Source organism: Ovis aries, chromosome 2 (assembly GCF_016772045.2).
Source record: "Ovis aries strain OAR_USU_Benz2616 breed Rambouillet chromosome 2, ARS-UI_Ramb_v3.0, whole genome shotgun sequence".
Classification (NCBI taxonomy): domain Eukaryota; kingdom Metazoa; phylum Chordata; class Mammalia; order Artiodactyla; family Bovidae; genus Ovis; species Ovis aries.
In genome coordinates, this window is record NC_056055.1 from 85,417,661 (window position 1) to 86,380,285 (window position 962,625).

Sequence of the window (962,625 nt, forward strand, 5' to 3'; positions counted from 1 at the left end):
AAGGTTAAATTCTGGATTTTTTTTTCATGACTAATTCCTCACCTCTCCTGTCCCATTTCTGTGTGTGTGTTGTGTGTATTTTGAAGTCCCATGGGTTTTATAGAATTTACTGAACATATGCAATTTTCTCTCCTAACTTTGTTGTTGTTGTTATTTAGTCATGTCTTACCCTTTTGTGAGCTTAGGGACTGTAACTCATCAGGCTCCTCTGTCCATGGGTTTTCCCAGACAAGAATACTGGAGTGGGTTGCCATTTCCTTCTCCAGAGGATCTTCCTGACCCAGGGACTGAATCTGCATTTCCTACACTGGCAGGCGGGTTCCCTACTACTGAGCCACCAGGGCAGCCCCTCCTAAAGTTTAGTGTTCTTCAATTTAAATACTGAAGATAAAATGACTTCATATTTATTTTCAAACATAACTGTTTCTGAAGCCTGTGGCTTCTCTCTCACATTCATTGAAGAGTTCACCGGGGACATGGGCCTGAACTTTTACATCACATGAAGGTGCCAAGCACATTACAGATATGCTTAGAGCGTGTGCATGTCCAATTTCTTAGCTAAGTTGTTTTGGTTGGAAGTAAAAGAAACTAACTGCTTCAGTAGTAAAGGAGATTTATTGGAAGAATGTGGGAGAATCTTAAAGAACTCAAAGACAGCTGACCTGCCCAGAGACTGAACACAGAACCTGGAGAGCCACCAGGCATTAATGCAAGCAAGCCGACCCTATACTCCTTAATTCAACTACTCTCTCTTCATCTCCAGGCCAGCTGTCTCTGGTTTTCAGGGTACACGATAGAAGAGGCTCACTCTAAAGGTGCTGAATGGCTCCATCTTACTCCTGTTTCCAGATCTCTGAGAAAAGAATTAAAGTGATCAATTTGGATCATGTGTTCAGCCCTGGTCCAGTCATCTGTGACTAGCTGTCCACAGCAGTCTGTGAGTAGGAACAGGTGGAGCAGTTCCCAATAAAATGGTGTCATAGAAGCTAGACACACAAACCTGTAGTTTGTTTAGTGTACTTTTTAGGTGCCAATTCATGAATTAATGAAGGTAACCTGTAACAGACAATAAGCCATATCTGGTCTCCTTCACAAATGTACATAAGGTCAAGGCTTCATCAGTATGATGGTGTTTGTTCTCTTAATTGGATTTCATCTGCCATGTTCACATTTATCCATGTACCCTCTTGGGCTCATCTTTTTATGCATTTATATTCCCTTTCCAGATATAAGGGGAATCATAAATCATTTGCAAAATTTTCTGATTCATTCACTCCTGGATAGAGAGAAGTAGAAGGAAGAGAACTGCCCTAGTGAGATTCAGTTTCACGCTCTTCAAAGTCGATGTGGGTATTATTTCTCCAATAGCATTCTTAATGTTCTCAATTATACCAGCTGTTGTGATTTTCCTTACTAACATGGTCTTTAGTGAATTGCACTCCCTGGCTGGTTACAGCACATCTGTGTGACAATGGAAAAGTTTCCGGAACTGTGTAATTGGTTTTGAATTTTGAGATAGTGTTTCTGAAGATGTGTCTATCTAGAATCTGGTGATAGAAAGGTCTATGTCCCTCTGTGATCTGTTTCTAGAACAAATGCGTTATATTCACTTATGCATTAATCTTTATTACTAGACTTAAAATGAACACAACACTGTATGAGCTAATAAAAAACTGGAAAACTACAGCCTGCTTACAAATGAAAAAAAATGGAGACCTTAAGATAAGAGTTTGAAAGATAAAGGACATGTCATGGAGGTCAAGATAGGAGACTTTAAAAGAGGAAGAGTCCAAGGCTATCAAAGAAAGCGTTGTTGTATTTGACTTAAAGTAGCACTCAGCAGCAGCAGCACTTAAAGTGCACTTGGAGTAGGTAATTTTTAATTATTTCAACAAATGTATTTTTGCTCTCCACTTTTGTTTCGGCCATTGCTCATATTTAACTCTTTATTGAATACTTTTGAAATGCTAATTATTTACTCATCAATTATTTCATTACTATGTGTTCAGGGGAGTAGGGTAGGGCCTGGGGCAAGAGGAAAAATGGAGACCTACACATTATATGCCTGAACATTTAATTTAAAATTTCAAATTAAGCTTAATTTTTTTAAAAGTTAACATTTTAGTTTATTTTAAATGTATTTTACAGAAAAGTTTTAACTTATTTAAATTTTATTAAAATTTTTGTAAAACCAAAACTGTTCTCAATTTTAGCTCTCTATATTCATCTCACTGATAATGTAATCAGGATCATATTTCACACATGTAAACTGTTGCAAATACTGTGTGCTACATTTGTTGTTATCTCCAGAACTCTCTAGAACCATGAAATTTAATTGAAAGTGAAGACAGTGTTTAGATTTATGGCACTAATGGGAAAGAAGCACTTTCTTATGCACCAATTTATTGAATTCATGCTATTTCAGAGGGATTTGACAATTCAATTACTTTGCCTCTTCTCATAAGCATTTTCACCTCTCAAATCTTCCTGTGTTCCGAAGTAGAGTTCCTCTCTGTAGTCAAAAGATACACAATGCTCAGACCATTAGGGTTTTTGGACAGTTACTCACTCCAGTATTCTTGGGGCTTCCCTGGTAGCTCAGATAGCAAAGAATCTCCCTGCAATGCAGGAGACCCAGGTTCAATCCCTGGGTCAGGAAGATACCCTAGAGAAGGGAATGGCAACTCAATCCATATTCTTGCTTGTGGAATCCCATGAACAGAGGACTCCTGGTAGGCTACAGTTCTTGGGGTCACAGAGTCAGACATGTCTGAGCGACTTTCATTTCACACTCTTTGTTTCATAAAGATTTAGGAAAAGAGATGTGAAGAAGCATATCTCTGAACCATAGTGGTATTAATTCCAAAGGGAAGATGGCAGATATTTACAGTTTTAGATTAGACAGAGTCAGTACTGAGAGCCAGATCTTCTTGAATATATTTCTGTGTTTATCTTTGGGATATATGGAACCTAGCACAGGGACTCCCCTTGCTCAAGTCCAAGGGGCAGTCCTGGCAAGAGAGGAAATAATAGAACAGTTAGAAGATAAGGGTAGCTTGGACATTTTCTACTGGAAGGTAAGTTCAGTAAGGGCACCAATTTCTCTATATCTCTATATCCTTCTGCATTCAAAGTTGAGCATAGTGTCGGGCACGTGGTAGATATCCAAGAAACACTGGTTATGTGAATGCATTGGTAGTGAATAACTTGACCATTCCAAACACCCAGAGGGGTAGCCATTCAGCTGCAATATCTTTTAATGCCACTGAAACAGAGCAGGACCCTATGGTCCTTCCCCCTATCATGTCTTCTGCCTTTTGTCATGGAAAAACTTTGGCCAAAGAACAAGTTTCATCAAAGAAGTGAGAAAATGCCAAAAGACTAAATCACCAAGCATAGTCAAGGAATTTTAGTTCCTCTTGATAGGCTATAGATAATAGTCTTGTCGAAACTGAAATCTCCACCAGGTGGATGAAGGTAACTACGTGATGATCAGACTGTAGCCATGACATAAGCTGTCACAATTCTGAGAACTGGCCTCAAGGAAATGCACACAGACCTACCCTGGAACTGAAGATTAATTATATTTAAAACAAGCCAGATAACTCCAGTCAGACCATCACATGACCAGTTTCAAGATGACTGTTAGAGTTGACTGTGCTGCTTCTGCATGTAGCCCCCACCTCCATCTACAGAAGCTCTTGCCCATTGATTGTCAGCTGTGGGGAGTCAGCCTTTGGACTGGAGTCCAACCCCGGCCAACTCCCGCCAGTTGCCAGCATCCAAAATAGAGCAAACTTTCCATTCCACCAAACTTGCCTCTTTTTTTTTTAAATCACTTATTTTAATATTTATTTATTTGGCTATCCCAGGTCTTAGTTGTGGTATTTAATATGTTTAGTAGCAGCATGTGGGATCTAGTTCCCTGACCAGGGATGGAACCCTGGTGTATTCCTGGTGTATCAAGGCCCCCTGCATTGGGAGTGTGGACTTTTAGCCACTGGACCAGCAGGGAAGTCTCAGACTTTGCCTCTATTGGCTGTTGAGCCATAAGCAGCTGGATCCCTCGTTCGGTTGCACCATGACACTTCACTTTTAAATAAAATGGTTGTTAAGTGAGTCTTCTCCTAGGAATTCTCTTGACCATATTAAGATGCCAAAAATGAGTCATTTGTGTGCTTCAGTTTAACTCACTACTTAAGTGTAAAAGTTTTTCCAGGCATCACATAACCTATAGATACTACACTATACACCATGTGTTACTTTGACTTCAGCCGACGTATTTAGTGATGCTACTAGCATTGTCAGGAGAGCCTCAGAAGGGACTATCAGAAAGGTGCCACAGAAGCAGGCCGTGCTCCGCATTTGCAAGTAGAGAGCTGCTCAGTTGTTTCTCTGCAGGGACAACAGTATTGTTTTTAATTGTCTATTTTAATAGGCCTGAATAAAATACTCTTCTGTTTTATTTGATCTGCATGTCCCCTAGTGGGATTTCTTCCTGCCTTTTGCCTTCAATTTTTTTTTTTTTTTAACCACTGTGACAGTTTCCTATTTAGACATTTAGTTCTTTGGACTAGGGCTCTTGATTATCAATGGCAGTGACTGTTGCTCCCTCTACCGATGTTCAATCGTGGTAGAACCTGACTTCTGGGATACGTAGTCAAAAAAAAAAAAAAAAGAAAAGTTGAGTTTTTGGAGTCTGGGGTCTGCAATGAATGAAATTTCATGAGGGCAAACAGTAACAACAGAATCAAGCACATGTTTGATCTAATCAATTAAAAGAATCTGGACTGATTTTTTAAAAATGTTCCTAGGTATGCTCATAGGCCTCCAGGATTAACCCTAGTTTAACTACACCCAGTCACTACTAAATGGATACCTTTTGAAAAATATAGGACCGTATTAGAATGACCTTTTGGTGAGACAGTTTTCTCCTAGGAGAAGGAACAGGCCAAGGTGGGATGATGCAATAAAACATGATCAGGGCTTTGAGGGAGGAGATGTGAGTTTTAGCACCAGTTCTGCCACTACGGGAGTTTGGAACTTTTGTCACATTATGCAGCTATTTGTCTATAATCATAAGCAAGTTGAACTAAGGTCCTCCTTGCTTCTACCTCTGTGACTGCTGGCAAACCATTCCTGGTTGGCTACATACGCCACACTTTGGTTTTCATATTAGATTTTATCTTCTGCTTTGCATCTCTTTTTATATATTTGAAAAGATTTATGTTCCTTCTTTATTTGAAGTTTGAGATGACTCCACTGAAGAATGAGCCTGTGTAACTGAATGTACATAGCCCATGTGAACCTGGCTAAGACATGGGTAAAAATGAACAGGTTAGTTTTGCAAAACTCTTTGGTGGATTCATTCTCTTTTCTGCATTTTTGTTGTCCATACTCCACTTTGCTATTTAAATAAGGGGTCCCCTCTTAGAAAGACAAAGCCAGGAAGCTGGAAAGAAAATTGAAGACAGGGAAGTTATCTTTGGGACTGGTACCTGCTACCTTTGGGACTGGTCTGCTACCTTTTCCCTTATAGACTTCCTTTAGTGTCCAAGTTCTTTAAGCTGTTTTGTACTTTAGCCAGCTGTTCCTACCTCTTCACGTGGGCCTAATATCATTAGATTATGTTGTGCTCCAAGAGCCCTCAAGCAAGTTGAATGACAACAAGTAATAGTGTTAAAAATGTATCTTACTACTCTGTCTGGTTTCGGCAGCTTTAGACACATGTCCATGTTTAGCCAACCCTCCTGGACAGAGTAATTGGTTTAGGGATAGATGTGTGTGCCAAGAAGGAAAAATCAGACTTCTCCCTGTCAATTTTGCCAGAGAGGAAAAAGTCATGCTTTCTTTTCACTGAGATGCCAGATATAAGGATACTAACAAGAATATAAGGTCTTTGAGGGCAGGAAGTATATCTAATTCATATTTGTACTACTTCATTTCTACTCAGTAAGTATTTGCAAAATGAATAAATAAAGAACAATTCCCAGTGCCAGACCAGGTGAGCCTGGGATTAAAGGAAACATCCATTTACACAAACAAAGCAACTCTAAGAGTATCCATAGTGTTGGCCTGGCTTATTTCCTTCAAGGAAGAGGCTCATTTTGATCTAATCTATTCTCCTATGCTACTTGCATTAATCGTACTCTCTCAAGTTGGCAAGAGAGACACTTTAAAAATCTCCCAGAGTGGTGGGGTGAATGGGCAAATTCCATCTTTATTCCTGGACTTTCTTATAACTGCTTCTGGTTCATTTTGCTTCTTCACAATCCTTGGCTTCCTGCCTTCCTGATCCCCTGCTTTGGCTTCCACAGCTCCATTCCTGTGTTCAGCCTGATCTTCTGATTTATATCTTGGTTCTAGCCACCACTCCCCAACCTAATGTTTTATGCCCTTTGGCTTCACAGTACATGGCTAAGTGTGAGAAGTGCCCTTTCCCCATGACCCACAGTGGTCCTAAGGGGCCCATGCAGCCTTAGCCTAGCTCCCACCCAAAACAGAAAAAGGATCCATCAGAACCCTAAATTCCCATGTGAGGCCTCTGTTCACTGAGAAGTAGCATTCCAACCTTGTTAGTCACCTGTATTGGATTTTATGAATGGAATGGATGCACTGGTTTCATCCTGCCCTGCTGGTGTAAGATGGGTTAATCTTAATAAACATGTTGGTGTGTTGTAAATATGTATGACTTAGAAACTATAAGTTTGCCAAGTTATATTGAGTCATTCATCTGGAGCACAGCTGAAGGGGTTAATTTAAAACACCTGCATCTAATCGGTACTAGCCTATACTTCCTTTGAAGACCAAATAGGAAAGACTGTACCCCTCAAAAACAAAGAGAGGACTTAGATGGAGAGAAGAGTTTTCCAGAAACTAGAATGAGTCTGAGCAGAGTCTGGATGCTCTGAGCATCAGATCTACTAAATAAAGTGAGTTGTATTTAAATATACAAGTCATCCAAATGTGGCATTAAGCAAAAAGAATACACAGATTAAAGTGTAAAGCTTGATTAGTTATATAAATTATGAACGGTGTACCTTTTCTATTTAAAATATTCACCTTTTGTACTTTCTATAACTTGGTACTCCTTATCTTCTGCTGCTGCTGCTGCTGCTAAGTCGCTTCAGTCATGTCTGACTCTATGAGACCCCATAGATGGCAGCCCACCAGGCTCCCCTGTCCCTGGGATTCTCCAGGCAAGAACACTGGAGTGGGTTGCCATTTCCTTCTCCAATGCATGAAAGTGAAAAGCGAAAGTGAAGTTGCTCAGTCGTGTCCGACTCTTAGTGACCTCATGGACTGCAGCCCAACAGGCTCCTCCGTCCATGGGATTTTCCAGACAAGAGTATTGGAGTGGGTTGCCATTGCCTTCTCTGACTCCTTATCTTACCTACATTTAAAAGTTAATTTGGAAAAGTATGAATTAACGGAAATGAAAATGATAGGTTTTTTCTTATGCATTTTACTACAAACTAAAATGTGCATCTATTTTTTCTAGGAGTAGAAAACAATGAAATTACTAATTATAATAATTATATGCCATCATTCATATGTGCTAAGTCACTTCAGTTGTGTCTGACTCTTTGCGGCCCTATAGACTGTAGCCTGCCAGGCTCCTCTGTCCAGGGGATTCTCCAGGCAAGAATACTGGAATGGATTGCCATGCCCTCCTCCAGGGGCGTCTTCCCAACCTAGGAATCGAACCCATTTCCTGTGTCTCCACATTGGCAGGGATATTCTTTACCTGTAGCACCACCTGGGAAGGACAAATGCCATCATATCAAAGTATAAATATATTATTTTGATATTTCTCAGTTTTTCATTCACAAGGCATTAAGAACCTGTGCTTTGTTATAATATCCAAGCAAAGAAATGACATATGGTTTTCTGTATGTCTTCCTCTGTAGCTTATGTTGCCATTTCCACTGCTTCTTGCTTAGGGAAGCCAAGTCAAGGTTGTTCATGTCGATGTGGTTACTGATTGAACCAAAGCTGATCCCATTTACAGGCTGTGCAGTGACCCAAGAAATCACGGCACTTGCTTGAGGAATCTCACAGCCTAACTTTAGCAAATAATGTTTCTAAATAACTTTAGAAACAAATGGTTTCTGTAAGATTTGGGGCTAGAGAATATGTAGAGAATTATCTAGTTTGGTATGAGAGAAGAATGGCCCATTGAAAGAAATATAAAAGCTCTATGGCCAAAAGAGAGTCAAGATACCAAGAGCTCCCCAAGAAGAGGAAAATGGTAAAAATGCTGGAAAGAAAAGAAGAGAAAAAAAGAAGAAAATTAAAATGATGCAGTGAATCCCAGATTTTTCCTAAGAGAAAAACTTTTTCAAATGTACTTATTTTTCCTGAGTAAAAGCTAGGAATTTATTCTTTTGAAGGAAATGTACAGCTTAAAAATCACATTCAGTTTTTTAACAGTGGTTAAAACTTTTTTGATGGGCAACAACAATTATATTAATATATCATGGTGATATATAGTATGCTAATATAGAATATGTACATTATACAATATAGATATACAATATATTATACAATATATTATATAATATATATTATACTACATATATATTATACAATATAGATAGCATATTCAAAAGCAGAGACATTACTTTGCCGACTAAAGTCCATTTGGTCAAGGCTGTGGTTTTTCCAGTAGTCATGTATGGATATGAGAGTTGGACTGTGAAGAAGGCTGAGCGCTGAAGAATTGATGCTTTTGAACTGTGGTGTTGGAGAAGACTCTTGAGAGTCCCTTGGACTGCAAGGAGATCCATCCAGTCCATTCTGAAGGAGATCAACCCTGGGATTTCTTTGGAAGTAGTGATGCTAAACCTGAAACTCCAGTACTTTGGCCACCTCATGCGAAGAGCTGACTCATTGGAAAAGACCCTGATGCTGGGAGGGATTGGGGGCAGGAGGAGAAAGGGATGACAGAGGATGAGATGGCTAGATGGCATCACTGACTCGATAGACATGAGTCTGAGTGAACTCTGGGAGTTGGTGATGGACAGGGAGGCCTGGCGTGCTGTGATTCATGGGGTCACAAAGAGTCGGACACGACTGAGCGACTGAACCGAACTGAGTGTATAATATCTGCTTCCCAGGTGGCTCAGTGGTAAAGAATCTGCCTGCCAATTCAGGAGACATGGGTTTGATCCCTGGGTCAGGAAGATCCGTAAAGAAGGCAATGGCAACCTACTCCAGTATTCTTGCTTGGAAAATTACGTGGGTGGAGGAGCCTGGCAGGCTACAGTCCATGGGCTTGGAAAGAGTTGGACATGAGTCAGCTAATGAGCATGCACATGCATGTCTTGATTTTCACAACCTTCTTGACAGCAAATGAGCCTTTAAGGTTGTCTATAGAAATCCCTGTTTCTTGTAATCAAGAGATCCTTCTATTTCCTTGCTACTTAGTGTGGTCCACAGACAAAAGCATTGGCTTCAACCATTAGAAGCTTAGAAAATATAGCATCTCAGGTTCCACCCTGGACCCACTGAGTAGAAACTGCCTTTCAGTGAGATGCTCAGAGAATTTATGTTCACATTTTAGGTTTGAGAAGCTTCATTTTAGTACACCTAGTGTAGCAGACTTCTGTTACTCCTCAACATTCTTCCTCTCTTCCAAAATATAGCTGATCTTTGAACAACATGTGTTTAGGGGTGGTGAACTTCCAAGTAGTAAAAAAAAAATCTGCTAATATAGCAGATTTATAGCTGGCCTTTCTATATATGTGGTTCCTCCATATATGCGGCTCCTCTGGTGCCTCCACATCTGTGAATCCAACCAACTACAGATCCTGTTAAAGGCCAATATCTACTACTGAAGAAAACATACTGGTACAAGTGAACATGTGCAGTTCAAACCCGTGTTGCTCAAGGGCCCACTGTAATAGAATCTTGGTCACAAGAATAGTTAGTCACATTGGTGAGTCCTCAGCTCCACATTTACCTGTCTCCCTTACAGCTAGGAGAGACTACATTCTGGCCACTGGGTTGACTGGAAGACTTTGGGAGCCACTCCCAAGTCTTGCCTTTACAATGGCTTTGAGATGGGAAGAATTATGGCAACCACTTTGGACCCACAAGCAGAAGTCATAAATTGTAGATTTCAGAGCCACATATAGCACACAGCTGTCCACCTACTTGTGGGTGGTTGAGAGAGAAACAAACATCTTTTTCATTTTAATCATTTTAAGTGGAGTACCTTTTGATCCGCAGCATACCACGTACACTCACCCATAGACTAGAATTAACAGAGCTGATGAGCAAGTGAAATTTTTATAGAATTAAATGTTTATCTCATCAATAGTGCCAGGAACACACTTGAATCTGTCTAGTTTCACTACCTACATTGAAATGGGCATGAAAAAATTAAAAAGCAAATCCCTAATGGGGGTGGGAATGTAGCTGAGAAATTAACTGTAGAATGTTTCTTTTTTGTTTAATGGGCAAAGATGATCTGGTATTAGTACTCATTCAGAGGTTCTTTCTTTCCTGTAAGAAGCTGGGATTGTGAATAAACCCCCATCCAGCTGAGATTAGTTGAATATTTAGGTCACTGTAGGAGACTAGTCGGAGAGGGCGATGGCACCCCACTCCAGTACTCTTGACTGGCAAATCCCATGGACGGAGGAGCCTGGTGGCTTGCAGTCCGTGGGGTTGCGAAGAGTCAGACACAACTGAGTGACTTCCCTTTCACTTTTCATTTTCATGCATTGGAGAAGGAAATGGCAACCCACTCCAGTGTTCTTGCCTGGAGAATCCCAGGGATGGGGGAGCCTGGTGAGGTGCCATCTATGGGGTCACACAGAGTTGGACACGACTGAAGTTACTTAGCAGCAGCAGCAGCAGGAGACTAGTTATGCAGAATACACACTACAGGAATGGCCCACCTCTTGGATTTACGTAAATCCCCAACTTAACAAATCGAAACAGAAATAAAGCTAAATACAAACTTTAAATACGAACTTTCAGTAATGTTAGTTAGAGACTACTCAGTAAGTCATGACTGCTGTATTACAAGGAAACAACCAAATCCACATGGGATTTGGAGCATTTTGAGACAAGAATTAGTGAATTACTTGGAATCAGGATGACTAAACAAAAGCTCATACCAAACCTGGCATGGAGTTGTTTTCTTAATCACTCTTGCCTAAAATTTTGATTAATGTTTTAGTGTAGAGGAACAAGAGGTGAAATAACAGATACAAACTCCAATTTTTATACATCTTGATTGTATTTTGTGGCTTTTGTATATTTGTGTTCAAAGGACACTGTGCAGAATGGGCAGACCCATTAAACATCACTCCTCAGCCTCAATCCCGTGTGCTTGGGACATGTACTCCTTTGTCTCTACTGGAAGAGCCCACCAAAGGTGGAGTCGGAGAATACTAAAAAGGAAATGACAACTGTAGTTCTCCTTTCCTGGTTCCTTCCTGAGGCCTTCTCCATTAAACTCCTCATGAAATACCTTAATCTCCCTAAAATAGTTGATCTCTACATAATCTACTTTCTGCTGTGCCACCTTCCAATTTAAATTCTCTTATTCTTTTTCATTGTCCAGTTTTCTTTAATAGCGCACTCAACATTCAGAAAATGAAGATCATGGCATCCAGTCCCATCACTTCATGGGAAATAGATGGGGAAACAGTGGAAACAGTGTCAGACTTTATTTTTGGGGGCTCCAAAATCACTGCAGATGGTGACTGCAGCCATGAAATTAAAAGACACTTACTCCTTGGAAGAAAAGTTATGACCAACCTAGATAGTATATTCAAAAGCAGAGACATTGCTTTGCCGACTAAGGTCCGTCTAGTCAAGGCTATGGTTTTCCAGTAGTCATGTATGGATGTGAGAGTTGGACTGTGAAGAAGGCTGAGTGCCGAAGAATTGATGCTTTTGAACTGTGGTGTTGGAGAAGACTCTTGAGAGTCCCTTGGACTGCAAGGAGATCCAACCAGTCCATCCTGAAGGAGATCAACCCTGGGATTTCTTTGGAAGGAATGATGCTAAAGCTGAAACTCCAGTACTTTGGCCACCTCATGTGAAGAACTGACTGATTGGAAAAGACTCTGATGCTGGGAGGGATTGGGGGCAGGAGGAGAAGGGGATGACAGAGGATGAGATGGCTGGATGGCATCACTGACTCGATGGACGTGAATCTGAGTGAACTCCGGGAGTTGGTGATGGACAGGGAGGCCTGGTGTGCTGCAATTCATGGGGTCGCAGAGTTGGACACGACTGAGCGACTGAACTGAAGCTGTAGGAAGAAGTGGGGAGTAACGCATCCTTCCCCCTCTAGATCAGGTCATTTTATCGCCCTTTTTCAGGTTCCCAGGTATGAAAATGAGATCCGTTTATGGCTAAAACAGACTAAAATTTATTTTTAATTTTTATTCCTAATTACCCTTGTCTAAACTCAGATTCAGTCATTTATGATTGCTTGTATATCTAATTCAAGGGCAATTTTTCTCCTGCCTTTTGGAACTGATGGCTAAGGTATGACAAAAATAATAACTGACTTCTATATCATACATCACAGTTTATAAAATGCTCTTTTGTGGATCTTCTATTTCGATCCTCACAATTATCCTGTGAGATAAGTATGGTATTAAGATTTTTCACAGATGTATAAATTGAGTGCCCAGATAGGTTATTTACCCGACACAAAGCTAGAAACTCAAACTGAGGTGGTTTTGTCTCAGTTCCAAACTCTCCATTCTCCTGCTTCATGTGATTGTGATTATTCCCAGTATGATCACCATCTTCAAGGCAGTCATCAATTTCTGAGTCCCTTTCTACATTCCTGACTTAGAGGGCTAAGAATACCATCTCACTTAATCTCCATAATAGCACATATGGTCCTTTTTCAATTAGGAAAATTGTGAGCTTCCAGCAGCACAAGTGCCCACTAACAGTGGCTTAACCTAGCAGTCCCCAAACTTTTGACACCAGGGACCAGTTTCATGGAAGACAATTTTTCCATGGACTAGGGGGTGGGGGGGATGGTTTGGGGATGGTTCAAGCACACTACATTTATTGTGTACTTTATTTCTATTATTATTACATCAGCTCCACCTCAGATGATCAGTCATTAGATCCTGGAGGTTGGGGACCCTTAGCTTAGACAGTCAGGGACGTGTTCTCAAATGAAAGTCCAGAAGGAGGAGAGTTTGAGCATTGTTTCAGTAACTAACTGGTCTCTGGGCTCTAGCTTGAGTCTCCTGCTGTTCCATTCATGATTGTATGATGACCACAAGAGCCAAGATCATTGTGTCATCCCATGATTGCCTCCAAAATCCAAAATTAGGAACCAGGACAAGAGTTTTCTCCTCTCAAGCTTCCCCTTTAAAGGAAGCTCCACAGTTGACTTTCTTTTTAATCTTATTGGGCCTATAGACCCTGAGATCCTGGGCCTATTTTCCCTGAGATCAAGAAATCTCTGCCAAGCACTAAACAAAATTCATGTTCCATTCAGGGCCTCCTTGGGCAAAGGTACAAGTGCCTTGCAGGAACTGCAATACATCTTACTCTCTGTATAGCCAACTTGTCAAGCTATATGACCCAACTTTGTCAGTCCAGAGGAAGGGGGACCCCTCTGGTTTGTCTGCCTATTGGGTTGCGTTTTCATAAATCACTAGAAGGCTCAGTACCAGTTAAAAGTGGTCCTGGCATGTTAATAAGAAGACATAGTGGAATTTTTGCATTTAGTGGGCATGCAATGGAATCTGACACTGCAAGTTATTAATCAACCCATTTTAAAGATGAGAAAATCAAGGCATGAGGAAATTAAATTATTTGCCAAGGATACTGAGCAGCTAACTCAAAGTCAAACTTGAAAATGAGTTTTGCCTGACTTTGAAACCTAGATTCCCATCACCAATATAACTACTTTTCTTAAATAAAGCCTAATATTAGCCCTGCAAATTGACACAGGCTTACAGTCCTTGAAGTTACATAAATTGATTACTGAAGGAACTAGGCTCCTGATTTATTAAAAATGGGAAACTGATCAAACTGCTGAAAGTCACTTTTAGGGACTTACAAGGGGACATTAGTTATAGTTAGAGCCACGGACACTGAACATTGGGTATACTGGATTGGTAAAAATTCTCACAGGCTTTCAGGCTTTACTGACTAGTTAGAATCATCCTTTCAGAAGAATTAGAGATTCCAATTCTAGTTGCCAAATCTACCAACAATTTCCTTTGTGACAATCCATATTCACTCACCTCCATTTTTCCCTCAGACTAATAATTTATGTCAGTTGGAGCTCAGTGTTTTATGAACCAAGGGTGAAATTATTAAATTTTACTGTTTGTGATTCCTTCCTTAAGTTATATTCCTATAATAGCAAACTGACTGCATTCCCCAACCTCTATTTTGAATTTATTACTAGCCTTCTTACTGCCTTTTTAAATCTCAGAAGTAAACTTCAAATATTTACAAATCTCGATTTCATGTTTTCCCTTTCATAAATCTGTGGGCAAATTCAGTACTGGAGACAGAGAGTAATAAATCTGGATATTTATGTATTGTGCCAGCAGGCACTACACAAACTTTCCCGTGTAGCTTGGTCAATGAGCTTCAGTCTTGACCTGTAACACTGGTTCTAGTCTAATCCTGAGGCTCATATTAACAGAATCATTATAAAACATCTGGTGACTTGTATATACAAAAACCTTTCCCTCATTCCTTCAGTCATAATTTGTAATTAGACAAGTTTAGTGAGTACATATGTTCTCTGTGTTGACAGAAGAAAGGGAATAAGGGCGTTTATATCATTTACTACAGTTATCTTTTAAGATAGGGATGTGATGATGACCTACCCTAGTTTTAACGTTATGACCAAGCCTGCAAGACCCAAGAAAAGCTATTATTTTTAAAGATCTCTTATTCTAAGCATACTTAATGTGCTTGGAGAAATGAAATTTGGAAGTTCTAGAAGCAAACACAGTGGAATTAAAAATAAATTGTATAGTGGAGAAGGTTTTACTATGCATGACAAGAATCCAGAAGTCATAAATAAAAGTCTTCTAAACTTTACTACAGAAAAAAATAATATTTATATGACAACAACACTCCAAACAAAGTAAAAGACAAGTGACAAACTTAGGGAAAATATATACATCCCATAGAGCAAAGGGCTATTTTTAATACACAAAAAGATCTTATAAATGAATACAAAAAGATGAATAACTCAAGTATAAATGCAGATAAAGAACATGAATAGGAAACTTATTATAAACAAATACAGATAGTGAAAAGAGAATGTAAACAGGTCTAATATTATTAATAATTCAAGAAATGAAGATACAAACAGTAAGATTTTTTAAAAACATCAGATTGGCAAAAATTAGAAAGTTGTGATAACACCCAGTGTTGGCAAGGGTGTGCTCAATAGGACCTTTCCTGTATTGTTGGGAGGAGGATAAATTAGTGAAACTAAAGGGGGCAATTTGGTAGAATTCAGCAAAATGAAGAATATAATAGTACCCTTTGTCTTGGCAACTCCCTTTTTTAAAAAAATCTACTTTTCTTGTCTTGCATACAAATAATATATATATGTATGGATGTTTATTTCAGCATTGTTTGTACTTTCACAAAGCCTTAAACCCCTTTCCTGTTTATCAATAAGGCACTGGATAAACAGTGATGCTGCTAAGTCACTTCAGTCGTGTCTAACTCTGTGCGACCCCATAGATTGCAGCCCACCAGGCTCCCCCATTTCTGGGATTCTCCAGGCAAGAACACTGGAGTGGGTTGCCATTTCCTTCTCCAATGCATGAAAGTGAAAAGTGAAAGTGAAGTCGCTCAGTCGTGTCTGACTCTTCGTGACCCCGTGGACTGTAGCCCACCAGGGTCCTCCATCCATGGGATTTTCCAGGCAAGAGTACTGGAGTAGGGTGCCATTGCCTTCTCCAAAACAGTGATGGAACACTTCTATAGTAGAAAGTAGGAAATTTATGTAGCTCATTAAGAAGATTGTTAGCTGTATATGTTCAAGACTAGAGGGAATTCTCTTTAATCATTACCTGCATATTCATGTAGTGACAAGATGGTGAAACAAAACAAAAATCATTATAACATGAAAATATTCACTAAATAACTGGCTACTCAAATATCCTTCCTTGCTATCTCTGCCCATCAAATGATGAAAACAGCTCGAACCATAGCTGCATCAAATATTGACCTGATAGTCTTAGACTAATCAACCAAAGAAGACAAAAACAAGAATTAATTGAGATCCTCGGGAAGGCTGATAAAACTTAGGAATATCTTTGTACAAATGATCGTCCTTTGGATAAGGCTGTGAAAATTAAATATGGGTGGAAAGATGTTATATTAACCTATCATAAAATTTGAGGGGGAAAAAGACACACCCCCTCACTTCCAGCCAAGAACATTTGATTTATTTTCTCCTTCTCAGAAATACCATAAGATTGCAATTATAATATAAATTCATTTTTTAAATGAGAAATAATATTTCAGGATTTGGGGGGTTTTCTAAAGTTTCAGTCTCAATCTAATTTTCTCACTGTTAACTATTATATTTGGTCTCAGTTTTGGGAGATCTTTTTGCAACTCTGGTTATGCTGATACAACCTCCTGTATATTGTTAAATGAACAGAATAGACTACCAAGGTTTTCCTCCTGCTTGGGTAAAAATGATAACGTATATATAAATATATATATATATACACACACACATATATATACACAAACATATATATAAGTACATATATGTATACTTGTATATAGAGAGAGCATTCCTGGCAAGCTACACAAGAAACAGGTACAAGAAACCTCTGAAGCAAGAAGTGTGGGGGATTGCATGACAGAGGAAATATTTACATTTTTCTATGATGTCTTTGCATAATTTCTGTGTGAGCATTTATTAATTTTATCATTTACTGAATCTAGCTAACAATGAATTAAAACCGCAATCAAAATATGAGTCAGAACTAATTCTACCAACAGGAGTTTTCAATTATTATCGAAGCTCATCTTATATTAAATAGGAATTCACATAGGGTGAATGAGAAAGCAAATATTTCACTAAAACAGTCCTGTAGCTTTAATAAAAACTCCCCCAATTGTGAGGATGGGGTCAATCACTCATGTAAAATGTCCCACAGCCATGGTGAAATTTACGAGGGGATCTATACCCCTATAATTTTTCTATAGTTTTTATTTCCTACATCTCATAAATTAGTCATCTAAAACTTCCCGGTTTGAAAATGACCCCCTCCCAGAGTAAATTAGGTCTGTTTTAGAGTTCCCCAAGCTCCTTCTGGAGATGTAAGCTGTGTCTACACAGCCCTTAAGGTCAAGAACAGACACTACACTTGTTCATGGAGGACCCTGTGCCCTTCCCTCCCACCCTCCTCACAGCAGGTGTCTGGTTTGTCATCACTGGCCTTGCCGGCCCTCCCAGTACCCAGGTTCCTGAGCCAGTCCTGAACTTGAGCTGACTTTGCAACCTGGTCCAGTTCATGTGTATAGAGAGCTTCTGTTGTTCCCTAATGAATTGGCTTGTTAATGACTAGGACAGATCATCTTTACTGAATAATGTGCTAGGCAAGATGCTGAGTGAATTTGTTGAGATGACTTCTCAAAAATCATTCCCATTTTACAGATGAAGAAGCTACCACAATGTGGTTCCCATCCAAGACAATAGGGGATAACTGAAGCTACTCAAAAAGCATCCCACATTTCATCAGTCCATCTGCAAATTTCGCCTAGAATCCAGACATTTCTCTTTACCCACCCTGTTGTCACACTGCTCCCTGCTGCCATTATGTCTTCCCTGAATTATTCAAAAGGAAGGGCCTTCTCCAACTGGCCTTTCGTGTTCCCTTATCTGCTTCCTTAAAAATCTTTAAATGTGAGCCAGGGCTTGTGACTCCTCTGGTTCCCATCTTACCCTTAGAAGAAACAAAACGTTTACAATAGCCTATAAGGCTCAGACTGACTCTCTCTAACTTTCTGAAATCTACTACTGTTTGTCCTCCTAGTGAGACACTTTGGTCCACCCACACTACTTTTACAATGCTCAATTTATGAATTTTAGAAAACAAATTAATTCCATTTCTGTGATATACCCAAATAACTTTAGTTTTGAAATAGACTGGAACCAGTGTTACACTGTGAATTTGCTTACTTTCTCTCTACCCTCAACTAGAATGTACTTTCCAAGGTCAGAAACTATCTGTTTTATTCACTGTTGTTTCTGGTGACTAGAATGATACCTGACACATAGTATATGTTGAAGTATTTGTTGATTTATGAGTAAGTGTGGAAAACACATGCTTGGGAATCAGATAGCAATGGGTTCAAATTCCAGCGTTATGAATTATTCTATGTGTGTCTTTGTATAATGTTTTCTGTTTGCTGAACATCAGCTTCACACTTTAGAAAACTAGAATACAGATACAGATCTCATAGGTTTGGGGGACTATTTAGTGATATCACGGATTTCAAGTGCCTGATAGAAAATAGGGTTTCAATCAGTTCAGTTCAGTCGCTCAGTCGCATCCAACCCATGAACCACAGCACGCCAGGCCTCCCTGTCCATCACCAACTCCCAAAGTCCACCCAAACCCATGTCCATTGAGTCGGTGATGCCATCCAACCATCTCATCCTCTGTCATCCCCTTCTCCTCCTGCTCTCAATCTTTCCCAGCATCAGGGTCTTTTCAAATGAGTCAGCTCTTCGTATCAGGTTGCCAAACTATTGGAGTTTCAGCTTCGACATCAGTCCTTCCAATGAACACCCAGGACTGATTTCCTTTAGGATGGACTGGTTGGATCTCCTTGCAGTCCAAGGGACTCTCAAGAGTCTTCTCCAACACCACAGTTCAAAAGCATCAATTCTTTGGTGCTCAGCTTTCTTTATAGTCCAGCTCTCACATCCATACATGACCACTGGAAAAACCATAGCCTTGACTAGATGGACCTTTGTTGACAAAGTAATGTCTCTGCTTTTTAATATGCTGTCTAGGTTGGTCATAACTTTTCTTCCAAGGAGTAAGCATCTCTTAATTTCATGGCTGCAATCACCATCTGCAGTGATTTTGGAGCCCAGAAAAATAAAGTCAATTTTATCTAACTCTAGTCTCTTCTTTCCTCTTCCAATTTTCCCTCAAAGGAGGAGATGGGGAGAAAGGAATATTTAAAGGCAAACTGGTATTCATTGAAATCATTCAATAAATGTTTCTTGAGCATCTACTACAGTTAGACCGTGGAGATACAAAGATGAATGAGTTATTATGCATACCCTCAAGGAACTCATTTCAATATAATGGTTCATTTATTAAACCAAGAATAATAAGACCTGCAGCAGTGAAAAGTTTTCTTCATAGAGTATGAAAATATTAATCCTGCACTGACCACTATTCTCCCTTGCACCTGTGAAAATTATTACCTTAATATTCTTAGCTTTTATATTTTCAATTATGCTTTAAATATATAGCCAAATATTGAGATAAACCCAGCAATCTATATCCATTCAGCTTCAATTAGTATCATTAAATATTCAGGCTTTCTTTTTTCTTTCTAGTAATATCATATTAAATTTGAAGTTTTAAAACAAATACTATAAAGACAGCATGAAAATGTTTATCTTTAGGACTGTTGATTTATTTAATTTACAATGTTGGGTTTAATTTCTAAAGTATAGCAAAGTGAGATAGCTATACATACATATATATATTCTATTTCATATTTTTTCCATTATGGTTTATCCCAGGATATTGAATATAGTTACCTGTGCTATACAGTGAGACCATGTTGTAGGACTGTTGATTTTAATGGACAAATGATGAAGGGTGCTTTTAAGTGCAATGAATTAAAAACAGATTTTATCCATCTGAAAAAAATATTGCTTTTTAATTTACCACTGTGTATTCATTAAACAGGAAATCATGGCTCTGCACAGTTCAGAAAAGTAAGTATCAAGGAAATACAGTGCACACAACAGTTGAATGGTCCCTAAATTGTTATTACTATCATTTCAATTATTTATGCAGTAAACTGTATAATATAACAATAACATTAAAAGATAAATACAGACCTTAGGTCCCTGATGTGCTACTTTTTCCTCCAGATCGTATTTACAATTAACCAGAAGCCCAAATTCCAGGTCTTATGGAGAAATATTTCACTTGGTTTTAAATCGTACCAACTCCTTCTCTGTGTCTCCCTACTGTACTCTACATCTGATGAAACATTTATTTGAACAAACAAAGTGCATATGTACAAATAAATACAAATGTCAGGAGCTGACCCATAAATGCAAACACACGTCTTTATCCATACTCTCCATTTGACAGCATGACAGGCTAAAGAGCATTTTGAATGGAAACTACGCATAAAACTCTAAAACAAATGACCAGACAAAAGTGCTGTAATCAATTTACCATCTTTAGAAAATCTGCTTTCCTGTAAAAGTGTGATTCTTTGATGACTCATAGTGGCAGGACAGGTAAAGAAGGAATGGATGCTTGCCAGCCATGAACGGCAAGGGAGAAACTGAAAACAGCCACCCTCCAACCCTGTCACCTAACCCCCATCACTTGATTGTGTTAGAATTAAGGGCACATTTCTGAATCTTCCTGCACCTGGATGCCAGGAAACCAATCATCACACTCCCACTTTGTTGGACCATTAACAGAGCCTCAAACTCTGTCTCTGTCCAAATGAAAGCACAAAGAAAATAATTTTTCATCTTAAGAATCATCTTTAAGATCCCCAAATGGAAAGTAAGAGGAGCAGTAAACCTCTTAAACTCCTGTTTGGCAGCTCTAACACAGGGCATTAAGGTAAGATGGTTATTTACGGCAGCAGAAGAAAGGAAAGAGAAAAATTCCAAAGTGAGAGATCGATGGGCAAAAAGAGGATGGGAGACCAAGTTGCTTTATCCCCTGCACCATTCAAAGGAGCAGGAAAATCATCTTAAGGACTAGGTGCCACACTCAAAGGCAAAACCTTCACTTTGAACTCAGCCACCCAGATAATGCAAGCAGAGTGTACATTTTTTTTCTTCACAAACAGAAGATGACTGCCTTAGAATGCTCCTTACTTCTGCCTGCAAGATTTTCTCTGGGGATATCTGAAGCCTCTGTCCTTCTGCTCATTGTGCCCTCAGACCCTCATCAGCCTTTTTCTACACACAGTCCGGGATCTCAGGGCTTCCTCTTGTGCTTTCGGTTGTGAGGGTCTGACTTCCGGTTCCCTGCCTGACTGGAATTTGGGATTCGCTTTACTGGCTGATCTCTCAGATTTGAAGCAGAAAGTAGAGTAAGGAAGAATTTCTTTCAGGGCGCTATTCTTTCTCTTTCCCTTGGGACAGTAAAAGTTGTTCAGTAGTGTTCGACCCTGTGACCCCTTGGACTATACTGTTGGGGGACGCAATTGAATCTTCTTTTTGCCAAGACGCTTTCCCCTAGTGTAGTGGTCATCACAGTCGCCTAACACGCAAGAGGTCCTCCTCTCCAAACCCAGTGGAAACAACTGCTACTTTGGGGCTTCCCAGGAGTCTAGTGGTAAAGAACCCACCCGTCATGCAGGGGATGCAAGAGACCCCGGTTCTATCCCTGGGTCAGAAGATTCCTTGGAAGAGGGCATGGCAACCGCTCCAGTACTCTTACCTGGAGAATCCCATGGACAGAGGAGCCTAGTGGGCTACAGTCCATCAGGTCGCAGAGTGGGACTCTACTGAAGGGGCTTGTGGGATCCTCGTGCCTCGACCAGCGATGGAACCTGGCCCCCAGCAATAAAAGCACGGAGTTCCCAAAGAGTGAGTCTTGATGGGATTATTCTGAGTTTCCTGGGTTCCCTCAGGACTGAATCTCCTCCCAGGCCTGGGAGGGAGCCTGACCTTTTCTCTTTGCCTGTGCCCCAGTCAGAATCCTTCGAATTCTCAGCCAGGCCAGCACTTTCTGCTGAATAGAGAGTCTTCTAGACCCCGAATGAGGAGAATCTGGGCTGTTTCTGAGCAAATGATGGCCGTAATCATTTTCGAAGGCATCGTTTTCACCTGGGAAGGGACTTGAGGAGGCACCACGGCACTCTATGAATATTTATGACGGAGCAGAGACGGTCTCTTCGCTGGATGTGTCAGAAGGTGGCTGAAAGCTGAACTTCTGAGTTAATTAACCCCAGCCTGGGGGGAGGGAAGGGCCGGGCGCAAAGAGAGGGACAAAGAGAGGAGACGGGGCACGTACCAGCCAGCCTGGCTCTCCTGGGAGGAGTGGCAGTGAAACCTCCCTCAGACTCGATCTTCTCAGAAGCTGGGAAAGAAGAGATGTCCTCTAACTGCTGGTATTGGGGGTTGGGGTGGGGAGGGGGGGGAGTTTCATCAGGAGGAATCTAAGAACTTCTCTCAGACCCTTGGCTGCTAGTACCACCCAACTCCAAACTTTGTCTGCTTTAAATACATCTTGTCTTGTAATTCAAGGCCAAACATCTAGAGGTGGGAAACTGGCCTCCATAACCTGCTGCCTCCCAGCATGGTGAGGATGACCTCTCCACTGGGGCCCTTTCCTTGACAAGGGAAGAGTTGTTATAAAACACAGGAGGGAAAATGGCTTTTTATACTATTGCTGCTATAGAAGGCAATGGCACCCCACTCCAGTACTCTTGCCTGGAAAATCCCATGGATGGAGGAGGCTGGTAGGCTGCAGTCCATGGGGTGGCTAGGAGTTGGACACAACTGAGCGACTTCACTTTCACTTTTCACTTTCATGCATTGGAGAAGGAAATGGCAACCCACTCCAGTGTTCTTGCCTGGAGAATCCCAGGGATGGGGGAGCTTGGTGGGCTGCCTTCTCTGGGGTCGGACACAATTGAAGCGACTTAGCAGCAGCAGCATACTATTGCTGCAGATCGCCGTTGTTGTTGTAGTTCAGTTGCTAGGTCCTGTTTGACTGTTTTACCACCCCATGGAGTGTAGCCTACCAGGCTCCTCTGTCCATGGGATTCTCTAGGCAAGAATATTGGAGTGGGTTGCCATTTCCTTCTCCATGGGATCTTCCTGACCCAGGGGTAGAACCGGAGTCTCCTCTCATTGCCAGGCAGGTTCTTTGCTGGTGAGCCACAGGGGAAGCCTAGAGATCCACATGGTGTTGGATTAACTTAATTATTCCAGAGGAATGAGACATGTGTGAGGAAAACTGGGGCTAAGAAGCTGGAACTCACTGGTCCTTATCCCACCTACTGGAATTTTGGAACCGCTCCTTTCTCCATCCCCAGTAGTTCCCAAACTTTTGTGGGAAAATATGCAATTCTTTCTGTAAAGGTAATGGTCTCAGGAACCTTAGTATATAGACAAATCAAAGCAGAGCTGCCTCAGTGGAAGGTACTGAGGGAGGTGAAGCCCTGGAGCCCCACCTCTTTTTCCCCTCTGCCTGAGGAGGAGCTAGAGAGAAATACCAACCCTAGACTCCTCTGGGAGATGCTGGAGCTCTTCAGAACAGTTTGAAAGTCAATAGACTAGATGATCTCGAAGGTAACTTTCAATATTCTCGATCTCTTAAAGTTTCTTCCTTCTAAAGTGTCCAGATTGGGGCTTTCCTGGCCGTCCAGTAGTTAAAGACTCAGTGTTTTCACTGCAGGGAGGATCGGTTCCATCACTGGCCAGGGAAGTAAGATCACAAATGTGGCGCCCCCCCCCCCAAAAAAAAGTGCCTGGATTGATAACTGCTATATTTAGGAGTGGAAGGGAAATGGAGGAGAAAGGGAAGAGAGGACTGTCCTTGTTGATTTGGGTCTCACAAGGCAGGAGTCCCAGACAGAATGAATGTCAGGTTTCAGCAGTGTTCACCATGCTGGGTCACGATTTGTTTTGGCCTTGTTCATCTGTGTGTAGCAGCGGGGTAAATAAACGTGCTTCATTTCCTCAGCAATGGGTCCCCCTTTGTCCCCTCCCCCAGTGAGCAAGTAGAATGTCACAGTGTTTCCAGGGACAGGCTGACAGTAGTACCAAATTAGGGAAAGGACCGACTGAGGATCCTGGCCAGACTGCATCCCCGACTCTCAGCCAGCAAAATCAGTGGAAGTGTGTGTAATCCTGTATAGACAAGGATGGTATGTGCTCAGCCAGCAGTGCAGGAAAAAGGATAATCAAGCGGGACAGGGTTCTTTAATAACTGTAAAACTAAACATCATTAAAATGCTGCAACACAATACCAGGGGCTGGAAGTGGTTAGGGTTGTGATTACAAAAGGGCATCAGTATAGGATGTCATTTCTTGCAAAGATCCAAGAAAATGTCTAGCATTCATTTTTATAAACAAAGCCATAGCACACTGGAGTCATTTCTATTTCAAACATATAGTCATACCACCTTTATTTAGAACACGGGCGAGGGGATTGGAATGGTATATAAATCTGGGACAAGTCTCAATATTGTTAGTTACTCCTCCAAAGAGCAAAATACAAGACCCATTCTAAACAAATACAGGGCTATTCAGCTCCAAAGCATTGTTAATCTTTTCATTAAAAGGCAGAATCATTATGTTCCAAATCCTTCTCTCAAAGATCAGATCCAGATTTTCCAGCTCATGAAAACAATGGAGTCATTTCTACAAAAAACAGAAGAGAGATAGATACTAGACAAATATTGCAGACCAGATCCCTATGGTCATAAAGACCAAGAGATTTGAGTGGAACACACACACACACACAGATGTAGACAATGCATTATATGGAAAATATTAGAAACAAAGTGATATACTAGCCTATGAATAAAAGGCAACATGAATCAAATATCTCCTGTAGTGCCAAACACTCCGGCTGCTTCTACAACACAGTAGAGCTTTTTGTTTGTGTGTGTGTGTGTGTGTGTGTGTGTGTGTGTGTGTTTCCTTTCCATTTCTGGCATTGGTTTAAAAATCAAATTGTGGCTTGTGACTGTGCCCCAACATGCCAAACTAGGGTGTTGCTAAAAATTTAGAATAGTTAGCCTATTGGGAACAAAAGGTATTTGATCTCTCCTCTCTTGAAGCTCAAACTACCTAAATGTGTAGTTGGCTTGGCTTTGTGGTGAAAAACAGGCTGAACAGTTAGAAATATCAACTGAGTTAAAATCTATGGGTGCCAATTCATTGTTGGCGACTAGTTCATTGTTGGCGACTTCCCTTGGAGCAAAAATTTTACAGACAATAGTAAGTCTGCGTTTCCAGATGCAGGTTCCCTTTGAAGGAGTTCCCTGAGGGTAGAAGGTGGGGGAAAGAATATGAAGGGGTGGCCTCTGTTGTAAAAACTGATGGCCTGCTCTCTTTTTCTGTTTCCTCTACTGAGCATGTGAACCCAGGAATAGTGGGAATGAAATGTTCCTACTCACAGAATCGTGAGATGGTCAGAGGCAGAAGGAAAGTTCATTGCCACTGCATACTTTTTGGCACCAGCAAATGCTTTTTGATGAAGTTCTAAGTGCTAGGCCTACAAGTCCCCTGGCTTTTTTGAATGGTGTCAGAGCCTTTCTCACATGTGCTGATGAAAACTATGTTGAACCAGAAACTCTTGAGCATTTCCTGTGCCTCTGGGGCATAGTCCATGAGTGGAAGTAATGTGGAACTTGGGAAAATTTGGTTTTCAACCTCTCGGAGAACCAATGGTACATGAATGAAGTGTTTCATTGATCTGGCACCTATCTGGAGAGAAAAAGTGAACTTACAGAATGTCGTCAATCAGTGTGCGATATATCATAATTTCCTTGAGGTACATTGGCTTTAGGTGGCATAAGTAGGGAAAGGTGAGTTGCCCTAGGTTCAATAGCAAACTCATCACAAGAAATAAGTGTATATTTCCTTTTTAAATGGTGGAAGAGGCTATAATGCTAATCTTAAACATTAAGGCCTTGCCTATAAATATTGAGAATCAAATATGAGACTGATGGGTATAAATCTGTGGACCAATTTGCCATCACATAAACTTGGCCAGTAGTGAAAGTAAGCCCCCACAAACGTTCATCTGATCAGCATTTAATCCAAAACACCCTCGCTCTGCTTCCTTTGCAAATGCAGCTTCAGAATAGCTCCCCCAAACCCTTTTCTTTCCAACCAGCTTTCTGTTCCTTTCTTATTTAGACATTCTGGCACCCAAACTAATCTTGTCCTTATTGGGAAAAATGATGCAACCTTGTCAAACTGGAGTGGAAAAGAGATGGATTTTTGTTATTATTATACAGGTCAGGGTCCTGACAGGAAACAGGTGGCACACTCAGTTTGGTAATTTGAGGAAAGTTTAATACAGGGAATACTTACAAAGGTGTTGGCAGGTTCTAAGGAAACTGTAAGAAATGGTGCAGAATCTCAGAGCTGTTAACAACTGGGTGAGCACCTCTAGCCTGAGCAGGTGAGGGGAAGGAGTAGCTGCTGGAACCAGGAGGGAAATCACTGTGTAAAAAGGGCTATGGGTAAGAGGATGTGCGAAGCTTCACTGGACAAGCATAGCAAACTTTTGGGTGACTCCAAAGGAATTCTTACAGGAAACAAACTATGAGAATGAATACAGCAACCTCACACTCCTCCCTCCATCCCACCTCCTACTGGTGCTTCTCACTGGCCAAACATAGTGGAAAACCAGTGGTAAACTTAGACAAGTAACACAGTCCTAATAGGTTAGCCTGCAAGGCTTAGGGCAGGGTAGAAAGTGGAAAGTGGATGTGGAGAAGCAAATGAGTGCTATCCAGCGTGATTAGGCCTGAATTCACATCTATGCCTATTGATGAACTGTTCATCTTGGGCAGGTTATTTAATTTGTATTAGCCTCATTCTAAGTTGTGCATTATATCCTTGTGGTTTATTTATTGTATATGTGGTAGTTTTTCTTCTTAATCCCCTATCTTTATCTTGCTCCTTCCCTTTACCTCTACCCTCTGGTTATTTGTTTTCTAAATCTTTGAGCCTGTTTCCTTTTTATTATATTTACTAATTTGTTTTAATTTTTTAATCCTACATGTAAATGATATACAGTATTTATCTTTCACTGTCTAACTTATTTCACTTAGCATGATGCCTTCCGAGTCCATCCGTGTTCTTGCAAATGGCAAAATTTCATTCTTTAAAATGGCTGAGTAATATTCCATTGTGTGTATATGTGTATATATGTGTACACACCACATCTTCTTTTAATAGATGAATCTTGAGCACATTATGCTAAGTGAAATAGTTCAGTTCAGTTCAATTCAGTCGCTCAGTCGTGTCTGACTCTTTGTGACCCCATGAATCACAGTATGCCAGGCCTCCCGGTCCATCACCAACTCCCAGAGTTCACTCAGATTCACATCCATCGAGTCAGTGATGCCATCCAGCCATCTCATCCTCTGTCATCCCCTTCTCCTCCTGCCCTCAATCCCTCCCAGCATCAGAGTCTTTTCCAATGAGTCAACTCTTTGCATGAGGTGGCCAAAGTACTGGAGTTTCAGCTTTAGTATCATTCCTTCCAAAGAAATCCCAGGGCTGATCTCCTTCAGAATGGACTGGATGGATCTCCTTGCAGTCCAAGGGACTCTCAAGAGTCTTCTCCAACACCACAGTTCAAAAGCATCAATTCTTCGGTGTTCAGCCTTCTTCACAGTCCAACTCTCACATCCATACATGACCACTGGAAAAACCATAGCCTTGACTAGATGGACATTTGTTGGCAAAGTAATGTCTCTGCTTTTGAATATGCTATCTAGGTTGGTCATAACCTTTCTTCCAAGGAGTAAGCGTCTTTTAATTTCATGGCTGCAGTCACCAACTGCAGTGATTTTGAAGCCCCCCAAAATAAAGTCTGACACTGTTTCCACTGTTTCCCCATCTATTTCCCATGAAGTGATGGGACCAGATGCCATGATCGTCGTTTTCTGAATGTTGAGCTTTAAGCCAACTTTTTCACTCTCCTCTTTCACTTTCATCAAGAGGCTTTTTAGTTCCTCTTCACTTTCTGCCATAAGAGTGATGTCATCTGCATATCTGAGGTTATTGATATTTCTCGTGGCAACTTTGATTCCAGCTTGTGCTTCTTCCAGCCGAGCATTTCTCATGATGTACTCTGCATATAGGTTAAATAAGCAGGGTGACAATATACAGCCTTGACGTATTCCTTTTCCTATTTGGAACCAGTCTGTTGTTCCATGTCTAGTTCTAACTGTTGCTTCCTGACCTGCATATAGGTTTCTCAAGAGGCAGGTCCGGTGGTCTGGTATTCCCATCTCTTTCAGAATTTTCCACAGTTTATTGTGATCCACACAGTCAAAGGCTTTGGCATAGTCAATAAAGCAGAAATAGATTTTTTTTGGAACTCTCTTGCTTTTTCGATGATCCAGCGGATGTTGGCAATTTAATCTCTGGTTCCTCTGCCTTTTCTAAAACCAGCTTGAACATTTGGAAGTTCACGGTTCACGTATTGTGGAAGCCTGGCTTGGAGAATTTTGAGCATTACTTTACTAGCGTGTGAGATGAGTACAATTTTGCGGTAGTTTGAGCATTCTTTGACATTGCCTTTCTTTGGGATTGAAATGAAAACTGACCTTTTCCAGTCCTGTGGCCACTGCTGAGTTTTCCAAATATGTTGGCATATTAAGTGTAGCACTTTCACAGCATCATCTTTCAGGATTTGAAATAGCTCAAATGGAATTCCATTGCCTCCACTAGCTTTAAAGCCAGCCACAAAAGCAAATACTACATGATTCCACATATATATATATATACACACACACACATATATATATATATTCAATATATATACATTGAATAGTCAAGTTAATAGGGACAGAAAGTAGCATGATAGTTGTTAGAAACTGGGAAGAGAGAGGGATGGGGAGTGGTTTAATGCAAGTAGTTTTAGTTGTGCAAGGTGAAAATAGTTCTGGAGATGGATGGAGGTGATGTGTATATAACAATGTAAATGTCAACACTACTGAACTGTACACTTAGAAGTGATTAAGATGGTAAAGTTTATGTTGAGTCCATTTTACCACAATAAAAATAAAACAATATAAAATTAAAAAAAAATTTAAATTGCAGAGAAAATGGGTAGCCATAGTTATGGGAGGAAACCCAAGCATCACTGAAGCCAAATACTTAATCCTTGATGTCAGTTGGTGACATATGGGTAGAAACTTAAAGTTTCAACTTACTTCAGGTTACTCAACATAGCGTACATACCCACGAGGGTTAAGAGTGTGCCAAGAATATTAAAATACAAGTAAAAAAAATTGTCTTATCAGCAAGACTTTGTGGAGTATTCTAAAACGTAACACAAAATAATATAATGTCCAAATGTCAATAAAGATGAAGTAGCAGAAACGATAAAAAGCAAAACCAAACCAAACCAGACTTGAGCTCTCCAGCTGTGACTGCGGCTCTTCCCTTGATGTGAAAGGTATCTTTTGGTCATGTAACTAATTCATAAGAAGCTGTACATCTGTAAAACATTTACAGGATAGTTTTTTTTTTTAAGTATATAATTTTGAGATACTTGCATTTGTGGAATTTAAAGAATCAGTTCAGTTCAGTCATTCAGTCATGTCCAACTCTTTGCAACCCCATGAATCGCAGCATGTCAGGCCTCCCTGTCCATCACCAACTCCCGGAGTTTACTCAAACTCATGTCCATCAAGTCGGTGATGCCATCCAGCCATCTCATCCTCTGCCGTCCCCTTCTCCTCCTGCCCCAATCCCTCCTTTTCCAATGAGTCAACTCTTTGCATGAGGTGGCCAAAGTGAAGCATCAGTCCTTCCAATGAACACCCAGGGCTGATCTCCTTTAGAATGGACTGGTTGGATCTCCTTGCAGTCCAAGGGACTCTCAAGAGTCTTCTCCAACACCACAGTTCAAAAGCATTTAAAAAAGCACAATTTAAATATATTTCTCCAATAAAATATTTGGTTTTAGGAGATTTTTTAAAGATTCTTAGAAGAAAGCTGTCTCTGAAATCATTGTCCCTCAATAATGTAGACAAATCCATGTACAGTGGAAAAAGTCACTTAAAATCCTCAAATAGCTAACACGACATAAGAATTAGTAGACGAAACCCTGTTCACAGATTAGAGCTGTTTAAAAGAATTATCTCTGGACACTAAATATGCATTCTAAACACAATGAAACTCCCATGAAGGCAACTGGAAAATCAGAAGAGTCAAGTACTAATCATGTAGAAAATAAAATACTAGATTGAATTCATGTTTTTTTTGCATACCTCTATTCAATATTATTCTTCTTAAGTATTTGATTTGACTTATCAAATTTTTTTCATCATACTAGCCTAGAAGAATAAAAAATTTTCAATGGCCAGAGTTGGAAGATGGGAGAATGGTAGGGAGAATGTGGCCAAATAAAGGTATGTGAGATACTTTGTCACTTTGCATGTAATATGTTCTCATTAAAGAGCTGTTGAATTTCTTCTTCCCTCTGTGACTTACCCCAGATTTAACTGATTTATCCCCAGGGTGTGACTAAATTAGAGCACTCTTCCTTAGGTGTGGTTTTCTTTCTCTGGATGAACTTCAAAAGGAGCAAGTGGTAAGAGCCTAGGGTTGAATCTTTGCATAACCATGACACTTTGGAACCAAGAAACTCACCACTTTCAACCGCTACAACTCCTGGAAACATAAGGATTAGCAGTTAATGTTATTTAAAGAATGGTTATCAAGAAAATTGATGAATTCTGCCTGAGTATTCTGAGTATTTAGGATACTGTTATTTAAATAACATTGAAAATCACAGGAGCTTTTAAAACCTTTAGGCGTGACCCCAAATAAAATTAATAGACAATTCACTATCATTAGTTGAACTACCATCAAGTGCCAGCCTTTGTATTAATACATTTCTTATTTCATTCAATCCTCCACATTTATGAAAGGTAGATACTATAATATTATTCTGCTTTTGTAGGAAAGTAATGCTCAGAAACGCAGGTGAGTTACTCCAATTAGTGGCAGAAGTGTGACTGTAATCAAGCCTCTATGTAGTTCTAGTGTTTTTCTACTTCACCATGATGCCTCATCTTCCAAATGTTTGTTGAGGGTTCTATGAATTTGTGTATCTTTTAAAGTTCCCATGGTGATTCTAATGTGTAGTTGGGTTTGCGTGCTCATGTCTGACTTTTGTGACTGATTCTTTCACTCTTTGCGACCTCATGGACCATAGCCTGCCAGGCTCCTCTGTCCATGGGATTTCCCAGGCAAGAATACTGGAGTGGGTTTTCATTTCCTACTCTAGGGGATCTTCCTGACCCAGGGATAAAGCTCATGTCTCTTATGTCTCCTGCATTGGCAGGTGGATTCTTTACCACTGAGCCACCTGGTTATATACACATTTATACACACACATATGGCCTCAAGTGCTGAGTTGGATTTGAGGACACTCATTTAATAAAGGTATGAGGGTTTTACTGTGTTAATTCTGCAAGGAATATGGTACAGCGATATTATTTCAAAAGGCAAACACTGAGGAATTAGCAGTGTTTAACATAAATTCGGTCCCATCACTTCATGGGAAATAGATGGGGAAACAGTGGAAACAGTGTCAGACTTTACTTTTTGGGGCTCCAAAATCACTACAGATGGTGACTGCAGCCATGAAATTAAAAGATGCTTACTCCTTGGAAGAAAAGTTATGACCAACCTAGACAGCATATTCAAAAGCAGAGACATTACTTTGCCGACTAAAGTCCATCTAGTCAAGGCTATGGTTTTTCCAGTGGTCATGTATGGATGTGAGAGTTGGACTGTGAAGAAGGCTGAGCGCCAAAGAATTGATGCTTTTGAACTGTGGTGTTGGAGAAGACTCTTGAGAGTCCCTTGGACTGCAAGGAGATCCATCCAGTCCATTCTGAAGGAGATCAGCCGTGGGATTTCTTTAGAGGGAATGATGCTAAAGCTGAAACTCCAGTACTTTGGCCACCTCATGTGGAGAGTTGACTCATTGGAAAAGACTTTGATGCTAGGAGGGATTGAGGGCAGGAGGAGAAGGGGATGACAGAGGATGAGATGGCTGGATGGCATCACTGACTCGATGGATGTGAATCTGAGTGAATTCTGGGAGTTGGTGATGGACAGGGAGGCCTGGCATGCTGCCATTCATGGGGTAGCAAAGAGTCAGACACAACTGAGTGACTGAACTGAACTGAACATAAAGGAGTTTAAGTGGTTAGTGACTTTCATTCACTTCAGAGGTATTCCTGCTGCTGCTACTAAGTCGCTTCAGTTATGTCAAACTCTGTGCCACCCCATAGATGGCCTCCTAACCGGCTTCTCTGTCCCTGGGATTCTCCAGGCAAGAACACTGGAGTGGGTTGCCATTTCCTTCTCCAATGCATGAAAGTGAAAAGTGAAAGTGAAGTCACTCAGTCGTGTCCGACTCTTAGTGACCTCATGGACTGCAGCCTACCAGGCTCCTCCATCCATGGGATTTTCCAGGCAAGAGTACTGGAGTGGGGTGCCATTGCCTTTTCCGGAGATATTCCTGGGGAACACGCAAAGGATCTTAATGCAATCCTTGAATTATAGTAGAAAGGCTGATTTCTCTATCCTTCCCTGCCTTACAGTGCTTGTTTGTTCCATTCTGTAGCTGTGGCTTCTCAAACTCTATTTCTCAATCCACTATCAACTTGCTAAACTTCTGGTAAATATTGCTTCAAAACAAAATTTCTTAGTTCCTAAAAATTCTCTTTAGTTTTTGTCATGAAAAGCAGTAAAATCACAAGTCTTTTTTAGCTACGTTTCTGAATGGGTGTATTTTAAGTTTTTCAGTGGGAAGATCTCCAAGTTTTCTCCTTAGGCTTGGAGTTCAGCAAGTCCAGCAGTTTGTGTCTACAAATGTCTTCTACCAAATGTGTAGGTTGGAGCCAGGCCTGCCTGGCATTTGGAATTCTTTATTTTTCCTTCAGGGCTTCCCTGGTGGTACAGAGGTTAAAGTGTCTGCCTGCAATGTGGGAGACCTGGGTTTGATCCCTGGGTTGGGAAGATCCCCTGGAGAAGGAAATGGCAACCCACTCCAGTATTCAATTCAGAGAAATTGATCTTTTCCTATTGTTTTAGATTATTTCTTCTTTCCCATTTTGTTATTTTATTCTTTCTGGGACATCTTTTAGGTGGATTATAGAATCTCTGGGACTATTGTACTATATTTGTTTTTGTTTTTGGACCTAGCTTCACTGAGATATACTTGACATATGACAGTGTATTAGTTTAAGGTATATAACATGGTGATCTGATGTATGTATATACATTATAAAATGATTGCCACAATAAATTTAGTTAAAATACATTAGCTGACATAGTTACAAAATTTTTTCTTGTGATAAGAACTTTTAAGATCTACTCTCAGCAATTTTCAAATGTACAATGTAGTATTGTTAACTATAGTCACCTACTATACATTATATCCCCAGAAGTAGAAGTTTGTACCTGTGACCACCTTCACCCATTCCTCCAACCCTCACCTCTGGAAAGCATCAATCTGTTTTCTGTTTCTATGAGTTTGGTTTATTTTAGATACCACATTTAAATTATACAGTTTTTGCCTTTCTGATTTATTTCACATTTCACTTAGCATAATGCCCCAAGGTCCATCCATGTTGTTACAAATGGCAGAGTTTTCTTCTTTTTAGTAGCTGAGTAATACTCTGGTATATATGTGTGCTCAGTTGCTTCAGTCATGTCCAACTCTTTGCCACCCTATGCACTGTAGCATGCCAGACTCCTCTGTTCTTGGGATTCTCCAGACAAGAATATTGGAGTGGGTTGCCATTTTCTCCTCCAGGGGATCTTCCTGACCCAGGGATCAAACCCGCATCTCTAGCACCTCCTGCACTGCAGGTGGATTCTTTACTGCTAAGCCACCAGGGAAGCACCTTGTATACACACACACATACATGTCTGTATGTATATACATCTATGTCTATAATATATCTATAGATCACGTTTTGTTTATCCATTCATCTGTTGGTGAGCATCTAGTTTTTCCCATGTCTTGGCTATGATAGATAATGCTGCAATGGAAATGGGGATTTAGATATGTCTGTGACAGTGATTTTGTTTCCTTCAGATACATACCTAGAAGTGCAGTCACATGGTGTTCTATTTTTAATTTCTTGAGGAGTATCCATACTGTTTCCCATAGTGGATGTTGGGGTTTACATTACCAACAAGAGTGCACAGGGTTCCCTATTTTGGACAACTTTGTCAACACTCACCTCTTGTCTTTTTGATAATAGCTATTCTAACAGGTATGATGTGCTATCTCATTGTGGTTTGATTTGCATTTCCGTTGATTAGTGATGTTGAACATGTTTTCATGTACTTGTTGGCTATCTATATAGCTTCCTTGGAAAAATGTTCAGGTCTTTTGCCCATTTTAAAATAGAACTGTTTGGAGGTTTTTGTTTTTGTTTTTTTCCTACTTGGATATATGAATTCTTTACATATTTCAGATATTAACTACTTATCAGATATATGATTTATAAATGTTTTCCCTCAGTCCATCATTTGCCCATCTCATTTTATTGATGGTTTCCTTTGCTTTGGCTGGTAGTAGAAGTCACAGAAACTCAGAATGTGAGGACTCTGTACACCACTGTTACTTTAGAGATGGAGAGACCCACATGGGAAGGAACATGGTGGCCTGGAAATGCGGACTGATAGGCAGAAAGGAGATAGGGACGTCAGACCTAAACCTCAAGGAGGCAGATTCTGCCAACAACCTGGATGAACCTGGGAACTGTTCCCCAGAATTTCCCAGCTGGCACCTTTTCCTGGCCTTATGAAACCCTGAGCAGAGAAGCCGGTTGAGCCATGCTGGACCTCTGACCTACAGAACTATGGTCTAATGAGTGGATACTGTTTAAGACACTAAGTCTGAGGTAATACATAGCACAGAATACTGATACAGGGCCCATGCTATTAATCCTGATGGTTATAATGTCCTCTCCCTCCATGAGACCCCATATGAAGCGCCCCTGACCTCATCTTGTTCACTCTCCTCTGGGCTCCTTCTGGTTACTGGGAATTCCAGTTGTTTCCAGCTGCACTGGGCTTTCTCCAGTTGTTGATATACTTCATCCCTTCTTCACTCAGGATCAATCTCTTTGCCTGGAAGGTACTCTTACCAATTCACTCCCTCTTCTTGCCAAAAACTATTCAACCTTCACAATGGACTTAAAAATATCAATTTTCCAGGAGAAGCCTTCTCTGATGCCTCAGACTAGGCTGAGTGCTCCCACAAGACCCTCTATTTTGCTTTCTTAGCTCTTGCATCATTTGTAATATATTTGTGTGATATTTTGATATATGTTTCAATTGGTCTCTTATTCTCAATTACAACATCATTTCATTCTCAGTTACAACCATCAAAGCAATTTTCTCAGTTTTTATTTTTCTGATCACTTGTTTGCTTTGCCCTTTGTCAAAGGTCTTCTCTACTTAGACTAAGTTTGCTGAGGACAGACACCAAGTGTACATGCTCACCTTTGCATCCTCAGAGCTTAGCTCAGTGCCAGCCAGAGCCAGCACTGGATAACCCATTTTAACCAATGAACAAGGAAATTACAAACTGCATTGTCCCCTTGGCTTATCCTGCTTCCCTTCCCCCACCCCGCTCCCTTTCCCCGCTGTCTCCCTCCCTCCTTCCCTCCCTCTCTCTCTTCCCTACAGGTACTACACACTGTTGCAACACTGTTATGGAGCCAAGCATGGGTCCATCTTGTGCATTCACTCTTTACTTTGAATTGTTTTGCTGGCGATTAAAAAAATGTTTTAAAACGTGGCTACAAACAGTTAAAATATTAAGACCATGTACAGGATTCCTGCATAAGGTATCTGAATCATGCTCATTTTAATTCAGCCATCCAGCTATTCACAAAACCCATAAGTTATCTTCTAAAACATCTAGAAAAATGTATAAATTGCAACTGGGGGAAAATCTGAAAGAAGATAAAATATGTACTGTGTTAGAAACTAGAAAAACTGAGTTTGAACTTTGGCTGGGCTGAAACTATTACTAACCTCTTAGGGTCTGTTTGTCATATAAGAGTTTGAGATGATGTATATGAGATCCATTTTCTAAATATAATTTTCCAAAGTTGTGTACCTATTACTGCTTACTTTGACAGTGCGATTTTGAAGTTATTATTTGATGGAAGTAACTTGTATATGATTTTAAAAAGTCTATAAGACAAATGATTTTTATAGACATACTACACTTAATAGCAAGGAATAGATGAGTTCTAACAATGCTGGCATTAAAGTGAATTTTTATTAAGTAACTCTGCTTTTCCTTGATCTCTACCAGCCAATTGTAGATACGACTTACCAGAAACACTATCCTAAATAATGTTATAGATAATACTAAAATATTCATACATACTGAGTATGCAGAAATAAAAATAAGATACAATAGAATGAAACATGGAAAAATGCAATAATAGTTTTTACATAAAAGTTAATGCTTAAAGAAGTTACAATTCCTTAGGCTCAATCAAGTTAGCCCATTTTTTTCACCAGTCTCAAGTTCCCTTACCACTTACTGCTTTAAACCAGTGTAATTATCAAGATTTTCCTGTAACAGTTTTTCCAGTCTCTTTTGTTCACCTTTATCCAATAATCGTGATCTGAATCTATTCACTCAGTTATGTATTTGACAGACATTTACCAAGGTTCCACTTTTTGCCAAGTTTGCTAAATTAAACCATATTGACCCTTTTATGAAATGTATTCTGAGACTTATCACTGTTTCCACCAAGCTAATGTCTGATAGTTATCAAAAAATGTGTAAATTTATAAATATTACTGTATTTCCAACATTATCCCAACTAATAAAGTTTATGAGAGGGAATCCAGATATTTTGAGAAAGAAACCCACAAAAGCCATGGAGTAGGAGAAAGTCAGAGAACGGCTTTTGTTAGTAATACATGCTCTGCTAAGCCTGTAGACATTGCCTGTAACTACTGCTGTTATAATCCTGATACAGTGGGCAGGAATGATTGGAGATGGAAGAGTGAAGAGAGGCATGTTCAGACTCCTGATGCAGTGGGAGGATTTGATTGATTTAAAAGGAATGAGTCTGATGTGAAAAATAAAGGTGGGAATGGGAAGAAAGGACATCTTGCACAAACTCTAGTATTTCTTCTTTTCCTTATCCCTAAATAAATAGTGCCCCTACATTTGACGTTATCCATTCTGAATAGTAATTTAAAAGATTGTTTTGATGTGTATGTGTTTGTGTGACTATAAGTATGAAAGTGAATATATACATCAAGCAGTTTCTTCAAAGAATTGTGGATTGCAGTCTATGATCAGATTGCATGCTGTTTTAAAATTCTATATAACAACTTGCCTATGGTTGCTCCTAACAAAGTGGTTGGTATCTCACTATTGTTCCTGTTCTTGTATTAATTTTAGAAGAAAGATTATTTAGGTGAATATACATTCACTTTTGTATTTATATGAAACCTGTTAAGTTTCTTGTATCATTTCTTGTCTTTATGCCAGACCCCTTTCCTAGACAGAGTGAAATTTTTTGGAAAGTGTTAAACTTGTACTTAGCATATTACTTAGCCCATTGCAATTACATATTGCAAGTATAAGTGAAGAAAAATATAACTTTAAGAAGTCAGAATGTTTCAAATTTTTGTTACAAGTCAGCAGATGAAATTCAAGTGCATAATTCATAGAAAGTAATGTGAAACTGCTTCATTCTGATTTGGAATAGTCAATGGGGCTTATATTCTACAAGGAAGTAAGCTGCTATCAATGTTCACTGTGGCTTACTAAACTGAAAAATTATGGTTAGTATTTGTTCTCTCCCAAAAGAATGTATTAATGAAATATAAATGTGTTGGTTTGAAATACTCTTGGTCTGGCAATCTCTTCCATATCGAAATTATAATTGTCGTTTGGTATATAATGCTAATTCTAATATCACTCTAATTTTCCATTTTTAAGTAGAGGTAATTCTACAATATAAAAATCATGTACACTATTAAAATTCTGAGAGTATAGGAAAATAAAAGAGAGGGAGGGAATCCCAGAAACTTTTTACATTTGGGTTCAACCTAGCTAGCCTGTCACATGTGAGATTTCATAAAAGCTGCAGCAAAAGCCAAATGGGATTGAAATTTGCATCACCTGTGAATCACTTATTGCAAGAAATACTTCTTTAAGGAATTGCAAACTACAGACTATGTCCGACTACGTTCTGTTTTCATTTTCTATTTGAAAACATGTGGCTGTTCTTTTTTCAGCTGCTATTACTTTCTGTGTTGTTCCTTCTCTCTATTAATTTTAGAGGAACAGTCCTTTAGATATTTAAACAAATGCAAAGAAATAGTTGTAAAATAAAATGCTATATAGTATGATAGGATATGAGAACAATCTGACTGTGAGAAACACCTTATGAGTTGCCTCACTTGATGGCTAAGATTTGACCCCCAAGAGTTGTCTGACCTGGCATGCAGAGCTGTGAAAGCTGGTGGAAGAAAAAAGCCTAGTGTTCCTGCACATTCCAAGTCATTCCCAGACGTGCTCCCTTGTTTTTCGGATGTTTGTTGAATATCCATGGAAAGCCCATATGTAAATTTCTCTTTATTCCCTTATATTGTAATTTAGGAGTAAATCTGATAGATGTCAAGCTGAAGTTATTATTCTTATAGCAATTAGAGTATGTTTTTTAGATTTGGCTTCTCCTTTTATGTTGGTTTGATAATAAAACCAAAAATCAGTAATTAACACACAGTATTAATAAATCCCATGGTTAATATGCCTTCAAATTCAAAGAAATACCGAAAGCAAATGAACTTTGGATTTTGGCATGTTTCTATCCCCAAAGTAGCTGAACTACAGATTTTTAAATTGTCTTTTGGAAATAATTGACTCTAAGCTAGAGATTTTGTTGGCTAAATTTTGTCCCAAAGCCATTTTTTAAACTACCGATTTTATAACTACTGAAAACAAAGAGTAATAAGGAAAGTGCTGATGACAGTGTAATTTACAAGAGCCATGTTTGGAGGCTTTTTAAATGACAACATTGGACTGGGAGTTAGGAATCATGGGTTTTCTGATTGATCTTGTTACAGACTCCCTTTGTAACCTTGGGTGAGTCACTTGGCCTCTGTGGCTTGACTCCATCGGTGCCCTCCAAAAGAGCACAGCATTAAACTAACAAGATGGAAGGTGTATCATAGCCTTTCCACAACTCTCTGGTTTTACTTTTCATGAAGATTATTAACATTTGGCAAAGAGTCGTTACTTGACAATTTATTATCCTGTTCAAATCCAGGTAGGTTAAAAGTTTAAACTTTTTACACCAAAAGTCAAACCTCTTGTGCTTTATAGAAACCCCAGATACCACATGGTAAAAAAAAAAAAAAAATCATGAATTTCATTGGAAAAGCCTCATTTCTGGCACACAGGCTCTGCATTATAATGAAATATTCCATTGAAACGTCTGCTCTGGCACCGTGAACGGAGAAAAGTCTTGTGTTTGTATATTCTGCGAAGTTGAACAACAATTTCCAACATATGTTAGGAGAGGCTGCCCTCTTTGGAGATGGGAAAATGGATAGCTCCAGAGGGAAAAGAGAACGGAGCGCTGAAAAGTTTTTGTTAATCTTTTACTGGTGAAACATGGCTGGGAACAGAGCAGCCTGTTGGCTGCGGGAAGGCTGGAGCCAAAAGGCCCAACCCACAGGAAATGAACGCTGTCCTCCTCAGTGAGGCTACTTAAGCAGAGAGAAAACATTTACAGTACTTGTAATTACGATGGTTTTCGGCACCTAAATTGTCATAAATCACATTTATAAAAGCCATCTTCACACCAGTCAAATTTTGAAAGCTGCAAAATATATTCAGCTGGTGAGTAGTTTGAAACGGTGGTACATATGTTTGGAATAAATACATGTTATAATTATGGTTTTTAATACTGGGAGGTTTCTTATGAGGATTTATACTCACATACTGATGATAATGGAGTACATTGTGAACATAATAAAGTGGTGATGGGCGGTATTTGTTCCGGCGTTTCTACAAAATACTGCTTCCAACTCTAAGGGGTATGTTCCTATGTAAATCCCCATACATCAAGATAAAAATATACTTCTCTGTGTATTTCCTGGAGCAAACTACCTAGAGAGAAAATACCTGCATTTTCACAACCAATTCATGGATCTTAAAACATAATTATGTCTTATTGCATTGTTGATCCCAGAGCAGTATTTGAATTAAAAAGGAGTGCCAATAGAATTGGTAGAAAGTAAAAGAGCTCTATTTTATAGCCATGAGCATGGTGGAGTGAAATCTAGTTTTAATAAAAGACTAGTATCATAATAAGCAGATGAGTCTAACTGGTAATTAGAGTTTTTATTATATATGTGTTGCTGCTCCTGCTGTTGCTGCTAAGTTGCTTTAGTCGTGTCCGACTCTGTGCGACCCCATAGACGGCACCCCACCAGGCTCCGCTGTCCCCGGGATTCTCCAGGCAAGAACAATGGAGTAGGTTGCCATTTCCTTCTCCAGTGCATGAAAGTGAAAAGTGAAAGTGAAGTCACGCAGTCGTGTCCGACTCTTCATGACCCCAAGGACTGTAGCCCACCAGGCTCCTCCATCCATGGGGTTTTCTAGGCAAAAGTACTGGAATGGGTTGCCATTGCCTTCTCTGAGAAAATGAAGAGAAGAGGTGGTAATAGATTACATAGCTTGGCAGGGTCAGGGAGAAATCTGAATAAACTCTTTACACAGTTGTAACACATTGGACAACTGTATTTGTGAGAACCTGGCCTGAGCTATAGCTCTCTAATAATCTTTCATTCAATTATTTATTCATTCAACAAATATTTGCTAAGCACTACTTATATGCCAGGCACTCACCTAGTCCCCAGGGCCAGAGTATGAGTAAGTTGGCATCTAGTCTTTGAGGAGTTCCTGATTTTGAGAGAAATAAAGCCATAAATGATTACAATATATTCTGTGCACTGATAGAAGTGTGAATATCATTTTTGTCTCGACTTGCATTTCCATTATAAACCCTGCAGTATATGACGTGCACTATGGGTTTATTGCTGCTGGGGACTGGTCAGAGATTATAGCAGTCTAGGTAATGAATCTGTTTAAGATTGAACTTGGTCAGCAGATTCAGAATGATATCCTAGAGCTCTTGGTCTTGCTTCATTTCCATAAACATTTAAAAAAACGTGCGTCTCTTATTGCCAATGTGTGTATTTCATGGGATCCCTTTCCTATTTTGAAAGTTTGTGTCTTAGACCAGAAAATGTGATTAGACTGCCAAGTTAATGGGCTGCTCTGGGAATGCAGTGCCTCATCATAGAAAAAGAGACAGTAATCAGGTATATCAGGATTTTGCTGTCTCTCCAAGTACATGTCTGCTTCTGCCTCCACGCCCCCACCATGTCAAAATTCAATTGTAGATATTTTGTTCGATTTTTCACTTCTGTCTAGCTGTAAATCATTTGCCACCTAGTATGACTGAACTTCAAGTCATTTTTTTGAAGCAGAATGAAGTTGTTTCCTTGAGAATGAAGGAAGGGTGTATAAAAGGAGAAGGAGATGATGCTCAAGTGGAAGCCTGTGAAGATACCAGACTGGAGGTCCTAGAGACAAGCCCCACCTTCACATTGGCTTTAAGGTGGCTTGTGGGTATGTGTGCACCTTGTTCAGCTAGCTAGGCCCAAGGTACACTGTGATGTTGATGGCAACACCCCCTGTTTGGGTTAGAGGTCTATCTTTCTCCTTGCTTTTTTAGCAAAGTTACATACGTGGGTTTTGGAGTAGCACATGTCTTCAACAGTTATTAGAAAAATATTTGAGAGTAAGAATGAGACAGGCACTGTGCTAGGAGCTAGAAATAAAACAGTGAGTGAAACAGTGTGTGATTTCATGCAGAGCTCCTGAATGGGGAGTGTATTGTGACTGATGGCTGATTGCTGCTCATTTGGATCCATCCCCACATTAACACCAAGACTACATGTTCCAAGGACTGCTGCCAACCAATGGATGAGCACACTGGGGTATGAATGCAAGCCTATTCCTGCAACATATAAAATGGCTTGCTCTTTGAACTCCTCTGTTGTGGTTAGTTGCTCAGTCATGTCTGACTCTTTGCGACCCCATGGACGGTAGCCTGCCAGGCTCCTCTGTCCATGGGGATTCTCCAGGCAGGAATACTGGAGTGGGTTGCCATGCCCTCTGCCGTTCAATCCTAACCCAGGGATCGAAGCCAGGTCTCCCACACTGTAGGTGGATTCTTTACCATCTGAGCCACCAGAGAAGCCCAAGAGTACTGGAGTGGGTAGCCTATCCCTTTTCCACGGGAATCTTCCCGAACCAGAAATCGAACTGGAGTCTCCTGCATTACAGGCGGATTCTTTACCAGCTGAACTACCAGGGAAGCCCCTTTGAATCCATAGACAGAGTCAAATGGTAGTTGCAAGGGGCTGAAGAGTGGGAGAACTGGGTAGATGTAGGTCAAAAGGTATAAATGTATAGTTATAAGTAAGTTCTGGGATATACTGAACAACATGGTGACTGTAGTTAACAATACTGCATTGAATACTTGAAAAATGCCAGGAGAGTAGAGCTTTAATGTTCTCCCCATAGCAAAAACAACAATAAAGAAATCGTAATTATGTGGGGTGAAGTATGTGTTAACCAACCTAATTGTGGGAAATGCTTCCCAATATATATACATATACCAAATCATCACATGGTACACCTTAAATTTACACAATGTTATATGTCAGTTATATTCACATTAAGCTGGGGAAAAAAGAAAACTAGAGGAAATCAACTTGACTGAAACTCTCTTAGATCTTAACTGAGGTTTGTGGCTCTTCCTGCCCCTCCTTAGCTTCCTCCCCTTCATCTTACACAAGCATCTCTTACACAGCTAATCCTTTGGGTCTGCTTTTCAGAGGATTTGAACTAACAAGTGGTATCCTGAGTCATCTGAGAAAACAGGCAGCAGGATGGGGACTGGTGACTGCTCACAGGCCAAAAAACACCATCCGGAGTGGCATATGGGATACAGATAATCCCTAAGGCAAAGTGGTGGCCCAACTGTTCCATATTTCCCTAGTGGTGGCAGCTGAGAAAATGTCCTGGTGATGGTGCTCATCAGTGAGGGTACAAAATGGGAAGAAGGAAAGGCAAGGCCTCCAAGGGCAATGGAATTGACTCCATGCTACTAAATTGTTTTGACACCCTGCAGAAGGCTAATGAGTGGATGAGGGCTGTTATCTAAGTTAAAGGCCATGTGTAAGAGTCAGAAGCCCTCTTGAGTAGCTTTCAGAGAGGCTTTTATCTCCTTCAGAGGCAGAGCTGACTTGACTGAGTGGCAGATGTGGGATCTGATACAGTCCCAGAGCTTCTGAGAGGTGTTTGGTGAATGACTGCTCAGCCAAGGCAGGTCTGTTATGCTAAAGTCAGGGCCCTGATCAGAAACCTGGGCTCATAAGCGTCATCTGTGGACATCTGGATGATGTCCCGCATTCTGAGATGCTCTGCAGACCTCCTGGTACCTTTAGAGACTGCAGAGGTGCCCATGCATCTCTAGTCAGAGCTGGCATTTTCATGGTGTTTGAAGACACAAAACATCATTCCTGAAACGGCACAGGTTTTCATTCCCCTGAGGAGTTGCTTCTACCTCCTCTTTTTATTATCAGATCAAAAACTGGAATTAAGTTCCAGCATAACCCACTGGGGATATGATAGTCTTATAAGGGACAGAGGAGATGATATGCTGAAGAAGTGGTGGGAACTAGCTGCTATGTTTCACCAGTGACTAGGGAAGCATCTCTGGGATTGTATTTTGAAGACATTGGACCAAGGGAGCCAGAATATATGACTGAATAAGCAAGAATTCTTTAGGACACTGGATCTAACCTGCTGCAAAGGCCCACAGTGGATAGGACAGTTTGCTGTGGGCACACTTAGAAGTGTAGTTAAAGTGATGGTGAGTACTAAGTGAAACAGAAATGCCTGGGTCTTCCCAGCACAAGATATAGGAAGGAATAGAGTCTGGGGAAAGCTGTCATGCTAGAATGGATATATTATGTCAGGTCAAAAGACTTACTGGGAGATTATGCTCAACAAGAGGGCCCAGAGGACACACCATTTACCAAGGCCATTAGAAATGAGCTGGTGAAAGGGGGACCAGTATCACTAAATGTTCAGTGATGACAAACCCCAGTGTGAGAATTGCAGTGTAGATCCCTGGGACATTGGAACACTGGAATGCCTTCTGCAGCAGAGAATTAAATGCCTTTTGATTAACTGTCCCTGGCATGTTACTGTGTCCTGGTAGAGATGTAAACACCTGATAATGGGACATCAACTTACTCTGAACCTAGCTGCCTAGAATTGGCTATATTCTTCCAGGACCGCCAAGTCACAAAGTCAGACTGACCCACCAACAGTGATAGTCTGTCTCAAGCTGGAAATGGTGTGGCCAGGCTAAACTGTGTGGGCAGGGAGCTCAGATCCCCTTGTCACCCACGATAGTCACACCAGCACCTTTCACAGCCCCTGTGGCTATGTGGGAAGGGAGTAAGTGTGTATCCTATACATCTGAAGGAGGAAGGAGAAAATGTGGATTTGGCTCACAGATGAGCTGGTTCAGTAGGTGAAAATAACCCAAAAATGAGTTAGTGCCTGCATGACAGCCACATTCAGCATTGTTCTTGAAAGAGTGAAGGGGGACTATCTTTCCAAAGGATGGATCTGCAGTCAGTTGACTTGTTCATCCATCTGCTGCTGCTGCTGCTAAGTCGCGTCAGTCGTGTCCGACTTTGTGCGACCCCAGAGACGGCAGCCCACCAGGCTCTCCCATCCCTGGGATTCTCCAGGCAAGAATACTGGAGTGGGTTGCCATTTCCTTCTCCAATGCATGAAAGTGAAAAGTGAAAGTGAAGTCGCTCAGTCGTGTCCAACTCTTAGCAACCCCATGGACTGCAGCCTACCAGGCTCCTCCGTCCATGGGATTTTCCGGGCAAGAGTACTGGAGTGGGTGCCATTGCCTTCTCCATCATCCATCTGCAATAAATACTTATTTGATGTTTAGTGAATGAATGAACCAATGAATAAACACAGAGTGTAGGAGATATTCAACTCCACATGATAATAATTTCCATCAGCAAGCAAGGGATCAAATTATTACAGAAGTGGAGCCTCTAGGACTTGTAGTCTCTAGTAGTCAGAATACGTGACTTAGACAGCAAGGAAAGTTTTGCCCAAACTCTATTAGGAAATTCCAGAAAGAGAGGACTTCATCTAGATTATCAGAATATTACCTTGAACATAAAGTGCCTTCTGTTAACATGAAGTATTCAATAAGGTCTTTCTTTACCTCAGTGTATAAAGTAGACCAAGTTGTGGCAAAAATAAAGGTTATGAAAAGCTTGAGTAGGAAGTGCATTTTGTGGGAACCTACTTTCCTATAACTCAGAGCAAGGACTGAAGGGAACAATTTAAAAAAGGACATGAGAGAAGTCCTTTTGGATTAAAAAAAAAATCTACCTGCCTCAAAATTACTTTGCAAAGTACGTACAAATGTGCAGAACAAAGACACCTTTATCTCAGCAACACTATGAAATACTATTGGTCAACTGGCACCATTTAAAACCAGTTTGTACTCAGCATTAGTCAAACTCTATCCTCATCCTTCAAAATAAATGCTGTTACAAGAAGAATATTAACAAATATGATGCTGATTCACTTGTAAATCTAGCCATGTGATAAAGGGAGAGAAATCTGTCTTTAAAGGTGCTAAGCTAAGAAAAAATATTTAGGCTTACATATATCATCATGAATTACAATGCTGATATTTTATCATTTCGTTTTTATTTTTCATGTAATTTACCCACATATTAGAATAAGAAATATGACAAATATACACTAAAGAAAGTAGCATTGTAAAATCTATTTTGTCCTATAATAAAAACCAGTGACATTTCTGGTTGGATTATTGGCATAGACTTTTTAAAAATATCACTGGTTAGACTATTCCTGAGTTCTCAGACCAAAAACATTCCATAGGAAGCCAAGAAATATAATTTTAGTTGCAGTATAATTTTCCAGCTATTACACATAGCCATATTTTGGCCTGTTTAAAAACTAGTAAAAATGTAAGGAAATATAAACCATCTGATGATTGAATCCATTTTTGTGTTTAACAACTGGGCGAGAAGTTTTACAAGCCACTGATTCTTATCTTATTTCACAGTACCTTTGTCACAAATAAAGCCAAAACTTGGTTTTTAAAATCCTAATGACTCTCCAAGATCCCTGGGACATGTGCATATGAAAATGACCCTGACGGACATGGATATAGCTCCCTGTTTTTCACTTTGCTCGGGAGATCAAGAAAAGATGAAACACAAGGTTTGATTTTCATTTTGCGTTTCAAGGAAACAGCTCATCAAATAGGTAACAGCTAAGTATCAGCTAAAATCAACTGCAAGTCCAAACTGATCATTTTTGAAGAAAACAGTCCCAACTTAGATCCATCTTAATAACGATCACATCAACTCACATCCCCAGTCAACCGAAACTTTGTGCACTTCCTGGTGGCTGACAGTAACACCATTAGCAGAGGGTAGAAAAACCCATTTGGATGTTGGGTGAAGTTTCAGGACCTCTTCTCAGAAGAAGGCTCTAAATTCTCATATAAAACATGTTTTTAAAGAGTAAAAGAAAACGGAACATGTGGCATCAGAAAGGAAATATCAATTACTGAAATATAACTGTCAAAATATTTAAAACAATTTTATGAGGTAGTAATTCATATGCTTCTTCATTAATGCATTAAATAACACGATCTTCCAGCAGGTTTGGTAACTACTATTATTTCAAAATAGTGATGAGTGCAAACAATATTTTTGGATTATCTGTAGTAGCTGTACCATGTTATGAAAATAGCTGTGATTTCTATTAATGTCAACATCACAGGTGCTGGATATGCTGATATTGTTCACATGCATGATTTAAGAAATGCTACTTTGCAGTTAGAGGTTAGTGAAGATGAAGATGCAGTGATCTTTCTGTCTGAATTCACTGAAGCCCTGAATTTTAGCCCTCGTGTAGGAAAAAGATCTAATATTTCAGTTATTTATTATCTGTGTGTTGGGCATCTGCAGTGTCGGGTATGTTCACTCATCTTATCTCACTGTGCCACTCAGAGGGGATTACTGGTGCTGTGTTACAAAAGAGAACTCTGATATCCAGAGGGTTTCTTGTGCAAAGTCTGGGGTTCCAACCCAAGTGTGGCTGATCCCAAAGCTGACTGATCCTCTGATCTTTTTGCTTTAATATCCTTTTCCCAATAGAAAATCTGTTTCTGGTTAATAAACTGAGGCAAAAGTTTTCACTCCCCTATAGCAATCACCTAGCTCTTTGTTTTATTGAAATGAAGCGTGTGTGTGTTTATTCTAAATAAGTTCAAAACCTCTGTGGGAGTAAGTGAAGTATAAATGATAAGCTAGTCATCTGTTTATCAATGTTCTGACTAAACCAAGTTCAAGCTCATTCCTTGGCTACCACATTTTATTTCCCTCTTCTCTAGTTCTAGTCCCCACATTATCTAAATAGAAATGAAAGTTGGCATTTACTTTCCCCTAAATGACGAACTTCAGTACATTATACTGACAAAAGGCTCTTTCATTTCATTCTCTTTTAATAACCAGCTCCCCACTTGTGAAGTAAGTGGGTAGCTTGGTCCCAAAAAGACCTCTACCTTCCCCAAGTCAAAAAGGGAGCCAACAGCTGCAGCTTGATCCTCCCAGAGTTTCCAACCTCAGCCTTGCCAGAGAGAGACAGTGCTCCTTCTAATAAGAGGTCATTCCGTCCCCCTGGGCTCATTACAAACTCCTCCTGATCAGAGGCTGCTGGTTCTAAACAGTGCCAAATTATGTGAGGTGGTTTTTCTTACCATGTACTACTGTCCACCAGGGATGGAACTGAAACCACTAAAATAATTCTATGTGGTAGTTTAGGTCTAACTCATATTTAAGAGAAATATTTGGATACTTGGTATATTTTAACTTCAGGATAAACTCTTAGCAATTCCCAGATGCAATAGTTTGTGTAACTTAGAAGAATCCTAAACATGATAAATGTATCAGGCACATGTCTTGATGTCAAGGATAGAATTTATCCAATATAAGATCAGACAGGTTTAATAGACCACTTAAGTGTTATAAGGCATGCTTCATACCAGGATGAATTATGTCCCTATCTGTTATTCAATGTGTATGTTCTATCATTTTCAGTACTGAATAAAAAAACCTTATATAAATAATGTGAAATGTCTGATTTAAAGCAATAAATGCTAATAAAGCCAAATTGAAGGCTGACAGACCTTCAGTAACTCATATAGATTGCTTAGGAAAGGTATAATAGGGACAGTTTTAAAGATGGAGTCCTAGAATACTTTACTTAAATAAGTCTGTTGAAAATCACCTTGAGTACCCTAAACTATTCAAAGGCAAATCCATTAAATTGGCAGAATTTTAAATGTTGACAATTATAATATTTGGTTTACAGCATCTGTTTTAGTGACTAATTTGCCATGCCTATTTTCCTGACAATATATTTCTAAAAGACTGATGCTTTAGTTGTGTTTCAGTATGTCCACTCTAGAGATATTCCTTATGCTTACAGTGGGTTGTGTTTCTGCTGGATGTTCCTTTAAGGAAAAATGATTAAACCAAACAAATCTGACTTGTTTCCTATTATAACAATAGCACAGCAGTGTGTTATATTGGTTGAGAACCTGAAGCCCAGCTTTTTATAGAAACAAATTCAGGTAAATCTTAATTGTGGTACGCCTAAGAAAACACATAGTCATACAGAATTTGAAAAAAAAAATTCTTTCCTTATGAAAATTATCACAAGCAACTTTGAGAATCTTTTTGAGACAAGGATCATTTGATGAATGTTACAGAAATCAGTTCAGCAATGTCAGTTTTATTTCTCTCCAGTTTCTATCACAAATGATGTGGCAGCTTTGCACAGGTACTGGGCCAAAAAGTTCTTTTATTCCCTTCTGGACAGAAAACCTTTCTGCTTTCCAGAACTTATATCTCGGCCATCCTAGCTTCATCTTGCACCCTGATATTATGTAAGGCATCACTACCTTAAAAATGCATGAACTGGGACTTCCCTGGCAGGCCAGTGGTTAAGATTCTGTGCTTCTAATGTAGGGTGTGCAGGTTCAATCCCTGGTTGGGGAACAGATTCTTCATGTCTAGTGGGATGGCCAAAACAAAACAAGAAAAAAAAATGCTATGAACCAACCCTTATTTGCACTGAATTTTTCATCCTTTGATCCTTGTTACAATGTTCTGTCACTATGTCCAAAATCTTCAAAGCTTTGGCTTGAGTGGTAGCCAAACTCAAAGCTGAATTAGATCCTGATTTCACAAATCTAAAATCTTTTCCATCTTAGCCGTATATCTGACAACTTTATTTGAATCAGTGGACAACAACCATTACTAAACTGCTTTCAGTCATTTTAAGGACCAGGTTTGTAGTATGAAGACTGGTTTGAGCTAATGAAACTAACATTTTTAAGTTAAAGGGCCAAACGAGTACTTATAGAAAGGAGCATTGCACTATAAAGTAATCCTTTGGGAAGTCATATACTTAGTCCAATGATGATGTTATTTCTCAAAACAATTTTGGAGATTTTCCTTTGGCCTTCAGAGAGAGCGTACTGGTTGCAAAGGTAAACAAGTTTTATTTCTTTACGGCCAAGGAGGTACAAGTCTCAGACTGCAAAATCAGCTGTGCAAAAAAAAAAACAACCACCTTATTTTCTCTAACTGAACTTAATTTCAATCTTCCTCAACTCAGGTTAACTTTAATCACTGATTCAACCAGTTCAGGATTTTTTCCCACCCTTTTCTCCTTGAGTTCCCTCTCAGTTTGAAAGCTTTAAGTCATGATGTCCATGAGGTAGGAGAGGACCACTGGTCTTCAGAAATGGTGGCATTTAGTGCTGTCCAGGGCTTCCCAGGTGGCACTAGTAGTAAAGAACCCACTTGCCAATGCAGGAGACATGGGTTCGGTCACTGGGTTGGGAAGATCCCCTGGAGGAGGGCATGGCAACCCACTCCAGTATTCTTGCCTGGAGAATCCATGGACAGAGGAGCCCATCAGGCTACACACCATAGGGTCGCAAAGAGCTGGACACGACTGAAGTGACTTAGCACACACTGTGGTGTCCAGGCACAGGTGCCCATCCCTGAAGACATCCTCAAGGTGGCCTTGGTCTCCTCTGGACTCACAACTTTTAGTCTACACTCCTGACATGACTGGTAGGCTTCTTGAGGCCCCTGAGCCTATCTTTTGCACCTCTCTTTGAACCAGACTTTCCTTGTGGCTCAGACAGTAAAGCGCCTGTCTACAATGCGGGAGACCTGAGTTTGATCCCTGGGTCGGGAAGATTCCCCTGGAGAAGGAAATGACAACCCACTCCAGTACTATTGCCTGGAAAATCCCATGGACAGAGGAGCTACAGTCCATGGGGTCTCAAAGAGTCAGATACAACTGAGAGACTTCACTTTCCTTTGAATGAGAGGACAAGGAAGCCCAGGAAATGTTTGGATGCCCTCCTGTGCTGCTCTGGGGCTCCATGCCACTCTGACATGGTCACCAGCTCCCACCTTTACTTTCTCTGCTCTTGTGGAAGAGGTGGGCGGGAAGCAGTGAGAGGCTTACTGCCTCCTCAGGTTCCACTTAGGAATCAAGGCACAAGTCTTCCTTTGCTCTGACTCCCACCCTACTTGGGGAATTTGACATTTTTGGTGGGTGTGGCAAACTTCATACTTAGGTCATCACAACATTATTTTCTCTAAATCTGTTGCTTAAAGCATTAACCTCATGCTCAGAGTCAGGACTGTGACTTTTTGCCCTCTAAAAAATTTCTGTCCAACTGCTAACTGCTGTGAGTTTCAAGGTGTCACAGTAGAGATTAGGAGGATAGACTCTTCAGCCAGGCTTGTTGGGACTGAATACTGGCTCCACCACACACTAGTTTTAGTGCCCTGGGACTCTCTCTTCCTCCACGTTCTCATCTTTAAAAATAGGGATGATGATAATAATGCCTACCTTGTGGAGTTGTTTTGGGGATTCAGTTCAGTTCAGTTCAGTTACTCAGTCATGTCCAACTCTTTGCGACTCCATGAATCGCAGCACGCGAGGCCTCCCTGTCCATCACCATCTCCCGGAGTTCACCGTTTTGGGGATTAAGGAGTTAATATTTATAAAGCACTTAGAACAATACCTGCACATAGTAAACCTTATGTATTATTAGTTATATTTGAAAAATAAGTTCATAAATCTCAACAGCTGAGCATTAGCTCTGTTTTTGTTTGGTGCCTGATGCTGTCTGAGTGGGATGAAGGAGAGGGGAAGGAAGGAAATTTGGAGAGATGCTGTGATTGTTAATTTTATGCATCACCTTAAACTCATCATGGGGTGCCCTGATATTTGGTTAAACATTATTCTGGATGTGTTTGTGAGAGTGTTTCTGGGTGAAATTAGCATTTGCATCAGTAGATTGAGTAAAGCATAGCTCTCCCCAATGTGGGTGGGCCTCATCCAATCCATTGGAGGCCTTTTTCATACAGAAAGGTATAGGAAGGGATAATTCACCCTCTCTGCCTGACTACCTTTAAGCTGAGATGTTTGTTTTCTCCTGCCTTTGCACTTGAGCTTAAACTGGAGCTTACACCATTGAATATTCTGGTCCTCAAACCTTGGGAATCATACTGGAATGATACCACCCACTCTCTCGGGTCTCCAACTGGCCAACTGTAGATTGTGGGACATTTCAGCCTCCGTCTGTTTATGTGCCAATTCCATTTAATGACTTCTTTCTCCTTCTCTTTTTGTATGTGTGTATTCCTATTGATTCTGTTTTTCTAACAAAACCATACAAATATAGATGCATAGACTAATATTTCAAAATATTATCCAGCCAAAATCATCTCAAAATTTTCTTTCTCTCTGTTTATTTTTTCCCCATTTTGTTTCATTTCCTTCTTTGCTCAGCTTAGTCTAGCTGACTCAGCTTCAGGTTAGTTCAGTTGCTCAGTCATGTTCGACTCTTTGCGACCTCAAGGACTGCAGCACACGAGGCTTCCCATTCATCACCAACTCCTGGAGCTTGCTCTAACTCATGTCCATCAAGTTGGTGGTGCCATCCAACCATCTCATCCTCTGTTGTCCCCTTCTCTTCCTGCCTTCAATCTTTTTCAGTATCAGAGTCTTTTCCAGTGAGTCAGTTCTTCTCATAGTGGCCAAAGTATCGGAGTTTCAGCTTCAGTATGAATCCTTCCAATGAATATTCAGAACTGATTTCCTTTAGGATTGACTGCCTTGATCTCCTTGCAGTCCAAGAGACTCTCAAGAGTCTTCTCCAACATCATAGTTCAAAAGCATCAATTCTTTGGTGCTCAGCTTTCTTTATAGTCCAAATCTAACATCCATACATGACTACTGAAAAAATCATAGCTTTGACTAGATGGACCTTTGTCAGCAGTGTCTCTGCTTTTTAGTATGCTGTATAGCTCAGTCATAGCTTTTCTTCCAAGGAGCAAGTGTCTTTTAGTTTCATGGCTACAGTCACCATCTGCAGTGATTTTGGAGCCCCAAAAGTAAAGTCTTTCACTTTATCGGAAACAATGGACATGTGACATATTTCCATTGTTTCCCCATTTACTTGTCATGAAGTGATGGGACTGGATGCCATTCTCTTAGTTTTCTGGATGTTGAGTTTTAAGCCAGCATTTTCACTCTCCTCTTTCACTTTCGTCAAGAGGCTCTTTAGTTCTTTGCTTTCTGCCATAAGGGTGGTGTCATCTGTATATCTGAGGTTATTGATATTTCCCCCAGCAATCTTGATTCCAGCTTGTGCTTCATCCAGCTCAGCATTTTGCATGATGTACTCTGCATATAAGTTAAATAAGCAGGGTGACAATATACAGCCTTGACGTACTCCTTTCCCAATTTGGAACCAGTCTGTTGCTTCATGTCTGGTTCTAACTGTTGCTTCTTGACCTGAATACAGATTTCTCAGGAGGCAGGTAAGGTGGTCTGGTATTCCCATGTCTTGAAGAATTTTTCAAAGTTTGTTGTGATCTACACAGTCAAAGGCTTTGGCATTGTCAATAAAACAGAAATATATGTTTTTCTGGAACTGTCTTGCTCTTTCTATGATCCAAATGATATTGGTCATTTGATCTCTGGTTCTTTGCCTTTTCTAAATCCAGCCTAAACATCTGGAAGTTCACCATTCATGTACTATTAAAACCTGGCTTAGAGAATTTTGAGTATTACTTTGCTAGTGTGTGAGATGAGTGCAATTGTGCGGTAGTTTGAACATTCTTTGGTATTACCCTTCTTTGGGATTGGAATGAAAACTGACCTTTTCCAGTCCTGTGGCCACTGCTGAGTTTTCCAAATTTGCTAGCATATTGAGTGCAGCACTTTCACAGCATCATCTCTTAGGATTTGAAATAGCTCAACTGGAATTCCACCACCTCCCCTAGCTTTGTTCATAGTGATGCTTCCTAAGGCCTTGACTTTACTTCACATTCCAGGATGTCTGGCTCTAGGTGAGTGATCACACCATCGTGGTTATCTGAGTCATAAAGATTTCTTTTTTTTTGGTACAGTTCTTCTGTATATTCTTGTCACCTCTTCTTGATATGTTCTGTTTCTGTTAGGTCCATACCATTTCTGTCCTTTATTGTGCCCATCTTTGCATGAAATGTTCCCTTGGTATCTCTGATTTTCTTGAAGAGATCTATAGTCTTTTCCATTCTATTGTTTCCTCTATTTCTTTGCATTGATCTCTAAGGAAGGCTTTCTTATGTCTCTGTGCTATTCTTTGGAACTCTGCATTCAAATGGGTATATCTTTCCTTTTCTCCTTTGCCTTTTGTTTCTCTTCTTTTCTCAGCTATTTGTAGCCCTCCTCAGAGAACCATTTTGTCTTTTTGCATTTATTTTTTCTTGGGGATGGTCTTTCTCCCTGTCTCCTGTACAGTGTCACAAACCTGTTCATAGTTCTTCAGGCACTGAGTCTAATTCCTTGAATTTATTTGTTACTTCCACTGTATAATCATAAGGGATTTGATTATAGGTCACACATGACTGGTCTAGTGGTTTTCCCTTCTTTTCTTTCTTCAATTTAAGTCTGAATTTGGCAATAAGGAGTTCATGATCTGAACCACAGTCAGCTCCCAGTCTTGTTTTTACTGATGGTATAGAGCTTTTCCATCTTTGGCTGCAAAGAATATAATCAATCTGATTTTGGTATTTACCATCTGGTGATGTCCATGTGTAGAGTCTTCTCTTGTGTTGTTGGGAGAGGGTGTTTGGTATGACCAGTGTGCTCTCTTGGCAAAACTCTGTTAGCCTTTGCCCTGTTCATTTTGTACTCCAAGGCCAAAGTTGCCTGTTATCTCTTGACTTCCTACTGTTGCATTCCAGTCCCCTATGATGAAAAGGGCATCTTTTTGGGATGTTAGTTCTAGAAGGTCTTGCAGGTCTTCATAGAACCATTCAACTTTGGCTTCTTCAGCATTACTGGTTGGGGCATCGACTTGGATTACTGTGATATTGAATGGTTTGTCTTGGAAATGAATAGAGATCATTGTGTCGTTTATGAGGTTGCATTCAAGTACTGCATTTCAGACTCTCTTGTTGACTATGATGGCTACTCCATTCCTTCTAAGGGATTCTTGCCCATAATAGTAGATTTAATGGTCATCTGAAAATAAATTCACCCATTCCAGTCCATTTTAATTCACTGATTCCTAAAATGTCGATGTTCACTCTTGCCATCTCCTGTTTGACCGCTTCTAATTACCTTGATTCATGGACCTAACATTCCAAGTTCCTATGCAATATTGCTCTTTACAGCATGGGACTTAACTTCCATCACCAGTCATGCACAACTGGGCGCTGTTTTTGCTTTGGCTCCTTCTCTTCATTCTTTCTGAAGTTATTTCTTCACTCTTCTCCAGTAGCATATTGGGCACCTATTGACCTGGGGAGTTCATCTTTCAGTATAATATCTTCTTGTCTTTTCATACTGTTCATACTGATTCAGCTTAGGAGTAGGAATAAATGAAGGAAAGCCCATGGGAGCAGACTAAGTTGGGCGTTTGAGGTCACTTGTGATATCTATCTGGACATGGCCTGACATGACACGTCTGGACATAGCCTGACAGGATCTTATCCTTGAGAAGTGTAGATATCATGAGTTTATGACAGGAGACTAAGCTTACTGAATGAGCTATGCCTATTCAGAGCTACCTCCATATGTAGTATGCTGAGAATTGATTGTGTCAGGCATATGTTAATTTCTGATTTTTAAATTACATTTTTTTAACTGGAAGATTTATTTTCAACAGAGATGCCATAAATTATGTGATTTATTTAATATAGACATTTTTATTAGCAATATCAAAATTGCTCACATTAGAAGCTTCAGGTTCATGACATGCTATTTGTCAAAAAAAGTCTGTTGTCCTATATTTTATCTTGCTTCTGTGATTTCTGATGAGAATTGAAAATCAGAATCTTCTGTGTCCTAATTCTCTTTCTAAAACTTTGTCTTATTACAGTCATCAGCATGTCATTTAATCTCTCCTTGACTCAGATTCTCCATCGGTAAAATGAAACCATTAATAATGTTTGCCTCTTATAGAATTGTTGTAAAGATTAGTTAGCTAATGTTTTTAAAACTTCTCTCACCATGGAAAAAGCTATCATCCTGTGGACTCTTAAGATGGGTACTGCCCACATTTTCCCTTTATAGAATAGCCAGTCTTTAAAATGACCTTCCAGTGAATTTTGCAGATCAATAGATTTATTGGTTGTGCATTGTCTATGTTTTTTGTTGATCCATTTGAGAATTCAGGGAGTTCCAGTATATTGTTGTGATTATCCTCTTTTTAAAATAATTTTTTGTGGTTCTATCTAAGCACACAGACATGTACACACATACACAGACACCTATCCTATCCAAACATTATCTCAGTAGATGATTTTCTGATAATATTTGCAATGTGTAATGTGGCTCTGTATAGCTTAGTAATTTTAATTATTCATCTTCCATGTGAGGTGACATGTTTTTCCAGAATATATGGGGGACTGCTAATCTGAACTTTTTGTCTTTTTTTTTTTTTTTTGAGGAGGAGGATGAGTTCAGTTCAGTCGCTCAATTGGGTCCAACCCTTTGTGACCCCATGGACTGCAGCATGACAGGCTTCCGTGTCCATCACCAACTCCCGGAGTTTGCTCAAAGTCATGTCCATTGAGCTGGTGATGCCATCTGACCATCTCATCCTCTGTTGTTCCTTTCTCCTCTTGCCTTCAGTCTTTCCCAGCATCAGGGTCTTTTTCAGTGAGTCACCTCTTTGCATCAGGTGGCCAAAGTACTGGAGTTTCAGCTTCAGCACTAGTCCTTCCAATGAATATTCAGGACTGATTTCCTTTAGAATTGAGGAAGATACACAGGGAGAAAGGAAAAATCATATGTTTAGAGCTTTGATTTAGGGAGAAAATAGCATGGTGTCTACTCTTCTGTCTTCTGTCTTTAAAGGTAATAATATGGATGAAATACTCTAAGACAAGTTTTGTACTTGGATTTTTGTATTCCACTCAAAGATTTTGCTAGATTTCAGTGGGCAATGTGTAAGAGTATCAATTTTCTTATTCCACAGAAATTTTTGGGTATACAGAGGAAGAGTGAAAAGACAAATAGGCCCAATATTTTCTCTAATTCCATTATTTATTGCTTTTCTAGTTCACTACATCAAAGCATGCCATGTAGTATATGCCCATCTCCTAATCAAGGAAGTAACAGGGGACCACTGTGTTTTCAAGTTATAAATTTATTGTGTGATTATTCAGCATTCATTGGAAGGAAAATTTGCAATAAAATGTCAAATAATATTAACAAGTGGTTGTAAATGTCTTGAATCTCTAAATGAAGAAATCTGGGTAGAAAAAATATTTAGTACCCACTTTACTGCTAAGGACATCTTTTAAGGCAAATAAGAAGTAGTTGGAAGTTATAAATGAATACTAAAAAGACTGGAAAGCATTCACTGGATAGATGGATGTGGAATGGAGAATAAGGACAGAGTCAGTGACTTGGAATATAGGTGTAGGATGGGAGGGACGGGGTGCTAAGTGGCCCTCTTTCCTGGGTGACCAGTTAATTAAGAATTACTTATGTGAACATAGCAATCTACAGGATTTCAACATTTGTATATTTTGTCACTGTATTGTACTGTGCTTAGTTGCTTAGTCGTGTCTGATTCTTTGTGACCCCATGGACTGTAGCCTGCCAGACTCCTCTGTCCATGAGAATTCTCCAGGCAAGAATATTGGAGTGGGTTGCCATGCCCTCCTCCAGGGGATCTTCCCAACCCAGGAATCGAACCCAGGTCTCCTGTATTGCAGGTGGATTATTACCATCTGAGCCACGAGGAAAGCCCTTGTGTGTTTCTAGGAAATGTTAAAAGATAACAGTATCAAAACCATGTTCATCCAACTAAAAGCCCTGGAAATATTGGGAAAGAACATGGAAAGAAAATATTTGGAATCATCACTTTTGGAGAGACTGTTGATCATCCTCTGAATGCTTCTTTTCTCTCTGAGTTTCCTTTTTCAGGAAGATTCAGTTCAGTTCAGTTTAGTCGCTCAGTTGTGTCCGACTCTTCGCAGCCCCATGGACTGCAGCACACCAGGCTTCCCTGTCTATCACAACTCCCGGAGTCTACCCAAACTCATGCCCATTGAGTCGGTGATGCCATCCAACCATCTCATCCTCTGTCGTCCCCTTCTCCACCTGCCCTCAATCTTTCCCAGCATCAGGGTCTTTTCAAATGAGTCAGCTCTTTGCATTAGGTGGCCAAAGTACTGGAGTTTCAGCTTCAACGTCAAACCTTCCAATGAACACACAGGACTGATCTCCTTTAAGATGGACAGGTTGGATCTCCTTGCAGTCCAAGGGACTCTCAAGAGTCTTCTGCAATACCACAGTTCAAAAGCATCAATTCTTCGGTGTTCAGCTTTCTTCACAGTCCAACTCTCCCATCTACATGGTAATTGAGGTATAAAGAACTATGCCTATTATCAGATATTTCTTTTCTTGTCTAACCCACTTTCCCCACAAATTGTTATTTTCCATTCTATCTGTCTTTCTCTTTCTTCTTTTCTTTAAATCACTATTATTAATTTGGGCAGAAACATGTAAATATCCTGGAATCTGCCAAATCGCAGCTTACATGTTTCTTGCATCTCCCATCTTGAAAGACAGTCTATAGAACTAAAATTTATTTAGTTGTCAGAGTGTTTTTAAAAGCTCAACCTTTGAACTTCTTATTTCTACCCTTCTTGAAATAAGGATTTTCTGCTTAAAAATCCATCCCCAAACTTTTGAAACTCAAAAATGCTATGACTTTGAGCTGATGCAGTGCTTCTACAACATATGAACTTTTTAGCTGAAAGACTGAAATAAGGAAGATATCGTTGCTAGGTTGAGTAGAACTTTAGATGGAAGGATTCATTTAGTGAGTTATACTCATTTCAAATATACACAAGACTCATAAGTGAAATCTGTCAGGAGAACTCGGGGGACAGAGTAGTCCTTCCCTCAACATGGTTTCTATGAATTGTGATTTCCTATTGGAGATTAGCTTACTCTTCTTACCTGAAGTTTTAAACACGTAAAGTAAACAGAAGATCACACTCTCTCAAAAAAAATTACCTGACACTGATTGTTGTTGCTTTTCTGAAATATAAGTCTGCAGAGGGGTTAAAAATGCTGTCCTTAAATCTCAATTCTAAAAAAAAGTCTCAAAGTTAGCTTGGAATTCTGTAAACCCAGTGTTGTGCAGGCTACACGGAAACAGGAGGCTTCAAATATTTCTAGAGGTAGCTGGGATCTTAGCAGTCAAATAAGCCTCTCAGAAGTGGAATAATTTGGAGCAAGTACTTTGAAAGCCCATTCACATCTTTTATCAGTTAGAGGTAACTATTCCTTTTCAGAACCATCCTTTTTCTTCTCCAGGACACCTACCTAACATTTATTAGGACAAGAAAGTTTAAAATCTGTTCCTGAATGAATAGTGGTTCAGAATTCAGGAAAGGAGACCGGCTCTCACAGAAATATGCTGATTGTTTAGTTGTAAAATAACGAGGCAAGGGAACAGGGACATACACTGTTCAGTCCAGCTCCTAGCGTGTGGCTGCCAGCTCACCAAAAGAGATCACATAATTTGGCTGAGCAAAGGACCAGACCACAGCCAGGGACTGTAGGGGTAGCAAGGAAGGCACGTCGCTGAAGTACACCCGGCTTGATCTCCACAGAGCCCAGCACTGGGATCTGGTGGTCTCAGCAGGACAAAGGCTATCCAATACCTTCCAGCCAAACCCCTCTGTGCTCCTCTGAGCCAGCCTGCTTTTGACCAAGGCCCTTAACACCCCCTCTTGCTGAGTTGCCTCTGCTCTCCCTGGAATCTCTTGGCTTAGCACCTCTCTGGCCCCTCCCAACGGGACCACTCCTGGGACAGCATGTGCTCTGCGTGGAATAACAAGGTTAACTGAACAAGGTTGAATAGCCCTGTGACGGCAGTGCCTTCAAGCCACATGACAGAAGTGAAACAGGGCCACATACGTCATAAGGGCCATGCTGGAGGAGAATCAGATTCTTCTCAAGAGTTCCAGTCCTGACCTGGTTCTCTGAGATACCCTGACTCCTCCTTTCTTTCTCTCCTCTTAACGGCAGAAACACAGAATAGCATCCCTCAAAAGTGGTCAGAGAGGAGGAATGAAGTGTAGGAACAGTTATTTTTACAACAGTTTATCTCTAAATCTCATCCTGACCAAAAGTTTTGGGAAAAGTGAAATCACTCAACCTAGGGGATGCCTGAGGAAGTGTAAAGAAGTCTTGGAAATCCCCTGAGGAAAAAGAAAAAGATCAACTAAAGTTTGATTTTGTGTTTGTTGTCAATTTTTTGGCTCAGTCATTTGCAGCAACATAAGAGGTTCCAGGCAGAAAGCAGCAGCAGGTGTTAGGAAATGACTTTTTCTGCACATGGTAAAACCCGGTATGCAAGGCTGAAAAAGCAAGAGCAGTGCTGCCTGAGTGCAGCCTAGGGGCCACATAAGTCAGGGTAGAGCTGTAGTGTTGAGTGATGAGACTGGAGTTTTCAGAAGCAGGGGAATGAGAGCAGCAGAGTGGCTGAGCAGCCTACATGTTGGTGGAATCAGCCTGCAGGCAGGCGGCCTGGGTACCAGAAGGCAAGACAACGCAGTGGGGCAAGGTAAACTCCAGAGAATTAAGATGCAGAGTTGGACACGACTGAAGCGACTTAGCAGCAGCAGCAGCAGGAAGAACAAAGCAGTAAGTCAAAGACTCCACAACCATGATTTACTAGGTGATCTGCAAGAACTAAAATCCTGAGCCAGATGTCAGGTCTGGATGCAGGGAGTGGCTGAAGTGAGACCTGAGGCAGGCAATCTAAGTCACATATTGGTGATTCCCAGCAATGGGAGGATCTAGATCCTGAAGTTAGACTCATTCCAACCAGGAAAACTCTTATGCAGGATAAGACAACTGTTTTTTAAAAAACAGACATGCAAAACAAATCAGTTTTCGGAAATGATACATTATTCCCCATCACCTCTCACCAGGAAGGTGCACTGGCTTATCTTGTCTTCCTACCTTTGGTCTTTCCTGACAGTCTGTTCCTCATACAGCTGCCAAAGCAATTCTAAAATGCAAGTCTGATCATATCTCCCTTTGCCTAAATTCTTGCACTGACTGCTTATTGCTCAAGCAAGATTCTCCAAAATGTTTTGGTGAATATTAGTTCTGTGAGGTGACCAGCCAAAGAAAGGTGTGTAGTCAAATAACCTGGAAATCTTTCAGTCCCTTCTTAGAGATTTCCAATGGATAGATGCATTTTAAAGGCTCTGAGAAGTCCTGCATCAACTTGTTGAAGGTTGATTAACCAATACTTTCCTGTTTTCTAACCATGGGTACTTTTCTTTCTTTGTTTTCTTTCATAAAATCTCTCAACATTGATTTAAAATGCTCTAAGAAGAACTGACCTATAGGAGAAGAAAATCCATCTTGCTTGGCTTGAATTTTCTAAGGCTCCTTTTGTCTGCTGGTCCCCTCCCACCCCATTCCCTGCTTTCTGCCTATGTTGCTCATCTCCCAGTGATCCTTCTCTTGGGTCTTATGCTTTGGCAAGACAATGCAGACCATTATTTTCACATGTAGCACTATGGTTTGGAAATCTAGTTTGTTTAACCAAAATATTTTCTCTGCATCTTCCCTAACCCCTAACTGGAAAATGTTGCTTATTACTCAAAATCTTGCCCATATATCAACTCCAGAGGAGGTTGTCTCTTTAGCTTAGGGCAAAGGTCAATCAACTTTTTCTGTAAAAAGTCAGACATAGAAAATCTGTAAATGAATGGGCATGATTATGTTCCAATAAAACTTTATTTACAAACATAGAAAGCAGACTGAATTTGGCTCATGAGGTATAGATTGCTGACCTCTGTTTTAGAGTCACACTTTATATAGTTCTTACTGAAGCAAAAATTAAATCTCTAGATGTGGAAAATCCAAGGCCTGTACAGGTAAGAAGCAGTATATCCATGTATTTGGTTAGAATAGACACAAAGGCAGAGATAAGGCTCAGTCTAACTAATGAAGCATTGGACACGCTTAGAGTTTTTATTTTAGACTTTTGTCATCACTCTGTGAAAGGTAACATAAATTTAGAGACACTTCTATAACGTCAGTTTAGGAATCAGCCTTTGAAAAATATTACCAGAGGCAAAAATATCTATTAAAAACTGACTGAGACACTGTTATAAAGAACAATTTATACCTAAAGAGCTATGCACTCATTAGCTGGTTAAGAAGCACCTCCACTCCCCTAAACAGCTGCTGTCTGGAAAAGAAAGTGAACTAGTACACCAGCGAAAGAGAAATGTGATGGACCAGGTGAAGCTTATTACCCTGCACTGCAGAATTGGCTGTGGGGGACTTTGGGTGTTTGGATTACCAGAAAGGGAGTACATCAGAAAATTGGAAGGTCCAGTATTCTTGCCTGGAAAATCCCACGGGCAGAGCAGCCTGGCAGGCTGTAGTCCATAGGGTCACAAAAAAGGAGGACACAACTTAGCACGCATGCATGTATGCTACAAAACGGTAAGTATCTTAAGGACTTCAATGAAAATCCAAACCTGCCTCCACCTGTTCATAAGGAAAAGGGCCAGTTTCAACCATAACAAGGGAAAAGCTAGAAAATTTAAAACTTAATCCTCAATGTAATTTAAATTTGAAGAGCAAAAAAACAAAACCTCAATAAATGGAGAGAGTTCCATTGTTTATAGATGAGAAGATTCAGTTCTGTAAGATGTCAAACCTCACCCACAATTGAAAAAAAAATAAAGTTGGAAGGGAGAGGGAGACCTGCCCTGGAAAGGGAGTAACCAGAGGGGCATGACCCGGGGCTGCTGCTGGTCATGGTAGGCAGGAATTTCCGGTTATGAGATGCAGGGGATGAAATTCATGAGGCTTCTGAGATTAAAAACTGACAGAAAAAAAATAGACTATAGTAAGGATGAAACAGAGGGGATTGAGAATAACTTCACTGGACCCTTTTGAATAGTTCCAGTTCCAAAAATGCCCCCTCCTGTCTTAAAGTTGCAACACTCTGTGTCCAGCTTGGTAACCATGAACATTGTGAATGTTCATTATTAAATGTTCAAGCTCAGGACTTCCCTGGTGGTCCAGTGGTTAAGAATCTGCCTTGCAACCCAGGGGACACAGGTTCAGTCCCTGGATGAGGAACTAAGATCCTACATACTGCAGGGCAACTAAGCCTGCAAGCCACAATGAAAGATTCCACATGATGCAGTGGAGATCCTTAGTGTGCCACAACTAAGACTCAGTGCAGCTAAATAAATAAATATTCTTTTCAAAAAACATGTTCAGGCTCCCTGTCCATGAAACCGAATTATTATAGGGATGTCATTTCTGAGCCCCCTACCCCCTTTGCTTGTAGGTGGAGGCATGAGACTGAGTTCAGGCCAATGGAATCTGGGTGGAAATGATTTGCATCACTTCTGGGCTTGGCTCATAAAATCTTCCACTGGGTCCTCTGCTCTTTGTCTACCCTATCTGCTGACTAGATTTGAGCAATTTCAGATAGCATGTGTTGAAGGCAGCAGAGCTTCTATCAGTTTAAGTCTCTGATGGAGTCTTTGGAACAGAATGTATCTCCTCCTCATTCAAACACACAGTACTACCAGCATAAACTTACACCATGTTAAGCCACTGAGATTTCAGAGTTTACCTACTATGAAAAGCAGCATTTACTTGACAAGTACAAGCAGAAAATGAGCATTGCTTTAATAAGTGAAAGGGTTCTATAATATGAAGCAATTCTAGAAAAGTATATGGGATTCACTGAACCAGAAAACATAGTGAAGACTCTACAATTTATGGATAAGCCATTATTTTCAATTTCAAATAAATGCTACTTCCTTTAACAAATCATGTTTTTGGAAATAAATTTGTATGTGTGTCACAATCTATATTGTCAAATCAATCAACTAAAAAATCCCACTTCTTTTAGGAGCTTTAGGAAAACAAAAACACCCAAAGGAGTAAGAGTAAAAAGAAATAAAACCTAAAAACCAAACAAACATGAGCATTGCTTAAAAACAAACTGAAAATGAAGTTCAGCCTTTTCCAGAGAAAAAATATTGGAAAGAAGAAAATTTAACAAAATGGGAACATAATTAGCAATATCAATTATTATCTAGTGAGGGCATTGTCAATAGATTTAAAAGTACTCAGTTTGGTTACCTGTCTTCCTCAGATCATGGTGGAACCCATTTCAAAAGCTGTTCAGATTTCTTCATTTTTAATTTTTACTTTTTTTTCCCATAAAGTGATAGCTAAACAGTATTACTTTCCCCTCAGTTTTACTGAAGTGTAATTTACATTTAACATCATATTAGCCCAAAGTATACAACATAATGATTTGATATATGTGTATATTATGAAATGATTACCACAGTAAATTTAATTAATATCTATCATCTCACATAGTTACAGTTTTTTCTTGTAATAAGAACTTTAAAGATCTACTTTCTTAGCAACTTGGAAATATATGAGTATTCTTAGCTATAGTCACCATGCTGTACGTTACATCTGCAGGCCTTATTTAGCTTATAGCTAGAAAGTTTTACTTTTTGACCACTTTCACCCATTTCCCCTGCATCTTAAGGAATCTTTTTCCTAGGTGAGATTATGTTTGTATCTTTATGACAACAACAACAAAAAAAAACCCAAAGCATGTAATTATTGATAGATATTCTAGGTGAGATAAAGTTCAGTTTGGTCATTACAGTATGTTCAGTTACAAATAACCAATCGCAATCTGTTGGGCTACTCCGGAGAAAAACAACTTTGAAATGTCAATTAATTAGAAGGCTTCCTAAGATATCCATTATATTGGACTAGCCAAAAAGTTTATTTGGATTTTCCTATATGGTCTTATGTAAAAACCCAAAAACCTTTTTGGAAAATCCAGTATTATCATGACACTTAAAATTACTGTCCTTTTCTAGATTGAAGCAGATTAGTGTAGCAGTTAAGAACATAAGCACTATGTTCAAAGTACTATTACAAAAGTGAAAAGACAAAGAGTAAGAGATGCTAATCATAATACATATTTGGACAAAGTATCATATTCTTAGTGTATAAATACTTCTCAAAATCAGTGAACGAAAGATGAGCAACCTAATAGAAAAATGGGCAAAAGACTTGAACAGGTACTCCATGGTTTGTTCAACATTATTATTAGAGAAATGCAGATTCAAACCACAGTAAGATACCATTACACATCCAGCAAAATGACCAAAAATTAAAAGCCAGACAATACCAAGTGTTGGTGATGATATGGAATAACTGGAACTCTCATGCACTGCTGGTGAAAGAGTAAATTGGTACAAGCACTTTGAAAATTGTTTGAAGATTTCATTTGAAGTGAGCATAAATGTCCTGTAACCCAGCAATTGCATTTCATTATACATATATATATATAAAATATGATGTAATATATATCATAATATATCATCATATATATATCATACATATGATATAATATAATATATATAATAATATATATATATATATGCTGTGCTGTGCTTAGTCCCTCAGTCATGTCTGACTCTTTGAGCCCCATGGACTGTCGTCCACCAGGTTCCTCTGTCCATGGGGATTCTCCAGGCAAGGATACTGGAGTGGTTTGCCACACCCTCCTCCAGGGGATCTTCCCAAATGAAGGGTTGAACCCAGGTCTCCCACATTGCAGGCAGATTCTTCACTATCTGAGCCACCACGGATGCCCATATATATACTATATGCCGCATAAAAGTGTACATATGTGCCCAAAATAATGAGAATGAGAATCTTAAGAATAGCATTTTTTTTAGTAGCCCCAAACTGGGAGCTGTTCTTATTTCCCACAATAGTAGGATGGGTAAATAAATTGCGATGTAGTCATACGTTAGAATACTATTCAACAATAAGGCTAACTGCCTATCTCCACAGTAACAAGGATCATTTTTACAATCCTGTTATATGATTCCATTCATAGGAAGTTCATAAAGAAACAAAACAAATCTCTGGTGTTAGGAGTCAGGATATTAGTTATCTATGGAAAGAGAATAAGAGGGAGGAGGCACAAGAAGGACTTCGAGGGTTCTTGGTCATGCTTCATTTCTTGATTTGGGTGGTATTGCCCAAATGTGTTTTCTTTGTGAAAATTCACTGAGTTGCACATGATTTATGTACTTTTCTCCATGATATACTTTACTACAAAGTTTACTAGAAAAGGAGGAAAGAGTGTAGACTCTGATTCAAATTCCCAGTTTCACATTACAACTCTACTCCTCACTAGTCAAGATCCTTGGAAAAGTTGTCTAACCTTTCTTTGTCTCAGGTTACTCATCTGTGAAAGGGAGATTATACAATTACCTTCCTCACAGACTATTAGGAGGATAAATCTGACAATGCATACCAAGCTCATAGAACAGTACCAGGCACGTGTTTCACATTCAATAAATGTCAGATGTTGTCATTCTTATCATTAACTCTCAGGAGGACCAACTGATAAATATTATCTTAAAATGTCACTGGATCCAAGGTAAGAATAATTAGAATAACACAGAAAACCATCTGATATTTTTATTTACTGTCATTATTTTTTGACTTCTTGACCTTCAAACCAGGGAGTTTCTCAGAAAAACCAACAAGGACGACTCCCAAAGCAAAAAAAAAAAAAAAAATTCATTTGAAAACCATGATGTAGTCCAACTAATATAAATATTATTGCTATGAAGGACATCTGTAAGTAGGTAAAGTGCTTGAGAAGGAAAAAAGATCAGGTTACAATTATATAAGGCATGAATTCTTACTTTAAAAAGGTTAGTAATACAATGCTCACACCTCAAGATGGAAGGAATTAGTCAATTTATCCTTGTATGCAACAGGACATGGTTTTTTTACAGTGTCGATTTTTTTTATTCATTAACAACATTTAAAATTTTACCCCTCTGGCTACTAGGTTTTCTACTTCAGTATATGATCCAATATTTAAAATGGTTTCTACTATACTTTCATGTTAACACTTTATCTCATTTATATACAAATTTGTCCTGTGTTTGCTTTTATTTCTGAAATTAGGTCAGAAAATTCAAACCCCAACTACCAATATTAGCTTAGGAAATTCAAACCAGAGCTTGGATCTTTATCAATATTGTACTCGATTTTGTACCTTTAAACTAACAGATCCAACCATAGAGCTCTTGAAATACTGACATCCTTATTCAAAATTTGTAAGTTTAGAGTTATGTTTCTACACTTCCATGAGAATCTTAGAATAGAGCTTTCAGTTTTATGCAGGTTCATCTTCCATCATTTGCACTGTGTGACAGCTGTGTTGGCTTCAAAACAGCTTATTTTTATGTGCTTCTTATTCAGTCAGTTCTTACTTTCCAAGCTGAAAGATTCAAGAGAATGGGACCATGTCTGCCTTGTCAATTATTATATTACCAGTGTTCCAGACAGTGCCTGGAATATAAGTGTTGACAAGTTTCTTGTATCAGCAAATGAATTTAAGAATGCAAACCTTTGGATATAAATTCTTAAGCAGCACATGACTCAGAAATAATAAAAATATAAAAGCAATAATTGGAATTTTGAGTTATTAAGATTGATTTATATGGTCTGGGCTTTAACTGTAGGAAAAACAAACAAATTACTCCAAACAGTTGACAGATGTGGGGTTTTCTTCATGCTCTGATCTCTTTAATGTGACCCAAATGAGAGACTTGATATGAAATGATCCACTAAAAGCAGATGACCTTGGCTCGCCATGGAGAAGAGCTTAGGGCACCTTTTGCCTTCTGTCCCAAGTGTGCTTGTGTGAAGTGTGGACAGATAAAGGAAGGATGGCTTTTTGAAGAATGATTCCCCCACGTGGGCTCTGACAGCATGGGGCAGGGAGTGGCTGGGACCTTCTCTGTGAGAGTCCTTTGGAATTATCACTTAGAGAGCAGGAAAAAGTAGTCATGCTTTTCAGAATGATTTTCTGAACTAGTGCTGTAAAGGAAGGTTACAAGATCTGTAAGGAAAAAAGTTTCTTTTTTTTTTAATGCATGAGGGCGTCTTAACCATTCCAATTCTGGGCTATTTTGTTTAATCGGGTTTTCTTGTAATAATGACTCTGAAATTAGGTAATGCATAGGTGCTTCTGATGTCCCAGATATATTCTCAGTTTTTCTAAAAACATGACAGCAGTTGCTTATGACCATTCAGCCCCTCCCTTTTCTTTCCCATTTCTCTCTCCATTTTGAAGAGAAAATGAAGCTCTTTTCAGAAATATGAAAAAAAATTTACTTCAAAGGGCTGGTGTCTTTTTAAAATTTTTTTTAATTTTTATTTTTACTTTATTTTTACAATACTGTATTGGTTTTGCCATACATTGACATGAATCCACCATGGGTGTACATGCGTTCCCAAACATGAACCCCCTCCCACCTCCCTCCCCATAACATCTCTCTGGGTCATCACCGTGCACCAGCCCCAAGCATGCTGTATCCTGCGTCGGACATAGACTGGCGATTCGATTCTTACATGATAGTGTACATGTTAGAATGCCATTCTCCCAAATCATCCCACCCTCTCCCTCTCCCTCTGAGTCCAAAAGTCCGTTATACACATCTGTGTCTTTTTTCCTGTCTTGCATACAGGGTCGTCATTGCCATCTTTCTAAATTCCATATATATGTGTTAGTATACTGTATTGGTGTTTTTCTTTCTGGCTTACTTCACTCTGTATAATCGGCTCCAGTTTCATCCATCTCATCAGAACTGATTCAAATGTATTCTTTTTAACAGCTGAGTAATACTCCATTGTGTATATGTACCACAGCGTTCTTATCCATTCATCTGCTGATGGACATCTAGGTTGTTTCCATGTCCTGGCTATTATAAACAGTGCTGCAATGAACATTGGGGTACATGTGTCTCTTTCAATTCTGGTTTCCTCGGTGTGTATGCCCAGCAGTGGGATTGCTGGGTCATAAGGTAGTTCTATTTGCAATTTTTTAAGGAATCTCCACACTGTTCTCCATAGTGGCAGTACTAGTTTGCATTCCCACCAACAGTGTAGAAGGGTTCCCTTTTCTCCACACCCTCTCCAGCATTTATTGCTTGCAGATTTTTGGATCGCAGACATTCTGACTGGTGTGAAGTGGTACCTCATTGTGGTTTTTTTTTTTTAATTTTTATTTATTTTTTAAAATTTAAAATCTTTAATTCTTACATGCGTTCCCAAACATGACCCCCCCTCCCACCTCCCTCCCCACAACATCTCTCTGGGTCATCCCCATGCACCAGCCCCAAGCATGCTGCACCCTACGTCAGACATGGACTGGCGATTCAATTCTTACATGATAGTATACATGTTAGAATTCCCATTCTCCCAAATCATCCCACCCTCTCCCTCTCCCTCTGAGTCCAAAAGTCCGTTATACACATCTGTGTCTTTTTTCCTGACTTGCATACAGGGTCGTCATTGCCATCTTCCTAAATTCCATATATATGTGTTAGTATACTGTATTGGTGTTTTTCTTTCTGGCTTACTTCACTCTGTATAATAGGCTCCAGTTTCATCCATCTCATCAGAACTGATTCAAATGAATTCTTTTTAACGGCTGAGTAATACTCCATTGTGTATATGTACCACAGCTTTCTTATCCATTCATCTGCTGATGGACATCTAGGTTGTTTCCATGTCCTGGCTATTATAAACAGTGCTGCGATGAACATTGGGGTACATGTGTCTCTTTCAATTCTGGTTTCCTCGGTGTGTATGCCCAGAAGTGGGATTGCTGGGTCATAAGGGAGTTCTATTTGCAATTTTTAAGGAATCTCCACACTGTTCTCCATAGTGGCTGTACTAGTTTGCATTCCCACCAACAGTGTAGGAGGGTTCCCTTTTCTCCACACCCTCTCCAGCATTTATTGCTTGCAGATTTTTGGATCGCAGCCATTCTGACTGGTGTGAAGTGGTACCTCATTGTGGTTTTGATTTGCATTTCTCTAATAATGAGTGATGTTGAGCGTCTTTTCATGTGTTTGTTAGCCATCCGTATGTCTTCTTTGGAGAAATGTCTATTTAGTTCTTTGGCCCATTTTTTGATTGGGTCGTTTATTTTTCTGGAGTTGAGCTGCATAAGTTGCTTGTATATTTTTGAGATTAGTTGTTTGTCAGTTGCTTCATTTGCTATTATTTTCTCCCATTCAGAAGGCTGTCTTTTCACCTTGCTTATAGTTTCCTTTGTTGTGCAGAAGCTTTTAATTTTAATTAGATCCCATTTGTTTATTTTTGCTTTTATTTCCAGAATTCTGGGAGGTGGATCATAGAGGATCCTGCTGTGATTTATTTCTGAGAGTGTTTTGCCTATATTCTCCTCTAGGAGTTTTATAGTTTCTGATCTTACATTTAGATCTTTAATCCATTTTGAGTTTATTTTTGTGTACGGTGTTAGAAAGTGATCTAGTTTCATTCTTTTACAAGTGGTTGACCAGTTTTCCCAGCACCACTTGTTAAAGAGATTGTCTTTACTCCATTGTATATTCTTGCCTCCTTTGTCAAAGATAAGGTGTCCATATGTGTGTGGATTTATCTCTGGGCTTTCTATTTGGTTCCATTGATCTATATGTCTGTCTTTGTGCCAGTACCATACTGTCTTGATGACTGTGGCTTTGTAGTAGAGCCTGAAGTCAGGCAAGTTGATTCCTCCCGTTCCATTCTTCTTTCTCAAGATTGCTTTGGCTATTCGAGGTTTTTGTATTTCCATACAAATCTTGAAATTATTTGTTCTAGTTCTGTGAAAAATGTGGCTGGTAGCTTGACAGGGATTGCATTGAATTTGTAAATTGCTTTGGGGAGTATACTCATTTTCACTATATTGATTCTTCCGATCCATGAACATGGTATATTTCTCCATCTATTAGTGTCCTCTTTGATTTCTTTCATCAGTGTTTTATAGTTTTCTATATATAGGTCTTTAGTTTCTCTAGGTAGATATATTCCTAAGTATTTTATTCTTTTCGTTGCAATGGTAAATGGAATTGTTTCCTTAATTTCTTTTTCTACTTTCTCATTATTCGTGTATAGGAATGCAAGGGATTTCTGTGTGTTGATTTTATATCCTGCAACTTTACTATATTCATTGATTAGCTCTAGTAATTTTCTGGTGGAGTCTTTAGGGTTTTCCATGTAGAGGATCATGTCATCTGCAAACAGTGATAGTTTTACTTCTTCTTTTCCAATTTGGATTCCTTTTATTTCTTTTTCTGCTCTGATTGCTGTGGCCAAAACTTCCAGAACTATGTTGAATAGTAGCGGTGAAAGTGGACACCCTTGTCTTGTTCCTGACTTTAGGGAAATGCTTTCAATTTTTCACCATTGAGGATAATGTTTGCTGTGGGTTTGTCATAGATAGCTTTTATTATGTTGAGGTATGTTCCTTCTATTCCTGCTTTCTGGAGAGTTTTTATCATAAATGGATGTTGAATTTTGTCAAAGGCCTTCTCTGCATCTATTGAGATAATCATATGGTTTTTATTTTTCAATTTGTTAATGTGGTGAATTACATTGATTGATTTGCGGATATTGAAGAATCCTTGCATCCCTGGGATAAAGCCCACTTGGTCATGGTGTATGATCTTTTTAATGTGTTGTTGGATTCTGACTGCTAGAATTTTGTTGAGGATTTTTGCATCTATGTTCATCAGTGATATTGGCCTGTAGTTTTCTTTTTTTGTGACATCTTTGTCAGGTTTTGGTATTAGGGTGATGGTGGCCTCATAGAAAGAGTTTGGAAGTTTACCTTCCTCTGCAATTTCTGGAAGAGTTTGAGGAGGATAGGTGTTAGCTCTTCTCGAAATTTTTGGTAGAATTCAGCTGTGAAGCCGTCTGGACCTGGGCTTTTGTTTGCTGGAAGATTTCTGATTACAGTTTCAATTTCCGTGCTTGTGATGGGTCTGTTAAGGTTTTCTATTTCTTCCTGGTTCAGTTTTGGAAAATTGTACTTTTCTAAGAATTTGTCCATTTCTTCCACGTTGTCCATTTTATTGGCATACAACTGCTGATAGTAGTCTCTTATGATCCTTTGTATTTCTGTGTTGTCTGTTGTGATCTCTCCATTTTCATTTCTAATTTTATTGATTTGATTTTTCTCTCTTTGCTTCTTGATGAGTCTGGCTAATGGTTTGTCAATTTTATTTATCCTTTCAAAGAACCAGCTTTTGGCTTTGTTGATTTTTGCTATGGTCTCTTTTGTTTCTTTTGCATTTATTTCTGCCCTAATTTTTAAGATTTCTTTCCTTCTACTCACTCTGGGGTTCTCCAACTCTTCCTTTTCTAGTTGCTTTAGTTGTAGAGTTAGGTTGTTTATTTGACTTTTTCTTGTTTCTTGAGGTATGCCTGTATTGCTATGAACTTTCCTCTTAGCACTGCTTTTATAGTGTCCCACAGGTTTTGGGTTGTTGTGTTTTCATTTTCATTAGTTTCTATGCATATTTTGATTTCTTTTTTGATTTCTTCTGTGATTTGTTGGTTATTTAGAAGTGTGTTGTTCAACCTCCATATGTTGGAATTTTTAATAGTTTTTCTCCTGTAATTGAGATCTAATCTTAATGCATTATGGTCAGAAAAGATGCTTGGAATGATTTTGATTTTTTGAATTTATCAAGTTTAGATTTATGACCCAGGATGTGATCTATCCTGGAGAAGGTTCCATGAGCACTTGAAAAAAAGGTGAAATTCATTGTTTTGGGGTGAAATGTCCTGTAGATATCAATTAGATCTAACTGATCTAATGTATCGTTTAAAGTTTGTGTTTCTTTGTTAATTTTCTGTTTAGTTGATCTGTCCATAGGTGTGAGCGGGGTATTAAAGTCTCCCACTATTATTGTGTTATTGTTGATTTCCCCTTTCATACTTGTTAGCATTTGTCTTACATATTGTGGTGCTCCTATATTGGGTGCATATATATTTATAATTGTTATATCTTCTTCTTGGATTGTTCCTTTGATTATTATGTAGTGGCCTTCTTTGTCTCTTTTCACAGCCTTTGTTTTAAAGTCTATTTTATCGGATATGAGTATTGCCACTCCTGCTTTCTTTTGGTCTCTATTTGCGTGGTATATCTTTTCCAGCCCTTCACTTTCAGTCTGTATGTGTCCCTTGTTTTGAGGTGGGTCTCTTGTAAGCAGCATATAGAGGGGTCTTGTTTTTGTATCCATTCGGTCAGTCTTTGTCTTTTGGTTGGGACGTTCAACCCATTTACGTTTAAGGTGATTATTGATAAGTATGATCCCGTTACCATTTACTTTGTTGTTTTGGGTTTGGGTTTATACACCCTTTTCGTGTTTCCTTTCTAGAGAATATCCTTTAGAATTTGTTGGAGAGCTGGTTTGGTGGTGCTGAATTCTCTCAGCTTTTGCTTGTCTGTAAAGCTTTTGATTTCTCCTTCGTATTTGAATGAGATCCTTGCTGGGTACAGTAATCTGGGCTGTAGGTTATTGTCTTTCATCACTTTAAGTATGTCTTGCCATTCTTTCCTGGCCTGAAGAGTTTCTATTGAAAGATCAGCTGTTATCCTTATGGGAATCCCCTTGTGTGTTATTTGTTGTTTTTCCCTTGCTGCTTTTAATATTTGTTCTTTGTGTTTGATCTTTGTTAATTTGATTAATATGTGTCTTGGTGTGTTTCGCCTTGGGTTAATCCTATTTGGAACTCTCTGTGTTTCTTGGACTTGAGTGATTATTTCCTTCCCCATTTTAGGGAAGTTTTCAACTATTATCTCCTCAAGGATTTTCTCATGATCTTTCTTTCTGTCTTCTTCTTCTGGGACTCCTATAATTCGAATGTTGGAGCGTTTCATATTGTCCTGGAGGTCTCTGAGATTGTCCTCATTTCTTTTAATTCGTTTTTCTTGTTTCCTCTCTGATTCATTTATTTCTACCATTCTATCTTCTATTTCACTAATCCTATCTTCTGCCTCCGTTATTCTACTATTTGTTGCCTCCAGAGTGTTTCTGATCTCATTTATTGCGTTATTCATTATATTTTGACTCTTTTTTATTTCTTCTAGGTCCTTGTTAAACCTTTCTTGCATCTTCTCAATCCTTGTCTCTAGCCTATTTATCTGTGATTCCATTTTGATTTCAAGATTTTGGATCATTTTCACTATCAATATTCGGAATTCCTTCTCCGGTAGATTCCCTACTTCTTCCTCTTTTGTTTGGTTTGGTGGGCATTTCTCCTGTTCCTTTACCTGCTGAGTATTCCTCTGTCTCTTCATCTTGGTTATATTGCTGCGTTTGGGGTGGCCTTTTTATATTCTGGTAATTTGTGGAGTTCTCTTTATTATGGAGCTTCCTCACTTTGGGTGGGGTTCTATCAGTGGCTTGTCAAGGTTTCCTGGTTAGGGAGGCTTGTGTTGGAGTTTTGGTGGGTGGAGCTGGGTTTCTTCTCTCTGGAGTGCAGTGGAGTAACCCGTAATGGGTTACAAGACATCTAAGGTTTTGGGGTAATTTTGAGCTACCTGTATATTGAAGCTCAGGGGATTGTTTCTGTGTTGCTGGAGAATTTGCGTGGTATGTCTTGTTTTGGAACTTGTTGGCCCTTGGGTGGAGCTTGGTTTTGGTGTAGGTATGAAGGCATTAGATGGGCTCCTATTGCTTAATGTTCCCTGAATTCAAGAGTTCTCTAATGTTTTCAGGTTTTGGATTTAAGCCTCCTGCTTCTGGTTTTCAGTTTTATTTTTACAGTAGCCTCTAGACTTCTCCATCGATACAGCACCGATGATAAAACATCTAGGTTAAAGATGAAAAGTTTCTCTGCATTGAGGGACACTCAGAGAGGTTCACTGGGTTATAAGGAGAAGAGAAGATGGAGGAGGTAGTTAGAGGTAACTGGAATGAGATGCGGTGAGATCAAAAGAGAAGAGAGCAAACTAGCCAGTAGTCACTTCCTTATGTGCGCTCTATAGTCTGGCCCGCTCAGTGGTATTTACAGAGTTATACGGGGAAGAGGAGAGGGAGGAAGTGGACAGAGGTGACCAGGAGGATCAGAGAGAGGAATGAGTAGGAGAGAGACAAATCCTGCCAGTAACCTGTTCCATAGGTGTTCCCCACCGTCTGGAACACACAGAGATTCACAGAGTTGGATAGAGGAGAGATGGGGGGAAAAGAGACAGAGGCCACCTGGTGGAGAAAAAGGAGAGTCCTGAGGAGGAGAGAGTGGTCAAGCCAGTAATCTCGCTCTCAGGTAAACTGGGGTAGTGAAGTTTGGGTTTTTAAATGTACAAAATTGGCAATAAACACCTAAGAGCAAAGATTAAAAATCTAGAGTAGAGTTTGGATTTTCAAAGATACAATATTAAAGAGAAGCAGAAGGAAAAAGGAAGAAAGAAAAAAAAGAATTATTAAAAAACAAACAAACAAACAATCAAAAAAAAAAAAACATCAACAACCATCCAAAGACTATATATGGTGTTTGCCTTAAAAAAAAAAAAAGGTCTTTAAAAAAAAATAGTAATAATAGGTTATAGAGATAAAAATTAGAGGAGAAATAGAAGACTTAGCAATTAAAAAAAAAGTTAGAAAAAAAAAGCAAAAAAAAAAAAAAAGGAATGCTTTTAAAAATATTAAAAATATATATATATCTTGCCCTTTCTGGTGTTATGGGCCGTGTGGGATCACTTCCAAGGTGGTTCCCTCTGATTAACTTCTTCTGTTTGCTGGTTTTTTAGGATCACTAGTTCAGTCGCGCTGTGGGGAGGGGGGATGCTGCAAACAAATAGCACTGTCGTGTGCACACAGTATCTCTGCTCCACTTGACCTGTCCTTTCTCGCGGCGCACAAACCGTTCCGGCTCTACGATGCTCAGCCGGGAACCGTCTGGGGCCGGCCCTAGGCTGCGTGCACTTCCCCGGTCCAAGCCGCTCAGGTTCGGCGCTCAGGCAGCCCTCAGAGGCACAGATTCGGCTGGAACTGCGCTTTGTGCCCTTCCCAGGTCCGAGTAGCTCAGGAGTTTGGCGAGCGCGGTCGCCGCGGCTTGTCACCTTTTCTGCCGCTGCTGCTCAGCTTTCTGGGTGGACCGCTGGCGCACCCCGTGAGGCAGATTGTGACTGTCCAGCACCCCCAGAAGTCTTAGCAAAGGAGCCTGCTTGCAGTTAGGTAAGTAAAGTCTCTCCGGGTCTGCAATTGCCCCTTTCCAGTCCTTACGGCTCTGGCTGCCTGTCCCCGGCGGGGAATGGTCTGCAGCCGGCTTTTCCGTTCCGTCCTTTGTTCTGTGCTGGGTCCTGGCGGTGTCTTATGTTCGAGCTTTTCGCGTGGTAGCTATCCCACAGTCTGGTTTACTAGCCCAAGTTAGGTCGTTCTGGTTGCGCATGGGGCGTTCCTGCCCGATTCTTAAAAAGCACTGCAGCCCGCGCCTCCCGCGCGTCCCTGCCCTGCCCCCACTTCCCAATGGCGGATGCAGGCGTCTGTGCTGCTTTTCCGCTGGGGGAGTTACTGGTGGGCTTGTAATCTGTTGGTTTTAATTATTTATCTATTTTTCCTTCCTGTTATGTTGCCCTCTGTGTTTCCAAGGCTCGCCACATACTCGGCAGGGAGAGTGTTTCCTGGTGTTTGGAAACCTCTCTTCTTAAAATTCCCTTCCCAGGACGGGCTTCCCTTCCCGGGACGGAGCTCCCTCCCCACCTCCTTTGTCTCCTTTTTCGTCTTTTATATTTTATCCTACCTGTTTTCGAAGACAAAGGTCTGCTTTTCTGGTTGCCTGATGTCCTCTGCCAGCCTACAGAATTTGTTTTGTGAAGTTTGCTCAGCGTTGAAATGTTCTTTTGAGGAATTTGTGAAGGAGAAAGTGATCTTCCCGTCCTATTCCTCCGCCATCTTTCCCTCCCTCCATTGTGGTTTTGATTTGCATTTCTCTAATAATGAGTGATGTTGAGCATCTTTTCATGTGTTTGTTAGCCATCCGTATGTCTTCTTTGGAGAAATGTCTATTTAGTTCTTTGGCCCATTTTTTGATTGGGTCGTTTATTTTTCTGGAATTGAGCTGCACAAGTTGCTTGTATATTTTTGAGATTAGTTGTTTGTCAGTTGCTTCATTTGCTATTATTTTCTCCCATTCAGAAGGCTGTCTTTTCACCCTGCTTATATTTTCCTTTGTTGTGCAGAAGCTTTTAATTTTAATTAGATCCCATTTGTTTATTTTTGCTTTTATTTCCAGAATTCTGGGAGGTGGATCATAGAGGATCCTGCTGTGATTTATGTCTGAGAGTGTTTTGCCTATGTTCTCCTCTAGGAGTTTTATAGTTTCTAGTCTTACATTTAGATCTTTAATCCATTTTGAGTTTATTTTTGTGTGCAGTGTTAGAAAGTGATCTAGTTTCATTCTTTTACAAGTGGTTGACCAGTTTTCCCAGCACCACTTGTTAAAGAGATTGTCTTTACTCCGTTGTATATTCTTGCCTCCTTTGTCAAAGATAAGGTGTCCATATGTGTGTGGATTTATCTCTGGGCTTTCTATTTTGTTCCATTGATCTATATTTCTGTCTTTGTGCCAGTACCATACTGTTTTGATGACTGTGGCTTTGTAGTAGAGCCTGAAGTCAGGCAAGTTGATTCCTCCAGTTCAAGAATATTTCTACAGTAATGGTTCTCAAACTTTTTGGTCAGGAAACCTCCATACCTGTAAAAATTATTGAAAACCTCAAGTTGACAGGTGTTTACGTCATAATACTTACAGATATTTACTGCATTAGAAATTAAAACAGGAATTTTAAAATATTTATTAATTCATTTAAAATGACAATAATAAACACATTCCACATGAACATAAACCCTTTTTTTATTTGCAAAAATATATATTTCCCAAAATAAAAATACTTAGCAACAAGAGTGGCATAGTTATACAGTTTTGTGAAAGTTTTTAATGTCTGATTAATTAAATAACAGTTAGTTTCTCTTCTCTGCTTTTGCATCAGTTTTTTGCTATACATTGTTTTTATTGATGTGTATGAAGGAAGTCTAATCTCACACAGATATGAAGTTGGAAAAGAGAGCAGTAATTGAACAGCCTTTTCAGATACTTGTAGATAGGTTTGTTGGGATGGTATGCCAAAACTTGACAAGTAGTGGCTTCTTAAAAGTTAGTTGTTTAATAGAATTTGAAATTGTAGAAATGAACATTCTTTACTCTTTTACGTTAAAACCCGCTGTCTGTCTTCTACTTTGAATGAGTATTTCACTCATGCAAGGTTTTATATTATATATTGGTCAAAATATTGGTTAACTGTGGGTTCTTCTAATATGAAATTCTTTTTTAAAAAATGTATTTATTTATTTGAATGGAGGTTAATTACTTTATAATATTGTAGTGGGTTTTGCCATACATTGACATGAATCAGCCATGGATATGCATGTGTTCCCCATCCTGAACCCCCTTCCCCCCTCCCTCCCCATCCCATCCCTCAGGGTCATCCCAGTGCACCAGCCCTGAGCACCCTGTCTCATGCATCGAACTTGGACTGGCAGTCTGTTTCATATATGGTAATATACAGGTTTCAATGCTATTCTCTCAAATCATCCCACCCTTGCCTTCTCCCACAAGTCCAAAAGTCTGTTCCTTACATCTGTGTCTCTTTTGCTGTCTTGCATATAGGGTCATCACTACCATCTTTGTAAATTCCATATATATGCATTAATATACCATATTGGTGTTTGTCTTTCTTACTTCACTATATATAATAGGCTCCAGTTTCATACACCTCATTAGAACTTATTCAAATGCATTCTTTTAAATAGCTGAGTTCCACTGTGTATATGTACCACAGCTTTCTTATCTATTCATCTGCTGATGGACATCTAGGTTGCTTCCATGTCCTGGCTATTATAAACAGTGCTGCGATGAACATTGAGGTACACGTGTCTCTTTCAATTCTGGTTTCCTTAGTGTGCATGCCCAGCAATGGGCCTGCTGGGTCATATGGCAGTTCTATTTCCAGTTTTTTAAGGAATCTCCACACTTCTCCATAGTGGCTATGCTAGTTTGCATTCCCACAAACAGGGTATGAGGGTTCCCTTTTTTCCAGACCCTCTCCAGCATTTATTGTTTGTAGACTTTTTGATAGCCATTCTGACCAGTGTGAGATGGTACCTCACTGTGGTTTTGATTTACATTTCTCTGATAATGAATGATGTTGAGCAGATTTTCATGTGTTTCTTAGCCATCCGTATGTCTTCTTTGGAGAAATATCTGTTTAGTTCTTTGGCCCAGTTTTTGATTGGGTCGTTTATTTTTCTGCAATTGAGCTGCATGAGCTGCTTGTATATTTTTGAGATTAATTCTTTGTCAGTTGCTTCATTTGCTATTAATTCTCCCATTCTGAAGGCTGTCTTTTTACCTTGCTTATAATTTCCTTTGTTGTGCAAAAGCTTTTAAGTTTAATTAGGTCCCATTTGTTTATTTTTGCTTTTATTTCCATTACTTTGGGAGGTGGGTCATAGAAGATCCTGCTGTGATTTATGTTGGATAGTGTTCTGCCTGTGTTTTCCTCTAGGAGTTTTATAGTTTCTGGTCTTACATTTAGATCTTTAATCCATTTTGAGTTTATTTTTGTGTACGGTGTTAGAATGTGTTCTAGTTTTATTCTTTTACAAGTGGTTGACCAGTTTTCCCCACACCACTTGTTAAAGAGGTTGTCTTTTCTCCATTGTATATTCTTGCCTCCTTTGTCAAAGATAAGATATCAATAGGTGTGTAGATTTATCTGTGGCTTTCTATTTTGTTCCATTGAGCTATATTTCTGTCTTTGTGTCAGTATATACTATCTTAATGACTATAGCTTTGTAGTATAGTCTAAAGTCAGGCAGGTTGATTCTTTCTTCTTTCTCAAGATTGCTTTGGCTATTCAAGGTTTTTTGTATTTTCATACAAATTTTGAAATTATTTGTTCTAGTTCTCTGAAAAATTGGTAGCTTGATGGGGATTGCATTGAATCTATAGATTGCTTTGGGTAGTATACTCATTTTCACTAAATTGATTCTTGCAATCCATGAACATGGTATATTTCTCCATCTATTTGTGTTATCTTTGATGTCTTTCATCAGTGTTTTACAGGTTTCTATATATAGGTCTTTTGTTTAGGTAGATTTATTCCTAAGTATTTTATTCTTTTCATTGCAATGATGAATGGGATTGTTTCCTTAATTTCTCTGTTTTCTCATTGTTAGTGTATAGGAATGCAAGGGATTTCTGTGTGTTGATTTTATAGCCTGCAGCTTTACTATATTCATTGATTAGCTCTAGTAATTTTCTGGTGGTGGATGACACATTTCATTATACAAAATTAAAAAATCATATTTTTAATATTACTATCAATCTCTTGAGCAGGGATGCAATGAGGGTGAGGGAAATGAGGCATCTGGGGTGCAGAATTAAGGAGAAAGTCACTCTCAGGGTTGTGCACCCCTGTATTTGCCTGACCCTGAAAGTGAGTACCTCCTTGAGAGTGAGGTGCCTCGCTGCAAGTGAGTGTCGCTTTACATTTTGTGCCCTAGGCACCTCACTTGCTTCACACTGGTCTTGATTCTACTCACCAGAAAAAGTCTTTTCAACTGTTACGGTCACAATGGTTGAGACATTTACCAAATTCCACAGTTTCTTTAGGGCTGGATTTTACCATTATTGACAAATACTGTCAGATGTTTACCTTAAACAGATAAGCTCATTTTGTTCATTTTTGAGATGTTTGCTAAATCCCTGTCTGAATTCTATAGCTTGTCATGAGTCACACTTTCAAGTAGAAGTGGTATTCCATGAAAAAAAGTGGCTAACTCAGTTTATAATAGAAATCATCCCTTAAGTACTTTTCCTTGAGATATTCATTCTGCTTTAGTATTCTGAGGAAGTGCTTTTTGCTTGCTTTCTCGTTTGTCACACAGCCTATTAAAAAGACATACACTCAAAGGTTAAGTTTAATAACACTAATAATTTTTATTTCTTTGTCAAGGGCATTCTTTAATAAAACTGCATTTGTGTTTTTATTTTATTTTTATTGAGATAATATTCATTTCTAACATTATATAAGGAACAAGTATATATTATATTTCTACTTCTGTATACACTACAGCACGATCACCTCCAAAAATGTAGTTTCCATTCATCACCATACAACTGGGGACTTCCCTGGTGGTCTAGTGTTTAAGACATTGCATTTCCATTGTAGGGGGCACAAGTTTGAACCTTAGTCCAGGAACTAACATCCAACATGCCAAGTGGAATGGCAAAACAAACCCCTCAAAACTGTGAGTCATACAGTTGATCTTCTTATACTCATTTAAGTGTACAGTTCAGTGGTGTTAGGTACATTCACATTTTTATACAACCATTATCACTATCCATCTCAGAACTCTTTTCATCTTGCAAAACTGAAATTACTACCCATTAAACAATAACTTCCTATGCACTCTGCACACCATAGCCACTGGTACCACCATTCCACTTTCTACCTCAATGAATGTGACTAATTTAGGTATCTCATATAGATGGACTCATACAGTACTGGTCTTTATTGTGACTGATTTACTTTACTTAATATAAAGTCCTCAAAGTTCATGCATGTTGTAGCATGTGTCCCATTTTCTTCCCTTTTAAGGTGGAATAGTATTCCATTGTACAGATAGTTCGTTCAGTTCAGTCGCTCAGTCATGTCCGACTTTGCAACCCATGAACCTCAGCATGCCAGGCCTCCCTGTCCATCACCAACTCCCGAAGTCCACCCAAGCCCATGTCCATCAAGTAGGTGACACCATCGAACCATCTCATCCTCTGTCATCCCCTTCTCCTCCTGCCCTCAATCTTTCCCAGCATCAGGGTCTTTTCAAATGAGTCAGCTCTTCACATCAGGTGGCCAAAGTATTGGAGTTTCAGCTTCAACATCAGTTCTTCCAATGTACAGCCAGGACTGATCTCTTTAGGATGGACTGGTTGGATCTCCTTACAGTCCAAGGGACTCTCAAGAGTCTTCTCCAACACCACAGTTCAAAAGCATCAATTCTTCGGCGCTCAGCTTTCTTTATAGTCCAACTCTCACATCCATATATGACCACTGGAAAAACTATAGCCTTGACTAGATGGGCCTTTGTTGGCAAAGTAATGTCTCTGCTTTTTAATATGCTGTCTAGATTGGTCATAACTTTACCTCCAAGGAGTAAGCGTCTTTTAATTTCATGGCTGCAATCACCATCTGCAGTGATTTGGAGCCCCCCAAAATAAAGTCTGACACTATTTTCACTGTTTCCCCATCTATTTCCCATGAAGTGATGGGACCAGATGCCATGATCTTCGTTTTCTGAATGTTGAGCTTTATGCCAACTTTTTCAGTCTCCTCTTTCACTTTCATCAAGAGGCTTTTTAGCTCCTCTTCACTTTCTGCCATAAGGGTGATGTAATCTGCATATCTGAGGTTATTAATATTTCTCCTGGCAATCTTGATTCCAGCTTGTGTTTCTTCCAGTCCAGCGTTTCTCATGATGTACTCTGCATATAAGTTCAATAAGCAGGGTGACAATATACAGCCTTTACGTACTCCTTTTCCTATTTGGAACCAGTCTGTTTTTCCATGTCCAGTTCTAACTGTTGCTTCCTGACCTGCCTACAGATTTCTCAAGAGGCAGGTCAGGTGCTCTGGTATTCCCATCTCTTCTAGAATTTTCCACAGTTTATTGTGATCCACACAGTCAAAGGTTTTGGCATAGTCAATAAAGCAGAAATAGATGTTTTTCTGGAACTCTCTTGCTTTTTCCATGATCCAGCGGATGTTGGCAAGTTGATCTCTGGTTCCTCTGCCTTTTCTAAAACCAGCTTGAACATCAAGGAGTTCATGGTTCACGTATTGCTGAAGCCTGGCTTGGAGAATTTTGAGCATTACTTTACTAGCATGTGAGATGAGTGCAATTATGAGGTAGTTTGAGCATTCTTTGGCATTGTCGTTTTTGGAATTGGAATGAAAACTGACCTTTTCCAGTCCTGTGGCCACTGCTGAGTTTTCCAAATTTGCTGTCGTATTGAGTGCAGCACTTTCACAGCATCATCTTTCAGGATTTGAAACAGCTCGACTGGAATTCCATCACCTCCACTAGCTTTGTTCGTAGTGATGCATTCTAAGGCCCACTTGACTTCACATTCCAAGATGTCTGGCTCTAGATTAGTGATCACATCATCATGATTATCTGGATCATGAAGATCTTTTTTGTACAGTTCTTCCATGTATTCTTGCCACCTCTTCTTAATATTTTCTGCTTCTGTTAGGTCCAGACCATTTCTGTCCTTTATTGAGCCCATCTTTGCATGAAATGTTCCCTTGGTATCTCTAATTTTCTTGAAGAGCATCAATTCTTCGGTGTTCAGCCTTCTTCACAGTCCAAGTCTCACATCCATACATGACCACAGGAAAAACCATAGCCTTGACTAGACAGAACTTAGTCAGCAAAATAATGTCTCTGCTTTTGAATATACTATCTAGGTTGCTCATAACTTTTCTTCCAAGGAGTAAGCATCTTTTAATTTCATGGCTGCAGTCACCATCTGCAGTGATTTTGGAGCCCGATGCGTTTGAACTGTGGTGTTGGAGAAGCAAATTTGGAAAACTCAGCAGTGGCCACAGGACTGGAAAAGGTCAGGTTTCATTTCAATCCCAAAGAAAGGCAATGCCATTGTATAGTAATGCCACCTTTTATTTATCCATTTATCAATCAATGTACACGTGTTGTTTCTATATTTTGGCTACTGTGAATAATGTTGCGATGAACATGAGTGTGCAAAATTCTATATGAGACCTTGCTTTCACTTCTTTTGGGTATATACCCAGAGTGGAATTGCTGGACCATACAATAGTTCAGTTTTTAATTTTGGGGGGAACTGCTATACTGTTTTCTTGGGCTTCCCTGATAACTTAGGGGGTAAAGAATATGCCTGCAATGCAGGAGACATAGGAGACTCAGGTTCGATCCCTGAGTTGGGAAGATCCCCTGGAGGAGGAAATGGCAACCCACTCCAGTATTCTTGCCTGAAGAAGCCCATGGATAGAGGAGCCCAGTGGGCTACAGTCCAAAGTGATGAAAAGAGTCAGACATGACTGAGTGTACACACACACACACACACACATACACACGCACATACACTGTACTATTTTCTAGAGCACCTATATCATTTTACATTCCCACCAGCAGTAAACAAATGTTTAAATTTCTCTATGTCCTTTCCAACAGTTTTTTTTTTTAAGGCTTAAAATGTATTTTAATAAGTTCATGTTGCATTATTTCATTTCTCAGAAAAACTTCAAAGGTATTAGGGACAAATCAAACATGGTACACCAATAAAAAATGCACAGCATAACTATCTACAATAGGCCAAGCTAAGAGCTACCGTCTGACATTCAGCATACAGCAACCCTGTTCTCAAGATTGTACTAGGCCTATCAAGAAAAGCTGTGAATGGCAACATCACAGACACAAAAGGGCCATTTCTGGGTTGTCCTTACCCAAGAAAAAGATGGAGGCAAGTTTAACACAAGATTTTTTAAAGATATACTAAATGAAAATCTCTAAGAGAAAATGTCTTCCTTGGGACATGAAAGGGTAATATATGGGACATAACAGAACCGTATGTATGTTGTCTGTGACCTCTGTGGACATGTGCCTGAATTCCCACCTGGGAGTGATTGGAACAGTGGGGCCAAGGTCATTGGGGGATGTTTGGTTTTTGTGGTATATGTGGCAGGATCTCTCGGGTAAGACAGTGCATTAAGTTGTGACCAACTCTTGTGACCCCATGGACTGTAGCCTGCCAGGCTCCTCTGTCTACAGGATTCTCCAGGCAAGAATACTGGAGTGGGTTGCCATTTCCTTCTCCATCCAACAGTTTTTATTTCCTGTTTGTTTGGGGTTTTGCTCTTGACAGTAGTTATCCTAATGATTGTGAGGTGGTTTCTTGTTATGATTTTGATTTACATTTTCTTAATGATTAGTGATGTTGAGGATCATTTCAAAGGGGCATTGGCAATTTGCATATTTTCTTTGGAGCAATGTCTATTCAGGTCCTTTCCCCATCAGGTGTTTATTTTTTTCTTATTTCCCTTTTAAAGCCAATGATTCATTAGGAATAAATTTTATTTTAGAACAAACTTATTTAAAAATAACAGTTTTACATGAAATTTAAACATATTAATAGTTTGTAAAATAAGACAGCAGGCTATACTTATTCTTGTTGTATCTCCATAGGTGCTGGGAACATTTTGAAATTTCAGAATAATGATTTATTGTATTATAAAAGATAACCAAAGATAACTTATAAGAGAAATTCAGGGATGATGTAAATTCAGGGATGCAGTAGAATTTCAAGGATGAAGTTGAGTTAGTCCCTGAAAATGCAAACTTTTATATCCTAAACCTTCTAGATTAGAAAATTTGGAAAATGCAAAAATACACAAGCATGCATTCTATCAGTTATAAAAGCAACTGTGTCCTCACACATGATCAAGTCCCTTGAAAACACCACTGGACACTCATGAGAAATTAAAAGACATTTACTCCTTGGAAGAAAAGCTAGGACAAAACTAGACAGCACATTAAAAAGCAGATACATCACTTTGTCGACTAACGGGCATGAGTTTGAGAGAGACAAACTCTGGGAGATAGTGAGGGACAGGTAAACCCTGCAAGCTGCAGTCCATGGGATTGCAAAGAGTCAGACACAACTGAGTGACTGAACAACAACCACACACTTGTGAGATAAGGGCAGTGATCATGGAAGTATTATTATAAAAACTGTTTTGAATTTACAGACCCTGCCAAAAGTTTTTAGAGACCTTCAAGTTTTCTCTGGAACACACCTTGAGAAATACTTTTCTAGATTATCTCCCTATAAATGGAGTTTATATTTTGTATACTCTGTGCCTCTTCATTTTTACTAAATAATGCCATTTTTTCCAAAGTTTTTTTTTTTTTTTTTTACCAATTTATACTCCTACCACCAGCAACACAGAGTGAATATTTTTCCACCTCTCTCATTGTTATTTTGTGTTAGTTTGGGTTTTTTAAAGCAGCTGTCAAAACAGGATTATAAGTTCAAGATATGTTAGGTAAATAACTATAAAACATAAAGGAGAAGGAAAAAGGAGAAAGAAGAGATAGTCTTTGAACCATGATGCAGGTGTGGCACCTGTAAAGGGTTGGGGAGAGAATTGGGTAGGAAGAGTCTCATATTTCAGCATAGTTTGAAGAAAGCTTCTGCCAGTGTGAGTGAAAGTCACTCAGTCATGTCCGACTCTTTGTGACCCCATGGACTATACAGTCCATGGAATTCTCTAGGCCAGAATACTGGAGTGGGTAGCCTTTCCCTTCTCCAGTGGATCTTTCCGAGCTAGGAATTGAACTGGGGTCTCCTGCAATGCAAGCAGATTCTTTATCAACTGAGATATCAGGGCAGCCCAACTGATGGTAAATCCCCAAGCCAATGACCAGAGAGTCCTACTTGTCACAGGAATGAGCTTGCATTTGCACCTCCACTGTACACAGTCATTGACTGGCAGTTCCTTGGAAAGCTAGGCCTTTGTGGATCTAGCAAGACAACAGCTGGAGTCATCACTCAGTTACGATCTTCCCAGACAGGGATCTGACCATTCATGGGCTCCAAGCAAGTTATTTATCCTTGGATCTTATTGTATGACAAGTGTCTTTTTGAACTTAAATCCTAGAAATTTCTTATTAATTTCCACCCTAATTTCTATTGTTGTTACTATTCAGGCCCTAAGTCATGTCTGACTCTTTGAGACCCCCTGGATTGCAGCATCCCGGGATTCCCTGTTCTCAGTCTCCTGGAGTTTGCTCCCACTCACATCAATTGCGATAGTGATGCCATCCAACCATCTCATCCTCTGTCACCCACTTCTTTTCCTGCCCTCAGTCTTTCCCAGCATCAGGGTCTTTTCCAATGAGTTAGCTCTTTGCATCAGGTGACCAAAGTATTGGAGCTTCAGCTTCAGCCTCAGTCCTTCCAATGAAAATTCAGGATTGATTTCCTTTAGGATTGACTGATGTGATCTCCAAGGGACTCTCAAGAATCTTCTCAAGCACCACATTTCAAAAGCATCAGTTCGTCAGCACTTAGCCTTCTTTATGGTCCAACTCTCACATCTGTACATGACTACTGGAAAAACCATAGCTTTGGCTATAATGACCTATGTCAGCAAAGTGATGTCTCTGCTGTTTAATATGCTGTATAGGTTTTTCATACCTTTTCTTCCAAGGAGCAAGCATCTTTTAATTTCATGGGTGCAGTCACTATCTGCAGTGATTTTGGAGCCCAAGAAAGTAAAGGCTGTCACTGTTTCCATTTTTTCCCCATCTATTTGCCATGTAGTGATGGGACTGGATGCCATGATCTTAGTGTTTTTTGAATGTTGTGTTTTAAGCCAGCTTTTTCACTCTCCTCTTTCAACCTCATTAAGAGGCTCTTTAGTTCCTAGTTGCCTTCTTCCATTAGGGTGGTATCATCTGCATATCAAGAAGAGAAGGGAAAGGCAAAGGAGAAGAGGAAAGATATACCCATTTGAATACAGAGTTCCAAAGAATAGCAAGAAGAGATAAGAAAGCCTTCCTCAGTGATCAGTGCAAAGAAATAGAGGAAAACAATAGGATGGGAAAGACTAGAGATCTCTTTAAGAAAACTAGAGATACCAAGAGAACATTTCATGCAAAGACAGGCACAATAAAGGACAGAAATGGTATGGACCTAACAGAAGCAGAAGATATTAAGAAGAGGTGGCAAGAATACACAGAAGAACTGTACAAAAATGATCTTCATGACCCGGATAATCATGATGGTGTAATCACTCACCTAGAGCCAGACATCCTGGAATGTGGAGTCAAGTGGGCCATAGGAAGCATCACTACGAACAAAGCTAGGGGAGGTGATGGAATTCCAGTGGAGCTATTTCAAATCCTGAAAGATGATGCTGTGAAAGTACTGCACTCAATATGCCAGCAAATTTGAAAAACTCAGCAGTGACCATAGGACTGGAAAAGGTCAGTTTTCATTGTAATCCCAAAGAAGGGCAATGCCAAAGAATGTTCAAACTACCGCACACTTGCACTCATCTCACACGCTAGTAAAGTAATGCTCAAAATTCAAAAGGCAGAGAAACCAGATATCAAATGGCCAACATCCTTTGGATCACTGAAAAAGCAAGAGAGTTCCAGAAAAACATCTGCTTTATTGACTACACCAAAGCCTTTGATTGTGTGGATCAAAACAAACTCTGGAAGATTCTTCAAGAGATGGGAATACCAGACCACCCGACCTGCCTCTTGGGAAATCTGTATGCAGGTCAGGAAGCAACAGTTAGAACTGGACACAGAACAACAGACTGGTTCCAAACAGGGAAAGAAATATGTCAAGGCTGTATATTGTCACCCTGCTTCTTTAACTTATATGCAAAGTACATCATGAGAAATGCTGGGCTGGATGAAACACAAGCTGGAATCAAGATTGCAGGGAGAAATATCAATAACTTCAGGTATGCAGATGACACCACACTTATGGCAGAAAGTGAAGAAGAACTCAAGAGCCTCTTGATGAAAGTGAAAAGAGAGAGTGAAAAAGTTGGTTTAAAACACAAAATTCAGAAAACTAAGATCATGGCATCTGGTCCCATCACTTCATGGCAAATAGATGGGGAAACAATGCAAACAGTGACAGACTTCATTTTTTGCACTCCAAAATCACTGCAGATGGTGACTGGCCATGAAACTAAAAGATGTTTGCTCCTTGGAAGAAAAGCTATGATCAAGCTAAACAGGATATTAAAAAGCAGAGACATTACTTTGCCAACAAAGGTCCATCTAGTCAAAGCTATGGTTTTTCCAGTAGTCATGTATGGATGTGAGAGTTGGACTATAAGGAAACCTGAGCACTAAAGAATTGATGCTTTTTAACTGTGGTGTTGGAGAAGACTCATGAGAGTCCCTTGCACAGCAAGGATATCCAACCAGTCAATCCTAAAGGAAATCAGTCTTGAATATTCACTGAAAGGACTGATGCTGAAGCTGAAACTCCAGTACTTTGGCCACCTGATGAGAAGAACTGTCTCTTTTGAAAAGGCCCTGATGCTGGGAAAGAATGAAGGCTGGAAGAGAAGGGGACCATAGAGGCTAAGATCGTTGGATGGCATCACTGAGTCAATTAACATGAGTTTGAGAAAACTCTAGGAGTTGGTGATTGACAGGGAGGCCTGGCGTGCTGCAGTCATGGGGTCGCAGAGTCAGACACAAATGAGTGACTGAACTGAACTGAACTGAACATCTGCATATCTGAGGTTGTTGATATTTCTCCCAGCAATCTTGGTTCCAACTTGTAATTCATCCAGCCCAGCACTGCTTGATGAACTCTGAATATAAGTTAAATAAGTAGGGTGACAGAATACAGCCTTGACGTATTCTTTTCCCAATTCTGAACCATTCCATTGTTCCATTTCCGGTTCTAACTGTTGCTTCTTGATCTGCATAAAGGTTTCTCAGGAGGCAGGTAAGGTGATCTAATATCCCCATTCCTTTAAGAGTTTTTCACAGTTTGTTGTAATCCACACAGTCAAAGGCTTTCATGTAATCAATGAAGCAGAAGTAGATGCTTTTTCTGGAATTCCCTTGTTTTTTCTATGATCCAGTGGCTGTTGGCAATTTGATCTCTGCCTCTGCCTTTTCTAAATCCAACTTGTACATCTGTACGTTCCTGGTTCATGTACTGGATTGTGTTTGTCTTCTAAATTAATAAGGTCTTTGTGAGTAAAAATTATTAGCTCATGTTTTGTCATATATAATTTCTCTTAGTTAGCTATCTTTAGATTTTGAATGTGGTACTTTTTTTCATACAAATAATTTTAATTTTTGACACAGATAGATCTTTTGTTGTTTTTTCTTTTATACTTGCTTAGTCTTTGAATTGTTAAAAAAACTTTCCCAACTCCTACATCCTATAAAGTATTCTCCTAAATTTTCTTCTGTTGTCTAACAGGTTTTTTTTTTTTTTTTGCATTTACATTTGTAATTCATTTGGATGTTTTTGTTGTATATTTATAATGAAGTAGAATAGCCAATTATGCAAGCATTATTTGTTAGAGTATCATTCATTTTCCATGGCATCGAAAGTCCACCTTTATTCTGTCTAATCTGAGATCTTAGAAACATGTAACTTCCATTTTCCTCAGTACATTCACTTCCGTACCTGGAAGAGAGTAAATCAGATCATTTTGGGAAAACAAATGATACTAAGTTGTATATGAGTAAAAGGTGCCAGTTCCCTGAAAGTAGCATAAGATTGCCGGAGACTTAAGATGTACTTTTTTCAGTAGGAAAAAGAGAAAGAAAAAAATCTGTCTCCCACTAGTGTCACAAGCAATGATGATTTTAATGTTAACTTTTACTTTCAACTTTTTAGAAAGGAAGGAAAAAATTATAGTGAAAACATATGGAATGATATAAATCCTCAGCATAGTAGACTTTTTAATCTATTTGCTACTTTAAAGGGGAAATTGTCCAAAAAATTGGTTTTATGAAATTATGATAAAGAATCCTCCTGCCAGTGCAGGAGATGCAGTTTCAGTCCCTGGAAGATCCCTCGGAGAAGAGAATGACAACCCACTCCAGTATTCTTGCCTGGAGAATTCCATGGACAGCGGAGCCTGGTGGGCTACAGTCCATTGGATTGCCATGAGTCAGACGTGACTAAGCGACTGAGCATGCACAGATATGCATATGTAAAGTTCTGTGTATATATAATTTCCCCATGATCTAGGTTCAATGATGTAGTCATGTGACTATATAAATTATTTAGCTTTCTTGAAACTCAAATTCTATAGTCAGTTGTGATGAAAGCCAATTGTAATGCTTTCAATAAAACCTGTCTGTGCTAAATCTTGTTATCATAAATGTTAGGTGACACCCTTAATTAAGCCATTCTTTAGAAATGCTCACTATCAGGCCTTTTAGTGCAACAATGAGTTAAGTATGCTACTTCCTGTACCAATGTGCAGAGACAAGTGAATGCTGACAGCTCTACCCACCAAATCCAAGGACAAGTCTCCAAATTGTTCAGCTACTACTAAAGAAGCAATTGTCTCACCAGTGGGGTGATCACTCTTGGAAGCAGCACACACTTAATTGATCTTGTATGAAGGAGCAATCCTTTCCAGGAAATCCCTAGGAACGGATTATTTTCTCAACAAGTAGAGACCAAGTAGTGGCGGTTTTTCAATGACTGAGAGACATTTGGCAGAACAAAAACTTGGAAATTGTGGTTTGCAAGGGTGTGTGCAAATCTCAACATAATGGGTCCTAGTCTAGGTATCTGGAGGTTAGCGTGACTGCAAGGATAATTGTTTTGTGGGTGAAAATACAAAGATATATATCTTAGCAACAAATAGGAGTTCTGGAGGGAAAATCAGGCTAAACCATGAAATGGCAGAACCCTGAATGTTGATGTCATTTGTAAAGAACACTTTAGTACTCTCTAAAAATACACACAAGTGCTTGCACAGTTTCGTGAATGCAACTCTCTCTCATTTGCTCCTGGCATGTTATTGAACTAATGCCCCCATTTAGGAGCCTAAGTATCTTTGAATGTCTGACAAAATTAGAGATTTCCAAGTATTAGGAGGGAGAACTTAGCTTTCTGAAAGAGGCAATGACTGTTGTTTCACACTTAATTATTTCCATGCTTTGTCCGTTGTTAAATTTTGTTACAAACTGTGCAGTGGTAAAATGGAGAACAAAACTCAACAGCAGACTCCTTTAGGGCTGTGTTTAACTGTAGCCCAAGAAAAAATAATATTTACATGTTACATTATTCCAGTGTCATAGATTATCTCACAGGGATCACTTTTCATTTCTATCCTTTTCATTTTTGGTGTTACTTATAATTGGGAGGGGGGATCATTTGTGTATGGAAACTTGACTTTGTTTACACAGTCTCCTCAATTTTATGTAGAGTAAAAGTATATTCCTGCCAATCATAACATTCTCTTCCCATCATTTAAATACTTTGCAATTTTCTATAAGCAGCTTCATATGTACTCTTACTTTGCGATTTAGTAAATTTTGCACATAGCAATTAGACCTGGCAGGCCATATTTATATAATAAAGTGTTACTTGGTACTTACAATAATATCAGAGAGTAGGAGAGAAGAGTGTTTAACCTCTGAAAAAATGGGGTTGGCTAAATATTTGAGAATTTTACTGTTAATATGTTTGGCTTGTCCAATATTTGTAATGGAGGTTTCATTTGAGCTCCTATTTTTTCTACAATTTAAGGAAAGTACAAAGAACTCCAGGCATTCTTACCTCTGCTGGAATTTTATTGAGAGGATCACTGAAGTCAGGGAAGGGTCACTGACTCCAATCCTGGACTGTTCAGATGATGGTACACAGATTACTTAATATGTTTTCTCTCTTCTCTAAATCAGCTTCTACTCTACTGTGTTTATAACATCAAACATTTGTTGTCTAGCCCTAGAAAATAAGACAGTTTTAAGTGTGGACAGTCATTCTTCTATGTGTTTATTAATTGCAGAATAGGGGAGGGTGGTACTGGGCTCTGGAAGTTCTTTTTTGAATTTGACATCCAGTGTTAATGTCAGAAAACAAGTGGAAGAATCCTGAGGTTATATGTTGTAACTAACATCCAGCAGGGACTTCTCTCTCTTGTTATAAGTCCTTTCTTTTTTTTTTTTTTTTTTCAGGAAAGTACTCTTTCCAAAAAATATATAAAAATATGATTCTTCCAAAGTCTTGAAAAATAGTATGTCTCTACTAAGTTAATGTTTAAACATTGTGTAAAGGGAAAGAATTACGTCTCACTGTACCGAGTAAAGTAAACCTTCCTAAAAATTCTTGTTACCTTGGTTTCTCCTTAAAGTTCCTTGTCTGTGTAGTAGCTTGTTAGTGCTTTTCAGTATCTTCCTCTCAAAACTCTAGTTACTGCACAGTCTGTTTCTTTTTCTCTCTCTTTGCAGATTTTTCTTTCCTAGGGCAGCATGGTGTCCTTGCCTGTGTACATTAATCTACTCCCTTCTTCTGAAAGTGTTAGTTGCTCAGTCGTGCCTGATTCTTTGTGACCCTATGAACTGTAGCCCATCAGGCTCCTCTGTCCATGGAATTCTCCAGCCAAGAATACTGGAGTGGGTTGCTATTTCCTCCTCTAGGGGATCTTCTTGACTCAGGGATTGAACCCTGGTCTCTTTCATTGCCGGCAGATTCTTTATTGTCTGAGCCACCAGGAACTACTCCCTGCTTCTAGTGCTTTCAATTCTGTAGTTCTATTCATTTCTACAATTGTCAAAACAGAGACCCAAGTCCTATAGCATGCCAAGCAACAGAGAATGTTTTCTTCTTGACAGTAGGGTGGAGCCAATGCTTCTATGTTAGTTTAATTTCATCCTTGTCACATGTATCACGGGGTATATCCAGGAAACACACAGTAAAGGCCTCCTGGAGGATGGCCTTTTATATATTACAGACAGCCCAGTAGATCAAGAATCATCCAGCACTAGGAAAGCTAATACCTAAAGTTTGCCTCCCATGATCAAAAGTTCTATAAAAGTATAGCAAGTTAACAGAAACCTCTAATGTTATTTGGAAATATTTAAATCTACAGCAGATTTTCAGAATGTATAGTGAAAGTATTACAACTAGGGGGGAAACCAGAGAAAATGTAGAGTTTAGGTAAAAATGAGGCAATAATTGGAGTTTTGCACTTGGTTTCATTGACTGCCAACAATCCAAGTGGTGCACAATGAAATCCATAAAACATGTTGCCAAGTTTCTGGTCAGTTGAAACTGCTATATTTCATTCTTCTCTGGTAAAAAAAAAAGTCTTCATTTTGGCCACGTGATATTATTTGTCTCATCTGGTTTCTTGGAGACTGAAGGCCCCTTCTTAACTGCACTAATAAATAGAAGAGTCACAAAGACACTGGGAGAAACGATACAGCAACGTCACCCACTGAAGTCACTGTGGGAGTGACAACGGATGACTGCAGGCCCCACTGATGGTAAAAGAATAAGAAGACAGGGAGCTGTTTTGGGGTAAAATCTAACTTGCAAACTGGCTAGGATTCTGAGAAGAGGCACTGTGATGCGGTAGAGTGTGCTTTGGAATCACTTGGACTCATGTGTCCTCAGGCAAATGACTTGTTCTCTCTGAGCCAGTTTTCTCCTGTTTAAACATTGGAAGGGAAAATTTTTCTGCCTTTGACCTTGCAATTTAATGCGTTTCATCGACTCTAAGATTCCTTTTGTTCTCCCTACATTTTAACATTCCTGAAATGGTGTGTGCTTTGTAATCAATAGTGACTTACAATAACTGTTGTCTCAGTGTACTTATGTCCCATTGCCTGTGCCTTTATAAACATAAAATGTGCCAGTATCAAAACTACAAAATGTGAATGGGGGTCTTGAAAGAAAATCACAAGTGTAGAATATAGTGGAACGGTGTTTTACCCTTCAAGATTTAATAAGGAGAGAGTGAGGAGGTGATGAATCAGATGTATGGAGCTTTATCTACAAAGCTGAAGTCAAAAGCTAACTACATAATAGCAAAGCGGATTTAAGAACTCGAACTCAGTGCTCAGATGCTCTGACTCTTTGGACCCATGGACTGCAGCCCACTTGATTCCTCTGTCTGTAGAATTTTCCAGGCAAGAATGCTGGAGCGGGTTGCCATTTCCTAGTCCAGGGGATCTTCTCAACCCAGGGATAGAACCTGCCTCTCCTGCATTGGCAACCAGATTCTTTACCATTGAGATACATGGGAAGCTCCAAGAATGAAAGACCAGTGGTTTAATTATTTCATGTAGTCTTTTAAGAAATGCAGCATCACCAGTGCCTTTGATGAACAGAGGAAAGTATTATACTGGAAAATGTGGACAACAATTCTGAGGGGGAAAGTGATTTAGAAGACAACGCCTCAATGTGCAGCAGGGTTAGGAAAAACTTAATCAACTCATTTTGCCCACATTTCCTATGTATGCAGAAGCATGATATATACTTTTTTAAAAGTGCTCTGAGACTGTAAAATGAACATGTTAAGTGACAAGAAAGCACAGTGTTTGTCTTTAAATGAAAATTATCTTTGCTTTCTGGTTTTTAAAATATTTGTGTCTTAATGGCAAGTTGTCTTAAATTCAACAAGTTTCAATGAATCAGTAGAAGTCTATCCACTAAAGCAAAACATACTGCCCAATACCAAGAGATGTTTTTACTGGACACTGATAGAGTGACTCTTTGGTTTTATGACTAACCTCCTCCCTGCCGCCTCCTCCCCCAATAAAAAGGACTGAAAAATTGCACTTATGAAAGCTGTTCATAATCAGGGAAGCTTTATAGCTTGTTCATAGAGTTTGCATAAACCCTGATGTACAACCCTTACTAGAGTTAATTTGTTGTTGTTTAGTCGCTAAGTTATGTCCAACTCTTTTTGTGACCCCGTGGACTGCAGCCTGCCAGACTCCTCTTTCCATGGGATTTTCCAGGCAGGAATACTGGAATGGGTAGCCATTTCCTTCTCCAGGGGATCTAACTGACCCAGGTCTTGAAGCCACATCTCCTGCATTGGCAGGTGGATTCTTTACTACTGAGCCACCTGGGAAGCCCCTAGGATTAATTAATGTGTAGTAAATTATAAACAATTTATGAAAAGATCCCAGCCTAGTCTGATACAAAATAGTTTATACAATTATGGCTACCATTATTAATAAAAAGTATATAGTCTATATATGAAAGCAAATAAAAGTGATTTTGGGTAAATAAACCAATTATTATACACTTTTATGAATCAATAAATTTAGTGACAGTATGGTCAATTGACCTGCCCAAACCATATAGTTTGCTGTGCTAGAACCAGGGCTTGAATTAGGTTTTCCTAATTCAGTTATTATCATGTGGCTTCATTTGTTGATGGCCTACTACATGGACACCGGATCCATGTACAAAAATGTGTGCAGTGTAGTCGCATTACATGTGCATTTGCTTTATTCAAATTCAACCAAAGCACCAGGAAATGTGAATGAGAGCAAGAGGCAATTTAAGAGAGCAGCTAGTTCTGCCCACCCTCCCACTCAGTAAGCACGTGTCCAGAGTGAGTGTGAGGTTGGGGCTGTGAATGCTTCCTTTCCTCAAAAGTCTCAGCTTTCAAGTGTTTCTCATGACATGAACCTCTCACCACACTGAGCATGATGATTGTTTTTATAGATATGCATGTATCATACAACATCACCCTAAAACACAATTCAACTACTCCATCGAGTGTTTAACATGAAGATACAATCTGTTCTAGTGCAGGAAAAACAACTAGCTATGTTGAACTAACTGGGAGATTTAAATTTAATACCCTTAATGTTTGTTCTCTAGTGTGTTAACAAAACTACTTCATACTATGCTTTCTAGACCAAAGTATTTAAGAAATTTTCAAAGGTAATTTTGACTCTGTTTCTTAAAATCTTGGAGCTTGTGGTACATGAAGAAGGATACAATGATGGATGTGGGGGTAGTGGATTGACAAGATGGATCAGAGAGGATAAAAACGGACAGGGAACCCAGTTAGAAGACTCCCACAATACTTGGAGCAAATGATAACAGAAGTCTCAACCAATACAGTGGCAGCAAGGGCAGAGAAAAAGGGACTATGGAGCAGGTATGGAAGAGGCAGAAATAACAGGTAGGCAATGACTATTTGTGGCCTCTTCTACGGAAGGAAGAATTAAAGCTTACTGAGTTTTCTAATCTGGTAGATAAGAACAATGATTAGGATAAAAATGACAAGTGAAACAGAGAACTTACATGAATCATTTTATCAATTTGAGGGAATATTTTGTGGCCCCAGGTGAGGTCAGTTGTGGATATATTGAGCTAGCAGTGTTTGAGAGACAGTGGGGTGGAAAGCTCCAGTATGCAGCAAATACGAGATTTGTACTGGGGGGCATTGGGGGCTTCATATTTTAATCTAGTGAAGAAAACACAACTTTAATTAACTTGTCTAAGTTAGTCTAATTAACTAGTCTAACTTCGCTAGACTGAGAAGTACAGAATGAGAGAGTCTTGCATTTTAATATCCCAGATTACAATGGCTCTAGCCCCACTAACTGATTGCCCAACCATAGCTCCACCCTATCTGATTCTTTGTTCCCCAGAAAGCAGAACCTGATGCAAACCCTTGTGCACCACTTCATTGTTAGGGATTTTAACCCCAGGTCACTGAAATGAGGGAAAAGGGGAGTGAGGCAGTAAAGAAGAGGAGCTGGCATAAGAGTGTGTTCATTAGATTGCCAACACTTGGTATCAAAGATAATAATAGATTACCCAATCTCCCAAGATTCCATTGACATGACTAGTTCTCAGGGAAGCCTAGAGGGAGGAAGAGGGATTAATTTACTTTCTGGCTCCATTTCACCTAGGTCAAAGATTGTACTGTGTAACTCTCTCAGGCTTTCAGGTGGTCTTGCATGGGTACTGCAGGGATCCCACTGCCTCTAAAGCCACAAAGTCTTATAAGGAAACTCTCAGGTGAGGGCAACATGTGGGTGGTATGGGATGACTCTTGTGTTTTGCCCTGTGAACTCATGGCTGGTCACCAGAGCAGTGTCACAGTGGAAACAAATTGCTAAAGGCTCTGGAAGATTGGAAAGGTCAAGAGGACCTCTGAGGGGTAAATCTCTAACCTAAAGATGTCCCAGTAGATTCTGAGGATTCTGAGAGTCCCCAGAAGAATGCCTGAGAAGTGCCCATAAACCAGTCTGCCCACTTCATTGACTGTGCTCACTCCAGCTTTGCGCCATCCAACTGATGCCACTCCGAGGTCCTCAAGAAAACGGCAGTGCCTCTGCTGGCAGCGATCTTCAGGCAACAGTAGTGTCTGAGCAAGTTTGTGGTTCTGTGTTGCTGCCAAAGCCACTACTTGTGGGGTGTCAGAATTATTCTGGGTTCATGTGATGGTTGGGAATGAGGAAAAGGACAAGAATTTAATCTCCAGCCTCCTTCCACACTTGTCACCAGCACCTGAAAAACTCTGCTCTTACTGGTCACATGAAGTCCCGCAGGACTGCTTCAACTTCTCCCTTGTGTTTCTCAGCTTCAGATCATCCCTCTCCTCACTCCACACACTGAAACAGTTCATGGTTCTCTCATGAACTCATCTCTATCCAAAGTAAACAAACAAAAACCACCTTCCAAAAATTAACAAACCTATGCCCCAACCCCACTCCCACAAAACAAAGGCAAGAAGTTCAGAGAAGCTGTCTTAAGCAAAAGCAGGAATTTATGTGGGAATCCAGTACACTGAGTACCAGTGCTCAGGTAAGAATATTTTCAGTTTCTCTGAGGACCATGGGTAGCTACTTACTTTTCATTTATGTCACCAAACGGGCCTATTCCAGTGACCCCCACCCTCCTCCAAAGACTAGTCTTAGGCTCCAAATTAATTGAAGTCTCTTACCTTAGAGATAAAACTGCACAGAAGATAATCCTTGAAGTTAAATACTACTTGACTTAATAGATGAGTGTCTTAGCTTGGTTTTTCCCCAAAACAACCTGAGGCAAAGACTTGCAGCAGAAAATTCCTCTGGAAATTTGATCCCAGGGAGCAGAAGTTAAAAAGGAGTAAATTCAGGGAAGGAGAGGAAGCCAATTAAGAAGTCATTATCAAACTGTTTACTAGTAAGGGTGTCCTGGGACCAGGCGAGCAGCTGTTTGAAATGAGGTTCTGAACCACTCACCTAAGGGCTAAAAGAGAGGCGGAAGTGTTGATCTGTTGTCTCTTGTTCCCCGTTGGTCAGGATGCCCTCAGAAGAGTGGACTTACCTGTATGTTTGTGTTGCAAGTTTTCTGCAAGTGGCCCATGTCAAGAAATACCTGTTAGGGACCTGAAGTGAGGTGCTGTGGGTTGCATCCGTGAGAAACTGGCCAGAGCCTGCAAGGACTGGTCACCACAGCAGTGGCTGTAGAGGGAAATGGGGTTCAGAGGATATGAGTGGTACACAAGCAAGTCTGATCCATCTGACACAATGAGGTTTTCTTTATGCAGCAAGAAAAAAGAAGAGGCCCAAGAACACACATACACTTAGGAGTCTGGAGGAAAGATAGAAGGGGTTGAGAAGAGACCAATGAAAAGACACCAGAGAAGAAATAATAGCAATAATAACAGCTGCAGCTATAACAACCACAGCAGTAGTAAAAATACTAATAACAGCAAGTACTCTATAAATGTAGATGCTGGGAGGCACTCTTCTATAATTAATTCATTGAATACACCCCTATGAGTTGGGCACAGTTATTATCCCCATTTTATACATGGGGACTCCAAGTTGCTAAGAAGTTAGGATCAGCACTCTTGATTGGTGGAGACAAGATTTGACTCTAGAGCCTGTACTCTTCATCACATTGACCCAAGGAATATAAATATCTATGAGAGTAGGGAATGGGATAATTTAACAAAGAAGGGAGTGGGCAAAGGTCAGTGTTACTTATTAGGGAGAAGTGAATGAAGATAAAGAAAAGGCCATCTTATTTGTGACCGAGAGGTAACTGTCACTTTTGGAAAAGACGTTTGAGCTGAGTGGAGAGGGTGGTGTAGAGCCCCAGATCCATTTCTGAAGACATTTGCTAATAAAGGGAGCAGTGTATTATTTTAGTGTAATACGCCCTTGTCCTAGATTTCCTCATAGAAGAGAGGGATTTTACATTTCGAGAAGGAGAAGGCAATCATCAGGACTCTAAATATTGCTAAGTTTGAAATGGCACAGTTCTGTTAGATACAGAAAACTTGCCTCAGGTGATGTCCCCCCTCGGGCTAAATGTCATCAATGAAAGGTTAAGGAGCAACACAGGACCCATCGGTGACAGACAAACTCTTTGGAGAGAAGAATAAATGAGTATATTTCATTCTCTCTCTCTCTCTCTCTCTTTTTTTTTTTTTTGCCATTTCTGATTTCCCGCAAAATGGCAGAAAGGGACACACTCTGTTGCCAACCTTTTCTTTCCCTCCTCCCACCTCATTATCTGAGGCCAGCCATTATACTACATTTTCTGTGCCTTTGGATAGAAAAGCCAACTCTTCAAACCATAACGTTGGCAGCAGTTTTCTTCCTACAGTTTGTAAAAATTAGCTCACAAATCAAAAGAATATGAGCCAAACATGCCACAGCCATTTGGATTTACATGAAAGAGAAGCCATCAACACCTCCCTATCTTGACTGATGAATGTATCTGATATTGCAGACTTCTTTCTTGGTTCTTTCATGACCGCAAGACCAAAACTAATCACTCCAATTAGACAAACTTCCAGATTATAGCTCTGAAGTCAACTCAACAAGTAACATATCCAGCAATGTAATTTGCCAAGTCTAATTCAGAGGTTGAGGGAGGGTGGTAGGTGGAGGGGAGACAGTTCCTGATTTATCACAGCAGCTAAAACCATACTTCAGTCTGAATACAAAACAAAGCACTAAAGCTAGATTCAGGGCATTCTAGCTTCTGATTATCACACTTTACCAATATTAAAAAAAGAAAAGAAAGAAAAGAGAAAAACCTAAGTTAAGAACATTATCTTGTAGAAGCTCACAAAATAGTTGCAAAATATGAGAGACATCTTCAAAGGATTTAGTTAAATGTTTTTAAAAATCAAACCCAAAGAGAACTAGGATATATGCACAAATATTTACCTACTATGATGGTAGGGTGGTCTTTCTTAGAATGGAAAAGAAAAAAAATCATGTGGAAAAAGATTAACAGATTTCTTATTACAAATACTTAATTTTTCTGTACTAAACAAAGACTGCCTCAGTTCAGTTCAGCCGCTCAATTGTGTCCGACTCTTTGTGACTCCATGAATCGCAGCATGCCAGGCCTCCCTGTGCATCACCAACTCCTGGAGTCCACCCAAATCCATGTCCATCGAGTCAGTGATGCCATCCAACCATCTCATCCTCTGTCGTCCCCTTTTCCTCCTGCCCTCAATCTTTCCCAGCATCAGGGTCTTTACAAATGAGTCAGCTCTCCACATCAGTGGCCAAAGTATTGGAGTTTCAGCTTCAGCATCAGTCCCTCCAATGAACACCCAGGACTGATCTCCCTTAGGATGGACTGGTTGGATCTCCTTACAGCCCAAGGGACTCTCAAGAGTCTTCTCCAACACCACAGTTCAAAAGCAACATTTCTTCCTGCTCAGCTTTCTTTATAGCCCAACTCTCACATCCATACATGACCAATGGAAAAACCATAGCCTTGACTAGACGGACCTTTGTTGGCAAAGTAATGTCTCTGCCTACCTGCCTGCTAATTCACTTCAGTTGTGTCCAACTCTTTGTGACCCCATGGACTGTAGCCTGCCAGGCTCCTCTGTCCATGGGATTCTCCAGGCAAAAATACTGAAGTGGGTTACCATGCCCTCCTCCAGGAGATCTTCCTGACCCAAGGATCGAACCTGTATCTCCTTCAGCTCCTGCATTGCAGGCAGATTCTTTACCTGTCCTAAGACAAATGGAGAAGTATATTTTCAACATATATAATATGCAAATGATTTATAACCTTAATTTACTTTTAAAAGATACAGTGGAATGTAATTCACATACCATAAAATTTACCCAGTTTAAGTGTACAATTAATGGTATTTTGTATAATCACTGCAATTAATTTTAGAATATTTTATTACCTCAAAAAGAAACCTCTGTGCCTGTTAAAGATCATTCCCATTTCCTCCCATTCCCCTCAGCCCTAGGGGGTTTCCACTTTCTGTATCTGGATATTTTCCACTGAGGGCATTTCATATAAATCGAATCAAGCAAAAAGTAGTCTGTTGTGATTGGCTTCTTAGCATGTTTTCAAGGTTCAACCATTTGCAACATTTATTAGTACTTGGCTCCTTTTTTTTTCCCATTGAGATGTAATTCCCATGGCATAGATTTAACCCTTTTAAAGTATACAATTCAGTAGTTGTTTTGTATATTCAAAAAGTCATGTAGCCATCACCACTATCTGATTCCTGACATTTTTGTCACTCAAAAAGAATTACCACACCCATTAGCAGTCAGTCCTCATTTCCCCCTTTCTCTAGTCTCTGGTAACAAGCAGCCCACCTACTCTGTGAATTTGTGTATTCTGGATAATTCAAATCAATGGAGTCAGAAAACATGTTGTCTTCTTTCACTTAAAATACTGTTTTCTAAATCCATCCATGTTATAGTGTGAATTGGTACTTCATTCCTTTTCAATGGCTGAATAATATTACATAATATGGGTATGCCATATTTTATTTATTCATTTACCAACAGATGGACATTTGCTGGGGTTTTCCACTACTTAGCTATTAAAAATAATATTGTTACACACACCCATATACAAGTTTTATGGGTTTTTTTGTGAATATCTGTTTTCATTTCTCTTGACTATATGCTTAAGAATTTCTGGGTCATATAGTAAATCTATGTTTAACCTTTTGAAAAACTGTCTTCCTATATCAAGATATTCCCACCAGCAATTTATGAGGACCCTGACTTCTCTACATCCTCTTCAAAACTTGTTATGATCTTTTAGTTTATAACCATCTTAGTGAATGAAAGTGATAACTCACTGTGATTTGGATTTACATTTCCCAATACCCTACTTTAATACTTTAATACCTAATGATGTTAAGATTCTTTTCATGTGCTTATTGGTCATTTGTATATTTTCTTTGGAGAAATGTCTGATGACATCTTTTGTTCATTTCTTAATTGGGTTATTTGTGGTTTTGTTATTAAATTGTAAGTGTACTTTATGTATTCTGGACACAAGTCCCTTATCTGATAGATAATTTATAAATATTTTATCCCTTCTTTGGGTTTTCTTTTCATTTTCTTGACAATGTTCTTTGAAACACAAAATATTTTAGTCTGAAAATGTCCAAGTTTTTTTATTTTGCTGGGGTTTTGGGTGTTGCATTTAAGAATTCTTGCCTAATCCAAGGTCATAAGGGTTTACCCATATTTTCTAAGAATTTTATAACTTTTAGATCTTATATATATGTTTGATCCCTTTTGAGTTAATTTTTTTGTGTGTTATAAATTCTCTTACATGTAAGTCTCCAGTTGTCTCAGCATTGAAGTGACTTTTCCAGTGAATTGTCTTGGCTTTCCTGTCAAAAAGTCAACTGACCATAGATATAAGGATTTATTTCTGGGCTGTAATTCTATTCCATTGATCTGTCTATCCTTTTGCTAGTGATACTGTCTTAATTCCTGTAGCTTTGCAATAACTTAGAAATCAGGAATTTTAAGTCCTCCAAATTTGTTCTTTTTTAAAAAAATATTGTTTTGGTTCTTCTGGGTCCTTTAATTTTCCATATGAATTTTAAGATCAACTTGTCACTTTCCGAAGCTGTGATTTTGATAGGCACTATGTTGAATCTGTAGAGCAATTTTGGAAATATTACCATCTAAACAACATTAAGTCTTTGTCCTAGAAACATGGGATATCGTTCCAATTAGGTATTCTTTAATTTCTTTCAATGATTTTTTGCTGCTTTCAGAATACAAGTTTTGTGCCTCTTTTGTTAAATTTTGTTTTATTTCTGAGCATTAAATTTTAATGCTATTTATAAAGGAATTTTTAACTTTATTTTTATTTTTTGTTATTGTATAAAAATACAATTGATTTTTGAATTATGGTCTTATACAGACCCCTTGGTGAAACTGCTTGAACTTGTTCAAACAGTTTTTTAGTAGCTGCCTTAGGATTCTTATATACAAAATTATGTTATCACAAATAGTTAAAATTCTTATATCCTTAACTTTTAAGAAGTTATTTCAAAGCAGCAAGAAAAAGACAAACACCCTAACAAAAATTGACAGTGAATGTGAGTACATAGTTCACAAAAACACTGTACATGGCCAGTAAGATACACTTAACCTCACTAGGCATTAAAGGGGTGCAAATTTAATCAATATGATACTACAATTAGCCTATGAAAACAGCAACACTTTTAAAAAAGGAATAATATCCATTTTTGACCAGAATCCTACACTTAACTGAGTGGACAATTCTCCTATAGTGTTATTTGGGGATGTGTATTAATTGTTTTAATGATGTCTACAATGTTAATCTGATAATTCTTATTCCAGAAATTTATTCTAAGGAACTAATCATAGATGTACATAATGATCTGTGTTCAAAGAGGCTCATAAAGCATTATTTGTAATATAGAAAAATGGAAAAATCTCAGATTCTTGACAATAAAAAACAGATTCATATTCATTCATTGGAATACTACAATATCATAAAAAATTAATTGCCTGAGATGTGTATGGTCATAGGAACAGGCCCATGATATATTATTAATTGAAATAAACATGCATAATATAATTCCAATTTTGTTAAAAATTACTTTGTGTATGTGTGTTAGGGGTGTAAATATATAAACATATACACATAGTGGTTTATTGGTGAATGAGAAAATGTGAATTCATGTGATTTATTTTCTTCTTTATACTACTTTTATTCTCCAAGTTTTAAACTTATACTTGTTTGTTACTTTTATAATAACAAAAGCCATAAAGTCATTAAAACTTATTGAGGCTAATGTTCTGATCCATAGATCCTCTACAGCTAGGACAATTGAAGTGGTATCAAAAACCAGATTCTTCCAAGTGGGAAGGCTGTGCTATGCAAGTGTAGCTAAATACAAGTAGAGTAACTGAAAATTTTCTGACCTCTGTTGCCAGCCTTGAACATACAGTACGTGCATGTTCAGGCTCTAAGTCGTGTCCCACTCTTTGCAACCTCATAGACCATATTCTGCCAGACTCCTTTGGTCATGGGCTTTCCCAGGCAAGAATACTGGAGTGGGTTGTCATTTCCTTCTCCAGGGCATCTTCCCAACCCAGGGATCGAATGGTACTTTTCCCCTGTGTTGGTTTATATGACTTTTTTCCCCTGTGAAGACTCACCCAAAGAGAATTAAAAAGTATGTCTGCTTCTCAGACTCTCTGCCCTGGAAAAAACAGACCTCTGATAGAATTCTAAAGTATCTAGCATTCTATACACTGTCTCACTCCCACAAGTAAATGGATTTTGCACTTCAGGACCATTAAAGGGATTGACAGGGGCTTCTGAGAATCAGAAAATGTGGCATTGACTGGACTGAAGAAAGGAAGAGGGCCGACACTGAGAAAGGAACAGCCTTGGGGGCTACTGAGTCCAACAGAAGCCCAGGTTGAATTTCCTTTCTGGTGAGGTGGCTGCAAGGTACACCTGGTGAGGCTAAATAACAGCCTTGGCTGCCTGGAATGTGCAGATTTGGGGAGATAGGTTTGGCCTAAAAGACTGGAGACACCTGACTTTGTTCAAAATGGATTAGGCTGCCCACTGTAAAACTCGGCAGTGACAGTGATGAACTGAAGGCCTAAGTGCCATTGTTCCAAATGTTCTGGACAGCATCAGTCCAGAGAGAATCTCTGGACCCTAGGAATGGTGTGTGAGACCTCTCCTCCTGTAATGATACTGTGCCTCTCAACAATCTGGCAAGTAGTGACTTAGGGCTAGAATTTAAAAGTAATATACTCTTTCCTGCATCTGAGTATCATGGATGGGATTCATAGCTATTTGGCAGTCATAAACCAAAATTAGCAAATTATCAATGCTCGCTAAAGGCTAGTTCAGCATTTTCCTAATAAGTCTGGCAGAAGTATAATAATTTGGCTTCTACTCTGTGAGGTATTAGGAATTCCTACTAGTTTCAGAAAGAATGCAGAGTTATCTGTGTATCATTATTGTTGATTGAAACCTTCCATGATTTTGAACTTCCAATCTTTTAGCTTTTTAATTATTTCACTAATTTTGAATTTTACTGTCAGTTTTGCTTCACCCTTATTATTTTTGTTGCTGTGGTTTGTTCAGTTCACCTAGTGATGCATATGATGATGTGTGTTTACATCAACAGAATTTTACCCTACAACTTCTCCAAATAGATTTTTAGACATCTGTTGGTCACTCTATATCAAACACATCCCTTGTTGCTAAACAGGTGTTTGTATAATAATTATGACTCCTCCCTCAATCAAATTGAATAGTGGAATTTCATTGTGATTGTCAATTTTCTTTTTCCTGCTAAAATTTGGAATAGGTGGAAACTTACTTACTAAATGAGACTTGATCAGTAAGTTTGGGGATTCCCTCATAGCTCAGTTGGTAAAGAATCTGCCTGCAATGCAGGAGACCCCAGTTTGATTCCTGGGTCAGAAGATCCACTGGAGAAGGGATAGGCTACCCACTCCAGTACTCTTGGGCTTCCCTTTTGGCTCAGCTGGTTAAGAATCTGCCTGCAATGTGGGAGACCTGGGTTTGATCCTTGGGTTGGGAAGATTCCCCTGGAGAAGGGAAAGGCTACCCACTCCAGTATACTGGCCTGGAGAATTCTATGTGCGGGGGGCCAGTGTGAGGAACTCTGCCCATGGCAAAGGTCATGAGGAAGGAGGCTTGGCATACGCAAAGGCGTGATCAAGCCTCAGGAAACCCCCTGTTCCCGAGCATCTACCCCAAAACCAGAGTCTGTTTTATGCTCTCACCTACACCTCTGACTTTACGGGGGGCTCTCCCCCATAACCATTTCTCTCGGAGAAGGAGTTAACTTGCAGCTCCAAGTCAATAAAAATTCCTGGGCATGACAAGAGTGTTTCAGCTTACGGACTCCTCTAAAGGTTATCTAGCCCACCTGTATAGGTTTGTCCGGCCACATGTGATTGTTTACAGCCTCCCAATCTGAGAGGCACGAGATGTTTTAGACTTACTAAAGTCAAATTCTTTTGGGGAGTTGGAAATTATTAGTATAGTGGGTTGGTTAGGAATTATATTGGTGAAGGGTTTTTCATTTGTTGTGCCAATAATTGCTGCTAATTCCCTACCCTGGGTGTGACAAGGGTGTTTCAGGTCAAACCTCTCTGCTGACAGACTAGCTTGTGTGACAGGATTATCATCCATGCTCCTGCCACTATGCACATGATTGTTTACTACCTCTCAACCATAAACAGCACAGAGTTTTGGAGTATTTTGAAAGTCTTAATTAGCATAGGGCTTTTCTCATTGTTGAGTCAATGATTGCGCCAGGCCTCCATATCCTTAGGCACCTGGGAATATATTAATCAATGTATTTGGAATATAGAAAAGGAAATATAGTAGTTTTTAAGGTTAGCAATACTAGACTTTTTGAGTTAATGAATTTTCTCTTTTGTAATAGATCACTGTACTTTGTTATAAATCACTGTGTCCTTGCTATGTAAAATGTAACTTTATCACTAATCTTAAGACTAAATAGATCTGAAGGGGAACATTGGTGAAAGGATTTTCATTTGTTGGGCTGATGTTTGCTGCTAAATCTCCATATTCCCTGCCCTTATAATGAATATAACTAGCATATAGGAGAAATAAGTATTAACCTTTAAGCATATAGGAGAAATAAGTATTAACCTTTAAGATTTATCATGTTAACCTTGGGTTAAATAAATTCCTTTCTTGATTGTAACTCAGTACACCCTCACCCTATAGGAATGCAACTTTATTTGGAGGGTGGTGCCTGGTTTAAGAAAAAATACCCTTGGAAAAAATAAGCTTTTTTGTTATCAGAAAGAAAGGATCATAAAATGTCAGCAGATCTCATGGCCAGAAGATGATGTAATACCCCTAAGACCTTTTTTTTTATACATTTATGTGAAGCACCTGATTTTGGTAAAGGTCAGGACAGCTGACCCCCGCGCGACTCTGTATTCATCCCTATGTGTAACAAAAGGTATATAAGCAAACCCAAAAATAAAGAAATCGGATCAGTTTCCAGGAAGACTGATTCCCCCATGTCGTTTCTTTCTTGCTCCCTGTTTTCCTGGCTGAATTCCCATCTGGAGCATGGATGCTATTCCATGTAATCCAAGTTATTCAGCCTCTTTTTCTCCACTAATCTTCCTACTACCCTATCCGTTTCTAATCTCTCTATATATCTGCAATTAAATATGTATTTTTCCAAGGACGCTGACGCCGTCCCCACCTTCGAATTCCCTGGACCCACCAGGGCTGGACCCTGGCAAGTGGCACCCGGAACAGGCTATTCGAAGGTAAGTTCTTCGGAGCAAAAGCTCCCCCCAGAGCACTCTCTGTTACTCCCCCCAGAGCAAAAGCTCCCCCTGGAGCACTCTCTGTTGCTCCCTGCGGAGTGATTCAATCACTCCCCCTGGAGTAATTTTGGTTACTCCCCCAGTGTTGAGTTTTCCGGATGGATAGGACCCCACTTAGGGTGCTGCGGACCCCCCTGTAGGATAGACAGGGTGAGTAGGAGTGGGAAGTGTGTATAGTCCATGGGGTCGTGAAGAGTCGAACACGACTAAGTGACTTTCAGTTTCACTCAGATCATAACTACCCTGCCGTCTCTGAGGCTCTTGGCTTCTCCACTTTTTCCTTCCCTTGCCTTTTTGCCTCCGAAGTTATAGAAACAAGAGATGAAGTTCCAGTTGATCAGTTTCAGTGTTGGAACCATATGTTTTGCATTTGATATAAAAGTCATGAAGAGGTATTAGCTTATATAAAGTAAAAAAAAATTTTTGATGTGTCAGCAGCAAAAATTCTGTGAAGTAAATCACTTGTGATGATAAATTTTAAGACTTGATTTATACCTTGCAAGTCAGCTATTCCGTAGCATTGATGCTAAATTTTCTTTGGGGCAATGTTTTAAAATTATGAGAAAAAGCTATTTTTAGTACTTAAAAATGTAGAAAATAATGTAATGCATATTGTACCTAGCACCCACAATGAGTAAATGTTAACATTTTATAATAGTCCCTTCATTTAATTTTTTAAACTAAAACATTTCAGATATAGCTGAAGTTTCTCTTTTTATAGTTCTGTTTTCCTTTTTCCCAAGACAAGCATGTGCATAATTTTGATATACATCTAACTTCTGGTACATGTTTCTATACTATTGTTACATAAGTGTGTTTTCCTAAACTAAAGCATTGTTGTATGTTTCTAAAATTTGTTTATTTTTTAATTGAAGGATAATTGCTTTACAGAATTTTATTGTTTTCTGTCAAACATCGACATGAATCAGCCATAGGTGTACATATGGTGTCCCGTCCCTCTTGAACCTCCCTCCCGTCTTCCTCCCCATTCCACCACTCTAGGTTGATACAGAGCCCCTGTTTGAGTTTCCTGAGACATACAACAAATTCCCATAACAAGTGTCGATGTTACCCTCTCCATACATCTCCCCCTCTCCTCCCCTCTCCCCATATCCATAAGTCTGTTCTCTATGTCTGTTTCTCCATTGCTGCCCTGCAAATAAATTCATCAGTACCATCTTTCTAGATTCCATATATATGTGTTAGTATACGACATTTACCTTTCTCTTTCTGACTTACTTCACTCTGTATAATAGGCTCTAGGTTCATCCACCTCATTAGAACTGACTCAAATATGGTCCCCCTTTATGGCTGAGTAACATTCCATTGTGTATATGCACCACAACCTCTTTATGCATTCATCTGTTGATGGACAACTAGGTTGCTTCCATGTCCTAGCTATTGTAAATAGTGCTGCAATGAATATTGGGGTATATATGTCTTTCAATTTTGGTTTCCTCGGGGTATATGCTTATGAGTAGGATTTCTGGGTCATATGGTGGGTTTATTCCTAGTTTTTAAAGGAATCTCCATACTGTCTTCCATAGTGGCTGTATCAATTTATATTTCCACCAACAGTGCAAGAGGGTTGTGTTGTGTTTTAAAATTTACTTAAATGACACTATAAAGTACATGCCATTCTGTAACTTTGTTTCTCATTCATCGTTATGTTTTGGGAATTTGTTTACACATACACATTTATTTATTTATTTTATGTAGTTCATTATTTGGGGCTTCCTTGGTGGCTCAGATGGTAAAGAATCCACCTTCAATGCAGGAGACCGGAGTTCCATCCCTGGGTTGGGAAGATCCCCTGGAGAAAAAGAATGGCTATCCACTCCAGTCTTCTAACCTGGAGAATCTGATATATATATAGCCATTTTAATTTTTCCATTCAACTACTGGAGGGCCAATCGAAATTTATTCTGTAAGTTATCAGCATAGCTATCACATCCTACAGGAAGTTTTCTCTATCTCTTCCTTCTTCTCACCATCAAGTTATGTTAAATGCCCTTCTTCCTCTTCGCTTGGCCACCTGTATCATAGATTTCATCACAGATTATTGAAAATGACTCCCTTTGTCTTAGATTATAGACTCCTCAAGATCAGGGACCCTGTAATCTGTTCATAGTATTCATGGTGCAGTCCCCCAGCCAGCACTGTGCATGGCACATGGCTGGTGCTTTGGGATAAATGGATGAATAAATGATTTTGTGCCGTAGAATAACCTATGTCAATGACTTGCTGATGTAGCTTAAAATGAAGGTCCCAAACGAAGCCTTCATGAAGCCACAGTGTTCTATCTGCCAAACTTAGTTGTTCCTTCCAGTTGAATAATGGCAGTCTTTTACCCTTTGAGGTTACAACAAATTAATCTAATGGATACAATATTCTTAATTTTAAGTTTGTTAAACCTTTGCCACCTGATACCACTTGGTCATCGTAAAATCTAACGTTAAATGGTATCCGCTTTTATCCTAAATTATGCACTTATTTTAAAATCAGTGAATCACAATTTTCTGATATTTCATAACAAATACTTACATTGTCAGGTGCCCTGCCACTTGAATAAATATGAGAAGCACTGTGTTTACTACATAAAACCATAGGTACTTAAGTTGCCCGCTGCTGCTGCTGCTGCTGCTGCTAAGTTGCTTCAGTCGTGTCCGACTCTGTGCGACCCCATGGACTGCAGCCTACCAGGCTCCTCCGTCCATGGGATTTTCCAGGCAGGAGTACTGGAGTGGGTTGCTATTGCCTTCTCTGAAGTCACCCTCTACTTTCATTAATAATGGTTTAAAAAAAAAATACAATTCAAAGTAGTCAGTTTCCTAAAGTTAAAAAATAGTCTTATAGGTATAAAGGGATATTCTTTTCCCAGGAGAAAAACCTTATAAAATTTAAAGTAATTATTATTATACATTCTGACTCCCTCAGCCTAGCCAATTTGGTAGTGGCAAGAATTCACTCAGAGGCTTAGTGAGAAGGAGGCAGCTCTAGGCATAGCCCACCAGCCCATCCCCCTGTTGCCATGGATACCAGTGAAACCATGACTTTTCTTATGGACTGCCACCCTATCCCTCATTTCTCCCTAGATGCTTGGAAGACCCAAACTTTAAAACTTCCTGCGCAAACAGGACTAGAAGAAAGGAGCTAACTCCCCCACCATCATAACTAAAATGCTTCCACTTCCAACTGTATAAGGATGCTTCCATCCTTGATAAGGATGATGTCCTAGCTGCTTGCCCACTCACCAGTCCCTCTCTGCACTGTCTCTGGTCTCTTTACCAACAAAGGGAGAGGAAGAATGGGTCATAAAAGGAGAATGGCATCTCTGTGGGACTGTTCAGAACTCTTGTGGGGCGCATTGGACTTTGCAAAGTGCTTAAACAAATCTTCAAGCCAATTTTCTAATGTTATGGGGCAAGGTGACCTCAGTTAGCATATGGATTGCACATGCATTAGCCTCTTTATTCCTCCTCACAACCCTAAAATGTAAGTATTATTTTATCCATGCTTTATAGATAAGGAAACTATAGTCTGGAAAACTTAGTAACTTTTCCCAAATCTAATTAGAGGTGGAATTGAAATTTTTACCCATTATATAACATGGCCTCCCAGTCAACACATTTTAATGTACTAGCAAGATGTTATTTGCCTATGAAGTATCCCTATAAAAGTCTAGAGTGGAATGATAAAAGGATATTAACCCAAACAAATGGGTTTGCAGAGGGGTTGTCTTTTTTCTTTTTATAGTTCATCTATTTAATTCATTCAAACAGCATTTATGGAACATTGATTTTATTCTAAGCATTTGATGAAAAAGATACATGGTTTCTACCACTGAGTGGTATATACATTTATGTAATTATGATGGAGTCTCATAGATATCCCAGGAACGGAATATGCAAAGTATATGGGAATCAGGGGAGTGGATGACAACTTTATAGAGTTGTGCAAATCTTCAAAGAAGAGAAGATAAGTTAGATTAATCTATGAAATCGTGTAGGCTTTCCTAGCGACTCATTGGTAAAGAATCTGCTTGCAATGCAGGAGACACAAGAAATGCGGGTTCAATCCCTGGGTCAAGAAGATCCCCTGGAGAAGGGCATGGCAACCCACTCCAGTATTCTTGCCTGGAGAATCCCATGGACAGAGGAGCCTGGCAGGCTATAGTCCATAGGGTCACAAAGAGTTGGACACGACGAAGCAACTGAACATGCAAACATATGCATGAAATTGTGTAGAATGGAGAGTCATGATGAAAGACCTGGTTAAAAAATATTAGTTCTTTATCTGATGTGACTTTGGGCAACTAACAATATTTCTGAGTCTTATGTCTCCTCATGGAGGAGGCAAAAAAAATATATTCCTCACCCAGTTGATGGAAAGATTATACGTAACAGTGGAAGTAATCCTTATAGATGGTTGAAGAGGTAATTCATGAACAGAGAAAGTGAAAGTGAAGTCGCTCAGTCGTGTCCGATTATTTGTGACCCCATGGACTGTAGCCTTCTAGGTTCCTCTGTCCATGGGATTTTCCAGGCAAGAGTACTGAGTGGGTTGCCATTTCCTTCTCCAGGAGATCTTTCCGACCCAGGGATTGAACCCAGGTCTCCGGCGTTGTAGGCAGACACTTTACCGTTTGAGCCACCAGGGAGGTCATCAGTGACAGTGATTGTTATAGATGGTTGAAGAGGTAGTTCATGAACAGAGAAGCCCCAGTGAAAACCTTAGTGGTGCTGCAAGCCCTTACTGGTTACTGCTGTCAGCTGTATTGCCCCCTAGACCAGAAGCTATTGCTCTTTTAACTTGCATATGCAAACAATAGCTCTGCAGATTTCTGTTCCAGACTTACCCCTAGATACAAAGCTGAGGAGATGGACTTGTAGCCCCTATTCTGGAGAAGTTCTATGCTGCTTTGGGGACCAGACAACCGGCAGTGAGACAGGGAAGGCAGAAGAAGGGCCTGCAATCTATTATTCACCCCACCTCCCATCCTCATCAGAGAAATTTACACAGTCCTCCCAGTTTTACTCCTTTGAATCCTTTCTCAGGTCCAGGCCACTTTTCTAATTTTTTTTTCCTTAACTGTTCCTCTAGAATTTTCCCTAACAATAAAAACTATTAATGTTATTAACACAATTTCTTTGTCTTGAGTAATTTTACTGAATATAGATATGCCTATGCTTGATTCAGCCAAACTTACACAAAATTTTTCTCTAAGTCATTTACGACTGAGTGGGGATCCCAGAATAGCGGCTCCTCTCTGCTTGCCACTGTTCTAAGTATTGTAATTCTATTCACTCATTTCATCCTGATGACATCCCTGCGAGGGAGGCAGTCATCACCGCACTACAGCAGAAGAACACAAAGCAATGTGTCCAAAGTCAAGTTGTTGGTAGTGGCAGAGCAACTGAACCCTGGCAATCTACTATGTACTTTTAACCACCACACTATCCTGCACCTGTAGAGAATATTCAACCAATGTCTATATACATGATGTTTAACCAAAGAAGCTAAATTTTAGGTTGGCCCCAAATCAATCTTCTGACCTGTGCTGTGGTACCAGTGGTTTTAATTATATTAAGTTGTTTTTTTGGTGTGATCTTTGGATTGATGCCTAGAGAGTAAAAGAGAATAAAGATAATAAGTAGGTCAATATGTAACTGGCTTGTTTTGATTACTCTGAAATGCTCCATGTTCTAAGATGACATCTTGGCCTCAACAAATTTGTGGCACAATTCCAGGGTATTTACACAATCCAGTCACTTGAAAGAAGGGAAAGGGGGGTAGAAGGGAGGAAGAAGGAGGAAGAGGAAGAAAACAAGAACTACACAGAGATTAAGTGGGGTGAAATTTGCAGGGGAAAAAAGTGATCAAGCCTCTAGAAGTGTGGAGTAGATACAGAATTTAAATGCCTTTTGACATTATTTGAAAATTTTGTGTGTGTGTGTGTTAGTTGCTCAGTCGTGTTTGACTCTGTGACCCCATGGACTCTAGCCCACCAGGCTCCTCTGGCCATGGGATTCTCCAGGCAAGCAACAGTAAAAGAAAAGATCTCAAGATTAAAAACTGGATATTAAGCAAATTAGAGAGGTTGCCAGTGATGTCCACCAATTTATCAATGTTCCTTGGAGTCCCCTATGCTTTGTTTGATCATTTAACTAATGTCTTCTAATTCCTTTTCCAAACAGCCACCCTCAACACATTAACACTGATACTGGTCAGGCCCAGCCGATTCAAACACCATTTATATAGCAGGATGTTTTGTTAAGGTTTTCCAATAAGAAGGAGATTTTTGAAAAATCATTTTATTTACTTGCAAGAATAAGTGGTTTTAGGATTTCAAGTATCAGAGTTATTCAACATACACCTTATCTTCTTAAATGGAGATTTGTCTTGGGGAACTTTTAAAACAAAATCTGTAGAGCTGGAATTATCCAATGGCTAGAGAATCCATTAAGCAAAGAAAGGGAAAAGCAAATCATGTTCTCTCAATATCTAGCTCGGTTAGGTTACCAGCTATTGATTTAGTCTGGGATACAGTTGCATTAAATCTTCTTCATTATACAAGTCCTGTTTATCTTTTTAGCTTCTCTATCTATGCTTTAATCTCTGAGTTCAAAATGAAGCACAACATGCACAAACCCTTTTACATGTTTTTGTGTAACTGGGCACATGTTTGTTCAGAAAGTCTCTCCCAGCCTTGTGATTTGATTTGGTTTGGCCAGGAGTTCCTCTAATAATTAAAACATCCTACCATTTACACTGTATGGCCATCTGACCTGAAAACCATTCAACAAGAAAATCCTTTTGTTTGTGATTTCTTCTTTGGACTATTATCCTACTTTTCTGAATTCTGACTATGAATTATGCATAATAACCTGGATCAGAGTGATTCCCTCAAGTTTTCCAAGGCCCTGCACTGGAAATGCAGAATTTGGGGGCCCTACTCAAGCGGAGCTCCTAAGTTGAACTCTGCCTTCTAACAACCGCTAAGCGAATGGTGAACATCTGAGAGTGATGCAGTGGTAAGGAATCCGCCTGCCAATGAGGAGATGCAGATTTAACCCCTGGGTCAGGAGGATCCCTGCAGTAGGAAATGGCAACCCACTCCACTCCAGCATTTTTGCCTGGAAAATTCCATGGACAGAGGGGCCTGGCAGGCTACAGTCCATGGGGTCATAGAGAGTGGGACATGACTTAGCAACTGAGCATGCATGCAAGTGAACGGTAGATACGTTCAAGTGTGAGAAGCTGTGCTCTAAGGAGTGGCTGCATAGGGTGATATCAGTCAAGCAGAGGTCAGAGAATAGCCTTTCTTCAACTTGCTCATGAAAAAAGAAAAAAGCATTTTTCTTTGGCAATGAATGTAGAAGTTAAGTACTGAAATATTGTGTTCTTGAGCTGCAATCGCATTTATCTCTGAGCAAAAGAGCATGACTTAAGCTGTTAAAGAGAGTGAAGTGATAAGGTAGTGGGTTAATTTGACTGGAGGAAATTCAACCTGATCAGGTGTGAGGATCGCATCCAGTCCGGTTTTTAGTACCCGCAGCAACTGGTTTAGGTTTTCATCTGTCATTTTTATTCATCATTTTTTTTAAAACTCCCATTGACAACTCACAGATCACCAGGCATGATTAACTGTTAATCGTTTTTACAAGATGCTTTATGTCACCACTTTAATTGTTGTAGCATTGATCTGGGAACATTTTTTATTTTTTCTTAAAACCTTTCTTTGTCATTTTGTATTCTTTCTTTGTTTAGATCATCATGATATAGAATAAGTTAAGAAAAATAAAGGTAAGTGAATAATTTTGTTTTGTAAAAACAAACATATACTACACATGGGCATTGACTTGAAAATATTCCAGAAAAATAGTTTAGTTTGCTAGATTTATGAACACTAATATTCATAATCTTCTTCACTGGAATATAAAAATAATAATTACAGGGACTATGTTTTCTAGGTGCTTCCCAGGTGGCTCAGTGGGTAAAGAATTCTCCTGCAATGCAGAAGACTCAGGAGATGTGGGTTCAGTCTCTCGGTTGGGAAGATTCCCTGGAGAAGGGCATGACAATCCACTCCAGTATTCTTTCTGGAGAATCCCATGGACCGAGGAGCCTGGCGGGCTACAGTCCATGTGGTCACAAAAGGTTGGACATGACTGAGTGCCAAACACACATGCATGTATTTTCTAGATCCCTAAATTAAAACATCCATTACCAAGAACAAAATATGTAAAATTAGAATATCTTGGGAAAACTGATTAGTAGGTTAATTATTGTTCATAACTTGAAAGATGATTTTAGAAAAATTTACAGACTCATAGTGGAATTAAATGAAACATTATTTTAGGTAACATTCCTAATCTTTTAGAGGACTCAATATGCATAGTATCGCTTATATTTTTAAGACTGTAGTTGAAATGCAAAGTATTCAGAGAAAGGTACATATTATTCTAAATATATCACTTGATACATTTTCACAGAAGGAACATACTCAAGAAGCAGAATAGAACCAACACCACAAAGCCCCTCTTGTGCTCTCTTGTATCCCCTTTCACTCACTATACTGCCTTTTAACAGCATGATTTAGTCTTACCTGTATTTGTACTTCTGTATAAATAGAATTACAGAGGTATTCTCTATTTCTTTCGACATTGTTTTTGAGATACACCAAATTACTGTGTGTAGTTTTAGTTCATTCATTCTAATTGCTGTATAGATTTTCACTGTGAAGATATAAAACACACTCTATCCCTTCTACTGTTGATGGGCCTGTAGGCAGTTTCAGTTTTTTGGATATTACAATTAGTGCTGTTCTGAACATTCTAGTATGTATTCGTGGGTGAATCCAGATTGGTATTTGTGTATCTACTTGAGAGTGCAATTGCTAGATCTATAATGTTTTGTTTTAGTAGATTTTTCCAACTAAAATAAGTTTTATCTGTTTACACCCTGGTATATGAGATTAAGGGCTACCCAGGTGCTCTAGTAGTAAAGAGTCTGCCCATTAATGTAGGAGATGTAAGAGATGAGGGTTTGATCCCTGGGTCAGGGAAGATGCCCTGGAGAGGGGCATGGCAACCCACTCCAACATTCTTGCCTGGAGAATCCCATGGACAGAGGAGCTTGGCAGGATACAGTCCATAAGTTTATAGAGTTGGACGTGACTGAAGCGTCTTAGCACATACGCACATATGAGATCAAATTTTTCCACCTTCTCTCCAATGGTTGTTATCATTTAACGTCTCATGTTTAGATTTTGCTTTGTATTTTGATATGCCTTACATTTTAGCCAAGGTTCAAAGAGAACCTTTTGTTGAATCTTTGTTGTCAGTGGTCTCAGCTCTCCTACAGTTACCCAAGCACCATGCTTAAGCAGGGTAACTAGGCATGATGTGAGAGATCTGAAACGTTTATTTGCTGAAAATTATCTCCTCCATGAGATTTTATTTGAAATTTTCATTTTTGACATTTACCCTTTTTAAGAGTCTTGTGCAGCTGTGGACCTCTTGCCTGAGCTAGAGAATTATGCAGCCTGTAGAAATTATGTAAGTAATAATTGAATATTTAATTTGATTAGCTCATCCACCATTACTTATCCCCTGATGATGAAAAGGTCCTTGAAAATCAAAAAATGTGTCTTGATGGGAGCGTGTTAGAGAATGGAACAGGGCACGTAGGGGAATGAATGAGGCAGGGAAGTGAAAATGTGTCAAGCACAAAGCAATGCATGAACATGTAGGGGCCATCAGGAGGCCCAGGGGAGCCAGGGAGCTACCCGTCACGGGGGGAGCAAGGAGTGACCAGGAAGGCATTATTGCTCTAGAAGTCTAGATTATGAACAAATTAGAGTTTTACCCACACTTGGCCCTGACTGCAATAGACAGGTGCAGGTTTTTTGTGTAAAGAGAAAATAGACTTACAGTCCTAGACAGCAAATGTTCATCAACTTCAAATTACACCTCAAATGCTGCTGGTGTCTGGACCATTGATGGATGAGCTAGGTGTTTCCAGGTCTAATGCTGAGTAATGCAAATTAGATTCTCCTGAGTTATGCCTAGTGCAGCTGGAGGACACAAAAGAGCTGCCAGGGACATATCTCCATGCCAAATTCTTGCCAGCATTGTTAATGGTATTGTACCCTGTACATGTGCAACCACTCTTAGTTTTATTAATGACAATACTGTGCTTTTGCCCTTTCTTTCACCTTTTCATTTTTGGGTAGAGAATAACTCTGGTTTCATTCTGACTCTTCACGAAGCAAATGCTAAGCTGAAAGGCATTCCGTCCATCCTACCATGCAAGCAGTGAACAGGATCCACTGAGATAAATTTGGCTGTGCTGTATCACACAGATTTGTGTGCCACGGGGAACAGACAATGTGAAGAAGGGAGGGAAATGTCTGGGGATGTCATGGGCAGGAATCACATTTCTGGTTTTTTTTTATTTTTTTATTTTTAGGGTTGTGGCTGGCCACCCATTCAACTCAGCCCTTGTCCCCTGACCCAGTAACAAACTCCTTGTCATTTTTTTTTTCTGGGAATCGTAAGGAGAAGTGTTCACACACGAGTCATGCTAATTACTGGTTATGAGTGAGAATATAGTGGAAAGATGATGATTCTTCTCCGTTATACACTAAGAACAGAGAGAAAGTGAAGATGGCTCTATATGGAGCTGCTCTCACACTGCGATGTTCATTTGCAAGTTATGTAAGTAAAGACATTGGTAAAATATACAGTAGATTTTGATAGTTCTGGTAGATGTTATAAGCCTCCTTACCACGGTGCCTCGAGAAACTCCTTTGAACCACATTTCAATCCGATTAGAGTCTTTACGTGAAATATGGGATTACTGTCAAAATGCATATTAAAACAGGAGACTATTACAAATACGTAACCAATTTGAGCCTTCAAATCACATCCTACATACTTTATTTAGGTTTCTGTTACAATATGAGAAGCCTGTTGCCTTGCCAAAAAAGATCTCAGCTGTCTATGGAATACAGTTCTTAGGAAAGAACGGTTTAACAGGAATCTCAGGTGAAACCAAAAGAACCAAGACTCACCGAGGCATGCTAACCACTAGAGGGCAATGTTGGACGCACACTTAGGGGCTCTAACTCTAGAGAGCGGTGTACCTATAGAATGGATTGCTTTATACACAAATTTTTGTGAACACCCAGTGTGTGCTGGAGTACTGCGTTCTTTAGTGTTCATGGGCCTGGAAAAGACCTTATGCTTCATCTTGAGGAGCATATATTAAAAAATAAGAGCTTACAATCATGTATGGTTTATGATTGAACTGTAAACTATATAATTTATTTTTATTGAAGTATAATTGATTTATTAGTTTCAGATGATGGGAAAGGGTGTGTATGCCTAGTCACTCAGTCATGTCTGACTCTTTGAGACCCCATGGACTTGCCTGCCAGGCTCCTCTGTCCATGGAATTTTCCAGACTGGAGTGGGTTGTCATTTCCTATTCCAAGGCATTTTTCCAACCCAGGAATTGAAACTGGGTCTCCTGTTTGGAAGGAGGATTCTTTACTACTGTGCCACCTGGGAAGCCAGGTGATGTAAACTGTATTTTAAATTATTTTTAGTTATCAACTGATAGATGATATTTATTTATTTAGATATCAACTCATAGAAAAATGAGTTGGTAGGGGAGGAAAAATACTGTTCCCTCTGCCCTTCTAGGTTCTTGGCTGAGACCCTCCCTCTAGTGAAAGATTAACAGGCGGAAAAACAAACTGAAGTTTAACAACATGTATACCTTCTCTATATATGGCAGATCCCAAGGAGGCTGAGTAACTCCCCCAAATGGCCCAACCAACATATTAAATACCATCTTCAGCTAAAGAAAAAAGAAACATTTTGGGTTGCGGGGAGCCAGGAATGGGAGATTATCAGACAAAGCACAGTCAACAGGGGTCCAGTTGTTAAACAGACTTAAGACTGCCTTCTCTGTGCATAAGAGTTTCCAGAGATTTAGTCATCCCCCTATTCCTGGTCCGGGGGAGAAACGCCCCTACAAACGGAAATTTCCCTTATCAATGTCTTTTACAAAGGGGTGATTCCACTCCGTTTTCAGAGCTTCTCTTGTGTCTGATGTTTCTTAAAAAGAATCAGCCTAAAATAATTCTTGTGCCAAAAGGCATATTCTGCTCCTTTGTAATATATCCAATTTGATGTAGGTGACATTAAAAGAGGTGTAATCACTGCCCCTTAAAAAACTATGCAAAGCATAAATATAATTAATTTGGAAGCCTGTTTGGCATAAATTAGTATTAGAGGACAGACTAAGCTATTTTTATTTCGTCTTGTCTATAGAATACCCTAAGTTAATAAAGATGCTTGCTAAATTTTTAATAGGTCATTAATTTTTCTTCTTCTAGTGTAGATATACTACCTAGTTCCCTTAGTAGTAAACCCAATTTTCACTCAATTTACTGGTGAAAAGATGAGAATAAATTCTTACTGAATTATTCGTCATTTGTCTGTAGGATTAAAAATTATTTTTAATTCAAATTGAATATTAGCTTAACTAGTTATTTCATAAATTAAATGGAGACTGGAGTCAGTATAAATCCAGAATTTTATTACTTTATTGACTTTGCCCATTAGCATAAAAAAGTATCTCAGGAATATCAACTAATATTTATTAAGCACTTTTAAGATACTTTAAGCAATCATATCAAGTGCAAGTTCTTAATTTTTAAGAAATATCAGATACAATCTTGGTATAGTGATGTGATACCAAGAAACCTATTTTTGATTAAGACAACATTTGGTTTGCGTGTTTCTTAAACATCAAAGATTTAAAAAATGTAGCACCACTAAAACTGACAGTTTTCCAGTCAATGTTGATTGAATTAAACTCAGTTTGGAGAGTAGGAAATGAAGAAACTAGACCAGAGCAAATAAAAAAGTCTCAATTAGTGACATTACAGTTTTGACATGTGGACAAAAGCCAGATTAAGCAGATGCTATCATCAATTCATTTGTAGTCATGTTTGCAATGTGGCAACTGGCTCCAGAGACAGAGGTGGTATATCCTGGGACACTGTTTTCTGTTTACTCTGCAAATGATAGTCATAATGATGCGGTGATATTGGTGTTTGCATGAGGAACTGTCAAAGCAGAAATCAAGAGAGACCAAAGCATTAGCATATGCTATTCTACTTTAGAAAATAAAAAATATTACTTAACACATTTTCCCTCAAATTTCTTAGCTTTCCCCAAAAGGAAAACAAACTCTCCTTCCCTACCCACCCACCCACAAAAAAATCTACAAGCATTTAAAATACATCAGCAACTTATTTATGACAGACATAACTTAAGTAGGTCAAGAGACCAGAATTCCATCAAGTGAAGAGATAGGCATGCATTACATGGCTCCTTTATTTAATTACAAAATACAAAAGCCCATTAGCAGAATGGCCTGTTGGCCTGGAGAAAGGATGCTTAGCCTGCCATGTGGTGGACCTGCAGCTTTCTCTCCTGCTCTGGCTTGCCAAGCTGGCAGGGGCTTGAGAGCAGGCATTTGTGCACACGGTCAGTCTCAAGAAGGTTATGTATAATGATGCTGAACTATGACCACTTCGTTGATTTCACATTAGGGAAACATACCTATGAAATTCCTGCAAAATATGACTATTAAAGAAGTTTTGTAAATGTTTTATTTATGTGAGTTTGAATAAAATATCTTAAGGGGCAAAGTATGAAAGTATAATACAAATCTATAATCTAGTTTGGTTCTGCTACCAGCTGTATGATGTGGGGCTGAGTGGGGGAGAAATCATTTTAAATCAGTGATTGGAATGCCTGGTTTCCCCATTAGTAATGGAGATAACTGACCTAACCACAGGAAGTTTATATGGATCACGTGAGATTATGTGTAAACAACACCATGTAAACTGGAAAGCAGAGGTCCTTATTCTGGCATCCATGACTGGTTTGGGGACCATCTCTAAAATTGCAGTCAGAACTGACTGTGAATGTCCTTACAGACATTTTCCTAGAGAGTTTATATCTGTTTCTCAAAAACAGATATATTAAACAAATATAAATCTATTTTTAACCCCAAAATAGATTTAAAAGAAATCTACTGTATTTTTACTATTGTAAAATAGGAAATACTTGATCTTACTTTAATTATTATTATTTCATTAAATGGTTCATCTTGATTAATTTTAATCTATTTTTTCAGAATTGTATGGTAATTTTAATCTCACCATTAATATTGTCTACCCAGCTGACACATACATATCCCTTTCATATGTGAGGAATAGATAAAATAAATACTTTTGACATAAGATTATCATACTTCTCAGACTGAGAAAAATTTTAATGTAATTTTAATGTCAATAGTACCAAACATCCATTGCAAGAAGGAAGAGATGCTTAGGAGGAAGGAGGTAGGCCTAAGATGGTGAGCTGTCCAAAAAGAACCTTTCCCAAGGAGAGAGACATTCCCATTGGCTGGGATTCCATCAAACTCTCTTTTATTCCCCAGTCTAGTCCAGTTTTATTTAAAATAAAGAAGAAATATTGTTGGTTTTGGGCTTCCCTGGTGGCTCAGATGGTAAAGTGTCTGTCTGCAATGCAGGAGAGAGACCCAGGTTCGATCCCTGGGTCGGGAAGATCCCCTGAAGAAGGAAATGGCAGCCCACTCAGTACTCTTGCCTGGAAAATCCCATGGATGGAGGAGCCTGGTAGGCTACAGTCCATGGGGTCATACAGAGTGAACTAAGTCAGAAAGAGAAAAACAAATATCATATATTAACACATATAGATGGAATCTAAAAAATGGTACCAATGAACCTAATTGTGGGGCAGCGGTAGAGATGCTCACATAGAGAACAGATTTGTGGACACAGTAGGGAGAGGAGAGGGTGGGACAAATTCAGAGAGTAGCATGGAAACATAAACATTGCCATATGTAAAACAGATAGGCAGTGGGAATTTGCTGTATGATGCAGGGAGCTCGACCTGCTGCTCTGTGACAGCCTAGAGGGGTGGGATGGGATGGGTGGTGGGAGGGAAGTTCAAGAGGGAGCAGACCTATGGCTGACTTATGTTGACGTCTGGCAGAAACCAACACAACACTGTAAAGCAATTATCCTTTGATTAAAAATAAATAATTAAAAAAATCAAAATAAAAATATCAGTTTTTAATTATAAATTATTTCCTCTTTGTAGAAATTTTTCAGATAATACAGACTTCCAAGGAATGAAAAATCCTTCTTCATTACCTAACTCTTAACTGCCTAAAAGTAACTACTATTAAACGCAGAAGAATTAAAATTCTCAAATAATAACCTAGAGTCACTTTGCATATTATATGTTCAGTTGGTATTTATGGAGGGCTAGACAAGGAGTATCTGACTCTGCTAGACTCAGAGATGGAGAAAGAGAACAAGATGGATTCAGTTTCTGTCTTCATGGAGTTAACAATTAAGTAGGGGTCATGGAAAAGCGAACCTGTGTGCTAAACATGGCATCAGACAATGGGAAATTACAGGGGCACCATCGGAGGAGAGAAAGGAGGTCTAAGCTGAGATTTAGAGCAGGAGTGAGCTGGACAATTGGTGCGGGGGTGGAGTGGTCATGTTTTATTATAGTACGTATATAAAAAGTCACTCATATAATCAATTTTAGCAAATCTTGTTTTGGAGTCTTTCTGTAAATGTCTTATCTGCCCATTAAAACATTGGTTGAACTGATGGTTGGTTGATAAAGTTTTCCACCTACACAGCAACCAAATCCTATCATTTTTAGTGGCGCCAGCCATGGTACAACCAGTTACCTGTCAAAGCTGCCTAATCATTCAAACCCACCTCCATCTGTAAAACACGTAAAATAAAACTGAATTAGATATGGTCATAAAATTATTCTGTTTCATCTATACAAGTTTCAAACGTATTAGAAGCAGGAAAAAACATGTATTTGTTTGTATGCCCTAGCACAGTATTATTCAATATTTTTTTTTTTACTGCAACCCACAGAAAAAAATACATTGTACTTTGGGATCAAATATGTACATATATAATGCACTCTGATGTTTTATATTTCATTTCTTTAAAAATACATGCTAATTGTGACCCACCAAATGGATTTTATGACCCTAAATTGATTTCCTTATGGGTCTTAACCCACAATTTGAAAAATACTTCTCTAACATTTGTAGTACAGTTGGGGCACAGATTTAGGGGTCAGTTAAAAAATAAACCCTCTTCCTAACTGATCTGTTTAATTAGAATGTTACTTCAGCCACACAGGAGAGAAGGCCTTTGAACTCACAGCTTACATTATTTGGTATATAAGGAATATAGGAAAGTTAAAGGGGCCAGAGCCATTCTTCCCAGAATTGTGATTTTCATCCATTACCCCTAGCATGAAGTCGAAGCAAGAAGCAGAATGGAAAAGCCCAATGGTCCTGAGTCAGATCTTCACAGCATCACTTCTTTTGTGTTGCTTGAAGTGTTTTGATGGAAAACAAAGTCAAATATAGATGATTTGGTTATTTTCTGTCATCTTAAATTTTGCATATTTATTCCATTTTACTTTATGAATTTATATCACAATATCTGGAGCCTGGGAAACATACAGAGGAAGTGATTATATCTGCAGAAATTAGAGATGGGTGCAAAAGCAGCAGAACAAAATAGATGGGTGATTTGGGAAGGTTTATCAGAATAAATCAGTAAAGACCCTTGAGGAATTTTTCTAACATTGCTGGTGAGGAAAAAGAGGCAGGGCACTGCACAGAGACCAGCATTAGCACAATCTCAATATAAGGGTCCTGGCAGGAGGATTAGATACTGTGACTGACAAAACAGGAGCCAAAAAGCAGAAGGATCAAAGATAATGTCTTAGACAATTAGCTGACTGGTGGTGACAAAAAAAAGGAACTCAAAATGAGGAGGGCTCAGAGGTTTGGGGAGGAAAATATTGCATTTGGCTTTAGACATACCAGTGTCAGATTCATTTAAATAAATCATCTTGGGTAAAATGACAAAATCAACGGAAAATTAAATTCAGTGAAAATTATATAAAACTGTACTACTGTAAATTCCTTTATATACTGTCTCATGGAATTACGTATGAAATGAATTCAAGTAGACTGGCATAAGAGTACTGTCACAAGTATTAAAATCTGGCTCCAAGAATGTGAATAAATATCAGCGATGATAAATGACAATGTATTGGAAATAGGGAGTTGTCTAAAGGTGTGGTTGGTGTAAAGGTTAGTCTTGTTTAACATTAATAATGAGCTAGAAGATAAATTAGCAGATGATACATAAGAAAGATGAGAAGAATAACACAAGTGGATGGATGAGGATAAATTTAAACTAGATTTGGAAGATGATTCTATTCGTGGATAATTTATAGAGAACACAAATATTCAATGGCTGGGGAGAACATCTGGAAAGTTACAAAGACAGAATAGGTATGGAGGTAAATAGGTATTACATTAAACTTAATTTATAGCAAGAAATAACAAAACTGAAATTAGTACATTACAAAGAGGTAATTTTTCCAAAACTTTGTAGTAATACTTTTCTTCCACAGGCCCTTGGCAGTCTGTGTAACATAGAACATTAATAATAACTGCTGAGGAATACAGAGCAACAGGTGACCAAAAAAAAAAAAAAAAAAAACCCACAAAACCACACTTGGCCAGCCAGTAATTTCCATATCTTTTAAAACTCATGTAAAAGGCATGATCATATAAATGTGCAGATCCAAAATGAAAAAATAAAATTGAAATATGAGCTCTGTAGCCCTTATTTTTCTTCTCTCATTTTGGATGGTTGTATGCATCCAGTGAAATGTTGCTAAGGCTACAGGCTGTTATGACAGTGAAAATTTCCCTCTGAACATAAGAAGTATTCTCTAAGGAAATCTTTCATTTAAAATTATTCCTGGGGTACAAACTAGATAACATCATTTTTTATCTTTGTTCTATTTTTTATGAATTATCTTTCCTGATTACCAAATAACATTTATTGTAAAAAATGATTTTTAAAAAAACACAAGTAATTTAAATTACTCATGATAATAGCATCATTTAAGTTAACCCAGAGTTAACCTTAGTCTGTATTCTTCCAATATATTTTCTAAGCCCATAGAAACAAAATAAAATTGGGAACACATTACAAATGTTGTTTTGTAAAATTTTCACTTAATAATAAATGATGAGAAGTTCTTATGTTTTTAAATAGTCTCTGATAACATGAGTTTCATCACATGAATGTACTATACTTTAATAGCATTTTGTTTTGTATATAAGTTGCTTCTCATTTTTAGTGTTATAAATAACATGATGAACATCTTTGCGCCTAAACCTTTGTTTATCTGATTTATTATAAATCTAAAGGATATAATTCCTAGGAGTAGAACTGCTGGATCAGAGAGTATTAATGCTTTTTTATAGCATGAAAATGTATTACTATTCCTTCCATAAAAGTTTCACTGGGGCATGAAGTACCTGTTTAACCTCCTCCCTCTCTGCATGGCTACACAGTGAGGAGATATTTACATACCACATAATAATAATATTGTCTTATATGTGTTTAGTGTTCACATTTTTCCAAAATATTTTCTAATTTGGCTCCAAGTATATTGTACATCATGACTGATCCCCAAAGACTAGTTAATGTTTTCTCAGAGAAGAACAATGTTTAACTAAAAGAAATTTCTGTATTTGACATATCCAAAAACAATCTATGCATCTGAGCCAGGGCCATGTAGTCACAGGGATGCAAACTTGAGATAGGAAGAGGCCTGGGAATATCTTGTCTTGGCAGAGAAATCAAGTGTCTGGTCTAGGAAGAGATGGATTGGTCAGACCAGCAGCAGATACCTGGCAGAGGCCCAGGGGATGCAGGGATACATAACCAAAGGTTAAGCAGAAATCAGAATATACTTGGAGGGAAAACACAGTGACCTTGAATTTCTATAGACTTAGTTGATCTATCTATGAAATAGGGCATCATAATAGTAGTCATAATATAAGCCCAAATATTCATTTGAGGATTAAATGAGATAATGTTTTTGAGAGTACTTTGCACATTTTAAAACCACTATAGAAAAGCTAGTTATTATCAGGCTGAAGGGAAATGCAATGAAGTGACAATCAGATAAACAATCTGCGATGTCATATTTGACAGGCTTTACATTTTAATTTTTAAATCTTCAATTTTTTATATAACATCTATAAATGTTATTATTTTCTGACTGCAGAAGTGCTACATGTCTGCTACTAGCACACACAAAAAATTAAAATGACCTTCTTTTTTACCATCCTGTGATGTGTGTGTGTGTGTGAAGTCGCTCAGTCGTGTCCAACTCTTTGCGACCCTATGGACTGTAGCCTGCCAGGCTCCTCCGTCCATGGGATTTTCCAGGCAAGAATACTGGAGTGGGTTGCCACTTCCTCCTCCAGGGGATCTTCCTGACCCAGGGATAGAACCTGTATCTCCTGCATTGGCAGGTGGATTCTTACCATTGAGCCACCTGGGAAGCCCAACCTTGTTAAATGCCTGGCTCAAATTTCACTTTCCTATTTACCAGAGGTGTGACTTTGATAAATTATCTCAAGGAAATAAGAATGGTAATAATAAAAATACTTTTCAATTATTGTATACTTATCATTGCCAGTGCTGCAATCATTACTTCATTTGGATTAATTCATCTCATACTTACACCTTATGAAGTAGACCTTGTAATTATCCCCATTTTACAGATGAGGAAGTTAGGCTTAGCGAGGTTCTCTGTGCTATACAGTAGGTCCTGGTTGGTTATCTAGTTTATACATACTAGCATGTATATGTTAATCCCAAACTCCTAGCTTACTCTTTCCCCACTTTCCCCTTTGATAACCATAGTTTGTTTTCCATGTCTGTGAATCTCTTGCTGTCTTAGGCAAAGCTGTTCTCAGTTCACATGGTGTTAAAAATCTATCAATATTTATGCTATTCCAAAAAGAATACCATGACTTTACAGATGCTTTCCATCTGAGCAACTTTGAGAACATGTGTGTTTGTGTTTGGCATTTCATATTGCACACACACAATATGTTTTTCTCCCAGGAAAATTGTCCTTAGTTCATATGAAATTAAATATATCAGCATTTCATAATACATTACAAAGAATACCATAGATTTTCAGGTGCTTTCCATCTGGACAAATCTGTGGGTGGATGATGAAATATTCTATAAGGTTTCTCGCAGCTCCTTTTGAAATTCTTCATTTCTAAAAGTGTTTCCTTAAATTGTTCCTTCTGGTCATCCTCCTCTTACCATTTTTTACAAACCCAATTTCAGGTCTTTTATCCTGCCATCATCTGTTCTGTATGCAGCCAATTCCGGAGGGTTGTTTTGCTATGAGTAGAGTACAACACATACAGGAAGGGCTGGATATTCTCCAGTGTCTCAGTACTGCTAGACTATTCTCCCATTCAAGGGTCAGTCCTGGGGATCTGATTGAAGGTCTTATACAACATCTCATTCTAGCTTTTAGGCATAAATGTTGAAAGTCAATCAGTAATAGGATTTGCGCGCGTGTGTGTGTGTGTGTGTGTGTGTGTGTGTGTGTGTGTGTGTTGTAAATGAAAGATAAGGCTAGATAAATCTAGATTTCCTGGAGGCCTTGTCTAGGCTTACCTCTGCTTTATGATCTTTGACAGCAGCTGGATTCTATAGCTTCCTGGAGTGGTTTTCTGTCTTGTCGATTTAGCAAGTTTGGAACTATTTATCCTGGAATCTCTTTGCCTACAGGGTACTGGGTTAAGGGTTGTGCCAAGAGAGTTTTGCACAAAATTTGGAAGGCACAGGTGAGGGCGTGGTCATTCTGTTCTAACATTTGGTGGCAACAGGAACGCAGCAGCTTGTGCACGTTATTGCTGATTGGCTAGCTCTAACCTGCCCTCCCACGGTCCAGTTTCTTTCTCCCCTTTGTCACATCCAGTATCTCCTTCCTCCTGCTAATCCTACTGCTCCACAGTGACTTCAGGTAGATGCAGAAGCAACATTCTTCATAGATTCCCCAGCTTCCACAATTGTGTAAAGTCTAATCCCTGTAATAAATTTTTCAGTCCACAGTGCTCATGGTGATTCTGCTTTGCTGATGGAACTCTATGCTGCTTTTTCAACCTTGCTTTACCATATAGAAATGTATTAATATTAGGAAGAAACGCATCCAAGCCTTTCCTCTGCCCAGAGCAGTCCTTCAGGAGAATGCAGTTGATCTTGCTTCTCTCAAGAGCACTGCTGTCTGATATGACTCAGAGCACCACTCTTGGAAGTAGATATGGATTGAAGGAAATGCATACAGAGATGAAAAGAAAACATTCACTCAAAAGGTTGTCTCTGCTGCTGCTGCTGCTGCTGCTGCTGCTGCTGCTGCTACTGCTAAGTTGCTTCAGTCGTGTCTGACTCTGTGTGACCCCATAGATGGCAGCCCACCAGGCTCCCCCATCCCTGGGATTCTCGAGGCAAGAATACTGCAGTGGGTTGCCATTTCCTTCTCCAATGCATGAAAGTGAAAAGTGAAAGTGAAGTCACTCAGTCATGTCCGACTCCTAGCGACCCCATGGACTGCAGCCCACCAGGCTCCTCCGTCCATGGGATTTTCCACTAGCTTCCAATTTATGGCTCATATTCTCTCACTTTCAAAATGCTGCTTCAGTTTGGTCCTGTGATTTCTGTGGTGCCTTCAATCTCAGGAACTAAAGATCAGTGTTCTAGATATCTCAGTGGCTATTGGAATAACTCACTTCGTCGTAAATGAAACTCTACTTGTGCTCTAAGGAAGGAGCTGAACTTTTTTGATGAAAGGCTCATGGGACTGGGGGTGGGTCATTACTGTTTTCCCAAGCAAACAATCACAGAAAACAGGAGCTTCTCCTTACACCTACCACCACTCTGAGAATAGGGTAGGCTGTGATTCTTTACCCAGAAATGGGAGAACAAATGTCAGAAATGTCTTTACTTTCAAGGAAGCCTACAGCCTGGACTTCCTTTTTCTTAAATTTAATTTTAGGGTTACTGCTCATTGCTACTCTGACACTTCTAGCAGTCAGAGCCAGAACTCAGTCCTCCTTGTTCCAGGCTAATATTTTACAAACTTCACTTATTTATGTACCTGTCTTCATGATTTCATGTACCTGTGTTTTTTTAACTTAATAATTTCTACTTAAACTTAAGTATATTGACCATATTTCATTGAATCTAATGTAGGATCCATTACAAGATACACCTTTGTTTTTTGTGCCACCAAGAAAAAAATTGTTTTTTCAAACTAAGTTGCACAATTGCTTATCTTAGAAATGTTATCTTCCATGTATTGAAAGGGCTTGTTTAGATTTCCCCTCAGCCCTGAATGAGTTCTCTATTTCCTGTGTGTGTGTGAGCTAACTCGCTTCAGTCATGTCCAACTCTTTTCAACCCTGTGGACTGTAGCTCACCAGGCTCCTCTGTCCATGGGATTCTCCAGGCAAGAATACTGGAATTGGTTGCCATGCTCTCCTCCAGGGGATCTTCCAGACCTAGGGAGTGAACCTGCATCTCTTAATGTCTCCTGCATTGGCAGGAAGGTTCTTTACCACTAATGCCACCTGGGAAGCCCCAACTATTCTCAACTTAAAAAAAATGTCTTTACGATTTGTGTACATAGCTGATGAACATTAACACTGAGTAACTAGCCCAAATAAATCCACTTTTCCTTGCAGTAGGCTTGTCTAACGCAAGACTTCTGAGTTTTCAATCCAAGGAGTCCCAGCTTTGTGTATGGAGTAGAGAAGAACAGGACAAGCAACCTGGATGGACTGAGCTGGAGAGCAGGGTTAGGGAGGGGTTGTGAGTAGCTACCTTAGAGCTGCTTTGCTTTGCTCCATGGAACAAGAAGGCAGCTAGAGGCAGCAAAAGTTTTTGAGACACATCCTGATTTCAGAGGCATTAAAATATGAAAAAAAAAATGCATCTTAGACTCAACAAAATAATTTCTTAAAAAGGAAACTTTATATTGCCACCAGAGCCAGAAAACCATGTAACTTCCTAGATATATAAATAGAATGTAATACAATAAAATAGATGATATTAATCTCTAACTAGACACTATAACTGTGGAGGCTCTCTACCTGGGACATGCTCTAAAAAGGGACATTTGTCAGTGTTAAATCATGTTGGTACCAAACAAAGACTTTCTTCTTGGTTTAATGAGAAGGATTGGAAGAGAGCTGGAAAGTTATTAACCTTTCCAGTTGAGACTCAGTGTTAATTAATGCTGAGTCAGGGAGCCATCAGAAACCATGTCAGTAGATACCACTAGTAGTTTGCAGCTTACACTTTGTCCTTGATCTTTTCTGTTCTTATCTGCCAGCAAGAGCACTAACAAGTAGACCAGGAAAGATCAAAAAAAAGTTTTTTATCAGGTCCAAGCAAGGATGAGTAGATAAGAGGGATAAGTCACAGCTGGAAAAATGAGTCCTTATGTGACTTCAGAATTGGCAGAACCATCTGCCGAACTGACTACTAAAGCACTATTGTATTGGATTTTCTGAGTTTGTAACAAATTACCTCAAATTTAGCAATTTGAAACAACGTCTATCTATTAGCTCTGTCTGTGGGAGAAGTCTTACCTACAGGGTTCAGTAGAGTTTTCTGTTTAGGGTCTCATAAGGTGTCAGCCATGCTGAGCTCTTATCTGGAGTATCAGGGGAAAAATTTGCTTCCAAGCTTATTCAGATTGTTGGCAGAATTCAGTTCCTTGTGATTGTAGGGCTGAAGTCTTCAGTGTTTTCTTATTGACTATCAACGAGGAGGTCATACCAAGTTCCTCTTTGCTCTGGTCCTTGCCTCATGGATCCTCCATCTTTGAAGCCTGTCAAACCCTTGTTTTTGACAGTGATTTTCTCTTCTGCTAGTAGTCAGAGCAAACTCTGCTTTAAAGGGCTCATGTGATTAGATCAGGATTTTACAACTGCAAAATACTATCTGCGTTAACATTCGATTGAACAACCAGAGGCCGGAATCTTGATGGGCCATCTTTAGAATTCTGCTACCAAAGTTGTCCTTTGAGAACAAGCTGAACTGCATAGAAATAAAAATGAGACCCTCGATATGTTCCTATAATAATTTTGGACAGAATTAAAAATGGACTTTAAACTAAGATGTCTTTTTGTTGGTAAAACTATAGCTAGTCTCCAAAATAAATCACAAGTCATAACAAATACAGGGGAATTAACCTATTTATATTATGTGAACACAGGTTATTTCACAATAATCCATTAGCGAATTTCACTTAGAAATAACACTTTGACAAACAAATAAATTATCTAAATCTCCACCTTTCTGTTTTCTGAGATGCTCCTAAACACTAATAGAGATTTTTTTTTTTTTGGCTATTAAATCTTGAACTGGGGTCAATTTTCATAATCAAATTAATTCTCTCATCTTTTAAAAATAATTTTGGGGCTGAAAATATCGATACTTAAGTATGTGAACTGCACATATACACTTTTATCTGTGTCTGCTTAAAAGCTGGAATCAACAGTTGACCTCTCACTTTATTACTCAGAACTCAGTCACTGTAGGAACACAGAGAAGTTCAAAGATACAACATGATTTTGAAGCCAAAATACACTAACTTCTTCCTATTGAAAGGAGACGGTTGTGTCCCACTGAGATGATGGAGTTCAGGCTGCAACGAAAGTTCAGGCAGGCCTGCTGCAGCTCCTCCCCTCTCTGCAGTGTGCAGCTTCTATCTGGTGCTCCCCAGAGCTGGGAATTTACCACAAACACTGCCTTGGGGAACAGTGTTAGCAGCTGAGAAACTGCAGAAACAAGCTGCTTCTCAGTGAATCCCAGATATTATCAGAATGCAAGAAAATAATTAAAATCCTAATTAAGTAGTTTCTCATCTGGTCCATTTGAAGATGCTCCAAAACGATCAGATTTAAGGCATGAGAAACAGCTGAAGTGTTGAATGTGCTTGTTAGTTAAAACCTTTGTCAGAGGTCCGGTCTATATGTGAAATATGAAATGAATTGAGGTGATATCTGTGTAATTCAAAGCCAAAGCAATTTTGCTTGTGTTATTTGTATTTTTCAAGTGGAAAACCTATCTTTCTTTTACTTAATTTTTTGCACAAATACTGATTCATCATTTTTTAGCATAGTATTCGCTCAGGATTAGTTTTCAAATTCATAAGTGACATGGAGAATATGGGAAATGGGCTGAAAAAAATCTGAAGAATACAATGAAGTTTTAAATGCTAATTAGTCAAAAGTTTTCATTTTTTTAACTATAAAATTTTATAAAGCTATATATGTTATACTGCCTTGTATTGTGTTTCATCATATACAATACATGGTTTAGTTGCTAAGTCATGTTCCACTCTTGAGACCCCATGGACTGCAACCTGCCAGGCTCCTCTGTCCATGGGATTCACTGGGCAAGAATACTGGATTGCGTTGCCAATTCCTTCTCCAGGGGATATTTCCGACCCAGGGATCAAACCTGGGTCTCCTGCATTGCAGGCAGATTCTTTACCAACTGAGCTAGGAGGGAAGCCCATATAGCCTTGTATTAATTTTATGCTAATAGCTTAAATACAAAATATATGATATCTGTTTATCTTTACAAGTGAAATTTAATCTTGGCTCTCTACTTTGGAGTCTGATTTTCTTCTGGGTACCTTCTCCCAGTTTTACTTTATTTCTCCTTTTTTATGGATCCAGTAAGAAATGAACATTCTGTGTTTTCCACAAATGTCATTTCCTAGAAAACATTTGTTAGAATTATACTGTAAAAACTGCGTCTAAGTATACTAATCCATAATCTTTGACCTGTGTATATATATGTAGGGGGTATACTCTACAGATTCTTCAAAAGTAATTTATGTTATTGCTTTGAAATTGCTATTTAGAGGTGAATACACTTACCTATATTTAGAATTTTAAGTATGAGTAGTGTCATACTCAATTTTATATCCAGGCATTTCTTTCCCTTTTTTTGTGGCAGCTGATTTTTTTTTTTTTTATAAATGCACTACTTCACAGTCATCTGGGAAACTAGTTTGGTCCAGCCAGCTACCCTTCTCCCAACAAGCTTTGGGGGAATGGCATGGAGTGAGAGGCTACCCTCTGCAGTGTACTGCTGCCCATGCACTTCCAAGGGGGAAGGGAGGCATTTGGAAATTATGTAAACCCCTGCCTCTGGATATACGAGTGAGGGCAGATGGCAGCACTCCTGGGACCTCCCTGCCCTGGGTGATGCAGGGTCTGGGCGGCTGGAATGGCCAGTCCAGGCAGGCCCCAACTTGCCCTACTCCAAACCTCTGCGCTGCTTTCCTAGTAGACACCAGGGACTTATTTTCTAACCAGGAGAAAGGGCAGGGTCTGGGTGGAGCAACAGCCACCTCCAGCCTTTTTTCTGCAGAGGCTCAGGGAGACCACCCTGCTTCCAAAAGTTATGTCTGACTTCCAACTCTCTCCAGGCTGAACCCTGGGAATGTTAACTGAAGCTAAGGAGGCATGGAGAGGGGAAACCAGGATGGTGGGTGAACAGGCTGGGCCGAGTTTTACATTGGTTGTTGTTTAGTCGCTGAGTTGTGTCCCGACTCTTTATGACCCCATGCACTGTAGCCCTGTAGGAGCCCGCCAGCCTCGTCTTTCCAGGGGATTTTCCAGCTAAGAATACTGGAGTGGGTTACCATTTCCTACTCCATATATCCTGGCAAATTTTTTAAAAGAAGCATGCATCTCTGGTGATTCTCACCATTTTCAGATTCTCCCTGACCTTGTTTGTTTTGCCAAACCTTGCCCCTGGGAGTCTTATCAATTTGTTGTTTCCTCTTTTCTGATTCTTCCTCCCACTCTATTAAAAAATTGAATAAATTTGACTTGTAACATTGTGTAAGTTTAAACAATCTAAAACGGGCAGAACAGTTTTCCAAAGGGGTTATCAAAATGGTCAACAGGCACATGAGAGACATCTCTAGTCATCAGGGAAAGCAAATCCATCTGTACCTGTTAGAATGGTTGTCATCAGGATGAGAGACAGCAGGTGACGGTGAGCGTGCGGTGAATACGGAACACTTATGCATTGTTGGTGGAAATATAAATTGGTCCAATCACTGTGGAAAAACAAGATGGAGTTTCCTCAAAAAACTAAAAATATATGTATCATATAATCCAGCAATTCTACTTCTGTGCATGTACCCCAAATAAGTGAAAACAAAATTTTTACCACATATTTGCACTCCATGGTTATCGCAGCACTGTTTACAACAGACAAGATGAGGAGACATCTCAAATACCCATCAGTGCATGAATGGATCCAAAGGGTATGGGGCGTATACACAATGGAATATAATTTAGTCTTGAGAAAGGAGGATATCTTCCTGCTCTTCCTCTCTTTTACAAACCTTTTCTTTGGAGAAGAGATTAGTGTTTCAAAGCATGAACCTTGGAACTGGACTGCCTGGTTTGAATCCCAATTGTGACACTTATAAACCATACGATGTTGGGGAAATCACTTAATCAGTCTTGCTTGTTTCTTCAAACTGGAAAAATGAAGAGAATGTTAACACTAACCTTGGATTGTTGTGAAGAGCGAATGAGTTAAACATATATTGCCTACTTGTTTAAGTATTTCCTTGGTTACATTCCTAAAAGTTAATTCCTAGATAAAACTATATATACATTACAATGTATTACACAAAGAATCATTACACAAAGAATACTTGGAAGTTGTAAAAAAGTCCAGTCATTAAAATACATTCAAATATATATTTGTCTACTCACACTCCCCATTTTAAGTGTTGCTAGAGTGAAAATTTAAAGATATTTAATATTTTCCTTAGGATAATTCCTAGATATCATATTGCTAGATCTCAGATGTGCATTTTGAAAACTCTGACAACAAAAATGAGCTTAATTATAAGATAGAAACAGACTCCCAGATATGGAAAACAAACTAATAGTTACCAAAAAGGAAAGGGAATGAAGGAGAGATAAATTGGGAGTATGGGATTAGCAGATACAAACTACTATATATAAATAGATAAACAACAAGGTCCTACTGTATAGCCCAGGAATATTCAGTATTCTGTAATAAGCCATAATGGAAAAATACCACAAAGAATATGTATCTATGTATCACTGAATCACTTTGCTGTATACCAGAAATTAACACAACATCGTAAATCAACTACACTTCAATAAAAAGAAGAAAGAAAAGCTCTGACATACACGCCAAATTGCCCTTTCTTCCAGCCATACATGAATTCTGTTTTCCCTGATCTAGCCCAATAACAGATACTACCAAATAAAAAAGATCTTTGTCAGTTTGGTAAGTGAAAAGTTGTAACTTAAAAAAAAAAGCTGTACTTTTGATTTGTGGTGCTGTCAAATGCCTTAAAATTATTGGATTTATTTCATTTTGGGCAAATTATCTGTTCATATACTTGTTTGCTTTTTGTATTAAGTCATGCTTCAGAGACTGGCTAGCTCTTTAGCAAACTCATTTAATGTTTCTCCTAAGCACCCAGACTACCATTTACTAGCCTCCTATGCAGTTGTGTAAGAAAATACCAAACCAAGTTCTAGCCCAGGCTGTAATAAACCTCTATAGGTCACAGGTTTGGTACAGGTCTCACCAGGCTAAAGTCCAAGTGTCAGAAGGGTTTGTATTCCTTTCTGCAGGCCCCAGAGGAGAGAGAGTCTGCTTTCTTGCTCATTTGGGTTGCTGGCAGAATTCACTTCCATGTGGTGATAAGACTGCCTTCCTCTTTCAGTTTGCTCCCACTCAGGTGAGGGCTGTTCCTAACTTCTAGAAATACCAGCATTCTTTGACTGTCACCTCTCCTTGTCCACATTTGAAATCAGCAATGGCAGTCCCTCTCATGCTGCAAGTTCTCCTGCTCCATCTCTCTGACTCATGCTCCCACCTTCTTCTTCCACTTAAAGGGCCAATGTGATTGCACCTGGGTGATACAGGATAACCTCCCTGTTTTAAGGTCAGTGGATTAGCAACCTCAATTCCAACCTTGGTTTCCTTCTGCAGTGTAAGGTATCATATTCATAGACATAATACAAGTAGGCAAAGATACTGGAGCCAATATCCTGCTGACCACATACTCTCTTTCTCTTCCTTTCCAGAATGTAATGTGTAGGACAAGTATCATAATCTTTGTTTAGACCAGTGCTTGGCACAAGTAGTGTAGCTAAGAGTTACCGATGAATATATGAAGGAAATTTCCATCAAATAACTTGAAAATACTGTATCATTAAGCCTGCATTCCACTATCCTTGTATTTCAGTAACCATTCTGTGCAGCTTTATATGGTTTTGAGATAAACAAATAACATGTTTTCCAAAACATACCATTAACTTTGGTAAAATACTCTTTTTTAATATGTTATTTTCTTGTCTTACTCTTCTTGATACGGCCTTTCATTTTTCTTCAATAAGCCTTCTGTGGGTGTTGGAAAATATAGCTAATTCCAAGTAGAAATTGAGATAAATATTTAAGCAAAATTCTCAAAATAAGACTTTGTAAAGATAGGATTATAAGGCTTGCACAATTAATTTCCCATGGGTATATCCCTATCATAAAACCGAACAATCTCTGCTTCTTCCATTTTTATAGTGGTAAAATATATATTCTGCTGCTGCTGCTGCTGCTAAGTCACTTCAGTCATGTCCAACTCTTTGAGACCCCATGGACTGCAGCCCACCAGGCTCCTCCGTCCATGGGATTTTCCAGGCAAGAGTACTGGAGTGGGGTGCCATTGCCTTCTCTGAAAATATATATACATAACATAAAATTTGCTATTTTACCCATTTTTTATGTGTATTATTCAGTGGCATTAATTACATTCACACAATTGTGCAACTATCACCACCCTTTCCAAAGCTTCTCATTACTCTAATATAAAAAAATTTCTTTTAAGAAACTTTTAAAATTAACTCATTTCAGTTTTCAACAATTTATGAGTTTAAACATTCATACTTTCAAGGAAAATCTCCTGTGACAGTTGCCCATCACAAGGTATGATTCAAAGATCCATAATTATTTGGAATTAGTAAGTTTGATAAAAATCTTTTCCCCCCATCAAACATGTGCCTAGTGAATCTTGTTTTCTCAATTTTATTTTCAGTATCAATTTAAGGATATCTTTCTATGAAAAATATTTTAGTCAAAAGATGAATAAGCTTACAAGCAAATGTAAAAACAACTTCTCTCAGATAAATATTCATGAAGATATTTAAAGAATCTTATTTATTATTTATTTATTTAAATAAATATTATATTTTATTTATATTAAAATATTCAGTTCAGTTCAGTCGCTCAGTCGTGTCTGACTCTTTGCAATCCCATGAATCGCAGCATACCAGTTCTCCCTGTCCATCACCAACTCCCAGAGTATACCCAAACTCATGTCCGTCGAGTCGGTGATGGCATTTAGCCATCTCATCCTCTGTTGTCCCCTTCTCCTCCTGCCCCCAATCCCTCCCAGCATCAGGGTCTTTTCCAATGAGTCAACTCTTCACATGAGGTGGCCAAAGTATTGGAGTTTCAGCTTCAACATCAGTCATTTCAATGAACACCCAGGACTGATCTCCTTTAGGATGGACAGGTTGGATCTCCTTGCAGTCCAAGAGACTCTCAAGAGTCTTCTCCAACACCACAGTTCAAAAGCATCAATTCTTCGGTGCTTAGCTTTCTTCACAGTGCAACTCTCACATCCATACATGACCACTGGAAAAACCATAGCCTTGACTAGACAGAACTTTGTTGGCAAAGTAATGTCTCTGCTTTTTAATTTGTTATCTAGGTTGGTCATAACTTTCCTTCCAAGGAGTAAGTGTCTTTTAATTTCATGGCTGCAGTCACCATCTGCAGTGATTTTGGAGCCCCAAAATAAAGTCTGACACTGTTTCCAATGTTTCCCCATCTATTTTCCATGATGATGGAACCAGATGCCATGATCTTCATTTTCTGAATGTTGAGCTTTAAGCCAACTTTTTCATTCTCTTCTTTCACTTTTATCAAGAGGTTTTTTAGTTCCTCTTCACTTTCTGCCATAAGGGTGGTGTCATCTGCATATCTGAAGTTATTGTTATTTCTCCCAGCAACCTTGATTCCAGCTTGTGCTTCTTCCAGCCCAGTGTTTCTCATGATGTACTCAGCATATAAGTTAAATAAGCAGGGTGACAATATACAGCCTTGAAGTACTCCGTTTCCTATTTGGAACCAGTCTGTTGCTCCATGTCCAGTTCTAACTGTTGCTTCCTGACCTGCATATAGGTTTCTCAAGAGGCAGGTCAGATGGTCTGGTATTCCCATCTCTTGAAGAATTTTCCACAGTTTATTGTGATCCACACAGTCAAAGGCTTTGGCATAATCAATAAAGCAGGAAAAGATGTTTTTCTGGAACTCTCTTGCCTTTTCCATGATCCAGGGGATGTTGGCAATTTGATCTTTGGTTCATCTGCCTTTTCTAAAACCAGCTTGAACATCTGGAAGTACATGGTTCACGTATTGCTGAAGCCCGGCTTGGAGAATTTTGAGCATTATTTTTCTAGTGTGTGAAATGAGTGCAATTGTGTGGTAGTTTGAGCATTCTTTGGCATTGCCTTTCTTTGGGATTGGAATGAAAACTGACCTTTTCCAGTCCTGTGGCCACTGCTGAGTTTTCCAAATTTGCTGGCATATTGAGTGCAGCACTTTCACAGCATCATCTTTCAGGATTTGAAATAGCTCAACTGGAATTCCATCACCTCCACTAGTTTTGTTCATAGCGATGCTTTCTAAGGCCCACTTGACTTCACATTCCAGGATGTCTGGCTCTAGGTGAGTGACCACACCATTGTGATTATCTTGGTCGTGAAGATCTTTTTTGTACAGTTCTTCTGTATATTTTTGCCACCTCTTCTTAATATCTTCTGCTTCTGTTAGGTCCATACCATTTCTGTCCTTTATCGAGCCCATCTTTCAATGAAATGTTCCCTTGATATCTCTAATTTTCTTGAAGAGATCTCTAGTCTTTCCCATTCTGTTCTTTTCCTCTATTTCTTTGCACTGATCGCTGAGGAAGGCTTTCTTACCTCTCCTTGCTATTCTTTGGAACTCTGCATTCATATGCTTATATATTTCCTTTTCTCCTTTGCTTTTCACTTCTCTTCTTTTCACAGCTATTTGTAAGGCCTCCTCAGACAGCCATTTTGCTTTTTTGCATTTCTTTTCCATGGGTAAGATCTTTATCCCTGTCTCCTGTACAATGCCACGAACCTCTGTCCATAGTTCATCAGGCACTCTGTCTATCAGATCTAGTCCCTTAAATCTATTTCTCAGGGCTGATGCTGTAAAGAGCAATATTGCATAGGAACCTGGAATGTTAGGTCCATGAATCAAGGCAAATTGGAAGTGGTCAAACAGGAGATGGCAAGAGTGAATGTTGACACTCTAGGAATCAGTGAACTAAAATGGACTGGAATGGGTGAATTTAACTCAGATGACCATTATATCTACTACTGTGGGCAGGAATCCCTTAGAAGATATGGAGTAGCCATCATGGTCAACAAAAGAGTCCAAAATGAAGTACTTGGATGCAATCTCAAAAATGACAGAAGGAACTTTATTCATTTCCGAGGCAAACCGTTCAATATCAAGGTAATCCAAGTCTATTCCCCGACCAGTAATGCTGAAGAAGCTGAAGTTGAACAGTTCTATGAAGACCTACAAGACCTTTTAGAACTAACACCCAAAAAAGATGTCCTTTTCATTATGTTGCTGCTGCTGCTAAGTCGCTTCAGTTGTGTACGACTCTGTGCAACCCCACAGACAGCAGCCCACCAGGATCCGCTGTCCCTGGGATTCTCCAGGCAAGAACACTGGAGTGGGTTGCCATTTCCTTTTCCAGTGCATGAAAGTGAAAAGTGAAAGTGAAGTCACTGAGTCGTGTCCAACTCTCAGTGACACCATGGACTGCAGCCCACCAGGTTCCTCCGTCCATGGGAGTTTCCAGGTAAGAGTACCGGAGTGGGGTGCCATTGCCTTCTCCGCCTTTTCATTATAGGCGACTGGAATGCAAAAGTAGGAAGTCAAGAAACACCTGGAATAACAGGCAAATTTGGCCTTGGAGTACGGAATGAAGCAGGGCAAAGGCTAGCAGAGTTTTGCTAAGAGAATGTACTGGTCATAGCAAACACCCTCTTCCAACAACACAAGAGAAGACTCTACACATGGACATCACCAGATAGTCAACACCGAAATCAGGTTGATTATATTCTTTGCAGCCAAAGATGGAGAAGCTCTATACAGTCAGCAAAAACAAGACCAGGAGCTGACTGTGGCTCAGATCATGAACTCCTTATTGCCAAATTTAGACTTAAAGTGAAGAAAGTAGGGAAAACTACTAGACCATTCAGGTATGACCTAAATCAAATCCCTTATGATTATATTAAAATATAATATATTGCAATATTTTAAAAATTATCTTATTATTTAATTATTTATTACTTAAGAATCAAAGAATCTCCTTATTGCAAAACTCAGACTGAAATTGAAGAAGGTAGGGAAAACCACTAGACCATTCAGGTATGACCTAAATCAAATCCCTTATGATTATATAGTGGAAGTGACAAATAGTGTCAAAAGATTAGATCTGATAGACACAGTGCCTAAACAACTATGGATAGAGGTTGGTGACACTGTAGAGAAGGCATTGATCAAGACCATTTCAAGAAAAAGAAATGCAAAACAAGCAAAATGGTTCTCTGACCAGGCCTTACAAATAGCTGAGAAAAGAAGAGAAGTGAAAGGCAAAGGAGAAAAGGAAAGATTGAAATGCAGAGTTCCAAAGAATAGCAAGGAGAGATAAGAAAGCCTTCCTCAGTGAACAATGCAAAGTAGAGGAAATCAATAGAATGGGAAAGACTAGAGATCTCTTCAAGAAAATCAGAGCTACCAAGGGAACATTTCATTGAAAGATGGGCTCAATAAAGGACAGAAATGGTATGGACAGAAGCAGAAAAAAATGGTATGGACCTAACAGAAGCAGAAGATATTAAGAAGAGGTGGCAAGAATACACAGAAGAACTGTACAAAAAGAGATCTTGATGACCCAGATAACCACAATGGTGTGATCACTCACCTAGAGCCAGACATCCTGGAATCTGAAGTCAAGTGGGTCTTAGGAAGCATCACTATGAACAAAGCTAGGAGAGGTGATGGAATTCCAGTTGAGCTATTTCAAATCCTAAAAGATGATGCTGTGAAAATGCTGCACTCAATATGCCAGAAAATTTGGAAAACTCAGCAGTGGCCACAGGACTGGAAAAGGTCAGTTTTCATTCCAAGCCCAAAGAAGAGCAATACCAAAGATGTTCAAACTACCACACAGTTGCATCCATCTCACACTAAAAAAGTAATGCTCAAAATTCTCCAAGCCAGGCTTCAGCAATACGTGAACCATTAATTTCCAGATTGTCAAGCTGGATTTAGAAAAGGCAGATGAATCAGAGATCAAATAGGCAACATCTGCTGGATCATCGAAAAAGCAAGAGAGTTCCAGGAAAACATCTACTTCTGCCTTATTGAGTACGCCAAAGCCTTTGACTGTGTGGATCAAAACAAACTGTGGAAAATTCTTAAAGAGATGGGAATACTAGACCACCTACCTGTCTCCTGAGAAATCTGTATGCAGGTCAAGAAGCAACAGTTAGAACTGGACATGGAACAATGGATTCATTCCAAATCGGCAAAGGAATACTTCAAGGCTGCATATTGTCACCCTGCTTATTTAACTTATATGCAGAGTACATCACACGAAATCCCGGGCTGGATGCAGCACAAGGTGGAATCAAGATTGCCGGGAGAAATATCAATAATCTCAGATAAGCAGATGACACCATTCTTATGGCAGAAAGTGAAGAAGAGCTAAAGAACCTCTTGATAAAAGTGAAAGAAGTGAGTGAAATATTTGGTTTATAACTCAACACTCAGAAAACTAAGATCATAGCATCCGATCTGGTCACTTCATGGCAAATAGATGGGAAAAATTGGAAAGTGTGAAAGACTGCAGATGGTGACTGCAGCTATGAAATTAAAAGATGCTTATTCCTTGGAAGAAAAACTATGACCAACCTAGACAGCATGTTAAAAAGCAGAGACATTACTTTGCCAACAAAGGCCCATCTAGCCAAAGTTGTGGTTTATCAAGTAGTCATGTATGGATGTGAGAGTTGGACTATAAAGAAATCTGAGCACCGAAGAATTGATGCTTTTGAACTGTGGTGTTGGAGAAGACTCTTGAGAGTCCCTTGGACAGCGAGGAGATCAAACTAGTCAATCCTAAGGAAATCAGTCCTGAATATTCATTGGAAGGACTGATGCTGAAGCTGAAGCTCCAATACTTTGGCCACGTGATGTGAAGAACTGACTCATTTGAAAAGACCCTGATGCTAGGAAAGATTGAAGGCAGGAGGAGAAGGGGGCGACAGAGGATGAGATGGTTGGATGTCATCACCAACTTGATTAACATTAGTTTGAGCAAGCTCCGGGAGTTGGTGATGGACAGGGAAGCCTGGCATTCTGCAGTCCATGGGGTCACAAAGAGTCAGACAGCACTGAGCGACTGAACTAAACTGAACTGACCTTAAAGACACTAGAAAAAGACAAGGAATAGAAATGATTAGATACTGTACTGTTGGAGTGGGCAAGAGATTTAGAAGAGTCAGTTGCATGATAATATGAAATGTACACTCCATCAACAATAGAGTCAGGGGACTGAGTGACGGGGCCTACACCTACTTCCCACTGCTGTTTTCTTGCACTGCTGTCCATATTGATGCAATTTTCCAATTCTTCCTTAATCTTTACTTGTTAATAGAAAAAAATATTCATTGCTCTTAAAGTATTTTGGAATTATATATGTATTGTCCATTTCTGCCTCTATTTCATTCTTTGTTTAGAGAGATAATATAAAGCCCCGAGGAAGAATCACAGAAATCTTTCTTTTAAAGTTCAACACTGTTGACTGGGGTTAGATTTAAAATGGTTATCAAAGAGACCTAAACATTGTGGAAAGTGGATTAAATAATGAATTACATGCTAGTTTGGGTTACATGATGTTAACAATATGAATATTTAGCTCTATTGATAACAAGGTATATGTAAACTTAGAAAAAATCTTTGGGTGTGTTGCACAAGAAAAAAAGAAACTTTTGGTTATTTTGTAAAACAATGGACAAGCTTCACTTCATATATGAGGAGGTGGAATCTTGTGGAATTGAAAACTCATCTTACACCCAAACTAACTAATGTTTGAAACATAGAGAGGCTCACTCTCTCCTCAGATGCCTTCTCAGTGTAAGGACGGGGTATAAATGCAGAGTTGGTGGTGCGAGATGATGGATGAGGGTTCCTCTGGTTGCCAGAGGATCTGTGACCAGCACAAAAACTGCTTGGTCTGGGTTAATTAATTGCAGGAACAGTTTATTCAGATGCAGGGCAAGCACCTTGGCTAAAATCTCAGCATCTGTGTTGATTAAAGATCTGAGGCTGAAGGAAGCACATAGTTGGGGGTCTTAGATAGGTTTGTGAGCCATATGGGCTTCTTTTAATGAGGGAGGGTTCTGTGATCCAAGTCTCAAAGCTATGCTGTTCTAGTCAGCACTAATGGAGCATCTCTTGTCCAGCACCAAAGTACTTCACAGTCCTATTAGGGCAATCATTTTTCCTGGTTATTTGTTTCAATAATCTTTTCAGAATCTCAACATTTTTTCATTTCTTACAGACCTAGTGATAAGAGAACAAGGTGCAAAATCTTGCTGGCCTCGTTTAAGTTCAGGGTAGATCCTGCATAAAAATCTGTTTTGAATATTATTGCTGATGAAACGTCCACTAGTCTATTATGGCACTGTAAAGATGTGAGTTGTAGAATATATATTCTCTGAAATTTTATCTTTAGGATATTATGATCAGTTTTTCTCGGCTTTGACTTTCTGTTCATTATAGCTATAGAAATGGACACAGAAGTTCAACTGAAAAGGAAATTATAATAAAAATTAAAAAATACAGCTGCATCAATAAAACTGAACTTCTTTAGGCTGCACAATCTCCTGAAACATTCATAATTTGAAAATACTGTGGACCTTATCCAAGGATTTTTAAGAATTATAAAGCTCTGCCACACAAGGATCTAAGTCAGATGTAAAGTTAGATGCTCACTTAGGGAAACAAAAGCTTGAGTTATGAGCAGTGTTTTTTTCCCTCAAGTTCTTTGTTCTCTTTACTCCATTTGATTTCTATACAGATCTAAGTCAACTACTGGCATTAGAGTCTATTCATCCAGGTCATCAGACTTAAACATCTCTTTATCTTGTGAGTTTATTTGTAAAGTTTTCTATTATGAAATGTGTCACAAATAAATGAGGGCATGTAATGTACACGTAGATTTCTAAAATAATGATAAAGTAAGCATCCATTTTTCTCTCACCTTAAGAATTAGTACATCTTTAATTTGTCCTGATTCTCCTCCAAACTGTGATCTCCAACCTTTCTCAGAGGTAACCATCATCGGCATTTATATGATTTGATATTTCCCATTTCTTTACTTTTAAGTTTTCCACCTACATAGCTCTTTGTCCTATAAATAAGTTGGAATCATATGTTTTGTTCTGTAACTTGTCTGTGTTGCTTTCAATATACTGCAGAGATCATCCATGTGGACGTGTATACTTGTGGTTCATTCATTTTCACTGCTGAAGTGTATCTATTGAATAAATATACTATAATTTATCAATCAGTTCTACTGATGAAAGACTGTGGATGGTTTCAATTTTTGCTATTGGGAAAAGAGTAAATATAAAGAAGTCTTCTTGTACAAATGGGCAAGAATTTTTCTAGATACAGAACTAAGAGTAGAATTACTGGTTTATGAAGCCTGTATATACCAGAATCAAAATTTCTAAGTATTGTCTAATGGTTTTCTATGATGATTTTTACCAATATTTACATTAACCATTACACATTTTACATTACATTAAACATTTTACCAATATTTACATTAACATTAACAGTTAGCTACATTAACTGTTACATGAGTTTACAAGGCTTCAAGTCTCTGCCAACTTGATATGGTCATAATATATATATAAATATGTATATTTGCATAATATATACAAATGTATGTAATCAAGTTGTGATATCCTGTATCATAATTTTAATTTAATATTTCACTAGTTGCTCATGAGATATAGCACACTTTAATATGTTTATTTGCTATTTTTAATCTTCTATGAAATGTCTGTGCTATTGTTTCTATTGGACTATTGATAACTTAGAAAAATTCTCATTCACTCTTTATATAGTCTGTATACTAATTCATAATTGGTTAGGCAAATATCTTCTGCCAGTTTGTGGTTCTCTTCTCACTGCCTTAGTTGTGCTTATTGATTAATAGAGTGCTGAATATTTTTGAATCTTAATGTTGAAATAACTGTAGGTTCACATGCAGTTGTAAGAGATAATACAGAGAGATCCCATATACCCTTCTCAAAGTTTTAACATCTTGTACAGCTGTAGCACAATATCACAAGCAGGAAACACATTGATACAATCTATTGATCTTTTTCAAACGTCAGCAGTTCTGCATAAACTTTTGTGTGTGTGTATTTAGTTCTGTTCAAATTTTATCACTTGCTTTATCTTGATATAGCAATCACCACCTTCAAGATACAGAACTGTTTCATCATCTTAGGGTTCTCTCATATTATTATTCCTTTAGGCTCACATTCACCCCCGTTCCCCCACCATCCCTAACCACAGGTAACCTCTCATTTCTAGAATGTTATATAAATGGAATAATAAAATATATTACTTATTATGTGAACCTCCCTCCCATACCCCTATGTTGTCACCCAGAGCCCTGTATTGAGCTCCCTATGTTATACATCAGCTTCCAACTAGATATCTGTTTTACATATGGTAATGTATGTTTCAATGACACTCTAAGTATATTACTTTTTGAGGTTGGTTTTTCTCACAAAGCAGAATTCCTTTTAGATTCATCCAAGTGTTCGATCCCTGGGTTGGTTGGGAAGACCCCCTGGAGAAGCGAAAGGCTAGCCACTCCAGTAATCTGGCCTGGAGAATTCCATGGACTGTATAGTCCATAGGGTCACAAAGAGTCGGCCATGACTGACTTTCACATTTTTTTTTTTAAGTTGCATGTGTCAATAGCTTATTTCCTCTTGTTGCTGAGTATTATTCCATGTTATAGATGTATCACAGTTTATGTAACCATTCACTCATTGAAGGACATCTGGGTGCTTCCAGTTTTTGGCTATTATAAGTAAATTTAAAAAAAAGAATTAATAGACTTAAAAAAAGTTTTTAGGTTGACAGAAAAGGAGCAGAAAGTACAGTGAATTTCCATATATACCACTCCTCCCCCACTTTCCCATCTTATTAACATTTTACACTAGTTTTGCACATTTATTACAATTGGTGAGCTAATATTGATACAATATTATTCACTAAAGTCCATATTTAAACATTATGTTTCACTCTTGGTGTTGTATATTCTATGAGTTTGGAAAAATTTACCATTAGAGTTTCATACAGAATAGTTACCTGGCCGTGAAAATCCTCTGTGCCCTGCTTATTCATCCTTTCCTACTCCAACCCCTGGCAATCACTACTCTTTTTACTGTCCTCATAGTATTGCCTTTTCCAAAATATCATATAGATGGAATCATAACAGCATGTAGCCTTTCCAGATTGGCTTTTTTTAAAGTTAATACACATTTAAGTTCCTCCACGTCTGTTTGTGACTTGATAGCTTGTTTGTTTTTAGCACTGAATCATATCACATAGTCTAGATGTATCACAGCTAATTCACCCATTTATGTATTAAAGGACATCTTGGTTGCTTCCAGATTTGGGCAATTATGAATAATAATGCTGTAAACATCCATGTATAGGTTGTTATGTGAATATAACTTGTTGGCTCATTTGAGTTAGTAACAAGTTGCTATTTTCTCCCACAGGGGAAAAGTGAGAGTGTATGAGTGACAGCCAGACTTCCCTAGCCCTGCAGGACACTGTCCAGGAGGTCTAGTTCTTTCTTGCTTCATTCATATGGATGAGGAAATCTACAAGATTGAGGGACTGGGAAAGGCTGGGAGCAAAGTAGCCAGGGCTCAGAACTCATCAAAGGGACACTACTAATGGCTTTTCATTTCTTCCTACTAACCACATCACAGACTCTATTAGGAAGCTCACCCACTAGCCACTGGATATACCTCACCTGTGGGCCTCTGCAACTGGCCCACAGGTACCCACACCACTATGAGATTCTCATCCATACTCACATCTTTCCTTCCTCCCCCCATTCTAGCAGACTGTATAGATGGCAAGAGTGAGCCTTTGCAGGTAGCTAATAAGGAGGTATAGAAAGTCAACCTAATGGTGGGATCAAGATCAAGCTCACAAACTTGAGCATTTTAGGGTATTGCCCTAGAGAAAACAAATAGGAACCTCAAAGTACTCAGGCTGACTTTGTGGGATTGAGAAAAAGCATATAATTTTAAGAACTCCTCATGAAGAGGGAACTAGAAGTGTGAACCAGACACATCCATAGAAAATCCTCAGAATTCTTAACCAGGTGAAGATAAAGTGAAAGTGAAAGTTGCTCAGTCATGTCTGACTCTTTGCAACCCCATTGACTGTACCATGGAATTCTCCAGGCCAGAATACTGGAGCCTTTCCCTTCTCCAGGGAATCTTCCCAACCCAGGGATCAAACCTAAGTTCCATATTGCAGGTGGATTCTTTACCAACTGAGCTGCAAGGGAAGCCCTTGTGAAGGTGAAGATATATGTCTCCCAAATCCAGTCTGCAAGACTGGATGAAGTGATTACTGTTTCAAATGCAAAGACATCAATGCAAAACCTCAAGGAACACATAAAATCAAGGAAACATGACTTCACAAAAGGAACATGATAGCTTTCCAGTTTCAGACTACAGAGGAATGGAGATCTACATATTTCCTGGCAAACAACTGAAAATAACTGTTTTAAGGATGCTCAGTGACCTACAAGAGAACATAGATAGATAACTCAGTGAAATCAGGAAAATACTGCATGAATAAAACGAGAGGTTCAACAGAGAGCTATAAATCATAAAAATAAAAGCAAATTCTAAAAATGAAGAATACAAATAATGAAGTGAAAAATGAAACAGATCTTCAAAAGCAGATGTGGTCAGCAAATGGAAAAAGTCTGTGAGCTTAAAGACAAGTCATTTACAGTTAGCCAATCAGGATACTCAGATACCACAGAAATACATAGTATTAATATTAGAGACTATTATGAACATTCATATGAGAACAAGTTGAATAAGTTAGAAGATATGGGTAAATTCCTAGAAATACACTCTACCAAGACTGAAATCATGAAGAAATAGAAAATCTAAGGAGATCTATAACTGGTAAAGAGATTGAATCAGTAACCAAAAACTTCCCAAGAAAGAAAAGCCTGGATGTACATGGTTTGGCTGGTGAATTCTACCAAACATTTAAAAAAGAATAAATAATAATCTTTTTCAAACTATTCCAAAAAACTGAAGAGGAGGGAACACTTCCAAATGCATTTTACAGAGCTAGCGTTACCCTGACACCCAAATCAGATAAAGACACTACAAGAAAAGAAAGCTATAGACCAACATCTCTGATGAACATAGGTGTGAAAGTCTTCAACAAAATATTAACAAACTGAATTCAACAATACTTTAAAAGGACTGTAGTCTCTGAAGTGGGATTTATCTCAATCATGCCAGGATAACTCAACAAATACATTAATAATGTGATAAACCACATTAACAGAATGAAAAATAAAAAATCATATGATAATCTCAGTGCAGAAAAAGCACTGAACAACAACATTCAATATCCTTTCATGATAAAAACTCTCGACAAACTTAAGCACAGAGTGAATGTATCTCAACATAATAAAGACCGTACATGAGAAATCTACCACTAACATCATGCTTAATGATGAAAAGTTGAAAAAATTTCCTCTAAGATTAGATGTCTATTCAACAGCCCAATTTTTTAGCCAGTTAGTTGTTCTATGTCCAGTTCTAACTGTTGTTTCTTGACCTGCATATAGGTTTCTAGGTTGAAGCATCCCAAACAGAAAATGATATTCAGAGGAAAAGTGCTTAACTGGATAATAGAACAGAGCATTATAAAAGTTTTTTCCAACACCATTCACTTAAACATTTCATCTTATTCCCCTTTTCTACTCTCATCCTGCATTGAGCTATATCTGAAAAGGGACTGAATTCCCCCCACAGATTTGGCAATCTAATTTATGTCTATTGATGCTTGAAACTATTTATCTATTGCCCACTGTTCTATTTGTACATTTTAATTTAACATGATGTCTAAATATTTTCCTAGTTTTGAAAAATGTCATACTTTTCCTTGGAAAAGTAACGCATAACAAAAAATTACTTCCTAAGATAAACTCACTTACCTGAAACATAAATATAGTTCTTAAAAGTAATGAAAAATATTTGGGTAATTACATATATTTACACATTATCAAAACCTGTGCCAAACAAAGTTATAAATATGAACTAAGTTCATGGATTTAGAGGGAAGAAAATTCAGCATAAGGTGCCATGAAATAAATTCAAAATACTCATTTCCCAGACTCACAGATTATTACCCAAATCAGCATGTATAAACAAATCTTTGTTTCCATTTCAAACTATGCTATTTAAAATATTTCCTCATTCATAGAGGGAAAATTCACAAGATATAGCATGTAAATCTGAATGGAGTATGCTGCTCTAAAAATGTAGAATGATTATTTAAAGGTGAGTGTGATGCTTACAACTTTATGACATCGAAGAACAGATAAACAAAAAGATAAAGTGGTTGACAGAGGACCACTTACTGGTATGGCCTCAGCCTATTAATACTATTTTCAGTTAATAAAACTCAGACAGAAGTCGAAATTTTTAATTTAGGGCATAGGAACAAATCAAATGGCATAAAACTAGTGTCATATAAAACAATTATTGAATGTCATAAGCAAATAAACATGTTTATGGGTCTCAAAATTGACTCTGACTTAAACTCAGGAGCATATACAAAAGGAAAGTCACGGAAAAAGTGATCAGTGCACATGATTATAAAAGAAAGGCTAAGTTTTCAATAATTGTCATATTATAACTTCACTCATGTTACAAACATTTAATTAATATTTTCCCTAGTATAACAATCAGTCTATGACTGCCTCTTACACACTATTATTCTGTTTAGATTAGCTGGTAATTACAGGAGACAAAATTTCACCTAAAATGGAAAAGTTGTCCAGATGAAATGAAATAAAGATACTATTTAAACCTTGCTTCTGGACAGTACTAAAACCAAGAATGTCTGGTCCGGACAAATTTTGAAATATTGCATAGTTTTCTGTAATTTTGCACATGTACAGCAGAGGGCACTAATATAATTATAGTGGTTGGGCCCGCTGGGAGTAATTATCTGTGATTTTGGGATTCACTGGAAGTAGTAAACTAGAAAGTCTTTCTCATCTTCATCAGTGAATAGTTTCCTACTATCTAAATAGGGAAATTCTTTGCATGAAATTTACTTAATTTTTATAGCTAAAGGGCCATAATAATAGAAAGTTAACGTTGATTATTCCCTAAGAAATCAACAACACAACGAGTGATCTTTGAATATCATAAACCAGCTTCCTCAAAAGACCAATAACACTCCATCAACCTCTCTCCCACATCTTTTTGCTCTCACATAGCTACACTCACCTAACTGCATCTTTTCCCAAAACACCGTCCCAGAAATCTAAAAGTGGAAAAACTTTTGGCTATGTTAGCACCTTTTTATGATACAGTTGAAGCATTGTCTGATCGTAATGATCTGTATAAGGTGATGGAAACTTTGAGACAAGTGGAAAGACTAACAATTAGCTGTTGTTAGGAGAAGGAAATGGCAACCCACTCCAGTATTCTTGCCTGGAGAATCCCGTGGACAGAGGAGCCTGGTGGGCTGCCATCTATGGGGTCGCACGAAGACGACTGAAGTGACTTAGCAGCAGCAGCAGCAGAGAGAGTTAGCCGAAATCACCCTCAAATATGTTGTTTCATTACAAAGAGGGAGAACAGATGGTCAAACAGTTTTGTGGTCTTCATTTTCTAGGTAAAGTTAGTAGAATAATTGCTATTTCTAGCAAAGCATGAGGTATGTATAGCAAGAAAACAATCACTTGTTTTACAAATTTAACCATGATAGATGTATGGGCTTTGCTTTCTGGGAGATCACCACATCCGTTTCATCCCTTCAAATATCCTGGTGCGAGCCAGCGTCATCTCTTGCTTGAACTGGTTTTCCTGCTTCTAGTGCCCTTTTCCTAACCCCACAATCCATTCTTCCCGCAGTGGAGTGGCCTTTTATTAATGTAGAGAAATCGTATCTCTCCTCTGCTTAAAATCCTTCTGGAGTTTCCTGTAGTCTTAGAGCAAAATCCAGATTCCTTCCTTCATCTTACACCACATTTTCTTTCACTCTAACTCCTATCATAGTTGCCTCCTTTCTGTTTTAAGAGCATACCAAGAAACTTTGTTCTTCAGGGCTTTTGTATTTGCTATTCACATGCCAAGCTTTTTAGATGGTTTCTCATCTTTCAGATTTCAGCTTAAATTATATTTCTCCAGAGAGGGCTTTTCTCATCAACCTAACAAAAGCAGTCTATCCAGATACTCTCTATCTCATCGTACTTTCCTGTCCAGCAGGTATCACACACTCCCTCTCTTTTTAAGTTGTTTACATCGCCTTTTGCCACTTTTAGTTCCCTGAAGATAGGGACGGGTTTACCCTTTCGCATCTGCATCTCCAGTGCTAAGCTTTTAGCACATAATACTCTGTATATAATTCGATTCACTAATTGTAAAATCACAAGATATCTTTTGCATTCCAGAAGCAATGCCTGGCATGTTTTTTTAATTTTTAAAAGCTTAACTCATGTATTTTAACAAGATTGCTTCTCAGTTGACTGCATGTCAGGCTCACTTGCACGTTAAGTCCCTTCAGTCGTGTCTGACTCTGTGCGACTCCATGGGCTGTAGTCTGCCAGGCTCCTCTGTTCATGAAATTTTCCAGGCAAGAATACTGTAGTGGGCTACCATTTCCTTCTCCGCAAACTCAGTTGGGGAACTTGAAAAAAAAATTAACAACACCTCAGTCCCACACCACACCTGTTAAATCAGAATCTCTGGAGATGAGACCCAGGTATTATTTGAAGAGATCCTTTGATTCTGATCTGCAGCCAGCATGGGAAAAACACAGAGTAACTATCATTCCCTTTTCTTTAAACTCCTTCTCAGCTCCTTTGTTAATCCATTAACATCCTTTAGTGTGATTCCTTTCCAAATGATTTCTGTAAGAAATGTTTCTGGGAAACCAGAGATAGAAAATTCTTGTGGCTCTTACCAACCCACTTCAAACTGGAGTTTGCTTGTGGATCACAAAGCTTGATCTCTAGTCATGTGGATACTTTTATCCACTTGGAATGGGCTCCTTTGGGGCTCCATGAAAACAGACATTTCCTGGGAAATAGTTTATGTGGATGTATCAACCTATGAAACACTGCAGTATTTAGATTTCGCTTATAAGCTTTTGCTTTTTATTCATACTTTGATTTCCCCTGTTGTCTGATAGCCTCCCAAATATGTGCATGGTATGCTTCCCACTCGTTGAAGTAACTATCAGTTATTTAAACGTTCCTCTTGGATATACTATCCCTGATCACACTGCCTAAAACAGGGCTTAACCACTGCCTTCACTCACTCTTTCCTTCCTTTGCTTTATATAACTATATATATATATATACTATCTATATAACTGCACTAATTAACAAGTATATTTCCTTGTTTATGATGTGTTTTCCCCTACTAGAACATAAGCTCCGTAAAAGCCAGGATTGTGACTGTTCACTGCTATATCCCGAGCAGTGTTCAGTATTTGTTGAAAAACAATTAAGGGATAAATGAACAGTGTCTGGCAAGGGGTTCGCAAATTGATTTCATTTTCTTTCTTTCTTCCTATTATCCCATAGAATTTTGCTATATCAAAAAGCATCATATAGGAAAAAAAATGTTACTGGCAAAAGGAACTATTTTCATTAATTTAACAGTTTCATTTTTTTCCCAAGTAGTAGTTAGCATACATGCGATATATTAGATTTTAACTTTGATAAAAGTTACCCATAAAAATCGGGCTTCCCCAAGTGTTTCAGTGGTAAAGAATCCATCTGCAATAAGATGTGGTTCGATCCCTGGGTCCGGAAGTTCCCCTGGAGGAGGAAATGAAACCCACTCCAATATTCTTGCCTGAGAAATCCCATGGACAGAGGAGCCTGGGGGGCTGCAGTCCAAGGGATTGCAAAGAGTTGGACACGACTGAACAACTGAGCACACATGCATCTGTAAAAATATTTCCTGTTCAAAGCAATGTCCCACTAATGTGAGATGTAATTAACAACCATCAGGAGTGTCTGGTAATTGCTGCAGGCAAGACTTTTCTTTGGCCTATAGGGAGCTAGTTGAGAGACATTCCTTGAGAGCTTCTTTTGTAAGGTCATTGTAATAGGCTTCATGAGAGGTACAAAATAAGAGGGTTTTCTGCCTGCTAGGACCTTACAATCTGTTTACAGTTATAAACCAAGAGTATTAAATGTGAGAATAATAAAATTATGATACAAAATATAAAATAGATGCAGAATGAAAATTGAATAATATTACCTTGGGAGATTCTTTCTCTCTGTGTATACATGTGTATACACACACATAAACACACACATATCTCAAATTAGATAAAGTGGCCTAGAACTTCTGGAAACTGAGTGTTTTTTTTTTTAAGCTGTTTACTTATTTATTTTAGCTGTGTTGGGTCTTTGTTGCTATGTAAGGGCTCCCTCCGGTTGCAGCAAGTGGGGGCTACTCTTTGTTGCCACGTGTGAGCTTCTCACTGCAGCGGCTTCTGCTGTCGTGGAGCAGGGGCTCTAGGGTGTGGGGGCTTCAGTAGTTGTAGCAAATGGGCTCAGTAGCTGTGGCCCTCAGGCTCTGGAGCACAGGCTCAGGAGATGTGGCACACGGGCTTAGTTGCTCCTCATGTCTCTTCTTCCCTGACCAGGGATTAAATCCGTGTCCTCTGTCGGCAAGCAGATTCTTAAGCACTGGATCACTAGGGGAAGCCCTGGAAACCAAGTTTTAATGCAGAATGTGAACGCAATAAAGAAAATAGATGCATTCCCTTTGGTGCTTTTCTGTTCACAAGCTCTATATTCTTTATCTAACCCGTTTTTAGATTCCGTTCCCTCTTCTTTATAACATGTGACTTCCCTTTTTCTCCTATGGACTTGTAGGTTAAAGTCCAAGCAGCTGCCATGTGAACCATGTAAAAGTTGTTACTTTTATTTGCTAGTAACAGGATGCTATTTATACTGTGACCCAGTTGTTGCTTCTTAAACTACATTGGCTTCTTGAGCTGGATACTTTGTTTGCCCCTTCAGATTGTCTCTTGATATCTATATCTATATATTTCCACTGTGTTCCGTATCCTGGTGGGTTGCCCTATAACAACTGGTTGGATTCAGCCAGTGGAGAGCATGGGAGGAGATCGGCCTGGGGGAAGAGAGTGAGGTTTGAGTATTTGTTCCCCTGGCTTCCAATTTTTTGGTGAGTCTTTTCACCAGCCAGCTGTCTGGACACAGCCCTTTTGTCTCCTCGTACCAAGGGCTGCTCATTCCCCTCACTCTTTCGAGTTTAGGGTGATAACATCTCCCACCCTTTAATAAGCCTTGAAGCACTGCACTATCCTTTGTGCTTTCTCTGGATCCTCCAGTTACATTTGTAATCAGTTTGTGTTTTAACTGTTCCCAAAGTACTTTATGTGAGTTTCCATCACCTTCCTACGGGGACTCTGATCCCCTTGCCAAGCAGAAAGGGAATCAGAACCTGGAAATTCCAACCCTCTAATCACAGGATTGGTTGGCTCCCCACAGCAGTCAGGCCCCATCCTTAGGTGCTTTCCAAAAGTCAATTCCTTAACCTAAAAAGACACCTTTAAGCTCTCATTGAAGAAACTGCAAGGGTTTTAGGTGCTTGGTGCCAGAAATGGGGATGGGGACAAAGATCAAATAAGTATTTCTTATCATAAATCCCAGTATCGCAAAAGGCAAAATGCCACTCTATGTGTGTGAAGGTGTGCATGTATGGCTATATGCTATGATAATGTATGAACACCGTTATAGGCAATAGATAAGCATCATCAAAACAGAGATATTAAACCAGATCACTGGCAATGGAAGAAGACCTTCATGTTTGAGGTGAAGCCAGAGAAACAAAATAGGTGGGAGAGTTGGAGTACTTTTGCAATATTGTCTTGAGAGTAAAGAAAATATACAGAAAATACTAAGGATCATGGATCTACCATGCTGTGTGTTAGGGAGGAGAACTGAAATATAGGTGAGAAAGCTCAAAAAAACCCAGTGTTGTCTCATTCCAGTCATGTTAAAGATCCTAAACTATGCAACCTTGTGTATCAAATTGGCTGAGATTCTCAGGGAATTTGGGGTTGTATTCTAAACTCAGTGAGGTAAGTAAGCTGATAAAAGTTACTCAAAACAATAGGACATGGCTTTTTTTTTTTTTTTCTTTAGGACAACTTCCACACTGAGAGTTAGGACTTAATGAAAATAGTTTTAGAAAAGCCTATTATTAGGGAAAAAAAGACAGTTATTTAAACAGTTTTGGACTGTTGTATCATCATTTAAGATGAAAATGGAAAATTAAATTCTGTTTTTCTAATACTGCTAGCTCATTCTTTTGGAATTGTGTGAAAATTAAATGGGACAACTGGAACTGATGATGCCATCCTTGGATACCTATGATCTTGACTTAGAACAGTCTCAGGACTGATCAATAGGTGCCAGGTATCACTCAGATAAAATTGTAGTATAGTCTTCCCTCAGTATCCTAGGGGTATTGGTTCTAGGATCCCCCTTGATACCAAAATCCGCTGATACTCAAGTCTCTTGTATTCTATGAAGTTGTACTTGCATGTAACCTATATACATACTCCTATATACTTTTAATCATCTCTAGAATACTTGTAATGCCCAATACAATGTAGATGCTGTATAAATAGTTGCTGGTGTGTGGCAAATTCAAGTTTTGATCTTTGGAACTTTCTTGAATTTTTTAAAAATTCAAAAAACTTATTTTGGGCCGCGCTTGGTCTCTGATGGTGCACTTGGGCTGCCTCTAGTTGAGACAGGGGCTTCTCACTGTGGGGGCGTCTTTGGTTGCAGTGCGCAGGCTCTAGCCGCGCAGGCCTCAGTAACTGCTGCTCGAGGGCTCAGAAGTAGTTGCTTCACAGGCTCTAGAGTGTGGGCTCAGTAGTTGCGGCGTGCAGGCTTAGTTGCTGTGGAATCTTCCTGGACCAGGGATTGAACCAGTGTCCTGTGCATTGCAAGGTGGATTCTTAGCCACTGGACCACCAGGGAAGTACTTGAATTTCTTTTTTTTCTGAACATTTTTGATCCGATGTTGGTTGAATCTTCAGTGGAACCTGTGGGTACAAGGGCCAGCATTAATTATAAGAACAATACAATTGTCTTGGTTTACTCTAACTCCTGGATTGGAATTGGTCTTATCATGTCATGGTCCTGACATGATATGCCTGCTATTGATTCAAATGTCACATTGGCACATCCTAGCTTGTGGGATTCTCTTTTAATGCTGAAGGGGTGACAGCAGGCTATTTTTGATTTAGATCCCTAGGATATGACAAGACCCTAAAAACTGTGATAAATTTCAAAATGATATGAAAGAAATCTATGATAGTTAATGTATTACCAATACCTAATTGTGGCTTTAAATTTAAATTTGTTGACTAAATAAAGAGTATATCAAATTGGTAAAGAAGAAATGAACATGTCTTAAAATTTGGCATTCTTTCTGAAAAACAAGAATTGTAAAGGCTGAGAAATTGCTAATACATTTTCTCTTTTTAAATAGACATTAGATATAATTTTTAAAATTAAAGTGAGAAGTGCAATTCAAATGCCACATTAATTTGCACGTTTTCCTCGCTTCCCCAATATTTCACACATACAGCGGTGATATAGTGAGAATTATGTGTTTCTATAGTTTAACATCCTTTATCCTCAGCAGATTTTAATATGTATTTCTACAGAACAGACGTCATCACTTTTAAATATTTGAACAGAAAATTGCATAGGAGAAACACTTGATTGTCTTGGACATTTTTATTCATGTATTACTGCAGATCTTTAACTTATCTTTCTGAATTAGAAGTGTTAATACTCAGTGTTTCACAAGTTTCTGTCATTTTAGCAAATAACTAATAGAAGAAAGAACTTCCTATGTATGCTCTGAAAATGTGCAAGTTTCAATTCTTGAAAATTGTCTGCTGATGGTGGCTCAGAGGTTAAAGTGTCTGCCTGCAATGCGGGAGACCAGGGTTCGATCCGTGGATCGGGAAGATCCCCTGGAGAAGGAAGTGGCAACCCACTCCAGTATTCTTGCCTGGTAGGCTACAATCCACTGGGTTGCAAAGAGTCGGACACGACCGAGCTACTTCACTTCAAAGTACTATTAACAACTCAATAACAAAAAGACAACCTAATTAATAAATGGACAAAAGGTTTGAATTGACCTTTCTCCAAAGAAGATAAATGTCTAACAAACACAGGAAAACATGATCAATGTCATTAGTCATTAGGGAAATGCAAATCATTATAATCAGTATAATCATTAAAAAAAAAGAAAAATGGTTTTGAAGATGCAGAGAATTTCAAATTCTCATACGTTGTTGGTGGGATTGTAAATGCTATAGCCACTGTGGCAAACAGATTGTTCCTCAGTAACTTAAATATAGAATTACCAAATGGCTCAACAATTTTACTCTTAGGTATAGACACAAAGAAACTGAAAATAGGTATTCAAATAATAACCTGTATATGAATTTTCATAGTAGCTCTTCACAGAGGAGCCTGGTTGGCTAGTCCATAGACTCCCAAGGAGTCGGATATGACTGAATATCTGAGCACAGACACACACAAGTGATTCACTTTGCTGTACACCTGAAACTAACACAACATTGTAAATCAACTATACTATAGTAGAAAATTTAAAAATTGTCTAGTCATTGATTCAAATATCCTTCTTTTGAGTCGACCATGTATACTTACCCATTGTATATAATGGAAGAGACTTCACTGCTTTGCGAAATCATTTTTCTGTATTCAGATGAAATAATGCCCTTCTGCTGCTGCTAAGTCGCTTTAGTCATGTCTGACTCTGTGAGACCCCCCCACCCCCCAAGATGACAGCCTACCAGGCTCCTCTGTCCCTGGGAGTTTCCAGGCAAGAGTACTGGAGTGGGTTGCCATTGCCTTCTCCGGATGCCCTCCTGCTGCTGCTGCTGCTGCTAAGTCGCTTCAGTCGTGTCCGACTCTGTGAGACCCCATAGACAGAAGCCCACCAGGCTCCCCCATCCCTGGGATTTTCCAGGCAAGAACACTGGAGTGGGTTGCCATTTCCTTCTCCAATGCATGAAAGTGAAAAGTGAAAGGGAGGTCGTTCAGTCGTGTCGGATTCTTAGTGACCCCATGGACTACAGCCTACCAGACTCCTCCATCCATGGGATTTTCCAGGCAAGAGGACTTGAGTGGGGTGCCACTGCCTTCTCTGGAATGCCCTTCTGAGTACCAAATAGACATGAAAATGTGCATTGACATTGATTTCATGCCAAACATGTGAATCATGTGATTGGGATTCCTATAGACTTGAACTCAGTGAAGTCTCGTGTTATCATACTAATGCTGTATTTCAAGTGACAGGTATGGAGTGAAGGTAGGGATCCAAGGGACAGGTTTTAGAGTTAAGTGGAACCATATTCTAGCTTTTCTAATACCAAATGTGGGGCTTCAGGCAAGGTAGCGTAATTCCCCAAATTTCAATTTCCTTACTAGTAAAATGAGGATAATACCTATTTTACTCTCATGTTGTAAGAATTGAATGAGTATATATATATGAAAAGTAGTTATCACTGGACTCAGCATATAGTAAATGTTCAGTATGGTAACTACTATTTTAAAAAGAACTTTTGTATTCCCCTCTTTTAAAAGGAAGATTCATTTATTTATTTTTGGCTGTGCTGGGTCTTCACTGCTACAAACGCTTTTCTCTAGTTGTTGCAAGCAGGGGCTACTCTCTAGTTGCCGTGCTCCGGCTTCTCATTGCAGTGGCTTCTCTTGTTGCAAAGATCAGGCTATATGCACCCTGGCTTCAGTAGCTGTGGCTCCCAGGCTTAGTTGCCCCAGAGCAGGAGGGATCTTATTGGACTGGGGATCCAACCTGTCCTCTGCATTGGTAGGCAGATTTAAAATCACTAGACCATCAGGGAAGTCCCAGTAACTGGTTTTAAGACAGGATTATATATACTTTTTCTAATGCAATCCTTTTATAAATTTTAAGTACTCACCTTCAGTGGGAAGGAAGTCCAATCATCCTGCCTCAGCAGAATTCTGATTGGGAGGGTGTCTTTTGAGGTGCTGACTAGATTCTGGCACGGAGTGGTAATTCTGATTAAACGAAGAAGTCATCAGTTAAAGCAGTCACCTCCCTATTTCCACAGATCTCCCCACCCCACCGCAGCTCTCCACGTGCTCTGCAATCTTTACAGCAGAGGACAGCGATCTAGCCTGTGGTAGAACCCGATTGCTAGCACAACGCGCATCTCCTTATGAAACTCATTACAAGTAGGACATGTTTCAATGACAGAAAAAGAGGAGGTTATTTCTTATTCAAAGTTGATAAAGAAAGAAAGCAGGAAGAAAGGAAAGGGAAAAAAAGGAAGAAGAAAAGAGAATGAACAATAAAGAAACCTGGCCGTTTTTTCTTTAACCACGCTCCAAATTACTAATTTCAAACCGGTCCGAGGATTCAAACTCCGGAGAATGCGGGTCACACTCCCTCTGATACGCAGCCAACTGCATAAAGAAGCTGACATAAAAAAAGGAAATCATGACTCTTGCAAAACAGAAGACAAAGGCGCACAAGGGATCATAATTCCAATGGGAAACCTGCTCGATAGTCCCAGCTCAGCACAAGGCTTTCCACATCTCCTAGACATCAGTCAGCTGGTTGTCAGCTGTACGTAAAGCAGTTTTGCTAAAGGGTGTGAAGAAAAAATTTAAGTGTAAAACTTATTCCTGATCCTCAAGGAGCGCTGGAGGGATTAGCCCTGTAACTAACACTCCAGGGCGGTCAATGAAACGTGACAAACGAGTTGGCAAGGGTCTTGAAGGCGGAGGAATTCACAGTTAGGGATCATTTGGGGCTAGGAGCTTGTCAAGAAAGGCTTTAAGAAGTGGGGTGTAAGCTAGGCGCCAAGTAGCGGCTGGTAGTGTTTTAGATTGATGGGAAGTCGTGGGGTGGTGGGTTGAATACTGACCAGGGCACTCAAGGGTGCGGTGCAGGGCGGACGGGACTAACTCCTGCGGCCCAGGACGCGTGCGCCACCAACGCTCGCGCGGGGCGCGCGGCCCGTGGGAAGCCAGCCAGGACCCGCGAGCGCGAGACCCCGCGCGCCAAGGCGGGAAAAAGCTGGCGCATGCGCGGCTCGGGGCTTCGGGCTCGCCAGGATGGGGAAGAGGAGGTGGAGTTTCCTAGAGGGAACTTGACCCGTTAGCAGCCGCGGCAATGGCGGCGCGGTCGCCGCCCTCACAGCTCCCTCCGCCCCCGGCGCGACACTTGGGGCCCTGGTCCCCACGTGTTGGGCGGGGAGCTGTGGCACACGCAGTGCGCAGCGAGACCTCGGGTCTTGAGGGCGCAGCGCGGGAGCGCGTCGTGGACAAAAGCGATTTACCCTGGCGGGGCGAAGAAGGGTCAGAGGGCCAGCGAGGGCCAGCGGGGACAGCTCCGGCTCAGGCTCCCCTCCTCAGCGCGCCCATGGGGTCCATGCGGCTAGAGGGCATCTCGGTAGAGGAGGCGATGGTGACCCGGACGCAGCTGCTGGAGGAAGAGCTGAGCAGCGTAAAGGAGGAGCTGGCCCTGTGTCAGGTATCGAAGTGGCCGCCGGCCTTTCCCCTCCGCAGCGGGGCTGGGGCCGCGTCCCTCTCCCTCTGCCTGCGTCTGTGTCGCTGCGCGGGTTTAGGACCCACCCACCTCTGCCCGGCGGCGCTGCGTCCCGGCGCCCACGCCCCGCCGGGCCCGCTGCTCGCTGCTGAGGGAGGCGGCCGCGCCCAGCTAGGCGACCTCTGGCTCCTGCCCTTCTCTGCACCTTGGCCGGGCGGGGACAGCCTCGGCTGTCCCTGGTTTGGGTGGTTTGGTTGCCTTCACTTGGATCCCACCGAAACGGGCGGACGCACCCCACCGTCCCTAAGTTCAAGTTCTCTGTTGACTGTAGTGGTACTTGGTGCAGTAGGAGTGCAGTCTCAGAGCTGAAATGTGGAACAGGAAAGTGGAAGCACTTTTTTGAAATAAAACCCATCGATGAAGGAGCCTGTTTTTCATCATCAGATCCACACTTGCCCTTGTTCCTATGTAAAACTGAAGTTTTAAAAACATCAATAATTTTTACGGAGTCTCAGGCTGGGAATTTTCACACATGGTAGAGGATGCTAGATATTTATTAACCAACTATGTTAACTAGTGAGAAATGTTACTTTCATGTCATGTTGCCTGTGAAAAGCATTTACTAAATCAATTACCTTAACATTACTTTCCGGTTATTTGTATAGTTTGTGAGTACCAAAGGTGGCTTGAGTACTCACCTTCAGGAAGTTTTGTATCCTTACCACCATCTCTTTTATGATTTTACCAGAACCTTTGACAGGATTGGGTGACTAAATGTTGGGAATTTACTCAACAGTAGATCTTTGAGTCACTCTGTCTCAAGATAGAACCCATTAAGATGTGCTGAACAGCAAGTTAACTATAAAATATCATAAGTTTAGATTAATAAAAATTCATAAATTTCATTCTCACGGTTTGTTCTATTTGATTCTGTTGTCCCTTTTGTAGGATTTTCCTGACTGGGTCAAGAATGTAAAACCAGAAGTCTTGTTCAATCTGAAATGTTTAATCACTAAGTTGTATCCACCTCTTTTGTGACCTCTTGGACTGTAGCCCACGGGCTCCTCTGTCCATGGAATTCTCCAGGCAAAAATACTAGAGTGGGTTGCCATTTCCTTCTCCAGGGGATCTTCCCAACCCAGGGATCGAACCCATGTCTCTTGTATCTCCTGGATTGCAGACAGATTCTTTACCACTGAGCCGCCTGGGAAGCGCTAAAGTTGATTATGTCTTTGTTTAAACAAATAGGGGAGTTATTATGTGACTTCTTCCTTTTCAATGTCTTATTTTCAATGTTCTGTTTCTAGTCTTTAGTGGTTAACGAGCATAGGGATAAACAAAAGACTTGTTTAGTTGCTAAATCACATCTAACGTTTTTGCGACTTCATGGACTGTACCTCACCAGGCTCCTCTGTCCATGTGTTTTACCAGGCAAGAATACTGGAATGAATTGCCATTTCCTTCTTCAAGGGATCTTCCTGACCCAGGGTTCGAACCCATCTCTCTTGTTTGGCAGGCAAATTCTTTACCACTGAGCCACCAGGGAAACCCACCCTTCATCTTATTGTTCAGTGACTAAATTGTGTCTGACTCTTTACAACCCTGTGGACTACAGCAGGCCAGGCTCCCATGTCCTTTATTATCTCCTGGGTTTTGCTCAGGTTCATGGCCATTGAATCAACGATGCTATCTAACTACCTCATCCTCTGCCGACCCCCTTCTATTTTGCTTTGCGTCTTTCCCAGCATCAGGGTCTTTTCCAGTGAATTAGCTCTTCGCATCAGGTGGCCAAAGTATTGGAGCTTCAGCTGCAGCATCAGTCCTTCCAGTGAATATTCAGAGTTGATTTCCTTTAGGATTGATAGATTTGATCTCCTTGTAGTCCAAGGAACTTTCAGGAGTCTTCTCCAGCATCACAGTTTTGAAAGCATCAATTCTTCGGTCCTCAGTCTTCTTTATGGTTCAACTCTCACATCTGTACATGATGACTGGAAAAATCATAGTGTTGACTGTATGTACAAAGTAATGCAAAGTAATGTAATGTCTTTGCAAAGCAAAGTAATGTCTCTGCTTTTTAATATGCTGCCTAGGTTTGTCATGGTGTTCCTTCTAAGGAGCAAACATCTTTTAATTTTATGGTTGTAGTCACTGTCTGCAGCGATTTTATAGCCCAAGGAAAGAAAATCTGTCAATGCTTCCAGTTCCCCCCATCTCTATTTGCCATAAAGTGATGGAACCAGATGCCATGATCTTAGTTTTTTGAATGTTGAGTTTTAAGCCAGCTTTTTCATCTCCTCTTTCACCTTCATCAAGAAGCTCTTTCCTTAGGGTAAAGATGTGAATCCATGATGAAGGCCTCTGTTATTTTGACCAGCCTTAATTTGAGATAGTTTTACCTATATCTTCTACACCTTTTCACCCCCACCCCTTACTCCATATTTTCCATAGTTGTGTCCTTAGCTGGATAAGGAACTAATATATTTACTTTTGTGACTGCTTTGATTGAGAAATCAGTCTGTTGGAAATAGCCCAATGACCCTCTCTCCCAATCCATTTACTATTATATTCTTTAAAAATGTGGCTAGGCAGATGTAAGAATTGAGATGGTCATAGTTGGCCTAAAACAATGGTTCTTGAGATTATTAGTATTGATACTTTTAGATGATCATAGGCATTTCAGTAATGTGAGATAAGGTTGGCAGTATCCCATACCATAAAGTTTCAGTTAAGTCATACTCCTGCTCTTTGGGAAACTTGGAAGACATAATAATGAATTGTTTTATAAAAGGCATTTAAATAATTAAAGATTCATTTTCATAATTTTCAAATTAGTTCTTCCACTTACTCATTCAACTAGAAATCATAGTATCCAAGTATACATAGTATTAACCCTTTGTTTGCCACAACTATCAACAACTGTACCCAAAATAAATTCATTTTATGTCACCATAATAGGAATATACACATTCACATACTATCATAAAGAACGTTTTATCCTGTGTGTCATGAACACTGATATTTTCTTTTAAAGTCTTTTATTTAAGAAAGTGCTGCTAAATTAATACATTAAATTCATTTCAAAATGAATGGTCATTTGAAATGACCAAGTAATGAGTCAAATAGGCAGTTTGGGAAGAAGCACTCTGTTCATTAGTCTCTGGTCATAAGTTGCAGCATCCTTTAAGTTGTTTTTCCCCCACATTTAACTTCAGTTCAGTCACTCAGTTGTGTCCGACTCTTTGCGACCCCATGAATCGGAGCATGCCAGGCCTCCCTGGCCATCACCAACTTCCGGAATTTACCCAAACTCATGTCCTTTGAGTCGGTGATGCCATGTAACCATCTCATTGTCTGTTGTCCCCTTCTCCTCCTGCCCTCAATCTTTCCCAACATCAGGGTCTTTTCAAATGAGTCAGCTCTTTGCATCAGGTGGCCAAAGTATTGGAGTTTCAGCTTCAACATCAGTCCTTCCAATGAACACCCAGGACTGATCTCCTTTAGGATGGACTGGTTGGATCTCCTTGCAGTCCAAGGGACTCTCAAAAGAGTCTTCTCCAACTCCACAGTTCAAAAGCATCAATTCTTTTGCACTCAGCTTTCTTTATAGTCCAACTCTCACATCCATACATGACTACTGGAAAAACCATAGCCTTGACTAGATGGACCTTTGTTGACAAAGTCATGTCTCTGCTGTTTCATATGCTGTCTAGATTGGTCATAACTTTCCTTCCAAGGAGTAAGCATCTTTTAATTTCATGGTTGCAGTCACCATCTGCAGTGATTCTGGAGCCCAGAAAAATAAAATCAGCTACTGTTTCCACTGTTTTCCCATCTATTTGCCATGAAGTGATGGGACTGGATGCCATGATCTTAGTTTTCTGAATGTTGAGCTTTAAGCCAACTTTTTGGAGGCTCTTTAGTTCTTTTTCACTTTCTGCCCTAGGGGTGGTGTCATCTACATATCTGAGGTTATTGATATTTCTCCCAGCAACCTTGATTCCAGCTTGTGCTTCTTCCAGCCCAGCGTTTCTAATGATGTACTTTGCATATAAGTTAAATAAGCAGGCTGACAATATACAGCCTTGATGTACTCCTTTTCCTATTTAGAACCAGTCTGTTGTTCCATGTCCAGTTCTAACTGTTGCTTCCTGACCTGCATACAGGTTTCTCAAGAGGCAGGTCAGGTGGTCTCATATGACCATCTCTTTCAGAATTTTCCACAGTTTATTGTGATCCACATAGTCAAAGTCTTTGGCATAGTCAATAAAGCAGAAATAGATGTTTTTCTGGAACTCTCTTGCTTTTTCGATGATCCAGGGGATGTTGGCAATTTGATCTCTGGTTCCTCTGCCTTTTCTAAATCCAGCTTGAACATCAGGAAGTTCACGGTTCACATATTGCTGAAGCCTGGCTTGGAGAATTTTGAGCATTACTTCACTAGCTTGTAAGATGAGTGCAATTGTGCAGTAGTTTGACCATTCTTTGGCATTGCCTTTCTTTGGGATTGGAATGAAAACTGACCTTTTCCAGTCCTGTGGCTGCTGTTGTTTTCCAAATTTGCTGACATATTGAGTGCAGCACTTTCACAGCATCAACTTTTAGGATTTGAAATAGCTCCACTGGAATTCCATCACCTCCACTAGCTTTGTTCATAGTGATGCTTCCTAAGGCCCACTTGACTTCACATTCCAGGATGTCTGGCTCTAGGTGAGTGATCACACCATCATGATTGTCTGGGTCATGAAGATCTTTTTTGTATAGTTCTTCTGTGTATTCTTGGCACCTCTTCTGAATATCTGCTTCTGTTAGCTCCCTACCATTTCTGTCCTATATTGTGCCCATCTTTGCATGAAATGTTCCCTTGTATCTCTAATTTTCTTGAAGAGATCTCTAGTGTTTCGCATTCTATTGTTTTCCTCTATTTCTTTGCACGAGGAAGGCTTTCTTATCTCTTCTTACTGTTCTTTGGAACTCTGAATTCAAATGGGTATATCTTTCCTTTTCTCCTTTGCTTTTTGCTTCTCTTCTTTTCACAGCTATTTGTAAGGCCTCCTCAGACGGCCATTTTGCTTTTTGCATTTCTTTTTCTTAGGGGTGGTCCTGATCCCTGTCTCCTGTACAACGTCACGAACCTCCATCCATAGTTCATCAGGCACTCTGTCTATCATATCTAGTCCCTTAGATCTATTTCTTACTTCCATTGTATATTCATAAGGGATTTGATTTATGTCATATCTGAATGGTCTAGTGGTTTTCGTCACTTTCTTCAATTTAAGTCTGAAAATTTAACTTAAAGGAATTCAATTATATATACTTGGTAAAGAGAAAGGGATTCCATGTACTGTTTCAGTCTATCAGGATGATTCAGAATTAAGCATGTAACTCTGTTCCAAGTGTTTCTCTTAATATGAATATCTCATCTTACTCTATGTAATTGTGATATTTCAACTTTTTTTCACATGGTCCCAGGTTAGCAAGCAACATACATACACTTCCCTGGTGGCTCAGATGGTAAAAGCGTCTGCCTACAATGCAGGAGACCAGGATTCGATCCCTGGGCGGGAAGGTCCCCTGGAGAAGGAAATGGCAACCACTACAGTACTCTTGCCTGGAAAATCTCATGGATGGTGGAGCCTGGTAGGCTACAATCCATGGGGTTGCAAAGAGTCGGACACAGCTGAGCAACTTCACTTTCACAATGCATACACTTAGCTGAAGAAAAAGTGATTAATTGTGGAAAGAAAAGTTGTGGTACCACAATTTGAGAGCATCAGTTCTTTGATACTCAGACTTCTTAATGGTCCAACTCTCACATCCATAGATGACTACTGGAAAAACCACAGCTTTGACTATACGGACGTTTGTCGGCAAAGAAATGTCTCTGCTTTTGGATATGCTGTTTATCATAGGTTTGTCATAGCGTTTCTTCCAAGGGGCAAGTGTCTTTTAACTTCTTGGCTACAGTCACCATCAGCAGTGATTTTGGAGCCCAAGAAAATAAAGTCTGTCATTGTTTCCATTGTATTCCCATCTATTTGCCATGAAATTATGGAACCAAATGCCATGATCTTAGTTTTTTGAATGTTGAGTTTTAAGCCAGCTCTTTTCTCTTTCACCTTCATCAAGAGGCTTTTCAGTTTGTTTTTGCCTTTTTCCATTAGGGTATCATTTGCATATCTGAGTTTGTTGATATTTCTGCCAGCAGTCTTGATTCCAGCTTGTGATTCATCTAGCCTGGTATTTCACATGAGGTACTCTGCATAGAAGTTAAGTAAACAGGGTGATAGTATACAGCCTTGTCATACTCCTTTCTCAATTTTGAACCACTCAGTTTTTCCGTGTCTGGTTTTAAAATTTGCTTCTTGATCTGCATACAGATTTCTCAGGAGAAAAGGTGGTCTGGTATTCCTGTCTCTTTAAGAATATTTCACAGTTTGTTGTGATCCACAGAGTCAAAGGCTTTAGCATAGTCAGTGAAGTAGAAGTAGATGTTTTTCTGGAATTCCCTTGCTTTGCATACCATCCAGTGAATTTTGGCAATTTGATCTCTGGTTCCTATGCCTTTTTGAAACCTAACTTGTCTGTTCACATACTGCTGAACCTAGCTTGGAGGATTTTGGGCATAACCTTACTAGCATGTGGAATGAACACAATTGTATGGTATTTGAACATTCTTTGGCATTGCTTTCTTTTGAACTGGAGTGAAAACACCTTTTCCAGTCCTGTGGCCACTGTTTAGTTTCCCAGATTTCCTGACAGATTGAATGCAGCACTTTTAACAGCATCATCTTTTAGCATTTTAAATATCTCAGTTGGATTTCCTGCATTCCTGTGTCTATATTGGAAGACCTAAGTCAATTGAAAATTTTCAACGACACATATTTCATTGGCAGAATTCAGTCATAGAGACTGTAGGTAAGAGAGGCCAGTCTTTTAGTTGACAGCAAAGAGCTAAAATGATTTCTGTCACTAAGAGGAAGGGGAGAATGGATGATGGAGACAGAAATATATGCCATACAAGTAATCCCAAACAAATAAACAACCAGCAAATATAGTATTGTGAAATGTGATTTGAAAAGCCATTAAACAGGCTAAGCAGTTATGAGAGACTTGTGGGTTTTGGTGTCTGTAGGGAAGACTTTCTTGCAGAGATAACATTTAAACAATGTCTTGAGTGAAGTGAAGTAATAATGTACATGAAAATCTGATAGATGTTATATGTACGAAGGACCTGGTACCACAGAGCAAGAAGGTTCTTGTGAACAAGAGTGATAGGTGAGGTTGGAGAGGTGTATATAGGGTCAGATAGTATGGAATCATGTGGCTTTGATAGAATCTGGATTGTTTTCCTAATGTAACAAATCTGTTAGAAGATTTTAGCTGTCAGGAGCCCATGGGGCTATTGTAGAGAACTAGGCAAGAATCCCAGGGACAGGGGAGCCTGGTGGGCTGCCGTCTATGGGGTCGCACAGAGTCGGACACGAGTGAAGTGACTTAGCAGCAGCAGCAGCAGGCAAGAAGTGGAGTTGATTTAGACTAGGATGATGGTGGTGAAAGTATTTAGAATTGGGATATATTTTGTAGGTAAGTCTAATGGGATTTACTAATGGTTTGGATATGAAATGTGAAGAAACAGAGCAACCAAGATTGACTCCAGATCTTAAGTCTTTGAACACTGAGTAGGTGGTGGGGTCATTTTCTGAGAGGCAGAGAGGCCAGGTTTGTGAGAGAATAGGAAGTCAAGAACTTTATTTTGGATAGATTACATTTGAGGTGCCTATTAACATTTTTCAATATCGAGGACCTTGAAAAATGATTTTAGCATTATGTTGGGGAGGGAAATCTGACTGGGGAGGTTACAGAGTGAATGGGGATGAGGAAAAGAGACAGTGATTGTAGGCAACACTTCTAAGGAATTTTGCTGAAAAGGGCAGCTGAAAGGTGGATCAATAACTAGAGGATAATCTCATTTTGGAACAAATTTACCTTGATATTCAGCATTTCAATATTTGCATCTTTAAATGTGGGTTACAGGTGTAAGAAGTTTTTAAAATTAAGCTTTCCTATTCTACTTTTCAAGAATCTGTTTTATCGTTAAAGAACTAGGGGTCAAGAAATTATGTTTTTAAATTTCTTAATTTAAGGCAGTATCTTACCTTCTTTGCTATAGCTACAAAGCAATGCATTTAAAACGTTTTTTATTTCTTTAAGGCTGATAAAGAATTTGTATGGTCTTTGTGGAAACGCCTCCAGGTGACAAATCCAGATGTCACACAAGCAGTCAGTTTGGTTGTGGAAAGGTGAGTTACTAAGTTCTTTTTCTGTTGTATTTCATTTATTGAATTTATTTCTTTTCATTATTAAAATTAACATATAGCGTTAATCTCCTGAAGAGATTCATTTGATTTCCAGAGGAAAGTTGAGCATGATATTATAGTTATTTGACTTATTTCAAGGTGTGTCAGTTTGCTAAGTACAGCTAAGCCTTATCTTCTGCTCATATTCTGACATATTGGGGAAGTTTGCAGGTAAGAGATCTAACTACGACCTCTACACTATGTGTGTGTGTGTATTTATGTGTGTGTTTTGAGCTTTTTCTGCTCACCTTTAAAACTGGAGAAGTTCCTGTTGTTTGGCTTCAGAGACTGCCCCTGTAGATACATTCCTAGACATGATCTTTCCTAGACATGGCTCAGTTTTTTTCCCCTAAGATAATTGGAGTGTGTACTTGAGAGCCTGAGATGACCTTGCCGGAATAGAGTAAGTGTTCTGGAATAGGTTGAGAGATTTCGCTCAGCACTCTGTATTACTCTGTAGGGGATGCCCAGTCATTTAACTATAGATTATTGGGCCTCTCCTTGGTCATTAGAAACAGTGGAGTGATGCTGGGTACTCTTTATCAAACATTTGGTATACAGTAGTCCCATGACACTTAACATAGCAATTAAAACACTTGCTTTCCTATTAAATGGATTTCATTACATTTTGTAAATGAGAAGCTAAGCATATGGTTGCCTTTTCTTTTTTCTTTATTGGAATTATGATTATATAATCTGAATATCATTTTGTGATAACTTGAACTATATTCACCTTTGGAGTTTCTAGCCCTGGGATCATTCTAACATTGTCTGGAATTTGACTTTGAAAAATCTGTGATACATGCCTATGTTTAATTTTAGCATTCTTGATTATTGTGAACTTTTAAATAGTTTCTTTTCATGGTCCTGTATGTCTAATTCATCAATCAGTTTTTCCCTTTGGATAAACAGAATTAAGTCTTTTGTTGAAGTACCTATGTTAGTTCCTCAATCTTTCTTGAAATTAAATGTGATCCCTTTCAGTTTCTCTGTTTTTTAGTAGAGTAGACCTTTAAAAGATATATACTTGGGATTTCTTTTGTCATTTCTGTGATTCTTTCATTATACTTCTCTCCTTTTATTTGTATATATTTTTTACAACTTTTAAAGCTATTCTTAATTTTTCCTTCATTCTTGGTTGAGACAGAAACAATAAAATAATTTAAGGCCATTTTTCTCATTCTTTAAGATTTGTATTTTTCACATTTTATAACATATATAATATATGGTCACATAAAAGTATATCAAGAATTTATAAATAAATATACATGTATGTTCTGGGGTGAGTACTCAGAAGCCTTTTGCTTATAACGTAGGTAATGGGAAATTTTGGAGGTTTTTGCTTTATAGACATGATCTTCAAAACTTTATATTTGGAGAATTTATTAAAATGCAGATGTTCAAGCTGGATTTAGCAAAGGCAGAGGAACCAGAGATCAAATTGCCAACATCCGCTGGATCATTAAAAAAGCAAGAGAATTCCTGGAAAACATATACTTCTGCTTTATTGACTAAGCCAAAGCCTTTGACTATATGGATCACAACAAACTGTGGAAAATTATTTAAGAGATGGGAATACCAAACCACCTTACCTGCCTCCTGAGAAATCTGTATGCAGATCGAGAAGCAACACTTAGAACTAGACATGAAACAGCAGATTGGTTCCAAATCAGGAAAGGAGTACGTCAAGGTTATATATTGTCATCCTGCTTATTTAATGTTTATACAAAGTACATCATGTGAAATGCTGGGCTGGATGCAGCACAAGCTGGAATCAAGATTGCTGGGAGAAATATCAATAACCTCAGATATGCAGATAACACCACCCTTAAGGCAGAAAGCAAAGAAGAACTAAAGAGCCTCTTGATTAAAGTGAAAGAAGTGAGTGAAAAAGTTGGTTTAAAACTCAACATTCAGAAAACTAAGGTCGTGGCATCCAGTCCCATCACTTCATGGCAAATAGATGGGGAAACAATGGAAACAGTGACTTTCTTTTTGGAGGCTCCAAAATAACAGCAGACGGTGAATGCAGCCATGAAATTAAAAGGCACTTGCTCCTTGGAAGAAAAGCTATGACCAACCTAGACAGCATATTAAAAAGCAGATATATTACTTTGCCAAAAAAGTCTGTCTAGTCAAAGCTATGGTTTTTCTAGTCGTTGTGTATAGATGTGAGAGTTGGACTGGAAAGAAAGCTGAGTGCCGAAGAATTGATGCTTTTGAACTGTGGTATTGGAGAAGATTCTTGAGAGTCCCTTGGACTGCAAGGAGATCCAACCAGTCCTTCCTAAAGGAATTCAGTTCTGAATATTTATTGGAAGGACTGATGCTGGAGCTGAAGCTCCAATACTTTGGCCACCTGATGGGAAGAACTGACTCATTTGAAAAGACCCTGATACTGGGAAAGATTGAAAGCGGGAGGAAAAGGGGACGACAGAGGATGAGATGGTTGGATGGCATCAGTGACTCCATCGTCATGAGTTTGAGTAAGCTCCTGGAGTTGGTGATGGACAAGGAAGCCTGGCATGCTACAGTCCATGGGGTCGCAAAGAGTTGGACATGACTCAGTGACTGAATTGAACTGATTAAAATGGAAGAGGAGACCCAGGAGTCTTTAAACTTTCCAGGTAATTCTGATGTCCATAGATCATAATTAGATACCTTGGAATTCAAATTGACCTTTAAAATTGGAAACCTGTAATTTGCTTTTCTAATTTTATAATTACATAAATATTTCTTTCCTTGCGAACCATGTAACATGTTTGGACTTGATATAGGAAATAGTATGATTAAAGAAAGAATATTCTAAGTGTCAATGTCAAATAGAATTTCTTTTTTATAGTCCATTAATTACCCAAATTTTTCTACATTCAAGTCATTCTATATTTGTGCCTTGGTCTTCCTAGACAACATTTTTTCTCCCTAGTATTTCACATTGCTTTTCTTTTCTAGTGTTTCTTACCATAAAGAATGTCAGTGTTCAAACATTTAAATGGTGGGCTGAAGACATTCTTCCTTGGGCCCTTGGTTTATGGTATGAATTTTGGCCAATTGGTTTTTAAACCTACTCACAGCTATCATCTGGGATTTCTTTTTATTGCACTCCTGAGCTAGTTCCAGAGTTTCTAGAATCACACATCTTTTTTTGTTGTTGTTGGATTATATTTTTGAAGTTTTTTTTCTCAGGAGGGATGCATAAGTGGTTCATTTTCTGACTCCTTATATGCCCAAAACGTCTTTTGTACTTAACATTTGATTTTAGGTGAAGATAAATTTTAAGTCCATCTAATGTCCCTCAGATTTTTTTAAAGTATAGCAGTGGTGTTATCAAGTGTATTTGTGATCCCAGTGCAAGTGAAATTCTTACTTCTTTCTATGTAGCTTGCTTGAAGTTTTTAGGATTCTCTCTCTATATTTTTAAATTTTAGCATTGTTTATTAATTTGAACCTTTTAAAAATTCAGAATTCTCAGCCTTTGTGAGGTTCTTTCAACATCAAGACTTAAGATTTTATTTTAATTGAAGAAAAATATGATTCTCATATTTTCCTCCTTGTCTGTTCTTCACACTCTTAAAGGTTGGACCTTCTGGACTTGGCCTTCTTTTCTATCTTATTTTCCATCTTTTAATTTTATCTCCTGAGTTTTATTATGTTTTATTGCATCAATATAATGCTGTTCTTTAATTTTAGAAGTCAAATTTTTATTTCTAAGGTTTTTCTTATTTGGTTTTTACTTTTTCATAAGTCTTCTTTAAAAGAATGACTTTTTAATCTTTTTGATTATAATTTTTAAGTTCTTTTCTGTTTCTGACATTATCTTTGTTTCCTGTTAGATAACTTTTATTCCTACTTTTTTATTTTAATGCTGATGGTTTCCTTCAAGTGTATGATGGTTCTTTACTAACTGTCATATTTTTGTGTGAAAGTGTAAATTGCATAATGGAGAAGTGTTGCTTTTAATGAATTTACTTTGCATTTTTCTATATTTGTTTACCAAAATGTTTCTCCTCTGAATGAGAGGATTGACTGTGGATATTGTGTAAGAGAAGGGAGCAGACTATCAACAAGCTTTCCTGAGGGATGTATGGCAAATGGGCTTCACTGTACAGAATGAAAAGTAGACTCTTAAGTCATTCCCTTTTCTGATTGTATTGTTTGTCCCAGCAACCATAGTGGGGATCTTTTTCAGGAACATGGTTCTTTTGAGTAGTCTTGGGCCATTTATTGTAGGCAAATATTACAGGTAGCTCTTCTGAACATGGATGAATAGGAAGCCCAGATTTTTGATTAATGGTTCTTTAGTTAGTCATCTTGATCCAGTACTTACTAATTGGGTAATTAGAGCTTCTCTGGGCCTCTTCCAGAAAAACTAGCTTCCTCTTCCATTATAGACTCTGTGTAGATTTTTATTTTTCTCTTGTGGATTTGTCTCTGTGAGTCCATCCTTCTGTTAGTCAGATATTTTTCCATTTTGGACCCCTCTACTTATTTCTGTCTAGTCAAGGCTATGGTTTTTCCAGTGGTCATGTATGGATGTGAGAGTTGGACCGTGAAGAAGGCTGACCGCCGAAGAATTGATGATTTTGAACTGTGGTGTTGGAGAAGACTCTTGAGAGTCCCTTGGACTGCAAGGAGATCCAACCAGTCCATTCTGAAGGAGATCAGCCCTGGGATTTCTTTGGAAGGAATGATGCTAAAGCTGAAGCTCCAGTACTTTGGCCACCTCATGTGAAGAGTTGACTCCTTGGAAAAGACTCTGATGCTGGGAGGGATTGGGGGCAGGAGGAGAAGGGGACGACAGAGGATGAGATGGCTGGATGACATCACTGACTCTATGGATGTGAGTCTGAGTGAACTCTGGGAGTTGGTGATGGGCAGGGAGGCCTGGCGTGCCGCTATTCATGGGGTTGCAAGGTGTCGGACATGACTGAGTGACTGAACTGAACTGAACTGAACTGAACTGATTTCCAGGCTAGGAGACTCAAGGCGGTTTGATTTAGGCATGTCAGTACCATGTCGGTTCATTTTTTCAAGAGGAATATAATTACCATTTTCTTCAAGAGAAGATAATATTTTTGGAATTACAATATCTTTCATTTTGATATGTCATCTTATTTGACCAGTATCTTACTGTACATTACAGTTACTTTATTTTTTAAAAAAATTTTATGATGATCTTTCATGATGAATGGCCTTGTGGATAAAGTTTTATCTACAAGGATAAATGGTCTTAACCAGTGGTGCTACTGACACAGTAGATAAAGGTGGAAAATGCTAAACATCCTGAATTAAATAGGATGCTCTTGCTCAATTAACTAACCCTTGGAGATATTGGGTGTTCATTCCAGACCACTGTTTTAAACTGAATAGTGAAATAAAATAAGTCACACCAGTTATTTGTTTTCAAGTGTATATAAAAGTTATATTTATACTATACTGTAGACTATTAAGTGTACCACAGCATTATGTCTAAAAACAATGTACATAATTTAAATATATTGCTAAAAAATGCTCTCATCTGAGCCTTCAGTGAGTTATACATTTTTTGTAATAGTGACATCAAAGATCACTCACTGATCACACATCATCATAACAAATATAATAATAATGAAAAAGTCTGACATATTGTGAGAATTACAAAAATGTGACAGAGAGACATTCAGTTAGTGTTGTTAGAAAAATGGTGCTGGTAGATTTGTTTGATGAAGGGTTTCCATAAACCTTCAATTTGTAAAATGTAGTATCTGTGAAGCACAATAAGCAAAGTTCAGTAAAATGAGTTATGCCTGTTCTGCTTCAAATGCCCTTGGTCCCCTTTGGAAAAATGCTTATCAGTAATTTTTTTTTTTAACCTTTTTGGTACTGTATTATATGCCTTAGAAAACTTTTTAGTGGGGTGTCTATATACATATTTTTGGGTTGCACATATTTTACTTTTTATTATGGAAAATTTTAACCTGATGTAAAGGCAGAGAAAATACATTAGTGAACTACCATGTTTATTCATCACTCAGCTTGAACAGTTTTCTGCAGACGACCGATCTTGTTTCATCTGTAAACTTCTTCCTTTCTTTTGCTCTGCTGCCTCTACCACTGATGGATTATTTTGAAGGAAATTCCAGACATCATGTTATGTTACCCACAATTACATTGGTGTTTACAGTCAGTTCCTTTTATTCACAGGAGAGCTCATGACTGATGGTACTATAACTCATGTCTGAACACGGTTTGTGTAACACAGTCTTCTCCATAAGCAAGTCACAGCCTTCTTGCGCTTAAAAACACTAGATAGCACTTCATCACTGTGCTTGGTGGCCATTTGAAACCGCAAAATCATCAACAAAGGGCAAAAATGTGAAAAATGTGGTACTAAATAGACCATGTGAAGAATACTTGTTTACAGTATGAGAGCTGAAACAAGAAGACAGAGTGTTCCCTTGTTTGACTTCAGCTGGGAACATGTGGTTCAGGTGACTTAAATTTTTCACCACTTTGTACATGTTTGCAAATGACTGAAAAAGTGCCTGGGTATTGATTTTACGCTTACAAGTAAGTTTTAGTAAGTAGGAACGTGCACAAGTTCTGGATATGTGAATAAGTATTGACTCTATCTCTGAAAAATAAGCCTTTTAAAAAATATAACCATGAGATCTTTTTCATACTTAGAATTCTATAGTTATTCACTAATATAATCAAATATCCAGTTTTCAGATTTCTCCAGCTTTCTCATAACTTTCTTTTGAAAAGTGGTTTGTTCCTATGAGGATTCAAACATAGTCTACCCACTGAACATATGGGTTGCTTCTTCTCTCTCCTTTTCTTTGCAGTTTATTTTTGGAATAAGTTGGAATAAGTTATCCTGTAGAGTTTTCCACATTCTGGATTTTTCTGATTATAATTTTTTTTACTCTATAATTACCGTACATTTGTAATGAGACCTAGAGGTTTATTCAGTTTCAGAAGAAACTGTTTTGGCAAAGAAGTCTTCTTTGGTGTAATATGATTCTTAGTACATCACATCAGGAGACACATAGTATATTATCCAAATCTCTCTTTTTTTTTTTTTTTTTGCATTGTTGTGGTTGATCACTGGATTGTATTTCTTTTTTTTTTATTTTTTACTATTATTTTTTTAATGTACAACCCAATATTGTTTATGCATCTCTAACACGTTGTCTGGCATTTTATAGATGTTCAACAGGTATTATTGAATAAATGGATGACTGGCTGGAAAGTCTTTCCTGATTTAACAGTTTTTTTTTTTTATTGTATTTCTTTAATCTAGAACAGCCTATCTTCTCTTAATGGGTCAGTTTGGGTGATATTGCTGTTTCAACAATGTTAAATCTTCTATACTATGAACATGAAATGTGTTTCTAGTTATTTATATCTTCTAAAACTTCTTGAAATAATGTTTTATAGTTTTAGAGTATGTTTGAAACTTTTTTGATAACTTTATTCCTTAATATTTTATTCTTTCTGATTTTATTATAAGTGAAATTGTTTTCTTAAGTTTATTTTCAGATTGTTTAGTGTAAGTATATAGATTACAGTTGATTTTTTTTTAATATTGATTGCCTATCCTGCAAGTGTGCTGAGCTCATTTTTCAGTTGTAATTTTTTTGGGTAGATTTCTTAGGATTTTCTACTTACAAGATCATGTAATCTGCAAATAGAAATAGTTTTGTTTCTTTTATTCCAAACTTGGTGCCTTTTGTTTCTTTCTCTCGGCTACTTACCCTGGTTAGAACGTCAATACATTGTTGAGTTGAAGTGGCCAGAGCAGACAACTTTGTCTTACTCCCGGTCATAGGGAGAAAATACCCAGTCCTTCACTACTGACTATAAAATTATCTGTCAGTTTTTCATAGATGTCCTTTAGCAAGTTTAGGAAGTTCCCTTCTATTCCTAGTTTGTTAAGTGTTTTTATTACGAAAGGTAGTTGAATTTTGTCAAATATATCTTCTGTACCTATTGATATGATCATGTGATTTTTTTCATATTTTAGTGATATGATTTATTATGATAATTGATTTTCAAATATGAAACAACCCTTACAACAACCCTGGAATAAATTCCAGCTAGTCATGGTATATAATTCTTTTAATATGTTGTTGAATTTTGTTTGCTAGTATTTGTTTAGAACTTTTGCATCTATATTGATGAGAGTTATTAGTCTGTAGTTTTCTCATGATGTTTCTGTGTGTGTGTGTGTGTGGTTTTTTTTTTTTTTTTTTGTATTAGGGTAATACTGGCTATATGAAATGGGTTGGGAAATACTCTTTTCTATTTTTTTGAATTTTTTTTTTAAGAATTGGTATTAATTCTTTCAGTGTTTGGTAGAATTCAGGGGTGAACCCATCCAGGCCTGGACTTTTGTTTGTGGGTAATTTAAAAAAAAATTACAATTAGAATTTCTTTACTTATTGCAGGTCAACTCAGAATTTTATTTTACTTTTGGTATTTGTGTTTTCTAGGAATTCACCTATTCCTTTTAAGTATCTAATTTGCTGGCATATAGTTTTTCACAGTATTCCTTTATAATGCTTTTTATTTTTGTTAGGTTACTGGTAATATACCATTTTTTTCTTTCCAATTCTGATAGTTTGAGGCTGCTTTCTTTTTAATATTGTCAGTATAGCTAAAGGTTTGTCAGTTTTGTTGATCTTTTCAAGGAAGCAGCTTTTGGTTTCCATCCATTTTCTGTTGTTCTGTTGCTAAGTTGTGCCCGACTCTTTGCAACCCCATGGACTGTAGCACACCAGGCTTTCCTGTCTTTCACTATGAGCCAGAATTTGCTCAGACTCATGTCTGTTGAGTTGGTGATGCTATTTAGCCATCTCATCCTCTGTTGCCCCCTTCTCTTCCTGCCCTCAATCTTTCCCAACATCAGGGCCTTTCCCAGTGAGTCAGCCCTTTATATCAGGTGGCCAAAGTATTAGTGCTTCTGTATTGTTTTTCTTTTTTTTGAATTGGTGATAATGTTTATTTATTTATTTATTTATTTATTTTAGTTTTTTATTTTTTAAATTTTAAAATCTTTAATTCTTACATGTGTTCCCAAACATGAACCCCCCCCTCCCACCTCCCTCCCCATAACATCTCTCTGGGTCATCCCCATGCACCAGCCCCAAGCATGTTGCATCCTGCGTCAGACATAGACTGGCGATTCAATTCTTACTTGATAGTATACATGTTAGAATGTCATTCTCCCAAATCATCCCACCCTCTCCCTCTCCCTCTGAGTCCAAAAGTCCGTTATACACATCTGTGTCTCTTTCCCTGTCTTGCATACAGGGTCGTCATTGCCATCTATTCTCTGTTTCATGAATTTCTTCCCAAATCTTTATTTCTTCTTTCTAATTGCTTTAGGCTTAATTTGCTCTTATTTTTCCAGTGTTTTATGGTAGAATATTAGGTTACTTATTTCAGATCTTTCTTCAAGCTTAATATAGGTATTTATAGCTATAAATTTTTCTCTAAGCACTGTTTTAGCTGCATCCTATACATTTTGATATTTTATGCCTTATTTGTGCTCATCGTAAAGTATTTTTTGATTCATCTTTTGATTTCCTCTTGACCCTTTTTTTAATGGTGTTTTGTTTAATTCCCACACATTTGTGAGTATTTTCATTTGATTTCTAATTTTATTGCATTGTGGTCAGAGACCATACTTTACATTATTTCTATCTTTTTACATTTATTGAGTTAAAAAAAATAGTCTAACATGATTTATCCTGAGAATGTTCCTTATACACTTGAAAATTGTATGAATTTACCTGTCATTTTTTAGAGCGGTATCTGGTGATGTTTGCAAGGTCTAGGTTGCAGTGTTGCTGAGGTCATTTTTTTGTTGATCTTCTGTCTCCTTGTCTGTCTGTTATTGAAAGTGAGTGTATTGGTATTCTCCAGAGAAACAGAACCAAAAGGACGTGTGTGAGTATATATATAGAAAAAGACTTATTATAAAGAACTGGCTTAGATGATTTTGGAGACTGTCATGTCCACATACACAGTTTGATCAGTTTGAGACCAGGAAAGTTGATGATGTAGATAAAGGCAGTCTCTGGAGATTTCTTATTCAGGAATGCTGGTCTTTTTATTCTGTTTTGGCCTTCAACCGATTGGATAAAGCGTACTTACATTATGAAGGGTATTATGCTTATTTAGAGTTCACCAATCTCATCTAAAAATGCTCGCCAAGTTGACCATCATGGTGGCTATTGAAGTCTCCAACTATTATAATTGAATTGTCCACTTCTTATTTCATACCTGTCATTTTCCCTTCAGGCATTTTAATCCACTATTAGGTACATATGTGTTTATAAATGTCATGTCTTCCTGATGGGTTGACTCTGTCAGGAACTTGTTATGAAATGTGCCTCTTTTTTAGTGACTTTTTTGCTTAAAGTTCATTTTGTCTGACATTAGTGTAGTTACTCCATCTTTCTTGTGGTTAGTATTTGCCTATGTATTTTCTCATTCTTTACTTTCAATGTATTTATGCCTCTGAATCTTTCTTTTGCATTAAGTAAATATTTTCTAATATAGCATTTTAATTTCTTTTTCACTATATTTTTTTGAGATTTTTTTTTAAGTCATTGCTCTAAGATTTACTGTATGTATCTTAACAAATCAGGTCCAGGTTTAGCCAAGCTTAATTAATATTACAAACACAATACAAGCTTATTAATATTACAAACACAACAATACATTATTATAACTATTGCTTTATTATTTGTAGTCATTTCCTTAGCCCAATAAAAGTTTGGTACTACCTACCTCATTTATGCTGTTACTGGCAATTATATTACACATGATACATTTTTATATGTTTTGAGCCTGTGAATACATTATATACCTATTACTTTAAGCAGTTGCTTTACAAATTAGATAAGAGAAGAAAATAGAAATGTACTTGAAAATGGTCTTTTATTATAATTATATAATTACCTTTCCCAGTAAATGTTTGTTTTCACATGTGGATTCAAGTTACGGTCATCCCTCAATATCCACTGAGGACTGGATCCTGGAACCCCACAGATGCCTAAATTCTAGAATCCTCAAGTCCTTTGCATAGAATGGTATATGTTTGCATATAACCTATGCATATCCTCTTAAAGTGTAAATCATCAGCATTTCTAGATTACTTGTACTACCTAGTGCAATGTAAATGCTATGTGAATAGTTGCATATATAATATAAATAGTTGCCAGCACATGGCACATTTGAATTTTGCTTTTTATTTTATTTATTTATTATTTTACTTTATTTTACTTTACAATACTGTATGAACTTTGCTTTTTGGAACTTCCTGAAAAAAATTTTTTTTCAACAATTTTTGAGTCTCAGTTGATTGATTCCATGGATGTGGTAACCATGAGTAAGGATGGCTGTACTGCCTTGAGTCACTTGGTTCTTTTACAATTTCTTTCTCTTTCTGATTTTCTCTATTTGATGTGATATTGTTATGATATCTTTCTTTACTTTTAAAACCACGGTTTCTTTAGTTTTGTGAACATATTTATAATGGCTACTGTGAAGCCTTTTTTCTTTTTTCCAAATATGGTCACCTTCCCAGATAGTTACTTATCTGCTTTTCTTCCTAGTGTATGGGTGATATTTTCCTGTTTTTTGCACGAGAATTTTTTGATGGAAAGTGAATATTTGAGATATTATATTGTAGCAAATTTGGTTACTGTTCTCCTGCACCCTTTTCCTCCAAACCTGTTTATTTAATTGGTGACCAATTGGATTATGTTGCTGCTGCTGCTGCTAAGTCGCTTCAGTCATGTCGGATTCTGTGCGACCCCATGGACGGCAGCCCAACAGGCTCCCCCATCCCTGGGATTCTTAGTAAAGTCTATTTCCCCTCCCACAGTGTTAAGTCTCTGATGTTGCTTTTAAGTGCAGCTTTGGAGAATCCCAGGGATGGGGGAGCCTGGTGGGCAGCCGTCTATGGGGTCGCACAGAGTCGGACATGACTGAAGCGACTTAGCAGCAGCAGCAGCAGCAGCTTTGGAGAAGGAAATGGCAACCCACTCCAGTATTCCTGCCTGGAGAATCCCATGGACAGATGAGCCTGGCAGGCTGCAGTCCATGGAGTCACAAGAGTTGGACACGACTTAGCGACTAAACCACCACCAGCTTTGGGTATGCTTACAGTCATCCTAGCATGACAGTGATTTTGGTTCTCCTCTTTTTTTTTTTGACCACCAGTCTTCACCAGTTGGTGCCTTCAGTAACTGGTGGCTGATTGCTCAGCTGTTTTCAACAATGCCCTAGAGCATAAAATGCTTCACAAACCAATGTAATCAAATTGTGACTACTTTGATATTTCTGAGTCAGTGTTTGATATTATCATTTTCAACCCTTGAAGGACTTCTTTCATCCTTATTCCTCTCCTGCAAATAAGCAGGCCTACAATTTAGCCTGTGTCTTGACTCTGCTTCCAGTTGTTTTTTTTACCATAACCTACATTCTTCTTGAGAGTGTCTCTAGACTTGAACTTCTTCACACTGTGTTGCAAATGAAGTCACTTCCCTTTGGGAAGAGATTAGGATTGCATACTTTGCATCCTGCCTCTTTACCCCATATTTCCAACCAGGCAAAATCTGAGCCAGGCCTCTGGAGGTGGGACAGTATCATGCTTCTCTGAGTGACATCTCCATTCTACGTGCTGATTTCAGTAATCTTAAGTTCTCTTGACTTGCCTATCCTGGGGTAGAACCACTGTGTCATAAGCTAGGGCAAGGGTGTTTGGGTCTCCAATATTCTCGGTGCTCTGCACCTGAGATAGAATATTTATTCCACAGACAGACGCTGAACAGAGAATGGAGCCTTCACCACTCAATTGGATTTGCCTGGGATTTGTCTGTAGCCAGAGTTACCTATGTGTTAGGGAGGGGAGGATGAGAAATGGTGATATCTTGCTCCTCCTGGGAAGAAAAGTTCTCTGACTGGAAACTTGGAGAAAACAGAGTCTTGTTTTCTTGCCTGTATCAATCTGGAGTAGACTCTTCACCTTCCTGAGGACGGAGGGTAGAGGGGAGGAAATGGTCTTGGTTCAGATACCATGTGTGTGCTTAGTCTCTCAGTCGTGTCCAACTCTTTGTGACCCCAAGGACTATAGCCCACAAGGCACCTCTCTCCATAGGGATTCTCCAGGCAAGAATACTGGAGTGGGTTGCCATGCCCTCCTCCAGGGGAACTTCCCAACCCAAGGATTGAACCCAGGTCTCCTGCATTGTGGGATGATTCTGTACCATCTGAGCCACCAGGGAAGCCCTCAGTTACCATAAGATTTAAGATTTAAGTTTTAAATAATGTGTTTTTTTTTTTTTTTTCCCCAGTAGCTTTCACCAGTATCACTAGGAAGTGGGTTAGCAGAGCTCCTCAAACTGTCATGTGAGAAGTTGATCTCCCAGTGTTTGTTCTTTTAGGCTGCTAAATTTTGGGGTAATTTGTTGTCTAGCAATAGATGGCTTATATACCAGATCAGAACGCTTAAGCGTCCTGTGCTTCGTCACTCAGTTGTGTCTGACTCTTTGTGACCCCATGGACTGTAGCCCGCCAGGCACCTCTCTGTCCGTGGGGATTCTCCAGGCAAGAGTACTGGAGTCGGTTGCTGATAGGGCCCACATGGGGTCTCATTGTTAAGGTGGCTCATTATGTTCACCTCGCAAACAAAGAATAAAATCAGTGATCCTTGAGACTGACCGAATTGTGCAAACGACATTCTGTTTTCTCACTGGTGCCTACCTTCGCAAAGCTACAAGACCACCAGATTCCAGACCTCTGGCTACATGACCATTTCATTGGTGGGATATAAGAAAGACCCTGGAAGAAAGGGAGGACGCTGGTTCTCCTTAAGGGCCCGTCACCCTCTCGTTTGCCTCTAATAAATTTACCTTTTCTTGCCTGACTTCATGGCTCGCTCTCTTTTTCTCTGTACTTGCCTTATAGTTGCCATGACCTCCTCCAGGGGATCTTCCTAACCCAGGGATCAAACCCAGGCCTTCTGCATTGCAGGTGGATTCTTTACCATCTGAGCCACCACAGTTGTATATGATAAATACTGCCTGTTGTTTCACCAGATTATACTTCTACTAGCAATGTAAAAATGTACTGATGTTTTTCCACATCTTGGCCATCACATTGTTTTAATTTTTTATATCTTTGCTAATCTGAAAGGTAAAAAGAAGTATACTGAAATAATTTTTACTTGCAATTTTGTTACTACGTGTGAGAGAAGACTAAGACATTTTATATCCTTTTCTGTGGACTTCTTATTTTGTATATCTTTCTATATCCCTTGCTTGTGGCATTTCTATTTAATGTCCTATGGTACCCTTCAAATTCAGTGTATTGTGTACAGAACTTATTGGCTTCTACTCTGAGTTTTTTTAACTACCTAACTTTTTCTCTACTACAAACATGCCATTTTCTTCCTTTTCTCTAAATTTCACATTTAAAGAGTAATCTCTGATATTTTTTGGTCTCTTTGAACAGAAAATCAATTCGCAAGTTTAGTCGCTTTTTGTTTTGCCGTGTCACTCAAATCCAGTAATTCCTCTGTGTCCTTAACATCCAGACCCTCCATCTAGGCCCTTAATATCTCAGCTCTGAACAACTTATTGATTTCTTTCTCAAACATCAGTTCTGTTTTACATCTTCACTGTGAGACAAAGCAAGAGATAAAGCACCAAAAAATTTATTAAAAAATTTAGGTTAAAGGTGACCAATGAAAATTCTAAGACCTTTTAAATGGATATGTTAGGTAGTTAGAATAGGAAAAAGTAGTCCAAAATGGTGATGGCTAGAAGACAAAGAAGGGAGAGGCCTGCAAAAATAGAACAAAGGAGAATTCCAGGACAGGAGTGAGAACCTCAGGTGAAACAAACAGCTCTCCTGGCTAGCCCAATTTACATAGGGCAGGCTCAGGGGGAGGAGACCAGACATATAAAAAGAGGAGCCAAAATTGAGCCTCTCTCTTCTTTTTGGTTGGCGTGGCCTCACAAGTCTAGGATGTATTTTCTTTTCCTTGCCAAATAAAACTGAGCTTTAACCAAGCTATAACACTGGTCTGTCATTTCAAATTTTTAGATGTTTTTCTGGAACTCTCTTGCTTTTCCATGATCCAGCGGATGTTGGCAATTTGATCTCTGGTTTTTCTGCCTTTTCTAAAACCAGCTTGAACATCAGGAAGTTCAGGGTTCATGTATTGATGAAGGCTAGCTTGGAGAATTTTGAGCATTACTTTACTAGCATGTGAGATGAGTGCAATTGTGTGGTAGTTTGAGCATTCTTTGGCATTGCCTTTCTTAGGGATTGGAATGCAAACTGACCTTTTCCAGTCCTGTGGCCACTGCTGAGTTTTCCAAATTTGCTGGCATATTGAGTGCAGCACTTTCACAGCATCATTTTTCAGGATTTGAAACAGCTCTACTGGAATTCTATCACCTCCACTAGCTTTGTTTGTAATGATGCTTTCAAAGGCCCACTTGACTTCACATTCCAGGATATCTGGCTCTAGATGAGTGATCACACCATCGTGATTATCTGGGTCGTGAAGATCTTTTTCGTACAGTTCTTCTGTGTATTCTTGCAACCTCTTCTTAATATCTTCTGCTTCTGTTAGGTCCATAACATTTCTGTCTTTATCGAGCCCATCTTTGCATGAAATGTTCCCTTGGTATCTCTAAGTTTCTTGAAGCGATCTCTAGTCTTTCCCATTCTGTTCTTTTCCTCTATTTCTTTGCATTGATCACTGAAGAAGGCTTTCTTATCTCTTCTTGCTATTCTCTGGAACTCTGCATTCAGATACTTATATCTTTCCTTTTCTCCTTTGCTTTTCGCCTCTCTTCTTTTCACAGCTATTTGTAAGGCCTCCACAGACAGCCATTTTGCTTTTTTGCATTTCTTTTCCATGGGGATGGTCTTGATACCTCTCTCCTGTACAATGTCATGAACCTCATTCCATAGTTCATCAGGCACTTTATCTATCAGATCTAGGCCCTTAAATTTATTTCTCACTTCCACTGTATAATCATAAGGGATTTGATTTAGGTCATACCTGAATGGTCTAGTGGTTTTCCCTACTTTCTTCAATTTAAGTCTGAATTTGATAATAAGGAGTACATGATCTGAGCCACAGTCAGCTCCTGGTCTTGTTTTTGTTGACTGTATAGAGCTTCCCATCTTTGGCTGCAGATAACCCATCTGATCTCAGTGTTGACCATCTGGTGATGTCCATGTGTAGAGTCTTCTCTTGTGTTGTTGGAAGAGGGTGTTTGCTATGACCAGTGCATTTTCGTGGCAGAACTCTGTTAGTCTTTGCCCTGCTTCCTTCCGTATTCCAAGGCCAAATTTGCCTGTTACTCCAGGTGTTTCTTGACTTCCTACTTTCGCATTCCAGTCCCCTATAATGCAAAGGACATCTCTTTTGGGTGTTAGTTCTAAAAGGTCTTGTAGGTCTTCATAGAACCGTTCAACTTCAGCTTCTTCAGCGTTACTGGTTGGGGCATAGACTTGGATAAACTGTGATATGCTCAAACTACTGCACAATTGCACTCATCTCACATGCTAGTAAAGTAATGCTCAAAATTCTCCAAGCTAGCCTTCAGCAATACGTGAACCATGAACTTCCTGATGTTCAAGCTGGTTTTAGAAAAGGCAGAAAAACCAGAGATCAAATTGCCAACATCCGCTGGATCATGGAAAAAGCAAGAGAGTTCCAGGAAAACATCTATTTTTGCTTTATTGACTATGCCAAAGTCTTCAACAGTGTGGATCACAAGAAACTGTGGAAAATTCTGAAAGAGATGGGAATACAAGACCACCTAACCTGCCTCTTGAGAAATCTGTATGCAGGTCAGGAAGCAACAGTTAGAACCGGACATGGAACAACAGACTGGTTCCAAATAGGAAAAGGAGTACATCAAGGCTGTATATTGTCACCCTGCTTATTTAACTTATATGCAGAGTACATCATGAGAAACGCTGGACTGGAAGAAGCACAAGCTGGAATCAAGATTGCTGGGAGAAATATCAATAACTTCAGATATGCAGATGACACCACCCTTATGGCAGAAAGTGAAGAGCTAAAAAGCCTCTTGATGAAAGTAAAAGTGGAGAGTGAAAAGTTGGCTTAAAGCTCAACATTCAGAAAACGAAGATCATGGCATCTGGTCCCATCACTTCATGGGAAATAGATGGGGAAACAGTGGAAAGAGTGTCAGACTTATTTTTGGGGGCTCCGAAATCACTGCAGATGGTGACTGCAGCCATGAAATTAAAAGACGCTTATTCCTTGGAAGAAAATTTATGACCAACCTAGATAGTATATTCAAAAGCAGAGACATTACTTTGCTGACTAAGGTCCGTCTAGTCAAGGCTATGGTTTTTCCAGTAGTCATGTATGGATGCGAGAGTTGGACTGTGAGGAAGGCTGAGCACCAAAGAATTGCTGCTTTTGAACTGTGGTGTTGGAGAAGACTCTTGAGAGTCCCTTGGACTGCAAGGAGATCCAACCAGTCCATTCTGAAGGAGATCAGCCCTGGCATTTCTTTGGAAGGAATGATGCTAAAGCTGAAACTCCAGTACTTTGGCCACCTCATGCAAAGTGTTGACTCACTGGAAAAGACTCTGATGCTGGGAGGGATTGGGGGCAGTAGGAGAAGGGGACGACCGAGGATGAGATGGCTGGATGGCATCATGGGCTCGATGGATGTGAGTCTGAGTGAACTCCGGGAGATGGTGTTGGACAGGGAGGCCTGGCGTGCTGCGATTCATGGGGTCGCAAAGAGTCGGACATGACTGAGCGACTGAACTGAACTGCCTTGGCAACGAACAGAGATCTGTCTTTTTTGATATTGCATCCAAGTACTGCATTTCGGACTCTTTTGACCATGGTGGCTACTCCATTTCTTCTGAGGGATTCCTGCCCGCAGTGATAGATGTAATGGTCATCTGAGTTAAATTCACCCATTCCTGTCCAATTTAGTTCACTGATTTCTAGAATATCGACATTCACTCTTGCCATCTCTTGTTTGACCACTTTCAATTTGCCTTGATTCATGAACCTGACATTCCAGGTTCCTATGCAATATTGCTCTTTACAGCATCGGACCTTGCTTGTATCACCAGTCACATCCACAGCTGGGTATTGGTTTTGCTTTGGCTCCATCCCTTCATTCTTTCTGGAGTTATTTCTCCACTGATCTCCAGTAGCATATTGGGCACCTACTGACCTGGGGAGGTCCTCTTTCAGTATCCTATCATTTTGCCTTTTCATAGTGTTCATGGGGTTCTCAAGGCAAGAATACTGAAGTGGTTTGCCATTCCCTTCTCCAGTGGACCACATTCTGTCAGACCTCTCCACCATGACCCGCCCATCTTGGGTTGCCCTGTGGGCATGGCTTAGTTGCTTTGAGTTAGACAAGGCTGTGGTCCTAGTGGGATTAGATTGGTTAGTTTTCTGTGAGTATGGCTTCAGTGTGTCTGCCCTCTGATGCCCTCTTGCAATACCTACCATCTTACTTGGGTTTCTCTTTTCTTGGGTGTGGGGTATCTCTTCATGGCTGCTCCAGCAAAGTGCAGCTGCTACTCCTTATCTTGGAAGGGTGTAGCTCCTCACCGCTGCCCTTTCTGACCTTCAATGTGGGATAGCTCCTCTAGTCCCTGCTGAGCCCGTTCAGCCACCACTCCTTGGACTTCGGGTTGCTCCTCCCAGTCGCCGCCCCAGGCCTCGGACTTGGGTAGCTCTTCTCGACCGTTCCTGTGCCGTCGCAGCCTGGTACTCTCAGCCGCTGCCCCTGATCTCGGACGTGGGGTAACTCCTCTTGGCTGCCGCCTTTCAGGCATGGGGTCCTTCCAGCTTCTGCCCCTGACCTCGGACTTGGGGTAGTTCCTCTCCGCTGCACTTAGTGCGCGGGTCACAGCTGCCTCCGCTTATGTTGCCAGGAAATAGGACTTTAAGATCCAGAAGTGCATGGCCATAATTAAAACAGCTATCTCCACTGCATTTACGCATTCAACAAATATCAGTTGAGTGTTGTGTGAGTGTCAGATGCTGAGCTAAAAGTTGGGGGAAGTTCTGTGTTTGACCACTAAGGAGTTCTGTCTAGTCAAAAAGTTATTTGTAGAAAGAGAAAATTTGTAATAGAGTTTGCTAAGAACTGTTTTTAAGTATATTCATACGTATGTAGTTATTTATCTCCTTGATCTGGAAAAAGATGTACAAAGAATTATCACTAATTCTGTTTAATTAGAATTTTAGCTGCTGATGTTCAGTCACTAAGTTTATGTCCTATTCTTTGTGACCCCATTGACTGTAATCTGCCAAGCTCCTCTGTCATGGGATATTCCAGGCAAGAATACTGGAGTGCATTGCCATTTTCTTCTCCAGGGGATCTTCCTGGCCCACAGATCAAACTCATGTCTCCTCCTTTGCAGACAAATTCTTTACCACTGAGCTATCTGGGAATTCCAAGTAGAAGTTTATGCTACTGAAAATAAAATTTTGATTTTCCTAAGTTCTATTAGAGAATGATATGATATAAATAGAAACATTTGTTATATTATTTTCCTTATGAATTTGTTTTTAGAAACTATTATTTTCTATGATTTATAGATATTTGCATTTACCTGCCATTTTATGAGTTTATTATGAACTGCTCTTGCTAGAAGCACATTCTGAATATATAATTTCTTGTTTATTAGCCCTGAAAATCTAATTTCCTTGCTATTATATATAAACTCTCACTTCACACTATCATTAGTGTCATAAGAGCACAGTCACTGTATTTGATCTTTGAACGCATAAGGAAACATTATAACTTGAATAGGTAGGAATGATAAACATTGAAGAAACAGTGCTATTTATGGTGTTTCATGGACTAGCAATACGTTAGGAACTTGAATTGTTCACCTTTTCTTTGGGTAACTAAATATGTGTCATGGAGAAGGCAATGGCATGCCACTCCAGTACTCTTGCCTGGAAAATCCCATAGATGGAGGAGCCTGGAAGGCTGCAGTCCATGGGGTCGCTGAGAGTTGGACACGACTAAGCGACTTCACTTTCACTTTTCACTTTCATGCATTGGAGAAGGAAATGGCAACCCACTCCAGTGTTCTTGCCTGGAGAATCCCAGGGACGGGAGAGCCTGGTGGGCTGCCATCTATGTGGTCGCACAGAGTCAGACACGACTGAAGTGACTTAGCAGCAGCAGTAGCAGCAAATATGTGTCATAGTGATTTTTGTGATCCAGCCAGGTTTGTGCCTCAGACAGACTTCATCCTAACCTTTAAAATTAATAATACTACTTTGAAAAAAAAAAAAAAGAATACTAATTTGAGTTTGAAGCATTTAGAACAACAGAAACTGCTATTATTTTGCTTACTAACATTATATAAATAATTTTATGGACTTAACCAACAATATACAGTTCTGTATTTTATGTGTATGTACTCTGTTGCTTATTTGTCTGATTCTTCGTGTGTTTTATGTAGCTCAGCGTTAAAGTACTAAGCTCGTGATCTACCTTTAATGACAAAGAATCCTAGGAACTGTCTTTGTTTTGTTATCTCATGCAAAGTGTTAACTCATTGGAAAAGACCCTGATGATGGGAGGGATTGGGGGCAGGAGGAGAATGGGACGACAGAGAATGAGATGGCTAGATGGCATTACCGACTTGATGGACATGAGTTTGGTAAACTCCGGGAGTTGGTGATGGACAGGGAGGCCTGGCATTCTGTGATTCGTGGGGTCGCAAAGAGTCAGACGTGACTGAGCGACTGAACTGAACTGAACTGAATCCATTCAGAGTTGGGCTGTAGCTTCTTTATCGCTTTTATATTTGCTACTCATGGTAATCTCTTCTGCCTTTCTTTTCTGTTATTTGATATATAAGACAGAAGAGCTACAGTGGTCTAATAAGTATGGTCTATAGCCCTGTGTCAGAATGTAAATCAAACTTATGACTTCTAAGTGAAAATCTTGTCATTGATACTTCTTTATTTCGTAGAAGACCAGTAATAACCAATTCAGAGCCCTGCATTTTGAGTAGTACTACCTTACGATTATGCACTATAATACGTACCACCTTCACTAGAAATACTCTAAGCTCTGTGAATGAAATAAGAGAAATTATGAAGAAAACCAGAATAGTAGTCTTCAAGGAATCACCAACAATTCTTGAAGCCATTACTAAACATACACGAGGAAAATACATCATAAAAGTTCTGTTAAATTTTAAGTTTTGGAAATAATGAAACTAAGAAAATTTGAAAGAGGCATTGATACTTTCTTTGCTTAATTGATAGAGAAGGAAATTATGGGTGGATTTTATATATGTATGAGCTTCAGATCACTTTTTGGTGATGTACCTAATTTGTTCTCCACATGAATGTTTCCCTGAGTTGCTGAATTTGACTGTTTTTTTTAACTGCACCTGATGATGGATTGAGGGAGGTTGTCTGGTGGGAAGGAAAGCCTATAGATCACTGGACATGGAGTACTGATTTTAAGTGAGTCTGAAGTACTTTCTATTTGTGTGGGGTAAAGTTATCTTTTTCATGGTTTCAATGAATTAAATGGTTTTTCATACTTATTATTGATTTCAAATTAGGTCAGAGGATGTTAACTAGATTCTTATGTAGATTTCTGGTTTGGGTTATATCTCGAGAATAAGTACTAATGCATTTCTTTTATTATCATGATAATTATAGAGCATGGCTCAGTCAGTAAAGAATCTGCCTGCAATGCAAGAGACCCAGGTTGAATCCCTGGGTTGAGAAGATGCCCTAGAGAAGGGCATGGCAACCCACTCCAGTATTCTTGCCTAGAGAATTCCATGGACCGAGGAGCCTGGTGGGCTAGTCTATGGGGTCACAAAGAGTCAGACACAACTGAAATGAGCACACATAGAGCAAAATAAATTGTATTTAAATTGATGTTAATTCTGTTTTTGTGATTGATTAAATATTATTAAGCAGATCATATACAGAGACCTCTTCTGCTTTTGTGAGTCTATAGGTTCTTGAATACTGCTTTCTCAACATTTATATTTCAATTTAATTATTTATATGTGTCAGTCTTTTGATTTTCCTATTGAACATTGTGGGGATAGAACCATATTATATGTATTTTTCATAGTGCTTAACATAGTCCTCGAATTAGTGCACAGACACACTGAATAAATGAATGAATAAGCGAGTGAATGATTTTAAAATACAAGGTGGGAGAAACTAATTTCTTGAACAGAAGAATAAGTAAGTGTGATCGTATGTTAAGGAGGTAATGTTAGGAAATAGTCTAAGAAGGTCCTCAAATTTGTTTTGTTCATGGATCCAGTGAATTAACTGTTTGATTCAGTAAATTTTAAAAGTAATGTTGATTTATTGAAAGGATCTTTCATTCTTTTACATAAGACATTTGTTAGGTTTAATTTAATAAACCATAAGACCAAGTTTTGGATTTGACATTAGTATTTGGATAGTCTGTATTTTTATTTAGGTCTTTAACCTCAGCTGGACTGAAAGTATAGATTCCTAGAAATTTTTTGTTACTTTTTAATAAATAATTAATTTGAACATTAAGTCACATATACTGCCAAAGAGAAAACATTACATCATTAGCATATGTAAAAAGAAAATTTGAAACTGTAACAACAGGAACTTCAGTAAATATGATGGCTTGAGCAAAAACGTTTATCTCTACTTCCTCTTAAAATCTCACTAAAATGACTATAAAAGATTTTCAAGAATACATAGTACCTATGGATAAAGAGAAGAGAAAAGATAACAATGGGCAAAGAGATGTTAGTAAATTTTTGAATGATGAAAAATGAATTTATGAGTGCTAACTTACTAAGCAAAATGGAGAAGGTTGAAATCCAATCTATAAAGCTTTAGGAATAGGTGATGACACTGACCTCTGATGGTTGGAATGAGGGATGATGATACTGAAAAACAGAAAGATTGAATTAAAGTCTATATAAAGAACATATACACTCTATAGTCTTCCTCTCATCTACGTAGGAAGCACAAGTTTTATTTTTTTGAGATATTGAAACAGGGAGCCTCTGGACTTACGGATATCAACATATCAAGGTACAGGGTTTAGGATTATGCTGAAAACTGAGGGAATGAAAGCCCATTCTTCTGAACATTGACTACTCACTAAATTGTTCAGCTCTGAGATTACTGGAACCTGTACATTGTCTTATCCAGGCAGAAGTCTTGAAAATTCTTCTGTGGAGAAAATTAGTAAATCTAGAGAAAGGAAAGAGAGATACTAATATATAAAGGTCTCCTAAGAAAATGACAGGTGCCCCATTTAGGTGCCAATTGAGAAGATCTGTTGGCAAGCTGCTCTTCCCCCGGGTCAGGAAAACTACCAACAAATTTTTAGTACCACATTTTTATATATAAAGGACAGCAAAGGATCTTGAGACATGTGAGGAAAACCTCCAACATGAAAGACAAGAAGTCAAAAGTAACAGAAATGAAACTTAGAGGAGATAGAGGCAATGATGAAGAAAACAAAGAAACCCCCTTATAATAAATATCATAAGGCAATAAGAGATTTTGTATGTATGAAGCATGACCAGGAGGCAAAGAATGAGAAAGAGCACATGGAAGTTAAATGTGATTGTCAAAATAAAGAAGTAACTGGTAGTGAGGGAGGGCTAAATAAACAAAAAATAGAGTAAGTCTTCCAAAAATTAGAACAAAGAGCTAGTAAACAGCAAAAAGGAAAAAATAGAGACTCAATCTAGGTGCTCTAACAGTGATTATTAGAAATTTCAAAAGTAGAGAACAGAGAAATGGACAATATTAAAGAAGCCATTCAAGAAAATTCTCAGACTCAAGGAATATGAGTTTCTAGATTGAAATTCTTTTGACCATGTAGGTAAAAAAAAATTGATAAATCATACAGAAAGGTATTTTACAGTTCTTTTCAAGAATTCTGGAAAGAGTTAAAATGTAAATTTAAAAAACTGAGCAAATAACGAAAGTGACGCAATTTTTGTTTTTTTTTTTTTAAATAAGAGTTTTAATACTTTAATTAAACACTAAATCATTACCTCCTGGTAGGATTCCAGATGTGATGCCATATTGATTATGAGAGGAATGAGAGCCTCAGTCCTTTGAGATTTCTTGTTCTGGAGAGTCCCCTTTAAAAAAATGTTCCCAGTGTTCTATTCTTTTTCATTTCTCAGTTATTGCATCTTACCTTTTATATTGCTTATTAGAGACATTGTCTGTACTTTGATTTTACTTTGTGATCCATACACAATTCAAGGGTCTGAAATTTAGCATAAGTTGTTTCTTCTTTTAGGGCATATGTTAATAATAGAAGGAAAGAAAGGAGAATAAAGCTTTTAAAGGCCTGATAGAACCTGAAAGTAAAAAATGTACCAAAGTTAAAGGAGCTCTAAAAAGCAAGTAAGGAAATTTTTTGCTTGTCTCTAACAGTTGGCATTAAGTGAAAAATTCTACATTGAGATGACGTACATATCTTCACTGTGACATTAATTGAGTCAGCTAAAGGATAAAGTCATTGGTAACAGAGTGACATTTCTTAATTCCACTAAGAACAAACATATATGAAAGGAAATTATTGTACACTGTATTGCTCAACTGTGAACAAGAATTATTTTGTATAGGAGTAATATGAATGTATTATTAATATGAACAATTACTGTTGATGGAACCAAAAGTGGCGTAATAAGGATAAGTCAGCATACCCCCTCAGAGGTGCTTGAGTAGTCTACTTTGGGGGAACTTCAGAGAAGGAATCCCAGGTAAATGTGCAGGTACTCTGTGCACTGTCCTCTTCACTGTGGGCTGCATGGAACAGTCTGGCAAGGCTGCATATGTCTTTCTCTGGGAGAATGACCCTCATTACTGCATGATGAGCAGAGCACCTCTTCTGTTTGATGAGAGGATGAGGGACTGGAAATCACGAGTAACGTACATATAATTACTTTTTGCTATCCAAACTTTCACTTTCTGAGTATAGATAGTGAAAGCTTGGATGGGGAAGATATTATGTTATTGAAATCTATTGGTTTTTGTATTTTAGATGGCAAATAGCAAGAGTTTATATAGCAAGGGGTATAAGCCCTGTAACACACACAAAATAAAATATGCTTCAATCTCTTCCTGACCATTGGCTTCAAGTGATCACCGTATTGGGAGAAGATGGGTAAGGAGTATAAAGATTATGCATCAGAAATCCAAAGAAGAGTTCAAGTGAGGTGCAACATCAGCAAGATGGTGAATAGAAACACAGTCCCCCCAGAAATACTGACTTAATGATATGCAGATCAAAATACCTCTATGAGAAGTCTAGATTATAGTTAAGTTGCAGTACCCAAGATGAATACAAAACAGGAACATTGCATTGAAACAGATAAGAGCAATTTCGTTTTACCTGCATTAATTCTTCTCCAAGCAGGCACAGCTCAGCACCAAGAGACTGCTTCAGCCTACAACTTCCTCCTTGTGGTCGATGGGAGTGGGGAAGAGGGAGTGGAATATCCATCAAATATTGTTGGCCTTTTGGTGCACTGCCTGAGGGGCCAGGTTGTGTCACATCTCATTCAAAGTGCTGATGGATCCAGCATAGCTCAGGCACCTGGGGCAGCTAAGAGCAAAAGACGACCGTGGGCAGCTCGCTACTGCCTGGCAGAACTCTTGGGGCTTGGGAGAAGGCACAGAAACTGAGGCTTCTCCAGAAGGGAAGGAGAGGAGTGGAGCATTCCTGGCCTTATGGTGTACTATCCAAGGGACCAGTTTTTGTTTCATATTAGGAGGAGTGCTGATGAAACTGGCATACTTTGATGGGGGTAGCTAAAAACAAAGGAAGAGTGATAGGTTCTTTCTGTTTGAGAGGCTCCCAGAATCTCTGGCTGGGCTTACTGCTGAAGGTCTTTCCTTGTGAAATCCAGTTTATAATACCTGAGAGAGGGGTGGCTGTGTCTTCAAATGCACAGTTACCAACACAAAGCAGTGAGGAGCATGAAGAATCAGGGAAACATTAAACAATCAAAGGAATAAAATAAATATCTAGTAACTTCCCCTAGAGAAATGGCCAATTATGAATAGCTTGACAATGATTTGAAAGTAATCATTTTGAAAAAGCTCAGAGAGTTACAGGAGAACACAGACAATGAAAGGAAATCAAGAAAATGATACATGAGGAAAAAATGAGAATATCAACAAAAGACTAAATAACCACAGAACAAAGTTTGGAACTGAAAAGTACAATAAATACAGAAAGATTTAGTTAAAAAGGGTTCAGCAGGATATTCCATCAAGCAGATGGAAAAGTCAACAAATTTCAAGACAAGTAGTTTGAAATTAGCCAGTCAGAGAGAAGCAAAAAGAGAAAAAGAATGAAAAAGAGTAAAGAGAGCCTAAGGGGCTAATGGACCAACATTAGTGATTAATTAGCATTATGGGAGTATCAGAAGTAAAAGAAAGAATGTTGCAAAAAGTTTATTTAAAGAAATAATGGGCTGGGACTTCCCTGGTAGTCCAGGGGTTATGAATCCACCTTGCAGCGTAGGAGACAGGTTTGATCTCTGTTTGGGGAACTAATATCCTATATGCTGTGGAGCAACTAAACCTGTGCTCCACAACTAGAGAGTTCATGCACCATAATGAAAGTGCACGATGCAACGAATATCCTGTATGCCACAACTAAGGCCTTACACTGACAAATAAAATCAGTTAAAAAAAGAAATAATGGGCTAAACTTCCCAAACCTGGGTAGGGAAATAGACATCCAGATTGTTGAAGTTCAAAGGAGTCCTAAAAAGATGAACCTAAGGAATCCTACACAGAAAAAAAAGTGTAGCTGACCTTTCAGCAACTGGGTTTGAAATGTGCAGATGCACTCATACCCAGACTTTTTCAATAAATATACAGTTGGCCTTTTGTATTTGAAGCTTTTACACTTGGAGATTCAACTACCTGCAGATCAAAATTTCCATCCATGGTTGGTTGAATCTGCAGATGTGAAATGTGTGGATATGGAGGGCCTACTGTACCATGCTACTTTATATAAGGGACTTGAGCATCCATGGATTTCAGTATAGTCTGGGGCTCTAGGAACCACTTCCCCATGAATACTGAAGGCCAACAGTATGGTCAAATTCTCAGAGGTTAAAGACAAAGATTTTGAAAGCAGTTAGAGAAAAGTGACTAGTCATATACAGGGGTGTCCCCATTAGCCAATAAGCACATTTATCAGGAGAGACCTTAAAGGCCAAAAGGTAGTGGGATAATATATTCAAAATTTAGAAAGAAAAAAGCCTGCCAACCAAGGATCTTATACCTGGCAGAACTGTCCTTCAAAAATGATAGATAAAAACTTTTCCAGATGGAAGCTAAAGCAATTCATCACCACTAGAACTGCTATAACAAAAAATGCTAAAGGATGTATTTTATGTTGAATCAAAAGGATACTGAACAGCAACATATAATAGTATAAAATTCACTGCTATGATAAATACATAGACAGAGAAGACTCCAGTACCATAATGGTGATGTATAAGTCACTTTTAATTCTAAAAGAGAGTTAAGAGACAAAAATCTTGAGAATAGCTAACTATAAATACAAAAATATATTTGTGAATATACAATATAAAAAAGCAAACTGTGACCTCAGTAACATATAATGTGTATGAGGAGAAGTAAATGTAGCTTTTGTATGTGGTTGAAGTTTAAGTTGTTATCACCCTTTAATAGAGTGTTATAACTTAAGTTGTTTCATGTTGACCTCCTGGTAATCACACAGAAAATACCTCTAGAGGATACACAAAAGGAAAAGAGAAAAGAATCAAAGAATATCACCAGAAAATGTTAATATTTGCAAAGAAGGATATCAAGAGGAGAAAAGGTAGAGAAAAGAATTATAAGACAGAAAACAATTTTTAAAAATGGCAGTAGTAAGTCCTTACCCATCAATAATTACTTTGTATATAAATGAACTAAATGCTTTTTAAAATATACATTTATTTATTTTAATTGGAGGTTAATTACCATACAATATTGTATTGGTTTTGCCATACATTAACATGAATCCTCCATAGGTATACATGTGTTCCCCATCCTGAACCCCCCTCCATCCTCGCTGTCCGTACCATCCCTCTGGGTTGTCCCAGTGCACCAGCCCCAAGCATCCTGTATCCTGCATCGAACCTGGACTGGTGATTCGTGTCATATATGATATTATACATGTTTCAATGCCATTCTCTCAAATCATCCCACCCTCGCCCTCTCCCACAGAGTCCAAAAGACTGTTCCATACATCTGTGTCTCTTTTGCTGTCTCACATACAGGGTTATCATTACCATCTTTCTAAATTCCATATATATGTGTTCTAGTCAGGGCTATGGTTTTTCCAGTGGTCATGTATGGATGTGAGAGTTGGACTGTGAAGAAAGCTGAGCGCCGAAGAATTGGTGCTTTTGAACTGTGGTGTTGGAGAAGACTCTTGAGAGTCCCTTGGACTGCAAGGAGATCCAACCAGTCCATTCTGAAGGAGATCAGTCCTGAGTGTTCTTTGGAGGGAATGATGCTAAAGCTGAAACTCCAGTACTTTGGCCACCTCATGCGAAGAGTTGACTCATTGGAAAAGACTCTGACGCTGGGAGGGATTAGGGGCAGGAGGAGAAGGGGACGACAGAGGATCAGATGGCTGGATGGTGTCACTGACTCGATGGACGTGAGTCTGAGTGAACTCCGGGAGATGGTGATGGACAGGGAGGCCTGGCGTGCTGCGATTCATGGGGTCACAAAGAGTCGGACACGACTGAACGACTGAACTGAACTGATACTGTATTGGTGTTTTTCTTTCTGGCTTACTTCGCTCTGTATAATGGGCTCCAGTTTCATCCACCTCATTAGAACTGATTCAAATGTATTCTTTTTAATGGCTGAGTAATACTCCATTGTGTATATGTACCACAGCTTTCTTATCCATTCATCTGCTGATGGACATCTAGGTTGCTTCCATGTCCTGGCTATTATAAACAGTGCTGCGATGAACATTGGGGTACACATGTCTCTTTCAAGTTTGGTTTCCTTGGTGTGTATGCTCAGAAGTGGGATTGCTGGGTCATAAGGCATTTCTATTTCCAGTTTTTTTAAGGAATCTCCACACTGTCATTAAATGCTTTAATTAAAAAACCTAGATTGACTGGTTGAATAGAATTTATATCAGACAAAATAGATTTTAAGCCAAAACTGTCAAAAGAGACTAAAAGGTCATTATATAATGACAAAAGATCCAATTTATCTGGAATGTAAAATAATTATATAATGAGATATGCCCTTAACATCACAGCACCTAAATGTATAAAGGAAACATTGACAAATCTGAAGAGAGAAATAGCTAATAGTACAATAATAGTAGGAGACTTCAGTACCCCACTTTCAGTAATGGAGAGAGTATCTAGGTAGACCATCAATAAGAAAATAGGTCAATGGCACTATTGACCAAGGGAACTGACAGAATTATATAGCACATCCACTCAATAACAACAGAATACACATTCTTCTCAAGTGCCCATGGAATATTTTCAGGGTAAATCACATGTTAGGTAACAAAACAAGTATTAACAAATGTAAGAAAATTTAAGTCGTATCTGGATCTTTTCCAATGACAGTGGAATGAAACTGGAAATAAATAACAGAAAACTGGAAAAGACACAAAGATGTAAAAATTAGATAACACATTCTTAAAGAACCAATGACTTAACAAATTAAAGGGAAGTAAGAAATCTGAGACAAATGAAATGAGATGCAGCAAAAGCAGTATTAAGAAGGAATTTCACATTGATAAAAAATATACATTAAAAAATGAGGATCAAAAAAAAATAAAATAGAACCTACTTTACACCCCATGGAACTTGGAATGGATGAGTAAAGAGCCCAGGGTAAGCAGGAGGGAAGACGTAAAAATAGAACAGGAATAAGTAGAGATCAGAAAAACAATAGTGAAAGCCCAACAAAACTAAGAGTTGGAAAAAAAATCAGTGACACTAGGAGCTGTTTTTTTGCAAAGATCAACAAAAGTGACAAACCTTTAGCTAGACTAATTAAGAAAAAAAGGCTTAAGTAAAACCAGAGATGAAAGAAGCAGCATTACGACTGATCCCACAAATACAAAGAATTCTGAGACACTATTATGAACAAATTTATGCCAACAAATAGGATAACTTGGAAGAAGCATATAAATTCATAGAAATAGACAACCTACAAAAACTGAATTCTGAAGAAATAAAAAGAGTGAGAACCCTATTAGTAAAGAGATTGAATCAGTAAGCAAAAACTATCAAGCAAAGGAAACTGTAGAAACAGATGGCTTCATTGGTGACTTTTGCCTAATACTTAAAGACGTATTAACATTTCTTAAATGCATCCAAAAGCATTGAAGCTGAGTAAACATGTCTAAACTCATTTTATGAGGCCAGCATTACCCTGATATCAAAGCTAGAAAAGACAAATAAGAAAACTGCAGAGCAATATCCCTGATAGAAATAGATGTTAAAATCCTCAACAAAATACTATTATAGCAACTATGATAGCAACCTGAATTGAACAGTACTTTTAAGGATCATACATCACAATCAAGTAGGATTCATTCCTGAGGTGTTTAAAGGCTGGTTTGACTTACACAAATCAATAAATGTAACACACTACGGAAACACAATGAAGTATAAAAATTATATGATCATCTCAATGCTGAAGAACCATTTGACAAAATCCAATGTTGCATTGAATTACATAAAAATCTTTCAACAAACTAGTTATAGGTGGAATTTACCTCATCATAATAAAGACCATATGTGAAAATCCCACAACTAACAAATACTATTTAATAATGAAAAGCTGAGAGCTTTTCCTTTAAGAGCAGAACAAGGCAAAGATGCCTAGTCTCTACCTATTCTGTTCAACACAATATTGGAATTCCTAGCCAGAGGAATTAGGCAAGCAAAAGAAATGAATGGCATCAAATTGGAAAGAGATGACATATCTACCTGTAGAAAACCCTAATGATTCCACAAAAAACTATTAGAATAAACAAATTTTATAGTGTTACAGTATACAAAATCAATATACAAAAATCAGTTGTGCTTCTATATACTAGCAAAGGACAATCTTAAATCAGCTGTCCTTAAAATATCTTTATAATATCTTTAAAATATCTTCATAACATTGTCAGGAAGAATAACTTACGGATGAACATAATAACAGAGGAGATAAAAGACTTGTACACTGAAATATCAGTGAATGAAATTTAAAACACGAATAAATGAAACAACATCCTGGGTGCATAGAGTATTCATAGTTGAGAAAACTTAATATTGTTTAAATATCTATTCTGTTCAGTTCAGTTCAGTCGCTCAGTCGTGTCCGAGTCTCTGCAACCACATGAACCACAGCATGCCAGGCCTCCCTGTCCATCACCAACTCCCGGAGTTCACTGAGACTCATGTCCATTGAGTCGGTGATGTCATCCAGCCATCTCATCCTCTGTCGTCCCCTTCTCCTCCTTCCCCCAATCCCTCCCAGCATCAGAGTCTTTTCCAATGAGTCAACTCTTCCCATTAGGTGGCCAAAGTATTGGAGTTTCAGCTTTAGCATCATTCCTTCCAAAAAACACCCAGGACTGATCTCCTTTAGGATGGACTGATTGGATCTCCTTGCAGTCCAAGGGACTCTCAAGAGTCTTCTCCAACACCACAGTTCAAAAGCATCAATTCTTCGGCTCTCAGCTTTCTTCACAGTCCAACTCTCACATCCATACATGACCACTGAAAAAACTGGAGCCTTGACTAGACAGACCTTTATTGGCAAAGTAATGTCTCTGCTTTTGAATATGCTATCTAGGTTGGTCATAACTTTTCTTCCAAGGAGTAAGCGTCTTTTAATTTCATGAATGCAATCACCATCTGCAGTGATTTTGGAGCCCCCCAAAATAAAGTCTGGCACTGTTTCCACTATTTCCCCATCTATTTGCCATGAAGTAATGGGGCCAGATACCATGAACTTCGTTTTCTGAATGTTGAGCTTTAAGCCAACTTTTTCACTCTCCTCTTTTACTTTCATCAAGAGGCTTTTTAGTTCCCCTTCAGTTTCTGCCATGAAGGTGGTATCATCTGCATATCTGAGGTTATTGATATTTCTCCCAGCAACCTTGATTTCAGCTTGTGCTTCTTCCAGCCCAGCGTTTCTCATGATGTACTCTGCATATAAGTTAAATAAGCAGGTTGACAATATACAGCCTTAATGTACTCCTTTTCCTATGTGGAACCAGTCTGTTGTTCCATGTCCAGTTCTAACTGTTGCTTCCTGACCTGCATATAGGTTACTCAAGAGGCAGGTCAGGTGGTCTGTATTCCCATCTCTTTCAGAATTTTCCACAATTTACTGTGATCCATACAGTCAAAGGCTTTGGCATAGTCTCTAAAGCAGAAATAGATGTTTTTTTGGAACTCTCTTGCTTTTTCGATGATCCAGCCGATGTTGGCAATTTGATCTCTGGTTTTTCTGCCTTTTCTAAAACCAGTTTGAACATCTGGAAGTTAGCAGTTCACGTAATACTCAGCAATCTACAGGTTTAATGCAGTCCCTTTCAAAATCCCAATGTACTTTTACTTTTCACAATAGGACAATGCTAAAGTTCATGCAGAACCAAAAACGAGCCCAGATATCCACAGCAAGCTTGAGCAAGAAGAACAAAGGTGGGGGCATTATATTTCAACATAGAGTGAATTAAAATCAACTCAAAATGAATTAAGGATTTAAATTTAAGACCTGAAACTGTAAGACCTGTGGAAGAAAACATAAAGGAAAGCTTTATGACGTTGATCTTGGAAATGACTTCTTTGAAAAATTTTCTGAAAAAATTAGAACTAATGTGATTCATCAATCCCACTTCTGTATATATACCTGAAGGGAATGAAAGCGTGATCTCAGACAGATATCTGTACTTTAATGTTCATTGCAGCATTATTCACAGTAGCAAGATCTGGAACCAATACAAATGTTCATTGATAGATGAATAGATAAATAAAAATGTGATTTTATATATATGTGTGTGTGTGTGTGTATGTGTGTGTGTTTGTATGTGTGTATGTATGTGTATATATATTTATATATGCAGTGGGAGATTACTAAGCTTTAAAAAGAGAAGGAAATCTTGCAATAACAACATGGATGAACGTGGAGAACATTATGCTGAGTAAAATAAGATAGTTCAGTTCAGTTCAGTTCAGTCGCTCAGTCGTGTCCGACTCTTTGTGACCCCATGAATCGCAGCATGCCAGGCCTCCCTGTCCATCACCATCTCCCGGAGTTCACTCAGACTCAGGTCCATCAAGTCCATGATGCCATCCAGCCATCTCATCCTTGGTCGTCCCCTTCTCCTGCCCCCAATCCCTCCCAGCATCAGAGTCTTTTCCAATGAGTCAACTCTGCGCATGAGGTGGCCAAAGTACTGGAGCTTCAGCTTTAGCATCATTCCTTTCAAAGAACACCCAGGGTTGATCTCAGAAGGACAAATACCCCATGACTCCACTTACATGAAGTATCTATGATAATCAAACTGGTAGAAACAGAGGGTAGAACTGTTTTTTGGGGAGGGAGGTCCGTTGGAGAGGCAGAAGTGGGGGAGGTCTTGTTCAGTGTGTATTTAGTTTCAGTTATGCAAGACAAGTTCTAGAGATCTCCTGTATAGTATTATAGCTGTATTTAACAATACTGTATTGTACACTTAAAATCCAAGAGGATAGATTTAATATTACATTTTCTTACCACAATAAAAAAATTTTAATATGAGGTACATGAGGAGAAACAGACAGATCCTCATTTTATTAAAGGAATTTTAGCAACGAAAATAAATTGCAAAAGTGTATACCAATTAAGGAAGACATTAATGAATGTCGAGAAGTACTGTTTTTTGTTTGTTTTTTATATCTTTTTATTATTTAAATTACTATGTTTGAGTGAAAATGTAACGTATACAGATTGGTTAAAAATAGATAAAAATATGTGACCATTCTGATTCCGAATGTACTGATCTGTTAATTTGAAATTTGTTTATATAAGTATAGCAGATTTTGAGGCCTCTTATTTTGAAAATTCTTACGTTACTTGAATAAATATCCTATATTAAGTAAGCATCATTTATTAACCACAAATGTTTATTTTGTTATATTCTGTGAGCCATTTGTTATAAACACCTTTTTCCTGTTTTGGTTTATTTATTTGAAACCTGAGTGGTTTAAAACCTTCTTGAATAATGATTATGACTGGGGACATGAAGTGTGGTAAGGCGGGGTATCAGTTCTGAGGTTTTTTGTTGGTTCTAATTAGGGCAATAGTCTTACCAGGAGACCAGATCAGTTTCAGCCACAAACTATGAGAGTAAGAAATTTTGGAAAGTTTGTTCACTGATAGTCTGGCAACCCGTTTTTACATTGACTTTGAATAGTTTTAGACTCTTGCTGCTGCTGCTGCTGCTAAGTCGCTTCAGTCGTGTCCGACTCTGTGTGACCCCATAGACAGCAGCCCACCAGGCTCCCCTGTTCCTGGGAGCCTCCAGACAAGAATACTGGAGTGGATTGCCATTTCCTTCTCCAGTGCATAAAAGTGAAAAGTGAAAGTGAAGTCGCTCAGTTGTGTCTGACTCTTAGCGACTCCATGGACTATAGCCCACCAGGCTCCTCCATCCATGGGATTTTCCAAGCAAGAGTACTGGAGTGGGGTGCCACTGCCTTCTCCATTTAGACTCTAGAGTAATCCTAAAATGGATGGAGTATGTTGGCAGCCTTATAAATAAATACCCAGGATCTCTTTTGATTGTTTTAGATAGTTCCTGGTACATACTTTGAATCACTGAAAATGCCTCTCACTCTGGGTATATGACTTGAAGCTAAAAATAAAACTATTTAGAAGGTCTAATTTATGCTTTTATTAGAAGAGAAAAAAAGGCTAGGCCATTTTTGCTTTTCTTAGATGAGCTTTGAATAACCCTTCCAACTTGAAAGTGTACAACTTAAAATACGTTGTCCCTTGTTAGAGATAGTTACCCTGAAAACCAGCTCTTATTTTCTTTATATAGAAATATAGTGATTCTGCTTCACTGTTATTTAGAAAATTGTTAATTAACGGATACTGAATATTATAATTTTAACATGGTTTCTTTCTATTGATTAATTGACTGATTTAGCATCACATATTTATGGGATGTTTGGGAAAGACTCAGCAGTGTACCAAGCACTGTGAATACAGTGATGAACAGGGCAAATATAACCTATTGGTGCATAGAATTGTGGCCAAACCATGCTTGTGTCTGCAATATAAGGAATATCAAACTGTATTTAAAATAGTTCATATATAATTATTTCATTTCTTCAGACTTCTAATAAAGTTCTGATACTGTTGTGGCAGAGACTGCTGGTGCGAACCAGCATCTGTACTCTTTTTTGGGGCATCCAGGAAGACTGTATTTCTCAATTTCCCTTGCCTTTAGGTATGATATTTTGACTGAGTTCTGGTGAGTTGGCTGTGTGTGTGGGGGTATATACTGGCATATCTTGTTTTATTGCACTTACAGATACTTCATTTTTTACCAGTTGAAGGTTTGTGGCAACTCTGTGTCCAGCAAGTCTATTGGCAGCATTTTGACTATAGCATTTGCTCATATTTGTTATGGTGATGTGTGATCAGTGATCTTCAGTGTTACTATTACAATTGTTTTGGGGTACCAAAAACTGTGCATAAGATGGTGAATGTAATTGATAAATGATATATGTGTTCTTACTGGACTTCCCAGGTGCACTTGTGATAAAGAACCCACCTGCCAATACAGGAGTTGTAACAGACTCGGGTTCGGTCCCTGGGTCGGGAAGATCCCCTGGATGAGGAGCTGGCAACCCACTGCAGTACTCTTGCCTGGAGAATCTCATGGATAGAGGAGCCTGGCGGGCTGCAGTCCATAGGGTCACACAGAGTCGGACAAGACTGAAGTGACTTTGTGCGCACGCACACGTATGTGTTCTGACTATCCCTTTGACTGGCAGTTCCCTGCCTTTCTTCCCCTTGGGCCTCTGTATTCCTTGAGACACAACAGTTTTGGAATTAGGCCCATTAAAAACCTTACAGTGGCTTCTGTTTAAATGAAAGGAAGAGTTCCAGTTCTCTCACTTTAAATCAAAAACTAGAAATGATAAGCTCAGTGAGGAAGACATGTTGAAAATTGAAATAGTTCTAAAGCTAGGCCTCTTGTGCTAGTTAGCCAACTTGTCAAAGCAGAATTCTTGAAGTCAGTTAAAATGCTACTCCAGTGAATGTATGAATGACAAAGCAAAGCAGCCTTATTGCTGAGATAGAGAAAGTTTTAGTGGTCTGTATAGAACATCACAACCAGCCACAACATTCTCTTAGACCAAATTCTAATGCAGATCAAGGCCCTAACTCACTTCAATTCTGTGAAGGTTGAGAGAGGTAATGAAACTACAGGAGAAAAGTTTGAAGCTAGTAGCAGCTGGTTCATCGAGTTTAAAGGAGGAAGCCACTTCCAGCACATGCAAGAGTAAGGTGAAACAGCAAGTGCTGATGTAGAAGCTGCAGCAAGTTATGGAAGATCTAGCTAAGCAAGGGATTTTCAGTGTGGATGAAACAGCTTTCTATTGGAAGAAGATGCCATCTAGGATTTTGATAGCTCAAGAAGGGAAATCAACAGCCTGATTCAAAGCTTCAAAGGACAGGCTGACTCTTGTTAGGGGCTAATGTAGCTGGTGGCTTTAATTTGAAGCCAGTGCACCTTTATTGTTCAGTCACCCAGTCATGTCCAACTCTGCGACAGCATGAATTGTTGCATGCCAGGCCTCCCTCTCCGTCACCATCTCCTGGAGTTTGCCCAAGTTCGTGTGATTGCATTGGTGATGCTGTCCAGCCAAGGATAACTGCATTGTCGTGGCAGAGGCTTGTTTAACTCAGTGAAGCTGTGAACCATGCAGTACAGGGCCACCCAAGATGGATGGGTCATATTAGAGAGTTCTGACAAAACATGGTCCGCTGGAGGAGGGAATAGCAAACCACCCCAGTATACTTGGTGTGAGAACCTCATGCCTTGAGAACTGTATAAAAGGCAAAAAGTGCTCATTTACCATTTCAAAATCCGTAAGAATTATGGATTCTACTGAGTTATGCTAGATCTAAAGTCTGGATGATAGCACATCTGCCTACAACATGGTTTACTAAATGTTTTAAGCCTACTGTTGAGACCAAATGTTTAGAAAAAAAGATTTAAAATATTTCTGCTTAGTGACATTGACCCCGTTACCCAAGAGTTCTGATAGAGTTGTGCAGTGTGATTAATGTTATTTTCATGCGTGATACACAACATTCATTCTGAAAATCATAGATTAAGAAGAAATTTTGATCCTCAAGTCTTACATTTGAAGAAGTACATTTTGTAAGGCTATAGCTGCCATTGTGATTCCTCTGATGAATCTGGTTCAATTGAAAAACTTATGGAAAGAATTGTATAAACTTAGTTGATAAAGCAGCAGCAGCAGGGTTTGAGAGAATTGGCTCCAGCTTTGAAAGAAGTTCTATTATGGGTAAAATGCTGTCAAACAGCATTGTATGCTTCAGAGAAATCTTTCATGAAAGGAAGAGTTGATCCATTGAGCAAGCTTCATTGTCATCTTATTTTAAGGAATTGATACAACCACCCAACCTTCAGCAACCACCACCTTGATTAGTTAGCAGACATCAATATTGAGGCAAGACCCACCACCAGGAAGAAGATTGCAGCGACACATTGAAAGCTCAGGTGATGGTTAGGTTAGTATTTTTAGCAATAAATGTTGTTAAATTATGTACATTTGGACATAATATTTTACAATGAATAGACTACAATATAGTTAAAACATAACTTTTATATGTACAGGGGAACCAAAAAAAGAAAAGAAAGCCACGGGGCTTACTTTATTGTGATGTTTGCTTTATTGCACTGTTGGATACAAACCTGTAATATCTCTGAGGTATGCCTGTACCACCTTTAGGCCTGGCACAATATAGTCACTTTGAGGCGCTCTTCTTTCTACAAGCTCTCTGATCTCATCTGCCAGCTGAATGGAGAGGATTTTCAGGACTCAGCACACCCCAAAAATATACTCAGGAAGCCTAAGTCTCTCAGTGACTCAGTAGATCAGAGCATTCTTCCTCTTGAATCCTTTTCTAACTTTTGCCAGAATAATGTGAAGGAGAAGTAACGGGGTTTAGGTACGTGCTAAGCCATTGAGATCTTGGGGTTGCCTTATTTTAAAACTTGATTCTTTTTCTTTTGAAAATTTTGAAGCAATAGTTGTTGTTTTAACATTTTGTAAAATGCATATCAAACTACCCTTTTTTGATTTCTTCTCTTTTTTGGTTTCTAGTTGGAGATAACTAAGGATAGTTTTCTTTGCTATCATTCGCTATGCCAATAGGTCAAAAAATCCATGGGTGTTTTAAGAATCCCAAATGAATGAAATATATCATGGGTGTTAGCTAGAGTGTTATGAAGTACTTAAATAAAATAATTGCAAATACTTGATATGTTTAATGCCTTTAAACTAAATGCTTTTCATAATTATAACAGATATGACTGACTAAGGTTTTTAAATCACTGTTCTTTTTATTTTATCTTATTAAAAATAGTTGACTTATAATGTCATGTTAGTTTCAGGCATACAGCACAGTGATTCCATTATATATATATGTTCTTTTTCAGATTCTTTTTTCCTTGTAGGTTATTACAAAATAATGAGTATAGTTCCCTGTGCTATATGGTAGGTCCTGGTTGGTTATCTGTTTTATATACTGTAGTACATGCACTGTTCTTTTTATTTTCTGAATATTATTTAAAATTGACTAAACTTTTAAAACTTAAGAGTGAAGAATTTTATTTAGAAAAGTCTGAATGTAATAAAATACATAGTATGTCATACATAAAACTCTAGAACTTTTAGTTTATTTATAATTCTATTTATAAATGTACATACAGTCCTTAATAAGATATTTGATGTAACAAGTTTTACATTAAAGCCTCCAACATCGTTGTTGTTGTTTATGACGCCATGGACTGCAGAATGCCAGGCTTCCCTGTCATTCCCTATCTCCTGGAGTTTGCTTAGATTCATGTCCATTGAGTCAGTGATACTATCCAACCATCTTATCCTCTGCTGCCCTCTTTGCCTTTTGCTTTCAGTCTTTCCCAGCATCAGGGTTTTTTCCAGTGAGTTGTCTCATTGCATCAGGTGGCCAAAGTATTGGAGCTTCAGCTTTAGCATCCATCTTTCCAGTGAATATTCAGGGTTGATTTCCTTGAAGATTGACTGGTTTAATCTCCTTGATGTCCAAGGGACTTTCAAGAGTCTCCTGCAGCACCACAATCTGAAAGCATCAATTCTTTGGCATTCAGCCTACTTTATGGTTAACACCCCTATATGGCTGTTGGAAAAACCATAGCTTTGACTATATGGACCTTTGTCAGCAAAGTGATGTCTTCTTTGCTTTTGAATACGCTGTCTAGGTTTGTCATGGCTTTCCTTCCAAGGAGCAAGTGTCTTCGAATTTCATGGCTGCAGTCACTGCCGACAGTGATTTTGGAACCTAAAAAAAGAAAATCTGTCATTGCTTCTACATTTTCCCCTTGAAGTGATGGGACCAAATGCCATGATCTTAGTTTTCTGAATATTGACTTTCGAGCCTGCTTTTTCACTGTCTTCTTCCACCCTCATCAAGAGGCTCTTTAGTTCCTCTTCACTTTCTGCCATTAGAGTGGTATCATCGGCAGATTTGGGGTTGTTGATATTTCTCCTGGCAATCTGGATTCCAGCCTGAACTTCATCCAGCCCAGCATTTCGTATGATCTATGCTGCATATCTGGAGAAGGCGATGGCATCCGACTCCAGTACTCTTGCCTGGAAAATCCCATGGATGGAGGAGCCTGGTAGGCTCTAGTCCAAGGGGTCGCGAAGAGTCGGACACGACCGAGCGACCTCACTTTCACTTTTCACTTTCATGCATTGGAGAAGGAAATGGCAACCCACTCCAGTGTTCTTGCCTGGAGAATCCCAGGGATGGCGGAGCGTGGTGGGCTGTCGTCTATGGGGTCGCACAGAGTTGAACACGACTGAAGTGACTTAACAGTAGCAGCAGCATGCTGCATATAATTTAAATAAGCAGAGTGACAGTGTACAGCTTTGTCATACTCCTTTCTCAATTTTGAACCAGTCCTTTGTTTCATGTCCATTTCTAACTGTTGTTTCTTGACCTGCATATAGGTTTCTTAGGATACAGGTAAGGTGGTCTGGTATTCCCATCTCTTTAAGTATTTTCTGCAGTTTGTTGTGATCCACACAGTCAAAGGCTTTTGGATAGTCAGTGAAGCAGAAGTAGATGTTTTTCTGGAATTCCCTTGCTTTTTCTATGATCTAATGAATGTTGGTAATTTGATCTCTGGTTCCTTTGCCTTTTCTAAACCCATCTTGTATATCTGGAAGTTCTTAGTTCATGTACTGCTGCAGCCTAGCTTCAAGGATTTTGAGCATAACCTTACTAGCATGTGAAATGAGTGCAGTTGCACATTTGCATGTGCAAATGAGATAGTTTGAACATTCTTTGGCATTGCCTTTCTTTGGAATTGTAATGAAATTGGTTTTTGCTCATGTTCTCCTTTTTGTGTCATAAAGTTTGGGGAATAGTCTTTGAAAATATGTGGGGAAACTTAAAGATTTTTTCAAGATTTATAGTTGTGGTTTATCGGAGGATTTCTAGAAATTTTTATAGAGGAAAAATAAAGTTAATGTCTTCAGCAGAAGTGAGAACTAGTAGTTTTTGTTTGTATTGTACTCTCTGTGGTTCGCTGATTCTTACTCTGTTCTCTACAGAAAGTTATTGAGTCCATCATCCACTGAGTTGTTTATTTTGATTTTTATACTTACCACTTCTGAAATTTTCATTTGGTTCTTCTTTGTATCTTCTTTCTCTTTGCTGAGACTTACAACTTTGCTGAGGCTTCTAGTTTCTTTCTTCTGTCTTTATAATTGCTTGTTAAGCCATTTTTATTATGTCTGCTTTAAAATTGTTGAATAATTCTAACATTTCTGTCATTTTGCTTTTAACTTTTATTGATTGCTTTTTATTCAGTTTTATATATTCTTGGTTCTTGGTATGATGAGTGATTTAATTACAGCTAGTCATTCAGATATGATGGGCTATGTGTCTTGTAAACCTTTTGTTAAGTTTGCTTTCTCTGAAATCACTCCACCAGGGGAAGAAGTGGTGTTTCTTTTCTACTGCCAGGAGAGGTTAGAAGTTCAGGTTCCTGTCTTGATTCATGTTGACGCTTGAGGAGTGGGGAGGGCTTCTCATTACTGCTGGATTGGCTTGGGTTTTACCGCTCTCTCCTATGACTCCACTGACATATTCTGTTTGGGAGGAGCAGTAGTGCCTCTTTAGGGTTCCTCGTGTGGCTTCCACTCAGACATGGTGGGACAGGAGCCTTTGTTGGGCAGTGGTGAAGGTCCAGCACTCTGACTCTCTACTGCCCCAGTAGGGAAAGGGATGTGGGGAGTCTTACTACATTTTTGCAAGGATTGGAGTCTAGGTTCCCCAGTTGGCCTTTGCTGGTGTGGGTGGTAGTTGAAACAAGGTTTTTTTTTTTTGTTTGTTTTTTTTTTTTTTGTGGAGAATGATAGACTGGGGTAGAGTGGTTATTGTATAAATGTTTTCTTTTTTATTAGGCTATCCCCTTCCTGTTCTGTTTTTGCTAGGACTTTTTCTTACTGACTTCCCTGGTGGCCCAGATGGTAAAGCATCTGTTTACAATGCGGGAGACCCAGGTTTGATCCCTGGATCGGGAAGATCCCCTGGAGAAGAAAATGGCAACCCACTCTGGTACTCTTGCCTGGAAAATCCCATGGACAGAGGAGCCTGGTAGGCTATAGTCCAAGGGGTCTCAAAGAGTCAGACACAACTGAGCGACTCAAGTTTTCTTACTGCGCTCATTGCACCATTTATACTGCATTAGGTCATTGACATTTTTTGCTCCAGGTCTGGGAAATATGAGACAAAAAGAAAGTCATAATTTTCTTATCACTGTGTTGTTTCTTAACAACCTTTCTTTCAAGATTCGTAGATAGTCTGTCTTTTGCCCCCCATACCATTGGAGTTTTCCTGTTTATTTTATATATAACAACCATGAGTTTTGGTTGTGTTTTGAGGGAGACAGAAGGAAAAAGTACATTGTAGTTATTTTTTCTAGGAGTGGAAGATGATTATGTTTTTTAAATCTTATATTTTGACACTATATTTGGGAGTTAATAGTGCTGGAGAAGGAAATGGCAACCCACTCCAGTATTCTTGCCTGGAGTATTGCAGGGACAGAGGAGCATGGTGGGCTGCTGTCCCTGGGGTCGCACAGAGTTGGACACGACTGATGCGACTTAGCAGCAGAAGCAGCAGTACTGATGTTGTTGGAACCCAGTGTTCAAAGTGGGGCTTAAACAGTTTAATAAGTGATGATTTTACCCTGCGGGAGAGTGTTGTATCCTCCTCCTTCACCTTCCATTTCATTTTAGTCTTTACTGAGTGTTCACAACTCTCTTTCCTATTGAGTTCTGAATTAAAATAGCATTCTGGTCAGCCCTCTGCTATGCGTTTGCACAGGTGAGAGAGCCTGTTTGTGATATCTGCTCTAGCGTGTTTATTCAGTTGAACATAATTAAGTGAATTAAAATGTTGCTGCTGCTGCTGCTGCTGCTAAGTTGCTTCAGTCGTGTCTGACTCTGTGCGACCCCATAGAGGGAGCCCACCAGGCTCCCCCGTCCCTGGGATTCTCCAGGCAAGAACACTGGAGTGGGTTGCCATTTCCTTCTCCAGAATTAAAATGGGAGGGTCCCAACTGGAATACATTCAACATCTATAAAGTTGATGTAGTTACTCATAAAGTCAAGTGAAATAGGTCATTAACTATTACTTGGGGGTCTTTGTCTTCAGACTATCTTGTCTTCATCTGTGTGCAGGCTGTTGTATCCTAGAGTTCTAGCAGTTAAGAGTAGGCTGTCAAATAAGAAAGCTGTGGTACATATACACAATGGAATATTACTCAGCTATTAAAAAGAATGCATTAGAATTAATTCTAATGAGGTGGATGAAACTGGAACCTGTTATACGGAGTGAAGTGAGTCAGAAACAAAAACACCGATACAGTATATTAAGGCATATATATGGAATTTAGAAAGATGGTAATGATAACCCTATATGCGAGATAGCAAAAGCAACACGGATATAAAGAACAGACTTTGGGACTCTGTGGGAGAAGGCGAGGGTGGGATGATTTGAGAGAAGAGCATAGAAACATGTATATTACCATATGTGAAATAGATCAGCAGTCCAGGTTTGATGCATGAGACAGGGCGCTCAGGGCTGGTGCACTGGGATGACCCTGAGGGATGGGATGGGGAGGAAGGTGGGAGAGGGGTTCAGGATGGGGAACACATGTACACCCATGGCTGATTCATGTCAATCAATGTACAGCAAAAACCACTACAATATTGTAAAGTAATCAGCCTCCAATTAAAATAAATAAATTAAAAAAAAGAAGAGTAGGTTTTCAAGTACTGCCACTGGGAATTATCATTTAGATTTTTTGTTTGTTTGTTTAGGGGAGTTATATAATAAATTTATAATTAGTAAACAAATCAAAAAGTTTTAAAAACATCTGTAAATCTAAGCTGTGTTTTTCCTATGAATGGCAGGTATAACCAGTCTGTCGTTTGGAAATATCACTGAGAAATCTTCATTCTTTTAATAAATTTATAGTTTTATAAGGTAACTTAGGAGAATATAAATTGGATCAATAGAGGTGATGACAAAAATTCATTGAGTAGGATTGTAGTACTTTCAGTTCAGTTCAGTTGCTCAGTCGTATCCGACTGTTTGTGATTCCCCCATGAATCGCAGCATGCCAGGCCTCCCTGTCCATCACCAGCCCCCGGAATCTACCCAGACCCATGTCCATTGTGTCGGTGATGCCATCCAACCATCACATCCTCCATTGTCCCCTTCTCCTCCTGTCCTCAATCTTTCCCAGCATCAGGGTCTTTTCTAATGAGTCAGCTCTCTGCATCAGGTTGCCAAAGTATTGGAGTTTCAGCTTCAACATCAGTTCCGCCTATGAACACCCAGGACTGATCTCCTTTAGGATGGACTGGCTGGATCTCCTTGCAGTCCAAGGGACTCTCAAGAGTCTTCCCCAATGCCACAGTTCAAAAGCATCAGTTTTTCGGCACTCAGGTTTCTTTATAGTCCAACTCACATCCATACATGACTACTGGAAAAACCATAGCCTTGACTAGACGGACCTTTGTTGGCAATTAATGTCTCTGCTTTTTAATATGCTGTCTAGGTTGATCATAACTTTCCTTCCAAGGAGTAAGTGTCTTTTAATTTCATGGCTGCAGTCACCATCCACAGTGATTTTGGAGCCCAGGAAAATAAAGTCAGCCACTGTTTCCACATCTATTTGCCATGAAGTGATGGGACCGATGCCATGATCTTAATTTTCTGAATGTACTTTACTATATATTAAACTTTTGAAAACTTATAGCAATAAAAATTACTTTTTAAACAAATGTTGCTTCTTTTTAAAAAATTAAGAAAAGACAGGTAAATGTTCAAATAAAATCTCAAGCATTAGAAAATATAAACAATTATGGTAACTTTAAAATGTTCACATGAGACCATGACATAAATATTTGGCCACTCAGTAGCATTGATAAAGGCTTTCTTATTCTTTTCAGTAAATTTTCATGTTATCATCAAAAATAAATGTTTCAAAGGAAAATGAGCTAGATATAATTATATATAAACAATGCTGAGATCAATAGCATTTAAAGTAGTTAAGAAGTAAAATGAACATGAAATACACTTCTGCATCTGCTTATTTTAAAATACCTGGAGGCCTTGTTTTATCCCAAAGGCATTTCTAATTTGCATAGCAAAGATAATATTATTTATATTTTCCTTTAATATTCAGATATGTTTATTTTCACCAGAGAAGAAATGCACCTAACATGTGAAAGCTGGTATCTAAATCTGTGCTTAAGAATCAGTAAGGTTTAAAGTAAATAACTTCTGGTTGAAATGGAAAAATAGTGAACTTTCTGAGTTTCACATTGAGGTCATGAAATAATCTGATTTATGATAGCATATGAAAGACAACAAATGATCCCAAATTATCATCTCACACTTTGGATTAAAATGAGTTTCTATAGATACTAATTTGAAAAATGGATTTTTTGAAATATCTTGAAAGTGATAATTTTACCAACAAAATGACTCTTGGAATTTTAAATGAACATTATTACTTGAAAAATTATCAAGTATATATATATATGTGTTAATAAAATTCTTGCTATTTTAGAATTTGAATTTTAACTTATATAAACATGAAATGAAGTGAAGTGAAGTCTCTCAGTCTTGTCTGACTCTTTGTGACCCCCTGGACGGTAACCTACCAGGCTCCGTGGTCCATGGGATTTTCCAGGCAAGAATACTGGAGTGGGCTGCCATTTCCTTCTCCAGGGGATCTTCCCAACCCAGGGATCGAACCCAGGTCTCCTGCGTTGTAGACAGACGCTTTACCATCTGAGCCACTAGGAAAGCCCATACAAACATGAATATTTATTATAACATATACTGTTATCTTTGTAGTATTCAATAAATTTTTAAAAATTTAGTAGTTAAAAAGCAGTTAAATGCAGTACTTATGATAAAGATGTCAACATTTCACTTTATATTTGAAGATATGGTTCAAGAGTGAGCAAATTAATGGAGGTAAAAAGTATTATAAAAAGATAAAATGAGATAATCTTCCAGTTGTGCATATGGATAGTTGTGAAGTAGGAAGTAGCTTCGGAGAAGGTGATGGCACCCCACTCCAGTACTCTAGTTTGAGTGAACTCCGGGAGTTGGTGATGGACAGGGAGGCCTGGCGTGCTGCAGATTGAGGGACTGAACTGAACTGAACTGAACTGAACTGAAACTCATGGAGATTGGAGAAGGCAATGGCAACCCACTCCAGTACTCTTGCCTGGAAAATCCCATAGATGGAGGAGCCTAGTAGGCTGCGGTCCATGGGGTCACAAAGAGTCAGACACGACTGAGTGACTTCCCTTTTGCTTTTCACTTTCATGCATTAGAGAAGGAAATGGCAACCCACTCCAGTGTTCTTGCCTGGAGAACCCCAGGGATGGGGGAGCCTGGTGGGCTGCCATCTATGGGGTTGCACAGAGTCGGACACTGAAGTGACTTAGCAGTAGCAGCAGCAGGAGGAAGTAGCTTTGGAATTGTGAATTGTATTGAGGAAGAAGTACAGCCTTACTTCTGTGACCATGTACCCATTTGCCATTGGGGTTATAAATTGGCTTCATTAGGAAATAATGAAGTAACTACCGTTTTAGCAGAATGCCCACCATCATAATTGGTATAGCAAGATTAACCTATTAAACCAAAAATAGCAGTACATATTAATAACTGTACTTACAACTGCCTTTGCTAAAGAAGCATATCTTTATTCAGAACATGATAGGCTCTAAGAGGATCTCTTTGGTGAATATTTGAAATGGTAGAAGAAGGTATCCATAATTCTTTTTCAATCTAAAGGTTCTTCAGAACAGTTAAGTGGCTTCAGCCAGTGAGGTAGAGGAAGCGACAAAACGCATAGAAAGAGCTTTCCTATGCCATGGAGATTTCACCTTGCTAGGAGAGGATTTCTCTCGTCGCTTTGCTTTTTGAAGTATTTTTAATTCTCAGAATAAGTGAAACTTTGTGTTTCCTGAGGGTAATCTGTCTCATCTTGTTGAACCCTGTTTATAATTTTTCTGTAGATACTCTATATTTTGTCATGCATATGTGCCCACTGAGTAACTCTAATCTCTTTGAGCAAGGTCTTTGTCTTTGGTTCACTGATGCTTGTGTTCGTGCCATGTTGCTTCAGCCGTGTCTGACTCTCTGCGATCCTGGAGTCAGAGGCTGGACAGGCTCTTCTGTCCATGGGATTCTCCAGGCAAGAATATTGGAGTGGGTTGCCATGCCCTCCTCCAGAGGATCTTCCCCACCCAGGGATCGACCCGTGTCTCCTGCGTCTTTCTGTATCGCAGGCGGATTCTATACTGCTGAGTCACCAGAGAAGCTCCCAAGAGAGCTCTTGTAGCAAACCTAATAGGATACATGGTGGTAGGCATTAGGAAGTAGTGAGAACATATATTCGAATTAATTTTGGCTTCCTTAACTAAGACATCTGTTAACGCTGAGGTTTCCAATCTGTTGTTCAAAAATGTTTATTAAATATCTATCTCATGTTTGATTTTGGATTAGAAATCCTAGTCAGGCTATTTTACCAAGTATACTTTAGTAGTGGGTGCTCCCTTTCCTTTTGCAGAATTATAGGTATTATTGGTTCTTTTCCTTATTTGTAGTTTATATGTGCCCATCATGTGGATTTATTTTGGTTTTATTACCACTTACAAGACACATTAAACAAAGATTACCTTATACAATTTAGATACTTAATGTGTAAAATATTATAAAGCATCATTTGATTATCCACATATGGATAGTTCTGATAGTTTCTTTTTATGCATATTTAATAGAAATATTACTATCCTTTCTACAATATATTTGATTTCTATATTCTCCACTCTAACTAGATTGTTTACTTAATATTTTATATGCAGACCTAAATTTGATGAATCAGGATGCTTTTACTTTTAGTTGAGTCTTTGATGTGTGGATTGTTTGGTTCTTTGCATACTGCTTTTACTTTGAACCAGTGGCATAATTTCTGACTTCTGATGTTCTAACTGAATTTTCAGAAAGGGCTAGTCATCAAGTGGAAGAGACTGAGATATGGATTTACAAACATATCTTTGAATTTTACTTTGCTGCCTTTTAGCTTTGATTTTTGGTAAGTTTTTAGTTGTTGTTGTTTAGTCACTAAGTCATGCCCAGCTCTTTTGCAACCTTATGGACTGTCGCCCGCCATGCTCCTCTATCCATGGGATTTCCTAGGCAAGAATACTGGAATGGGTTGCCATTTTCTCCTCCAGAGGATCTTCCCAAAGGAAGATCCATTTTTCAGTGTTAGAAATATTGCTGTGATAAATATATTTGAAAAAAATCTACTTGAAAATCTTGAATCAAGTATTTGAACTTTAAAGAAGCTACACAATATATAGCCAGCAGCACTATATATGAGTATCTATTTCATAGCATCCTCACCAGCTTTGTGTAGTTTATTATCATGAGACAGGTGTGTAAAAATGAGTATGGAATAATCTGACAGCACTTCTACATTCTACATAAGTATTAAAACCTTATATATGTATAATTGTCATTTTTGGGCACTCTTTCCAAATATTAATTTTACTGTCTCTCTCTATACTTTTATACCTAAAAACATTACACTTTTTTTGAAAAGCATAATGTTTACAGTTTTATTGAGATATAATTAACAAAATGTAAACATTGTATAAATTTAAGATAACAACATGATGTTTTGATTCATATAGATTGCTAAATGTTTGCAATCAAGCTAATTAACATATCCATTACTTCTCATAGTTACCTTTTCTGTGTGTGTTTTGGCTACTTAAGATCTACTCTTTAAATTTCAAGTATATAATATTAATCACTATAGTCACCAAGCTATATATTATATCTCCAGAACTTACTCATCTTACATAACCAAAATATTGTATCCCTTGAGCAACATCTCCTCAGTTCTCCCATCCCCTGAAGCCTGGCAACCACCATTTTACTTTCTGCTTTTATGAGTTTGACTTTTTCAGATTCTGCATATAAGTCAGATCGCAAAGTATTTGTCTTTCTGTGTCTGACTAATTTTAAGTATCATAATGCCCTCCAGGTTCATTTGTGTTGTCATAAACGGAAGTATTTCCTTCTATTTTAAGGCTGAATAACATTCCATTAAATGTGTATAATTTTATTTCTCTTCATCCGTTGATGGACAATTAGGTTGTTACCATACCTTGCCTATTGTGCGTAATGTTGCAGTGAACGTGAGTGTGTAGATAATTAACTCTCCAAGGTCCAGCTTTTGTTGTCTTTGAATGTATACATGGAAGCAGAGTAACTGACTCATGAGGTAGTCTATTTTAATTGTGTGAGAAACCTCCATAGTGTTTTCCATAGTGGCTGTTCCAGTTATGTTCCCATCTGAGAATGTACAGGGGTTCTCTTTTTTTGCCGCTTTCTCATCAGCACTTGTTATCCCTTGTCTTTTGATGATAGCTAACAGGTTTGGAGTGATAATTCATTTGATTTCGGTTTGCATTTCCCTGATGGTCAGTGAGCGTCTTTTCATGCACCTATAGGCCATTTGTATATGCTCTTTGGAAAAATGTCTATTCAGATTTTCTGCCCGTTTTAAAAATCAGATTTATTATTGTTGTTGTTGTGTTATGTATTTTAGGTATTAACTTCTTATAAGATTTATGATCTGCAAATTGTTTTGCCATTTTTTAGGTTGCATTTTCATTCTGTTGATTGTTTCTTTTGCTGTGCTTTTTAGTTTATTTTAGTGCTTTTTACTTTGACTTGATCCCACTTTTTGATTTTTGCCCATTTTTGTGCTTTCAGTGTAATATCCAAAAAAAACCCCAAAAACCCAGTGTTGTCAAGAGCATTGTTACGTTTTTCTCAAGTTTTCTTCTAGGAGTTTTATACTTTCAATTTTTATGTTTTAAGTTTTTAATCAACTTTAATTCTTGTGAGTGGTGTAGATAGGGGTCCACATTCATTCTTCTACTGTGGTTATCTAGTTTTCCCCAAAATATTTACCAATGAGAACTTCCTTTTCCCACTGAGTACTCATGGCTCCAATTGACTATGTATGTAAGGGTTTGTTTCTGAGCTCTTGATTATATTCCATTGATTTATGTGTCTGATTTTATGCCAGTACCCTACTATTTTGGTTACTGTAGATTTGTTAAATGTAGTTTGAAATTGCAAAGTGTGAGGCCTCCAGTCTTTTTTTTCTTTCTGAGGATTACATTGGCTATTAGGGATCTTTAATGATTCCGCAGATATTTTAGGATTGTTTGTGTTATTTCTGTGAAGATTGCCATTAGAATTTTTATAGAGATTGCATTGAATATATAGATGGCTTTATGTACTATGGATATTTTAGTAATATTATTTATTCCATTTCATGAACAGGGAGTATCTTTCATTTGTTAGTATCTTTTTCAGTTTCTTTCATCAAAGTCTTGTAGTTTTCAGTGTACAGGTGCTTTTACCTTCTTATTTCTAATTTTTTAAATTGTTTTTGCTGCTGTTATGAATGGGATTGTTTTATTTCTTTGTTAAAAATTATTTATTTAATTGGAGGCTAATTGCTTTACAATATTAGGGTGGTTTTTGCCATACACTGACATGAATTAGCCATAGGTGCACATGTGTTCCCCCCATCCTGAACCCCCTTCCCACCTCCCTCCCCACCCCATCCCTCTAGGTTGTCCCAGAGCACTGGCTTTGAGTGCTCTGCTTCATGCATCAAACTTGCACTGGTCATCTATTTTACATATGGTAATATACATGTTTCAATGCTATTCTCTCAAATCATCCCACCCTTGGCTTCTCCCACAGAGTCCAAAAGTCTGTTCTTTACATCTGTGTCTCTTTTGTCTTGCATAAGACACACAAATGTAATTTTGTCTTTCATATAGGGTCGTTGTTACTGTCTTTCTAAGTTAATATACTGCATTGGTGTTTATCTTTCTGACTTACTTCACTCTGTATAATAGGCTCCAGTTTCATCCACCTTATTAGAACTGACTCAAATACATTGTTTTTTAATAGCTGAGTAATATTCCATTGTGTATATGTACAACAACTTCTTGTCCATTCATCTGCCAAAGGAAATCTAGGTTACTTCCATGTTCTAGCTGTGGTACACAGTTCTGCAGTGAACATCAGGGTACATGTGTCTCTTTCAATTCAGATTTCCTTGGTGTGTATGCCCAGCACTTTATTTCTTTTTAAATGTTTCATTGTTAGTGTATAGAAACACACTTACTTCTTTATGTTGATTTTTATGCACTGCAACTTTATTGAATTGATTGATTAGTTCTGCCGGTGTTTTGATGGAGTCTTTAGGATTTTTTGTATGTAAGATCATCTGATTGAAAATGAAAAGCAGTTTTACTTCTTTTCTAATTTGGGCACCTTTTATTTCTTTTTCTTGCCTGATTACTCTGCCTAGGATCACCAGTACCATGTGCTAAGTCATTATTTCACTTGTGTCCTACTTTGTGCAACTTTATGGACTGTAGCCTGCCAGGCTCTTCAGTCCATGGGATTCTCCAGGCAAGAATACTGGAGTGGGTTGTCATTTCCTTCTACGAGGATAATCCCGAACCAGGGACTGAACCCATGTCTCTTATGTCTAACCTGCCTTGACAGGCGAGTTCTTTACCACTAGTGCCACCTGGGAAGGCCACCAGTATCATGCTAAATAATAATAGAAGTAATGACAGTGAATATCTTTGTCTTATTCCTGATCTTAGATGGAAAGCTTTCAAATGTTAACTGTTTAGTATTATTTTAGCTATCAATTCATCATATATATCTTTTATTACATTGAAGGATATTCTGTTTATACTCAATTTGTTGAGTGTTTTTTAATCATAAAAGGATGTTTTATTTTATGAAATTCCTTTTCTGCATCTACTGAGATGATCATATATGAGTTTTATTCTTTAATTCTGTTAATGTGGTATTTCACATTTATTAATTTGAATATATTGAACCATCTTTGTGTACCTGGGATAGCTCTCACTTTGTCTTGTTGTATGGTCCTTTCAATGTGCTGTTAAATTCAGTTCGCCAGATGTTGAGGACTTCTACACCTCGTGTTTATCTGGAATTTTGGTCTGCAGTTTTCTTGTAGTTCTCTTGCCGGGTTTTGCTTTCAAGATAATAGAGGTGTGGAAAATGAGTGTAAATGTGATTTTTTTCTTGACTATTTTGGAAGAGTTTAAGAAGGATGGCATTGATTCATTTTTTAGATGTTTGGTAGAAATGACCAATAAACTATTGGAATTGAGCTTTGTTTTCCGGGGATATTTTGGATTCAATTTAACCTCCTTTTCAGATTTTTCTCTTTCTTCATGATTAAGTCTTGGTAGGTTGTCTCTTTCCTCAAATTATTCCATCTCTTCTATGTTATCCAGTTTGTTTGCAAATAATTCTTTATAGTAGTCTCTTAACTATGCTTTATATTTCTGTTGTATCTTTTGTACTATGTCTTATTTCATCTATAGTTTTGAGTCTTCTCTCATTTTTATTGCTAAAGGTTTGTCAATTTTGTTTATCAATTAATCAACTCAATTTCATAGATATTTTTCTTTCTTTTAGTCCCTACTTGTTCCATTTATTTCTGCTCTATTTTTTATTAATTCCTTCCTTCTGCTATTTTTGGCCTGAGGTCTTTTATTTTATTTTTTTAAGTTCTTTGAAGTGTAAAGTTAGGTTGTTTGAGATCTTTCTTTTTCTTAATGTAGGCATTTCCTGCTATAGTTTTTTCTCTTAGAATTGTTCTTATTATTCCATAGAGTTTTAAAGTACTTTTTCATTTTTATCAAGTTATTTTTTATTTTTTGCTGTCCAAAAGTGTGTTATTTAATTTGCACATATCTGCAAGTCTCCCAGTTTCCTCCTGTTACTGATTTCTGATTTCATGGCATTGTGCTGCTGCTGCTGCTGCTGCTAAGTCGCTTCAGTTGTGTTTGACTCTGTGCGACCTCATAGATGGCAGCCCACCAGGCTCCCCCGTCCCTGGGATTCTCCAGGCAAGAACACTGGAGTGGGTTGCCATTTCCTTCTCCAATGTGTGAAAGTGAAAAGTGAAAGTGAAGTCGCTCAGTCGTGTCCGACCCTCAGCGACCCCATGGACTGCAGCCTTCCATGGCATTGTGGTTATATGGATATTTGAAGTGATTTCAGTCTTCTTAAACTTGTAAATCTTGTATTATGGATCAGCATATGATCTGTACAATAATTATGTGAGAGTACAGAATCCCACTGACATCAATGGACATATCAACCAGACAAAAAATTAAATAAGGCAACAGAATCCTATGTGACATTGTAGACCAGTTGGACTAAATTGATACTTACAGAACACTGTATCCAAGAAAAATTAGAATAGACATTCTTTTCAACCATGCATGTAATGTAATGTTCTCAAGGATAGTCAGTATAATAGGTCACAAAACAAGCCTCAACAGACTTTAAAGTGTAGAAGTTACTTAAGCCTAAATTCTGGCCATGGCTCTATGAAACTAGAATTCAACCACAGAAAGAAAAATGGAAAAAGTATGAACACATGGAGGCTAAACATTGTGCTATTAAAAAAACCAATGGGTCAACAATAAAATCAAAGAAGAAATCAAAATATCTCAAGACAATCAAAAATAAAAACACAATCTTATAAGATCTTAGGGATTCAACATAGCAGTTCTAGGTGGGAAGTTCACAGTGGTAAGGCCTTCCTCAAGAAACAAAAATCTCAAGTAAATGACTTAACTTGCCACCTAAAAGAACTGGGGGAAAAAGTTCACCCAAGAGGTAGCAGAGGGAGGGAAGTAATAAAGATTAAAGAAGAAATAAAATAGAGATCAAGTAAATAATAGTTCTGATCAATAAAACCAAGAGCTGACTTTTTGAAAAAGAAGTCAGCAAATCTCTAGCCAGGCCTTATGAAGAGGAAAATACAGAAGGCTGAAATGAATAAAATAAGAAGTGAAAGAGGAGACATAACAACTGATACCACAGAAGGGGGAAAAAAAGTCCTAGGACACTACTATGACCAGTTATATCAATTAAATGGACAACCTAGAAGAAATGGTTAAGTTTCTGAATACATAACTGCAAAAGCTGAGTAAACCAAAAAATGACAATTCAAATAGACTGATTACTATGTATGAAAGAGAATCTGTTAAAAAACAAACAAAAAAAAATATCTACAAATACAAGTCCAACACCAAATGACTTCACTGGAAATTTCCACCAAACATATAAGGAATTTATACTTGTCTTTCTTAAAATATACCTAGAAATTGAAGTGGAGTGAATATTTCCAAATTCGTTCTATGAAGCCACCATCATAGTGATATCAAAATCACAAAAAGCCACTATAAAGAAAATTATAGGCAAGAACTCTAATGAATATAGATGAAAAAATTCTCAACAAAATATTAGAAGTTAAATCCAACAGTACCTAAAAAGAACCATATGCCATGATTAAGTTGGATTCATTTCAGGGTCTCAAGGATAGTTCAACATATGCAAATTAACCAGTGTTGACAACAGGAAAGACAAAAGCTACATGTTCATCTCAACAGATGAAGAAAAAGTATTTGACAAAATAGGACATCTCTTCATGTTGATAAAAATAATCAAAATGGGTTTAGAGGGAGCATATCTCAACCTAATAAAACTATTTTTGACAGATCCACAGCCAATGTAATACTAAAGGAGGAAAAGATGAAAGCCTCCCTGCTAAATTCAGGAACAAGCCAAGAATGTCTGCTCTCACCACTTGTATTTAACATATCCTACCCATAGTATTCAGCCAAGAAAAATTTAGAAAAGTATTCTGATCAGAAGAGAGAATATAACATTGTCCATATTTGCAGATGACTTGACACTCTATATAGAAAATACTAAAATCTCTACAACAAAGTATTAGAACTAATAATGGGCAGAGTAGCAGAATTCAAGATTAATATACAGAAATACATTGCATTTCTTTATACAAGCAATGAAATATCAAAACGAGCAAGTAAATAATCCTGTTAAAAATCACTTCAAAAAATAAAATGTATATGAATAATCTTAACCAGAGATTAAAGAGCTGTATGCTGAAAACTGTATAATATTGGTAAAGGAAATTGAAGTTGATTTAAAGAAGTGGAAAAAGATCCTATTATTATTTTTTTTATTCCATTATTTTGTTTTGGAAGAATTAATATTGTTAAAGTGGCCATAATATCCAAAACAGTCTACAGATTTAATACAATCCATATTGAAACACTCTTGACTTTTTCACAGAAGTGGAACAAATAATTTGAAGACTTATTAGGAAAAAGAACAATGTGGAGGCATAACCCTTCTAGACTTCAGACAGTACTACAAAGCTATAGTAATCAATACGGCGTGATATTGGCACAGAAAGAGACATATACACTAATGGAATAGAACAGAAGTCCCAGAAATAAACTGCACATCTATGGTCAGTTAATCTTTGACCATAAAGGAGGCAAGTATATATAATGGAGAAAAGATAGTCTTTTCAGCCAGTGTTGTTGGGAAAACTGGACAGCCACACATACATCAATGTAGTTAGAATACTCCCTCATACCATGTACAAAAGTAAACTCAAAACATTTTGAAGACTTAAATATAAGACATGACACCATAAAACTCCTAGAAAGGAATATAGGCAAAACAGTCTTTGACGTAAATCATAGCAATATTTTCTTATATCAATCTCACAAGGGAAAATGAATAAAAGCAAAAGTAAACAAATGGGACCTAATCAAACTTATGAGCTTTTGCACAGTAAAGAAAATTATCAACAAAATGAAAACGCAGTCTGTGGAGTGGGAGTAAATATTTGCAAATTATGTAACTGACAAACAATTAATTTCCAAAATGTATAAAGAGCTCATAGAACTCAACATATACAAAAAAAGAAAAAAACAAACAACCCAATAAAAAATATGGGTGGAAGTTCTAAATAGATATTTCTCCAAAGAAAACATACAGATGGCCAACAGGCTAATGAAAAGATGCTCAGCATTGCTAATTATTAGAGAAATGAAAATCAAATGGGGGTATCACCTCACTCTAATCAGAGTGGGTATTACCAAAAAGTCTGCAAATAATAAAAGTTGAAGGTGTGTAGAAGAGGGAACTCTCCTACACTGTTGGTAGGAATTTAAATCGATATAGCTGCTATGGAAAACAGTATGGAGGTTTCTTAATGAACTAAAAATGTAGTTATTATATGGTCCAGCAATATTACTTCTGGGCATCTATCTGAAAACATGAAAGCTGTAATTTGAAAGGGTACATGCACCCCCAATGTTCATAGCAGCCCTGTTTACAGTAACCAAGACAACTCGAGTACATCAGTGGACAAACGGTTTGGGAAGTTGTGGTATATACACACAATAAAATATTAGTTCAGTTCAGTTCAGTCACTCAGTCGTGTCCGACTCTTTGCGACCCCATGAATCGCAACACGCCAGGCCTCCCTGTCCATCACCAACTCCTGGAGTTCACTCAGACTCACGTCCATCGAGTCAGTGATGCCATCCAGCCATCTCATCCTCTGTTGTCCCCTTCTCCTCCTGCCCCCAATCCCTCCCAGCATCCAAGTCTTTTCCAGTGAGTCAACTCTTCTCATGAGGTGGCCAAAGTACTGGAGTTTCAGCTTTAGCATCATTCCTTCCAAAGAAATCCCAGGGTTGATCTCCTTCAGAATGGACTGGTTGGATCTCCTTGCAATCCAAGGGACTCTCAAGAGTCTTCTCCAACACCACACTTCAAAAGCATCAATTCTTCGGCGCTCAGCCTTCTTCACAGTCCAACTCTCACATCCATACATGACTACAGGAAAAACCATAACCTTGACTAGTCAGACCTTAGTCTGCAAAGTAATGTCTCTTCTTTTGAATATGCTATCTAGGTTGGTCATAACTTTTCTTCCAAGGAGAAAGCGTCTTTTAATTTCATGGCTGCAGTCACCATCTGCAGTGATTTTATTACTCAACCATAAAAATGATTGAAATTTTGTCATTTGCAGCAACATGATTGGACCTGGAGAATATTATATTTAGTGAAGTAAGTCAGAGAAAGACAAATACTATGTGATATAAATTATATGTAATTGATCTATATACAAAACAGATAATTTTATTTATTTATAAATCTATATTCAAAACAGAAATAGACTCACAAATACAGGAAAATAACTTATGGTTACCAAAAGGGGTAGGGAAGGAGGGAGTGACAAATTAGGAATATGGGTTTAACAGATACACACTATTATACATACAGTAGGTAAGCAAGAAGGATTTACTGTATAGCAAAAGGTCTTATATTCAATATCTTGTAATAACCTATAATGGAATGTAATCTTAAAAAACCTGAATCACTTTGCTGTATACTTGAAACTAACACAATATTGTAAATCATCTATGCGTGTGTGCCTGCTAAGTAGCTTAAGTCATGTCTGACTCTGTGCGACCCTTTGGACTATAGCCTGCCAGGCTACTCTATCCATGGGATTCTCCAGGTAAGAATATTGGAGTGGGTTGCCATACCCTCCTCCAGGAAAATCACCTATACTTCAATTAAAAGTGACACTGCATAGGAGGAAAATGATCACATCTATAGATTTTTTATTTGTGTTTCTAAGAGAAATTCTGAAGATTAATTCATTTCTACTTTGAGGGCGTGTATTATGGAGCATGTTTTTCATGTTGAAGTTAAAATCTAATAATTAAAATATTTTATATTTATGTTGAATGCATTTATAGTTTCTAAAAAACATATTTTTTTTCCAACTTGCCATTACTTTTAAATTACTTTTCTTCACTGGTGAAAATTGTTGATTATCCAGATAGACAATATTGTTTTAAAAATGTTGTTTGGAGAATACTGTGATACTCATAAATAAGACCAAGTAGTTTCGCTAAAGGGTCTTAGTCATTGATATAAAAATACTTCAGCTATATTTTAAATAACTTCTATTCCTATTTTTCAAGTTTTATAATATTTTCCTATATACTATTTAATCTCCTGTTAATCCCTTCTAATGTGTTTTTCATTTCGGATATTAAAATGTTCACTTCTGAATGTTCTTACATTTTTTAACTCAATACATACTCCATTTTTTTTATAGTTATGGTTTTCTTTAAAATCTTGAGTATACTTATCATAGGCATTTAAGGTTCTAATTTCCTAATTTTATTATCTTAGTCATTGATATTTCTCTACATTTTGGATCATATGTTTCATCTTTGCATTCCTGGTAATTTTTGATTGAATTTCAGACTGTGTGAATTTTATGTGTGTTTGATGATTGTTATATGCCTTTAAAAATATTGAACTTTTTCTTGTATTCAGTTAAGTTACTTGTAGTTCAGTTTGATCTTTTGCAACTTTGTTAGCATAGATTGATTGCATGCGTGCTCAGTTGCAACCAACTCTGCAGTCCCATGAGCCTGCCAGGCTCATCTGTCCACTGAATTTTCTGGGTAGGAATACTGAAGTGTGTTGCCATTTCCCACTCCAGGGAATTTTTCCTACCCAGGGATCAAGGCTGTGTCTTTTTCGTTTCCTGCATTGTGAGGCAGATTTTTTACTGACTGTGCTGCCCGGGAAGCTCCTAGCATAGATACAAAGAAGCATTTCTTCCTGTGTAGGGTGAATTTAGTTCTACTATTAAGACATGGCATTGTGGCAACTCTATCTTATCCCCTGTAGATTACAAGGTCCTTCCTCACAGGCTGATGGTAACGTGAATTATTTTTAGCCCTCTGTCCCCTCTTGAAATTGTTCAGTCAATTGCTTTCCTGAACTCCAGTCTGTGTCTACTCCACTTAATGAGACCCTGAGCTCTGGGTATCCCTTCCTTCATTGTAGCTTGGAAACTGTCTTTAGAGAGTGAGCTACAGCAATCATACAGCTTACTTCATTAGTTTCCTTTCTTAAGGGTTCACAGTCCTTTGCTCTGTGGCAGGTGTCTGAAAATATTCTATATGTTATGTACAGTTTGTACGTTTTTTAAGGCAGCTGGGTAATTTTTCATCTGTATCTCTTATATGGTTGGGAGCAGAAGTTAACTCAGCTTTATGGTGAAAAATGACCCAGAAAGTTCAGAAAATTTAAGACAGGGAAAGAGACACAGATGTGTATAACGGACTTTTGGATTCAGAGGGAGAGGGAGAGGGTGGGATGATTTGGGAGAATCACATTCTAACATGTATACTATCATGTGAATTGAATCGCCAGTCTATGTCTGACGCAGGATGCAGCATGCTTGGGGCTGGTGCATGGGGATGACCCAGAAAGATGTTATGGGGAGGGAGGTGGGAGGGGGGTTCATGTTTGGGAATGCATGTAAGAATTAAAGATTTTAAAATTTAAAAATAAAAACTAAAATTAAAAAAAAAATAAAATATATGATGCATTGTGAACAGTAACAACATAAAATTGAAGTTCTTCCAAGAAAGAAGATTTTTTAAAAATCTGATTAGCTTAATTTTATTAGCTTATTTTTTTCACATTGCAAGTTAAATTTTCCATTAAAATACCAGATATAAAAAAGTTCAACGAACTGTTGTATTCAGAGTTTTAGATAGCCCTCTTACCGTGAACTTGATTGACTGATGTAGATAATGATTTTACCTGGAAGCTCTTTGTGGTTAAAAATTTGTGCCAAAATATCTTACGTTTAACCTTGAGAGCATGTGACTTATTTCTCATTACCTGAGTTTCTATATTCTTAACACTCCTTCAGTCTTAGAGTTGAAGAGAAATGTGTGAACTTGCTGAAATGGTTATGATATCATAGGATGAGGTAAGATTAAATTTGAATGAGACTGAGTAGAATTATAAGAATTAAGAACTACTTCCAAGAAGTTGAGAGACTTTTTAGTAAAGATCTCTGTTATGGTAAGTGTTGTAATTAATAACTGTTAACACATTATACTATTTAGTCATTTAAATAATAGATTTGTTTTCTTTAGATATTAATTGATAGTTTCCCAAGTTGTCTCAGTTCATAGTGCCCTTATTATCTCAGTAATATTTTCATGGCACTTAAAGAGAAATACCTGAGAATACTGTCAACTAACTATGTATATCCTAACAATTTAATAATCATTAAAAATATACATATAGATTAAAATAATATCTTAATTTAATTCTTTAATAGCCATAAGTGTTTGTTACAAGATGTGTGAGACTTTTGGGTACTAGACAGATTTCTCAAACTTTGGCATCAGATTGGACATTAACATCCTAATTTCTTATTTCACATTGCTTTTTGCTCTCAACTTGATTCTTATCACAGCAGTAGTCAAAAACCCACCTTCGTAAGGTCATGATGCCTTGAAAGGAATGCAGTGCAATCTGACATTGAAACTCTGAACGTCTTTAGTTAGTAGTTTGTGCAGTGTCCAACAGCTGTCAATCAATGCTGTTTTCACCTTATTTAAAATATCTAGCAGGGCCCCTGTGTTCGCTACAGGACCCATGGGAGCCTTGGCACACACTCTGGGTGCTAGAATGAAATCATTCTTTTCTGATGTTTATTACTGTTTTGTATGAAATTTCAGTATGATAAGTGTCCTAACTAATTTTTCTACTTCAAAATATAGAATCCTTTTTGATCTTTTGTGATTAGCAAATTTCTTAAATTGATTTAATAATGGTGAAATAAAGGAATAGTGTAATTGGCATTTTTCTTTGATAGAAAAGTATTTATAGCAGAGACTGCATAGAAAAATGATTGAATACATTGGTCTTGTGCACCATATTTACAAATACAAAAAGTAGTGAGTGAACAAAATATTAAAAGTCATAATAAATGGAATTAAGATGGATACATTATTACTCTACAAGATAGTGTGAATAAATAGAAAAGAAAAATATGAATTTTATTACAGGGGGGTTTAAGGGAAAATAGTTCAAACTATTGGTGTCAATTATTGTCTTGTAATAGACACAGAATATTACTGGATGATTCTTAAAGAAAACTGTCCAATGAACTGATCTGTACTATGATTCAAATGATTTTTTAAAACAATATATTTATAAAGAAATATATTCTGAACTATGTACAAAGTGTTATTTTTGTGTACTGTTATGATATGTATATATTTTCAGTTCCATGTGTTTACACTTTAATACATCATAGAACAACCATAATGATAATAGTTTTATTAGCAAGTATTTACTATGGGCCACACACAGTTCTTAGTGATTTCTGTATATTGAGTGAATTCCTACAATAGTCCTATGAGATATACTCTATTATTCTCATTTTATATATCAAGGAAATGGACCACAGTGAAGTTTAAGTAATTTGCTCAAGCTAATGAGTGGTGGAATCAGAGTTTGAAATCAGGCAATATAGTTCCAGAGTTCTTGTTTTTCAGTTCAGTTCAGTTCAGTTCAGTTCATTCACTCAGTAGTGTCTGACTCTTTGAGACCCCATGAATCACAGCACGCCAAGCTTCCCTGTCCATCACCAACTCCTGGAGTTCGCTCAGACTCATGTCCATCGAGTCTGTGATGCCATCCAGCCATCTGATCCTCTGTTGTCCCCTTCTCCTCCTGCCCCCAGTCCCTCCCAGCATCAGGGTCCTTTCCAATGAGTCAACTCTTCGCATGAGGTGGCCAAAGTATTGGAGTTTCAGCCTTAGCATCAGTCCTTCCAATGAACACCCAGGACTGGTCTCCTTTAGGATGGACTGGTTGGATCTCCTTGCAGTCCAAGGGACTCTCAAGAGTCTTCTCCAACACCACAGTTCAAAAGCATCATTTCTTCCTGCTCAGCTTTTTTTATAGCCCAACTCTCACATCCATACATGACCACTGGAAAAACCATAGCCTTGACTAGACGGACCTTTGTTGGCAAAGTAATGTCTCTGCTTTTCAATATGCTATCTAGGTTGGTCATAACTTTCCTTCCAAGGAGAAAGTGTCTTTTAATTTCATGGCTGCAGTCACCATCTGCAGTGATTTTGGAGCCCCCAAAATAGTCTGACACTGTTTCCACTCTTTCCCCATCAAGTGATGGGACCAGATGCCATGATCTTCGTTTTCTGAATGTTGAGCTTTAAGCCAACTTTTTCACTCTTTCACTTTCATCAAGAGGCTCTTTAGTTCTTCACTTTCTGCCATAAGGGTGGTTAACCACTCCCTAAAGAGAAAATGAACTCCTGAGTGTTAACAAAGAAGATGCTTGTCACTTAAGAAAAAAGAAAACAACTGAATGTGATCTACATTTATTTTAAGATCCTAGACTTTAAAGTTGTTTCTAAGTTATTAGTTCAGGGAAAAGGAGACAACCACAATGCCTTTAAACTTTGAAAAATAAAGTACATTTATTACTTAGTGATATTTTATCCCATTTAAGATTAAATTAGAAATCTTAAATTCAAGATTACAATTTGAATGTATTTCTTTTTTTAATTTTTATTTTACTTTATTTTTAAATTTTTTTAATTTTTATTTTTACTTTATTTTACTTTATAATACTGTATTGGTTTTGCCATACATTGACATGAATCCACCATGGGTGAACATGTGTTCCCAAACATGAACCCCCCTCCCACCTCCCTCCCCATAACATCTCTCTAGGTCATCACCATGCACCAGCCCCAAGCATGCTGTATCCTGCGTCAGACATAGACTGGTGATTCGATTCTTACATGATAGTATACATGTTACAATGCCATTCTCCCAAATCATCCCACCCTCTCCCTCTCCCTCTGAGTCCAAAAGTCCGCTATACACATCTGTGTCTTTTTGGCTATCTTGCATACAGGTTCGTCATTGCTATCTTTCTAAATTCCATATATATGTGTTAGTATACTGTATTGGTGTTTTTCTTTCTGGCTTACTTCACTCTGTATAATCGGCTCCAGTTTCATCCATCTCATCAGAACTGATTCAAATGAATTCTTTTTAACGGCTGAGTAATACTCCATTGTGTATATGTACCACAGCTTTCTTATCCATTCATCTAATTTGAATATATTTCATGGTGATTTCAAGAAATTGTATTTTAATAGGTAATTACTGGAAGCTATTATTAAATCTGTTGCAGAGGTCATGGTGATGATTTAATGGGGGAGTATAACTATGCCTAATCATAATTTTGAACTATAATAATGCTAAAAATGAAAGCTATTTGGTTTATTGGGCCAGCACAGAAATGTGATATTTTCCTTGTATCTTTTGGTTCTTAATGAAGACTAGTGTTTCTTTCTTTTAAAATATACTCTCCCATCTCAGCACAAAATCCCAAAGCATTCAATTAATATAGATATTTTTATTGTCCTTAGTCTTCTTGAAGTTTCTATTTTTTATGAGCTTTTAAGTCCTAGATTTATATAGATTGTATTAGAGTTAGTGTACCTATTGATGCTTAATAAATACTTTTAATTCAGAATTATTACCTGAATGCCTAGTATGTGCTCAGAATTCTGCTTATTATGTTAGGAGAGAGCGGGTCAGGGAAAGAAAAAACATTAGTGTCTCTTAGAAGCTAGTGGTAGTAAAAAATGTAAACATTATTTTAGAGATATCTTCCTTGACCTCCTTTATTAACTAAACAAGCTCTCTTTCTGCATTTATTTTATCTTAAATATTGTTTGTTTTGTCATGCTTGTTAAATTAAAAAATCGTTTTTTCTGTGATTAAAGAATTGTGAGTGGTTCACCCATGAATCAGTTAGAGATTTACATAAAATCAGAACTTCTGGAAATCTATTTAAGATAATAAATTTTAATGTCAGGAATTTTCAAATTGACAGTGTAAAAAGATGGTCTCTCAGCTCAGTCTATTTTAACAACATTCCATCAACTCGATATCACCAACTCGATGGACATGAGTTTGAGCGAGCTTTGGGAGTTGTGAAGGACAGGGATGTCTGGCCTGCTGCAGTCTATGGGGTTGCAAAGAGTTGGGACTGAACTGACTGAAAAACTCTGTGACTTACATGACAAATATTTACTTCTCACTCTCTGAAGACTGGAAGCACAAGATCAGGTTCTGTGGAGAGTCCTATTCTGGGTTGCAGGGTGCCAACTTCTTATATCCTCATATGGCAAGAAGAGAGAGCTCTGGTCTCTTCATTGCCACTTAAGGGCACCAGTGCCATTCATGGGCTTCCCTGGTAGCTAAGCTGGTAAAGAATCTGCCTGCAATGCAGGAGACCCTGGTTTGATTCCTGGGTCAGGAAGTTTTCCTGGAGAAGGGATACGCTACCTACTGCAGTATTCATGGGCATTCCTGCTGGCTCAGATGGTAAAGAATCCACCTACAATGTGGGAGACCTGGGTTAGATCCTTGGGTTGGGAAGATCCCCTGGAGGAGGGCATAGCAACACACTCCAATATATTTGCCTGGAGAATCCCCATGGACAGAGGAGCCTGGGAGGCTACAATCCATGGGGCCGCAAAGAGTTGGACATGACTGAGTGACTAAGCACAATCCCATTCATGAAGACTCTACTCTCATAACTTGATTACTTCCCAGTTCTGCACCTCCAAATACCATTATGTTAGGGGTTGTCACTGAAAGACACAAACTTTCAGTCTGTGATGGATGGTTGAGATCATAGACTTAGAAGTCATACAGACCAGAATTTAAATTGCATTATTTCCATCCCTTCCTAACTTAAATACTCTAGGCCTCAGTTTCCACATCTGTTAAGAGGATTTTAAAAAGAGTTTGTTGAGGAATTAGAGAAGCGTCTAGTTAAAAACTTTTCCAGTAGTAGGTACTCAAAATTGGCATTGATACTTAAAATTTCTCTCAAGTGGTCAAAACTTTAATCAGGGATGTGTAAGGAATGTCTCATTTAATTTTAATCATTGAGGAGTTATATATGGAAAAAAGACTCATTTATATCAGTATTTTCTTTACTGAGTAGTAGATTCATTTAAGAGCTTTTGAGCTATAATTTATTCATGACCTCTATGTGATTTATCAAGGTTTATGATGAGATTGGAATATCTGCATTTTAACACAGATTCATAGGCATTTCTGACATTCCAGAAGAGACTCTAAACTAGAAAGGTGAATATTTTTATCTTTAAGGATGAAGAAAACCTGAGATTCAATATTTAACAGGTTTAAAGACAGGGAAAAATTTACACGTCTTTCATTAGAACTTCTGTAAAGAAGTTATTTTTAATGATTTATGGTTAAGAACACAGCTATGTAGACAGGACTACATGGTTTGGAACCTTGGCTCTACCACTTTCTTGTTGTATATATCGAGGCAAAATAATTACTTTTATATGCCTTAGCTTTCTTTTCGTTTTTTTTTAACCTTAGTTTTCATTTTTGTGAAATGAGAATAGTGAGTTGTTTTGAGTTAGTAGTGCATTATAATCATCACCATCATCTCCAGATTGTATTATAGTTTAAGTATCTTGTGTCTGCCTGCAATGTGGGAGACCTGGGCTCGATCCCGGGGTTGGGAAGATCTTCTGGAGAAGGAAATGGCAACCCACCCCAGTATTCTTGCCTGGCGAATCCCACGGACGGAGGAGCATGGTAGGCTACAGTCCATGGGGTCGCAAAGAGTCAGACACGACTGAGCGACTTCACTCACTCACTCACTCAAGTTTGTTTTTGGAGAATCTTGAGAAAAGCCAGTTAGCATCTTCCAGAATATAGGCTTCCCAAAGTAACTCCTTTTTGATGTTATACTAGTTCATTAATATAAACTTTTTAATTCTTAAAATAATGTATGTTGTACTTTAAGTTAAATACTCAAATTCAAACATATATCTAAATCTCAAATTGAAGATGTTTAGAGTTTATCAAAATTAATACTTTTATTGTTTCATACATACTTTCAAATGAAACCTATAGATATTGCTTTATTTTCCTACTTGTTTTTATATCCAAACACCTTATATTTGTATAAATTTTAAAAATGTTTTACTTTCTTTTTAGCATTCTATACTTACGGTCTGATAGGCTTCTCAATAATTGTTTTCTTGTACTCGTCTCTTTTTAAGAATTCACTTTTTCAGAATGGAAACTGTCTTGAAAAATGGTAACCATAAAAAGGAATTGAAGAAGTAAGAAGATGTTTAGTATTTGTTGCATATTTGCTTAAGATATACATGCTATATCCTTGAAATACTTTTAAAGATTTAACCTCAAAGAGGATGAGAGATTATCTCATATTTATGTTTATAGTTAAAGTTTAGGTGCTTAATAATAAGCAGGCTGTTGTTATAAGGTTCTATTATATATTCTCATGATTGAGAAAACCTCCCTTATGCTCAATTCCACTCCTAAACACATGGGTTGCACAGCTGCTGTATGGTTGTACACCGTCTCTTGTGTTTTAAGCCAACACAGCCTGCAAAAGGGTTGCATTTTGGAGCATGGTAGTAGCATGGCTGGTTGGAGACCCCAGAAGTGTAGCTGCCAGAATTCTTCCATCTGGCAGCAGTGCTGCTAGGCAGCTCCACACAGGACATAAATATATTTTTGCTGAGCCCTTTTCTTGTTGCAACAGCCATGAATGCCTAGGCAATGATGTGGATGGATGGAAAGATGGTCAAAGGAACTAACAGAAGGGTGTTTAATTGGAAGTACTCTACTGTTTAAGGTAAAAGAACATCCAATAAAGTATGAAGAAATACATTTGAACTCTTAGTATAGATGCAAGAAGCTGACAAATAGTCTGTTAACTTTTATGAAGAGTTTTAAATGGAAGAATTTTGAAATTCTAATGAAGCAAAGTTACTTAAAAATTATTCTTTTTATGCATGGCAGAGGGTGACACAGAAATATAATTTTTGATCTTAAGGGAAAATAATTGTGATTGTCATCATTTGGTGAAAGTTTATTTCTAGTTTCATTAAAAATTCCCAGAACATTGAACATAAGTCAACATTCCATGGAGAAGGAGGTATTATGCAGCTTGCATGTGTGCATATCTGCATATCGGAGCACAAAATATTGACATGATAATTGCAGTCAAGCCTGAGTGAACAGTGGCCTGTGGGAATTCAGCTGGTGTTGTACCAACTGGATGGCTGCTCAGGACACAGTTTGAAATGCAAGGTGCAAGTTAGCACTTTATTCAGCACAGGCAGGCATCATTTAAAAATCCTTGGAGGCAGCCCTGGTGATGTGCAGATGTTAAAACAGTCTGTTCTGAAGTGCTGATATTTTTGAACACTATAAGAGACTTCTTGATTCTGGGTAAAAAATATTTGCACAATTATTAAAGACATATAACACAATCTTTTCTAATTCTTTTATAGATATTTTAGATAAATGTTGAGTATATATAGAAGTAACTGGGCATGTGATTTAAAAAAGGGAATAAGAAAATCAGAAACTAAATAAGGTCATTTAATTTCCAACTATAAAATAGAGAAGATTTTGTTTTGAGTTTTAACTTTGTGTACTTAGAAATGATGTTATCTAGTATACTGTTTAGTTATGTATTAAATCTAATCTGTTAATTCTGTTAAGTTATTGCTTCTTTGTTTAAAGAGTTCATCAATACTCCATAATTTAAAAAATTTGGATTCAGATATTGTAGCCTAATTTTATTCTTTGTTCTAGTTTGGAGCTACCTGATTGAACAGGGTAAAAAGAATAAATTTTCATGTCTCAGGCTAACTCTTCCAGCACAAATTTTGGCTTTCACATATAGTTTATTTTTATTTTTCGTCCATGCCATGCAGCTTGTGGGATCTTAGTTTCCTGACCAGTGATTGAACCTTTGCTGCTGTATTAGACATGCAAACAAAATATAATAGGGATTCTGGATTATATAATAAAAATTAACTTCTGATCTTAGACAAAATAGGTATATCAAGTATACTTGGAGCTATAAAATATTTTTATACCAGAGTTGATTAAGTTTTGTGGACTTAGTAATTTATTTTCATTCAGAATATTGGTTGTTTTTTTTTTTTTGGTAGAGCGGGTTTTACTGTGGAATGAGTGTGTTTGAAAAATATTCATGTTAGGTTTTAAAGTTTTTCTCTTTTTCAAGTTATCTTATTATTATTCATCTATACCATTCTAGGAATTTACTATACATATTGAAAATAGAAAATAGTTATAAAGCAGTTTGTGGATAAAAGAATAAATAACTTGTAATGGTATAATTCTCATTTCCCTAAACTTCCATTTTTACTACTGTTACTGTTTTAGAATTTTAATGCTTAATAGAAATTGAGAATGCATTTAAATGGAAAGTCCTTAATAAGAATAAAATATACATTTTAATAGATTGTGTTCTTAAAGGAAATGTTAATACAGTGTTAATATTTTTTGCATCAGTGTAATTTGTTAATTAAAAATAATCAACATCAGTGAGTTTTGCTTTCTTATTTTCTTTGTTTTCTAATTCAGGCCGATATCATTGCCTCATTTATAGTTAAATGTTTCTTTTAGACTCTAATATTTCATTTTTGACATCTCATTAAAAATGGGCTCAAGCCCAGAAAATATGATTCTGTCATATTGTATAATATATGGCATGGTCTATAACACAGTAAAATTTTGTTTCTTAATGCTTTAGAATAATTTCTCAGATTTTTGAGTTTAGAAAAATGGAAAAAAAGTTAGCATGGTAATTCATGTGGCTAAGTACAGCAATGTTAAATGTTTAAATGGGTCATACTCTTGGGAAAAGTGATTGGAGCTTTAAACTTGTACAAATTTGACAGCCTCTTTTCACTTCATTTTTCATCCTAAAGAAGTCTGCAAATATTCTTAGCTCACATCATTATTGCACATCAGTGGTTCTAATTAGCTAAACAGGAGTTTGTTTCAGTCATTGATCATCATCAACTTCTTGACAGTGTCTTTATTTTTAGTAACCTTTTTTTAATGTCTTATAAATACGTAGACTGTATATTAATTGAGTTGACCAGATAGGTTGATGATCTTTAAACTCAAAGCAATTGTTTTCGTTATATTATTCCAAGTAAAAAAATATTGTATTCATATTGTAGCATTGTTTTCTCTTGGGAAATTTTCCTATTAGGAAAATATTAGACATCCCATGAGACCAGGAGGAGTTGCTAGACAAATATCTATATAGATTTTAAACTGATTTTTTTTCTTTCAACTTCAAAACTGTAACATGGTAGTCTTTCAATTTTTTGTTATAAAATATATCATTGAGGTCTATTTTGGAAGTTTATGTGAAGATTCATATTTCATTTATGACCTATGCTTTCAATATTATTCACCTTCGGTTGAGAAATGTGTCAGTTATTGTTATTTCAGTGATTCTCAGACTTCAGTGTGTATTAGAATTATCTGAGGCTTTGTCTCTTGTCAGTTTGGGCTACTATAACAGAATTCCATAGAATGGGTGGCTTAAACAACAAACATTTATTTCTCGTAGTTCTGGAGGTGAGGAAACCCAATATCAAAGTGCCTGCCAACTCCATTCCTTCTGAGAGCTCTCTTGCAGACAGCTGCCTTCTTGAAGTATGCTCACATGATAGGAGAGAGAGATCATCTTTCTCTCTAATCTCTCCCACTAATCCTATTCGTGCGGGCCTTACTCTCATGACCCTTCCAAAGGCCCTTCCTACAAATACCCTCACACTGGGGATTAGGGCTTCAACATACGGATATGAAACATTCAGTCCATAGCATCTTTTTGTCAAACAGATTGCTGGGCTCCTCCGTCACAGTTTCTACTTTCAGGGTGGGCGGAGGATGGTACATTTCTAACAAGCTCCTAGGTGGTGCTGATGCTTCTTCTTTGGTGACCCACACTATGAATAGCACTGAGTTAGAGTGTGAGTGAGTTATGCACATACTTGTATCACAGGAGATAATTGCTCTGGTACCAAGCTAATTTGGAAGCAGCAGGAATGCCTTTGTTTGGGGTTTGTGGCATATAGTCTACTTTTCCATTACCTCATTTAAAAGGACCATTAGAATTTATTTTGACGATAGTCAGTATTTTAGAAGTGAGCAAATTAGAAAGAATTTATCTGTTAAGTTTAATTCCTGAGAAGTTAGAAATAGATTCATAGTATATTCAGGAAGGAATTTATAGAGGAATTTTCTGACTAGAATTAATATCTTGACCGTTTCAACCTGGGCCTTTCTCCCTGACTAACCCCTATCATGCCCTGTTGGGATTTGAGGTTATTAATATTTTTCCTGTGTGTGTGTGTGTGTGTGTGTGTGTGCGCGCGCGCATGCTAAGTCGCTTCAGTTATGTCTAGCTTTTTGCAGTGCTATGGACTGTTGCTCGCCTGGCTTCTCTGTCCATGGGATTCTCCAGGGGAGAAAATACTGATGTAGGTTGCTATGCCCTCTCCAGGGGATCTTCTGACCCAAAGACTGAACCCGCATCTCTATGTCTCTTCATTGGCAGGTAGGTTCTTTACTACTAGCACCACCTGGGAAGCCCTCAGTTTTTCTCTTAATCCATATACAGTTGACCCTGGGATGACCGGGAGTTAATCCTTGTATAATTTACAGTCAGCCTCCATGTTCTTGGTATCACTGCCTCCATAGTTTAACCAACCATGGACTTGTGGTTCTACAGTGTTTACTATTGACAGACATCCACTATAAGTGGACACTGACAGTTCAAACTTGCATTGTTCATGAGTCAACTGTACCTTGAATAGAAGTAGCATTCTTTTGCAACATTTATGGTTTTATAACAGTAAATTACACATTCAAGTGACAATTTGAGATTATATGTTAGTGACAAGTGATAGGCAAGGGGCATATATTTTTAATATATAAAATAGTTTTGTAAATCAATAAAAACAGCAAGATGTAAAGTAGGGCTTACCTGGTGGCTCAGAGGTTAAAGTGTCTGCCTGGAATGTGGGAGACCCTGGTTCAATCCCTGGATTGGGAAGATCCCCTGGAGAAGGAAATGGCAACCCACTCCAGTACTCTTGCCTGGAGAATCCCGTGGAGGGAGGAGCTTGGTAGGCTACAGTCCATGGGGTGTATTGTAGGTATATTGACAGGCAGTGGCAAATTTACAGGGGAAAGGCATTTCAATTTCTAAAAAGTATGTTTAGTTTCATTATTAATAAAAGAAGCACAAGTAAAAGGAAAGCCTGCTTGAAGACAGTGTATCGTGATCATACATTAAACATATTGTTAATGCCTAGTAAAGAGAAAGTTAGCAAAATAGTAAAAATAGTAGTCATAGCATGTTTACAAAATTTCAAACATTTATTCCAACTCTGTCCATCTACTGTGTGCCTGCATCCAGAGGGCTAAACATGGCTAGAGGAAAACTCTAAAATATGATGATTGGTCTTATGTAATTTAAATTTAGGACCATTAACCTCAGTGCTTAATACTAATTGGTAGTCATCCTGTTTTTTTCTCTGCTTCACTTACTGTCTCAGTATCCTAGAATACTATTTTATGCTTGCTCAATTGTCAGCTTTTTTTTTTTTTTCTTTATAAGTTTTGGCCATGCGAGCAGCTTATGAGATTTTAGTCACCTGACCAGGGATCAAACTCAAGACTTTGGCAGTGAGAGCACCAACTCCTAACTAATAGACTGCCAAGGAATTCCCAACTTCTAAAACTTTGTTTGCATCTTCCCTGGTGGCTCAGATGGTTTCCCATTCTTACTCCTAACTGGTAGCTATTATAGATTTGTCAGATTAATACTTAACTCTGTGTTAAGTAGAGCACAGAGTGGTGGATAGTGAACCATGATTCAATAGCAGACCACAAGAAAAGTTGGGATAGAGAACTTTATTACTTACAGGTTCTGGAGGAAGTACTTAGCCTGCTTCAAGGGACAGCGCTCAGTGGTCAAGGCAGAGAGCTCCAGAGAAGGATAGACCTGGGGCATATGCCTCTATTAATGTTTGTGGGTGGCATGCTTTCAGGTAAGCCCCACAGAGGGTCTTATCTAAGTGGCACACAAGAGGGAGAAGTGTTGGAAGGGGGGGGAGACTGTTGATCACAAGGGCTACTGGGGAATGCATTCAGTTCAGTCTTGTCTGACTCTTTGTGACCCCATGAAAGTCGCAGCACGGCAGGCCTCCCTGTCCATCACCAACTCCTGGAGTTCACTCAGACTCATGTCCATCGAGTCTGTGATGCCATCCAGCCATCTCATCCTCTGTCGTCCCCTTCTCCTCCTGCCCCCAATCCCTCCCAGCATCAGGGTCTTTTCCAATGAGTCAGCTCTTCGCATGAGGTGGCCAAAGTACTGGAGCTTCAGCCTCAGCATCAGTCCTTCCAGTGAATGATCTCTTTTAGAATGATTACCCAGGACTGATCTCCTTTAGGATGGACTGGTTGGATCTCCTTACACGCCAAGGGACTCTCAAGAGTCTTCTCCAAAACCACAGTTCAAAAGCATTAATTCTTTGGGGCTCAGCCTTCTTCACAGTCCAACTCTCACATCCATACATGACCACAGGAAAAACCATAGCTTTGACTAGACAGACCTTTGTTGGCAAAGTAATGTCTCTGCTTTTCAACATGCTATCTAGGTTGGTCATAACTTTCCTTCCAAGGAGTAAGCGGCTTTTAATTTCATGGCTGCAGTCACCATCTGCAGTGATTTTGGAGCCCCCCAAAATAAAGTCTGACACTGTTTCCACTGTTTCCCCATCTATTTCCCATGAAGGGATGGGACCGGATGCCATGATCTTAGTTTTCTGAATGCTGAGCTTTAAGCCAACTTTTTCACTCTCCTCTTTCACTTTCATCAAGAGGCTTTTTAGTTCCTCTTCACTTTCTGCCAAATGCATATCAGACCCTTAAATTTACTTGTGACTCTGCAGGCTGCTATCTAAGTCATGAGCTTTCATGAGGGACTAGTGTCCGTTTATGCTTGCTGTTCTTTGAGTTATGCTCTTGCCTTAGTGCTTTGCACTTGGTACAGGTCCTGTGGCCTAAAGAACTCATGAGAGCTTCCCAGGTAGCTTAGTGTAAAGAATCTGCCTGCCAATGCAGGAGATACAAGAGATGTGGGTTTGATTCCTGGGTGGGGAAGGTCCCCTGGAGTAAGAAATGGCAACCCACTCCAATATTCTTGCCTGGAGAATCCCATGGACAGAGGAGCCTGTTGGGCTACAGTTCATGGGGTTGCAAAGAGTTGGACACAACTGAGCACACATGTATTCACCAGAAGCTCTGTGATTCTTCCTTCCTTCCTTTACGTCTCCACCCAAATACACCTTTAAGAACTTATTTATTAATTATTCCATAGCAACAAACACCCTTGCTTTTGTTGCTCAGTTCTTTAACACAAGGCATCTCTTTCTTTGTTACCCTAGTTCATTGTGCTTTTTGTAGTTAAAGTCAAACTTACTATACTAAATTATTGGAAGTCTGATTTAAAATTTTTAATGTATTATTATTATTGCCATCTGCATTTGTCTCCTTTAATTATTGATATGCTTTTCCTTCTTTTTTTAAATTGAAATATACTTGATATACAATATTAGTTTCAAGTGGACTGCATAGTGATTTGATATTTACATACATTATGGAATGATATGGGAAGTCTAGTAAACCAATTGTCTCCATATAAACTTATTACACTCTTGTTGTCACTATTCCTTATCTTGTGTGCTGCATGCCTGTAGTTTGTTTTAGAACAGGGGATTTGTATCTTTAATGCACTCCACGTATTTCTCTCCCTTTCTTCTCTGGCAATACCCATTTGTTTTCTGTATCTATGAGTATTCTGTTTGTTCCGTTTTTCTGATGCCGCATATAAGTGAGCTCATATGATATTTGTCTTTGTCTGTATGACTTATTTCATTTAGCATAATTCCTCCTAGATCCATTCATGGTCTTGCAAATGGCAAGATTTCATTTTTTATACCTGACAAATATGCCATTGTGTGTGTGTGTGTGTATATATACATATATAATATGTATATAAATATATCACATCTTTATCCATTCATCTATTGATAGGCACTTGGGTATCTTCCATAACTTGACTGTTATAAATAATGCTACAGTGACCCTTCGTATGCTTTTATCTTTTTGAACTAGTGTTTTTGTTTTCTTTGGGTTAAATACCCAGAAGAGAAATTGCTGGATCATTATGGCAGTTATATTTTGAGGAACCTCTGTACTGTTTTTCATAACGGCTGTAACCAACTTACACCCCCCCAACAGTGCACATCTTTTCCAATACTCTCTTTGTTGTCTTTTTGATGATTGGCATTCTCACAGGTGTGAGGTGGTACCTAATTTCATTTCCCTTATATAGTGATGTTGAGCCCCTTTTCATGTTTCTAGTGACCATCTGTTTGTCTTCTTTTGAAAAATATCTATTCAGATCATCTGCCCACTTTTAAATCAGGTTTTGATATTGAGTTGTATCAATTCTTTGAATATTTTGGATATTAACCCCTTGTCATCAGTTATACTGTGTATAAATATCTTCTCCCATGTAGTATATTGCCTTTTTGTTTAGTTAATTATTTTCTTCAGTGTGCAAAAGTGTTTTAGTTTTATGTAGTCCCATTTATTTATTTTCTGGTCCCATTTATTTATTGATTTATAAATATCTACTTTATTTATTTTTGTTTCTTAATTTCCTTTTGTGATAGTTCATTGTCAATATGTAGAAATATAACAGATTTTGATATATTTTGTATCCTGTACTTAATTGGATTCATATATTAGTTCTAGTAGTTTTTTGGTAGCTCTTTTAGCACTATCTGTACTATCATGTCAAGTGCAAACAGTGACAGTATTACTTTTTTCTTTTCAATTCGTGTTTATTTATTTTCCATGTCTGATTGCTGTGGCTAGAAGTTCTAATAGTTTTTTGAAAAAAGTGGTGAGAGTCAGCATCTGTCTTGTTCCTTATCTTAGAGAAAATACTTTCAACTTTTTACCTTTGAGTATTATGTTGGCTGAGGGTTTGTCATATATGGCTTTTATTATGTTGAGGTAATTACCCTCTGTATCCACTTTGTGGAGAGTTTTTATTGTACATGGTTGTTGAATTTTTGTCAGAAGCTTTTTCTACATCTACTGAGATGATCATATGATTTTTGTTCTTCAGTTTTTTTTTTTTTAATGTGGTGTATTACATTGATTTGTGGATACTGACCATCCTTGCATCCCTGGGATAAATCTCACTTGATCATGGGGGTTTCCCTTGTGGCTCAGCTGGTAAATAATCCACCTGCAATGTGGGAGACTTGGGTTCGATCCCTGGGTTGGGAAAATCCCCTGGAGAAGGGAACGGCTACCCACTCCAATATTTGGCCTGGAGAATTCCATGGACTGTATAGTTCATAGGGTCACAAAGTCAGACATGAATGAGCAGCTTTCACTTTTCATGATACTTTTAATGTATTGTAGATTAGTTTTACTAATATTTTGTTGAGTATTTTTGCATCTGTGTTCATCAGTGACATTAAACTGTAATTTTACTTTTTTAGATGCTTTGTCTAGTTTTGGTATCAGGGTAATCCTGACCTCATAGAATGAGTTTGTAAGCAATCCTTCCTGTGCAGAATTTTGGAAAAGTTTGAGAAGCATGGGTGTTAGTTCAGTTCAGTTCAGTTGCTCAGTCATGTCCGACTCTTTGCAACCCATGAAACGCAGCACACCAGGCCTTCTTGTCCATCACCAACTCCCGGAGTCTACCCAAACCCTTGTCCATTTTATCAGTGATGACATCTACCATCTGATCCTCTCTCATCCCCTTCTCCTCCTGCCCTCAATTTTTCCCAGCATCAGAGTCTTTTCCAGTGAGTCATCTCTTTGCATCCGGTGGCCAAAATATTGGAGTTTCAGCTTCAACATCAGTCCTTCCAGTGAACACCTAGGACTGGTCTCCTTTAGGATGGACTGGTTGGATCTCCTTGCAGTCCAAGGGACTCTCAAGATGTCTTCTCCAACACCACAGTTCAAAAGCATCAATACTTCGGTGCTCAGCCTTCTCTATAGTCCAACTCTCACATCCATACATGACCACTGGAAAAACCATAGCCTTGACTAGATGGACCTTTGTTGGCAAAGTAATGTCTCTGCTTTTTAATATGCTGTCTAGGTTTGTGATAACTTTCCTTCCAAGGAGGAAGCATCTTTTAATTTCATGGCTGCAGTCACAATCTGCAGTGATTTCGGAGCCCAGAAAAACAGTCTGTCACTGTTCTCACTGTTTCCTATCTATTTGCCATGAAGTGATGGGACCGGATGCCATGATCTTCGTTTTCTGAATGTTGAGCTTTAAGCTAACTTTTTCGCTCTCCTCTTTCACTTTCATCAAGAGGCTATTTAGTTCCTGTTTGCTTTCTTCCATAAGGGTGGTGTCATTTGCATATCTGAGGTTATTGATATTTCTCCCGGCAATCTTGATTCCAGCTTGTGCTTCTTCCAGCCCAGCGTTTCTCATGATGTACTCTGCATATAAGTTAAATAAGCGGGGTGACAATATACAGCCTTAATGTACTCCTTTTAATATTTGGAACCAGTCTGTTGTTCCATGTCCAGTTCTAACTGTTGCTTCCTGACCTGCATACAGGTTTCTCAAGAGGCAGGTTAGGTGGTTTTGTATTCCCATCTCTTTCAGAATTTTCCACAGTTTATTGTGATTCACACAGTCAAAGGCTTTGACATAGTCAATAAAGCAGAAATAGATGTTTTTCTGGAACTCTCTTGCTTTTTCAATGATCCAGGGGATGTTGGCAATTTGATTTCTGGTTCGTCTGCCTTTTCTAAAACCAGCTTGAAACTCTGGAAGTTCATAGTTCATGTGTTGCTGAAGCCTGGCTTGGAGAATTTTGAGCATTACTTTACTAGTGTATGAGATGAATGCAACTGTGCGGTTGTTTGAGCATTCTTTTGCATTGCCTTTCTTTGGATGAAAACTGACCTTTTCCAGTCCTGTGGCCGCTGCTGGGTTTTCTAAATTTGCTGGTATATTGCGTGTAGCACTTTCACAGCATCATCTTTTAGGATTTGAAATAACTCAACTGGAATTCCATCACCTCCACTAGCTTTGTTCGTAGTGATACTTCCTAAGGCCCTCCTGACTTCACATTCCAGGATGTCTGGCTCTAGGTGAGTGTGACTGATCACACCTTTGTGATTATCTGGGTCGTGAAGATCTTTTTTGTATAGTTCTTCTGTGTATTCTTGCCACCTCTTCTTAATATCTTCTGCTTCTGTTAGGTCCATACCATTTTTGTCCTTTATTGAGCCCATCTTTGCAGGAAATGTTCCCTTGGTATCTAATTTTCTTGAAGAGACCTCTAGTCTTTCCCATTCTGTTTTTTTCCTCTATTTCTTTGCATTGATCACTGAGGAATGCTTTCGTAGTTCTCCTTGCTATTCTTTGGAACTCTGCATTCACGTGGGTATATCTTTCCTTTTCTCCTTTGCTTTTCGCCTCTCTTCTTTTCACAGCTATTTGTAAGGCCTCCTCAGACGGCCATCTTTTTTTTTTTTTGCATTTCTTTTTCTTGGGGATGGTCTTGCTCCTTGACTCCTATAAAATGTCACAAACCTCCATCCATAGTTCGTCAGGCACTCTATCAGATCTAGTCCCTTAAATCTGTTTGTCACTTCCACTGTATAGTCATAAGGGATTTGATTTAGGTCATACCTGAATGGTCTAGTGGTTTTCCCTGCTTTTTTCAATTTAAGTCTGAATTTGGCAATAAGGAGTTCATGATCTGAGCCACAGTCAGAGCCAACAACTCCCAGTCTTGTTTTTACTGACTGTATAGAGCTTCTCCATCCTTGGCTGTAAAGGATATAATCAGTCTGAGTTCGGTGTTGACCATCTGGTGATGTCCACATGTAGAGTCTTCTCTTGTGTTGTTGGAAGAGGGTGTTTGCTATGACCAGTGTGTTCTCTTGGCAGAACTCTATTAGCCTTTGCCTTGCTTCATTCTGTACTCCAAGGCCAAATTTTCCTGTTACTCCAGGTATCTCTTGACTTCCTACTTTGCATTCCAGTCCCCTATAATGAAAAGAACATCTTTTTTGGGTGTTAGTTCTAGAAAGTCTTGTAGGTCTTCATAGAACTGTTCAACTTCAGCTTCTTCAGCGTTACTGGTTGGGGCATAGACTTGGTTTACAGTGATATTGAACGGTTTGCCTTGGAAACGAACAGAGATCATTCTGTCTTTTTGAGATTGTATCCAAGTACTGCATTTTGGACTCTTTTGTTGACTATGATGGCTACTCCATTTCTTCTAAGGAATTCATGCCCGCAGTAGTAGATATAATGGTCATCTGAATTAAGTTCACCCATTCCAGTCCATCTTAGTTCACTGAGTCCTAGAATGTTGATGTTCACTCTTACCATCTCCTGTTTGACCATTTCTAATTTGCCTTGATTCGTGGACCTAACATTCCAGTTTCCTATGCAATATTGCTCTTTACAGCATCGAACCTTGCTTCTATCACCAGTCCCATCCACAACTGGGTGTGTTTTTGCTTTGGCTTCATCCCTTCATTCTTTCTGGAGTTACTTCATTGATCTCCAGTAGCATATTGGGCACGTACTGACCTGGGGAGTTCCTCTTTCAGTATCCTATCTTTTTGCCTTTTCGTACTGTTTATGAGGTTCATCATGAGAAACGCTGGACTGGAAGAAAAACAAGCTGGAATCAAGATTGCTGGGAGAAATATCAATAACCTCAGATATGCAGATGACACCACCCTTATGGCAGAAAGTGAAGAGGAACTAAAAGCCTCTTGATGAAAGTGAAAGAGGAGAGTGAAAAAGTTGGCTTAAAGCTCAACATTCAGAAAACGAAGATCATGGCATCTGGTCCCATCGCTTCATGGGAAATAGATGGGGAAACAGTGGAAACAGTGTCAGACTTTATTTTTTTGGGCTCCAAAATCACTGCATATTGTGATTGCAGCCATGAAATTAAAAGATGCTTCCTCCTTGGAAGAAAAGTTATGACCAACCTAGACAGCATATTCAAAAGCAGAGTCTTTACTTTGCTGACTAAGGTCCATCTAGTCAAGGCTATGGTTTTTCCTGTGGTCATGTATGGATGTGAGAGTTGGACTGTGAAGAAGGCTGAGCACTGAAGAATTGATGCTTTTGAAGTGTGGTGTTGGAGAAGACTCTTGAGAGTCCCTTGGACTGCAAGGAGATCAGCCCTGGGATTTCTTTGGAAGGAATGATGCTAAAGCTGTAACTCCAGTACTTTGGCCACCTCTTGGGAAGAGCTGACTCATTGGAAAAGACCCTGATGCTGGGAGGGATTGGGGGCAGGAGGAGAAGGGGATGACAGAGGATGAGATGGCTGGATGGCATCACTGACTCAATGGACGTGAGTCTGAGTGAACTCCGGGAGTTGGTGATGGACAGGGAGTCCTGGCGTGCTGCAATTCATGGGGTTGCAAAGAGTTGGACACAACTAAGCGAATGAACTGAACTGAACTGAACTGATGGGGTTCTCAAGGCAAGAATACTGAAGTGGTTTGCCATTCCCTTCTCCGGTTGACCACATTCTGTCAGACCTCTCCACCATGACCCTCCTGTCTTGGGTGGCCCCACACGGCATGGCTTAGTTTCATTGAGTTAGGCAAGCTGTGGTACCTGTAATCAGATTGGCTAGTTGTCTTTGATTGTGGTTTCAGTCTGTCTGCCCTCTGATGCCCTCTCTCAGTGCCTACCATATTACTTGGGTTTCTCTTACCTTGGACGTGGGGTATATCTTCACGGCTACTCCAGCAAAGCGCAGTTGCTGCTCCTTACTTTGGACATGGCGTAGCTCCTCTCGGCCACTGCCCCTGAGCTTGGACATAGGGTAGCTCCTCTCGGCTGTTGCCCCTGACCTTGGACATGGGAGTGTGGCAGCTGTGATGGCACAGGAGCAGTTTTTTCCAATAGTTTGAGAAGCATGGGTGTTAATTGTTTAAATACTTGGTAGAATTCACCTGTTAATCTGTCTGGGCCTGGACTTTATTTGTGGTGAGGTTTTTGATTACTGATTGAATTCCATTACTGTTAATTGATTTGTTTATATTTCCTATTTCTTCCTGATTCAGCCTTAGGAGTTTGTATATTTCTGGGAATTTGTCTGTTTCTTCTAAGTTGTTCATTTTCTTGTACATATAATTGTTCTCAGTAACATTTATGGTCCTTTGTATTTTTGTGGTGCTATTTTTAACTTGTCCTTACATCTGGTTTTATTTCTTTAGGCCCTTTTCTAATGACTGGTTTGAGTAAAATGTTCTATATGCATTGATTGATTACATCTGGTCTAATGTGTCATTTAAGGCCAGTGTTTCTTTATTGATTTATGCCTGCATGATCTCTCCATAGATATAAATGTTGTGTTAAAAATCCTCTACTATTATCATGTTACTTTCAATCTCTCCCTTTATGTTTCTTAATATTTGCTTTATGTATGTAGGTGCTCTTATGTTTAGTGTATATATATTTACAATTATATCTTTTTGATTCCTTAGTCATTATGTAATGTCCTTTCTTGCCTCTTGTTACAGTGTTTAAAGTCATAAATACTGCTAGCCCACCTTTCTTTTTATTTTTGTGGAACTATTGTTTCCCATCCCCTCACTTGTAGTCTATGTGTATCTAGATCTATAGTGAGTCTCTCACAGGCAGCATAGCTTTAGGACTTGTTTTTGTGTCCATTCTGCCACTCTTTCTCTTTTGACTGGAGCATTTAGTCCATTTACATTTAAAGTGATTATTTAATAGCCAAGTATTTATTGCCATTTTGTTAATTGCTTTGGGGTTGTTTTTGTAGTTCTTTTTTGTTCATTCTTTTCTTGTTCTTTTGTTGTCTTCCCTTATGATTTGATGATTATCTCTAGTGTTATGTTTGGGTTCTTTTCCCTTTTTCCTTTGTGTATCTATTTTAGGCTTTTGATTTGCATTTACCATGAGGTTTATATATGACAACGTATATGTATGTGATTAACTTGATGATCTCTTTAAGTTCAGTGCATTCTTTTTTTTCTTAAGATATATATATTTATATATATATATGTATATTTGAGGCACAGTTGACTTACAGTGTTTCAGGTGCACAGCAAGGTGATTCATTATACATATACATATCTTTGTTATACATATACATATCTTCAGTATACATATCTTCATTGTACGTATACATATACACATCTTCATTATACATATACATATCTTCCTGACCCAGGGATTGAACCCAGGTCTCCCACAATGGGGGCAGATGCTTTAACCTCTTAGCCACCAGGGAAGCCCTTATACATATACACATATATTATTTTTCAGATTATTTTTCATTATACGTTGTTATAAGATACTATAGTTCCCTATGCTATAAAGTAAACCTTTGTTGCTTGTTGCTTATTTATTTTTTTCCTAATTAGAAATCTAGCATTCTATTCATATGAAAGTCAAACAAGTGGAATTTAACTTGTGGAATCAAACAAGTGAAATAAAAAATTTTAGTTAGGCAAGAATTCATAAGTCTTCTAAAATATATATATTATGCATACTACTTGTATATATGCATACAAAAGCTTTTCTACTATGCTTGCAAAGGCTTGAGAAAAAACATCGAAAAGAAAAGAGATGGAGAAATTGGAAACGTAAACTAAATGAAATGGGAGCACTGAATATGAAATAGGAAAAGTTAAACTACTAAAAGGTCATCATATAGTCCAGTTGTTTTTAAACAGGGCTGTTCATTAGAAACATACCTGGAGCTTTGGGGAAAAAAAGAAATATTGGACATTTATATTTTTTCAAAAAATTCCAAGATAATTCAGTATGCATTTGGATTTTAGAAAGTGATTATAGGTTTTTCTATTAAATAGTAGTTTTGGTGATATAGAATTCTATTATTTTTCTGTTGACCAATCATGATACAACGGTATTAAGTGATTGATAGTTACATAATCACAATAGTAAAATATATTTATCAGTTTTCACAATCAATAGTGAGACCCAAAAGAAAAGATAATTACAGTTGCAAGCCATAATGGGAATATGATTAACCTAACAATATAAAATAATTACATACAGTTTGAGGGGTAAGCATAGTGGTGTGGCTAAGTGAGGAAGTGCATACCTGCACTTCTTTTCATCTGCCCAGCCAGTCTGTGTCTTTTGATTGGGGCGTTTAATCCATCATCATTTTCTTAATTGTTTTGGGTTTATTTTCTGTAGGGCTTTTCTTTCTCTTGTGTTTCCTGTCTAGAGAAGTTCTTTAAGCATTTGTTGTAAAACTGATTTGGTGGTGCTGAATTATCTTAACTTTTGCTTGTCTGGAAAACTTTTGATTTCTCTATCAAGTCTGAATGAGAGTCTTACTGAGTAGAGTATTCTTGGTTGTCGTTTCTTCTCTTCCTTCGCTTTAAATATATGGTGCCATTCCCTCAGGTTTGTAGATTTTCTGTTGAGAAATCAGCTGGTAACCTGATGGGGTTCCCTTGTATGTTGTTTGTCGTTTTTCCCTTGTTGCTTTTAATATTTTATCTGTCTTTAATTTCTGTCAGTTTGATTACTATTTGTCTCTATGTGTTCCTTCTTGGGTTTATCCTTCCTGGAGCTCTCTGTGCTTCCTGGACTTGGTTGAGCATTTCTTTTCCCATCTTAGGGAAATTTTCAGCTGTTACCTCTGTAAGTATTTTCTCAGGTCCTTTCTTGCTCTCTTTCTTCTCCTTCTGGGACCCCTGTGATGTGAATGTCATTGCGTTCAGTGTTGTCTCATAGGTCTCTTAGGCTGTCTTTTTTTAAAAAATTCTTTTTTCTATATTCTGTGTGTGGCAGGGATTTCCACCATTCTGTCCTCTGTGTCATTTATTTGTTCTTCTGCCTCAAGTTATTCTGCTGTGGATTCTTTCTAGTGTATTATTCTCTCTTGTTTGTTCTTTAGTTCTTGTAGGTCTTTGGTAAACATGTCTTGTATGTTCTGCATTGTTTTTCTGAGATCCTGGATCCTCTTCACTATCTTTACCTGGGATTTTATCTTGTCCTGTTATCTGGGATATAACTTCCTGCTTTTTTCATCCTGATTTACTTTCTGTAATGTGGTTTTGTTCTAGCTGCTGTGGGATTGTGCTGCTTTTTGCTTCTTCCTGCCATCTGAGGGAGAAGGCTAAGAGGCTTGTGTAAGCATCTTGATGGGAGGGACTGGCCATGGGAAAAACTGGGCCTTGCTCTGGTCAGCAGGGCCTTGCTCAGTAAAACTTTAATCCAGTTATCTGCTGATGGGTGGGGTTGCACTTCCTCTCTGTTAGTTGTTTGGCCTCAGGTTACCCAGCCCTGGGATCTATGGGCTCTGTGGTAGGTTTAATGATGACCTCTAAGAGGGCTTATATCAAGGAGGGCCTTCCAGGATTGCTGCTGCCAGTGCCTCTATCCCTGTGGTAAGCCCCTGCCAACCCACACCTTCACATGATACCCTCCAGCACTAACAAGTAAGTGGTTTTGGTTCAGTCTTTTGTGGGATCACTGCTCATTTGCTCTGTGTCTTGGGCATGCAACATTTTGTTTGTGCCCTCCAAGACTAGAGTCTCTGTTTCCCCCAGTCCTGTGGAAGTCCTGTAATCAAATCCCACTGGCCTTCAAGGTCAGATTCCATGGGCGTTTCCAGTCCCTTTGTCCAGTCCCCAGGCTGGGAAGCCTCACGCGTGGTTCAGAATCTTCCCAACGGTGGGAGGTCTTCTTTATTATTATTGTTCTCCAGTTTGTGGGTCACCCACCTGGTAGTTATTGGATTTGATTTTATTGTGATTGCTGCAGCTTCTTCTTTGTCATTGGACATGGAATATCTTTTTTTTTGGTGGGTTCTAGTGCTCTCCTGTTGATGGTTATTCAACAGCTAGTTGCAATTTCGGTGCAACTAAAATTGCAGGAGATGAGTGCAGATCCTTCTATTCCACCATCTTGAACCAGAAGCCAGTTCAATGCCTTTTGACAACCCTACGTTTTTACTCCACCCATCCACATATTTAATGTTTTTAATGTCTTTTTTAAAAAAACTTCTTTTAAATTTTGTATCCTTATTGTAATAGTTGCTTAGTGTGGAAATTGATGATTTTACTACTTTTGTCTTTTAACCTTCCTACTAGATTTATCATTGACTGATCTACTACTGTTGGGACCTAACCTGAGCCATTACAGGCTCAACAGGCCACACCAGGCCTAAGCCTCAGGGTCTTGTAAGCATGAGTCATAATTCTAGGAAGCCCCACCCTAGGAGAGTTGCTGCTGGCACCAAACCGGATTAAAACCTGAGTCATGATTCTGTGGAACCACACCCTGGGAAAGTCCCGGATGGCACCAAACCTGAGCCAACCGGATAGGGATGCGGGATTTGGAAATCGTGCACGCGCGCTCAGCCAATCATTACCCGCCAGCTGTACTAAGATCCGCCTGTATAAAAGCAGCTGTGAGTCAGAGCTCAGGGCTCTCTCGTCAAGACTCCACTGTGCTGGATGAGACGGGAGTCCTAGCTCGAGCTAGCAATAAACCCCTTTATGCTTTTGCATTGCTGTGGATGTCTTATTCTCTCAGTTTTGGGGACACGGACTTCGGGCAAAACACTACCTTTACTGTGTATTTGTCTTTACCAGTGAGATTTTTCCTTCCATAATTTTCATATTTCTAGTTGTAGTCTTGTTTTTTTGCTTATGGAAGTCCCTTTAACATTTGCTCTAAAGCCAGTTTAGTGCTGCTAAACTCTTTTAACTTTTGCTTGTCTGTAAAACTCTATCTTTTCCTTCAAATCTGAATAATATCTTTGCCAGGTAGAGTATTCTTTGTTGTAGACTTTTTCCTTTCTTCTCTTCAAATATATTGTGTAACTCCCTTCTGGCCAGCAGAGTTTCTGCTGAAAAGTCAGCCAATCGCCTTATATCAGTTTCTGTATACTTAACTGGTTGCTTTCCCCTTGCTGCTTCTAAGACTCTCGCTTTATTTTTTTGCCATTTTAATTATGATGTGTCTTCGAGTGGACCTCTTTGGGGTCATGGTTCTGAGACGTCTCTGTGATTCCTGTCTTTGGATATCTGTTTCATTTCCCAGGTTAAGAAAATTTGGAGTATTATTTTTTAAAACAAGTTCCCTTCTACTTTATCTTTCTCTTCTTCTCTGGAACCCCTATATGCAAATGTTAGTATGCTTGATGTTGTTTCAGAAGTCTCTTAAAATATTTTCCTTTTTAAAACTTATTTTTTTCCTTTCTCCTTGGGAGATTTCTACTCTGTCTTCCAGATGCTCATCCGTTACTCTGTATCATCTAATCTACTGTTGAATCCTTCTACTGTATTTTTTTTTTTAATATTGAAATCATTGTATTTTTCAGCTCTGATTTTTATTTAAATTTTTAAACTCTTTGAAGTTTTGACTAGGTTCATTCAGTTTTCTCTCCAGTTCATTGACCCCCTTTTTGACTATTCCTGAACTCTTTTCGGGTAGATTGTTTATCTCCACTTTGTTTTTTCTGTTTCTGAGGTTTAGTGTTATTTGTTTGGAACACATTTCTCTGTCTCCTCATTTTTCTGTATTTTCTACATTCATTTCTCTGTATTAGGTCAGTCAGGAGAAGTAGTCATTCCATGGGGTCTGGCAGCACACTCTGATCACCAGAGCTGTGTGCCTTAGGGGTCTCCTTATGTTGGCAGCATGTACCCTTCCACTGTTGTGGGGCTGACTGCTGTCGATGTGTTGTTAGGCAGAGCTGGCCTCTGGCCCAGTTGGCTGTGAGACTGTGCTGCATGCAGTGGCTGTGGGCTTGCTGGAGGAAAAGGTAGGCTTCCTGTGTCATTGGCTGTATGTCCTGGGAGGGCCTAGGGCTGGGTCTCTGCATGACTGTCTATGTAGCCTGGGGTGATTTGCAGCTGGTGTTAGCCTGCAGATGTGTGGGGCATCCTCTCATGCTAATAGGGTAGAGGGAGGGTTCCAAAATAGTGCTTGCCAATGCTGGTGTTATTGCAGTAGAACAACTCCCCTAGAATGGATGTGTCCAACATCTCTGTGCCCAAGGCGTCCCCAATTGCCTCCTGCCTTTTCAGGAGGTGTTACAAGACCAGCAGGAGTATCTGATCCAGGCTCCTGTCATACTGTTGTATCTCCACTGGAATTCGGACTGTGTGAGATTTTGTGCATGTTCTTGAAAAGTGGAATCTCTGTTTCCTGCAGCTCTCTAGCTCTTTCGAACATGAGACCCATACATTTGTGCTCAGTTATGTGCTACTCTTTGCGACCCTATGGACTGTCACTCAGTGGGCTCCTCTGCCTACTGGGTTCCCCAGGCAAGAATACTGGAATGAGTTGCCATTTCCTCCTCCAGGGGGTCTTCCTGACCCAAGGATCAAACCCATGTCTTCTCTCTCTCCTACATTGGGCAGATTCTTTACCACTTAGCAACCTGGGAAGCAACATGTACACTACTAGTTTTCAAAACCCATTGTTCTGTAGTCTGATCTACTTGGTGTGGAATATCCAGGAATATCAAGGAGCAAGCTCCTTGCTCCTTGGAGAAGATCTCTATATTTGTGATTATCCTCCCATTTAGGGGCCACTGATCTGGGGGTGGGGATACTGACTATACTGCATCTCCACTCCTCCTAACCATCATAGTGTGATTTCTTCATATCTTTATTTGTAGTGTATCTTTTCTGCTAATTTTCAGGGTTTTTTTTTTTTTTTTTTTTTACCATAAATCGCTGTTTCGTAACTAGTAATTTGTGTGTTGTCCATGGAAAGAGGTGAGTTTAGGGTCTTCCTACTCTGCCATCTTGGTCACCAGCAATGGTATGCTTTTATGTCATATATGTCTCTTAATTCTCATACCCATTTTTACCTTCTAAAGCCCTTTGCTTCATCTCATTTTTATTCTCAGGTGAGGGTTCTTAATTTCTTCCCACCTGTACACTTTGTGATTCATGAGTGATTTAGGTACAGATTTCTATTTATTTTACCTATTTTTAAAATTTAAAAAATATGATGAGTATCCAATAAATTTCTCTCTTAATTATTTAATGTTGATTGTTACTAAACTCAAGCTTTCTCTCTTTTAATTCTTTTACTTAAAAAATGGTAAGTATTGTATTCTTAATTATTAATATTATATTATATTATGATATATATATTATTATATTAATATTAGCTAATATTTAAATTGCAATATAAAGTATATTAACATGAACATATTAATATATTCAGTAATTATTTTAAATTTATGGTATAGTGACTGTTGCAGTCAAGATTAAATGTGTTTTAAGTATGTTTTATAATGCATATAAATTAGAAACTTTTTTTGTATGAAGTTGTCTTAGTTGGCAGCAGTTATAAATTGTTGTCACTTGCCATATGGTTTCTGATTAAATCAGAAAGGGCTGTTAACATCGGATAATTTACTTTTCTATAGTTTAATGTGAAACTCATTATTAGGATGTGGAAATTAAAAGAATTGGCTACCAATAATGTCTAATAAACTTTCAAAAATAATACTAATAAATTTTCAATATAGATATTTTTTATTTCTAGAGAAAAACGGAAATCTGAAGCTAAAGACAGAAAAGTTTTAGAAATTCTGCAAGTCAAGGATGCTAAAATACAAGAATTGGAACAGGTTGGTGTTATAACAGAAAATACTAAATTTATGATATTTGTTTCATATGGTAGGTCTTTACAAACATTTTAAGTTTTTTTTGCAATAATGGTCACAAGAATATCAGGGTCATTATGTGGTTCTATTACTATAGTCAAGTTACTACTTTAGCCTGTTATTCTTCTTTGTGTTTTTGGGTTTTAGACTATGTTATTTATACATTAAAACTCTTAAGATGGTGTTTTAATTTTATAGTAATAACTATCTGTCACTCACTTTTTGTTGAAATTGCTTTTTATTTTTAACAATTATCATTTGCTTCTGAATCCTACAAATTTTTTAATGCTTTAATTTGTACAAAAGATTAACAATAACTAGGATGATTCTATTTGATGTTTTGAACTTGCACTTTCAAATTATGCAATCCTATAATTATGGTTAATACAATTATATGTAACTGTATATTTAAAATTATAGGTAATTATATCTTCAGTATATTACCACCACAAAAATCTACATGGTCATTGATTCCTCCCAAGAATCATTTTGGAGGTAGTAACATCTTAAAAATAAAGGTGAAATAAATTTATTTTAAGGATTGTCTATATCATGATATATTTAAATTCATTTTATACCCAATTGCCCATTATAGGATAAATTATCTTTATTTTCTGGGTTAAATGAAAATTCTTTCTGGTAACTCTGCTTTTCCAAGTTCTGACTCTATTTTCCTTCCTACCCAATGAAATAGTCAGGATAATTTTCATCTAAGATTGGTTATAAACAGTGCTGCAATGAACATTGGGGTACATGTGTTTCTTTCAGTTCTGGTTTCCTCGGTGTGTATGCCCAGCAGTGGGATTGCTGGGTCATATGGCAGTTCTATTTGCAATTTTTTAAGGAATCTCCACACTGTTCTCCATAGTGGTTGTACTAGTTTGCATTCCCACCAACAGTGTAGGAGGGTTCCCTTTCTCCACACCCTCTCCAGCATTTATTGTTTGCAGATTTTTGGATCGCAGCCATTCTGACTGGTGTGAAGTGGTACCTCATTGTGGTTTTGATTTGCATTTCTCTAATAATGAGTGATGTTGAGCATCTTCTCATGTGTTTGTTAGCCATCCGTATGTCTTCTTTGGAGAAATGTCTATTTAGTTCTTTGGCCCATTTTTTGATTGGGTCGTTTATTTTTCTGGAATTGAGTTGCATAAGTTGCTTGTATATTTTTGAGATTAGTTGTTTGTCAGTTGCTTCATTTGCTATTATTTTCTCCCATTCAGAAGGCTGTCTTTTCACCTTGCTTATATTTTCCTTTGTTGTGCAGAAGCTTTTAATTTTAATTAGATCCCATTTGTTTATTTTTGCTTTTATTTCCAGAATTCTGGGAGGTGGATCATAGAGGATCCTGCTGTGGTTTATGTCAGAGAGTGTTTTGCCTATATTCTCCTCTAGGAGTTTTATAGTTTCTGGTCTTACATTTAGATCTTTAATCCATTTTGAGTTTATTTTTGTGTGCGGTGTTAGAAAGTGATCTAGTTTCATTCTTTTACAAGTGGTTGAGCAGTTTTCCCAGCACCACTTGTTAAAGAGATTGTCTTTAATCCATTGTATATTCTTGCCTCCTTTGTCAAAGATAAGGTGTCCATATGTGTGTGGATTTATCTCTGGGCTTTCTATTTTGTTCCATTGATCTATATTTCTGTCTTTGTGCCAGTACCATACTGTCTTGATAATTGTGGCTTTGTAGTAGAGCCTGAAGTCAGGCAAGTTGATTCTTCCAGTTCCATTCTTCTTTCTCAAGATTGCTTTGGCTATTCGAGGATGTTGAGATTTAAACCAACTTTTTCACTCTCCTCTTCACTTTCATCAAGAGGCTCTTTAGTTCTTTGCTTTCTGTTGTAAGGGTAATGTCATCTGCATATTTGAGGTTATTGATATTTCTCCTGACAATCTTGATTCCAGCTGTGCTTCATCCAGCCTCACATTTTGCATGATGTATTCTGCATATAGGTTAAATAAGTATGATGACAATATACAGCCTTGTCGTACTCCTTTCTCGATGTGGAACCAGTCTGTTGTTCCGTGTCCAGTTCTAACTGTTGCTTTTTGACCTGCATACAGATTTCTCAGGAGGCAGGTCAGGTGCTCTGGTATTCCCATCTCTTTAAGAATTTTCCACAGTGTATTGTGATCCACACAGTCAAAGCCTTTGGCATAGTCAGTAAAGCAGAAGTAGATGTTTTTCTGGTACTGTCTTGCTTTTTCAATGATCCAAAGGATGTTGGCCATTTGATCTCTGGTTCCTCTGCCTTTTCTAAATCCAGATTGAACATCTGGAAGTTCATGGTTCACATACTATTGAAGCCTGGCTTGGAGAATTTTGAGCATTACTTCACTAGCATGTGAGATGAGTACAATTGTGCGGTAGTTAGAACATTCTTTGGCATTGCCCTTCTTTGGGATTGGAATGAAAAGTGACATTTTCCAGTCCTGTGGCCACTGCTAAGTTTTCCAAATTTGCTGGCATATTGAGTATAGCACTTTCACAGCATCACCTTTTAGGATTTGAAACAGCTCAACTGGAATTCCATCACCTCCACTGCTGTGTTTGTAGTGATGCTTCCTAGGCCCACATGACTTCGCATCCCAGGATGTTTGGCTCTAGGTGAGTTATCACATCCTTGTTGTTATCTGGATCATGAAGATCTTTTTTGTATAGTTCTTCTGTGTATTCTTGCCACCTCTTCTCAATATCTTCTGTTCTGTTAGGTTCATACCGTTTCTGAAGTGTTGACTTTCTTAAATAACAATATATTTTTCCTTTTTCTTTGCTAAATTCTTATCTTTTCTACTTCCTTTTCCTTGGATAGATATTATTTCATTATTTACATTTTGAGTAGAATGATTTACCTCAAAATATTAAATGCCATGAAAGAAATTATTTATTTTGGGGGGGCACTTAATTTGTCATTTAGAGTCTTTAATTCTTCAGCCTAAAGCATGTATAGTTTTGTGCAATAGGTGTGTTTATATCTTAAAAATGATTTATGGGTTATATTTTCAGTTCAGTTCAATAAATTGCGGTATTAAATGTGGATATTATCATGTGATGGTACTCTGGAAAATTTAGAATTAAAATTCCTGCCTTTAATAAAGGATTTCGAAGTCTCTCTGAGCATTTGGGTGGGGATAAAAGTGAAGTGCAAGTAACCATATGCTCCTACATTAAATTACAGGTTCTATGAGCATGGAGACCATTTATACCCAACATGTACTATTTACCATATTGCCTGATTTATAATAGATGTTCTTTAAATATTTTTGAATATGTGGCTTACATTAAATGAAACCAATATAAGTGCCATGAGAGAATCACAAGCAGAATGCTATTAAGATTCAAAAGGAGAGATTAAATTATGTGGCAAAGTCTTAAGATACTTAAACAATTTTAATAGGTAGAGATTTTAGGAGGATTTGCCCATGTCAAACACCAGGCAAAATTCAAGAAGGTAGGAGTGTAGCATATCTTTGGATGATACTGAAGTTTATAGTTTGTTTCATAGATAATATGTAGGAGTGTAGGCTGAGAAAAGACTAATGTTATATTTAACATGTATTAAAGAAAGGCCTTAATTGCTTGAATGAAAAAGTGTGGATTTTACTTAGAGGGCAAAGGAATTTATCTAGGAATTTCATTAACTTAAGTTAATTAAGCTGTAATCTGTGAAAATAAAACTAATAATCTAGTATAGAGTTAGAAAAAGGAAAGCAGAAAGTAGAATGATCTGTAAGGAGGTTATTTCATAGTCTAAGAGTAATGACATGAACCTGAACTATTAGTTTTGCATGAATTAAAGATATATAAATTAGAACTATAAGGACTTGACAGTAATTTGAAAGTGACTCTTAGGTTTTCAGTCTGGAGAATCCAGGCGAGCAGTGGCATTGCTATCAGGAAGAAGGTTATTATAAAGAGGTACAAGTTACTATGATGATAACTTTTGAGCTTCTTTTAGACAATTAAAATTTTAGCTATTGGTAGGAATATCATTTAGAGATTTTTAAGTAAACTATTAAAAGCATGAATTCAATCCTTGGGAAGGAGTTATCTCCTTGGTATAAAAGTATTTAATGTTATAGTTAAGACTTTAAACAGCATTCTGAGAACTAGATATTTGCTGATAGTATTAATGGATGAGAGGAAAAGCACATTTTAGTAAAAGAGATGAAAAAAATTGTTCAGAGAAGTAGGAAGAGAGAAATATAATATTGTATCTCATGATGTGAAAAAGAATTTCAAAGCAAAAGGTGGTTAATGCTGTACAAAGTTACAAAAAAAAACAAAATATGAGGTTTCTGAAAAAATATTTAATTTAGCAATCATGAATTTTTTAGTGATTTTAGAAAGTAACACATAGAATGGTATGTGATATTTTAAGAAATCACTGAATTCTAACAAAATAATTAAACAAATTAGGAAATTTAACAGTGCAAAGAAGGATATTTTTGCATTTTAAAAAGTGTTAGCCAAAATATTTGAAAGTAATGGAGAAGAAAATTAAAATACACAATACAAGAAAACTTAATTGTGTTAACAGATCTGGTTGAAAGAGGAAGCCATGAGTTCCAGAAGATAGCCAGATTTAATACATTTATTCTAACCTTTTTGTTTTTTCAGGCATTCAGATTATATCTTAGTTTTTTCTTAACCTATTATCTTTCCTCTAGCATTGTTTCAATTAATTTGTTATATATTTGTTTATCCTTTAATATTGCATATTCAGATGACTCTATTGTTTGTACTACTTGGTGGATTTTGTGTTTTGACTCAATTATATATGTATTTACCTTTTTAAAGGTAAGCTTATTCCATCTGCTTAAGATCTAATATACTTATTTGATCTTTATTCTCTGGTTAATCTTATGCTTTCTGTTTTAATATTTTTTTTATTCAGCATTTGCCAGTTGTTTTCACTTCATTTGTGTGTGTGTCTTTGTGTATGTGCATGCACTCTCATGCTGATAACTTGGAAGGTTTAGGAGAGCTGCATCAGTTCTTTTAGTGATTATATTTATTATTTTGTATAATATTTAACACTATAGTTTTTTAGATTGAAGTTTAGTTGATTTAAATGTTGTATTAGCTTCAGGTGTACAGCAAAGTGATTGTTATACACAGGTTTGTATGCACGTATGTATATGTATTCTTTTTCAGATTCTTTTCCATTATAGGTTATTATAAGACATTGAATACAGTTTCCTGTGCTATCCTATAGGTCTTTATTGTTTATCTACTTCATATATAGAGGTGTATATCTGTTAATCCAAATCTCCTAATTTATCCCTCCCTCCATTTTCCCTTTAGTAACAATAAGTTTGTTTCCTATGTCTGTGAGTCAGTTTCTGTGCTGTAAATAAGTTCATTTTGTCATTTCTTTTGGTTCCTTCATATAAATATTATGTGATATTTTTCTGTCTTAATACTGTATACCTTTATTCTAGAATATTCTGAAAAATTTAGATAGTATCAGCTGCACACTTTAAAAAACTTGAGAAAATTAGTATATTTTTACTTATTGATCCTTTTTCCTACATTTTAAAGTGAACTTACAGAGACTAATTGGAGGACTTAATTTCCTGTTATTAGCATTATTTGGTTATATTTTTTATACTGTCAAGATTTCCAGTGTTTATGGTTTATATCCATTTTCTCTATTACTTTCTAGTATAAATTCTATAGGAAAATGCCTTGTGGTATGTTAGTTTTTCTCTTGCTGTTTAGCAAATTAAAACCTTAAAAGAATACACATATTTATTAAGTTGCAAAGAATACACATATTTTTTAAGGTCTGTGGGTCAGCAGTCGGGCGTAGATTAGGTGCTTCCTCTGCTCCTTATTATATAAGATTGTAATTGAAATTTGATTACTTTATGTTTTCATCTGGAGATTTAATTTGGGAAGAATCTGCTTCCAGGCTTATTGAAGTTCAGAATCAAAGACCTTGCAGTTTAGGACTGAAGTTCTAAATAGGATCAAAGTCTTTGTTAGTCAGGGTTCCATAGAGAAACAGAACTAATTATGTGTCTGTAGATAGATAGTCAAAGACATGAGACAAAGACAGAGAAATTGATTTTAAGGCATTGTCTCATGTAGTTGTGGCTTCCCCGGTGGCTCGGTGGTAAAGAATCTGCCTTCCAAGGCAGAAGACAAGTGATGCAAGTTTAATCCCTGGGGTCAGGAAGATTCCCCTGGAGTAGGAAATGGTAACCTGCTCTAGTATTCTTGCTTGGAAAATCCCATGGACAGAAGAGCCTGCCAGGCTGCAATCCATGGGATCACAAAGAGTTGGACATGACTGAGCGACTCAGCATGCATTGATGCATGTAGCTGTGGGTTGGCAAATCTGAATTCTGCACAGCAAACTGGAGACCCAGGGAAGAGTCGATACAGCATCTGAGTCCAAAAATATGCTGGTGGCAAAATTCCTTCTTTCTCAGATGAATAGTCCTCTTTCTTAAGGTCTTCAATTGACCAGATGAGACTTACTCACATTATGGAGGGGTTATCTCTTTTACTCAAGTCTACTGATTTAAATGTTAATCACATCTATGGCAAAAACACTTTCACAGCAATATCTAGATTGGTGTTTGCTTAAGAACTATATATCGTGGGTACAGTGTTTTAGCCAAGTTGACACAAAATTAACCAAATGAGTAAAATATTCTGAGAGAAATAGGCCTAGGGTTTAGGCGATGTTTACTGTTCTTTGAGCACAGGCTCAACTTTGCTTTGGTGTCTTTTTTTGGGGTGTCTTGAGAAACTTCTTAAATATCGTTTGAAACAACCAGTTCTTTCCGTTGCATTCCCTTGTTATTATACAGAAGCCTATTGATGTAGTTTGTGAGATGTCTCAGGGAGTGAAAGCACTCCGTAGTTTTATGTTTAGTTCTCAGTCTTTTTGTAATCTTGTGCCCCTAGGTCTGACCTTCATAAGTGTGTATCAGTTTTTTTGTCCCCCTTTAGGAAAGATTGGAAGGCTTGAGGGTATTGGAGTTGGGTATTTAACTTCATTTGGGTTGGTTAGTCTCTGGTAAAATCCCAGCAGACCCTAGTAAAATAATTTTCTCTTGAGCGTAGGCCTTGTTAAGAATTATGTACTTAGGTCCTATTTTTAAATGTCTATGTTCCCTCTCCTCCTGCAGAGACCAGGAAGATATTTCTCTCTGATCCTCACTGTGACAACCTAATAGTGTTCTGTATGTAAAACTCATGAAAGTATAGGAACCCCTCTAGACCAGGCCCTCCAGGACATTTTTAACTCTCATGCAACGTCCACACTTATCCTCCAATGATTCGTTAATTGCAGATTTGGGTTCCTACTCTTGGTACTGGTTTCTATGGAGTTTTCTTGCTTCAGGGATTTTGCTCTGGTACATTGTGATTCTCTGCATCTGCCTGTCTCTCTAGTTTGGGGAACAGCAATTTGCCCTATGACCTCAGATCTCTGATGATTCTAAGAAGAGTTGCTGATTTTCAGTTTGTTCAGCTTTTTTCATGTTGTATGAATAGGAGAGACAACCTCCAGCTTACTGCATCCCGTGCTGGGAGCCAGAAGTTCCTTCATCATGTGTTTACTGCTCCATCAAGCAATGTTAAATAGTTCTTACTTTTCCAAACTTGTAGTCTATGGAATAGAGTAACAAGAATGCTTATTCCTTAACCGCATATCTAGTCAAACTACTAGAAAGCTATACACACAATTTTTTAGCTAGTTGCTGAAAAACTTTCATAGAACAATCTAATTCTGTTATGTGCTTTATTGATAATAGTGTAGAAAAATGCCATGTAACTTCTTTTGGTAAGACTGTGCTTTAGCTTTGTCATTGCTAAAGTAAATCTTGCAATAAATTTTCCTTCAAGTATTGCATTAGATAACTCGAGTCTGCTAATAACTTGCTGTATTTAATGAGATGATTTTAAAACATTGAATTTCCCTTTTTTCTTTCCTTCTAGGAAGCTCAGAAATAAGTTTCAGTTCTCAATTACATTTAATTCTCTCACCCCTTCCCTTTTATCCATTTACCTTTGTTTTAGTTGTACTGATATCATTATTTCTCTGTTTTTCATTAAACTCTTTATGTACATTTTTAAGTAGGTCATATAAGTAATATATTAACTATGCTCAAGTATTGTTTTATAGAGTTTTAGGTCTTTTGAACCACTGCCATCACACCCCACATTTTTCCTAATTCATACCCACTATCATTCTCTTCTTACTGTATAGACTTCTTTTGACCATGATTTGAATTATTCATTTCATGGCTTATCCATAATAAATAATTTGTTCCAGCCATACTTTCTCTTGTCACCCTTTATGCTTTATGGTTCCTCTGAGTTCAATTTGCTATTTTAATATTAACTCAAGCCAGACCATTAAGAATGTACTTTATTCTATCCAGAAAAATTTGTTGAAAAGGTTTCATGAAGCTAAATTTAGGACTTGGAGGGTTATTAATGTTTAGTGAAATAAGTCAGAGAAAGATAAATACTATACAGTGTCACTTATATGTGGAATCTGAACAATAAAACAAACTAGTGACTATAACAAGAAAGAAGCAGACTCATAAATATGGGAAACAAACTAGTAGTTACCAGTGGGGAGAGCAAAGTGGGAAGGGACAAGATAGGAGAAGGGGATTAAAAGGTACAAACTACTATGTATAAAGTAAACAAGCGATAAGGATATATTATATAGCAGAGGGAATAGAGCATTTCAAATAACTATAAATGGAACATAATCTTTAAAATTGTGAAATCATGTTATATATCTAAAACTTATAGAATTTATTATAAATCAACTATAGTTCTCTAAAAAGGAAAAGAAAAACAATGAATTGTAACTATATATACTTGTGCTAAGGCTTCCGTGGTAGTTCAGTTGGTAAAGAATCTGCTTACAATGCAGGAGACCTTGGTTCGCTTTCTGGGTTGGGAAGATCTGCTAGAGAAGGTATAGGCTACCTCCTCTAGTATTCTTGGGCTTCCCTGGTGGCTTAGCTATTTTAGAATTTGCATGCAATGTGGGAGACCTGGGTCTGATCCCTGTGTTGGGAATATCCCCTGGAGAGGGAACAGCTATCCACTCCTGTATTCTCGCCTGGAGAATTCCATGGACTGCATAGTCCATGGGGGTTACAAAGAGTCGGACATGACTAAGTGACTGTCACTTCCATTACAAAAACTAGATCACTGAGGGTACATTTTATTAGGAAAATATTTTGAGTAAAATTTAACAGATCTTTGAGAGTTTATCAATTCTCTTCCATTGGGAATACATCTGTGTTTAACTCATTACTTTAATGATTGATGATATATGAAATCATTTATCAAACTAATTATCAAAATATGAACCTGGGTCTCCTGGCTCAGGCAGCTTCTTTACCATCTGAGCCACCAGAGAAGCCCTCAAAATATGATGGTTTTGGTCTACTAAGTTCCTACTGTATTATGTGTTTTTATTTAAAGATTAAGTCTATATATGTCCTGTAGATTACTAAATTCACTCAAATGCCAACTTTTCAATTATTAAATAACTTTCATGAAAGGACTTGTCATTGCTGTCATTTATGTTGTTTATTCAGAGAAGGAAATGGCAACCCACACCAGTACTCTTGCCTGGAAAATCCCATGAATGGAGGAGCCCGGTAGGCTACAGTCCATGGGGTCACGAAGAGTTGGACATGACCAAGCGACTTCACTTTCACTTTCCACTTTCATGCATTGGAGAAGGAAGTGGCAACACACTCTAGTATTTTTGCCTGGAGAATCCCAGGGACAGAGGAGCCTGGTGGGCTGCTGTCTATGGAGTTGCGCAGAGGTGGACTTGACTGAAGCAACTTAGCAGCAGCAGCAGCAGCATATTCTTTATTTCTGTTAGGTTTAGCTCACATTAGTGGGCAAATTCTTCTAAACCTTAAATCATTTGGTCTAGTACCTCACCTTTCTAAAGTCTAAATAATCTCAAGGATAGATGAGGATGCTTAATTTTTGTTAACTCTCCTTTCAAAGGATAGGCCTGTAGATATTTCAGTGTCTTAGTGTTCATACAATTGAATTTATCAGTGTGAATCTCATTCATAAACATTTACTATAATTTAGTTTGGGAGATAGTATGAGTATATAGATAATTAGCAGCTTTAGATAATATGTGCCAAATGAATAGTGTAGATAATACAGAAACTTTGAAATAGCTGAAATTACTGTGATAGTTAGAAAGGCTTCATGGAGGAGGTGAAAATTGAACCTTGAAAGAGGCTGAGACTTAGATGAGAATAGAAAAATAGGTTATGAACTGTAGATGTTTGTGCGTTTATTTTTATGCTGTTTGATTGATGTCAAACACATTTTGATATGCCCTAATAATCAAAATAGGCAATAAAAATTAAAACTATGTTGAGGTGCCATTTATACTTAATTTGTAAAACGTTACCAAGCCTGAATGTCTTATTGGTACAGATGTGGAGCTATGAGAACTCTAGAAGTTCAGCTGGGCTATGGACAAGTAATGTCACCTCTAAGTATAAATCAAGAACAACGTTTCATTAATATGATCCCTACACTGAGAAAACTACATTTTACTGCATAACCCAGTATCAGTTCAGTTCAGTTAAGTCGCTCAGTAGTGTCCAACTCTTTGCGACCCCATGAATCACAACATGCCAGGCCTCCCTGTCCGTCACCAACTCCCAGAGTTCACCCAAACCCACGTCCATCGAATCGGTGATGAGATCCAGTCATCTCATCCTCTGTCATCCCCTTCTCCTCCTGCCCCGAATCCTTCCCAGCATCAGAGTCTTTTCCAATGAGTCAACTCTTCGCATGAGGTGGCCAAAGTATTGGCATTTCAGCTTTTTAGCATCAGTCCTTCCAATGAACACCCAGGACTGATCTTCAGAATGGACTGGTTGGATCTCTTTGCAGTCCAAGGGACTCTCAAGAGTCTTCTCCAATACCACCTTTCAAAAGCATTAATTCTTCAGCACTCAGCTTTCTTCACAGTCCAACTCTCACATCCATACATACTGGAAAAACCATAGCCTTCACTAGATGGATCTTTGTTGGCAAAGTAGTGTCTCTGCTTTTAAATATGCTATCTAGGTAGGTCATAACTTTCATTCCAAGGAGTAAGCATCTTTTAATTTCATGGCTGCAATCACCATCTGCAGTGATTTTGGAGCCCCCAAAAATAAAGTCAGCCACTGTTTCCAATGTTTCCCCATCTATTTGCCATGAAGTGATGGGACCAGATGCCATGATCTTCGTTTTCTGAATGTTGAGCTTTAAGCCAATTTTTCACTCTCCTCTTCCACTTTCATCAAGAGGCTTTATAGTTCCTCTTCACTTTCTGCCATAAGGGTGGTGTCATCTGCATATCTGAGGTTATTGATATTTCTCCCGGCAATCTTGATTCTAGCCTGTGCTTCTTCCAGCCCAGCGTTTCTCATGATGTACTCTGTATATAAGTTAAAGAAGCAGGGTGACAGTGTACAGCCTTGACGTACTCCTTTTCCTATTTGGAACCAGTCTGTTGTTCCATGTCCAGTTCTAACTGTTGCTTCCTGACATGCATATAGGTTTCTCAAGAGGCAGGTTAGGTGGTCTTATATTCCCATCTCTTTCAGAATTTTCCACAGTTTCTTGTGATCCACACAGTGAAAGGCTTTGGCATAGTCAATAAAGCAGAAATAGATATTTTTCTGGAACTCTCTTGCTTTTTTCGATGATTCAGCGAATGTTGGCAATTTGATCTCTGGTTCGTCTGCCTTTTCTAAAACCAGCTTGAACATCAGGAAGTTCACGGTTCACGTATTGCTGAAGCCTGGCTTGGAGAATTTTGAGCATTACTTTACTAGCCTGTGAGATGAGTGCAGTTGTGCGGTAGTGTGAGCATTCTTTGGCATTGCCTTTCTTTGGGGTTGGAATGAAAACTGACCTTTTCCAGTCCTGTGGCCACTGCTGAGTTTTCCAAATCTGCTGGCATTTTGAGTGTAGCACTTTCACAGCATCATCTTTTCAGGATTTGAAATAGCTCAACTGGAATTCCTTCACCTCCACTAGCTTTGTTCGTAGTGATACTTTCCAAAGCCCACTTGACTTCACATTCCAGGATGTCTGGCTCGAGGTGAGTGATCACACCATCATGATTATCTTGGTCGTGAAGTTCTTTTTTGTACAGTTCTTCTGTGTATTCTTGCCACCTCTTCTTAGTATCTTCTGCTTCTGTTAGGTCCACACCATTTCTGTCCTTTATTGAGCCCATCTGTGCATGAAATGTTCCCTTGGTATCTCTAATCTTCACTTTACTGTACAGCAGAAGCTAAGAATACATTGTAAATCAACTATACTCTAATAAAAAGTATCAAAATATTATAGTTCTTGCTCTATAAAATAAAGATATAACTACATATCAAATGTGAATTTGATAATATTTAAATAAAATGGAAATCCTAAATTAAACAGTGCAAGGAAACTTAGGAAGAATAGATTCAAATATTAGTTGAAAAAATAAGTGGTGACAAAAGTTGAATAAGTTTGGCAGAGAGTCAGTATTAGGGCATGGATATCAGTTTTAGCATGTTGGTTTGAGATGGCAGTAGATAATTAAAATGGAGGTATTTTTATAGAAAACTGAAAACGTGGGATTGGTAGTTGAAAGCGAGTTAGGGCCAGGTTATGGATTGGGTAGCCTTTTAGACAGAGAGGAGACCAGTAGCCGGGAGAGTGGGTAAGATTTCTGAGGGAAAAGCTGTAAAGATTAGAAAGGAGAGAAACTAAGAAATGAGTCATGGATACATCCTTCAATTAGATTTATATATTTCTGGTAGGTGAGAAGTATATTCGGTTAAAAATTATGGCAGTTTTAATGTTTTGAATATCTTTCTACACAGCAGGATATTTTGGGTATCAAAACAGACTTACCGTTTTTCATTCTTTAAAATTGTTCATGCTTTCACAACTGTTTTTCTAAAAAAATGTTTTAGACAGAAGGTAATTCTTAGTTTAGCTACATATGCCTTTTCTTTAATTAGAATATTTTGTAAAAAAAATTTTTTTTTCCTGTTGCACAACTAAACCCAAAAAGTTGCTTTCTGTATAAGTTTGAATATTTGGTGTCCAGTTTGTATGTGTACTTCATTTTAAACTAGTAACTAGGCACATGTTTGCACATTTTACATGACAGTTTCTGGGCATGTTACAGGAAATGAGAAATTATGATGATGGATGTTATTATGAAAGCTAGTTAATTCTAATATTACCAATCAAAGTCTCAAACTTTTCATATGAAATTATCTTTTCTTAGAAATACCAATTTATCAGTAATTTTGCTTTTTTTCCAGAGAGAATCAGGACTAGCACAGGAAATAAATGACCTTGTAAAATGGAAGATTGCAGTAGATGAAGAAAATGCTTTCTTAAGGAAGGAATTCGGTGACTTGCAGAAGAAATTTAAAGATAAAAGTCAAGAAGTTAAGGTGTGTTGACTTGTACATAGTTTTGTACTACTATTTCTTTGAAGTCCTACTTTAAGCTTTGTCAGCCTTTGTGGCACAGAAAGTGACAAGCTTGGAGGAAAAATTGCCTTAGGCCCTGCTGTACCATACAGTTTTCTTACATGAAAAAACTCTGAGAAAGATACTTTAAAGCTCAGACTCTAAGCTTTATAACTTTCCGATAAATAGTTAATGATGGAAATGGAGCTAAGAAAGTAGGAGTGTGAATATGTGGCTTCTTGTAATTAGATTCTGATGGGACTGGCATTATTAATTGATAAAACCCAGGTCTGGGAGGCTATGTCTGTGTGGGTCTCAAAAATAGCTGGGGACAGCATCAAAGGCAGCTTGATCAATTAATGGGCTCTTTGCAAATGTGTACTCATCAAAGCTGTCATCCAGTGAAAAAATATGACCCATCCACCTGCATGAAAAGAGGCCAATGAAAGTATACAGGTGACCTTGGCCATCAAATATAGAAGAAGCTTCTGGGAGGGTAAAATTGTACAGTTTGTATTTGCAGATTATTTCTCAGCTTTTTTTGTTTGTTTGTTTTTTTGTGTATCGGCCCTTGTGGTACTATTCTACGGGACACTAAGGAGTGTGTGCAGAATAAGGAAGAGCAAAACAGGCTGGTTATAAAAAATCTGAAGGAGGAAAATGAGAAATTAAGTACCCACTGCACTGAGCTGCTAAATGAGCTGGAGAAACTGAGGAAGCAGGAAGCACATTGGAGAAAAGAAAAATTTAGCATTGATGCAAAAGTAAAGGTATGGAATGAGAATGGAATCCATGCTGTTATTTTGAATCTAACTTCTTAGGAAGTTTATTACATGTTATTTTCTTTAAATAGCAAGTTATATATTCAAATCCACCAGTGGGGACTAGCATTAATTTATATTCCTTCACATAAGACCCATAGCTTTTTAAAAATTGATGTTGCAAAGCAGGAAACTGACTTCAAATACTTATCTAAAATGTAATCATTAAAAAATAAAGGCTATTGCATTTTGAAATAAAACATGTTTTAAAAAAACACATTTAGAATTATGAATTTTGGCTTTTTTAAATTAGGGCTTAAATTTATAGATATAACTAGAATTCATTGCAGTATAGTTTTCAGATTGTATTTTTCAAGTCCTTTAACAATACATAAAAAAACATAAAGCAGTTAAAAAATACTTGTGTTTTATATGTATTTCTTTGGCTTGAGGGACCTTATTTGTAGTAAAATATAGAAGATAAAAGGTGCAATGAGTCCTCATAACCTTCTTATATCTTTTCTGATAAATATTTTTCAAAATAATTTTTTGTGGCTTTCTCTTGGTCTTGAGAATGTTTTTGTTCATTTTTTCCCATTGAATTTCAGTTTTCTTCTTAACCATAGATTTTGTTGAAAAGGCTAACCCCTAAAATTTTGGTTCTAGTAAATATGATAGCCCCTCTATGTCTATGCATGCTTAAGAAGAATTTATAACACACGTGTAAATATATATATATATAGCTATTTAAATATAATACATATGTTTGTCCAAAGGTTTGTGTGAGCGCATGCTCGGGTGCCTGATTATTTAAGTTAGAAAAGGAAAGATAAGTCTTTCTGAGTGTGTGAATCTATTCATTGCAGATTACTTTAAGGAAATACATTCGTTAAATCTATTAGTGTACAGTCAGGGAATGATTTGAGTTTTTGAGAGAATTGAATTCTGGCAATTAAATTAGCAATGTTAGCAATGTTACTGAATTTTCTTGAACTAATTTTGTATCAGTTTATTCTTCCCTGCAACTTTTAAGCAGTTTATGTGATAAGGTTTCACGTCACTTCCTTGTCTTAATTCATAGCTACATGAGTTTTTTTTTTTTTTCAATTCTCCAAACCAATTGATTTATTTTTTATTTATTTATTTTTAATATAAATTTATTTTAATTAGAGGCTAATTACTTTAAAATATTGTATTGGTTTTGTCATATATCAGCATGAATCCAGCACAGGTATACACGTGTTCCCCATCCTGAACCCCCCTCCCTCCTCCTTCCCCATACCATCCCTTTGGGTTGTCCCAGTGTGCCAGCACTGAGCATCCTGTCGCATACATTGAACCTGGACTGGCGATTCGTTTCACATATGATATTATACATGTTTCAGTGTCATTCTCCCAGATCATCCCACCCTCACCCTCTCCAACAGAGTCCAAAAGACTGTTCTATACATCTGTGTCTCTTTTGCTGTCTCACATACATGGTTATTGTTACCATCTTTCTAAATTCCATATATATGCGTTAGTATACTGTATTGGTGTTTTTCTTTCTGGCTTACTTCACTCTGTAACTAATAATTAGTTCTAATCTACCTCATTAGAACTGATTCAAATGTATTCTTTTTAATGGCTGAGTAACACTCCATTGTGTATATGTACCACAGCTTTCTATTCCATTCGTCTGCTGATGGACATCTAGGTTGCTTCCAAGTCCTGGCTATTATAAACAGTGCTGCGATGAACGTTGGGGTACATGTGTCTCTTTCAATTCTGGTTTCCATGGTGTGTATGCCCAGCGGTGGGATTGCTGGGTCATATGGCAGTTCTATTTCCAGTTTTTTGAAGAATCTCCACACTGTTCTCTATTCCCACCAACAGTGTAAGAGGGTTCCCTTTTCCTCACATCCTCTCCAGCATTTATAGATTGTAGACTTTTGGATCGCAGCCATTCTGACTGGTGTGAAATGGTACCCCATTATGATTTTGATTTGCATTTCTCTAATAATGAGTGATGTTCAGCATCTTTTCATGTGTTAGCCATCTGTACGTCTTCTTTGGAGAAATGTCCGTTTAGTTCTTTGGCCCATTTTTTGATTGGGTCTTCTATTTTCTGGAATTGAGCTGCAGCAGTTGCTTGTATATTTTTGAGATTAGTTGTTTCTCAGTTGCTTCATTGGCTATTATTTTCTCCCATTCAGAAGGCTGTCTTTTCACTTTGCTTATAGTTTCCTTTGTTGTGCAGTTCAGTTTAGTTCAGTTGCTCAGGTGTGTCCGACTCTTTGGAACCCATGAATCGCAGCACGCCAGGCCTCCCTGTCCATCACCAACTCCTGGAGTTCACTCAGACTCACGCCCATCGAGTCAGTGATGCCATCCAGCCATCTCATCCTCTGTCGTCCCCTTCTCCTCCTGCCCCCAATCCCTCCCAGCGTCAGAGTCTTTTCCACTGAGTCAACTCTTCTCATGAGGTGGCCAAAGTACTGGAGTTTCAGCTTTAGCATCATTCCTTCCAAAGAAATCCCAGGGCTGATCTCCTTCAGAATGGACTGGGTGGATCTCCTTGCAGTCCAAGGGACTCTCAAGAGTCTTCTCCAACACCACAGTTCAAAAGCATCAATTCTTCAGCGCTCAGCCTCCTTCACAGTCCAACTCACAACCATACATGACCACAGGAAACACCATAGCCTTGAGTAGATGGACCTTAGTCAGCAAAGTAATGTCTCTGCTTTTGAATATACTATGTAGGTTGGTCATAAATTTTCTTCCAAGGATAAAGTATCTTTTAATTTCATGAATGCAATCACTATCTGCAGTGATTTTGCAGCCGAAAAAATAAAGTCTGACACTGTTTCCACTGTTTCCCCATCTATTTCCCATGAAGTGATGGGACCGGATGCCATGATCTTCATTTTTTGAATGTTGAGCTTTAAGCCAACTTTTTCCCTCTCCTCTTTCACTTTCATCAAGAGGCTTTTTAGTTCCTGTTCACTTTCTGCCATAAGGGTGGTATCATCTGCATATCTGAGGTTATTGATATTTCTCCTGGCAATCTTGATTCCAGCTTGTGTTTCTTCCAGTCCAGCGTTTCTCATGATGTACTCTGCATAGAAGTTAAATGAGCAGGGTGACAATATACAGCCTTGATGTACTCCTTTTCCTATTTGGAACCAGTCTGTTGTTCCATGTCCAGTTCTAACTGTTGATTCCTGACCTGCATATAGGTTTCTCAGGAGGCAGGTCAGATGGTCTGGTATTCCCATCTCTTTCAGAATTTTCCACAGTTTATCGTGATCCACACAGTCAAAGGCTTTGGCATAGTCAATAAAGCAGAAATAGATGTTTTTCTGGAACTCTCTTGCTTTTTCGATGATTGAGTGGATGTTGGCAATTTGATCTCTGGTTCGTCTGCCTTTTCTAAAACCAGCTTGAACATCAGGAAGTTCACGGTTCACGTATTGCTGAAGCCTGGCTTGGAGAATTTTGAGCATTACTTTACTAACATGTGAGATGAGTGCAGTTGTGCGGTAGTGTGAGCATTCTTTGGCATTGCCTTTCTTTGGGATTGGAATGAAAACTGACCTTTTCCAGTCCTGTGGCCACTGCTGAGTTTTCCAAATTTGCTGGCATACTGAGTGTAGTACTTTCACAGCATCATCTTTCAGGATTTGAAACAGCTCCAGACCACAAACCGTTCAGAAGAGAATCTCTCTTTAGTTCTTTGTACGGAGGTGAAAAAAAACAAAAAGATCCTTCAAAAATGGCAATGGTATCTGAATTCCTCAAGCAGGCCTGGTTTATTGAAAATGAAGAACAGGAATACATTAAAACTGTGAAAGGATCCAAAGGTGGTCCTGGGTCAGCAGTGAGCCCCTATCCCACCTTCAATCCATCCTCGGATGTTGAGGCCTTGCATAAAGCAGTCACAGTTAAAGGTGTGGATGAAGCAACCATCATTGAAATTCTGACTAAGAGAAACAATGCACAGCGTCAGCAGATCAAAGCAGCCTATCTGCAGGAGAAAGGAAAGCCCCTGGATGAAGTTCTGAAGAAAGCCCTCCTCGGTCACCTTGAGGAAGTTGTTTTGGCTCTATTGAAAACTCCAGCCCAGTTTGATGCCGAAGAGCTCTGTGCTGCCATGAAGGGCCTTGGGACTGATGAAGACACTCTGAATGAAATTCTGGCATCAAGAACTAACAGAGAAATCAGAGAAATTAACAGAGTCTGTAGAGAAGAACTGAAGAGAGATCTGGCTAAAGACATCACCTCAGACACATCTGGAGACTATGAGAAGGCTTTGCTTTCTCTTGCTAAGGGTGACCGATCTGAGGAGCTTGCTGTAAATGACGACTTGGCTGATTCAGATGCCAGGGCCTTATATGAAGCAGGAGAAAGAAGAAAAGGGAAAGATGTGAATGTGTTCACTACCATTCTTACCACCAGGAGCTATCCCCATCTTCGCAGAGTATTTCAGAAATATTCCAAGTATAGTAAGCATGACATGAACAAAGTTCTGGACCTGGAGTTGAAAGGTGACATCGAGAAATGCCTCACAGTTATTGTGAAGTGTGCTACAAGCAAGCCAATGTTCTTTGCTGAGAAGCTCCATCAGGCTATGAAGGGTGTTGGAACTCGTCATAAGACACTGATCAGGATTATGGTTTCCCGCTCTGAAATCGACATGAATGACATCAAAGCATGCTATCAGAAGTTGTATGGCATCTCTCTCTGTCAAGCCATCCTGGATGAAACCAAAGGAGATTATGAAAAAATCCTGGTGGCTCTCTGTGAAGGAAACTAAACATTCCTTTGATGATCTCAAGCTTTTTGATCAGAAGACTTTTTAATCATCTTTTCATTCCATATCATAGATTTAAATAGGAAAGTTTCTTCAATAGGAATATAGTCTAGTAACTTCTTCCTGAAAAATATAGCCTATAAATCATTTTTTTGTATTACAACTCTACAAAATAAATACAATTTTTTAAAAAATACATAGTTATTCCAGACTATAAAACCCTGCAAAGAGGTTGTTCTGGTAACAATGCCTAAGAAAAATGTTTACCTTGCAGAAAATAAAATGATTTTACAGGACAAAAAGAAAAAAAAAGAAACAGCTCCACTGGAATTCCATCACCTCCACTAGCTTTGTTCGTAGTGATATTTTCCAAGGCCCACTTGACTTCACATTCCAGGATGTCTGGCTCTAGATTAGTGATCACATCATCATGATTATCTGGGTCGTGAAGATATTTTTTGTACAGTTCTTCTGTGTATTCTTGTTGTGCAGAAGTTTTTATTTTTAATTAGGTTCCATTTGTTTAATTTTGCCTTTATTTCCAGTATTCTGGGAGGTGGGTCATAGAGAATCCTGATGTGATTTATGTTGGAGAGTGTTTTGCCTATGTTCTCCTCTAGGAGTTTTTATAGTTTCTGGTCTTATGTTTAGATCTTTAATCCATTTTGAGTTTATTTTTGTGTATGGTGTTAGAAAGTATTCTAGTTTCATTCTTTTACAAGTGGTTAAGCAGTTTTCCCAGCACCACTTGTTAAAGAAATTGTCTTTTCTCCATTGTATGTTCTTGCCTCTTTGTCAAAGATAAGGTGTCCATAGGTGCGTGGATTTATCTCTGGGCTTTCTATTTTGTTCCATTGATCTATATTTCTGTCTTTGTGCTAGTACCATACTGTCTTGATAACTCTGGCTTTGTAGTAGAGCCTGAAGTCAGGCAGGTTGATTCCTCCAGTTCCATTCTTCTTTCTCAAGATTGCTTTCACTATTCGAGGTTTTTTGTATTTCCATACAAATTGTGAAATTATTTGTTCTAGCTCTGTGAAAAATACCGCTGGTAGCTTGATAGGGATTGCATTGAATCTATAGATTGCTTTGGGTAGTATGCTCATTTTCCCTATATTGATTCTTCCAATCCATGAACACAGTCTATTTTTCCATCTATTAGTGTCCTCTTTGATTTCTTTCATCAGTGTTTTATAGTTTTCTATATATAGGTCTTTAGTTTCTTTAGGTAGATATATTCCTAAGTATTTTATTCTTTTCATTGCAATGGTGAATGGAATTGTTTCCTTAATTTCTCTTTCTATTTTTACATTAATAGTGTATAGGAATGCAAGGGATTTCTGTGTGTTAATTTTATATCCTGCAACTTTACTATATTCATTGATTAACTCTAGTAATTTTCTGGTGGAGTCTTTAGTGTTTTCTATGTAGAGAATCATGTCATCTGCAAACAGTGAGAATTTTACTTCTTCTTTTCCAGTCTGGATTCCTTTTATTTCTTTTTCTGCTCTGATTGCTGTGGCCAAAACTTCCAAAACTATGTTGAATAGTAGTGGTGAAAGTGGGCACCCTTGTCTTATTCCTGACTTTAGGGGAAATGCTTTCAATTTTTCACCATTGAGGATAATGTTTGCTGTGGGTTTGTCATATATAGCTTTTATTATGTTGAGACATATTCCTTCTATTCCTGCTTTCTGGAGATTTTTTTAATCATAAATGGATGTTGAATTTTTTCAAAGGTTTCTCTGCATCTATTGAGATAATCATATGGCTTTTATTTTTCAATTTGTTAATGTGGTGAATTACATTGATTGATTTGCGGATATTGAAGAATCCTTGCATCCCTGGGATAAAGCCCACTTGGTCATGGTGTATGATCTTTTTAATGTTGTTGGATTCTGATTGCTAGAATTTTATTAAGGATTTTTGCATCTATGTTCATCAGTGATATTGGCCTGTAGTTTTCTTTTTTTGTGACATCTTTGTCAGGTTTTGGTATTAGGGTGATAGTGGTCTCATAGAATGAGTTTTGAAGTTTACCTTCCTCTGCAATTTTCTGGAAGAGTTTGAGTATAATAGGTGTTAGCCCTTCTCTAAATTTTTGGTAGAATTCAGCTGTGAAGCCATCTGGACCTGGGCTTTTGTTTGCTGGAAGATTTCTGATTACAATTTCAATTCCGTGCTTGTGATGGGTCTGTTAAGATTTTCTATTTCCTCCTGGTTCAGTTTTGGAAAGTTGTGCTTTTCTAAGAATTTGTCCATTTCTTCCACGTTGTCCATTTTATTGTTATATAATTGCTGATAGTAGTCTCTTATGATCCTTTGTATTTCTGTGTTGTCTGTTGTGATCTCTCCATTTTCATTTCTAATTTTGTTTATTCGATTTTTCTCCCTTTGTTTCTTGATGAGTCTGGCTAATGGTTTGTCAATTTTATTTATCCTCTCAAAGAAATCGCTTTTGGCTTTGTTAATTTTTGCTATAGTCTCTTTTGTTTCTTTTGCATTTATTTCTGCCCTAATTTTTAAAGTTTTCTTTCCTTCTACTAACCCTGGGGTTCTTCATTTCTTCCTTTTCTAGTTTTTTTAGGTGTTGAGTTAGGTTATTTATGTGACTTTTTCTTTATTCTTGAGGTATGCCTGTATTGCTATGAACCTTCCCCCTTAGCACTGCTTTTACAGTGTCCAAGAGGTTTTGGGTTGTTGTGTTTTCATTTTCATTTGTTTCTATGCATATTTTGATTTCTTTTTTGATTTCTTCTGTGATTTTTTGGTTATTCAGCAGCATGTTGTTCAGCCTCCATATGTTGGAATTTTTAATAGTTTTTCTCCTGTAATTGAGATCTAATCTTACTGCATTATGGTCAGAAAAGATACTTGGAGTGATTTCAGTTTTTTTGAATTTACCAAGACTAGAATTTATCCATGGCCCAGGATGTGATCTATCCTGGAGAAGGTTCCGTGTGCACTTGAGAAAAGGTGAAATCCATTGTTTTGGGGTGAAATGTCCTATAGATATCAATTAGGTCTAACTCGTCGATGGTATCATTTAAAGTTTGTGTTTCCTTGTTGATTTTCTGTTTAGTTGATCTATCCATAGGTGTGAGTGGGGTATTAAAGTCTCCCACTATTATTGTGTTATTGTTAATTTCCCCTTTCATACTTGTTAGCGTTTGTCTTACATATTGTGGTGCTCCTATGTTGGGTGCATATATATGTGTAATTGTTATATCTTCTTCTTGGATTGGTCCTTTGATCATTATGTAGTGTCCTTCTTTGTCTCTTTTCACAGCCTTTTTTTTTTTTAAAGTCTATTTTATCTGATATGAGTATTGGTACTCTTGCTTTCCTTTGGTCTCTATTTGCGTGGAATATCTTTTTCCAGCCCTTCACTTTCAGTCTGTATGTGTCCTTTATTTTGAGGTGAGTCTCTTGTAGACAACATATATAGGGGTCTTGTTTTTGTATCCATGCAGCCAGTCTTTGTCTTTTGGTTGGGGCATTCAATCCATTTACGTTTAAGGTAATTATTGATAAGTATGATCCCATTGCCATTTACTTTATTGTTTTTGGTTTGAGTTTATATGCCCTTTTTGTGTTTCCTGTCTAGAGAATATCCTTTAGCATTTGTTGGAGAGCTGGTTTGGTGGTGCTGAATTCTGTCAACTTTTGCTTGTCTGTGAAGCTTTTGATTTCCCCTTCATATTTGAATGAGATCCTTGCTGGGTACAGTAATCTGGGCTGTAGTTTATTTTCTTTCATCACTTTAAGTATGTCCTGCCATTCCCTCCCAGCCTGAAGCATTGCCATTGAAAGATCAGCTGTTATCCTTATGGGAATCCCCTTGTGTGTATTTGTTGTCTTTCCCTTGCTGCTTTTAATATTTGTTCTTTGTGTTTGATCTTTGTTAATTTGATTAATATGTGTCTTGGGGTGTTTCATGTTGGGTTTATTCTGTTTGGGACTCTCTGGGTTTCATGGACTTGAGTGATTATTTCCTTCCCCATTTTAGGGAAGTTTTCAACTATTATCTCCTCAAGTATTTTCTCATGGTCTTTCTTTCTGTCTTCTTCTTCTGGGACTGCTATGATTTGAATGTTGGGGCGTTTAACATTGTCCCAGAGGTCTCTGAGATTGTCCTCATTTCTTTTAATTCATTTTTCTTTTTTCCTCTCTGATTCATTTATTTCTACTATTCTGTCTTCTACTTGACTAATCCTATCTTCTGCCTCCATTATTCTACTATTTCTTCCCTCTGGAGTGTTTTTGATGTCATTTATTGCATTATTCATTATATATTGACTCTTTTTATTTCTTCTAGGTCCTTGTTAAACCTTTCTTGCATCTTCTCAATCCTTGTCTCCAGGCTGTTTATGTGTGATTCCATTTTGTTTTCAAGATTTTGGATCATTTTCACTATCATTATTTGGAATTCTTTATCAGGTTGATTCCCTATCTCTTCCTCTTTTGTTTGGTTTGGTGGGCATTTATCCTGTTCCTTTACCTGCCGGGTATTCCTCTGTCTTTTCATCTTGTTTATATTGCTGTGTTTGGGGTGGCCTTTCTGGAGTTCTCTTTATTGTGAAGTTTCTTCACTGTGGATGGGGTTCTACAGGTGGCTTGTCAAGGTTTCCTGGTTAGGGAAGCTTGTGTTGGTGTTTTGGTGGTTGGAGCTGGATTTCTTCTCTCCGGAGTGCAATGAAGTGTCCAGTAATGAGTTATGAGATGTCATTGGGTTTGGAGTGACTTTGGGAAGCCTGTATATTGAAGCTCAGGGCTATGTTCCTGTGTTGCTGGAGAATTTGCGTGGTATGTCTTGCTCTGGAACTTGTTGGCCCTTGGGTGGTGCTTGGTTTCAGTGTGGGTATGGAGGCGTTTGATGAGCTCCTGTCGATTAATGTTACCTGGAGTCAGGAATTCTCTGGTGTTCTCAGGATTTGGACTTAAGCCTCCTGCTTCTGGTTTTCAGTCTTATTTTTACAGTAGCCTCAAGACTTCTCCATCTATACAGCACCATTGATAAAACATCTAGGTTAAAGATGAAAAGTTTCTCCACAGTGAGGGATACCCAGAGAGGTTCACAGAGGTACATGGAGAAGAGAAGAGGGAGGAGGGAGATACAGGTGACCAGCATAAGATGAGGTGGAATCAAAAAAGGAGAGAGCAAGGTAGCCAGTTTTCACTTCCTTATGTGCGCTCCACAGTCTGGACTGCTCAGAGATGTTCATGGAGTTACACAGAGAAGAGAAGAGGGAGGAAGGAGACAGAGGTGGCCAGGAGATAAAGGGGGGAATCAAAAGGAGAGAGACAGATCCATCCAGTAATTAGTTCTCTAAGTGTTCTCCACCATCCGGAACACATAAAGAGATTCACAGAGTTGGGTAGAGAAGAGAAGGGGCAGGTAGGAAATAGAGGCGACCTGGTCGAGAAAAAGGAGAGTCCAAAAGAGGAGAGAGCAGTAAAGCCAGTAATCTCACTCCCAAGTAAAAATGGGTACTGAAGATTGGGTTCTTAAAGGTACAAAATTGATAACAAATACCAAAAAGCAAAGATTAAAAATCTAGAGTAGAGGTTGGATTTTCAAAAATACAATATGAAAGAAAAAAAAACAAGGTCACAAAAATTATAATATACATATATATATATATATATATATATATATATATATGAAGTTTGCTTTAAAAAATAGGGTCTCTTTTTTTTGGAAAGTGATAGTAGGTTATAAAAATGAAAATTAAAGGAGTAATAGAGAACTTAAAAATAGAAAAAAATTAAAAAAAATTAAAGAATGATAGAAAAAATAGTAAAAATATATCTAGGACTTTCTCTGGTGTTATTGTGGGCAATGTGGGGTCAGTTCATTTTCAGATAGTTCCTTGATGCGGCTTATATTTCTCGAGATCTGTAGGCCCCTCCCTATGTAGTCGGTACTAACTACAGGGTTTTAATCTATTGCTCCTGTCACTTCCAAGGAGGTTTCCTCTGTTTTAGCTTCTTCTGTTTGCTGGTCTCTTCAGTGTCTAATTTCCGCCCTGACACAAGAGGGCGGTGGTGGAACTTTTTTAGGCTCACTTGTTCAGTCCTGCTGTGGGGAGGGAGGGACGCTGCAAACAAATAACACTGGCGTGTGCTTGCAGTTTCTTGGCCACACTGGGTTTGACCTCGCTCACGGCGTGTGTGCTCTCCCTGTCTGCACCGCTTGGGCTGTAGGTTGCTTTGCTGGGAACAGTCTGTGGCCGGCCCTGGGTTGTATGCAGCTTCCAGGTCTAAGTCACTCAGGTTCAGGTACTTGGGTACTCCTCAAAGGCGCAGACTCTGTTGGGCCTGTGTTTTGTGCCCTTCCCAGGTCTGAGCAGCTCAGATGACCAGGTGTTTGACAAGTGCGGTCACTGTGACTTATCGCCTCCCCCATCCCTGCCACTAGGTTTTCTGATTGTACAACTGGCGCACCTTCTCAGGTGGATGTTCACTGTCCAGAATCCCAAGAAATCTTGGTTAGCAATGAAGCCTGCTTGCAACTTGGTAGATAATGCCTCTCTGGGGCTGCGATTGCCCCCTTCTGGCTCTGGTTGTCCTTGCCTGCCTGTCACCGGGAGGGGATGGGCCGGTCTGCAGCCGGCTAGCTCTGCTTGGTCCTTTGTTCTCTGAGCAGGCCTGGTGGTGTCTTAGGTTAGGGCTTTTTGTGTGGTAGCTATCCCACAGTCTGGTTTGCTCTCCCAAGTTAGTTCCCTCAGCTTGTCCTCAGGGCATTCAGTCCTGGTCCTTACTCTAAGCAATGCAGCCCGCGCCTCCCTGCTCAGCCCCGGCTTGCTAGTGGAGGATGCATGCGTCTGCACAGCTTCTCCACTGAGGGAATCATCTTTGAGCATGTAACCTGTGGGGTTTAATTATTTATTTATTTTTCCTGCTGGTTATGTTGCCCTCATAAGGAAAGTCCTAGATAGCATATTGAAAAGCAGAAACATTACTTTGCCATTACTTTGTGGTTCCAAGGCTCGCCACAGACTTGCCAGTGAGAGTATTTCCTGGTGTTTGGAAACTTCTCTCTTTTTTAAGACTCCCTTCCCGGGATGGAAGGGACAATTGCACTCCTCTCACACACTAGTAAAATAATGCTTAAAATTCTCCAAGCCAGGCTTCAGCAGTACGTGAACCGTGAACTTCCAGATGTTCAAGCTAGTTTTAGAAAAGGCAGAGGAACCAGAGATCAAATTGCCAACATCCACTCGATCATGGAAAAAGCAAGAGAGTTCCAGAAAACATCTATTTCTGCTTTATTGACTATGCCAAAGCCTTTGACTGTGTGGATTACAATAAACTGGAAAATTCTTCAAGAAATGGAAATACCAGACCACCTGACCTGCCTCTTGAGAAACCTATATGCAGGACAGGAAGCAACAGTTAGAACTGGACATGGAACAACAGACTGGTTCCAAATAGGAAAAGGAGTACGTCGAGGCTGTATATTGTCACCCTGCTTATTTAACTTACATGCAGAGTACATCATGTGAAAAGCTGGGCTGGAAGAAGCACAAGCTGGAATCAAGATTGCCAGGAGAAATCTCAATAACCTCAGATATGCAGATGACACCACCCTTATGGCAGAAAGGGAAGAGGAGCTAAAAAGCCTCTTGATGAAAGTGAAAGAGGAGAGTGAAAAAGTTGGCCTAAAGGTCAACATTCAGAAAACGAAGATCATGGCATCTGGTCCCGTCACTTCATGGGAAATAGATGGGGAAACAGTGGAAGCAGTGTCAGACTTTATTTTTCTGGTGATTGCAGCCATGAAATTAAAAGACGCTTACTCCTTGGAAGGAAAGTTATGACCAACCTAGACAGCATATTCAAAAGCAGAGACATTGCTTTGCCAACAAAGGTCCATCTAGTGAAGGCTATGGTTTTTCCAGTAGTCATGCATGGATGTGAGAGCTGGACTGTTAAGAAAGCTGAGCACCAAAGAATTGATGCTTTTGAACTGTGGTGTTGGAGAAGACTCTTGAGAGTCCCCTGGACTGCAAGGAGATCCAACCAGTCCATTCTAAAGGAGATCAGTCCTGGGTTTTCATTGGAAGGACTGATGGTAAAGCTGAAACTCCAGTACTTTGGCCACCTCATGCAAAGAGTTGACTCATTGGAAAAGACTCTGATGCTGGGAGGGGTTAGGGGCAGGAGGAGAAGAGGACTGCAGAGGATGAGATGGCTGGATGGCATCACCGAGTCGATGGACGTGAGTTTGAGTGAACTCCTATAGTTGGTGATGGACAGGGAGGCCTGGGGTGCTGCAGTTCATGGGGTTGCAAAGAGTGGATACGCCTGAGCTACTGAATTGAACTGCACTGAACTCATGGGACTGAGATCCGTCCCTACCTCTTTTGCCTCTCTTTTTATGTTTTATATTTTTCCTACCTCCTTTCGAAGACAATGGGCTGCTTTTCTGGGTGCCTTATGTCCTCTGCCAGCATTCAGTTGTTTTGCAGAATTTACTGAGTGTTCAAATGTTCTTTTGATGAATTTGTGGGGAATAAAGTGGTCTCCCCATCCTATTCCTCCGCTGTCTTAGGACCGTCTCCTAAATGAATTTTTGATGATGATTTTCATTCCCTTTTTTTGCCTTTCAGATAGTCCATTTTGTTATCTACTGTGATTTTTAGTCTTTTTTTCTATTAGAGTGTTTGCATTTTCTTATTAATTTGTAAGCATTCTTTATTCTAGATAGCAGTGCTTTGTTTTACATATATATTGCAAATACCTTCTGTCCCATGAATCTTGAATAATGTAAATTAGACATTCAAAATATGTAAATTTCTATAGTTATTTTTGTTAATTTCTTTTCTAATGTTTTTGTTCTAGTAGTCCTATAGTCTTACGTTTCCTATACCCTGACATCTTTAGAATTCATATTGGAATATGGTTTTCCACACCATATATTTAGTAGTTTATTGATTTGTGATGCAGTTTCTCTCACATCTTTAAGCTGCCATGTGTATATGGATTTATTTCTGGACTTCCTATTATTTTCATGTGTTCAGGTATTATAGTTTCATAATTTTACTCATTATTTGCTAGTGTGACCTACTTATTTATTCTTTTTGTAAGTATGAACTCTAATGTACCTCTTCTCTAGTAATATTTAAGGATCATTTTATTAGTTTTACTGAAAAATTCTATTAGAAGGCATATTGGAACATTATCTACTTTATGAATTGATTTGGGAATAATTGTGATCTACTATTTAAGAATATGGAATAAGGTTTTATAATTTTCTTAAAATGATGGCTCAGACGGTAAAGTGTCTGCCTGCCATGTGGGAGACCTGGGTTTGATCCCTGGGTTAAGAAGATACCCTGGAGAAGGAAATGGCAACCCACTCCAGTACTCTTGCCTGGAAAATTCCATGGACTGAGGAGCCTGGTAAGCTACGATCCATGGGGTCGCAAAGAGTCGGACATGACTTCACTTTCACTTTACTTTTATTATGTTTATTACTAGCTATTCATATTATTGTAAAAATATTGTTTTATACAAAAAACATTTAAATTATATTTTAATTAATCATTTACAGACATTAGCAGTGTTACTGAATTATCTTGAACTTCTTTTCAACAATTTTTCCCAAATGTCTTATTAGTTCTAAAAATGTGTATATTTTCTATTTATACAATTACAGTGTCAGGAGGAAAGCTGTCTCTTTTTTTTCTTTTGGTATAATTCTCATACCATACATTTAATCCATTTATAGTGTACAGGCCAATACTTTTTAGTTTTTGCAGGGTTTTACAACTATTACCAAAATTACTTTTAGAACATTTTCATCAATTCCAGAAGAAGCCCTATAAATTTTAATAATCATTCCTCATTTATCTTTAGCTTTGCAGCCCAAGATCACCACCTATGGGCTTTCTTACTGTATAGATTTATCTGTTTTAAACATTTCATATTAATGAAATGAATTTTAATGAATTATAAGATCTTTTGTGACTGACTTCCTCCACTTAGAATAATGCTTTCATAGAGTTTATCCATGTTGTTGTATGTATCAGTACTTTATTATTTTTATAGTTGAATATACTCTATTATATAGATAATCTATATTCTATTTATGTGAATTAGATGGAGATTTGTACTATAAACATGTGTGTTCAAGATTTTGTATATACATATATTTTTATTTCTCATAGGTATATTCCAAGGAGTGAGGTATACATACAAGGTCAAGTGATAATTCTGTTTTTAAGCTTCTGAGGAATGGTCAGACAGTTTTCAAAAGCAGCTGTATTATTTTATATTCTGAACAGCACTGTCTGAGGGTTCTGATTTCTCTTTGTCCTTGGCAACACTAGGGGCTTCCCTGGTGGCTTAGATGGTAAAGTGTCTGCCTGCAGTGCGGGAGACCCGGGTTCGATTCCTGGGTCGGGAAGATCCCCTGGAGAAGGAAATGGCAATCCACTCCAGCACTCTTGCCTGGAAAATCTCATGGACGGAGGAGGCTGATAGGTTACAGTTCATGGAGTCGCAGAGTTGGACACGACTGAGCGACTTCACTTCACTTTGGCAACGCTTACTATTGTCTTTTTGATTTTTAGCCATCTTTGTGGATGTGAATGGCCTCATTGTGATTTTTATTTTCATTTCCCTGAAGGTGAATAATTTTGGTCAACTTTTTATGTTATTGGCCACTTGCATATCTCTGAAGAAATGTGTAATTTCTTTTGTGATATTCTAGATACAAGTCTCTTTTTATTTATATAATTTCAAACTATTTTTTTTAGTTCTCTGAGTTGTTTCTTACATCCTTAATGGTATTATTTGAACACAAAGTGTAAAACTTTTATATTTAATTTATCTACTTTTTCTTTTGTTGTCCATGCTTTTGGGCATTCTCAGATGCATCTCAGATGTGCATCTGAGAAACCATTGCTTGATCCAGGATCATGAAAATGATCCTTATGTTTTTTTCTAAGAGTTTTATTTCTTACATTTAGTTCTTTAATCCATTTTGAGTTAATTTTTAAATATGATGTTTGATAGGAATCCACTTACATTCTTTTGCATGTGTTATTCCATTGTCCCAGTTCCATTTGATAAAAAAGGCAATAAAAGGAAATAACACTGAATTTATCCTAGCATATTTATTGAAAATCAATTGACTATAAATATAAAGGTTTATTTCTGGATCTCAGTTCTGTTTCTTTGATCTATGCATTTGTTATGCCTATATCACACTATATTGATTATTGTAGATTTGTAATAAATTTTGCAATTAGGATTTGTGTGTCCTCAATATTTAGTCTTCTTTTTCAAGGTTAGCTTTTCTCTATCGTTTACATTTCTATATGAGTTTTAGAATCAGCTTTTCCATTTCTTCTGAAATAAAAGCAAGCTGATATTGTTTTGATAGACATTCTGTTGAATCAGATCAATGTGGTGAGTGTTACCATCTTAACAGTATTGTAACTCCAATTCATAAATGGATGTTTCATTTATTTAGAACCTACTTTAATTTCTTTCAGTAATGTGTGATAGTTTTCAGATTATAACTTTGCACTTCTTTGGGTACATACATTTTAAAATATTTAATTATTTTTTCTGTTATTCTAAATGGAATTGTTTCTTAATTTCCTTCTTCTACAGTTCATTCCTAATGTTATGTATGCAATTAATTTTTGTATATTAGTCTTATATCTTGCAAACTACCTAAACAGATTGTTTCTATAGGATTTTCTGTGTGTAAGATCATGTCATCTGTAAGTAGAACTCATATTCTTCCTTTCTAATTTGTATTTCCTTTATTTCCTTTTATTGCCTGTCACCCTAGCTAGAATCTCTAGTATGAAGTTAAATGGAAAAAAAGAGAGAGTGGAAATCTATATCTTCTTCCTGATCTCAGGAGGAAAGGATTTGCTCGTATGTGTGGTATTAGCAATGAGCTTGTTGTTGATATACCTTATCAGTTAAGAAAATTCCCTTCTTTTCCTAGTGTGTTGAATTTTTTTAAATCATAAAACTGTGTTGGGTTAGGCAAATAAATGCCTTTTATGTATCTATTGAAATGGTTAGGTGGTATTTGTCTTTCATTTTATTGGTGTGGCATATTACCTTGTTTTTTGGATGTTAGACCAACCTTATGCTGCTGGGGTATCTTTATTTTTATCTGACGTAAGTGTAATATTTTTATTTGACCTTAAGTGAAGATGATAGCCTTAAAGAATGAGTTCAGAAGTGTTCTCTCGCTTACATTTTTGGAATAATTTTTTCAGAATTAGTATGAAATCTTTTAAAATGTTTGGTAGAATTCACCAGTGAAACCATCTGGTCTGGGAATTTTCTATGTTGGGAGATTTTAATAGCTGATTAAGTTCACTTATCATGGGTTGAGATTTTCTATTTATTCTTGAGTCAGTTTAGGTATTTTGTATGTTTCAGAATGTGTACTTTTCATCTTGGTTATCTAATTTGTTGGACGATTGTTTATAGTATTCTCTAGTCATCTTTTAAATTTCTGTATGGTTAGTAGTACTGTCTTTACAAGTCACTTACATTCTTTCTCTTAATTCTGTTGCTGTCTTCGAAAGAGCTTTAGAGTTAGTTGAATATATTGTATGCCTTGAAAAGTATTTCAACAATAATCTTGATTATTTCATTCCTTCCTTCTCCTTTTGGATCACTCTGCTATACTTTTCTGTTTCCCTAAGCTATAAAGTTGCATTGTTGGTTTTAGATAGGTAACCTTTTTTAGTGTAGGCATTTACAGCTTTAAGTTTCCTTCTGACCTTTGTTACATCCTGTGAGTTTTGGCATGTTATGTTTTTGTTTGCATTTGTATCTGGATATTTTTGGATTTTCCTGTGGTTTCTCCTTTGATCGATTGTGTCTTCAAGAGTGTATTGTTTAATTTCCATGTGTTTTGAATTTTTCAGTTTTCCTTCTGTTAATTGAGTTTTAGCTCTATCTACTGTGCTCAGAAAAGATGCTTTGTATAATTTTAATGTTTTCAAATTTATTGAGAGATGTTTTATGACTTGACATATGGTCTGATATGTTGAATGTCCCATTTGTAATTAAGAAAAATGTGTATTCTGCTGTTTGGGGGTAGAGTGAAACATATACATCTGTTAAATATACTTGGTTCATAGTGTTTTAAGGGTCTTTTTATCCTTAATGCTCAGCTATCTAGATGTTCTACCATTATTTAAAGTGGACTGTTGAGTTACCCAACTATTAATATAAAACTCTTTATTCTTTCAGTTGTGTCCTTTGTATAATTTAGGGCTTTGGTTTTGGTGCATGTATGTTTATAGTGGTTACATCTTGATGAATTGACTTGACTCATTGATTAATATATAATGCCCTCTCTGGCCTTTTATAACTGTTTTTGACTTAGTCTTTTTTGTCCAGTATTCTTACATTCATCCTAGTTCTGTTTTGGTTATTATTTTCATGAAATACTTTTTCTCATTCTTCCATTTTCCTTTTTTTGTGTCTTTGGATCTGATAGTCTGTTCTAAAAACATACGGTTGTATAATATTTTCTTTATTCTACTTCTGCCTGTTGATAGAATTTAATCTGTGTGCACTTAAAGTAGTTACTAGTAAATAAAGATTAACTTCTGCCACTTTATTGCCTGTTTGCTGTATGTCTTCTAGATTTTTTTCCCCCTCATTTTCTGTATTACTGCCTTCCTTTGTGTTTAGTTGATTTTTTTGTAGTGGCACATTTTTATTCCCTTCTCATTTTTGGGTATATGTTCTTTTGATTTTTTTTGTGGTAATCATCAATATTATATTTATCATCCTAAACTTATAACAATATAATTTGAATTGATACTAACTTATCTTCAGTAACATGGAAAACTCTTCTGCTTTGTTGCTTTTTCACTCTGTTTCAAGTTATTTTTGTCACCAGATACATCTTTATAAAATGTGTGCTCTGCAATGTAGATTTATAACTTTTCATTTTTGGCTCTGAAGTTATATACAGAATAAAAATTAGAGTTAAAACCAACTATACAACAATACTGTATTTTATATTTGCCCATGTATTTACCTTTATTGGAGCCCTTATATTTTCAGATGGTTTTGAGTTACCACTTTACATTCTATCTGAGGTATTTCCATTAGCATTTCTTATTAGAGTTCTTAATGAACTCCCTCAGCTTTTGTTTATCTGTGAATGTCTTAATTATGCTCTGATTTTAAAGGACACTTTTGCTGGGTATAGAATTCAACATTGACATTTTTTCTTTCAAAACTTTAAATATATCATTTAAATATATATCATTGCCTTCTGACTTCCATGATTTTTGATGAGAAATCAGGTGTTACTCCCATTAATGAGCCCTTGTGACTAGACACTCTCCTATATTACTTTCATGATTCTCTTTTTGTTTTTGACTGATTTTACAAAGTTTAATTGTAGTGTATCTTAGTGTGGGTCACTTTCTGTTGATCTTACTTGGAGTCTGTTGTGGCCTTTGGCTTTACAGATACATGTATTTTATCAGAATTGAGAAGTTTTTGGCCCTTATTTCTTCATGGTTGTTTCTGCCCCACCCTCTTCTGTCTCTTGTTTCTTTGAGACTCCCATAATGTACATTTTTGTCTGTTAATAGTGTCCCACTGTTCTCTTAGGCTCTATTCAATTTTCTTCATTCATCTTTCTGCTTCTCAGATTCAATAAATTCACTAGTTCTTTTAGTTTCCTCACATCGGTTGACCCCTCTGGTGAATTACTCATTTCGGTTCTTTTAATTTTTACCTCTAGAATTTGATTCATGTTTATAACCTCAGGCTCTTTATTGATATTTGTTTGGCTTATATTAATACGTTGTTTTTCTGGTTTCCTCAATTCTTTTACATATTCTTCTTTAAGTATGCTTGAGATAGTTTTAAAGTTTTGCCTTGTAGATCTGATATCTGAGTTTCCTCAGGAATTGTTTCTGTTAATTTTTATGTTTCTTTGAATATGCCATATTGTCCTGTTTCTTTGTATGCTTTGCAACATTTTCTTGTTGTTGATAGTTGGGCATTTGTGATAACAAATATATGATAACGCTGGAAATCAGATCCTACCCCTGCTTTAAATGCTGACGGCTATGGTAGTATTTTGTTTAGTGCTTCAGTTTACTTTTGTAAAGTGTTTATTCTTTACTGTATTCAGTCAGTGAAGTCTTTGTCCTTTAGCTTTTGTCTCCTACTCTTGTGACCGAATTTCACCTTGACTGCCAACAGCTAAAATGAAAAAAACGAAAAAAAATCACACACAGAGATTCAAAACAAGTTCCTTTCCCAATCCTTGTAGATTGGCTCTCTAATAGAACATTCCTTTAATACTTATCCAGATTTGCAGTGAGCTCAGAGGTTATCCCAAATGAAGTGCCTCTGGATTTTGTGAATATGCATCTTTCACTGAAGATATGTGTGGACTTATAAACTCTCCCATGTGAAAGGGTATTTTTGAATGTCTTAATCTCTCAAAGAATTTCCCACAACATTTAGTCCTGTGACTTAGGCATCCAATTGTATATTGTAACCAGTCATCTCTTGCCCTGTGCAAAGGCATTTGAGCCATGATGAGATGGTTGGATGGCATCACCAACTCAATGGATATGAGTTTGGGCAAGCTCTAGGAGATGGTGGTGGATAGGGGAGCCTGGCATGCTGCAGTCCATGTGGTTGCAAAGAGTCAAACACAACTGAGTGACTGAACTGAACTGAACTCCACATTTCCAGTCTGTGTTCAGAGTCTGGTCAGAGATAATCCCTTTGCATCTTTCCTTCTGGTCACCACTAGACCAATTATAACAGACACATACAATAATTTGCTAGGAGAATTTATTTCTGCTCTTTCCCAAACCAGAAAAGATCACCTACTGGGAACACTGGCTACTGCCACTATATGAATTATACTGTTTTAAGATTCTTGGATTTAAGATGGCTAATGTATCAATGCAAAGAAATAGAGGAAAACAACAGAACTGAAAAGACTAGAGATATCTTCAAGAAAATTAGAGATACCAAGGGAACATTTCATGCAAAGATGGGCTCGATAAAGGACAGAAATGGTATGGACCTAACAGAAGCAGAATATATTAAGAAGAGGTGGCAAGAATACACAGAAGAGCTATACAAAAAAAGATCTTCATGACCCAGATAATCCTGATGGTGTGATCACTCACCTTGTGCCAGACATCCTGGATTGTGAAGTCAAGTGGGCCTTAGAAAGCATCATTACGAACAAAGCTAGTGGAGGTGATGGAATTCCAGTAGAGCTATTTCAAATCCTGAAAGATGATGCTCTGAAAGTGCTACACACAATATGCCAGCAAATTTGGAAAACTCAGCAGTGGCCACAGGACTGGAAAAGGTCAGTTTTCATTCCAATCCCAAAGAAAGGCAATGCCAAAGAATGCTCAGACTACCACACAATTGCACTCATCTCACATGCTAGTAAAGTAATACTCAAAATTCTCCAAGCCAGGCTTCAGCAATACGTGAACCATGAACTTCCAGAGTTTCAAGCTGGTTTTAGAAAAGGCAGAGGAACCAGAGATCAAATTGCCAACATCTGCTGGATCATGAAAAAAGCAAGAGAGTTCCAGAAATACATCTATTTCTGCTTTATTGACTATGCCAAAGCCTTTGGCTGTGTGGATCACAATAAACTGTGGAAAATTCTGAAAGAGATGATCATACGAGACCACCTGACCTGCCTCTTGAGAAATCTGTATGCAGGTCAGGAAGCAACAGTTAGAACTGGACATGGGTCAAGAGACTGGTTCCAAATAGGAAATGGAGTACATCAAGGCTATATATTGTCACCCCGCTTAATTAACTTATATGCAGAGTACATCATGAGAAATGCTGGACTGGAAGAAGCACAAGCTGGAACCAAGATTGCTGGGAGAAATATCAATAACCTCAGATATGCAGATGACACCACCCTTATGGCAGAAAGTGAACAGGAACTAAAAAGCCTCTTGATGAAAGTGAAAGAGGAGAGTGAAAATGTTGGCTTAAAGCTCAACATTCAGAGAATCAAGGTCATGTCATCTGGTCCCATCACTTCATGGGAAATAGATGGGGAAACAGTGGAAGCAGTGTCAGACTTTATTTTTGGGGGCTCCCAAATCACTGCAGATGGTGATTGCAGCCATGAAATTAAAAGACGCTTACTCCTTGGAAGGAAAGTTATGACCAACCTAGATAGCATATAGAAAAACAGAGATATTACTTTGCCAACAAAGGTCTGTCTAGTCAAGGCTATGGTTTTTCCAGTGGTCATATATGCATATGAGAGTTGGACTGTGAAGAAAGCTGAGCACTGAAGAATTGATGCTTTTGAACTGTGGTGTTGGAGAAGACTCTTGAGAGTCCCTTGGACTGCAAGGGGATCCAACCCGTCCATTCTGAAGATCAGTCCTGGGTGTTCATTGGAAGGACTGATGGTAAAGCTGAACCTCCAATACTCTGGCTACCTCATACGAAGAGTTGACTCATTGGAAAAGACTCTGATGCTGGGAGGGATTGGGAGCAGGAGGAGAAGGGGAGGACAGAGGATGAGATGGCTGGATGGCATCACTGACTCGATGGACATGAGTTTGAGGAAACTCCGGGAGTTGGTGATGGACAGGGATTCCGGGCGTGCTGTGATTCATGGGGTTGCAGAGAGTCGGACATGAGTGAACGACTGAACTGAACTGAACTGAGTGTACTGAGAATAAGCTGTGGAAGGCCTTATAAAAAATTCAAGAATATTTTATCCTTTTTTTAAGTTGCCTTTTTCTTGGTTCAACATTTTCTTTATTGTAAAATTTTGAGTTTTCCAACATTGGTTCTGGACAGTTTATACTATTTTTTCCAAGTTTTTTCCCAGGCAAGAGTGCTCGGAGCTACCTACTCTGCATTATGCTAGTGTCAACTCATTGCCTTAATTTATAAATGGATTAGTATTTTTACTGGATATAGTATTCTGTGTTGGCAATAGATATAGTGTTCCAGATACTGTGTCCAGATATGGTACTCTAGATATATAGTATTACTGGATATAGTATTCTGTGTTGGCAGTGTTTTTCTTTGAGCATTTTTAATATGTTATCTCTGTTTATAGTCTCCATTATTTCTGAAGAAAAGTCAGTTGCCAATCTTACTGAAGTGTATTGGAAACAATGAGTCACTTTCTCTTTTGGTTTCTAACAGTATCTCCTTGACTTTGGCTTTTAGCATTTTGACCATGATGTGTCTATTCATGATCATCTCTGTTTATATATAGTACTTAGAGAGTTTGTAGTATTTCTTGGATATATAGATTAATGTTTTTCATCATTGTTTGGTAGTTTTCAGCCATTATTTCTTTGAGTATTTTTTCTGTTCCTTATTCTATTGCCTCTCCTTCTGGTAGTCCCATTATGCTTATAATGGTGCATTTAATGGTGTCCAATATTTCTCTGTGTCTATTATTTTTTTTGATGTATCTTCAAATTTTTTGTTCTTATTCCTACCATTTCATATTAAAAGTTGAGCTCTTCTAGTAAGGTGTGGTGTTTTGTGTGTGTTTTTTTTTTTTTTCATTTTAGTCATTGTGCTTTTTAGTACCAGATCTTCCATTTGAATGTTTCAAAATATTTTATATACTTTTTGGTATTTGCTATTGGATAAGACTGCCATTTTACCTTTTTGAAAAAGATGTGGTACTTTTAAAGGCATGATTTTCTTTTGTTTTTTGAGTATACTTATAATGTCTCTTGAAATCTATTTGAAGTCTGGTATCTGAGTTTTCTCATGGACAGTATCTGTTGCCTGGTTTCTTTCCTTTTTATGAATGATGCTTGTCTCTTTCTTGCATGTCATAATTTTTTTGGTTGAAAAATGTATATTTAAAATTATATTCTGTAAAGTTAGCACCATCACAAATGAAAAGCTATCTATGTCTTTTACCTTCAATATACAACTACTAAAACATCCACAGCACAACAAAGATTTCTATGTTCAGTACATCAGGATGCTGGAGAACTCCACACATCTGTGCACTAAAGGTGGTTGGATTGGAAAATATGGAGGATGCAGCACCAAGGAAACAGTGGAGGTGTGCTTGCAGTCCTGGTCTATCAACACCAGCAGCTGTGCCCACAGTCTCAGAGAATCTGACAGTGGCAGGGGAGGTGATGCACATGATTCTATCCTCCTGGCCACAGTGGTGCCTACAGCCACAAGAAACTGGGCAGCAGTGATAGTGAGGCCTTACTCTTGCCCTTCACTTGCACATCTACAGCAGTGCAGCTTGTGACCCAATGCTGCAGAGGTACCCACAGAAAATTACAGCACTGGCCACCACAGAGGCACCCACAGGGAAGTTATGACACCGAATACCGTGGAGGCATCTGCAGGACCCTGCCTCCTCCTGCCTCTTCCCTCATGGTTGTGCAGCTTGCGATTCAGGATCCCAGGTATGAGGGGATAGCCCGCCATCCCAGTGCCCCAGGCAGTGGCAACTATGACACTTGTGGAAGCAGGGCAGCAATGACCCTGTAGACACAAGAAACAATAATGAAGGCCCAGGGCCACATAGAGGCAGAGGAGCATGGAAAACGCAGACTCTCAGAGGTAGCACAAATAAGAGAAACCCAAAACTTGTACTATATCACCACCTACTGGAAGTTAAAAGAAAGACCTCTAATTTCTGACCTATTGAATTGTTAGAATAAAGCAGAAGGGTGTTCCCTATGTCTATGTGTCATCAGAGGAAAAACTTATCAAGCATCATGAAAAACCACAGTAACACTTTACCGCAAAAAGAAAATGACAGTTCCCCAGAAGCTAAGCTTAAAAGTCATGGAGCATTGCAATCTGATTGATAGAGAATTCAAAATAGCTGTCATGAAGAAACTCAACTAGTTAACATGAAAACTCCAAAAGGTAGTTCGTTGAGCTCAGGAATAAAGTTAATGGACAGAAGGAATACTTTACCAAAGATTTTTAAAACTGAAAAAGAAACAAATTATAGAACTTAGGAACTCAGTAAATGATATGAAGAATGCATTATAAAGTGCTGGATACCGAGCAGATCATAGTGAAGAGATAATTAGTGAGCTCAAAGATGGAAACTAAGAAATGATATAGTAGAAGAAGAAAAAGGATTGAGATATGAAAAATGAGAAAATTCTACAATAGTTATTCAACTGTTTTAAGAGGGCAACATTAGGGTAATGGGTATACCAGAAGGAGAAAAGAAGGAGAAGGGCACAGAAAATTTATCTGTGATAGCTGAGAGCCTCCCAAACATGGGGAAAGAACTGGGTATGCAAGTCCAGGAGGCTAAGAGAATAATTACCTCAATGCAAAAACCTTGTCTAAGACACATTTTATTAAACTTTCAAAAGTCAATGACAAAGATTTTGAAATTCAGCCAGGAAAAAAAAGGATGCTAATCTACCATGGCCAATGTAGACAGCATATTAAAAAGCAGAGACGTTACTTTGCCAACAAAGGTCCATCTAGTCAAGGTTATGATTTTTCCAGTAGTCATGTATGGATGTGAGAGTTGGACTATAAAGAAAGCTGAGTGCAGAAGAATTGATGCTTTTGAACTGTGGTGTTGGAGAAGACTCTTGAGAGTCCCTTGCAGACTCAACTGCAAGGAGATCCAACCAGTCCATCCTAAAGGAAATCAGTCCTGAATATTCACTGGAAGGACTGATGTTGAAGCTGAAACTCCAATACTCTGGCCACCTGATGCGGACAGCTGACTCATTTGAAAAGACCCTGATGCTGGAAAAGATTGAAGGAGGGAGGAGAAGGGGATGGCAGAGGATGAGATGGTTGGATGTCATCACTGACTCGATGGACATGATTTGAGTAAACTCCAGGAGTTGGTGATGGACAGGGAGGCTTGGCGTGCTGCAGTCCATGGGGTCGCAAAGACATGATTGAGCGACTGAACTGAATTGAACTCAGCCTTCAGGGGAACGCCTTTAAGGCTATCAGGAGATTTCTCAGTAGAAATCCTACAGGTCTGAAGGGATTGGAATAACAAATTCAAAATACCGAAAGATAAAAACTATTACCCAAGAGTACTCTATCCAGCAAAGTTATCGTTCGGCTATGAAGGAGAAATAAAGGTTTTCCAAGACAGGTAAAAGCTCAGGGAGTTTATCAAAACTAGACCTGTCGTACAAGAAATGTTGAAAAGTGTTCTATCAGAAATAAAAAGGCAAAGGTGCACGTATTTTAGCAAGGGGATAAATAGAATGAGAAAAACTTAACTCTTTATTCGAATAGGCTTCTAAATACTTTATTATAGCAGAAACATTAAAGGGGGGAAATATAACTATAGCCACTTGCAGTTTGGTAAAAAACTCAGAACATATAAAGGGATAATTTGAGACAGCAAAAACAAAAGGGAAGAGGAAAAGCATGTAATCCATAGACATAAATGAAGGTGCTATCAACAGAAAAAAAGAGGATTTTTGCCATTGAGATATTTTATACAAAACTCACAGTAAACACAAAATATAAATCTACAGCAAAGACATGAAAATGAACAAAGAATAAACTGAGAAAAGCATCGCAGAAAACCAGCAAACCAAAATGGCAGACATAAATACAAAGCAAAAGAAATGATGGAGATATAGAACAACCAGAAAACAAAAAGTAAAATGGCAGTACTTAGTTTCATCTATCAATTATAATTCATGTAATGGATTGAATTCACCAGTCAAAAGAGACAGAGTAACCAGATGCATTAAAAAATAGTAAGACTATATGTTGTCTCCAGAAGACTCACCTCAGTTCTAAAGACAAATGCAAGGTCAAAGTGAAGGGATTGAATATGATACTCCAAGAAAATGATATTCAAAGGAAGTCAATGTAGACATACTCATATCAGACAAAATATACTTGAAGTCAAAAAAGTAATGAGACAAAATTGAACAGTATATAATGATAAAGGGGACCATTCATCAAGAAGATATAACATATATATATATCTCCACACACACACACATATCTAACATAGAAAGCACCAGAGTATATGTGAAACAGTTACTAACAAGCCTAAAAGGAGCAATTGACCATAACACAATAGTAGAGGACTTTAATACCCAACTTACATTGGCAGATAGTTCATCCAGACAAAATTCAACAGTGATACAGTGGTCTTAAATGATGCATTAGACCAGATGGATTTGATAGATTTGTTCAGGATATTCAGTCCAAGTGCAGCAAAATGCACATGCTTCTCAAGTACATATGGAACTTTTCTCAAGTTTAGACCGTATATTGAAACCAGTAAACCACCTGGGAAGCCCAGAGATCATAAAGGAAATCAATTAAATGGAGAGTAAAAAGACAATAGGAAAAAAGATCAATGAAATTAGATAGCTCCTTGAAAAGATAAAATCAGCAAATCTTTATTTATACTCTTTAAGGATAAAAAAGACAAAGCTCTAGTAAATATGGAAATGAGTGAGGAGACATAACAATGAATACCACAGAAATATGAAGGATTATAAGATAATATTATGAACAGCTCTATGCGAACAAATTGAACAAACTAGAGGAAATGGTCAAATTCTTAGAATTATACAACTTCCAAGATTGAATCATGAAGAAATAGAAAATCTTAATGGACCATATCACTATATAGAAATTGAAATGATAATCAGAAAGCTCTCCAGACCTGGACGACTTCACTGATGAATTCTGCCAACCATTCAAGGAAGATTTAGTATCTGTTCTTCTCAGACTCTTCCAAAAAACTGAAGAGGAGGTTATGATTCCTAACTCATTTTATGAGGCTAACTCCACTCTTATACAAAAACCACGTAAAGACAACACACAGAAAAAGAAAATTACAGGCCAATATCTCTGATGAACATAGATGGAAAAATTCTGAACAGAATATTAGCAAGTCAAGTAAAACAGTACATTAAAAGAATCATTACCATGATCAAGTGGGATTTATCCTAGGATGTAAAGAGGTTTCAACATCTGCAGATCAATCAGTAGGATACCATATTAACAAAATGAAGGATGAAAATCATATGATTATCTCAATAAATGCAAAAAAGGCATTTGACAAGATTCAGTGCTCATTTGTGATTTTTTTAAAAAAAAACCTCTCAACTAAATGGTTATAAAAATAATATACCTCATCATAATAAAGTTTTAAATGACAAATCCACATCTAACATCATACTCAATGGTGAAAAACTGAAAGCTCTGTCTACCATCAGGACCAGAACCAAGGCCACTCTTGCCACTCTTATTCAGCATAATATTGGAAGTCCTAACAAGAGCAGTTAGGCAAGAAAAACAAATAAAAGAAGTCCAAATGGAAAGAAAGAAGTAAAAGTATCACTGTTTGTGGATGACATGATTTTATAAAATGATTTAAAAAAACTCCACAAAAAAGCTATTAGAAAAAATAATATGACAGAGTTGCAGGGTGCAAAATCAACATACGAAACTGTGTTGCATTTATATATGTGAACAATGATCTAGCAGGAAGATAAATTTAGAAAACCACTTTTATTTATAATCAAAACAAAAGAATGAAATACTTAGGAATAAATTAAACCAAAGGTATAAAAGACCTGAACATTGTTAAGAAATTGGAAAAAATACATAAATTAAAAAATATCCTCTGCCTATGAGTTGGAACGATTAACATTGTTAAAATATCCATATGACCTAAAAATATATAGATTCAGTTCAATCCATTTCAAAATCACAAGGACATTTTTGACACAAACAACAAAAATTTCTTAAATTTATAATGGAACCACTAAAGACCTTGAATAGCCAAAGCAATTCTGAGAAAAAAGAAAAAAGCTAGTGGTATCATGTCCATGATTTCACCTAGACTGTAAAGCCATAGTAATCAAAACAGGATGGTATTTTCAGAGAAACACACACATACATCAGTGGAATAGAATTTAGAACCCAGAAATAAACCCACACTTATACAGGCAATTAATAGACAACAAAGGAACAATGAAAATACAATGGAGAAAGGATAGCCTTTTCAATAAATGATGTTGGGAAGCCTGGACAGCCACATGGGGGAAAAAAAAAAAGTGAAACTAGACCACTGTCTCATACCATACACACACAAAAGAAAAATGGATAAAAAATTTAAATGTAAATCATGAAATCATAACACTTCCAGGATAACTTGGGCGGTATGCTCTTTGATACTGGTCTTAGCAATGTCATTCTGGATATGTCTTCAGGTAAGGGAAGTAAAAGCAAAAATAAATGGTACTGAAGGTCCATCTAGTCAAAGCTATGGTTTTTCCAGTAGTCATGTATGGATGTGAGAGTTGGACTATAAAGAAAGCTGAGTGCAGAAAATTGATGCTTTTGAACTGTGGTGTTGGAGAAGACTCTTGAGAGTCCCTTGAACTGCAAGGAGATCCAACCAGTCCATCCTAAAGGAAATCAGTCCTGGGTGTTCATTGGAAGGACTGATGTTGAAGCTGAAACTTCAGTATTTTGGCCACCTGATGCGAAGAGCTGACTCATTGGAAAAGACTCTGATGTTGGGAAAGACTGAAGGCAGGAGAAGGGGATGACAGACGATGAGATGGTTAGATGGCATCACTGACTCAATGGACATGAGTTTGGGTAAACTCTGGGAGTTGGTGATGGACAGGGAGGCCTGGCGTGCTGCAGTTCATGGGGTCACAAAGAGTCGGATACGACTGCAAGTGAACTGAACTACGTCATCCTAAAAAGCTTTTGCATAGCAAAGGATACCATCTACAAATGAAAGACAATCTACTGAATATAAAAGATATCTGCAAATGATATATTTGATAAAGGGTAAAGTCTAAAATCTATAAAGAATTCATACAACTCAACAAGATATAAACAGCCCAGTTAAAAACGAACAAAGGACCCGAATAAACATTTTCTCAAGGAAGAGGTATATATGGACAACAGGCATATGAAAAGTTGATCAACATCACTCATTATTACAGAAATGCAAATCAAAACTAGTGAGGTATCACCTCGCACCTTTTAGAATAGCTCTTTTCCAAAATAAAAGAAGTAATAAGTATTGTTAAGGATGTTGAGAAATGGGAAGTCTTATATATTCTTGTTGGGAATGTAAATTGGCAGCCACTGTGGAAAACATTATGGAGAATTCAAAAAGTTAAGAATAGAACTGCCATATGATTCAATTATCCTACTTATGGGTATTTGTTTAAAGAACACAAAGGCACTAATTTAAAAAGATGTATGTACCACTGTGTTCATTGTGGCACTGTTTACAATAGCTAAGATATGGAAACAGCCTAAGTCCCTATCAGCCAATGAATGGATAAAGAAGATATGGTATACATATAATGCATATGTACACACACACACACACACAGTAGAATACTACTCAGCTGTCAAAAAGATGAAATCTTGCCATTTGTGACAATATAGATGAACCTTGAGGGTCTTATGTAAGTAAGGTAGTCTAATGGAGAAAGAAAAACACCATATGATTTCACTAATTTTATATTCACTGTAGAATATAAAAAGACAAAAACAAAATAGATAAACAGAAACAAATTCATAAATTCAGAGAACAGGGTAGTACTTTACTGGAGAAAGTTGTGCAGGGGAGGGGGTGTGATGTAGATAAAAAGGATTAGCCACTTCATCCCTTCTCTTGCCTCCCTTTCCTCCTGTCTTTCCTTCTGTCTCTATCTCTTTCTTCCATCCATCCACAAACCTACTGATATATATATATATATATATATATATAAATCAATCATTACTCTTATCTCTTTCTTCCATCCATCCACAAACCTAGTGATATATATATATATATATATATCATTACTCTTTTCTAATAAATGGGAATTTAAGAAGTACAGGTATACCTCAGAGATGTTTTGGGTTTGGTTCCAGACTGCCACAATAAAGTGAATATTGCAGTGAAGTAAGTTACATAAATTTTTTGGTTTCCCCATGCATATAGATGTTATATTTATGCTATACTGTAGTCTGTTAAGTGTGCAAGCATTATGTCTAAAGCAACAATTTACAAACTTTATTTTAAAACACTTTATTGCTAAAAAAGTCTAACCATCATCTGAGCCTTTAGTAAGTTGTAGTGCTGTGCTTAATCTCTCAGTCATGACTGACTCCTTGCGATCCCCTGGATTGTAGCCCACCAGACTCCTCTGTCCATGGGATTCTCCAGGCAAGAATATTGGAGTGAGTTGCCATGCCCTCCTCCAGGGGATCTTCTCAACCCAGGGGCTGAATCCAGGTCTCCTGCAATCCACAGGTGGATTCTTTACTGTATGAGCCACGAGGGAAGCAGTAAATTGTAGTAACATCAAATATTCATCACAGATCACCATACCAAATATAATAATAATGAAAGAGTTGAATTACCAAAATGTGACAGAGACATGAAGTGAGCAAATTTTGGAAAAGTTGCATTGATAGATTTAACGAAAAATTGCCACAGTCCTTCAATTTGTAAAAAATGCAGTATGAGTGAAGTGCAATAAAAGGAACCATGATAAACTGAAATATGCATGTACTCGCAGTGTTGTCTTGGCTAAAAACCAGTATTTTTCTCTTCAAAAATTCATTCAAGTTACTACACAGTGAATATATGAGGTATGGGAGCATTTCTAGAGTATAATAGATTTTTAGTGCTTGACCTAAAATTTGTTGCTCAGTTTTGGATTGGAAATAATGAATGTATGGTGTATTTTTGATAGCTCAGTTGGTAAAGAATCCGCCTGCAATGCAGGAGACCCTAGTTCAATTCCTGGGTCCAGAAGATCCGCTGGAGAAGGGATAGGCCACCCACTCCAGTATTCTTGGGCTTCCCTTGTGGCTCAGCTGGTAAAGAATCTGCCTGCAATGCAAAAGATCTGGTTTGATCTCTGGATTGGGAAGATCCCCTGGAGAAGGGCAAGGCTACCCGCTCCAGTATTCTGGCCTGAAGAATTCCATGGACTGTATATGTATAGTCCATGGGTTTTGGAGAAGGAAATGGCAACCCACTCCAGTATTCTTGCCTGGAGAATCCCATGGACGGAGGAGCCTGGTGGGCTACAGTCCACGGGGTCACAAAGAGTTGGATACAACTGAGTGACTTCACTTTCACTTGCAAGGAGTCGGACATGAGTGAGCGACTTTCACTTTTTCACTTTCTAGTTTTAGATAAAATATTTATTTAATACTTTATGAAAATAATTTAGATTTTATATTTTTGAAAAAAGTAACATCAATTTTAAAATTGTTTCAAAGTGAAAACACAATTTACAAAATTATCATGAGGAAAAGACAAGGTTTGAAGAACTTTAGGTAAACTTTCACCACAGTCAAGTGAACTCAGCATGATCTGAATCTGAAACATTATAAACTTATTATTATTTTTTTGCTGCACTATTTTTTTCTTCTCTGAGTATGTTTATGTATCTGCGTTTAAAATTAAGGCAATAATAAAACATCGGCTATTTGTCTTGAGTAATATTTAAGTTAATGAGTTATTTTTTTGTTCATGTAATTAGCAATCTTTTTGTTGTACAGTCCTTCCTTTATTGAAATTTTAATAAGTAAATTTCTACATAGATTTTCAATTTTATTTGCTTCAGATTCTTAACTTTCATACCAGGAGACCATGTTACTTTTACAGTTACTGAAAAAAAATGACCTGTGACTGGTATAAAGTTTCTTTGATTGTACTAACATTCTTTTAATTAAATGAAAAAAAAAAGTAAAATTGAAAACACTATTAATTTTTCACTGTTATTTTGTGGATTGTTTTTTGTTAAATATGACAGACTTTTATTTATTTATTTGATATTTATTATATTTGATTGTGATATGAATGCTCTAATTTTAGGCCTTTGAAGACAATTTAATTGAAGCAAGGAAAGAAATAGAAGTATCACAGAGTAAATATAATGCACTATCATTACAGCTGAATAATAAACAGACAGAACTTATGCAGAAGGATATGGATATTACCCTGGTCAGGCAAGTACTCTGACTCCTTAATTTAATTTATCGTTGTAGAAATGTCCTTAGTTATGCAGAATACCAGCATTTTTATATTTATTGTTAACACTCCAGAATGACAACAGTCTTTGTCTTCTGTGAGACCTATGTTTCTGTATTGAAACTATCTGGAATTAAGTGGGACAGTTGGAGGTTCCACAGGGTTGGAAAAAGCATGCACAAAGAGTATCCCTGTTTCAGATGCATTCATCCATTCATAGTTTCCTTATAAAATTTTTACCCTTGCATTATATAATATTCATTATTATTACAGTAAATGAGTAACCCAGTTTTCACTTTTTATTTTGTGCTGTGCTTAGTTGCTCAGTCATGTCCAACTCTTTGCAGCCCCATGACTGTAGCCTGCCAGGCTTCTCTGTCCATGAGGATTCTCAAGACAAGAATACTGGAGCGGGTTGGCATGCCCTCCTCCAGAGGATCTTCCCCACCAAGGGATCAAACCTAGGTCTCCCATACTGCAGGCAGATTCTTTACCATCTGAGCCACCAGAGAAGCACATATGCTAAATAGTTTTAGTTTGTGAAATACTTTTTCTATATCAAAATATTTAATTTTATACTACTGCTTATAAAGTGGAAGTACTTGAAAAACTTGTGTTTTAAAGTGTTTTGAAAGGTTTTAAACTACCTATTAATTTATTTTATAATAACCTTTATCAGAAAATGGTGTTAGAACAAATCATAAAAGTATATATACATATACATATGTGTCATACATGTATATACATGTGTACATTTTAAATTTTAAGCTATTTAAATCACAGTGTTTATCACATACTTGTATAAGCACAATTTCAGTTTCTGGTGCTACCTGTAAAATATGTAATATACTTATATATATAATATAATATAAGTATCATGTTTATATATGACACACACATATATATATGACATATATAAATGGACAAATTCTTAGAAAAGTATAACTTTCCAAAACTGAACCAGGAGGAAATAGAAATCTTAACAGACCCATCACAAGCACAGAAATTGAAACTGTAATCAGAAATCTTCCAGCAAACAAAAGCCAAGGACCAGATGGATTCACAGCTGAATTCTACTAAAATTTAGAGTAGAGCTAACACCTATCTTACTCAAACTCTTCCAGAAAATTGCAGAGGAAGGTAAATATCCAAACTCATTTTATGAGGCCACCATCACCCTAATACCAAAACCAGACAAAGATGCCACAAAAAAAGAAAGCTACAGGCCAATATCACTGATGAACATAGGCGCAAAAATTCTTAACAAAATTCCAGCAAAGAGAATCCAACAACATATTAAAAAGATCATACATCATGACCAAGTGGGCTTTATCCCAGGAATGCAAGAATTCTTTAATATCCACAAACCAATCAATGTAATAAACCACATACACAAATTGAAAGATAAAAACCATATGATTATCTCAGTAGATGCAGAGAAAGCCTTTGACAAAATTCAACATCCATTTATGATAAAAACCCTCCAGAAAGCAGGAATAGAAGGAACATACTTGAACATAATAAAAGCCATATATGACAAACTCACAGCAAACATCTGCAGTGGTGAAAAATTGAAAGCATTTCCCCTAAAGTCAGGAACAAAGCAAAAGTGCCGCCTCTCACCACTACTGTTCAACATAGTTTTGGAAGTTTTGGCCACAGCAATCAGAGCAGAAAAAGAAATAAAAGGAATCCAGATTGGAAAAGAAGGAGTAAAACTCTCACTGTTTGCAGATGACATGATTCTCTACATAGAAAATGCTAAAGACTCCACCAGAAAATTACTAGAGCTAATCAATGAATATAGTAAAGTTGGAGAATATAAAATTAACACACAGAAATCCCTTGCATTCCTATACACTAACAATGAGATCAGCCCTGGGATTTCTTTGGAAGGACTGATGGTAAAGCTGAAACTCCAGTACTTTGGCCACCTCATGTGAAGAGTTAACTCATTGAAAAAGACTTTGATGCTGGGAGGGATTGGGGGCAGGAGGAGAAGGGGAGGACAGAGGATGAGATGGCTGGATGGCATCACCGACTCGATGGATATGAGTTTGGGTGAACTCCGGAAGTTGGTGATGGACAGGGAAGCCTGGCATGCTGCGATTCATGGGGTCACAAAGAGTCGGACACAACTGAGCGACTGAACTGAACAATGAGAAAACAGAGAAATTAAGGAAACAATTCCATTCACCATTGCAATGAAAAGAATAAAATACTTAGGAATATATCTACCTAAAGAAACAAAAGACCTATATATAGAAAACTATGAAACACTGATGAAAGAAATCAAAGAGGACACAAATAGATGGAGAAATATACTGTGTTCATGGATTGAAAGAATCAGTATAGTAAAAATAAGTATACTACCCAAAGCAATCTATAGATTCAATGCAATCCCTATCAAGCTACCAACAGAAATAGAACAAATAATTTCACTATTTGTATGGAAGTACAAAAAACCTCAAATAGCCAAAGCAATCTTGAGAAAAAAGAAAGGAACTGGAAGAATCAACCTGCCTGACTTCAGGCTCTACTACAAAGCTAGTCATGAAGACAGTATGGTACTTGCATAAAGATAGAAATAGAGATCAATGGAACAAAATAGAAAGCCCAGAGATAAATCCATGCACCTATGGAAAACTTATCTTTGACAAAGGAGGCAAGAATATACAATGGAGAAAAGACAGTCTCTTTAACAAGTGGTGCTGGGCAAACTGATCAACCACTTGTAAAAGAATGAAACTAGAACACTTTCTAACATCGTACACAAAAATAAACTCAAAATGGATTAAAGATCTTAACATAAGACCAGAAACTATAAAACTCCTAGAGGAAAACATAGGCAAAACACTCTCTGACATAAATCACACCATGACCCACCTCCCAGAGTAATGGAAATAAAAGCAAAACTAAACAAACGGGACCTAATTAAAATTAAAAGCTTTTGCACAACAAAGGAAACTATAAGCAAGTGAAAAGACAGCCTTCAGAATGGGAGAATATAATAGCAAACGAAGCAACTGACAAAGAATTAATCTCAAAAATTTACAAGCAACTCCTGCAGCTCAATTCCAGAAAAATAAACAACTCAATCAAAAAGTGGGCCAAAGAACTAAACAGACATTTCTCCAAAGAAGACATACAGATGGCTAACAAACACATGAAAAGATGCTCAACATCACTCATTATCAGAGAAATGCAAATCAAAACCACAATGAGGTACCATCTCACACCAGTCAGAATGGCTGCTGTCCAAAAGTCTACAAGCAATAAATGCTGGAGAGGGTATGGAGAAAAGGGAACCCTCTTACCCTGTTGGTGGGAATGCAAACTAGTACAGCCACTATGGAGAACAGTGTGGAGATTCCTTAAAAAACTGGAAATAGAACTGCCATACAACCCAGCAGTCCCACTGCTGGGCATACACACTGAGGAAACTAGAATTGAAAGAGACACGTGTACCCCAGTGTTTATCGCAGCACTGTTTATAATAGCCAGGACATGAAAGCAACCTAGATGTCCATCGGCAGATGAATGGATAGGAAAGCTTGGTACATATACATAATGGAATATTGCACAGCTATTAAAAAGAATACACTTGAATCAGTTCTAGTGAGGTGGATGAAACTGGAGCCTATTATACAGAGTGAAGTAAGCCAGAAAGAAAAACACCAATACAATACACTAAAGCATATATATGGAATTTAGAAAGATGGTAACGATAACCCTATATGTGAGACACCAGAGGAGACACATATATATAGAACAGTCTTTTGGACTCTGTGGAGAAGGCGAGAGTGGGATAATCTGAGGGAATAGCATTGAAACATGTATATTACCATATGTGAAACAGATTGCCAGTCCAGGTTCAATGCATGAGACAGGGTGCTCAGGGCTGATGCACTAGGATGACCCTGAGGGAAGGGGTGGGGAGGGAGGTGGGAGGGGGTTCAGGATGGGGAACACATGTACACCCATGGCTGATTCATGTCAATGTGTGGCAAAAACCACCACAATATTATAAAGTAATTAGCCTCCATTAAAATAAATTTTAAAAAAGTATTATTAACTTCATATATAACTTCATATATACACAGATATTTATAAGCAGAGACATTACTTTGCCAACAAAGGTCCATCTAGTCAAGGTTATGGTTTTTCCAGTGGTCATGTATGGATATGAAAGTTGGATTGTGAGGAAAGCTGAGCCCTGAAGAATTGATGCTTTTGAACTGTGATGTTGGAGAAGACTCTTGAGAGTCCTTGGACTGCAAGGAGATCCAACCAGTCCATTCTAGAGGAGATCAGTCCTGGGTGTTCTTTGGAAGGACTGATGCTAAAGATGAAACTCCAGTACATTGGCCACCTCATGTGAAGAGTTGACTCATTGGAAAAGATTCTGATGCTGGAAGGGATTGGGGGCAGGATGAGAAGGGGATGACAGAGGATGAGATGGCTGGATGGCATCACCGACTCGATGGATATGAGTTTGGGTGAACTCCGGGAGTTGGTGATGGACAGGGAGGCCTGGCAGGCTGCAATTCATGGGGTCGCAAAGAGTTGGACACTACTGAATGACTGAACTCACTAAATGACTTAATATTTACTTGTATATATTTAGTGTATTGTAATATATATGTATATATGGGCAGGAGTTTTGCTTGGTTAATAGACTAATATATATTATATATACATTTATAGATACACATATGTATATATATGATAAAAGAACCATAGTTTCTCATTTTAAAGATCGTACTATAGGGATGTAGAAAAGTACATCTTCACAGATGACAGATGGATTGACTTTATCCACTCATGGTATAATTTTTTTAAGTCAATCATTGATGAATTCAAAAAGGTAATTCTAAATAGTAATAGAATCTTAATTTTAGAAGAAATCTTAAAATTATTATTTATTCCTATCTTCTTGCCAATAAAACAGCTGTTAGTCTTTGCTTGATGATCTTAGTTTGTAAGTTTCTCAGTACTTTTCAAAGCTGTTCTTTTTATTTTGTTTAAAATTTACATTGATTCATGTATTTAGTTGAAATTTTCTTTTTTGCAGTATACACCATTTATCTTGTATGCTTATCTAGGAAATCTCAGAAACAGTCTAATCTCTGTTCTGTAGTTCAGACCTTCAAATGGTATAAGATAACTCTATTAATAATTTTTCCCATTAGTTTATTAATTGCTTTTATTTCTCATAATTTTTCATGTGTATGTTTCAGAGACATTATACTGTTTTAGGTTGCCTTTCTGAGTGCATTCCCTATTGTCAGAGTTCTTATCATCAACTATTACTACCAACTAGGCCAGAAGGGCCAAGAAGAGAAGCTTTTTTTCCCCTAATTTAATTGGAGGGTAATTACAGTATTGTGATGCTTATTGCCGTACATCAACATGAATTGGCCATAGGAATACATGTGTACCTTCTCTCTTGAGCCCCCTCCCCACTTCCCTTCCCACCCTATCCCTCCAAGTTGTCACAGAGCACCAGCTTTGGGCTCCCTGAATCATACATCAAACCCATTGGCTATCTATTTTATATATAATAATGTACATGTTTCAGTGCTGTTCTCTCAAATTGTTCCACCTTTTCCTTCTCCCACTGTGAGAGAAAATTTTACAGATCTCTGTGACAAGTCTAGCTCTGGGAGGGAGGCTGTCTCATAGAAGTATTCTTAGATAGAGGAACAGAGATACTGCCAACAGTGGCTTAGTGGAGAGGGAGCTAGGAAAAGAAATCCCATGACCTCTTTTTCCTTTACTCTCTAATCATTGGCCAGCACTTTCAGCTACTCAAATTAAAACACGGAAGACTGGAAGCCAATGTAATGTAGTCTGTAGAGATTGGCTTCTCAGGCAAGAAAGTAGGCTAAGAGTAACTAGAGAATAAGTAATATGGTAGAGATGATGAAAATTGGATAAGAGAATACGTGACGCATTCTCCATTTCTGGTCTTTCACAGGTTTCCTGGGCATTTATTGCTTATTAATTTTTCCATGTAAACTTTAGGTTAAACTGGCTCATTTTGTGTTTGTTATTTTATTAGGGCATCAAATTGAAAAGCAAACTGAAGGAGAATTGAATCTTTATAATGTCAGTTTTTCTGTCCAGAGTATGGGATGCCATACCATTTGTTTCAATACCTTTGTGTCCTTATGAGATGTTTTGTTCCTTGTGTCAGTTTTGACATTTCTTCTTAAATTTACTCATAGTTATTACATGGCTTTTGTTATTATTTTAAATGGAATATTTCCCATATAGTTTACAACTGATTTTCCTTTTATTGCTTATCTGTTTTTGTTGTGCTGTTTTCTTTTATGTGCTGTGATTTGGTGGGTAAAGTGTCCAACAAAGTTATTTTGTTTTTGCTATGAATTATACTTTGTACTTTTTTCTTTATGATTATTTTTGCCTTGAGTTCCAATTTATCTGAAATTGATGCTATTACTGCTACTCTTTTTTGTTTATATTTATATGATAACAAAGTACATAATTGTTTTAATATAACGGTACATGTTAATATAGAAAAGTACAAAGAAAATAGAGGGAAAATCATGCCGAAATACAATCCTGGAGAAATAATAGCCAGTAAAATTTTATTAGAATAATTCTGTGTTTTTTTCAATACATATTTATAGATTGAAGAGTAGGCAAATGGGTTTTTAGATAAAAGGGACTATAATTGAGCATTTTTATTTATAAGTAATAACTTTAGTTTTTATAATATAATGGAATGGTAAATAAGACACTGATGTTAAATTGAGGGAATTATTAAATCTCCGATGATTTTTTTTTCTCTATAAGAACCACTAACCAATTTCTAAGGTTAAGAAAGAAATGGCATGAAAAAACTTTGGAAGGTGATTTAAAAAAAAACAAAAACAAAACAACTACATTTCATTTTTAGCTGGTTTTGACATCATGCTGTGTATACTTAATACATACATTCAACCATTTTAACTCCTAATTTTGTGTCTCAAGATTTATAACGTTCATCTCCGTGCCTAAAGATACTTAGGTTTAGGTTTTTATACTGCTTCAGTGTTCATCAGTAAACTTTCCTACTCATCTGTGTTTATTCCTGTACTCAGTGTTGATTCATCTTAAAGGTCCATTTTTACCAAAACCTTCTCTGTTGCTCAAGTATGCTTTCTCCCCCATTAACATCAGATTTAGCCATGTGACTTATTTTGGCCTGTGGAATGAGAGTGAAAGTCTTATTCCATGTCATATCCTGGCAAGTGTTTTAAAAGAATCATTGCTTGAATTGCCTTTGTTTTTTGCCCTCTGCCATTAGAGTGGCCTATTACTAATGGTGTCTACCAGTTCCTGTTTGGGTTTTAGGAGAGGAGAAATTCTGCATGTGTGCACTCAGTCATGTCTGCCTCTTTGCAGTTCCATGGACTGTAGCCTGCCAGGCTCCTCAGTCCATGGAATTTTCCAGGCTAGAATACTGGAGTGGGTTGCCATTTCCTTCTCCAGGGGATCTTCCCAACTCAGGAATCAAACCCGCGTCTCTTACATCTCCTCCATTGGCAGGCAGATTCTTTACAACTGGCACCACCTGGGAAGGCCTAGGATAGGAGAAAGACACATGTAATGTGTAGAAGCAAATTTTTATTTGCGTAACAGTGAGGTTTTTTTTAACTGCAAAATAATCTTTTGAAGCTGTCTGAAACCCTTTGTCAGTCTTTGCTATCAAATCTGATGTCTACAGGAACATTTTTTCATAATTTATCCTGTGGCTCATTCAGTCCCTTAGCATCACTGTAAATCAGCAACGCAATATTTTTAATCAACATTCTTCCTGAGATAGGAAGAAGTGTCATTAGTTCTCAGCATGCTCTTAGCTCAACCCACATCTTTCTTTATTTTTTTTAGTCCATGTCTGGAGGAATTTCTCAAGTTTGAACCTACCAATTAATTTTATTTTACATAAAATAAAATTTTAGGTTTTAGGTTTCCAAATAACTTCTCTCCTTATGTATTTTACTGCTATTTGATACCATTCTTTCTTAACAGTCCTTCTTTATGTTATCATTTTCATTTCATCCATTCGATAACTGTCTTATCCCATGTTTCCTAGAATACAGAGACTGTGAAGGTTAAATACTCACTCCTTACTTGAGGAATTCAATTCCATGGCAGAGTTAGTGAGAGAAGAATAATCTAAGGGTCTTTTCCCTCCCTCTCTTGTTTTATATTTTCTCAAGGTATTGTGCCATTATTGATTCTCTTCTTTCTCTTCCACCAGTTTTTGATTACTATTTTCTGCAGATTTCAGTTTTTTGAAAAGTGCAGAAAAGTGCTATAGTCTGAATGTTTATGTCTACCCAATATTCATATGTTGAAGTTCTAATGCCTGATATGATGGTATTAGGAGGTGGGTCTTCAGGGAGGTGCTTTGGTAATGAGTGTGGAACCCTCACAAAAAAATAGTGCTCTTTTTGAAAAAGACCTCCCAGAGCCTCCTTTGCCTTCCACCACTAGATGTGAGGATATAACAAGTCTAAAACCTAGAAGAGAGCCCTCAGTTGACTATGCTGGCAGTCTGATGTCTGACTTCCAACCTGCCCAATTATGAGAAATAACTTTCTGATATTTGCAAACTACCCAGTCTGTGTTGTTCTGTTAATATCAAAAGGACTAAGGCAGATGGTTTATCTACATGTATCTGTGTGGGGTTAGGGGTTGCTGTTGTATCTGGAGAGCATTAATGTTCTAAATCTCTGAAAAAGCACAGCTCTGAAATTCCCTGGCAGTCCTGTGGTTAGGACTCAGCCTTTTTAGCTGTGGCCTGGGTTCATTCCCTGGTCAGGGAACTAAATTCTACAAGCCCATAGAGCAGCAAAATAAATAAATAAAATAGATTAAAAAAAAAACACAGCTTATTTCTCCCATATTAATAGTCATCCATATTGAACAAGTATCTGCATATCTTTTATGTTTCTTCTTTAAGATTTGTCTTACGTGAATGAATCGCCAGTTTGGGGTTATAAGTAAAGAAAAGTTTCCATTAAAATAGTCTTCAAAATATACACTGTGATATATATTTACGTATTTTTATATTTATATATTTATATGAAATATAAATGTAAATATTTTTCTCTTCAAGTTTATTTTACAAAACATGTTCCAGTTTTATATGTGGTGGATTCACCACCACAGAAATCTGGAACCCTGTATCCAGAGGTATGGTTTTCTTGGACCCTTATGCCTTGAATACTATCCTTCCAGTTCATTTGTCCTTCGACTTACCACCCTGGGTGGGGTGGAAGAACTGATTACACCTTGTATTGCTCCCCTTCCTTCTGACGTTTTTGTCTCATCATTTCCTTCAGGGTCATTTAGAGGAGTCACAGGAATCCCAGCTCAGGCTTCTGAAGTTGCGAACTAGTTGTGCTTTAAAAAATTTTTGTTTGAAAACTAAATTTACCTTTGGGATTGTTCTTACTACATTTAAGATTCTATATAATATAAAATGAACATTGAGTTACCCTATCAGATTTTTGGCATCAGTGTGTATCAGTTCTTAGAGCTGAAGTGTAACTTAATTTCAGTAAGAAGGTGGTACTATGTCTGTATATTGAGGACTTTATTATGATCAAGCTGTAAAAGAAAATTGATAGTTGTTTGGCTTAAAGTCATAGTGCCTCTATCAATACTTTCTAGGTATATGTGGGATAAATATTAAATACTTTATATGTTATTTCTCTTATTAACATGTTTGCCTGCAGTAAAATTGGAGGCCGATCTGTAACTTTAGATGAACACCATTATTTAACTGAGATGACCTTTATTCATGCTTCTCTCTATTTATTGCTTGCTTTGTACAGGAAGGAGTTGCAGGAGCTACAGAATCTTTACAAACAGAACAGTGCACATTCAGCACAGCAAGCTGAGCTGATCCAGCAGCTTCAGGTTCTGAATATGGACACACAGAAAGTACTGAGGAACCAGGAAGATGTTCACACAGCTGAAAGTATATCGTATCAAAAAGTATGCTTTTATTCTGTCATAAAAATGTAAATTTATATGCATGAACTTATAAAAATATATAGAATTCAAAGTTTTGCACATTTCAACATTTCTTTATTACTCCCTTTTATTTGCTGCTTCAAAATTAAAAATGAAATATGGTTCAATTTGGTAATATTTAAAAGGATGTGAGTTTTCTTTATGGCTGTTAAAGCTGAAACATTTAAAATATATATGCAAATTTATTCTGTAGAATATTGTTTTTATAAATTGGAGTTTTGATATCTACTGTGAAACATACTAGGACTGCAGCCTGCAGACCAGGAAGGATTTGGGGAATGGAATGTATTCATCAAGTATGATTCTAGTTTATGACCTAAAGCAGTCTTTCGTTACAGAATTTGTGTGTTACTTTATTGGCAAATCTGCACAAACACAAATGGATATGCTGATGAGGTCTTCAGGATCAATATTTGCCAAGGATTTTTCTCTTTTTATTTTGTGTGTTTCCTTTAAGTAGTCATTTTACTTTATAGTTGTTTAAGGAGCCCCTCAAGAAGTCTTACCCAGCTGAACAGGTATGCTGACTGATTCAGCAGCAATAATTATAGGTAGTAATTAAAAAATGCTTTTATTGAAGTTTTCGTTTAGTATATATATTTATAGAAATGACTTAGTTTCTACATACATCAACCCTCTGAGACTGATGTTATTTCATCTCAATAGTTGAGGCAGCCAAGGCTTAGAGAGGTTAAGCAGTATAATCTATGTTACTTGGGGACTTTTTTCTATTCAAACTTACTCTTTTTCCAGAAAATGCACTGTGAAAATTCTGTATCAATAATTAATATGAAATGAAACTATTAAGTAAACCTTAAACATATATTTCCAAATGATTCTTCAAAACAGTGATTTTTTTTACTAAATTCTGTGTTCCCTTCAAGTTTCCTTCAAGATGTGGATGGTACCACACATTAGGGTAATGCCCATCCTCTTTGCTTTGAATAGAATAATTCCATCCTTTTGTTTTATATGGTGGGATTACCCATTGTATTTTGGTTTCTAAACCAGACTCCATTGCTAAATTGACTTGAAAAATTAGACATTATTAGTTAACTTCAATTTTTTCTCTTTTTCACTGTGTATGAATTTAACACAGACATTTTTCCCTCTTAATTTTTGATTGAAAGCCCCCAACTCATTGCAGTTTGTATTAAAATGTATCTTTAGGGTTGCTTGTTGTTAAAGTTCACAATCCTTTTCTCTCATGTGCAAATACTTTTGGTGTTTCTCCTCTCAGCAAGAAAGAACTTGGTAAGGTGGAAGAAAAGGCAGTATTTCTTTTGTTATTTACTTTTTCAATCTTTTGTTCTAAGATTCCTTGTTCAGTCTTGCTTAACTTAAAATTTAAGATGGATTGTTTAAGGCTTAATTCTAATTTTTGGTTGATTTTCCTTGGCAGCCTTTGCAGAAAGCAGTCATTTTTTTAAAATAACCTACCTGAGAACTTTATTACCAAAGTAATACATGCTTGTGATACATTTTACAAAAATGCAAAGGTGTGTAAAAAAAAAGTTCTTTGACCTTCTGCCTGAAGCCCTTGCCCCAGACTTTACTGCTCTTAATATTTGAGAGTATATCCTAGAGTTTCTCTGGAAGAACAGAATATTTTAAAATTATATCAGCTTTAAAATTATATAAAATTTACATAATATATTGTTGTAAAAGTTGAAATGATACAGAAGTACTGATAAAGCTAGTGTAACAATTTGAGTTCTCTTCCATTCAACTCAGTTCATTTTGTCCCTTTCCCAGGGGTAATCATCTGAATAGTCATTCCAAACCTTTTCCATGTATTATATACTATGTATCTGTGTGCCTATACACATATCCCCAATCAAACTATTTGATATTTTAAGTATTAATTTGCCCTTTTTACTGTTCTTAAACTTGTTTTCAAATTATATGCTTTGGGTCTATTTCCATGATGGTATGCATAGCGCTTGCTCTCCTCCTTGTCCTCTCCGTGCTCGAGTAGGTGCATGTAAAGTACAGTGTGGATTTACCAGCATTTAACTTGATGATTATTAAGGTCTCTGTCTTAAAGTTTTTGTTACTATATACGTGCCTGCAGAAAGAGGAGTTGCCCATCTCTTTGACAGCATCAGTTTTTCCCTACTGGATCATTTATAACTATATATGTATATATACACACACACATACGTACACATGCTGTTATGTTTCTGATCTGCATGGAAGAACAGAACAATTGATCAACAGCAAAAATACCTTTGTTGACCTTACTATATCCCTTTCCCTCTCTTCCTTTTGCTCCTTTTCCAGCAGTATTCCTTGAAAGAGTTATCTTGTCTCAAAATTCTCTTCTTCCATTCTCTTTTGAACTTATTCCAATCAAGTCTTTGCCACTTTCACTTCACTAAAATTACTCTTTTCAAAATCATTTGTGTCTCCCACATTGCTAAATTCAGTTGTCTTCTCGCAGTCTTCATCTTGCCTCACTTATCAGCAATATTGTCATAGTTTATAACTCTGTCCATTGAAACACTTTTTTTTTCTCCTGCCTGACAACACATCAGAGTTGTGTGGTTTTGTTCCTTCAGTGTCTAACTGTTCCTTTTCTGTTTCTTTCTAGTCTTCCCTATTCACCTTGTCCTTTAAATGTTAAAATGTTCCAAGTCAAAATCTTAGGATCCTTTCTTCTCTCCTGTTTCAATTCATACCCAAGGTGATTTTATCCACTCACCTAGGCTTTCAAAATCACACTGCTCTATGCTGATGACTCTTAGTTTTGATTGGCTACTCTGGATTTCTTCCATGAACTCTAGGAAAGAGTATATCTAATTGCCTGCTTAGCATCTTTTAACTCAGTGCCTAATAGGCATCTCAAACTTCACATGTTCAAAACTAAACTATTGTCTGCTCTGCCTTCAAAGCATGTCTGGAATCCTGTTACTTCCCCCTAATCCTGCTATGACCACTAACTTGTCTTTCCTGAATGATTGTAATAGTTGTCTACTTTGTTTCTTTGCTCCTGACCTTACACACTTTGAGTTCATTTTCGACATAAATGCCAGAATGTCCTTGCTGAAACTTGGTTAGTCAAATCAAGTCAATCCTCTCTTAAACTCTATCTATTGGTTTCCTGTCTGATTGAAAGTAAAATCCGAGTTTTCTTACTACATACACCCTGTGAGATGCTACATGATCTGGCTCTGCGTTAATCTCTGTGATCTCCTCTTTACTTTCTCTTCTTAATCTCTCCACTTTGACCACATTTATCTTTGTTTTATTTTGCCTGAACATACCAGATATTCTTCACCTTCAAGGTCTTTGTATATGGTTCCATTGCCTGAAATCTCTTTCCCCAGTTATTTGCATAGATGACCTGTTTACTGTCTTTATTCTTAACCTCTCATAGCTTAAATCTGTTTGATAACAGACATTAAATAGGAAGTGTAATAATGATACATGTTCTAATAGTAGTAGGAAGAATGGGAACATACCTGGGGTAGGTTATTAGTTTAGGGATAGAAAAGGACTCTCCTTGATGAAGTGATATCAATGTTATTTATTCTGAGAAAATAAGACATCAATGAGACAGATTTCTCATAACTCTTCTGTGTGAACTATGGCCAAAGCCATAAATTTCCAAGTGAGTCAGTGCTTTTAAATTTAGAGGTAGAGTTTCTATACTCCTATTCAGAATATATGTCATAATCTGAACTTTGATCTGGCATACTTTTGAAACCACATATACCTTCCCCCCAGGATTATGATTGCCCTCTCCAAGAATCATTATCAATAATAATGAGAGATGTGATGGAAATATGTTTTGTTTATGAATAGCATGGAGGCATATATATTATTTAAGCTGAGGTATGAATGTAAGTCATCTCCAGCAATAATATATTAATAATGGTGAACATTTATTGAGCTTACTGTGTATCAGCCACTGGGAAAAGGGCTTTTGCCTCACTATTTAAGCCCCACACCCACCCTATGTGGTATATTACTATAGGTATCCTTAAAAAAAAATAGATCTAGTAACTGAGTCTTAGAGTATTGTCTAAAGTCAAACAGCTACCAGTGGCAGAACTCAAATCTAGCTAAGTTCAAGTCCAGAACTCACAATGTTGAACTGTATTATAAAGCCTGTAGAATATTCAGTTATACATAGAATAATGTGGTTTTCTCCTTAAAGGGTATGTAATAGATTTTATAAGCTTGCATTATTCATTCTACTCAGAATTCTTTCAGTGATTAATATCTTTTAATGTTGGAGAATTTATCTTGATATCTAAGTTAAATGTTATTCAAAAAAATTCCATTGCATTCTTTTTTTTTTTTATTGAAAGGGGAGCCTAGCCTATTACCATCCTCTGTAAAAAGAGCCCTTACCAGTATTCTTTAGCTAGTGTTTCTCCTGAGTGTACAAATTTAATTTTCTCTATTTTGCTACAGCACTGCAGCTTTAAGCTTTTTGACCTGCAATTTTTTTTTTTAATTAGACTTGGTCCCCCCACCCTGAAAATATTTCAGCTATGGAGTTAAGGATTTATAAATTTGGGAATGATCACATTATTTTATTTATCATGCATAAACAGTATGCTACTTTTCAGACTTCCAGTGTTCATTTACATCAAACTTTTATTCTAATCCTAGAACATTTTACTTAATGCTTGTCTTTATTTCTTTTCCACATGTAGTTTTCTAGATTTTTTTCAATAAATTTGAGTAATCAAGTAGTCCATACAACAATGAAAGGAAATTGTTTACTTACAAATTAAGATTTGTAAATATGTTTTCACATAAATTAATTGGACCTAGCTATAAGACTCAGGTGAGTTGAATTCAAAAAAATACTATGTTAATAGTTTATCTCCAGTTTCTCCTAAGTTTACTTCTCTAAGAGTTATGTCTTCTTAAATGTCTGTTTCTAATGGAGCTTCGCTGTTTCCTCTGTTCTCTTAATTCTCCTTTCTTTTTTCCCCTCTCATTTCCCTTCCTTTTTTTCTCACTTATTAAGGTGATTTATATCATAATATTTATTTTATTATCTGAGAAAACAGTTGCCTTCAGTGATAGGGTAAATGGAATGAGGAAGGGAGACAAAAGTTAGAAGAGCAAAGACAAAATTTTTGAGCCCAGGAAAGAGGTTTTTCACGAGGTCTCCATGACAAATCATTAGTCTCATATACAGATTTACCTAATACATAGTGTGGGGGCTTCTCTAGAAGAGAACACCCATCAAGAGAAATAAAAATAAGCTAGTATGTTTTCTTCCTTTGAGCATGCTGTAACCATTTACATAAGTTTTAATAGTTTTCCTGCATTTGCATGTCGTCTATATGTATATATATGTGTATGATTTAAATATAGGTGAAAACTATATCAGCTTTTTCATCTTCTTGGTCATCTAACATGTTTGGAGGTACTAAGTATGTATTTTATTGGTTTTTATTCTATTTAATGATAATTACATGACATGAGTAATGAGCTAATATCAGTCCAGGAAAATAAAGAGTTAGGTTATATACACTTTTAGATTAAACTGCATGGTAAAGCATATTCTTTTCTTCTCATTTTGTGCTATAAACAGGTATAGTTTTCACTTGTAAAATTTACTGTCGCAGTCAGAATAGCAAATAGTATACTTATGTGGACACTATTCTTCTTGAAATTTAATCATTGGGTCCCAAAGCTTATACATTTCCAAATTTTTAAGGTAAATAATATATCATCTTGTTCCTCAACACTAATAAAAATATGAGAGGATGAGTACTTCAGTCTAAGCCCCTGAAAATTAAAGGGCTTTGGGTGTGGGGTGCTATCTCTGGAGGTAACTTGCTTTGTGTCCTCTAGTGAGCCTGTTAATGTTTTTTCACTTTAATTTCTTCAACAAAAAACATGAAGAACAGTAAGTATAGTAAATTGTTATGTTTTATAATGATTGATACTTGTAAAGTACATATGGGAATCTATGATTAAATATTTATAGGCCAGAATCTTCCCAAAGATTCTGATCTATTCCAGCTTTTTGGACTATTAGAGGGAAGTATTATAGAGAAAAGTGCCTCTCTGGAAACTTCTGAAAGTGACTGTGATTGCTAATAGAGAAAAAGGATGCCTATCAGGATTCCGAAACCTGTGCAGATGAATGCATTTTTTGTGTTAGCTAATTTACTCACTTGAGAATAGTTTTTTTTTTTTTTTATTCACTCTGCTGTTATTAATGGGTTGAGAGTAAGATGGTATCTAACAACAGGACCAAAACATCCGAAACCTCTGCCTTTTTGCAGGATCTCCTAGAGAAACAAACATTCTGTCATCCTGAGGCTTTGTCACCAAAAACACTTTAGAAATGAAATAGACAGCCTCCTTGAAGGCTTTTCTGGCCACGTTTACTGGTAGACTGGAGACGAGAATTAAAAATGGCTCTCTACTCAAAGTCCAGAGCTGAGTCATCTTTTTGCTATTAAGCAAGTGAAGTGCCATCAAGAAAAGGGCAAGTAGGAGATGTGTATTTTGAGCAAGAATTAGGGAATAATAGAGTTTGTCCCAATTCCTGGACTAAGGCTGGTCTAGATCATCTGTTTCAGGTTCTTAAAAGTTTTTTTTAAATTTTTTATCTGCTGCTTGGAAGGATGGATATTTTCAGAGAATGTAGAGCTTGCCTTTGTGTCTAGAGTAACCCACCCAGTCATATGAGATCAAGCCAGGGCAGCTTCTGAATAGGAAGTACAACTATGTAAATTTAATGGCTGAGAGAGCCAAATAGCAAACACAGGAGGAGAGCTGTCAGTCTTCAATTTTGTGGAAGCAAGAAAGGAGAGAAGAGACAAGAGACATGAAGACAGAGCTTTTTTCCATGAAGGAATAGGCCTAGGAGCCTTACATCTGTGTAGGAAGGTCCTAAGTCTTAACACGCAAGAGAAGAGTATGCCACGTTTACAAATGGCAAGTAAATTGGTCCTCCTTCCTGATGACACACCATCATTACGCCTGCACCTTGGGCAATGGGATGGAAACTGTTGCCAATCCTAACTGATGTTCCTGAGATTCTTAAATATTTGAAATCTGTAGATTCTTATTAGAATTTTACTGAGGTATAATTTGAAAACTGTATGTTTTAAAGTAATATTATGTCCTGTTATTTTCCTCCAAAAAATTGTTCTGATTAGGTAAAAACTGGTTAGTATTGAGAAAGCATAGAGATAAGAGGGAACGGGGTTAAATAATCTTTAACTGAATAAGTGACTCTGTGTGCTATTGGGCACTCATCCTAGCTTCAGTTCTTTCTGGTCAACTTACTTCTTGTCTTTAGATTTAGCTTTTCTTTTCTACCCTGAACTCAATCATGGAAGCAGCAACAAAGCACAGGTAGGTCACTGTAAGGCCCAGTCTGATCCTTCCATCATTCCACAAAGCTGTCAGGTTCCTACTCTTTCTTCCCTTGTAGAATATCCGATGGTATCAGCTGTGGAAAGGACACTGGACATATTCCCTGGTATAAAGGTAATTGGAAGGGAAAGCACAAATTTTTATTATGCAATACTTTTTAAATCATAAAGACAACCCTTTCTTTATAAAAATTATTTTAGACTGACTGTAATGTGAAATGGGTTATTTAAAGTATTTTTATTAATATAGAGGTATAATCTTTATAGAAAATAAAAACTATATTGAACTAATTCTATATCAGAGGAGTGATTTGGAGGGTCTTATTTTTATGACAAAGTATATATCTGAAGAAAAGCATTTTAAAAAGATTTCACAAATCTTTTCTTTTAAACTTAAAAAAGTAAACTATTGCATACAAACAAAATATTCTGCCAACTTTTCTCTAGTTATATTTCTTCACATGAAGCAAGGAAGGCCAACTAGTCTGATTCTCCCTGTCTTCAACTGGATAAGCAAACCTAAAAACCTGTTGTCTTAACATAATTTTGAAATTCTGTCTTTGGGGATTTTGCTTTTGTTATAACCTCACTGATTCACTATTAGCCCTATTTTTTAATTTTAAAGCAGATATAATTCTTGGGTCACATTCCCAGTGTCATCAGCAAATATGTATATATATACACACATACAGATTTTGAAAAAATCAGAATCAGCTACTACAAATTGAATTATATATCATTAAATCACAATCATAAGTTAGGATTTTCATCACCAAGTAAGTTCGTTTGTATTGGAGGAATACCATTGTTTACCATGTATGACTCTATGCCACCAGGTATATACCTTATACTGTCTCACAGTCTTAATAAACCCTCAATATAAATTTATTCAATTCATGTTGCCTTGAATTAAAAAATTTTAAAATTATCTGTCATCACTTTGGAACACTGATTCTATTTTTATCACTCTGATCAAGGTCTTCAGTGATGACCTGTTTTCTGCAGGAACAAATCCGTCTTCCCTAATCTGGCATTCAAGAGCCTTTGCATTCCATCTACAGTCTCATTGGCTGGCTGTATCTCCTACTATTCCTTCTGCTGCTCCTCCTCTGCTCTAGCAGTAGATGCTAGTTTTACTAAATGGGAATATATCAGTCAACTTTCATGAACTCTCAATAAAAGTTTATTTTTTTTTCTTCAAATGTGTATTTTGAGTCCAGTTAGGCTAATATAACTTATGTTCCCTTTCTGTTTCTTCCTACCACTGTACATAATTTTTTTTCTGCATTTATTCTAACTTTAGAATGACTTTTTTGTTTTCATTCAGTTTCTATAATATCATTACGGCTCAGTTCAATTCCGTTCTTTGTCATGACAATTAATATAGCTAGCTTAAAATGTTTATATGCCTATATTACAACTGGCTAGTAAAACATACTGTCTTTTTAACATCAGTTGAAGTTTTATATTGGCATGTGGTTATATCATTTGGTTTCCCATTTGTTTATATATTGCTTTTCCTCTTAGACTATTAAGATAACTTGAGGGCAAGGAGTATGTCATATATAGACATATGTATGAATATGTTTGTTATATATATAGATGTATTTATTGATTATTTGGATATATTTTTTAAAACAGCTTTACAATGAATTACATATTTGTTTTGAAACCACAAAATCAAGTGAAGCTATGCTCCGACAAAGTGTTGTTACTCTTCAGGATCAGCTATTTCAAAAAGAGCAAGAAAATGCTAAATTAAAAGAAAAGCTTCAGCAATCACAAGAAGCATTCTATCCTTTACCTGGAGAATGTGATTCAGACCGCTCAGAACAGGTGAGACATTTTCTAAAAATGTTTCTTTGTATAATATCATATTAAAGTATTTACTACAATTGACTGAAACACAAAAGTTAAATAAATTTGCATATATTAGAATATATGTGGCAGATTTGCATTGTGCTTTTATCATACTCTTTAGAAATGAATATTTTATATGGTGTTGATTCATGTAGAAATACAGGGGTTATCTGGTAGAGTTATTAGGTTGAAACATTTGGCTGATATATGATAATGAAAAGGAAATTAATAGGTCATGCCTATTTTGAGACTTTTTATTGAATGAGATAATGGAATGAAAATCTGGAAGTCTCATAAAAGTACTTGCCTTAATTCCTGGTGTGTGGTGAGTGAGTGAGTACTGTGAAAGTCACTCAGTAGTGTCCAACTCTTTGCAACCCCCTAGACTATACAGTCCACGGAATTCTCCAGGCCAGAATACTGTAGTGGGTAGCCTTTCCCTTCTCCAGAAGATCTTCCCAACAAGTTAATACCATTTAGTCTCAATTCTGGCAGTACCTTGATATATGATTTTGGGCAGATCAGTTGACTTTTCTACCTATTTCCTTTCCAATTAAGTGAGGTAGTACAAATAAGCAGGTTTAGTATTCAAATAAACCTGGGATCAAATTGTAGCTCCACCTGTGAGCTTTGTGAACTTGAACTCATTTCTTAACCCTTTTAGCTAAAGTTTCTTTGCAGATAAAATATTGATATTAATGCTTTGTCATAGTTTGTGAGGATTAATGAGATAATGCATGTTAAACACAGAGCTTGTCATATAGAAAATATCCAGAGGTACCTCTTTCAGATAATTTTCAAGGTAACTTTCAGCTGTAAATACATATTATTAAAAAATCGTACTCCTGTTAGTTTATTTAATACACTCAGCATTTCTTTTAATTTTAGAATTTAAAGAAATGAATTAACACCATTACATACTTGGAAGCTTTAAAGTTTATTAGTGATCCTTTAATAGTAGTTTTTCAACCCAGCATATTTTGTCTTGCTAACAAGCAGTTTTAAAATTTGTATTGTATTATATTGTATTTTTTGGACATCAAGTGCACAGAATTGGATTAGTCATAAAATTTATATCATGACACAATATTGTATTATGTGTATATTTATTTTAATTGTCACTTTTTAAATTACCCTTGGTCCCACCAACTAATCCAAGGGTAGAAAATTACTGATAGCTTGTATCTACTTGTATCCTTCACCCTTTACTGCTACCCTGATTCTCTCACCAGAGGTAACTACTGAACTATTTATCATTTTAATTATTTTTTATAAAGTTTTATTCCATAAAAATTTATGAGGAAGTAGAATATGGCTGTTTTCCCATTTATAAAAATGTATTAAATTGTGCTGTTTCCTGGGTTTTCGCAATTTTTCTTATCACTGTATTAAGATTCACCTATGATGTTTAGTATAACTGTTCATTTATTTTTACTGCTATAAAATACTCTCTGTGATTATATCATAACTACTTAGCCATTCATTTGTAGATGAGTATTAGGGTTATTTCCAGTTTTTTGCTATTATGAATAATGCTACAATTGACATTTTTGTACATGATTCTTAGCATATACATGCAGCATTTTTGTGAAATAAATATCTCAGAATAGAAATTCTAGGTTTAGGGTATGAAAATGTTACTTTCACAAAATGCTGGTCAATTACTTTTTAAAGTATTTTTCATCCATTTTACTTATACCAATAATGTATTTGGTTGATTTTCATCCTCACCACTTGATATTGTCAGACTTAGTTTGTTGACAGCTGCTGAATTAGTATAAAATAATAATATTTTTATCATCATGTATTTATCACTGATAAAGCATATTTTTGTGATTACTAGCCAAGTGAGTGCCCTCTTCTGCAAAGTGTCTATTTCTGTATTTTATCCATTCTTCTATTGGCTTTTTTCTTACTGATTTTTAAATATTCTTTAAATGTTTTTGATATTAATCTCTAGTAGGTTAAATATGTGGCAACTATCTTCTCTTAGTATGTACCTTGTCTTTTGATTTTCTTTAACATGTCATACGTGAACAGAACTTCCTAATTTTAATTTAGAAAAAGTATTATTTTATCACTAGTGCTCATTTAAGAAATCCTTTCCTACTCCAAATATGGAAATATTTATATCTCTGTTTTCTTCAAAAAGTTTTAAAGCTTTGCTTATGTCATTTATATTTATAAATCATTTGGAATTGTGTTTCATATATTGTTTAAGGTAAGGATGCATTTTATTTATTTATTTATTCCCCCTGTTTTCCTGTTTAGTGTTGGGCTACCTCTATCGTATATCCTATATTTTATTTAATTTCATTGAATATTTTATTTTATTTAGACTTTCTTTCTAAACTGTTTTCTCTGTATTCTTAGACAATGCTACATCATCTTAATTAGCATAGCTTCATAGTAAATCTTTATATTTGATAGATCTACTTTCTTACTATTCTTCAAAGTGTCTTGGCCATGTTGGCACTTAGCACTTAAATATATCTTGAAGGATAATTTATAGTTTCATGAAAACACTGTTGAGAGTTTTTGTAAAGAGTTTTACTGAAGGGTAACATACAAACAGTAAAGTACAAACCTTAAGTGTATAACTCAATGACATTTCACAAATTGAACACATCCATATAATGCTATTCAGATCAAGAAATAGAATATTATTAATATTCAGTAAACCTCCATAATGTTCATAATAGGTAGCAACCCCTACAACATAACCACTGTTTTTACTGCTATCATCATTGATTAATTTTGCTTATTTTTGAAACTTAATAGTATTTTACCTTTAAACACTATATGCTGTGGGTTTTTTGTAAATATCCTTTATCACATTCAGAAGTTCCTGTCTTTCATAGTTTGATAGAAGCTTTTCATGAACAGGTATTGACTGTATAGAGTGCATCTTTTTTTAAAATTATTTTTTATTGAAGGATAATTGCTTTACAGAATTTTGCTGTTTTCTGTCAAACCTCAACATGAATCAGCCATAGGTATACATATACCCCTCCCTTTTGAAACTCCCTCCCATGTTCCCTTCCATCCCACCCCTCTAGGTTGATACAGAGCCCCTTTTTGAGTTTCCTGAGCCATACAGCAAATTCCCGTTGGCTGTATATTTTACATATGGTAATGTGAGTTTCCATGTTACACTTTCCATACATCTCACCCTCTCTCTGTGTCCATAAGTCTATTCTGTATGTCTGTGTCTCCATTGTTGCCCTATAAATAAATTCATCAGTGCTATTGTTCTAGATTCCATATATATGTGTTAGAATACAGTATTTATCTTTCTCTTTCTGACTCACTTTACTCTGTGTAATAGGTTCTAGGTTCATCCACCTCATCAGAACTGACTGAAATGCATTCCTTTCTATGGCTGAGTAATATTCCATTGTGTGTATGTACCACAACTTCTTTACCCATTCATCTGTCGATGGACATCTAGGTTGCTTCCATGTTCTAGTTATTGTAAATAGTGCTGCAGTGAACAATGGGATACATGTGTTACAGTGCATCTTTTACAGGGATGCTAAGGCTTTTCTTGTGTAATCTGTTAGGTGGTTTATTACATTTATTGTTTTTCAATTATTAATTCAGTTTTGTACTTTTGGAATAAACCCAACTTCATTGAAATTTTTTTATTTTCATATTGCTGGATTCAATTTGCTAATATTTTTGTTAGGATTCTTGCATCTGTATTTATGAGGGATATTGGGCTTGTCCTTTCTTGAATGTTTCATGTTAGATTTTGATATTAAGTTGATGCTGGTGTCCTAATGTGGATTAAAAGTGTTCTCTTTTTCACTTTACTAGAAGAGTTTGTATAAGACTCTTTCTTTCTTACTAAATACTGACTGTTTTCCTTCTTACTTAAGGAACAAGTCAATTATATTCAGCATTACACTGGAGATTCTAACTAGTACAATAAGGCAAGAAACAAATAAAATCATACTAATTAGAAATAAGGAAGTAAAACTCTTTTTATTCACAGAACCTGAGCATCCGTATAGAAAGCCTACTGAGTCTATGATGAAGCTCCTAGAAATAGTAAGTAAATTTAGCGGTGTTGCAAGATGTAACATCAGTTTACAAAACTCAATTATATATCTAAATATTAGAGACAAATAATTAGAAATTGAAATTTAAGAAGACCGTTTATAATAACATCAAAGCCTGTGTAATAATTAAGGATGAATTTGACAAAATGTGCCCCAGACTTGTACAGTGAAAAGTACAAAACATACCAGAGTGAAATTATAAGACATATATAAGTGGACAGCTATCAGTTCTCCCCCAATTGATCTATTATGTAATCACAATAAAAATTCCAGGAGGCTATATTTTCTAGATAAGTACCAGCCAAGACTAGAATTTATAAGGAAATGCAAGGGAACTAAAAGAACAAAATCAAGTATAATAAAAAATAAAGTTGGACTTATACTACCCAATTTTGAGACATATTTAACAAGCTAAAAAATCAAGATTGTGGGTGTAGTGTTCACATGAAGACTGACAAAATAATTGATAAAACAGGATAGAGTCCAGAAAAATACCCACTAGTATGTACCTGTTTACCTCATGAAATGTAGTGTAAGTCACTTTGTTCTTTTTAAAGAATTCTCTGTATATCCTTGCTCTTAGTATTAGCTTGTCAGTTTTACAAATAAATATTCAGTTAGAAATGTTTCTAGTTTCCCTCGTGATTTTCTTTTTGCCCCTTTAGTTATTAGGAGATATATTTTTTAATTTTGAAATAATGTTTTTCTCCTTGTATATCTTATTTTTATTCACTTCAAATATACTTATATTATGGTCAGAGATAGTACTCTATAGTATTATTGTATTTGGAAATTTATTGAGACTTGTTGTATGTCCCAGCATAGAGTTTTGGTGAACTTACTGTTGGTTGATACCTGAAAATAATATGTGATTTCCATATTGGCTTGAGTTTCCCTTAAATATCAGTATTAATTATGTCATTGTGGTTGGTAGTGTTCAGATCTTATGTATTTAGTGATTTTTATCCTTAGGTTTTAATCAGCTTTTCTGTCAGTTGCTGAGAGAAAATCTTACAGTATGATTGTTTTCTTTTTAATTTTGTCGACATTTGCTTCATGTATTTTGAAGCTGTTTTACTAGGGGCATATGTATTTATAATTGTCATGTCTTTCTAATTAATCGAGCCCTTTGCTATTGTAAAATGTTAGTTTTAACTATAATAATACTCTGTTGACTTGAAATCAAATTTTATGATGTTAATTTAATCAATCAATCTCTTTAATGGTTACATTTTCCATGGTAGTATACCGTTTCCCATGGACAGAGGAGGTTGGTGGTCTGCAGTCCATGGGGTTGCAAAGAGTCAGACATGACTGAGCCACTTCACTTACATTTTATACCTTTTCCCATTCTATAAATTTCCATCCATGGGTGTCTTAATATTTAAAGTGTACATAGTTGGATCCTGTTTCTATTCATTCTAGCAATTTCCTTCTCATCGCAATGGTAATGCATTTAGATTTAATATGATTATTTATATGGTTGTGTTTAGGTGTACCATCTTACCATTTGTATTCCATTTGTCCTGTTTGTTGGTTCCTCTGTTCCTAGTTCCTTCCTATTTTTCTGGGTTAATTGACTGTTTATATATATATATTTTTGAGTAGTTTTAAAATGTCACTTTTCTGTATTCTGGACTCCAGTGTTTCTGACACTGTAACTGGGAATTTGTTTCCTTGTTACCAACAATTAAATGTTATGTGTCAGTTTTGTCTAGATTTTTTTCCCTCAATATTTAACCTTTGATATTAAGCATTTTAACTCTGATGTTCCCAAGTATGATTTTCATTGTGGTCATCCTTCTTGCAGTTTGATGACTTCTTGATTTCTGTAAATAATAATTTTTTTGTATTTTTTACTGAATTGGGGAAATTTTTGACATTATTTTGTCAAACATTTTTCTGACCTCTCTCTTTTCCTTTCAAAGATTCCTATTTTACTTATGTAAGACTTTTCACCATTACCCTGAAGACTGATGAGTCTCTCTTCATTTTTTAGAATCTTCCAATCTGTGTTCTTTAGTTAATTTATATTAATTTTTATTCAAGTTAACTGACATTTCTGTTATCTCCAATTTTTCTATAGGTCTTTTCTGTGAATTATTCTATAAATATTGTACATTTCAGTTCTAGAATTTTCGTTTGATTCATTACTGTATTATATATGTATCTGTGAAGTTTTCCTATTTAATCTTACAAGCACATTTTTTTTCTTTTGGTCCCTATTATAATAGTTAAAGTAGATTCTTTAAAATCATACTTTTAATTATATCTTTTGGGTCTTCTTGGATTTAATTACTTAGTGATTTTCCTTTGCTTTAAATACAGGTCATATATTAATGTTTTGTCTGTGTCTAACAATTTTGGATTATTTAATGTATATAGTAACAGATATTTTATAGAAATTCTGCTTTCTGACATGTTACAGTACTCATAAGTTCTGAAATTCTTCCCTCCAGCTGCCTCCCTTCCTCTCTTTCTCTCAGAATTTAAATAAGTTAACCACCAAGCCCTGATTTCCTTCAGATGAAAACAGTTAAAAAAAAAAAAAAGAAAACAGTTAAATTGCTTTTAAGTTCTTTTATCTGGATTGCTTAGAGTCTTTGCCATGTATCGATACTTCAGGTATCAGTCATGGTTTTGACTGTCACCCTTCTAGAATTTTTCTTCTTTATAGCTACAGTGGTGGACTCAACTTTGTCCTGAACTTCTTCAAGGCAGTAAAACTGTAAATTACTATTGGAATTTTAGCCTCCCCACATCATGTCTGGTATGAGCCTGTCTTGGATAAAAATTCACAAAAATGGAAAACTTACTCAGAATATTCTATTTTTCCAGTATCAGGTCTTGTTCAGATTCTTCCTGTATTTGATCATTCTCTGTACCTTCAGGTAGTTGTTTTTATATTTTGCTCAGAGTTGAAATAGTTTTATGCAGGAGATTTAACCTGATAGAAATCTACTCAGCTACTATAAATGGAACTTCCCAGTCATTCACTTTTTAGAGTGTATTTTAACTAACTTACTTAACTTACTTCAGGGTGTATTTAATTTTTCACACAATGCAAGAAACTTAATACATTCTGACTCCTTTGTCTCACCTATTTTGCTGTTATCTTACATTTTAATCCTACATATATTCTTATTCTGTAAGACGGTATTATTAAAAACAATCAGTATTCACTGAGAATTTTTATCCCTTTGGAAGCTCTTCATTCTTTTCTGCAATTCTGTGTTTCCCCCTAGGATCTTTTGCCTTAAGCATTTTTTTAAAGTTACTTTTTTTCTTTTAAGTGATGATCTGCTGACAGTGAATTCCCTCATTTTATATTTATTAGAGAATTCCTTTTGTCTTCATTTCTGAGTACTATTTTCAGGTGGGTCAGTTCAGTTCAGTCACTCAGTCGTGTCCAACTCTTTGCGACCCCATGAATCACAGCACGCCAGGCCTCCCTGTCCATCACCAACTCCCGGAGTTCACTCAAACTCACGTCCATCGAGTCGGTGATGCCATCCAGCCATCTCATCCTCTGTTGTCCCCTTCTCCTCCTGCCCCCAATCCCTCCCAGCATCAGAGTCTTTTCCAGTGAGTCAACTCTTCTCATGAGGTGGCCAAAGTACTGGAGTTTCAGCTTTAGCATCATTCCTTCCAAAGAACACCCAGGGCTATCTCCTTTAGAATGGACTTGTAGAATTTTTTTTCTTTGTTTTAAAGTTGATACTCCTTGTCTTCTGGCTTCCATATTTTGAGTTGAAAAGGCAGCTCTCTCTCCTTTGAAAGTAATGGATCCATTCTCTCAATGTTGTTGTTGTTTAGTTGCTAAGTTGTGTTTGACTCTTTTGTTACCCCATGGACAATAGTCCACCAGACTCCTCTCTGTCCATGGGATTTCCCAGGCAAGAATACTGGAGTGGGTTGCCATTTCCTACTCCAATTCTCTGATTAACTTTTCATGTTTTCTCTATTTTTGGTTTTCAGTGGTTTTAATATGTGTGCTGGTGTTTCTGATTTTTTTGTGCTTTCAAGTTTATTTAAAGTTTTTTCTTCCTATATAGGGTTTTTTGAATTCTTGGAAAATTCTTGCTAAATATCTCTTCAAATATGACTTCTACATATTCTTTCTTTCCAGTTCTTGTGAGATTTCAGTTTCTTTTTCTTTTTTTGTCTTTTTTAAAAAATATAAGTTTATTTATTTTAATTGGAGGTTAATTACTTTACACTATTGTATTGGTTTTGCCATACCTCAACATGAGTCCGCCACAGGTATACGCATGTTCCCCATCCTGAACCCCCCTCCTTCCTCCCTCCCCGTACCATACCTCTGGGTCGTCTCAGTGCACCAGCCCCAAGCATCCAGTATCATGCATCAAGCCTGGACTGGCGATTCGTTTCATATATGATATTATACAGGTTTCAATGCCATTCTCCCAAATCATCCCACCCTCACGCTCTCCCACAGAGTCCAAAAGACTCTTCTATACATCTGTGTCTCAGACCATTCCACCATGTGCTCTGTATCTTTGATGACTCTTTAGTATCTTCAAAGGTTTTTTTTTTTTTTTTTTTTCCCCTCTTTACATCGACCTTTAACTTTCTGCAGTTCATTCATTCTCTCCTCTGTTATGGGTAGCCTGATATTGTATCCATCTATTAAATTCTTGAATAGAATGTATATTCTATTTTTGTTGGATGAAGTGTCCTAATTGTCTGTGAGATCTATTTGACTTGCAGTGTTTTTCAAGTCTTGCATTTTCTTGCTTATCTTCTGTCTAGTTGTTCTGCCCTTTATTATTTGTCTATTTCTTTCTTCAGTTCTGTTCATTTTGGCTTGACACATTTTGGGGCTCTGCTTTTAAGTACATATATATTTATAACTGGAATATCTTATATTTAGAATATACTGGAATATTTTATATCTTCTTATATTAGAATATCTTCTTATATTTATCATTTTAAAATGTCATCTTTATCTGTAGTGACAATTTTTGTCTAAAGTCTATTTTGTCTGATATAATTTATTTTAATTTCCTCTCCACGTTGTGATGTAAATAACATAGAACACTGTATTCATTCAAAGTGTACAACATACTGATTTCATGTCAAAATGTTAGCCACAATAAGTTTAGTTAACGTCTGTGACTTCACTCAGTTACAATTTATTTCTTTTGATGAAAACAGTTCACCTGATACTATAACAGCATTGTTAACTGGCTGTACCCCAATACAAAATGTTTTCGGTGTTAAAAAAAAAGTCTCTCTTAAGCAAGTTACAGAAACAGGATGTTGTTAACTATACTCACCATGCTCTATGTTGTATCCTTATTACATATTTATCTTGGAATTGGAAGTTTGTACTTTTTAGTCACCTCACACTTTATCCCCAGCCCCTGCCACCAGTCTCTGGCAAGTGCCTATCAGTTCTCTATTTCTGTAAGTTTTTCCTAGGTTCCGTTTCTTCATAATTCAGTCAGGGAGAGTTGTATATTTCTGGGAATTTATCTGTTCCTTCTGAGTTATCCTTTTTTCTTTGGTGTATAAATTGTTCAGAGTAGTCTCTCATGATCCTTTGTATTTCTGTGGTGTCAGTTGTAACATCTTGCCTTTCACTTCTAATTTTCTTATTTGAGTTCTCTTTTTTCTTATTAAGTCTAGCCAAGCTTTATGAATTAGTTTATGCTTTTTAGGAAACGGCTCTTTGTTTCATTGATCTTCTTAGTTGTCCTTTTAATCTGTATTTCATTTGTTTCTGTTTTGATCTTTCTTTCTTCATTCTACTAACTTTGGGCTTAGGTTGTTCTTTTTTTCTGTTCTTTGAGATATAAAGTTAGAATATTCTTCAGAGCTGTTTTCTTTTTCTTAATATAGGTGTTTATCATTACGAACTTCCTTAAGATTGCTTTTGCTGCATCCCACTCATTTCTGTATACTGTATTTCCTTTTGTGTTTGTCTCAAGATATTTAAAATTTTTATTTTGATTTATTTTTTAGTCATTGGCTGCTCAGTATCATGTTGTTTAATCTCCACATATTTTTGAATTTTCCAGTTTTTTGTTTATAATTTTTTGTTTTATACCGTTACAGTTGAAACGGATGCTTAATATGACTTCAGTCTTATAAAATTCATTAAGACTTGTTTTACAGCCTAACATAGGATCTATCCTGGAGAATATTACACATGCCCTTAAGAAGAATATGTATTCTTATGCTTTTGGCTGGAACCTTCTGTACATATGTGTAAGGTTCCTCTGGTCTAATGTATCATTTAAGTTCAGTGTTTCCCTTTGACTTTTTGTCTGGATGATGTATTCATTGTTGAAAGTAGGATATTGAGTCTCATACTATTGTTCTGTTGGTGTCTATTTTTCCCTTCAAATCTATCATTATTTCCCTCCCATATTTAGGTCCTCCTATGTTGGCTGTATAAATACTAATCAGTGTTATATCTTTGTGTTGGATTGACCCCTTTAGTATTATTATTTGTAAAATTTTTATTTTTACTTTATTTTACTTTACAATACTGTATTGGTTTTGCCATACATTGACATGAATCTGCCACGGGTGTACATGAGTTCCCAATCCTGAAACCCCCTCCCACCTCCCACCCCATATCATCTCTCTGGATCATCCCCGTGCACCAGCCCCAAGCATCCTGTATCCTGTATCGAACCTAGACTGGCGATTCGTTTCTTACATGATAGTATACATGTTTCAGTGCCATTCTCCCCTTTATTATTTTATGATGATCTTCCTTTTTTCTTTTTCCAGGCTTTGGCTTCAAGTCTATTTTGTCTAATATAAAGTGTAGCTCCTCCTATACATTTTTGTTTCCATTTGCATGGAATTATCTTTTTCCATCCCTTCACATTCAGTCCACGTGTATCTTTAAATCTGAAGTGAATTTGGATGTCTGTTTCCTTCCCCAAGTTAGGGAAGTTTTCAGTCATTATGTCTTAAAATAATCTTTCTTCCCTTTTCTCCCTCTTTTCTCTTTCTGGGATTCCTATAGTGAGTATTGTTTCACTTAGTGGTGTCTCATAAGTTCCTTAAGCTATGTTCACTCTTTCTCATTCCTTTTTTTTCCTTTTGCTCTTCTGATTTCCTGTCTCTGAGTTTGCTGATCATTTCTTTTACTTCATGTAGTTGTCCATTAACCCCCTCTACTGTATTTTTCAGTTCAGTTATATTCTTTAGCTCTGATTTGTTTGGTAAGTTCTTGTACTTTTTATTTCTTTGTTGAAATTTTCCCTTTGCTTTTGCATTGTTTTCTTTGTTGAACATCTTTACAGCCATTATTTTGACATGTTTATCAGGTAAATCACTTATCTCCATTTCACTAAAGTCTGTTTCTGGGTTTTTTTTTTTTTAGTTTTTATTTTTAAAATTTTAAAATCTTTAATTCTTACATGCATTCCCAAACATGAACCCCCTCCCACCTCCCTCCTGCGTCAGACATAGACTGGCGATTCAATTCACATGATAGTATACATGTTAGAATGTCATTCTCCCAAATCATCCCACCCTCTCCTCTCCCTCTGAGTCCAAAAGTCCGTTATACACATCTGTGTCTCTTTCCTGTCTTGCATACAGGGTCGTCATTGCCATCTTCCTAAATTCCATATATATGTGTTAGTATACTGTATTGGTGTTTTTCTTTCTGGCTGACTTCACTCTGTATAATTGGCTCCAGTTTCATCCATCTCATCAGAACTGATTCAAATGAATTCTTTTAACGGCTGAGTAATACTCCATTGTGTATATGTACCACAGCTTTCTTATCCATTCATCTGCTGATGGACATCTAGGTTGTTTCCATGTCCTGGCTATTATAAACAGTGCTGCGATGAACATTGGGGTACATGTCTCTTTCAATTCTGGTTTCTCGGTGTGTATGCCCAGAAGTGGGATTGCTGGGTCATAAGGTAGTTCTATTTGCAATTTTTAAGGAATCTCCACACTGTTTTCCATAGTGGCTGTACTAGTTTGCATTCCCACCAACAGTGTAGGAGGGTTCCTTTTCTCCACACCCTCTCCAGCATTTACAATTCCATTCACCATTGCAACGAAAAGAATAAAATACTTAGGAATATATCTACCTAAAGAAACTAAAGACCTATATATAGAAAACTATAAAACACTGATGAAAGAAATCAAAGAGGACACTAATAGATGGAGAAATATACCATGTTCATGGATTGGAAGAATCAATATAGTGAAAATGAGTATACTACCCAAAGCAATTTACAAATTCAATGCAATCCCTATCAAGCTACCAGCCACATTTTCACAGAACTAGAACAAATCATTTCAAGATTTGTATGGAAATACAAAAACCTCGAATAGCCAAAGCAATCTTGAGAAAGAAGAATGGAACTGGAGGAATCAACTTGCCTGACTTCAGGCTCTACTACAAAGCCAGTCATCAAGACAGTATGGTACTGGCACAAAGACAGACATATAGATCAATGGAACAAAATAGAAAGCCCAGAGATAAATCCACACATATGGACACCTTATCTTTGACAAAGGAGGCAAGAATATACAATGGAGTAAAGACAATCTCTTTAACAAGTGGTGCTGGGAAAACTGGTCAACCACTTGTAAAAGAATGAAACTAGATCACTTTCTAACACCGCACACAAAATAAACTCAAAATGGATTAAAGATCTAAATGTAAGATCAGAAACTATAAAACTCCTAGAGGAGAACATAGGCAAAACACTCTCAGACATAAATCACAGCAGGATCCTCTATGATCCACCTCCCAGAATTCTGGAAATAAAAGCAAAATAAACAAATGGGATCTAATTAAAATTAAAAGCTTCTGCACAACAAAGGAAAATATAAGCAAGGTGAAAAGACAGCCTTCTGAATGGGAGAAAATAATAGCAAATGAAGCAACTGACAAACAACTCATCTCAAAAATATACAAGCAACTTCTGCAGCTCAACTCCAGAAAATAAACGACCCAATCAAAAATGGGCCAAAGAACTAAATAGACATTTCTCCAAAGAAGACATACGGATGGCTAACAAACACATGAAAAGATGCTCAACATCACTCATTATTAGAGAAATGCAAATCAAAACCACAATGAGGTACCACTTCACACCAGTCAGAATGGCTGTTTCTGGGGTTTTATATTGTCCTTTTGTTTGGAACATATACCTCATTTTTTGCTTTTTTGTTTTCTTGTTCTTTTCATTTTCCTTGTCTCTTTATGTTAGTTTCCATGCATTTGATAAAATAGCCACCTCTTCTAGACAGAGGTGAAATCATGTAGAAGATGAAACTTATCCTTCCACTTGACCGTAGCTCTTGATTATCTCTCAAACTTTTATGATTGTCTAAACATACTTCTTCATTCTTAGTAGCTCCCAGTAGTTGAGAGTGTGCCAAGATCTGTCAATGTCCCACAGGGGAGAATGTCAGTCAGCACCCAGATGCACACTGATTGAAGTCAGACTCTCAACCAGCAGCTTTTAATTATGCAAAGATACCTCTCTCAGGGAAGGACTTATAGAATGACATTTTTTTCTGCTCACTTTGTATTGAGCCCTCAAAGGACAGCCAGTTGAGAACTGTTTTTTGTTCTTACCACACACAAACAGACACGTATACAAACACATGTGAAATACAAGGACATTTTTCAAGGTGATAGATATGTTTGTTAACTTGATTATGGTGATGGTATTGGGGTGAATGCCTATATCCAAACTTACTGAGAAGCATATATGTACATGTATATCTTGAACATGTGTAGTTTTTTTGTAAATCAGTTATACTTCAATAAATCTCAAAATAAGAGATGGAAAAAAAAAACCAAAACTGTTTCTTGTTTGCTGTAGTCCTGTTGAACCCATGGATACAAACCTCGCTGGCTACTAGTTAAGTGATAGAGAGGTGTATTCCATGGGCAGCAGCTGCAAAACTAGGGCACCACATGGGTCCCTAAATCTTCTTTCAAGGAGAGATACTGGTGACCTGGAATAGGGCAGAGGGAGTGCGAAGATGGCACTAAATGGCTTAGGTTGACTACTTGTACTCATGTAGCTGGAAAAGCCCAAGATGGTGGTTGTTGTGCTCAAGGTTCTGATTTGGGCAAAGGGTGATTTATGCAACTGATGTCTTATACTTGCGTAGCTGCAGATACCTTGGATAGCTTCAGTGTGGTTCCTGGCTTCAGCATGAGTTTGGGGCGGTGGTGCAGATGGGGTGGCTGCTATTATCAGCTAACTCAGAAACCTGTGGGACAAAGACTAATGAGATCTGAAAGGATCCATGATGAATCGTGGCCATTGGCTTCATCAGTGGTGAACTCTGCTAAGGTTGTCTGCAGAGCAGATCTCTGTGAACCACCCATCATTCTGCTGCCTATTTGTTAAAAGTAGCCTCTGCATTTCTTCCTTGTTTCTAGCTGGCTCAATATGTCTCAGCTTTGCTGGTCTGGGTAGGTTGAAACTGAAGTTGGACTTTGGTGTAATGACCCGAGAAGCTGTTGAAGCCGGTTGTTCATATGTCTCTTCTTTTCCTGGTGAGAGGAAATTTTTCTAGCTTGGAAGTTCCTTCTTGGTGCTGAATAATGCCAACATAGGATATGGAATGATGTGGACAAGATGAACTTTTCTTTCTTTTCTTGTGCAGTTATTCTGGTTTTTTTTTGTTGTTGTTGTTGTTCCACTGTGTTGCTAAAACTTACTAAATGTACCCTAGTGACATCCCAGAACTGTTTTTGCCCATGGAGAGCTGTTCACTAGTTGATCTTCATGGGGAGACAGAGAAGCTAGGTTCTCCTATGTCACCTTTTTTTACCCCACCAGAACTGTTACTTGTTTTTAATACATGTGTTTTGTGTAACAGGTTACTCCTACTATTAACAAGATTACTTTGCTGGAGTATTAACATCAAGGGACATGACAGTATTTCAGCCTTGAAGTTTTTATACATGTTTATGTTTATATACATAGCTTATGCTTTATATTATATATAGCTCAGCCATATTTCTCCTAAAGTTTAGTTAAACATGTTTTTCCTTTTCCTTTGGCATTGTTTTGAATGGACTCATTCTAAGCAATGGTTAGAGTATGGACCCTATCTTTAAAATTATGATTGTTAACAGAGAAAAATGGCAAAAATAACTATTCATAAGAGTGGTTTTTCAAACAGGTTTATTTAGTCCTTTTTTGCAATAAATATTAATATTTTACCTATAAATTTAAATAAGTTGCATTTTAGAATTATAATGTGATATATTTTATGTGTATGTGGAGTATATATGTTCCTATAGTCTCTCATATTGGTTGATATTTCTCAGAATCTGACCTAGACTTTCCTAAATCTGCTTTGATTTAATTAAAAAGTACAGTTTGTTGTTTTCTTTGATCATTAGATTCATTAGTGGGATAGTTAAACCAATATTGTTAATTATACTTGTGCATATATATATAACATTTATGTATTTTTTCATAAATATTTGGTATTAGAATGGCATATAGTATATGGATACAGCTGTCAAATAAATGTTTTCAGGATTGGTCAGGATAGTATTTGTATTCACCTTTGAGGAAATTCAGGTTGAGACATAGAAAGGAAAAGTTCAAAATAATTTTTCTCTCCCTTATATAATTGGAGTTTGAAAGAGAGGTGGATGGATATTAGTTATTGTTCAACATGTTTCTCTGAATGAGAATTTTTATGTAGTTAATGAAATGACCTTAAAATATATACATTTTATAGAACTATAGAATAATGACTCTTCCATTATTTGAAAGACTGGTGTAGATGTTTAAAAATCAGATTTTTGAGATGAAAGTTGATTTTCCATGTATTAAGGACATTTTCTTTAAAATTTTATTGCAAATGCAATAATCATACTATTAGCCAGAACTCTCTATTAATTGATATATCTAAACTTACTTTACAAATATTTACTGATATCCTACCATGTGTTGAGCACTGATAGTTCTTGGTGATAAGAAAACTTTAGGGGACAAAATAAGATATTTGCACTTATGGAGCATACATTCAGATCTGAGAGTCACCACCATCAAACAAATAAACATGTTACATGGTAATAAGTATTCTGAAGAAAAATAATGCAATGTGAAACACATCGTGATTGAGAGTGATGTTGCTTTTTTATATATGATTGTAAGAGAAAGCTTGGAAGAAAAGTTATGACCTACCTAGATAGCATATTGAAAAGCAGAGACATTACTTTGCCTGTCTGTCTAGTCAAGGCTAGAGACATTACTTTGCCTGTCTGTCTAGTCAAGGCTATGGTTTTTCCAGTAGTCATGTATGGATGTGAGAGTTGGAGTGTAAAGAAAGCTGAGTGCCAAAGAATAGATGCTTTTGAACTGTGGTGTTGGAGAACACTCTTGAGAGTCCCTTGGACTGCGAGGAGATCCAACCAGTCCATCCTAAAGGAGATCAGTCCTGGGTGTTCATTGGAAAGACTGATGTTGAAGCTGAAACTCCAATACTTTGGCCACCTGATACGAAGAGCTGACTCATTGGAAAAGACTCTGATGCTGGGAGGGATTGGGGGCAGGAGGAGAAGGGGACGACAGAGGATGAGATGGCTGGATGGCATCACCAACTTGATGCATGTGAGTTTGAGTGAACTCCAGGAGTTGGTGATGGACAGGGAGGCCTGGCATGCTACAGTCCATGGGGTTGCAAAGAGTCAGACACGACTGAGTGACTGAACTGAACTAAAGAGAAAGCTATGCTTGTCAAGTGACTCCTGAGAAGATAACTAGAAGGAGTGAATTATTTAGATATATGAAGGAAGAGCATTCTAAGTGGAGGGATCAATAGATGCCAAGCTCATGAAGCAGGAGTTTGCCTAGCAGGGAGGCCATCCCTTGTGGCTAGATCCAAGAGAGCTGCAGTAAAGTGGATGATAGAAGTGACCTCAGAGGGGTAGATACGGGATCAGATGTTCTCTGGTCTTGTTCGGCCTGCATAAGCACATGGGTTTTACTCTGAGTGAGGTGGTGTGTTTTAAATAGAAGAGCAGCATGGAACCTATTGGAGTGTTTTAATCAGGTGGGTAATAAGTCTTAAGTTTATGTTTTAAAGGGATCACCCTGACTGCAATCCAGAAAAGAGACTATTGGAAAGCAAAACTTGGAGCAGGGAGATAAGTTTAAGAGGCAGTTGTAATAGTCCAGGTGAAACTCAGTGAGTACTTAGAATAGGTTGTGAGATGTAGTTTGATTTTGGAAATAATTCAGAGGTAGAACCTATAAGAATTGAAGATGGCTTAGATATGCTGGAGTGCTGTGATACATGGGGTTGCAAAGAGTTGGACACGACTGAGCAACTGAACTGAACTGAACTAGATATGAACTATGAGAAGGAGGAAAGAATTAAAAATAAATTCAAGAGTTTCAGGTCTAATCATCTGCGCTAATAGTTTTGCCAATTTCTGAAGCAAAAAGGAACACTCTAGCATTTTTCCCAGCAGGAAGGAAGAGGACGCTGAAGGTATATATAGAGAAGTGAGAGCCTTGAAGTAGAGAAATAGGAAGGGAGAGAAATAGATGACTCAGAATGTCTCTCAATTAGTAACATATCCTTTCTCATGTCAGTACTATAACTGTTCTTCAGGATTTCGTCCATCTAGACTCATCTCTTTATCCATCCATCCATCCTCCCATCTATTCATTCATTTAGTATTCAATTATATAGTTAAAAATTATTAAACTTCTATTGGATTCTCAGTACTAGATTTAGTATGAAGGGATACAAAGATGAATAAGGCAGTCTGTGTTTATGAATCTCATTAATGAGTATGCAGACAGGAAAATAATTATTATAAAGTGTGTTATTATGGAAACATAAATAAAGCATAGGCTTTGTAGAAACAAGTTTTGTAAGGGAGCATGTGTATGGAGAGGAGGAGGAATGCCAGACTTTTCAGAGAAAGTGGAATATGTCAGTTTGAAATTTAAGAGGTTATAGCTTCTTGTTGGAAGTGAATTAGCATAGTGTCTGCCAGAGGGGACAAAGTTTGTGGTGTATCTTGGATATTGAGAATAGTCTAGGTAAGTGGTAGAATCACTTGGAGTTGGAGGGGTCGGGGTGTTGTAAAATAGTTTCTGATGTAATAGGTTTGGACTGGGGTCTTTTACATTCTAAGATATTCCTGTTGTAGGTAGTCCAGGGATAATCCTTTGATCAAGAAAAGACTAAATGGGCAAGTGGATTATACAGTTGAGAAAAAAAGTTAGTATTTTAATTTTTCCATTTTTTGTATCCTTAATTTTTTTCAAATGCTTTTAGTAGTACTTTTCAGTTTATGATTTTAGGGGACTTCCCAGGTAATTCAGTGTAAAGACTCCTCCTGCCAGTGCAGGAAATGCAGGAGATAGTGAGTTCAGTTCCTGTAGGAGGACCTGCTGGAGGAGGAAATGTTAACCCACTCCAGTATCCTTGCCTGGAAAATCCCATGGACAGAGGTGCCTGGTGGACTACAGCCCTTGGGGTCACGAAGAGTTGACTGAGTGACTAAGCATGCACACATTTACACAGTAGCAAGTAGCAACCTAAATTCTGAAATCTAGGTCCCTTATCTGTGTTACTTTGAACAGTTTATTTAACTTTTCTGAGTCTCAGTTTTATCATTTGAAGAAGGACATTTTAATAGTACCTACCTCATAGCAGTTTCATGGAGATTATAGGAGGTGATGCATGATGGACATTTAGAGCAGTTCAGTGTTACATCTTTTAAAAACACTTTTTGTGTTAGCAAATTTGAGGGCATTTTTTCTGTATTGGTGGTGATTTATCTTCTCGTTTTCCTGAACACACTTATAATCTGAATTATTGGTGAGCCAACTCTCAGTCTTTGCCAGAGAAAAGGACAAAGCTAATTGGTTCATATGGGATTGAAACCTGTGACCTTTGATTTCTTAGTACCCTGCTCTTAAAACTAGCTGAATATGGAATGACTGCCTATTCTCATCTCAGAGTGATTGTTTATCTTTTCCATGCAGAAGTACTGTTTCTTGCCTTAAAGGAATATATTGCAGCAGAGGACAAAGAAGAAACTTAAGCCTTAAAATTACTCTTATTTAGCTGTGAATGAGATACACACCATGTGGCTAACAGCATAGGATTGTGAATTTTAACCAGAGGCTTATTAATTTTTATTTCTTTTCACAGATACTCTGTCCCTTCTTTTCTAGGTGATAGAGAATTTTCTTTTTGTATGTTGTTTTACCTTATGTTCTCACTTTCTTTTCAAAAAACTTATTACTAAATATCTACCAAAGAATAAAGGTAATATCTGTGTACCCACCAGTAACTATCACCAACAGCCTTGATGGTACCTATACGCTACTCTCTGATCCCATCTAACTTCTTTTCTTGGACTTGTGTGATTAATCCCTGCCTATAAATCATATATTATTTCTGCAGTTTTTATTTAAATTTGTAGCCATATCATAGTCTAAGTGTATCATGCTTTTCAACTAGATTTTTTCTTTGAATTTTATTTTTGTAATGTAACTCACTGTTCTTGAGTGTAGCAATAATCTTTTTTTCTTTTTTGTGCGACAGTCTGTTGTATGAATAAACCACAATTTATTTATCCACACTTTTTGTCAATGAACATTAAAAATTTTTTTAACTACAGGAATGTTTACACACTGGTGCAATGAACTTTGTCGGTATATGTCTCCTGACACACATATGCAAAACTTTCTCTAGGATGTGCTGCTAAGGGTGAAGTCACCAATCATGAAATGTAAATATTCAAGCTTACAAGAAAATGCCAAATTATTTGCCAGAATGGCTTGCCAGATTTCTTGCTTAGATTCTTTAAAAAAAGTAACATATCTCATTTGATTTCATTTTGTATTTCTTTGATTTCTAATGAGCTCGAGCTTCCTATATTGACATTGTGTGAAATACTTGTTTGTGTTCTTTGCCATTTTTTCTATTAGAATATTTATCTCTTTTTTGAAATTCTTTATTTTGGATACTAATCTTTTGTTAGTTGTTATATGCTTCTGTATTACATAAAACCAAATCTCTGAGGCTTAACATTTTTTCTTATTTATATTTAAGAGTTCAGTGCGAGTATTACTTGGATTTTCAGTTTCCAAGCACTGATTTAGTCTCCTTTTGTCTTTTTGATCCACTAGCTTTTAACTTGTCTCCCAAAATTGTCTGGAAATTAGCTCTACTCCAACCAGCAAGAAGGGGGAAAGGTTCAAGAGAATCACATTTAGGAAGTTTTTATGTATAAGACTTAAAAGTGGTACATATCATTTCTGTTGGCATGTCTTATATGGCCACATGTGATCTAACAGCAAAACAGATTTGGAAATATATGCCCTGAAATATTGGGAGATATGTGTCCATTTCCAAAAAGAGGAAATAAGCTTGGAGATCAACCAACAATATCAGCTATCAGTTATAATTATTGCAAATATCTTGTTTAAAACTTTTCACTTCTGTGGTATCTTTTGAATAATGAAGTTATTCATTTTAATATCATTGAATTTCTCAATAGTTTCAACTTTGGTGCTTATTGTATCTTTTTAAATAAATCCTATATTATCTTCAACTCATGACATTTTGTATTTTTCTATATTTTCATCTAAAAGTCTTATAGCTTTGACTTTTACATATGAGTCTTAATCTGGTATTGATTTTTTATTTGTTGTGAAGAAGATAATGCAATATAATTTTTTTAAAATCTGGATATCTGTTTCAGTAATATGCATTGTGCTGATAGTCACTCCATTTCTCAGTGATATACAGTGCAGTCTCTGACGTTTATCATTGCATGTATATATGGGTTCATATTTAAGTGGATCAGCAGTTAGAACTGTACATGGAAAAACTGACTGGTTCAAAATTGAGAAAGGAGTATGACAAGGCTGTATATTGGTATTCTGCTTATTTAACTTATATGCAGAGTATATTATGCAAAATGCCAGGCTGGGTGTATCACAAGCTGGAATCAAGATTGCTGGGAGAAAGATCAACAACCTCAGATATGCAGATGATACCACTCTAATGGTAGAAAATGAAGAGGAACTAAAGAGCCTCTTGATGGGGGCAAAAGAGAAGAGTGAAAAAGCTGGCTTGAAACTCTACATTCAAAAAACTAAAATCATAGCATCCAGTCCTGTCACTTCCTGGAAAATAGAAGGGGAAGAGTGGAAGCAATGACAGAATTATTTTCTTGGGCTCCAGAATCTCTGTGGAAGGTGATTACAGCCATGAAGTTAAATGTTTCTTGCTCCTTGGAAGGAAAGCTATGACAAACCTAGACAGTGTATTAAAAAGCAGAGACATCACTTTGTTGGCAAAGGGCCATATGGTCAGAGCTGTGGACTTTTCTAGTAGTCGTGTATGGATGTGAGAGTTGGACTATAAAGAAAGTTGAGCACCGAAGAATTAATGCTGTCAACTTGTGGTGCTAGAAGACTTGAGAGTCCCTTGAACAGCAAGGAGACCACACAAATCAGTCCTAAAGGAAATCAGTCCTGAATATTCTTTGGAAGGACTGATGCTGAAGCTGAAGCTCCAGTACTTTGGCAACCTGATGCAAAGAGCCAACTCATTGGAAAAGACCCTGATGCTGGGAAAGATTGAAGGCAAAAGGAGAAGGGGTGTGACAGAAGGTTACATGTTTAAATAGTATAACCAACTCAATGGATTTGAATTAGAGCGAACTCCAGGAGATAGTGAAGGACAAGGGAGCCGGACGTGCTGCAGTCCTCGGAATAGTAGAGAGTTGTACACGGCTTAGCAACTGAACAACAAATTTGCATTGGGTGATGTTTTTTTAAAATCTCTGAAAGAACATTGTATTTATTATTATAGCTTTATATACTGTGCTGGGTCTTTATTGCTCTAGTTGTGGTGAGCAGGGGCTACTCCTCGTAGTGTGATGCCTTCTCATTGTGATGGCATCTCATATTGTGCAGCACAGGCTCTAGGGATGTAGGCTTCAGTTGTTGTGGCACGTAGGCTCAGTAGTTGTGACTCATGGGCTCCAGAGTGCAGGCTCCATAGTTGTGGAGCAGGGGCTCAGTTGATGTGCAACATGTGGGATCTTCCCGGACCAGGGATCACACTTGTGTCCCTTGCATTGGCAAGTGGGATTCTTAACCACTGGACGACCTAGGAAGTCCCATTAAGGTCTTACATCTCTTTATTCAGTTCAGTTCAGTCGCTCAGTCGTGTCTGACTCTTTGCGACCCCATGAATTGCAGCACGCCAGGCCTCCCTGTCCATCACCAACTCCCGGAGTTCACTCAAACTCACATCCATCAAGTTGATGATGCCATCCAGCCATCTCATCCTCTGTTGTCCCCTTTTCCTCCTGCACCCAATCCCTCCCAGCATCAGAGTCTGTTCCAGTGTGTCAACTCTTCGCATAAGGTGGCCAAAGTATTGAGGTTTCAGCTTTAGCATCATTCCTTCCAAAGAAAACCCAAGACTGATCTCCTTTAGGATGGACTGGTTGGATCTCCTTGTAGTCCAAGGGACTCTCAAGAGTCTTCTCCAACACAGTTCAAAAACAGCAATTCTTCAGTGCTCAGCTTTCTTCACAGTCCAACTCTCACATCCATACATGACCACTGGAAAAACCATAGCCTTGACTAGATGGACCTTTATTGGCAAAGTAATGTCTCTGCTTTTCAATATCCTATCCAGGTTGGTCATAACTTTTCTTCCAAGGAGTAAGCATCTTTTAATTTCATGGCTGCTGTTACCATCTGCAGTGATTTTGGAGCCCCCCAAAATAAAGTCTGACACTGTTTCCACTGTTTCCCCATCTATTTCCCATGAAGTGATGGGACCGGATGCCATGGTCTTAGTTTTCTGAATGTTGAGCTTTATCCAACATTTTCACTCTCCTCTTTCACTTTCATCAAGAGGCTTTTTAGTTCCTGTTCACTTTCTGCCATAAGGGTGGTGTCATCTGCATATCTGAGGTTATTGATATTTCTCCCGGCAATCTTGATTCCAGCTTATGTTTCTTCTAGTCCATCGTTTCTCCTGATGTACTCTGCATATAAGTTAAATTGCAGGGTGACAATATACAGCTTTGACATCTTCTTTTCCTATTTGAAACCAGTCAGTTGTTCCATGTCCAGTTCTAACTATTGCTTCTTGACCTGCATACAGATTTCTCAAGAGGCAGGTCAGGTGGTCTGGTATTCCCATCTCTTTCAGAATGTTCCATGGTTTATTGTGATCCACACAGTCAAAGGCTTTGGCATAGTCGATAAAGCAGAAATAGATGTTAGATATGTAATATTTAAGATATTTTATTAAATTCTAAGTAGCTTACATTTTTGTTGCTGTTTTAGCTACTTGCATTTTTATTAGGTTTTCTGTTTCTGTATATAGTAATGCAGCTGATTTTCTTTAACTTATTTCTAGCTACCCTGATAATCTCTTAATAATTCTAAAATTTTTCTAGATCCTTTGAGCTTTCTGTGGAGATAGTCTGTAATGATGGCACTTTGTCTTTTCCTTGAAATTCCTAATTTGTTATATTGATATATATTTATATATTTTATATATTTGTTTATACATTTTATATATATTTTGTATATTTATTTATTTATACATTTTACCATACAAAAGTTCAATATAAGTAAAGTGGTTTGAGTAGATGTCCTATCTTGTTTCTAATTTTAAAGGGAATATTTTGCCATGGGCTATGAAATTAGCTGTGTTTCTTATGGATACCCTTTTATCAGATTAAAGAATCTGATAAACTAATATTATAAATGGTGATAAATTTTATTGAATATGTTATCTTTTGATACCTGTGACATTTCTAATCTTTTATATATTGCTTTGTTTGTCTTATTAATACTTGTTTTTTAAATCTCTATTTATGGCTGAAATTGATCTATTATATAACTTTTTGTACTATCTTTATCTGGTTTTGGTAATAAGATAACCTTCATCAATGAGTTATTGAGTTAAAAAAAAAGAGTTGGAAAATTGGGTTATTACTGTGAAAAAATTATAGAGAATGTAGTACAGAAATTCAGCCTGATGGAGAATATGAAAGAGGTGAGTGGATGCAGAAGAGAGAGTGAGAGTCTAATTGTAAAAGATGAGATAGAAAATAGAGGGGTCACAGTAAACTCTTCAGCTATATTTGGTTTGTTTTGTTTTTTTTTCCCAAATCTACTTGGTCATTTTGACTTTAACTCTACAGCCTTTTTACTGCTTCACTTTCTTGGTTTTTAATTTTTTCTTTTTCGAAATAGTTCATCACTAGCATGAGAAAGGACTTCCCTGGTGGCTCAGTCAGTAATAAAGTATCCACCTACAGTATGCAAGACCTGGGTTTGATGCCTGGTTCGGGAAGGTCCCCTGGAGGAGGGCATGGCAACCCACACCAGTATTCTTGCCTGAGCAATCTCATGGACAGAGGAGCTTGGTGGGCTACAGACTGTGGGGTCACAAAGAATCAGACACGATTGAGCAATTGAGCACAACACAAACATTTGAAAACATTTTCATGATTGCCTAATAGTTGAATGTAGTAATGAATGTGCCATTTTTTAACCTAAATATTTCCCTCCTCTGGGCCGTTTAACTTATTTCAATATATTTTTTTCTATTTCCACTGATTTTATACTATGACAGCCATTTTCATTCATCTCTCTATATTCTCATCACTTGTTTCTGTGGGATAAATTCTTTTTGTTGTTGTTGTTGCTGCTTCATACTTTATTATTATTATTATTTTTATAATATTGTATGGGTTTTGCCAAACATTGACATGAATCTGCCATGGGTGTACATGTGAACCCTCTCTCCCACCTCCCTCCCCATCCCATCCCTCTGGGTCATCCCAGTGCACCAACCCCTAGCACCCTGTATCATGCATCAAACCCGGACTGGCGATTCATTTCACATATGATAATATACATGTTTCAATGCCATTCTCCCACATCATCCCATCCTCGCCCTCTCCCACAAAATCCAAAAGACTGTTCTATACATCTGTGTCTCTTTTGCTGTCTCACATACAGGGTTATCATATATATGCATTAGTATAACTGTATTGGAAAATCCGTATGTCAAAGATAATGAACCTCAGGACTTGAATATATACCATGCATGCTAAGTTACATTGCAGAAAGATTATGCCAAATTTTCTTTTCAGTGTATGAGAGTGCCCACTGCTAGTAACCTTGCAAGCTTTATTATAATTTAAAAACAGCTTTAGTGATTCATTCTTTTCTTTTTCATCTCTGGAAACTAGTGAAGTTTTTCACTTTCAGTCTTTACTTGGTTTTATTATGAATGTTTTATCAGTTTGTATATTTATTTCTTTTTAAAAAATTATATACATATTATATATTTATATACATAGAATTTATTTATATAATGTAACCTCTTTGATATATACTTAGGAAATAAACTCAGTGTAGTATTTATCACAGATATTTTCACAGTTGATTGTTTGTCTAGGTCATTAACTATTTCTAGACCTACTAGACTTAGTTCCAAGATAATTATTGAAACCTTTTCCTGAACGTTTTATCTTGAGGTGTATACCTTTTTTGTGCACTAGCAAGTATTAAACTTCATTGTTTTCCTTGTCTGTCCCCCCTCTGAACTGTGAGCTCCTTGAAGACAAGAAAAGTTGGTGTCTTATGCTCTTATCCTTACTGTCTTTGCCAGTAATTGATATTTTGACTTTGAGAAATGCTTTTTAAATGAACACATGAAAAAGTGTATATCCTGGTTCCATATCCCTTTAGCCTGTCCCACAGTGTATTCTTTGACACAGCAGTTCCAATAAGTAGGTGGAAAATTAGAGCATCGGTTTTTCAAGGAGTCATCTAGTTATGATGTTAATAGTTGTCTTTTCTTTAATAGTGCTGAATTGATTTTGTACAGTTTTGCAACAAAGCAAAGGAGAAAAAAATACCAATATTTGTTAGCTCTTATTTCTGGCCAGCCAGAGAGTGTAGTGTTGCTAGTGGCTATTTGGCCACAACTAAACTGTTTTAATTTCTCACTTGGCAGGGAGGAGATCAGATTGTAGTGATTTAGACTCAGAATGCTATTAAGCCTTGTCATATTGTTAGGAAATATTATGCCAGAGTTCGTAATTGATTTGCTTTTGCTTGCTTTTTATAATTTTTACTCTATTATTGTTATACTTTCATTTCATTTTCAACATAGAGGAATCTAAGTCTTATATTTTCCCTAGGTATCTTGCTACTATAGCACCAAAACAATTTTTTAAATTATTTAGGACAAGGTATCATATATAAAGTACTTTTGAGTTATGCTTATAACCATTTTATTTCACATGCAACTAATTTTTAATGTGTATGTGTAAACTCATTTTGAAAAGCTGATTTACTTTACAGCATTACTTTAAGTAAAAACTGTTTTGTATTTTATTGCTTGATTTAATTATACTCAACTAGTTTATGTTTTTAATCCATTTGTAGGCACAAATCCTTAGGTAGGCACAGAGTATAAGGGGAATGATCTCTTTAACAGTTTAATATTTAATCAGTCTTCAGGAGAAAACAATAATAAAATTGTATTATGACATGATTTTTAGTTTTTATAAATGAAGAACATTTTTATTTGAAATAAAAATTTAAAGTCTTTGTCTTTTGTGTGTTAACTATAAACTTTTTTCCTTCAGCTATTTGTGTATGTATTATTTGAACTCATTCTAATCATGCAACTCCACTTCCTTGCATAAAAAATAAACTACTTCTAAAAAAGGCTTCCAATAGATATTCTGATATTTTAAGCCTGCTTTAAGTTCCAAGCAGAATGAAACAGCCCAAGATATTAAAATCTAGAAATTTAGCATGTGTAATAGAAACTGCATCTCAACTTTAACTACTCTATAGTGGCACTTCTCTTGCCGCTATAATAAAACTTAAGAATGTTTTAGTGATTTTTTTCCTACTATTATTCAAAATTACATTACCCTTACTGAAATGTGAATGGCTTTTAGTGGATTAATTAAACTGTAGCTGGTTTGCCATCTGGGTGCAGCTTGTTTAGCTGCCTTTCCATGGAAAGATTTCTCATGGAAGAAAGACTATTTTTTTGTTGTTGTTAGAATACAACCGCTAGGATTCACTTTCTAAAAAGGAAATAATTTATCTTACATGATATTTGTGATGAAATTAAGTTTGTAAAATAAATGTGTTTTGGCCTTTCCTTTTAAAGGTTATTAATAGTACAACACAAGCTTTTAATGTTCTTTATAAATTTGTAAAAAATATATTTTGTGTCTTAATAACCTGTACTATTAAAAAGATCCTAGGTTTAGGCTAGATGTGAAAAAAACAGAAGAGAGGGAATTAACTAAATCTGATTTTTATGGCTCAAGTGGATTCATTAAATTAAAGTGCTCTGTGTTGTTCATTAATGAACTTGTGCCATATGCTTTAACTGTTCTGGTCAATAGCTGATAAAGAAAGGCTTTTGGGTTTGCTTTTCCTTTTTTTATATATAAAGCTGGATAAAATATCCATGTGATGGGCTTTTATCAAAGGAGTTACTTTGAATTCAGTAACTACTACTGAGGCAATATGGCTCGCAATTTGCGACCCAAAGGTAGTCATACATTATTGGAATACAGCCTACTGCGCTTCACATTACACAGATGTGAAGGCCTGATTATAGCTGCTTCATAATTAACAGTGATCCGATTTGTTTTGTGGCATAAATGGTGCATGTGTAGAACATTAGCCATGGCACTCTCATTCAAATTCAACTCAAGGGCTCAGCGGCAGGCGGGTCACGAGCTTCAGGGAGTAGAAGCACAAGCTCCTCCATATGTTCTTGCTGCATCTTACTATGGCTATGAGTGCAAGATAAGTTCCCCAAAGAACCTAATCGTGTTCTGTAATTACAGCGCGGCTTTCTGCTGGCTAGAAATGAGGGAGAAGCTAAAACACTCCCTCATCAGATAATTTGTAAATTACTTTACATGGCGGATGCCTAACTCAGTTGGTTTTCAACTGCTGAAATTATAAATAATTGTAACAGATGTGGCAATATGGCTGGCCTCCAATAAATGAGGCCCTTGATAATTTGGCCAACCCTTTGACAGGCCAATTTAATAAAATGTGAACAAAATCTTCTTGCTAATAATTTATCATCCTTTTTCCCAATAGAATAAATTTAATTACCCTAGCAGTTAACAAGGTCACACCCAGATGCCAAACTCGGCTACAGTTTTGATAATGCAATCAGGAATTGAGAGGTGATGACAGCGTTGTTGTTTTTTTCATTACCTGGCTTCACATAAACACAGGTGGCGTAGCTTTCTTGTCAGTTTTTAATAATTACAGGCTATTATGGAATGCATAGTTAGCAGATTGAAAACCACACTTTAGTGAATTTGTTTGAGTATGATTGAGGTTTTAATGTATAGAGATGATAATGCATAACAAGCATAGTCCCTTGCTTATACCATTAGGGAACAAATTTTGATTTTTTTTTTACTGGTGACATAAGTGTTAAATGTTTAGAAAACTTAGAGTATGAATTATAATAGGCTATGAATTACACATTTGATTCCTTGAATCTAGAGATTCATTTTAGGACACCACTAACAGATACACTTTAAACATTCAGAATTCTGTTAGGCTACGAGGTTTATAACATGTTTTGGAAAAACCTGATTGTGTTTAATTTTGCTTTTTAAGATAAAAAAACAAATCTATAGAAAAATCACTTAGTCTTTTTATCCTAATTTTTAGTAAGTCCAGGATTGGTTACTGTTGCTATTAGAATTTGTAGTCAGTGTGTATACTACACAGTTAATACCCTACACACTCTTCTGTGACATGTAAATATCACTAGTTTTTGTCAGTGCAGTCTGATATTTATATGCCATAGAAGAAATAATTAGCTTTTGGTTGCTCAATTTTATAACAAAGATAATATTATCTAGTGGATGAGAATATAAGCCAATTAACCATCCATTTGTAACCCATTCAGTGTTAAGCTTTACATGGTGTGAGGAAGTAAAGTTGGGACATTAAAGTTTTCCCTTTTATTTTACTGTTCCCTGATTTGGCTATACTACAAAAATGTTAGATACTGAAGGAAAGTTTAATTTGACTTCTGTAGTACAGAATTTTTCTGTATTTTATTATTAGGTTGGTGCTTTTGAAAGGAAGCAGTGAAATTTTAAAGTTTACCTAAATGTAAATAATTTTATTCTCTCTAAATGTAATCTCTGTATATTTGGGTTAAAAGTGAGTGGATGGAAGAAATGAAATTATTTCTACTTTTTAAAGGTGAGTGCTAGCTGACTGTTGATACTGGACATTTATTACTCCATTTCATAGTCTTTTTAGAAGGGATATGTAAGTTTAAGTAGGTACTCCTAACTCCATTAGTGAACTTTTGTGAAAAGACTAATTTGTGATATCATGTTGATTTAAACGTTTTCTTTTGTTATTATTTTAAACTTTATGATTATTATTGAAGCCATCTGTTTTCAGGTTATGGATGATTCAGCTAATGATGTTTTTTAAATTGGGATATAAATTATTCAGGATATATTTCTGAATTTCTGAAGTCAATTTTAAATAAAATATCAAGTTTTTGTACAGATTCAGGATTTCATGAGAAGAAAATTATATACACACAGTTTTAAAATACTTTTTTCAAGAGGATTTGAGTTGCCTTTCAGAGAACTGCGTTCAAGTTGTTAGTTTCTCTGATGCACATATATATTGATATATATATATATTCATAGGGGTTATATATTTTATATATACACATATTACACACATGTGTCTATACTTAATTTCCCCTGAGGTATTATTATTTATTTTTGCTGAAGTATCATGTCCTTTTCAAATATTTTTGTTTTGCAGTAGACTATACTATATGTTGATAGGTTTGGAATTCATAAATTATGTTAATAAATGAGACAGTGTTTGTGAAATGCTTACCTAAAGTTAGGCACTCAATGCTTTTCATTAAATGCTAGTTATTATTATTTTAATAAATTAGTAAAGCAAATTAGTACACTAAATAAAAATAGGACAAAACAAATTAACTTATAATTTTTCATATCTGTGTGAAATGTAAAAAAAAAAATTTCTATTTATTAGGCAGTATTCACTTAGCCTCCACTTTAATAATGCCATACAATGTTTCTTGAATTTAAAGCATCTTGACTAGGTATTTAATTTATATAATATTTTAATAGTAATTGGCACAAGGCTTCACCTCCCTCTTCTATTCAAAATTTTTCTAGGAGTTTTTGATCAAAATTGCCTCTGTGAATCAATGTGAAAGAGAAGTTATGTATTAATAATGGTTAATTTAAAGAGATTAGTTCCATTTGGAGGCATTTGTATGCATACTCCACCGATCATTTCTTATCAGATTATCTATGGTCTAGCACCATACCATTATCTTCCAAGACTGTAAAAGGTGCACAAGGATTTTTGATGTTAGAGAAGAAAGTATATAAAATACTAATAATTCTTAGCAAGAAAAGTTAAATTTTCAAAGATTCAAGATTCTATTAAGAGCAATAGACACAATGAACTTCCACAGACAGATGATTGATTGTCTTGATCTTGCTAAACCTCTAAAACAGCACTTAAAAAGGGTAAGAATAAGTAACCATATATGAGGATATATCCTCATATATATTATACCTATAATAATTGTATGTAATTATTGAATTTAAAAAGCAGGTTACATGAGTATAGTATGGAGGACAAGAGAGTAACTTTACAGTGGAATAACTTGACAAACACTAATTTGGTAGTGTAATCAGGTTATGTCATTAGTCAAATCATGTTGAAAGTGTGTACCCTTGATTCCGTCCCCAAATTCATAACCCCAGTCTAATCATGATAAAAACAGACAAACTCAAATATAGGGCCATCCTACGATAAACTTGAATAGTACTCTGTGAAACTGTCAATGTCAGCAAAAATAAAAGTCTGAAAATCTATCCCATCCAAGAGTTGCTGACATGACAGGTGAAATATATGTGGTATCCTTGAACAGAAGAGGATATTAGGTGAAAACTGTGGAAATTTGAATAAACTAATGACTTTAGTCAAAATAATATATGAAAATTGGTTCATTGATTTTAATATATCATATTCATTTTAGTTGTTAATAATAAGAGAAACTAGGTGGGTGGGAGCGGGATACACTTTATTATCTGCTCAGTTTTTCTGTAAATATAAAGCTGTTCTAAAAAAATAAAATTAGTAATAAAAAAGAAATTTAAAGTATATATTAAAAGTTTTCCTTTTCTCTTTAAAGTATGGGAAGTATATTCCAAATTTATCATTAGTGAATTCTGAGAGATGATATTATGGAGAGACTTTCATTTATATTTCCCCCATCTGTACTGAAATTTTTACACTGAACTTTTTATTCATTTTATTTGCAGAAAAATACATTTTTAAAACTATTCAGTGAAAAGTTCCATGTTCACTGTTAAAAATTAAGAAAATTTATATATGTATGATGAAAATTCACCTCCATTCAGAAATAATGCTATATATTTCAGGGTTTGGTGAAATCTATTTCTGTACCGTATTCTGTATTCTTCTATAACATGTGCTTTCTTCACTCAGCATTTATCATGTATCTTTATCAACCTTCAGCATGATTAGAACAAAGTTAAAAGCTTGGTACAATTTTGTGTTCTTTGATTCATATTCAGAATTTTCACAGGAAATGTATACCTGTTTATAGTCCCACCACCGTGCTTTCAAGCTACAACAGTCACAAACTGAGTCTGGCCCACCTTTTAAAATTCGATTTCTGTTAGAAATTTGAATTCTTCCAGGAGAAGGCAGTAGCACCCCACTCCAGTACTCTTGCCTGGAAAATCCCATGGACGGAGGAGCCTGGTAGGCTGCAGTCCATGGGGTCCCTGCGACTTCACTTTCACTTTTCACTTTCATGCATTGGAGAAGGAAATGGCAACCCACTCCAATGTTCTTGCCTGGAGAATCCCAGAGATGGGGGAGCCTGGTGGGCTGCCGTCTATGGGGTCACAGGGTCACGGGGTCTATGGGGTCAGAATCGGACACGACTGAAGTGACTTAGTAGCAGCAGCAGTCTTTTGAAAAGTCAGTAAATCTGGCATTAGTGCACCACATTTCTCTATGAAAACAACTGGCTATTGCTAAATAGCTACTACCACAAATACCCTCCTTATTCCCTCAGAAATGAAAGTGACTGTGACTTGATATTTCATTTTACTTACTATTTTGAAAGTGGTCATATTACGATAAAAGTGAAATACTTCTTGTGCATGTATCCCTAGCAAAAGGGATAAAGGACAAGAGGCAGAGAAAAGACTACACTTGTGAAAAACTGGGAACATGGATAAGTTTCCCTGTCAAAGTAAAGTATATATCTGTATGTTCAACATGAATACAAGGTGTCCCTGTTGAAGGAATTCTAAAGCTGTAATTTAAAAACAAGCTCATTTTACTTTTTTATTTACATTATGACTCCTATGTGATCTTGAGTTAAGTACTGCTTGAATAGTAGTTTTTAATTTTGAAGTTCTGTTACTGTTTTCTGAGGAATTTTAAAGGAATGCTGCCTAAATAAGAAATCTTTTATTATTATAGTAGCAATGTCCACTGTTGGACTTTTTCAATATCTTGATAAATATTGTAATTATTTCTGATTGCAGCTTCTTGACCAAACATTCATTTTTTTTACATTCTTATCTATTGTATTATAACCCACTAATGACTTAGAAAACTCATTTGTTAAAGAGCACAGGATTGCTTATTGGATATAACAATAATTAAAGTACTGTTTTTCTTGTTTTTTTTTCCTAAATTTTTGTTTGACTTTGAAAAATTTATTTTAAATGTCTTTGGGTAAATAATGGAATGTTAATACGTTCTTTATAATTTTATTTAATAAAGCCAGAGCTCCTGTTCTGAGGTTTAGGTAGCCTTTGTAAATTGTTCAGATTGGCAGGCCAATCAAAGGAAATATTTATAAGTATCACAAATTTGCTTACAAAAGAGGAAAGAATAAATAAAAGATGTACAGTGGTTTAAAGGAAGAGAAAGAATAAGTCAAAAGTCTTTTAGAATTTGGGAAAAAGGTGCTTAAGCTATTTTAATTTGATGTTCAATGCAAGCTAATAGAGTATATATTATGTGGTAAACATAAAACATAAACAACATTCTGAGAAAAATATATAGTGTTGTGACAGAATAAAGATTGGGAAACATATCAGGTGACATGTCACTTTTGTATGAGGAAAGTACAGTAGTATGTTATAATATAACATAGTATAATGTAATAGTATAGTATAGTATGCTATATTATATCTAGTATATATATGTAGATACTATATATATCTATACTATATATATAATAGATTATAATAGTATACTGAGATGATCCTTCTTTTTATAAAAAATATAGGTTAGAATTAGGAAAAATATGCCTATCCCCTCAACAAAGTAAACAGTAATCAAACTTAGAAAAAATAATATTTCTCATTGTTAGTTTGGAAAAGTTAAGCATATATATTTTTCTTAAAATCTTGTTAGAAATATCATTTAGGAAGGATGGGGCTATCCATATTTTAAATGAAACCTTTTTCAGGGCTATTGGATCCATATTGATAATATTAAAATCATAAGTACTGACTTTTCTTTCCTGGAAATCAACAAATACTTTGTTTCACTGTGATCTAGTGTTTTGTGTATGTATGTGAGAGAATGGTTAATTTGAAATAATGTGTGTGCATGGATTTTAATGGTCTCAAATATATTTGGTTAAGATGGTGGTACAGTTTTGTGGAATGTTAGTTTTCATGAACAGGTTTCCTACAAACTTAATTTTCCTGTGATTTCTGTTGCTAAAATGTGATGCTTACCATTAACAGTTTATCTGACATGGGAATGAGTTTCAAAGGAGAATAATGTAAACTCTGTTGACTTTAAAAAAATCTCAGTTGAGTTGTTATTAATAAATTGTAATGCATTAAAAGCTAGTTAGGCCCATAGTGCTGTTGGTTCACTTTTCTGAGACTTATATTCAGTGGTATTGCATTGAGTATTTACTGAGGAAATATTTATATGTATAATCATTAATTTGAAATAATTTTATAGATAAGTTGTGTATATCATGCATCCATGCTTTAAATTTTTTCTTCTAAAAATCTGCATGACAGACATATTTTAAAAAATTTGTATACAGACTCTTGGTTATTTTATTGAAAAATGACATTCTATAAGGATGATAGAAGCTTAGCCAATGCAGGTTTATAGTTTATTTTTGAAATGAAATGTTCTTTCTTTGAATATTTCTGATTTGTATAATATAAAACATAAATATTTGCATGAATGTGTAAATAATGTAAGATAAAAACATACTTTTTTAAAACAGGTTTCTCAACAGCCATCTTTATCAAGCTTAGAAACCTTAATGGTCTCACAGAAGTCTGAAATTGAGTATTTACAGGAAAAACTGAAAATAGCAAATGAAAAACTGTCAGAGAACAGATCTACCAACAAGGGTTCCTCAGAGAAGAGTATCTTGACAAGTACTGAAGGGAAACGTAAGGTAGGGACATTCGTCATTTTGTGAATTTGTAAGGATGAGGCTAGCAAGGCAAGTGATGAAGTTAAAAAATGAACAGCATCGTTTACTTCTCTGTTTATATTTCTGAAAGCTTTTAAAAAATATCATGTATCAGATGTTTTATAAAATCATGATTGGGACTGGCGAGTTTTCCCTTTTTGAAGATTGAGTAATGTCTTCCTAATTTAATTAAATTTATTAGTAGCGATATGCCTCTTTTGTAGTAAATTAACATTCTTACGTTAAAAAGTTTTGCTAAATATGCCTCATCTATCTAATCTATAGATAAACTAATCTAAGTAGAAATTTTAATGTGGTATTAGCCCTTAACTCAATTTTCCAATTTTCAGAAGAAAAATATATCTTAATGTTTCTATTTCATTTGGGTGATATTTAAAATACTACCCATGTGGGATATAAATTATAAATTGAAATATAATACTAATATGTGCAGTTACATATTTTCAGAGTTAAAGGTATAACTGTGGAGAATAAGTAAATTTTTTGTACCATGATTCTTATTTATTAATGTCTCAGCTTTTCCTTTTCATAGTATTTATTGCTTGTTCTTGTTATGCTGCAAAAGATTCTATGAGAATTGACTAGTATAAAAAGTCAAGAATATCAGATTGTAAATATATTCTTTCTATAAGAATTGAAGTAAACTTTTCCTAAAAATAAGGAGTTTAAGAGGTATATTTCTCATACTTTATAGAAAATATTTTTTAAAGCAGAAAATCATGTTTTCAAGATCATTCTTTTTCATTCTTTTGAATTTTCCTATGAGTAATACAAACTGTCCTAGTAAAAGAAATATTTAGAATGAGATTCATGTTTATGTGGCATTCTTATTTACTACCTCTAATATTATTAGTAATTTTCAGAAGAATGAGCTTTATTATATATATTATCTATGTATGTATATATTTAAATATAACTGCAAATATGTTTCTTGCAATTTTGGAATAGTTTCACGCATTGAGCTTAATTTAAATGAAAAAAAAATCCTAAAATTGAGATACATTGTAGAATCTAATTTGATTTTATGCTATATGGCTGAACTTTAAAAATGTACTGCTTTGATGTTTCATTGCTTTTTAAAAAATATCAAGAAAATTAGAGTGATATTTTGAACAGAATTTTCTTTCTTTTTCATAAGGACATGCAGTAAGTATGAGCAATATGTTGCCCAGCTTAATAGTTGCTTTCACATATTCCTTCTCCAGATTGGTATATGAAGCTGTACATAATATAAACACACATTCTCGTCTCTAGTTAGCCACATTATAGTTAATGACCATATGGTCATTATGGTGTAAGATCTACTGTCTGTTGTATTTATATTCCTCAAGCATATTGTTCCTTCGACTTCACAGTGTGTTAAACTATTTCAAAGGGAAAGAAACCCTTTCCCTCTTGTTTCAGGTTGTCCTATCAAGTGTAACCTTGGACCCTCGAAGAGCAATTAGACCAGCCTCCATCCCCTCCTTTGTAATGAGGCTTCTTGCATTTCTGAGTCCATAACCCTTTAGTCTTCCCTAATGGGACATCATTATTCTGAAAGAAACAATGTAAATGTAAATGAATATTCTCATTAACGAGTCACAGAGAAACCTTTAGCGGTAGCACTGTGCTAATTCCGCTTGTTATTTCTCTGGTATTCCATGCAGGATTTTTTTTTTTTTATAATTCATTATTAGTATTCAAAATTACTTGTTCTTTAATTTTGCATGTCTTTCATAATCCAGTGTTCCAACTAGCTCAACCATGTCCTTGTTTTATTCTCAAGGAACCACCTGTGAAACGTTCAAGGTCTTTGTCCCCAAAGAACTCTTTCGCAGACTCAGAGGAACTTAAGAAGCTGAGAAAAGCTGAAAGAAAGATTGAAAACTTAGAGAAGGCACTACAACTAAAGGTGAACATTAAATGATTTCTTTAGTAATAACCTTGCATAGGTAAGAATATACCAAAGTAAACGTTCTTTTCACAAATTACTGGTTATCATTTAATTTTCCTGAATTTAATTACATGTATAAAAATGTATCATCAGTGCATCTAGTTCTTAGTATTTCTGAGGATCATAAAGTAATAAAAATTTTACTTGCTGAAAACTAAATATATATTCACTATTTTAAAATTACAGGGGATATTTTGACTCAATATTGGGAATAAGTTTCTTATAGTTTCTCAGAGACAAAAAAAAAAAAAAAATAGAACTCTAGCAAATGGAAATAGAATCTCCTATAAGAAATGTGAGTTAGCAACTATGGTGACCTAGCCCAGACTACTTAAAATTGTCCTTTATAGAAAAATTACATAGCCTAAGTGACAAATAAATGTTATTTTTTCCGTTTCAACTGTATTTGTCTCAAAATATAAGACGTTTGAGTTCATGTTCTACCAGTCTTTAAAAATCATAAATCTTTATTGTTCTATCTATAAGAGTTTGTACTTTCCAACTCATGATTTGTGAATTATTTTTCTCAGAGGAAGGTGGTTGTGTGTAGGGAAGTGCTTCTATGTGGCTATATTGAGGGCTTTAATTTTTCTGTGAATTTAATACGGCTAAAGTTGTCATTCTTCATTCACAACTACTGGAAAACCAACACTATTTGAGATTTAGCCATTTAATTGAATCTCAAATAGTTTTATAATATTCTATGGAAAGGCCAATTTATACATGATGAGAATCCATATATTTAAAGCTTAGATTCTTTGTCATATAAATGATTCTTAGGAAACTGTTTTCACTTACATTATTTGTGCAATAGAGCAAAATATAATTTAGAGGAATAGTTAATGATAAGCCGCAACTAACAGTTTTTTTCTGCTTTTCCCAAAGAATTGTTTTATATTTATTTAAACTGTTAGTTCGAAAACAAAGGAAAATTATCATTTATTGTTACTCTCCAAGATAAAATTGTTGCAGGAAGGGGACCCCTTCCAGGGCCTGAGAGTGGGCTCTTGTCTTACAGTGAGCAATGAATAGTCTGAAGAGTCACATGAGCTTGGCAAAAAGACTTTACTGGGCAGAGGTGCCTGGGTGGAGAACAGTAGGGTAAGGGAATCCAGAAGAACTGTTCTGCCAAGTGGCTCAAAGTCTCTAGTTTTATGGCGATGGGATTAGCTTCCTGGTTGTCTTTGGCTAATCATTCTGACCCAGAGTCCTTCCTGGTGGTGTACACATTGCTCAGCCAAGATGGTACCAGTAAGAAGGATTCTGGGAGGTGGTCGGACATGTGTTATTTCCTTTTGACCTTTCCTGAACTCCTCTGGTTAGTGGTGGCTTGTTAGTTCCACGTTCCTCATCAGGACCTCCTGTCATAAAATAACTCAGGGAGATAGTTACTGTGATGCAAGGGTGGGCAGTTTCAGTCATTGTGCTTCCCCTAACAAAATGATCAGATGACATCAACTTGCTAGCGTTTAGCCTACTTGAAATTTATACCCCTGCAGTTATTTGCTCATTCTTTTACTCATTTGTAATGTATTGGCCTATGCAGTTAGCTAAGCATTGTGAAGTCACTTTTATAACAGGCGAAAAATAATAATTCTGAGTGAGTAGTTAGAATCTAGCGTATTAGTGTAAATGTGTAGGTATACACGGGATATTATGGGCATGTTTATGATGCCATCATCCTTCTTTTGCATAATTCTTGAAATTCACATCTGAAACCTTCTTCTATCCTCTGTTAATCTGATTCTCTAAAAAATCAGAAGCAATAAAATATAATCCTTTCAGTTCAGTTCAGTTCAGTTGCTCAGTCGTGTCCGACTCTTTACTACCCCATGAATTGCAGCCAGGCCTCCCTGTCCATCACCAGCTCCTGGAGTTCACCCAGACTCACGTCTATCGAGTCAGTGATGCCATCCAGCCATCTCATCCTCTGTCGTCCCCTTCTCCTCGTGTCTCCAATCCCTCCCAGCATCAGAGTCTTTTCCAATGAGTCAAGTCTTCGCATGAGGTGGCCAAAGTACTGGAGTTTCAGCTTTAGCATCATTCCTTCCAAAGGAATCCTTTAGTCTTCCCTAAATGAGATACCATTATTCTGAAATACATACATTTGTGTATGTGTGTGTATGTGTGTGTGTGTGTATATATATATATATGTATATATATATATGTATATAGATAGAAGGATTGACTGATTTACTCTAATAAGAATTGGCTTATATGATCACTTGATTATGGAGTCAGAGATCCAAGATCTGTAAATGTTAAGCTGGAAATCCAGGAGAGATAATAGTATAGTTCCAGTCTGAGTCCAAAGGCCTGAGAACCAGGAGAGCTGATGATGTAAGTTCCAGTCCCATTCTGAGTCTGAAAGCAGACCAGTATCTCAGGTCAAAGGCAGTCAAGCAGAAAGAACGAATCCTTTCTTCCTCATTCTTTTATTCTGTTCAAGCCTTCAGTTGGTTGGATGAAGCCCATCAGTTTGGGGAGGGCAATCTGCTGTATTTAGTCTGTTGATTCAAAAGTTAATTTCATGCAAAAACACCCTCACAGATACACCCAGAAATAGTCATTAACTAAATACCTGGGCAATCAAGATAACATAAAAATATAACCATCACATATCCCATTTAATAGTAGAGGACCTCCACTTTGCCCCCAGAAGTCTGAGTCTTCTTGTTTTTGCCAGGAATGAGTAGAGCAGTTTCAGACATTTTTAGATCTATTTTCTTCCACTTCTTGAATTTCTTGTTTTCACAGAGTCTCAGAAACATACTAATTTATCTCCTCATTCTTTTTCTTCTAACAACAGCTCTTTGGGATGAGGCCTCAAATTTACTTTTACAGTAAAATTATTTTTCATATAATTTCTTTTTCATTTATATTTTTATGTATCTTCTTTCAAGTTAATTGATAATCTTGAATTTGAAATGTTTGTTTTCTTTCGCAAATTTGCAAAATAAGCAAAAAAAATGTGAACAAATTTTGTTTCTTTGTATTTTGTCATTTAGAGGAAAGAATTTTTCATTTTAATAGAACAAAATAATTGAATGAAAAAGGCACTCTAAGGGCATTTAGCAAAATGTCCACCAGGCTCCTCTGTCCATGGAATTCTCCAGGCAAGAATACTGGAGTGAGTTGCCATTCCCTTCTCCAGGGGATCTTCCTAACCCAGTGGTCGAACCTGGGTCTCCCACATTGCAGGCGAATTCTTTACCACCTGATCCACCAGGGAAGATCTTGGGTAAATAAAATATGTATAGTAAAGCAACTCTAAGACAAGTAGTTGGGAACAGGGCACTTTTTAATTTACAACCTGACTTTAATGAGTATAACTCATATTTAATGAAGACAGAAGACCTGTTTCTATTTCTCCAGTATTAGGCAATATTACTAATACTATCATTATTACTCATGTACATGTGAGTATAAGATAGGAATTGGTGATGTGTTTGTGTTTCTTTCCTTAGGGCTCCTGTGACAAGCTACAATTAATATAAACTGGCTAGCTTAAAAGAACAGAAATGTATTGTGTCAAAGTTCTGGATGCTAGAAAAGTCCAAAATCAAGCTGTCAACAGGGTTATTAGTTCCTACTGAAGTCTGTGTGGGAAGAATCTATTCCATTCCTTTTCCTGATAGATTGCCTTCTCCTTATGTCTTCACATCACCTTCCCTCTATTAATGTCTCTCTCTCTGTCTAAATTTCTCCTTTTTATGAAGACGACCAGTCATATTGGATTAGGACCCACCCTATCTCATTTTGGAGCTTCCCTAGTGGTTCAGACTATAAAGAGTTCACCTGCAATGCAGGAGACCTGGATTTGATCCTTGAGGCAGGAAGATTCCCTGGAGAAGGAAATGGCAACCCACTCCAATATTCTTGCCTGGGAAATACCATATTCATAGGAGCTGGGCAGGCTACAGTCCATGGAGTCGCAAAGAGTCAGACACTATTGAACAACTAACACTTTCACTTTCTCATTTTAACGTGCTTACCTCTATAAAGATTCTATCTCCAAACAAAATCACAAAATCACAGTCACCTTCTGAGGTAGTAGGGGTTAGCACTCCAGCATAACTTCTTGGAGAGATTTATTTCAACCCATAACAGTGCCTTGCAGTTTTTAAAATACTTTGGGATCATGGAGCTCCTTTTGAAGAACATTCCCCACTAATACACATTGAATATTTGAATACCCTTACCATGCTGGTATTCTTTTGAATCCTGTTCTGCAAGAAGCTAATGGGAACATGACAGACAAAATGTTCCTTGCTTAATTATATAAGGAGTGGATTTATATCTGTTTTTGTGATCCTATTGGCATCACCAACTCGATGGACGTGAATTTGAGTGAACTCTGGGAGTTGGTGATGGACAGGGAGGCCTGGCGTGCTGCGATTCATGGGGTCGCAAAGAGTCGGACACGACTGAGTGACTGAGCTGAACTGAGCTGAACATATCAATGTGCATTGTGAATCTATAGGAAGGTAGGGATATAGTGTTTCCCAGATTTACTTTATACCTATTAATATTTCCTCAAGGACTGTTATTCCATGGAAGTTACTCTTTGAAATACTAAAGATAAAAGACATGCTCCATGGCATGGTAGGTACCTTTAGGGTCCCAAGTTGATCACCGTGATGGATTGAAGGAGGAAGGGAAGGTCAAAGAAGTTTTAGGAGCCTGTGTTACATATGTATATAAACTCTCATACACTGATATGCTATTTGTGCATATTATTTTAATACTGAATATTATATAGCTATTAACACACTGTCTTACTAAGCTCTCTTGTGGCTACTTGTATCTGTTTTCAAGAGGGCAACCAATGTTGTAATTGTAGAGACAATAGTAATAGAGATGTAAGCTATTATTATAAAACTACTATCCATTTTCAAATCCTTACTTCATGGGTATAGTGAATTATAAAATATAATTTGGAAAACAAAGCATCAGAGCTTTATGAAATTCCTACTGTCCTTAAATTAACAGTGCCATGAATCTCTCTTTTACTGACTTTCATGCATTTGGCAATTTTATTCTTTTAGGACTTTTCTATGCCATTTAATAACATCAGTATGTCCTCCAATATGCTACTGGAGATCAGTGCAGAAATAACTCCAGAAAGAATGAAGGGATGGAGCCAAAGCAAAAACAATACCCATTTGTGGATGTGACTGGCGATAGAAGCAAGGTCCAATGCTGTAAAGAGCAATATTGCATATGAACCTGGAATGTCAGGTCCATGAATCAAGGCAAATTGGAAGTGGTCAAACAGGAGATGGCAAGAGTGAACGTTGACATTCTAGCAATCAGCGAACTAAAAGGACTGGAATGGGTGAATTTAAATCAGATGACCATTATATCTACTACTTCTGTGGGCAGGAATCCCTTAGAAGAAATGGAGTACCATCATGGTCAACAAAAGGGTCCGAAATGCAATCCAAAAACGACAGAACGATCTCTGTTCGTTTCCAAGGCAAACCATTCAATATCACAGTAATCCAAGTCTATGCCCCAACCAGTAATGCTGAAGAAGCTGAAGTTGAATGGTTCTATGAAGACCTACAAGACCTTTTAGAACTAACACCCAAAAAAGATGTCCTTTTTATTATAGAGGGACTGGAATGCAAAAATAGGAAGTCAAGAACCATCTGGAGTAACAGGCAAATTTGGCCTTGGAATATGGAATAAAGCAGGGCAAAGACTAACAGAGTTTTGCCAAGAAAATGCACTGGTCATAGCAAACACCCTCTTCCAACAACACAAGAGAAGCCTCTACACATAGACTTCACCAGATGGTAAACACTGAAATCATATTAATTATATTGATTGCAGCCAAAGATGGAGAAGCTCTATACAGTCAACAAAAACAAGACCAGGAGCTGACTGTGGCTCATATCATGACCTCCTTATTGCCAAATTCAGACTTAAATTGAAGAAAGTAGGAAAAGCAAATAGACCATTCAGGTATGACCAAAATCAAGTCCCTTATGATTATACAGTGGAAGTGAGAAATAGATTTAAGGGAGTAGAACTGATAGATAGAGGGCCTGATGAACTATGGATGGAGGTTCATGACATTGTAGAGGAGACAGAGACCAAGACCATCCCCATGGAAAAGAAATGCAAAAAAGCAAAATGGCTGTCTGGGGAGGCCTTACAAATAGCTGTGAAAAGAAGAGAAGCGAAAAGTAAAGGAGAAAAGGAAGGATATAAGCATCTGAATGCAGAGTTCCAAAGAATAGCACGGAGAGATAAGAAAGCCTTCCTCAGCGATCAATGCAAAGAAATAGAAGAAAACAACAGAATGGGAAGGACTAGAGATCTCTTCAAGAAAATTAGAGATACCAAGGGAACATTTCATGCAAAGATGGGCTCGATAGAGGACAGAAATGGTATGGACCTAACAGAAGCAGAAGATATTAAGAAGAGGTGGCAAGAATACACAGAAAAACTGTACAAAAAAGATCTTCATGACCCAGATAATCACAATGGTATGATCACTCACCTCGAGTCAGACATCCTGGAATGTGAAGTCAATTGGGCCTTAGAAAGCATCACTATGAACAAAGCTAGTGGAAGTGATGGAATTCCAGTGGAGCTATTTCAAATCCTGAAAGATGATGCTGTGAAAGTGCTGCACTCAATATGCCAACAAATTTGGAAAACTAAGCAGTGGCCACAGGACTGGAAAAGGTCAGTTTTCATTCTAATCCCAAAGAAAGGCAATGTCAAAAAATGCTCTAACTACCGTACAATTGCACTCATCTCACATGCTAGTAAAGCTCAAAACTCTCCAAGCCAGGCTTCAGCAATCCGTGAACCATGAACTTCCAGATGTTCAAGCTGGATTTAGAAAAGGCAGAGGAACCAGAGATCAAATTGCCAACATCCACTGGATCATCGAAAAAGCAAGAGAGTTCCAGAGAAACATCATTTCCTGCTTTATTGACTATGCCAAATCCTTTGACTGTGTGGACCACAATAAACTGTGGAAAATTCTGAAAGAGATGGGAATACCAGACCACCCGACCTGCCTCTTGAGAAACCTGTATGCAGGTCAGGAAGCAACAGTTAGAACTGGACATGGAACAATAGACTGGTTCCAAATAGGCAAAGGAGTACATCAAGGCCGTATATTGTCACCCTGCATATTTAACTTATATGCAGAGTACATCATGAGAAACGCTGGGCTGGAAGAAGCACAAGCTGGAATCAGGATTGCCAGGAGAAATATCAATCACCTCAGATATGCAGATGACCCACCTTTATGGCAGAAAGTGAAAAAGAACTAAAGAGCCTCTTGATGTAAGTGAAAGAGGAGAGCGAAAATGTTGGATAAAGCTCAACATTCAGAAAACGAAGATCATGGCATCTGGTCCCTTCACTTCATGGGAAATAGATGGGGAAACAGTGGAAACAGTGTCAGACTTTATTTTTTTGGGCTCCAAAATTACTGCAGATGGTGACTGCAGCCATGAAATTAAAAGACGTTTACTCCTTGGAAGAAAAGTTATTACCAACCTAGATAGTATATTGAAAAGCAGAGACATTACTTTGCCAACAAAGGTCCGTCTAGTTAAGGCTATGGTTTTTCCAGTGGTCATGTATGGATGTGAAAGTTGGACTGTGAAGAAAGCTGAGTGCCAAACAATTGATGCGTTTGAACTGTGGTGTTGGAGAAGACTCTTGAGAGTCCCTTGGACTGCAAGGAGATCCAACCAGTCCATTCTGAAGGAGAAGAACCCTGGGTGTTCTTTGGAAGGAATGATGCTAAAGCTGAAACTCTAGTACTTTGGCCACCTCATGTGAAGAGTTGACTCATTGGAAAAGACTCTGATGCTGGGAGGGATTGGGGGTAGGAGAATCAGGGGATGACAGAGGATGAGATGGCTGGATGGCATCACCAACTCGATGGACATGAGTCTGAGTGAACACCAGGAATTGGTGATGGACAGGGAGGCCTGGCGTGCTGCGATTCATGGGGTCGCAAAGAGTCAGACACAACTGAGCGACTGAACTGAATTGAACTGATGTCCTTTGAGTACAGTTTATTTCTTCATTTTTCAATGCTCTAATATTCATTAAGTTTATACCTTCTGCTGTAATTATACATCATGCATTCGTTGGTATTTTATAAAAGTGTTTCTTTTTTAACTTAAAATACCTTGCTATCAAACTCTGAAGATTGAGCCACTGTTTTATTAATAGTGTTCATGCTCTTATTGCCGTATACTGTCAAGAAGCCTTTGAGGAAACTAGATGATTTGATATAGAATCATTTATGTTCTTACCAGCTCAAAAGTAGAATTATAAACATCATTAAAGAAAGTAAATTAATACAGCTTTGCTATTTTCTAGTGTTTTAGCCATTACGACTTGTTTGTACACAGAAGTTAGAGCCTCTAGTTTAGCTAGTTTAACTGCTAAATATACAAGAAGGTATCTGTAAATATTTTATTGAATGACCTAATAAGTGGACCTAATTGAGTGACAGTCCATGGGGAACTTTGGGATGTGTCCTCAAAGGAAAATGTAGTAATTAGTGATATTAAATGTATTTTTCAGTTTTTATAGTTGATTTTGTTCTCAGATCTTTTAGGATATTTCCCAAATGATGTACTGTTGTTTAGAGTTAGGCTATCATAAGGCCAATGGGACTTTAAGAATAATATTGCAAGCTACAGTAAACTTGAATTTGTTAGAATAAGAAAAATGTTAATTTAATTATTTTTAAAAAATCATTCTTTTGAGATATCCAACTTTTGACTGATAATTTCAGCCAGCATCTACTCTTGCAATTAAATTGGTAAAGTCATTTTTCTTTGAGCTATACATTTACTCTATCTTATATTTACATTTTTATAAAATTTTACTGTCTGTTTCTGAAGTAGGCTAAAGAATGATAGTCTCTAGGACCAATTTAACCCATGTATTATAATTTGATAACAGTTTTCTCAAAGCAGAAAAATATAATTATTTTAAATTGTCTATCAAATGAATTTACCAAATAATATTTAGTTTGATTTTAATAGCTTGGATTTTAAGAATTTTATAAGAATTATGTTTTAAAAAATTTCATGAGAATAAAATAATTAATACAAATTTTTAAGAATTATTAGAATTATATAAACATTCTAGGGGTAGGTATAATTATGACTCATGTAAAATTAAAGGAGAAAGCTTATCAATAAAACTGTTTTCTGTAATCACTACTTAATTGAAGGAATCACTTATTTTAGTTACTGTAAGAAAACCTAAACTATTTACTGATAGTGGATATATTATGCTAAAGTTTTAGGAATCAGAAATGGCCACATCAGGTTCTTTGATTAACTGCTATGCCTAGTACAGAGCCTGCTACATGGTGATTGATATGTAGAACTCAGGAAGTTTTTATTGAGATGTTGTTTAATCACTAAGTTGTGTCCCCATGGACTGTAGCACACCAGGCTTCCCTGTCCTTCACTATCTCCTGGAGTTTGCTCGAACTCATGTCCATTGAGTCAGTGATGCCATCCAACCATCTCGTCTTCTGTCACCCCCTTCTCCTCCTGCTTTCAGTCTTTCCCAGCATCAAGGTCTTTTCCAATGAGTCGACTCTTCACACCAGGTAGCCAAAGTATTGGAGCTTCAGCTTTAGCATCAGTCTTTCCAATGAATGTTCAGGGTTAACTTCCTTTAGGATTGACTGGTTTGGTCTCCTTGCTATCCAAGGGACTCTCAAGAGTCTTCTCTAGCACAACAGTTTGAAAGCATCAATTCTTCAGTGTTCAGCCTTCTTTTTTGAGTCATAGTATAGTTGATTTCTACTTAAGAATTGGGGAAAATATTGGATATAGTTTCAATGATTAATGGTAGCTGAGGCAGTACTTAAAAATGCTAAAATAATGATAGTACTCTGAATAAGAAACTCAACTTGTTCCAGTAATTCAACAGAAAATTATTGTGAAAGAATATAAAATTTGGATATCCTATTCTATTACTATTTAATTCTTGGTCAATCTTTTACGTTCTTTTTACTCAAAATTTCTAGGGATTCTAGCACAGATGTAATAATTCCACAACTGTGCATTTGTTTGTAATAACTTTTAAGAAATTTACTGTAAAATAAGAGTTTACAGGGAAGGACTTTAAGTCAATGAAGAAGAATCACACGAAACTATTTTTAAAATTGTCTAACAAAGTATTCAGTTTATATGCTTATTTCAAAATTGTTTTGACATGAATCTAATGTATGTAAATTTCTTATAAATTATTTTATTTATATTATAATGTATCTTATTTAAATGTCTCATTATTTATATTCATTCATAAAAAGAATCCTAATAAGAATATTTAACTTTTATTCATTTATGAGGAAAGATTATTGGTTATCATTCTTATATTTGGCTAGCTTAAATTATTTCCCATCTGTAAAAATGGGAAGTTTATTGGTCAAGGAGGTCAGATTGTTTACCAACAGTGTGGGAAACTCAAGATCAAAATTATATCATTCTTTGTGTCTTAGAAGAAGAGATATCAGTAGCTTCTATTTTGAAGATGGAGAAATTGAAACACACTGGATTTAAGTAGATTGTCAAGGTAAAATATAGTAAATTTGAGCAGCAGGTGTTGAACTCTTAGCACCACTTACCACCCTGCATATGATAGGTTCTTAATATATGGTTCTTCAGTTAAAACAAAACTGAATTCAGTATCTTGAATTTTTAATCATGATATTACACCATATAACTTTTTAGCAAGTAACTCTGCAGTCACTATGATTAATATCTCCTAAAAGTCTTCAGGATAACATTTATTCTAATTTCCCCTGTTAAGAGACAGCATTTTTGTCAAGCACTTGCATTCCCATATGATGTACAGACGACCACTTGGTACACACATGGCTCAAATACTTCCTAGTAACTACTTAAGATAATTATTGAAGTTATCCTACTAGATATATATTCAGAGTATAATGGCAACATATCTATACTGTTGAGACAGGTAGAATTGCAGTAAGATAATGCAGACTCTATAAGATATTATCTCATTGTTGGAATGAGAGACCGATAAGTCAGTGGAACCATAAATTTGGCTTATAAATGATAAGGGCATCAGAGTTAGTTCTTGGGAAGAGGACAGAGTAAAAAGCTTGCTTACTTCGTGCCTCTCTTGGGCAAGAACAGACCTGGGAGCTTTACCTGTATGTTACTTTATTTAATTTTGTTATCATGGTATAAATTTCTGTGTCCTTTTCCACATTCTATAGTAAAAAAAATTGAATTAATTTAAATAGTGTTCTTAAGACTATGCAGCTACCAGGAGAAAACTTCAAGAATGGAATTCAGATCCTGCTGGCTGCCATGTTCCCACTCCTCTCGGCTTACTGTATTAGAGAGTACCAGTTACCTGCACTGAATAAATATGCAAGTCCTTTCATACAGAAAATGGAGAGTTTAAAACACAGATTTGAAATGACCAAGGGTAAAATAAAAGACTCATCACATTACTCATTTTACTTTGAGAAACACAGTTCATGAGTAACATAAATACATCCCCTGAGGACTGACAATTTGGCCTATATATATGTTCATTTTGTGGTCATGTTGAAAAGTAAAGATTTATGCATGCATTTTATTTAAAACATTTAGAAGTCATTGACTATAACTGTCTACCCTAGTAATATTTGAACTGTCTATTCTGATTTCTTCAAGAGTGCTAAGTCCAACTTTCCCATTTCAGTTATTTATGTTTCAACCCAAAATGTTAAACTGGGTCACTTTTAACATAGGTCCAAACTGATATTCTTTCTTCTGTGTAATCTTTGTGCATTTTAACAAACTAATTATGAATCCATGGGTTAGAGAACTGGTCTTACAATGATTAGTGTCCTTGTACTAATTATGTGTGCACTTACAACTAACAAAATAGTCATGCTTTATGTATGGACAAATCTTTGGAAAGGAAAAAAATTTTAATATGTAAGATTGATACAGAAATATGTGTATATATACTAATTAACAAAAAGGAAAGGAATGAAATTAATTTGATGCCAGAATTTTGAGATTACTTAAATGATTTTTCAACATGCAGTGAATCAAGTAAACCTGTTCTGTGACTTTAGGATTAAATGATCATTACATTAATTTATTTGTAATAAATTATAAATAAATCACAAATTTATTTCTGCTTAAATGATTATTACAAATGAATTTATATTTACATGCTATTTTCTTTTGAATTTTATACTTAGATTGGTAGCCTTTTATCTGTAACATTATGCTTATATATTCTTCAAACTTGTATACTTGCTTTTTTGTGTTCTGCAGAACCAAGAAAATGATGAGCTAAGAGATGCCCATGAAAAACGCAAAGAAAGGCTACAGATGTTACAGACCAACTACAGAGCAGTAAAAGAGCAATTAAAACAGTGGGAAGAAGGCAGTGGCATGTGAGTTACATAGCTCATAAAGGCATTTCCCTAAATATTAAATGGAACGGGGTAGCATCATATAGGTGCTTTAATAGCTTTTGTTTGATTTTAAAGAAATCATTTCATAGTCAGATCTTTAGTGGAAAATTTTTACATAGAGAATGTAATATATGAAAATAGAAATATGTTTAAAATAACTATTCATTTTCCTATAATTTGCAGAAATCATGAGCATAGATGATGAATTATTATATGCACTTTTAATATCTATAGAATAACTTAATAAAAGTATATCTTAAAGAAAAAATAGTTCATATCAATGTGCTTGAAAAACTACTTTAAATAAATAAAATGCTGATGTTACAAAGTATATAACTCAGTTTACTTTTTATTTGAAATATATGAGAAATATGAAATTAACATGTATAGTTAACTGTCTTAAAACTATTTCAACGTAGTATGCAGTTTGAAAATCTTTACTATCCATCAGTTAGTTCTGCAGCTTATCTGAATGAATGGGCGGTCTCAGTTCAATTGCTCTGAACAGGTGTTCAGATCTTGGTTAGTCGTAAGTGGCTCCCCTGTTAACAGTATCAACAGAGGGCAAAGGACTGAATAAGTACAAAAAAATCTACTACCCTCTCATCTTCTGAGATGGATCCTTTAGGGCAATGTTGATGATACACATTGGTCTGTTCTATAGAGAAATACTGTCTCTAAATTGGCCAGTACAGCACTTTTACAAAATAAAAATGAAGAGTTTGTTTTATGTACAGAAAATGAGAACATAAAGGCATTTGGCATGCTTTGTAGATAATTGTCACATCTAATTTTTTCTTTGAAGAACGGAAAGTGTTTCATATTGCTTGTCAGTAAACCAATGTTAAATCTGTCTGTCCTGGGTTTAGCCTCTGCGACTTAGCAGGCACTTAACTTTTTAGTAGTCACCAGAAGGATGAAGGCTACTTGCTAACTATCTGATGTTTACTGATAAATGTTTGTTTTAAGACAAAACACATAAACCACAGTCAGACTGGTTGGCAGCAAGTTCTAGATGTGTTGATTGCTTATAGTCCTTTTATAGAAACTGATATTTTTGCAATGTATGTTTTGCTACTAGTAGAATGAATGAGAGAAATAAGACCAGAGAATATCATGTGTCCACTTAAAAGTTTACTTTCCATAGTAGCAGTTTAGCTTTTTAGGAAATCATGATCTAGGATTTTAATTTCTACATGCTTAGTTTTTACGAAATTCATTCCATAGTGTACCTCAGTAGAAATTGGGTAGCTATGTGACACTAACTGTACTTCATGAGAAGTCTCAATTCCAAGTGATTACCCTGAAGTTATGGCATGAATATCATTAGCAAGTTAATTTCAATAAAAAGTCTCATATCATTTGCCCCCCAAAAAGATACTTGATTAGTAGATATTTTTCAATCTTAGGGAATATATAAATGAATTTTATTGCACTTTGAACATGTTAAGTAAGAAAGCAATTTCATTTTAAAAATAGGATGGAAATCAGGAAAGTAAAGAGAGCAGATCCTCAACAGCTTCAACAAGAAGATTCTGATGCTGTATGGAATGAACTGGCCTATTTCAAAAGGGAGAACCAGGAGCTAATGATTCAAAAGTGAGTTTGTTTTTTTTAATAATGTGTACTTAGGTAAACATCTGAGAGAAATGTTTTCTATCTTAAAGGCCATGAGAGAAATTCCTTATAAAATTTGGAAAATGAACTAATCTGGTTTGCCAGTAAAAGTAAAGAAAAAAGATTGACTTTTTAATATATATGTATGTATAATGCAATAACAAGTTGCACATTTGCTAGCTCTTGCCGAAACTGTATTATATGATCTAGGGATTGTGTTAATTAATGTGGCTCTCATCTGTTGGAGGTGTCGCTCTTCATTAGCCTGTATTTTAGACACTGCCGTGCTTCATTTCTGGAATGAGGTGGAGAGGGGATAACCTAGCCAGCCATCCTTGTTTGATCTCCTAGATACATACGCGATGCAGAATGCCTGAGCTCTCTTGGTTCCCTGCCCTGTCCTGCTAATCCCAGCTGAGCTCATTATGGTGTAGCCTTGCTGCTATTCTTGGAGCCAGAGCTGTCCAAGCTAATTACTGGTAGCAGCAGAACTGCCTGTTAAGGGTCTGGTATGGATCTGCTAACATGGTCCTTGGTAGTGACCTGCAAACGACACGAGGGAATTGCTTTCTTTCTTGCTGTGCACTGTGTGTCCTTTGGGCTTAATGCTGATCCCTCCACATAGGTCTTTTAGCTGCCCTAAGTATAAAACTTGATGAAGGATACTCATATTTTAGAAAACATACAGTTTGCTTCCTTGATCTTCTAATTCACAGTCTATTATATTCAGCTTGCTATAGAAAGAGCACTTTTTTTTGGAAACAAAAAACAGTTAGACCAACATAATTAGCCTTTTTTGCTACTTAACTACTTCTTTATTTAGAGTTAATCTTTGATACTCAGATTATGTGATTTTTTTTGAAAGACAGGATGTCTTTTAGATTACTAGAATTTAGTATCATGTGGTATAATGTAATTAAATATCATTGAATTATCATACCTGTATTAGAATCTTATTTTACATGTTATATAATAATACATGGAACTTAAGTTACCACCTTTCCATGTAATGATAAACTTTTGAAGAAATGATCATATCAGATTTAAATATATACCTCTAATTATCTCTTAAAATGTACTACACTCTATTAATATTAAATGATTGATGCTGATAATAAAGTTTCTCATCTTGCAAATTTTTATATATTTGTCCCAGACATGTTCCCTGAGAGTTTTGGATAGCTTTGTTGAGATATAATTCACAAGCTGTGTAGTTCACCTACTGGTTTTTAGAATATTCAAATAGTTGTATGCTCATCATCACAATACATTTTAGAACATTGTCATTACTCACTCCTTCAAAAAACCACATACAGTTTACCTGTTACCTCCATTGCTTCCCACCCCTTAGCTAACCACTAATCTGCTTTCTGTGTCTATAGATTTACCTATTCTGGACATCTCATATAAATGGAATCATATAATATGTGGTTCTTTGTGACTAACTTCTTTCACTTACCATAATATTTTCAGAGGGTTTGGTTTATCTGTGGTGTAGCATGTGTTAGTACTTTCTCTGACAATCTTTAGTGATCTTTTTGGATAAAATGAATTAGGTGTGAAATCTAATCTAACTAATCACAAGATCTAATCCTGAAAATGCAAGCAGAGGTTAGTTGTCAGTGGTGTTTATTTGAAGTTTATTTTATTCATCAATGAAATAGAACTAAAGAAAAAATAATAAAGCCTTTGAAAGAAAGTTTTGGAACTTTTAGAATCCTAATCTGTTCACCCTGAGATATGTGTGTGTTACAAGTAGCTCTATAAATTAAATTTTGTATCATTTATCAGTTGAATGCTGAGTCATTAACTGTGCATTTTTCCTCCTGAAATTCATTTAAATTTATTAATGTGATATTCATTGTAAGATAGCTATTTTTCAGATCAGTTTTAATTTATTAAAAAATAGTGAAGTTTGAGGTGATAACCTTTAAGAGTGCTAAATAATCAGTATAAACTTTTGGTCATGTAATGATGTTTGGGGGTGGGTGGTTTATTTTGTGAAACATTTATTCAGTTAAGAAATGTGTTTGAGTTACTGCTATGTGTGCCGTGTGTGTGACAGGCAGTCTGCTTGGTGAATGAAAAGAGAACATCAAACTTCCTACACTCAGGGAGCTTTCTTGGAAACATGGTCAGTATTAAATGTTCTAATGAAATATGATGTTAAAAATTATACTTGGAGTATCATGTGCTGTGCTGTGCTCAGTCGCTCAGTCATGTCTGACTCTTTTTGACCCCATGGACTGTAGCCCACCAGGCTCCTCTGTCCATGGGGTTCTCCAGGCAAGAATACTGGAGTGGGTTGCCATGCTTCCTCATCCTCCAGGAGATCTTCCCAACCTAGGGATCGAACCCAGGTCTCCCACATTGCAGGTGGTTCTTTACTGTCTGAGCCACCAGGGAAGCCCAAGAATACTGGAGTGGGTAGCCTGTCCCTTCTCTAGGGGATCTTCCCAACCTAGGAATTGAACTGGGGTCTCCTGCATTGCAGGCAGATGTTTTACTAACTGAGCTAGGAGAGAAGCCCCAGAAGTATCATAATGAAACAATAAGAAAGGAAACATGGAAACATGTCTTCTTATTTTTGAAGTTAGTTTGCAAATAAAGATTGAATTTTGTTTGTTTTTAATTTATATATAGTACATGTTCAGCATAGTATTTTGAGTTGTAACACACATGTACAAATAGATTTGAGTAACTATGACCACAATCAGGATACAGCCTAGTTCTATCATCTCAAAAAATTTCCTAGTCTTACCCACTTGTAGTCAAATCCTCCCACCATACCTAACACCTGACAACCACTGATTTGTTCTCCCTCCCTATAGCTTTGCCTTTTTTTCAGAATGACATATGTGTGGAATCATATAAGCTATAACTTTTTGAAACTGGCTTCTTTCATTTGGCATAATGCCTTTGGATTCATTCCTGTTGGTTCATCCAGTTTGTTCCTTTTTTTTTTTTGCTAAATGGTATTACATCGTATAGCTTCCCTGGTAGTTCAATGTGAAGAACCCTTCTGCAAAGCAGTAGACACAGGTTCGACCCCAGGGTCAGGAAGATTCCTTGGAGGAGGAAATGGCAACCCACTCTAGTATTCTTGCCTGGGAAATCCCATGGACAGAGGAGTCTGGTGGATTACAGTCCATGGGGTCAAAGAGTTGGACTTGACTTAGTAACAAAACAACAACAAAATTCCATTGTATAGATACACCACAGTTTGTCTGTCTCTTGAAGACTACTTGGGTCTTTTCTAGATTTTGGGGACTATATATAGTTTTCTGCTAAAATAGATTTTTATGTAAACATACTTTATGATTCTTTAAAGTAAATACCCATAGTAGGAAGTAACCCTACTATGTGTATCTTTGATTTATTTATAACTATGTAAGAAACTGCCAAACTGTTTTCCAGAGTGGCTATGCCATTCTTACTCCTCTCAGGAATTCATATGAGCCTGTTGCTCCACATTCTTGTCGGCACTGTTTTTAAGACCATTCCCATAGGAGTGTATTGATATTCCATTGTGATATCAATTTGTATTTCCCTAATGACTAATGGTAATGTTCTTTCACGTGCCTATTTGCTGTCTTTATATTTTCTTTTACGAATGTCTCTTCAACTCTTTAGCTCATTTAAAAAATTGATTGTTTATTACATAGTACTTATTATTTACATATTCTATATGCAAGAGCTTAATTAAATATATGATTTGAAGATATTTTTTCCCAGTGTGTATATTGCCTTTTTATTCCTAGAATAGTGTCTTTTGCATGACAAAAGGTTTACTTTGGTAAAGTTCAACTTTCTAATTGATTTTCTTTTATGGACTATGGCTTTGATGTCATATCTAATATCTATTTTTCTGACCTGAAGTCACAAGTATTTATGCAGTGTTTTCTCTTAAAAAGCTTTCTATTTAGCTCTGCAATCCATTTTTAGCTAAGTTCTGTATAGGGTATGAATTACAGGTTGAAGTTCATTATTTACAAAGATAAATGTCCAGTCATATCAGCATCATTTTTGAAAAGACTATTCCTTTTCCAGTAAATTGCTTTTGTAACTGTTAAATACCAGCTGACTATATTTCTGTGGGTCTATTACAAGACTCTATTTTATTCCATTAATATGAATTTAAACTTCTGTGAACCCCACACTGTTTCGATTTCTGTAACTCTATAATAAGCCTTGAACTTAGTGAGTCAAACAGCTTTATTGTTTTTAAATTGTTTTAGCTTTTCTAATCACTTTGCTTTTCCATAAAAGTTCTACTTATAAAAATAGGTTTAAAAAATAGCTTGAACTACCAAAATCTTGTGGGAATTTCGACTGAAATTGTGCTCAGAGAATTGAGATATTAATCACATTGAGTCCTCTATTCCATGAATACTTAATTTGTTGAGATTTTCTTTTATCAGTGTTTTATAGTTTTAGCATGCAGATTCTGTATGTCTAACACCGTTGTTGCATGCATGCATGCATGCATGCATGCATGCTTCGTTACATCCAACTCTTTGTGACCCTATGGACTGTGTAGAGCCCACCAGGCTCCTTTGTTCACAGGATTCTCCAGGCAAGAATACTGGAGTGAGTTGCTATGACCTTCTATAGGAGATCTTCCCAACCCGGGGATCAAACCCACATCTCTTACCTATCCTGCATTGGCAGACAGGTTCTTTACTAGTGCACCACCTGGGAAGCTACTGTTGTTAGATTTGTACAAAGTAACTTTTGAAGCTATTATGAATGGTATTATGACTTTAGTTTTGGTTTCTGATTGTACATTGCCAGTATATAGAAATGTTATATTTTTACATGTTGACATTATATCATACAATATTGATATATTATAACAAAATCTATGTTATTATTTTCTCTGTTTCCCTTTTCCCGCTTTCCTATATGTTACTTGTACTTATTTTTAGAATTAGGTTTGAAAGTGGAGAGTGAAAAAGTTGTCCTAAAGCTCAACATTCAGAAAACAAAGATCATGGCATCTGGTCCTATCACTTCATGGGAAATAGATGGGGAAACAGTGGAAACAGTGTCAGACTTTATTTTTGGGGGCTCCAAAATCACTGCAGATGGTGACTGCAGCCATGAAATTAAAAGGCACTTACTCCTTGGAAGAAAAGTTATGACCAACTTAGATAGTATATTCAAAAGCAGAGACATTACTTTGCCGACTAAGGTCCGTCTAGTCAAGGCTATGGTTTTTCCTGTGGTCATGTATGGATGTGAGAGTTGGACTGTGAAGAAGGCTGAGCGCCGAAGAATTGATGCTTTTGAACTGTGGTGTTGGAGAAGACTCTCGAGAGTCCCTTGGACTGCAAGGAGATCCAACCAGTCCATCCTAAAGGAGATCAACCCTGGGATTTCTTTGGAGGGAATGATGCTAAAGCTGAAACTCCAGTACTTTGGCCACCTCATGCGAAGAGTTGACTCATTGGAAAAGACTCTGCTGCTGGGAGGGATTGGGGGCAGGAGGAGAAGGGGACGACAGAGGATGAGATGGCTGGATGGCATCACTGACTTGAGGGATGTGAGTCTGAGTGAACTCCGGGAGTTGGTGATGGACAGGGAGGTCTGGTGTGCTGCGATTCATGGGGTTGCAAATAGTCGGACATGACTGAGTGACTGAACTGAACTGAACTGAAGGTTTAGGAGTATATGTCTTTGAATATGCTTTTCTTAGTGTTTGCTCTAAGTAGTTTACACACACAACTTATTACACTGTTTATTGTTATCAACATTTTACCACTTCAGAAATGTAACAACCTTACTTCTCTGTGTCTGTTTACCCTCCTCTTTTTATAATATGTTGTCTTAACTCTTTTCTCTAAATACTTAAGAGAAGCTCATTAGTTGATATTACATTTTTTGCTTCAGCTGTCAAATATTATTTTAAAACTTTAAGAGAAGGATAGCCTATTTTTTTAATTAAAACTTTTCATTTTATATTGGAGGATAGCCAGTTAACAATGTTGTTATAGTTTCAGATGAATAGCAAATGGATTCAGCCATATATGTACACGTGTATCCAGTCTCCCCCAAACTCCCCTCTCATCCAGGCTGCCACATTGAGCAGAGTTCCCTGTGCTATACAGTAGGTCCTTGTTGGTTATCTACTTTAAATATAGCAATGTGTACACAGTAGGATAGACTATTATGTAGTTTTTATTTTCCTAAGTTTTCTTCTTTTATCATTTTCTTTCTGTTTGAGGAGCTTTTCTTTAGACTGTCTTTTAAGGTAGGCCAAACATTCTCTACATTTTCCTTTACCTAAAATGTCTTCACCTTCATTTATAAAGGATATTTCCACTGGATAGAGTGTTCTAGGTTGGCAATTTTTTTTTTTTTTTTTTTTTTTTGCCACTGGAAGACTATACCACTTCTTTCTGGCCTCCATGGTTTCTGATGAAAAATACTTTGTTAATTGAATCATTGCTCCCTTGAAAGTAATACATCATTCTCTCTAGGTATTTTTAATAATTTTTCCTTATTCTTTTAAAATTTTGATGATATGTTTTGGCACAGATTTCTTTTTGTTTATTCTTTTGGGAGTTTTCTATATTCCTTGAATCTCTAAATATGTGCCTTTTATCAACTTTGGGAAGTTTTGGCCATTATTTCTTCAAATATTTTTTTCAGCCCCATATTATTCTTAGTCTGGGACTCAGTTATTAATGTATATGTTAGATCTTTTAGTATTGTCCTACTGGTCTCTGAAGCTTTGTTCATTTTACTTTTTACACTATTTTATCTCCATTGTCCAAACTGGGTAATTTTTATTCTATCTTCAAAATTCTTCCTTCTTTTGTCTGGCATCTCTTATTTAGCCCATGCAGTAAGGTTTTGTTTTGTTTTTTTTTTCAATTTTAGTTATTGTGAGTTCAGTTGTAAAATTTGGGTTGGATTCTTCTTTATATCTCTATTTGCTGAGATTTTCTATTTTTTTCAAGATTATACATAACCATTCATTGGAGCATTTTCATCATGGCTGTTTTAAAATCCTTATCAAGTAATTCTGACTTGTATGTTGTCTTGCTATTGTTTCTTAGTTATTTCACAATCAAATTGAGATCTTCTTTGTTCTTGGTATGAGAAGTGATTTTCAGTACTCTCTTGGATATTGTAGTATTATTTGAGACTCTGGATCTTATTTAACTCTTTTTCTTTACAAACCTCTGATGACATCATGCTTGCGGGAGGAGGTCACATTGTTACTGCCAGGAAGGGTGGGAGTCTTAGCTGCTAACTTGACCCCTGCTGACATCACATGGAAGGTGGTGTGAAAGGATGCCTCATTACTACTTGATGGGCATGGAAGTCCAGGCTTCTTATTTGGTTTCATTGATAGAAAGAGCTAGGCTGTTTCTTCTTCTTTTTCTTTCTCCAGTAGTATATGGCTAGAGTGGTTCTTATCAATAAGATTTCTGTCCTGCCTGTCTGTTCCTTTCCTGATTCTTTGGCTTGAGAGAGCAGACATTCCTTGAGACATTTTGTTTGTGTATTTTGGCAGTTTTCCAGTACGAAATTGAGACTTTTAGGAGGAAAGAAGAAAGCTATGGAACTTATCACTGTGATTTGTTCTTCTCGTGTTGTTCGTCACTCCTAAGGTCCTTATCCTATCCTTCTCTTTGCCTTTCGGAGTCTTTCTGTATTTGTTCTATGTACAGATTTTCCTCAGCTGTTGATGAGGTTGTCTTGATAAGCCCATCCTAAGTTTAACATATCGTAAGTTAAAAAAGCATTTAATATACCTATCCTGAATGCTTGCTAAATCACTTTTGTGTCCAATTCTTTGTGACTCCATGGACTGCAGCGTGCCAGTCTCCTCTGTTCAAGGAATTCTCCATGAAAGAATATTGGAGTGGGTTGCTATGCCCTCCTCTAGGGGATCTTTCTGACCCAGGGATCGAACCCACATCCCTTACGTTTCCTGCATTGGCAGGCGGGTTCTTTACTACTAGTGCCACCTGGGAATCCCATACCTACCCTGTGCTGTGCTTAGTCACTCATTCATGTCTGACTCTTTGCGACCCCATGGACTGTAGCTTGCCAGGCTCCTCTGTCCATGGAATTCTCCAGGCAAGAATACTGGAGTGGGTTGCCCTTCTCTTCTCCGGGGGATGTTCCGAACCCATTGATTGAACCCAGGTCTCCTGCATTGCAGGCAGATTCTTTACTGTCTGAGCCATCAGGGAAGCTATATAACTACCCCCTACCTCTCTTATCTGAACACTTAAATACGCCTGCAATTGGGAAAATCAAAACCCATTTTATAATAAAGTGTTAAATATCTCATATAATTTATTAGCTAGTGTACTGAAAGTGAAAAATAAAATGGTGGTATGGTTATAGAGTGGTTGTGAGTTGTAAATGGCTGTTTACTCTTGCGATTGTATGACTAGCTGGAGGTGCAGCTCTCTGCAGCTGCCCAGCCCAGTATCTTTCAGGATGCCACTAGCCCAGGAAAAAACCAAAGTTCAAAATTCTAAGTACAATTTCTACTGAATGCATATTGCTTTCGTACTATTGTTAAGTTGAAAAGTCATCGTCAAACTATTGTAAATAAAGGACCACCTGTAATTGTGGTCAGAGCGTTTATATTTAATTAATGGGAAGAATAGGGGTAATATGTCTACTTATCAGGAATCAGAAGTTTCAGCTGGTTTTTCTATAGACCAGGCACTCTTATTTTTGTGGTATGCAGCAGGATCTAGTTTAATAATACTCAGTCCTGACTATTTAAGGGGTAAGTTTTACCCTTATTTATGCAGTAATAGGGGCTTCCCAGGTGGCACTAGTGCTAAAGAATCTGCCTGCCATTGCAGGAGACCCAAGAGACGAGGTTCGATCCCTGGGTTGAGAAGATCCCCTGGAGCAGGAAATGGCAACCTGCTCTAGTATTCCTGCCTGTAACATTCACTTCATGGACAGAGGAGCCTCATGGGGTACCATACATGGGATTGCAAAGAATCAGACACTGAGCACATACAGTAATAGCTGTCTTTAAACTGTAAGGCTAGAAAACAGTCAAAGAAAATGTCCACAGATTTGAGTAGTACTTGTAACTCCAGTCTTAAAAACTGAGTTTACTTTCCAAGACCTTAATAAGAAATTCTCTGACAACTCTAAATCCAATCCAGTTGTAAAAGTTGAGTTAACCTTCCAACTCTTTGCCACCCCATGGACTACATAGTCTATGGAATTCTCCAGGCCAGATTGCTAGAGTGGGCAGCTGTTCTCTTCTCCAAAGGATCTTCTCAACCCAGGGATCGAACCCAGGTCTCCCATATTGCAGGTGGATTCTCTACCAGCTGAGCCATTAGGGAAGCCCCAATAAAAAAATTATGACAACTCTAAATTAAGTTTTTAAAATATAACTAAAATGACACTACTGCTGACCTATATTACTGTGGTTTTACCAATAATTATGGTCAGAGTTTTTGTTGTGACTATAGTATGGCATTCTAATGATTTGGAAAATTTGCATGGATTATAATTCATATAATAATTCATTTAGATTTATAAAATACATCTACTTATTATATCATAATGATATCCTTACAAAAGACTATGAACTTAGTAGTTATAAACTGTAAATTGGATGGTTCATTCAATATTTATCTAATAAATATTCATATTTTCATTTATTTATCTATTCAGTATTTAAACAGTATCATTCAGAACTAGGTGCTAAGCTAGGGACTTAGTATGCAGTGGCATACTGAAGAGTAATAATTTCAGACTAATGAGGTTTTTTCTTTGGGCACTTGCTGTGTACTGATAAAGTGAAACCACTCTTTGGGATGCTAGATAGAAAGAAGCAAGGAAAGCCTACAGAAATGTCAGTAGACTTATAGCCTTTTCACTTAGTTGAGGATGTTGCCTTACTGACACTAAGTTAAATGTATGAACTAACAATTTAATGTTAACATCCTGCAAAACAAACATGGTGACATTCTCCTAAATATAAACATTAGTATAAATGTTTGTGTACATTCTTTCTGAGTTGTAAATATTAAAGGGGTTCCAGTACTGCAAGATATTAAGCTTTTCTTATACAGCAAATCCACCTCATCTTTGGTATGAACCCTAGAAGTCAAGGGAAGATGCACAGAAATTCACAGTATGTTTTCTGTATCCTTGGCTAAATAAATCAGGAGCTTGTAGTGGGTGGGTTCAGTTCAGTCACTCAGTCGTGTCCGACTCTTTGCAACCCCATGAACCGCAGCACGCCAGGCCTCCCTGTCCATCACCAACTGCCGGAGTCTACCCAGACCCATGTCCATTGAGTCAGTGATGCCATCCAACCATCTCATCCTCTGTCGTCCCCTTCTGCTCCTGCCCTCAATCTTTCCCAGCATCAGGATCTTTTCAAATGAGTCAGCTCTTTGCATTAGATGGCCAAAGTATTGGAGTTTGAGCTTCAACATCAGTCCTTCAAATGAACACCTAGGACTGATTTTTAGGATGGACTGGTTGGATCTCCTTGCAGTCCAAGGGGCTCTCAAGAGTCTTCTTCAACACCACAGTTCAAACGCATCAATTCTTTGGCACTCAGCTTTCTTATAGTCCAACTCTCACATCCATACATGACCACAGGAAAAACCATAGCCTTGACTAGACGGACCTTTGTTGACAAAGTAATGTCTCTGCTTTTTAATATGCTGGATAGTTTGGTCATAACTTTTCTTCCAAGGAGTAAGCGTCTTTTAATTTCATGGCTGCAGTCACCATCTGCAGTGATTTTGAGCCCCCAAAATAAAGTCTGACACTGTTTCCACTGTTTCCCCATCTATTTGCCATGAAGTGACCGGATTGGATGCCATGATCTTAGTTTTCTGAACGTTGAACTTTAAGCCAACTTTTTCACTCTCCTCTTTCACTTTCATCAAGAGGCTCTTTATTTCTTTTTCACTTTCTGCCATAAGGGTGGTCTTATCTGCATATCTGAGGTTATTGATATTTCTCCTGGCAATCTTGATTCCAACTTGTGCTTCCTCTAGCCCAGCGTTTCTCATGATGTACTCTGCATAGAAGTTAAATAAACAGGGTGACAATATACAGCTTTTACGTACTCCTTTTCCTGTTTGGAACCAGTCCGTTGTTCTATGTTATTGTGGACTAAACCAGTCCACAGTTTGTTGGGATCCACACAGTCAAAGCTTTGGCATAGTCAATAAAGCAGAAATAGATGTTTTCTGGAACTCTCTTGCTTTTTCAAAGATCCAGCAGATGTTGGCAATTTGACTGCTGGTTCCTCTGCCTTTTCTAAAACCAGCTTGAACATCTGGAAGTTCACCATTCATGTATTGCCTGGCTTGGAGAATTTTGAGCATTATTTTACTAGCATGTGAGATAAGTGCAATTGTGTGGTAGTTTGAGCATTCTTTGGCATTGCCTTTCTTTGGGATTGGAATGAAAACTGACCTTTTCTAGGGGGTAGTTTTGATCTTTTTATACTAACTTGTAGTCTGTAGAAAATGCTGCAGCTAAGCACTCTGCTAGACACAGGTACACATGGAGAAATAATATGCCACCCTTTTATGGGATCTCACAGCTTAGCAGGGAAATCAACAGATGTAGAATAAAAACTTCCAATAAGGAAACAGTAGTGATGCAAAATGGGGAAAATGACATTATGATTTGTCCATTTTCTCAAACCAAAGCCCTAGAGGATTATAATTGATTTATTTCTCTATCTGAGCTTCTTATTACAGTCCATACCAAATCTTAATAATTCCATATCAGAAATATTTCTAGCATGTATATTTCTTTCCATTCTTGTTTATCAGTGCCCTTATCCAGATCACCATCATATCGTCCCCACTGCTACAGAGTGATCTTTTAATATACAAACAGCATATTTCTCCCCTGCTTTAAAGCCTTAATATCTTTCATTGCTCTTAAAATCAAAATTCTTTATATAGCATACTTGAACATCTTGTCCTCCTTCTATATCTTCCCTACTTTACCATTTTTTCCCTATATGGATATAAGTATGTGAACGCAAAATATTTGCAAATAATTACTGATATGTTTCCAAGTTAATGCTGAGTCATGAACTTGTCAGGGAAGACAGAGTTGGGGGCCAGTTATAAAGGAGTATAGAATTTGTGATAAAAGACTTCAGTTTCTTGAGTTAAAATCAAAATATCAGGGTAGGAAAGTTCAGCTAACTCTTTTTCTTTTGCAAAGCAAGATTCCTTGTCTTCCTAAGCAAGATTTTTTTTTTTCCCCGTTTGTAGCAATTAGGGTTTTAGGAACTGCATTTCTTTAACATGATTTGGAAATGTAGTTCCTAGGGAAACAAATGTCCACTAATCATGGCATATTTTGAGAACAAATATATTTTTGGATAACCACTGCTGCTGCTGCTGCTGCTAAGTCGCTTCAGTCGTGTCCGACTCTGTGCGGCATAGATGGATAACCACTAACAACATGCAAATGACATATTAGTTTTATTTTAAGGCATACAGTTCAGTGGCATTTAGTATCTTTGTTATGCTATACAGTGGTGAATTCTTTCCATTTTTGCCTGCTTCTTTCTCGTTCCTTGTCTTCTATCTGTCCAAAATATAGAAATGGTTTGTATTTTTGTTTTCTATAAAATCTATCAAAATCACGTGGAATATAATATATATTTTTGTTGTGGTATAATACACAAACATAAAATTTACCATTGTAACCATTTCTAAGTATAAAATGCAGTGCCATTAAATATACTCACATTGTTGTGCTACCATCACTGCCATCCATCTTCAGAACTTTATCTTCTCATATTGTAACTCTGTGCTAGTTTACTTCCTTCCCTCAGAACCTCTTCATTTTTAGTCTCTCTGAATTTGCCTGTTCTAAGTATCTCTTATAACTGGAGTCATAGAATATTTTTATTTTTGTGTCTGGTTTATAAATATCTTTTTCCAAGTTGTAACTTGTGTCAGAATTTCTATTCTTTTTAAGGCTGAGTAAAATTGCTTTGTATGTATTATATATACCTCATTTTATTTATCCATTCATCTGTTAATAAATACAGATATTCTACCTTTTGGTAGAATTTAATAATATTTGTGTTGTATTTTCACTGTATTTTGCTGAACACTTAACAAGATTATTAGCTAAGAAAAAATCACTTAGTATTTATTGGCAGATATTTCACTTAAGTAAATGGCAAGTATTTTTTGAGTTTTATTTTCTAACTCTAGAGATTGCTTTTTGACATTGTAACTTAAATGTTTTTTATACATATGAGATCACATTCATATGGTATTTATTTTTTGAGTTCATATATCTTAGATCCATTCAGGCTACTATAACAAAATACCACAAACTCAGTAGCTTATAAACAACAGAAATTAATTTCTTACATTTCTGGAGGCTAGAAACCAGGATGCCAGCATGGGCTGGTGAGGCCCTTCCTCCAGATTGCAGACTTCTTGTCGTATCCTTACACAGTGGAAGGGGTGAGCGTATTCTCTGGGCTTTCTGTACTAACCCCATGTATGACAGCTTCACTCTATGACTTAATCACCTCCTCAAAGCCTCACATCCTAGTGCCATCATTTTGAGGAATTAGAATTTCAAGATGAATTTCAGGGGAATGCATTCAGATCATAATACCAACATATGAAATTTTAAATTTAATTTCTCTCTTAAATTGTTTCCAAATATATGAGGAAGTATAGATATTTTTAACTACATAAGGTATTACACAGGGTTTACTTAAAGATTTCCATAGTAAATCTTCAGTGTTTAGTCAATAATCATTTGATTTTTATTAAAAAAAAGATATTAAAGCTACTTTAAGTATATTTTGTCATACTAACTCAGTCTATTTTAAAATACTCTTTCTTTCTCTAGGGAAAATAATTTTATCACAAATGTTGAGTTTGTGACCATCTTAATTAAATGCTAATAACCATATATAAATATCAGATCCTCCGGCTTTATAACAGTTTTGTTTTCCAATGCAGAGCAGGGTTCTTAAGAAATAAATGATATCATCAATGTAGGAATTCTTTTGGCAGTTATCTTCAGATTTATAAAGTCATTTTATTTAGTAATATCTTTTCCCAATATTTGTAATTCTATTTGGAGAAAATAAAAAACTGTTGAAAGAAAAATTTCACTTTGAAATAGATTCTTAGGATCTTTAAAATTTTTAAATAACATGAACTAAGATATATAAATAAGGGTGTTCACTGTAGTATTTTTGTAGTAGTGAAGAATAATAAGCAATCTAAATGTCCATAATTAGCTGATATAAGTGCATCATGATATATTAATATGTTGTTATTGTTCAGTAGCTAATTCATGTCCAACTCTTTGTGACTCAGTGTACTGCAGCGTGCCAGGCTCCCCTGTCCTTCACTATCTTCTGGAGTTTGCTCAAATGCACGTCTACTGAGTTGGTGATACTATATTTATATTAAATGTAATGTGAGCTGTGCTACATTTAACATGAATGAATTGGATCTACAAAGCAATGTATAGATCCTCAAAAGCAAAAGTTGAGTTAATGAAGAAAATTCAATAATAGTATATATACTATGTTCTCTAAAAATAAAGAAATTTAAGTCAATAACAGCACTGTTTTTGTGAATATGTGTGTGTGTGTGCACATACAAACACACACATATATCCACAAAAATATACTTCTATATAATTGTATACACAGACATATATATACAGTATGTAAAAATGTAAGGTACTCATTATTTCTAGGGAGGGAATAAAAGTGGAATAACTGAATTGTTCACTTTAGTTCAGTTCAGTTAAGTCACTCAGTTGTGTCCGATCCTTTGCGACCCCATGGACTGCCGCATGCCACGCCTCCCTGTCCATCACCAACTCCCAGAGTTTACTCAAACTCATGTTCGTTGAGTCAGTGATGCCATCCAACCATCTCATCCTTTGTCGTCCCCTTCTCATCCTGCCTTCAGTCTTTCCTAGCCTCAGGGTCTTTTCGAATGTGTCAGTTCTTCACATCAGGTGGGCAAAGTATCAGAGTTGCAGCTTTAGTTGCAGCTTTAGCGTCAATCCTTCCAATGAATATTCAGGACTGATTTCTTTTAGGATGGACTGGTTGGATCTCCTTGCAGTCCAAGGGACTCTCAAGAGTCTTCTCCAACACCACAGTTCAAAAGCATCAATTCTTCGGTGCTCAGCTTTCTATATAGTCCAACTCTCACCTCCATACATGACCACTGGAAAAACCATAGCCTTGACTAGATGGACCTTTGTTGGCAATGGAATTGTTGTTGTTAAATCGCTCAGTGTTGTACAACTCTTTGCAACCCCATGGGCTGCAGCACGCCAGGCTTCCCTGTCCTTCACATTCTCCTGGTGTTTTATCACCAATGTTGAGTTTGTGACCATCTGAATTAAATGGTAATAACCATATATAAATATCAGATTTCATTTTGAGTGATACAGGTGATACCATCTAACCATCTCATGCTCAGTAACAAAATAATTTAATTTTTTCACAAAAATGAAAGCTATGGATTAAATATTACATAATATTAGTATTTTAAAATCTAAATAATTGGTACAGTAATGTTGGTTGCCTTAGTCTACATAATTTTTTGTGTGTGAGACAGTTTTCTGCCTTTTAAAATATGTACTCAAAAAATAGTAATCTCAAATGTCAACACCTAACACAAGGATGTTAACTACAGAATTATTTATAATTATGAAAAATGGAAACAACCAAAATAGCAGTTGATACACCTGTATAGCTGAAAGAGATGGGAATACCAGACCAACTGACCTGCCTCTTGAGAAATCTGTATGCAGGTCAGGAAGCAACAGTTAGAACTGGACATGGAACAACAGACTGGTTTCAAATGGGAAAAGGAGTATGTCAAGGCTGTATATTGTCACCCTGCTTATTTAACTTACATTCAGAGTACATCATGAGAAATGCTGGACTGGAAGAAACACAAGCTGGAATCAAGACTACCGGGAGAAATATCAATAACCTCAGATATGCAGATGACACCACCCTTATGGCAGAAAGTGAAGAAGAACTAAAAAGCCTCTTGATGAAAGTGAAAGAGGAGAGTGAAAAAGTTGGCTTAAAGCTCAACATTCAGAAAACGAAGATCATGGCATCCAGTCCCATCACTTCATGGGAAATAGATGGGGAAACAGTGGAAACAACGTCAGACTTTATATTTTTGGGCTCCAAAATCACTGCAGATGGTGACTGCAGCCATGAAATTAAAAGATGCTTACTCCTTGGAAGAAAACTTATGACCAACCTAGATAGTATATTTAAAAGCAGAGACATTACTTTGCCGACTAAGGTCCATCTAGTCAAGGTTATGGTTTTTCCTGTGGTCATGTATCGATGTGGTAGTTGGACTGTGAAGAAGGCTGAGCACTGAAGAATTGATGCTTTCGAACTGTGGTGTTGGAGAAGACTCCTGAGAGTCCCTTGGACTGCAAGGAGATCCAACCAGTCCATTCTGAAGATCAGCCCTGGGATTTCTTTGGAAGGAATGATGCTAAAGCTGAAACTCCAGTACTTTGGCCACCTCGTGAGAAGAGTTTACTCATTGGAAAAGACTCTGATGCTGGGAGGGATTGGGGGTAGGAGGATCAGGGGATGACAGAGGATGAGATGGCTGAATGGCATCACTGACCCGATGGATGTGAGTCTGAGTGAACTCCGGGAGTTGGTGATGGACAGGGAGGCCTGGCGTGCTGCGATTCATGGGGTCACAAAGAGTCGGACACGACTGAGCGACTGAACTGAACTGAACTGATAGCTAAAAGTTACCTGTATAGCTAAATTATATTATATATATATATTATATTATAATGATATTGTATTCTTACCATACATAGAAATCAATTCTAGGTGAACTACAGGTCTAAATTTGAAAGATTAAGTAATAAAACTTTAAAGGGAAATCATAGAAGAGCACCTTTTTGTCTTTGTAGTAGACAAAGATTTAAAGAATAGACTAAATTAAACTAAAATATGGTAAACAGGGCTTGTTAAAATCATGAACTTCTGTTCATTGAAAGATACCATTCAGTTAATCAAAAGACAACTTTCAGAGCCCAGTAAGATATATCAGAGTACAAAAAGACAAAGGAATATGTCTAGCAAAGGGCTAATACCCAGAATATATAGTTCCTATGAATAAATAAGAAAAGGACTGTCAATCCAGTACAAATATAAGCAAAACATTTGAACAAATATTTCACAAAGGATCTATGTCCATATATGAAAAAGCACTCAAATTGCTTTGTCCTCTTACTAGTTTTTTTTTTTTTCAATTTGGAAGCTTACATCATTGTAGGTCTTTATTCTTTTCTAATATATGCATATAATGATCTAGAAATGCATGTGGGCACTGCTTTAGCACTTCACAAATTTTCAAAGATTGTGTTTTATTTTTTTATAAGTTCAAATATTTTCTAATTCTTCTTAGATTGTTCATTGAGAGAAAAGTATTTTAAAGTAGTTTCTTTAATTTCACATATCTGGGGATTTTCCAGAGATAATTGGTGTTGATTTCTACTTTAAGTGTTTTGGTATTGTGGCCATAGAAAATAATTTGCATGATTTAGTTTTTTAAAATTTTATTTAAAATGTTTTATGTTTCAGCATTATATTTTTATTTTGATGCAAATCCATAGCACTTGAAAACAATATGTGTTTTGATGTTACTGGACAGACTTTTATAAATTTTCAGTGAAGAGTTTTCATTCTATGTCCTTAATGATTTCTGTCCATTTTTTTTCCTGTTATTTACCCAGAGAAGTGTGTTTAAAATTTCAGTTTAAATATTTTCAGATATATTAAAACACCTTGTTAGCATAGACTTGGAGTACCCTGTTCATTGGAATGACCCTTTTGGGTTCTTTGCTGAGTACCCCTAATGTTCAACGAGATTCTTCCCTCTAGCTGGTTAGAATTCACATGTCTCCCAGTGCAGAGCTCTGGGAATAATTCGGAAGCACTGATTGTTCTCAGCTTGCCTCATTGAACTTCATACTATGCTTGTGCAACAAAATATTCAGCCAAAGACTCAAATGAATTATAATGCCAATTTCTACAGCTCCTCCTCTGTAGCTTCCTCCTCTCTGAGTACTGTGGTTTGCAAATTTCAAACATTTCAGCTTTCCCAAACTCCAGTCTCTTTTTCTTCAGATCACTGAAGACTCCCTCTTCCTACATCATGACATCATCATGAGTGCCTCCTGGCAGAAATCTGAACTGTCCTTAGGACTCTCTTTGTTGATCAAAGTTCACTGTAGCCTGTTCTCCACCATCTGAATACAGTCAACCTCTCATAATTTGTCCAGTCAGAAGTAGATTTTGAATTGTGGTTCACATACCAGACAGGACATCAGATACAGCAGAATAAATAGATAAAAAATCTGAGTCCCTAAGTAGCCAATGTTCAACCTGCTTGGGAGTGCCTGGGCACTTACTCTGTCAGCTACTTTTCCAAATATCCATTAAGATGTGTGGTTTGTTGGTACTTATTTTGACTCAAGAACAAGGCAGTCCCTAATGTTTATAAATGCTTCACATTAACAGTATAGACTTTGTGAATTCTTCCTTAAAAAAAAAAATTGTAAGCATAGCATACCTCTAAAGAAGCATGAAATAACATTTCCAACAGCTGTAGCCCTGTGTTCCACCGGGTTAGTGATCTAAGTAAAAGCCAAGGAAAACTAAGATGAGCTACATCTGGTTTTTCTTTGTGGGGCCATCTGGCTGCATTATGTTCTATGTTGTTGGCAAAAGAAAGCAAGAACCTAATTTAAACTTAATCACTTTGTGGTTGGGTATAGATGTGCTTGGGTATAGGTGTGCTTCCCAGGTGGCTCACTGGTAAAGAATCTACCTGCCAATGCAGGAGACACAGCAGATGCGGGTTCGATCCCTTGATCGAGAAGATCCCCAGGAGGAGGAAATGGCAACTACTCCAGCATTCTTTCCTGGGAAATCCCTTGGACAAAGGAACCTGGCGGGCTACAGTCCATGCGGTCGCGAAGAGCTGGACATGGCTGAGCATGGATGCATATATGTGTGCATGTTTGTTTGCCCTTCCCATCAACCTGTAACCTAAGTGTAACCTAATTTCAAATGTGTAAGATTCCAGTTTGTTAAATCTTTATATATCTGTATTTATGTTTCTATGGACAAAAATATAATTATTTGTATTAAAATATAAACAATTTTTTTCAGGAAGTAAATTGAGTGGGGGGAAGCAGAGACTACTTGTTTTTTTTTCCTTTCACTTTATATACCTTTTAATTTGAATTATTTTAAGAATTATATTTCTTGTTTAGTACATAAAAATTTAGAACTGTTGTATCTTCCTAGCAAATCATTTCTTTCACTGTTCTTAAGGACCATATTTATCCTTAATATTTTTCATTTTTTATGATTCTTTTAAAGATATTTCTTTCCTTCAATTTGATTATATTTTTAGTTCATTTTTGTGCTCTGCTAGTTTGTAAATTTTTGTTTTCCATTCTTTAAATGTTTTTTCTTGAAATTATAACATACTTCATTTATTTGAGTCTTAATTTCTTCAGTATGCTTCCATTCTTCTTTTACAATGCAAGGATCTTCAAACACTTTAATTCTGATCCTCTCATTCATCTAATATCATTTTGTTGTTCAGAATGTTAGTTTTACCTTCACTTAGATATTTTGATTGCTTTGCTTAATAAATGTTTGCTTGCTGTTATGTACACATTTGTACTTCTTTCATCATCGTTTCCTATTTTGTTGTATACATTGCTTTTGAGTTTGTTTTCCTCCTGAAATAGAATGTTCTTTAATATAGGACCTGTGAGTAGTAAACCATGGAATATGGAAAATATTACTTATTTTCCATCTGATTTTGTTATTGTATGTTAAATATTGTCTCCCCACCCCCACCCCCTATTTTCTCAATTCTCTCTTCAAATAATTTCTATTAGATGCTTTCTGGCCTTCTCATTCCAACACACTATATATACAGTTACTGTTTCCTTTGCTTTGTTTCTTTGTGTTGTCTTTAATTTTACAAAGTTTTATTAGCTTTTTGGTGTGCTGTTTAATCCACCCACTGAATTTTAAATTTCAGTTATTATGTTGTTATTACTAGCTTTACTTTTATTTATTATCATTTCTAGATATAGTAGTTGGTTCTTTTTTTAAAATTTGTCTTCTGTCATAAACCCCTGTTCTTTTTCATATATGTTTATAACTTTTCTTTTGTATCACCATTTTAAAAACTCTAATTTTGTAAGAATTCATTTTAAATTATTGTGTTATCTCTCTTTGCTTGTAGATTCTCCCATTTTGAATGGGGTGATATACAGACTGTCATTTATGGCTTTGAGCTTATTCATATTTACTCTTATCTACACACCTGACTTCTTTAAGAATTATTTTCTGTTGTGGCGTTCTTCTTGTCCATTCTCTCAGTTTTAGACACCTCTCTGTAGTGGATGACTGTGTCTGCCGGAACTCTCAATCTACACAGGTCATAAACCTGTTTTTACATTACTGTCATTTGTTCAGATCTCTGCAAACATATAATGGCTCAGTTTTAATGTCAGTAATACAGAAAATGTGGAGAAGGAAATGGCAACCCACTCCAGTATTCTCGCCTGGAGAATCCCAGGGATGGGAGAGCCTGGTGGGCTGCCGTCTATGGGGTTGCACAGAGTCGGACACGACTGAAGTGACTTGGCAGCAGCAGCAATATAGGAAATGAATTGAAAAAGAAATGCAAGAAGGCAAAGTGATTGTCTGAGGATGCTTTGCAGATAGCTGAGGAAAGAAGAGAAGCAAAAGGCAAGGGAGAAAGGGAAAGATGTATCCAACTGAATGAAGAGTTCTGGAGAATAGCAAGGAGAAAAAAGGCCTTCTTAAATGAGCAATACAAAGAAATAGGGGAAAACAACAGAATGTAAAAGAATGGAGATCTCTTCAAGAAAATTGAAACTATCAAAGGAACGTCTCATGCAAGGATGGGCACAATAAAGGACGGAAATGTTATGGACCTAACAGAAGCAGGAGAGATTAAGAAGAGGTGGCAGGAATACGCAGAAGAACTATACAGAAAAGGTCTTCATGACCCGGATAACCATGATGGTGTGGTCACTCACCTAGAGCCAGACATCCTGGAATGTGAAGTCAAGTGGGCCTTAGGAAGCATCACTACAGACAGAGCTAGCAGAGGTGACAAAATTCCAGCTGAGCTCTTTCAAATCCTAAAAGATGATGCTGTGAAAGTGCTGCACTCAATATGCCAGCAAATTTGGAAATCTCAACAGTGGCCACAGGACTGGAAAAGGTCAGTTGTCATGCCAATCCCAAAGAAGAGCAATGCCAAAGAATGTACAAACTACCATACATCTGCACTCATTTCACACGCTAGCAAGGTCATGCTTAAGCCCTTCAAGCTAGCCTTTAACAGTACATGAACTGAGAATTTCCAGATGTACAATCTGGGTTTTGAAGAGCCAGAGGAACTAGAGATCAAATTGCCAACATTTGTTGAATCATGGAGAAAGCAAAGGAATTACAGAAAAACATCTACTTCTGCTTCATTGACTACTAAAGCCTTTGACAGTATGAATCACAACATACTGTGAAAAATTCTTAGAGAGACAAGAGTACCAGACCACCTTACCTGTCTCCTGAGAAATCTGTTTGTGGATCAAGAAGCAAAAGTTAGAACCAGACCTGGAAAAACTGGCCGGTTGAAAACTGGGAAAGGAGTACAAGGCAATATATTGTTACTCTGCACATTTAACTTACCTGCAGAGTACATCATGTGAAATGCTGAAGTAGGTTAATCACAAGCTGGAGTCAAGGTTTCCGGGAGAAATATCAACATCCTCAGATAGGCAGATGATACCTTTCTAATGGCAGAAAGCAAAGAGGAACTAAAGAGCCTCTTAATGAGAGTGAAAGAGGAGAGCAAAAAAGCTGGCTTAAAACTTAACATTCAAAAAACTAAAATCATGGCATCTGGTCCCATCACTTCCTGGCAGAGATTGGGAAACAGTAGAAGCAGTGACAGACTATTTTCTTGGACTCCAAAAATCACTGCAGATGGTGATCGCAGCCATGGAATTAAAAGACACTTGCTCCTTGGAAGGAAAGCTATGACAAACCTAGACAGTATATTAAAAAGCAGAGATACCACTTTGTCGACAAAGGTCTGTCTAATTAAAGCTAAGGTTTTTTTTCCAGTAGTCATGTTCAGATGTGAGAGCTGGCCCATAAAGAAGTCTGAGCAGCTAAGAATTGATTCTTTCAAATTGTGGTACTGGAGAAGACTCTTGAGAGTCCCTTGAACTTCAAGGAGATCAAACCAGTCCATCCTAAAGGAAATCAACCATGAATCTTCATTGGAAGGACTGATGGCAACCTACTCCAATATTCTTGCCTGGAGAATTCCATGGATAGAGGAGCCTGGTGGGTTATAGTCCATGAGGTGACAAAGAACCGGACACGACAGTGACTAACACTTTCACTTTTGGGCTTCCCTAGTAGCTCAGCTGGTAAATAATCTGCCTGAAATACAGGAGTTCCTAGTTGGATCCCTGTGTTGGGAAGATCTCCTGGAGAAAGGATAGGCTACCCACTCCAGTGTTCTTGGGCTTCCCTGTTGTTTCAGATGGTAAAGAATCCACCTGCAATGTGGAAAACATGGGTTTGATCCCTGGGTTGGGAACATCGTCTGGAGAAGGGAATGGCTACCCACTCCAGTATTCTTGCCTGGAGAATTCCAGACAGAGGAGCCTGGCAGGCCCCAGTCCATGGGATTGCAAAGAGTTGAACACAACTGAGCAACTTTCATTTTCACTTGATGCTGAAGCTGATGCTCTAATACCTTGGCTACTTGATGTGGAGAGCTGACTCATTGGAAAAGACCCTGACTCTAGGAACAATTGACAGCAAAAGGAAAAAGAGGGCAGCAGAGGATGAGGTGGTTAGATAGCATCACTGACTCAGTAAACATGATGAACTTGAGCAAACTCTAGGAGATGGTGGAGGACATAGGAGCCTGGTGTGCTACAGCCTATGAGGTCACAAAGAGTCAGACATGACTTAGTAACTCAACAACAACAATATATACTTATGTTTCTGATCACACTTGGTTGACTCTTTCTTGCCCTTAGACTGGACAAAAAGCTCCTTAATGGAACTTCAGCCAGATAAGCTCAGATACTCAGGTTTTCATTCAGAAAATGTGTCCCAGCTTGCTGCAGTTAATCCAGTTTTGTGTCTCAGCCATGAAGGTCCGTGCAGATAAATTTTCATGTCCACTCAGGTCTCAAGGTCAGAGCTGTCCATGGACGTTATTTAATCCAGGTCTGTTGTCATGGTAGCTCAATTTCATTTTACTAGTAAGGGTTTTTTGCCTTTATTTGGCATCTTTAGATTTACTCTGTTTTCAGTGATATGTATTAATGTTTTATTATTGTTTTATATCATGTATCTATGTGTTGGAAAATGATCTGGTAAGTCAGAATTTTTTAAATTATGTAGTTTATGTTTTTAATTATTTAGTATGTTTATTTAGACAAAGTTAAAACTCAGTTGAAACGTTTTACTTTAGAGATGTCATTTTAATTGTTAGGATTTGTTAATTTTAATGTGCTCTAGCTTTTTTTACTAATTCATGTATTTAAAAAATTTTTTGCCACCTTTACATACATGTTTGCCATATTTTTCTTAACTTACATATTTAAAGTAATTGTTTATTATGTTAATTTTCATAGAATGAATCTTCAAGAAGAACTGGATAAACTTAAAGTACATATGTCTGTTGATAAAGCAAGAATACAAGAATTGAATACATTTATGGCAGAGAGAAGAGAAGGTAACTTTGTCAGAATAAATATTCAATGTAGGCAGTTTAAAATTATCCAGTTTTTTATGTTTTATTTTCAGCTTCTAAGAATCTTACCCTGTTCTCCCTATTTCTATTCTTTACTCCTTTGTATGTTATCAGTATTTTCATCTTTCACGAGAAAATCAAGTAGAGAACACTTAAAAGTTAGGTTTATAGTTTATTAAAATTTTAAAGAAATATTTGATAAGGAGAGAATATTCATTTTTATTATTCATTGATGAAGTTTTATTGGTTATGTTTGTTCAAAGTTTTGTAGGTGATACAGAGTTATTGATAATGTAGAGGTAGTTACTATCAATAATTCATTTATATTTTCATATGACATTACATTTTCTAGAAGTGATGTGATTCTCACCTGGAGTCACAGTCTTAGAGCTAGAAGGAAACTTGGAGATCTGCAAAGCTGAAACCTGCCTGAGAGTATTTAGTAAAAGGGGATTATCTATTTCAATTGCAAGATTTTCCTTTGTTAAAATCAAGATAAGTGTATTTACTATATGACTTCAGTCTATCCTCAAGTAACTTCATTAAAAAAAGTAAATAAGGTTGATATGATAGAGTTCCTTCTTATTTAACCTTACTACAGCTTAATTGTTAACACTGTGCTTTTTAGCTGTTGACAAGTATACTTATTTATACTTAATAATTTGTATGTAATATTTGAATGTTTAGATATCACTCATCCGGATTTTGTCACAGTCACTTTGTTGTTCCAGTTTCACTTATTTAGTATGCTCATGACTTGTCAAGGCCCATATTTGAATCCTTCTGTTTTACACCATTGATTTATGTCATATTTTAAACTTTGGAGACGGGAATGGCTGCCCACTCCCGTATTCTGGGCTGGAGAATTCCATGGACTGTATAGTCCATGGGGTCACAAAGAGTTGGACATGACTTGAGTGACTTTCACTTAAGCTTGCTTTTTGACTGAGTTCTTTTTTTTTTTTTTTTTGGCCATAGGTCAAGACAGTGACCATTAGTGACTGCCCAGTGACCACCTAGTGACCAAGATCACTAGGTGAAATACTGATGAGACCTTTATTTTTACTACTTTTTTTTCTTTTCTTTACTTTTTTTTAATTTTAGCCATGCCCTGCGACATGTGGGATCATAGTTCTCGAACCTGTGCTCCTTTCTTTTTTCTTTTTGTTTTCTTTTTACCTTTTGACCCCCTTCACCCATTTCTTTTATCACCTCTGTTAATCATCAGTTTGTTGTCTGTATTTTTGAGCTTCTTTGTTTCTTTAGATTGCGCATATGAGAGACATCATATGTTATTTGTTTTTCTCTCTCTGACTTACTTTATTTAGCATAATGTCTGTGAGGCCCATCCATGCTATCACAAATGTCAAGATACTATTCTTTTTTATGACTGAATAATATCCATTGTATGTGTGTGTGTGTATATATATATATATATATATATATATATATATATGCCACAGTTTCTTTCTGTCATCCATCAATGAACACCTAGGTTATTTCCATAGCTTGGCTATCATAATGCTGTAATGAACATTGGGGTGTATATATCTTTTCATGTTAGTGTTTGCATCTTCTTTGGTTAAATACCCAGAAGTAGAATTGCTGGATCATATGGTAGTTCTATTTTTATTTTTTTGAATAACCTCCGTATTGTTATACAAAGTGACTGTACTTCTTTACATTCCCACCAGAAGTGCACAAGGGTTCTCTTTTCTCCACATTCTCACCAAGATTTGTTACTTTGTCTTTTTCGTAATAGATATTCTAAAAGATATGAGATGATATTTCAGTATGGTTTTGATTTGTGTTCCCTACTGATTAATGATGTTGAACATCTTTTCACGTATCTGTTGGCCATCTGTACAGGCATTTCTAGGAGATATTGTGAGGTATTTTTTCCAGATCACAACAATAAAATGAATATTGCTATAAAGCAGGCCACATGATTTATGTGGTTTCCCAGTGTACATAAAAATTGTATTTATACTATATTGTATTTTATTAAGTGTACAATAGCATTACATCTAAAAAAATGAACTTACCTTAATTAAAAAGCACTTTATTGCTAAGAAATGCTATCTGTAATCTGAGTTTTTAGTGGATTGTAATCCTTTTGCTTGAGAAGGGCTTGAATTATTGGGAAAATTACCAAAATGTGGAACAGAGACATAAAATGTCCAAATGCTGTTAGAAATGGCACCTGTAGACTTGGCTGACAGAAGGTTGCCACACATACTCAATTTGTTGAAAAAACACAGTATCTAGGTAAAAAACACAGTAAAGCAAAGCATACTAAGCAAATTATTCCTGTATGTCTTCTTTTGAAGAATGTCTGTTTAGATATTCAACCCATTTTTAAATTGGCCCATAATTTTCATTTTTATGGTGTCCTTTTCTGGTTTTGGTATCAAGATAATATTGGCCATGTCAAATGAGTTTGGAAGAGCTCCCTTCTCTTAAATATTTTGGAAGAGTTTGAGAAGAATTAATATTAATTCTCTAAATATTTTGTAGAATTCATTAATGAAGCCATCTGGTCCTGGTTTTTGTTGGATGGGAGGTTTTTATTACTGATTCAGTCTCCTTACCAGTTATAAATCTGTTCAGAACTGGTTCTTTGAAAAGATAAATAAAATTGACAAGGCTTTAGCTATACATATAAGAAAAAAAGAGGGGATTCAAAATAAAAAAAACAGGAGGTGTTACAACTGATAATTCAGAAACATAATACAAAGAATCATAGGAAAATACTTATAATAAATAAATTCGAACAAATTGCTTATCCGAGAACATAAGTAGATAAATTCCTGGAAACATACCATCTAGTAAGACTGAACTATCATGAAATATTAAATCTGAGCAGAACAACTACTATATTACTATCTGTTTCTACCATTAGGTCTCTTAATATTTGCTTTCTATATTTAGGTGCTCTTATGTAGGGCGTATGCTTTTGAACTGTGGTGTTGGAGAAGATTCTTGAGAGTCCCTTGGACTGCAAGGAGATCCAACCAGTCCATTCTGGGGGAGATCAGTCCTGGGTGTTCTTTGGAAGGAATGATGCTAAAGCTGAAACTCCAGTACTTTGGCCACCTCATGCGAAGAGTTGACTCATTGGAAAAGACTCTGATGCTGGGAGGGATTGGGGGCAGGAGGAGAAGGGGACGACAGAGAATGAGCTGGCTGGATGGCATCACCGACTCGATGGATGTGAGTGTGAGTGAACTCTGGGAGATGGTGATGGCCAGGGAGGCCTGGCGTGCTGCAATTCACGGGGTGGCAAAGAGTCAGACATGACTGAGCGACTGAACTGAACTGAACTGATGTAGGGTGTATGCATATTTGCAAATGGTAAATCCTCTTGTTGAACAACACATCATTATATAATATCCATCTTTGTTTTCTGCAACAGTCTTGTTTTAAAGTCTGTTTAGTCCGGTATAAGTGTCACTACTTCAGCTTCCTTTGGTTTCCTTTTGCATGAAATAAGTTTTTCAATCCCTTCATGTTCAGTCTATGTGTGTCTTAACATGTATAGTGAATCTTTTGTAGTCAGTGTATAGAGAGGCCTTATCTTATTTTTATTCATCTAGCTACTCTTATGTCTTTGTTTGGAGAATTTAGGGCATTTCCACTTAAAATAATTGCTGATATGTACGTACATATTGATGTCTTTGTTAATTGTTTACTGGATGTTTTTTATAGTTCTGTTCTCTTCTTTTATATTTTGATAACTTTCTTTAGTTGTATAAATGTATTTATATTCCTTTCTGTTTATCTTTTATGTGTTTATTGTAGGGTTTTGCTTTGTGATTACGAGGAGGCTTATGTTGCTTCCCAAATATCACTAGTGGAAAAGAACGTGCCTGCCAGTGCAGGAAACAAAAGAGACATGGGTTCAATCCCTGAGTCAGGGAGATCCACTGGAGAAGGAAATGGCAACCCACTCCAATATTCTTGCCTGGAGGATCCCATGGACAGTGGAGCCTGGCGGGCTATAGTCCATCGGGTCACTAAGAGTCAGAAATGACTGAAGCATCTTAGCATGCAAACACACAGGAGTCTTATATATGACACCGTGTATCTACAACAGCATCTCCTGAGTTGACAACACTTAACTTTAAAAAAATTTTTTCTGTGTATTCAGTTGAGTTCAGTCGCTAAATCGTGTCCGACTCTTTGCAACCCCGTGAATTTCAGCACGCTAGGCCTCCCAGTCCATCACCAACTCCTGGAGTTCATTCAAACTCAGGTCCATTGAGTCAGTGAAGCCATCCAGCCATCTCATCCTCTGTCGTCCCCTTCTCCTCCTGCCCCCAATCCCTCCCAGCATCAGAGTCTTTTCCAATGAGTCAGATCTTCGCATGAGGTGGCCCAAAGTACTGGAGTTTAAGCTTTTAACATTAGACCTTCCAAAGAACACCCAGGACTGATCTCCTTAGAATGGACTGGTTGGATCCCCTTGCAGTCCAAGGGACTCTCAAGAGTCTTCTCCAACACCACAGTTCAAAACCATCAGTTCTTAGGCTTCACAGTCCAACTCTCACATCCATACCTGACCACTGGAAAAACCATAGCCTTGACCTTTGTGGGCAAAGTAACGACTCGGCTATTCAATATGCTGTCAAGGTTGGACATAACTTTCCTTCCAAGGAGTAAGCGTCTTTTAATTTCATGGCTGCAGTCACCATCTGCAGTGATTTTGGAGCCCCCAGAAATAAAGTCAGACACTGTTTTCACTGTTTCCCCATCTGTTTCCCGAAAGTGATGGGACCAGGTGCCAGGATCTTCAGTTCAGTTCAGTTCAGTCGCTCAGTTGTGTCTGACTCTTTGCGACCCCATGAATCGCAGCACGCCAGGCCTCCCTGTCCATCACCATCTCCCGGAGTTCACTCAGACTCACATCCATCGAGTCAGTGATGCCATCCAGCCATCTCATCCTTGGTCGTCCCCTTCTCCTCCTGCCCCCAATCCCTCCCAGCATCAGAGTCTTTTCCAATGAGTCAACTCTTCGCATGAGGTGGCCAAAGTACTGGAGCTTCAGCTTTAGCATCATTCCTTCCAAAGAAATCCCAGGGCTGATCTCCTTTAGAATGGACTGGTTGGATCTCCTTGCAGTCCAAGGGACTCTCAAGAGTCTTCTCCAACACCACAGTTCAAACGCATCAATTCTTCGGCGCTCAGCCATCTTCACAGTCGAACTCTCACATCCATACATGACCACAGGAAAAACTATAGCCTTGACTAGACGGACCTTAGTCAGCAAAGTAATGTCTCTGCTTTTAAATACACTATCTAGGTGGTCATAACTTTTCTTCCAAGGAGTAAGTGTCTTTTAATTTCATGGCTGCAGTCACCATCTGCAGTGATTTTGGAGCCCCCCAAAAATAAGTCTGACACTGTTTCTACTGTTTCCCCATCTATTTCCCATGAAGTGATGGGACTGGATGCCATGATCTTCGTTTTCTGAATGTTGAACTTTAAGCCAACTTTTTCACTCTCCTCTTTTTCTTTCATCAAGAGGCTTTTAGCTCCTCTTCACTTTCTGCCATAAGGGTGGTGTCATCTGTATATCTGAGGTTATTGATATTTCTCCTGGCAATCTTGATTCCAGCTTATGTTTCTTCCAGTCCAGTGTTTCTCATGATGTACTCTGCAAATAAGTTAAATAAGCAGGGTGACAATATACAGCCTTGATGTACTCCTTTTCCTATTTGGAACCAGTCTGTTGTTCCATGTCCAGTTCGAACTGTTGCTTCCTGACCTGCATACAGATTTCTCAAGAGGCAGGACAGGTGGTCTGGTATTCCCATCTCTTTCAGAATTTTCCACAGTTTATTGGGATCCACACAGTTCACGGCTTTGGCATAGTCAATGAAGCAGAAATAGATGTTTTTCTGGAACTCTCTTGCTTTTTCAATGATCCAGCGGATGTTGGCAATTTGATCTCTGGTTCCTCTGCCTTTTCTAAAACCAGCTTGAACATCAGGGAGTTCACGGTTCACGTATTGCTGAAACCTGGCTTGGAGAATTTTTAGCATTACTTTACTAGCATGTGAGATGAGTACAATTGTGCAGTAGTTTGAGCATTCTTTGGCATTGCCTTTCTTTGGAATTGGAATGAAAACTGACCTTTTCCAGTCCTGTGGCCACTGCTGAGTTTTCCAAATTTGCTGGCATATTGAGTGCAACACTTTCACAGCATCATCTTTGAGGATTTGAAACAGCTCAACTGGAATTCCTTCACCTCCACTAGCTTTGTTCATAGTGATGCTTCCTAAGGCCCACTTGACTTCACATTCCAAGATGTCTGGCTCTAGATTAGTGATCACATCATCATGATTATCTGGGTCGTGAAGATCTTCTTTTATACAGTTCTTCTGTGTATTCTTGCCACCTCTTCTTAATATCTTCTGCGTCTGTTAGGTCCATACCATTTCTGTCCCTTATCGAGCCCATCTTTGCCTGAAATGTTCCCTTAGTATCTGTAATTTTCTTGAAGCGATCTCTAGTCTTTCCCATTCTGTTGTTTTCCTCTATTTCTTTGCATTGATCACTGTAGCAGGCTTTCTTATCTGTTCTTGCTATTCTTTGGAACTCTGCATTCAGATGCTTATATCTTTCCTTTTCTCCTTTGCTTTTCGCTTCTCTTCTTTTCACAGCTATTTGCATTTCTTTTCTTTGGGGATGGTCTTGATCCCTGTCTCCTGTACAATGTCACGAACCACATTCCATAGTTCATCAGACAGTGTCTATCAGATCTAGGCCCTTAAATCTATTTCTCACTTCCACTCTATAACAATAAGGGATTTGATTTAGGTCATACCTGAATGGCCTAGCGGTTTTCCCTACTCTCTTCAATATGAGTCTGAATTTGGTAATAAGGAGTTCATGATCTGAGCCACAGTCAGCTCCTGGTCTTGTTTTTGTTAACTGTATAGAGCTTCTCCATCTTTGGCTGCAAAGAATATAATCAGTCTGATTTCAGTGTTGACCATCTGGTGATGTCCATGTGTAGAGTCTTCTCTTGTGTTGTTGGAAGAGGGTGTTTGCTATGACCAGTGCATTTTCTTGGCAAAACTCTATTAGTTTTCTCAATGTTGAACTTTAAGCCAACTTTTTCGCTCTCCTCTTTCACATTCATCAAGAGACTTTTCAGTTCCTCTTCACTTTCTGCCATAAAGGTGGTGTCATCTGCATATCTGAGGTTATTGATATTTCTCCTGGCAATCTTGATTCCAGCTTGTGCTTCTTCCAGCCCACCGTTTCTCATGATGCACTCTGCATATAAGTTAAATAAGCAGGGTGACAATATATAGCCTTGATGTACTCCTTTTCCTATTTGTAACCAGTCTGTTGTCCCATGTCCAGTTCTAACTGTGGCTTCCTGACCTGCATATACGTTTCTCAAAAGGCAGGTGAGGTGGTCTGATATTCCCATCTCTTTCAGAATTTTCCACAGTTTATTGGGATCCACACAGTCAAAGGCTTTGGCATACTCAATAAAGCAGAAATAGATGTTTTTCTGGAATTCTCTTGCTTTTTCCATGATCCAGTGGATGTTGGCAATTTGATCTCTGGTTTCTCTGCTTTTTCTAAAACCAGCTTGAACATCTGGAAGTTCATGGTTCACATATTGCTGAAGCCTGGCTTGGAGAGTTTTGAGCATTACTTTACTAGTGTGTGAGATGGGTGCAATTGTGCGGTAGTTTGAGCATTCTTTGGCATTGCCTTTCTTTGGGATTGGAATGAAAACTGAGTTTTCCAAATTTGCTGGCATGTTGAGTGTAGCACTTTCACAGCATCAGCTTTCAGGATTTGAAACAGCTCAACTGGAATTCCATCACCTCCCCTAGCTTTGTTTGTAGTGATGCTTTCTAAGGCCCACTTGACTTCACATTCCAGGATGTCTGGCTCTAGGTGAGTGATCATACCATCGTGATTATCTTGGTCGTGAAGATCTTTTTTGTACAGTTCTTCTGTGTATTCTTGGCACCTCTTCTGAATATCTTCTGCTGCTGTTAGGTCCATACCATTTCTGTCCTTTATCGAGCCCATCTTTGCATGAAATGTTCCCTTGGTATCTCTAATTTTCTTGAAGAGACCTCTAGTCTTTCCCATTCTGTTGTTTTCCTCTATTTCTTTGCATTGATCGCTGAGGAATGCTTTCCTATCTCTCCTTGCTATTCTTTGGAACTCTGCATTCAGATGCTTATATCTTACCTTTTCTCCTTTGCTTTTCGCTTCTCTTCTTTTCACAGTTATTTGTAAGGCCTCCCGAGACAGCCATTTTGCTTTTTTGCATTTCCTTTCCATGGGGATTGTCTTGATCCCTGTCTCCTGTACTGTGTCACAAACCTCCATCCATAGTTCATCAGGCACTCTATCTATCAGATCTAGGCCCTTAAATCTATTTCTCACTTCCAGTCTATAACCATAAGGGATTTGATTTAGGTCATACCTGAATGGCCTAGTGGTTTCCCCTACTTTCTTCAATTTAAGTCTGAATTTGGCAATAAAGAGTTCATGATCTGAGCCACAGTCAGCTCCTGGTCTTGTTTTTGCTGACTGTATAGAGATTCCCCATCTGTGGCTGCAAAGAATATAATCAGTCTGGTTTCAGTATTGACCATCTAGTGATGGCCATGTGTAGAGTCTTCTCTTGTGTTGTTGGAAGAGGGTGTTTGCTATGACCAGTGCATTTTCTTGGCAAAACTCTATTAGCCTTTGCTCTGTTTCATTTTGTATTCCAAGGCCAAATTTGCCTGTTACCCCAGGTGTTTCTTGACTTCTTACTTTTGCATTCCAGTCCCCTGTAGTGAAAAGGACATCATTTTGGGGTGTTCATTCTAAAAGGTCTGATAGGTCTGCATAGAACCATTCAACTTCAGCTTCTTTAGCATTACCGCTTGTGGCCATAGACTTGGATAACCTTGATACTGAATGTTTTGCCTTGGAAACAGATCATTCTGTCATTTTTGAGATTTCATCCAAGTACTGTATTTCAGACTCTTTTGTTGACCATGATGGCTACTCCATTTATTCTAAGGGATTCCTGCCCACAGTAGTAGATATAATGGTCACCTGAGTTAAATTCACCCATTCCAGTCCATTTTAGTTCGCTGATTCCTAGAATGTCGACGTTCACACTTGCCATCTCCTGTTTGACCACTTCCAATCTACCTTGATTCATGGACCTAACATTCCAGGTTTGTATGCAATATTGCTCTTTACAGCATTGGACCTTGCTTCTATCACCAGTCACATCCACAGCTGAGTATTGCTTTTGCTTTGGCTCCATCTCTTCATTCTTTCTGGAGTCATTTTTCCACTGATCTCCTGTAGCATATTGGGCACCTACCAACCTGGGGAGTTCCCCTTTCAGTATCCTATCATTTTGCCTTTTCATACTGTTCATGGGGTTCTGAAGGCAAGAATACTGAAGTGGTTTGCCATTCCCTTCTCCAGTGGACCACATTCTGTCAGACCTCTCCATCATGACCCGCCTGTCTTGGGTGGCCCCACACGGCATGGCTTAGTTTCACTGAGTTAGACAAGGCTGTGGTCCTCGTGGTTAGATTGACTAGTTTTCTGTAAGTATGGTTTCAGTGTGTCTGCCCTCTGATGCCTCTCTCAGCACCTACCGTCTTACTTGGGTGTCTCTTACCTTGGACGTGGGATATCTCTTCACGGCTGCTCCAGCAAAGCACAGCCAGTGCTCCTTACCTTGGACAGGGGTATCTTCTCATGGCCGCCCCTCCTGACCTTGAACGTGGAGTAGCTCCTTTCGTCCCTCCTGCTGTATATTAGAGAATTTACAGTGTTGTGTTAGTTTAAGGTGTATAACTAAGTGATTCATTATTCATGTACATATATCCATTCTTTTCCAGGTTCTTTTCCCATATTGGTTATTATATAATACTGAGTAGAGTTCACTAGGTCCTAAATGATTATCTATTTTATATATAGTAGTGTATATATGTTAATGCCAAACTCCTAATTTATCCCCCCCCCTTTCCCTTTGGTAACAGTAAGTGTTTATTTTTGAAGTCTGCGAGTCTGTTTCTGTTTAGAGAGTAAGTTCATTTGTTTAAATTTTTAGATTCCACATACAAGTAATTTGTCTTTCTCTGTCTGACTTACTTCATTTAATCTCTGGACCCATCCATGTTGGTGCAAATGGCATTTCTTTCCTTTTAATGACTTGACTACTATCCCATTGTATATATGTACCACTTCTTCATCCATTCCTCTGTTGATGGACATTTAGGTGGTTTCCATGTCCACGCTCTTGTTAACAGTGCTGTATCATTTTTAGATGCATTCCCACATGTACATCCTCATTTCAATTCATGATAGTATACTGTGAGTGTCCGTTATACATGCATACATGGATTCCTTAGTATACAGAACTGATTCAAATGAATTGTAATATTTTTATCCATTCATCTGCTGATGGACATCTAGGTGGCTAGGTGCATGTATCTTTTTGAATTATAGTTTCTCTGGATGTATGCTCAGGAGTGGGATTGCTGGATTTTACAGTTCTATTTTTATCTTTTTAAGGAACCTGTTTGTAGTTCTCCATAGTGGTTGTACCAGTTTACATTCATACCAATAGCTTTGGATGGTTCCTATTTTCTCCACACCCTCTCCAGCATTTATTGTTTGTACAGTTTTTGATGATGGCCATTATTACCATTGTGAAGTGATATTTATTGTAGTTTTGATCTGCAGTTATCTAATAATTAGTAGGAATTGCTGATGAACAGGGACGCCTGGCATGCTGTGATTCAGGGAGTTGCAAAGAGTTGGACACAATGAGCTACTGAAGTGAACTGAATAATTAGTAATGTTGAGCATATTTTCATGTTCTTTTTGGAAACGTGTATGCTTTATTTAAAGAATTGTCTGCTTAGATCTTCTGCCCATTTTTTGATTGTGTTGTTTGTTTTCTTGATATTGAACTGCATGACCCATTTTATATTTTGGAGATTAATGCCTTGTTGGTCGCTTCATTAGCAAATGTTTTCTCCCATTCTGTGGGTTGTCTTTTCATTTTACTTTATGTATTTTTTTTTTTTGCTATGAAAAAGCTTTTAAGTTTTATTATATGCCCTTTGTTTATTTCTCTTTTTATTTTCATTACTCTAGGAGGTCAATCCAAAAAAAAAAAATTGCTACAGTTTATGTCACAGTGTGTTCTGCCTGTGTTTCCCTCCAAGAGTTTTATAGTATGCAGTTTTACATTCAGGTCTTTAAATCCATTTTGAGTTTATTTTTCTGTATGGATTTAGAGAATGTTCTAATTTAATTCTATTACATGTGACTGTCCAGTTTCCCAGCATCACTTTTTGAAGAGAGTGTTTTTCTCTATTATATATTCTTACTTTCTTTGTCATAGATTAATTGACCATAGATGCGTGGGTTTATTTCCAGGCTTCCTATCCTGTTCCATTATCAGTATTTCAGTTTTTGTGCCAGTACCATACTGTTCGGATGACTCTAGCTTTGTAGTATAGTCTGAAGATAACGAGCCTGATTCCACGAGGATTGCTTTTGCTGTTTAGAGTCTTTTATTTTCCATAGGAATTAGAATATTTTAAAATTACTGTTCTGTGAAAAAAGCTGTTGATAATTTGATAGGGATTGCACTGAATCTGTAGATTGCCTAGAGTAGTATGGGCATTTTGACAGTATTGATTCTTCCAATCCAAGAATATGGTGTATCTTTTCATCTCTTTGTATCATTTATTATTTATCTTATTAGTGTCTTATAGTTTTCAAAGTACAATTCTTTTATCTCTTTAGGTAGGTTTATTCCTAGGTATTTTATTCTTTTAATGTGATAGTAAATGGGATTGTTTCATTAATTTCTCTTTCTTATCTTTTGTTTTTAGTGTATAGAAATGCAAGACATTTGTGTGTATTAGTTTTGTACCTTGCGACTTTTGTTGGTGTCTCCAACGAAAATCCCAGCTTGTGTTAAGTAGAAGTGAAATGTAAAGGAAAATAGATTTAAGCGAAACTTGTGAAAAGGGGTCTGTTATGAATAACAGAAGATAATTCTCTTACCTCTATCTCTCTATCACTCATAAGATTCTAAGGATTTTTAGAAGCTCTGTGTAGGGAGCCAAGAAAAAAGACCAAAGATATATTTCTTATTTTATTGTATGACAAGTACCCTCTAAAGTAATATACTCACTATGTGCTGTGTGTATGCTCAGTTGCTCAGTCATGTCCAGCTTTTTGTGACCCCATGGAAAATAGCCCACTAGGCTCCTCTGTCCATTGAATTTTCCAGGCAAGAATACTGGAGTGAATTTCCATTTCCTTCTCCACTGTTCACTATGACTCTTATTTTTGCCTAAAAATGAAGAAAATATAGTAATATTGATGCCAGAAAACTCAGCCTCTCTGCACTGATGCTGAATCGAATTTCAGGGACTGAGTTTTGAGTGAAGTTGAAGAGAGAAGGCTTATTGCTTTGCCAGGCATAGGGGGGCACAATGGGGTCCTGCCCTTGAAAACTGTGTGTCTCAACCTGAGAGAACATGGTGAGGCATTTTATTGTAATAATTCAAGAGTGGGGTTGCTGGTAATATTAAGGTGAGTACAAGGCCTGCACCCCAGGATACTGTTAGGTGTATCCCTTGAGGCAGAACCAGGACCAGGCTGCACACTTGTTTCTTGGCTGCTCCTGCCTTGTCTCTGCGTTCCCTCCCTTCCCTGATTAGCAGATGTTTGAATCTGCCCTTTGGGAGTCAAGGAAGGTCATGGAGGCTGGATCTGTCCCCTACAAACACAGAATAGGGGACACAGAAAGACTTCCATACCTACGAGCCCCCACAGGGTCTACTTGGTTTCAGGATTTTTAGGAAATTGTCAATACTCAAGATACCTATTCCCCTTTCTTTGTATCCCAAATTGATATAATCACAAACAGACCTTTAATAAAGTTAGTGTAGGAAACAAAATTTAAGATGAATAAAAAAATAATTGGAGGGATGGAATAAGAATTTTCCTTCCACCTTTCTGAGTTCTTAGTTGAAACCCCTATAGTAAAAGACAGATTATGAAAAACAAATTTATTAATGTATATGTCTTACATACACATGGAAGATACCCAGGGGAAAGTGAGTACTCAAATAGGAGGCTTTAGAATTCAGAATTACACACTCTTCTAATAGGAAGAGAGGAGGAGGAGGGATGTAGGCCTCTTAAGTAAGAGTAAATGATTTTAGGAAAAATGAATGGGCCCTCAAGAGACTAGCTGAGAGCTATCATAGTTTGTAACAAAGCTTTTCTGGATCGAGTGTGGGCTTCTTGTTTCCTCCTCCTGTGATAAGAGTTAATCTTCTCTGGTGAAGCTTTACGGGAGTGAGTTCCTTTTGGAGGGTCTTCCAGCAGATAAAGGGGTATTCTAGGAAAATCTGTCCCTCGATTTTTTTTTAAGTGCCTACTACTGCCCAAAATAATCAGTATGCCAAAGTGGCATGTTTTAGGCTACTATATTCTGCAACCCTCCATAATAGTAACAGATTTTTAATAATTTATTAAAATATCTAAAAGATGGAGAAAATGTTTGAGAATTTACATTAATTTTTAATATTATCCAGGAGAGTTAAGGGGACAAAAGAAATGTAAGAGTAATAAAAGTAAGAGTGAAAATAACAGTAAAGCATTTAAAATCACAATTTAAAAAATAAATTTCCAGTAAGGTAAAACATACCTAGAGTAACAGGCAAGTTTGACCTTGGAGTACAAAAATGAAGCAGGGAAAAGGCTAACAGAGTTTTGCCAAGAGAACACACTGGTCATGGTAAACACCCTCTTCCAACAACACAAGAGATCACTCTATACATGGACATCACCAGATGGTCAATACCAAAATCAGACTGCTTTTTTTCTTTGCAGCTGAAGATGGAGAGGTTCTATACATTCAGTAAAAACAAGACTGGGAGCTGACTGGGGGTCAGGTCATGAACTCCTTATTGCAAAATTCAGACTTAAAATGAAGAAAGTAGTGAAAACCACTAGACCAAAATCTCTTTTGATTATATGGTACAAGTGACAATTAGATTCAAGGGATTATATCTGATAGACAGAGAGCCTGAAGAGCTATGGATGGAGGTTTGTGACATTGAATAGGAGACAGTGATCAAGAAAAAGAAATTCAAAAAGACAAAATGATTGTCTGAGGAGGCCTTACAAATAGCTGAGAAAAGAAGAGAAGTGAAAGGCAAAAGAGAAGAGGAAAAATACATCCATCTGAATGCCAAAGTTCCAAAGAATAGCAAGGAGAGATAAGAAAGCCTTCCTCAAACTACCACACAATTGCACTCATCTCACAAGCTAACAATGTAATGCTCAAATTCTCCAAGCTAGGCTTCAACAGTATGTGAACCAAGAACTTCCAGATGTTCAAGATAGATTTAGAAAAGGCAGAGGAACCAGAGAACAAATTGCCAACATCTGTTGGATCATAGAAAAAGCAAGAGAATTCCAGAAAAAACAGCTACTTCTGTTGGATTGACTGCACTAAAGCCTTTGACTGTGTGGATCATGACAAACTGTGGAAAGATGGGTTCAATAAAGGACAGAAATGGTAGGGACCTAACAGAAGCAGAAGATATTAAGAAGAGGTGGCAAGAATACACAGAAGAACTATACAGAAAAGATCTTCATGACCCAGATAATCATGATGGTGTGATCACTCACCTAGAGCCAGACATCCTGGAATGTGAAGTCAAGTGGGCCTTAGGAAGCATCACTATGAACAAAGCTAGGGGAGGTGATGGAATTCCAGTTGAGCTATTTCAAATCCTGAAAGTTGATGCTGTGAAAGTGCTGCACTCAATATGTCAGCAAATTTGGAAAACAACAGTGGCCGCAGGACTGGAAAAGGTTAGTTTTCATTTCAATCCCAAAGAAAGGCAATGCCAAAGAATGCTCAAACTACCACATAGTTGCACTCATCTTACACGCTAGTAAAGTAATGCTCAAAATTCTCTAAGCCAGGCTTCAGCAACACATGAACCATGAACTTCCTGATGTTCAAGCTGGTTTTTGAAAAGGCAGAGGAACCAGAGATCAAATTGCCAACATCCGCTGGATCATTGAAAAAGCAAGAGAGTTCCAGAAAACATCTATTTCTGCTTCATTGACTATGCCAAAGCCGTGGACTGTGTGGATCCCAATAAACTGTGGAAAATTCTGAAAGAGATGGGAATACCAGACCACCTGTCCTGCCTCTTGAGAAACCTATATGCAGGTCAGGAAGCAACAGTTAGAACTGGACATGGAACGACAGACTGGTTCCAAATAAGAAAAAGAGTACATCAAGGCTTTATATTGTCACCCTGCTTATTTAACTTATATGCAGAGTACATCATGAGAAATGCTGGGCTGGAAGAAGCGCAAGCTGGAACCAGGATTGCCAGGAGAAATATCAATCACCTCAGATATGCAGATGACACCACCCTTATGGTAGAAAGCAAAGAAGAACTAAAGAGCCTCTTGATGCTTAAAACTGAACATTCAGAAAACTAAGATCATGGCATCCAGTCCCATCATTTCATGGCAAATAGATGTGGAAACAATGGAAACAGTGACAGACTTTATTTTGGGGGCTCCAAAATCACTGTAGATGGTGACTGCAACCATGAAACAAAAAAAACCCCGCTTACTCCTTGGAAGAAAAGCTATGACCAACCTAGACAGCATATTAGAAAGCAGAAACATTAATTTGCCAACAAAGGTCTGTCTATTCAAAGCTCTTGTTTTTCCAATAGTCATGTATGGATGTGAGTGTTGGACCATAAAGAAACCTGAGCACCAAAAAATTAATGCTTTTGACCTGTGTTGTTGGAGAAGACTCTTGAGAGTCCCTTGCATTGCAAGGAGATCCAACCAGACCATCCTGAAGGAAATCAGTCCTGAATATTCATTGGAAGGACTGATGCTGAAGTTGAAGCTCCAAAACTTTGGCTACCTGATGCAAAGAAATAACTCATTGGAAAAGACCCTGATGCTGGCAAAGATTGAAGGCAGGAGGAGAAGGGGACAACAGAGGATGAGATGGTTGGATGGCATCACCAACTCAATGGACATGAGTTTGAGCAAGCTCCAGGAGTTGGTGATGGACAGGGAGGCCTGGCATGCTGCAGTTCATGGGGTCCCAAAAAGTCAGACACAACTGAGTAAATGGTACTGAACTGAACTTAAGGTGAAGCATATTCTCATACATCTACCAAAGGATAGAAATAGACCTGTATATTTCTAACTAAATCCTCTTTGTTCACTTTCCAAATCCTGAGATCCTTGGAAGGGAAGGGAATCAAGGGGCAGAGAGTTGGGTCTTTGTTTCTCTCTTTGGCCTGGCTCAGGCTGCTTGTATATTCTTTATAAGACCTGTGAAGGTGAGAAACAGAATTTTCAACAGAAAACCACAAGTGAACATGCTCTTCCAGTCCACCTGCGAATCTTGAAGCACACTTAGGAGCATAAAAACAGCAGTCAAATTCACTTTTAAATGTCTTTAACATTTATTTTGTTGGAATTATTTAGCTACTTGGTCTTGAATATAGAACTGTTTTCTTATTTTTAAGTGTAAATATTTTATTAAGAAGTATAGCAGATATTTAAATCACTAGAACAGATGAATTGTATTTGCATATTATTTCTATATTGCTGAAAGAATGTTGTAAATGAATTCAGCACCATGGTGTTAGGGGACTAGAAAGAGAAACTTGGGAACCAATCGATGATTATCAAGGTAAAGGTACATATTCCCCAGGTGGCAAATTCTACCTATTCTGACTTTTATTATCCTTAGGATAATGTTCTATTTATTTCGTGAGTACAGAAGTTTTAATTGGATATGTCATGTTTCAAAGACAAAAGAAATGCCTAATTCACTCTAACAAACTTGTTAGTCACTGTTTATACCAAGAGGATTTCTACTCTACAGAGAATAATATTGTTTTCTTTTTCCTTTGTTGATAAATCAAAGTTTTACACTGACCTACAGCAGCCAAGCATACTTTAAAGCAAAATCATCTCCGACTAATACAGATATACAGCCTTTTAGCTTTATGTATTGTTATTTTTGCCCCCCTTTTTGATTTTTTGAGAAATATAATTCAAAAATAATTCAGTAAGAAAATATTGTTTGTCACTAATTTATCTAAGAAAAATATTTATAGGTTTTAATGTATTTCAATTCTAATAATATTAACTGAAGTTTTATGATTTTTTTTCCTTTAATAATGTTATGTTTCTTATATAGTTTTGCTTGTTTGAAGGGATGCTTGGGCAGTGTAGGAATGATTTGAACTTTACCCTTAACTGGGTAAAGTCAGTTATTCTGGAAATGTGATTTTTGTGCTTTACTCTGCCAGTGCAGGATCTTTTTCTTAAAAAAAATAAAAAAAGAAAAAGGTGGTGGTAGGGGGTGTTACAGTCTCAGTCTACCCTAATTCTGTTACTGTTTGCTTTGTTCTGCAATCACTCTGATCCTCCTGGCAGGGAACAAGATCCAGAGAACAAAACTAGTAGTGACTGTGTAGATAAAAAGGCAGTGAATTCTGCTTTTAAGGCAAAGAGGGAATAGTCTACAAAAGAATGAAAATGGGAATAAAAGTACAGCATTGTTAACCTGCAGATCTGTTGTACCTTTGAAAATCTTACACTGCCAAAAAAAAAAAAGTGGCACTACAAAGATACATAATTATGTGACTGAAAATCTTGAAAAGGGTCACCATTCAGCTTATGGCCAATATTTGACAATGAAATAGACTACATTATTCATGGTTGAGAAACTATAGACCCCTTTTCCTTAAAATGACAGGACAGTGTTTCAGCAGTATATGGGATACCATAATGTATTTTATATATATATATATATATATGTAATACTATATAGACATACTGTATTATTTATTCTCTGCCAGAACAACTCTTTAGACATGATGAAGATGATGGGGTCAAGAAGAGTACTCCAGAGAAGAATTGGAAAGAAATGTCAGAGCAGACATTACAGAAGGTATTCTAATCTTTAAGATATTGAACTGAGCAAGTGAAATCTGAATTTTAACATAAAGGATTATGTTTTAAAACGAGGGCTCATGAACTTAAACCTTGTGTGAATCCTTAATTTAAATTCAAAATCATTGGCTTACCAAAATGGGGTTAAAAAATCAATGTTAGTGAAATAAAAAATGTGGAAACATTTATGCTTCTTTTGAGATAGATTTAAAATATTTTTAAGTGATAAAAAGAATGAATTTAACAATAGAAAGTATAAAAAATTTTTACATTTAAACACATTTAAAAAAAAGCATAGTTTCAGTTTCATGTAGTAAAATGGTAATATGTTTATAATTTTAAAGTTAAAAAGTATACATTCTCATCTCATTTTAGATAAACATTTATGCCCATATGATTTGGTATAACTCTCCCTGTTTTAACAGAACCCCTCCATATAAATCCTATAGTCACTTTACAGCCTGGTTATCTTCATTAATAAAATGTTGTTTAAAAATCTTAACATTTATCTTTGCAATTTTGTACTTAACTCGTAGTCATCAATTTCAGTTAAATGGGCTTGGTTTTATTTTAGCACTTTTTGTTATTGTTATAAAGGAAATGTTCTTTAAATAGATTATTCTTGTAACCAGTTACCACTTGGATACTTAGAAAAACCTGGAAGTGTCCATATATATAGACAAAATTATTAATGTAGTTATTTAAATTTTCTACATCTGTGGATTGATTTGTAGGAAATCTATTGATATACAGCAGATGATGAGATTCCTTATAGTCAGGTAACAAAGGCTGTCATCTCATTATTACTGAATGACACATATTAGTTTGACATTATAACATAGAGAACAAGAAATGCTCATGTTCATTTATCTTAAGGTAAAATAAGTAATTGAAATAAAGTAAGTACTTCCAGATAGAATGCCATACAGTTTATAGCAGCTTACCTTTTTTGTTTCAGATCAATTTGTTCATTTTTGCCAGGTTTTGTATAATTTTTATCTCCATGGACATATTATACTATACTGCTACTTACTACCTTGGGGTATAAACCCTAGAGAAATTTATTATTTCATTCCAACTGCCATAAATAATGTGGAGGAGGAAAAATAATTTTCCTCTATTCTTCTAGGTTCTTGGATAAGACATCCCTTGTAATAAAAAGACAGGTTAACAGAGAAAAATCAAAGTTTAATAACATGTGTACTTCCTATATACATGGGAGATAATGCATGGAAACTGACACTGTGAAATGGCCTAAGCTGTCACCTTAAATACCTTCTTTAACTAAAGACAAGAAAAGATGTTGGGGCTCTGGAGTCAGTTACTGCTCAGTTTTTAGATGTTCTCCTAGGACTGCAGTTTCTTAAAAACAACCAGCTCAAGAGATGACATGTGCCAAAGAGACATTTTAGAGTGTCAGAATTCTGCTCCCCTTAATTGCCTACTACTATAGCAGATCCAGAAATCTATTTTAACTCCTGAAAAACCCAAAGGAATTATTTTCATAGGACCATGTGTCAAATTTGTCACTTAAAAAAAATAATCAATTGTATGAGTCATAATTTAACCCCTTTTAGTTGAGTTTCCTTATTTTACAAGGATAAATATGAAATTCAGAATGGCTTTAAAAGATACTGAAAACATGAGTAGAAATGAAATGTATGAGTAGATTTTTTTTTTTTTAATACTAACATTTCAACCTTTATGGAGTAAATTGTGTCTCCCTTCTCCAGGGGATCTTCCCAATCCAGGGATCGAGCCCAGGTCTCCTGCATTGCAGGCAGATTCTTTACCATCTGAGCCACCAGGAAGCCCAATTGTGTCTCCTCCCACAACCAAATTCTTATGTCAAAGTCCTAATCTCCTGTATCTCAGAATATGACTATATTTGAAGATGAAGGTCTTTAAAGAGTTAGGTTAAAATGAGGTTGCTGCTGCTGTTGCTGTGAAGTCGCTTCAGTCGTGTCCGACTCTGTGCGACTCCATAGACGGCAGCCCACCAGCCTCCCCCGTCCCTGGGATTCTCCAGGCAAGAATACTGGAGTGGGTTGCCATTTCCTTCTCCAATGCATGAAAGTGAAAAGTGAAAGTGAAGTCGCTTAATTGTATCTGACTCTTTATCAGAGTTTAATTCACTCAGTCTGTGTAGTAATACACAAACTTCAAAAAGTCAGGTGTTTTATTTCAGTTTTGAAAGAAGCCATCTTTTTGGTAAATTAAATTCTCAGTACTGGACTTGAGATAATCTATTAGCACACAAACCAAATGCCTTTAACAATTCCCTAGACTTTCATTTTCAGATATAGGTTGAAACTTTTCCTTTCTGTTTTTGGAGAAATAAAGTCAATTTGGGAGAAGGAAATGGCAACCCACTCCGGTATTCTTACCTAGAGAATCCTGTGGACAGAGGAGCCTGGTGGGCTGCTGTTCATAGGGTCGCACAGAGTCGGACAGGACTGAAGTGACTTAGCATGCATGCATGCATTAGAGAAGGAAATGGCAACCCACTTCAGTATTCTTGCCTAGAGAATCCCAGGGTCAGAGGAGCCTGGTGAGCTGCTGTCTTTGGGGTCACACAGAGTCAGACACGACTGAAATGACTTAGCAGCAGCAAAGTCAATTTGACAACAATTTTTAGAGAGTGACCTTGAATAACACTTTCATATGTGCTATGAACTTTCCCTCATCAAATTCTTTAGCAGTAGTATCTATGTTGTTCCCCATTTTAAACTAAAATACAAATAATCTTGACTAGTTCTTATGATTAAACATAGATTCACAGTAGGCAGTTAAGAAACTTTAAACATTTTAAACATACCAGACCTTAAAAAGGTATTTCTCCATTGTTGCATATGAAATTTTCATGAGTTGTACCCAATCTTAATAAAAAAAAATAATGCCAGTTTCCAGGATTGAGCTCTCAAATTTAAGATGTTTGCTACATTTCTTCATAACATATTATATTTTAATATAATATATGTAAGTTGATATAAAATATATAAATATAAAATATATAAAATATAAAAGTATAAGTTGATTTAAAAGCTAATTCAGCAGTATTTAGTGTAGGTAACTGCAATTTTATCTCAAGTAATTTTATTAAATAGCTGTTATGATTAATAATAATGAAATGATGGTGATAAAATGTTTAGAACTTACTATTTGCTAAGAATTGTTATATATGATCATATTTAATACTTATAACTTAGAAGATAGCTGTTACTATTCCCATTTTACAGATGCGGAAAGTAAAGGTAAAATAGATTAATATCTCCTGGGGTAAAACAGAGCTAGAAGTGAGATCTAGACCAGGCTCAAAATTCAGTTTCCTCCAGACTGAACTCCTTCTTAATAATATTTTTATATCATCACTGTCAAAATAGTTTTTAACATTATAATCATTTATTTTCATGAATTAAAAAAAATAAACTCCCTTTAAATTCACTCCACCTTGGAATCTAACATGCCAAAATATTTTAAAGTATATTTATGAAAACTATACTATTTGGGGCAGTGATTAAAAAATCATTGAGAGAAACTGAAGAGATTATAAAAGGGTGATATTCCTGATTTGCTTGTAGAATTTTTTACTAAATGGAGAATATGATTTGGTGATAGAGTGATTTGGGAAAAGTAAAAATGTTCATGTATTCCTGAACATGGTATTTTTTGTCACATTATCCAGCTCTCCAGTAAAGTATTTGCGTTGAGAGGGAACAATAGAATTTGTTTCCCAGAGATCTACAGTAGTCGGGTGCAAACTCATACACGTCTACTCTTGTTTTGTCTTTAGATGAAAATAGTATATAAGGTGATGGCTTAAGCCATTTTGGGGAGTTACTCAGTTTTTCTGGATATCTCCCAAGTATACAGGAGTTATACATGTTATTAAATTTTAGTTTTGCTGTTTTAAATCTGTCTTATATCAATTTCATTCTTAGACCAGTTAAAGAACCTAGAATGGTAGAAAGAAATGTTTTCCTTCCCAATAGTAGATTATAAAACCAAAGCGTTTATGGTCTCACAGAACTCTGCAGAGCTTATTAGTATAGTTAGCTCTATATCCCATTGTGTAAAATTTTAACTTCTTTTACCATCTGTCCTTTATTTAAAAGATGTATTATTGCATTTTGGAATGTATTTATCTATACCACCTTAGAATTATTTAGAAATTAAGTAGTTTACATTTTTATTTTGTCCTTATGCTAAATGAAATTTTATTTTTATAAGTTAGAAATAATAAAAATACAGTAGATTCTCTTTGGGCTTTTAAAAGAATAAATAAAACTGTTTTGTTTAGGTCATTGAATTGGAAAATCGGCTAAAATCTTTTGAGAAAAGGTCAAGAAAACTAAAAGAAGGGAATAAAAATTTAATGAAAGAAAATGATTTCCTGAAATCCCTTGTTAAAGAGCAGCAAGAAGATGCAAAGACCAGAGAAAAAGAGCTGGAACAGCTAAAAAAGGAAAGTAAAGGTGTGGAAAAAGACAAAGCTAAACTTGAGGCAAAAATCAGTGAGCTAGAGGTAGAAGTTATTTCCCTAAGGAGACAAGTGGCAGAAGCTAATGAGTTGAGAAATGAAAATGAAGAGCTGATGAATTCAGTGGAGAAATTACAGCATTCAGCGGACAAAGCTAAATCTGAGATGGCCACCACGGAAGCGCAATCTGGATCTGGGCAATCTGAGTATAAGACAACCACTACCAAGGTTAAATTTAAAACAGCCAAGAAAAAGTGCTCTGTGGGTCGTTACCACACTGTTCTCAATCACTCCATCAAGGTCATGAGCAATGTGTTTGAGAACCTCAGCAAGGACGACTGGGAGGATGTGAGTGAAAGCAGGTAAAGCTCTCATTAACTTAGGTCTGTAGTGGGGACACTGTGCATATGTAAAGCACCAGCAAATGGAGATTGAATTTCAACTACTGTCGATTTGGTATTCAGAAAAAATACTGTCAGATCCTTTGAAATATCTTGGGAGGTCTTGTTCTGAGCTTATTGACTGAAATTTGCATGCAAAATTAGCCACAACTGCATGAGTATTTGAATAGGTGCCAGGAAACCCAAAAGAAGGCAATGCTTGATTTCTTCCAGTGATGCTATTTTCATGCAGTCATGAGGCTTGAAATTGACAGTTTGGCAGGTTGATTTAATTTGCTGGCCCTTTGCATATTCACCACTGACAGCTAAGGATTCCCAGGCAAGCCTACTAAGTCGGTTTAGTTATCTTGTGACATGGCAACCTGGGAGGAGAAACATTTTTTCCCCTTAATTTAGTTAGATAAATTTTGAATGACCCATTTCAGCTTGTTACCAGATGTCTACAAGCTGTTTAACATCCTTTAAATTAAAAACCATCTTCACTAATTATTTCATGTATGTATTATGCAAAGTCATTGTACTAACTTTAATTGAATGGTGGCTAAAATTCGTTCTTTAAAGTTAAAGCTCTACAGATTGCTAGTTCTAAGTTATATAACCCCTAGTGAATAGCAGCAAGGGAATACTAAAAATCTATACTATTTCTTTCCTTTACCCCTGGCTATCCATTCACAGACACACTTGAAGCACGTCAGTAAAACCACAAAGGTAAATGGATGATAGAACACCTCTTTTTATACCTAAATAATAGGGACATTTAGTGTTGCCAGAATTGCTAACAGACACATGGAACAATTTTCTGTAATTCTGTCTTGTTTTATAGCAGCATATATTTCCTTTTATTTTCCTACTTTTTTTTTTAAATCTGCAGTCGTGGTCTGTTTTAGATTTGAGATGTTTCTGGATAGTTTTCTTAGACATAGAAGTGAAACATTTTAAAATGCAGTTCTCAAACTTGTTTGCATATTAGAATCACCTGAGGATCTTATAAAAATTCCAAAGCTCAGGCCACATCCCAGAACAATTAAATCATAACTTCTGGAGAGAGATACAAGCTTCAGTAGTTTTGGAGTCTCTGCAGCTGATTCCAATATGCAGACAAGTTTGGGAACCAGTGTTTTAAATGAACATTGGTCATGCCTCTGGTCTTTATGCAGGTTAAAAACTCAGAAACAAATTTACAAAAGTAGTAAGAAAGACCAAATCTGCGTTCCTACTTCTTTGTTATCTCTTCTAAGGTTTTCTTCCATATTTTCAAAAGCAGTTAGAGATAAAATCCTACTTTGCTTAAAACCCACTAAGTGTTTATCAATGTCTTCCAGGAAATTCTGGTTTCATCTACTAATTATATCTCATAAGTTGGTACTACCACACTTCATAATATAGTGGTACATATTTACTCATGTGTATGTGTATGCGAATAAATACATGAAAGTCAAGAGATACACTCAGTTCAATTTTGTCTTCTTAATGCATATCAGAAGGTCACATATTTTGGGAGATGTGTCACCATATCTATTAAAACATAGGAGTCGTCATTTTAAGTTATTTAGCAGTGAAACTCAGTTTTACACTGTGAGGATTATGTTACATTTCCTGCCTGACAGAACAATCTTAGGAATCACTCAAATGCAAAGAATTCTCAAACTATTAGAAATCCTAAATGAAGCTTCAGGATTTCAGAATATTCTATTGGATTAGCCAAAAACTTCATCCAGATTTGTCCATAATGTTTGTCTTATGGAAAACCTGAACAAACTTCTGGGCCAACCCAAATATTTCTTTTAGATTTTCATTGAAATATAAAAAATTTACTTGGATAGTGAGGAAAATAGAGCTTGGTCCTTTATATATTTGTATCATACTTTATCATCACTACCTTATTAATATTTATTTCCCATTGTTGTATAGCATTACAAAAGCATGATGTCAAATAACAAAAAAAATACAATTTAGTAACAAGTGTGGGGAACAAGCACAGATTAGGGGAGTCCAGTGCCTAACAAGCTATGGAGGACTCTTCAAGAGATTTAAGGCAAGAGGAGTTTTAAGGCACTTTAGAAGAGGCCAGGGCTTCTCTGGTGGCTCAGTGGTAAAGAAGGTGCTTGCAATAAGGGGGACATGGGTTTGATCCTTGTGTTAGGAAGATCCCCCGGAGAAGAAAATGGCAGTCCACTCATGTATTCTTTCCTGGGAAATCCCATGGATAGAGGAGCCTGGTGGGCTAGAACCCATGAGATGGCAAAAGAGTTGGACACAACTTAGCGGCTAAACAGCAACAGTAAGAAGAGGTCAAGCAGAAACAGAACATGACTGATTAGAAGATCAGGGATTTCCTTTTAAGGCTAGTGGGTTCTATTTTCTAGGGTAAGGTAAACTAGCTGAAGCTGGGTTGGGGGATTGTGATTGGTGTATGTTAAGTTTCCTTGACAGTGATGTATTTTGCATTAATGTTTTGATGCTGAATTTGGTTTTGATTGACTGGGCCAGTCCACTGGGGCAACTTGTATTTTGTGGATCCCAATATACGAATTACCTTTATCTTGATGGGTAATAATCAGTAGGGATTGTTAATACCTTGAAGAAGAAAAGCAGAATTTCAGCAAAACATGTTTATCAAATCTGTGGAAAAGGAGACAGTAAAAGGGCTGGAAAGTACATTACAAAATAGAATCAAAATCCCCAAAGATCACAATAGACTGGGAAGATACAGCTATCCAAAAGATGATAGGGTCCTATACTTGGCTATAAAATGCCAAATTTTCAGCTATACAATGGGAAAAATATGAGACTTAATGTATGTAAAAATATTTTAGGAGGTTCTGTTAAATCCTTTATGTCTCAGTTTATAATGCATGCTGGAAAAGCTTACACAAATTTAGTCTGCATCTGTCAGGAGTCGTATACTTCTCATAGTACACCTGAAATATGAAATTAAATTCTGGACATAATGATCCATCAAAATAAACTGGTGTACTTTCAGGAGGGATCAGGATGGGAAAGCTTCTCAAAAGCATTTATGTTAAGAATATCCATGGATGGAGGAGCCTGGTGGGCTGCAGTCCATGGGGTCGCTAAGAGTCGGACACGACTGAGCAACTTCACTTTGACTTTTCACTTTCATGCATTGGAGAAGGAAATGGCAACCCACTCCGGTGTTCTTGCCTGGAGAATCCCAGGGACCAGGGAGCCTGGCGGGCTGCCATCTATGGGGTCGCACAGAATCGGACATGACTGAAGCGACTTAGCAGCAGCAGCAGAGATGTTTTTCTTAGAGAAACCACTGTTACTGGTGTCATATAACTGTGTCCAAATAGATTGTCCATGTAGAAAAGGGACTGGACTTACTTTTCTAGTCAGCATTAACACTAGCACTTCTAACCTTCTTCCCTTTATTTTTTTTTTTTTTACACAAACTATTAACGTACTATTTCAAACTGTTAACACACACTGTGGTAAAACTTAGTCCTCTTATTTCTTACTTGTACCCCCACCCCACTAGGATGAAAGCTACCCAAGGGCAAGAATTTCCTTAAGTGTTTTATTAAATGATGACTACTCAAGAAATGGGACTAATGGGGAGGGAGGTGGGAGGAGGGTTCAGGAGTGGGAACTTATGTACACCTGTGGTGGATTCATGTTGATGTATGGCAAAACCAATACAGTATTGTAAAGTAAAAAAATTAAATTAAATTAAATTTTTTAAAAAACACATTTAAAAAGAAAAAAAAAAAGAAATGGGACTAAGATCAATGGGTGAATGGCTCAGAGATTCAAATTTTGTCCTACACTAAGAGAAAACTTTCCTTTCTGTTAGAAATTATTAAAACTTTCTGCCCTGGCTCAGAAAGTAGTGAGTGTTCTAACCTTGAACATGTCAAAACATGTGCTTCCTGAGTTTTACACTTAGAGAAATACTATAGAAGTGATGCTGGCAAGCTTGTGATATTAGATAATCTAAATTCTTGATGAGATTTTATAATTTAGTAAAATCTATTTACACAAATTTTCTCCCAATATATTTAGACTAACTTTCTCTCTTAACAATGAGAACTAGTAAATGTTCAAATTAAATTTACAGCTATATATATATATGTATATATATATGAAACCTGTGTTATTATTTAGTCTTGAACTTAAAGGAGGTACATTTAACAACTCTTCTTCTTGGGTTTTATATCTCTCCCTTTTTCCAAAATCAGTGATTCTGAAACACAGAACTTACGAAATTTGGGAACAGTTATTGTAGAAACATCCCAGAAAATAAGTCCAACAGAAGACAGACGAGACCAGAAAGAAAGTGACCAAACAGAGGACAGCCAAATGCAAGGAAAAGAAATAGTACAGATATATCCAAATGACAAGACCCCAAAGGTATGTAACAGTTTTGATTAATTATAGACTGTTTTAAATTTCATCTCATGCATCATAACTTAATTTTTCTTGCCAGTGATTTAATTTGAATCCTTAAAAATTGTTTTCTTGTAATATGCAGTGAAAATACTCACTTTTAAATAATTTTCAAGTACTAATTTGTTAAAAAATCTTTTGCATAGATAAAAATGTAAGTAGATATAATTTTCCTAAATATAAATCTTAAAGTATCTCAGCCAGAAATAAATGTGATAATAAGTTCATTACTGTTTTCAGGTACATAAAATATATGAAGAGAAGAAGCTTCTGTTTTATATTATCTTTCATAATAACAAATTTAGTCTGACTAAATCTTTGGATTTCTAATTTCTACCTAGTGTAAATACATTAGGTAATGTATATACATGTACAAATAAATACATGCTGCCCAATGTATTTAGTTTATTTTTCTTATTTCATGCTAATGTATTTTATTCCCCAATATATTTTAAGTCTTGAAATATTAATGTTCTGAGACAACTTACTCAGTAATTCTTTTTACTGATATGTCATTAAAGGTTTACTATTTGGCATAGATCAGTGAAAAACTAAGAAAAGATAATTTTATTTTGTTTTTAAAAAAAGATTAGCTTTGAATTAACCTGTAAGGTTCTTTAAAAACCTTGTCTAAAACTGTTTATTTTTTGAGATCTTGCCAGAACTTTGGAGCAAAAAGCTCAAGAATGACCAAAGTTTATCTTGGTTACTACCATAATAAAGTTTAGATGAAAAATTATATGCTAAGTACATGCTGATTGAGTGGTTGGTTGATAAATAGTTTTTAAAGAAATCTATTTTGCTACACATTATTTGGTTGGAATTTTTGTGTAGCTGAAGTTGATTATGTACAGCTTAATCAACTTATAAATAAAAGAAACTCATCTGAATAGATCTATGTACATTGTTGGGAGTCAGAAAATTATAGTTGGTCAAATTGTACCAATTGTGTTTGGCAAATATTAGAACTTCTTACTTCCAAGGTAACCATTATCTTAATTTTATTTACTCCCCTTCTTTTCTTTATTATTTTATCTCTCCTAACATGGTTAATTTTGTCTGTTTTTTGAACTTTATGGAATCTATATTTTATTTTGTCTCTGGCCTTTTTGTTCAATATTATGGGGAATATGTTCATTTTTATTGTTGTATATTATTTCACTATCAGAATATATCACAATTTATATACCCATTCTACTACTGAATTTTGGGTTGCTTCAGTTTGGATTTCTTGTAAATGATGTTGCAGTGAATATTCTTGTAAATACAAGTATGGGCATTTCTACAATGAAATGCCGAGGGGTAGGATTACTGCACCATAGATTATGTGTTTCTAAGATTTTAGGTGATACTGTTTTCCAAAGTGCAACCAATTTGTTGCATTCCCTAGCAGACTATGAACATTTTTACTGCTTCTTATCAACATGTGTTAAGTTAGTCCTTATCTCAGCCACTTTTGTTTGTATATTGAGTCATATTATTGTGAATTAATGTTCTATGATTACTAATAAGGTGTTAAATACCACTTCTTATAATTATTATTCATTTGGAGTTCTTCAGTGAATTGCTTCCTTAAGTGCTTCCCACTTTAGAAATGAATTGTCTGTCTTTTCCTTATTCATCTGGAGGAGTTCTTATGTATACTACATATGAGTCTTCTGTTGATTATATTCTTGCCCTAGGCCATCCTGTGCCCTTTCACTCGTTTTAGTGGAATCTTTTGGGGAATAAAACATCATAATACTAACGTGGTCAAATTTAATAATTTTTTCCCTATGAATAATACTTTTTTATGCTCTCTATAAATTTTTTACCTACTTTGACTTCAGTATTTTTATACTACTTTGTTGCCTTTTTCTGTATTGTCTGATTTACTGTTTTGATTTTGACCTCTATGTCTGGCATTGATTTTTGCATATGATGAATGATAGGGATTAAGTTTTACACTTTCCCCCACTCTGTGCAGTAGCACCACCTTTGTTGTAAATCAGGTGTGCATATACATGTGGGTATGTAACTAGACTTTTCCTTCTGTTCCATCAATATATTCATCTATATCATACTGTCTCATCACTGTTATTTTATAGTAGTCTTAATTAATAATAGAACAGGTCTCCCATCTTGTTTTCATTCAAGAGTCCCTTCAGTATTCTTGGTCCTTTGTTCTTTCGAATCAGCTTCTCACAAACCAACCTTTGGGATTTTGATAGGGACTCTATCAATATAAATTAATAATAAAACAATGAGAAGATTCTGAAAAGTAGAGAGGAGACACACCAAGTAGGGATCTCAGAATTGGAGGAACAACATGGTTGGTAAGGTCTCTGGGTTTTCATTTTGCCTCATATATCCTGGCCTGGATGCTGAAGAAATCTGCAACTTGGAAAGGCCAGTTGGTCAGATGATAGAAGCCCCCTATAAAACCCTATTCTCTCTAGTCAAAGGACCAGGAAATGGACAGCCCAGTAAAACAGAAAACTTTTACATAATAACTGCCCTACCCTAGCCAAACACCATGGGAAAAAATGCAACCCTACCTCTGCCCTCAACCAGTAAAGACCTAGTGAGGAACATACACTTTCATTCTCACCTAGCTGTAAGAAGGCATGCCTTCTCCCACTTTCAGGTCCCATTGAAGAGCCATTAGTAATGACTCTCCCCTTTATGCCATTAGAGGCCACGTAGGGAGTTGGACATGCATCAGTATCCAGCAATGAAGAGATGGCCCTTTCCTTTTGTAGCAGGGTTTCTCTCAATTTCAGAGGTCAAGTACAGAGATGGGGACTTTCATAACCTCCCATATCTATAAAGCCTCCCATACCCTGTCCACTATGTCAAGAGAGGCCAAGTGAAGAACAGAAACAAGGTCATGCTCCAGTTCCCAACCAAGGTGATATAAGCAGAGGTCTTTGGGGAGCCTGAGCTTTCACCCCCAGTGATAATGAGGTGCCCCTTACCAACCAGGATGTCATCAGAGACTGGACTTGCATCCCAGCTGGGAAGTACTGAGGAATACAACACCTAAAATGTTCAGAATATAATTCAAAATCATTCATCATACCTAGCAACCAGAAACACCTCAACTTGTATGAAAGAAAGATAGCAAGAGAAGCTAACAGCAAGATGACACAGCCATTCAAACTGTATGATAATATAGTAGTTTAAAGTAGCTGTCGTTAAAAATGCTTCAAGAAGCATTTACAAACAGGCTTGAAACAATGAAAAACTAGAACATCTCAAGAATGAAGTAGAAATTCTCATCAAAGAAATAGAAGATATAAAATAGAACCAAATGGAAATTTTAATGAAAAAATAATGGCTTTGTGTTCCCACCACAAAGGATGTCATCATTGCCTACCACTCAATTTAATGTCAAGACTGGTGATACCAAACACCTCCCAGGAGGGGAAGAAAGGTTTAACACTTACATAATGGAATAGAGAACCTAGAAATGGATTTACAAGTATGAAAAATAACTGATTTTTGAAAAAGGTGTAAAACAGTTCAGTAGAGGAGACAAGTAGTGCTGGAAAAATTGGAGATCCCTAGGTAAAAAAATGAACCTAAAACTCACACTTTATACAAAAATTAACTTGAAATAAATCACAGATAGTGATATGTAAAGCAAATTCTAAAACTTAAAGAAGAAACCATAAGAGAAAATCTTAGAGCGTTTAAAATTAGAGCCTGCTGAAGAGTTTTTAGACATGTTATCAAAAACATGGTCCTTAAAAGAAAACACCAGTACATTAAACTGCATCAAAATTAAGAACTTTGCCTTTGTGAAAGACCCTGTGAAGAGGGTTAAAAAAAAACAAAACAACAACAACCATGAGACAGACCAAGAGGAAGTATTTATAAAACCATATATTTGACAAAAGACTGATATCTTGAATATATAAGGATTTTTGTTGAGACTCAACAGTAGAAAAATAATTCAATTAGAAAAGAGGCAAAAGACATGAATAGACATTTCACAGAAATGAATAAATGGATAGCAAATAAGCACTTATAAAGATGCGCAACATCATTAACCATTAGGGGAATAAAGATCGAGGCCCTGATAAGATACACATCTATTAGAACAGCTAAAATTAAAAAATACCAAGTGCTGACAAGGATGCAGAAAAATTGAATCTCTCATATAGTACTAGTATATCTCGTATATAGTACTGTGAATATAAAGAGGCACAGCATTCTTGGAAGCAGTTGGTAGTTTCTTTTCAAGAAATTATATGCTTTCCATACAACCCAGCCATCTTCCTCATGGACATTTATCTCATAGAAATTAAATTTATGTTTACCCCAAACAGTTAAACATCTGTACATGAATGGTCATAACAGCTTTATTTTTAATAGCTAGAAACTGAAACAACAAAATTTTCTTCAATAGCTGAATGGTTAATCCATACTATAGAATACTACTCAAGAATAAAGAAGATATACAGGCTTTTGCTATATGCAGTGCCCTAGCATTGTGACCTCAGATTTCTCATCTGGAGTTGGAGCCTAGACTTTCCTTTCCTCCTACATCCTGTGTTGCTATTAAAATGAGTTTAAAGATCTGTATGCATATCAGGAAGTAACAGTTAGAACTGAACATGGAATAACCGACTGGTTCCAAATTGGGAAAGGAGTATGTCAAGGCTGTATATTGTCACCCTGTTTATTTAACTTATATGCAGAGTACATCATGAGAAACTCTGGGCTGGATGAAGCACACGCTGGAATCAAGATTGCTGGGAGAAATATCAATAACCTCAATATGCAGATGACACCACACTTAACGGCAGAAAGCAAAGAACTAAAGAGCTTCTTGATGAAAATGAAAGAGAGGGAAAAAGTTGGCTTAAAACTCAACAGTCAGAAAACTAAGATCATGGCATCCAGTCCCATCACTTCATGGGAAATAGATAGGGAAACAGTGGAAACAGTGGCTGACTTTATTTGGAGGAGCTCAAAAATCACTGCAGATGGTGATTGCAGCCATGAAATTAAAAGACGCTTACTCCTTGAAAGAAAAGCTATAACCAACCTAGACAGCATATTAAAAAGCAGAGACATCACTTTGCCAATAAAAGTCCATAAGTCAAAGCTATGGTTTTTCCAGTAGTTAGGTATGGATGTGAGAGCTGGACTATAAGGAAAGCTGAGCGCTTAAGAATTGATGCTTTTGAACTGTGGTGTTTGAGAAGACTCTTGAGAGTCCCTTGCACTGCAAGGAGATCCAGCCAGTCAATCCTAAAAGAAATCAGTCCTTACTATTCATTGGAAGGACTGATGCTGAAGCTGAAACTCTAATACTTTGGTCACCTGATGCGAAGAACTGACTCATTTGAAAAGACCCTGATGCTGGGAAAGATTGAAGATGGGAGGAGAAAGGGACAACAGAGAATGAAATGGATGGAATCACTGACTCAAGGGATGTGAGTCTGAGTAAGTTCCAGGAGTTGGTGATGGTCAGGGAAGTCTGTCCTGCTGGGGACACAGAGTCAGACACAACTGAGTGACTGAACTGAAAGATCAAAAAGGATTATCAGTTGGCTTATATTTTGATGGCCACTTTGCTTATTGCTTATCTCTGAATTTGTTTGTTTGGGCTGCAACGCATGGCTTGTAGGATCTTAGTTTCCCAACCAGGGATCATACCCAGGTCCCGAGCAGTGAAAGCCCAGAATCCTAACAACTGGCCCACCAGGGAAATCCCTCTGAATTCTTGCTTTACTTTATTTTTGGCCTCAGAATTTACCGTAACACTTTCTCATGTTTAAAACATGATTTAAGTATGCTTACTTCAAAGTATATTTCTGGGTTTTTCATAAGTAGTAACACTGGAAATGGAAGCCTCTTTTTAATTTTCAGTTCAGTTCAGTTCAGTCGCTCAGTCGTGTCCGACTGTTTGCGACCCCATGAATCACAGCACGCCAGGCCTCCCTGTCCATCACCAACTCCTGCAGTTCACTCAGACTCACGGCCATCGAGTCAGTGATGCGATCCAGCCATCTCACCCTCTGTCGTCCCCTTCTCCTCCTGCCCACAATCCCTCCCAGCATCAGAGTCTTTTCCAAAGAGTCAACACTTTGCATGAGGTGGCCAAAGTACTGGAGTTTCAGCTTTAGCATCATTCCTTCCAAAGAAATCCCAGGGCTGATCTCCTTCAGAATGGACTGGTTGGATCTCCTTGCAGTCCAGGGGACTCTCAGTCTTCTCCAACACCACAGTTCAAAAGCATCAATTCTTTGGTGCTCAGCCTTCTTCACAGTCCAACTACCACATCCATACATGACCACTGGAAAAACCATAGCCTTGACTAGATGGACCTTAGTCAGCACAGTAATGTCTCTGCTTTTGAATATGCTATCTAGGTTGGTCATAACTTTTCTTCCAAGGAGTAAGGGTCTTTCAGTTTCATGGCTGCAGTCACCATCTGAAGTGATTTTGGAGCCCCCCAAAATAAAGTCTGACACTGTTTCCAGTGTTTCCCCATCTATTTCCCATGAAGTCACGGGACCAGATGCCATGATCTTCGTTTTCTGAATGTTGAGCTTTAAGCCAACTTTTTCACTCTCTTCTTTCACTTTCATCAAGAGGCTTTTTAGTTCCTCTTCACTTTCTGCCATAAGGGTGGTGTCAACTGCATATCTGAGGGTACTGATATTTCTCCTGGCAATCTTGATTCCAGCTTGTGTTTCTTCCAGTCCAGCGTTTTTAATTTTAGGTCCAGTTAATTTGATACCAAGTAAGGTAACTAATTGGAGAACTAAATGGCAGCACACTCCAGTATTCTTGCCTGGAGAAGCCCATGGACAGAGGAGCCTGGTGGGCTATAATCTATGGGGTCGCAAGAGTGGGACACTAGTGAGCAACTTAGCGCACACACATGGTAACTAATATTGGTAATTTGGTAGTTCAGATTTGGATCTTTTTACAGTGGTCAGTACATGACCAGCACATAATATTAATGCAATCTTAATGATTAAAGAATTGATTAAATAATTAATTTAAAATCAAGCAAAATAAAAATACCTTGAGAAATGAAACATATTTCATTTATAGGAAAGTATTTAATTAAAAGGAAGTTCCTATCTTAGATAGGAATTTATGGTATTTGTGTTAATCAGTTTTTTCCTTTAAGGACATGCTTTATATATAATTTAGTATAACATATATGTCTGTCAATATAAAATATATGGCTCAATGTCAGAATAACATTCAGTTATATTTTTACTTTCCTTCAATTTAATTGGGTTTTTTGAAAACAGTTCTTTTATTTAAAGAAATAATTTTCTAGATTAATATTGTTCCTGTTTCCCTGGCAGTAAATTCTTAAACAAGATGATATATTTTATTGTTAGGATTTGTAATATTTTTAAATATATATTTATTTTAATTGGAGGCTAATTACTTTACAATATTGTATTGGTTTTCCCATACATCAACATGAATCTGCCATGGGTGTACACGTGTTCCCCATCCTGACACCCCCCACCTCCCTCCCCATACCATCCCTCTGGGTCATCCAGTGCACCAGCCCCAAGTATCCTGTATCCTGCATCGAACCTGGACTGGTGATTCATTTCACATATGATACTATACATGTTTCAATGCCATTCTCCCATATCATCCCACCCTCGCCCTCTCCCAGAGTCCAAAAGACTGTTCTATACATCTGTGTCTCTTTTGCTGTCTCGTTGGAGAAGGCAATGGCAACCCACTCCAGTACTCTTGCCTGGAAAATCCCATGGACGGAGGAGCCTGGTAGGCTGCAGTCCAGGGGGTCGCTAAGAGTTCAGCACTACTGAGCAACTTCACTTTCACTTTTCACTTTCATGCATTGGAGAAGGAAATGGCAACCCACTCCAGTATTTTTGCCTGGAGAATCCCAGGGACAGGGGAGCCTAGTGGGCTGCCGCCTATGGGGTGGCACAGAGTCGGACACGACTGAAGCGACTTAGCAGTAGCATACAGGGTTATCGTTACCATCTTTCTAAATTCCATATATATATGTGATAGTATACTGTATTGGTGTTTTTCTTTCTGGCTTCACTCTGTATAATAAGCTCCAGTTTCATCCACCTCATTAGAACTGATTCAAATGTGTTCTTTTTACTGGCTGAGTAATACTCCATTGTGTATATGTACCACAGCTTTCTTACCCATTCATCTGCTGATGGACATCTAGGTTGCTTCCATGTCCTGGCTGTTATAAACAGTGCTGTGATGAACATTGGGGTACACGTGTCTTTTTCAGTTCTTGTTTCCTCGGTGTGTATGCCCAGCAGTGGGATTGCTGGGTCATACGGCAGTTCTATTTCCAGTTTTTTAAGGAATCTCCACACTGTTCTCCATAGTGGCTGTACTAGCTTGCATTCCCACCAACAGTGTATGAGGGTTCCCTTTTCTCCACACCCTCTCCAGCATTTATTGCTTGTGGACTTTTGGATAGCAGCCACTCTGACTGGCGTGAAATGGTACCTCATTGTGGTTTTGATTTGCATTTCTCTGATAATGAGTGATGTTGAGCATTTTTTCATGTGTTTGTTAGCCATCTGTATGTCTTCTTTGGAGAAATGTCTATTTAGTTCTTTGGCCCATTTTTTGATTGGGTCGTTTATTTTTCTGGAATTGAGCTGCATAAGTTGCTTGTATACTTTTGAGATTAGTTGTTTGTCAGTTGCTTCATTTGCTATTATATTCTCCCATTCAGAAGGCTGTCTTTTCATTTTGCTTGTAGTTTCCTTTGTTGTGCAGAAGCTTTTAATTTTAATCAGGTCCCATTTGTTTATTTTTGCTTTTATTTCCAGTATTCTGGGAGGTGGGTCATAGAGGATCCTGCTGTGATTTATGTCAGAGAGTGTTTTGCCTATGTTCTCCTCTAGGAGTTTTATAGTTTCTGGTCTTACGTTTAGATCTTTAATCCATTTGAGTTTATTTTTGTGTATGGTGTTAGAAAGTGTTCTAGTTTCATTCTTTTACAAGTGATTGAGCAGTTTTCCCAGCACCACTTGTTAAAGAGATTGTCTTTTTCCATTGTATATTCTTGCTTCCTTTGTTAAAGATAAGGTGTCCATAAGTGTGTGGATTTATTTCTGGGCTTTCTATTTTGTTCCATTGATCTATATGTCTGTCTTTGTGCCAGTACCATACTGTCCTGATGACTGTGGCTTTGTAGTAGAGCCTGAAGTCTGGCAGGTTGATTCCTCCAGTTCCATTCTTCTTTCTCAAGATTGCTTTGGCTATTTGAGGTTTTTTGTACTTCCATACAAATTGTGAAATTATTTGTTCTAGCTCTGTGAAAAATAGCATTGGTAGCTTGATAGCAATTGCATTGAATCTGTAGATTGCTTTGGGTAGTATATTCATTTTCACTATATTGATTCTTCTGATCCATGAACATGGTATATTTCTCTATCTATTAGTGTCCTCTTTGATTTCTTTCACCAATGTTTTATAGTTTTCTATATATAGGTCTTTAGTTTCTCTAGGTAGATATATTCCCAAGTATTTTATTCTTTTCGTTGCAATGGTGAATGGAATTGTTTCCTTAATTTCTCTTTCTATTTTCTCATTAATAGTGTATAGGAATGCAAGGGATTTCTGTGTGTTAATTTTATATCCTGCAATGTTACTATATTCATTGATGAGCTCTAGTAATTTTCTGGTGGAGTCTTTAGGGTTTTCCATGTAGAGGATCATGTCATCTGCAAACAGTGAGAGTTTTACTTCTTCTTTTCCAATATGGATGTTGAATTTTGTCAAAGGTTTCTCTGCATCTATGAGATAATCATATGGCTTTTATTTTTCAATTTGTTAATGTGGTGTATTACGTTGATTGATTTGCAGATATTGATGAATCCTTGCATCCCTGGGATAAAGCCCACTTGGTCATGGTGTATGATCTTTTTAATGTTGGATTCTGATTGCTAGAATTTTGTTAAGGATTTTTGCATCTTTGTTTATCAGTGATATTGGCCTGTAGTTTTCTTTTTTTGTGACATCTTTGTCAGGTTTAGGTATTAGGGTGATGGTGGCCTCATAGAATGAGTTTGGAAGTTTACCTTCCTCTGCAGTTTTCTGGAATAGTTTGAGTAGAATAGGTGTTAGCTCTTCTGTAAATTTTTGGTAGAATTCAGCTGTGAAGCCATCTGGACCTGGGCTTTTGTTTGCTGGAAGATTTCTGTTTACAGTTTCAATTTCTGTGCTTGTGATGGGTCTGTTAAGATTTCTATTTCTTCCTGGTTCAGTTTTGGAAAGTTGTAGTTTTCTAAGAATTTGTCCATTTCTTCCAAGTTGTCCATTTTATTGTTATATAATTGCTGAGAGTAGTGTCTTATGATCCTTTGTATTTCTGTGTTGTCTGTTGTGATCTCTCCATTTTCATTTCTAATTTTATTGATTTGATTTTTCTCCCTTTGTTTCTTGATGAGTCTGGCTAATGGTTTGTCAATTTTATTTATCCTCTCAAAGAACCAGCTTTTGGCTTGGTTGATTTTTGCTATGGTCTCTTTTGTTTCTTTGCATTTATTTCTGCCCTAAATTTTTTTCTTTTTTAAAAAATATAAATTTATTTTAATTGGAGGTTAATTACTTTACAGTATTTTATTGATTTTGCCATACATCAACATGAATCCACCACAGGTAAGATTTCTTTCCTTCTACTAACCCTAGGGTTCTTCATTTCTTCCTTTTCTAGTTGCTTTAGGTGTAGAGTTAGGTTATTTATTTGACTTTTTTCTTGTTTCTTGAGGTGTGCCTGTGTTGCCATGAACCTTCCCCTTAGCCCTGCTTTTACAGTGTACCACAGGTTTTGGATTGTTGTGTTTTCATTTTCATTTGTTTCTATGCATATTTTGATTTCTTTTTTATTTCTTCTGTAATTTCTTGGTTATTTAGCAGCGTGTTGTTCAGCCTCCATATGTTGGAATTTTTAATAGTTTTTCTCCTGTAATTGAGATCTAATCTTATTGCTTTGTGGTCAGAAAAGATGCTTGGAATGATTTCAACTTTTTTGAATTTACCATGGCTAGATTTATGGCCCAGGATGTGATCTATCCTGGAGAAGGTTCTGTGTGCGCTTGAGAAAAAGGTGAAATTCATTGTTTTGGGGTGAAATGTCCTATAGATATCAATTAGGTCTAACTGGTATTGCATCATTTAAAGTTTGTGTTTCCTTGTTAGTTTTCTGTTTAGTTGATCTATCCATAGGTGTGAGTGGGGTATTAAAGTATCCCACTATTATTGTGTTATTGTTAATTTCCCCTTTCATACTTGTTAGCATTTGTCTGACATATTGCGGTGCTCCTATATTGGGTGCATATATATTTATAATTGTTGTATCTTCTTCTTGGATTGATCCTTTGATCATTATGTAGTGTCCTTCTTTGTCTCTTTTCACAGCCTTTGTTTTAAAGTCTATTTTGTCTGATACGAGTATTGCTACTCCTGCTTTCTTTTGGTCTCTATTTGTGTGGTATATCTTTTGCCAGCCCTTCAACTTTCAGTCTGTATGTGTCCCTTGTTTTGAGGTTGGTCTCTTGTAGACAACATATATAGGGGTCTTGTTTTTGTATCCATTCAGCCAGTCTTTGTCTTTTGGTTGGGGCATTCAACCCATACCAAAAAGCAAAGATTAAAAATGTAGAGTAGAGGTTGGATTTTCAAAAATACAATATAAAGAAAAAAAGAAAAGAAAACAAAGTCACAAGAATTATAAAATATATGTATATATATGAAGTTTGCTTTTAAAAATAGGGTCTCTCTTTTTTTTTTGCAAAGTAATAGTAGGTTGTAAAAATGAAAATTAAAGGAGTAATGGAGGACTCAAAAATTTAAAAAAAACTTTAAAAAAGTTAAAGAATGATAGTAAAAAGATATCTAGGACTTTCTTTGGTGGTGTTGTGGGCAGTATGGGATCAGTTCATCTTCGGATAGTTCCTTGATCCGACTTATATTTCTCAAGATCTATAAGCCCCTTCCTTTGTAGTTGGTACTAACTACAGGGTTTTAATCTATTGCACCTGTCACTTCAACGGAGGTTTCCTCTGTTTTAGCTTCTTCTGTTTGCTGGTCTCTTCAGTGTTCAATTTCTGCCCTGACACAAGGCGGTGGTGGTGGACACTTTTTAGGCTCACTTGTTCAGTTGTGCTGTGTGAGGGAGGGACGCTGCAAACAAATAACACTGGCGGGTGCTCTCAGTGTCTTGGCCACACTAGGTTTGCCCCCACTCACGGCATGTGTGCTTTCCCTGTCTACACTGCTTAGGCTCTAGGTTGCTCTGCTGGGAACTGTCTGAGGCCAGCCCTGGGTTGTATGTACTTCCCAGGTCTAAGCCGCTCAGGTTCAGGTACTCGGGTGCTCCTCAAAGGCGCAGACTCTGTTGGGCCTGCGGTTTGTGCCCTTCCCAGGTCCGTGCAGCTCAGGTGACCGGGTGTTTGGCGAGCCTGGTCGCTGCAACTTATCACCTTCCGCATACCTGCCGCTCAGTTTTCTGGGTGTACAATTGGCGCACCTTCTCAGGCGAATCCCAAGAAGTCTTGGTTAGCAAGGAAGCCTGCTTACAGTTTGGTAGCTAATGTCTCTCTTGGGCCGCGATTGCCCCCTTCCAGCTCTGGCTTCCCTAGCCTGCCTGTCACTGGAGGGGGATGGGCCGGACTAGCTCTGCTCAGTCCTTTGTTCTGAGAGCGGGCCTGGTGGTGTCTTAGCTTAGGGCTTTACGCATGGTAGCTATCCGGCAGTCTGGTTGGCTATCCCAAGTTAGTTCCCTCAGATTGCCCTCAGGGCATTCAGGCCCAGTCCTTACTTTAAGCAATGCAGCCTGCACCTCCCTGCCCGGCCCCCACTTGTTAGTGGCGGATTGGGCGTCTGCACTGCTTCTCCGCTGGGGGAGCTACCGTTGGGCACGTAATCTGTGGGTTTTAATTATTTATTTTTCCTCCCAGTTATGTTGCCCTCTGTGGTTCTAAGGCTCGCCACAGACTCACCAGTGAGACTGTTTCCTGGTGTTTAGAAACTTCTCTCTTTCTTAGGACTCCCTTCCCGGGACAGAACTCCGTCCGTACTTCTTTTGTCTCTCTTTTTATCTTTTATATTTTTTCCTACCTCCTTTAGAAGACAATGGGCTGCTTTTCTGGGTGCCTGATGTCCTCTGCTGGCATTCAGAAGTTGTTTTGTAGAATTTACTCAGCGTTCAGATGTTCTTTTGATGAATTTGTGGGGAAAAAGGTGGTCTCCCCAATCTACTCCTGTGCCATCTTAGGACCGCCCCCCCCCCCGGATTTGTAATATTTTCAAACACATTCCTATTTAAATTATTGTTTTGGGAAAGCTTTTATAGATTGATGAAACAGTTTGGAACAAAGTCAAAATAGTTTCTTTTTATTTACCTCAGTGTATTGCAATGTCATGAGGAAAACATACAGCTTCAAGGAGAATCACATTATTATCATCACCATTATTTTAACTTCATTTGCTGGAATTACTTATAACTCTACAACAGAGAACAGTATTTTAGAAAAGGAGCTAGATTCCCAAAGAATGTTATAAAATATTGTTATTTTATTATTGTTGCTTCTACTATTCTTACTCCTAACTTTTTAAACTGTCCTTTAGGTTAAATTTCTTCCACTTTTGTGTTGATTTTTGTACTTTTATCTTCTGCCTGCTAGGTCAACTTTAGTGCACTGTTATCTTCATTTATGAGTTCTTGACATCAGTTATAGATTTTTGCTGTCCAGATTTCTTTTACTATGCATAAATACATACATTTCTAAGTAAATAAATAATATATATTTTGCTGGTTCACTTGAAATTATTATCAGTTATAATCTAATTTTTATGGAACTTTCAAATTTAGAATTATTTTCACAAGAATGCCAAAAAATCAGCTATTCAAAAGAAGAATAGCAGTATTCAAAAGACTTCACATACACCAGGTCCTACCAGAGGTAAGAATATATATGAAATTAACAATGTCTTTTTTAACTTGACAAGATTTTTAAAAAATTATTAAAAACATTATTTTTATATAGTTAACAGAGAAAAATGGAAAAATGTAACTGCCCAGAAATCAAATAGTAATGTTATTTTATTACGAGAACGGATTGTATCCTTGCAACAGCAAAACAGTGTACTTTTGAATGCCAAAAAAGCAGCAGAACTCGCTGTTAAAGAATATAAAGAAGTCAATGAAAAGCTCCTGCATCAGCAGCAAGTGTCTGATCAACGATTTCAAACAAGCAGACAGACAATAAAGGTAAGGGAACTTAAAAATAAATTATAGTAGACTGTATTATAAAAATGGATATTTTGTTTTACATGTGTTTTGAAGTTTATATTTGTGTTAGACATGCCTATGAGTTTAAAAAATTCCTAGGTACTGCTAAACTGGAGTAGCATTTAATATCTAGATTTCTTAAATAAGGTCTTGTTAAGGAGAACTCCAAATCTTTTGACACATTACTAGAATTCCTTTTCCACACAGATTTTTTTCTTTATTTATTCTGTTGTATCTTAGATTTTAAGGCAGGCTTCAACTATTCATTTAGCTTATCCATTTGCCCATTCTAAAACTTTGCATTTATCACTATAAGTCACAGTATTAACTAGTAATTGCCCTAGTTCTTTGCAAATACTTACATAAAATATGAAGTGTTAAGGTAAATATCTATATTAATGTGTTTCTGTAACATGTATGCTTTTACTCAGGTGAGTTGAGTTTTCTGCAACTTATTAGACACATTATACCTACTGTTGGTTATCATAGTTTAATCTTAAGACAAATGAAAAAGAAAAGGTTATTCCTTAAATCTCCATTCTTTTCTTAAAAATTTTTATTAAAGTATTTACATTAACAATATTGTATTAATTTCTGCTGTACAACAAAGAAACTCAATTGTACATATGTATTTTTTTCATATTCTTTTCCATTATGGTTTATCACAAGCTATTGAATATAGTTCCTGTGCTATACAGTCGTTTGTATTTGCTGTTCCCAAACTCCCAATCTTTCCCTCCTCTATCCTTCTCCCCTTTAGCAACCACAAGTCTGATGTATGTGTCTGTGAGTCAGTTTTGTTTCATAGATATGTTTTTTGTGTCATATTTTAGTTTTTACATATAAGTGATATTATATGGTATTTGACTTTCTCTTTCTAACTTCATTTAGTGTGATAAGCTCTAGATTCAGCCATGTTGCTGTAAATGGTGTTGTTTCATTCTTTTTAATGGTCGAGTAATATTCCATGGCACACGTGCGCGCGAGTGTGTGTGTGTGTATGTGTTCAGTTGCTCAGTTGTGTCTGACTCTGCAACCCCATGGACGATAGTCCACCAGGCTCCTCTGTCCATGGAATTTTCCAGTCAGGAGTACTACCGTGGGTTGCCATTTTCTCCTCCAGGGGATCTCCCTGCCCTAGAAATCGAATCTGCTTTTCCTGCAGCTCCTCCATTGGCAGGCTGGTTCTTTACCACTTAGCCACCTGGGAAATTTATATATATATATATATATATATATATATATATTTATATATATATATCTTCTTTATCTCCTCAAGTTAATGGACATGTAGGTTATTTCCATGTCTTCACTATTGTGAATAGTGCTGCTCTGAAATAGGAATATGTATCTGTTCAGTTCAGTTCAATTCACTTCGGACACTCAGATGTGTCTGACTCTTTGCGGACACTGGGACTGCAGCACGCCAGGCCTCCCCATCCACTGCTAACTCCTGGACTTTACTCAGACTCATGTCCATTGAGTCGGTGATGCCATCCAGCCATCTCATCCTCTGTCGTCCCCTTCTTCTCCCAGTCTTTCCCAGCTCAGGGTCTTTTCAAATGAGTCAGTTCTTCACATCAGTTGGCCAAAGTATTGGAGTTTCAGCTTTACCATCAGTCCTTCCAATGAATATTCAGGACTGATTTCTTTTAGGATGGACTGGTTGGATCTTCTGGCAGTGCAAGGGACTCTCAAGAGTCTTCTCAAACACCACAGTTCAAAACCATCAATTCTTCTGCGCTCAGCTTTCTTTATAGTCCAACTCTTACATCCATACATGACTACTGGAAAAACCACAGCTTTGACTAAACGGACCTTTGGTGGCAAAGTAATGTCTCTGCTTTTTAATATGCTGTCTAGGTTGGTCATAGCTTTTCTTCCAAGGAGTAAGCATCTTTTAATTTCATGGCTGCAATCACCATCTGCAGTGATTTTGGAGCTCCCCAAAATGAAGTCAGCCAATGTTTCCACTCTTTCCCCATCTATTTGCCATGAAGTGATGGGACTGGATGCAATGATCTTAGTTTTCTAAATTATGAGTTTTAAACCAACTTTCACTCTTCTCTTTCACTTTCATCAAGAGGCTTTTTAGTTCCTCTTCACTTTTCTGCCATAAGGGTGGTGTCATCTGCATATCTGACGTTATTGATATTTTGCCTGGCAATCTTGATTCCAGCCTGTGCTTCTTCCAGCCAGCGTTTCTCATGATGTACTCTGCATATAAGTTAAATAAGCAGGGTGACAGTATACAGCCTTGACGTACTCCTTTTCGTATTTGGAACTAGTCTGTTGTTCCATGTCCAGTTCTAACTGCTGCTTCCTGACCTGCATACAGATTTCTCAAGAGGCAGGTCAGGTAGTCTGGTATTCCCATCTCTGTCAGAATTTTCCACAATTTATGGTGATCCACACAGTCAAAGGATTTGTTATAGTCAAGAAAGTAGAAATAGATGTATTTCTGGAACTCTCTTGCTTTTTCCATGATCCAGTGGATGTTGGCAATTTGATCTCTGGTTCCTCTGCCTTTTCTAAAACCAGCTTTAACATCTGGAAGTTCACAGTTCACGTATTGCTGAAGCCTGGCTTGAAGAATTTTTAGCATTGCTTTACTAGCATGTGAGATGAGTACAATTATGCGGTAGTTTAAGCATTCTTTGACATTGCCTTTCTTTGGAATTGGAATGAAAACCGACCGTTTCCAGTCCTGTGGCCACTGCTTAGTTTTCCAAATTTGCTGGCATATTGAGTGCAGCACTTTCACAGTATCACCTTTCAGGATTTGAAATAGCTCAGCTGGAATTCCATCACTTCCACTAGCTTTGTTCATAGTGATGCTTTCTAAGGCCCACTTGACTTCACATTCCAGGATGTCTGGCTCTAGATGAGTGATCACACCATCGTGAGTATCCGGGTCGTGAAGATCTTTTCTGTACAGTTCTTCTGTGTATTCTTGCCACCTCTTCTTAATAGCTTCTGCTTCTGTTAGGTCCATACCATTTCTGTCCTTTATCGAGCCCATCTTTGCATGAAATGTTCCCTTGGTGTCTCTGATTTTCTTGAAGAGATCTCTAGTCTTTCCCATTCTGTTGTTTTCCTCTACTTCTTTGCACTGATCGCTGAAGAAGGCTTTCTTATCTCTCCTTGCTATTCTTTGGAACTCTGCATTCAGATGCTTATATCTTACCTTTTCTCCTTTGCTTTTCGCCTCTTCTTTTCACAGCTATTTGTAAGGCCTCCCCAGTCAGCCATTTTGCTTTTTGCATTTCTTTTCCATGGGGATTGTCTTGATCCCTCTCTCCTGTACAATGTCACGAACTTCAGCCCATAGTTCATCAGGCACTCTATCTATCAGATCTAGGCCCTTAACTCTATTTCTCACTTCCACTGTATAATCATAAGAGATTTGATTTAGGTCATACCTGAATGGTCTAGCGGTTTTCCCTACTTTCTTCAATTTAAGTCTGAATTTGGCAATAAGGAGTTCATGATCTGAGCCACAGTCACCTCCTGGTCTTGTTTTTGTTGACTGTATAGAGCTTCTCCATCTTTGGCTGCAAAGAATATAATCAGTCTGATTTCAGTGTTGACCATCTGGTGATGTCCATGTGTAGAGTCTTCTCTTGTGTTGTTGGAAGAGGGTGTTTGCTATGACCAGTGCATTTTCTTGGCAAAACTCCATTAGTCTTTACCCTGCTTCATTCTGCATTCCAAGGCCAAATTTGCCTGTTACTCCGGGTGTTTCTTGACTTCCTACTTTTGCATTCCAGTCCCCTGTAATGAAAAGGACATCTTTTTTGGGTGTTAGTTCTAAAAGGTCTTGTAGGTCTTCCTAAAACCATTTAACTTCAGCTTCCTCAGCGTTGCTGGTTGGGGCATAGACTTGGATTACCGTGATATTGAATGTTTTGCCTTGGAAACGAACAGAGATTATTCTGTCGTTTTTGAGATTTCATCCAAGTACTGCATTTCAGACTCTTTTGTTGACCATGATGGCTACTTCATTTCTTCTGAGGGATTCCTGCCCGCAGTAGTAGATATAATGGTCATCTGAGTTAAATTCACCCATTCCTGTCCAGTTTAGTTTGCTGATTCCTAGAATGTTGACATTCACTCTTGCCATCTCCTGTTTGCCCACTTCCAATTTGCCTTGATTCATAGACCTGACATTCCAGGTTCCTATGCAATATTGCTCTTTACAGCATCGGACATTGCTTGTATCACCAGTCACATCCACAGCTGGGTATTGTTTTTGCTTTGGCTCCATCCCTTCATTCTTTCTGGAGTTGTTTCTCCACTGATCTCTGGTAGCATATCGACCACCTGCTGACCTGGGGAGGTCCTCTTTCAGTATCCTATCATTTTGCCTTTTCATACTGTTCATGGGGTTCTGAAGGCAAGAATACTGAAGTGGTTTGCCATTCCCTTCTCCAGTGGACCACATTCTGTGAGACCTCTCACCATGACCCACCCATCTTGGGTTGCCCCGCGGGCATGGCTTAGTTACATTGAGTTAAACAAGGCTGTGGTCCTAGTGTGATTAGATTGCCTAGTTTTCTGTGAGTATGGTTTCTGTGTGTCTGCCTTCTGATGCCCTCTTGTAACACCTACCATCTTACTTGGGTTTCTTTACCTTGGGTGTGGGTTATCTCTTCACTATTGCTCCAGCAATGTGCAGCCACTGCTCCTTACCTTGGATGAGGGGTATCTCCTCACTGCTGCCCTTCCTGACCTTCAATGTGGGATAGCTCCTCTAGGCCCTCCTGTGCACGTGCAACAGTTAATATCACTAAGATTAGCAGAATTTCCTATCTCAGCCAATCCTGTTTTTCCTTTGTAGGTGATGCTTAAAACTACATGTCCTTTTATGTGTTCTGTTTCACCATAGAAGACATTTTCTTTTGGTTTTCTGTCACCACTAACTCACCATGTACCAAAAAAAAAAAATAATAATAAAGAACAAATCTTCCCAAACTATCCTATCCCAAAATATTTCTGAAGAACTGTCTTTGACTCTTAATTTTTTGACCCCTAAATCAACAACCAAATTCTATTGTTCATTCCTCTTTAATTTCCATTTCTCATGGCACCAGTTATTTCTTTTTCCTTGAGTACTGATATATTCTCCTGGCTGGCTTCTCTAGTCTCCTCTTTATTTCTTTCCATGTATTACTGCCAGAATAATTTTGCTAGAATGTGAATTTCATCATGTATCTTCAGGAACCTGCAATTGATTTCCATTTGAAGACCAAACAAGTCAGCAAAATCTACAAGATTTTACATGATATGCTATTATTTTAGTCCTCTGTTTCCCGACACAAGCCCCCGATAATATCCCCTGTCCTATAAAACACTCACAGTCTATGCTGAATGCATGTATTCTTTCAAATCTTATTTTATATGTTTTCAATAATAATGGAAGTAGAGGTAATATTAGCTGATGCTTTTTGTGTACTAATATGCTTCCACGTACTTTGGATTAACTCATTAACATAAACGATGCTTTAGTGAGATAGAGACTATGTCTGATTTTATTGTGTAGATAGAGGAAGTGAGGCAGAGGGAATAACATGCCCAAGGTAACAGAACTCATAAGTGGCAGAACTGGGGTTCGAGCCCAGGCAGCCTGATTCCAGAAGCTGTGCTCTTAAGCCTTATGCTGTACTGCCTTCTCCAACACACACCAGCTAGTGTTTATTCAGTGACTGTTAGGCCTACTTTCTAGACATTTTATTATTTTTTATGGACTCTCTTTTTCAACTTTGTAAGGAAGATATTATCATTTTATATATAATGCAATTAAGGCTTAAAGAATTGAAATGAATTGCTTAAGATCAGCCTAAAGTTCATAGCTTTAAGTTATGACCTACATCTATCTCTTGATCCTAACTTCATAATCTATTTTTCTAAACTGAATTTTTATACAATTTTGTACTTAATAGTTTTAAAGTTTAACATTTGTTAGTTCTATTGCATCTAATAGCTAATTAAATCTTCAAAGGAAGAAAACACATATACTTTTTTTGATAACTTTCACAGCATTTTGAATAATTGAGAGCATAGTACATTCTCAGTAAAAGGATAAAGGTTGCCTTATTGAGTAGTTATTCCTAAGACACTGAGATGATAATGCATATTTTTAACCAAGATTTAAAAATTGCTTTCTACTTCAAGAATCTTCCTGTTTTCTTTACGTCATTTTACATCCAGGAAGTTACTCCAAAGACTGGTTCACGGACCGGTTCCCTCTTACAACATTTTCCAAAGCCTTTTTCCTTTTCTAAGTTTAACATGAAATGAAGAATTCTGTTGTAATCAGTGAAGTTTGAGGTAATAATTTGTCATATAAGTGAAAGTATCCTATAGGCTTTTGTGATTAAGAGCTAGAGAATCAGTTTGAGAGTTAGAAATGGAAGAGTAGCTACACATCAGTCAAGATTGAGTGTTTATTCACACTGAGGAAGTGAAGGCACTGATGACATTGAATGAGCTTACTTAGAAGGTGACAAAACCTGTTAGTAAATAATGTAGTGTCATGAAAGTTTTCGAAGGTATCCTTTTGGTATGAGAGTTAATAATGTTAGTGGCATGGTGCTTCCAAGGAGAATGAAGTAAACCATTTCCTGTTTGTCCCAAATCCTGCAAGGTCCAGTTTACTTATTTATGTTGCCTTTTGAGTAACTATATGGGGCTTCCCAGATAGCTCAGTTGGTAAAGAATCTGCTTGCAATGCAGGAGAAACCAGTTTGATTCCTGGGTTGGGAAGATCTGCTGGAGAAGGGATAGGCTACCCACTTCAGTATTCTTGGGCTTCCCTTGTGGTTCTGCTGGTAGAGAATCCACCTGCAATGTGGGAATCCTGGGTTCGATCCCTGGGATGGGAAAATCCCTGGAAAATTACATGGACCATATAGTCCTCAGTGTCACAAAGAGTTGGACATGACTGAGCAACTTTCACACACTTTGAGTAACTATAGGCATTTAATTTTCTGAATCCTGATTTGTACGTTGGCTCTATATGTTTTCTACAGGAAGAGGAAATGCCTTTTAGTTTCCCAAAGAGGTTATTTATCGATATTAACAATACTACTAACTAACCCACTGAGTTTTGAGTTCATAGAAGGAGGTATGACAGTATTTCTGAAAATTAGAGAAGAGATGCTTTACAAAATATGATCTGAAAAACAAGACTTTTACCCAGACCATTGCTGTCTAAGAGTCTTTGATCTGCCTCTGCCTTAACTCTCCAACTGGAGTGCACCTAAGCAAGCCCACTACTCAAAAAAAAGTGTCATAAGTATATAGTTTCAGCATTCACATCATAAGTCTGCACTTTGAACATACATGTCATAAGTCTGCACTTTCAACAGACATGCCATAAAGATGCACTTTCAATATATGTGTCATAAGTATACACTGCTGTTATCTTCTCTGATATCTAGAAGAATTATTGATTCCCCTGCCCTCTGAATGAGATACAACTAAATTCCACAACAGCAGATTTTGTCCTCAGAAACTTTTTTGGTAACATCCATCTTAAACAAAGCAAGGTCATTTTAGGATTTGAGTTTTCAAGTTTGCTTTGTCTCTTGTCCAATTACATTAACCAATTAATCTTAAATTAGTTTAATCAAACTATATACAGAACTTTTGCCAAATATCGGAATCTTCCATTAAAAGTCGCAGAGCATTACCCATTCAACAAATATCTTGGGTTTTTAGGTTAATTTAGCATATAAACATTGAGCATATTAACTACTGAGGCTGAAGAGTCTTTCAGTAAACCCTGTAATTTTGTATTTTATCAACCTCCATAAAACATTTTCATCTGTATAGATTCATACAATTACTATTGTATCGTAAACTTATATTTGCCTTTGGTTTATATTTATTTATGTAACCTTTATTTGAAAGACTGAAGGTGTTTATTGTACTTGGACCCATGTTTTTTCTGTAAGGAATTGTAGAATTTTAAATAGCCTCATTTCCATTTTTGTGATCTGTGCTCACGCCTGTAGTAATAACGAAGTAGAAAGCTAGTACTCTTCTATTGTACTTCATTGTTAATCTCTAGAGTTTTCTTTTATCTTACCCCAATAGCTTGTGTAGTAAACATTCCTTGTAGGGTATTCAGTTTATATATGTCAGATTCTCTAGGGCCATGGCTTTTGCCAGATGAAGCACTTTTGATTTTGAGGCTGATGAAACACAGTGCTATTATTGATCTGTGCATGACATAGCCTGTCTCTCTCCTAGCAGAGTGTAGCAACATTTATCCAGGAATTTGTGAAATGTCACTCGGATCATGTTCGCAAGGTGAACTGTGCAAAAACCAGGATCTGAGCTGAGAATCCATGTGGAATTGGACGTGACTGTCTTATTCCTACGTCCTATCTTCTAGATGAACCAAGTGATATTTGTTAACAGAATGTCTGTGCCTTATATTAGACTTTGTTAGGAACTATTATTATCACTCAGAACACAATGTACTGTAAAATCATACTTCTTATACCATTTTCAGATTCACTTGTAATCTTACCACAGACAATATTAAGAAAATGTGACCTGAAAACATCAGTTGTGAATTTATTCTCTGTTAATAATGAATCAGTGCTATATATGACACAGTCTTACTTATATTCCTCATAGTTTTTTCACTTTGCATCAATATACTTTTAGGTAAGTATCTTTCTTTAAAATGTCACCATACCTGGAAGTGACAAAATACAACTTTTTTTTCACTGTGAGATTATTATGATTTTTAAATATCCATGTATTTTAGAGTTTGGTTTTAAATGCCTAATATATTGGCTTACACATGGATAGATATGTGTGTTTGTATTTGTTATAATTCAGTTTAGCTTAATGCTCCTACTATACATAAGACTCTTACACATATATGTAAGACTCTCCACTAATGTGATATTCAGTAATAAATTAAACATGGTTCTTTCCCCTGTACAAGACAGTAGGGAAATTAGACATGTGAACTACTATACAAGGGAACTGTTATATATATAGCTTGTACGTGAGATATACCATGGACATGTAGTGGACAAAGACAAACTGGTTTTTCATTGAGGTCATTATATAGTATGACTTTTGGAAGAGGTGGCATTTGGGCTTAGACATAATGTTTGGTGGTTTGTTTTTTTTTTCCGCTTTCACGTGCATTTATTTCTCACAGTCATTTTGCAAAAAAGAAAACTGAAATCAGAGGGTTTAGAGGAAATTTCCCCAAGAGCACATAGCAAGTGGCAGAGTTGGAATTTTAATTCAGATCCAGATTCTCCTAATGTATGTTCAGTGCGCTTTTTTTTCTCTATTTTTTTAAAATATAAATTTATTTAATTGGAGGTTAATTACTTTATAATATTGTACTGGTTTTGCCATACATCAACATGAATCTGCCACAGGTATACACATGTTCCCCAACCTGAATGCTCCTCCCTCCTCCCTCCCCGTACCATCCCTCTGGGTTGTCTCAGTGCACCAGCCCCAAGCATCGTATCATGCATTAAACCTAGACTGATGATTCATTTCATATATGATATTATACATGTTTCAATGCCATTCTCCCAAATCATCCCACCCTCTCCCTCTCCCACAGAGTCTAAAAGACTGTTCTATACATCTGTGTCTCTTTTGCTGTCTCACATACAGGGTTATCGTTACTGTCTTTCTAAATTCCATATATATGCATTAGTGTACTTTATTGGTGTTTTTCTTTCTGGCTTACTTCACTCTGTATAATAAGCTCCAGTTTCATCCACCTCATTAGAACTGATTCAAATGTATTCTTTTTACTGGCTGAGTAATACTCCATTGTGTATATATACTACAGCTTTCTTACCCATTCATCTGCTGATGGACATCTAGGTTGCTTCCATGTCCTGGCTGTTATAAACAGTGCTGCGGTGACCATTGGGGTACACGTGTCTTTCAGTTCTTGTTTCCTCGGTGTGTATGCCCAGCAGTGGGATTGCTGAGTCATAAGGCAGTTCTATTTCCAGTTTTTTAAGGAGTCTCCACACTGTTCTTCATAGTGGCTATACTAGTTTGCATTCCCACCAACAGTGTAAGAGGGTTCCCTTTTCTCCACACCCTCTCCAGCATTTATTGCTTGTAGACTTTTGGATCGCAGCCATTCTGACTGGCATGAAATGGTACCTCATTGTGGTTTTGATTTGCATTTCTCTGATAATGAGTGATGTTGAGCATCTTTTCATGTGTTTGTTAGCCATCTGTATGTCTTCTTTGGAGAAATGTGTGTGGACCAAAATCATTAGAAGAAGGAAAGCTTGGAAAAGCATCAAAATGAAAAAGTACTTTGTTGAGAGTAGTGAGTAATCTGATATATCTGTGGTTTTCAACCCTAGCTACATGCTATCCTCACCTGGGGAGTTTTATAACCTTATGTGAAAGCATACCAACAAAGTTGGATAAAATATAACATATTCTTATAAATGCACACCAGAATTTGTCAAAAAATAATTGTAAAACCCTAGGGGCTAAAAGTCATTGACAGCTTACCATTGTAACCAAGTGTAATTTGTCACTGAAATGAAAAGAGCAAGCAAGCAGTAGGATAACTGAGTGTAAAATTTAGAGGGGAGGCCTGGGCTAGAGGTATGAAGTTTAGAGTTAAGAGTATTTAGATTGTATTTCAGAGAGGCAATGACAACCTACTCCAGTACTCTTGCCCAGAAAATCCCATGGACGGAGGAGCCTGGAAAGCTGCCGTCCATGGGGTCACTGAGGTTGGACACGACTGAGCGACTTCACTTTCACTTTTCACTTTCATGCATTGGAGAAGGAAATGGCAACCCACTCCAGTGTTCTTGCCTGGAGAATCCCAGGGACAGGGGAGCCTGGTGGGCTGCCGTCTGTGGGGTCGCACAGAGTTGGACACGACTGAAGCGACTTAGCAGCAGCAGCAGGGAATGAAGGTAGATTAAAGAAGAGAAGAGGTACCCTGAGCCTTCCAACCCTTAGAGTCTGGGTAGATGAGGAAAATCCAAGAGAGGAGAGACCAGTTAAATAGAAAGAAAACCAAGAGAAAGATGTATCCAAGAATCCAAGTGATAAAAGTATTTTGAGACATGTACAACCACTTGTGTCAAATTCTGCTGATTAGGATGAGTCCATGTGAACTGAGAAATGAGAAAAGGAGAATTATTGAAGAATATAAATAAATGTGCATGTATTTTAGTTATTTCAATGAGTTTTCCTATTAGGATCAGAAAGCTTATGAAAATACAAACTTCAAAATAAGTAATGTAAACATTGATAATTCAGCACTTTTAAGAAAAAGCTGACAAAAAGTCGTTAAGGATATACACTATTTGAACAAAACAATAAAAAGCCTTTACCAAAAATGATCACATAACTAGGCCACAACATAGTTCTCCACAATTTTCATAAACTTGATATCATATTAAAAATGTTGTCTAACACAAGATAAAAATAATCAATTTAAAAAGTCAAGTTTAAAAATTCTGATGCAAACTTATAGAGACATTTCTGAATAATTAAGGGACAAAGAAAAAGGTAAAGTGAAAATTGAGAAAATACTTCAGATTAAATGATAATGAAGTAATACATAGCATAAGATAGAATATGGGCCAAGTGGTACTCAGTTGGAAATGTAATACTTTTAAATACCTTTAAAGAAGATTCTTGAGAGTCCCTTGGACTTCAAAAAGATCAAACCAGTCAATCCTAAAGGAAATCAACCCTGAAGTCATTGGGAGGACTGATGCTGAAGCTCCAATACTTTAACCACCTGATGCAAAGAGCTGATATGTTGGCTAAGACCCTGATGGGTTGGGGAAAATTGAAGGCAAAGAAGAGGGCAGGAGAGGATGAGATGTTTAGATAGCATCACCAACTCAATGGGCATGAATTTGAGCAAATTCTGGAGATGATGAAGAACAGGGAAGCCGAGCATGCTGCAGTCCATGGGGTCTAAAAGAATCAGACACAACTGAGCAACTGAACAACAACAATCCAGTGGATTATCACCCAGCAATAAAATGGAATGGAGTAATAACATGTGCTGCAACATGAGATGGACTTTGAAAACATGTTAAATACAAGAAATAGCTACAAAAACCGCATACAGTAATATTTCATTCATGAGATGTCCAGAAAAGGCAACATCTATAGAGACAGAATTTAGATTAGTGATTGTATAGGCCTTGGGATAGGAAGGAAGTGTCTGTGAATGGGCATGAGGTTTCTTTCTGGTATGGATGAGGAAATGTTCTAAAATTACTCTGTGGTGACAGTTGCGCAAGTCCATAAACATACTAAAAGTCATTGAGCCATACATTTAATGAATGAGTGAGTTTTATGGAATGTAAAGTATACCTTAATAAAGTTGTTAATAAAGGAAGTAATACTATATTATGAACGCTTAGGTGAGACTGAGATTTGAGTTTCGTATCTAAGTTCTACCAGGCACACAGTTTTCCAAAGAGCAGAAAAAAGTAGAAGTAAATGCCTCCTCATTTTATGAGGGTAACATAACTTTGACAATACAAGATAAAAAATGTTAGAAATGGAAATTAATATAAACATAGTTATAGCACTGATTTCCAAACCCTTGGTAAACTTAATCAAAGAATATATTTTTAAAAAATCATGAATAAGCCAGGAGATACTAGAAATTTAAAGTTTAATTAGAAAATTTATCCATGTAATTTACCACTATAACAAAGAAGGGAAGAAAATACGTTAAATTTGCAGAATCTAAGGTGACATCAACAAGATGGCAGAATAGGAAGCACCAGATCTTTTCCTACAGAGACACCATTTCAACAATACTCAGACCAGATCCTTTTGTGAGAAATCCAGAAACCAGTCAAGAGGCACCTGCACCCCTGACAAGTGCATAGCCAGATGCACTAAAGTTGCTTGGGAAATTTGTGGCACTGTTTTGATATAGTCCTACACTTTAGCACACCACCCTGTGATCTGGGAGAAACTCCCCATTCCCATCTTCTCCCCATGGAGGGAAAGAATATACTCGACCTTTCTGAGGGACTGACTTCTTTCTCACCTGTCTTAGAGCACTGATGGGACGTGCCATAGTGTAGATACCTGGGGGTCACTGAAGAACCTAAAGAAGCTGGATGGCATCCTGCTATCCCAGAGGAGCCATGTCACAGCAGATGGAAGGTGATATAGCTCAGTTGCTTCTCCCTCAGAGACAAGAAGAATGGAGTGTGTGTCCAGGGTTCTGGCTTTTTAGTAGCCGCCTGAGGGACGAGTATCTATTCAGCCTAGTTTGGGACACTGATAAAATTGGGCATACTCTGGGTACATCCCTGGGTGCTGCTGAGAACAAAAAAGAGCTAGGTGGCATGCTGCTATTTCTAAGGACCTCAGTACAGAAGACAGACAGCAGAGGGAGCAAGAATTTATCAGCTCCTGAAAAAAATCATTTATATTAGAAATCTACACACATGCATTGGGAGAAGTCACATCTCCAGAAAAGATTTAGGAGTTCCCAAAATCTCTAGCTGGACTGATTGATGAAGACCTTTCCTTATGAAAAGCCAGTTCATAAAGACCAGAAGAGATGTGTAGTTCTTCAAGTTCAGTTATGACAACACAACGTTATAAGGAACACAAGGAGATAGTAAATGGCCCAATCAGAGGAACAAAATAAATCTTCAGAAATTGACCCTAAAGAAACAGACACGCTCAGTCATGTCTGACTCTTTGAGACCCTGTGGACTGTAGCCCATCAGGCTCCTCTGTCCATGGGATTCTCTAGGCAAGAATACTGGAGTGGGTAGCATTTCCTTCTCCAGGGGATCTTCCTGACCCAGGGATCGAACCCAGGTCTCCTGCATTGCAGGCAGACGCTTTAACCTCTGAGCCACCAGGGAACTGTAGGTATCTTAATTATCTGACAAAAATTCGAAATAACCATCATAAAGATGTTCAAAGAGCTAAAAAAAAAAAAAGAGCTTGTTTTTTTTTGTTAATGATTCATGAACAAAATGAGAATTTCAGCAAGAGATGTGTGTGTGTGAAAGTCGCTCAGTCATGTCCGACTCTTTGCGATCTCATGGACTATACAGTCCATGGAATTTTCCAGGCCAGAATACTGGAGTGGGTAGCCTTTCCTTTTTCCAGGGGATCTTCCCAACCCAGGGATCGAACCCAGATTTCTCACATTGCAGGCGGATTCTTTACCAGCTGAGGCATAAGGGATAGAAAATGTTAAAAAAGAAGTGTTGGAGCTGAAGAATACAATGATCATACTGAAAATTCACTAGAAGGGTTCAACATCACACTTCATCAAGTAGAACATAGCCTCAGTGAAATAAAAGACAGGTCATTTGAAATCACCCAAGACAGAGAATTAAAAAGAATGAAAAAGAGTAAAGAAAGTCTGAGGGACTTATGGGATTTATCTAGTGGACCAATACTGTGGGAGTTCCAAAAGGAGAAGAGAGAGAGAACGAGGCAGAAAGCTTATTTAAGGAAATAATGGCCAAAGGAAAAAACTTCTATCAAGGGATACTATATCTGGTAAAAGACCACTTCAAAAATGAAGGAAAAATAAAGACTTTCCCAGAAAAAAGCTAAGGGAGTTCATCACCACCAGATCTGACTTACAAAAAATGCTCAGGGGAGTCCTTAAAGTTGAAATGAAAAGATGCTAAACAGCAATATGAAAACATGAAATTATAAAGCTCACTTACTTGGTAAAGGAGAATATATAGGCTATATAGATGAATACAGAATATTGTGATACTATATCCTATATATAATACTGTGATACTTTAACAGTGTGTAATCACTTTTAGTGCTGGCATAGAGTTTAAAAGACAAACTTATGTAAACTATGACTTAAAAATATGGTATTGGACAGACAATATAAAAAGATATAATTTATAACATCAGTAACATAAAATGGGAATGAGAAGTTAGAGTAGATATGTATTTAGAAGTCAAGTTTAATTGATGTTCAGTTAAGTTATCAGCTTAAAATGCTTTGTTATATATGATGTTTTATGTAAGCCTTAGAAGGCAATGGCAACCCACTCTTGTACTCTTGCCTGGAAAATCCCATGGACGGAGGAGCCTGGTGGGCTGCCGTCTATGGGGTCGCACAGAGTCGGAGACGACTGAAGTGACTTAGCAGCAGCAGCAGCAGCAGCAGCAGCATGGTAACCACAAAGAATATACATACAGAAGATACATGAAAGGAAATGAAACAGAATCAAAGCTCATCATTATAAAAATTAACAAATTACAAAAGAAGATAGGAAGAGAGGAAAATAGGGACAAAAAGAGCCATAAGATAGACAGTAAACAAAATGGCAATAGTAAGTACTTTCTTATCAATAATAACTTTAAATGTAATTGAATTTACATTTATTTCTAAATCAAAAGACAAGGAGTAGCTTAAACAGATTATTTTAAAAAGCAAAATTCAGCAGTACTATACTCAAATTTGTTTAAATAGATCTCATGTTATATGATTTTTTTCACAAAAAAATGCAGATAGTTTTTTCATACAATTAAACACCTTTTTATGGTGAAATTCTCTTAATAAATTAGGAATAACTGAGAACTTTCTTACTCTGTTAATTATCTCCCTAAATCTTGAAACAATCATCATACTTAAGAGTGGAATTTATAAGAATTCTTTTTAAAACCAGGAAGAAGACATTTATGCCTACTGTGACTGCTCATCTTAAACATTGTGCTGGAGGGCACAGGCAACACATTAAGAAAAAGAAATGGAAGTTTAAAGTATTAGAAATGAAGAAAAAAAACTTTACTAGTTCCAAATACTGTGCTTATCTGCACAGAATCTCAAGACAAATTAGTAGTAGATTTTATCTAGATTCATTTCAGTTCAGTTCAGTCACTCAGTCGTGTCTTAACTCATTGAGACCCCATGGTTGCTAGATATAAAATCAATATATGCTAAGATGATGCAATTTCTATTTACCAATATTCAACAAAATATGCTATTTTAAAAAAGAAATATTAAGTTATAGCAGGAATTATATGTATCCAGAAAGAGAAGATGGAACCCAAATTCAGAGATGTTAAAAGGTAAAAAGGGTATGTCTTAAAATCACTGTATGCCTTTTGGAAATATACACATTTGTTTAAAAATATAAAGAAATTTCAGGGAATTAGAAACACCAAAGACATTCAGGATAATTTTTATTTCTGGTGAGACAGATGAAATAAGATCATGACCTTCAATGCTGCTGGTAATATATTGCCTTTGTTGAGTGATTGATAAAGGGATATTTGTTTTGAATATTTGAAATGTTTCATAAAAAATGAAAAAAGAAACCTATTGTTGTGATTATCCCAGAAAAAGACACCGGGAGTGGAACAGATCTTTGTAGCAAGATAATAAGTTTGTGGGAGCATGAGCAGAGGAAAAATCAGAGAAGGAAAAGTTGGCAGAGTACAGTAAAGCAGAAAGGAAGGGGAAATTTTCAATTAGAGAAAGACAATGTCAGATGCCATAGAGGAATGGAAAATAGGACAACTGAGAAGAGATTGTTGAGCTTTCTAAAGAAGGCTTTATACTAGCAGGACTCTTGACAACAAGTAATAGAAACTGAACTCAAACTAACATTGGTGGGGGCGTGGGGACAGGGCAGCTTACAAAATCAAAAGATGGACTTGGGAAGAATAACTAAGCAACCCGATACTGATGTCTTTAAGGTTTTCTCTTTATCTCATTGTCTGCCTCTCAGACCAGCATTCTCCATGTGGCCCTGGCCATGGGTACTATCTCCGTGGTAACATCCTTAGAGCCTAGACCCAAAAGAAGAAAAGAGATTTTTCTTTCTCATGTTTGTCTTCCCTTGATTTAAACAGCTTATAAATTTCTGGGAGTACCAGAAATACTTTGTTTATTGTATTTTTTTAGCTAGGATATAGATTCATTTCATTATATACATATTTTTCATCTACATGAATAATTGACAGGAAGTTTGAAAGTTACACAGAATACAAAGCAGTTTTGTTGGGCAGAACCAATATACACATCGCAGTCCATCTAATGTTCCTGACTCACCCATTTCATTGCCAATCATTGTGGCACTCAAAAATGCCCAGCTTGAAACATGTGTATCTAAGTAGTATGTACTCTTTGAGAACCACTGATTCAGAAGGAAAGCAGAGAAACCAGCCTAATTAATAAAAATGAAAAGGACTCCGAACTACCCTCTTCCTAAAGATCTGTATAAATCATAACATTTCACTTAGCACAACTGACTTGAGTCAGGTAAATTATTGAGTGACTACTCTGTTAGGTCAAGCCCTCCTACTTGAAAGAATATGATGAACAGAAGATAATTCTAAATAGAAAAATGAAATGAAGAATGGTGGGAGAAGTTCCTATGTGAAATTTTTGTGTTAAAGTTTATTAAATAAAACCAGTAAGAAATATACTGTGTAATTTAGTCTGTCCATGATTTGTAAATCTCTTTTTTCTCCTTTAAAAGAAATTTCTACTCTGTGTCATGAAAGGTTTTTTTCTTACCTTTTTAATATATATTTCCACATATATTAATTTTTAATGAAAAAAATTCCATTTTAAGTGATATCAATAATCTTTTATAGTATTAGATCCAGAGATGACAAAAACCATTCTTACGAAGAAATATCCTGTTTTTACTCTATAGAATCTTGTGATGCTTGTACCGGAAATAGAGAAAAGCATTATTAACTTGTTTCCCTTGAGAATTTTAGTAGGGCATACTTATAAATGTAATCACAATCAAATGAAAACTTAGTACTGCTGCTGTTGAGTTTGTAATAAGTTGTAGTGTGTTTTAACTATCCCAACTGGCTTTAATCCAAGTAATTTGTTTGCAGAGCTTAGATGTAGTACAACTCAGGAAAGACATGTGGTAACTATTGACCCTATCAGTAAAAAGTTTCATTTTCTAAGTAGTAAGATTTTGTTCATATTTAGTATATATTTAAGAAATATATAACATATTACTCATTTCAATATATAAATGTGGAGCTAGAAATGATGATCTTTGGCTTTATTACCCAGAAAAATGGTAATATTTCATTTAGATTAGTGTGATAATGCATGGTTCATACAAACTGAGTCCTGTATAATTTGAATAAACATAATGTTCATTTACATGCATTTTAGAAGCTTATGAATATGTCTTATAAAATATGAATTCCAGAAATATATCATAGTCTATTATAAATTTTTAGAAGTTGAAAAATTTTTGAAGACATACTAATACCTTTCTTCTGAAGTCTATGTAAGAATTAAGTATTAGGGGTAATTTTTAATTATTTAGGCTATGACTTCCATTTACTAACAATATTATATATGTGGGCATTAGTTTTCTCAGACCAGTCCACCAAGGCTTTTTTGTGCAATAAAATGCAGTACATTAAAAAGCAATATCATTCCACTGGGATGGAAAAAGCAATCAAATAAAAGTATTGAAATCTATTGCTTAGGAAAACCATATTGAATTGGGGAAAATGAGGCAGACTTCATGAGACGTCTGCAGATATTCTAGAGTTTGCTAGCCTCTGTTCCTGATAACTCAATCACTATTTGTAACTTCACTTGAAATTTTATGGCTGTTCTTTATGTAAATACAGATAAATTATTACTATCGCCCTGAAACATCAACTGTTATTTTTGGTGATTTGGCATATTTATTTCTTTTTTCTCTTTTCTTCGTTGTTTTAGTGGTTCAGTTTGGGTGAACTGAACCCCAACTTTTGCTCCAGCCCCTATACAACCTAAGTAACTGAAAAAAAGCGTTGATAAAAGGGGTTGAGGAAAAATAGAATTTAAGAGGATATATGTATATTTTATAGTACCTGTGAGGAATAAGTATTCCTGTGTTGAATTATCTGAGTTTAAGCAGAAGAAAGCAGGAGAAGGGGAATACAAAAGAGGGATTTAGAAAGATACTGTTCAGTTTCTCTTTTGGCATATCAGATGGTACTGCCAATTTTCTCTCATTCCCATTAGGGAATGAAATCAGAATGGGAACACATTGCAACTTGATAATCTCAGTAAGTATGCCATGTGTAGATCAGATATATATGGAGGACTGAAACTGAACTTATAATATTACCATATGAACACTGAGAAATTTTTATGCTAGTAACAATCATGAATTATTTGGGATATATTTTTGGTTCCAAATATCTGTCTCCCTAATGGTAAAAACTCCACCTGCCAGTGCAGGAACACCAGAGACACAGCTTTGATCCCTGGGTCAGGAATATCCCTTGAAGTAGAAAATGGCAACCGACTCCAGTATTCTTGCCTAGAAAATTCCACGGACAGATGAGCCTGGCGGGCTACAGTTCTTGGGGTAGCAGAGAGTCGGACATGGCTGAGTAACTGAGCACCTGTGCACATGTAAGTTTTCAGGGCACTTTTGTTTTAGTAACTACAATAGGTGATTTGAAATAATAGCAGAGCTGCTGCTGCTGCTGCTGCTAAGTCGCTTCAGTCGTGTCTGACTCTGTGCGACCTCATAGACGACAGCACACCAGGCTCCGCCGTCCCTGGGATTCTCCAGGCAAGAACACTGGAGTGGGTTGCCATTTCCTTCTCCAATGCATGAAAGTGAAAAGTGAAAGTGAGGTCGCTCAGTTGTGTCCGACTCTTCGCGACCCCATGGACTGTAGCCTACCAGGCTTTTCTGTCCATGGGATTTTCCAGGCAAGAGTACTGGAGTGGGATGCCATCATCTTCTCCTAATAGCAAAGCTACAGTTGAGCAATTCTTGCTATCAGTTCAGTTCAGTTCAGTTCAGTCGCTCAGTTGTGTCCTACTCTTTGTGACCCCATGAATCACAGCATGCCAGGCCTCTCTGTCCATCACCAACTCCCGGAGTTCTCTCAGACTCACGTCCATCGAGTCAGTGAGGCCATTCAGCCATCTCATCCTCTGTTGTCCCCTTCTCCTCCTGCCCCCAATCCCTCCCAGCGTCAGAGTCTTTTCCAATGAGTCAACTCTTCGCATGAGGTGGCCAAAGTAAAGTAAACCAAATATTGCTTGTTTTTCCATGAATACTTAAAATTTAGTTGTATTAGTTACTTTTTCGAGTTTCATGTATAATACTTTTTTTGCTGATTCTTTTTCTAAAGCTGTGGAAACAGAAGTTTAAGTGATGAGGTTTAACTTCAGTCTAGTTAAAATCCATTAAATTTGTTATTCAGATTATTTTGGAAACACTATATTGCTAGTATCACATAGGTTAATAATTATTGTAAATGCCTGTAATGTCAAAACTGTTAATACAAATTCAAAGATACATGTTAAATATTTTTAATATTGGGGTTATTTAAAAAAAACATATTAGTAAGCTGTTTAAACAATTTGACATTTGAAATAATAGTTTTGATTTGAAAATAGTTGATTTTCATTTTGAGAAATAATATTCAGGTGTGTTTACAATATAATCATTGGACATCATCTGGAACTTACATTACAAAGCATAAGAGCATTGAATTCATTTTACTCTTGTAAATGTTACTGAGAGTAGCATATCTCTTATCCATATTCAGATATCCATATTTCTTTGATAGAATCTAATTTGAGCACAAGACAGATTGGCATTGTCAGTACTATAAAAAACTGCTTTGTTAACTGCAAACCATATTTAGTATGGCCTCATAGCAAAGCAGCACCTGAAGTGCCATGCTTTGTCTTTAACGTGCACACTGGGGCTGGGTTCGTCTGTACTAGACAACTGCACTTCATGAAAAGAGATTTTTTCTTGATAGGCAATTAGCAGTAATTAGGAAGATTCAATTCAATAAGATGTCAACATGAGATTGTTTAAAAAAGTTGAATGTCAGTGACTTAAAAAGAAAGTTCTCCTGACACATAGGTATGGCATGTGAAACATGAAATGTTAATTTAACTTTTCTGCTTATTATTCATGCACAATATTATTTTGTCATTCAGACTCTACACTAACGGAGTGTAAAGGGTGTTAAAATAGTGCTGCTAGAATAAAGAGAGGATTAATCTACCATTGGCTAATTAGCCAAAGGGTACTTAATGGTCTCTAAAGGCTACTGAAGTCTAACTACCAGCAAAAGCATTGGTAAAAAGTCCTCTATATTACCTTCATTTGCTTGACATTTGGTGAAACATACTGTAGGCTTTTAATAATTAAACTTGTCAGAAAATAGTTTGTAAATGAGTGATGTTGTAACGAAGTGTATTTTTCATAAGAATATTTTGTTACATAAATAAATCCACCTGAGAGCTTTGTTTTTTGTTTTTGTTTTTTTTGGTTGGTAGTTTTTAATGTTTAATTCTTTTTCTTGAAGTTCTCAAGTATCATAACAAAGGAAAATCCATGTTTTAAGTTAAAACACTTGTTACTAACTTGAAAGAGTTATTAATCTGAGCTATTTATCTTTCTAGATAAGTACTTGTATGGAAAATATTTTGCTAGTGACCTAGAAACTCATGTAGTGTTCTTTGTAACTCATATAATGTTTTAATTAAGTGACTGTGCTTTCAGTTTTATACATGAATGACACACAGAATTTTATTTCTTTCAGTTTTATTATTTACAAAAGAAAAATATTCCCAATGAAAGAATATTAACACTATCCACAGGAGGGAGAAATATCATAAGATTGTGGTGACTTTCTAAGACAGTCTGGCCCATAAAATTTACATGGATATTTTGCAGCTGGAATTTCCTCTTCAGTGTCTTTTGCTTTAGTTCTGGTAACAAAATCCTTGTTATAATTTGTTAAGATCATAATATAGGATTTTAAACTTTCTGCCTGTACTTAAGTGTGAGCCAGAAAAATCTGATTGTGATATATAAATGAACTTATGTATTCAATGTGAAATAATTTCATTCAGTATTCTCAGTACTATGCAAAATATTCAAGATTAATGATTTGGGTGAAGTAACTGGAAACAGACCATTCCCATTTAATAATTGCTTACCCTACTTGGACCATCAAGGCATTTGAGTTTTAAAATTAGAAAAAAAAATAGACTCCGCTATTATTATAAATGGGAACTAACCCTCACTTACTCTGGTTATTTATTGACCTTTTCTAACATCTGATGTCTCACCTTTGTCCCAGCATTGACTGGAAAGAATCCTTCTGACACCAACTATTTCCTTCACATGCTTCCCAGAATTCCTGCTCCTGTGACCCTGACATTCACCCTCATGAGTGGGTTGGGTTTTCTAGCATTTCCATGTGTCTGATTTTCCGATTCCACTACCCCAACCAAAATGATTTTCAAATGTTTAAATGCTTCATTATTTTAAGTTTCTAATCCAGTGGTGAAAAATATATGTGGAGAACTGAATAATGTTTTTCAATACTGTAGGGTTGTTACTATCAAGAAAAAAAAAGTCAGAATCAGCCTAAAAAGAGAAATGAAGGAGCTGTACCATATCCTATTCCTTTACTCTACTGCTCCTCAACTAGTTAAATACTCAAAATGCATTATCTTTACACAGCTAGTATCATGTTGAATATTTTATTCTTTGGAGACAGCAAGATAAGAGTATTTAAAAATATATTGTTTTGAGGACTGATTAGGGAAATGATTCTTTCTGATTTGATTTTTTTCTAAAACCCTTTTTCTCTTTTTATTTTAGCTATATTATATTTTCCATGGGCCCTGTTTTATTTTTTTCTGATAATTCATTCTTGAACTTTAAAATGTTTATTGAGGCTCCCTGTTGGAGAAGAGACTCTCCATCTCATCAACTTCCCAGAGTTTACTCAGCAGTGGTCTGGCAGATGTCTTCTCTAGAGTAAAAGTTGGAAAGCAGGATGGTTGTAGATCTAGCTATGGCCTTTAATGTTATACCTATCTTCCAGGAAACATTTGACAAAACAAATCAAGAGATATACATGGAAGGAAACTGGCTGTAACTCACATTTACCAGACAGGATTTGAAGACAGCAGCAGTTCCCTTAGCTCCCCGATTTGTTTCTCCATATTACTTACTGTAGTCTGTTGTGATATATTTCTCAGTTATAGACTGATAACTATCTAAAGGCAAGGATTATAACTTTTTTATTTATTATCGAAAATACAAAGCTAATAACAGTGCCTACTACATAACATGTATAAAAAGAATGAACCATAGATATTTAATCAGGTCCTGAATCTAGATATTATCTAGCAAAACCTTTCAGAAAATAGCAAGTTGGGGCCCCAAATAAAAGGCATGAATGAACTCCCATGTAAGAGAATAAAGGAGAGTATATCCAGAGAGCCTTATCTACCCTGTTCATGGGATTACTGTTGAGAGCAGCAAAAGAAAACAAGCCACTTTTTGCGTGGCAGTTAAGCTACAAAATGCAGATCTAGAATAGGCAATTTATATTTCTGTCTGAGAAACTGGAACAATTTTTGGAGCAATTGAAAAAATAAACACAAAATTATAGATGAGGAAAAGAAAAAACAGTGGGGGTATTATATAAACTATCAATATAGAGTGTAGGTTCAGGACACTTGTTTAAGGGAAGGCAGGGTGGCAATAAGGGAAAAAGGAATCAGTTCAAGAAAAGGACTGCTTTTTTAAAAAAATGGGATTCATACTAATTTTCCATGCTGTGTAACAAATCACCATGAATTTAGCAGCTTAGAAACAATATACACTCAGTTGCCATGGTCAGGAATCTGGCACAGGTTAGTTGATCATCTGCTCAGAGTATCACAAAGCTGATTCATTGTGCCAGCCAGGCTGCTTTTCTTTCTGGAAAATTTTAGCTCCTTCTGGTTGTAGGACTGAAGTCCCTATTTTCTTGATTGAGGACCCATTTCATCACTGGCTGCCTTCCTTAGGTCCTTACCTTATAGGCCCCTCTGTAGTCCTCTCAAAACATGGTGACTTACTTCTTCAAGGCCATCAGGAGATTCTCTCTGACCTTTTTTTAAAGGGCTCACCTGGTTATTCAGGACCAGTCAAGATAATCTTGCTTTTGATTAACTCAAAGTCATGTGACTAGGGACCATAATTTACATCTACAGAAACCTTTTGCATATAACATAATGCAAATAGTGTAATCCTGGAAGTGATAGTTTCTCATATTCACAGGTGCAACTCACTAAAATATGAGTTGGCCATTTGGGGGTCATCCAAGGATTCTCTCAGGATTCTACCACACTGCTTATTACTGAATAATGAATTCTCTAATATATTCATGATTCTTCTTACAGTTGCTTAGAGAGTTCTTTCCTTTTTAAAGACTTATGTATCTTCAGTATTATATTTAAATAAATAACTAATAACTAATGTCTCATTTTGAACTTTTATAGTATTAAGTTCTATTTTATAACCTTTGGTTAATATACTTGACTACACATAAATCAGTAAAAATCTCAGATTTATCCTCATTGATGTCAACTTTTAAATTGATATGAACTTTTAAAAAAAAATTGTAGAGGAATTGCACAGCTGAAGAAATAAAAAGTCAGAATAACACATCTGTTTTCAATTGGCTTATATCCTAGTAAGGAATCTTAAATTAGGAAAAAATAACACTTCAGTTCAGTACCGTTCAGTTGCTCAGTCATGTCTGACTCTTTGCGAGCCCATGGACTGTAGCACGCCAGGCCTCCCTGTCCATCACGAGCTCCTGGAGTTTATTCAAACTCATGTGCATTGAGTCAGTGATGCCATCCAACCATCTCATCCTCTGTCGTCCCCTTCTGCTCCAGCCTTCAATCTTTCCCAGCATCAGGGTCTTTTCCAGTGAGTCAGCTCTTCGCATGAGGTGGCCAAAGAATTGGGGTTTCAGCTTCAACATCAGTCCTTCCAATGAACACTCAGGACTGATCTCCTTTTGGATGGACTGGTTGGATGTCCTTGCAGTCTAAGGGACTCTCAAGAGTCTTCTCCAACACCACAGTTTAAAAGCATCAATTCTTCGGTGCTCAGATTTCTTTATAGTCCAACTCTCACATCCAAACATGACTACTGGAAAAACCATAGCTTTGACTAGATGGACCTTTGTTGGCAAAGTAATGTCTCTGCTTTTTAATATGCTGTCTAGGTTGGTCATAACTTTCCTTCCAAGGAGTAGACGTCTTTTAATTTACTTAAGACAAAAAAAGGTTTCTTCTATGAGAGGAATTATAGAGTTATTTGACATGTGTATGTGTTTGTATATGTACATGTATATAGCAAAATGTTATTAACTCAAGTTCTCAGCCTTTAGGACACATAGACTGTGTAATAGCGTTTTCCACAAGATAATAGTGCTAACAATAAAACTATAAATGTAAATTTTACCAAGTGAGCAAAAACAAGACTGGGAGCTGACTGTGGCTCAGATCATGAACTTGTTATTGCAAACTTTATACTTATTGAAGAAAGTAGGGAAAACCACTAGACCATTCAGGTATGACCTCAATCAAATCCCTTGCAATTACACAGCGGAAGTGACAAACAGATTCAAAGGATTAGATCTGATAGAACTGTGGATGGAGGTTTGTGACACTGTACAGAAAGCAGTGCTCAAAGCATCCCCAAGACAAAAGAAATGCAAGAAGGCAAAATGGCTGTCTGAGGAGGCCTTACAAATAGCTGAGAAAAGAAGAGAAGTGAAAGACAAAGGTGAAAAGGAATAATATACCTATTTGAATGCAGAGTTCCAAAGAATAGCAAGGAGAGATAAGGAAGCCTTCCTCAGTGATCAATGCAAAGAAATAGAAGAAAACAATAGAATGGGAAAGATGATATCTTTTCAAGAAAATCAGAGATACAAAGGGAACATTTCATGCAAAGATGGGCACAATAAAGGACAGAAATGGTATGGACCTAACAGAAGCAGAAGATATTCAGAAGAGGTGTCAGGAATACCCAGAAGAACTATTCAAAAAAGATTTTCATGACCCAGATAACCACGATGGTATGATCACTCACCTAGCACCAGACATCCTGGAATGTGAAGTCAAGTGGGCCCTAGGAAGCATCACTACGAACAAAGCTAGTGGAGGTGATGGAATTCCAGTTGAGCTATTTCACATCCTGAAAGAAAATTTGGAAAACTCAACAGTGACCACAGGACTGGAAAAGGTCAGTTTTCATTCCAATCCCAAAGAAAGGCAATGCAAAAGAATGCTCAAATTACCTCACAATTGCACTTATCTCACACACTAGTAAAGTAATGCTCAAAATTCTCCAAGCCAAGCGTCCACAGTACATGAACTGTGAACTTCCAGATGTTCAAGCTGGTTTTAGAAAAGGCAGAGGAACCAGAGATCAAATTGCACATCCACTAGATCATTGAAAAAGCAAGAGAGTTCCAGAAAAACATCTATTTCTGCTTTATTGACTATGCCAAAGCCTTTGACTTTGTGAATCACAACAAACTGTGATCACAACAAAATCTTCAAGAGATGGGCATACCAGACCACCTTACCTGCCTCCTGAGAAACCTATATGCAGGTCAAGAAGCAACAGTTAGAACTGGACATGGAACAACAGATTGGTTCCAAATCAGGAAAGGAGTACGTCAAGGCTGTATATTGTCACCCTGTTTATTTAACTTATAAGCAGAATACATCACGTGAGATGCACTGCTGGATGAACCACAAGCTAGAATCAAGGTTGCCAGGAGAAATATCAATAACCTCAGATATGCAGATGACACCACCCTTATAGCAGAAAGCAAAGAAGAACTAAAAGCCTCTTGATTAAAGTGAAGGAGGAGAATGAAGAAGTTGGCTTAAAGCTCAACATTCAGAAATCTAAGATCATGGCATCCAGTCCCATCACATCATGGCAAATAGTTGGGGAAACAATGGAAACAGTGAAAGACTATTTTTGGGGTGTTCCAGAATCACTGCAGATGGTGACTGTAGCCATGAAATTAAAAGATGCTTGCTCCTTGAAGGAAAAGCTATGACCAACCTAGACAACATATTAAAAAGCAGAGACATTACTTTGTCAACAAAGGTCCATGTAGTCAAAGCTATGGTTTTTCCAGTAGTCATGTATGGATGTGACAGTTGGACTATAAAAAAAGCTGAGTGCTGAAAAATTGATGCTTTTGAACTGTGGTGTTAGAGAAGACTCTTGAGAGTCCCTTGCACTGCAAAGAGAAACAACCAGTCCATCCTAAAGGAGATCAGTCCTGAATATTCAATGGAAGCACTGGTACTGAAGCTGAAACTCCAATACTTTGGCAACTTGATGTGAAGAACTGACTCAGAAAAGATCCTGATGCTGGAAAAAATTGAAGGTGGGAGGAGAAGGGGACGACATAGGCTGAGATGGTTGGATGGCATCATCGACTCGATGGACTTGAGTTTGAGTAAGCTCCGGGAGTTGGTGATGGACAGGGAAGCCTGACATGCTGCAGTCCATGAGGTTGCAAAGAGTCAGACATGCCAGAGCAACTGAACTGAACTGATCATAGATTAAAAAACATAAAATCTGCCTTCAGAATTACTTTTACTAGGTAAGCAAGCATCATCTGTTTTTAAGTAGGGAAACAAAATCAAGTGCTTGCTCAGTGTCACTCAGTAAGTGTCACCAATGTCACTGGTAAGCAGTATATCCCAAATTAGAATCGAGAAATTATAACTCTTCCATGGTTTTAGTAGTATTTATGATTTTAATGTGATATGACTTAATTATTTTAGAATCTTGATTTGAGGTGGAAAGGTAATAATATAGAAATAGGAATCATGCTTCTGATAAAAAGAAAAATAGTGATTTTAAGAGTTATTTTAATTTATTGGTAGATTTTACAGCACAATCACTTTCTAACAAGGTCACCACAAAAGTCTCACATTCCAAACCAAGTATAAATAAAAGAAAGTCATTCTTTATGCTTCTCAACTCTATAAAATTTCTCAAATAAGGAACAGAATTCTTAAACTGAGAATAGTCATTATTACTTTTCCAAAATGCTAGTGGATAATCAAAGGATTCCAAGCTGATAGAATACATGATTTGTGTATTTCCTCTATTTCAACAGGTGCCGTGTATCATTTCTAGATATATATAATTAATATTGAAAATATGTTCTAAAGATTGTAGATTTAAAATAGTTTAATGAAAGCAAGATTTATATTTTAATAACAGGTCATTTGTTTTATTGTCTCCCTAATTTCAGTGTTTCTTTGTTTATACCATTAAATTGAAGTTAAAACATACATATACATATCTTTTAAAGAAACATATTTATTGCCTTAGTCTTTGCTCAACAAAGGATTTATTTATGAAGTCAAGATTTGCCACTGTGGAAAGAACATATCTAATTGCATACAAGTTTAACAAATAAGAGAAGCCACCAGGAAGAAAATTGATTCATCAAAATTTAGTCTTCTGTGTTGCTTGAAATTCCACCTGGGATTGTAGCCATGAGTTATGTATTACCAAATGAAACTCTCAAAAATTCTAATTTAGATGCAAAGCATTAACTTTAGGATTGATAAATGTTCTGCTGCATACTATTTAAGTACAAGTGTGGCTCAACAGTAAAGAATCCGCCTGCCAGTGCAGGAGACGCAGGTTCTACCCCTGGGTGGCAAAGATCCTCTGGAGAAGGAAATGGCAACCCACTCCAGTATTCTTGCTTGAAGAATCTCATGGACAGAGGAGCCTAGTGGGCTACAGTCCAGGGCATCACAGAGTCAGACATGATTGAGCAACTTGGCAGCCAGTATTCTTGCCTGGAGAATTCCATGGAAAAAGCCTGGCAGGCTATAATATAGTCCATGGGTTCGCAAAGAGTCAGACACGAATTAGTGACTAAACAACAAATAATATTACATTGCTAATAAAAATGTATTTTAATTTATATAGTAATAAGATAATAGTATTGTATAGCACATAGAACTCTGCTCAATATTATGTAGCAGGCTAGATGGGAGTGGGGTTTGGCGGAGAATGGATACACATATATGTATGGCTGAGTCCCTTCGCTGTTCACCTGAAACTATCACAGCATTGTTAATCAGCTATACCCCAATACAAAATAAAAAGTTCAGAACAAAAAAATAGAAAGATTATGAATAAAAGATGAAATCAATATGTACCTTTATACTACCATCTGTGTTACAAAAAGCTAGGCTTGAATTTTTGAAATCTTTCTTCTGGTTCTTAGTATATAGAAGGCATAGCTTTTAGATACCATGTTGGGGTTAGGGGTGGATACATACGTGAACAAATGCGTAGTCCTCTCTCAAGGCTTTACTCAGGTTCATGGTTTGAGGAACAGGCACATGCTTTTGAGCTAAGAAAATGAAGAAGCTACTTGATTGAAAAAAAAAAGAGAAGAAAACTGCAGAGAAGGCTTCAGAAAGGAGGAAATACTTTACACATGAGAGAGATTTCAGCAGAGGAAATACCATATGTAGAATCATCAAAGTAGAAATGGCTGAAAGGTTTGGGGAAGAGCAGGTGAGTTTGACTGCAAGTGATGTCTGACTGAAACACAAATTGAAGCTACATCTGACAGAGCTTTATAATAACCACAAATATCTGAGCTTTAGTCTTTTGTGCTGAGGAACCTCTGAAGAGTTTTGAATAAGAGAATCACAGGTCAGTGTTGTTTTGGGAAGCTGCATAAAAGATGGTTTGAACATAGAGAAAGGTCGCCTGTGAGGCTATTGCAATGGTCTTAGTGGGATAATAAGTCTTCGTCATTAAGAAAGTTGCAGAAGGAAATGAGTATGATAAACATTACATCATTTATAGAACCTGCCAACTGACTGGACACAGAGCATTAATGAACATGATAACCAGGAAGATTTTCAGATTTAGGGAAATTATGAGTTTGCTTTTAGATGTTAAGTAGTTGTTACCTTTGGGACAATCAAGGAGTAAGTATTTCCTGAAAATCTAAAAAAACAACCTTTTAGATCATAGGTTGAAATAGAGCCAAAGAAACAAATTTTTATCATCCGAACATACTTCTTACTTCACAGAAATATAGTTTAATCTCAAATATATCAAGCCCTAGTTCTAAATTCATGATCTGAAATATTCATATTTTATAGTATACACATGAACACACACATACATGTGAAATTATAGATTTATTGGTATTCTTTTAGAGATTGTGTTTAAACATACTGTTAATGCTTAAATAACTTATGTCCCATATATATATGACTATATATATGACTGTATGTGTTAGCAGATCTTTTACTGTTTTAATTAGAATTCTTAACAAAGAAAGATTTTTTCCCCCTCTGAGAGATTTAAGCAATTTTGTCTAATTGTTCCTTATGTTAAACTACCATATTATAAGCTTCTTCGGAATAATAAAATAGTAGTGCAGTTATCCTTTTAAGGATCTCTAGGTTGTTATGCCATTACAGCTTGGTGGCATTCTGCTGACTACAGATTGGTGAATGAGAGGGGATAACATTAGGATGGTTTCTTTTACACTGTTTCATAAAAGCGTTACCAGTATGTCATTTAGTAAAATGTTTATTTATTAAAAATTTGAATGTAAGAAGTTCAATATAATCTACCTCAACATTACAGAGAGGATTGTCAACTATCAATCAAGTGCATAAAACTGAGCGAATTCATTTGTATGCTATTTATTTGAACTAAATCTCTAATAAGCCTCTTCTGCTAATTGGACTTAACATTTATGTTGCTAAATGAGAAGCATTTTGGCTGCTATATAGGGTGGTAAGACTTACCCAATGGAATAAACAACTAACATCTGTTATCCTGTCCTGCTCCAGCTTGGCTTTTACAAGTTAAGGATATCAGCCCTGAAGACAAGGTTATCAAATATGTGAATCTCTGGCACACCTACATTTATATGAAGGCAAAGAAATAGCACATCATGAGTAAAGACCAGCTAACCAAAAGATACTGAGTACAGCTAATTTATTTTCTTTTAACCTTTAAAAGCCTTACAACCTTGAGCAAAAACTAGTGGAAATTAAAATTTTTCTAAAATGACTTTTTATAGTTAGTGTCACTTTTTTGGTTAGCATTTTCCTACCTGTACAAATTGATGCTGATAGTTGTTCAGTTCAGTTCAGTTCAGTCGCTGAGTCATGTCTGACCCTTTGCAACCCCATGAACCACAGCACACCAGGCCTCCCTGTCCATCACCAACTCCAGAGTTTACCCAAACTCATGTCCATTGAGTCCGTGATGCCATCTGACCATCTCATCCTCTGTTGTCCCCTTCTCCCCCTGCCTTCAATCTTTCCCAACATCAGAGACTTTTCAAATGAGTCAGCTCTTTGCATCAGGTGGCCAAAGAATTGGCGTTTCAGCTTCAACATCAGTCCTTCCAGTGAACACCCGGGACTGATCTCCTTTAGGATGGACTGGTTGGTCTCCTTGCAGTCCAAGGGACTCTCAAGAGTCTTCTCCAACACCACAGGTCAAAAGCATCAATTCTTTGGTGCTCAGCTTTCTTTATAGTCCAACTCTCAAATCCATACCTGACCACTGGAAAAACCATAGCCTTGACTAGACAGACCTTTGTTGACATGATAGTTGTTAGGTTAACTGTAATTGCTTTTATAACAAATTTATACTTATTTTCTTTAAAAAGAAGCTAAATTCGGATTTGGCTGAGCTTCGAAAAGAAAAAGAAGATTTACTAAAGACAGTAGAATCTTCATCTGAAATCACATGTTTGACTGAAGAAGTTGCCCAGGTAACAGTTCCACGGATACAGATTACATCACTTGGCCCTTCAAGGAGCATGGATTTGGAAATGAAGCAATTGCAGTGTAAACTAAAGGTGATTATAAATTTTATTAAAGATGAAAATGTGTTATTTAAAGATATGTTTAAAGATATCCTTAAAGAGCATTTTAAGAATATCATTAAAGAATCCTTAAAGATATGTTTCTATCAATTCTAATTTAACTTTACTAATAAAAGTAAATTATGGTATAAATAATCCTTAAATTGTTAATACTACACTTAGCCTCATCTTTCTTTTTAACATGATAGATTCTTATCTGGTAATTTCATAATACTATTCTTTGAAAAAAATGACAAGACACTATGAGATCCTAACTTAGGAGATGATGGAAACTGGCCATTGCCATTTATTCCACTATTCAATTCCTCTCTGCCTGCTACTGAGCAGAATTATTTTCAAACATGTAATGTATCAACATAAATAGATTTGCTTTCCTGTACATATTTGCTACTATTTTAATTTGGTGGTTCTTTGTTGGAGAAGGGGAACTAGAGGAAGAGAGAGGAGGCACAGAGCAAAGGTGAGTTGGTTTAATAGATTTCAGCAAGTTAAACCTGAGAGTGGGAATAAAAAGCAGTGTTCCTTTTGTTTACAAAGAATTATGTCTTAAGTCTAGGTGAAACTGTCAGCAACGTAAAAGTAAGATTGTCTTTATGCTAAAGAGAAATATCTTATAAGCAATAGGATTTGTGAGTTTTAATTGGAAAGTTTACTTTCATGCTTCTTAAAACATGCTCATTTATTCCTCACATATTAATTATTTTCTTCAGTGGGATTGCTCTCTGGAAGCTAAATGTATGTGGGACCATAGCTATAATGAGAGTTACTAGAAAGAAAATTCTGATTGAAAATGCACAGAATATAACAGTAATAACCATGACTGTTATGAGAGTATTAAGGTATAGAATTGTCCAATAGACTCTGTTGCTTTCAATCTAAAATATTATATGTGTTCTCTCTAATAATAACATCTTTAAATGAAGGATTACTAGTAGGATAAAGTAGGATAAAGTTTAAAATAAGTTCATGTACTATTGCTTGAAAATATTTTGCTTTATTATTAATAATCAGATAAAACAATTGATATTAACTTAGATGCTTATTAAAAGTCATTTTTCAGAGAGGTCTTGTGTACAGAACTTGCCTTAACAACTACATTTTATAAGTTTTAACTACCTTACATAATAGAAAGGAGAAAAAATAGTTGTACAAGTTTGGGTCTGTATATCTTCTCTTAAAATCTGTTTCTGACTGAATAAAATGGAGTAAAATGTATAAATTGAACATTGCAGTGTTTAGATTTTATATGGAGGATAAAATCCATTGAGGTCTTCTGTGGCGATCTTGTCTACCAGAGATTTTTATTCACAGTTCTGTGATTCTTATATTTGTCTTATGTGCCTAATAGCTTTGTTTTCACCAAGATAAAATAGAATGTTAAATCCAGTAATGTCTAATCTGACATCTAAATTTTTTTAACTGTCAGTAATTTTAAGTTGATTTTTATTTTACTTATTTGATTTTGCTTACTTTTAATACTTTGTAACAAATTTTGGTAATAGGCCTATATGGATATCTGTAAACTTCTTGGAGCATAGTGTCCCATGGTGTAAGTTTTTACCCATGTATAAATCATCCTCACTTTGAAAGAATGTGTCTTAAAGGTGAGACTAATAAGAATGCCTAAAGCAATTTAGATCATGCTTGACGTAAGTTTGAAGTGACTGTCCATATCTAACTTGGAGTCCTGAAACACTGACCAGGCTACATAGGGACAAAGAGGATAAATCTTTACTTTTGTCTTATTACATGTTTTAATATGGAAATATTCTGGAAGACTCGGTACTTTTAAGTACCTAGTAATCTAGTTACTACAATTTATGTTTTGATATTCTGTTGGTTTACTAGGATTGCCATAACAAAATACGATCCAGTGGCTGGCTTGAATAATAGTGGTTTTTTCCCATAGTTCTGGAGTCTAGAAATCTAAGCTGAAAGTAGTGGCAGGTTTGATTTCCTATGGGAAAGACTAGAGATCTCTTCAAGAAAATTAGAGATACCAAGGGAACATTTCATGCAAAGATAGGCTCGATAAAGGACAGAAATGGTATGGACCTAACAGAAGCAGAAGCTATTAAGAAGAGGTGGCAAGAATACACAGAAGAGCTATACAAAAAAAGATCTTCATGACCAAGACAATCACGATGGTGTGATCACTCACCTAGAGCCAGACATCCTGGAATGTGAAGTCAAGTGGGCCTTAGAAAGCATCACTACAAACAAAGCTAGTGGAGGTGATGGAATTCCAGTGGAGCTATTTCAAATCCTGAAAGATGATGCTGTGAAAGTGCTGCACTCAATATGCCAGCAAATTTGGAAAACTCAGCAGTGGCCACAGGACTGGAAAAGGTCAGTTTTCATTCCAATTCCAAAGAAAGGCAATGCCAAAGAATGCTCAAACTACTGCTCAACTGCACTCATCTCTCACGCTAGTAAAATAATGCTCAAAATTCTCCAAGCCAGGCTTCAGCAATACATGAACCATGAACTTCCAGATGTTCAAGCTGGTTTTAGAAAAGGCAGAGGAACCAGAGATCAGATTGCCAACATCCACTGGATCATGGAAAAGGCAAGAGAGTTCCAGAAAAACATCTATTTCTGCTTTATTGACTATGCCAAAGCCTTTGACTGTGTGGACCACAGTCAACTGTGGAAAATTCTGAAAGAGATGGGAATACCAGAGTACCTTACCTGCCTGTTGAGAAACCTATATGCAGGTCAGGAAGCCACAGTTAGAACAGGACAAGGAACAACAGACTGGTTCCATATAGGAAAAGGAGTATGTCAAGGCTGTATATTGTCACCCTGCTTATTTAACTTCTATGCAGAGTACATCATGAGAAACGCTGGGCTGGAAGAAGCACAGGCTGGAATCAAGATTGCCCAGAGAAATATCAATCACCTCAGATATGCAGATGACACCGCCCTTATGGCAGAAAGTGAAGAGGAACTAAAAAGCCTCTTGATGAAAGTGAAAGAGGAGAGTGAAAAAGTTGGCTTAAAGCTCAACATTCAGAAAACGAAGATCATGGCATCCAGTCCCATCGCTTCATGGGAAATAGATGGGGAAACAGTGTCAGAGTTTATTTTTGGGGGCTCCAAAATTACTGCAGATGGTGACTGCAGCCATGAAATTAAAAGATGTTTACTCCTTGGAAGAAAAGTTATGACCAACCTAGATAGCATATTCTAAAGCAGTAATGCCTTTGTTGGCATTACTTTGCCAACAAAGGTCTGTCTAGTCAAGGCTATGGTTTTTCCTGTGGTCATGTATGGATGTGAGAGTTGGACTGTGAAGAAAGCTGAGCGCCGAAGAATTGATGCTTTTGAACTGTGGTGTTGGAGAAGACTTTTGAGAGCCCCTTGGACTGCAAGGAGATCCAACCAGTCCATCCTAAAGGAGATCAGCCCTGGGATTTCTTTTGGAAGGAATGATGCTAAAGCTGAAACTCCAGTACTTTGGCCACCTCATGCAAAGAATTGACTCATTTGAAAAGACCCTAATGCTGGGAGGGATTGGGGGCAGGAGGAGAAGGGGACGACAGAGGGTAAGATTGCTGGATGGCATCACCAACTTGATGGACGTGAGTTTGAGTGAACTCCAGGAGATGGTGATGGACAGGGAGGCCTGGCTTGCTGTGCTTCACGGGTTTGCAAAGAGTTAAGACATTACTGAGCGACTGAAATGAACTGAACTGAACTGAACTGAAGGCCTCTTTTCTTTTTGTGGATGGCCACCTTCTTGCTGTGCCCTCACATTGCCATATCTCAGGCTGTGTGGCATGTTTTAATTCTTCTCTTATAAGGAAACCAGTCATATTAGATAAACGCCTTCCCATGTGACCTCATTTTACCTAATTCAGTTCAGTCGCTCAGTCGTGTCGACTCTTTGTGACCTCATGAATTGCAGCACGCCAGGCCTACCTGTCCATTACCAACTCCCAGAGTTTCCCAAACTCATGTCCATCAAGTTGGTGATGCCATCCAGCAATCTCATCCTCTGTTGTCCCCTTCTCCTCCTGCCCCCAATCCCTCCCAGCATCAGGGTCTTTTCCAATGAGTCAACTCTTTGCATGAGGTGCCCAGAGTATTGGAGTTTCAGCTTCAGCATCATTCCTTCCAATGAACAACCAGGACTGATCTCCTTTAGGATGGACTGGTTGGATCTCCTTGCAGTCCAAGGGACTCAAGAGTCTTGTCCAACCACACAGTTCAAAAGCATCAGTTCTTCGGCTCTCAGCTTTCTTCACAGTCCAACTCTCACATCCATAGATGACCACTGGAAAAACCATAGCCTTGACTAGACAGACCAAGTACATTTTTAGGTACTCTGAAGGGGAAGGTTAGGACTTTAGCATATGGATTTTGCCAGAACACAATTCAGCTCATAACAGGTATCAAAGTGCTAACATGATTTTCCAAGAAATAGAGTATGTTCTACTCAATATGTTTTATACCTATTTTTTTAAAAAACCTGGTTAGATTTGACTCTCTTAAAGATCTACATCTATCTGTTTGGTTTTATCCAATGAATTTAAACTTTTCTATGTAAATTCTTAGGTATACCTCTGAGATGTACACGGTTCATTCAGAGATGAGAGGGCTCATGTGCATTTTCTGTAGCTTCATTTTTATGCACATTAGACACATTTTCTCAAGGAACTCAACTTTATCTAGATAGATAATAAGATACGTAGTGACATAAAACTGCCTTCCAGTAAAGGATATATACATTGGTTATTTCTATTTAATTTGTAACTTTTTATGCAATCTGGATTGAATAGTGCACTAATTTATATTTGTGATTTTTTTGACCACTTTTTGACATATACTGTGTTCTCTTCCAGCTTTCCAGTAAGTTAATAATGAAGAATAATAGTTTTTAAACTAGTTTTACTTTATATATAATCTATTGTCAGTCTAGTTCTGTCTTTTAAAAATGTTAACTCATTACTCGTTTCAAGCCTATGAGAGAAGTTCTATTATTATATTATTTGATAGTTAAGAAACCTGAGTAAGTTAATTGTTCAAGGTCACAAAGCTACTACAGAGGCAGAGCTGATATTAGAACTCAATCAATCGGTCTCCAGATCCATGCTTTTATTCAGAAATTTTAAAAAGAATTTAATAAACTTAAACTGAAAAACTCTAACCAAGATAGATTATTACCGTATGACATCTTCGAAATATGTCTTTTACTCCAGATTTTGTAGCTGCAGATAAATATTATGTTATAGGAATTGGAAAAGGGTCAGGGGACCTAGGTTTTGATCATTTTTCATCCAGTAGCTTCTAGGACCTGACTGAGGAAATTACTTAGCTTTTCCAGAGGTCTAGAGCAGGGACAACTTTGTACCCATTTCAAAAGGATTTTGGAGGATTAAAATAGCTGTGAGATTTAGAGAGTCTAACAAAAGTATCTATAAGCTAGCATTGTTTTATTTATTATAATTCTGTAATCCCTCAATTATCCAGAAGTCAGAATTACTGCATTTTTCAGCCACCTAAAATAACAACCATAAATTTAAAAACATAAAAGAATCAGTTATCTTAAAATCTACTTAGTTTATTCTGTTGAAGATATTTTCACTGTTAATTTACTACCTATTATTTTTTATTTTAAATACAGCTGTAATGAGTTTATTTGTTTACCTTCTCAGCAGAAAACACCAAATTAGAAGTATGCATACTAAGGGACAGGGTGATTGTTTTTAGGCAGAAATATTGAGAGAAGTAAGAAATTATGATCAACAGATTGATAGATAAAATATTAAAATGCTAAGGTAAAAATACAAAATTAGAAAAACAGCAGCCTGGGACCATTCAGAGCAAGGCTGAGTAGCCATTTATATCATGATGTATTTTAAAGGCATCACTATATAATGATACAGTAGTAATAAATTAGACATAGTAAGATACCAATTAATGTAGTGATAATATTTATAATATAATATCATTATATTAAAGTATCACTATTGTTTAATGTGGGGCTTCCCTGGTGGCTCAGCTGGTGAAGATAATCTGCCTGAAATGTGGGAGACCTGTGTTCAATCCCTGGATTGGGAAGATTCCTTGAAGGAGGGAATGGTCTACACACTCTGGTATTCTGGCCTGGAGAATTCCATGGACTGTATAGTCCATGGGGTCACAAAGAGACACAACCGAGCGATGTTCACTTTCACTTTAATTGGTTAATGTAATCTTGAATTATTATTTCTAAATGAATGAACAGTCATTCCAGAAAGAATTTAAGACTATTAAATTATTATTTTATTATATTAGTTTAATACTTTTAAAATTTAACACATGAATAAATTTCTGTCAACACTATCTTATAGGTAAAAATCCAAAATATCAAAACCACTAAATAATATCTTAGGGTACATGTTTTCCTGGAATTTGAGTCAAAATTAAAAGCTAGGGATCCCTGGCACTCTAGTTACTACCTCTGGCCCCTAAGCTGTGCAAACAACAAATTCCACAATGCTGTTCTGCTTTGAAAAACTAATAATTATATATAAATACTTCCCAGGTTGCTCAGGGGTAAAGAATCCACCTGCCAATGCAGGAGACATGGGTTTGATCCCTGCGTCAGGAAGATCCCCTGGAGAAGAGAATGGCAACGCACCCCAGTATTCTTGCCTGGGAAATCCCATGGACAGAGGAGCCTGGGTGGGCTGCAGTCCATGGAGTCACAAAGAGAGTTGGACAGGACTTAGCAACTAAACAGCAACAATATAGGTTCAAGGAAAAAAGTATTAGTATTCATGAGATTCTGGATCAGTTATTTATTATTGTCTAACAAATTATCCAAAATGTAGCAGTTTAAAACAATAGCAATTTATGATCCAGTGGGTTCACTAGGTAGTTCTTTTGGGCTGTTTGCTGGGTCCCCTCACACACCTGCATTCTTCTAAACCAAGGATTTATCTGGGCTGGAAGTTCCAAGAGAGCCTCACTCACGGCTTACGATTGGTCTGTTGGCTTCATCTGGGGTACTTCAGTATTCTTCCAAATGGCCTTTCCTCTGTACTTGTTGGTAGGTGATCCCAGAGCAGCATTATAAGAGGGCAAAGGTGCAAGCTACAACAATTTAAAGCCTGGATCTGATATTTGCATAATGTCATTTATGCCAGATATTTTCTGTCAAAGCAAATCACAGGCCAGATCAGATTAAGAGGGATGGGAGATAGACTCCATTCCATCCTCTTGGTGGGAGGTGCAGCAAAATATTTGTGACTGTATTTAGTCTGATTATTAGTAAATCCGGAATTAGTTTTAAGTAATCTTATTAAACCATAAAAATACTTAGTAATACACATTTAAATTTTGTAAAATCTGTATTTCCTATAAATATATTTTTGTAATATCTTTGCAATTATTATATGAGTGTGTTCTTCTATGATTTTGACATGTTATATAAAAATGTTAGTGTGCCCTGATATTTCTATTAGAACATACAAAATGAAACATTTTCAAGTGCTTAATTGTTCATTTTAATTATAACCATAATTTTTGCATTTTTATTACTGTTCATGAGAATGACATTTATATTTATGCTGCCTTAGAACAAGATTGCAAGGTATATTTAAATTTATATATATTTTTAATCTAGAATGCAACTAATGAACTCACTAAACAATCTTCAAACTTGAAGTCTCTGAAGTTTGAACTCCTAGCAAAAGAAGAACATATAAAGGAAATGCATGAAAAGTAGGTTGCTTTATATTTTTATCCATTGTATTTGGTGCCACCTAGTGGCAAGTAACTCTATTAAACACTTAACCCCAAGAAACAATACCAACATGTTAAAATTGTTTTCCTGTCTTAGTTTATGTTTGAACCTAAATAAGATGAAAGTTTAAAGAATATTATATATAGTATAGTTGATGGCAAGATAGTTAACTACTTTTATTAATTAGAGTAAAAATGTTTAAAGTTAGATTTGCCTTCTTAGAGTCAACGTTTTAATCTTGAATAAATATCAGTTAATGGCCTAAACACTATGAACAGAAAACTTTAGAATGTAGGAATTACTTGACTAAAAAAATATATATATAAATATGTACATATATATTATATATATTGATTTATATTGGAGTTATTACTTAAGCTTGTAAAGCAAAGATAAAAAAGTTTTGTTTGTATTTAAAATAACTGAAGAGTTATGAAATATTGTACTTTGTATATTTATACTAAAAAAGGAGTTTACAATGTTCTGTCTCACAGAATCAAAATCGTTTCCTTTCCATAACTTTTATATGTATCTAGAGCTTAGAAGTGATGTGTTTAGAAAGAAGTTTAGTCATTCATAATTAGAGATCACTTACTTAAAAGTGATCTTAGTAGATAAGGAATTTCCCTAGTGGCTCAAATGGTAAAACATCTGCCTGCAGTGTGGGACCCGGTACAGTGCAGACCCAGGTTCATTCCTTGGGTCGGGAAGATCCCTTGGAAAAGGAAATCGCAACTCAGTCCAGTATTCTTGCTTGGAAAATCCCCATGGACAGAGGAGCCTGGTTGGGCTACAGTCCCTGGGGTCCCAAAGAGTCAGACAGGACTGAGCAAATTCACTTTCACTTTAATAGATAAAACTGTTAGATAAGAAAATTGGTTAATTTTTTTTAAGCAGAATATCTTGAAGCTTCTTGATAGATTGATTTAGTCTTACTTACTGTTTACCAATGAGGACTTTAGATAACATTCTTTGAATCCTGTCTTCTTTACCTGCCAGCTCTGGATCTCAAGTTAATAGAATTAACTCATAAAGTTCTTAGAATTGAAATACATGTAAAGCACTTATAACAGTGACTGGTACATAGTAAACATTCATTAAATGTTAGTTATTGTTGTTCTTATTATAATAGTAATAGTGGTTATTACATTTATCATTTTATACTTAGCATTATCACCTTAAGCTAAACTGATACATCAGTTCAATCACTGATATGTCTTTATATAATATTATAAATCACTTCAGTGTCTTTATATGATATTATCAAATTTTATACTTCTTTATTATAGAATTGTTTATCAGAAACAATCAGTGTTATGATTTTGATAATCTCTAAATGTTACTTGTATTTTTTTTGGAAGCATGAGTGGTATATAAATATAATAATTTTAAGTTTTCAAAAAATTTTATTAAGCTTTCTCAGTTCTTTTTTTAATGCATATGTTTATATAAAATACTGCATTTACCAAGTCACAGCTGGATTATAGATTTTAATATTTTACTCAAAATACTAACAGCAATATTTTAAACCAAGCAATTATTTTATTAATTTGCAATTAATCAGATAGCACTTAAAAATTTACAGTAGGTATAACATTGGATAATATGTAAGATACTATCACTATTGCAGTATTTTCTATCACTCTTGATAAGATACCTTTTTTTCCCTTTCAAGGATGTCTCGAATGGAGAGGGATATAACCATGAAAAGACATTTGATAGAGGACTTGAAATTTCGACAGAAAGTAAATTTGGAAAGTAATGAGAGCATTAATGAAATGCTAGAAAATCTTGAAAAAAAGGTATCAATTTTTATATTCACTGACACTAAAAAAAAAAGATCACTCCCCTTTGTATTTACTTTCTTAACTTCAGTATTCAATCTTAAAAAAATGTGTAGTAAATATTCATAAAATATACCTGTGTTGTTACATAATTACATCATTTGCCCTGAAAGTACATTTTTTGTTTTAAAATTCAAGACAAAATCTCACACATAATATAGCCATTCATTCTTTTTATATTGTAAATATACCATGAAAAGTTCAGTTTAATTTTAAAAAATCTGTAATATTTTTGAGATTCAAACTTCTATTATTTTCAGCATTTTCTTTAAAACTACTATTTATAATGATAGAATTAAGCTTGTGTTTTAAATGAAAAAATATGCTAATAACTATCAGTTCTTCAAAAAGTGTACTCCCTACAATTGTTTTAAAGTATTTTCTTGTGCATGTTTAATTCAGTGTACTTAAGAAAAGAGTCACATTTAAAATAATTGTACACTATCTGACCCCAAAGTAAAATCAGCAGTTTGCTGACTAAGAGATATTTTTTGTTTAAAAAATTTTAAAAGCTGCTATTTACACAAATCATAAAGCAGCTTGTGCTTTGGCATTCACAAAATGTCATCCACTCCAGAGAGAACATCTCCCTTATTTTCCTTGTTGGAGATAAAACATGTAAGTAATGCTCAAATGGAAGAGAGAAAATTTTACGTGAGCAAGAACATGTGTACAGATTTTCTTTCTCTTTCTCCTCCACATACCCTCACAAATTATAATTACTTCATATAGGTTTTTTTCAATGCTGTCTTTTAAATTTTGTTCATTTTGACTTCAATAATCATTTGAAGTATACAATGTTTGTATAAGAATTTATTTATCTTTAATAGTATTAAACTGAAAAAATGTTTTCTTCTGGTATTTTTTAGCATTTTTTTAAAACATGTGTTTATTTTTAATTAAAGGATAATTGCTTTATAATATTGGTTTGGTTTCTGCCACGCCTCAGCATGAATTAGCCATAGGAGTACATATGTCCACTCCCTCTTGACCCTCCCGCCCAGCTCCCACCCTTTCCCGCCCCTCTAGGTGGTTACAGAGCCCAGTCTGAGTTCCCTGAGTCACACAGCAGGTTTCCACTGGCTGTCTGTTTTACATGCGGTAGTGTATATGCCTCCATACAACTCTCTCCATTCACCCCACTCTCTCCTTTCTCCTCCTGGCCCATATCCATAAGTCTGTTCGCTGTCTGCATCTCCATTGCTGCCCTGCAAATAGGTTCATCAGTATCATCTTTCTAGATTTCATATATATGTGTTAATATACTATTTGTTTTTCTGTTTCTCACTTAACTTCACTCTGTATAATGGGCCTTAGGTTCATCCACCTTATTATAACTGACTCAAATGCATTTCTTTTTATGGCTGAGTAGTATTCCATTGTATACATTACCACAGCTTCTTTATCCATTCACCTGTCAAGGGACATCTAGGTTGCTTCCATATCCTAGCTATTGTAAATAGTGCTGCAATAAACGCTGCGGTATATGGATCAGTTCTGGTTTCCTCAGTGTGTGTGCCTAGAAGTGGTATTGCTGGGTCATATGATAGTTTATTCCTAGTCTTTTAAGGAATCTCCAAACTATCTTCTATAGTGACTGTATCAATTTATATTCCCAACAACAGTGAAAGAGGGTTCCCTTTTCTCCACACCCCTTCCAGCACTTACTATTTCTGAAATTTTTGGTGATGGCCATTCTGACCAGTGTGAGGTGATATCTCATTGTAGTTTTGATTTACATTTCTCTAATAATGAGTCATGTTGAGAATCTTTTCATATATTTATTAGCTGATTGGTATGTCTCCTTTGGAGTCTTCTGCTGTTCTTTGAAATGCACAATAAATATGTTATAGTACTTATTTAATTTTATCCTAAAAAGTACATGTTATATTGGAGAATACAAATTAAAGTTTTCTATGACTTGGCTTATTAAAGAATCAAAACAACCATCTTTTGCTTAAGAAAGTTCAGGTTAGTAATTAAAGGAAACGTAGTTAAAGATAATCTTGTATTATTAGGTAGAAGTCTACACATAGCAATATTCATGCTTTTTTGCGCAGTTTTTGGGTGTTGTTATTGACTTATGTATTGTTAGCCTCACTCACTACTGACTTCAGTGTGGTTAGTTCGTGCTCGCAGTGCTGTATGAGTTACACAAATCTTAGGCTTGAATTTGATATCATTTATGAGAAAATAAATGAAATTATTTATTCATGCATTCATTTGGTTTCTGTTAAAACAAATACAGTGTAGAACTAGACTGCCTTTACCAATAATATTTACCTTTGTGCTTTTAAAATTTTTTTATTTATTTTTTAATTGAAGGATAATTGCTTTACAGAATTTTGTTGTTTTCCGTCAAACTTCAAGCTTAACATGAATCAGCCATAGGTATACATATATATATATCCCCTCCCTTTTGAACCTACCTCCCATCTCCTTCGCGCTCCCACCCCTCTAGGTTAATACAGAGGCCCTGTTTGAGTTTCCTGAGACATACAGCAAATTCCCATTGGCTATCTATTTTACATATGGTAATGTAAGTTTCCATGTTACTCTCTCCATACATCTCTACCTTTGTGCATTTATTGTAGGTAAAGACATTAACTGAGGAGTGTTCCAACAAGAAAGTATCAATTGATTCACTAAAGCAAAGACTTAGTGTTGCTGTAAAAGAGAAGTCTCAGTATGAAGAGATGTATCAGCAAACTAAAGAGGAGTTAGAAAAAAAGGTATGGTTTAGGATATTTTAGCTTAGAGGTGGACTATAACAATCTCTTTTTTATTTTTATTTCTCCCCAAACCTACTATGACTTACTTAAATGTTTCAAATGTTCTGCAAAGGACATTTATATCTCTACCTAAAACACTAAGAATTTGTTTACTATTAAAGGTAATGCTGTATTAGAGAAACAGATTTTGTTTATCTTGATGATTTATAATAAATGAAAACTGTTGTTAAGAACTTATATTTATATAAGTAGATATAAAGTTTTAGGTCCATAAAGGAGATCAGCCCTGGTTGTTCTCTGGAAGGAATGATGCTAAAGCTGAAACTCCAGTACTTTGGCCACCTCATGCGAAGAGTTGACTCATTGGAAAAGACTGATGCTGGGAGGGATTGGGGGCAGGAGGAGAAGGGGACGACAGAGGATGAGATGGCTGGATGGCATCAGTGACTTGATGGACGTTAGTCTGAGTGAACTCCGGGAGTTGGTGATGGACAGGGAGGCCTGGCATGCTGCGATTCATGGGGTTGCAAAGAGTTGGACACGACTGAGGAACTGAACTGAACTAAACTGAAAACTTATAAACGAATTAAATACTTCCATTTGATATATGAAATCTTTTAGTCCAAAATCCCTTCCATGTCTTTAATGATTTATAATTTTTAAAAGAATAAATTGATTTCAATGATAAATATGTGGTAATATGTGCTTAAGATAGTCATTGAAAATAAAGTTTTACTCAAATGAAAATAAATACAAGATATAAAGAGAGTAATGAAAAAAAAAAGAGAGTAATGAAACCCTTTTTTTATCTTACATCTCTAACTTCCAAATCTGTTTAAGAAACATATTTTTATTCTATGATTACTGGTCTTTTGCAGGATCTCAAGCTTACTTTCCTCCTGTCAAAAATAAATGAGACTGAATCTGCCATGGCAGAGATTGAAACAGCAGCATCTAAGCATCTTCAAGGGTTAGCAATGCAAAGTGAGCAGGCCCTAGAAGGTGCACAGAAGAAATTACTACTAGCCAGTGAGAAAGTAGAAGAGTTCACCATATTTGTGAAGGTTTGAATTATTTGCACTTTACTAACTGGTGCTTTAATTCAGGCGCAGAGGGCAGTGGCCTATTTCAGACGATCTGGGGTATTCTTGAAGTTCCTTTCTGCTTTCTTTCCCAAACCACAAAGCGTCTTCCTGTACCCTACCCACCACACTATTCAAATTTTGTCTATGAAAGATTCATTTTCATAGCTTGAGTTTAAAAATGTCCACTATGTTTTTAATATTCTTTTTCTAGTGTCAGTTTAGTTATGAAATTGTGGTAATCACATAAGCAAGACATGTTTTAAGACCAAAGAACTGAGTTATTTCCATTCCACTTCCTTTTAAAAATCACCCAAGCAAGAACAACCAGAAGCTTGATCCATGATCATTGACGTTAAGAGACAGAATTGAGTTATTTCCATTCCACTTCCTTTTAAAAATCAGCCAAGCAAGAACAACCAGAAGCTTGATCCATGATCATTGATGTTAAGAGACATTGCACCTGGGCCCCATAACTTATCAGGCATGGAATGGGTAAGTGAAGTGAAAGTGAAGTGAAGTCTCTCAGTCGTGTCTGACTCTTTGCGACCCGTGTACTGTAGCCTACCAAGCTCTTCTGTCCCTGGGATTCTCCAGGCAAGAATACTGGAGTGGGTTGCCATTTCTTTCTCCAATGGAATGGGTAAAGGAATGGTAAATGATCTGGCAGGACAAAAGGAAGGCAAACTAGAATATCTACAAAGGGTGTACCATCTAGAAATTATCTGAATAATCCCAGAAAGGCTTAGGCATTGGCTATACAAGGAACCACCGAAGCTAAGAGTGGTGGGGGAAGGGAGAATACCAGGTTTTGTTTCACAGTATTTATAGGAGAGTGTTTAGACCTCTGGTCTGTACTTCTGCCCTGACATGGTCAGCCAGTATTCCTCCCTAACTATTCTGGGAAAATGTAGGAGGAACAGTTTGGTTTCAGGGATAACAAGGGACTGAGGCCTGGGAACCTGGGGATTGCTCCACTCTTTTTAATGCCGCTATGAGTTGTTTCGGAGAGGGCAATGGCACCCCACTCCAGTACTCATGGCTGGAACATCCCATGGATGGAGGAGCCTGGTGGGCTTCAGTCCATGGGGTTGCTGAGGGTTGGACACGACTGAGCAACTTCACTTTCACTTTTCACTTTCCTGCATTGGAGAAGGAAATGGCAACCCACTCCAGTGTTCTTGCCTGGAGAATCCCAGGGACGGGGGAGCCTGGTGGGCTGCCGTCTGTGGGGTCGCACAGAGTTGGACACAACTGAAGTGACTTAGCAGCAGCAGCAGCATGAGTTGTTTACGCTCCTATTTAGTGCCTTTTATTCTGCCTTGTATTGTAGCTAGCAAACAGGTCTGTTGCCATTATGCTGTCCCCTTTGCTGAAGATGTGAATTTGACCCCTGAGTTGGGATGATCCCCTGGAGAAGGAAATAGCAACCCCCTCCAGTATTCTTGTCTGGAAAATCCCATGGAAACAGGACTAGGGCCTGTTGGGCCACAGTTCACTGGGTCACAAAGAGTCAGACACGACTTAGCAACCAAACAACAAAAACAACTGGCACATAATAGAGCTTGCTAAATTCTTGAGAAATTGACTTTATATCTGCTTCAAGAATAGTGCTGGACACGTAATCACTGCTCAGATTGAAACCTCTGTGAAGGCACGAGCTATGCACACTCATAATGAGCATAGTTAAAGAATGTTGAGCACAGTTAGAGAATGTACATAGTTCCTACATGGAACATTATGATCAATGGGACTCGTTCTGTGCAGAACTTAATAGGGTACGGGTACACAAAATACACATTGTTACTATTAGTAGTAGTATTAATAGTAATAGTGTTTGTTCTGGCCCTGCTGCGGAATCTGTGTTCCCTTTAGTTTTTTTTTCATTTATGCATAGGGCACAACCAGATTACAGCAGAGGTGGAGTGGCCATCTGTTCTAGATCTAGTCTTGAATATGGAATTTTACCCTGGAGTAAAATCAAGTGCTTTGAGCATCTGGGCTGGGTGTATGTGGCAGAGCTGAAGCTTTGAATTCTCCTAATAACTGAATAAAACACACAAGGGAAATTTCTAGAAGTATTTGCTCAGTTTGATTGAGGCCTGATAATAGGCTTGTTAACGTGCTTGTATGTGAGAATCATATGGTCAATTCCATCTTCTTGGTGGCTTTTGTTAGCTGATAAATAAATACCAGCCAAAGAACAACATTTATCCGGAAGCTTAAATCACTTAATTATCAATATGTACTTGCTTGTTAAGATTTAGTAAGATGATTAAGGCATATAAATTTCTTTATTCTTTAGTAAGAATATTTTTAAAGCATTATAATTTTATTTTTAATGTGTGCAGTTGTTAACACTGGTACTGATCTCAATTATGATTTTTCTATTTTTTTAAACTTTATTAGATATGACATATAACATTTTATAAGATTAAGATATACAATATGATGACTTGATACATGTATATATTATGAAAAGTTTACTACAATAGGTTAGTTAACACATCCTTAACCTCACATAATTGCCATTTTGTTGTTATTGTTATGGGAAGGACATTTAAAATCTAGTCATAGCGAATTCCAAGTATACAGTTGAGTATTGTTAACTATAATCACTATGTTATACATTAAATCCCTGGAACTTATTCTTCTTATGATTGGAAGTTGGTACCATTTGACCAACATCTCATTTCCTCCTCCCCTCAGCTCCTGGCAACCACTTTTCTACTCTCTGAGTTTGCCTTTTTAAAATTCCATGTATATATAAGTGATATCATCCAGTATTTGTATTTTTCTATCTGGTTTATTTCACTTAGCATAGTACTCTCAGGGGCTATCCATGTTGTCAGAGATGTCTGGATTTCCTTCTTTTTATGGCTGAGTCATCATATTCCATTGTGTGTGTGTTTAATCTCTCTCACACACACACGCACACATATATTTACTACGTTTTCCTTACTCATCAGTATATTGATGGACACAAGGTGTTTCCATGTCTTGATTAGTGCAGGCAATGCTGCAGTGACCATGAGACAGCATGTATCTCTTTGCGATTCCTTTTTTATTTCCTTTCAGTATGTGCTCAGAAGTTGGATTGCTGGTAGTTATTATTTGTGATTTTTCGGGGAACCTCTACACTGTTTTCCATGGTGGCCGTACCAGTTTACAGTCTGACCCACGGTGCACAGTGTTTCCCTTTTCCGAACATCTTGCCAGCATTTGTTCTCTCTTATCTATTTGATAATAGCCATTCCAACAGGGGTGAGCTGATACCTTGTGGCTTTGATTTGCATTTCTCTGATGATCAGGAAGGTTGAGCGCCTTCTCACGAACTTGCTGGCCATTGTATGTGTTCTTTGGAAAAGTATTTGTTCAGATTCTATTTCCATTTCTAAATTGGATGTTTGGGGTTTTCTTATCAAGTTATATGCTGCTACTGCTGCTGCTGCTGCTAAATCGCTTCAGTTGTGTCCGATTCTGTGCGACCCCATAGACGACAGCCCACCAGGCTGCCCCATCCCTGGGATTCTCCAGGCAAGAACACTGGAGTGGGTTGTCATTTCCTTCTCCAATGCAGGAAAGTGAAAAGTGAAAGTGAAGTCACTCAGTTTAGTTCAGTTCAGTTCAGTCGCTCAGTCGTGTCTGACTCTTTGCGACCCCATGAATCTCAGCACGCCAGGCCTCCCTGTCCATCACCAACTCCCAGAGTTCACTCAGACTCACGTCCATCAAGTCGGTGATGCCATCCAGCCATCTCATCCTCTGTCGTCCCCTTCTCCTCCTGCCCACAATCCCTCCCAACATCAGAATCTTTTCCAATGAGTCAACTCTTCGCATGAGGTGGCCAAAGTACTGGAGTTTCAGCTTTAGCATCATTCCTTCCAAAGAAATCCCAGGGCTGATCTCCTTCAGAATGGACTGGTTGGATCTCCTTGCAGTCCAAGGGACTCTCAAGAGTCTTCTCCAACACCACAGTTCAAAAGCATCAGTTCTTTGGCGCTCAGCTTTCTTCACAGTCCAACTCTCACATCCATACATGACTGGAAAAACCATATGGAAAAACCATAACCTTGACTAGATGGACCTTTGTTGGCAAAGTAATGTCTCTGCTTTTGAATATGCTATCTAGGTTGGTCACAACTTTCCTTCCAAGGAGTAAGTGTCTTTTAATTTCATGGCTGCAGTCACCATCTGCAGTGAAGTCGCTCAGTCGTGCCCAACTCATAACGACCCCATGGACTGCAGCCTTCCAGGCTCCTCCGTCCATGGGATTTTCCAGGCAAGAGTACTGGAGTGAGTTGCCATTGCCTTGTCTGATCAAGTTGTATGAGTTATATATAATTTAAAGTTAGGAAGTATGATGCCTCCAGCTTTGCACTTCCCTAAGATTGCTTTGGCTAGTCAGTCTTGTAATTTCATCCAAATTTAGGGGATTTTTTTCTATTTGTCTGGAATAAATGGCATTGGAACTTTGATAGAGGTCTTATTGAACCTCTCGATGTCTTTGAGTAGAATGAACATCTTAAGAATATCCACTCTTTCAATCAGTAAGTGCAGGATATCATTTCATTTATTTGTGTCTTCTTTAGTTTCTTTCATCAGTGTCTTTGAGTTTGGGGTGTATAGATCTTTCACTTCCTTAGTTAAATTTATCCCTAAAATTTTATTGTTGGGTGCTACTGTATGTGGGATTGTTTTATTCCTTTTTCACATGTTTTATTGTTAGTGTATAGAGACACAACAAATTAATTTTTATCTGTGACTTTGTATCCTACAACTTTACTGAATTTGTTGATTAATTTTAACAGCTTTTTTGGATGGAGTTCTTAGCATTTTCTACATAAAAGATCATGTCATGAGCAAAAAGAGACAGTGTTACTTCTTTCTTTCTGATTTGGATGCTTTTTGTTTCTCTCTACTGCCTAATTGCTCCAGCTAGGACTTCCAGTTCTGTGTTGAACAGGAGTGGTGAGGGTGGTCAGCTTTCTCTTGTTTCTGATCTTGGATGGAAAGCTTTCAGCTTTTCGTTGTTGAGTGTGATGTTAGTTTGGTTTTGTATTATATGGCTTTTGTTATGTACAGTATATTCCTATACCCAGTTTGTGGGGAGTTTATCATGAAAGAATGTTAAATTTTGTCCAGTATTTTTTTTTGCATTTATTGAAATAATTGTATGATTTTTATCTTTATTCTTTTAATGTAGTATATTACATTTATTGATTTGTATATGTTGACTTATTCTTGTATTCCAGGGATAAATCCCACTTGAGCATGGTGTGTGGTCCTTCTAATGTGTTGTTAAATTCAGTTTGTTAGTATGTTGTTCAGAGGTTTTACGTCTATATTCATCAGAGGTATTGGCCTATGGGTTTCTTTTCTTGTACTGTCCTTATCTGTCTTTGATATCAGGTTAATGCTGACCTCTTAAAATGAGTTTGAAAGTGGTCTTTCCTTTTGTGTTCTTTGGAAGAGCTTTAGAAGAATTGGCATTACTCTGTCTCAGGTAGAATTCACCAGTGAAGCCATCAGGTCATGGGCTTTTCTTTATTGGAAAGTGTTTGATTGCTGATTCAATCTGCTCACTCACTGATCTGTTCAATTTTTCTGTCACTTTGTGATTCAGTCTTGGTAGACTGTATATTCTAGGAATTTATCCATTTCTTCTAGGTTGTCCAGTTTGTTGGCATATAATTGTTCGTAGTATCCTTTTATGATTCTTTGTATTTCTGTATTGTCAGTTGTAATATCTTCTCTTTCATTTCTAATTTTCTATTTTTAATTTATTTTTTTAATGGAATGATAATTGCTTTATAGAATTTTGTTGTTTTCTGTCAAACCCAAACATGAATCAGCCATAGGTATACATATATCTCCTCCCTTTTGAACCTTCCTTCCATCTTCCTCCCCATCCCACCCCTCTAGATTAATTTTCTTAATTTCAGTACTGTCTTTTTCTTGGTAAGCGTAGATAGAAATTTATCCATTTAGTTTGTCTCTTTTAAAAACTAGCTCTTAGTTTCACTGATCTTTTCTGTTCTCTTTTTGTCTCTATTTATTTCCACTCTGCTCTTTGTTATTTCCTTCCTCTACTAACTCTGGGTTTACTTTGTTCTTTTTCTAGTTCATTGAATTATAAAGTTAGATTTTTTTGAGCTTTGTTTGTTTTTTTTTTGTTTTTTTTTTGCTTAATGGTCCCACATAACAGTGGAGGCCAATGACAGGAGTTGGGTGTTGGTGTACAGGTGCTCAGGTGGAGGGGCTCACTGCAGCTGAACCCAGCAGTGCAAGCCAGTGAGAGGAGACAGGGCCAGGTCTGGGCCCACACACAGCCGTGGGGGCCTTGGCAGTTGCCATACAGTCCTGTAGCCATAGAGTCTCACCACAGGCACTCACAGATCATTAGAGGCCAGTGGCAGACCATTGGCAAGAGGCCCTCAGTTGAAGAGGTTAGCTCCAAATGCATGCACATTTATATGTCACTACAGGGGTCTGGGCTGGCATCTTGCACTTGTGCAGGTGCAAAGGCTAAGCTGGCTTCCCTGGCAGATTGCAGGGTCCAGTTAGGGTCAGGGAGGGACTGTCAGGTAGCATTTGTGAAAGTGGAAACCTGTGGGGGGAAGGTGAAAGTGGTGAAATCGGCAGGGGGTCCATGTCAGCCATCCTAGGCATTGGTTTCTTCAGTGGTGAAATCTGTTGGGATCCTACACGGAGTTGGTTACTGTGAACCACAGCTGCTCCTGCTGTGTAGCTGATATTGGGAGCCCTGGCTGTTCTTTGTTTTTCCAGCCTGTCCCTATATGTCTTGACTTTGTCAGTCTCTGGGTAGGGTGAAGCTGAAGTGATCTTTCATGCTGTGATGTGAAAAACTGGGGAAGCTGGTTGCTCACCTCATTCTTCCTTTCCCAGTGAGGGAGCCCCTCGAACCCTGGAGTTCACTGGCCCTGAGCTGTGCTGCCCTGGGGGATGGGATGGTGCAGGCACAGTGAAGCTGTCCTTCCTGTTTTTTGTATGGAGTTATTCTCTCTTTTTTGGCTTCACAGTGTTGCTGAAATTTCTTGAGTGGACTCCTGAGCCCTTCCAGAGCTATTTTAGTTTGTGAATGTCTAATTGTTGATATTTGTGGGGGGATGGACACTGGTACCATTCTGGTGATGTGAATTCTTAATTATGATATTTAAAATCCAATTTGAATTAACTCTTTCAGTCCTATCATTATATAAAAAGGGTAAATTATATATAGCATTTTTAAAGAAAAGCTTTTAATAAAAATACATTGAGTGAAATTTAAAATATGTAAATTATATCTTAATAAAACTATTTAAGCTGTTAGAAAAGACATTATTTCTCCAAGAAACTATGATTGTAGGGGTGACTCCATGGTACTTGAACAGCCAATTATAACCTTCATCACAATAATCTAATCTTACTGAAAATCTAATCACTTCATTATGATTCAATGAAACTCAAAAAATTTTTATAGTTAGCTAACACAGATCAAGACTCCTTAATAAAGACTGGAAAGCTAGATCTAATAAGACTGGAATGAAAAAACTTGTTTCACTCTAACACTATTGCTGACTGCTTACAATAAATCGTATTGAAATATTGAAAAATATAGTGATTTAAGTTGGGATATACATCCAAGAAAGTATTCTTATTTTGAAAATATAATCAAATATTGAGATATTTTAAGAAGTTTAAGGAGGCTGACATAAACTTTTATAAATTCATTTAATATTTGTTGAATGCTTATTTTGTATGGTACAGTGTTTTTACTTACCTTGACAAGTGATAGCCAAGGACCATTGTTCAACTGATGCAAATAGAGTAAAACATTTTTAAGCTTCTAATGTTTTTAACATTGGAGTATTTAAAGACTTTTGCACAATTTTGAAGTGCTTAGAGAAAAGCTGAGCAGATTTTAAAGTGGTAAGAAAAGCAATTTTGTATTGGATGGAAGGGAAGTAAAAATACAATCCAGATGGAGTAACACCAGAGAAAACAAGCAGAGCACCAGCATAGAAACAAAAGGCAAGTGTGATCATATGAAAACAAAATCTTAACCTGGATATAAGGGGGGAAGTAAAACATTTCAATGAACTTGGTACAGTGAGACTTTACTATGTATCTGAAAGGTATAGTTTGGAAGGGAGGAAGAATATTTGAGCATCATGAAGTATATTTCAGCAAAATAACATAACATTTTTTAATAATACAGACATTTTTCCCAAATATACCCATGTTGCTTTTAGCCAGCTAATGGCAACATTGCTGTGAGGCTTCCATGATTAGTCTTGTTACTTCTAAGACTTTTTACTACATGCACCTCATTTATCCCTCTTTAACCATACTGACTTTCTTGCTGTTCTTTGAATACTGCAAGCCATGTTTTTTTTCCCTCAAAGTCTTTGCTCTTCCCTCTGTATATTATTGATAAAATAGCTTACCTCTTTACTTCTTTAGGTCTTTCTGCCCAGATGGGATGCTTGTCAATCTTTAGAACAGATGGTAACAATAACCCTGTATGAGAGACAGCAAAAGAGACACAGATGTATAGACCAGTCTTTTGGACTCTGGGAGAGGGAAAGGGTGGGATAATTTGGGAGAATGGCATTGAAATATGTATAATATCATATAAGAAATGAATTTCCAGTCTGGGTTCGATGCAGGATACAGGATGCTTGGGGCTGGTGCACTGGCATGACCCAGAGGGATGGTATGGGGAGAGAGGTGGGAGGGGGGTTCAGGATTGGGAACACATGTACACCAATGGCAGATTCATGTTGATGTATGGCAAAACCAATACAATATTGTAAAGTAAAAAAAAATAATAATAATAATAAAATTAAGAAAGAAAGAAACAATGGAAAACAAAGACTCCTATAAAACCTACAATTAAATCTAAATAGCTTGATGTCAGTGATTATAGTATCAGAAGTTGTGAGGGGGTGGTTGTAAGGGGTGTTTCTTTTTTGCTTTGGTGGAACATACAGAGGATGAGAAACTCTAGATATTGATTCAAAATATATTGATTTTATTATATTAAATTAATCAAGTTTACTTAAATAATATTAAATATATGTTCAGGAGTTTTAAAGGTGACTGCAAGAATAGGAATCAAGCGTTTAATTTTCAAAGAATTAGAGGAAATTTAAAAAAAATTAAAATCTCCATCAATTCAGTACAAACCAGGAAGAAGAATGAGAGGAAGGGAGGAAGGAAAGATAGAACAAAGGAGAGGAACAGTTAATAAGAAGCATGGTAAATAAAAAGGATAGGATGATACAAACATACCAATAATCATAGTATATATAATGAAGTTGAAATATATTTTAAAAAAAGAAAAAAAAAGCAAAGAGACTATGAGATTCTGAAAAAGATGCACCTAAAACATGATACGAAAAGCCAAATTTTTTAAAAAAATTAAGAATAAAATTATGATATCCTGCAGTTAGCTTGTGAGAATCAATTTTCCTTATCTTTTCCCAGCATCTCATTCATGTTGGTTGTTTGAAATCAATCATGTGCAAGTACCTAACACCATAGAAATTGGCAAACATCACAAGTCATACCCATCCCCTGCAAGAGCTTGTTTACCAGCACACAACTGAATATATTCCAGCTAAATGCTAAAAAAAAGAAGCTATAGCAATATTATTTTGAGACAAATTAAGGAAAAAAATTAATAAGGGTAAAGCAAGCAATTTCATATTGATAAAAATGCATAATTTGCCAAGAAGATATAAAATTCATGAATTTTTATGTACCTGGCAACATTAAGCAAAATTTGGTGAAACTACAAATGGAAATCAAAGAATCCACAAAGGTATTTACTGTCTTCTAGTATATTATACTTAGAAATAAACAATCCAAATAGAGAAAATGTAAGCAAGGCTCCTTTCTTTTCAAACCCATGTGGAACATTCACAGAAATTACTTACATTTACGTCTACAAAGTTCAAGTTCAAAAAAGCAAAAATCATTTAGGCAAGGTACCCTGAGTAGAGTATAATGTAACTATGATTTTAGCAAATAATCAGCCAAATGTTTCTGTCCACTTAGAAATTCCAAACCCATCTATATGATTTTCGGGTTAAGGAGAAAATAAAAAGTGAGTTTGTGAACTATTTCAAAGTGAACTATAATGAAATACCAAAACCTTCAAAATTCAGCCAAAATTTAACTTTCAACTCAAAATGCTAGGAGAAAAAAACAAAAAAACTCAAAGTAAATTTTAAAATTGCTTTTATAAAAAAAAATCCATAAACTGTAAAACAGCTCCTTTCCCAAAATAAACTGAACATGTACAACTGAACTGTGATTTTCAATGACATATTTATGGACCTAGGAAATTCAAGAGAATCCAATAATAAACTATTAAACAGATAATTCGGCAATAATTTCAGAACAAAGTCAGCATATAAAATAAAGTAGACTTTACAAGTAATAGTATATTTAGAGTACTATTTGTAAATTTGTATTTATAATAATAAAGTATTAAATACCCAGGAGTAAACCTTCCAAGAAATGCAAGCAACCTATAAAGTGAGCCATAAAACACCGAATGACATAAAACAGAACTAAATAAATGGAGAGATATACTGTTTTTCTGAATGTGAAGAAATAATATTGTTAAATGTGAGAATTCATTCCATATCTCATCTATGTGTCAGTGCTGTCCAAGATACAAACTGGTTCCAGAAATATAACTGAAAGAAAGAGGATGAAGATGGCTGAAGAAGGAGAAGAATGGGAAGGAAAGAGGAAAAATTTTCCTAGGAAACGTTAAAACATGCTATAAAGCTGTATAAATAAAATGGCATGATTAAGTGCAGGAATAGATGCATAGAGCATTGGAACGGAAAGAGTTACAAAAACAAGCCCATCTAAGGGAATTTAGAACATAACGTTTGTATTTTTCATTTCAGATCAGTATAAGGGAAAGTAGTCAATAATGGCCTTGGAAAAATCGCTTTCAATTTAGAAAACAATATAAGCTTAGCTCAAACAACCCACAGGTATCTATTTTACATTGATATAAAATCCAAGAATAAAGAAGAAAATGGTTAAAAATACAAATTACCAATATCAGGAATAAAAGATGGGATATCATTACAGAAACATAAGTAACAAGGAAATTATATGAATGAGTTTATAACAATAAATTTGACAATTTAGGTGAAATGAACAACTTTTCAAAAAAGTACCTGCTGCTGCTGCTGCTAAGTCGCTTCAGTCGTGTCCGACTCTGTGCAACCCCATAGACGGCAGCCCACCAGGCTCCCCCATCCCTGGGATTCTCCAGGCAAGAACACTGGAGTGGGTTGCCATTTCCTTCTCCAGTGCATGAAAGTGAGAAGTGAAAGTGAAGTCGCTCAGTTGTGTCTGACTCTTAGCGATCCCATGGACTGCGGCCCACCAGGCTCCTCCATCCATGGAGTTTTCCAGGCAAGTGTGCTGGAGTGGGATGCCATTGCCTTCTCCAAAAAAGTACCTCATACCTGTCATATAGTGGCTTCACAATCATATACCACTAGCATCACATTTTAGATAGCTTCAGGTTTTGGGGAGTAAAGCTGACAGACAGACAACTTGTAGAATGAACACAGCCCTAGAGCTTCCTTTATTCCTTAGCAAAGACTGAGTATAAATATTCGGTATTTACTGTGGCCAAGTTCCTGGCAGAGAGGTCTGCCTAAGCCAGCAAGCTGAATGTGTGACAGAGTGCACGCCAGAAGAGAGGAAGGGCCCTATCCCCACCATGTCTGCACACTGGGGACCCAAGGTTGAGCATTGTCTACAAGAATGGACATCAGCCAAACCCTTTGCTCTTTCCTCTGATTGACTCAGTGTAACTTCTAAACTGCCCTGAGTCCCTACTAAACTACCAAGAGAAATGGTCAGAACTATTAGGAATTGACTTCTTTCATCACAAAAACTAACAGGAGATTGAATTGAAAATATGAGTAGCTCTTTATTAGTTAAAGAAATTGGATTTTTTTAAAAAATCTAAAGCCTTCACACACAAAAACACATGTACTGTCTCCAGATCCAGAGGGTTTCACTGAGCAAACTTTCAGGAAAAATATATCACCATCTTACAGAAATTATTTCAGAAAATGGCAGAGAAGAAAATAAGTCCCAGTTCATTTTATGTGACCAGCACAACCTTAAAACCAAAACCTGACAAAACATTGTAAGAAAATGAGTATTTCATCATGAACATCAATGTAAAAATTCTCAACTGCATATCAGTTAATCAAATCAAGCATTATATGACAATAATTTACACCGTGAATAAGTTTACATAATTCTAGGAAAGAAAGATTGATTCAACAGTTCTAAAAAATAGCAAAGTCAATATAATCAAATACTTCCTAAAAATCATTTGGCAAAATTCAGTACATATTTATGATACCAAAAACAACATGGAAGTATACAGCTATCAAAGCTCATTGAACTAAACACTTAAAATGTACACTATTTCATTCTAACTATACTTAAATTTTTAAAAAAAATATCGAGGAAAACAGGATTTATGAAGCAAGTTACAGAGATTCAACATATGTGTAATTGGAATCTTGAAAGAAGAAAAGGAATGATGGAAAAGAACAAATATTGAAGCTATAATCCAAAAATAATTTTCAGAAATAAAGACTTCCAAGAACATAACATGAACCACAGAAAATTTGATGTCATGTCTAACATGACATGTCTAACATGTCATACCCTGTATATATTCTGTGGCCTAGTAAAGTTTCTGGACTCAAAAAAATAATAGCCAAGAAAAATGTTCATGTCATATATAAGGATGAAAAAATAAAGATGAGACAACTCTGAAAGGCTATCTCAGCTCCGAGGCTCTGTAGGTATTACTCCTAAGTACCCTCTCCCACATAAATCTCCATCTCAGAGTGTGTATGTTTTCAGGCATTCTCACACGTAGCACACCACAAAGAAAAATCTGAATTAATGCTGAAAAGTAGAATTTCTTTATATATTCTACTTTCTGAAAAGTACACATTTCTAGGAAAATTGTAATGTACCAAAAGTCCCTCTAGAACAAACGGAAAATTAAAAGAAATTGCCAAGAAAGTATCCTTCTGTACAATAAATACTATGCCAAATTCAGGCGAGTGCTACAATGTCAGTAAAGAGCAGATAGATTCAATTTCATTAAAACTACTGAAGAACATAGAAAGAGAAAATACCTTCCAAATATTTTTGGAAGATTGCACAAAATTGAAACAAATCAATCTCTTATTAATGTAGACATTCCAGATGAAATATCAGCAAATAGAGTTCAGCAGAACATCAAAAAATAATATACCACACTAAGTGGAGTTTATTCCACAGATGCAAGGATAATTCAATACTAAGGAAATTATTAAGAATCCTATTAATAGATTTATGATGAAAATCACATGATAGTTTATATGGATGCTAAAATGGATTTAAGACAATCTGGTTTCCATTTTTGTAAGAAATTAAAATATGTAGATAGTTAACTGTAAAACTACATTATATATTTTATATTAATTCTTATTTTTTGGTATATTAAAATACAGCTCTCAAATTAAAATCTAGCATAATAGTCTAAGAGTTAGATTCCTACTGAAATCAGGAACAAGTCAATTGTGTCCATCAATATTACTATTTAATATTATTCAGAAATAATAATCAATTCAATAAAAAAGAAAATGGAGGTATAAAAATTGGAAAATAGGGAATTCCCTGATGATGCAGTGGTTAGGACTCCATGCTCTCACTGCCAAGGGCCTGGGTTCAGTCCCTGGTTGGAGAACTGAGAACCCACATTCCATAAGCTGCAGAGCATGACCGAAAAAAAAAGGTTGGAAAATAGGAGATAAAATTATCAGTATTTGGAGATAGGATTTAATTTTTGGAAGCTAAAGAGGAATCAGCTGCAAAACTCTTATAATAAATAAGAAACTTCAGCAAATTTATATATTAACAATCTTTATGTCTACAAGCAACAATAGGTACTAGAATCAGCCCCTACAAAAAGTAAGAGGCCCAGGAATAAACAGATCTATAAAGAGAAAACCTTTAAATAATCCTCAGAAACACAAATAAAGACTTAACCAACTGGAATGGACTACCATAGTCTTTGATTAGGAAGAATCAACATTCTAAAATGTGAACATGATTGAATAAAATTTAACGTGATTTAAATAAAATACCAGTAAGAATGTTTAGACAAGCTCAATCTGAAGTTTATATGGAAACCCAAACAATCCAAAATTAACAAGAAAAATCTGAAAAGAATGGTAATTGAAAGGAGATACCCCTATTGGATTACATTTATGAAAAAGCCTCACTAATTAAAATATACTATAAACCTTTACTAATAAGACAGATGGAACAGAATAAAAGTTCAGAACCTGATCTAAACGTGCATGAAATCAATGGGGAAAATATGGACTATTTACTAGGTGGTGGTGAGACAACTATGATTTTATATAATAATTTTCTAGAGGATTACAAATGGACAAAACACTTATAACTGCAAAATCTTACAAGTGGCAGAAAAAAAATCATGGTTTGAATAACACACACACATATATATACTTTTATATATATACATATATATATATAAATTATGGAGAATGCTTTTTAAAGTATCACACCAAATTCAAAAGTTATATGGGAATAGATTCATTTAGTGTGTTAAAATTTTTTTTAATATTCTTCCTTTGCATAAAATACTATCATTACTATCAAAACAAAAAGTATGAAAAAAATTAGAAATCCTCAACATATAATTTCCCTAAAGTATAAATAATCCCTATAAATCACTAAGAAAAATAGATAAAAGACAAAAGAAAAAAAATTATTTGTTAAGGCTGATGCTCAATTTCATTTTTAATAAGAGAAATGAAACTTTAAAATACAGTGGTAAAAAAATTTAAAAACTACACTGAAAACCCGATTGGTGTTTTGCCAGTGGTATGGAGAAACAAGTACATTCATATGTTCTTTGTGTAGGTGTACATTGGTACAATCTTACGATAGAGGGAGAATTAAACAACAGCTTTCAAAATTACAATTGAACACACTCTTTGGTCCAGCAAATTCATTTCCAGGAATATATCCTAGGGATGCAAAATATATATACAAGCACCATTATTTACTGCAACATTGCTTAGGCTGGCAAAACATTGATATCTACCCAAACTTCTAGCTAGCTGCTCTTAGCCCACAAAGCCAAGCATCGGACTCCAGAGCTCTTTTCACCCAGAGTAAGTAAGAGCTGCCTTTTTTCTTATGCACACATAAGCATGTGTTCTCAGAGGGAGAAATTAAAGACTCTTGTGGATGTAAGCCTAGATTTTTATGATTTTTGTCAATACTTTATTGTCGTCTTGCCCACACATAATTTAATTGCAGTTTTACTCAACTGTCCTTATTAAATCCTTTCAAAAGTTTCTAGTTCAGTCTTAATAGAAACAACATTTTTCTGTCATTATATTTCATTAGTTTATGTAATAATTAAATCAATTATGTAACTAACCTGTTACAACTGATATACACACTTAGGAATAAATACATCTGACAAATGGCATCAGCTCAACTGGTGGGAGAGTTGTGCTCTAGCATGATACTAATTAACCTGCCTGCTCCAAGTATTCACCAAGACAGCAGTTGGCGAATCTGAAAGAGGGATTGGAGCAATTTGTTTAATCCAGCAAGTTGGTTAAGTGATCATGTAAGAGAGCTTTTATTGTGTCCTGACAAAAAGTAAAGAGCAATCCATTTTGCTCCAATATAAATAAAATCAGAATAATCCTAATAAAAAATGATTTGCTAGTATCTTCACATTTTTGTGTTATGACTGCTTTCTCTTCATTTATTACTTCCATATGAGCCCATATTCTTTCCAATGTGTTGCAGGCCTTGGTCAGAGAGTTACAAAATGATGTCCATTTGATTAGGCGACAAATCAGAGAGCTTAAAAAGATGCAGAAAAACAGGAATGCTTGTAAAACCTCAACACATAAAGCCCAGACCTTGGCAGCTTCTATCCTGAACATTTCACGGTCAGACCTAGAGGAAATACTGGACACAGAAGATGAAGCGGTAAGATCACTTAAATATTTATTAATATAGGAGTTTTTATACTGATGTTAAATATATATTTTTATTTGTTTTATAGTTCTTAGAATTTCATCTTTAAGATAATATTCATGAAGGCAAGATTATTAATATACCAATGAGAAAGATACATCAAGAGTATTAACTAACTCAAAAAACCTTTAGAGAAATTTAACTGTGTAATATAGAAGTAAGCCAGTACATATAACCTTTATAACTGCTTGCTTGTTATTCAGGTCAGTTATCTTTCCCTGTCTCTTCCATATTCTTTAGTTAATCATATATCTTATAAGCTATTATTTTTAATTAAGCCCATTTGAAGAAGTTAGTTAGCTGGATCACGATTGATTTCAGGGGTTTTCCTCCTATATGAGATTTTTTAAGAGTAGTAAATATATTGGCTTTTCTAGCTAGATTTAACATTATTGTTGATCAAGTTAAAGAAAAGGGTATTCATTGCTTTAAAGTGGGTAAAATAATCCGGCCTGAGTGAATTTATATGCATATACCTTATAAGTCTGCAGTAGCATTTCTGTACCTTCTGAGGAGGGCACTGCATTTTTGATAGTTTATTACCTCATCAACAGCAGAACCTCATACACAGTCTTCTGTGAAACCTGTGGAAGATACTCAATCCTGTTCTACTGTTAAGTTTCTGAACTTTAATATATTAAATATTAGATTTTTTTATTGTTTAGAAAGAGTAAAGAGATGATGGCACTCATAGCTTCCCTATAAATATTTGCTTAGTGAATAAATAAAATGATCGACTTCAATGTTTGCACGAGAACATCCTTCAGCACCCCTCCCCCGTGAGCTTCTCAAAACATTTCTCAAATAGAGCAGATCTACAACTTGCAAAGGTTTTTAAACTGCCAAGAAGTCTTAGAAAGGAGGTCAAAGGAATCCTATAGCGATTATTTTCATCCTATGAGTGAGTAGGATAGTGAGTGATCAGTTTCCTCTTTTCAGCAGCTATGCCACAATGTCTGTGAATTCTGAACTTTGAAGTCCAAGAGTGTTATGAAATACAATATCAAATATAAAACACACAGGAAATAACAATATCTGTGGCAAGGCTGTTAACTATCTCTTAACTAGACATTTAAGTGAAACTTGATGGATAAAGAAGAAACCTAACAAAATATTAAGGTCTTCCACTGTTGCCTAAAAGTTTTAAAACAAGTAGACATAGCAAAATCCCTCGTGTGTTTGTGTGTGTGTGTATTGCAGATACATATTCTGGAAGACAGGGCCTCTGCCTTTCTGTGGTCTTAAAACATGCCCTTTCTTGGACTTACAAGTTAAAAAAAAAAAAAAACACTCCCTTTGATTAGAAAAATTAGAAAAAGTTGTCCCCATTGAGTATATGAATTAGTAAAGGATATCTCTTGTTAGTCCCAAAGTAGCTGGCACATTTCTGTGAAGAAATGACACCCTGGCCTCTGGGAGGATGCAGTATGTATGGAGCCAGGGGTACACAGCACCAAAACATGTGTACCATACAACCTTAAATGGAAGCCCTCCTGGAAAAAATGCAGTTCCATGAAGGCTCATTGCACACACCCAGATATATTTACTAGATCTATATTTCATTATAGATCTGAGCTTGTTTGGACTGATGCCTGCATTTTTCAGAGGTCTAAAGAGTTGAGTGACTTACCCAGGTAGAGCCCAAACCGCCTGAATTATATGCATTAAGCTATATCCAAGCCTTGTAAATTCATGTAAAAAACTATGACAGACTATGCAAAGTACCTTGCCTGATACCTGGCATACAGTAAATTTCAACAAATGTTAGTTTCCCAAACCCTTCTCTTTTTGAAAAGTACATTTTTTGTGTGTGTGAACTGAATCATGATTTTAACTGAACAGTCAATTCAGTTGCATATGTGAATACATTATACTTTCAGAATATTTCACCTTGACAATTGAGGCATTGAAAATATTTAGTGATCTACAGTACTTTAAGTTGGAGTGTCCCTTGCCTATCAGTTAGTGATTGGACATTTTAAATAAGGAAGCATTTAAATACACCAAAACCTATGCCTGTCCTATTTTGTCTGTAATTGTAACAATCTACTGACAAGTCTGATTTTTGAGTATAAAGTTTTATATTATCTTATGAGGGTCACTTGTAAATGATTCTTTTCTAGAGCTCCATCTTCTTTTTCACTCTGTTTTAATAACTTTCACTTCCACTCAGTCCATACCTTGAGCTCCACCATGAATACAGAAATAAAATATTCCTGAATTATGAAATACAGATATATAGCTTTATATTCCATATAAATGGAGATATTGAGCATTGATTTGAATATTCTCCATTTTGAAAGGACAGGCTGCTCTTTGTTGAATCCAATTCTATCAGTATTTCTCTATATAACAGTATGATCAAGTTCATATAAATGAAATTAACTACAGTGTTTTTATTTTTTCCTTTAGGAAATTGAAAGGACAAAGACCGATGCTGAAAATGACAAAGAATGGCTGTTGTACATTCGGAAACTTCTTGAAGGACAGGTATTTCACTTTTCTAATTCATTTATTAAAAGTTGCAGATAAAAATTCTGAGCTTATTTTTTTTACTAGATGCCTAAAATTTTGGAAACACTTACACATTACTTACTTCTGTTAGGTAAAGAAGTATTCCAATAGGCAGACAGCAAAGTTAAACCCTCTCTTTGTACTTTTGGACTTAACAAATGAAGCAAATGCCTTGGGAAAGAGCCAACACAGGTCTTAGCAAATGCATTAATTAAATTATTGAGTCAACATCTATGCTTGCTAGACTGAAAAGGATCCATTCTCTCAGCTCTCTTAGGAAAAGAGATTCTTTATTATGTGTCTTTAAAGTTAGTAGTTGATATGGACACCTGAGGAGTTCACGGGTTTCAGTGACCTTTTACTGTGGCCCTGTTTCCAGTCAATTCATGTTTTCCTCACAGCCAGACAGCTGTTTATTACTGTGTCTTCCCGTATTCTCTACAATATTTTCTACTGAGACCTCGAGCAGCTTGTTAGTGGGAAGTAAATATTGATTTGGCATCCTGTCAATGCAGAAAGAATGAAAAAATTTCCACCAGAGGCCCCTCAAACATTTTCCTATCGACATTTTCTGGGCCGAGTGGAAAGCTGCACAGAGGATGACAAGGCCAAGACGAGTGGAAATCCCTGAGGGGTCTATTGAGACTGCTGCTGTGACCTGTGTGATACTTTTTCTTCTCTTTCAAGTATTTTTTTAATACACATATAGTCTGCTGGGATGTGCCCCTCTTGTAAGTGATCAGGGCAGTTTATTGGCAGGTGAGAGCCCTGCTTTTCTAGTCATAGCTGGCTTTTGTTCTGATATCACTGACAGCATGTAATGTATTATACAACTTTTTCATTATGGTTCTTTTTGCTCCACCTAATTATTGTCAATTTCAAAAATGAATTTGATTCAAAACAGCTAAAATGAAAAAAAAAAACAGCTAAAATGTATTTCTCAAAATATTTTTAAAAAAATTCTTGTCCTGTGAGTGCAGTATATGGGTTTTTGGAAAAGCAAGAATAAGTAAATAATATGTGAACTATTCATATTCTTAGTTCCCATTTGATATATTTTTGAAACATATCTGGAAATGCTATAACTATTACTATCTATAGTAACAGAAGGTGATGGGCACTTTTTTGCTTCAAGTTGTTTAAGTGCAGACATGCAGGTGCAGGGCAAGCCTTCTTGCTTTTGAGAAGAAAAGCCATTTCTCAGTCATGTTGCATTCCCAGCACCCAGCCCAGTACCTGGCACATCAAAGGAGTTCAGTAATGATTGATATGGGTTATTTTTTTTAACTAGAATGTTATAAAAATATACTTTTAATGGATTTTTAAACATTCAACATGTAAGTATGACCTTTTGATATAGAAGTATTATCATCAATTATGAACATAAAAATCATAAATCCATATGTATAAATCTTTATTAAATGTTACTAAAGCTCTATTGACACCAGATCTGCACATGTAGATATACATATGTGCATTCTACATTATCTGGATATATGCTTATTCTGTCCAGTGAGTGTAAAAAAATCCTGTTGAAAATGGCATTAGACCGCTTAATACTGCAGTTTGATATAATGCCTTTTTGTGCCACTGAGCCTGGACTCTGGAATATAATTGCCTGGCAGTATTGATTTAATTGCCCCAGGTTTATTTGTGGACTCCTAATTATTGACTGAAGGTAAATTTAATGGAGCAGCCTCTATGAACACTGGGAAACTGCTGCTGTTGCTGTTATACATAATGAACTGCACCATGTGCCTTTAAAGCATTCGTCAAACTAATTTTATTTCACTGTGACAGTATGATAACATTTAAAAAGTCAAAGACTTTTATTTTTATTACTGACATAGGTGGTTTTGCTGATGTCTTTGAATTCTGTAAGAAAAAAAAGTAGGGACTTCATTGGTTGCACTTGAATGTCACTTTATAATTATGCCCAAGGAAAAAATCTATAAAATAGAAAACATCTCTTTTTAAGCCTACTTTTTCTCTCTCAATTCTAGCAATTATATTTGTCCTGATTTTAGGAAAGGTTTTCTTTATCCACTAGTTTTTGAGAGTCTAAGTTATGCTCACAGGATTATGTGGGTAAAAGTGTAAATATGTTCACTCATTCATTTTGTTTAGTTTATGCCATATAGCTCCCTGTACCTGAGGTTATGTGATCTTGAAGCTGTGGATTAATTGAGTGTGTTCCCTGAAAAATGCCAAATTAATTAAATATTGATATTTGATTATTAAAATACTTTTAAGATTAAATTATAAGAAAACTTCCCTTTTATGTCCTCCCTCTGTGTTGAGTGCTGTATATAATAGAATTCTGACATCATAGGAGTGAATCTGGCCCTGAAGTTTTATCTTTTCTTATTAGGATTAGGCAACAGAATTGTTTGCCTGTTAAAACAACTTTTTCTGCATTCATTTGACTTAAATTTATATTGATAAAATAATTACTGCAAAATAAAAAGCTTTTCTACCATGTGACCATTTCTGTCCTTTATCGAGCCCATCTTTGCCTGAAATGTTCCCTTGGTATCTCTAATTTTCTTGAAGAGATCTCTAGTCTTTCCCATTCTGCAGTTTTCCTCTATTTCTTTGCATTGATCACTGAAGAAGGCTTTCTTATCTGTTCTTGTTATTCTTTGGAACTCTGCATTCAGATGCTTATATCTTTCCTTTTCTCCTTTGCTTTTCACTTCTCTTCTTTTCACAGCTATTTGTAAGGCCTCCCCAGACAGCCATTTTGCTTTTATGCATTTCTTTTCCATGGGGATAGCCTTGATTGCTGTCTCCTGTACAATGTCACGAACCTCCATCCATAGTTCATCAGGCACTCTATCTATCAGATCTAGTCCCTTAAATCTATTTCTCACTTCCACTCTATAATCATAAGGAATTTGACTTAGGTCATACCTGAATGGCCTAGTGGTTTTCCCTACTTTCTTTAAGTCTGAATTTGGCAATAAGGAGTTCATGATCTGAGCCAATCAGCTCCCGGTCTTGTTTTTGTTGACTGTATAGAGCTTCTCCATCTTTGGCTGCAAAGAATATAATCAATCTGATTTCGGTGTTGACCATCTGGTGATGTGCATGTGTAGAGTCTTGTGTTGTTGAAAGAGGGTGTTTGCTATGAGCAGTGCGTTCTCTTGGCAAAACTCTATTAGCCTTGGCCCTGCTTCATTCCATATTCCAAGGCCAAATTTGCCTGTTACTCCAGGTGTTTCTTGACTTCCTGCTTTTGCATTCCAGTCCCCTATAATGAAAAGGACATCTTTTGGGGTGTTAGTTCTAAAAGGTCTTGTAGGTCTTCATAGAACCATTCAACTTCAGCTTCTTCAGCGTTACTGGTTGGGGAATAGACTTGGATTACTATGATATTGAATGGTTTGCCTTGGAAATGAACAGCGATCATTCTGTTGTTTTTGAAATTACATCCAAGTACTGCATTTCAGACTCTTTTGTTGACCATGATGGCTACTCCATTTCTTCTAAGGGATTCCTGCCCACAGTAGTAGATATAATGCTCATCTGAGTTAAATTCACCCATTCCAGTCCATCTTAGTTCGCTGATTACTAGAATGTCGATGTTCACTGTTGCCATCTCCTGTTTGACTACTTCCAATCTGCCTTGATTTACGGACCTAACATTCCAGGTTCCTATGCAGTATTGCTCTCTAAAACATCAGACATTGCTTCTATCACCAGTCACATCCACAACTGGGTATTGTTTTTGCTTTGGCTCCATCCCTTCATTCTTTCTGGAGTTATTTCTCCACTGATCTCCAGTAGCATATTGGGCACCTACTGACCTGGGGAGTTCCACTTTCAGTATCCTATCATTTTGCCTTTTCATAAAGATGGGCTCGAAAAGGACAGAAATGGTATGGACCTAACAGAAGCAGAAGATATTTAAGAAGAGGTGGCAAGAATACACAGAAGAACTGTACAAAAAAGATCTTCACAACCCAGATAATCACGATGGTGTGATCACTCACCTAGAGCCAGACATCCTGGAATGTGAAGTCAAGTGGGCCTTAGAAAGCATCACTACGAACAAAGCTAGTGGAGGTGATGGAATTCCAGTTGAGCTATTTCAAATCCTGAAAGATGATGCTGTGAAAGTGCTGCACTCAATATGCCAGCAAATTTGGAAAACTCAGCAGTGGCCACAGGACTGGAAAAGGTCAATTTTCATTCCAATCCCAAAGAAAGGCAATGTCAAAGAATCCTCAAACTACTGCACAATTGCACTCATCTCAGATGCTAGTAAAGTAATGCTCAAAATTCTCCAAGCCAGGCTTCAACAGTACATGAACCATGAACTTCCTGATGTTCAAGCTGGTTTTAGAAAAGGCAGAGAAACTAGAGATCAAATTGCCAACATCCGATGGATCATGGAAAAAAATGAGAGTTCCAGAAAAACTTCTATTTCTGCTTTATTGACTAGCCAAAGCCTTTGACTGTGTGGATCACAATAAACTGTGGAAAATTCTTCAAGAGATGGAAATACCATACCACCTGACCTACCTCTTGAGAAACCTATATGCAGGTCAGGAAGCAATAGTTAGAACTGGACATGGAACAACAGGCTGGTTCCAAATAGGAAAAGGAGTACATCAAGGCTGTATATTGTCACCCTGCTTATTTAACTTACATGCAGAGTACATCATGAGAAACACTGGGCTGGAAGAAGCGCAAGCTGGAATCAAGATTGCTGGGAGAAATATCAATAACCTCAGATATGCAGATGACACCACCCTTATGGCAAAAGTGAAGAGGAACTCAAAAGCCTCTTGATGAAAGTGAAAGAGGAGAGTGAAAAAGTTGGGTTAAAGCTCAACATTCAGAAAACGAAGGTCATGGCATCTGGTCCCATCACTTCATGGGAAATAGATGGGGAAAGAGCAGAAACAGTGTCAGACTTTATTTTGGGGGGCTCCAAAATCACTGCAGATGGTGATTGCAGCCATGAAATTAAAAGATGCTTACTCCTTGGAAGGAAAGTTATGACCAACCTAGATAGCATATTGAAAAGCAGAGACATTACTTTGCCAACAAAGGTCCATCTAGTCAAGGCTATGGTTTTTTCCAGTGGTCATGTATGGATGTGAGTTGCACTGTGAAGGAAGCTGAGCGCCGAAGAATTGGTGCTTTTGAACTGTGGTGCTGGAGAAGACTCTTGAGAGTCCCTTGGACTGCAAGGAGATCCAACCAGTCCATTCTGGGTGTTTGGAAGGACTGATGCTAAAGCTGAAACTCCAATACTTTGGCCACCTCATGCGAAGATTTGACTCATTGGAAGACTCTGATGCTGGGAGGGATTGGGGGCAGGAGGAGATGGGGACAACAGAGAATGAGATGGTTGGATGGCATCACTGACTCAATGGACATGAATTTGAGTAAATTCCAGGAGCTGGTGATGAACAGGGAGGCCTGGTGTGCTGCAATTCATGGGGTTGCAAAGAGTCGGACACAAATGAAGGACTGGACTGAACTGAACTGTGACAATATGTACCTGGACAAAAATGTAATATTTGCTGATACTGTTAGCCAGGAGTGAGTTAGAATTAAAAAGTCTAGAGCCTTAACTTATCTATATTTAACACAGAATGCAAATATATGTCCTCCCATCAAGTGGTCCTGATACAATTGGTAATTTTAAGTATTTGATCTTTATCTGCACCTAACCTTTGTCCTCACAGATTTCTAGTAATAAGAGTTATACTGGAAAAAAGTCATTCTTATATCTACTCTCATTTTCTATGACTCAGCTGCCTTTTAATTTCTTTGAAGAGTTTTACTTGTATTAATTCCTCTTCTGTGTTATTACATCTTTTAAAATTTACAGTTAATGGCAGAGACAAAAAAAGCAAATTAATGATCATAATAGGGTGGAAAAACCTTCCAAAATTAGTTTTGTCTGTATTTTAGGAAGTGGGAGGGAAAAAAACAGGAACAGGGAAAGTTGGCTGAGACTAAAGTATGGAAACCTTTGAACAGGAAGGAGATGCAATCAGAGTTGTACATTAGAAAGCTGCACAAGATCAATGTATAGGATGGTTTAGAGGGAGAAGAGACTAGGAGCAAGAAGGTAGTCTAGACAAAGCCAATAGGGGCTTGTATGTGTCCTCACCATAAAAATAGGAAGGACGAGGTAGATATGACCCATTTGGTAGTCCCTGAATCAGATAGCAGAACTGAGATTAAATGAAGGGGTGAGAAAGCAGAAACCAAAGAGAGCTAAGTTTAATGTGAGAATTGGACTGTGAAGAAAGCTGAGCGCCAAAGAATTGATGCTTTTGAACTGTGGCGTTGGTGTGGTGTGGTGTTCTCATCACCTTATATGATGAGAAAGAGGATGATACCTTTAAGAGTTTTAGGGATCGAAAGAGGTAGATCAGATTTGGTAGAGAGAAGATGTCAGTGTCTGAAGCTGTAACAAATTTAGTAGGTAACATTTCCGTAACAGCATTCAGGGACTCACAGTTTTTCATTCAGGGACTTCGCAGTTCACTCAAGCCTTCTGTCTGGCATTTCTCAGTGACATCTAACCATTTAAGAACACATTTCAAACTCTTACAACTCAACAAGAGAATTCAGGACTATTCATAGCCATTTCTACCATAATATATACAGATAGCCATTAGGCACATATAAATATGCTCAGCATCATTAGCCTTTAGGGAAATGCAAACCAAAAACCAAAATGAGATACTACTTAATACCCAGGAGGATGGCTGTAATCAAAAAGCAGGACAATAGCAGGCACTGGTGAGGATGTGGAGAAATTAGAACCCTTGTACATTGCTGGTAGGAATGTATAATGATGCCACCCCTGTCGAAAACAGTCTGGAAATTCCACAAAAGTTAGAAACTAGAGATTATGTGACCCAGCAGTTCCATCCCTAGGTATATACTCAGGTGAAGACGTACGTCCATATAAAAATTTCTACATAAATGTTCATAGTGCTCAGTAGTTCATAATAGCTCAAAAGTAGAAAAATCCAAAGATCCGTCAAGACGGATGAATAAATAAAACATGTTAGATGCATATGTGGAATATTATTCAGTCATGAAATGAAATGACATGATGATACATCATACAGCATGGAAGAACCTTATGCTAAGTGAAAGAAGCCATACACAAAAGGCAACTCATTGTATGATTGCATTCATATGAAATGTTTGGACGAGGCAAATCAAGACAGAAAGTGGGTTAGTGGTTGCCAGAGGATGGGGGCAGAGGAGCAGTGACTGCTAATGGGTACAGGGTTTCTTTTGGGGTGATGAAAATGTTCTGGAATTAGATGAAAGTAATGGTTATACAGCTGTGTACAACCAATGAATTATACACTTGAAAATGGAGAAATTTATGTTATGTGAATTATATCTCTATTTAAAAAATGAATTCCTTAATATGAGGTGTGAAAAAAGAATAAAAAGAATACCTTTAAAAGTAAATCCAATAAAGTTATTATATCACATATGCTGCATTATGCCCCAATTAGCAGAGACTGTGCTAAATGCATTTGAATTTGAATTTCTGTCCATTGGCCATAACTATGAATAAATGAGATAAATTTTTTAACTTCATATTTAATAGGTTTCCTTTCAGTTGGCACAGAAGGAACTGTATCTCTATCATATTCTAATTGATATTACTTCCTCCTATATGCAAACAGATAGGAGTCCGTTATTTACATTTGCCCTCTAAGAGACATTGTTTAATTGTTCTGTCCATTCTGATCCTCAAAATTGAAATTATAGGAAAGGTCATTTAGTTTTGTTTTCAGGCCTTAATAATACCTGAAACTGTCTTATGTACTTGTGAGTTTATAAGGCCATGGAAATAATTAGTGGAGATAAAGTTGAACCCAAGCTATGGAAGGCATTTTAAAAACATGTTGCCAAGTGTCTACCGCATGAAAGGTAATTCATGCAGTAGTGTCTACCGCATTTCAGGTTTGGAGATATAGCAGTGAACAAGAGACAAAAATCACTGTCCTCATGGAGCTTATATTTCTGGTGATGGAGAACAATAAACAGATAAAATATAAAAACTATGAAAGTTTTTCAACAAACTTGAACAGAATTATGGGTATGTATAATAAAATATGTATACTTACATAAAGCAAGTAATGTACAGTTACAACTTCAATGTGCTTCTCTACTAGGATTTATATTTCAAAAACCCTTATCCAGGAATGGCTAGAAAATGTGTCTTGATTTTGTTTTCCAGAGTTCATTCAGGCAGTTTTCATCTACTTTCTGTAGATCATTTTCTCGTATAGGAGCCATATCAAAAATCCTGCCGTTGGTTGTTGATAAGTTAAAGTACAGACTTTGATCAGTGGTTTTTCTTTGCCTTTAAATATCTCTGTTCCTACTAGGTTGCTTCAGATCTTACAAATGCTGAAATTTAAAATGGCTCTTTCCTCTGTGCCCTTTCTGCAAAATATGCTTACCTTCTATAGATGCTTTATGATACAGCAGTGGGAAGGTTTTTATAAATCTCCCTGGCTTTGGTAAATAGAGTAACTTCCAGCCTGAAGGTTACCAGAAAGTTTCTCTTTACAACAAATGTCCTGAAGACCTTTACTCTGCTGCGTTCAGTGTTGCACTTACAACATACTTAAAACATGCCACATACATGTGAACTCCCATGGTCACTCTCTCCACACACATAAACATACACAGCTACCCACACACACCCACTCCTCACATCCAGCTGAAGTTGCAAGAGTTAAAAATTCTCCATTCAGAGCCTTACTGGGATTTTTTTTTTAAATTTAACCATCTCAAGCCTACTTTCATGATACCAGGAAAAAGACATATGTCATTAAAGGTAAAAGGTAAATTTTATGTTTTGCGTATTTTACCACTGTAAAAAAATGGAGGGAGGGGAATGAAGGGAAAGCAAGTTATAGCTTTTACCAAAGTTTAAGAAGAGCAGACACAGACTTCAATATTTCAGTGACACTCTAAGATAGATAGATAAGTATGTAGATAGATAGATATGGGCCAGAAATATAAGCAATATTTAGGAAACTTAGCTTATAATTGCCAGTTTTAAACTATAAATAAATCATTGTTTCTCATACCATGCTTGGTTATTTTATGAAGTTCAATCTCTTAATTACAAGATAGCTGAATAAGCATACAAATATTTATTTATACCAAATTTTGCACCTTTAATTTTATAATTATCAAACTATATTAGTCTCTCTTACTAAACTCGCAAAATCTCATTGAATCATATCTTTGTTAAAAGTAGGTCTAATAAATAACATGTAATATCTGTACTTTGAGTATGACTCAGCTGGATTAAAGTCAATTTTTATTTTGAAAACAATATCATTTGGTAATAGTTTTCAAACTGAAAACAAGAATGAAATTGGTAAAAAAAAAAAAAAAAAAGAAAAAATTGTTAATCTTTCCCTTTAGATTTAAAAAGATACCCTTATTTCAGTCTTTTTCTTTCAACACAAAAATGTTCAATTTTATACTATTGAGAGCACATTCCCAGTTCATGCTGATGCTGTAAACGATCTGTATGTTTCACAGTTATAGATTTGAGGCTTTGTTATTCTTCCAATGTAGTTCTCCAGCATCTGCAAGTATCAGTCATATCTTACCTTTATACAGAAATGCCTCTAAATGAAGTCATAATTTGTAAGTGTGAGTGATAAAGTTGAAGTTCTATCACTGGCATACATCTGTGGTCATTTACATGTAAGAGAAGCCTAAAATCTGTGTGAAGTTAGGGGAAGTGTTACCCATAAGAGAAGTCACCTTTTTCAACAAGGACAGCCAGGACAACCAGAAAGACCCCCTTCAAGACTATGGTATAGACTTCCCTGGTGGTCCAGTGCTTAAGAATATGCCCACCAATGCAGGGGACACAGGTTCAGTCTTTGGTCCGGGAAGATTCCACTTACCATGGAGGCAACTAAACCTGTGTGCCTCGGCTACTGAGTCCTCACATCCTAGATCCTGTGCTCCACAGCAAGAGAAGCCATCTCAGTGAGAAACCCAGGCACCACACTAGAGAGCAACCTCCACTCTCTGCAACGAGGGAAAGCCCACATGCAGCAAAGAAAAACCAGCACAGTCAAAAATAAATAAATGCATACATTAATTAATCTTTAAAAAAAGATTACCGTATAGACCAAGTAAAACTCACGGTTGTTTGAATGTCCTAATTAAATTTCCATTCCGAGAAATCTTATGGAGTATCAGCTCTTCCCCTGTCCATTTTTCTCCTTGTGCTGAAGAGTTCAAGCCTGTGTAACTGCAGTAACATAACTAAGACAGTCATTTCTATATTTATACAAAAGAGATAAGGAAATTATGCAGAAAGCCCAGCAGACTTTCTGGACTTCGTAGGCCCCAGCATATTCCATCTGAGATGAAACCCAAGACAGCATATTTTGCAGGTTTGTTGTTTCGCCTATACATATGATGGAGCAAGGGAGAAAAGAGCTTTGCTATTGGCCAGTCAGGTTGCCACTTCAACCCAAGTCCACAATCCTGTCAGTAAAGAGTTGTGCTTTCTTTTTGTATCTGAGGGAGAAAGAACAGACTCTTACACTGCCTGTATGAAATAAACCTGCGCTTAGTCTCCAACAACTTTGTGAGATATTATGAACTTTTCTCTTTATTATATAAAGAGAAATTATTATCTAAAGGTTTTTTCTGACCTATTTGTAGAGAAAAATAGAAGCACCTACACAGGGAGATGGATGTACACAAATTGGGCATCTTGATTAAAGGATAGGCTGCTTCTTGAACTTCATCAAGAGTTAGCCTCCATACAAAGCTTAGGAGACACAATTCAAACAGTTGTGTTTAACTGTGGGGCTTTTTGTTTTATTGGGAGCCAAAGGAAGAGAATATGAGTTATTAGCAATAAATTAGTCAATGGACCTCTTGTTCCACCTTGGAGGCTTCCTGGAAGAGAGACTCTTAGACTAGTTTTAGAGGGAAGCCAAATGTTCAAATACATGACATGTTGAAAATTGTTCTGATTGCAAGATGATAAAAAGTAGGCTGAGTTTTTAACTTGAAAATGAAATGTGCAGATGAGATAATTAATGTCAGTACATGTGGCCTGGTATAAGTGCTGTGACATCATTATATAGGAAATCGTAGAACCAGCATGTTTCCTAGAGTGTGCTCCATGGACCACTAGTGACACATGATAGACTGTGAGAAAAGTGTGGAGCCCTGAATTTAGAAGCAGGGTATTACATTGCCCTCTTCGAGAAACACCGTGCATTAGCATATTAAAGTCTCTAAGAGATCCTGAAATAAAATAACATTTAAACTTCGGTTTGTTTCCCACACTTACTTGATCAGAGAACTCTTTTTTTCTTAGAACAACTTTTACTTTTTAGAACAACTTTTTAAAATACTCATTTCTGCTTTTGCTCTACCAGGAATAGATGGGAGGGTATTCTCATCTTGTTTGTTTCCTTTTTTGTTGGATTGCATACAGTACCATAGGGCCATAGACAAAATAAAACAAAGTTACCTGGTGGTTTTGCCTTTGTGTGTATCTGTGTGTGTGTGTGTGTGTGTGTGTGTGTATCTCTTTAACATCTAATATTAATGCCCTGAGAATTTAAATTCTCTCATTTATAAAACTGGCAAATATGTATAACTTTTCTGCATCCCAGAATGGCAGTTTTCTCAAAGTAAGGATTTGCTGTATTATTATCTTCCAGAAGGAAATCTAACGTATTCTTGTTCCTTGATTCTATGATGCATTTCCCCACATTTTCACATTTCTGAAATTAAAACACATATGCAATTTGTGTATATTTAATGTGGTAGCTTCCTTTTTTCCATAAAAAGCTGTTTTTAAGTCAATGTGGGTATCTTATATTCACCTGTATCTTAAAAAGTGAAGAAATATGGTATTTTTGTATCTTATACTTTATTTAGTGTTAAATTTTAAGTAAGACAAATGTGTGAAGCTCCTGACATAGACTATAGATAGAGTCTCCCCTGACAGAGACTCAAGAGTATTTTAAGGAGAAGGCAATTTCCTATCAAGGTAAGACGGAAGTTAAACTGGAAAGCTGCTTAGGATCTGAGGCAATTCTATGGACCAGCTTTGGTCTCTGTGTTTTCTTCATGGCTTACATAACCTGCACCATTTCGGCTTGTTGTTTCACCACCACTGGCCAGTCTTTTCTCTTTTTCTCCCAGTTTGAATTCAGAAAATAACCATTATGCTGGGGTTAGCTAATTATAACCGCTGTGGCTGAGCACAGCTGATCTAAGCACAACCGAGCAACTTACATGGAGGGCACTGGGTGCTGACCAGGGATGCTGTCGGTGGTTGTCCTGGCACAAAGAATGGCCTGACTGTACACCTCTGTAGGGAAGGGGTACTGGGCTTAAGTGTCCTTATTCTATTCAGGGAGACAAAAGTAGTCTTCCCTGGTTAATCAAAAGGACAATTCCAAAAAATGAATTAATGGGTTTCTTGATTGTTACAAATCTCTTACATGAAACTAGATAGCTGGGAAGCAGGATAAAAGGAAGTCAGTATGGCTTTGGGTGGAAACTGGGGAACATTTCAGATTTTCCTTTACTTGTCACCTATAAGTGTCTTGTTATGAGTTCTACAGGCAACTCAATAAAGCCCAGGAACAATAAAACTTTACCAGAAATGCTATATAAATTATTAAACTTTAAAATGTACTCTACATTTCATAAACTCAGCAGTTTGTGACATGTGTATTACACTTTGATATGCCAAATAAACTTTTCTATAACAACTTAATCAATGTATATACTTCTGCCATTTTTTTTCCTCTGAAATTTCACCCTACAATCCTCAAGACATTCAGCTGTAACACAGGCAAGTATATTGATAGTTCGCACTCCCTCTCTTATGAGTGATGAACATATAGTGCTACTTCTGTGGGCCTGTGGACCCTAGAGAGGGCTGTAGCCTGCTATTGATCAACTGATTGAAGATAAATGGCTCAGCTGCTTGTATTGCAGATTACAACATTAACACGGTCAGTAAACCATGGATTGTTCAATAAGGCGTTTATCTTTCTTCATTTTACTTCTGCTCCTGTATCATTTTTATTATAAAAGACAAAATTACCCACACTAACCAGCAAGATCAGTTGAAAAGAGACCCAGTAGGGTACCATTATGGGTGCAGAGTTGCAGATAGCTCAGTTCAAATGGTTTAATGATATTTAGTATATGTTTCTGAACTGAAGAAAATACAGAGTTTTGATCGTCTTTTTTTTTTTTTCTGTGTTTCTTTTACAGCTTCCTTTTGCCACATATTTACTAGAAGCAATACTAGAAAAAATAAATGAAAAAAAGAGACTAGTTGAAGAATATTTTACAGTTATGAAAGATACTAGATGATATTATGATTGAGAACTTTTTTTCAGATCTGAAAACTTTATGTGGTGATCAGAAAACATGCACTGCAGTCTGGTACAGTATCTGCTCCAGCTATCAATAGTCAGGGTCAATACCAAAATAAGAAGTCTCTGGAACCAATTAATTGCTGAACAAGTGAAACTAATTAAGTGCATAGCCATTTAAAAGGAAATAGTGTAGCATTTGATTGTTGAATACAAATATTGCCACAAATCAATGCAAACTTGAAAATGGTTTTCCTTCCAGTACATTACAAGAAATTAGAACAAGCTTGGCATGCACAAATTATCAAAGGAAAAAAGTTTAAACTGAAGACTTAATGTTCTGAGTTTTGTAAGAAACTATACTTTTTACATAAAGCTGCTATAAATGGCTCTAAATCACCTGATAAGCAACACATTTGTATTGAAAGCAAATATAAAGCAAAGCATTACCGCTTAAGAGTGAGCATTTAATGAAATGAATGGTGCAGTCCAATTGTATCTGTTCTCAGTCTACTGGATTATATAGGAGATACTGTATTTTCCTAGAACAATTCAGCAAAAATAAAAACATCTTCTCCTTCACTCTCTCTGTTTTTTTTAAATTCACAATATTTTGTGTGGTCATATAAATTAGCAAGGGCTACAAACCGAGTGTATTAATTAGACTAGTCCTTGCAAGTCTGCTAATTAAATTCTTAACAATGGTCATCCTTATTTAGACTCTCAGACATTCCCTGGTCATTTCCCCTCTTTCCTATGTTCCTGCCACACCTAACTTTTCGCTTCCTCCGATTCACCAAACCTGCCTGCCTCCAGCTGTTGCCTTTGTGTTCTCTCTCTCCAATATTCTGTACTTAACTTTCCCATGACTGGCTCCTGCACATCATTCAGGTTTGCAGTTACAAATTTCCTTAAGCATTCCCTAGCCATCTCACTATTTAATTTCCTTTATAACACAAAAGTATCTTTTACCTCTTCACTTATGTTCTTGCTGCTTTGAAATATATAGGTCCATGAGTTTAAGGCAGAGTTGGCAAATTATGGCTCACAGACCAAATCTGGCCTACTACCTGTTTTTGCTTAGCCTACAGTACGTTAATAATGATTTTTAAGTTATTATTAAATGTTTTTAAAAAATCAAAAGGAGAACTATATAGCATGTGAAAGTTATATGAAATTGAAATTTTAATGTCCATCAATAAAGTTTAATTGGAACACAGATGTGCATTCATTTCTGTATTATTTATGGCTGCCTTAGCACTACAGTAGTTCAGGTAAGTAGTTGCAGCAGAGACTTGATGTAGTGTGCTCACCACTTTGAAGGACTGGTAGGCACACTGTAAGTCACAGTGATACAGTTACAACTTGTCAGCATTTTGAGTACCTTAAATACTACCATAACTGTAATTTTTCTAATGCCAGTGGATGCCCACCATGTAAAAACAAGAAGAGGAAATGACTGTCAACTGTCTCATTTTTAAGGTAAAGTGGGTATTATGTTGCTATTCAGTGGCAAAGCATTAGCTTTATTATATGACACTATACCTCTGCTGTGCTTCCCAGGTGGCACTAGTGGTAAAGAAACCATCTGCCGATGCAGGAGACATAAGAGACACAGGTCGATCCCTGGGTCGGGAAGACTTCCCAGAGGAGGGCGTGACAACCCATCCAGTATTCTTGCCTGGAGAATCCCATGAATTTGTTACTTTTTATGGCAAAAGGCACTTGGCAATGTAATTGCAGATCTTGAGAGAGAATCCGGATTTATTTAATGGCTTCTAAAGAGTCAAGATAGACAGCAATGTTACTGCAGAGGCAGAGGGATGGAGAAGTTTGAAGATGCTACCCCCATAGCTATAACGTATGGAGGAAGAGGGCCGTGAAAGAAAAAATGTAGGCAGCTCCTGGAGACTGGAAGAGGGAAGGGAAGGAATTGTATCCTAGGGCCTCTAGGAAGAAACAGCACTGTTGACACCTTGACTTTAGGCTAGTGAAACCAATTTTGCATACCCCAAGTTGTAGGAAATTAAATTTTTGCTGTTTTAAGCCGCTAGGTTTGTAGTAACTTGTAACTGCAGCAATAGAAAACTAATATAAATTTGCTTATATTCTATTTAGAATTTTTCATGAAGGATATTGGTCAGAAGATGCAAGATCTAGATGTTCAATATTCAAAAATCAGTCAGTACATGCTGTTATTTTAATAGACTAAAGAACTATCAGGTGACCATGAAACTTTTGGGAAAGCAATTGAAAATTTCAGTACTCATGCGTGGAAAAGAAAAACCTCAGAAAACTAGGGACTTCTTCAGTTTTATAGGAACATCTACAAAATGCCTACATCTAACAATATGCTTAATGATTGAAGGTAGAACACTTTCTGTTAAGAAGCAAAGATGTCAGCTGTCTCCAAACTGATATACAGGCTTAACACGATCCTTATCAACATCTCACCAAGATGTTTTGAAGATGGAGACAAGCTTCTACAATTTGTATTCAAAGCCAAAGAAAAATTTAAGTGGGAGAAATCACTCTACCCAATTTCAAGATGTATTATGTAGGTACACTAATAAAGAGTGTGTGGTATTGATAGAGGAATATACACATAGATCAATGGAATAAAAGAGTACCAAAAAACATACCTATGAAAATAGGCCAATTCCATGCAGTCAGGATAGCCTTTCAACAAATGATGCTGAAGCAGCTGGAAATGCCTGCTGCTGCTACTGCTAAGTCACTTGAGTCATGTCCGACTCTGTGCGACCCCATAGCAGCCCACCAAGCTCCCCCATCCCTGGGATTCTCCAGGCAAGAACACTGGAGTGGGTTGCCATTTCCTTCTCCAATGCATGAAAGTGAAAAGTGAAAGTGAAGTCGCTCAGTCGTGTCCGACTCTTAGCGACCCCATGGACTGCAGCCTACCAGGCTTCTCCATCCATGGGATTTTCCAGGCAAGAGTACTAGAGTGGGGTGCCATTGCCTTCTCTGGGAAATCCTAGGTTTGGGGGACAAAAACAGACCTAAACTTTAGACACAAATGAATCATACGTTAAGTGTAAAATACATAAGAGAAAATCTCCAGGATCCAAGACTAGGCGAAAAGTTTCTACACATGACACCAAAAGCATGATGCATAAAAGAAAAATTGGTGAATTTAACCATCAAAACTAATCAAACCATCAAAACTCTTGCTCTGGAAACAGACAAGGTACAGAGTGGGAGAAAATATTTGCAAACTACAAATATCTGACAAAGGACTTAGGTCTAGAGTAAAGAATTCTCCAAACTCAACAGTAGCTCAAGAAGTCCAAGGATTGTGGCCAATAGTTTGGCTGAATAGTCGGACTTGGAAGGCACACATTCGAGGCAAGATGAAAGAAGCTTGGAGAAAAGATATATAGATAGATCTCTCCAAATGGGTCAAAAATGTGCAAATTTTTGTGTCCCATGTGAATGAACATCAAAAAGTGACCTCAGCAAAGGAAGATTTTAATAAGTGAATAGGATGATGGATTGACCATATTCTCCACCATCTCAAAGCAGCTAGTTAGGTAGAATAGTGGAATGACCTTTTGAAGGCTCAGTTACAGTGCCAGCTAGGTGGCAATATCTTGCAGGGCTAAGACAAGTTTCTCAAGGAGGCAGTATGTGCTCTGAATTAGAATCCAGTATATGGTGTCATTTTCCCCACAGCCATGATTCACAGATCCAGGAATCAAGGGCTGGGAATGGGAAGTAGTACCATTCATTATTACTCCTAGTGACTCACAAGCAAAATTTTCTTCTTATCCCTGTGACCAATACTTTAGTTCTTAGCATCGAAAGGAGGAATGCTTCTATCAGGAGATACAACAGTAATTCCATTGAACCGGAAATTAAGACTCCTACCCAGTCACTTTGGACTCTGCCTGATTCTGATCTATAAGCCAAGAAAGCACTTACTGTAGTCATTTGGATAATTGATTCTGACTACTAAGGGGAAATTGGACTACTACTTCACCATGGATGTATGGAAGAGTATATTTGCAGTACAGGTGACTCCTTAGGGCATCCCTTATTTACTGTACCCTGTGATCAAAATCAATGGAAAATCAATGGAAAACCCAACCCAAGAAGGACTATTAATGGCCCAGGCCCTTCAGAAACAAAAGTTTGGGTCATCCTACCAAGTAAAGAATTCTAACCATCTGAGGTACTTGTTAAGGAAAAAGGGAATACAGAACAAGCAGTGTGGAAAAAAGTAATTATGAACACAAGCTATGACCAGGTGAGTGTTAACAGCAGCAATGCTATAATTATCATGAGTACCTCCTCATTACTTGGTTATGAATATGTGTGTGTGTGTGTGTGTGTGTGTGTAAAGTTAACAAAGAGTGGACTTAGGATAGTTAATTTTATATATCAAGTTGGCTGGTTCACCACAGTGCTAGATATTCTGAATTTTTCTATGAGGGTGGTTTCGGATGAAATTAACATTTGAATCATTGGACTCTGCATAAAGGCACCTGCCCTCCATAATGTAATTAGTTGAAATCCTAAATAGAACCAAAAGACTGACCTCCCCCAAGCTAAGGAGAATTCTGTCAGCAGAGAGCCTTTGGATTTGAATGGTAATACTGGCTTTTCCTGGTTCCAGCCTGCCAGCCCACCCTGCAGATTTTAAACTAGCCTTTCTCCACAATTGTATGAGCCAGTCCCTCTTAAGATTGCTTTGACTATTCAGGGTCTTTTGTATTTCCACACAAACTTATAAACTTTTTGTTGTAGTTCTGTGAAAAATACCTTTGGCAATTCCACGCACCACCCCTCCTCCCATCTTGCAACAGCTTTCTTTATTTCTTCTCCATCATCGTATCATACAGACTAGAAGGCACCACCCTCTCCATTTGTAGTGTTTTTCCTCAAGAATATCTGGAGGAAACACTGTATGGCCAGTTAATCTTTTAACAATAGTTTTTAAATGTCATTGCTCTTCTACCATCTGCCTGGGTCTCCCCACGGACAGAGACACCTGGCAGGCTACAGTCCATGGGGTAGCAAATGAATTGGACATGACTTAGCAACTACACAATAAAACCAAGGGGGTTCACGCCGTATCACACTGGGACAGAGAATTCAGACCTAGGCGGTGAGACCACAGCAGCGGTATGTACTTGCACCCTCGTGCTTCACACCCTGAGAGATACTAGGCCACAAGAACATGTGGACCCTACAGCAGATGTGGGGAGCCCAGCCGAGGCCTCTCGCTTTCCAGAACACTACCATCTAGGATATAGGAGATGGTATCCTTGTCTACTGGCTTCATGGTGTTTTCACTACAAAAAGTTTACTGAATTAAGACAGTCTGAAACATTTTAAAAATTATTTAAAAACAACACTGACAAAATATTAACTTAAAACACTCTAATTCAACGTGGAAATAAACCAAACCAAAATGTTAACAGTGAAGATTTAATGGAGAGGCAGTTAGTATCGCTCAGAGGTTCAGTTTTAAGATGTACATATTAAAAACCTTTCATTTTAAAATTTATTTATACACTATTTACTTTTTTTGTTCAATATGCTTTGCTTAAAAAAGATGGAGACAAAAAGAGTTCTCTGAGCTATGAAAAAAATTAAGTTCTTACAGGCACGATTACGGTTTCATTCTAGAAACGCCTCAGGTTCACAGGTTGAACATTCAGCCACTGTGTTATTTAAAAAACAAAACATTATTTGACGTTGGGAAAACCAGATCTCTCTTTCTGGGGCAGAGTTCACTTGATGAGGACCGTGTGGTTATGCAAATTACAGGGGATTATTTCAGAAAATGTATGCGCACCTGCATCACAGGTGTGGCTTTCTTCCCTGGCGGTTCCTCGTGGCAAAGCTCCTCCAAGGAGGTCGGGTCCCTGGTGACAGAGCCGGAGAGGCAGGGGCCCAACAGGACAGGGGGAGACTGCTGGCGTCTCCTACCTGGAGAAGCAAGGTTCTAGGGACGGAGCTAGTACGGAACAAGGTAGTTCCTCGTTGTTTCTCCACGTGGCTGTAGCTGCTGAGACTGGGGGCGGCTGTGGCAGCCTGCCTCCACTTCTCCCTTAAGGCGTGTTCCAGAAGCTTCCTGTGGACGATCTGGGCGACATTCTCGGTGAGCAGGAGGCAGGGGCCTGGAAGTGTTGGGGAGGGGAGGGCGGTGTAGTGCGGATAAGTCCTGCCTCAGGGGTGAGCCCTCTTCCGCCTTCCTCCCTGCGCGTTTCTGAGCCCACCCACCGCGATGGAGCTGGGTGATCAGCTGGGTGACCACCTGGCTCGGGCCGGGCTCCAATGTGTGCACCGATTTGCGGTCCTCACCCGCTTCTGGAAGGTGTCCTGCCCCACGGGGCTGTGGTATGTGATGCTGAAGAGGCTGGAGAGATCACCATGGTTGATGGCGGTGTGCACAGGGCTCTCCCGCTTGGAGGGGGTGCAGGCCCAGGCCGGCTTGCCGCATCTGTTCTGGGCCAGCCTGGGAGAGGTCCCGCCAGTGGGCTGGTCTGCTCTGGGGAGGTCCTTCCCCTGCAGCTTGGAGACCCGTACTGGGGGAGCGGCGTGTGTTCAGACTAGGCCTGCGCCTTCTCGATGGCCTAGGCCACCTGCCTGTTGCTGAGGCAGCGGCGCGGCGGGGCGGTGGGGAGAGGACGCAGGTGTGGCGCCACCCACGCCGTGGGCGTGAGACCTGTGTCGGGGCTGCGGGTGACTGCGCCGCCCCGCGGGGCTTCGGTCCGCAGGTCAGTACTGATGGTCTGGACCATCTGCATCCCTGTCGTCTGGGGCGTGTTGGTCTGGCAAGCTGTGTCCTTGATTGGAGGCTCACCAGCGCTCCTGACGGAGAGGACCACCTCCTTCCTGTCGTCACTTGGGTTCTCAGGCTGTGCAGGGGGAGGAGCTCACCCTTGGTGTAGTCTCAGGGGGTGCCTGGAGTGGGCACAAAGCCACCTGCCAAGCACGTGTTCAGCAGGGCCGCCTAGGTGTCCGCCAGACCCCGGGGGGCCCTCCCTCGCCGCCCGCAGCCACAGTGAGGTCCAGCCTCCAGACAAGGGGCGGGGGGGCGCTGTGAGCATCCTCACCTCGGCCTGCTCCGCACAGCCGAGGCTCTGCAGCGGCTGCTTCTGGCAGTGCTCTGGGCTGGTCCAGGGCGGGTGGTCAGGGTGGTGGGCCGAGCGATGCTTGTGGTGAGGTACCAGGAAGAGTCGGAGAAGGGCTCCCTGCTGGCATCGGGCCTCGCTGCACTCCTGTCCACCCAGCGGTCTGGGGGGCTACTATCCCCGCTCTTGCTGTTGAACTCCTGGGGGGTGACGTCTTCCTTGGTGCTGGTGGCGGGCAGATCTTTCTCCGGCAGGAAGCGAGAGCTGTCCATCAGGCGCTGGAATGCAGACATGGAGGACAGGATACTGGCCCCTTGACAATTTTCCTTGTGATTTTCTTCTTCCTCAGGGGGGCAGCTGCTAAACTCCATATGGGGCGTGTAGGCCAGAGGGCCTTTGGTAGTTTGATAGGAATTGCACTGAATCTGTCAGTTGCCTTAAGTAGTATAGTCGGTTTAACAACAGTGATTCTTCCAATCCAAGAATACAGTACGTCTTTCCATCTGTGTCCTCTTCAGCTTTTCATCAACATCTTATAGAGGTTTTGGAATACAGGTCTTTTGCCTCCTTAAGTAGGTTTATTCTTAGGTATTTTATTCTCCCAGGCTGGCCCAGAACAGATGTGACTTTAGGGAGTATGGACGTTACTCCCCATTATAGAATATAAATATTCTATCCATGAACACAAGATATCTTTCAAACTCGTCTGTATCTTCTTCAGTTTCTTTCATCAAGTAGTTTTAATTGTATAGATCTTTTACTTCCTATTTTAAATTAATTACTAAGTATTTTTTGATGCTCTAATGACTAGGGTTGTTTATTTTTCAGATGTTAGTATATAGAGATACATCTTATTGCTGTATGTTTTTTTAAATATTCAACAGTTTACTTAATATGTTAGTTTTTCCAACAGTTTTTGGTTGAATCTTTGGAATTTACTATACATAAGATCACATCAACTTAAAATAATGACAGTTTTACTTCCTTCTTGATGTGAATGCCTTTTATTTATATGTCTTGCCTATTTGCTCTAGCTGGGACTTCCAGTACAACGTTGACTAAGATTGGTGAGAGTGGCCATCCTTGTCTTATTCCTTATCTTAGAAGAAACGCCTTTAAAATTTTGTCACTGAATATAATGTTAAGTGTGGGTTTGTCATCTACATGGACTTTATTCTGTTTCAGTATGTTCCTTCTATACTCAATTTTTTGAGAGTTTTAATCATGAAAGAATATTGTATTTATATATTATTTTTATCTTTCATTCTATTAATCATATTTATTGATTTATGTCTGTTGAAACATCCTTATATACCACTTGCTCGCATGGCGTATTATCATTTTAATGTGTTGTTGAATTCAATTTGCTACTGTTTTGTAGCAAATTATTGTACAGATGCATCTGTGGCAAATTATTGTACAGATGCAAAAATATTTTCATCTGTATTCACAGGAATATTGGTCTATAGTTTTCATTTTTTTAAAAAGATGCAGCTAAGATTCAAGCAACTTTTATATCCAGGGTCATAGCTCTTTTAACATACTCAAATTAATTAGTTAATTAAGTTTTGGCTGTGCTGGGTCTTTGTTGCCGTGAGGGTTTTTTCTCTAGTTGCAGTGAACAGGGTCTACTCTCTAGTTGCAAGTGTAGGCTTTGCACTGCGGTGACTTTTCTTGTTGCAGAGCACAGTCTCTAGGGTGCTCAGGCTTCAGTGGTTGCAGTGCATGGGCTCAGTAACTGCAGTTCCTAGCCTCGAGAGCACAGGTTCAATAGTTGTGGAGCAGAAGCTTAGTTGCTCTGGGGCACGTGGGATCTTCCCCACCCAGGGATTGAACTGGTATCTCCTGTACTGGCAGGTGCATTCTTTACCACTGAGCCATGGAGAAGCCCCTATAGTTTTCTTTTATTGGAGTGTCTTTTTCTGGCTTTGGTATCAGGATAATGCTGACCATAACTGAGAAGTCTGAATCTTCAGACTCCTCAGAATTTTCTGCATTGGGAAAAGGGGCTCTGTCCTCCATTGCAGGAGTGTAGCAGTCCTTCCTTTTCTAGAGACTATCAAGAGACTTTGCCTAAGACAAGTGCCTCCTAAGATGATGCTTGTCTTCCTCAAGTTTTTACCCTTCAGTTCAGTTCAGTTCAGTTCAATCACTCCATTGTGTCTGACTCTTTGTGACCCTATGGACTGCAGCATGCAGGCTTCCCTGTCCATCACCAACTTCCAGAGCTTACTCAAACTCATGTCCATCAAGTCAGTGATGCCATCCAACCATCTGATCTTCTGTCGTTCCCTACTCCTCTCGCCTTCAATCTTTCCCAGCATCAGGGTCTTTTCCAGTGAGTAAGTTCTTTGCATCAGGTGGCCAAAGTATTGGAGGTTCAGCTTCAGCATCAGTCCTTCCAATGCATATTCAGGACTGATTTCCTTTAGGATGGATTGGTTGTATCTCCTTGCAGTCCAAGGGAATCTCAAGAGTCTACTCCAACAACACAGTTTAAAAGGATCAATTCTTCGGCGCTTAGCTCTCCTTATGGTCCAACTCTCACATCCATACGTGACTATTGGAAAAACCATAGCTTTGACTATACAGACCTTTGTCGGCAAAGTAATGTCTCTACTTTTTAATATGCTATCTAGGTTGGTCATAGCTTTTCTTCCAAGAAGGAAGTGTCTTTTAATTTCATGGCTGCAATTACCCTCTGTAGTCACCATCAGTGATTTTAGAGCCCTCCCAAAATAAAACCTCTCGCCGTTTCCATTATTTCCCCATCTATTTGCCATGAAGTGATGGGACCAGATGCCATGATCTTAGTTTTTTGAATGTTGAGTTTTAAGCCAAATTTTTCACTCTCCTCTTTCACTTTCATCAAGAAGCTCTTTAGTTCCTCTTCACTTTCTCCCATAAGGGGGGTATCATCTGCATAGCTGAAGTTATTGATATTTCTCCCAGCAATCTTGGTTCCAGCTTGTGCTTCATCCAGCCCGGAATTTTGCATGATGTACTCTGCATATAAATTAAATAAGCAGGGTGACAATATATAGCCTTGACATACTCCTTTCCCAATCTGGAACCAGTCCACTCTTCCATGTCTGGTTCTGCTTTTATCCTTACCCCACCGTTCATTTTAGATCAATAGTTATTTCAAGTTGCAGCATGGCTCAGCCATGGTAGCACTGCCTAGTCTTTGGAAGTAAATAGATATTTCCCAAAAGAGCTACAGAATAGCTAAAATAATATCAGCAATAACTTTGAGAATACTCCTGGAAATGGATCTTGAGAGTGCTGAACAGAATATAAGGCTGGGTATGAAGTTTGTAGATGTGGGACACTCTCCTGTGACTCATGGTTTAACATCCTACCAAGGACACCTGAGATTGGTCTTACTATGTTGTCAGAATGACTCCATGAAGTGGGGGGTTGGTAATTGCCATACTGCAAAATCAGTTCTCCTAGGGGTGAAATAGGTGGATAGGTAACCAACTAGGTTATTTCTTGATCTAAATAATCAAATAACTTTACGTCTGGGTAAGGAAAAGATTGATGTCAGCTGCTGCGATTTAAAAAAATCATAATCCCTCACTGTTTTTTAACGTGAACCTGTTCTCAGACCTAGAGGCTTTTGATGGACAGCTGCCTAAGAAAGTAGAGAAAACCGCTAGACCATTCAGGTAGGACCTAAATCAAATCCCTTATGATTGTACCATAGAAGTGACAAATAGATTCAAGGGATTAGCTCTGATAGAGTGCCAAAGAACTATGGATGGAGGTTTGTGACATAGTAAAGGTAGCAGTGATCAAGACCATCCCCAAGAAAAAGAAATGAAAAAAGGCAAAATGGTTGTCTGAGGAGGCCTTGCAAATAGCTGAGAAAAGAAGAGAAGTGAAAGGCAAAGGAGAAAAGGAAAGATATATTTGTTTGAATGCAGAGTTCCAAAGAATAGCAAGGTGAGATAAGAAAGCCTTCAGCAATCAGAGCAGAAAAAGAAATAAAAGGAATCCAAATTCGGAAAGAAGAAGTAAAACTCTCACTGTTTGCAGATGACATGATCCTCTACATAGAAAACCCTAAAGACTCCACCAGAAAATTACTAGAGCTAATCAATGAATATAGTAAAGTTGCAGGATATAAAATCAACACACAGAAATCCCTTGCATTCCTATACACTAATAATGAGAAAGTAGAAAAAGAAATTAAGGAAACAATTCCATTCACCATTGCAACGAAAAGAATATAATACTTAGGAATATATCTACCTAAAGAAACTAAAGACCTATATATAGAAAACTATAAAACACTGAGGAAAGAAATCAAAGAGGACACTAATAGATGGAGAAATATACGATGTTCATGGATCGGAAGAATCAATATAGTGAACATGAGTATACTACCCAAAGCAATCTACAGATTCAATGCAATCCCTATCAAGCTACCAGCGGTATTTTTCACAGAACTAGAACAAATAATTTCAAGATTTGCATGGGAATACAAAAAACCTCGAATAGCCAAAGCAATCTTGAGAAAGAAGAATGGAATTGGAGGAATCAACTTGCCTGACTTCAGGCTCTACTACAAAGCCACAGTCATCAAGACAGTATGGTACTGGCACAAAGACAGAAATATAGATCAATGGAACAAAATAGAAAGCCCAGAGATAAATCCACACACATATGGACACCTTATCTTTGACAAAGGAGGCAAGAATATACAATGGAGTAAAGACAATCTCTTTAACAAGTGGTGCTGGGAAAACTGGTCAACCACTTGCAAAAGAATGAAACTAGATCACTTTCTAACACCACACACAAAAATAAGCTCAAAATGGATTAACGATCTAAACGTAAGACCAGAAACTATAAAACTCCTAGAGGAGAACATAGGTTCAAAACACTCTCCGACATAAATCACAGCAGGATCCTCTATGATCCACCTCCCAGAATACTGGAAATAAAAGCAAAAATAAACAAATGGGACCTAATTAAAATTAAAAGCTTTTGCACAACAAAGGAAACTATAAGCAAGGTGAAAAGATAGCCTTCTGAATGGGAGAAAATAATAGCAAATGAAGCAACTGACAAACAACTAATCTCAAAAGTATACAAGCAACTCCTGCAGCTCAATTCCAGAAAAATAAACGACCCAATCAAAAAATGGGCCAAAGAACTATATAGACATTTCTCCAAAGAAGACATACAGATGGCTAACAAACGCATGAAAAGATGCTCAACATCACTCATTATTAGAGAAATGCAAATCAAGACCACAATGAGGTACCATTTCACACCAGTCAGAATGGCTGAGATCCAAAAGTCCACAAGCAATAAATGCTGGAGAGGATGTGGAGAAAAGGGAACCCTCTTGCACTGTTGGTGGGAATGCAATCTAGTACAGCCACTATGGAGAACAGTGTGGCAATTCCTTAAAAAACTGGAAATAGAACTACCTTATGACCCAGCAATCCCACTGCTGGGCATACACACTGAGGAAACCAGGATTGAAAGAGACACATGTTCCCCAATGTTCATCACAGCACTGTTTACAATAGCCAGGACATGGAAACAACCTAGATGTCCATCAGCAGATGAATGGGTAAGAAAGCTGTGGTACATATACACAATGGAGTATTACTTAGCCATTAAAAAGAATACATTTGAATCCGTTCTAATAAGATGGATGAAACTGGAGCTGATTATACAGAGTGAAGTAAGCCAGAAAGAAAAACACCAATACAGTATACTAACACATATATATGGAATTTAGAAAGATGGTAATGATGACCCTGTATGCGTGACAGCAAAAGAGACACAGATGTGTAAAGCGGACTTTTGGACTCTGAGGTAGAGGGAGAGGGTGGGATGATTTGGGAGAACGGCATTGAAACATGTATACTATCATGTAAGAAATGAATCACCAGTCTAGGTTTGATGCAGGATACAGGATGCTTGGGGCTGGTGCACGGGGATGATCCAGAGAGATGATATGGGGTGGGAGGTGGGAGGGGGTTCATGTTTGGGAACTCATGTACACCTGTGGTGGATTCATGTCAATCTACTTACCTGGCAGGGGAGATACCATGATCACGAAGGTGGTTTTCCCAGGGTGAGGCTTATCCATTGCACTCCGGATGTGCTGACCCCTGCGATTTCCCCAAATGTGGGAAACTCGACTGCATAATTTGTGGTAGTGGGGGACTGCGTTCGCGCTTTCCCCTGAAAAAAATAAAAAATAAAAAATAAAAGATGCTTGCTCCTTGGAAGAAAAGCTATGACCAACCTAGACAGCATATTAAAAAGCAGAGATGGAGGGAGAATAAGATGGCAGAGGAGCAGGTGGATGTGGAGTACATCTCTCTCCATGGATACATCAGGATATACCTTCAGACACAGAACTGCATGCAGAACACCAGCTGAGAGTGGACAGGAGTACTTGACCAGTGGAAACGAGTATATAGCACCACGCAAAACTTGGTAGGACAAAAGAACTAGAGGGGAAAAGAGGAGAGTTAGTTGGACTGGACCTGCCCTCAGCGGGTGGGGAAACTGAAGCAGAGATCCAATCCCCACATTGGGGCAATTATCTGAGTCAGAGAAGAAACATTTAAGGCTGAGAGTGAAACAGCTGATCTGTGGCAGCCTAAATGGAATGATCATCAGACAGTCCTTGCCACAGCCATACATACCCCCAGGCAGAAACGCAGGTCTCCTGGAAGGGGCAGAGGCTGGGAGCTGGAGTTTAGGGATTGTGGAGCAATCCCAGGGCGAGGGCTGATGTTGAGTGTGGAGAGATGGATTGAGGGGATGTGAGGGAGGAGATTGTGATGGGAAATGCCTGTGGAGGAAAGCCAGGCAGCCATGGAAGCAAGGTGATACTGCTGAGTCCTCCATAGGGGGTGGAGCAATCACCATAGCTTCTCTCTCCCCACAAGCCAGCATTGGCAGCTGAACAATAGAGAGGCTGGCCCATCAAACCCTGACACACTGAACTACGGAGTAGGACCCCACCCAGGGTGACTAAGTGCCCGATGCACCGATCTAGAGTAGGACCCCAGCCAGCGAGTCCCCTCTATGTGCCTGATGCGTGGAACACAGAGAAAGATCCCAGGCAAGGGATCCCTCTAAGTTCCTGAATGGGTGGAGCCATGGAGAAAGATTGGCCATAGAGGTCTACTGATTGCCAGCTACAAGAGGCTCGAAAAAAGACTCTGATAGGGCCATAACTCCTGCTGTGGAGGCAGTCTGTGTCCCTGCACACTTGGTGCTGCCAGGGTCCCCACAAGCCAAGCAGCTGCACCACCTTCGTGCTCAACTGTCACTGGGACAGAGCTGCCTCAGGCCAAAAAAAAAAAAAAGTCTTGTGTTTATGCACACAGGGTCGCTTTGGTCATGTCCAACTCTGCAGTGCTGTAGAGTGTGGCCTGCCAGACTTCTCTGTCAGAGAGGGGATTCTCCAGGCAAGAATACTGGTGTGCATTGGCCAATACTGGTTGCCATACCCTTCTGGAGCACTATATTTCCTACTACCCTAGCTGCCAACTCCCCTGAGTACCCGGTGCTGCCAGAACCCCTGCAACCCAAGCAGCTGCACCACCTCCACACCTGGCCCTCATAGGGGTAAACCCAAGCCCTTCAGGGCAGCCTCAGGAGCTAAATCCCAGTGAATGACCCACATGCAGAGGTGGAAATAAAACCACAATTGAAACCCAGGGGCAGCATGGCTAAGAAAGCAGACCCAAAACCTTCCAACCAGCTCTACAAGCGGCAGATTAAATCCACACAAACAGCTAGGCAGACACTGTGTCTATGGAATGTATAAAAGGTCATTGAGAGCTCCCACAAAAGAAAATGCACTAACTCTGATAGCTGTGGACATTCGAGGCAAGAACACACAGGAGTAAGGCCAGATTAGAATCTGAGCTGCCCCCACAGCAGGTGCAGAGATCAGCACAGTGTTGGAGGGCATGCTAGGGAAGTAAGGTGGACTGTAATTCCCAGCACTGGAAAGGACTCTGACATCGACTCAAGAAATACATTTATTATTCTTATTTTTGACTTGTTCTGTAGATTCTTTTGGATTTTTTTCTTTTTTCCCTCCCCCTGCCCCTCTGTTGTAGTTGTCTATTTTATTGGCACCAAGAAATCCAATTAAGCTTTTGAGCTTTCTCTTTTTCATCAGTCATGTTTTTTATTGTTGTCATAAACCTCTGCCTCTATGTTGGGCTTTTGCAGTTCTGTGGAGTATTCCTCTTCTTTTTTTTTTTTTGTTTCTCTTTAAAAAAATTTTAAAACCTATTATTATTTTTTCTACATTTATTCCTTTCTTTGCTTTTCCTACTGTTCTTTTCCCTTTGCAGTTAATGTTTAACATATATGAATCTTTTTTATCTACCTCCACTTAACTTTGCATATCTATTCTTCCTTTCTTTTCTTTCTCTCCTTTCCTTTCAACATATTTGTTAGTTTTATTTTCATTGGTTTATTCCCCAGTTGGCACCTTGCTTTAGTTTTGTTTTCCAGTTTGTGCTTTAATTAGTTTTGTTCTGGTTGATATAAGTTTTGATTTCCTTTGTTTGCCAGATCAATCTATTGTAATTAATTTTTGTTGGACTGTTTTGATTTTGCTTATGGGTGTACATGTACATTGGAAGGACTGATGTTGAAGCTTAAACTCCAATACTTTGGACACCTGATGTGAAGAGCTGGCTCATTTGAAAAGACCCTGATGCTGGGAAAGATTGAAGGTGGGAGGAGAAGGGGATGACAGAGGATGAGATGGTTGGATGGCATAACCGACTCAATGGACATGAGTTTGAGTAAACTCCATGAATTGATGACAGACAGGGAGGTCTGGCATGCTGCAGTCCATGGGATCTCAAAGAGTCAGACATTACTGAGCAACTGAATTGAACTGAACTGAACTGAACTGAGTCTATGGCCAGACCACCCTGAATGCGCCTGATCTCATCTGAACTGAACTGAACTGAACTGTATATGTATGTATGTATGTATATTCAGTCACACTTTCTATCGTTGTTATAAACCTCTGCCTCTACACTGGGCTTTTGCCATTCTGTGGTTTTCCTTTTTTTTCCTTTCTCCTTTCTTCTTCTGTTTTTTTTCTCTTTTTTATAATTTTAATTTTTTAAACCTATTATATTTTTTCTCCATATATCCCTTTGTGTGCCTTTCCTACTGTTCTTTTCTCCTTGCAGTTTATCTTTAAGGTATATAAATCTTCATCTACCTCTATTTAACTTTGCATATCTATTCTTTCTTTCTCTTCTTTCTTTCCTTTCCTCTCAACTTATTTGTTAGGTGTGTTTTCATTGCTTTATTCCCCACTTGGCACCTTGCTTAAGTTTTTTTCTTTTTCCAGTTTGTGCTTAAGTTAGTTTTGTTCTTAACAGGTAAATATAATTTTTTATTTCCTTTGTTAGCCAGATCAGTCTACTGTACTTTATTTTTGTTGGACTATTTTCATTTTGCTCATGGGTGTATATGTATACGTGTATGTTCCATTATTTTAATTATTATTTGCCTGACTTTGTAACTGCCATTGGTCTGGGATTCATCATTTGTTTCTCATTTTTGGCTATTTGTTTTACTCTTCCTTAATGCCATAACAAACCACTTGTGGAATCTTCATTCCTAACCAGAGATCAAACCCTGAACCTTTGGAGTGGGAGCATTGTCTCCAAGACCCTAGACTACCAGAGAACTAACTCTAGGGAATATTAAATAGTGAGAACTCACACAAAGTAGATCACTTGAATACAAGACCCAGCATCACCCAACCACCAGTAGCACCCTGTGCAGGACACCTCATCTAAACAACAAACAAAACAAAAATACAAACCCAATCATCAGCAGATAGGATTACCACCTCACTCAGCCTTGCCCATCAGAGGAAAACAAACAAACAAACAAACAAACAAAAACTCAGCACAAATCTCACCCTACACAAAGCTTACACAAACCACTGGACCAACCTTAGGAGGGCAGAAACCAAAAGGAAGAAAGAATTCAACCTTCTTCAAGGAAAGAATTCAACCTTCTTCAAGGGAAGAATTCAAACTCCTTTTCTCTGGGAAAAGGAGACCTCAAACACAATAACCCCGCACCAAATGAAAAGATGGAGAAATACTGCACAAATGAAGGAGCAAACTAGAAACACAGAAGTCCAAATAATGAAGAGGAAATAGGAAAATTACCTGAAAAAGAATTCAGAATAATGATAATAAAGATGATCAAAAACCTTGAAAACAAAATGGAGAAAATGCAAGAACCAATTAACAAAGAAAAGAATTAAAGAATAAGCATACAGAGACAAACAACACAATTACTGGAATTAAAAATACTCTGGAAGAAATCAATCGCAGAATATCTGAAGCAGAAGAACAAATCAGTGAGCTGGAAAATAAAATGTTGGAAATAACTCACAAAAAGCAAAATAAAATAAAAAGAATGAAAAGAGCTGAGGACAGTGTCAGAGACCTCTGGGGCCATATCAAATGCACCAACATTCGAATTATAGGGGTCCCAGAAAAGGAAGAGGAAAAGAAAGGGTATGAGAAAATTTTTTGAAGAGATTATATTTGAAAATTTCACCAACATAGAAAAAGAAATAGCCAATCAAGTCCAAGAGGCACAAAGAGTCCCATACAGGATAAACCCAAAGAGAAACATGCCAAGATACATACTAATCAAACTAAGAGAGACTAAAAACAAAAAATATTAAAAGCAGCAAAGGAGAAGCAACAGGTAACATATAAGGGAAACCCCGTATGCTTAACAGCCAATCTTTCAGCAGAAACTCTGCAGGCCAGAAGGGAATGGAAGGATATATTTAAAGTACTGAAAGGGAAAAATCTACAACCAAGATTACTGTACCCAGCAAGATTCTCATTCAAAATTGATAGAGAAATAAAAAGCTTTTCAGACAAGCAAAAGTTAAGAAAATTCAGTACCAGCAAACCAGCTTTACAACAAATGTTAAACAGACTTGTATAGTCAAGAAATATGACAGAAGAAAAAAGATCTACAAAATCAACCCCAAACAATTAGAAAATGGCAAGGGGAACATATGTACAATAATTACTTTAAAGGTAAATGGATTAAGTGCTCCAACCAAAAGATACAGACTAGATGAATGGATACAAAAACCAGACCCATATATATATGCTGTCTACAAGAGACCCACTTCAGACGTCAAGACACATACAGACTGAAAATATGAGGATGGAAAAATTTATTCCATGCAAATGGGAAGCAAAAGAAAGCTGGAATAGCAACTCTCATCAGACAAAATAGACCTAAAAGTAAAGAATATTACAAGAGATAAGGAAGGATATTACATAATGATCAAGGGATCAATCCAAGAGGAAGACATAACAATTGTAAATATCTATACACCAAACATAGGAGCACCTCAATATATAAGACAAACACTAGCAGACATAAAAGGATAAGCTGACAGTAACACAGTAAGAGTAGGAGACTTTAACACCCCACTCATACCAATGGACAGATCATCAAAACAGAAAATGAATAAGGAAACGCAAGTCTTAAATCATACATTAGACGAGATGGATCTCATTGATATCTTCAGGACATTCCATCCAAATGCAGAGTACACCTTCTTTTCAAGTGCACATGGAATATTCTCCAGGATAAACCACATCTTGGGTCACAAATCAAACCTCAGTAAATTTAAGAAAATTGAAATCATGTCAAGCATCTTCTCCAATCACAGCACTATGAGACTAGATATCAATTACATGGAAAAAAAAACTGTAAGAAACCCAAACACATGGAGATTAAACAACACATTTCTAAATAACCAACAGGCTACTGAAGAAATCAAAGGGAAATTAAAAATTTTCTAGAAACAAATGACAATCAGAACATGACAACTCAAAACCTATGGATGCAGCAAAAGCAGTTCTAAGAGGGAAGTTTATAGCAATACAATCCTACCTCAAGAAACAAGAAAAACATCAAGTAGACAACCTAACTTTACACCTAAAGCAACTGGAACAAGAAGAAGAAAACCCCAAAATTTATAGAAGGAAAGAAGTCATAAATAGATCTAAGCAGTAATAAATGAAAAAGAAATGAAAGAAGCAGTAGTAAAGATTAATAAAACTAAAAGCTGGTTCTTTGAGAAGATAAAATTAGCCAGACTAACCCTTAGCCAGACTCATCAAGAAAACAAGAAGAATCAATCAACAAAATTAAAAATGAAAAAGGAGAGGTTACAACAGACAATGCAGAAATATAAAAGTTTATTAGAGAATATTATGAACAGCTATATGGCAATAAAATAGATAACCTGGAAGAAATGGACAGATTCTTAGAAAAGTTCAATCTTTCAAGACTGAACCAAGAAGAAATAGAAATGATGAACAACCCAGTTACAAGCACTGAAATTGAAGCTATGATCAAAAATCTCTCAAAAAACAAAAGCCCAGGACCACATGGCTTCACAGAATTCTATCAGACATTTAGAGAAGAGCTAATGCCTACCCTCATTTCGTGGGAAACAGATGAGGAAACAGTGGAAACATGTCAGACTTTATTTTGGGGGGCTCCAAAATCACTGCAGATGGTGACCGCAGCCATGAAATTAAAAGACACTTACTCCTTGGAAGAAAAGTTATGACCAACCTAGATAGAATATTGAAAAGCAGAGACATTACTTTCCCAACAATGGTCTGACTAGTCAAAGCTATGGGTTTTCCAGTAGTCATGTATGGATGTGAGAGTTGGACTATACAGAAAGCTGAGCACTGAAGAATTGATGCTGTTGAACTGTGGTGTTGGAGAAGACTCTTGAGATTCCCTTGGACTGCAAAGAGAAACAACCAGTCCATCCTAAAGAAAATCAGTCCTGAATAAGCATTGGAAGGACTGATGCTGAAGCTGAAACTACAATACTTTGGTCACCTGATGCAAAAAGCTGACCCATTGGAAAAGACCCTAGTGCTTGGAAAGATTGAAGGCAGGAGGAGAAGGGGACAACAGAGGATGAGATGATTGGATACCATCACCGACTCTGTGGACGTGAGTTTGAGTAAGCTCTGGGAGTTGGTGATGGATATGATAGCTATGAAAAGAAGAGAAGTGAAAAGCAAATGAGAAAAGGACAGATATACCCATTTGAATGCAGAGTTCCAAAGAATAACAAGGAAAGATAAGAAAGCCTTCCACAAAGAAATAGAGGAAAACAATAGAATGGGAAAGACTAGAGATCTCTTCAAGAAAATTAGAGACACCAAGGGAATATTTCATGCAAAGATGGGCTCAATAAAGGACAGAAATGGTATGGACCTAACAGAAGCAGAAGATATTAAGAAGAGGTGGCAAGAATACACAGAAGAACTATAGAAAAAAGTTCTTCACAACCCAGATAATCACGAAGGTGTGTTCACTCACACTCACCTAGAGCTGGACATCCTGGAATGTGAAGTCAAGTGGGCCTTAGAAAGCATCACTATGAACAAAGCTAGTGGAGGTGATGGAATTCCAGCTGAGCTATTTCAAATCCTGAAAGATGATGCTGTGAAAATGCTGTACTCAATATGTCAGCAAATTTGGAAAACTCAGCAGTGGCCACAGGACTGGAAAAGGTTAGTTTTCATTCCAATCCCATAGAAAGGTAATGTCAAAGAGTGCTCAAACTACCACACAGTTGCACTCATCTCTCATGCTAGTAAAGTAATGCTCAAAATTCTCCAAGCCAGGCTTCAGTAATATGTGAACTGTGAACTTCCAGATGTTCAAGCTGGTTTTAGAAAAGGCAGAGGAACTAGAGATCAAATTGTCAACACCCTCTGGATCATCAAAAAAGCAAGAGAGTTTCAGAAAACATCTATTTCTGCTTTATTGACTATGTCAAAGCCTTTGACTGTGTGGATTACAATAAACTATGGAAAATTCTGAGAGAGATGGGAATACCAGACCACCTGACCTGCCTCTTGAGAAATCTGTATACAGGTCAGGAAGCAACAGTTAGAACTGCACATGGAACAACAGACTGGTTCCAAATAGGAAAAGCAGTATATCAAGGCTGTATATTGTCACCCTGTTTATTTAACTTATATGCAGAGTACATCATGAGAAACGCTGGGCTGGAAGAAGCACAAGCTGGAATCAAGATTGCCAGGAGAAATGTCAATAACCTCAGATATGCAGATAACATCACCCTTATGGCAGAAAGTGAAGAGGAACTAAAAAGCCTCTTGATGAAAGTGAAAGAGGAGATTGCAAAAGTTTGCTTAAAGCTCAACATTCAGAAAACGAAGATCATGGCATCCGGTCCCATCACTTCATGGCAAATAGATGGGAAAACAGTGGAAACAGTGGCTCACTTTATTTTTCTGGGCTCCAAAATCACTGCAGATGGTGATTGCAGCCATGAAATTAAAAGATGCTTGCTCCTTGGAAGGAAAGTTTTGACCAACCTTGATAGCATATTGAAAACCAGAGACATTACTTTGCCGACTAAGGTCTGTCTAGTCAAGGCTATGGTTTTTCCAGTGGTCATGTATGGATGTGAGAGTTGGACCCTAAAAAAAGCTGAGCGCCGAAGAATGAATGCTTTTGAACTGTGGTGTTGGAGAAGACTCTCAAGAGTCCCTTGGACTGCAAGGAGATCCAACCAGTCCATCCTAAAGGAAATCAGTCCTGGGTGTTCATTGGAGGGACTGATGTTGAAGCTGAAACTCCATTACTTTGGCCACCTGATGGGGAGAGCTGACTCATTGGAAAAGACCCTGATGCTGGGAAAGATTGGGGGCAGGAGGAGAAGGGGACAACAGAGGATGAGATGGCTGGATGGCATCACCGACACAATGGTCATGGGTTTGGGTGGACTCCGGGAGTTGGTGATGGACAGGGAGGCCTGGTGTGCTGTGGTTCACGGGGTCACAAGGAGTCGGACACGACTGAGTGACTGACCTGAACTGAACTGAAGGGAATCCTGGTGTGCTACAGTCCATGGGGTCGCAAAGAGTCAAACATGACTGAGTGACTGAACTGACTGACTGCCTTGATACAGTGCTCTGCAACACCTTAGATATATGGTATGATTTCCCACTTCTTCCCCCAAAGGATCCTACAGTTGCAGAGTCATTTCATACTGTGAAAAAGGGAATACAGTACTCTTTTTTTGGATACAGCATCTGAACTGACACTGGTACTCGGGACCTGAAGCATTATCATGACTCTCAGTTAAAGTGGCTCATACAGAGATCAGATCTGTGGAGTTCTGGTCCAAGAGTACACCACATTGGTTCGGTGGATCCAAGCATCTACTATGTGGTCATTTTCCTAGTCCCACTGGAAACATCCTCAAAATGGATGTAATTTTCAGTTTGACAGAATGATTATATTGGTGTCCTGACCTGTTGTGAGAGTCATAGCTGTAGGAATGATCAAATGGAAATCTCGGAAGCTGCCTTCTCCCTGAGCCAAGATAGTGAATCAAAAACAATACTGCATCTTGAATATAATGGCAGAAATTAAGCCAATACCCAAAACTTAAAGGTGCCAAGATGGCAGTCATCCATTACGCCAATCATTTTAGTGGTTTAGACCTTGCAGAAATTATAACAGTTGAATGTGACTACACAACTCAACTAAGTGGAAGCTCCAATTAGTTTCCATACTGACTGGTCTCTTTAATGGGCTAATCAACAGTGCCTCAGGTCAGTGATATGCAGCTCTTGGTATGATAAAAGAATCAAGATAAAAGAATAAAAAATTATTCTTTTCCATCCCATCAGGAAAGATCAAAGCAGTATGCAAGTGAACGTTTACCTGAAACAGACAGAAAAACACATTCATGCTTTTGTGCCAGGGCTGTGTTAACTCTCCCACTATTTGTCTAAAGGGATTCTTATCTTTAAAAGAAATATTTGTTTTTATTTTACTTTTGGCTGTGCTGGGTCTTTGTCCCTCTGGGCAGGCTTTCTCCAGTGCATGGTCTTCTCACTGAGGTGGCTTCTCTTGTTGGGGAGCACAGGCTCTAGCGCACTCAGGCTTCAGTAGTTCCGGTGCATGGGCTTAGTTGCCCTGCAGCATGTGGGGTCTTCCTGGACCAGGGATCAAACCCATGTCCCCTGCATTGACAAGCAGATTCTTAAGCACTAGACCACCAGGAAAGTTCCAAAGAGATCTTGACTGTACACTGTGCAGAATAGAGCCTGGTCCACTATATTAACAATATTATGGTAATTGGACCAGATGAACAAGAAGCGGCAAGCACTCTGGAGGATATGGCCAGACACATACTCTAGGCAACAGATAACAGCCCTACAAAGACTCAAGGGCCTGTCCTATCTGAAAATTTCAGAAATCTAACGGTTTGAAGCATTCCAGAACACCCCCTCAAAAATGTAAGATAAATCCTTGTACTTCTTCCCATGGAGGAAAAAACACAGCACTAGGTAGGCTGCTTCAGACTTTGGAGATAGCATATGTTTCACTTAAGAATACTTTCTGACCTATGTATATAGCTCAGATGGTAAAGAATCTGCCTGCCATGCAGGAGACCTGGGTTCGATCCCTGGGTCAAGAAGATCCCCTGGAGAAGGAAATGGCAACCCATTCCAGTATTCTTGCCTGGAGAATCCCCGTGGACAGAGGAGCCTGGGGTCGCCTACAGTCCATGGGGTCGCAAAGTGTCAGACGTGACTAAGCGACTAACACACACATACACATTGGTGCCTCAGAAGGCCTGGTATAAGAGAGAGCTCTGCAACTAATTCAAACTGGTATAAGCAACACTCCCACTTGAACCCAGCATACCCCATGGTGCTGAGGGTCTCCTCAGTAAATAAGAATGCCGTGAGGGTTTTCTGAAAAGCCTCAATGGGACAGTCATATTGCAGACCTCTAGGTTTCTGGAGAAAGATCACACTGTCTGCAAAAAGCATCTCCAGGCAGACTACTGTTTGAACATGGCACATCAAGGGACAGTGTGACCAGAACAGAGCTGTCCACTACAATCTGTTGTCACACCCACCAAGTCGTATGTCAGGGCAGTATCCTGTTTTACAGTAGAGTCGCATCTGGGAAGGCAAATTCATCAGTTTACCTGGGAAATGTGATTGTCTTCTAGGTGTCACAAAGAAGAAACTGCCAAGGGAATTTTACAAACTGTGGTCTCAGAATTAGTTTAATAAAGACAATTGTTTGATAAATAGTATGCAAATTATTCCTTAAAACCGCTTTGTCCGTTTTCTGTTGTGTTTGTCTTTCTCTGAAACATCTTTCCTAGCTATAGCTATCTACTTTACAATATCCTCCTATGTTCAGTCTAGTACTGGTTCTGTAGTTTCATGTTGATTTTAATCCATCTTGAATTTATTTTATGTGTAGTATTACATAGTGATCTATTATTTTTCCAAATTAATGGCAAATTTTTCTATCACTTAGCCTTTCCTTTCACAAATGATAGGAAGTTTTGCTTTCATAATATACTAATTTCTCAAATATACGTGGTCCTGTTTATGGATTCTCTAATATGTGCAATTGACTTCCTGTACTAATAACACTCTGTTTAATTATCGTGGCTTCATATTACTTCTTGATCTCTAGTTCGATATATCCCCTTTAGTATTCTTTTGTTTGTGTTTGTTGTGTTTTTAGATGCCTGTTATTGTGTAATTTATCTTCCAGATAAAATTTTAATTGAAATGTTTATTGACATAATTGTAGATCCACATGCAGTTGTAAGAAATAATACAGAAAAGAACTAATGTGTATTTTACCCAGTTTCTCTCAAATAGCAGCACTTATAAAATTATGATATATATATATAAATATATATTGCTACAAGCTACCAATATTACTCAGGTCTCCCCCCTTTTACCTGTATTCATTTGTATGTTTATCTGTGTTCTCCTTTATAAATTTTATCACATGCATAGATTCTTATATTTACCATCACATTCCAGATAGCGGATGGTTCCCTCATTCCAATAACCCTTCATTTGACCTTTTATAACCATTCTGCCTCCCTCCAACGTGCATGCCTCACCCTGGTAACTGTTAACTGTCCTCTGGTTCTAAAATGTTGTCATTTCAAAAGTGTTATAAAAGTGGAGTCATACAGTATATAACCTTTGGAGTTAGCATTTGTTAACTTTTTTCACTCAGCACAATTCCCTGTAAATTCATTCAGGGTGTATGTATCAATACATACAGTAAAAAGTGTTTTACTGCCAAGTTGCTTTCCATGGCATGGATGTACCACAGTTTGTAAAACTGTTCATCTGTTGAAGATTATCTGGGCTGATGCCTCTTTTCAGGTATTACAAAGAAAGCTGCTATGAATACTTGTATACAGATTTTTGTGTAAACATGAATTTCCATTCCTCTGGATAGATACCAAAGACTACAATCGCCTGCTTTTTTGGTAATTAGGTATTTAGCTTTTTCAGAGCAGCAAAATGTTTTCCAGAGTGGTTGTACCGTTTTACACTCTCACCAGCAATGTATGGCTGATTTGGCTTCTCCACATTCTTGACAGCATTTAATGTTGTTACCATTTTATTTTAGTAATTCTGATAGGTGTGTAGTAATATCTCATTGTGGTTAAAATCTGCATTTTTCTGATGACTGATGATGTGAAACAACGATTATGTCTCCATTTGCCATCTGCGTGTTCTCTCCAGTGAAATACCTCTTCATAAATCTAGTGTATTTTCTAATCGGGTTGTTCGGGGAGTTTTGTTTGTTTGTTTCTTCCTTGCTAATCAGTGTGAAAGGCCTTTATATGTTGTGTATGTGGGTGTGCACTCGGTCGTGTCCGACTCTTTCCAACCCCCCGGACTGTAGCTCACGAGGCTCCTCTATCTTGGGGATTTTCTAGGCAAGAACACTGAAGTGGGTTGCCATTTCCTACTCCAGGGGATCTTCCTGACCCAAGGATCAAACCCATATCTCCCCATATTAAACCCATCTGAAGTGGGTTGCCATTCAATACTGAACCAATACTGAAATGGGTTGCCATTTCCTACTCCAGGGGATATTCCTGACCCAGGAATCAAATCCATATCAAACGCATATCTCTTTCATTGGCAGACGGTTTCTTTACCATTAGCGCCACCTGGTAAGCCCAGTGTTAAATGTGTGTTTGTAAATATTTTCTCCAAGTCTATGCATTATCTTTTCATCCTCTCCACATGGGCTTTTGCAGAGCAAAAGTTGTTTCAAAAAGTCCAATTTGTCAAACCTTTTTGTTTACGGATCATACTTTTGATGGCAATTCTAAGAACCCTTTATAGCTCTAGGTCCCAAGCATTTACTCCTATTTGAAAAAACTTTCATGGATTTATATTTTATTTTTTTAATTGGTGACTTAAAAAAATTAATTCTTACATAAATTTTGAGGGTTAGGTCAAGGCTCATTTTTTCCTTTTCTTTTTGGCCTGGGAATATCCAGTTGCTCCATACCATTTATTGAAAACACAGTCCTTCATTGAGTTATTTCTGTGTTTTTGTCAAATTTACGTGAGAAGTTTGTGTGAGTCTACTTCTGAATTCTCTGTTCTGTTTCCCTGATCCATGTGTCCTTTCCTCCATCAGTGCCACACCACATGATCAGTGGAGCGATAAATTAAGCATCAGTGGGAGCTTCCCCTGGTGGCTCAGTGGTGAAGAATCCACTAGCAAAGCAGGAGCCTCAGGAGACACGAGTTTGATCCCTGGGTCAGGAAGATCCCCTGATAGAGGGCATGGCAACTTACTCCAGTATTCTTGCCTGGAGAATCCCATGGACAGAGGAGCCTGGCAGAATACAGTCCATAGGGCACACAGAGTCGGACATGACTGAAGCAACTTAGCAAGCAAGAATGTTCAAAATAACAGCCAAAATACTTCCTACAGCCTTTAAGCACTGTCTGATCTGACCCCCATGACCTCTCACACTTCATTTCTTTCCTCTGCTGTTTTGCTCCCTCCACTCTGCCATGCTGTCCCCATAAAACACACTCACCTATGGCACGTTTCTTCTGCACATGCCTGCACTACCCTTTATGGGCCTGCAAGCTCAGGGCTTTTACATTTGCTGTTCTCTGTGTGGAACTCTCCTTCCTCAGTAGTCACATGGTTTTTCCCTCCCCTCATTCAAAGCCTTTAACTCAAACTCACCTCCATAAAGAGGCTTCTCCCAGCTACCTTACCCACAATTACACCCTCCTCTCTGTCACTATCATCTTACTCTGTCCTCTTTCTTCTTAGTGTTTTTGTATTAATATTACTTATATCTGTCATCCATTTCTACTGTGGATTATAAGCCCTAAAAAATCGGTAGAAATTGGTCTAGATTTCTTTGTTTGTTGTATTATTATAACTGTAACTCTAGTGCCTAGAACAGTGCTTGGCACATAATAGGGACTAAAAAGTTTGCACCAACTAAAGGAATGTTTCTGTCTCAATCACAGAGCCTAGAATGTAGTGGGCACTGCAAAAAAAAAAAAAAAAAAAAAGTCTCACATTGATAGGTATGGAATCCAAGGGTATAAATTCTGGTTCTATTGATTCAAAAACCAGATATGTTGGACCCCTAACCCCAAGTACCTGTGAATATGACCTTCTTTGGAAGTAGGACTTTGCAGATGTATCAAGTTAGGATGGTACCATAGTATGTTAAGATGGGCCAAATTCCAGTGAATATTGTTTTTACAAGGAGAGAGAGATTTGGAGACATGCAGACACACACAGAAAAGACAAAGTGAAGACCGAGGCAGGGATTAGAATTCCGTTGTCGCAACTCAAGGAACACCAAGGATTGCTGGCAGCTGGAGCAGACCCAAGGGACATGTTCTCCCTCAGGGCCTTCAGAGAGAGCATGACTCTACCGACACCTGATTCCTTGATATTTTAGACATCTAGCCTCTAGAGCTGTGAGAGAATAAATGTCTGTTAAGTCACCCATTTTGTGATCATTTGTTATAGCACCCCAAGAAAACTAATACAAAGGATGAGAAGAAGAACTAAGCTTTTCAGGCTGAGTGGTCGATTAACTGATTTCACTCAGTGCCAGAATTAGAATGCCTCCTTCCTGATTCTCAAACTCAGAATGCTGCTGTGCTTTGCTTAGTTGCTCACTCGTGTCCAACTCTTTGCGATCCCATGGACTGTAGCTCACCAGGCTCCTCTGCCCATGGAATTCTCCAGGCAAGAAAATGGAGTGGGTTGCCATGCCCTCCAAGGGGGATCTTCCCAACCCATGGATTGAACCCAGATCTCCCACATTGCAGGCGGATTCTTTACCATCTGAGCCACCAGGGAAGCTCATGAATATTGGAGTGAATAGCCTATCCCTTCTCCAGAGGATCTTCCCAACCCAGGAATTGAACCAGGGTCTTTCTCATTGCAGGCATATTCTTTACCAGCTGAACTACCAGGAAAGCCCCAAATTCAGTATCAGTTCAGTCACTCAGTCGTGTCTGACTCTTTGCGACCCCATGAATCACAGTACGCCAGGCCTCCCTGTCCATCACCAACTCCAGGAGTTCACTCAGACTCACGTCCATCGAGTCAGCGATGCCATCCAGCCATCTCATCCTCGGTCATCCCCTTCTCCTCCTGCCCCCAACCCCTCCCAGCAGCAGAGTCTTTTCAAATGAGTCAACTCTTCACATGAGGTGGCCAAAGTACTGGAGTTTCAGCTTTAGCATCATTCCTTCCAAAGAAATCCCAGGGCTGATCTCCTTCAGAATGGACTGGTTGGATCTCCTTGCAGTCCAAGGGACTCTCAAGAGTCTTCTCCAATACTACAGTTCAAAAGCATCAATTCTTTGGTGCTCTGCCTTCTTCACAGTCCAACTTCAAATTCAGTATGCTTCCCCCTAAACTAGTACTTCTTAACTTTATTTTCATTATCAACCCCCTTTAAGGAGCCTTTTTAGATTTTTTTGCCAATCACCCCACAAATGAATTTTTAATATCATAGTATGTGTGTTTATATAATGTGTCACTTTGGAGGGTACATACAGACCACTGTGCTATCTAAATTTTGGCCCCCAATCCTTAAAGAACCAGTATTCATCCTCTAGGGAGACTGTTGTCTCATAGATAATGCATGCAACTCACTAGGTTGTAATGTAATCTAACAATGGCAATGAATGAAACAGTTTTATATAATTTGCATGCATGGGGATTCCCTGGGAGCTCAGTTGGTAAAGATTCCACCTGCATTTCAGATGACCCTGGTTCGATTCCTGAGTCGGGAAGGTCTCCTGGAGAACAGATAGGCTACTCACTCCAGTATACTTGGGCTTCCCTGGTGGCTCAGATGGTAAAGAATCCGCCTACAATGAGGAAGACCTGGGTTTGACCCCTGGGTTGGGAAGATCCCCTGGAGGAACTCATGGCAACCCACTCCAGTATTCTTCCCTGGAGCATCCCCATGGGCAGAGGAGCCTGGTAGGCTATAGTCCATGGGGTCACAGAGAGTCGGACACGACCGAGGGACTAAGCACAGCACAGCATGCATGCATATTCCAGCTCTCCCTCTGGCGCATGATAGGATTTTAATTCTCCACCCGCTCTGAAGTGAAGTGAAGCCGTGTGACTTGCTTTAGGCCCTGGAATGTGAATGCAAGTGGCATGTGTCACTTCCAAGCAGAAGCTTGAAGAGTGGGTGGGAGAGTCTCCACCTCTCTTCCTCCCGCTTTTGTGATTGTGGTAACACAGGGGACTCCAGAGTCTCCAGTAACCAGGACACCTCCTGTGATTGTGGTAACAGAGTGCACTAGAGTCTCCAGTAACCAGGACACTGGGGTGAGGATGACGGGCAAGGCTTCCCTCATGGCTAACAGTATACCATATGTGTGAGTGAGAAATCCACTGGGATGTGGGGGTTGTTTGTTACTATGGAAAAACCTACCCCATCCTGACAAATACAGTATTGCATGGGGAAAAAGTCAGATGCATAAAATTTGCTCTTCTTTTGTTTTAATTTTCATTAACGTAGTCCTCACAGGGGCAGCTAATAAAGTTTTAAAACATAACTATTAACTTTTCTGTGTTTTTAATAGGTAAGTAAGAACTGATCTTATTATGTATTAAATTTTAAAATGTAAACCATTTTAAAATGTAAAGCAAAAGTTTACTACTCTAGAGTGCTGTTAGAAATTTTGTGCAGTCATAGGTGGACATGTGGATAAATTTGCAGGATGAAGCGAGAGTACCCACACACACTACCCCGCACTCTGAAAGCTCACTGTTCTTCTCTGCTTCCTTTGCAAGGTGTATGGTATTAGGGCATGAACCTCATCACCAGTGAAAAATAAAATTAGGTACTTATTGGAGTGGTGTGACCTTTTCCTCCAACAAGCTCAGTGCCTGAACTTTTAGCACATCCATTCCTTAAGTAATTTTAAAATGCAACGGGGATAAGAAAGTCATGCTGCATGCTAAGTCGCTTCAGTCATGTCCCACTCTTTGTAACCCTATGGACTCTAGCCCACCAGGCTCCTTCTGTCCATAGAATTCTCCAGACAACGATACTGGAGTGGGTTGCCATGCCCTTCTCCAGGGGATTTTCCCAACCCAGGAATCAAACCTGCATCTCTCATGTCTCCTGCTTTGGCACATGGGTTCTTTACCACTAGCGCCACCTGGGAAGTTCCCTCATAAGAAGGACAGATTATTCAAAAAAATCTGCTAGCCAGTGTCAACAGAATGCATGAGGTGCCAGTAGAGCTTCTATTTCAGATATTAATAAACAGTACGTAAAGCTGAAGTGTAACTGGAGTGAGGCCAGAGGCATGCTGGGAAATATGCTAAATTACTCCTGGGAATTGGAAAATACAGTGAGCCATTTCAAAGATAGGAGAGGAAGCAATAAAAAACAGTTTTCAAGAGTGATAAAATGTAGGCATTTTACCAGTAAAGATACATAATACAAAATCCTAACTTGCATTCAAATATTTCTTTTTCTTGTGTGAATTCAGTGGTTTGTAAAAATAGACAACTCTTCTTTTCAACTTGCTCCATTAATTACTTCCTTTCCATGTCCTGGCTATTATAAACAGTCCTGTGATGAACACTGGGGTACACGTGTCTCTTTCAATTCTGGTTTCCTCGGTGTGTATGCCCAGCAGTGGGATTGCTGGGTCATAAGGCAGTTCTATTTCCAGTTTTTTAAGGAATCTCCACACTGTTCTCCATAGTGGCTGTACTAGTTTGCATTCCCACCAATAGTGCAAGAGGGTTCCCTTTTCTCCACACCCTCTCCAGCATTTATTGCTTGTAGACTTGGATCGCAGCCATTCTAACTGGCGTGAAATGGTACCTCATTATGGTTTTGATTTGCATTTCTCTAATAATGAGTGATGTTGAGCATCTTTTCATGTGTTTGTTAGCCATCTGTATGTCTTCTTTGGAGAAATGTCTATATAGTTCTTTGGCCCATTTTTTGATTGGGTCATTTATTTTTCTGGAATTGAGCTGCAGGAGTTGTTTATAATAGCCAGGACATGGAAGCAACCTAGATGTCCATCAGCAGATGAATGGATAAGAAAGCTGTGGTACATATACACAATGGAGTATTACTCAGCCATTAAAAAGAATACATTTGAATCAGTTCTAATGAGGTGGATGAAACTGGAGCCTATTATACAGAGTGAAGTAAGCCAGAAAGAAAAACACCAATACAGTATACTAACGCATATATATGGAATTTAGAAAGATGGTAACAATAACCCTGTATGTGAGACACAGATGTATAGAACAGTCTTTTGGACTCTGTGGAAGAGGGCGAGGGTGGGATGATTTGGGAGAATGGCATTGAAACATGTATAATATCATATATGAAATGAATTGCTAGTCCAGGTTCAATTCAGGATACTGGATGCTTGAGGCTGGTGCACTGAGACGACCCAGAGGGATGGTACAGGGAGGGAGGAGGGAGGGGGGTTCAGGATGGGGAACACGTATATACCTGTGGTGGATTCATGTTGATGTACGGCAAAACCAATACAATAGTGTAAAGTAATTAACCTCCCATTAAAATAAATAAATTTATATTCTTTAAAAAAATTACTTCCTTTCACTGGACAAACCTTGGTAGGACTTTGTGAAGCTTTTCCTTGCCTGATATCCTGTAACAAACATTACTACGATTTTTAGTAATGGAAATGGGTTCAGTCCAGAAAACAGCCATTGCAAATATTACAAAAAGAAAGGGATTTAATAAAGGTATCAGGGCTTACACACATGTCGAGGAGCTTAGGGAGAATGCTACAGGGGGAGGATTGGAGAAATGTCAGCTTGAAGAACTGCAGGGGAGAAGGAAGCTGAAATTAGCCAAAAACCCAGGATGTCATCACCCCTGGCCACTGTGACCTCCTGAGAAAATGGCTTAACTTTCTAAGTCCCATGCAAGTTCCTCTGATGGCAGAAAATCAAACCATACAGAAAGGGCATTCTGGGAAATATGGCACCCAACCTTGGAAGTAAGAGGTGGTTCTGATGAGATGACCAGAAAACCCAACACAGTCAAGAACAAAAGGCAAGGAGAACTCTGTTTATTAAATACAGAGTTTATTGGGACTCCCCTGGCCATCGGTGATTTAAGACTTTGCCTTCTAGAGCAGGGATGTGGTTCGATCCCTGGTCAGGAAGCTAAGATCCCACATCCCATGGTCAAAAAACCAAAGCATAAAACAAGCAGTATTATAACAAATAAAGACTTTAAAAAATAGTCCACATAAAAAGAAAAACAAGGCTTATTTATTTTAACTAATAATTGGAGTGTAGGCAGTGGTAGGATAAAATCAAGGATTGAGTTTAGTCCTTTTTGCTTTTGTTAATAAAATAATATTGAAAAAAGGACAAAATATCAGCTGATGCGCTTTCAATTTTTCCTGAAATCATTTCCATTAGACGTTAGATGTGTGCTTTCATCAAAACAAAGCCTTAATTTTCACAGTCAAGGCAGCCCCTGGCCTTAATGTCTTGGTGACTGAGTCCAGACAGTGGCAATATTTTGAGTGATCTATTGTGTAATAAAGAAATTAATTAAAGCTGCCCTCTTCTTCTGGGTGTAAAACATAATTCAGTTCAGAAGCATGAAAAATTCCACTGACTGTTATTTGCAGTAGAATTGAAAACCGGATTGCAACACAAGTTTATAAAATGAATACATGAGCCTTCAGATTGTTTATCTGCAAATAGTACAACCAGAAAGGGCACAAAGTGACTGTCAAAATGAAGCTTTAACAAAAGGAGAAGGACTGAAAGCTTTGGGTAGAGATCCTGCTGTTATTTGGGGATGTGAAGGTTCCTGGAAGACAGGAAAAGGTCCCCTGCAGTTTCAACATGCCTTAGAGAAGGGAGGGAGGGCAGAAGAGTGAGAGGGATGGGACATAAGGAGTAACGGGAAGAATGGCAGTGACCTGTGAGTGGAGAGGAAGCTGCAGAGGTGTTGCTAGAACGATCTAAGCCATAACGGAGCCAGAACAGCCCTGGGACCAGGTTCTGTAACAGCAGAACAGGAACATGAGTTAGCTGGTTCTAGCAATGAGGACCAGCGAGAGACTTGCTCAACTGCAAAATTCTTTTTCCCCCTAATTCACTCTTGAGTCTGTCTGTGTGGATAATACTTAATAATCTAGATTTTAGCTGTTTTTTTAAAATAGAGAAACCTATTCCTTGAACAAAAACCAGTCGGCATTTTTGTGATTTCTTTCCGACTTAAGACCACCCTTTCCTCTTGGATAGCACGAATGGAACTCTGCTATCACCAGGTGGCAACTCACAATTTTGCAGGTGAGAGAAGAAACTGCTGTTCAAGCATCAAACAGCACTGAAATTTTGACTGTCTTTGACATTATAAGCCAAACCTTGGAGGAAAAACAGTATTTCAGATTTTGGATCGCTTAGACAAATTTTGGAAAAATTAGACTCACAGTTTCCACCCCCCCCCCAATCATTGCTCTAGAAAATTTGTGAATGTTGATCATTATAATACAGTTTTTGAAAGGTTTATTTTCCTCTTTAAAGTTCCTGTTAATATTGAAAAATCTGATTATAACTCTATCCACGTTCTCTTGGCCATATTGTTGTTCAGTTGCTCAGACTTGTGTGACTCTTTGTGACCCCATGGACTGCAGCACAACCAGGCTTTCCTGTCCTTCACTATCTCCTGGAGTTTGCTCAAACTCATGTCCATTGAGTCAATGATGCCATCCAACCATCTCATCCTCTGTTGTCCCCTTCTCCTCCTGCCTTCAGTCTTTCCCAGCATCAGGATCTTTTCTAATGAGTCAGCTCTTCACATCAGGTGGCCAAAGTATTGGAGCTTCAACTTCATCATCAGTCCTTCCAATGAATATTCAGGATTGATTTCCTTTATGACGGACTGGTTTGATCTCCTTGCTATCCAAGGGACTCTTAAGAGTCTTCTCCAACACCACAGTTCAAAAGCATCAATCCTTTGGTGCTCAGCCGTCTTTATAGTCCAACTCTCACATGCATACATGACTACTAGAAAAACCATAGCTTTGACTAGACAGACCTTTGTTGGCAAAGTAAAACTCAACATTCAAAAACTAAGATCATGGCATCTGGCCCCATTACTTCATAGCAGATAGATAGGGAAACAATGGAAATAGTGACAGACTTTATTTCCTTGGGCCTCAAAATCATTGCAGATGGTGACTGCAGTCATGAAATTAAAAGACGCTTGCTCCTTGGCCATATTGGTTCATAGAATTAGGACCTGTTAGCTGAAAGAGGAGTCAGCAATCATTTGTTTACAATGAGACAACTCCCCTACCCTTTACAGTGTATTTTCTTTTTAAAAAAATGTTTGTTTACTTAACTGTGCTGGATCTTCATTGCAGCATGTGAGATCGTGGTTGCAGCATATGAGATCCAGTTCCCTGATCAGGAATCGAATCTAGGCCCCGTGCATTGGGAGCATGGATTAGCTGATGGACCACCAGGGAAGTCCCCTTTCGGTACATTTTCTACTGTACTTTGCTGTGATACAGTCTCAGGTTCTAGACTCCTATGACATAGAAGAGTATCTCTCAGGGACTTTGTAAGGATTAAAGGAGGTCACACCTGGAAATGACTAGTACAGTGCCTACCCATAGAAGATAGCACTTAAATGTGAATTGGGCTTTTCTCCAATGGAGAGAAGTTTAGGTGATGAAAATTCGGATGGCTGCCGTTTGTTGAGTTATGGACTGGGCATTATGCCAACTGGTTTCATCTCTAAAACACCTTTGTAGTGAAAATGAGACTCAGATACTAACTTGCCCAAGATCCCAGAGCCATTATGTAGGTATGCCGAATATTTACCCTGTGGACTGTCAAACCTTTTATCAAAACACCATCCTGCCCTTGCCTCTTCAGACCACATGTGAAATGCTATCACAGTTTGTGCAGCCTTGGACCCCTTGTGCTGGACTCCTGCAGGAGAGAAATTCTTGTGGTTTGACCTCATTCAGTCTTTGAAACTCCAATATAATATTGCCAAGCCCTGAATCTTAAGACTGGCTCAGAAAGGCAACCTTGGTGGTCTTACCACTGACAGTGAGCCTAGCTTTCTTCCGTGGCACAGGAGTCAAAAGAGGCTGTGCTCACCTCACCTTTTGTGTGACACACGCAAGAATAAACAAGTAAAGTGAGATAGTTTTAACTACTCTTGCTCTGAAACATGATGTGCAAACTCAGATCCAACTTGCTCTTGTCCACCTTGATTTTCCTTTTGTCAGCATGACATCTGTGGACAAAATCCTGTGGATTCCTGTCCACTTCTCCAAGTCTTACTGAATTCTGGTCCCCTCTTTCACAGTCTTATCTGTTTTTCAACAGGCAATTTCTTCTAAATTTATGCCTCTTTTTTGGTGATTCATTTCCAAAATCATTGAGTTAAAGGTACTAATGGACCCCTGGGTGTATGGAAGACTTGGAAACCTTTAGAATGTAGATGCCTAGAATTCCTTAAGGAGGCCCCAACTTTATCGCTCCTTTATAACCAACCCAGAAATTCCTCTATCTAGAGACTGCCTTGTCTAAGAAACTTTATAACGTTATAACCGTAAGATTGTTCCTTGAAATACAAATATATTTCTTTAAAGCACGTTAGTAAATAAAAATCAACCTGCATATATTCTATGTTGACTTTTCACAATGGAAAATGAATTTGAGGATGATTTTCTGGATTGTTTACTTTGCTTTCAGTTGTCGTTTAACAGTAGAGAGTTCTGAGTGAATATTGGGCCTTGCACAATCTTCCTGTTTTGCATTTGCTTAGTATCTTTGAAACTGCCAGAAGTTTTACATTTATATTTCAGAAACTGGAATATCTGGTGTCTTGGGGACCCTGTAAAGAAGCTTGGGCCTATGCCAGAGAATCAATTAAATCTTGCACTCAGGAGCACTCATTAATTGAACATTATTCCTCCATTACATGGTTGACCCCTGACGACCTGTAGAAATTTATTTGGTCCAAGAACATTAAGAACAGTTTTCACTATGAAGTCCTTTTCTTTTCCTTTTGAAAAGATCCCTTTACTCTTATTTCAAGTCTGTGGAAAGTTTCTTAAAATACGAAAGTTTCAGGAAGTGGTTATTTGTAAACTGACTTTCTGTGTATGACTTACACCAGCTCATTGTACTTTGATATTTGGATTAGTCAGCTTTCTCCAGAGAAACAGAACCAATAGGGTGTGTGTGTGTGTGTGTATGTGTATGCGTGAGTATGATTACTGTATAATCATTTACAGAATGATTCATATAATTTATTCCAAGAGATAAAAGAATTTATTAGTAATAATATCTCACAAGATTATGGCGGCTGAGAACTGCAGGTGTATTAGGATATACAAAAGTGTATTGCAATCGCAATGCACCCACGCCAGTGCTCTTGCCTGGAGAATGCCACGGATGGAGGAGCCTGGTGGGCTGCAGTCCACAGGGTCGCTAGGAGTCAGACATGACTGAGCGACTTCACTTTCACTGTTCACTTTCATGCACTGGAGAAGGAAATGGCAACCCACTCCAGTGTTCTTGCCTGGAGAGTCCCAGGGACGGGGGAGCCTGGTGGGCTGCCCTCTATGCGGCTGCACAGAGTCGGCCAGCAGCAGCAGCAGTGAGCTGGAGACTTACGAGAGCTGATGGTTTAGTTTCAGGTCCATGTCTGAAAGCTTCAGAACTGGGAGAGCTGGTGGTGTGATGGCCAATCTTTTTTTTTTTTTTTTTTTTGGTGACATTTGAACTTTTCAGCCCCAGGGCTGGCTCCAGCAAAGAGTTATCAGACCTAGTCTGTCTTGTGTATGCGTGTTAAGTTGGTTCAGTGGTGTCCGACTGTTTGTGACCCTATCGATGGTAATCTACCAGGCTCCTCTGTCCATGGGATTTTCCAGACACGAATACTGGAGTGGGTAGCCGTTTCCTTTTCCAGGGATCTTCCCAACCTAGGGATCAAACCTGCTTCTCTTATGCCTCCTGCACTGGGAGTTGGATTCTTCACCACCATCACTGTCTGGGAAGCCCCAGTTCATCTTGTACTTATAGACTACAGTACTTGAAGATGTCTCTCCCAGAGATCCCAGCCGTGCTCATGTTTGTGTCCTGGTTGGAAGGCAGGACCCTGATGTTCCAGATCAAGGTAGTCAGGCAGGAGGAGTTTGTCTCACTCCCCCTTTTTATTCCATTCGAGTCTTCCATTCATGGGATAAGGCCCAATCATTTTAGGGAGAAAAATCTGCTTTACTCTTTTTTTAATGATTCGAATGTTAATCTTACCCAGAAATACCCTCAAACACACACCCCAGCTTGCGCTCAAAGCAGGAATTGAGTGTCCATTTGCGATCCCTCTTCTCTATCTGTTCTCTACCTGCCCTTTGCCTGAGAAAGAAATCCACACTGAATGGAGCTCTGATATTTTGTCAAAGCCTTATTTTGTATTCCTTGGAATTTTTTTGTGGTTATCTGATTGGAGTTATATTGTCCTTTGATACAATTATTTTCTAACTTTCTAACATAGGACTCTACAGCCTGTCTGCATGTCTTGAGTGTCTGTCCACTTGTGTTGGGTGACTTGAACATTGTTTATTAACAAGTGAAAAAGTATGTAAGTACAAGATGGACTGGGTCTGATGACTCTTTGTGCCAGCCCTGGGGCTGAGAAGTTCAGAAGGTCTCCTAGGGCCGGTGTTTCTTGGACGAACTTTGTCTCCGGTCACCAATCAAAACCTCATAAGGGCTTCTTCCTCGATCTTCATGTTCTTGAGCTCAGCTTTGTTTAGTTTAATGTGCCCATTATCAGTCCCTGATCAGCGATTCTTGGGCTTTGGCCGGTTCCAGAGACTCAGACGAATGCAGCACTGTCCTTTATAGATCAGCTCACTCAGCCCTTATGGAATTGTCTCAGTCTACGGTGGCCCTTCTTCCAGCCTGACATCTGCCTCCTTCATCGTGTTTTCTCATCACTGGCAAAATTTCACCAAGGACAGTTTGGAATTGCAGTGATCATTTGGGGGAGGTTTTAACATGAACAAAATTGTTTATTTGAAAAACAACAACAACAAAGGAACTTTCATGAGAATATTGCCTTGCTCATCTAAAAGAGATCATTTTACTCAACATAGGGCATCAGAAGTTTTCCTCTTCTTTGCTTCTGTACTTTCAGGATTAATCAATGATGGTTTTTTTTTCCCCCAACTGTATGACTTGATAATACTATCTAGGGCCCAAGTTTGAAAAACCCAGCTGTATGTCACTTTCTTTTTCTTCTTTCCTCCTTTCTTATTAAGGTCAACTGATATAAACAAATTATGTTTCAAAAATTTTCCAAAGAATTGATCAAAAAATCATTTTTCATGCACTGTGGGGCTATATAGTACAGATAAACAGTAAACATTTTCTAAAAGAAAAAAAGTTATTAAATTATGTTTCTTTTAAGGAGTATTGGGAAGTATCAGTATTCTGCTTTTCTAACTACAAGGTAGTAAAAAAGGTTTTAATTTCAAAATAAAAGAGGAACTTTGAAACATGATCAGAGTTAACACTTAGTTTATCATATGGAAATAATGTTTGCAAAATATTTTGATTTGTTCAAAATCAGGGTTAAATTTCTCATAATTCAAAATTTCCTACCATGGTTTTATGAATTGAGTAAACTAACATTGTTTCCAAGGCTTGCTTAAAATGAAATATTATATATTTATTATACTCAAGTAAGCAATGATAATAATTAATATCTTTTTATAGGTTTAACCTCATGAGAGTTTACAGTGCTCCAAAGCAAAAATATAATACTAGTTAAATTGTAGTTTTCAGATCCTTCAGTGACATTAAGATCATAGAAAAATGATTAAGTTCATTGAAAATCTGAACAGTTCCTAAATAAAATTTTTAAAAGGTATGAAGCACAAATTACTAAACATAACTCATATCTCTTAAAATGGCAATAGAATAACAAAATATAAAAGTGTCTTTGGATAATTACGTAATGCTCCTCCTCCTAACAGTCAAAATTATATGAAATATGTTCTCAGGGATCAGTAATGGGACTAAGCATAATTAGGTTTGTCATAGATTCTCCAAATTTTAATTAATTGTTATGAGAAACTTCTTACCTGACTTAGTATGCAAAAACTGACAAGTTATAAAGTTTAATCTTCTTTGGAGGAATGTACTTAAGTTGAATATGCTAAGACAAATATCTCAGTTATTGAATACATTCAGTTTAAAAGAAGCATGTTGTTGTGTTGGTCGCTCAGTCGTGTCTGACACCCTGTGATCCCATGGACTGTAGCCTCCCAGGCTCCCCAGTCCATGGAATTCTCCAGGCAAGAATACTGAAGCGGGTAGCCATTCCCTTCTCCAGGGATCTTCCTGACCCAAGGATTGAACCCATGTCTCCTGGATTGCATGCAGATTCTTTACCATCTGAGCCACTAAGGAAGCCCAAAAGAAGCATACTCCTGCGTAAACACAAAGACTGATATAGTAATTGTGTGCCAAAGGATTTTTCCAGGCTTCTAGATTCATAAGCATTTTTCCCCCTTTGTTCACAAAAGATTTGGACATAGAATACTGACTCATGTGAATCATTAGAGACCCGCTCCGATAGCTAAGTCATATGTACCTACTCCAAGATATAACAGTAATGGGAAAACATGTGAAGACCTCAGTTTGTTTCTGCAGTCTCTACTAACTTTAATAAGTTCTATGTTTTACATACTCTTCTACTAACCACAAATGCTCACCACTTTTCATCTAGTTACCTAACCAGATGGTCAACACTGAAATCAGACTGATTATATTCTTTGCAGCCAAAGATGGAGAAGCTCTATACAGTCAGCAAAAACAAGACTGGGAGCTGACTGTGGCTCAGATCATGAACTCCTTATTGTCAAATTCAGACTTAAATTGAAGAAAGCAGGGAAAACCGCTAGACCATTCAGGTATGACCTAAATCAAATTCCTTATGATTATACAGTGGAAGTGAGAAATAGATTTAAGGGCCTAGATCTGATAGATGGAGTGCCTGATGAACTATGGAATGAGGTTCGTGACATTGTACAGGAGACAGGGATCAAGACCATCTCCAAGGAAAAGAAATGCAAATAGCTATGAAAAGAAGAGAAGTAAAAAGCAAAGGAGAAAAGGAAAGATATAAGCATCTGAATGCAGAGTTCTAAAGAATAGCAAAAAGAGACAAGAAAGCCTTCTTCAGCAATCAATGCAAAGAAATAGAGGAAAAGAACAAAATGGGAAAGACTAGAGATCTCTTCAAGAAAATTAGAGATACCAAGGGACCATTTCATGCAAAGATGGGCTCAATAAAGGACAGAAATGGTATGGACCTAACAGAAGCAGAAGATATTAAGAAGAGGTGGCAAGAATACACAGAAGAACTGTACAAAAAAAGATCTTCACGACCCAGATAATCACGATGGGGTGATCACTCACCTAGAGCCAGACATCCTGGAATGTGAAGTCAAGTGGGCCTTAGAAAGCATCACTATGAACAAAGCTATGGAGGTGATGGAATTCCAGTGGAGCTATTTCAAATCCTGAAAGATGATGCTGTGAAAGTGCTGCACTCAATATGTCAGCAAATTTGGAAAACTCAGCCGTGGCCACAGGACTGGAAAAGGTCAGTTTTCATTCCAATCCCAAAGAAAGGCAACGCCAAAGAATGTTCAAACTACCGCACAGTTGCACTCATCTCACATGCTAGTAAAGTAATGCTCAAAATTCTCCAAGCCAGGCTTCAGCAATACGTGAACCGTGAAATTCCTGATGTTCAAGCTGGTTTTAGAAAAGGCAGAGGAACCAGAGATCAAATTGCCAACATCCGCTGGATCATGGAAAAAGCAAGAGAGTTCCAGAAAAACATCTATTTCTGCTTTATTGACTAGCCAAAGCCTTTGACTGTGTGGATCACAATAAACTGTGGAAAATTCTGAAAGAGATGGGAATACCAGACCACCTGACCTGCTTCTTGAGAATCTGTATGCAGGTTAGGAAGCAACAGTTAGAACTGGACATGGAACAACAGACTGGTTCCAAATAGGAAAAGCAGTACGTCAAGGCTGTATATTGTCACCCTGCTTATTTAACTTATATGCAGAGTACATCACGAGAAATGCTGGACCGGAAGAAACACAAGCTGGAATCAAGATTGCCAGGAGAAATATCAGTACCCTCAGATATGCAGATGACACCACCCTTATGGCAGAAAGTGAAGAACTAAAAAGCCTCTTGATGAAAGTAAAAGAGGAGAGTGAAAAAGTTGGCTTAAAGCTCAACATTCAGAAAACGAAGATCATGGCATCCGGTCCCATCACTCCATGGGAAATAGATGGAGAGACAGTGGAAACAGTGTCAGACTTTATTTTGGGGGGCTCCAAAGTCACTGCAGATGGTGACCACAGCCATGAAATTAAAAGACGCTTACTCCTTGGAAGAAAATTTATGGCCAGCCTAGAAAGCATATTCAAAAGCAGAGACATTACTTTGCCGACTAAGGTCCGTCTAGTCAAGGCTATGGTTTTTCCAGTAGTCATGTATGGATGTGAGAGTTGGACTGTGAAGAAGGCTGAACGCCAAAGAATTGATGCTTTTGAACTGTGGTGTTGGAGAAGACTCTTGAGAGTCCCTTGGACTGCAAGGAAATCCAACCAGTCCATTCTGAAGGAGATCAACCCTGAGATTTCTTTGGAAGGAATGATGCTAAAGCTGAAACTCCAGTACTTTGGCCACCTCATGTGAAGAGTTGACTCATTGGAAAAGACTCTGATGTTGGGAGGGATTGGGGGCAGGAGGAGAAGGGGACGACAGAGGATGAGATGGCTGGATGGCATCACGGACTCGATGGACGCGAGTCTGAGTGAACTCCGGGAGTTGGTGATGGACAGGGAGGCCTGGCGTGCTGTGATTCATGGGATAGCAAAGAGTCGGACATGACTGAGTGACTGAACTGAACTGAACTAAACCTCTTATGAAATCATGTTGCTTTTCCATTCACACATCACAGCCCCTTGCTGTGTGTGATGCCCCAGATTTACCCACCTTCTTTTACTTGCCTATAGAGAAAAAAAAACCCATGGTTGCTTGCTTCTGTTGTCCAAACTCCCATACCCTGCACTACCTTGCTAGGGACGCCTCTTAGTCTTTGCTTTAGTTATATTTGCTGTACTGTGCTTAGGTGCTCAGTGGTGTCCATCTCTTTGTGATCCCTTGGACTGTAGCCCACCAGGCTCCTCAGTCCATGGGGATTCTCCAGGCAAGAATACTGGAGTGAGTTGCCATACCCTCCTCCAGGGGATCTTCCCAACCCAGGGATCGAACTCAGGTCTCCCGCATTACAGGTGGATTCTTTACCAACTGAGCCACCAGGGAAGCCCAATTATGTTTGCTAGTAGTTCATATTAAAAAAAAAAAAAGCTAAAAATTTCCAAGCAGACTATGCTATCCAAGACTTCAGTGTATCCTTGAAATATAAGCTCTCATTGTACTCTTAGTGGATAAAGTTGTTTCCCATGGGTATGCACGTTAACAATTCGGATACCAGCATACGCGTACATTGGAACTGAAGATTTTAGGAAATGGATGAGGAATGGTGAGAGCCAGGTTTCTTCCTGTTGGGATAGAAACTGACTGGTCAATGAGAGGAGGTTAGGATCCATGTGGTCAAAAATTATTGTTGGAGACATGAACATGGGTTCATATTTAGCTTAATATAGGTACAGATAGTTCCTTATAGAAATGCTCACGGAAGACGTATGTATACCTGGTTAGTACACACACACCTGTTTACTAGCTCTCAGCTGAGAAAGGCTAGAAGGAAAACACCCCAGGAGCAACAAGCACACTTTACTTGTGTGCTGGATCTTGATCTCTAATATAAGGAAGTTGGGCTAAGTGGAGAAAGGACTGATTCTAGAACAAAGGCAGGAAAGATGAACTTGAAGCATCTTGTTAATGCTAGAAAGGATGGAAGTGCTCGAGGAAAAACCAGATAAGAAAACCCACATGGAAGAAGTTTGTTAGAGGGACTCAGGAGCCAACTGGAAGATTTCCCAATGGCTGGAATAATTTGATTAACAAAATAAAGAGAGGAGTATTGGATTATCAGCGAACATTATAAACTAAATGAGTCCATATTGCCTTGAAAAAGTAATTCAGTTCTTTTAACGGGGGAGAGTAGATTGACCTGCTGTACAGAAGAAATCCAAACAATTTATGCAGATGCCCTGCCTCGGGGAGGGGAGCATGAATCCCTGCTTCTTCTGTGTGGGTTGCTCTAGGGACTTCTTCCCAAAGGACGGTATGTAGGTGCATGGTAACTTCACAGGGGCAAAGTCTGATAAGCTCTACTTCAAGGATCAAGATCAAATCAAGCAGTGACCAATCTCCTTAGTACATACAGAGTATGTACCCTTGGCATGATGCAATGAAATGGCAGTTCACCTCTGTGGTTTTTCTCTCCCAACTCATCCTCTCAGTTTAGTCATGAAATAGACATCAGACAGGTTCCAGTGGGATCTATAAAATGCTTGACCAGTATTCCTCAAAGCTGTCAAGGTCCATCAATAACTAGGAAAGTCTTAAGAAATTTTCATACCTAGGAGTAGCCTGAGGAGACATGAGAACTAAATGTAATGTGGTTGACCTCCTGGAAACAGAAAAAGGAATTAGACTTTTTAGACATTAGATTAAAACTAAGAAGGTATGAATAACCTGTGGACTTTCGTTAATAAAAGTGCATCGAGACTGGGGCTTCCCTGATGGTTCAGTGGTTAGGGATTCTTGCCGCGCAAGGGACACCAATTTGATCCCTGATCCGGGAAGACCCCACACGCAGCAGAGTGACCAAGCCTGTGTGGCCAGCTGCTGAGGCTGCGCTCAGCCTGGGACCCACAGCTCCGGGAGCCCGTGAGCCGCGGAGCTGGTGCTCTGCAACACGAGAGGCCACTGCAATGAGAAGCCCACGCTCCGGAGCTAGAGAGTTGCCCCCACTTGCCACACCTAGAGGAAAGCCCGTGCAGCAGTGAAGACCCAGCAGAGTCAAAAATAAATAAATGAACAAACATCTTAAATATACATCGATATTCATTTATAAACATACCTACCATACAAATGGAAGCATCCAATCCAGGACAAAGCCCTGCTTCCTTGAACTTTAAATCATATAATAAGTCTTTTCAGAGCCCTGGGCACCCCACTGTGAGAACCCCCACCAGTGCAACCTGTAATAACCCAGGTTGTTCAGTTCCATGTATGTTTCTGTCGGGGTTCACTGTAACTCCATCAAACAGTGATGACTGTTAACATGTTGATAATGACCAGCTTTAGATGCGTGTTTTCTAAGAGTAATTCATGTTTTTTTATTTTAAACTATTATTGCTGTTAAAATAGTCTCATTCCAAATTGGAATGATTATGTTCTCTTTTAATGTTATAGACTTTATATGGTATTGTTGCTGTTGTTGAGTCACTCAGCTGTGACTGACACTTTGCCACCCAATGGACTGCAACAGGCCAGGCTTCCCTGTCCTTCACCATCTCCCAGAGCTTGCTCAAACTCACGTCCATTGAGTCGGTGATGTCATCTAACCGTCTCGTCCTCTGTCATCCCCTTCTGCTCCTACCTTCAATCTTTCCCAACATCAGGGTCTTTTCTAATGAGTCACCTCTTCACTGACCAACTAAAGAGCCTCTTGATGAAGGTGAAAGAGGAAAGTGAAAAAGTTGGCTTAAAACTCAACATTCAAAAAACTAAGATCATGGCATCCAGTCCCATCACTTCATAGCAAATAGATGGGGAAACAATGGAAACAGTGACAGATTTTATTTCTTGGGCTCCAAAAGCACTGCAGGTGGTGACTGCAGCTATGAAATTAAAAGTGTGCTGCAGTACATCGGGTCTCAAAGAATCAGACTTGACTGAGCTACTGAACATATGTGAACATGTGTGTGTATATATATATATGTATATGTATATGATATGCTTCCCTGGTGCCTCAGCGGGAAAAGAATCGACCTGCAGTGCAGGAGCTGCAGGAGACCGGGTTTGATCCCTGGGTCAGGAAGATCCCCTGGAGGAGGAAATGGCAACCCACTCCAGTGTTCTTGCCTAGAGAATCCCAGGGATGGGGGAGCCTGGTAGGAGGCCGTCTATGGGGTCGCACAGAGTCCGACACGACTGAAGCGATTTAGCAGCAGCAGCATATACATATATATATATGCTGCACGGGCTTTACTCTAGGTGTGGCAAGTGGGGGCAACTCTCTATAGTCGTGTCCAACTCTGTGCGACCCCATAGACGGCAGCCCACTAGGCTCCTCTGTCTCTGGAATTCTCCAGGCAAGAATACTGGAGTGGGTTGCTATTTCTGTCTCCAATGCATGAAAGTGAAAAGCGAAAGTGAAGTCGCTCACTCGTGCCCGACTCTTAGCCGACCCCATGGACTGGCCTTCCAGGCTCCTCCGCTAGAGGAGTTTCCAGGCATGAGTGCTGGAATGGGGTGCCATTGCCTTCTCCGATATGTAACTTAGCAGGATATATATCCTTGCAATAATGGCAATGGACACCAGGCAGCAGTATAACACAGCAAATGCAGGTGTTGCTCTCTTCCAATCTACGTCTTGCAATAATAACAATGGACACGAGGTGGTAGTATAACACAACACATGCAACCTTTGCGCTCATCAAACATTTTAAATCAAGAAAAACTGAAAGTGAAAGTGAAGTCCCTCAGTCGTGAGCGACCCCATGGACTGTAGTCTACCAGGCTCCTCCGTCCATGGGATTTTCCAGGCAAGAATACTGGAGTGGGTTGCCATTTCCTTTTCCAGGAGATCTTCCCAACCCGCATTGTAGGCAGACGCTTTACCATCTGAGCCACCAGGGAAGTCCCTAGTTGGACCATAAAGAAGGCTGAACACCAAAGAACTGATGCTTACGAATTGTAGTGATGGAAAAGATTCTTGAAATCCCCTTGGACTGCAAGGAGGTCAAAGCAGTCAATCCTAAAGGAAATCAACTCTGAATATTCATTGGAAGGACTGATGCTGAAGCTGAAACTCCATGTTTTGGCCCCCTGATGCAAAGGGCCAACTCACTGGAAAAGACCCTGATGCTGGGAAAGATTGAAGGCAAGAGGAGAAGGGGACGACAGAGGATGAGATGGTTGGATGGCATCATTTACTCAGTGGATAGAAATCTGAGCAAACTCCAGAGGATACTGAAGGACAGAGGAGCTTAGCATACTGCAGTCCATGGGGTTGCAAAGTCAGACAGGTCTACCGGCCTGAACAACAGCAATATATATACATAGCGGCTGAACAACAGCAATCAAATTAAATAATGGCTTGCTATGTCTCCACTGAGAAAATGGATTTCTCTAATAGGTTCTGTTGTTCAACAGGTATTATACAGAGGTCGATGGTCCAAAATATTATTCTTTTGGTCCTTAAGTCAATCAGATCTGATTCATTTTGAGAATTTATTTGTTATCTTGACAGTTAATGGGACTTTGCAAAGTAAATTGTGTGCCTTTTTATTTCTTAGACTCAACACTAGGAAGGCCTTTTTTGATCGATTTTTACCATTTTGTCTCATTTTCCTGGTAGAATCACCAAAAACTGTCTTTGCTTATCTCCATGTTCCTGTCGTCCCAGTTTGAGAGGTGTGAGGGATATGTTCAGACTGTCCCCTGGAACAAGGGTGACGGTGCTGACCGGCGTGACCGCAGAGAGCTTCCCCAGGGGAAGCGCAGGGACAACGTGGTGGGCTTCTGCCTGATGACTGGGGCAAGGGCACAAAGGCCCCAAGGAGAGGAGCGATGAGGAGACCGGGAGCCGCCTGTGGCTTGGAAACGGATGGAGAGCTGACTGAGCCCAGAGCTTGCCTTCCTCAGGGTTGGAACAGGTGCAAGATCCCCCTTGGCCCCTGGGCAGAGTTGCTCTGGCAAGATAGAGAGTGGCGTTCCCCCTCTGGCTTTCCTGTCACTAGGAAGCCCCTGGGGTTGGTTTGTTTGTGGGGTTTTTTTTGTTGTTGTTGTTTTCATATTTTCTCAAGTGTCTCAACTCAGTTAGTAGCTCCTGGTATTCCTTTAGACTCTGGGCACCTAAGGCAGGAAAATAAATTCCGCCAGAAATAGAATACCTAGTCCTCAGACCTTCGGAAAGCTGCTGCCTAATTTTTGTAGAGTGCAGGAGAAAAAGAACCCCTCAAGTATCTGAGATGTGTTAGGAAATAAGTATAAACTGCAGGTTTATCCTGGAAAATAGCTATTATTTAATGGGACTCGATATAGTGCTTCCCTGGAATCAGCTACTGTTCAAAATTCCTTTAATCTTCATAATGATCCTATGGGGTAAGTTACCATAATTACTCCATTCTACAGGAGGAGAGCCTGGGGTACAGAAATGTTAAATAACTTAGCCAAGAACACACCACCTACTAATTATTAGAACTGGGGTTTGAACCCAGGCAGTCTGATACCAGAGCCCACACTCTTTACTATTATGTATGCAAAGATACTCTCAAAAGGAGAAATGCAGTTGCCTTCTGCAAATGAAAATTTTGATTTGAATTTCAGTTCCCAGTGGCACTAGTGAAGACTCTGCCTGCCAGTGCAGGAGATGCAGGAGAAACAGGTTCGATCCCTGGGTCAGGAAGATCCCCTGGAGTAGGAAATGACAAACCATCCAGTCTTCTTGCCTGGAAAATTCCACGGACCGAGGAGCCTGGTGGGCTGCAGTCCATGTGGTTGCAAAGAGTTGGACACGACTGAGTAACAGCACACATATGCAACTGGATTTGAAACAATTTGAGTAAATAATTTACATATAATTTCTTGGTACAAAAAATGTTATTTTTTACAGTGAAATATGTAACTCTTATTTGAAACTTAAAAGGGATTTTTTGGCTTAAATTATTTTAATTCCACTCCCTAGTTACAGAATCTTTTATTTTATTTTTTTTAACTTTTGTATCCTCTACTAGAAATTGACATCTTAAGAGAAGAATCACGTCTACGTTGTGATCTTTTCAGCATGGGATTTGGACTATTTAGCATGGGATCTAAACCAATGAAAAGGGTTCTAGACATGCTTGGAAACTTACCAATTATTCAAGACAGTAAAGTTTCTACTCTGCTAAATATGTATCAGATTCAGGGAATCTTTTAAATTCCAGGCTTGTAATTATCCTATTGAAATCTATTGTCTCGATTTTTTCTTGATAAGATTTTTAAACACAATCTTAGGTTCATCATATTCTCTGGTATATTGTATCTAGTTTTCCTCTTTCTATTTCTAATCTGCTGTTTAGCACAGAAAGATTCATGATTGTTATGTCCTTTGTTATTTTAGCTCAATTGCAGTGATTAGTATATCTCCTTTTATAGAACATGTGCTCTGAAGTAGATCTCTCAGATTTTCACTTTCACTCTATTCCTTGATAGCCGTAGGAGTTTGTGCAAATTAAGATTTTTTGAGCCTTGAGGGTTTCTTCATGTGTAAAGTACTAATACAGAATACTCCTACCTAATATGCTGCTGCTACTGCTAAGTCACTTCAGTCGTGTCCGACTCTGTGTGACCCCAGAGACGGCAGCCCACCAGGCTCCCCCGTCCCTGGGATTCTCCAGGCAAGAACACTGGAGTGGGTTGCCATTTCCTTCTCCAATGCATGAAAGTGAAAAGTGAAAGTGAAGTCGCTCAGTCGTGTCTGACCCTCAGCGACCCCATGGACTGCAGCCTACCAGGCTCCTCTGTCCATGGGATTTTCCAGGCAAGAGTACTGGAGTGGGGTGCCACTGCCTTCTCCAACCTAATATACTTAGAGTAATTTAATAGACTTTATAGATTATTCCATAAGTAGCTGTTGTTGTTCAGTTGCTAAGTCATGTCTGACTCTTTGCAACCCCATGGACTGCAGCACACCAGGCCTCCTTGTCCATCACTATCTCCCAGAGTTTGCTCAAACTCATTTCCATTCAATCGATGATGCCATCCAGCCATCTCATCCTCTGTCATCCCCTTCTCCTCCGGCCTTCAGTCTTTCCCAGCATCAGGGTCTTTTCCAATGAGTCAGTTCTTCGCATCAGGTGGCCAAAGTATTGGCGCTTCAGCTTCAGCATCAGTCCTTCCAATGAATATTCAGGACTGATTTCCTTGATGATAGACTGGTTTGATCTCCTTGCAGTCCAAGGGACTCTCAAGAGTCTTCTCCAACACCACAGTTCAAAAGTATCAATCCTTCGGCACTCAGAGCTTGAACATGTCTGTTTCCAAACATCACACATGATATCAATCAAGAACACCTTCTATGGTAACAGAATTTGTCTGTGGTGGTTTGAAACAGCAGGGGTTTATTTTCTCACATAGAAGACAATGCTCAGGTGCTTGGCTGCTGGCCTTGGTCCAGTGGTTCCGTGGTAGCAGGGGCAGGTGCTGTGATTGTTCCGGCTTTTTCTTCATGGTTGTAAGATTCCAGGGAGAGAAGGGCAAAGGGTGAGCAGGCAGAACTTGCATCCCAAGTCCTAATGCTTTTCTGGGGTCCCCATAGCTGACTTCCACTTATATCCCGTTGGCCAGAACAGGGATTGGGAGGAGAAAGCTAAAGACAGGCCAGCGCACAGTGTCTATGCCATTGTTCTGAGTTATTTGGTAATAGATTCCTGTCCAGCTAGCTCTGTAGAATCGTGGAAGTTAAATGACCAGTCAGCTGTTTGGAGCCCACCTCCAGGGGTGCACGCTGGGCCAGAGCAACTGCATTGTCAAGTGTATCCAGGTGACCTGGTTCCCTTGCTCCTGCCAAGACAGCCTTGCCCAAGTGCCACAGCGGTGACATGCTGGCAAGTGCTGCCGCCACCTCCCTTGTGCTTCCTAACAAGTTACCTGCCTGTATCGCGAGGCAGCCCTGGCTGTGAAAGTGAAAGTGAAGTCGCTCAGTCCTGTTCAGCTCTGCGACCGCATGGACTGCCGCCCGCCAGGCCCCTCTGTCCATGGGATTCTCCAGGCAAGAATACTGGAGTTGGTTGCCATGCCCTTCTCCAGGGGATCTTCCTGACCCAGGGATCAAACCCGGGTCTCCTGCCTTGCAGGTGGATTCTTTCACTGTCTGAGGCACCAGGTTTTTCCTTTTTCTTTCTTTCTTTTCCCCCTATATACTTTTTACCACACTGTGCAATATGTGGGCTCTTAGTCCCCTGACCAGGGATCAAACTCGTGCCCCCTGCACTGGAAGTGCAGCATCCTAACCACCGGACCACAGGGAAGTCCCTCCTTTTTCTAATGCTTGGTTTTCAAGTAGCCATAGGATGAGATCAGAGATGACATTGGAAGATCTGGACACGAGTCCAGCTCTGCCACCCACCAAGAAATCTGGACCAAGTCTCCAAAGCCTTCAGTGTTTCATCTGTAAAGGACGGGGTCATTTTTTGCTTATTTGTTGAGATCTCAGAATGTACCAGTCAGCACTCTGAACTCTAACTGTACTGTGCTTAGTCGTTCAGTCATGTCTGACTCTTTGTGATACCGTGGACCATAGCCCCCCAGACTCCTCTGTCCATAGGAATCTCCAGGCAAGAATATTGCAGTGGGTTAGCCATTCCCTCTCCAGGGGGTCTTCCCAACCCAGGGGTTGAACCCAGGTCTCTTGCATTGCTGGCAGGTTCTTTACTGTCTGAGCCACCAGGGAAGCCGAATTCTCTAAGGTCTTATATAAAATAAGATGCTATTACCATGACCAGTGGAGACGGAAATGGCAACCCACTCCAGTATTGTTGCCTGGAGAATCCCATGGACAGAGGAACCTGGCAGGCTACAGTCCATGGGGTCACAAGAGTCGGACACGTCTTAGGGACTAAACCACCACCACCACCACCACTGTGACCAGGGGCAGTGGGGCCTCTGGGTCCAAGGACTGCTGTGACCTTCTTGGACCATGAGGCTATAAGACCCCAGAAAGCAGAGCCGTGTTGTTCTTATTCCCATCTCCCCAGAACTTGCATGATACTTATGCTTCAGTTCGGTTCAGTCGCTCAGTCATGTCCAACTCTTTGCGATCTCATGAATCACAGCACGCCAGGCCTCCCTGTCCATCACCAACTCCCGGAGTTCACCCAAACTCATGTCCATCAAGTTGGTGATGCCATCCAGCCATCTCATCCTCTGTCGTCCCCTTCTCCTCCTGCCCCCAATCCCTCCCAGCATCAGAGTCTTTTCCAATGAGTCAGCTCTTTGCATGAGGTGGCCAAAGTATTGGAGTTTCAGCTTCAACATCAGTCCTTCCAATGAACACCCAAGACTGATCTCCTTTAGGATGGACGGGTTGGATCTCCTTGCAATCCAAGGGACTCTCAAGAGTCTTCTCCAACATGACAGTTCAAAAGCATCAATTCTTCAGCACTCAGCTTTCTTCATAGTCCAACTTTTACATCCATACATGACCACTAGAAAAATCATAGCTGTGACTAGACAGACCTTTGTTGGCAAAGTAATGTCTCTGCTTTTGAATATGCTATCTAGGTTGGTCATAACTTTCCTTCCAAGGAGTAAGTGTCTTTTAATTCATGGCTGCAGTCACCATCTGCAGTGATTTTGGAGCCCCAATAAATAAAGTCTGACACTGTTTCCACTGTTTCCCCATCTATGTCCCATGAAGTGATGGTACCAGATGCCATGATCTTAGCTTTCTGAATGTTGACCTTTAAGCCAACTTTTTCACTCTCTTCTTTCACTTTCTTCAAGAGGCGTTTTAGCTCCTCTTCACTTTCTGCCATAAGGGTGGTGTCATCTGCATATCTGAGGTTATTGATATTTCTCCCGGCAATCTTGATTCCAGCTTGTGCTTCTTCCAGTCTAGCGTTTCTCATGATGTACTCTGCATATAAGTTAAATAAGCAGGGTGACATTATACAGCCTTGACGTACTCCTTTTCCTATATGGAACCAGTCTGTTGTTCCATGTCCAGTTCTAACTGTTGCTTCCTGACCTGCATACAGGTTTCTCAAGAGGCAGGTCAGGTGGTCTGTTACTCCCATCTCTTTTAGAATCTTCCATACTTATGCTTGCTGCTGCTGCTGCTGCTAAGTCGCTTCAGTCATGTCCGACCCTGTGCGACCCCATAGACAGCAGCCCACCAGGCTCCCGCATCCCTGGGATTCTCCAGGCAAGAACGCTGGAGTGGGTTGCCATTTCCTTCTCCAATGCATGAAAGTGAAAAGTGAAAGTGAAGTTGTTCAGTCATGTCCGACTCTTCGTAACCCCATGGACTGCAGCCTACCAGGCTCCTCCATCCATGGGATTTTCCAGGCAAGAGTATTGGAGTGGGGTGCCATCGCCTTCTCCGTACTTATGCTTAGGACTCAATATTCATTCAGCGAGTGGCTGAGTAGGTGAATGGCTGGAGAAATGAATAAATGAACGATTACCCTACAACAACTGGATTCCAGCCTTTAGCTCTGCCTTCACTCTTGCACGTCTGCCTGCTACTGGCCACCGCCTGAATGTCCTGAAGCACCCCCAAACCAATCTTATTGCACAGTAGTGTCACTCCTGGCTTCTGCACAGAACTGTGATTGCTGTGTGTTCCTGCTGATAGCATCTCTCTTGTCCAGCCCCGAGGTGTGCAGTCTAGATCTATATTTGTCTCTTTATTGTCCCTCATTCTCAACATCCTGTCATTTGAAAAGTCTTTATAATCTTCCCCTGTGATATTCAGGCATGATACACGTCTCAGCCACCACACAGTTTTGCAAAGAGGGCTCCTGATTATGCAACTTGATCTTCTTTCATATGGTATTGACATGGGGCTGGGGAGCCTTATGTCTGTTCCTGGGTTTAGTCGGGATCTGCGCTGAGGCAGGCGTTGGGCTGGATGTTCTCAGGTGGCTCTGTCCTATCTTAGATGCCCCTGCCTGTGTGGCTGCTTTTACTTGGCTTAATGTTTTCAAGGTTCATTCATGTTATAGCATGTGTTAGTAATCCACCCCTCTTTATTGCTAAATAGTACTCCATTGTAGAGATACATCATATTTTATTTATCTATTCATTAGCTAATTAATATTTGGGTGGTTTCTTCCTTTTTTTTTTTTTTTGCCATTATGTATAGTGCTGCTGTGAACATCTGTGTACAAGTTAATGCAGATGTTTGTTTTCATTTCTTTGGGGTAGATACCTAAGAGTAGAATTGCTGCTTCATGGGATAATTCTGTGTTGAACCTTGTGATGAGCAGCCAGACTGCTTTCCAAAGTGGATGTGCCATTATGGAATCATTTCTTTTAACTCGGTGACTATTATTAGCATCATAATAGAAATGGGCATTTTTAAGTCAGAGTGCTCAGAGGCTTATTCAAAAGAAACACAGTTTTATTTTAAAGTGCTATGCATCTGTGCATTTATAGCTTGTGTTGAGTCACCATCAGAAAGTCTTCCAGGAAACAGGATTGCATTGTGCTGCTTCTTTTTTCCGTGAAAGATGAGATACCCGGTTACATATCCTAGCATTTAAAGTAGCCTTCACTGGTAAGTGGTGTTAAGCCAGCATCTTTCTCTGCCCCCTCTCGTGCTTCTTATTAGGAGATTCAGGGACAGCTGGCCTCAACCCTTCAGAATCCCTCTAGCTCTGGAGCTGAGGCTCAGCGCAGTCCTGTGCTCATGGATTTTTCCTGTCGTGGGTGGCTGTGGAAGAACATTATGTCAGAAACGACACTGGGGCCTCCCTGTAGAATGAGAGAGAGAGAAACCATGGTGGGAACAGGCATGCTGGCGCCTCAAAGTGGTTGAAGAGGAAGGAGGAGAAGGAAAGTCCATTTTCACGACTCTTAAGTGTCTGCTCCATAACTCTGAATACATAAACTATACATGCCACACTCTGGATTTCATTAGATTGGCTTACTTCCACAATTTCTAAAAAATGGAAAGAAAAAAAGAAAAAAGACTCCACAGTCAGTTTGAGCTTAACCTTTATTTAGAGTCTATGTATCTCACCTCTAGGGATGCTGAAATCAGATGAATTTCTTATTTTAGCAAAGTGGAGACGAAGTATTTCTCTAACGGGTCTGAATGTCTCCTTAAAGTAGGATCGGCAGTCACTCCCTCATGGTTTCTTCTTATAAAGCCCTGGGGTTCAGTGGACATGGTTCCAGGAAGCTAATAATATGTTTGAAAGCATGCAGATTGTTAGATGTAGAGGTGAGGCGGCTGGACAAATGGAATCCCAGAGAGTCAACATGTTGTTCCGTCTCCCGGTTCAGTGGGGGCCCCGGAAGCACGCCCAGAGCCGTTGACTCTCAGACTAGTGCTCCCACCCTGATGAGACTGCCTCGGGCTGCTCTGTGACGCTGACCGTGCCTGGGGGCAGCACGGAAGAGCCTGTTAGCCAGGGTGCCCGCCAGCCCCCGTCTTCCAGTGCCGGGCAGCAGGAGGCACGCAGGGGGTGGGGCCCCATGGCAGACGTCATTGCACAGAGTGAAGGGAAGGAATCTCAGGTTCTAGCAGTCCGCCTCAGCTCCTTTGTGTGAATTAGGATAACTCCAGTTCCGCAACAGCGGTCACACTGCCCGTGCAGGCACTTGAGAGCAGTGCGTAGGCTGCCTCTCTGTCCCACGTGCCTTTGCCGGGAGCACTTGTGCAGGGCCCATGCAGGGCCCAAGCTGGGCCGCCCTGCCGGGTGCTCTCATTCGCCCTCAGAGATTCACTGTCCTCATCTGTGAAACCAGGACGTTGATAATAAGAATTCTGCACTGAGGGTCCCTGGTGAGTAGGTGAGACCCTGTTGATGGATAAACCAGAAAGGATCACCACAGGATAATTGTTGTAAATATATGTGTGTACTCGCACACTTGCAGGGCTTCCTGGTGGCTCAGAAGTTAAGAATCCGCCTGCAAGGAGGAGACGCAGGTTTGATCCCTGGGTGGGAAAGATCCCCTGGAGAAGGGAATGGCAACCCAGTCCTTTCTTGCCTGGGAAATCTCATGGACAGAGGAGCCTGGCGGGCTACAGTCCATAGGCTGGCAAAGAGTTGGACACGACTGAGCACACACATATGCACACATCCTTGGCTTCTCCATGTTATTTTTCTTTCTAAATTTTATTTCATTTTATTATATTTTTTGGAAGCACAGGACTACCAGGGAAGTCCTGCTTTTGCCATTTTAAGATGCCTGAAATGCTATGTCCTTCTAGTCCTTACTGGAGGAGGGAACAGGAATCTACTCTAGTGTTCTTGCCTGGAAAATCCCATTGACAGAGGATCCTGGAGGGTAGGCTGCAGTCCGTGGGGTCACAAAGAGTTGGACAGGACTGAGTGACCAACATGCTCGAGTCCTTACAGTCCAGCAAATGGGCCTTCATAACCAGCAAATGCCCCTGGTTCTCAGTATCAGAGAACTTGTGAGTAGACATCTCAACAGAAGATAAAGAGCAAAATGAAATTTATCCCCTGACCCCATGTTTTTCAGACCTGGCTGGGTATTAGAATAATCTTTAGAGTCAAAAAATACAAATACCCAGGCCTCCCTCATCCCCAGAGATTCTGATTTCAGTTTATTGGGTGGATGTGGCAGTAGTTAGAGGCTTAAATCACTTTTTTACCCCCAAGGGAAATGTCCTTTGAAAAGAATTAGGCCACAGGCCTCTGGCTTTGTCTTTAAATAACCTTGGAGCAAAACTTCTATTGCGGAATAAAAGATAAAGAAACTTAATAGGTTATTGGAACTAAAACCCTCAAGAGAAGCTGTTCCAACCAGACTCTGCTTCCCTGTGAAGCTCTGAGGCTGCTGAAGAGGCATTCCCCACCTCCCATCTCTGCCACCCTCACCCCATTCTCTGTCTCCTTTTCTTCCCAGAGTCTTCTGTGCTTCCTCCCCCTCCACTGCCCCGCTGCCTCCCTTTCCCCCACCCCCAAGGCTGCCCTCTCTCTAGTATGGAATGTGATGTAGCTGGAAGAGTTGGCAAACAAATATTCTAATTTAATCTCCCACCTTAAAAAACACCACCCTTATGGCAGAAAGTGAAGAGGAGCTAAAAAGCCTCTTGATGAAAGTGAGAGAGGAGAGTGAAAAAGTTGGCTTAAAGCTCAACATTCAGAAAATGAAGATCATGGCATCCAGTCCCATCATTTCATGGGAAATAGATGGGAAACAGTGGAAACAGTGTCAGACTTTATTTTTGGGGGCTTCAAAATCACTGCAGATGGTGACTGCAGCCATGAAATTAAGAGACGCTTACTCCTTGGAAGAAAAGTGATGACCAACCTAGATAGCATATTCAAAAGCAGAGACATTACTTTGCCGACTAAGGTCCGTCTAGTCAAGGCTATGGTTTTTCCAGTGGTCATGTATGGATGTGAGAGTTGGACTGTGAAGAAGGCTGAGCGCCAAAGAATTGATGCTTTTGAACTGTGGTGTTGGAGAAGACTCTTGAGAGTCCCTTGGACTGCAAGGAGATCCAACCAGTCCATTCTGAAGGAGATCAACCCTGGGATTTCTTTGGAAGGAATGATGCTAAAGCTGAAGCTCCTATACTTTGGCCACCTCATGCGAAGAGTTGACTCATTGGAAAAAACTCTGATGCTGGGAGGGGTTGGGGGCAGGAGGAGAAGGGGACGACCGAGGATGAGATGGCTGGATGGCATCATGGACTCGATGGACGCGAGTCTGAGTGAACTCCGGGAGTTGGTGACGGACAGGGAGGCCTGGTATGCTGCGATTCATGGGGTCGCAAAGAGTCGGACACGACTGAGCGACTGAACTGAACTTAAAAAACAAAACCAAGTAATCATGGCACAACCCTTCTTTGACCGTCCAGATTTCTGCCTTAGTTTTCCAGGCTTACCCATTATTCTCACGAGTTATCTGCACACTCTGTCTCCAGCTTTGCACTCTCCACTCACTCTGCAACCTACTCTGATCTGGCTTCTCTCCCCTTGTCTCCGCTCACCCCATTTGCCAAAGCCATCAGTTACCTCTAGGGAGCCAAAGGAGGTCACTTTGGAGAAATGATATTTTTCTCTTTAATAAAGGTTAATTTAATAATGTTAAAGATTGAATGTTTCTGCCCCTCCCCTCCCCCCCCCCCCCCACCCCACCCTGCCTCCGTCCATGCCTGCCATTTATTTATTGAGACTAGTTCTCAATCTGATTGTGTTAGAAGGTGGGGGCCTTCAGAGTTAATTAGGTCATGAGGGTGGAGCCCTGGTGAATGGGAATTATTGTCCTTGTACAGTAGCTAAATCATGTCTGATTCTTTGCAACCACATGGACTGCAGTACGCCAGACTCCCCTGTTCTTCACTATCTCCTGGAGTTTACTCAAATTCTTGTCTGTTGAGTTGGTGATGATATCTAAATACCATCCCTTCCTCTGTTGCACCTTCTCATTTTACCTTCAGTCTTTCCCAGCATCAGGTTTTTTTTCTAGTGAGTTGACTCTTCCCATCAGATGGCCAAAGTATTGGAGTTTCAACTTCAGCAACAGTCCTTCCAATGAATATTCAGGGTTGATTTCCTTTAGGATGGACTGGTTTGATCTCCTTGCTGGAGAGACTCTCCAGAGTCTTCTCCAGCACCACAGTCCAAAAGCATCAATTCTTCAGCGCTCAGCCTTGTTTCTGGTCCAGCTCTCAACATCTGTACATGACTACTGGAAAAAGCATAGCTTTGGCTCTACAGAATTTTGTTGACAAAGTGATGCCTTTGCTTTTTAATATGCTGTTTGGGTTTGTCATAGCTTTCTTTCCAAGGAGCAAGTTGTCTTTTAATTTCATGGTTGCAGTCATCATTCACAGTGATTTTGGAGCTCAAGAAAATAAAATTTGTCACTACTTCCACTTTTCCCCCACTTATTTGCCATGAAGTGATGGGGCAGGATGCCATGATCTTAGTGGGTTTTTTTTTTGTTTTGTTTTGCCACTTTGTTTATTTTTTAATTGAAGGATAATTGCTTTACAGAATTTTGTGGTTTTTCTGTCAAACAATGACATTAGTTTTTTAATGCTGAGTTTCAAGCACGTGCATGCGTGCTCAGTCACTCAGTTGCGTCTGACTCTTTATGATTCCATGGACTGCAGGCCTACCAGGCTCCTATGTCCATGGAATTTTCCAGGCAAGAATACTGGGGTGGGTTGCCATTTTCTATTCCAGGGGATCTTCCCAACCTAAGGATTGAACCTGCCTCTCTTGCATTAGCAGGCAGGTTCTTTTTACCACTGTACCAATTTTATGCTATCATGAATGGTATTAGTGCCTTTATAAAGGAGACCCCAGGGAGCATTCTCAATTGTTTCACCATGCAAGGACATAGTGAAAAGACACCCTCTCTGAACTAGGAAGTGAGTTTTCATTAGATACCGAATCTGCCAAGCCTTATCATGGACTTCCAATCTCTAGAAGTGTGAGAAGTAAATGGGCTTTATTTAAGTCACTCAGTCTATGGAGCCCACAATAAGACAAATTAACATGTAGACAAATGAAAAGAGTATAAGGGTATAGCTTAATGAATTTTCTGAAAGTGATCACATCCATTTAAGCATCATTTAGGCCAAGAAACAAGATACTTTTTTTTTTTGTTTGTGAGATTCAGTTATTTGAGATTGAAGTATGAATAGACCTCAACTTATTAATTTATGCTACTCTTGATAAGTTGGGTGGTTTTCGATTTTGGACTATTATAAATGATATTGCTAAGAACATCCTTGTACAGGCTTTTCGTGTACATATGTGTTCATTTCTGTTTGTTGTATACTGAGGAGTAGAATTGATGGGTCTTGCAAATGGAGACTGCCAGGGTATGCAGAGGGAGACCGCCAGTTTTCCAAAGTGGTGGTACCAGTTTACCGGCAGTCCATAAGGGTTCAAGTTGCTATAGACGGTCACCAGCCAGAGAGCTGGCATCACTCCACTAGCTTCTTGGCCACTTTGAAAACTATGACCTTGGAGCATCCTTTATTCAAAATGCCAGTCAAAACACAGGACATCAAACTCAGTCATTTTTTACAATATGAAAATTATATCCAAATGTAATGTGGTCCACTGGACAAGGAAATGGCAAGCCACTTCACTATTCTTGCCTCAAGAACCTCATAAACAGTAGGAAAAGGCAAAATGATAGGATACCAAAGAGGAACTCCCCAGGTCATTAGGCGCCCAATATGCTACTGGAGACCAGTGGAGAAATAACTCCAAAAAGAATGAAGGGATGGAGCCAAAGCAAAAACAATACCCAGTTGTGGATGTGACTGGTGATAGAAGCAAGGTCTGAAGCTGTAAAGAGCAATATTGCATAGGAACCTGGAATGTCAGGTCCATGAATCAAGGCAAGTTGGAAGTGGTCAAACAAGAAATGGCAAGGGTGAACGTCGACCTTCTAGGAATCAGCGAACTAAAATGGACTGGAATGGGTGAATTTAACTCAGATGACCATTAATCTACTACTGTGGGCAGGAATCCCTCAGAAGAAATGGAGTAGCCATCATGGTCAACAAGAGTCCAAAATGCAGTACTTGGATGCAATCTCAAAACGACAGAATGATCTCTGTTCGTCTCCAAGGCAAACCATTCAATATCACGGTAATCCAAGTCTATGCCCCAACCAGTAAGGCTGAAGAAGCTGAAGTTGAACGGTTTTATGAAGACCTACAAGATCTTTTAGAAGTAACACCCAAAAAAGATGTCCTTTTCATTATAGGGGACTGGAATGCAAAAGTAGGAAGTCAAGAAATACCCGGAGTAACAGGCAAATTTGGCCTTGGAATGTGGAATGAAGCAGGGCAAAGACTAATAGAGTTTTGCCAAGAAAATGCACTGGTCATAGCAAACACCCTCTTCCAACAACATGAGAGAAGACTCTACACATGGACATCACCAGATGGTGAACATGGAAATCAGATTGATTATATTCTTTGCAGCCAAAGATGGAGAAGCTCTATACAGTCAACAAAAACAAGACCAGGAGCTGACTGTGGCTCAGATCATGAACTCCTTATTGCCAAATTCGGACTTAAATTGAAGAAAGTAGGGAAAACTGCTAGGCCATTCAGGTATGACCTCAATCAAATCCCTTATGATTATACAGTGGAAGTGAGAAATAGATTTAACGGCCTAGATCTGATAGATAGAGTGCCTGATGAACTATGGAAGGAAGTTCATGACATTGTACAGGAGACAGGGATCAAGACCATCCCCATGGAAAAGAAATACAAAAAAGCAAAATGGCTGTCTGGGGAGGCCTTACAAAGAGCTGTGAAAAGAAGAGAGGTGAAAAGCCAAGGAGAAAAGGAAAGATATAAGCATCTGAATGGAGAGTTCCAAAGAATAGCAACAATAGATAAGAAAGCCTCTTCAGTGATCAATGCAAAGAAACAGAGGAAAACAACAGAATGGGAAAGACTAGAGATCTCTTCAAGAAAATTAGAGATACCAAGGGAACATTTCATGCAAAGATGGGCTCAATAAAGGACAGTAATGGTCTCGACCTAACAGAAGCAGAGGATATTAAGAAGAGGTGGCAAGAATACATGGAAGAACTGTACAAGAAAGATCTTCATGACCCAGATAATCATGATGATGTGATCACTAATCTAGAGCCAGACATCTTGGAATGTGAAGTCAAGTGGGCCTTAGAAAGCATCACTACTAACAAAGCTAGTGGAGGTGATGGAATTCCAGTTGAGCTATTTCAAATCCTGAAAGATGATGCTGTGAAAGTGCTACACTCAATATGGCAGCAAATTTGGAAAACTAAGCAGTGGCCACAGGACTGGAAAAGGTAAGTTTTCATTCCAATCCCAAAGAAAGGCAATGCAAAGGAATGCTCAAACTACCACACAATTGGACTCATCTCACATGCTAGTAAAGTAATGCTCAAAATTCTCCAAGCCAGACTTCAGCAATGTGTGAACCATGAAATTCCTGATGTTCAAGCTGATTTTAGAAAAGGTTAAGGAACCAGAGATCAAATTGCCAACATCCACTGGATCATGGAAAAAAAAAAAGAGTTCCAGAAAAACATCTGTTTCTGTGTTATTGACTATGCCAAAGCCTTTGACTGTGTGAATCACAATAAACTGTGGGAAATTCTGAAAGAGATGGGAATACCAGACCACCTGACCTGCCTCTTGAGAAATCTGTATGTGAGTCAGGAAGCAACAGTTAGAACTGGACATGGAACAACAGACTGGTTCCAAATAGGAAAAGGAGTACATCAAGGCTGTATATTGTCACCCTGCTTATTTAACTTGTGTGCAGAGTACATCATGAGAAACGCTGGACTGGAAGAAACACAAGCTGGAATCAAGATTGCCAGGAGAAATATCAGTACCCTCAGATATGCAGATGACACAACCCTTATGGCAGAAAGTGAAGAGGAGCTAAAAAGCCTCTTGATGAAAGTGAAAGAGGAGAGTGAAAAAGTTGGCTTAAAGCTCAACATTCAGAAAACGAAGATCATGGCATCCGGTCCCATCACTTCATGGGAAATAGATTGGGAAACAGTAGAAACAATGTCAGACTTTATTTTGGGGGGCTCCGAAATCACTGCAGATGGTGACCGCAGCCATGAAATTAAAAGACGCTTACTCCTTGGAAGAAAAGTTATGACCAACCTAGATTGTATATTTAAAAGCAGAGACATTACTTTGCCAACAAAGGTCCGTCTAGTCAAGGCTATGGTTTTTCCAGTAGTCATGTATGGATGTGAGAGTTGGACTGTGAAGAAGGCTGAGTGCCAAAGAATTGATGCTTTTGAACTGTGGTGTTGGAGAAGACTCTTGAGGGTCCCTTGGGCTGCAAGGAGATCCAACCAGTCCATTCTGAAGGGAGATCAGCCCTGGGATTTCTTTGGAAGGAATGATGCTAAAGCTGAAACTCCAGTACTTTGGCCACCTCATGCAAAGAGTTGACTCATTGGAAAAGAGTCTGATGTTGGGAGAGATTGGGGGTAGGAGGAGAAAGGGACGACCGAGGATGAGATGGTTGGATGGCATCACTGACTCGATGGACGTGAGTCTGAGTGAACTCCAGGAGTTGGTGACAGACAGGAAGGCCTGGCGTGCTGCAATTCATGGGGTCACAAAGAGTCGGACACGACTGAGCAACTGAACTGAACTATGATACCTAAACTGAGATATGAATGTGGTTGGGGTGGACCTTAAACTATGAGATATCCTTCTCATCTCCCTGTTACCTTCCCAGTTCCCTTTAAATGCTTCCTACCCATTCCATCTGTGTGTCGCTCTTGACGGGGAACAGAGTGATGGCCATTGGGAGCAAGCTGAGCTAGGAGGTGGTGCCTGGAAGCTCCTTCTATAATTATCCAAGGAGAAGGAAAAAGAGGAAAACAGAAGTCTAGAAGTAAATCTAAGAACAGAGATACCCATTAACCAGAAAGGGCTAATAGATGAGTCCAGAGAAAAGACAGCACAGCTGGTGAGGAGAACACAGCAAACTATGCTAAGAGTAGGATAAGGTATTTCAGACTGCAGTCTGCCAGTGCCAGACAGCAGGGCCCCTTCATGCAGGGACTTTGTTTCAGGCTCAGATTACTGAAAAAGCCCTAGTAAGCCAGACAGTCTCCTTCCCTGTGTCTGCCTTTGTCACGTGTATTTTGGCCTTTCTCTTGTTATCTTAAGTGCTTCTTGTGTGGCGTGCATCTGACTCTGCCCCCCAGGCTCCTCTGTCCAAGAGATCCTCCAAGCAGGAATACTGGAGTGAGTTGCTATGTCCTCCTCCAGGGGCTCTTTCCAGCTCAGAGATTGAACCTGTGTCTCTTATGTCTCCTGCACTGGCAGGTGAGTTTTTTACCACTAGCACCATTGGGAAGCCTTAAGCTCTTCTAGGCAGGCCTTAGCACACTTTCTCGTTTTTTCTAATTGATTGATACTGACTTCTTTTCTTAAAATATATATATATTAAAAAATATATATATATATAGTCTCAACTCTTAAGGAGTTAAAACTCTGATAGAGCAAAACAGTGTAGACACAGATGACATCAAACTATTCATGTTAAGTAGGGAAGTGCAGACAAACGGACTCCATTTATAGGCCCCGTGGCAGCATAGTTGAGATATTTCGAGAAGTGGGGTTCCTTGGTTTCTTTGCCACAAACACTCACGCTTATAGTAACACAGATACACCTGGGAACTCTTCTTTCACACAAGACTTATAAAGTTAATCTAATTAAGGTGTTGATACTGAGAAAGCCCTGGGATTGACACTGTCTTTGGTAAGCATTTTGTAATTTATATAAAGCAGACATTGGGTGTTCAGGACACTTTATCTGCTAAGTGTCAACACAGTATAGCTGAGGTTGTAATGTGTCAGCTAGGATGATGGGGAGGAAGTCGGGGGGTCAGATCTGCAGGGAGTGGCTTGTTTAGCTTACACTGAGTTCTGAAAGTGTCAGTGGCTCATTCTGTTTGGCAGCTGGGAGCACCATCCTGGGTCAGAACTCAAAGTACTCAGGCCACAAAGAAGGCAGTGAATGGTTGGAAGCTGACCTACTGATACTTTCCAGAAGTGTCAATTCTGGTAACTGGAAACTTCCCATGCATCCACCCCCTAGGCAGAACTTGGCTAGATTAAGGGGGAAAAAAAAAAAAAAAGCGTTTCTCCAGTTTCTCAAATACCATTTTGCCCCCAGATCACCCAATACTGATTAAAATGAGCATTACTTTGTGTGTTTGTCATGCAGTCATGTCTGACTCTTTGCAGCCCCCTGGTCTGTAGCCCCCCAAATTCCTCTATCCATGGGATTCTCCAGGCAAGGATACTGGAATGGGTAGCCATTCCCTTCTCCCGGGGATCTTCCTGACCCAGGGGTTGAACCCAGGTCTCATGCATTGCAGGTGGATGTTTTACCATCTGAGTCACTGGGGAAGTCTGAACATTCTTTATAGCCTTTTTTTTTCTTTTTGCTGTGCTGCACGGCAGGCAGGATGTTGGTTCCCTAGCCAGGGATGGAACCTGTGCCCACAGCAGTGGAAGCATAGAGTCTTAACCATTGGACCACCAGGGAAGTAAAAAAAGTAGACATTCTTGAGCCCCGCTGACAGCGATTCACATGGTACTTTCCGGGGTTGGGCTCAGACAACTGCTTTCTGTCAAGCACACCAGGTAGTCTAGGTCAGGTAGTCTGTGGACCACATTTTTATGAAATGCTGCCCTGAAGTTTTCCATGTACCTCAGCTATCAACTCACTGTGTGAGGTGCCATCATTCAATTTATTTCCAAAGAGCAAGGTCTGGAAGTAGTTTTTCTTTTTCCTCCCACGTTCAAGCTGTCTTCTCCTTCTGCCACTGTGTTCCAACATTTTCTTTATGTTCTCATCCTCTTCTCAAGCTACTCACCCCAAATCATCCTCTAAGCTTGAGGCATTTCAGTCAGCTCCCACCAGGTGAGAGGTGAGCGGAGTCCTTTGGGCAATAACCTTTCCTGACCTTGATGACTGCATAGTGACTCCCTTTGCCAGATATGCCCAAGTGATGAGCAAAAGCCAAATCTTATGAAGAGTTTATTAACTTGAATTTTTTGATAATATTTTCAAATGGGGGAAATTTCCCATACGCCTCCAATACCGGAAGATCTCGCCACTCTGAACAGTTTTCCTAAGCATAAGCATCAGCTGGGGTTGTGGAGAGGTCCTTGAGACACAGATTTGTTGTTCAGTTGCTCAGTCGTGTCAACGCTTTGTGACCCCATGGATTGTAGCATGCTAGCCTTCTCTGTCCTTCACTATCTCCCAGAATTTGCCCAAGTTCATGTCCACTGAGTTGGGTGATACCATCCAACCATCTCATCCTCTGTTGTCCCTTCTCCTCCTGCCCTCAATCTTTCCCAGCATCAGGGTCTTTTCTAATGAGTTGGCTCTTCACCACCACAGGAAAGAGGCCCATATATTGCAAAGATAAGGAAATGCCAGCCCCAGAGCCCTGCTGCTCCAAGGCCTTTGACCATTGCATTCTGTGTGGTTTTTTTTTTGTTGTTGTTGTTGTTTGTTTTGTTTTTGGTAAAGAGGCCTTCACAATAGTGTAAGCTTTAGATTTCCCGAAACTTGGATCCACCCCAGCCATTCTGTTCTCTGTACTCCCCTGCTACCAAAGACTGGTTAGTGTTTATCATCAGACTTGCCAGTGGATTTTCTTAAAGAAGAGAAGTATTTTTCTGAATTTCTGGGGCTATAAAAATAAAGAGAAATGGTGAAGGCCTCATACTTTGGCAGAAAGGGCAGAGCCTGTCTTTACATGGAGATGATCTGGCCTGCATCCCCTGACATCTGATTTCATGATTCCTGGCTGCGTCTAGCTCTTCTGCTATTCACGATTCCTTAGATTCCTTACAGTGAGAACACTTTTGTATACAGTCGTCGTGCTTGCTTCCTTCTCCATTTCTACAAAGACACATTTCAAGTTCATCGATCCTCATTTGGGATGTGGATGCTTAGGATCCCCCTGTTGGGAAAGGAAAAATAAAAGTGTTATCTGCCTATGGAAAGGTGTATTTTTGAATGGAATGTCCTAGGGGGAAAGGCCTACAACTTCTCTCTAATTTTTACTGCACATGTTAGCAGACATGGCTAAATGCTTTCTGAGATCTCTATAAATATTAACTGACATTGATGATAAAACATGTACAGATTAGAGCAAGGCCTCTGTTCTCCAGTTACCATCTAAGATGTGACTTTTCTTTCTTGGTCACTGCTTGGAGCAGATTCTTTCATCCCACTACATTAAACAGTATGGAAATTCAAATATTTTTGTTGCAACAACACTCTGTATGTAACATTGGGAATTTATTCGTTGCATGTCCCCCTTCCAAGATATTATTTCCTTTACTTTAGTATTTCTTGTGTTGTTCATAACATTTTAAAGCCCCATTTTCAGTCTCCAGATTGTTCAGGATTTGGTGATGCTATCTGTGAATATATTCATCACTCAGCAAGAGCCTGCCTCTGCTTCTCTGCAGGAATGGAGGAGAAGTGACATGCATTACAGATCCTTGGGAAACAAGTCTTCCCGAGCCATTTATTTGAAGCTGATTTTAGTGCTTTTCATTTGCACAGTCTCTTAGTCAGCTCCTCTTTTTAGATAATATCTTAGGAAAAGGAAATACCTGTTTGAAGATGTGAAAATAAGACTGCTGCTGTTGCTGTTGCTAACTTCAGTCATGTCCGACTCTGTGCGACCCCAGAGATGGCAGCCCACCAGGCTCCCCTGTCCCTGGGATTCTCCAGGCAAGAACACTGGAGTGGGTTGCCATTTTCTTCTCCAATGCATGAAAGTGAAAAGCGAAAGTGAAGTCGCTCAGTCGTTTCTGACTCTTCGCAACCCCATGGACTGCAACCCACCAGGCTCCTCCATCCACGGGATTCTCCAGGCAAGGACACTGGAGTGGGTTGCCATTTTCTTCTCCAATGCATGAAAGTGAAAAGCGAAAGTGAAGTCGCTCAGTCGTGTCTGACTCTTAGCGACCCCATGGACTGCAGCCCACCAGGCTCCTCCGTCCATGGGATTCTCCAGGCAAGAGTAAGACTAACTACAACTAAAGGGCATGTTGTTGAATATGGGCATTTGCCCTATTTATTTTCTCATCTTTCCAGTCTGGGGGTGAGGTAGGGGACAGGACTTATCACTCTGAGCCTGAGCCATTAACTATTTTTTCTACAAAATAAAGGGTTGAGAGCCTGTGTCCACTAGGTGGACATTTCAGTCATGACTATGGAACTAGTTAAGTGGTTGATTATTTTAATGATATTAATGTCACTAAATTAATTATTCAGTGGTTCCCCATCTTAGTTGTATTTTACCTATGTAAGCATCAAAGTTTTTTTCTTTTTAAAAAAATGCTAAAATTTTCAATTTCTAAGCACTATAAACACACTTCCTAATTCCTCTCCAGAGATTAAAACAACCTGGTTTCTCTGTTAAGAGAATTGTTTTATCCTGCATAAAATTATTCAACAGATAACTTAAAGTCTTATTCAGCCATATCATCAATGGTGTATTGTGTATATATATATTTTTTGCTTTTAATCTACTACCCCTTGTATTATGCAGGAGACCAGCAGCTCTTTCTTTGTGAAGTGAGTGTTTTGGTAGCCACCTGTGAATTTCAGGCCTTATTTTATATAATCACTGCATTACTTAAAGGCAGCCAGGAACATCTGATTCCAGTGATGGCTTACAAAGAAACTGGGTCAACCTTTTGCTAAGGCCAACTAGGAATGCTGAACACAATATTTTTTATAAGTCATATTTAAGGCATTGGAGTCTTAAGGCAATGAATAATTACCAAGCCATAATCCTACAAAAAGAGGGAAATCGATGGTAGTAAACATGGTTTTTGGAGCTGCTTTATCTTGAGGAGCTTTGCAAATTCTGGAAAAGGCAGCTAGAAGGCTCAAAAGTGAAAGTTGCTAGTCGTATCCAACTCTTTGAGACCTCATGGACTATACAGTCCATGGAATTCTCCAGGCCGGAATACTGGAGAGGGTAGCCTTTCCCTTCTCCAGGGGATCTTCCCAACCCAGGGATTGAACCCAAGTCTCCCACATTGCAGGTGGATTCCTTTTCCACTAGGGAAGACCACTAGAAGCCTGAGAGCTAAGCAATACTTTTAAAAACTTCCAGGGTTGAGGCAAACCAAAGGTGAAGTCTAAGGCCTGCCCAAGTAAGTCATGGTGGCCGGTAGATCCATGCTTTGGCTTGACATCCAGAGGGTTGTAAGGGCTGATAGGAAGTATGTAGCTTGGTAACCTCAGGAACTGCAGCCATTGGGGGATTATCTTTAGTATTAATGGTATTAAGGTGATTCTAGAATGCCTGTGCTTTCAGATGTCTGAAAGAATCAAACCGAAATCTTGAAAAGTACCATTACAAGAAAGGAGAATAACAGGCCAACTTCTCTTATGAATGTAGTTGTGAAAATCCTAAGTAAAATATTATCAAATTGAACCCATCAATACACAAAAAGTATATTGTGCTTGTGTATGACCAAGTTGTATATTTCCCGGGAAATTGAATTTATTTATCTATTTGAAAACCAGTGTAGTTCACTACAGAATAAAGGGGAAATGTCTGTTTATTTCAGTAGATACAGCCAAAATATATGATGGAATTCAACTGTGTTCCAAACTAGTAATAAATGGGAATCTCTTAAAGTAGAATAAAAGCTACCTACAAAAAATAAAAGCATACATAGTACTTAGTGAGGGAATGTTGAGAATTCTCCCCTGAGATCAGGAAAAATAAAAATGATGCTTCCTATTACCATTGCTAGTCAACATTTTACTAAGGTCAGTCCTAGTCATAAAAAAGAAATAAGACTAAATCAGGAAGGGAGAAACAATTGCCATTCCCAGAACACATGTTTATATTCACAGAAAAATCCCAGAGAATCTTTAGACAAACTATTACAGTTAATAAATGAGTTTACTAAGGTCGTTGAATTAAATGCTTAGTATACAAAAAACAAAGATCATGGCATCTGGTCCCATCACTTCATGGGAAATAGATGGGGAAACAGTGGAAACAGTGTCAGACTTTATTTTGGGGGGCTCCAAAATCACTGCAGATGGTGACTGCAGCCATGAAATTAAAAGACGCTTACTCCTTGGAAGAAAAGTGATGACCAACCTAGATAGTGTATTTAAAAGCAGAGACATTACTTTGCCGACTAAGGTCCGTCTAGTCAAGGCTATGGTGTTTCCTGTGATCATGTATGGATGTGAGAGTTGGACTTTGAAGAAGGCTGAGTGCCAAAGAATTGATGCTTTTGAACTGTGATGTTGGAGAAGACTCTTGAGAGTCCCTTGGAACGCAAGGAGATCCAACCAGTCCATTCTAAAGGAGATCAGCCCTGGGATTTCTTTGGAAGGAATGATGCTGAAGCTGAAACTCCAGTACTTTGGCCACCTCATGCAAAGAGTTGACTCATTGGAAAAGACTCTGATGCTGGGAGGGATTGGGGGCAGGAGGAGAAGGGGACGACAAAGGATGAGATGGTTGGATGGCATCACTGACTCGATGGATGTGAGTCTGAGTGAACTCTGGGAGTTGGTGATGGACAGGGAGGCCTGGCGTGCTGTGATTCATGGGGTCGCAAAGAGTCAGACACAACTGAGTGACTGAACTGAACTGATACAAAAAATACATTGTATTTTTATATACTATCTCAAAAATCTAAATAATGAGAATTAGAACATACTTAGGAATATAACTGACAAAAAATGAACAAGAATGAAGCATAGAGAGATAAAAGGGGAAAAAGGTCAAGGAGAAGATAAAATATATGGAGGATATTGTGAAAAGGCCTAGAATATGAGAGGCTGTAGTCATAGAAAGGATGTAGCGGAATTCATCCTTAGAGGCACAATGACCAAGAAATTTACCACACTGACTAAAAACATTAAGGCACAGATCAAGGAGCCCTACAAATTACCAACAGGTTAAATAAAAGAAATCCACAGCTATGCACATCACAGTTGAACTGCTGGAAACAAATGACAAGTAGAAAACTCTTAAAAGCAGCCAGGGGTGGGGAGGGGTGAAGACATATTGCCCCCAAATAACAATTTGATGGCAGACCAACTTTGTGTGAGAAATAATGGAGTATATATATGAAGTACTGAAAGAAAATAACTGCCAACCTAAAATGCTATTTTCATCCTTAAAGAATGCAAGTGAAATGAAGACATTTTCAGATGAACAAACACTTAGAGAATTCATCACCAGCATACCTTTTCTTAAGAAAATACCAAGGGATATTTTTTAGGCAGAATGAAAATGTTCCCAGATGGGAGGTGGGAGAAGCAGGAAGAAAAGAAGAGCAACAGAAAGGGATGTTTATGAATAAATTTGAATGCAATTGGCTGTGTAAAACAATAATAAGAATATCTTACAAACCTATGTCAGGAGGCAGGTAAATGGAGTTAAAGTATCCTGGAGTTCTTGCCCTGTCCATGAGTCGGGGAAGAACGCTGATAAACATTACATTCTAGTAAGTCAGGATTGCATGTTGCAATCTCGCTGGTAGTCATTAAAAAGTATAGCAAAAAGTGTTATAATTTTGAGGGTAAGAGTAGGCAAAAATGCAATAATATACACTGGGTCAATCCAAACAGGAAAATCAAGAATGAGGAAGATTAAAAAAAAAAAAAAAGAGAATGAGGAAGATAAAGCAGGTGCAACAAATAAAATTTCACAGTAAGGTGACAGTTTTAAACCAAATACATCAGACATGATACTAAATGTAAGTAGACTGATCAAATTAAAAGAAATTAATAAAGTTTTATATGACTAGGTTAAAAATATATGTAAGGTTCATAAAAGATACACCTAAGTCATGAGGATGCAGAAAGGTTGGAATATAATGACTAACCAAAAGAAAGTTAATGTATAATATCTATCTTTCATCTATATTAATATCAGACAAAATATTTTTTAATCAAAAAGCTTTTGAAATAAAGGACATGATTAATAGATGGTTTCACTCACCAGAAATATATAATAAAGCTAAATTGTATGAGGCTAAGAAAGTAAATAAGGCCAAATTTGACAGAAATGTAAGAAGAAAGAGGTGCATTCCCATTCATAGTGGGAAATTTTCACACAACAATTTTAGTTATTGATAAACATATAGACAACAATCAATGAAGACATAGGGATTTAAAAACATAATTATCAAAACACTCATAGACATTGTGTACTGTACTCAGCAAGGGCAGAAGGTATAGTGTTTCAAAAAATGCACAGCATGTTTACAAAATTTGACTGTATGCTGGGATCTAAAGTAAACCTCAACAAATTCAAAAGTTTCACATTACACAGTGTATGTTCTAAGTTCACCACGGAATTAAGTTAGAAATCAATTATAAAGAGATTTTTATAAAATTGCCATGTATTTGGAAATTAAGCAATATATTTCTAAATAACTTATGGGTCAAGGAAAAAATAATAATAGAACTTAGAAAATATCTTGAACATTATTACATACTAAAATCTGTGGTATACAGCTAAAACTGTGCTTAACGGGAAATTTGTAGCTTTAAATGCAGTGGGGATATCTGAAAAATCAATGAGTGATCATTTTTCATAAGAAGCTAGAAAAGAATATCAAATTAAAGTAAAAGAAAGGAAAGAATAAAGATAAGAACACAAATTAATGAAATGGCAAATATAAAATACAGAAAATCAATAAACCAAAAATTGCTTCTTTGGAGAAACTAATAAAACTAATAAATTCCGGCTGAGACAGATTAAGAAAGTGAAGTAAAAAATAACCAATTTATGGAGTGAAACAGGAAACATCTTTTAAATTATAACTTACAGACATCAAATATAGGAGAATATAATAAACAACTTTATGTAAATATATTAAAAAATTTATAAAAACATATAAATGCCATGGAAAAAGTAAATAAATTTGATATAGAAAATAAAATAGTTTTGCAGATATCAAAAATGTTAAATTTATAATTTAAAATCTCCCATAAGGAAAACTTTGGACCTTAATGGCCTTAGTGGTGAATTTTACCAATCATTTAAGAAAGGAATATTTTCAATACCACATACACTTTTTTAGAGACTAAGACAAAAGAGAATACACCCAACATAATTTATGAGACCAATATAACCTTGATATCCAAACCTGACAAGGACACTTTGGAAAAGGAAAATTACAGGCCAGTCTCTTTCTTGAACAAAGACTAATGGAATATAGAAACATTATTTGTGACATACATCACTGATACAGGCATTGATTCTAAAATATATCAAGATTGTTTGCAAATCAATAAGGAAAAGACAATCCATTATGGGCAGTAGATTTAAATGGGTATTTATTTCACAAAAGAAAATATTCAAATAATCAATAAGAATATGAAAAGATGCTCACTTCATTAGTAATCAGAGAAATGTAAATTAAAACTTTGAGATATAACTGCCTATCTACTAGAAAAGCTAGCCAAAAAGACTAACATTCCCAAGTTGCAGTGAGAATGTGGAACAAAGGAAGCTGTCAAACACTGTTAGGGAAAGGGTAAATTTGTGCAATAATTTTTTCATTTGGCATTTTATAATAAAATTGAACATATGCTATCCTGTGACCGAGCAATTCTATTCCTGGGTGATCCCCAGCAAATATGCTTGCATATGTGTGGCAAGAGTACCATATACAAGAATGTTCTCAGCAGCATTGTTCTTGATAGTCCAAAACTGAAAGCAGCTCAAATGTTCAATAAGAGAAAGGAAAAATTAATTCCTGCAAGAGAATCCTCTGTAACAGGGGCCAAGGAACTTGGGCTGGCAAAAGGACGAGTCTGAAAGTGGTTTATCCTCTGGTGTAGGCAGGTTGGGGTGGGGGAAAATTGCAGGAATATGGAAAGGATAGATTAATCTACGTCAGCAACTATCTGCACCATGTGAAAGCTTATCTTTAAGAAGCACCATTTAGTAAAAGGGCTCAGTGGTAAAGAATCAGCTTGCCAATGCAGGGGACACAGGTTTGATCCCAGGATTGGGAAGATCCCCTGGAGAAGGAAATGGCAACCCACTCCAGTATGCTTGCCTGGGAAATCCCACGGACAGAAGAGTTTGGTGGGCTACAGTCCATGGGGTCACAAAGAGGCGGACACGACATAGAGACTAAAGAACAGCAACATCTAGTGAAACATTCCCTAGAGATCATGTGATCCTCTCCACTTGACCTACCTCAAATTCTAGTCTTCATTATACAGGGCCATAAGAGAGTTTCATTCTTTTACGCCGTCAGCTTAGCTCCTGAAAGAACTTTCTTTTCCAGATTGTACTTAGTCCTCTTCTCTCTGCAGGAAGAGAAGCCCATAACCCAGACACAAGAGACGCAGACGTCATCTGTGGCCGAAGAAATGCAGCTGGTGGGAGAAGAGTCCTGCGAGACACACAGAGCTAGGAAGAATTTCTGCTCCACCTCTGACCAAATTTTTGTTGTTGTTCAGTCACCAAGTCGTGTCCCACTCTTTGTGACCCCATGAACCGTAGCACACCAGGCTTCCCTGTCCCTAACCATCTCCCGGAGTTTGCCCAGATTCATGTCCATTGAATCAGTGGTGCTGTCCAACCATCTCCACAAAATTACTCCATCTGTCCAAACTGCAGTGTCCTCACTCATAGAATGGGGGAAAGAATCCATTCAACATATAGTTATATGACAACTAATGAGGAAATGTCTTAAAAATGTCATGCACAGAAAGATGTTCAAATAATATCTGTTGCTATTTTCTGTTGATGGAGTCCTGGTAGCATTCATTTGAAAATAGGTGGTTTGACCTTGACTCAGACCTTGTCCTCCCTCCCCACCAACTACATCATGAACCCCAAGAATGAGTTAAGTTATTAAAATCAAGCCCTACTGGACCAGAGAAGATGGGCTTATCCCCAGCTGAGCTGATCAGGGAGGGAATTTTTGTGTCATCAAAAAGCATGCTGATTCCCATGGACAGCAGCTGAAGTGGGAGGGGAGGAAAGAGGCATAAAGAGTGAGACGAGCCTTGGGATTCTCATTTGAAAGCTGGACTGTGATGGCACGAACAGAAATCACTGCCATCATAACCTTCCTATGCTTTGCTAGCCAGAGGGGATTTTCCTTGCCTGTTTATTTCCTGTCCTCTTTAAAAGGACTTCTGTCTGTGCCAGCTAGTTCCTAGATGTCTGTATTTGTAGAATCAGAGAATGTGCAGAAACACGAGTCGGATTCTGGGAAAGACAGAAGAATAGGGGCAGTTAAAGGAAAGAAAAGGCTGGGAGTTGAGGAAAGTGTTATTTGGAGTTGAGAACTGGACAAAGAAAGGAATTTGGGGAAGCAGCTGATGGTGTTTTCAGAGAACACTGTAGTGGCAGAGATAATCAGATAACCACACGCGGCAAACCCAGACCGGGAACCAGTTGTGCATCCTTCACCACCGTCTATTTTAAAACTTTTCATTATCCCCAAATAAAACCCCTCTTTCTTGCCATCAGCCCCAAACTCTATCCTTCCCAGCCCAAGGTAACCACTGATCTACTGTCTTTATAGTTTTGCCTGTTTTTGATATTTTATGTAAGTGGAGTTATACCATAGGTAGTCCTTTGTGACTGGTATATTTCATTGAGCATAATATTTTCAAGGCTTATCCATATCATGGCATGTATCAGCACTTCATCTCTTTAATGCCAAATAATATTAACATTGTTTTTGAATGCTGAGTTTCAAGCCAGCTTTTTCTCTCTCCTCTTTCATCCCCATCAACAGGCTCTTTAGTTCCTGTTCACTTTCTGCCATTAGAGTGGTCTCATTTGCATATCTCAGGCTAATTGCATTTATGGAAATAGTTGAAACTTAAAAAAATATATATTTTAGTGTAGATCTCTCTGTGTACTTGTGTTTAAAAGAATTACATAATACAGTGTAGGTTTGAGTGCTCTATCATTTTCTGACTAGCAGAATTCTTAAACAGAAGTTGCTGAAGTGTAAGGCACACCCACAGGCTAACAGTCCTTCCAGAAGGCTGAGGGGTGAGCTGGTGAATACTGAGTCACCACTTCCATCTCTCCCCCTGATGGTTTAATGCTTAAAGGTCAGAAGTGCTCAGGAGATAAGTGGTTTACAAACATCTCCAGGTTTTCTTTAGGAAGATCTGTGAGCCCAAAGGGCTATCCAAAGTTACAGAGTAGTTCTGAATTTATAGTCTTCTATAGAAAGAAGACTTCTATATCACCCCCTCTCTGCCTTCTATTCCAGGCATAGAGAGGGGTGCCTGCAAAGACCATTTCAGAGGGGGGAGTGCCCAGCAAGGGATGTTTGAGCATGGGGATTAAGGGCTTTAGGGAAGAGGAGCCCCGCTGGGCACCTGAGGCTGGAGGCCTGGGGGAGGGGCTAGTGCCATGTGTTCACAGCCTAAGCAGCATCGGTCTTGATGCCATTGAATGCTCTCCTGGTTCCCTGTTCCTGGCTTCATCCCTCCACACCTCTTACCACTATTCTGTCTTGGGGAAGAGGTGTTCCTCATCTTTCTGTTCGGGCTTTCTCCCCTTCCCTGCTGCTTCCTCTAGTGACTGGGCTCGAGGAGTCTTCATGTCTCCACCGTGACTCTCAGCTGCCATTTCCTCTCTGCTGTATGTGTGCATTGGCCCTGTGCTTGCAGGCTGGAATGGGCTTTCCTTCCTCCTGTACTGCCCCTTCAATAGTAAGGACATCTTTTTTTTTTTTTTTGGCTGCACCAGGTCTTCCTTGCAGTGTGTGGACCCTCCAGTTGGAGCTCATGATCTTAGTTGCCTCACGGCCTGTGGGATCTTAGTTCCCCGACCAGGGATCAAACCCACCAGTTATAAAGCACATCTCCTGTGTTGGAAGGTGAATTCTCAACCATTAGGCCACCAGAGAAGTCCCTCAAATTAAAGACATCTTAATAATTGCTGCCAAAAGTTCTCCCTATTCTATTCAGTTCTATTCACAGGAAACTTTCCACAATCTTTGTTCTAAGGAATTCGCTACTTGACAAATTTCCTGACCTTGAGAGAAAACTGGTATTCTTGAGAGGGTGATGTATTCATGTTAACTTAAAGTTTTAAAGGCTTTTTTGAAATAGTGCTTTATATTTGATTCTTTGTCACTGAAGAAAGCTTTATATGTGTGGGCCATAGAAAATACAAGCTGTAAAATTAAATAAAATCATCAATAACTTTTAAAGGGGAAAAATAAGTCCCCCCCAAAGCAAAGATAAATGACCTATATATAAACTGTTCATTAAAAATATAAAGTAGAATATAGCATTTTTTAAAAAATATATACAGCTGATAGAATATTAGTAGGTTGTACTCCAAGTTCTTAGTTTCGTTGACAGGTTTTTGCTGAACTAAAGTTATGTCTTTTCTCTCACCTTGGCTTTTCTGTAATCAAGAGAATGAATGCAGCCTTGAGATGACAGGGTGGAATGCATGCTGTACTAAGGAATAGCTTTTCTCTGCATGGCTAACTGGCTACTGAAATAGCAACGGAACTTGGCCTCTTTAACACCATGCTTTAACAGGCTGACTAGCCAGAGCTCACATTCAGTGTTAACGACATGCCTTCAGAATCTCTAATGATAATGTCCATCCAGGAATAGAATAAATAAGTCAATGGTACTGATGCCCTAACAATTTGCACTTAATTAAAGTTGTTCTAACTCCAGGAGTGGGCACTGCTGTCTCTGAGTGCAGCTGCTTGGCATTTATTTACCAGCATTCAGCTGCCAATTCCCAGGGGCTTGAGAGGTTCAGACCCTGGGAGGCCTGACATGTACTAATCAAACAAACAGAAGATTTGATTTGAAAATCAGAATGTCAGTGTCTTAGAGGGAGACTTGCCACTTGCTAAAGGACTATATTCCTTGTCACTCAATCCATCCACCCTTGTCGAGAAGGAAGCTAACACAGTGCTAAGCAGTCACTATAGCTGTCTAAATTGCTGTGTTTGTGTTGCTAGAACTGAACAAGAACAGAGATTAGAACATTATTGCAAGGGTTGGAGGGGAGAGGGGATGTATATCACTTGGAGTTTGTTGATTACAAATAACAGAAAGCAATATTGGTTGACTATGTCAAGAGCAATCTATTTACTTATTTATGTATCCAGATGTACAAGCTGGGTTTAGAAAAGGCAGAGGAACCAGAGATCAAATTGCCAACAAGCTTCGGATTATGCAGAAAGCAAGAGAATTCCAGAAAAACATCTACTTCTGTTTCATTGACTACGCTAAATGTTTTGACTGTGTGAATCACCACAAACTGTGGAAAATGCTTAAAGAGATAGGAATACCAGACCACTTTACCTGTCTCTGAGAAACCTGTGTGCAGGTCAAGAAGCAACAGTCAGAACAAATGGAACAACTGATTGGTTCCAAATTGGGAAAGGAGTACAACAAGGCTGTATATTGTTGCCCTGCTTATTTAACTTATATGGAAAATACATCAGGTGAAATGCCAGGCTGGGTAAATCCCAAGTGGGAATAAGATGGCTGGGGGAAATATCAATGACCTCAGATATACAGATGATACCACTTTAATGGCAGAAAGTGAAGAGGAAATAAAGAGCCTCTTGATGAGGATGAAAGAGCAGAGTGAATAAGCTGGCCTGAAACTCAGCATTCAAAAAACTAAGATCATGGCATCTGATTCCATCACTTAGTGGCAAATAGAAGGGGATTAAAGTGGAAGCAGTGACAGATTTTCTTTTCTTGGGCTCCAAAATCACTGCAGATGGTGACTGCAGCCATGAAATGGAGAGACACTTGCTCCTTGGAAGGAAAGCTATGACAAGCCTAGATAGCACATTAAAAATCAGAGACATCACTTTGCCAACAAAGGTCCATATAGTCAAAGCTAGTGTTTTTGCAGTAGTCATGTACAGATGTGAGAGTTGGACCATAAAGAAGGCTAAGTGCCAAAGAATCAATGCTTTTGAACTGTGGTGCTGGAGAAGACTCTTGAGAGTCCCTTGGACTGCAAACTAGTCAATCCTAAAGGAAATCAACCCTGAATATTCATTGGAAGGACTGATGCTGAAGCTGAAGCTGTAATACTCTGGCCACCTGAGCAGACTCATTGGAAAATACCCTGATGCTGGGAAAGATTGAAGGCAAAAGGAGAAGGGGATGGCAGAGGATGAGATGGTTGGATGGCATCACCAATTCAATGGACTTGAGTTTGAGCAAACTCTGGGAGATAGTGAAAGACACGGAAACCTAAAATGCTACAGTCCATAGGGTCACAAAGAGTTGGCCATGACTTACTGACTGAACAACAGGAACAACAATGGGAAGGTCCTTGAGAACTCTCAAAATTACAGTAACCTGGAGATTCAGGCTTAGATACAGCAAGGGAGAAGCAGCTAAGGCCTTCAGTCTGCTCAGATAGAGAGAAGCAAGCTAATTCCAGACCTTCTGGACCTCTGCTGGATTTAGCTTTAAAATTTTCATTTGGATTTTCAACTTGCCATCAGACCATATTGTCAGGCAGGCCGGACGGCTCAGTGAGGTGCATAGCACCAGGGACCTGAGTCATGTTTCCTGTTAGCTGGGAAAAAACAGCATTCCTTGACCAAATTAGGAAGACTTCCCATACACACCAACCAGAAAGAGACAGGACATGCGCTCATCCTGCCTAGCCAATCATGTAACGCCAGCTACTCCTGTAACTGAGACAAAGAACTGCCTGTATATAAGCCGCCATACTCCTTTGTTCGGGGCTCTCGACTGATTCCGCTGTGTCGAATGAGGCTTGAGCCCTAGCGCGCTAGAAATAAAATTCCCTTCTTGCCTTTGCATTACTGTGGTGGACTTGTTCGCTCTCTCGGTCAGTTCGGAGATACGGGCTCAGTGCATAACACATATCTGATGTTTATATTTTCTGCATAGAGTTGTAGAAGTAAAGATAAGACCCCACACTCAAAGAGTTAGGAGTCCAGCACTCCATATCAATATGTAAAACATGTTATACCCAGTTCACGGCAGAGATGCCCAATTAGGGCTTTGAGGTGTGACAAATGAAGAGAAGATATAGGGTTAGAAGGATGGGGAAAGACCTCAAAAGAAAGACTCTGGAAATGGCATTGGAGATGGCAGGATTTTGCTAGGGAAATTGGAAGCATTTCAGAATGGGCTGCAAGTAACAAACAGAGACCCAGATGTAAGAGCCTAACGTGAGCCACATCCTTGGTGAAGTCCCCTCCTCCTCCTCTCGTGATTGAGTTCATAGGGTTTACTAAATGAAGAGAAAAGTTCTGCAGGGAGAGGTCCCTGTGCTTTGAAGGGAGGAGGGCTGTGTGGGAGAGAAGCAAAGGTTGGAGGGGAGAGAGAGCCCCACACCTTCCATCTCCAAGAGACTAAAGTGTGTATCTGATGGGGTGTGAGTGGTGGGGTGAAAGCACGGAGATGAATGTGGCCTTTTTTTGATTTCCTGCCTCTGGGAAAGGCTCAAGAGCCCTGTTGATACTGGATAGGGGCCCAATGCTACTGGCAGCATCCGAAGGCACAAATTCTTATGTTAAGTGACACCTACTCCAGAACAAACTGCGTCCTGCACAACCCAGGGTTTAATACAAGGCTGCTGGGTGAGTATTGTTGGACATCAGACCCAATGCGATAAGAACACAGCGTCAGTGACACTGATAAGCAATTCAGTCTTTTACTCGTTCATCCCCATCTATATTTATCAACACTGATGGCAGTCTCTGGCTGAAACTGAGGCCAGAGGCTGGAGTAGAAAAAGTAATAATGATTACATCACTTTCTTTCCTTGTTTTGGTTTGCCCTTCTGTTAAACAAGAAGCTGGAATTTCATGCCTTTGCATTCCTCTAGTTTCCTGTGCTTCATGAGCTTATACGTAAAGGTGAAGTCGGAAGCAGTTTGTCCTGGCCTGGGCCAGAGGAGTGGCATCAGGGCTGAAGGGCAAAGGATGAGAAGCGCTGCTTGTCCTCTGCTTGCTTGTAATGAGATGCCCTCTGAAAGGGGTCAGGGTTCAGCAGCTCTGTGCAAACTAGAGGTCTGGTATTTGCCAGAAGCCTTGGCGTAATGCAAGGAGAAATAGTGCATGAATGATGTGATGGAATTATTGCTGACCATGAATTTCCTGCCCAATTAGTGAGGTGAGATTGTGTGGAGTTTCTTTTAATTGGAACTTTGCAAAGCAGATCTAGGTTTATTTACTATTTTACTTTGATTTGATCTCTAGAGATGGGAGGGCAGCATGTTGCATTACAATAACCTTTTGTAAAACAAAGTTCTTCCTCACTGACCTTTGATTCCCTTTCTTGCACTGTGTTTCTGTGTTTCTCCATAAAGCCCCTGTCAGGGCATCTTTGCAACCGAAGAGGGCACCCAGCTTTGAATTTTTTTCAATGTCTGGTGCATTTTCTCCTCCACATTCACGTCACAATAAACATCTGTGTTTTCCAAATTGCTAGTGTGGAAACTCCTTGGGGTGCAATGTATAGTCTGTGTCTTGGTAGTTCACGCTATATTCACCCCCCGTGCCTGCTATCAGTGCCTGCTAGAAGGAACTCAACAAATCTCTTTGAAAACATCTTAAAGTTCTTTATGGGAATAAGCTGTGGCTTCAATAGAAATCCTGGCTTTACATGAAATCCAGAGGGTATCTGGGGGAGTTAGCCATGGTTTCAGAATGATTTAAAGTCCTTTCTCCCGCAGGAGTTCCTTTGAAGGACAGCCGGATGAGCAGGCTAAGTTGGTGGATGAAGACTCAGGGAAAGAGAGAGACTTGGTTTTGTTACTTTTAGGATTCTGTTGTGTATTCAGAGTTCTGGGGCAGGGTTGGGGGGTAGGTTTTCCAGGGCCCCCTTCACACTGTTCACATTTAGAGACAAGAACTCACACACCCCTAGGCCCTTCCTCTTTGTAGATTAATTCCTCCCTCTCACTCTCTTAGCGCCTTCAACTGAGTCCTATCCTTTTCTGAACATGTTCCATTGCTCAGATAAGGAACCAGGAAGGAAAAATCAACTATAAAATACATGTATTATACAAGTAATGGGAAAACATTATAAAAATTGGGGAGAATAGAGGAGAAAGTTCATTCCTAACATCTCTACTCCAGCCCAAGGGTTTTCAAAGTGTGGTCCCCAGACCAGAACGTTAGCATCACCTGGGGACTTGTTAGAAATGCACTCTCAGGCCCCACCCAGTCCTAGTGAATCAGAAATTGGGAGGTGGTTCAGCAGTGTGTGCTTTAACAAATCCTTCAGGGGATTCTGATGCTGGAGAGTTTGAGAATGGCTCTGGCAGCCCAACTGTAATGAGCATGTTATGGCAGCCTTTTCATGAGTGCGTGTTTGTGCATACTAGCTTCATCAACAGTTAGAGTGCAAAAGCAGCCATTGTAACACTCTTATCTCTCTAGCCTAGAGCTCCACCTAGTCCTGGAGTCCAAATTCCTTCAGTTTCCTAGTATCAAGGCATAGATAACAGACTTTGGACGGGGGGTGGGTGGGTGGGGGAACGGGCAGGGAGGAGAGGGTGGGACCGATTAAGAGTGTAGCATGGAAACATATACATTACCATGTGTAAAACTAGATAGCCAGTGGAAATTTGCTGTATGACACATAGCCCTCACTAGAGGGGTGGGGATGGTGTGAGAGGTGGGAGGGAGGTTCATGAGGGAGGGGACGTATGTATACCTATGGCTGATTCATGTTGATGTATGGCAGAAACCAATAAAATATTGTAAAGCAATTATCCTCCAATTAAAAATAAATGTATTAAAAATATATAAATAAATACATTTAAATTAAAAAAAAAAAAAGAATCTAGAGATCAACATGGTGGACCTTACGGACATGAGTAAATGTGCCCTGGGCAAACCACTGCTGGGACCTGATTAACCTCACATTACTGGTTTGTCCTGGGTGCTGATGGATCAGTAGCCCCACCTGACTATCAGCAGGACTTTCATCTTTCCCTGTCTGATGTTCTTGTGAAACATGGACTGTCTCTTGCTCTGACATTCCTTTAGAATTTCCTATGGCTCCCCAGAGCTAACTGTGAACTATCTCTAGTTCAGTTCAGTCGCTCAGTTGTGTCCAGCTCTTTGCAACCCCATGAACCACAGCACATCAGGCCTCCCTGCCCAACACCAACTCCCGGAGTGTACCCAAACTCATGTCCATTGAGCCGGTGATGCCATCCAAACATCTCATCCTCTGTCATCCCCTTCTCCTCCTGCTCTCAATCTTTCCCAGCATCAGGGTCTTTTCAAAACAGTCAGCTCTTTGCATCAGGTAGCCAAAGTATTGGAGTTTCAGCTTCAACATCAGTCCTTCCAATGAATATTCAAGACTGATTTCCTTTAGGATGGACTGGTTGGATCTCCTTGCTGTCCAAGAGACTCTCAGAAGTCTTCTCCAACTCCACAGTTCAAAAGCATCAATTCTTTGGCGCTCAGCTTTCTTTATGGTCCAACTCTCACATCCATACATGACTACTGGAGAACTATCTCTAACTGGTAAGGAAAACACAGGGTAAGAGGTCAGGGTAGGGTCAGTGCCTGGAGTCACCCTTCCTTCTGACCCTCAGGCCTCGGGGCTGAGTCTGCCCACTGCTTCAGTGAGGCTGCAAAGTAGAGAACACACCTCCCCAAGTGAGGCTTTTGTAAGAACATACAGGCCACTTCATGGACATCTAATGACAAAAACTAAAATACACATGGCAGGAAATAGAAAGTCTCCCTTCCTCTTCTGAGAAGGGGGAGAGCATTTTCTCTTTTGTGCACTAGGGAGGGCAGACTAGGTTTGTCACAGTAACCACCCTAGACTCAGTGAATCGAAATGACTCAGGTCTATTCCTCACTCACGCTAAATGTCTTTTGAGACCTTGCCCTGCTTCGTCTGCACTCTGGATTCTGGTTGACAGACCACAACCACCTGAGCTACCCTTAGGGAGGGGAAAGGGCTTTGTCGCATCTTGTTCCAACAGTTAAATTCTCTACCAAGAGGTGACAGTCACTTTCCTCCCTAGCCCACTAGTTAAAACTTGTCACAGCACACGCACTTAACCACAAGGGGTTTGGAAAATGCAATTCCACCTTGTATCTGAAAGGTACCTAAACATCAGGAATGACTTTCACTTTGGAGATCTGCTTCTTTTGCCTGCTTCACTCGGCAGCCTGGGATCAGCAGTCCATGTGCTCTTGTTGGTCTGTGCCCCACCACTAACTGCTTGAGTCTGCCTATATGAGTTTCAATTCACATTATCAAGGGCTGTGACTGAGAGATCAGCTGATATATAGGATCATCTGTTCGCCCTGTGCCCAAGCGACCTGGCTGGAAGGGTCGGGGCGGGTCTGTGGTTCCTTCCAGGTGGCAGGGGTTGAAGAGATGATGCCAGGCATCCTCAATACTCCTATTCTGCCATGCTGTTTCTTACTCATTCTTGGCGGTGTCTGTCACCTTGGGTTCTGCCATTCTGGCTTTTTCTCCTTATAGCTTTTGGTCCCCACATGAGGACACAATTCAAGTTCTTCTCTATGTGCTTCTTAGTCCTAGAAAAAGCAGATCAAGTGGTTAACGACCAGAATACAGAAGCCGACTAGTGCTGCTCTACCAATTCATCTAGTTACGGCAGAGTTTTAAATTTATTTTTAATTTGGTAAAAGTCACATAATATAAAACATACTATTTTAACCACATCTAACTGTACAGTTCGGTGGCACTAAGTACATTCACATGGTTGTGTAACTCTCACCATCATTCATCTCCCAAGATTGTCACCTTCCTAAACTGAAACTCTGTCCCCATTAAACACTAACTCCCGATTCCCTCCACCCTTCCACTCCCGGCTCCTGACACCTTCCAATGTACTTTCTGACTTTATGAATTAAACTATTCTAGGTAACTCGTATAAGTGAAACAGTATTTGTCAAGTTACAGTGGTTTTGCTTTAGCCCAATTATGTATACTTTGTTACATATGCAGTATTTGTACAACTTTGATTCATGCTTTTTTACATTATGTAATACTTATTTAATTAATTTAAAATATTTATTTATTTATTTGGCTGCCATAGGTCTTCATTGCTGCTGGGGGACTCAGTAGTTGTAGCGCTCGGGCTTAGTTGCCTGATGACATGTGGGATCTTAGTTCCCTGAACCTGTGTCCTCTGCATTGGGAGACAGATTCTCAGCCACTGGACAAGCGGGAAGCCCCAATGCTTATTTTAGATTAAATCCTAAATCTACTGTCATAAAGGAATGTCATAGTCATATGTTTTTATAACTGTAAACAGAGGATTAAGTGTTATTACTATTAGTAATATCCTACTTCAATTCTATTTACCTGACCAGCTTTAAGGTTTAACATTTTTTTCATCTTCTTTTTAAGTCATCAAATTGTGACAGATCTAGGGGAAAAAAACAAAAAAAACCAACAACACGAAAAACAAAAAAACCAGCATTGGTGGCTTTCCCCAACGTTAAGGAGGCTTAAGGGATAGTGAAACCAGGACAGTGAAATGTTTTCTGCGAACAAGCAAGCAAGGAGCAATGACTTATTCATTACCGCAGAGAGAATACCACTCCTTTCCAGGCGGCAAAGAGGGCAAGCTCAAAGGGCAGGAGAGTTGGCTTAGGCAGCGCCTCTGCGGCTACCTGGAAGCCAAGCAAATCACCCGAGTCTTGCGTGTGCCCGGGTTGCCAACCTGCAGCTGCCGCTGCGCAGTCCGCGGGGCACGAGGACACTCCCGGGGCTGAAGAATGCCCTTGGCCCTCTGAACACGCTGCCGGCCGGTGCGGCAGAGCCAGGTGCCCTGGCGGCCACCAGTGCCCAGGTAGCGCGTGCCGCAGCACCTGCCGCACCAACCCCGCGCCCGGGGCGGGGCTTCCCGCGTCCCCTTTAAGAGGCTGCATCACCCGCCCCTGACGTCAGGGTGTCTCTCCGCACGAGCCCGCGTCCCGCGCAGCTCCGCGCCCCCGCGCCCACAGCCCCGGCGGCGGCACGAAGAGCGGCGGCCCGGACAGCGCGCCGCTCGGCTCGGTCCTCCCGCCCTGCTCCGCCGCCGCCGGATCCCTGCACCGCAGCCGCCCGCGCGTCCTCCAGCACCATGTCGGTGGCCGGGCTCAAGAAGCAGTTCCACAAAGCCACTCAAGTAAGGCACTAGACAGGTGCGCCGCGCGGCGGTCCCGGGAGGAGCCGCGGGGGGCGCGCTGGGCGCAGGCAGCCGGCCGGGAGCCTGGGGACCCCGGCCCGCGCCGAGCCCGCCCCCGCCTCGCCCCGCCTCGCCCGCCCCGCCCTCCGCGGCGGCGACCCGGGCATCCCGGGGCTCCGTCCTCCACCCCCGGCTGCGGGCGGCGCTGCGGGCTTCCACCGGTCCCGGGCGCCCAGCCTCCTCGCTCAGAGACGCCCGGCATGGCCCAGCGCGGGCGCCGCAGGCAGGGGGCCCAGGGGCCCCGGGCGGCGCGGCGGGAGATTATGTAAAGTCGCCTCTTCCCTGGTGACCTTGCGGTGTCGGTGCGCCCGGCTGTCCCGGGATGTGCTGGCACGAGAGGTGGCCCTCCCTCGGGGTGGCTGCGGAGATGCCCGCGGTCTGCCCTCCTCGACTGTGGTCTCGGAATCCCTCCTTCCACAGAGTCCGCGGGCTCCCAAGGAATGGGAGGTTGGGTCTTCCTTCTGGGAAGCTCATGAATTAACTTTTCCCTGGAGAACTCAGTCGTGAAACTCCTTTGAGGCCAAGCCTCGACCGACAGCATTCTGTTTGCCTTTAATTTCCCATGGGTTTTGCAGCTTTAACATTACCAAATCATCATGTATTTCAGCGTATTATTTTTAGCGAGCCTTTTATGTTTTGGATGTGCTCATCTTTATGGGGTTAATAAGCTGTGATTATAATAAAACTTATTTTAGATTCTAATCATTTAAGTCTCGCTGGGCTGAGTTGAAAAGTCATACACAGGAAAAACAAGAATATACTTATAATGTGACCTATTTCTTATATAATGAGTACGATTACTGTTTTTTTTTTAACCCTCTGAAACAGTTCTAGTTTAAGAGATCTTAAGCTAAGAACTTTGTTGCTTTCTTTAACTATTTCTCCTAATTTAGCCTCAAATATTTTTTCATAGATTTGCCCATAATTAATACTGAGCTTTCTCATTATTTTTTAGAACCTCAGATCTAGTGAGGTTTTCTAAGGCTGCTACAATAACAGTTCTATTGTAAACCACCTCTAGAGAAGGTGAGGGTTATGTTTACAGGATTTTGGTTAAGTTACAGTGACAGACACAGTGTGAACTTCATCCCCTGTGTGCCCATGTGCCGTCTCCATCATCACAGACTTGCCTTTATAGAACCCGTTTTATTTGTCAACTTGAGAAATGGAAAAAACTAAGACTATTTTGGTAAAAAATACCATTAATGTATTTTTGCTTTATCACCTTGGATCTTTCTGAGACCTCTGTGCCAGAAATATTTGCAAATATAAGTGCATTATTGAGGTAATTTGGAAGGCTTCTAATAACTATATACTTCACATTCTTTCAGGGTTATAAAAGCAGCATATATGCTATCCGTAAATTATCAGGCAGGACTTCCTTGATGTAACTAACCATTTTTATTTCCGGTACTTGTCATTTCTACAAAGCACCCTGATCCCCCTTACCCCCAGCACCAAACTGACCAGCACCACCCCTTTTTTCCACTTTGATGCTGAAGACTTCCTTTATAAACCTTGGTGCCCTAAAAGGCAATTAAGAACCTTGACTTTGGAGTGGGAAAGGCTAAAGATTGACCCATCTCTGCTGTCTGTGACCTTCAGCAAGTTATTTAACTTTTGAATCTGTCTTTGCTAGAATAGGAACCATTTCTTAGAATTGATATAAGGACAAATGAGTTTGTAGAACACACATAGAAAGTGTTCAATAAATTATTATTAAAAATAGTTTTATTAGTATAAAATACTGATCTATATTAATAATGAGACATGAGGAAAGCCTAGCATCTAGGATTTCTAGCTTTGCTGCCTTAACAACAACAAAATAATCAAGCCACTCCATTTTAGCTAAGTTATGTGCAACTCTGAAGTTTGGAATAAAAACTTGAATTGTGATATGAAGGAACTTCTTAGAGCTTTGGAGGAGGTCTGTTTGTAATAAGATGAGATTAGTGTCTATCACACAGAATCCAGACACAGAATCACTGTGTCATTTTCTTTCTTGCTTCTTTTTCGTACTGGAAAGCCTTCCATTTTAAAGGTGAAGGGACATACAATCCCTTGTCTATAGCCTAATATAGCACAGTCTTAGAAAGCCCAAGGCAAGTGTTTTTCTTCTTGTGCATGTATGGGCATTTTCAAGGGCTTTTAAAGCGAGTGCTAATGTTTACATGTGACAAAGATACTAAGGGAAATAGCCATGTCCTCCTTTTAAAGCCAGGCCTCCCCCAACCCCCTCTCCCCCACCATACATTCCATGTACCTGATCTTCTCTACAGAGGAAACTTTAGACCTAGAATTACTTCTTTTTGAGAATGGATATGCTAGATTAGATACACTGTGTTTACAAGTGAAAGGCTCCACTTCAGGAACAGCTGTCTTGTCTCTGTGAAATCCAGCGTTTTGCTTATGTGTGTGAGGGGTGATATTTGCGTTAATAAAGCAGTATAATTTTCAGTGTTTACCCACTGATTGGAAATCTGATTAGATGTGTCATCACTGTTTTCTTGGTTTGGAAATGATTATTTCTGCCTTGTTGCTGACAATTATTTTCATCTCTGTTCTTTAGAGGTTAAAAAATGCTTTTGCCAAATAAATTTTATTAAAGGGGAAAATCCTTTAAGCTTGAGAACATGTTAGAATAGCAAAAATTGATCGTCTTTTTAACTTGAATATACTTTATTACTTAATTGCTTATAAAGATATAATTTATCATGCAATTAGAATAAATAAGATACACCTTACTAAAACTATCAAATAGGGCAAATAAGCATGCATTATTCTACTTTTGTGAGTTTTATGCATGTTGAAATTTCATTTTAGCAATAGTAATGCCATTCCCACCCCCACCCCCACCCCCATTTGTTGGTTTGAACCAGCAGCAGATTAGGTAAAAATAGCTCTCCAGTTCCAATTAACATGCTGTTCTTACAAAATCTGTGCTTAAAAAAAAAATAACAACAACAAAAAAACATTATCAAGCATTTGGTAGGGACATATCTTGCTGTACAGTGAACGTTTTTCAGAGTGAAATTTTTAGTCTCTGTATTAGTTTGGTAGGTTGCGACTAAGTGTCACTTTGTATCAACAAGGAAGTTATCACTATTTGAGTGCCTTTAACAACATAAATTTATTGTCTCACCCTTTTGAAGACAAGGTGTCATTTGCAACAAAGTATCACAAACTGAGTGCCTTAAACAACATAAATGTATTGTCTCACACTTCTGAAGATAGGGGGTCAGGTGTCAGTAGGGCTTTGCTTCCTCTGAAAGCACTAGGTGAGAATCTGTCCCAGGCCTTTTTCTTGGTTTCTGGTGGTTTGCTGGAGTCTTTGGCCTTTCTTGATTTGTAGACACATCACCCTGATCTGTGCCTTCCTGTTCACATCGTGGTCTCCCTGTTTGTTTCCAAATTTCTCTCTTTTGTGGACACCAGGATAATAGGGTGGGTTGGAAGTCCAGCCTACTTGATGGGTATGACCTCATCTTAGGTAATTACACTTGCATGACCTTATTTCTAAATAAGGTCACACTCAGAGATACTGGGGGATAGGACTTTAACATGTGAATTTTGGGGGTGAGCATAAATATTCCATAACAAGTCCTTATTTTCCTAAAGTATTTATAGTTTTCTTCTAAATATTATATTTGATTCAATGTAAAAGGACAGCTCACTCTGTAAATAATAACTTTTTATTGCATAAAAAGAGATATGGTAGTTGGTGGTGGTTTAGTCACTAAGTCGTGTCCTACTCTTGTGACCCCATGGACTGTATGGAGAAGGAAATGATGATCCACTCCAATATTCTTGCCTGAAGAATTCCATGGACAGAGGCAACTGGTGGGCTACAGTTCATGGGGTTGCAACAAGTTGAACACAATTGAGCGAGTAACATTGGCTTCTTTTCAGTGAGTTTGGTTAGTATACATACCTAGCATATTTCAAAAGGATAAAACGTATTTGATGAGCCTGTGTTAATTACATATGATATAGCCTGGTAGTAATTATTGTCACATTCAGATTTTTCAACTGGAAACATATAATTACATTGGTCTTTTGTACCTTTCTGTTTTAACTAATTTCTTCAGGGTTTCATCGCATTTAAAATGCTGTGTTTTATATAGATGTTTTTCTCTGGAGAATGTTACATGAATCTGTCTATGCGTTTGTTGATTCAGCAAGATTTAAAACTGGTTGTTGTTCAGTCGCTAAGTTGTGCCTGAGATTTTGCAACCCCATGGAGTGCAGCACTCCAAGCTCCCTTGTCCTTCACTGTCTCCAAGTTTGCTCAAATTCATGTCCATTAAATTGATGATGCTGTCTAACCATCTCATCCTCTGCTGCTCCTTAAAACTAAAAATACTTTAAACCTGGTTAAGGTATTTAATTAATTAGCTATGATTTTATCTGAGTGAGGCTCTCAGTTCCTTAATTGCCTGCTGTAAGCTGTAAAATCTCTGCTGCTTTCGAAATTTCAAGTATGGCTCATCTCTATTCCTGCATCCTTTCAGTTTCTTAGCCTGGTGTCTATAATAGACTGCAGAGGGCCTGTTTATTTCCTGAAATTATGCCACATTTTATGTGTGCATTTTTCTGCAGGAGAGTGTCCTTAGCCTACCACCAGCTTTTTAAAGGAATTCCTAGTTCCTAACTTTCTCCCTCCTAGAATAAAAAATACATTGTAAGAAATTGATCATGTCATCAGGAGAGAATGAAATGGTTCTTATAATACCTTCCTCTGTTTATTTATTTATTTATTTTTTAGTGGGCTTTAGAATGTCTGATCAAAAAGGCAGCTTTCTCTGAGTGAATTTTAGGGCAAGCATACATTAAAAAAACATTTCTAGAGATGTCAGAATTGAATGGGATGTTTGTGAGAGTGCCATGCTTTTATAATTAGAATAACTTGAGCCATGTTTTTTAAAAAGTTGTTAGTAAGCTCTAATTTCCTGATTGTTTTTTGTAGTTATTGATGTTCAATCACTAAGTTGTGTCTAACTCTTCAACTCCATGGACTGTAGCACGCCAGGCTCCTCTGTCCTCTACTATCTCCCAGAGTTTGCTCAAAAGTTCATGTCCATTGAGTTGGTGGTGCTATTAATGTCTAATCATCTCACCCTCTGCCACCCCCTTCTCCCTTTGCCTACAATCCTTCCTAAGGGTCTTTTCCAATGAGTTGGCTCTTCCCATCAAGGGGCGAAAGTATTGGAGCTTCAGCATCACTCCTTCCAGTGAATATTCAGGATTGATTTCCTTTAGGATTGACTGCTTTGCTCTTCTTTCTGTCCAAGGGACTCTCAAGAGTCTTCTCCAGCACCATGATTTGAAAACATCCAGTTTTGGGCACTCAGCCTTCTTTATGATCTGACCCTCACAACTGTACGTGACTGTTGATACACTTGGCAAATGGGCCTGTTGAGTGTTTGAACTGAGTGTGTTGACTGAGAATTTTGCTTGAGACTGAGATTCTTCTTTTTTAAAAATAATTGTATGTGTGGCTGTGCTGGGTCTTTGTTGCTGTGTGAGGGCTTTCCCTAGCTGCGGGGATTGGAGGCTACTCTGGTTGCGGTGAGCAGGCTTCTCGTTGCCATGGTTTCTCTTGTGGAGCACGGGCTCTACGGTGCTGGACTTCATGTGGCATGTGGGCTCAGGAGTTGTGGTTCCCAGGCCCGAGAGTACAGGCTCAAGAGTTGTAGTGTGTAGACTTAGTCGCTCCACTTGCAGCCTGTAGTATCTTTCTGGACCAGGGATGGAACCTGTGTCTCCTGCATTGGCAGGTGGATTCTTCACCGCTGGGCCACCAGGGAAGCTCCTGAAATTCTCTGTGATTAAAGTGTTTGTTGTTGACATGGTTATATTTATGCAAGGGCCCCTCCCACCCCCACAATGATTCCTTAATGTTTTAAATTGAGTTTATATGAATATTGGTTTCAGTCTCCTTGGAAAATTTAAAGTACCTTCCAAGTTAATTATAAATACCCTTGAAAATGGTAAGACTTGGTTGGGTAAGATGGTGACTGTTTTGGGAAGAAGTGTGATTTTGGAGGGAGGACTTTATATTGGGCTGTTTCCGCTGGCAGAGAAGCTTCCATTCTGCAGAGCCCTTGTGCTGCATGAAGGTGTCTGGAGCCCTGGGCTTTCTTTAGAGTGGGCAGTTTGAGGAAGTGCGCAGAAGGGAAGACTGTTGATAAGTGAATAATGAGAACTGTGAGGTGAGTTCAAGAGCAGCTCCAGGGTTCAGAGTGGTGGGGCTTTCCTGGGATGAGTAGTCCTTCAGATGGCCAGATAGGCAAGAGAGTAGGGGTAAGGAAATCAAAGGATGTCCGTGGCTTTCCTTTTCCTCTTTTCTGTACTTTTAATCCTTTGTGCCCTTGCTCGCTCTCTATATATATATTTTATGTGATCAGTTGAGTGTGGACTTAAGTAGAGAACAAAGAAGTTTAGGTAAACAAAGTTTACTATACTCACAGGTCCTGGAGAGAGAGAATCACTGCACACTGAGACGGGCCACATGGGTGGGGGACCAGGAAAGTGGATTCAGCCCAGCAGGTGGGGAGCCAAGAGAGGAGACCCATGGACAAAATGGACAAGCACCTTTATGGAAGGTCAGGATGGAGTACGCAAGAAAAGGCATGCGGGACTCTCCTTGATGCATGAGAATGTCACTAGGTCACAGGCAGAGAAAGGACCTTGTGGCCGGGCCCACCTTATCACACGGGTGCACTTAGTCACCTGGGTGGGGTGCTCACAGCTTGAGCGTGTGGGGATATTGAGGGAGCAGGAAACAAAATATGAAGTTTTAAAAATTTTACAGTGCAACCTCTCTCTCTCTCTTTCTTTCTTTCTTTCTTTTTTCTTTTCTTTTTTTTTTTTGGTGGTTTGTTGCTGCTGCTGCTGCTAAGTCGCTTCAGTCGTGTCTGACTCTGTGCGACTCCATAGACGGCAGCCCACCAGGCTCCTCTGTCCCTGGGATTCTCCAGCCAAGAACACTGGAGTGGTTTGCCATGTCCTTCTCCAATGCATGAAAGTGAGGTTGCTCAGTCGTGTCCGACTCCTAGCGACCCCATGGACTGCAGCCTATCAGGCTCCTCCACCCATGGGACTTTCCATGCAAGAATACTGGAGTGGGTTAGATTTTCTTTACTTCCCTTTGGAGCCCAAAGTTTAAGAGTGATTTATATGGTCTGTGATGGATAATAAAGACTAAGAAGAGAAATATGTCTAGCTGTAACTTTTAAAATACTTTGTTGTGAGACCCTGCCAAGTGTGCCTGCAGACTATCAACAAAATATTTTCAAATGATATGGAGACCTTGGCTGAGTCTGATGCTTTGGGAAATAACTTTACTATTTATGAAGATGTTGCATCTAGTACAGCTTCTGTATTCAGAAATGATCTTCTTGCTTTGCTCTAAACTCCTCCAATTATATACAGTATGATGACTGTGGAGAAGCTATCCCCCATTCTTTAGAACCATTTAGCTCCTAGGAGATTTGCTCAGAAAGATGGGCTCAATAAAAAACAGAAATGGTATGGAACTAACAGAAGCAGAAAATATTAAGAAGAGGTGGCAAGAATACACAGAAAAACTGTACAAAAAGATCTTCACAACCCAGATAATCACGATGGCGTGATCACTCACGATGGTGTGATGTCACCTAGAGCCAGACATCCTGGAATGTGAAGTCAAGTGGGCCTTAGAAAGCATCACTATGAACAAAGCTAGTGGAGGTGATGGAATTCCAGTTGAACTATTTCAAATCCTAAAAGATGATGCTGTGAAAGTGCTGCCCTCAATATGCCAGCAAATTTGGAAAACTCAGCAGTGGCCACAGGACTGGAAATAGTGAGTTGTCATTCCAATCCCAAAGAAAGGCAATGCCAAAGAATACTCAAACTATTGCACAATTGCACTCATCTCACACGCTAGCAAAGTAATGCTCAAAATTCTCCAAGTCAGGCTTCAGCAATACATGAACTGTGAAATTCCAGATGTTCAAGCTGGTTTTAGAAAAGGCAGAGGAACCAGAGATCAAATTGCCAACACCTGCTGGATCATGGAAAAAGCAAGAGAGTTCCAGAAAAACATCTGTTTCTGCTTTATTGGCTATGCCAAAGCCTTTGACTGTGTGGATCACAATAAACTGTGGAAAATTCTGAAGGAGAGGGAAATACCAGACCACCTGTCCTGCCTCTTGAGAAACCTGTATGCAGGTCAGGAAGCAACAGTTAGAACTGGACATGGAAAAACAGACTGGTTCCAAATAGGAAAAGGAGTACGTCAAGGCTGTATATTGTCAACCTTCTTATTTAACTTCTTATTTAGCTGTACATCATGAGAAACGCTGGGCTGGAGGAAGCACAAGCTGGAATCAAGATTGCCGGGAGAAATATCAATAACCTCAGGTACGCAGATGACACCACCCTTATGGCAGAAAGTGAAGAGGAACTAAAAAGCCTCTTGATGAAAGTGAAAGAGGAGAGTGAAAAAGTTGGCTTAAAGCTCAACGTTCGGAAAACTAAGATCATGGCATCCGGTCCCATCACTTCACGGCAAATAGATGGGAAAACAGTGGAAACAGTGTCAGACTTTATTTTTTGGCCTCCAAGATGACTGCAGATGGTGACTGCAGCCATGAAATTAAAAGATGCTTCCTCCTTGGAAGGAAAGTTATGACCAACCTAGACAGCACATTAGAAAGCAGAGACATTATTTTGTCAACAAAGGTCTGTCTAGTCAAGGCTACGGTTTTTCCAGTAGTCATGCATGGATGTGAGAGTTGGACTATAAAGAAAGCTGAGCACCAAAGAATTGATGCTTTTGAACTCATGGTGTCGGAGATGACTCTTGAGAGTCCCTTGGACTGCAAGGAGATCCAACCCGTCCATCCTAAAGGAGATCAGTCCTGGGTGTTCATTGGAGGGACTGATGTTGAAGCTGAAACTCCAATCTTTGGGCCACCTGATGTGAAGAGCTGACTCATGTGAAAAGACCCTGATGCTGGGAGGGATTGGGGACAGGAGGCAAAGGGGACGACAGAGGATGAGATGGTTGGATGGTATCACCGATTCAATGGACATGAGTTTTGGGGGACTGCAGGAGTTGGTGATAGACAGGGAGGCCTGATGTGCTGTGGTTCATGGAGTCGCAAAGATTCAGACACGACTGAGCGACTCAACTGAACTGATTGTTTAGCCTCTTCCAAATTATGGTATCTGATAGAAACAGAAGTATCTTTCTCATAATTCAAATTGAATTTATGAACAAATCCTCATTGGAGCAGTTTAAGCAATATCTTAGTATCAAGGTAGGCAGATATGGTTTGCCTTGCTTTTTAGTGTACAAGAAACATCATCCACAGTGAACACTCCCACCTGGAAAAGGGAAGAATGGAAATCATGGCCTTTGTGCTTCATAACAGTGGTACCACCTGCTGAGTAAGCCTTGTGCAATTTCCAGCCCCTACTGAAGAGGAAGTTCCTTGGCTTTACCCTGTTTCTGCAATCTGGGACGAACTCTCTTGTTCTATCTCTAATCTGGCTGAATTTAATGAGAGTGACAAGGAGTGTGGCCTCTGGATGCTGCATAGATTCTTTAGCTGGCTTCCTGTTTATTTAAACTTGGTTGTCACTTTACAGTCCCAAGCTTTAAACTACGAACTGCTCATGGCTGATTTGACTTGGTGACATTTCTTCAAAAAGTCTGAAGGCTTCTCCAGTTTTCTTCTTGTCATTTCATCTGCCAGTTACCACATGGAATCTTTCTCTTCTCCATTGGATCCATTCAGTCTGTCTTAGATCTCATTTTCAACCAGTACATTTGGTTTTTGTTATCTGCACTTTGAAAGATGTTCTGATGCTTTGGTTTAGCCAACATGTCTTAATGGATCTTTGCTACTCAAAGCTCTTTTTATTCTTATTTCCTGTTATATGCCTCAGGAATCCAAAATAAGTTCTGCCATCTTTAACACATAATTTTCAAGGTTGCCAAAGGGAAAGTGTCTGTTGGAACAAGCATGGAGATATTCATGGGCCAAACCTGGAAGAGGAGTGTGGTTGGCCGAATGTTAAGACCTTCAGACACCCTCCCTATTGTACAGGCCCCGTCCCTTTGAGTGTAGGTCAGCCTGTCACTATGGAAAGATGTCTCCTGAGATTATTCCTTTATATGGCAAAAGGGAGATTATACAGTTGGGATTAATCTAATCCCATGAGCCCTTTAAAAGAAGAGCATTTTGTGTGTGTGTGTGGGGGGGGGTGGGTGGGCTAGTAGCAGAAGAAGAGGTCAGAAAGGACTGGATGTGCTGTTGCTATTTAAAGATGAAGGGGCCATGTGAGAAGGAGTGTATTTCCTCTCTAGGAGCAGAGAGAAGCTCTTGGATGGCAGCCGGTAAGGAAACAGGGACCTTCTAAGGTCCACAGCCTTGAAGAACTGAATTCTGCCAACGATGTGAAGGGAAGGAGACTTCTTCCCAGAGTCTGCAGAGAGGAGCCCAGTCTAGCTGACAGACACCCTGCGGGCTCATGAGACTCTAAGCAGGGAACCCAGGCAAGCTGGCCCAACCTGTAGAAGTCTGACCTAACAAATAGCTATTGTTTTCGACTGTTACGTTTGTGGTAATTTGTTATCCAACAACAGAAAACTAATAGAAGGAATAATCATTTATGTTTGTGTTCAGTTGGCTGGAACTTGTAACCTGGCCAAACCTTGGAATGCCTCAGTTCAAGGGAAGAAGGGAGGAGGCTGGGAACTGTGGTCTCTCCATGTACCCAGAATGTAGAAGTGGGTGCTGGTAACACATTTATCTGTATGTGTGCTTATGATTGTATATATGTACACACATATACACATACAATGTAAACACTGACACATAAAATTTAAGTCTCCTTTGCTGTCAAGATTTTCTCATTACATAAGCCTCTTTTAATATGTGCTATATTTTGGAGTTCTCCCCCTATGTTTAGTTATTGAGATTTTTCCCTGGTGAAACACAATTTTCTTTTTGTAGTCCCTGATTAGTTTTAAACAGCAAGGCTGTTAATTACTTTCTGAGCATCCTCTTCGCTTGGTAGGCTGGTAGCACAGTGACAATTTCGTGAACTTTGGAATGGAGAGGCTATAGAACATTGGAGAGTTTTTTGAATTGTCAGTTTCCAGTAAGGCATCAGGGAATCTTTACCAGTGAGAGTAGAGTGCTCGACTGTTCACTGTACATCTGTTTGCTTGTGGAAGACTGATGCCAGTGTAGATGCAGGGAAATGCCCTTATCTTGCACGGGCACATTAGACAGCTACATGGTAGTTTGAAGTTGCTCATTAAGTAGTTGTTGAGAGCTCCAGATTCCTGTGGCACACTTTGTGTTGTTTGTCAGTGATGTGTTTGCTTCACGCTCTTTGACATGACTATGAGATCCAAAGCCCTGAGTGGGTTTCTAGGTGTAGCAGGTGGACAGTGCCAGAATCTATTGGAAAGGATGAGGTCTTGCACCCTGAGGTGTCCCATGAGGACTTGGTGTCGTTGGACAGCTTGGTCCAGGAGAGAGAAGTCAGACACTCTTTGGGTCTGAGTGAAGTAACCTAAAGGTGATGTATCCTGAAGGAATTGATTGCAGAATCACCATTCTGTAATTGTCCAGCTTTCACCTTTGTCATTCCCTGCGGTTACAGCTGCTCGCTGAAGTGACAGGGATGCTTCTTTATGTTGCATGAATGCTGGCCATGTTTATTTTATTCATTAAACTGCTCAAGTGGCTACTTCTGGGCAAGAGGCATTGCAAACCCAAACCTTTGGCTCTGGCTGGCCTCCATCATGTTTGTAGACTGATTGAGTGACATGCTTTCTGGAGATGTTCTGTTCATTACAGTTACCAAGATTTTACTCATGCAAGTTAATATCTTATTATCCAGAGATTCTATTCTACTTCTTAACGCTCAACTTTTCACTTGAGTACTGTCTCCTATTCCACTTTTTAATTAGGTTTAACAAGCAAATTTGTTTTTCATTTAGCTCTTTTCTGCCCATGGCATCCCTTACTCTCTGTGCGTCTTTGGCCCTTTCGGAGCTCACAAATCCAAGTTCTTTAGATTTTCTACTTTTTTTGGTCTTTACCTTTACCATAAATCCAAACCAGAATTTCTAGAGAGATGCTTATAATGCTCATCATCTATTTCTTCTCTAAATTTTTTGATGTAGACATGGAAAACTCCTTTGTCTTAGCTCCAACAGAAGCTAGGAAAACTTAATTGTTTACAAAATTTAAATTGGTCAGCAGGTATTTTGTGATAATTAAGATGCATTTAATTCATTCTTTACAAGCTCTTTCAGCTACTTTCTATGTCTTAGGATATGTGCATTTAAATCCTTTAGGTACATATTAACCATAAATCACCTTAAATGAAAGAATATGTTCTAAACAGAAAGCTTATCATAAAATCTCTATATCAGTGCATTTGTCTAAATATGATTACTGTTACTCTACTTTTATGAAGCAGTGAGTTATGCTGATATCATGTGATGTGTATTTGCTTGCCCTTTATAAATTTAAATTATTGCTGTCTACTGGTTGCTGCCACAAATGATCAGATGAATTTCTATAGGCTCTTCTGACTTCTTTAGGCTCTTTCCATAGGTTATTGCAGAATAATTTGACTATTCCCCATACTTGACATTCGTTTTTATCGTCATGACTTTTGGGCATCTTCATTCATCTTTAGTTTACTGACTTTAATTTGAAATGACTCATATCACTTTGATAGATGGAAAAGCCACATTATGGTAAATAGAGATATAGGAAATTATCATACAAAAAAGAGAGTTAAGTCCTACATACTCTTCTTGCTTGAGTAAGTCCATGAGCTTGAAGTTTATTCTGCTTTTGTTAACAGGAAATTAACAAATGTTAGGCAAGCAGTGAATATCCTAACAACACACTGAAGGCTTTTTCCTTCAGAATGATTTTAAGAAGACTAAAGCAAATGATATCTTCATTGAAGGAATCAGTGTTATTGAGGACACAAGTCTGCGTCAACTGTGTTGTTTAAAACTTGCCCCCTCCCAAATTTCACTGCATAAATGGTTGACTGCTTTCTGACCTTCAGGGAATTTTCCACCCATGATGTGATTTGATCATGTATCATAAAAGGGAAGTCATTTGTTTAGAGCAGCAGTGAGTCATCTGTGCTTAATGTTCAGAAGGGAGGCAGAGGAATGCTTCAAGAGGAACTCTCGAAATCATTCAGAAAGTGGTGAAAGACTGGCCATCGTTAGTGTGCAACAGGATCAGTAGGGGCCAGGGTTTAGGAGCTCAGAAGCTTCAGATGTCCTCCTGGTTTTCCCATTCTGAGGACCTGTGAGACACTGGACAAATTGCTAATCACTTAATTTCATCTCAACCCCCACATCTCCCAATTCCTAAGTTCCACAGCTGAGGCAAGATGGACATGAATATAGGTTTTGACATTCAAGCTTCTTGTCTCGTTCCCCTCTGATTCATATCTGAATGGAGTTATTAATCATCTTTCTAAAGAACAGCTCTAACTTTGCCCCCTCCCGCCCCTACTTCAAGCTCATCAGTGATCCTGATGGCTCCCACCCTAAAGCCCTTGTCAGCCCCATGAGAGAGTTTGGAGTGTGGTCTGAGGTGTGTCCCCCGCTTAGCGTCATCTCTCACAGCTCTGCAAGCGTGTGACTGTCCTTTACCTAGTCTCTGGGCACTGCGCACACTTCCCTGCTTTTCAGCCTTCACATTGTGCTGGCCTCTGTGTGGAAACTCCCCTCCCCTGTGTTCCACTTTATAGCTGACGAATCACTGCTTCTGTTTCCAGTCTCAGCTTGATAATTTCTTAGATATCTTTCCCTCGTTTGGCGTGGGTTAAATGCCCTGCCATGTGTGATGAAAACTGCCTGGCTAGTGTGTCTCTTAAGCATAGGGCTTGACCCACTGCCCTGCTTGTTGGTTTACTTCCTCGCTGATACCCCCCTGGGTGGGTCTAAAGAAAGGAACTCTGTTTAGCTCTTCACTGTTTCCTCAATGCCTGTTCCTTGGTGGGCATTCAGTACATGCTTGTTGAATGAATGCCCCCTTACTGTTTCTTTTCTTTTTATCCATATTTGTATATCATTAATGGAGAGGGAAATGGCAACCTACTCCATTATTCTTGCTTGGAGAATCCCATGGACAGAAGAGCCTGAAGGGCTACAATCCATAGGATCGCAAAGAGTCAAACACAATTGAAGTCAGGCACAATTGAAGCAACTTAGCACATATATATTTAAAAAGGGTTATTTTGTATATGTATTTTTAAGTTCATTTCTGCTTAAAGACACATCTCATGCTTTAAGGGTTAATTTAAAAGTTAAAATATGCTTTTATAAAATTAGAAATTAAAAATAAACTTTAATGATAAAAATGGCTACCATGGTAGTTAATTCATTAATTACCCAAACCAGCCTCATAAGAACATTATTATTCCCATTTCGTAGATGAAGAAACTAAAGCACAGAGTAGTTAAATAAGTTGCCCAAGGTTACACAGCTTTGGTGGCAGAGTTAGGATTTTTGTTCAGACTGCCTAGTTTCAGAGCTGATAACAGGCAGTAAATTTCAATTATGAGCCCAATGCCAGCCTTAAATGTCAAACTAAGAGATATATGAAAATGTTTAGTAGTCAGTGAGATAAAGATGAACACTTTAATAGAAAAATAGAAACAAATATGGAAAAGCAATACAGCTTTCCCTTGTTATCCACAGGAAATTTGTACCAGGACCTCTACAGATACTAACATCCATGGAAGCTCAAGTCCCTTATATAATGGTGAGGTACAGTTTGTCTTCCATATCTGCAGGTTCTGCATCTGTGAGAACAGAGAGTTGATGGTATAGGAAAGGACTGCAAGTGGCCAGGATACAGATAAAAAAGTCGTGGAAATCAAACAGCAGTTTATGACATTCATCATTGTTTACATCAGCACGGATTAAAAGGGCTGATAACATTCTGAGTCAGCAAAGGTGTAAGTGTGTGGGCTCTCTTTTAATGGTGGGAGGGTAGATATCAGCAGTTTTCTTCCTTGTGATTCTGTTTTTAGGACTCTATTTACAGAAATGTGTGAGCTTCCAACACTTGTGTGCAGCTTAGTACACTTTTGTAGTTATTGCAGTGAAAAGCTGGAAAGAACCTCAATATTAAGTGATAAGGGATAGAGAAGTAAATTGTCTGTATCACAGAGTATCTATAGCCATTGTGTCCATAGGCAGGCATTTATCAGTGTAGGGAGGTATTTATGATGATTGCTAAGTAAGAAGAACAGACGATAAAACAGATATGCAGTAGGTCTAATGTTGGGAAAAAGAGCTGCAATAGTAATTAAAATACTCTGAGAATTTATATGCCAGGCATTTGGCTATAATGCTGAAAGATTATTTTTAAAATTAACATTTAAACAGTGGTTTTTCCTCATCAGTTGGGCTTATTGAGGAGCAGTTTGTGTTTCTGCATTTGTCTTTTGTAATTGGGCTTCCTTGGTGGCTCAGCTGGTAAAGAATCCACCTGCAGTGCAGAGACCCTGGTTCGATTCTGGGGTTGAGAAGATCCGCTGGAAAAGGGATAGACTATCCACTCCGGTATTCTTGAGCTTCCCTGGTGCCTCAGCTGGTAAAGAATCCACTTGCAATGCAGGAGACTTGGGTTCAAACGCTGGGTTGGGAAGATCCCTGGAGAAGGGGAAGGCTGCAGTATTAAATAAAATACCCTGAGAATTTATATGCCAGGCACTTTCTATAGTGCTCTAAGATTATTTTTAAAATTAACATTTAAACAGTGAGTTTTACTGGTCAGTTGGTCTTATCGAGGAGCAGTTTGTGTTTCTGCATTTGTCTTTTGTAATTAGATTTTGGTTGTGGTGGCTTAGTCACTCAGTCATGTCCAATTCTTGCAGTTCTGTGGGCTACAGCCTGACAGGCTGTTGTGCCCAAGTCACGAAATCTCCCAATGACCACCAGGGAGCCGGTATCCGATGCAAAAGCAAGAGAGTTTTTATTACCAAGCTCGAGCTGGGGCTCCCACTGGCACCGATGCAGTGGCTATAGGGAGGGAGCCCCGAGTTTGGGGTTACACTGCTTATATAGGGAATATTCAGGTGAAAGGGTAACAAAAAGGGGTGTTCAGGCTGAAGGACTACTGATTGGTTACCCTCTTCTATAGGGTCGTGTGTGGATCTCTGATTTGTTTTTTTTTTTTCACTTACACAGTGAATCATTATTTCACAAAGGTAAATCATCACTTCCAAGGTAAATCACAAATGTAAATCATTACTTCCAAGGTAAATCACAAATGTCACAAATGTAAATCATTACTTCCAAGGTAAATCACAAATCCTTGAACTTAAAGTCAGGAGGTTTATCTTAAGGGCTGATTGGCTCATGCATAGCGGGGCAAGTTTAGGCAATATCCAAAGTCTAAGTCTGTTTGCCCGGTACCTTTGCAAAATGGAGCTCTTTTACAAGATGGAGTAGCTTAGGCTCTTCATTCCCCCCTTCTCAAGGACCCAAGACAGACCCAATCATGGGTCTGTAGTTAGTCTTTTACCAGGGGTGGGTTTGTTAGGGCTGCATATTGGGACCTAAGCACCCTAAGCTGCACCATGTTGATGTGGCCTTTGATAAAGTTTATCAACTTGTTTAGTAGACATGGTCTGAAGGTGAATAGCAAGAGTAAAATGATCAGGGGCCCAGCCAGAGAAGATGAGGGTTGTGAGCCAGGGAGATGAACTGAACCAGGATTCAAACTTTTCTGTTTCTCTTTTTCTCTGACTCAGCCCTTCTCTCATCTTGGCCAGGGACTCCCTGACTATCCCCGAGTGATTCACGTAAAAACAACATTCTTCCCATAACGCAGCACATAGTCCCCCTGAGAGACTTCATACTCAAGATACGTCTTGGGAATTGGGGCGGAGGTCTCTTTCTTCTGTAACTTCTTCCTGCTGTGCATGGGCGTAGGCCTGCCTAGCAGAGCAGAAGTCTCTCTCTACCTGATCTAAGTTGGGGTTTTTCACATCTGAAACCAGCTTAAAATGGTGGTATCCAAGCCTGACACGACTCAGAAAACTCAAATGTTTAGCAATACAAGATCTAATCTGAAAATACACCCATAGCATCACCTAGTTATTTCCCAGGATATCTGAACCATAGCTACTCTATTTTGACTTTTAACTGTAACTTTTCCTTGATAGCCAAAGCAGATCTCACTGTTAATGACGTCAGTGTTTCTCTAGGTACGAGAAGATGCAAGGATTGGGATTCATAAAATCTTTTCCTGAAAAGATCTAACTATCTGAAGGCCTGTTCTGCCAGTTTTTTCCAGAGCACAGAGTGCCTCATTCCTGATTTTCACCCTGAACTCCTTTCAGGGGCGTTGAAAGTCAGCAGTTGCCGCGGCCATGATTTACTCTTTGCAGAGGTAGATGGCGAGTGTCAGTCTTCAGTTGGCAGAGCCCCTTTGTGCTCATAAACTTGACCATGATTTTGAAGGGGGCATTTCATGACTATTTTATCCCATGATGCTGAGAATGTCCATTCTCAGGTTTGGCAAAGATTCTGTTGACAGGCCACTCAGTGTGCTGTTACTGGACTAGGCCATAAAACAGTATCCAAAATTCTCTGGACCACCTGTCTTACTAGCTTCTTGGTCCAGGAAAATGTTTCCTCTTGTTGCTTCTTCCCATGTCTAGAGTTACACTATTACCATCATTGATCTCATATGGGACTATATATTATTCTATTAGAGGCCTCACACACATATTTGACAGTGTAAGAAACAGCAATTCTGTAAAACAGGTGAAATACAAATAACATAGCCAGCAGTATTAGTAAAGTCACAAGTAAGACTTATGTTATGAACTTCCATTAGACGTAGCCCAGTATATCTTCAGGTTCTCTGACTTAGTCTGCCCTGTAGAATCTTTATCTTCCAGGGAAATTATATATTGGCACCATCTATAAGGCACATAGCCCAGTTTTCCAGTGTTGCTAGACTGATTATCTTTAGTATGATTTATTTATTTTTTTTCCCCAACTCAGAGGAGACTTTAAATCTAAATTACTGTAGCCTGGTGTTATCTATATAAATCCATCCCATAGTTGTGGGAGATTTTCCTCTCCTTTGTGGAAACTTTTCTTGTTCTGATTGAGCTTGGGTAATAGAACACAAAACCCTCAAATTTATAGCCAGAGTCAGAGCAGGCATTATTAATTGGCCCGGTGAGGGGATCCTGTCTAGTAATATCACAGTGACCTGAATATGACTATAATTTTTTAAGTAAATTTTCTCAGGGCCAACCAGTTAGAGTCTGGTAGTAGAGAAATTTACCAAGGTAACCCAGAACTAGACACAGGTAATTGGCCACAAACCCAACAATTGGATTGATTTTTAAAACTAGCTTAGGATCAGGCCTGTGATAGAAAAGCATTTGACTTATATGCAAAGGTCTAAGAAGTCAAGAAAACATAAGTGATCATACGAATCAGGTCCAGCATCTCGGGGAAGCTGTCTACCTCTGATGTCGTCGTCTTCTCATCCTGGTGTAGTGTAGTTTTCCTGATAAAAAAGTCCTTCCATCATTGTTGGAGACAGTCCCTTAAATTATGTCTTTTTCCAGTCCTGGTTGCAGGTCATGAGGCATCTGATCTTCATTCAAAGATAGATTACTGAGATAAGCTTCAGAAACAAACTTAGGGTGTTCTTCAAGAATTCAATTAAATTTTACATTAATATCACATAACACAGCAAAGAACTATCTAAGAGATGAGTCTTACTAGGTGTAGACCTCCATTAACTGGTATTTAACATCTTGAAATATCTTTTTCTCCTTAAAGTTACCCTTATTTTTATTAAATATAACCAAATTAAGGCTAGTTTGTTTGCAAAATAGGTCTGTTCTCACTAATTTTGGTCTGATGATTTTTATACCTATAATTGATTATAGGCTTTTTATTTTTCTGAAACATTTGTAGAGTCTCAGACTGAACTTTTAAAATAAAACAGGGCTGGGAAACTCACACCAAAGGCTTACCACAGATTTTGCCTAACAAATCTAGGTGAATTCTTCCCTTTTTAAGGTCTCAAAAATTTCTTGAGATTTTTGTACCCATGAGATAACCTTCCTAACTCATTTGATAAACTTACTGGAAACCTAAGAACTTCCAATTTTTGCAGGAGTCAGATAGAAAATATAATTGTTTTGTTTATAACATTTAATTTTACCAAAGTATTGTCATATTTAGTTTGAGGGGAAGATTTTCCCTACTCCCTGAAAACATAAGATTCAAACCCATAATTTTTCAGATAGAAATCTTAAAAGTTATAAGCATATTCACGGGTTCATTCAGTCCTTTTGTTAACTTTTGTGAAGTCATCAGGTTCTCCATTAAAATACCAGGACATATCAGAATGTTAAAAACTCCACATAATTTCTAGGATATCTGTATTAGTAATTTTACCATACATTATAACATGAGCGGATCTATTACTCATTTGATAATATTTTCCATGTAATTTAACCAACCAGATAAACAGTTTAATATCTCTCTTTGGGATGTTCCAGGGGCCCTCTGAAGCATCCCAAAGTTAGCTAGGATCAAAAGAACTTCAAAAGAGTTCTATTTAGGAAGCTTTCTTAATAGAGTTCATATAAAAGCTCATATCTCATTTACATTTTTTAGAAGTTTTTTTTCACTTGAGGTAATTTCCTTGTTGACAAACTTGTAACAGATATAATATTTAACTTATATTAAACCTAGGTACAATGAAAATATTCTACTTAACATTAATTACTCTAAGACATGTCTATATTAAATAGGTCAACAAACAAACATTAATATCAGGTATTTAACATTAAATATTTCCCAGTTCACATGAACCCGGAATTTATTGTTTAATTTAGAATTACTTGATTTGTACGCACTTACCTTTTTTTAAGCCAAATAAATAGAGCTCATATACAAATTAACCTCAAAAATATTACCCAGAGACAGAGACATACCAAGATATATTTAGACAGACACAGTGCAAGATCTAGCTTCAAGTCTTTTTTTTCTTTTTTTCCTTAGTGTCAGGAGTTAGAGATGGTTGATCCCAGGTCTCCCTTATTGCAGGCAGACGCTTTAACCTCGGCTCCACCAGGGAAGCACTTAAATACAAGAAAACAGTCCCTCAGAAAACCTCCTATAGAGACACAGAACTTCAGATCTAAGTACTAACATCAAAGATTTCAAGGGAGGAAAGTAAGCCAGGTTGAAAAAGGAAGGGGGAGGATTCCTTATCAGGATCTCCTGTCATAAAACAACTCATGCAAATGGTTACTATGGTGCCTGGCCAGGGTGGGCGGTTTCAATCAGTGTGCTTCCCCTAACAATTCCCCCCTGTAAGATGGGGTATAACGGCGCCGTGGGTCCAGTTTTCCTGGGTTCCTTCAGATTCTCTCCCACCTGTGTCACCAACACCCGAGTGGTAGAAAGTTCCTGTTGAGGCAAAAAAAAAATGTTACCCAAGGAGGGGAGTGTACTATGATATTTTCCCACACTACGATATAGGGCACTTGGTCAGGGTGTCCAGCCTGTGGTCAGAGGATGATATCTCGGAGTCGGTGCGCAGTTTCCAAGTAAACGTGCCTTCTGAAGGCCAGCCCACATGGAACAATGGCCATTCTGTGCTGCAAAAAGTAATTAGTTTATCTTTCTTAGTTTTAACACTGAGGTCACGGGTGCCCTTTTTGACCTCTTTAAAATACTCAGTCATCAGAGATAGAGGAGTAGGGCTAGATTGACGTTGCCCCATCGTTCCTGGATCAGTCAGGCATTGGTAAATTAACACAAACAACACAGATAGCCACACAGACAGACAGAGAGACAGAAAAAACGAACCTTCAGGAGTCCAGAGGCAAAACTGAAAGCAGGACAGCAGCCTCCGGCCGTACAGCGGGAGCGAACCGCTGTTGTCAACAGAGCACAGGGGCTCTCCGTCCCCTTCCGGAGGGTCAGGGACATCTCCCAACGACCCCCACTGGTGACCTGTCGGCACGTCCGCCTGAGTCATATACCGGTCTCAGAAACTAGGCCTTATCAAACTTACTGGTTATAGGTAACTCTCCGTATTCGTCTTCCCGTGGAGCTGATGGGAGATCCCGGACGAGCCCCCAAATGTTGTGCCCAAGTCGCGAAATCTCCCAATGACCACCAGGGAGCCGGTATCTGATGCAAAAGCAAGAGAGTTTTTATTACCAAGCTCGAGCTGGGGCTCCCACCACCGACGCAGCGGCTATAGGGAGGGAGCCCCGAGTTTTGGGTTACACTGCTTATATAGGGAATATTCAGGTGAAAGGGTAACAAAAAGGGGTGTTCAGGCTGAAGGACTACTGATTGGTTACCCTCTTCTATAGGGTCATGTGTGGATCTCTGATTTGGTTTTTTTTTTCACTTACACAGTGAATCATTATTTCACAAAGGTAAATCATCACTTCCAAGGTAAATCACAAATGTAAATCATTACTTCCAAGGTAAATCACAAATCCTTGAACTTAAAGTCAGGAGGTTTATCTTAAGGGCTGATTGGCTCATGCATAGCGGGGCAAGTTTAGGCAATATCCAAAGTCTAAGTCTGTTTGCCCGGTACCTTTGCAAAATGGAGCTCTTTTACAAGATGGAGTAGCTTAGGCTCTTCAAGGCTCCTCTGTCCATGGAATTCTCAGGCAAGAATACTGGAGTGGGTTTCTATTCCCTTCTCCAGGGGATCTTCCCAACCCACGGATCGAACCTGGCTCTCCTGCATTGGCAGGCAGATTCTTTACCATGGAGCCACCAAGGAAGTTTTATATATCAGTGAATTTTCTTTCCACTCCATCATCCTTACTTCTTATTCCCATCCTCACTTCCTCAGGTTAAATTAAAAACAAGGAATAGAAGAATCTTGCAAGTCATCATGGGAGCAAACCCAGTTTCCTAGCTGGGAACCATCAGTCTATATAGGTTTGCTCTGTTTAGCCTAAGAGCATTGCAGTGCCTGCTTCACCCTCCATAGGGTCCTAAATTAAATCGTGCTGCTTGGGTTTCTTCTGAATGCTTGGCTGCTTTTCCTGTTTCTTCAAAAAGGTAGAGGCCTCATGGGTAAGAAGGCTGCTAATGACATTTGCTGCCATTTCTTAATGACTTCCCCCGCCCAGATCCCTAGTCTTATCCTTAGGAAGGACAATGCCAGGGCTTTGACTCTGGTTTGAGTAACAGGAAGGAGGGCAGGTAGGACATGTCAAGTATAAAAGTGCTTCTGCAACATGCTTTCAGTCCTGGTGCACACTGAGCAGTCTCATTCTGCAGCCGCTATACCGGGGATCTCCGGGGCATCTGCCCCTTCTTAGCTTCTCAGCAGAAGGCCTGCGGGCAGTGCCTCCCAGCAAAGAAGAATGAAGCATGATAGAGACAGTCACAGAAGATAGACATTCTGAGTGATCTTCACTGAACACGAATACACAGTTCTATTAACATTATTTCATGGGCTTCTGTTAAAGATAGAAAATGTAGAGTTTAGGAGGGTATGCGTAGAAGAAAAATAATACCTTCTTCTTTCCACCCCAGCAAAATAGAACAGAATGGAAAAACCTTGATCAGAAAACACAGCCTAAGAAATGAGATGGCCAGGCCACTCTCAGCTTCCTCCCAGAGAGGCTTTGCCTGGCAGGATCAACTGGGGCACTGAGGGTTGCTTCTGATTGGGTACAAGTGTGACTTTATGGGTGGTTTGGCCTTCTGGGCCTGGCACTCTAATGGATTCAATGAAAAGTGCTTCAAGCTCTGGGACAGATAGGCTGTGAAGTCATTTCTGGATTAGAGCTTGTTCCAGCCTTTGCAGAATTGCTTTAAATTTCTGGAATCAATATTAGTTTGTAAATTGAGAAATAAGAGTTGAAGACTCTGCCTCAAGAAATTTATTTTCTGGCACAGTCATCCTGCATTTACTAAACTGATGCTTTACTTGCTGCAGAACTTCAGATTTGGTCGTCATAAGTATTTTTTGACTTGAACCTTAAACATACCCCTGAGTAAGAGTGAGTTTTGAGTTAAGGTGTATGTAGCATAATCGAACTTTATTATCTATACATTCTGTACTGTGCCCTTTTTAGGTGTTTCTCTGAAGAGTGGAAGAGTTGTGCAGGACATTTCTCTTGGAATTGGGCATTACTGGTGGAAGATAAGGTGTGAGTCTATTTGAGTTGTGAATTTTTTTTAGAGCAGGATATTAAAATATGCTTTAACAAGATACTCAATGAATTATCTTGATTTTAAAACTTTCAATGCAAGATGCATTCTTATTTGTATCAGTACATTAGTCTCTTATTCCTGAGTGGACTGTGGGAATCCTAAAGTCTTGGTTTATAAAGTACCCATGGACTGGAAAAAGGTGTGCAGTTCTGTTTCTGGGGATTACATTATTTCACTTTCTTTATACTTTTGAGTATGATTTATCTTTGACTCATGCTTCATTTAGTAGTGATTCATCACCCTAGCCTAGCATCTCTGCAAGTAGTTTAAGACCTCTTAACACTATTGCAGTGGTTCCTAAACCTGGCTGCGTCAGTCACACCTAGTTCTTACTTCATGGGAATCTGAAATAGATCTCAGGAGGGGCATAGACATTACAATTAAAAAACTCGAAAACCCATAACCAGCTTCTCATTTTCAAGGACTGCTGTGTCCGAAGAATCTTCTGTTAATACATAGAACATGGGAGAAACATACCTACTGAGACCACATAAGCTTAAGAAATATTGGAAACGAAGTTAAGCATGTTTCTGTACTGCAGAATTTCCTGAGTCTAACCATCATGAATGTTTGGAATTCTTAAAGCAGGGTATGACTGTGAATAGCTGATTTACTAATCCTTCCGCCTGTTTCCTTTCCACACTCCTTCTATTCTTTCCTTTTTCCCTGCATTCATTTTTTTTGAAAAAAGAAAATAAAAAAAAAGATTTGTTGCAGATTACCCATATATGAAATAGTAGTTCTTCAGAAGTTCCTAAAGTTTGGTTTTGATATATGATTTCTTAAGTGGAGGCATCGTCTGTATTTTGAAATAAGTGTTAGAGTCTTTTCAATAATCCCTTCTACCAAATGAAAGGTCTTTATTTAATGTGTCGATTAATTAGATCATTATGATTTGGCTCATGAGTAAACTACTCAGATACATGATTTTCTGACATCCATCCCGGGAAACTCACATTAACTTTTTTCCTCTTTGTTGATGCATATGAAGTGACACCATAAGATTTTGTAGTGTATATATACTTATTTTACTATTGTAACACCTCTCTACGGAAAAGGCATGTTGATGCTGAACCACTTATAATAACATATGAGAAAATGGAGTCTGAGTACCTTGCCTGTAGTTTCTCCAAAGGTGATGGTGTTAGGAGAGTGTGGCCCAAATTTGTTATGCACCCTTCCTGCCAATCAGCAGGACGTTTGTGCCTAAACCACCAAGAGCGGTGCCATATGTGTTGATGGAGGCTGTGCGGGATCAGCAGGGAGAGAAGCAATATAGGAGTGTGATGTTCTCAAAATGCTGCAAGAGGCAACGTCTATAGATAGATGGCTTGCCCCTGCCAAAAAGCCCTTTGCAAATACAGAAACCCTTTCCCTTCTCACATTAGAACTTAAAAATATGCAGTCATAGGTTTTTCAGAAATATTAGGAGGAATGAGGGCTTTCTTGGTGGTTCAGAAGGTAAAGAATCTGTCCGCAAGGCAGGAGACCCTGGTTAGATCCCTGGGGTGGGAAGATCCCCTGGAGAAGGGAATGGCAACCCACTCTAGTATTCTTGCCTGGAGAATTCCTGGACAGAGGAGCCTGGTGGGCTACAGTCTATGGGGTCACAAAGGGTTGGACACCGCTGAGCGACTAAAGCTTTTTCACTAGGAGCATTGAGGATTAAGCATGTAAAGTTTTTTTGGTAACATTGTGTATTATCTTTATTTAATAAACCATGGTGCTGTTGAGTTGCAAATATGGCAGTGCAAAGGCCTTTAGCCACTTAAGCTTTGTGGTTCTGATTTAATATTTGATGTTTTTAATACATGGGAGCTGTCTTTGCACAGTTGACAATGCTTGTCCCTTGGGTGAGTGCAGTTGCTTAGAACTGGGCCTCCTCTAAGGGAAGCAGACTTTACTCTAGTCCATGCTCCCATTTGGTGTTATAGGCTTCTTGATTACAATGACTTCATCCTATGTCGTATAGTCTCACATTTGTATCGAGGTTTCTAATCATGTGGAATTTTCTTTTCTGATGCCAAACCTCTCCCCATCAAACACTGGTAATGTCTGTTATTTTTTGGCTGCATCCTGGGCATGTGGGATCTCAGTTCCCTGGGGCATCAGACCTAAGCTGCCTGCAGTGGAAGCGTGGAATCTTAACCACTGGACTGCCAGGGAAGTCCCTGGAATGTCCATTTTGAAATGCTGTGGGCATTCCTCAGACAGTCCACACCCCCTACCCCCACCATCCTGGTTCAACCTGTGACTTGACATCTTTCCTGCCTCCAGTCAGGTCACGTTTTAGCCAGAGAGATCCAAAGCTACATATATCCTTGACACATCTGTGCTTGAAACCTTCCAATGACCTCTGGTTGCAGAGACTAAAATCCAAAATCATGAGCTGCAGGGCCTGCCTGAGCTGTTCCTTGCCTCTCCTTCCTGATTGGCAGTGTCCGCTCACACCGTGCTGTGGTCATCCATCTGTCTTACAAACAGTGGGCCTTGAGTTGATTACCTGCCAGGTCTGTGCTGAGTCCTGAGTGCAGAGAGTTGAATAAAATACTCATTTCCTGCCTTCACGGAACTGGCAGTGTAATGTGGGAGACAGACTGATAATCGTGCAGATATATACTTACACCTGGTCACAAATGCAAAGGAGAAACGCTTGGGTGCTATGACGGGGTGGGCGGTGGGATGGGGTCATACTTGACATCGTGTTGTGGAGAGAGACCCTACTGGAGATCAGCCTGCAGGACAGTCCATGGTGCTCATCAGGGACAGCAAGGGAAGCTCTTCCCAGCAGAGACAGCTCCAGGTGTGAGAAAGGAAGCGCGTTTGCTCGTGAAGAGGCAGTGATGGTTTCACCAGCACCTGCATGTGTTCATTCAGAAAGGGTAGCCCTGAGGTCAGTGCTACTTGTCATTTTACTGAAGCCAAGATCTTAGAGCATCTCTAGCTGGAGTAATTCCTATTGAAAAATAAGATCCTGTATAGTGATTTACAGCATCAGCTTTCTTATCAAAGATGGTATCTCTGGCTTTTCAGAAGTGAGTGATCATAGAGTGTCTCTCTGAGGACAGGAATTTAAACCGAGATGTTGGAGGTGAGAGGAAACCAGCCCTTTGTGAAGCTGCCCACGGCACAGGCAGACGTGGGGCTAGCAGCCGGGCCTCTTGGCTGCCCTGTGTGCCCACCCTCCTGTCGCCCTGGGGCACTTTACCCTTACTCATCCCTGGGCCCTTAATTCGAATGCTACTTCTTGGAGGCCCCTTCCATGATCTGCTAGACTGGATGAGGTTCTCCTCTAGTCTGTTTACTGTGGTTCATTGTTGTGTATTAATTTTGTGGCCCTTTGGTTAAATGTTTATCTCCTTCTTTGGTCTCTAAATTCCTGAAGGCAGGGATCAAATTTCTCTTTGCTGACTTTTGAGGGTGACTTTGGTGACTTTTGATGTTAAGGATAAGTAACATAAAAATAGTGCTTATCATTTAGCTTAACCTCATTTAAAAAACCTATGAGGTAGATACTGTTATACCCATTTTACTGATGAGGAAACTAAGGCACAGAGAGGTTAAGGGTCTTATCCAAAGTAACACAGCTATTAAGTGAAATAAATCAGGCAGAGAAAAGACAAATACTCTATACTATCACTTAGATGTGGAATCAAAATAATAAAACAAACTAGTGAATATAACAAAACAGAATCAGACTCACAGATATAGAGCACAAACTACTAGTGATTACCAATGGGGAGAGGAAAGAAGGGAGGGGAAAGAGAGGGGTAGAGGATTAAGAGGTAAAAACTGTATATATAAAATATAAATAAGCTACCAGGATATATAGTATGACATAGGAGTATGGGCAATGGCAACCCAATCCAGTACTCTTGCCTGGAAAATCCCATGGATGGAGGAGCCTCGTAGGCTGCAGTCCATGGGGTCGCTAAGAGTCAGGCACGACTGAGCGACTTTACTTTCACTTTTCACTTTCATGCATTGGAGAGGGAAATGGCAACCCACTCCAGTGTTCTTGCCAGGGAGAGAGGAGTCTAGTGGACTGCCGTCTATGGGGTCGCACAGAGTTGGACATGACTGAAGCAACTTAGCAGCAGCAGCAGCAGGAGTATAGCCAATATCTGATAAAAGCTATAAATAAAATATAACCTTTAAAATTGTGAATCACTATGCTATACACCTGAAACATATAATATTGTACATTAGTAATACCTCAATAAAAATAAATAAAAATGAACAGAAATAGTAACAGCTATTAATGGTGAAGGCAGAATTTGCCACTGGCAGTCCATCCTTTGGATGCTAGAATAGACTTTAAATCAGTCCAGTCTTAACATTTGATTTATTCAGTTGGTGGAGTGGAATACAAAGTTCAGTGGTAAGTGGTATATGTGTACTGTGGTAATTTGGTATATGATAAAGGCAGTTTTTCAAAATGATAGAGAAAACAATGGGTTATTCTGTAAATAGTGTTTGGATAGTTGTCTATCCATTTGGAATGCTGGATCCTTTAATCACATTTATACTGGAATAGATTGTAGGTGATTGGAATGTATAAAGGTAAAAGAATATTAAGTGGTAAAAGCAAAATAGGGCTTCCCTGGTGGCTCAGCTGGTAAAGAATCCACCTGCAATGAGGGATACCTGGGTTCGATCCCTGGGTTGGGAAGATCCCCTGGAGAAGGGAATGGCTACCCACACCATATTCTGGCCTGGAGAATCCCATGGAGTGTATAGTCCATGGGGTTGCAAAGAGTCAGACACGACTGAGTGACTTTCACAAACACAAAAGGAAAATATGGGTTCTCTTGAACTGGAGATTACTATTTCTCTGTGCTATTCAGGAGGTCCTTGTTGGTTATCTGTTTTATATGTGAAAATGTTAGTTGCTCAGTTGTGTCTGACTCTTTGTGACCCCATGGACTGTAGCCCACTAGGCTCCTCTGTTCATGGGTTTTGCCAGGAAAGAATACTGGAGTGGGTAGCCATTCCATTCTCCAGGGGATCTTCTGGACACAGGGATTGAAGCTGGCTCTTCTGCATTGCAGGCGGATGCCTTACCTTCTGAGCCACCAGGGAAGCCCTGTTTTATATGTAGCAGTGTGTGTATATTAACCCCAAACTCCTAATTTGTCCCTCTACCTCCTTTCCCCTTTAGTAACCATAGTATTTAAATTCTTATAATACTTGTTCTTTTGGTTCCTATAAATGCTATTCCTAGTTTGTTCTTAGCCAGTGTATTAGGGAGGTTTGAAATAGTCAGGATACTGAACAGAAAGTAAAAACCAAAGTAGGAAATGGGGTTCAGAAGCATTTTCATTAAAATTGCATGAATACTGGAGTTTATTCGACAGCACAAAGCCTTCCTGAATGAATTGGATCAATGTTTAATGGAAACACAGCTTTTTAAGCATCACTGTTCTTAAACTCTGTTTTTAATTAAATGTGCTATGTTCTTTAGTCTTAAAAGGTGGAGTAACTAAGACAAAAGAGGGGAAGAAACGAAACCACCAGCATCAAAGATAACAGTATAATGTTGGAGGGAGAATTTCAAACAAACTATCCCCATGCACACCTCCCTCAGAGATAATGTTAAACAGCACAGTTTGTTCAGATTCTGATCTTTTCTCAGATCTTCAGAGAACAGTTTAATAAAACATTAATTATGTAGCAGCCCTACATACACTGTAGACAGGAATAATCTAGCTACATAATTTTGCTAATGATAAATCTGCAGTATGCTATTTCTGTCCTGTTGTAAGATATGTGTTCTTTAGTGACTAGGGTTAGGCTGATTTCAGATCCTTAAGCAGCATTTGATATCCAGCACTCTTACCTGGTTTGGTGAGTATCACTGTTTTTGATTCTTTGGTAATAGACTTTCAAGAATGGTTTTATGATAATCTACAATGTGTGGACACGTTGGAGATTTTTCAGATAATCTTTACACATTGAACAGTGAGGGAGCACTGGAAGGCAGAGCATAGGGAAGAATGGGATAAATTGTCTGCGTAGGTGAAAAGTGCTGTGTGAATTTAGGGTTTGCTGCTGCTGCTAAGTCACTTCAGTCGTGTCCGACTCTGTGCAACCCCATAGACGGCAGCCCACCAGGCTCCCCTGTCCCTGGGATTCTCCAGGCAAGAACACTGGAGTGGGTTGCCATTTCCTTCTCCAGTGCATGAAAGTGAAAAGTGAAAGTGAAGTCGCTCAGTCGTGTCAATTTAGGGTTTAGGATATGGAAATTGTAATACGTTGTTGGAACTGCAGGAGGTAACAGATACATGTGATTTTTTTCTTAATTATTTTTTCATTTTTCTTTACCTCTGTGATAGCCTGCTTGGTGTCAGCACTTTTAGATGTGAACATCAATCATGTGCATCCTGACATAGACTGGCGATTCAATTCAAATGATAGTATACATGTTAGTATTGATGTTGCTCTGTATAATCGGCTCCAGTTTCATCCATCTCATCAGAACTGATTCAAATGGACGTCCTTATCCATTCATCTGCTGATGGACATCTAGGTTGTTTCCATGTCCTGGCTATTATAAACAGTGCTTGAACATTTATGTGTCTTTCAATTCTCTGTATGCCCTTGCTTCAACATCACTCATTTTGATGAGGCCAGTCACAAAAATCTACCTCAGCACTTTAAACCATCTTACTGGTGCATCACCTGAGCTTTTCTTTCTGCATGTTGTTGTATGTTCACCTTTATCACACTGCTCAGCATCTTCATCCCATTTAGGTCCTGTTAGGGGGTTTTCGTTGTTTTTCTTTGATTTGTGAAACTCATGGTGTCTTAAGTAAGATCATATTCTTTAATCCGAACCAATCTATTACCAAAGTTCAGTTCAGTTCAGTCGCTCAGTCGTGTCTGACTCTTTGCGACCCCATGAATCGCAGCACGCCAGGCCTCCCTGTCCATCACCAACTCTCGGAGTCCACCCAAACCCATGTCCATTGAGTCGGTGATGCCATCCAACCATCTAATCCTCTGTCGTCCCTTTCTCCTCCTGCCCTCAATCTTTCGCAGCATCAAGGTCTTTTCAAATGAGTCAGCTCTTCGCATCAGGTGGCCAAAGTATTGGAGCATATAGCAAAATGGGTGAAAGGTGGAAAAAAATAAACATAGGGCTTAATGTTCAGAGGACATTTTTAGACTTAGAAGCAGCTCACTGCTTTCCATGAAACGGTTGAGTGTAATTAATGGCTCATGTTTCCCTCTTTGGCTGACTGTTTTTATTTAAAGGATGAAATGCTGGTTTTAACTGCACATACTTATGTGTACATATGCATGTCTGTGTGTCTGGCTTTCCTGGTGGCACTAGTTGTAAAGAACCTGCTTGCCAGTGCAGGAGACATAAGAGGCCTGGGTCCTATCCCTGGGTTGGGAAGATTCCCTGGATGGCAACCCATCCAGTATTCTTGCCTGGAGAATCTCATGGATAGAGGAGCCTGGTGGGCTACATAGAAAAGAGCTGGACAAGACTGAAGCGACTTAGCATGCACGTCTATGTATATATTTGGTTCTGTAGGATCGAAAGGAATGTGATTATTTTGTCTGAGGGCTATATGGATAGTATTTCCTTTATCTATCTCTTATAAAATGTCTTGTTTAGTTGCTACAGAAATCAAGTCTTTTTCCCATAGTAGCTTCAGAAAAGTGAAGTGATATATAAAACTAAACCATGACAGTAAGTAAATTTAAAAATAAATGAATATAGAGGAGAAATCCAGTGAGTTGGTTAAATCACACTGTTAATTTTCATGTACTTTGGAATGCTCAAGTAGAGCCAGAAGTAGTTTTTCTTAGATCATTTAAGTTTATTGGGTGACTGCTGAATTCTCAGAGTTTGGATGTGGCCATGGGGGAAAGAATGTCCTTGTGAGCATCTGTCTATATTGGGTTTGATTCTGTCAAATGGTTATAAGTAGTTCTGGTTCAAGTAGCTAAGAAGAGAAATGGTCAGGCTTGGGAACTGTGAGTTGTGTTTTTAAGCTGGGAGTTTTACAGATCATTTGACATATGTGAAACTGAGACCTTACCATTTTAAGAGCATCCGAGAAAGCCTTCTGGCTTACCTTGATGAAATCCAACTTTTCCTTCCCAGACTGTCTCGCATCTTTTTGAAAACCAAATTGGCATTCTTTATATAAAAACTGCAGAACTCTGTTTATTGGTGGGAGGACTTAAGAGGAAAAGATTGAAGAAAGACAGTCAGATATCCTTGATTTCTCCTCTGGACATGAGGTAGAATGCTCTTGATGCCCCAGCACCCTTCATCAGGATCAGGATAGCTGGAGACAGAAATGATCTTAATTCATGGGACCATGACTTAAAATGGGATTGCTTGTTTTTTATAAAAAATATTGCTTGCAGTAGTCTTTGCATTTGCTCTCAGTGTATTATTTAACAAGCTGGGTCTGCCCGTCCTCTCTCTTGCCCTGAGGCTTGGCTTCTGACACACTGCAGTCATCCCTTGGCACTGGAGGGTGTTAGTTCCAGGATTCTGCCCCCACCCCCCCATCCCCCCCACACTCAGATACCAGAATCCATGGATGCTCATGTCCTTTATACAAAATGCCCCATGCAGCTGGTTCTCCACAGTCACAGGTTCTGCATCCGTGGATCTGGAGGGCAGACTGCACTTCAGCCCATTTGTCTTCCCCAAGATGCATTGTCACATGTAAGGATGTTACTTTAGCTTATTTGCCTTAAAATCCTGCTCAGTGGTATCGGTTTAACTGCTCTTACATGAACTCTTTTTGTTATACTTAGGGAGTTTGTGGTAGGTCAGAGTTGAAGTCAGTTAATTTTATGGGTAGGTGGGGTGAAGCATACGGAACTATCTCTGATTGGGTGCATTTCATCCAAAACATTTTTATGTAACTTTGGCTTCCCTCTTTCCAAGTGTTTTGTAGGGCTTCTACTGGAGAGGTCACCAGCTGCTTCTCTCTTTCACCCTTGCCTCCACGAGGTTGGCTGGTCTGATGAAGACTGTCACAGTGGTGGCTCTTGCCCTTCAGCTGAGACCTGACCCCTCTTTAGGAGGAGCCTGGTCCCACAGGGACACAGCAGTGTCCAGTGTGCTAGCTTCTCAGTTGTGTCTGACTCTTTGTGACCCCGTGGACTGTAGCCCTGCAGGCTCCTCTGTCCATGGAATTCTCCAGGCATGCATACTGGACTGGGTAGCCATTCCCTTTCCCAGGGGATCTTCCTGAACCAGGAATCGAACCCAAGTCTCTTGCATTGCAAGCAGATGCTTTACCATCTGAGCCACCAGGGAACCCTATAGCCATGTCAAAATACCCAGTGTTATTAATTTGAGAAAGAAGGATTACCAACAGTGGTAGCAAGACAGTTGATTATTTTTCTTTTTTTAATCCATTTTTTGGGGATACAGTTGGGTTGGGTCTCTTGGTCCTGTGATTAGTGAGCAGAACTTACCAGCTGGAACATACCTTAGACCTCATCAGCTCTGACACTCGTTTTTCAGGTGAGAAAGTTGGCTCTCAAGTGAAGGGATTTACCTACTTCATTGGTGGATGTAGTCCTCCAACCTTCTGGCTCATCCAGTTTCCTCTGGAGGCAGCAGAGAGAATACTAAGAGGCGGGCTGTGGGGCCCCAGTGCCTAGTCTTCACTGCCTCTGCTGCTTAGCTTGCATTCACACAGCCGCAGGTTCAGTTCTCCTGTCCGTTTCTGAATCTGTCAAGTGGGAATCATAGAAGTGTCCCATGGGGTTGTTAGCACTCAACACTTAGCATAATGTTTTTGCATACAGTAAGCGACACATGTTAGCCGTTTAAAATTATCATTATCATCCTCATCCTGTTGCTGTTCATAGTTTCTGCGGAGGATTTGAAGAGCGAGGCGGTGGGATTGAGGCTCAGCAGTAATCACTTCTTAGCTCCCTGCCCTGAGCCGAACTGCTTATAGTGTCCTTGTGAATCCGTGTGTGCCAGGGGCAGGTGAAACACCTGTCGTGGTGTGGCTGTGATGAAGAGAGTGAGGAGCCCGACAGAGCTGGGTCAGTCATAACGGTAAAGGGGAGGTCACTGCAGGCAGCGGCCTTGCAGCTGCAGCTCCGCAGCCCTGGTGTGTGAGTGGTGCTGGGGCACACGTGCTTGGCCTTGTCCAGGCCCCAGGCTGCAGGTGGTGTTCTCGTGGGCCTGCTTTCCAGGGCCTCCTGAGGAGGGCTCCTTGGCTCCTCTGGGGGGGCTGTCCCTAGATGTTGGCCCAAGGCCTACAGGTAGGACTTGGCCTAGTTCAAGGCGGGACAGAGGTTAGGGTTATTTCACAAGTACTTCGTCTCCGACCGAGATGCTGAGCATCCCTTCACTACCGGCTCATTGTCTTGTCAGCTCTCGTTAGCTCTTCCACCAGCTTATGGTGGAGGACTTCATCTGAAATTAAGATTGTTAGCAGGGACATTTGCGTTCAAGGTAGCTTCATGTCACAAACAGGTACTGAGCGTCTGTGTGCCTAGCTGGGGGTAAGAGGCTGGAGCTATAAAGAGGAATGCAGTGATCTTGCCAGGCAGGGGCTCAGCCCTCTCAGTCAGTATACAGTGACTGAAGGAGTGAAGGAGGAATTTAGTCTTCGGTGCTCTCTGTACTTCAGTGCAGAACGCCACCACAGTAGATAGGTCAATGCGTGGGATTCAAGGTGTATTTTGACCAGCCTCACTTCTTGTCTAGGCAGCTTCTTCTCTGGTTGTGAAATGGCAGCTTAGAGACGGAATGTCAGCAGCGGAAAATGGGGCCTTGCTGTGATTTTGCATGAGTTCATGTGAAAGATGGAAAGACAAGCACACAGAGCTTCAGAGGAGCACCTTCACCAGCTCTTGGCCTTTCTTCTTCCTCTTCTAATACATGAGAGGAAGAGAGTTCGTGTGCCAGGAAAAGGACTGTTTTACCATGTCTCTTTAAAATGATGACACATTTAGCTGAATGATTAATTGAAATAAATCATAAAGTGAACATGTTAGTCACTCAGTCCTCTCCAACTCTTTGCGACTCCCTGGACTATATTCCGCCAGGCTCCTCTGTCTGTGGGATTCTCCAGGCAAGAATACTGGAGTGGATTTCCATTCCCTTCTCCAGGGGATCTTCCTGACCCAGGGGTCAGACCAAGGTCTCCTGCATTGCAGGCAGATTCTTGACAGTCTGAGCTATGCATCTTTCCCTACCTCACCGTATTTCATATAATCTCTATTTTTCTACTACAGAACTGAGCCACCAGGAAAGCCCAAATCATGAAGTCCTTTTCCAGGGTATTTTTTACAGGCTTACTCTGCCTAGTCTGGATATATTTACATCATATTCTGGTATGTGCATAATATGATCTCCCTTTTCAAAATTTGAATGGTTAAAACTTCCAGCAGTCTCCAAGAGTTGTCTTGTGTTTGTTTCAGCCCATAGCAGAATTGCCTCTATTGAGAGTACATGAAAATAATTGTGTGAAATGTGATATCATCACAAACTGATTATTCAGACTCATGAATTAAATACGATTCATTTTGTTTTATTTTTTTTGTTGTTGAATACTTTTCTGTCCCAAATATCTGTGCTCAGTGCTGGGTGTGTTGATGATGAGAAATGTTTTTCACCCTGGAGAAATTCAAGATTTTTCTTTCCCTGTAGCTCATCTGTTGAAATTTAAGCAGAATACTTGTGTGTAGAGGGCTGGGTTGCACTTGTGTATAAACAACTGAGGAAATTACGTATTTAGAAATAAAATCATTTTTTTTAAATTTGAAAGTGGCCTTCTTTATGGTTAGATCTTAGATCTTAGTAGAAAAAGCTGGTAAAGGAAATGTTAGTAAACATATTGGGTTCCCCTTTACCCAGTTCTCATCTATCCAGGTTGGAAGAGACAAGTATTTTTCTTTTGACTCATAATTTATCAAGTGACATGACGGTTTGTTGATGGATGAAGCACAGTGGTATTTTCAGCTGCTTTGACATTCCCTAGGAGAGCATTGTTTGGAACAGAGCCCTGCAGTTTCAGAGTTGCTCATGGTTTCGTGATTCTTCACTGTCTTGTCTTACATAGACATTTTGAGACAGAAAATAAAATTACTCAAGGCTCAAAGCACAGGAGTTGTCAGCTGGATTTTGGGGTTGAAATTTAGTTGATCAAAACATGAATTATTTTCAGTTACACAAAAGTGGAAAAAACAATCTAACCAGTCCCAGTGAATATAAGACTTGAAATTCTGTCATTTATAATTTCAAAAATAACACATTTTAGTATATTAGTTCTGTTTTGGTGAATGAAGATCTGGTGACCCACAGACATGTAAAGGTGACCTATTTTTTCACTATTCTTATCCATAATGGTGAACTGATGCAAGCGTCTTCTGTCTGCATCACATTGTTGGGGTCATGGGGGTTGCAGAGCTGATGAAGACGTCTTGCCCTCAGTGGGCTTTAGTCCAGCAGGTGACAGTGCTAGTGATCAGCACTGTTCAGCACTTAATGAACAATAATGCTCATAGCCTAGTGAGAGAGTTTCTAATGGCACCTCCATTTAGAGGTATGGCTGTGACATGCAGAGTGATAATAGCTTTCTCAAAATCACAACTTATATGAGAGAAAATTACAGTTTTGACCCAGGTAGTCAGGGGTATGCAGCCCAAGAACCAATTAAGTAGTTTAGGAGAAATTTTTTCTGGGATTTTGTGAAGGAGGATTGAGTCTGAAGAAGCAAAGATGCTCAACCTTGTGTTCAAGAAGATCGATTGAGCACGTTTAGGGTCATGGTCTCTGTACCTATGAAACTCTGACAGGTAGGGACGATTATAACCTTAATGCCTGCAGTAGCGAGGCAGGTAGAGCGAACCCTGCCTGGTGGGGCTGTAGTGAGGTGGAGAGCCTCCCAGGGGGCAGCCTCAAGGTGCAGCTGTAGCCATGGGGAGGGGAGCTTCCCATGACTGATCTTTAGAAGGACACATAATTAAAGGTCTAAAAAACATCTGTGGGTCATAAATATAGATCTCTTTGTACCATAACAAGTTTATCAATCTTTCGTGTGCAACCCTGGACATGTACACGAAAGGTGGTTGGGGAGAATGTTTGAGAATGTGGGGGAAACACTTCACTAAAGTTATAGAGATGACATTACAGAGCTATGGCTGAACTCTGTGAGCTGCCCCTGAGAAGGGCTTGGGCTCCCCAGCTCATCCCTGCTGGGCTCATCGGTGGGTGGGAGGCTCTGAAAAGCTACAGCAAGATGCATCATACTTGGGCTTCTCAGGGCGCTGTTTTGCTGGCCCAAGATTTCCAGGTCACTAACAAGAGTACTTTCTGATGCCAGTGTATGGCTCAAGTAAGTACTTATTTGCTAAGTTAGGGTGGAACCCTTGTACTATTCAGATTTTTCCTAAATTGGTCAGTATGTTACACAATGCTGACTCTCTGGGCATGGATTTGGTTTGAGGCCCCATCTTATTGAAGCTTGGCAACTGTGGGCAAGTTCTGCCTTCTCAAGATTCATCTTCCTCAGGGTACTGAAAGGATTAAATACTGAAATACACATAGGAGTTTGCTGCTGCTGCTGCTGCTAAATCGCTTCAGTCATGTCTGACTCTGTGTGACCCCATAGACGGCAGCCCACCAGGCTCCCCTGTCCCTGGGATTCTCCAGGCAAGTACAGCAAATGATAGTTTCCTTTCTTTTCATCCTTTTCGTTGATCACTTGATTTATGGAAGTGATGACAAATGAGCTTTCTGAGAGAAAGCAGTCCTATGTGAGAGCAGAGGGCTCTGATTCTTTTCAATATTATTATTTTTATTATTTTCTTATTGAAGTATAGTTGATTGATAGTACTGTTAATTTCTCCTGTCCAGCAAAGTGATTCAGTTATACATACATATATAAAAGTATTTATTTTCTTATGGCTTATCACAGGATATTGAATATAGTTTTCTATGCTATATAGTAGGACTTTGTTTATCCATTTTGTGTATAAATTCTTACATCTGCTAACTGTAACCTCCCTTTATCTCTCCTCCAGCCATCTCCCCTCTTAGAAACCCCCAGCCTGTAGAGGGCTCTGATTCTGTTTGCAGTCCATTCTGGCTGCTCGGGCATTAAGAGAACTAAAGTTGTTTCTGTTCTCGGGGAGTTGATGATATAGGGTGAGATACACATAAAATTGGATGTCTGATGCTGAGATTGGTTTCAGTGTTTGAAAACTTTGAAATGACTACAATCACTTTAATGGGGTGAATGTATCCTGAAGTGGGAACTTAGGGAGACCTTTGCACTGTTAAAATATATACTTAAAAAAGAGGATGTAAACATTGTGATGAGTGAACAAGGTTTAGATTTTTTTCCCCGTTGGAAGGCCAGCACAAATTTTATACAAATTTTTAAAGCAAAGCTATTGTAAGAACTCTAGTGAATTTTCTAAAGTTGTTTTTTTTTTTTTTTTTATTAAAAGCTTAGATTGTATTCTCCTATTAGCTATTTATGTGATTCACAGGAGAATTGTAATAGAGTGGGGAAATGACCCTTTTAAAAAGAGACCTTTTTTATGTTATAGGAACACATTTTCAATGAATAATTTATCTTAACTCATCTTTTTCTTTAGGTCCTAGGCTCCTTACACTAAAGTCAGTACAGTTAAAATGTTACTGTCTGGATAAAGGAAAGTTGTTAATAATGCCAGGGTGTTAAATAAGGCTCTCATTTCCTTTTAATTAAGCATCTTTTTTTGAATCAGCAATTAATTTTCCCCCCTGTTTCTCTACTCTTTGCATCCCCATGGACTATAACCCACCAGGCTCCTCTGTCCATGGACTTCTCCAGGCAAGAATACTGGAGTGGGTTTCCATCCCCTTCTTCAGGGGATCTTCCCAACCCAGGGATTGAACCCAGGTCTGCTGCATTGCAGTCAAGTTCTTTACAATCTGAGCCATCAGGGAAGCTCCCCACCATCCCCTGCCCTGTTTTCTAAGACAGTACTTAATCATTGTGACAGATTTCATTTTATGAAAGGTGTGAATAACTTCTTTAGTTTTTGGTTTTATAATGTAGACATAGCATATGAATGAAACTTGCAAACAGTAAGATATGCTTTATTAGTCTTTTATTTCATAAAGTTTAACAATTATTTTGCTATAAAGAAATAACACAGGTAAAATAGTTTCATCTGATTTTAAGACAGTCTTGTAATGAGTTAGTGGATGACTCTTTTTTTACAAGTCTTCTAAACTTGTTTTTGAAGCTGATTTTAGAGAAATAGACCATAAGTACTATATTTCTTGAGTATTTTCATGATTATGAAAGCAAGATTCATTTTTATGGGGTAAATATGAGTCCACAATAGGGTACATTTTGGTTTCTTTTTTCATTTTTTCTCTTGGTTGAATTGATCATGTAAAACTAAAATATATTCTATAGTAAGACAAGTTTTCTCTTATCTTCAGGGCACTACAATTTCATAGGAAGGAAAGTTCATTTAGAACTTTATTGGCTTCAGTGTCTTCTGGTTACAGCAGAATCAGAGATGCTGAATTTTCATGGCACTGCAGTGGTGGGTGTGAGATATGCATGAATTGAGGGTGGGACATCCCACTTGAAACTCCATGACTAGGAACCCAAGTTCCCCATTATTAAGTTCATGATCTCACAGTGATATTTCTCACAGGAAGTTGGTGGATCCCAAAGGCATAGACTAAAGCTTTTACTGCCTCTCAGAACATGTCTGGCTCACTTTGGTTGCTGAAGCCTTCCTGCTCTGGGAATCAGTGCTCCCCTTGCTAAGCTGCTTTGAAGGGTAAAAGAGGTCATTGCCTTGGCCTCTGTCTTCAGGCTTCAAGGAGGAGGCAGCAGAAATTGCCCACCCCCAGAGTCCAATCCACTTCTCTTGCCTTTAGAGTCCATCAGGCGAATCAGAATGAGAACTTGTCTATCTCAACACTTCTCCCCATCGTACGGTAACATAATACTTCATGGTTCTTCAGGTTCCTTCTGCAAGCATTTTCTTATCTCACTCTGGGAACAACTCTGTGGTGTCCTCAGGTGGAGGTATTAGGTCCAGTTATACATACAAGGAAGTTGTCTCAGAGGTGGGGGTGCTGGAGCAAGGCCTGTCAGCAGTGAAGCTGGCATAGAAGGCAAATGCGTGACCCGTCTGTGTGTAAAGAAGTCCAAGAGTTCGGTGGAGGCGCTGCCTCCCTGCCTGCCTGTGTAGTCCTTTGCTGGGGAGGGGCAGGGAGGAGACACGCTGCCGGGGATGCTCCTGGGTGTGGCTTATGACAGGACTTGGGGCAGTATCTGTTGTCAGGGCTCAGTGCTTTAGTATGTTACGGATCCATGTACGTGGTACAGCATCTGTGGTGTGGGAAAGACATGACCTTCTCAACGTTATCACACCTGGGAGCTTGCTAGAAAGTAGAACTTCAGGTTCTGCCCCTGACAGAGGAATCATAATAAAGTCTGCGGTGCTTCTTGTGTACCTTTAGTTTGCAGAGCACCAGCTATAGCATACAGAGGACAAGAGATCCTCCAGTTGAAAATAAAGTGAGGAGGCGGAGTGTGAGTGTGTGTGTGTCATTGAGATACTTCATTTTGTGTATGTGTGTAAATGTGAGAGTGTGTTTATCTCACCCAACTTTTAAAAAATAACAAATTTAATAGACGTAACTCACAGACTATGCAATTTGCTCATTTAAAGGATACAATTGGGTGGTTTTTAGTGTATCTACTGACATGTGCAGTCATAAACATGATCAATTTAAAAGTTGTTCATCACCTAAAACAACTCTGTACCGATCAGCATACACTGACCACTTCCCCCCAAAGTCCACCTGCTTTCCCAGAAGGCCCCAACAATCACTAATGTACTTTAGCCTTTATGGACTGGATTTGCCTATTCTGTGAATTAGAAAGGACTCATACAAAATGTGGTCCTTTGTGTCTGATTTTTCTTACCTCGCAAATGTTTTCAAGCTTCACCCATGTTGTTCAGTTCAGTTCAGTTCAGTCGCTCAGTCGTGTCCAACTCTTCACAACGCCATGAATCGCAGCGTGCCAGGCCTCCCTGTCCGTCACCAACTCCCGGAGTTTATTTAGACTCATGTCCATCGAGCTGCTGATGCCATCCAGCCATCTCATCCTCTATCATCCCCTTCTTCTCCTGCCCCCAGTCCCTCCCAGCATTAGGGTCTTTTCCAATTAGTCAACTCTGCGCATGAGGTGGCCAAAGTATTGGAGTTTCAGCTTCAACATCAGTCCTTCCAATGAACACGCAGGACTGATCTCCTTTAGAATGGACTGGTTGGATCTCCTTGCAGTCCAAGGGACTCTCAAGAGTCTTTTGCAACACCCCAGTTCAAAAGCATCAATTCTTTGGTGCTCAGCCTTCTTCACAGTCCAACTGTCACATCCATACACCACTGGAAAAACCTTGACTAGACAGACCTTTGTTGGAAAAGTAATGTCTCTGCTTTTTAATATGCTGTCTAGGTTGGTCATACCTTTCCTTCCAAGGAGTAAGCGTCTTTTAATTTCATGGCTGCAGTCACCATCTGCAGTGATTTTTGGAGCCCAAGAAAATAAAGTCTGACACTGTTTCCACTGTTTCCCATCTATTTCCCATGGAGTGATGGGACCAGATGCCATGATCTTAGTTTTCTGAATGTTGAGCTTTAAGCCAACTTTTTCACGCTCCTCTTTCACTTTCATCAAGAGGCTTTTAGTTCCTCTTCACTTTCTGCCATAAGGGTGGTGTCATCTGCATATCTGAGGTGTTGTAGCAGGTCTCAATACTTCATTTCTTTCTTTTACTGCCATTTTACTTTTCGTAAGTTTATTTTGAACAGGAATAGGGATACGCTGCCTTTTTTCTTTGCCCTGATGAAGTCGAGACAGCTTTTTCACTGCACAGTAAGAGTCAACAAGAGTAATTTCTTAGTGCAGGTGTTGCTTTCTAATGCCCCATGCTCTAGGATCTGAGAAGTGTGTGACTGTGAAATACTAGGAGCATTGTTACATGCTTTCAGTTGAAAAGAATAAAAAGTATTATTTTCCGTTTTCTTTCCAAGTTTTGATTCCTTAATTTTCATCCACTTTTTCCGTGAAAGCAGTGGTATGCCATCCATGCTTTGCTGAAAACTCTGCCTGTCTTTACAAAATACCCAGCTGATGTTGGTGAACATTAAAATGACAAAATATTGTGTTCAGATAAATAACAACAATAGCTATATTTTTGGCAAGAAACCACAATTGTCCCTCCCCCAAGCAGTCTGTTCCCTGCTGTTCTGAATGTTCAGTAATTTTAAGCTTACCAGAGGAAGAGAACATCCTTCCTTTTGTTGTCTGTGCTAAGATCTGGCATTTTTATCCATCAGATAAAGGACAAATTCATTTTATTCAGATGTTTAACGACCTCCTAAGAAATCTGTCATGCAGAATACTGATTGAGGAAGATGTCTGCTTGGCATTTGGGCTGTCTGTAGATCAGTTCAGAATGCATTGTAATGTGTGATGACCAGGGGAAGAATGGCTGCAAGATGCTTTCATACCTGCCCACAAGTGTTTTGAGCATGCTGCTGCTCTGATGACCTTCTTCGGTCATGTGGAGACGCTTACTCTGATTTTAGCAGTGTGAGCAGCTCTCCTTGGCCGTCTGCTCTCCTCCTTCACTGAGCTCATCTTAATGCCACTGCATCACCAGCGCCTTATTTGGCTGGCTGCCTGGTAAATCAAATGACTGACAGTCTTGGAGATTTTGTGTGGCCACTTTCTAAAGGGTTTTGTGCTTCCTTTATACCCTTTCTCCCACTCCTTTGGTGGGTAGACTCAATTATTTGGCTCTGTTTGAGAAGACTCTGGGCAAAATGCCATTTATCTTTTCAGCTTTTGGGGACATACTTTCTTAACAGATCTCTTTGGGAAGTAAGTTTCTTTCTTTAACCTGACTACTGTTTTTTTCCAACACTGATCATTCTCAGCAAATCTTAAGCATTGTGGTCCTCATCAGCATCCCAGCAAAGTTGCTGTTGTGTGTACATACATTTGTGTGTGTAATGCTAAAAATGCATGGTGTCCAAGAAGAGAAAAAAAGATAAAAATCCTTGCCTCACTTAGTCTTGGAAATTAACATGACTGGGTTAAGCAGATTGCTCTGTTGGAAGAAATAGGAAATATTGGATTGAGCCCTAATGTCAGGGAAATTGATTTGGCTAGATTTCAGGGAGCAAGCTGGGCTAGCCCACTAATGATCTGTGTCAGTATCTTCAGTTGCCTCGGAATTGGCACAGGAGAGCTATTTTTTTTTGGTAGTAGGTCAAACTCTGGGCAAGGGGGCTGGCAACCAATACTGGAGCAACCTTGTGATCTATGTATTGCTATTGTTATTGTGGTTATTACCACTGTTCCTTTATAAATGCAAAATCTGAGGCCCAGAAAAGTTAAGATTCAAATTTCCCTGCATCCAGATAATTATAAGCAGCATTTCTGGGATGCAGGAAAGCTTTCCTGGCCTCCAAGGATCCACAGAGGTGCCCAGATGTCAGAGACAGCCCCTCATGAAGGCAAGCTCCCCATTAGGTCCATCTGAGAATGCCCAACCTTCCTTCCTCTGAGGGTCCTCTGACCTTGCGGCCCCTCCCAACTACACTGGATACTTCAGCTGCCTGCTGCCTGCTCACAGTTGCTAAGTAACTAGCAACAACTTATTGTTTCTTGCACAGTTTGGTGAATCTGAGGCTGACTTCTGGTGAGCACCCTCTAATGGGTTGAGACTATGACCTACCCAAGGTCTGTTTTGTAGGAAGTGTGTTCTGGAACTTTTTGACAGTCCTCAAATAAAGCCATGTAATTGACCACTTAATTTTCTATGAATAAATTTGGCCTTTTGAAAAATGTATGTATCTTTTCATCTTCAAAATTTCCCCTGTAATGCCTTTTTATTTCCCTCTATTAATACATGCTTATTGTAAAAATATTAGAGCAAAAGTTAAATTAAAAAAAAAACTTACCATATTATGAAGAGATCCTTATAAAATAATTCTATATTTTTTCCTATAGAAAAATTTTAACATTAATTTTGTAGAACCCAGTCAAGTGGAACATAATCACTTTAATCAGTTAATAATTTGTTCTAATAGCCCTTTAAAAATAGTTTTGCACCATTTTACTTTCTCTACTGTATGGCAGGTTGTGGTTCTGTGAATAAGAAAGTTAAAATGTGTGTTTTATAGACGCCAACACAGTAACGTAAAGCAATTACCCTTCAGTGTACGAGGAGGGAGGAGGGTGGGGGGTTCAGGATGGGGAACATGTGTACACCCGTGGCGGATTTATGTTGATCTATGGCAAAACCAATACAACATTGTAAAGTAATTAGCCTCCAATTAAAATAAATAAATTTAAAATTAAAAAATAAGTTAAAGAAAGTTAAAATGTATGTTCAGTGGATCTACAAAGGTATTTATGGGAATTGAGATTTTGGTACATTTGACATTCTGCCTTCATTGGGCCTCCTTAACTAATCAGGCCTTTATTCAGTAGCAGAAAGTTACAAAGAAACACAGTGCTAGCGAAGAGGCCTGATGACTTTCTGGGATATTCTCAGTGAATCAGTGATCCATTTTTCAGGAAGGCAGCAGCAGCATTTTGTTCCATTGCGGGGAAACCAGTATATGGGTACTAACTGTGTTGATTGGTTGTAGTGATACCTTTAAAAACTGGAATCACTGAGGAGAGATCTGCCAAAATGAATTCCATGTGCGCTAAGCTAATAAAAGAAGCTGTTGTATTTTTTTGTGGAGGTGGTGATTTTGTTTTCCTTTGTGTGAAGTGTGTGTGGAGGGAGGGAGGAGGCTGAGGGCCTGGGGGTTGAAGGAGGCTACGAATAAGTGATAGAGCAAAGTGAATAACTAGATGATGAATCTTGAGGAAGTCATGATGGGAAGTAAAATATCGTACTACTCTATCAAAAAACATTTTCTCCTTTATTTAAAAAACAAGAAAGTGTCTGCCTTTAGAATCCTATCAGTGAAAGATTGCTTCTTTTTTTTGCCTCTTTACTAGTGGTGTCTGCAGTTTTAATAACTTCTTTAATTTCTATTCTAAAAGGACTGGTAAAATTAGACTATCTAGCCATTTTTAAATTTATTTTTTTGTGTGTGAGTGTATAATGTAGTCAGCATAATACAAAATATTAGTGTTCTGTTGTACTAGAATTATGCCATCACTTAATCTTTGTGCTTTTGGTGAATGTTTTCAGTTCGATCTTTTGAATAATGCTGTAACTTATGAATTTGTTAACTTAGGTACGTATGTGTAGAAGGAAGTGGAAACCAATAGCTGAATGATGGTTTTATAATTGTCTCTGGAAATTGGGGCTCTGTCATTTTTTCCCAGACTGGTGATCCTCAGAACCCTCTTCAGGGAAGTAAATATTTTTGGAGTATAAGGAAAAGCAGTATTTAATGGCCAAATAGGCTTGGGAAATACATTGTTCTCTGTTTTCTCTTGGAGCTTCATAAGGAAATTCATAAACAGTTAAAGTGATCATGTGGTGCTAACAACAATGAGAAAAAGATCAAAGATGGTTTTTCAAACTTACTTGAGCATCACAAATATCAATATGCGTATTAACATCTGTCAAAACAGCTTCTGGGACAAATCAGTTTGGGAAATGTTGACCTGTGTGATTCCTCCCTGTCTCCCAGTTCCATAGTTTGTAAAGACTAGCTAAACAATAGATACTTCAGCTGATTGCTTGCCTTTTTAGTCATGTTTCTTGACACCTGTAGTTTACTCCTCTCTCACCAGAGCGCTGAATGTGGGAAATGCCTTGGAAAAGCTGTGCGTCAGGACCACATATGCATGTTTTGTTCGTGGGCATGAAGGCAGGTGGGATCAAGCGTTCTGGGGGGAGCCCAGTGTGCACTAAAGCCTTGAGTTGTGAAGTCATTTTCTACTTGGAGACAAAAGCAAAAAATTAATTTTGGCTGGGGTTTGGGGTGTAGTAGTGGGTGAAGGAGAGTGGTGAGACTTAATCAAATAAGCAGCACTAAGCAGACCTTGGAATTTGGAGTTTCTACTGAGGAATATGGAGAGGAAAGGGGTAGTTTTTTCCTCTGGTGCCCTGAATCTCAAGGAAGCATGCTTTTAGCCCCTGTCCCCACCCCTAGGGAGATCTGGTAAAGTCTGGAGACAGTTTGGGTTATTATGACTAGGAAAGTGCCGTTGGCATCTAGCAGTGACCAGGGCTGCTGCTAAACAGCAGAACAAAACACCACAGCAAGAAATTATCCAGTCCAAAAGATGAGCGGCACTCCATTGATGAATCTGCTCTAGTAGGATCATGCCAGGGTCGGGGACTTAGTAAGTTATTGGAGTGTGGCTGCTGCCGTGATGGTAGCATTTGAAAATACAGATCCAGGACTCTTTATTCACTGCTCTACTATTTTAAAAGCTCTGAAAATGTAAAGTTTCTGCATAATTTATTTAGCAGTAAAATCTCACCTGCACTGACTTATTGTCTTGATTTTCTTGAGTTTGTGTAAATGTTAGAGTTTTGATAGTAGGGTGCTGGTCCACACCTTGCTGGGGGGTTTATATTTGGTCTTCAGTGCACACTGTATCATCTTTCTAAAATATGGAAATATCTGCACTTGAAAACACTTCAAGCCCCAAAGATTTCTGGTAAAGGATTTTAGATTTATATATTTTGAACTGAATTTTTGTTTAATTTGGTTTCTTCTAAGAAATTAGGAACTACTGGTGTTTATTTATTTATTTATTTATTTACTTCAAAAATAAGATCATTGTGAATAATTTGATAAGTACAAAAAGGAAATAATTTTATTAACCACCTGTTCAGTGCTTACTATATGGCAGAGGCTATTCTCAATTTACATGAATTAACTAATTCAGTCTTCAGAATTCTGTTGTTTATGTGTACAAGTGAAGAAACTGTGGCATAGTAACTTGCCCAAGATCCCATACCTAGTAAATGGCAGAGTTGAGCCTTTTTGAACTCTAACAAAGACACAAATCATCCATAGTCAAAACAGCTAGAGAGGATAGTTGAGTGACCCTAAATTTATTTAAACAGCCTTCTATTGCTGGGCATTTAGACTGTTTTCAATTTTTCACAATAGAATATTGACACAAACATGTTTATCTTTAAATATTTGTTCACATCTCTGGTTATTTCTTTAGGGAATATTTTGAAAGGAAATCCTTAGCCGGAGCGTGTAACGTTTTACAAACACTTCATATATGCCGCAAAATTTTCTAGTTTATACTCCCACTAATCTTTCATGCTCATCAGCATTGAGTGTTAAATTTATTTTTCTCATTTCTTATTCTGAGATGTAGTATCTTGGTGCTTTCTGAGAAGATGGGACAGATGGCTGTGCATTTAGTATAATTTTAAAAAATTTTCAGGATACCAGTTAAAATTTTCCCAAGAAAAAACACTCAAGTAGTTGGAACAAATGAATTTAAAACTTCAGATTTCAAAGAAATTAAAATGCATAGCCATTTTTTTTTCAGGTTGGTCCCTGAAGTTAATTGAGGCTCCATTTCAAATTATTACGAAGTGTTGGCAGGAATAAGGATATATAACATTGAGGAATATTTGGCTTCAAATCTTACTGGTATATGATCAGTGTATGACTGAAATAGCCGCTCACTAAGTGTTCACAGAGCATTTGCTATGTACCAGACACTGCACTTTGTGCTGGGCTGCAGTGAGGAAAAAGGAGTAACAATAAGAACAAATACTTGTAGTGCTTCTTAGGTATCAGGCGCTGTCCTGACTGCTTACACATATTAACTTATTTAACTCTCACTGCCCTGTGAGACAGATACTATTATTTTCTCCAGTTAATTGATGACATTGAAGCACAGGGAAGCTAAGTAACATCATTCTAAACATACAGCTACTAAGTGATGAGCTAAGATCTGAACCTAGGCAAAGCCTGAGTCTACTAGTTTTGGGGGCAGACACAGAAGGTTGGTGCAGTAAACTGGGCCTGAAAAAATGGTGGCATTAGCTGATGATCCAGCAATGGGGTTGGAGAGAAATGGAAAGATCAGAAAGGTTTTTCAAGATGGAGTTCATCAGACTTGGTAAATTCATCAGATTGGATGTGAAGGAAGAGGGCCAAGCCTAGGTTTTCTGTCCTGAGAGATTTGCTGTGTGGCGGTACCATCAGTAGGTTGGGGAAGACCAGGGTCGAAGAGGAGTATGTTTAGGAGGAGGTAGAGATGACTAGTTTTAAATTGGTTATATTGCAGGGGCTTGAAAGATGGAGATGCCCAGAAGGATATTATCTTCAAAATATTTGAGAGTTATTAGGTTTGATGTCCAGATAGTTTATTTATCAGAAAGTTATTTTTCATTAAATATTTACAATGTATACTTTATGAGAAGGTTTTACAGCTTTTACAGATGTCAACAGAGTTTTAGTTGATGGTGTTGGTTTTCATGTATCAAAAATGCAAGCATTTTATTGTGTCATTTCAATGCCCTTTAAAAAACTCATTTTAATGATTATAGACAGCTTTATAATGTGGTTGTACCATTATTTCTATAACCAACAATCTGCAAAGGGATAGGTTATTGCCATTTTTTTCTTTAGATAAGTTATAAAATAATTTTATAGTGAGTGTCTGTGCAGAGAACATGTCCACTGTTCAGGATTATTTCTTTGGAGATTGATCAGCACGGGAACTGTTGGACGTGAGTATATATCGCAAAATTACTTTCTTGTGCTAGTTTACATCCACCAAATGTGTACAGGATGTACCTCTTGATCAGCCAGTGGGTTGGCTGTTGTCTTGATTTCTGTGGCACCATCATTCACTTCCTGCTTTGTATAACATGTCCCCTAATCACAATCCCAGGAGACTTTTGTATATTGTCTGTATTTCATTTTGATCAAGACCTGATTCACATATTCTCAAGAATTTTTGCACAGCTCATCTGAAGGATGTGGAGAGTATCATCATTGTTCTTTACCTCTGTCTAAAGTGCTGTTGGCAGGATGATATTTAAAGTCATTTGAGACTGTCTGCTGAAGTCTGGCTGATGATGGCATAAAGACCCGGAATTCAGCAAAACATGCCTGGACTTCAGCTTGTATTTTACCTGTCTCTGTGTGGGATAAGTGAAGAATTAAACCATTACAAGGATAATTCATGACAAAGACAGATTTTACTATGTTATCTGCTTATTTTGGGCAAATCAAGAAAACTTGTTGACTGAAATTATGCCAGTAGTGGCCTTAGTTTTGTGCTTCATTTTCCACTTTGCTTAGTAAAAACTTTACTTTCCAACCTTTAATTTCTATCATTTGTCCGTCACCAATATTCCTATTTTATGCATTTTTAAAAAGAATTATGAATACCTGCCTCCAGAGCCATGAAGTTTGGCTTCTTTTGATTATTTTCAAATGATATTTTGGGGAAACTAGAATCAGGCTATTTGTCATTTTTGAATTTTCTGTATTTATAAAGTGACCTTCTTGTAACCTGTTAATGAATTCACATATGCGTTTTGGTGAAAGTTTACTATTTAGGGATTACTTATTAGCCTGGTTACTTGCCAGAGTGACACATTAAAAAAAAAAGAAGTTTGCCCACCCATCTGCTTCTTCCCATATCCCCCCCAAACAGTTATCAACTGGGAGAATTATAATATGCAAATAAGCCATCTGCACTGTCCAAATGGGAGGATAGCTTCCAGTTCTTCGTCAGGGATCTGTCAGAAGCAGGGAAGTAATTTCAGTAGTTTTCTTAAGAGGGCGGGAATCTCTTAGGAAGTAGCTTGATTAAAAAGTGTTCCCATAGGAATAAGGACATTTGGAATTGAGTACCCAGACCACCTGTGAGTTAAAAATCTCCTGTTTCCAGATTCAGCCTCTAACTATGGGATATCTATGTTTTATCATAGCTCTTCTCAACTTTATTTTTTTTTTATCCCTCTGCAAAGACTACCCCCACACAAAAAAAATGTGATGTGCCAACTAAAAACTTGTTGTTCTGTCACTGGGTTGTATCCGACTCTTTGCGACCCAAGGACTGCGGCATGCCAGGCTTCCTTGTCCTTCACTATCGCCCCGAGTTTGCTCATTGAGTTGGTGATGCCATCAAACCATCTCATCCTCTGTCACTCCCTTCTCCTCCTTACTTCTATCTTTTCCAACTTCAGGGTCTTTTCCAGTAAGTCGGCTCTTTGCATCAGGTGGCCAAAGTATTGAGCCTCAGCTTCAGCATCAGACCTTCCAATGAATATTCAGGGTTGAGTTCCTTTAAGATTGACTGGTTTGATCTCCTTACAGTCCAAGGGACTCTCAAGAGTCTTTTCCAGCACCAGAGTTCAAAAGCATCAGTTTTTTGCCTTCAGTATTCTTTATGGTTCAACTCTCACATCTGTATATGACTACTGGAAATATGAAAGAATATTAGTTCAAATGGAGTAATACCTTTGGTTTTCTGGTACAGTGCTGGGCCTATGTTGTTTCCTGAGGAAGTATCTTTTATGATATTTTTCCCTCCAATACAGAATCTAGTCTATGCTCAGATCATTCCATTTATTTCATTCATTAGCTTTGTTTTATCTGAGACACTGCCACAGCCTTGTTTTATCTTTTGTGACATTTACAGTTTTTAAGAGTATACCCCTCCACTCTTAAAAAAAATAGAATGGTCTTAAGTTTGGAGTTGTCTGATGTTTCCTCGGGGATGGATTCTGGTTATACAGTCTCAGTTGGAATGTTGCAGAGATGATGTTGTATCCATCTCAGGATGTCACAACTGGAGATGAATAAGTCCTGTTGGTGGAGAGAACTTTGATCACTTTGCCAGGGTGTGATCCAGTGTCTTGACTCTATCATTACTGTTTGTTACTAGTTGCAGAAGAGAGAAAATAAATCTATGAGGAGATACTTTAAGATCATGAAACTATCCTGCTTCTCATCAAAACCCATTTAGTGTTTAGCACCCGTTGTTGATTCTTACTAGATCCAATCTTTTCTATGATAAGTACAAAATCACGAAATTTCAATTCAATACTCCTTCAATATTTACCAGTCAGCTTTTAGCATTCTACTCTAAGCAAGTATTCCTTCCTTCATTCTTGTCTCTCTAACTCTCAATCAGTTATCGATACAGACTCGTGAATTCTATTTTCCAGTTCTTTGTAAGTCACAGTTGAATTCAGTTATCTGGTGCTTGAATTGTCCCTGACTTGTCCAGTGGGAGCCCCTTCTGGCTGGCTTTTATGCCCATGTAGTATTTCCTATCTTTTTTTTTTTTTTTTTGAGAACTTTTATTACTTTCTGGCATAAAGACATGTTCCAGGATCATCTTGTCCCTACTCCACCTGACCTCTGAAATCAGCCATTCTTTGAGGACCCCAGTGTCTTTAAGTAGAGAAAGGATACAGCAACTGAAGGTAGATGGTTTCGGTGATCCTCTCTGCTGTATGGGGTGTTGGGCCCAGGCTTTGGAAACTGCCAATTTCTTGTTTGATGAATTTTGGATCAAGTAGAAATCCTGTGGTAGTGAAGAAGGGCAGCATTGATTTTCCATTTTTAAATGAAGAATATATAGTCAGAGTGCGTCTGGGATAAGGATTGTTTTTGTATTTGGTTGTAAGCCTTGGTTGGGGTTAGCCTGACAGATGGAGTCCCTTTGCCTCTGGCCGTAGCTTTCTGGAAAGGGTTTGTGCTGCAGTTTAATGAATGTGCCGTGAGTATACTGGTCCCTTCTCTTACCTGTACTTTTAGGTGGCCCTTTGTCACCAAGCTCTATAGACTGCCCTTTAACACTGGATCATTGAGTGTGAATGGACAGCAGAGGAGGGGAGGGGACAGTGTTCTGGCTCTTTCGGCAGGAGTGGTCTATACGTGTTTTTGTCCATGTCAGCTGTTGTTGCCTGGGTCCTGTCTGGGAGCCCCACCTTGTCCTGCTGTGTAGAGTGAGCCGAATCCTAACTGCAGGGCTAGGGGGACACATGGTCCTTTTATAGCCCACCCCTCCTCATTGCCACCAGTACAGCCGATGGCTTCTGTTTGGAGCTATTTAAATCGTATGGCTCCCTGTCCCCTCATGGGAGCCTCTCAACAGGAGCCTTGTGTGGTAATCACACACACGTCTCTCACGTGCACATGTCTCATACACACACACACACACACACGTGAGGGAGCTAGGTAGAGAGTAAGTTTCCAAAGGGGAAGCAGCTAGTAAGTGAGAGAACCAGGACTTCAGTCTAGCTTTTCTGTCTCTCAGTTCCACACCCCTTTACTTGGTCTTGGAAATTCAAAGACTGAAGAAGCTTAAGTGAGCCCTCTAGAAATGATCTAAGGTGTGGGAATTGGTAGGGATAGGGTGTAAGGTAGATGTCTTCCTTCTTAATCAGCTTCCTGTGTGGAACTTCATATATCGAGGGTATAATTTGTCAAAGTGAAAGAGCGCTCAAGGTCACTCTGTGTCCTCACAGAAATCCAGACCCAGGCAGTCTGTCCACACTCCAGGGTTACCCCCAAGGCAATTAGAGAAAAGAGCACAAGTCAGTCTCCCTGCTCTGTGGTTGATTAAGCAGAGCGGAGAAGCTGTTCTTTTCTCCTTGTTTTCTTTTGGACTTCTGCACCTGGTCCTCTGTGTCTGACCTGATGGCTCTCTTTGGGGGTGGGAGAGGTCTCCCAGGCCACAGCACACAGCAGACGGAAGCCCGTGGGAGTCGTGTTTGTCTGCCTCAGCAGGTGCAGTCTGGGATGGGGTCTGACCTCTGCCCGGTACCATATGTCAGGAGCATCTCACCCCGCATGAGTTTCTCCAGATTTCCTCTGGCCTGGGGCTGGATTTGGGAACACTAGCAGTGATATTGAGGGGGCCTGAGGTTAGAGAACCACAGAGCTGTCCCTTCTTGAACCTTCACCAGGGAAGCTGAGCCTGAGATGTAGCTTCAGAGTGGCTGTAGTTTGGTTGTTTTCTTATCTCTTGTTATTTCCTGCTCCAGTTTTGTTTTCATCATTTTGTTAAAGGCTCGTGAGCTTGCATTTATTTTCAAATGGGAGTAATTATGTTTTTGTTGTTGTTGTTTTTTTTAAAGAGTAAAACACTGGCAATCTAGAGCAGTTATTTCAAGACGCATACCAGCTACCCTTCCCCAGTAAATTGCAGGCCATCGAATCAGGAGTTCTTAGGGAGTCTGGGGACAACCTGAGATGAAGTGCAGAATGTTACATGTGTGCATGAATATGTTTTTCTGCAAGATTCTTGCGGGTGTTTGACAGCCCCTCTCCAGTGCATGGCCTCCAACATGCCTTTCACATCTTCCCTTGGCTTTGCCCCTTGTGTCCCTCATATGTTTCTGAGCTCTTTAATTTCTGGAAGAGTGAAGGGAGAGGAGGCCTGCACTACAAGAGAGGCCTTGGCCTCTCCTTACTACAACACTGTGGTTTTGCCCTGCCCAACTCCCCTAACTCTGAGCCTGGATGACTTTGTTTCTTCTGAACTCACTGTCAGGCCCTGGACTACCTGTTGTGTGCACCTGCCCTCATTTAATCTCAAGATTCTCCTGCGAGGGAGATGGGAAACATTCAGTACCACTTTCAAGCCATTGAGTAGAGGAACTGGGACTATCAGTCATATTTGGCAGATTCTAAAGCCACTCTGCTTCTAGTACACTCAGGGAACAAAAGCACTACTGTCATTGTCTGAGCACCCCCCAGTGAGACACCAGCCATCCTGCAGTGCTGCATGGCACCCACAGTACAGAGAGTCCTGGGGTCCTCTGCAGCCAAGCTTGCTGCAAGAGGCAGAGGCTGACTTTCTCATGGGGAAGACTAGCAGAGCTCTCAGAAGGTGCCCCTTCCCCAACCACTTTGCTGGAGCCCTCATTCATGGCCCAGCTGAAAGATCTTCTCGAAGACCAGAAGCTGTGGCCTTCTTGCCTGCAGTGATTTTGCCAGAAAGAGAAAAGTAACACAGGTAACGTGTTAACAAGCAGACACTATCCATTATCTGAATTTAAAAATCAGAAATGAAGCAATCATAATTATAAGGTGTTTTTAATGTAGTTACAATGGCATGAAAAAATATGAATGTGAAGTTCAGGGTTTTTAACTCTGGGAGTGTAATTTGTATGTTTTGTTTTGTTTGTACCCACCAAGAGTGTTTCCCCAGTCCTGTGGAAGTTCTGTAATCAGATCCAACTGGCCTTCAAAGTCAAATTCCCTGGGGGCTCTCAGTCCCTTTGCTGGGTCCCCAGGTTGGGAAATTTGTTGTGGACCCTAGAACTTTTGCAACAGTGTAAGAACTTAGACAACTGTATACAGTCAGCAAAAACAAGACCAGTAGCTAACTGTGGCTCAGATCGTGAACTCCTTATTGCAAAATTAAGACTGAAATGAAGAAAGTAGAGAAAACCACTGGACCATTCAGGTATGACCTAAATCAAATCCCTTATGATTATACAGTGGAAGTGACAAACAGATTCAAGGGATTGGATCTTATAGACAGGTTGCCTGAAGAACTATGGACGGAACTTCATAACTTCATAACATTGTGTGGTGATCAAAACCATCCCCAGGAAGAAGAGATGCAAAAAGGCAACATGGTTGTCTGAGGAGGCCTTACAAATAGCTTAGGAAAGAAGAGAAGTGAAAGGCAAAGGAGAAAAGGAAAGATACATCCATCTGAATGCAGAGTTCCAAACAATAGCAAGGAGATATAAGAAAGACTTCCAAAGTGATCAATGCAAAGATATAGAGGAAAACAATAGAATGGGGAACTCTAGAGATGTCTTTAAGAAAATTAGAGCTATGAAGGGACCATTTCATGTAAAGATGGGCACAATAAAGGAGAGAAACAGTATGGACCTAACAGAAACAGAAGATATTAAGAAGAGCAGAAAAACACAGAAGAACTGTACTAGAAAGATCTTAATGACCCAGAAACCACAAAAGTGTCATCACTTACCTAGAGTCAGACATCCTTGAATGCCTTCAGGTGGCCTTAGGAAGCATCACTGCAAACAAAGCTAGTAGATGTGATGAAATTCCAGCTGATAAAATCCTAAAAGATGATGCTGTGAAAGTGCTGCACTCAGTATGCCAGCAACTTTGGAAAACTCAGCAGTAACCACAGGACTGGAAAAGGTCAGTTTTCATTCCAATCCCAAAGAAAGGTAATGCCAAAGAATGCTCAAACTACTGCATAGTTGCATTCATCTCACAGCTAGCAAAGTAATGCTCAACATTCTCTAAGCTAGGCTTCAACAGTATGTGAACTGAGAGCTTCCAGATGTTCAAGCTGGATTTCGAAAAGGCAGAGGAACCAGAGATCAAATTGTGACATGCATTGGATCATAGAAAGAGCAAGAGAGTCCCAGAAATACATCTATTTCTGCTTCATTGAGTACACTAAAGCCTTTGACTGTGTGTATCACAAAACTGTGGAAAATTCTTAAAGAGAAGGGAATCAGACCACCTTACCTGCCTCCTGTGAGACCTGTATGCAGGTCAAGAAGCAACACTTAGAACCAGACATGGAACAATAGACTGGTTCCAGATTGGGGTCGGAGTACATCAGGGCTGTGTATTGTCATCCTGCTTATTTAACTTATGTGCAGAGTACCTCATGTGAAATGCTGGACTGGATGAAGCACAGGCTGGAATCAAGATTGCTGGGAGAAATATCAATAATCTCAGATATGCAATGACACCACCCTTATGGCAGAAAGCAAAGAGGAACTAAATAGTCTTTTGATGAAAATGAAAGAGGAGAGTGAAAAAACTGGCTTAAAACTCAAAATATGAAGATCATGGCATCCTGTCCCATCACTTCATGACAAATAGATGGGGAAACAATGGAACAGTGACAGATTTTATTTTCTTGGGCTCCAAAATCACTGCAGATGGTGACTGCAGCCATGAAATTAAAAGGCACTTACTCCTTGGAAGGAAAGTTATGACCAACCTAGACAGCATTTTAAAAAGCAGAGATATTACTGACAAAGGTCTGTATAGTCAAAGCTATGGTTTTTCCAATATGGATAGTGTGAGATGGTAATCATGTATGGATGTGAGAGTTGGACCATAAAGAAAGCTGAGCACCAAAGAATTAATGCTTTTGAACTGTGGTGTTGGAGAAGACTCTTGAGAGTTGCTTGGACTGCAAGGAGATCAAACCAGTCAATCCTAAAGGAAATCAACCCTGAATATTCACTGAAGGACTGATGCTGAAGCTGAGGCTCCAATACTTTGGCCACCTGATGCAAAGAACTGACTCATTGGAAAAAAACCCTGATGCTGCAAAAGATTGAAGGCAGGAGGAGAAGGGAATGACAGGATGAGATGAGGATGGAATCACAGACTCGATAGAATGAGTTTAGGCAAGCTCTGGGAATTGGTGACGGACAGAAAAGCCTGGCATGCTGCAGTCCGTGGGGTTGCAGAGTCAGACATGACTGAGTGACTGAACTGAACTGAACTGAATTTGTATGTAATGCGATGAATATTATCAGCTGAAAAAAAAAAAAAACACATTGCGGTGGCTGTGCTCTGGTAGTGCTCTGAGAAGGTAAAGGTATTTGTCATCCTTCCATACCCTTCATCTGCTGTGATGACCACGTAAACAGAAGATTAAACCCAGGTAAAGCTCCTGAGATAGAGGCTCCAGATGGCCTCAGCTGAAAAGACACCTGGCATCCATAGCGGCCGTGTGGCGCTTTGTACATGAACCACGGGGAGTGTTTTTTGTTGTTGTTATTGTTGTTTTTTTCTAGTGACTCAGCAACAGTGACTCACTCACACAGTGGTGGTCTGTGAAATTTGGCTTTTGGCCTCTCCTCTGCTGTATTTTAACCTCTCTACACCTGACATTTCTTTCTCTTTTCCAGCCATCGTGAGGCTGGTTGTGGAGATGAATATACAAATGATGCAATCACTGTAAGCTCCCTTGAGTCAAGGAACACTGTCCCTCTGAGGAGTGTTTTTGCAGCACAAAGTGCAAATCACTGCATATCAGAGACTGACCATATGGCCGTGATAAAGTTGCTTACGCACCCTGAGCCTCAGTTTCCTCTTTTGAATATGATTCCATCATTCAGTGTCATGTGCGGTTGTGCAAGTGAGCCAAAATAGGTCAAGCACTTGGCATTGTCACTGGTACATGGGCCCTGTGAGAGTGTGCAAATCTCTTCCCTGCCCCCATACATCCCTGGGGGCCCCTTGCCCAAATAGAATCTTTAGATTGTCAGGAAGTAGAGTAGGAGCATTAATCTATTTCTCAAACACAGTGCCAGGCTTAAAATTACATATCTAGCTCTGGAGATGGCCAGATACCTTTATTATGGGGGGTGTGTGTATTAATCTATGTGTATACGTAGGCACAGGTCAGAGTCTTACCTAATGAGAAGAAGGGTGCCTCGGTGACGTCAGCCTTCTTGACTCTGATTTTAAAACTTGGAAGTGAGAAAAAATAGAGTAACAACATATATTCACAGCTGGAAGACTCAGTGACTTGTTTGGAGGATGTTTTTAATGGGTAGCTTTAATTTCCAGCAAAAATTCTGGGTAGGTTTTTGTCTAGCTAAAGGGAGAGCTGCATATCAGGCACCAACTATTAATGGATGAAGTCCTGCCAGCTACCCTTTTCTAGATCTTCAGTGTAAAGCAGGGATTTGTCTAGGTTGCCAGCTAAGAGTCGATCTTGGATCCAATTCCACCAGAGCAGCTTTAATATTTTTGGAAGTAACACTCGCCCAAGCACAGCATACGGTGATATGGAATACCAGCTGTTTATAAAAATCTATGTTTTAATTAATTTCTAGAAAATGAAATTGCCTTTTCCCCCTTCAATGCCTTCTGTCCAAGCTGTATGAAATTGCAGCAGAGTTCAGGAAATGGGCCTTTGCAGACAATTTAGAGGTAAACTAGGAGGTTGGCATTCAGGACCTGTGGATAGTATGGTGTTAGGGTTTCCTGGGGGCCAGCAATTTAATAAGGGGTTTCTTAAACTCCCATATGTTTTCATTTCAATAAATTATTTTTGTAACTGCATGGTAGAAGTGAAATACAGTGTTTGTAAGTCTCTTTCCTAAAATTATGATATTATATCCTTTAGAACTATGTCCTGGAGAAGGAAATGGCCACACACTCCAGTATTCTTGCCTGGGAAATCCCATGGCCAGAGGAGCCTGGCAGGCTACAGTCTGTGGGGTTGCAAAAGAGTAGGACACAACTTAGCAATGAAACAACAGAACCGTGTAGCTTGGGTGGTTCTGTAGAATAGTTTGGGGGAAAATGAGATTTAAAGAATCAAGAAATTGATTTTTGGCAGTCTGGCACTATATCCTTGCCCTGTCAAGTGGATTCTCTTGTTCTATATTCAAAGAGCAGTTTCACCTTGCCTTACACCAATTTCTTTCCCATTTACCCAGGTTTCATGTTTTGTGATATTTGTGATGTTGTCATGTTCTGTGATGTTTGTGATGCCACTACAAGGCCCATCTTCTGCATACACCTGTGATCAGGTTTCTCAGTTCAGTGAAGTCCTATAGTCCTGTTCACTGATACTCATTTGGACTCTAGATAATTCCTTGAATATGTCTTTCTGTATATATTCTAACCTCTCTGAGATCACTGGTTCCCAGTTCATCTACAGTAGAATTACTTAGAGGTTCTTGATAAAAGTATGGTTTCCTGTTCACATCCCTTTCTTACTGGATCCATGTCTCTTGCAGTAAGAAAAGAAAATCCTAATTTTTTTAGACAACTTCCCAAGTGATTTTCTCAAATTTAAATTGGCCTCAGAATCACTGTCTTTGGGAATTGAGGCTCTATCTTTGTTCATATTCTCTGGGTCTAACATAACTGGAGTTCCATGATTATTTTTTCAGCTAATGAATCAGTGCATGAAGTGAATATGTAGTAGGTTACTGGAAAGCTATAAAATACCTTTACCAGTCCATTTATATTGAAGGCTGTGCAATATTTATTGAACGAATGGTGCTGACAACAAAGTGATGGAAGTAATTTTTTCATTGATAAGTTTCTAACCTACTGTCTTTCATTTCACAACAGTCTTCCCCAAACAGTATATCTGTGCATACTGAGCATAATCTGTGCTATACTTGAGCACAGATGTCTTTCGCCTTGTGTTCAGAAGCACACCACTCGCATGGTGAGAAACTTGTAGGAGAACGTATGCTTAGGGTTTCAGTGTGAAGAAGGCCATCAGATGGACCAGTTAAAGGGCAGGATGTGGTGGGTGAGTAAGAAGTGAGAGGCACATGGATGCTCTGGCTCTTTGCTTTTTCTTATTGTGTTAGAGCTTTGTGGTTTTTACATAGCATCACTAAAACTGGAGCCTCAGCAAGGCCAAACATGCACTGATTGCAGAAACAACTGCTAGTTAGCAGTTAATCTGGAAACCTCCTATTTCCTTACTTCACTTTATAAAGATGATGTAGTCTGAGGGGCTTCCAAAGCCCAAATGGCATCTAGGGGATGGGGAGTGGATTTTGTTTCTGAGGTCAGGTCTCTGCCTGCTCTTTATGGTCAAGGCAAGGCTGCATCAGGGAATTTCCTCAGTCTTGGCCCCTTTCTCTCATCATGATGATAGAGGATTAGGGCCCTTGAATTGTTGAGGAATTTAGGTATTCAGCAGATAGATCCAATCAGAATAATGGAAAGGAAGGTAAGTAGCAGTTGATTTAATATGTGACTTTTGGTAGCATCATGGAAAAAGCAAGAGAGTTCCAGAAAAACATCTATTTCTGCTTTATTGACTATGCCAAAGCCTTTGACTGTGTGGATTACAATAAACTGTGGAAAATTCTGAAAGAGATGGGAATACCAGACCACCTGTCCTGCCTCTTGAGAAATCTGTATGCAGGTCAGGAAGCAACAGTTAGAACTGGATATGGAACAACAGACTGGTTCCAAATAGGAAAAGGAGTACGTCAAGGCTGTATATTGTCACCCTGCTTATTTAACTTCTATGCAGAGTACATCATGAGAAATGCTGGGCTGGAAGAAACACAAGCTGGAATCAAGATTGCCGGGAGAAATATCAATAACCTGAGATATGCAGATGACACCACCCTTATGGCAGAAAGTGAAGAGGAACTAAAAAAGCCTCTTGATGAAAGTGAAAGAGCAGAGTGAAAAAGTTGGCTTAAAGCTCAACATTCAGAAAACGAAGATCATGGCATCTGGTCCCATCACTTCATAGGAAATAGATGGGGAAACAGTGGAAACAGTGTCAGACTTTATTTTTGGGGTTCCAGAATCACTGCAGATGGTGATTGCAGCCATGAAATTAAAAGACGCTTACTCCTTGGAAGAAAAGTTATGACCAACCTAGATAGTATATTCAAAAGCAGAGACATTACTTTGGCAACAAAGGTCCGTCTAGTCAAGGCTCTGGTTTCTCCAGTGGTCATGTATGGATGTGAGAGTTGGACTGTGAAGAAGGCTGAGTGCTGAAGAATTGATGCTTTTGAACTGTGGTGTTGGAGAAGACTCTTGAGAGTCCCTTGGACTGCAAGGAGATCCAAACAGTCCATTCTGAAGGAGATCAGCCCTGGGATTTCTTTGGAGGGAATGATGCTAAAGCTGAAACTCCAGTACTTTGGCCACCTCATGCAAAGACTTTACTCATTGGAAAAGATTCTGATGCTGGGAGGGATTGGGGGCAGGAGGAGAAGGGGAGAACAGAGGATGAGATGGCTGGATGGCATCACTGACTCTATGGACGTGAGTCTGAGTGAACTCCGGGAGATGGTGATGGACAGGGAGGCCTGGCGTGCTGCGATTCATGGGGTCGCAAAGAGTCAGACACAACTGAGGGACTGAACTGAACTGACTGAACTGAACTGAACTGAAGTAGTATCCAGAACCTGTGAATGCTGCCATTGCTTGATAGTATAGCTTGAGTTTGAGTAACAGCATAGAGATGGTGATTTTAGATGGTGATTTTCTAGAGAGGTGAATGAGAGGAGGAATTGAACTCATCTCTAACTTTCTTAATTCTTAGAAACTTTTCTGCCAATAAAACCCACCTAAAAAGCTGAAATACACGAAGTTAATAGCTAATAGTGTGAGCATAGCAGACTCTTCACTGTTGTCACATTTCTTCTAAATAATTGTGTTTTGGCAGTACATTTTGTTTTTAGGAAATAAAACAAAAATTGTAGTAATTCATTTTTCAGAGAGGGAGATGGATGTTATCCATCTTTATTCCCTGTAGAATTCACAGTCACCTCCTTCATACAGTCAATGTTTGTGTGAAATATTTTTCTAGTCTTCTAAGATGAAATTTTTTTCCCTAGTCTCCAGAGTCTCAGTTTTCTCCTGTCTAAAATGAGAGTTTTGTATTACAAATGATCTTGAATGCCTCTTTCAGCTCTAATAGATTCTGGATGAGAGAGTATTTTCCCTAAATGGAAAAATTTAAATTTTAAGTTTAACTAAGATCACACTTGCAACATTTTAGATTTCTTTACATTTGCAATCTATTCCCAATATCTTCCCTTTGAAAAAATTTTCCTCCTCTATCCTCCCTTTCCTAGATTTATTGAGTATTCTCTAGTTTGATTAATTTCCTATAGAAAGACTATGAATATCAGGTTGAACTTGGAATTTAGATAAACTGTTTGTCTTCCCAAGATGAGCTGCTGTTTCATCCATCCCATGAAAACCTCTAGTGGTGGGTTTCTCTGCTGTGGCATCCCCTGGACTCTGTTGACCAGATTCTCTCTCAGGCTGCAGTGCAGTGATGACTGGGACAGGAAGCCCTGCTTGTGTGAATGAGGAGTGAAGAGACAGGAGTCTCTGCCCACGAGGTCTCTGGGAATAGTGGCCATAACATAGTCCTGGGTGTGCCATGCCTGGCTTGTGTGACGTTGGTTGGAGGAGGCCACCGGTTGTGTCTTTGCCTTTGTTTGCTCATTAGTAAAGTGAGAGGGTTATAGTAGCCAGGCATTGAAGTAGATTACCTAATACTGACTGAATGCTTCAGATTACCAGTGTCTTGTAAGTCGTCCAAGAAATTATGCTAGTTGTAGTCTGAGTGTAACACACACATTCTATTTCACCAAATATTGGTGTTATAAATATGGAAATAGAATGGGTGGTTTCACACTGGTTGTATAAGATGATATGTGGAGATGTAGGAAAAAATATTAGAACTTAATATTTCTACATTTTCCTCAAATAAAAGTTGTTTTCATATTTTAACTTAATGTAAGATCCATATAATTTCTAAATAAAAATATCAGAGGCTTGCATGCTGAATTTTTACTGATTGGGGCTTGTATCCAGGGTTAAAAGACCACTGGAATCAATTATATGTCCCTTTGGCTGAAAACAGTGTATGTCATTAGGACATTCCAGTGTGTGATCGTTAAGCAATAGAATCTTCTATCTTTCCTTGGAAAAGATTATGATAAAGAATGATTGCTTGAGTGTGTCCAGTTCAGCAAACCTTTATTGACTACTGTGTATCTTGAGGTGTGTTGAGAGGGGAGTGTTTAGGGAGGCACTTTTTTGCCGTCATAACATGTAATTAAAATGAAAACAGCAGCTTATGTGTTCCAATACCCTTTTGTTCAGGGCTGATGTTCACCTTGGCATGGGATGTATTTGGTGAGCTTCGGCTGTTCTAACTCTTTCACGCTGCCACTTCTCTTGCTATTCTTTTCTGGGTTTATTATGATGTAAACCCACCAAACAAATATCTAGGAGCTCTATAGATGGAAAATATGACCCACCATACTGGATATTCATGTCACCTGGGCTGGGTTACAGTACTGGTAAGTGGGTGCTTTGAAAGCACTAGGGTTACATGTTTAGAATACCACCCTAAGCATAGGATCTTGGGTTTTGTGGGGCTTTAAAACACCCTTTATTCTAACCCACTTTTCACTGACTTCTGCGAACATTTTATGATTTTCCATACTTTTTCTGAAAATGAGCTTTTTTATATCCCAATAATATACCTGGAAGACATACTTTGAAAAGTAGGTAGGTTGGCTTATTGATGGCTTTAGGGCTTCTCCTTATGCTCATCTTTACATTTTGGAAGTTGACCTAAAACATCAATACTTTGCTCTAGATTTGAAAATTATCTGATAACTTCTTTCTAGTCATATTAAAATATTAATTTTCTTGGCAAAAGCATTTTCTTTTTAGGGTTGTACATTTTATTTTAAAGGGATATTTTTGGAAAGATTTTAATAAAGCTTAAGGACTTTCTTAACCCATGCATCATTATTTCATCTATAAATTTATGGGAAAAGGGATCAATGAAAAGGTTAGCATAACACTAATTAGCAAATGTCATTTTCTCTAAAGCTGGCTTAAAATTGTCTTTGCATGGGGAAGGAACTTTAAAAATGGATCAAAACTTAGCATCAGAAATAAAAAATAAAATATTAGAAATAAATAGGTCTTTCACTGTAAAAGCAAAATATCTATAGCAGCAAGGAAGATATTATAATATAAAAAATTCACCATCTCTAGCTCAAGTTTTTAGTTTTGTATGGTTTTATTTTTGTTCATAGAGCTATATATCACTTGCTTGATCCAGAGTAATTATTTTGTATTTTTGTTTTTTATATGATCTTTTTTTATTTTTTCTATTTATTGTACAAATATTACTGAAATGTCGATATAATGGGTTATCCAGTTGATTTACTATAACCATTCTCAGATTGTTAAGAATTAGATTGTATCCAGTTTTTTGACACTGTAGACAGTATTATTGGAAAAGTATTTTTGCCTATAGTATTTTCCTTTTTAGGATTACTTTAAAAATTAAAGTTGGACTTTAAATTTGGAATTTCTGGGTCAAATTTACTTTCATGGTCCTGAAATAACAGTCTGTTTTACACTTTTTAGAAGTTTTTCTTCTTCCAGCCCTCTAGGTCACGAGTGGTGGGTAAGGTTTTAAGTTGAGTGAATGTAGGGGTCAAATAACTGAAGCTATTTATGTTTGAATGCATTCTGAAGATTTTGTGCACTTAATGTATGCCTGTTATCTGGGGTCTGCCTGAAAGGGATTCTCTCAGGGCCTTCTGCTAGTTAAATTAGGTTGATCCAGTATTTTTATCAACCGGTATCTAATTGTGGTGTTCTAGTCCTTCACACTCATTCCTGGAAAAGGTTTCAATAAAATGAGAGGATATTAGCTTGAGGACAAAGTTGGAGGTCTGCACAAGAGCTGCCATTGCTAGCCAGCCACCACTTAGAACTTGCTAGTCTCACGTTTTCCCTACCCTGAGCCACCTCATTGGTCTTTGGAGCACTGCCTTTCTCTTTCTATCAACAGAGTCTTGCAAACCTTCTGGTGTAGTCCTTGCCTCTCCAGTGAGTATGTCCTCAGGGGTGGAACTGGGCAATCTAGGAAGCTAAAACTTTGATGACCCAGGCATATGAGAAGGCCAGAAGAATAGGACTTTCTGGTAATGTGGGTGCTAACCCTGCCTGGCAGGAGTGAAGTAGATAGCTCTTGTGGTCCCTGTGAACCTTGTCCACTGATGTACATCTATGACATGAGAATCTACAACTTTGCACTGCTGCCAGTGACATTAAAAATTGTTTTGAGAGACCGTGCAAGTGATTGGATAGGTGTCTGCTACTGCTGCCAAGTTGCTTCAGTCGTATCCGACTCTGTGCAATCCCACAGACGGCAGCTCACCAGGCTCCCCTGTCCCTGGGATTCTCCCGAACACTGGAGTGGGTTGCCATTTCCTTCTCCAGTGCATGAAAGTGAAAATTGAAAGTGAAGTCGCTCAGTCGTGTCCGACTATTAGCGACCCCACGGACTGCAGCCTACCAGGCTCCTGCGTCCATGGGATTCTCCAGGCAAGAGTACTGGAGTGGGGTGCCATTGATAGGTGTTTAGGATGTATTAAATGTAAAAGAAAAATACAAAATAGTCTAGATATTGTGCAAGGATCCTAAAATTTGTGCATATATTCTAAGTAATATAAGAAAATATGAATAGTTTTAACAGGATATGATGAAGTTAAGGGGCTTCCCTCCTTCCCAACAACATGTTCGTTAGTATTTTATCAGATTTTCAGTAGAATTTTGAAGTTATTTTCTTTTTTTCAGTTTAGATGTGTAGAATCCTCAGATCTGTGAAATGAAGTTAAATGATGGAGATTTGATTTTTCTGGCAAAGCCACCAGGAAATGGAGGTTGAAAACAGCATGCTTTTGCCTGTATCTCTTCTGGAACTGAAATGAATACTGTGCTCCTTTTGCTGTATGTCTGTGTGAGGATGTGTTAAGATCTCTCTAGGGAAGTGTGTCTTTAGCAGAAAAATGTCTTACTATCCTAATCCCTTTAGGAGGTTAAAGGGAAGGACTGAAGTATCCAGGCATGCCTTCAGTACCCTTTGGCTGCCCCTTTCTGCCCTCTCTTCATCACTGTAGTACACGTCTCTCACGGCCGATTCTGTCTTGGGCTTATAGAAACTCTGAGCTCGGTGGTGCACACCATGTAGGAAGCCATAGCGGATAATTGTGAAGATGCCGATCTCGGATTCCCGCTGCTCGAGTTTGACTCCTGGCCGGCTTTGTGACTCTGGGCTCTCTACGAGAGTTTATCATCTGCACAGTGGAGACCCTGACGGTGCCCACCCCTCAGGGTTATAGTGAAGGTTATGTTGGTTAATACTAGCAAAGCCCTGAGCACAGCATAGTACTCTACTCTAGTTTTGATGATGATGATATAAAGGTAATGATAAATATTCTAAGATACTAAGGTATCCTAATATTCTGAGAATTTTTATGTCAGCTTTTTATCCTTTCCATTGTGGAAAATCAGAAAAAGAAAAGAAAAAACCAGAAAATCACAAAGAACAAAAAATAACCCATAATTTCAGAGTTGAAATGTTCTTTGATGATGAAATGAAAGGTGCTGGCCATTCAAGGAAGTAAAAATCTCTATAAATGGGGTGTTTCCAGCACCTCTGAAATAAATCCCCACCCCCACCCCCCTTTTTACCTACACTTAGCAAAGTAATGGGCTCATTGGCACTTGGTAGAGAGTTAGTTTCATGTCTTGATACTGCTGCTATTGTTATTTGGGAAAATCTCTTAGGTGTTTCTAGGTGTTCTTTTAAGGCAGAAAATTAAGGTTAACCGAGCTTGGTCATTCTGTCTTCTCAGCCTTTGACTTGGTTGGTCTACAGTCCGTTCATTGTCTCTTTCTTTCTCCTGCGGTTGAGCAGAGACGACATCTTTGGACACCTCAGTTTGCCAATAAATATTGAGCTCAAAGTAAATGCTTGACACTTGTGGCACAGGAACTATAGAACTAGGCTATGTGGGTGTACTTTCTGCCTCCTGGAGCTTGTAGCAGGGTCTTCAATGGAGAAGGATTAGCATCCTTTTATGTCATGGTGTGATGAAAGCATCTGCAGGGCAGCACAGGGTCCATTGCAAGTACTTATCAGAATATCTCTAAGTAGGATGAAGTAAAAAAAGAGGTGATGAGATGAGCACCCAGGCCTGAGCCATAAAGCTTGGCATTAGACTGCTTCAGTTTTAAGAGCTCAGTTTAACTCAGAATCCCGTGGCTCAGCTGTAAAGAATCTGCCTGCCAGGCAGGATATATGGGTTTGATCTTTGGGTTGGGAAGATCTCCCGGAGAAGGGAATGGCAACCCACTCCAATATTCTTGCCTAGGAAATCCGATGGACAGCAGAGCCTGGTGGGCTGTAGTCCATGGAATCATAGAGTTGGACACGACTTAGCGACTAAACAGAAGCAGCACGTCCCTAAAATGTACTGAACATTTGCCTTCTGGGGGCTGGGGATGCAGAGTTTGTGCCTTCATAGAGCACCTAGTCAAGCTGAAAAGGCAGGTGTTTGCTGTGAAGAATACACATCAGGGAAATTGGATGGTTTGACTTGATCTTCTTAGAATGTCTCTTAGAGTCAGCTATGGTGCCCATTGGGGTTCAGGAACAAGGGAGAAAAATCTGGAGACTTCTTAGTTATTCTGGACTCCAGTGGGGGAGTATCACTGGAAGCTGTGAGAAGATGAAGGGTGCTGCTTTCCCTAACTGCCATGTATCAGCCAGGTGCTTGCAGCAAGTAAACCAGAAGTCCTGACTGCAGTGGCTAAGGTCTAGGCAGGCACATGACCTCCCAAGGCATTCAAGCACAGCGATGCCAAAGCTTTGCTTCTTTAGCAGTGTCTCTTATCTTCTTGCTGTGCTTTTCATGGAATACTAATTGATGTTGGATCTTGTGCGTGTATATATGTGTGTGTACATACACGTGCAGGTGCTTGTGTGTGAAGTGTTAATGGTGGCATTTTTGAGCAATAGTAAATCTTCAAAAAGAAGTGTCTAGTACAAGATGACCTTGGATTGAGAAGTCTTATCATTATATTTCTGGATTCTAGTATGAAACTTGCCATTGTGGGCAGCATAGAAGTGTTCAAAAATGGATGGATTATGCATATCATGAACAACCTTCCTAACCTACCTAGAATTCCCTGAATTTTATCCCATGCCAAAACTCCTGTCTTTCCAAACATGTTGTATTTTCCTTTCGGCTAAACTATTTGTGTAAGGAAATCTTGTGATGTACAATAACATAGTATAGCCCAGATCCATTATTCCATTCTGTATGTCACCCCTAACTCTGAAAAATGACCTTCTTCACTAGTGGAGTCATGTCAGGATACAGCTTATAGCAGTTTAGCTGTTTTTATAATGTTAAAGGAAATCAGATACTTCTTTTCATCCAGGAAGATTATTTTCTCATTGTGCAAGTTTTTAGCCATAGAGTTAATAACCTTCACGTCAAGTCAAATATTTAACTTATGCTGGAAAACAGTTTAAGGTAGATATTTAATTCAAATATTATTTCTCTTGTGTCCACTGAACCGACACTAGTTACCTTATCCTTGGCGTTGTCTTTAAAGACAAAATTAAGGCAAGTCAGTATCAAAATTAAGGCCCACTGTCTCTCTTTGCTGTTGAAGCAATTGTCTGTACTGCTTATTTTGGCTGATCTTCTTTGTGGATTTAATTCATAGTAACTAATTTGGCATGTTGAACACTCGAGCAAAAAGGAGGTCTTTGATCATTTCATACATGTGAATATGTTGTTACTGCTAAATTTCCTTCATTTTGCTTTTAGTAGACTACCTGGTCTAATGTGCTAATTGCCTGGAAGGAAAAAGAATCAGGAGATAGACTTAATACATGTACTATTTCTTGCTAAATTGGTGTGTCTTCTGAGAAGAACTGATGTTGTTGGGTACAGCTTGCAGTAAATTGTGGCATTTTTTTTGGACAGGAGGATAAACCTTTGGTGATTAATTCAATTTATGTTACATTTTAGGCTAGCATTTAAGATTATGTCACCATTTTGCTACGTATTTTATTACTGCAGATTACTGCTTGAGAAAGTGTTGCTGGTAAATGGAGAATTGGTTAGGATATGGCCATCAGACTTAGGACCAGACAAAACATTCTCAAATCCCCAGTCTTAACTGAGAGTTGGTTTGGAACTCTGGGAATCCCTTCTGAACTCCCATGGACCCCTAGTCCCCCCTCCCTTGAAGCACTTGTTTCACTATTACCTGTTGACGTGTCAGTGTTCCTCACTTAGTTGTGAGCTCTTAAATTCAGGGGCTGTGTTGTAACATCTCTGAAGGAATGAGTTCTTATAAAAGATGGCGTTCTACACTGTTCTTGGTAAGGATAAAGAGATAGTGGAAACAACACACTTTTTGGATACAGACGTGTGATTTGAATCCTATCTTGTCCACTCACTAGCTATGCACCTATAGACAAATGTTTTCTTTTTTCCTGAGCCTGAGATTCCTTACCAGTTAAGGTGGGGAAATAACCTCAGAGGTCATTGTTACTGCGCTCAGAACAACCTCGGTGCTTATTTTGAGGGAGTTGGAGAATGTCATTAAGTACCCAGCACAGTGCCTGTGGTGCCAGCGGGTGGCCAGAAAGTAGTTGTTACTCATGTCATTACTTGGTTTTCACTCCTCCGTGATACTTACCTTTAGGATCTTAAAACACTGCTTTCATAGGACTGGTGTTTTTCAACATGTCCCAGAGAAGCCCTTAACTATTTTCTCAATCCCCAGCAAATTTTTCAAGTCAGTATCAAAAAAGTCATTATGTTATTGGGTGTTTTATTTACTCATCCATTGTACAAATATTTTATTGAGTGTTTGCTGCATTTTAGGCCTGCGGCTGAGAAGCTAGACATATGAAAATGAACAAAATGGGTCAGTTCCCTATCCTGATGGTATCTTTTATTAATTGTTGTTCAGCCGCTCAGTTGTGTCTGACTCATTGCAACCCCATGAACTGCAGCACACACCAGGCTTCCCTGTGCTTCACTGTCTCCCAGAGTTTGTTCAAACTCATGTCCATTGAGTCGGTGATGCCATCCCACCATCTTATCCTCTGTCACCCCCTTCTCTTCCTGCCCTCAATCTTTCCCAGCTTCAGGGTCTTTTCCATTGAGTTCACTCTTTTCATCAGGTGGCCAAAGTATTGAAGCTTCAGGTTCAGCATCAGTCCTTAAAATGAATATTCAGGGTTGATTTCCTTTAGGATTGACTGATTTGATCTTGCTGTCTCAAGTACTCTGAAGAGTCTTCTCTGGCACCACAATTCAAAAGCGTCAATTCTTTGGATGGTAGAGACAGACAAAAAAGTCAACAAGCCAGTGAAGGCATAGTTAGTTGTGAAAAATGCCACACAGAAAACCAAATGATAAGAGGGAGAAGCTGAGCTGATGGAAACTGCTTTGGACACGACGGTGAGGGAAGGGTCCTTTGGGAAGATGACATGAGCTGAGGCTTAGAATGAGACAGTGCCACTGTATCTCTTCTCTGTGGTCCTGGGAGGTCTACAGACCAAGGTCTCTTTGCCTTGTGGTCTCTGCCTGAACCACCAACCCCCACTGTGGTCACCTCAGCCTTTTAAACCAACCTCAGCAGGTTGATGGGCCTCCCTTCAGTTAAGCTGGCCCCTCCCTCCAGTAGAGTGGTCCTTCCATCCACTCCTCCCCATCAGCCTGTAGGTAAACCCCTCTATGCTGTGGGTCTGGCTTCTCTCATTTCCCTGGTTTGCAGATGTTAATGGACATCAGAGTCACAGGGGTTGATTCTCAGAACCGCATTGCTGGGCTCCACCTCCAGAGTTTCTGATTCAAGCAGGCTTGAGAATTTTCATTTCTGGCAAGTTTCCGGGTGAGGTTGATGCTGCTGGTCTAAGGATCACACCTTGAGAGCTGCTGCTATCTTTTTGCCCTCAGATACATACATTTCTGTGTCTCATCCCTTTGATCCATCTGTATAGTAAATACAAATGTGGGTAGAACATACACTTACATAGTACTTATTGTATACTGGGCACTGAACTAAATAAGTGCTTTTTTCATATTATGTTATTGATATTTATAGTGGTCCTTTGAGGCAGGTGTTATTATTTTTGTCTGCATTATAGGTGAGGAAATGGAGGTACAGAGAAGTTAGATGGCTTCAAGATCACTTAACCAGGTAATGGTGGAGCTGGAATTTGAACACATGCAGTGTAGAGCCCATGTTCTTAACCACTAGGTGAAAACAGAGATAGTGACAGTATCTATCTCTAGGGTTTTCAATGATGATTATACAAGATAACCTATGCTGTGGGCTGACATATGTGTGTATTTTAATTATTCTTATTCCTAAAGTCTAATTTTCCAGTTATTAAGTCCTGTGGTATGTTAAAACACTGACTAGGTAGGAGGTGACTTTTGGCCGAAGAGGGTACTAGACAAGTGTAATTTACATTGCATTTGCTCTATAAAGGTATGCTGAATGAATTTGTGAATTCTGAATTGTCAGAATAAGAGTGAGACTGTCACCATTTTCTCTCGTGGCATTGAATTACATCTCTAATCTTTCTTCAAGAGGATACAAAAAGCCTGAAGTACAAAGGAAAAAATTGGTAAAATGGATTTTATCAAAATTCAAAACCCTAACACCTTTCAAAGAACATCTGGGGATAAAAAAGTGAGCCATCGTCTGGCAGAAAGTATTTGTAAAACATAAATCCAATAAAGGGCTTTTGTTCAGAACATGTAAAAAACTCTTATAATAATAATAAAGCAGACAGCCCAGTTAAATTTTGGGGCAAAATACTTGAATAAACATGTCATAAAAAGGTACATTAATAGTAAACACAAGAAAAGATGCTCAGCATCACTAGTTGTCAGGGAATTATACATATTAAAACTGTAGTGAGATACTACAACATACCCATGAGAATGACTGACATTAAAAAGACTAACAATGCCAAATGTTGGTGAGGGTGTGGAAACCCTGGAATCTTTGTATGTTGCTGGTGGGAATCCAAACTTGAAAACAGTATGGCAGTATCTTCTAAAGTGAACCTAAATTTGCCATTTCACTTAGCAGTCCAACATTTTGATATTTGTCAAAGAGAAATGAGAACGTGTCCATCTGACTTTTATGTAAATGTTCATAGCAGTGTTATTCATAACAGTCCCAAACTGGACATAACCTTAATACAGCATATCTGTACTCTGGAATACAACTCAAAAAGGAACAAAGTATTAATACATACAGATACATATTGACTTTTAATGAATCTTAAAAGATTATACTAAGTGAGAGAGGTCAAACTCAAAAGAATAAATCCTGTCTGATATCATTTATATGACATTTTATAGTAGGAAAAAACTATTGATAGAAAGTAGATCAGTGATTGCCTGTGCTGAAAGTTGTCTGTGCATATTTCTTGCTAAGAGTACCAGAAAGCATTTCAGAGTGGTAGGATTGTGATATGTGAATGGAGGTATTGCAGGTTACAGGTTGTATATATTTACAAAATTTATCACACTGTACAATTAGTGACTATTACTGTAATTTACTATCTTAATTATAATTAGTGAAATTGTGAATTTTGCCTCAAAAAGTGAAAACATTTAAAATGTACATAGCCTTTGCCAGTTTAATCTTGCTTGCTTCTGCCAGTGAAGCATTCTGCAGCGTTTCTTAATTAAGTGTGGTAGTAAAGGGTTATTCTTCTAAACATTTTATACTCATTCTTTTACTAGTCATTATGTGAGTGAAGAACTTGAAAGGAGGTTACTTTTTCCCTTTCATATTCTGTATTTTTTTCAAACCATAGTAATTCAATTTCAGTTCAGTTCAGTTCAGTCGCTCAGTCGTGTCCGACTCTCTGCGACCCCGTGAATCGCAGCACGCCAGGCCTCCCTGTCCATCACCAACTCCCAGAGTTCACTCAGACTCACATCCATCGAGTCCGTGATGCCATCCAGCCATCTCATCCTCTGTCCTCCCCTTCTCCTCCTGCCCCCAATCCCTCCCAGCATCAAAGTCTTTTCCAATGAGTCAACTCTTCGCATGAGGTGGCCAAAGTCCTGGAGTTTCAGCTTCAGCATCATTCCTTCCAAAGAAATCCCAGGGTTGATCTCCCTCAGAATGGACTGGTTGGATCTCCTTGCAGTCCAAGGGACTCTCAAGAGTCTTCTCAAACACCACAGTTCAAAAGCATCAATTCTTTGGTGCTCAGCCTTCTTCACAGTCCAACTCTCACATCCATACATGACCACTGGAAAACCATAGCCTTGACTAGACGGACTTTTGTTGGCAAAGTAATGTCTCTGCTTTTCAATATGCTATCTAGGTTAATTCAATTTACTAGCCCTTTATTACTTTTTTTCCCAAGAGCATTTTTTCCCACTCGCTATTAAAAAGACTAGACAGGTTTATGGGACACATAGTTTGTTCTGTACTAGAGAGCCTATATATTATATTGTTGGGTTGGCCAAAAAGTTTGTGGACTTTTCTGTGAGATGGTATGGAAAAACCCAAACAAACTTTTTGGCCAAACCCATATTAAAGAACCCCAGTTATATTTGCATTTTAAGAGGATCTTTCTCAACCTGTTTCCTGCCTGTGCAATAGGCCTAGCCCTTGCAGGGCTGCTGTGAAGGTGAACTGACAGCTGTCAGCTGTGACAGGACTGCCTGTGACCAGGACGCGGTCTCAGCACACGGCCAGCGGCTTTCTTGTCCCTCCCCAGGACACTTGGCCCAGTTTTCTCAGCGCCAAGGCCTGGGAATGTTTTAAAAGGTTTACTTGAAATGTTTATTTACTGTGACTGTTTTATTTATCCATTTGCTTATTATTATTGTGTCCTTAAAATGAGGATTATATTATAAAAATATTCAGATCAGTGTTAACATATCATTAAGGCCTAAGAGAATATTTTTTCCTTCATTGTGTTGCCTAATGTAGCATAATAGCATAAGATTTCAACTTTTAAAATTAGTTTCAAGGAAGAGTGTAAATATAGAAAAGCCTGCCTTTAGAGATTCCCTAAATTTATGTATAAATTCTAAGTAAAGTACTGGCAATGCCTGTGGATACAGAATTGTATGATCCTTGTGATTATAACAAAATTGAAAATTTTTATTTGGTTTTTACCTGGATGAGTTCATTTGTAAAAATCATTTTTAAGCTTTTAGAAGGAGCCTTGTTTGGTGGGTAGATGCTGATTGTTTTATCAGTTTTCTAACGGTATACACTCTGTACTTGAGTTGAATATTGTATTTTTACCTTCGGACAGCCTGTAGTGTTTACAAGCAAATCGCTTTTCCGGTTGTCTGAAGTTCAGCTCAGTTGCTGTCTGCCTACTGCTCTTAGAGTGTGTGAGGCTTCTGATAACAGGTGGGAGCAAAGGTGCATAAACCTTTTGAACTCAGATTCTTGTTTTCCAGTGATGAAATTAACAAGGCACAAACCGCTTCTCTAAATTGACTTGCAAAAGAAATTTATTTTATGAAAAGATGGAATATTCTCTAATTATAAATATATTTTTTGTTACTGCAATGTACAAAAACACTATCCTATATATTGTGGGCAAAGACTAAAACGAATAATAGCTAACACTCAGCAAGAGCTTGTTGTGTGCCAGATGCTACGCTAAATGCTTTATGTGGGTGATTTCATTTAGTGCCTACAACAGATTCTGTGAAAGAGCTCTCATTAGATACACATACACACACAAACACACACACACTTTAACATTTGAGGAAACTGCTGCTTTAGGATAATGCAAATACTGACACTGGGAAGCCAATTCAGACCACAGAGCTAGTGTTCTTAACTCCCATGATTAACATTTGAAGCCTCACCTTCCTCATCTGTAGAATGGGGATAACAAACTAGTTTGTCATGAGGGATAAATATAGTCATGCTAAAATACACTTGTAAGTACATGATGGTAGTAGCTATTATGGTTGTAAAGACTTAGATAAATAAAATGGATGTAAAGTCCTTAGCACAGAATATGGCATCTAACTACTCAAAGGCACTAAGAGACTTCCTTTGAATTGGACCTTAAAAATTGACACCGTCTCTGTATATGGAGATCAGTGGTTGGTGGAAAAAATCATGACCAAGATTAGGGAAATGCATGTACAAAGGCCCTGAGATGGGACTGAGGACTGCGAAGTAGTCAGCTTGGCCTAGGAAGATAGGAAGCTGGCTAGCAAAGGTAGTTTGGGGTCAAAATATTAAAGATGAATGTCAGGCAAAGAAGTCTGGTTTTATCTTTTTTTGGAAAGCCAGTCTGCCAATTTAACTTGCTCAAAAATATGCAGCATTTTTCTTTAGCATTTGTAAGTTAATGATTTAGACACTTGAGAAGGAGAGTTCCCTGGGGTTATTTTCTTGTAATCATTATCATTTATACATTCATTTTCCATGTACTTAGATGGTACCTTGATAGAATCAGAGCTGCTCAGAAAATGAATCATTCTTTTCTTTCAAGCAGCTTCTTCAGTTCACTTCAGTCACTCAGTCGTGTCTGACTCTCTGCGACCCCTTGGACTGCAGCACACCAGGTCTCCCTGTCCATCACCAACTCCCAGAGCCTACTCAGACTCATGTCCATTGAGTCGGTGATGCCTTCCAACCATCTCATCCTCTGTTGTCCCCTTCTCCTCCTGCCTTCAATCATTCCCAGCATCAGGGTCTTTTCAAATGAGTTAGTTCTTCGCATCAGATGGCCAATGTATTGGAGTTTCAGCTTCAGTATCAGTCCTTCCAATGAATATTCAGGACTGGTTGGATCTCCTTGCTGTCCTAAATGACTGTGTGTTCAGATCTGAGACTCTGTCTCAAGTTTGTCTTTTGGTATATATGATGTATTCTAAAGAGTTTTCCATGATAGTTTGGTTCATTGAGGTGGAAATGATGAAGACAACTCCTGAAGAGAGCTGACAATATAGGTTACAATTGAGAACCCAGAAGCAAAGTACTGTGGACTGTTCACCACATCAACAGTCGATTTTCTTTTCAAATTACTACAATGAAATGCAGATAGAAAAAGCACTACTTCATCAAGTATATTATTTTATTCTGAGTATAAATGCTTTTCCTCTGTGATATGCAGTGTGTGTGTGTGTATAAAAGTAAACCTGTTAATGTGGCCTTTAATGCCCTTTTCTCTTAATTCAGGCATCCATTATAAGGTTCCACAGTATACATTTTTAAAATTTTTACTTTTTTATTGAAGGGTAGTTTATTTACAATGTTGTATTAGTTTCAGGTGTACAGCAAAGCATACATACACACACACACACACACACACACACACATACATATATATATGTGAAAGTGAAAGAAAGAGTTAGTCGCTCAGCCATGTCCAACTCTTTGTGACCCCATGGACTCTTCTCCCAGGAGTCCTCTGTCAGCAGGCCCCAGGTCAGGAGACCCCTACCAGGCTCCTCTGTCGATGAAATTCTCCAGACAGGAATACTGGAGCGGATAGCCATTCCCTTCTCCAGGGTATCTTTCCAATCCAAGAATCAAACCCAGGTCTGCCATACTGCAGGCAGATTCTTTACCAGCTGAGCCACCAGGGAAGCCCATGTCTGTATATGAAATCTAGACGTTTTTCCGATATAGGTTATTACAAAATACTGAATAGAGTTCCCTGTGCTGTATAGTAGATCCTTGTTGTTTATCTATTTTAGGTATAGCAGTGTATATATGTTATTCCCAAATTCCTAATTTAGCCCCTCCCCTTTCCCCTTTGATAAACATAAGCTTGTTTTCTAAATTTGTAAGTCTTTTTCTGTTTTGTAAATAAGTTCATTTTTATCATTTTTAGATTCCACAATTTTCACCTTTCACTGTCTGACTTCACTTACTGTGATAATCTGTAGGTCCATCTATATTTCTTTAAATTACATTATTTCATTCCTTCTTATGGCTGAGTAATACTCCACTGTGTATGTATACCACATCTTCTTTACCCACTCATCTGTCAGTGGACATTTAGGATGCTTTCATGTCTTAGCTATTGTAAATAGTGCTGTCATGAACATTGGGGTGTATAGTATACATTTTTAAAGGCAGAAGTACAGCTATATTTTGAATTTAACAACTCTCACCACCTCACAAATACTGTATTCTGTGTTTTCAGTATGATTTAGATGAAAGAGATAATAATGGTATGATAAAGATAAATCTGTGTCACCAAATGGTATGACACTTAAAAGGGCAAGGAGGATGTCATAAAACTTTATTTTGTTTTCTCTGTGCCAATTAATTAACACAGGTGAGTTTGCTTAATTAGACAGCTCAATGAGGCAGTGCAGTTTTCTTTTAATAAAAACCTAAATAAGGCATCAATATAGGCATGCAGAAAATAATGAATGTTTTTAGTTATTTTGGATAAAAAGTATATTGTTTTTCTTAGAGCAATGTAGGTGCTTTTTCTTCTTTGCCTAAATTTTGAGCAGATAAACATTTCAAACCAATTTGTTATACATTTGTTATAACAAAGAAATAAGGAAGAAAAATCACAGTTAATGGTTTTGACAAGTTTGTATCAAAATGGTATTTAATAAATCCAGATGTTCTACCCAGAAAAAAATGAGGAATGACTCATACTTTAACTTAATCTGAAAGAAAAGCCTTCACGTTCAGTTTCTGAGTCCCACACATTTCTAATATACATGACAATGACATCTTCCCTGGAGAGAGTAGAGCTGACTTCATACCAGCTCTGATTATAACTTTAACTAAAAACAACAGTTGAGATGATGTAATTTTCATTCAGATTCTCAACTCAGTTATGGAATGAAAAATTGCACATTATACCTATATAAAATAGGATGGGATTCTGCCAAGATTTTACTTAAACTAGGAATAAATGCCATATTTGCAATCATTTGAAGTACACAGAAGAACATGATCTCTGGTGTGTGTGTTCCCCAAGCCTTAATCATCATGCTGTGGTCATCCCCTGCTGGCCATGGGGGATTGGTTCTAGGACCTCCGTGTATACCAAAGTCTGTTGAAGCTGAAGTCCACTGTGGTCCGCCCTCCATATTTCTGGGTTCTGCATCCCTGGAAATCCATGGTTGAAATGAATTTGATGTAATATCCACATGATGTCCAGATGATGTTTTCAGTTAACTAACTGAAACATATTTTTTTTATAAGACTGTAGGTAAATATTAAGGGTAAAGCACATCTTAGTACGATATAAAATCTGGTCCTATTTGGAACATATAAAATACATGAGATTGCTCATAGTAATTCTTTGTTTTAGACCATAGGGAGCTTTACTCTGCTGCCAAAGTGTGTTTCTTATTCTGTGGAATACAAGGCTTCCTTCACTGATTACCCTGATATCCTAATTACAGAACCATTGAATTTCCCCAAACCTGAATTCTGACACCCTGTCACTGACCCCAAAACTTTTCTCTGACCCCTATCTTTCCCTCTGTGTGTATGTGTGTGTGCACGTGTGTGGGTGCCTGTGTGTATGATAAAGATAGAAAGAACACAAGTTCTGTTTCTTGACTTCTTGATTCTTTTTCACCAGTTTTTACTGTTCTCAATTACTATGATATGATTAATTTTAATATCTGGCAGGGTAAGCCCCTTCAGCTTTTGCTTTATTTTCTTCCATAAAATGTCTTAGCTATTAATTTTATTTTTTCCTCCATACATGTTTTTAGAAGTAAATTGTCAAATTTCCTGAAATTCCTGATGGGATTTTTTTATGAAATGCACTGATGTTATAAGTTGATCTTGGAGAAACTTGATATCTTTAAAGTGCTAACTCATTCTGCCCATGAGTATCTGTTCTCCCTATTTATATGAAAATTTTAAAATATGCTTTAAGATTTTAACATTTTCTCCTTGAGAACCTTGGGCAACCTTTGTTAGGTTAATTCCTAGATATATTGCTTTTGTTGTTGCATATTGTTTGTTCTATTTTCAAATAGATTATTACAGTGATGAGAAAGATTATTGATCCTATGTATATTGGTTTTGTACTTGACAGTTTTGCAAAACTCTCCCGTTAGTTTTCCATTACTTTATCATCCCTCTGTTTTATTTTTAGTAGTGAATGATTAATTCTTTCAGCCTTTGTTTCTTTTAAAGAGGATTTCACACGATATTTTTTCTGTTCTCTTACTCATTGTTTTAATAGTCATTTTCCCTCTATTTTTTTCTTAAAAAAACTTTTAAGTTTATTTGTTTTTTTAATTGAAGGCTAATTGTTTTACAGAATGGTGTTGGTTTCTGCCATATATCAACATCAATCAGCCTTAGAAATACAATGCCCTCTCTCCCTCTTGAAACTCCCTCCCCATCCCACCCCTCTAAGTTGTTAAGGAGCTCAGGTTTGAGAGAGTAACATGGAAACTTACATTACCATGTTTAAAATAGATAGCCTATGGAAATTTGCTGTATGACTTAAGAATCCCCTCCATTTTTATTTGCCCTATAAACTCTCTGGATTTTGCCTTTTTTTTTTTTTTTTTAAATGGAGTGAAGGAGGGAACTTTGCCATTTCTTTGCTTCTCTCTTGTTAGCCTTGCCTACTGCTGCTGCTGCTGCTGCTAATGCTAAGTCGCTTCAGTCGTGTCCGACTCTGTGCGACCCCATAGACGGCAGCCCACCAGGCTCCCCCGTCCCTGGGATCCTCCAGGCAAGAACACTGGAGTGGGTTGCCATTTCCTTCACCAATGCATGCAAGTGAAAAGTGAAAGTGAAGTTGTTCAGTTGTGTCCGACTCTTAGCGACCCCATGGACTGCAGCCCACCAGGCTCCTTGGTCCATGGGATTTTCCAGGCAAGAGTACTGGAGTGGGGTGCCATTGCCTTCTCCAAGCCTTGCCTAAGGATATTCTAAATTATTAGCCTTAAAAAAAGCAAAAACCAGTTGGTTGTATCTTAATCTCTTTTATTTATTTTTTTTGGAACCTTCTTCTAGTTCATTACTTCTGCCCATAATCTTTATTCACTGCCTTCTCATTTTTGGCTTTATTCTCTTGGCTTTGTCTTCCTTAATGAATTCACTTATTGGCTCAGAGTTTCTTGCTATTACTGTTCTAGGCACAGTTCACAGATTTTGGCATGAGTTCTTCCCTTGTCATTATGCTTTAAGTATAGTTCTCATTGTTTCTTGAAATCACATTATTACTTTTGCGTCCATTTCAGAAAGTATATCTTTGAATTATCATTTTATTATTTGTTTCTACTTATTATTTTATTGAGGCAAGAATATAATCTGATGGACTTTTTGGTAATTTTTTGAGGATTCCATTGTTGTTCATGAAATGGTCAATTCGTGTCAATATTCTATGAGTGCTTAAAAAGAACACAGTGTGTATTTCTAAAGTTCTGTGTGTGTTCTCAGTCACTCAGTTGTGTCCAACTCTGTGACCCCATAGACTGCAGCCTGCCAGGCTCCTCTGTCCATGGGATTTTCCAGGCAAGAATACTGGAGTGTGTTGCCATTTCCTTCTCCAGGGGATATTCACTACCCAGGGATCTAACCCACATCTCTTATATTGGCAGGCGATTTTTATCACTGTGCCACCTGGGTCTATGTGTTACCCTTAATTCGTATACTTACATTTTATCTATCATGACTCTTCGAATCTGAGAGTGTTTTTGGCATTGTTTCATCCATTTTCTTTATTACTATTCCATCAGGCTTATATGTGCCATCTGATTTTGTGTTTTATCTTCACTGTGCTTGTTTTTTGCTTGCCTGCTTGCTTTCTTACATTCCTCTTATTTTCTACCTTCCACTGGAAACTCTCTCAACTGGGTGTTTTATTTATCCCTCCTCTCCCCGCACTCCTCAGTTCTTGGAAATTCTTTCTTTTGTTTTGCTTTTAAGTGAATCTGTGTCTTCATAATAGCAGCCGATTGTAACATTTGGAAGGAGTTGCACGAGAATATACAAATGGTATCAGGTGTATGCTGTTCCGTCGTCTCAGTTCAGGGACGAACAGGTGAGACCATGAGGGCAGCCCCTGCGGGACTGACCTGCTGTTCTCCCAGCAGCCCCCTCCTTGTTGTACCAAATCTGGGTTTGTTTTTGATATTGTTAGCAAGGGCGCTCTCCGTTTGCTCCCTCCGACAGAGGCTTGGTTGCTTCCCACTGTCTTTAGCACTCTTCCTCCTCTCAGCTGGGTGGACAGGAGCTCAGGTTTGCTTTGCTGTCTCCTAGCTGGGGCCACATTCAGCTCTCTGATTGAACCTTTCTTGATATTTCACTTTCTGAACTCCCCAAAGACAAAACTCAGCACTGTGAATGGTACTCACTCAGGTTGTCATGAGCTGCCAAAGCTTCTCCTTGACCTACAACCTCAAGCACTTTAAAAAAGCACCCACTTAGGTTCCACGTTTCAAAAATCAGTTCTTTATTCTTTTGGCTGCAGTGGGTCTTGGTTGTGGCACACAGGCTGTTCACTGCGGTGTGCCGGCTCTCTACTTGCTGGTGCAGGGTTCTCTCTAATTGTGGCACACGGGCTGAGTGGCCCTATGGAATGCGGGCTCTTTGTTCCCAACCAGGGATCACACTTGCATCCCCTTGCATTGGAAAATAGATTCTTAACCACTGGACCACCAGGGAGGTTTCAAGTTCTACATTCTAAAGAAGACACTCAGAGAGTATTCAGACAGGCTCTTTCCTGGACTTCTCATGACTAGAGGATCAGGGCCAATAGGGGCTCCTCTCCAGTGCAGTGCGTCTTTTAAAATGCCCATTTAAAAAGCCCAACCCCTCTCCCCGTTTCCACGCCCACTGCTTTGAGGGCCCTCTCTTCACATCTTGGTGATGGCTCCTGGCAAGTGGTGCCCAGATCAGAGCTGTGAAAATTTAGCTGTTCGGGGCTCAGGGTTGGCTTAACAACATGGCCAACCATTTCTCCATGGTGCTCCCTCCACAAGGGTGTTTCCCTGGCCTATTGCCAGGACTCGGGCTAAGCCTCCACAGGGCTTGGATCCCCCGAGTCAGTAGACCTTCTGCACGCATCTGACCCCTTCCTGCCGAGACCTCAGGTGAGTTTCACTGCCATGTTATGGTTCTGAGTCAAGAAGGAAAGAACAGTCAGTGAACAGTCTCAAGAAACTGGGGGCATTGTAACTTATCACATGACATACAAAATAATCCCAGCCTGACCACATACCTGACCGCTGTAATTCAACAATTCTTGGAAATTCTTAACTGTTACCTTTTCAACTATTTCCCCCCATCCATGTACATTTCTGTATTCCTTTGATTCTCATCTAGAGAGTTTCATGACCTGGTTTACACGATATAGACCGTTGTTTTTCATTCCTAGTGCTTGTGTTCCTCAGCTGCCTTAAAATCTTCTCTGGACTCATTGACTCATTTTTAATTACCCTTGAAATCATCTCCAGTCTTGGTGATGATGTCTTCTTGAGATGAGAAAGCTTTGATGGAAAAAAAAAGGAGAGAAAAGCCTTTTTCTAAGTGAGAATTTAAGACTCTCTGAAGCAAGAGTTGTGAGACCTTATGGGATAACTTGTTTAGAGTTAGGTTTTGCTGGTAGGAAAAAAAAACAATAAAAATAATTTTCAATAATTGAGTTCTTTCACATATTAACCTCTATGCCAGGCAACAGTATTCTCATTTAATTCCAGCAGAAGTCCTCTGAGGGGTAAGTAGCTACCATTCCCATTTTACAGAGGGAATAACTTCAGAAACAGGTAAACAGCAAAGGTGGAGAGAGTCCGAAGCAGAGTCACCAGCTTTAGATACGCTGGGAAGACACAGTCATGAAAAGAAGAGCGTGAAAAAGTCATGATGCTTTAGGTTACCCATTTGCTGTGCGATTATGTGTGGGGTGGGGTGAGGAAAGACCAATTTGTTGCTCAGAGTAAGTTACCTTTTTCATGGGAGTTGGAAGGGTGAAAGCAGTTCAGCTGATGGACGGCTAAACTGAGCTAGTTCTATAAAAGGACAGATGTTTCCTTGGGGAATGTTCATGGAGATCTTCATAAGAGGCTAACATGGAGGGTACGTGATAACTTCAAGTGAGTAGAAAACATCAAATTCATAAAAAAAGAAATGACTGGAAAGGTTTTTTAAACCCTGAGTAAAACAGTTGTACAGTATATTTATATAACCAGGCTTCTGTCATTATTCAGTCTGCGTTTTAAACTTTGACTTTTCCTTGACTCTCATTAGCAATGAGATACAAGAATGTGTCAAGCCAAGGAGAGAGCTGACAGATGGTGGGAGGGCAAGAAATTGACAAATGGAAATCCTTTTCTCAGACAAAAGAAAACCAGGTTGCTTTGCAAGCAAAGCAGGGATAGAGACACAGACAACAAATATGTGGATCCCAAGGGGGGAAAGAGGGACTGGGGGAAGTTGAGAGATCGACACTTATGCACTATTGATACTATGTATAAAATTGCTAGTAAGAACATACTGTATTGCTCAGGGAACTCTACTAACGCATTGTAGTGACCTGAATGGGAAGGAAGTCCAAAAGGGGGAGGATCTAAATAAAGGTGATTCATTTTGCTGGACAGTGGAAATTAACACAACATTGTAAAGAAACTATACTCCAATAAAAAGTAATTAAACAGACTGGAAAAGGTAATGCTTCTCTCGCTGCTCCTTTCTGCCACCCTCTGATCCCTGCTAAGAAATTAACCTTTCCTTCTCTGTGTTGTTGTTTTCTTATATCATTCATAAAGCCTCCTTACTCTAGTGATTATAATGTTGTTTCTCTGATGGGTTTCTGTGCCATTTCCCCTGAGTAACTGCACTGCAAGAGAGAAGGGGGACTGTTGTAGTCTTTCCTGTTTGTTCACTGAAGTTTTGTTATCCAGGTGAGTGGATGAGCAGTCTTTGAATGTGTGGCAGTGGGTAAGAATCTTGTGTTTTTGCTAGGCAATGAGTATTTTGGTTTGTTAATAGGAGAGCTCCTGTTGCTGAGCCAGTATGCCTGTGTAACTCTAGTCCAAAAGAGTAGGTAAGGGCTCAGCCAACAGAATTTAATGATGAAAGTGATGTATGCCGTGTCCAGAGATGTCCAGGAATCTCATAAGAAAATGTTAAAAGATAACCTTTATGCAGAAGGAGAAGGGGACGACAGAGGATGAGATGGCTGGATGGCATCACTAGCTGGATGGCATCACTAACTCGATGGACGTGAGTCTGAGTGAACTCCAGGAGTTGGTGATGGACAGGGAGGCCTGGTGTGCTGTGATTCATGGGGTCGCAAAGAGTTGGACACAACTGAGCGACTGAACTGAAGTGTTAAGTAAGTAAATGTTAGTCGCTCAGTCGTGCCCGACTCTTTGCAACCCCATGGACTGCAGCCCACCAGGCTCCTGTGTCCGTGAGATTTTCCAGGCAAGGATACTGGAGTGGGTTGCCATTTCCTTCTCCAGGGGATCTTCCCAATCCAGGGATCGAACCCGGGTCTCCTGTACTGCAGGCAGATTCTTTACAAGGGAAGCCCTTATGCAAATAAAGTTCTGGGTAAAAGTGAATTTAATCACTACTGACTGTGTTAACCAGTAAGTTAATGTAAACAAGAAATAGTGTATGAAAGATAAAAGAACACATTGTTTTGTGACAAAAGTGTAACACCCTGTTGCAACTTTAAGAGTATAATATGTAGAGAAAATGAGGTAATAATAAAAAAAAAGAAAAATAACTGGGTGTGGTAACATGAGGATATTTTCCATCTAAATTGTTCCTTTTAATGACAGATACATGCTGCTCCCTGAGAATGTGATGGGAGGTCTGCAGTGAGATTAAACGGGTCCAGGAAGAAACCATGGTTCAGTGTTCAGCAGATGTTCAGACATCAAACAGTTCTTTGCCTTTCTGTGAAAAATCCCTCAGCAGAGGGCAGTGAGGAAGAGAGGAACTGGATCAGCATGCATTTTCTTTTTTCTCTGGAAATGCTCTGGACCCCTACGAGGCTTTGAGCCAGGGTTCATGAGTGGGAAAGCTGTAAAGGGGAAAAAAGAAAATCAATCCAGCATTCCAGAAGACTACAGTTTATTGGAAAATTAGCACCTAAAGATGTTTCATCGTTTGTCTTTCTGAATGGATTAGATAATATCTGTGACCAAGTTCTACTTTCAGATTAAAAACGTCAAAAATGCCTCAAAGATAAGTTTAAAACTTTTGTTCTCTAGAAAACCAGTTCTTGTGTTCTGCCCAGAGGCTTTGGTCATTTGACTTTTATGGTCATTCATTAACCTGGTTTTGCTTTTAAGGAATGTTGGTGCTGGCTAGTGATACAGTGCCAGCTGATCTCAGAGTTGCTGGGAGTTTTCTTTGTCCCAAAATGGAATGCATGATAAACATTAAACATGATGATGTAGGAAAGAGAAAATCTGAGGCGTTCAGATGAAAAAGTGGGATGAGGATTTGGAGGAGAAATGCAGGGGAAACGCAGTGCCTCTTCCTTCCTCCCCACAGCTCTTTAAGCAGAGTGATTAGGTGGCTGTGTACTGAGGAGCAGAGTTTGACTTCTGGAAGTGGAAGACTAGTCTAGAACTCAGTCCTTAGATACGTTTTCTAAAGATTATTTCTCTGCTACCAAACAGGCAATACTGAATTTCTTTTCTATTTGAATTGTGCTGTTGAAGCTGTGCACTATATTATCTCAATCATTTCTATAGGAGTGTTTTCAATTTTAGTTATTTTGATGGACAGGTTTGCACTAAGAAAGTTAACCGTGAACGGATATTCTAGAGGAAATTTTAGTATTATTTAAAGTGTAATGTTTTCTTAGAGGATTAACTAACTGACCAATACATCATAAAATCAGTAGATAAAATATAAAATAGTCCGTTTATTGAAAGTTATAAAATAGTTTATTGAAAGTTGAGGTTTTAACTATATCTGAATCTCAAGAATTCCATAATTCAGAAAAATAATTTCATGCCATTGCTGCATAGATTACAAGTAATATAGATAACCTTGCCTACTGTACATTGGTGAAAATTATCTGTTATGTTTATAATATCACAGATACTCAATAATGAATAGTAAATTGTTAAAGTGTGTGCCTATGATTGGTATCTTTCAGCTTACTCTCAGACATGCAAAGGAGAAATAATAAATAAAGAATAACTAGCTACTTAAATTACATTCATGCATCTTGAGGAACATGTTTAAGCATCTTTAATGCTTATCAGAAAAAGATTTTCAATGGATATTCTCATGTTTACTTAAAAAATATACATGATTGCTTGACAAGCTGACTAGTACACAGTTTAGGTTAGGAAAATAGGATAAAAAAGAAGTAGTTCATTTATTTTAATTCATGGTACAGATTGAAAAGCTGATTTCATTTAATGAAAAACATTGTCAGGTGCTACATAATTGAAGTATTCTATGGTAGTTTAGTGGAGAAGGAAATGGCAACCCACTCCAGTATTTTTGCGTGGAAAATCCATCCCATGGATGGAGGAGCCTGGTAGGCAACAGCCCACAGTGTCGCAAAGAGTTGGACACGACTGAGCAACTTCACTCACTCACTCACTCACTCATGGTAGTATAGACATAGACATTTTAAACTATAACATGTGACTGTTCCTAGGGAATGGCCATGAAATAAAGGTTAGTCATTTACCGCAAAGAGAAATATAATCTAATAAACTTAAGCACACTGAATTAGTATTTCAGTTCAGCTTTTTTTAGTGCCTACTAGTTGCCAGCCACTTTATTTTGAGAATGAGTATGTTATGTGATGAATAACACATAGTCCTGTCTTCCAGAAGCTTCTTGTCTAATCAGAGACAAAAATATATGAATGGGCCATTTTAATAAAATATAGTAACACTAATAAAGGTGTGTACATGTGACCAGTTGGAGAATTGGGGGCAGGAAAGCAGAGAGATGTAAGGGGCAGATGGCCCTCAAAGTCCCCCAGTCATCCCATTCAGAGGTGAGGTCTCTGGCAGGAGATCCTCACAGGACATGCCTGAGTAGGCTATTGTGGTTGACTTGGTTTCTGATGTTAGCGCCTCTACTTGTGCCTTTAGGCAAGTTATTTACCTCTCTATTTGGTTTCTTCATCTATGGATTAGGAACAGAAGTAAAAATACTTGCCTCATGAAACAGTTATAAGGACCAGAGAGCTAATGCACTTTGTAAACAGGGAAGCAGCCTACACATGCTGTTAGTTAACATTCTTGGCCCTCACCTAGTGACTTGAGCTAATTACTTAACCTCTCTATACTTCGTATTTATTGTGTGAAAAAGGGGATAATAGTTTCTTTGATGTAGGGTACTTGTAAGTGTTAAATGAGTCACAATATGTAAAGCCCTAAGACAGTGTCCAGCACACAGAAGGAATTGGTTATCATTTAAATTATTGTTCTAGGAACAGGTTGACCTACCCCTCCGTGATTATGATGAAAGATTTTCAGCATGCTTATTGTACAGCACGCTCAGCATGGAGATTCCACGTAATTTTAGCGGCTTAATAAAAACTACTGCCGCTATAGATGAGCATCCAGAATCGGGTTAACTGACCAGCTCCAGGCAGGACCGTAAGAGGTGCTTCCCGCAGTCTCGCTCTTGAGGCCGAGTTGTTGGGAGGTGCCTCTTTCTGGTATTCATACCATATAGTCTACTCTGGCTGCAGAAAGTTGGTTTAATGAAGAGTGGTTAAGATGCTGCCCTTTTAACAGTCATTTATAAATTGTTAATGAAAAGCCTCAGTCTGGAGTGTCTGGTGCTATCCCTTCAGTAGGCCACTTACAAGGGAAAAAACGCTTTCCTTTTTTTGTGAGGGCTGTGTAGTGTTGATGTTTGAAGTCAGTTTCCTCCGGATACTTTTTCCTTTTCTAGAAAAAAAAGTAAAATCTACATTTATTTTGTTCAGACAACCACAGCAAGGTGAGTAGCCATTTCTGATACCATTTCTTTTTTCAGTAGCTAATTATAATGCTTCCTCTTTGTCTGATTTCTTTTTGTGGCATATTTTAATCCCCCTCCCATTGGGATGTCTAACAAAAGTTTTATTTCATCTGAATTTCGCTGGATCATCACACTGGATGTGTGAAAGAAAATGGGCTTGTAATAACAATAAGAAACAGTTCCAAACAACATTGTGTATTAAATGTTTACTATTTATACCACCTACAGTATTAGGCATTTAAAAATATAACCACATCTAAATCATTTATGAACATTGTGAGATATCCACTATAGCAAATTTTAAAAAAAAATACTGGTTATTTTTTTGAAGGTTGCTTGAAGCTCCATTAATGTGACTGAAGTCCTCCAACTGTACCTTGACATCAACACCCCTTGCCCTACCAAAGGACTAGAAAACCTACCAAGAGAAACGAGTCCTTTAGATCAAGTCTTCCCATCTCTGGGAGCTCCTGCTGAAAATGCAAATATCCCTAAGAAGTAACTGATTAAATAGGAAATCAGACATGAGATTATTTTCCTTTGAGTAAGAATGGAGCCAAACAAAGGCTCAAGTGACTTTTCATGAGAGACAGAGAAAAGATGACGGAAATTATCTTGTTAGTGGTAGTTCCTAGGGAATTAACTGGAGGAAGAAGAGGGTCCTAGGGAGGGAATATACAGCTGTAGGAAAGAGGGAAAGGGGAGAGTGCAGGAAGCACCTCCCTGTATATGCATTGGGATCCGAAATATGAAGGAAGAGCCTGTTTGGATCTGATCCCTTCCCCAGACAATGCTTCATTCTCTTTGGTCCTCTAACGTGTGTTCCTGGGATGACTCTCAGCCCCAGGCTTAGCAGGAGATGCTGCAGCTGTAGGATGGGAACCATTGCATCTATTTTTGAGGCGCCTGGTAGGTGTGGAAAGTGGAGTGGAGTGCTCGTGCATGCTCAGTCATGTCTGCATGAACTGTAGCCCTCCAGACTACTCTGTCCGTGAAATTTCCCAGCCAAGAATCCTGGAGCAGATTGCCATATCTTACTCCAAAGGATCTTCCCCACCCAGGGATCGAACCCATGCCTCCTGTGAGCCTCCTGCATTGCAGGCAGTCTTTACCACTGAGCCACCAAGGAAGTTATCCCTGGAGTTCCTGTCAGCCCCTGAAGTAAGTGTGGTGTGTGTGTACATTTTCACAGCAACACATTCTGTATGTCCCTGGGCTGGAGAGAGGTTTATGAATGAGTAGAGGTCCAGAAAATAGAATAGCTCATCTTTGGACTTTAACATTTAGATTCAGGGAGAGAACTAGTCCTAGTTATACAGAATATTCTATTTACATGTCCTCTTGTATTCAAGTTAGGAGCTGGTGCTAAAACAGAAATAAGTGCACTCTCAGGGTTTATGATTATGTTATCAGATATAATTCAAATTTAGTGTTATTTGTTTGATTAAAGTTGAAATTGGCTTATTTTAGAGGCACAAGAATCTGGACAGTGACCTCCAAGCTAAATAAAAAGCCAAAGTCAAGAAACACCTTCTAGTTTAAGACTCAGTGCTTAAGAGTCCTTCGTCCCTATTAAAACTGGAAGACATAGAACTGAGTTTTTGGTATGTCAGGTGAGAATTTACTAGTCTCCGACTTGCTTACCCCTGTCTGCAGACATAGAGAATGATAACTGTTCTAAGGTGGCTACAGGGATCAAGTGAGGCAGTATCATGGAGTTGTTTATTAAACGGGCTTGAAATATGACTTGGCCACTTCTTAGTTATGTTCAGTTCAGTTCAGTCGCTCAGTCGTGTCCGACTCTGTTACCCCATGAACTGCAGCATGCCAGGCCTCCCTGTCCATAACCAACTCCTGGAGTTCACCCAAACCCATGTCCATTGAGTCAGTGATGCCATCCAGCCATCTCATTCTCTGTCATCCCCTTCTCCTCCTGCCCTCAATCTTTCCCAGCATCAGGGTCTTTTCAAATGAGTCAGTTCTTCACATCAGGTGGCCAAAGTATTGGAGTTTCAGCTTCAACATCAGTCCTTTCAATGAACACCCAGGACTGATATGCTTTAGGATGGATGGGTTGGATCTCCTTGCAGTCCTAGGGACCCTCAAGAGTCTTCTCCAACACCACAGTTCAAAAGCATCAATTCTTCGGCGCTCAGCTTTCTTTACAGTCCAACTCTCACATCCATACATGACCACTGGAGAAACCAGAGCCTTGACTAGACGGACCTTTACTGACAAAGTAGTGTCTCTGCTTTTTAATATGCTGTCTAGGTTGGTCATAACTTTCCTTCCAAGGAGTAAGCGTCTCTTAATTTCATGGCTGCAATCACCATCTGCAGTGATTTTGGAGCCCCAAAAATAAAGTCAACTACTGTTGCCACTGTTTCCTCATCTATTTCCCATGAAGTGATGGGACCAGATGCCATGATCTTCATTTTATGAATGTTGAGCTTTAAGCCAGTTTTTTCACTCTCCTCTTTCACTTTCATCAAGAGGCTTTTTAGTTCCTCTTCATTTTCTGCCATAAGGGTGGTGTCATCTGCATATCTGAGGTTATTGATATTTCTTTCGACAATCTTGATTCCAGCTTGTGCTTCATCCAGCTCAGTGTTTCTAATGATGTACTCTGCATATAAGCTGAATAAGCAGGGTGACAATATACAGCCTTGATGTACTCCTTTTCCTATTTAGAACCAGTCTGTTGTTCCATATCCAGTTCTAACTGTTGCTTCCTGACCTGCATACAGGTTTCTCAAGAGGCAGGTCAGGTGGTCTGGTATTCTTAGTTGTATTGGCAACCTGATTTAATCTCTCTAAGCTACAAGAGCTGCATCCATTAAAGCCCTGGTTTTGGAAAGAACATGGTAAGAGGATGTATGCACAATGCCTAGCATACATTGAGTGGTTTGCTATTTGGAGATGGTTTTTTTGGCCAGAACTTGTCAGATTTGAAATAGCTGCTGACATGTAAGCATCAGAAGAAATCAGATCTGATATTCTTGTCCTTTCATCTCTGACTGGCTGCTTAAGCTGTGGCCCCTTTGGGTGTGACCACTGCTTCCAGCTGATTTATCCCTTCCCATCTCACTCACTTACACTGTCTAGCTGATTGTGTAGGCATTTACTTTCTTGCCAGTAAATGGAGGTTTTGATTAGACAGTATGTAGCATTGAGTGCAACACTTGGCATACATCACATGCTCCATCAGGGTTTCCCTTCTTCTCTATTAGGCCACTGATGATGTAGTGATAGCCCAGGTTTAAACCAGGTGATTTCAGCCCTGAGCTAGATTCTGTCTCGGTTGCCTGGGTCACCTGAGAGAACCACTTAACTTCTCTGAATCCCAGTGTTCTCCCAGGCAAACTGAAGCCTTTGGACTGGTTGGTTCTCAAGGTTTCTTCCAGTAGTGAACTTCTGAAAAGTGGTATATACCACTCTTAAACTTCCACAGGGTGTTTGAAAAAATCTTGTATGATATCCTATAAAGAAAATGGTGACGTATAATTTGTGAGAACAATTAAGTGAAATTAAAAGTAGCTGAAAATTTAGGCTCAACGTTGTTGGTAATCCCAGTCTGACAAACTGAAGAATAGGCCCTGTCCTGTTGAAATCTCTATTCTTGATTGGGTAAAGCTGTTGAGGGCAGGTCCCTCAGTACTGCAGCTCATGTGAAGCTGGGAGTGACAGTCCATGAATGATCACAGACCTGGGATGGAAAGATATCTTTATAGAATGGAGCAGTGGACTGTAATTGAACAAGGAAAAATAGGCAGTGCCATAATCCGGTGAAAAATGAATGGCAAGAGTAAAGATGGGGAAGAGAGTACCTTAAAGCAGGTGGAAAAGAGGTAGGGTTTTAGATGGAATGCTAAATCCTGAGGGATACCATGACCATCACTGTGTTACACAAAGAAAATATTAGAACCTCTATTCACTTTTTATATGTGGACTTAGGTAGTAGGACTATAATACATGAGTGAAAAACATTTGGATTACATGCTTTTAAAAAAACTAACATGGGAGGGTATGATCAAGCTTGGCAATTACGGAATTGGAAGCTCTGCTTGTTAAGAGGTAACATATCATTGTGGAAACTGTAGACTTTGGAGTCAGATATTCTTGAATAAAAGTTTTGACTTTAACATTTAATGCTTATGGCCTTGCATAGGTAACATAGCTTCTTTGAGCCTCATTAAGTGTAAAAGTGTGTTGGAGCACTTTTCTCAAAGATATGTTGGGATGTTTACAATGAGATGATTTTCTTACTTTCAGCTACTGGTTTCTAGTTTGATACCATCATGTTGGGAGGATATAGTCTGGATAATTTCAGTTCTTTTCAACCTGTTGAGGTTTGTTTTACGACCCAGGATGTGATGTGTCTTGCTGGATATTCCTTGAGCGCTTGATAAGAGAGTGTATTCTGCTGTTGCTGGGTGGTGTGTTCTATAAAGGTCAGTTAGATCTTGGTGGTTGATGTGTTGTTCAGTTCTCTATCTCTGCTAGTTTTCTACCTAATCGTATCATTTGCTGAGAGTCGGATGTTGTCTTCTCCACAGTGAGATGATTTTTTGTAAAGTGCTGGCCCTAGTGTGCCCAGTGGAGAAGGCAGTGGCAACCCACTCCAGTACTCTTGCCTGGAAAATCCCATGGATGGAGGAGCCTGGTGGGCTGCAGTCCATGGGGTCGCTAAGAGTCGGACACGACTGAGTGACTTCACTTTCGCTTTTCACTTTCATGCATTGGAGAAGGAAATGGCAACCCACTCCAGTGTTCTTGCCTGGAGAATCCCAGGGACGGGGGAACCTGGCGGGCTGCTGTCTATGGGGTCGCACAGAGTCGGACACAACTGAAGCAACTTAGCAGCAGCAGTAGCAGCAGTGTGCCTAGAGTAGTGAGCATGGTATACCTCAAAGAAGAGAAGGCTTTGTTGTTGTTATTCAGTCACTAAGTCGGGTCCTACTCTTTGCAACCTCATGGACTGCAGCATCCCAAGTTTCCGTGTCCTCCACTGTCTCCTGGAGTTTGCTCAAATTCATGTCTATTGAGTTAATGATACTATCTAACCATCTCATCCTCTGACGCCCGTTCTCCTTTTGCCTTCAATCTTTCCCAGCATCAGAGTCTTTTCCAGTGAGCAGGCTCTTCATATCAGGTGGCCAAAGTTTTGGAGTTTCAGCTTCAGCATCAGTCCTTCCAATGAATATTCAGGGTCGATTTCCTTTAGGATTGACTAGTTTGATCACCTTGCTGTCCAAGGGACTCTAAAGAGTCTTCTCCAGCACCACAGTTCGAAAGCATCAATTCTTAAGATGCTCAACTTTCTTTATGATCCAGCTCTCACAGCTGTACATGACTACTGGAAAAACCATAGCTTTGACTTATATGAACCTTTGTGAGCAAAGTGATGCTCTGCTTTTTGATACACTGTCTAGGTTTGTCATAGCTTTCTTTCCAAGGAGCAAGCATCTTTTAATTTCATGGCTGCAGTCACCATTTGCAGTGCCTACATAATATTATGGCTCCAGATATTTGAAAGGCTCTCTAACGGGAAACAGAGGTTGCCTTGCTGAACAAATGCAAAGAAACCACAGGGTAGGGTTTTTGATACCATACAAGGGAAGTGTTGTCACCATGCAGCTTCCCATGAGTTTAGTATCTGAGCCTGTCACCATCAGCTCTCTAGATTTACAGAAAGACTCTCATGTCTTTGTCCTCCTCATGGTTGTTGTCAAATGTGAACACCAGAACTTCTAGTTCCCTCTCTATAAAACGAACTGGATACATTATTCTTCTTGCTTTTAGTGACTGTTAGGCAGATGTTTAAATATTTGGCCCTCTTTTTTTTGACACATTTGCTGTTGTTCAGTTGCTCAGGCATGTCTGAGTCTTTGTGACCCCATGGACTACACAGCATGCTCCATTAGCCCGTACAATTAACATGTTTAATGTTAGTTAATATGTTAGGTGACAAAAAATAGCCACAGGCTTTATAACAAAGCAGTCATTCTTGACAGTTACGTTTTGTTTCTCTGTGCCTCATTTTATGGAGAAAGTTGTCAACTTCTTTGGGTGCTTATTCCACACTGGAATTAAGAGAAACCAAAGCAGCTAAGCATTTCTTTGTGTCAAAAAAGACACATAGATGTGATCGCTGAAATTTCAGCATATAGTAATAACCATACCAGAGCAATGCAATTATGTTTCAGATGGATCTATTTTAAATGGCATATTGCTGGAATTAAAAAAAAATCCAACTGAAAATTGATCTCTTAGCTGGTGATTTTTTGTATAGGTCTCTTAGCTGGTGATTTTTTGTATAGGACAGATACATCAACTGTGATGGCTGTTATATTGAGATTTATTTCCTCTATTTTTTTCCTCCATATTCTATTTACTTTTGATTTTTCTCTTTACTATGTGCTAATGCTTTTTCTTTTTTTTGTTGTTTTCCCCTATTTATTGTATGGATTAAATTTTTTAGTGATTTCCCTTCTAAAGGTTTGGAATGTTATGCATTTTATTGTTAGGCTTTAATTTTAACCTGTATGTTTTACAAAAGATAAATTTGGCTTTTAGCAAAGTTGTGAATCAAGGAAATAGGAATTCTTGTATCAAAAACATGAGCACTAAGTTCGCAAAGATGGATTAGTTGTTATGTGACTGCAATCTGACATTTAGCAGTTACTTGTTAATTATATTCTCATTAATGGTTCTGGTGACTGATCCGTCATAGAGATGTGAAGGCTGACATAAATCTACTGTGAGATGGTTTAATCCATGCCTCAGCACTGCAGACTTACTGTTAATGCATCTGTAATTAAAGTGAAGTTGCTCCCAGTGCCTGAACTTCAGTTAGAAAATGAAATAACAGTTACAAAGCAAAAGCAAAAATAAGCCTCTTTGACGAAACTGAAAAATATCTATTGGAATAGCATGGATTAAAGACTCACCATTTTACTTGTGAAAGGAACTTTTTTTCAGGTATGGAAACAGACAGTCTGTCAACCAGCATCTCTGGGTTATAGTCACCACCTGTGGCGGTTTTAAACGAAAGAGTGCTAAGGGAGAAAAATTCTGAAACAGAAATTATGGCTATCAGTAAAAAGAAAGGTCCTTGGCAAATGGTCTTTAGTTTTAGCCTTCCTGTATTCATATTAAAAAGCTTTCATTGAATTAGCCTAAATGAAGTTGGTAGCAATTAAGGAGTAGCCATTGGGAACATTGTTATTAAATCTCTGGTTAAAACACTGACATTGTTTTTTTTTTTCTAATCTTTTATAAGTAAACATGAATTCCCATGAATATGATAGCAAAGTAGGCTTCCTATTACTACTTCTCTTACCATAGGTAGTATCTAGAAACGTGTGATGGAAAACATGTCAAATCAAGGCAATTGTGATGTGGAAACTGGCTCAGACTCATGGAATTTTCGGTTCTTGGCTTGCCTTGCATTATTGATCCTGAGATGTATACACAATGTTATATGTCTTGGCTTTAGTTTTTTGCTCTCTAGAAAAGGAAACTATAGTGAGTTTGAACTCACATGATCCTGAGGGAGTTCAAGGCTCAGAAAAGGTTTGCAGTTCTATACATTATATATCAGTTCAGTTCAGTCACTCAGTCGTGTCTGACTCTTTGCAACCCCATGGACTGCAGCATGCCAGGCTTCCCTGTCCATTGCCAACTCCAGGAGCTTACTAAACTCATGTCCATTGAGTTGGTAATGCCATCCAGCCATCTCATCCTCTGTTGTCCCCTACTCCTCCCACCTTCAGTCTTTCCCAGCATCAGGGTCTTTTCCAGTGAGTCAGTTCTTCGCATCAGGTGGCCAAAGTACTGGAGCTTCAGCTTCAGCATCGGTCCTTCCAATGAACACACAGGACTTATCTGCTTTAGGATGGACTGGTTGGATCTCCTAGCAGTCCAAGAGACTGTCAAGAGTCTTCTCCAGTGCCACAGTTCAAAAGCATCAATTCTTCAGTGCTTAGCTTTCTTTATAGTTCAACTCTCACATCCATACATGACTACTGGAAAACCATAGCTTTGACTAGACGGACCTTTGTTGGCAAAGTAATGTCTCTGCTTTTTAATATGCTGTCTAGGTTGGTCATAGATTTTCTTCCAAGGAGCAAGCATCTTTTCATTTCATGGCTGCAGTCACCATCTGCAGTGATTTTGGAGCACAAGAAAATAAAGTCTATTACTGTTTCCATTGTTTCCCCATCTATTTGCCGTGAAGTGATGGGACTGGATGCCATGATCTTAGTTATATGGAAATATATTCCATATATATATTATATATGGAAATATATTAATGTCAAATACATGAGAAACAAACTTATTTGACAAAGAAAAGGGAAATGACTGACTCTGTGATTGTATAGAAAATTCAAAAATGCTTTTTGGGAACAGTCAAGAAATATTTTCAACTACTTCCATGCATAACATTTCTCTCCTAACCCATCTTCTTTTCCCTTTAATTCTCTCAACTCTTTAGAGAACAGTGACATTTCAGGGGAAGATTCATTCAAAACACAGAGGGAGGTTTAAGAAGATTTACTTTGCTTGGAAAATTAATCTTTCTATTTCTTCTGATAGCGTTTGAGTAACTTCTTATTTTAAAATGGTATAAAACTTACAGAAACATTCAGTGATTAGCTTAAAAACCTACTATGCATATACTTTGCCAACTCACAAAGGTTTAACCATGTGCTTCACTGGCTTTAATATTGGTTCTTTCCTCTTGTTTATATACTGTGCTTTTCTGAACTATTTGAGTTAGCTGTAGACTAACTCTTGTGTATTTCAATACATATATCCTAAGAACAAACACATTTTCTAACATAACCTTAGTACATTAGTAAGAATGAATACATATAAAATTTTATCTATTGTCCCAATAATGACTTTTGTAGCATTTTCCCTAATATTGGATTCAAGATCCATTTGTATGAATAGTATTTAATTGTTGTGTCTCTTTAGTTTCTTTTAATTTGGAAACATCCTTCATCCTTACTTGTCCTTTCATGACCTTGGTATTTTTGAAGAGTACAGGCAAATTATTCTTTAGAATGTACCTAAATTTAGATTTGTCTGATATTTCTTCATAGTGTATTTATAATGGATATTTTTTGCTTGTTTATTTATTCATTTACTTATTCATTTGTATTTTGTGAACTCATGGATTCCTAGTCAATTGTTTGTAAACTTTTAATAACTGTTTGTAATACTGCTAATTGACTTTTGATGCTCAAATTCTCCCAAATTCGGCCAAAGGAAGCTCATTCAACCTGGCTCTTAGCCTTTTGACATGCCCTCAGCATAATTTGAGTTATTTTCTAACTTTCATGCATAGCATAAAGTTCCAAGATCATTTTTTCCCTTCTCTGCTTCAGTCCTGGAATCAGCCAACTCACCAAGGAACTCTAGTTCATTTTATGGGAGAATAGTATTTAGATCTTGGTGCGCGGTGCATTCACTGCTACCAGGGTGTCCTAACTTTTAGGCCCTCTTGGAGGTCAAAGCTGGAAGGAAAGAAAAAGAATCTATGGACAGACATACTACACATAATGTGTGTATACATATACACATGGGGTATATATGCAGCTATCCGTCCGTCCATCCATCCATCCATCCAAAACCATGACTTCTTACTGGTACCATCACTTTCAGTCCAGTACCACAGAACTCTTTCTGGCATTTGTCCTTTCTGTATTTATAACTCAATCACCATCTGTGGAAAACCTGGCTTCCAGTATTCTCAATATACCTACTTGCTCAATCCTTAAAAAAATGCTTTTTAGAATCTCTAATCTGTGAAAAGTGAACGTGTTAGTCAGTCAGTTATGCCCGACTCTTTATGACCCAGTGGACACCAGGTTCCTCTGTTCAGGGAATTCTTCGGGCGAGAGGCCTAGATTTGGTTGCCATTCCCTTCTCAGGAGACCTTTTTGACCCAGGGATCAAACCCAGGTTTTCTGCATTGCAGGCAGATTTTTTAACGTTTGAGCCACCAGGGAAGCCTAAATGTTTATATTTTTTTTTAGAATTTCTAACCTATACTACCGTGGGGTGGGGGGTGGGGGGAAACATACTCCTTAGAGTTCAGTGGTTGTTAATGGTTCATTTTATCCTTAGACTGCAGGTATGTAGTGAAAGTACCACATTCAAAAGTTACTTGGGTTATTCCCTTTTCCTTTATTCAGGGTAATTATGTTGTTTGTTTGAAATACAGTTGGATCATATGTTTCTGTTGTATTCCATTTTAGGATCCCTCTACTCATGCTTGCTGATTTTATTTATTTGAATATAGAAAATATTAAGATGGATTCAGAAGTGAAAGAGGTACTCAGAAGTGTCACAGCTCCAATTCTTTTCACCCTGTTCACATCCTAGTTCCTAGTACCTGTAAGTAACTACAAGTGCCATTAGATTCTGGTTTATCTTTCATTTCCTTTTGCAAGAATATGCACATATATTTTCCCATTCTTTCATGCACACAGGGTGATATACGGTATATATTTGTGAACTTTGCTTTTTTTACTTAAAAATATATTCTGGGTGTCATTACATACCAGTTCATAGGCATCATCCTCATTCTTCTTTTGCAGCAGCATAAATGCTTCCCTGGTGGCTCAGATGATAAAGAGTCTGCCTGCCAATGCAGGAGATCTGGGTTCGATCCCTAGAGGAGGAAATGGCAACCCACTCCAGTATTCTTGCCTGGAAAGTCCCGTGGACAGAGGAACCTGGCGGGCTTCGGTCCATGAGATCGCAAAGAGTTGGACTTGACTGAGCGACTAACATTTCCGCTTTTTCACTTACAGTATTGTTTGTCTGGGTATCACATAGTTTATTCAGCCATTTTCCTAAATGTTCGAATTTTGGTTGTTTCTAGAATTTTGCAGTGAGAAACAGTGCTGCAGTTGATAACTTTATGTATATATATTTTCATAATGTTAGAGGTGTATATGTAGAGTAGATTCCTGGAAGTGAGGTTGCCAGGTTAGAGGTAAATACATAAGTAATTTTGTTAAGTATTGCCAAATTCCCCTTGGCTATCCCAGTTTTCATTCCTAGCAGAAAGGTATGAGAGGGCCTTTCTGCACAGTCTTGGCTAATACCTCTTGGTAACTTTTCTTTTCCAGTGATTTTCTGGCTTGAATGTGGAGAAACAGTTGTTTTATATCCGTGACATGAGTTTGTCTAATTTAACCTGCCTTTTGAATTGTAAATGGGCCATCAAGTAGCATGCCCTGTTTTCCCAACTTCAGTGCTATTTGTGGTCCAATTTAGCTTGGAAAATAGAGTGACAGAATCAGGTTTTATTCCTCTTTTATCTACTCAAAGCAGTAGGACTTCTACATACTTTGAGTGGTTCTCAAACTTGAAAGTGCATCAGAATCCCTGGAACAGACTTGGGGCCCCATCCCCAGAGTTTCCAATTCAGTAGCTCTAGGGTGGGGCCAGGTTATTTGCACTTCTGTAATCTCAGATGATGCTAATGCTGCTGATCTGGGGGCATTTTAAGAGCTAGTAGTTTGTATTAATCAGAGAAGGCAATGGCAACCCACTCCAGTTCTCTTGCCTGGAAAACCCCATGGACGGAGGAGCCTGGTAGGCTGCAGTCCATGGGGTCAGGAAGAGACAGACACAACTGAGCGACTTCACTTTCACTTTTCACTTTCATGCGTTGGAGAAGGCAATGGCAACCCACTCCTGTGTTCTTGCCTGGAGAATCCCAGGGACGGGGGAGCCTGGTGGGCTGCTGTTTCTAGGGTTGCACAGGGTCAGACACGACTGAAGCGACTTAGCAGCAGCAGCAGCTTGTATTAATAGAATGGTTTGTGGAGTATCTCAAGGAAGTTGTTAGATCTTGTGATTCACATTATTTGAGTGATTGTATGGGAGAGATGGCATCATGTCTGTACCGCTGAAAAGACAAGATATCTAATAGGTCTTTAAATCTTGGTACTGAAAGGAATGGAAGAGTCCAGCTTTAAGTCATCCATTTATTGAATCATGTGTTTATTAATCAGACGTATTGGTTTTGAGCTATATTTGCTAGAAAGTGCAAGAGTTTCTATCTTACATATTGAAGAATTTTATTTAAGACAAGTTAATTATATTTTCTAAGATTCTACATTAAAAAAAAAGTCAAGTCCTTGACTTTAGGACTTTTTGATAACCTTAGCAGTTCTGTGCCTCTTTCTGCACATAATTAACTTTTATTGTAGCGGAGCTGAAAGTTAAAGCTGATGTTTAATTTCTTAAGCTTAATAATAGCCTTTATAACTAACAGTGACATCTTCCTTACCTAGAGATAATGTGGCTGTTTGTTGAAACACTATTTCTTTAGGTGTTTATCTTTCTTCCTAACAACTGTTACCTCGTCAATGATTGTACCTCTATCTTGACTCACGTGAAATTACACCAATTAATTTAAATCAGTATAAAATTGACTTGAAGTTATCCATGGATTAATTTCAGAGCCTAGTATGTCACAAGAGACCTAATAGGAAGCTGACCTCTGTAATCTGATGTTTTATTTTGCCCTGAATCTACTCTGCCATGTTAAACAGTTATTTAAAAATATGTAAAAAAGTAGATATTGACTTTTTAATTTTACTGTGAATGTAATACATGGAAATTGGTTTGGCAATAGTTAAAACTGGGAGCAGAGAAGGAAAATCTGAGAAATATTGGTTTCTAAGCAACTGAACACATAATATCAGATCCATGTACCACTTGCTTAATGTTAAGTTTCCTGAAGTGTAAATAATTGATTGAACAGAGATGAAAACAGCCATTGTAGTCTGCTGAATTCTAAACCCCTTGACTTGGGCTCATTATGGTCAGGTTAGTGAAAAGGATGGCTAATTCTCCAAGGAGAGGAGCCCACATACAATTTCTGGCATATGCGTGGATCTTGAAGATTTGGTGGACTTAAGTAGGCATTTAGTTTGCAAGCTTTGATTTCATGACTGTGGGGATCCTGAGCTCTTAACTCATCAGGAGGTGAATGAACTGCAGCAGAACCTTGGACTCTTTCCCTTCACATCCCTCAATACAGAGGGCCTAAGGAGTGACCATTTAATAAACAATGCGAAGAATGATAAGCTTTACATTCATCAAACCCTGTAAAAACTTTCACTTCTAATTCTCCCTCTGATATCTCTCTTTTCACTTTAGAAGCTTTTCCGGGTTGATTTCATCTATGCTTATGGTTTTAATTCTTGTACTTAAACACATGACTTCCAAGTATATACCTCCAATTTTACTTTCTTTATAGAGAATTTAGACTTGTATATTCCAGTACATGCTGGAATTTATTGTATATTCCAGTACAAGAAGGAATTTATCTCTTACCTACCTTCTTCTCCTGAGAATACTGCTGTGCCTATTCTGCTCTGTTCTGTTTGGAGGTGATACCTGGGAATATTATTGTGCTCTTTGATTTCTCTGCTATTACCCTTTACATCCAGTCATTTGCCATGGCTTGCCAATTCCTTATCAATACTTCTCCCCAATAATTCTACCCTCTCTTCTCCTGTAGTCTCTCACCTTGACCTTGATTGTTCTACCTGTCACTGGGTGTGGCCCTCTCAGTCTTCTGTATCTTATATACTGCAACCGTAATCTTTTAGAAACAGAATTCTGACCAGTACTCCCCTTTGAACACCTGGCTGGTGTTTGGTCACCAGTGGGATAAAGCCGAAACTCCTAATATAGCCCACTGTGATGTCACTCTTGCCTGCTTCTCCGGCTAAATGTCTTGCCATTCTCTACACATCCTTCAGAATGCAGCAGTTCAGAACTGCTCTCAATTCCCTGGATACCATGATGCCTCACATATCCTCACTTGTGATCATGCAGGCTTTTCTTACTGACCTCTGGCTTCCCCCGTGTCTTCTTTTCTGGCTGAATTCCCATCTGGAACGCGGAGGCTCGCCAGGCCTACTAATTTTGCTGGGGCTTCTGAGATCAAAACGGAGAGGCACTTTGTGTCTCCGCTCGTTCAGGAGACCGAAAAGACACCCATGGCCTGTGTAGGTGGTGCAAACTCCTTGTCTCAGAGTTTTATTGGTTTTCCGTGTAAACCAAGTTATTCAGCCTCTTTTCTCCTCTATTTTCTCTACTACATTACTCTCTTCTAATCTCTCTTTAAATTTCTAATGAATCTCTCTTCGCCGACTCTGTGCCCGCTTCGAACTCCCTAGATCCACCGGGGCTGGACCCCGGCACTGACCTTTATACCCCTTGTAATACTTTTGCTTTTAAGACTATGTTGTGGCTTCTCCAGGATGCCTTCCTTGATTTCTCTTGCTAACTCGCCTACTATCATCTCAGATTGTCTGTTGATTTTTCTCTAAGGTCTCCCTTAGGGTACACTATGCATATCTCTATAGTAGAATTTTGTTCACTTGGTTGAATTCATCTTTAAGTTCCCTGAATGGAAGCTCTTTGTTTTATTTCTCCTTATAGTCCTCTTACCTAATAAGGCTTCTGAAATCATTATAAACTGATTTATATCCTCTTATGAAGATATGCTGAATTAACTTCACAGTGGTAGCAAGGAGGATCTTTGTCTTTTCAGTGATAATTTGATGTAGTGACATTTTTGGGCATTTATTTAGGGTGTTGATTGTTGCATACCAAAACACTCCAAAACTTTAGTGCTTAAAACAACAAACATTGTATTCATTATTTTCTTAGAAAACTTTGGACACCTAAATAGGCTTGGTTTGATTAGATGTTTCTTTTTTTGGTCTCTTCTGGGGTCACTCAGGTATCTTCGTTCATCCGATGGTTTAACTAGGGCTGGATGGTTTAGAATGATCTCATACATGTTTCGGACAGTTTGGTGTTAGCTGTCAGCTCTGCCTGTCTCTCGTCCTTGGAAGAGCTGGCCCAGGCTTCTTTACATGATGGTCTCGGACTGCAGCAAAGCAAGGGTGCAAGCTGAAGGTAGAAGTCACATGGTGGCCCCTCTGTCCCTTGTGAGGTTAGAGCAAGTCGTGAGGTTAGAGCAAGACACGACTGAGCGGCTGAGCCGACTGGCTGAAGTCGTCCGGCCAGCCCGTATCTTCTAAGGCATGGGGAAAACTGGGGAAGAGCAGTCATGTCACACTGCAGAGTAATGTGTGTTCAGGGAGGAATTTGTGACCTTTTTTTAACCATCAACAGAGTATTCTTTGTTAGAATTGACTTCTCTACTTTTTGAATTCTTTTTTCACATTCTCTTACTTCCATGGTAGTTATCTTATATGACTTACATCTTGTACATTTACTCAAGTCATTTTTTTTTCCCCTTTGAATTTAGGAAGAGCATAATAAAAACTGTTCCATAGTGAATACCAGATTTTTTAACTTGGCAGCCTTTCAGTAAATGCTTAGCAAGTGAATCATCTTTTTTCAATTAAGAAATATTTCAAGTATACAAAGAAGTAAGAGAATGATATAATATATGGCTATCTACCTACCGCTTTGAATATCTTTCTTGAGATAGAAATAGTGGTGTGAACTGATAGCTAAAATAGCATCGCCTGTGCAGCTACATGTGATTTATAATAGGATATTGTTAGCTGACTTGAGGTGTTTTTTGTTGTTGTTGGTTTCTTTGCTGTACCATGCTGGATAAATCGGGGACCTAACCTGTACCCCCTGCAGTGGAAACACAGAGTTCTAACCACTGAACTGCTCCGGAAGTCCTTGACTTGGGCTTTTAACCACCATTATGACCTTGTTTCAAAGGCTGAATGAATTCAGGCACTCCACCTTGCAGATTTAGTTGAGTCCTCTTTCAAAGCTGAGGAAATAGCCCTACATGTAAATATTGTAAGCATTTGGATGATGTCAGTATCTATCTGTAAAGAATGAGCTAATTACAGAGTTCTCTAAGTTGTTCAGAGGTTATTTTCTTCCCTGGAATTTCAAAATTCTCTGGTACAAGAGACAGAGAGTAGCTACAGGTGCTTTAAGGGTACAGACCTGCTATGCCTAGCACTGTTATCTGTTTATACTGTAACACCCTGCTAAAAATCTAAAGCTTTAGTTGTGTATTGGATTGGCTTCACAGATGACTGGTAAAACCCGGTAAACATCCTAAGGCTTTTACTTGCATATTGGATTTATTTCATGGGAGGCTCTTCCCAGAGTACTTAGAAGCTCTGTGTATATATACCATAGGGAGCTGGACAGTGAGGAAAGGGAAAAGGTTCGGTTAGAAGAAGGCAGAGAAATACATTGTAGTGCAGGGACTGTGGACACTGTTCAGTTCACTGTGGCCTGTGTTCTATCTGAAAGACATAAATCCTTGAACTTAATTCCTCATCTTAATCTCTGGTATCTCTCCCCCTCCTTTTTCTGCCCTGTCCAAACTTTACTCTAAGAATAATTAAGTATTTAGAATTATTATTGCCAAAAATTTGAGAAGTCTATCACAGGCCTCATTATATTTTCTTCCTTAATAAATAATTATGCATCTCTAAAAATGACATTTTCCTGTATAGTCTAATTATCATTTTCACAGCTCAGGTTTGTCCTCTTAAAATGAGGATGATGATTCTGCCTTCATCCAGTCAGTGAGGTTGTGACTACCAGGTCTAAGACATAGTAGGTGCTTCCCCAACTTGCCCGTCCACCTGTTCCTGGTTGCCTTTGCATCTTCTTCCTCTATTTCTGCCTCCCCATTTCTCCCCTGAGTTCTGTTACTGGCTTTCCCACTTTGTGCACCAAATACCCTAACTTCTCTGTCTGGGCTCCTTCCCGAAGTGACTGACGGAAGCTGTTGCAGCACCAGCGCCCCTTAGAGAGGTCACAGGCCAGTACCCCATGAAAACCATTCCGAGAGGCCACCCCCTTCCTCATTTGCCTTCAGGCACCCTGTAAACTTAGGAATTTCTACAGGGGTGAGCATGAGCTTTTGGCTTCAAAGTACCCACAGTTACATTCTGACTTGTTCTCCGAAGATTTCAAAAGCATTTTTTTTTTTTTTGGATTCCTGAAGAGCTACATCTGTGCCCACTTGTGCAAACTTTGCAATCTGTTCATTGTTTTCTTTTTTGCTCATCCCCATGTTCACATTCACTAAATAATCTTGGCTTTACTTTATGTTTGGCCTTAATGCATTTAACATGGATTTGACAGTTTTCCAGTGATGCCGTGCTCTGACATCCGTGCAGGTGATATTCCAATGTTGATATGTCTAGTGAATGCTTTGAGATAGTATCAGTTAGCCTTCAGCAGTTTCTAACCTTCCACCAAGCACTTATTTTGGGGTCTACAATGGTTCCCTTAATGTATTAAATGAAAGAGTTACTATTTTATACAACTCATACCAGATCTTTTAGCCATCTTTGCTTCTACAAGCTCAGGAATCTAAAAGTAGCCACATTAAAATGAGCAAAAAAAAAAAGAAAAAAAGAAACTTATTATGGAAAGTACCACAAATCATTTTTTGTAAATGCTTTATTACTCTTAAACATAAGGACGGAGAGGTAAGTGGCACAAAGTGTCTCTGTGTAATCATAGGACTGGAAGCCTGCTGGCTCAGTGGTAAAGAATCTGCCTGCCAATTCAGGAGACACAGGTTCAATCCCTGGGTTGTGAAAATCCCCTGAAGAAGGAAATCTCAATCTGCTCCAGCATTCTTGCCTGGGAAATCCCGTGGATAGAGGAGCCTGCAGGCTGCGGTCCATGGGGTTGCCCAGGGTCAGATGTGACTGAGCAGGCACATAAGCACTGTAGGAACAGTGACATTGAGTGTCCCCCTTGTAATATTATCAATTAATGCTTTTGTTCTCTTTTTCTTTACTCTCTTTGTGTTGTCTTCTCCCAACTTACCTAAAACAAAAACAAAATCACACGTTATTTCTACACCTGCTATATCCTTTCCTGTGATTCGTTTGTGTTACCAGAAGGTCTCATAACTCTAGAATAAAGGAAACTTGGTGTTAAATGGAAAATCTTATGTTCCTGCAAAAGCCATCTGGGTTGGATCAGTTCTAAGAGACAGCCAAGGATAGAATAATTTGAGGAAAAAAAATAGTATTAAATTATGCCATGCTGTGGTATGCTAAGTCACTCAATCATGTCTGACTCTTTGCAACCCTAGGGACTATAGCCTACCCAGCTTCTCTGACCATAGGATTCTCCATGCAAGAATACTGGAATGGGTTGCCATGCCCTCCATAGGATCAAATCTGCGTCTCTTACATCTCCTGCATTGGCAGGTGGGTTCTTTACCACTGGTGCCACCTGGGAATCCCTGTATTGGATCATAACCCAAATTTAATAAATAATTCATGAGTTCATGAATGAGTTCATATTCATTCTTTAGTATGAGTTCATATTAATATAAGTTAGTAATGGAATAAATTAGTACATGGAGGAGAAGAGATAAATATCTCATGCTGAAGATTTCCAGATAATCTATGTACTCTCCTCTAAAGGAGAGGGCATATAACACCTCACTCCTTAAGTATGGGCTACTCAGCCTTCCTTCCAAGGGCTGTGCTGTAGTATGACAGAGGGCTGTGAGGAAGCCTGACAGACATGGCCTGAGCTGGATGATTGGTTCCTATTCACAGTATCAAGTTATGTTAATAATATGTACCCTTGATGTGTTATGATGAAAATGACACTTAACCTCTGTGGGAAATCCGCAATGCAGTATGATTCTGAGAAAAACATCAGGCAATTTCCAGTAGAGGGGCATTCTATCGTATTCCTGACCAGCAATCCTTATGGCTCTCAAGGTCATCAAAACCAAAGAAAAGTCTGAGAAACTGACACAGCCATGGGGAGCCTATGCGGACATGGAAGCAAGTGATTCTGTGGTGTCCTGGACGGGATCCTGGAAGGGAAAGAAGTGTTACTAGGTTTCAAAAGGAAGGAAATCTAAATAAGCTATGGGCTTAATTAGTAATAGTGTATCAGTATTGTCTCATTAATTGTAACAAAGGCAGCATGCTAATATAAGGTGTAAATAACAGGAGACAAACAGGAGGCCCTGTGGACCCTCCCTCAGACCTTCCTGAGCACAGCCTTGGAGGCCCTACTTGATCTGGCCTTCTCTTCTCAGTTCCCAGTGTTAGCCCTGCCCTCTTCAGCGCTGCTCCAGGCGCACTGGCCTTGTTGGTCTTTCCTGAACACCTCAAGGTTCTTCTGCTGTCGAGCCTTTCACTGGGCATTTCTTCTACCTGGAATCTTCCCCCCCATCCCTGGATTTTCACGTATACTATTCACTGGATTCTGGTCTTTTGGAAAGTAGCATGTCATTAGAAAGCCCTCACCTGACCATCTTACTTACAGGTGCAGTCTATACTCTCAAGAGCCGTGTTCTTTTTCTTCATGATACTCAGTGTTTCCTGAATTTATTTATTTGTAAGCTTTTCTATCCACCCCCTTAGAACTTAGGTCACATGAGGTCAGGAACTTGGTTGGCCATATTTAGTCCTGTGTCTATAGTTAATACTAGACCAGTGCTTGGTACATAGTAGGTAGGCACCTAGTAAATATCGAGTAAATGAAAGAATTCTCTAATTCTGCTCTTTCCTTTTCTGTTAATGCCTGTGCTGTTTTCCCTGTGCCTCTCATAGCAGTTGTGGTCTGCTGCGCTTTGTGGTTTCGTGTGTGCGAGACATCATTTCTCTCCTAAACTGCTACACGGCAGCAGTCGGCTGTCTCTGATGTCTCTCCTATCCCGTCGTATCTAGCTTGGTGCCTGGCAGGAAACTACTGCTCAGTAGCTATTTATGGGATAAATATTTGTGTCTGCTTTGCATCTGTCTTATAACTGCTTTCAGCATAGCCCAGTGGGATGCCTCAGGCGCTGCAGAAGTTAGACACATCTGCTTTGCTTAGGGATGTGACAGCTTATCTCCTTGCTGTGATGTAATATGTAAGATGTAATGTGAACTTCTGCATGCTTCAGCTTCCTGGATTTTGACCTCTTTCTCTTTGGTCTTGGTTTCTGCTGCATCATACGTGCTCTTTAGGATTGGAAACATCATTTTTATTTTTTACCAAGGCCCTGGTTTGTAGAACCCTGTAGGATGCCAGCTCATCTTGCCAGTAACTGTGGTTATGAGGTGCCTGGCTCCTGTGGGCAGCCAAAGCTCAAGACAGATGTCAGGGCATCTCTCTGGGGAGGAAAGTCAACACTGTGAATGTATTCTGTGGCTGGCAGGAGGCAGTCTGCCTGGTCAGAGATGGACTCCCTCCCCACTTTTTTCTTAGCCCCTGACTTTTATTAAGAATGACAGGCCAAGTGCCAGGTACTGCGTACACTCAACTGAATAAAATACAAAGACTTTGAAGAACTTAAAATACAAATAGATGGTCTTCATATAGTTGAATTATTATTACACCTATGGAAAGCCTGGTCATTTGTTCATGAAGTTTAAGCCAGGATCCCCTGTCCACTTGGTAGAGTGTCCATGAATGAATTGTAGGCATAATGGTTAGCTGGAAGCAGACAAACTCCTGTGTTGTAGCCTCCTAAAACTCGTTCCCAGAGCAGTTGTAAATACTATACTTTTAAATAAGCTCCTCCTATGGAGAAAGGAACTTGTTTTGAGGAGTGGAGACTTTTGCAGTAGCTCATAACCGGAGTTTTAGAGTGCTGGTTAAGTCAGTGATAGATCTGTCCCTTGTAGGTGTCACATGCTAGATTTCTGATATTTATATTTGTAACATTTGTATTTTTGTTTTCACCTTACTCTGCCAAGAAATAAGTTCTTTTTTTAAGAGAGCGGTGACCAAATGATTAAGATTTTTTGTGCATTTATCTTCTCTGCTTTGGAGAGAATTTCCTTAGGAGTCTCATTCCGCACTGTGTGTTTTATAACCTTTGGACTCAGGAGTTTTAGAGAACAGTTTCTTAAGTGATCCTTTGAACTATGAAAGTCTTTGTAATTAAAGTCATGACTATTTTAAGATTGTTTTTATGACTGTTATGTGTCAAGGTTGGTTCAGAATAATTTTTGCCATTATAAAAAGCTGGTTCAGTTGAACATAATGGTATTTTTTAAAAACAGGGAACTATGCTTGTGGCAAAGCCATTGATTCTGTTCAGCTAATTTCTTTTCTGGATGATATCTTTGTTGAAGTATTTATTCCCAATTTATGGTCTCAGTTATTATTTTTTCATAGACTGGATTCTTTATACAGAATACAGAGATGGCAAATGTGACCTTGAAAAGAAAGCAGTTTCTCCTTTCCCCACATTTTTAGCAAAGGAACAAACCCCGTTTTCCTTCTGTCACATTTCTCATTTCTTCCATTCTCATTTAATTAATGGTGAAACTATCTTCATCTGGTAACTTAATGGCAAAATAAATCTGGAGCTTAAAGAATCTAATTATATATAGTCTTCTTTAAGACAAGATCGAAGTAGGTAAGTCAAAATGCACATTTTTTTTTTTCTTTCCTTTAGGCCCTTACGATTTCCTCCTAGGAACTTGAATTAACAGCTTTTGAATTTTTTTTTTTTCTAGAATTGATAGGTATCCTTATCTGAATTTATAGGGACAAGACTTTAAACTGCTGGTAGTCATTTGCATTTTTGCATAAGTTGCTCAGGTTTATTGTTTGCATTGACTGGACAGTGAAAGAGTGTGGTTCTGATGAGGGAGAATACAGAAGTATAATTTGGGGCTGTGGAGTAAGGTTTATGGGGAAAGATCTGTGAGGGTGCTGCAGTGGGCAGCCTGACTGTCGTAAGAAGATTCCATTGTTCGATCAGCAGTTATGCTGTGAGCACCTGCTGTGTTCTCCATACCTCTGAATGCTGAACAAAAGCCGTGAGGAAACCAAAACCCAGGACTTAGGCACTGGAGGTGGCAATTTTGAGAAGAGGCAAGTCCCAGGAGAATGCCTTAAAGTTCTTTCTAGTGTGGCGCAAGACCCATGCTGCTCCCCTGTCTTCCCCAGTAGTTTTGCAACTTCATATTGATTGTTCTACTCCAATGAACAGAGCTATGGGTTGTTGAGCTCTTTGCCGGTGGAATCATGTCCAGGTATTTTTTCAGTTGTCTTTATTTGTGGTTCTAGTTGTTGCTTTATAGATTTTTACCAGTTTTGAACCTTTCTTTTGAGACCTGAACTGCCCTTTTACTTCCTTCCTAACCCTGAGTCCATTAGTGCTTTACCTTATCAATCAGAAAAATTACCATCATTATCAATAAAAACATTAAAGATATTTTATTTACTTCTTGGACAGATAATACACAATTGGTTAGTAGTATTGGGTTGGCCAAACATAAGCTTGCTTGGGTTTTTTCATAAACTGTTACAGAAAAACCCAAACAAACAGCCAGCATTGCTTAGAAAAATGTGAGTACTTAGTGCATTTCTTAGTAACTTTGATTTTTCAGGGTAGTCTGCAAATGAGTCCCTTCTATTTTGTCAGTTTAAGCTTGTTTTTCCATTTGTTTGCATATGATTCCTACATGTAAAAAGCAAAAGTACTTAATTAAAAGTACTTGAACATGTGAAACATGACTGGATTTGTTTAAACCTACAAATGAACTGACCTGCTTTCTTCTTGGGGCTTCCCTCATAGCTCAGTTGGTAAAGAATCTGCCTGTAATATAAGAGACCCCAGTTTGATTCCTGGTTAGGAAGATCCCCTGGAGAAGGGAAAGGTTACCCACTCCAGTGTTCTGGCCTGGAGAATTCCATGGCCTCTATAGTCCATGGGGTCAAATCTGCTGTTTTGGTGTCCAGACAAAAATTGATGGAAATTATAGTTACAGAAGGCTTTACACTGACATGGTATTTTGTTAAAAAAACAAACACGCTATTCTAGTAACTCAATAGATTGTACTTTTTTCCATTCTCACATGTTAGACATTTTTCCTTGATCATCACTTGTCATTTAGTCAGTATTCGATTTTGACTTTAGAATTAATGATTTTAAATGCTTTTGACAGTTATTATAAAATACTACACAATCCATATCAATTGCCTGATAATCTCTGAGGTTATGTACTGAAGAGTGGGGATTCCCGTGTGGCGCTAATGGTAAAGAACCTGCTTGCCAGTGCAGGAGACATAAGAGATTCAGGTTCAGTCCCTGGGTTGGGAAGATCCGCTGGAGGAGGGCACGACAACCCACTCTAGTACTCTTGCCTGGAGAATTCCACAGACAGAGGATCGTGGTGGGCTACAGTCCGTGGGGTTGCAATGAGTCGACATGACTGAGCAATTAACATATACTGAGGAGGGGAGGTATTTTAGTCATTAGAAGAAATGGCCCAGTTAGGAAATATCTGTCAAAATTACAAATGCAGTCAATTTCTGAGAATTTATTCTGAGGTATACTTACTTATATGTGAAGTGATTTGTGCAGAGTTACATTCTTGAAATGGCAGAGTATTGGAGAGAGACCATGTATACACGTGTATATTAATAGGGGATAGGTAGTGGTGATGCGTTGATCATGGGTCACTGTGCCAGTGTTGAAAAAAAGCAGAGGGGGCTTGTTGTGTACTGGTGTGGAAGAAAGCAAGGCGCAGAGCTCTCCTACTGGGATTAGCTTTCTGTCAGAAGAGGGCTGAGTGGTTCTGTTGTTGCAGTGAGGCTGGGTAAGAATCACAGGATTGGAGACTCAGGAAATGGAGCCAATATTCAGTTCAAGAATCAAATAGTTTATTCCACACAGTTACCACACAAGTTAGTCAAGTGGTGAAAATAGAAAAGAGAGCGAGGAACCTCTCCAAGAAGTCTGGGAAGCAGGCGTCTCAGCATGAACACGGATCCCTAGTCCAGCAGTGGGTCTCTCGACACCTGTGAGTGGGAAGTTGCCTTCCGCTCTGACTGAGCTGCTGGCAGAGTCCCTGGAGCAGCTCAGCAGCATGGAGTTTTGTCTTCCAGCAAAGAGCCTTCACCACCCTGGGCTCAGTGGTCTCATTGTAAGAAGTCTGTCAGTAGGGAGTTAACAGTTACACTCCAGGGGGTCCTATCTCTGTGTTTGCTCCTTCTGTCTTGGTGAAGTCTGCCTGCAGACATTACCAAGTTCCTTACCTAAGGTTAATAATTCATCACACTGAGACACTCACAGTCCTGTATCTGATGTCTCAAAACAGCTAATATGAAAAAGCCATTGCCATACTCAAGTTTATCTAGAATTTCTCCTCTGTTTTCATCTAGGAGTTTTATAGTTTCTGCTTTTTGTATTTAGGTCTGTGATTTGTTGAAGGTGATTTTTGTGCAAGGTGTAAGATCTGTGTTTACATTGTTAATATTATTTTTTGCTTCTATATGTCTCATTGTTCCCTTCCCATTTGCAGAAAAGACTTTCTTTACTCCATTTCATTGTCTTGATTCTTTTGTCAACATTAGGTGATTATATTTACGTGGGTCCATTTCTGGACCATCAATTTTGTTCCATTGATCCTCACTTATTCTTTTTCCAGTACCACCCTGTGTTGTTTAACTTTACAGTAAGTCTTGCCAGTGAAGGGTGTCCATCCTCTTTGCTTTTCTCCTTCAATATTGGCCTAGCTCCTCCGGTCTTTTGCTTTTTCATTTGAACTTTGGAGCCAATTTGTTGATTTCCACAAAATATCTTCCTGGAAATTTGATTGGACTGAATCTGTCAATCAATTTGGGGAGAAATTACGTTTTGACAGTATTGAGTCTTCATTATTTAGGAATATCTATTCATTTATTTAGTTCTTGGTTTCTATCATCACAGTTTTGTAGTTTTCCTCATAAATATTTTCTACATCTTTTTGTTTCTATTAATACTTAAGTATTTCTTTTTTGAGTGGGCTACTATAAGAGGCATTGTGTTTTTAATTTTAAAATCCAGTTGTTTATTGCTGGTAAATAGGAAAGCAATTGATTTTTGTGTAATAACCTGGTATCCTGCAACCTTAGTGTAACTGCTTTTTAGGTCCAGTAGTTTTCTTTGTTGATTCTTTCAGATTTTCTACAGAAACAATCATGTCATCTGCAACCAAAGATGGTTTTATTTATTTTTCCTTCCTGATCTGTGTATGTTTTATTTCCTTTTCTGGGTGGGGAGTGGGGGTCTTTTTATATTAGCTAGGACTACCTGTAGGAGTGGTAAATGGACACATCCTTGCTTTGCAGTAAATTTTAGTGGAAAAGCTTCTTGTTTCTTACCTTAAATATGATGTTAACTGTAGGTTTTCCTGTAAATATGCTTTATCCAGTTGAGGAAGTCCCCCTCCATTCCTAGCCTACTGAGTTTTCAGTGGGTGTTGCATTTTGTTAAATCATTTTTTATGCATCTGTTGATATGGTCATGTGATTTTTTTGTCTTTAGCTTATTGATATGATATATTACATTAATTGATTTTTGAATGTTGAACTAGCTTTGTGTACCTGAGATAAATCACCTTTGGCTATGTGTATATGAATATATAGTTTTTATATATTGCTAGATTCAACTTGCTGATACGTTTGAGGATTTTTGTATTGATGTTCATGAGGACTGTATACTTTATACTTTTGGTATTTTTTGAACCATATCACCATATTGTCCATTAACATTAAAAGGTTTTTATTTTAAAGTCTTGGCCACTTGGGACCATACATGTATACTAGTGTTGATAACGGGTTTTGTAAATTTGCTGGATGTCTCCATTAGCAAAGAAAAAGTGATGTTTGTGCAATGAATTGGGGTCCTTTTCTGAGTTTTTTGATTGCTGGCAGTCTGTTGTTCTTTGGCAAGCACCTGAACTCTGGTTCCTGGAACAGAAATCCCAACAGTAAGAAACCTAATGGATATACTTTTAGTCGCATTAGATACATACACACACACACACACACACACACACACACACACACACACACACAGAAATGAAGTAAATACGGAATTTTTACTTTTTAGAAGGTGTTATTGCTTCTTTGTAAAATGGCAATAGAGGTGATATCTTAATTTTTATTTTGCTTGGTAGAATGTGAGTGGTATACAGGCTCTTCAAAGAAACAAAAAAAATGAGAGATTGGTTTTTATTCTACTGTTTTGTACAAAAGCTTTTCCATAGATGTGTAAGAGGGCAGCAGAATTGCCATGTGAAAATTTATAATTTTTTCTCAAATATTATTTTGTAAGAACTGAAGTTGCTAAGAAATTGATGCATTCCCTGCTGGATGGACTAGCCGGAAGTGCGTAGAATGCACAGAGGAGTCATAGATGGGAAAGCGGTCTCATTTGGCTCTCAGGACAGACACTGAACGTCAGTATACTTGGAGTAACATTAACTACTGATACCTTGGTGGAAATTTTTATGATAATTCCTTCTTATAGAAGAATTTATTCTTGAATGTATGATGGAAATTTAGGATGTGTATTAATGGCCTGAAGTTATGTGGCATATATGTTAGCTTTCATGTTACTACTTTCTTCATACCTACTACTCTTCAGGATTTTCTTTGGCAGTGGTTTTCTCTTTTAGCTAGTTGGAAACTTTCACATTATTCAGAAAAGAAAAATCACGGTGAGGAATTTGGAGACAGGAGCTGTTGTTGGAATGTACCAAGAGTCTTGCTGCCTACCCATTTTTATGCTAATAAGAAAACATTAGTTCCTTTTTTTTCCTGGGGAATTTCTCAAGTGCTCTAGTCTAAAAACAACTATTGCTTTTTTGTACCATGGTCCTGGATTTGCTATATGCTGGGCATATCTCTACCAGCTTAACAGTATTAACTATCAGTTAACCTTCAGAGTTCAATTTATAAAATGTCACTTTTTTTTTTTTTCTTTCTGTCAGCTGAGACAGTAGAACTGAAACAAACAAAGGAAAAAGCAAATATTTGGGAGTGTGACTATTTTAAGTGCTTGACAGGTGAAAATGAAAATATCCATATCTAGGTAAAGTGAGCATAGTCTCTTTAGATTTCTGTCTGCCGTTAAAATGGGCATGAGGAATTTCCTAAAGAGGTGCCCTGAGGTATTAAAATAATTGAGTTAAACATCACACTTCATGTTCCTAGATCCCACTAAAGGTTTTGCAAGTAGAGCTTTTTTTTCCTTTTTTGGGGGGTCGGTGATGGAGTAAGGGAGGCAGCCCTTCAGTGATATCTTTCCCAGCGATCATAATGCTGAATTTTGAGGAAATCCAATAACAATTGTAGAGTACTATATGATAAACAAATAAGAAAAAAATTAGGAAAATAGCCAGAGACTGCTACAGGGAAAAGAGGCAAAAAACCAAAAACAAAAACAGGTCATACAGAATATCATCTTATTCTCTCCCCTGGCTGTTCTTATGGCTTCATTCAGTGAGTGAAAACTCTGGAATGTGCAGTGCTATCTCTCAGCTCACCATTTTAACAAGCTCTTTTCATTTTCTCTTAATGGAATGCAATCCCTCTGCCTCCAAATGGTGACAGGCACATGATGAAGGATGGGAAAGAAATTCAGGGGCCCTGAAAGCTTGTTTCTGCTTGATACACAGCAGATCAGATGCCTGAGGTGTCAGTAAATATTGGAAATATTTATTTCCAAGAGGGTAGAAACCTTACCTATCTCCTCTCCTCTACATACAAATGGAGTAATTGGATTATTTTCACTAAGTCAGGAAGGTTTTTAGTGTCAGTGAAAGAAATGTGATTGCTTGAGTCTCAATATATTCCAACAGATGGAAACTTTCTATAACCAGGAGGTATCCGAACTCCCTGGGTGCCTGCCAGGAGTCTTTGACCTTCTCTGTAAAAAGCTCTTTCTGTACTGATGCTCTCAATGGTGGTGGTGGTGGTGGTGGTGGGTCAAATGGCAATTACATAATCACAGTCCCTCTTCCATCAGGTTGGCCTTTATTCAGAGAGCTGGGAGAGAATTTCTTCTCGGCAGGAATAAGCAAAGAAAAAGCTATTCAAGTTTTTTTTTTTTTTTTTTAATGGAAGCGTTGTGAAAAGCAAACTATCTCGAAGTCTCTCAAATTGGAGATGGCATTTTTTAAAATTTATTTTTTCGTGTCCAACTTTTTGTGACCCCATGGACTGAAGCCTGCTAGGCTCGTCTGTCTGTGGGATTCTCCAGGCAAGAATATTGGAGTGGGTTGCCATTTCCTTCTCCAACTGAAGGATAATTGCTTCACAGAATTTTGTTGTTTTCTGTCAAACCTCAACATGAATCAGCCATAGGTATACATACATTCCCTCCCTTTTGAGCCTCCTTCCCATCTCCCTCCCCATCCCACCCTTCTAGGTTGATACAGAGCCCCTGTTTGAGTTTCCTGGTACATACAGCAAATTCCCATTGGCTATCTATTTTACATATGGTAAGGTAAGTTTCCATGTTACTCTTCCCTTAACCTTCTCCTCCCCTCTCCCCATGTCCATTAGGTCTATTCTCTATGTCTGTTTCTCCATTGCTGCCGAGTAAATAAATTACCTGAAGGAACTGGCGGGGAATATCAGGTCATTTCTTAGAATGACCTTCATAAGTAATAGAGACCTTTTGTATTGATGTTGCATTTTTAAAAGGCAGCTTGGCATTGAACACTAGATGAGGAGGCGGCAGGCCCAGTCCAGGCTGTGTTGTGGTCTCCCTTGTTTAGCCGTTTGATTCAAGGAGGCCCTGGGTAATCCCCAAACCCTCTCAGCTCTGAAGTGTGCCATCCTAACTAGGGGCAGCTGGAGGACCCAGGAGGCCCATATTACAGACATGAAGATACCTTTTTTTTTTTTTCCTTTTAAAGAGAATAACTTGCTTTGCAACTCAAAGGATACTTTGTAACCACAAATTGCTGTTGCATTTGTATATTATAATGAAGATTTCAGACTTATGTTTGTCCCCTGAAGTTGACTGTAAAGAAAATAGTTTTGTAAACAAAAAGAAAAAGAAAGCACGCTTGCATATATTACTCTTGACTCTCAGGGATGCGGGCCCTTGCTTGCCTTTTTTGGATCTTAACTGCCACATTTCTTGTGTGGGTGTGAAAGCTTAAACTGAGCTCCATACATATCTTTGCATGGTGTCTCTGTGATCCTTTTACCTTCCTTTCCTTTCTTGAACTTGTGCTCATTGTAGGGTGGTTTTGAGAGACTGAGCATTATAGAAGCTTTAGTGTCTCTTATAGATACAATAACTGATTTAAAAATATATATATTATGTAAATATATAAATAATCATGTTGTTGTTGTTAGTTGCTCAGTTGTGACCAACTCTGTGACCCCATGGACTATATGTAGCCTGCCGGGCTTCTATGTCCATTGAATTCTCTGGGGAAGAATACTGGAGTGGGTTACCATTCTCTTCTTCAGGGGATCTTCCCAACCTGGGGATTGAACCCAGGTCTCCTGCATTGAAGGCAGATTCTTTACCATCTGAGCCACCAGGGAAGCCCCCATAAATAATTATATATATATGTTTATATGAAGGATGTACTGCTTGGGAGTGGACTAAGTGTAGTTGGAACTTTGACCCCACATGGGTACTAGAGTTCACCTGGGATATGGAAACTGGGATGTGAGTACCAAGAGGCAGGCAGATACACTGCCAACAGCTGCACAGACTGTCTGCTCTCTTCTGTGTTCATAGCTGGCTTTCCATTTTCAGCTTGGGCTCATCCTCAAATGAATTTCTGTATAAACTCCATCAGTGTATTAGTCAGTCCCAGCATTCATGTTCATACCATAACCTGAGGAAATCAAAGCAACATTTTTAGTCATTTGGCATAAACAATGCTTGTATTAGCAACTTCATTAGAAATCCCCTAGTGCATACATTCTGTTAATAATTTCATCAAGGAATCCTCATCATTGCTTCCCAAACAGCCTTTTTGACTGCTGAGCTTGAAATGAATCAAGAAGGGTTTAAACATCCCACAATTTTGCAGATGCAGAAACCACTAGGAGTTGTAAGCCTTGTCTCCTTACCATGTGGCCTGGGTGGCTTCTCCTGTGTTCTTCTTATCTTCTCATTTGCTTTATTGTTGTGATGTTGCTTTAAAGGAAAAAGAAATACCAGATTGACATTGAATCTCCAGGAATTTGAAAAGCGTATTCATCCTCTGCATTCTGTCTTTCTGTACTTACTCTTATTCACCCCTAATCTTGTTCCATAGGTGGTGAGTAGGATTCTGTCATCAGCCTTAGATATATTTGACCAGGTACTTCTCTAGAGGATCATGGAAGAACTTAAAGATGACTCCTGGTTAAGAAGACTTGGAGACCTGGACCCAACTCCAGATACAGCTAATTCATTTATGGCTTTGGTCAAAATCTTAACCTCTCAAGGTTCCATCGTCTGGTCTAATAAAGCATGGTACCATCTGACTCTCAATTTCAGCCTTATGGAATAATCCAAGACATGTGGTCAATGCTTACTGCTCTTCACATCAGCTTTGAGATAGCTTTCCAGACCTGCTCCAATTAGTTCTGGACTATACAAATACATGAGCTTTTCTGTACCAGTGGCTCCAGGAAAGTAAAATGTAGCTGGTGGCATTTTTGAATTTTGTTTAAACTAGTGTCTATTTTTGGTCCATGTAGAAATGGAATTGGACTGAAAAGCAGCCTCATTCTGTGCTTTTTACCCCTTTACCTTTTATGTTGGACAGAGTAGTAGAGCCCTTGTGGTCGTTGAGCCTTAAGTTAGAATATTTAACAATGATTGTGGAGGAATGTGGGGAAATCTCTGGGGGAATGCAGCATAGTTGTTGAAGAACCTTTATGGTGTACAGCTCTAGAGGGTTAATGAAAGCGAGGACTCTTGTGCTCAATGGCGAGTATGTGTGTGTGTCTGTGTGTGTGTGTATGTGTGTAAGAGAGAGAAGGAGAACAGAATTAGACAGATCAATATCTGAGAAGTGTTCATGAATGGGTGAGAACCAGCAGAAACTCCTTGGGAAGTTTTTGTTTTAATTTTTTCATCCGTGTGAGTATGTTTGTATTAGAATGGTTCTGAATCCCAGGCTTCAGGTAAACTAAAGTAGTATGAGATAGTATCAAGAGGTAAAATTTCATTGGCCAGAGCTGATAAGTATTGGGTTGGCCAAAACTTTCGTTCAGGTTTCAATGACCTTTCTGGCCAACTCAGTATTAAATAACTGACAAAGATGAAAAGGAAATAAGAGATGAAACTAGATGAATAAAATGATGCTGGACAAGTCATTTAACAAGCACTCTGGCATTGTTTTTGCATGCGTAGAGGAGTTGGACCAAATTGTACCTTAAGCTCCCCTTCTGTGTAGGTCACAGTATGGTGGAAGATGTTTCTGACCTTGAAGAGAAGTTAGATGTTTCATCAATTTTTTTTTTTCTTTCAGTTTTTATCCTTTTCCTGAAGGTATAGTATAGGCAAACTGTAAAATATAAAATTACCGATGGCGTGTGGGATAAAAAGCCAACATTCCCTGGAGTATTTCCATCTACATAACCCCGATGGATTCACTGTCAATCATTTGGTAAAGATATTATTAGACTTCTGTGCAACCAGCCTAAACTGTTTCATACCATTCAAGGTGAAGGAAACAAATGGTCACATCTTACATTTATCCAAACTATATGAAAACCCATGGAAATATATACTTGCCAGATTGACAAGGATGTCAGTATTACCCTCTAGGGATATCCTCTCCTGTCCTCTCCACTCCATGTTTACCCAGTTCAAAGAGGAAATTCACCGAGATTGGCTTTCAAGTAGGAAGAGCTTCAGTCTATCTCCTATGGACCTTCCTGCCTATTAGCCCTCCTGCTATGCTGAACATTGGCTCCACTTGTCTGACCAGCAATGCTTGACTATGTCACTGTTTTGTCCTAAACTCCCAGGAAAGACCATGTGACTATTTAAACAACGGCAGCTCACTGGTTCGGTATCCCATCCATTTTATGTATTACATGGAAGTTCACTGATGACGTGTACCATCATTTGTTTAGCCAGTCATCTAATAGTGTTTAGGTGATTGTCAGTATTTGTCACCATTATGTAACAATAGATACCCTATTCAGTTGTTTCTTTAGAATTAACACCCAGGGATCACGTTGATGGATCAAAAAATACACCTGTTAAATTTTGACCCATCTTGTAAATTTGCATCCCAGAATAGATGGAACAATTTACACTCCCAGTGAGAGTGCATGAGAGTGCCCTGCTTTGTCACACTTGCTGGTGATTTCTGTGAAAGAAGAAAATAGTTCTGGCTACCACGGTCTCCAAAGGAGAACATGTGGCCCCACACATAGGCAAAATTATATTTAGAGAACTTGAGCTCCTCTGTGTGTCCAGGACCCATCTGTTAGGGACTTACTGTTTTTCCTTCATTTTCTTAAAATTTAGTTTGTTTTGAATCAATTGTTTCAACCCATTTGGAATGAGGGGATGGGCTATTTATCTCACATTCTTTCATTGTATTTGAAGATGTGGCAAGATTTCTCCCAACCTGCTGTGCATTTATGGTTTTTTATTGTGTTTTTCCATGTACATATTTTTTTCCCCAGTAGAATAAAGTTTAAGTTCAGGAACTCCAATTAAAATTGCCTGAAGCAATATCCTGAAACGCAGCTGTGAGCTGAAAACTGAACAGAACTGTGAAGCTGTTAGAGCTCTCTCCCTTAGCCCTCTTTTTCTGTGGTTTCCTGATGGTTAGGTTAGGTTGGGTTAGCTAGTACTCATTTTTGTCTTTGCTGTTTTTTTGAAGATTACCAGTTATTGTCTACCTTTTGTTCTTTTGCCAGATTCACTTGCCATTAAAATCTTTTTGTCTTTTCCCTTTATTTTATCCTTCTTTGGAAAATCTCTTGTATTCTGCGCTTTGTTTTGAAGGTTCTCTTAAATGTTAAAAGTCCATGTTAAAATTTTGTCAGCAGTAAGGCCATATGGTTTCCTAGATGTTCCACAGACTAAAGACAACACTTATTCTGATATTTCGAATCAAACTCTGAGGACTTAAACATATGGTGTAAAGATGCTAGGCAAATGGTTTTTAATATTAGAACCATATCCAGCAGAGTGGCAGATGAACTCATCTCGAAGGCTTGCCTGAGAGAAATGGATGGAACTTTCAGCTGTGTCGCAGTGTGCCTGCCCTTTCCTGCTGGACCTTCGTTGCTCATGGTAAAATGAGCTGTAACCTTCCATCATTTCATAACCCCTCCCCTTCAAGGGGGCTCACAGAAGCAAGGGAGGGAGGCAGTGAAAGTGGAGTCTGCAATCCAGCAAGGAAGTCTCCCTCTGAGGTCTGAATGGATACAGTATATGTGTATGCACAGGAAAAATCTGCCATAGAGTCTTCTGAGAGGAGTAAGACCAGAAAACCTGAAAAAAAGAATGTATCTTGCTATAAAACCTAGAAATGCTAAGTGAAATATAGCAGTTATACATTTTAATGAGTATTAGGGAGAACCAGAAAGTAAAGGAAATATTAGGGACCAAAAATGAAGTAGGAACGGAAGACTGGGCTTGTCCTGGAAGAAGTTGGGCTGGGAAGGGGTCAGACCAGAGGAGGTGGGGCATGATGCTAGGGCTCGAGTTTTTTCTTCTCTTTGAGGACAGAAGTTGGAAGTGAGTCACCCTCTCATAAACTTGGGACACTTAAGTAACTTTAAAATTCACATATGCATATCCTGACAATACAAAGGAAAATATCCAAATGTAGAAAAAAAAAAAAAGTAAGTGCTTAAAAACAAAATATTACCTAAAATATGACAGAATTAAGGCCAAACCTATGTGTATTTTAGGGCTGCTGTAACAGTCACAAACTAGGTGGATTAAAATAATAGAAAAATTTCCTCTCACAGTTCTGGAGACTAGAAGTCCAAAATCAAGGTGTTGGCAGTGCCATGCTCTGTCTGAAGACTCTAGGGGCGAATAGGTTCCCTATTTCCCCTAGCTGCTGGTGCTGCTGGCACCCTTGGTGTTCCTTGTCTTGCGGACACTTCACGCCATCTCCACCTCTGTCATTACAATGTATTTTCCCTGTGTGTCTGTTTCCTAGCCTCTTTTCTTCTCTTAATATTGGATTAAAGTCCATCCTAATCCAGTATGACCTCATTTTAATTTGATTACCTCTGTGATCATATACCAAGTAAAGGCAGACCAGAATTTTAAAAAAGCAGGATTTTGAATGACTTATCAGACAAATTTAAGGGTAGAAAGCAAAGAACTAAATGAAACAAAAAATGGCTTACCTTTTTCAGAAGAATGACACCTAGTAAATGTATAAGGAAAGGTAGAGTTAGAAAATCTCAGCTCTGTAACTTTCAGTTTAAAAAATGATTTTGATAAGAATCACTAAATGATTTTAGAGTCATTAGTATGTTTATATGGTACTAAGTTGTCATGAGACAAAATGCTTCCTAATTGAGAAGGTGGAAATTTATTTTTATCATAGAACAACCAACTGATCAAACTGGATACTGATAATAGAGCGACAGTCTGACATGTATGCCTTCTGATGTGACATAATATGAAACATTTATCCTCAGCTAGAAGCAGTCTTAAGAAAAATAGTTAACCTGAATCTAATTAAGGCTTTGTACCTAACTTTGAGATTTCAAGAAATACAGACACGGAGAAACAAGTCATGACATCAGAAAACAATTTGACGAATCTGAGGTTTGTAACATTCTCCAAAACAGTTGGCCTGGTCTATTAAAAAAAAAAAAAAGAAAGACAGAAAAATTGGTGTAATATAGGAAAAAAAAAAAGAGGTATGGGAAACATTTAAGAATTGAAAGACTAGAAGGATGTAAAATTGATGCTTCTGAACTATGGTGTTGGAGAAGACTCTTGAGAGTCCCTTGGACTGCAAGGAGATCCAACCAGTCCATTCTGAAGGAGATCAACCCTGGGATTTCTTTGGAAGGAATGATGCTAAAGCTGAAACTCCAGTCCTTTGGCCACCTCATGCGAAGAGTTGACTCATTGGAAAAGACTCTGATGCTGGGAGGGATTGGGGGCAGGAGGAAAAGGGGATGACAGAGGATGAGATGGCTGGATGGCGTCACTGACTCGATGGATGTGAGTCTGAGTGAACTCCGGGAGTTGGTGATGGACAGGGAGGCCTGGCGTGCTGCGATTCATGGGGTCGCAAAGAGTCGGACACGACTGAGCGACTGGACTGAACTGAACTGAAGGATGTAAAAACTAAATGTCATTCATGAACCATGATTGGTGTTTTGGAAAAGTGAGTTTAAAAGATGTTCTGAAGATACCTAAGTAAATCACAATAGATACATTATGGATGATACTAGGAAATTACTTTTTTAAACCATGGTATTGGCAATGTGCTTATTCTTAGGAGATGCTTAATAAAATATTTGGGGATAAAGTGTCTGAAGTTGGAATTTGCTTTCACATGGTTAAGTAAAAAAAAAAGTGTATATATATAATATGTACGTGTGTGTGTGTGCTCAGTAGCTCAGTCACGTACAGCTCTTTGGAACCCCATGAACTGTAGCCCGCCAAGTTCTTCTCTCCATGGAGTCTTTTAGACATGAATACTGGAGTGGGTTGCCATTTCCTCCTCTAGGGGAATCTTCCCTACCCAGGGATTGAACCCACGTCTCCTATGTCTCCTGTATTTGCAGACAGATTCTTTACCACTGAGCTACCTGGAAAGCCCTATGTAATACGTATGCACAGAATTAAAACAAATATACAAAATTGTTAATTTAAAAAATTAAGATTTTATACATATATATATATATATATATATATTATCTTTGCACTGTTCTTTTTAAGTTTTTCAAATAATAAAATGTTGGTGGAGAAACCCAGTTGGTCTTATTTGAGGGATTTATGCTCAGTCCCTCAGTCATGTTCAACTCTTTGCGACCCCACAGACTGTAGCTCACAAGGCTCCTCTGTCCATGTAATTTTTCATGCAAGAATACTGCAGTGGCTTGCTTTTTTCTTCTCCAGGGAAGCTTCCTGTCCCAGGGATCAAACTCATGTCTCTGCATCTCCTGCATTGCCAGGCAGATTCTTTACCACTGCTCCACCAGGGAAGCCACAGAAATAGCTTACATAGATAAAAACAACCACCAGTTTAGAAGATAGAGTGGAAGAAATGGCCTTGTTTGCAGTAGCATAAAAAATGATAAAATGATTAGGAATAAATTTTTTATCTTAAAAAAATAAATTATAATAGTAAGATTCTCCCTTTTAGAAGAAGGCATTGAAATAGAAAGGCACACCTTGTTCTTTTTTGGATGAGAAGATTCAGCATCATAAAGGTATCAGCTTTACTGCAGTTAAACTATAAGTGTAATGTGATACTTGTAAAACACTGCTGCTGTAAAATTATTATGCATTTTATGGGGGTATAATCAAGTATAGCTTGAGAAAATATAAAGAAGGATCATAAGGTAGCTAGCCCTGACAGATACTAAAACACATTTTAAAATCTTTATTATTTAAAGTAGTGTGTTATCTTCAGAGTGTGTTCATCAAAAAACAGATCAATAGGCTAATGACCCTGAGTGTATACAAATTTAATATAATATACAGGTGGCATTTTAGAACAGTGAAGACAGGATAGATAATCCAGTCAATGTTATCTTGTTAAAAGGTTGGATTCATAGATCATATCTTGCACCAGGGCAAATACTTGATGGAATAAAGATTTAAATGCTTAGAAATGAAACCATAAAAGTACTAGAGGTAGCAATGGAGGAATTTAAATAATAATTTTGGTTTGGTAAAAGCCTTTCTAATTACGACTTCAAACCTAGAAACTATAAAAGAAAGAACCAACATATTTATCTACATAAAAAGAAATCATGGTGCATAGCAAAAGCTCCCCTGCAGAGTCATGGAGAAATTTAAACAAATGGAAAAATAAGGGGAAAAAAAAACATAAACTCTCATGTTCCCATCTCTTAATTTTGGCCATTATCAACTCATGTCTAATCTTGTTTATTTTGAAGTTAATTTTTGCTGTCATATCATCTCATCCACACAATACCTGTGTATATATGTTTGTATATATATATGTGTGTGTACAATATGTATGTTTATAAAAAAGGCCTTTAAAAAAACACCTTAACAAAAAATTAAGTGTTTCCTTAATATTCATGATTATATTTAAGGAGTAGGAAAATGAATCTTCTTGCAGTAATACCCATATACTACATAAACCCATATACTACATATACCCATACTACACATATATGTAGTAATACCTATGTATATATGTGTGTATAAGTGTATACACACACATATGACACATTCTGTGACTCTGAAAATATTCAGTTCAGTTCAGTCACTCAGTCATGTCCAACTCTTTGGGACCCCATGGACCACAGTACGCCAGGCCTCCCTGTTCATCACCAACTCCCAGAGCTTACTCAAATTCTTGTCCATCGAGTCAGTGATGCTATCCAACCATCTCATCCTCTGTCATCCCCTTCTCCTCCTGCCTTCAATCTTTCCCAGCATCAGGGTCTTTTCTAGTGAGTCAGTTCTTCTCATCAGGTGGCCAAAGTATTGGAGTTTTGGCTTCAGCATCAGTTCTGCCAATGAATATTCTTTAGGATTGACTGGTTGGATCTCCTTGCAGTCCAAGGGACTCTCAAGAGTCTTCTCCAACACCACAGTTCAAAAGCATCAATTCTTCACTGCTCAACTTTTTTTATAGTCCAACTCTCATATCCATACAATGGAGGAAAAAACACAGCTTTGACTATATGGCCATTTGTCGGTAAAGTAATGTCTCTGCTTTTTAATATGCTGTCTAGGTTGGTCATAGCTTTTCTTCCCAGGAGTAAGCATCTTTTAATTTCAGGGCTATAGTCACCATCTTCAGTGATTTTGGAGCCCAAGAAAATAAAATCTGACACTGTTTCCGCTATTTCCCCATCTATTTGCCATGAAGTGATTGGACCAGATGCCATGATCTTCGTTTTCTGAATGTTGAGCTTTAAGCCAACTTCCTCACTCTCCCCTTTCACTTTCATTAAGAGGCTCTTTAGTTCTTCTTCACTTTCTGCCATAAGGGTGGTGTCATCTGTGTATCTGAGGTTATTGATATTTCTACTATTGAAAATATTAGAAAAAATAAAAAGTGGATAAAATAAAAATAAAAAGAGTGAATATGCTACAGAAAATCCTATTAAACTAAATTTAGACACTTCCCCCTTGTGGTGGTCCAAATGCTCTTGAATCTGTTAATGCCTTGCAGTCAGCTGGTTATGTCACGTGATTATCCTTTTGTTAATCCTGGCTCCTGCTCTGACCTGGATGAAGTCAGTTGCTTTATCCTCCTCTTAGGCCTGGGACAAAAGATAGCTCATCAGTCTCTTCTAAATCCTTCAAGATGTATATAGATTAGACATGGGTAGGAACCTCAAGTTCTTGAAAGAAGACTCAACCCAGAAAAAATGTGGAGGTAGCCTGGATCACTAGCTGGACCATCACAAAGCTGTGATCCAGAATTTCTGACCCTTGGCCTCATGACAGCTACATTCTATGGGTAGAGAAAACTCTGTAAGGATTTTGTGGCTCATAAAATTTTTTTTTTAGCAACTAGGCCATGTAAATGTCTTTTCATAAAGATATTTAAGATGTTGTAAGACCAGCTAATTGTGAAATTGATCAAGGTCGAATCTTGATTGTTGTTGTTCAGTCACCAAGTCATGTCTGACTCTTCGCAACCCCATGAACTGCTGCATGCCAGACTCTCTTGTCTCTTACCATCTCAGAGAGTTTGCCCAAGTTCACGTCCATTGAATTGGTGATGCCATCCATCCTCATAATAACAAATTTGACTTTTAAAATGAGTGTGATTGTTTGGAATAACATGTGCCAGTTTCATTCAGTTTGTAAATTTCAGTTTTGAAGTAAAACTTACAATAGTATTTTTTGAGAATGAACACCTGTTTATCCTGGAGTAGCTAAGGGACTCACTCAGGGCCACTTAGTAGGGCCTGGATCCCAGGTCTCCCAACCCCTATGCCCATGCCCTTTCTATAGAATCATACTTCTTTTCACACTTTTAAATTAGTTATCTTTAATTCTTTAGAATGTGTGCTGAAGTTTTCAGTAGGGCAGATAGACACAAATGTATTTTTATGGCCTCTTACTTACCATTTTTTCCTCCATGTTGCCTGTGATGCTAGTACTTTTTCATGAACTTTCCTATGCTCTAAATTGCTGCCAGATGCAGCAGAAGCAGTCACTGTTCCTTAAAAAAAAAAAAAAAACATAGCTCACTTTATTGTCCTCTTATCTTTTCTTTTTTTCCTCTTATCTTTTCTTATGCTTGTAAACTTTCCTGGTCTTTTATCTCTCTGTCATAAAAATGAATGTGCATTTAATCTTTCCTGTATTCAGTTATATGGTCCATACTGTTTATGTCTTCATTCTCATTATTTTATGTGAAGGAAGACTTGCATTTTTCTGCCCTCGCAGCTTCAGCTGTATCATAGGTGGGCAGCTCAGATTACTTGGCTCTTCCTCATTTGTCCTTCTCTTCCTGATGTCTTAGGCTAATCTTAAACTATTAAAACAAATAATGCCACACAAAAAAAGATGCTTCTTCCCACATAGGAGAGATTTAATTACAGGCCAGAGAAGGCTAGAGAAAGGTGCAGGAGGGTTTTGCTTCAATAAAATAGTAAGTGTTGAAAGAAAATTGAAGCCGTGTGCTTTGGTAAGAGAATTGTAACATCTCATCATGGCCCAGATAACCACAATGGTGTGATCACTCACCGAGAGCCAGACATCCTGGAGTGTGAAGTCAAGTGGGCTTTAGGAGGCAGCACTAAGAACAAAGCTAGTGAAGGTGATGGGATTCCAGCTGAGTTATTTAAAATCCTAAGAGATGATGCTGTGCTGCGCTCAATAAGCCAGCAAATTTGGAAAACTCAGCAGTGGCCACAGGATTGGGAAAGGTCAGCTTTCATTCCAATCCCAAAGAAAGGCAACGCCAAAGAATGTTCAAACTACCACACAATTGCACTCATCTCACACCCTAGCAAAGAAATGCTCAGAATTCTCCAAGAGAGATTTCAACAGTACGTGAACTGAGGACTTCCAGATATTCAAGCTGGATTTAGAAAAGGCAGAGGAACCAGAGATCAAATTGCCAACATCTGTTGGATTGTAGAAAAAGCAAGAGAATTCAAAAAAAAAAAAATCACATCTACTTCTGCTTCATTGACTATGCCAAATGCCTTTTACTGTGTGGATCACAACAAACTGTGGAAAATTCTTAAAGAGAAGGGAATACCAGACCACCTTACCTACCTCCTGAGAAATCTGTATGCAGGTCAAGAAGCAACAGTTACAACCAGACATGAAATGACTGGTTCCTAACTGGGGAAGGGGTACGCCAAGCCTATATATTGTCACCCTGCTTATTTAAATTATATGCAGAGTACATCATGTGAAATGCCAGGCTGGATGAAGCACAAGCTGGAATCAAGATTGCCAGGAGATATATCAATAACTTCAGATACGCAGATGACACCATCCTTATGGCAGAAAGCAAGGAGGACTAAAGAGCCTCTTCATGAAAGTGAAAGTGAAAGAGCTGGCTTAAAACTCAACATTCAGAAAATGAAGATCATGGCATCTGGTCCCACTTCGTGGCAAATAGATGGGGAAACAATGGAAACAGTTACAGACTTTATCTTTTTGGGCTCCAAGATCACTGCAGATGGTGAAACTTCAGCCATGAAATTAAAAGACACTTGCTCCTTGAAAGAAAAGTTATGATCGGCTTCAATAGCATATTAAAAAGCAGAGATACTACTTTACCGACAAATGTCCATAGAGTCAAAGCTGTGGTTTTTCCATTGTATGGATATGAGAGTTGAACCATAAAGAAAGTTGAGCAGTGAAGAATAGATGCTTTTGAACTGCGGTGTTGGAGAAGAGTCTTGAGGGTCCCTTGGATTGTGAGGAGATCAAACCAGTCAATCCTAAAGGAAAACAGTCCTGAATATTCATTGAAAGGACTGAGGCTGAAGTTGAAACTCCAGTACTTTGGCCACCTGATGCAAAGAACTGACTCACTAGGAAAGACTCTGCTGCTGGGAAAGATTGAGGGCAGGCAGAGAAGGGGATGGCAGAGGATGAGATGGTTGGATATTATCACCGACTCGATTGACGTGAGTTTGAGCAAGCTCCAGGAGATGATGGTTGACTGGGGAAGCCTGGCGTGCTGCAGTCCATGGGTCTCAAAGAATTGGACATGACTGAGCAACTGAATTGAACTGAACTGATGATGACAAGGAACTTTCAGGAACATCTGTGTATAGTGATTTAACATAGAAAGCTCCCACGCTGCTGACCAATAGTCAGCCAACCGTTTGACTCACCCTGAAGACCAGGAAGCTTTGAAGTGCAGCTAGAATGACAGAAAGAACCTTTGCTTTTGGTAGATCTCTGTGTCCTGATTGCAATACATGTTCTTTGTCACCTTAGGCAAAACCCTTGCTTCTCTGATTCTCAGTTTCCTGATAGTAACTTCATTAGGCTGTTAGTGAGAATTCAGTGAGATCACAATAACGATTATTCTTGGCCAGTCCATCACATTACTCAGTATATACTTGGAAGCTGAGCTGAAAGTATCTTCTAGTTCTCATCTCTTACTTCTGAGTCTGCCTCTTGGGTCTATGCGAAACGTGTTTGTAATCTCAGTACCTATCGTCTAGGGGTATTTAATTTCAGATCTCATCTCTCTAGGGCTGTTTATTGTCCTTCGTCCATATGAAAGCTGTGTAATTGGAGAACAAATGCAGACAAAACATTGGTTTGGTGGCACCTTACAGCATTCTCTCTGATAGACCTGATTCTTACTGTGTTATATTGCGTTTATGCTACACAGTCTCATTTGTGACTTGGTGTGTTTAGAAACAGAAGCTCAAATTAAATTTAAATGTTTCATTTCAGTCATCCACTGATGTGGAAAACTTGTTCACGTTCTGGAGAATATATACTTAGTTTCAGCCAGAGCAGAGTGAGTTATCATTGGCTTCAAACCTTTACAGCTGTTCGAGCTTTACCCTAACTCCTTACCCCTAAGACGTAAAGTACAGCCTATACATAAGTCTTTTCTACTTGCTATTGATAATTCAAATCCTGTCCTTGCACAAACAGGTAATAAGGTAACCCCGTAGACATACTTGATCTCATACATACCCATCACACTCTTTACATTCCAAATACAGCTGGCTGTTGCTGCTGCTGCTAAGTTGCTTCAGTCGTGTCCGACTCTGTGCGACCCCATAGACGACAGCCCACCAGGCTCCCCCGTCCCTGAGATTCTCTAGGCAAGAACACTGGAGTGGGTTGCCACTTCCTTCTCCAGTGCATGAAAGTGAAAAGTGAAAGTGAAGTCGCTCAGTCGTGTCTGACTCTTCGCGACCCCATGTACTGCAGCCTACCAGGCTCCTCAGGTAGGTACTCTTTCCAGGCAAGAGTGCTGGAGTGGGTCACCAGTGCCTTCTCCAATATAGGGGGAGACCTGAATATTTTCACATTTGTCCTTTTGGAAGCATGTGGACTTTATGCATGCTGGCCCCTTTAAATCGAGTGTTTGAAGATCATTCAGCAGATCATTATCTCTGGGCATCTCCATTCTGAATGTCCTGTGATTCAGGGCTGCCCTCAGGGCCTCTGAGATGGTCAAGAATGATCTGTTCCTAGATTCTGGACTATTCTTGTTGTCTTATCTGCTCTCTTCCCCTCCTGGTCATCTTTGTTCTTTCCGTTTGCTGTGCCTGCTTCTTAACATTCTTACCACCACCTCTACCCCTTTCTTCTTTCTTTTATTTTTTCTATACTAGTTTCCCCTTACACTTCAGTTTGTTTTTCATAGTTGGTGATGCTAAATTTTGCTTTAGCTTAATTGATTATCATATTTCATGTATTTGATTTTTTAAGCTTGACCCTTCTTAGTCCTGGTTTATAACAGACATTTCTTTATAGATAAACTATATCTTGAGTAATTTAGAAACCCTGGAGTAGAATTTCATTTGGAAAATATTCTCACTTGGGTTTTTAAACATGTAAAATTTAAGGATGGACTCTGTTAGATCTTGAGTTTCTTAGAACTTCAAGTATATAGTTAGGAAATATATGGTGGTATTACAATGCACTTATAAATTAAATTTCCTTAACCAGAAGCACAGTGATCAGGTCTCTCTGGTGGCTTTAACAGAGCACTTTCTTACCTCATGGAGCTCACATAATACATGTCCTTTGTTGTGCTTCCAATTTGCTAAGTTGAAGGAGATCCACTTCTGAGTTCAGTTTTAATAGTGCTATTTAAAGGCTGTCTGCATGGCCCCATTTAAGAAATTAGGCTATGCAAATCCAACCTGATTACAAGATACAGGTCTAAGGAAATTTGAAGTGCATTTGAGGTTCTTGGTTACCATAGATCTTAGTCTTCACTGGAATTGGAAAACTGAATTTTAGGTTTTTTAAGTTTATGTAAGAATTCCGCTTCTGGCACCAGTATATTTTCTTTAATTCTGAGGCCTAACTGACCAGGCTCTAATTTTTCTCCATATTCAGAAATGGATTCTGTGGCCTCCATATACTTTTATCTATTTATGCCCTGCTGCCATGATTCTTACTTCTATCAAAACACTTATTTCTAGTGTAGGTGAAGTGTTTAGTTCAGAGATTCTGCTGACCTGTAATGTTCCTAATTGTGGACGCTGAAATTTTCCCCAAGGCTTGCTCATTTAGTTAGGGTCCGTGGAGCATGCCTTTGGCCTGGGATAAGCTTGTTTTATTTACATATATCTTGTGAGAGAAGTACAGTTACCTGGCGTGGGCTGAGAGCACCACTCCCCTTTCAGATCCAGCTCATCAATTGAAAGCCCAGTAATGTGGTCTGAGACAGTTCCCCCGCACTGCACCCCCCGCCCCCAACAACTCGTGGCAGTGCAGTGTGGAAAACCAGAATCTTTTTGGAAAATAGGACATTTTTCTTTATCAGAGAGACTGACAGAATGAAAGAAAAAAATCCCTTCGTCATCTAGTGTGCACAGTTTGAAACTGTCATTTATCTTACTTTGAAGTGATGTTTCAGGAAAACCATTATCCGCAATCTTTATCAGGTTTAGCTGCATGCTGAAGTACTCTTGTAATATATTATCATTAGGCAGTGAAATCATTTTTGCTCTGTGTATGAGTGTAAAGCAGAAGCTTATTAAACCTTTAATCAAGAAGTCATACCAGATTCTTAGTCCCAGGTGCGAGAACACATTTCTTGTTTGGCGTGTTCATAAAATCAAAGGCGCAGTCCACACGTAGATGGATGACAGTCCTTAGCAGAGAGACACCCTAGATATTAGCCTGTTCTGGCACTGTGTCTGTCATTCAAAGGGAGGCTGTGTATTGTTGGCCTCTTTTCCCGCAGTGTGCTTAAAAGGGCCTCCAGCCTGCAGCATAAGGAACTTATGAATGAAAATGAAAGTGACATGTGAATGACTACATGTTTCATGTAAAGAAAAGAGGTTTTCTCATTACACGTGCATGTGTGTGTGTCTAACCTGTTGCATTACACACACACGCACACATGTTTAACCTATAAGCTGTCTCTTCTGTTACATTTGTTTACTTCACAAAATGGCAGTATTTTTATTATTTGGGCTGCTGAGCTGGCATTCATTCAAATATATGTGTCAAGTTTCTGCTATATAGTAGGCACTGTGGAAGGGTAATGAAGATACAAAGGTGAATAAAAATGTGAATCTTGTTATCAAGTAGCTTACAGCCTCCTGAGGAAGGTGGAACCATTAATAACAGAGGGAAGTGCTAATAGAAATACTCTATGTATTGGTTTTGCCAAAAAGTTCATTCATATTTTTCCAGATGATCTTATGGAAAAACATGAATACACTTTTTAACCAACCCAATACAGCAGGCTTTGAAACCTTAGAGGAAGGAGAGAAGTTCTTGGGATAGGGGGTCTTACAGTAAGATGTAATTATCTGGGAAGGACCCACCATGTTGAGGAATATGAATTTTGCAATGAACTCAATAAGGGAACCCTGAATGAATTTTGAGCCTCTGAGTGGCATGGTCAGATTTACTTTCTAGGAAGTTCATTCTGTGAATTATAACTTAAGAATGAGAGGGTAAGGCTATTCCTCAAAAAATTAAGGGTATAATTGCCATATGATCCAGCAAATCTCTTCTGAGTAAATTCCCAAAAGAACTGAAAATCAGGTACACCCTTTTTCACAGCAGTATAATTCCCAATAGCCAAAAGGTAGAAACCACCTGAAGGTCCATGGACAGATGGATAGATAAAATGTATATATTAATAAATACAGTAGAATTTTACTCAGCCCTAAAAAGGGAGGACATCTTGACACGTGCCACAACATGGATGAACCTTGAAGATACTATGCTAAGTGAAATAAGCCAGTTGTCATCTCTGCCATGTGATAATAGCATCTGCTTCATAAAACAACAGGGTAGTCCTGAGGAATACATTTGATAACTCATCTAAAGTGCTTCAAAGGATGCCTGGTGGACAGTAAATCCTTAAATATTAGCTGCTTTTGCTGTTATTATTACTACTCCTACTTCATTTGAAGCAGTAAGAAGATAGAATATAGCATATTGATCTTAATTCTTTGATGAGATATCTTATTTTTAACAGCTTTATTGAGATACAGTTGACATGCAATGACTGCGCCTGTTTAAAGTGTACAGTTTGCAAAGGTTTGACTTATGTATATACATCATGAAGCGATTCATAACATATAGAACATGAGTATATCCATCACCTTCCAAATTCTCTCTTCCATATATTCTCCCTTGCACCTCTGGTTTTATGTTTGTAGGCAACCAAGGATATTCTTTGACTTGCTATAGATTAGTTTGTATTTTCTAAAATTTTATATAAATATGATTATACAGTATATATACTTTTATCTATTTCAATCAGCAATTTATTTGGGGATTCATCCATATTTATAATATGAATAGTTCATCCATTTATATTGCCAAATAGTATTTCATTTAATGAATATACTACAGTTTGTTTACACATATGCACCTGTTGATGGATATTTGGGTAACTGCCAGTTTGGAGGTCTTACACATAAAGCTTCTAAGAATATTCATGTGTAAGTCTTATATGAACAGGCATATGACTTTTCTCTTGGGTAAGTCCAGGAGTGGAATGGCTGAATCATGTAGAAATTTTATGCTTAGGTTTTTAGGAAACTCCCAAACCCTTTACAAAGTATCTGTTCCATTTTACATATCAGCAGCAGTATATGAGAGAGTCTATTGCTCCACATACTCACCAACACTTGGTATGACAGGCTTTTTAAATTTAGCCACTCTAATAGGTATGGAGTGGTATTTAATTGTGGTTTTTATTTATGTTTCCCTAATGATGCTAAGTATCTTTTAGTGTGTTTATTTGCCATTTCTGGATTTCCTTTGATGATATTTTCACATCTTTTTTGCATCTTTTTTTCTCATTTGTTGGGTTGTTTATTTTCTTATTAAGTTCTGGTGATTGGTTATATATTATGGATACAAGTGCTCTATTTTGTCTCCTTCTCAAAGCAGTAAGTTGCGGTAGTTGCAGGGCTCATCCCATTTGTTTCCTGCTTGTCAGGGTTCAATGTCTCATTTCCTGATACCAAGTCTTGAAAACTGTTGTTTCTTACACACATGTACACACATATGCACACACATGCACATGGGCAAACATACCTATCATAGATGGTTGGTTAATTGTTTTCAGACAGAGGGATAAATCAGTTCTTACTCCATCTAGCTCTGGAGCTAAGTCTGATAAGATACTTTTGAATTTTCAAAACCTGCTAGCTGAATGTTTTTCAAAGGTATCCCTTGTGGTCCATTGGGTGCAGTGAAAAAAGGCTGTGAGATCTTTCTACCAGTGACCAGATGTGTAAGTTTCCCCAAGGGATAGACTCCTGGAGTCTTCTGGTTGGACAGGACTCTACAGGTCCTGTGGCTGATCCTCCAACTGATGCATAAAACCCTTTCTGTAGTCTCTCCTGTACTCTCCCATGTTGGGCAACTCTCCTTTTTAAAGAACACATTTCCTATTTAGATGTTACCCATGGTTAGAAGCTTCTTACCTACATGAGCTAAAATCTTTCTCCCTATCTCTCTTCAAATTTTCACATGAAGTCATGTGAAATTTTAATTGGACAATTAAAACTGGACAATTCTAGTTGGAAGATTTAGATTTGTCTAGATTTGTCCAATGAAGTCTTGTGATTTGTCAAATGAAGTCATGTGAAATTAATTCTGTTTCCACAAAACAGTGACCCTCACATTTCAGGGCCAGTTGCCTGCTTTCTTCCTGGGTCATCTCTCTAGGATAAATATCTTGATCTCTCTGAACCTCAGTTGCTTTGGGTCTAGGATATAGTTGCAAAGAGGATTCCTGTATCTGTGAGTGCCTTCTTTAATGAGTGAGATACCCTGCTAGATGCTAAGGATACAGAAGAGGATATACTCTCTCTGCCTCTCAGAAACTCACCAGGGAAGAAAAGTCAAATGATACAGCAGAGAGCTAAAAAGGCCTCTTGATAGAAGTGCGCTAGGCCCTTCACAGGACTTTAGAGAAGATCAACTTAATTAAAATATTGGAAGTGTAGTCTATATACTATAAAGGATTGTACACGTGCTTGGTAATGTTATTAGTGTTAGTTAAAGATGTACGGACAGCTGATCTGTCCCCATTATTTTTTCTGAAGCCTGCTATGTCTCTGACCATTTAAGCTTGAAAATTCTGTTTGAAGCCTCTGGGCTGTACATAATTAATGAGTTTGGATATGTGATGGTGCTCACAGCGGGTAGAAATATGCCAGTAAATTTATTTTTCCTCCTGCTCTGGCACGTTGTTTGGGTTTATGGCTTGTAAAAGACAATTATATTCAGTGAATTTTTATGTGAATTCAGATGTTATAAGCTAAGGGCACTGTAAACCTCTACTAACGCTTTATTGTTTAAAACTCCAGATGGTGATGATAATACTTCAGCTTTTGCCATATGGAGAAACAGAAAGCAACTTTCAGAAGAAAGCAGTGGCAAATTTGGATATCATGATTTTGCAGTTTTAGGTCACTCTGTGCCTCCCTCACAGGGTGTTGGAGCTTCTCATCGTGACTTTCAAGCATCTCTTTACTTTGCCAATAATCTAACAAATGGAAGTAAGAGGAAGAACTGTATGATGATGTGACATGATGCTGAGTTTAGAGTTTGCCACAATATGGCAGCATTTCTTACACGGGGGAGGCTTAAAAATGCAAATTCCCAGACCCCACCTCAGACACTCTGATTTAGCTATTTGACGGCTTTGGGGAGAGGTGAGAACTGCTGCAGCATCCCGAAGTTAGTTCCTGGATAATTCTGGAACAGATGTGTCCTGCTTTGAGAAACATTGGTGGACTGAGCCTGTGATATGAGGGCAGTAAATCTTGTCCTGCCTCTGTCTCCGTGTTTGTTCTTGCCTTCACAAATTCTGAGGGTCTACTCTTTATCAGAATTTATGTCATGAAGAGTCAAAACGGTGAGATAGATAGTTTCCATTCTCAAAGAATCTTCAGTATAGCCTTAAGATGCCAGTAGACCCTGGTTTAGTAGCTGCATGACTTAGAATGGGTTACTTTTAAGCTTAGTGAGTATAATTTGAATAATACAACCTACTTATTCTTTAGGATTGTTGGGGAAACTGATTGGAAATTAAGTGCCTTCTCACAGTCATAGGAAATATTACTTTATCCTGTTTTAGTATTAAATATGTTTTCCAAAGTAGCGACTCTAACTAAATAAGATTCTACATACTAAAACTTAAAGCATTCTATATGTGAGTCAATTATTTCTAGACTGGACTTCCCAGGTGGCGCTAACAGAACAGAACCCGCCTGCTGATGCAGGAGACACAGTGGATTTGATCCCTGGGAAGATCCTCTGGAGAAGGAATGGCTCCAGTATTCTTGCCTGGAGAATCCAATAGATGACTGTAGCCTAGCAGACTACAGTTCATGGGACAAATTATAAATAGGAAGAAAGAACAAATAATAAAGCTAAGTTTTTAGAGTCAGATGCCAGTCTTTCCCAGTATGTTTGAAAATTTTAATGCCCTTGTGCTTATTGATATTCAAAGTATGGTATTAGTTGAGAGTCCTTGATACACCTCATTTCTTATTCCACCTGCATACAATAAACTATAACCCATATATCTTTTTTAATAAGTAGTATTACTTTTATTTCGGTTACTTATTTACAGAAACTTCCATATATTTTTAATATGTTGAGTATTCTGTTTGTAAAGTTGTGGTTGTTTAAAACAAAGCAAGTAATCATTGACATGGTAGAGAAGAATTTGTAGTTTATCGATAAGAGGAAAGATGTTTTCATTTACTCTGCTTGGCTCTAAAATGATCATTCTCTTCTCATAAAGAAATTAACCTGGTACCAAGATGACACAGGATAACCTGAAAATGAATTAGCTTCATGGTCTTCCATCTCTCTGGAGTCGGGTGAGGACAAAAGAAATAAGAAATTGACTTTCTAACATTTTTTGATATTTGAGGTAAAATTAGATATGAGGAAATGTGAGAAAATAAAAAGAAGGACTTATACTCAATTTTCTAAATTTAACTTAAAAAAAAAATGCCCAATAGTTTTGGTGATTGGGAATTAAAGATATAGAGCCTTCTAAACTGGTAGTTCTTAATTTATGAGTCATGGTGTCCTTTTGTAGCATGACCCCTTCATAAGCCAGCCACCAAAATGTGGTCAATGTATTCAATGGATGTTTGCTACCATAATTGCTGCATTGGCTTCTGGAAGAAGCATTTTGATAATATTGAGTGGCACTGTGTTATTGAGCAGGATACAGCTTTGGCAAGTTAAAGGAAGGAAGCTTTGTTGGAAGGTCAAACTGGTAACATAACAAGGTCTATATCTCAGGCCTTTGTGAATGCTATAGCTCTTCTTTTCCTTGCTGACTTGCTTGGATTCTGCACCTCTGTTCAACTGCTTGAGACTGTCAGTTTGGTTAGACTGACTGTATGCTTTAGGACCCCTGATGCAGACCCTTCCAACCCCTGATTTTACTTAGGGAATTAAATAGCTGCATAGAACTTGACAATTTCAAGGTCTTTTTTTTTTTTTTTTTTTAGGGTTACAAAAGTAATATATATTCATTATGAAAAGTATTAGCAAAGGAAAGAAGAAAAATCTATCATTTTCTCACTGGAAAATAGTATTTGATATATTGAGGACTTAGTATTTTCATCCAGTCTTTTTCTGTATGTATATTTTAAGAATTAGAATTTATACTTTTTAAGCCTGTCTTTTTTTTTTAAATTTTATTTTGGCTATGCTGGGTTTTCATTGGTTGTGGAGCACAGGCTGTAGCGCACAAGGCTTCAGTAGTTGTGGCTCATGAACTTAGTTCCTCCAGGGCAAGTGGGATCTTCCCAAATCAGGGCTCGAATGTGTCCCCTGCATTGGCAAGCAGATTCTTTACCACTGAGCCATCAGGGAAGTCCAAGCCTGTCTCGTCTTGTTTTTATTTTGCAATGTAATATGATTTTTTTTCTATCATTATAAATGGTTGCTGTGTATTCCACTAAAACTGAAGGTACCATATTTTACTTAACCAGTCTGTTTCTTAACTTCTTGGGAAAGTTTTTCTTAAATTTCCCAGTACCATTCTAACTCAAGTAAAGAAAAGAATGTATTTTCATGTGTGATCACACACGTATGCACTTACACACATACTCCTCAGTATAACCCAACAGTGATATCAGGAGTAATGCTCGGGCCTCCTGCCTGTGTGATTCCAGATCTCTTATGAGGGAGATAATGCACTCTGTAGGCTGAGTTAGGCAGGACCAGAGAGTCTTCACTCTGCCTGTCTGTATTAGTAGTAAAATAGCAATATGATTACAATTTTAACCAACACTTAAAGCACTCCTGAGTGCCAGGCACTGTTCAAACTAACTTCACACATATTAGCTTATTTAATCTTTACACTGTGGTGGTTTAGTCCAAGTCATGTCCAACTCATTGTGACCTCATGCACTGTAGCCCACTAGGCTCCTCTGTCCTTGGGATTTCCCAGGCTAGCATACTGGAGTGGGTTGCCATTTCCTCCTCCAGAAGATCTTTCTGACCCAGGGATCGAACCTGTGTCTCCTGCTTGGCAGGTGGATTCTATACTACTGAGCCACCTGGGAGGCCTTTTACAATCATCCTATGGAGGACATGAACCCTTAAACACAGCCGTAGAGGATATTTCACATTACTAAACCATAATTCACACTTAAATGGGAAAAAGACAAAGCAAATTTTTATGTACTTTGAAAGTCTACAGTGTGAAGATTGAAAGTCTGTTGAATAGGGATGCTGAACAGCACTCCGGAAATTAAATGCAGACCTTACCACATCGGTGCCTCATTGATACTCTAGTTACTGATGCAGTGAACCCATCAAGGGGGGGAATCAGTCAAGGCAGCAACCAGAAAAAGCACTGGAAGGTATAAGCACTTTGTTCATAGTTATTTTAAAATGCTCTGATTAGGGTGGGCCAGAGTTCCTAGCCCTGTCAAAAGGAAAAAAAATAGTACATATGAAGTGATGATCTGCTTGGGGTTCTTTGTGAAGCTCTTATTTATCTGGTCAAATGCAATGCAGCCCAAGCTGCATGTAGAATACTCATAAGTATAGGTAAGGATTCACTTTCTCCCAGTGTCCATATCTACTTGGAAGTACAATCTGTAGACTGTTAAGATGAGCAATCTGAGAGTGTTGAGAAAGTGAAACTTGTGCCCACAATGGCATAATCAGAAATTGAGGGAACTGGAACTGAGAAAGTGTGGTTTTTCAGGCTTATTCTCTCTATATAAGTTAACCTCAGATGTCATCTGTACTTGCCAAAACACGGCAAATGTGATGATGTAAATCTTCTATTTAGTGAGCCTGTTTAGTATCCACTTTTAAACCTACGACAGTTTTTCCTACCAGCTTAAAGGTACTCATAGGCATGTGGCTGTTATCCTCCTTGTATTGGTCCAAAGTGTAAGAGCCCCCTCTCTCTGCTCAGTCATGTCTGACTCTTTGCTACCCCATGGTGGATCACAACAAACTGTGGAAAATTCTTAAAGATATGGGTATACCAAATCACCTTACCTGTCTCCTGAGAATTTCGTATGTGGGTCAAGAAGCAACAGTTAGAACTAGACATGGAACAACAGACTGGTTCCAAATTGGGAAAGGAGTATGACGAGGCTATATATTGTTACCTTACTTATTTAACTTCTATGCCAAATACATATGTGAAATGCCAAGTGAATGAATCACAAGCTGAAACCAAAATTCTAGGGAGAAATATCAACAACCTCAGATATGCAGATGATACCACTCTAATGGCAGAACGGGAAGAGGAACTAAAGACCCTCTTGATGAGGGTGAAAGAGGAGAGTGAAAAAGCTAGCTTAAAACTCAACTTTCAAAAAACTAAGATCATGGCATCTGGTCCCATCACTTGATGACAAATTGAAGGGGAAAAAGTAGAAGCAGTGACAAATGTTATTTCTTTGGGCTCCAAAATCACTGAGGATGGTGACTGCAGCTATGAAATTAGAAGACACTTGCTCCTTTGAAGAAAAGCTATGACTACCTACACAGCTAATTAAAAAGCAGAGGCATCACTTTGCCAACAAAAGTCCCTGTAGTCAGAGCTATAGTTTTTCCAGTAGTCAGGTACAATGTGAGAGTAGGACCATAAAGAAGGCTGAGCGCTGAAGAATGGATGCTTCAGAATTGTGGTGCTGGAAAAGACTCAAGAGTCCCTTGGTCAGCAAGGAGATCAAACCAATCAATCCTATAGGAAATCAACCGTGAATATTCATTGGAAGGACTGAGGCTGAAGCTCTAACACTTTGGCTACCCCATGTGAAGAGCTGACTCATTGGAAAAGACCCTGATGCTGGGAAAGATTGAGGGCAAGAGGAGAAGAGGGCGACAATGGATGAGATGGTTAGAGAGCATCACCGACTCGTGGACATGAATCTGAGCAAACTCCGGGAGGTAATGAAGGACAGGGAAGCCTGGTGTAGTCCGTGGAGTTGCAGAGAGTCGGACACGTCTTAGCGACAGAACAGCAACAAATCCTCCCTGTTCTGGACAAGAATTGACTGAATATAGTTAATATCCATTAGTCAAGAGGAAACATTCTCTCCATGCCGTCATGGGCATTCATTTCCTTTGGAAATATTTTTGTTTTGTTTTAGATTTGTAGTTTTAACTATTGGGCTTTTGAGTGTGCCATAAAATGTCAGTTTACAGATGTGTGCTTGGTTACCAAATGGCTCATCAGGGTTTACACACTTCTGGGTCACCTTTCTTCCTATTACCACCACTGCTTATTTTCTTGGCAAATTAGCCATTTTCTTCTGTAATTTATGTCCAAATCTGATTATAACAACCAGGCTTCCAGTAGAAAGCAGCAAGTGTAGGTGTATCCAGGGCACTCTAAATATAATTAGCGAGTTCTCTGAGCTAGCTCATTATCTCAGCTTCATGGTGCCCTATGCCCCTTTTTCTCAGAGATGTCTTTATCTGAATCACCCAGTACCTGATTAGTAAATGTGCTTCAATTGTAAAAGGTAAACAGTACTCTGCAGTAAAAGCACATTTAAAATATACAAAAGCAGCAAAAGAAAAGAAGCTCACTGCAGTGTTTTCTGGACGTGAAGCAAGCTTACTGCTGTGGTGTAAATAGGTCTTTGTGGATTTCATTTGCATTATTTCTGTACTGAAGTTTTTAAAGTGTACCCTCAAATTCTCACCTTATATATCTCTTACTTCTTTTGTAGCATCAGTAATCAGTGTCCGAGAAGCCTTCTAGTGTTTCTCCAGAATGTCCACTATTTTTACAAGCATTGAAATAATAAATTTTTAAGTAAAAAATTGAGTGAGTAAATTGTCTGGTTGTCTGATGTCATTATTCTCACTCACTTTTGCCTTTAATATCACCCACATGTCATATTTATAAGCAGTTAATAATTTAGTCACTTTTTCTGAATATTAACAAGTGAGTTTATATGTGTTTCATGCATCAGTTTAAATTTTTAATGCCTCACTGACAGATCTGGTTTCTCAGTCATCTGTGAGATGAAAGAGCTGTTAACTTCTCACAAACTTTCAAATCACGTAGATGAGAGATTTTTTAAAATTTGACTTTAATGAAAAGGTAGGTTTTTAGGTAAGATCTTTTAACAGATGAGATCCATATTTTCTGCATATTTTCTCTCAGCATTAACTTCCTGAGATAATTCTTTCTCTCTTGGCTTGAGCATTTCTGCTTCTTATGAAGACCGTTCTCAACTGTATTTTCTGGGATTTTCTCTGTCTCACAATAAAAACTTATATGCCTTTTCCTGATTTTTCTTTCATCGCTCTGGCCTCCCCTGCTTTTGATGAGAAATCAACTGTCAATTTTATTGTGGTTCCATAATGGAGCAGGTTGTTTTCCTCTTGTTGATTTCAACAGTTTATCTTTGGCTTTCAGCAGTTTGATGAGTTTGGATGTGGTTCTCTTTGCATTCATCCTATTTGGAGTTCATGGAGCTTCTTAGAAGTATAGACTAGTGTATTTTTTAAAAGGTAAAATTTGGAATATTTTCAGCCATTATTTCCTTGCGTATAGTTCTGTTCCATCCTCTCTCTTCTTCTCATGCTTTCGATACATGCATGTTCTATAGTTAATGGTCTCCCACCTTTCTGAAGCTCTTTTGAAATTTTTTTTCTTCTTTTTCCTTTCTGCTCTTTGGATTACATAGTCTCTATTCATCTGTTAACAAGGTTCCTTCCGTCAGTTCAAATCTGCTGAACCACTCTACCGAATTCATCATTTCAGTAGCTATACTTTTTGCTGAATTTTCTGTCTTTTTATTGATATTCTCTATTTGATAAGGCACTGTTATCATATCTTCCTTCACTTCTGTAAGCATAGTTTCCTTTTGTTCTTTGAGCATATTTATAATATATACTATATTGAAAGTATACCATTTTCAAGTCTCATTAACTATAACTCTGAGCACCTGTAAGGTTTCTATTGCCTTTTTTCCTGTGTATGGGTTATACTTTTCTGTGTTTTCTTTTTTCTGTTTTTTTGGGTGTCTCAATTTTGTGCTGAAAACTGCATATTTTAGGTAAGATATTGTAGCACCTCTGAATACTGACATCTCTTTCCACTTCCTTTTTGAAGAAAGTTTATTGAGGTTGCTGTTTGGTCAGTCATTTATTTATCTGTTTAATGACATGGCTGGACTAAATCTGTGAAATCTGTTTTTCCCACACTATAATTTTCTTGCTTAGATTTTTTTTTCTTGTTTTTATTTTTGACTTGACTTCTTGGTGTGTCTTTATAAATTATTTATTGATCAAAGTTTGTGCTTAAGTTGCCTTAGCTGGGGCTTCTCAGGTGGCTTAGTGATAAAGAATCTGCCTGCCAATGCAGAGACACAGGAGACGCCTGTCCGTTGCCCAGCTTGGGAAGATTTCCTGAAGGAGGAAACAGCAACCCACTCCAGTATTCAGGGTCCCTAGTAGCCCAGTTGGTAAAGAATCCACCTGCCAATGCTGGAGACAGGAGACATGGGTTTGATTCCTGGATCAGGAAGATTCCCCGAAGGAGAAAACGGCATCTAGCATTTTTGCCTGAAAGAGTCCATGGACAGAGGAGCCTGGTAGGCTGCAGTCCACGGGGTTGCAAAGAGTCGGACATGACTGGGTGACTGAGCACGTGCTATGCCTGCTATGCCCTAGCTGCTTAGATGTGTGTGTCGTTTGTAGACTGCCCCCCACTATTAACCAGAGTCTAGTGTTTCAGAGGTCTTCTCTCCATCTCTCTAGGAAAGGTGCATCCCTGGCTCGGCACAAAGTCTTCCAGACCGTGAGGGATGAATATAATCTTACTCCTCTTCCTCTTAGGCTAGAGTGACTTATGGTTTAGCCAGTATTTTGGTGAAAGGTTGCACTTAAGTCTTTTGAGTCAGGAAGGCTTGTGCTTTTTGCTGATGGGTTTGCATATGATTTGGGAAATTTTCATGTCTTCCCCAGTGAAAGGCTGTTGTTCTCACTAGTAACTCTGGTTACTCCTGAGTGGGTATAGCCTAGGATATGTCTTTAATCTTTAGAACCCTCAGGAATGAGTGTGATCCTAGAAACATTATATTCTTGAATGTCTGTCTCTTAAGCTTTGTTAAATTTTGACTGGTCTATTATTTTATTATACATATGGTCCATCATAGTACTTACATCATGAAGCTACTAGCCCTGGATAACTATTTGTTTGCCACCAAAATTCTCATGGTTTTTGACAATATCCTTAGGCATGAACTTCTCCCTTGTTGGTGGTGTTTAGTTGCTAAGTTGTGTCCTACCCTTTCAGACCCCATGAACTGTAGCTCTCCAGGCTCCTCTGTCCATGGGATTTCCCAGGCAAGGATACTAGAGTAGGTTGCCATGTTGTTCTCCAGGGCCTCTTTCCAACCCAGGGATCAAACCTGCATCTCCTGTTATTGGTAGGTGAGTTCTCTGCCACTGAGCCAGCTGGGAAGCCCCAAACATCTTTCTACTAAGGTCCCAAATAAAACCAGATGATTTGGGCAGCATGATGGAGCTGTTTGTCATTAGGGCATGCCTCTTCTGGGCTGAACCTCTGTACCAGTACATCAGAGCTCTGGGTGGGGAGAGTAGCTCACTTCTCCCTGAGTGACAACCTGTCTCAACAAGCAGGCATTGAGTGGTCTCTTCTCTTATTCCTCTCAGTGTGGAATCTTTGCCTGATGCGTGAGCTAGGATTGCTCCCTTGATGATTGGAGTCCTAGTATTCTCAACCTGGTGCTCCTGGGACCAAGCCCTGCCCTGCAAGTGGAAAGGGAGTGGGGGAATGAGATGTGGTCCTCTCAGCAGCACCTGCCCAGATTTGTGCTTCTGCATTGCAGGGTTGGGGGTGGAGGAATGAGAGGTGCTGGCAGCATAGCCTATGCCTCTTGGATGAAACCGTAGCCCTAGACCCAGATCTGGGAAGAGAGGGAACTCCCATTTTCACCATATCTGCTCAGATACATCACCATTCCATCACGCTCTCTTTTCCTGATTTTTCAAAGCTATGCTAAGTGGCATTTAGCTTGTCTGGTGATTAATCCATTGCAGTTGGATGAACCTCTTAGATTGTGGTTGCTTATGTCTTTATGTACCTATTGCTAATACCATAGTAAGTACTCAGTAGATGTCCCTGGATGGATGACTGGATGAATACAAATTTTTTTCAAATGATGTGTTTGTTTTTACTCAGAGTAGATGATGTATACAGTGGGGCTTTGGGGTACTTGGAACCTCTGCTGGGTGTGGAAGCACTTATTCTGCTGACCTAGGCCAGTGATAGCCAGTCCGAACTTTAAAAACGGAAGGGGTATAAAGAACTACCACACGATGCATGAGTAAGAAAAATAGCAGAGCAAATATCAGTATCAACCACAACAACAAAAATAGGCACATGATATGCACAGGCAGCCCATAGAATAGGTATCCTAGAAGATCCATTAGTGTGAAAGGATGTTCCGGTTTTCTAGTAATCAGAAATATGGAAATTATGACAATATTGTAATATACATTCATAACCATCAGATTTGCAAAGACTAAGAAGTGTGACAGGACTGAATATTGAGGAAGATATGCAGACAGTACACCGGTGGGGGGCTATCAGTTGGTCCAGCTACTTGGGAGAATAATGTGGCAGTAATGAAATAAGCTGAAGATTCTTGTATTTATGCAAACCTGTGACAGTGGTTTTACTTCAGGGCATATATCGTGGAGAAAACTCTTACTTATGCACCAAGACACACTCACAGAGGGATGTTTCTCGCTGTATTGTTTGTAATGGTGTGAAACAGAAAACAACCCAAGTATATATCACTGAAAAAATAAATTTTGATATAGTCTTACAGTGGGACACTGTACAGCAGTTAGAAGGCAATGGCAACCCACTCCAGTACTCTTGCCTGGAAAACCCCATGGACCGAGAAGCCTGGTAGGCTACAGTCTGTGGGTCGCAAAGAGTTGGACATGACTGAGCGACTTCACTTTCACTTTCACCTCTATAGCAATATATGTTAAGTACAGGGGACCACATGGTTCCTCACAGGGTCCCCTACAGGAGCAAGCCGTGTTACCTAATGTGGTAACCAGCTCCAGCACACACTCTGCACGGCCTTGCCTTACTCTGCCCCCATCTTCCTGCTCCCTCATTCTGTTCCCTGGGACCACCGTCCACATGAACTGCTGCCACTCCATCCATGACCCAGGCTCTGTTTTGGGAAGATCCAAACTCAGACAGACATGTGGGCAAGAAAAGAACAAAACTGCCGCGAAAGGAGAGAGGTACTGTGCAGGAAGGGGAGGGAGAGGGGAAGCAGAGGGGAGGGCAGAGGGGGCAAAAAAGAAGCTTTGATTTTACTTTTACATTTTACTTATTTGTAAGTATCCATAACAAATAAGAGAAAAGGTTAGCTTTTTAACAGCTGAGTCATGTGTAGATGGGTATTTACATTTTGGAGTTTAAAATCATGTGCCAGATTTCTTCGTGAAAATAGTCTTCCTCTTTTAATTTAATTTTTCTTTGAGAACGATTTCTTGTAGTGCTTAAAATCCAGCTTCTACCATGATATGTTCATCATACGTTTTTGAGTGAAATTAATTATTTATGTGAATAAAAGAAAGGCGCCTACTCTATATTTAGTAGAGAATGTGCACCAGAGGAATGGAATTGAGACTTCCCCTTCGGTTTTTTTTTTTTTTTTTTTTTTTTTACAAAAGCTACTTAACAGTATAATTTTCTCCTTCAGTAGTGATATCAAAAACCTTCTGCTGCATTAAAGATGCTCTTCTGAGCTCTAAATGACAGGTTGAACATGCTCTAAGTTAGGAAATATTATGTAAGAGTAGATGGTAATTCACTTCAGAGGAACACAGTTTACAGAAAACTATATAATATTTCATTGGGAACATTTTTCTTAGGTTTCAGAAAATTAAATCCCACTGCGAGTTTTCATGCCCTGTGTATAAAAGGAAACCAAAATGAAAACAAAAGGACAATAACAACACACCCAAATGTATTCTCTAAACCTCCTTACAGAGCAGGATGCTTTTATTAGCAAATGTGGGACTTGATGCAGGCAAGACTTCTTTCAGAAAGAAGCCATATGTTCCCCTGTGCATGCCAGACTTGTGACAATCATGATTTTGTGGTCTTGCAAATGAAAGCAAAATGTGTAGCCCTCCCAGTAGGGATGAAACCTGTTCCTGAAGCACCATCCTTTTGTGACCTCTTATTTGGCTGAGTGACTTTGCACTAAATTTATCTAGCATGAGGTTTTAAAATCATATACCCTCTCATTTTACCCTCGTTGCTCTTCCAGTGAAGACCCTCATATTTTCAGAAGGGCTTGCAGTGTCTGCCTCCTGTTACCTTATGGTGAATGATGTTGGGTTCGTGATCTCCGAAAAAGATTTAGCTTCCGGGCCAGGGACCAGGCTTGATCACTCAAGAGCTTTTGTGTAGCAGAGTTTTATTAAAGTAAGAAAATAAACAGAGAAAGCGTCTGACATAGACATCAGAAGGGGGCTGGAGAGTGCCCCACTGGCTAGCCTTCAGTTCAGTTCAGTTCAGTCGCTCAGTCGTGTCCCACTCTTTGCCACCCCATGAATGGCAGCACGCCAGGCCTCCCTGTCCATCACCAACTCCCAGAGTTCACTCAGACTCACGTCCATCGAGTCCGTGATGCCATCCAGCCGTCTCATCCTCGGTCGTCCCCTTCTCCTCCTGCCCCCAATCCCTCCCAGCATCAGAGTCTTTTCCAATGAGTCAGCTCTTCGCATGAGGTGGCCAAAGTACTGGCTAGCCTTACCAAGGCCTTATATACTTTTTTCAGACCCACTCCCACAAAGTACATCTTAAATTAACAAGATTAAAACATACAATAGAAAGATCTTACCAGACCCACTCCCATGATATACATTTTAAGATGATGGGATTAGTCAGAAGGTTCTTGTTAAGGAGAAACATGTCCTTGAGCAAGACACATTGTTATATTGACTAAGACAAAGCAATGTAGAAAAGAACATTGTTCCTTTTCTCCCTGAGAGCCCCAGACCCCTTTCTCCTTCTCAAGGGCTCCGGACCCCTTTTCTCTTCCTCGCGAACCCTGGACTTCTTATCAACCTACCTAGGCATTGACTCTCTCACTTCCAGCATCTCCAGTTTCATCTTGGGTGCTTTCTCTTTCCCTTTCGAATCTTTCTCTTTCCCCTCTAATCTTTCATGCAGGGCTCTTGGAGGAGCCATGCTTACCCAATATACCCTAGGGCCCTTGCACATCCTCCTCCTGGTCTCTTGAATGCCTGACATATAAAAAGGATTCAGTATTTCCCCAATGAATGAACAATAGAGATTGGAAAGTAGCCAGATTCTAACGTGGTGGTGGTGGTGGAGATGTGGTGGTAGGCAACAAGCATACAAAAAAAGACCCACTTTTGACTGTTTGGTCTAATCACTAGTGTTTTAAATGGTTGTTGAGCAGTCCAACTTTCATCCTACTCCCTTATTTTCACCATTTTCTTTAAGTTTTATTGGGCTATAGTTGATTTACAATGTTGTGTTAGTTTCAGGTGTACAGCAAAGCGAATCAGCTATACATATACATATATCCACTCTTTTTAAGATTCTTTTCCCATATAGACCGTTACAGAGTATGAATAGAGTTCCCTGTGCTGTACAGTAGGTCCTTATTAGTTGGTAGTGTGTATATGTCGATCCACTCTTCCAGTTTATCCCCACCCCCACCTCAGTAACCATAAGTTTATTTTCTACATTTGTAACTATTTCTGTTTTGTAGATAAGTTCATTTGTAGCCTTTTTAAAGAGTCCACATATGGGTGATATCATATGATATTTGTCTTTCTCTGTCTGACTTACTTCATTCAGTATGACAATCTCTAGATCCATCCATGTTACTGCAAATGACATTGTTTCGTTCTTTTTATGGCTGAGTAATAAATAGTCCTTTGTATATTTGTACCACATCTTCGTTATCCATTCTTTTATTGATGCACATTTAAGTTGCTTCCATGTCCTGGCTATTGTAAATAGTGGTGCAGTGAACACTGGGGTGCATGTATCTTTTCAAATTATGATTTTCTCTATATATATGCCTGGGAGTGGGATTGCTGGATCATATGGTAGCTCTATTTTTAATTTGTTAAGGCACTTCCATACTGTTTTCCATAGTGGGTATACCAGTTTACATTCCCACCAGTGATATAGGAGGGTTCCCTTCTCTCCACACCCTTTTTAGCATTTATCATTTGTAAATTAAAAAATTTTTTTCACTGTATTCTTATCAGCAGTCATGCTCGCATAGTATCTTAATAATCATTTTAGAAAAACTGTTTCTGGTGCTACTTTTGGAAATTGTGTCCAGAGCTGCTGCTAATTATCCTGTGGCAATATCCACTTTTGCCATCACTATCAGCAGAGAGATATTTTGAAGGAAAGAAGAAAAGATAAAAGCAGTGATTGTTCAGGGAAATGATAGCAAATAGAAATGGAATAGGAAAAAAAAAAAATGAGACCAAACTCGTGCATAGCTTGGTATACTGCCTTTTCATCCACTTATACTTTGTAGGCCAGCCATGCGCCAGACTAACTCTGGGCACTAGGAACCAGAGATGAACAAAATCAAGATCACTACCTTCCGGGAACTCTATATGTTAGAGATGCATTAAAGTAGATGATGGTAATACAAAATAAAACCTAGCAAGTGCTGAATAGAGTTTGAGCCAGTGTTACTGAACCAAACTTGGATCCACTCACCCAATGTGCAGCACAGCCAGTGCTGACAACAGGTTGTGGTGAAGGAAATACTGTTTACTGCAGGGCCAGGCAAGGAGAATGGGCAGCTTATGCTCAAAGGACCCAAGTTCCCCCATGGCTTTTAGGGAAGTGTTTTTAAAGACACAGTGAGGGAGTGGGTCAGGGGGTCCATGATTGGCTAGTGCACAGTTCTCTGATTGCTGGCTGGTGAGCTAAGCACATGCGGACACAGGGGTCAGCGCTACACTCAGACCTCAGCTGGTCTGGGGGCTGTATGTGCATGGTCATCAGGCAGTTAGCTTCTCCCACCTGGCGGAGATTTTAGGATCTGCAGAGCAATTCAAGCATATGGCTCAGGATATTACCTGTAGCTCTTAGGAGGAACCAAAGGTCCTTGACTTTGTTTCATGACTAACCTACTGTTCGGAGAAGGCAATGGCACCCCACTCTAGTACTCTTGCCTGGAAAATCCCATGGATGGAGGAGCTTGGTGGGCTGCAGTCCGTGGGGTTGCTAAGATTTGGACACGACTGAGCAACTTCACTTTCACTTTTCACTTTCATGCATTGGAGAAGGAAATGGCAACCCGTTCCAGTGTTCTTGCCTGGAGAATCCCAGGGACGGGGGAGTCTGGCGGGCTGCCGTCTATGGGGTCGCACAGAGTCGGACACAACTAAAGCGACTTAGCAGCAGCAGCAGCAGCAGCAGCAGCAACCTACTGTTATTTAGTCTTGCTTGACTGTTTTCCTTTGTTTCTGCATTTTCTCACTTTTCTGATTATATTTGTTCTTTAGAACTCCGGGAAAGTCTAGGAGACAAAAGCTTTTCACAAACAAGAGGCCAGTGTAGGATACAAAGGGTAGGGGCTGTCTGTCCCTGGGAAGGCCCCACAGGGTCTCGCTTAGTTTCACCAGGAGCTGTGGGAGCAAAGAATGAAGCAGGACAAAGGCTAACAGAGTTTTGCCAAGAGAACACACTGGTCATAGCAAACACCCTCTTCCAAAAATACAAGAGAAGACTCTACACATGGACATCACCAGATGGTCAATACCAAAATCATATTGATTACATTCTTTGCAGCCAAAGATGGAGAAGCTCTATACAGTCAGCAAACACAAGACTGGGAGCTGACTGTGGCTCAGATCATGAATTCCTTACTGCCAAATTCAGACTTAAATTGAAGTAAGTAGGGAAGACCACTAGGCCATTCATGTATGACATAAATCAAATCCCTTAGGATTATACAGTGGAAGTGACAAATAAATTCAAGGGATTAGATCTGATAGACAGTGCCTGAAAAACTATGGACAGAGGTTCATGACATTGTACAGGGGGCAGTGATCAAGACCATCCCCAAGAAACACAAAAAGGCAAAATGGTTGTCTGAGGAGGCCTAAAGAAGAGAAGTGAAAGGCAAGGAGAAAAGAAAAGATATACTCATTTGAATGCAGAGTTCCAAAGAATAGCACAGAGAGATAAGAAAGCCTTCCTCAGTGATTGATGCAAAGAAATGGAGGAAAACAATAGGATGGGAAATACTAGAGATCTCTTCAAGAAAATCAGAGATACCGAGAGAACATTTCATGCAAAGATGGGCACAATAAAGGACAGATTGGTATGGACCTAACAGAAGCAGAAGATATTAAGAACAGGAGGCAATAATACACGGAAGAACTATACAAAAAGATCTTCATGACCCAGATAAGCACGACGGTGTGTTCACTAACCTAGAACCAGACATCTTGGAATGTGAAGTCAAGTGGGCCATAGCTATGAACAAAGCTAGGGGAGGTGATGGAATTCCAGTGGAGCTATTTCAAATCCTGAAAGATGATGCTGTGAAAGTGCTGCACTCAATATGCCAGCAAATTTGGAAAACTCAGCAGTGGCCACAGGACTGGAAAAGGTCAGTTTTCATTCCAATCCCAAAGAAAGGCAATGCCAAAGAATGCTCAAACTCCTACACAATTGCACTCATCTCACATGCTAGTAAAGTAATGCTCAAAATTCTCCAAGCCAGGCTTCAGCAATACGTGAACCATGAACTTCCTGATGTTCAAAGATCCTCTTCTGGAATGATGCTGTGTATATTAACAGCCCTCAAATTGTCACTTGGCCTGGATATTGGAAAGTGTTTATGTTTTCCTTCTATGACAAGTTAGTCTTGGGTAGAAGCATTTTGGAAGGCTCCACCTTATGGTCACCATGTCCATGGTGTCCCCATGTTCCTCTTAAGTAACAGGATCATGTGGTGGTGCTTACAGAGTAACAACACTAATCCTTTGCAGTGATGAGGTGATTCATAGTCTGCAAGACACTTAGTTATCTTCTGTAATCTTTGTAACTGCCCTGTGAGGTGGCTTTGAATTATCCCTATGTCAGAAAACTTGAGAGGTAAAATGATTTGCCATATCTAGAAAATAACACAAAATGTCCATTACCTTATGGATGGACAAAGAAAATATGGTATATTCATACCATGAAACATTCAACTGTAAAAGGAAGGAAGTACTAACACATGCCCCAACATGGATGAACCTTGATAACATGATGATATCTGAAAGAAGCCAGAAACAAAAGACCACATAATTGTATCATTCCATTCATATGAAATATCCAAAACAGACACGTCCATACAGTCAGAAAGTAGATTAGTGGCTGCTGGGGCAGGGGAGCATTGCGGGGCGAGGATTAGGGGGTGTCTGTTGATGGGTACCAGGTTTCTTTTTGGTATGATGAAACTGTTCTTGATTTCTTGATTAGATTATGGTGATGGTCACACAACTCTATAAATATGCTAAAAGTCATTGAATTGTGTACTTTAAATGAGTGATCTTTGTGTCATCAAAGTTGTTAAAAACTTTAATTCATTTTTCTTTTCCCCATACTCCAGAGCTTAAGGAAAGTGACTTCTTTTTTTTTTTTTTAATTTTAGTTTTTTATTTTTTTAATTTTAAAATCTTTAATTCTTACATGCATTCCCAAACATGAACCCCCCTCCCACCTCCCTCCCCATAACATCTTTCTGGGTCATCCCCATGCACCAGCCCCAAGCATGCTGCATCCTGCGTCAGACATAGACTGGCGATTCAATTCACATGATAGTATACATGTTAGAATGTCATTCTCCCAAATCATCCCACCCTCTCCCTCTCCCTCTGAGTCCAAAAGTCCGTTATACACATCTGTGTCTCTTTCCCTGTCTTGCATACAGGGTCGTCATTGCCATCTTCCTAAACTCCATATATATGTGTTAGTATACTGTATTGGTGTTTAAAAGTTTAGTGACTTCTAAACAATTACCCTTGGGCCCCTGTTTTGGCACATATTTGATGTCACCTTTTTTTGTCATGAAAAGAGGTGCCAGCCTCTTCTCAAGAGTCTGCCCTTTCCAAATATTCCTCTATCTCTTCTCTCATGTCCAAATGGAACAAGTAAGAGGACAGCCTCTCGGAGGCCCTGTGTCCACTACTTACTACTCACTAGCTGACTTTTGCACTTTAGTGAGCCTGAGAAAAATTTAAAAAACAGTATCCTTTCCTGTGTCCTTTCCTTAGTTTATTTTTTGGCATATTTTTATTGGAGCTTTGCAAGCAGTCAGCTGATTCAAGAGCAAGTCTCCCACATGATTGAAAAGCACTGGACAGAAACTTGAAAGGAAAGAAAGCTGTTAGTGCCAGTTTGGCGTGCTGAAATGTATTTAGAGCACGTCCCCAATTTGATAGACAACTCTGAGCAACTCTAAGCCTGGAGAAATGCCAAATATTTCTCTGTTATTTATCATATTTTATATATATATATACACTTATATATACATACACATATAGGTATCTGTGTGTTTATATAGGTATATATATGTTTATGTGTATGTGTGTTATATATGTATATGTGTATATATATGTATGTATGTGTGTATGTATGTCATATATGTATATGGAAGTGTAGAGTATAGCTATTGGTACAGAATTGACTGAGACAGTAGGAAATGGGACCGTGAAATGAGTAGCTTCTTTTCCACCTTGAAAGTGTGCTGGCAAACAAGTTGTCAGGTTAGCTTTCAGATGTGGGATGCAGTGACATTACTCTGAATACATGTTCTAACTATTGCATCAGCCTTGTCTGTGAAATGTCGCTTGCAGGGGCAGAATTCTAGAATTTACTAGAAGTCAAAATCCTAATACTAGAAATAACGAGTAAAAGGCAAACCAGGAGTTTGTATGATTGGGGGTGGGGAGCCTCCTCCTCTTCTCCTTCTCTGACCTCAGCGTGAGCTGGCAAGGTGTGAGTCTCCAGAGATTCGTCTGCAGTGCAGGCCGCAGAACCTGAAGCTCAGAGTGGAAGCAAGAGTGTGCATTTACCAGGGCATAGTCTTCTCAGGCAGTGACAGGCTGCTTAGCTCGCAGGAAATTCTGCCCAGATTGTAAATGAAATCTATATTTGTATCTGCCTTGACATTAAGGTGCTCTTAACATTTTGGGTTCAGATGATGGAATTTCTACAGCATGAGTTACCAAAGTTGATATCTCAGAGAGGGATCCATCTTTCTGAGTTTTATGTGGTTATTCTTTGTTCCCAGTTGAATCCTCTATTAGCTGGCACAGTGATAAAGAATCTGCCTGCCAGTGCAGAACAAGAGGCACGGGTTCAATCCTTGAGTTAGGAAGATTCCCCTGAGGAGGAAATGGCAACCCACTCCAGTATTTTTGCCTGGAAAATTCCATGGACAGAGGAGCCTGGTGGGCTACTGCCCATGGGTTTGCAAAGAGTCTGACATGATTGAGCATACCCACACATTAGCAGGTCAGTGATTTGCTATATAAGATGGTGGGTCTGGTATTTCTTCATTGAATGCCAAGAGGTGGTCCATCCACATTCGTGACTATTTCTGCAGCCTCTTCGCATCTTCTCCTTACTGTTACTTAAGTTATAGCTTATGATTTATTATTGCAGCTAACAGCATGGTGCCAGCTTCCTTTGGCTTTAGAAAAAGAGGAGCATTTATCTCAGGATAAAGCTCAGGTGCCACATTTGGTGACATAAAATGCTGTATGGAGAACTGATTGAATTTATATGTGACATACTTATAGGAAGTCTCTCAAGTGTCTTCAAATACCCATTGGCTTGCAGCTTGTCCCTGATGTTTGCTTTCTGCAAAGCTGAGGAGCTTACCTTGAGTGGGTGGATGCAGGCTGCCCAAGCATTAGTGATAGCAATGGAGCATATTCTCAGCTGCCTGCCCTGCAGCTGAGACCCAGGGACCATCAGTTACTCTACTTTAATTGGCATCTCCTACCGAAGAGGATTTCTTTTTAATTTTAGAAGGAGATTTGCATCAAAATAACCCTAGAATGTGAGGTCAAGAGGGGAAGAGTTCCACGGCATTTTGTTTTCAGATACTTTTCATGGTATTTTCTTTTTCTTTTCCTTTTCTAATTGTTATCTGCCTTTGATGTACTACAAATACCACTCCAGCAGGTAGAAATCGCGTCAGTTAGGGCTCTTCAGAGAAACAGACCCAGTAGGATATGGAGACAGAATTTTTTCTTCCTCAAGGAAACCTCAGTATTGTTTTTAAGGCCTTTCAGTTGGTCGGATGCAAATCTCCCACATGTTCAAGGACAATTGTGTTTACTTAAGCTCAACTGATTGTGGAATTAACCACAAATCTATAGACTCTCTTGGGGCTTTCCAGGTGGCTCAGACGTAAAGAATCTGCCTACCAATGCAGGAAACGCAGGTTCTATCCTTGGTTCAGGAAGATCCCCTGGAGGAAGAAATGGCAACCCACTCAGGTATTCTCACCAGGGAAATTGCAGGAACAGAGGAGCCTGGTGGGCCACAATCCAGATTGGTCTTAAAGAGCCAGGCACAATATTTGCAACAAGACCTAGATTAGTGTTTGATTGAATAACTGAGTACAGTTGTTGTTGGTGTTCAGTTGCTCAGTCGTGTCCAACTCTTTGCAACTCCATGGACTGCAGCACACCAGGTTTCCTTGTCCTTCACTATCTCCTGGAGTTTGCTCAAACTCATGTCCATTGAGTTGGTGATGACATCTAAACATCTCATCATCCTCTGTCACCTCCTCCTGCCCACAATCTTTCCCAGCATCAGGGTCTTTTCCAATAAGTTGGTTCTTTGCATCAGGTGGCCAAAGTATTGGAGCATCAGCTTTAGCATCAGTCTTTCCAATGGATATTCAGGGTTCATTTCCTTTAGGACTGACTGGTTTGATCTCCTTGCAGTTCAAGGGACTCTCAAAAGTCTTCTCCAGTACCTCATTTTGAAAGCATCAGTTCTTTGGTGCCCAGCCTTCTTTATGGTCCTACTCTCACATCTGTACACAACTACTGGATAAACCATAGCTTTGACTATATGGATCTTTGTTGGTAAAGTAATGTCTCTGCTTTTTAATATGCTGTCTAGGTTGGTCATAACTTTCCTTCCAAGGAGTAAGCATCTTTTAATTTCATGGCTGCAGTCACCATCTGCAGTGATTTTGGAGCCCCCAAAAATAAAGTCAGCCACTATTTCTCCATCTGGAAACTGTTTCTGCTATTTCCCCATCTATTTGCCATGAAGTCATGGGACTGGACACTGTGATCTTAGTTTTTTGAATGTTGAATTTTAAGCCAGCTTTTTCACTCTCCTCTTTCACCTTCATTAAGAGGCTCTTTTGTTCCTTTTTCACTTTCTGCCATTAGGGTGCTGTCATCTGTGTCTTCTCCTGACAGTCTTGATTCCAGCTTTTGCTTCATCCAGCCTGGTGTTTCTCATGATGTACTCTGCATAGAAGTTAAATAAGCAGGGTGACAATATACAGCTTTGATGTACTCCTTTCCCAACTTTGAACCAGTCAGTTATTCCATGCCAAGTTCTAACTATTGCTTCTAGATTTGCATACAGGTTTCTCAAGAGGCAGGTAAGGTGGTCAGGTATTCCCATCTGTTTCAGAATTTTCCACAGTTTGTTGTGATCCGCATGGCCAAAAGCTTTAGCATATGAATGAAGCAGAAGTAGATGTTTTTCTGGAATTCTCTGATCCAAGGGATGTTGGCAATTTGATCTCTGGTTCCTCGCCTTTTCTAAATCCAGCGTGTACATGTGGAAGTTCTCAGTTCATATATTTTTGAAGCCTGGTGTTGGTTTAGGCGCTAAGTCATCTCTGACTTTTGTGACCCCATGGACTGCCAAGCTCCTCTGTCCATGGGATTCTCCAGGCAAGAATACTGGAGTGGGTCACCATTTCCTTCTCCAGGGTATCTTTCCCACCCGGGAATTGAACCTGGGTCTCCTGCATTGCAGGCAGATTCTTTACTGACTGAACTACTGGCTTGAAGGATTTTGACCATTACCTTGCTAGCATGGGTACTGTAGCCTAGCTTAATTGATTCATCAAATTAACCATACTAGAAGTAGATACCAAATTTTAAATTGAAAGACACCTTAGAACTCTCCTGGTTATCTCACCACACCCTAACCCAAATTGTGGATGAGGAAACAGAGGCCCAGAGAAGTTTGTAGTTTCATTTTACAAAAAAGTAAAGAGCTTCCCAATAGTTACTCTTAACAACGGAAGACCTAGGGCGACTTTCCCTTGCCTTATCAGCTGAGTCATAGGGCTTTCGGTTTTAGGCCATTCATTAGAGGGTCCTGAAATCCCAGATGAATTACTGTTTTTTTTTTTTTTTTCTTTCTAAATTCTGCTTTTTTCTCAAGGGATTTTATAACTGAGCTTTAAATAGAATTTAAAAAAAATAGTATATGACATAATTCTAGCCCTAAGTCTTGGAGTCTATTTTTAGCAGACACTGTCTTTTTATATTTCACTCAGTTTTGGTGGCTTATTGCTGTAGACTATGAAAATGCATGATTTTTTTCCTATTGCCAGGGATTGGAAACTCTATGGATATATTTTCAAATTCTGTGAATCCCCCTTCCCAAATTACCCTTTATCTGATGAGGAGCTAGATTCTTTGGATGAATGAAAAATAGAGAAGTGGTTATTGTTTTTTATTATGTACATTTTATGTACTTAATTTTCTTTTTTTTTTCTAGAAGACAGAAATAGGATCACTTGTGAATATAGCTGTAGGTGATAGTATAAACTGTCTTTCCAGGGAGGGACTGAAATTTGCATAATACGTCAATTATAAATACTACCATTTCCCTTTGAGGTGTTTGTGTAAGTAGTCACATAGTGCATGGGAAGTTCTCAATTTGGTGCAACAGAGCTTAGAAACTTATTACTCTTAACCCAAGCGAACCACACCGGAAGCTTAGAACATCATGCAAATCAGTTTCTGCATTTTCTATATAGTATTTGACAAAAAGCAAGATAGGCTTGTCACGCGAGTGTATGTTCCCCGGTTCTTTGTCTCGTCACAACAAAGATTTGGAGCAACGGACATTAGAGCCCTCGGCACGTCACAGCTCTCGGGTCTTGGACAAACCGTGTTATAGCTCTTAGGCAAATCAGTGTTACAGCTCTATTTTATTTAGAAGATAGCAGGAGAATCCATCCTTGAAGCGTGAGGGCATGCCAACCCAAAGATTTGAAAGGAAGAGAGTGGAGGAGCGTGTGGGAGAGAGAGAGAGGGAGAGAGAGAGAGAGAAAGAGCGCATGCACGCGGGAGAGAAAGAGAGAGAGAGCGTGTGTTGGCTCCTGCTTTTATATGTTTTCCCTCCACCTGGGCCTGCCCTGTGCAAATTGGGCTTGGCCAGGAGTGCTGTTTGTTCTACCTGAAGTCTTCACTCTGGTCCTCGGACCTTCCTTTTTAGCCACCGCCATTGTGGACTCCTTTTTCCTATTCTACCTACCTAACAGGCTGAAAGTTGGGAAAAGGGCCAAGTGCTTAGTTCTCCTAACTCATTCTAAAGTTTTTGGCTCCAAATATTCAAAGAAAATCACTCCTCATTCTGTTGAATGCTTGGGGCAGGGGGGATAATTGTGAGAGGAATCCGTTGACCAAAAAAAAGATGCATAACATGACAGTGGCAGTTAAGTTTTATTGGGGGCAAAATGAGGACTGCAGCCCAGGAGACAGCACCTGAGACAGCTCTCAGAAGCTGCTCCGGACAGGGAGGGAAGGTCAGTATATGTGATTTCGGTGAAGGGGGTGGTCATTGCAATTAAGCACTTACTTTACAAGAGGTTTTCTGTTACTCCTGAGGAGCTGATGTCACCATAAAGGGATTTAGTGTTTTTCTAGATATGAGGAGATACAGGATTGGGATCATGCAATCAGTTGCTGAAAATATGTATCTTAAGACCTGTTCTATCAGTTTCACTGAAGCACAGAGTGACTCATTCTCTACCCTGAACTCCCTTCACGTGTGTCGAAGGTCAGCCGCTACAGCAGCATGGGATTCAGTCCCCATGAAGACAAGATGGCAAATGCCCTTGGCAAGCACCAGTTTGTAGTTGACAAAGCTTTTTATTTTTCTTCAGTATAGTGAGAAATAGAATTAGCATGGAGAAGGCAATGGCACCCCACTCCAGTACTCTTGCCTGGAAAATCCCATGGACAGAGGAGCCTGGTGGGCTGCAGTCCATGGGTCGCTAAGAGTCGGACACAACTGAGCGACTTCACTTTCACTTTTCACTTTCATGCATTGGAGAAGGAAATGGCAACCCACTCCTGTGTTCTTGCCTGGAGAATCCCAGGGATGGGGAAGCCTGGTGGGCTGCCATCTCTGGGGTCGCAGAGTCGGACACGACTGAAGCGACTTAGCAGCAGCAGCAGAATTAGCACAGTTAGTTCAATTAACTTAGTTTAGATAGATGAAAATGCCTTCACTCATTTTCAAGAAAATATGAAATTTCTGATTGAGAAAAATAGTATATAGTTTTTGAAATTCACTTTCAAAACATCATGGCATTTAAGCATTCCAATTTAAAGACAGCTGAGAAAAACTAGTGTGAAACCTGTATCCCATAAAGTATATCCATCCTCCCTTTCATACATGGCAACACCACCATCTGGAAAAGCTAGGTCTACTTGTATTTAGCTAAATACCAAGATAATATTGCTGTGATTTTGACTTTCCTGTTTCCTTCTGAATATTAGGCATGTTGTCAAGTATTATCATTTTAATTTTAGTACCTAACCAATGAATAATAATTAAAGAACTTTCATAGAGTCAGAGTATGGGCTTCTTTTATTTGATTTCCCTGGTGGCTCAGAGGGTAAAGTGTCTGCCTGCAATGCGGGAGACCCGGGTTTGATCCCTGGGTTGGGAATATCCCCTGGAGAAGGAAATGGCAGCTCACTCCAGTATTCTTGCCTGGAGAATCCCATGGATGGAGGAGCCTGGTAGGCTCTACTCCAGGGGGTTGCAAAGAGTCGGACATGACTGAGCGACTTCACTTTCACTTTCTTTCTTTCTACAAATTGTTGATGTCTTTCTACAAATATTGGGAAAGCCTTATTTTGAGTTTGCTGTATTTTTACTTATTGTCAACAGCAAAAAAGTTATAATGTTTTACAGGGGAGATAAAACTCTCAGAAATGATATAAAGAACAAGTGCTCACTCATAATTAAGGGTCCTCCTTTGATTTATTTTGCTCTTAGAATAATTCATTGACACACATTTTTGTTTCAACTGATGATTTTCTGCTGTGCAGTGTGTTAGGTACTGCAAAAGTTTTCAGACAAAGATGCATGTGATAGGATTCCCACCTTTGAATTTTATAATCAGATAAGCAAAAGTTCTCAGCAGTTTTACTCATCAAGTAGCTAGTTCCAGGGAGTCCAACAGATGGTGTATTTTATTAAGAGTGAAGTGGAAATCTAGTAACTTCCATCTAGGGTGGGCATTCAAGATGAAGATGGAGAAGGTGAAAGTTGGATTAGGTACTTAGGTACATCTTAGGTACTTGGCAGGATTTGAAAATTAGAAAAGAGAAATAATATAGGTCCAGGTACAAGGCAAAAGGAATTAACACAGCATATTTGGTGACTGGTAAAATCTGGCTTTGTATAATGAATAATGAGACAAAGCTAAAGAAAAATAGGGACATCAGACAGTAAATAACTTTGCAGGTGTGTGGAGTATGAATAAATTTGGTCTTAAGTCTATTGAATTTCACTGATGATGTGATTTTCAAGGAGACCTTTATAAAAGGCCGTTGGAGATAAGGTAGTTGGGTATTCAGTGTTTGACTGAAGTGCAATATAGGGAAGTATCAGAGCTGCAGCCAGAGGCTGGAGTGTCTTTTGCCTAGAGGTGATAATTCATGCAGGGGAGGATGAGTCATTGTTGGAGAGCCTGCAGCATCCTCATCCTTTGTGCTGAGAACAGTGGTCATTTATTTAAGCTGCCTCCTGCTGCTGGTCCCCTTATTTTTCTTATTTGGCATATAGAAAAAATAGCGTGAGGCAACACGACTGCAGACTCAGAGTTAAGACTTTTAATTTAAAATGTGAGTTGATTATATTATTTATTTTCTTTCTGTGAAGAGTTATGCCTTTTGAAAAACCACCCCTGAGTGAAATGATCAGTCCTGTTTGCCTTACTTTATGCCTCCTTTCAGTCTTTTTAACATTAACATTTACAAAATTGCACTGTAGTTCAGTCCACAAATCTTTACTGAGTATATCTTGTGATGAATACAATGAAGAATAACATAGAGGAAGATGAGATTTTTTGGTTCGGTTGAAATATATATGGAGAGTGTAATAGAAAATAAGATCGGAAGCACAAGTTCTCAGTGTTGTGCTAGGTAAGTACACTGGAAGATTTTGAACAGGAGAGTTGTTTTTAGATGGTATAGGTGGGCATATTGACTCATTTATACTGTTTTGTTTGATTCAAATAACTTTTGCTAATGTTTATTTAAATAGGGGATCAATTTCTCAAAAAGTGAGTATACTAGCTAAAGTATACTAAACAATATCGGAAAATATTCAATAATATGAAATCTTTTTAGGAACCACCTCTGGAATATAGTAGAGCAAAACTATTCTTAAATAAATGGTACTAGGTAAGGAAAGCAAGAGCTATATTAGTGTCTCAGTGGTAAAGATGCTGCCTGCAATATAGGATACGTAGGTTTGATCCCTGAATTGGGAATATCACCTGGAGAAAGAAATGGCAACCCACTCCAGTATTTTTGTCTGGGAAATCCCATGGGCAGAGGAGGCTGGTGGGCTGTAGTCCATGGGGTTGCAAGAGTTGGACATGACTTAGTGACTAAACCACCACCAAGGAAAACAAAACTCATTGTTGGCCAGATGAGCTCAGGGATCCTGCCTTCCTCACCTGACTCACATACACAAAAGCAATAGAAGTTTTAGTAATGTTATTTAAAGAACAGGAGGAGGAAATATTTGCCATACTCCTAAGGAATGAGAAGATGGTTATTTAGCAGATGGTTTAATTCAGTGCCTTGGTATATTTAGATCCTTTGTGACTTGGGGAAAAAACAGCCCAGAGAACAGTGTAGATATCATTTTGAGTACTCTTTCTTTTGCCATGGATCAAATCAGATAAGAAATTTACATCAACCAAGCAATCAGACCAAGACCAGTATCTGTTAGCCTCATTCAGTATATTTGGTGAACAGTTTCTCTTATAGCAGCTCAAATGTCAGCTTTTGTGGAGAACAGATTCATATTTTCTCTTTCTTCCTTCCTCTCTGTCCCCCTCCCCTCCCTTTCTCTCTTTCCTCATCTCTCTCTCTCCCCACCATCTCTCTCTCACATATACACACTCTTTCTCTCTCTCTCTCTTTCACACACACACACACACACACACACACACACACACACACACACACACACACGCAGAGTACTTAAGCCACATAGGTAAGGTCAGTGGACTGATAGACTGATGATTGTGCTTTGCGTGAGTTACTAGGACTAGTTCTGAATTACTAATGGCCAGTGTGATCTCATTTGGTATTCCTATAATACAGTGAGCCACTCTGGTGCTAACCTATTGATGGATATAAAAAAGAAGGAAATTAAAATTACTTTCAGTTGAGCAGTATAGGTTGAAAGTATAATATAAGCTTCTGTGGTTTTGATGAAGGTCCTATTTTATTGCTTAGATATGGTAGAAAATGTGATTAACCAAGGTTACCAGGATTTTCTGTTACTATAAATGGAGACGTTTTTCAGCTACTTGGTTTCTGTGACAATTTTGCAAATGAAAATTAAACATATCATTCATGGATCATGGGAGGAATATATCTATAATGATTCTCTTTAATCAAAGTGGGGCCTTGGGCCTGATGACATTGCAGACAGTCAGATAGAACTGAGACAGTTGAGTTGGGAGTATGAGGCTTATATTTCTTTACTGCATAGGAATTCAACAAGATTATAGAGTTTCCCGGCCCAAATTTAACAGATAACCACATACATCAAGAATAAGACACAAGAGGGGCTTAAATATGAATGGAAATTGCCATCACTGAGCAAAGTGAAAGAGAGAGAATCAGTGTACAAATCAGAGTAAAATTTGTTTGCTGATAAGCAAAATTTGATAACAATAACCTTTAAGTTCCCTTCTATTCCTAATTTTCTTTGACTTAAACTTGAACATGCAGGTTAAGTTATTGACACTTGGAATTCCACTAGGAGGTCCTAAACTGAATTCTAAGGCCTTTCCATCTCTCTCTGGCTTAGTAACATCTTTAAGAAAGTAAGCAAAAACTGGCTGCTGTGCCAGATCAGTTGATACAGGCTTATATTTGGTTGATAGTGAGGCAACACAAAGCCTAGATCTGTGCTGCTGCTGCTGCTGCTGCTAAGTCACTTTAGTCGTGTCCAACTCTGTGCGACCCCATAGACAGAAGCTGATCTTGTTGAAATAATTGATAGCCACCATCACTTAGGAAACAAGTTAAGTGAGAGGGCTGATGTCAAGGACTGAGGGTTGAAATGGTGAATCGAACTCTGGCCATCTGGCCATTTGATACAAAGAACTTTAGGCAGAAATGGCCAGCACCATGGACAGCTCTTCAGTACTGCGGTGTGAATGCAAAGCCACCTAGGGTTTACTTGGGGAAATTGCCTTCCAGGTAATTTTTTAAAATTTATGCAAGCCTCATAAAAAAGTTTATTTATGCAAGTCTCAGTTTTCTGATGGAGAAGGCAATGGCAACCCACTCCAGTACTCTTGCCTGGAAAATCCCATGGACGGAGGAGCCTGGTAGGCTGCAGTCCATGGGGTTACGAAGAGTCGGCCTGACTGAGTGACTTCACTCTCACTTTTCACTTTCATGCATTGGAGAGGGAAATGGCAACCCACTCCAGTATTCTTGCCTGGAGAATCCCAGGGATGGTGGAGCCTGGTGGGCTGCCGTCTATGGGGTCGCACAGAGTCGGACACAACTGAAGTGACGTGGCAGTAGCAGTTTCCTGAAAATTGTTAGATTCTTCTTAAGGTATTAAATAGCAGTTAAATAAACTGATAGAAAAGACCAGGATTTTTAAGCAGACCAGGGAAGCCCAGCAGGTGCAGGTTATTGGTGAGAGAAGGGAACTAGGATATATTGTATGTCTGATAGGTTCAGATAGGAGTTTTTATATTTTATACCATTTAATTTGCATAACAACATGGTGTGCCACTGCAGTCCGTGCCATAATCTTTCATCTCAGTATATTCCTTCTGTTACTGCTGTTGAAGTGAAATCTGGGCCAGAGTGGTGAAAGAATTCAGGCTCTTGATTTTCCCAAGAGTGATCTCTTCTAAAGCTCTTCCTGGTGGCAGAACACAAGAGTTAAAGAAGGGGAATGTGAGCACTATACCTCAGCCCTCAATAAGGGGATATCAGAGCTTCCAAGGCGAGAAAGTGAGCCATGTATCCCAGGGCCCTTTTAGAAGGAGGTAAACCAAGCTTACTTGGATGACCCAGTTGTTACTAAGGTTGCTGCAGGTCTCACCATGGTGGGGATCTTCTGCAAAGACCCTCAACACAGTGGCTATTAAAAGAGTGAAACTTATACTTCAGTATGTGTATGTGATAACTTTATGTAGCACAGTGACATCTTAGTAAAAAGCATCTAACTACCTTTACAGTTATTTTAAGAGAAATGACATTCTGGTGTCATTAGCATTTAATATTTCCTGTTTTTAATGAAAGTGAAATATTTTTCTTGTGATTCCTTTGTAATTTTTATTAGACTTAATTTGATCTTTATTTCAAAACAGAATAGAATGTCTAATTTTTTAATGAATGAATTCTACAAGTAGAAAATGTACCTTTGCATATGTAAACTGATGAACATAGAATGTATGATAATGGGAATTGACTGGGTAGCAAAGAAATACTCTCAACATCTTTACACACAGTTTATCTTATGTATATAAGGATATGGACAGCTACAGGGAGATTTACAAGATAACTATTTAAGTCCCTTTATCTGAAGATCAGTTAGGCTGGTATTTTTCATACCAGTTTGATAGATGCTTGTGATTATCTGTTCAACAGCCCATTGAAAAATAGGTTGAAGATGCAGTAATTTTCTACCTAGGTAGCATTTTAGATCCATTATCAGAGGGAAATGATTATTGTATGATGCTATTGTCCCTTGGAACTTTCAAAAGGAAAATGTTAGTGATTTGACAGTTGTATGATGATTCATATAACAGAAAGAGCACTAGAGTTGAAATCAGAAGACACAGCTTTGAATTCCTGCTTCAGTATCTACCAGATGCGTGGATTTTGGTAAATTATTCATATCCTCTGATACACAGTTGCCTCCTGTGAAAATGGGACTGCCTACCCATATCAGAGAATAGTTGTGATGTTATATTAGATGATATTTGTCAAAGCACTTAAAACTTGTGACATATTTTTTAAAGCAATTTGTTTATAATAATTCCTTTTTTTTTTTTTTTTTTGGTTATTTTCTACAGAAAGTGAGTGAGAAGGTTGGAGGAGCTGAAGGAACCAAGCTAGATGATGACTTCAAAGAGATGGAGAGGGTGAGTCTTCATCACTTAGATTCCCTTGATGTGAAATCGCCCAGCATACTAAGTGGAGAAGGGAGAGAGGAAAGGGGAAGCTGTTCTCCACTGGTACCTGAGAATGCAAAAGTTACTCTTATAAGTACTCTCTTTTTAGTGACTATAGCAAAACAGAAAATGTAAAGTGCCTTTTTTTTTTTTTTTTTTTGTAACTATCCTGAGAACAAAGCCTCCATGAAGGTGAAATGTCGTAATGGATTTTATCATCACTTTTCCAAATAAGGACAATATGGAGCTGGTGTTTGAATTGGACTGGGCTGGTACAAACAGAAGAGAAAGTGGGGAATGATGTATCAGATGTTTTGGGGAGAGTTTGAGTCACTCCAGCTTTTGAGAACTTCCCTGAGGGGACTGTGCCAGCAAGAGTCAGCAGGTGCAGTGAATGTAGTTGTGAGCCTGTCTGCTCTTGGCCTGAGTTCCACCTACACTGCTTGTTACACAAGTCAGGATATTGCTCTGGGCCTCTGTATTCTCATAAATGTAAAAGGAGAGTACATGTTCGTTCTTAGAGATTTATTAAGGATGAAAAATAATATAAATCATGTAACATTTTTCCTTAAAAGAGCAGATGCTCGACAAGTGAGAGTGGAGATGGTGAACAAAATATGCCTTTTCATTTTTCTTGGGACAGGTGCCATATTTTCCCTTTTGCTTTTCTTTCATTTTGAGACTGTTCACTGAAAGCGAAACATAGGCTTATGATGGAGAATGGACATTACATCATGCAATTAATTATTTTAGATGGTAAATTGTGAATGAGTAAAGGATCTGGGAATCCAAACTGGGTACTTGAACAGAGAGAATGTCAAAAGCCCGTGATACCCAGAAACTGCATTTTTTACTTAGTCTATATCAGTTCCAGTGGGCAACCTCAGTTTTCCTATTAATATTTTTGCTTTCTGCATGAAGCATCAAGCAGAAAATTCATAGATGCTTTCTTCCCTGACTTTTTCAGTTTTTGTTCTGAAGAGTTCACTGATGAACAAAACAAATCTTTGTTTTGTACCTTCTTTGAGACAGGCTTGTGGGATACATTAGTAAACAGGATAGGTAAGGTTCCTGACTGAATTAAAATCATAATCTAGTGCGGAAAACAGACTTTAGACAATTACTGTCCAGTGTGGCAAGGGTAATGAAACGTGGCACTAGAGAAGCTTGGAACAGAGGAAACTCACCCACATAGGGTGGTCAGGGAAGACTTTCCTGATATTTACGTGAGGATAGAAAGAATTAGCAGAGCCTAATGTATTTCTAGTAAAGGAAACATCAAGCAAGAGAGGACTGGATGCATTGGAGTTCCTGAAAAAAAGATGAGTTGCCCAGAGACCAGAGTCTTGTGAAATAGACCATTCAGTGTTTAGATAAACCAGCTAAATAGCTGGTATTTCTGGCCAACTTTTTGAGGTGGACCTCACTGATAGACAGAGATCTGATAGACGGATCTGAGAGACAGAGTGCCTGATGAACTATGGATGGAGGTTCGTGACATTGTACAGGAGACAGAAATCAAGACCATCCCCATGGGAAAGAAATGCAAAAAAGTAAAATGGCCGTCCGAGGAGGCCCTTACAAATATCTGTGAAAAGAAGAGAAGTGAAAAGCAAAGGAGAAAAGGAAAGATATAAGCATCTGAATGCAGAGTTCCAAAGAATAGCAAGGAGAGATAAGAAAGCCTTCCTCAGCGATCAATGCAAAGAAATAGAGGAAAACAACAGAATGGGACAGACTAGAGATCTCTTCAAGAAAATTAGAGACACCAAGGGAACATTTCATGCAAAGATGGGCTCGATAAAGGACAGAAATGGTATGGACCTAACAGAAGCAGTAGATATTAAGAAGAGGTGGCAAGAATACACAGAAGAACTATACAAAAAAGATCTTCATGACCCAGATGATCACGATGGTGTGATCACTCAGCTGGAGCCAGACATCCAGGAATGTGAAGTCAAGTGGGCCTTAGAAAGCATCACTACAAACAAAGCTAGTGGAGGTGATGGAATTCCAGTTGAGCTATTTCAAATCCTGAAAGATGATGCTGTGAAAGTGCTGCACTCAATGTGCCAGCAAATTTGGAAAACTCAGCAGTGGCCACAGGACTGGAAAAGGTCAGTTTTCATTCCAATTCCAAAGAAAGGCAATGCCAAAGAATGCTCAGACTACCGCACAGTTGTACTCATCTCACACGCTAGTAGAGTAATGCTCAAAATTCTCCAAGCCAGGCTTCAGCAGTACGTGAACCATGAACTTCCATATGTTCAAGCTGGTTTTAGAAAAGGCAGAGGAACCAGAGATCAAATTGCCAACACCCGCTGCATCATGGAAAAAGCAAGAGAGTTCCAGAAAAACATCTATTTCTGCTTTATTGACTATGCCAAAGCCTTTGACTGTGCGGATCACAATAAACTGTGGAAAATTCTGAAAGAGATGGGAATATCAGACCACCTGACCTGCCTCTTGAGAAACCTATATGCAGGTCAGGAAGCAACAGTTAGAACAGGACATGGAACAACAGACTGGTTCCAAATAGGAAAAGGAGTACGTCAAGGCTTTATATTGTCACCCTGCTTATTGAACTTCTATGCAGAGTACATCATGAGAAATGCTGGGCTGGAAGAAGCACAAGCTGGAATCAGGATTGCTGGGAGAAATATCAATAACCTCACATATGCAGATGACACCACCCTTATGGCAGAAAGTGAAGAGGAACTAAAAAACCTCTTAATGAAAGTGAAAGAGGAGAGTGAAAAAGTTGGCTTAAAGCTCAACATTCAGAAAACGAAGATCATGGCATCTGGTCCCATCACTTCATGGGAAATAGATGGGGAAACAGTGGAAACAGTGTCAGACTTTATTTTTGGGGGCTCCCAAATCACTGCAGATGGTGATTGCAGCCATGAAATTAAAAGACGCTTACTCATTGGAAGAAAAGTTATGACCAACCTAGATAGCATATTGAAAAGCAGAGACATTACTTTACCAACAAAGGTCCATCTAGTCAAGGCTATGGTTTTTCCAGTGGTCATGTATGGATGTGAGAGTTGGACTGTGAAGAAGGCTGAGCACCAAAGAATTGATGCTTTTGAACTGTGGTGTTGGAGAAGATTCTTGAGAGTCCCTTGGACTGCAAGGAGATCCAACCAATCCATCTTAAAGGAGATCAGTCCTGGGTGTTCATTGGAAGGACTGATGTTGAAGCTGAAACTCCAATACTTTGGCTACCTCATGCAAAGAGTTGACTCATTGGAAAAGCCCCTGATGCCTGGTAGGATGGGGGGCAGGAGGAGAAGGGGTCGACAGAGTTTGAGATGGCTGGATGGCATCACCGACTCGATAGACATGAGTTTGAGTGAACTCTGGGAGTTGGTGATGGACAGGGAGTCCTGGTGTGCTGTGATTCATGGGGTTGCAAAGAGTTGGACATGACTAAGCAACTGATCTGAGCTGAACTCACTGATAGAATAAGGACCCTTCTGATAGGATATTTAATATGAGAGTCCTGAGCCCCGACCTGAAGTCTGGGAAGCCAGCCTTTTACACAGAATGCCTGACAGCCACTTGCTTCCACTGGACTGAAGTCTGCATTGGTCTCTATTTCTCATCTCTGGACGGTTTGAAATACCACCTGGCCTTCAGCCAAAGCCAGGCCACTGCTGTTTAAGTTTTCTGAAACAGAATTCTACCCATCCTTCTTTTACAGCATCTGGGGCTCTAGAATCTGACACACATGCTCAGAATAACTTGGCTTTGATTCCTGCTTCACCGTTTTTATTGGAGTTCCATACCCGTCTTTATCAGCAGCCCCATGGGTCTGTTAATTTGCACGAATCTTGTCTACACCCAGTCTTCCTTCATCCCTCTTATCCTTTGATGTCTCCCTCCCCTCCTCCCCCACCCTGGAGGAAATTTATAATATGCCACTCGGTCAGAGCTCTGTCATTAATGACTGGTTTAGCAGGTATTATATTTAGGAATTTAGGACCAAGGAATCAGAATTGGAGTCCTGCTTTCAGCCTCTGCCAGGACATAAGGCAATAAGCTTGGTAGCCCACTGCCAAAGCTGAGACTAGCTTTCTGTTTCTTAAAAATGAGACTAAAAAGAAGAAATTTGGAGAATAGACTTTATAACTGAATGACTAATTAAGGCTTTGAATCCATACCAATCTTGCAAAGTAATAGAAATAAAAGAACATCTTATAAATATTCTGCTTCAGACAAAGACCCACAGATGTCCCTCTAAGTGTGAAAAAGGAAAGTTAGTCGCTCAGTTGTGACCAACTCTTTGCAACCCCATGGACTATAACTCATCAGGCTCCTCTGTCCATGGAATTTTCCAGGCAAGGGTATTAGAGAGGGTTGCCATTCCCTTCTCCAGGGGATCTTCCCAACCCAGGGATTGAACCCAGATCTCCTCTATTGCAGGCAGATTCTTTACTGTTAGAGCCACCAGGTAATGCTTATTTCTCCTATTTCCTAGAAAATAATTAGTTTCTGAAGTTTTTATTTCAAAATCTAAGTATTCCTATAATGAAGTTTTGTTGATTGAAGAACACACCTGTGGTTTTGTATTTGGACTTATAACTAGGTAAATTGAGAGATTTAGATTTAAGTGAGGTGTGGAAATCATTTAATTCCACTTTATTGCACTTGTCTTTTGCCTTATCTGTGGTTCTGTACCAAGTTTTGCACTCTCCACTTATGTTAAAAAGGTAGAGACTTATGTGGTAATTGGAAAACACGTGCTTTAGATTCAGACTCCCAAACTGTGCCTTCTGTTAATGTGTTTATTACTCAAAGATTTTTATTCAGTGTTCCGAAGCCTGCAGAAGGATCACCTCTCCATGGTTGGTTTTCCGTTCATCAAGCATTTAGAATAGAGAACCTTTGTTCAGCTGTGTTATCAGGGGTGCAATTAGACAACAAAATGAGATAGATTAGAGGTTTGCATCAAGCAAGACTACTGGAAAGAGAAGTGGGTATTCCTAGTTTCCCAGCAATCCCACTGATGGGCATACACACAGAGGAAACCAGAACTGAAAGAGACACATGTACCCTAATGTTCATTGCAGTACTGTTTACAATAACCAGGATATGAAAGCAACCTAGATGTCTGTCAGCAGACAAATGGATAAGAAAGCTATGGTACATATACACAATGGAGTATTACTCAGCCATTAAAAAGAATGCATTTGAATTGGTTTTAATGAGGTGGATGAAACTGGAGCCTATTATACAGAGTGAAGTAAGTCAGAAAGAAAAACACCAATACAGTATACTAACCTATATATATGGAATTTAGAAAGATGGTAACGATAACCCTGTATGTGAGACAGCAAAAGAGACACAGATGTATAGAACAGTCTTTTGGACTCTGTGGGAGAGGGCGAGGGTGGGATGATTTGGGAGAATGGCCTTGAAACATGTATAATATCATATGTGAAACGAATCGCCAGTCCAGGTTCGATGCATGAGACAGGGTGCTCAGGGCTGGCGCCCTGGGATGACCCTGAGGGATGGGATGGGGAGGGAGGTGGGAGGCAGGTTCAGGATGGGGAACACATGTACACCCATGGTGGATTCATGTTGATGTATGGTAAAACCAATACAATATTGTAAAGTAATTAGCCTCCAATTAAATAAATAAAAAAAATTTTAAAAGCCACTCTAACTACTCTCCTGCTGAAATGCAGTAAAATGACCTGTGTACCTCTTAGCCCTTGTAGCCTTCCCTTCGAGGAGCTGACTGGGTGGAATCCTTCCATTGTACTGTCTCTGCCGGAACCCTGCTATCACCATTTCTGTCCTCTCCATAGTTGCCTCACATGGAATTGTTTATTCATTATTTTCAATAGTATCTGCTGCTTACAAGCTTCCTCCAACATTGTGTGGATTCCTCAAAAATCCACTGTGTGGATTGTTTTCTTTGAAAAGCTTCAGATTTTTTGGCAAGAGTGTTGCAGGAAGGGGAATGCCTTCCAAGGCCCAAGAGTGGGCTCTTGTCTAACACTCGGAAATGAATTGTCCAAGGAGACACACAAGCTGACAAAGCAAGAGACTTTATTGGGAAGGGTGCCTGGGCAGAGAGAAGTAGGGTCAGGGGACCCAGGAGAACTGCTCTGCCACATGGCCCACAATCTCAGGTTTTACGGTGATGAGTTTAGCTTTCAGGTTAGCTTTTGCCAGTCATTCTGACTCAGGGCCCTTCCTGGCTTCCTCAAGGCATTGCTCAGCCAAGATGGATGCCGGTGAGAAGGTAGGACCACCTTTTGATGTTTCCCAAATTTTTCTGGTTGGTAGTGGCTTGTTAGATCTGTGTTCCTTACAGAGGAGCTCCTGTCATGTAAAATATCTCATGCAGGTGGTTACTGTAGTGCCTGTCCAGGATGCGTGGTGTCAGGAAATGTGCTTCCCCTGACAAGAGGAAGTACTGGAATTTAAGGGACCTCTGGTTTCCTCACAGATTTACATCAGTTGCTGCAGTGATTCTGTGTGTGTGTGTGTGTGTATGTGTGTGTGTGTGTGACTATGTTCATTAATTCACATGAAATCTCTATAAATGCTTCCATGTGACAGGCATGCTGCTGGACACCAGGAATACAAAGATGATTAAGGTACAGTTCCTGCCTACAAGGAGCTTTCAGTTTTGATAGAAGAAATAGGCACAGAGATGAGTGCCTTAGAAGACATGGTGCTTGGTGTTTTGGGAAGTATTTTCACGGAAGACCTAACTCAGACTGGGTAGATCAGTGGAACGTTTCTAGAGGAGAGGGCACCTGAGCTAAATTCCAAAATTTTCTCTTGTTTCTGTGTACATGAGTTATGGCAAAGTCCGAGCCAAGGAATACAGTGTCTCCTTTTGTAGCCTGAAAAGTATCATAGGAAGTCCCTGCTGTTGAAACTGAGAGAATTAACTTAGGCAGGTTGATAAGGAGTCCAAGCCTAAGGTCCCTTTCAGAAGGAGGTGAACATTCTTTCTTTTTCACATTATTTTGAAAGGCCTATTTCACCTAGGCCTCTTAGCCAGCAGTATCTCTTGCTCAAGGACATGCTCTTTTTGAGCTCAGAATGTATGTTATGGGAGAAGGTCTGGGTAGAACTTCCACAGCCTTGAGCTCTGGGATAATCTGTTCCTTCTGGCTAATCTTGTGCTGATGTCATCCCAGGATGTATGTTATGGGAAAGGGTATGGGCAAAATTTTTACAGCCTTAACGTATTTTCTTCTGTTCTTAGCAACTAGCAGAAAAGTATATAATGTTTTACTTAAACTAGCAAGGCAGGTACTCTCCTACCCCCTTCTGATGTCTATGTCAGAAGCTTTTTCTGTCACTTTCACTTTAAATAAAAATCTACACAAAGCTCTGAGTGACTGAGATTGTCTTTGGTCCTGGAGTTAAATCTTCTGCTTTGGAGACCACGAATCTGGCAGCATCATTCACCGTAAGTCATCATCTTTGGGCCTCATCCAGGATCCTAGGACAAGGTATAGCTATCACTATCATCTTGGAGGCTCATTTGGGATCCCAAGACAAAGTATAGCTATCATCTTGGGGCTAAGCTAAAGCTATCATCTTGAGGGCTCATCTGAGATCCCAAGACAAGGTATCAGGATATCTTATCACTATCATCTTGGGGGCTTGTCTGGGAGCCAAAGACAAAGTGTAGCTACCATCTTGGGGGCTAAGATAAAGCTATCAAAACCAGGAATCCTCAAGTTGAGAGCATTGCTATAGACCATTTTAGCAACAATGGAATTTATCTCAAGGGGCAGCCTCAAGTATTTTTAAGACTTTTTATTTTATATTGGAGTGCATGCTCAGTCACTTCAGTCATGTCTGATTCTGTGCAGCCCTGTGGACTGTAGCCTGCCAGCTCCTCTGTCCATGGGATTCTCCAAAGCAAGAATACTGGAGTGGGTTGCTACGCCCTCCTCCAGGGGATCTTCCTGACCAAGGGATTGAACCCATGGCATCATCTGCGTCTCAGATGGATTCTTTACCACCGAGCTACTGGTGAAGCCCTTATATTGGAGTTTAGCCAATTAACAATATTGTAATAGTTTTGGGACAATAGCAAAGAGACTCACTCAGCCATACATATAAGAGTAGCCTCAAGTTTGAAGACAAGCAGATTTGGGAAAGAATGGAGCGATTGTCATTCCTTATGAGAGTGAGAGAGTGTATTGTTTGCAGAGCAGGCTGTGGAGATGCTCCCGTGGCTATTGTCTCCATGTATAATTAGTTATTGGGTGGAGAGGGGCTAGATCCTTCTATTAAACCCCACATGGTAGACTAGCGTTGATAAGTAGAAGCTATAGGAAAACAGATTCAGGCTTAACAGAAGAAAGAACTTACTGCTGTCAGAACTTTTTAAATAAAAAAAAAGCCTTGGGAATTACTGAATTCTCCATCACTGTGGCTAAACCCACAGTTCCTGCATTCTGTATGAAGCACTCTAGTTGCCATCTCCTTTGAGTGGTGTGGCAAGGAATTTGTTACTAATAGTGTCATTTGGGGCTCCTTGGTGGCTCAGCTGTTAAAGGATGTGCCTGCAATGCAGGAGACCCAGGTTTGATCCCTGGGTCGGGAAGATCCTCTGGAGAAGGCAATGGTAACCCACACCAGTATTCTTGCCTGGGAAATCCCATGGACAGAGGAGCCTGTTGGGCTACAGCCCATGGGGTACAAGAGTTGAACATGACTTAGTGACTAAATCACCACCGATAGTGTCATTTTAAATAATGTCCTTCTTACTTGGATTCTAGTGATAGATCTCAAATGGAAGGGAAAGGAGTAGAGTCCCAGCAAGCATGCTCAGGGTTTTACACATCCCTGAGTGTACCTGTCATATATGGGAATGTCTTCATGGTGGTGTTAAAGGAGAAGGTGTGGATTACTGTACTGAGACACTCATTCCCTGGTATAGAATTATAGGATGGATGGGAGCCACAAACACGATGAGCTTAAAGATATTTTTATGCTTATCCTGAAACTTAGCTTCTTCTCAGTTAAGTGTTTTCCACATATTCCCAAGCCAATGTTCATTAAAGGTAAATGCCTAAGAAGCAAAAAAAAAAAAAAAAAAATTATGTTGGGGCAGTCTTGGCCTAATGCATTGTTTATTTTTGTTGTGAGCACACAGTTTGTTAATCAGGCTTTCCGAATACATAAGGTAACTGCTGTAAAGCACAGCAGTCTGGGGAAGGTACCCTAATTCTTCCAAGTCAGGAGGGAATTATTAAGACACCCCCTTAATGGACCAGCCTGCGTCTCACTGCCAGACAGACTTTCCCAGGATGCCGTTTTCATCAGGTGTCTGTGGCTTGTTTAGTTACGTGTTCTCCCTCAGGTCCTTAGTGCTTTAAGTGGGTGTGTGTACATTCTTAATAGGTACATTTTCTTAACTTCAGTGACAGAAAAGTTAAGAATTTGAAATACTCTTCATGTTTCATATAATATTTAAACATTTCTTTTGTGTAAACACCGTAACTTACCCCATGTCCAAGTGGATGCCTAATTCATCCATATAGTATTGATCACTAGACCCACAAACTGTGTTGCATTTTAAGGTGTCCATTTTTTTGTCCTTAAATTCTGCTACTGTGTCCCCCCAGATGTGACATCATCTGGTATAATGCTGTATAATCTGGTATGATGTTGTCTAATGGTATGAAGTCATATCTTTTAGTCCTTTTGTTAGTCCACAAAAAATGCTGCATTTTTCACCTGTGCAGCCATTTGTGTTCAGAAAACGCTGACTGTTCCTTTTCCAATGAGGGCAGGTCATTTTTAGGTGCCTCAAAACAAAGGCCCCGTTCTAGTCAATCTGGCGCTTTTCAGTTCTCTTGTATCTTGTCTCTGAAGACTGAGGCAGCTGGTGGAATGATGGGCATCCATAGATTCAGCATGGCATGCCTTTGTGAAAGTACAATAGAACCTCAGCACAGGAGCAGCAAACATTTTCTGTACATACATTGGGCTTTGAGCCAGAGGGCGTTTGTGGTCTCTTTTGTGGCTCCTCACCTCTGCTGCTGAAGAGAAAAAGCAATCACTGGCGGTGCTTAAATGAAGGAGCATGGCTGCATTCCAGTAAAATTTAATCAAGGACACTCAAATTTGAATTTCACATAGTTGTTATATGCAGCAAAATAGTCTTCCTTTGAATTGTTCCAACCATTAAAAAAAAATTGACAGATAACAGCCCAGATTTGGCCTGCTGGCCATAGTTTTTCAACCCTTGTTGCAGCATGAAGGAAAAATGTGATAGTGAATAAGAGAGTTGAGAGAGTTCTTTCTCTCTCTACCCACAATTGTAAAATTACAAGGCTGGATAGTGGAGGAGGAACCTCCTAATGTATTGAGAGTTGCTAAAATCTTCGTATTGAAAAGACTGAAATAAAAAAATCAGAGGAATATGTGCCTATGTTTCACTTTCAGGAAAACAACTGGCCAATTCAGTCCTTCTGGCACTCTCCCTTAGCAACCTTAACCTTTGGAACTCTTTTCATTCCCATCATAACCACACAGGTCATTTAAATACATTTGCCATCAGATGCCTTAAGCTCTGCCATATAGCCAGCAGAAAATATGTGTTTTCATCCTGTCACACATGTAGCCTAGACTTTGAGCCTGTTTTTTTTTTTCCTGCACACACCCTTTGACTTCATTTTCATGACATCGAGTGCATAGTGTTTGGTTGGTAATACTTCCAAGACCTCCGTGTATAGCCACACAGGTCTTGCACTGTACAATTCCAGGGGACCACTACTTCCTGCAGAATAAAATACTACTTAGCCACGTACTCAAATCTAAGATGTGTTAAAAACTCAAGTTAGCCAAAAGGATGTGGTACAGAATATACACATGGACAGGCATCTCTAAAATAGGAGTGTTTTTTATGATAATTTGATACCATAATGACGGCATAAGAAAAAGTTGTTTTCCTCTATTAATCACAGTAGCTACAAACTCTTTAAAACTCCTAATCTGACTACCACTGAGGTGGAAATGATTGAATATTGAAAAACAAAGCTGAAAAAAAAAATCTTCAGGTTATGGTTCAGTTTCTGATTATAAAAGAGAAGGAGGCTTTACCCTACCCCTGAAACTTTATAGATATAGTAAGTTATGGAAAAATTTTGAATTGAAGACGGAGCCCTTGAACTCAAAACCTTGATACTTGGTATTCTACCATCAGAAAATCAGTTCTTTTCCTTCATACTCAATGTATTCTATGTTCTTACCTTGGATAGGAAGATACACTCATTTTCAGTAGTCATTTACCCTATAGACTGAACCATGTGAGCTGATAAGAGAATTCCATGGAGGAGTATACAGAGGGCCTCCCTGCACTGCTATCCATGTGGGGGCAAAGGGTGCAACAGAGAGAGGGCATGGTGACCTGCTGAGTACAAATACTGACCGTTCAGAATTTCCCAAGGATAGACTGTAGGACCAAGATTTTTTCTTTACAATTAGCCCGAAGTTCAAGAACTTGCAATGTTCTTGGAAGTTAAATAAAAACTTTCCTTCTCTTACTTGAACAAAAAGCTGATGTTTCATTTTTCTTTCTTTAGAGCAGTGAAACCTACCACCCTGCCTGGCCCTCTGTTGACATCCAGTGAATGCCTCTGGGAAAAAGTAGGATTCATAGTTCAACCTTGTTTTTTCATTTTTTATTTTTAAAGTTAATTTAATTGGAGGCTAATTACTTTACAATATTGTGGTGGTTTTTGTCATACATTGACATGAATCAGCCATGTGCCCCCCCCCCCCCCCCCCCGTCCTGGAAACCCCTCCCACCTCCCTGCCCATCCCATCCTTCTGGATTTTCCCAGTGCACTGGCTTGGAGTGCCCTATTTCATGCCTTGAATTTGGACTGGTGATCTACTTCACATATGGTAATATACATGTCTCAATGCTATTCTCTCAAATCATCCCACCCTCACCTTCTCCCACAGAGCCCAAAAGTCTCTTCTTTATATCTGTGTCTCTTTTGCTGTCTCACATATAGGGTCATCATTACCATCTTTCTAAATTCCATATACATCCGTTAGTATACTGTATTGGTGTTTTTCTTTCTGACTTACTTCGCTCGGTATAATAGGCTCCAGTTTTATCCACCTCATTAGAACTGACTCAAATGTATTCTTTTTAATAGCTGAGTAATGGTCCATTGTGTATGTGTACCACAACTTTCTTATCCATTCATCTGCTGATGAACATCTAGGTTGCTTCCATGTCCTAGCTATTATAGACAGTGCTGCGATGAACATTGGGGTACATGTGTCTCTTTCAATTCTGGTTTCCTCGGTGTGTATGCCCAGCAGTGGGATTGCTGGGTCATATGGCAGTTCTATTTGCAATTTTTTAAGGAATGTCCACACTGTTCTCCATAGTGGCTGTACTAGTCTGCATTCCCACCAACAGTGTAAGAGGGTTCCCTTTTCTCTACACCCTCTCCAGCATTTATTCTTTGTAGACATTTTGATAGCAGCCATTCTGACCAGCATGAGATGGTACCTCGTTGTGGTTTTGATTTGGATTTCTCTGATAATGAGTGACGTTGAGCATCTTTTCATGTGTTTGTTAGCCATCTGTATGTCTTCTTTGGAGAAGTCTGTTTAGTTCTTTGGCCCATTTTTTTAAATTGGGTCATTTATTTTTCTGGTGTTGAGCTGCATGAACTGCTTGTATATTTTTGAGATTCTATATCAGTTGCTTCATATGCTCTTATTTTCTCCCATTCTGAAGGCTGTCTTTTTACCTGCTTATGGTTTCCTTCATTGTGCAAAAGCTTTTAAGTTTAATTAGGTCCCATTTGTTTATTTCTGCTTTTATTTTCCTCTGGGAGGAGGGTCATAGAGGATTTTGCTGTGATTTATGTCAGAGAGTGTTCTGCCTATGTTTTCCTCTAGGAGTTTTATAGTTTCTGGTCTTACAAGTAGATATTTACTCCATTTTGAGTTTATTTTTGTGTTCAGTTCAGTTCAGTTGCTCAGTCATGTCCAACTCTTTGTAACCCCATGGACCGCAGCATGCCAGGCTTCCCTGTCCATCACCAACTCCCAGAGCTTACTTGAATTCATGTCCATCAAACTGGTGATGCCATTCAACCATCTTATCCTCTGTCATCCCCTTCTCCTCCCAGCTTCAATCTTTCCCAGCATCAGGGTCTTTTCAAATGAGTCAGTTTTTGCATCAGTTGGCCAAAGTATTGGAGCTTCAGCTTCAGTGTCTCAGTCCCTCCAATGAATATTCAGGACTGATTACCTTTAGGATTCAGTGGTTGGATCTCCTTGCAGTCCAAGGGACACTCAAGAGTCTTCTGCAACACCACAGTTCAAAAGCATTAATTCTTCAGCACTCAGCTTTCTTTATAGTCCAACTCTAACTTCCATACATGACTACTGGGAAAACCATAGCTTTGACTAGATGGACCTTTGTTGGCAAAGTAACATCTCTGCTTTTTAATATGCTGTCTAGGTTGGTCATAGCCTTTCTTCCAAGGAGCAAGCATCTTTTAATTTCATGGCTGCAGTCACCATCTGCAGTGATTTTGGAGCCCCCAAAGTAAAATCTGTCACCATTTCCATTGTTTTCCCATCTATTTGCCATAATATTAGTTTTCTGAATGTTGGGTTTTAAACCAGCTTTATCACTCTCACACTTTCATCAAGAGCCTCTTCAGTTCTTCTTCACTTTTGTTTATGGTGTTAGAAAGTGTTCTAGTTTCTTTCTTTTACAGGTGGTTGACCAGTTTTCCCAGCACCACTTGTTAAAGAGATTGTCGTTTCTCCATTGTATATTCTTGCCTCCTTTGTCAAAGATAAGGTGTCCACAGGTGTGTGGATTTATCTCTGGGCTTTCTATCTTGTTCCATTGATCTATTATTTCTGTCATTGTGCCAGTACCATACTGCCTTGATGACTGTAGCATTGTAGTATAGTCTGAAGTAAGGCAGCTTGATTCCTCCAGTTCCATTCTTCTTTCTCAAGATTGTTTTGGCTATTTGATTTTTTTGTGTGTGTGTTTCCATACAAATTATGAAATTATTTGTTCTAGTTCTGTGAAAATTACCATTGGTAGCTTGATAGGGATTGCATTAAATCTATAGATGGCTTTGGGTAGTATACTCATTTTCACTGTATTGATTCTTCCAATCCATGTACATGGTATATTTCTCCATCTATTTGTGTCCTCTTTGATTTCTTTCATCAGTGTTTCATAGTTTTCTCTATATAGGTCTTTTGTTTCTTGAGGTAGATTTATTCCTAAGAATTTTATTCTTTTCATTGCAATGATGAATGGGCTTGTTTTCTTAATTTCTCTGTTTCTCATTGTTAGTGTATAGGAATGCAAAGGATTTCTGTGTATTAATTTTGTATCCTTCAACTTTACTATATTCATTGATTAGCTCTAGTAATTTTCCAATGGTGTCTTTAGGGTTTTCTATGTAGAGGATCATGTCATCTACAGTCAGTGAGAGTTTTACTTCCTTTTTTCCAATCTGGATTCCTTTTATTTCTTTTTCTTCTCTGATTGCTATGGCTAAGACTTCCAAAACTATGTTGAATAGTAGGGGTGAATGTGGGCACCCTTGTCTTGTTCCTGACTTTAGGGGAAATGCTTTCAATTTTTCACCATTGAGGATAATGTTTGTTGTGGGTTTATCATATATGGCTTTTATTATGTTGAGGTATGTTCCTTCTATTCCTGCTTTCTGGGGAGTTTTTATCATACGTAGGTGTTAAATTTTGTCAAAGGCTTTCTCTGCATCTATTGAAATAATCACATGGTTTTTATCTTTCAGTTTGTTATAAAATTGATTGATTTGTGAAGAGTGAAGAATCCTTGCATCCCTGGGGTAAAGCCCACTTGGTCATTTTTTTAATATGTTGTTGGATTCTGTTTGCTAGAATTTTGTTGAGGATTTTTGCATCTATGTTCATCAGTGATATTGGGCTGTAGTTTTCTTTTTTTGTGTGGCATCTTTGTCTGTTTTGGTATTAGGGTGATGTTGGCCTCATAGAATGAGTTTGGCAGTTTACCTTCCTCTGCAATTTTCTGGAAGAGTTTAAGTAGGATAGGTCTTAGCTCTTCTCTAAATTTTTGGTAGAATTCACCTGTGAAGCCATCTGGTCCTGGGCTTTTTTTGTTGGAAGATTTTCAATTACAGTTTCAGTTTCTGTGCTTGTGGTGGGTCTGTTAAGATTTTCTATTTCTTCCTGGTTCAGTTTTGGAAGGTTATACTTTTCTAAGAATTCATCGATTTCTTATAAGCTGTCCATTTTATTATCATATAGTCAAAAAGGAAATAAAAATATGCATAGAAACAAATGAAAATGAAAATACGACAGGCCCAAACCTATGGGATTCAGTAAAAGCAATGCTGAGAAGGTTCATAGCAATACGAGCTTACCTCAAGAAACAAAAGAAAAGTCAAATAAATTACCTAACTTTACACCTAAAGCAACTAGAAAAAGAAGAAATGAAGAACCCCAAAGTTAGCAGAAGGAAAGAAATAAAATCAGAGCAGAAATAAGTGAAAAAGAAACAAAGAAGACTATAGCAAAAATCAACAAAACTAAAAGCTGGTTCTTTGAGAAGATAAATAAAATAGACAAACCATTAGCCAGACTCATCAAAAAAAAAAAAAAAAAAAGGCAGAAAAGTCAAATCAACAAAATTAGAAATGAAAATGGAGAAATCATAACAGACAACAGAAACACAAAGAATCATAAGAGACTACTATCGACCTTATTTTTTCTTTAATTAATGTTTATTTTATGCTGAATTTATTCCTGGGTCATGTGTTTTTCTTTCTTCAGTTTCTTCTGGGCCCATCTTTTCCTTCTGTGTTACCTCCTCTTCAGGTTGAGGAGCAATTTGCTCTTTTTCAGTAGGGGTCATCTCAGTATGGCACGGAGGTCTTGTGTAGGAATTAATCCGTCCATGAGCTCTGAAAGTCCAGGCCTCATCTTCGATTCTCTTCACCTGGGATGTGCTCAGTGCCAGGGACTCTACCTCAAAACCCTTAACAGGGAGTAACATTGCTCCCTGAATTTTTGGGAAGGTGAGGCAAAAAAAATCACTGTATTTTGGGCCCTTGTCCAGCCCCACTCTTTGGCCTGGACTCATCAGCCAACTCCAGCACTGTAATGATGGAATGGTATGCATTGCTTCTGTAAAGTGACATCCTTCATAGACTTGGTGGCTCTTGGGATATGCGTACCCTCCATGGCCTGGCCAGCTTCAGTAGTGTTCTTGAAGATTTGAATCTCTGGATGAGCAAGATTCTGTGGGGTTTCCTGCACCAAGTGAATAGTGAACCATTCTCAGTGACCACCTCAGACAATGTACAGTGAAAGGTGGCTGTATTTGCCTTATTTTACCAGGAGATAATGTAGTATATTTTGAAGCATGTTTTCCAGCTTCCTCTCTGGCTAAATGGGCTTTCCAAATCTTGATGGAACACAGCTGAATGCAAAGTCAGTGGTCTGGCTTTTTCTGACAGCTCTGTAAGCCCCCCACCTTCCACTGCAGAACTCATCATTGCTCTGTTGAACCATCAGTGGTTGTGTATATGCTCAAGCAAAAAACTTTGTTTCTAAAGCTAATAATTAGCTTGATTTAGAAATTTGTTTTGTCATTTCAGAAAGTGGATGTCACCAGCAGGGCTGTGATGGAAATAATGACGAAAACAATTGAGTACCTTCAACCCAATCCAGGTAAGGGGTCATTTTCTACATTCATGGCATCCCTCCGGGGACCTTCTAGTTACTCTTTGGTACACATGCTATGTCTGGTGCACTTCTGCATGCTTGATCCTCCCTTCTGGAGGTCCAGTGTCTTCAGGTGGAACATTTTGACTGGGGAGGGAGGGCTTTTTAAGGCTCACACTGAAGTAACTGGAAGCTTCTGTGACAATTTATCTGACTAGAGTGTAATTAACAATGTTGTGTGGACAGTGTGGGTGGCACAAGATGTCAGGGTAGCTGCAAGCTGGTAATAACTGAACTTTCATGTGAAAGGGATTGTAAGGAAGAATTTTAGGGAGAATTTTCAGATAAAACAGAGTAAGGTACCAGTGGTGTGAAAAAGTAGGAAAACTGAACAGCTTTTTTAAAATACAGAGGGTTTTTGTTCATACACACCACTGAAGTCTGTGGAGGGCTATTCTTTGCCCTGATTTTTCTCCAAGCACTTTGTCAGTCAGCACTTGTTCTTACTAACCTGTTACACTCTTAAGAGAAGGGAATTATAATAGAGATGTTGGAGCTGTACCTTGAAAACAAGATCCAGGCAGACAAGGAGTGATCTCCCAGAGCACACAGTGTAACAGAGCAAAGCAGCTTTATGTGGTAGACCTCCTCACCACTCTTCCTGTAAAGCAGTTCCTAACTGTAGAGTATAGAAACTTGAATATATTTAAATGAAAAGTATGAATATTGGGAAAGCTGCTTATCTTGAAACTCGTTTCTCTGGGAGCTTCAGGTCAAAATTTCTATGTTTTTGATGGTGCTCAGGGAGGTGCACTGTCAGCCCCAGTGTCTGGATACTGAGTACTAGTGGGTGAGAGAAGAGAAAAGAAAAGGAAACGCATGAAATAAGCAGAGGTGGACCAGTACAGTCAGTGCTGATGGGCTTTCTACCACCTCTTGCTGCTGCCTACAGCTTTCACTCAGCTTTCAGTGTTTTGAAGATGAACAAGTTATGGGAATAACATTCTCAATGGTTTTTAAACTATATCAGAAATGAGATTATTTGAGAAAGAAAAATACAGAAGTAAATGAAAAGCCATGAAAATATAGAAATAAATGAAACGCTATGGCATTTAACAGATAATGGACCAGATGGTTGGCAAATTAGGTAATGAATAACAAAAATGAAGTTTCTCATTTTTACCTGGAGCCTTTGTCATGCCCTCTGTATTCCACAGAGTTGCAGGGCCTCTCTTAGATGTAACATGTTCCTTAGTATTTAAACAGCTGTGATGTAGGTCAGTTCTGAAATGAGAATTGCTTGCCCTGTCTTACCGTAGAAGTCATTGTTTAGGGCAGGGCGTTTTTTGTCTTTATCTTTGAATGGGACCTTAAAGTATTCTCTCATTTCCCAGGATATACCCATAAATTGTGTTAAGATTACTTGATCTTACTATTGTTGTATTAAGATTAAATATAAGCAAGAGGAGGGAAAATATAGTATTTATTCAGCATTAGTGCATTTTCAGTATGTTGCTGGTTATATACATTGTCTTCTCTGTAATTTTCTGATATAAAAAGCAAACACAGTTGAACAATTCATATTGTAGGAAAGAGGCTAAAAATCCATGAACACAGATCCTTAGTCTGTTTTCCTGGGTATAGTGGAATTCGGTGTAGGGAGGTGTGCTATATTGAATAGGATGTTCCTCAAAATCCAAGGTAACCCAGAATCTCCAAATGTGACTTTATTTGAAAATAGCATATTTTGAGATAGAATCAGTTAATGATCTTGAGATGAACTCATTCTTGAGTTATAGTGAGCCCTAAATCCAACAGCTGGTGTCCTTATAAGAAGAGAAAAAAAAAAAAAAAAAACAGAGAGACACAAGACTGAAGGCCCTATGAAGACAGAGGTCAAGATTATCGAGTGATGTCAGGAGCCACCAGAGTTGGCAGTGGCTCCCAGAGAGCCTCAGAAAGAACCAGCCATGCTCACACCTTGATTTCCAGCTTTTTGAAGTGTAAAAAAGTAAATTTCTGTCATTTTAAGCCACACAGCTTGTGGCAGTTTGTTATGGCAGGCCTAGAAAACTGTTTTAGTAGGCTAGCCAAACTTTCTTTAGGAAAAAACAAGGGCCAGAGAACTTAAGAAAGTTTACCAAAGCCACACACCCAAGAAGGGATGTAACCAGGGCTGGAACCCAGGTCTGACTGCTCCCTGAGCCCAGGAACTTTTCATTGCACTGTCTTGCTTCTGAGAAGAATGAGTTCTTTGTTAAGATGCAGAAGGTCTTTCAAAGTGGATATGACAGAAATCCAGAAAGGGAACATACTGTGGGGTTGAGGCTTATTTTTATTTTAATAAAAAAGATAACAGAAAGAGGTAATTGGGGGAGATTTGAATTTTTAGAAATGATTTATTTTTAACAGAATCTTAAATGTGCTTATTATCTATCAACATATTGGGAATGGCTATTTAGAGATGAAATGACATCTGACACCAAGGAGGACAATTAAGGTCATCACCAGGCAATCATAAGTTGATATAAATGTCATCTAAAAGGATCCAGAACAAAACAAAATTCCATATGCCCATTCTATAGAATTTAATGTGTTTAATTGGCTTATAAGAGATATGACTTAGTTCCTCCATGAATTCTTTGCCTTGAGAGCAGACCTTAGCTGGAGCTCCTGGACAAGGGGGCTGATCTAGTACACTTGTTCAGACCCAGGGTCCTTGCAAAGAGGACACAAGAATGCAGCCACCACCAGAGGTCCCTGGTCCTTGGGCACAGAAGAGCAGAACATTCCCAAACTTGTGCTGTTGAATGAATGCTTTGATCGCTCAGCCTCTCTGTGACCCCAGGAATTGGGTCACTGGATCCCACGTGGATCACTGGCTTCTGGTCTTGAATGAGAACGATTAGGTTGGGGTCAGGAGAGAGGCTTATGCAAAGTAACAGGTTTATCTGCACAGGCCCATCTGTGGAAATTAATACTTTAAGGGTACTTTGAGAGTATCTTGTATTAGATTCATACTCTAGAATGCATTCTGGCTTCCAGATCTTGTGGTTATGGGCGTACACATCTGTTACAGACTCGAAACTTCGTTCCTGCTGACACGATGGCCTAAGAGAGTGGGTTACTTCTTGTGCACCTGTAGCTATGCTCTGTGTAGGCCCCCAGCTGCTCTCAACCACCTCCAGAGAGGCATATCTGCTCCTGTCATTGTCTTGTACAAAAGCCTTTGAGGGCTTTTCTCTGCCTTTAGGAGTTTGTTTCTGTTTTCCTACTCTGTCAGGTCCGACTTTGTTGTGTGCTTTACCATTTTTTTTAAACAAAGCTTAAAGGGCCCTCCCTATGTGATCAGCCTCCCCTTTCTCCTCCACCTTGCCAGGCAAACAGGCCCCTCAGGTTTAGCAAGAGGGTCATTTAGAAGTCTTCCTGGACATCTGACCACATTAGCTTCCCAGGCTAATGACCTTCTCATGATCCCCGCTGCTTTTCCCTGGTGACACATGCCACACTGACTGTAATTTTGAGGTGTATGTGTGCTCTGGTTTGTCCTCCCCAGTAAAGACAAGACTCTGCCTGCCTTATTCCCACCCCTCGCCCCCACCCTTCCCCACCCATATCCCCAGCACCCAGCTCTGTTCCAGGCAGCCCATGAACACTGGAATATTTGAACAAATGAATCATGGAGCACAGCTGATAGCCAGTGGCTAATGTGATAAAACTGCTGTAATACAAAGGGGAGAAAGAAAAACTCCTTTCCCCAGACCATCAGCTCTACTCATATAACCAACAAGTTTATCAGATGCATTTACTTTCTTACAGAGACCAATGCAGTTCTCGATGTAGTAGGGTTAGATAACAGAACCACTTTTGGGCCCCTGCCCTCTAAGACTCACAATCTTAATAGCACAAGGTACAGATACTCGGAGGAGAGCTTCCCAGAGGCCTTCACAGCTAACTGCTCCTAGAAATCTGGCTAACTGATGAGGTAAGGACAAGCGAGTAGGGTCACAGGTCTGCAGTGCTTAAAGGACAGAGAACAGAGAGCTGTGAAGTCTTCCAGCTTGGACTGTGAAATTACTCTGACAGGAACAGTGTAAACCAGTACAGATTCCCAACCTGCTTAGATAAGATGTAATTTGAGCTCAAAAAGTCCTGTGTATGTCTACTGACTGTGAGGCCCTATTATCATGATATCTAAGCATATGGATCATCAGAGAAAATATAAATCCATTTTCTTATGTGAGTATTCTGATACCTGTGGCAGGCATGCTAAATCAGCAATGTCCAATAAAAATAAGATGCAAGCCACATGTGTAATTTGAATTTTCTAGTAGTCTTATTTTTTTTAAGTAGTCATATTAAAAAAGTAAAAAGGAAAGGTAAAATTGATTTTAATGATATTTTATTTAATCTGGTATATCCTAAATTTTAACTAATATTAAAAATCATTGGAAGATTTTACATTTTTTCTTATACTAAGTTTTGAAATTTGGTATATGTTTTACACATACTGAACATATCCTTTTGGACAGTGCTTAGTTGTATGCTCAGTCACTCAGTTGTGTCCAGCTGTTTGTGACCCCATGGACTGTAGCCCACCAGGCTCTTCTGTCCATGGGTATTTCTCCAGGCAAGAATACTGGAATGGGTTTTCATTTCCTTCTCCAGGGGATCTTCCCAGCTCAGGGATCGAACCCATGTCCCTTGTGTCTCCTGCGTTGGCAGGTAGATTCTCTACCACTTAGCCAACTGGGAAGCCCCTCCTTTTGGACTAGTCACATGTCAAATTGCCAACATCTGTTGGATCATAGAAAAAGCAAGAGAATTCCAGAAACACATCTTCTGCTTCATTGACTACACTAAAGCCTTTGAAGCTCAACATTCAGAAAACGAAGATCATGGCATCTGGTCCCATCACTTCATGGGAAATAGATGGGGAAACAGTGGAAACAGTGTCAGACTTTATTTTGGGGGGCTCCAAAATCACTGCAGATGGTGACTGCAGCCATGAAATTAAAAGACGCTTACTCCTTGGAAGAAAAGTTAAGACCAACCTAGAAGCATATTGAAAAGCAGAGACATTACTTTGCCAACAAAGGTCCATCTAGTCAAGGCTATGGTTTTCCAGTGGTCATGTATGGATGTGAGAGTTGGACTGTGAAGAAAGTTGAGCGCTGAAGAACTGATGCTTTTGAACTGTGGTGTTGGAGAAGACTTGAGAGTCCCTTGGACTGCAAGGAGATCCAACCAGTCCATTCTGAAGGAGATCAGCCCTGGGTGTTCTTTGGAAGGAATGATGCTAAAGCTGAAACTCCGGTACTTTGGCCACCTCGTGTGAAGAGTTGACTCATTGGAAAAGACTCTGATGCTGGGAGGGATTGGGGGCAAGAGGAGAAAGGGACGACAGAGGATGAGATGGCTGGATGGCATCACTGACTCGATGGACGTGAGTCTGAGTGAACTCCGGGAGTTGGTGATGGACAGGGAGGCCTGGCATGCTGTCATTCATGGGGTCGCAAAGAGTCGGACACGACTGAGTGACTGAACTGAACTGAAAGCCTTTGAATGTGTGGGTCACAACAAACTGTGGAAAATTCTTAAAGAGATGGGGATACCAGACCACATTACCTGTCTCCTGAGAAACGTGTATGCAGGTTAAGAAGCAACAGATAGAACCAGACATGGAACAATGGACTGGTTCCAAATTGAAAAAGATGTATGTCAAGTCTATATACTGTCACCCTGCTTGTTTAACTTATATGCAGTGTACATCATGCAAAATGCCAGGCTGGATGAAACATAAGCTGGAATGAAGATGGCCAGGAGAAACATCAATAACCTCAGGTATGCAGATGATACCACCCTTATGGAAGAAAGTGAAGAGGAACTAAAGAACCTCTTGAGGAAGGTGAAAGAGGAGAGTGAAAAAGTTGGCTTAAAACTCAACGTTCAAAAACCTAAGATCATCATGGTATCCAGTCTCATTACTTTATGGCAAATAGATGGGGAAACAATGGAAACAGTGAGAGACTATTTTCTTGAGCCCCAGAGTCACTGCAGATGGTGACCTCAGTCATGAAATTAAAAGATGCTTGCTCCTTGGAAGAAAAGCTGTGACCAACCTAGACAGCGTATTAAAAAGCAGAGACAGTACTTTGCTGACAAAGGTCTGTAGAGTCAAAACTATGGGGGTTTTTCCAGTAATCATGTATGGATGTTAGAGTTGTACAATAAAGAAGGCTGAGCAACAAAGAACTGATGCTTTTGAACTGTGCTGTTGGAGAAGACTCTTGAGAGTCCTTTGGACTTCAAAGAGATCCAACCAGTCCATCCTAAAGGAGATAAGTCCTGTGTGTTCATTGGAAGGACCGATGCTGAAGCTGAAGCTCCAGTACTTTGGCCACCTGATGTGAAGAGCTGACTCATTATAAAAGACCCTGATACTGGAAAAGATTAAAGGCAAAAGGAGAAGGGGACAACAGAGGACCAGATGGCTGGATGGCATCACCAACTCAATGGACATGAGATTGAGCAAGCTCCGGGAAATGATGAAGGATAGGGAAGCCTGGCATGCTGCAGTCCATGGGGTCACAAAAGAGTCAGACACAACTGAGCGACTGAACAACAACATGTCAAAGCTCGTAGCCCAGTGTGTCCAGTGGTTCAATAATGGTCAGCACAGGACTAGATGGTTCACCATTCAAACTCTGTATTCTACTTTGATATGTGTTTGACATTTAGTTTCTTGGTTAATGTGTATTGACGGTTGCTTTTTTCAAGACAAATGGACTCTTGATTTTGGATCAGGATATCTTTGATTTGATGTCCATTTTTTCTCAGCTATCTGCAGATCCATTTTCTGGTGCTGTAGGGGAGAACTTCCCATGACAAAAAGCAGTAGGCATGCGGATTGCCTGTGTTTCCTTCCCAGCCTTAGCAGAGAGGTGATGACAGAAAAGCTTTTTAGTTTGCACTGAAAGGTTATTCTGGCCCTGATGTCATCATGCTGCACACACTTCCAAGATGTGTAGATTAAAAGCAGTTGAAACATGAAAAACGTCATGCCCCGTCGAGATTTGGTTCTCTAGAGAAGTGCTTTTCCTGTGAGTGCTATACATTCTAGGGTTCTCCACATGCCTGAGGTTGGGACATTAAGTCAGAGTCATTAAACGTCTATTCAGAACTTCTTAATAATAATTTCAAACCTCATTTGTGGAATCTTGCCTGTAGAAATAAAAGTTACCTCTATTAATTTAAAAATATCTGATTAATCCCTGGAAAGCTACTACATCAAATTATTGTATTTCTTCCCCATGGGCTACCCTCTTAGTCATCTTTTTCCAAAGATGCATAAATACAGTGATTATACAGTAGAGCTGAAAATCAGTACCTGCATTGTTTGGCATGCATGCCTTCGAATGCTTGGCTCCAGTACACCTTGAATTTGCTGTATTTTGTGGAGGACAGGACCCAAGTCATGCTCATCATTTTGTCTCTCAGGGCTCCTGGCATTGTGCCTGCTGTGTTGTTTGCCCTCAACATGTCTGTTGAATAAGTGCGCAAATGAATATATCCATCTTCCACTTAAAGAATAAAGAGTCTGTACTGAGTCTCACAGCCAGAGTTTTAGCTTTTCTAAATCCTGACACTGAAAAATAATGAAAATGCATAAGGACAGATTACGAAAGATTACTTGGCACTGGCTATTTCTTCTTCCTGGAATGCCCCACCTGCCCCATGTGTGAGCCCTGTCATCTTAATCATCCTTCCTCCCTCAGCCTAAATATCCCTCCTCTAGAGGCATTCCCTGAGTCCCCGGTCTGAGTCAAGGCCACTCCAGTGTCGTCATGATACCTTCACTCAAGTCCCCTCTGCAAATCTCTCCAGTGGTTCCCCGTTTAGAATAACATGGAAAGGTAACATAGATAACATAGAATAACATGATCCTCTAACCTCATGGTAAGTTAGCAGATCTGATGATCTGACTTTGTTTCCTGTAATCCTACCAATTTCTGTCTTAGTCCATCCACATCACCATGCCCAGCCTTTGTGCTGCTCCTCCCATGCACTTAGCACCCTCATTCCTGGGATTGCACCAGACCTCCTGCCTGAACCTCTTGTCTCCAGGTCTTCCCAAAGTCTTCACTCAGGTTTCTGCTCAGATATCACTTTACTTGTGTGGCTTTTCCAACCATCTTGTCTAAAACATTTTCATTCTCAGCCATTTCCCTACTTTATTTTCTTTCAAGGCCCTTGTTACTATTTAAACTTTTATTCTATATTTAACTTGGTAAGGTGTGACTTATCTCTGCAACTAAAATTCAAGTGGCCTGAGTGTAGGATTGTCGTTTGTACGTTGTATCAAAAAGCTGGTTCTTATTGTTTATTGTTCTTATCAAAATATTTACCTTTATAAGTTTTCGTTTGTTCAGTATCCTGATAACCTTCATTCTTACTCCCATGTCTTACATTTCCCACATCAGTTCAGTTCAGTTCAGTAGCTCAGTCATGTCCAACTCTTTGCGACCCCACGAATTGCAGCACGCCAGGCCTCCCTGTCCATCACCAACTCCCGGAGTTCACTCAGACTCACATCCATCGAGTCAGTGATGCCATCCAGCCATCTCATCCTCTGTCATCCACTTCTCCTCCTGCCCCCAATCCCTCCCAGCATCAGAGTCTTTTCCAATGAGTCAACTCTTCGCATGAGGTGGCCAAAGGACTGGAGCTTCAGCTTTAGCATCACTCCTTCCAAAGAACACCCAGGGTTGATCTCCTTCAGAATGCACTGGTTGGATCTCCTTGCAGTCCAAGGGACTCTCAAGAGTCTTCTCCAATACCACAGTTCAAAAGCATCAATTCTTCGGCGCTCAGCCTTCTTCACAGTCCAACTCTCACATCCATACATGACCACTGGAAAACCATAACCTTGACTAGACGGACCTTGGTCGGCAAATTGATGTCTCTGCTTTTGAATATGCTATCTAGGTTGGTCATAACTTTCCTTCCAAGGAGTAAGCGTCTTTTAATTTCATGGCTGCAATCACCATCTGCAGTGATTTTGGAGCCCCCCAAAATAAAGTCTGACACTGTTTCCATTGTTTTCCCATCTATTTCCCATGAAGTGATGGGACCGGATGCCATGATCTTCATTTTCTGAATGTTGAGCTTTAAGCCAACTTTTTCACTCTCCTCTTTCACTTTCATCAAGAGGCTTTTTAGCTCCTCTTCACTTTCTGCCATAAGGGTGGTGTCATCTGCATATGTGAGGTTATTGATATTTCTCCCAGCAATCTTGATTCCAGCTGTGTTTCTTCCAGTCCAGCGTTTCTCATGATGTACTCTGCATAGAAGTTAAATAAGCAGGGTGACAATATACAGCCTTGAAGTACTCCTTTTCCTATTTGGAACCAGTCTGTTGTTCCATGTCCAGTTCTAACTGTTGCTTCCTGACCTGCATATAGGTTTCTCAAGAGGCAGGTCAGGTGGTCTGGTATTCCCATCTCTTTCAGAATTTTCCACAGTTTGATTGTGATCCACACAGTCAAAGGCTTTGGCATAGTCAATAAAGCAGAAATAGATGTTTTTCTGGAACTCTCTTGCTTTTTCCATGATCCCACGGATGTTGGCAATTTGATCTCTGGTTCCTCTGCCTTTTCTAAAACCAACTTGAACATCAGGGAGTTCGCGGTTCACGTATTGCTGAAGCCTGGCTTGGAGAATGTTGAGCATTACTTTGCTAGCATGTGAGATGAGTGCAGTTGTGCGGCAGCCAGTTTATTCCCAGTGTTGATCATGCCTGTGGTTCCTCCACGTGTTATCCTGCAGTGGCTTCCCATCGAGCTGAGAATAAACTTCTTGGCTGTGGGGCCTTGGCTCTTGCTCTGCCCCTACGCCTGGGTTGATAGCCACTCTTACTGATTTGTTGCTGATCCTCAGCTATGCTCTGCTGGCTCCTGCCTCAGGGCCTTTGCACAGGAAATTCCTCTCCTGAAACACTGTTCTCCTGGCCCCTATTATAGCTGTTCTTTCTTGTCACTCCACCTCCCTATGCAGTCCTTCTCTGCCCATTCTATTTCAAATAGCCCTTCCTGATTACTCTCAGATCCCCTTCTAATATTCTATCATGATTTTAAATTGTCCTCTATTTTACCTTAAAAAAAAAAAAAAACATTCCACTTACCACCTACATTTCTGTAGAATATAATCACAAGAGTAAGGACTTTTTCCTGCTTATTATCCCTAATATACAAATAGTGCCCTCATTATTTATTGAATGAGTACTGTTTTTCTCTCCCACTGTACCATAAACTCATCAAAGGCAAGAAATATGTCTGTTTTTGCGTGTGTGTGTATGTGTGTGTATAGATAGATAGGTAGATAGATAATACCTAACCCCTAGCATAGTAGTGCTTATTAGGTGCTTAATTTGCTGAATGAGAGAATCAACTCATGTTAATTATATTTAAGCTTCATCTATAGGAGTAGCTAAACTTTCTGATGGAGTCATGGTCTGCAGACCTGAACAGGCTGGAATCAGAGCCTGTTACTCTGTATATATAATACCTACTTGGTGTCATGCACAGCTAATACATTTCACAGTTCACTTGCTTTAGAAAAAGTACAAAGTGCATATAATCTCACATTTAAGAGATTGAACATTATTTAAACTATTAAACAATAGCTGAAGCTATTGACAGCATATTCATATTTATATAGATAATAGTCATTCCTATTTTCAGATTAGAAAATTGAAGCTTCAAGAGAGATTAAATAAATTGTCCAAAGTCTTGCAGCAAAGGAACCAGAATTCATATTCACATGAGTATCTCCTTAGTCCATTTGGTCTTCATTGTCATATGCTACAAAATATGAAGCCACATTCAGTCTTGCTGTGTGTAGAATATACTCTAGAAAACTGAAAGTGAAAGTCACTCAGTTGTGTCCGACTGTTTGTGAGCCCATGGACATTCCATGGACTTCTCCAGGCCAGAATACTGGAGTAGGCAGCCTGAATCCTTCTCCAGGGGATCTTTCCAACTCAGGGATCAAATTCAGGTCTCCCATATTGCAGGTGGATTCTTTACCTTCTGAGCCACCTTCTGAAGCCCACACTTAGAGCGGCTCCTAATGATTTCATCCTGGGTAATCTCTTCTTTTTGAGTATAGGTGGGATCTTGATGACTTCCTTCTAACTAATAGAATATGGCAAACATAATAGGGTTACTACTCACCACTCCCTTGATTAGGTTCCATTATATGGCGAAACTGTGGGCTGTTACTCCCAAGATCACATTATATAAAACTTTCTTAGCAGACTAGAGTGAGAGGGATTCTCCTGCTGGTCTATGAGAAGCAAGCTGCCATGTTGTGACAGTCTTAGGAGGGGACTGAGTGTCAGGGGTAGCCTCTAGGATCTAAGGGTAGCCACTGGCCAACAGCCAGTAAGAAGCCAGGGCCATCAGTCAAAACTACCACAGAGAAGTGAAATTTTATCAGCAACCCGAGGGAGCTGGGGAGCACACTCAATCCACACTGATGTTTCCTGATAAACAAGGCAGCCTGCCAATAACTTGAATTGAATGTCGCTTTATGAGACCCTGAACAGAGGCCTCAGTTAAGTTGTGCCTGGATGTCTAACCGGCAGAAACTGTGAGGTCATAAATCTGTGGCTTGAAGTCACTAACTTTATGGGATCTTGTTATACAGTGAAAAATTAATACAATATGGCTATTTGTTCCCCAGCCAGAGCTCCTATTTCAAGCATATCACTGTCTGCTGGAATCAAAAGGCCATTTGACTTTATCATTTTTGGCTCTTTTACCTGGAAGCAGGAGTTAGATGGGGAAAACCTGTCAAATCTTTTCAGCTTAGGATGGTGTCCCCTGAACCCCTCAGGGGGTGGTAGGACAAGTCCACTTGGTGCTGAGACTAAGATCTCTTTGAAACATGTCGCAGTGAAGAGCACTTGGCACAGTGCCAGGAACTTTGTAAGGGCTCAAGAAATGTCACTCTTCTTCTCTTCCCAGTGGTCTGCAGCCCTGCCTCAGGGTATCTCAGGTGCTTACCCAGCAATTCCTCCACCGACAAGGCCTCCAGGGAAAAGTCCCACTACAAGACCCTCCCCACAGCAATCTCTTAGTTCTGTCTGCTCTGAAAGCCTGATGAAGCAGAGGCTCATGATGCTAGTCCACAAAGGACTGTGTACTTTTCAAATAGCAGGAACCATTCTCTGCTCCTGGGATGTAATTGCCTGCCTTCCCAGGACACACTGTGAGACTTCTGCTGGTACCTTCTAACACCCAGTGTGGAGGTGGGAGATGTTCGCTGTCCCATCTCATGGGTTCTTAGGGATGCTGGCTGCATATCACAGCTCTGTCTTAAAACACCTCCCTGCTGCTTCCCACTCTGCAGGGGCAAACAGAGCTTTGCTACCATGGAAAGAAGTGTTTTATAAATACCATTATTTGGGTTGAGAGTAGCATGCTTCCTTGGTACAGCTGCATATTTGTATAAATCAGTAGAAAAAAACATACTCTTTCCTTTCCTCAATACCTTCTAACACTTAACCCCCCCCAAAAATAAGAAAATCTGCAAATGTTTGAAGATATTTGGCTAAGTCCTAATTACCATATAAATCTTTTGCCCCTTTAATAATTGTTAGTGTGCAAGACTGGGGAACACATTGCTCACAGTGCAGGGAGCATCAGAGGGTTCATCTCAGACATGCAGACATTCTGAGATTTTATCTGGAAAAATTAGACCATTATACATAATCATCACAGGTTGCTAACATGAAATATATGCCAAAGTGTTACTTATTACATACATTTTATTGCAAGTATTAAGTCTCAAGTCTAACTTAGTGTGATTTGGGGATTGATGTTCCTATTCCGATTGTCATCTCTCTAAAAGACTTTACAAATGTAGTTGATACAATCCAGACTTAATTTTTTGTTCCAACTAAAGATATCATTGAGCTTTGATAAATAATAAGGAGGTAAATAGAAAGCTCTTGGTGGACCTTTTCATGCAGTGGTCGTCATCTACATTTTTTCCCCTGCCAAAGTGGGGAAAGGGAGCAAAGGAACTAACATTGAGCTGAGTCCCTGCTTTGATTACACTTATCGCCTCATTTCACCATCACTACACTTCTGTCACCAAGTATTAGTATCTCTCGCTTTACCCAGGCACGGTGAGGGTGAGGTCAGCTTGCTCTTCTCAGAAAAGCTGCAGTCTGAACCCTGTCCCTGTATTCCTTTGACAACACGTGTCCTTGCACTAATTAGTAGGCAGTGGTAATAGATTTCATCACAGGAAAATGCGGGTTCAATTTTTTTATCTTCAAAAAGAGGCTGTATTTTCACATCTAAATATATCACTTTGATCCTCTTGATTTTACCAGTGTTCATTCACAGTATCTGCTGTATTTAGTAATTAATTTCCATAATGAAATCTATTAACTTTCTACAATAAGGGAGAGTAAATTACCTTGAGACCCATACACATAAACCATATCATTAGGAAAGAGTCTGGCTGTTGTTTTCATTCTTGTAGAAACAAAACAGAGTAAAGAAGGGGTTAAAAATAGAACAAAGTTAAAATCTTTATATTGGAGGTTTAAAGTAAGACTTACTGGTTTTGATCTTAGCAATGGTTTTGCAAAGGACAAGTTTCTTTGGTTTTGAAATTTTACACTGAGGCTCTGTGTACACTGGGATAGATACCATGTACTTATTTACAAGTGACCTGGTTCACTTATCCTAATGGATTCAAGGACATGTAAAAGATATTGTTAGATCTGAAAGGCATTATGAAAATCAGGTAAGACTGAAAATCAGTTTTCTCAGGTTCAAGGTGAGGAAGCAGAGGTCCAAAGTTTAGGTGGCTCATCCAAGGTCACACAGGTGGAAAGATCGCCAGTTTCTTCACTCTGCGGCAGTGCTCATCTTACTTCCTGAATCACAGCAAGTATCACACGCCCCTCACCTCTGCATTTTAAAACAGCTAACACGTGTAAATATAGCTGGAGCTCTGCGTCTTGCTGCTGACATGTCTTAATTTGACCTATTTTAATGAAGAAGTAACAGAGCAGCCAGAGTCGGAGTGGCATTATGGGAGGACACTTGGCTTTTGAGACACAGCTAGGGTTCGGTTTGTCCTCAGCTTCTTGTTGCTTCATGTCCTTGGGTGACTGTATCATTTCTTTCTGCTTCGTTTTCCTTATCTGGAAAATGAGAGAAGCCAAAGCTGTCTCTCGTGTTTGGGGGAGAATTAAAGAGATTATGTATGTGAATTACACGTAGTAGATGTTACTGAAATGATAGCTATGGGATGAAATGTCATCGTGATCTTCAGTTGTTCAAAGATATTTCAGGGATTTTTCTAAATTTTCAGAACAGATGGTAGCATTTATGAAGACTAGTACAAATTATTGAGCATTTGTCTGATAAAACTCTCTGCTCTTTGAGGCAGCTTGATTTGTTTTCTGTAATGTAGGTAGAGATGAGAAAGGAAGTCAGTCCTTTGAAGAAGTGAAAGGCTTCCAGAAAATTTATTCCCTGGTGGATGCTAAATCCATTAGGTTTCCCCCTCTGTCAGAAGACAAGGATGTGGCTTGGAATTTTGTGGCCACATCTTCTGCCTGAGTGTGTCAGCTGCCTTCATCAGCACTAGCCAGGGTGGGGGTGGCTTTTTTTCTTCCCTGTTGTGACAGACACCCTGTCAATATGTTTTCTTATTTGGAATATCCCGGTTGAATAGAGGAAGATGCCACTCTTGAGAGCATTCTACAGAAGTTTGAAACAGATTGTACTTTTTATGCTTTATGAAAGGTTTCTTTGTAAACAGTCCTGTCATGATCATTTGGTGGGAGGAGAAAGATGAGGTGCAGACTCTGCCCTCCCTGTCCCCTGCAGTGAGCACTCATGTTCACCACCCTGCTTGCCTTCAGTCCCTTAATGTGCTCACGTTTGTGCTGGGACTCTTCATTCCCCTCCCTGTTCCAAAGAGACTGCTTATTTCCAGAGCTACAGAAATCCTACTTGCTATAAACCTTGATTTTGAATCCTAGTTCAGTTCAGTTCAGTTGAGTCACTCAGTCCTAGATAATGAAATTAAAAAAAAAAAAAAAAAAAACGGACATCAGGACTCTTTTTTTTTTTTTCCTCCTAGGTAAAAGAGCACTCCATCTTCTGCCATCTCTTTCTTTGGGACCAAACCCCTTTAGAACACACCACATTTTCTTGTCCTCACAAGCTTGGGGTCCACTTGGCCTGACAGTTCATGAAACCTTTCTAGAAAAGCAATCTCTGCAAGGTTTAATATCTGTCAAAACCTCAGTGCTCATGAGTGTGCTGCATGCTGTTTCAGAGCTGGAGAAGGAAAACTACTGTGCTTTCTCTGTGCTCTGCCTGCAGACACTTCTGACACTAGATGCGTTTGTGTATGTTTTTGTCTCCACACCAGCCAATTCTCTGACTACCTGGGATCATACAGTTCAACTCAGCTCCAGCTCTGTCCATCTAGAGTTGGCATCAGATAAGCTAAGGACTCAGTCCTCCCACAAGGCCCCCATTTCAGATGCCAGTCCCAAGCCTGAGCCTCTGGTGCTTCTGACCACTTTCGTGGGCTTGCTGATTTGCTAGAATGACTCCTGGAACTCAGAAAAACACTTGTTTAATGTTTACCCATTTATTATAAAGGATGCAACTGAGGAACAGCCAAATGGAGGAGATGGATAGGGTCAGTGTAGGGAAGAAGCTTCAGTAATTGTGAGAAAATTAGACTGAAGTCACCCAGTTTATGATAGCTTTGTTATAAAAGCCCTCGGAAAATAATACCAACAGTGATAGGATACTTCCTTCAGGTTGCTCCAAAGACTTTGCAGCACTCACTCGGCAGGGGCCTTCCTGAGATCAACCACACAATTTGTCCCATGTGACTTGACAAGGTGTCCCCTGGTACAGCGGTCATTCAGTTCAGTTCAGTTCAGTCGCTTAGTCATGTCTGACTCTTTGCAACCCCATGGACTGCAGCATACCAGGCTTCCCTGTCCACCACCAACTCCTAGAGCCTACTCAAACTCATGTCCATTGCATCGGTGATGACATCCAACCATCTCATCCTCTGTTATCCCCTTCTCCTCCTACCTTCAATCTTTCCCAGCATCAGGGTCTTTTCCAGTGAGGTGGTTCTTCACATCAGGTGGCCAAAGTATTGGAGCTTAAGCTTCAGTGTCAGTCCTTCCAATGAATATTCAGGACTGATTTCCTTTGGAACTGACTGGTTTGATCTCCTTGCTGTCCAAGGGACTCTCAAGAGTCTTTTCCAACACCACGGTTCAAAAGCATCAATTCTTTGGTGGTCAGCTTTCTTTATAGTCCAGCTCTCACATCCATACATGACTACTGGAAAAACCATCTCTTTGACTAGATGGGCCTTTGTTGGTAATGTCTCTGCTTTTGAATATGCTGTCTAGGTTGGTCATAGCTTTTCTTCCAAAGAGCAAGCATCTTTTAATTCCATGGCTACAGTAACCATCTGTGGTGATTTGGAGTCCAATTAGGAGAATATTAAAGGAGTAAGCACAGCATGCCAGGAGGGCAGTGTCATGCATTTGCTTCAATGATGGTTCTCCCAGCAGTTTAGAAAGCAGTTAGGGGTTATTTCTGGCTCCTCAAAGGAGTCTAAATTCTGTCTTTGCCTCATAGTAACATAGGAGAACTTGGGCAGATTTTCCTGTCTCCATGAGTCTCTACATCCTCACCTTGTGAATGCAGCTCAGTCCTCTCTCCACATGGGAATGATGCAGTGAGACTCACAGGCTGGTGATGGTTGTGAAGATTAAATTTAAATTGTATAGGTAAAGCTCCTGGTTGATGATGAATCTAATTAAAGCTACCTACCAAATACATTAAAGCTCAACATTCAGAAAACTAAGATCATGGCATCTGGTCCCATCACTTCATGGGAAATAGATGGGGAAACAGTGGAAACAGTGTCATACTTTATTTTGCGGGGCTCCAAAATCACTGCAGATGGTGATTGCAGCCATGAAATTAAAAGACGCTTAGTCTTTGGAAGCAAAGTTATGACCAGCCTAGATAGCATATTCAAAAGCAGAGACATTACTTTGCCAACAAAGGTCCATTTAGTCAAGGCTATGGTTTTCCAGTGGTCATTTATGGATGTGGTAGTTGGACTGTGAAGAAGGCTGAGCGCTGAAGAATTAATGCTTTTGAAGTGTGGTGTTGGAGAAGACTCTTGAGAGTCCCTTGGACTGCAAGGAGATCCAACCAGTCCATTCTAAAGGAGATCAGTCCTGGGTGTTCTTTGGAAGGAATGATGCTAAAGCTGAAACTCCAATACTTTGGCCACCTCATGCGAAGAGTTGACTCATTGGAAAATACTCTGATGCTGGGAGGGATTGGGGGCAGGAGGAGAAGGGGACGACAGAGGATGAGATGGCTCGATGGCATCACCAACTCGATGGACGTGAGTGTGAGTGAACTCCGGGAGTTGATGATGGACAGGAAGGCCTGGCGTGCTGTGATTCATGGGGTCACAAAGAGTCGGACACATCTGAGCGACTGAACTGAACTGAACCAAATATATTTGGTATTCTCACCTACCAAATATAAAACCAAATGAAGAAGAAAACTTGTAGAATTTTGTTTAATCTTGATTTGGGGTGAATTTTCTTCCCCCTCTCCCTTTTATCTAATGGCCTATCCTTCAAGATTCCAGGTGTTTCCTTCTTTATTATGACTGAATAATATTCCATGTTATGAATATATATATATACCAAAAGAATTGTATGATCTCACTTATATATGAAATCTAAAGAAACCAGACTCATAGAAACGGAGATCAGATTATTGCCAGAGGTGGGGGGTGGGAAAAAAAGTATTAGTCACTCAGTCCTGACACTTTTGCAACCCCATGGACTGTAGCCTGCCAGGCTTCTCTATCCATGGGATTCTCTAGTCAAGAATACTGGAGTGGGTTGCTATTCCCTTCTGCAGGGGATCTTCCCAACCCAGGGATTTAACCTGGCCAAGGTACAAACTTTTGGTTATAAGTTCTAAGGATGTAATGTATAGCGTGATAACCATAGTTAACAGTACCACGTGATTTAAATTCTGTATTTCAATACCATATTGAAAGTTGCTAAGAGAGTTGGGTGTCCTTAAGGTTCTTGTAAGAAGAAAAAATTTGTAACTGTGTGAGGATACATATTCCTGTAGTGATCATTCATGCGTATATCAAATTATTATGTTGTATACCTTGAACCTATTCAGTGTTATAGGCCAAGTATATCTCAGTAAAACTGGGAAAGAAAAAAAAAAAAGATTCCAGGTATTTCAGATAATCTACCATCTTTGGGGCTTAAGACCCATGTATTTAGTTGTATGTTTGGTCCAATCTTGTGGATATTCTGTTAGACTTTGTATTTGCTGAAATTGAAACACCTCTATACATCCTCCCCAAAGTCTCCCCAAAATCATGTCAAATTTTTATCATCTCCTAGCCAGGTATTCAGTCTAGAGATTGGAATGCAGTGTATTCTCAAACTTGGTGTATGTTAGAATCACCTACTGCTGCTGCTGCTGCTGCTAAGTCACTTTAGTCGTGTGCGACCCTGTGCGACCCCATAGACAGCAGCCTACCAGGCTCCCCTGTCCCTGGGATTCTCCAGGCAAAAATACTGGAGTGGGTTGCCATTTCCTTCTCCAGTGCATGAAAGTGAAGTCGCTCAGTCGTGTCCGACTCTCAGCGACCCCATGGACTGCAGCCTACCAGGCTCCTCTGTCCATGGGATTTTCCAGGCAAGAGTACTGGAGTGGGGTGCCAGAATCACCTAAGGGATTTTAAAAACTATAGATGGTTAGACCAATTACTCAGACATCTGAGAGTAGGACACAGGCATCAAGGTGTTTTTTTTTCCCCCCTGAGCTTTTTATTGATCTACAGTATAAGAAAGTATAGTGCTCAGATCCTAAGTGTATGGCTCAGTGAATTATTGCAAACTGATACTGTCATAACGCTACCTAGTTTAAGAAACTGCTCACTGCTGGCCTCCCATGAGTGCCCGTCAGATGCGAACTGCCCTGACCTCTAATGCCACACAGTTCTTTCAATTTCAGAGTGTTGCTTTAATGGAATCATGAAGCATGCACTCTGCAGCTCTGGCTCCTTTTGCTCACCTGTGTATTTGTCTTTGCTGCACATAGGTGCAGTTCTTTCATTCTCGTTGCTGTTCCATTGTGAGAATAGAGCACAATTTATTTATCTGTTTTCTCACTGACACACATTTGGGTGTTCCTATTTTCTGGCTACTTTGAATAGCCCATTTTTGTACATGTCTCTTATACACATTTCTGATGGATATATGCCTTTAAGTAGAATTGCCGAGGCATAGGGTATCTTTTCAGCTTTTGTAGATAGATATTGCTAAGTTGTTTTCCAAAATGTTCTCCCAGTTCTTACTCCCACCAGCAAAACTTGAGAGTTCCGGTTGTTCTACATCCTCTGAACACTTGATATTTTTTTATTTTTTCAGTTTTTTTCTGCTTTAACCATTACTGTGGTTACAATGTGGTTTTATTTGCATTGCCAGAATAATGAAGTCAAGCCCCTTTCAGATGCTTATTAGACATTTGAATATCTTCTTTTGTGATCTGTCTGTTCAGACTTCTTGCCCATTTAAAAAACTGAATTATCTTTTTCTTAATGATTTATAGGAGTTTTTTTTTCCCTTTTAATGTTTTGGATACATGTCCTGTTTTGAATACATGTATTGTGAGTATCTTAACTCATTTTTCTTGGTTGCCTTTTAATTCTTTCTGTTGATTTCTTTTGAATAGAAGTACTCAATTTTAACATAGGCCAATTTAGAAATACTTTTCTTTATGACAAAGTGTTTTTGTGCCCTGTTTTAAGATATCTTTGCTTACTCTACAGGTCAGGAATGTGTTCTCCTATATCATTTTGTAAAGGTTGTACTGTGTGTTGGGGTCCATAATTAGATCTGCAGAATTAATTTCACATATAGTGTGAGGTGGAGTTAAGAGTCACGGTTTTTTGTTATGGAATCTAGTTGACCCAGTACCACCTTTGAAGGAATCACTAGTTTAAAAACCTCCTCAGGCAATTCTAATGGGCAGCCATCCTTTGCCCTAACACCAGCCTAAATGCCTCTCTTCCTCTTCACACTTAATCAATTACCTGGTCCTGTTAGTGCTACCCACTGCAGGACTTTAAAGTTCACTTCCGTACCCCTTTCTGTTTCCTTAGGACTCATCTGTTAAATTACAGTTTTCTCATGGGTCTCCCTGCTTCCAGTGGCTTCCCATTTGGGGAAGACCCTTCCCACATCCCACTTTTCCTGCAATGATGATGGGAATCTTTTCCCCCAAATCTAAATGTAATTTGATTTGAATTAAAGCCCTTTTGACTGTCTAGATGTTAAATAACTCTCTGTCGGCAGCCTTCGATAGGAGAGTCTCAGCTCCTTAGCTTGCAGTTCAGGGCCCTGCACTACCTGGTTCCTACTCACCTTGTTCTCTGACCCTGCACCTCAGCCACAGACACTTTGGAGTTTCCGGATGCGCCAGGTATTTCCATATGCCTTTGCTCACACTCTCTAGATGCCTAGAGTGGCTGTTCCCATCCCACTGCCTCTACAGCTGACTCCTCCAGAAACCCAGCTGGATTGTCACCTGTTTCCCAAGTCTCCCCAGCCTTAATTTTCTAGCAGAGTTCATTGCTCTATCCTGTGATGTGAATATGTTGTGTCTTTATTCACAATATACTCTGAATCTGCCTCAAATCACAGTGAGTAGAGCGTGCTTTCACTTTCCAACTAGACGATAACCTCATGAGGACAGAGACTGGACCTTATTTCTCTTAGAGTCTCTCTGTCATAGTCCTGTTCAGACAATAAATGTTTTGTTCATTTAATTAGTGAAAAAAAATCTTTAGAAAGCTGATTTTTAGGAAATACCTCTTCAATCAGGGCTTCCCTGATAGCTCAGTTGGTAAAGAATCCACCTGCATTGCAGGAGACCCTGGTTCGATTCCTGGGTCAGGAAGATCCCCTGGAGAAGAGAAAGGCTTCCCACTCCAGTATCTGGCCTGGAGAATTCCATGGGGTTGCAAAGAGTCGAACACGACTGAGTGAGTTTCATTTTCACTTCACTCAGGGAGTACAAATTCATAATTTTTCTGTAATGGGGGATACATAATTGTTTCCAGTTCCCCTATGTATTGATTTTTATTGATCTTTTTTTATCCCCTTAGGGCTTATAATTTAACATAGGAGCCCTCTTTTCTTGGAAAAAAATGAGAGCCTCTGTCTTGATTTCGGGAGATTGTGTGATCAGCTTCTTACCATTTTCCCATAAAGCAGCATTTCATGGTGTAGTTGAGAGATGACTTGCTTCCTGAGACCCGGTTTTAATAATAAGAGGGAATAGGAAATGAGGTCCCACCCTTCTGCACTTTAAAGAATGGAGTCAGGAGACATGAAAAGACCCAGCAGCTTCAGAAATGTTAAAATCTGGTTGTATGTAAGGGAAACATCAGCCAGATTGCCATCAACATGACCTGCTCTCCCAAATCATCCTTTCAGATCTCAGAGTTTCTGCATAGTTAGATCTTATCAGCAGCCTTTCACTCTGTTCAGAGCACAATAGGAAACTGTTGTGCTTTTGAACAGGGAAGTCTTAGTTCTAAGGATTAGAAAAAATTATGTATACAGAAAATGATATAAAAATTCAGAATTTTAAAATAAAATCATTCAGCCCACAGTCAGTAAGTGCGTGCCTGCTGTATGTTTGGCCCTGTGCTAGAATTCAGTAGGACGTAGTTTCTCAGCTTGTAGCAGCAAACAGACATGCAGAAGAGAGAGACACAAAGTATCATGTGAGCTATCAGTGTATATACAGGGCATGGTGGAGATATAAAATGAGGGAAGGGTCACGTCTACTCAGAGGCAACAGAGGTAAAGGGTAATTGGGAAAGACTGTAGAAAAGGTATGCCTGGTATTGTGTTGAGCAAATAGAGAGGGAAGGTCATTCTAAGAAGACGGACAGTCCTAGCAACGGGAGAAAACCGCTGAAGTTTCCTGTGGCTGAAGGCTTTCTTGGAGAATTCTTCTGTCTAAGAAGAATCACTTTATGTAGAGATCTTGGAAAAGTTTTAGTAATTATCCAACTGTCTTCTTTTTTTTTCACCTTTTTTATCAGTGAAGAACCTGAGACTCAGAGAGGTAAAGTAACTCACACAAAATCCCACAGGGAACTTACTGGCATGTCTGATATTCATAACAATAGGCAACATGTATTGAATATTTATCATGTACCAACATTGTGACATACATTATATCATCTAATCCTTACATCATCCTAACCCAAGAATGGGGAAGTACTGTTTTACCGATGAGGAAACTAAGGCCCAAAGCATCCAACAAGAAATATAGCCAGGAGTTGGACTCAGACAATCTGACTCCAAAGTCTGTGTCTTAATCCTACCTTGTTAAACTGACTGTCCTTTCTGGTGTTCTCAATTCAGTTCAGTTCAGTTCAGTTCAGTCACTCAGTCACCAGCTCTTTGTGACCTCATGAACCGCAGCATGCCAGGCCTCCCTGTCCATCACCAACTGCTGGAGCCTACCCAGACTCATGTCCGTTGAGTCGGTGATGCCATTCAACCATCTCATCCTCTGTCATCCCCTTCTCCTCCTTCTCTCAATCTTTCCCAGCATCAGGGTCTTTTCAAATGAGTCAGCTCTTCACGTCAGGTGGCCAGAGTGTTGGAGTTTCAGCTTCAACATCAGTCCTTCCGATGAACACCCAGGACTGATCTCCTTTAGGATGGACTGGTTGGATCTCCTTGCAGTCCAAGGGACTCTCGAGAGTCTTCTCCAACACCGCAGTTCAAAAGCATTAATTCTTTGGTGCTCAGCTTTCTTTATAGTCCAGCTCTCACATCCATACATGACTATTGGAAAAGTTCTTCCCACTATTAGCAGCTAACTCCCACCTACAGTTGTTTTCTTTTATGTCTGTCCTGAAAACAGAGTTGCAGAATTGAAATATTTATGGTCATTTTTATTGACTTATTTTCAGGGCTCTATCAAGAATCAGTTCAGTTCAGTTCAGTCGCTCAGTCATGTCCGACTCTTTGCAACCCCATGAATTGCAGCACGCCAGGCCTCCCTGTCCATCACCATCTCCCGGAGTTCACTCAGACTCACATCCATCAAGTCCGTGATGCCATCCAGCCATCTCATCCTGGGTCGTCCCCTTCTCCTCCTGCCCCCAATCTCTCCCAGCATCAGGGTCTTTTCCAGTGAGTCAACTCTTCGCATGAGGTGTCCAAAGTACTGGAGCTTCAGCTTTAGCATCATTCCTTCCAAAGAAATCCCAGGGTTGATCTCCTTCAGAATGGACTGGTTGGATCTTCTTGCACTCCAAGGGACCTTCAAGAGTCTTCTCCAACACCACAGTTCAAATGCATCAATTCTTCGGCACTCAGCCTTCTTCCCAGTCCAACTCTCACATCCATACATGACCACAGGGAAAATCCATAGCCTTGACTAGGCAGACCTTGGTTGGCAAAGCAATGTCTCTGCTTTTGAATATACTATCTAGGTTGCTTATAACTTTTCTTCCAAGGAGTAAGCATCTTTTAATTTCATGGCTGCAGTCACCATCTGCAGTGATTTTGGAGCCCCCCCCAAAATAAAGTCTGACACTGTTTCTACTGTTTCCCCATCTATTTCCCATGAGAGATCATAAATTCTTGTTAGTTTAGATATTAGACCATCAGCCACTGCATTCATCAGAATTCAGTAAGGGAAGCAAAGCCATAGTGGTTACTATGGGCTAAGACTTTTATTAAAGGAGCTAGAGCTTATATAGTTGTAGAAAGAGCTGGGTAAGTAAAGGTAAAAAAAGTGGGGTTAAGGATCAGAGAAAGTTCACTGACCAGCCCTGACCCAGGCAAATAAACTTCTGGGACTCTGGAGGGTGGGCAGGCCCAGCTCTGGAAGCAACACTGCAAAGGGCAGCTGGCATGGAAGGAAAGCTGTGGAAGCTGGTTGGCTCTTTAAGGTCACCCCCTCTGTGAGTTTGCAGCACAGTCTTGTGGTGGGCCTGAGGGCACTCTTGGTCACCAGAATCAACATTCTCAACATTTGAGAAGAGCAAAATCACTGCAGATGGTGACTGCAGCCATGAAACTAAAAGACGCTTACTCCTTGGAAGAAAAGTTATGACCAACCTAGGTAGCATATTCAAAAGCAGAGACATTACTTTGCCGACTAAGGTCCATCTAGTCAAGGCTATAGTTTTCCTGTGGTCATGTATGGATGTGAGAGTTGGACTGTGAAGAGGGCTGAGTGCCGAAGAATTGATGCATTTGAACTGTGGTGTTGGAGAAGACTCTTGAGAGTCCCTTGGACTGCAAGGAGATCCAACAAGTCCATTCTAAAGGAGATCAGCCCTGAGATTTCTTTGGAAGGAATGATGCTAAAGCTGAAACTCCAATACTTTGGCCACCTCACACGAAGAGTTGACTCATTGGAAAAGACCCTGATGCTGGGAGGGATTGGGGGCAGGAGGAGAAGGGGACGACCCAGGATGAGATGGCTGGATGGCATCACTGGCTCGATGGACGTGAATCTGAGTGAACTCTGGGAGTTGGTGATGGACAGGGAGGGCTGGCGTGCTGTGATTCATGGGGTCACAAAGAGTCGGACACGACTGAGCGACTGGACTGAACTGAGGCACAGAGTATGACCTCGAGGACATGGTGGAACTGGGGTTCATCCGAGGCTCACATGCATGGCTGCTGCTTCACTGTTGCCTCCCAGATCTCGTACAGCCTCACTCTGGAGCAGCTCTAGCTTGGAAACATGCAGAGAAGGGGCTCTGGGAAATATAGTTTCCCCTACAACCCAGTTGTTGGTGGGACACTACACACACCACACACTCACACCTAGGAAAAGGACATGGAAGGTAGAAAGCGGTGCCTTCGCCTGTCCCCAGTGCCTGTGGAGTGTGTGTGTGCTAGTTGCTCTTGTGGCTGTTTATCACTGAATCCTGATAACTGCTTTCAGAAAGAATTGATGTTCAGGGATACATATCTAGCAAGATTTGAAGCCTGGATTTTTTTCCTTTGTTCGAATGAGCCAAAACTAATGTGTATTTTAATGTAGTATGCTGCTTTTCATGAGAGACAAGATCTAATGGTTTGTTTTCCTGTTCATTTGAATTAATAAGTGAATTTTTAAAAATTTAGATTTAGCAGAAGTTCTGGGTTTTCCACATTCCAGTTAGTTACCATGCTAGTTACTCAGGAGAGACCGAGCAGTGACTCACAGGGACACCACTTTTAGGTCAGAGGAGAATAAGTCCATCTGGCAGCGTGATGAGAGCTTCTGTTTTACTCTCAGCAGAGCTTTGACTTCCCTTCAGCTGTGCCCAGAATTAAAAAGCACGTCAAGGGATGCTACAGATGATGCTTTAGAGTCAGGAGCTGATTTGATCGAGCTTTGGCTGCCCCTGTTTCCCTTCCTGAAAAGATAATCTGGATTTTTGAGAACAAAAAAGAAACTGCCCTCCCCACCCCCTTTCTTAGCAGAAGGCAAAGCAGTGGACACCCTCTGGGGGATGCATCAGCCTTTCTGATCACCCTGATGTCACTTCCTTCTGTTTCAGTTCGCCCGATGCCTTTTCTTCCAGAAATCACCTACCTATGGACTCACTGAGACCTTGCCTCTGAGGGTTTTTTCTTGATGGCATTTCACCTGTTAATCCTCATGAACTTCTCTCTTCCTAGCCAATTCTCTTTGCTCCACTGAATATAGTTTTCAGTAGAACTTTTTAGTGGAAAGACTCGAGGTTAGAGCAGTGCCCGGACTATAAAGATACTGTGAGTATTGTTTATCCAGTTCCACAACTAAATTAGGTCTCCTGCTGGAAAAGGAAGTGGGAAATATGTTAAATTTAGTTCTTCATAATGGAAGTAATATATGCTCATATTGTTAAACTATAAAATGTTTTTTTAAAGTTTTAAAAAATAAGCATATTTAGTTCTTTTTGGCTATACTGGGTCTTAATTTCTGTGCACAGGCTTTCTCTATTTGTGGTGAGCAGCATCTGCTTATGAAAACCACTGCCATGATCATCTATGAATTTCCAAGGTAGTCTGTTTATGCATTTATTCTTTCCTTCAGCAGTCAGGGTTACACATCTGCTGCGTGTACAGCATCATTCTAATCCTGTCTAGAAGATATGCAGAGCAACATACCAGTATCCTGCTCTCATGGGTCAGGGGAGAAGTTGCCATTAAGAAGCTGTTTCTGCAATAAATTTAGTGGGGGCAGCTTGAACTAGAATAGTGAAGGTGGGAGAGTAAAGATGGGGGCCTAGTTACAGAGATGGTAACGATTTGAAAGAAAAACTAAAGGTATGGCAAACATAAAGATAATATGAAGAAGAGGAGTTAGGTCCCTCTAGAAGACCAGAGACGGAGAAGTCGATGGCACCCCACTCCAGTACTCTTGCCTGGAAAATCCCATGGACGGAGGAGCCTGGTGGGCTGTAGTCCATGGGGTCGCTAGTAGTCGGACACGACTGAGTGACTTCACTTTCACTTTTCACTTTCATGCATTGGAGAAGGAAATGGCAACTCACTCCAGTGTTCTTGCCTGGAGAATCCCAGGGACAGGGGAGCCTGGTGGGCTGCCATCTCTGGGGTCACACAGAGTCGGACATGACTGAAGTGACTCAGCAGCAGCAGCGTCAGAAGACAAGAGAAGGGTGCCTAGGAGCACATCCAACTTGGTGATGCTATCTAGACTGAGATTATAGGAATTCTAGCGTCTTCAATTTGTAATTTCTAGGCTTCCTCTCTGTTTCTTAAAGTACTGCTTTTAAAAATCATTTAAAAACACTTGTGTTAACACTTAAAAATGGTTAATTTAGTGCTCACTTTAGTAGCATATGTACTAAAATTTGAACAACACAGAAAAGATCAGCATGGCCCTTATGCAAGGATGACATGCAAATTTGTGAAGCAAAAAAAAAAAAAAAAGTTAGAGATCTGATGGTGTTTTTCAAGAACACAGAGGCTTACTAATCCAAGAGTCTTAAAAATACTTAACAGTTGTGAATAAATTTAAAAGCCCATTTCTCCAAATATATGGATCACTAGGTAAATATTTTCATTTGAAGAAATAGATAAAGTAACAGAACATGGTTTTTGTTCCCCCTTCACATGAAAATGTAGAACATATTTAAGATGTTCTTAAGTACTTAGTGGAAGAATAAAGTTCTTTACAACTGCACAACATTCAAAATGATGAATCTGGAAATCAGCCACAGTATATTTAACTATTACAGTTACTTCAGGTAATTACTTACCAGAAGACAGCTCTCAGCAGAACCAAGATGTACGCACAAATCAGTAACCAGCTTTCCTAAAAGGAATGAATCTTCAGAGTGTAAAATGGTCAAAACAGGATTTGGAAGGATTAACCACCACGTGCGGCTTCATTGCTCTGTTTGATCTCCATTTGTCTCCTTTCCTTCCATTCATTCGCTCCCTCTTACTGTCTAGCATCTGCTTAGTTCAGTTTCATCTGTGCTGCTGTTATTCCTTCCCTGTGTTCCCCTGATACCTTGTGTGTGGTGCATCCAGCATATTTGCTGCCACTGTTACGTATCTGATGCCTCCCTATGGTATGAGTACATTGTCAGGGACTCTGTCTTTCCTGGATTTCAAATATGGCTTATTGTAGAAAAATCTTTGAATATAAACTCTAATGATATTATTCCCCACCAAAAATGTGTTTTCTTATGACATTTTCAATTTTTAAAACTATGTATGATATACTTTTCTATGAGGAGTAAAGAAAATGTGAATTTTATATTCTTATATTTTTCCAGGTACCACCAGGCTTTGTATATTGCTATTAGCAGGACTAACTGCTAATCATGATGTGACTCAAAGTTTAAAGATGCTTCTCTCCCCAAATCTTCTTTGCAGGGCCCACCCATACAGACTACGGTGTTGCTCTATTTTTGTGACTTGCTATAATCTCCCTGCATGACACTTAGTATGTGCACTTCACTCTAATTGCTTTTAAAATAGATGCTACCTTGTAAGCTTTGTTAAGGTAGAGACCATAGGTGTCTTGTTCATTATAATATCCCTGGGACAGGCTTACAAGAGGATCCTCTCATAATAATTCTCCTTGTCTCCAGATTCAACCTTTGAAGCCCAACGTTTAAATAAAACCCTATTTGAACCTAATGTTCAAGATGAAATGTTAGCCACTAAATATTGGAAGTATATGCATTAGCTGGGATTCTGTAAGGGGTTGCCATGCAGATGGAATCCTACATTAATATACAGTCCCAACTCTGATAATGAACCTGAGAAACCATAGCATCAAGTTAATCATTGGGTCTAACAGTGTCCTAATAAAGCTGTTTCTTCCATGAAAACTGGATTTACCTTCTAGGCATTTCACCTATAAAAATAAAAGCAAAAAAGAAATTGAAATGCTGTCTTTGTGGCACAAAACTAATTTTCCGAAGCAGTTATGTTCAAGGGAAGTAATTAAGTCTTTTTAATGAACACAATATTTCTGTTCTTCATGGGTCTGTTTACTGTCAGAATCTTAGTGAAGAAGTGATTTTGCAAATAGTTCTGTGTTATACGTGGTCTAAGTGAAACATGGCAGAAGGCCCACGTTGCAAGAATTAACAATGAATTTCCTACTTCAGTCCATAGGCTCCTAGAATTGAAATATAAAAGCAGAATCCTAGAACTTAGAGGCCACATAACCCCATGGTTTTTAAGTGCTTTCCCAGGTCCACAGAAGAACTGCATGGCCACAGCAGTGAGAAGAGATGGGAAGATGGGCAGGAGGACACAAAGATGGGACCTTCGCCTGGAGAGCTTTGCCTTTCCTGCTAATTTCCTCATGAGATTCTGAAAGAAAGGGAGAGTTTAGTGATGAAAAGGGCATGGTTGTGTTTTATCTGTGGACCAGCTTGTACATATAGATAAAGACATTGGTGAAGGTACAATTTTCAGTAGCTGAACTGGTTTAGAGTCTGCTCAAGGCCTGATTCTCTACCGAGCCCTGTTTTTCCTACATCACACTGCCTACTTTCGAAGTCTCTTATTTCTTTGCCTGCAGCTTCCAGAGCCAAACTCAGCATGATCAACACCATGTCAAAAATCCGTGGCCAGGAGAAAGGGCCAGGTTACCCCCAGGCAGAGGCGCTGCTGGCAGAGGCCATGCTCAAGTTTGGAAGAGAGCTCGGAGATGACTGCAACTTTGGTAACGTGTGCTTCCTCACATTTTCAGTTATCATTTGTCCTGGGGGTCTTAGTGGCACTGAAAAAAAAAAAAACCCTGCAGGAAATAATTAAGACCATTTCATATTTTGATTCTCAGTTTTGGGTCTTGTACACATGGGCCCCTTATTTGTTTTCAGAGTTGCTTTGTCATTTTTTAGTGTCATTTGTCTTAGAAATTTTATTCACTTTCTTTCTTCCTCATAAGATCCCATCATTACCACAGCTGGCAGACACAGCCAGATGCCTGGATATTTACCACTGTGTGTGTCTGGCAGTGACTGAGCGTTGGGGCAGAGGGAACTGTCACACTCAGCAATGGGTCAACACCCCACTTCACAAGCTTTTTCTTAGCTTCTGCTCATCTGTGTAGGGTACCTAATGTGATACCCCTGGTGAATTCCTTTACCTCGCTCTCCTTGGACCCACAGCTGCCATACTAACCACCTTCTGTTTTCACTCCTTCACAGTGTGAGGTCACAGCAAATAACTGTCCTTCCTAATTGAGCCCTGCTCTCCCTTCCAAGTTTTTGCTGAATACATTGACCTTAAACAGATCTCCTCCAGGGGAGAGCGAGTACTGGGAACTTCCCTGGCCGTCCAGTGGTTAAGAATCAGTGCTTCCACTGCAGGGGTCATGGGTTTGATCCCTGATCAGGGAACTAAGATCTCACACTCCACGCAGTGTGGCCAAAAATAAATAAATAGATGAAAATAAAGAAGGCACTAGTGGTGAAGAACCACCCGCCAATGCAGGAGATGTAAGAGACATGGGTTTGATCCCTGGGTTGGGAAGATCCCCTGAGGAGGGCATGGCAACCCACTCCAGTATTCTTGCCAGGAGAATCCCAAGGACATAGGAGCCTGGCAGGCTATACTCCATGGGGTCACAAAGAGTTGGACACAACTGAAGTGACTTAGCATACACACGTGCAAGTACTCATGGAGGGCTTCCCAGGTGGCGTTAGTGGTAAAGAACCCACCTAGCAATGCAGGAAACATAAGACATGAGCTCAATCCCTGGGTCAGGAAGATCCCCTGGAGGAGGGCATGGCAACCCACTCCAGTATTCTTGCCTGGAGAATCCCATGGATAGAGGAGTCTGGCAGGCTGCAGTCCATAGGGTCACAAAGAGTCAGACACGACTGAAGTGACTTAGCGCACATGCACAAGTACTAACAAAGGAGGGTTCAGTTCAGTCGCTCAATCGTGTCCGACTCTTTGCAACCCCATGAACCGCAGCATGCCAGGTCTCCCTGTCCATCACCAACTGCTGGAGTCTACCCAAACCCATGTCCGTTGAGTTGGTGATGCCATCCAACCATCTCATCCTCTGCCATCCCCTTCTCCTCCTGCCCTCAATCTTTCCTAGCATCAGTTCAGTTCAGTCGCTCAGTCGTGTCCGACTCTTTGCAACCCCATGAATCGCAGCACGCCAGGCCTCCCTGTGCGTCACCAATTCCCGGAGTTTACTCAAACTCATGTCCATCGAGTCAGTGATGCCATCCAGCCATGTCGTCCTATGCCGTCCCCTTCTCCTCCTGCCCCCAATCCCTCCCAGCATCAGGGTCTTCTCCAATGAGTCAACTCTTCACATGAGGTGGCCAAAGTACTGGAGTTTCAGCTTCAGCATCAATCCTTCCAGTGAACACCCAGGACTGATCTCCTTTAGAATGGACTTGCAGTCCAAGGGACTCTCAAGAGTCTTCTCCAACACCACAGTTCAGAAGCATCAATTCTTCGGCACTCAGCTTTCTTCACAGTTCAGTTCTCACAACCATACATGACCACTGGAAAAACCATAGTCTTGACTAGACAGACCTTTGTTGGCAAAGTAATGTCTCTGCGTTTGAATATGCTATCTAGGTTGGTCACAACTTTCCTTCCAAGGAGTAAGCATCTTTTAATTTCATGGCTGCAATCACCATCTGCAGTGATTTTGGAGCCCAAAAAATAAAGTCAGCCACTGTTTCCACTGTTTCCCCATCTATTTGCCATGAAGTAATGGGACCAGATGCCATGATCTTCGTTTTCTGAATGTTGAGCTTTAAGTCAACTTTTTCGCTCTCCTCTTTCACTTTCATCAAGAGGCTCCTCCAAAGGAGGGTAGGGAGCTTCCAATTCCTTTTCAAAGGAAAAGCAAACTTTTATATTCTCTATAGTAAGGAATGCCAGCCCCCACCCCCAGGGGCATTGAGTCTGTTGTTCTCAGTGAACTTTCACGGATTGCCTCAGATGGAAAATGCACTGATCTCCAGAGGGCATTATATACCGTCGGTTGTCTCAGAAGATGGGCAGCTGCTCCTGGGTTTGGTCTGTGATGGGCCCTGTTATTGCAAGTGCATTTCATCTTTGTTCTTTAATGTTCAAGGGCTTCCTTATTACCTTGCAGGCCCAGCGCTTGGTGAGGTGGGGGAGGCCATGAGGGAACTCTCGGAGGTCAAGGACTCCTTGGACATGGAAGTGAAGCAGAACTTCATTGACCCCCTTCAGAATCTTCATGACAAAGATCTGAGGGAAATTCAGGTACCTGCTACTAGTTGTTTGGGAACCGGATGTTGGAATTGCACAGATGCAGGTCCCCTGTTCCTTTAGGAAACATTTTTTAAAGCTTACCATGCATGCTGTCAACACTGAGCATGTGAACTGTAAAAAATCCAGCATGAAAAATCAAGATAAATGATAAATGTAGTACTTTTTGCCCCCACTATTATGACTGTGCCACTCACGAGTATTACATTTAGTTTTTCCATGTTTGGTTTTCAAGTTTTTCAAGCATTTTTCTCCAGAAGGATATTCTTTCCCTGACTATACAATTTTATTAATTATTCTCTGTTTTCTGGGATGACTTCACCCTCTCAAATACCAGCTGTACCAGTTCTTAGCTTGTGTATGCAGTTCTTCTTTTACTTTATAAACTTATGTTTTCATAATGGTTGTTAGACCTGAGGAAGAATACCCAACTATCCTTTCTAAAACATGTAGAACAGTTTAGTTTTTCCAGATAAATAATGTTCAAGTGGCTTTAACCTCTAACTAGGTATGTAATGTTTGCTCATCCATTCTTTCAACAGATATCTGTTTAACTTGTCTGAAATTTGATTTTCAGATAAATGAAGTCTCTGCAATCTCTAGCTTAAATCTTCAACCCTGCCACGCTGTTGCTAGGTGGCAGACTCACTCCAAACCTAACGTGTCTCTCTGATTCCAGCGCTCTGTTTTGCAGCTGACTGCAGGTTCAGACATTTTAAAAGGATATTCCTTCCCAAGGAATAAGCACTTAGTTTGGATCAGGGCATGGGCTGGAGGCAGGGTGTGCGGTGGCAGGAAGGTCAAGGATATTCTTCCTCCCTCCTTCTCCTTCCTTCCCCACTCCCAACTCCGTTTTCATTTCCTTCCCTCCCACTCCCTGAACACCCAGGGTCAGGAGAAATCTAGCACATTTTCCCCACCCATTAATAGGGGGACACTGCAGCTCGTAGGAAAAGAATACTTTGTGGCTTTGCGAAGCTGCTTTCCTGATTGGTTGCTGGAGGCGTTGGGGCAAGGCTGGGCAGTCCCACTCCTGGACTGTGTGCATCAGGGGTGATGCAAAGGGGAATTGCTGTGCAGTGTTGGGGGTTAGGTCCTGACGAAGGCCTCTTTCAAGTTAGGTCTTAGGACTCAGTGTCACCATCTGTCAGATGGGAGACTTAAATTAATCCATGATTCTCCTAAAGCTGCATCAGTCTGTTAGGGTAAGTGCTGAGACCAAGTTGCCTAGGCCCCGGCCCTGGATATTCTAATTCAGGTGATCAAGAATCTGTAGTTTTAGTAAACATCTTAAGGTGATTCTAATAGACTGGATTACCTCAAAAATAAATCCCTTCCAGCACAAATGTTTTATGATATGAAAAAGGAAGAATACTTTTCTTTCTCACTTCATTTCAAGGAAACCATTTTTCCTCTGCCTTCCCACGAGATACCATTTCCTTGACGATGGAGACTTGTGAGCCCCATATGCCTGTGCTTTCTAAACCTTCCTAGCTTCCACCCCTAGTCATAGGGTGGAGAGGCATATAGTCCACCTTAGCTTTGACCCAGCAGGGGCAGACAATAAAGGGCATCAGTATTTTCCACAATTTCTTCCTTGCTATTAATTATTTTTAAAGGTGTTTCCCAAACATAGATGTCTTAGTCTTTAGAAGCATTTGCCCCCATTGATGTGTGTTTCTTTATTTCTCTGGTGAGGTGATGTTTTAGAATTTAGCCTGTCTTATTTTGGAAGCCAGTAGACATGGTAAGAAGTGAGCTGTAAGTAGTCCTTTTCCATAGGTCCCTTCAAAGCACATTTCTGCCCTTGATTTTTTTCAGCATCATCTGAAGAAGTTGGAGGGGCGACGCCTGGACTTTGATTACAAGAAGAAACGACAAGGCAAAATTCCTGATGAAGAGTTACGTCAAGCTCTGGAGAAATTTGATGAGTCTAAGGAGATTGCCGAGTCAAGCATGTTCAATCTCTTAGAGATGGATGTGAGTGACTCTCCTGTGGTTTTTAATTTAACGTCACCTTTGAGGAACAGGATTAATGTGTTAAAGGGTTATGTAATTTAAAATGTGAGTGACTGATAGTACTATGTGGTGAAAGCTTCAGTAGATGGTTATTTTTTTTAAATAATTTAAAATTATAAAGTAGACTGAGAAATTGTAAAGCTGTTTCTATATTCCTGTAGTTTGCTGTGAGCTTCCCAGATGGTACTAGTGATAAAGAATCCACCTGCCAGTGCAGGAGACACAAGACTCGGGTTCAATCCCTGGGTCAGGAAGAGGCCCTGCAGTAGATACAGCAACACATTCCGGTGATCTTACATAGAAAAATTCTATGGACAGAGGAGCTGGCAGGCTGCAGTCCATGGGGTAGCAAAGAATCAGATACAAGTGAGCACACACACACACACGACAGCACAACAAAAAGTTCGGTGTAACTAGATTTATGTCTGCTAATAATCTTAAACTACTATAAATAGTAGGGAGATAAAGAATGTTTCAGTTGACATGGGCTTCCCTGGTGGCTCAGATGGTAAAGAATCTGCCTGCAATGCTGGAGACCTGGGTTCAGTCCCTGGGTTGGGAAGATCTCCTGGAGAAGGGAATGGCTACCCACTCCAGTATTCTTGCCTGGAGAATTCCATGACAGAGGAGTCTGGCAGGCTACAGTCTATGACATCACAAAGAGTCAGACACAACTGAGTGACTTTCACTTTCTGATGACCTATATAAGCCCAATAGTTTAAGCAAATACTCTGTTGAAATGTGAAATGTAAGGCAAATTGACCTCAGATTAAATAAGAAAATCAGTCAATGTAGTCAGTAAGTATGTGTCCAATATACATTCAGTTCAGTTCAGTCACTCAGTCATGTTGTCAAACTCTTTGCAACCCCATGGACTGCAGCACACCAGGCTTCCCCATCCATCACCATCTCCCGGAACTTGCTCAAACTCATGTCCATCGAGTCAGTGATGCCATCCAACCATCTCATCCTCTGTCATCCCCTTCCCCCTCTACCTTCAGTCTTTCCCAGCATCAGGGTCTCATTCCAGTGAGTCAGTTCTTCACATCAGGTAGCCATAGTATTGGAGATTCAGCTTCAGCATCAGTCCTTCCAACGAATATTCAGGACTGATTTCCTTTAGGATGGACTGGTTGGATCTCCTTGCAGTCCAAGGGACTCTCAAGAGTCTTCTCCAACACCACAGTTCAAAAGCATTGATTCTTCGGTGCCAGCTTCATGTATGGTAAAGATGGTCTATATTTTGAGGTAAAGTTCACCTTTTCTTTCCAAAGGTAATTACAATTAAGGTTGAAGATTGTCACATAGATACTACATTTGGGATATAGGTGAGATAGTTTAAAAGTTGCCTTCACATTTCCAGAATGCTGAATTATTTTGCATGGCTTTAAAATTTGCTTTCTAACCACTTATGTCATAAGACCTGTTAACTAGATTTTCTGTCCTTGCTCATCTTCACCTCTAGCCCCATCAGTTGCTCACCAGCTTCTGCCAAGATATTTACAGAGCCTTTAGGTATTTACCACCCCCCTTGATTGGTGACAGGGGAGGCATGTTGAACATATCCAGACTTCCAGACTCTCCAGGAACATTGCTAGTTTGTGATTATGTAAAACAATGTGTCCATCTACCTACCGAGGAGGAACACCATGAGGGAGAGGGTGACCTGAGTCACAGCATCCCTTCTCTTCGCCAAGGACCCAGCCCCACTCCAAAACTCATGGGGTAGCATTGCCTATATTCACTCAGAGGCTGCTATTCAACTGGATCACAACCCAAGACACAACATGAAGAGTAACCAAGGATGCTCAGAATATTAGAGGTGGCGTGAGCCCAAGGTGTCGCTTAACCCAACCCTTTTACATTGCAGATGAGGGTCAGAGAGAACAAAAGATTTTCTGTCAAACCACACTGCCTCCCATAGTGCCTCATATAAGAAATCAATATTTACATTTTTATTAACAGCACTGATATTGACTTAGCATGAGAAGTATAGACAGCAAAGAATGTTCTTGTCAATGCATCTCTTGTCCTATAGAAAGTCAATCAAAGAAGCCCAATCCTAATCAGAAGGTTGTCGCTAAGCATGAGACTGTTTGATGAGAGCTTTGTGATCTCTGGGAGGATTCTGACTAATGTTTCTTCTCTTAGAACTAGAGTTTCCAAGCACAGGGATGCTTTCTTATCTTTAATCAATTTGTTACCTGCAAAGCTATCAGTTAGCCTGGCTCCCTGCACAGACATGGGCACTGCCAAGCACTGTGCTGTGTGTCAGGGGTAACTGCGTCGTTTGGACTGGGCAGTAGCAGACGATTCAGGACTGTCACCTGATAACTAAGATGTGATTCGCCTGTTGATCTGCAGATCGAGCAGGTGAGCCAGCTGTCTGCGCTCGTCCAAGCCCAGCTGGAGTACCATAAGCAGGCAGTCCAGATCCTGCAGCAGGTCACTGTCAGACTGGAGGAAAGGTATTGTACCGTTCCCTGCATTTCCCATTTCCATTTCCTTGCTATAAAATGGTGTATAGAGAAGTGGAAATATTAGAATACATTAGAAGAAAAACTTTCTTCAGGATTCCTACTGATCCTACATAAGCAACTTGTGAATCATTTGTTTAGATTTTATATTATCCTGGGCTCTGTTTTCCTTCGTTTCCTTCTCTTTCCTTCATCCCTTCCTAATATTGTGTCTGGGCTTCCCTGGTGGCTCAGTGGTGAAGAATTTACCTGCCAGTGCAGGAGACGTAGGTTCGATCTCTGGGTCAGGAAGATCCCCTGGAAAAGGAAATGGCAACCTGCTCCAGTATTCTTGCCTGGGAAATCCTATGGATAGAAGAGCCTGGTGAGCTACAGTCCATGGGGTCACAAAAGAACTGGACACAACTTAGTGACTAACCGACAATCATCATGTGTTTTATGAGCAATCAATACGTAGGCAACACTTTGCCACAGATGGGACCCCCAGGAGGCTACTGATGATAATGGATGTGGTTTGCCATCCAGCTATGCTATGGGTACTGAAGGCACATCATCATCAGTCATGTAACAGCCCTGTAAACCAAGTATTGTTAACCTCACCTAACAGACCAGCAAACCTGGGCTCAGGGTCATGCAGCGGTGCCGCAGGAGCTCCCGTGCAAGCATGACCTATTGGAAAGCTTGTGTCGTTTCACACTTTGTGTTTCTCTAAGTGGTGAGGAGGTCCATCAGAGGGAGCTGATTACTTATGCCTCTTCAGCCTGCTCAGATGGGCCCCGTATCCTGGCTGGGATGGTGTAATTATTAGAGCTGTGAGGCACAGCCTGCACAGCTGTGTGTGGTGGCCCTGTGCTATGTAATACGTGTTATTTTATTTGAGCTGAATGTGTGCACATCAAAGGATTGCCTCAAGAGATTTTATTCTCAGCTTATGGCCAGATTAGGCTCTCAGAGCTGATGATACAGCTGTCAATGCACAAGGCCTCCTGCAGGTATAGGGCTGTGTTATGAGAAACTTCCTCAACCTGTTGCCATTTGGCCAGCCTCTTCCTCTCCTCAGTGTCTTCCTTGACCAGTGTTTGGACAGGGAACCCTTGTGGAAACCTGTGTCATGCTCTGAAGCCTCTAGGAGGGTTGAAAGCCATGCATTTCGTCGTACTAAAGAAGCGTGATGCATCTTTGTGGCATCTGCTGAGCAGGAAGGCCACTTTTCTTTCTTCCTTCTGAACTATGTTCAGAGCTGTCATTCTACAATTGCCGTACGCTAGACACCCCCCACACTTGCGGATTGGCCGTGCACTTTGCTTAGTGAGCATCTGGCGCTGTGGAAAACACTCCGGGGTGTGCAGAATACGTTTGCTGCCTGTACCTTTCCCACTGCCTCCCGTCTCCCTTGGATTCTTTCTCCTTCCTCTGTGCTGTACCCAGAGTATACTGTATTTCCTCCTCTCCTCCCTCCACACATTCTCAAGCTCAGTAGGGAATAACTGTCTTCTGGGAACAGCTATTCATCTAGAAATGACTGCTAACCATCTTTTACTTTTCTCCTCAAGCCCTCTCTGACTTCTCCATGGACAGGTAGACTCCTCACCCCCAGCTCTACCTCTGTGTTCCTATAACATTTTATGCAGATCTCCATAATAGTGTTTACTACAGTTTACAGTAATCGGTTGTTTATGTTCTGTCTTCCCACCAGACCATGAGCTTGAGGGTAAGACCTGTGACTGATTGGTCTTTGTGTTCCTGGCACTTAACACAGTGCATCCTTGCAAAGTGAGCTCTGAGTAAATGAGGGAGCAAGTGAGAGGAAGAATGAAGACGGTGAGGGTATAACCATAGAGGGTGTGACTGTGGCATAAAACATGGAGAAAGACACAGAAAAGAAAGCTGAGGATCCTTTCTCATATTCCACAATGGTGGATTGGTGGGTAACCTAAGTATTTTAGGGATTTTATGGCTTTTTTTCTTGTGTCTTAATTGGCTGCATCCCCTTTTTCTTTTTAATGCAGAATAAGACAAGCTTCATCCCAGCCAAGAAGGGAGTATCAGCCTAAACCTCGAATGAGCCTGGAGTTTTCAACTGGGGACAGCACTCAGCCCAATGGGGGCCTTTCTCACACAGGCACCCCCAAACCTGCAGGTAAGGAGCTGATAGCTGCAGAACCCATTCCACAGGCCTTGGGCACCCCCAGTTGACATGCTTCCAGAAATTATAGGAGTGGTCCAGTCTGGCTATGTGAGGAATACACCATAATAGATTTCTTACAGAATGGTGTTATCAGATAGAAACTTAACGGAGTTCCTTCTTGTCTCATTGACTCTCCCTTCCTCTCCTTTACTCTCTCGCCTCTGTTAAACTATCTTTGTAAGTCCCTTATTCTCTCACTGTCCACCATCAGCCCACACTTACCTGCTGCAGCAAGCACATTTGATTTTGACCTGACTTTGTGGTCTTAAAATCACCTTAATATGTCAGTTTCATTGTAGAGATGTCATGGGCTTTTTTCCACCTGTTTTTCTGCTTGTATGAATCTTGCCTGCATAAAGGTGAATGCCCCTGGACAGCATGTGCCCACATACACTCACTTATAACCCACAGACAGCAGCTCTAGGAAACTGGATTTCTGGAGTCAAAGAAACACATGGGCGTATATATTTGCAGGTGAATATATTCTGAGTCTCAATAGCTGCTCAACTTTCCTCCCCTCCCTACCCTCCAGCCAGTTCACTGTGCTGTGGTAACAGGTTGGTACAATAAAAGTGAAAACTCATTTTCTATCAAGGATATTGGTGTATACCTAGTAATGTATCCTTTTAGCTGATACCACTGCTGTCCACCTGCTATATGCAGATCGGGTAAAAACCTGTGCTTGCGATATATTCAGCCTTAGTAATCTGCTTGGTTGAAGAAGAGGAACTGTCTGATACTAGATGTGGACTGTAAGGATATGCAGCTTTCTTCCATGTTTCTTGCATCCCTAGTGCTCAGTGTTCAATGGGAGGAAACATAGGTGTCCTCAGGAGACTACAAAGGAAAGAAGTGAGGTGTGTGATGATGGTGGGAGCTCTCTGCCCCTTGTGCTGAGCTGCTGCTCAGAGCACTCCTTGTGTGGATAACAGCAGTGGTTTTTAGAAGTTAGCTGGTTACAAAGACTAGTCATGTAAGTTATAGGTAACCTGTTCCCTGGTGCTCAGAAACCAATCGCATATTCCACGTTTCTCTCGGAAACTCATTAACTTGCTTTCTCTAAATAAAAATAAATAAATGTAATTGTTCCCCTTCAAAGCCATCTAGGTGGCATGGATCTGCACGCACCTGTCTGAGTCTATTAGTATATGTGTATGCCTACTCTGTCAGTATGCTTACTAATTTAACATAGATCTCTTTTAAGATAAGGGCCCATCCATCATTATTTATATCAAGGTAAATATATTATTTTTCTATGCCATAGCTCTGATGGACACACATCATAGTCATATATGTGGTATATTAATGCACAGGTATAATTATATCACTTTTATATAATCTCATTTAATAGCCACAGTAATACCATGGAATAAGTTCTAACTGTACATTCCAGGTTTAGACAAACCAACTGAGACTGAAGTACCTTAATGCAAGGTCACAGAGAATAAGCACTTGAACACAATGTTTTATATTGTCTTGTTTTTCACTATATTACAGCAACTTCCAGAGACTGAGGTCTTTATTTTTAAAAAGTGTGAACTGCACTGTTATTCTGATGCTGCAAAACATTGTCCATGTAATGAACTGTACTATTTCATACAGGCAGAGATCTTAAAGTGCTAGTGTGGAAAGAATTTGGCCATGCTCCATTATGAACCTAAATTTCCTATGCAGTGCTGTGCTAAGTCACTTCAGTTGTGTCTGACTCTTTGCAACCCTATGGACTGTAGCTCACTAGGCTCCTCTGTTCATGGGATTTCCCAGGCAAAAATACTGGAGTGGGTTGCCATGCCCTCCTCCAGGGGACCTTTCTGACCCAAAGATCGAACCCTTGTCTCTTACGTCTCCTGCATTGACAGGTGGGTTCTTTACCACTAGTGCCACTTGGGAAGTCCAAATCTCGCTAAGACTCCTTAAGTCATTGGGCCTTCCGTCTCTGCACATTGTTAGGAAGGCCAGCCTCGATGAACTTTGTTGTATGTACCAAAAGAATAGATGTGACCAATTTTTAATACTGGAAAAAGAAACAGGAATTCAGCAACTCCCAGAAACGTGAGAGAACTTCTGAAGACTGGTAGAGAGCAAGGTGCCATGCAGCAGACACTGGGGACCAGTGCCAAGAGGAAGCTTCAGCGGGAAGAGGAGAGGGAGGAGCCGAGGAGGGGCAGCAAGGCAGGCAGGTGCCACAGGCAGTAGTTGCGTGTGTTAAATACCCCTTGTCTCTCTGTGTTCTTCTCTCCTGCTCTCACTCCCAGGTGCCCCAATGGATCAGCCCTGCTGCCGAGCTCTGTACGACTTTGAACCTGAAAATGAAGGGGAGTTGGGTTTTAAAGAGGGTGATATCATCACACTCACTAACCAGATTGATGAGAACTGGTATGAGGGGATGCTCCATGGCCAGTCAGGCTTCTTCCCCATCAATTATGTGGAGATTCTGGTTGCTCTGCCCCACTAGGATGTTAACGCTGGCTGCCTCACCTCTTCTTGACCCAGATAGTTAGGTTTAACCACTGCTTTGGTAATGCTGCTTACAATACATCCCAAATGCAGGCTGCAGTGGTCCAAGTTGTCAAGCCCCACTGAGTATGTTTGGTTGACTTGTGTGATCCCACAAGAGTCATGGTGATGGATGATATCTTCTTAGCCTGGTGGGCATGGCATGTGCTTTTACAATACCATTTGAGACCAGCCAGTAGTCACAGAACTGCTGTTTACACAGTTCTCAGGAGGCTGTGGCCTCTGAGAATTTGACCATGAGCCACATCACATATCCACCATCCTACTGAAGATATCCTACTGAAGATATCCTACTGAAGATATCACTGGCGGGCCATCTCAAGGTCTCAGGTTCTCCATTTAAGTAGAAGAGAAAGTTCTTATTTTCACATCAGCCCCTCCCAAACGTGTGAGTCACAGAACTGTCCAAGAAAGCCTCCCTCACCAGCAAATTATCTTCTTGTCTGAATGAGTGAATTCCTGGACGCTCTCATAGAAAGTGTTGAGTGTGGGTTCAAAGCCTTCTCTGAAAAGTCTCCTTTGTTCCCCTGCTTCTGCCTGTTTCTGAGGCTCAGCTGGTTTTCTTCCCTCCCTGCTGTTAAAGCCAGAGGGTGATTCCCATTTATCTCTAAGTAAGACATCATGTTGTGGGAGGAGCTGAAGAGGTTCTCTACTATGAGGAATTGGAAAGGACCTGGTCGCCAAGCTTTCCTTTCTTGCTGTACAGAAACCAGATATGTATACAGGGCATTTCTGAAGGTACACGGAAGGGGGAACAGATGTCTTCACTTCAGTTCTGTTTGTGAATTACATGTTTCATGAATCCATTTGGTACAGAAACACAAGAAGAGCACTCGAAACCATTTCTCCACTAGTTCATAGACCAAGAAACAGTAACTATCTTCCCATTCCACTTTCACCTTGTGTTCTTTGAACATCGTTTGTGCATATTCTGCCCTCAATGAGGACCAAATAAAGATGATTTTTGTGCTTAGCAGTTTAAGATGTGTGGCTGCATATGCAAGACTCTTTCGCAGTTCAGTAACAACATTTATTTCTGTCCCTTCTATCTCCTCTTCATTTTGTGTGTACAGTGCTATGCGTACGCTTATGAGTTGTTGTTGTTTTTTTTGTATCAGTCATTAAAGTCTTGTTAGGTATCCAGAGTTCTATTTATCTAGCTGTACAGATTCTTCCAGAGGTTCAATGTGCTGCTTCGGATGCGCCACTTGCGGTTGTGGATCATGTGGAGTGAAAGGCAAATCTTACTGCTTAATGTATGAAGCCTTCCCACGGGAAGCGTTGCTGTTTCCAATAAATATTGCTGAAGACAGAACCGAAGGCTCCGGTGCTTTATTTTGTGTTAGTTGCCCGGGTCCAGCGGTGGGTGGACGAGTCTTCATTGCCTCCTGATACAGCCAAAGCAGGCCTGCTTCCAAACTCAGACCGACTTCTCTGTAAGCAGGGCAAGTTCCATTATCAAGAAGGAGTTAGCCGGGGCACTGGTAACTTCTTGGTAACCCTGGGAAGGAGGAGATTTGAAAAAAAAAAAAAGATAAGAAAGTAGGAAGAAAAAGACTTCTATAAAAGTTACATGAGATAGCATCATGTTGATATCATGAGAAGAGTACAATGTTCAGAGGAGCAAATAAAAGATGTCATTTCAATCAGCCTTTTGTTTTCTTTCATGCTTGATGAGAAAGGAATTGACATGGAAATACAGATTGGCCAAAAGCCGGCATTCTCTTCTCTTGCTGTGTCTACTGGGGGTGTGGGGTGGGAGGAGGGGAGCAGTGCATACAGAATATGTATTTCCTGAGCTCCTGAGAAAATAAACATGTTCTTTGCGTACTGGGTGTCCTTGGATTCTTCCATGCTGAGGGCAATAATCCAAAAGTTCTAATATAAAGCAAGTAGTTTTAATCTAACTTCTAAAGATTTACAGAAGATATACTAACTAACATATATATTATATATAATTTCTCTAACTGAAATTTTTTTTCTACCTGTGAGTTAGAGTATTACAGATCAATTCTTCAAATCAGTTTAAAGAAGAAATTACCACTGACTTTACTGTGAATGGAGAAAATCCAGAAGAATCACAGGTAAACTATCAGACTCAATAAGTAAATTTAATAGGATTACTGGATGTATAATCAATATCCAAAAAATGTAATATACCAGTAATGGTCAATTAGAAAAAAGTAATTAAAATATACATCATTTACAAAGGCATAAAAATTCAAGTCTGTAGATATAAATCTAATGAGAATTATCTAAGAACTCTATGTAAAAATTTATAAAACATGTTTGAGAAAAAATAAAGAAGACCCTGAATGAGTGAAGAGATATTTTTGGATTGGAAAAACTCAACATTGTAAATATGTTATTTCTACTCAGATTGACGTATAGGTTTAGCGCAATTTCAACCAAAATCTCAGGAAGTTTTTTGTATTTGAAAATTGACAAGCATATCATAAAAATTATGTGAAAATGCAAGTGGATATTTCTTTCTAAAGAAGGACAACAAAGATGGAGGACGTTTTCTTGATATAAAACATGAAGTTATGGTAATTAAGAAAGTGTGATGTTGATACGGGGATAGGACAATAGATGATCCGTGCAGAAGAGCAAGTCCAGATAGACGCCTATATATAGTCAAGCAATATTTGAACCAGTGAAGCGTTCTGTTGTCTTTAACGCTACACATGCCAATGTGGCCGTACCTGGGTAATAGTAGTTCTGTAACATCAAAGGGAAACTAGCAGCAAGACCCAGCACCACACAGAGTAATCTCATAATGCGTTAATGTCAAATGAAAAAAGTGAACAATAAGAATGGCATGACTGAGAATTGAAGTTTCCCTTACACTGTTTATAGTGTATAACATACACCCTGGAATTTGCCAACACTTATTCTATCCATTTAGCAATGGTTTAGGATACTAAGATTATCCCAAGGCTCTTTTCAAGACAGCTTCTAGAGTTCTAAATCAAACCATGTGGGCACTTTTTAAGACTCATTTCAAGACCATCTTATTAACCAGATTAAGAACCGAATTGCTGATTATCAGAGAAATGAAAATGCTCCAATGAGGGATCACCTCACACCAATCAGAATGGCCATCATCAAAATGTCTCCAGACACTAAATGCTGGAGAGGGTGTGGAGAAAAGGAAACACTCCTAAGTTGCTGGTGGGAATGTAAATTAGTTGAGACATTATGGAGAACAATATGGAGATTCCTCAAAAGCTAAAAAAGCTAAAGAGTTAGCATATGATCCAGAAGTCCCGATCCTAGGCATATATGCAGAGAAGATGAGGACTAATTTGAAAAGACATATACACCCCAACGTTCATCAGTCTGTTGTTTCAGTCGCTCAGTCATGTCTGACTGTTTGTGACCCCATGGACCACCTCACACCAGGCTTCCCTGTCCATCACCAACTCTTGGAGCTTGCTCAAACTCATGTCCATCGAGTCCGTGATGCCATCCAACCATCTCATCCTCTGTCATCCTCTTCTCCTCCTACCTTCAGTCTTTCCCAGCATCAGGTCTTTTCTAATGAGTCAGTTCTTTGTGTCAGGAGGCCGAAGTATTGGAGCTTCAGTTTCCGCATCAGTCCTTCCAGTGAATATCAGGACTGTTTTCCTTAAGGATTGACTGGTTTGATCTCCTCACAGTCCAAGGGACTCTCAAGAGTCTTTTCCAACACCACAGTCAAAAGTATCAGTTCTTTGGCACTCAGCTTTCTTTATGCTCCAACTCTCACATCCATACATGACTACTGGAAAAATCATAACTTTGACTATACGGATCTTTGTCAGTAATATCTGTGCTTTTAATATGCTATTTGGAGAAGGCAATGGCACCCCACTCCAGTACTCTTGCCTGGAAAATCCCATGGATGGAGGAGCCTGGTGGGCTACAGTCCATGGGGTGGCACAGAGTCAGACACAACTGAGCGACTTCACTTTCACTTTTCACTTTATGTACTGGAGAAGGAAATGGCAACCCACTCCAGTGTTCTTGCCTGGAGAATCCCAGGGATGGGAGAGCCTGGTGGGCTGCCGTCTATGGGGTCACACAGAGTTGGACATGACTGAAGCTACTTAGCAATATGCTATCTAGGTTGGTCATAGCTTTTCTTCCAAGGAGCAATCATCTTTTCATTTCATGGTTGTAGTCACCATCTGCAGTGATCTTGGAGCCCCCCTAAAACAAAGTCTGTCACTGTTTCCATTGTTTCCCCATCTATTTGCCATGAAATGATGGGACCAGATGCCATGATCTTAGCTTTTTGAATGCTGAGTTTTAAGCCAGCTCTTTCACTCTCATCTTTCACTTTTATCAAGCAGCTCTTTAATTCCTCTTCGCTTTCTGCCATAAGGATGGTGTCATCTGCATATTTGAGGTTATTGATATTTCTCCTAGCAATCTTCATTACAGCTTGTGCTTCATCCAGTCTGGCATTTCGCATGATGTACTCTGCATATAAGATAAATAAGCAAGGTGAAAATATATAGCCTTGATGTACTCCTTTCCTAATTTGGAACCAGTCTGTTGTTCCATGTTCTAACTGGTGCTCCTTGACCTGCATACAGATTTCTCAGGAGGCAGGTAAAGTGGTCTAGTAGTCCTATCCCTTTAAGAATTTTCCAGTTTGTTGTGATCCACACAGTCAAAAGCTTTGGTGTAGTCAATGAAGCAGAAGTAGATGTTTTTCTGGAATTCTCTTGCTTTTTCTATGATCCAGTGGATGTTGGCAATTTGATCTCTGATTCCTCTGCCTTTTTAAAATCTAGCTTGAACATCTGGAAGTTCTTGGTTCATGTACTGTTGAAGCTAACTTGGAGAATTTTGAGCATTACTTTGCTAGTGTGTGAGATGAGTGCAATTGTGCAGTAGTTTGAAGATTCTTTGGCATCGCCTTTCTTTGGAATCAGAATGAAAACTGACCTTTACCACCTTGGAAAACTGTGGCCATTGCCGAGTTTTTCAAATTTGCTGGCATATTGAGTACAGCACTTTCACAGCATCATCTTCTAGGATTTGAAATAGCTCATCTGGAATTCCATCACCTCTACTAGCTTTCTGCGTTGTGATACTTCCTAAGGCCCACTTGACTTCACACTCTAGGATGTCTGGCTCTAGATGAGTGATCACACTATTGTGGTTATCTGGGTCATTAAGATCTTTTTTGAATAGTTCTTTTGTGCATTCTTGCCACCTCTTCTTAATATCTTCTGCTTCTGTTAGGTCCATACCGTTTCTGTCCTTTATTGTGCCCATCTTTGCATGAAATGTTCCCTTGGTATCTCTAATTTTCTTGAAGAGATCTCTAGTATTCCCATTCCGTTGTTTTCCTCTATATCTTTGCATTTATCACTTAAGAAGGCTTTCTTATCTCTCCTTGCTATTCTTTGGAACTCTGCATTCAGATGGATATATTTTTCCTTTTCTCTCTTGTCTTTCACTTCTCTTCTTTTCTCAGTTATTTGTAAGGCCTCCTCAGACAACTGTTTTGCCTTTTTGCATTTCTTCTTGTGGATTGTTTTGATCACTGCCTCCTGTACTGTTGCAGTCCTTTAATGGCCTGGAACCTGGTGGTCTGGAGTCAATAATAAGAATGCGAGAGAGAGAAAGGGGCTAATATTCCTTGGTTTACACAGAGAACCAATAAAGCCCTAGAACAGGGCTTGAACCACTCACAAAGCCGTAGGGCGTCCTCTCGAGGAGGTCTTGAAAGCCCGGGCAGAAAAGTGAGCTCGGCAGGTTTCCACACTCCAGAGAATTAACCAGAGGGGGCGAGAGAGAGAGAGAAAGAAGGACACGGGGACCCAGGTTCTGATTGAACAAGGGTGCTTTATTGAACTCTGTGTGAGTATATATACTGTTTTACAAGGTAGCCTTTTCAGCAAAGATAAAGATCAAAAGACCAGACTTACAAGTTACCAAGGAAACAAGGAGTAAAAGAGGTCATAAAGCCAGAGACAATCCATATCAAAAGAAAGAGGGTTGTAAATAATCACTTTCACTGTATGGAAAAGCTAATGAAGGAAATGCATGCATGCATTCCATCCCATGACCTCAGTCCTAGGAGCAGCGTGCCTCTCCACTCGCCCCTGTTGCCAGGAACGGATAAGGAACAGAGGGCTCATGCAAGACAGAAAACAGCACACAGGAATCCTACTGTTAAGCATTCCCTGACACTATACAATGTCACGAACTTCCGTCCATAGTTCTTCAGTCATTCGTCTATCAGATCTAATCCCTTGAATCTATTTGTCACTTCCACTGTATAATCATAAGGGATTTGATTTAGGTCATACCTGAATGGTCTAGTGGTTTTCCTTACTTTCTTCAATTTAAGTCTGAATTTTGCAATAAGGAGTTCATAATCTGAGCTACAGTCAGCTCCTGGTCTTGTTTTTGCTGACTGTTTATAGCTTCTCCATCTTCAGCTGCAAAGAATATAATCAATCTGAGTTTGGTATTGACCATCTGGTGATGTTCATATGTAGACTCATCTCTTGTATTGTTGGAAGAAGGTGTTTGCTATGACCAGTGCATTCTCTTGGCAAAACTATTAGCCTTTACCCTGCTTCATTTGTTTTCCAAGGCCAAACTTGCCTGTTATTCCAGGTATCTCTTGCCTTCCTACTTTTGCATTCTAGTCCCCTGTGGTGAAAAGGACACCTTTTGTGTGTGTGTGTGTGTGTGTGTGTGTGTGTGTGTGTTAGTTCTAGAAGGTCTTGTTGGTCTTCCTAGATCATTCAACTTCGGTTTCTTTGGTGTTAGTGGTTGGGGTGTAGACTTGGATTACCGTGATAATGAATAGTTTGCTGATGTTCACAGTAGCACTATTTACAATAGCCAAAGAGATGGAAGCAATCTAAGTGTCCGTCAACAGATGAATGGGTAAAGAAAACTAACACAACATTGTAAACCAACTACACTTCACTTAAGAAAGTCATGCCTCAGTAATAAAAGTAGGTTTATGATTATAAAGTTATAAACCTGCTTTGCAGACTGCCTTTCATCCCATGGGGGTGGTGATGGTGACAGGAAGGACTTAATGCTGAAGAAAGAGACATCCTGAAGCTTCCATTAGGAACTCTGTGTGGTAATTGGTGAAGACTTACTGGGCTACATGGAGAGGTGGCTACCAGCAATTTCTAGATCCAGCTGTTGGGACCTGTTACAAGTCCCCATATTAAAGTAGATGCCAGGGAAAAGAACAAAGCCATTTTTGAAAGGATCCAATGAAAGCTATCCACTTAAGGGTCAGGCTGTTGAATGTCACTCACCTCTCATGTGTGCCTAAGAGATGGTGACCTCCCACTTGTGTCAGGCAGATCTATGATTTTTTTTCTTTAAAATTTATTTTTAATTGGAGAATAATTGCTTTCAATATTGTGTTGGTTTCTGCCATAGCTCAATATGAACCAGCCATTGGTATACGTATGTACCCTCCCTTGTGAATCTCCCTCCCATCTCTCACCCCATCCCACCCCTCTGGATTGTCACAGAGCACCAGGTTTGAGCTCCCTGTGTCATAGAGCAAATCCCCACTGGCTATCTGTTTTACAGATGGTAATATATGTTCAATGCTTCTCTCTCAATTCATCCCACCCTCTCCTCCCCACACTGTGTCCACAAGTCCATTCTCTGTGTCTGCATCTCCATTGCTGCCCTGCAGATACCATCAGTACCATCTTTCTAGATTCCATATATATGCATTAATATACAATATTTGTTTTTCTCTCTCTGACTTCACTTGGTATAATAGGCTCTAGGTTCATCCCTCTCATTAGAACTGATTCAAATGTGTTCCTTTTTATAGCAGAGTAATATCCCATTGTGTCTATGTACCACAACTTCTTTATCCACTCATCTGCGATGGACATCTAGGTTGCCTCCATGTCCTGCTGCTGCTGCTGCTAAGTCGCTTCAGTCGTGTCTGACTCTGTGCAGCTCCATAGAGGGCAGCCCACCAGGCTCCCCCGTCCCTGGGATTCTCCAGGCAAGAACACTGGAGTGGGTTGCCACTTCCTTCTCCAATGAATGAAAGTGAAAAGTGAAAGTGAAGTCGCTCACTCGTGTCTGACTCTTAGCGAGCCCATGGACTGCAGTCCACCAGGGTCCTCTGTCTATGGGATTTTCCAGGCAAAAGTACTGGAGTGGGGTGCCATTGCCTTCTCCGTGTCCTAGCGATTGTAAATAGTGTTGCAGTGAATATTGGGGTACATGTGTCTTTTTCAATTATGGCTTCCTCAGGGTATATGCCCAGTAGTGGGATTGTTAGGCCATATGGTAGTTTTATTTGGTGGGAATGTAAATTGATATAGCCGTTATGGAGCATGGTATGGAGATTCCTTAAAAAACTAGAGCTGTGATTCTTGATGGGAGTGAGGCAGGTTGTCAGCTTTTGAGGCAAAAGAATGGAGAGCAGCATCTCACTTTCTCAAAAAGGAGCCCGAGACTTTTGCTGTACTACCCTCTGTGATTATGCATCCATATGTCCCAAGGCCAAGATTTGGGTAAGTCCCTTCAGATGAGAAATAACAAAGTGGTTCACTGTAGAGGGGTGGAAAATCAAGTTAGAATATCAGGAAAATTCGAAGGTATTTGGAGCTCTTTCTGGAATCTCGGTTCTTGATCTTGGTCTCCATGTCAAGTGTGGTCTCCCATCTGCTTTTGGATGTCATGTGAAAATGCTGTCAGCATTCATGAAATCTGAAATTCAAGAACTGTCCTTTCTTTATATTCCAGGCAGGCGAAATGTAGATTTTTTCACCTGGCAGAGGCTACCTTGATTATAGTCTTTCAGGAGCCTTTTAAGCAATAAAAATAGATGTGTATTTACAACTGTGGTTGAATTTCCTGTATCATTCTTTCCTTGCCAGGGAATCAAACACATTCTGCACTTTTATCAGATGATGCTTGTAATTGAAAGGGAAAGAGATGGGAAACGCCATTATTTATTACCCTGTATTGAGCACTTAGTTAAGGTCAATAGATGTGATTTCAATTGAAGAATAAGGTGTTAAACCTAAAACACTTGGCTCTTCAGGGTTAGACGTTGGAAGAAAGAGAGCTTTTTAAACGGGTTGACTGTTTACTCACTGTAGTGTCTCAGGTTCACCGGTATTTAGAGCTTAACGAAGAAAAAGAATTTACCAACACTATGAAATACCTTAGTAGCAAGACAAAGAAATACCTTAGTAGCAAGACAAAGAAATAGTGAGCTTCTTGATGGTGAAATAAAGCGACTATCAGGTCTTATAAAAGGCTGATCTTATGAGATGTCAGACATAGGAGGTGAAGAAAGTAAAGAGAGAAGTTTTAAAAGCACTATTTTCACACTTTATTTCCTAGTGTTTGCTAGTGTTTTGGTTTCCTTAAAATCTTTCTGTGTGTGACTGGTAAAAAACAAACAAACAAACAAACAAAACACCACTTAAGTATGGCTCTCATTCCGCTCCCATCAGAATTGGCAGGCAATGCGCTCTCGGTTCTGTCTGGGGGGAAGAGCCTCTGGTTCTCAGCCTAGGTGGTACGGTTGCTGCCAGCTTTTTTTGCCCAAGCCTTTGTAGTCTGCTGGAAAGCACAGCTCCAGCCCTCTCTGCCTGAGCTTGGTTCTGGGTCATTGCTGAGAATCCTAAGCTGGAGCCCTGGGACCCAGCATCCCTGGGCACAGGGCCATCCCCACTGAAAAGTCACTCTTTCTTCATGTAAGTCACTTACTCCAGTAGAACAAGACACATCATTTACTGCTTTACCACCCGTCCCAGATAACGGTGATTGACTAGACTTGGGGAAAGATCCATAGAAATTGTATTTTTAAAAAGCTCCACCAGTGATTCTTACCAGCATCTCCCAGCAAAGCATCTTCCCCCATCAGGGCTCATAAAGATGGAGAAATCAGGGAGGCCCCTGTGGAGCCTCCTAAACTCACCTGATGCTAAGAGTCATGTGCGGCTACTTGTATAAACTCCCAGGTTCTCTTTTCAGCTGCTCTTAACCAGAATTGCCTGTTGAGGCACCTGGAAAAGTATATATAACATCAGGAAAGTTTAGGAAGCAATCTTAGCTACAGTGCCTCTAAAACTGGAACATACGTGAGGATCCCCTGGAGCTTGTTTAGACAGATGCCTGGGCCCCACCCCCAGAGATTCTGACCCAGTAGGTCAGGGGTGGTGGAGAGTGTGCATTTCCAACAGATTCCAAAATGGTGTGTGTGCTGGTCCCTGGACCACGCTTGGAGTAGTATTGCTCTATGAAATACACTTCTTAGGCAGAGTCACCTGCTTCCTAATATTTAGGCCCTGGTCTTGGTGTCATGAAAGATGGCACGACATAGATGCATTCATCAGTTATTGTCCCCAGCTAAATTGTCCTCTGTGCTCACATACTGAGTAGAACTTTCTGTGGAGAAGGATAGTTTGGGGGATGTCCAGGCATTTGGTTGTAGACCTGAGGAATCCCGAATCATCTGTGGGACAGTGGTTGCTTAAACAGGCCCTGGGAACTCTGTCAGTATTTTTAATTTTTTTCCCCTATTATAGATTGTTACTTCCATTGATACTATATACCTTAACCATCTTTGTTTATATCGATGTTTGTTTAATTGACAGTTCTGTCAATCATTCCTTTCAATTAATTTTTTTGGAGTATAGTTGGTTTACAGTGCTGTGTTAGTTTCTGGTGTCAAGCGCATCAGCTGTGTGTATCCATATAGCTCCTCTTTTTTTTTCCAATTTCCTTCCCATTTAGTTCACCACAGAGCATTGACCAGAGTTCCCTGGTCTATACAGTAGTTTCTCATTAGTTCCCTATTTTATGCAAAGTATCAGTAGTACATATGTGTTAATCCCAATCTCTCACTTCCTTTCACATCCCCTTTCCCACTTGGTATCCATGTATTTGTTCTCTATATTTGTGTCTGCTTTGCAAATAAAATCATCTATACAATGTTTCTAGATTCCACATATATGCGTTAATATACGATATTCGTTTTTCTCTCTCTGACTTACTTCACCTTGTGTGACTCTCTAGGTCTATCCACGTTTCTGCAAATAACCAGTTTCAATGCTTTTTGCAACTGAATAATATTCCATTGTATATATGTACCACATTTTCTTCATCCATTCCTCTATTAAGCATTTAGATTGCTACCAGGTCTTCACAGTTGTAAACACTGGGGAGCATGTGGTATTTTGAATTATGGTTTTCTCTGGGTTTATGCCCAGAAATGGGATTGCTGGGGCATGTGGTAGTTCTGTTTTTAGTTTTTCAACAGTATGGAGGTTCCTGTTAGTATTTTTTAGCAAACTTTCCAGTGGTACTCAGACTGGGGAAGCACTAGTCTCTGTAAAAATGTTTGAAATATGTGGCCAGCTGTTTGCTGACTTTTTCTTATTTTCTCTTTTTGGTTTGATTTTTGAAAGACAGTTTCGATGCCTGAAGAAGTAACATTTGATACCCACATTTCCTCCTCACTCAGACAGATCCTGCAAACCCAGTGTCTCCCTGTTGCCCCCACACGTGTTGATGGCAGGACAGACATCCTAGGCCTGGGTCTGTGCTCATGTAGGATCCCCACCTTCTCTTTGGACATTCCTCACGCTTTACTGCTCACTGCATATCTTGTGAGGGGCTTGGAGAGAGGCATGTCTGAAGTGAGACTCGAGTGCCTCGGTGAGGCTGATATCAGATCCCTTGCTTTTCTTACTTAGATCAGCAGTCACACTTGCATTCCTATCAGGAACAGGCAGATGCCTGAGACTCTGATTGCGTTTTCAAGAGTGGGCCCCAGTACCTGCAGCTGTGACGGGCACCCTGTCCTACCACCCATGGCTTCTGCAGGCAGTCTTCAAGGCACACAGAGGAGCCCCGGTTCAAGCTTGGGAATCCTTAGGCTTGTGAGTACTGTGGAAGAGGATTCCTTAATAGACACGCATTGGCAGCTAAGCAGGGGAAGGGAGGAAGCAGCTTCCCCCTCATGTAGTGCCAGTGTTTCCCGTGAAAAGAGGTGGTTAAAAGTATCGAAAAATGCACAGGCTAACCTCAGGCAGGAGTGGTGACACAGTCTTTCTCTTGCCTTATTTTTTTCTTTTTAGGAAATAAATGCATCTGAATTTATTATGTAGGAAATGCAGGTGGAAGGAGGATGGCAGAGAATAGGAAGGAGGAAAGTGGTTCAGGAGTCTGAGGAAACCCAGACTGAATGCTTTAACCAACCCAATCACATAGACACTGATGCCATCTTATTATCATATATTTGTTTATGTTCTCCCCCCTGCCACCCCCCACTTTTGTTCTTTTCTCATTTTCCCCCATTTCATGAGAACCAGATTGCCCTCTGCTGGCCAAAAAAATTTTTTTTTAATCAGATAAAAATCTGACAAAATTTACTGTTTCATAATCATCATGTATAAACAAACCTTAGGATCTGTCTCATCCCAGTGGCATGATGCTTAAGCTATTGCCCTTTGAATCAATTAGTCATTTTTAGCATATCTCAGTATCAGATTGATGCCCAGTGAAATACTGGGCAGTGTTCAGGTAGAGAACTTGAGATCCTGCTCTTGTCAAAGAAAGCTTGGTTGTGGATCACACGGCATAATTGTCCAGTTAAAACACAATGATGGGCAGTTTACAATGATGCATGTTTGCAGTTCAGTTCAGTTCAGTCGCTCAATCGTGTCCGACTCTTTGCGACCCCATGAATCGCAGCACGCCAGGCCTCCCTGTCCATCACCAACTCCCAGAGTTCACTCAGACTCAGGTCCATCGAGTCTGTGATGCCATCTAGCCATCTCATCCTCGGTCGTCCCTTTCTCCTCCTGCCCCCAATTCCTCCCAGCATCAGAGTCTTTTCCAATGAGTCAACTCTTCGCATGAGGTGGCCAAAGTACTGGAGTTTCAGCTTTAGCATCATTCCTTCCAAAGAAATCCCAGGGTTGATCTCGTTCAGAATGGACTGGTTGGACCTCCTTGCAGTCCAAGGGACTCTCAAGAGTCTTCTCCAACACCACAGTTCAAAAGCATCAATTCTTTGGCGCTCAGCCTTCTTCACAGTCCAACTCTCACATCCATACATGACCCCTGGAAAAACCATAGCCTTGACTAGACGGACCTTAGTCGGCAAAGTAATGTCTCTGCTTTTGAATATGCTATCTAGGTTGCTCATAACTTTTCTTCCAAGGAGTAAGTGTCTCTTAATTTCATGGCTGCAATCACCATCTGCAGTGATTTTGGAGCCCCAAAAAATAGTCTGACACTATTTCCACTGTTTCTCCATCTATTTCCCATGGAGTGATGGGACCAGATACCATGATCTTAGTTTTCTGAATGTTGAGCTTTAAGCCAACTTTTTCACTCTCCTCTTTTACTTTCATCAAGAGGCTTTTTAGTTCCTCTTCACTTTCTGCCATAAGGGTTGTATCATCTAGGAATGAAACTGGTCTCCCCACCGCTCTCCCCACCCCCCAGGTTTCTGAAGCTAAGCTGAAAAGAAGTTATAGGTCATAGTATTTCAACTTGAACAACAGCCTTCAAGAAATGCCATGTCCAGAGACAATAACACAAGCTACAAAGTCTAAGCAATATACTTGGAGTAATTTTGAAAGCAGATTTACTGAGGTGTAATTTATATACCATAAAATTTACCTATTTGAGATACACAGTTTGAGGATTTTGAGTAAACTTATAGAATTGTGTGCCGTCATTGAAATCCAGTTTTAGAATATTTCCATCACCCCAAAAAGGTTGTTTGTTCTCATTTGCAGTCAATTCTGCTTCTACACCCACATCTAGGCAACCTTTAATTTGTGAGTAGAATTGTTTTAAGTATAAAAATGGAGACTTTTTAATTAAGTGGGATAGATAATGGTTTAATTGATAAATGATACTGGCATAGTCAGCTATCCCTCTGGGAAATATCCTGTCTAACTTGCTCACCTCTGTGAATCTTGTCACCACTTCCTTAATACTCTGCTGGACAGCTCTGGCACCTCACCTCACTTACCTTGGACCATCACCTACCAAGCTTCTAGCACTTCCTCAGCCACCAGCTAGGACGGCTCAAGGTGCTGAGTGCAGGGTCACAGGAGTGTCCTGCCAATGCCTGCCGCCTCCCACCGCTGACCTTACATCCTGCACACCTACCCCAGTTCAGCATGCCGGAGATCCAGTCCCTTCACGACTTCCTGTAATTTCCGCCAGTTCACACCAGCCTCCTCTTCCTTCACTGTGGACACTCTTTCTCCCTGGGAGTGGGGACTGCCTTTCTGAGTTCTGGGTGTGCTGAGCTCTGATGCTGTTCACTAGCCTGGAAGCAGTAAGGATCAGCAGCCTCAGATGAAGTCTTGGTGGGGGCTCCTGGGAGGGGAGGTGGCCCTCCTCTGCCAAAGGGGAGGGAGGGTGGGCCTCTCTTTGATGGGGTGATTTAGGGGACTAGAGAGTTCAGAGTTCTGAGCCTGGTTTGCCTCCACGATTTCATGCGGGTCCTCAGGGTCCCACTTTTCCTGGCTGTGACAGGAGGGAACTGTCAAGGCTGCATAATAAGTTTTCTTTGCAGCTTTGCTTCCTTGGCAGATTTTGAGTTGATTTCCAGTACAGTCTGCCGTGCAGCGGCCTTATGAGATAAAGGTCTCATAAGGGCTTCCCTAGAGGCCCTCTGTTTTTCACAGTTTTTCTTGGTTGACCTGTAGCTATCTTTCTTCTCCCCCAAGATAGTCTAACAGTTACCAAAGCAGTGAACATCACAATTGTCATTTAACTACCATTTTCCTGTGCTGTTCAAGCTCTCTTCATCTTCACCAGTAGTTAATCTTGTCAACCCAAGGTAAGAGTTGTGATGATTTGTCACTCAAATTGTCACCATAAATGAGGTCCTTGCCACCTGACGCACAGGTAGGCAATCAACTGCCAAATCCTACTCAGAGAGTTTGCTTTTTCAGGGCCGCTTCTGGTACTGACTTTCTCAGCCTGATACCCAGATATCCAGAGACGGAAACAAAGGCTTCCCTGTGGGTGGACTTGGAGGGGGCTGTGATTCCAAGAAGCAGGAAATTAGGACAGGGAAACAAAAGAAGGCCAAACGAAAAGATACATTTTTTGAGGTACTTTCCTGCTTTGCAATTAGTGTTTGATCCAGGAGAAATATTCTCTTGGGGGATGAAAGGGTAGGCATTGATATATTGGCTCCTGTTCCCTACATTCCTGGGTTTCTCATGGCTAAATTCAAGAGTGGATTCCCAGGAAGAGAAGTAAGCCTCCTTAACGGAGGCAAGGCTCTGTCTTTCTGCATCTGTGCAAAGCCAGTCAAGGTTTGCATGGAAGCGGATACTGCAGCTTTGGCTGCAGGAGGAGGTAGAGCCTAGAGGATTCTGAGGAGCACACTATACCCACCCTCCACCCCACGCAGCTTCTACTCAGCCAATTTCTGCCCTTCTCTCTTCAGGTTTCTCAGCTCTTGTTATATTCATGGAATATGTATCTATCACATTGGGATAAGCCCTTTACCTGGGGAAGTATATTCTCACTGGCATCTTCGGAGTCCCTGAACCAGCTTACTGAGCGTATCACCCTGCACCGTTTCTTCCTTAATAACTCCTCACCCGATCTGGTTATTTTGCATGACCCTTGGATGTTTTTTGAGGCTGAGGACTATTCCCCTCCTAATTCTGCTCAAAATGTCATCGCTCACACTGCTACTGTTTCCATTAATCTTGTATGATAGCCTGGAAGAAGTGAAATGAAGTCGCTCAGTCGTGTCCGACTCTCTGCGACCCCATGGACTACCAGGTTCCTCCATCCAAGGGATTTTCCAGGCAAGAATACTTGAGTGGGTTGCCTGGAGGAGAAGTGGAAATTTCTATCTGATGCTGCCGTGTTGATCCTGGAATTCCTGCTCTTGATTGTTTTATTCACACAAAGATGGAAATATCAGGTCCCTGAGCTGAAGTGAGAAGGTTCCATGTTCTCCTATGTAACTATCCATGCAGGGCCAAACACTGTTTAGATTCTAACCGTGTTGACTGCAGGCCCTGTGGAAGGCAGGGCGTCTCAGTTGTCTTCACAATTCTGCCCCCAGGGCTGGCGAGGCTCCCCTGGTGATGCTCGATGGGGCTTTGTTTGCATGCCCAGCCAAGCCTCTGTGGTGACCACCGGGTGAGTGTTCCCTGGGGGCGGGGAATACATGTTCTGACATATTTTATTTTTCCTCAGGGTAGAAAATACAGGCCCACGGTGATATCTGATTGCAACTCTCTTACCTCATTTGTGGCAAATATCTCCCTGTGTTTTTATAGAAATATAAAAATCAAGCGAGCATGATTTCTAGTCAAAGAGGGACTTTTAAACATTTTTTTAAATTTCATTGCTGCACATGAGTGGCCTGTTTCCTAGGAACAGACTCACATGCTTCAAGTATCTTGTTCAAAAGTCCAAATAGTCTGTCAATCTCTTCTGATTCACAGGAGGAAGGGGTTTTTCCAACAGTTTCCCACAGCTCCTGACATATACTATCTCACTTAATCCACACAACAAACCCAAGAGAAAAGTATTGCCAGCCAGGTCTACATATGATGAAACTGAGACTCAAAAATTCTAATTCAATTTCTTCTGAGTCCAAAGCCCACCCTCTCCTGGTACCGTAGGACACAGCATTTCACATAACTTGTGTTTTGTGGATGAGGGACATATGTCCCCAAATTCCATGACCCTCTCTATTTGCTCCTTTTGTTAGGTTGATTAGCCTACTTAGACCCTCTGTGCCTCCATTTCTTTGTAAAATGACACTAAAATAACCCCTACTTCATTGTTGTAGTAGATTGTTGAGGATTAAATGAGTCAACAGACATGAAGGGTTTAAAACAGAGTGACACAAAGTGGCCGTGCTATGTGGTTTAACAAAACCAAACCAAGGTTCCTGGGCTAAGATCAGTTCTGACTCCTGCTCCGAAGTCATCTTCTGTGAAATACACTTTTGAAATGGTAACTAAAGTCAGTGGGAAAATGAGTTGTGCTCTCCAAATTGTTTATGTGTCTCTTTTCAATGAACATTTATAACATTGAACAATGATAGTTTATGTCTTTGGTTATTTAGACATTATATTCAGCACAGAATAATTCAAATCCATTCCCTAGGAGACCATTTTATTGTTCATGCCAGGGAGAGCAGGAGCTTGTAAGGTTGGAGTCAATATGTCTTTCATGAAAGTAGCAAACTGGGTAAATGGAGGCTGAGCAGGTTGGACAATCCGTATTTGTTCTACATGTTGTAGAGGTGAAAGTCTTCATTGCAAGTGACAGTAACCTAATATGCACCAAAAGAAAAACAAAGGAATGAATTAGCACATATAATTGGTAGGCTCAAGGATGGCACTCACTACAGGCAAGGCTAGATCTAGGGGCCCAAGCAACACCATTGGGACTGATCACCACATCATTCTTCCCCCCTCATCTCTTCTTGTTTCCAAATAATTTATTGGCTCCATTCTCTTCTACCACAGACAACTCATTGCTGTATGTCATGGGGGAAATGATTGCTGACACATCCTTGTCTTCGTCCTTACAGAAAAAAGAGCGCTTTCTCTCTAATATCTAAATACAAGGGTCTCATGGAAGAACTCCACATGGCCCTGCTTGGCTTTGTGTCCATCCTTGGACCAGCCACGTTGTCCAGTCTCTACTGTAGTTGGATAATATCCCGTGAGAGTCCCAGCCTTGGTTGTCGCCCTGCATTATGGAGTGGGAGAGTCAGGACTTTGGGCTGGAGAAGAAGCAGCTCTCTAATTAAAGGAGAAATACTAGACAAAAAGAAGCCAATCAATGTTCCTTGCCCTTTACATAGAATCTAAGGCCCTGTCAGCTGCGCTCTTCTCCTCTTCCCTCCAGCCTAGTTCCCAAGTGGTGTCTGGCTTTTGGCGTAATACCTCTCATCATCTCACCCTTAGATTTAATGCTGACATCTGGTCCCCTGACTCCTGTCTGCCCCTGAAGAATCATGGCTCAGATGTGTTCCTCCACTCTTCATACTTTGGACAACTGCCTTAAGTAAGATTTCCTTTCTTGGCAAATCCTGTGGAGCCCAGATTCTAGCACCAGTTTCATCTTCTCAATCCTGTTTAGCTTCCCTGAATCAGAGATTTTGTGTGATATGAGGGTGTATATAGAATTCATGTGTCTCATAGTAAATAGTAAGCCTTCAGTTTATATAATCCACTGAAGAGTGGTATCTCAAACACTTTGGAATAAGAGGCACCCAAGGATTAACAGTAGCTCAGAATACAAGCATTTCTGTAGCTCTTGACCATTTCTATATGTCCTGGGAAAACTGTGAGACTTTGAGATTAAAAGGGAACACGTTTATTCCAGAGGCAATAAGAAACATGGGAACATCAGTATAGCTTTCTTTTATTGGGAAGAGGGGTTGATATGTCCCTTGCTGCTGCTGCTGCTGCTGCTGCTAAGTCGCTTCAGTCGTGTCCGACTCTGTGCGACCCCGTAGACGGCAGCCCACCAGGCTTCCCTGTCCTTGAGATTCTCCAGGCAAGAACACTGGTGTGGGTTGCCATTTTCTTTTCCAATGGATGAAAGTGAAAAGTGAAAGTGAAGTCGCTCAGTTGTGTCCGACTCCTAGCGACCCCATGGACTGCAGCCCACCAGGCTCCTCCGTCCATGGGATTTTCCAGGCAAGAGTACTGGAGTGGGGTGCCATTGCCTTCTCCGATATGTCCCTTAGGACTCACTTTAACTGATAGTTTCCTCTCTTTTTTTGCAATTTGTTGAAGACACTGGATGATTCAGTTTGTAGAGTGTCCTCTGTGTTTCTAATAATTTGGTATTTGGATGTAGACAAGTGACTTGATCAAATGCAAGCTTGAGTTTTTAGCAAGACTGCTTCTTAGGTAGTGTGTTCTTTCATCAGGAGGCATTTCATCTTTGATCATTTATCCTTCTGTAATTTTGGCAGTCATTGATAATTGTTCTGTGGATACAGTAATAGAAGTTGCAAAGTAATGATATTCTAATTCTGTCATGCCTTCTTCACTTATTGTCTAGAGTACTTTTATAAAGAGAAACTTTTTACCTACTGATTTATTTTATAGTGATACACTGTATGCATTAAAAGGCAGGAAAAATTCTTTATTTTTTCACTCTACCTGTTTTCAAAGTAGTTGATTCATTAGCATCTTTCTAATAGTGACCAATAGTTTTTTGTATCATTATGAATTCATGGGTCTAAACATATTTAACGTGTTTCAGTTTATTGAAGTTAACCTTATTGATACTCAAATTGCCCCTATTTTGGCAACGTGAATCCCTTTAAGTTGGCATTTAAGTCCTTTTAATAGAAACAGCTGTGCTAACTTCCTTACTTTCTAGTGTAATGAGATATATGGGCTCATCTGGTAGGTTGAGCCCCCAAACTGGAATTCACCATTTCTTCAAGGAGCCCTGGTTCCTTTGAGCAGTAGATCTCAAGACCACAGCTGAAGTGCTAAGAAGTTATTTTATCTTCTAAATTAACAGGAAGGCAAGGTTATTTGATTATGATCTAGTTAAGTAATATAAAGGCTCAGAAATTTACTAATTCTATGGAAAAGCCCTATAGATTTTCAGAAATTTTGGACAGCATATTAAGGTTCTCCAGAAAAATAGAAAAATAGACCCAATAATTTATCTGCCTATCTATTTATCTATCCATCCATCCATCACTTCAGTCATGTCCGACTCTTTGCGATCCTATGGACTGTAGCCCACCAGGCTCCTCTGTCCATGAGATTTTCTAGACACGAATACTGCAGTGGGTTGCTACATATGTACATACATACATATAAAGAAGATTTTTTTTTTTAATGAGGAAATGACTCATATGATTATGAAGGCTGAGAAGCCTTGTGGTCTGCAGTCCACAAGCCAAAAACCCAGGAAAACCAGTGATGTAATTCCAGTCCAAATCTGAAGGACTGAGAAACAGGGAAGCTGATAGTGTAAATCCCAGTCCAAGAGAAGGAGAAGCCTGAAGCCCCAGTTGAAGCAGATAGGCAGGAAGGAGCTGAATCCTCCGTCCTCTACAGTGGGTTCTGTACTGGTGCTCAGTGGATTAGAGGATGCCTACCTACACTGGGGAGGGCTAGCTACTATAAGGAATCCACACATTCAAATGCCAATGACACACACCCAGAAGTACTATTTCATCTGGCCAGGTGGCCACAGTCAAGTTGACACACAAAATTAACATCACAGAGAGTATGTTTGACAACAGGGGTATGTTTACATACTTTGGTGAAATGAGCCCTAATCATCTCAAGAAGGCCTTCAGGGGTTTTTAGAGATTATCCTCCAGAAGGGCTGAAACCAAGGTGTGATGAGTGGCCCCTGGGACTGCCAATTGGGTGAGATGTGCTAAACGAACAGAGAAATCAAACCATGGTTTCAGATATAAGCCTAAAATTGAAGTCACTGGGCCAGATGCTTCAAATTGCAGGCATTGATTTGTGCGAGCAAGCTGCTTTACACATGGGCAGCCCTATGTAATAGGTCTCAGGAGGACTGGCGGCTTTATTTATTTAACGATGGTTAAACACTCACCCAAGCAATACTGGATGCCAGCTAGCATGAAAGCTGTCACACAGGCTGAATAGACCGTATCAGCCCAGCTGCGTGGTTTTCTTGTTTGCATGGCTGAGCTGGGCAGAAAGCTATCTCAGTGCGCTTAGTCTGAGTTCAGCTAGTTGTTGGTGGTAATGTGCAGCTCGCTGTGCTGAAACTGCCTGTTGCAGTTATTTCCACCGTGGGGCTGCTGGCTGTTCCTGCAGGAGGTCTGGAATGCACCTTTCCACTGGTCAAGTTCCCTTCCCCTCACATGGCTGGAGGCTGTTCAAGTTGTGTAAAGAGCCACACTCCCCTTTACGAGTGAGTTCACACCACCACCTCCCCTTTTATCTTTAAAATACGGCATTTTATGTGTCTTCTGATGCAGGTCAACTAGAGAGTTCTGGAATCTGTAGCTCAGGCTGTTGCAGGGGGAATCCTAGGCCTCACGCTTTAAGTGCATGAAGACTGAGTTGCCCTCTTTCACACGTCTTAAGAAGGCCATTGACTCTGCTTTTCAAAAATGACTCACTTCATGCTTTGGACCTGAGGATGGACAGTGGACTTTTCAGAAGGAACATCCAATTCACAGAGCCGTTTGGCTTCTGGGTGAGAATGTTAGATTACAGTTGCATATTTGGGGTGATCACCAATGTCAGACTAAGGATTTGGAGTGAATAAATTAACTGATGGTCAGACCCTGAGATAGTGTAACATCATATGTCCAGCCAATTAATAATACAGCTCTTAAGTTCCTAGCTAGTGCACTATGAAGGAAGCAGGAACGTTGCTCAGTCGTGTCTGACTCTTTGCGACCCCGTGGACTGTAGCCTACCAGGCTCCTCTGTCCATGGGATTTTCCAGGCAATAGTACTGGAGTGGATTGCCATTTCCTTCGCCAGCGGATCTTCCCGACCCAGGGATCGAACCCGGGTCTCTCACATTGTAGACAGACGCTTTACCGTCTGAGCCATATTCCTATGGTATTTTTATTGAGGAGGTTGGCTACACTGCTTTACTTCTGAGCAAGCAGAGAGCTTTCACCTTTTCCTTACATCAACTTATGGAGGAGAGGATACTTATTTGGGTCAAAAAAAGAAAATGACACAATTAGACAAGCATATGTAAGAGCAGAATTTCTGGGCAGATAAATGAATTATACCCAACATTGATTGCGTGCATGTTATGTGCCAGAAACAGTGCTAAAAATTTTACATGGATGGTTTCTTACACTTCCTGATAATAACCCAGTTAGGTAAGAGCTGTTGTTGATCCCTGTGTTTGTCCATCTGGGCTGCTATAACAAAAATGCAACAGACTGAGCAGCTTAAACAAAAAACATTTCCTTCTCACAGTTCTGGAGGCTGAGAAGTCCAAGACCAAAGCACCAGCAGATGTGGTGTCTGGTAAGAGGCTGTTTCCTGGTTCCTAGATGGCTATCTTCTCACTCTGTCCTCACAGGGCAGAAGGGGCAAGAAAGTTCTCCGGAGTTTCCTTTTATAAAGGTAGCCCTCCCATTTGCGAGGGCTCCACCCTCATGATCTAATCACCCAAAGCCCCACCTCCTAACCCGAGCGCACTGAAAGTTCAGATTTCAACGTGGATTTGGGGAGGAAACATATTCAGTCCATAACAATTTCCATGTTACAGCAGAGGAAATTGAGGTGCAGAGGAATTGAGTTATGCTGAGTTTATGGTGTGTGCCAGAAACTGTGCCATACATTTTACTTGGATTATTTTAGGTGAGTCCTTACAATGATCTGATAAGATAAGAACCACTAGGAATCCCCAAGCTATGTATGTGGAAACAGAGGCACAGAGATGTAATAATTTCCCTAAAACCACACAAGGGCGAGTAGCAGAGCTAGAATTTGAGCTGCAGAGCGTCCGGACCTCTTGAAGGACTCTTTTGTTCTTGGGATTGTTTCAGCCTCTGAGGATTTTATTTCCCATGTAACAGCTGTGTTTGAGAGGAGGGGACATCATCCTTAAAAAGCCCTATAAAACAAGGGTGGGTTTCAGGACAACAGGAATTGGAACCTGTCCTGCCTCTGCAGAGTCCTCATGGCCACACTGTGTCTGGCAGCTCACCCTCTGGGTGCTGGGAGAGCCACGGGAGAATCCCAACTCTGGATTCAGCCTCACTGACAATTTCTAGGAAATTGAATTTCCATGAAATTGAATTTCCTTTCTAGACCTGTGTCACCCAGAAAGCCCTCCCTCCTTCCGCAGACTGTTATTACTGGTGATCACAGTTTGTAACTGAGTAACTTTCTGAAAGGAGTGGGGGTGTCTGCTTCTCTTTGTCTTCTCTTTCCCTCCTTCCCCTCCTCTCCCATCCTTCTTCTCTTCTCTCTCTCTTCTCCCCACCCCACCTCCTGGGGTTGGGCAATTCTAAAACAAGCGCGCTTGATTTGAGCATCAGAGAGGCATAGTGGAAAGGCTACCAGTAGGGTCTAGATGATGAGAACCTGCACATCAGTTTGTTCTTCCTGAACCTTGATTCCTCATCTAGAATGATGTGTTGGGCTAGACCAGAGTCCTGATCAGAATCTCTGGGATGTGATCCTGAAATCATCTGTGGACACTCCCTGGGTGAGAGGCACTGTGAGCTGCTTCCTGAGAGAAGTAAGGTCAGCGTCCTCCTGTTTCCTCCTGTTTCCTGTTGTGGCTTCCCAGCCACACTCTTCTGTGCTCTTGTATCCAAGCCTCCCACAACGAGACTTGGGGCTCCCGTGTCTGCTGCCTCTCTCCATGTTCCCTTTCTATTACTCACCACCCACCACATTTGCTGATGATTTTAGCAAGTGGCTCAGAGACTTTCCATTGTCTCCTGGTCATCCTGTCCCCCAACCCCTACCTGTCTGCAGGAATAGCCAATTCATCTTCCTATCCTCTTAGTCCCTTGCTACTTTCACCTCTAATGATCTTCATTTCCACTCCATGACCACCACCCAAAATAGCACTGCCTCAGAGATCTCGAACTATAGGAGTCTATTCCTGACCTACGTTCCGTGGTCCACACTCTAACCGGCCTCGAGCCAGTACCCTTGTCTGCTTTGTCCCTTTGTCTTTCTGCCGCGTCTCTGGCAGCATCCCATTCCATCCCATGATGCAGTTGTGTACCGTCTTCCCTGCCCCGGGGCCGGCACGCACCCTGGAGGGAACCCCACAGTGGTGCAGGCGTATGCCAGGACAGTGTGTGTTTTCTAACTCGAGCCAAGGACTTATCATTGCCTAGCAATACTTCCATGTTGCCGCTCCCCTTCCTCAACAGCAGTTTTGGATTTGTACTGCAGTCCTCAGGGTACCTGTCCCTCCACTGTGTCATCTCTGTCATTTTTAGTAGAATCCTTTCTGTTCAACAGGAAAAATCATTAAATTCCTGCCCTTTCGTAACTGATGGCTTAGCAATCACCGGTGGAAGAGATTTTCTCCTCTTGTGAAGGATGGATACATTTTTCAACACAAATTTTGGATTCTACCTCCACGACAAAATAATTTATTGTGATATTAATTTGTGCTTGCCCTGTGTTCCTGACTTATCCCCAACCCACAGCCGCCTGTCTCAGGAATGCTTTGTGGCAAATGGAACTAGAGAGGTAGGTGGACTCCCTGTTCTCTATAAATACCCAAGTTTATGGAAGAGAGGGCAGGTAGAGAAGGGATGGCCCATAAAGGTAAGAAGAGAGGGGAATAATTTTCCACAGATCAGGCGAAGCCTAAAGGCAGAAAGAAAAGGAGGATTCCCACCAGTGATGAGGAGTCAGTGGCAGGGCCCTGGGGACTGCTGGGCTGTCCATGTGATGAATCTAAGGATGCTGACCCCCAGGCCTGTGGGCTCACGGTCTCCCTCAAAAGAGGTTGGGCCCTGCAGGCTTGAAGAGTATGCATCTCTGTGTTCTGTGCCAACCAGTGTGGTCAGCAGCCAGAGTGGCTTCTGGATGTCCTGACACTAGGGCCCTTGCATGATTTGGGGAGGGAGAAGAGTTCTATTGCTAACTGAGATTGGAGTTTCCATCAAAGAGTTATTTTGAACTGTGATCTGACTTGGTTTGTGAAGTTTATGCTTCCCAGTCTCCCCTGAAACCTAAGGTCCTCACCTCTTCAATTATCCCATCAATCCCCCGTCTCATACCTCTGCTTACCTCCTCTGCTGGGACCCTCCCCTAAATAAGGAAACACATTCAAAACCCTGTTAGGTAGATAGAATAGGGAAAAGGAGTCCAAAATGGCGGTGGCTAAAAGACAAGGAAGGGAAAAGCCCGTGAAAATAGAACAAAAGAAGGTCCGAGGACCAGAGTGAAGACTTCAGTTAGAACGAACAGCACTCCCGGCTAAGCCCAATTTGCATAGGGCAGGCCCAGGTGGAGGAAAAAACGTATAAAAGGAGGAGCCAAAGCGCGTTCTCCCTCTCTTTCTCTCCCCGCCCCCCCCCCGCCCCCACGAGCGTGCGCTCTTTCTCTCTCTCTCCCTCTCTCTCTCCCCCTCCCCGACGCGCTCCTCCACTCTCTTCCCATCAAGTCTTTGGGTTGGCATGCCCTCATGCTTCGAGGATGGATTCTCCTGCTATCTTCTAAATAAAATAGAGCTGTAACACTGATTTGCCTAAGAGCTATAACACGGTTTGTCCAAGACCCGAGAGCTGTGACGCGCCGAGGGCTCTAATGTCCATTGCTCCAAATCTTTGTTGTGACGAGACAAAGAACCGAGGAACATATATTTGCGTGACAACCCTCTGACGCCCCTGCCCCCACCCGCTGCCTTCTTGAAGGGATACCTTTCCCTGGGCCCCAAGCTTACCTTATTATTCTCTTCCTCTGTCCTCCTCCTCATGGGTTTCTTCCTTGGAAGGACATCTGCTTGGGTCATATCCACGTCACCTCTTCAGTGTCCCGAACCTGGCTGCAGTGCTCCACAAGACCACTCTGGTTTAGGTCAGCAGGGGTGTCATTTCTCTCATCTCCTCTGAAGTAGGATGTTTCGCCCTGGAAACCTTGTTTCTTTGCCGTGGAAAGGCTTGATTCTCTCTGCTTTCTCCCGTTGCCATTTCTTAGAATCAATGGAGCGTTCACTCCTATCTGTCTCTGAATACTGGCCATCCCAAAGTCTCTTCCCTGGCCCTCTCCTCCTGTCTCTTTCACTCTAAATATGCTCCTTGACGACATCTGTTTCCATGGCTTCAGTTGCCATGTCCTTGTAGATATGCTGAAAATCTCTATCTAAAATCCAGATCATCTGAACTCCAGATATAAAATTCAACTGCTCCCTGGATTTCACTTGGCTCCCAAAACCCAGCCAAAAAGAATTCATCATTTCCTCCCCATCCTTGACCTGCTCCTTCTCTGAAATTCTGCACATCTAGGAGTGACCCACCTATTTATTATCCAAGCCCCAAACTTGGAATTCACTCCTAACTTCTCCTTTCAGCTCATCTTCCAGCTTCCCCCATAACTGACCAAATCCTGTCCACTTTGCTTTCTAAATACTTTTTTTGTTTAATACCTCCCTTCTGTTCCATTCTTAGTTCAGAGGTCAGGCCGTAATCCCTGCCCTCCCCTCCCCCCATCCACACTTGAACTTTTATAAGTATCGTAATTGCCCTTTGGTTTCTCATCTTGCCCTCTTCTGTTGTTCTCTGATAGTTATCAGCTTCATGTTTCTGAAGTGCAAAATTCTTTGTTACACTCTTATTAAAATCTTCCATTATTTCTCATGTCATGTAATATAATGTGTTTTCAATGATATAGTAATATGTGTTTTTAATATAATAATATGTGTTTTCAGTATAACAATATAAGTGTTTGCGATGAGCATACATTGGTTAGAAACAGCAGAATATGTAAGCAGCAGTGGCTTAAGCCCTAAGGGTTCTTTTTTTCCTTCATAGTGAGGAATCAGCAACGTGTTTTCTCAGGGGTGGTTCAGCAGCTCTGTCCTGTCGTCAAGGATGGATGTCCTCACTGTGGTGTCGACGTCTCCATCTGTGGCCAGCAGATGGCTGCAGCAGCTACAAGGACCACATCCTTTCATGGCAACTTCCACGAGCACCTTGAGAGTGGGGGGCTCTCTACATGGGTGTCTCCTCCCTTATCATGAAGGCAGTTACATCCTCGCCATCTGCCAGCAATGTCCTTTACATCTCATCAGCCAGGACTGGGTCGAGTGGCCATCTCCAGCCAGAAGAGCAGTTAGGAAAATTGGTAACTGGTACTTCCTGCCACCAGAATGGAAGCAGACATACCAAGGGAAATAGATCTGTCAATGGCTGGCACATGGTCAGCCAAGAGCCATTTTTAATTTGAGGTCTTTTGAGCTTCTGTATAAATTTTAGGATTATTTATTCTAATTCTGTGGAAAATGTCATGGGTATTTTGATAGGGATCGCATTAAATTTGCAGGTTGCGTTGTGTAGTATGGCTGTGTTAACAATAGTAATCCTTCAAATACAAGAGCATGGGTTATCTTTCCATTTCTTTAAATCATATTAAATTTCCTTCATCAGTGTTTTATCGTTTCTAGAGTATAGGACTTTCAACTCCTAGGAATTAAAACAAATTTTTTAACTGTCTCTTCCTGAAATTTCATTATTAGTGTATAGAAAGACATGGATTAATAGATACAGACCACCATGCAGCAAGGATATACTGTATAGCCCAGAGAATTATACCCACTATCTTGTAAAAACCTATAATAGAGTATAATCTGCAACATACTGAGTCACTATGCTGTGTACTTGAAACTAACACATTATGGTAGATCAGCTACCCTTCAGGGAAAAGACGGAGCAGTTGTCATAACTTTCAACTCCTCGAGCCCTTGGGCATGTTCTCTCACCTCCATGCCTCTACACTTAGGGATCCATCACCTGGATCTGACTCCCCATGTACACGTGTACACATCGCCCCCTTCACCTGGTTGCCTCTTCCTCCTTTTACAATCCTCAGCTCAGGCACCAATCCACACCCCTGCCTGCTGGATTATATGTCCACTGTGTGTTCTAAATGACATTACTTATCCTCCTCTAATTCCAAATTTCTGTTCCTCATGGAAACCTTCAACTCCTTTGAAAGTTGGGACTACATATTTCCCCCTATTATAGCGACAGTCTATTTTCTTTGAAAAGACTGAAATAGTTTGTAATAACCCCATTTATGGATTTTAATATAAAGCTGCTTCCTTTTGGTGACTTTTTCCCCATAGTTTTGTTAGCCGCCAGTAGCCAGCAGAGGGCGCTCTGGCCTTTGACTAGAGTGCCCCTTGGCAGTAATTTGATTCTTCCAGCCTTAAGCTTGCCTTTTTCCCCCCATAGAGATACTAATTTTAAGTCTCCTTAATCAAAAGACTGAAATCATGCATTAGTTATTTAAAGCTAGATCTTGTTTGTATGAATACATTAAGTTCATTTAGAGTGATGGCACACCTTCACTTAACCATCTGAGGTTTATTGTGAAGCCATGCACCCTCTGAATTCCCCTCCATAGGCAGAGTGGGTGCAGCTGCTGAGTTCTTGACAGTAGCTGAAGTGGTCTGAAGAGCTTAATCTGGTGTCTTGAAAATGTACTGACCTTTCACAGCCCCAAATCCAGCTCCACACCTCACTTTGAGGGAAATCACTTAGGCCAGGTTGGCTGGGTGTTTTGATGAGCTGTGAGACTACAAATGAATATTATTTCAGGAATGGAGGGGGAATGAGCCTGGGTTAGGAAGTGACTGCAAGGTATCATTCATTCATTCGGTAAGTCTTTCACGCATTTAGTAAATATTTGAGAGCCTACTATGTACCAACACTATTCTCATCAGTGGACAATAGCAATAAGTGAAACAGATTAAATCCTTGACATCATGGAGATTAGATTCCAGGGAGGGATATAGCATTAAATTTAAAAATATATAATAAAATATAAGGAAAACCCCCAAGACAAAAAAAATAGAGGGTTTTGCTTTAGGTGTGTGCAGTAGAGGAAAGAACATTCCAGGCGGAGAGTTCAGCAAGGGCAGAGACCCCAAAGCAAGAGAGTGCCTGGTGTGCTGGAATGGCTGGAAGAGGCCAGAGGAGCAGAAACAGGACTCTGAGGGGGTGGTGGCGGGAGGTGAGGTTGCAGAGGTAGCAGGGGTCAGGCAGGGAGAGCTGGGGGGCCTGGTAAGGAGTTAGAGAAACCATGAGAAGGATGGTCAGTAGTGGAAGTGAGGAGACCAGCCTGAGGGTTAACGCAGGGTCCGGGCAAGAGATGCTGGCGGCAAGACCATGGTGGTGGCGGCAGAGATGGTATGTAATGGTCAAATTAGGCTATATTTGAAAGACTTTAAAGACAGAGTTCCTGGGGTTTGCCAGGGACCGATTATATAAAGCATGTGTAAAAGAGAGAGTAGCCAAATCCAGGGTCTCGTTTCCCTCCCCCGACCCCATTTTTTCCTGAGGATGGATTTAAATAGAAGCCAGACAGACGTCAACCATCTTAAACTCTTGTATTCCTAACGCCAGCCTAGCGCTGAACAGCTGTTGTTTATGCTGCTGTAAACAGTGAGGATTTCTGATTTCAGGTAGCAGGACCTCAGCGTAGTGGCTTCCTTCATTGTTCTATGTGTGACTGATGGCAGTCTGTGAGTCAGGTTTGGATGGTCTGCAAGATGTATCATGAGCATCGAGGGTTTTTCCCTTTGTGGCCTCTGTTTTCCCCCAATCTTCTTTCTGCTCTTTTATCTAGAATGAAGCCTTTCATTTTTGTCAGCTGAAGCAAGCCACCTTTAAATGTTCCTACCCATAACCCAAGAAATAACATTTTTATATCACCTCTGAAAAAGTGCAGCGAAACCTCAGTGTGGCATTTGGCATTATTTTGGGCTTCCCAGGTGGTGCTAGTGGTAAAGAGTCCACCTGCCAAGGCAGGAGGTGCAGGTGCCATTCCTGGGTGGGGACGATCCCCTGGAGAAGGAAGTGGCAACCCACTCCAGCGTTCTTGCCTGGAGAATCCCATGGCTGGCTACAGTCCATGGAGTCGCAAAGAGCTGGACATGACTGAAGCGACTTAGCACACAGGCACGCACAAGTCAGTTTGGGAAATCTTGTTCAGGGCTGATTTTAATACTTCTGGCCCTGTGCCTGTAATTCAGAGAGCAGCCACCAAGCGGTGTCTGCAAAAGTCTAGTGGGTTAGGTCTCTCTGGGTACATGTACAGAGCTGGTAGGAATGGAGAGGAAAATCCAGCTCTTTTTTTTCAAAGAGCTCTCCGTTTACAGAAATGAACCTCATTTAAAACTATACCCCATAACTTGGAAAAATAATAGTGCAGTAATTCATAATGAAAAAGCCTGTGTTTTTATTGGAGTATAGTTGCTTTACAATGCTTTATTAGTTCCTGCTGAACAACAAAATGAATCAGCTGTATGTAAATATATATATCCCCTTCCTCTTAGACTTTCCTCCAAACCTTGCCCTTCATCCAACCCTTCTAAGTCATCCGGAGCATCGAGGTGAGCTCCCAGTGTTATACAGCAGATTCCCACTAACTATCTTACTTATAAAAGTGAGGTCACTCAGTCGTTTCCAACCCTCTGTGACCCCATGGACTGTAGCCTACCAGGCCCCTCTGTCCATGGGATTATCCAGGCAAGAGTACTGGAGTGGGTTGCCATTCCCTTCTCCAAGGGATCTTCCTGACCCAAGGATCAAACCCGGGTCTCCTGCATTGCAGGCAGATGCTTTACCATCTGAGCCACCAGGGAAACCGCTCTCAGGACATGTTACACACAGCAGGCTATATGTGTCAACCCTAATCTCCCAGTTTGTCCTACGCTCTGCATCCCCCCGCCCACGTCCACATGCCCGCTCTCTGCATCTGCCTGCTGCCTTCTCTGTGGCTCACTGCTCATTTTAGGTCCCCTCATCATGTCTTTCCCCATTCCCACCTCCATCCATCCTTCCTCAGTCACTCAGTTGTGTCCAGCTCTTTGCGACCCCATGGACCGTAGCCTGCCAGGCTCCTCTGTCCTTGAGATTCTCCAGGCGAGGATACTGGAGGGTGTTGCCACTTCCTCCTCCAGGGGATCTTCCTGACTCACAGATCGAACATGTGTCTGCTGTGTCTTGTGCATTGGCAGCTTTATTCTTCCCTGCTGAGCCGCCTGGGATTCCCGTATCACCAGCCTTCTAACTGCATTTCCTCCCCCTCACCAACACTACCCAATCTTTTATTTTTTTATCCCCCAAATGATCGTTCTAATTCACAGATTTGGTCTAATCTCCCTCCCCATCCACACTTTGCTCCCCCATTGTCTACAGAATAAATCCTGAACTTCCAGCCCTTCATGATTTGGCCCAATTCATCGTCTCATCCACATCTCCCCCTACCCCATCTTTTCAACCTATGTTCTGCTGGCATTGGGCACACTCAGGTTCCTTTAGTGAGAATGCACATTCAAGCCTTTGCTTTTGTGCATGCTATTCCTTCTGCCTGAAATGGTCTTTTCCCCTGGAGACTTCTGGCTGACCCTTTAAGTTTCGCCTGAGAACACCGCATCTCTGAGCTCTTACACAGCCTCCTTGTGACAGGCTCTTCCAGTGCTGCAGGAGCAGCTTTTACAGCCTCCTGCGCCTCTGTTCTAGTGCAGAGGTTAATCACCAAAGCTCCTCTTGGTTAGGGGCTTGCTATGTGCCAGGGACTCCTTAAGATCCTTTGTCTCAACAATAACGTGAATGTATTTCTAAAGCAAGACACCTTGAGGATCAAGATGTGTTTACTTTCTGTAACCTTTCAGGGTTTAGTAATATACCAGAGGCACAGCAGATGCTTATAAATTTCCCATTGATTAAAGACCCAAAGATTTTGGTTTTGACCTTGTTCATTCTCAAGCACCACCTGGTGATTGTAAGAATTCCTGTAAGATTTTGTAAGAGTTCCCATAAGAATTCTGACAAGACTAAAATATGCCCCTTTTCACTGGGATGAGGTTTGAGGAATGCCTCACTTTATAAACCATGGTCTATAAACCACAGAGGGAAAACCCGCTTACCTTTCTCTCTTATTAAGAGCATTTCCAGCTTTCTGGGAATCATTGTTAGATTTAACATGTTTTGGATAATAAGATGAAATGTAATCAAGTTATCCAATGTGTTGTGAGGTTCGAGTCACATGTGTGCTAAATAAATAACTCAGTTATTGTCTCCCCTTCCCCTTCTCCCTCGTGCAATTTAAAATATTTTACTACAAAAATAGAGAGAAAGTGAAAAATTTCCCCTTCACTCTGAAAAGTTTCAAGGGTTGCTATACAGTTGGATTGTAAGAACATCATGAATACAGGGAATTCTGTAGATTCAGTTTTCTCCTCATGCATTTTATAAAAGGAGATTTATAGGTGGTGAGGCAATCTAGGAAGTTCAGAACCCATCTTGTCCCAACCTTCAGGTCCGTTAGAACTTGAGGGAGAAGATGATGAGGACAAGCAAAGGGCTGGTTGGGTCCTGACCTGTTGGTGTTGAGGTTGGCCAGCTTGTGGCCTCAGTGTCTCTCACTGGAAGTGTGTTGGCCTAAGGTCCTGTTCCACAGGGGAAGGGGAGGTTTCCTAGGCTCCTTTTTTTTTTTCCCCCACACTGAAATCTAGGGTCTCTGAGACTTACCCTTATGGGGGAGGAAGAGCGAGCTCAAGGAAAAATATTTCAAGGAGGAGAAGGAGCTGAATGCTGCAGGAAGTGTTCTAAGCAAGACTTCCCCATTCGCCTAAAGAAGCCTGTTGAATCAGCCCACACCCTAGGAATTCCAGAGGGCATGCCAGGGTGGAAGGAGCTAATGGCAACAAAAAAAGGAAGCAAAAGCTGCCATCTGAAAACAAACCAAAAATATTTTTTGTGTATATCTTCCTATTAGACTTTTCCATAAACGTGGTGTTGTCCCTGGGCTCACTTTTCTATATGTGGAGAAGTGACTCATATCATCTAATCAATTCTAACCAAAGTTAGTGTTATATTCATGATGGACTTTGTAGTCTTTGGACTAAATCTGCTTTATAGGAATCAAATGATTATATGGAAACAGCCAAATGTTGCTTCACAGTTATTGAAGCAGTGAACATGTGTTAAACTTGTTTTTACTGCAGCTACCCACACCTGGCTCATCATTGGAAACATCTGGGGAGCTTTCTGGTGGGCCCTTAACAATCTATGTTGTTCAAAGTTCCCAGGTCTTTCTGATGGTCGGCCAAGATTGAGAATTGCACTGTGCCATGCCATGCCCCCTCTTCAAATAGGTGTTTGTTTATGCTCATAATTTAGGTGATTTTCTCTATGTTCTTTTCTTAAACTGCAACTCTTCTCATGTTTCTTATCTTTCATGAGACCTCTGAATATATGATTAAGCAAAGTACTCTTCAATATCTGAATACTTACAGAATCTGTTTCTCCCTTTATATACTTAGTCATCTTCTGAGGTCTGTTAATCTGGTTCCCCAGACCTGGGGGCCATAAAATATATGGCTCTTTAAGATCTCCAAGAGATTATTGGCTACACAAACAGGTGCTCAAAGTACATTTGCTATTTTTTTAAAAAACAATTCTAAACCTAAATTGACTAATACTACATACTGCAATTTTGAGCCTGCTTAAAAAATTATCTGTTGCTAAAGAGAACATGAAATTACAGTGAAATTGGTGGTTTAATTGTCCAGATTGGGATTCTGTTACAATAAAAACTTTCCCAGCCTAAGTGATAACACTGAAAGGGATTGTAGACAGATTTCTCTATGCAGATGTCAAAGGCAAGCCAATCTCTGGAACAGCTAAGTGAATTCAAGGGTTGAATGAGAAGGTCCATATTAAGGCTCTTACATGAAGTAGTACAGCCCTCCCTGTCCATGGCTCACTATGCATGAGCTTGTTAGTTAGATAATACCAGTACCACGAAAACATAATTCAAGTTCCATTGCCGTGTTATACTAACTGTAATTGCACAATATAAATTTGCTCCTAACTCTTCAGTCAACAAATAACTATGTAAATAACACACACATGATCATGCATGCCACTTATTTCAAAGTCTGCCAGGGATTGGTCTATACACATCCTTTCTTAGTTCATACAGTCAGCAAAGGGACTTCTTGTCTACCAGTGATAAACCAACAAGACATTTTATAAAAGTGAATAATCAAAAAAGAAATTGGCCCTCAAAGAATAAATGTGCAAAGATGAAATGAAAAGTGATAACCCTGGAAGTGAAATTTGAATCAAACACAAGTGGAGTTATAGAAGTACTGCTGACTATGGAAATGTTGTTGAAAGCCCTTTCAAACAGGGCTGCTGTTTGAAAGATTCTAAAAATGCAGCTGGAGAAACTTAGGGAAGGTGAAATTATGTGTCTAAATTAAAGAAAGTGACAAAAGGGATGGAGGTACCCCAGAGGAAGTAGGGGTATCTGGCAAAGAATGTCTTAATAGAGGAACTCTCAGAGATAGTTGATGACATTTGCAAGTACAAAGGATAGAATATTGGAAGTAGACCCTAACACAGAAAGGAGTGTCACAGTTTGTCAACATATCAACACTGCTTGCTCTAGATCATAAATTATGTGATGAAAAGGAAAAGGCAAACACTATTTAAACTGTTCTTGGCTGGTTTTTTAATGAACAAATAAAACATGTTTATGTTCAGTGTTCCTAATGTTCTAAATTACAATGTACTAAATAAACACTAGTTTTACCATTTCTTTCCATTTCCCTATTCATTTATAATCAACAGTAGGAGAGTTTTTTATATTTTGACAAAATTTTTAAAGGTCACAGAACAACTGTAATTTTTCCCATTGATTATTAAAATTGCTTTGCAGTTTCAGCTTACAGGATCATTTTTACAGTTGTGCACTGCCATGCAAAGTGGGGACTGCTTGTATTATTTCAAAGTAAACTCTTATAAGTTAAAAATGTTTATCATAATGTCTAGAGTGAACACTTAAAAATAAAGATACATAAATAAAAGCTTATAGAAAGGTATAGCTAAAAGATTTATAGAGGAGCTCAAAAAGGTTACTTAAAACTAACTCAAAAGAAGGTAGGAAATTAAAAATAGAAAAATGAAAACATCTTTTTAGATGGCAGCAAGTTGATAAACTTATGGTCAACTGCATCAGTGATTACATTAAATGTACATGAGCTAAACACTTTAATTAAAATTCAGAGATTGTCAGAATGGATAAAAATCATTTAAACTATATGTTGATTATAGGAGACACAGTTTAATATAAGGAAACCAATAGATAAAACTAAAATCAAAGGAAAAGTCATTTCCTACAAACAGAAGTGTAAGAAAGGTGGTACAGATTTTTAATATCGAATAAAGTAGACATCAAGCAAACAGATTATCAGAGATAAAAAGGAACACTTGATTCAAAGATTAATTCATTAAGAATATAAAACAATCATAAATGTGTACATATTCAATAATTTCAAACTACATGAAATAAAAAAGAGAAATGGAAATATCAGCAATTATCATTAAAGATTTTCTTTTCTTAGTAATTGATAGAATACTTGTTAAATTTGGGACAGATAAAGATGGGAACAACACCTTGACCTAACACTGTCAGAATATTACATGCAACATCTGCAGAAGGCGTGTTCATTCCCAGTGCATGGAGGACTTCCACCAAAATAGACTATTTGCTAGGATATCACGTTTCAAAATTGAAATATTACTTGCTATGTTCTCCAACCATGATTAGAGAAAAATAGCAGTTACTTAACACATTCGTAATACATAATAAGACAATGTGCTCAGTTGCTTCAGTCGTATCCGAATCTTAGTGACCCTATGGCCCATAGCCTGCCAAGCTTCTCTGTCCATGGCATTTTCCCAACAAGAATACTGGGAGTAGGGTGCTATTTCCTCCTCCAGTAATCCTGACCCAGGATTGAACCAGCATTTCCTGTATCTCCTGCATAGCAGGAACTTTATTTAACACTGAGCCACCAGGGAAGCCCTAGTTGAAAATTTTTTATTTTTATAAGCATATTTTGTATTTGGGTCCAGTGTGATTTTTCTCTTCATATGTATTATTTAGAGCTGTTGTAAATAGGCCTACACCATTGGTTTATTTTTGAACATTGTAAAATGGCAGCATGTGTCTTATAGGAGCTGTGATATTTGAATTAATTCAAAGAGCACCTGGCTGTGGCTTAGGTGACAGATCGTGAAAAGAGTTAGCTATTAGAGGACCAATTAGGCCAAGTGCTTTGGCTTTGTTTATCCAGATGGCATATAAAGAATCCTTAAAATTTCTCCATTTTAAAAAATCCACTCTACTAGTCTGTCTTTCAGTTGAGTGTTTAGATAATTTATTTAGCTAATGTTAGGCCTTAAGTCTTCCCTTTGTTTTTCATTTTTTGTCTGTTCCTCCTGATTTCAGCTTCTCTATTTTTTTTTCTTTCTGCTTCCTTGTGGGTTATTTTAACAATTTTTAGACTTCCATTTTTATTTATCATTTTTACTTATTAATCATAGTATTTTACATAACTTTCAAGTCAATTGCTCAAGGTATTATTATATAGAGAGCATATATAATACCTTAAGCAATAATTAACACATAATTAATTAATGTAATTAAGGGATATATATATATCATATATATGCCACATAGTCTACTAGTGTTAGCAATTTACCAGTTAGAATGAAGTATAGAAATATCCTCTCACTTTATATCCTTTTTCCCTCTTTCATTTATAATATTAATATAACTATCTTAACTATTTTAAATGTTCCTTTACATATATTGAGAACCAAATAGTGTAATTTTGCTTCCAATGTCAAATACAATTTTAAAACCTCAAGAGGAAAAGTAAGCCTTCTTTACTCATATTTTTGCTCTTTCCATTGTTCTTTCTCTCTTCCTGGTATTCCAAGATCCCCTCTTTTATCATTTATTCCTGTTTAGAAAAAGGAGGCATGGCTTGTTGTTGACCGGTGGGGTTGGAAGTCTAGGTTTCCAATTGGCCTCTAATGACACTAGATGTGGGGGTGACTCCTACTGACAGTGCCCCTTTTACCCTGTCATTAGACTAGTCTCAAGGTCCCTAGCCTGTTTGCCTTTTGCCCTTCACCTTTCAGAGTCTTCTTGTGTTTCTTTTATAACAAAATGTCCCAGACTTTCAGCTGTACTTGATAGAAAAAATTGAGCAAAGTATGTCTACTTTATATTTGCAGATTTGGAAATCTTGGAAAATATTTCTAGTGCAATGACAAAATGTGATTTATCAGAATTTGTGAGATGCAGATAAAGTAGTATTTAGCAAGAAATATATAAATCTAAAAAGTTGTATTAGAAAATAAAAATGATCTATAATTGGTGATCTAAACCTCCACCTTGCTGCTACTGCTAAGTCGCTTTAGTCGTGTCCGACTCTGTGCGACCCCATAGACTGCAGCCCACCAGGCTCCCCCGTCCCTGGGATTCTCCAGGCAAGAACACTGGAGTGGGTTGCCATTTCCTTCTCCAATGCATGAAAGTGAAAAGTGAAAGTGAAGTCGCTCAGTTGTGTCTGACTCTTAGCGACCCCAAGGACTGCAGCCTACCAGGCTCTTCTGTCCATGGGATTTTCCAGGCAAGAGTAGTGGATTGGGGTGTCATTGCCTTCTCCACCTGAGAAAGCTAGAAAAGAAGGCCAAATTAAACTCAGAGTAACTATAGGAAATGGCAACCCATTCCAGTATTTTTACCTGTAAAAAGTCCCATGGATAGAGGAGCCTGGTGGGCTACAGTCCATGGGGTCGCAGAGTCCGACATGACAGAGCAACTAAGGATGTATTCAGCTAGAACAAGGGAGTGACAAAGAGCACAAGAGATGGATCAGAGGACAGAAGAATAAAAAGTTTATTGAAGTCAGCAGCTCTTTCTATGACACTATCAACAAAATTGATGAAACTTTAGCACGACTGACCAAAGAAACAAAGAGAGAAGATGTAAATTGCTAATGCATTCAATTTTGATAACATTTGCTTTGAAATGCAAATTCTTTCCAATGCAATTGGTGAACTATGAAACACTGAGTGTGACACACTTTCTCATATACTTGTGCGTGATTCTGTGCACAAGAAACAGGTGAATGTTGAACTCAGTTGAACCAAGTCACCTAGAAATACACAAAATGCACCCCTGTGCACATCTCAGGCATATGCCGGCTACCTTATTTCACCACACGTGTGATGACCACAGCTGTCTACATCTGGTATCGGATCTTGCTGTTCAATTTTAGGCAACTCTACCTCCATCACTTTATAACTCATGAGCTGTAACTTTTCTGATTGCCCACTTCCACAAGAAAGCTTCAGATAATTTATTAAGTGTCGTATTTGTTGTAGTATTTATTTATTTCCTAACCATTTCACATATATAAAACTGCTACCATTTTTTAATAGGTTTCTATTTTTTCCGTTATGTGTCACCAACAAAGTTTGTGAATGTTGTATCGATATTTCCATTTCCCCCATAAGCCTTGTGGTTTTTACTGTGTAATTTTGCTTAACATGGCGATTTTTAAGGATATATGTATAAGCATGGGGTCGTGGAGAGTCAGACACTACTGGGTGGCTTCCCTTTCGCTTTTCACTTTCATGCATTGGAGAGGGAAATGGCAGCCCACTCCAGTGTTCTTGCCTGGAGAATACCAGGGATGGGGAGGCCTGGTGGGCTGCCATCTATGGGGTCGCACAGAGTTGGACACAACTGAAGTGACTTAGCAGCAGCAGCATTATAGCAAAACTGTTACTTTACCCAGTGCTGAAATTTACTCTCCCTAGGACGTGAGTTTGAGTGAACTCCAGGAGTTAGTGATGGACAGGGAGGCCTGGCGTGCTGCAGTTCATGGGGTCGCAAAGAGTCAGACACGACTGAGCGACTGAACTGAACTGAATAGTACAACTAGACATTGTGTTCCTCCGATATGTTGCAATATGAGCTATACAGCACCACCTGTGAAAGTTTCTAACCCCAAATCTTAAGCCTGAAGCTAATCAAGTCTTTAGATCTGACTTCCACTGTTAAAAGAAAGAAAAGAAAAAGAAAAAAACCACCAGGGCTAGAGAAATAATTTAAATGACACCATGAGGAAACCATTATATAAATACAAAATGTTGCAGCCAACCAGATAGTTGGCCTGGTCTGGTTATATACTATTTTGAAGAAATCAACCATGAAATACATTTCTGGTACCACTGGGACCATTTACTGGAGACAGGGTATTACATGAGATTATGGAGTTATTGTTACTTTTAAGAATAGCAATGTTATTCCTGTAAACTGTAAAATGTTCTTATTTGGGGACTATAAAAACTTACATATTTAGAAGTGAAATATCTTGAAGTGTGTGATTCCTCTAAAATACTTCAGCCTTTTGCATATGTGTGCATGTATATATTTACATATATGTATAATGGAAACATGTCCAAGTGCAAGAGAACAAATACAGTAAAGATATTATAGATGTTTATTGTACTAATCTTTTCACTTTTTGTATGTTTGACATTTTTCCTACTTTATTTTTATAATTGTACAAAGTTGGCATCTAAGAGGAATTAAAATATGTTTTGCCTGCTCTTTTTTCACAGAAATTCCATGACTCCAGGGACCCCTCTAGAGCTCAGAGCCAGTTTATCCTCCTGCCCCAACTGGACACAGTCCGAGCTCAGTGCTCTTATACCTCCTGTTATAAATGCACTCGGCTTAGGAGGCCTTTGCCCATCTTCGGGATTCCTTGCATTCCTCCAGGATATAAGGCCCCCATTGTATTTCTTTGTCTGGCCCCACAAGGGAAATTTAGCATAACTTTCTCTCTCTTACTTGGATTATTTTTGCTTTGGGAAAAGGAACAGTCACATCAGAGCAAACTCTGAAAAAGTAAATGGAGTTGTGCTTAGTGTTCACTAGTAGGAGAGACTGTGTTCTGGAAGTTTGGGACTTTGGGGAAAACTTCTATGCCTTTAGCAAAGACTTTAGCACAGATGTGGAAAAGGAAATGGCAACTCACTCCAGTATTCTTGCCTGGAAAACCCCATGGACAGAGGAGCCTGGCAGGCTACAGTCCATGGGGTCGCAAAGAGTTGGACACGACTGAGCGACTTCACTTTAGCACAGATGGGCAACCCAAGCGGGAGGACAGAGTCTTGAGAATGAGTGTCCAGTGTGTGTGCCTGAGTCCTGCTTTTATGCAAGACCTGGCACAGTGAGAATCTCTCTTTACCAACTCCTTGTTGACTCAGAGCTGCTGAATCTGAGCCAGGCCCGAAGGAAATAGATACCTGAATACCACAGACATGGGGACAGCTTTTGTGCATGCTGTTACAGTGATTACAGAGAAACCTTGGAGATGAAGGGCAGGGGTCCAGGCATCCAGGAGAAGAGTTAGAGTGTTTAGGAGAGATTATAGGATTTTTTTGGTGTTTTTTTTTTTCCCTCATGTAATTTTTCACTTGAAAAGGTGATTAACTATTGTATATCCAGAAATAGTTTAAGCTAAACATAGCATAGCTGTCGATGGTTGATAGAAAATAGAACTTGGGTGTAGCAATGCTCCCTCTTAGCTGTAATCTTCTTGAGTAAAGCAGTGTCAATGCTATCAACTCAAACCTAGGTCAACCTTGAGAATCAAGTATAAAAACTTAACTTCTTAATTCAGGAGGAAAAGTTTATTCTTATGGGTATGAAAACTATCAGATTTAGAAGGACCATTTCCTAAATAGTTATCATCTTTTTTAGAAGCGGAGAAGGCCACTGTTAAGAAGATTTAGTTCATATTTCCAGTTTTATGGGCGAGGACTATAGAGGTAATTCACCCAGGCTCACCTACAGCTATTAGTAATTAAGGCAAGACTCCACGTTCTATGCTTTTCTCAATATAGCATGTAGTTTCTCTGAATTTGGGATTCTTTCCTTCATTGATTTATGATTAAATATGAACTCAAATAGTATATGATTAAAACTCAGAGGAGATTGTGCATTGGCCATATTGAAAACTTGTAAAACTTTGGTTAGGTGCTCAGAGGTGGGGCAAAGACTGTAGATGAAAGATAGTATGGACACAAATCAGCAATATAACGTGTCTCTAGTTAGAGGTGGCTGTTGTCCTTCAGGTGATCTAATCTTGGGATGCTCAGAGATGATTCCAGGTGTCCTATCTGAAGAGCTACCTTGATATTGAGCATGTAGGTTCCTGTGTGAGGGCAAGAACCTGAACATTGTGTAACTTGATATTAGAAAACAGAAAAGATGGCTCTGGACCCAAACTAGGTGTGTATGTAGAAAGATCTCCCTGCCCCCAGCCTTACTTGAGTCTCCTCTGCATGATACTCTATGCAACACTTTTTCTTCTTTTGTAGAAACTCCCTTAAAAATTCTATTCTGTAATATTCTATTCATTCATTCTTTGAAAAAAAAAAATTTGGGGGGAAATCATTTCAGACATGTAGAAAGATTGCATGAATTTTGCAAAGGGTTCCTATACTGCAAAAAATATATATATATGTTGCAAAGAATCCCTATATACCCTTCACCTAGATTCTCAACATGTTAATGTTTTATCAGTTTGATTTATCATTTTCTTTCAGAATCTTTTGAAAGTACAAAGCCCTCTTTATGCCTAATTCTTCAAGGTGTATGAAAGAAGGATATTCTTTTACATAACTATAGTACACTCATCAAAACCAGGAAATTAACATTCACATAGCTGTTATCTAATCTACATTCACAATCCATCAGTTGTCACACTAATGTGCTTTATAGCAAAAGAAAAATGTGTTTGTCTGGTATAAGCTCCAGTTTAGGGTCACATGATGCATTTAGGTAGCACATCTCTATAATATCCTTCAAGTTCCACAGCCTTTTCATGACCTAGACATTTTCGAAGATTGCTGGACAGTTGATCTGTAGAATGTCTTTAATTTTGGGGTTATCTCATGTTTCCCATGATTAGATTCAGTTTATACATTTTTGGAAGGCATACCACAGAAATAATGTTTTTCTTAATACATTATCTCAAAAGACAAATGATATGTATTGTCCATTATAGGTTACAACTGAGTAGCTGGAGAAAGTGGTGTCTGTGAGATTTGTATACTGTAAAGTAAATTTTTTTTCCATTTGTTAGTAAGGGTCTTGTGAGAGATACTTCTAGACTACATAAAAATCATGTTTCGTATCAAACTTTCTCACTGGTTTTAGTATCATGGTGATTCTTGGTTGTGCCCAAGGCTAATTATTTTCTAATTTCACTTCTCTTTCCATATTTATTTCCATCATTTCTTCCGTATCTATTAGGTGCCATTCTAATGTAAGGAAGAGATTTTTATTCTTTCTCATTATTTATTTATATATTTGCATAAGTACAGGTACATGGACTCTTATTTCATTCCATGGGTTATAATCTGTACTATCAGTATTTATTTTGAGGCTCAAATTGTCCCAGATTGAGTCCCTTTAAGCTGACTCCTTATCTTTTTGACTTGTCCCCATATTCTTGTAGTACATCTCTACTTTCAGGTATAGCAAGATGTTCCATGTTTATCTTGTACTTTCTGAGCCCCACCCCTAAAATCAACTATTTTTCAAAGAACCCTGATCCCTTTTAGTGGAGAATGGTATTTGAAATTTCAGATCTGGTGCTCAGTTTGCTTAGTTGTACCAGGATATCCCAAATGACACTTTTACAAGCACTGTTTTCATCATTTCACTTCTATGAAACTTGCTGGGCCTTTCTACTACAAGACTCATGGTTCACTTTTCCACTTCCACATCAGTTCTTGTGCTGCCTTCTGCCTTCCAGGAAGAAGATTCTACCTGCCTGTTGTCATTTCCTTAGTAACACATCTTCTAGTGGCTATAAATTAGGATGCAAGCCCCTCAGAATTTATCTGTCCAACCAATTCCTATAGCAACCATGAGCCCCAGACTAGGAAATTTCAATACATAACCTCGCAAGCTTAAATATTCTTATGGATAGAATGGATCAAGGCCTTTTAAATCAGGAAGGTTCTGTAAGTTCTGTCCATCAACAAGGGCAAAGACCTTCCTCATCTTCTTCAACATCTTCACACAGATGTGATGAAACAAAATTGGCAAGTGTGGGTAGAGTTCAAACTTTCTAAACATTGTTTGTGAATCTGTAGCCTGTTCCCTGGTCTGTATTTCCCAACATTTTTCTGAGAAGGTTCAGGGAGTTACTTTGCCTCTTATGTCTCTTTAATTCTTAGGACTAAAGTCCATAAATCCTTTTCTCTTTCTCATCTTGGGTGTCTCAAAACTGAATTAGGACCCAGTCAAAGCATTTACTCTCCATATGAATTCCCAAATGCTCTAAATATATCAACCCTCCAAAAGAAGACCAAATACAGCAAATGATGGTGGACAGGAAAAGTGAAAATGTAATGTATACATTTCATTTTCTCAGTCCTGAAAGTTTTCCCTGGTCAAATCTGGCATTTTTGTTGTGTCTTAAAGTTGTGATTTGTTATCATTTCATTTGAAAACACATGTCTTTGTTTAGACACGTGTGTTAGTTGATGCCGGTAGTATATCCTGAAATGTCTTCCCAGAGTGACAGTAGTTTTCATTAATCTCAGAAACCATGACCTTTTCAAATGTCAAGGAGGCAGAAGCACAAAGAAGACATGCCAGAGCTAACTTCCAACTTGGGGCTTGATTTCAGTGTGATCTTAGTGTCAGGCATTGTGTGCCCTGTCCACTGCTGCCTCTAACCCATGTGGTAACTTTGCACAGGTTAGAAAAAGGGGCCTAGAAGGTCTCAAACTTGCAAGTAATTAGTGGGTCACTTCCACTCACAATTCATTAGCTCAGAATCACTCACATGACTTCACCAATAACAAAGCTATCAGCAAGTGGTATCCTCTCATTTATTCGGAATGGGGGAGAACAGAAAATACTTGACAACAAGATTAATGACAACAAAATGCCTTAAAATTGGTTGTTATCTTGTAATTAATCAGCAATATTTCACTTTATTAGTAATAGGTTAAATAATGGTGCTCCTTACAATTTGTGGTCTCTTAAATTCTGTGAAATATTATTTTGATGGATTTATTGAAGTGAAGGGTTAGTTACTCAAATGTGTCCAACTCTGTGTGACACCATGGATTGTAGCCTGTCGTGCTCCTCTGTCACTGGAATTCTCCAGGCAAGAATACTGGAGTGGGTAGCCAGCTAGTGATAAAGAACCCACCTGCCAATGCAAGAACATAATAGACATGGTTTTGATCCCTGGGTCAGGAAGATCCCCTGGAGGAGGGCATGGCAATTCACTCCGGTATTCTTGCCTGGAGAATCCCAAGGATGCCTGGAGAATCCCATGGACAGAGGAGCCTGGCAGGATATAGCCCATACAGTGGCAAAGAGTTGGATAAGGCAAGTTATGACCAACCTAGATGGCATGGTCAAAAGCAGAGACATTACTTTGCCAACAAAGTCCATCTAGTCAAGGCTATGGTTTTTCCAGTGGTCACGTATGGATGTGAGAGTTGGACTGTGAAGAAAGCTGAGTGCTGAAGAATTAATGCTTTTGAACTGTGGTGTTGGAGAAGACTCTTGAGAGTCCCTTGGACTGAAAGGACATCCAACCAGTCCATTCTAAAGGAGATCAGTCCTGGGTGTTCTTTGGAAGGACTGATGCTAAAGCTGAAACTCCAGTACTTTGGCCACCTGATGCAAAGAGTTGACTCGTTGGAAAAGACTTTGATGCTGGGAGGGATTGGGGGCAGGAGGAGAAGGGGACGACAGAGGATGAGATGGCTGGATGGCATCACCGACTTGATGACCATGAGTTTGAGTGAACTCCAGGAGTTGGTGATGGACAGGGAGGCCTAATGTGCTGCGATTCATGGGGTCGCAAAGAGTTGGACATGACTGAGCGACTGAACTGAACTGAACTGAACTGAAGCAACTTAGCACACAAAAACGTGCATGAGACTATTAATAAATTTCTTCCGAGCCTCACCAACACATCGGGTAAAAATCAAAGTCTAAGGTCATAACCTGGTGGCTCAGAGGGTAAAGTATCTACCTGCAATGCAGGAGACCCAGATTCTATCCCTGGGCTGGGAAGATCCCCTGAAGAAGGAAATGGCAACCCACTCCAGTATTCTTGCCTGGAAAATCCCATGGACAGAGGAGCCTGGTGGGCTATAGTCCACGGGGTCGCAAAGAGTCAGACACGACTGAGCGACTTCACTTTCACTTTCAAGGTCATAAAAACACTCCTAGCCAATAAACTATTCCAGAAACTGACAAGATGTATTTATGGGTGCTGCTGGGACAAAGCTGTGCCTTTTGCATGTAAATGGGAGGAGCTGGGTCCTGTCCACCACTCTTGACCCTCTCTCTGTCCTGTATTCACCCCCCATCTTACGGCCATTGTAACTGCTGCTTCAATGCTGGAGGCCAAAGTCTCCCTGCCTGTCTGATTCCTGCTGGTCCCGTGGCTCTTGTTATGACTACTGCTTCCCATGGGACCCTGGTCACTTTGCCATGTCCACTAGAGTTAATTAGCCCTATTCCAGGCAGAAAGCGCAGTTGGGCCAAGGCTTGGGATCTGGGTCTGATGGCCTCACCTCAAGCTGAACCCTGGTACTGCACTGAGGCAGGTCATCTTGCCATCTCAAGCCCAAGCTGGTACTGGTATCTGAGCCCAATTCCGGTTACCACTTGGCTAGACTCTCCCAGGAATGCCCCATCGTGAATGCACAACCTGTTTTGCTCTAGCTGCAAATACCCCGACTGGCCAGCAAAGTGTTCTCCTCCATCACCTCATGATGACGCTGACAAAGCTATGTTTCTCCCACTCCAGACTCTTAATGAGCTTCCCCTATGGGAGAGAATCCAAATGAGAGAAAGCCTGTGCCTACTGCCCTGTGAAGCTCTAAACTCCACGCAAGGCTTAGTTTAGCACTTGCTGTGCAGATCACTTTCTCTCCCTCCAGGCCCACCTCAAACATTCCCATCCGTGCCCATCCCTGTCTAGCCATGTTGAGCTGTCTGCAACCACTTGCTGTTCAGCCCCAGGCTCTCTCCCATCTCGGGTTTTCACACAGAGCTTTTGTTTAGAATATCTGCCGCATCTTGCTGCATCTAGCTGATTCTTATACACTCTTCAGTGTCAGGCCAAAGGCTGTCACCGCTTGGATACCTTCTCTGATTTCTACAGCCTGACTCACTCTCCCTTCTTTCAAGCCCTCCTGAATTTTAACCATACACAGGTCAATCTGATCACTGTATCACACTATAGTTGTATATGTCTGTCTCTTCACAGCAAGCTCCTTGAGGGCAGAAGCCATGCTTTTGCATTTCTGGGTATCTCATCTCTAGCACAAAGCGTGGCATGCTGCAAAGTTCCGTAAATGTTGAATGGATGCAGGTCTGTGCTCTTGATGAAGAAAATGGAAAGTCGGTCACCAGGCCTGCAAACTTGAAGGCTTCATTAGGGCCCTCCCGCTGGAAGTAGGGGTGACATCAAACCTAGAGACAGAGTAAATGGGAGCAGGTGAGGGAGATGCCATCCATGTCAGCTCTTCTCAAGTATAGTGAGGAGCAGAGACCAGCAATGACACTGGGGGTAAATATGGGGCTTTTTGCAGACATCAGTGTGAGCTAAGGAAGGGCTGCAATACTGCGGCCATTAAGGCAAAGGCCTCAGCCTCGAGAGGATACCTAAGGGGCCAACTCAATAACCAGGATTTCCTTGCTGAGCATCAGAACTGTAGTCCCAGTGGCTCAGGGGATATCGCCTGGGCACCTCAGATTTGAGATGGCCAAAGCTGGAATCATTGTCATCATTTCCACCCCCTGGGTTTCCTCCTTAGTGAAGGTTGTATCCCATAATGAACTTTCTGAGCTGAGAATCTGCGTATCAGTCATGATGGCTCTCATGTTCTCACTTCCCACATCTGATTCACTACCAAGACCTGTCAGTGTTTGCACCTGAACATCTTTGGATTCTGCTTGCTAAGCCTCTTAATTCCATCTCCTCATCTCCATTCCATTGTCACTGCCTTGATTCAGGCCATATTCCTCTTCTAGGACTTAAAACTGATTGCCTTGCCTTTAGTCTCTGAACAGCACTATTAGGTACTTCCCTCTCCTTTCTGAAAGACTTTGGAACTTGCTCACTGTCAGCAAGATGAAGTCTTATTCCCTTAGCATGATAGAATCACCTTCACGATCTGGCTCCTTCTTCAATGTCAAGCTTTATCAGTTAAATTCTTTCAGCTGCAGATGGCAGAAAATCATGATGCAAAGGACTTAAACCAGTGATGTTGTAAGTGACAGACACATATCTAGAGTGTGTGCAAGATGACCCATTAGACTACAAGGAAAAATATTAGAACTTCTCAAAAGTGAGACAGCTAAATTTGCTAATGTGCAATGTAAAAATTGACACTGGTGGATTCAATCAGTCCTCATACCACATAAAGGCAATCAAATCTCCCGTAGGTTTAACAGTCTGAAGGAGGAGATGGAATTCCAGACTGAGGAAGAGTTGACCTAGTGTAATCCATGAATGCCTGGATTCGTGAATTTATAGATTGTACTATCTAGGGCTTTTTGTATGGTGAAGATAGTGAAATGATTTTCCTTTTAATTTGTTATTGAAATGTAATTTATAAAGCTAAAATACACCAGGGATATCATAATTTTTACTTTTTATAGAACTTCTAAAAGTAATAGAAATAACAGAATATACTCTCTTGTGTTTGGCTTTTTGCTTATCGCAATGCTTTTGGGATGCATTCATGATGATGTGAACTGTTACGTGTTTGACTTTCCAAGAAGCTGCTAATTTGTTTTCAAAAGTGTTTGTATGATTTTGTACTCCACCCAGTGGTCTGTGAGGATTCAGGTTGCTCCTCAACCTTGCCAGCATTTGATGTTGTCAGATGTTTTCATTTTAGTCATTGTAGTAAGATGGTATTTCATTAGCATTTATATTTGCATTTCCCTGATGACTAATGATGTTTACCCTTTAATATGCTTCTTATCCAGCTGTATATCTGCTTTTATGAAGGATCTATTTAAATTATTTGTCCACTAAAATAATTGAGCAACTTTTGTTATTAATTTGTAGGAGTTCTTTATATATTCTACATTTAATTACCATATCAGATATATTTGTTGCAAATATTTTTTTCTAGTCGGCGACTTACCTTTTTATTGTGCTAGTAGTAATTTTTAATTTTGGTGAAGGCTTTAAATTTTGGTAATTAGCTTTGTGTATTCTGCTTTTGTGGCATTAGTACTTTTTATATCCCATCCAGGAAATTTGGACTGATTGTGAAGATACTCACTTGTGCTTTATTTTAGTGTAGAGTCAGAGTACAAGGCACATAACCTCTTAGTATTTCTATAAAATCAGTTTTGAGTTTATAGACTTCCTGAAAGAGTTTGAGGGACCCCCGCCCCCCTCCCCCCCCCAGTGATAGACTATACACGAAGATGTTACACTTTGTCTATACTGATTTTTTGTCTACCTGTTCTATCAGGAGTATGAAGATCTCTAAGTCTAATTACAGGTTTTTTTTTTTCCCCCCTTTGGTTCTGTCAGATGTTGCATCATACAGTTTAGAACTCTGTTATTTCATGCATGCATATTTAGGATGCTTATATTTCTTAATTATTTGACCCTTTTATGTGTCCCTTTATCTCTGACAATGCACTTTGTCTTGAAGTCTAATTTGATATTCATATAACCACTCTCACTTTTAAACAATATATAAATAATGATTGCATAGTATATCTTTTTTCATCCTTTAGCTTTTAACTATCTGTGAATTTATATTTAGTGTGCATTTCTTGTGGACAGCATACAGTTGGTTTTCCTTTTTTTGAACATCAGTATGACAATCACTTTTAAAAATTATTTAGTTGTTACATTTAATGTAATTATTGACAGTTTGGTTGGAGCCCACAGTTTTGTTGTTTATTTGTCCTATCTGTTTTTGGTTTAATTTTCTTTAACTGAATATTGCTTAATGTTTGTTTTTGTATACTCAATTGGATTTTAGTCATACCTCTTTGCTCTATTTTTTAGTGGTTGCTTCCAGGATTAAAGTGTTCATTCTTAATTAATTGCAGTCTACCATGAGTTAATAAGTATACCACTTCATATACAACTTGAGACCCTTAACAGAGTACTCCCCTGTACCTTTTCTTTCCTTTCCTTTGTGCTGTTGTTGCATGACATTCTACTTTTATGTGTATATAACCACACAGTTCATTGCTTTAATTTATATTTTAAACATATAATGACATGAACCCTTTTACTTTGCAGCCACAAGTCATCTTTTACCTCAGAACTGTGTTCTTCTATTATTTAGTTATGTTTAATGACGGCTTCATATCTTTCTCTTCTTTTTTCCTTTTGTGGGACTGACTTGTTTTTCAAGTTGCCTCAGTATTTTCTCCAAGCCTTTTATCATTCATCTCATGGCTTTTATGTTTTCATACTGTTGCTCAGCTCACTGAAATATTTCTTGCATTTGTCCGGCTTATGATTTGAATCTCATAGTGATTCTTTTGTTGATTCATTTACTGACTTTATTAGTTCTTACTCACTTTCCTTTAGTACTGACAAACGTCTCTGTATTAGCCTTGAATACCTTTAGTACTGTCTTTCCTGTTCAGTATTTTGTTAGTCTCCTTCAGCAGCTCTACTTCACTATTCAGAATGGTTCTGCTTGTTCTCCTCTCTCTAACTGCCAGACATTATTGTTTATAATTGTTAATTGACTTGATGGTTTGCTCACTTAGGCTTAGGTTCAGCTGCTGATGTACTGGAAGTAGGAGTGTCCCATGAGTGATGGAAAGCTTGATGGTCTCTGCTCCTTTGAGCCAGTGGTAGGACAACAGGCACTTTATCATCCTCTACCAAAGTGTCAGTGTCAGGAAGAAGTAATTGTGTTTCTTAGCTTCCCTGAGTTCTCCCACAATGGGAGCAAAAAGAAGAAATTTCCCCTTTCAGCTCCTGTTCAGCATTTCAGAGGCAAGGAGCCCAGACATCCATATCCAGGCCTAGTTGTTATTCCCTTGGCAGTATTGTTGGGTAAGAGGTGGGGGTTCCACAGATCTCAGGGGACTGAGTTCTCTTCATGGATCCACAATATTCTAATCTTTGAACTTAAGGTATCTATTTTTGTTTCCAGGTTCTCACCTTGCTTAGGTGGAAAAAGTCCTGCACACAAAGTGATCTCCGCTTTGATCATTGTCAATTTCGATCATGGTGGTGCTTAATCCAGGACAAGTAGCTGGACTGGAGTGAAGGCAGTCACAGCATATTCAAGCTGCCATTCTTTAGGAATTTTCTACTCTAAGGACCGCTGATAGACAAAGGAAAACTGTCACAGAGGTTACTAAGGTAACCATAATGTTCCCTGTTGAGTGGTATGTGAAGCAGTGTGGTGTCAGAGGAAAACTTTGGGGTAATTTAGTTTGGGGTTGGAATCCCAGTTCTGCCACATACCCATGGCAAGCAGGTTATTTAGGGTCTGTGAGCCTCACTTTCACCCTCTGTGAAATAAGGAATATGTGATTTCTTTTATAGAATTGTAAAATTTAATCAGATAATCCATGTTTAGCTCCTATCACAAGGTTGTACCTTGTAGGATCCCTTCTCCCTTTTCTTTAAATCTCTTTCTGCTAACATTCCTCTGTTTTCATGCTCATAGACGTGTCTCATAGCCCAGAACAAAGGTACCCACGGGATATCAGCTGCAGCCCAGGTTTTCCTATTTCAACATTTTCCAAGTTATGTGACTCAGTAAGCTACAATATGTTTTTGGGCAGTAAACAGCAGGGCACCCAAGATGTCCTGAAACAAGAGTTTATATTTTATGTAAAATCAGCAGAGTTTGAGGTAGAGAAAGAATATTTCCTGAGGCCCTGAAGTTAGCATGTGTATGGTAATATGCGAGAGAGAAGCTGGGTCTGGACCAAGGGAGAAGGACTGGAAGGGTGAAGGTTAAAGAAGGTGAACTGGGACTGGTTAAAGGACTGTGTTGGGGATAGAGACTGAGAGAGGGAGAGGTAGTGGGATCACTGTGGAGCCGCACTGCCTTCCTCCCGACTGGCCTTTAGACCATGCACGTGCCTCCGGATAGATGGAGCATAGCACCTGCCTCCTGTGCAGAGCACACAGACGGAACAGGCTGCCAGTTGACGGCAGCTTTCCTTTAACCTATGAGCCTATCAGTCCACTGACACACCCTCCATGCCTGGAGAACCCGGAATGGCAACCTGCAATCTAATTGGAAATATTCTCCACTCAAGGCTTTCTTTATTTTGTCACATTCTTTCCTGCTTCTCCTCTTTATCCATTTTCCTGTTGTCAGTTCTGCTTTGACCTTGGTGCTCACTGACTAAGTTTATGGCTTGGCTCTGATGCCATCTCTCCCTTTAGCTCCTGGAAGTAACTCCATCCTACTTTTAGCATCTACTCTTGGAATGGAAGTTGGCCATCAGTCTGGCTACTAAACTGAGTTTTCCTTTCTAGTGTGCCTCATTCTATCTTCTCTGCCTTTGCATGATTGAAAATGTCCTTGTTTTAAAGTCTAATTACTCCAAAAGGTACTTCCTTCATTGCCTGTATCATCTATGATAGTAATTACATTAGTAATCACTGTTTATTCATTACTTACATGTACTATTCATTATTTATAGCACTTAGAAAAGATAATATTCTCTTATATAAGAAATAGCAATTGTTCAACCAGATTAGCTAATCAACATGAGTGAGTTAAAAGGGGTCAGGATGTACATGGGAGGTGAAAAAGAAGTTTTAAGAAAAACTGACAAATGATGTCATTTAGAGAAGCCAGCACTATTAGATAAGAGAGTTGACTGGAAATGACTCACATCTAAGTTTATTTTCCATAATATTTTGCTTAGAGAAGGCAAGATTTAGGGCTGGGGAAAAATTCTTATTTACAGTTTCTGTTTATTAATATACCAACAGTTCTAGTTAAGAGGCTAGATTTATTAAAATCCAAGTTGTCCAAAATATAATCTGTCTTAAAATTACCTCGTGTATCCCCAGATTACTAGTTTAGTTTTGCTATTTTAAGAAACTAGAAAGAAAGAGTAAATTAAACCCAAGCAAGTAGAAGGTAAGAAGTTTAAGATTAGAGCAGACATTGATGAAATGAAAACCAAACCAAAAAAAAAAAAGATAAAATTAATGAAAAAAAATGTTGATTATTTGACAAGATCAATAGAATTGAAACTTTATTTAGACCAGTGATTCTAAACCAGGGATAATTTTGCACATCAGGGTACACTTTTCAATGTCTCAGTTCAGTTCAGTTCAGTCACTCAGTCATGTTTGACTCTTTGCGACCCCATGAATCGCAGCACGCCAGGCCTCCCTGTCCATCACTAACTCCGGGAGTTCACCCAAACTCATGTGCATCAATTCGGTGATGCCATCCAGCCATCTCATCCTCTGTCGTCCCCTTCTCCTCCTGCCCCCAATCCCTCCCAGCATCAGGGTCTTTTCCAATGAGTCAACTCTTTGCATGAGGTGGCCAAAGTACTGGAGTTTCAGCTTTAGCATCAGTCCTTTCAATGAACACCCAGGACTGGTCTTCTTTAGAATGGACTGGTTGGATGTCCTTGCAGTCCAAGGGACTCTCAAGAGTCTTCTCCAACACCACAGTTCAAAAGCATCAATTCTTTGGTGCTCAGCTTTCTTCACAGTCCAACTCTCATAATCATACATGACCACTGGGAAAACCACAGCCTTGACTAGATGGACCTTAGTCGGCAAAGTAATGTCTCTGCTTTTGAATATACTATCTAGGTTGGTCATAACTTTCCTTCCAAGGAGTAAGCGTCTTTTAATTTCATGGCTGCAATCACCATCTGCAGTGATTTTGGAGCCCAAAAAGATAAAGCCTGACACTGTTTCCACTGTTTCCCCATCTATTTCCTATGAAGTGATGGGACCAGATGCCATGATTTTAGTTTTCTGAATGTTGAGCTTTAAGCCAACTTTTTCACTCTCCTCTTTCACTTTCATCAAGAGGCTTTTTAGCTCCTCTTCACTTTCTGCTATAAGGGTGGTATCATCTGCATATCTGAGGTGATTGATATTTCTCCCGGCAATCTTGAGTCCAGCTTGTGTTTCTTCCACTCCATTGTTTCTCATGATGTACTCTGCATATAAGTTAAATAAGCAGGGTGACAATATACAGCCTTGATGTACTCCTTTTCCTATTTAGAACCAGTCTGTTGTTCCATGTCCAGTTCTAACTGTTGGTTCCTGACTTGCATATAGGTTTCTCAAGAGGCAGGCAGGTGGTCTGGTATTCCCATCTCTTTCAGAATCTTCCACAGTTTATGTGATCCACACAGTCAAAGGCTTTGGCTAGAGATAGCTTTAACTGTCGTATCTTGCAGGGAGTGGGGGTGGTGGGGGGAGGAGAGGGTGTGGGCTCTATTGCCATCTAGAGGTAGAGGCCAGAGATGCTGCTAAACATCCTATGATGCATCTCAGAACCCTCCATAATAAAAATTATTGAACCGAAATATCAGTAGCACTGAGACTGAGAAGCCTGATTTAGTCTGATCAAAGCAAATAAAAATCAGAGAAGAAACAAATTATCAAAGTCAGAAATGAAAAAGGAGACATCACTACCAACCTTATAGAAATTAAGAGGATTACAAAGGCATACTATGAAAAAACTTTATGCTAACAAATAAGACAATTTTGATTCAATTAAGAAGGTTCATACAAAGACACAAATTAATGAAACTGACTTAAGAAGAAACTAAAATCTAAATAGACCCATAACAAACAAAGAATTGGATTAGCAATTGAAAATATTCCCTCAAAGAAAAGTCTACACCCAGGTGTCTTCACTGATAAATTGTATAAAACATTCAATGGAAAAATAATATTGATTTTTCAAAAAGTCTTCCACAAAGTCTTCCACTTTTCAACTAATTCCATAAAACTAATATTGCTCTAATACCAAAGCCAGACAAAGACATCACTGAAAAACTATAGTTCAATATTCTTTATGAGTTTAGATATAAAACTTCTCAATAAAATATTAGCAAAATAAATTCATCTATATATAAAAATTATACTCCATGACCAAGTAGGATTTCTCCCAGGAATACAGAGTTGGTTAATTTTCTCAAAATTGATGCAATATCACATTAATAGGATGATATGAGTAAAGGACAAAACCTCTCTGATCATCTCTATAGAAGTACAAAACAAATTTGATAAAATCTAATGCCCATTCATGATAAAAACTTTTGATAAACTAGAAATGGAAAAGAATTTTCTCCACTTGATAACAGAGAAGGAAATGGCAATCCACTCCAGTATTCTTACTTGGAGAATACTATGGACAGAGGAGCCTGGTAGGCTACAGCCCATGGGATCACAAGAGTCAGACAGGACTTAGCAACTAAACTACCGCCACCACCACCACTTGATAAAGGGATTCTGTGAAAAATCTACAGCCGGAATCACATTTACTGTGTTTGGTCAGTATTGGCCTGATTATCTAATTGGCTGTCTCTCTTTGCTAAAACTTCTCTGTCATTCTGAGTCTCTTCATTTATAAACTGAAGAGTCAAGGCTATTTTATTTCCAGGACTTCTTCCACTTCTTCTAACATTGTAAATATCTGGATGCTTTCAAGTAAATTGTGATTCATGGGCCAGGTAACTAGACTTCAGAGAAGGCTGTTACTCTCTGCTTTGGAGAGTAAGTGATCATTAGGATGGGAGAACCTCTAGAAGATCAGTCAGGGCTAGGTTACTTCCTTTGCCATGTGAGTTAGAACACTGACACATTAAGTCACTTGTTCAAGTCAAACCAGTTATTTAAGTAAACCAGTTGGGACTACAGTCCATTCACCTGGTCCTAAAGGCAGAGTCCTTGCTCCAGGGAAAGCCGTGTCATTTATTTTATTTATTTTGCTAAAAATTGGGGGAACAGAACTTGGAGGAACAGTAGACAAGAAAGGACAATTAAGTGCCTGTATGTGTGGGTTATATCTCCTTGCAAACAGATGCAAGGCTGGATCTGAGCCTGGATCTGAGGATGGTATGAAGGGTGTTGCTTATATGCCTAGTATACTCGTTGCACAGCTGTAAACACATAGTTCCCTTTTCTAACCACTGTTTCCCCACTAGTCTCCTTGTCATTGAGTAAAATCACCACAAGCATCAGCTTTCAGGAAAACCCCTATTTATTATTCAACAGATATTTTATTCCTACAAAAGCCAAACAAAAAAAGTAATCACATAAAAGTCAAAGTCTAGTGAACTCCCTGTAAATTCCTGGCCTGATTTCATGGGTCCCACCCTGCTTTGTTTCTGGCTGTGAACATGTGGGTCCAGGTTCATTTCTTTCTTCTCTTTCATCATTCACTGCTTTCTTACTGCTTCTCACCTCCCAGCTAGATCCCAGAGCATGAATTAGGGTATCAATTGTCTGTCTCATTGTGGTTGGAAGCGTAATATTATAGGGAAGTTCCTTGAATCTAGAGAATTTGGAAAGTTGACTATCGGGGCAATAAAATGCCTAATACTCATGACTAACTCTAAGAATAGATGCCATTTATTAAGCACTGTGTATGCACTCAGCGTGTGAAGGTCTCTATATGTATTCATGTGTTTACATCTCAAAACACTTCTATGGGACAGGCACTCTTATCTCCATTTCCTAGTGAAGCAATGAAGCTCGGAGAAGTTAGAGTGTTCAGGGTCATATGAAATGAGTGGGGAGGCCCCCAGATCTGGCTGTCTCTAGAGCTGAGCTGTAAATGTCACCATTGCACCGCTCTGCCTCTGGATCCCCCTCGTCTGGGTCCAGTTTTATCCACTGTTCAAATCGCTCCACATAGCATTGTCAATAGACCATGCATCCTCACCAAGGGAAGAAACTCAGGGCACCTAATTCTCACCTAATATTTGAGGGACTTTTTGCTGCTTAAATTCAGTGATTTGTCCTGGAACGTCTATACTTCTATACAAACAAGTCAACAAACAAGTCAAACCACATGACTGACTTTCAAATTGAGAAAAAATAGAACAAACCAAGAAGAGGTATTGTGTCCCTTTGCCCCTTGAGCACCTTCCCTGTGCCCCGCAAGCGTCCCCTTCCTGAACAATCTCTATGTGACAGGGTTTTGTATCTTCTCTGAACATGCCCTGGGTTATTGCTCCTCCCTTTTCAGATGTGGTGTGGCACCCACAGCACTAGAAGGAGCAATAACATCATCTTCCTCTTTCAAGTTGCTGTACTTCTTTTAATGCTGCCTAAGCCTTGCTGAATTTTTAGTGGTCACATTATTTTGGTGGTTAATTAACCTGGGAAATCTCTTTCCATCTCTACATGGTTCAAATAAAATATATTTAGAAATCGCAGCAGAGGATGTACTTTAGGCTTCGAGAAATAGCTGTTCAGTGACGTTATGTATTCACCTCATCTAATTCCAGATTAATTGATTCCCATGATGTCTATTTCCACTTAGACTTGCTGATTATTTTATTCCTTGATCACATAATCCAAATTTGGCCGAGAAGTTTTGTCTGTCTTTTTTTTTTAATGCCCTTTCCCTTAGAGGAACAGAACACAAACAGCCCCTTCTTGTGAAGAGCGTGGCTGAGCCATGTGACTGAGCTGGTAGGGGCACATCTTCTATGCTCACTCCTCTCCTGACCAATGGCCAAGATGCATATTTGACTACACAAGATGCTGAGGAACTCTGCCCACTCCCAGCTGAGCCTTGATCTTGTTGGAGCAGCAAAAATGTCTCTGTGTCGATGGCTAAAATTTCCTAGTCAGGCTCTCTCCACCCCTGGCCTGCATTTTCCATCATCTGTTTATTTGTAGTGGGAAGAGATCATCTTCCAAAGTGGGCCAGAAGCAGAGAGTTTCAACTCTACCCCCTGTCGAGGCATAATAATCCTCTAAATCTGCCCGGGGACTCAGATTAGTTCTGGATGCTTTCTTGTCACTTGGGTGGAGGGCTTGTCCCCAACATTAATATTGATGGAGATATAAATTGTTGCTGCCTATTCAGTTTTTCACTGGTACTTAAAATTGAGCTTTAAAGCCCTACAAAGATTAAAAAAAAAAAAAAAAAAAAAAAGCAAAATGCTTGCCAACTTCTATAGTTCTTGAAGCACTCAAGCAGTAGGGTCCTCCCTGATGTCCTTAAATCGTAGAAACATTTCCCCAGCCTGGCCTCCTGTCCTGTAATTCTACCTGAAAGCAGCTTAATCTGTATTTGAGGTTGTTGCCTTCTTCCTCTGGCCCAATGCAGAAGGTGATTCAGTGGGATGAAATCTGAGCTGGGCCTGGCATGCCTGATTTTTAAAACATGTCTAAAGTGTGTATTTAGTTGTCACGGAGAGATCTGACAGTTTATGGGAAAGGACCAGCGGTGGGCATTCCTAGCACACACCCACTTAGAGCGTGCTGTGATTTGAGTGTCCCCTCTCCCCAGAGCCAAACACACCTCTATAATAACAATAATAATAACCCTCACTTACAAAGCACCAGAATAAGCCCCAACCATGGTTTGCTTTTGGGGATACCTTACAAGGATATGGATGGATGCAGGTAGAAACAAGTAACCATAATCGAGTTAGCTCATCAAAAGTTATATTTTGCCTTCTTGGATTAAAGTAGTACAGGGAATGTTTGATTTTAGTCACTGCCAGAGATTCTGGAACTGACTAAATTTCTCAGCTCTGGGATTTCTCATTTGTTGGGCTGCATCTAGGCTTGGCTTCTGAAATGCTTCCTCCTGCCATTACCGAACTTAACAAGCATCCTCTAAACACAGGGCATTGCACTTTATTGTCTTATTCGGTCTGCGAGGTAGGGTAGGCATTGTTAGCCTCTTTTAAAGATGGGAAAAATGGAACTCACAGAGGATAAGAGTTTACTCCAAGGCCACACAGCTTGTGAGCAGGAGAGTTGATGAAGTGGTGGAGAAGCCAGCAGAGCCGAAGGTCTCCATCTCTAAAGCCCTTGCTCTTAACCACTGTGTCCTAATGCCTCCATAGCACCTTCTCAGGCCTGTGCCCTACCCCCTGCCCACCCTCCTCCCATCCAGATTAAGTGTTAGGATTATCCCCAATCACCTAATGCTGCCTGCAGGGAAATGAATTGTCAAGCCTAAGAAAAAAGTCCTATCATTTTCTTTGAGAAAGGAGAGGACCCTAGCCCCCTATCTGACCTCAGCTGCTTGGAAAAACCCCACATAAGCCCATCTGAACCCCAGAACTATGAGAAGGAAAATGAAATTGTTCTTTTAAACCACAAAGTGTTGGGAAATTTGTTATACAGAAAAAGACAACCAGAATACTACAATAATGAATTAATCCATCTTCTCCCTAATTCACTCAATATCCCTAGTACCTAAGGTCTATTGCAGAGATATCTCCAACTTCATATACATATATATAAATCCCTAAATGTTCCAAACCCACAGAGGACCCCTGACCATTCAATTAAATTTTGTTTTCATGGGTTCAAAGGGCAGTGATTAGAGCTAGAGCTTTTGGAAATTTCTTATCAGCATTTTCCTCCTGTGTAGTCACATAATGTAGCTGAACAGGCCTTGCTGGGGAGGAGGAGGGGAGAGAGGATTGTTACAGCTCAGTTACCATTGGGGTAGTTCATCTCATGACATTTATATTTCTGGCATGTCCAAAGTGACTTTGAATTTGACTTTCCAGATGACCTACCATGACTGTTACAGAGTACTTCACATCCTGTAGGAAGGCAGGGTGTAAATTCTCCAAATGACCAGATGGGTCACTAGTACACAAAAACAAGAATGGAAAATCGTATTTTACAAATGCTTCCTATATGTTCAGGAACTTCGTACATGCTAGGGACTGTCCGTGAATTATCTCATTTGATCCACATTCAAACATCCTAGGGAGTTACAATTCTCCCCATTTTGTAGATGGTAAAACTGACTCAGAGAAGTTGTAATTTAAAGGTAGTTGGAAGAGCCAGGACTTGAACTTCAGTCTGATACCAGCTTTTGTTCTCTTTTTACTCATAAGCATCAAATACCAGCGCCAACCAATATGATTTCACTGCAGATGTCAAAGCCATGTGATGGGATTTTTGCTGCTTCTCTCTGCCCTTCCCTGAGGCAGGGGCCATTCTTGGACTTGTCTCAGGGTTCAGTTCAGTCGCTCAGTCATGTCCGACTCTTTGCGACCCCATGGACTGCAGCACACCAGGCCTCCCTGTCCATTACCAACTCCTGGAGTTCACTCAGACTCATGTCCATTGAGTCAGTGATGCCATCCAACCATTTCATCCTCTGTCATCCCCTTCTCCTCCTGCCTTCAATCTTTCCCAGCATCAGGGTCTTTTCCAGTGAGTCAGTTCAGGTGGCCAAAGTATTGGAGTTTCAGCTTCAACATCAGTCCTTCCAATGAATATTCAGGACTAATTTCCTTTAGGATGGACTTGTTGTATCTCCTTGCTGTCCAACGGACTCTCAAGAGTCTTCTCCAACACCACAGTTCAAAAGCATCAATTCTTTGGCACCCAGCTTTCTTTATAGTCCAACTCTCACATCCATACATGACCACTGGAAAAACCGGAGCCTTCACTAGATGGACCTTTGTTGGCAAAGTAATGTCTCTGCTTTTTAACATACTGTCTAGGTTGGTCATAACTTTTCTTCCAAGAAATAAGCATCTTTTATTTCATGGCTGCAATCACCATCTGCAATGATTTTGGAGCCCCAAAAGATAAAGTCTGACACTGTTTCCACTGTTTCCCCATCTATTTCCCATGAAGTGATGGGACTGGATGCCATGATCTTCGTTTTCTGAATGTTGAGCTTTAAGCCAACTTTTTCACTCTCCTCTTTCACTTTTATCCAGAGGCTCTTTAGTTCTTCTTCGCTTTCTGCCATAAGGGTGGTGTCATCTGCATATCTGAGGTTATTGATATTTCTCCCAGCAATCTTGATTCCAGCTTGTGCTTCTTCCAGCCCTGCGTTTCTCATAATATACTCTGCATAAAAGTTAAATAAGCATGGTGACAGTATACAGCCTTGACGTACTTCTTTCCCTGTTTGAAACCAGTCTGTTGTTCCATGTCCAGTTCTAACTGTTACTTCCTGACCTGCATATAGGTTTCTCAAGAGGCAGGTCAGGTGGTCTGGCATTCCCATTTCTTTCAGAATTTTCCACAGTTTATTGTGATCCACACAGTCAAAGGTTTTCACATAGTCAATAAAGCAAAAATAGATGTTTTTCTGGAACTTTCTTGCTTTTTTGATGATCCAGCAGATGTTGGCATTTGATCTCTGGTTCCTCTGCCTTTTCTAAAACCAGCTTGAACATCTGGAAGTTCACAGTTCACATACTGTTGAAGTCTGGCTTGGAGAACTTTGAGCATTACTTTGCTAGCGTGTGAGATTAGTGCAATTGTGCTGTAGTTTGAGCATTCTTTGGCATTGCGTTTCTTTGGGATTGGAATGAAAACTGACCTTTTCCAGTTCTGTGGCCACTGCTGAGTTTTCCAAATTTGCTGGCGTATTGAGTGCAGCACTTTCACAGCATCATCTTTTAGGATTTGAAATAGCTCAACTGGAATTCCATCACCTCCACTAGCTTTGTTCATAATGATGCTTTCCAAGGCCCACTTGACTTTGGATTCCAGGATGTCTGGCTCTAGGTGAGTGATCACACCATCATGATTATCTGGGTCATGAAGATCTTTTTTGTACAGTTCTTCTGTGTATTCTTGTCACCTCCTCTTAATATCTTCTGCTTCTGTTAGGTCCCTACCATTTCTGTCCTTTATTGAGCCCATCTTTGCATGAAATGTTCCCTTGGTATCTCTAATTTTCATGAAGAGATCTCTAGTCTTTTCCATTCTATTCCCATTTTATTGTTTCCCATTCTATTCTAGTGTCTCCAGGAGCGCATGGCTATCATTGAACCAAATATGCGCTGCACGGTAAGAGCTTGTGCTATACTCTGTTCTCTCCTGTATCCAAATCCAGGATGCTGCACGCCTGCCCTGGGGGGACATGGATATCTGCTAGTGTTCCTGCTCCCTCGGGTGAACATCACTTCCAATTACGAGCTTGTGGGCCATCATCATTTTTCTAAGGGTTTGGTTACTCAGAGCAGAATCCTAGATGACTGTGGCTCTTCATATACAGAGAAAATAAAGGCTTTTGTACATGAACATTCTGGTCTTTATGGTGCCACTAATCTCTACCCCCTCCCATCCCAGCCACACACTCATCATAGCAGAAAGGTTTCAGTCACAGCTTAGATGCACAGCTCTCATTATCTGCTACTCCATAAATGGACTAGAATTTCTCACAAACTTCCCCACTCCTTTTATTCTGATGGTGACATGCCCTTCTTTTACTACTTCAGGCTAACTCAGTCACTTACAGTTTTAAATATGGTTAATTCTGAATTTGGTGTTTTCAGTGCAATCCAAATTCCCGGTGGCTCTTTTGGCCCAGAGGAAATGTTCTTGTCCATGTGTTGTCTTTTGTTCTTTGCTGACCGTGGCTCTGCTGCCCCACGCTTCCAGGCCGTGGCCATGGCCTCTGTGCTTTCTGTACCGTCTGCTGAAGCATCTGTGGCTGGAGTGGTTTTTGGATCTTCTGGCCCCCACGTATCTTTGCCACCTAGTTCTGCTTTGGCTCAGTAACATGGCCTACCTGAGACTCAACTCCACCTCATCAGGCTCCTCTGGGGTGTCCCCTCTCCCCGAACTTCCCAGGGCTCCAGCTGGCACAGGACTCCCTTTTATCATGGGACATGTGGTAATCATTATTGTTGCTCACCAATAATCTCTGAATTACACTCATTGAGCCCCTGATATGTGGCTGAGGCCTTGTGATTCATTTGAAGAATAAACAAGACTGAGGCGGGTCAAGACAAACATCTGATTGTCTGGGCAAGACCCTCCTGAATCCTATTTGCCTGCCAGGGCAACTCACTTTGTTGAAGATGGCCATTGCGTCATCATTCTTGGGTCCCTCAGTGTTGAAATGGACTGACCTCCCTGCCAACTAGTGATGGTCATGTAATGTGTGCAAAAAAAAAAAAAAAAAATTAAGTTCCTAAGATTTCAGGGCTGTTTGTTATGGGGCTTTTCCTCACGACCCACAGGAGTCCAGGAATAGTTCTCGGGTCGGGGGAGGGGTACGATTCCACGTCCCCACCCCGACCCCAGCCTCCTGTGCCGTGGTTGCTGTTGTGTTTTCTCCCCTCTGTCTCTCCATGGTGACTGAGGCGCTTCAGTTCCTTAAGCTGATCTGGATATTTCCATCCTGTCTCCATGGCCCTGCTGGTTTTGACCTTGAGGAGTGAGGCAAAGAGCAGGTCCTCCAGCCAATTTTAGGCTCTCTTCTGTAATCCTAAGATTTCCTCTCTGCCAAGGAAAGACCTTTACCTCCTTCCTGTGTGAGGGAAATACTCACTTTGATTCATATCCTGCCTCCTTCCTATGGCCTCCTCCTGCCATCCTATGACTGGTTTATAGGCCTATGTTCTCATCTTCCAGGTTTTTCCCTTTCTTTTTTAAAAAATGTATTATATTGAAGTATAATTGACTTACAGTGTTGTGTTAATTTCTGTACTACAAAGAGCTTCAGTTACATATACATTTTCTTCATATTCTTTTCCTTTATGGTTTATCACAGGATATTGAATATAGTTCCCTGTGCTATACAATCAGTTCAGTTCTGTTGCTCAGTCGTGTCTGATTCTTTGTGACCCCATGGACTGCAGCACGCCAGGCTTCCCTGTCCTTCGCCAGCTCCTGGAGCTTTCTCAGACTCATGTCCATCAAGTCGGTGATGCCATCCAACCATCTCATCCTCTGTTGTCCCCTTCTCCTCCCGCCTTCAATCTTTCCCAGCATCAGGGTCTTTTCCAATGGGTCAGTTCTTCACCTCAGGTGGCCAAAGTACTGGAGTTTCAGCTTCAGCATCAGTCCTTCCCATGAATATTCAGGACTGATTTCCTTTAGGATTGACTGGTTTACAATAGGACCTTGTTGTTTAACCATTGTATATACACAAGCTTACATTGAACTGAACTGAGCTGAAGCTCACATTTCCTAACCCCAGCCTCCCACTACATCCCTCTCCTTAGCAACCACCAGGTCTATTCTCTATGTCTGTAAATCTATTTCTGTTTTATAAATAAGTTCATTTGTATCAGGTTTTACATCTCAGATGTAAATGATATCATATGATATTTGTCTTTCTGTCTGACTTACTTCACTTAGTATGTAATCTCTAGGTCCATCCATATTGTTGCAAATGGCATTGTTTCATTTTTTTTTATGACTGTAGTATTCCATGATCTATATAGACCACATCTTCTTTATCCATTCATCTGTTGATGGATATTTAGGTTGTCTCCAAGCCTTGGCTATTGTAAATAGTCCAAGCTTTTCTCTTTACCCAGCTCTTACAATCAAAAACACCTGAATCTTCAGACCTGCCTTTACCCTGGACTTGAGAAGCTATGTTTTGAAACTGAAAGGTGAGTTTTCCCACTGATGACAGTGAGTAAGAAAGCCATCTCTCCTACCTGGCAGGTAGATGAAGAGGAATAGAAAAGACATTAAAAAGATAAACCATCATTCGGCACTGCAACCTCACACGCCTACATCTGCACACCCATACCCAGCTCTGCTCCTTCCCTGCCATCAGAGCTCTGGTCCCAGCCCAGCCTCGTCTCTCATTCTCTTCCCGTATCTGCAATTTCTCCCTCTTTACTGGTTCTGTGCCCTCATCATTACGTCACCTTTACGTTTTTCCTGTGAAATTAATTAAGCAAGGAGGCTGTAAGACTGAGGGGCTTCTCTTGTCTCAGCAGCCTATGTAAGCAAATTAAAACCTAAGCCTAAAACGCCTCAAGGTTTAGAAAATGAAACCAAAGGACGGCCAATCATGAACAGTCAACAAGCCCTTCCTGCATAAGGTGGCTGTTTAAGTTAGAGCCGATCAAATGATTTCCTTGTTTGGCTTCTGTCGTCCTGTCTATAAAAGTCTTGACCTGACTGTCGCCAGTGGAGTGCTCATAACCACCCTGGTTTGCAGTTGCCCAGTTTGGGGCTGTTCAGTTCCTCCCACTGCTCTGGCCATTTCTCTACCTCCCTAGTGAGTTCAAATAGATTTTGTCCATATAAACTCTTACATTTTTGAATATACCTTAGCTGCTCTTTCAATATCCCCTTCAAAAACCTACAAACAAAAAGTCAGCAAAATGCCCTCCCAAGCACATGTCCACGTCTCTCACCATATCCTCCACAGGTTTCTTGAAAGAGGAGCACACTCGCCTTCTACTCCTCACTGCCATCCTCTTCTATCTTGGGTCCTGAGTCCAGTGGGCACGTGTCAGCCTCGTCTCCCTAGACCTCTCAGCAGGATTTGCTCGCCTTGACCGCTGGTCTTTCAAAACTCCTCCCCTGACCCAGGCTCTCCTGGGCTTCCTCCCACTTCTTTGGCTGTTTCTCTGCCTTTCTAGTGAGTTCCTCCACCTCTGTATGTGCTTTTGAGGTTGCTGTTGCCTGGGTTCTGCCTGAGGCTTTCTTTTCTGTTTACATCCTCCCTCAAGCACTTAGAGACCACCAGATGTACCCTACACATCTGTCTCCCAACCCTTTGAATCTCTTCTTTGCTCCTAGACATAGGCCTCCTTAGCCTACTGATGGAAGGCAGAGTGAAGGGATGCTGCCCCTCTCTGGGCAGTCAATGCTGGGAGGGTCTGCTGGCAGGGGTGTTCTCTGTGCTCTGAGAGGCTGTCTTTGTCATCAGCACACCTGTGATCCTGCTGCTTCCATATCCCACTGTTTCTTACAGGAATAAATGTGATCTCTTTCATTATCCACTCCCTGGTGGTAACAACTCTGCTGTTTCCAAGATCTTTAGCACTTTCCTATCCAACAAGCTAAAGATTTTTTGCTCTCTGAGGTCTCAGCATTCCTTTCAGAGAGAATTGCACTATTTGCCTGGGACGGGGGTGTCAGTGGTGGGGACAGAAGGCTGCCTCATTTAGGCCCTGTCGCAGGAGCAAAGCACTGACCACATTTGGGTGTTGGTGGCCTCTGTGTAGGGTGACTCATCCTAACATCACTGGCCCTGTCTAGCCTTATAAGCTTTGCCCCGGCAGTTCCTTCTGCCAGGAACATTCTTTCTTTCCCTCTCTCTACTTTCTGCAGGCCTCTGCTCAAGGCTCACCTCTCTGACTGTCCTGTGTTACCTAGCACCTCTCAATCCTCTTCATCCCCTTTATCTGACACATTTTAATCTATTTGTCTATTGTCCTCCTTTCTCTACTGGAATGGGCTTCCCCCGATGGTTCAGCAAGTGAAGAATCCACCTGCAGTGCAGGAGACACAGGAATGCAGGTTTGATCCCTGGGTCAGGAAGATCCCCTGGAGGAGGAAAACGGCAACCCACTCCAGTATTCTTGCCTGGGAAATCCCATGGACAGAGGAGCCTGGCCAGCTATATAGTCCATGGGGTGGCAAAGAGTTGGACACAACTGAGCAACTAAGCACAAGTCCTCTATTGGAATATACCCTCCATCAATACAGGAATTTTACAACTTTGTGCAAGGCTAAATCCCATCTCTGACAGCGCCTAGCATGCTCAGTACATTTATTTAATAGATAAATGGATGAATGAGTGAATCATGATATCTCTTCCCATGGGAATAAGTGATTTAGGGCCATAGATTTTAAACTGCTCTAGATAAACCAAGTCAGAAACCTGGGATTCACACTTGACTGTTTCTTCTCCCCAGTCTTCAGTATCATTCAATTAGTTCTGCCCATTGGATGCCCTTGAACTTGGCCCCACCTCTCTGCCCTCATTCCCAGTCCAGATGCACAGCATCCTTCACCAAGTTACAGCCAAGGCCTCCTGCCTGTTTCCTCTGACTTTAGTTCTTCACCCTCCAAATCAGCCTTCGCACTTAGCCACTGGGTGCTGCTGACACCCGAAGCAGCGAATGGCACTCCCTGGATTAAAGGACTTCAAAGACTTCTCATTTCCTCCACGGGAAACCCAACCTCTTTTGCACATACAACACTTGAGATCTGGCTCCCCCGGTGCTGAGCAGCCCTGTCTGTTGTGGCTTTTCCCTGGACTCGGTGCTCCACACCCACCCAAGCGCCCCCTCCGCCCGACCCCCGCATCCGTTTCAGCAACCAGAGCATTCCAGACAGAGAGGGAATTGTGGAATAGGAGGAGCCATTCTGACCTGAGAGTCTTCACAGACACCGAAACAAACTCACAAACAAGACCTGAGGCTTTTGCTTCTTCAGTCCACCCCCCTTCTATATTCAAGGAGGGCTCTGTGCTTCTCTCTGCTGCTGAGGCATTTATAACACTGCATTTTAATTGTCTGCTTGTTATTCTTTCTCGCCCATCAGATGGTGAGCTCCAGTGCAGATTTTAATGTGTGATTTGTACACTCAGTCTCAGAGGGAGGCTTGAACATGGGAGCCACAGAGGAAATGATGGTTGAAAAGATGATGAATGAATACGACTTTAACAAACACATTAATTCCATTCATATAAGCTGGATGGAAAGTATCATTTTTGAAATACAGGAAAAACTAAGCTACATAAAGATAACTTCTCTTCCTAGGTAACAGCTTCATATTTTACATGCTACTGCTCCAGAGTATGTGTTGTTATTGCAGGCATTCTGTATGTGCATCCATACCTGCCTTTAAGAGTGAATGTGTCTAATACAGAATGCAGGAATACGTAACTCGTCATCCTGAAGGAAATCATCAGCTTGATGAACAGGCATTTAATTTGGGGGCTTTGAAGACTGGAGTGTGTTTAGTGTATTCCTGGTGCAGGTGTGGGGCCAGTGGGGCAGCACTTTCTCAGGGGCACGTCCCCAGCATCCCTCCTTCCTACCCTGGGGTGGACGGCACTTAGAAACGGAAGTGGTTATACAATCTCCAAGGTCTACTTAATCTTTGGCCTAGTTATTGAATTTGCCAAAAAGGAGGCCAATTAGTTCCAGGTGTGAGGCTGGAGTCTCTGATGTGGAACTTCCCCAATGGGAAGTTGGCTCACACCTGCCTGCAAATGGCTCCAGCATCATTACCAAGCTTCTCTCTTGCCTTTGGGCTGGGAAGCAAATTCCGTTCACTTGTTTTATTTCAAAGTCAGTGTCCCATATGTTCTTGAGAATCAAGTATGCATTTGGTAATGTTGTTTTTTTCATAATGTGAGAATTTGGTGCTATTTGGGTCATACAATTTAAGGCAAGAAATGACCCTCTGAAAGATTAGATCTTGAAGTATACTTTTATTGGAAAAAAAAAAAAGCATTTCCCTTTCACTAGTTAAAAAAAAATCTGTGTTGATAAAGCCATTCTTGCCCCTCACTCATGCAGTGACCCTTTTTGCCCAAATGGGTGATTTGTCCCCAGAGAAAATGATGTAAGAGTTTTTTTCTCCATAAAGGAGCGTAAATTAAAAACCAGAATAAATCTCATATGCTCTAAAATCCACTTCTTAATGCTTTCCAGTATAGAACACGCTTCTTATGCACCCTTGCAATGTCCCCAGTTACAGTATTCCTTTTTAGAATCCCTGGGAAAACCAGGTTTACTGTTAGTCTTCCACACTTATGGATCCATGTTTTCATTCTCAATCAAGAATCATGGTGAATTCTCAGCAGCAGATGTATATACAGGGAATAAACATTGTTCATTCTTTAAAAAACTCTCTGAAGTATCAAATATAACACAAAATTCGTGAGAGCAAGAAGGCAACCCCAGCACCCTAACTGCCTATGGCTTATTCTGTTCCCCTAACTCCTGCCAGGTCCTTGATCCCTGAGGTTTAAACAGAGGCCTGTGACCTCAGACTTGAACTTTGGGGAAATTGTCCCCACCCACATATAAAGAGCATCTATGAGCAGAACATGAGGATTTGATTAGGAAATGTGTTCAGGAGGTTGGACAGCTACATACCAAGAAATATACTCTTATTCTTACTTAGGGTATAAAACTAGTGAACAGTTTAGGGTTGGTTAAGAAATATTGCAATTCTATAGCATAGAATGTGGACTCCTCAAAAGAGAAACTAGTGTAATTTATAGCACTAGAGTCTAACTTAAAATTTAAATGTATTTAAGAGCAGAATCAGGTAAATGTGCATTTTATGTTTCATAAAGATAACAATTATAAACCAGGTAACAATCTTTTATTTCTAAATGTCAAGATGAACTTCACAGACTATATCCATTTTGGAGCTCTAATAAAACTGGAATATTTTCGTAATACCAACAAGGAACAATGTAACTATGAAAACACATTCTTATATTCTGTCCAGAGTATTTACTCTGAGCATCCAATTTCCTAAAATTCCCTAAGATCTTTGTATGATGCGTGCTTCTAATCAAGTAATGCCTAACTCTTATAATGGAGGATAACATAAAACATGAAACAATATGGCAACGATTGTGAAGAGACCTGTTTAGACATTAATTTTAAAAATACACCAAAAAACCTTAAAGGTAGCTGATAATATTGGTGACTGTTTGCTAAATACAACACAAGCTCCTGCTTCAAGACTAAATTTATTTAGGAAGGTTTAGCATTTGGTCCTTTGTAAACTTTAGATGATGCTAGTCTGAAGTGATAAATAAAATTCTTTTGCCTAGAGGTTGCTGAGAGACTGGGGCCTGTAACATAGATTTGTAAGTGCAGCTCTGAACCCACAAGAAGTGCGGGCAAGAAAAGTGTTAGGAATAGTGGGGACACTGTTGCTACATAATAGTTCTTTCAAAAGCATTGGAAGTTTAACTATAAGTCATTGTACTCTTCATACATAATTTAGCCACTAATTGTTTGGTAACTGATGTTCTTAAAATCAATAGTAAGATACATTTCAACAGTCTTCCCTCTGACAGTAAAGAAAGCCCTTCGTTTCAATTAGTAGGGGTTAGTGATTTTGGAAACTTGACCCTCTGGATAGGAATATCAAGGAAAAGAGTGAGACCTATGTTATGGAAGGTTGCCAGTGTTTATGTCACAGCTCCTTACATTGTGCATATCACATGCGTCACATTCTTTTGGAATGAGGTGGAGCATCGGCACAATTTAATAAAATGCTTGGGCGTAATTGAGCAAAGACTTATTTCAAACATTGGTTTGCAGAAAATCCTCCTCTCTGATAATATTTCTAGATTTCTACTTATTTATAAGCTTTGTTTACTTGTAAGTTTTTTTTTTTTTTGGCATCCTTTCCTATTTTAGCTATATTAAAAACAACGTTACTTCTTTGGGAAATGCTATATGCTCCACAGAGTCCCTGTAGGAATACAGAAAATGTCCTTAATAGGGGGGCAGGGAGATGTGTCAGCTGGGGCTTTGGATACTCATGTTTTTAAGCAGACGTTCTCTTCATTTTAAGTGGCCCTATGATTAATTTACCAGTAGAAAGTAAAGGTGTTTTCAAAATTGTGTACACATTCAATGAGTCATCCTGTATGCATTGTGGACATGTACCTTTAAGTTTCAGGAAAGACCTGGGAATTACTTGATTTCATCTGCAACATGAACACTTGTTAGTCCTGAAAGGTCTTCTCAAGTTCAGTTCAGATCTTTAATTGCCTTTTTTTTTTTCTACTTTCCTTTTTATTAACACATTTCCTTTCTTCCTTGTGCTGTGTTTTTGCTTTTCTTTTATTCCTTTCACCTTCCCTCTAAAGGAGAGTCTTGCTGGCTGTGTATCCCATGAGCCATAAATCCTCTTGTTGGCCTGCTCAAATATCCTGCTCACTCCCCTCTTCAATATTTCAGACCCTTCCCCAGCATTCTCTTGGTCTGTGGAGCACTTGGCTTGTTGGAGAGGAAGGCAAGATGTGCTTCTTTTTCTTTTGAAGGTAAACTGAGAACAATCTTCCAGAAAATCACTCTTCCTCTCTACCTCTTCACTGTCATCTGTAAGCATCTCCTTCCCAAAAGCAAAAATAACAGCCCCTAACCTGGCAGGTACACCGCCTTCTAAGTTAAGATCAGCAGAGTTTTTGAATTCAGTGTTAATATGGCAAAGCATATAATTTTAATCCTCCCAGTTTTATTGAGATGTAATTGACAGATGGCACTGTATAAAATTTAAGGTGTACAGCGTAACAATTTGACTTACATATATCATGAAGTGATTACCACAAGTTTAGTAAACATTCATCATCTCATATAGATACAAAAAAAGACAATATTTTTCCCTTGTGATGAGAACGCTTAGGATTTACTCTCTCAACAACATTCCTCTGTAATATACAGCAGTGTTCACTGTAGTTCTCATCTGTTCTCATCTGTTACATTTCTAGGACTTTCTAAATGTATTCCAAACTTGTAGGCACATTAACAAGATTACGTTAAGTGCCTCTGAGAGAGAGTGAAGAAACATCATTTAGGAACATCAGATGGTAACTTTACTGACATCTGCTTCAAGAAACAGAGAGCTGTTTCCTTCTTCTGAGCATCCCTAGGCAATAAAATATTCCCAAGAATTGGGGTAGGGCTGGAGTCAGAGGCAGGTTGTTACTAGAGCTCTGGGGTCTCCTTATCCATGCTCAGGGCTGGGAGCAACAGGGTGCTTGGGTCTCACATTATGGTTTGCCTGTATTTAGCTGTGTGTCCATTACAACAAGCTGGGGGTTCTCTGTTAGCCGACTTTCCTGATTCTGTAGTAGAGTCCCAGGAAGTTTTCAAGACACCAGGGAGAGAGGAACTTTCCCGTGGTCCAGGGGTGAAGACTCCAATGCAGGGAGCACAGATCCCTGGTCAGGAAACTAAGGTCCAGTGTGCCTTAGGGTGGTACCAAAAAATTAAAAAATAAAAAAAAGAAAAAGGCCTTTCTAAAAAATATTACTAAAAGATACCAGGGAGGGAACTATTCCTTGATTCATTTAAGCAGATGACTCTGTGGTCAGCCTCAGTGACATCTGTGTGGCTTGAATGTGGAGTGGAAGAAGGGAGAAGGCCACCAGACTATGCAGGCCACGTGGACCTGGGCGACAACCAGCATGGAGGGATGAGTTGAGGATCAGATGTTCCCATCCTCCCTCGGTACAAAGACTTCCCTTACTGTGCTGGCACAAGTTGCTGGAATTATGGGAGCCTGAGAAAGAAATTAAATTTTGTTAAATAAAAAGTTTAAAAATATATATATATTTTTAGAATATCTTAGAAGTAGATAAGATATATACTTACTGCATTCATGTGTTTGGTATTTTGTTGCAGTTTAGCATTCAGTTCAGTTTAGTCGCTCAGTCGTGTCCGACTCTTCGCGACCCCATGATTCGAAGCACGCCAGGCCTCCCTGTCCATCACCAACTCCCAGAGTTCACTCAGACTCACGACCATCGGGTCAGTGACACCATCCAGCCATCTCATCCTTTGTCGTCCCCTTCTCCTCCTGCCCCCAATCCCTCCCAGTATCAGAGTCTTTTCCAATGAGTCAACTCTTCACATGAGGTGGCCAAAGTACTGGACCTTCAGCTTTAGCATCGTTCCTTCCAAAGAAATCCCAGGGCTGATCTCCTTCAGAATGGACTGGTTGGCTCTCCCTACAGTCCAAGGGGCTCTCAAGAGTCTTCTCGAACACCACAGTTCAAAAGCATCAGTTCTTCGGTGCTCAGCTTTCTTCACAGTCCAACTCTCACATTCATACATGATCACTGGAAAAACCATAGCCTTGACGAGACGGATCTTAGTTGGCAAAGTAATGTCTCTGCTTTTGAATATGCTATCTAGGTTGGTCATAACTTTTCTTCCAAGGAGTAAGTGTCTTTAATTTCATGGCTGCAGTCACCATCTGCAGTGATTTTGGAGCCCAAAAAATAAAGTCTGACACTGTTTCCCCATCTATTTCTCATGAGGTGATGGGACCAGAACATTAGTGACTTTAATTTATAAAAGTAATAAATCCTTACAACAAATAATAATTATAAAAATTTTATTTAAAAATTGAATATTTGTTATCAAATAAATTTTATTATACTTCATTATAAAATAATAAATAATAACAAAGTAATTTATTATAAAATAATTTTATTGAATAAATCAAATTAAAAGCAATAACTAATATAAAATAATAATAATAATAATGATAAAAAGAAACAAAGAAAAAAGCAACAAATCTTACCAAATACCGTCCCTTAGAAAGAGCCTATGCTGACAATTGGTAAACCACAGTCTGGACACATCTCTTTGGGTAATCAGAGGTATTAAAAAATGGAATCACACTGTGTGTAATGGGGCTTCCCTGGTGGCCCAGACAGTAAGAATCGGCCTGCAATGCATAAGACCCAGGTTTGATCCCTTGGTTAGAAAGATCCCCTGGAGGAGGGTATGGCAACCCACTCTAGTATTCTTGTCTGGAGAATCCCCAAGGACAGAGGAGCCTGTCAGGCTACAGTCCATGGGGTTGCGAAGAGTCAGACACAATTGAGTAACTAAGTACACACTAGATGTGCTATATTTAAGGATTAACATGACTTTAACACAGGAAAATGGTACTGAAGCAAAACTAAAGGAATTGCGATACTCCGCATAACTGTTTCTTTACCATTAAGAGATACTAACTTGCATAAGATTCCTTAAAAGTAAAAGGAGAAAATGAGGCCTAAATAATTGCATTTGATTTGATAAAATATGAACTGATTCCTTGATAGGAAAGATGAGATTGGTGTTTTGTACTTTTTTCCACTCTACTGCCCTCAAACTTAAATTCTGACCTCAGTGACTCTGGGCTTGGCCACGTGACCTACTTTGGTCTGTGAATTGTGATGGAGCCTGACTTATGCCTCTTCTAAGCAAAAGGTTTTAATTCAAATGTGTGTTTTGGCTTGAGACATCTGGCTTTAGCCCGCCACAATGCAAACAGCATGTTCAGAAGAGGGCCTGGTCTTTTGGTCTGGTTTCAGCAAGAAGAAAACACATGGCAATGGACCCCACTGATTCACAGCCCTTATCTAACATGAGCAAGATACACGTTTGCCAGTAGGATATGGAGTTTGTTTGTTACAGCATCAAAAATAGTAACTACATTTTAAAAAGTTTATGTATTTATATTCTGCAGTATAAACAAGAATTTTCCAGTTGTTTAGCTTTAGCTTTGTATTAAAATGGATTTAGTGTTTAGTATCAATTCTTTTGCTTAAGCCATCTCCATTTCTGAATGATTTGTTTTGATTCATCTCTTGATGAGTAGATTTCATCATAACATACATTTTTCTAAAAGAGCTCAAGATTGTTATATATTTGGGGATTTTTCAAGTTTGTGAATACCTTCTTGTGGCCCTTGTCTACTGGACATTTGATATGACATTGAAGTCGCTCAGTTGTGCCCGATTCTTTGTGACCCCATGGACTGTAGCCTACCAGGCTCCTCCGTCCATGGAATTTTCCAGGCAAGAGTACTGGAGTGGGTTGCCATTTCCTTCTCCAGGAGATCTTGCCGACCCAGGGATCAAACCCGGGTCTCCCGCATTGTAGGCAGACGCTTTACCGTCTGAGCCACCAGGGAAGCCCCTTGTCTACTGGAATACAAACTTAACTAGGTATGATGTTGTCACCCATTTTCTTTCGCAACAGTGTGTAAAGATTCTTTTCTCCATATCCTCCTGTGTGCTCAGTCGCTTCAATTGTGTTTGACTCTTTGTTGACCCTATAGACTGTAGCCCACCAGGCTACATGCGGTTTTCCAGGCAAGAATACTGGAATGGGTTGCTGTGCCCTCCTCCAGGGGATCTGCCTGATGCAGGGATCAAACCTGTGTCTCTTGTGTCTCCTGCATTGGCAGGTGGGTTCTTTGCCACTAGCAGCACCTAGATGAGGCCGCGGGGGGGTGGGGTGGGGTGGGGTGTAAACACTTATTTGTTGTCTTTTTGACAGTAGCCATTATGACAGATGTGACGTTATAGCTCACTGTGGTTTTAATTTGCATTTCCCTCATGATTAAAGATGATTTCATCCATTAAAGATGATTAGTGATGTTGAGCATCTTTTCAGGTGTCAGTTGGCCATCTTCATGTCTTTGGAATTTTAAAAAAATGTAGTAAAATATACATAACAAAATTTACCATTTTATCCATTTTTGAGTGTGACGTTTCATGAGATTAAGTACATTCACATTGTTGTACTACCATAACCACCCTCCAATGCCAGAACTCTTTTTACCTTGCAGAACTAAAACTCTCCACCCTTTAAACAATAACTCCTCATTCCCTGTTTTGCCCGCCCCACCCCCTGCAACCACCATTGTGCTTGATCTCTAGGAATTTGACCACTCCAGATATCTCATACAAGTGAAATCATACAACATTTGTTCTTTTGTGACTGGCTTATTTCACTTAGCATAATGTTTTCAAGGTTCATCCATACTGTATCATGTGTCAGAATTACATTCCTTTTTTAAGGCTGAAATCCCATGGACGGAAGAGCTTGGTGGGCTGCAGTCCATGGGGCTGCGAAGAGTTGGACACGACTGAAAGACTTCACTTTCACTTTTCCCTTTCATGCATTGGAGAAGGAAATGGCAACCCACTCCAGTGTTCTTGCCTGGAGAATCCCAGGTATGGGGGAGCCTGGTGGGCTGCCGTCTATGGGGTTGCATAGAGTTGGACATGACTGAAGCAGCAGCAAAATTCATTTGTATGAATATACCACATTTTGTTTATCCACTTATTTGTTGATGGACACTTATGTCCACCTTTTGGCTATCATGAATAATGCTGCTATGAACACAGGTACACAAATATCTGTTCAATTCCCTACTTTCAATTATTTTGGGTATACACTCAGAATTATATGATAATTACCATATGGATCATGTGATAATTCTTTTTTTCTTAAGTCTTTGAGAAGCAGTCATACATTTTCCATACTGGCTACCCAGTTTCACATTTCTACCATCAATTCACAAAGATTCCAATTTCTCCATGTCCTCACCAACACTTTGTTTTTAGGTTTGTTTTGCTTGTTTGTTTTAGAATAGCTATCCTTATGTGTAGAAGGATCATTCCTTGATCTACTCTCTACATATACCATCTCTTCTCTATTTCCTATAATCCTTTTATTATTTACATCTATATTCTTTGTGATTAATTCAGGTCTTTCAAATTAATGAATTCTGCTATATCGATTCTTTTCTTTGCTATCACATACTTATTAGATATATTATGCACTTGTATTGATAATTTGCTAGTTTCTTTAGCTTTGCATCATGCATTTTCAACTCATTCTGTCATTTTCTGATCTTCCTTTATTGAATGCAGATATTTTAAAAATGTTATATCTCAAAACATTTTCCAGGAGTATCATTCTGTTCTTTGAGATATGTATCCTTTGAGACCAGGTTCATCATATCTTTTGCCTGCTCTTTTCCTTTGTTTTCTTTCCCTTTTAGCCTTGTAGCATGTTGGTATAGTTGCCATGCCACTTCTCTTCTTGTTTATGTTTAATGTATAAGACAGGAGGCATCTCTAGCCAGTCTTCCCTTTGCTCTGAGAGATTATGAGTACATGCTCCTTGCCATGCTTCCTTCTTTGCCTCAGCTTACCTTGTTTCTCTCAGCTTCAGTCTGAGGGATAAACATAGATTTCTGTCCATTTATCTGTAGCCTGAAGGCATTGCAACGGGCATGGAGGGAGACATTAGCTGTGGGCTAATGTGGGCTGTGGGCTGGATGCAGTCTTTGTCAAAGGACCTTATTTTCCCCTGGGCTGCCTACTGTCTCCCATAACCTGCCTCCATTCAAACTGGGAAGTATTTTGTCAATTCTTTCTGTAGTGTTGAGTTGGCCAAAAATTTCATTTGGGTTTTTCCATAAAATATTACAGGAAAACCTGAAGACGTTTTGAGGCAACCCAATATAATTTTTAGAAGGATGGGGTTAGAAAGCAATCCGCAAAGAAATCTTTCGTTGTCTTTCTTTGACCAACATTTTCTTACCATTCATGTCATGAAGCTTAATGTCTTTTCTTTTTGTTTTATTTAATTTTTTAATTGAAGTATAATCAACATATAACATTATATTAGTTTCAAGTATACAACTTAATTATTTGATGTTTATATACATTGCAAAATGATCACCATAGCAAGTCTAGCTAACATCCATCCCCATAGCTAGTTTAAAAATATGTTTTTTCTTGCAATAAAGACTTAAAAGATCTATTCTTTTAGCAACTTTCAAATGTGCAATATGGTATATTAACTATAGTCACCATGCTATACTTTATATCCCCATGGTTTTTTAATGCCTTTTTTTTTTTTTTTTTTTTTAGGTACTAGAAGAAGAAACAGTAGTAAGGATTTGTCTTTTCCTGAAATCCAATATTATCTTTTGAATTTCTGCTCCAGGGCTACGAAGAGCCTTACCTGTCTTATAAAAAGAAACAAAGCTTGTCATTCTTTGGCATCAAGGGGATGTTTTTTAGAACTTTTGGCAGCTCTACTGACCTTACAGTTTTCACTTACAGTGAATTTCAGAGACTCTCAGAACATTTCTACCAAGGGATCATGAGAGGACCCTTGTCTTTTTTATTTCACATGTTGACCTCTTGATGTGGATTTTGAGAGGGCCTCTTTGCCTTGCTGACATGTGAAACCCTGTTTTTTCCTTCTACTGATGGGAAGAGTTGAAGAGAAGGTGAGGTCACGAGGAAATACCGCCTGAGGAGCTTAGTAGGTGGTTGATGATGTCACTGGCTGAGGAATGGGGCATCCGCCCCCGGGGGGGTGGGGTGGTCAGCAGGAGGGGGGCTGCAGGAGGGCATTGGTAGGTTTTGCTTCCCCAGGAAGTAGAGACAAGCTAGATTCTCTGAAGCCCAAGGTTCGTTTTACTGCCCACCTGCCTGCCCCTTTCACATCTCCCTCGGCTGCTTTTGCCCTCTGTTCCTGCATGCTTCCATCCTGCTCAGTCCGGGCCCAACTCCAGGAGAAGTTTTGACATAGCAGTGTACAGTACAGAAATAGGATATATCTCTTTTGAACATCTTGGCATCGACACATTCATATGTTATTAGATATTCATTTTTATCAATTATTTTAAGCACTTGGCAAACCTTGTCTTTGTTTCTGAAATGATTCATTATGTTTGGATCTGTATGTCTTTGTTCAGTCTTTAAGTCACTCTTTGCAACCCCATGACTACAACATGCCAGGCTTCCCTGTCCTTCACTATCTGAGTTTGCTCAGACTCATGTCCATTGAGTCAGTGATGCCATCCAACCACGTCGTCCTCTGTCATCCCTTTGTCCTCCTGCCTTCAATCTTTCCCAGCATCAGTGTCTTTGCCATTGAGTTGGCGCTTCGCATCAGGTGGCCGAAGTACTGGAGCTTCAGCTTCAGCATCAGTCCTTCCAGTGAATATTGAAGGTTGATTTCCTTTAGGATTGACAGGTTTGATCTCCCTGCAGTCCAAGGGACTCTCAAGAATCTTCTCCAGCATCACAATTTGAAAGCATCAATTCTTCGGCGCTCAGCCTTCTTTATGGTCCAACTCTCAAGAAAATAATGAAATGCTTTTCATTCACAGAAGAGCCCATTCACTTACGATTAAAATCTCACTGATACCAAAGAGCATCAGAGTGTTCACACTGATTCAGAAAGAAATGTTATAATAACTTTTCTGATATGTGAGAAAAATTATACTCTGCCTGAGTGATCTGCCATGTCTGAATTATCTTTAAATAAATTACTAAATTTTGAATGTGCTGGAAAAGATTCAGGGTCCTCAGAATTCAGATAGAGCCCTGGGAAAGAGGACAATCTCTGGTCCCACATGCCTTGCTTTGCTGGCTCTGGCTGGGGCTTGCAAGGTGGGTGCCCATCAGATCTGGCCCTCTGGGAGTGCCTTTCAGAGTTCCCTTCATCACTTCATGGGACTGCAGTTGGAGACTTTCCCTGGATGACCTGGGTGACTGAACAGGCAATATTGTGTTTGTTTTCCTCTGAAAAGATTGATTCTGCCAAGAACTTGAATTTCAATAGCATTCTTAACTCTTTTATAGGGGCCTAGAAGTCCCTGATTGGTGCTTGGGACCAGCAAGGAGAAGGGCCTTGTGCATCTAGCCACTCACCTGTCCTCTTAGAATTCAGCTGCTTTCTTAGCACTCCTCCAGGCAGATCTAGTGACCTCGTGACTTTTTCATGGACTACGCAGTCATGCATTTGGTATCTGAGACTCCTTTCTCTTAAAAGACAGTTCTGTGTCTTGCCAGATACTGTCAACAAGATTATGAGTCTGAGTTAACAATTCCTGAAAAAAAAATTCCATATTCTCTTAGTATATACCACCAGTATAGATACCACCAGTAAGGAGCTCATCCCACCATGGGTGATATTTCTAAGCAGATATATTTTATTTGAGAGGATGGAAATAGAATAAGGTCAAGGCCTGAAGTCTAGACCCATTCTCCCTATGATTCAAGTAACTTTTATTTCAGTAAAATATCCCAATAAGTAGGGTTGTGTGAGGATTAATTTAAAATAACTTATACAGAGCACATAACAGTTCCTGACACATGATAAGAGTTCAATAATAAAAATAAGCAACGATTCTTGGATAGCCACTAAAAAAGATACATGTGTCTATAAACCCACATACGTTTGAACAAGTTAGCTGACATGAAACGTGTGAAACATTTCCTCAGCCTACCACTCAGGCTTGTATTTTTTAACAATTCATAGGAAATAAATATAAGAGTACATATGGAGTAAAATATTATATATGGAATAAAATATATTCACATATAGGATAAAATACATCATATATTAATATGTATAAATGAAAACAAGCTGCTTTTCCTAATCAGTTTAAATATTATCGCTGGTTTGTGGAGCTCTGTTTATGTACTAGGTATTACACAAAACATTTTGCAAAGGTGAGCTCATTTAACGTTACATCAACAGTGGGTGCTACTGTTATTCCCGCTTTATAAATGAGGCAACAGGCTCGTGTGTGTGTGTGTGTCTGTTGCTTTAAGTGTCTTGCCTGTGCTCACAGATCTACTAATTGAACAAGGCTGGAACTGAACCCAAGTGTGTCAGAGTCCTGAAGACAGGGTCCTGCATCTCCCAGCATCACTCTTTCTCTCACTAGCTATTTATTTGCTGAGCTAGTCTCTAGACTGCCACTCACAACCTCTCCACTTCTCCAAGGAGATTTGATGTTGACTTTAAGTGTTTGTTTGTTTGTTTGTTTTTTCTTTAATGAACTGCTCACTATGTGCCAGATATTTTGTTAATCACTTTACAGTAGATTTTCTTAATTATTCCTGTGGGCTTTCCTGGATCCCACTATAGCTCTGGCTTAATTCTTCAGCTTCAATTCTGTTTTTTTTTTTTTTTAAATCTTATTTTTTTTTTAAGTCTTATTTGTTCCCTTAACAACTCTGCAAGGTAACAACTGATATTCTCCTTTTGCAGAAGCTCCAGGAGATGAAATCATACAACTCTTCACTAGTAGGCCAGAACTGATTGAGGGTCTAAAGTCCTTCATCTTTCTACTTCACCATAGCCACACCTACACAACCATCACCCACCGCTCAGAAACCTTTCCCCTGTGCAGCAAGCTGGTCAGCTCCTAGGAGGAGGCCTCCCCAGCATCCTGGTCATAGATGTGCTGAAGTTGATAGAAGGGGAAGAGGACCAACCAATGAGTCAGTCTCTTGGCTCTGATGGGAGGCCTCCCTTTGACCTGCTGCTCCAGCCCAGCCCTATGGAGATGATGAGGCCCGACAACCTCACAGCTGGAGGTGTGGTCGACCTTCAGGGATCTGATTGATGATGTTTGTCACAGTTCTAATTCTGGGTGTTATTCTTTTAGCACTTCATCTATTTCTCTTTAGATAGCTGGTGGTGAAGATTTTCATCGTTGTCTTTTGGTTAACCTCAAAGAAGTAGGAAGTTAACAAGCACCAAACATGTTTGGAAGGATTTCAACCCCAATTAAGTGCATACTGTAGCATGATTTGATTTGTGGGAGAGGCATAATAAGGAATTCAGAGTAAATCATATCTAACATGACACCAGGAACTAAATATAGATGCTTCACATCATGGAATGTGTGGTTGCCCACCCAGGAACACAGCTATCTGCAAATTCCTGTAGGCTGCTTGTGCTGGCTGACTCTCCAGATGTTCGTTGACATCCCATAGGTTTTTTTCCTGTTGAATCATGGAAGTGGGCATCACCATTTGGGTCCCCTCTCCCCATATTTGCTAAGAGAGTAATAAGAAGATCGGCTGTCAATTCTTTGATAGAGAAGTGCTCCCTCAGTACAAAAGAAAGACTTCCCTGGACCTGGGAAGTCCGCACAGACCTGGACTCGGGGCACCTAAGACTCACTAGTTAGAAAGGCGTGTGTCCGTTCTAGTTGTTCTGTTTACAGACCCAGTGGTTTCTTGATTTTCTCCCTCTCCCACGGTGAGCTTTTCCTTTACCATTGACCAAAGGGAAATGGCAGACTCAGCGGCTTTGGAAAGCTCATTTCCTTTCCCTCTATTTGGTTCCACTGAACAAGGCAGCATTTTTGGATAGGCCACAGCTCTGTCAGCGCTCTTGGTAGAACTCTTACCTGCTCATCATTCATTTCCTCTCATTTGTTGGTTTATCACTGTAGCCAATTTTCAAGGTGCTTTTCTCTCCTCTCTGTCTTCTTACTGAGGATGAGACATGGTTCTCTAAAATTTCCTACTATAAAAAATCATTTTCAAATGTTGGTTCATCCTGTAAGTCTTCAGAGTCAGTGTCCTTTTACTTATTTATTTTTTTGTCTAATGTTTTAAATAGGCCTGATGTTAGTTTTTCACTTTTCTCATTTTTAAAGAATGGAAGATACAGTATTTTTCATAGATAGAGTCTGTGGTTTGTCTTCGAGCTCATTCTTCATATGAGCAGCTGAAAAACATGTTCATGATCACAGCTCCTAGACCCTCCTCAAACCCTAGGCTGAGAAGTCTCATGGGCTCCTGTTAGACTGACATTTCATTTCACCTCACTTCCGCCTCCTGACAGCTGACCCTGATGGAAATCCTAAAAGGCTGTCACTTCCGCATGTGCCCTTCCTGGGACTGCTTCTAGAGAGCAGTGCTGCCTGTTGTGATTTAGAGAACTGTACTTTCCATGCATTTGCTGGGAATTCCTATATCTGACTAAATATAGGAGAGAAAGTGTTGGGCCAGGATGAGAGGTAGATGAGGATGGCACAAGTCTCCAGAGAACGTCACCACATAGGGAGAGAAGGCCCCTGTTACCCAGTTAGTAGTCTCTGGCGTGTCTGAGCCCAGGGATCAGATATGGAGAAGGGCAGGGACCACTTCCCTCCTCCCGTCTGTTTTCAGCGTGGCACAGGGAAGTTTGCTCTATTTCTGTGGTTATAGCACCAGGCGTTGTGGTTTGTGGTTTTAATCCCATTTTGCCAGTCTTGCAGTTAATGGAAGTTGATCCTAGATTCTGAAAATAGGTTATTTAGTTCCAGTTTTGCTGGTGGCATAAGTTTGCATTTGTTTCTGTGTATTTATAGGTATTTTGTTGAACTGATTAGAGAGGCTGAATAAGGGCCTCTAAGCCAGATGGCATTTTAAACCCAACTTTCTCCCAATCTCCATTTCTTAAAAGTCAAAAAGCCCTTTAGTCCAAAATATGGCTGTGTTGATATCCTTGTAGATAATGCTTCACTTAGCTGACAGGAAAGAAAGGTCTATTGAGCTGCGATGAGCTCGCTGAGGCAGGGAGGCTTCTAATTGAGGAACAGGTTTCCTGTAACACAGTTTCTCATTGTCGGGGGAGGCTGCATTGACAGAAAGGCTACATTGGTGAAACCATCTGATCTTTCAGCCCATTCACCATATGTAGAGAGATCCTATAAATTCTAATCCAATAGCAGAGCTTAGAAACACGTGAATGTAAAAGCCACACAACTCTGAGAGCAGATTGTGAGTTTGTGTCCTCCCCGCTCAGGGGTCAATTACTGAGGGCTGTGGACCAGTTTTTCTGACTCCCCTGAGGACCGGCCCTGCAGCTCCCTTCAAGATGTGTGCCCAGCCTCTTTGGCTTCACTGCCACGGGACACACGTCCCATGGCGGGATGGGAACAGGAGTGCCTTCCTCCCGTGACAGGGATGTTGACAGAGCCGAGTCCCTGCTGCATGGGAACAGAGTGCAGACAAATGTTTGGCACTGGAGCAGGGCTTAGGCGCCAATGTTTGAGCTGCTAAAGCCCGGCACAGTCATGCAGCCAAAACTGCAGAGTCCAAGTACTCCCTTTACAAAACCTGAAGTGAACAAGCATCAGTCTAGACTCCGTCTGACGGGATGTCCTACACAGTGGTGATGTCTTGTCAGGGTGTCAGGATGCATTCGGTTGGGTGGAACGAAAAGACGCACGTGAGAGGATCTCCTCCCACTGTCCTTCTGCTTCACCGGCACTCAAGGGCTCTGAGCCAGGTCCTCTGTAGTTTTAGTAGAATAGCTGGGAGGCAGGATCAAATAAAAAGTATAGAATGTAAATTTTTTTTTTTTTTTGGTTCACACACTTTGTTGTTGTTGTTGAAGTATAGTTGATTTACAGTGTTTTGTTAGGTTCTGGTGTTCAGCAAAGTGATTCAGTTCCATATATACACACAGATATATATTCCTTTTCAGATTCCTTTCTATTATAGGTTATTATATGCTATGTTGTGCTTAGTCACTCAGTTGTGTCCAACTCTTTGTGATGCCATGGACTGTAACCCACCAGGCTCCTCTGTCCATGAAGATTCTCCAGCAAGAATACTGGAGTGGGTTGCCATGCCCTTCTCCAGGGGATCTTCCCAACCCAGGGATTGAACCAGGTCTGATTCTTTACTGTCTGAGCCACCAAGGAAGCCCCTATATTGTTATAAGATATTAAATATAATTCCCTGTGCTGTACAGTAGGATCTTGTTATTATTTTATATGGAGTAATGTGTATCTGTTTGGATTTTTATGTCTGTGAGTTGGTTTCTGTTCTATAACTGAGTTCATTTGTATAGTTTAGATTCCAGAATAAGCGATATCATATGATATTTGTCTCTCTCTGACTTACTTCATTTAGTATGCGAATTTCTAGGCCCATCCATGTTGCTGCAAGTGACGTTCTTTCTTTCTTTTCTATTGCTGAATAGTATTCCATTGTGTAAATATTCCCACTCTTCTTTACCCATTCATCTGTTGATGGACACTTGGATTGCTTCCATGTCTGGGCTATTATTAATAGTGCTGCTATGAACATTGCAGTGCATATGTCTTTTCAAATGAAAGTTTTCTCCAGATTTATGTCCAGAAGTGGGATTGCTAGATCAAATAGCAGCTCTATTTTAAGTGTTTTAAGGAACCTCCATGCTGTTCTCCATTGTGGCGGTACCAGTTCACATTTCTGCAAACAAGTGTAGAAGGGTTCCTTTTCCCCACATCCTCTCAAGCATTTATTATTTGTATAGTTTTTGATGACAGTCATCCTAACTGGTATGAGGTGATACCCTGGTGTAGTTTTGATTTGAGTTTTTCTAATAATTAGCAATATTGAGCATTCATGTACCTATTGGCCATCTGTGTCTCCTTTGGAGAAATGTCGATTTAGGGTTTTTGCCCGTTTTTTTATTGGGTTGTTTGTTTTTTTGATATTGAGCTATATGAGCTGTTTATATATTTTGGAAATTAAGTCCTGTCAGTCTCATGGTTTGCAAATATTTTCTCTCATTCCATAGGTTGTCCTTTCCTTTTGTTTATAGTTTCCTTTGCTCATTGAAAGCTTGCTAAGTTTTATTAGGTTCCTTTTTTTTTTTTCTTTTTTTGAAATTTTGCTTTTACTTCTTTTGCCTTGGAAGAGTGACTTAAGAAAATGTTGCTATGACATATTTCAGAGAATGGTTTGCCTGTGTTTTCATTTAGGAGGTTTATTATGTCCTGTCTCGCATTTAAATCTTTAAGCCATTTCAAGATTATTTTTGTGTATGATGTGAGGAAGTGTTCTAGCTTCAAAGATTTACATGTAGGTGTCCTTATATCCCAACTCTACTTGCTGAAGAGACTCTCTTTTCTTCATTATATACCTGGCTTGAAGATTGTAGAAGATTAGTTGACCTTAGGTGTATGAGTTTATTTTTGGATTTTCTATTCTATTCCATTGCTCTATATGTCTGCTTTTATGCCAATATTTTTTCATTTCGGTTCCTGAACCTTTGTAGTATTGTCCGAAATCTGAGGAAGTTATGCTTCCAGCTGCATTTCCCTCCTCAGGATTGCTTTGCCAATTCTAGGTCTTTCGTGGTGCCATTAAATTTTGGAATTATTTGTTCTAGTTCTGTGAAAATGTTATGAATAATTTGATAGGGATAACATTAAATCTATAGATTGCTTTGGGTTGTATGAACATTTAAACAATATTAATTCTTCTTCAAGAGCATGGGATATATTTTCCATTTCTTTGAATCATCTTCAATTTCCTTTATGAAGTAAGTCAGAAAGAAAAACACCAGTACAGTATATTAACGCATATATATGGAATTTAGAAAGATGGTAATGATGACCCTATATGTGAGATAGCAAAAGAGACACAGATGTAAAAAACAGACTTTTGAACTCTGTGGGAGAAGGCGAGGGTGGGATGATTTGAGAGAACAGCATTGAAACATGTCTATTATCATACATGAAATAGATCTCCAGTCCAGGTTCGTTGCATGAGACAGGGTGCTCAGGGCTGGTGCACTGGGATGACCCTGAGGGATAGGATGGGGAAGGAGGTGGGGGTGGGGTTCAGGATGGGGAATATAGGTACACCCATGGCTGATTCATGTCAATGTACGGCAAAAACCACTACAATATTGTAAAGTAATTAGCCTCCAATTAAAATAAATAAATTAAAAACAAAAAAGAGTTTCACCTCACTGGCCAGGTTTAATTCCTAAATTGTGGAGTGTTTTGTTTTGTTTTGTTTTGTTTTGATGTGATTTTAAAGGGATTTATTTTTACTTTCTCTTCCTGACAACTGTTATTGTAAAGAAATGCAATGTATTTCTCTATGTTAATCTTATATCATGCTACCTTGCTTAACATGTTTTTAGTTCTAGTAGTTTTTGTGTGGATTTTTTTAGGGTTTTCTATACATCGTATCTTGTTATCTGCATATAATGATACTTTTGCCTCTTCCCTTCCAATTTAGATATGCTTTATTTCTTTTTCTTATCTGATTTTTGTGGCTAGGGACTTCCACTTATTGGAAGTCCTGTGTTAAGTAGAAGTGGTGAGAGTGGGCATTCTTATCTCATTCCAGATTTTAACAGAAAGACTTTCAGTTTTCATGGTTGAGTATTATGTAGACTGTGAGTCTGTAATAAATAGCTTTTATTATGCTGAGGTATATACCCTCTGTCCTCACTTTGGTAAGAGTTTTTTTTTTATCATAAATGGGTATTGAATTTTATCAAATGCTTTTTCTGCATCTATTGAGATGATCATGTGGCTTTTGTCTTTTCTTTTGTTGATACTGTATATCGCATTGATTGATTTGCAAATGTTGAACCATCCTTGTGACCCTGGGATAAATCCAACTTGATCATGGTGTATGATTCTTTTAAAGTATTCTTGGACTCAGTTTGTTAATATTTTATTGGGTATTTTTGCATCTATGTTCATCAAAGATATTGGCCCGTCATTTTCTTCGTTGGTAGTGTCTTTGTCTAGTTTTGGTAACAAGGTGATGGGGCTTCATAGAATGACTTTGAGAGTGTTCCTTCCTCTTTAGTTTTTAGGAGGGCTTGAGAAGGATCAGTGTAAGTTCTTCTTTATATGTTTGGTAGAATTCCCCAGTGAAGTCATCCGATCTTGAACTTTTGTTGGCATGGAATTTTAAATTACAGATTCTATTTCACTCCTAGTGATCAATTTGTTCAAATTATTTATTTCTTCTTGATTCAGTTTTGGTGGGCTGTATGTTTCTAGAAACGTGTCCATTTCTTCTAGATTGTCAAATTTGTTGGTATATAATCGTTCATATATTATCTTATTGTTTTTTTATATTTATGCAGTATTGGTATCAACCAACAATTTCTCTTTTTTCATTTCTTATTTTATTTGTGTCCTTTCTCTTTTCTTTCTGGTGGGCCTGGCCAGAGGTTTATCAATTTTGTTTATTCTTTCAAAAAATAAGCTCTTGGTTTTATTGATTTTTTTCTATTTTTTAATCTCTAGTTTATTTTCTCCCTAATCTTTATTGTTTTCTTCTATTCACCTTAGGTGTTGTTTGTTCTTCTTTTTCTAATTCTTTTAGGTGGTAGGTTAAGTTGTTTATTGAGATTTTTCTTGACTTTTGAGAAAGGCCTGTATCACTATGAGTTTCCCCTTTCGGACCGCTTTAGCTGTATCTCATAGCCTTTACATGGTTGTTAAAATGTCTTTAAAAGTCTTTTTGCTGAGGCCACAGACTGACTTTTAACTGCACGAAAGTAAGTAGGTCTTGGAGTAGTGTTAATGAGAAGCTGGTAGTCATCTATCTGTTCACTGGTACACCATCATCTACGCAACCCTCAAGAGAGAATGAGAGAATGCTAATTAGGCCCTGTCAGGGTTGACATTGAGACTGTGTAACCAATTACTAAAACAGTGTGCTCACAGAAATCACTGGTAAGAGCTAGTATGTGTGTGATGGTTTCTGTATATGCATAGGGATTCTGGAAGTGCAGCACATGCTGTTATTCACTCTGGTTGCCAACTTTGTGAACTTTTTCAGTTCTCTATATTTTTTGTCATATATATTTTATGCCTCCTCTGCATTGAGAAAGAGGATGAGAAGAGAAAACCTACAATCAAATCATATTCTTGAATTTAATTTAGCTTAGATTGCTTCACCAAGAACACCTTCCTTGAAAGATCTTTAGCCTCCAACCATCTTTCTAGAGGTTAAGCCCTGTGTTGACAGTAGAGAAAAGAGGTCAAGAGTCCTATCTTGTCCACATTATCCCTGACTTGAGGCAATCTAGTTACATCAGGTTGGTTCTGGAATTTTCCCTGATGTTGTTTGAATTTCTCTGGTGACACTTAGCCTGCTGGTTGGTCTCAAAATGAGGTCATGCTTCAAAAGTCAGGGTTTTCTGTGGTAACAAACAGCCTCAAAGTCTCAATCACTTACCCCATTTATTTCTCACAGTTCTGCAAGTCAGCTATAGCTTTGATGGCTTAACTGGGCTCAGCTAGAATTGCCTCTAGGCTACAAGCTGGGTTCCCATCTGCTCCATATATCCTCTCATCTCACTAGCTATGGCATATTGTCTTTATGATAGAGGGTAGAGGATCAGGAGGGGTAAAAGAAAACACCCCTGTTTGAAGCCTTGGCTCTGAACTGGCACAACAACACTTCCACTCATATTCCATTGGCCAAAGCTATTGATTCACAAGGCCCATTCCAAGGTTGATGGTGTGATGTTATATAGTCTCCCTAATAGGAAGTATGGACAAGTCACATGTAAAATGGGTATTATCTTAGTACCAGGACAGAACAGAAAGTTGAAAACAGTAATCCTGCTTTATCCCAAAAACCATATAGTGACCTGAAAAGGAGAGTCACCATACTTCAACTCCTAGCTTTACTAGATGTCCTCAGTCCATCTAATATAATAGCGGTAGAGTATGTATCTCTCCTAGAGAGCTAGAGAAGGGTTCTTCCACTCCTCCTCACCTCCACCCTCTCCATGTATACACACTAGAGGACGTGCTCATTAGGCTAGACAAGATTTATTGTCTCTTCTCTTCAGTGGAGTGTGTAGTAGAAATAGCTTGGAATCTGTTTTCACATAGATGTTTGTTTCACTTCAGCTAAGGAATTAAATAGCTGAGAGTCATCTTGGGAAATTTTTGAGGCTTCCCCAGTGGTCATTTCTTCCATCCAGCATAGGGGACAAAGAACCTTCTTTGCTGACTTACTCTGTAGATTAAATGAGATGACTTATATAAGCTACTTACCATGTCTCTCATAAAGATTCATTTCCTTTTCCTACTCCTAAGTCTCATCAGCCATCCAAACTGAATTTTAAATCCTAATGCCTTCCCTTAACCATATCTAACTTCCCTTTGAATTCACTGAGCTTCTCCTCTGAACTTCAATAGTTCTTAGGGGAGGGATCCATAAACTGCTCCTATATTCGTGAGTGGATTTCAGGAATTTCATGGACCATCCCTCTCTTCTTTGGAATCCATGTGAAATTTTGTGTGTATAAACCATATGCTTATTTCTGGGGAGAGACTACAAAATCTTCTTCTGAACCATCAAGTGCCTCTGGACCCAGAAGAGGTTCTGAACCATTGATATTAGATGAACTGGATAACCTGACCTCCACAATACACCACTGTGTATGCTGAGTGTTGCTTCACGCTCTTAGCTCTCTTTCCCGATCTTAATTATGAGCTTATTGAGAGGACCCAAAATATCTTGCATGGCTTACAAATCTTCTCCAACCTGTAGCACCGGCTAAAACTTGGTGAAAATTCAAGAAATATTTGTTGAATAATTATCCCCAGAAAAAAGGCTTAAGAAGTTTTACTACCACACCCCTTCCCACCAGGATAAACCTAAAGTCAAACATTTAATGACAGTGCTGAAAGCAGGTAGAGAAAAAAAATCACTTAAAAAAAAAGCCCCCAAAACTCTGGTAGTAGCTGTTTGTCTGTCACATGAAACATTTCATCAGATGTGACTGAGGTACATCTCACTCCTGATCAAAACTCATCTCCTTCCTTCATTTCATATAGGAAGTATGGAATATTTTAGTGATTACATGTCTGGTTTTAGGTTAGAGCTAGGAGGGGGAGGCTGTTGGAGAGTGACATTTTGAGAGTGTATTGGAATGTAACACAGTCCAACTAGAGAACTCTCTGATCTTTTTGCAAAAGGGGCCTCTCTTAATCCATAGGTTGATATTTGGGTCCAAATATATCTTTAAAAAAAAAAGGAAGAAAAGAAGAAATAAAGGTAAATGAACTTTTTTGGTGCCCTTTATTTCTGGGAAGCAAAATAAATGTAAGGTTGAGATAATTAATCAGAACCATAAACAACACCCAAAGATATCTTCAGAAGGTATATTTCTAAACATGTTTTAACCCATTGAAAATACCAGGTAGGTTTGAAAGAGAAAGAATGGTCAGGAAATGTTTCATGGAATGTTGTCAAAAGTCAGGGAGCTCTTGCTGGTCCAATGGTCCCTTTATTGGTTGTGACTTCCAGGATTCAAGTCTTTGATTCCCCAAGATTTGCAAAATGAGTTGTGGGGACACCATGGTCAAGTGCAGCACGGCCATGGAATTCACAAGACACGTTCTCTACATAAAAATTCACAAGCATACTTTTTTTTTTTTTTTCAAATCAATCCTCGAACACTTTCTGACGGCCAGATTGTGTACGCCTAGCAACAATTCTATTTTTTTTTGTGTTTTATCCTTTTCCTCAGCTTCCTTGCTAGGCTTTAGGGAATTAGCAGGACTTACCACCAATAGGACTGCAGGCTTTTTGGCCCACAGCAAGGCTTGCTATCATCAGGTATGTAAAATCTTGCCCAATGTAGTCAGAAGTTAAAACCAAACCATCGTAAACCTGCAGGACTTATGACCCTGAAAGCCCTGGGGGAGGCTGCTGGACCAGACCTCGGTGGAACTTTGCCCATAGCCCCAAATGGGAAATATATATGAACTGGTTCCATGCAGTGTGAGGGCTGAGGCAGCAGCAGAATGCTTTTATAGACAGATACAATGATAGATTAGTACAGATTTAATAACAATGATAGATTAGTACACATTTAATCTTAGGCTGGGGGTTTAGAGGACCCAGTCTTCCTTAGCTCCTCCTCCCTCTCTGTTAATGTTAATGGTCCAGAGTGCAGATTTAATGATAATGGGCATTTTTCTTTTGTGACACAATTATCTTATACTTAAGCCAATTAAAAAGTCATTCCATAAGGAAAAGAAGTGCAAATGGGACGCCAGTGTATCACGTGGCTGAGATGTGCTATAGGATTGCAGAGTTCTAGTTTAATTGGGATTGGGGGGATGAAAAGAGGTCATAGGTAGTTTAATAGTAGTTTGGCAACAAAAAAAAATAACATCACATTTTAAAGTATGTAGATATAATTGACTTAAAGAAAGTCTCCTTACATACAAACTTATAGAACCAATGAATTAGGGGCCATTGTTTACACTACAAAATTTCTTTACTTTTTGCTAGGGTCTTTATGAAGACTAAGTTTCCTGGTTATCTTTAATATACATTTGATTTGCAAACATCCAGCGGGTATACTGCTTTTCAGGAGCCAACTTATTGGGAAAAGGAAGATACTTTGCAAAAGCGTTAGAGTTAAAAGATGTCATGTTGGAAAACACTTCAGATGTAAGCACAAAGACCTTGACCACAGTTTATGAGGGAGATAGGAATTATAGGCTGTCTTGAGACAAGCTGAAGAAACAGAATCTTGTGGAACTGTTAATCTCATGTCGTGTGTACAGGTAATTATGTATTTTGATCATGGAAATGATTAAGCACACGTCCTTAACAGAAAAACCAAAGCTGTTGGGTTTAGCACTTTGTTAGATTCCATATTACATTCTATATTCTATCAGAGCTTAAATAAAAAACAAAAGCAATAATTAAAAATTATAAGTTCCTGAAGAAGTATCAGAAGCCTTCTTTAGATGAAGGATTAATTTCTAGCACTGTTAGAGTTCTTCACAGTTAGATATCTCTAAGACATCCAGCATGTCCTCACCCTGGGTTCATTTTTAAGTTATCTGACTTCTCAGAGGCTCTAAACATCGGTGGTCGCTGGGGAAGTTTTCTGCATCCTATTCCCATGCGAATGGAAGACGGAAAGTAAATATATTTACATACACAGTGATTCTGCCAGAAGAACTAGGAGCAATGAACATCTTTCCCCAAGGCATCGAGAAATTGCCCAGGGATCCCTCTAATAGAGGAAGGTTCACTGTCTCCAGGCCTGTGAGCTACTCAGTTTTTTCTTCTGGGACTTTTCGTCACATCTCTGAGAAATGCTCCATAAGGCATTAAGTGAAATGGAATAAAAACAGGACAAAACCAGAAACTGTGCTGCTCCTAGTGACTGAGCTCAGGGTGCTCTGGTAGAGTGTAGACTCAGATTTCAGCTGTTCCCACCATGTCCCAGATCTCCACTTGTTCTGGCTACTTTGCCCTTTAATATTTAGATACACTTAGTTTGAATCCCATGAAATATATAGTGACATATCCGATGTTTTATTACATATGAGAAATTCTCAGTGGTGATGGTGGTGATGAGTAGGAGTGTATGTGGGGCAGGGGGATGGTGATGATCGTGATTATGAGGCTTTCTTTTAGAATTCTTACCTGTAGTGAGTTCTCTGGGCTATGCTGGATTTCTCACATTCCTTTGCAGCACTGTATGGTTCCTGGGTACAATCTTAATCCTTTTTCATCCAGAGAACCCTGACTCGGGACTGTGTATGGCAGTCTTCACTCAAGGCTTAGGACTAAGGTTGCACAGTATAAAAATCTCAGTGGAAACTCGGCATCTTTCTTCTTAAAGTATTGTGGTGATTCCCCAAACCAGGAATTTCCTCCCCCTCTGTCTCTAACTCATTTATCATTCCTCCCTGTAGCCCATTTACCCCTCATCCCCCTTCCCTCAAATTCCTATTCTTTTGTGTATAGAGATCAGTTTAGTTTATTCTGTATTTTAATTTAAACTCATCTTAGTTTTTTCCTTAACCTCATTGCCAAATAAACTCAGTAAACAAAGATTGTTCTTTCTATCAATTAGCAAGAGTTAACAATTATGTTAAATGAATTTTCACTTCATTTCAGTCCTTCAGTGCGCACCTATCACTCACTCAATAAAGTGTCTTTTGAGCACTTTAAACACATTTTCACTTCCTCAGTGGGCATGTGAGAACAGTGGCCCTTTTTCATGGAACCCGACTGGTCTTGGAGGGAGAATCACGGAGGCTGTGGGATTTCTCCCTTGCCAACTCATTCCCCTATTTTGCTAAAGGGTAGACTTGGGAAGAATACATTAACTCTTTTAAATTCTTTTCCTGAAATTTCTTGTGGTTCTGAGAGACTCCTCCTCTGCTGCCCTTATAACTCCCTGTTCCCTCTGCCTTTCCACATTCAAAACTGAGTGTCAAATTCTCTGCTGAGAACTGCCACCATCCTTTTCTCCATTGGCATGGATGTCTCTGCAGTGGACCAGCAGAGATGACACCTCAGTCAGAGCTCCACAAGATAGCTGTAATCCACCCCAAACCTCTGCTTGCACAAAGGTTGGGTTTAAAGGGCTATTTTTTTTTTAATTCTTATTTTTACTTTATTTTACTTTACAATACTGTATTGGTTTTGCCATACATTGACATGAATCCACCACGGTGTAAAGGGCTATTTGTATGTCTTTTTGTTCCTAAGTCCTTGATGATTAAGGGTTTAAACTTTAAAAGTAGGCATTTTGTTTTACTTTGTACTGACCTGTATTCTACTGGGGCATTTTTTGGAAAAGTAAACCAGTGTCAACCATATCAAATTTCTATTGTGGCAGGACGACTTCCATTTATAGGTCATTTTAGATCAGATTACTCCACCTAAGGTGGCCAAACTCCTTATCCCAGAGTTCCTACCTCACCCAACCCCATGGCATCGGCAAGTGATGTCAGAAATATCTCAGCAGTGACAGTATTCATACCGATAGCCCAATCAACTCCCATTCTGATTCACAGACTCATAAGAGCCTCTAAACAATGAAACCATAGGAACTATTGAGACAAAAAGGTTTCTGTAGCCGACTTTTATAGTTGAGTTCTCCAGTACCCTCCTGGCCTTCTCCTGAATTAGCATTAGGTTAACAGTCTTTTGATATTAACGCTATTCCATTTCATCAATCACTTGCCCTTGTCTCTTGCTGATTACTGTCCTTTGCTTAGACCCAGAGGATTTCACTTTTCATAGTTTGCTCTTTGTCCTTCAGAATTGTTCCTACTAAGAGATGACTCATCTCACAAATCTGTGTACTTCTGTAATCTTTTTGCCACTTTTCATTTTTTAAAAAGTTTTGAGCTTTATTTCCATTGTCATCATAACCTTTTATTAATGGCACTTTCAAAGATCTCCGTGTCTCTGTACTCATCAAAAATTAAGCACATACAAAAAATAAGGAAAACAGAAGCAATCAGGGTGTGGACTAACAAACCAAAGGATGGTTGAGCCCTAAATGACCAACATGACCAGCGACAACATCTGTAGTAGTGGTAGAGTTCAGAGTCTTGTGCTTTGGGCTGTCAGTTTTCTTATAATTTTAAAGGTATATAAGGTAAAAGTTTATAAGTAGAGGATGTCTATATGTCTCTCTTGCTACTGAGGAGATCATGCTAGGCTCCCCAGAGTCAGAATCATAGTGCAACATCAGCCTTTGAAACACACCATTCCTCACTAAATCTCTGAGATGGGCTCAATATCCTATGTCTCAGCACAACTAGCCTGTTTCAGGACCGCCCTTTCAGGGGCTGGAAGCAGAGATTTGTTCTGCCTTTCTTTGTTGAAGAGTCACCTTTTCCTGGGGGAAATGTCTTCCCTACTCTTTGTTCAAGGTGGAGAATTGGGTGAGAAGGTGAAATGAGCATGGTTAATATTTCTGCTGAGATTTCCTTCATTTTTCTTCCAAGGGATCGAGATGCTCTCCTGCACACAATTTTCCTGGTGGCCAAACTCCTTTTCCCAGGGTTCCTAAGAAAGATCTCCAGGTTAAGGTCTTCGTCATGCTCCTTGCTAAAGTTCTATGAATTAATATAAAGAGTAGCCAACAACATTTTCCCTCTGTTGCTCCCTATACTAGCCTGTCCCGAATGGTAAAATAATTCTGAAGATTTGGTGAAACCTGTTCCACTGCTTCTCCATCCCAGCGCACAGAGGGTGGGAGTGGAGGAGAAGCTGTGTTCCCTGAGCCAAACCTCGGCCTGGGCTGCCTGATACACTCGAGGACCTCAAAAGAGCTCTGCTCCACTAATTTTACAGGATTTTATCCTATAACTTAACCCAAAAGATGCCAAGACTTTACAATAAATGGTTACCCTGGAAACTCAGGGAAACCCAGGATAAATCCAAAGTATGAAATCATTATTTAGAATGTCCCTGGCCTACTTTTTCTAATTCTTGGTTCACGCTTTTTGGACAGGCTCTTTGTTGCTGAGGAGGAGGTCTGAAACAGCACATGCTTCATAAACAGATGAGAAATTCAACTGTTTCAGAGGAAATCCAACCTAACCAGCTATGGGCCCTGCTTTGACCTTCACCTAGCTGCTCATTTAGCTTGAATTCCACATCAGATGAAATGCAGAAAGCCTTCATGTCTCCCTCCCGTGTGCTCTCTGGTACCTGCTAGCATTCTCCCTTCCTCAGTTTTGAAGATGTCATGTGCATACTTGAGGGACCCTTTAAAAAAATTATTTGCTTTTTATTGAAGGATAATTACTTTACAGAATTTTGCTGTTTTCTATCAAACCTCAACATGAATCAACCATAGGTATACATATGTCCCCTCCCGTTTGAACCTCCCTCCCCATCCCACCCCTCTAGGTTGATACAGAGCCCCTGTTTGAGTTTCCTGAGCCATACAGCAAATTCCCATTGGGTATCTATTTTACATATGGTAATGTAAGTTTCCATGTTACCCTCTCCATACATCTCACCCTCTCCTCCCCTCTCCCCATGTCCATAAGTCTATCCTCTATGTCTGTTTCTCCATTGCTGCGCTGTAAATGAATTCTTCAGTACCATTTTTCTAGACTCCGTATTATGTGTGTTAGAATATGATATTTATCTTTCTCTTTCTGACTCCCTTCACTCTGTATAATAGGTTCTAGTTTCGTCTGCCTCATTTGAACTGACTCAAGTGTGCTCCTTTTTATGGCTGAGTAATATTCCATTATGTATATGTACCACAACTTCTTTATCCATTCATCTGTTGATGGACATCTAGGTTGCTTCCATGTTCTAGCTATTGTAAATAGTGCTACAATGAACAATGGGATACATGTGTCTTTTTCAATTTTGTTTTCCTCAGGGTGTATGCCTGGGAGTAGGATTGTTGGGTCATATGGTGGTTTTATTCCTAGTTTTTTAAGGAATCTCCATACCATCTTCCATAGAGGCTGTATCAATTTACATTCCCACCAACAGTGCAAGAGTGTTCCCTTTTCTCCACACCCTCTCCAGCATTTATTGTTTGTAGACTTTTTGATGATGGCCATTCTGACTGGTGTGATGTGATATCTCATTGTAGTTTTGATTTACATTTCTCTAATAATGAACGATGTTGAGCATCTTTTCATGTGTTTTTTAGCCATCTGTATGTCTTCTTTGGAGAAGTGTCTGTTTAGTCTTTTTCCCACTTTTTGATTGGGTTGTTTGTTTTTCTGGTATTGAGTTGTATGAGCTACTTGTATATTTTGGAAATTAATTCATTGTCAGTTGTTTCATTTGTTATTATTTTCTCCCATGCTGAGTGTTGTCTTTTCACATTGCTTATAGTTTCCTTTGCAGTGCAAAAGCTCTTAAGTTTAATCAGGTCCCACTTGTGTACTTTTGTTTTTATTTCCATTACTCAAGGAGGTGGGTCATAGAGGATCCTGCTTTGATTTATGTCATTGAGAGTTCTGCCTATGTTTTCCTCTAAGAGTTTTATTGTTTCTGGTCTTACATTTAGTTCTTTAATCCATTTTGAGTTTATCTTTGGGTATTGTGTTAGGAGGTGTTCTAATTTCATTCTTTTACATGTAGCTGTCCAGTTTTCCTGTTGAAGAGGCTGTCTTTGTCCCATTGTATATCCTTGCCTCCTTTGTAAAAAATAAGGCACCCATAGGTGCATGGGTTTATTTCTGGGCTTTCTATCTTGTTCCATTGGTCTATATTTCTGTTTTTGTGCCAGTACCATAGTGTCTTGATGACTGTAGCTTTGTAGTATAATCTGAAGTCAGGAAGGTTGATTCCTCCAGCTCCATTCTTCTTTCTCAAGACTCTTTTTGGGTATTCAGGGTCTCTTGCATTTCCATACGAGTTGTGAAGTTTTTTGTTCTAGTTCTGTGAAAAATGCTGTTGGTAATTTGATAAGGATCACATTGAATCTATACATTGTATTTGGTAGTATAGTCATTTTTACAATATTGATTCTTCCTACTGAGGAACATGGCATCTCTCTCCATCTGTTTATGTCAGATAGACCCTTTTTGTTCTAGGAATTATTGCACAGCATCATCTCATGAGAAAAACAAGAAAGCATCATAAGCTGTTCACTGACATGATCATGATTAGTGTTTCTATGGCTTACTTTTCCCCTCCTTTTCCATTTTACATTTTTCTCCTCTTTCATTTTTGTAGACAACAAATGGTTTCTTTTGCCTTTTCATTCATTACAAATATGTTTGCTTTTGTTGTAGTATATATCCTTCACATTTAAGGTAATTATGGATCTATTTGGGTTTAATCAACCATCTTGCTATTTGTTTTTGTATTTATCATATCTGTTCTTGGTTCCTTGTTTTCCCTTTTTTCTTTCCTTCTTTTGGATTGGGAATTTTACATGATTTCATTTTATGGCCATTACTGGCTTAAAAGCTTGTCAGTTAGACCTTGCTGATTTAGTTTTTTGTGGTTGCTATATGTTCAGAGTATTCCTCATTAACTTAAATTTTTTTAAAATATTATTTCATGGAAAAATGAAAGACACTTACAACACTCTATTTTCATTTCTCCCATCCCGTCCTTTCACTACTGTGTTCATACCACATTATAAATCCACAATACAATGCTATTATTTTCTTAAACATACTTATATTATAAACTCTACAATGTATTGTTACTAGTTTTGCCTGATCTCTTAAGTGAAACACAAAATGGGAAAGTTTTAAATATTTATCTGTCTATTTCCCATTGCTGGTGTCCTTCTTTCCTTTGTGAAGATCTGAGTTTCTGTCTGGCATCATTTTACTTCTTCAGGGAACTTCTTTTAACAAATTGTGTCATTCAGAGCATCTAGAAATGAATTCTGTCTGAATTTTTGTTTCTCTTCCTTCATTTTTGATAAACATTTTTGCTGGATTTAGAATTAGGTTGATAAAAGTCCCCTCCAAGCCCAGCTCCTCTCAGTACTTTAAAAGATATTGTTCCACTTCCTTCTGGCTCACATAGTTAATGACAAGAAATCTATTTTATTTCTTACCCTAGTTCCACTTAAGTAATGTGTCTTGATGAGGTTTTTTTGTTTTCTTTTTCAAAATTGCTCTTTTGGACTAATTGAGCTTTGTGTATCATCAAATTCTGTAGCATCAAAAGCAACAGTTTCCCCAGTAGTCATGTGTGGATGTGAGTTGGAGTGATGAAGAATTGATTCTTTCAAACTGTGGTGATAGAGAAGACTCTTGCTAAAGGAAATCAACCCTGAATATTCATTGGCAGGACTGATGCTGAGGCTGAAGTTCTAATACTTTGCCCAGTTGATGCTAAGAGCCTAATCATTGGAAAAGACCCTGATGCTGGGAAAGACTGAAGGCAGGAGGAGAAAGGGGCGACAGGCTGAGATGGTTGGATAGCATCACTGACTCAGTGGACATGAGTTTGAGCAGACTCTGGGAGATAGTGAAGGACAGGGAAGCTTGGCATGCTGCAGTTCATGGAGTTGCAAAAGTTGGACATGACTGAGTGGCTGAACAACAAATCACCCAATTCAGAAAATGTTCGGCCTTTATTTAAACAGAACATATTTACCATTTAACATATTAACACATATGTTAAACTACTTGCTGTTGTCTCACAGATCACTAAGGTGCAGTCAGTCTTTTTCTGCTTCATTTGGATAATTTTTATTACTGTGTCTTCACTAATCTTTCCCTTTAGAATGTCTAACCCTTGTAGTGTTTTTCTAGTTTTCTGTTTGGGGAAGGTAAATGAAATCTTTGCTACTTCTTCATGGCCAGATTTGGCCTTCTCAAAGAAGTCTTTTTACATTTAGTTTGTTTGAATGTAAAGGTCACCTGTTACAAAGGTTTTGCCTCTATTATCTCTTTTTCTTAACTCATTCTTGTTTTCTTATGCCATTGATTTCTTAGTTACATTGGGAAGTTGCATTTTGAGATTCTGGATTTGGCTGATTCCTTCTTTGTGTTGTCATTTAATTTGTCTCTCTCATCCTGGACAACTGTGGTTAGATATAGAGTTTCAATAACTTAGGTGAAATTGTTTAGACAGTATTTCATAGGTGCGGTGTACACTCCTAATGCATTACATCATGAGACAGATAATGTCTGACATTCCAACTTACATAAATGTTAAAATTGGTCATTTTGTTCAGGTCAGATTATTCCAGTTCCCTTTATCAATTCCACCAACTAAAAAACTCTTTTATTCTATAGTTTTGGTATTTATTCACAATATTTGACATTCCCATTGGGATTTGTAAATCATAATTTTCTAATTCTATCATTTTTCCTGCATTTAACTAGAATTCTACTTTATAATAGGTGTTTCTCAATAAAATTTCTAAACCATTATTCTGCCATTTTTAAGGACATCAAATTGGAATTTGGGAAGGGGGCATTTATAGAAACAGATAAACAAATGGGACCTAATTAAACTTAAAAGCGGTTGCACAATGAAGGAAACTATAAGCAAGGTGAAAAGACAGCCTTCAGAATGGGAGAAAATAATAGCAAATGAAGCAACTGACAAAGAATTAATCTCAAAAATATACAAGCAACTCCTGCAGATCAATTCCAGAAAAGTAAGTGACCCAGTCAAAAAATGGGCTGAAGAACTGAACAGACATTTCTCCAAAGAAGACATACAAATGGCTAACAAATACATGAAAAGATGCTCAACATCACTCATTATCAGAGAAATACAAATCAAAACCACAATGAGGTACCATCTCACGCCAGTCATAATGGCTGCTATCAAAAAGTCTACAAATTATAAATGCTGGAGAGGGTGTGGAGAAAAGGGAGCCCTCTTACACTGTTGGTGGGAGTGCAAACTAGTACAGCCACTATGGAGAACAGTGTAGAGATTCCTTAAAAAACTGGAAATAGAACTGCCATATGACCCAGCAATCCCACTGCTGGGCATACACACCAAGGAAACCAGAATGGAAAGAGACACATGTACCCCAATGTTCATCACAGCACTATTTACAATAGCTAGGACATGGAACTCCAGGAGTTGGTGATGGACAGGGAGGCCTGGCGTGCTGCGATTCATGGGGTCGCAAAGAGTCGGACATGACTGAGTGACTGAACTGAACTGAACTGAACTGAGGACATGGAAGCATCTATCCATCAGCAGATGAATGGATAAGAAAGTTATGGTACATATACACAATGGAATATTACTCAGCTGTTAAAAAGAATGCATTTGAATCAGTTCTAATGAGGTGGATGGAGCCTATTATATAGAGTGGAGTAAGTCAGAAAGAAAAACACCGCTACAACACATTAACGCATATATATGGAATTTAGAAAGATGGTAATGATGACCCTATAAGCGAGATAGCAAGAGACACAGATGTAGAGAACAGTCTTTTGGACTCTGTGGGAGAAGGCGAGGGTGGGATGATTTGAGAGAACAGCATTGAAACATGTATATTATCATACGTGAAATAGATCGTCAGTCCAGGTTCGATGCATGAGACAGGGTGCTCAGGGCTGGTGCCCTGGGATGACCCTGAGGCATGGAATGGGGAGGGAGGTGGGAGGGGGGTTCAGGATGGGGAACACATGTACACGCATGGCTGGTTCATGTCAATGTATGGCAAAAATCACCACAATATTATAAAGTAATTAGCCTCCAATTAAAATTTTTAAAAAATTCAAAAAAATAAAATAAAAAACATTTTCCTATTAAAAAAAAGATGTATATGGTTTATATAAATCAGGTCATTCTTTTTCAATTTTAATAGCAATTTAGTGGTTATAAAAGACCTAGAGCAGGTATATTAGAAGGAAATCGCGTTACTATTTCATTTCTGTTAGCCGTTAAAAGTGATAACTTCAGCAACTCAGAGGATAATCCTGGAGGTAATAATGACCGACAGTTTCATACTTTAAAAGCCTATTTAATGTAGAAAAAAAAAATGGTTCATTAAACTGACAGGAGCCTCAAAGGTCACCTGCTATACCCTCTATTTTTACTGATGAAGAAAATGAAGCTCAGAGAGATTGAATGGAGTAAAATAATATAGTGGCCAAAGCAAAGGCTCTGAGATCATTACAGGCCTGGGTTTGTTTCTTAACTCCCAGCTGACTACCTGCAATACCTTAGTCAAATTATTTAACCTCTGAAGTCTTTGGCTTCCTCATTTGGGTTAGATGACAGCTAAATAGGAAAGGCACAAGGTACATCTAAGCAGTCTTGAAATAACATAGCCACCTATAACAACAAAATTCTTATAATGCATTTCACAGACACTTACTGAGTGTGCTATGTCAGGCATGTTCTACATCCTAGAGAAACCATTTTTGTGGGAGGCAGAATAATGCCCACCCTGCCCCCATAGATATGCCCAGATCCGGTGACTGTGTTACCATACATGGCAAAAGAGAACCTGCAGCTTGAGTTCTGGCTCAAGATAAGGAGTGTCTCCTGGATTTTCCACTGGACCCAATGTAAACACAGGTGTCTTTAGAAGTGAAAGAGGGAGGAAGGAGAGCAAGAGTCATAGAGGGAGACATGATGATGGAGCAGGGGGTGGAGTGATGAAGCTGTAAGCAAAAGAATGCGGGCATTCTCTAGAAGCTGGAAGAGACAAGGAACAGATTCTCCCCTAGAACCTTGGGAAGGAACACAGCTGTACTGACTCTGTGATTGTAGCCCTGTAAGATACTTTCATGACTTCTGATTTCTACAACTGTTAAGATGATAGGAGATGCGTTTGATCCCTGTGGTGGGAAGATCCTCTGGAGAAGGGAATGGCAACCTACTCCAATATTCTTGCCTAGAGAATTTCATGGACAGAGGAGCCTGGCTGGCTAACAGTCCTTGGGGTTACAGTCCTGCTCATTGCAGTCATTGGGTCAGACATGACTGAGTGACTACCACGTTCACGTTTTTTCAAGCCACTGAGTTTGTGGTTATTTGGTAGAGCAGCAATAGCTAATGTGTGTAATCATAATGAAAACACAGTCCCTAACTTCAAGAACACTATTATGAATTACTGCTTAACTCTTTCCAATTGGCCTATGGTACCTATTCTCAAGTCAGTACTTTTTGTGCTACAATACATCCCAGTTACCAGACACTGATACACCATCACCATAACATTAAAAAAAAATTAATTGGAGGATAATTGCTTTACAATATTGTGTTGGTTTCTTCCATATATCAACATGAATCAGCCATAGGTATACATATTTCCCCTCCCTCCTGAACCTCCCTCCCACCTCCCATCCCATCCCACCCATCTAGGTTATCACAGAGAACCAGAGAGCTCAGGTTGAGCTCCCTGGGTTATACAGCCATTTCCTACTAGCTATCTGTTTCACATATGGTAATATATATGTTTCAATGCTACTCTCTTAATTCATCCCACCCTCTCCTTCCCCAGCTGTGTCGTCTTTTCTCTATGTCTACATCTCTATCCCTGCCCTGCAAATAGGTTTGTCAGTACCATTTTTCTAGATTCCATATATATGTGTTTGACACATCAGGTGAATTACCTGATGTTGCTGTTGGCTTCAACCTCTCCCCATACGCAAATATATTTATAAAAAGCACAAGTTTGATATATACTAACTGTTTAACACATATATATGGAATCCAGAAAAATGGGACAAACCTATTTGCAGGGTAGGAAGAGAGATGTAGACAAAGAGAAAAGACGACACAGCTGGGGAAGGAGAGGTTGGGATGAATTAAGAGAGTAGCATTGAAACATATATATTACCATATGTGAAACAGATAGCTAGTGGGAAATGGCTGTATAACCCAGGGAGCTCAACCTGAGCTCTCTGGTTCTCTGTGATAACCTAGATGGGTGGGATGGGATGGGAGGTGGGAGGGAGGTTCAGGAGGGAGGGGAAATATGTATACCTATGGCTGATTCATGTTGATATATGGAAGAAACCAACACAATATTGTAAAGCAATTATCCTCCAATTAATTTTTTTAATGTTATGATGATGATGTATCAATGCCTGGTAACTGGGATGTATTGTAGCACAAATAGGTTTGTCAGTATCATTTTTCTAGATTCCACATATATGTGTTAGTTGACAATATTTATTTTTCTCTTTCTGACTTACTTCATTCTATATAACAGACTCTAGGTTCATCCACCTCACTAGCATTACTTTTTTATTGTAACTTCATATTGCCTGATACCATGCTACAATTTTGAGGATTAGCATCAGGTGAATTACCTGATGTTGCTATTGGCTTCAACCTCTCCCTATATGCAAATATATTTATAAAAAGCACAAGTTTGATATATACTAACTGTATTCTTTTTGAATATGCATTAAAATATGTTCATACCCTCTAAAATTATTGTTTCACATAGTCCCTCCCCCAAAGTACTTTGTAAACTGTTGTGTATTTTGAGATACCTAGCTGTACTCTATTTAGCATTTAACAGGATTTTCCTATCTTAGTGCTTCATGTTGGGGAATGTAGTTAGCTTCTATGTGGCATGGGTTAACCAGCATGACTAGTAACTAGCATAGCAGCAACGGTGGAAAGATGCCAGGAACTCAGTTCATTGCTGATCTGTGATGTTATTAGGCATCCGTCTCTAATCAGCTCCAGTGAGAGCTTGTAGATCTGTGTAATCGGGAAAAGCAATGCAGTGCCTTGAAATGTTTAGTGTTTACACTGTCACATGCGCAGCCCCCCTCCATCACTGCTTGCTAATACTTTTCTTCAAAGGAAAACAACCAGGAAAGCTCCTTAAAATAAAAAAGAGAGAGAGAGATTTTTCTGTCAGTATTCACACTCTGGCATTTAACTATTGATTTAGGTAAACTTGCCAATTTCTCGCATGTCACCCATAAAATGACCAGCTAGAGATGGGGGAAGACACACCCCCATTGACCACACCATGCACATCCTCTCCAAGTTTACAGCAGTCGCAGGAGCAAGTTGAAACAGCACCCAGAAGGCTGGAGATTTGTCCCACCCCCTTCTTTCCCCACTGTGTGCACAATTCTGCTCTCTACATCTGCATCTCCATCCCTGCCCTGCAAATAGTTTCATCTGTACCATTTTTCTAGGTTTCATATATATGTTTCATTATACGATATCTGTTTTTCTCTTTCTAACTTGTTTCACTCGATATAACAGACTGTAGGTTCTTCCGCTTCAGTTAAACTGATTGCTCTGTGATAGCCTAAAGGAGTGGGATGGGTGGGGGGGCTCAAGAGGAAGGGATACATAGATATATATACTTACAGCTAGTTTGAGTTGTATAGCAGAAACCAATACAACATTGCAGAGCAAATATCCTCCAATTAAAAAAAAGAAAAGAAAGCTATAGATGGCAGCTTCAGCACTGAAGTAGCCGGATCATACCAGACCTAACTGAATCTGGCATGGCTTTGAGGAGCGTGTTTTTGTTTATTTTTTGCCTTCCATTTGGAGTGAAACATTCTCAGATCATCTCTCCACTGCATATACCATGCTTGTTTTTTCACCTCAGGAACACAAGCCTCTCTTCTCCCTCAGCCTCATTTCTTCCACTGAGACCAGAGACGGAGATTTCAAGCATCCCCATCCTGTCCCTCTTGGTCTAGTTCAGCAGGAAGAAGACAAAAGCCAGAAGACCTGGATTGCATGCCTCACTTGTTACCATGTCACCATGTCATATTCACCATGTCACCTCAAGCCAGATTCCAAACTTTTGTGAGTCTCTTTTTCCTTCTTTATAAAATGACAATAGTGATTTAACTACCTTAAAACAGTAGTTCAAATAAAATTATACCGTGAACAAAGGACAAATTCACAAAAAAGCTTTTGGTCAACTGTAAAATGCCCCATTTTTGCCTTGACACATGTTGTTATAATACCTAGCATCTCTTAAGACAAATATGCTAATTGGCCATTCACTTACTCCCACAAATATAGAGAAGAGTAGAGAAATATCACCAGATTCTGTGATTCTTGGGGTTCGCAGGTGGTGTTAGTGGTAAAGAACCTGCCTGCCAATGCAAGAGACGCGGGTTTGATACCTGGGTCGAGAAGATTCCCTGGAGGAGGGCATGGCAACCCCACTCCAGTATTCTTGCTTGGAGAATCCCATGGACAGGGGAGCCTGGCAGGCTACAGCCACGGGGTCACAAAGAGTCAGACATGGCTGAAGTGACGTAACATGCACGCACCTGTGGTCCTTATCTTAAAACCCTTAAGGAGTTTAAGTAGTTTCACATTTTCACTTTGAAGTAGTATCATCTGGCCACTGCTTACCTCTGTAAATTTATGTCCCTTTGGATTATACCTTTTTAACCACACTGGTTTCTGATATGTCCCCAACTACATCAAGGTCATTTCCATCTTGCAGGCTTACGTCTTACGCTTGCTCTGACTAGAACTCTCTTCCTCCTGTGCAGCTGGATCCTAGATCCTCCACGGAACTGATCTGTCACCTGCTCAGAGACCCTTGCCTCATCTGCTTTATCAAAAGGAATCTTTCTGGCTCATAATTCCTTATCTTAGTAGCCTCTGTATTTCTTTCATATAGCTGATCATAAGCTGTAATTAATCTGTATATCAATTGCTGACAAACCTAGACAGCACATTAAAAAGCAAAGACATCACTTTGCTGACAAAGGCTCATCTAGTCAAAGCTATGGTTTTTCCAGTAGTCATGTATGGATGTGAGAGTTGGACTATAAAGAAGGCTGCTGCTGCTGTTGCTAAGTCGCTTCAGTTGTGTCTGACTCTGTGAGACCCCATGGATGGCAGCCCACCAGGCTCTGCCATCCCTGGGATTCTCCAGGCGAGAACACTGGAGTGGGTTGCCATTTCCTTCTCCAATGCATGAAAGTGAAAAGTGAAAATGAAGTTGCTCAGTCGTGTCTGACTCTTAGAGACGCCATGGACTGCAGCTTACCAGGCTCCTCTGTCCATGGGATTTTCCAGGCAAGAGTACTGGAGTAGGTTGCCATTGCCTTCTCCTTAAAGAAGACTGAGCACTGATGAATTGATGCATTTGAAATGTGGTGCTGGAGAAGACTCGAGTGTCTTTTGGACAACAAGGAGATCAAACCTGTCAATCCTAAAGGAAATAAACTCTGAATGTTCATTGGGAGGACTGATGCTGAAGCTCCAATATTTGGGCCACCTGAGGCAAAGAGCAGACTCATTGGAAAAGACCCTGATGCTGGAATAGATTGACGGTAAAGGGAGAAGGGGACAACAGAGGATGAGATGGTTGGATGACATCACTGACTCAATGGACATGAATCTGAGCAAACTCCAGGAGATAGTGAACAGGGAAGGCTGGCGTGCTGCAGTCCATGGGCTCGCAAAGAGTTGGACATGACTTAGCGACTAAACAACACAACAGTCAATTGCTGGCCAGTTTATTGTCTGCTGCCAGCACAGTGTGAGCTCCGTGAAGTAAGTAAGTAAGTGTTAGTCGCTCAGTCGTGCCTGACTCTTTGCGACCCCATGGACTGCAGCCCACCAGGCTCCTCTGTCCATGAGATTTTCCAGGCAAGGATACTGGAGTGGGGTGCCATTTCCTTCTCTAGGGGATCTTCCCAACCCAGGGATGGAACCCAGGTCTCCTGCATTGTAGGCAGATTCTTTACCGACTGAGCTACAAGGGAAGCCCTAAGCTCCCTGAAGGCAGGGCCATTTTTCCTCTCGACTTCAGAACAAATGTCAGTCTAGTATGCATTCGTTCTTGCAGAAGCATGTTGATGCTTTTGGCCATGGCGGGGTCAGTTGAGCAAGAGATTTGAATCTTCTTCTGGGCTTCTGTTTAGGAAGATACTATCCTCTAGGAAACACAGTTAATCTTTCCTCAACACCCTCGGCATCTATCACAGAGCCTGACACACAGCTAGGCCTTACTGTGTTTGGGTCAGTACAGAATGAAACCTGCCTCTCTTTTCTGAAATGGACTAGCAGATTAACACACAGCTGATCCTTGTCCGCAGAGAGCCGGCATCTCAGGACTCTCCACTCATCTCAGCAGCTCAACCTTACCAAACCTGGTAAGGCGTTCCTCTTCCCCTTACCTGCTGGCTTGCACTCAATCTCCTGAGCCTGCTGAAACACAGTAAGGGCTTTCCAACTTCTGTACTACTTGTTGAAGGGCATACTTATGAGAACTTGTTAAAAATGGAGATAATTGATGATAACACTCATAATGAATTAAAACATGATATAATATGTACCAGCCATTATTCCAACGAAGAGTTTTGCACATTAGCTTTTGTGTACTAACTCACTTGATCCTAACAATAACACTGTGAGTGGATTATAATTATCCCATCCATTTTATAGCTAAGGAAAAGGAGACCCTGAGGGGCTGAGGAACTTGTCAGTGACAGGGCTGGGTCAGCCTGGCTCGAGGGACCCTGCGCTTACCAATTCAGCTGTTGCTGTTGTTCAGTCACTAAGTCACGTCCCCTTCTTTGCAACTCTATGGACTGCAGCCTGCCAGGCTCCTCTGTCTATGGGGTTCCCCAGGCAGGAATCCTGGACCCTGTGCTTAGCAACTCACCTATAGATATTGCAATTCCTAAGGACAGATCTTTTGGGACTATGATTAGCCCTCACTAAGCCAGATGGCATATTTTTCCTCTAATTAATTGTTCAATGTTTTTTACATAAGTAATGCATGACATAAATTTTTCTGTAGAGCAGTCAGCACTATCAAATAAAGTAGGAGTTCCCCTTTGACCTCCTTTGAGCTCCTGAACGGCTTCTCCCTTCTCCACCGGTGGCCACTGCACTCAGTTCTGTGTCTGTCCTCCCTAACCATTCCCCATGCGCTTGCATGCACCTGTGTGGCAATAGAAAATGCAAACTATTCCTGTGGGTTTATGTTTTCTTTTTCAATTTTACATAGAGAGCAACATGTGTAAATAACTAAATCGTTCAACTGTCTATATTAAGCCCTTTCTCTGAAAACACACATTTAGGTGGTCTTTTGCCTGCTGCAAAGCTAATGCTCAGCTGGGACACAGCAGTAGGGCTACACCTGGAGCTGACATTCTGAAACATTTCTGAATTGTTGGTAAATAGTCCCTGCTGCCCTTCCCAGATCAGGACCAAAGGTACATGCATGGATCCACAAAAATGTTTTAATTTTAGTTTCTTTTAAAATCAGAAGAAAAAAACAAATATAATAAGAATGACTTAAAAATGAATCTAACCAAGTTTATATTTCTCTTTATACCAAGAGAGTCTTAAAATATAATTTTGGTCTTTTATGTAAGATAGGGCCCTTGGAAGGCAAAAATACCTTGAACAAACTCCTAGGACCCTGCCTGGGTTCCTTCCCAGGATGCAGCAAGTCCAGGGTCAATGCCTGGCAAAGCAGGGGCCTCCTGGGACCCATCCTTATGTGTGGACTGGTGTTGGTTAGGGCTGGTCGAGACCATTCTCTATCTATGGGTGAATGTTTGCAAATGTGACTCATATCCATATTATTCTGAAATGAACAATGTGCTGCCTAACACAGGGATATTGCTGATACAAGCGGTGCAAAATGAGATAAATGAGCTTAAGCAAAACCAAGCATTTGGGGTGGAGCGGATCTAAAGCAGAAGGATGGTCAGGTCACATGGAGGCCTGAAAAAGCATCAGAAAACTTGCCTGAGACCCAAGTGGCCAGCCTTCTCTTTTCCAAGCCACGGCCTCTCTTCTGCTTCCATCCTCTCTCTCTGTGAACCACCTCTCTTTTAGAGCTCTGCCATTCACAAGACTCATCTCCCACCTAACAGTCTCTGTGTTTCTCATTTCAAATTCCTATGTGAGAGAGAATCTATGGGGCCTCACTTAGATCAGCTGCTGATTACTCGTCCAGTAAGCTAGGGCCAGAGGCCAAGGAAACGGCAGTAGAGGTGGGATCTTGGTGGTATTTGCACAACACTCCAAGATATTAGTGTCATCTCGCCCTTGATTATCCAGTCAATATACCCTTCTGCCCCCGTATACAATGTCCACAATGTCATTGTTGTCCTGCTTAATGAGCCAGCCTTCTCATACACAACTATGCATATAATCTCTCCATTTCCATGGGGAGGAACCCATAATCCCTTCCAAGTAACAGAGATCTTGTCACAGGGTCAGGGCTCTTGGCATCCTCTATCTTCTGATGGTGTTTATTCCCGGATCCAAAATAACTACTCGGCAAATGATTATCTAAATGAAAAATTTAACTACCATACAGAGAAACAAAAGAATGAAGTAGAAATCATAAGCGTATCATCATCTTTGTACACTTTAGCAGCAAACAGACAAGTATGGGTGGGGGTTGTACTCTAAAAGAACACTCTCACACTGAATCATACAAAGGCAGTCTTTAGAAATGGCTCAGATTTGTCACAAAAATATTAAAGAATCAGTTGCTTTCTCATAAAAGTTGACTTATTTTTTCAAAGTAACTTTCCTACTCTCCTTGAAATGAATTTGCTTTAGCTCAGCCTCTTGGGAGACACTGTAATTTACATTCTAAAGCCATCATTTTGTCTGGGATAATAGCTTGAAACGTCACTCATTTCTTTACTATCTTATGACCAAGTCAACGAAACCTCAGTGATTGCTGTAGGGAATCACTATATTCTAGGCTTCCACCCAGAAAAAGAAGAGAACTGAGGCTGACAGCCTAGGCTTTACCTCCCCTGACGGGCGGTTAGACTATGAACTTGACCTTCATCTTTAGAAGGCTAACAAAACAAAGGCAGGAACAGAATGAGCATTTAATGACAGAACATACAAGTTGGAGGACTTTGTTTTTGACTATAAATTAAAATCTAGGAGAATGACTCAAGTTGGCTGTTATATATACAGCAGAATGAAAGTTTTATTAGTTATCCATCAATATTTTAATATGATGCCCAATATTGAATAAGGAAGCAGTGTTTGATTTAAAACCTTGTTCTTAAAAACACTTACAACCCAATAGTCTATGGAATCTGCAACCTTACCAAAAAGATGAAGATAGAACTTGAATATAATTTTAACATTTACTCAGATCATTTTCCACTCTGATCACAAAATGTTTATATATGCAATATGTAACAGTGACCCCAAAAAAAAAATTTCAGAGTGTCCCCACAACACAGATGGTGCCACGTAGCTTTGTAGTGAAGGGTCATATCGTAGGATAAAGTCTTGGTGGAAGTATTTTTGTGTGTTTCCCCAGGAGGCTGGAATATATATGGGAATGTGTGTAACATTATTGTAAGATCACATGTGCTCCACTAAATTGGCACAAGGCAGCTGGGTTACAGGTGCTCTGGCAAGTTGCACCGGGAAGTCTTCTTTTCTTTTGTATTTCTAACATCATGAGCATGAAATGATTTTAATGTGTTTGTGTGTGTGTGTGTGTGTGTACTGGGGTAGATCCTGCAGGCATTCCCTTTGGGCTGAGGAGTTGGACTTTGAATGTGGTTTCTGGAAATAGGTGACCGTCCTATTTTCTTCTCAAGAGGATCCTTTGTTGTGGGTCATGCCAGGGATTAGTAGCTAGAACAGTTCTGTTTGCCTTTTCATCAAAACTGAGGAGAGGAAACTTAAAATGGACCAAAAGATTATCTTTGCAAAGCTTTAGCAGTGCTGCTCTGGTAATGTTATTCAGGCCAAGGCAAATAGGTCACAAAGGATTAGCCAAAAATTTATAAACAAAGAGACAATTATGCACACGCTTAATAGTCTTTAATCCAGAAGTGGGCCAATGTTTAGTTGTGATTCTGATGGACACCATTTTTACTGGTGGAATGCAATCAGCTTGCAGCAGAGGAGATGGTCCTGAAACAACAGAGCCCACTATGAACAACTGAGGATGGAGGAGAAGGCATTTGATTCACCTAGACGCCTGGCTCTCTGTTGGGAATGAAGCTGCTTGAAACATGGCCATCTAAGGGCTGCTCTTCTAGATCACGAAATAAAGAGAGGAAAGAGAAAAAAATAGCCACCCCTACAACTGTGCTGAAATAAAACTGTTCTTCGTTAGATTCTGACCATTCCCCGTTGTGCATTCTCGTTCGATGATGTAAAGTCGTTCGGGTGTGGGAAGCCATACCATGAAGCACAGGAAATAGCTTAAATCTTTGGAAATGTTTCTAAGGTTAAATAAATGGAGAAAAACTCTAGTTAAAGTTGCCAACCACTTCAGAGTAATTTTTACTGGCAGATATTTGTTAATTGTCAGTGTTCCTCTGAAAGCAGATACAATCAAGGTATATTGAGTATAGCCTTCTCTCTGGGTGCAGGCTATGTGTTTTAAAGAAACTGTCATCACTTCATTGATTTCTCTCAGACTCAATTCGGATTTAGACAGCCTTCTGAGAATAAATCAGTGAATTAGGTGTATCTGATAGATCAGACAGTGTTACTAGGATTTCTAGATGGATGATAATAATGTGGCAAGACTTTAGAGGGTTTTGCTAAACATCAACCATTGCCTTCGATAAAATCAATAGACACATGTTCGAATTGCTTTGATGGAAATGTTCCGTTTGTTCTGTCAACTATCCTTGTATGATGAATGCAGGGAAGTCATGGGATGTTGATTTTGATGACAAAATGTGAATTCAAATAAAGTTAGAAAGTAAAGCTTATTGGCTATAAATGCTTAAAAAGCTGTAGTATTTTATAAAGCAGAAGTAGTTAACCTACTTATTTGATATAAAATCAGCAGTTTGCATGCAGTCCTCATGATCACCGACTACTGATGGTGTAGATCTAGGAAAACCAGCCTTTTGGGCCTCTTTTTTCTCTTCTATCTCTTCAGTTTCCTGACATTTGTCTCCTTGATCTCCAGAGAGCAAAGCAGGGAAGGCAAAGAAATTCATTTTAAGATCCTGTTTTGTTACAGGTCAGAATCTTAGCCAGTACTCTGTACATGTCATTATTATGGTTTGTGGAACTGATTATATGCTGCTGTAACTATATGATAATGTTTCTATTAGCCCTACTGGTCTATTTATTCCTTAAGGGCATAGGATTATGTTTAATACTCTATTCTTCATACCTAGGAGATTGCCTATAAATAGTACATGCTTAATTAGTGATTGCTGCTAAGTCGCTTCAGTCGTGTCCGACTCTGTGCGACCCCATAGACAGCAGCCCACCAGGCTCCTCCATCCATGGGATTTGCCAGGCAAGAGTACTGGAGTGGGTTGCCATTGCTGAATACTTAAACGAGTAGTGAAAGGTCAGTATAATGTTTAAAATATGGACAAGTAATTGTGTCAACCCATTACTATGTCTAAGTATACTTAAGAAACAGCTTTATTGAGATATAATTCACAGATCATAAGGTTCACATTTTTTAAATGTGATTTTTAATATATTCATAATGTTATGCAGGGCTTCTCAGGTAGCTATAGATTCTCAGGTAAAGAATCTGCCTGCCAATGCAGCACACCTAAGAGATGAGGGCTGGGAAGGAATCTTGGAGAAGGAAATGGCTACCCCCTGCAGTTTTCTTGCCTGGGAAATCCTGTGGAGCCTGGCAGGCTACAGTCCATGGGGTTGCAAAGAGTGGTACCTGACTGAAGTGACTAAGCAGTGTTGTACAACTATAACCACTCTTTCAATTTTAGAACATATTCATCATTGCAAAAAACCCCCCAAAACAAAAAACAACCTGCTGCCCATTAGCATTCACTTTCCATACCTTACTTTTCCCAGATGCTAGCAACTAATAATTTACTTTTTGTCCCCATGGATGTGTCGATTCTGGATAGTTCATATAATTAGAATTCTAAGATATGTTTTCTTTGGGGTCCAGTTCTTTTCAGTTAGTATAGTGTTTTCAAGGTTTATCCATTTAGTGCCGTGAATCAATGCTCATTCCTTTTTTGTGGCTGAATAGTATACCATTGAATATGCGTACCGCAGCGTGTTTCCACTCATCAGTTCATGGACATTTCATTGGTTTCTGCTCTGTGACCACTAAGAATAATGCTTCTATAAACATTCATGTGCAAATGTTTCTGTGGACATATGTTTTCAGTTCTCTTGGGTATATAGCAAGGAGTGAAGTTACTGAGTCAAATTGTAACTCTATTTTTAACTTTTTGAGGAACTGCCAAACTGCTTTCTAAAGAAGCTGCACCATTTTATAATCCCAGAATTCATTAAGGTTCACATTTTCCCACATCTTCACCAACGCTTGTTATATGTCTTTTTGTTTTAGCCATTCTACTCTGGGTGAAGTGGTATTACAGTGTGGTTTTGACTTGCATTTCGTTGGTGGCTAACGATGCTGTGCATCATCCCATGTACTTATTGACCATTTGATTATTTCCCTTGGAGAAATATCTATTCGTGTCTCTTGCTCATTAAAAATAAGTGGATTATTTGTTCTTTTATTGTTTAGCTATAAGTTATTTATATATTCTGGATATAAATTCCTTATCAAATGTATAATTTTAAAATATTTTCTCCTAATTTTGGGGTTTCCATTTCACTTCCTTGGTGGCATCCTTTGAAGCACAAAAGTTTTTCACTGACAAAGTCCAGAGTATCTAGTTTTTCCTTTGGTTGATTATGGCTTAGTTGTCATATCTAAGAAATTATTCACTAAATCAACATCACAAAGGTTTAGACCTACATTTTGTTTTAACACCCGAGTAGTTTTATCTCTTAGGTTTAGGTCTTTAATTCATTTTGAGTTAATTTTTGTATTTGGTGTGAGGTAGCGGTGGAGAAGGCAATGGCACCCCACTCCAGTACTCTTGCCTGGAAAATCCCATGGACGGGGGGGCCTGGTGGGCTGCAGTCCATGGGGTCGCTGAGGGTTGGACACGACTGAGCGACTTCACTCTCAGTTTTCACTTTCATGAATTGGAGAAGGAAATGGCAACCCACCCCATCGTTCTTGCCTGGAGAATCCCAGGGACGGGGGAGCCTGGTGGGCTGCCGTCTATGGTGTCACACAGAGTCGGACACGACTGAAGCGACTTAGCAGCAGCAGCAGCAGGGGTCTAACTTCATTCTTTTTTATGTGGTTATCCAGTTGTCCAGGTAAGCTTTTAACATCTAGTGAATGTATCAGCAGAAGTAGACTGGTGTTTGAAAACATAATAAACCATCAATAGTTCGTACTATATCACAGTCAAAATGAATGATAATATGGCAATTAACTTTTTGTGTTAGTTATAAAGAAAGACTTTACCAGGAAATTATCAATAAATATGATATCACCAAGGAATGCTAGTATACTTGGAAAATTCTTCTGAAAACCATTAATTATATTCATTCACTCACCAGTGTTATTCATAATATTTAAATTCATTCATTGGAAAAATTTTGAACATTGTGGTTTAGTTGGGCTCTTTGAATTGCAGAGGACAAAGGTGTTCATCGTTAGCTTTAATAAGAAAGGCTTTTACTGAAATGAATCTGTGAAACCATTAGAATCTGAGTCAGGTGTCCACATCCTTAAGAGGGCTCTTTGTTACTCAGTTCAAGGTAGAGAAAAAAGGGAAGCCTTTTGGTACAATAATGTAGAAAAGCTACATAGGAAGGAAATTAACTTTACATGGACGAATGTCTTCTTTTTCTTTAGATATCTCATTCTGAAACCAGAGCACCTTAATGGTTGTCCTCCTCTCTCTGTCTTCAGGAATAAAAGCATTCCAGTTCTAGCAATGGAAGTGGAGGGTAAGCAGGACTCATAACATAGAAGATTATGGGAAAGATAGGTAGTGAAAGACCATTGGCTGTGGAGAGAGTCCAGGGGAAATCCTCTCTATCCTGCTTAGGGAGTGGCAGTGTGCAATACCCTTAAAGCTGCAACTAGAATGTAGAAAGGATGGGAGCACCATGACTTATTCCCACTTTCCAGCTCTGCATGGGTTCAGTCTTACCACTTAATGCTAGAGTAAGAAACCACCGTCAGATTTCAGGGGTTTGCATATGTCCGCCTGACATTTTTTTATGTATACAGAGATATATGGGAGGGGCCAATAGTGTGAAAGGTGATGTACCTTCTCTTTCTTGATCAGACTGGATGCTTCATCTCCATCAGTGAGCTATACCTACAGGAGAGTTATTAGCCAATCAATTAGTCAGGCTTCCCCCCTCTTTACCCCAGACTGTTCCTCCTCCCTTCCATACTCCTTGTCTCTGAGTAAAGAGGCTTCCCATGTGGCGCTAGCGGTAAAGAACCTGCCTGCCAGTGCAGGAGACGTAAGAGACATGGGTTTAATCTCCGGGTTAGGAAGATCCCCTGGAGCAGAGCATGGCAAGCCACTCCAATATTCTTGTCTGGAGAATCCAATGGACAGAGGAGCTGGCAGGCTACAGTCCACAGGGCCACAAAGAGGCAGACGTGACTGGAGCAACTTTAGCACAGCACACACATGCCCGAGTTACATCAAGACATCTGGAAAACTGACTACTTTCCTTGTGACTTGTATGTCTATTTATTACTAAACTGCTTCATTTTCTTCTTCCATCTGACTTGACCTCCTAACCCTCTCCTCAATGCAGTTTCTCTGATTCAGATTCAGCATGCTTTGTTTTCTTTAAAACAGCTTGGTATACCACCTATCTTCCTCGACTCTGCTTCCTAGTCCCTAGTCCCGTTCTTTCAACTCCAGTTCCCATAGCTAATTTCCAGTTCTTGCAAAAAAGAATCAGGTTGATCCAGCTCAGCCTTCCCCAGCTAACCTCATGTGTGTCTCACCAGCTTTTAGACTGTTGGTCTTCGGCTCTCAATTTTACACTGCTATGGCTGAGTCTTAGGCTCATGTGATTTACAGTTGGCTACCTAAAGGCCAAGGGAAAGGATTAACTCTCTAGAGGAATACATGTATATGGGAAGCCCTGTGATTTTCAAATATAAGAACTACCCACTCTGGGATAAAAAACAAATATGTCTAACTTATGAGAGAGTATATATAAATGAATATAGATGCTTTCTGTTCTTTTACAAAAATAAAACTCAGTAGCTTTCTCTTTTAAATTCACTAATTGAAACATCTCACAGCTCTCTAATGAGTACCAATTAGTAATATTTTTATATCTTTAGGAGCTCAGTTGTTTTGCTTCTGCTGCTAAGTCACTTCAGTCGTGTCTGATTCTGTGCGACCCCAGAGACGGCAGCCCACCAGGTTCGACTGTCCCTGGGATTCTCCAGGCAAGAACACTGGAGTGGGTTGCCATTTCCTTCTCCAATGCATGAAAGTGAAAAGTGAAAGTGAAGTTGCTCAGTCATGTCTGACTCAGTGAACCCATGGACTGCAGCCTATCAGGTTCCTCCATCCATGGGATTTTCCAGGCGAGAGCACTGGAGTGGGTGCCATTGTTTTAACCACTCATACTCTTCAATATGGGACTCCAGTTTTTTGCTGCTTTACTCTAATGTTTCTATGTAAAGGCTCACTTTTTGCTTTTCTTAACTGTGTCGAGTTCTTTTAGGGGGTTGAAGAATGTTATGGGCTGAATCATGTACCCCCTTCTCCAGATTCATATGTTGAAGCCCCAACACCCAATGTGATATTTGGAGATGGGGCCTTTAGGGAGGTGATTCGATTAAATGAGGCCTTATGGAGCCCTAATCTGATAGACAAATTGGAAGTGGACAAACAAGAGATGGCAAGAGTGAACGTCGACATTCTAGGAATCAGCGAACTAAAATGGACTGGAATGGGTGAATTTAACTCAGATGATCATTATATCTACTACTGCAGGCAGGAATCCCTCAGAAGAAATGGAGTAGCCATCATGGTCAACAAGAGTCCAAAATGCAGTACTTGGATGCAATCTCAAAAACGACAGAATGATCTCTGTTCGTCTCCAAGGCAAACCATTCAATATCACAGTTATCCAAGTCTATGCCCCAACCAGTAATGCTGAAGAAGCGGAAGTTCAATGGTTTTATGAAGACCTACAAGACCTTTTAGAACTAACACCCCCAAAAAATGTCCTTTTCATTATAGGGGACTGGAATGCAAAAGTAGGAAGTCAAGAAACACCTGGAGTAACAGGCAAATTTGGCCTTGGAATGCAGAATGAAGCAGGGCAAAGACTAATAGAGTTTTGCCAAGAAAATGCACTGGTCATAGCAAACACCCTCTTCCAACAACACAGGAGAAGACTCTACACAGGGACATCACCAGATGGTCAACACCGAAATCAGATTGATTATATTCTTTGCATCCAAAGATGGAGAAGCCCTATACAGTCAACAAAAACAAGACCAGGAGTTGACTGTGGCTCAGATCATGAACTCCTTATTACCAAATTCAGACTTAAATTGAAGAAACTAGGGAAAACCACTAGACCATTCAGGTATGACCTAAATCAAATCCCTTATGATTATACAGTGGAAGTGAGAAATAGATTTAAGGGCCTAGATCTGATAGAGCGCTTGATGAACTATGGAATGAGGTTCGTGGCATTGTACAGGAGACAGGGGTGAAGACCATCCCCATGAAAAAGAAATGCAAAAAAGAAAAATGGCTGTATGGGGAGGCCTTACAAATAGCTGCGAAAAGAAGAGAGGCAAAAAGCAAAGAAGAAAAGGAAAGATATAAGCATCTGAATGCAGAGTTCCAAAGAATAGCAAGAAGAGATAAGAAAGCCTTCTTCAGCGATCAGTGCAAAGAAATAGAGGAAAACAACAGAATGGGAAAGGCTAGAGATCTCTTCAAGAAAATTAGAGATACCAAGGGACCATTTCATGCAAAGATGGACTTGATAAAGGACAGAAATGGTATGGACCTAACAGAAGCAGAAGATATTAAGAAGAGGTGACAAGAATACATGGAAGAACTGTACAAAAAAGAGCTTCACAACCCAGGTAATCATGATGATGTGATCACTAATCTAGAGCCAGACATCTTAGAAAGTGAAGTCAAGTGGGCCTTAGAAAGCATCACTATGAACAAAGCTAGTGGAGGTGATGGAATTCCAGTTGAGCTGTTTCAAATCCTGAAAGATGATGCTGTGAAAGTGCTGCACTCAATATGCCAGCACATTTGGAAAACTCAGCAGTGGCCACAGGACTGGAAAAGGTCAGTTTTCATTCCAATCCCAAAGAAAGGCAATGCCAAAGAATGCTCAAACTACCGCACAATTGTACTCATCTCACATGCTAGTAAAGTAATGCTCAAAATTCTCCAAGCCAGGCTTCAGCAAGATGTGAACCATGAACTCCCTGATGTTCAAGTTGGTTTTAGGAAAGGCAGAGGAACCAGAGATCAAATTGCCAACATCCGCTGGATCATGGAAAAAGCAACAGAGTTCCAGAAAAACATCTATTTCTGCTTTATTGACGATGCCAAAACCTTTGACTGTGTGGATCACACTAAACTGTGGAAGATTCTGAAAGAGATGGGAATACAGACCACCTGACCTGCCTCTTGAGAAACCTATATGCAGGTCAGGAAGCAACAGTTAGAACTGGACATGGAACAACAGACTGGTTCCAAATAGGAAGAGGAGTACGTCAAGGCTGTATATTGTCACCCTGCTTATTTAACTTATATGCAGAGTACATCATGAGAAACGCTGGACTGGAAGAAACACAAGCTGGAATCAAGATTGCTGGGAGAAATATCAATGACCTCAGATATGCAGATGACACCACCCTTATGGCAGAAAGTGAAGAGGAGCTAAAAAGCCTCTTGATGAAAGTGAAAGAAGAGAGTGAAAAAGTTGGCTTAAAGCTCAACATTCAGAAGATGAAGATCATGGCATCCGGTCCCATCACTTAATGGGAAATAGATGGGGAAACAGTGGAAACAGTGTCAGATTTTATTTTTTTGGGCTCCAAAATCACTGCAGATGGTGACTACAGCCATGAAATTAAAAGACGCTTACTCCTTGGAAGAAAGGTTATGACCAACCTAGATAGTATATTCAAAAGCAGAGACGTTACTTTGCCGGCTAAGGTCCATCTAGTCAAGGCTATGGTTTTTCCAGTGGTCATGTATGGATGTGAGAGTTGGACTGTGAAGAAGGCTGAGCACTGAAGAATTGATGCTTTTGAATTGTGGTGTTGGAGAAGACTCTTGAGAGTCCCTTGGACTGCAAGGAGATCCAACCAGTCCATTCTGAAGGAGATCAACCCTGGGATTTCTTTGGAAGGAATGATGCTGAAGCTGAAACTCCAGTACTTTGGCCACCTCATGCAAAGAGCTGACTCATTGGAAAAGACTGTGATGCTTGGAGAGATTGGGGGCAGGAGGAGAAGGGGACGACCGAGGATGAGATGGCTGGATGGCTTCACGGACTCAATGGACATGAGTCTGAGTGAACTATGGGAGATGGTGATGAACAGGGAGGCCTGGCCTGCTGCGACTCATGGAGTCGCAAAGAGTCGGACACGACTGAACTACTGAAGTGAACTGAATCTGATAGACTGGTGTCCTTATTAGAATAGGAACAAACACCAGTGCAGTCTTTCTTTCCTCATGCACACACACAGGAGAAACCCAATGAAGACAGAGCAAGAAGATAGTTTCCACAAGTAAGAGAAGTCTCACCAGAAACCAACCCCGACGGCACCTTGATCATGGACTTCTAGTCTCTGGAACTGTGAGAAAACAAGTATCTGTTGTTGAAGTCACCTAGTGCATGATTTTGTTGTGACAGCACTAGCAGACTAATACACAAAGCAAAGCAAATGTTCATGTGTTCGATCCTACTTGCCTCTAATGCTGAGCTCAGTTTTATTTTTGTCCTAGCACTGTGAACTGAGCATTTATTCACATACTTATTGGCCATTTCCTTTGCCCCTTTACCATGGAAACTGCACTAGGAGAGCACTGGCCTATCTTGGTTGCTGCTCTGCTCCTAGGCACACAGCAAACAAGTAGGTATTTACTGAGTGAATGAATTAATGATGAAATCATTTTGGTACACTTTTATGAATGAGAACATGGGAGATTTTTTTCTTTTAAACTTTTTATTTTGTATTGGGGTATAGCTGATTATGTGATAGTTTTAGGTGAACAGTGAAGGGACTCAGCCATACATATACATGTGACCATTCTCCCCCAAACTCCCTTCCCATCTAGGCTGCCACATAAGGTTGAGCAGAGTTCCCTGTGCTATAAAGTGAGTAGGTCCTTGTTGGTTATCTGTTTTAAATATAGCAGGGTGTACGTGCCCATCCCAGATTCCCTAACTACTCTCCTCCCCCCACCACTGGCAACCATAAATTTAGAGAATGTGGGAGATTTTTTTCTTCAAATATTAATATTTGGCCCAACTGATCATTCTTTTCCTTGTAATGCTGTCTACATTTGGTTCTGAGGAAACCATATGCTCCTGACTTTCTATTTTACCTGAAGCTGTGCTCCATCCCTTTTTCTTTTACTAACTCCTCTTAGTTCGGGACGTAAAGATTGGTACTTCAGGTCTCAGTCCTTCTGCCCATCTCTTCTGATGGAAGATGCAATACTGAAGAGTGATTAAAGCACAGATTCTTGAACCAGATTGCCTGGATTCAGATTCTGACTCTACACCTAAAACAGAAGAAGCATAAGCTTAGGCAAGTGAATTCACTTCTCTGGACTTCCCTATCCTTATTTGTGAAATGCCGGTTGTAGGTAGTTCAAAGTATTGTGGCAAGAGTTGAATGTGTAAGACTTTTAGATGGTGCCTGGCATATAGAATGCATTTAACAAACATTAGATATAATTATTTTTATATTAATATCATTTTTTGTCATTTACAATCTCGAGGTGATTTTATCTAATCCCATAACTGTAATAGCCCTGAACATGTCTGAGCTCCAGGCTCGTAAAACCTCCTAATCCAACTGTGGAGGCAGGATTCTAAGGTGGCCCTAGGATTCCAGTACCCTGGTGTCTCCTCCTGTGAACATAGTGCGATATCACTCCTGTTGGGATATTAAGCAGTCGACTTTGAGATCATCAGATGGTATATCATCTTAAGTGGGCCTGACCTAATCTGGAGAGCTTTTTAAGGAAGGTAAAGCATCAGAGAGGTACACTCTCGCTGGTCTGGAAGAAAGCAGCCAGTGACGGTGTGGACCGCCCACAGGAGCCAAGCAGTGAGGACTGAGAGCAGCCGCGGGGGGCTGAGAGCCAGCGAGAAAACCGGGCCTCGGTCCTACAGCTGCAAGGAAATGGATCCAGCCAACAACCAGTGAGCTTGGAAGAGGCTCCCAAGTGTCAGATGAGAATCACAGCCCTGGCCGCCACCTTGACTTCATCCTGGTGAGCCCCCGAGCAAATGACCCAGCTCAGTCGGCCCCAGAATTCTGATGTACAGAAACTGAGAGATAATAAGTGGATGTTCTAAGCTGCTAAATATGTGGTACTCTGTTACGCTCAACAGGAAATGCATATACCAACTGCCAAGTTTACTTCCCTACATCAGCGTGGAGGAAGAATCTCACACTTTACACGTCCAAAAGGAGCTCTGGATTTCTTTCCACCCTCCTACACTTTTTCCTCTTTGCCATAAGCTGCTCAGGCCTCAAAACTAGCAGGAGCCTTGAAACCACTCCTTCCCTCAGAACCCACCTACAATTCATTAGCATGTCATATATGGATGTGAGAGTTGGACCATAAAGAAGGCTGAGTGCTGAAGAATCAATGCTTTTAAACTGTGGTGCTGAAAAACACTCTTGAGAGTCCCTTGGACAGCAAGGAGATCAAACCAGTCAATCTTGAGGGAAATCCACCCTGAATACTCATTGGAAGGACTGATGCTGAAGCGGAAGCTCCAGTATTTTGGTCCCCTGATGCAAACAGCTGACTCATTGGAAAAGTCCCTCATGCTGGGAAAGATTGAGGGCAGAAGAAGAATGGGGCATCAGAGGATGAGACAGCTGGATGGTATCACCAATGCAAAGGACGTGAACTTGGGCAGACTTGGGGAGATGGTGAGGGATGAGGAGGCCTGCTGTGCTGTGGTCCATGGGGGTCACAAAGAGTCGGACACAACTGGGTGGCTGAACAACAACATCATCTCCAAGTCAAGAAGTTGTTCAGAAACAGGACCTACACATATTTAATAAGGGAAAAAAATAGTTTCATAAAATTTTAAAATATTGGAACAAAGAAAGTGAAAAACAGTTAAAAGATAAACTACGTATTAGAAGATATTTTCAACATATATATAACAAGCAAAGGACTAGAATCCAGGTTACAAAAGAATTCCCATACGTATGGGGCATGACTAAGTGACTGAACAGCAATAGGATCACTCATCAAATGAACCCTGCATCTGACAGCTTCTCTTCACCTCCCTTTCAGTCATCTCATCCCAAGTCACCTCCACCTCCTGCCTGGATCCCTGCAACAGCATCTGACTCCTTTCCGCATTCATGCAGTAACTCCATCACTGCAGTTATAGTGAGTGACTGAATGTACATCAGGCCATGTTACTCTGTGCAGGATACACCAATGACTTTTCACGATGCTCAAAATAAAATCCAGACTCCGTGTTATGACCTCAAGGCCCTGCAGGATTTGGTCCCTGGCTACTTCTCGGATCTCACTTCCTGGCACTGGTTCCCTCATTGTGCTCCAGCTGCATTGGCCTTTCTGCTTTTCCTGCATGATGCCAAGTGAGGTTGTATTCTACAACCTATAGAAATGGTGTTCCCGTTCCCTGGAACATTCTGCCCCATGTCTTGCGTGACTCCTTTCCTTGCTTCATGAAGGTTTCTGACCAAATGTTACCTCTTTCAGCAGCCTTCCCTGATTGTCCATCCTAAAGAGCTGAGCCCTCCACCTCCCACCACTGCCTGTTTGTCTTTATCTCACTTCACACTTCTGCCATGGGTACACAGGCCATGGTCTCTATTTGTTAGTTTACTTATTTATCGCCTGTCTCCACTCTTAGAGTATAATAAATTCTACTAGGGCAAGGACTTTGACTTATCACTTAATCCTCAGGCCTTGTAACAGTGTCTGGCATTTAAATCACCTTTATTGAATTAAGAATATAGAGAAATATTTGAAAAGTTTACATTCAAAGCATAATTGAAACTTCTGTCTTTTCTAAGAAAATCCTCATTGTGACACCTGTTAAAAATAGGAATTGAGAAAACACGCAGTTTTGTATTAAGAAATATTTGTGCTATCAAATTTTATGGTATTTTAGAGAAGTTAAAGAAATCCTAATGATATTGTCAGTGCCATTTTTGCTGATGTAAGGTTATGGGGCTTGAACTCTAAGATATAATGTTATTCTTATGATGTTCTCTTCTTCTCTCTCTTTCTCTTTTTTTTTTTTTTTTCCTTTTTTGGCAGGCAATAAGTGATTTTGGTTATCCAAACGCTGAAATCTGAATTCTAGCCCTGATCAAGGAAGACATGAAAATGGGGCTGTAATGAGACCATGTCCTAGGTCAAATACAAATCTCCTTAGTAATCAATGGCAAACAGAGCTAGAAAATATCCAAAATATATGTGACATGGAAAATAGGGTTGTTTAGAGCTCATCTCATATTTTAGATATCTAGAGGGATCAGAAGTTCAAAGTTTCAGCACAACAAATAGATGCCATTACAATGAAGTTTAAGATGTTGGAAAGTTCTTCCCAGTATAAAAAGAGCTTAAGTGATCCAAGATGTATCAGTTTTTAAGGCCAGATTTCCAGGTTTACAATGATCATTTCACATGTAGAGGCGTATTCATCCCCTTTCTTTCTTTTCAAAATGAAACTTATTTTAAAGACATTGGTCAATAGTCTCCACCAGGCTAATAATGAGTTAGCTTCCCCTCAATGCAGAAAGTGGCATATTGATAGTGAAGAAAGTTGAGACAATGTGGGCGCTTTTTTCCAACTGACATTTTAGGTTTCTACTGATTCAAAATGCTCATATCTCTCAAATAATGCACTCATTTCTTTTCTCCCAGCAGGTCATCTTGTCAACTTGAGGCTTTGTAAACAACATAAATATCTCTGAATTTATAAAAGAAATGTTTACTGTAATTTAGCATGGCTTAATCAAGCAAGTCCAATTCAAATGCCTTCCAAATTATCTTCTTAACAAAATAAAATGCAATGTAAAATTGTTTTTAAGCTTTAACATAGATATGAAAATATTTACTGTTTACTAAAAAGGGCCTTTTTTTGAACCCTAGTCAAGTATGGAAGTATGCTGTGAATTAAAAATCTGATCTGATAAAATGACACATAAATATTTTAGCAGGAATTTTGGTCCTAATGCCCAGGAGATGGTTGTAAATCTGCCTGTAATACAAAGCTCTCTCTCTCTTTTGACAACTTCAGAGAGCCAACTATTTGGGTATTAAAAACTCCTGCCCAGATTACTGTTAATGCTAATCCTGATGGAATTACTGAATAAGTATGATTTTATCCCTTTTATAATATCCTAGCTGTATGACTGTTACATTGCATGTCTTCACTCTGACTGGATTCTGGCTTCTTCCAACGTGCACATGGATAGAAATTATGGTCTGTTTCTCATGAAGGTGAGTTTAGTTCCAGTTGAGTGAGTGTTATAAAAGAATTATTTCTTTTTATTGAATGTCAATGTTATGCCCATGGCCTAAAAAAAAAAGAGAGAGAGAGGAAAAGAAACAAATCTTTAATTTTATTTAGACAGAGAGACTGCCTGATATTTTTAAGATTAAGAAAAAAAAAATTAACATTGACCAGAAATAGGCTTGTTTGAAATAGTCAAAGCTTCAGTCAACAGAGTGGATAAAGGACTAGGGGTGTCTGAGAACTTTCTAAATTGCACTAATCTCGTACAATAGCAGTTGCTCCAGGGAGGTGAAAGCGATATGGACTTCTAGGAGCTAACGGGCTGGGATGAAATGTTCATAAATAGATCAATAGAAGATTATCAGTGATTTTCCCCTCATCACCTTCCCACCCTACACATTTCATGGAAGAATAAAGAGCTATTTGTTGCTCTTTCTTGCTTTTTGTAACAAAATCTGCCCAAATTAGGTTACAGTTTACTCTGCAAGTTTATAATGACATTAAAATATGTTCAGATATGAGATACAGCACCAATAACCCCTGGTGTTCAAATGGAATCACCGGATTAAAATGCTTCAGAACTCAGTGCTGTTTTCTCATTCATCTTCATACCACTCCTGTGGGTGGAAGCTGTGATCACTATTTGATAAATATAGGCACTGATGCAAGAGGAGAGCCAAGGATTTTCGAAATATCACCAAAGAGATTCAGGTAGGAAAATGGAAGCAGAATTCAGATTCATGGACTCCTTGTATATTGCTAGGTCCACCGTGGCACAAGCCATTGAACTTCACAGTTAAAGGAAAATATCTTTTAAAGTACAAACTAGAGGTTACCAGTGGAGAGAGGAAAAGGGGGAAGGGCAAGATAGGGGTAGAGGACTAAAGTACAGACTATTACGTATAGAATAAGTAAGCTACAAGGCTATTCAGGACAGTACAAGTAATATAGTCAATATGGTATATAACTATAAATGAGCTCAACCTTAAAAAATTGTGAATCACCATGTTGTATACCTGAAACATGTAATATGGTACATCAGTTTTACCTCAATTTAAAAAATTATCATAAATGATTCCTTAGGACCTACTTTTCTCAACTAAGCTTTCAATATGAGTTCAACAGCAGAAAACAAGAAAAAGGAAAGTATCTTTATTTACTGGAATAAAGAACAGGCACCTTGGGCTTATGTTGGCCTCTTTTATGAGAAGGAATTTTCTTTTCTTTCTTTCTTTTTTTTTTTTTTAACAGCAGAGGACCTTGAAAGTCTTTATGGAATTTGCTTTTTAATTATGTAAAATGTTATTTTTATAATTAAAATTTGCACACTTGGGCAATTTAGGAAATTTATATTGTTAAAGTGCCACTCTCTGCACCGTGATTACCCAGGCCCTCATCATCACACCTGGTGACCAATTCCACTGAATTCAGCATGCACAATATACTCAAAGATCCTCCAATAATTCCTCTTAAATCATTTCTCAGCTCAAGACATTTTGGTGATGCTTTATTGCAAAATGCCACATCTTAATTAACAAACTTGGCCATCAGAACACTCCACTAACTCTCCTTCTCTACCCATACCTCTCATTCACTCATTCAATGAATATTCATTGGGTATCTATGCATATGAGACACTGGTTTACACCCTGGTTATCCACTTGTGTAATCCATGTCTTTCATCCATCTGTAGAGGAACTCACACTTTTGAAAAGGGAAACTAAACAATGATTTAATAATGAAACAAATGAAATTAGTGAGAGAGCTGTGTCTATATAAATATAGTAGATGATTACCTTGAAGAAAATTTATAATATTAAAGGTAAGAAGGATTTGGAAAAAAAGATTTAGGCTTGTTTGTTATAGGAAAGTATCAAAGTATTGCTGAAGCTGAAGTTCCAATACTTTGGCCATCTGATGTGAAGAGCTGACTCTTTGGAAAAGACCCTGATGCTGGGAAAGATTAAAGGCAGGAAGAGAAGGGGATGACTGAGGATGAGATGGTTGGTTTGTATCACCGATTCAATGGATGTGAGTTTGAGCAAACTCAGGGAAATGGTGACAGATAGGGAAACCTGGTATGATGCAGTCCATGGAGTCGCAAAGAGTGGGACATGACTGAGCGACTAAAGAACAAATTGTAAGCACCTCTACTAGAACGGGAAATGGGCTAAATAATTATAGTACATTCATAGATTTGAATATGAGGCGATTTGAAATATTCTGCTCCTGACCTCTTTACAGTCTCTCTAGAAGTAAAATGGAATCTTCTCCACCCCTGCCATCAGTTTCTCCACCACATGCACTACATGGAGTGTTTGATGGAGGATTTCTATGGGACTTCTTCCTGGTGTGGTAAAGCCTTTCACAGTGCACCTACTTTGTGTTCCTTGCCCATGAGCTTTCTGGGAGTTGTAGTCTTTGGTTGAGCTTAAGTGGAACCATTCTCCCTCCCACAAAAAATAATAATCACTTGAAATAAGGATAGTTCCTCAGTTTTGTGTTTGAATTGGCTGAAAAAGAGAAAAAGTGTTCTCCTGTGGACTCCTAAGTAGGCATGATCATTCTTCTATCCAGCTCCATCACTTTTCTCTTAAGTGGAAATTCTTTTCAAATTCTGGCAATAACTAGTAGTACTGTTTTTCACTATAGTTGTTGGTTTTCATCTTTCTTTTCCCTTCCTTCTGAATCATCATAGGTATTTTAGAGGGAAGTTTAGAAAAGCTTTTTCAGGGACCAATGCCAGTAATATTTAAAAACCATTGTTTTATTTGGCTTGTACCATTTTTTAAAATTCCTTCAGGCTGGACATCAATTCTCCATTTTGCCACAGTTTTTACCACTTCCTATGATCTAAATTTGACTTACTCACTCATTTAAATTACTTTCCTGGCCACTGAAGCTGTCAGTGTTTGCTCTGTTTCATAGGCATAACAAAAATGGGGGGAAAATCACCTGGGCAGGTGTTAAGTTGGTAGAAGGGATTTCTAACATTTCCAACTTAGAAATCAGTAGGAACCAACAACAGTAAATTCATACAGCGGAATTCTTAATGGACCCTAGTATTTTTCATTCATTCCTAGATACAGGGAGAGAACTTCTTTAGTACTTATAAAGACTGTCTTTAGTCTTTCAATGGAAGAAAGGAATGTGAGGCCTAACAAAATTGATGTATGAAAGAACTAGGAAATGCAAGCTATAAGGAGTGACATGTAGTGGGAATTTTGCCAAGTAATAAAACATTTGCCTTTCAAGCCAGGCACTGCGCCCAAATCAACTAGCTGAATCCTTCATGGTTCAGATCCTCTTCATTTTCTCTCTAGCTCTCCATCTTGCTAGTCAACTCTGATGTTTTCCAAACATTTAGAAACTGGAATGTAATCCCAGAAAGTGAGGGATTTCCTCTGGGCAGCCACCCTGATCTTGGAAAGAAATAAGATTTCAGATTCCACACCCTCTTCCTGGAAAGCCCATTTCAGATTCCTTTCTGATAGCCTAGGGGAATGCAGATGACATTAGAAAAGACCTCAACCTTTAGTGGAATCCCAAACAGTGAACCCTTCTGGTCTTATTTGGGAGAACTCATTAGATTGGAATATTTGGGAGGATATCAAAAAATCTATTATCTATGTTGATTAGATAATCCATTTTTATCCAAATCATGCATACCCTTTGTTTCAAAAATATTAAAACAGAGAAGGGAGATTATGAGACATTGCTAAAAAACACAAAAACTGGGACTTGCAGGTGTTAAAGTAGGATCTGGGAATATGAACTTTTAACAAGCAGAAAGTCCATGAGCCACACGCCTTGAGGAGCACTAAGTGAAGTGAAGTTGCTCAGTTGTGTCCGTCTCTTTGCTACCTTGTGGAGTCCAGCTCTTTGCAATGCCATGGACTATAGGCTGCCATACTCCTCTGTCCATGGGATTCTCTAGGCAAGAATACTGGAGTGGGTTGCCATTTCCTTCTCCAGGGGATCTTCCTGACCCAGGGATCAAGCTCAGCTCTCCTGCATTGCAGGCAGATGCTTTAACCTCTGAGCTACCACTAAGACTTCACTCAATCTGAAATATATCTTTAAATTTCCACTGTGAACTTTTTTTGCCATCTGGTTTTTTAAAATTGAAGTACAGTTGACTCACAATATTGTGTTAGTTTTAATTGTGCAGCAAAGTGATTCTGTTATGCGTATGTTGTTGTTCTTTGGTCTTCAGTCGCTTAGTCCTGTGCCACTCTTTCGACCTCATGTACTATAGCATGCCAGGCTCCTCTGTCCTCCACTGTCTCCCAGACTTTGCTCAGATTCACGCCCATTGAGTTGGTGATGCTATCTAACCATCTCATCTTCTCATGCCCCCTTCTCCTCTTGCCTTCAATCTTTCCCAACATCAAGGTCTTTTCCAGTGAGTCGGCTCTTTGCATCACGTGGCCAAAATATTAGAGCTTCAGCTTCGGTAACAGTTCTTCCAATAAATATTCAGGGTTGATTTCCTTTAGGATTGACTATATATATTCTTTTTCAGATACTTTTCTCATATAGGTTACTGTAAAATATTAAGTATAGTTCCCTGTGCTATACAATAGGTCCTTGATGGTTATTTATTTTATATATAAAATCATCTTTATTCATTCATTTAAGGACATTTAGGTTGCTTCCATCCACTGTGAACTTTCAATTATTCTTGACTATGATGAAACTGGGTAACATAAATCTTCTAATAATTCATAACTCTAATTTTAGCTATTGCTTCCAACATGTTTCCAAATCTTCACACCCTAATAGAGTTTTTCACTTGAACAAAGAAGAGAAGCAAATGTCCATCATCCATTCAACTGGCTACTCAATTCATGTTCACTATGGAGATCATTCGAGTTCTTTGGATGTTAAGGTTTCAAGAGCACACAGTATCACAGAGGGGAAAAATAAGTTTATTGAAATGTGACTTAACTACAGATTTCATGAATGGAAAAAGAACGCAAAGTAAATTGAGAATGTGAGTTTATCTGTTACAAAATTAGAAAAATAACAGCAAGAAATATATGACCGCTAATGAAATTAAAGGGATACAGTGGATATGTAAAATCACTTATAGAAATATAAACATACAGTTGCCAAATTGACAATAGTACTTTAGGATCACATACTTACATTTTTGTGAAGCTTGTATACTACTGCTAAGTCACTGCAGTCGTATCCGATTCTGTGTGACTCCATAGACGGCAGCCCATCAGGCTCTCCCGTCCCTGGGATTCTCCAGGCAAGAACACTGGAGTGGGTTGCCAGTTCCTTCTCCAATGCATGAAAGTGAAAAGTGAAAGTGAAGTTGTTCAGTCGTGTCCGACTCTTAGCGACCCCATGGACTGCAGTCCACCAGTCTCCTCCGTCCGTGGGATTTTCAGGCAAGAGTACTGGAGTGGGGTGCCATTGCCTACTCCAACTTGTATACTAGTCCATGCTAAATAAAACTGCATCCTAAATGTATTATTAAGATAATATAAACATTATCTTTATCAAGGTCAATAAGGGCTAGAGTTTTGAATATATGCGATGTTAATATGGAGTGGGTTATAACTAACAGGAATTTCTTTGGAGGTTTTGTTCAGTTTGTGTATTAATTTTGTTTTAGGTCTTAAGAACTGAGTTCAAGAAGAAAATGAACTCCTGTTAAAATATATGTGGACATATTTAGGAAAGTGCCAATGTTACATAAATGAACAAATTCCTGAAATAATTTGCAACTTTTACTCTTTTGTAAGTATCCCTATAAGCCTCATTTTCTCAAATAAGTCTAGAATTCACTTAAGATGACTTGCTAGTAAGGAGCTTTATAATCTCTGATAAGACTGTTGCAGACTTTGAAAAGATTCCAAACATGGCTCCATCAATGACTAAAGTAAAGTGCCCTTGTTTGCACAGCCAACACCATAATTTGCGCATGTACCTGGATGAATACATTCAGGTACTCTAAGGAATAGTATCCAAGGCACAGGAATTTCAGAAGGTGCTGTTTGCTCTGCATATTTGCTCACAAATTTCTTTTTTTTTTTTTTTTAATGCTTTTGAAAGGATGGAATCAAGTACAAATAGCACTTACTCCCAAAGTAAAGTTTTACATATTATAGTTAAATAAATCAAGATTGGCAATTTACTTCTAATGTGTTCCTTCCCTAGATGTTAATGTTCTTTTCATCTAATAGCACGAAGAGAAAGGCTCAAAAGCAAAAATGAAATCTAGTGTGTCCTTCCACTCCCTCCCCCCCAGCAGAAAGGCACTTAAAAATTTAGATTCATCACATTTCTGTGATTTACTTTCTAATTCATTTACTTTCTTCTACAACGGAAGGATTTCAGCTCGACTTTATCTTCTGAAGTTTAGCAACTTTCTGAGCTCATGTGCTTCTCTCTCCGCTTCTTCCCTCCATCCCTTGCTTCCGTGAATACAGATAGGCACCACTGCATGCCAGGTATTCTTCTGAGCACTGGCGGGGGATGCAAGGTGAGAAGGTACAATTCTTACTCTCTTGGAGGCTAACAGCCTAGTTAGGGGTCAGAGAAGGATACAACCATTACAATAATGTGTGGGATCCACGCAAGATAGGGGCAGCGTAGGAGGAGGAGAGTGAGTTGAGTGGAAACACCTGGCTAGAGGCTTAACCTAGTCCTGGGAGAAGGAAGGTCAATTAAAGTTTCTTGGAGACTCTTCTTAGGTCATTGTCAATTTTGGACCACTTCTGACTTTCAGCTCCAAATGGAATCAGTATTCCTTGCTTTTAATGACAATATGTATTTTTTTTTTTAACATTCCCTTGACTTTCTGAAGGGATTTTTCATATATTCCAGCCACCATTCAATTGGCCAATTTTAACCTATTCATCTTTAACAGCTGTAGTGTTGTACCATTGAGATGTGAGGATTTCGCTGTTACAACAGTTACCCATCCCTTGATCCTGATTCATGACAGCTGTGGGATTCCCATGTATACCTCTGAGGCTGAATGTCGTGGAAAGCCCAAATGAGGCCTGGGAAGAGGCCTATTCCTTCCCTCCATTACCTGCCATGGTTCAAGGTAACAACTTGCATTTCTTACTTACCTTACCTTCTCCAAACTTCGTTCTAAATTTCTTGCTGTGTCCCATCTTTACGTCTTATCTTTGAAAAGTTTAAATATGCAAGTTAAAGAGGAAAAAACATGGTCAAGAAATTTTGCTCCAGGAAGTAGACACTCTGAATCCCCACAATAATTTCCTCTATCAAGTATATTAGTGTATCATGTTCTACTAAGAACTCTGTGCTGAAAAACCCAAGGGCATATGTGATAAAATTAGATGAGGCAGGATAAAAAAGAACGCTGGATCTTTTCTGAATTTTGTCAAGGCCTGTAGTACTTTGTCTATGTAGCTAGTTTGATTTCTTTCCTTTTTTCCCCATATGGGCACTGTAATTTATCAGGTTTCATGACTGCCTGCAAGTTGAGAGCCAAAACTGTGGCTATAGCTCTTTACGGAATGTGCATTTGTATTAACTTTATCCTTGGTTCCATTTTAAGGCCATATCCTTGTTTTTCTTTCTCATCTATTTTTTTTCCAAGTGGAAATATCTTTATTATTTTATTTAATTATGAAGTTAATTCATGCTCTAAGTAACAGTACTCAAACAGTGTTGAAAAACAGAGTAGAACCTGAACTATGCCAATAATCCCACCCTGACCCTCATCCCCTGAGAATGTGAATGTTCTCACCTACATTTAATTAGATATCTTGACATATTTTTTAAACATGTATCTTTACAAGCTGGCTTAAATTCTTCTGGAACATAGCAGTGTACCACTAAATAATGATTTAAAGTGTTTTTAATAGTGCTTCACAATTTACAAAGCACTTTCACAAGCTTTAGCTCATTTAATCTTATAAGCAAAGATCAGTATCTTCTAAAACATGTTCATTTTATCGTTGCCAAAAATCTCTTTGATTTGGCTGAATTTCATTTTCCTGCCAATACCTTTCTTTTGCCAGTGTATTCAGTTCAGAAAAAACTATAAGCCATACTTCAAATTTTATGTTCACATTCTTCCCAGTGGATACTGAGATCCTTGTTAGTTGAATCTTAGAATAGGAAGAGCAGCAGGTAAGACTGTTGGAGCAGTTAGAACAGGTAGAAATGTGTCTGTCAGTAATTATGGGTCACAAAGAGTTAGACACGACTAATACACACACACAATTGAGAGTGAAAAGGAATAGTTGCTTTCAAATTATTTTACTAGAAATTATTTTGCTAATTCATTAGTGAGAAGCGAACAAAATTCTTTGTTTTCGTGCATTCTCATTAAACGGAGGTATAACTTACACACTGCCTTCTATACATGCCTCTAGTTAAACTGAGGATAACTTACTTCAAAAGAAAGAGGTCCATTTTCCTTTAGTTTAGACACTGATTTCAAGTTAAAAACAAAAGATGATTATAATAAGCAGAAACTCTTAATACAAGTCATAGGCAATGGCTGAAAAGTGGAATGTTGCTTAGTACATCAGTGACATTACTTTGCTTTTGCTGTGTTTGCTAAGGTGCTCTTGTAAGACAAAAAAAATCCCCAGCACCTGGGACTTATTTTGGAGGTCTGTGACACCATCAAGGAACGTCAGACGCTGGGTTTGAAAGAAGTACTGTATTTCATTTACCAACTTTCTGGTATGCCCGGTGTGCATGGAAGTAAAGAGAACATGGACAGATACTGGGCTGGATGATGTTGCAATGAAGCAAAATATACCAAAACACACAGACGGCTTGCATTTTTTAAAAGGCATTCTTTTATATATAGGGCAAACTCCTATAACAAAATGTTGAGTTGGTTGACTTGACAACTACCTACTAAACCACTGGGGGTTTCCCTGGTGTCTCAGATAGCAAAGAATCTGCCTGCAGTGTAGGAGACCCAGGTTCTATCTCTGGGTCAGGAAGATCCCCTGGAGAAGGGAATGGTAACCCAGTATTCTTGCCTGGAGACTTCTTGCCTGGACAGACGAACCTGGCAGGTTACAGTTCATGGGGTTGCAAAGAGTTGGACACGACTGAGTGAGTAACGCAACACGTACTAACCACTGGTACTTTCTATATGATAGTGGAAGTTGCATCTCAAAGCGTGCTGTGTCAGGACTTCAGAGAAATAAGGATTCTGCTCATTGACATACTCTGACAGGGGCTTTGGGAAGCTAGTCATAAATGTAGAATCAGGGTATGTCCTTGCAGTTCCCACTCTGGGGTTTTAAAATAAGTGTTCAGTGCAGTTCATCAAACATTTATTGAGTGCCTGCTGTGTGGTAGGAATTAAGGATACAAAAATGACTGTGATAGGATATAATTCTTTCAAAGGGCTTAAGAAAAAAAATGGGAGAATAGATATTCGGGGGATGGAAATTTCTTTCATAAATGTATTTTGCAAGCTTTAATTATGAATTTTGACAGAACAAGGGTCACGTATTTTACGTATTTTCATAACGGCTTGTACAAAACAGAAACTGAATATCATTGTTGACAGACTAGCGGACTTACGGAAAAATTGTTGCCAAGTTCAGGTAAACAGTATCTGAATTCTCCAGAGAAGATGAATGGAATGAAAATGTGTGTTTCTAAATGCAACTTCTTGATTTCTTTATAATCTCTGCTGTCCTTTGCTGTGTTATTTGGACAAATCCTTCAACATGGAGAAAGAATGACAATTTTGTGAAAAGGCTATTATTATATAAGATTTTCTGTGTGATAAAACCACACCCAATGGGCCTCACCCAGAGGAGCTTATATGTGTTATTAGACGCAGGAATGTTAAGTGTGTTAGATTCGGTCCCTGTTGGGCAGTCATATGACGCAAACGGTGACTCTGAAATGAAGCCATAATATATGGTTTAACCTCTTAACAGTTTGTGATGTCATTTTTTATGTGGTAAGAAAAACAAATGCTGTCACATTTTATATTTGAGACTCCTGCAAGCCAACATCAAGAGATTAAGTATGAGCATTACCAACACAGTATCATGAATGCAGTCATATGGATGCCAGAAAATCATTGGGACCACAAACACTCCCCAGTAACTCAGTGTTATAGAATGGAAAGATAAGTCTGCTGATAAGTTATAACCCTCATGAGACACTGCGTTTTTCCCTTAGAAGGAAGCAGAAATAATCTTAAATATGTCGATTTGCATGTTAATTCATCTAACTCTAGTTCCAGCTAATCTTTATGCCTATAATTTAAAAACACAGAAATAGAGTAGCCAAAATTTAAAAAAAAATCTGTGTGTTCATATAAAAGACAAAATTAGAACAGAGATGAAATTGGGGCAGAGTCAGTAAAACCGCTGCTTTCCAGTGTTTACTTTCTTGAAATATAGTTTTGAGTCATTTCTGTGAGATATAAACATACTACTTTATGTTTCCTATCATTTTTTTATTATGCACATAATTTAACAGTTTGTAATAGTTGAAGCCACATGTCTCTATGGACTAGAATATTGTTGAAACAGCTTCACTCAAGTGAGAAGACTTCTAGTATAATTCAGGTATGTATATTTTCCTAGAACCAAGTGTGTGACATTCAACTTGTCAAAAATGAACATTTTGCTTGACTGAACAGCTTTGCTCTGTGTTTTGCTTGTCTACCGAGGCAAATAAAGCCTGACAAGAAGAGCATTTCCAGCTAGTTAGAGACCAAGAGGGGAATGAATGAGGATTTGAGCCAGTTATCAGAAAATTCCTTTCTTAGTGAATATTTTATAATGTACATGATATACTAACAAGAAATAATTTAGATAAATCTTAACTGCAGGTGACAGAAGGTGTGCCTCTTGATTCCTCCTGCTTCTAAGTATTTACTGAATTTCTTTTTATCATATGCTTTTTATTTTAAGAAGGTATATAATTTTTGTATTGTGGACTTTCTATATATATTGTTTATGTTATTTTATTTCTGTTTCCTCCTAATTGGGGAAACTTCAAGGTGATGATAAGGAACACAACTGGCTTGGTACCAAACTTCATTTTATTTTTTAAAAGCAGGAAGGGTTGTTGGAATGTTTTATTATCACTTCAAGAATTATATGGCTTGTGGATCTTTGTTTGGAGTTTGCCTAAAAATTTATATAAAGAGGCATTCCATTTCGTTAGTGAATTTTGCCCACTCACTTAGTCAACTTGACTTTTTCTTTTCTGAGTACCTGCTATGTTTTTAGGACTTACATTGGTTCTAGGATAAAGGTGAATAGTATATAACGTTTGTCCTCAAGGACTTTCAGTTTATGTCTCACTTGATGGCTAAGTTTCCAGGACAGCTGAAACTTAAATAATGAATAAACTAAAACTTAAATGATAAATAAACTGAAAGAGTGTATTCATTTATTAATTAAGTCAACAGATTTCAATTTTTGTCAGACATGATGTATTAGGAGCATTTGAACTGGATAAGCATTGGAATCACAGTGATGAACTGCTTAGAATTTACCACCTAATAGAAGGAAAGACACATTTTGGTCAACTGATCACATTAGTAAAAGTATAGTTATAAACCAGAATAAATTTTATATGAAGAAAAATAACACAGATACACGAGTGCATATAATTAGGGAATCCAGCCCAGACATGGGAGGGACTTGCAATGAGTTATACTGGAGAAGGAGACTGGGAGGGAAGGGTTAGGAATGAATGAAAGATACATTCCTAGGAGCAGCACACCAGTGTCTGAGGAACAGCCAAGAATGAAGGAATGATCCACATTCCTTTGGTTTCACAAGGACAAGTAGGATAGAGGACCAGTCGATGTTCATTGGACATAACCACATGAAAATAACTGGTGACTGGAGCAGGCTCCATTTTTCTAGAGTGATGGTGGTGAGTTCTGACTGGAATGGACTGATGATCAAATAGGGAGAAAACAAGAAAGGGCATAAATGAAACCCGCCAGAAGTACGGTTATGAAGCAAAGATCTCAGGTTGTTGAAGGAGAGTAATTCGTTTCTCTATTTATATATGGTAGAGGCTGGACCAAGTTTGAGTATTGGAAAGTTGGAGAGAGTGTACAGGGGGTTGCTGAACATACAGTGGAAAAGAGGGAACGTTTGTAGTGAGTTTCCTCGATAGTTGAAGGTAAGGAGTGACTAGACCCAGAGCCCTGTGGAGGGACTGACTAAGAGAGGAAACGAGAGGATCTTGTGGGTATAAGTAGATTTGGTGGGAAAAGGTAAACTTGGAAGTTGTTCCCATTCAACTCATGCAGTTTTCTCCGTAAAGTTGGAGCTCTGCATTATCTGTAGAAAGGGAGGAGATAAAGGAGGAACTGAAGGTTTTGGGGAACGTTTGAAATAGTCATTGTAGGCAATGAAAGAGAAAAAGAGTGAATGGACCAGGAGGATTGATGGGCAATGCTGAGGGTCCGTTTGAGGTGGGTGAAGATGGTGCTCTGGTAACTAACATTTATTTGCTCTATTCTGTGGCTTTCCCCTGCAGTGCTGGGCTCCTGGAGGGCAGGACCAAGAAGCAAGGGTGTGTAGGGTATTGAAAGAGTGTTATTGAAATGATGGGCCCCAGGAGTGGGGTTAGGGGGAAGTATGCTCGATGAAAAGGTACAGAAGAAAAGACATGGATGAAGAAAGGATTGGGGCATAGTGAGGAGTCAGTGGAGTAGCAGTGCCCTGACATCAACAGGCAGACCCAGAGTCAAGCTTAGAATCAAGTCTTCTAATATTCCAGTAATGTTCCAATAAAATGATTCTTTAAGAGCTCTGACTTGTGATGCCAAAACACATCTGCTGCAAGCCTCCAATGAAAGGCCCTGTGGTCCAGAGCAGAGGCTCTGGAAGGACTAGGACTGGAGTGAGATGAAGAAGTATTAATGGTGGCTGGGGTCTTCTAATACTCCATGTGTATTCTAGTACCTGAAGAATGTGACATTTTTAGTTCCTGTGTTACACTGAGGTCATTAAGTTGTTAAGGAAAAACATCTGTTTTAAAGCATCCTCCCTATATTTTATGCAGTATCAAGGAAACCTGATCTTCAGCGGATACTGAGAATACTTTGTTCCATTTCATTCAGTTATTTCTTAAACTATCAATGTTTATGGATTGGAAAATAATCTAAGGACCTACAGATTTTTAAAAAACTTTTTATTTTGTTTTGGGGTATAGCCAACTAACAAACACTTGTGATAGTTTCAGGTGAACAGGGAAAGGATTTAGCCATATAGGTACATAAATCCATTTTCCTCCAACTCCCCTCCCATCCAGGCAGCCGCATAACACTGTGCAGAGTTGGTTATCCATTTTAAATATAGCAGTGTGTACATATCCATCCCAAACTCCCTATTCCTTCCCCTTGTAAGATTTTTTGAGCAGGAATCAGTCAACAGAATCAGGCTATCTGTTAACATTTGAGTCTGGGCTCAAGGATCTGGACTTGGACCTCTGGTATGGTGGTGCTCTAAGTGTATATACCATCTACTCAGGTTATATAGAACAAATAATGCTTTCCTTCTCTATCTGGCTTTCTGAACACACTTTGTTCTCCAGGAGCTGGAATGCATCTCCAGTAATGGAAGCCTTCATCATCTCATGGCTGGTTTAAGGCAGCATCTTCTTAGCTGGTCTCCCTCCTTTTGGACTTTCTACCACCTTTTTACCCTATACTTTACTGCCTTATTATTTAACTTTAAACCTCTGATCCTTCTGTTACCTCCTTGTTCAAGAAATAGAAGCTCACCCCTCCCTCACCACATTAAGATAGGAATAAATTCAGCTGCCTCTTAAGTGACTTGTGCAAAGCCTCACTCTAACAGGGGAGAAAGACAATAACCAAGCAAACTAACAGAGGATGCGCTACATGTAACCACTTTAGTCTCTTCACCCATTTAAAAATAAAAATGTGGCTACGGAACTAGATGGCCAAGCTCGTT

The 962,625-nt window shown here is 39.0% G+C and overlaps 3 protein-coding genes, 3 long non-coding RNA genes and 2 other non-coding genes across 13 annotated transcripts; 5 read left to right on the forward strand and 3 right to left on the reverse strand.

The window, feature by feature from the left end:
* Positions 1–149,799: 149,799 nt before the first annotated feature.
* LOC121818813 (uncharacterized) lies at positions 149,800–162,267 on the reverse strand. 2 transcript variants are annotated; one of them, XR_006058944.2, is made up of 4 exons: positions 161,982–162,267; positions 160,999–161,103; positions 160,596–160,695; positions 149,800–157,655 (listed from the first exon to the last, which is right to left on the reverse strand). It is a non-coding gene; the product is annotated as an uncharacterized LOC121818813 (long non-coding RNA). The 2 variants fall into 2 exon arrangements; XR_006058945.2 differs by having other exon boundaries at positions 161,568–162,267.
* On the forward strand, positions 161,784–519,056 carry CNTLN (centlein). 3 transcript variants are annotated; one of them, XM_060409518.1, is made up of 26 exons: positions 161,784–162,175; positions 170,402–170,490; positions 257,937–258,021; positions 271,399–271,533; positions 272,151–272,321; positions 304,964–305,101; positions 314,978–315,136; positions 324,178–324,372; positions 358,872–359,048; positions 360,856–360,981; positions 373,341–373,462; positions 374,963–375,082; positions 398,876–398,976; positions 416,952–417,043; positions 421,346–421,887; positions 426,129–426,300; positions 440,189–440,279; positions 440,364–440,587; positions 472,157–472,348; positions 479,991–480,088; positions 481,786–481,912; positions 484,549–484,686; positions 485,565–485,750; positions 501,687–501,872; positions 504,333–504,410; positions 517,734–519,056. In XM_060409518.1, the coding sequence occupies exons 1-26, from the start codon at positions 161,816–161,818 to the stop codon at positions 517,833–517,835; spliced, it is 4,206 nt and encodes a 1,401-aa protein (XP_060265501.1). In that variant the 5' UTR covers positions 161,784–161,815; the 3' UTR covers positions 517,836–519,056. The 3 variants fall into 3 exon arrangements, with proteins under 3 accessions (XP_060265501.1, XP_014948717.3, XP_027820367.2); XM_015093231.4 differs by having other exon boundaries at positions 304,964–305,097; positions 314,974–315,136; XM_027964566.3 differs by lacking the exons at positions 501,687–501,872; positions 504,333–504,410; positions 517,734–519,056 and adding an exon at positions 496,950–499,472 and having other exon boundaries at positions 304,964–305,097; positions 314,974–315,136.
* LOC114113001 (annexin A1-like) lies at positions 275,989–277,420 on the forward strand. Its single transcript, XM_042244879.2, has one exon. The coding sequence runs from the start codon at positions 276,067–276,069 to the stop codon at positions 277,105–277,107; it is 1,041 nt and encodes a 346-aa protein (XP_042100813.1). The 5' UTR covers positions 275,989–276,066; the 3' UTR covers positions 277,108–277,420.
* A 4,606-nt stretch (positions 519,057–523,662) lies between the features above and the next one.
* Positions 523,663–826,699, forward strand: SH3GL2 (SH3 domain containing GRB2 like 2, endophilin A1). Of its 3 annotated transcripts, none has more exons than XM_060409519.1 (9): positions 523,663–523,964; positions 767,439–767,507; positions 784,202–784,274; positions 813,491–813,634; positions 816,044–816,177; positions 818,005–818,163; positions 820,567–820,670; positions 822,689–822,819; positions 825,123–826,699. In XM_060409519.1, the coding sequence occupies exons 2-9, from the start codon at positions 767,499–767,501 to the stop codon at positions 825,320–825,322; spliced, it is 954 nt and encodes a 317-aa protein (XP_060265502.1). In that variant the 5' UTR covers positions 523,663–523,964; positions 767,439–767,498; the 3' UTR covers positions 825,323–826,699. The 3 variants fall into 3 exon arrangements, with proteins under 3 accessions (XP_060265502.1, XP_042100814.1, XP_014948719.2); XM_042244880.2 differs by lacking the exon at positions 523,663–523,964 and adding an exon at positions 602,860–603,097; XM_015093233.3 differs by lacking the exon at positions 523,663–523,964 and adding an exon at positions 602,860–603,081.
* On the forward strand, positions 530,990–531,153 carry LOC114113445 (U1 spliceosomal RNA). The gene has a single exon (XR_003588479.1). It is a non-coding gene; the product is annotated as a U1 spliceosomal RNA (small nuclear RNA).
* LOC121818815 (uncharacterized) lies at positions 599,683–602,886 on the reverse strand. Its single transcript, XR_006058946.2, has 2 exons — positions 602,274–602,886; positions 599,683–601,480 (listed from the first exon to the last, which is right to left on the reverse strand). It is a non-coding gene; the product is annotated as an uncharacterized LOC121818815 (long non-coding RNA).
* LOC132659182 (uncharacterized) lies at positions 617,388–624,501 on the reverse strand. The gene is made up of 2 exons (XR_009599252.1): positions 624,264–624,501; positions 617,388–623,653 (listed from the first exon to the last, which is right to left on the reverse strand). It is a non-coding gene; the product is annotated as an uncharacterized LOC132659182 (long non-coding RNA).
* Positions 811,265–811,371, forward strand: LOC114113327 (U6 spliceosomal RNA). Its single transcript, XR_003588386.1, has one exon. It is a non-coding gene; the product is annotated as a U6 spliceosomal RNA (small nuclear RNA).
* Positions 826,700–962,625: the final 135,926 nt, after the last annotated feature.

What these genes read in the sequence shown, in the direction of transcription:
- SH3GL2 (XM_015093233.3), top strand. Translation starts at nt 603,037, where the DNA reads ATGTCGGTGGCCGGGCTCAAGAAGCAGTTCCACAAAGCCACTCAA. An exon ending in ACTTCAAAGAGATGGAGAGG is followed by an intron (nt 767,508 to 784,201) that starts GTGAGTCTTCAT and finishes TTGTCATTTCAG; the next exon opens with AAAGTGGATGTCACCAGCAG. An exon ending in AAGATCTGAGGGAAATTCAG is followed by an intron (nt 816,178 to 818,004) that starts GTACCTGCTACT and finishes GATTTTTTTCAG; the next exon opens with CATCATCTGAAGAAGTTGGA.
- LOC114113001 (XM_042244879.2), top strand. Translation starts at nt 276,067, where the DNA reads ATGGCAATGGTATCTGAATTCCTCAAGCAGGCCTGGTTTATTGAAAAT.
- CNTLN (XM_060409518.1), top strand. Translation starts at nt 161,816, where the DNA reads ATGGCGGCGCGGTCGCCGCCCTCACAGCTCCCTCCGCCCCCGGCGCGA. An exon ending in GCATTGATGCAAAAGTAAAG is followed by an intron (nt 272,322 to 304,963) that starts GTATGGAATGAG and finishes CTCTAATTTTAG; the next exon opens with GCCTTTGAAGACAATTTAAT. An exon ending in AATTGCAGTGTAAACTAAAG is followed by an intron (nt 472,349 to 479,990) that starts GTGATTATAAAT and finishes TTTTTAATCTAG; the next exon opens with AATGCAACTAATGAACTCAC.